This window comes from Ambystoma mexicanum, chromosome 4p, assembly GCF_040938575.1.
Source record: "Ambystoma mexicanum isolate Mex_15411 chromosome 4p, UKY_AmexF1_1, whole genome shotgun sequence".
Lineage (NCBI taxonomy): Eukaryota > Metazoa > Chordata > Amphibia > Caudata > Ambystomatidae > Ambystoma > Ambystoma mexicanum.
In genome coordinates, this window is record NC_090927.1 from 307617721 (window position 1) to 308649362 (window position 1031642).

General features: G+C 47.9%; 1 protein-coding gene across 3 annotated transcripts; it reads right to left on the reverse strand.

Moving 5' to 3' along the window:
* Positions 1-41555: 41555 nt before the first annotated feature.
* Positions 41556-762445, reverse strand: UBXN2A (UBX domain protein 2A). Of its 3 annotated transcripts, none has more exons than XR_011260377.1 (8): positions 762306-762445; positions 542802-542861; positions 437398-437536; positions 387245-387354; positions 281420-281557; positions 208990-209154; positions 170930-171076; positions 41556-41885 (listed from the first exon to the last, which is right to left on the reverse strand). XR_011260377.1 is itself a non-coding variant. In XM_069605875.1 (8 exons), the coding sequence occupies exons 3-8, from the start codon at positions 542843-542845 to the stop codon at positions 208190-208192; spliced, it is 798 nt and encodes a 265-aa protein (XP_069461976.1). In that variant the 5' UTR covers positions 542846-542861; positions 644270-644392; positions 762306-762439; the 3' UTR covers positions 207848-208189. The 3 variants fall into 3 exon arrangements, 2 of the variants coding, with proteins under 2 accessions (XP_069461976.1, XP_069461975.1); XM_069605875.1 differs by lacking the exons at positions 41556-41885; positions 170930-171076 and adding exons at positions 207848-208391; positions 644270-644392 and having other exon boundaries at positions 762306-762439; XM_069605874.1 differs by lacking the exons at positions 41556-41885; positions 170930-171076 and adding an exon at positions 207848-208391 and having other exon boundaries at positions 762306-762438.
* Between the last annotated feature and the right edge of the window lie 269197 nt (positions 762446-1031642).

The following is a 1031642-nucleotide window of genomic DNA, read 5'->3' on the forward strand; positions in this document are numbered from 1 at the left end:
TTGTGAAATAGTTGCCCACAAGTCCCAAAATGTTTCTATGCATTGTACAGTCCAACCACCTCTAAAGAATTAACAAACGTTTTAAACCACCACAAAAACAAGCGGACAGGCACAGCCAAAAGCACTCCCACGAAGGTTATGTTGTGAGGCCAATTCCGATACATTTCTCAGTTTTACTGTTAGGGTGTTCTGTATTTTGGACTATAGTGCGAACAGCAGTGCTGTAAGCAGTGTGTGCCACTTCATGTGTTCTAAAAGCTGCCTGCAATGCACAGCTACAAGGAATAGCCAAGGACTGCGAGACTTATCCTTGGCCTCAAGAGACCAGGGACTGCATCTCTCCAGTCCTGAAATCTCTCAACTGGCTCCCTCTGCATCCCCCACAAGGCTTCTCAGGACTGGCACCCCGCTACCTTCAACTTTCTCTCCCAAGATACCTCCTTGCTAGAGCCCTTTGTTCTTCTAGTTCCAACTCTCTGCAGATCAGATGCCTTTGCAAGCAGAGAGGGGGGGCAGTTCTCTCTCCTCCCCAGGAGCCTCCACCTGGAATGGCCTCCCTGCCCCTCTCAGGCTTGATTTGGATCTCCTTAAGTTCCCCTGCTAATGTCCCCCTCTGCCGCATTTGACTGGCTGCCTGGTGCCTTCTGGGTCATAAAGGGCCCTGGGCCCGACTCGCCCAGACTATGCCAGCACTTCATTCTCTCCTGACCCCCCGCCCTCAAACCTGCACTTGCCCTAACAGGCTCCCTCCCCCTGTACTAGCCTGGTGGGACCTACACCCCTACGGAGCTCGATCCTGCCCTGTCCTCTCACTTAGCATGAGGACCCTCATTTCCTGCACTCCTTGCTTTCCCCGGGCAGTTGTGCACCTGGCCTCCCTCTAGCACTCGCCTAGCCCCCCCCCTCCCTCCACTTGCTTGCTCTACACTCTTCTCTTCCCATCTTAGTATTAACGCATTCCACACTGGCACTTCCTCCCTCCCCCCACTTCCTTACATCTCTTGTTACTGCACTTGCATGATCCAAATGACACAAGGCCTGGTATGACCGTTTTTTGGTCATTTTTCCTTCCTGCCCCCACCTCCCTGCCCTCTTTTGTCTTGTGGCGCCTTGAAACACCATTTGCTGTATAGGCGCATTATAAATACCCAATAAATAAATACTGTTGCTTCCAACCCAGGAAGGCCCAGGGTTTCCCTCAATACTTACTCCCCAGACAGAGTGCTCAGTCCAAGGTTCCAAGCACATCCTCCCACTGTCTTTACTGAGACATCCTAGCCCAGCCAGAGTGTCACCTTTCCACTTGGGATTTTGCAATGTTATAATGGCATCTCAACCAGGGGTGTGGGGGGTGGAGGTACATGGGCTGCAACAGGTGTTATCGTGTCTTATCCATGTTATGCTCTGTGCTAATAACATAGCTGTACGGTCTTATTAGAATCAGGAGAAGGATCTTCAGTTGTTTTTAATCAACATGTTTTTTAAGATGTGCTTCAACCACCTCCATATATTTTACACATTTGGCAATAGCACTTATTGTTACTTATGTTGCCTGAGACATTCATACTACAGACCAGACCAGATGCTTCTCATGAGGCGACAGCAGGTGACTCACGAGAAACCAGGTCAAATTCGTCTTTCTAACCCTCCCTCACAAGTGTCCAGTATTCAGAGATTAAACAAGGGTGCTGGGGCCCCTCCAATGAGAATGAACATGGGTCAAATACCCTATTCTATGTAATTTCTCTCACTGAGGAAGCCCAACAAGGCCGAAACACATGTATGGGGTTGCTGATGGTACTCTTGTTCAGAGGAGAATTTCCTAGCAATTATCCTCTGTGCTGGACAGCCCTCGTGGGTGGGAGCAGACTGATATGCAAATGGTAATTTTCCTCTGTGAAGGGTGCAGTGGTTGTAGACCCTCCTGAGTGGGAGGAATTCCATAGAACAGGGTATTTGGCCCATGATCATTCTCAGTAGAGGGGCTCCCACACTCTTGTTTAATCAGTATTAAGAGATCTTATGCAAAAAGACGATTCTCTGACCGAACCAAAAGTTGGCAATTGGCGTCAAAAAGTAGCTCTAGCACACTCAACTGTAGAGCACTGTGCCGCCTCAAAATACTGGGCATCAGAGGCAGTGGTGGAAGTAGCTTTTGATGCCGGGAGAGGCAGATGACCCTTGAGGTGTGTGGGATGTTTTAACCCACTAGTCCAGGCCCTGCAACATTACCGTGCACTGCTTGCATCAGGAACATCAGAATGGCCGCCAGAAAGCATGATGCACGCTAAAGATCACCCAGAAGTGCGCAGGAAAACCTGAAGAATAGGCCGCCAATCCACTTTTGCCTATGTCAGTGGTAACACAGAAGACCACTGCCAAAACCTACCATTTGGTTACCCACAGAGGAAATTGAAACTACTTGAGAAAGTAATGCTGCATTGCAAAGAGAAACACAGAGCTGTTTGAAAATCCGTTTTTCTTGGCTGTCAAATTTGCAAAAATCATGGTTCACAAACCACCCAAAAGATCCAACCTCCTTGTTGGGTGTTAAACATCATTCTACTTCAAGAATCCACATAAATACAATGTCAGCAGAAGTACATTTATCAGAAGAAAATCCACATTTAAAGATGCTTGCTTGGAAAATATGTTGAAAATGGGTGCAATACCGCTACTCGCCTGTGTCAGAAGCTGGCGATCTCTAAACCTGTCATGTTAAACTTGTGCCTCAAAATCTAAGTGTGGGGAAAGAAGAGACTTTCTATCAAAGGCAATATAGGTTGCCACTACTTCATTTTCATATTGAAAAAGACTGGAATTGAAGATATGTTTGCTTATTTTTAAATTTGTAACTTTAATTTTCATAAAGAACAATGTCACAATTTACTGTAAGGTAACCTGATTCAGCTAAACTTCAAAGAGGTTTACCCCCACTGAGAACACTCCACCCTTTTCCTTCCCACCAAAAGGAGAGGATCTCTCATTGGGATGCTAATGAGAAAAGGAGGAGATTTGCTCTGCTGCTCTGGTAAAGAGACAATCGGTTTCTTGAACTGAAAATAAATGCTAATTTGGGGTGTCAGCAGAAACCAGCCCAGGCAGGAACAAGCTCATGTTACTCTCTGGCTCAGCCAAGCCTTGGAGGTGGGCCAGACTGAAAATGTGGATTTGGAACTGAAGAAACTGAATGTTTGAGAAAAAGACGTATAGCAAATTGTGTTGAACTGGTAAAAATATGGAATTTAGAGGTTATTAAAATGAAAAGGTCGCTCACAGTTTAAAACTAATCTGGAATCTGTGCGATGTTCAGAGTCTGAACCACGAAAATGTTAAGATTGTAGCAATTGTGATAATGTTAGGAATATGAAAATTTACAGGAATATACTTGGATGTTATGTGTATGTATGTAATTAAAATATTACAAATCCGACAATGGGTAAACAACCAAAAGCGTGAAAAACTGTCATTTGTGAACCAAAACTCGTAGGAATATGGGACTTTGACAGAAACATGCCTTATTTAATTTGGAATGTAAATATGTAATATTAGCAAGTTGGGGATATTGGAAATATGTTTTTTATGAAAAATAGATTTTCTGGGTAGAAACAAAGGGGAGGGTTTTTCTCTGGACCATAAACACAGTGTCACTATGACACATCATGACACATCATGACACACTGTTCCATTCTCAAATCAGGGGATAGGGAATTCTCTGACCTATCAGATTCTTAGAGGGTTGGGCACCATATAATCAGCCTACCCACCCCCTTGGAAAATACATAAATAGGGACTGCTAAGGACAGAACAGACACTCATTCACTCATCAACTGGCGAAGCACTCTGAAGGAGAATCCAGATCCAGAACTATCCAGACACCAGAACTATCCAGACTCCAGAAGTATCCAGACTCCAGAACCCTGAAGCAGAGGCCCAACCCAAAAAGCTGAACCCTTCTCAGCTGGCCTTTAAAATCTAGCAACCTGATTTTAACCCCTAAACTTCCAAGGGGCCTAACCAATTCAACAGCCTGGCTGTGCTGTTTTGGCTGCTTCTGGCTAAGAACCCTTGCTAGAACCCTGAGATCCAGATCAGTAGAGCAGAGTTGTACCCAGAACCAACCCGTCAGATCCAGTCCAAGAGGCCGTGCAGACCAGAGTGCCTTGCTGAGAGCAGAACCAAGCACCTGAAACCTGTCCAGTGGTGAGGGAATTCCAGCCAAACCTTTGACCAGATCTTTGACGGGCCCATTCCAAACCATAGTTGTGAGTATTTAGCATAGAACTGTCCATAGTCATCTCTTAGTATTAAGTAATCCAATCCAACCCATTCCAACAAATCCAGATTGCATTATAGAATCTCTTTTGTCCATCCTGAATCCTTCTCTCATCCATATAATTCTGTGATAATTGTAGTGATAATCATCTTTGTGCTAATATATTTTTGAAGAAAGGCAAGCGTCTCGACAGGTCCAACCAACTGGTGGCGCCACTGGTCTGGTGGGTGTGATGTCGTGTAGCTGGCGGCTTCATAGACTCTTAGTGTACAGAACCTGTTTGTAATTCAAAAGTGCAATCTCCCATTTGTAAAATCTTGACTCTTTTCTGAGAAAAATCTACCTTTACTAAAACCTCTGTAACTTCTGAACCGTACGTGCTAGGAACAAAATTTAAATGTGAAGCTAACATCCTCAGCTTTCAAATGAACTCCAATTCCTTATAGTTTTTCTGTAATCGCATTTCTCGCATGTTGAAAAGTTTGCCGCTATTTGCATTTGGCTCAATTTCACTCCATATAAAAATAGCTATTTCTTGCATTCAACTTCTGAATTTCGTTTCCTATCTGCCAATCATTCAAACATCATTGCTAGTGTCTACCTGAACCTATCCAAAGTGGCTCTCACTAGTTTTGAATCAATTTAGCAAATTAAAGGCATTTTTAGCATTGCTTCCATTCATTACAAAACCACATTCAAAAGCATTTTACCTGTTTTAAAATCAGTCCTGTTTCTCTCTAAACTTGCTGGGGAATTGGGATTGAAACTGCATTGTTTATTGTATATTCCTGAAACCTGTGTGCCCTCATTCCATCTCTTCATATTGCATATTAGGGGGGATTGAGTAGTAACAGGGGGAAAGAGTGATCACATTGTCTTTGATTGAATTCATATCAAGTTTGATTTCTGAGCTGCATTAATTTCATCTCATTGCATTCATTGAACCCACATAAAGTTATTTGCTGCTACCTTATTCTTCTCACCCATACTCCTATTGATTAAAGAGATTGTTGATTATTGTAATACTACCTATTGCTGATCATTATATAATATTCATAAGTGTGATATTTAGATATTGTTCATATTCATAAACATGTGATATACATATATTGTTTAATTCATCAAATAAATCTTTTAACTTGCAAAACAAACCTTCTTCTTGGTTCAGTGAGACGGGGGGATTCAAAGAGAGGGGCGTGATATAAGGGCACATCATCCAGAAATAAAAGAACTTTTGACATAAAAATATATAAATAAGGGTTTCAATTGGGCATCTCACGCTAGGCATTGACTTAGGTACTTAGGTGGAGTGCTGGGTTGAAACCACTTACAGGTGGCACCAGGATTTTCAAGGACACACAGGTCAGTTGGTGAGTGTTTTGAGGGAACGACCCTAAATAATTCCCCAAATTGGCACGAGCGACCAAGTGTGGCGATGGTGTGCAAAGTAATGAAGGTAGATATAAGTGCTATATAAATAACTAGTTGTTATTATCAATGCCAGTAATGGTAATTTTAACTTACTTTCATAAACTGAAGCTATATCCTACACCCATTCCTAGTAATCATACTGTAAATCACTTTCACGTAGCCCAGATTCAGCCGCAATCTATCCATGCCAGTATTGTCAGTGTAAATCACTTTCACGTAGCTCAGCTTCAGCCGCAATCTATCCATGCCAGTATTGTCAGTGTAAATCACTTTCACGTAGCCCAGTTTCAGCCGCAATCTATCCATGCCAGTATTGTCAGTGTAAATCACTTTCATGAAGTTGAGTCCACAATAAAAAGGTGCATGGAGGGTTGCGACAGCACCTGCCATGCCTAATCACGCTCACACTGCATTCATGCTCAGACACACACTCAGACACACCCACACATTGAAAATGACAATGCAAGTACAAGCACACAAAAACACACATATACACTCTCTGGCACTAATATGCGCACATGCACAGAACCATTTGAAACTCTTGAGCTCGAACACACTGCATGCATTACACTCAAACACGTAAATAGTACAAAACTGCAAACATTTATACAAAAAATACTTCACAGCTTTTGTTCGATTGTCGCTGCGAAGTACACTTTAGTCAAAGAGGGCAGGACACAATCTAGAAAGTGTCACCAGACAGCGGAAGGACTTGAACATGTGGGGTGTGCCATATGCCATGTCGTCTGCTCTCCTTGCAACTTGGTTGCATTACTCAGCAACCCACGGGGATAAGGTGCACGAACCAGAGTGTAAACACATATTTGTTTTAATTTTTAACAAAAAAACAATTCAAGCCTGCTGCGTGCCAGCATTGCAAACGTTGCCAGGCACTGAGGAGGTGGGTAGGGAAGAGCCACCTGCCACTATCTCCCCCCACCCCCACGACTCCTTCACCAATCAGTGCTCTGCAAACAATCTTTCAGCGGACGACCCAGCTACATATATGGTAACATACTTGGATTAATGGAGTCAGAGCTATGATTGTCTAATCCCCATTGCTGTAAACATGTCCTGTCCTTATCTTGTTATACTATGGGAGTGAACGGTGCAGTGTGAGGGTCATAGTCTGGCAAAGAGGTGAAGTAGCGCTGAGGGGGGCGCTGGCACAAGTCTAAGGACGTCCCTGCGTGGGGGAGGACCTGGGGGAAGGAGACGCACCCTGACATAATTTCGTTGGTCAACATTTTGGGCATTGGCAGGGCCACATCACATTGAAGAGCACAGAGACAGGAGAAAGTCACCCCGATCAGAGGCAGTAACGGGAAGAAGTTGCACATGCTAGCGGGAAGAACCCATCCATATAGATAATGAGAGGGGAGCACACAGGCATGCACTCCTTTGCCGGGAGAGTTTATGCAGCTATCTGTGCATAAACCCAGAGGGGAGAACTCAGGTGTTTACCCAGTAACGGATTACATAAGAGCTGTGTGTCAATGTGCGCACCGTGCCACACCCTTCATCAATACATAAGCTCAGTCAACGTATAGTACTGGTCATTGGCATGTCTAATTTCCGCCAGCGGCACGCCTCGCATTATTTGCTGCAATCCTAGAGCCTACATCTCACAGGTAGCCTCAGAGCATGTATTTTCCCCCATCACCTGGGCCATCACGTCGCCCCTCGCGTCATCTGACTTGCTAGACGCCGCCCACCCCTCTCCTCCCTGCCACCCTGTACAGCTCGACCCATCCTCTGTGTCCATCTGTATCCTACCCACTGCATATCAGTTCTGTTGTTACCTCTGTAAAGCGCTCTGTTATGCATCTGTTCTGTTGTTACCTCTGTAAAGCGCTCTGTTATGTAGCTGTTCTGTTGTTACCTCTGTAAGGCGCTCTGTTATGTAGCTGTTCTGTTGTTACCTCTGTAAGGTGCTCTGTTATGCATCTGTTCTGTTGTTACCGCTCTGTTATGCATCTGTTCTGTTGTTACCTCTGTAAGGCGCTCTGTTATGTAGCTGTTCTGTTGTTACCTCTGTAAGGCGCTCTGTTATGCATCTGTTCTGTTGTTACCTCTGTAAAGCGCTCTGTTATGCACCTGTTCTGTTGTTACCTCTGTAAAGCGCTCTGTTATGCAGCTGTTCTGTTGTTACCTCTGTAAAGCGCTCTGTAATGCAGCTGTTCTGTTGTTACCTCTGTAAAGCGCTCTGTTATGCAGCTGTTCTGTTGTTACCTCTGTAAAGCGCTCTGTTATGCACCTGTTCTGTTGTTACCTCTGTAAAGCGCTCTGTTATGCAGCTGTTTTGTTGTTACCTCTGTAAAGCGCTCTGTTATGCACCTGTTCTGTTGTTACCTCTGTAAAGCGCTCTGTTATGCAGCTGTCCTGTTGTTACCTCTGTAAAGCGCTCTGTTATGCACCTGTTCTGTTGTTACCTCTGTAAAGCGCTCTGTTATGCAGCTGTTCTGTTGTTACCTCTGTAAAGCGCTCTGTTATGCAGCTGTTCTGTTGTTACCTCTGTAAAGCGCTCTGTTATGCAGCTGTTCTGTTGTGTTACCTCTGTAAAGCGCTCTGTTATGCAGCTGTTCTGTTGTTACCTCTGTAAAGCGCTCTGTTATGCAGCTGTTCTGTTGTTACCTCTGTAAAGCGCTCTGTTATGCACCTGTTCTGTTGCTACCTCTGTAAAGCGCTCTGTTATGCACCTGTTCTGTTGTTACCTCTGTAAAGAGCTCTGTTATGCACCTGTTCTGTTGTTACCTCTGTAAAGCGCTCTGTTATGCAGCTGTTCTGTTGTTACCTCTGTAAGGCGCTCTGTTGTGTATCTGTATTGGTGTTTACCCCTGTAAAGCGCTCAGTTCCTTCTGGAAGCTAGGTCCACGCTTAATGAATACCATCATAATAATCACTGTTAGGCCTAAAGGATAACAAAATGCACCGCTCCAATCTCTTCACAGGTCGAAACGCAAATCCCACTGCCCATGCGCAAGGCCCCCGCCATACCCAACATGCAGTGCCCATCGTCATGCCAGCAGAGAGTGAAATACTGTGCCTATATACCCTTGCGCGTGGTTCGTGAGCGGCCATGGGAGCTGAGTTCAAACCTTCCCTTCAATGCTTTCCTAACCTTTCTACCGTTACGGTCCAAAATAGGCTAAAACAAAACAACATAATGCGATCAGCTGTAAAAAAAAGTTACACGTTCTATTTTGTTAACTGTTTACTTGTTATTTCAGTACCTCCGCACTACAATTAAAACACACCGCTTGAAGGAAATGTTCACTGCTGTTTGTGAAATTCAGCAGTGTGACTGGTGGAAGGAGGCCTCCAGTAAACGTTTTACATTGTGGTTATGGGACTGACTTAAGCCTACCCATCCCAGGATGAATTTGGCAGGGGAATGCCAGCCTAGACGGCTGTACTGCTTGTGTGATTACACCAGCAATGGCTAGACCCACCAGAGGCCCCGCAAGATGTCACTCAAGGCGACATGCATGGATGCAAACGCTCTGGGCAAGCATTTACCATCGCTTGGGCAGAGTCGGGCATGGAATTGGTAGTTTAGGGGAACTGACGCAAATCCCACTTCGCTGTTAGATCTCTTGTAGATGAGCAAAGTGCCAACGAGCATCTGTCCAACTCAGGCTGCAGAGGACCAGTGCCCATTTTCTCTGCTTTTCTTCAGCTCGGACTCTCCACCCAGGATAATCATAATTTATTTCTTTATTGTGCGATACAGTTTAAAAACAAGTTAAAACCGTACACAAATTTAGCAATAAAACAAACACATTTCATAGCAATTTATACAAAATTTCATCACAAAACACATCTTAAAATACAGTTTAAAAATGGCCAGAGTGCCAAGAGTCAGTACATATTTTAAAATGTGAAGAAGCGCTATGTGGCACGGGAAGCGCATCATACAGGACCTGTCCTTGTGGTGTCCGGCCTCTGCTGCATGCTTTTTGTTTACTTAATAAACTTTTGTGTCATTTGACCTTAAGTTTCGCACTTTTGTTTCCTGGTATCTTGTGACCCGGAGTGCGGTCCATGCTGCTTGGGCAGCTTCCTTTTTTCTTCATAGATATTTTAAAATGTATGTATAATAAACATTCTGTTTGAATGAGCCGGGATGTTTTTACTGGGCCCTGCGCAGCTATGGCTTTCCTGGTATAAGTTCAAACTGAGTGGGAGGTTCCAATTGCTACCATTACTACTTGTTCAGGTCTTAGCAAAATATGAGTCGAACAGCAAGGCATCCCTGCCTCTTAATGTGATGGCCACAGCTGATCACGTGACACAATAAACATGGAGTAAAAAAGCCACCCGTGCCCTGCTCAAATACACACACCAGGTTTTAAGTAGCAGTGTAGGTTTAAGTAGTGCCAATTAAGCGTTTCTGACATAGTGCAGAGCCAGTACATTGCCCAGACAAATAAAATAGGGTTGTCTACTAATTGACCTTTACAGAATTGACCTCAGGAGAATTGACCTAGGGAGAATTGACCTAATTTAAAAGGTCAATTAGGTATATAGGTAGGTGGGGGAACCGGGGACCCCCCCATCCCACCCCTCTGGCAACCCTCCACCCAATCCAAAAAACCCTGGAACCCCCTACCGAATCCCCTTATATAATTTATAATCCAAAACCAACCCAATACGTATATAAAATAATTAAAATACTATAAAGGTGTATTGTGCAGAAGGTCAATTAGCACCACTATAATTAGGTCAATTAGGACAAAATGTCAATTGTAAAAGGTCAATTTGGGTAATACCCAAAATAGGGCATACACATTAAAATATTGATTGTAAACATGCATTAGTCTTTATACCCAGAAAAAAAACATTGATAGGGAGGACCAACACCACAGCTATATTTTTCTCCAGAAATGAACCTGAAATGCAAAGAAACCTTCATGGGTGGAGAGCAGATATTTGGTATCTGGTCAATGCATCGACTGACAAACTGTCGAATGCCATACCATTGAAAAAAATGCATCGACAAAAAAAGCATCGAATGCATTATTTTCAATGGTAAAGGGTTTAGTTTAATTATTTTGGGGTTTAAAGGTTAAAAAAGGGAGGGCTGGGGGAGAACCCCCCATTAAAAAAAGGTTTTAAACAAAAATGCATTCAATGCTTTTTTTGTCGATGCATTTTTTTCAATGGTATGGCATTCGACGGTTTTGCAGTCGATGCAATGACTATGAACCAGATATTTCTACAGAGGCCACTGATATTCAACATCTGCCTCTACCCTACAGCAACTGGCCCACAATTGGAATACCTTTGAGTTAATAATTAAGGAAAGGCCACAGGTCTCACCGGAGGGGTGAAGGGTCATATTCTGGGAAGCGCAACCTCCCTTGCCAAGCCAGAACACTTGACCAAAGGGACATGGAACGAGGAATACGTGCCACATAACCTCCGCACACTGCGTTTCAGGTTTTGTCCTTTATTCTTTTGTTTTCACAGCCTCAACCCTGGCCCGTGCCATTTCCACCTACCATCCCACATCCAGCCTGCATTGTGCTCTTTTTCTGCTCCAATAGCCCAGTCGTTTTGCTCCAGGACATCCATCGGAGGGAGCAGACTAGAATTCCTCGACCCAGCCAGCACACTGGACTCAGGAGACCCAGGAAGAGGAATCCAGGTCTCAGACCCTGACTCAGGTTTGGGCCTTTGTATTTTCTTTTTCACCAGTCCATTCCTAGCCCACGCTAGCCCTACCCTCAACCTTGCCTGGCCGACCTTGAACCCTCTCTCCCCTCGGATAGGTCAACCCGAGGTCATGTGACCTCTACTCCTCCACCTTCACAGGTCTACAAAGGGTGGTTTTGCCCGAGCATGTGGCAAAGAGCAATGGCAAAGGGTAGTGATTGTTTGCAGTTTGCCATTATCAGGCAGGCCCTGCCTTGCCACACACCCAATTTGATTTTGTCCCCAATGGTATGAGTTTGCTGCCAAGTGTCATCCACTGTGATTGTATTCCAGAGTGTCATTTTTCTCCAAGGTCTTTCCCATTTTGATGGTGCTTCCAGGAGTCCCTCTATTCGTCATTTTGCTCATAGGTGTCCCTGCGCAATGACTTTACTCCCACTGTCATTTTGCTCCCAGGTACTGCCCCTCAATAGGATTCTGCTATTGGGTGACCCCCCCATTGTTCATTTCCTCTTAGGTGTCCCCACACTGTGATTTTTCTGCCCACTTTTATTTGCCTCCTATGGGCAGTCTTGCTCCTACTATGCATGTTGCTCTTAGGTGTCCCCACACTGTGATTGACCTGCCCAATTTTATTTGCCTCCTATGGGCAGTCTTGCCCCTACTATGCATTTTGCTCTTAGGTGTCCCCACACTGTGATTGACCTGCCCGCTTTTATTTGCCTCCTATGGGTAGTCTTGCCCCTACTATGCATTTTGCTCTTAGGTGTCCCTACACTGTGATTGGCCTGCCCACTTTTATTTGCCTCCTATGTGTAGTCTTGCCCCTACTATGTATTTTGCTCTTAGGTGTCCCCACACTGTGATTGACCTGCCCACTTTTATTTGCCTCCTATGGGCAGTCTTGCCCCCACTGTGCATTTTGCTCGTAGGTGTTCCCCCACTTTCATGTTACTCCTCAGTGTGATTTGGCATCCAAGGTGCCTTCTCCCACTGTGATTTTTCTGCCCACATTTATTTGCCTCCTATGGGCACTCTTGCCCCCACTATGCATTTTGCTCTTAGGTGTCCCCACACTGTGATTGTTCTGCCCACTTGTATTTGCCTCCTATGGGCAGTCTTACCCCCACTATGCATTTTGCTCCTAGGTGTTCCCCCACTTTAATTTTATTCCTCACTGTGATTTGGCATCCAAGGTGCCTTCTCCCACTGCGATTTTTCTGGCCACTTTTATTTGCGTCCTATGGGCAGTCTTGCCCCCACTATGCATTTTGCTCTTAGGTGTCCCCACACTGTGATTTTTCTGCCCACTTTTATTTGCCTCCTATGGGCAGTCTTGCCCCCACTATGCATTTTGCTCTCAAGTGTCCCCACACTGTGATTGTTCTGCCCACTTTTATTTGCATCCTATGGGCAGTATCGACCCCACTATGCATTTTGCTCCTAGGTGTTCCTCCACTTTCATTTTACTCCTCACTGTGATTTGGCATCCAAGGTGCCTTCTCCTCACTGTGATTTTGCTCCTTAGGTGTTGTGATAAAGTACCTTGCCAGTTTCTATATATGATTAACAGTGTGTCCAAGGGGGCTAGGTGCCACCACTCATGCCATGATGATGTTTCTGGGGGCGGTGTCGGGACTATCCCCTGGACAACAATGCCATGGAGTGAAGGCAGGGGATTGCCACTATAGACCTGTTGACCCATGCGTGCTCCATCTATTTAGCTGCAACCTTCTGTCCCATCTACAGCCCTTTTAACCAGTACTTAAGTCTTACAATCCGCTGTCTCGTGTAGGGCCCCTTTAAGCAGCGCAAAGGTTTTTCAACCCATTGTCCACCACATGGTCTCCTTAAGTGTCTCTAAAGCCTTGTAAACCATCTCAGAAATGGAGACACCCTTGCGATGTGTGTTCCATGGTCCAAGTATCGGGCGGGAAAAGAGAATGAAGGCCTACAGACTGGAAACAAGTCATGAGGATATTTATTTATATTTATTTAATAATATTTTATTTATAAAAATCCGACGGAATGCAATGCATTTCTGGCAAAGAAATGCGTACAGAATAACGGATAACAGAGCGGAGGACATGGGTCCTTTACAATGACGTGAGAGGATGTGACTTGAAGACCAGATGTTGCAGGGGAAGGTGGAAACAGAAACCAGGGACGACGACAGGACAGAATGGCATAGGAACGGGATGATGGAGAAAGTGCTGAATAAAGAATGGAGGGGTGATGGAAAAGTGCTGTAGGGTTGTCCATGAAGGGTAGGGAGAAGGAAAACAAGGTAATGTAGTAGCGTAGAGTGCTAAGAAACAGGTTCTTCAGATAGAAGGAGAGCTTTGAGGTTGGATTTAAATAGTGGTAGATTTGGAGTAGTACGGAGAGAACGAGGAAGAGCATTCCAGTGTAAGATACACAGAGCACACCCAGAGCATCCAACTCCACACTACTCAAAGCCTGGAGAGGAGTAAGTAAAGTCGGACTGGCATCCTAGCTTGAAATAGTCTGTCGACTGTGACTGTGCCATTGATCCAGCTCTGTCAATGGGTGGGAGGGAGCCCGACCCTAACAACCCTGGGTGCCAGAGAATGTCTAGACAGGCCTTCTCCCATCATCTCCTTACATGGCAGGACGGTACTATGTCAGGACCTGGCATCGCGCTGCCCAACATACTCGCAAGAAAAAACACAGATCAGCAAAGAAGAGCCAGCTAACCAAGAGAAACTCTGTAATACAGGAAAGCCGCGTAGAAAAGGGGACAGGGCTTAAATCCCTTATGTAACCTCACAAGCCCCCCCCCTGTCACACCCCTTTAAATTAAGGTGAGCCATTGGTAGGGTAAGTGGCCAATTCAGAGGAGGGCAGGAATATATAAGAGGGAGCTTGGGAGTTGTGTGGTGTGGGCTACAGATGGGGGGAGGACCTGCGGCGGAAGAGTACATCCAAGAGAACAGATGAGGTGAGAGCTACTGTAGAGAGGAGGCTATTGTTAAGGGGGAGGTCTGTCGAGTGTTTATGAGAGAGAGGGAGAGTGTGAGTATTAGAGGTAGAGTGGGAGTAGTGGTGGACTGAAGTAGTAGTAGTGGTAGTGGTAGTAACTGGAAGTAAGTAAAGTAGGTGGTGGGAGAAGTGAGTGAAAAAGATAGATGTAGTGGTAATAGGGAGGGGTGCCGGACACCTTATCCCTGGGTGTCCCTGGGGGTCTGAGCAGGGGCTAGCGAGAGAGGTGAGCAGGGCACGATATCCCTGGAGGTCCGGTGAGAGGAAGATAGTGGTAGTAGAGAGGTAGTGGTAGTAGCGGGATTGGAACAGTAGTAGAGCGGGAGGAGTGACAGTGAGTGGGAGAGCAGGAGTGACTATTGGCATTAAGTGGGAGGTGTAAAGGCGGAGTGAGAGATAGGAGGCACAGTGACATGGTGGGAGGAGAACAGCTTGTGAGATAAGTACAGAGAAGGGTCAGGTACGAGAGGGTGTAAAAGGTGTGAGTGTGACGCTGGGTGAAAGAAGGCACCATTTCCTATTCCCTGAGATCTAACCAAGGACATGAGAGGGAAAGTTGGAAGTTCCCTACGAAGTCAGGTAGCCAGTGCCTCAGGGTAAAAATCTAAAGTTTAAAGAAGAAGAATGACAGATAGGTGTTACCGAACAGAAGTTTGCTAACAACCCAGTAGGGACGTTTGGGGCTGGGAGCTGGGATCCAGGCCTGGGGAAAGTTGCGAGAGGAACGGGCTGGCCCTAGCGCCAATATTCCCATCCCATTAGACCCTGAAAAACCATAAGAGAAAAACAGCCATTCTGACTATTAAGTTCAATAAACACCCTTGGACGTTTCCAAAGAGTCAGAGTGGTTATTTGGGGCGGGTGGCCCCGTCACATGACATATCTCAGCCAGTAAGGAACACGAAGAGGTGCAGAGACGCACATAATCATGAGTAGTCAATCCCAGTGGAGCCACAGTTATCACCCACAGATGAAGTATATGGATCAAAGGGAGGAGCAGGACTTCTCTAAGAGCAGTGGATGTTTAGAGAGTAATGTGGGTGGTTGGGGAAGGAGTCTATTTGGAGGAGGCTAGAGGAGATAACAGATATAGTGCTAGCAGGAAGCCAGGAGCTGGAGCGAGGAGGATTAGAAGGATGAGAAGAGAGGAAAGGACAAGCAGTGGAGCACAAGGCAATGGAGAGAGTAAGCACTGAGGAGAAAGGGCGAGCTGACAATGTTTGGCTGTGGCGATTGGAGACTGCTTTAACCTGCCTTCCTACACTCCTTGTTTCCTGCTGGAGGTACCTAGAGGTACCTGGAGGTGCGTGTGCCATTAAGATCTCTTGTGGGTTAGCTGAACATAAAAGGCCACCTCCCGTGGCGTAAGCCCTGAGGAGAAAGGGCGAGCTGACACTGTTTGGCTGTGGCGAGTGGAGACTGCTTTAACCTGCCTTCCTACACTCCTTGTTTCCTGCTTGAGGTACCTAGAGGTACCTGGAGGTGCGTGTGCCTTTAAGATCTCTTGTGGGTCAGCTGACCATAAAAGCCCGCCTCCCGCGCCCTTGCGGCGTAAGACCTGAGGAGAAAGGGCGAGCTGACACTGTTTGGCTGTGGCGAATGGAGACTGCTTTAACCTGCCTTCCTACACTCCTTGTTTCCTGCTGGAGGTACCTCGAGGTACCTGGAGGTGCATGTGCCTTTAAGATTTCTTGTAGGTCAGCTGACTATAAAAGGCCGCCTCCCTTGCCCTTGCGGCGTAAGCCCTGAGGAGAAAGGGCAAGCTGACACTGTTTGGCTGTGGCGAGTGGAGACTGCTTTAACCTGCCTTCCTACACTCCTTGTTTCCTGCTGGAGGTACCTGGAGGTACTGTCATGACCCCTGCCCTAGGCCTGAATTGCCAGGCCAGATGGGCTACTTCTAGTACCCCCATCAGGCCCTCAAGGGCCTTGACATTTGCCCCCAGACTCGCTTGGAGTCAGTCCTGGCGCCTTTGGCGCCAGGCTCATGTGCTTAAGCAGTAATCTGGGCCCTTAAGGGCATTGCGCAACAACATGGATGCTTCCACATGGCTCAGTTCCTGGACTGAACTATGCGGTCTAGCATTTTGGGTGTGGCAGGCCCATAGACACCTGGGATGCCTGCAGGCTATATAAGCCATGCCCGGACTCCAGTACATGCTTCGCGTTACTTTGCAATCCAGCAACGTGACACTCATCGTGTTCAGATGCATCTGCGAACCTCGGAAGAACAGCATCTGAAAAACAAAAGGACATCGTGAAAACCAGCAGCTTACCTGTGATTCCACCGCAAGCTGCCCTCCGCTCCTGCAACCATCATCCAAGGTACTCCGAGCCGCCCGGATCGTCGAATCTGCAAAAGGAGAGAAAAGGACATTAGACATTTTGCAATTGTGCCGGCAGCTTACCTCTCGAGTCGCCATCGACTAGCATAGCCTTGGGACTTCTTGCTCCAGGTGAGCACTGCAACCTATGAACAAAAGACAACAGGTTAGCAAAGGCAAGGCATCGTAGCGCTGCGCATAGCGCCTACTTACCACATCAAAGCGCTCTCAAGGCACCATCACCTGTCGGCGAGTCCCAATTCAGCCAACGTTGCAGAGCGAACTTCGGCACATCTAAGGAGAGAGAAAGACATTATTTAAATCCAAGAAAGGCACACAGTATAACAGTAATAAGACCTACCTGAAAGACTCTAAAGGGCTTGCATCAGTGAAGTAACTAGATCGCACTCTCCCACAAAGGACAACGTGCCCCTGCCAAGAAGGCAGGACGGAGAGCACGCCAAAACCTATAACAAGGTGAGGAAAGGTCCGGGGAGGGGCTGCGGGCATACGGGGTGTTGGGATGCTCTTACCCCAGTTGCCCAGTCTTGAACATTGCCCACCTGTTTTCCAGGCAGAACTTCTCCGCTGATTATACCTGGCAGCGGCTGTGAAGGGCACCAGAGTCCCCACAGCTGGGTGGCGTCCCCGTGGATACCAGGTGAGCGTAACAGAACGCAAAGCCTGCCAAACTAATCCACCTGGGCGCCATGGAAACATCAGAATTAGACAAATTGGCCCAATTGTTGGGAGAACTTCGTGCCAAGGTTCACTCTGCCAGACAGGAGACTAACGCTCTCCGGAGAGACTTATTGGTGACTAAGGAGCGTACCGAAGATATCAGCAGGCAAGTCTTGCAACCGCAAGCGGGTCAGATGCCTCTACCTGGGAACAACCCACCGATGCAAAATCCTAGCATGTCATCCACAGTCTCTACTCCAGTACAAGTTGTGTTACCAGGTACAGTTCCATTGAGCCCACTGGAGAGGTTTGCTGGTGACCCACGAAAATACGCAGCTTTCATGAATCAGTGTCGCCTTCATTTTCTTTGCAGGCCAGGTGCATTCCCAAATGACCAAGCCCGGGTAGCCTTTGTTTTACCATATCTAAGTGGCAGCGCTGCAGATTGGTCGGTACCATTTGTGTCCCATGATGATCCTTTATTACATAACTTTGGGAACTTTCAGAGGGAAATGGAAAAACTCTTTGCTCGCCATACCCGAGAACAAGCTGTGGACAATGAACTCCTTTCCCTCCGACAGGGGAATCAGGATTTGTTAACGTACATCGCTACTTTCAACCGATTGGTTGCTGAAGCTAGGTGGCCTGAAAACAAAAGAACCACGTTGTTTCATCGGGGCTTACGAGGCGAATTAAAAGACGTCCTAGCTCAAGTGGTTGATCCTCCCAGAGATTGTTCTGAATTCATAGACTTGGTTGTGCAACTGGACCACCAGTTGCAAGACCGAATAGCAGACCGTTCTAAAGCAGACCCTCGGCCAGTGTACGTTCGACCTAGAGACAATGTAAGTCGAGTGCAAGAAAATATTGTGGAGCCCATGCAAATCGGAGAGGTACGACCCCCACTAACAAAACAAGAGCGAGATAAAAGGAGACAAGAACAACTATGTCTGTACTGTGGGAAGTCAGGACATTTCCTGAAGGACTGCCCATTGAAACCTCAGAGGAAGATCGTTGGAGCCACGGAAAAAGATGAAGAGAAGGAGTGTCAGTCGGGAAACTACCCTGCTCGGCGAACGTAGAGGTCAGTTTGTCGAGTGAGGAAAAGGAGCCACCGACTTCACACTTTGCAATTCCGGTGATCTTAATTAATAGCCAACGGTCGTCACAAATGCATGACATTGAAGCATACATCGACAGCGGAGCAGTTGGAAATTATATAGATCAGGACCTGGCTGCAGAGATGGGGCTTCCCCTGTGTTCCAAGCCAACTAGAGACAAGATAACCACGGTGGATGGGACAGAAATCGCTTCAGGACCCATAACCCAGCGCACAGCCGAGATAACCTTGCTGTGTCAGGACGGACATCGGGAACTTATTTCGTTCGATCTCATCAAGGCACCTCAATTCCAACTCATACTTGGAAGCCATGGTTAGTTGCTCACAACCCTTTGATTGACTGGCGGGCAAGAAAATTAACCTTTCCCAGCGACTGCTCTCCAGCCTGTTATTACCAAGAACAGAAACCTGCTTTGAGTATTTCTACGACTCCAGAAGTGGCAACTTTGGGAGTGACTAGTACCTTGCCTGAGGAATACCACGATTTCCAGGATGTATTCCAGAAGGACCAAGCAAACACACTGCTACCGCACAGGCCCTATGACTGCCAGATCGACCTTGTTCCCGGGGCTCAAGTTCCTTGTGGCAGAATCTATGCTCTCACGGAACCCGAAAACCTTCTTCTGATGGCTTATTTAGACCAGTACCTCGCAAATGGATTCATTCGCCCATCCAAGTCCCCTGCAGCTAGTCCTTTGTTCTTCGTACCGAAAAAAGAAGGGGACTTATGAACCTGTATTGACTACTGCGCATTAAACCAGATCACTGTAAAGAACCGTTACCCTTTGCCGCTCATCCCAGAAATGCTGGACCAGGTCAAAGATGCCCAAATTTATACCAAACTGGACCTTCGAGGAGCATACCACCTGCTGCGGGTCAGAAGCAGGGATGAATGGAAAACTGCTTTCCGCACCAAGTATGATTTGTTCGAATATCAAGTCATGCCCTTTGGGTTATGCAACGCTCCTGCAGCGTTTCAGTATTTTATGAATGACGTTCTGAGAGAGTTAATTGATGTCTGCGCCCTAGTGTACATAGATGATATTTTAGTGTACTCAACTTCAAAACAGGATCATATTAAGCATGTCCGTTCAGTTCTCTCCAAGCTCCGGGAACATGGTTTATATGCAAAGCTAGAGAAGTGCTTTTTTCACGTCACCGAAGCTGAGTTTCTGGGTTTTATTCTTACTCCAGGAGGCATCAGAATGGACCTGCATAAAGTGGATGCCGTTTTGAAATGGACATCACCAACATCAGTAAAAGGGGTACAAAGCATGCTGGGCTTTGCAAACTTCTATCGCCGGTTCATACCAGACTTCTCACAGGTCGTACACCTGATCACCATATTGCTAAGAAAAAATAACAAGAAATTTGCCTGGACCAAAGAAGCAGAGAAGGCTTTTCAGGAACTCAAGAAAAGGTTCACCTCCGCGCCAATCCTGGGACACCCTCGCCCCGATCTTCCTTATATTGTGGAAACAGACGCTTCCAGCATAGCAATGGGAGCTGTCCTCTCGCAAAGAGATCCAGTTACAGGCCAGCTACATCCAGTGACCTTTTGGTCAAAGACATTTTCTCCCCGGAGATGAATTATGCCATCACAGACAAAGAACTTTTGGCGATCAAATCCGCCTTTAAGGCTTGGCGGCACTACCTTCTGGGGGCCAGACACACCATTACAATTATCACAGACCACCAAAACCTGCAATACCTTAAAACAGCTAAAGCCCAGTCTTCACGCTAATTGCGGTGGACCCTTTTCTCCGCCGAATACGACTATGTCATCACTTTTCGACCAGGGGTCAAGAATGGAAAAGCTGACGCAGTCTCTCGTACAGGCACCGATGACTTGGTATATACGCCCCCAGATCCAGTCCCCATCATACCGGAAGACAAGCTCTTGGGCCTCACTACGGCCTTAACCCAAGTTGAACTGAGAGATAAGATTCAGCGAACCATGAACCCAGATGCATACCTCGCATGGCAAGCGCAAAGAGAACAATATTTCGTTAAAGATCACTTACCCTTTTTTAGGGATCGATTGTATGTACCCACCAAAGATTTACAACAACCAATTGTTGCTACTTATCATGATTCCCTGATCGAAGGGCACCCAGGAATCACCAAGACTCTAGCCAAGGTAAAACAGAACTTCTGGCGGCCAGCCTGGCGTAAAGATGTCATCCAATATGTTCAGTCGTGCGGAGTCTGTGCGCAAAACAAGTCGCAAAAACAAAAACCATCCGGTCTTCTACAACCTTTAGACATCCCTCTCACTCCCTGGCACACTCTTTCCCTCGACTTCATCACTGACCTACCTTCCAGTCATGGGTTTAACACCATCCTGGTAGTCGTGGACTTATTCTCAAAGATGGCACACTTTTTTCCGCTTAAAGGCCTCCATGACGCACCCACTCTAGCCAAAGTGTTCCTGAATGGTATTGTAAAACTACATGGTTTTCCATCAGTCCTGATCTCCGATCGAGGGAGCCAGTTCATCTCCAACTTCTGGAAAAAAATGTGTGCAATGGCACAAATTGACGTCAGGCTATCCACTAGCCATCACCCCCAAACAGATGGCCAAACCGAGAGGACCAACCAGCCCCTCGAACAATACCTACAGTGCATGTTACACCATGAACTAAGAGACTGGAAAGATTTGTTATGGATAGCCGAGTATGCATATAACAACTCCTTGCACTCCAGTACCGGACAAACACCCTTTTATACCCTTTATGGTAGACACCCACGTACCTCAGAGCTAAATGTCCCAACAGATTTGGAAATGCCAGCAGTAAAAACTCTTCACACCAATATCACCCAGGCTTTCAAAAAGTCCAAAGAACATCTTATTTTCGCCAAAGAAAAGCAAAAGCAATTTGCCGACCAACACCGGAAAAAGGCCCCAGACTATCAGGTAGGAGACAAGGTTTGGCTGGCTGCCAAGTTTGTACCCATTAAGGGAACCCAGACTTTCCAACCCCTTAGGGCCTTACACCATCAAGGCAATTATCAATCCAGCAGCCGTCAAACTAGACTTACCACCTAATCTACAGATTCACCCGATGTTTCATGTGTCCCTATTAAAACTAATGCAGCCTGGTACACAGATTGGGACACCTCCAAAACCCATACTTATTGACGGAGAACCAGAATTCGAAGTCAGAGGCATCTTGGAGTCCAAGTACTCAAGGCGCAAGCTGCATTATCTAGTTGATTGGAAAGGATTTGGACCCCAAGATAGGTCCTGGGAACTTTCATGCACCGCGTCTGATCAAAAAATACCATCAAAATTTCCCAACTAAGCCTGGGCTGGACAGAAGGAACATCTTGAGAGGGGCCTTAGGGCGGAGTGCTGTCATGACCCCTGCCCTAGGGCTGGACTGCCAGGCCAGATGGGCTACTTCTAGTACCCCCATCAGGCCCTCAAGGGCCTTGAAATTTGTCCCCAGACTCTCTTGGAGTCAGTCCTGGCGCCTTTGGCGCCAGGCTCATGTGCTTAAGCAGTAATCTGGGCCCTTAAGGGCATTGCGCAACAACATGGATGCTTCCACATGGCTCAGTTCCTGAACTGAACTATGCGGTCTAGCATTTTGGGTGTGGCAGGCCCAGAGACACCTGGGATGCCTGCAGGCTATATAAACCACGCCCGGACTCCAGTACATGCTTCGCGTTACTTTGCAATCCAGCAACGTGACGCTCATCGTGTTCAGCTGCATCGGCGAACCTCGGAAGAACAGCATCTGAAAAACAAAAGGACATTGTGAAAACCAGCAGCTTACCTGTGATTCCACCGCAAGCTGCCCTCCGCTCCTGCAACCATCATGCAAGGTACTCCGAGCCGCCCGGATCGTCGAATCTGCAAAAGGAGAGAAAAGGACATTAGACATTTTGCAATTGTGCCAGCAGCTTACCTCACGAGTCGCCATCGACTAGCATCGCCTTGGGACTTCTTGCTCCAGGTGAGCACTGCAACCTATGAACAAAAGACAACAGGTTAGCAAAGGCAAGGCATCATAGCGCTGCGCATACCGCCTACTTACCACATCAAGGCGCTCTCAAGGCACCATCACCTGTCGGCGAGTCCCAATTCAGCCAACGTTACAGAGCGAACTTCCGCGCATCTAAGGAGAGAGAAAGACATTATTTAAATCTAAGAAAGGCACACAGTATAACAGTAATAAGACCTACCTGAAAGACTCTAAAGGGCTTGCATCAGTGAAGTAACTAGATCGCACTCGCCCACAAATGACAACGCGCCCCTGCCAAGAAGGCAGGACGGACAGCACGCCAAAACCTATAACAAGGTGAGGAAAGGTCCGGGGAGGGGCTGCGGACATACGGGGTGTTGGGAGGCTCTTACCCCAGATGCCCAGTCTTGAACATTGCCCACCTGTTTTCCAGGCAGAACTTCTCCACTGATTATACCTGGGAGTGGCTGAGAAGGGCACCAGAGTCCCCACAGCTGGGTGGCAACCCCGTGAATACCAGGTGAGCGTAACAGGCACCTGGAGGTGCGTGTGCCTTTAAGATCTCTTGTGGGTCAGCTGACCATAAAAGGCCACCTACTGCGCCCTTCCGGCGTAAGTCCTTTGGAGAAATGGCTAGCTGACACTGTTTGGCTGTTTGGCAAGTGGTGCGTTGGGTCAGTGAAGAAATCGCTTCACCTTTGCAACTTGTATGATGTCCACTGAGCCAGCTGAGCCGGTGCTGGTGGTAATGACATCACCACGGACTAGAGTTCAAACAAAACGCTCTGTCAGACTTGAAGAACGGGTAATAAAGCGCTCCAGACAGCATCAAGTAAGCTGTTACTTCTCGTGTGCTTCTGTCATCGAGCACTTACACAAGCCTGATGAACAGGGTGATTCGGAGATAGCAGTTTTTGTTGTAAATATTGCAAAAGACTTAAATGACCCAAGTGGTACTCTCCCTAATGCCACCCTGAATAAGGATATGTTGGTAGTCAACCCTCCACAGGCTCGCACTTTGCCTTCCACTGCAGCCCAAGTAGCTCTCCCCTCAGACCATCCTGCTGACAGGCTTACCTCGGCAGCTTTGGTGGTTCTGGAGGGGCTGCCTTCCGTGGCAGGTCATGCTGCTGTCACGCATTCGCTCGGCGGCGTTGGGGGCCCGGGTGTCGGTGTGCAGTCTCTGCGCGACTTGGCGCGGCGAACGGCCGCGTCTTCCTCCTCCTCTGCTCCTTTTGCCGTGGTCGCGGGGCTCGTTGTGGGTTCAGCGGTCGCGGCCGCTGTTGTGGAGGGGCAGGGCTTTGATGCGGCTGCTTTGCTCGGGGCTGACGATGAGATCAACGTGGGACACGCTCAGCCGAGACCACGCCCTGCTGTCTTCGAGGCTAACTCTTCTCAACACAAGGCGCCACTCAATCAGTTCGACCCCAGTCAGTCAGACAGCAGCACGTCAATAGGTGCCGATAAAATTGCTTGCCAACAAGAAATGTGCTCTGCAAACAGGAAAGACTTATCGGCATCTGCTCAAGTTATACCCATGTTTGAAAACCTCACTGAGACACAACTTCAAGACGAGGTGTTCGATATAGTGCCACCATTGGACCTTGGTACAGCCTCTATTGCAACTGCACTTACATCTCTCACATCAGCTAATGGTGGTTCAGCTGCGCCACCCAATGGATTTTTTCAGGACGACGCTAGGCCAGGAGGGGTTTATCTTGACAGGAGAAACTCTTTAGAAGTTGTAACTAATGTCTTACAAAACCTTCTCGTTATAAATAAAGCTCGCTCACTAAAACAACCTCAGGACTCTATCCTTGAAAATGATTCTAATGGAAAAATTTCCCTGAAGAGAAACTGCAAGAAACTCACTGACGCTAACGGAGACATCTGGGGGTATGTAAATTACAAACGTGCTAGAATGGCAGAAGCTTTGTCCACAGGCGAATCAACCCAAGTGTCACCTGCAAATGTGCTGGAATCTCAGAAAAGGCTCTTCACTAATTCCAGCTCCAACCATCAACTGGGCCATTGTCGATCAAAAAATCGCATCATCAGCCTAGTGCAGAGTTTACTACGGATGAGTCTTCAACCTCGGACTCTTCTTTTGTTGATCGACCATTCCCTAAAATCAGGAGTGCCAATATTGTTACTGGCCGTATTACACACCCAATTGAAGTGCCATGGAAAGTCACGGGAGACCGAGTGGCCTCATGTGTGCATGTGCCTATGAATGAATTGCAAGCGACTTTAATTTCTTCAATGGCTATTTCTTTGGTGCCTTTCACCAAACTTTATGAGGCCATCTATGAAAACACAAATGATTTAACAACCTTAGTAGCCTTAATGAACTAAAAATTGCTGCACTTAGAGGAGTTGCACAGCTTGCACAACAATAAACAGGGCGAGGTAACTGAAAAATTGCTGGCAGCCCTTTCTTCGGCAAACGACCAAAAACGCAATGACACCAATGATAAAAAAAATATATGCAGAAGTGGCAAAAGAGGCCCTGGCCCTCTTCCGTAAGAATCACATGGACCCAGTAGTGAATGTTCAATCTAATCACTTAAAGGTCGTGTGTACTACACCAATTGATCCACCCCCGCTCCCAAAGGTACAGCCTCAGTCGCTAATTCCTGCATTGGGCTCGGAGGCTGATGTCTCTAGAATTGTTAGTTCTCCCGGAAGAAAACACAGGCCTTAAGGTCAACAGCCCCGCGGCTATAATAAGTGCGATTCCAAGGCCCAGTGAGCCTGAGAGGGGTGTAGAAATGGGCTCCTCGACTGATGACCTTTCATCATCCCCATCCAAATGTGATCAAGCCTCTGATAATCACATATTGGAAAACACTGCAGAAATGTCATTCAATACTGCTTTTCCTCAATGAAGAAGCTCTGCCAATATTGCACGGCTTAATGATCAGGTTGCGGACAGCTCTGCACTTCGAACACCAGCTCCCGATTCGATTAGTGCCCCTAAAGTTGTTGCTGTCGACCTAGTCAAGTCAGCAGGTGTCTTTCCTATATTTAGTGGTGCAGACTCCACCCCACAGACAATCATGAATCAGAAGAAACAACAGCTGCCGCAAACAAAGAAGGCAAAAAATCTTCCCGTGCGGAAGAAGACACAACTACGAGGTGCACAAACATTCCTGAGAAATATCAACGTGATACAGATTGTAGAGAAAGCAAACAACACGCTGTCACAACCTCATGTACCAACTAATGTAATCAACAACACGTTAGTTACTCCACCTGTTGTTCTACACGAAGATGTAGTGATTCATATGGATGACGCCACACAGGCTTCCCAAGACGATCTTCTGGAACTGTCTGTGTATGATGACTCCGACTGTGGTGAAAGAGCAATGCCTGCTCCACAACCGGCAGGAACTGACGACACAAGAGTGTTCGTCTTGCCTGAGGCTCAGAGAGAGGTCTTATCAATAACCCGTCCAGACGGCGCTAGCGTGTGCTCCATGATGAATCCGCCCCATTCTATAGGAGACATGCAAATCAGGTCTGAAGTTCTTAACAGGGGTAGAACCTGCTTAATAATCCCGAAACCAGCTGTACTGCCAACAAGAGAACTTGCACCCAGAAGCCCTGCGTTTACTATGCTACAGGAAAAAAGAGAGCGGATAGCAGCTAGCTTGCAAAGGAATCATCCTGGCATCTTGAAGCCCAGTCGATTGCCTTTGGATGCCGCCAATTTGGAACTGGTGAGGAACTCTCTAAGTATTCTAACCTCGTCAACAACATCATTAATCGCACGGAACCTGGAAAGCCAATCGATGAAATCAGCTGGTAAGATGCAGAAAGCACGTAAAGGGCTTGATGTGGATCGACACTTGGACTACACTTTGGTGGACAAACCTATGTTGGAGAGACTAGAGTCACGCGATAAGTTGATTTTGAACCATACCAACGTAATAAGATTATTACATTACATCCCTCGACTGCGTGCTCTGGGCTCTCCAGATATAAAAAATGTTGAGTTCCCTGACGAAAATCGCAACGATAAGGTTGTACTGCACGTTGAATCTAACATAATTGCAGGTACCATCCTTGAAGCAGGTGACGACTTATTGTCACTGGGTTTTGATATCTACAAAATAACGGATGCTGTGATCAGAAAAATGAATGAGAACACGTCAGTTACTACGCCAGTTCAAACAACTCATGGCATTCGATCTGTTACACCTTTGAAGAACCAGCTAAATTCCCTGGTCAATCAACCATCCGCTGTCATACTCCGTTAACTGGACCATTAACATCGGGACCCCACAAGGTTTCTTTTGTCGAGACCGAATCAGATCCAAGATCCAGCCCAATGGACAAAGTCAGTATCCCCATAAACGGTCATAGATCCGTTGACAATACTGTGATTGCATTGTCAAGCAGACCCGTCCTTAAAGAACAAAAAGGTGACTGGAATTGGCTTGCTAAATCACTGAACGATAAACCCAGAAGTTAACGTCAAGCGAACGCAGTGGCTCAAGTCTGTACATTCACATCATGGAACACGCAAGGTTTCTTTCATCTACTAAACAACAATTGGCTACAAGATATTCATCTCGCTTGCCTACAAGAAACCTGGATGAACGAACTACCAGTCTCTTCAGAATTCGAATGCACCCTTAATCCTGCATGCAAGGCTGAGAAGGGGCGTCCAATGGCTAGCCTCTTAACCATGATTAAGCGATCCTCAAGCTACCTCTTAATAAAATCCACTAACTATTCGCTGTGTATACAAGTATCGGAGATAGGTATGACCAATCTCTCAAAGAACGTTTTGGACATTATACAGGTGATAAACCTGTACTGGAATCATTGCAGAGCAGGTACTTATTCATTCATCGATCAAGTCTTGACAATTATTGACAGCATGTTAGAATCTACACAAAGGGCCAGCATATTAGTATGCAGAGATTTAAATATTGGTTATTTTAAGCCTCTAAAATCAGATAAAGCCCTACTAGCAAAGGAATGGCTGGAAGAATTAAATGCACAAGGATTATCGTTGTTAAACAGCTGCACACAAGGCGACATACCTCCAGGCTCAACTTGGCAGCGTGGTGATCAATCATCCACTATTGATTATATCTTTACATCTGATGCACTTCACTCACACGTGAAATCTTTGAAAGTCCTCCCCATGAGCAACAGTGACCATGAAATGTTACAAATGGAATTCTTAACGATCAAATCTGATCCAGGGTCTAAATGGTCAACCAAGGTTCACGTTGAAGCCAACCGATTAAGGTTGAGGCTGAAGGAAATTGAGGTTGCTCATTTATGTAATCAATTTAGGACGGAATGTCCGGAGGTTGAATACGCATCACTACTCTCTCAGTTTAAATAAAAAAATATAGGACCCAAACATCTGTCCTTCAAAAAGACCCATTGCTTTGACCTTAAGGTTTTGCAGCGAAAGAGATTGATGCGAGCAGAGATTCGCAGGAATAATCAGTTGGCAGTGTGTGAAAGAATTCCAAGAAATCGGGCGTCGAAACAAAGCTATAAAAACTGGCTAAAGGGACACAAACATCACCTACAACAACAAGACGCTGAAGCAATGATGAAAACCTTAAAAAATAAGAACAGCAGGGAGTTCTGCCGCATTATTAACAACATCAAAACATCACAGACCGCATTGCAAGCCTGTCTGGTGACCGAGTCTGAGTGGTTGACGCATTTCGAGACCTTATCTAGTAAAAATAATGACATTTTAATACCATCTGTCCTTAATGAAACACTGTGGAACTTAACGTTCTCGGAAGATGAAATCAGAGACATTATAGTAAAAGCAAAAAGCTCTAGGGCTCCTAGACCAAACGGTTTGACACATTTTACCATTAAACAGTTCCCAGACCTTTGGGCTGACTTGTGTCTCAAATTATTTGAGAGAATAAATCTACAACGCCAGACACCCACCTCATGGAAAACCGCCATAATCATACCAATCTTTAGGAAAGGCAATAGGGCTTGGCCAAAAAATTATCGCCCAGTGGCACTGCTGGATGTCTTGGGAAAAATGTATGCAACTGTGCTACAAAAAAAGCTGATCAAATGGTCCCAAACAGCAAAACGAGTAGACGAAAGACAAGCTTGATTTGTGAAAAATGTCGGGTGCTCTTTAAATCTATTAATCCTGAATTTGTTGAAGATGGAAGCGTTACGTACTAATACAAAAGTTTATCTTCCGTCGATTTTTCTTACGCGTTTGACATGCTAGACCGTGAGATACTCTGGCAAAAGCTGGGCTCTTGGTGTTGCCCAGCTGGTTTGTTTGAGGCAATCAAAGAGCTACACACGGAAAGTACAATCAGAATCCGCTTAGACCAATTGGGCAACTTGTCCGCACCGATCAAGACTCACAAGGGGGTGAAACAAGGGTGCCCTTTGGCAGCGGCAATCTTCAGTCTCTTCATTTCAGATATCGGTGACTCAATAAATGCCGTTCGAGCATTCCCACCAAAGTTCCACTTGTCGCACGTTAGCGGGTTGCTTTATGCGGACGATTTAGTCATACTAGATGTGACTCCTATCAGTCTTCAAAGAAAGCTTGAGGCAGTGCAAAAATATGTGACCTTGAATAAATTGAAAATCAATGCAACTAAATGTGAAATCTTGTTGCTCAAAAGCGATGCAACACTCAACAGATTCAAAGTTTGTTTGGAAGTTAGTCCAAGACTCTACGCATTTCTAACAGTGTAAAATACTTAGGCATGCTGTTAAACGCCAGCATTTATGATGGCCCGTGGACCATTGAATCTAAGAGGAAATGCGGTCAACTGGCCTGTCAGGCACTGCTCTTGCATACAAGATTCAGAAAGTTTTCATTAACACCATTACAAAACTTTTACGAACAGAAAGTGTCTCCAATTTTAACTTATGGAGCGGAAAATGCACTGGGTTGTTCTCACGTTCACTGGGCAACGCTAGAGAATACTTTTTGGTCAAAAGCATTAGGCTTACCAAGAGGTATATCAACAGCTTGTATAAGGTATGAATTAGCCCTCATATCTTTATACGCAAGAATCAGCTGGAACCTGTTGGCCCTATTTCGCAAATCACGAGAGTGTGAGAACATTTTCCAATTCCAAATTCTTCACAACGCATCTTCAAACAGATCCGACACGGTCTCAATATGGGTCAAATGCTGTGAGAATCTTTTACTAGAGTATGACATCAAGTTGGAAACTCGGCATGCCAATCCCAATGCAGCGAAATTGAAAATCTGGCAGGCAGATTGGGAGGTCACGTGCGCTGAGAGATCTGCCTCCAGATAGATGGGAAATTCACCCACTGAGGTAAGAGGATTCAATGTCCTACAAATATATGCACAGCTGTTCCCGAATCCCAACGCGCGAAGACTCTTCATGCTGTTTCGCTTAAATGCCTTTAAAACTAAAGAGCTGACAAGTACATGGGCCTGTAATGCATTCTCGGACGTATCTTGTCTCCTCTGCTCTTGTGAAGCGGAGTCCCTCAAACATCTGGTGCTGTTTTGTACCGAACTGAGAGACATCAGATAAATTAATTTGGGTCATTGGAGCGAGGAACATCCATCCCTGTGTGCTGAGGATTGGTGGCTGAGAATGTTTAACGGCACTGATATGAAGCTAATAAACCCATTGACGTCTCTGTTAGCTGTGATCGAAGGATGGTTAAAAAAAATGCCGACTGAGTCCGAACTGACTTTGGAACAAAGGACTAAGAGAGAAAGACGGTTTCCAACCACTTGGCTGCTGTAAGGTTTTGAGATGGGATGTGAGTGATGTTTTGTGCAATATTTGAAGGGTTTGTATTAAAACTAATAAAATAAAATTAAAAAAAAATAAAAAAGAGGGAGACAACAGAGGAAAGAAGGAGAGATAGAACACAAGGGGGTCGAGAGAGAAGCAGGTGAGGGAGGAGAAAACGAAGAAGGAGAGGCAAAATACCAACAGAGGAGGGGGAGGTTAATGTGAGAAGAAAGGAGGAGTACCTGCACAGAAGAGAAGGAGGCTAAGGAGAAAGCAGATAAGGAGGGAGGAATGCCAAATGAGGAGAGGAATAGAAGGGTGAGAAGAGAAGAAAGGAGAACAACTAGCAGGGTGAGAGGGAGGGAGAGGGGAAGAGGAGGTATGCCAGAATAGTGCAAGAGAAGCGAATAGAAGAAAACATGGAATAACAACAGAGGAGAAAAGGAGTGGAATCACAGTTGATAATGTATACCAGCAGAGAAAGATTAAAAGTGATTGGCGGGAAGAGCAGGTCTAGTTCAGAGAGAACCCAGCTGGTAGTGTGGCACAAGACAAACAAGACAGGTTTCAAGGACGTGCAGGTGAAGCATCAATACTGAAACAGGGAGAGGAAGGGGAAGGTCCCATAGGTACGATCATGTGGCAGATGATTGAGAAGGAGAGAGCGAGTGGACTGTTGGGCAGCAGAGCCAGGACCTTGACGCTGGAAGGTGGCAAAATATCTAGTGGAATGTATAAAATGGCCTCCTGTTTGCACAAGACCTCAGCTAGCGACTACCAGTCTGGACCCAAGACCAGGGGAGGACGTCTCTGCATTGCATGGAACTATAAACATGCAGCAAAGAAAGCAGGAAGTTCAAGAAAGACAGTTCACCCAGAAAGTGTGAGTGACAGGGAGAGGCCCTGATGATCCACAAGGAGAATTGAGAGGGACATACATATTTATATTCTTTACTTTTTCTTTTTCAAACTTTGTAAATAACCCCAGAACTCTTCTTTTATACCAAGCAGATGGGAGAGACCTGGGACCAGGCATGACGAGAACAGGAGGACTTTGACATTCTGACCATCTACTGGAGAAACAGATTTGCTGAGTCACTCAGGTGATGCTTCTGGTGAATTGAGCCTAATTCGAATATTGTCCAAAGATTAAGTATATATTTGTACGTTTTCCTCCAAATTATTCGTTTTGATTCAGCCCTGTGATAACAAAAACGATAAAGCTGTATTGGGAAAGATCTGTGTGTATGGTCTTTGCTTGATCAAACTCACTACTGTGGGGGGACTCAAAGGCCCCAAACTGAAGGTCAATTTCTGTTTTTCCCGGTGAAAGCAGCCTCCAGGACATCGGGAAAACCCAACTGACACAAGAGACGTACGAGGCTCAACCCACGCAGGATAATATGTGCTGGTGCTTGAGTGCATCCCGGTACATCAGCTCTCCGCTCAGGAGACTGGAACGCTGCTAGAGGAAATTAAACAGATGATCATAGCGCTTAGAAGATTGAGGGAAAAACAGCTGTCTGTGAAAGCAGCTAGGAAATGAGAAGTATGTGTCACGATCCTCGCCCAAAACCCCCTCTGGCAAACCCATTGGCCAGGTGGAGTCAGGAATCGGGCCTCTAGAGCCTGGCATCCTCTTCAAAAGCCCTCATGGGGCCAGTCCTGGCGCCTATGGCGCCAGGCTCATACACCATGAACAACAATGTGCTTGGGAACTATTTTATTGTATTGTCAGCCAACATGGAGGCATCCACATAGCTTGGTTCCCTAAGAACCAAGCTATGCGGTCTAGTCTAGTGTTTTGGGTGTGGCAGGCCTGGAACTACTTTCCCTGGTACTACTTTACCTGGGCTATAGAAACCACACCCTGACTGCAGAACATGCTTCGTGTTACTTTGCAGCTTGCAACTTGACACTCACCGTGTCCAGCTATTCCCTCGAACCTCGGAGAAGCAGAACCTGCAAGGAGACAAAAGGAACATCATTAGCAGCAGCATCTTACCTGCAGTCTTCATCTTTAAACACTTGCAGCTACTGAGAACAGCTTCCTCGAATCTGCACGCCTCCCGGACAGAACGACCTGAAAGAGGAAGATAGAGGCAACATTAATTAAAGCTGCAGAGACATTTACAAATTACGAACTGCTCAAAAGGCTTACCTGGCTGGTCGCCTCTCGGCTGGCACCACTCCGGACATTCCACTCGCGCTGAAGAACACCGCGACCTATAAGGAAGGAAAACACAGATTAGCAAAGGCAAGACTTTGCAGCGCTGCGCATAGCGCTTACTTACTGCATCATAGCGCTCTTAATGCGCCATCATTTACCAGCGGGGTTCAACCAAGCCAGTTCGCCGTGCTGAAGCTCTGCATACCTAAAGGAGAAAAAATAGACATTTTAAACAAAGAAAGGCATGCAGGATAGCAACAAAACTAAAGAACAGCAATAAAACCTACCTGAACAATGTCAAACGGGCCGGCGTCAGTGAAGTAACTGGACTGCGCTCGCCCGTGAAAGACAACGCGCTCCTGCAAAGAAGGCAGGACGGAGAGCACGCCCAATTCTACCACAAGGCAGAACCTTCCCCGCAGACCACATCAGGACGAATATAAGAAGCATACCAGCGAGTAACCCTGCTGGGTGGCGTCCCTGTGGATACCTGTCATGCCTGCGCCATGGGCACATCCATTTATGCTCCATTTGGACTTTGCTGCTTAATGATTATTGTCAACTAACTACGCATACCATAATGCACCTGGCCGCAAGCATTGTTTCCTGGCCGTTCCTATTGGTTTTCTATGGAACTACACCCCCCAGAAGCCTTAGAGTCTGGTCCTGCTTCCACCAGCCCAGGAACAGAAAGGGAGGTGGCCGATTGCCTGCAGGTGTGATTCGCCAGGCGAAACCAATTAGCCTGCCTCTGTGCTGGGCTAGGCAGTATAAAGGCTGCTGCCTGCAGTGGCTCAGCCTCTTGCATCTAAGAGTCCTTCCTCCACCTTTCGCGTCTGTCTTCGGATCCTTGTATGCTGTTTACCATCACTCCTGCTTGGACCCTGCCTTGCAGCTTGCTACACCCTGCTGCCTACAGCCCTAGCCTTTTGGGCTCCTGCCTCAGTCCAGCTCCTCTGGGCTCCCTGCCTTGCAGCTTGCTACACCCTGCTGCCTACAGCCCTAGCCTTTTGGGCTCCTGCTACAGTCCAGCTCCTCTGGGCTCCCTGCCTTGTTGCTTGCTCCACCCTGCTGCCTCCAGCCTTAGCCTTCCAGGCTCCCTTCCTCACCGCCCTTGCCCTGCCGGGCTCTCCACCTTGCAGCGGATCATGCTCTGCTGTCTTCCAGTCTCCGCCCTTGCCCTGCCGGGCTCTCCACATTGCAGCGGATCACGCTCTGCTGCCTTCCAGTCTCCGCCCTTGCCCTGCCGGGCTCTCCACATTGCAGCGGATCACGCTCTGCTGCCTTCCAGTCTCCGCCCTTGCCCTGCCGGGCTCTCCACATTGCAGCGGATCTCGCTCTGCTGCCTTCCAGCCTCCGCCCTTGCCCTGCGGGCTCTCCACATTGCAGCTGATCTCGCTCTGCTGCTTTCCAGCCTCAGCCCTTGTCCTCTGGGCTTCCTGCTCGGCAGCCTGCCTCACTCCGGCTGCCTTAGCCCTTGTCCTCTGGGCTCCCTGCTCTACAGCCTACCTCTCTCTGGCTGCCCTAAACCCTTTTCCTCTGGCTTTCTACCTTACCGTCCTACTCCTGTGGACTTACTCACTACTTCCCTGCTCCTCGGAGCTCTCTACCTTGTACCTTACTGTCCTCTGCTATCCTTTCCTGTTACTCGACTTTCCCTTCTATACCTTCTGCTAGTTTGCTATCTCCTCCTTTCCTGGATTTGTCTGTAGTAACATCTCTTGTACTGTTTGTTGACCCTTTTGTTCAGAGCTTGTCTGTTGGTTCCCATCAGTCAACCTCTGCCCCTTCCTTTGTCTTGTTTCTACATTACAGACACCCATAGCTGCTGTTCCAAGTCATGAGCAAACAGCGTGGGACTCTGTTATAGCAAACTGTGCAGAAGGCTAGAGTATTTCCAAGGTTCGTGGAATACTCTTTTCCTATTCTGCATACACCCCAAGAGGGTATTCACTCTGTACCTTTTCCCTTGCTACTCTTCCCTACTCTTCGTTCTCTTTCCGTTCTGCAGTGTGTGTACTTGTCTGTCCACTTTATTTCAGCACCCAAACTCTTCTGGGTGTCTTGTGCCACTCTTATTAGAGTGCCATCCTTGACAATACCAGGTGAGCGTGACAGAACACGAAGCCTACCATAACAAATCTACCTAGGCGCCATGGAGACATCAGAAATAGACCAATTGTCCCAATTACTAGGAGAGCTTCGTGCTGAGGTTCATTATGCCCAACAAGAGACTTATGCCCTCCGGAGAGACCTAATAGTGACCAAAGAACGCACTGAAGAGATTAGCAGGCAATACTTGCAATCACAGGCAGGACAGACGCCTCTACCTGGAAGCAATCTAACGATGCAAAACCCCGCCATACCACCAACTCCGGTACAGTTCACGTTACCTGGAACAGTGCCCCTGGCACCACCAGAAAGGTTCTCAGGCGACCCACAGAAGTATGCATCATTCATCAATCAGTGCTGCCTTCATTTTCTTTGTAGGCCTGGAGCATTTCCAAACGACCAAGCTCGAGTAGCTTTCGTCTTATCATACCTGAGTGGTAGTGCAGCAGATTGGTCGGTGCCATTGGTAACCCATGACGATCCTCTATTACATGACTTTGGGGGGTTCCAGAGAGAAATGGAAAACCTTTTGCTCGCCATACCCGGGAACAAGCAGTAGACAATGAACTCTTGTCCCTCCGACAGGGGAATCAGGACTTGTTAACGTACATTGCTACCTTCAACAGACTGGTTGCCGAAGCTAGGTGGCCAGAAAACAAAAGAACCACGTTATTCCATCGAGGCTTACGAGGCAAATTAAAGGACGTCTTAGCCCAGGTGGTTGATCCACCCAGAGACTGGGCAGAATTCATAAATCTGGTCGTGCAGCTAGACCACCGGTTGCAGGACCGAAAGGCAGACTGGTCTAAGACGGACCCTCGGACCGTGTATATTCGACCAAGGGAAAACGCACCCTGTGTACCTGAAAATGCTGTAGAACCCATGCAGATTGAAGGAATACGGCCTCCATTAACAAAACAAGAGCGGGACAAAAGAAGACAACAACAGCTTGGTTTGTATTGTGGGAAACCAGGACATTTCCTGAAGGACTGTCCAGTAAAACCCCCAAGAAGAACAGTCGGGGCCACAGAGAAGGATGAAGCTAAGGAATCGGGAAACTACCAAGCTCGACAAACGTAGAGGTCAGTTTGTCGAGTGAGAAGAAAGAGTTGCTGACCTCGCACTTTGCAATACCAGTGATCTTAATTAACCACCAACAGTTGTCAAGAATGCATGCCGTTGAAGCATACATCGATAGCGGAGCAGTTGGAAATTATATTGATCAAGAACTGGCAGCAGAGATGGGGCTTCCTTTGTGTTCTAAGCCAACTATGGACAAGGTAACCACCGTGGATGGGACAGAAATCGCTTCCGGACCAGTAACCCAGTGCACAGCCAGGGTAACCTTGCTGTGCCAGGACGGACATCGGGAGTCTATTTCATTCGATCTCATCAAGGCACCTCAGTTCAGGCTAATACAAGGGATGCCAAGGTTGGTTGTTCACAACCCTTTGATGGACTGGCGGGCACAAAAATTAACCTTCCCCGGTGACTGCTCCCCTGCCTGCTATTACCAAGAGGAAAAACTCGACGTCTGTATCCCATGACTCCCGGAGCGACAGTATCAACCCTGGGAGCAACTAATAACTTGCCAAGTGAATACCATGATTTGCAGGATGTTTTCCGAAAGGACCAAGCCAATATATTGCCGCCACACAGGCCCTATGACTGTCACATCGACCTTGTTCCTGGTGCACAAGTCCCTTGCGGCAGGATCTACGCTCTCACAGAACCAGAAAACCTTCATTTGAAATTCTATTTAGACCAGTACCTGGCAAACAGATTTATCCGTCCTACGAAGTCCCCCGCAGCCAGTCCTTTGTTCTTTGTACCGAAAAAGGAGGGAGACTTGAGAACCTGTATTGACTAACGCGCATTGAACCAGATCACTGCGAAGAACCGCTACCCCTTGCCACTTATCCCTGAGATGCTAGACCAAGTTAAAGATGCCCAGATTTATATCAAATTGGACCTTCGAGGAGCATACTGCCTGGTACGAGTCCGAAAAGGAGATGAATGGAAAACCGCCTTCCGTACTAAGTACGGCTTGTTTGAATATCAAGTCATGCCCTTCGGATTATGCAACGCTCCTGCGGCATTCCAATATTTCATAAATTACGTCTTAAGGGAGTTAATTGATGTGTGCGCCTTAGTGTACATAGACGACATCTTAGTATACTCAGCCTCGGAACAAGATCATGTCAGGCACCTTCGTTCAGTCCTCACCAAGTTCCGTCAACATCACTTGTTTGCAAAGCTTGAAAAATGCTTTTTTCACGTCACCGAATTAGAATTTCTTGGTTTTATCCTTACTCCAGGAGGCATCAGAATGGACATGCACAAGGTAGATGGCATTCTGAAATGGCCTTCACTGACGTCTCTGAAAGGGGTACAAAGCATGCTGGGCTTTGCAAACTTCTACCGCCCAGACTTCTCTCAGGTTGTGCACCCAATCACAGTACTATTACGAAAAAACAATAAAATGTTTGCTTGGACCGAAGTAGCAGAAGAAGCCTTTCAGGAACTTAAATGAAGCTTTACCTCCGCTCTAATCGTGCAACCTCCTCGTCCAGACCTCCCTTATGTCGTTGAAACTGATGCGTCCAGTCTCGCAATGGGGGCTGTCCTTTCACAGAGAGGCCCGGAAACCGGCCAGCTACATCCTGTGGCCTTCTGGTCGAAATATTTCTCACCTCCAGAGATTAATTATGCCATCACAGACAAGGAACTCCTGGCTATCAAATCCGCCTTTAAAGCCTGGAGGCACTACCTTCTAGGGGCCAGACACACCATTACAGTCATGACAGACCAACGAAACCTGCAATATCTCAAAACAGCCAAGGCCCAGTCCTCGCGCCAATTACAATGGGCCCTTTTCTTCGCCGAATATGATTATGTAATCACATTTCAACCAGGAGTCAGAAACGGAAAGGCGGATGCCTTATCTCGCATGGGCATAGATGAAATAGTATATACAACTCCAGACCCAGTACCTATTATACCTGAGGACAAACTCTTGGGTATCACGACAGCCTTAACACAAGCAGAAATACGAAAAGAAATCCAACGGACAATGAATCCTGATGCCTACCTCGCATGGCAAACTCAAGGAGAACAATATACCATCAAGGACCACCTACCCTTTTTTAGGGATCGCCTATATGTACCCAAGAAGGAATTACAACAGCATATTATTTCAAACTATCACGATTCACTGATCGAAGGGCATCCTGGGATCGCCAAAACCCTAGCTAAGGTGAAAGAGAACTTTTGGTGGCCTACCTGGCGTAAGGACATCATTCAGTATATTCACTCCTGCGGTGTCTGCGCACAAAATAAATCACAGAAACAAAAACCAGCTGGTCTCCTACAAACATTGGACATTCCTCGAGTTCCATGGCACACTCTTTCCCTTGACTTCATCACTGATCTACCTCCAAGCCAAGGGTTCAACACCATCCTTGTAGTTGTGGACTTATTCTCGAAGATGGCCCATTTCATTCCTCTCAAAGGCCTCCCAGACACAGCCACTTGAGCAAAAGTGTTCCTGGAGGGTGTGGTTAAGCTACATGGCTTCCCTTCGGCTCTGGTCTCTGATTGAGCCAGCCAGTTTGTTTCAAAATTCTGGAAAAAACGCTGTGCAATGGCGCAGATCGACGTTCGGCTATCTACCAGTCACCATCCCCAAACGGACGGCCAAACGGAGAGAACCAATCAGACACTCAATCAATATTTACGGTGCATGCTGCACCACGAACAAAGGAATTGGAAAGACCGACTATGGATAGCCGAACATGCATATAACAATTCTTTGCATTCAAGCACAGGACAAACGCCCTTCTATACCCTTCATGGCAGACATCCACGTACCTCTGAACTAGACCTTCCAGCCAGCTTGGAAATGCCAGCGGTAAAGAATCTACACACAACCATTACTCAGGCTTTCAAAAGGGCAAAGGAACACCTTATTCATGCCAAAGAAAAACAAAACAGATTCGCCGACCAACACCGGAAAAAGGCCCCTGATTATCAAGTAGGAGACAAAGTTTGGTTAGCCGCTAAATTCGCACCCATCAAGGGAACCCGGACCTTTCATCCCAGATTCTTAGGACCCTATACCATTAAGGCAATTTTCAACCCAGCAGCCGTGAAACTGGATTTACCACCTAATCTACACATCCACCCGGTATTTCATGTGTCCCTCCTGAAACCAATGCAACCTGACACACGGATTGGGACACCACCTAAGCCATACTTGTTGACGGAGAACCAGAATTCGAAGTCAAAGATATCTTGGACTCTAAATACTCTAGGACCAAGCTATATTATCTTGTCGATTGGAAAGGATTTGGACCACAAGATAGATCCTGGGAGTCCAGTGAGAATATCCACGCACCACATCTAATCAGGAAATTCCATCGGAACTTCCCAACCAAACCTGGGCCAGACAGAAGGAACACCATGGGAGGGGCCTTAGGGGGGAGTGCTGTCACGACCCTCGCCCAAAACCCCCTCTGGCAAACCCATTGGCCAGGTGGAGTCAGGAATCGGGCCTCTAGAGCCTGGCATCCTCTTCAAAAATCCCTCATGGGGCCAGTCCTGGTGCCTATGGCGCCAGGCTCATACACCATGAACAACAATGTGCTTGGGAACTACTTTATTGTGTTGTCAGCCAATGTGTTTTGGGTGTGGCAGGCCTGGAACTACTTTCCCTGGTACTACTTTACCTGGGCTGTATAAACCACACCCTGACTGCAGAACATGCTTCGTGTTACTTTGCAGCTTGCAACGTGACGCTCACCGTGTCCAGCTATTCCCTCGAACCTCGGAGAAGCAGAACCTGCAAGGAGACAAAAGGAACATCATTAGCAGCAGCATCTTACCTGAAGTCTTCATCATTTAAACACTCGCAGCTACTGAGAACAGCTTCCTTGAATCTGCACGCCTCCCGGACAGAACGACCTGAAAGAGGAAGATAGAGACAACATTAAAGAAAGCTGTAGAGACATTTACAAATTACGAACTGCTCAAAAGGCTTGCCCGGCTGGTCGCCTCTTGGCTGGCACCACTCCGGACATTCCACTCGCGCAGAAAAACACTGCGACCTACAAGGAAGGAAAACACAGGTTAGCAAAGGCAAGACTTCTCAGCGCTGCGCATAGCACTTACTTACCGCATCATAGCGCTCTTAATGCGCCATCATTTACCAGCGGGGCTCACCCAAGCCAGTTCGCCACGCTGAAGCTCTGTATACCTAATGGAGAAAAAAGAGACATTTTAAACAAAGAAAGGCATGCAACAAAACTAAAGAACAGCAATAAGACCTACCTGAACAATATCAAACAGGCCGCGTCAGTGAAGTAACTGGACCACGCTCGCCCATGTAAGACAACGCGCCCCTGCAAAGAAGGCAGGACGGAGAGCACGCCTAATTCTACCACAAGGCAGAATCTTCCCCGCAGACCACATCAGGGCAAATCTGAGAAGCATACCAGCGAGTAACCCGGCTGGGTGGCGTCCCTGTGGATACCAGGTGAGCGTGACAGTATGTCCCTATTTTCCTACTGAACAAGAGTATCTGAATGAATTTGGGATTAGAAGATTGAGGATCATTGAAAAAACAACAAATTTCGGTCCTGACGAAGGTCGTTTGGAAATGATATGGGAAACCTTACTTGGGATGGGCTTTACCCTCTGATTTACAGGCCGAAATGCAGTGTGTTGACACAACACCTTTCGAAAATCCTTTGATAAAAAGGGTATTGGGATAATGGACATTAGGTATCTCACAGATAACAGAGATTAAGAAAGGCAGCCAAAAGATTGAAACAAAGGACAGTGCAAGGTTCTGTTCTTTACAAAAACATATATGAGTGGAATGTTTGCACTGAAACACACTGTCCATGATTGTGAGAACATAGAGGGAAGAGTACTGTGAGTCCTTTCTTTTCTCTGGTCTTGAGGCTCTGATTAAAGACGTTCAGAATTAATTGAACATCTGTAATTATTGTTTTTGGTTAATAAATAAACCCTTAGTACAAGAAAAATGCTAGTACCATACACCAACCTGTGTGGCTGAAATCAATTGATGCATTTGATTATGCAATGTGAATGCGAGAAGGAAGTAGTCTGTGATTACTGATTCCTGTATATGATATTGTGATTACCCTATTATATCACAGACCCCTCAACAACAAAAACAAAGGTATTCAACCTACTGTATATACGATGATCTGAAAAGGTTCAAAATATGAGAGTTGGTGAATGGGTGGAGGGAAAATTAGGAATATGGTTAGTAAATTACATATTCATAACTGTTATGCTTTTTGTGAAAACGGCAGAAAAACAGCTGTGCAACACTTTGTAGATCCGGCCGCTAAATGCCCCACGATTAGCTGAAAAGGAAAATATATATATTATGGCAGTTACTAGTAAATCACAGAGTTTTTGATACATAACTAGTTTTTGCCCAAAACTTGAAAGGAGAACAAATGGCGATTACAAATGGGAATTGCCATATGTTGCTCCAGACTCCTAAACCAATCCTGAGAGGGAGGCTGGATTTTGCAGAAGAGAGAAGGGTAACTGTCCAATACTAGTTGTGGGAACTATTGCAGAGTACTTCCCCAAGATTGTAAAATTGGTGGTGTCATCGCTGCTATATAAGGGGGACTGCACTAGGAGGAGGGGACAGAGCTGGTGAAATTTACCATCTGGAGGGCTGCTGAGGAAACACCAGAGGAGATTGCTGAGAGTGTAGAGTGTATCTGAGTGGAGCTGTCCATTTCTAAGAAGGCCTCAAAGCTGACTGGGTGCTATGGTGGAGAGCGGGAGGTCATCTTTGAGAGTGGAGTGACCAGACCCATGCCCTATCTTTCCAGTGTGTCCTGAGATGCAGCTGAACTTTAAACAGAGTAAATTGAAAGAGAAGTTATCCTCTACTTGCTGCGCTCTCCAACTAAGTTTTGTTTTATGCTAAAAAGAGATGATGCAGATACACATTTTCTGCCTGTGTGGCTCTATTTATTTGTGATGAGCTTAAAACAAAATGTAAGCAGGCTTGCTGGACATTCAAAACCTTTGGGTTACATAGTCAATAGGAGTCCCAAAAAGGAAACGAAATGTTTTGGTTACAAAACAACAATTGGAAAATCTTCCTCAGAAAATCAGATAATAATACAAATAAACTCAAACAAGATTAGAGGCACTGATAACTCTCTCAGTTAAGATTCCAACCATGGTATTTTCATGAGCATCAAATAGGAGGATTTTCCTCAAAATTTAAAGATGCTGATAACTGCCGACACGTGTTTCAACCCTCTAAGGTCGTCATCAGGGCTACACATTTCAAAACAACATATTTATGTATTCCAATACATTAAAGTAACCTGTTACATGTGATGCAATTCAGTACAAGTGAAAACAGAAATATAAAGCCATGGACGAAAGGAAAAAAGGGGAGGAGGGAAGATGGAGGGGGGGTGGGGACAGAGGAGAGAAAAAGAGAGAACATTCCGTTAGTCATTTTGATATGTTTTTATATAAAATGCTCTTTGTTTCATATATACTGTCATGACATTAGCATTAGTGAACAAATTCGCCATTTACTGGAGTGAGTGCTGAAAAATGGTTACAGTGTTAAGGTAAAAGACCCATTGCCTAAGTGCTGGCATATGCAAGCCTCAAAGTCACTTTCTAAAAAATCTTTTGTCTGTACATTTCCTAAAAAATGAACAACATTGGTAGATGTTAATTCTCCAGATTTAGGGCATGTAGGAATTCTGAAAAAAACAGGCTTTAGGCTTTATGTTAATCATGGTATGCTAGTAAGAGCCTAAGACTGATATTTGGGACACAGATTTGGACTAAGTTGTTTTTGCGTGACTCGAGTCACAAGAAATGTGGGTTTGATTTGAATTTGATTTACTATTGCTAACTAGCATAGTAGGGACTGAAGAGTTACCCGAACGACCGCATTGTCTATCACAGCCATGAAAACGTGGTGAGGGAATGCCCATTCAATATACCATTCAATAATGTTATTTTAATTACAGAAACATGTTTTGTGTTGCACAAAAGTATGATAACATCTTTTTGAAGAATGGTGCTTAAGACTGAGAGTAAAGAAAAGTTCAGTGGGTTTACCTATTTGATTGTGATGCCAGTCACATTCATGCTATTGGGAGTAATACATGCAAAGTTTGTCGGTACATTGGTTTGATGCAAAATCCGTTAGAGGATAGGAAATATTGTACCTGTGTTGGTTACTGACTCTTGGGTATCTATAATTGATCTGGTCTGTGAAACTGTACAAGCAGCAAGTTACATGGAAAGCACTTACCTTGTTAAATCACAATAAATGGGCGGTCAAAGAGTAAACCTGCTCTGAATGCAGCCTATGGCGGTCTCCACAAGAGGAAATTGTGGGCAAGTATTTATGACGTCCGGAGATTTCCACTTGGTCTAGATGGGGTTGCCATCAGATATTTATGTGGTATATAGTCTGTGGGTAAATATAGTAATGTTGTCTGTATTTTTGTCAGATGTGTATGATCTCAAAGTCTGTTGAGTGAAGATTCACAAATAGAGTAGAAAGCACGGACGCGTACCTTGCTAAGCTTCCAATGGTACGTGCACAAGATAAACTGCTTAGAATGCAGAGAGTGATCCACAAGGCGAGAAGGGAAGCTGATACCTAGTGCATCCTTGTATTTCCGGATGTTTCTAAAGTCATGTGATTGGTCATGTGATGTGTTACGGTTTCCGTGGCAACTGGAAGTTACACAGAAAAATATTGAAATGTTTTGGGGATTTGCTTGCCGTGCATATTTATGAATATTGATCTGTAAAGGACATATGTCTAAAAAGATAATCTGCGTGCAAATAAAGATAATGACATTAATTTATAGATTTCAGCGCAGAGGCAGCACACGCGAGCAGCGCAGAGAGGGAGCGTGCGCCAGCGTGCGCCAGCCGTGTGCGCTAAACAGCATTCTGGCGCACCGCGTATTCATGGATATTCCAAGCCATTTTGAGCCCTGGCGCAGCGAACATCCCGCAGCGCCAGTTACGCCCCCAAGAACGCCCCTTGTGCAAGGAAAAGCCATCGAAATCCCCAATACGGCGCAAAGGTCTGCGCTAACCCTGGACCAGCTTGCAGGGCCGCTACACTGCAATCGCGCGAGCGGGGTACGTGTATTTCTGGGGTTGAGAAGGGAGTTTAACACGCAATAGGCCTGGCGCGAGCGGGGTACGTGTATTTCAGGGGTGCACGGGGAGTTCAACACGCGATAGGCCTGGCACGAGCGGGGTACGTGTATTTCGGGGGTGCCCGGGGAGTTTAACACGCGATAGGCCTGGCGTGAGAGGGGTATGTGTATTTTGGGGGTGCGCATGGAGTTTAACACACGATAGGCCTGGCGTGAGTGGGGTACGTGTATTTCGAGGGTGTGCGGGGAGTTCAACACGTGATAGGCCTGGCACGAGTGGGGTACGTGTATTTCGGGGGTGCGTGGGAAGTTTAACATGCGATAGGCCTGGCGCGAGCGGGGTACGTGTATTTCAGGGGTGCGCAGGGAGTTTAACACGCAATAGGCCTTGTGCGAGAGGGGTACGTGTATAAGAGGGGTGCGCGGGAAGTTTAACATGTGATAGGCCTTGTGCGAGCGGGGTACGTGTATTCTGAGGGGTGCGCAGGAAGTTTCACACGCGATAGGGCTTGGGCGACCGGGGTACGTGTATTTTGGGGGTGCGCGGGAAGTAATATATGCAATAGGCCTTGGGCGAGCGGGGTACGTGTATAACGGGGGTGCGTGGGAAGTTGAACATGCGATAGGCCTTGTGCGAGCGGGGTACCTGTATTCTGAGGGGTGTGTGGGAAGTTTCACACGTGATAGGGCTTGGGCGAGCGCGGTACGTGTATTTTGGGGGTGCGCAGGAAGTAATACACGCGATAGGCCTTGGGCGAGCGGGGTACGTGTATAACAGGGGTGCATGGGAAGTTTAACAAGTGATAGGTCTTGTGCCAGCGGGGTACATGTATTCTGAGGGGTGCGCGGGAAGTTTCACACGCAATAGGCCTTGGGTGAGTGGGGTACGTGTATTTTGGGGGTGCGCGGGAAGTTTCACACGCGATAGGCTATGTGCGAACGGGGAATGTGTATTTCTGGGGGTGCACGTGGAGTTGCACACGCGATTTCGCTGGGCGAGCGGGGTATGTGTATTTCTGGGGGTGCGCAGGGAGTTTCACACAAGAATTGGCAGTTCATCCACCTAGGCCATGCCCCGCAGCCAGCCCACATGTCACCATGCACCAGTGAGCACCCACTCATGTACCCCTGAACCCCCACCCGCCCGGCAGTGAGGGGCACCTGCCAGCAGGCCCCGACTCATGTCCCACTGCACCCCCACCCACCCGGCAGTGAGGGGCACCTGCCAGCAGGCCCCGACTCATGTCCCCCTGCACCTCCACCCACCCGGCAGTGAGGGGCACCTGATAGCAGGCCCTGACTCATGTGCCCGTGCACCCACACCCACCCGGCAGTGAGGGGCACCTGCCAGCAGGCCCCGACTCATGTGCCCCTGCACCCCCAGCCACCTGGCAGTGAGGGGCACCTACCAGCAGGCCCCCACTCATGTCCCCCAACACGTCAGCATGATCCACAATCATGGCCCTCATGGCCACCGAAATCCCACCGCACGCCACCCCTGCCCAAAGAACCAACCAAGTATTACATCCACCCCACATTGAAATGCCCATTACATGATACAACCCAAATGGCATGTGTGTACATCAACACATGTCCATCACACACACACAATGGGTGCCAGTGAATGTGAAAACCCACATCGTGACATGCATGAAACCAATGAGAGAATACCACACATTGAAGTATGAAACAAAAATGTATTCAACACAAAATGAAGGGAATCAAATGAAAACATGTCCCAAAATGAAAAAAATATGAAATCAGAATCCATATAAATCCAAATTAAAATGTGTCCAAAGTCTCCGTCCAACAAAGCAGATCCAAAGGGAAAGAAATAAGTAAAATCCATTGCTCCATAGTGAAAAAAAAAAAAATGATGATAAATCCACTGTTCAACTATATACAAATAACAAATCCAGGGTCCATGAGCCCAACCATTGAAATCAAACCTACCAAAAAAACGACCTAATAAAGAACTATCTACAAAAAGGTGGGGCATAGACAAGCGCCCCAAATGAGAGAAAAACATAAATGAAACCTAACACTAACTATATACAATGGCGGCGGGCAAGTCCTACGGCTCACTTGCCGATTTCCCGGGCCAGGGCATCATCAAACTCCTGTTCTACGTCCTGGAGGAGGGCCTGTTCCATGGCCCCGAGGTTTCACAGGGATAACGCCATGTCCAACTCCAACTCCAACTCCCTGCGAATTGCCTCGAGGCACTCGGCCCGCCTCAGCGCCCTGCGTATGGAGTTCTCCGCCCTAACCATAGTGAGCCGTGCCTCTTCCGCCCGCCGCCGCTCTGCATCTATGTGCTGGCCCAACCGCTGCCACATGGAAGACACTCCCAATCCAGGGTCCTCCTGCCCTCCGGCCGATGCCTGCCCCTCTGATGTTGATGGCCCGAGCCATCATCGCTCCCACCTTGAGCCTGCTGCTGCTGTGCCTGTGCCCTGCCTCTTGATGCCTGCATGTCCTCCTCCTGCTGGGGTGCAGTTGTTGGTGTGGCCACCCCTGCTGGACCTCCGACTCCCGACTGTGGCAGGGATGTGTCCTCCACCAGCTTGGCCGCTGGGTCAGAGGCAGCTCCACAGGGTGCCCAGGTGATACATTTGCCGGAAGATGGCACGGAGGACGACCTGCGCATAGGGGGTTCAGGTGAGGAGGGGGTCGGTATAAGGTCCAGCACACGGAGGAATCCAGCACTGGTAACCCGTCCTAGTAGGTCGATGCGGTCAAAGAGGCATCCGAGATAACGTGCAGTGTCTTCACGAAAACACTGCAGGTCATCTCGCATGCCCCGTTGACGCAATGCCACCCCAGCCAGAACAGGCTCAACCCAGTCCCAGATTGCCACGTCCGCAGGGAGAGGAAGGCCAGTTGTTGTGCGCTCATCCCCTCCCTGAAAAACGGGTCTGGACGTAGGCATCCCTGCTGGTGCGGGATGATACAGTTACAGGATCGGGGACAGGATTACACACAGGCACTTCCGCGGCGGCCTGTGCTTCCTCCTCTCCCTGCCCCTGGACTGCACCACCTGCACCAGTGGAATCCCCCCCTCCAGACCCTGTGTGTGTCCCTTCCACGGCCTCCTCCTCAACCAAACCCCCCACCAACCTGGATGACTCCGTGCCATCTTCCTCCATCAGACGCTGTGGGGTCTCAGCTGCCCCTTCTGCTGCTGAGGAGTCCACCTCCAACCTCTGCCTCTTGGACCTACCCTCGGAAGCTGCGGCCACGGACGCGGCACCAGACTCCTCACTCCCCGACGAGACGACAACATGGGAGGAGGGCCGGGCCTTGCGTCTCCGGCTGGCGGTGCGATCCCTGCTGCTTTGCTCCACAGCACCGTCTCCGCCCTATTCATCAGTTGGCGCTGCAGACAGGGAGAGATAGAACACAGTCATCAGGGCACTGTACAATGGTCTGATAAACACATGACAGTTGTACATGAGTGGCAGTGTCAAACTTCAGACATGGCACCACACTCCCCAACACACATGTCATTTGAACTCACACACATGAACACATCAACAGGAATGTTGCACCAGGCAGAACCATCCATACACAAACAACAGCATGAGCAGCCGAAGGTGAGCCTCAACTCACATGCAACACGGGGAGTGCAGAACACATGCACACATGCCACCATACATACATGCATCTGTACATCTCCACTACCTGTCGCAGTGATAAGATTGCCACCCATGTCACATCTGGCAATCAGCCTCCTACATGTCACTGTCACATGCATCCATGGTGTGTCACAGATGCACACTTGTCAGATAAACACACATGCACATGTACATAGTGCAGATACATGCAGGTGGAACCACCATCCATGTGTGACACCACAACCATGCCACTGTACATACACAGAAATGTAAAAATGTGTGCACCCACACCTGCATTTGGCCAGCATGCTTACCAACACATACACCATCGATGTGTCTCACACATGAGAGGGCTCACATGTGGCAGGCTCATTTCCCTGTACATACACATGCATACATGGTCCTACACAGACATATGTACAACCTGCACACTCCTGCCTCACCTCAACATGCACAGCGTCCAACCAGTACGCATGTACACTTACCGCTGGACTCCAGACGGGTCTGCCTCTCAAGGACCTGGAGTTGGCGCGCTGGGCGTATACGTTCCAGGACCCTCATCTGGTTGTTGATTAGGCGGACCCGGCACCCCTTGGCATCCGCTGCCTTCAAGAGGTGCCGGGCCTTGTTGAGGGTCCTGGACCTGAAGTCCTCCCAGCGCTTCCGGACGTGTTGAATGTCGCGGACTGCCACCCCCTGCACGTTGATGGCAGTCACGATGTCCATCCAGATCCTCTTCCATCCTTCGTTGTCGGCGCACAAACTTCCAAAGAGGGCATCATACTGCCCCAGGACTTGCTCCACCAGGATACCAACTTCACTGGCACTGAAGCTGGTAGCCCTCTGCCTCTCCGGCTGGGGGTTGCCAGTGGTGCCAGATGGTGTTGTGTTCGACATGGCAACCCCAGAGGCAGGTGTGGGTGGGCAACTGGGTCCTGGGGCTGGGCTGTGGAGCGATGGTATACCAGTCGGGAGTCTTCTGTTCCAGCAGGGTGTTGTCACAGCAACTGCACCCCTGCAGATGGCTGACGTGCAGGCACCAAACAGCAGGGCACGTGGGCAGCAGGCAGGCAGGCAGCAGCAGATGGCAGGTGGGAGCATGCTCGGGGCTATGGGGGGCAGGAAAATGGCCTTCTGGGCAGGAGCATGGTCTTCCGTGTGTTGTTGCGTGGCCAGCTTGATACGGAGTGATTTGGCATGTGAAAAAACTGCATGTCTGCGTGTAATTCTTGGAAAGTCCCTTAGCGCGTAAACGCGTCTGTGACGTGACGCGCAAGGGCGTTTCCCTCAACACAGGTGCATGTTGATTGTACACGTGCAAAAACTGCACGTCCGGGTGTCACTGTGTGCAATTGGAGGAAAGGGACTTAGCGCGTACGCGCATAAGTGACGTTGCACGTGTGGGCTGGCTTAAAAGGTACGTGTAGGACGCCATTTTCTTGGACGTGCTTTTTGTGGAGAGCGAGTAGGTGATTCTTGTACTTCTTGTCGGTTCACACGCGATAACTTCACAACGGTTCCAGTTCGTACTCCCTGTTTACTCAGACAGCGTTCAATTCTTCTTTTGGCGGGGGTGTTGCCAAAGCGCACACGCGCACCTTTTTCACGTTCTTTTTCAAGGCAGACGGTGAGTCGCGCACGTATTTTCCAACTGTGGTTGCCCCTGTGTGTCATGTACCCATTCAGAGGTCATTGTAGGCTGCATGTACCACGCGTACGCTTATTTTTGTGTTTCTGGGTGCCACAGCGCAGTGCGGGTTCATTTTTCCACGCACGTGGTCTACCAGGGGTTGCGTGCACGTTAAATATTGTTTTTGGGGTGCCTGTGTGTTGCGTGACCCGCCATCTTCCCCCAGGGGTCACAGACAGCCTTGCTAGAGCACTAGGGTACGAATTCCATCTAGTACACTACCCCTTTCACCCCAGTTGCCCAGGACAGTTGTTTACTGCAACTCCCTTACGCACAACAAAATCAGTGCCATGGTTGCGAGGCGACCAAGCGGTAAGGGAGACAAAGGTGGCCGACCTCAAAGAGGTGGGCGCGCTAGGGGACGTGGCCAGGATGTGCAGGGTGGCCCAAGAGGCCAGTATGTGGAGGACCAATCGGGGACACCTATGCCCCCCCCAATGGTTTGGGGAGATGTAGCTGACACCATCCCAGCTCAGCCCTTGTTAAACTGGCCCATATTGTCAACAGAACCGGCACAGGATGACTCCCAGGCTGACTTCCGTGTCACCAAGTCTAAGCCACGTGTGGCAGTGAAAGTTGCTGTCACCAGGCCACGTGGATCTGGGGCAGCAAGGTCATCTGCTGCCCCACGTAGCCAGGGTGAGGAGGCTGCAGGGGCAGCTGCAGCTCAATCCACCCCAGCTCCGAGTGTCCCAGCCGGGACAGTGTCGGTCCAAGTCCATCACACCGAGGTTGGTCCTGCCAACATCACCCAGCAGCCAATGCCTGCAGTGAGACCTTTGGTCATCGTGCCTTTGGCAACTTCCAGTGCCCAGTCCACCTGCGCTTCTGCCCCTACCAACCAGAAAGGCGTAAGCCACTCAGGGTCTGCACCACCTTCCAAGAGGAAGAAGGGTGCTCTTGCAGTACAGGCTGGGACCCCAGACATGGCTACCAACTCCGGCACGTCAAGGAAGCCTAGTTTCAATGATGCAGAACTAAATGCACTTGTGGGCTATGTGTCGGCCCATGGTGACTGCAGGGTGCAAGACTACAACTGCTCAGCGTAGGGCCCACTGGCAGACCATCGCGGACCACATTAGGTCCCTTGGATTTGTGAAGCGCACAGCTGATGATGGCTCTAAGCGCTGGAATGACCTGAAAAGCAGAGCAAAGAACAAGCTGGCTTCAAATCATGCCTCTACTCTGGTGACTGGCGGTGGGTCTCCACCAGAGGAGGAACAACTCACTGAACATGAGTCTGTCACTGGAGCATTCATCACAGAGGATCAGATCCAAGGCGTGGGAGACCTACTAGATCTTGAAGCAATGTCCGGTGAGTGACCATGCATGTGTGTGCAATCCATGTGTATGTTGCTTGGGTGATGTGTTCTGATTGATTGCCAGGTGAGGCTGTCTAGTCATGACTGCTATGGGTCACCCATGTGGTCCCTCAAAACCATTTCCCAGCCTTGTGTTTCCGTTTCACAGTATCCCTTCTGACCACAGTTCACTTTTTGCACATGATTAATCCACTTGGCCTTCAGCTGTCCTCTTGCCACAACATTGTTCATACTGTTTTCCTCTTCATTCAGCCTGATTGATGAAATGATTAGTATATTTACCAGACATGTTTGTGGCCTACTGTCCCAAATGTGACATACTTCTGTCATAGATTACACCACACAATGGCCCACATTTCTTGACTTATTAGGGGAAAGATTTCTACAATCAGGCTGATTGAGTAATGTGCACCTATACATGGCCTGCACACTATCATTTTGGGGCCTTGTTTGAATGTTGAACATGACAATTGTATCCTCTAATGTCGAAGTGACCAACCATTGATGTATCCATTTGCCTGCCATCACTGCATCAGTGAACACTGGCTTTGTTGCAGCGTGTGGCACATGCGTGTTTTCTCACTCTTTTTTACATGTTTTATTTCATGATGTCCATCTCACATGGATGGGTGACAGTACTGATTTGCTACCATCTGGGTGTCCTTGTCAAATCTGCCATGGCTATGGTACATGCCGTCTGTGTGCTGGCATGTGTCATGTATGTGGATTGTCCATGCCACTCACAGGCTAATGTTTGATGCCAGTGCTATCCAGCATGCAGCATATGTGTTGGTTTTCCATCTTGCAGTCATCAGTGTGTGTTTTTTGCCTCCCCTTCTAACTCATTGACAGCGCATGCATGCCAGAGTTATTGTCATGTGGAACATGTGTCATTTATGTAATGGATCTCTGCCTCGTCATGCCTATGTGTGTGCTATGGTGCTCATGCCTGTTTCCATTTGTTATCTTTCATGTTTTTGCAGATGATGAGGCACTTGATGCTGTTGAGGAGGAGGAGATGGCGCAGACCCAGGAGGACTCACAGCTTCAACCGGGCACCAGTGGAGGACGTGGGGTGGTGGTCAGTGAAAACCCCTTACTCCTACAGATCATACTGTCCACGGGTGTCTCTGGGTACACCTCCGGAGACCTCTATGAATCAGGTGCTGAATCGGACATTGAAACATATGTGCCGTCGCAGGTGAGTGTTTCTGGCAGGGATGCTGTTCTGTCCAACCCACCTGCACCGGGGGTAGACCCCTCTATGGGGCATTCAGTGTTGGAAAGTCTGCCTATGGTGGTTACGGATGCAGGGTCACACTCCACAATATTTGCTCCTGTTCCTGGGCCAGCAGATCAAAGGAGGAATGCAGTCCTGCAGCCTCAGGCAGTGCCAGCACAGCAAGGTGCACATCATCTTGCCCCAAACAGGTGTGGTGCTCGCCAATGCGGTGTCCATGCACCACCGGGCAATACTGTGTGGGAGAACTCCATGTACACTATAGCAGCACAACAGGGGGCATCGTGTGAAATGATGGCTCAGGCAATGGATAGGGTGGCCACTTCCATTCTCCCCCCTGAAAGGCAGATGGAGCTCCAGCAGCAGGCAACAGAGTCCATTTGCCACTCACACAGGGAGGACATGTTGGCGTCCGACAGGGAGCGACGGGCTGGACTGGAGACTATGCGCACATCCATATCTGTAGAGTCACAGGCCCACAAGGAAACCCTGAGGTTAGAACACAGCTCCCTCAGAAATACTCTGGTTGAACTTGAGGTGTCCCGGAGTACAAGGTCAGAACAGCAGCTGGAGCAGCTAACACGCACACTCTCAGCTGAGCTCCAGGCAACCCGTCAGGAGATGCGAGGCCATGCAGGCAAAAATGCGTGCTACCCTTGAGGTACTGCATGGGGATCTCCGTTCCATCATCCTGCAGAACCAGACCTTTCAGACCTGCATGCTTGCTGCCATGGAGGAGCATGCCAGGGCTTTGCGTGGTCTGCCTCCCATATCACAGCCACCTTCTAATGTACCACCAGAGGGTGATGACAGCGACGGCAGTTCTCCCACTGTAGCGTAGCCATGCAGGCCATGAGCCCATGGAGGTATTTTTGTTTTTTCTCAACATCCACACATGTGGTTGTTGGAGTGCACCCTGTACCTCGTCCCTCCTGGGTGGCCTCCCCCCGGTCCACACATGGCCATTTTGGATTTTTTTTTTAAACAGTCTGGTGCTTTGTGTGGCTCCGTATGCATCCACTGTGTATTCCACCTGGGCACATGCATGCTTGTCCTGTCTTTGGGTTAGATGCTTGTGTTCCTGACACACACACCCTCCTGCTTCCCCTTTCCATGGGCTTGCAAAGGGTGTGACCAAGTGACAGTGACTTACACAGTGACATTTGGCTCCCATAAGTTGTGTGGACAGTCTGTAGTCAAAACTGTGTATACATCCCTAGTGGGTATTGTTGTAGAAATCTCCACTGCATGGTGGATTTATGTATGGTTCTACATCCATGACTTTTTCCTTATATACATGTACCGTCTTCATGTCTTAACAAGCACGTCTACTTTGCAGATGCAGTTCATGTTGTATGTAGTACACTGAAACATTTGCCTACCACCAACACTCTGCAGTTGGAAGGGGTCAATGTGCTGCCTTAGTGAGATTGTGACACTTGCACTACTTAGATTTTTAACTCTCATATATTGCCGCTGTTTGAACATGTACTGATGTTTTCTCTTGCTGGTAAGCATTTGTTCATGTGTGTTGTTTCTTATTCATTATTAAGAGCAAATTGTCTGTGGCCTGTTTCCATTTAGGACAGTGCACTTTGTGACACTTGTGTCATGTGTTGTGCATTCATTTGGTTGCTTTCACATAGCATGCCATGCCATGGTGTGTTGGGGAATTGTTGGGTGACATGCCACTATTTTGATGTGGTATTTTGCAAGGGGGTAGTCCTTCATGCTGCATGAATTTGTGCCTTTTTGTGACACAGCATTGGGTGTCTTTGAGTAGCTAGGGATGCACACAATGTAGCACTTCCAGGTGAACAATCTCAGGCTGGTATGGTTGTGACAGTTGACTGTCCCTTTTGTCATCATCATTGATTGTTAGCTGGTATGTGCCAGGCCTGTGTGCACTCCGCAGGGGTGTGATTTTAGGTGAAGTAATTTGCCACAAGCTGGGTCCGGGCTGCCTCACCACGTGCCCTTTCACCTCCCATGCGCAGCGGCCGTGCATGTGGTTGGGGATGTGGGGGCACCACCATGTCCACTCGCACGCCCCGCTGGGTTGCAACGTTGTGCAGGACACATGCAGCCACTATGATCCTGCACAATACTGGGGACGCATATAGCAGCTGCCCACCAGAGCGGTCAAGGGAGCGAAAGGGTGACTTGAGCACTCCGAATGTGCACTCCACTATGCCCCGGGTTGCAATATGAGCTGTTTTGTATCTTACCTCGGGTGGTGTGGTGGGGTTCCGAATTGGCGTCATCATGTAGGTGCTCAGAGGGTGGGCACTGTCCCCTGGGGAGGTGATAATGGTTGTCATTAGTGGGGTTTTCCCATTTCTCAGTTTCTGACATGCATGCATGTGCAGAGGCATTTATACTCACCAATTAGCCATGTGTCGCCATGCCGGCCAGCTTCCAGGTCCCGGTTTAGGGGTGACATTCTGAATATGAAACTATCATGGCTGTACCCTGGATAGTTGGCATATACTGAGGTGATGATTCCCTTGGCTTGGCATCACATACAACCTGCACGTTGATGGAATGCCAGTGCTTGCGGTTCCTATAGATATGCTCAGTGGCTCTGGGTGGACGTAGAGCCATATGGGTGCAATCAATGGCACCTAGGACTTTGGATGAGTGTGGCACCCCGTAAAATTGCTGGACAACAGCCTGCCTTTCTGGGCATGTATATGTGCCTGCGGACTGAGGGGCGTGCAGTCATGATGGCCAACACCTGGTGTAAACACCCCCCACTATGGCACTTGTTCGCTGAAATGAACCAGTAGCCAAGAAGTGCAGTACATTGAGCACCTTTTCCAAGGGGCACAGGGTGGGTGATGTGAGGGCATCCTCCCACTCCCTCACCAGGTCTAGGATTATGTGTGGTGGAAACCTGTACCTCCCATACACCTGGTCATCAGGCATCCCAAAAAGGCTGGTCCTGGTTAAGAAAATGCAGGGCCTGGCTATCCTCCTCCTGCTGCGGTGTCCCACGACCACTGCTGCGAGGAACGGTATATTCATCGTAGCGTCTGAGCTTGTTTGATGTTTGCGTGCACTTTTATGCTGCGCGGGGCGGCTACGCCTGCTTCCCGCTGGCGTACGTGTTTCCGGATTAGCGCGTCTTTATTGGCGTACGCCTTTCCCCTTGTTCGATTCCATGAATACGTTTTGTTAGTGCCCATGTGGGCGTTGCGAGAATTTACCTCCTGTACTTCCCCTGTAACGCCCACATTTTCACGCGTTGTTCCCATTCCGCGTGCTACGCCCCGTGTTCCGCCCACTTTTCTTGTGTGCGCTACAATATGTGCGCTTTCCCTGTGCACGTAGCACACGCCGTTTAGTCACGTGTGCGCCCGCATGCGCCACCCACGGTTTTGGCGCACATCCCAGCTTTTACTAGCACAGCACATTCAATGAATCGATCAACGGCTGCATGTGCGGCTTTAGCACACGTGCGTTGCGATTTTCACTCTTGCGCTCTGCTTTTCAGCGCACATTTATTCCGTGAATTACCCCGTATATGTCCAAAATAAACGGATGTGAATACAACTTTTATTTTGGTTCTTTTTCTGGGATTAAATAAATAGTGCGCATTCTTTTAATACAACATAAAAGTAAAAGTAACTCATTAATGGAGATGATGAATATAATTAGAATGGGTAAAATTGTTACATTAGCCTGCTGTGTATTAACTGAAATAGAAGCTTCATTGTTGCCGTTGTTCCTGTTTCCTTGCAGCAGCCTGCACATTTATTAGGTATTAGTGAGATAAGTAACTTGGTTTGGCTACTGGTGGTAACTGGAATCTAAATATTGATTAAATTAATTAAACATTTGAAAGTCTTCTTGAGAGAGGTAGTCTAGAATGACAATCTTGTACTGAAAAGAGTCAATCAAAAAAGGCTCAATCAAAAACCTGACAGATCAAAAAATCCAGGTGTTAAAGTTGACTTGGAAATCTTTTGGCTAGAAGAGCTTGTCTCAGTCATAGTTACAGCACCAGTTGTAAGCATTTGAGAGAGAATGATAAGAATTTTACAGGAAGACATTTAACTCATGTTCTCTGTTGAGACCGAGATTGAGTGACAGAGTTTGAAAATCATCCGGGCTTCACATTGGCGTAGTTGCAATTGTCTATCTCCTCCTCCTCTGGCATGAGCTTTGATGTGTTTAAGTCCAGCAAAACGGATGTCCTTGCTATGTTCTTGTTGATGTTGTGTCTGCCAATGCTGAGCAAAGTGGAGTCTTGGATCTTGACTGTGAAGATTTGATATATGTTCTCGGATTCTTACGCGTAGTTCACGAATGGTGCTGCCCACATAGATTTTGTTGCATACACATTGGATGCCATAGATCACATATTTGGTGCGACAATTGATGAAATCACTAATCGCTACTTCTAGCCCACCATGGCAATGAAACACTTTGTTGGTGATAAGGCGAATTGACAAAAATTACACATCCGCATTCGTGAAAACCTACTGGTTTGATCTGTGGAGTAAGCCAGGTTGTCTGTCCGATGGTGTCAGGTTTGAGGAAAGAGGGTCTTAAAGCAGTTCGCAAAATAGGCGATTTTGTGAATATAATCTTTGGTTGAGCTGCAATATATTCTGACAGTTCTGGATCCAATTTAAGTATGTGCCAGTTTTTTTGTAGTATTTGAAACAAAAATGTGCAATCATTAGAATACTTGGTGACGAAGTTCACTTCATTTGGCAAATTGGTGTTTGCTTGTTTGGTTGCGGTTTATAGTTGATTGCGATCCATTTTGTGAGTGAGTCTTGCGGCTTTATCAATAATATCTTGACGGTATCCTCTTTCCGTAAACCTGGCACCAGTTGACTTACATTCTTGTAAATATTGAAAATCAGTGCTACAGTTTCGTCAGGATCTTAGGAACTCCCCCCTGGGAATGTTTTCTATCACACTTTTTCTATGGCTGCTGGAAGCATGCAAGATTTTTCTGTGAGTTCACGTTAAGATAGAATTGTTCACAATGCTGCTTTCTAGGTCTAGGAACACCATCTGTGTATCATGGATGTTGCCAGTAAATTCAATGCCAAATTTATTGGTGTTCAAGTATTGTAGAAAGCTATCAAATCTTTCTAAGGTACCAGCATATCGTCTATGTACCTTTTCCATATTTTAATGTCATTAAGAAACACATAGTTGTGAAAAATACATTGATCTTCAAAAAACACCATGAAAAGATTGGCTGATGGGGCGGGATATTTTGCGCCCATTGCGATACTTTGAATTTGAGAATAATATTCATTGTTGAATAAGAGCTCGTTATGTTTGAGCGTAAAGTTAAGGAAACTTTTAATCATTTCCACATGCATTGTGTGTGGAACTTTAAACAAAGGCTTTCCATGTAAGTAGAACTGAGCCCTGGGAAACCAAAAGGTGGGAGTATCTGCTTGCCTTCAATCCTTTCCCATTAGAGTGGGTGGGGCGAGGGGTGTGCAAAATTGTGTAGATCCTTAGCCTATTTAACTAAAAATATTAATTAAATTAATTCCCCTTTTGGCAGAACACTACAGAGTGAATTTTGTTAAAATTAGAAATTAACAAATCTCACTTCCCAGTGTGCGCTGAAAGCTATAGCCTATAATTTAATTGGGTAATCCTTTTTGTCCTTCTGACCCCGAACCCAACTTCTTTAAGGAAGAGGGGTGTATTTGTTCTTAAATCAGTCCAAACTTTTTATCCAGCTTCCCCAACACAGGCCTTTCAAGGGAGGGGGATCTTAAATCCATAATTCCCCAAATCATTCCAATTTTTCTGTCCAACTTCCCAAACACAGACCAAAGTAGGCGGGGTCTGAAAAACCAACCGCTAAATCACCCTCTGTTTATTCTAGACCAAAATTGTTAGCGAAAACTATAATTGAATTGCCATATGTACTTATACCAATCTTGAAATCCTACTGCTAGCCTTATAAACCCGCCAGAAAATCAAAATCGCACAACACTACATTTATAATTGTTTTGGTTATTGATCAGTTTAATTATTTCTTAAAGTGAAATTTGTATAAAGTGAAGAATTGTGATTGTGTTCATTTCAACTCACTTTTGTGATTTATTTATGCTGAGAGAAGTTGATTGTGTTGTGCCACGGATAAAGTGGTGTTTGATGTTTGACATTTTTGTGTGAATTTCTATTACTTTTAATTTAAATAAATACCAATATATTTCTCGTACACCGGCCTGGTTCTTGGCTCATTGTTAGCTCAGTGGGAGGCACCCAAGTGGCATGATATGAGTCTGACATAGGGCTGAATAAAAAAATCTGTTAAAACAGTTTGTTGTGAGACACCTTGAGTGAGGAGGGAAGGAACTCCCTGTGTTAAGGGTGGCCTCTCAATAAACTGTTGTAAATTGGGGGCTTGTGGCAAGGATTTAGCAAGCTATTTCTGACCCATGACAATTACATTGTGACAGACTATTAATTTTGATGCAATTACATTAAGGTGGAGAGAAAGTCATCTTTCTTTTGTTAAAGAGCCGCAATGACTTGACCCCTGAGTTCCAGGCAGGTGGATAGGTGAAAAATTAAGTTTGTGTACGGATTTATCTGTGTCAGGAAATCAAGCAGGAACAGGGTGATTTCTGCCACTGCATAAAGAAAGTTTTACTAAGGTGCAAAAAGCCATTGGGAAAATGACTGCTGGACAAATTGGTGAATTTGGTAGCAGGGAGCATCTGCTAGCTAAATTATTTCTTAAAGGAGAAGGGGTTGAGGGCGATGCTGGAAACTGGCAAACCAGAATTGAGCGTAAGGTTACCTCAGTAAGCAATGATATCTGGCTTTAAAGTGGAATGTTGCACCAGGCGCTTGAAGCCTTTTATATGACCACAACTGCTCATGATGAATAGATACAAATGGCTCAGCTAACTACTCAGTTATACTTTCATATATATATATATATATATATATAAAAACAAAAAAAGAAGGGAAAAAAGAAAGCGGAATATCGCTTCCTGGACGGCACTCTTCCTTAGTCATAGAAATCATCCAGAATACGTCAAAAAAGGATCTCCATCAAACGTCCTTTATTTGTAAAGCATGGTGGACAAGTTGTTCAGGAGAGAACAAAAACAACAACTACGCGTTTCACCCGAAAGGGCTTCGTCTGGTTGTAAACATAAATGACAGGCTTCCCATTTAAACACTCGTGCATGCAAGAAAGAAGTCCTTCTTTACTTTCCCTTATGTTTCCTTCTCAAACCCAATGCATATTTCTCTGAGTGACATCTTGGAATGGTAAAAGGTATATGCATATATGTCCTACATCCAATGTGTTACTTCTAAAAATGTTACAAAAGTAGCCCCTCAGATATTCATGGGCTAATGTATTTTCCCCATATCTATAAAGTGCATTGTGCAATATGACAATGTGTGTTCCCACACATTTCAGAACGTTCATACTGTCATAGGTCATGTATTACCAAATTCTTCAAAATATGACCAAACATTCTTTTAAGAGTAAGCCATTTCCATTTAAGTTACCACAGCATGAAATCTTAAATGTCATTACCAAAAGTGCAAAGTGCATTATAGCTGCCAATATTTTCAATTTGTCAAGTCTCTAATATCTTGAATAAAGTGCTTGGTGCACAATAGCATCGATTAAAATGCTTTTTTGCAACACAATTATCTCTCAGTATTACAGGGGGTAAAAAATAGTTGTTTTTCATCCTTAAGAATATAGTACAATAGCCAGCATAACAATCAATATTTCATCCCCTCCACTGTTGCTTCAGTGCAGGATAAAGTGCAATATGTATGATAGCAGCAAAAATTCTATATCATATAAATGACTAATGATACAAATAAAGTGCTAGGTGCCACATAGCAATCTTGCCAAGGTTTACATTGGTTATAAAAATGGTGTTCCTATTTGGATAAAGTGCTTAGTGCATTTAGTATATAACTTGACTAAGATGTTTATGAATATGTTCTGCTTGGTCACAGCAAATATTCTGTGTCATATGCATGGCAAAAGTTACAGATAAAATACTTGGTGCAACCTTACAATTTTGGCAAGGTTTATAAAAATGGTGTTCCTATTTAGGTAAGGTGCTTAGTGCATTTTTCAGGGGACAGGGGAGAAAGGAAACAATAAAAATGATGCATTTAACAAGTGTCTAAAAAAGAGAGCCTATAACGGATTGAAAATACAACCGTATTTCAACAAATATATATGTGATGATTTTAAAAAAGCCTCCTACATGTTAAAAAATGTAAGGACTGTTGTATAAAACAGTGTGTTAAAAGAAAGCATATGTCATGGAACAGCAGACCTGCAGTGGCCTCATAATCTGGGAAAAAGCATTAATATACTTATGTACAGGCATAAGACAGATAAATCGAAAAACATCAAAAGATTCAAGGAACCACTTCTAATTTCCCACAAATGTGTAGAGTTCCTCGTCCTTGTTGTGGCCATCTGGGTATTTTGTTTGATAATCAACAATATATTTACATTCAGTTTGTCTTAATCTCAATTCTCGATTACCCCCTCTTGGATTTGGTAAGATTTTATCTATGCCATAATATCTAAACGAGGAGATATCTCCATTGTGTTTTTCCTCAAAATGCTTGGCTAGGGGGTAGGTTTGATCTTTGTTTTTGATCGCACGAAGGTGTTGCAGGATCCGTAGTTTTACTTCTAATTTCGTACTGCCTATGTACCATAAATTACATCCACATGTTATCACATAAACCACATAAGTTGTTGCACAGGTAATATGTTTCTTGATAGTCACTTCCTTCTGAGTTCGAGGATGTATGTAATTCTTCAAGGACATCCCATATTTACAGGCCTTGCATTTGGTACATTTGTAAAAACCCCCCTGATTGCTTAGTAGCCATTGATTTGATATCTGTGTCGGGGTAGAGAAAAGGCTTGGTGATAGTTCTGATTGGAGCGATTTTGCTTTCCTAAAGGTCACACTAGCATTCTTCTGAATATGGCCTGCGATGTCTGGATCTCTCTGTAATAACGCCCATCGTTTGGCCAGAATTTTTTGAATGTCTTTAGCCCCATTGTTGTAAGTTGTGATGAAGCGTATATTATCAGTTTTTGTTTCCAGTAGCTTCAATTCATTTTTCTCCTTATTTCTTCTGAAAATCTCAGCTCGTGTCTGTTTCGTGCATTGGTTAAATGCACTATTAATAGTCGATTTTTTGTAACCTCTTGCCATAAAATTCTTTGCTGTAATTTTGGCATTTTTTTCAAAGGTTTCGTTTTCACTACAGTTCCTTTTCATTCTTAAGAATTCGCTGTAGGGTATACTATTTTTTAGGCATTTCGGATGTGCACTCTTGGCATGAAGCAGTGAATTGGTGCTTGTTGGTTTCCTATAAGTTTCAGTCATCAGTACTTCATTCTTTACTGAGATCTTAATATCCAAAAATATTACCTCTAAACGATCATGCTGTCCGGTAAATTTCAAATTGGTATCATGTGTATTTAGGATGTTAAAGAAAACCATCCATTCTTTTTCACTGCCATCCTATAGTATAAATAAGTCATCAATATAACGGCGCCAAAGGATCACTTTGTTGGTATGTATTGATAATGTTTCCTCTGAGAATAGTTTTGCTTCCCAGGCTCCCATAAATAGGTTTGCATATGTTGGTGCTACCGTCGTGCCCATTGCTGTACCACACAATTGTTTGTAATGTTGGCCGTCAAACATAAAGGCATTATGTGTGAGACAAAAGTAAAGCATGTCCAATAACATTTGTGAATGATCTCTAAAACTTAGTGATTTGCTAGATAGAAAACTTTTGATGGCTTCCATTCCTTCTTGATGTTTGATACATGTATATAGAGATATCACATCCAACGTTACTAGTAAATACCCCGGTCTCCATGGTATTATATCGACTTGTTGGAGAAAATCAGATGTATCCTTGACATATGATGGCAGTGTCTGGACAAATGGAAACAAGAATTGATCCAGGTATTTTGACGTATTCTCCAATAGAGAATCAATAGATGCCACAATAGGCCTTCCTGGTGGTGTTCTTTTGCATTTGTGAATTTTTGGTAAAAAGTGTATTATTGGTAATATTGGAAACTCCTTTGTTAAGAAAGCCTTTTCTCGTGTATTCAAGAGGCCCCTCTCATGCCATATTTTAAGCTTTTGATCATATTCCATTTTGTAAGCCTTGTATGGATTTGCTGGTAACTTTTCATAATTATCCAGTTGTCTCAATTGACGTAGTGCTTCTCGCTTGTAATTTTCTGTTTTCAAAATCACAATATTTCCTCCCTTATCTGATGACCGTATGACAATTGTTCCATCTTGTTTTAAATTCTTTATGGCTATACATTCTTTTGAAGTTATGTTGTGATATATTTTCTTTTTGGCAGATGCCAGTTTCTTCAAGTCATCTATGATTAGATCCTCAAAAAGGTCTATGAGTGCCATATTGTTGGCCGGGGGAATAAATCTCGATTTTTTCTTTAAAGTGCTTGGTGCTGGCATGTTGGTAAGGAGATTTTCCGGTACGTTGGAGGACCATGCCAAATCAAATGTACTCATGTCTGTCTCATCTTTGTCTGCTTGTAATTCTGATAAAGTGCACAACGCTGGTATGTCTCTGATGGTAAGGGCCGATGGTATTTCTAATTCTGAGTGACAGGATGTATCGTTGATGTCAACTCCTGCAAAGAATTTTGCCAGCCTTAGTTTTCTAATGAATAGATGTAAGTCCACTCTGCATTGCGTATAATCAAAGTTAGATGTCAGACAAAAAGATAAACCTTTAGACAGGACTTGAATTTCTGTGTCTGTTAATATTCTTTCTGACAGATTGACGACTTGTGCGTTTTGAGTTATCATCATTGCTTCTGTTTCTTGACCTTCCCAGAGCATGTCTGCCGGGCTCCGGATTGGTCTCTCTTTTTTGGATTTGCTTTGGCCCCTTCTCCCCCGTCTGTTCTTCCTCTTGTACATTTCGATTGGTTCCTGCCTTGCGTGTTCTTCCCGACCTGGTGCAGGAGTTTCATCTCCTCTAAAAAATTCAATCTTGGCAGTGGTTCATTCGTACCACTTGAGGTCGAAATGTCCGAGGATGAACCTGCACTCATTTCTTTCTCCGACTCCTCATCTGATAAAACTGCGATAGAATTCTGTTTTTTATCTTGTATTCCCTTTCTGATGGAATCATATTTTTTAGAGAAGGTATAAATCCTTCCAGTGGCATAGTCCTCTTTGTCACGTAAGAATTTCCTCTGTTTCCTTTCCTTTATCTCTTCCTCATACTTATTGATGTTTTTGTCCATCTGTATTTTAAGCTCATTAGCTGTTTTAGATTCTGCACCCATATATACACTTGATTCCAATAATTCTATTTCCTTCAGGGCTTTTGATCTGTCACTCTTGGCGTATTTCACCAAGGTTGTTAGCATTTTAAAAGAGCATTCATTTGTGGCTTCTCCCCATTCCTGTAGCATTTGGGGATCCGGATCTTCATATGTTGGAATAGTCAAAATTCTAAGACCCCTTGGTATCCGTTTATTGTCAATATAGTTTTGCAAGGATTTGATTTCCCACCATTTATTTGTTTCTTTTTTATGCAATTTTTCCAGTAATGCCATGGACTGTTGTATTGATTTAGATTGGCCAGCCTGTGCTTGTGGCGTGCTTTTCCTTGGATTAATGCTTTCACTAAACAAAGCGGAAGCCTCCGCATCTCTGCTTTGCTCCTTGTCTATCATACTAAACAATATTTGTAAAAACGTATCTGGTATGAAAACGGTGAAAAATATTACCTTTCCCAAAAGGAGGTAAAAAGTCCTGTTTTTTTCTGGCAGAATCCGTGTTTTAGCCAGGAAATTTCAGGACACCGACTTTAATAACTGGATGGATAACATGCAATGTCATCAAAAGCTTCCAAAATGCAGAGATCCGGGAATATTGTATTATATATCCCTTATTAGTACAGACTTTGTGGAAGACATTAGCACACGTGCCATATGCATCGCCTACCTTACAGATACCTCCCGTGTCCTCCGACCCGAATGGTGCTGCTGTAGAACTGTGCATGCACGGCTTCTCTGTCCTCCGTCAGTTCCGTTCCCTTTACTCTGCGAAACGTTGCTCTGATGGGCGGCTGGGTCGCGGATCCTCAATACACATGTATATATATATGCTTTTAGTGGAAGATCGTTGGCAAAATAGTGATGCTATTAGGATGAATCTGGCTGGAGGCTTATCACAGGCCCAGGATCGTGTTCAACAACTCAAAGATATGCTGAAAACACTGCAGAATGATAGTGCAGAGCGTGAAACACATTTGTTTGCACTCGACAATGCACATAAAGAGCGTATAGAAAAACTGAGCGCACTGCAACACAAGCTAAATGACCAGGTTGCTCATAATAGAGTAATTTTGGAGGGCGGTTATCGCATTCAATCAGAAATAAAACAATTGGAAACTGAAAATAGTCAATTCATTATTAAAGGGATTGATTCCCAAGGTGAATTTGACTAGATGCACCAAAACATAGGCAGTTTGGAAAAGCAAAATAAGCAACTGATGAAGGAAAAAGACCTTCTGAACCAGGAGGTGCATCAGTTGAAAATGGATGTAGAAAAGAGTCAGTCAGGGTCTTATTAACTGACCAGAACTTGAGAAGAAAGGAATGAGCTAGTAGAGTAAGTGAGACAAATAGAAGTGTATCTATTAGAGGCAGCAACAAGTAGGGATGAACAAGAGAAAGAGATTATTCTCCTGAAGGAAAATCGCCTTGAGTATGCACGCAGAATACAAGGCTCACAGAGAGACTATGAACCACTTCAGCATGATGTGCATCAAATAAAGGATCAGTTGGTAGCAAAGAGCAAGGTGCTTGACACTAATCAGGCCGTAGTGTCAGAATTAAAAAGCCATCTCTTTGACTACCAACAGCAAATAAATAAAGAGAGACACAGGTGTGAGAGTCTTAACAAGGAAATCAAAAATTATAAACAGCCCCTGAGGCACCCTCACCAATCAGGACATGGGACAATACCCACTGATCCCAGCAGGAGCTTCATGCCAGTCATTTACAACCTCTCATGCACATATGGGACCCAACCTCATGCATGCCCAATATCAAGAACAGGGTGACATGTGGCATTTAGACTTACCCAGGCCTAGCCCAACTGAACAAGAATGCCAGTCCATGTCTGATATGGATGAGTATTCATCGCTTCCACACTGCAAGGAAAGTGGCCGGGCCAGTGTGTCCTGGGAAGTAAGGAATAATACTGTAAGTACTTCAGACCATGAAAACTCTAATATGAGAAAGTCAGGGAGTTATATTGGCTGAAGATGCGACTACAAAGAGACCACCTTGCCCGCTTTGCTGAAGGAGAAAAGCCAGACCCTCGGCCTATGAAGGGCATTCTAAAAACCTCTGTATATTCAGGGGAAGGGGGGAATTCCCCAGACTCCCTGGTAGGAGGGATGAGAAAACTGTGTTCTATCCTGGACCTGCAAGGAACTCCAGGGAGAGTGACCCTGAGAGTTTACTTTGGTCCAGGTGAGAGGAGTCCAGACCCCATGGTTCTGGGAGATATTCCCAGTCTCATAGAGATAGGGAGCACCCAGAAGACAGGGAAGGGATTGCCAGTAGCAACGCTGAGTCATAAGGTGAATGGACTCCGGTGCAGAGGAAGAAAAAGACAGCGAAACAGAGCAAGGGTTTTGGGAATGACCCAATAAGACAAATCAAGGACATAAAGAGCTTACTGACCCCATACCACAAGAATGCCAAGTATTCGATATGGGAGCACCTGGAACTTTAAGAGCAGATGATGGCATCATTCCAGATCAGGAATGATATGAATTGTATAGCATTTGTTCAATGGACTTTCTCACATGAGTACTCCAGTTTCTTTGCAGGACTGGAGGACAAGGATCATCATAATTGGTCTACCTATAAGGCGGCCATATTGAAACCTTTTTCCACCCACTGGAACCCACACAAGGCCTGTAAGGCTGCATCTAATTTGAAATGTGGGGAGGATCAGGCGCCTAGGGAGTTTGTGCAAGAGCTAAAGTGTGCATTGCTCAGACTTCCCGGTGGGTGAACACCAAGAGAAGGCATTTCATATCTACATATTTCCATGCGCTCCCCAAATACAAAATGACTCAGTTGGTGCATGACTTTCACGAGACCAGGACCCTGGATTGGGTTATTAAATATGCCACCAGGATTTATGAGGTCCAAAGGCCTGCTGAGAGTAATAAATACTGCCAAAACCCCCAAACCATCTAACACCCCTGCTGCTGCGAAGGTGGCAGAGGTAAAAAAGGCCCCTCCATTGGATCTGGAGACAGGGGGGGCCTAAAAGTAACCCACCTGCCAAAAAGCAAAATGGAAACCAAAAGGGACCCCCCCAACCCAGCCCAATCGAATGGTAGTCAGGCAGGGGCCTAGAACAATGATCCCGCTGACCAGGCCACCTATATAAGTCCTAGGTACAAGGGTACTAAACCAATTCTGGCATATGTATACACTCCCCGGGCCCAAGGGGGGGTGGGGACTAATCAGGTAAGTACTGCCCAGGAAACTTCCCTCAAAACTTCCCTCAGGAGAGAAGTATCACTCTACCTCCCAATCTGAACTTTTTCCCCAGATAACCCCCAAACCAGAACTTCCAAAACAATCCTCTCTCTCCCCGGTTCCAGGACAGTAGATCCCTGAACCCAGGAGAAGGGAGATTCAGGATGGAAAATGATGGGTGGAATTTCCAGTACCCGAGCTACTCTGTGAGAGGGGACAGTTACCCTTTCCCGGAACAGCAGAGGTATGGCCTGAGACCTCCCTACCACCCAGACAAGGCCTTGCAACTGGAGCAACAGGTCCAGCAATTGACTGATGATCTGGGGAGCATGCTGAGGGCTCAGTCCAACTCTCAACCTAACCCTGCTTCCCAGAATTCCCCAACATGAAGGTCTGATGCCGCAGGGTGGAAATGATGGGAGAAAACCTCTGAAAAACCACAGGTTCCTGAGGAGGGGGCCTAAGCGGAGGGGAGATGCCAAGCCCTAGAGGAAGCTTCCTTTCTCACCCAAGCAGAACCCCTAAACACCTCTCAGCCTGAAAGAGTCTCTTCTACGCCCGAAATGTTAGAACCCAAAGAGCAAAGGGTAAGTAGGAGAGGCCAAAGAAGAACCCACTTTGATGAGGAACTCCGGATCATCCCCTTTGGAAGCAAAGAATCCCGGAGGATTCAGGTAAGCAGAAATTCACTTTTAAAAACAGGGGATCCCTCCCAAAGACAAATGGGTCCCAAAAGACCCTCAGTGGGACAGGGCAAGTATGGAGACTGACGAAGAACCAGAAACTATTCTACCCCAAACATGTCAGCCAGAGAGAATGGAAACGGAGTGGGGTTCCTTTCTCCAAACCGGCTCTGGAAACTGTCGCCAGGTAAAGGTGGACAGCCAAGTAGCCGGGGAAGAGGAGGATTCCCCAACAACTCACACTGCGAGTTGCAATATTTCTTTTACAGATTCCTGAACTCTGACACAGAAAATTGCCCAAGATCACACAGTGTCAGAGTTCAATATTAAGAAAATTACCACAGTGCTGGCCAATAACTCACACTTTCCTTGCACCTTGGAGGAGAAAGAAGGCCAATTTTATTCACCGGTCAAGGTGAAGAGCCAGTGTGAATTATCAGCTCTGGTGGATACTGGATCCCAAGCCACCCTACTGTCAAAAAGTGCCTTTGACCAACTAAACTCAGGACAGGGGGAGGGTCACCAAAATCCACTCACACCACTTCCCAGAAAACTCAAAAATTTCGATGGGAATGATATTTCCGTCGAAGGGACTGCACATCTGGAAATAAAAATTGGACGGCACTGGCTAAAACATCGGGTGATAGTCATGACTCCCGAGGGCACTCCTTGTTTACTGGGGAACGATCTTCTGAGGAGGTTATCACCTCTGATCGACTGTGTAAACAAGGTCCTCTGGACTCAGACAAACAACCCTATAAAATAAAAAATGAGTACCAATTATGTTAGCCTGAATGGTACTTGTCACGTACTTGATCAATATTCTGAGAATGTAGAGTTCCATTTTAAGAATAACCAAGTCCCAGACATCACTGTCATCTCTGTAGGAGAACAAACTGGTGATGGGAACCCTTCTCCGTTCTTGAAAATCAACCTACCTCCCAGTTTTAAGTGGCCATCCACACTGGAAGGGAACACCCGAAGATTTTACACCAAAATCACACCAAAATCTTCCAAAATCAGAAGAAACAATGAGTCCCGTGAAACCAGACAAGGAAGAGCTCGCTCAAAGTCTGACAGACATTCAGAAAAAGGGCGAGCAGTTATTTTTCCACATTCAGTTAAATGAAGGGGAGGAGCCGATGCTCACCAGAGTATGCCTGAATAATGGAAGGAGCTTCATCAGCGAAGAATTATTTAGGAAACTCCCAAAAGATCAGACCATTTCCACATTTAAATTGATTGACAAATGGGAAGTAGGTCTGGAAACCCCAAATTCCAAACATCTCCTGCCTAGCAGGTGTATGCTAAAAAATGTCCATTGACAACAAAAGCATAGACCATAATTGCTGAGTCGTGAGAGCTGTCACTTGCGCCTTTTATCTGGGAAGTGACATTCTCAACCAATTTGCAATACATTTGGACCTAATTAATCAGAAACCCTGGTCCCGACTGGGGGGTAACCCCATGGACTTTGACAACACTGAAAAAGCATTCCGGTCAGCTCAATTGCTGCCTTATGTGGTTGAAGTTCAAGTGCTAGAAGAGATTACCATCCTAGGACAGGTGTGACAGTTTACTCTTCCCCTCAAAATTAAGCGAGGACAGAACCTCAAACTTCAGGACGCCTATATAAATCTAAATTCCCATGTCCAACAACAAGGTTTGGATTTAAATCCAACACCCCTAGTAGACCTGGAACATGAAACCATTCGAATATTGGTGGATAACAGCGACCCTAGAAGTATCACTTTGGGCGCAGACACTTTTATTTGAATGACAGTTGATGCCCAACATCATTCTATTGATTTAGGTAATGAAATCATGGGACCAAACCTAAACTACTGTTTCGACATCAGCAACAGTATTCCTCCAGAAAAGATTCTTACTAGGCAGGGGGGAATATCCTGGTGTACTGTTCCTGCCCCTACAGGGCAGAATAGGTAACCTGTGACATTAGGAGGGAGGAGGTGGTGTTCAAAGTCAAGGACCACTGCCATTAACTCCCAGTCCAGGTCAACACCATCAAAAGAGATCTCTCCACCCAACTGGAGGATGCTGCTGAAATTGCCAAGCCTGAGGTCTTTCCAGGTTTCAAGAAGATGGTCAAGGAAAGGATCAATCTTGCTGATGCCTGTGAGGCCGAGGAGCATAGACAAAAGCTGAAACAGGTCTTCCTGGAATTCCAAGATATCTTTTCAGTGGACTCATATGACTGTGGACGCACATCCATTCATTCAACCACCATTGCCACGGACCCCGAGATGGCTCCAGTATTTGTGAAACAATAACGGTTACTTCTCGCGTCCATGGAGTCACTCACAGATATTATTAAGAATTTAGAATCCTGTGGGATAATTCGTCCGATCCACAGTACCTTCAACAACCAGGGTACTGGGGATACTCAAACCAAACAGCCAATGGAGACTATGTGCAGAGCCAAGGGAGTTGAAAAAACTGGTCCACATGTCAATATGGCCCCTTCCTACATTAATCAGGGACTGGCCCAGATCCAAGGGTCAAAGGTGTACATCGCCATTGACCTGACAAACGGTTTCTGGACAGTACCTGTGAGTAGGGAAAACCAGTACAAGCTTGCCTTTTCCTTCGGGGTGCCTTAGTACACGTGGACCCGAACCCTCTTTGGATACATAAACTCTGGCAAGGAGTTCAACATCTTCCTACATAAGGATGTGCCCGATTTAGGCGAAAGGGAAACCTGGCCTATGTGGATGATGTTTTGATCAATAGCTCAACTGTGGAGGAACATATAGCAGAAATCTGTTTTGTTCTAACCCAGTTTCAGAAAGCTGGAGCAAAACTGTCCTTTCAGAAGGCACAGTGGTGTAAGACTCGAATGACCGTCTTAGGGCACAAGATCACACATGAGGGCCTTAATCTGCAGGCGAAAAAGGTGGAAGACTTATTGAAATTAAAATATTCTACTACTAAGCCTTCTTGGACTCACTAACTACAGTCAGAAGTTCATTGAAGACTATGCAGAGGTCACTCAACCCTTGGTCCATTTATTAAAGGCTGCAGTCAAGTCGGAGTGGGGTCTGGAACAATCCGCGGCAGTGAAACAACTGAAAAGTAGTCTTTGCAGGCTCCTTGTTTGGCTTACCCCATAAAGAACAGGGAGTTCTTCTTGGAGACAGATTTCTCAGATACTTGCCTAAGAGCGGTATTGTACCAAAAGCATGACAAGGTCTACAAAGTCATTTCATAAGCAAGCAAGACGTTGTTCTCTGTGGAGGAAAAATTCAATGACTGTGAGAAGGCACTCCTGGCAATGGTCTGGGCATTGAAAAATGACCGCCCATTTATCCAGGGGGAGCACATCATTGTAGAGACTCTTCACCAACCCTTGCAATATCTACAACGCGATCGAACCCAGGGGGTGGGGAACGTTAGTAATTCCAGAATTACTTCCTGGATTCTGTCCATGCAAGGCTTTCCTGTGGAGGTCAGATATGGCCAAAACAAGAAGAGTACCCTAGCGCAAGGGTTAGCGGACTTACATGATTGTGCTCAAGAAAACTGTCTTGAGGACGAAAGTCTAATGACCAACAACAACATGGAGGAGAACTTAACTTCCCCACACAAGGTCTATGAAGAAGACACGTGTCAGGGGATACCCACAGTTTATGTGGATGGGTGCTCCTACCATGTTGATAACAACGGGGAAAAATAAGTGGTGGTTGGCAATGGGAATGCCTGGGTGAATGATACCCTGGAACCCTCTGCTGGTAATAAAATAGGACACCGAAGTAGTCAGGTTGCGATGGCCGTTCATCAAGCCATCCTCACTGCAGTGCACCACCAACTCAATGAACTGGTCATAATCACTGACTCTGATTATGTCAGGAATGGGTTCATGGAGCACCTGATTAACTGGAAGAATAGAGGCATGCTTTGTGCTAACAATAAACACCTAAAGCATGCCAAACTGATCCAGTCAATTGATGATCTGGTGACCTCCAATGAGATGACCATCTATTGGAAGAAGATAAGAGGTCATTCCAAAATAGAGGGGCCAGATAAGACTGGGAATGACCTGGCTGATCAACTGGTTAAAAACCACAGCTCTGCATGGGTATTTCATAGAAACAGAATCACTGCTGGGTGAAATCCAAATGGCAGCTGTCACCAGGTCACAAACCCATGCTAACAGCAAACTCTTGACAGCCCAGTTGAGTAAAGATACCAAAGATGCAGATTTGATCACTGCACAGAACGAGGACCCGATCATTGGGAAATGTTATCGACACATTGAAGACCCTGCAAGCTTTCCCTTAACAGAGTCGGATTATAGCAGTAAAGAGGATCTCCCAGTGTTGATGAAGATTTCCAAGATGCTCCGGATCCAAGACGGTTCTTTGGTAAGGAGAACCCTATCTGGCTGTGACCAGTGGGTGGTACCTACCTCATTCCGAAGCCAGATGTTGAACTGCACACATGACGCGGCCACTGCCGGTCATAGGGGGTTTCATACGACATTGGAAATCTTGTGTGAGGTTGCCTACTGGCCACACATGGGCCAGGTCCTCGACATTTACCTAAAGGGGGTTCTTGTGTGTGCTCAATTTCAACCCAGTTCACTCACACACAGAGATCCCCTACAAAAAAGGGGAATGACACTGCCTTGGTCAGATTTGCACATCGATTTCATCAGGCCAGTGATTCGCTCCTCTTGCTGCTTGTCCTGATGGCTATTAGGTCTACACCATCTTCTGCAACAAAGATGTCTCCATTTGAGCTCATGACTGGATGAAAAATGGTGTTACCACAGTATCTGCTTTATAGAATTAAAGAGCAGACACTGATAAATGCGTCCACTACTCATGAGTACATTGAAAATTTAAGGAAGCACCTCCAGCATGATTTTGCTTATGCTCAGCGCAATCTAGAAAAGTCGGCTGAAGGAAGGAAGACCTATTATGATCTAAAGACCACCAAAAAAGAATTAGGTGACATGGTTTACCTGTACAATTTTAAAAGAAATCAGGCCAAGGAGCGAACATTCCTTCCATCTTGGCATGGTGCCTTTGAAATTGTAGATAAAATATCACCTGTTGTTTACAAGATCTGCATCCCAAAAGGAGAACAGACAAAAGAAAAATCAGTCCACATCAATCAATTGAAAAGCTGTCATCCCAGACATGCTTTTACGACTGATTGATGAGCCAAATGAAAGTCGATCAGAGGAACCATCTGAAGAATGAATAGGAAGGATGAAAAATAGGATGGAAACTAAGATGAATATATGTATAACAGGGAGTAATTTACTTGCTGTTTTTGTACAAATCAAGTAAATAGATAAAAATGTATGTTGTGAAATGGTGAAAATGTCATTTTATAATTGTATGTTGTTGTAAATTCTATGTAAATCCTCCAGGGAAATATGTGTGTAAAAAATACCAAAACTGCTTTTCTTTCTTTTATTAGAGAACTAACCTCTGTAAATTCCAGCCTGGAGGCGAGAGGGGAGTCCAGGGAGAACCCCAGGGACCCCAGAAAGAAGGAAGGTATGGGGGTGCCGTGCCAGAGCTCCCAACCCAATGATGGAAGGGGAGGCTGGGGTGGCAACAACCACGAATGAAGGAACGAAAGGGGATGCCGTGCCATACCCCCAACCCAGAGAGGTAAAGGGACACTGGAGTGCTCACTCCCTATTGAAGGAAATTATACCTAATGAAACCCCACTCTGCTCTGCACTTCTCCAACAAAGAGTCATGGAAGAACATGGGGGGAGGCATGTGGGGTACATTCAAAGGCCCCAAACTGAAGGTCCATTTTACCCGAGAAACCGGATTTTTTAACACAAACACCAAAAATGGCTTTGCATGTGTGGCTGCAAGGGAAAACGGAAGGTCCATTTCACATGAAAAGCAGGATTGTTCAACACACACAAACAAAAATGGCTATGGATGTGTGATTGCAAATGAAAAGTGAAGGGCCATGTGAAAAAGGCCTACCTCTCACTACCCAAGGAAAAGCAGCATTTTAATTCACAAAGCAAGAAGAAAAATCAAAGGTCCCTTTCATATGGAAAACAGGATTCTTAAACAATGACACAAAAACGGCTTTGCATGTGTGTTTGCAGTTTAAATGTGAGAAATGTACCCCTGCTAACATTTGAAAAGAAAAACCCCTTTAGTTTTCCATGGAACAGCTTTTGTAGGCTAGAGACAACCCCTTTTGCTTGCTGTGGGACACTTCACAAGGAAGTCCCCAACTGCAGGTCTGGATTTTACATCCCCCAGCTAATTATAAAGGCAATACAGCATCCTGATAAAGGTGCGTAAAGCTCAGTGTTCCCCAGACTTGCTGCCTCCGAAGGTAGTGACTACAGGACAAGTTCCACTTGGATAGCATGACCAAAAGGTGTGACAATGGAGGCAAACAACTTCAAATAGAAGCTGCAAACACAAAGAGAATAATAACAAATCTGGTTACATGCTTACCCAGTGAGACCAAATGGCCTGAAGGCAGGAGAATGGCCATTTGTCCCACATGAAGACTATTATAATGTAGCCCTTTTTCTCAGCAACCATAAGTCGTACTGATTACTGTGTTACTTTTTATGTAATTTCCAGGCGATTGTGGCGTGATGGAATTCATCCACCTGCGACACAGGGAACTGTAATGGCAATCTAAGATGGGTTTCGAGCTGATCTGAAAAGGTTCCAAATATGAGAGCCAGTGAACGGGTGGAGGGATAAATTAGGAATATGGGAAGTAGATTGCATATTCATAACTGATATGCTTTTTGTGAAAATGGCAGAAAATGTCCAAACAGTCGTGCAATGTGGTGCAGACCCAGCTGTTGTTTGATTAAATGCCCTACAATTAGCTGAAAAGGAAAATATATATATATATATATATATATATATATATATTATGGCAGTTACTAGTAAATCACAAAGCTTTTGATACATAACTCGTTTTTGCCAACAATGTGAAAGAAGAACAAATGGTGATTAAGAATGGGAATTGCCATGTGTTGCTCCAGACCCCTAAACCAATCCTGAGACGGAGGTTGGATTTGGGAGGAGAGAGAAGGGTAACTGTCCAATCCTAGTTGCGGGAATTATCGCAGGGTACTTTCCCAAGATTATAAAATAAGTGGTGTCATCGCTGCTCTATAAAGGGGACTGCACTAAGAGGAGGGGGCAGAGCTGGTGAAATTTACCATTTGGATGGTTTCTGAAACCTACCATCGGATAGCTGTAAGGAAACACCAGAGAAGATTGCTGAGAGTGCATCTTGGTGGAGCTGTCCATTTCTAGGAAGGCTTCAAAGCTGACTGGGTCCTATGGTGGAGAGCAGCCATCTTTGAGAGAGGAGTGACTAGACCCCTACCCTATCTTTCCAGAGAGTCCTGAGATGCAGCTGGCTTTCCTGAACTTTAAACAGAGGCTTTCTTTGTAAGTAGAACTGAGCCCTGGGAAACCAAAAGGTGGGGGAATCGGCCTGAGATACTTTCCCTTTATAGTGGACGTAGGGGCAGGGGCAAAAATGTGTAGATCCTTAGCCTATTTAACTAAAAATATGAATTTGATTCATTTCCCATTTGGCAGAACACTATGGGGTGAATTTTGTTAAAATTCAAAATTAACAAAGCTCACTTCCCAGTGTGCGCTGATAACTATAGCCTATAATTTAATTGGGTAATCCTTTTTGTCCTGCTGAGCCTGACTTTTTTAAGGAAGTGGGGTGTCTTTGTTCTTAAATCAGTCCAACCTTTTTATCGAGCGTCCCCAACACAGGCCTTTCAAGGGAGGAGGGTCTGAAATCCAAAATTCCCCAAATCATTCCAATTTTTCTGTCCGACTTCCCCAACACAGACCAAAGTATGGGGGGGTCTGAAAAACAAACCACTAAACCACCCTGTGTTTATTCACACCAAAAGTGTGGCTGAAATCATAATTGCCTTCTGTATTTGTACCAATCTTGAAATCCTACTGCTAGCCTTTTAAGCTTGCAGGAAAATCAAATTTGCACAACACTACATTTATAATTATGTTGGTTATTAATCAGTTCAATTACTTTTTTAAGTGACATTTTTAGAAAGTGAAGAATTGTGAATGTGTTCTTTTCAACTCACTTTTGTGATTTATTTATGCTGAGAGAAGTTGATTGTGTTGTGCCATGGATAAAGTGGTGTTTGACATTTCTGTGCGAATTTCTATTACTTTTAGTTTAAATAAATACCAATATATTTCCGATACACCGGCCCGGTTCTTAGCTCATTGTTAGCTCAGGGGCAGGGATCGACGGGGCATGATATCAGTCTGAGATAGGGCTGAATAAATTAATCTGTTAAACAGTTTGTTACGAGAGACCTTAAGTGGGGATGGGAGGAACACCCCATTTTGAGGGTTGCCTCTCAATAAACCGTTACACTTCATGATAGCATCCCCCCAGTTTGGTTATAAATACCTTCAGGATTTTGCTCCCAACTGTTCACCATTTTGATGTTGCTCTTAGGTTTCTCCCAATGTGATTTTCTTGTACATCTTGATTTTGCTCCTAGATGAGCCCAGTGTAACATGTCTCAGCAGTGCTGCCCCCATTATAAGTTTGCTCCTATACTGTGGGATGTTTTAACCCACTTCTGCTCTCCTATGCTGCAGCACTGTGTTATGATGGTGCCAGAAATAGCAAAATGGCCGCAAAACCCCTGTGCGTGCCAAAACCTCTGAAAATCGCGCTTTGCAACGCACAAAAAGATGGCTGCCCAATCTGCCACGCATGTTGTCAGTGGTGGAACAGAGATCTCACTCCTGGAATATGTCACTGGGCTCCACGACAAATGAAAATGGAGTACAGAAGGAAAAAGCAGTGTTGCTAAATGAAACCCCAAAATCTTGCATTAAATCCCTTTTTCTTTGTTGCTGAAACTGCAGAATGCCGGGACAAAACACCCTCAAATATCCAAAATTCTTGCTGGGTGCTACCATTCACTTAGTTTAAAAAATCATTGTGAACTTGTGAGGTCCTGAAAAGCTGAAAGCATAAAGGGATTTCCACAGCAAAAGTGGCCTGTCTGTGGATGTCAAAATCTCTGTGCAGCAGAGGTCTGCAGGGATGACAGCTGTCAGGAGCCTGCCTGAATAAACTTTAAACATGTATAAACTGAAATCAAATGTTTGCCATCTAAGAGGCCTGTTACTGAGAGTAACCTATATTGTAATTGTTTGATCCCATGGTTTAAAATCTTGAATGAGAATTCTAGCTGCAATTTGAAATCACAAGTTTGTTTTAAGCTAAGGAAAAATGCAACACAATTAACAATTAAACCAAGCCTGGCTAAAGCTAACCAAACTGGAATAACAGGTTTCCTCACAGAGGCCTTTCCCTCCAGCAGGAAATCACACCAAAGCGATAATTATAGGGTTTGGAAAGAACCTGGTCTACAGAGGCATGAGGAACAATAAACAGCTGCTGCTGAGGAAATGCAAGGTGTGAGGACAGTCGTAAATGCCCTCTGCCAAGAGCAAACAGGGAGGAGATTGCTCCTGAACTGCAGGGAGGCAGAAAGAGGCGGACCCGAACAACCATCTGTGGCTGAACATTAACATAGGACAGTTTTTTTAAAAGACTTATGATTTGCCAGTTAAAATTGTGAAAACAGATTTGTGCATCTAAATTGTGGCTGCACGTTTCAAGAGGCGAAAAAAATGTGTGACATGTTCGGGAATGAAACGGCAGGAAATGTGATTTTACACAAAATGCATTTCTGCTAGAAGTATGAAACTGTATACACTTATGCCCATGTTAAACGTGCACGCTTGTAGAGATGTGCTTATAAATTGGACATTGGGCCCCATTACGAGTCAGCGGTCCGGAAAGAATGGTGGTGGCAAATCCGCCGCCACCGTTCTTTCCAGACTGGCTGATCTCGAGTTCTGCAGGCGGGATGTGTCACTCCCGCCAGGTCTGACCTGGCGGGTTTAACACCACCCGCCTGCAGGCGGACATGGAAACACCAGCACCATTACAACATGGTGCCAGTGTTTCCACTTCTCCATTCCCATGGAGTCCTATGGGACTCCATGGGAATGGGGACTTACAGAATTCCGCCTCCGGAATTCCTGGGTCACCGGGGTCATAATACCCCGGTAATTCCGGGAATCACAGAGGCGGATTGGTAATATGAGTCTGGCGGTAACCTGCCTGTTTTTCCGGCTCAGTTACCGCCGGAATCGTAATGAGGCGCATTGTGTTCCTGATGAAAAGGGCAAAATTCTGTGAAAAGCCAAGGCAAGATCCCACAGCTACAGGGTTTTGAGGGATAGCTGCTATATAAAATATGTAATCTGTATATGTGATCCTTATAGAGGTTGCACATGTGTAAACATGTATTGTGCCAAAAGTAGATTTTGTGTTCAAGGGGCTAGGGGTGAATTCTCAGCCTCATAAAGTCACGCCATAAAGGTGACACGCTGTTTCTCTCCTCCTATCAAGGCAGAGAGGAGACTCTGACCCAATCACCTGCCAAAGGGGCAAGTTTAGGATAAACCAGCCCACACACCCCTTTATCATAGCATAAATAGAGACAGCTCACCACACATAAAGACAGAAGATTCATCCACTATCCAGATCGTGGCGGAGCACCCTGCTGCTGAACTCTACATCTTCCCTGCTCCAGACTCCAGAAACCTGGCAAAGCAGAAACCCATTGCATAGCTGAACCATTTTCAGCTAGGCCTCAAATTCCAGAACCAGAACCCCACAAACCTAAGGGAAAGCATCAAAATACAGCCGGGCTGCGCTGTACTGCTTGCCTGCTGAAATAACTATTATCAGAACCAAGAAGATCAGATCCACTCCAGTCCTGTGCCGTGCTGTGACCAGAGCCATTGCAGATCCAGTCCAGTCCTGTGCCGTGCTGTGACCAGAGCTCCTTGCTGATTGCAGATCCAATCCGATGTGCCAAGGTATCTGTCCTAGAACCAGATCCCATTCCCTGACCAGAATCTTGACAGACCAGAATCCTGACGGTTCAGTTTAAAAACATATCTAGTGAGTATCTATAGATATGACTGTATCACTAGCATATGTACCTTGCTTAGTTAATCCCTATCTTAAACCCATCTGATCTTATATTCATAACCTGTATTGTTAGGAGTATTTTTGAATTGTCTGAACCCTCTATCCAATCCCTCCTATCTTCCTCCTGTACTAGTCTTGCTAAAACTATCTCTGCGCTGATCTTTTCTCATCTGAAGAAGGCGAGTCCTTAGCAGGCAGTCATTCTGATCAAGTGGCTGTGTTCCTGTGGGGTATTCGTTTTGTTCATAGTCATTCGCTAGTGTAAGAAATCCATTTGTCATTTTAAAAGTGCATTCCCGTTTCCCATTATTGCGCCTATCTCGAAAAAACGACCTCCACTAAAACGTCCATAACCCCCTCAGTTGTTGTGCTAGAAACAAAATTTCAGCTTCTGCTTGTAGCTAACACCCGTACCTTTAAATCGCATCCCAAATCCATACGGTTCTCCCGTTATCGCGATCATCGCGCAGTGAAAAGTTTGCTGCGAATTTCATTTTGGGGAAATTCTGACACGTGTAAAACAGCTTGTGATTGCTCACGACTTTAATTTTAAGATTTCAAATTGTTTCTTGGTATTAAGTCATTGCTTGTGTTTGTGTGCAACTATCCAAAGTGGCTCCCATAAGAATTTTTAGCAATTTCAGAAATTTTGAACATATTTAGTATTTCTGCCCCGTCCATTCTAAGATAACTTTAAAAGCCATTCTGACAGATTGACAGTCAATTCCGTTTTTCTCTTGTGTTTGATGGGGGGAAAGTGGGATTTATATTCTGTTGAATTCTGCCATTCCTGAAAATCTGTTCTCTCCTCCTATCTCTTTACATTTCCTATTGGGGGGGTTGAAGGGTGTGCAGGGGGAACCTTTAACCACAGTGCTATCTGATCTGCAAACACACACAAAAGTCTTCTTTCTGTGCTGAATTGTTTTGCTCACTAGTACTCTTTGTGTATTAAAGAGATTATTCAGTGTTACATCACCCCATTGGTGATTATTGTGTACCCATTAAAACATAGTGGCCCTCATTACGACCCTGGCGGAAAGTAACTGACCTGACCGCCATAGCGTAAATAGCGTTTCCGCCATTGCACGATGGAGGAAAGTGCGGCTAATTCCGACCCATCGGGCACGAGCATTACGCCATGGCGGAAGTGCAAAGTCCGCGATGGCGGAAATGTCCCCAAAACGCCCCTCACCGCCGTCGTACGGCGCCCTAGGTGCAATTCCGCCACCCATCATACCGGTCACCGTAATGAGCGGTAATCGCAAAATACGGTGACCGTAAATATACGGAAACGGAAGTAAAAACATGGGGCCGGAACGGGAAACAGCACGCCGTACACCTATAAAATCAGAATCCCAACACAACCATCAAAAATCCGACCCTGAGACACATCCCAACCCGTTAGCCACCCTAGTTAAAACAATCAAAATGGGAAAAGTTGCTAAAAAAGCGTGCGACCGCAAGCGGCAGGTCCACTTCTCCCATGAGGAACTCACCGTGCTCACAGAGACCCTCCAGGAGAATGCTGCCGTCGTCTTCTTGACGCAAATGACCAGGACGGCACTTGCGAACAAGAAGGCCATATGGGCCCTGGTGGCACAGCGGGTAAGTGCGGTGGGGACCGCACCCCGCAACCCACAGCAATGCAGAAAGCGATGGGACGACTTGCGGATACGCGTACGGAGCATACTATCTGCCAACCGTAACATTGCCACAGCTACCGGGGGAGGATCGGAATCACCCATCAAGTTGACCCCCTGGGAAGAAATCTGTGCCTCCACCATTGGAATGGAGAGCATAGAGGGCGTCGGAGGGATGGAGAAAGGAGTGCAGACATCCGAAGAATCAGGTAGGTGGGCCAAATAAAACAATGCTAAATCCACAATGTCCAATCATGTGAAGTACCATGTGTCCACATAGTGCAACAGAAACACATGTCCAGGAGAACGTCCACATACATTGGCCTGATAGCGCACTTTAAAACTCACATTAAATACATAAATAATTAAAAATCCTAAAAACACCCTCTACACGTGCAGCATGCACACCCTAACTGCAGGCTGCAAAACAACTGCATCCTCAATCCACACAAAAATGAAACCACCTCCAAGGCCCTGACCCAAATCACCCTCAGGTACCACCCCAATGCATGTGATACATTGCCATTCCAATTTCCACAGACCCATAAATAACGCTCGCCCTCCTTTACTCCACCACAGGGTCCGATTCAAACGACGAGCTCCAGGACACCCCTACCAGCACACCTGCAAAGAGGGCCAAGACCAACAGCCAAAGACCCTCCACCTCAGCTGCACGGATCAAGACACGGCAGCAGCACAAATCAAGTGGCAGCACACAGGAGGGGACTTCAACAGGCACCCCAGCAGCCAGCATGCCCACAACAGCAGCACCACAGGTCCCCCCAATGGATGCCACAGAAGGCACTGCTTCTGGTGGCAGCAGCACCATAGGTGACACTGCATTAATGGCAGCATGCTCCGACACAGAAAACGGTGCTGTCGATGTAGGACCCATCCATGACCTGTCTCAATCCCCCTGTTTGTTTCATCCCGTACACCATGAGGATACCACGCAGGGGCACCCACAAGACGACGACTGGCCATCCCCCACAAGCCCTGTGGCAAGGCAACATGAGGTGATCAGCCCCTCTGTGACACCACCGCAAATGGCCATGGCCCAGCAGAGGCAACAGTCCCTCGACCAGGTGATCGTGCAACAGCAGCAACTGGCCACGCTCCTCAAGGAGCATGCTGATGAATGTGGGGGTTCTAAGGCAGTCATAGAAACATCTACTGAGACACTTAGGGCACAAATGGAGAGAAGTACAGAGACACTAAGGGTACAAATGGAGAGAAGTACAGAGACACTAAGGGTAGAAATGGAGAGAAGCACCGAGAGCCTGAGGGGGGAACTGCATGCGACGTCCAAAGACGTATGTGGTGAACTTGCCGCTGTGCGCCGTGTGCTCACTGAGCTCTCACAAACCCTTAGGGACATGCATGGACGTGAGCAGGCAGAGACATCATCCGTTGCAAGTTCCGTCCAGGGCAGCCCCCAACGTAGATCTGGGAGGAACCTGCGCTCCACAGGCAGGGGTGCCCCTGATACCCGGAGAGGGGGCTTGCAATAGCGTCTGCCCACTGACAATGAGCATCTTTGGACACTGGTGTTCGGGGGGGAGGTAGGAGGGTGGAGGGCGGGTGTTGGGCTTTCTTGGGTGGCGGGTCGATGGGGTGTGTAACATAATTTCACATATGCTATAAACATTACATAATCACCCAATGAGATGTGTGGACATTGATCTTTGTGTACGAGGCCATTATTGGCGTACAGTCCACATTGTGCATGTTCCAGACACACACAGTGCCACAAGTCCCGTGTCCATGTATCAGCCACCAGGCGTGAGTGCTAGAAGCATGAATCTATGATATTCTGACGAATTTCACGGGCCTCCTGTGCCTCGCGGACTCCTTGAGGTGCTGCCACATCCCCACCCTCATCATGACCATCTTCAGGTGCTTGCAGTTCTGCGTCAGGGGGCATGGGCACATTTCTACGTACGCACATGTTGTGTAGCATGACACATGCCATGACCATCTTTGCAACCTTCTCATGGCGGTACAGGAGTGCCCCGCCAGACCTGCTGAGGCAGCAGAAACGACCCTTCAGTAGGCCGAATGCCTGTTCAATGACTACACGGGTACGTGAGTGGGCATGGTTGTAGTCCTCCTCATGCTGGTTCTGTGGGTTCCGGAGTGGTGTAAGGAGCCATCTCTTCAGTGGATACCCGGCATCACCTGTATGTGGACAATAAAGGATGTTTGTGGAATGACATTGCTACGTACGCATCCCCCCCCCCTTCCTGCCAGGTCATTGCCGCATCACATACCCCACATTATCATGCATGAAATGAGACTCACCGAGTAGCCAGGATCTGTTCCCTGCGTGTCGCTCCATGTAGCGTGGTATTGTAGAGTTCCTCAAGACCATAGAATCATGGGTTGATCCAGGAAATCGGGCACAACAATGTGTAAAGATCCTGTTGGAGTCACACACCATCTGTACATTAAGAGAATGATATTGTTTCCGGTTGCGGTACTGGGCCTCCATGGCATGTGGGACAACCAATTCCACATGGGTGCAGTCGATGGCACCAATGCAACCCGGTATGCCGGCCAGTGCATGGAATCCAACTTTTGTGTTTGTAATCTCCTGCTCCGAGCGTGGTAAAGAGATGTAGTCGTCTGCGTGCTTCAGGAGGGCATCGAGCACTTGCGATAGTGTCCGTGACAACAGTGGCTGTGAAATGCCATGCAACTGTCCGACTGTGTGCTGGTAGGTGCCTGTGGCCAGGAAGTGGAGTACAGACACCACCTTCAGTAGGGGTGGGATGGCGGTTGAGCTATCTATCATGCTGACAAGGTCAGCGTGTGTCATGTCCACAATGGCGGTTATGGTGTCCCGGTCCAAACGGTAGAGGGTGTGGATCTGCTCAGCAGTGAGGTTGAACGGATGAGCTCGGAGGCGTGGGATTGTGGGCTGCCTGCGTGGTGGTAGTGGCTGTGCTGGTGGGCCTTGCTGGCCCTGCCTTGCCCTCCTCCTCCTCCTGCGTCTCCTCTGTGCGGCCGGTTGTTGTAGTAGTTGGTGTTCGTCTTCTTCTTGAAGTTGTAGTACTTGCAGTGCTATCAGGTCCCCCAGGGCCAACATCGCTAGTCCTGCCGGTAGCATTTTGTAGTGGGTGTGGTTGTGGGAGGGGGTTGGGTGTGCAATTTATGTGTTTTCAGGCTGTATAGCCTCCACCTGTGGTGATTCATTCTACCTGTGCCAGCTGCAATCCCCTTTGGGCGAGCACGTCCCGCACACAACGCTGCAATGTGACGCATGGCATCTTGCTATTACAATCATGTATTTAATCCCGATGGCAGTGAAATATTGGTTTATATGTTCATTCTGCTATGGTCCCATTGTTTCACATACTATCTTTGGAGTCGCGAACAAATTTGTGAAGGGTCAGTGGAATGTAGTACTCGATTAACGCTGGACCCTCATGCAGCACTGTACCGAGGTTCACCGACGGGCGGGGCGTCCCATTTGTGAGTGAAGCCAGTTGCCATTTTCACACACTGCTGCACTACATGGATGAATTTGTGATTTCAAGCGGTCACAGATGCCTTATCGACGTGATGTTGCAAATGAGGAATTCGAAGGACAGCGCTTTCGGTTTTCAGCTAGCGGCGAGGAGACGCCCACAGGTCTGACTGCAAATATAACGTTCTATTGTTTAATGTCCTTGGGACAGGGGCCATGGCGAGAATGCAATGATTGATATGAATAGTATGGGATGCGCATAAGCGTAGTGGACGATTAGGCAGGACGTTCCCAAATACATGTTACTTCACAACACTATTATTCCGGCCTGGAGCACAGTGGATTTTGCAGACTGCATTACGCACAGACTCAATGGAAGTTTCAAATGTGATGTGAGTAAATAATCAGGCGTTTTCATACCGGGATGAGGGAATGATGTATGGATGCATGGACAGATGATTTAATTGAGAGTTTGCCATGTACATGGCTTTTCGGGATCTATCCCCTTCCCCTGCGCTATGTGATGCAGAGCTGCCATAGTGGGACCATCGTCTATCTGCCCTTGTTGAACCCTCCCTGTCTCGACGCGCCTTCAAACACTTGTGTCTATGCACGTTACGAATCCCATCTAATGGATTCTGTCTTAACAGACGCATGCACACAAACACTCGTTTGTAATAGTGTTTTCACCTCGATTTATATAGTTATGATTCGCAAGTGATTTTTGGGTGGAAATAATCCTTTTGAGTGGGCTAGCATGCATATGGCTGTGGATTTAGTGTGATCATTGAAGTGAGTACTACAAATGAAGTTCTGATGCCCATGCTATTCTTTTTCATTTCATTTGGGTGACAGGTATCTCCTCCCCTTTTGCCGCTGCCATCTGTATGCCACTCCTGCAGATGGCTTTTACTCCCGACACCTGCTGCTTCGAGTTAATCAGTGGAGCACCATTACGATCTTATGGGACGATCGCCAATGGGCCACATGCCCTTACGCAGTACTAGTGGCTAGGAGCTACATATCAGCCTTTCAGCTGGACTAGTGCCTACCTAATGGGACGGCCCTGCGGTTGTCGGCGCTTCCATGTTGCCTTTTTGAACGTGAATGTAGCCCCTGTGTACCATGAAGGAACAGGGCGTCACACAAGAAGAAGCTGGTCATTTATTGCGGATGCAGCCCACAGTAATGAAAAATATTTTGGAGTTTATGACCTAATAGCTGTATGGGCTTGGTGAATTTGATGTGCATTAAAATTTGATTCTGATTTCAACCGTGTAGCGTTATTCTTTGCAAGTAATGTAGCATATTCCTATTTGTGGAGCGGTGTATTGTGAGGAGATCTGCATTGGGTTCCGGCTTCTGAGTATAGTTGCGTGGTACTGTACTGGCCGTGTTTGCCTACGAAGCCCAGTAAGGTCAGGGATGGGGCCTGCCATTATGACTGTTTTAATGATGTCATGCTCAGGGGCGGGGGATTAGCTTTTGTGTAACAGATGCCGGTCAGCCAGGTGGATTGGTGGAATGATGTGATTATCAGAAAATGGCTGGTCACAGGTGCCTGTGTTTGCGTGCGTTTCTTGGAGGGAGACTGAGGTCATGTCCATTGGAATAGCTTCTGTATTCGTGCCATCTGTGCCCTGCAGCTCCCATTGGCCCCTCTTGAGATGAGCGTGGCTGCTCAGTCACTCTGCCAACTTGTGTGGTACATGCTTATGCTGATGGTTGGTTTGTTTACTGGCAAGGGTACAGGGCTGGTGCAGTCTCCCTCAGGATACTGCTTTGAATGTTGCCTTACACTGGTGTCAAGCGATGGGGGCCTGTTGTTGTTTTGTCTCATGTTTCAGTTCATATTGCTGTACTTGAACCTTCACGTGCCTGTGCTGCATCAGTACGGCAATGGTGCCATGCCAAATATGGATGGCCACTCACAAGGCACTTGGAGCCCCTACATTCATTTGTTCGTTGGCATGCATGGGTGACTTGTACATTTCACTGGTTGCATTGTGTAACTTCATTGCACCTACGAGGTGTTGTGCAATGTGGGCAGGGAGTGGTGTACAGGCACTCAGTAGGGCCATTTACGGTTGGTTCACGATGCCGTAATTCTCACCATGGCGGAATGGTACTTTCCGCCATGCTTGATGGCGTTAAGTGAATGTCCGCTAGGGTCAGCATTCGCGTACCGTTGCGCCATGGTGGTAATTACGGTTTGGCATGGCGCGCCTGCGCGTACTTGGTGCAGTTTGCGTTGGCGTTCACTACGGTGTCGCTGATGGCATCGTACTTTACGGTGACGGGTCATAATCGCACCGAGCGGTATTCGATGGCGGTATTGCATTTCCGCCATCGTTTTTCAATTTCCGCCAGGGTCGTAATGAGGGCCAGTGTGATTAAATTGTAAATACATAAATAAATATTTTAACTTTGCAAACCAGCCTGATTCCTGGTTCAGTGTGACCGGGGCGGGGGTCCCAGGAGAGGGGCATGATATGAGTGTTATATCGTTCAGAATAAAGAACTTTTAGACAAAAATAAATAAGGATTTCAGTTGTGCATTACATGCTAGGCGTTGACTTGAATGTTTGCCGGATTTAAATCACTTACAGCTTGGGGGCTCGTCATGAGATCCTGAATTAGACATACCACTTGTGATAGTCTAACACAGCGTGCTAACTGGCGGGGTACATACACCTTGTTGGGCTACCATACTGTGCTACACTATAAAAACACCCTTCAAAAGAAATACTCAAAGGAGTTGGGCCTGTTTTGCAAAAGTAAAAGTAACCCTGAGACAAGTCAGAAGGAAATTAATATTTCCGGAATGGCGACCCTAGTGGAAATCAATATGGCAAAAGAACACCTACTGCACAAATTGTTTCTCAGGGGTGAATGTGTAGAGCAGGATGAGAATGTCTAGCTGCAGGAAATCAAACAACAAATCACTGCCATAGAATTAGATGCATGGCAGGATCAGGGTCCATTACACCAGGCACTTAGTGAATTGTATATAGCCCCAAAAGCAAAAGAAGAGCAATGTCAAATTGCCAAAATAGCGGCTTAAAAAACCTAGATCTGGCAAAGAGGCAAGTACAATCCCTGGAGAAAACCCAAACTGATTTAGACTCTGCAGAGCAAAGGCTACAAAAGAGCCAAGATTCAGAGAGAGAAACCAGACAGTACCTGATAAAGGTAAAAGAAGATCTGGATCTCCTGCAGCAAGAGAAGGTAGAGCAAGATACCAAATTACTGACACTGCAAAAAGAGTGTCAAGAAAGATTGGACTCTCTACTACAGAGCCAACAAAAGCTGGAACAGCAATTAACCTTTAACAGAGCATGCGCAGAACAGATGGTCACTTTAGAGAACCGCATAGACAAATTAAAAGAGGAAAATAATAAATTAATTATCAAAGACCTTGAATCCTAAACAGAGTTTGATGAAGAGCGCCAGAAAGCTGGGGCATTTAAAAAACAAAGGGACGACCTGGCTGCACAGAGGGATACTCTAATTCAGGAAAGGGATGCCCTAGGCCAGGAAGTCAACCATTGAAAAACTAAGGTGGAAGAAAATCACCTGGCTCTTCAGGAACTGGGAGAACTCCAAATGGACTACGAAAAGCTGTTAGAGCGCACACCAGGAGGGTGGAAGAGGCGCTGGCAAAGAATAATCAGGCTAGTAAGGATCAGACTGAGGAGGTGAGCCTCCTGCAGCAAAAATTAGCCAAATACTCCCAATGCAGACAGGAAGCACAGAGAGACAATGAGGCGCTCTGTGAAAAAAATGACAGGCTCCATAGAAAGATAGCCACACAAGAACAACTAATAGAGACCAGTAAGGCATAAAAGAACAAAAGGGTCAGATTCTTGCATGCCAGCAGGGAGTAGGGGCTGAGAGAGATGAGGTCAGATGAGAGAGGGAAACCCCTGAGCATAACCTCAGGAACCCTGGCACCAGAGACTTTAATCCTTTCAATTCCATGGACTCTGCCACCCCCATGTCCACTGGCTCACATGAACCAAGGGCCACAGGGATGGTAGACTTCAACCCAATGAGGAATATGGGCTAATAGGTCAGCACCTCCCAGAAATGGATGGGCGGGCATCTCTGTACAGGTTCACAAGTGCTAGGGCCATCTTCTCTGATCAGGGAGACTCCAGTGGGGGGAGAATCAGAGAAATAGATCCTCAGAAATATAACTTACCAAGAGATCAGGCAGTGAAATTTGGTGGAGAATTCCACGAGACTAGGCCCACTAAGAGCATACTAAAAACCTCTTCCCAGCCAGGACCAGTAGGGGGGGGGGGTACTCCACCAATCCTGGGAGCAAGGAAGAGTCAGAAGACTCTTCTGAGCGCTACAGGTCCCAAGAGACTAGGCCCCCACATTCTGCCAGCCATTCCCAAGCTCACAGAATCCGGGAGAGTCTAGAAGATCAGACTGCCACCTCTGGTAGCAGTGCCTCTGAGTCAGAGGATGAGTGGACCAGGGTGACCAGAACTAAAAAGGCCAACAAAGTTAAGATGGCTTTACTCAAGGATCCCCTGAAACAAATAAAAGCTATTAGGAGCGTCATCACGCCCTACCACAAAAATGCAAAATATTCAGTTTGGGAGCACCTTGAATTATTTGAGCAGATGATGGAGACTTTCCATCTGAAGGACAGCCAAAGCTGTATTCAGTATGTAAAGTGGACATTTCCTCCTGAGTACTCCAGCTTCATTGCGGGGCTGGAGGATCAGAACCATTCCAGATGGTCCACCTATAGGGCGGCCATTCTGAAACATTTTTCCATTCATAAGAACCATCAAGAGGCTTGCAAGGCAGCCTACAACTTACAATGTGGGGAAGACCAGGCCCGACAAGAATTTGTTCAGGAATTGAAACGCGCCTTTGCACAGACCACTAGAAGGGTGCGCACTGACAGTAAGGAATTTGTGAACACCTTCTTTCATGCTCTCCCAAAATACATTATAACCCAGCTAGTGAGGGACTTTCATGAGAAATGATCACTAGACTGGGTCATTGAACAAGCAACGCGCATCTATGAAGTACAGAAGCCATTGGAAAAAAAATAATTGGCAAAAGCCCCAAACCAACCAACACCCCTGCTGCTGCTACTAAGGTGGCAGAGGTGAAGTTTGCCCCCATTTTAGATCTGGAGATGGGGGGGCCTAAAAACCTTCCCGCGCAGAATCTGACCAATCCCAGACCCAGAAGGCCCTCGGGCCAATCCCAAACAGGGAGCCAGGGAGGTAACCCCACAAATGGCACCCCTAACTCCCCTGACTACATCAGCCCATGCTACAAGGGAAATAGACCCATCCTGGGCTATGTGTGGACTCCTCCAGCCCAAGGGGGGGATCCAACCAGGCAGTGGGAAACCCAGGAAACTTCCCTCCTCACTTTCCCCAGGAGGGCAGTGATTCACCAAATACCAGACCAAATTTCTTCCCCGGTACCTGCCAAACTTCAACCCCCAAAACAACCCATCCTTCTTTCCCCACTTTCCTGAGCCCAGACAGCCCAATCCGGGTGAGGGGGGCCAAGGGTGGAGGGGTACCCAAACTTTCCTAACCAGGGGTATTATGCGAGAAGGGATAGTTACCCTTCCCAGGATCAGCCCAGGGTAGACCTGAGGACCCCATACCAGCCAGAGCGGGTGTCCCAACTAGAGCACCAGATCCAGAACATGGCACAGGATCTAGGTTGCATGCTGAAGGTTCAACAGAACCCTCAGATGTGCCTGGCGGCTCAGAACTCCTCCAATCCAGGGTTTGGTGTTCCAGAACAATGATGGGGGAAGAACCCCGACAACCCACCGGTTCCCAGGGAGGAGGCACAAGGGGAAAGGGGGTGTAAAGCCTTGGAGGAAGTTTCCTTCCCCACTTGTGGAAAGCCCCTGGAAACCCAGGAACCTGAACCAAAATCTCCTGCCCCCGAAAATCTGCAACCCAAGGAGCAGAGGGTGGGGAGGAGAAATAAAGAGCCTAAAAAGGCACATTTTGTGGGGTAGGTGAAAATCTTCCAGTTTGAAGGAGAGGGGTCCTCAGAGGATTCTGGGAAAAGGATCTTCTCCTTCAGGGATGGGGGAAATCCTCCCAAAGAAAAATGGGTCCCAAAGGATCCAAATCCAGACTGGGTAGATGTGGGGACCGAGTTAAAATTGTCCCCAAAAGGGGGGGGGGGCAGCCCAGAATCAGAACCAGGGGAACCCAAAACTTCCCCCATATCTAGCTGTCACCTCTTTCTTACAGGTTCCCAAGATTCCAAACAGAACCCTGCCCAAATCACTGCTCTGTCAGTATCCAAAGCAAGGAAATGAATCCACCAGTTGGCCAAAAAATGTGCATTATCTTTGTCCCCTTGAGAAAAAGGAGGGAAGATGTTATGCCCCGGTCCAAATACAGGGGCAATGTACAATTTTGGCACTGGTGGACACTGGATCCAAAGCCACCTTTCTGTCAAAAAGGGCCTTTGATCAGCTGAATTCGGGAAGGGGGGAGAAATACCAAATTCCTCTCACCCCTCTTCCTGGACAACTTCAGAACTTCGATGGGACGGAAATTCCTGTCGAGGGGACTGCGGATGTAGACGTTAAAATTGGGCGACACAAGGTGAAGCACCTGGTCATAGTTGTGACTCCAGAGGGCACACCATGTTTACTAGGGAATGACATCCTGCGTAGATTGTCTCCCCTGATAGATTGTGTAAACAAGGTCCTCTGGACCCAGATTAACCGACCAATAAAATTGAAACCATCTTAGTTTAAATGGCACATGCCACATGGTTGAACAAAAACCAGACCAAATTGAGTTCCACTTCCGGAATAATCAAATCCCAGACGTGACAGTAATTGCATTAGGACAACAAACTGGTGATTGGGAGTCCTCTCTATTTCTGAAAATCAACCTTCCTTCCAGTCTAAGGTGGCATTCCACACTGGAAGGAAACACTCTGAAATTCTATACAAATTCCCAATCAGAAAATCGCATTCCTATAGTCCAAAATGAAGAGAAATCAAAGCTTGGCTGACATTCAGAAATTTGGAGAGCCGTTGTTCATCCCTATTCAGTTAAATGAGGGGAAGGACTCTGTTCTCGCCCGAGTGTGTGTGAACAACGGTAAGAGCTTCATCAGCGAGGCCATGTTCCGCAAACTCCCAAAAGATCCGGCCCGTCCCACATTTAAACTGTTGGACAAATGGGAAATGGGCCGGGAAACACCCAATTCCAAACATCTCCTGCCTAGCAGGTGTATGCTTAAAGGTTCCATAGGCAACAAGAGCATAGTCCATAATTGTTGGGTCGTGCGAGATGTCCCAGCCGCATTTTATTTAGGCAGTGACATTCTGAATCACTTTGACATTAGTTTGGACCTAATAAACTTCAAAGCCTGGTCCCAATTAGCGGGTAATCCCATGGACTTTGATGACCCAGAGAAAGCATTTCAGTCAGCTCAACTGCTGCCATATGCAGTTGAAATTCAGATTGGAGAGGAAGTCACCATCCCAGAACGTACCCGATAATTCCCACTGGAAGTAAAAATGAAAAGAGGACAAAACTCCTGACGCCTATGTTCATCTTAATGCTCACTTCCAGCAGCAAGGGTTGGGGGTAAACCCAACACCACGAGTCAACATAGAACACAACACCATTCCAATAGAGCTGGATAACAGCGACCTAAAGAGTATCACTCTGGCCGCAGGCACCATTATTGGAATGGCGGTTGATGGCCGACATTTTTCCATAGATTTAGGTAATTAACTGTTAGGACCCATCCCCAAGGACTGTTTTGACGGTGATAGCGACAATGACACAACACCAGACAGGATCTTCACCCGGCATGGGGGGAATTTCCTGGTGTACTCTTCCTGCTCTTATGGTATGGAAGATGTGACCTGTGACTTCAGGCCTGATGAGGTGATCTTTCAAGTCCACAAGGACTGCCTCCCCCACCTGAAGCCATTCGTCCAAATCAATACTTTGACCAGGGACTTCTCCAACCAACTGGAGGACGCCGCTGAGATAGCCAAACCGGAAGTCTTTCCAGGGTTCAGACAGATGGTTGAAGAGAGAATCAGCCTAGCTGATGCCTGTGAGAGTCTGGAGCAAAAGCAAAAATTGAAACACGTTTTCTTAGATTTTCAAGATCTCTTTGCGTGGACTCATATGACTGTGGTCGCACCGACATCCACACAACAACAATTCCCACGGACCCTGGCATGACTCCAGCGTTTGTGAAGCAATATTGCTTGCCTCTCGCATCAGTGGAGTCCCTTACTGAAATAATTAAGAACCTTGACTCCCGTGGGATAATTCATCCAGTCCACAGCACCTTCAATAATCTGGTGCTGGGGATTTTGAAACCTAACGGCCAGTGGAGACTCTGTGCTGACCTGAGGGAGCTCAACAACGGGGTCCATACTTCCCGATGGCCTATTCCCTACATTGACCAAGGGCTGGCCCATATCCAGGGGTCAAAGGTATTCACTGCCATCGACCTGACCAATGGGTACTGGACTGTACCTGTCAGTAGGGAGGACCAATACAAGCTGGCCTTTACCTTCGGGGGGCAGCTGTACACGTGGACCCAGACTCCCTTCGGATACATCAACTCCGGCAATTAATTTAACATCTTTCTACACAAGGCCATGCCCGACTTGGGTGAAAGGGGTAACCTGGCCTATGTAGATAATGTTCTAGCCAAAAGCTCAACTGTGGAGGAACACATAGCAGAGATCCGTTATGTCCTGACACAGTTGAAGGCTGCTGCAGCAAAACTCTCCTTTCAAAAGGCACAGTGGTGCAGAACCCGTGTCAATTTCTTGGGGCATGAGATAACTCCCCAGCTCTCCAGAAAATAAAAGACCCCACAACTCTTCAGGAACGAAGGAGCCTCCTTGGACTAACTAATTACAGCAGAAAGTTCATTGAGGATTACGCAGAGATCACAAGACCCCTGATCCATCTTTTGAAGGGGGGGGGTCAAGTGGGAGTGGGGTCCAGAACAAGCCGAGGCAGTAAGACAACTCAAAAGAAGCTTCTCACAAGCGCCGTGCCTAGCTTACCCTGTCAAAAACAAGGAGTTCCCTTGAAGACAGGGTTCTCAAATACATGCCTGGCTGCAGTATTATATCAAAAGCATGACAAGGTCAATAAAGTAATCTCCTATGCGAGTAAAACTTTATCCTCTGTGGAGGAAAAATTCCACGATTGTGAGAAGGCACACTTGGCAACGGTGTGGGCATTGAAGAAATACCGTACGTTTATCCAGGGGGAGCTGTCACGACACTCGCCCAAAACCCCCTCTGGCAAACCCATTGGCCAGGTAGAGTCAGGACTCGGGCCTCTAGAGCCTGGCATCCTCTTCAAAAGCCCTTATGGGGCCAGTCCTGGCACCAGCCTCATACACCATGAAAAACAATGTGCTTGGGAACCACTTTATTGTATTGTCAGCCAACATGGAGGCATCCACATAGCTTGGTTCCTAAGAACCATGCTATGCGGTCTAGTGTTTTGGGTGTGGTAGCCTAGGGACTACTTTACCTGGACTATTTTGTTGGGGCTATTTAAACCACACCCGAGCAAGACAACACGCTTTGCGTTACTTTGCAGCTTGCAACGTGACGCTCACCGTGTCCAGCTATTCCCTCGAACCTCGGAGAAGCAGAACCTGCAAGGAGCTAAAAGGAACATCATTAGCAGCAGCATCTTACCTGCAGTCTTCATCTTTAAACACTCGCAGCTACTGAGAACAGTTTCCTCGAATCTGCACGCCTCCCGGACAGAACGACCTGAAAGCGACAGTATCAACCCTGGGAGCAACTAATACCTTGCCAAGTGAATACCATGATTTCCAGCATGTTTTCCAAAAAGACCAAGCCAATACATTGCCGCCGCACAGGCCCTATGACTGTCAGATCGACCTTGTTCCTGGTGCACAAATCCCTTGCGGCAGGATCTATGCTCTCACAGAACCAGAAAACCTTAATTTGAAATCCTATTTAGACCAGTACCTTGCAAACGGATTTATCCGTCCTTCGAAGTCCGCCGCAGCCAGTCCTTTGTTCTTCGTACCAAAAAAAGGAAGGAGACTTGAGAACCTGTATTGACTACCGCGCATTGAACCAGATCACCGTGAAGAACTGCTACCCCTTGCCACTTATCCCTGAGATGCTAAACCAAGTTAAAGATGCCCAGATTTATACCAAATTGGACCTTCAAAGAGCTTACCACCTGGTCTGAGTCAGAAAAGGAGATGAATGGAAAACCGCCTTCCGTACTAAGTACCGCTTGTTTGAATATCAAGTAATGCCCTTCGGGTTATGCAATGCTCCTGCGGCATTCCAATATTTCATGAATGACGTCTTAAGGGAGTTAATTGATGTGTGCGCCTTAGTGTACATAGACGACATCTTAGTATACTCAGCATCGGAACAAGATCATGTCAGGCACGTTCGTTCAGTCCTCACGAAGCTCCATCAACATCGCTTGTTTGCAAAGCTTGAAAAATGCTTTTTTCACGTCACCGAAGTAGAATTTCTTGGTTTTATCCTTACTCCAGGAGGCATCAGAATGGACATGCACAAGGTAGATGCCATTCTGAAATAGCCTTCACCAATGACTCTGAAAGGGGTACAAAGCATGCTGGGCTTTGCGAACTTCTACCGCCGGTCCATCCCAGACTTCTCTCAGGTTGTGCACCCAATCACAGTACTATTATGAAAAAACAATAAAAAGTTTGCTTTGACAGAAGAAGCAGAAGAGGCCTTTCAGGAACTTAAACAAAGGTTTACCTCTGCTCCAATGCTGCGACATCCTCGTCCAGACCTCCCTTATGTCATTGAAACTGATGCGTCCAGTCTCGCAATGGGGGCTGTCCTTTCACAGAGAGACCTGGAAACCGGCCAGCTACATCCTGTGACGTTCTGGCTTTAAAGTTCTCACCTCCAGAGATTAATTATGCCATCACGGACAAGGAACTCCTGGCTATCAAATCCGCCTTTAAAGCCTGGAGGCACTACCTTCTGGGGGCCAGACACACCATTACAGTCATCACAAACCACCAAAACCTGCAATATCTCAAAACAGCAAAGGCCCAGTCCTCGCGCCAATTACGGTGGGCCCTTTTCTTCATCGAATATGATTATGTAATCACATTCCAACCAGGAGTCAGAAAGGGAAAGGCGTATGCCTTATCTCGCATGGGCATAGATGAAATAGTATATACAACTCCAGACCCAGTACCTATTATACCTGAAGGCAAACTCTTGGGTATCACGACAGCCTTAACACAAGCAGAACTACGAAAAGAAATCCAATGGACAATGAATCCTGATGCCTACCTCGCATGGCAAACTCAAGGAGAACAATATACCATCAAGGACCATCTACTCTATTTTAGGGATCGCCTATATGTACCCAAGAAGGAATTACAACAGCATATTATTTCAAACTATCACGATTCACTGATCGAAGGGCATCCTGGATCGCCAAAACCCTAGCTAAGGTGAAAGAGAACTTTTGGTGGCCTACCTGGCATAAGGACATCACATTCAGTATATTCAGTCCTGTGGTGACTGCGCACAAAATAAATCACAGAAACAAAAACCATCTGGTCTTCTACAACCATTAGACATTCCTCCGGTTCCAGGGCACACTCTTTCCCTTGACTTCCTCACTGATCTACCTCCAAGCCAAGGGTTCAACACCATCCTTGTAGTTGTGGACGTATTCTCGAAGGCCTCCCAGACGCAGCCACTTTAGCAAAAGTGTTCCTGGAGGGCGTGGTTAAGCTACATGGCTTCCCTTCGGTTCTGGTCTCTGATCGAGGCAGCCAGTTTATTTCAAACTTCTGGAAAAAATGTTGTGCAATGGTGCAGATTGACGTTCGGCTACCTACCAGTCACCATCCCCAAACGGATGGCCAAACCGAGAGAACGAATCAGACACTCGAGCAATATTTACGGTGCATGCTGCACCACAAACAAAGGAATTGGAAAGACCTACTATGGATAGCCGAATATGCATATAACAATTCTTTGCATTCAAGCATGGGACAAACGCCCTTCTATACCCTTTATGGCAGACATCCACTTACCTCTGAACTAGACCTTCCAGGAAGCTTGGAAATGCCAGCGGTAAAGACTCTACACACAACCATTACTCAGGCTTTCAAAAGGGCAAAGGAACACCTTATTAATGCCAAAGAAAAACAAAAGAAATTTGCTGACCAACACCAGAAAAAGGTCCCTGATAAAGTAGGAGACAAAGTTTGGTTAGCTGCTAAATTCGTACCCATCAAGGGAACCCAGACCTTTCATCCCAGATTCTTAGGACCCTATACCATTAAGGCAATTATCAACCCAGCAGCCGTGAAACTGGATTTACCACATAATCTACACATCCACCCGGTATTCAATGTGTCCCTCCTGAAACCAATGCAACCCGGCACACGGATTGGGACACCAACTAAGCCCATACTTGTTGAGAACTAGAATTCGAAGTCAAAGATATCTTGGACTCTAAATACTCTAGGATCTAGGACCAAGCTATATTATCTCGTCGATTGGAAAGGATTTTGACCACAAGATAGATCCAGGGAGCCCAGTGAGAATATCCATGCACCACGTCTAATCAGGAAATTCCATTGGAACTTCCCAACCAAACCTGGGCCAGACAGAAGGAACACCATGGGAGGGGCGCCTTAGTGTGGGAGTGCTGTCATGCCCTTGCCCAAAACCCCCTCTGGCAAACCCATTGGCCAGGTGGAGCCAGGACTCGGGCCTCTAGAGCCTGGCATCCTCTTCAAAAGCCCTCATGGGGCCAGTCCTGGCGCCTATGGCCCAGGCTCATACACCATGAAAAACAATGTGCTTGGGAACTACTTTATTGTATTATCAGCCAACATGGAGGCATCCACATAGCTTGGTCCCTAAGAACCAAGCTATGCGGTCTAGTGTTTTGGGTGTGGTAGCCTAGGGACTACTTTACCTGGACTATTTTGTTGGGGCTATTTAAACCACACACGAGCAAGACAACACGCTTCGTGTTACTTTGCAGCTTGCAACGTGACACTCACCGTGTACAGCTATTCCCTCGAACCTCGGAGAAGCAGAACCTGCAAGGAGACAAAAGGAACATCATTAGCAGTCTTCATCTTTAAACACTCTCAGCTACTGAGAACAGCTTCGTCGAATCTGCACGCCTCCTGGACAGAACGGCCTGAAAGAGGAAGATAGAGGCAACATTAAAGAAAGCAGTAGAGACATTTACAAATTACGAACTGCTCAAAAGGCTTACCTGGCTGGTCGCCTCTCGGCTGGCACCACTGCGGACATTCCACTCGCGCTGAAGAACACCGCGACCTACAATGACGGAAAACACAGGTTAGCAAAGGCAAGACTTCGCAGCGCTGCGCATAGCGCTTACTTACTGCATCATAGCGCTTTTAATGCGCCATCATTTACCAACGGGGCTCAACCAAGCCAGTTCGCCGCGCTAAAGCTCTGCATACCTAAGGGAGAAAAAGAGACATTTTAAACACAGAAAGGCATGCAGGATAGCAATAAAACCAAAGAACAGCAATAAGACCTACCTGAACAATATCAAACGGGCTGGTGTCAGTGAAGTAACTGGACCGCACTAGTCCATGAAAGACAACGCGTCCCTGCAAAGAAGGCAGGACGGAGAGCACGCCTAATTCTACCACAAGGTGAGGAGAGGGCACCAGAGGGACTGAAATCATACGGGGGTGGAGGGAGTATACTTACTCCAGTTGGTCAGCCTTGAACACAGTCCTCCTGTATTTTCAGGCAGAACCTTCCCCGCAGACCACATCAGGGCAAAGCTGAGAAGCATACCAGTGAGTAACCCGGCTGGGTGGCATCCCTGTGGATACCAGGTGAGCGTATTAGGAACACATCATAGTAGAGACTCCACACCAACCTTTGCAATATCTTCAAAGTGACAGAATCCGGGCTGGAAATGTGAGTAATTCCCGAATTACCTCCTGGATTCTGTCAATGCAAGGCTTTCCTGTGTAGGTCAGATATGGCCAAAACAAGAAGAGTCCCCTCGCGCAAGGTCTGGCTGACGTGCATGATTGTGCCAGAGAAAACTGTCTCGAGAACAAAAGTCTTAAAATCAAGGACAACATGGAGGCATACCTTAATTCCCCGCACAAAGTCTATGAAGAAGACCAGTTTGAGGGAATGCTCACTGTCTATGTGGATGGGTGCTCCTACCATGTTGACAACAACGGGGAAAAAGAACTTGTGGCCGGCGTAGGGAATGCATGGGTGAATGATGCCCCAGAACCCTCCCCTGGGTACAAAATCGGTCCCTGAAGTAGTCAAGTGGCAGAGTTGATGGCTGTTCATCAAGCCATCCTCACTGCTGTCCAACACCAACTCCACAAACTGGTCATAATCACTGATTCAGATTATGTACGGAACGGGTTCGTGGAGCACCTGGTTAATTGGAAAACCAGAGGCATGCTGCGTGCTAATAACAAACCATTGAAACATGGGAAATTAATACAAAATATTGATGATCTGGTCACCTCGAATGGGATGACCATCTACTGGAAAAAGATCAAGGGTCATTCTAAAGTAGAGGGACCAGGCAAAACTGGAAATGACCTAGCTGATCAGCTGGCCAAAACTGGAGCCATCCAAGGGGATCTACCTGAGATTGAGTTCCTGTTGGGGGAAATCCAGGTCACTGCTATCACTAGGTCCCAGACAAATGCTCACAATGAACTCTCAACTGCACAATGGAGTAAGGAGACCCCAGATGCTGATTTGATTACGGCTCAAAAAGGGGATCCAATAATTGCTAAGTTTTATCAACACATTGAGGACCCTGAGAACTTTCCCCTGACGGATACCGATTACATAGGGAAAGATGACCTCAGAGTGTTGATGAAATGTCCAAAAATGTTCCGAATCCAAGACTGTTTGTTGGTGAGGAGACCTATAGCTGGCCATGACCAGTAGGTGGTCCCTACCTCATTCCGAAGCCTGATGCTAAGTCACGCGCATGATGCGGCCACAGCCGGTCATCAGGGGTTTCATACAACACTGGAAATCTTTTGAGAGGTTGCATACTGGCCACACATGGGGCAGGACCTCGACAAATACGTGAAGGGGTGTCTTGTGTGTGCACAATTTCAGCCAACATCCCTCACACACCGTGCTCCCCTCCAAAAGAGGGGGATGACACTGCCTTGGTCAGATTTGCAAGTCAGTTTCATCGGACCTGTGATTCGCTCCTCTAGGGGGAATAAGTACATGTTGACCGTAACATGCTTTTTCACTAAATGGGTGGAATGTCTCCTGGCCCCAAATTGCAAGGCAGAAACAGTAGCTGCCCTGATGATCAACCACATCTTCTCGCGTTTTGGACTACCCCAAAGGATTGAGTCAGACCGAGGTAGCCACTTCACTAGCGAAGTGATGACAAAGATGTGGGAGAGACTTGGGGTCAAAAGGAAACTACACATTGCCTACCGGCAGCCTCTAGTGGTGGAGTTGAGAAATACAAGACTATTGTCAGCATATTAAAAATGTTTGTGGCAGATTCTGGGCCAGGGTGGGACATTTGATTACCTCTTGTCCTGATCGCCATCAGATCTACCCCTTCTTCTGCAACAAAAATGTCTCAGTTTGAGCTGATGACTGGACGAAGGATGGTGCTTCTCCAGCATCTGCTCTACAGAACCCAAGAGCAGACCTTGATAAATGCCTCCACAACCCATGCGTATGTTGAGAATCTGAGAAAACACCTTCAACATGCTTTTGCCTATGCTCAGCGGAATCTAGAAAGACCTGCAGACAATATGAAGACACACTATGACCTTAAAACAACTTAAAAGGAATACCAAGTAGGAGACCATGTCTACTTGTACAATTTCCAAAGGATCCAAGACAAACAGTGCAAATTCCTTCCAACCTGGCGGGGTCCTTTTGAAATTGTAGACAGAATCTCACCAGTCGCCTACAAAATCCGCATCCCAAAGGGCAGTTTGGCAGAAGGGGAAGACAAGTGGGTCCACATAAACCAGCTGAAGAGTTGCCATCCCAGGCATACTCTGCGGCAAATAGAGGAGCCAACCGGAAACCCAGAGGGGGGACATTCCGGATACCTAGAAGAATCCAACTGTTAAAACCATTAGTAAATACAGGCGGGGAATATTGTAAATTGTATTCAATGTATGCATCTGCCCCACTACATGAGTAGTAGTGGGGAAATTTCCCATACCATGCTCTGTTCTGTCTCATAGCATTGGAACCAAGAATTTCTAATTACCAAGGAGGACCACTCGGGGACCGGGAGGAAAGACCCAAGGAGCCCGGAGTATCGTTCCATACCCCCAGATAGAACCGGCGAGGAGAGCATGTCGATCCAGCACTGATGGGAGAAGCAGACGTCTTTCCCCACCTGGACCAAAGAAAGAAAGAACATCCCAATCTCCCGACTTCCCCTTGATGGGCGACAAACTCAAGTCATGAGGGGGGGGCTCTGTGGATGTTTTAACCCACTTCTGCTCTGCTATGCTGCAGCACTGTGTTATGATGGTGTCAGAAATAGCAAAATGGGCGCAGAACCCATGTGCGCGCCAAAACCTCTGAAAATCGCGCTTTGCAACGCACAAAAAGATGGCTGCCCAATCGGCCACGCATGTTGTCAGTGGTGGAACAGAGATCTCACTCATGGAATATGTCACTTGGCTCCACAACAAGTGAAAATGGATTACAGAAGGAAAAAGCAGTGTTGCTAAATTAAACCCCAAAATCTTGCTTTAAATCCCTTTTTCTTTGTTGCTGAAATTGTAGAATGCTGGGACAAAACACCCTCAAACATCCAAAATTCTTGCTGGGTGCTACCATTCACTTAGTTTAAGAAATCATTGTGAACTTGCAAGGTCCTGAAAAGCTGAAAGCATAAAGGTATTTCCACAGCAAAAGTGGCCTGTCTGTGGATGTCAACATCTCTGTGCAGCAGAGGTCTGCAGGAATGACAGCTGTCAGGAGCCTGCCTGATTAAACTTTAAACATGTATAAACTTAAATCAAATGTTTGCCATCTAAGAGGCCTGTTACTGAGAGTAACCTATGTTGTAATTGTTTGATCCCCTGGTTTAAAATCTTGAATGAGAATTCTAGCTGCAATTTGAAATCACAAGTTTGTTTTAAGCTAAGGAAAAATGCAACAGAATTAACAATTAAACCAAGTCTGGCTAAAGCTAAACAAACTGGAATAACAGGTTTCTTCACAGAGGCCTTTCCCTCCAGCAGGAAATCACACTAAAGCGATAATTATAGGGTTTGGAAAGAACCTGGTCTATAGAGGCATGAGGAACAATGAACAGCTGCTGCTGAGGAAATGCAATGTGTGAGGACAGTCGTAAATGGCCTCTGCCAAGAGCAAACAGGGAGGAGATTGCTCCCGAACTGCAGGGAGACAGAAAGAGGCGGACCCGAACAACCATCTGTGGCTGAACAGTAACAAAGGACAGTTTTCTAAAAGACTTATGATTTGCCAGTTAAAATTGTGAAAAATATAAAAGTAACAGATTTGTGAATCTAAATTTTGGCTGCACGTTTCAAGAGGCGAAAAAATCATGTGACATGTTCGGGAAAGAAACGGCAGGAAATGTGATTTTACACAAAATGCATTTCTGCTAGAAGTATGAAACTTTATACACTTATGCCCATGTTAAATATGGATTGATCTGTCCATGTGGCAAATACTATGTTGGCCAAACAATCAGACGTGCAAAAGATCGCATTTCAGAACACAAATCGAATATCAGAACTGGCAACATGAAATCGCCAGTGGCTAGACATTTTAAAGTGCAACATCATACAATTTCACAATTAAATTTGTGATTCTGGAGACAATAACACGTCCTGCTAGAGGAGGCAACTTACAACAGATATTGACAGAGAGAGAGACATGTTTTGGGTTCATAAACTAGAGGCTCTGGAGCCTAGAGGAATGAATGAAGAATACTGTTTGAGTGCATTTTTGTGAAGAGGAGCAATAGTGGATAAAAGATTGTCATTTTACATTCAGATACTGATTGTGTTTATTGAAGTTGTTCTTATCACTTATAAAAATTGAAGGTGCTAGGTGATTCAGCATGAATTCCTTGAAAATGAGAAAACATCATGTAAATTACGTTATAACTTGATGGAAAGATGATCTATATATTGCGTATTTGACAGAATTGTCATAAACCACAGGTACATGATTGTTTGACAATAGAACACTGCACAATGAAGTACAACAATGGTAGAATTAATCTAGTTTAATTATAGAGGTATCTACACTATCATTACACTTTTAATAAAAGGGCAATTAGAATTGCGCATGTTAGGATTTTCAAAGTATACTTCTTAATTAATCCAAAAGCGAGCATGTATCTTAGTAAAGTCACATACAGATTCAAGGTCCTCAACTCTGTTTTACAGAATGTCAGGATCTTATTAGTATTTACATATTTAAATAGCAAAAGGACTGAAACTACAACTCCCACAATCCTTAAATATCATATGACTTGATCACATGACATGAGGTTGTCTATGAGGATTATTACCATCCTTAAATAATAGTGCAATTGGAATTGCGCACGCCACGAGTACATTACAAAATGATGTGAATGAGGGTCAACACCATTGTCAATCCCTATAAACAGTGCAATTAGAAGTGCACATGCTACGATTTTCAAATTGTTTTCTTTTAACTAACACAAAAGTGATCATGTAACTAGTGTAGTTACACACAGAGCTGAGCCACTGAACTCTGTTTTTCAGAATAAAAATCTCATGAGAATACACACATTTAGATAGACAGAGGTTTGAAACTACGACTCCCATAATCCTTAAATATCACATGACTTGATCACATGACAATATATAGCTATATTGTCGAAAAACAAGTTTTTTACACCAGGAGAAAGCTGGAAGTAGCAGACACATGTACATGGATAGTGGACCTTACAATAAAGGTAAAGTGGTATACATCTCTTATTTTGCAATTAGAATCCACAGTAATAATATTAAGTACCACGCTAACACGCGGTATTATTGAAACAGGTAGAAAGCAGGAACAAACCTCTGCGCGCTGTGTGCGCTGACTGAAACTCCGTGCCACATAAGAAAGAAGGCTACAAGATACTAACTTAGGTGGCGGATGCAGCCACAACACAGGTAAAAGCAGGAAGCAAACCTACACTTATTGTAAACAGAAAAAAGTGTAAGACATTGCGCTAACAGAGATAACTAGAGTGTGCATACTTACCTTTCAGGCTATCCACTACCAAGACTACATAGACTGGAAATTCTTTTTGAAATCTGGAGTAGGCTTTTCATTCAAACTTATATGAACACACAGGTACATTTTTCAACTTATGAGAGGTATTAACATTGGATAAGTGAATTGAATCATTACATTATTAACACATACACCATATTATTCACAGACTGCCATCAATGAAGTGGTGACTACAAGAATAGATGACGTTTCCATGATTTCACAACGAAATAGCTGTAACAAAACAATAAGAGGAAAAATAATTTGGGGACATAATTGTCAAAAGCAATGTTTAATTGTTTAATTTTGCAATGTTGTGATGAAGAACTGTTGAAAATATTTAGTGCTGTATTGTTCAAAAATTATTTGTTGATCCCGAAGCAGAGAGTATAATCTCTCGAAACGCATCGAGCCCATTAGTAAATATATTGTTTTTGAATTTTCTAAGAGTGTTATATTGAACTGTTACATTGAATATATTTACTGAGTGAAAAAAACTCATGTAAACAATGAAAATAAGTTTATTCTAATTATTTTGTGAAATATTCAAAATCACCACCAGTAAAACAGTTTGAATATATTGACTGAATTGCTGCAACTGGTTTTTGTGAATTCTGACTGCAGTGAAAACATTTTTTTTTTATATCCAGATATAACAATCATATTGAAACAGTGAAAATATTAAGTTTTGTTTGGAAAGTAAGCTTTCCACTATTGAATGGTGTGCAGGGGACGGGAGGTCCTATTACCGATAGGAACTTTGTTTCTCTTATATTTTAGTTGACTTATTGATACCAGAGTCAGTTCTTTTTCTCCCCGGCACCCTAGAAAAACTGATCAGTATACAAGCCAGTGGAGCTGTGAATTTAGTAACATATTGACTTTATACACAGAATATATATATAAGAAAGATGTGCTTTCTCTCCTTGTTCTTTTTTTTTTCTTTTTTTGCATGTTAAACGTGCACACTTGTAGACATTTGCTTATAAATTGTGTTCCTGATGAAAAGGGCAAAATTCTGTGAAAAGCCGAGACAAGCTCCCACAGCTACAGGGTTTTGAGGGATAGCTGCTATATAAAATATGCAATCTGTATATGTGATTCTTATAGAGGTTGCAAATGTGTAAATATGTATTGTGCCAAAAGTAGATTTTGTGTTCAAGGGGCTAGGGGTGAATTCTCCGCCTCATAAAATCATGCCATAAAGGTGACACACTGTTTCTCTCCTCCTATCAAGGCAGAGAGGAGACTCTGACCCAATCACCTGCCAAAGGGGCGAGCTTAGGATAAACCAGCCCACACACCCCTTTATCATATCATAAATAGATACACCTCACCACACATAAAGACAGACAGATTCATCCACTATCCCGATCGTGGCAGAGCACCCTGCTGCTGAACTCTACATCTTCCCTGCTCCAGACTCCAGAAACCTGGCAAAGCAGAAACCCATTGCATAGCTGAGCCATTTTCAGCTAGGCCTCAAATTCCAGAACCAGAACCCCACAAACCTAAGGGGAAGCATCAAAATACAGCTGGGCTGCGCTGTACTGCTTGCCTGCTGAAATAACTATCATCTGAACCAAGAAGAGCAGATCTAATCCAGTCCTGTGCCGTGCTGTGACCAGAGCCATTGCAGATCCAGTCCAGTCCTGTGCCGTGCTGTGACCAGAGCTCCTTGCTGATTGCAGATCCAATCCAATGTGCCAAGGTGTCTGTCCTAGAACCAGATCCCATTCCCTGCCCAGAATCTTGACGGACCAGAATCCTGACGGTTCCGTTTTAAAACATATCTAGTGAGTATCTATAGATATGACTGTGTCACTAGCATATGTACCTTGCTTAGTTAATACCTATCTTAAACCCATCTGATCTTATATTCATAACCTGTATTGTTAGGAGTATTTTTGAATTGTCTGAACCCTCTATCCAATCTCTCCTATCTTCCTCCTGTACTAGTCTTGCTAAAACTATCTCTGCGCTGATCTTTTCTCATCTGAAGAAGGCGAGTCCTTAGCAGGTAGTCATTCTGATCAAGTGGCTGTGTTCCTGTGGGATATTTGTTTTGTTCATAGTCATCCTCTAGTGTAAGAAATCATTTGTCATTTTAAAAGTGCATTCCCGTTTCCCATTCTTGCGCCTATCTCGAAAAAACAACCTCCACTAAAACGTCCATAACTCCCTCAGTTTTTGTGCTAGAAATACAATTTCAACTTCTGCTTGTAGCTAGCACCCATAGCTTTAAATCACATCCCAAATCCATATGGTTCTCCCGTTATCGCGAGAATTTCGTTTTTGGGAAATTCTGACACATGTAAAACAGCTTGTGATTGCTCCCAACTTGAATTTTAAGATTTCAAATTGTTTCTTGGTATTAGGTCATTGCTTCTGTTTGTGTACAACTATCCAACGCGGCTCCCATAAGAATGTATAGCAATTTCAGCAATTTTGAACATATTTAGTATTTTTGCCCCGTCCATTCTAAAATAACTTTAAAAGCCATTCTGACAGCTTGACAGTCAATTCCGTTTTTCTCCTGTGTTTGCTGGGGGGATAGTGGGATTGATATTCTGTTGAATTCTGCCATTCCTGAAAACCTGTTCTCTCCTCCTATCTCTTTACATTGCCTATTGGGGGGGTTGAGGGGTGTGCAGGGGGAACCTTTAACCCCAGTGCTATCTGATCTGCACACACACACAAAAGTCTTCTTTCTGTGCTGAATTGTTTTGCTCACTATTACTCCTTGTGTATTAAAGAGATTATTCAGTGTTAAATCACCCCATTGGTGATTATTGTGTACCCATTAAAACATAGGGCCTCATAACACGGAAGGCGGTAAGGGTTAACGGTCACCGGTAAAGCTACCAGTGACCGCTAACTCTTACTGCCTTACTACGAGGTCCCTTTGCGGGACCCGACCTTAACGGCTGGTGTAGACCAGCCGTTAAAGTAGGGACCCGCAAAGGGACCTTGGTGCTAATTACGGTACCGCAATTTGCGGTACCGTAATTAGTGCCTTCCCCATTCCCATTACGCCCCGCCAACCTTGGAATGGGGTGGTAATTCCCCATTCCGCCATGGCGTAATCGGTAAATTACCAGCATGAACCATGGTGCGAATAGCACCATGGTTTTGCACCTACCGTGTAATGAGGCCCATAGTGTGATTAAATTGTAAATACATAAATACATATTTTAACTTTGCAAACCAGCCTGATCCCTGGTTCAGTGTGACCAGGGGGGGGGGTCCAGGAGAGGGGTGTGATATGAGTGGTATATCGTTCAGCATAAAGAACTTTTAGACAAAAATAAATAAGGATTTCAGTTGTGCATTACATGATAGGCATTGACTTGGATGTGTGCCAGATTGAAATCACTTACAATGCCCTCCATTTTTATTTTTGGCCCCAGATTGTGCTCTTAGATTTCCCCCAATTGTGCTGTGGTGTACCATCAATGTGATTTTGCTCCTCGAAGTTCCCCATTTGTGATTCTCCCCTTAGGTGATGTACATTGTGATTTCATTCCCCATAGTGATTGTGATCTGAGGTGTTCACTGCTATGCTCCCAGGAGTCTCCTCCACCATTGTGATTTTGCTTCTGGATGTTGTTCTCCAAATGTGACTTTGCTCTTCTCCCAACCCCGCTCTGTGATTTGTCTCCCCTTAGTGATTTGCCTCTAGGTGTCCTTCCATTATATATTTGATGTAAGTTTGCCCCCCCCACTCTGACTTTGCTCCTAGATTCCCTAACAATATTATTTTGCTCCTTGGTGTCCCCCATTGCAATATTGCAACTATGTGCCCCCTTAGTCATTCTGATCCTAGGTTTCCAGCACTATGTCTTTGCCCATAGGTGCCACCCTACGGCGACTTTACTCCCCATTGTGATTGTGCTCCTTAGTGTCCCACATCATGGCTTATTTGCCAGGTGTCCCCCACTGATATTTTTCTCCCCTTTGGGATTTTGTTCCTAGGTGTCCTCTCACTGTGATTGTACTCTCCATCATGACTTTACTCACAGGTGGCATTGCCCTGACTGTGATTTTGTTCCTGGCTATCCTTGAATTGGGATTTTACGCTAAGCAGAGGCTTTGCGACTTGGTGCTGTACCTCCCACTGTGATTTTGCCCGTAAGTATTCCCCACTATGATTTCACTCCTGGTTGTGATTTTGCTCCTACTGGTCGCCCCATTGTTATCTTACTCCTATGTGTACCGACTCCGTGATCTTACTGCCAAGGACCAAACTGTAAATGTATTCCCCTATTCCCCAATGTGATTCTGCTCCTGGCTGCTATCTCCTCACTTTTATTTAGTTCCTAGGTGTTCTCAAAAGGTAGATGCTCACCCATAAGGCATTTCAGGACCCCAACGGTATCCCGCTTCTACCTTCTTCCTGGTTGAAATTCCACAGTAAGGGAACCTTCCTCCCTAGCCCATTTAAACTTTTATTTCCCCAAAAACATCACAAACACATTAGGGTAGCCTGCCCAGCAGCCCACCACCATGGCAAAGGGACATAAAGAAAGCGGATTGCGAGCAGAAGGGAAGTTCATAAATTCAAAGAAGCCTTTTTATGAGACACCAACCAATGAATCAACTGGAATCTTCAATGAAAGCTCCAACAACTCATCTACAAGACCTCTAACCACTTATATTTTAAGACATGCTATTATTTGCTTGCCACCCTGAAGAGCAGATGACCCTCCATTACAAGCAACCCACTCCACACAGCGAGAGAGGAAAGACCTACCTTCAAGGATACTCATCTATGCCTGAATGGCATATCCTGCCTGGACATCAACAACTGACCAAAAGGCACATACCAAAGTAAATACAACACATTGAAGCATGGCAGATAACACGGTTTACCACACAACACACTGTCCATCTACTAATATCTGCTAGAGCCAAGAAGACAACCCAGACACCTGCCCAACCACTTTGATGATGAATGCAACACACTTGAGAAAACATCCCAATCAAAACAAACAAATAACTCTGATAAACCCTCTAAGACTTGAGAGCGGTAAGTAAAAGCTTGGCACCAGATACCTCCTCATCAAAGTCTGTTCCAGAGCAAAATATTCTTGATACATCTATTACCTGGTCAGAGTGATGAAATGACTACTGCTCTGAGGACTAGATAGGGATACAAGCTGGCACAGATGTAACACAAACAACTATAGTACGGTGTTACCAAAATAAAATTTTGTCCAGTCAAGACTCTATACACATGGGAACTTTAATTAACCTAACAAACTACTAAAATCACTATTTGTCCACCCCTGTAATGGTAAGCAAAGAGAACGCAAACTTTAGAAATAAAGTGGCACACTGGGATTGTAAATAGGGGTTATTTGTTTGTTTGTGTATTCATTTATAATGCGCACCCGACCCAGGGGGTTCCAGGGCGCAGAATATCTTTGGCAAATATTTCAGCTGAAACATGTCAACGTTTATGAAGATGTCTTTAAAAAGGTATAGAAAATGGCATAACATCACTAAAATCCTTTAAGGCAGACCAGGGGGCAGGGGCTCTTCAACCCCATTTTGTTTCTTGTCTTTGGGGCTCAAAAAGCATTTAGCCGGGCTTCGAGGCCCTCTACAGCAGTCTAGCCAGTGTCGAGATGTTTGAGTCATGCTTTCCCAATGGCAAGTCAACATCAAGAGGGTCTGAGGCGCAGCTCCTGGTGGATCAAGTGGGTTACGAGATGTGTCGAGTTGATGTCTTCCAGCAAGTCGAGTCGTCCGGCGAGTTGGTGGCAAGACAATGCTTCTGCTGGTTAGAGGAAGCGTTCGAGATGGGTGAGTCGATGGTTTCCAAAAGGTGAAGTGTCAATGAAGGAGTTGAGTTGGGAAAGGTTGTTGAAGGCCTCTGTCCTTGAGAAAGAGATGACATTAGTACTTAAGCCATCTCACGCCCCGGGTCCGGACGGTATCCCCCTTTTTGTCCTCAAAGAGGCACCAGATCTATGGTCAGAACTTTTCAAACCCATGTTTGACCATATTTTTCGGACTCATACCATTTCTGCCTCTTGGGCACAATCTATTATTATTCCTATTCATAAAAAGGGAGATGTTCTCGACCCAAATAACTACAGACCTATTTCTCTGATAGATCTACGAGCAACGTCTTTGCCATTCGTCTCCTGAGGGATCTAAATCGAGTTGTCAAAAAATGCAATCTCTTGAGCCAGTTCCAGGTGGGGTTCAGGGAAGAGCTGGGAACCTCCTTTAATGCGACCATCATGGCTCATCTCAGACATTATGTACATCACACACAAATGGGGGAAGTTTTTATAGCATCCCTGGATATGTCTAGCGCCTTTGATGGAGTGATTCGATCCAGGCTCTGGCAAAAACTGCTTGACATTAATATACCTCGAAAGTTACTCCTGCTCCTTGCCTTACTACACACCAATAGCACCCTACGTGTACTCCTAACCAAGGAAGGGTCCTTGTTGCAGGAGATAAACTCATTCATAGGGGTAAAATAGGGATGCACATTGGCCCCTATACTTTTTAACCTGTATGTGTGTGATGTGGCGGGACTGTGGCAGGGTCTCTCCATTGCGCTTGCTGAGTTGGGCAGTACAAAGCTGGAATGGATGGCCTTTGCAGACGATTTCATCCTGTTCGACAGAACTCTGCGAGGCCTGCAAAGAAAAATGCAACTATTCTTTACCTATGTTTTGGCTAACATTCTCCTGCCCAATGCGTCTAAATCCAAGGTCTTGGTCTTTACGAGGGGAACCAAAGTAAAGACTAGATCTTGGCCGATGGGCCCAAAAAGAGTGGACCAGGTCAAGACGGTCACATATCTTGGGTACAATCTTACTAACAAAGTAAGCATGGAATCTTAGAGTAGTAGTATTCTTGACAAGACACTTAAATCAGTCTCCCAACTTAAAATTCTGAGTATGCAAATTCTCCTTGCTCCCTCTTAGGCGCTACTATCTGGCCAAGTTCGAACCAATGTTCCTGTACGGCCTTGACCTGTCTATTCACAATATGGGTCCCATGCTTAACATCATTCAAGGGAAGCTGTGGAAGGAGGTGCTGGGTCTGTCCTTGGCCATCCCTAACGCAGTTATAAGAAATGGGGGGTCATTACAAGTTGGGCGGTAAGGGATACCGGGCACCGGTAAGTAGACCGGTGCCGGTAATCCCTTCCTGCCCAATTCCGAGGTCCCTTAGCGGGAACCTCAAAGAACGTGTGGTCTGACCACACGTCCTTTACGGGTCCCGCTAAGGGGCCAGGGCGCTAATAATGGTACCGCAAATGGCGGTACCGTTATTAGCTACTTCCCCATTCCCTTTAATCCCTATGGGGGCTCAAATGGGAATGGGGAATGGCATTTGGAATTGGGACTTACAGGGTGCGCCTAGGGCGGAATGTCCCAGTAAGTCCCCATTCCACCAGACCGGCCCCGGACACGATAATAGCGCCATGGCTGCCTCCAAAGTCGTAATGAGGCCCATGAACTTTGTCTTGTATCTTTGCAGGCCCTATACATGTGGAACAGCTTTCTACCTACAGGAAAATGATTGCTCCTCCTAAACACTCTCTATATGAGATTCTCTACTCAGCTATGTATGTGAAATCTGTTCCTTCCATCCAAGAGTTTTAAATTGAGGTTTCTATGTGTGTTGGTTTCTGTAGGGATCGTTAAGTCAGAACTTGTGCAGCGACCAGGTGCTGTCAAGATGAGCTTATTCAGGGCAGGTTGGGTCGAGATTGCGTACAGTATTGCTTACTATGCCACTTATGTTGAGTACTCCCATTTTCTACGTGCGAGAGAATGCATTCCATTATACCTGCAACGCTTTCCTTGTGAAATAATACGCATGATTTACATGTGTTTCAGACTCGATCAATTCCACACAAAAGAGAGGATTAGGCACTGGAAGGAATTTTCATCGCATCTCCAGTCTAATTCTATCTGCAGATTCTGTGGCACAAAGGACACTATTGAAACCTTGAGACACCTGGTCACTACGTGTCCTCACTTTGTTAACAACAGGCTATTGTGTTTCAAGGACACAATTGGGCACAACACGGATCTGTCCACAAACCTTCTTTGGTGTCAGTGTATGTGGGGCACTAATATTTCTCTCATTTTAGCATTTCATTTTTTTTTTAAGTTTCTTGCAATTGAATTGGATAAGACAAATCAAACCACTGTATTATTATATGTTGTGGTATGTATTTGAAGTTCTATTCTTATCTTTTTATGTTTTAATACTGATGACTGTTGTTTAAATTCTTTTTGTCTTTTTTATCTTCTGGTGTCTATGTTGTTTAAGGTTTTCTGTAAACCATGAATGCAACAATACAATAAAAAAAATAAAAAAGGTGAATTGGTCGTTTGAGTCTGGTCGAGACAATGCTTCTGTTGCATAGAGTCTACGGTGAAGACATGGCAAATGAGTTGCTTCCACATGTCAAGACAGTCTTCCTCAATGGTTAAGTTGGTGTGTGCACAGCTCAAAGAGCAGACAAATAGTTTGAAGTGCTTGAAATGCCAAAGGCAGCACCGCAGGTCCTATGGCGGCTCGAAGTTAGTCAAGCAAAGATGAGCCGTCTCAAAATGCGTGTCAAGGCAGAGCTTTGAGCTGCTTCTTAGGCTTTGCAGGCACTGGGAGACCCTTTCCAGGATTTCAGGGGCAAGTTGCGTCCTGTCTTCTGCCCTTCCCAGCCAGGACAGCTGGAAGAGATTTCAGTGTTTCAGTTACAGTAGGCCTTGTTCAACCAGCTGGTCATCCCACATAGAACCTGGGGATGGTTAGAGATAAGAGCTTACCTCTCACTTGGAAGTCTCTGTCTTCACCTCTATGACAGAGGGCTTTGGAAAAGACTGTAATCCCAAAACAGTTCCAGGGAATCCTTTTAGTATTGAAGTCCAAGGATGAATACCCTAAGGCAGTGGTCTTCAAACTTTTTAGGCCTGCCCCCCCCAAGCAAAATGTGAACAGACCGGACCCCCCAAAAATGCCAAATGCACAGTAAGTTCAAATGGCTATGAACTATCGCGCACCGTCACTGCACCCTAGTTTTGTCCCTGGGCTCCCCCACCTGCTCCGATCATAGTCTCTTTGCTCCTTCATCCCACTCCTACCCAGTCCCTTGGATCTCCCCACCACAGACCCTGGGTTCTTCCCACCCTGCTCTCACCACTATCCCATGGCTCCCACCCACCCTGCTCCCAGCACAGTCCCAGGGCCGGTGGCGGCTGGTGAATTTTTGTAAATGGAGGGGCATAAATATTTCCCCCAGATACGCCATAGCGACCGAGCATTGTGAGGGAGTCTGAACCAATCAAGGAGGGTTCAGGGGGTTGTCCCGCTGGAAATTTTATTAAAATAATGGGTAAAATGTTGCATTTTAGAGCATACTTAAAAAAAAAATTGGGTAAAAGGCCAAACAGTTTGCAATTGGCGCTGGGGGGTCCAGGGGACAGGCATGATATTTTTGCTGGACATCTATGATAGATGTCCAGTAAAAAGATATCATCCCTCACCCCTGGGCCCCACAGTGCCTAACATGATCAACATGATCATGTGTGTATGCAAGGCGATGGGGGGCCCAGGGGACAGGCATGATTTTTTTGCTGGACATCTATGATAGATGTCCAGTAAAAAAAAATAACATCCCTGTCCCCTGGGCTCCACAGCGCCTCAGAAGGAGAGCTGATTTTGGCAGGTGGGTCGGGGGATTGTGCAACAATGACATTTTTAAAATGCCTGTGTGGTACAACCCTGCTCTCGCCAAAATCAGCTCAACGGACCAAAACTAACACACAAACACACACACATTTACACAGCAATAATTCTATCATTCACATGAGCACTCATCCCCATACACTCACTCATAACACAAGAATACACACATCCATACACATTTAAATAAAAAATAAATTAACATAAATTAACCTTTTGCTCCGGTCCTGAAGTTTCCTTGGCAGCGATCCAGCTCCTGCATCATGAACAGGAATCAGGAAGCAAGAGTTTCCTGGTTCCTGCACTTCCATGCAGGGGCCTGCACGTGGGTGCTGAAATGCCCCGCTCCAGGCTGCTCCGTCCATATGTGTGAGGAGGTGCTGGAGCTCCCCATCGCACATACAGACATGCAGTACCCCAGCCAGCATTTCCATTGAGCTATGCAAGGCTAGTGAAGCACAACTCCACTAGCTTTGCATGGCTCAGTAAGCATGTGCAGATGGGTAACTGAACTGTAAAAAGGCAAACAGTGTTTGACAGTTCAGCCAGCCCAGGAGCACTCCCTCAGCTGGAAAAAGCAGCTAGAGTGCTCAGTGTTTCACTGGGCTGGCTCCTCCATAATGGGTGAGGGGGGGTCACTGGATCAATGCCGTTTCGCCCATTATGGATGAGCCGCCAGGCTTGGACAGGCCTATAGGGCAATGGGGCAATGCCAGAACCAAAAAATGCAAAAGGCTAGTGTGGGCCAGTTTTTTTTGCGTCAAAATGGGGCACTTTTTGGCCAATGTGGGCCAATTTCATGAGTTACTTCACAGAATCACTTCACTATGTAGCATTTAAAAATCATAAATTCAGGCTCGGGTCTCATGCCCCTCCCCAACCCCACCCCCGGAATGCGGCTGTGCCCACCTGGCGAAGCGTGCCGCACAGTTTGAACACCTCAGCCCTAAGGGGTTTAAATAGGCAAAATGCTACAACTGCTGGGTCAACAGCAAGCCTGTTCTTAGGGGTCTAATTCTGGCTGCTGTAACAAGTGTTCTTTGCCTGCTGATGCCATACCTAGAGTGCCCTGTCTGTAGTAAGTGGGATAGGAGCAGGTAGCTTGGGAAGCCCTAGCAACATTTTAGATGGCGAGAACAACTATGGTCTGAACCTCTCCTCTTGGCTTCTCTAACTCTGCCTCTTCCTATGTCTGTCTTCTTCAGAAGGACTACAGTAATCAGCACCCTGGTGTGAGGGGGCCATTGCATGTCAGAACTGTCTTTTATGTGCTGTTTCCCAGGGGACCTTGCAGGGAGGGTTCCTGTGCCCTGGACGAAGGTGTCAACCTTCCTCAGGAGGATCAAAGGAGAGGTTTCCACAGCCAGGTCAAACATAGTTGTTGTCGGTACAACCAGGCTAGGCGACTAATACACACTAAGCTCTGTCATGAATCAGTCACCTCACCAAGTTGACAATAATATGACATCCAATGCTTGTGGCTCTATAATTGTGCAACAGACAATGTTTGGGGCTTTATAATTGTGTAATCTCAAATACCACCATGCAATAACATGACGTGACTTATATTTAGATCTCAACGTGCCACCAGGCTGCTGGGGTACACAATTATAAGAATTTGACAAAAGGTGCAGGTAGTTAAAAAGCCATTTCTGGCTGTTGTGTTCCAGTAGCTGTTTTCAGGAATGCACATGTGAACTTTGAACCTACCCTGCTGTCACTGCAGGACAGTTGCTGGAGATGTCAGTAGACTGTCATAGCAAGGTACATAGTTGCATAATGCTTTATGGCATGATGCACCATAAAAGTGGGACAGGTCACATAATTAATTGGCTACTAATTGTGCATGTTATTTCTATGCTTCACTTATGTTCTTGAGACTCACGGGTCACATGTTGGCACTTATTGAGAAACTAAATTTACACAGAACCCCAACTGTGCATTGAGGCCTGTGGTAAATGATTGTAACCTATACATCTATAGATGTTCCCTTTTTAACAATAAAGTGTCTAACGTGCCGCTTCTGATATTCTTCTGAATTTTCTCTAGAATGCACCATCTGATTTCGTCCTCAGTATGGTGTTTTTCATGGCCAATGGCCTTGTACTTTTAGGACAGGCCCAAAATCAGGCAAAGTTAACTCGTTTGAATTTTCGATTCTGGAGGCATGTGTCAGGAACTGACGTAAATTAATGCTCCTTTTCAGGGCAAGAAGTGGTAGTTCTAAACTTGAATCTTCTTACTGCAGAATATGTCCATTTTTGAGAATCATACGTTTAATGGCTGGAGTATCAGCACAGAATGTAGTCGCAGACACAATTTTATCTTCACTGTGTTTCTGTCTGCTTGGCTCCAAAAGTGCTCCTGGTCTGCTACTCTTGCTCTCTTAAAAGATTGTTTCAATAATTTCCTGGGAGAACCTCTGGCTAGTGAACGATCAGTCAATAGTCCATTCAGTTGTTATATGGTTTTTTATATGGTGTTTTTATCTGTATCTTTGCAGTACAAGTTCTTCAGCCTTGATTATTAGATCTAGAAATGGTATGTCTGTTCAGCCCAAATTCAAAGTGAACTTAAGGTTTGGATCTCATCCATTCAACCACTCTAAGTAGGTCGGCAGGACTGCCTCGCCAAATAGCAAATATATCATCCACATATCTTTTATACAGTTTCAAAAAAGGATTGGAATCATGTAATCCAAATATGTTTTCAACATGTGTCATATACAGATTCGCCAAGCTAGGGGATGTACCTTTAATCTGAAGAAAGAATTGTTGCTTAAATAAGAAGAAGAACACACCGCCTGTGGTATTGGGCGAAGATTCAATGCTTCTTTTACCACTAATACAACTTGTTCTAGAGGAATATTTGTACATAATGATACAATATAAAGTGTAACTAGAATTTCAGCTTCTGAATCGAAGGACAAGCCTTCTATTAAGTTAATTACTGCTCTTGAATCTGCCAAAAAGGAACTCGCTGTCACAGTCAATGGTTTAATGAAGTAATCTACATAATTGCTAATAGGCTCAAAGAGTGAGCCACAAGCAGAGATGATCGGTCTCCCTGGGGGATACCTAGAGTCTTTATGCATCTTCGGTAAGATGTAGATCATCGGAATTCTAGGGTCTGTTTGATTGAAATACTCAAATTCGTGCTCGTTTATAAAACCTTCCTGTAGCCCATCAGTCCTTATTTTCAATATTTCACTCATCACAGACACCGGTGCACCGCATTTCAGCGTGGCTAGTTCAGCTCAGGCTGGTTTGGCGCAGCCTGTTAGGCGCAACCGGTCTGTCGCTGGCATCTTTTGGTGCCCGCACGTTTCGGCGCGGCAGCACTATTTTTAATAACATTTTAATAAAATTTCAAAAATGTAATACTAACGCTATCTCGAACAATGGCCTGCAGGGATGCAAGACCAAAGAGCTAACCACTTGGCTATGGAGATCTGATCAGTTTCAGCTGACACTGTTACTTATATTAATGTGGGTCATGAACCACGCTCATAGAGCTTAATATAAGTAACTGGTGCAGAGAAAATTGATAAGAGCGCTATGGCCTTGTGATTAACTGATCAGTCACCCAGCTCTGCAGGCCAGGGTTCGCAACAGCCCTAATTCTATGTTTATTTTGGGATTTTATTAAAAGTGCAGTTTTAAAAGTGCACTGTTAATTAAAATTGTGGCGAAGTGGCCATGCCATACCGGTTCCTGCGGCAAAACATATGTGCCAAATCAGCCCGCGCCGAACTGCCAGCGCGGATATGTCCTGCTCCGTCACACACTTGGTGGGATCTCCAAGTAGTGAACAGCAATGAGTATTATTATTCACAAGCCACAGTACTTCATGATAATATTCCTCACAGTCCATCACCATGATGCCTCTACCTTTATCCACACTTTTAAAATTAAGTTTTCAAAGCAAAATACAAACAAAAAACAACCCACCCCCACATGTCCTCTCGACAAGATCATTAACTTTGCTACCAGGACTCTCTATTAACTCCCTCACGTCACACGTCCTTCCTCGTACCGTCACAAGACTGGATGGCTGATGATACAAAACAGGGTTAGATTTGACATATCTATCCACAGTAAGACACCGCTGTATCTATCTTCCTCTATCAAACTCTCCAAGCCTTCTCGTAATCTCCGCTCTGCCTCCTCTACTACCCTTGTGGATTCTCACCCTCCCTGTGCTTCCTCTTGCTTCCGCTCTTTCTCACTTGTATGGAATTCTCTTCTCCCAGACATCTCAAAAACAGTCCACACAGATTTGTAAAACCCTACCTCTTAACCTACCTCTCATCTTCCTGCTAGCTAAACTGTTTCCCTTTCCTCTGTCCCTCACTTCATCTGCCACTCCAGCACTTCACCCATCATGGGGACATCCCGAGCACAGCTGGCCGTACAGCCTACCTGCACTTAAAATGTTCAATGTTGGTTGTCCTTAATCTATGCATGTCCACTTATGTATTGTCCCCAGTGACTGATCTGTTTACTCCGCTCCACATCCTGGTCAGACTGTGTCTCAAACTCACCCCATTGTAAGAAGCTCACTGCTTCCCATCAAATTCACTTTCTTATCTATTGTACATTCTTTTGTGATCAAAAGAGCATTGGTCCTCCAGTATATAAATAAATAAATACAAATGTCTCAAACAAAAATCCTACAACTTCCCTTTAAAAAGAATACTTATCCGACAGACTTTGAAGCCTACTCCTAACCTCAAATAGGACCCCCCAACCAATCCCCAACCACCCCCACATCTTCCCCACCAGCAGCGCCTCCTTCTGTTTCATGACATTCATCTCGTAGGACCTCTTCCCCTAACTCCTTTTCTTTCACTGGGCTCACCATTTTGCAGTAAATTGACCCTATTCTTCCTCTAAAGTGTCCACATCAGCATGAACTACATACGTACGTTTCTCCATAATGTATACATCCCAGAACTTATTTAGCCATTCCTGTTTAGTGGCGTCAGTTTGTCTTTCCATTTATGTGCCACAGTTAGTCTCCCCACCCTAATCATGGTTTCCCACATTCTAGGGTACCGGTACGTTTCCCTATCCCTCCTGGGGATCCCCAGAAATATCAGCAGTGGGTTGATTTCCAGTTGGACCCCGTCACCTCTTTTATCCCACTCAGTAGTTCGGTCGAGTAAATCTGGATATGTGGACAGGACCACCAGATATGGCTTGAGGACCCCACCTGTCTGTAGCCCCTCACACATATGGGGGAGGCCCGGCATACATTTTGGATACCTTCAATGGGTCTCTATGACAACCATGCAACACCCTAAAGTAGTGTTCTATTGTGTGGGTGAAGAGATTCCTGTGGAACGCTACTTTAAATATCTTATCTCACAGAGTCTCAGGGATTTTCTCACCTACCACATTCTCCAAGTATATCTTAACATTATGTCTGCCCTCCAGTTCAATTGCTATTCCCTGTATCACTTTGAGATAATCCCTTTTCTTGTGGAGGCTTCATTCAAGAACTTTTCAAATGCTGTTAAATCGCTTTCAAAATATGCCAGACGGGTCAGAGCTGCTAAGCGGCCCTTCAGGAGAAGGTATTCAAAGATATCAATGTTGCCTTTCCCCAGCATTTCTCAACTTCGAATCCCTTGAATGACCCATTTAAAAACAGTTGCACGGCTCTCTCCAACTCCCTGTCTGACCATTCTTGGGAACGACAGAAGCCCAAACCGCTCAAACTTAGAGGCAGCCCCCACACCAAGCTCAATGGAGAGGGCCACGTGGACAGTTTCTCATTCCTTTCCCCCTTTCCTGCAGACTGTCCATAGCCCCTCTAACGTCGACTGAGTTAACACACTCTTGGGGATCATCTTCACTGGGGGCCACAGACAGTCCCAAACTTTCTTTGGGTGGGATACCCAGTCCTCCAAGTATGACCAATATGTGCCCAAGTCATCCCATATGTGTTCAAACAAAATTCTAAGCTGAGCAGCTCTGTAATACATCAGGAAATCCAAAACCTCTGTGATCTTTCGGGAGGGTTAAGGTAGCCCTTTTACTACTAGGTTTTCTCCCTTGTGTAACTACCTCATGGTGGCAACAGTAAAGACACGCACAAGTGATCACAGTTCAAGGGTGTTTATTAAACTGTATAAATGGGTGAAAAAAACACCTGATTGATCTAAACCTAAATCTAAGATAGGAGCAATCTTCGACCGTCAAATAATTATAAAGCAGTCCCAGTGGCATCTTGTCAAATAAAAAGGGCCTATACTAAAGAACCTATTGCCAGTCCTTACCGCTAAGTCATAAAAATTAGTGTGGGATAGTGGTCACAAGGAAAGAAAGAAGTGTTCACAAAAGGATAAGTCAGGATGGTATGGTGAGGTCTCCCTTCCCCATGTTTTTAGCACAGGACAAGGCGGGCCTCTTAAGCATAGCACACAACTGGGCTTTTCCAGCAAAAGGCTACTGTTCTTCTCAGCGATATCAGGATCTTTGGTGGTCAAGTCTCTTTACACAAAGTCTCTTGCCCCGAGAGCCTGATTTATTGAAATAGCAAAAGCAAAGGTTCCTCTTCGTAACCTTTTATGATGGGTGATAACTCTTCACCCTGGGATCCTCTTCAACCAGGCTCCGATTCTCCTTAACTGTTAGCCTCCCTCTGTCGAGTTTACTACAGCTTCTTTACTCCTAATACCTTCACCTGTAGTATTCAGGAGTTGCAATGTCCTTTTTAACAATCTTTTTCTGTTGGCTTCCCTCAACCTGTTTCACACTTGCCAGCACAATGTTCACAGGTGCGTTACTGTTCACCCCGGTTGGCAGGCACATTTCAGTCGGGTTCATGTTTGCCTTTGCTTTTTAATTACTTTATTCAACAGTGAATCATTCTAGACCCCTTAGGTTTCCCTCTCACCTACGTCCGGGTCTCAGCCCCCAGTCAGGCTTTCCTAAAGCCTCCATTCAGGCTCCACACAATTAAGGATTCTCGGATGGTTTTCAGTTTCTCCTAATTTGCCGGCATCCCTCAGTCGGGTTCACACTTGCTGTCTCTTTACACAATTCCAGTTTCCTCTTGGCATCCCTCATTCGGGTTCACTCTAGCCAACACAATGTTCACAGTGTTACAGTGTTGAACCCCGCTTTGCAAGTATCCCTCAGCCGCATTCACATTTGCCTTAACTTTCATTCACTTTACACAAGTTTGGGTTTTGGCCCCCAGTCAGGCTTTCTCTTTAAAGCCCCCAGTCTGGCTTTCCTTTTAGTTGTGGGTCAAAGACTTTCGACTGTACAAGGGGTTTTTACTCGACCCTTGTATGACCACTTTGACCTCTTATGATGGGCTCTCCTAGGGCCTTCTGGTTTCTGTAGTTTTAACAAAAAGGGACCAAGCAGAGTCTTTCGAATAAGCGCCCACGCGGCACCACTCTGCAGCGCTCTTTCCTGTTTCACAGCAGTTCAGTGACACAAGTTCTTTGTTCAAAATTCTTTCATCTATTATCAGGTTGCCATTCTTAACTTTCGCTCAACATTGCTCGCTCCACTATTGGGTCTCTCTCCGACTCACTGGCTGGATTGAACTCCTGGGCGTTTCTTGTCTCGGGAGTCGGGTACGGTACCACGGTAGCAAGTGCCTCTCTCCGCTTTGACTATCAGTGTAGGAGGGCCTTGTGCACCGTTGGCATCTGTCACAACACATGCCAGCTGTAGTTCCCGGTCTTACGATTCCTTTCACAGAGGTTTCGCAAGCCTGGTTCGAAAGGGTCAAGGGTACTTCCCTCCTTGTCATCCTCTCCGGTCTTGTCACCTTTCTCCTCTTCCTGAATTGCCATAATGGAATAGTTATTTATTTATTTATTTTAATTCTTGTAATGCGCCAACATGCCCGTAGGCCTCAGGGGCACATAAAACTGAACAAACAAACAAACACACATGACAAAGAAGAAAGAGGTGTCAAAGAGTTATTCCAGATTGAAGTAGTGGGTTTTTACAGCACGTTTGAATGCAGTGTAGTCTTGGATCTGCCGCATCTGGGCTGGGAGTTTGTTCCATAGAAGGGGACCTTGAGCGTCAAGAGTGGTACCTCCAAATTTGTCTGTCCTGTATTTTGGATGCTCGAGAATAGTGGCAGAGGATGAACGAAGGTTCCTCGCGTTAGATTTAATGCTAATGTGGGCTGACAAATAAGTGGGGCTACAGAGGCTGAGGCATTTGTGGGTCGTGGTCAATATCTTGTGTGTTATCCGATGTTTAACGGGAAGCCAATGAAGTTTTTTCCTAAAGATGGAAATGTGTGTATGACGGGACTGATTGAAGATATTACGAACAGCATTATTTTGAGCCACTTGTAATGATTGGATATTGGAGGCTGTGGTGCCCGCTAGGAGGCTGTTGCAATAATCCAATCTAGAATTGATCAGTGCAGTGGACAGAAGGGCACAGTTTTCTTCCGAGATGAATGGTCGAATAGAGCCTATTCTTTTATTTATAAGACCGCAGCTAGATTTAATGCTGGAGACATGGGACTTCATAGAAAGTTCTTCGTCAAGAACGACGCCTAGGGTCTTGACTTTCTTTTGGACGAGAATGGTATTGTCGGCAATATGGAAACTAGCATAGTTGGAGTCGAGTTTCGCCCGGGTGTTTTTAGATGCCACGATGAGGAGTTTGTAGTAGTTGCTCGTGCTTCCGCGAGCCTTTGTCAAAGGTTCTAAACATAGAACGTTGATGTGTTCCAAGCTCGGGGTGGCGGTTGGGGGTTTTGAAAGGAAGGAGCGGGGAGGAGATGGTTTTACGGTGTTCGGGCTTGAATAATAAACGTATCTTTAACTTACCAACGGTTCCACGTTATTACACTGGCGACGAGGATCTTCAAGCCTGACCCACGCGCCTTGCCGTGCCGTATCATCATCTGGTGTCTCAGCTGTTTTCCGGGCTGCGCTCCCGGACGTGGTCGAGCGCGGCCCCGGCGTGATTGGCGTCAGCTGGGCCAGCGTTACCTTGCTTTCAACTGCCGGACGAGCCGCGCTCCCGGAGGAGGTCGAGCGCGGCACACGGCAGGAAGTGCAGCCGTGTATGCGGCTGAGCGGCTGTTGTCCCTACGCAGAGGATCCTGCCGAGCCGCGCTCCCGAGGAGGTCGAGCGCGGCGCACGGCAGGAAGTGCAGCCGTGCATGCGGCTGAGCGGCCGCTGTACCTACGGAGAAGATCCTGCCGAGCCGCGCTCCCGGAGGAGGTCGAGCGCGGCTTGAGGGAGGGTGCGGCTAAGCCGTGCAGCTAAAAGGGAGTGAGGACTAGTGCAGGTGAGAGGTGGACCCTGGGAGGGGGCACAGCCTGCGATCCTTGTAGCCAGTAAGGCGCGGACAGTCCACTGAAGTCGCGCCGTTAGGCTCCGCCCACGACTAAAGGAAGGGGGGCCGGAGGCTTCCTATTCATTGGTGGGTGTGTCTGCACTGATTGACTTGCGAGGAGAGGAAGTTAACTCCTTGTGTGCAGCCGTTAGGGGAACTGCACATTTCTGTGACCACAATTGTCAAAGAGGAGGGAGTGACTAGTGCTTGCCTGTTGACCATATGGTGCAACTCATTTTACGTATTTTCTGCCAAAAGGGGTTTGGTATGGAGTGATCATCTTACTGGTCTGCCGTGTAGGACAAGGTACTTTATCGTACAGTATCATTCAGGGAAGTACGCAGAGATTTTCGTCTGTTTCGTTCCTTTGGCCTCCATCAGTGGCTATGTCGGTTCCAGTGACCATGCAGCACAGCAATGCTCGCCCTCCCCCAGCCTTCCTTCCCAATCCGGGGGAGCCCCCCATTGCATGGGAGCTTTGGGTGGACACTTTCAAGGTATACCTGAGAGCGTCAGGTGGTTCCAGAATGTCTGATGATGACAAGGAAGTGACTCTACTCAATTGCCTTGGTACGGAGGGTTTGAGGGTGTTCAGGCACCTTCCTGGCCAGGATGTTTTGGCTGTGTCTTCAGGCGAAGGAGATGGAGAAGGAGGGGAGGCAGTGATTTTGGCATTTGAGACGGCTCTTAAGAAGCTTGAGACACGCTTCGGAAAAAGAGCTAACATTGTGCTTGAGAGGTATCATTTCTTTTCAAGGGCACAAGGTCCTGGCGAGAACATTGATTCGTATGTGACGGCACTGCGCACTCTCATTTCTACGTGTAAGTTCACGGGCATGGCAGAGGAATACATTCGTGACCAGATCATAATGAAGACTAGTGACTCAAAAGTTAGGGAGAGATTATGGACAGAGAAAGATCCCCCGTTGGAGAAAGTGATAGAAATAGCTTGCGCCCTGGAGGAGTCAAGGAAGCGCGTCAAGGAAGTGACGGAAAAGGCGGAAATTGTACACATGATTCAGCCTCGCAAGAATGAAGAAAATCGGGCCAGGGACAAGGATCAAAGAGTGACGCAGAATAGCAGAGATTTCTGCAAGAAATGTGGTTGGAGGGGTCATGTTGCTGGAGCTAGGGAATGTCCTGCTTCTGCCGTAGTGTGCAGAAAATGCAAGGGAAGAGGACATTTTGCCCGGATGTGTAAGGCTATTCCACAAAAGGAAGTGGTGCGGATGGTGGACCCTGCAGAAGATGACAGTAATGTAACGGTTGTAGGATATGTTAGTCCCTCCGTTATGGCAGATGTGCTTCCAAAAGAAGGTGCGCTGTTGAGTGTGGGACCGTCGAGAAAAAGTGCGTGGGCCACCCTTAATGTGAATGGAGTTCCCCTCAGTGTGTTAGTTGACACAGGTTCTCCTTACACCATGATTTCGCCTGAGATGTACGAATCCAAGTTCCGTAGGGAGGTGTCAAGTTTGAATCCGTCTGATATTAATCCTTGTGCGTATGGCTGTGTTCCGATTAAAGTATTGGGATATGAGTGGGTTGATATTGAGTTTCATGGCCGGAAAACCAGAGGAAAGCTGTATATAGCTTGTAAGGGTGATCCAGTTATTGGGTGGGATGAGCAGGCTGCCCTGGAGATGGAGGTTCGCCCTGGCAAAGCTGTCCCTGTTTTGTGTGTGAGCAAGGGAAGAGGAGGTGGTTCCAGTGAGGGGAGCGCGTTGACGGCCGATACTCTCCAAGAGAGGTTTCCATCAGTTTTCTCCTCTGTCCTGGGCAAGTTGCGGGGTTTCTCACACAAGATCGTACTCAAGAGGAGTGCTGTTCCTGTTGTGCACAGAGTTAGGCGTGTACCCATCATGGCGCGTGAAAGTCTCCAGATAGAACTTAAAAAACTGATGGAAGCTGGTGTAATAGAGGAGGTAGAATCTTCAGAGTGGTTAGCCCCGGTTGTATTGGCACGTAAATCCGATGGTGGTATGAGGATGTGCGTAGATCTAAGAGATTTGAATTCAAGCATCTGGATAGACAGGCATCCCTTACCGAATATACACGAAATGCTTTCACTTGTAGGAGGGGCGTCTTGTTTCTCCACCTTAGATTTGTCCTCTGCTTATCACCAGGTGGATTTACACACCGAATCAAGACCTCTTACTTCGTTCATTACGCCGTTTGGAGCTTTTCGTTTCCGGCGTATGCCATTTGGGTTGGCGTCTGCATCCGCTGTTTTCCAGCGAGTGATGCAAAAGTTGTTTTGGGGAGTGGAAGGTGTGGAGTATTTCCAGGACGATATCTTGGTGTGGGGCAGGTCACGTGAGGAACACAATGAGAGGATTCTACGAGATTTGGGCATTTTGGAGAAGAGTGGTCTGACAGTGAAACTGAGTAAGTGTAAGATAGGGGTGGAGAGTGTGACTTATTTAGGTCACACACTGGATGCCGAGGGGATACATCCCAAGGCTGAATTGGTGAAGGCGTTATGTGAGGTATCTCCACCCACCAGTAAAGATCAATTACGGTCCTTTTTGGGATTGGCTGAATATTATAGTAGGTTTATTCCCACATACTCCGACAAGACAGTGGCCATGAGAGCGTTGCTCAAAAAAGGCGTACGTTTTGAGTGGTCAGAGTCGTGCCAACTTGAATTTGAAGGCTTGAAGGTCCAGGTGGACCAGGCTCCATCGTTAGCTTCCTTTTCTCCATCTAGGAAGACGGTTTTGACAGTGGATGCTAGCGAGTATGGGGTGGGGGCGGTTCTTGAACAGAGTTTTGATGGAGCGTACCGCCCCATTGCTTTTGCGTCTAGGGTTCTGAGTGAGGCAGAACGTAGATATGCAGTCATAGAGAGAGAGGCCTTGGCTGCTATCTGGGCATCCAAACATTTTAGAACATTCTTGTGGGGAGTAGAATACACTATACGCACCGATCATAAACCCCTAGTGCATGTATTGACATCTAAGGGTTTGTTCCAGGCATCTTCTAGAGTGATGCGCTGGATGGCAAACATGAGTGAGTATAATTTCAAGGTGGAGTATTTACCTGGCACTAAAAATATGGTTGCAGATGGTCTCTCTCGTTTTCCCCGCCAAGATGCAAGTGCGGAAAACGAAACGCAGGCTATGACGAGTGATGAATATGTGTTGGTGGCCAAGGTGTTTCCGGCTGTCAATGAGCAGGAATGGGGTAGAGAGTGTGCAATGGACCCCATGTTGAACAGCATCAAGGCTGCTCTGACTACCGGTGCTGGTATGGATGAATTGGACAAATCATTCGGACAAGTATGGACTGAGCTGTCTGTGGGTCCGTGGGGCGTTGCCAGGGGTACCAGGTTAATACCACCTGAATCTCTTAAAGCCAAGTTGGTGGAGTTAGCACATGAAGGGCACATCGGTAGATCTATGACGAAAAGAAGGCTAAGAGAGGGGTATTGGTGGCCCAAGATGGATGAGGAGGTTGAGAAGGTAGTTAAGGATTGTGTGGCTTGTTCTGTCAGTGATAAGAGTAGAACAACGTCGCCCCAACCCATACAGCCTGTGGAAGTGCCGCAAGACGTGTGGTCAAAGGTGGCCGTAGACATTATGGGTCCCATGGACACCTTGGGTGGAGGTTTCAGATATTTTGTAGTGTTAGTTGATTATACATCTAGGTGGGTGGAGGCCACGGCTTTGTCCTCTGTCACCACTGAGAAGGTGATTGACTTTTTGTCGGCAGTGTTTGACAGGGAAGGGGTTCCTGCTGGAGTAGTCACCGATAATGGTCCCCAATTTGTGTCAGTCGCCATGCAAGAGTTTTTCTCCAAACTAGGGATTCGTCATCATAGGGTGGCTTTGTACAATCCAGAGGCCAATGGATTAGTTGAGCGGATGAACCGGTTTGTGAAAGGGGCGGTTCAGTTGGCCCTGGCAAATGGTTTGCCGTGGTGCAGTGTAGTGACTGAGGCCCTAAAGGCTTATAGGGTTACCCCTTCATCATTTACTGGTGTGTCTCCGTTTGAATTAATGAGGGGTAGAAAACCAGGATCTAAACTCCGGGTGGCCGCTCTTGGGGGTGGTGTACAAAGTTGCATCAACATGCAGGAAGTTCTTGACAAGGTGCCCATTAAACAATCCCGTTTTTGGGAATCTCAGCTTGCCAAAAAGAAACCCTTGCGTGTGCAAGTAGGTGATCTTGTAGTGGTGAAAAATCCAAGATTTGTAGTAAAGGGTTTATCCAAATTTATGAAACCATCTGTTGTGACCAAGGTAGATCATGGATATGTTAAACTGCAAGATGGTAGCAGATGGAGTTTGAGGAGGGTGGTCCTTGTTAAGGGAAAGCTGGCGGATACTAAGGACCAGTGTTGTGAGGGAGGCGGTGCTACGGTTGGAATTGGTGCATCTGAGCGTGTGGTTCCCCCACAGAGTGATAGGGCTGTGACTGTGCACGGGCAGGATACTTGGGTGGGGGATGCAAGTATGGAGGTGCCTGCGTTGAGAAGTTATGAAATTGCGCCATTAGATAGAGCACCTTGTGCAAAAGGGGTGGATGAATCTTCTGAATGTGATTCAGATAAAAGTGCTCTTGGCTCGACTGGTGTGGAAACAAGGGTTGCAGAGGAAGCAGAAGCTTCCAACAGGGTGAATGATCGCCCTACCAGAATAAAGAAGATTCCTACAAAGTATAAGGATTTTGTTTTAGAATGTGCAGATGATTAATTTTGGACTGTAAATAATTAGCAATCGTATATATATGTCTCTTACTGTATATTATTGTTTCTTCCTTACTTCCCATATTCCTTATTTTATGTTCTATTAATGAATCGTCAATTGTGAAGTTTACAGGGGGAGATGTGTAGTAGTTGCTCGTGCTTCCGCGAGCCTTTGTCAAAGGTTCTAAACATAGAACGTTGATGTGTTCCACGCTCGGGGTGGCGGTTGGGGGTTTTGAAAGGAAGGAGCGGGGAGGAGATGGTTTTACGGTGTTCGGGCTTGAATAATAAACGTATCTTTAACTTACCAACGGTTCCACGTTATTACAGAGTTCAGTTTTTTTGCGCACAAGCCGCCTTCTTGTGCGCGTTGCCTTGCTCGTAGTGTGCTCTCGTGCTCCACCTTCTATCCCTGTGGGGAAGGGAAAGGGCTGCCAGGTGTGCGTGATTATTATCAATTGCCTGACTCTGGTGTTAGTCCTTGGTGTAAAAAACATGTTTATGTCGGAAAGGATTGTGGGGGGTAGAACTTCTGAATATCCTACATTGTAGGATGGGGAAGAGTTGTTATATAGAAGGGGGTACTGCGTCTCACCCGTCGGTGTCCCACCTCCACTCCCCGAGGATCCCTCATCCAGGTGATCCTCCTACACTGGTCCACCCACAGGAACTGGATCCAATAGCAATGGCTCTGTCCTGGCCACCTGGATGACATATCCCTGAGGACTAGTTAGTGAGACACCTTCAGGAATACTCACATACCCTTCCTCCATGCTGTTAGGGAGAATTCTCTGTAAAGGCTAATTTCCCAAACCTAGTGAGTCCCCCAGCAGCTTTGCTGGATTTTTTGGGTTTTACATTTTTCTCCTGCTAAGAGTGAGACTCTTTTTCTCCCACTCTTAGGCATGATTTGAGAATGTCCTTTGACTTTGTAATGTGTTTTATGGGCTATGGGGTCTTTTACTCCATAGGGCTTCTTGTGTTTTTGGTATATGTGTTACACAGCACCCTCAGTGCAGTAACACAGGGGTGTCATAGTGACCCCCAAACATAGACTCTATACCCTGGGACTGACTACTGTCTCCCAGGGCATGTAAAGTCACCATTGACTTTACTAGTCTTAAATTGTGAACAGAACCAGTACAAACCATCATATTGTGGAAGTACTGGTAGGGGTAATTCGATTGCCCCTGGGTCTGTTTTCCAAGGGGGCACTGTCCCGTCCCCCCCTTGTTGAGTTTCTGGCTGGTGGCAGTGGTTACCACGCGAAATATTCCACTGGAATATTTCCTATGGGATTTTCCCATTCATTTTAAACGCACCACTTTTTTTGGTGCAATGTTAAAGATTCCGCCGGGTTATTTATTTAATATTTATTCCTCGTTTGGGTCTTTTTGCCAGGACTCAGTTTTAAAATGGCGTTTGTGTTCGCCTCTGTAACTCCAACCCAAGTCGAGCCCTTTGTTCCACTTTTGGTGGGCTTCTACACAGAAGCCTCCAAAAGTGGTGGCACTCTGTCTGGGTCTGCAGGAGGTGTGGGAGGGGTGAATAGGCACCCTGGACTGAGTTGCCTTAGCAACTCAAGTCACACTCTTGTGTGATAGGCCCAGTGCTGAGCCTCCCAGCCAGCTCACCACTTAGCATGTTTGATTGACAGCTAGGCTGATGAATGGGGGTTTTGCTGCATAAAAGCAGGGCTTTGGGGACTGGAACTTCAGAAGTCGTCAAGGACCTAAAGAATCCGATGAGGGGAGAAGCTGAGCCATCTACAACGACGACACCACCGGTGGAGCCCTGCTGTACGAAACTCACCACTTTCACGACGACAGAGAAGATCTTCTTCCAGGAGAGTCTTCTTCCCTTTGAGCTGGTGGGACCAACCAGTTTGCCTTTTTCGCCTTCCTGGATCGTCTTGTGGTTGAATCACCTGTGCCAAGCACCCCGGCGGCCGGATAGCCACGCTTCACCACTACCACGAATAAAAGGGTAGTACCTTTTAACCGGGAAACTCCGCGGCTGGTTTCTTCCCTGGCAGTGCAACGACCTCCAGCTTTCCTCCACGTCGAGATCTTCTCTTCCCCTGGACGAAACACCAACTGGCAACCGCTGCCAGGAACAACTGCCCCCACTGGAGCTTTCTCACCATTTCAGGTACTGTGTCCAGCCTGGTCTCCCTTGCAACAGACCGTCCAAGGTGGCCCGTAAATCCTTGACTCTCTATCCTGGGGTGACCTCGGACCGGTTAACATTACCTTTCTAACTTGATCCAACCTCTTTTTGACTTTCCTGCATTTCCACTGTGTGATCTTGGGCACATTCCGCCTTGCTCTCTCCAAGAGTGGGCCTGGCCTATGAACTTTTTGCTCTACAGTAGACCCTGCCTTTCTTGACTTGCTGTGGTTCTTTAAAAGTGTTGGTATTGTGTGTTTTTCTATGTCTGCCTTTTCTCTCCCTTTTTAAATAATTATTGGAGTGCCATCTATGGTTACGCCCTCACCTCTGTTTTGCTAAATAAGTGGTGTATTAACCTAGACTTGTCAAATATATAATTAGGGAGGTGTATATATTTCTAGTGACTGTGTTTGAACTTGCTTGACATATTAGTGCCAGTGTATTTTTACAAGTGTGTTTTTAAATAAATAATTATATACTTTCATACCAAAGCTCTGGTCAGTGTTTGCTTGTACTACTGTATTTTTAACCCTATTGTGTATACTCTATATACTGCCTAACTCTTCTTGAGAGAAGTCTGACTGCTCAGCCACAGCTACCAGGTAAATCTGGGTGGTGCGGACTGCTAACAATTGGGTTTACTGCTAACACCTGTAGTCTTAAACTTTTTGCAGTGGTCCCTAAGGGAACTGCACAGGTTTCTGCCTAACACATGCGATGTAGCCACATTTGTTTCACAGGGGAACCGGGACAGGAAATCTACATTTCCCAGGTCGTTTCCTTTTTAATGTTCCACAGTGAAACAATACGGTTGTAGGTCTAGAAACCATCCCATGACCGAGGGTTGGAGTCTTTACGTTGGATCCAAACTAAGGGTGAGTGGTCTGTAATGAGTGTGAACTTTTGTCCCAATAGGTAGTATCTAAGATGGATAATGGCCCACTTGATAGCCAGGGCGTCTAGTTTCAACACAGAGTAATATTTTTCACGTGGGAAAACTAGCAAAAAAGATGGGGTGTTCTAATCCGTCGCAAACTTGGGACAGGACTACTCCTATCCCTGTAAGGGAGGCGTCCGTCTGTAATATAAACTCTTTAGAGAAGTCGACTACCTTGAGGATTGGGCTCTGGCACAGAGTCTTTTTTAAGGTGTTATAACATATATCATCCTCGCCATTCCTATGAGGTTTCTGTGGTTCAGCATTCTTGAGTTTATCTGTCAGCCTAGCTCTTTTGTCCGAAAGGATGGGATAAACCACCGGTAATATCCTATTAACCAGAGAAAAGCTCGAAGATCTGTTTTGGTCTTGGGGTAGGTGTATCTAAGATGGCTTTCACAGTCTCATGTTGTCCCCACAATGTATTTCAAAGACATTTCACCATGGTTCTGTAGTAGAACCTCTATGTCTACCCGGAAGTTGGGATCTATGATGCCTACTAGAACATTCAGACCAAACTTCCAGGCTAGGCCAGATTTTGAGGCAACAACCCTCAGGTTGTGGGAATCATCCCTCTTTTCCCTGGATAGATAGTAGCTTCTCTGCTGCTTCAAATATCAATGCCTATGGATTCTTTCATGGCAGTAGAGGGATCTGAGGCTCTGTGACTAAGTTTCTGGAATTTCTGGATCCCCAAATTTGTCTCAATTGAGACGCATCCCACCCTGACACCACATGTAAGGAAGGCATGGTATCAAACAGTGAAGACAGACACACAGTCCTAGGGTGTTTATTGAACTTAAATGGGTTGGTTAAATGCCTATCTAAGCCTAAATCTAAAGATGGGAGCAAGCTATGACCATCAAATAATAGTAATGCAGTCCTAGTAGAGTCTCTGTCAAAATAAAAGAGCCTATACTTATAAACCTATTGCCAATCCTTACTTCTAAATACAAAAGGTGTGGGACAATAATGTATGCAAACAGAAAAGTGTTCAATAAATAATATGTCAGGATAATTGAGCAGTTGGCTTCCCTTCCCCACGTTTTCAGCACGGGGCAAGGCGGCACATTCAAGCTTCGCACACACTCTGGCTTCTCTGCCACGACGATACAGTTCAAAGCATAGGTATCAGGGCCTTCTGCCAAAGCCTCTTTCCCAATAACAGTATCTTACACACAGAATGTCTGAAGTATCAAACAAATGCCAAAGTTCCTTTCTTATCAGGATTTTCACATTCACAAGTTCTCGCGCCCAAAGTTCATCGTGGGTCTCCCTCCTTCAGGCTCTGACCCCTTTTAATACAATGATCACAATTGGTCTCCCTCGATTGGGCTCAGACCATGGATCTCTGTCGTTTGGGCTCAGACCCCTTTCAACACAATGTTCACAATTGGTCTCCCTCAAATTTTTCCTCTTTATAGCAAAAATCAAACACTTTCGAATGTGTGATGGGTTTTGCTTAAACCGTTGCAGGACCACTTTGATTTACTTCACTTCACTTCTCATTCCTAGCAATCTTCTACTTTAGTTTCTGCCACTTCTTGGCTGTATACCTTGCAAAGACCTTCGATTGGGCACCCTTGCAGTGCCGCAGGGCCGGACCACTCTGTCACTGGTATTGTATCTTTCTCCGTTAATGCTCAAACATCCATGAGCTATTAAGCTTTCCTTGCATTTTTCATCAAGCGAGTTACCATTCTTCGTTCTTGAGCTGTTTATACAATGTTGCCGCTTACAACCTTGACTTCAACACAGACCGGTCTTGCATCGGTCTCCCCAACTCACCAGCTGTGTTGATCTCTCTGGTGCTGCTTTGATCTTGGAGCGAAGGACGGTACCACAGCAGCTGCTGTTCCTCCCCGACTCTGTCCGCCATGCAGAAGGGCCCTGGGTATCCCCGAAATACAATACAGGATTCTTCAGTCTGGTTTCCTGGCCATATGCTTTTTAATCTGAAGGGTTCTGGAAAGCAACGTTTCCTCGCCGGAAAGGTCAATGGTTGCTCCCTCCTTGTGCACCCTTCTTGGTTTGCTGTCTTTCTTCCCTCGTTCAGCTGCCATCTGAAAAATACTGTTCCTTTGTGTGCTTTGCCTCACTCAGAGTGTGCTCTCACGCGCTGCCTTTTATCTGTGTGGGGAAGTTTAATGGAAGTCAGGTTTGAGTGGTTACCAGTAATTGCCTGACCTTACCTGACCATAGTAGTGGGCCATGTCAGGTACATGCTCGGGTGTGAGTCTGTTTTCTCCCAGAGCGGGCTGTCCATGTGAAAGTGTTCGTGAAGGGGAAAAGGGGCAGGGGGAAAAGTTTCTAAATATCCTAACAGGTAGGATGGGTTAAAGGTGTTACAGGGAGGGGGATACCGTGTCTCGCCATCAGGTGTCCCACTCTCTGAAGACCCCTCACCCAGGTGATCGTCCCGCACTGGTCCACTCCCAAGGTCTGGATCCAAAGGCGATGGCTGTGCCCTAGCCACCTGAGAGAGAGACCCCCGGGAACTAGCATGTGAGACACCTTCTGGTTTCTCACAGTGGATGCCGGATCTCTAGAGGCTACGGGTGTAGAATGGGAGTGGCATGGAGTCTACACCTTTATACATTACGCTCCACAGCAATACTTCCGCGGATACATTCCCTGGGGAAAAAATATAAAACTTCACTATGAAGCTGGTCAAACCCTTACATTTGGAAGGACAATGGACTGTGGTGCTCACAGAAGTTCAGTACGTTGGCTCATGAGATACTTTAGACAGCGGGGAAGCCTCATTTATCATAAAAAACAAAACCTATGTGACTTTCACCGGACCGGTTCCGAAGATCGGTATTACCCAGCTATACAGAGCCTTGTCAGAAACATCAACAGAGCCATATCAGCCATAGCGGAGTATGGTGATATGATGTTATACTTAGACGTGTACCAATGGAAGGAGTTCCTTCAGGGCCCGGACACGTCTGTCAGGTTTTCATCAACGGGGAGACTGCGTGCCATACTGGGAACCGTGCAACATATTAGAAGTGAATATGAACTGCAGGACAATACCCATGCTGATATAAATGTTTTATTTACAGCTTACTACTTTACAGCGACACAATGGAGTATTGAAGGATGTGGGATAGATGTGCCCAGTTACTTAGAACCGTGGATAGGTCAGAAATGAGATACGGACACAAAGTTGTAATATTCTCATTGTCAGACATTTCTATTTAGGAGAATTGGGTTGGATGAATACCTTTCCAACCCTATCTTAAGAAATGTCCATACCTAGGAAACTAAAACTAAGTATCAGTCTGTGTCAAGTCTTTAGGAACATATAAAGTGTCTTTGTGCCTACAGATAACTCAAAGCAGAAGAAGAAGCCTCCCGCTTGCAGCACCATATGCCCTACCCAAATTGAAGAGATGTCTAGAGACAAACAGCCGGCTCTTTTGGGCCCCCGGGACGGCTTACCGCCGAAAGGAAAGGGAAAAGATGAAGAAAAAAAAACAAAGAGCAGGGATCCTCCAGTAATTACACAAGTTCAGTACGGTCCGCTACTTGTTCAAAAGGGCAGCAACGTCCCATCTGAAATCCCGGACCTAATGAACTTGTCATTACATTCGGACCTGGCCGAAGAATCCTCGCTATCTGATATAAGATCAGTAGTCGATCTCTCAAAAACACCAAACGCCGCATTAGATCAAACGGTGGCTCCATCACAGATAGAAAAAAAACAAAAGGAGGAAGCTCCTCCCGGCTGTGAACTAAGGCTGGGCTTAGATTCGCCAAGTGCTCTCATGGATGATCTAAAGACGTTAACGAATATACACCACCGTTCACATAGCAAAGAGGACCGGGACAGTGTCCCTAGACAACAACGGAAAGAAAAGTTGGGCAGACCCCAAGTTCTATCATATAGGGAGGCCTTAAGATCCAAAAAGAGAGCCCAAAAAAGGGAGCCAAAGCTTGTAGGAATGACACTCTTCAAATTAGAACAAATATCAGGAAAAGACAGTTATATAGTCCTGAACAGAAGGGCAGTGTTAAAGATCTTGGGGAAAGTCGATAAGTTCCATCGCCTAACAACAGACGACCTTGCTTTGGTAGAACCATACCATAGGGAACACAGAGCTAAGGCTTACCTGCATATAAGATCAAAGGTGATAAGCAACGTCTCGAAAGAAGTGACTAAAGATTTCCAACGCCTAGGATTCAAAATACAACAAGTTCGGACCACCGTCTCTACCACAGAAGAATCCGCAAGAGAAAAGAGGGGTGCATCAATGTCCAGAAAGGAATATTTAAGACCGAAGATCGTCGACCGAGATCGCAAAATCGATGACCATAGGAGGAGGAGTAGCATAGACCGGACCGATCAATCAAACGATCATCCTTTGATCTGGTCTGATAGAAATCATACCACCACAGCCACCTCGGGAAAAAAACTGGCCGAACGACATCCGGATGGTCATCGAGGTAGGATAGAGGCACCACCTTCCAAGACCAATACTAATGAAGCAGGTGGCACTAAACCATGGAAGTGGATTGCCGACACATTTGGCCGAAAACAGAAGAACTAGCAACGAACCCATGGCGTTGCCATTGTGAGCAAGCAGACGAATAAGCAGTTGACCCATCCTACTAAGATCATCTTGTTGATGGCTTCATGGAATACCAGGGGCCATCACCATCTCACTAAACAGAGCGACGTTAACTTAGGCTCATTTGATCTGCTGTGCTTACAAGAGACATGGCTATTGGAAAAACCGGTGTTGAATGGTTTTACTATCGAAGTTTCATCTGCCTCGAAGCCTCGCTGGGCAGACCATCGGCAGGTCTCTTGACTGCCACACATGTAGGGTCAGGGATTTCCATGAAGGATCAAATTAAAGAAGAGTACGGCATGCTGACCACCTTAGCGACATGGCATTATCAAGACCAGGTCCAAGGGTCCTGGATTAGTGCTGATCTCGCAATTATCAACCTATATTGGAATCCCGACAGAACCACAATCAAACAATTCTGTAACTTAGTAGCAAATGAAATCGACGAAATCAGAGTGGACCACAATGTGCCGAACATTATTGTATGTGGTGATTTAAATGCAAAATGCGGGTCTTCTTCCTTCAAAGACAGTTCACCCGAAAACTTGGCAATCATTGACGATAGAGGCCGGGCTTGGCTTAATCTAATGAACTCACGAAAGCTACATAACGTGGCAACACTCCAGGACTGGGGCTCCCAAACTCCAACTTGGGAAAGGTCAAAGTCATCTGCCAATTTGGATCACATCTTTGTCACTGAAGGTCTGATCCCGTTTCTTAATAATTACAAAGTCCACAAAACCAACGAAAGTGACCATAGTTTACTGCAGATGTCATGGGGGGGAGCATTCCAAGAACAGCTCCATTACTCCCCTGACTTAGAATCTAACATCCAACAAAATCGGCTGTGGTTAACGTCCGAAAATATAAGAACTTTTAAAAACAGACTACGCAGGAAGCATGGATCAGTAGCAAAACAAAAGAGTTGATGGCTGGAAGGTTTAGAATAAATCTTGACCTCTGGCATTGCTCTGGGCAACCCTCCAGACCATCGCTCTTCGCCTGCCAAGCCATTACAAAAGGGGAAAAACCATATGCAAATCAGGCTTGGTCCCACCCCCAATGGGGTAGTCCAGCCCGAACTGCTAGGTCACATCCCTTTTGCACGAGACCACAAGCATCCCCAGACATGTTTCAGCCTTGTTGGGCATCATCAGTGAGGAGTAGCTTGGGTCTCTAGGCCCAGCAGGCAAGGGACCCACGTCTGGGCATACCCTTCCCACTCGGGGTGACAATAGCAAAACAAAAGAGTTAATGGCTGGAAGGTTTAGAATAAATCTTGACCTCTGGCATTGCTCTGGGCAACCCTCCAGACCATCGTTCTTCGCCTGCCAAGCCATTACAAAAGGGGAAAAACCATATGCAAATCAGGCTTGGTCCCACCCCCAATGGGGTAGTCCAGCCCGAACTGCTAGGTCACATCCCTTTTGCACGAGACCACAAGCATCCCCAGACATGTTTCAGCCTTGTTGGGCGTCATCAGTGAGGAGTAGCTTGGGTCTCTAGGCCCAGCAGGCAAGGGACCCACGTCTGGGCATACCCTTCCCACTCGGGGTGACAATAGCAAAACAAAAGAGTTGATGGCTGGAAGGTTTAGAATAAATCTTGACCTCTGGCATTGCTCTGGGCAACCCTCCAGACCATCGTTCTTCGCCTGCCAAGCCATTACAAAAGGGGAAAAACCATATGCAAATCAGGCTTGGTCCCACCCCCAATGGGGTAGTCCAGCCCGAACTGCTAGGTCACATCCCTTTTGCACGAGACCACAAGCATCCCCAGACATGTTTCAGCCTTGTTGGGCGTCATCAGTGAGGAGTAGCTTGGGTCTCTAGGCCCAGCAGGCAAGGGACCCACGTCTGGGCATACCCTTCCCACTCGGGGTGACAATAGCAAAACGAAAGCATGGATCAGTACATAGAGACATGGCAGAGACAAGACCTGAATATGTCTCTCTTTTGGTAACCCATAGAGTGAGCTTCTCCGGAAAAAATTCGAACCAGCCCAAAACCACCCACACGTATAACGCTAAGGTGGTAGCAAAGAGGAAAGAGCTAAGAAATTTAAAAAGAATGGCAGTAAAAACCAACACCAAAGAGTCGTGGAAAGCCCATTATGTTGCCAACATGGCCTAAAGATCCTGGATAAAGCAGCAGCGCGTGATTCTATACCAGAAAGACACAGAAGCAATGCAAAACACCTTGATGACTAGGAACACGAGAGATTTCTGGTCACTCTAATTCAGTCCCTGAAAAAGTCTGGTTGTCGCATTTCACTGAACTTTATCGCCAACCTCCTACGGCAGAATTCCATCATTCGCCAAAGATCAAGGAACCCTGGTTTGATTTATCAAACGTGACTGACATCCTTAAAGTAATCACAAACTTAAAATCTTCAAGAGCCCCAGGGCCCGATGGTCTAACAAATCTAGACCTAAAGAAACATCCAAATGTTTTGGCTGAAGCCATTGGTGAGCTATTCAACTTTTGTGTAAATCAGAAGCAAATCCCCACTACTTGGACGGAAGCAGTCTTAGTCCCAATTTTCAAAAAGGCAACCCAGCAAACTATAGGCCCATCGTTCTACTTGACACCATAGGGAAAATTTTTGCGTCTCTTTTGCTACAGCACTTTAAAGAGTGGGCCCAAAAATCCCCAGCCATCGATAGGTTCCAAACTGGTTTTCAAAAAGGGGCCGGAACATCTATAAATTTCCTAATTTTAAACATTCTTAAAGCAAAAGTGAAGGGAGGGGAGCCCAAAAGTTTATATGGCCATGGTGGACTTGTCTCAGGCCTTTGACACAGTGGATTGTCTGAAACTATGGTCAAAGTTAACAACTTGGAAGTGCCCTGGCCAGGTGCTACAACCAATAAAAGCTCTCCACACAGCAACATCCCTCCGTGTCCGTTTAAATCGTCAAGGAATTCTTTCTGATCAAATCTATACGGATCGCGGTGTGAAACAGGGCTGTCCCTTAGCCCCAGCACTTTTCATAGCTTTTATTGGTGACTTCCAAGAGTCAGAGAAAAGTGTCCGTTCATTCGCTCCAAAATTGGGAAATTGCAAAGTGTCCAGACTATGGTACGCTGACGATCTAGTTCTTATCGCTCAGACGGCCCAAGGACTGCAGAGACAATTGACCAACCTAACCACATATATGGAACAAAACAACTTGCAAATCAATAAAAAGAAAACAAAAATTCTGATATTCTCGAAATCAATCAAAGAAACCCAAAGCGAGCCATCTTGGTTTTTGGAAAAGACTAAAATCGAAGTCGTAAAAGACTTTAAATACTTGGGTATTCAATTTGACAATTCTCCAAATGACAAATCCCTTCAGGACTCACTATGGGAGAAGATAAGAAATCTGACAGCCCAAACCCGTGCTTTGGATCTTAAATTTGGAAAGTTTTCTTGGACACCGGCACTCCAATTTTATAAAGTGAAAGTTATTCCAGCAATGACTTATGGTATGGCAGCGAACTTAAACTTGCCCCCAGAGATTTGGGTCAAGTTAGAGGGTTTCTTTTGGAAATCGATATTGGGCTTGCCAAAATCTGCCCCCATGCCGGCTATTCGACGGGACTTGGGTCTTCCGTCCTTAGCCTCGGTGGTGGCTCAAAGCGCAGTCCAATTATACAGAAAAAATTTGGACCCAAGCTCGCTACCAATTTTTCAGGTTGTGGCACTTGAAATCAAGAAAGGCTCTTGCAAACCATTAGCTGCATGGGTGGGAAAAGTGCAGAAAACACTAGAAGATATCGCCTGCTCAGAAGAAACTTTACTCACGAATCCTGGACGGGTTAAAAAGAAGTTAGAGCTCCAGGATTGGATAAATACAAATGAAAAAACATTACTTTATAAATCTCTACATCATCTACCTCCGGCTCCCAATCAGTTAAAGGTCCCACTGAAGTACGTTGAAAAATTTCCAGAGAAAGAACTCAGGAAAACTTTTATGCGTGCACGACTGAACATCCTCTATACAAGGGAAATTCTGGCTATTCATGCTTGTTCAACGGGTTCAAATTGCCGACTGTGTGGAGTCACAGATCAGGTCGAAACTATTCGCCATCTCCTTTTATCCTGTCCAGCTCTAACAGCCGAAAGACACTCGTACTTAGCACCACTAACTTCAGACTTTTCTGTTTTAGAAGAAGAGACTGTTTGGTCCCGCCTGATGGCCGGCGATTCCGTGAAATGGTCCCGGACGGCAGCAAAATTTTTAACAGTGGCTTTAAAAAGAGCTAATTCGCAGCACTTCACCTAACTCTGAACTCTGGGGAGTAAGTCTCCAGCCTTTAGGTTCTAGCCCAATGACTCTACCTTGACCAATAGTGGTGTCCTAAAGTACCAAACGGAAAAAATTGCGAAAATCTTTTTACGAAGTGTGGACCTACAATTTCTTCTTTTGTAAAAATCAATTTGGTTAAATACAAATAATATAAAAAAAAAAAAATAAAGTGTCTGTGTCTAAAACATTCTAATCTGGCTCTCACACTGAAAACAAAACCAAAGGTGCAAGGAAATGTCTCTGACTTATGTTTAGCAAAAAGTGTTTATACACAAAGTATAATAGGTAAATCGAACAGAAAAGTCTTTTCCAGTTTCTATGTGAAAATACCTTTTTTTAAAGGTCTTAAGAGAAAAGGACTGATTTACTTTGACTGATTTTCTTTTCATCGGAAAACCAGCATTTTAAATGTCTTTTTCTCTTGAGACCTTTAAAATGCGGTTCCTTTTTTTAACATTTTCGGGGGGTTCACCACCCGAACCCCCCATTGTTCATGCAGCATATTATAGCATCTCAGAGCACATTTCAGGTCATTGCCATTTGCAACGTATACATTATCATGAGTGGGTTACGGGGGTACGATCCGTGGGGAAGGCTTCAATTTGTTGATCCCCGGCTCTCAGTAAGTCCGAGTGAATGTTGTACCTCGGCACATTGTCCAGGGGAGTGTCAGTGTCTTTTTTGTTTTACTCATTGGGGCTTTCCGAGTTACTCTGCTGGGGGCGAGAACATTGTTTGTACAAATGTGTTCAATGTTTCGATCATCACACTGCTTTCGTAGTGCTCTATGCCACACGGTCGACTCAGCCAGCGACCAACATCTCAGGTCTGTCCAGCATGCTTCAATCTTCGGGCCAGCTTTTGATATCCAGGACATCGCAATCCTGCCTTTTGCCAGGATGCACATTAAGTTCTTCATTTTAGCTAAATGTACAAGCTGCCTGTTGCCTCTTGGGAATAGTCCCAAGAGGTAGGATTCCGGCAGCCAAGCCTGCATTTGGATGCCACCTGTATCCGCTCTTGGTTTGATCTCCTCCGAGAGTTTCTCGATCATCGGGCATGACCAGAACATGTATAGCATGTTTGCGTTCTCAGTGGCACATCTTGGGCATGCCTGCCTTGTCTTGCTACCCCATTTTGGATAACCTGTCCGGTGTTAGGTATGCTCTCAGTGTTACATATAATTGCATTAGTTGAAACCTGGCGTTTCTGGAGACCTTTATTATATACAATAGGGTCCTCCCCCGTTATTTGTCTGTTAGTGGTCTCCCCAGCTCGTTTTCCCATTGCGTGCGGGCGATACCGTAGTGTTGTAGTTATGCAGGAGCAGTTCATACAGTCTAGACACAGCGTATCTTCCATCCGCCACGTCACACCATGTGTCAAGCACTTCATTTGTTCCCTCTCCTGATTTGAGCCCCGGCCATCTTTTATTCATTGTCGCCACCATGCTTTTGTATAGCAGAAACTGTCCCTTATGTATATAATTTCCTTCCGTTAGGCTCTGGAACTCAATCCACTGTCCTTCCCTCCATAAATTGCCTACTTGGGCTATTCCTTTGACTTCCCAGTGCCTCCGGAATGCGCTTAGCATTTCCGATTGGCTATCAATGAGTCCCGCCAGAGGGACATACGTAGAGCAAGGGTTCAGTGTTTTTAAAGTCTTCCAGGCTCGTAGTCATAGGGCAAGGTCTAGTGTGATGAGTAAGGGGGATTCCTGGTGTGGAGTCTTTCCCATCCACATTATCTCTATTAAGTAGCAGCGTCGTAGTGTGAGTTGTTGGAATAGTGTGTCTAGGGAGGGCTCATCTCCTTACCAGTTTGCAACAAACTGTAGTTGGGCTGCTAGGTATTACAACTCGAAATACAGTAATTTTATCCGTCTTTGTGTAGTGTGTCTAGGGTGACTTTGTTCCTGTGCCCTCCCCCACAGAAATTCTCTTATGGTCGTGTTCAGTTGTCGAAAGAATACTTTGGGTACGTTGGTGAAATGGTATAATAGGCAGGGGGGCACTATCATTTTCAGCAGTGCTGCCCTGCCTGGCATCGCTACCCTGCCTGGCATCGCTACGGGCAATGTCTTCCTGAAGGTCATGGAAGTTCTAACATACTTGAGCGCCACTAGTGTGTTGTTTCGGTGCAATGCTGCTTGGTCATGGTGAATGTTAATTCCCAGGTAGCAAAAGGAGTCTTGCGTACATTTTAGGCCCAATTCAGCTAACTGCTCCATTCTACACTCTCTAAGTGCCACCAGGGGGAACAGGCAGGACTTGTCTTTATTGACACATATGCCTGATAGAGTGGTGAATTCTGCTATGACGTCTAGTAAGTGTGGCAGGATCTCTTCTGGTTGGTTGACATATAGGAGCATGTCATCTGTGTACAGGGAGATTAGGTGGGTAGTGTTGTCTATTCTTATCCCTGAATTGGCCTATTCCTTCCTGAGGAAGGCTGCCAGGGTCTCCAGCCCTGCTTTGTGCCTCTGTGAATTTCCCATTCTGCCGAGACTTGTCTGCCTGTCTTAACTCTGGCTTTGGGTTTCGTGTAGATCAGCTTGATCCATATCAGAAACCTTGGGCCTATCCCAAGATGTGCTAACACAATCAGCAGCCAGTCCCAGCGTACTGAGTCGAAATCTTTCACCACATTTAGGGAAACTACTGCACTGTCTTCTGATGTGTGGTTGGTTTGGTCGATAACGTGGTTAAGTCTCCTTAGATTCCACATTGTATTGCAGTCTGGGACGTATCCAGTTTGGTCTGTTTGTACTAGGTTGTTTATAACCTGTTTTAGTCTATTGGCTAGAGCCGCTGTCTGAATTGTACTATCTTGATCATAGAAAGGGGTCTATACGACCCACAATTAAGTGGTTGCTTCCCTGGCTTCAGAACCGGTATAATTAATGATTCTCGCATGGTGTCAGGTAGGAAGCCATGTTGGTATGCTTCTTTGTAGACCTCCAGGAGTCTGGGTGCTATTATCGCTTTATATTTTTTGTAAAACTCCTCCGGGAGTCAGTCAGGGCCCGAGGTTTTGGCCGTCGGGAGGTCTGCGATTACTGCTTCCAGCTCCTCTATTGTCAGCGGAGCATCTACGGTTACTGCCTGCTCCACGGCCAGTTTTGCTAATTCGATTTGAGTTAAGGCCTCGGGTATGTCCCCTTCTTCTGTGCTCGGAGTAGGCGAGTACAGTACTTCGTAGAAATGGGAGAAGACCTGGTTGATGCGCTTCCGGGTTTTGATGATCTCTACGTCTTGGTTCTGTATTGCGCTAATCGCATCTCTTTGTGCTTCTCGCTTAGTTAGCCAGGCGAGTAGCCTGCAAGGCTTGTCACCCTCGGCATGCAGTTTCTGTGTGTATTTCGTGTAGTCTAATTTCCCTAGCTTCTCCCAAATGGAGGTACATTTTAATCTTAGTGCTATAAACTCCTCTGGTTCTAAACACGTTGGTCCAGCTGCTCGCTCTGACTTTGCTATGTCATCTTCTGTGTCTGATAGTGCCCTCAACATGTCCTTTTTGAGCCCCCCCCATTTTCCTGACTGCTGCGCCTCGTACCTCCACTTTGAAGGCGTCCCACAGAGTGCTTGCCCTGTCTACGCTCCCTGTGTTAAGCTGAAAATATTCCTCTATAATGTCTGATATGTGGCTGTGAAATTATCTTCCAACAGTGCTTCTGTGCGCAGTCGCCATGTTGGTATAGTGGTTCTCGTGGCATTGTGCATCCATGTCGCCATTAGTTGAGCATGGTCTGAGAGGGTCCTTGCCTTAAATTCTATTTCTGCAAATTCACCTCAGGTCTCTGTTCCTGTGAACACAGAGTCTATTTGTGTGTATTTACCATGTGGGGCGCAAAAATGGGAGTAACCGCGGTCCATGCCGTGCTTCTCCCTCCAGACATCCAGAAGTCTGAGGTGACTCAGAAGTGTGTTTACGGTTTTCACTGGTGGGGTTAGCTTTCTAAATTTGGTGTCTGATCTGTCTAGTAGTGGATTGAGTGTACAATTAAAATCCCGCCCCAGATGTATGCCGCTCCTCTGTACGGTGAGATTGTGGGACCCAATGATCTGAAGAACCCGGGGGCGTCTTGGTTAGGGTGTGAAAACAAAATCAAAATATCGAGGCTGAGTACCCCAAAAGGATATACACCGAACACAGGTTACAAAGGAACATACAAAGTACTTTATTTTATACTGAATCCAGGTACGAAGAACAGAGCAAAAATCAGATAGCTATCGGCCCTCAGTGTAACACAACGAACTCCAGCGTGGTTCAGTGTGTTCAGTGAGAGACGCTGTACATTAGAATGCATTGGTATTTTATACTCTTTGTGAGCACGATGTCCAGCCCTACTTCGGGTTAATTTTCCGCTAATACATCACCGATCTAGGGTTCATGCCGAGTTTCGGACATCCACGTGTAACTGGTTTGCTTTTAATACATATATCAACAAGCTTATACGGCAACTGTGTGTTCTGGGATTTCCCATGCAGGTCTTCTCAAACATTAATACAATGTAGTTAAACAAGTGTTCTACGTTCAGTATTTGAATACATTGTTCTTAACATATGCTCGCGGATTAGTTTCATTGCACGAGTAATCCTTTCCACACAGGTCAACGAAGGATAAGGTCTCAGTTCACAACCTCAACAAGTGGCCTGGAGGCAAGTTACATATTAGCTACATACAGAGGTCAAGACAGCCATGTTGTATTTCGGAATGACATCGTCCACCATTTTAACTCACAGGGTGACTTTACAAAGCGAACCTAAAATGGCGGATTGACCTAAATTGGCGGCTTACATTGATTTTGAGGTCAGGACCTTGCAAAACGGATTTCTTCGCAAGCGACTTGTAAGCAGCTTGGCTTAGGCCAATATACATATATTTATTGCGATAGGAGGCACGATATAGTTTCTCATTTGACAAGAGGAGTACGTGTTTATCAGGCACACTTCTCTATTTTCAAGTATGGTGTGTACTATTACCTGCCTTCCTCCTCTGTTCTTGTTGGACTTCTACAAGTTGGAAGGGGATGTTGGGGGCTGCCCGCATCAGCATTCTTCCGGCATAAGTAGAGTAGGTTGATCCAAATACTTTATCCCCCATTTTCTTGCAATCATGGAGTGTTTATCATTTGACAGGTGTGTTTCCTGCAGCAGCGCTACTTTCACCTTCATTTTGTTTAACCATGTGTACACTCTTAATCGTTTGACATAGTTATTTAGTCCCGTTACGTTCCATGTGACTTTGTTGGGACCTTCAAGACGTGTCACTGTGTTTTTTTAGAATTTTAGAATTGCTGACGTAGTACTACCCAACAGAACAGTTTGTACTCAGTTGTAACCCCTTAGGTGTCTACAAGCAGAGTAAGCTACACCACATAGGAACAAATAGTTCCCCAGCCCTGAAGATGGATCTTTAAGATTCCGAAATGCATCGGCAATTGTAAAATCTAGGAGGAGCCTTTTTGGACATGTTTAGGATTCAGCGGCTTTAGGCCACTATATAAATTTGTATGAATGCTGTAAACACAAGTTTTTACCCGATAAATGTTTTTGTGTTTTGATTTATTCTGAAACTATTTGAGCAATGAACACATTCTACTTTCACAATAAAAAAGATTATTTTTATTCACGAAAACTGATGACACGCTATCTTCCTTGAATTCTTCAGCTACTTGAACAGTATTATTGAATGTCAATTGGTAAAATGATTTCTGATCTCTTAAATATCATCCGCAATATGATTTCCAAAACTGCTCATTCATCAAATAATTTACTGTTCTGGTCTGCGCTGGACTCACCCAGTCTGGGTGCTCCATAATCAAGACCACTGAATTCTCTGGGACTATACGTCCTCCAGGGAGTGCATTATAGGGCCACCGTTTGGCAACAACCGGTTTCGTTTTGTAGTTATTTTGGGTGCAATCGAATGCATAGGCTCCAATACGTTATCTATTAATTAACTACAAAGATGGTCTTACCCATTTTATATCATACCCATATAGACGTTTGATGTTACGAGTTGAAAAAGATAACTCAAATGTACAGGTTATGTTTAGGTGCAATGAAGTGGTTAGGCTTCATTATGCCATTATTTATACACTACTATGATGGTCTTATCCATTTTATATCAAATTTACCTAGACGTTTGATGTTATGAGTTGATAAATCTAACTCAAATATATAGGGTTATTCTGAGTGCAATCAAATTCATAGGCTTCATTACGTCATCTATGTATACACTACACTGGTGGCCTTAGCCAATTTATGTCACATTTATATAAAATTAATATACATGTTATATAACTAATGTATAACTAATAACTCATTTATATTATCCCATACAAATGGGGTTCATTTAATTTATAGGTGTTCATGTATAGCCTAAATAGGGGCTCTTATCTTATCTTTATATCAAATGTATATCAGGGGGGGGCAATACAATTTATATAAAATATATTGGGGTTCAATCACATTTATTGAGGTTCAGGGGATGTTGAAAGGGGCAGGGCCACCAGTCAGATTTAACATTGACAAAAAAGGTATCCCACTCTACTCTACCACTCCCTGCTTTGCTTCCCTGGCATTGAATACATTTTCCCACCCCTGTCCAAGCGTCCTTTCACTAAGCTCAACTGTCCCATGTGAACGCTGTCTGTAGACATTAGATCTGTCTTCAGCTTTGCAGTGCGCATTATGTCAGGGTTTGAGAACTCGGGGTACGCCACTCGAGGTGTCTCAGTGCCAGAATGGAACAGTGAGGGGAGTTGCGCAGAGTGCTAATTGATCCACGAACGGTCTTGGGTCACAGTGTTTGCCCGAGGACAATGACTTGTGGGGGTTTCTCCATCAGTCAGTTGGCATACTGAGGCAATCAATAAATGATCACCCTCATTTCTCTTTACAAACATTGCCCAGTGGCCAATATGGAGGTTCCAAAGTAGGTATGGATCTCCAGGTCATCTGAGAAAGAACTGGGGAATCTCTGAGGGATCCTCTGCAACTCAATCCTCCCAAAGGTGTGACATAGCAGGGATTTTGTCACAAGTGTTAGGGGTTGATAAACTAGCTTTTGATGAAAGGACTGCAGAGTGTAGGAGTAACTATTAATGTTTGGGTTTTAAAGGAATAACATCCTTAGGGAATTATGTGAATAGTTTATTGGTTACTCAAAATTCCTTTGGGTTTTTCAAGAGGATCCATTTACTGTGTAACTGACAAAGAAACACAAATCAAGCATACACCTCATTAAAATATCGACAATGCGTGCAACTTTGTATGGACCCTTGACCTCTTAGCACCAAAGGAATGAACAGGTGATCAGTCAGGGAATGGGTTTTTGACCTCCTTTGTTGCTATCCATGCACCCTTCTTTTTTTCAATTTGTTTATTAGTGTATATGGTTTACAAATCAATAAAACCTTTTACACATAAGTAACTTACAAATTACAATTGCATACAAAAGGTAAAAAGGAAACTTGGTTAGTGAACGGGATACATAATGATAAAATACATTCATTATTTTTATATTTCACCATTTGTAATCTTCAAAATTAACCACCATAACATCTATTTCATTGGGCGCAACATGTACAATGTAATTAAAGGGGGTTAATGAAGGGGTCCTTTCATGACATATTCATAAAAGCTCTTCTTGGAAGTTAGATTTTCTAAATTATTAATTCGATCGCAACGTAAAACTGTTTCACTCATTTCTTTTTTAACAATTCCATAATTAATTGAATCTTCTATAGTCCAATTTATATCCCTATAAAACGCATGGCAGGATCGAGTATACTCTGTCAGCATACATGCACTCTTCAAAAAAAGTTACTCAGCCAGTGTCAGGTCACGTGGAGGAATTTAACCTGCAGCGAGAGGTGAGGGATTTCTGATATCTGCATGGAGGTCTGAGGTTACAGTCTCCTTCCAGTAAGCGCATTCACCCCAGACAAGGCCCAGGCATCTCAAATCCCTGCAGGTCAGATGTGATCCAATTAGTGAAGTGTTGAATCATCGTTTAAATCCCTCTGCGTTGTGGTAACAGTAGCTGTAGGATTCCTATCACAAACACCACAAGTACTAAAATGATCTAACATGAACAGGACATCCCCTGACTTGAGAGCGCTACAGCTTTCCTCAATCAGTCTTCGCAGGTTCATTCATGGATGATCTAGCTGCTGCTCTGCCATGTTCAAAATGAAGTATTGTTCTGCTGTCTTTTAAACTGTTCACAGCAGCCATTTGTCCCTCCAAAGACAGGCTACATTATTCTCCTACTGTGATTCCCAGGAGGAGGGTGGAGGGTACACTGATCTGGATGTGTCGAGTGTAATACTGCAGCTAGAGCAGCATTTCTCTCTACCCATTTATAATCTGCAATGCTGTAGCCTGGATCATATGTTTCAGCCCAGAAAAAGGAAGCCTTCTGAATAACAAACAAACATTGCAACATTCAGTGTGTCATATTTTGCCAGAGCCTTCGGGATTCAATCACGCAAATGGAAATTAAGTCCTGGCTTCCCTGGTGCGATGTGATCATGCAGCCAGTCATACACCGCCTGCAGAATATGTCACAAGGGGCGGAGCCAGCCAAAACATTTGGGGGCGGTGGGGTTGGATGGCAGTCTTGAAAGCTGGTAGTGAGTGGGACCATTAAATCTATTGCGCTGTTAACCACCATCCCCATCACCCCTCCAGTCACTTCAACCCAGGATGCTGAATAGATACTATGCCTTCCCCTTTGACCCATTAGACACTTCTTTTACCCCAGAAATATTGGAGGCCTGGGCCCTCTAAGTGCTGAGACCATCAGTTAAGCCTTTACCTCATCATAGAGTGGTGTATTGATATCACATGGGCAGGCTTTTACCATCTGCAAGTTCGCTGCTGCCTCAGTCACCTTGCAGAGACATTAGAGTCAACGCCTATATAGTTACCAATGAAGCAACGCACCCCACTGTTAATCACACTAACTCAATATTAAATGTCACCCCATATGTGCCCACTGTAAATGATCCCCCCAATGCAAAATTTGTTATGCAAATCTTCTACCACCATTTCGAATGCTACTGTGCCAATTGCTACTCCATGTGTGTCCACCACCACTGAAAATGAGCCCCCCAATGCAAAATTTGTGTTATGCAAATCTTCTACCACCATTTTGAATGCTACTGTGCCAATTGCTACTCCATGGGCCTCATTACGACCCTGGCGTTAACCAATGGCGCTATTAGCGACATGGTTAACGCCAGTAATTTACCGGATCCGCCATGGTGACATGGGGAATTACTGCCCCATTCCAAGGTTGGCGGCCGGTAATTCCCCATTTACCATTGGCCCTTCCCCATTCCCATTTTTGCCCCATAGGGCTCAATGGGAATGGGGAAGGCGGTAATTACAGTACTGCAAAATGCGGTACCGTAATCACCTTCAAAGTCCCTTTGCGGGTCCTTACCTTAACGGCTGGTACAGACCAGCCGTTAAGGTCGGGACCCGCAAAGGGACCTCGTAATCAGGCATCAAGGGATTACCGGTACCGGTACCCTTACCCTTACCGATACCGGTAATCCCTTAAAGTCAGGGTCATAATGAGGGCCCATGTGTGTCCACCACCACTGAAAATGAGCCCCCCCAATGCAGAATCTGTGTTATGCAAATCTTCTACCACCATTTCGAATGCTACTGTGCCAATTGCTACTCCATGTGTGTGCACCACCACTGAAAATGAGCCCCCCCCCCCCAACGCAAAATATGTGTTAGGCAAATTTTCTACCACCATTTTGAATGCTACTGTGCCAATTGCTACTCCATGTGTGTCCACCACCACTGAAAATGAGCCCCCCAACGCAAAATATGTGTTAGGCAAATCTTCTACCACCATTTCGAATGCTACTGTGTGAATTGCTACTCCATGTGTGTGCACCACCACTGAAAATGAGCCCCCCAACGCAAAATATGTGTTAGGCAAATCTTCTACCACCATTTTGAATGCTACTGTGCCAAACGTCCTGCCACAGGCACCCACCACCTCTCCCTTTCTCCCCTCCCTCCCCCTCTAGCTGCTACACAACACCATCTAAAATGCGCCATGATCTACGCAAGGTCCGTTAATGCTCACGCTCTGGACATCCATGACCTCATAATCTCCCATGATCTTGATCTGCTCATGATCTCAGAAACCTGGCTACATGAAGCCTCCGGTCCTGCACTCTCCCTTGCACTACCTCCTGCTACTCCATCACGAAACAAGATCGCCTCTCTAAAGGTGGAGGCATAGCAATCATTGCCAGAGATTCCCTCTCCATTATAAAGATAGAGAAATCCCTGAACAACAACAGTGACTACCTCCAAGTCAAAATCAACCTCTCTCCCCACTGTACCATTGCTGTTCACATTGTCTATCGCCCTCCAGGCCCAACAGGAGACTTTCTCTCATCCACACTCTAAAGCTATTCTCCTTGGAGACGTCTCCTAGGCCTCCTTGACTGCAAGGACTCAGCAGCTAAATCCCTTGACTCAGCCCTCAAGGCATTAGGCTACAAAAACACCTTCTTCTGCCCTACCCACACCCAGGGACGAACTCTCAACTGGATTGCACAGCACAACTGTCCACTCATCATCACTGGTAACACGCCCACCCCGTGGTCTCACACAATGGCAAACATCCCACTCGGACAAAGATAAGATGATCTTCAAAGCCCTCTCTACCAAATACAAAAACGCAATCACCCAAGCAAAGGCTAAATCCTTCGAATACAGAATCTCGGAAGCCCAATCTAGCACTAAAGAAATCTTCGCCATCTTCAGGGAGCTAGAGACGCCCAATCCCGCCCCCCCAAAATTTCACCAAAGACAAAGCCTGGTGCGACGAAATACAAACTGCCATGCAAGCCAAACTGAACCTCCTCCAAAAGAAAATATTAGCCACTAAACAAGCCATGCCTAACATAAACATCCATGTCCCCCCGCCAGCCTCTGACCCCCCAACCTTTCTCCTTCAAACCCATACAGCAAAAAGACATCATCAACATAATGAGGAATATCAAACCCTCTAACTGTAAAGGTGATGCATGCCCAGCTACCCTCATCAAGGACTGTACTGAAGCACTAGCTCCTTTCCTGACCACCTTTGTCAATGACTCCTTTGCCATGGGAAAGATCCCGCCTCCCTCAAGGAAGCCTGGGTCTGCCCTCTATTAAAAAAAAAACTCTTGATCCCACCTCCCCTAACAACTATAGACCCATCGCCACTGTCCCATTCCTCCTCAAAATACTGGACAAAGCAGCCTATCGGCAGGTTCAGCATTTCATTGAAGAGAACAAACTGTTAGGTCTCCAACAATCTGGCTTCCGCCCCAAACACAGGACTGAAACCGCGCTACTTGATTTGAAAAACCAGATGGACGACGCCAGAGACATGGGCAAACCAGCACTTCTTCTACTTCTTGACCTATCAGCGGCCTTTGACCTCGTAGACCATGACGTCCTATGCCACCACCTCTCCTACACTGCTAAATTCTCCCCAGAGGCCACAGCATGGATCACGTCATTTCTACAAGACAGAACCATGCAAGTATTCTCTGACCTAGCCTCTGACTCACCCACCATCATCCTCTGTGGTGTGCCCCAAGGCTCCTGCCTCTCCCCCACTCTCAACAACATCTTCACACGACCCCTCTTCCTCATCCTCGACGCCATTGGTATCTCCTACACCAACTACGCTGATGATACCCAGATCCTCCTCACCCTCACTGGCAACTATGACACTGACTCCTTGACACTCAACAACCTCTACAACACCATCCAAGCCTGGATTGCAGACAATGGACTATGCCTCAATTCCGACAAGACCGAACTCCTCCTGGTAGGTTCCCCCGACACGCTAAAAAATCTAGACTCCCAATTCAGTCATTTCACCATCGACTCCATTAAAATACCCGTCTCAGACTCGGTCAAAACTCTTGGTGTCTACCTGGATTCCAACCTTCCCATGGACAGACAAGTCAACGCAATAGCCTCCTCAGTTGCGTACCACGCCAAACTAATCAACGCAGTCAGACCCTTTCTCTCCAAAGAGAATTGCACAAACATAGCCAGAGCAATCACCGGCTCCAGGCTAGATTACTGCAATGTACTCTTCCTAGGAACCTCCAACAAAAACCTGGAAAGGCTACAAATCATACAGAACAGTGCCCTCTGCGCTGCCCAAGGCATTGCGAAAAGAGAACACATCTCTGAGGCCAGGAAATTAGCCCACTGGCTACAAATAAAGGAAAGAATCGTCTTCAAAGCTCTGACACTGACCCACAAGTGCATCCACCTCACCGCCCCGGTCTACCTCTCACAAAGAATCCACCCCGTCTCCTCAACAAGGCCAACGAGATCACCATATACCAACATGCTCTGTGTGCCACTAGTAAAAAGAGCCAGAGCAGGAGGATCCAGCTCCCCTTATCTCGCACCATCACACTGGAATGCCCTACCTCCCACAATCCGAGGTGAGCCCTCCCTCATTGCCTTCCGGAAAGCTACAAAAACCATCCTCTTCACATAAGGTCTCTCGCAGCACCATGTTTGTCAATCAGCTGTCTATAATGCAATGACCAAAGATGCATGAGCTGTAATGACTACTCTGTAGCAATAAAATGTGCCAACGACTGCTACCAATCCTTTACCCCCTGTAACTAAGCTCCTGCAAGTAACAGCGCCACAATGCCCCTGGGCTGTCAGCGCGCTATATAAATATAAATAAATAAAATTAAAAATAAATACACGGCTCTCCGATGTGAGAAATTTGGCAGACTCGTGCCATCAGAACCCAGGGCTGGGCGTCACGGCAGAGTGATGCCTGCTGCCTCAAAGTGGGAAGGTTTTAGCCCCCCCAAGCCCTAGGCTGGCACCACCCATGCATGCCACTTACACAATCCTGCTCCACCTTTCCTTCTTCACTCTTTCATGCCACCTCCCTACATAACACTTAATTTCCTTTTTAGGGCAGCTTATCCACCCCCCCAATACACCCCAAAACCTTCCATACTGCCCCATTTCCACCATTTGCCTGCATCCAGATGCCCCCAATCTGCTCATAAGGCACCCACCATGCCAACCAAGCATTACCATCAATTTCAGCATCTGTATATCATGGCTCCACCTTTTTCAGGAGGTTTTCCCAACCTGCCCTGATCGCTGGTTGGTTGCCACAACAACCAAGGGGCCTGCTTTCCTGTTCAAGGGTTGTATTGTGGGAATCAGATATCACGAGACATGCCTACAGCTCACCTTTAAAGCAACAAAAAAACCCACAAGGCAATGACATCCAAAAGAAGGAAATATGATTGGATGAAGCCATACAGATATCCTGCAGAAGACACTGCATATAGCACAAAAGAACGAGGGAGGGCGCAGAATACTGATGAGTTCAACTCCCTCCAGATGAGAAACAAAATGGGCAAAAAGTGTGGAAACAAAAGCGCAGCAAAAGATTTGCACAGGCCATCAGTCGGGGTAAAGTGTCTTGAGTGTGTCAGCTACAAACACCTGGCAAATTATCCTCCATGCCCAGTCACAGACTGAAACGCAGCAGGTTACCTAGTGGACCCCTTCAGACTTTCACTGTATTTTATGTCTCCCTATAGATCTCCAAAAAGAAGTTTGTCCTTCCTATCAGTGTCCAAGAAAAGGTCCCTAGCAGAGTGCTACCTGGGAATGACTTGCAAGTGAGGGGTATTTTTAGAGAACCACTCTCATTGCAGAAGCATTGAGTTTAAACTACACTCTTTCTATGGAGCCGATTGTCAAGGGGGCATCATTTAGGTATGAATGGCTGCCCTGGTCCAAGAGGAAGAGGAGACCTAGTTCTTCCCCTGGACCTCCTATCAAGTACCAAGAAACTCTACCTGCTCCAACAGGAAAGTAGGCTAGAATTCCTGAGGGGGCTAATTTCTACCTTGATAGGGACCACCCTAGATCATTAGGATCCTCCACTGTGGGTCCTGCTAAAAAGCCTATTTCTACTTTCTGGGGAAGCAAGACCCTCTAAAGGTCTTATGGAACAGGCTTCCTTCTCCTAGAAGGGAGAAAAATTCAAAAGGATATTGTTGGTCCTATAGTCTGTAAAGACTGAATTTTAGCAAAGGTAAATTGGACACCACGCCAAAAAGTTATTCTGTCCTTAACTGATTAGAACCATGTCACTTATCCCAAAAAAGATGAGTTACCCCTGGCTAGAGATGGGTAGGGGGCACATATGTTAGTGCAGAATTCCATTTTTGTGGGTTCAGCAGTATCTTTATGTGGGACCCCCATTCATTTTGCTTTTGCTTGCTTTGGTTTTTATAATTTTCCGACTTATATTATTGGTCAGAGGGCCTTCTGCAGACACACAAGAGAAGCCAGTGTAGGTCAGCCAGGGCAGCAGTGGTGTGACATGATAAGCTTGTGTTGAATGCTTTAGAAACCAAGGCAAGCTATTAAGCATGAACCTATGCAATAAATGTGCTATTGCATTGGACAGTATTGGAAAAACTGACCTTCAAAGCACACAGACATGTGCATAGCTGTTGAACAGCTCTATTAATATAACTATATATAGTTATAGTTAATATAATTATATAATATAATATAATTTATCATTTTTGTGTACACAAGCGTCACCAAGCACACGCCATGGTTCAGGTGCTTTCATTTAAACATTGTTCTGCAATTGCACGCCATAAGGTGAAAACACACTGCTCCATGCCAGTGGAAAAGTTCACTCTGTATCCTAACCTGCAAATTGTTATATAAACAGAATGTTCACCAAATCAAATACAAACTTGGTTCCTGGTTGTCACAAATGAGACACCTGGTATTTTTACAAAGCGTTGGATTGTTTTAGTTCAATTAGAAATGTCCTCTGTTTGTATTAATAGGACTTTTCACACAGGCTACTATAATTTTCCCAACGTGAGCGCGATGCTTTCTTTTATAAAACGCAATGGGGTTCTTTTAAAAAAAAGTAAGCTCTGTGACACTCCAGGTAAATTGCTCTTTAGTTCCTTTATTGTAGTAACATCATACTGTATAAATAGCTGCATAGGAACCCACTGGCTCCCATTCCCCAGGCTTACATTCTCCAACTTCCTGGGCTGGAACCTCACCCATACCCAAACATTCTAATCTCTCTTGCAGCATTCGCATTGACCCCACACATTCCATACATGCTTGCGAGCACTATACAACACACCTTCCCTCTTTCACATGCACACACCAAGGTACACACTCGGACTTCATACATCCCTCCAGCTGCTACACAACAGGTTCATCTTGTAAACAGTTAAATTTTCATGCAGTAGATCACCTACGTGAGCACCTACGTTCTGTTGTGTCCCCTGCATGCAATTTTGCACATTTATAAAAATGGAGTGGAACATGAAACAGTAAAACAGGCAAAATGCCCTTTACTCTCCTTTTACTATGTTTGCAAAAATATGTAAATGCTGTCTGCAAATTATGCTTTCAGGGACTGGCTGTCCAACATGAATAGATTGAGAAATGATTATTTGGAAAGAAATAATAAAATGGTTAGACGAATGAATGCTCGTCAGTGAAGAACAATCAGCGAGTCTGCGGCAATGATGAAGTCCAATGTATTCCTCTTCATATGTGTGGACTCAAAACAGGAGTGGTGAGGCTCGAGGGAGGTCTCTGTAGTTTTCCCACAGTAGAGCAGAAGGAGCCAGTCCCAGGAGTATTAACATCACCTATATAGACATTAGTGGAGAAATCTAGAGCTGAATGAGGAGCCACATTTTAAAACGTGCCCACAAAGTTCAGGCAGGTTCCGGGTGGTGATAAATTAAGTGGAAAACTATGCTTTATGCTTTAGGTCTGGTAAATCGAGAGAATAATAAACATTTAAATGAAGGTAGGCAGACAGAGGGAAGTTGGTAATATGTCTGGGTGTTTTTTAAGATAAGGAAGAAAATAGTTGTCAGGAGCAAATTCATTGAATTGTACATTGGAAGAGGGAGATGAAGTCTCAGTTACAAAAATAAATCAAAGTAGACAGTTTAGAATCTCTCATTTCTAGAGAACATGAAACAGTGCTTTGGCAGATCAATAGAACAGTGCCATTTTCTAAAAACGAGAGTAATGTGCAAATGATAGGAGAAGCAGGTTATGATAGTTTGCCCTCTTGAAAGGAAATATACTTTTAAGGAGCCCACATTCTCAGTGCTTAGAATGGCGAGATGATAGTACTGGAATAGGAGCACCCAAATACATTGCGGGCAGCTCAAGAGAGGAGTTCTTAAATTGATCCAATGTAGTAGGGTGCTTTCTAAGAATGGCTCTAATGGAATACATGGACCAAGAGTCCTTAAACTCTTCTAGTGGCCATCAAACCGGATAACAAACAGAAGTTTTAAAATATTGTGCTTCATGGCCTTTATCTTTTCAAGTGGCAATAGTTTCTAATGTAGCCTAGAGTTGAGTCGACTATTGATGGCGAGGCCATGGGGTCTTCACTTACCAGCACCGAGATTGTTGTAAAGGGAAAAAGGATATCGGCCCCTTTAAGGGGAAAGTGAAAGTGGAAACGGGAAAGGGAGGGGCAGGAGGAGGGAAGGCGGGAGAAAAGGGGAAGTCAGTATGCTGGAGGAATAAAGGAGTGAGGACGTACACTGTGTCCTGTGTCGTTATTGATGCCAGATTAGACCATAACAACTGGCGACGAGCGTGGAGCACCAGAGCGCCACTGTGTCAAGGAGGAACACAGCGACGTCAGGTGGAAGAGGACCAGCACAACTGGTGAGGAGGTCCGGTACGTAAGCGCCTGCGGAGGAGGCTGAGGAGGAGGAACCCAGCGAGCAAGCCAACTCGCCTAGGAGGGCAGAAGAAACAGACGGAGATCCAGGGAGCGGCCAGGAAAGAGGTCCAGCACGCCAGTGAGCAAGCAGGGGAGGAGGAGCCCCGCGAGCCCAGGAAAGCAGAAAGAAGACCAGCGGAGCCGCCACACTGGAGCCACGGAATCCAGGAAGCACCGCCCGCAGAGGAGAACGAGCGCATTGGCAGTAGAGAAGACACGAACGACGTTCCTCATCGCTGCAGGCATGGAAGGGCATGTGAGCACGCTGCAGCGGGGACATAAAACCACTTGAAAGCGAGGAACTGTGCCCATTGAAGGTGACACAGAGGGTCACCAGCGTAAGAGTGCAAAGGCCCAGAGCCACAATAAAACCACTTGAAAGCGAGGAACTGTGCCCATTGAAGGTGATGCAGAGGTTCACCAGCGTAAGAGTGCAACGGCCCAGAGCCACAATAAAACCACTTGAAAGCGAGGAACTGTGCCCATTGACGGTGACGCAGAAGGTCACCAGTGTAAGAGTGCAGAGGCCCAGAACCCCAATGAAACCACTTGAAAGTGAGGAACTGCGCACACTGGAGGTGACGCGGAGGGTCACCAGTTCAAGCGCACAAAAGGCCCATACTTCCAATAAAACAACTTGTAAACGAGGAACTGCACATTAAAGGTGGACGGGAGGGTCACCCACCCACAGGGCACTGAATGGAAAGAGACTATCAACTTCACCATAACTGTGACAATGGGAACACACCCAAAGAGGGCGAATCAGCAAGGGATACCCGGAAAAGAGGTAGTCGTCACACAACAGGAGAGTACCACAACCTGCAACAAGCTAACAAACGCAGCAGATACCACCAGAGATGTCGCAATCGGGGAGCTCCACCGTGGACACTATGGCACCACCCACACCTGGGATAACTCCCACCAACCCCATTTCATTCCTACGTCACCCAAACCCATTCCCGTTAGAACCCCAAGAAAACCAAGGCCAGAGGTGGCAGGACTGGATGGACGAATTCGAAGAGTTTATGAGGGAAACCAAGATGCACCAAACACGCTAGACATCTTCACCAACCTAGTCGGGAAGGACATCAAACGGGTCATCAAAACCATCCCGCCTGCAGAGAGGACAACATATCAAAGACTCAATGAAGCCATCAACAGCCGCCTAGTCGTTGTTCCAAATAGAGACTATGAACTTTACACTTTCAACCAATGCACCCAGATGCCCCAGAAAACAATCAGACAGTTCATACTACGCCTCCAGAGGAAAATAACATATTGCGATTTTGCGAACTTCAATGACGATGAAGCCATCCGTTTCAGAGTCATTGAAGGATGTCTGTCCTCATCATTTCGAAAACACTTACTAAAGAAGCCCCTGCAGGAGATAGCAGAACTAGCCAGAGTATACGAGAGAGTGGACATCCAGGCCGCCAACATTGAGAACCCAAAGAAGACAGATACCATAGCGGCCATCGCCACCAGCCAGCAGGGTCGCCAACCTGGCAGCACATACAGACAAGACTCTTGGAACCCCACACGACGAACACCACCAGAAAGACAATGTTACCGCTGTGGATTCGAATTGTCCCACAAAGGTCAGTGCCCCGCAATTGGCCAAATGTGCATGAGGTGCGGCCAGGAAAATCACTTCCAGAGCAGATGCCGAGAGAAGACACCACAACTACCAGCATACCGGCCACCGAACCAACAAACACAAACGAGGAGGTATGAACCACCAAGACCTTTCAACACACAACCATACCCCGAGAGGGACAACACCAGAAACAGCACCCAAGGAACACTGCCCACCCTGAGTTCATCAGAGCAGTGGAAAACCTGTAAATCGAACCGACTAACAAAGTCTATAACAGCCAAGAACAAATACACCACATGCAATCTTACCCCGACGAAGACCTCAGAACAGAGATCAACACCCGTGACCCATATGAAAACCTGCCCATCGAAGAACAACCAATAGAACCAGAACAATATGCGGAATACGATCGATACAGCAGGGAATATGTCCGGCTCATCTCTGATTCTTCAGATGACAGCACTGCACCCCGTGTGACAGCCCACCTAGGAGGAGTCAACACCCAATTCCTAGTGGACACAGGCGCCACCGTCAATGTCATGAATCACCAAACATATGAAAATCTGACTGATAAGTTTCCATTACAGCCATCGCATGCCCACATCTTTCAATGGGGTGCAACCTTACCCTTGACATCCAAAGGACAATTTATGTGTGACCTGATACGGCGATCCACGTCATTCACAGCCCGGCAACAGGGAGATGCATCTTAAGCCACAAAACCGCTGTCGCTCTGCATCTAATAGACATACACTGTGATCAGTCGGAAGCGATACAAGGGCTCCCACCCAATGCCCAGTATGTACAGGCCATCGGCCAAAGACCACCGGACATCGAGATGTTGAAAGACATATTCCCCAACCTTTTCGAAGGCGTTGGCATGCTAAAAGACAATGGTCCTCATTCCGAGTTTGGAGGTAGCCATGGCGCTATTTGCGCCGTGGCTGCCTCCAAAACTGGCTCCGACTCCGACCTGGTTCAATGGGGACTTACTGGTCCATTCCGACCCTGGAGGGACCGGTAAGTCCCCATTGAAAAAGGCAATCCCGATTCCCATTTGAGCCCCCATAGGGCTCAATGGGAATGGGGAGGGAGCTAATAACGGTACCGCAATTTGCGGTACCGTTATTTGCTCGCTGGTCCCTTAACGGGTCCCGCTAAGGGCGCCTGGTAAAACCAGGCACCCATAGCGGGACCCGTTAAGGGACGTCGAAATAGGGCGCAAACTGATTACCGGCACCAATGTCCCTTTGCGCCCCCAGGTTGGAATGAGGCCCAATGTAATTAAACTGCACATTGACCCATCTGTACTACCCGTGACACAACACCCCAGAAGAATAGGGTTCCACCTGCAAGCCAAGGTAACACACGAACTACAGACGCTACTCAAAAACGACATCATAGAGGGAGCAGTAGGACCCACACCATGGGTGTCCTCAATAGTAGTCGTCCCCAAAGCAGATGGGCGCCTCCGCCTCTGTGTTGACATGAGGATTCCCAACACAGCCATTCAACGGGAAAGGCACCCAGGACCAAACATAGAAGATATGCTGGTAAGACTCAACAAAGCCACCAAATTCTCAAAATTGGACCTAAACCAAGGCTTTCACCAGCTAGTCATCGATCCTGAATTAAGACCCATCACAACCTTGACTACACACGAGGGACTGTTCCGCTACAAAAGGCTGAACTTCGGCATTTTGTCAGCCGCCAAAATCTTCCAGGAAACAATCCGCAGGCTAATCATCCCGGTGACCAATGCATTCAATTACAGCAATGACATCCTAGTCTTCGGAGTGACCCAAGATCAACACGACGAGGCTCTACACCAGGTCTGTCGCATCCTCCAAGACTATGGCCTCACGCTCAACGGCCCGAAGTGCGAAGTCAGCACCCACACCCTATGTTTCTTTGGCCACATCTTCTCGGACCAAGGCATCAAAGCTGACCTGGACAAAATTAGTGCCATCGTGAACTTGACTAGCCCGAAAGATGTGTCTGAACTTCGCTCATTTTTGAGTATGGCAGGGTATTGCGCCCGATACCTCCCCCACTACGCGACACTCACCTGCCCACTACGACAACTTCTGAAGAAGGATCAACATTTTACATGGACAGACCAATGCCAACAAGCGTTCGCCTCAATCAAACGAGAACTTGCAACCAACCAACAACTGGCATACTTAAACCCACGGTGGAACACAGAAATAAGCGTGGACGCCAGTCTAGCAAGGCTAGGAGCGATACTGGCCCAAACCAACCCGCAACAAGACTCCGAAACCCACATAGTGGCATACGCCAGCCATGCACTTAACACCACCGAGCAAGCCCACTCACAAGCTGAGCGTGAGAGCCTGGCCGCCGTCTGTGCGTGTGAAATATTTCACCACTTCATCATCAGATGAACCTTCACACTGATCACAGACCGCCAGGCCCTACTAGCCCTTTTTGGAAACCCCAAAATAAAGATGCCGCCATGCATCAAACGATGGGGTATTCGCCTCCAGGAATATGACTATAACATCATCCATAGACCTGGGGGGGACGCTAACCCCGCCGACTACCTGTCAAGACACCCGGACGGAGCCTCTGATACCGAAATGCAAGGAGAAGCAGAAGAGTACATCGCGTACCTGTCACTGAACGCCCTTCCCCCAGCAATCACAGCGCAACTGTTTGCGTAAAAGAGCAGAGCGGATCCCACCATTAGGGCAGCCGTCCAACTCACAAACACGAACAAGTGGCGACAGGCAGCCAAGGAACACTTTGATCCGGGGGAGTGGGGGAGCAGACAGGAGAGACCTGACGAGAATGAAGAAAATACACAACAAATTAGCCACAACAAACAAAGGAACATTACTTAGAGGAAACCGACTAGTGGCTCCCAAGAGCCTCAGGAAACCCCTCGTCATCATCGCACATAAAGGACACTGTGGCGTAGCCAACACGAAAAAGATATTACGTAATCAGGTTTGGTTTCCCCACATGGACACCATCGTCGATGACATATTGAGACACTGCAACCCATGCCAAGTAAACGCAGCTAGCTCACAGCCATGCCCACTGCAGATAGTTCCCCTCCCAGAGGGACCCTGGCAATGCATAGCACTTGACTTCTACGGCCCACTGGAAGAAGGAGGCCACCTTCTAGTGGCGATCGATGAATACTCCCGATTCCCGCTGGTGAAACACGTGCAGTCCACAGCCTTCCATCATGTAGTAGCCACAACAGACTAACTGTTCAGCGCATGGGGTATCCCAAACAGTGAAAACCGACAATGGATCCTAGTTCCAGGGCCAAGAGTTTAAGAAATTCGCGGCACACGTGGGGTTCCACCACCAAAGAATCACCCCACTCTGGCCACAAGCCAACGGTATGGTGGAACGCTTCATGGCAAACATCAAGCGCACTCACCAGAAAACAGCAACGGACCAGACCTCTATGGCACAAGCATTCTCACAGATGCTAAGAACCTATCGACCAACTCCGCATGAGGCAACCGGCCGGATCCCGGCAGAGCTCATGATCAAATACAAACCACAATCCCGGCTTCCCCAACTGGAAGACTACACGCCAGCAGAGGATGACGAAATAAGACTACGAGAAGCCGAGAAAAGACGAAAGGCCAAAGAATGGTCTGATGGGAAACAGAGACCCAGAGAACCGCAAATACCCATCGAGGAGACTGTGCGAGTCCGGCAGGCCCAGCCCAGGAAGACCAACTCAAGACACCGGCCCAAGCCGATGGTAGTGACCGAAGTGAAAGGACCCATGATCACTGCAATGGGGGACCACGGCGAAATAACAAGGAACGCATTTTTATTCCGCATAATGTTCCAAGAAGACCCAGCCGAGGACGTGCCCCTCAAAGAGGACGAGCCCGAAGGCCAAGGGATCCCTCCCGATCCACCGGAGGCTCCCACATCGACAGACCAGGATGACGAAAGAAGTGACCAGGCTGGCTGGCCAAAGAGAGTCATAAGAAGACCCACCCGTCTCATTGAGGAAATGTAGACACTGAACTTACTTGATAAGTAAGGTGGGGTTGTTGTAAAGGGAAAAAGGACATCAGCCCCTTTAAGGGAAAAGCGAAAGTGGAAACGGGAAAGGGAGGGGCGGGAGGAGGTAAGGCGGGAGAAAAGGGGAAGTCAGTATGCTGGAGGAATAAAGCAGTGAGGACGTACACTGTGTCCCGCGTCGTTATTGAGGACAGATTAGACCATAACAGAAATGGGTGTAGGAGCAAAGAACTGCATCTGGCCAAACCACAGCAACAGGCATCACGTTACCACAAAGTCTTTTGTGCCGAGAGGGCACAGAAAAATGAAATAATGTTTCCCGTGACTCAAGAAAGCTGGAAAGTGTGCTTGCGTGTGGACTAAACTTTTTAGATAATGTGTGGTATATGATTAATAACTAAAGGTCTGAAGGCCTTCCTAATTAAAATTCCTGACAGGCATAGACGTCCCAAGAGGAGAGCAAAGGTGTGCAATTGCCCACCACCTCTAATTGGCTGCTGTGCCCCCATAATTGGCTGCTTTACCCCGCCCTCTGGCAAAGCGCTCTTTCTGGAAGCCCTAAAGGTTCTCCTTCGCCCAGCCGTCATTCGCAGGTTTGCAGGCGACATTTACTAAGCCTGTGCCCTATCGTCTGGCCTGAAAGGGACACCACGGGAATCAATGGCCCATAATTATCACTGGGTTGGGGGCCATCACTGTTAAAAGCAGGATACCTACATGCTGGGCACACTATTGCTTTACAAATGTGCAGCTTACACTTGTCTGGAAAAAAACAGAAGACATTTCCAAATTGAAGCATGCTTCTTAAACTTACATTCACTAGTTTTCTTTAAAATGTGTTCGTTTTTTTGTCACACTGCCACAAACACACATACCCTTTTATCACGGGATATATTTCTAAAGCAGTTATATACTTGTCAAACTGTTTAATCACAAATACATTGTCTATTGCGCTGACAGCAGTTATTAGGAAATTAAACATGGGGGTTCATTGGTGCCAACTTTAGATTTTCACTATGGGGACAGAAATTCCACCACCCTTGCCTTGAATATAAGCAAGCTACCAGCCAAACCCATCCCCTGCCCGAACACATTTTATAGCACTTGTTTTTTTATAAGGAATTGCAAAAGTCTTAAGATTTACAGCCAGTTTTAAACCTCTAACATATTAGCAAGTCACTCAACCTGCTGCGCTACTCTGGTAGCCTTCTACTGTAGGGCATGTTTATGGATCCATTAATGTGTTCAAAATCACTGCATTCCCTGGAGCCTGGAGGTCGAGTCAGAATGTTGAGTTCAGTTCCTGTAAGGTCAAGATGTATCTGGTCCCTTGTCTTTCAAAACAAAGAAGCCGTTTCTGGTTTGCCACTACAGTAAACTAATGCGTGAGCTTGTTTTCTCTGACAATTCTGATGCCCCGACTTGGACATGCATGCTCTGGTAAGGAGTCTTTTTTCAAAACTCCAGCCGGGTGGTCGGAAGGAGGCTCACCATAAGTGTTGCTTTTGCATAGCCAGACCGGAGAGCCTAGGGTTTTCCACAGTGTGAAGACAGCAGACAGACTTTCTGGTAGTCTCTGGTCAAGTGAGTCATGTAAATAAACGGTGTAGAGTAGCGCCTGCTTAAAAAAAACGGAATAGACAACCCTTTGTGAAACAAAACTGGTCAGTTTAAAATAAAAATGGATACATTTGTAAACAGGCCGAAATTAAATAGGGACAGATGGGGTGGCTGCATGTTGAATGTTTAGCCCCCTGTGAGGGGTCAGGAATGCAAGGCAGAGAACTGTTTGATGGTTGGTCAAAACATGGAATTTTTATTAAAGAATAAATAAAATAAAAATGCCTCACTATTCCTAGTCTACTGAGGATTTCCCTACCTAATCAAAGCTAAAGAGAAACACTAACACAGGATATCTGGCCCTCACACTTAACAACAAATACACAAAGAAAATATATGGCAACTGAAATAACAAACAGCATTCAGTTTCTTGATACCCCCTCAGTAACCTGGGTGGATTCCCTTCCCCAGGATTCAAAGTGAATTCTACTGCAACGTTGAACCAAAGAAAAGAAAATAAGGAAATCCTTGTAGATAAGACAGTCTCAAATCAGTTCTTGATGTTTCAATGTCTAAGTAAAGTTTTGTTAACCCGAGTTCCAACATTAGCAAACCTTTTCTCCTTGGTGAAAGATGGGCTTTCCACTTCCTCAGAACAGCACCAATGGTTCTCCCATGCACGATGCATTGTCACCACTTCTAGCAATCCAAGAAGACTTGCCACAGTTCACAAGAAATGCATCTTCTGTCACAGTTGGTTAACAGTTAGAATGTCCTTAGTTACAGAATTAGGATACACAATAGGTATATTTGTCAGGATGACTTCACGGTGCCGCTACTTCCACTTCAACAACTTCACTTGTCTCACAGTACTCAACTCTGTTTATGTATGTCAATGTTGCATCTACTGACAACCAGATATAGCACCACAGCTTCAGTACTTTCGACTACTACCACAGCTTCAGCAATTTGGACTTCAAGACAGTTTTGGCAAGTTTTACTTTCAAGTACTTCAACACCTTCAAGTAAGCAAGGCATTCTTCCTCTGAATATCGATCTTTAAAAAGGGGCAGTCTCTTTGCCTTTCTTGTCTGTCTGACACAAAAACAACCTAGGTTTGCCTTTATGACCCACTTCTCTCTTCCTTTCACAGTCTTTTGCAATATAGGTGGTGTCTGCTTCAAAATAATCTTTACAAGCAGCCAGTTTCCCTTCTCCAACTTTGCCTTCACCTTTCTGCCAACTGTTAGCCCAAACAATTACCTTGGTGCCACTTTCTTGGCTTCATGTCATTTTTGCACACTTGTATCTTTGGCAAGGTTGGACTGTTTTGGGTTCACAATAATATCAATTGCTTTTTGGCTCTGAGAAAGGTTGTTTTCACTCTTAGTATGGGAGACTTTTGGCTTGGGCAATGCTTGCTCTTCTCTTCAATTGTAGATACACTGTTTAACTGCTTAACTTCTTTTATATGAAAGGTATGCCTACCTGTAAGTAAAGGATAGAGTGCAGTCTTCCTTTGGAAATCACAATTAGGCACACGCAACCACCTGTTGATGTAGTTTTCAAAGGGTTTTAATAATGGACTTATCTACGTTATATATTCAGCAATGGCGTTTGCAAAGTTCACTCTTCTTAATGAGAGACACGCCACCAATTCTTGATAAGGTATACAGTCTTTAAGGGTTTACCAATGGTCTTTTAGCAGCATTTGCTCCTCACACGAGTAAACGGAATTACCCAATACACGCAAGTGCTACTTTTCCATTGTTTCCTTTATTAAAGCTTTAACAAACAACTTCAGCTTGCTTCCATCTATACGCGAGTGAATAGAAAACTGGATACTATTGCTGGCAGTGCTCGCGCAAGGAATCAGAACACCAGGTTTCACTCACCGGTTTCTGTAACTCCTATTCTGCGGGTCGCTCAACTTCTGCCACAACTTCTACTGCTTCTGGCTTCACGGGGACCCACTCCCTTCCTCGTTGAAGGTGTCTTCGGCCACTCATCTAAGGAGCCCCTCTCGCTCCTGAGACCCGTGGCTTGACAACAGCTCCTCGCCTCAGTCTCTAACACGTTCTCTACAGGGCAACCACGCTCACATGGGGAAAGACAGCCCTCCTGCAGACCTTCCGCTGCACAGCCTCTGCACTTCAGAGTTTGGGGGAACAGGATTCTCTCAGAACAAGCAGGTGAAATCTACTCTATCCATGTTCCTGCGTCCCTCTCGTTCTCCCACTTCTATTTGATTTGTCAGCTTTATGCTTTCTTCTTTCTGCTTCTACTGCTACAGCACACATTCCATTCACATTCCCAACTCCTTCTAATTGCCTGCACCTGAGGGGCCTCTTATGCCTCCCAGGTTCCTTCAGGTGTGGGCTGTTATGCTTAATTGCCTGACTACTACTAATGCATTCCTCTCTAACCCTCTTCCTCGTCCCAGTACTTATGGGATTCTGGGACTTGGAGTCCCCAACAACAAAGTTAGTTCTTTTAACTTTGGCTGTTTGGCAAACAGCCATCAAAAGTGTGGGATTATGTGGAAAGTTAAACAGGGGAGTTTCCCAGTATTCTGGGTCTGTTCACCCCACCCCATTTGATCCTCCCGCAGTACACCAACCCCAGGGTCGGGATCAGGAAGAGTCTGGCTTTCCTTGGCCACATGAGAAATGTCCCAGACCAGATTCCTGGCAAGATTCATCACACCCCTCAGAACCACTCAGCAGCGTTTGTTAATTCAGTCACCTACTCCCCCAGGCCACGAACAAAGTGGAATCATTGTGTGCGTTCCTCAAGGGTGATTTGCATAATGGTTAAAAGGAGACTAAATCATGGACAGGCATGGGTACAGTATAGTGTAAACAGGTCTCTATACCACGTGAAGGGAGACCTGCCTATTTTATGTACACAAAGAACAACGGTGCCACGTGCAAGTATATCGAAGCCTGGCACAATTTAACATGAGAATTTGACATAATCACTTCCTGCTCTAAAGCACTTTTCACTTAGAATGGATGGCCCATTTAAAGCACACATTAGAATCAAAGAAGGGTAGTATGAGTCCGAGAGAGGGGAGGCAATATGCTACCTGGTATGAGGAGGCATCTGAAAGACATCACATCCAAAATTAGGGGATTTATAGATGCCATCGAAAAGATATGTGACCAAATTAAGAGCCTTCAAAATAGAAGGTGAATTGGAAAGGAAAAAGGGCTGGAACCCTCTTTGCTCTACCTTCAATTGGTAAACAATAAGCAGGATGAGGGTACTGCAGACAACATAATAGACTTTTCACTGATGTATGTACACTTGTTTCACAGGGGACATTTGCGGATGGTAAGGCCGCTGCATCCCAGACAGTTATGGGACCGCCAAACACAGATGGAAAGGCAGAAACAGCCTCAAAGAACATGTTGTCCGGCAGCCCTAATCAGACACCCATGACTGCCAAACACCAAACCTATGAAGTTGGCTAGTCCTAGGTTTTCATAGATACCTATTACTCCTCTGTTTACCACTTCTCTGATAAAAGGGAGTGAAAATTATCAAAGGGACCCTGTGACATTTCAAGCAAGTTTATGACAGGAACCAGGGGCAACCTGTAGTGAAGCCAAAGAAAATGATTTAGTGATAGTGCATGTTCCATGGACTCTCAAAGACCTAAGGAACCCAGTCGAAGAATTCCTAAACATTAGTGAGGAACATCAGTGATTCGTCAAGGAGCTCTTAGGGAGACTGGAATTGGAAATTAATTAGAACACGCTTAAAGGAGACTTTTAGCATTTATTCCTGAAGTGTGCCCCAGGAAAACAGATTGGGGCAAGATCAACTGCAAGCAGAAAAAGGGAGAATCACCAGTGGACTAGTTGGAACATTTGAAAATAGTGTTTGCACAACATTCAGGAATAGTCAAGCCCAATGATATAACTCTGGAACAAGTAGCCAATGCATTTGTCATGAGGGTCCAGCCCAACCACTCAGCCCAACTGAATAGGTGTTAAATCTGGTGGCAGAATAAACCTCTATGAGAATTTGTCATGGTTACAAACCATGGTGTTAAGTGGCAAGAGCAAAATAAAGAACATAAAAAGCAATCTTATATAGTTACAGAACCTCTACGAACAGGGATCCCTCAATGGGAAGGTGGCCTTTCATAAGAGGCTTAGAGAAGAGGCAGACATGTCCCACAAGAAAAAATCAGAAAGGCCAGGCCAGAGAGTTCCCCAAATCGTCAGCTTTTGACTACTGCAAGCAGGTCAACCACTGGAAGAACGAGTGCCCGTACAGACTGCAGCACAATAATCCTCCTCCAACCCCTGGACAGGGAACTTTCCCTCATCCAAACACGTTTATGCCAAACAAGCCAGCACACCTCCAGTCAGATGAAGGGTAGTACTGACAGAAGACCTCACCATGAACCCACTAATACCTGTAGATCAGGTTGGACCATATGTACATTGTTTGTTTGTTTATTATTTGAATTACGCACCTAACCCAGGGGTAGCAGGGCGCAGAGGTAACAAGAGGATTGTAAAGCTTAGGTTACAGGGAGCGCAGTAGATGGAATCCAGCTCAGGTTACATTGCTAGAAGCATCAAAAACAATTAGAACCAATACAACAAGTTATAATTACAAGGAGATATACAATATTTACAGGTTATATAATGTGTCTAAACATAGGGGATCGGTGGATATACATAGTTTACAGTGTTTCTGGTATAGCGCGTTGAGGAAGAGAATTAAGTGTCATGTATCTTCAGCCAGAGGATGGTGTTGGATCTGAATTGTGGGTATGGAAGGTCTTCCCTGAGGGATGGTGGTAGGGAGTTCCAAAATTGTGCTGCTTTAACAGGGAAGCTGTTCCCTCCAGACATAGTGCATTTGAATCTTGGCACTAGAAGGAGGTTAGAGTTGGCCTTTCTGGAGGGACGGCAGGATGCCGGTATAGCGAATCTCGTTATCAAATATTGAGGGGCCGCTTGGTGGAGGCATTTGTGGGTCAGAGAGACAGATTTAAGGATGATTTTGTCTTTCGTTGAAAGCCAATGGACCGATCTTCTAGTCTCTGAGATGTGGGCTTTCTTCGGGAGGCTTAGGGCAGCTCTTAAAGCATTGTTTTGTAGGATTTGAATTTTGTTTGTGATGTATTTGTTGCTGCCTACATAGAGAGCATTGCAATAGTCCAGCTTGGACAGGATCAAAGCTCTGGCTAAGGTGATGCAGTTACTGGATGAAAGGAATGGTGTGGCTGCTCTAATAAGTTTGCAAGTATAGGATGTGGCGGATGCCATGGCATTAACTTGTTTTTTCAAAGTAAGTGTGGAGTCTAAATAGAAGCCGAGAGTTTTGACCTCCTTGGTGATTTTGTTATCATCAATTACAAAGGAAGAGTAGTTTTGGCCTAGTTTGATAATGTCCGGTGTGGTGCCTAGGATGAGGAGTTCTGTTTTGTCATCATTCAGGCATAGACCGTGTGAGGCCATCCATGCCTGGATGATGAGGTACACTCTATTTACAAAGGCCAAATCCTTGTCATAATCCCCCGTCAAGGGGATGAGGATCTGGGTATCATCTGCATAGTTTGTGTATGTGATACCCAGACAATGTAGATCATCGAAAAGGGGCTTTGTGAAGATGTTGTACAGTGTAGGGGAGACACAAGAGCCCTGAGGCACGCCACAGGTGATAGGCGTTGGGTCAGCAGCTGCAAGAGGGGAAAAAACTTGCATAGTACGATTGTTAAGAAAAGATTGGATCCAGTCGGTTGCTTCTTGGGAAAAGTGGGCTGCCGATTGTAGGTGATTGCAGAGGATCTCATGATCGACCAGATCAAATGCAGCCGAGAGATCGAGAAGCAGCAGTAATGCTGTCTTACCCTCATCTCTCAACTTCTCAATCTGTGCCTTGAGATCTATGAGTGCAGTCTCAGTTCCGTGCTGGTGTCTGAAGCCTGACTGTCAGAATCCTAGAAGGTGGTAATATTCAAAGTAGTTTTGGATTTGTTGGTACGCTATTTTATCAAGGATTTTGAGTATGAACGGCACTATAGTGATAGGACGGTAGTTGGTGGGGGTGGAGGGATCTAGGTTGGGTTTTTTAAGGAATGGGAGGACCCAAGAATGTTTCAAATTATTGGGCATGGTGCCTGATGTAAAGGATGCATTAATTAGTTTGCTGATAAACGGTGCATGTTCGTAAGCTGCATCTTTTATCAATTGTGCAGGGCATAGGTCCCCATGGCAATTGGAAGGTTTGAGAGTAAGAATTACATTTTCGACCTCTTTAGTGGATACTTTACGGAAGTTAAAGTGGGGAGTTGATGCCGGATAGGGCTTCAGGATAGAGCTAGTGTTGCTGGATTTGGAGGTGGGGAGAAGGGAGTCTTTTTTGATACTGATCTTAATTTGCAGGGAGGTCATTTTGTTAGCTAGAGCATTTTGTATACCTGTGCACCAATTTTTATCCTTGAGGCAAGAGTCAGGCATCTGGACAGGGGATTCTACTTCTTTCAGAATTACAAAGAGCGCTCTGGTATTGGATTTGGCTTGAGAAATTCGAAGGTTATAGGACGTTTGTTTAGCAAGGATGATTTCTTTTTTATACTGGGAGGATAGTTTGCTCAGGTTTTTCTTATTGTTTTCTGAAGGATCTGACCTCCAGATTTTTTCGCAGCGTCGTTTCTCCTGTCTGATAGCCTTGAGATGGGGAGAGAACCAGGTGTTCCCATGTTTGCAATGTTTACGCGTTCTCATCTTCAGTGGTGCTTTGTCATCAAGGGATGATAGCATTACTTTATTGTACAAGTCTACCATAGTGGAAGGATCTGTGTGGTCCGGGATGGCGTTAAGAGTAGGTAGGAACAAGGGGATAAGATTTTCAGGAGTAATGTTTCTTTTATTTCTGGTCGGGACAGCTGGAGCTATACTGTCCGGTTGCGATGGTATAGCCTCTAAGGAGAATGTGATCAAGTAATGATCAGACCAAAGCTGTGGTATTATAAATGAGGCCAAGATTGGGCAATTGTGCACAGCTAAAAAATCAAAGTTCTACCTTTGATGCGAGTAGGATCTGTGATCTTCTGGGTAAAGCCTAATTCCTCTACGGTGTTGTTAATTAGTGTGGCATTAGAATCTAAAGGGTCACTGAGAACAAGGTTAAAGTCTCCTAATAGGATGCTTTGGGAGGAGTTCTTGAGATTATTTGAAATTATGTTTGTGAGGTCCTCTTCAAAAGATCATAAAGGGCCTGGGGATCGGTATATGAGGTGAACAGATACAGACTGAGTATTTGATAGGGTTAACTTAGCAGTTAGGGATTCACATGATCCTGTATTGTGGAGAAAGTTTCATTGTTAGTTTAGCTTTAGCTATTATGGTGAGACCTCCACCTCGAGAGGTGGTACGATCAAGTCTTAGTAGGGTATAATCATCTAGTAAGGCTAGCATAATTGCTGGACCAGCTGCTGGGTGGAGCCAAGATTCAGTAACAGCTAGGAAGTCTAAATCTTCATTGTGTAATAGGTTGGCTATATCTGTTGCATGGGCTACCATAGAGCGTGCATTTATATGTGCGCCCTATGTCCCAGACTGTACTGGTTTCAAGAGTGCTGGCTGAATTTTGGGAGTGCCTTTCGAGGCAAGGATAGTCTCTTGGAATAGTCTGCTGTTAAGTTGGAGAGGGTGCTGGGAGAGGCTCATGTTGCGAGGACTGATGGCGGCATTGCTTTGCACTGAATTGGTTAAAGGGTCATAGAGCCTTGGGAGTCTGGCACATAGTTTGAGGTTCCTCTGTAGAAGAGTGCAGGGTGAGGTGATCATGTCTACCTGTTTAAGGAAGTTATACGCTGGCGCAAGTGGGAGTGAGTTTAGTGGTATAGTAGGATACTGAAGACTGATAATATAGAGAAGTTATCTAAGTAGAACAGTGTAAAGCAATGGGATATACATTGTGTCTGTGGAGCTAATTAGGGATAATACAGTGTAAGGCTATTAGCGAATAGCATAAGTGGCAACGTGGGTCTAGCTGTTCTAGTAGAGTAGGATGCATAAAAGCCAGGTGTTATACAGTGGGGGCTAAGCAGATACCACACGTGATAAGGTGGTAATTCGCATTGGGAGCCAGAAAGGCACTAGTTCAAAATGCATAACAAAAGATCACCTAGATTCAAATTAGCAATGAGGAGTGAGTAGGGTGTGAATGTACATCAAAATGCAGAGTGAATAGACAAAGGTGCATCTGGAGTCAGGCTATGAAGTAGAGGCAAACGCTGACTGGCATTCAAATCCGTCACAGTGATTAGTGTGCATGGCTAGTGCATGTGGAGTAATGAAGAGAACTGTAGGTTCTGGGTGGCTAGATATATTGAGAGTGCAGAGGCAGTAAGTTTAGGCAGACATATGTTACTCACAGTCTCACAGTCTCAAGGAGCACGAACAGGGGGTATGGCCCTGGGCTCTGGTCAACTCGGGACACTCTCTGGACAGTTGTTGGCCTTACCCTCAGGGCCTTTCCAGGAACGGCCGGCTTACGCCTCACGGCGTTGGGTTGATTAGTATCTTTCCTGATAGGGCCAATCAGTGAAGTGCTGGCCTCTGATGAGGGGTGCAGAGAGACACGAAAGATCAGGCATCACAGGCAGCCATCTTGGACTGGCTAGAGCCTCTTGTGCAGCAATGGCGCTGTAGTGGGCATCAAGGTTGCCAGGGCTTTTTGTGGCAAATGTACGATTTCGGGCTAATGCTCTTAAAATAGTGAAATTAATAAAGTGAGATACCGCGCCTAGTGCCATAAGAGTACCTCCTTTAAATAATCATTTCCTCGTGGGGGTAGCATTATAAGCATACCTTGCTGGTGGTCTGGCCTACGGGTGCAACATACTGCTTCTGCAGAGGTCGGAAGGCTCCTACTCCTGCTCCAGTGGGCTGTTGTGCTGTGCAAGGATCTCGTCTCCGGCAGTGAAGACCTGCCTACAGCGCCTTTCCAGGAAGAACCTAGTGCACAGAACATTTCATTAAAAAAAATAAAAAAAACATTCATGTTTAGCTAATACAGAAGCCAGAGGACAGCCATTCATTTGGATTGTTTCCCTGGCATTCCTTTGTTCTACAAGACGGTTAATGTTCTAAGCATTTCCAACATCCCAGTACCACCCCGTCACAGATCATGTACCCATTACCTTTGGACCCATGACTGACAAGCATACATTCCTGCTGGGCCCATCAACTCCAATCAACCTTCTCACAGGGATTTGCTTTGTAAACTCAAGTGCACCATGCACTGAATTCCGGACAAAGCGTTCCTCGATGTCCCCAACAGAAATGCAGAAGCAGTCATTGCCACATTACATATTGTACAGATGAAGCCAGAGAAGAAGTAAAGGCACACTCTTGCCCCGGACATAGATGATATAATAAGTAGGGTCCATGACGCACTCTGGTCTATACACAATGCAGTAAAGTGTATCAGAAATGCAGGGCAAGTTCAAAACAGTGTAACAGGTTACTTGGTATTCCCCAGATCCCTTAATGCTTGGAAGCTAAAGAAGGCATAGCACCAGTGCTGGACTGAAACAAGGTACAAGGTACAAGGGAATAGTTTCTTACCTGTAACTCCATTGGTAGACAGACTGGGAACCCTCGGTAAGCTTATAAAGCCGTTTCCCATAGGAAAACGTTCGACACTTTCGTGTCCTATCTATGTCGTTTTGGGCCGCGCACGCACGCCCCACTAGGAGGTAGCGGTATAAATGCCCAGCCCCCGCGGCTCCCTTCAGATTTCGACCCCTCCAAGGCAGAATGGGGTGAAACCAAGAACTACAAGACGATTGCATTAGGGGAGGCCGGCGGGCACATGTGAATCCATGAAAGATACCAATGCTGGAGAAATGGAGTTACAGGTAAGAAACTATTCCCTTCTCCAGCATTGGATCTTTCATGGATTCACATGCTTAGAATAGAATGCACAGCAGTGATCCTGAAAAAAGGAGGAGGTGTGAATGCAATCCGGCACCCACCCAATCCTGCATATAGCGAATCACGTATACATAAGTTTCGAATTTAAAGTGTGCCACAGTAACTGCACAGAGTAATATCCATATAAAGCAATAACAGTATAGATAAACATACATTTATACCTATATATATATATATATATATATATATATATATATATATATGTGTCCAAATCAGCATAGACCCTTCTTGAAAAAGGGCTTACCTTATTGAAATAGATGTCGCAAGACTGCTCTTCCCATTTGTATTTCGTCCGCATGCTGTCGTTCGAGGCAGTAGTGGCAGGTAAATGTGTGAGGCACTGACCATGCTGCCGCCTGGCAAATGTCTGTCAGTGGTACCCCTGCCCACAACGCCGTCGACAACGAAGTCGCCCTGGTTGAATGAGCCCTCGGACGTCCTTGTAGCGGTTTTCCCGCTTTTGAATGACAGAAGGCAATCGTCGACGAGACCCATCGGGCCAGTCCCTGTTTTGAAATTGCCTTCCCTTTTGCCGAAATATGCAACGAAGAGTTGCTGCGTAGATCGAAGTTGTTGAGTCCGATGAAGGTTAAATTTTAGAGCCCTCTTGACGTCCAAGGTATGTAAGACCTTTTCCGCAGCCGATGAAGGGGTCGCGAAAAAGGTGGGCAGGACAATGGATGAGTTCTTATGATAAGTTGTAGGAACTTTTGGGATGAAACGAGGACTTGTTGACAGAATCACTTTGTCCTTGAAAAATCTGAGGTACGGAGGGTCTATGACCAACACTTGCAACTCCGAGATCCGTCTAGCTGATGTTATAGCTATTAGAAAAGCCCCTTTCCATGACAAAAACTTCATCGACGATGTGGCCATTGGCTCAAAGGGTGGTTTCATTAACCCCGCTAGCACTATATTCAGGCTCCACGTTGGTGGAAAACGTTTAACCGGAGGGAATGTCCGGAACAAACCTCTCATGAAGTGTTTCACTAACCTGTCGCTAAACAAGGGAGATAACTTCCTTCTTCTTGTGAACCTAGAGATGGCCGCCAGGTGAACCTTTAGTGATGAAAAGGACAATCCGCTTTTTGCTAGGTGTAGTAGATACGGAAGAAGCTGTTCCGGAGTAACCCTCAGAGGTTGCACTCCCGTCTGTCCTTGACACCACGCACAGAATCTTCTTCACTTACACCTGTAGGACTTGTTGGTGGAAGGGGCTCGCACAGCTTGTAAGACCTTCTGACAGTCCGAGGAAATGTTCAAGGCACCAAATTCTGAAAAGTCAGGAGCCAAGCTGTGAGATTGAGACTGTCTGGATTGTGATGCCACACTGTTTCCTGGTCCCGGGACAGGAGGTTGGGAACCTTCGGGAAAGTTATCGGATGATCCTCCGACAGGTGAAGCAGGTCGGAGAACCACTGCTGCCTCGGCCAACACGGTGCCACCAGGATGACTCGGCACCTGTACCTGCATATCCACTGCAGAGTTCTCCGTAACAGAGGAAACGGAGGGAAGGCGTAGAGGAACATGTCCGTCCACGGGAAGGAGAACGCTTCTCCCAGCGACCCTTCCTGTGGCCTCCTGCTGGCATACATCTCGCACTTCTTGTTGTTCTTCGTGGCGAAGAGATCCAGCGGAGGCCGCCCCCATTTCTTGAAGACCTTCGACAATTGATCGGCGTCTATTTCCCACTCGTGAATCTGGTCCATATTTCTGCTGAGCGAGTCCGCCTGTTCGTTCCTTACTCCTGGAAGGTGATGAGCTACGATGGATATATCGTGTTTCAAAGCCCAGTGCCACACCTTCTGAGCCTCGATGGAAAGGGTTCTGGATTGTGTGCCTCCTTGCTTCCTCAAGTAAAACATCGCCCTGATGTTGTCCGCCAAAACTCTCACTGTGGACCCTCTGATGTGAGGCCGGAACGCCCTCAGGGCCCAGCGCACTGCTCTTAGTTCCAGAACGTTGATGTGCAGGAGAGATTCCCTCTGAGACCAACGGCCTTGTGTTTGCAGAGTGCCCATGTGTGCCCCCCCAGCCACTTAGGGACGCGTCCGTTACTATGGTTAATCGAAACTCCGGATCCTGCAGGGGTACTCCTTTGGATAGATTCTGGATGCTTTTCCACCACTGAAGAGCTAATGGGAGCTTGTCGTCGTCGACGGTCAGTTTGTCTGACCAGAGGCCTTGAGCCTGCGTCCATTGGTCCGCCAGAAACTGATCCACTGGCCTCATGAACAGGCACCAGTTGCCCACCAGACGAATACAGGACGCCATAGCGCCCAGGATCGACGTATATTTTCTCACTGTCAGTCTGGTATTGATTTTCAACTGACCTGCCAATCGACTGAGTTTGGTGATCCTGACGAGGGATGGTCTCACTAACCCTGACTGGGTCTCGAACTGTGCGCCCAGGAACACCAAGCTTCTTGACGGTGTTAATGAGGATTTCTCGAAGTTTATCGCAAACCCCAGCCGTTGTTAGAGGTTCATGGTGACCTGCAGACTCCTGTGCGTCGACATAGGGGAGGACCCCCTCACCAACCAGTCGTCGAGATACAGGTATACATGATGGCCTTGCCTTCTCAGCCAGGCTGCCACCGGGGGCCAAACATTTCGTGAACGTTTTGGGAGAAGATTTCAGTCCAAAGGGAAGTACTGTGAACTGGTAGTGAGTCCGCCCTACCACAAACCTTAGAACTTCTTGTGTCGCCAAGTACGCGTCCTGCAGGTCCAGAGACGCCAGAAAATCTCCTTCTTGAACTGACCGGATCACTTCTTGGAGCGTGAGCATCTTGAACTTTATGCTCTTCAACGATTTGTTTAGCTTGCGCAGGTCTAGGATGGAACGCCACTTTCCGTTTGGCTTTTTCACCACAAAGTATCGGGAATAAACCCCTTGACCCCTTTGTGACGACAGAACCAATTCTATAGCACCTTTTTGTAGCATAAGTGCTACTTCCTGCTGCAACACGCTCAGATGAGATTGAGCTACAAACGCCGGTGGAATGTGCGGAGGGTTGCTTTTGAATTGCAGGGAATGTCCATATCTTACAGTGTCCAACACCCATTGATCCGTTATTTGCTCCCATTCATTGATGTAACATGATACTCTGCCCCCCAGAATGTTCCGATGCCCGTCATTGCTGGTCCTTGATCTGCTTATCCCTCGTCGACGACGAGTAACCTGCTCTCTTCTTGGGGGCTTGGTAGTCCCGGAGACGTTTAGCCGCTTGCGAAGCTCGTCTGTATCCCTGGGAGGGGTATGCTGGCCTACTGAAGGATCTGTCCCTCGATGCCGAGAATCTGGAATTTCCCGATGCTCCCCTGAAGGGATGAAAAGACCGGAAACTCTGACCACTCTGAAGGGCCCCCAAGGAACGCTCCGTGTCCGAGTCCTCTTTCATGCCCATCAGGGCTTCGTTCACCTTCTCACCGAAGAGGAGGTCTCCTTCAAAAGGCATATCCAGTACCTTATACTGCACCTCCGGTCGGAAGTTGGTCCATTTTAGCCATGCCTGCCGTCGGAGAACCACACCGTTATTCACCTGCTTAAACCCTGACTCTGCGAGGTCCACTGCAATGTTTATGGCATGATTGGAAGCCTCTTCACCTTCCCTGGCCAGCAACATAGCTGCTTTTCGATGTTCATCCAGAAGGTGTTCCAGTATAGGAGCCAGCCGGTGCCACATCCCCCTGTCGTATCTGGCAACTATGGCTAGAGAATTGGCCGCTTTCACTGTGGTAGCAGCCACCGACAGCACTTTTTTGCCGAAAGCATCCTGTCGTCTGGCCTCACTTTCTGGGGGCTTTGTGCACTTGTGCTGGGCCCTCGCCTTCCTCGCCGCCAACGCCGATACCACGGAGTCAGTTGGGAGGAAAGGCACTTGGGAGTAGAGTCCGGGGCCTTACATTTTTTCTCTAGACAACCCTTTATCGCTGGTTCCGAGAAAGGGTGGTGCATGGTCTGCAATCCTTCCTTCCACACATGATCCAGGATGGGTACTGAAAACACCAACCTTCTCCTTTTCCCCATGTAGTCGAAAAGAAAACAGTCCTTTTTCTCTTCTTTCTGGGCCAGCCCGAATTCTGTACAAGCCCTGGCCACCATGGTGTGAAATGACCCAATATCGTCTGGGGGAGACAGCTGAGTCGGGCTCCTCAGGGTTTCCAATTCTGCTTCGGACTCCCAGGTTGGATCCCTGGAGGGGGAAAGGGAGATAACTGACGAGGCTCTGCTGTCCGAGTCCGAATCCATCAGTTCCCCTTCCTCGTGGCGTGGGGCCGAGAGGTTTGCATCCGGCGGCACTGCGGCGGGTGTTGAAGGCGGTGGTCGATAAGACAGGCCCGGGCCATTGATGACCGACCTGGCCGGAGTTGTTCGAGGTAGTCTGTCACCCAGTGTCTTCAGCAACGTTTGCAACGTGGATAAGACCTCCAATGACAAAAGTGACTGTGGATTGAGCAGAGAGGTAGAACCCGGAATGCTCCCGGAGAGAGGCCCGGTAACTTGTAACCCTAGGTCTGCAGGGCCAGCTATTCTCACATCCTCGTCTCCCGAGGACACCGACAAAGCCTCTTGCTGCAGAAGTGTCTCTGGCAAAATTCGGTCGTATACCTCTGGACGCCAGGCCTCTTGCGGGATCTCCATCGAAGAAGCGATAGTCGGCTCCGTCATCGATGTCGTCGTCGTCTGTGGTCCAGGAACGGTTGAGGCCAACTGCGTCAGCGGCAGAGAAGTAGTCGACGACTGCCCTACCGTCGCCGACGGTGGTGGTCGTGTAGGCCTATGCAGCGTTCCTGCCTTTTCCGAACTCGACCTGCCTTTCCCTGCATCTCAACTCGAGGCCGATCTATGACGATCGCCCGAGGAGGCTTTAGATTTGTCTTTTTTGTCTTTCCTCGCTGAAGATGAGGATGAAGAGGCCTTCTTCGAAGAAGAGTCCTTGGAATGGCCTTCCGACGATTCTCTCTCCGCCGGGCGCGATTTCTTCACCGGAGGTTCCGACAACGTTGAGCGGCGCTGGGCCCCTGAAGATTTTGACACTGAGGTTGCGCTGCGCGTGGAGCCCACTTCTGAAGGCGGGTGTGCCCCCGCTCCGTCGTTCAACCATGCCACAAGTCTTTGACTCCGATCCTTAAGAGTCTTCTGGGAGAAGTCCTTACATATGTCGCACTTGTCTGCCGAATGATGAGGGTGTAGACAGTATATGCAGTCCATATGTCTGTCCCCCTCGTACACCTTCAACCCGCACGTAGCGCACGGGCGGAACAATGCTTTTCCCGACATCAGGAGAAAAACTGCAACATCACAACCTAAACCAAATAGTAGACTACACGAGGTGCTCCCACTACTTTGGAGACGGTTGAAATCTGAAGGGAGCCGCGGGGGTAGGGCATTTATACCGCTACGTCCTAGTGGGGTGTGCATGCTCGGCCCAAAACGACGTAGATAGGACACGAAAGTGTCGAACGTTTTCCTATGGGAAACGGCTTTATAAGCTTACCAAGGGTTCCTAGTCTGTCGACGGGGAATATTCTAAGCATGTGAATCCATGAAAGATCCAATGCTGGAGGAGGTTTTGTAGCACCTCTATACTCAAAGTCAAAAAGCCATGTTGAGATACTTCTAGGTTTGAGAACTGTTAATGCAGTGGTTATACCAGCATCCCCAATAGTTTCAAACCCAGCAACAATAATATGCATTTCTCTAACTGTCACCCACTTCACAGATTTGTGTTCAGCATTCTTCTCAATGTCTATTCGCCCAGCAGGCCAGTATCTGTTTGTCTTTTCCTATCATAGAATTCAGTACATGTGGACTATGCTCCCACAGAAGTACACATAATTGCCTACACCTTTCTCACAGCAGCTCAAAAAGGATCCAGGTGACATCAGATTCCCCAGAAAATCGGTTCTGGTCCAATATGTAGATCACGGTTTGCTTGCATCAACATCATATGAAGTTTGCAAACACGACACACAGGTATTAATGACAGCATTAGCAAATGAAGGTCAGAAGGCTTTGAAGTGCAAGTTACACTCTGTATGGAAAGAGTTTGTTTTAGGATATAAAATGTTAGGCCACCGACTTACAAGGCAAGTTCATGTACACAAGCAATCCTGAGAATCCCTAAATCTCATACCAGAACACACATGAGAACATTCCTGGAAATGGTAGGTTACTGCAGGCAATGGATGCTAGGCCACAACAAAAATAATTAAACCCCTATAGCACAACACCAAAATAAACACAATAGAAAACCCTTCACTGGAAAGCAGAGGCAGAGGAAGCATTTAGCATAATCAAGTCAGCATTGTCGAGTGTACCAGTATTAGGCTTGCCAGCTTATGAGAAGTTGTCATAAATCAAAAACTTATTTGCATCAGCCATCTGCACGTAGACATTAACAATCAATAGCATATTATAGTACACCCTGAGATTCAGTGGCTATGGGAATGCTACCATGCCTTAGGTCAGCTGCATCGGCAGCCAAAGCAGTGCAATTATGTGAAACAAATCGTACTAGGTTCACCTTTAGAAGTAGCTACTCCACATGTCATGATTGCCCTATTGTTGAAAACAAAAACACAGCACTTGTCGTTGTCACAATCCACCAAGTACGGTTATTGAATTCATCCAATATCACTCTGACCAGATGCCCAGTACTGAATCCCACTTCGCTGCGCCCCACTTTGAAGGATGTAGAACTCCATGGCAGTGAACTACATGTCTCTGCAACTATAACAGATAAAATCTTGTTACCAAGGAAATATTTGACGCTCCCATCCAGAACACAGAGTTCTCACACTTTGTGGATGGTTCTTATTACAGAGACAAGCATTGCCAATTAGTAGCAGGATATGCAGTTTGTTCATTATTGGATGTTATTGAAAGTAGAGAATTGCTGTCACGTCAGCTCCAGTAGCTCTGCCCGTTGATGTAAATTAGCGGAACAGACAGCAAGGCAAATGTTGCTTACCAGTGTGAGCTCTTTGTGTGAGCTTGTATCTGCTTAGAATCACATGCTTTGCATAGGCTCACCAATACAAAAAACATGTAGCCAAGGTCTTAGAAACACTAATGCCCAAAAAGATCGGCACAATAAAGTGCACAGTATGAGAGAACGCAAGGTCGCTCACGGAAATGCTTTAGCAGACACAGCTCCTAAGCCGGCATCCTTATCCAGTTCTCAAGCTCAGTATGCATTAAGAATAAAAGGTGCAGGCCAACCCCCTCCTTTAGCATACATTCAAGATACAGCAACAGAAATAAAAAAGGGCTCATTTTCAAGGAGAGGCTACCCTTTGCATGAAGACTCTCTGTGGCAGGACAAACAGTCACCCTGAAAATATTGTTGTCCTACTTACCTCATATTTATGATGGGATCACTCACGTAGGAAAGGGGGGTAATGACAGCAACCCTCAACAAGTGCTGCCAGTGAGTTAATCTTTGTGTGGGAACTGAAACACAAGATAGTACTAATACCCAGGTGGCATGGCTCATTCCTGGCATTCCTAGTTACGGGGACTGCTGTAAAGGTTAGAAAGATAGCCACCTCAGTACATGAATCATTTTGTAAGCAGCGTGCAGCACCAATAATGGAGAGCAAGTTACAGCTAATTAGCGTGGTAACTGGGGTTTCTCTCTTGGGAATAGTGAATGACATTTTCCATTGGCAGGATTGAGAACAGTTGCAGAAACTAGTGTTATCATACAAAAGGTCAACTTGACAAATGTAGTAAACATGGCAGATGGGGAATCCTGGAATCGTAAGCGGTGCACCATGTCCTGGTAACATGATACATGTTATCCTGGGGGGAAGGGTTGCAGGCTTGTGGACCAGATCTGCTTCTGGGATGTCTCCCCTTTCCCACCAATAACAAAGAAGCACAGGTTGTATATCCATCTCATGCATACCCCAACTGGTTGTTTGACACAGGTTACTCTAAAGTTCTAGCTGCCGAATTTTCACTGATACATGCTTCAATTCACCAGACTCACTTCCTTGCTACTGTTGTCTCAATACCAACTGTCCCTCATGAGCTGAACTGGACTAAGCCATCTCACTTGTAGAATCTGTTTTTCTATTGTGTCTCTACTCAGTACTTAGTAGATTGTGGCCGGGACATCATGTGGTACAGGTATGCAACTGTTCAGGTAGTAGTATGACACATCACACCTCATATTGTTGATAGAACAAAATTATTGAGGAGGTTCGATTTCCCTGAAGCAGGGGGTATGGTGATTGTCCTCGGCTTGTACAATGTAGAAAGCGAAGAACAAGAAACTGTTGGAGAGGTTAATAACTACACTGACAACTATTGAGATCTGCTAACTCAACTGACCTTGGAAAATAAGACAACTGTGGAAAAGGTTCTGTGCATAAACGGTACCTACATTATTACCACCTTGCTGAATCAAGAGACTATTCCTGTTCTATAGTGCAAGCCTACATTTTCCAATGTTATGAATGTGTCAGAGTTCAAAAGTACAAATATGATGTCTACAGAGTCCTTATGGGACAAAACAGTGAGTGAATTAGATAGGTCTAGATTTAGTCAAACTATCGTCAATGCATCTTTAGAGACCATACCTTCTCACTACCTTTGTCGGCCTTTGAGGTGAAATCTGTAAACTGCATGAAGGGAACAGCTATTCGCCTGCTGCAGCAGCAGCACATATTATAGTCTATGAAAAGCTGTGTCACTTACTTGTACCTGTATTTCTCCAGCATTGGTATCTTTCATAGATTCACATGCTTGAATATTCCCCATCGTCAGATTGGGAATCCCTGGTAATTTAAATAATAAAAGTAATAATATAAAACTTCTTCCTTATAATAGTAATATAATAATAGAAAACTACATCCAAAGAGCCCCATAGGGCCTTTGTAGCCCTTCACTTGCGTAGTCCCTTCACCTCCTTTGGTCCTTTTAGGCCCCAAGCAATGAGGTGGCAGGGTTTAGGCTCCACTCCAGTCAACCATCTTCAGATTTTGAACCGTGAAGGCTATTAACATATGACTGACTGGAGAGGGAGCAGCCTCTCCCCAGGGGAGGAGAGCGGGCGAATGTGAATCTATGAAAGATACCAATGCTGGAGAAATACAGTTATAGGTAAGTAACTAAGACTTCTCCAGCATTGGCTCTTTCATAGAATAGAAACACCAAGCAGTCAAATATCATCTAACATGTCTGATAGCCGGAAGGGTGCACCTGTATGTGCATGCGCTATATATATCTTGTGTAACATCCCTATAGCATACATGGTAAGGCTACCAGGAAAAAACATGCAAAGGGACGGTGGGAACATATAAAAGTCAAAGTTAAAGAACAAAAGGCTGCTTCTACCTTAAGGGAATACGTGCTGAAGCGCTGCTTGTCCTAACCGGATATTCCCTTCTGCTGTCTTCTTCCAAGCAGTATGCTGGGGCCAAATATGTGCAGGGTGCTCCAGGTGGCTGCCCGGCAGATGTCCTTCAAAGACACTCCTGCCTGGAATGCAGTTGAGGCTGCTCTCGCTCTGGTGGAGTGCACCATGGGCGTGGCTGGCAGAGGGTTATTTCTGATTTGGTGACAGTGAATAAAGCAACTGGAAACCCAACGTGTCAGACCTTGTTTTGATGTGCATTGACCCTTGGTACGTCCTGCAAAGCCAACAAAAAGTCTTGCTGAAGTCCTGAATTCTCTTGTCCTCTCAATGTAGAATTTGAGTGTCCTCAACACATCTAGTGACAGTAGCGTCCGCCCCGCTGTTGTTGGGTGGTTGCCAAAGAAAGCGGCAAAACAATTCTTTCTGCTAAAATTAACTTCGATATGACCGTAGGAATTAATTTAGGGTGAGGTTGAAGAATGATCCTGTCCTTGTGAAAGATTGTGAAAGGCGGCTTGGTGGATAGTGCTTGTAACTCCCCAGTGCGCCTGGCTAGGTGATAGCCACCAATGAATAAGTTCATAAGGTGCTCTCAGTGTGGCTAAGACTGTGTTAAGACTCAAGGCAGCAGCAATTTTCCTTTGTCTGGGAAAAGGGTGCATAAACACTTTAATGAAATTTGTGACCGCCGGATGTGCCACTAAAGAGTGCTGATGAGGCCTGGTGGTATAAACAGAGATGGCCAAGAAATGGACCTTAAAGGAAAACATTCCCAAAGCACTCCTTGCTAGATGTAGAAGTTAAGGTAAAATCTGTTCTGCAGATGGCAAGAAAGGATCTGTGCCAGCTTCTGAACACCAGGATCTGAACCGTTTCCATTTCTTAGTATATGTCCGTCTGGTAGGCTGAGCCCTGGCAACTCGCAGTATACCCCAGCATTCAGGGTCTAGGACGAGGTTATGGAATCTTTGCTACTGAGGAGCGAGCCCTGAAGGGAAAGACTGGCTGGGTTGTGGTGAAACAGTTTGCCTCTGTGGTGAGACAACAGGTGCGGGTGAGGCTGGAGGTAAAATGGCTTCTGCAGTGCTAGTTAAAGGAGTGCAGGGTACCAAATCTGGTGTGCCCACATTGGTGCTATCAGTATCATTGTGCAAGGTTGTTCGTTCAGCCTGTGCAGTACCGGCGGGAGGAACCCGTAAATGAATTTCACTTTCCATTGTATGGCGAACGTTTCTCCCAGGGAGTATCTCTCTGGGTACCTGGAAGTGAACTGATCGCACTTCTTGTTCACGTGTGTTGCAAATGGGTCTATGGTGGATTTTTCCCATCTGAGGAATAATTTGTCCAGGCCGCGGTCGTTGATCTCCCATTTGTGGGATTGAAGGAATTGTCGGCTGAGTTTGTCTGCCAAAACATTGTCCTTGCCGGGGAGATTTTCTGTCCTCATGTGTATCTTGTGGTGTATTGCCCAGTTCCAGAGTTGTTGAGCCTTTATCGCGAGGATGTTGGACCTGGTGTCGCCCTGTTTCTTGGTGTAGTGGATTGACGTGGTGTTGTCCGTCTGTACAGTCACCATATGTCCGAAAAGGACTTTTAGCGCCCACTGGATGGCCTCAGCTCCAGCACATTTATGTGTAGATGGGCCTCTGCTGATGACCACAACCCATTGGCTTGTAAACTGCCCAGATGGCCCCCAGCCCGTGAGTGAAACTTCTGTTCTCAAGAGTAGAGTGGACGTGAGTAGCTGGAAGGGTAACCCTTGTAGAAGATGAGTGTTTTGCCCACCATTCAATGGCTTTGTAGAAATTTGGCGTGAGATGCACAATGTCCTCCCACGATCCGCTGTGTTGAGCCTATTGGCTGTCCAGCTCCTCCTGAAGCGGGCTCATCTTCAGTCTGCAATTCGGTACAAGGAAAATACAGGAGGACATCATGCCCAGGAGGGACTTGTAGCGTCTGACGGTGGAGCGTGTTCTCTCGTTGAACCATGCAATGAGGTTTTGCATTGTAGCCACTCTGTCCGGAGAGGGGTGATCCCTGGGAACTCGAGTGTCCAGATCTTCTCCTAGAAGAATTGGTGTCTGTGCGGGTAGTGGTGACGATTTCTCCTTGAGATCGAAATTCATATGTCTTGGGGTAGGGCTGTTGTTCTTCCCACTGCCTTTGACACTGTTTCCAGGGAGCTTCCTTTCACTAGCCTGTCGTCTAGATATGGGGAAACCTGTACCCCAGAGCGCCTCAGGTGAGTGGCCACTGGGGTCAGGCATTTCGTAAACCCTCTTGGTGCAGACTTTAGTCCGAAGGGAAGTACTTTGAACTGGAAGTGTTGGCCGCCAACATTGAACCGAAGGTACTGTCTATGGGATGGGTGGATGGGTACATGGAAGTAGGCATCCTCCAAGTCTAGAATAGAGAGGAAATTGCCTTTCCTGAGCCATGGAAGGACCAGTTGAAGGGAGGTCATCTTGAATTTTAGACGGTGAACAAACTTGTTGAGGGCCCATAGATCCAGTATCGGGCGCCACTGGCCATTTTTCTTCTTTACTATAAAAAAGTCAGAATAGAATCTCCCCCATTCTAGAGGTGGTACCCGCTATATGGCAGCCTTTAGTAAATGTTTGGCGGCTTCTAACCTTAGCTGTTGCAGCCAGAGGATGTTTTTCCTTGGCGGTGGACGAGGTGGTGGTCGCTGAAGAAGGTCTATGGTATGTCACCCTTTTATAACTTGAAACACCCATTTGTCCGATGTTATGGTGTACTAATGATTGAGGTACAGTGAGACGCATCCTCCCACTGGGGTGCAATGTGGAAGTTGCGCCGAGTTCCAGTCAGTTCTTATTGGTCTGGTTCCCGGCCTGGCTTAAACCCCTTTTGCCATGTTGGTTCTGGTACCTGGTGGAACCTTGTTGGTATCTACCGCCCGATTAGATGAATGTAGAAGAGGACGCTTGACCCTGGAATGATCTGCCGTATGACCTGTACTTGGAGCATGTACCTCGAAATGACCGAAAAAGACAGCAGTCCTTGTCCTTTAAAGAGCTAATCGCCCTAGCGGTGTTGGCCTGGATGCCCTTCAAGTAGTCATCTATTTTATTCTCAAATAGGTCTTGTCCATCGAAGGGCATGTCTAGGATCTGCGCTTGTACCGCCAGCTCGAGACTTATGGCCTTCATCCAGGGTTGGCACCTCAGGAGTGTGCTGTGTGCATCTGCCTGTAGCCACAGGGAGTGGTGTCCACAGATGTGTCGATCATGTGATCCGAGACCGCTTCGCTGTATGTGATAATGGCTTTGGCCTCTTCCTGAAACTCCTCTGGAATGTGTTTAGTGAGACGGGACATACAGAGCCATACTTCTCTATCCAGAGTTGCTGGCCCACACTGTCAACGATGCCGCCGTTGATACCTTGTGCCCCATCACTTCTAGTTTACGTCCCTCCTTATCCGGCGAAGCTGTGAGGGGAGAGGCTGGGTTTTGCAGTCTTTTCCTTGCCGCCACCGTGATAACATTGTCGGGTCTAGGATGGCCTCTGAGACACAATGGAGCAGAGTCTAGTGCTTTGCACTTCTCAGGTCTTGCCACCAGTGCCGAAGTGGACAGAGGAGTGGTCAGGATTTTTTCACCTCCGCCCCAAATGGTTTCTAATATTGGTATTGTGGTGATGGTACGTCGTCTTTTGTTTCTGTGCTCATAGAGGACTAATGCGGTGACTTGTATTTTGAAGATCTCTGCCGACTTTGCCATGATGCAATGAAAAGATACAATATCATCCGGAGGTGAGGATCCTCCCCGTGAGTCACGTTTCTTCTGCTTCTCGATGACAATAGAATGCCAGTCCTCTGGAGAGTCCTGAGGCAGTTTGCCCTCTTCCGGCTCGTCGTCATGACTGTCGGGGTCGGAAAACTCCCTAAATGGGTCATCAGGCTCCTCTGTGTCGTTTATGATGTCGTCCGGACATTCTGAGGCTGTAACAATTGAAGGGACATTGCATGCTCTGGATCTTTAAGGTGAAGACATTGGAGGAATGGAGAGCGTTTTCTCTTTTGAGACCTGTGTGGTCCGCCATAGTGCGAGCGTTTCCCTTGGTGGCTGCTAACTGATGAAGACTTCCTTGGAGGGGATGGAGAGCATCTTCTTTTTTGAGACCTGGGTGATCGACATTGCTTGACCATTGTGTCGGCGGTGAATGAGACCTGGGTGATCTGCCGTAGCGTGGCGATGTGTTTCGTGAAGGTTCGCTTACAGGAACTGTGTGAATGACCAGGAGTCTTGCCCTTTGCCTGGACTGCAGTAGAGTAGGGTCGAAAGGATCTGCCATCACTGGTTGTCAGTGTGGACTGTGTTCTTTAAGTTGTACTGGCAGTTGTTCCTCCCCCTCCAAGAACTCCTCATGTAATATGATGCCAGGTTGTTAGTTCATCTCAGTTATAGGGGATTTAGGAGTAATGCCTTTTAACCCATCTAGCTGTGGTGTATGAGTGCTTAAAGCTTCCTGTGGTTGTTGAAAGGGCTTGTCGATGACGTCTGGTGGTGTTGGGTCAATCAACAGTGCTTTGTCTTGTTCTTGGGGGCTTGTTGCCATTTTTTCTGTTGCCGTTTTTTCCATGGACGACAAATGTTTGGACGTCTACGGGGGCTTCATCGAAGGATGGTTCGTCGACGAGGATGTCTTCATTGACGCATGATTTTTGGCAGTGTCTTTCGTGGATCGGTGCTTCGTCGACAGTTCTCTCGTCGATGACGATGCCTTTGTCGACAAAGTGGTTGGTTTCTCGGTGGGTGACGGCATATCCATCGACGACGGGACAGTTTTAGTGGACGGCAAGGTTAGTTTAGTCGTGGACGGTGTCCCCGTGCACGGCCGTTTCGTCGGCAGCGGCAAACAAAAAAAAGGAGGAACTTTTACCTTTGTGTAGTTATCCTTCCAGCAGACCTTTAGTTCAGGATTTCTCACTCATCTTCTTGCCCTTGAATGGCAGAGAGTTTGCTCTATCCACTGAAGAAGCTCTCCTCTTTGGCGCTCGCTTCGCAGGGTGCCTGGAGGAAGTTGAGGGTGCAGTTTTGCTGAATTCCTCATCAGACGACATCGGTCTGCTCTCCAGGTGGAGTAACAGTCTCCTATGCCGGTCTTCCAGAGTCTTCTTGGAAAAGGTTTGACATGAATGGATGCCATGTGGGTAAAGAAAATAGATGCAAAGTTTGTGGGTGTCTTTGATGAAGATTACCTTTTTAACCACAACTGGAGCAGCACTTGAAAAGGGAGGTCTTCTCATTGACAGCTTGTACTTGAGTCTCAGCCATGAGGTGAGTGAGCAGCTTAAAAACACAATGTTTTTAGGTGGCAAGGGGTGGAAGCCTGATCTCAAAGAGTTGTAACAGGAAGCCCCAGTGAAATGGAAGCTAGAAAAGTGTGACAAAAATGTCTAAAATTAATGTTCAAAAAACGAATTTGCTCACAGAGCTCAAGAGGATTCCCCTGATCTGTAGACACAGAGAATAATCTGAAGATGGCTAACTGGGGTGGAGCCTAAACCCAGCCACATCATTGGTTGGAGCCTAAAAGGAAAAAAGGGACTACACAAGTGAAGGACTACACTGCACTTTGGGTGTAGCTTTCTCTTTCTAAGGAAGAGGTTTTACATTATTACTTTTATTATTCAAAATGACAGGTAATATTGAAGCATGTGAATCTATGAAAGATCCAATGCTGGAGAAGTAAGAGATGTGGGGGATAAAGTATGTTATGTGGAAAATTCAGCCCATGCTGCGTTGTGTGTGTGTGTGAGAGAGAGTAGGGAAAAGTCTCTCAGTGACCATTTAGGTCCGCTGAGGCGAGCCACTTATCACCAGAGAACAACTGATCAACACGAATGCGAACATTGAGGAGATGGAATCTATGAACTCAGCTCTGCTACAAAGGAACTGTTCATCTGGAACACAACATCAGGAGCTGCCTCGGAATGGGACTGTGTCACTGCAAAAGTTTAAGATTTCCAGAATAATCCGTTCAAACATCTTTGAAGATGTGCAGCATCAATCCAGGCCACCATAGCTTGCCATTAACTGAAGGATTCCCGAAGACCTTTGGACATGCAGGAAGATGTGGGAATAGAGCAACGGGAGGTGCCGATGGATGCTGTGCACCATTTCAGGTAGTGGCCTGTCTTAGCAAGTCATTGGATGCTGGTAGGACATGGAAAACAATGGGAAGGACAGACTGGCAGTCGGAACTACCCTACAAGGTACAAAGGTGTTCACAGCCAACAATAGTTACATTTGGATGCCACGAACACTGCCAGCAGAAGTACACTTTTTGCTTACAATTAGGTTAACACTCAAAATGTGTTCTGGCCAGTGGAGGTCAGAGGTGGTAGGTTTGAAACCTAAACTGATGGGAAACTAAATGAAATCTGTTCCACACAGGTTTAAGAATATTCAAGAGATATTGCCACAGAACCAGAAAATAGTAATGGTGTTAGATAAAGGAAAAACAAGCATTTCAAATTGCACACCGGTACGGCACCCTATGCACTCCTGATGTCTTATGTATAACAGACAGTGAAAGGAAAACCTGTCACCATTGCTGGCGTAAATCTGATACTGCTTCCTTTTAGCAGGTTTGTTCGTGTGTTGCTGTAGGCATAGAAGTGTTGACGAGGTGGGAGAGGTGGCAATGTATATACCTTCAGACCTCCAAATACCATTGAAAATGCAATCTTTGTCACTAGTGTCAGAACAGATGAAGAGTTGTACAGCTCTGATGTAAAGAAATTGACTCCCTTGTGAGAACAAAGGTTTTGACTGTATTGGAGGGCATTAGTAAAGCTCTGGTCTGTCCACGTAGACCCAAAGTTAGGTCTGGGGTCAGCAACATTCAGCTCTTCCGATGATTTGGACTACAATTCCCATGATCCCTATACCTTGACTATGCTGACTGGAGATTATAGGTGCTGTAGTTCAAACCATCTGGAGAGCCAAAGGTTGCAACCCATGGACTAGGAAATTTGCTGTGTTACACTTTAGTGCAGAGGGGGGATTGTAGGAACATATTTCTTTTTGTTTTCCTTCTCATAGTAACTGTAGTTTGAGGAGGTATTGATATTGCCTTTCTCTCATTATTAATGAACTTTACCTTTCAGCAGACCTTGGGACATATTACGAGTTCGGTGGCGCAGTAAAAAAGTGGCAGTAATTCCGTTAACATCATTTTTTGGCTGGTAACGGAATTACCTGTTTTTACGGCACTGCTGAATTCAGAGTTTGGATGAAAAGTGGAGGATTTAACTCGAGCAAAAAGCTGAATTCTCCACTTGTCCTCGAAAAAACTGGATTTACTGCCAAAATCCCCATGGAGTCACATGGATTCCAGAAACGGGAAATTACACTGCCCTACCACTCCTTGTAATCCTGTGGTAAACCCAATGGACTGAGTGGCAGTAACAGTAAACACTTTTGGCGGTAATTCAGCAGATTTATCGCTAAATTACTGCCAAACTCAGAACGACGCCCTTTGTTGTGTACTGTTTTTCACAATGCTTGTGGTCTTACTTGACATGCGCAGCTGGGGACTCAACCACTGCTGTCTTGCACTTTTTGTGACGAGGACACTTATGAACATGTGATCCAAGGAACAGGCTTAATGCTGCATGCATGAAAGAGCAGTTGAAGGAAGATGGGTAGTTGTCACTGAAGGCAGGGTGGATGGGGAGCCCAAAGAAAGTAGTCATATGATAAGTCGGGTGGACATCTGCATCAACATCTAACTGTCACTGTAAAGGTTTGCAAAAAATGTAATGGAGCTGGAGGCCTTTTACCGCTGGAAGGCCTAAGGCGAGTACTATGGAAGGTTCTTGCAAAGTTTTAGCTCGGTTACCTGACAATTGACCGATCCAGATAGGACTGGAGAGCAGGCAGGTCAGATTGTTGCGATCAGTTCCTGCTGTAAAATGAAGATATATCTGGTTATTTGTCTTGTAGCACAAAGAAATGCGTTTCTGGTTGGCCACTACCCTAAACCGATGTGTGAGCTTGGTTTCTCTGACACCATCAACTGCAGAATATTTCTTTTCTCTGGCCTAAAGCACAGCTGCAGAAGAACTCCACTAAGAAGAGCTACTGCTCAACTTGGACCAGGGACCCTTGGAGTCCTTAATTAAGAAATACAAGCGTAATTTAATTTTTTTTCGAAAATATAACCAAAGCAAGCACAGACAGGTGACCCGACTTATTCCTGACCCATAGAGTTTCGCTTAGGATTTTAAGAGAAGTGATCTTAACTGGCATGGGCCCAAAAGGAGCTGATGCCCCTAACTCGTTTCAGTGATTTATTTACCTGCTAAAGAGTATGGACCATCTTCCCGGGACTCTGATATCAACTTTGAAGACCTCAACAAAGTGCATCAATATCATGTTTTGTCATCAGAAGGATCTATATTATTAATCACTTGACATAGAGCCTGTTGCCAGAGACGTCGTAGACCTTGAGGCTGTACTTCGCTGGTGCTCTGAGGATCCCCACTGGCGTTTTAAATTGGCTTCAGGGGAGCCTTCGGAGTCGGTGACACCCATCAAGGACCTTTTCTCAGTCTGTGGTTCTCAGAGCTCATTTCAGTTTTCTAGGCATGCCTTTAGTATTGTCCTATGTCTGCTCCTTGCCCTGTGCTTCAACCCCCTACTTGGCATTTTCAAAACCATGTCCCGCACTACAACAGAATGGCCAATAGGAAGGCATAAAATACACTCAGCCATCCCCTCATGAATTGTTCCCACCAGAGAAGTGGCACCTGTCCTAGAACATGCATGCTGCAGATCCTGAAAAAACAGAGTGGAAAGCGTGCTCTTGCAGAAAAAGGTAAGATAATGCTATCTGCTCCCAAAAGCACACATTTTAAAGGTTGGGTGCCATTAGAAGTCTTCAAACGATTGTATAAAACACTTTTTTTCCTCCAAAATAAAGTTAGGCTGAAAGATTGAGTGTCCATAGAGGACAACTACTATGTCAGGAAAATTAAGAGTTGGACCTTCCAAAATGGTGCATCGGTAGCCCGTTCATTAATCAACAGTAATTACTTTGTGGTAATTTACTACGAAGTAATTACTTAGAAATTGCTTCGACATATATGGGTATTTAAGGGTTAAGGGGGAAAAAGGGGATGGGGGGCTTTGGGGAAAGGTAGTAATGAAGGAGAAACATGGGGGGACCCCCCAAATAATAAAAAAGAAATTCAAAGTAACATTTTGAAGTAATTATTTCATAGTAAATTACCACCAAGTAATTACGTTCGATGAGATGACATAACACCAGTGCATCATGGGCTGCTAGAACTGCCTGTGATGGATTGCCATTTGGCAGGGATGTAGAAGCCTTGGCTTTTTTAATTTTGATGAATAAAATGAAGCAGGTCATTCCATCTCTGAAAGGGTAATGTGCCAATCAGATTCCCCGCTCATAGGCTCCATGATATGATATGATATGGCATTTGTAGCGCCTATACACAAGTGTTTCAAGGTGTGACGAGGCGGGGGGGGGGACACGGGGAGACAGACAACGATCCTACTAGGCCAGGTGTCATTCAGACCGCGCAAGTGCAAGGGTAGAGGGGACTGGGAAAAGTGCAGGGGGAAAGGGAGAGGGGGAAAGTGCAGTAAAGGTTAGTAGAATACAAGATAAATAATAGGGCCAGCTGGTGGCAAGTGCAAGGTAAGTGCCGGGAGAAGGGGCTGTGGGATACAGAGACAGTCCTGTGGTGCAGGTAGGCAGTGCAAGGGAAGAGTGGCTGGGCCAAGGACCGAGATCGGTGAGTGGTCCAGTAGCAGATTCGGTGCAGGTTCAGTGGTTTTAGCAGGGGAGAGAGGGAGAGAAAGCGGAGGCAAAGAGGAAGGTTTTGAGGTGATTCCGGAACCGGAGATGGTTCTCCTCAACTTTCAGGGAGGGAGGAAGGCTGTTCCAGAGGGAGGCCCCTGCTGCGGAGAGAGATCTACCCCCAGCTCGTTGCTTGGAGAAGCGGCTGACCCTGAGGTAGTTGGAGGTGGATGAGCGAAGAGCTCGAGAAGGAAGATATTTAGGAAGAGAGAGTTGAAGGTATTTTGGCCCAAGGCCCCAGAAGGCCTTGTGGACAATACAGAGGGTTTTGAACTTAATCCTCGCAGCCACTGGGAGCCAAAAGCATAGTGTACCCTGGAGCCCTGCTGCATCAGTAGCCCTATCTGCAGCGCCTGCTCCCCAGTGACACAGAGCAGGTTCACAGGCCACAGGTCCTCATGGGACAGCTGAAATGACAGGCAAGTTTCTGCAATGCAGGGACTGCATTTAAGATATGCACCCCTGTGCCAAAACCCATAATTGTGAGTCCACTGTTCAGACGGCAGAATATTCCCTAAATATAAGCTATACCGGAGTTACGGTAGGGTGGATGGTATTTTACATAATTATTGCAGCCACATCAAATTGGTATCAGACGTGTCAGCGAAGCTCAGATGTGGACAGATTAGGCCTATTCCCCCAGACAGGCTAATCCTGCTGCAGCCAGCAAGCCCATAGCATTGGGGGTTGCCACTCTTTGTTTCTTTATGAGGGCAGGTAACACCCTCCCCAGAATGACAGCTACTCCAAAGGAAGCCATACAGGGAACAGAAATCAAGAGGCACACCTATTCACAAATGGCTTGGCCTCAAACCAAGGCGTGGCTTATATAAAGGTCTTTGATTCTGTTGAGAAGGGAAGGGTGTGAGGTTAATATAGACAAATGGAACTCTTTACAGTTGGACAAAGTTTCCACCATCTTGTTTCTCTCTGCCTCCATCTTTCCTTCTTGCCCCCATCACTTCCTGTAGCACAAATCACTTTGGGTGTGATGTCAGAAGGCAATGTCAATGTGCTCCAAGACCAGGGCTTGGACCTCTAAAGCAGACCAGCTTTAGTCTAATCACATGTGGTCTTTTGCCTTTAAAAGAAGGAGTCTCTCACCACGTCTTTGAATCATCACTGCACTTCATTACTCAGAATCCTGCATTGTGCAATCTTTGCTTATTCTCTGCTCTTTCTTCAGGGATGGGTTTTGTGTAGTGTTTTTCTATTAAATTATAAAAATATACCTATTTTATAGAACCTTCATTTGACATTCCCGTTACTTTGGACTGTTGTGCATTGCTCTTTGAGTCACTACTGAATCACATTCGCACCCCTTTTAAGAGCATAGCCTTCCCCCTGCCCACGTTACCACGAAAGGCGACGGTGGTATATCTCTTAACTGTGCCTGTTATACCTGTATGAGTATGAGGGCTGGGTAGGCGCTTCAGTTACTATTCATCCCTGTACTCCTTCAGAACATAAGTAAATTCGTCACACGGCCTTAAAATTACAGTTTTATTTATTTTGGGTGGTTTTGTAAGTCAGAGCATACATGCATAGTTATTTCCCCCACTGAAGAGGGTGTTAGGAGTCGGGGAAAGGAAGGAGATATCATTCGCTACTACAAAGACAGTCACATTTCTGTGAACTTGGGAACAGTTCTAGTAAGTACTGGTCATAAGAGATATTTGCAGCCTTATGGACTGAATGCCTTATGGGCCAAAAAATGAAAGGTGGTTGGCTGAACCTCTGAGATTTGAGAGAAGAGAAATGTTTACTATGGCAGCCTATTTGTCACAATGTCTTTCTTTCACTCCCACTCTTTTTGGAGCTAGGAAAAAAATATTTTTTAAACAGCACTTTAAAAAATCTATTCAAATTCCTTTATGGAAATCAGTTATAAATAAGCCAGCTACAATGTTATTATTTGATTTTTTTGGTATGTTCTCTCAATAGGAAAGGGTTCCAAGATCCCACTCATAGGTGGAAATATTCATTGCTTATATAGATGTCATTGAAGATCCTGTGATAAGAAATTTGAATACCGTATTAAAGGGGCAGACTTTTCAACAGCTTTTTAATAGATTCATCAGATTACTTACTGTTATTTTTCATTACACCTAATCCTACTCTATGTCACAGACTATACTTTTGGAGCCAGTCTGCCTTCCCATTTTTTTCTTGTTGATGACTGCTTGTATGCCCCACACCCTCCAGGATATATTGGGGTCAACCTACTCACAATCCACATGTTGAAATACCAAAGAAGTAGGGTGATCAAAAACCTCACGGACTAAGAGGCAGCTGTTAGGAGTGTGATGAGGACGAGCAAGACTAAGTGCAATGAAGAGTACCAGTAAGTAATCCGAATATTATTCCCAAATTCACTCTTACTCGTCCCAATCCATATTTTTAAACTATACCCAAGATCTTAGACCGACCCGATGATCCAGAAATCCAGAAATGAAGACCTTTATCACCAATGTAAGCAGAATGGGGCCATCATGGTCGAGAATTGCGGAAAACTGCGGAAGCAACATCTTGATCAGTTTGCCCAGGAAGGTGAAGCTAGTAATAATATGCGAGGGTGCTCAGAGTAGCCACATTGTCTACACCTAAACATAACGCTAAATATCCCCATAAGAGACTTAATGTAGCTCCGCTTCATGGGGACCAAAATCAAACACTTTTCCCAAATGTTCCTGGACTAAAGTGGGAATAGAAAATGATCCCCTGCAAAATATCTTCACATCCACCAGGACGCAAGGCGAAAAGGGGAGAACTAACAGCAGGTCTCAAAGAGCCATACAAGATTTAATTGTGGGGCTTCAGATGAAGCTACAAAAAATTCAGAAGATGCCCTCAGAGCCTTGAAAGAAGAGTGGGTCAGACCTAAATGAAAGCCCTCTTCAAGAAACTGCGCTATTGCTATACAGCTGCAATTAAGGGGTAGGTGACTGGTTTTTCCAGTACAAGGCACAGATTATTGCTAGTGGGGAAGAGTATGCCAGTAGGGTGGAAAGTCTAATGGTGCTCTGAACAATTGGGGAGAGTGACCAGAGAGGCTCTGTCACTGAAGGCCTATCATATGAACATCCAACCTTCCCATAGGCATTTGTTGATTAGCACAGCGCCCCACAAGAGGTAGAACTGGAGGCAGAGATCTGGGAAGAAGTAGTTTTGTTGTCAACTGCAGTAAAAGGGCAGTTGGGGAACATCCTCCTCAACCACTGTTAACACCCCGCCCCCTTGTATCTCTGCTGCCCTCAGCACGCTCTTCCACCTATGACTTGTGAAGCACTCCATTGCTTCCAAACCAATGGTGTCGTTTGTCTGTTTTGAGCAGCGCCGTCCTTCAGGAGGGAGAAGAGGGAGCATCTGATAGCTTCTTATTCTCTCCAGTAAGAGAACCTGAGGAATTCCTGTGGTGAATGACTTCCCTATGGAGTTGGGCTTGCCGAAAATGCACTATGGCCCTTGATGCTCACTTCCGATGCAATGAGTTCTGACAGCGGTGGCTTGAGAGGAAACCACTGCAGGTCCTATGGATTGAACCACCAATGCAAAACTGATCTGATCTCACGATTTCCATTGAACTCGGGTTCATGGACAGTAAAGGTGATCCAGGAGGAGAAGATGATTAAGGCAGAACCCGGGTGTGACAAAAACTGTAGCTGCTATCAGACTATGTCTGCAGCTGGTCTTGTATCATGCCTTGATAAATTGGAGTAAACTGTAATTTGACTTTCTGGAGTAATCCAGAAGAGTTAAGCCGAGATACACCCTACTCCATGATTGATTGCAATGGACTCTGGATCCAATAGATTGTCCAAGTAAGAGTAGATGATTGCTCCTTCCTTGTGCATCCCCCCCACCAACAGCACAAGGACCTTGGTCAAAACTCTTGGGGCCAGCCAGAGGACTTGATGGGGAAATGCAGTTATGCATCCATGTGATTGAGGGACACAAATCAGTCACTGGTAGCCATAAGAGGAATTATCCGCTGGAGATGTTACATTTTGTCCTTGATGTTGGAGACAGGAATTAACCATATTCTGGCCAAAAACAAGCCTGTAGGCCTCTATTCCTCCCCCCACGTTGACCTTGGGACTAGGAATATTGTTGAGTAACATTCCTTTAACACTGGAATGTAGGTGAACAATTCAGATGTTATTTTTCCCAAGTAGACTCTGGATTTTCCTGCCAAAGAGAGGCTCTCTTCATCTGATATTCAGGCCAGGGAGTGTCTCTTGTTCCCGTGCAGGATTGCATTGAGTCGAACTCTATGGCATACTCCCTTTGTATGATGTCCATACCCAAGTGTCTGCAGTAGAATGGAACCATTGATTAAAAAAGCTCGGAAGCCTTTCCATCACCAGGAAGAATGGTGGAACAGTGGTAATCAGATACAATCTAACTTGGGTGGGGTGGTTGCACCGTTCTTCTGGAAGCGAACAACTTTCCTTTCCTGTGAAACTAGGATAATCGAGAGTGGCTGGTCTTGGTATGACAGGACCCCCGCTTCCTGTAGACTGCCCGAGTCCTTATCATCCATAAGACCTCAGTGGTACTTTTCCTTTGGTTGACACTCAAAAGTGATTGCCTCTGGAATGGAATGTGGACAGACTACCTTCTAGGATGCACCCATCCACCAATCTTTCAAATGTAAAAATCCAGCTAGACAAAGGTGCCTACACAACATCACATGACAAGTCTGAAAGAAACTGTTTAGAGATGCATGCCATCCAGGAATACTGTACATTCGGATCCTGGTACCTTCTGGGTGTACAATTCATGAAAGTCATCCACTAACTAATGAGTGATGTAGGAGACATATGTGAAGGTACAAAAGGAAAGGTGGGCTCATGCGTATTTCTTTTTGAGGTTTCCATTCCCTCCTCATCTCCTGGATTATTAACCAATGCATCCTTGGGTGACACTGTCTGATTAAGCTTGAGAGGAGAAAGTCTACATGCAGGCAGGAAGGAAGGAAGGGGCTGGTATTTGCCTCTGAAGGGGTACAATTTATTTATGAACCTGAGAATGAAAATTCTATCAGGTTTTTTCCATATTTTATCCTTAACATCTGGAATGAGAGGGAGTCCCGTTGTTCATATTCCTTTTGAACTACCTCAGCCTAACCTTGGTGTTTTGTTAGTGGTGTTTCTTTGGAGAACTCATATCCTCTGCCGCATGATTGGGGACTTTTTCAATGACGTCCTTATATATGCATTTTTCCATTGGTTCTTCCTTAGTGTCATCTGATGAGGGAAGAACAGATAAAGAGGTCAACAAGCAAGAGAACTACGAAGAAGGGGAGGGCATACATCTACAACCTCTGGTTGTGGCACAGCTCATCTCTTTTCACAAGGTCTCCCTAATGAGAGATTTCAAGCTCTGCTTGATCTGTGGCCCCTTTATGGAGGTCTCTTCTTGTGGGGGAGGGCTGGAAGTATTAGGGCCTGAGTACAGCACAACAAGCTTGTGCGTGTACTATTCCTCATGACTGCCACAAGAAAAATGATGGATCTGTGAAACAATGTTACTAAATAGCCCATAGTGGTTTGAGGATCTCTAACGTGCATGCACACCAGGAACAGTGTCACGGGAGCCTGCAACGCACATATAAAATAGCAACCTTAACAGTGTACATGCGCAATTCCCTGCTCTGTACTTAAGGGGGCCATTTCCTTACCCAGAGTTCTGTGCATGCTTGATCTTCAACAGTGACCCAAGCCTGGCATAGGCTGCAGGAGAAGGTGCTTGCAGTGTTCAGATACTTGAGGAGAACAAGCAATGCAGACCCCTCGCCCATCAAAGAGCTGTCTGGATGTCCACAAACAAAACAGAAGAACCAACATGCAGACATCAAGCTATACACATGGAAACCACAGTAATTGCATAAGTATTTTATTGGCAATCCAATATCAATGGCATTAATTCACCGATGCTCAAATAAAAACAAAACTGCCTTATTAAACAACATGCATCCTGAACTGCATGGTTGTGTAGCACCAGTACCACACACTAAGCTGCCACAAAGAAGACCTGAGGTTTTATTTAAAGCTAAATCTCCTGCTTTCAGGGTGGATCAAGTGCAAAGTAGGTATCTTTGAAGGGGAGCAAACAAGGCATGTGTCAGTGATATAAATATATCCACAGAGGAAATAAATGTGCAGTTTGTAACATGAGCGTGTTCTGCAGGATTCACTGCACTCCCGGAAAGGCCATGCATCCACCTGTGGTAGTCTTTCAGTACAGGGAGGGGGGCAGAGGGGGAGTAGAGGCATGCAAGGCTCCTTTAGATTCCCTAAAGGGCTTTTTCCAACTTGCTCGTCGCCAGACTGATCATGCATTATTGCCTTTCTGACAAAGCTTTTGGCAGCCAACTACATGGAGCTAATGTTCTTTGCAACACCATGTTACAAAAAATTGGAAACTTGGGTTTTCGCTATGAATACTTATATTCATATGTCCTTCAACGTCAGCGTATCACACGCCTTACTCAATTTCTCTCTTTTTTGTTTCGACAGCTAGTGGCTACTTGCATCGGCTTCTATTACGAGAGGGCCACATTTGAATCCAAAGTCAAAACACACATGATGCAACACAGGGCTTTTTTAGGGAGCTTCATCTGGCACAAACAAAGTATGTCTGCAAACCAAACCCTGAATCAGTACAGTAGTGCATTGCTGAAGAGAAATACGTCTGGAGGTTATCTGCTATCACAGTATTTGAGCAGTTTGTTATGGGCACCCAAAAGTGGACAATATTGGGGGGGAGAGAGAGGGCAGGGGGGGGGCATGGAAAGATGGCTGAATACATATAATAGTTAATTTTGCTTTCTGGCTGTGCTGAAAAAATGTATTCCAACATGTTAGAAGTACAAGATACTATTAAATTCCGATGTGAAATGTGTACGTTTCAGTCACGTGTATCTTATTATATTTTTGCATTCCCAAAGGTGTTTCCCCTCATCCTACAAAGGAAATCTAAATGTATTGCCAAACGTGTTTAGGTTTGACGACAAATCATAGATTAAAACATTGTTGGTAAATGAACGGTTTTGTGAAAGGCTTAAGCATCGCTAACGGAGCTACGTGCTAGCAATCTTGAGAAGGATCACTCCAGAGGTGGACTCCAACCTTACATCCGCCCACTACCCATCCTGATTACAATTCCTCAACTCTCGGCCTTTTGACCAGCAGGATTAAAGCTGTCATGTGCGTTTGCACCACTGCGGATGACCAATGTTCCTTGTTCAGAATTTCCTCTGATGTAGACATGCGAACAAGGGATCATTTTGCCTTTACATTCCTGTGCCCTCATTTACAAAAATCAGAGTTTATGACAACTATTGCTCCTTGTTAAACAGAAGAGCAGTTAAGAAAATGGCTAGAGGGAACCAGAAAACATGTTCGATTCACCTGCTGAATGCATTGTACTACATTGTGTCCCTTTAGATTCCGATCTACGTCCTTTAAGACTCCATTTGGTAGCACTGCATGGCGACCAAGGTAGTCTACGTCAGTTGGCTTTTTAAGGATTCTATTCTCATACACCTAATTCAAACATTGCGTCACTTTATTACCATCACTTTAATATTGGTAGGCAGGGCCACACCCTTTGCCTAAGTTCTTGAAACCATAGCCCAAAATAGTGTGGTACCCTCTGGATATTTTGTAGGAGACAGATGTTCATTTAAAGTGTATTTGTATTTTTAGGAATTCAGACTACATTTTCAGATAATTTGCTGATTATTTTCTGTAAACTTTAGGTCCACTGTGATTTCCCAATTTGGAGATCATTGTCCAATACAGCCGCATTCACATAAGTATAGTCAAGGTGGGCCTTACTGCGCTCCTCATACATCAGGAGTGTCCCTTCTTCTTTAGCAGAAAACTGATTCACTCATCAAATAGGACAGAAACATGATGCACTAACTGACAAGTCGACCTCACTAAACAGCAGGAACATTCCAAATTCAATCCACACTCTGGTATCCATACAATATGTTTGCAGCATAAAAAAAAACACAATCAACCCAATAACATTTTAACACATACAATGCCCAGAGCATCGATTTATGCACCTTTGAAAAGTGGTCTAATTTGGCCTGTGTACTTCAAATCAGGAGAGGGGTGGGGGGTGTGCATCAAGTCTTGCGCCTACTTTATCACCTCCAAATGCCCCAGGCCCTTTTTTTGTTCGCTCCAGCAGTCTAGCCCCCAGACAGGCACTTAAAAAAGTAAATGTCAACTTAGACTGACGCGCAGCACCCCTTTAATGATGTGAACTGTACCTTCTAGGGTATTCATACTCTTAGAATAAATACCAGCTGATGTTGGAGAGGTTCCTTCACAGCTCACTGCACTTCACTCAACCAGAAGTATATTTCTCATCAACAACAGAGTATTGGCATGCCTGTTTTGCTGTCAATTATTTCAATGAACACCAAAGAAGCATATGCCATCAGTATTCAACTGAATGTGGTGCTATAACAGATCTTTGTAAGATCAAACCTATTTAGTGCCAAACTGGTTAAAATAAAAAATAAAAGACCTAAAGCCTCTATTCCCACATATAGGGTAACATAATTCTCTCCGGAGGTACAATGATTCATTTTTGAAGTTACTGTTTTGTAAATTTGATAAACAGCCCATGTACAATTGGGGTTCTTGTGATTGGTCTCACAAACAAAATATCACCTAAATGTCCACTTTGGCTAAAACTAATCTGTTTGATTTTTACTCTTTGTTGAAGCATTTCTCAATGTATGTTTTGAATGCATTTTGTGCCAGCCTTCAAATGGAATTGGATGCTTCATTCAGCTGGCCCAGCTCACATATTGGCCATCTGACCTACAAGGTGGACTTGGTGTTTAAAAGACCCAATTGATAAATATACCCTGACTTGTCTCTGTGGAACTTTCCTTATTATAAACTATTTAAAATACTCTGATAATGTATTTAGACTACACCTTATATATGGTGTGCCTATATTTTTTAAACAACCCGTAAGAGGTAAATAGCCGTACCCAACCACCATCTAGTAGGTAAGGCTCACATTCCAACCTTACCCCTTCCCCCCACCACTCACCAATTAACTGAGGAGCTCTGTCTGGGTACTATTGTATCCAATGCCAGATTTGACAGTTTAGGTTCTGTGCATGCCCACAATTGCTGATTAACAAGCAAATGTGTAGTTTAAAATGTTACTACAGGCTACTAATCTCCACTTTCAACAGTGTTGGTGATCTGGTTGTTTACTTTCTAATGATTAAAAAAACAAGCAATGCTTTGGAACATTATCACTGATTAATGCCACTAGAGAGAAAGACATTATATGTAGGTAAGGTTCATTATCATAACTATGGTCTCCTTGCATCACAACTCCATTAGGATACTGGGTGAAGTCCCAGTAGCCCTACCTAGGTGCATACCGAACCGAATGCACTAGACTGGTTACATTTCTAAAAAATATCCTCCATTATTGCATATTTATACAGTAAAGGCCAACTTCTAATGGATGGACTAGCTCTCCCCAGCCAACCCCCACCTCCCGTCAACCACCATCTCAAATGGTCAGCATGATGAATATTTTCAATCCTATGGTCGCTTTTACATCCATTAAACTACAGTGTAAACGCTGACCTTTCTGCAATGGCTAGGAGGTGGTTTCAGCAGGAAACGCCTTTTGCATGAACGAGGAGAGTCAGCGAATCAGTGCTCGGCATTCTTGAAAATTAAAACGTAGTGTTACATCCAAAAATGTAACAAAATCGCATAAGTTACTTGAGAATGGCCGTGTCTCTCAATGTTCATCGCAACCTAATTGAGACCTTTTCAAATCACCCTGGGTTTATAAAAAGGTCTAATATAAAACAAATGCTTTCTAACAAAAAAACATTCACCATTTAAATGTAGGGCAGCTCAAACAATGCAAGTCTTAACGTATTTTTCAGATGCGTGCACCCTATCTATCCTTGAACGCCGGTTTGAGGGGGTGTGAAACATTTTCTCATAGAAATGTGCACTAGAGCACCTGTTAGTTTCTGGATAGATTGTGGAAGCAGTAGCTCTGCTACAGAGATTTTTGAAACCTAAATACATGTTTCCCCTCAGTAATGCAATAAGGAACAAGTTACTTACCTGTAACTGTTGTTCTCCAGCATGGGTCTGGCATGGATTCACATGCTCATGAATATTCCCCGTCGTCAGGCTGGGAATCCTCGGTAAAGAAAAATCAGTATCAGTTTCGTTTCTGATCTGTCTTTCGTAGTAGTAACCAATCACTGATCTCTGCGTCATACTGACCACAGCCAATGACTGCCATCTCCCTAAGCCCCGCCTCTGGCAGCCATCTTCAGATTTGGTAGCACGTGAAGTGGCAGTATGACCAAGTGAAGAGCCGCAGAGGGGTAGGTGGGAGGGTTCGCATGTGAATCCATGCCAGACCCATGCTGGAGAACAAAAGTTACAGGTAAGTAACTTGTTCCTTCTCCAGCATGGGGTCTGGCATGGATTCACATGCTCAGGAATATAAGAATACATAGCAGTACACACATGCACAACCACGGGAGGTGGCAAAAAGCTCAACATTAAGCAATACAACGACTCAACATTAAGCATCTCTTACCTCCTCACCAGGCTCACCTTAAGCGAACAGGTTGCGCAGCACTGCTTGGCCGACCCTGGACTCCTCCCTGGAATCCCGATCGATGCAGTAGAATCTCGTGAAGGTGTGCGTCGACCTCCATGTAGCAGCCCTGCAGATGTCCAGCAGGGGCACACCAGATAGGAACGCCGTAGTAGCAGCGATCGCTCTGGTCGAAATGGGCTCTCGGACGGCCTGGCAGCGGTCGGTTAGCCAACCGGTGGCAGTGCATGATGCAGCCGGAGAGCCATCTGGAAATAGAAGACTTCGAGAGAGCCTTCCCTTGATTCACAGGTCCAAAGTTCACAAACAGCTGTGATGTCCTCCGAAAACTCTTTGTGCGGTCCACGTAGAACTTCAGCGCTCTAGCCACATCCAGCGAGTGCAAAGTCCTCTCGGCCGGCGACAAAGGAGACGGGAAGAAAACAGGTAACACCAGGGGCTCGTTAAGATGGAAGTCCGACGGCACCTTGGGCATAAAGGAGGGGTGCGTCCTAAGCACCACCCTCGAGGCATGGAAAGTCAAGTACGGTGCTTTGCAGGATAGGGCCTGGAACTCTCCCACTCGTCGTGAGGAGGTAATGGCCACCAGGAATGCAGTCTTCCACGACACAAACTTCATCGGTGCGGAGTGCATCGGCTCGAATGGGGGCCCAAGAGCCTGGTCAGCACCACGTTAAGTTCCCACGCCGGGGCCGGGGCCTTCACCGGCGGGAACGACCGGAACAGTCCTTTCATAAACTCTTTTACCAGTCGATGGGACCACAGGGACGTAAGTCCTGTGGTTCTGGTATATCTGGAGATCGCCGCCAGATTAATCTTAATGGAGGCATGGGCTAGCCCAGCCTTTGCCAGCGATAGCAGGTACGGCAGCACTTGAGGGGCCGTAATCCGTAGGGGGTTGATCTTCTGTGCTCGGCACCAGATAGAGAACCTCTTCCACTTGTGACCGTAGCATTTGAGAGTCGAGGACGCCCTGGCCTTTGCAAGAACCTCTCTGCAGTCGGCCGGTATATCGTACCCTCCAAACTCTAGCGCTGCAGGAGCCAAGCCTGCAGGTTCAGCGACGCCGGGTCGTGGTGGAAGATGGCGCCTCCTTCTCTGGAGAGAAGATCCGCGTCCGCCGACAGCTTGATGGATGGGGACGTTGACAGGTCCAGAAGGTCCGGGAACCAGATCTGCCTCGGTCACGCCGGTGCGACGAGGATCATCCTGCACCGGGACCTCTTGAGCTGGTTGATGAGTCGAAGCAGCAACGGCAATGGAGGGAACGCATACAGGTATAGGCCGTCCCAGGGGAACGAGAACACATCGCCCATGCTTCTCGGCTGGGGAAATCTGCTGGCGAACCTCTGGCACTTCGAGTTCGTCGCTGTTGCGAACAGGTCGATTTGGGGTTTGCCCCATCGTCAGAAGAGTTGATCCACCTGATCCTGGCACAGCTCCCACTCATGACACGTGCGCAGCTCCCTGCTGAGCGAGTCGGCGATGGTGTTTCTTTCTCCTGCCAGGTGGAAGGGAACCAGGAACATCCCCTGGGCGACCGCCCAGTGCCACAGATCCTGTGCCTCCTTGGATAGGGCTGGGGATCTGGTGCCTCCCTGCTTCCGTATGTAAAACATTGTCGTGGTGTTGTCCGTGAAGATCCGCACCACCTTGCCCTTGAGCAACGGGAGGAACGATTTTTAGAGCCCAGAACACGGCTCGGAGTTCCAGGATGTTGATGTGCAGGAGCTTCTCCTCCGGGAGCCAGAGGCCTCTTGCGTGGAGATCTCCGGTGTGGGCACCCCAACCTTCCAGGGAAGCGTCCGTCGTCACCGTCTCCTGGTACGCCGGCGTCTGAAAGTCCTTGCCCGCCGTGAGGTGCGCTCGAACGCCCCACCACTGAATCGCCCGCCGGAACACCTCGTTGAGGGGGACCCTGTCTTCGAAGGTGCCCGTCGCCTGCATCCAACGGGCCTCGAGAAATTCTTGAAGAGGGCGCATCCGTAGTCTGCAGAGGCGCACCAGGTAGATGCAAGAGGACATCATCCCCAGGAGGGACTTGATGGACCTCACCCTGGCCACGTCCGTGGCTAGCAGGCGCTGCACTTTGCCCAGAATGGCCTTCGTCCGTTTTTCCGACGGTGCCGCCAGGCGCCTCACTGTATCGAGCTTCGCTCCCAGAAACAGGGCCACCTGCGACGGCACCAGGTGGGACGTTGGGTCATTTATGGCAAATCCCAGGTCTGTGAGTAGCTGGACGGTCCTCGCAGTGTGTTCGACGGCAAGTTCCCTCGTCCTTGAGCGGATGAGCCAGTCGTCCAGGTAGGGGTAGACGTGAATCCCCTGCAGGCGCAGCCGCGCCGCCACAGGTGCTAGGCACTTGGTAAAGACCCTGGGGGCCGACTTCAATCCGAACGGCAGTGCTCTGAATTGGTAGTGGCGTCCCTGGACGACGAACCCGAGGAACTTTCGGTGACTTTTGAGGATGGGAACGTGGAAGTATGCATCCTCCAGGTCCAGCGACGATAGAAAGTCGCCTTCCTCCAGCTGTCCCAGCACGTGCTGGAGGGTGGCCATCCTGAACTTTTGTGACCTGATGTATTTGTTCAAACGATGAAGGTCCAGGATGGGGCGCCAGCCGCCCGTCTTCTTCCTGACGAGGAAGTACCTCGAGTACACCAAGGAGCCCCGGAGCCTCTTCGGGACGGGCTCGATGGCACCTTTCCTGAGCATCGCCCGTACTTCCAACAGCAGTTGCGGGACGTGATTTTCCTTCCTGGCCACAGGTGGAACGTGAGGGCACTTCTTCAGGAATTCGATAGAGTGTCCTCTTGCCAGGGTATCCAGCACCCAACTGTCGGTGGAGATGGACTTCCACACGCCGACGAACTTCGTCAGCCGGCCTCCCACCGGGGTGCTTCGGTGGGGGCCCGAGGCCATGGCCGGTTCAGTCCTGCTTGGAGGTGGTGGCCTTGCCGCCCTGGCCACCTTGCCGACGGCGGCGAGGCGCTCCCTGCTTGCCGCGACCGCTGTAGGCCTCCTGAGACGAGGAGCGTGCCGCCTGGCGGTAGGACGACGAGCCACCGCTGGATCCCTTGGAGGCCCCCTGTCTGCTTCCGGAGCTCCGAAAGGGCCGTCGTTGCTGAAGGGCTCCTAGGGCGCGGGCTGTCTCCGTGTCCGTCTTTATGGCTTGGAGGGATTCGTCCACCGCCTTCCTGAACAAGTTGCTGCCGTCGAACGGCATGTCCAAGACCCTGGTCTGGGCGTCCTGACGGAAGTCGGTCGCCCGGAGCCAACCCCATTGTTGTAGGCAAACTCTGTTGCCCAGCTGGTGGAACCCGGTATCGGCAATATCGGTTGCCACCGTTATGGCGTGGTCCGACGCCACCTCGCCTTCTTTAAGTATTTCCAGGGCCTTGGACCTCTTGTCGTCCGGTAGGAAGTTCAATATGGGGGCCAGCTTAAACCAGAGCTCCCTGTCGTAACGGACCACGATCGCCAGGGCGTTGGCCGCTTTGATCGTCGTCGCCGCCGACGAAATGACCCGTCGCCCCATGGCGTCCAACTTCTTTCCCTCGCCGTCTGGAGGGGAATTCGACGTTGAGGCTCCTGACCCCGCCGCTTTCTTCTTCGCCGCCGCCGAGACGACCGAGTCTGGCGTTGGCTGGGCCCTGAGGCACAGGGGAGTGGTCTCGGGACCCGGTACTTCTTCTCGTACCGGTCCCGTTTGGCTGGTGCCGTGGAGGGGTTCTTGAGTACCGACAGGCCCTCCTCCCAGATGTCATCGATTAGAGGCACCGCGGTGACAGTCTTCCTCTTGGCCTCCCGGCGCCGATAGAGGAAACCTTCCTTTTTCTGCTCCTCCGGGCAGAGCTGGAACAATTCGGATGCCCTGGCGATCATGGCGTGGAATGAGCCAATCTCGTCGGGCGGAGAGGCCCGTGCGACGGGAGACGGGAGACCCGTTCCGTCGTCGTCGCCCTCAGAATCCGTCGTCGAGCCCACCGCACCGTCATCTCCCGACTCGTGGGAGGATGAGGAGGGAACTGCAGGCCTTATGGGGGCGAGAGGAGGAGAGGGTTGGGTCCTCCGTCGTTTGTTCTGAGGACTTCCCCGACAGGCCAGGTTGCGGGTCCTCTGGCCAGAGCATAAGGACTGGATCGCAAACAAAATGGCCGCCGAGCTATCCTGAGGCCTACGTTCCGGCTGCGCCGGAAGGGAAGGCTGCTCTTCCTCGCCATCGTCGTCTTCCTTGGTTATCTCCTGAGGATCTTCCTTGCGGGACCGAACCTTCTCGAATTGGACTTCGAGATTCCTCGCGACCTCGGTCAGTTCTCCCTCCCAGGCTGACTCCGAGCTCGAGGAGGCTACCGTGCCCCCCCCCTTTTTCCATCACGGGGGCCATGACGAGGGCTGAAAAGAGGATTCCCTCCTTGGCGGAAGGGAAACTCTAGTCCCGGAGGCAGTCTCCGCTGGCGGGGTCTCTGCCGGCTTAGCCAGAGTCGCCGCGATCGCCTCGATAGCGGCCTTTGCCTGCTGGGTAGGGGCCTTCACCACCTTAGGTGCGTCCTGGGCCATCTCCTTAGGGGGAGGGGCGACACCTCGCTCCCCTTCTCCCGAGATCGGACGAAGCTTACCCGGGGTCTCGGACTTCCTCTTCCCCGAACCGGAGCGCTGGCACGTGGTTGACGGTGCCGGGGAAGGTGTGCCCTGCCTGGCAACCGAAGAGCCCGACCTTTCGGCGCTCCCGGAGCCAGCGGACTCGCGGCGCTTGGCCTGGTGTTGGGCCCCCATCGCCGGGGCGCCCGCACAGGACTTAGAAGCCCGCTCGGACCCTTTCTTCTTCTTCTCACCCGTTGAGCCCTTCTCCAACCAGCTGGCAAGACGAGATCGACGGTCCCTCATGGTCCGCTCCGACAAGTTCTTGCAGAACTGGCAGTCCTTCTCTACATGAGTCTTGTCCCCATGAAGACAGTAGAGGCATCGCGAATGTTCGTCCTCCTTAAACACATTCTGCAGCCCGCATCCAGGGCAGCTGCGAAACAGCTTGGGTCCGGGTGACGAACTCGCATCCTGGGCCATCTCGAAGTAGGCCGCGAATCTTCTGGAATCCTCCAAGAGGTTGATTCGACAAAATCTTCACCCTTGAGGGGCGTAGGAAAATCCTGCAACGGGTACCCGTTAACGGGAGTAGAAACGGTGGAGCTTGAGGCTCGATTAACCGAAAAAATGTGAAAATTCACCTGGAAAAGCGCGAAACACGCAGCAAAAGCTCGAGAGCTAAGCACGAGGACTCCCAACACTTGAACGTGCGGTAAAAATCTGAAGATGGCTGCCAGAGGCGGGGCTTAGGGAGATGGCAGTCATTGGCTGTGGTCAGTATGACGCAGGGATCAGTGATTGGTTACTACTACGAAAGACAGATCAGAAACGAAACTGATACTGATTTTTCTTTACCGGGGATTCCCAGCCTGACGACGCGGAATATTCATGAGCATGTGAATCCATGCCAGACCCCATACAGAAATGTAAGACCAATGGAGGCACTTGCCGTCTCCCCTGGCCCACGCCCCTCCCCATTCAGCTGGTGCACATATACTGTACAGTAGAGGGACTGGGAGAATATGCATACTGGCAAACCACGGGAAGCATGACATACTGACACATTTCTGCAGCTATTATTAACTGCCGAGTATTTTCAGCCCATTGACATTTCTAATTTGTATTTTTCTGGAAGCAAAACAGCCCACATTGTCCAAGACTAGTTCTCGATTTGTTCTATATACCAGCATAAAATGATATATGGTAGCCATGTCCCCTTGTGTTTGCCCCATACTTTGGTTTGCATTTGTCGTCTCGCAAGTATTATGCCTTAAGACTTTGTAGCACACCATCACAGTATTAACATAATTAGCACCAAAACGAATTGCTCTGTTGCCACGACAATGTTGACAACGTTCAATTACTTTGTTTCCAGGTGGTATTAATAAATAACAGTGAACACGAGAGGTAAAGCAGCAGTGTGTTTGCTCTGTGCCGAAAGTTGTCAATAACACACAGCTTCAATGGTCACTAGTGTAGTATGTTGTTTAGCTGAATTTTGCTCCAACAAGGTCCTTAACACTGGCATTGAATTCAGGGCAAATAGGATAAGCGTATATTTCACGAGTAGGTTTCTCAAGCAAAGTTTTTGTCAAATATCCTTGCAGCGTGCTTGAGTGACCAAGAGCAGCATTCCTTTCAGCATTTCCTATTCTAGCAGAAAGTCTTAAAACTGAGATTCATCAGATGTCCTGAGGGTTTGGCTTTTCTGCAGCCTCTGAACAAGAACAGCATTTTGTAACCGAGCTTCCTCCAAAGTGAGCTTCTCGTCCAGGGGTTCGTGCAGAGGAGGGGATGTCGTTAGAGTAAAAGGGACCCTGCCTCCACTTCTCTGGATTCTCTCAATGAATTCACGGACGTGACTAATCCTAATGAAAGCAAAGGAAAGAAACACAAAATACATAGGATTATACAAATTCCTACTCAATTAAAATGCAATGTAATTGCTTTGCCATGGCAATGATTACCCATATTCTATTAATCTCTTAAGATTTTCTAAAATGCATAAAACAGATTAGTTACACTGAGCGTGGCAGGCTTAAATAACGACTATAAACCAATATATTCTGCACCAATCATTTTGCAACATTTGTTATAGCTCCATTTTTTTTTGCTTTTCTTAAAACAATTCTTCTAGCAATTAACTAGTCCTGCTAGGGTACTCGACATTATACTAAAAACTGTCCCAGCAGGCTCTACCAACACAATTCTTAGCAAACCCCTTAAAAATGAAGTGCTACTTGGATTAAACCAACAGGTACATTGACACTACAAGACCTGGCTGCAGATAATGTAGAGCTTAAAGGTGAGTTTCACTTAGTCCCATTACACTGCTATTTGGAGGCGATTTGAGGACTGCTGGTGCTGGATAGATTAAGACTAACTATATTCTGTGAATATCAGATGTATTTATTTTCGAAGTTCCCAAGTTTAACAAGAAAAAGGTACATTTTTATGGGTCTTTACCTATGAGTGATATTGAATTTCTGTACGATGCGCCTGCCGTCAGCTAACCAGATCTGAACAGAGGTGACTGGTTCTGAATCTCTGATATTCACTGAAGGTAGACGGCGCACTCCATCTATTTCATCAGGATCATTTTCACCTGCAGAAATAATTCTCGGTGCAGCACTATAGTGGACAAGAAATAATTTGGCAGTTAGGAGCACATTTTTAAATAAACTCTTAATAAAACATTAACATTTTCTATTGTTTCTCGATACTGTAGACTGATTTGCAAGTATTGATTTATGCCACATCCTTCATAAAAATATAGACAATCATCACACAAACCCACAATAAACATACAAAGAAATATTGATGACCAGCTTTTGAACTTTGGAAGACGTTAAGACGTACTCAAGAAACAATTATAAATGTTCTTAAATTATAAATATATGAACGATGCATTCCCTGTTGTAGGTTAAATTTGACTCTTAGCGAATACATTGTGCAATCTAAACCTGGTGGGTTTTAACATCGATTAGAATACAAGTATAGAGAACTTTGATTGGTTTGTTGTTTTTGGCACTGAAGGAAAAACTGATTCATCTGAATATGTACATCCCGATACCTTTGAAAAAGCTCTACATGAATGGAAAATTCAATTCATTAAATCATTTGCATAAAATATCCCAGAAAAGGGGCTAAAGGATTTAACAGAAAGTCTAATCACTAATTAGTCATTAATAAGAAGGAACGGTTATCCATCATCCCCCTGAACCATCATATTCAGCTCCTGCCAGAGTGCAGGCATCAGCTCTGTAGTAGTGTACATGTTCAACGTCTGCTTCAATGCAGGGTCACATGGGCAAACACAGACAGTCAATTCAAGAGTGTCTGATAAGACATTGCCAGAGGCCCATGGTTTAAATGTTGGTGCACCTCACAACCGCTTACTTGTCACAACACTCTACATCGCTGCATGGGGATCATCGGGATCGTCCTCAGCTGGTTAAAATTGTACTTTGCTAATTGTAACCAGTTAGGAATGGTTAAAATTGTACTTTGCTAATTGTCACCAGTTGGGACAAATGGACTCCTTCAGATCACCAAGTCTAACCATCACCTGTGTGGACCCGGAAGGATTCATCGTCTCCCCCGTGAGCTTCAATTTCTACAAGAACCACTTGGAACCCTCTACGTTCCACACAACATCCACATGCACCAATAGGCTGATGAAACCCATCTCTACCTCAAGATATCTTGCCTCTCAGTGATCCAGTCGTGGAGTCCAGTGCTTATCTGAAGCTCAACCCCTCTAAGATTGAATGACATCCAGACCTGGCTCTCTGCCATGCACCTCGAGAGCTTCACAAACTAGCTTGCCACATGTGCCCAGTCCCTTGGGTTTTACATCAACACACACCTATGCTTCAAACAGCACATAGCAAGTAAGAAACAAACAGCTTGGCACCAACTTTCCCTCCAGCAGAAATTAGAGCCCTCATCCCAGAAAACGACTTCAGATCTGCTGTCCAATCTTGGTCCTCTCCCACCTGGATGGTGGCAATGACCTTTTGAAAGGCCTTCCCGTGACTACCCTGGCCCCCCCTGAGATCTATGCTGCAGTACTAATTATTAAAGGATTCTGCAAATTCGACATCAGCCGATCCTTGTCAAACTGCACTCACTCCCGCTGCAAGCCTGTATTATATTCAAATCCTGCATCCTCTAAAAGGCAGTCAGTCTTAAGTCCCCAAGCCACCTCAAAAAGAAACTCAGCATCTCTGGAGGCCTACAATCCACCAGGAGGATTTCTCAGAAAGGAAAGAACTATAAGACAAGACTTCTCTGTCTATGGTCCTAGACTCGAGAACCCCCCCCCCTTTTAACATCTGCAACCACTCACTTTTAAAGTTCAGGAAACAGCTCAATACCCTTCTATGCAAGAAACGGCTACACCCTGAACACACATCTTCCACTCTCCACTCTACCTGGTGATTTGATCCAAACAGTTTCCTCCCCTGGTTGCTTGTAGATCCCTTGCTGACACATTGCCCATTAAAACCATCCCAAACAAGTCGCTGTTTGTTATTGTAACGTCACACAAATAACCAACAGAAACTCAGAGTCTGGGAAGAGACACGAGTAGGGCAGGGAGCATATCCGTGTATGCCCTAGAAGGAAAGTCAAAGCAGTGGGGTGACCCAGAGGAGGTGGACCGACTGGTCCTTAAATGACTCATGACCACTGTGAAAGGGGCTCAGAGGAGCTGCGTACTGGAGTAGGAAGAACGAAGAGAAGCTAGAAGCGTGTGATCTACGAGAGAGAGCACAACCTCACAGAAAGAACCAGTGATGCCAATCTGGCAGAACAAAGGTAATGGGAGCAGCGGGAGACTCAGGAGGGGAACAGGGCAGGAAGAGTACCAAGGAAACTCATCATACTCTTTCCAGTGGTTGTGAATACCTTAAAGAAAGTGAAGAGTACAAAGGGACTCTAACGTCTCTGTCCCACATTCAATTCTGCTCCTTTACGCTCCTTGCTCCCTACTGCTGTAGCTTCCCTCACCCTTTACAATAACTCCATAAACAAAACAACTGCCCTCAAACATTTCAGGCTACCCATAACTAATCAGTCTAGACACCTCTCCTCTGACATGTATCTATCGCACATCTGTACATAATGCTAACAGTTTAAGGTTAGATCTTTTTTGTGTATATGCTAGTAAGATTTTCTGCATTGTCATGGTTATGTAATACACAGACTCGTCAAAAACCAGTACATAATCTACTATGCATAATCAAGAAGCACATCATTGTTACAATGCTCTAACCTCATGTAACCCGATGCAAAGTATTTCGGCTCAGAACATCATGCCTTTAATAATACAAATAAATGAAAATAGAAATCAATACAACTAACTGTATTTGCAAGAGGCCCCAGCACCAATTGCTGTTGCATGTAGTTGCTCATTAAAACAATTATTCATGCTTCCAATTAGTCTGCATAAGCAACGTAGGATCTGGGGCAATGCAATAAACCACCATGTTTATTATAGCTATTATAGCTCAATTATGTAGCAAAACATAACCGAAGCTGTTAAACATAGAAAAATTTAACCTAAGCTTTTAAATGTAAAAAGACTTTGAAACTGCACGCAAGCACCAGACCTCACAAGCCTTACTCCATTAACACGGGACCCTTCTTTAATCTTACTGGGTTGATCGAGGGTCCTCTTTTGTTCAGTGCAATAGTAGCACAACAGATATGTTTTGCTATATTGTAGCCAGTAAGATGGCTCAGCGGGTTAAATGCTTGTTGCTGTGATCTGTGTTTGATCTGCAGGTCGGAGGTTCAAATCCCAACAAGGCCAACTGAGCCTTTCATCCTTCCGAGATCGATAATTGAATACCAATTTCAATTGGGTAATAATAGTAATGTATGTAAATATGTCCTATGTAAAGCGCTTTAGATTAAAGCGCTATATACAAAAATAATAATAATTATTATGATACCTGTAAAAATAAGGACATAATTGGGGGGAGGGAGGACGGAGGATTGCAATGGAGAGCAACATTTCTTCTACCAAAGCTATGAGTGTCAAGCTGGTTCAGAGAGCATTGCACTTTACTTACATGGGAAAAGAGGGACGAGGAGCGCAGTTCCTTGTGCATCCTTGCATAAACCACAAACCACAAAAAGCAAGTCCCCTAATGTCCTTGTCACCCATATTTCGGGCGTTGCCATAAACCCATAAAAGTAGCCCTCCCAAGAATATCATGGGGTTACCGGGCCACCAAACACCTGCAGTCCATCTTGGCACGAACCTAGGCAGAAGAAAGCACCTACAGAATGAAAAATAGGTGGCCCGGGAGTATCTCGTTTGTCCAAACCTCCATGAAGGAACAAGTTACGTAACTGTTGTTCTCCAGCATGGGTCTGGCATGGATTCACATGCTCATGAATATTCCCCGTCGTCAGGATGGGAATCCTCAGTAAAGAGAAAATCAGTTTCAGTTTCGTTTCTGAACTGTCTTTCTACTAGTAACCAATCACTGGTCTCTGGTTCATACTGCTCCTAGCCAATGACTGCCCTCTACCTAAGCCCCTCCTCTGGCAGCCATCTTCAGATTTGGTAGCACATAAAGTGGCAGTAGGACCAAGAGAAGAGCCGCAGAGGGGTAGGAGGGATGGTTTGCATGTGAATCCATGCCAGACCCATGCTGGAGAACAACAGTTACAGGTAAGTAACTTGTTCCTTCTCCAGCATGGGGTCTGGCATGGATTCACATGCTCATGAATATATGAATACATAGCAGTACACACATGCACAACCACGGGAGGTGGCAAGGCTCAACATTAAGCAATACATCAACTCAACATTAAGCATCTCTTACCTCTCACCAGGCTCACCTTAAGCGAACAGGTTGCGGAGCACTGCCTGGCCAACTCTGGACTCCTCCCTGCAATCCCGGTCGACGCAGTAAAATCCCGTGAAGGCGTGCGTTGACCTCCATGTAGCAGCCCTGCAGATGTCGAGCAGGGGCACACCAGACAGGAACGCCATGGTAGCAGCGATCGCTCAGGTTGAATGGGCTCTCGGACGGCCGGGCAACGGTTGGTTTGCCAACCGGTGACAGTGCATGATACAGCCGGAGAGCCATCTGGAAATGGAAGCCTTTGAGAGGGCCTTCCCTTGGTTCACAGGTCCAAAGTTCACAAACAGTTATGATGTCTTCCGAAGGCTCTTTGTGCGGTCCACGTAGAACTTCAGCGCTCTAGCTACATCCAGCGAGTGCAAAGTCCTCTCAGCCGGCGACAAAGGCGACGGGGAAAAAAACAGGTAACACCAAGGGCTCGTTGAGATGGAAGTCCGACGGCACCTTGGGCATGAAGGAGGGGTGCGCCCTCAGCACCACCCTTGTCTCGTGGAAAGTCAGGTATGGAGGCTTACAGGAGTGGGCCTGGATCTCCCCCACTCATCGTGCAGAGGTGATGGCCACAAGAAAAGCTGCCTTCCACGACAGGAACTTCAACAGTGCTGAATGCAGCGGCCTCGAATGGCGGCCCCATGAGCCTGGTCAGCACCACGTTCAGCTCCCACGCTGGGGCCGGAGTCTTCACCGGCGGGAAAGATCGGAACAATCCTTTCATGAACTCCTTCATCAGGTGATGGGACCATAGCGACGAGCGCCCCGGAGTTCTGGTGTAGCGGGAGATAGCCGCCAGATCGATCTTCATGGAGGCATGCGCCAGCCCCGCCTTGGCCAGCGATAGCAAGTACGGCAGCACTTGAGGAGCCGTAATCCACAGAGTGTTAATCTTCTGTGCATGGCACCAGACAGAGACCTCTTCCATTTGTGTCCATAGCACTTGAGAGTCGAGGACACCCTGGCCTTTGCAAGCACCTCCTTGCAGTCTGCCGGGGTATCGTACCCTCCAAACTCTAGTGCTGCAGAAGCCAGGCCTGAAAGTTCAGCGACCCCGGGTCGTGGTGGAGGATGGTGCCTCCTTCTCTGGCGAGAAGATCCGCTTCCGTCGGCAGTTTGACTGGGGGGGATGCTGACATGTCCAGAAGGTCCGGGAAACAGATCTAACTCGGCCATGCCGGTGCAAAAATGATCATCCTGCACCGGGACAGTCTGAGTTGACTGATGAGTCGCAGCAGTAACGGCAACGGTGGGAATGCATACAGGAACAGGCCGTCCCAGGGCAATGAGAAGGCATCGCCCATGCTCCCCGGCTGGGGAAACCTGCTGGCGAACCTCCGGCACTTGGCGTTCGTCGCCGTCGCAAACAGGTCGATCTGGGGATTGCCCCATCGTCGGAATAGGAGATCCACTTGATCCTGTCGCAGCTCCCACTCGTGGCATGAGCACAGCTCCCTGCTGAGTGAGTCGGCGAAGGTGTTCTTTATTCTTGCCAGATGGAAGGGTACCAAAAACATCCCCTGGGTGACGGCCCAGTGCCTCAGATCCTGGGCTTCCTTGGATAGGGCTGGGGATCTGGGGCCTCCCTGCTTCTGGATGTAGAACATTGTGGTGGCGTTGTCGGTGAAGACCCTTATTACCTTGCCCTTGAGGGACAGAAGGAACGACCTGAGGGCCCAGAACACGGCTCGGAACTCCAGGACATTGATGTGCAGTGACCTCTCCTCCGGGAGCCAAAGGCCTCTTGCATGGATATCCCCAGTGTGCGCTCCCCATCCCTCCAGGGAGGTATCCGTCATCACAGTTTCCTGATGTGCCGGGGTCTGGAAGTCCATGCCCGCCGCCAGATGCACGTGGGTGCCCCACCACCGGAGCGCTAGGCGGAAAGTCTCGTTGAGTGAGATCCTGTCTTCGAAGCTGCCCGCCGCTTACTTCCAATGGGCATCGAGGAACTCCTGTAGTGGTCGCATCCACAGTCTGCACAGGCGCACGAGGTAGACGCACGAGGACATCATGCCGAGCAGGGACTTGATGGACCTCACCCTGGCCTCGTCCATGGTCAACGGCCATTGTACCATGCCCAGGATGGCCTTTGTCCTTTCCTCTGACAGAGAAGCCAATTGCGCCACTGTGTCGAGCCTGGCTCCCAGGAACAGGGCGACTTGCAACGGTACCAGGTGGGATTTTGCAAAGTTAATCGAGAATCCCAGATCTGTGAGCAGTTGGACGGTCTTCGCTGTGTGTTCGACGGCGGGTTTTCTTGGTAGGTGTTGACGTGGATCCCCTGCAGGCGCAGCCGCGCCACCACTGGTACGAGGCACTTGATGAGCACCCTGGGCGCCGACTTCAATCGAAGGGAAGGGCCTTGAACTGACAGTGTCGCCCTTGGACCACAAATCGCAGGGATTTTCGATGTACTTTTAGAATGGGGATGTGAAAGTAGGCATCCTCAAAGTCCAGCGATGATAGGAAGTCGCCCTCCTCTAGCTGTCCCAGCACGTGCTGGAGGGTGACCATCCGGAACTTCTGGGACTTATGTACTTGAGGGTGACCATCCGGAACTTCTGGGACTTGATGTAATTGTTTAGACGACGAAGGTCCAGGATGGGTCTCCAACCGCCGGTCTTCTTCCGGACGAGGAAGTATCGTGAGTACACTCTGGAGCCCCGGAGCCTATTTGGGACGAGCTCGATAGCTCCATTTCTTAGCATCGCCCATACCTCCAGCAGCAGTTGAGGGACGTGGTTTTCCTTCCTGGCCACGGGTGGAATACAGGCACACTTCTTTAGAAATTCCAGAGTGTGCCCGCGGGCCAGGGCATCCAGCATCCAACTGTCAGTGGAGATGGACTCCCACACGCTGATGAATTTCGCCAGCTGCCCTCCCACTGGGGTGCTCAGGTGGGGGCCCGACGCTACGGCCGGTTCAATCCTGCATCGTCGCGGCCTTGCCGCCTTGGCGATGACGACGGGCTCCTCCTGCCTTGCCGCATCCTCTGTAGGCCTCCTGCGACGCGGAGCGGGCCGCTTGGCGGTACGACGAGGAACCGCCGCCGAATCCTTTGGAGGCACCTTGCTTGACTCTGGAGTTTCAAAAGGACGGCCACTGTTGTTGAAGAACACCCAAGGCCCGAGCTGTCTGTGTCCACCTTGATGGCCTGCAGTGACTCTACTGTCTTGCCAAACAGGTTGTTCCTGTCGAAGGGCATGTCCAGAACCCTGGTCTGCACGTCCTGGCGGAAGTCAGTGGGAGATCCTATTAGCCAACCTAAGCCAACCGCGCTGGCGAAGGCAAACGCTGTTTCCCATCTGACGAAAGCCAGTGTCGGCGATGTACGTGGCCACCGTAATAGCGTGGTCCGATGCCACTTCTTCTTGTAGGATTTCCAGGGCCTCAGTCCTCTTGTCGTCCGGGAAGAAGTCCAGCAGGGGAGTGATCTTAAACCACAGCTCCCTGTCGTAGCAGGCCACAATTGCGAGGGCGTTGGCCGCTTTAATAGTTGTCGCCGCCGACGAAATGACCCGTCGGCCCATGGCGTCCAGTTTCTTTCCCTCGGTGTCCGGAGGGGAAGTTGAAGCCGTCGCCCCCGCCGCTTTCTTCTTGGCCGCCGCGGAGACAACTGAATCCGGGGACGGCTGCGCCCTGAGGCACATGGGAGCGGAATCCAGGCCCCGGTATTTCTTCTCGTACCGGTCTCTCTTAGCAGGAGCCGTGGACGGGTTCTTCAGAAGCACCAGTCCCTCGTCCCAGATGTCGTCCAGTAACGGGACCGAAAGGACAGTCTTCCTCTTGGCCTCCCGCCGTTGGTAGAGGAAACCTTCCTTCTTCTGTTCTTCGGGGCAGAGCTGGAAGAGCTCAGATGCCCTGGCGATCATGGTGTGGAAGGAGCCAATTTCGTCAGGGGGGGAGGCCCGAGCGGGTGGTGATGGAAGGTCCATTCCGTCGTCGTCACCGTCGTCATCCGTTCCCGTCGTCGCTGTCTCCGTTCCTGTCTCATCCCTCGGAGGAGGGGAAGGAGGTGAAGGCTGTACAGGCTGGAAAGGAGGAGGGGGATGAGTTCTCCTCCCGGGGGATGAGTTCTCCTCCGCTTGTTCGGTGGGCTTCCCGATGGTCCAGGCTCCGCTGGATTGTCCGCTCGGGGTAAGGGCAACCTTGTCCTTATCTCCGTACACAAGTCTTGAATAGCCATCAAGACTGCTCCTGAGTTGTCTTGTGGCGTAGGCACTGGTTGCAACAGGAGTGACGGTTGGGGAGTAGGATCCTTCGTCCCCACCACGGCCCGCGGTTCCTCGTCAGCACCACCGTCGCTTTCTTCGTCCACCTCATCGGGATCCTTCCCGTAAGTCCGGACCTCCTCGAACTTCTTGTCCAGGATCTTTGCGACACCAGCCAGCTCATCTTCAGAGGTGGTATCTGTGTCCATAATGGCTACCGGGCCCCCCCCCCTCTTTCAACACCCGAGGTTTCACGGAGGTCTTATCGATAGGCTGAATAGAGGATTCCCTCCTCGGATGGCATGGTAACTCTAGGCCCAGAGGTCGTCTCCACTGGGATAGCCTCTGCAGGCTTCACCAGGGCCGCCACGACTCCCTCGATCAAGGCCTTAGCCGGGTGAATCAGGGCCTTCGTGACTTTGGGCGCGCCTGAGGCCTTCACCTTGGGGGAAGGGTCACCACCTCGCTCCCCCTTGGCTGTCTCCATCGGGATCGACCAGGACTTCTACAGAAGCTTACCCGGGTTCTCCGGTTTCCTCTTCCCCGAGCCAGAGCGTTGGCTCGTGGTTGATGGCGTCAGTGATAATGCGCCCTGCCTGGCAGCCGAGGAGCCCAACCGATCGGCGCTCCCGGTGCCCGCGGCCTGGCGGTGCTTTGCCTTTTGTTGGGGCCCCGTCGCCGGAGCACCCTCAAAGGTCTTAGAAGACCGCTAAGACTTCTTCCTCTTCTCACCTGCTGCTGAGCTCTTTCCCTCTAGCCAGTTGGCGGGTCGAGTACGACGATCCCTCATCGTTCGTTCGGACATGTTCTTACAAAACGCACAGTCCTTCCCCATGTGCGATTTGTCGTCGAAAAGGCAGTAGAGGCACCAAGAGTGCTCATCCTCCTTAAAGACGTTCTGTAGTCCGCACCCAGGGCAGCTCCTGAACAGCTTGGATCCAACAGGCGTCATGCTTCCTTTGTCTTGGGCCATGTCCACGTGGGGTAGGCCTCAAAGATTTTCTGGAATCCTCCGAGAAGTGGAAAACATGACGAAAAAGTGCCCTTCAGGGGCGTAGAAAATTCCGAAAACGGGTCCCCGTTAAGCAGAAGTAGAGTCAATGGAGCTTGAGGCTCGATTGACCGAAAATATAAGAGTAAACTCTTCGAAAAAACGCGAAATACAGTAAAAGCCCGAGAGCTACAGCACGAGGACTCCCAACACTTGACCGTGCGGTAAAAGTCTGAAGAAGGCTGCCAGAGGAGGGGCTTAGGTAGAGGGCAGTCATTGGCTGGGGGCAGTATGACCCAGAGACCCGTGATTGGTTACTAGTAGAAAGACAGTTCAGAAACGAAACTGAAACTGATTTTTTCTTTACCGAGGATTCCCAGCCTGACGACGGGAAATATTCATGAACATGTGAACCCATGCCAGACCCCACGCTGGAGAAATAAAACGTACATTCAACAAACAAGAGACTCAGTAACTCATGTTCATCACCCTCCATTTAAACGCAACACCCCAGCTATTTCTCTCCCCTCCTCCAATCATTTAATCTAGGAATGAAAGGCCTTGCACTCCTATCCAGTTCATCTACCCTCGAGCCTGGTGCTGCATTGCACAAAGATTTCTCAAATAGAAAACGAAGAATTACATGAACAGGTTCAATCAAATCAAGGAAGGCAACTGGAATGGTCTGTGGGACAAATCAAAGAAGAAACTGGATAATAGCACACGTTTCGGCACGTTTATAGTATGGCTGTACTAGGAGTTACCAAGGACTAAAGTAAATGTCGAGGAACCCTAGACAACCTGAGGGTGCCGGGGGACATTGGAAATGAAGGAAAATGCACTGACACCAATTTATTGGTGGTGCAAAGGTCGAAATAGACCACAGTTAGTAAAAGTGCCTTTCTTGCAGCCACACTTAAGGCATGAAATGCAATCCCGCCTGATCCGAGAGAGACTAAGGGCCTCATCACTGGTTGGGCGCAGGGGCAGAAATGCAGCAGTAACGCTATTACCGCTGCATTATCACCCCTCCCAATCCCGAGTTTGGATGGAAAGTAGCAGATTTACCTCAAGCTTTGAGCTGAAGATAAATCTTGCCACTTTCCGCCAATTTGTGGTGCTATTACTGTGGCACTATTAGCTTGTTGGTAATGGTGCCGATACTGCCACATAGAGTCCTATGGAATTAACAAAATGGGGAGTAACAGCCTTACCACAAGTCGGGATCTGGCGCAAATAGCGTCAGACCGAGTTGGGGTAACACTAGTTGCGTGGTCGGTATCCCTGCAGATTTACTTCTGTGATACTGCCAAACTTTTGATGAGGCCCTAAATCGTGGGAATTGTTGAAGAAGTTAAAAACCTATAAGTCTAGGTAGTGCCTCCCCTGGCGTTTGGCCTGGATTGTCTTTGGCTGGGTTCTTGTATATGTTTGTATACATGTTTTGTTGTGTTTAATATCTAGCATGGAGTAGAGCACCCGTATGCCTCTGGGCCTTTTGGTGCGTGATGTAAATAAATTTACATAACATAATAACCACTAATAAACTAGTTGGAGGTAACAGAAATACTTTATATGGTCCTGTGGCAGAAAAAGGTTGCGAGAATAGATGTGCTAATTGTTAAGACGGATTTCTGAACTCTGACCTGGTGCGCAGAGGTTCAGAAGGCCAGCCTAGTTTCTTGGAATAGGGTAACCTTCTGGTCAAACCAGACCAATCAAGGTAGCTTGGCGGCGGTCAAGACTAGATCTCAGGGGGAGTGAGGGTGACTGAAAGACCTCAATGAGCACACAGAGTAAAGGACACTAACAGATCACTCCCAAAATACAAATACATGTATTGCAAGGCCTTTGCAATTCAACACACAGTAAGAAAATCACAGCAATACTATTAAACCAATACAATCCTATCTATACACATGTATACAAGACCAATGGGGTCTAAAGGATGAATGCCCCAAATGGGTCTACAACCTAAACAGGGAAGGAAGCAGTCAGTGCAAATAGTCTTTAGGCCCTTCTTCATCAAACACAGTCCTAACTGAAAGGCAGTCCAATCCCTAAAATGAGGGGAGCCTAATGCTCAAATGTACTTGCAAAGCTGGCGTACACGGTAGTTCAAATGGGCGAAATAGGGTCTTTTGTAGGGGCTGTAGCAGCTCAGGAAGGCCGGTGAGGTGATGCAGAATAGGTTCCCACTAATCGAGGAGGGCCTCCACTTGAAGGGCTGAGTCGATTCCAAGGGTTGGGAATAGTTTGCTAGTTTGCACTAGCAGTGGAAAGGAGAGGGCCTTCAGGTGCCACTTGTGCGTGAAAATGGTGGATGCGCTAGGGGCCACCGGTTAGGGTTACAATTACTCACTGACCCCCGGCGCACTCTGGACCAAACTTCGGCTGTCGAGTCCACTTCGGTTGCAGGTCCAAATGCGGCAATCTCGCGGCTCTGCAGCTTTTAGCGACAAAGATACAGCGTTGATTGCCTTATGGGACAGTGGCGATTTCTCCGCTCCTGGTGGATGGATCAGGCAAGTTCCACCACTGTAGCAAGCTACAGGGCACAGAGGACCACAGATGCAATGAACTTTCAAAGTTAGTCACCACAGCTGGGCGACACAGTAACCGCGTGTACTCCGGTTCGGGCACACTCACTTTACTCCAGATCTAGGAACGCCAAGTGTAGGAAATTAGGTGTGAGTGCCGTGAACACAGAGCTTACAGGGTACCATGTTTCAAGGGCCTCCTCGAAACAGCCGCGGTGACAGAGCAAAGGTCCTGCGTAAGCTGGTCAGCCCACTGGTTGGCCCAGGGACACTTCCTAGGAGGCTTACTTGCAGGTTCTGATGAAGGTGCTGAGAATAGTTGGTCCCACTATTCCAATGGGTCAAAGCGTCTTCCCAGACCTTCTAGGGCGACCAGATGCAGACGGTCCCACGGAACGACAGCGGGCTCCGGGTGCCAAACATTCCAGCGGCTCACCAGCGGTTCCTCGACTCGGCTTCGTAGTTTCAGGATACTTTGATCCTATCCTTCGTTCAGTGAGAACTCCAGAGATCGACATGGTATGTGTGTTTGGAGCCTTGCCTTATCCAAAATCTCCTTTGCGCCAAAACGAAGAGGACCAATGGGAGATCTGCTCACATACAGGCATGCCATACGTGGCCAATCATGGACCACAGTGGTCCCAGGCATTCGCAGCACACCAGACTCTCTGGCACCCAGGATGTGTATTGGAACTAGACAGTCCACGACCTGGGGGCACACACACAAGAGATGCAGAAGCCTGTGAAAGCTTGATATTTCGTGGGAGAATGCATGCCCAAATAAGGACTGACCCGGGTCGGCTCGACCTGGGGAAGGTGAAGGGACAAGATGGCCAAAGGATAGGACAAAGAACCTCGTGGCATGGCCATTTTGGAGCCAGGCCACCTATTCGAGCCAAACGCGATCACCGCGGTTTACCTGGCAGCAAAGAGTTAAAAACATGTAAAAACATAAAGCTGCCACCAGCCCTGTCCAAGACACATCTGCACTTCTAAAAAATCCTTCGAGAGTATCTATGGCCTTTGGAAAGGACTATTAGACCCAAGTGCACTGTACTGTAAGGTACCTTGTGCATTTGTTACATGTTGCAGAAAAGTTGGACAAGGACTAAGGTAAAAAAAAGTCTCCCAGTACTGACTGTCTTTACGGGCATGTCAGTTTCCCCATAAGAAGTGAGCGAAAAGCCCAGAGGAGTGCAGCAGAAGGCTTTGCTACTCGGGCAAAAATGGTGTTTAAACAGGGCAAGAAGTTGGGGGGTGCACAACTGGAGGGAAAATAACACATGAAATGGAAATCTTTCCTAACACTACTTATAATGCCAAATCTGTAATGAGGAAAAAACGCCCAAAAGGCCAAAGTTGTCTGAGCAACCACAGACAGAAGTGGCCAATAAGCTTAGGGGAAACACCTAGGACAGTGAAGAATGAAAAGCCAAATGCCAAAGATTGAAGACACCAAGTTAAACTCATTTAGTAGAGTAGAGTTGAGGCAGTCTGACCAGTGGAGAGCGTTTCTTTGCTTTCTTTCCAACGTGTCACACAAGGAGGAGCTGGACATTAAAAAAACCCTTGCAATCGCAGAGCGGAGTTGATAAGAGTTGAGGCAGTCTGTGCAGTCCACGCAGGCCGTCCTGGCTGTCTTGGTCATCCAAATTGCGGGTGAGTCTGACTGATCGATCGAAACTTTGCCCGCTCTCTTCCTTCTCACTTTACATGATTTTATTTTGACTCGCAAACTTTGGAAGTGTTCCTTTACTGACCTGCTCAGCCCCTGGGGATTTTCATAGGTGGCTAATTGCGACGCTCGCTTACGGTCAGCGAGTGCATTTTAACTTTCACTCTTGTGACAATCAAGGGTGCTCTCCTGCTGCAGCTTATGTCCGACCTCAGAAGCGGGGAAAAAATGAAGTCAACTAATCATGCTCAGATTTTTCATGATGAAATCTTAGCTGCTATAAATTTACCTTTTCCACCCTCCCCTGTGGCGGGGGGTTTATCACCAACACAAGGAATACTATCTGATTCCATAGTGCCCACTGCTGGCCAGTGCAGAAACCTAAGAGACACAAAGATTACATCTTTTTTTACCACTGTTTCTGTCCACCTGCCCTATCACCCCTTATCTTATGGATAACTTGATAACAGTGGAATCCCTAACATCTTGTCCCCTAGAACCCACTGATTTCAGGGGTGGCATAACAGTCCAGTTGTCCCTGCCTCTCACTCATATTATCCATGTGGCTCCAACCGACCTGAAGCCAATGGAAATTCCCCTGGGTTGAGCTTTGTGATCAACTTGTCTAACCGGAATCGGCATCACCCTCTTGGTTCAGATTCTTTTTCTTCATCATCAAACTCTACGCCGGCCCTCTTACTTCCTAGAATGCTTTCTGCAGCTCTGAGAAGAAGTGATGATTGTAGTGGGGATAGCCAAGGTGTACCCTTGGGTGAAATCCACCAAGTACTTTGTATTTTAGTTTCCCTGTATGGAGGTTTACAGCGGGAAACTAAAGCCTATTCTGTCCTCTTGGAATCCTTGCTGTTCACATTTGACAACATAAACTTCCATGTTAACGCTAAAGAATGTTTGTTCCATCACAAGAAAGTCTCTTCCACACTCTTACACTCTATGCGGCCTGTTCCCTGCAATAAGGTGAATGTTTCACAGGATCAGGCTAGTTCAATGCAGCCTCAGCAGGACCCTTGTGCTGGGTTAACTTTGCAACATGGAGCAGCACTTTCACAATTGAACAATAACCTCCTCAGTCCTGCAGATTTGCATTCTAGAAATGTCAGCGCACCTCTTGCAATCAGCCCCTCCCCTGCAACACTGAATCCTTCAGATGTTTCGATTGAACCAAAGTCCTCGCAAAGTGGGAGTTCTGCATTAAATGCAGAGGTTATCTGTGTTGATGACATGTTCAATGAAGATATTTCAGATCAACCTCTGGGTACCAGTGTTTGTCCTTCTTAAACATCCTTTGAGATGCAAAATGTGTGGTACACACCCGGCACCAGCAGCGAGTCCTTGGTTTACAAGATATCCGCACTGGTGTAGACAATGGCATGTTTGAATGATGCTGTAATTCATCCTGAAGTACCAAAGGTTATTTCTGTTCCTGGTGGTCTATTGATGAGTAGTGCCTCTGAAGGTAATCCAGCTCCTATTGCTGTTTCAAGTGAAGGCTTGAGTTCTTCCCTCAACACTGGTGGCCTGCCTACGGGCTGGGCACTGGGCCCACAAGAACCGACTTTGGGCCCGCAAGTACCGGCTCTGGGCCCACAAGTACCGGCTTTGGGCAATGGTCCGGCGGTGGTTATCACAGGGCATCAATTGAATTTAATTGATGCCTTACGAAGTGCTCATAGTATGAGTACACATGAGGGTGGCTTTTATTTGATCGTCTGCCTGCTGGTGCAAGGGTTCTCCAAGCACCTGGACACTTGAACATTGGCCACAGTGCCGAGGAATACGCATTAAATCATCCTTTTAGGATTCTAATGGAAAGCGTTCTCTGGTGTTGGCCTTTGATTTGTTACTTTTCACTGAAAAAAAGTTTGTTGGAGAGGGTTCATCCGTGGACAGGAGGCGGGTGACATCTGTTGATTCCATGCAATGTAGTGATGTGTTAGAGGAGCAAGTTCTATCCTTGAAAAGGAAAATTAAGGTTACAAAGGAGAGTAGGGATTAGTCTTGGGGGGTGTCAAATTGAGAGCTCTATGCAGCCTCCTCCTCCCCTCCTTACAAGCCTAGCTTTCCTTCTTTCATATCATTAAACTCGTGGCTATCAGCATCTTTTTACCACTCCTGAGCTGGGTCTTTTGCTCAGGAATGATACTATCATTACCCTCCAAGAAACATGGCTTAAAACTACCCCCTCTTTGGATGGTTATTTCACCTACTCTCTAAGGGGGCCTTGGCAGGGAGATCTCAGACACCCATACAGTGGTCTCTTAACCTTGGTGAGATTTTGCATCGAAATAAGGGTGGGGGTGATAACTACGATATCAGTTTTTTGGTACCAAGGACAGACAAGTTGTTTCCACTTGGTGATTCTTAACCCTGTAAGTGCCATGGGTTTTTCCCCCCAGTGCCAAGGCCTTTTTTGGCAATGTTGGTATGTTGCCATTCAATGCCTTGTAACGTTTTTGTTCCATGAGATATCTCGGCCAAATTTGGCTCTTTTTTTTCCCAAATGTAGGCGTCGTAACGCCACCCATGCATCCTAGGTTGCTTTAGGGGGGTGAGAGAAAATAACCAAAAAGCGTGTTTTTTCAAAAAATGTGAATAAAATAATGTACAAAGAAGCCTGTGTTTTTTTCCTTGTAAGAGCTAGGAACAAATGGTTTACTGTACTGAATTCCCCAATTTCCTGGCTTTCAAGAACAGGTTGAGTGGAAACGAAAAAACATTATTTTGATGTGGTTATCAACCGTTTTGTGAGAGGTAGGCAATTTTGGTTTTGCCAATTGGACATGCATGGACGGAATGGAAGAAAAGGATAGGAAAGCTGAATTGGAGGACAGAAAGCCATATATTTCTGAAAAGTAGACAAAATTCCAAGTTCAGAAAGGGGTCATTTGCATAGGTCAGGCAACAAGTAGGTAGGGGAAAATGCCATAGATTGGGGGGAAAGCGGGAAAATGACCGAAAAAAGGTATGTGTTGGACATGGTTGGCTTGGTACGGCAATGGCTTCTATGAATTTTGAGAAAAGCAATGCTCCGCTACATTCCCCCCCGACTCTTGCAGTTAGGAAAGCACACATTCTTTGTAGTGTTTTAGAAAACAAGCAATACCACAAGCCAAACGCTGAGCCATGGTACACAGGAGTTTTATGCTCACGGCCTGAACAGACGCACTTAGCATGTGTAAATCAGGAAAACCAATGTGGTGAGGAACGGCAAGCATACATTTTATGAAAGAGCTCAGGCAGACCTTTTCAAGGGTAGGTGACTTGTGCAGGTTACAAAAGTGTATGGTGCCTAAAGCAGCGACTAAATGTAGGTCACATTTGGGAAATGAAAGGGTTGTGTGACAAAGGGCACCAGCAAATGGGTCAAAACATTATGAAAACCACACAAACACAAAAATGTTATACCTTGCTGCGTTCCCACAGGTGTCCCGATGAAAACGGTACCTCACATGTGTGGGTGCACCTGCCTGGTCGCCAAAGGGAAAGCCTAAAACACAAGTAACCCCAAGTCTGTTTTCACACCTGAATTTAACACTCTATGCAGACGGGCACATCATACAGATATGGGCCACGGGTGTCCAAGCCACCAAGGAAAACAGGGAACTCCGTGCATTTCCGAAAAGTGGATACCCGTGGGAATCCGCAGAGGTATGATTTGCGTAAATTGGCCCAGAATTTATTACCCAGACCCCCCCCCCGCAAAGTCCGAAATGTCAGAAAAAAACGCATTTTCCGCATATTTCACTCGGCTCACCCATCGAAACATGCCGCCAACAACACATGGCCTACCGTCCCGCGTTCCCACAGGTGTCCCGATGAAAACGGTACCTCACATGTGTGGGTGCACCTGCCTGGGCGCCAAGGGGAAAGCCTAAAACTCAAGTAACCCCAAGTCTGTTTGCATTTCAAAAGTGGACACCCGTGGAAATGCACAGAGGTCTGACTTGGGCGAAGCGGCCCAGAATTTATTACTCAGAACCCCAGACAAAGTGAACATTGTGTTTTTTCCCCCACCAAATATCACACTTTGTCGGGGATTGTGGCTAATAAAACCTGGGGCAATTTGTGCAATGCAGCCCTCTGTGCATTCCCACGGGTGTCCTCTTTTGGGAAATGCATGGGGTTCCCTGTTTTCCTTGCTGGCTTTGACACCCTATGCTCAAATCTGTAGGTTGCCCACATGAACAAAATGTGCTGTGGCGAAAGGCTTGGGGTTACCAGCGGGTTACCCTTTTCCTGTTGCACCCCTGGTAGGTGCACCCACACATGTGAGGTACCGTTTCTGTCGGGACACCTGTGGGAACGCGAGAAGGTATGACATCTGTTGCTGGCGACATGTTTCGGTGAGTGGACACAGGGAAATATCTCTGAAATTGGCTGGAAATGAAGACAATTCTCAGACATTTCGCTCTGGCCACCCACCGAAACGTTATTGTGATAGTGTACATACCTTTGAATATTAATTATATAAAGACTGTGTTTTCAGTAATACAGTGTGTGGACATTCCTTTGTGGGGGTTCGGGGACTACACTGTACTTAAGAACCAGCCTGCATCACCTCCTGAGAAGATAGGCCTTGATTGCTCATCCATTGCTACCCTATAGAGAATCTTGGCTGGGGTCCTCTGGGCCTCTTCTCTACTATACAGAGAGCAGAAGTACAGACACCCCCCTCCAGTACTTTACACATGTGAATCCATGCCAGACCCATGCTGGAGAACAACAGTTACAAGTAAGCAACTTGTTCCTCAGATCATGTGCAAAGCATTCAAAGTCATCCACGTGAAGGTGTTGATCTGCCAGTCAAGATTGGAAGTGGCTAAACGTCTACCAAGGGTTTAATTGACTCGAGAGGCCAAAGCAGGATTCCACGAGACTCGATTGCCATCATTATTCAATACGATGTCAGTCGGTCCTCGCTCCCTCCTAATAATCCCCAGTACAAGAGTGTCAAAGTGGGCCATAAGCATAGAGTGGCCGCTGAAATCGGTTGGATTGATTTCCAACGAAGAACATTTATCCAATAACCAAGTGCCTACAAAGATATAATCAATAGTGGAGTGGGCAGTCTCATTAGACAAGGTGGAGTGAGGTGGAATATTCCAACGACAGTCCCATTCTAAGGAGACAAGCCCAGACCAGTTAACCCTTTAAGCCACTTTCTCCCATTAATGAGTTTGAGATGTTGCTGACCTCTCAGATCCCCACCATCACACAAAGGATGGCAATGAATACAGTCTGCATTTAGGTCACCCAAAAGTATGATATGTCCACCAGGGAAGTTATTAATCCTCTCGTTCACGAACTGCATGATGAGATCTAACTGGTCACACAGGAGAATTAGGCCAGAATGCCAGTATACGTTAACCCCTAAGTGCCAAGGGCAAGGTATCTCGTCCTTGGAATTGCATACGCAGTGCCAAGGATGAGATAGCTCAGGGGGAAGGGACAGAGTCAGGGTTTCCCAGGACTTTGGGAAAACAAGGTAACAGGCAATAGAAAGCAAGAGGCCACAGGGGCCATCTTGTTTTCTATCAGGAATCAACTGATTCCAATGGCAGGGCCTCGGTATCCCAAAATGGAGGATACTCAGAGCACCTGTCAAATTCAGCATGGAGCTGCCACCAGCCCATACCCTGCTCTGTGGGCCACCCACGGGTGCCCCAAAACATACACTAGGGGCACAGGGTTGTACCCCCCACCCATGGGTGCCATAAGGGTATCCCATGGGTCTGTACACCAAACCAATAACAGGAAGAGCTGCACTGCCAGGAGTCCCACATGGACTCCTGGGCAGAAAACAACACAGAACACAATGAAAAAGGAATACAGGACAAGGACAGGGAGGCCCTGTCCCTCCAATGTATTTCCAGCATCACAACATGCTCATGGATATTCCCCGTCGTCAGGCTGGGAATCCTCGGTAAAGAAACAAATCATTTTCAGTTTCGTTTCTGAACTTTCTTTCTCCTAATAACCAATCACTGGTCTCTGGGTCATACTACCCCCAGCCAATGACTGCCCTCTACCTAAGCCCCTCCTCTGGCAGCCATATTCAGATTTAGTAGCACGTAAAGTGGCAGTAGGACCAAGAGAAGAGCCGCAGAGGGGTAGTAGGGAGGGTTCGCATGTGAATCCATGACAGACCCATGCTGGAGAACAACAGTTACAGGTAAGTAACTTGTTCCTTCTCCAGCATGGGGTCTGGCATGGATTCACATGCTCATGAATACACAAATACATAGCATTACACACATGCACAACCACGGGAGGTGGCAAGGCTCAACATTAAGCAATACATCAACTCAACATTAATCTCTTAACTCCTCACCAGGCTCACCTTAAGCGAACAGGTTGCGCAGCACTGCCTAGCCGACTCTGGACTGTTAGGCAGAAACCTGTGCAGTTCCCTTAGGGACCACTGCAAAAAGTTTAAGAACACAGGAGTAAGCAGTAAACCCAATTGGTAGCAGTCTGCACCACCCAGATTTACCTGGTAGCTGTGGCTGAGCAGTCAGACCTCTCTCAAGAAGAGTTAGGCAGTATATAGAGTATACACAATAGGGCTAAAAATACAGTAGAACAAGCAAACACTGACCAGAGCTTTGGTATAAAAGTATATAATTATTTATTTAAAAACACACTTGTGAAAATACACTGGCACTAATATATCAAGCAAGTTCAAACACAGTCACTATAAGTATATACACCTCCCTAGTTGATTATTCGACAAGTCTAGGTTAAGACACCACTTATTAGCAAAACAAAGGTGAGCGCGTAACCTTAGATGGCACTCCAATCATTTGTTTAAAAGGGGAGAGAAAAGGCAGAGTATGGAAATAACACAGAACCAACACTTTTAAGAAACCACAGGAAGTCAAGAAAGGCAGGGTCTACTGTAGAGCCAAAAGTTCATAGGCCAGGCCCACTCTTGGAGAGAGCAAGGCAGAATGTGCCCAAGATCACACAGTGGAAATGCACTCAAAGTCTATGCAGAAAAGTCAAAAAGAGGTTGGATCAGTTCAGAAAAGCAAAGTTAGCAGGTCTGAGATCAACCCAGTTGGAAGGTCAAGGATTTACGGGACACCTTGGACAATCCTTTGCAAGGGAGACCAGGCGGGACGCAGTACCTGAAATGGTGAGAAAGCTCCAGCGGTGGCAGTTGTTCCTGGCAGCGGGTGCAACTCGTGGCTTCGACCAGAGGAAGAGATGATCTCGACGAGGAAGAAAGCTGGAGGTCGTTGCACTGCCAGGGAAGAAACCAGCCGCGGAGTTCCAGATTAAAAGGTACGACCCTTTTATTCGCGGTAGTGGTGAAGTGTGGCTATCCGGCCGCCGGGGTGCTTAGCACGGGCGATTCGACCACGAGACGTCCCGGAAGGCGAAAAATGCGAACTGGTTGGTCCCACTAGCTCAAAGGGAAGACTCTCCTGGAACAAGATCTCCTCTGTCGTCGGGGAAGTGGCGAGTTCGTAAAGCAGGGCTCCACCGGTGGTGTCGTCGTTGTAGATGGCTCAGCTTCTCCCCTCTTCGGATTCTTTAGGTCCTGTGGTGACTTCTGAAGTTCCAGTCCCCAAGGCCCTCCTTTTATGCAGAAAAACCCCCATTCAACAGCCTAGCTGTCACTCAAACATGCTAAGTGGTGAGCCGGGCGGCTCACCACTGGGCCAATCACACAAGAGTGTGACTTGAGTTGCCAAGGCAACTGAGTCCAGGGTGCCTAATCCCCCTCCCACACATCCGGTAGGCACCAGACAGAGCGGCACCATTTGAGGGCTTCTGTGCAGAAGACCGCCAAAAAGTGGAACAAAGGGCTTGACTTGGGTTATAGTTTCAGAGGCGAACACAAACGCCATTTTAAAACCGAGTCCTGGCAAATAGACCCAACCAGGGAATAAATATTAAATAAATAACCCAGCGGTATTTTTAACATTGCACCAAAAAGTGGTGAGTTTAAAATCAATGGGAAAATCCTATAAGAAAAATGACGGTGGAATATTTCGCGTGGTATCCACTGCCACCAGCCAGAAACTCGACAAGGCGGGACTGGACAGTGCCCCCTTGGAAAACAGACCCAGGGGCAATCGAATTAGCCTACCAGTACTTCCACAATATGATGGTTTGTGCTGGTTCTGTTCACAATTTGAGACTAGTAAAGCCAATGGTGACTTTACATGCCCTGGGAGACAGTAGTCAGTCCCAGGGTATGGAGTCTATGGTTGGGGGTCACTATGACACCCCTGTGTTACTGCACTGAGGGTGCTGCGTAACACACATACCAAAACACATGAAGCCCTATGGAGTAAAAGACCCCATAGCCCATACAACATATTCACAGTCAAAGGACATTCTCCAATCATGCCTAAGAGTGGGAGAAAAAGAGTCTCACTCTCAGCAGGAGAAAAAAATAAACCCAAAAAATCCAGCAAAGCTGCTGGGGGACTCACTAGGTTTGGGAAATTAGCCCAACAGAGAATTCTCCCTAACATGGACTCCTCCCTGGAATCCCAGTCGACACAGTAAAATCTCATGAAGGTGTGCGTCGACCTCCACGTAGCAGCCCTGCAGATGTCGAGCAGGGGCACACCTGACAGGAACGCTGTGGTAGCAGCGATCTCTCAGGTTGAATGGGTTCTCGGACGGACGGGCAACGGTTGGTTTCCCAACCGTTGACAGTGCATGATACAGCCGGAGAGACATCTGGAAATGGAAGCCTTCGAGAGGGCCTTCCCTTGATTCACAGTTCCAAAGTTCACAAACAGCTGTAATGTCTTCCGAAAACTCTTTGTGCGGTCCACCTAGAACTTGAGCGTTCTAGCCACATCCAGCGAGCGCAAAGTCGTCTCAGTCGTCTCAGCCGGCGACGAAGGCGACTGGAAGAAAACAGGTAACGCCAAGGGCTCGTTGAGATGAAAGTCCGACGGCACCTTGGGCATGAAGGAGGGGTGCGCCCTCAGCACCACCCTCGTCTCGTGGAATGTCAAGTAGGACAGTTTGCAGAAGAGGGCCTGGATCTCTCCCACTCGTCGTGTGGAGGTGATGGCCACAAGAAACGCTGTCTTCCAGGAACTTCAACGGTGCCGAATGCAGCGGCTCAAATGGCGGCCTCATGAGCCTGCTCGGCACCACGTTGAGCTCCCACGCTGGGGCTGGAGCCTTCACGGGTGGGAATGATCGGAACAGTCACTTCATAAACTCCTTCACCAGGCGATGAGACCACAGAGATGATCGCCCCGGAGTTCTGGTGTAGTGGGAAATCGCCGCTGGATGTATCTTGATGGAGGCATGAGCTAGCCCCGCCATGCCCAGCGACAGTAGATACAGCAGCACTTGAGGGGCTGTAATCCGCAGAGGGTTAATCTTCTATGCACGGCATCAGACAGAGAACCTCTTCCATTTGTGTCCATAGCACTTAAGAGTTGAGGACGACCTGGCCTATGCAAGTACCTCCTTGCAGTCTGCCGCAATAGCGTAGCCTCCAAACTCTAGTGCTGCAGGAGCCAGGCCTGCAAGTTCAGCGACCTCGGGTCGTGGTGGAGGATAGTGCCTCCTTCTCTGGCGAGGAGATCTGCGTCCATCGGCAGTTTGACTGGGGGGGATTCTGACATGTCCAGAAGGTCCAGGAACCAGATCTGCCTGGACCACACCGGTGCGACGAGGATCATCCTGCACCGGTACCATCTGAGTTGATTTATGAGTCGCAGCAGCAACGGCAACGGTGGGAACGCATACAGGAACAGGCCGTCCCAGGGGAATGAGAAGGCTTCGCCCATGCTCCCTGGCTGGGGAAACCTGCTGGCGAACCTCCGGCACTTGGTGTTCGTCGCCGTCACGAACAGGTCGATCTGGGGATTGCCCCATCGTTGGAAAAGTAGGTCCACTTGATCCTGACGCAGTTCCCACTCGAACTGCTGAGTGAGTCGGCAATGGTCTTCTTTATTCCTGCTAGATGGAAGGGGACCAGAAACATCCCTTGGGCGATGGCCCAATGCCACAGATCCTGGGCTTCCTTGGATAGGGCTGGTGATCTGGTGCCTCCCTGCTTCTAGATGTAAAACATTGTGGTGGTGTTGTCGGTGAAGATCCTTACCACCTTGCTCTTGAGGGATGGGAGGAACTACCTGAGGGCCCAGAACACGGCTCGGAGCTCCAGGACATTGATGTGCAGTGACCTCTCCTCCGGGAGCCAAAGGCCTCTTGCGTGGAAATCTCCGGTGTGCGCGCCCCAACCCTCTAGGGAGGCATCCGTCGTCACCGTCTCCTGATGTGCTGGGGTCTAGAAGTCCATACCCGCCGCCATATGCGCGCGGGTGCCCCACCACCGGATTGCTTGGCGGAAGGTCTCGTTGAACGAGATCCTGTCTTCGAAGCTGCCCGCTGCCTGCATCCAACAGGCGTCGAGGAACTCTTGCAGTGGACGCATCCGCAACCTGCACAGGCGCACGAAGTAGATGCACAAGGACATCATGCCAAGCAGGGACATGACAGACCTCACCCTGGCCTCATCCATGGTCGACAGCCATTGCACCTTGCCCAGGATGGCCTTCGTCCTTTCCTCTGACGGAGAAGCCAATTGCGCCACTGTGTCCCGCCTGGATCCCAGGAACAGGGTGACTTGCAACGGTACCAAGTGGTATTTCGCAAAGTTGATCGAGAATCCCAGATCTGTGGGCAATTGGACGGTCTTCGCTGTGTGATCGACGGCGAGTTCTCTTGTATTTGCCCGGATGAGCCAATCGTCCAGGTAGGGGTAGACGTGGATCCCCTGCAGGTGCAGCCGTGCCACCACTGGTGCTAGGCACTTGGTGAAAACCCTGGGCGCCGACTTCAATCGAAGGGAAGGGCCTTGAACTGATCGTGTCGCCCCTGGACTACGAATCTCAGGAACTTTCGATGTCTTTTTAGGATGGGGATGTGGAAGTAGGCATCCTCCAAGTCCAGTGCCGATAGGAAGTCGCCTTCCTCCAGCTGTCCCAGCATGTGCTGGGGATGACCATACGGAACTTCTGGGACTTGATGTACTTGTTTAGACGACGAAGGTCCAGGATGGGCTGCCAGCTGCCGGTCTTCTTTCTTACAAGGAAGTAACGCGAGTACACCCCAGAGCCCCGGAGCCTCTTTGGGGCGAGCTTGATGGCTCCTTTCTTAAGCATCGCCCTTACTTCAAGCATCAGTTGAGGGATGTGATTTTCCTTCCTGGTCACGGATGGAATGCGAGGGCACTTCTTTAGAAACTCGAGAGTGAGTCCGTGGGCCAGGGCATCCAGCACCCATCAGTCGGTGGAGATGGACTCCCAAACGCTGACGAACTTCGCCTCCCGGCCTCCCACCGGGATGCTCAGGGGGGAGGGGGTGGCCCAACGCCACGGCAGGTTCAGTCCTGCTTGGCAGTGGCCTTGCCGCCTTGACCTCCTTGGCGACGACGACAAGGTCCTCCTTACTTGCCACGTCCTCTGTAGGCCTCCTGCGACGAGGAGTGTGCTGCCTGGCGGTACGTCGAGGAGCCGCTGCCAAATCCCTTGGAGCACCTTGCGTGCCTCCAGAGTTCTGAAAGGTCGGCCTTCGCTGTTGAAGAACACCCAAGGCCCGGGCCGTCTCCGTATCGGCCTTGATGGCCTGCAGTGACTCCTCCACTGTCTTGCCAAACAGATTGTTCCCGTCGAACGGCATGTCCAGAACTCTGGTCTGTACGTCTTGGCAGAAATCGGTTGCCTTGAGCCAACCACGCCGGCGAAGGCAAACGCTGTTGCCCATCTGGCGAAAACCGGTGTCAGCAATGTCCGTAGCCACCGTTATGGCGTGGTCCGACGCCACCTCGCCTTCCTGAAGGATCTCCAGGGCTTCAGCCCTCTTGTCGTCCGGGAGGAAGTCTAGCAGGGGAGCGATCTTAAACCACAGCTCCCTGTCGTAGCGGGCCACAATCGCAAGGGCGTTGGCCAATTTAATCGTCGTCACCGCCGACGATATGACCCGCCCTCCCATGGCATTCATTTTCTTCCCCTTGCCGTCTGGCGGGGAGGTCGAAATTGAGGCCATCGCCCCCGCCGCTTTCTTCTTGGCCGCCACAGAGACGACCGAATCCGGGGTTGGCTGTGCCCTAAGGCACATGGGGGCGGAATCCGGGACCCGGTACTTCTTCTCGTACCGGTCTCTCTTGGCAGGAGCAGTGGACAGGTTCTTCAGGACCAACAGCCCTTCGTCCCAGATGTCGTCAAGTAAAGGAACCGAGAGGACCGTCTTCCACTTGGCCTCACGCCGTTGATAAGAGGAAACCTTCCTTCTTCTGTTCTTCAGGGCAGAGCTGGAAGAGCTCGGATGCCCTGGAGATCATGGCGTGGAAAGAGCCAATTTCATCAGACGGGGAGGCCTGCGGAGGTGGTGATGGGAGGTCCATCCCATCGTCCCCACTGTCATCATCCGTCCCCGTCATCGCCGTCTCTGTTCCCGTGTCATCCCTCGGATCCGGGGAAGGAGAAGAAGGCAGCGAAGGCCGAGAAGGCTGGAAGGGTGGGGGGTATGAACTCTTCTCTTCTTGCCTGGAGGGCTTCCTGACGATCCAGGCTCCGCTGGATCATCAGTTGGGGGTAAGGGCAACCTTGTCCTTATCTCCGTACACAAGGCCTGGATTGCCATCAAGATCGCTCCTGAATTGTGTCTTGTGGCCCAGGTGCCGGTTGCGACGGCCATGACGGTTGGGTAGTGGAATCTTCTGCCTCCACGGGCTCTTCGTCGGCACCACCATTGTTTTCTTCGTCCGCCTCGTCGGGATCCCTCCCGTGGGACCAGACCTCCTCGTACTTCTTGTTCAGGATCTTCGCGACTCCAGCCAGCTCCTCTTCAGAGGCTCTATCTGTGTCCGTGATGGCCACTGACCCATCCCTAATTTTTCCACCTGTGGTTTCATGGGGGTCTTATCGATGGGCTGAAAAGAGGATTCCCTCCGTGGTGGCAGGGAAACTCTAGGCCTTGAGGTTGCCTCCACTGGTGTAGCCCCCACATGTTTTGCCAGGGCCGCCGTGACTCCCTCGATAGAGGCCTTAGGCAGGTGAATCAAGGTCTTCACGACCTTGGACATGTCTGAGGCCTTCACCTTGAGGAGGAGGGTCACCGCCTCGCTCCCCCTCGGCTTTCCCCGTCGGGATCGACCAGGGCTTCTCCCGAAGCTTACCCGGGTTCTCCGATTTCCTCTTCCCCAAGCCAGAGCGTTGGCTCATGGTTCATGGCATTGGTGAAAGTGCGCCCTGCCTGGCAGCCGAGGAGCCCGACCGTTCGCCGCTCCCGGTGCCCGGCGACTCGCAATGCTTTGCCTTTTGTTGGGCCCCTGTCGCCAGAGCGCCCTCAAAGGACTTAGAAGACCGCTTTGACTTCTTCTTCTCACCCACTGCTGGGCTCTTTCCTTCCAGCCAGTTGGTGAGGCGGATACGCCGATCCCTCATAGTCCGCTCCAACATGTTCTTGCAAAACGCACAGTCCTTCTCCACGTGTGTTTTGTCTTCGTGAAGGCAGTAGAGGCATCTGGAATGCTCGTCCTCCTTGAAGACATTCTGCAATCCGCATCCAAGGCAGCTCCTGAACAGCTTGGATCCAGGCGTCGTGTTTCCTTTGTCTTAGGCCATGTCCACGCGGGGTAGGCCTCAAGGATCTTCCGGAATCCTCCAAGAAGCAAAACTCGATGAAAACTTTGCCTTTGAGGGGCGTAGAAAATTCCGAAACGGGTCCCCGTTGATGGGAAGTAGAAACGGTGGAGCTTGAGGCTCGATTGACCGAATAAATGAGAATAAACTCTTTGAAAAATCACAAAACGCAGTAAAAGCTCGAGAGCTATAGCACAAGGACTCCCAACACTTGAACGTGCGGTAAAAATCTGAAGATGGCTGCCAGAGGAGGGGCCTAGGTAGAGGACAGTCATTGGCTGGGGGCAGTATGACCCAGAGACCAGTGATTGGTTATTAGGAGAAAGACAGTTCAGAAACAAAACTGAAACTGATTTTTTTCTTTACCGAGGATTCCCAGCCTGACGACGGGGAATATTCATGAGCATGTGAATCCATGCCAGACCCCTTGCTGGAGAATTGTGGTTAATCTGCCTCGGAATAACCAGAGCGGGTCAAGATGTGGGTTTTGGTTAATTTCCCTCGGAATAACCACAGCGAGTCAAGATCTGAGAGGCAGCCTCATGCTCATAATGAAGAACTTGTTCTCAGGAAAAGAGAAAGGAGAAGGGCCGTTAAGCAGGTTCAGAACAACACAGCCATTCCTCTACCCGAGACAGGTGCTCTGATTAGAAAAGCCTGGAATTCTTATAAAAAGTGGCTGCATGGAAGTCGTGCCGTTAGGTGTCAGGTCAATGCTGAGTTTATACACAAAAGGGGTGCCTGATTAAAGTCCCTGGTCCTCCAGGCGTAATATAACAGTAAATCTGATATTGGACCAACAGAACAGGGAATAGCTATTCATAACATTTATGTATTTATCAATACCAATAAATGTACCATTTGTTGATTTCTATAAAGAATAAACGTTTTTAGAAATCAACAAATGGCACATTTATTGTTATTGATAAATAAATGTTATGAATAGCTATTCCCTGTTCTGTTGGTCCAAGGTCAATGCTGAGGCCATGCTGGCCGTCCTGAGTAATAAAAATGCCCAGGCCTTTTGGAGGCTTATCAATGACCTGTACTCTACGCATTCATGTCAATTGGTAAATGCAGTTGCATGGAAAGATTGCACATCTCATTTTCAGTCCCTCAATGCACAACCCATTCAGACTGTGCCTAGTGTGAGGGAAGCTTTTGTGAGTAGTGATAAGCCATAAAACATTGATATAAACTATGAGTTATTTTTGGAGATAATTAAAAGGGATTAGTTCCTCACGGGTCATTGGCCCAAATAAGCTTTCAAACGCCTTATTCAAGTCTAACCCGGTAATTTGGGCAACCATTTCGACCATATTGTTACCAATGTTGTCAATACTGAGCTTTTTCCATTGTTTTGGTTCAAGGCGCACTTTGTCCTAATCTATAAAAAGGATGCTAGATCGGACCCCTGCAATTACAGACCGATTGCATTCCTTGATGCTGATAGCAATGTTTTTCCACCGTCCTGCTTCAGCACTTGGAATTATGGGCACATAAAACAGGGCACAATGAGAAATGGCAGACAGGCTTTCGAAGAAATATGGGTATGTCATTAAATGGTCTTATGGTTAGATGCATTCAACATCTTTCATGGGGAAAGAATTACAACTCTGTTTATCTTGTTTCCATCGATCTTACAGCAGCCTTTGATGCCGTTGACAGCAATCTACTGTGGTTTAAATTGAATAAGTGGGGTATCCCTAATAGTTTATTGAGACTGATGACTGGCCTATATGACAATCCCAGCATTCAAGTTTGTTTGAATAGTTATGGCTCGTCTCACTCAAACCCTACTTCTCGGGGGCTTCAGGCAGGTTTGCGTTCTGGCCCCGTCTTTGTTTAACTTGTATATGGCTGGCGTTGGCGATTACCTGTAACCCAAAGCTTTTATTACCCCCAAATTACATAACCTAACACCGTTATGGGTGGCATACGCCAACGATTTTCTCATCTTCGACTGTATACCCATAGGCTTGCAGCACTTAATGGCTTTTCTAATTTTGTTGATAGACACTCCCTAAAGATTAATTCAACCAAATCAAAGATTAGGCACATTTCAAATCAGAAAAAGAAAGCTCCCTTCAGTTGTCGGATTCGCTCTGAGCCTGTTGATCCGACTGACACCCTTCTTTATCTGGGCTTCTTTGTCACCTCAAAAATAAATGAAATCAAGTTGCGGTCCTGGTTGAGAACCCGTGCCATTGCAATGGCAAATCAGCTGTTTAAGGGGACTCGCGCTTCAGAGAAAGTTTTCCTTGTTGTCTTGTGTTCGTTACTATGAAGAGAAAATAATACTGAAGATTTTATATAGAATTGAAATTTACAATCTGACAAACCTGTACTTGAAGCCCTGATTTGGAGGAAAGTATTTTGTGTCCCTGGCTCTGTATTATGTGCTATAAACTGGGCATAGTTTCTCTAAAAGCAGAAGTGTCTTTCACTTCATAGGAAAATATTGGTGCCCAGCAAGGGATCTTTGTGGATCTGAAAGAAATTCTGTTGGAAAAGGGATGTGGAGTATTACAAGTATTTGATGTGTGTTGCACAGCCTTAATCATTGAATATGGTTTGAGTGAGTTGATGAGGAATCCAACCAAAGTAAAACACGTGTTATACAATCTTAATTGGATACACACTGTTGATGGTTTCCACCAGTATGCTTCACTGTCTCACCTGCAGGAGGCTCATAAGAGGTTGGGGACATTACCCCCCTTTTTGGCAATTTATCCAGCGTTTATATCTTAGGTTTCACTGGAGCCTTGTGCTTACTAAAGAAGTTTTGGTTCGATTTGGGCTGGTGCAGGAAGAGCATGCATTTTGCAGGTTCTGTCAGGATAAAGATCAACATGAAACTCGTAAGCATCTGTTGGTCCATTGTCCTGCGGTTCATGCATTGAGGTGCAATTTCTACAAAAGGTTCATTGATTTGTTGGCTAGGGGAGAAAATGAATTAATTTGGAAATATTGTTTAGCCCGATTTGCTACTTCTGCGGTTGTGTTGATTACCTCGTTTTAAGAGCATTGAATATTTAAACAGTGAATTAAAATAAATTTTGACTTTTTTAAAAAAGCTCTTTTTATTAGTGGTCACAAAAGACTCATCTCACGTATACAACAAGAGTACATTATTAGTATATTTCTACATTCAATATTACAACGACATATCATCATCAGCAATCATGTTGTACAAATAAGCTCTAAAAGGGCCCCAAATGTCTTTTGGACTGCATGTCCGAGGTTGGGTCGAAACAAACTGTTCGTCTGCTTCATTGACATGTGTCAGTTCTTGTAGGAATTGATTCATACTGGGTGGAGCGGCGCTTTTCCACTTCTGTTGGATACATTTTTTGGATACAGCACAAGTGATATTAAACAGTCTTCTAATTTTCTCATAACGTTTGCCAATGTCGCCAAACAAGTATTTCTGGGGGGGGTCAACACAGGGGGGACCTGCGCTATCTCTTCCAACAGTTCTGCCACAGCCCTCCAGAAACCCGCCACCACCAGGCATTCCCAATACATATGAAAAGCACCAGCCTGAGGTGCGTTGCATTTGGGGCAGGCATCCGAGGTATCTGGTGCAAATTTTGCCACCCTGGCTGGTGTGTAATGTAGCCTATTCAGAATCTTAAGTTGAATCAATCTCAACCCAGAATTAAGTGACACATTCTTGGTGAGCAGACAATATCTAGCCCATTTCTCCTCTTTAATGGACATCTGCAAATCTGCTTCCCATTTCTCCTTGACCTGGTTCACTGTGGGGGTGTGGGCCTGTACCGCAGAGTACAGCTTAGAGATTCCCAGATCGTCTTTAGCTGTCACTAATTGTACACACGGATGTGGTGTAGATTCATCCGGAAATAGCGGCCATTTTTTCTGAAATGCAGATCTCATATGATAATATTGGAGTGTTTTAAGTGGCCCGTCTCCCAGTGCCCTCAACAATAGCCCCAGGTCCACAAATGTCCCATTAACAAACATATCTCCCAGCTTCATTTCGTTATTAGGGTTCCAGGACTCCTGTATGCTTGTGTCATGCGTGGGGGGTATGCCCGAGACGTTCCACAGAGGTATCTCCGGGTTGTAGGGTATTTCCAGTCTCAGTCTTTTGTATATAGCCTCCCATGTCCTGACTGTGCAACTCACCGGATTGTATTCACAAGTGTCCTTGTACTGTAAATCGAAAATAACAGATTGTATGTTCGTGGGGTGTGTGGTGTATTCCTCTATCCATGCGTGGGGGGTATTATCCGCAGCATTATACCAGTATTTGGCAAACTGTGCTTGTGCAACCTAATAATAGAGCTCAAAGTCAGGGGCCGCTATACCACCTGTGGAGTAAGGTTCCGTCATTTTTTCCCACCCTATCCTCGCTGTCTTCCTGTTCCAGAGAAATGTCACCATCATGGATCGGAGGTTGGCGAAGAAGGTTCTACCCAGCCATATGGGGATGTTAACAAAAAAATTAAGCAATTTGGGCAAGATCACCATTTTAAGGATAGCGACTCTACCGGCTAGAGAGTGTGAGGCGTCCCCACATCTGGCGTTTTGTGCTTAGAGTTTGTAGCGCGCTTTCATGGTTGTCTGAGTATAGTGTGAGTTTATCTCTGGAGACCAAAATTCCCAGGTATCTGATGTGGTGCTCCAACCATTTGAGGCCCTCTGTCATGTCAGGGCATCCGGTGGCCGGTGTGAGCACGAATATTTCAGATTTGGCCCCATTTATAGTGTACCCAGAGTGGTTTGCAAATTCTTGTATCTCTTCCATAATGGGTGCTATGTTTATGTCAGACTCCCGAACATATAGTAATGTGTCATCAGCGTACAGTGAGATCAACTGGGTAGACCCCTTCATCTTTATCCCTCTATCTGCATGTCTCAATCAAACTTTTTATCTTTATTCGAATATAGCTCTTTATAAAAATTAACACATTCCCCATTGATATCTTCGTCCCCAAGGAGTACCTTCCCCTGCGCTGTAAGTATGCTTGTGATCTGGGTAGGTTGTTTATCATGTTTAAGTAAGTTGTACAGTGTTCTAACTGCCTTATCTCCTTCCCCCGTATCTACGTGCCCGTATTGGGGCAGCCACATAGTGAACCTCTCTGATGGCCAGCGTGTCAAATTCCTGAAGGTGTGTGTGTATGTCAGCTAATATTTCTTTATCATGTGTGTGTGTGTGTATGCTTCCTCCAATGCATCTAGTTTACTGTCAATATCTGATAGCTCGGTTCTCACCCTCTTCAACATGCCCACAGACCTGGATATCAATGCTCCCCTTATCCAAACCTTGAAGGATTCCCATACTGTTGAGTACTTGTCAACCGATCCCACATTATTAGAAAAAACCTCTAATATCAACGTGCAGTGATTCCACCACCCTGGGGTCAGCCAGCATGCCGCCTGGCATTCTCCACCTTCTAGCAGGTTCAGGTACATTCCGGAGCAATAGTTCCAACAGCACTGGGGAATGATCCGACAATGTACAGGGCAGAATCTCACACACCCCCAATGCAGCTGACATGAAAGAGTAGACAAACCAATAATCGATTCTGGACCCAGAGGCATGTCAGAGGCATGCACTGAAGAATAAAACGTGCATCTCCTACTACCAGGATGCATCTCCCTCCAAGCATCCACCAATAGAAGTTGTGATAGAATATGACCCAGGTTTAGGACTGTTTTGCTAGGGGCTCTAACAGTTTGAGGATCTGTCGAGAACTGGGTCCAGGGCCACATTGAAGTCCCCTCCCCAAATAACACTGGATACATCGAGTGACTCAATTACCTGATACATGCCCATGTAAAAAGCAGGGTCATCAATATTAGGTCTGTAGGTGTTAACCAGGAGTAGTTGTTTATTTTCTGCAACACTTCAATATTCGGCTTGCCACACCTCTGCTTGTCGTCCACTTTTACCTCTTGTATTATGTCACAACCCTGGGACGGGATCGGGCTCAGGGGATATAGGCAATATATACGCGCCCTCTTCGGGGCACCACCCGCCAGTACCTGGTTTCCACGAGTGGACTGTGTCTCCCCACGTATTAGACTTTAAGATTATCACGTTCGCGGTAGTTTATAGCACAGTGTTGATCGGTAGTCTTAAGCCACCCCAGCCTGCCAGTTGGCTGTTGTGTGTTCAGTATATTCCCACTGGCAGGTCCCTTGGAGTGGGGTGTATTCAAGTGTTTTGTCCACTTCAGGGAAGAGCACTGTCAGCGTGTGCCCACAAGCTCATGCACCATGTGTTACAGCATGCTCGGCGCACCGCGCCAACCGATGGCACCGGGTGTCTTCATGCGGGAACCCACCGTGGCCCACACAAGCTGCTTCAGCAGGAGGGAAACTTTGGGCACATTCGATCAGGATTTGCAGTCCAAAGAGGGCGCGCCCCAAACACCTAGGAGAGGAACAAGTGACTTACCAACTGTAACGTTCTTTTGACTGGATGTTCCTCCCCCGTATTCCTCTACTTGTGATAATTCGTTATCTCCAGCTTCGCTGCTTCGGAAAACATTTTTCTCGGCAGAGGGCGCTGTGCTCGAGGTCGTGGCGTTGATTGTCCCTCGACGTACTCCGTCGACGTCACCGATGGTATAAATAGCTCGAGCCACACCCGTTGCTTCAGTTCTGTTTTTTCGATGAAATATATATATAGGAGGAACACCCAGGCGTGTCCCATGACCGATACATTCTTCGTGAGAGGAAAGTGTAAGAAACGTAAACTGTACTGTGGGGTAGGATGGGAGGGTCGATAAGGAACACGTGGGGGGAACATCCAGTTGAAAGAACGTTACAGTTGGTAAGTAACTTGTTCTTCGAATGGATTGTGTCCTCCCACGTATACCTCATCTTGTGATAGGCTCCCATAGCAGTATCAATTTTTGGAGGCGGGAGTACTAATTTCAGTTTTCGTGGACAGAATGCAGAACTGCGTTTGCAAATAAACCATCGTTAGAGGAGGCAGTGTCCAAACAATAATGTTTAACAAAAGTATGCATAGTTTTGCAGGTTGCAGCTGCACAAATATCTGCTGCTGGGACTCCCCTCTTTAGAGCCGCAGAAGTAGCCATTCCCCTTGTAGAATGGGCACAAAGCCCATCTGGTGGTTCTTTTCCCGCTAATCTGTAGCATTCAACTATGGCTAATATGATCCAGCGGGAAATGGTCTGTTTTGTTACAGATAAGCCTAATTTATGAGCAGTATAACCCACAAACAGTTGGTCATCTTGTCTCAATATAGCCATCCTAGAGATGTAAAAACTAAGAGCCCTCTTGGGATCTAATCTGCGTAATCTCTCCTCTTCTTTGCCCAGATGAGGAAGAGGATAAAAGGTTGGTAGTACTATTTTTTGTGACAAATGGAAGTTCGAGACTACTTTTGGCAAGAACGAAGGTTTAACTTTAAGGACTACCTTATCTTTATAAAAAATAGCGTATGGTGGTTTGCATGAGAGAGCCTGAAGTTCGCTAACCATGCGGGCTGATGGTAGGGCCACAAGGAGGACAGTTTTTAGAGTCAAAAGCCTCAATGGACATGAGTGCAGAGGCGCAAAAGGTATGCAAGTCAAGAATTTTAATACTAAATTTAAGTCCCAAGTTGGTACATGAAAAGGTACTGGAGGGTATACATTAGTAAGCCCCTTTAAGAATTGAATCATTAACAGTATTTTGAAATATGAAACCTCTTCCGAGGAGCGCTTGAAAATGGACAGCGCGGCAAGGTATCCGTTGATTGTTCCTATCTGGAGCCCCAGAATAACTAGATGTAGTAGAAAAGAGAGCACCATTGGGGTGCCACACTGAAAAGGGTCCACATCCTTGTCTTTGCACCAGTTACTAAACCTGTTCCAGCGACATCGGTACAAAGACTTTGTTGCTGGTCTTCGGTCCAAAAGCAAGATTTCCATTACGTCATCCGGAAGATCCCAATCCTTGTATCTCAACCTCTCAGAAACCATGCGTGAAGGTTGAGTGTCTTGACCTCTGGATGGAGAACCCAACCTTCCTCTTTGCGGAAGACATATTGGAGGGCAGATGGACATGTCTAGAAGGTCCGGGTACCACGTCGTCCTGGCCCAATCCGGGGCAATTAGGATCATGGTTTTCCTGAACTTTCTCAACCTCCTGATTACTTGAGGAATCACGGGGACTGGGGGAAACGCGTACAGCAGTGGAAACTTCCACTCCACTACGAATGCGTCTCCCAGAGCTCCTCATTGAGGAAATTCCCTTAAGCAGTACTGATCGCACTTCCGGTTGATCGCGGTGGCAAACAGATCCACTTGAGGGGATCTCCAGAAGGAATTCCTGAGCCAGCTCCCACTCGTGAGAGACCGTACTCTGCCTGCTCAGAGCGTCTGCCACCGTGTACTTCTCTCCAGCTAGGTGAATTGCCGACAGAGAGATTCCTTCTCATATTGCCCAGAACCAGAGCTGCATTGCTTCTCTGCACAGTGGCAGTGACCCTACTCCTCCTCTTTTGTTGAGGTAGTACATGGCCACCGTGTTGTCCATCATGATCAGGACATTCTTTCCCTCTACAGAGGGCAGAAAGGTCTTCAGAGCTAGTCTGATTGCCCTCAGCTCCAACAGGTCGATGTGTAGTTTGGACTCCGATGGAGATCCGCGACCGCTGTGTGTGCTCCCCACCCCGTGAGTGAGGCGTCCGTCACTACCGTTATCTCCGGCCATGGTTGCCAAAAAGACTCTCCCTTGAGAATGTTGTTGTTGCAAGCCCACCATAGAAGATCCTGAGCAACTGCGCTCGGGACTTGCAGAAGATCCGACATATTCCCTGAGAACTGGGACCACTGAGTTCTGAGTGCCCATTGAAGGGATCTCATTCTCAACCTGGCCTCTGGTACTAGGAAAATGCAGGATGTCATGAGGCCGAGCAACCTGAGAAAATCGAAGACCGATAGATGTTGGGCATTCTGAAACTTCGTTACCATCTGCTGGATGTGGAGAGCTCTCACTTCAGGAAGCGAGGCTTTTCCCGATGAAGTGTCCAAGACTGCTCCGATAAACTGGAGTTTCTGGGATGGTATCATGTGGGACTTCTTGAAATTGAGGGAGAAGCCCAATTTGTGGAGGAAGTGGCAGGTGATCGAAAGATGTTCCTGAGCTTGTTCTGGAGAACTTGCTCTGATCAACCAGTCATCCAGGTAGGGATATGGAACAAGTTACTCACCTGTAACTGTTGTTCTCCAGCATGGGTCTGGCATGGATTCACATGCTCATGAATATTCGCCGTCGTCAGGCTGGGAATCCTCGGTAAAGAAAAAATCAGTATCAGTTTCGTTTCTGATCTGTCTTTCGTAGTAGTAACCAATCACTGATCTCTGCGTCATACTGACCACAGCCAATGACTGCCCTCTACCTAAGCCCCGCCTCTGGCAGCAATCTTCAGATTTGGTAGCACGTGAAGTGGCAGTATGACCAAGTGAAGAGCGGCATAGGGGTAGGCGGGAGGGTTCGCATGTGAATCCATGCCAGACCCATGCTGGAGAACAACAGTTACAGGTAAGTAACTTGTTCCTTCTCCAGCATGGGGTCTGGCATGGATTCACATGCTCATGAATAAAGAATACATAGCAGTACACACATGCACAACCACGGGAGGTGGCAAAGGCTCAACATTAAGCATTACATCAAACTCAACATTAAGCAATTCTTACCTCCTCACCAGACTCACCTTAGGTGAACAGATTGCGCAGCACTGCTTGGCCGACCCTGGACTCCTCCCTGGAATCCCGGTCGACGCAGTAGAATTTCGTGAAGGTGTGCGTCAACCTCCACGTAGCAGCCCTGCAGATGTCCAGCAAGGGCACACCAGATAGGAACGCCTGGTAGCTGCGATCGCTCTGGTGGAACGGGCTCTCGGACGGCCAGGCAGCGGTCGGTTTGCCAAGCGATGACAGTACATGATACAGCCGGAGAGCCATCTGGAAATGGAAGCCTTTGAGAGAGCCTTCCCCTGATTGACAGGTCCAAGGTTCACAAAAAGTTGTGACGTCTTCCGAAAACACTTTGTGCGGTCCACGTAAAACTTCAGCGCTCTAGCCACATCCAGCGAGTGCAAAGTCCTTTCGGCCGGCGACGAAGGCGACGGGAAGAAAACAGGCAACACCAAGGGTTCGTTGAGGTGGAATTCCGACGGCACCTTGGGCATGAAGGAGGGGTGCGTCATGAGCACCACCCTCGTGTCGTGAAAAGTCAAGTACGGGGGCTTGCAGGAAAGGGCCTGGATCTCTCCCACACTTCGTGCGGCCACAAGAAACGCTGTTTTCCATGACAAGAACTTCAACGGAGCCGAATGCAGAGGCTCGAACGGAGGTCCCATGAGCTTGGTCAGCACCACGTTGAGCTCCCACGCCGGGGCCGGAGCCTTCACCGGCGGGAACGATCTGAACAGTCCCTTCATGAATTCTTTCACCAGACTATGAGACCACAAAGACGTCCACCCCATGGTTCTGGTGTATCGGGAGATCGCAGCAAGATGAATCTTGATGGACGCGTGGGCCAGTCCAGCCTTGGCCAGGGTCAGAAGGTACGGCAGTACCTGGGGAGCCGTAATCCGTAGAGGGTTAATCTTCTGTGCGTGGCACCAGACAGAGAACCTCTTCCATTTGTGTCCATAGCATTTAAGAGTTGAGGACGCCCTGGCCTTTGCAAGAACCTCTCTGCAGTCGGCCGGTATGTCGTATCCTCCAAACTCTAACGCTGCAGGAGCCAGGCCTGCAAGTTCAGCGACTTCGGGTCGTGATGGAGGATGGCGCCTCCTTCCCTGGAGAGAAGATCTGCGTCCACTGGCAGCTTGATTGACAGGGACGCTGACAAGTCCAGAAGGTCCGGGAACCATATCTGCCTCGGCCACGCAGGTGCGACGAGGATCATCCTGCACCGTGACCTCTTGAGCTGGTTGATGAGCCGGATCAGCAATGGCAATGCAGGGAACGCGTATAGAAACAGGCCCTCCCAGGGGAACGAGAAAGCATCGCCCATGCTCCTCGGCTGGGGAAACCTGCTGGCGTACCTCCGGCACTTGGAGTTTGTCGCCGTCGCGAACATATCGATCTGGGGTGTGCCCCACCGTCGGAAGAGGAGGTCCACTAGATCCTGTCGTAGTTCCCACTCGTGGCACGAGCGCAGCTCTCTGCTGAGCGAGTCGGCGATGGTGTTTTTTATCCCTGCCAGATGGAACGGCACCAGAAACATCCCTTGGGCGACGGCCCAATGCCACAGATCCTGCGCCTCCTTGGACAGGGCAGGGGACCTGGTTCCGCCCTGCTTCCTGATGTAGAACATGGTGGTGGTGTTGTTGGTGAAGATCCTCACCACCTTGCCCTTGAGGGACGGAAGAAAGGACCTGAGGGCCCAAAACACTGCACGGAGCTCCAGGACGTTGATATGAAGGGACTTCTCTGTCGGAAGCCAAAGGCCTCTCGCGTGCAGATTTTCGGTGTGCGCTCCCCACCCTTCCAGGGAGGCATCCGTGGTCACTGTCTCCTGGTGGCCGGGGGTCTGGAAGTCCATGCCCGCCGTCAGATGCGCGCGGGTGCCCCACCACCGGATCGCTCGTCGGAAACTCTCGTCGAGTGTGATCCTCTCCTCGAAGCTGCCCGTCGTCTGGATCCAGCGCGCGTCCAGGAACTCCTGCAACGGGCGCATCCGGAGCCTGCACAGGCGGATGACGTAAATGCAAGAAGACATCATTCCGAGGAGGGACTTGATGGACCTCACCCTGGCCGTGTCCGCGACCAGCATCCGCTGCACCTTGCCCAAGATGGCCCTCATCCTTTCCTCCGACGGAGAGGCCAGAAGTGACACTGTGTCGAGCTTCGCTCCCAGAAACAGTGCGTCTTGCGCGGGCACCAGGTGGGACTTGGCGTAGTTTATGGAGAATCCCAGGTCCGTGAGTAGTTGGACGGTCCTTGCCGTGTGCTCCACGGCGAGCTCCTTCGTCTTCGCTCGGATGAGCCAGTCGTCCAGGTAGGGGTAGACGTGGATCCCCTCTCGGCGCAGCTGCGCCGCCACCGGTGCGAGGCACTTGGTGAACACCCTGGGTGCCGACCTCAATCCGAAGGGAAGGGCTCTGAACTGGTAGTGACGCCCTTGGACCATGAACCTGAGAAACTTTCGGTGTCCCTTTAGGATGGGAATATGGAAGTAGGCATCCTCCAAATCCAACGACGACAGGAAATCGCCCTCCTCCAGCTGACCCAGGACGTGTTGGAGGGTGACCATCCGGAACTTCTGTGCCTTGATGAATTTGTTCAGTCGTCGTAGGTCCAGGATGGGACGCCATCCTCCCGTCTTCTTCTTCACGAGGAAGTATCTTGAGTAAACTCCGGAGCCCCGAAGCCTCTTTGGGACGAGCTCGATGGCGCCCTTCTTGAGCATCACCTTTACCTCCAAGAGAAGTTGAGGGACGTGATGTTCTTCCCTGGCCACAGGGGGGACGCGCGGGCACCTCTTTAGAAACTCGAGCGCGTGACCCTGAGCTAGGGCGTCCAGCACACAACGGTCGGTGGAGATGGACGCCCACACGCTGACGAAGCTCGCCAGCCGGCCTCCCACCGGGGTGCTTCGGTGGGGGCCCGACCCCACGGCCGGTTCAGTCCTGCTTCGGCGAGGCTTTGCCGCCTTGTCCTCCTTGGCGACGACGGTGGGGTCCGCCTGACTTGCCTCGTCCCCGGTAAGCTTCCTGTGACGACGAACGGGCCGCTTGACGGTAGGTGGAAAATCCGCCGCTGGGACCTTTGGAGGCACCCTGTTTGCCTCCGCCGCTCCGAAAGGGCGGCTGTCGTTGCTGGAGAACCCCAAGAGCCCGGGCCGTCTCCATGTCCGCCTTGATGGCTTGTAGGGAATCGTCCACTGTTTTCCCAAACAGGTTGTTTCCGTCGAACGGCATGTCCAAGACTCTGGTCTGCACGTCCTGACGGAAGTCAGTAGCCTTGAGCCATCCACGCCGCCTAAGGCACACGCCGTTGCCCAACTGGCGAAATCCAGTGTCGGCGATGTCCGTCGCAATCGCAATGGCGTGGTCCGACGCCACCTCTCCTTCCTGCAAGATCTCTAGGGCTTCCGCCCTCTTGTCGTCTGGTAGGAAGTCCAGCAGGGGGGCCAGTTTGAACCACAACTCCCTGTCGTAGCGGACTACGATAGCCAAGGCGTTGGCCGACTTAATCATCGTCGCTGCAGACAAGATGACTCTGTGTCCCATCGTGTCCAATTTCTTTCCCTCGCCGTCCGGCGGGGAGGTCGACGTAGAGGCCGCACCCCCCCCCGCTTTCTTCCTGGCCGCCGCGGAGATGACCGAGTCCGGGGTCGGCTGTGCCCGAAGGCACAAGGGGGCCGCGTCTGGGACCCGGTACTTCTTCTCGTACCGATCCCTTCTAGCCGGCGTCATGGATGGGTTCTCGAGGAGGGCGAGGCCCTCATCCCAAATATCGTCCAGTAGAGGTACAGAGAGGACCGTCTTCCTCTTGGCCTTGCGCCGTTGGTAAAGGAAACCTTCCTTCTTCTTCTCTTCCGGGCAGAGCTGGAAAAGCTCGGATGCCCTGGCGATCATGGAGTGAAACGATCCAATCTCGTCGGGCGGGGAAGCCTGGGTGGGAGGTGACGACGGGAGATCCTCGTCGTAAACCTCGTCGTCTGTACCCGTCGCGGCCGTGTCAGTCCCCGTATCATCCCCACGTGTCGTGGACGGGGAGGAGGGCTGAACAGGGCGCGATGGCTGAAAAGGAGGTGGAGGATGAATCCTTCTTCTCTTAGGGGGAGAGCTCCCAGAAGGGCCTGGCTCCGGGTCCCCCGTCGGGAGCGGTTCCTCCGCTGGTGGTAACGGCAGTCTTGTCCTTATCTCCGAGCATAAGGACTGTATAGCCAACAAAATGGCCGCCGAGTTGTCTTGCGGCACTGGTTGAGGGGAGTCCGACGGGCGGTCAGGAGCCCCGTCGGCACCCTCGACGTTCTCGTCGTCTCCTATGTCGGGGTCCCTCCCGACGGGCTGGTCTTCTTCCACGCCAACGCCGTGGCTTAAGACTTCGATCAGCTCTTCCTCAGAGGTTGAGGCCGAATCCACGACGACCTCTTGCCCCCCCTTTTTCTTCTCCGTCGGAGGTTTCACGGGGGTCCTGTCGATGGGCATGAAAGAGGACTCCCTCCGCGGTGGCAGGGAGACTCTGAGCCCCGAGGTCGCCACCACTGGTGTAGCCTCCACAGGCTGAGCCAGGGCCGCCGCGACTGTCTCGATAGAGGCCTTGGCCGGATGGATTAAGGCTTTCACCACCTTAGGTGCGCTCACCGCCTTCTCCTTGGGGGGAGGGTCACCGCCTCGCTCCCCCTCCGATGGGGCCTTCGAGCTCGACCGGGGTCTCTCCAGGAGCTTGGCCGGGTGCTCGGCCTTCCTCTTACCTGAACCAGAGCGTTGGCTCGTGGTTGATGGTGCCGGGGAGGATGCGCCCTGCCTGGTCCCCGTAGAGCCCGACCGTTCGGCGCTCCCGGTGCCAGCGGACTCGCGGTGCTTGGCCTTGTGTTGGACCCCCGTCGCCGGGGCGTCCTCAAAGGTCTTAGAAGACCGCTCGGACTTCTTCTTCTTCTCGCCTGACGGGCTCTTCCCTTGCAGCCAGTTGGCGAGACGTTGATGGCGGTCCTTCATGGTCCGCTCTGACATATTGCCGCAAAACGCACAGTCCTTCTCCAAGTGCGTCTTGTCCTCATGTAGGCAGTAAAGACAAAGGGAGTGTTCGTCCTCCTTAAAGACATTCTGAAGCTGGCATCCAGGGCAGACCCTGAACAGCTTTCCGGGCGTCGAGCTTCCCTTCTCCTGGGCCATGTCCGAGATGGGCCTGAGAAACTTCCGGAGTCCTCCAAAAGCGTGGCTCGACGAAATCTTCACCCTTGAGGGGCGTAGACGAATCCGACACGGGTCCCCGTTGATCGGATGAAGAAACTGTGGAGCATGAGGCTCTTTTGACTGAAAAAAGAGAAATTTTTTGAGAAAAAACGTGAAAAATAGCACTAACGCTCGAGAGCAATAGCACAAGGATCCCAACAGTTGAACGTGCGGTAAAAATCTGAAGATGGCTGCCAGAGGCGGGGCTTAGGTAGAGGCCAGTCATTGGCTGTGGTCAGTATGACGCAGAGATCAGTGATTGGTTACTACTACGAAAGACAGATCAGAAACGAAACTGATACTGATTTTTTCTTTACCGAGGATTCCCAGCCTGACGACGGGGAATATTCATGAGCATGTGAATCCATGCCAGACCCCATGCTGGAGAAATGTGAATACCTCCTCTCCTGAGACTTGCTGCCACAATCGCCAACAGTCTGGTGAAAACCCTCGGGGCGGAGGTCAACCCGAATGGCAGAACTCGAAACTGATAATGAGAATTGCCAATCGCGAACCTCAGGTAGTTTCTGTGCTTTGGATGGATTGGCACATGAAAGTAAGCATCCTGAAGGTCCAATGATACCAACCAATCTTGGAGTTGGAGAGCCTGAAGGATCTGAGAAAGAGTCACCATCTTGAACTTTTGGGATGAGAAAATATGGGGAGTACCAACCCCTGTTCCACTCCGCTACAGGTACCAGTTCTATGACACCTTTCTCTAGCGGGGTTAAAATTTCCTGCAACAGGAGCGGATCCGGAATTTTGGCGGAGTTGGCTCCCGGTGGATGATTCTGAGGCCTTTTTAGAAAGGGGAGATAGTTTCCAGTGCCCAAGCATCTGAGGTAATGCCCCGCCATTCCTTCAGATGTTGAGATCCTGCCTCCCACTGGTGTTTTGTGTAACAAGGCCTCAGAGGGATTTGGTGGCGGCTGCAGGAGTGGCTGAGGGTACAGATGCCACTCCTGAGGCTGATTTTGCACCTCTTCCTCGTGCTCCACGAGGGAAGTTTCTTTTGTCCCTTTGAGAAGCCTGTCCTCTTCCTCTACCAAAAGAAGTGTAGTATCGAAAAGAACGACCCCTCCAGGAAGATGAGCCGGAATAGGGTTTTAGAGGCTGGCGCAAAGAGGCGCTAAGTGATTTAGCTGCCGCTTTCGAGGTCTGAAGTTTTTCTAGGCTTTCATCAGACTTCTGCCAAAGAGCCTCGAGCCACCAAAGGGCATGTTGAGGAGTCTAGCTTGCACGTCTGGTGCAAACCCCGACTTCCTCAACCACGCAAATCTGCGTAGCACAATGCTTGCAGTCATGGATCTGCTGATACTATCAGCAGTATCCATTCCAGACTGGAGACATTCCCCCATTGCCTCCTTACTGTCTTTGACTATATTCAGGAAGCCTTCCCTTTCCTCGCCTTCCGGAATATGATCAGCCGCCGCCGAAATACAGTCCCACAGGGTATGGGTAAACCTGGCTAGGGTACAGGTGACATTTGCCGACTTAAGTGCCATACTGCCTGACGTGAAAACTTTACGTGCCCAGGCACCAATTTTTGTATCCTCTCTATCTGGAGGATGAGTTGAATAAGCAGTTTGTTTTGAAGTAGATGCTGCCTGAATGACTAAACTGTCTGGAGTTGGATGTTTATTCAAATATTCAGGATCCGTTCCAGCTGGTCTATATTTTCTTGGAAAAGTGCTATCTGCAGCAGCAATAGTTTCTGTTTCCTTCCAGTTTTTCTCCACAGTCCTTTGAAGGGCCCTGTGAAAAGGGAGAACAGGATCTGTCTGAGGTCCCTTGACGATTATATCCGTCATGTCATCTTGTTAAAAAATGGGTGAAGTATTACCCCAACCCATATATTCAACTACCCTGGTCATAGGACCCCTGTACCCAGCATCTGCATGCTCTGCAGGATCAGGTTTGGCAAACTCTAATTCTGGGGATGTGTCAACTCCACTGGCAGAATGTAGAGTATCACTCAGGTCTCTCATTCTAGATTCCTGTCAATAAGTTCCTCAGGAACTTGTCTTGTACCATAAGTAACTCCCAAAGGAGTAACCTCGTCTTCTTCTGAAGCAGACTCTTCATAGATTGCTGACATAGATTTGAAAAAGTCTGACCTGGGCAAAGGAGTGAATCGCCTTTCTTTTCTTCCTCTTCCATCTGCTTCGAAGGAATTGGCAAATCCCTCGAAGGTTTCGAAGGTGTCTTCGAAGTTCTCGAAGATGACTTTGATAATGGCATCGATGATGCATTTGGTTTTGGCGTCGAAATTATCGACGTCAAGGGCGTCGACGAAGTTGTCGAAGTCTTCGACGACTTGTGTTTCTTGCATGGCACTTGAGAGGTGCTCGACTCTCGAAGAGTCTTCGACGGTTTTACGTCGACTCAAGGTTTTTTGGATTCCTCAACGCTACCGGTCTTAGCCATGGTAGCCTTGGACTTCCCTTTGTCGTCCAATGGAGCGACTTTAGGGGTATGGCTTTTTCGAGGGTCTTTCGAGGGGGTCGGGCCGCATTCTCGAAAACCTCCATCATCTTTTTGCAGAATTCTTCCCACTTACTGGGAGAATCCGATTTGGTCAGACAACGAATTTCTTCGGTCGACTCTGAAGAAGAAGATGATGAGGGAGATCTATGTCTCCTCTTCATTTTCTTCGATGACAACAAAGAGTGTCTCGATCTACTCCTAGATCGAGATCTCTTTGAGTGCCTATGGCGATCCGATTCCTTAGAATCAGTCGCTTTCTTGTGTCTTTTTGACGAAACCTTTTTTGAGGTCTCCCTCCCCACCGACAGTTTACCTCTCCTCTCACGAAGAGCTTTTTCGGTCATAGATTGGCAGGACCCGCAGTCGTCGGTTCGGTGACTGGAACCGAGACACCAGAGACAAATCCGGTGGGGATCGGTGATCGACATCTTAGATCCACAATCTGCACACTTTTTAAACCCAGTTCTGGGTGTCGAAGATGACAACATTTTCTTCACAGAAAATAGAAGCGTGCCGTTCTCGACAGCGAAGCGATCGGAAAAACTGAACTGAAGCAACGGGCGCGGCTCGAGCTATTTATACCATCGGTGACGTCGACGGAGTACGTCGAGGGACAATCGACGCCACAACCTCGAGCACAGCGCCCTCTGCCGAGAATTTTTTTTTCCGAAGCAGCGAAGCTGGAGATAACGAATTATCACAAGATGAGGAATACGTGGGAGGACACAATCCATTCGAAGTAAGTGTTCCGCCGGGTCCGCCTGCCTCTGCACCCGTTGATAAATTAAGCTTTCCTGACCAAGGGGAGCTGTCCCACGGCGAGAGCCCACCACCACTTTCAGATAGTATTATGCCTCTTCTCCCCCCCTCCGCCGTGCCACCGTCCCCTCTAACAGTTTCAGGATCTGTCGAGAACTGGGACCAGGGCCACATTGAACTCCCCTCCCCAAATAACATTGGATACATCGAGTGACACAATTACCTGATGCATGCCCATATAAAAAGCAGGGTCATCAATATTAGGTCCGTAGGTGTTAACCAGGAGTAGTTGTTGGGCAGCAACCTCCCCCCATACTATAACGTATCTACCCAGAGGATCGACTTTGTGGCCTCCTAACTTGAACCCCAAGCTTGGATGAATAAGGGAAATAACGGCTCTAGACTGGGATGAGTAGTTTGTGTGAAACCTTAGGGCACCCCACTTGGGCACTATATGCATGTTGCTCGTTCCCATTGTGTGAGTTTCTTGTAACATTAGGATTTGGGGACTATGTCTGGCAATGTAATTGCCAATTTTCTTGACTTTCATATTATTATTTAACCCCCGTACATTCCATGTTAACAGTTTGATCCTCAACCCTTCACCAGTGCATTGTGAGTAAATCTTTGACATTGTCCCGTTCATCAGGTTTATAGTATTCGTGCAATTTGGTCAGTGCCAGTCTTAATGTAACCACATTTTTACTTTTCAAACAGTTTATCTCTGTCAACCTTCCACCTGGACATAGCATCTTCAAGTGGCCACAACCTCCAGCCTTATACCACAATGAGTCCATTTTAGAACTAAAACACCCAATCCGACATCCTCCTCCCACCACACCACCCTCATCGGCACCCCCAACTTGGCGATGTACCAAACCAAACTCATGGAATATTCCAAGGGTAGCCATGTTGCTTCACATGGCCGCCGACTCGGTCCCAGAACTCCACTTAACCACATTGCCTGGGGCCGCTTGGCCTTTAAATCATATTGACTATAGCCTTTGGTGTACAGTAGCATTTACACATGTTTGACTTTTGAGTGTTTCTTAGTCCGCCGGTCTGGTCCTGTTTTGTGCCGGTCTGCCCCCTTTGGGAGGCAGGGTTATGGAGGTTTCAATGTATTGCATAGCCTCAGCCGGGGAATCAAAAAAATGCGTCCTTCCTGCATGTTGGATCCTCATCTTGGCCGGGAACATGAAAGCGTATGGGATTTGGCGCTCTTTCAAGAGCCTCTTGACCGGCTCATTGGATCTTCTGCTTGCCTGAACCCCAGCGGAAAATTCTGGGTAAATGTGTAAGCGACTTTCTTCGTATTGGAGTGTTCCCGCCTCCCTCGCCTTTCATAGGATTGTGTCTCTATCCCTGTAATTGAGGAGTGTTGCAATTATCGTGTGTGGCGGTGCGCCTGGTTTGGGTGCTGGGGCCAGTGTACGATGTGCTCTTTCGACCAAAAAGTGCTCAGAGAATGTCTCCGGCCCAAACAAGGATTTGAGTAGTGCCTCCAGTTGTTTTTCCATTTGACCTTTCCCAAAGGATTCCGAGACGCCCACCACACGGATGTTATTCCTCCTAGATCGCGATTCGAGGTCCTGGCATTTATTTTGTAATTTTACCATATTCTCCTTTATCTGGGTGATGGTCACAGCGATGGTGTGCAATGGTATCCTCATTAGTGTTTATTCTGTTTTCGGTTTCCGTGACACAAGCACTTTCTTTCTCCACTCTAGCCTTTAGAGAACCTATGGTGGATACAATGTCATCCAGCTTCATATTGACAGAACGAAATCCATTTTGCACTATTGTTGTTAGCTTGTCTTCGTGATAGCCAGACTCTGAATTGAGGGCCTCATTAGCGTCAGTGTGAATGTCCGCAACAGTGGTTTGATTCTGGCTGGCAGTGTAGGTAGAGATAAGAAAGGGAAGCCTGATTATTGTATATGGCCCTCCAGGCAATTCTACAATATGATAAAGAAATTGGGCCAACTAGACCAGAGATGACAGCTGACTATTATTCATATCATAATAGTTTTCTGTTTATTGTACAAATGCATGTGTCATATAAAAATATATACAATGTTTATATTCATTAGTCGGCTCCACAGACCAACCGCAATACATCCCTTCCAAAACAGTTCATTCACAGCTCATTCATACAATCATCATGTTTACAAAGAAATAGAAAAGAGTGATGTTCTGTTTAGATCACAATAATAGGTCAGACAGTTGTAAATTAAACACTCAATTGTTTTACAATGTGCCCCTCTGTTGGTATTCAGGGGTTTAGAAAACCATTGTCAACATGTTTCGGTTGAGTTCTCTTAACGAGGATGAGACAGTCCCCTCGTGTCGTGACTTAATATTCAACCTTCTTCAGGACAGGAGAGCAATCGCCAATTCCGCGTTGCCTCTTGGTGGAAAACCAAAAGTGGGGGGTGTATATGGCAAGAGAGCCTTTGATCGCCTCTGAATCTTTCAGGGGCTGGCGAACTGGTGGGGTGGAGTAAATCCCGTCGTGAATGCTCCCAGCAGTGGCGCTTCACGTGATAGAGGCCCTCTTGTGGCCCAGTTAAATAACAGGGCGAATTAATTCATGCGAGCAGCCGCGTATTTGAAAACGCTTGTGTCAACCGTGTGATTCATCACAATTGTAACTCGCTGGAAAAGAAATGCCAGTGGAGGAGTTTCGCACAATTTATGGCCGTGGACCGAAATAGCCTGGTCTGGGCCGAGGGGCTGCCTTATTTTGGCCGCAGATAAAAGCCTGGGACCCTGCTGCATGGAAAGTCCTGATATGACATGAATAATAGTCAGCTGTCATGTCTGGTCTAGTTGGACCAATTTCTTTATCATATGGCAGTGTAGGTATCCATTGGGCCTTTCTTTTTGTTCCCTGTAATTTTGGCGCCTTTACCTACTTTGTGTGGTTCCCCCATAAGGCTGCCGAGATATCCTCCACTTTATTTTCTGCAACACTTCAATATTCGGCTTGCCACACCTCTGCGTATCGTCCACTTTTACCTCTTGTATTATGTCACAACCCTGGGATGGGATCGGGCTCAGGGGATATAGGCAATATATACGCGCCCTCTTTGGGGCACCACATGCCAGTAGCTGGTTTCCACAAGTTGACTGTGTCTCCCCACGTATTATACTTTAAGATTATCACGTTCGTGGTAGTTTATAGCACATTGTTGATCAGTAGTCTTAAGCCACCCCAGCCTGCCAGTTGGCTTATGTGTGTTCAGTATATCCCCACCGGCAGGTCCCTTGGAGCGGGGTGTATTCAAGTGTTTTGTCCACTTCAGGGAAGAGCACTGTCAGCGTGCGCCCACGAGCTCAAGCACCGTGTGTTACAGCGTGCTCTGCGGCCTGCACCAACCGATGGTGCTGGTGTCATCACGCGGGAACCCACCGTGGCCCACACAGGGCTGCTTCAGCAGGAGGGAAACTTTGGGCACATTCGATCAGGATTTGCAGTCCCAAGAGGGCGCCCCCCAAACACCTAGGAGCAGTAAGTATTCCGCCGGGTCCGCCTGCCTCTGCACCCGTTGATAAATTAAGCTTCCCTGACCACGGGGAGCTGTCCGACAGCGAGAGCCCACCACCACTTTCCGATAGTATTATGCCTCTTCTCCCCCTTCCGCTGTGCCACCGACCCCTCTTATTTGGAGCCAAAGACGTTTTCTGTTAGTCCCCAGGGCTTCGCGTATTGTTCCGTCGCGACCTCTCTGCGCGCCTCGCGTCACGACGTGTAGATGGATCTGAGGGGGGGGACCCCTGGAGCCCAGAAGCCGAAGATCGGCACGGGCCCAGGCTGCTTCTGGAGATGTGTCGGATCGCCTTACTTCGCCCTCCCAGGTCGGCCCAGAACACCAGTCGTGTAGCGCGGATCTGGATGCCGGCCGCGGGCCACAGACTGAGGCTCCTCCCATCTGGGGCCTTCCGCCCAGCTGTGACTGTGGCTCTCGAGTGGTCTTCCTTGGTGCTCAGTGCCGGATCTCGTCAGCCGCGTGGGCCGGCTGATGTTTACACGGCTGTAGCTTCGGCGCCTCCAGTCGCCGGGGCACAGGAGTTTCCAGGGCCCGTCTCGGGTAGTTGGGCTATCTGTACATATATTTTCAGCTCAGTAAGCAGTTCTAGAATGGATAATAAGGCGCAGGATTTCCCAGTGGAGCGGGAGCTCCACAATCAGGTGGCCATTGCTATTGTGCGCAACAGCGCCCCCTATAAATGTTGACTTTTTAATGTTTTTTATATCAGTCTTAAATTTACTTCCTGTAATAATGTTTTCTTTTATTTAAAGTAATAGTCTATTTTAATGTTAAAAATGTGAAGGAAAAAAATGTGTTTCCTTGTATTTCTTTTGTAAAGGTGAATTGTTTTTAGCCATATAAAAAAAGCCAAATACCACAGATTGAAAACACCAAATTAAACTCATTAGTAATTGTAATAATAAATAATGCAAAAGAGACGTCAAATGGAAGGCAAGGAAAGCATTGAAGATCAAAGGATTGTAAGACTTTATGATCTGAAATTCCTACGAAGAACACAGAGGGCCTCATTACGACCCTGGCGCTAAGTGAAAAACGATGGCGGTAAATGGTTACCGCCATCGTTTTCCGCTAGGTCCGATCATGACCCGTGACCGTTAACTACGATGCCATTAGCGGCATTGTAGTTAACGCTGCCGCTAACTGCGCCAATGGCGCGCGCACGCGACCTCCCACACCGTACTTAGCGCCATGGCGGAAAGGTACGCGAATGCCGACCCAAGCGGACATGCACCTAACGCCATCACCCAGCCCGTTAAGTACTTTACCGCCATGGTGATAATTACGCCATCGCGAACCAACCGTAAATGGCCATGTAAAGTGAATGCAGCTGCCACAGGTGCACAGAAACAGCACAGGTGAAGGCAATACAGACTCAGGAAGTACAAAAAGAGCACACCCCACCCCTTCCCACACCCAGTCACACTCCACAATGATACCAATACGACTAGCAATGTTGGGGCTGGAGGACCTGATAGCAATGCAAGTGCTACAACAGCAACAACAACAACAGGCAGCAGAGAGGAGACGCAGGAGGAGAAGGAGGGCAAGGCAGGCCCAGCAAGCCCCACCAGCACAGCCAGTGCCACCACGCAGGCAGGCCCCAATCCCACGCATCAGAGCCAATCCATTCAACCTCACTGCTGAGCAGATCCACACCCTGTACCGTTTGGACCGGGACACCATCACCGCCATCGTAGACATGACACACAACGACATCGTCAGCATGATAGAAACTCCAACCGCCATCCCACCCCGACTGAAGGTAGTGTCTGCACTCCACTTCCTGGCCACAGGCACCTACCAGCACACAGTGGGGCACTTGCATGGCATTTCACAACCATTATTCTCACGAACACTCATCCAAGTGCTCGATGCCCTCCTCAAGCACACAGACGACCACATCTCCTTACCACGGACTGCCCAGGAGATTGCAAACACCAAAGTGGGTTTACATGCACTAGCCGGCATACCTGGTTGCATTGGTGCCATCGACTGCACCCATGTGGAATTGGTGGTTCCACGTTCTATGGAGGTACCGTACCGCAATCGGAAACAGTTCCACTCAATCAACGTGCAAATGGTCTGTGACTCCAACAAGATCATCACACATTGGTGTGCCCGATTCCCCGGATCAACCCATGATTCTATGGTCCTGAGGAACTCCACAATACCACGCTACATGGAGCGACATGCAGGCCCAAGATGCTGGCTACTCGGTGAGTCCAATGTCATGACCATGGAAATGTGAAGTGGGTAGGTGAATGACGTACCGATGCATACTCCACCTGGCTGAAAGGGGGGGGGGGATGATGCATACTCCACCTGGCTGAAAGGGGGGGATGATGCATACTCCACCTGGCTGAAAGGGGGGGGGAATGATGCATACTCCACCTGGCTGAAAGGGGGGGGGTGATGCATACTCCACCTGGCTGAAAGGGGGGGGGATGATGCATACTCCACCTGGCTAAAAGGGGGGGAATGATGCATACTCCACCTGGCTAAAAGGGGGGGGGGATGATGCATACTCCACCTGGCTGAAAGGGGGGGGGGGATGATGCATACTCCACCTGGCTGAAAGCGGGGGGGAATGATGCATACTCCACCTGGCTGAAAGGGGGGGAATGATGCATACTCCACCTGGCTGAAAGGGGGGGAATGATGCATACTCCACCTGGCTGAAAGGGGGGGTGATGCATACTCCACCTGGCTGAAAGAGGGGGGGAATGATGCATACTCCACCTGGCTGAAAGGGGGGGGGAATGATGCATACTCCAATTGGCTGTGAGTAGCAGAGAGAACTGAGACAGATGATACCCTAAAGCAACCCAAACTCCACCCAACACCAGTAAAGCCAATACCCAATGTATGCAGCCCTACCATGTGAATGAAGTTGTGTCCCAACCATGACACAACCATCTGCAAGTGCATTCTACCAATTCAGACCACATTGTCAACAATGAAAAGCACCTACATGCACGTCACCAAACACCATCAACCGATAGGCCTGTCCCCCATAACTGCCCACGAAGGAGGCACATGACGGACAGGAACATCAACACACCATTACACAGACAGCAGGGCCCCCAAAATGTCCCTGTCTACATCAGCATTGCTCAGTGGGGTCATGATGAAGCCCACAGCAATGTTGCAATGATGTGCGCATTGCCATCACAGGACATGTGCCAGGCCAACTAACCAAACGGCATGAACGGACACAGTGGATAGGCACTCACAATGCATTCCACCCCTCTGCATACATTGGGTGATGGCATGCAAAACAGGCCATGGGAGCCATGAGCATATACTGGTTGCATTGTGTGAATCAATTAGTGCATGTAGAAGTGAGCCAAAGTAACAGTTGGATGCAAGCCATGGTGGCACATCATGTTCTTGATCAGACGTCATGACTGACACATACATTCTCGCCTACATACAGGTGATGCAGGCTATCCCCTGAAGAGGTGGCTCCTTACACCAGTCCGGAACCCGCAGAACCAGCACGAGGAGGACTTCAACCGTGGACATACACGTACCCGTGTGGTCATAGAGCAGACATTCGGCCTATTGAAGGCACGGTTCCGATGCCTCAGCAGGTCTGGTGAGGCACTCCTGTACCGCCATGAGAAGGTGGCAAAGATTGTCATGGCATGTGTCATGCTACACAATATGTGCGTCAGACGGAATGTGCCCCTGCCCCCCCTGACGCAGAACTGCAACCACCTGACAATGAGGATGAGGAGGGTGCAGATGGGGCGGCACCCCATGGAGGAGGCAATGCACAGGAGGGGCGTGCAATGTGCCAAAATATCATCGACCGCTGCTTCTAGCACACACGGCTGGTGTGTATCACATGGGGACTGCACTTGGGGCACTGTGTGTCTCTGGGACATGCACACTGTGGACTGTACACCAATAATGCACACATATGCAATGAAAATATCCACACATTTCATTTCGGAAAAGCAAAAAGTGTATTTCAATCATAAAACGTCGTGACACATCCCCTCCCACCTCCCCCCTGCACACCCCAACACACACCCTCCCGCCTCCCCCCTCCCCCCTCCCCCCTGCACACCCCAACACATCCCCTCCCACCTCCCCCCTACACACCCCAACATACCCCATGTAAGTGTCAACAGATGCCTGTGACAGTGGCCACAGGCTGTTACAAGCCCCCGGGGCACCCCTGGCTGTGGAGCACAGGTTCCGTCCGGAACGTCGGACGGGGCTGCTCTGTGCAGAACTGGCAGCGGAGGATGTCCCTGCCTGCCCCCGTGCATGCACGTCCTGTAGGGTGTGGGTGAGCTCAGTGAGCGCACGACGCAACCCGGCAAGTTCACCACAAATGTCCCTAGACATGGCCTGCATAGCATCCCTCAGGGTGGCAGTGCTCTGCGCTATTTCGGCCCTTAGGGTCTCTGTGGCCTGTTCAATGGTTGCCCTAGCCCCCACACATTCCGCAGCATGCTCAGTCAGCATCGTGGACAGATGTTGCTGCCGTTGTATAATGTCCTCGAGGGACTGCTGCCCCTGCTGGGCCATGCCCAGTGCTGGTGGTGTGATGGAGGGGCTGCTCCCCTCCTGTGGACTGAGGACTGGGCATGGGGTAGAAGGCCACTCCTCTTCCTCTGTGTGCCCCTGTGTGTGATCCTCATGGGGGCTGGCATTTGACAAACAGGGGGAATGTAGAAGGTCAGTGGGGCTTCTGACTTCGTGCTCCTCAATGTCAGAGTCTGAACATGCAGCAATTGCAGCTGTTTCACCCATGTTGCTGCTGGCCGCAGACCCGGTGCCTTCTGTGGCAGGCAATGTTGGTACAGGTGGAGCTGATGCTGCTGGCCTGCTGCCTACTGGGGTGCTTGCCGGTGGGCCGTCCGGTTTGCTTGCAGTGGATTCTGCTTATTGTGGGGTCTGCCTCACTGCAGCTGAGGTTGAGGGTGCGGGGATGGTATTATTGGCCTTCTTGGCTCTCTTCGTCGCAGGGGTGTCCTGGTCCTCGGGGTGTGAATCTGTGACTGTGGTGGAGCAAATGAGGGAGGGCGTTATTGATGGGTCTGCGGACTTTGGAATGACAATGACATGAATCTGGTCAGTAGAAGAGGCAGATTTCAGGCAAGGCCATGCAGGTTGTCTCCTTTTTGTGTGGAATGTGGATGCAGGTATGTGGGTGCTGTGATGCTGGAAATGCATCCAAGGGAAAGAGCCTCTGAATCCTTGTCCTTTACTGCTTTTTATCGTGTGTTCTGTCGTGTTTTCTGCCCAGGAGTCCATGTGGGACTCCTGGCAGTGCAGCTCTCTCTTTTGGTTTGGTGAACAGACCCATGGGATACCCTTATGGCACCCATGGGTAGGGGTACAACCCTGTGCCCCTAGTGTATGTTTTTGGGCACCTGTGGGTGGCCCACAGAGCAGGTTATGGGCTGGTGGCAGCTCCATGCTGAATTTGACAGGTGCTCTGGGTGTCCTCCATTTTGGGATACCCAGGCCCTGCCATTGGGATCAGTTGATTCCTGATAGGAAACAAGATGACCCCTGTGGCCTCTTGCTTTCTATTGCCTGTTACCTTGTTTTCCCAAAGTCCTGGGAAGACCTGACTCTGTCCCATCCCCCTGACTGGCTGTTGGTGGAAGTTCCATATATGGTGTTGTTGTGAAGGCCCAGCTAGACTGACTGGAGCCTTCCCAGTGACTGTATGTTGTGGGTACCTCCGGTGGGTGGGACCTGGGTGAATGGAGTGTGTGACCAATATACACTCCTTGTTGTGGTTGTCTGGTTTCTGGCATGAGAGACAAAGACTGAGACAGCCCTGCCCGAAACTGGCCTGAATGCAGTGTGTAGTGTTGAATGGCTGGGTACTTGTCCCAATCCACATTCCTTGTTGTGAGTGTCTGAAAGGGAAGAGTGTGGCCTGAATGCACTGTGTGCCTGATTGGCTGACTGACTGCATGAATGCCCTTCTGTATGATTGGCTGCTGAGTGTGTGCCAGCAGTGTGGATGAGAGACAGAATAGTATATCTGGGGACCTCTCACCACTGGTAATTGTTCAGAAGCGTTCAGAAGCTGAGTCTCCACTCTAAGAGTAACTGGAACTGCTGATCCTCGACGCCAGCTGGAAGAAGACTTGCTGTTGCACTTGCTTCGACCGATCTGAAAGCTGGCGAATTCGTCGAGGACTGACCCGAGAGAGGACCTGGTAAGGCGCCCTCTTCCCGTGCTCCGAGGGATCATCGAGCACCGCTACATCTTCCCCGAAGCGCCCTGGAAGTCAGACCCTCGAAAGGCTGCCGACCCGAGACGGGACCGCCGAGGAGATCGAAGTGAAGCACCCGGACATCGCCGCCGTCGAAGTCCATTGCCGTCGACCAGGGTTCGCAGGTCTGTGTAACCGCTGGAGGCCCGTCGAAGTTGTGTTGCCCAGCCGTGGGAACCACTTGACGCCGTGCCGCCGACGACCCGAGCCGTCCACTCCTTGCCTAAGAACATTTGAATCGAAGGACTCCCTCGTCCGCACCGTCGACCGCTTTATCCTGCCGGAGAATGTCGAGGACGACCAACGCGCCGAGGAGAAACCTGCCGGTGGGTTTCCCACCACCCGAAGACTACAAAGACTCGAACGACTCGACGCCCTTGCTGGGCCCCCGTCTTCACGAATCTTTGCGGTCCAGAACAATTGTCGTCGAGGTGCCCCGCACGCCTCTTCCTTGCAGGACGCCAACGCTCTGTCGTCGACGAGCACCGCTTGGATCGAAGCTGCCGCCTCATCGACGCCGTTCTACCCTGTTTGTTGTCGGACGTTTGACGCCCCGTGTCTCCCGCTTGAAAGGGAAGGCATTCAAGAAGGGCCGTCAATTCCCCAACGCCGAACGCCGAGTTCCTCGACGGACGTTCGACGCCCTGTGTCTCCCTCTTGAAAGGGAAGGCATTCAAGAAGGGCCGTCGATTCCCCGCCGCCGAACGCCGAGTTCCTCGACGCCTCTCGACGATCCGTGACTCCCGCTTGAAAGGGGTTCGCTCAAGAAGGATCTGTCGACGCCTCTTCGAAGAACTCGACTCCACCAGGTACATTGGGGGGGTAAAAACATTATAGGAGGGAATAAGACTTGCAGAACAATATATGGACTGGGCTTGTGCTATATCTTTATTTTACAGGTTGCCCAGGTGGGGGGATCTCCACACAGAACTGTGTCTAGTGGTAGGGGCCAGTATTCTGCCCATTGCTCAACCATCTTATTTTATCTCCTCTCTCTATTGCTGGTTTCACTCTATTGATCTGTGTGACATTGTTACAGTATTGTTGATGCACTTTAATAAGATCTAATACAAAGGGTGGTACCACTTTAGAATTGTATATATTTGCCATTCTTGATTTTCCTAAGTACAAAGTGAGTTATTATGATAAGTGTACATAACTTTGAATATTGATTATATAAAGACTGTGTCTAACCAATACAGTGTGTGGACATTCCTTTGTGGGGGCTGTGATGGTTGAGCTAAAACATGGCACTGGTGCGCAGTGCATTCTGGGAGCACTCAGAGCCATGATGGATATTTATCCATGCCTCAGTGGAAAGCTACACTTGCTTTGCGAAACAACATGTTTTCAGCGTTATTTGCTGATGGGCTTCGAATGCAGGCCTTCCCAGCCAAGGACACGGCACTGGGAAAGCTAAGATCTGCAGGTGCCGGCTGGTACCTGATAGCGAAGTTTGTTTTGGTCTGCTATGCCTGTGCCAAGGTTTTGAGATGAGTTATGGAATTGTTTCCCGGGGCGTTTAGGAGAGAGAAGTGCTTTGCTCCTTGAGGTTACTGTCGGTTGACCCAGCTGGCAACCAACGGTCACCCATCAATGCGCAAGCGCATTGCCAGAAGGTTCGAGAGGTTGCCACCCCTTGTTGAGGAGGGCATATATGCGGAAGCCCTCAACGGTCAGACGGGATAAGCACAAAGACTTCAGTCGGAGGGGGGACGCTTCGGTCCGACACTCCTGTGGGTTGTTGTGCTCTTGGCCTGGCTGTTATCGGGGTCTTTCAGCCGCTTCTGGCGAGATGAAGTTCCATTAAGCTACACCCACGGTGATGTATTTCTTTCTTTGACTTCTTTATGTTTTCTGTGATCTATGCCCATGTGAGTTGTACGAGTTATTTCTATGTACCTGTAAGCTTTGAATAAATAGCCGTAAAGAGCTGATTATCTTCTAAAGTGTGCGTGGCTGTGAATTATTGTGTCTGTTTTTGGGTTGAAGTATTTGCTCTATAATTGCACTGGTGATTTATGGTAGTTCCGTGCACTTTTCAGGAGGAGAGCAATACAGGGGCTTGGGGACAACACTGTACTTAAGAACCAGCCTGCATCACCTCCTGAGAAGCTAGGCCTTGATTGCTCGACCATAGCTACCGAATAGAGAATCTAGGCTGGGGTCCTCTGTGCCTCCCCTCTACCATATAGAGAGCAGAAGTACAGACCACCCCCTACCGGTCCTTTACAGCTGGTGGCAGCGATGGGATGCTTATGGTTTTAAGAATCAGTGTATAACCGTGCCACTTACAAAATATCTGCACTTTATTAAATTAAGGTTTAGTTGTGTACAAGGTAACTGCATTACAAACAATGGAATCTATTGCAAATGGCAAATTGACTCGGATGAGCTTGGAGGCTCTCCAGAGTGCTTGTGAAGCCAGGGAGTTAGACTTTGTGGATAAGTCTAGGGCTGAGCTGATAGCTGCCCTGGTGGACTACCAGACTGATGGTGAAACTCTTGATGAGGGGGGAATGCAACCAATGAGGACTCTGCCCCTGGGGTTTCTGCTGAATCTGTTTCTGGGAATGCCGCCATTCCTGCTGCCTCTGTTCCAAACCCCAGCAATTCCTTGGAGCTTGAGTTATTAAGGATGAAATTGGCCTTTGAATACCGCAAGTTGGAAATAGATGCTGAACTTAAGAAAGGAGTTGGCTCAACAAGTGGAGCTCAAGAATAGGGATCTTGAACTCAGAAATAAGGACCTTGAACTCAAGAGCCAGGACACTGAATGTCAGAGAATCCAGCTAGAGAAAGCTAGAGTGGAGACTTCAGCTAAAACCAGTGAGCGTGTCAGGTCCCCAGCCACCAAGTTTATGAAAGATTTGGTTGGTGTATTTGTGGAGGGTTCAGATATCCTCCAATGGATTCTAGCGTTTGAAATGGCTTGTGCGATTCATGATGTTGATAAAAGAGATTGGGCTAAGTGTTTGTTAAGCAGAGTGCCTTAAACTGGATATGACTGTATTCTGAAGCCGAGTGTGGAAGAAAGGGGTCAGTATGAGTGTATGAAGTCTGCTTTGATTGCCAAGTTTGGAAAAACACCTACCCAATACCTTAAAAGGTTCAGGGATTTTAAGAAAAGAGAGAATGTGTCTTGGGTTGACTTGGTGAGTGCTGCACACATGAACAAGATGGGGTGGATTGATGGATACAAGGTTAAGACTTTTGTTGAATTGTCCCACCTCTTGTTTTTTGAGCATTTTTCTGAAGCCTGTTCACCAGAGCTGCGTCAGTATGTGGCTGACCAGAACATTTTGGACCCCTTTAAGCTGGCTAGGTTGGCTGACAAGTGGGTCTCCCACCGGGTGTCCCCTAAGGACTCCAGTGGGAAGGACAAGGACAAAGAAAAGGGGGCCTCTCAGAAAGCTGAGGAGTCCCACAAGCAGTCACAGTCGGGTAAACCTAAACCTTCCTCTCCCAAGACCCAAAAATCTAGTGAGGATAAGTCATCTGTGGGTGGGAATAAGAGTAGTGGTCCACCTGCTGCAAAGCAGGCTCCCAGTGGTTCCAGTACCGTACCCCGCACTCCTGGCACTTGTTGGGACTGTGGGGCTCTGGATCACAGAAGGGGTGACTCCAAGTGTAAAGGAAAGGCACTTGGAGTACAGGCTGTCAGCCTGACCTACCCTTACCCCGTGTCTGACGTGGAGGCCACTGTCCTCCCCTCCTCTACCGGGATCACATTTGGTGCTCCGGTAGAGATTTCCTTAGTGTCCCTTGGGGCCTGGGACCAGTATGCAGAAGTACTGGCGACTATCCCACAGAACACCCGTAGGTTTTTGAGAAGTGTCCTCTTGAATGGCCAGCCTTCTACTGGTTTGAGAGACACTGGGGCAAGCATGACAGTGGTGGACAGGACCCTGCTCAAGCCAGAGGACTATGTAGGTGCTCCTCTGAGAACCACCAGGTTAGCTGGTGGGCCTCCCAAATTATCGCCTGAAGCCTTAGTCACACTCATGATTGGAGACAAGACAGCAAATCTTCCTGTCCTGGTTCAGGACAATGTCCCTGCTAACATTCTGTTAGGAAATGATCTAGTAGAGTTGGGGTTGATCTCGGATGGTCTTCCCATGACTGCTGCTGCAGTCACTAGGTCACAGGTGACACTGGGTCTGGCTGTGAGTCAGGTACCCGAGCCAAAAGCGAGGCCTAAGGCAAGAAGAAGGAAGGCCAAGAAGGCCACCTCTGTGGAGGGAACACCTTCTCTTCCTGCTGTTCCGACAGCACCCATTGGGATCCATGCTCTGGACGGGCTGGGTCCAGTGGAAAACCCAAACTCAACTCCTGTGGGAGAAGAGACAGAATACTCTCCTGTGGGAGAGGTTCACAACCCGGAGGATCATCCCGACCTTCAATGCTTGTTAGCTGAAGGGGGACCCTCCCGGGCAGACTTCTGTAAGGGACAGAGAGAGTGCCACTCTCTCGAGGGACTGAGGAAACAGGCCCTGTCCCAGGCACAAGGAGAAGTGCCTAGGACATTCCGGATTTATTGGGAGGGTGAGCTCCTTGTTAGTGTGCCCACTAAGCCTGAACCTGGTGCCCTCAAGAGGTTGGTGGTACCCCAGGTTTACAGGCCCTTCCTACTGCAGTTGGCGCATGAGGTGCCCTTGGCTGGTCATCTTGGGACCAAGAAGACTAAGCAGAGGCTCTCTGCCCATTTCTACTGGCCACGGATGGGAGTAGAGGTGGAGTCCCACTGCAGGACCTGCCCAACTTGTCAGTTGTCTGGCAAGACTGGAGGCAGTGTTATTGCCCCACTGCAGCCATTGCCAGTGGTTGGCACACCATTTGAGAGGGTGGGCATCGACATCATCGGTCCCCTTGACCCTCCCACTTCAGGTGGACATCGGTTCATCCTGGTCTTTGTAGATCATGCCACCAGGTACCCTGAGGCAATACCCCTTTGGACTGTTACTGCCAAGGTGGTTGCCAAGGCTCTCCTGGGCATTTTCACCCGTGTTGGATTCCCCAAGGAGGTTGTCTCTGACAGCGGATCCAACTTCATGTCTAGTTACATGAAAACCATGTGGAAAGAGTGCGGGGTAACCTAAAAGTTCTCCACCTCTTACCACCCCCAGACCAATGGTCTGGTTGAGAGATTTAATAAAACTCTCAAGGGCATGCTAGGGGCTTTGGAAGAACCCCTAAGGAGGAAATGGGATCTCCTCCTGCCATGCCTGCTGTTTGCTTACAGAGAGCTACCTCAAGAGGGTGTTGGTTTCAGCCCCTTTGAGTTACTCTTTGGACATCCCGTGAGGGGGCCCCTCGCCTTGATCAGAGAAGGCTTGGAAGCCACCCCTCCAGGTCCCGCCAAGCAAGTGGGGGACTATGTGTTAGGCCTCAAACGGAGGATGACACAGATGATGGGTCAGGCAACCGCAAATCTCAAGGCCAGCCAGGAATTGAATAAGTACTGGCATGACCTTAAAGCCTCGCAAGTGGATTGGACTCCGGGACAGGAAATCCTTGTGATGGAGCCTACCAAGCCTAGAGCTTTGGCAGACAAGTGGACTGGACCCTTCAGGATCATCTCCAAGATGGGCAAAGTCAATTATCTGGTTGACATGGGAGCCTCTGGGGTAGCCCCTCAGGTATTCCATGTCAACCGGCTCAAGCCTTTCCACCGGCGAGCAGAAGTCTCATGTCTCTTGCTAGCTTCAGGGCAAGAAGAGGATGAGAGTGAGCCCCTTCCTGATTTGCTGCATAGCAACCCTCAGGATGGCTCAGTAGAGGGAGTACATCTCTCTCCGGATTTGACAACAGAGCAACAGAGGGCCTGCAGGGCTTTGCTCCAACAGTATGCCTCTCTGTTTTCACTGACGCCAGGCCTTACACCGTGGTGTAGGCATGAAATTGACACTGGTGACAGTGTGCCTGTCAAAAGCAGGTGCTACCGTATGTCAGATACCATCAAGAACCACATCCAGGCTGAGTTCGCCAAGATGTTGGATCTGGGTGTTATTGAACCCTCAACCAGTCCCTGGTCCAGCCCAGTGGTCCTTGTCCCCAAGGCAAGTTCCCAGGCGGGTACCAAGGATTGGAGGTTCTGTGTGGACTACCGAGGAGTCAATGCCGTCACCAAAACTGAGGGCTGATGGGCTCGTGGACACCATAAGTGCTGCCAAATTTGTGAGCACCTTTGACCTTACCTCAGGCTATTGGCAAATAACTCTGACGGACCATGCCAAGGAAAAGACGGCCTTCTCAACACCTGAGGGACACTACCAGTTTAGGGTCATGCTTTTTGGGTTGAAGAATGCCCCTGCCACCTTCCAGAGATTGGTCAACCATGCGCTCAGTGGGCTGGAAGCCTTTTGTGTGGCTTACTTAGACGACATTGCCGTCTACAGTTCCACCTGGGAAGAGCATTTGACACATCTGGATAAGGTGTTGCAGGCCTTGAAAAGGGCTAACCTCACTGTCAAGGCCACCAAGTGCCAGATAGCTCAGGGGAAAGTTACCTTTCTTGGTCATGAGGTCGGAGGGGGTCAAATCCAACCTCTCTCTAGTAAAGTACAGGATGTACAGAACTGGGAGACTCCCACTACTCAAACCTAGGTGAGAGCCTTTTTGGGCCTCACTGGGTACTATCGCAATTTCATGGCAGACTATGGAGCCATAGCTGCACCCCTGACAGCTCTAACTTCACCCAAACAGCCTAGGAAGGTTAATTGGACCGAAGACTGTCAGAGGGCCTTTGATGGCTTGAAAGAAAGTCTGTGTAGGGCACCTGTGTTGTGTGCGCCTGACTACAGCCGACCCTTTATCGTCCAGACGGATGCCTGCGACACCGGAATTGGAGCTGTCTTGTCCCAGTTAGATGACAAAGGGAGAGAACATCCTATCATATTCATCAGTAGACAACTCAAGGGTAGAGAACTTAGGTGGGCTACTGTTGAAAAGGAGTGTTTTAGCATAGTTTGGAGCCTTAGGCGTTTTAGGCCCTACCTTACGGGATCTACCTTCAAGGACCAAACAGATCATAAGCCCCTGAAGTGGCTTATGCAAATGAAGGATGAGAATCCGAAATTGCTCAGGTGGTCCATTAGCCTGCAAGGGCTAGACTTCACCATAGAGCACAGACCAGGGAAGAGTCACGATAATGCAGATGGCCTTTCCAGAAGGTATGTTGACCGTCTGGATGAGGGTGTCTATCCCGTGGGAGATTAGACACCCTCCACCTCAGTCTGGGGGGGGCGACTGTGATGCTGGAAATGCATCCGAGGGACAGGGCCTCTGAATCCTTGTCCTTTACTGCTTTTTATCGTGTGTTCTGTCGTGTTTTCTGCCCAGGAGTCCATGTGGGACTCCTGGCAGTGCAGCTCTCTCTTTTGGTTTGGTGAACAGACCCATGGGATACCCTTATGGCACCCATGGGTAGGGGTACAACCCTGTGCCCCTAGTGTATGTTTTTGGGCACCTGTGGGTGGCCCACAGAGCAGGGTATGGGCTGGTGGCAGCTCCATGCTGAATTCGACAGGTGCTCTGGGTGTTCTTCATTTTGGGATACCCAGGCCCTGCCATTGGGATCAGTTGATTCCTGATAGGAAACAAGATGGCCCCTGTGGCCTCTTGCTTTCTATTGCCTGTTACCTTGTTTTCTCAAAGTCCTGGGAAGCCCTGACTCTGTCCCTTCCCCCTGACTGGCTGTTGGGTGGAAGTTCCATATATGGTGTTGTTGTGAAGGCCCAGCTAGACTGACTGAAGCCTTCCCAGTGACTGTATGTTGTGGGTACCTCCTGTGGGTGGGACCTGGGTGAATGGAGTGTGTGACCAATATACACTCCTTGTTGTGGTTGTCTGGTTTCTGGCATGAGAGACAAAGACTGAGACAGCCCTGCCCGAAACTGGCCTGAATGCAGTGTGTAGTGTTGAATGGCTGGGTACTTGTCCCAATCCACATTCCTTGTTGTGAGTGTCTGAAAGGGAAGAGTGTGGCCTGAATGCACTGTGTGCCTGATTGGCTGACTGACTGCATGAATGCCCTTCTGTATGATTGGCTGCTGAGTGTGTGCCAGCAGTGTGGATGAGAGACAGAATAGTATATCTGGGGTCCTCTCACCACTGGTAATTGTTCAGAAGCGTTCAGAAGCTGAGTCTCCACTCTAAGAGTAACTGGAACTGCTGATCCTCGACGCCCAGCTGGAAGAAGAAGACTTGCTGTTGCACTTGCTTCGACCGATCTGAAAGCTGCCGAATTCGTCGAGGACTGACCCGAGAGAGGACCTGGTAAGGCGCCCTCTTCCCGTGCTCCGAGGGATCATCGAGCACCGCTACATCTTCGCCGAAGCGCCCTAGAAGTCAGACCCTCGAAAGGCTGCCGACCCGAGACGGGACCGCCGAGGAGATCGAAGTGAAGCACCCGGACATCGCCGCCGTCGAAGTCCATTGCCGTCGACCAGGGTTCGCAGGTCTGTGTAACCGCTGGAGGCCCGTTGAAGTTGTGTTGCCCAGGCGTGGGAACCACTTGACGCCGTGCCGCGAACGACCGGAGCCGTCCGCTCCTTGCCTAAGAACATTTGAATCGAAGGACTCCCTCGTCCGCACCGTCGACCGCTTTATCCTGCCGGAGAAAGTCAAGGACAACCAACGCGCCGAGGAGAAACCTGCCGGTGGGTTTCCCGCCACCCGAAGACTACAAAGACTCGAACTACTCGACGCCCTTGCTGGGCCCCCGTCTTCACGAATCTTTGCGGTCCAGAACAATTGTCGTCGAGGTGCCCCGCACGCCTCTGCCTTGCAGGACGCCAACGCTCCGTCGTCGACAAGCACCGCTTGGATCGAAGCTGCCGCCTCATCGACGCCGTTCTACCCTGTTTGTTGTCGGACGTTCGACGCCCCGTGTCTCCCGCTTGAAAGGGAAGGCATTCAAGAAGGGCCGTCGATTCCCCGTAGCCCGAACGCAGAGTTCCTCGACGGACGTTCGACGCCCCGTGTCTCCCGCTTGAAAGGGAAGGCATTCAAGAAGGGCCGTTGATTCCCTGCCGCCGAACGCCGAGTTCCTCGACGCTTCTCGACGCCTCTCGACGATCCGTGACTCCCGCTTGAAAGGGGGTCGCTCAAGAAGGATCTGTCGACGCCTCTTCGAAGAACTCGACTCCACCAGGTACATTGGGGGGGTAAAAACATTATAGGAGGGAATAAGACTTGCAGAACAATATATGGACTGGGCTTGTGCTATATCTTTATTTTACAGGTTGCCCAGGTGGGGGGATCTCCACACAGAACTGTGTCTAGTGGTAGGGGCCAGTATTCTGCCCATTGCTCAACCATCTTATTTTATCTCCTCTCTCTATTGCTGGTTTCACTCTATTGATCTGTGTGACATTGTTACAGTATTGTTGATGCACTTTAATAAGATCTAATACAAAGGGTGGTACCACTTTAGAATTGTATATATTTGCCATTCTTGATTTTCCTAAGTACAAAGTGAGTTATTATGATAAGTGTACATAACCTTGAATATTGATTATATAAAGACTGTGTCTAACCAATACAGTGTGTGGACATTCCTTTGTGGGGGCTTGGGGACTACACTGTACTTAAGAACCAGCCTGCATCACCTCCTGAGAAGCTAGGCCTTGATTGCTCCACCATAGCTACCGAATAGAGAATCTAGGCTGGGGTCCTCTGTGCCTCCCCTCTACCATATAGAGAGCAGAAGTACAGACCACCCCCTACCAGTCCTTTACAGGTGCCAGCAGTGTATACAGGGTGGAGCTCGCATGTGGCTATGGGCAGTGTCGAGCTAATGTGTTGCATTTACACTCTAGGGCAACATTGTGCTACACATGAATGGACTGCAGTGACTATGGCATGTCTTGTTTGAGGCACCTACCTTCATCGCCTGATGTCGGAACTCCCCTTTCCATCCCTCCGACGCCTTCAATGCCTTCCATGCCAATCGTGGTTGCGCAAATCTCCTCCCACGGTTGGAGTTTCAGTGGGGATTCCGAACCTCCACCGGTACCCAGTGCAAGGTTGCGGTTCGCAGAGATGCCGGCTCTGACCCGTATGCGAAGGTCATCCCAGCGCTTCCTGCACTGCTGTGGGGTGCGGGGTACGGTCCCCACCGCGCTGACGCGCTCGGCCACCAGGGCCCATATGGCCTTCTTTTTTGCTATCGCTGGCCTGGTCAATTCCGGCGAGAAAACGACAGCTGCATTGTCTTGCAGGGTCTCCGCAAGCATGCAGAGTTCCTCCCGGGTAAATCTTTCCTGGCGCTGGCGGTCACATGCCTTCTTAACAACTTTAGGCATTTTTGGGTGGTTGGATGGGTGGGTGATGGGTTGGGACAGGTGTCAGGGTTGGATCTGGTGTTGTTCGGAAGGATGGCAATGGATTGTGTTTTTAAAGATGGCCGACATGCTGTTTCCCGTTCCACCGCGATGACGCTATTTCCTGTTCTGCTTTTTACGGTGACCGCTAATTGCGGCCACCACTAATTACGGTGGCCGCTACTTACGGTGGCGGAAGTGCACCTTGCTCGCCCTACGATGCTGGTAGGGGCCCTTTCCGCCATGGCGTTATTTACATTACCGCCATGGCGTAATGCTCGTGCGCGATGGGTCGTAATGTGGCGCTCTTTACGCCATCGGCCCACGGCGTAAACGCTCATTACGCCATGGCGGTAATGTCGGCAGATTACCGCCTGGGTCGTAATGAGGCCCAGAAAAAGATTGGTGTGCACAGAGGGAGGTTGGGTGAAACATTTGCCATTCTAAAGGCGTACCAATTTCTTTGAAAAGCGAAATTGCCAAGTAATGATTATACTGGAATGAGGTGGCCAAGGAAGGCCAAAGATCCCAGAAGATATAATTTGAACTTAAACTGTGAAGTCAGCACCATCCTTTTTTTGCATTAGGAAGGCTTGCTGCTGCCGACCAACAGATCTTTTTCTTAACGCTTTCCACCCTTTCATTCTACCCATTTTCTTTTTTCTTAGTTTTGGATACATTTTTTTAAGATAAATTAAATGTTGGAATAGGTATATTTATTTTAATCTGCTCACACTAAATTATAAATTATTACAAAACTTCTAAACTACTTTTATGTATGGAGTTAATATATGAAGAAACCTAATGAACGTTGAAACTGATCGTAAGAGTTGAATTCAGTTTCAAGGATATTGTTCTTATTTGTTCTGGGGATCGTTCATGCGCAGAGATATACAGAAGTTGGATTATAAAGAAGACATCCAGGATGGGGTACTAGGATTGAAAGAAAAAACACCCTTGCTTCCTTTTTTCAATTCATGAAAATGGCTGAATATTCACCTTTTTTTAAAGGTTCCTATAAAGAGTTAATCAATTAGTACTAACAGATCTCTGAGTAAAACTCAAAATTAAATGAAAGCATTTTATTTTTACTGGTGCGATATGTTGAAACCCTGCCAATGAATCCACTACACCAAAACCACGGCAGCAGCATATTCAGGTTTATTTGAATACAGCTGTATAGAAATGGACAGCAAAACCAGCAGATTATTCCCATCACAAAGTGTGGCCACCAAGCAGGCTCTGGGGTTTTACATTGAAGTTTTACAGAAACAGTAAGATACATTTAGTTGTTTACATTAACAATATTAGTTGTTTACATTAACAATACGCTTCCTAACAGAACATTCTGCGATTTTGAGAGGCAAGGCTCGACAGCAGTATGCCATTGTTGTACAATTCTTTTGGGTCTAGCATGTGACCCAATCTCTGCCCATTGAGGATTGCTCAGTTATACGGAACAATCAATGATTTTCAAACCAGCACCCACATAACCTCTTGTTCCAGTTCTCAGACAACATTATCTCCTCATCATGGGTGAGGTTATGCGTCACGGGGCGTGCTATGTCTCGAGCAGAGGCTTACTTCATACTGCACAGGCTTCATCTGGTTTCTGCCAGCCAATCCTGTTCACTCGCAGCTCTACTGCGTCATGTTGCTAATCATAGCTGAGATACTGCTCTGCCCATTACAGCTGAATGGCCAGTGCTTATGAGATAAACATAAAATACAATTCAACAGCATACATTCTCTGTCAAGATCAAAAAGGAAAAGCGTCGGATAGGTGATCTTGCATATTTAAAGTGATATGACACTAGTGAAAACCTGTCCTCTTCATGTTGTGAGAAGCACTTTTATTTTAGTAAATCAAAAATTCAGAAACTGCAAGATGCCTCGGTGTGATGGTTCTGCCCCAGACGGCAATTAGGGGCAAATGTGGATCGACAATGCTTCATCCCTCTTTTCATGTTGGGAACATCATTAATTAGGACGCAAATTAGAGCACGTAAGTACACAAACCAAAGCCAAAAGCTTTCAAGAGTTATTAGAACATTTTAGAAACAGTTACCATGATCATATATTTCAAAATAGTTAGTTACCAAGGTTAGCCACAATGTTAATACAGTCCCATTTGAGAAATGCAGAACATGAATTTAAAAAGGAGTGAAAAATAAAAAGGTAACTTACTAAAATTATAATACTTTGTACAGTGCTCACTGAACCCTTGGATCCAGGAAAAGCGTCCAGCGGCTGGTAAATGCCCCAGAGTGAGTTTTACAGAGTTCCAGAACAGGTTCAAAGTTCGATTCAAAATAATGGGAGAATTAAAGGGCCACCTGCTATAGTGTAGCTAAGTCAGATCTACCCCACTGGTACAGATTCCGAGGTGAGCAACCCCACGGAAGGCCAGAAGAGACCTCAAAGAAGTGTTTGGGAGGTCAAAGGATGGACCATAAGTCTCAGAGGAAGAAGCAGCAGAGTAAGAGGATCCCAATACAGGTCTATGGGAAGAAGTGCAGTGTTGAGTCGCCTCCTAAGAATCCTTATCCTGGACCATAGGGACGGCCTGGGAGTGAATATCGCGAATAGTCCCCGACCCCAGGACCCAAAACTAGGTACTCATATTGGCAGTTTCCACGAAAATGGATCCTGCAGCACAAAACAACCCGATAAATACAGGACTTTTTTGCACAGGTTTCATTTCCAGGTTCTGGTTCCAACAGGCTTGCACCCATAACCAGCAATGGTCCCAGCGGCCCAGGAAATGAACAAAATTCTTCCTACATCTACGACCTCAAAGCCAGAATTCGACAATGAAGACTCCAGGAAAAGGTGAGATACCACAAAGAATGCTCCCTGCAGCTTGGCTGGGAAAGGATGAAGGCAGAACAGCAGCAAACTATCCTAGGATGAGGACAACTGCTGTAGGCAGCCTCGGACATCCTAAGCTGAAGAACTGGTGGGGTGGTGAAGCCTCACGACCCATCGGGACACGAGCAGCAACCCACAGCCGAGCGGATGATCCTGCCGGGAAACAGCAGTAAATGGCCGAGGAAATGGTTCCAGAGTGGAGGGCTCCATGCAACAGATGTGGGGAGTGGTCTGCCATAGGCAAAAAGCCCAAACCAGTATATGCCCAAGCCACTGCACTTAGCAGGTTTTATCAAGTGAGGGCTTTATAAATGGCACAAAGGCAGGAAAGCACTGGAAAAGCTCTGCCTTCAAGTTGCAGGAACAAAGCAGCAAGAGAGCAAAGGAAGAGCAGGACAAAGGCTAAATAACCTTGCACAAAGGGGCTGGCCAAAGGCCAGCCAGCCAATCGCTAATGCAGGATGGGGTGGGTGGGGGAAAGGGTGAGATGACAAACCAGTCTGGTTGGTCACTGCAACAGCCACTTAGCTAAGTAGACCGCCATAGGCAGTGAGAAGGGTAGTCCAGGGGCCTATACTGGCCTAAACCAGTTAGGACCAATATGATATGGGGGCTGCCATTGTGGGCTCACAAAGACTACCTCGTGGTCACCCGGAAACAAAGGTCACTCTTAACAAAGGAAGTCCTGAAACACAAAAAGGCTGAAAGCAGGATTTAAAAAGAACAATGGTTTCCTATGGCTTCCAAAAAGGTACATTGGGCTACCAATGCAGTAAAATAGCTTGAACCCCTGGTGAAGCCAACACTAAAGTTTAACTGCCACTAACCTATTCACTAACAAGCATGTAGGTTGTTAGAATCCCCCTAGGGCAAAACCTGGGACCCTGAGAGGTACCTTAGGTCTGGGTGCCTTTGGGGCAACTGTGACAGTGCATGCGTCACCAGAGAGCCGCGTAGCGGGGAAACAGGACATACGGAGGGCGGAAGCCATACCTCCTGTGGAGAGGTCTGCCCGAGTTCCGAGAGCCTGGAGCGACACTGTAGGGATACATCTCCCGACAGCATCCAGAGAACACAGGTTCCACTACGCTTTCGGCTAACAACCTCAGCTGTCTGTCATCCTCTGGCAGCAATTTCTTACCTGCTTGTCAGCTGGCCCTCTGTTCCCCGGAACCTGGGTGTCCCGAAAGCCTGTGTGAACCGCAGGGATATGCTTGGTTGCGAGGCAATATGGCAACCCGATACGAGGAAGAAAGGGGGCGGGGCCTGGAGGGGTGTTTGTAGAGACGTGAACAAGAACCCCCGTGACAGGCTGTGGCTGGCGCAGCCCCCTGTAAAACTAGTAATAGAACCTGGACTAAATGAGAAATGCTCTACTCCTTACAGGACAGACGTAACTTTGAGAGCACTACAGAAAATGAGTACCGCTGGGCGTACGAGGATTAAGAAGACTGACAGGAGAGTCCACCCAGATCGCAGCTACAGAGGAGAGGAACAGACTCTAGGAGACTGAAGCAAGTTTCCTACATAAACCAGTGTATCTCCACTCTGCACTTCGTTCAATAAAGTTATTTTTGGTTCAGGCAAACCTGTTTCCTTTATCCTTCCACAGTGACTAATTGACGTCTGCCCTGCAGGAGTAGAAGGAGGAGCAGAGGCTAAAATCATTACTCAGCCCTCACACTTCTACGGTATCAGGTAATATTATCCCCATATATATGGTCGCCTGAAATAATATCGCCGGGAAAAGGTTGCAGCGATATTATATGGGTGACCATATATATGGGGACAGGGGCAAAAAAAACATTTAAAAAAAAATTACGTTTGGGGGTTGCCCCCCGCATGTTCCATGCAATAATGTCGCCACAAAAAACGGCCATTTTTCGGCGATATTTTTGCATGGCGAGATTTTTGTGGTGACATTATTACATGGAACCACTTCTACAAACCAAGAGATAACTCAAAGGTAAAGAGAAATACTGTGTTCGCCCTTTGTGGTATACGCTCAAAAGGGGTGTGAATGTGGTTCAATAGCCACCCAAACGACGAAGTATAACAGTCCATAATAAAGGAACGCCCAAACACAGCTCTATAAAAATATATATACTTTAATCAAACACACCATGTACAATAATAACCAAATAGAAAACACTGTAAAAACCCACCTCTGTAGAAGGAACACAGAATATTTAAAGAAAGACTACATGCAGCACTCTGGGAAATTGGACAGGGGAAGAAAAGGCAATTAAAAGACGGCCATGTTTAAAAGGGCTATTCCTGAGGGGTGCAAAGATGGATTAAAATGACTTAGCCAGTCTCTGGGGCCCAATGATGGACCGGGAGGGCAGATATCAGTTGGTCATACGTTTACAAATGTCTCTGCGGTCCAGGCTCCCAGATGCGGCAGTCACGCTGGTACAGTGGCATGCTGGCGTCCAGTCGGGGTCGAACTGAAGATAGCTACCGTCTCAAAGGGTCTACTCGAGCTGTGGCCATTGGGCGGTCACCAGGGCCAGTTCAGCAGTCGAGGCTTGACCGCAGTGAGCTGGTTCCAGGATGTGCAGGTAAGCCGATTCGATGTGAAGTCTCAGAGGTCACGGTTCTGGGGACAACAGGGTTGGGTTGATAGACTTACAGGAGCTGTGATGAAGATGCTGGTGGTTGAAACGGTGCTCCAAGCAATGCAAAGCAGCAGTACTTCTTTGGTTCGAGCCGAGGCAACGATGCGCTTCAGTTAGCCATATTCTGCTTTTAACACAATTGTGTCAGGTACCATATCCTGATTTTAGCCTAATTGTGTATGTTAGCCATATTCTGCATCTAGACACTGCAAGGACTCGCTATGCATCTCACTTAGATAGAATTGTGAAAATTAGCACGGGTCACATCTAGATAGATATTACCCATGCATCACTCTTGGATAGATTGCGAAATTATCCATGTGTATCACTAGATAGAATTGTGAAGATTAGTCATGCGGCACATTAGATAGAATTGTGTACATTAGCCACAAAGAGTAGCCAATGTACTAACCACTCGCGCTCCTATTTTTTCCAACACACCACCCAAATGCTATACACGCCCACTGGGCTAGCCAACCTATGCACAAACACACACCCAACACAAGTAATACAAACTTACAACAAACAACCCCAGACACTGGACCTTAACCATACAGATGCAACAATCCAGTGTGCACAACCCAAAATACCAGCCAATCTACACATAGAACACACAGACTCCAACATAACAAACAGTGACATAGAAAACAACTCAGGCATTGGACCTTGCCCATATGGATACAACAAGCCGGTGAACGCAACCAACCATATGCAAGCCAACACACACAAACACCAGTTTCTCCTGTTTCTGGACCTATCCTATCACTATACCCTCACTAACCAACCCCATCCTCTTTCTTACAGAGCCACGTGAGCGCCTGGAGACGGCCCCTGTGTGGTAGCGGTACGCGGTATAAATCAACATAGCATAATAGACACTTCAAACCATGGATTCTTATTTTTCTTTACAAAGCAAAAAAATTGCTTTATTTGATTTAAGAAGTTTAATAACCAGCTTTAGGATAAAAGATAGATTTCCTATATCAGAAGTGGGGGGACATATTAAGTTTGCCTGGTTTTCTGAAGTTGTCTCTTTTTGCCATAATTTTCAAAGTTGGCAGACATTTTGCCTCATAGAATTGAGGGTTGAAGAGAACCTGGGGGCAGTGTCTGTGAAACTAAACATATCATTTTCATTCAGCTCTTGCCAACTATAAATGTTCTCACCTTCCGAGCCGGTAGCCATGTCCAGAGAATGGGCAAAATACAGGCTTTCTCAATGTATGGTCTTCGTCTTTCTTATCTTCAAACTTCACATCCAGCTCATCTTTACCGAAATGTGTTTGCAGCTCCATGGGTAGCTCCCTGAAAAAATAACACATGTTTAACAGGATTATGATTTCCCATGTTCCAATTAACCATAGCCACAAGTTGAGCCAAAGAAAAGTCAGTCAAATATTTAGTGGGGATTGCACTATCCATTGCCCGCAACGATGTTAATTTGAAAATGTAGCACAGTAATCCTAAAAGAACGGAAATATATGGCAGAACTCGGGCTCCTCACACCATATGGGGAGCGTAGAGGTTTATGGACCAAATAATTTAGTAAATCTCTGGAATATTTTAGGATTCCAGATTTTACCTGGTGTGTTGTTAAAAATGATTCAAAGAGAATGTGTTTGTTCATTTGTTTTTCTACGTAAAACAGCTAGCCACTATTTTAAATTTTTTAAAATATCTTTATACATTTTTCCAAATAACTCTTCAGAGAGAACAAACAGAGCAAACGTAACTAACAAACAAATTAAACTCATATAATCCAACAATTAGGGAAACTCTGGCTCTATTAAAGACAAAACGTGTACATGTCAAAACAAAGCGTTTCCCTCCCAGGATACAAATTAAATAACACGTACATGCATATTTTTATTACCAACATGTTATGCATTAAATCAGATGGCTATGTGACTGATAACAGGAAGCATACCAAATAGAGTACAATGAGTGAGTCAGAGCCAGATCGAACAGTTATACGCCTATGAAGTTCGCTCTCTGCTTTTGAACAATATATTACATTTTTTAACTAGACTTCAAAAGTCAGATGGGTTTGATCTCTTCCATTGACATACAATCGAGGTTTCATTAGAATCAGACCCAAAGCTATCAGTTTGGCAGTTTGTTTACCTTTTTTATATTGCTTTATTACAAACCTTATACATACATATATACAAATTCATTTAATAATGACCATTACCTAAAATACTTTAAATTCATTCAATACAAAACAAATAAATTGCATTATCATATTTAAATACCTTTCTGAAAAGGACGAAGGTTCTAGTCCATATAGCAGGGCTGGAATTACCTTTAGGTTACAAAAAGCTAAGAAAGGACTTGGAGTAAAACAACAATATTCATTATAAATAACATCTGTGCTCCCCACTGAATTCCTTTTTCAGATTTAGGGTCACCCCACACAGACCGGCTTGAGAGTCTAGTGTGTATCCCAAATATTTCACAGAATATTCTACCATTAGGGTATTCCCACCCTTTTTTCCAAGAGAAATTAGGACCTTTATTTTTGGGACCCCTGAAACACATGACAGTCTTGCAAGGGTTAGCCGGAAGGCTATTCGGAATAATATCATTACTGCACCCCCATAACTGCGACTTCGGAAAATACAGACTTTTTTTCTGAGCCCCCTTTAAACCCCATATATACATGTGGGAGAGGGGAATGGTATATAATACAAGTAGTAAGGGTGTAGGGTGGGGGTCTCTCCCCATGTATATATGAGGTGTAAAAGGCGTTGAAACAAAAAGTCAGCATTTGAGGTCACAGTAATGGGGGTCGCATTAATGACATAGATTCGGCTATTCAATACTGTGCATTTCGAGAACCTTTTTATCAACCGCTGTAAGTCAATCTGGGTCTTATCCAACAATAAAATAACATTGGTGTAACTTAACCAAAAACATTTTTCTAAATTCGTTAATGGCAGCACACAAGAGGCAGAGGCTAAAAATTCGAAAATATTAATCAAATATAAAGATTAAAAAAACATGACCAAGCATGCACCCTTGTTCAAGTCCTCTTGCAATGGGAATCGGATCAGTTATCAAAGCCCTGCATATTTAATCCGGCTTGGATTTCCATATTGGTGTGTATGTGGACCAGGATATCTACAAGGGATTCCAGAAAGTTCCAACTACGAAGTTTCGCCCACAGGAGGGCTCTATCTGCTGCATCAAATGTCCGGCTTAAATCCACTGAAGCAACATAAAGAGGTTCTGCACCCCAGTTGCCCGCACTTTCTATTAGGGAGTTAATAAATAAACTGTTTGCATCCATACCGTCCCCCCTTTTAAACCCGGTTTGAAATTTTGGGAGCCTGTTAGTTCGTGAATTCCCCCAGAATACAAGCAGAGAAAACTTTACTTTCAGAGTCCAGAAGGGTGATCAGTCGATAACTAAGAGGATTTAGTCTGTCCTCTTTTTTATATGGGAACAATAAGGGACATATTCCATCTAACAGGTAAAGTCTTGGTGTTTAATATATCTTCAAATAAAATATACAGGCTTAGCGCCCAGATTTAAGGGTTTGCTTTAAGCACTCTATTGGAGAGACCATTTGGTCCAAGTGCGTGAGAATTGGAAACGGACACTACTCTACTGAGAAATCGACAAACCATGCGCCCTCATAGGCAGAATTAAATACAGCGTTAGTACGACAACTATATAATTCATGAAATAATCTGCCCATAGTTGTTCTGAAATTGTGTTGGTGAGCGCCTCTCTGTTAAACATTGCTTTATTTTGTATCAAAGACCAACATTTTTACCATAACCCTCTTGCCATAGTCTTCAGCATTTCTTCGTCTCTCTGGGCAATTAAAAATCTATGCGCTTTGAGCCAATTTCTATATTTTTGCATTTCTTTTTTTAATCTTTATTGTTTTCAATTCCTGATCATCTGGGTTTACCTGGATCATTTTATTGCTGATCGCATAGATTTCTTCCTAAATTGTATCTCTGCATTGTACTCATCTGAGCGCGTAGAGTATGCGTGTAATCATGCTTTCCCACAGCAATCCACCACTCTTTGAAGAATACATTGGGGAAATACTTTCAGGGAAAGGAACTCAACCTTAAGGTTAAAAGTATTGGAGTGCCAAAGATTATGAATTGCTACATTAAATCTATCAAGCACTTTCTGGTTCCAAACAATTTGGTTCTTTTGCATCTTAAGACCGATATTCGTACAGGTGGACTTGATCTGTGGTTATAAATATGTATCCACCTGCGCCTTAAGTATTGCATGATCACGAACATCATTAAGTACCACCACAAAGCTGATGCATAAGGAAAATAATTTACTAGATAGGACAATATAATCAATCCAAGACACCACTGTCTCCCTGTGCCACGCGGGTTTACACTGGTGGGTGGGTTTACACTGGTATCGGGGGGGGGGGGGTTCACCGGGACTGCGAGTCAAAGGGCTCGCTTCCGGTAACCAATGCGCTCCTCGGTGAGGTACACTAGCCCACAGGCTCACACCAACACTCTAGCGTTACGCTAGAAGAAGGGACCCTTTTCCCAGCAGCAAATACAGGCGTAAGCGTTCCAGTCAGGGATCGTTGTGCTTCCGGATTACTGCCAACAGCCATCATCCACGCTTTCCAAGGAAAACACCATTTATTTTAACACAAGCACATGCACAGCTACAGTCAGAGCACCTCAGACACAGCAAGGCATACAAGTTAAACGCTACGGTCCACGGGGAAATTTGTGAAGGTGCCTGCTCTCTCCTAGCAATCTGCTACTTTCAGGCACATACGTGGCATAAAGGCACAGAACATTTACTGATCTACCATCAAGAGCTCACAATTTCAGAGCAGATGGCATAGATGGAGTTTAAATGCTCTTCAACTGATTATATTGATAAAGAGCAGGAAGGGGACAGAGACTTGTCACTAAGTTTTAAGAGGGTGCTAGCGAACTCTCTAGCCAAAGCAGTATTACAGGAAGTCCAACCCATACATGAGCTTGAATCCCCCATAGCTATAAAGAGAATGGCTCCAATTAAAGGAAGAGAGAGCTCAGCCCAGGTGAGGGTGCCTCGTCCTTACCCCCCACAAGAAAAGGGAGGAGTCCATGGAGGAGTACAGGACCCGGAAGAGGCCCCCCTTCTTCCACCGGTTCTCAGAGATGGGGACCTATAGTCGCCCCAGGTTGTAGCGGACCCTTTTAGCAAGCTGAAAACGCTTTTCTAGGGAAATCGGCAGTGCCGAACCTCTTACCCACTACCCCAGGGGTGAAAAACACAGGGGACACTGATGAAGGATGTGGAGGATGAGGATGACCATCAAGATAATGGCATCATATTGGACAAAGTAGCAAGACAGCTGTCCAGCCCAAGAAGGCTTCACAATTACCCCAAGCTATGCTGGACGAAGGGAACGACATGGGTAACATGTATGATCCCGATGGTATAAGGCATCCGAAATTGACAGAGTACCTTCACCAAGAGTAGCGCAATATATGGGACAATGGATTAGGAAGCCATTGGAGAAAGAAGTGCACTTCCGGATGAGAGCGGAGTGTCCAAGACCAGAACTACCTGGCAAAGTAATGGACACACCAGAACTTGATGTCAAGATGGTCACGTTTGTTACCAAGGTGACTAAAGACTCCAGGCAAGGCGTGGAACAAGCCTAGAAAAGGTCCTCGACCTAGCTGGACCCCTGGCAAAGATAATGGACTTGGAGGAAAGAGCCGGGGACAATGGCAAACCCGTGGATGCTCCCACTCTGGCTAGTTGGGCGCAAAGAGCAGTGTGCCTGCTCGGCAACGCCAGCTTGGCTCTATCCACAGAGAAACAGCGCAGTCTTCTGCTGAAAATAGGAAGCAAGCTAGGGGATCTCGCCAACTATGAGGGAGGTGAAGCTACACAAGGACTGCTATTTGGTGAAGCTTTTGCTAAAGAGATGTCCTGATTTGTAGGGACTTGCACTGTGCTAGAGAAAGCTCAATCGGCGATTCACAAAATATTTCCCAGACTGGTTTTTGCAGTGACGGGTCAACACAGGGGCCGATTGGCCCGTAGTTTTGGGTCAACAAAGAGGCCCCACGGGCCAAGGGACTAATACTGGGAGAGTCGGCAACAAGACGCCTTCTTTCCATCCAGAGGTGAGGTCCACGTGGACGGAGAGGACGCAGAGGCTATAGACAGCAAAGCGAAAGGACACACTAAGTGCTGAAAGGAACTCATGGTGGTAACAGGTAAGACAGACACAAGTGATCACAGTTCAAGGGTGTTTATTGAACAATGAATGCAGGGTGGAAAAACGCCTTATCTAAACTTAAATCTAAGATGGGAGCAAGCCTCCACCAACAAATGAAAAATAAGGCAGTCCTGGTGGTGTTGTGTCAAATAAAATGGGCCTATCCTAAGAAACCCATTGCCAAACCTTCCAACTAATATACAAAAGGGTGTGGGATAGTTCTCAAGAAAAGAAAGAAGTGTTCTCAAATAATATGTCAGTATGTGGTAGCCTGGGTCTCCCTTCCCCATGTTTTGATCACGAGGTAAAGTTGGATCTTGGAGCACAGCACATGCTTGAGCTTTCTTGGCACGAGCCGGCAGTTCCGTTTCAACTAGCCAGTACACGCTCCAGCTGTCAGGGCCGTTGATGGCCAAGTCTTGTTTCCTTTGGAAGTATCTTGCCTTCGAGGACCTGACATGTTCAAATAACAAAATCCCCTTCAACAAAAGAAAGTTTGTTTCTTTGTTTTACTCAGGGTGAGGATTCTCCACCATTGGGTCCCCCTCTTCTGGGCGCTGACCCCTCCCGAATCTTAACCACCCTCGGTGGGGTTCACTAGGGCTTTTACTTCTTCACAAATCTTAATGTCTTTTTAAACAGTTACAGTGGACATCCCTCAGCCGGGTTCACTTTTGTCAAACCACTGTTTCTTGGGACTTTAGACTTTGTCCCTCTTCTAAGCCATCCCTCAGTTGGGTTCACTCTTGCTGTCTCTCATCTTTCTTCTCTTTTCCTTTCGATTGGGGTTGACATCTTTTCACCCTTGGATCCCCCTCTGCCGGGCTCCGACCCCTTCTCGACTGTTAGCCACCCTCCACGTAGTTCACTGTGGCTCTCGATTAGAGTGATAGTGCCTCACCCATGATTCCCCCTCTTCTGGGGGCTGACCCTTCTTTATTTTCACAGTTCGGTGTTAGTGGGATTCACTTCCCTTATTTCCTCTCAATGCAGGATTCACTTCCCTTTCTTTCTCTTAACAGGTTATAGATCAAAATCTTACGATTGTACAGGGATTTTACTTGACCTCCTGTATGACCACTTTGATCTGTTTTGGCAGATTTTCAGTGGCTTCTGGTACCTGTAGTTTTACTCAGATGGTTATCGACCAGAGCCTCCCGAATTAGCACCCACGTGGTGCCGGTTTCCCTTTTCAGCTGGTCTCCCCTTTAACACCCTTTACAGTACCTAGAACTTGGTTCACACTTTGCGACTCTCATTCACCACAGCGACTCTCATTCACCACAGCCCGGTTCTTATCAGTTTCCCCTTCAACTCACCAGATTTGATGAACTGCTTGGATTTCCTTCTTTCGTAGCCAAGGCCGGTACCACGGACGCAGGAATCTCCCTCGTTCCTGCTCATCGGCGTAGGCTTGCCCAGTGTACCACTGACATCTGCTTCAAGAAACCTCTGCTATTGTTTGTGGTGTTAGGCTCTCCTCCACAAGGTTCTGCAGACCTGGGACGAAAAGGGCAAGATTGCTTATCTCCTCGCCACCCTCTCGCTTCCCGCCGTCTTTCTCCTTCTCTTGAACTGCCGCACCTGATTAGCCGCCACGTTGTGCTGTCTGCAGTGCTCGCCTTGCTCATACTGTGCTCTGTTGCTCCACCTTTTATCCCTGTGGGTAAAAAGAAGGGCCATCAAAGGTGTGCGATTCTGATTATTTGCCTGACCCGTGTGTCGGGACATGTCAGGTAAACAGCTCTATGGTTCTTTTGTCTGCCGTGGGTTAGAGAAGTGGTTGTATAAGATTGTCCTACAGGGTAGGGTGGGGAAGCAGTGCTATACTATATGGAATTATAACCTTTGTCTAAGGGGGGGGGTAGATGATTTCGGAAGGGTGGGTTTTGGAGGGTTTGTGGGTCAAATGGGAATAGCTGGGAACGTGAAATAAACAAGGGGGATTATAGAAATGGTAGTGGTTTGTCTGAGCATGTTGGAATTGCTGGTAATTATAATAGGGATGGGATTGGTAGGGTTTTGTCAAAGTAGATTTGGTATTCAGGAAAGAATACCCAGAGGGACGAGGAGAAGAGTGACAGGGAGTATTCGGATAGGAACAAGGAAAAGCGGGAATCTGGGAGTTGTGGTTCTTAACAAGTTTACCAGATGCAAATGGGTTGCTAGCTTTACCTTTGGGTAAGGACGATTCAATGGGTGGAAGGGATGGGCAGGAATAGTTTATAAAAGCTTCAGGGACTCTTTTCTCCTCACCATCACCTCTGTGATGGTACCGTGTATCACCTGGGGTATTCCCTCGAGAATAACCCCGGGTTCCCCTACCCAGGTGATCCTCCCCCATTGGCCCACCACAGGAACTGGATCCAACAGCGATGGCTGTGTCCTGGCCACCTGAATAAGCGATTCTCAGGGTCTCACTGGGAGAATGCCATCAGGTTTCTCACAGTGCACAACGTCAGTATGCTCATAAAGTGGGAGGCTTGGGTTTTGCAGGCTGACAGGCTGCAGGCTAGAGTTCATAAGCCACCCGCAGCAGATGCGGCTCCCGGAGAGGCTCAGAATGGCAGAGGAGATTCTCCTGGACAGTGAATTGGACAGCCTAGTAGAAAAGGGTCCGACAGAAAATGTTTGTGGGAACGAACAGGGTGTTAAAGCAATATGTTCCTGGTTCACAGGAAAGGGAAAGTGAGACCAGTAATCAATTTGAAGGAGCAGACCAGTTGGCTTGTCTACAGGCAATTCAAGATGGAGGGTATTCACCTCCTCGGGGATATCCTGCGCAAAGCGGATTAGATTAGAAAGATGCCTATCTGAGCATCCCAGTGGCATCGGGGCACAGACGATTCCTCAAATTCTTGAGGAAAGGGACAACGTTGGCAGTTTACTTGCCTACCCGTCGGGCTAGCTTCAGCCCCCTGTGCATTCTTCAAAGTTATGCAGCCAGTGGCAGAGGCATCAGAGACTGGGAGGATCAGGGTCATCGTCTATCTGAATGACATTCTGATTCAGGCACAGGACAAGTCGCCACTGTTGAATCAGGTACCATGCGTGAGTGCTCTAATGACCTCATTTTGGTTTCCTAGTAAATATGGAGAAGTCAGAGTTAGATCCAAGGCAACGGATGGAGTTCCTGGGGTTCATAATAGACACCATAAAGGCCACGTTGGAACTGCTGCAACAGAAGATGAGAGCGATCAAGAAGTAGAGGAGAGCAGTGCTTCTGAAGACGCATATTTCGCTTCGGAATCTATCCAGGATAGTAGGGCTCGTAGCATCCTCGATCCAAGCCATATTTCCCGGGCACCTGCATTACAGGGCACTACAGAGGCTCAAGATCAGGCACTTGCAAGGGTGTGTCCGATATCACCATTTAGTTCCATTGGACGAGTACGGGAGGATAGAACTAGAATGGTGGTTGCAAAATATGGAAGCCTGGAACGGCAGGGCCATATTCGGAGACGTACCGCAGTTAGTGATAGAATCAGATGCCAGCTGGTCTGCCAGCAGGTCTGACAGATGCAGGCATTTGCAAACAGGGGGAAAGTGGTGCCCAGAAGAGTTGCAGATGCACATAAGCTGTCTTGAGCTGCTAGCAGGCTAGTTTGCGGTAAAAACGTTTGCCACTGAAAGAGTTAACTGTTGCATCCTGTTGAAGAATGACAACATCTTGGCAGTGCAGTATATAAACCGATTGGGGGGAACCCGATCGAAAATGTTAGTAGAGCTGGTGAAGGACTTCTGGCATAATTACCTAGAGAGGAAAATAGCGATAGCAGCGGAATATCTTACTGGGAAGCAAAACGTGGTCATGGGCTGGAACTCCAGATACCTGGAGGACACCAGCAAATGGAGGTTGCACAGGCCAGTATTCTTACAATTACAGGAGCTCTGGGAGAGACAGACATGGATCTTTTCACCTCCAGGTTGAATGCACAGACAGTCAGGTATTTCAGCTGGAGACTGGAGCTTTGTGGACGGACACAGTTGGCCGGGGGTGCTACACTATGCCTTCCCCCATTTATCATGCTGTCGAGGACATTAGCGAAGGTAAGCAGGCGGAACTGGTGATTGTGAGTCCGCTGTGGAAATCGCAAGCATGGTTTACGATTCTGATGGAACTTTCCTCTGATTTTCCGAGAGCGATTCTGTTCCAGCTGAATCTGTTGAGCAACCTGGGGGGGGGGGAGGGGTTCAGGAACATCTGCTAGTCCTGGCAGGCTCACTGCAACTTCTGGCATGCAGAATTTCAGGCACCGCTGGTCTTTGCCAGGCCTTTCGTCAGTCACTACAGATTGTATCAGAGACTCCTACGCAACTTCTGCCCTTAGGAGCTATGACCCTGCTTGGACCAAGTGGGTAGAGTGGTGCATGCTGCAGCATGTTCATCCCGTTTCTGCCTCTTTAGTACATGGTCTGAATTTTTTTGCGGGCTTGTCGCAAAATGGCAGGACATTCCGCCCTATAGGGGTGTTTGGTCACCTATTTCCACAGGATATGACAAATGTGACGGTGTGCCAATTTGGGGAACACCCAGCCGTGGTTAGACTCATGCGAGGAGTAAAGGTGTGCAAGCTCCCTGTAGCCAAATATTCGTTGCTCGGGATAAAGAGGTGTCTTCCATCTCCTTAAATAGCAGCTGACGAATTATCAATTGTCTATCCATCGTCTATCCAGTAAGATAGCCATGCTACTGTGTTTATTATCGTGTAGAAGAGTCTCTGATGTTAAAGCACTGGAGAATAACAGGAAAGTATTCTACCCGGAAGGAGCAGCCTTCCAAATCGCTAAGAGAACTAAGAGTGGGTCTTCCATTATCTCATACTGATATTTTCCAGAGGAGCCCAAGTTATGTGTGGCTTGGTGTATTAAGGACTATGAGGAAGCTACTGAAGGTGTGGGGCCTGTGGAGGGCATCAGCTGTTGATCGCGCATATGAAAACATTTCATGCGGTGGCGCCCGCCACCATTGCTAGGTGGGTTAGAGGTCATGCATATGGCAGGCGAAGATTTTGAGTTGTTTGGGGCACATTCAGTTAGAGGAGCAATGGCATCCAAGGTTTTTGATGCAGAAGCTCCACTGTAAGATATTAATAAGTTTGCTGATTGGTCTACGGAAGGGACTTTTCAGACCTTTGATTTCAAGCCTGTGTCATCAGTGGCTGCAGTGGTTTTAGACAGCTTCGAACAAACATAATACTCACCTCCGGACTTGACAAAAAATGAACATTACCCAGGCTTATAGCGCCGGGAGTCTTGATTCTATTTAAGACACGCAGACAAGCATTATCCCACCCAATATACGCAGGTGTGGTATTAGCTGGTGGAAGCGCTTCTGCAGCGGCGATTGAGGGAGTATGTTGAGATTGACCTAATATGGAGCTATGTTGACTTGCGGATGTGCTATTTTAGCTGCTTAGTCCGTCCCTAATGTTGAGCTTTTGTTTGGTTCTAGGTGATGACCATAAGAACAACTGAGCAGAGTACTTGTCGGTAACTGGGGCAGGCCCTATTGGAGAAGACATGGTTCAGGGTGGAGCGAGTTCCTGTATCGAGTGGTTTTCGTGTTAAGATTTCACGCAGTTGAGTTGTCGGCAGGACTGTTTCTCGTTGGATGATCGAAGAAAGAGGATGAGTTGTGGACATACCATGACATAAGATAGATTGTAATGTCTGGTGAAATCCCTTGGTTCTTCGTAGGTCATGAGACCTCCTGATTCATAAGACTCATTGCATAATTCCCAGACAGCAGTGTCCTGTATTGGTAAATGCTAAGCCTTGCTGTCCGTGTTACTAACTGCAGCATCATAATCCAGATGTCGGGCGATTATATAACAGTCATAATCGAGCCTGCCTAATTCTGCATCAAAGGACATGACCTATTCAAGGACCAGGTCCGAGCAGAAAAGCACAATCCCTGTGGCGTGCATGCCTCCCCCCTGGATCTCAACAATAGAGATATCCTCAGTGGTGATGTATCGTAGTGGGATGACATTGTGTAGTAGGGACGGGATTGCAGAACGATTTAGATAGTGATCATAGCTTTGACAGAACAAATGCTATACTTTTAGGGCCCGATTCACAAAGTTTTCCGATGGGATTGCGCCATTGTAAAACGCTTCTGTAAATCAGCCCCTTATTGCGCAGAAATCGCGTGCATTAGGAGATGGTCTATACAGAGTTTTGTTTGGCTCTGTGATGTCTGCTCCATTGTTTGTTTTTACATTTTTATTCATTGGGAGTCTACCTAGTATACATAGATCAAAAGTGGCTACCAATTCTCATCCAATTTTATCTGAAATATTTCAGCACCTGATGCCCTATCGATTGGATACATGCACACTCCAGATCCATAGCAAAACAAAAGAGGTGATGGCTGGAAGGTATTGAATTAATCCTAATCTCTGGCATTGCTCTGGGAAACCTTACAGACCATTGTTCTTTGCCTGCCAAGCCATTACAAAAGGGGGATGACCATATGAAAATCAAGCTTGGTCCCACCTCAAAGCCATATGCATTACATGAGTATTTTGAAACTAACTTCTTGCACAGGAGGTGGAACATTCTGAAGACATTAAATACGCTCTATGTATGTATACTGAATATGTTTCAGTCTGGCGTTTGTGAAAACTTCCTTGACGTGTCAGCAAATACGTTGCCAGTCTGCGTCATATATGGGAATACCTAAATCTCTTTCCCAGCTATCTCTAGCCTCAAGTGTTGCTGGGATATTATTCGAAAGATGTGCCTTATACAGTGACCGGCCACGCTGTTTGAATCCAGGGTTTAATAGGAATCAGAAGGTTGAGTTCAGGCAGTGCATTGGGGAAATAGGGCCAAGTTTTCCACGTATTGCAGCTGTAGCTGCAGAAGCCATACATTGGCCCCTATGAATATTCCACCTCTTACAGAAATCCTGAAACAGCATCACAGTACCATAAACATATAAAATACCTGCTGAATTGTAACCATGCTGAATCTTTGAAAATGTTATTGCACTATAATGGAATGTCAAAAGAAACAATGGATGGGATTCCAAGATGGCCGCCGGCATAGGAAGACGCGTCTGAGTCGTGCTCCTGCCGGGCCACTGATAACGAGCACTTATCTGAGCAAATCCGAGAGAATTAGCACATAAAAACCTAACCGATTGCCTCAAGAGCCCCCCGGTGCTGAAGAAAGGGGAAATCGCCCCTGTGGAGTCAGCGGAGGCGACGCCGCAGCATCAAGACACGGACAGCCCTCCCCCTTCCGAGGACTGCAGAGAGAGCCACGCATCAAGCGAAGCGACAAGGGGCTGAGGGGGAGGCGCGGACAGGGAGCCCAGATCCTAAAAAGCACGCGGATAGACACCCACGAGAAGCGGCCAGGACAACACCATCTGGCCTGTGGAAGCACCGCGGCTGCCACAGTGCACCGCTGACACGGCTGGGAGGCTGTGTGGGCACCGTGGGTGAGAGCACGGCGGCGGCGGGACAGGGGCGCCCCTCCCGCCTCCAGGGAGGGAACTGAACCACGCGGCGGAGAGGAGAGACCGGGGGTAGAGGAGAAACCAAGGCGGGGACACCAGCGACGTGGTGCTCGGCACCAACAAGGACCTTACTACTGCACATCAAGGCTGGGAAACCCTGCTCATGCTCTGCGCCGGCTGACTGGGCCGGGAACGCTGCGGAGCACAGGATTTGCGGAGGAGGAGGCAGTGAATCGCGTATGGAAACTGCGGGGCACCAGTGACAGGCGCTGGCGGTACATAAGGTGAGCGGCTCCCCCCTGGTCTCCCTCCCCTCCTGTAAAGAAGACAGAGGGGTGCCTAATCCAAGTGGGAGATACCCCCCCCACCACACCAAGTAGCACCCAAGACCCCGCTTTGTGCCAGAACTGGGGTCAATCCACCCCCCATCATTCCTGTCAAAGCCACACGTGGGGGGGGGGGGTTGGCCGAATAAGAGTGGAGGAGCCAGACAGCACACTACCATCAAAAAGGGCGTGCAGGCCCAGCGCTCCTAGGAGGCAGGAGAGACCATACCCCCCTCCACAGTGACACAAAAATGCAAGGCCTGCCTCCTCACAGCTCCTTCCCATATCATTAGGTGGAGGACGACAAAGGCATCTACACGTGTACACAGCACAGTCATCCCCAGTAGGGGCTCAAGAAACACGGCAGGATCGCCACGACACAGGGACAATGTCCAAGGCAAAGGGGAAAGGGGGCGCAAGCCAATCAATCCCACAATCGGCCAAACAAGACCCGAACTTGCTTCAAATGTGGTCGTCTGATAGCCCGGTAAACACCAGGGGAAGGACATTGGAAGACCCCACAGCTGACGGCATCCCCCCTAATACGGGTAACCTTCCCCCGTCAAGGGATGACATGCATGCGTGGTTTGTGGAGCTGCAGAACAAGTTCATGTCAACGGTGCAGGACCAATTTGCTACAATGAGGAACGACATGAAGCAGGTAGTTCAAGACTTGAAGCAGGATGTGGCCAAACTGGAAGAATGGACAGATACCCTAGAGAGAATTGTACAAAACGCAGAAGATGAAGCACGACAGAACAGTGAAACGCAGGAACACCTGGAGCAGTTAACCCACAACTTAGAAATCCAATGTGAGGATGTGGAAGAATATGCCTGAGTCTGTGTTGGATAAGGATCTTAAGAATGCGGTTCAGGAAGTATTTAGAGACATTCTAGAGGCACAAGAAGCAGACAACATTGGAATCGACAGAGTGCACAAAGTGGGCCCCAAAAGAACGGGTACCCCAGGGGAAAGACCTAGAGATGTACTGGTGGCCCTCTCCTCATACCCGCAAAAAGAACAAATCTTAAGGAGAGCAAGGCAGGTAGACCACATAAGGATGAATGCGGTGGACATTCAGTTATACCAGGACTTGGCATCAGTGACATTACTAAAAAAGGAGAGAGATGGCTCCATTGGTAAGGGAGCTAGTGGCGAGAGAAATAAAGTACAAATGGACGTTTCCATTCCGAATGCTGTTCAAGTGGGAAGGAAAACAAAGAAGAGTGACAACCTGTGAAGAAGGGCTCCACATAATGGACCTGCAGGTAGAGGAGGCAGTAGCCAGGGGCACCAGGGTGATGGGGGAACAGCATGAGAGGTCGAGAGGATGGGAAGAAGTACGGCAAAAAAAGAAACAAAATGGAGAAGGAGGGACCAAGCAGACATCAGTGGAATGAAGGGAAACTCTAGCAAGAGGATCTGTAGCTGACAAAGGCCTAATACAGGAGGCGGAGAGGCAATCATGGAAGGGTATTCGGAGAGCGCGATACCCAGCCGCCCGGCTGGGGAACAGAAACGCACACTTAGTAAGGTCTGAGGATGACGCAGGGTTTAGGACTCCCTGCAAAGTTCATCCCGAGTTCACTGAGGGCAGGGAGCGATAGGCACAACGCCCTAGCATCCTTAGGTACCCGGGCCCTCCTCGGGACCAAAGTTGGTTCAATGTTAGTAGTTGGGGTGAGGACGGGGGGGTACTCCGGAAGATAGTTGGGATCACAACTCTCGGGATCTTATGGTACTCAATCTGGGTTAGATGAGATGGGGAAGATTAGAATTTGATCATATAAAGTAAGGGGCCTGAACTCTCCTGTGAAGAGGAAAAAGATAGAGACTATGCTCAGGAGGGAGAAGGCAGACATTCTGCTGCTCCAAGAAACACATTTAAGAGCCCAGGGTAAAAGGAAGGTATGTCTCAGAGGGTACAATATCTGGGCACAATCAAATGCCACAGGAAAAAGAGCGGGGGCACCGATATCAATAAAAGGGGGAATGGACGTAACACTCATAGACAAGCAGACAGACAGGGAAGGGAGGTTTGCTTTCGCAAACGTTGTGCTGGGCGGTTTTCGGCTCACCCTGGCAACGATATACGCACCTAATTCGGGGCAAGATGGCTTTATGCGGGACACGATGGGGAAACTCGAGGGGTTCGCGAGAGGAGAGGTAGTACTGGGGGGAGATTTGAATATGGCCTGGAACCCTCGATTGGACAGGAGCGCGGGGGGACCCCAAAGCCAGGGGGCTCCGTCCATAGCATCTCAAGCAAAAGATGGACCAGATGGCGCTGTGCGATGCATGGAGGGAACAGAATGGTCAAGACAGTGGCTTCATATACTACTCGTATGTGCACAACACGATGTTGAGAGTTGATTATTTCTGGGTGTCAGTGGGACTGATGGGCAAAATTCAAGGAATAGAAACAGGCCCCATAGCACTGTCGGATCATGCCCCACTTTGGTTGGACGTTCAGACCCCAGGGAAGGGGGGAGGCCTCTGGCGGTGGAGGTTACCACAAGATCTTCTTGTAGACCTGGTGACGGGAAAAGCAATAAGGAACAAAATCATAGAATATTTTGAACAAAATGATACAGAGGATGTCCCAATGGGAACAGTATGGGAGGCTTTCAAGGCGGTGATCTGGGGTCATATGATAGCTCTGAAAGCCACCAAGGACAAGCAGAGGCAAGGCTGGGAGAGACAACTGGAAAAGAAAGTTACAGACATTCGCGAGGAACTAATGACTCACCCCACAAGAAGTCTAAAGAAGGCGCTGAGACATGCGCAAGGGCAACTGAAGACGCTTCGCAATAAAAAGGCAGAGAAATCCCTCCGATACCTCAAGCAAAGATGCTATATCAAAGCCAATAAGGCAGACAGATATCTAGCAAGACAACTCATAGCAAAAATCAATGACCATACTAAACATCAAAAACGCACAAGGAGAGACAATAACACGCACCAAACGGACAGGGGAGGCCTTTAAGGCATTCTATCAAAAGTTATATGCGACGGAGTGCCCGGACGAAGGCGACCAAGACAGGTTCCATCAATCTCTCCCTATTCCAAAAATATCTGAGGAAGACAAACAGGCATTGGAAGCCCGGATATCCGAAGAAGAAGTGAAGAGGGCTATCGCAGGACTCCCAAACAACAAAGCACCAGGCCCAGATGGCTTTACGGCCACCTTCTACAAAAAATATGCGGACATTCTCACCCCAGTTATAACAAGACTCTTAAACACCTTTTTTTTTTTTATAAATAATTTTATTGTTTTTTCATAACATGGTCGAAACAACCACAAACCAAGAAACCAAAACCAAAAAAAAGGACAGCAAAAGCATTTCAGAACAACATACCCAATCAACACTTTGCGAAATATTAGTGTCACCGGCCCCCAGTGCTCTTCCCCCCAAGCCTGCTCTCCAGTCGACCAAACAATGACTACCAGCGTCCAGCCCTCAAGGGCCATATTCTTCCCATTTCCCCCATATTTTAAATGCTTTGGTTGGGCATCCTCTCATACTGTAGATCTGTCGTTCCATCATGGCACATGAGTCCATATCCAGTACCCACTGCTCCAGTGTTGGGGGGTCCGGGACTCCCCACCTGTGTGCGATGTTGCGTTTCATTAGGGCCGCCGCAGTATTCAAAAGCAGTTTTTCTCATTTATTGGAATCGGATTCGTCAGGCACCCCTAGGACCCTCGGTCCAGTTCAATAGAGTGAGTGAGTGCCCTGGACAGTTCTGTACAGCAAGCGTTCCAGAAGGCGCGGATCTGGGGGCATGACCAAAGGATATGAAAGAAAGTTCCTTCTTCCTCTCCACATCGGAGACAGTTCGAGTTTGTTGCCCTCCTCCAGCCATATAGAGTGGTCCTGGGGTAGTACAACCTGTGCAGGATCTTAAGCTGCACCAGCCTCAACCTGGAGGAGATGGCCACCTCCCGCGGGTTGCATTAAAACCCGTACCCAGTCTTCTGGATCTATTCCCACATCTCTTTCCCATTTGGTCTTTAGACGCAATAACTCGGGGGTGGCAAAGGATGTGGTGGCATTATAAAGGATGGACGTGCATTTGGCGGGGATGTGTGCTGGCAATATATTACGTTCTAAAGGTGTGTACTCGGGGATCGCCTCCTCCAGAGGATGTGGGTTCTCAGGGCATGGGTCAACTGTATGAAGTGGTACCGCCCGGTATCTGGCAGTTGGAATTTGTCTTGCAAGTCTTCGAACGAGATTAACTTCCCATCCCTCAGGATATCTTCTACCCTCAGGATTCCCACTCTGACCAAGCGCGGCCACGGTTCAAAATTCTCTATTTCTTTTAAGTTGCTGTTGTACCATAGGGGTTGCGCTGAGGTAATCTTGTTCCCCACCCAACAAACACGTGTGCCTGCCTCCAGACGATGGTGGTGTGGGACCCAATTGACGGAAGAGAGGACCGCTGTGGGGACTGGTATAATAGATATATTGGATCTGTACCTTGCATGGCATCCACCTCGGACTTAATGTGAGGCAGTGCCCGGTCCCCGTGAAGCAGGTTGTTGACCACTGCGAGTTGTGAAGCCAGTAATAGGTTTGGAGGCGGGGTACTCCTATCCCTCCCTCCCAGATAGATCTCTGCAAGGTGCTCAAAGCTATACGGGACTGGCCACCCCCCCAGATGAGTTCCCTGAGAAGGGTTTCTGTACGGTTTTATTCGGAGGTGGGGATCATGAGTGGGGCATTCTGCAGAAAATAAAGGAATCATGGAAGTGCCATCATTTTAAAGAGTGCAGCTCTGCCCATGAGAGTCAGGGGGAGAAGCTTCCAGTGACCGACGTCGGCAACAAACCGGTCTATAATCGGCTGGAGATTGTGCTTTGCATAGGTGGTAAGGTCATTCGTTATCCAGATTCCCAAGTATTTAAAGCCCTGCCTATCCACCTGGTACGGGCAGTCCGGTGGGCTGCCCTGTTCTCCCCCTTTCACCGGGAAGAGTATGTATTTCTTCCAGTTAATTTTCAATCCGCTAAACTCCCTATAATCCACAAGCATCTGGGTTACCCGCGGGCAGCTCTGAGTCGGTTCAGCCAAGTATAGCAGAAGATCGTCGGCGTACAGGGATATTCGGTTTTCATGTCCCTCGGGCCACCTAGATCCCGTCCATGCCCCGCTCTGACGGAGCCACAGGGCCAATGGTTCAATCACGAAGGCGAAAAGGAAGAGGGAGAGAGGACACCTCTGTCGCGTACCCCTGCCCAGGGGAAAGGTTCGGGAAGTCCACCCGTTCACCCTGACCTCTGCCTTTATATTTGTGTATAACAGTTTCACCCATCCCAGAAAACCCTCCACAAACCCCATGCGCGCCATAATTTCCCAAAGGCTGTCCAACCTTATCGAATCAAATGCATTTTCAAAATCAATTGCTAAAAGGGCCAGTGGAGTGTCAAGGATAGGAGCCCGTTCTAACGCCAGGTGGAGTCGGCGCAGAGTCATTCGGGTCGATTTATGAGGCATGAAGCCACATTGATCTGGGTGTATCAAGGTGTCCGCCACCGGCTGAAGCCGGTTGGCTAAGAGCTTGGCCAAGTCTTTGGCTTCGCCATTAATTAACGAGATCGGCCTATAAGAGGCAAATTTCTCCTGGGGTTTGTCCAGTTTAGGGATAACTACAATAGTAGCCTTACATAGGTCCTGTGGGAGGGAACCCTGGTCTCGGGTGCTCAACAGCATCTGGTGCAGGGGAGGCGCTATGTTATTACTTCCTCATTTCTGCCAAATTTCGATCGGGAACCCGTTAGGTCCCAGGGTTTTCCCCAGCTGCAATTGTGCTAGGGCTTTTGCTATTTCGGCTTCCGTGAGATCGGAGTCCAGTACCTCCTTTTGTTGCTCCGACAGGGTAGGGATTTCTATATTATCAAGGGTCGAATGGCATAGTCGGGGCCTGGTATAATTCAGCATAGAATTGGGCAAAGGCTTCTGCTATATCAGTGTCTGACTGGCATCTATCTTCCTTTGCAGTGAGGATCTCCCGGACACATCGCTGTCCCTCATCTTGCCTCTCCAGCCAGGCCAGCAGTTTCCCAGCTCATATATCCTTGCTCTGGATTCCCAGTGGGCTTGCTTGGCATTGTTCAGCATTAGGTTCCGGAGGCGTTCAGTGGCCCGTATGAGGGATGTGTGGGTTTGAGGGGTCAGGTCAAGGATATGGTCGTTCTCCCGTCGGGCCACCTCCGCCTCACCTATCTTCTGAAGCCTCTCCCTCCTCCTATTCGCTGTCCAGGAGAATTTTTCTCCTTGTAGCACGGTCTTATAAGCATCCCACATCACTATTGGGTCGTTTTCGCCAGTGTCGTTAATCTCAAAGTATTCTGTCGAGATTTCCGTGAGGCGATCCACCAATTCCGGACAGCCCAGATAATAGTTGTTCAGCCGCTAAGTCCTAGGGGGTGGGGGGTTGTACACTGCAGTCGCGTCTCCAACACCAGAGGCGAGTGGTCCGAGATTCCCTTAGGAAGTAAGTCTGCCGAAATTATTCTGAAAAGCTCTGTATTTGGAACAAATAGATAGTCAAGCCTGGAAAGGGAGCCGTGGGCTCCCGAGTGGAACAAGTACCCTCTGGTTCCCCGGTGCAATTCCCGCCACACATCACAGAGTCCCAAGGCAGATACAAAGTTGGACAGCCTCGTAGGGGCTTTTGGGTTACGGTATCTAAGGTGGGATTGGTCCATGGTGTTACACATCACATCTTTAAAGTCTCCACCCAGAAACCACTTATCAGGCTGATACTTGCCCAACAGGGTGGTCAGCTCCTCCAGAAGTTCCTGCCCCAGACACGGTGGGGAGTAGACCGAGACAAACCCAAAGCTCTCCATCCTGAGTGTCCCCAGAACCAGCACATAACGGCCCCCAAGCTCCTTCTTCACTTCCTGCAAGGCAAATGGGACACGCTTATGTATAAGAGTAAGGGTGCCCCTGGATCCCATGGTATACCCTGCATGGAAGGCAGCCCTGCAGTTGGTCCTCTGGAAAAAATTACAGTATGAACCCGCTAGGTGTGTTTCGGTAAGCAGGGCCACATCGGGCGAGTACCTACTGAGTAGTTGCTTAACTAAGCGTCGTTTCATCGCGGACCCCATCCCGTTCACATTCCAGGTTAGGACTTTAAGGGATCTGGGACGTGTAGTCGGAGGCGGTTGAGGTTGGTCAGGTGCAATCTAGTGAGAGGGACTGGCGAATGAATTACGGGTGTAGAATCCCGGTGTGTGCCGGTGTGGTGTATAATCAATAATGATTGGTGACTGAGATGCTGTCCGAGCGTGCCACGGTCCCAACTGGCCAGGAACCATGTCAAAAAGAACTCTTCCCAACTATCCCCTCCCTCCCCCTATCCATACTCCACCCCAACACGAAGTACCTGTCGCCCCAACATAGCTGACGCTCAAAAAAAGGTAGGGTGTCAGCGTAACTGTCCCGGATTAAATTAAGCTAAAGAAGTTTGGGGGGCGTTATTAACTATCCCCAAGTGCGAGGGTGCTGTGCCTCCGCTAGCCGCTTTATGAAAATGTAAACGCCTTACGTGAGTTGCTGTGACCTTGCACTGCACAGTCCAGAGTTCAGTTCCGGGCTTGCCGGTAGATTCTGATTCTACGGCGAGGATCCGGTCGGGGATCAGTCCCCCTCGTCCGCAGGTCGTTCCGGCGAGGGTAGTTGGTCCGGCGCCGGGCGCTGTTCTGCCAGAGGTCTGGATCTTCTGCCCCTGTTAACTCGAGGTGCCGACCAGTCCCCTTCAATGTGGTGCTCTGCCCATCGCCAGGCCTCGTTAGGATCATTAAAGTGGACCGTTGGTATATTTCAGCTGGGCAGGGAAAAGCAGGCCATATTTGACACCCAGCGCTTGGAGTTGTCTTTTAAGCTTTTCAAAGGATTGCCTCGCCTTCTGCACCTCCTTTGTGTAATCTGGAAAGAAGGCTATCTTAGAGCCATTGAGGGTGATCGTGCCTTTGGTTTGTGCTAGGTGTAACAGTGCGTCGCGGTCACAATAGTTTAACAGCTTTGCTATCACTGTTCTTGGAGGGGCGCCAGGGACAGGTCTTCCTGTGGGCATTCGATGTGCCCTTTCTATAGAGAAGAATTTAGAAAAGGATTGCTGGTCGAAGAGGTCTGTCAGCCACTGCTCCAGGAAAAGCTCCATACATGCCCCTTCGGCTTTCTCAGGAATGCCAAGAATCCGAATGTTATTGCACCTGGATCTTCCCTCTCCTTCCTCGACCCTAGCTTCCAGGATATTGAGCTTGGCTGAGACTCCTTGGAGTTGTTGTTGCACCGTATGTAGCCCGTCCTCCGTGGCAGAAAGGCGCTGTTCTGCCTCTCCCGTGCGTGCTGACAGCTTTTGTAAATCATGCCAGAGGAGGGATACGTCCAAACTTATGCCGTCCGTCTTCTGCTCCATTGACGAGCGGGAGTCCGCTATGGCCGCCATGACATCCCTTAGGGAAAGTACAGGCGCAGAATCTGCATCCTCAGAGGGCAGCGGTTGAGGTTCAGAGGACTGTGATGGGGGAACCGTGTACTGATCGATTCTGTTTTGCGTAGTGGGCCTCCTGATTTTGTCCTTCCCCATGGCTGCCACCGGATCCTGCGAGCGCGCCCCCGTGTCCAGGGTCCTATCCCACCACTCGAGGGGCTAGCCACACAGGGGTATTACACAGGTGGATCTCCGCTTGACAGCGCACTGTCAGAGTTTATAGAAGCCGCCTCCCACCGAGGTGGGGCGGAATTGTAAAGCAGCACCTAACTTAAGGCAGGCCTTCAGGCGATGGCAGACACGGGTGTGGACCTCGTGTGTGCGACTGTGTTGGCCTGATCGTCTCGCACCGCAGACGTCAATGGACCGAGCCAGGGGTGTTCCATGCCCACGGTCGAGCTCTGTGCGCTGTTATTCCCTTTCGTTTCCTGACTCCCTCAGCCAGCCCAAGACGGCAGTGGGGAACCCCAGCAGTTTCTATTTATTGCGGCAAAATCAAACCAGTCCCATACCCCTGTCGATCACTGGAGGCAGTAGCTGTTGTATAAGAAGGGTGGCAGTCCATCTGTAGGGTATGCACACAGACGCACCCCGGCTCACCCCCGGCCATCCAGTGGTCTCCCAGTGTTGGTAATGTTGTCCTGAGTAGGGGGGGGGGGGGCTAGACTCTGCTGTGGCTTCCCGTGTATTAAGTGCGCCCCTTGTTTCTTTGGTGGCTGGGGGCCTCAGTCAGCTCAGTGGGGGGATGTTGTTTGGTATAAGTATCGCGTATCATGAAGGCGTAGAATACTGCCAGATTGCTCATCATGATCCGTTCTTGAAGCACTCGCTGCGTATGTTCTTTACTACACTGTACCCCCATTGCAGCCCACGCGGGCGTGCCGGCCGGCTGTGTGGCAGCTCCTCGGGCCGGAATCAGGCTGGATCCCACTCGCTGTTGAGCGCGCCGGAGCGGGGAGCCCAGCCGAGACGCGCCTCGTGTTGGAGCCGCTGTTGCAGTAACTCACCGGTGGCACAGCCCTCACCGCCTACGGGTCGTTGCGGTGGTCCTCAGATGAGCCCTTCCCGTCTCCCCGTGTCTGGATAGGGTGGCTCCAACCATCGGCTCCACCGGCCTGGAATCCTGCGGGTCCTCGCTTTTGCTGCTCGCCCCCACCAATCCTCCGATCACAGGCGACCCGGATCTACGCCATCGCTCCGGAGGCCATCTTGGTTGCTTATCGATGAGTGTCTGCGCTGCCTTCCCTTGCTCGTATATCTGCAGCCCCGGCGCGCCACAGGCTGGTTTTAGTCACAGAAGTGCCCCCGGACGCCGCGCACCGGAGGGTATATTTTGGAGGTCTGCAGGCACTGTTAAGAGGGCGTTTAGTTCAGGATGTCAGGCCGCAGCAGCGGGAGCTCCGATGGCACACGTCTACCACATCGCACAGTTGGCCACTCCCCCAACTCTTAAACACCTTTAAGGAAAGCGGAAACGTAACCCCATCCATGAATGAGGCAACGGTGCTGGTGTTCCATAAATCAGTTAAAGACCCCACTGTCCCCCCTACTATATGCCATCTTCCTGGAGCCGCTACTTATTAGAATCAGGGAAGTTACCCAGGTAAGGGAGATCGAGATGGCAGTCAGACAGCACAAAGTAATAGCCTATGCAGACGATATGCTATTGGCCCTGGAAGACCCGGGGAGGACCTTACCGCAAACCTTAAAAGAACTGGAGGTTTTTGGGGAAATCTCTGGCCTAAAAATAAACAAGAAAAAAATCAGAGATACTGCACTTAGCAGGGGAGAGAGGGGCACAGGAAAGGGTGGCTGGATCGTTAGGTCTAAAAATGGCTGGTGGGGGTATCAAGTATCTGGGTGTAACTCACACACAAGGTGGACATTCTATTTAAGGGTAATTATCCCCAGCTCCTTACTCGAGTGAAAAAGGATCTGGAAATGATGGGGTAGAATTCAATCGGTCAAAATGAACATACTCCCCCGGTTGCTGTACTACTTCCATGCCCTCCCTACAACAATCCCCAAACTCTTTAAGGCACTGTCAAAAGCAGTCTCGTCCTATATCTGGAACAGGAAACCCCCAAGGGTTGCCAGAGCCGTCCTCACAGCACATATCAGAGTGGGGGGTCTGTCACTTCCACACTTTAGAAAATATTATCAAGCAGCGCAATTATGGGTGCTTAAGGAATGGCGGGGGGAAGATCAACAAACGATTTGGGCAACCCAAGATAGGGCGGTCGCCAGAACTCCCTTGGAGGACCTTCTATAGAAGCATAAGCAATACAGACACCCAAACCTCTGTATCAGCGAGGTCATGAAAACCACACTGGATGCCTGAGATGAACCAACACGGAAGGGTATCATGATCACATCGATGGCCCCTTGTCGGAATCCTCAATTCCCACCGGGACTAGATCATGGGGCCTTTGAGAAATGGGAAGTCGCAGGGTGCAATAAAATTGGGAAAATGTTCCAAAACAAAGAAATAAGACCATTTAATGAATGTAAAAATATGTGGAACCTGACGGAGGCGGACAGGTATAAATATGAGCAGCTCGGACATTGGCTAGCAACACCAGAGGTCAATCAAGCAGCCACGAGGGATTTAACCCCATTCGAAAAGTGCGTAATAAACAACTGTGGAGCAAAGAAACTAGTATCCTCTCTCTATAACTTTATAAACACACAAGGAGAAGAAATTAAATGGGCATATATGAGAAGATGGGAGAGAACGCTTGGGGAAGAGATTCCAAAACAGCAATGGATGGAGCTGTGGGTTGGCATCCCAAAACTCACCCGAGCAGTGCAAACCAGGGAAATGTGGTTAGAAATAATTACCCAATGGCACTACACACCAGAGAGGCTCAGCACCATGTATCCGGAAACGTCCGATCGCTGCTGGAGGGGGTGTTTAGAACCTGGTACGTGGAAGCACATTTGGTGGGACTGTCAGGGGGACAAAGGACTCTGGTCAGAAGTGAAATCGGAAATGAAAAAGATGTATCCAGAGGTGGACCAATTGGGAGAGAAAGTATGGTTATGTGGAATGAAAGATCAACAGGCCAAAGGCTTCAACAAAGCGCATTGGAGGAGCTTTAGGGGCCTGGTCATCGCGGCATGGGCAACAATTGCCCAAAACTGGAAAAAGCAAGACCCACCTCTGGTATACACATGGCTGCAGAAGGTCTGGTCACAAATGACCATGGAAAAGATTACACACTGCTTGCAGGGCTCGAACGAATCCTTCATGAAGGAATGGGGGGGGGGGTCTTGGAAATCTTACAGTCAGACTATATGGAACAATGGTGCCCGCACAACATCAAAATTACAGACATATACAGCTCATAGACTTTCCCGAGAATGAATGGAACATGTCTTCTGGGTGGGTGGGGTTGAGGGAGGGGGGGGGCTTTGAGGGTTGTTCCGTTAAAATGCACATTGTTAATATGTGAAAGCAATAAAAAAATATGTTTAAAAAAAAAAAGAAACAATGGACAATACTCTCCTATGCATACCAAACATGGACCAGATGTGTATTTTGCAAGCAGGTGTTAGAAAGGTCTGAGTGGTGTGTTTGTCTGCCCAAAGGATGTTCAGTAGCTTAAGAAGAACAAGTTACTTACCAACTGGTAACGTTCTTTCGACTGGATGTTCCTCCAACGTATTCCACATCTTTGACATGTAATGTCCACAGCTGTGCACTTCGGAAACTTTTTCGGCAGAGGGCATCCTGCGTCGAAGGCGTTGGGTCGATGTCCCTCGAAGGCCTCCGTCGAGGACGACATCGCCGGATGTTATAAATAGGACACACGGTGCCCGTAGCCTCACTTTAAGTTTTTTCCCTCAGAACGTGTGGCAGCAGTCTCATGCCTGCTTGACTGCACTTAGCCTTGTGGAAACGGAAGCTGCAATCGCATAGGAAATTCTCCTGAGGGGCAGGCTGGGAGGGCGATGTGGAATACGTTGGAGGAACATCCAGTTGGTAACTAACTAGTTCTTCGAATGGATTGTGGCCTCCAATGTATTCTGCATCTTTGACAGACTCCCAATCAGTACCAGTAAATGGAGGAGGGAAAAGAATTTAGAGCACCCAATTAGATTGCGGAATAAAGAACTGCCTTCCTAAAGGCCATATCCTGACCATGGATTGTATCCAGGGAGTAATGTTTAACAAAGGTGTGGATTGAAGGCCATGTGGCTGCATCACAAATGTTCCTAATAGGAACCCCCCGCTGGAGGGCTGTGGCAGTAGCCACGCCCCTAGTGGAATGATCTCGCAACCCTTCAGGAGGGTCCTTGCCCGCCAATCGGTAACACTCTGTAATGGTGAGGATAATCCACCTGGACAAGGTCTGTTTAGTAAAAGCCTGGCCCAAACGGTGTCCAGCATATCCTACAAAGAGTTGATCGTCCACTCTGACCCTGGACATCCTAGAAATGTAAAAGCTCAGGGCTCTCCTAGGATCCAACCGATGGAGTCGCTCCTCTTCCTTACCAGGATGAGGGTGAGGGTAGAAAGATGTGAGGACAACCTTTTGACTCAAATGATATTCAGAAACTACCTTAGGTAGAAAAGAGGGACGTACCCGCAGTACAACCCTGTCCTTCTGAAACACAGTAAAGGGTGCTTTAGACGAAAGTGCCTGCAATTCACTCACTCTGCGAGCAGAAGAAACCGCAACCAAGAACACAGTCTTGAAGGACAGTATTCTCAAAGGACAAGAGTGCAAAGGTTCAAACGGAGCACCCATGAGAAATTTCAAAACCAAATTCAAATCCCTAAGCGACACCTGGAAAGGGGACAACGGGAATACATTAGTCAGTCTTTTAAGAAACTGAGAAATCAAAGGAATCTTAAAGTAAGAACATTCTTCAGACAAGCACTTAAAGATAGACAGCGCCACCAGGTAACCCTTGATGGTACCCACTTGAAGGCTCTTGTGGGCCAAGGAAAGTAAAAAAGACAAAACCATAGGAATGGAGCACTGAAAAGCATCAACATTGTGATATCTGCACCAGTCGCAGAATTTACGCCAACGGCAACGGTACAGGGATTTTGTTGCAGGTCGCCTGGCCGAAAGCAACACCTCCATCAAGTCATCTGGGAGGTGCCAATCATACCGCAACCTTTCAGATACCAAGCGTGAAGATTTAGAGTCTTTACCTCTGGATGGAAAACCTGACACCCTTCGCGCGAGAGCAGGTCCTCTCGTTAGGGAAGACGGCAAGGAGATGGACATTTCTAGAAGATCCGGGTACCACACTCTCCTGGCCCAATCCAGAGCAATGAGGAACCTCCGTAACCTCTGCAACACTTGAGGAATGACGGGGACTGGAGGAAACGCGTACAACAGTGGGAATGACCAATCCACCATGAACGTGTCTCCTAAGGCTCCTCTTGGACGAAATTTCCTTGAGCGGAATCTCTCGCACTTCCGGTCGACACTGGTGGCAAAGGGATGCACTTGCGGGGTTCCCCAAAGGGCGAAGATCTCCTGACGGACTTCCTGAGCCCACTCCCACTCATGAGAGATTGTGCTCTGCCTGCTCAGAGCATCCGCCGCTGCATTTTCGTCTCCGGCCAGATGATCTGCCGAGATCGAAATTTCCTGCTGGATGGCCCAGAACCAGAGCTGCATCGCCTCTCTGCACAACCGGAGTGACCCTACCCCTCCGTTTTTGTTGAGGAAATGCATGGCCACTGTGTTGTCTGTCATGATCAGGACACTCTTCCCCCTGTACAGAAGACAGAAAAGCCTGCAGGGCCCTCAGCTCTAACATATTGATGTGGAGTTTGGACTCCGACGTAGACCAACAACCGCTGGTTGTCAAATCGTTGGCATGAGCGCCCCATCCTGTGAGGGAAGCTTCCATCACTACAGTTACCTCTGGCCATGGTTGCCAAAACAGTTCCCCCTTCATCAGGTTCCCTTCATTGGCCCACCACAGAAGATCCTGGGAGACCGACAGTGGAATCTGAACGGGATCCGACATCTTGCCTGAAATCTGTGACCACTGCATCTTGAGAACCCATTGCAGGGATCTCATCCGCAGCCTGGCCTCCGGCACCAGAAAAATGCAGGATGCCATGAGGCCGAGCAACCTTAAGAATTCGAAAGCCGGGAGAGACTGGGCATGTTGAAACTTGTCCACCATCTGCACAATGTGATGAGCCCTTACCTTGGGACGCGAATAATTCCCCAAAGATGCGTCTAACACAGCCCCGATGTACTGTAGCTGTTGGGAAGGTGTCAGATGCTACTTCTTGAAATTCATGGAGAAGCCCAGCTTGTGGAGGGTGCGGAAGCTTTAAAGACAGTTCCCTGGTGGATTGTCGCAAGGCCGCTGAAGGAAGGGAAGGCAGTAGCCGTGGGCTATGGTATCCAGCACCCGCGCATCTGAAATAATGGCTTGCCACTCTTCGAGATACTGTGACAGTCTGCCCCCACCGGCGAACCATGGGACATGGTCTCATGACTGTTTGGAAGTGGCTGGGGCAGTGCCTGAAGGCAAAGAGGCAGCTGCCTGAGCAGCATTGGCACCACGATTTCCCCGATCATGACGAGTACTTTTTCGCTGGCCCCTTTGACTGGCGGCCCCTCTCGTTCTACCAAAGGAGTAGTAGTAACGAAAAGAACCTCTCCTCCATTGCTGTCCCCTAGGAGGAAAAAGGCGGAGATTGACGCACCGCAGCGCTTAAAGATTTCACTGCAGCTTTGAGGTCTGCAACTTCTCAAGGCTCTCACCAGCCATGCAGCCAAACAAATGTGCGCCATCAAATGGCATGTTCAGAAGACGGGCCTGCACATCCGGAGCAAACCCTGACTTCTGCAACCAGGCAAATCTGCGTATAACAGTGCTCGCAGCCATGGATCGGCTAACACTGTTGGCCGTATCCAAACCCGACTGAAGGGATTCGCACATGGCATCCTTGCCATCCTGCACTAGAGCAAGGAACCCATCCCTTTCTTCCCCCTCGGGAATATACTTAGCCGCCAAAGAAACACCAAACTCTCAGGAGTGGGGTGAATAGATAAATAGCTGGGGTCGCTAACGGAAGGGCAGTATTTCTTAGTTAAAGATTTATTAACAGCCGGACGAGATTCCGGGGACTGACAAGCTGCTGCCACCCTTTTCTGCAAGGTAAGATGAAATGGCAAAACAGGGTCATAGGACGGACCTTGATCTAAAATGTCTGTTAGATCATCCTGCACAAAGTCTTCAGGAGGACTGGACCAGCCCAGATACTCCGAGACCCTCGCCGAGAGCCTCCTGTACGAAGACTCTACATGAGCCCCAGGCTTAGGCCTACCGAATTCCACTTCCAGAGAAATGTCCAACCCACTGGCATCATGGAGGGTCTGCCTCAACTCCTCCAACTGACTGTCACCAGAAAAAAGTGGAGCCTCATCAAGCTCACCAGAGTCCTCAGACTCAGACCTTTCATCCTCTTCATAAATGTCATCCAGAGGGGGCTGAAACCAAGGCCTGGAGACAGAAGAGGGCCTGGAGGCCAAAACTGGCTGCACAGACTTCCCAGTAGCCTTCCTACGAGGATCCACGATATCCGGATACGGCTAAGGCAAATTTTGAGAAAAAATCCCCAAAGGCTTCGACGCCGAGAGCGTTGACAACCTCAACATCGTGAGCGCCGAAGGCTTTGGCGTCGACACAGGTGCCAACGACGCTGTGGGCTGGTACGATGGTAAAGTGTCGACGTCCGAGTCGGACGGACACAGCGCCGACTAAGTCGACGCCTGCATCGAACCCTCAACAGGTAGCTGCGGTCTTGCTGGGGACGAGGACCGAGACCTAGAGACACATCTCTTGCGACTTTTCAAATCCTTGTACGTACAGGACATTGAAGGCTCCCGATGCGAGTAATGTCGTGGACCCGAGCCTGAAGGCGTGCAAGCCACAGTACGAGACCGATCCTGGCCGGCTTCGTCAGAAGGCGCGACCGGACCCGTGCCCTGCGATTGAAAAATCACTAACATTAATTGTTCTTTAAACACCGCCCATTCCTCTGGAGTCGAGGACTTCGTGGGGCACGCTACTTTCATTGAGACACCATCCTCCGAGGAGGACGGAGGAGGCGACCAGTGACGGCGCTTCCTAGAGTGCCAGGATGAGGAAGAAGAATGGTGGGAACCACTCCGGGACCGAGATCCCCGGGACTCCTTCCGAATCAGAGAGGCACCCCTTGAGTCATCGGTAGAAACCCCCTTGGACTTGGATTTGGACTTTCGGGACTGAACAGGCTTAGGGTCCCTACCTGCCTGAAGCTTCCCCTTCTGCTCCTGCAAGGCCTTGGCAGTCAGCGACTGACATTTCGAGCAGTCGTCGGTGTCGTCGTCATGATGCCTACCCCCAGGGCATCCAGACCAAGTCCATCAACCCCGGAAGCAGGCATCATGTTACCTGGAGCAAACCCAGCAACCCCTGTTAGGGGCTTTCTGGGTACAGTCCTGGCGCCTATGGTGCCAGGCTCATATGGGACATCAGTCCTGGCGCCTACGGCGCCAGGCTCATATGTTAAAACTTACCTGATGCAGACCATGCTGCAAGGGATCAAAGCATCCAAGCCCATGTGAGGCTTGAAGGGACTATTTTATCTTAGGGACTATTTTGTTACTCTGGTGTGGCTGTGGAGGAATACTTACCTGGGACTACTTTGAAGGCTATTTAAACCACGCCCGAAGAGCAGCACATGCTTCGCGTTATTCTGCATCCAGCAGCGTAACGCTCACCTTGTCTGCAGTCAGCATCCAGCATCCTGCCACGCCCGCCTCGAGTCCAGAGCACCTAGAAAGAAGGGAAAGAAGAAGAAAGGTTAGAACAAGAACTTTACTGGATTTCTTACCTGATTTCGGATTCAGCGCATCTTTGAACCAGAAACAGACTTCATTTTAAACGCGTCGCATCGCCAACAGCAGCGCCGCGCCATACTCACCGTTCCTCGCAGCATCTCTACGATCCGGTGCTGTCTCCATCACCAGGTTGCCGCATTCCAGCACTTAAGGGGGACAAGAAAACAACAAGGTGAGCCACTTACCTGATTTTACCGCAGGAGGTATTATCCACCAGCACGCCAAATCTTCCTACGCTGCACCTGCAAGAAAAGAGAAAGCAGCGAGTTAAACCTTGGCATCATTTACCGGACAGTGTTACAAAACACAGACTCTTACCTGAACGCTTTCAGCTGCCACAAGACGATCATCTTTTGGGTCTAAGCTGCAAAAGAAACAAGGAATTGGACAAGAGTGATTATTCAGGCATTTTGAACTCTTTAGAACTATATACTTACGGCCTTTCGCCCGGAGGTTTGGAGCCAAGATTTGTCCTGAACTCTTCCAATACCCTCAAGCCAGTGAAGTAACTGGCCATCAACGCTACCCTGCATTCTTCGCAGGATGGAGAGCTCATCATACAAAACTATAAGGTGAGCTTTGTGAAAGGGAATGTCAGAAGTGATAAGTGGGGAGGCAGTGAGGTGTTACTACTCAAATCCACAGGTGGCTAATTCCCTTTCCACGTCTTTAGGAGACTACTTCTACAGGTCACGCAGACAAAGCTAGGTGGGCCAGTCCAGTCAGTCATCTCTGCACTACGCATCACGTTGGTGGAGACCGTGGCTGTCCAGTTCCGCTCGACACCCCTGTGGGAGCCAGGTGAGCGTAACAGTCGTGCGACTCGCCCAGGCACCACAAACAAATGCGGTGCGGGTCGGTGAGTGACATTTTGGACTTGCAGTCCCGGCAGGTCTTGAAGCCAGACCGCAGAGTCAGAGGGGTTGAAGAGAAAGACATCGTAACGAACACACGAGGCGCGCCGATTAACATGAAGCAACACGTTCGCGGAAAAAACGGAACTGAGGCTACGGGCGCCGTGGGTCCTATTTATAACATCCAGTGACATTGCCCTCAACGGAGGCCTTCGAGAGACATCGACCCAACGCCATCACCGCAGGACGCGCTCTGCCGAAAAAGTTTCCGAAGTGCACAACTGTGGACATTACATTTCAAAGATGTGGAATATGTTGGAGGACACAATTCAATCGAACATATGCCTTTTTGCCTATAATCCTAGTAGGCACCAGGGCACAACGTGCTGAAGTTGTGGAGCATAATAAAAGTCTAAAGTGGTACTCCAAGTCCCCCAGCATTAAGTGCATTTTCAAAGTTGCAAGGGCAATTTAAGGAGTACAATTATACCATAGTAGTCTCACCAATATTGTGTCCTAAAAAGGGAAATTGGTAAGAAGAAAGGGATAACTTTAAATAAGTATAGGGGATTGAAACGCATAAACGTTTTAGAAATCGTGACTCTACCCATCAGTGATAAAGGTATGTTGGACCATTTATTTATCAAGCTATTCAGTTTAGGTAACATTCATCACAGATTATCTTGATCTACCATATCAAAATTGGTATTAATCATCACTTCAAAATAAAGAAAGGAATCTGTGATGATTGTCAACGGTAAGCCGTCAAGTCCTGTGCTAGAAGACCTGGACAACAGATACAAAAATGACTTAGACCAATTAATCAGGAGGCCAGATATCTCACCATATTGTTCAATCATGCATAGCATAGTAAGCAAAGTGGTACTTCGGTGCTCAATGTACAAGCGACTATTGTCTGTATACAACAATGTACCATGATTAATCACAGCCACAGGTATACCAGTTAGAAAAGTCTGTCCTAATTTTACAACATAGGGTGATCTATAAGGAGGACAGATAACAGTGGCGACAACTGGCAACCTTGTCTGGTGATCCATTTTATAGCTATTTTGATCAAATATAATATCCTTGGACCTATCCCCGGTGGGAGGTTCGCGATACAGCAAATGTATCCACTGCTGCATCAACAGTCCAAAACAGACCTTTGGAGTGCTGCGTGCATAGACCAGCAGGCAATAGAATCAAATGTATTTGTGGCATCTAAGTTGTTCAAAATCAGCAGGAGTTGACAGAGTCTAGCAACAGAAAATCCACCAACTGCAGGAAGTAATTTTACCAGAAATTAAAGCAGCTTGATTGTCTGCAATTAACAAGGGCGCCATTCTAGATAGTTAGCCTGCAAGAACTTCACTCATGATTTTTGCATCAGTGTTCATTAAAGATAAAGGCCTAGATGACTCGCGTTTAGTTTCTGGCTTACCTGTTTTTAATAAAAACTTGGTTTTAATAAAATAATAATGCCTGCTTCCCTAAATGAGGGTGGCAAGACTCCTCTTTCAAACGCATCTCTGTGTACATATTACGCAAATGTAGCTCACTAAAGGTGGCGTAAAGCTCAATGGGAAACCCATTAGGCACCAGCGCCTTGCCTTTTGATAAATTCTAGATAGCCCAAAGAATATCCTGTGTAGTGATCGGTGCATTAAACAGGTCTTGGTCTTCGCAGAACAAACAAGGAAAGACAATACCATCCAGAAACTGAGCAATTATGCTCTGGTTCTGAACATATTTTGAAGACTATTGAGAAAAATACAACTCCTTAAAGGAGTCATTCATCAAGCAAGGGTCAAAATTGATAGACCCTCATCCATCGGGTAACTAAATGTGAGTAATCTAGTTTTTGCCCTGCAATTTCGACACCATCCAAACTAGCGCTTCACCTGATTTGTCCCCAAATACATGTTGGAGCCTGGACAATTTGTTAAATTCAAACGTACTCCATTCTCTCATGGGCAATATTTTTTTATTTTAAATAAGCTTCTGGTTTAATATTTAAACCTTTTAGCTTCAAACAGATTGTGACAAAAACAATTCATACTGTGTGTTACACAATTAGTCAACCAATAACAAATATTCAGCAGTCCATCAGTAAAATAAAATAGACCAGTAAAGAAAATAAAGTTTTTGACAAAATAAAAAAAGGTCCCATAAAATGATAGTAGACAGAAGGAAGAGATTTTTCTTAACACCGACCGCCTGCCGTTGCTGGGACCCCTTCGCTGTCTTATGCGTCAACCAAATCCTAAAATGTCAGGCATAATTCTAGCAAGGATCTCTACTCTTGGAGATCCTCAAACTTTGCAAATGCCATTTTCAGAAAAGACAACAATGCCAATGTCAAAGAAATCTTTTTACCCTGCTTGATCAAGGCCCACCATTCGTCAACGGACAGGGACGTTGTTTCATTGAAGAATTTCCCCAGCAATTGTGATCTTATGGAACAAGTTACTTACCTGTAACTGTTGTTCTCCAGCATGGGTCTGGCATGGATTCACATGCTCATGAATATTCCCCGTCGTCAGGCTGGGAATCCTCGGTAAAGAAAAAACCAGTATCAGTTTCGTTTCTGATCTGTCTTTCGTAGTAATAACCAATCACTGGTCTCTGCGTCATACTGACCACAGCCAATGACTGCCCTCTACCTAAGCACCGCCTCTGGCAGCCATCTTCAGATTTGGAAGCACGTGAAGTGGCAGTATGACCAAGTGAAGAGCCGCAGAGGGGTAGGCGGGAGGGTTCGCATGTGAATCCATGCCAGACCCATGCTGGAAAACAACAGTTACAGGTAAGTAACTTGTTCCTTCTCCAGCATGGGGTCTGGCATGGATTCACATGCTCATGAATAAAGAATACATAGCAGTACACACATGCACAACCACGGGAGGTGGCAAAGGCTCAACATTAAGCATTGCATCAAACTCAACATTAAGCATCTTACCTCCTCACCAGGCTCACCTCAGGCGAACAGGTTGCGCAGCACTGCTTGGCCGACCCTGGACTCCTCCCTGGAATCCCGATCGACGCAGTAGAGCTTCGTGAAGGTGTGCGTCGACCTCCACATAGCAGCCCTGCATATGTCCAGCAGGGGCACACCAGAAAGGAACGCCGTGGTAGCTGCGATCGCTCTGGTGGAATGGGCTCTCGGACGGCCGGGCAGCGGTCGGTTTGCCAACCGATGACAGTACATGATACAGCCGGAGAGCCATCTGGAAATGGAAGCCTTCGAGAGAGCCTTCCCCTGATTGACAGGTCCAAAGTTCACAAAGAATTGTGACGTCTTCCGAAAACACTTCGTGCGGTCCAAGAAGAACTTCAGCGCTCTAGCCACATCCAGCGAGTGCAAAGTCCTCTCAGCCGGCAACGAAGGCGACGGGAAGAATACAGGCAACACCAAGGGTTCGTTGAGATGGAAGTCCGACGGTACCTTGGGCATGAAGGAGGGGTGCGTCCTGAGCACTACCCTCGTGTCGTGAAAAGTCAAGTACGGGGCCTTGCAGGAAAGGGCCTGGATCTCGCCCACCCGTCGTGCGGAGGTGATGGCCACAAGAAACGCTGTTTTCCATGACAGAAACTTCAACGGGGCCGAGTGCAGAGGCTCGAACGGAGGTCCCATGAGCTTGGTCAGCACCACGTTGAGCTCCCACGCCGGGGCCGGAGCCTTCACCGGCGGGAACGATCTGAACAGTCCCTTCATGAACTCTTTCACCAGACGATGAGACCACAAGGACGTCCGTCCTGTGGTTCTGGTGTATCGGGAGATCGCAGCAAGATGAATCTTGATGGAAGCGTGTGCCAGTCCAGCTTTGGCCAGCGTCAGCAGGTACGGCAGAACTTGGGGAGCCGTAATCCGTAGAGGGTTAATCTTCTGTGCGTGGCACCAGACAGAGAACCTCTTCCATTTGTGTCCGTAGCATTTAAGAGTCGAGGACGCCCTGGCCTTTGCAAGAACCTCTCTGCAGTCGGCCGGTATGTCGTATCCTCCAAACTCTAGCGCTGCAGGAGCCAGGCCTGCAAGTTCAGCGATTTCGGGTCGTGGTGGAGGATGGCGCCTCCTTCCCTGGAGAGCAGATCCGCGTCCACCGGCAGCTTGATTGGCGGGGATGCTGACAAGTCCAGAAGGTCCGGGAACCATATCTGCCTCGGCCACGCAGGTGCGACAAGGATCATCCTGCACCGTGACCTCTTGAGCTGGTTGACGAGCCGGATTAGCAGTGGCAAAGGAGGGAACGCGTAGAGGAACAGGCCCTACCAGGGGAACGAGAAAGCATCGCCCATGCTCCTCGCCTGGGGAAACCTGCTGGCGAACCTCCGGCACTTGGAGTTCGTCGCCGTCGCGAACAGGTCGATCTGGGGTGTGCCCCACCGTCGGAAGAGGCGAACCACTAGATCCTGCCGTAGTTCCCACTCGTGGCATGAGCGCAGCTCCCTGCTGAGTGAGTCGGCGATGGTGTTTTTTATCCCTGCCAGATGAAACGGCACCAGAAACATCCCTTGGGCGACTGCCCAATGCCACAGGTCTTGCGCCTCCTTGGATAGTGCTGGGGACCTGGTTCCGCCCTGTTTTCTGATGTAAAACATGGTGGTGGTGTTGTCGGTGAAGATCCTCACCACCTTGCCCTTGAGGGACGGAAGGAAGGACCTGAGGGCCCAAAACACTGCACGGAGCTCCAGGACGTTGATATGTAAGGATTTCTCCGTCGGGAGCCAAAGGCCCCTTGCGTGCAGATTTTCGGTGTGCGCTCCCCACCCTTCCAGGGAGGCATCCGTGGTCACTGTCTCCTGGTGGGCTGGGGTCTGGAAGTCCATGCCCGCCGTCAGATGCGCGCGGGTGCCCCACCACCGGATCGCTCGTCGGAAACTCTCGTCGAGTGTGATCCTTTCCTCGAAGTTGCCCGTCGTTTGGATCCAGCGCGCGTCCAGGAACTCCTGCAACGGGCGCATCCGGAGCCTGCACATGGGAATGAGGTAGATGCAGGAAGACATCATTCCGAGGAGGGACTTGATGGACCTCACCTTGGCCGCGTCGGCCACCAACATCCGCTGCACCTTGCCCAGGATGGTCCTGGTCCTCTCCTCCGACGGGGAGGCCACAAGGGACACTGTGTTGAGCCTCGCTCCCAGAAACAGAGTGTCTTGCGCGGGTACCAGGTGGGATTTGGCGTAGTTCACGGAGAATCCCAGGTCCGTGAGAAGTTGGACGGTCCTTGCCGTGTGAACCACGGCGAGCTCCCTTGTCTTGGCTCGCATGAGCCAGTCGTCCAGGTAGGGGTAGACGTAAAGCCCCCCTTGGACCACAAACCTGAGGAATTTTCGGTGCCCCTTCAAGATGGGAATGGAAGTAGGCATCCTCCAAATCCAACGACGACAGGAAGTCTCCTTCCTCCAGCTGACCCAGGACGTGCTGGAGGGTGACCATCCGGAACTTTTGCGCCTTGATGAACTTGTTCAGACGTCGCAGGTCCAGGATGGGGCGCCATCCCCCCGTCTTCTTCTTCACGAGGAAGTATCTCGAGTAGACTCCGGAGCCCCGAAGCCTCTTTGGGACGAGTTCGATGGCGCCCTCCTTGAGCATCGCCTTCACCTCCAGGAGAAGTTGAGGGACATGAAGTTCTTTCCTGGCCACGGGGGGGACGCGCGGACACTTTCTTTGAAACTCGAGCGCGTGGCCCCGGGCCAAGGCGTCCAGCACCCAACGGTCGGTGGAGATGGACTCCCACACGCTGACGAAGCTCGCCAGCCGGCCTCCCACCGGGGTGCTTCGGTGGGGGCCCGACCCCCCGGCCGGTTCAATCCTGCTTCGACGAGGCTTTAGCGCCTTGTCCTTGGCGACGACGGCGGGGTCCGCCAGGCTTGCCTCGTCCTCTGTAGGCCTCCTGAGATGAAGAGCGGGCCGCTTGACGGTAGGAGGAGAAACCGCCGCCGGAACCTTTGGAGGCGCCCTTGCCTCCGCTGCTCCGAAAGGGCGTCCGTCGTCGTTGCAGAACTCCAAGGGCCCGGGCCGTCTCGGTGTCCGATTTAATGGCCTGAAGGGAATCGTCCACCGTTTTCCCAAACAGGTTGTTCCCATCGAAGGGCATGTCCAGGACTCTGGTCTGAACGTCTTGACGGAAGTCCGTAGCCTTGAGCCATCCACGCCGCCTAAGGCAAACGCCGTTGCCCAACTGGCGGAACCCAGTGTCGGCGATGTCCGTCACAACGGTAATGGCGTGGTCCGAAGCCACCTCACCTTCCTGCAGGATCTCCAGGGCCTCTGCCCTCTTGTCGTCCGGCAAGAAGTCCAGCAGGGGAGCCAGTTTGTACCAGAGCTCCCTGTCGTATCGGGCCACGATAGCCAAGGCGTTGGCAGCTTTAATCGTCGTCGCTGCAGACGAGATGACTCTGCGTCCCATAGCGTCCAATTTCTTTCCCTCGCCGTCCGGTGGGGAAGTCGATGTGGAGGCCGCACCCCCCCCCCGCTTTTTTCCTGGCCGCCGCGGAGACGACGGAGTCCGGAGTAGGCTGCACCCGGAGGCACAGCGGGGCCGTGTCCGGGACCCGGTACTTTTTCTCGTACCGGTCTCTTCTAGCTGGCGTCGCGGACGGGTTCTTGAGGAGGGTGAGGCCCTCATCCCAAATGTCGTCCAATAGAGGCACCGCGAGGACCGTCTTCCTCTTGGCCTCGCGCCGCTGATAAAGGAAACCTTCCTTCTTCTTCTCCTCAGGGCAGAGTTGGAAAAGCTCGGATGCCCTGGCGATCATTGAGTGGAACGATCCAATCTCGTCGGGCGGAGAAGCCCTGGTGGGAGGGCGACGACGGTACATCCTCGTCGTATACCTCGTCGTCCGTACCCGTCGCTGCCGTGTCAGTCCCCGTATCATCCCCTCGGGTGGACGGGGAGGAGGGCTGGAAGGGGCGCGACGGCTGAAAAGGAGGTGGAGGGTGGATCCTTCTTTTCTTGGTAGGGGGAACACCAGAAGGTCCCGGTTCTGGGTCCCCCGACGGGAGAGGTTCCGTCGGCAACGGTAGTCTCGTCCTTATCTCAGAGCATAAGGACTGTATAGCCAACAAAATGGCCGCCGAGTTGTCTCGCGGCGCTGGCAGAGGGGAATCCGACGGGCGATCAGGGGCCCCGTCGGTACCCTCGTCGTCACCTGCGTCGGGATCCATCCCGACGGGCCGGTCTTCTTCCACGCCGAGGCCGTGGCTTAAGACCTCGACCAGCTCCTCCTCCGAGGTTGAGGCCGAATCTACGACAACGCCCTGCCCCCCCTTTGTCTTCCCCACGGGGGATTTCACGGGGGTCCTATCGATGGGCACAAAAGAGGACTCCCTCCGAGGTGGCAGGGAGACTCTGAGCCCTGAGGTCGCCACCACTGGTGTAGCCTCCACAGGCTGAGCCAGGGCCGCCGCGACAGTTTCGATAGAGGGCTTGGCCGGATGGATTAAGGCCTTCACCACCTTAGGTGCGCTCACCGCCTTATCCTTGAGGGGGGGGACACTGCCTCGCTCCCCCTCCGCCTTCGAGCTCGACCGGGGCCTCTCCAGGAGCTTCGCCGGGTGCTCGGCCTTCCTCTTACCCGACCCAGAGCGTTGGCTCGTGGTTGATGGTGCCGGGGAGGGTGCGCCCTGCCTGGCGCCCGTAGAGCCCGACCGTTCGGCGCTCCCGGTGCCAGCGGACTCGCGGTGCTTGGCCTTATGTTGGACCCCCGTCGCCGGGGCGTCCTCAAAGGTCTTAGAAGACCGCTCGGATTTCTTCCTCTTCTTCTCGCCGGACGGGCTCTTCCCTTCTAGCCAGTTGGCGAGACGTTGATGGCGGTCCTTCATGGTCCGCTCCGACATGTTGCCGCAAAACGCACAGTTCTTCTCCACGTGCGTCTTGTCCTCATGTAGGCAGTAAAGACAAAAAGAGTGTTCGTCCTCCTTGAAGACGTTCTGCAGCTGGCATCCAGGGCAGACCCTGAACAGCTTTCCGGGCGTCGAGCTTCCCTTCTCCTGGGCCATGGCCGGGCCTGAGAAACTTCTGGAGTCCTCCAAAAGCGTAGCTCGACGAAATCTTCACCCTTGAGGGGCGCAGACGAATCCGAAACGGGTCCCCGTTGATCGGATGGAGAGTCAGTGGAGCTTGAGGCTCTTTTGACCGAAAAAACGAAGTTTTTGAGAAAAAACGTGAAAAAATAGCACTAACGCTCGAGAGCAATAGCACGAGGATCCCAACACATGAACGTGCGGTAAAAATCTGAAGATGGCTGCCAGAGGCGGTGCTTAGGTAGATGGCAGTCATTGGCTGTGGTCAGTATGACGCAGAGACCAGTGATTGGTTATTACTACGAAAGACAGATCAGAAACGAAACTGATACTGGTTTTTTCTTTACCGAGGATTCCCAGCCTGACGACGGGGAATATTCATGAGCATGTGAATCCATGCCAGACCCCATGCTGGAGAAGTTTCTTAACGCTGGCCATACGAATGTTAAGTGCTGCAGGGTTTCCTGGGTGCTGTCAACAAGTAAGAGTCATCAATTTCTTTACTGCCAGCTCTTCTCTTGTCGGAAGTAGATTCAGCCAAAAACGCATGAATTCTTTTCGCAAATGAGGACACGGAAACTTGGACACAGAACTAGGAACTGTACATCTAGCTCTCGTTTCCGGCAGCCTTCTTCCATATAGTTTAAGAGAACTTACTGCCTCCTGGATGTGGATATAGTCGTGGTCAAATAGTCTCTGCTTCACCATTCCTGGATTGGAGACTAAATCCTTTTCCTATGTGTTTGTAATCATAAGGAGTGAGATACAGATCTTCTTCCACTCCTGCAGTGAGGGCTCTGCCTCCTCCTGCAGGGCCTTCCTCAATATGGAAAAATGGCCCGCTTCAATTGGCATAATACATTTGCGGAAAAGTACCAGGGACCCCCATGAAATGATAGCTGACATGGCGGTCAGGCCCAGTTGTATCCTAATAGCCTGCACCGGTGTGCAGTTAGGCAAGGACAGTACTTTCCTCCCAGAAAAGGGCTTTAAATTTTGGCCAAAGATGAAATGGCAATGAAAACGAGGTCTCGAACCATATGTCAATATAGGCGTAACATTCAAGCGATAATAATCTATCAAGGGAAGTAAAGTGAATTTACAATGGCCCCTGAATAGCCTGCTTGCTTGTGCTGCCAACGATCTTGCTTTTGTTCGTAAAGAGCATTCTCTGGAAGCGTCGACCCCGCTGTTCAGGCACTTGCCCAGATAGGGAAGAATGGCCACTTCAACTATTTTTTCCCCATTCAAATACCATTTGTTTTTTTTCAATGTTTTCCTGGAGTTGCCACCAAGAGTACGAATTCTGGACTGCTTGACGTTGATCTTTAACGCTTTGGACTCCACGTAGGCTGCCAATGCGTTCAATTGCCGCTGCAGACCTACTTGAGTTTGGTCCAGCAGTATTAAATTGTCAGCATACAACAAACGACTAACTGAGTGGCTTGCTATCCTTGTAGGAAAGCATCTGATGTTTTCAAATTCCTTGTCTATGTCCGATGTATACAAATTGATAACTGCCAGGGCCACAGTAAATCCCTGCTTCAGGCCTTTAAATGTTTTAATGGGGGCCAAAACGTTACCCGCTTTATCCAAGGGAACAGTCACCAGAATATAATGCCTTCAATGCTGCTCTGATGTCCTGAGGGCAACTCCAATCCTTAAGTTTCCTCCACAATATTGTGTGGTCCACATTGCCAAAAGCCTGTGCAAGGTCGATCAATGCCAAAAATACTTAAGATGACTTTGAGGCTTTAACCCGTGTCTTCAAAATACCAATCAGGAAAAGGTTAAGGGCTGTCCCTATGCCCCTAACAAATCCCAACTGCCAACGTTCAAAATGGCTACAGTGAATGCTCCAAGCTGTCAGTTCTTTTTATATTAGTGAACCAAAGATTTTGCCCATTGCATCTAAATGTGCTATGGGCCTGTCATTTACAGGATTAGTCCTGTCGCCCTTTTAAAAAATAAGCACAATGATCAAAGTTGTCCATGACCGAGGCACCTTCTGGGCATGCTTTATCTGGTCGAACTGTTCCCACATCAAGGACGCCCATGCTTCCAGATTGTGCTTCAACATGTAATTGGATAATACGTCAGGGCCCTCGTGTCACTTGTTGCTCTAATCAGGTCCAAGATGTCCTCTTTGTCAGTACAAAACCTCCATCCTGTTGTTTTACGGTCATCCTCTGGTGGAGACCCTATATTAGATGAAGCAAACATCGATGTAAAATGGGCAACCCATGTTTGCAATGGCACAGAGTTAGATGGCAAAGAGTCTTGAGGGGAGTTTATATCATTATTGATTCACCACATCTCCGATGTTTTTAGAGGCCACTATTTTAAGCATTATCAGCATCCTTCTGCAGGATGTTAAATTTACGTGATTTCACCCAATTTCTATTTTTAGTTTCAGCCTTTTTAAATCCTCCATTCCCTTGGGTGAGCCTCTTTTTGCACACCGTCTCTTGCATCTGTTGAGCTCCTTCTTATTTAAGAGCTCCCTATCAAAATGATGGCGTTAACTGAATGAAGGTTCTTGCTCCATAGGTCTCACTTCGGAGAAAGCTCTAAATCTCTTCGTATATTATGACGTCTACTGCAGAATCACTGCCTTCTAAATCGCCCCATGCTTGAAAGTAGCGTGTGAGGGACTCTATTCCTTCAACAGGAATTCTCAGCCTTGTACATCCAGGAGCGATCTCAATTGGAGTGTTAATCTGTTCTCGTTGGACTGTTGGCCATCTCTTACTTGATAGGAGTAAAATATTATGATCACTATTTTGGGTGACCAAGACCTCCATTTGGAGCAGGCTTCGATACATGTGATCGGATATGAAGAAATAGTCCACACTTTTTTCGTCAGGGCCTCTTTTCCACGTGTTCTTTGCTGGAGTGTCTCCATTGACTTTTCCATTTACCATCGAGTTGTTACGAGAGGCCAGTTCAGATCTTCAATGCCAGACTCTTGTGACTGTTGCTTTAGCGTGTAATGCAAGATTAGTAATTATATCAGCCTCTTTATTAAAGCAATGAATGTTCAGTTCACCACAGATTATAATGTCCAGGTTATTAGATTTTGCTGCCGCTTCATCAATTATAGACATAACTGATTCTAAAAAAATCATTAGCGTTTGGGGAAGCAGTGTTCCAAAACAGATTTAAAATTAGACATACGCGGAATCTGGTCCTGAGATATATTTGTGACCTCAACGTCAGGACATGGATTAATGGTGTCACGTTCTCTTCTGTAATAACTTCCAGGCCACAATTCTTTTTTTATAGCCGTTTAAAGGCCTGCTGTGGGTCTCCCTCTGGAACCTTTTTCTGCCAGATTTAACTGGACGGAAAATCCTTCCAAAAATCGGTGGATCCCGCATTCACGTCTCCTGCAGGCAAATTATATCGCAGTCATTGAGGTCCAACTCACTTCCACTAAACAGATTTGAGAACCCTCTGGTGTTCCAGCTACAGAACACTGAGGCACAGGGCACATCTGCTAGGGCTTTCTGTAAGCATTATGCTCGAGGGTTCTGATTTGTCAATTCGACTGCCAGCCAGGACCAATTTTCTTCTGAGTGGGTCCTTTCTTTTTCCTCAAATCTAGACTTTTCGTTTCTAGCATCGGGTCTCCCTTCAACCACAATCCGCAGACTGACATTTCCTTTTAATGATTTGGAGTCTGAATTTAAGGCACATAGTTTTTTTTTTTTTGTCTGGTTGCCACTCTTGCTGGTCTACGCCAACTCGGAGACCTCCGACCAGACTTCCGGCCTTTATTTCCTACAGTTTCCTCCTGCGACTCATACATACTTAATGCAAAGCCCATAGGCAACAAATTAACCACCTCGGCTAATAGAAGATTCTTAATCTTCGCCGATGATGGGTAGACAATAACTTTGTCTAGTATATTCTCCTCAGGGAATTCCACCAACAGAAGGTTGTTCGACTGAACTCTTCAGATTGGGCAAACAATTGATCAGCCTTACTACGTTAGGTCTGTTTAGGATAAGATCATCTTCTACATAAAGGATTCTTTCCAACAGCATCCGAAATGTATTGTTGCCTTCATCAATGGAGTGAGGTCTGTCACATCTTACTGTTGCTCCCTCCTTGGGTACGATAGATATCTCTGCCCGTTTGCCTGCTGGGGGTCCTTGTCTTCCAGCCAAGACATTCCTGGTTTCCTCCATGGTTTAAATTGGCCAATCAATGCATCTCTTTTTTTTCCATTAAGTACCCTGCAAAAACTGCCATTTCCATAGGGGTGTGCGGCACCTTTCGCATTGGCACTCAATTAAGCACTACCACCCATATGACTCACCACCAGGGACAAAAGTGGAACTTTATCTGACCTTAGGCCAGGTTTAGGGAATCCTTCATCTTCGTCATCCCCCTGGTTCTCATTCATAGACTAGTAAGAATCCTCTGGATCAATATTCTTCTTTATCCTAGGCGGGCTTAAGCCTGTGTCAAGATCTGACGAAACCACATCGGTCTCACACGCCGAGTCAGAATATGTAGATAAGGTGGTTAAATCAACAGTTGCCTCTTCTTCAGTGCCCATTGAGTCGAGCCGTATTTCCTTTCTTAAAGACTGCTTCAGCCTGGGACCATTGATCTTTTGGATCGACTCCCTCTCAACAATTTCAGTGTTGGGTCACGGATGGCAAGCTTTTTACCAAAAGGCTGCTCCTAGACAGCCGCCTCTTCACTGTTGTAATTCCAGAAGTTGCTGGTTTGGGGGCTTTTACATGTTTGGCCTCCCGTCACATGGCCTCTGCCAATTTACGCTTCAGAGTCTCTCTTTGTAGTTGCTGGGAACCCTCAGCAGCTACCTGGGCCTCTTCCCCTTCAGTCAATTTCGAAAACATTTTATATTTTTTGGGGGGTTTAGTTGGGAGGCTGTCCTCTTGCTCTATCACTATATCAACTTGCTCAGAGTTGGTATCTATTTCTTGCTCTCCCTTCTTGTGAATAGCCGAGGCCTTACCAGCAGCCACCTTGACCTCTTGAGCAGAGCTCTCAATTATTATCGGTTCACAGGCATTTAAATTCCCTCTTGTTTTTGGAAGTTCGGCGTCCCTTGATTGTAACTCTCCAGGACTGCCCGTGCTACCTTTTGGGGTCTCAGAGGGCGTCACGACATCCCTGTCAGGTTGGGATTCTAACAGTTGTTCTTCGTGTTCACTTCTCTTATTCTTTTGGCTGATAATTGGGTTGATTATGCTGTGCAAGACATCCGTAATTTGGGCTGTGTTTTTGTCCAAATTGCCTTGGAGTGCACGAATAAACCCCTGCATAAAGATGACCTTCATGTGTAACATGGCCATCACTGTAGTTTGGTCTTTTGTCTAGTCACTAATTGTTTCATACAATTTCATGAATGGTGACATTGTGATGGCAAAGGCTGCAATCATTCCAGCGTCTATCAATGGATGGTGAGACAAGTGTGCCTCCACCTTGGCCGCTGCCATTTCCAGCAATAAATCCTCATCCGAGGGTTGTGATGTGGCAGAGCCCAAGGACTTCGTTGAAGTTATATCCACATCTAGCCTCACACTGAAGTTATGTCTCCGGCTGCATTGACACTGGCCATGCAAGTCATCTTCGTCACCCAGTTTAGTGCATTTAGATTCTGAGGATGTATGTCTTAAGGAATGATAGGTATCAGAAATGCCTCTTTTTGGGGGCACACCCGATTCTCTGGGCTCCATCTGACGCCCGTGTGAGACGATGTTTCCTTCCTTAGGCAAAGCACTGGGTCCTCTGGCATTTTGGTTGCAACTCCCTCATTCCGCGAGATATCCTCTATGCTCACCACTTCCTCTGTTAGTAATTGATCGAGCAAATGTGAGGCAGTATCAAGAGATGGCCCAGCACCAGATGAAACTAATTCTGCTTGGGTAGATTTCTGGCTTAGATCAGATCTCCTATAGAAGAAGCGCTGTTTCAATAATAAGGAGTTCCCAGTGAGGCCACTAGGTTGCCAAGCAGCCTTTTTTAGGGGTTGCATAGCTTTTTGTTTATCAGAGCCTTTACAGCTCATTCAAAACTTTAAAAAAAAAATCGGGCACGGATTGCGGAGTGATGATGGAGCCAGCACTAATCCGTCTGAATTTTGTTTGCAAGAGTCTTGGCCGTCAACCTGTATGTTTGGAGCCATTGTACTCTGGGCCACTTGAGGTTAAGCTGCTTCAAATGGTTCCAATACATTTTCCGTCAACACTCTTGTTTCGATTTCCACCCTCACCTTGAGAGGACAGGGGACCTGCATATCGGAGGTCGCCGGTAGCTGTCGAGCTTTTCCTGCATTACTAGGTGCGTTACTGGGTGCCCTTTATTTCAGTTAATGAGTTCAATGAGGCTACAGGACATAGTGGCACCGAGAGAACCAAAAGCGGTGGCTGAATTGAAAAACTGTCCATATGACCCGAGAGAAGCTCCAAAGCCTCAACATCTAGGTTGACCTCAGGCAGCTCACCCTCGTTCATATTTGCCAATTGTTCAGACTGGATGGTCAGCATTACCGTCTTAAGACCTTCAAGGTAATGATAGGCAGCGATAGTTAGATTGTCTGGGTAACCCCCAATAAAGTTATCGACTATCTTGCTCCGTGTAAATTCCTCATGTTAGGTAGCGAAAGTACAGAGGGAGGGCTACACCTGACTTCAAGTTTGAATCGCCAAATATATTCCAGCAGCTTAGTCTACAGTACTCACTGTTTGTAGATTAAATAACACCTTCCCAACTCCTGGCTCCGGTCTGTGGGCTGCCCACTTAGTCACCACTTCAGGGCCGCTTCGCTGTCACGCTGGGTTTCGTTGCTGGTAGAGGGTGTGTGCACGTCATGCTCAACATAGCGTCCCTTGCTGGCTTAATGGCACAGATGCCTATTTTCTGCACTGGAGATAAAGGTAGAGCACTTGCAAAAATGAAATCCACTCCAAAGTGAGTCCTTGCACGGAATTCAGTCGGGCAGTTTAACTGACTGGTGCAGACTGCCCACTTAGTCACCACTTTGCGGTCACGCAGGGTTCTGCTGCTGGTAGAGGGGGTGGAGCACGTCACGCTCAACAATGCATCCCTCGCCGGGTTATAAAGGCACAGATGCCTATTTTCTGCACTGGAGATTAACGTAGAGCACTTGCAAACGAAATCCACTCCAAAGTGAGTCCTTGCATGGAGTTTAGTCGGGAAGCGTAACTGACTGGTGCAGACTGGCCTCTTAGTCACCACTTCGGGCAATATGTAAAGGAACTCTTTATCTCTGCCAATGACCTAGCCATTGTTGAGTATGTATTATGCCTTCTGTCAAGAATTTTAACTTCATGTTCTAAGCCAGTAATTTATTTCTTTAGGTTGTGCTGAATTCCCCATGTCATTGACAAATCACAAGGACTCAAGTAACATGCCACTACAGTCTATTATTCAAACATTACTGGAGAAAAAAATCCTGCACTTCAGTACGAACCATATGCACATATGCAACGTCATCCAATGTAGAGGATTGTAGTCTTCAGCACGGTATAGGAGCAACAGCTCTACTTAATTTGAGTTGTGCCTGTAGTGTAGAGTGGTCAAAAATGGATCAGTATGTAGCATCCTGAAAAGAGTGTTGACTGTTTACAAAGAGCATTCCCTTTTGTGAAAACCTATCATGTTTTTACGACCAGTATGAGAATCCAGTTTCTCTAGGGTTTTGCTCTCTACAGATGTCACAAAGGTGAAATCTATTTATCACTGGTAGAAGTGTCTTAGCTCCAATACCTAGATGTCTCCCAATGCTTCTAGGGTTATCTAATTGTGTATCTAAAATACATGCGAAATCACCAACCCAAAAATATCATGTATCCAATTTGATGAGTAGTAACACTGACATTTTAGTGAAAAGGGCAGGGTTATCGATATTAGGAACATAAGCATTCAATTGCACGATCTTGACATTTTTTAATGCGCCCCTCACACTTACAAACCTGTGTGCTACTTTTCCAGCTCAAACTGAACCTATGGGCTATTGATATCAGAACATCCCCAGCAGCAGACAAACAGAATGAACAATATAATAGACACTTCATTGTAGCCTGGAGTTTCGTATGTTCTATACATTTTCAAGGCGATTCCTGTAGCATAATGTTCTCTCTACTTAACCACAAAAAAACCCTATGTTTATTGATCACTCCATTAATGCCTCTGATGTTACATGGCAAACTAAGAAACTCCTTAATCATGCCAGGTTCATTACATTCAAAATTAGTCATGCACCATCTAAATTATAAAGAACTGCTTAGTATAGGGGTTAAGTTTGGTCGCTTTAAGTAACCACGATAAAACATAACCCAAACACTCTTCCCCAGCTGTGCTTCCAAACCCCAACCTGTTAAGCAGTAAAGGGACATCAGCAGTTCCAACAACCACTCAATGAACCATCCCCAACGTAGAAACTGCTAGCAGAAATATCAAAGGCACCAAGATGTTGGCTGTGTACTCCCAAGGAGAAACACGTGCAAAGCCAACTCAGGCATGTGTGGGGTCAGGCACAGCCATAGTCTATGCATACAGCAGCTTTTGCATGCAGTTGTTTAACCCACTGCATATAGACAATATTTAGTATCAGCAGCGACTCAAAGATTTTGTTTGCCTAAGTGCAACAGCAGAAAAACACGACATTTTAGAAGTTCTGGAGATTTAAAAAATATGTCCATCTCAATAAAGAAACTTTTATGAAACATAAGGATTTTGATCATGATAGACGTGTTGTTACTTCGGCAATGAATTGTGTGGTCTTGCCAGGATCAATAGTGTAAAGACTGAAGGGGGGTATCTGTACTTCTGCCCTCTATATGGTTGGGGTAGAGGCACAGAGCACACCAGCCACGGTTCTCTATATGGTAGACCTGAAAGGGAAAAGTTAGGTTGTATTTTTTTTTGTTGATATGGTTGAGAAACTCAACCTTTCAAAACTCACATTTTTACATTTATCATTATAACAAAATTTGACAATTATCACAAGAATATTTAAAACATCACTTTTAGATAAAAATTCCAAATAACCAGATAAAAATCTCTATAAAACTGTACACCATTTACATCTCATCAATCATTTTAACACTATTAAATCATTTCTTTTTTGTCATCCACATCACCTCTACCAAGTTTTATCTCATTCAGGAAATTTATCGCGCATACCCCACTGATTTTGAATATATGTTGAATATACACTTCCATAAATCCTCTGGACTCAGATTTAATTTATGTTCAAATAGGATTTTAAAGTGCTTAATTCTTAGGTGCCTTAACATTTCACATTTGGTAACGATACGCTCTAGGGATTCGTTCTCAATATTACAAAACCGACATATGGTGGTCGCCACTGTATCTCTGGCCCATTTAGCTGTTATAACTCTCGTGTGCCATAAATTCAATCTTAATCGGATGAGACCATTACGATGGATAATACTAGGAGTTTTTAGAAGATACAATTCAGTATTGCCGTATGCTTTGAGAGCAAATGGGTTTTGAACAAAGCACTTGTACTTGTGGCACAGTTCTCTGGTCTCTATCCAGTCCATCTCCCACATTTTGCGTTTAGCCTTTCCTGATTACGGACGAGTAGATTGTCAGTTATATTTGCAGCTTGCATAATTTTCTGCACCTGTAGTTTCCACTGATATATATAGATATCATTAGAGCTTTGTATATAATGAGCCAATTGCACAACTAAACCATTTCTGTTTTCCTCTAGGACACATTTCCTATAAAGCATACACATTTTCCATTTATAATTCGCATGTAAGGATATTAGCCCTAACTCGTGCCTTATTAGGGCAACAGGAACAGAAGGAGGTAAGCATAACAAAGTTCTCCAGTAGAGGCCCTCCTTTTTGTCCCAATAGCAGCTGTTTTGAATTGGTTTGGTTTCCGCACCATATAACACAATTGGCATGGCTTTTTGCTTGTAGAAAGCCAAAAGTGGAGCAATAGTAAACTTACAATATCTTCCCTTGATTATTTTTGATTGGGATATCAAATTATTCCATTTTCGATTTAAATTGAGATGGTAGGGGGAGTCCTACAAATTGTTGTTAATATTTATGCCCAAGTATACATATTCGGTTACAGTTTCAATAACCTCTCCATTTAATTTCCACTCAATTTTCTTGGTTCTTTGTTTACGATTACCAAATTGGATCACTTGAGGTTTTTTTATGTTAATGGTCATTTTGTTAAATGTTGCATATTTTTCCACAGCACAAAGCATATTTCTGAGACCTATCGGTGTTCTGGATGGCAACAGAAGATCGTCGGCATATAACAGCCATTTCACTTCACATGACCCCAACCTTGGGGAGTCAGTTATAATATCATGAAGGTCTTTACCAATGTCAAGGATGAAAAAATTAAAGATAGATGATGAAAGAATGCATCCTTGCTTGAGACCTCTATAGGTGGGGATTGAATCAGATAAACTTCCATCATTGGATAATCTAATATGCAATGAGGTTTGAGAATGCAAATCAATTATCCACTTGAGAAGGTTCCAGGGGCAGTTGTTTTTCATCAACTTCGCGAATAGAAGTTCCCTAGGAACTGCATCAAAAGCGGTTCTAAAATCTACAAAAGCCACATATAAGGGAGAATTTAATTTGGCGTACTTGGCTATGATCGAATTTCCCACTAATAAGTTGATCCCTGTGCCTAGTCCCTTTACAAATCCTGTCTGCCATGGGTCTCTCAATCCCTTGTCATCAAGCCACACATTAACATCGCAGAGTATTAGACGTGCAAATATTTTTCCCGGACAATCGAGGATAGCTTTAGGCCTATAAGAGGCCGGATCCAATCTGTTACCTTTTTTATATAATGGTATAAGGATGGACTTTCTCCATGAAGGAGGCACAATCCCGGTTCTCTTTACCTCATTGAATATTTGTGTGAGAATGGTTGACCAAATTTCCGGGTTCTCCTTTAGCATCTTGTTGCTAAGACCATCCGGACCCGCAGCCCTCGAATTACTAAGTTTTGCTATCTGCAAAATTATATCATCCCGATCAAATGTGAGTAGGTGATTCCAATTTTTACTTTCTCTTTGAAGGGACAGTTGACTGCCTCTTGAAGGGGACTGATATACTTTCTTAAAATATGTACACCACGTTTCAGCCGGGATTGAATTTATTTGAACAGAGTTTTGATCCTTGTATGTGGCTTCATTTAATGCTCCCCATATATCAGCTCTTGGTTTGGAAGCGATCTTTCTTAGCATGAATTCACTATCCCTTTGAAAGCATAATGCTTTCCTTCCTTTTTGCCAATTCTTGTACTTTGTACGAAGTTGCTTAGTTTTTAACATCCTTTCCTCCTTGGGTAATTGCCTTAACATGCAAATTTGATACCGTAATTCTTTGATATTCGTAATTTTATGTCCTTGACTTCTATATCAAATGTATGTGTATGTTTATAACTTTGACCTTGGACAGTTTTTTTGACTGAAACATATTGAGGCATTGAGGAGACATAGTCCTTCCCTGAATTAAGAAACAGATGTTTATCAAAACACACTAGAGAGTCATCAAACCATTTCAGGTGATTCCTTGCATTATTAGCAATTATGTTGCCTTTATAAATTCCCACAGGCTTTACCGACAAATCAAACTCCAATTTCCACTTTAAACAGGGTTGGTGATGATCACTTTTAGTATTATGTCTTATATTCAGGGATTGGACTATATACATCATTGCTTTGTTAACAAAAATGTAATCAATGGTGGCCTCAAGTGGCCCATTGTGCCAAGGACTACCTGAGGGAATATCACCCTCCACTTAACCGTTAACCATATACAGTTGCATATTTCTCATGCATTGATTCCATCTGATTTCATCATGCCTTCATTTTTCCTCTTTTTGAGACAGCAAATGGAGATTGATATCTCCCATTATTAGCACAAATTTAACATTTTTTTCTAATGCAATTCTCAAATAAATATTTCCCAGATGGTCAAAAAAGCATTCTGATGACAAGTGGGCTTTTCCCCAGTATATGTTGACTAGCAAGAAAGTGTGCCTAGTGTTTTACAATTTGATGAATTGAATAAAAGGTGTGCCAGAATATAGATTTGTAATTTCAAAACATTTAGACTTCCTTGTAGCAACAAGTGGACCGGCCATGGGCCTTCCTCTTGTTGGAACACTTGCAGGTTCGAGCACTATATCGTATCCGTTCCAAATTGGTTGCTCAACCAACCAAGTTTCTTGTAGTACAACAATATCGAATTCATAGAGATTTGAGCTAGTAGTGTTAACAAGATGTTTGAACCCGCCAGTGTTCCAGCATACAAGGTTGATTTCATTTTTGGTAATGGATTGTTATGCACGGTCACATCTTTCTTTTTCATGAGTGGGTTGACTTCTATTAATTGAACCATAAATATGTGGAACCCACTTCCTTAAATCAATTGTTTGATTTCTTACTTCCTGACACTCTTCTCTATAAATGTTAAAACCCATTTGAAAGAATACACTTCTGGCCTCCCACATCAACTCAGCCAAGACTACCGACCTAAGAGTAATCCTTGATTTTGACAAATCCTCATTGCTCAAAAATTCTACTCTGTCGATGTCAGAGGATATTATATTCCTCAAATTGGGTACCTCTTTGCAGATATTTAGAATACATGAGCGATTATGATCATATTGATCATAAGGGTGTTCTCTGCATTCCAAAATGAAGCCAGGATGCTTGTTCTGACTCATTACTTTTGTTTTCTATAGAGGATAAATGGCCATGATTTGAGCTTTCTTGCCACTGTCCTCCTTGAGACATGCCTGCTACCTTTGCCAAGTCTCTTTCACTGTTATGAGAGATGGGTGTAGGAGCAGGCTTGGATCTCCATGGCACCAAATTTGTCTGCTCGGTAGTCTGTTTACAGAGTTCCAGTTGTCTTTCTATAATGTATTGTTCAATGGTCTTGTTTATTTCTTCTCGCATCTGTGTATCGATCCGCCCACAACCACTATCTTGCAGTTGTACAACCGAGGATAGGTTATCAAGAGATGATTTAAATTGGGTACTTTCCTTTACTCTGGCCTCATCATTTGTGGCTGTCAGATTATTCACAGATTTGTGACATGCCCCAAATGATATGTTTCCCTTATTCACCACTTCTACCTCCTCACTTGCAGCCACTAAATCATCCAGGGGTTTATAACATAGCCTGGATGAAAATTCTCCCTTTTTTACCACTGATGCTTGGTCTGTTCGAACTTTACAATTGTCATGTTTCACTCCAAAGCCTCATCACGCTTATTATTAGTTATTTTTAGAAATCGTCTTGGCTTTTCTTGGGACTTAATTGTTTTCTTTTTTTTAATTGGGGCCAACTTTTTTACTATTAAGATAAGCAACTGCCTATTTTTATGTTACAGCATCAGTTAATTCAGGATTGCTTCCTACACTATTAGAGTCATCTTCAGCTATTCCAGCTGTTAAGCCAAATGCTGTACTCTTCAGATTTTCACTAATAGAGTCAGCTAGGTTCCTGTCTATTGCAACTTTGGATTTACCAAAAACAAAATGATTAGAATGCACTTGTCTTTGATTACCAATGGTATTCAAATGATCAGTTTGTGATTCTGAGTCTTTAGTTCTACAATGCCTAAAGATCTCAAATTGTGGTTCACAAATTCTAGGATTAATCACATTCTCTTTTTCCGTGATTTTATCTGTTAATTTAGTCAACAATATTGTCTGGTAGTTAATTTTCTCATCCATGGCTTCATATAGTTTAGCCAAGGATAAAATGGCTGAGTTCATTGCCAAAAGAGTAGAGCTCGTTTCACCATATACAACACTTTCTTCTAAGGGAATATTGTTGCATTCTGTAACAGTGATTCCTTCCCGAGATTTTTTTACTGGTCTCGGAGTAGGTAGAACAAAAGATGAAGGACTTGTGGTAAGATCTTTATCAGAGCCTGTCGTAGTGTCTTGAGAAGTCTGAATATTTTTATTTTTCAAACTTTGAAGTTCACCTACTCCATCAGACACCTCCATTGGTATCAAGTTACTTAAGTTGTGCAGTCTAATAGGTGACAAGTCATCGACCTGCATAAGATCACCTGTATTGGAGTGCACAAAGACCACTTCTTCTTCACTTGAGGACATCCCAGACTGGTTCATAAAATTAAAAGCATCCTCATCTACTTGACCAGTTATTTGTGTGTTATAGTAAGCCTCCCTTAGTCTGTGTTGGGCATCTATAGTACAGACTTCAGGGGTTTTTTCCACAATTGTATGAAGTCTGTTACCTGAGTCTTGAATGTCATGCTCACAACGTTTGCTCTCATTTTCCATTGTGGTATCTGATATCATACTTACACCTTTTGTACACTCAGTTATAGGGACATTGCTTTTGATGGCTGAAACTTAAAGATCCAAACGAGTGTTTAAAATCAAGAGGTTAGCAAGTTTGTTAGACGTGAGTTTGCTTGGGAGCATTTCAATTCCTCTAATGTCAGTGACAGCCCCCGAGTTACAATATTTTCGAATGTCACATCCTTTGGTAAGTGAAGAGTTTTTGTCTTTCTTTGCAATTTTGTTATTAGCCATATGAGATGTGAATTGTTTCTTTTGCTGTTTTAATGGAGTAACCATGGCATCAACCACAGGAGTATTAGTTACTCTTGTTAAGTGTATTGCAGGCATCCCAGTCTTCAATGTAAAAGGCATGATTACTAACCAAGATTATTGTTAATAATTGATTAAAAGCTTGGAAATTGGATAAAAAGATGAGATGTGTAGGGTGTATTAATGGACAAGCAGTATGCGTTATGTTTGTATAACAATTGATGCTCCGCAAAATAAACAAATTCCTATGGAGTATGTGTCTATTGAGTTGCAACTGCTTCAATATTACACAAGGCCTTGTAGCAAAGTTCCAATCATATACTTGTGCAGTTAAACGGCAGTTTTTCTTGTTACCTCGTGAGTTCAGTGCCACCCAGAGCCAAACAGCAGCAAAACAGCTCTTTACATAAAAAGTGCAGTGTCCTTTACTCCGCAGTCGGGCTTAACGCCGCAAGGGTGACTGGGGCGGGTTTTTCAAGGCTGATGGTGTCACATGATGATTCACGTGACCGCCGCAAGGCCCCTCCTCCACCAGGAAATGCGAGCGAGCCAGCAAGAGTCCAAGATGACTCGCAGTGCCGATGATAAGGTACTCAAGACAAAGCGTTTCCAACAGTTCCTTTGTAGAAACAACAAGCACGCTGCTCGGGCGACTGGGGCTGGTTTTTCAAGGCTGATGGTGTCACGTGATGATTCACGTGACCGCCGCAAGGCCCCTCCTCCACCAGGAAATGCGAGCGAGCCGGCAAGAGTCCAAGATGACTCGCAGTGCCAATGATAAGGTACTCAAGACGAAGCGTTTCCAACAGTTCCTTTGTATAAACAGCAAACAAGTTAGGTTGTACTTTATCTTGAATATTACTCCCAGTCCAAATAAGTCAATAATGCTCTGTTTTCTTCTACAGGTCCCAGAACCCAATGTACCTAAGATGCTACAGGAGAACAGGATCCAAGACGAATCTGAGACCCCTGGATGATTCCTGAGGCTGGAAGATGCTCTTCCGCGTCACAGTACCTTTGGTGCCTTGGCTGGGGAAGTGGTGGAGTTTCTTGGTTTTACTCAACGGGACTCCTTCAGGATGGACCCCCTGTGGAAGAAGAAGTCGGTGGGCTGTCGAGGTCAAGCGAAAAGAAGGAACCAAGCAGAGAAAGAAAGGCAGAACTTTCGGTCTCTGTGGTGGTCTCCGTTGGCAGGTTGTTACTCCAGCTGTAGATGTCCCACAAATCTGAAACTTGCTGTGGACCGCGACAAGGCCTGGCTGAAGATAAGACCCTTGGTGGCCTTGGGTGGCGATGGGTGCATTGGCAGAAGGAGGCGTCGGGTTTCCAGATTTTGTGCTTTAAAGACCTTTGGTTCGTCGGTGCTGCAGCACGGACCTCGGAATGGCTTCTGGTGACCTGGACTTGACTGCGGCCCCTCACCAAGTCTGGACCCTCTGGACACCTTCTTTGGGTTTTGGTGGCGGGAAACCCACCGGCGGACCCTCCTCTGCACACAGCAACCTTGGATCTTGTCCGGTGGGAAAAAGTGGTCAGATGTCGTGTCAGGGATATCCCTTGAAGGACTCGTCAATCAAATGGAACTTTCTCAGCTCTGGGTTTCAAGCAGCACTATGCCCTCTTCTGGGCGATAAGCAGCAATCTGGTTTCCAGCAGTCGCAACCATTCCTCCGGACACAACCAGACTTCTTCAGATCAAGATGTCCAAGCACTCCTCTTCTGGACTCACGAGGACCCCTTCTCCGGACGGCAGGCACACAGGACTGGCGTCCAGGGTACTTCGGAAGAAGAGCAGCAGATGCACGATGCTCCCTCATCGCCCGGGAAAAAGTTGGCTATCCCGATGCTCTCTTGATTCTCTCTTTGGATCAGCTCAGCAGTCTTTGGGTTCCTTGAAGAAATGCAGCTGCAGACTCCTTCCTCAGACCGGACCCAGGATTCAAGCTTCAGTTTCAACTTGCAACTTCAGAACCAACTGGTGAGTGAGGGGTCCCGAGTTATACACACTTGTTCCCCATTCACTCAGGCTAAGCCAGGCACAGTCAGCCAATCATACACAAGTGCACTGATGCAGGCAGGCAACCAATAAGTCACAGGCATTCAGGCCATTCACTCAAAACCAGACACTGATAACATATAATACAGAATGTGGATTGGAGTAAGCACCCAGCCTTTCAGAGCACTACACTGCATTCACTCCAGTTAGGGCTGGCCCAGGCATTGTGTCACACAACCAGACCCAGACACCCCACAACACAGAATGTAAGTTGGCTTAATACTCCATTCATACAGGTGGCACCCCAAGGGTGTACCCACAACACACGGTCCCTGGGGAGGCTCCAGCCTGTCTGGCAGGAGGAAGTCCCAAAGCCATATATGGCCCTTCCACCAAAAAGCCAGGGAGAAGGGGAGACAGGGCTTCCCAGGAATATGGGAAGCAAGGGGTAAAGGCAATAGAAACCAAGAGGCTACAGTGGCCATCTTGCCCTTGTTCAGGAATCCACCGATTCCTATGGCAGGGCCTGCGTATCCCAAAAATGGGGGACACCCGCAGCCACTGTCAAGTTAGCATGTAGCTGCCACCAGCCCATTCCATGCTCTGTGGGCAAAAACACATGTAGCCAAAAATACACACAAGGGGTACATGGTGTACCCCCGCTCATGGGTGCTATAAGGGTATCCAAAGGGTGTTGTTCACCAAAGGAATGAAGAGCTGCACTGCCAGAGGTCCAGGCTGCACCTCTGTGGCAGAACACATATAGAAAACACACACAGAGAAGTGGTAGGTGTAAGTAAGGCATGGTGTCAAACAGTGAGGACAGACACGAGATCACAGTTCAAGAGTGTTATTGAACTTCAATGGATTGGAAAAACGCCCATCTAAACCTAAATATAAAGATGGGAGCAAGCTACGAACATCACATAATAACGCAGTCCTAGTGGAGTCTGTCAAAATAAAAGGGCCTATACTAATAAACCTATTGCCAATCCTTACTTCAAAATACAAAATGGTGTGGGATAACAATGTATACAAAAGAAAAGTGTTCAAGAAATGATATGTGAGGATAGTTGAGCAGTTGGCTTCCCTTTCCCACGTTTTCAGCACGGAGCAAGGCGGCACGTGCAGGCTTTGCACACACTGTCTTCTTGGCCACAATGTAACAGTTCAACACCCAGTTATCCAGTTCTTCCACCAAAGTCTCTCTCGCAATGACAGTCTCTTGTTGCAGAAGGCCTGATGTAACAAACAAAACACAAAAGTTACTTTCCTTTGTCAGGGTTTTTACTTTCACAAGTTCAAGACTGGTCTCCCTCCTTCGAGCTTGGACCACGGGTCCCCCTCGTCCGGGATCAGATCCTCTTTTCCTCAATATTCACAACTACAATGTTGACAATTTGGTCTCCCTCGTTTGTGCTCGGACCATGGATCCCCCTATTTCGAGCTCAAATCCCTTTTGATACCAGAATCGAAGGCTTTTGAATGTGCAATGAGTTTTGCTTAAACCGTTGCAGGACCACTTCAGATTATTTTCACACAATTTACACTTCACATCAATCTTCATCTTTCGATTCTTTTGTCAGGATACCATACAGAGACCTTCGAGTGAGCACATTCACAGTGCGGGACCACTCTGTCAACGGCATCGTATCTTTCCTTCTAACGTTCAGATATTCACCAGCAATTTAGCTTCACTCGCCTCTTTCATCACACGCGTTTCACAATCTCCAGCGCTCGCTTTACAATGTTGCCGCTTGCAACCTTGACCTCAACACAGACCGGTCTGGCATCAGTCTTCCCATTTCAGTAGCTGTGTTGTTCTCTGTCGCTGCCTTGTTCTTGGAACCAGGAACGATACCACAGCGTCTGCTGCTGCTCCCCGCCTTGGTCAATTACGCAGGAGGACCCTCGGTATCTCCGACACACAATGCAGGATTCTTTAGCCTTGTTTCCTGGTCTTCCAATTTCTGCTTGAAGGTTTCTTTAAAGTAGTGGCTTCCTGCCAAAAGGTCAAGGGTTTTGCCCCTCTCGAACCTCTCGTGCCTGGCCATCTTTGTCCCCTCATTCAGCTGGCAACTCGAAACTGCTGTACCTTTGTGTGTTTTGTCTTGCTCAGAGTGTGCACTTGTGCTCCGCCTTTTATCTGTGTGGGGGAAGTTTAATGGGAGTCATGTGTGTGTGATTGTCGATAATTGCCTGACATCACCTGATCATAGTATTGGGACATGTCAGGCACACGGCTCGGTTGTGAGTGTTTTCTCCCAGAGTGGGCTGTCCGTGTAAAAGTGTTCATGCAGGAAGGGGGGTGGGGCGTTGAGTTTCTAACTATCCCATTGGGTAGGATGGGATAAAGGTGTTACAGGGAAGAGAGGGATACCGCATCTCTCTATCCTGTGTCCCACTCCCGAGAACCCTTCACCCAGGTGTTCCTGCCGCACTGGTCCAGCCTCAGGATATGGATCCAAAGGCGATGGCTGAGCCCTGGCCACCTGAGAGAGAGATCTGCAGGGACAAGCGGGTGAGACACCTTCTGGTTTCTCACATACGACAAGGAAGCCCTGTCCCTCCAAAGGCATTTCCAGCATCACAAATACAAAAATGTCTCTTCCCATAGTGGTGAACGCTCAACCATGCAGGCGGTAACAAGGCATACTAGAAGTTCCTCTTGCATAGTATTTTCTTCACAACATTATAGGTTTGTCTGTTTCTGGGTTGCAAGGGTGTAATCCTGATACAGCGACAATCTGAACCAATTGTAAGTTATGTCACCATGTTCTCTAGCTGCAGTGAGAATTAGGACCATATCTTGGTAACAAAACCTTCATGATAACGACTCAGAAGTGCACCAGGGATGGGCCACTGGGATGTGTAAGAGAGAAGAAGTGGGCGCAGGACGCAAAGGTGGCATGCTTGTTGGGACACACTTTTATTCAAAAATAGAAAGAAACTAAGGAAGAACCCTACCTGCCCCTATAACTAAAAGGTGTTTCCCTGCCTCAAACAAAAGGCTGAGCGTCAGAATGTCCATCAAAAACAAATAGTGCCTTGTTCTACATTCCAAACCTATTTCCTTCCCTTACAGTTCAAAAGACATCTAAAAAAAGTAGGCTACACCCTGGCTATAACAGGATGACTCCCTTCTTCGGGATGTTTTTCAGGAAGTTCATTAATGATGCAGGAATATCATTCTTCCCCTAGCCGTCACTAGGCTTTTCCATATTGTTTTACACAGATGGGGACGAGGTCTCTACCGAAGACCTTTTCAGGTGATTTGTTTATAGTTCCAAAACAAGATTGGGAAGATGCCTTCCTTCCCAAGCATTTCCCAGGCTCCCCTTCAATTGCATCAACTTTGTTAATCTTTCTGCCAAAGGATATGTCTCCCTTCCTCTGGTCTTCTCATAACTTGTGCCACGGTATCTCTTTCTCTTCCCCTGATCTTCTCATAACTTGTGCCAAAGGATCTCTTCCTTTTACCCTGGTCTTTGTTTGGCTTTTGTTAGAGTCGTTCTCTTGTTGTTTGTTCCTCTTTTGTCATTTGCCAAAGGATACCCTTCTCACCCCTGGTCTTTCTTCACATTATGTGGGTTCCAGACCCCCTTCTCAGCTATGTAATGTCTCTTAAACTCGGTTCACTATCCTACTATCTCGCATGTATGGCTCACTCAGCTTCTCAGTAATCAGGTCCCAGACCCCTTTCTCAGCTTTATAATCTCTCTTACTTAAGCCTGGTTCACTATCCTGCCAAGCCTCTCCTCGGGTCTCTCTGGGTTGTTCCCTCCCTCAATATGTCCTCAATTGGTTTCTCTGTTTGGTCGCACTGTGACGAGGAAGATAGTTCTACACTTCCTCCCAACCACAGCCTCTGGGGTCTCCCAGTGCCTTGCCGGTTGCTCTCTGTGTACATTTCAAATTGGTCTGCAAGGGTTCCGGTACTCTGCAAACTGGTAAGCTAGTCTGCTCTCGTATGCTCCACCATGTTGGTTTCTCCCCGCACGTCGGGTCCCACCTGGAACAAATGGATGGCTGCCTTTTTGCCACTTGACATCAGCTTCCCCAGCCTTTTGGGTAAGTCTTGGCTCTTCTCTGTCCCAGCTTTCCCATTCCAGGTGTTCGGGTCTGCAGCGTGTCTTCTCTGTGTGGCTTCGCTCCCCAGCACGATGCTCCTCTGTGGCAGGCCTGACATTGAGGAGAGTCCTTTGTCAGTTCTTTGGCAGATTGACTCTAGCCCCGGATAGCTAGTATGTTTGTATTGGTTCCGTGTAGGGCTCTTCATCGCCCTTCTGTTCCTCGTGTCATTACTTTTAGAGTCATCCATTCTCACTCTTCCATGACACAGTATCATCTACCTGATATACCTGGCTGCTATGTATGAGGTAATTAGCAGAAGAAAGAGAAGACGTAGAGGGTTGGGGGTGTTTAGGCCCGATCTATGTTGTTGGGTGAGTAATATCTGGTGGTATGGTGGTGAAAATACCATATTCTCCCTAGTTAGTCTTCAACTCTCCCACAAAGGGGGTCCCCTCCCATGGGGTACTCCTGCCGAGTACCACCCCCAAAGGGACTATCGGGTAGCATCCTGACCTTCCTGGCCCCTTGGGAAGAGTCCCCCTCTGGGTGATAAATGACAGCATTGAGGGATTCGTCACAGATGGCATATGGTGAACTCCATCCGTCACAAGCCGAAAGATATTCTGCATCTGGCAAAACATTAGGAAGAAAGTCTTCAAAAATTCATACATGCCGCACTTTCCACCAGACCCAGATGTCTCATATTGTTGAGGTGCAAGTGGACTTCTGTAACTTTTTGCTGCAGCTCGGCATAACTACTTTGAAATAATTAAATCTCTAATGATGTGTTAGTGTCGCTTCCACAGTCGAAACCCGTTCCACTTCTGAAGCCCTTTCTCTGAACATCTAAATGTCTTGTCGTATAAACAGAATGCTTTGTGATCACCAACCGTCTCTGTCTCTCTTGTACACAGTACATTAGTATAAAAATACATGTATTAGGCTTTAAAATATCTAGGTACATAAAAAAAAAGCAAGCATCTATCCCTAAATCGTCGTGTAAACACATCTCTCTCTGTCTCTCTCTCTCTCACTCACTCAATTCTTTCAATCACACCATCAAGCACAAATTGATCTAATTGGTTGGTTTTGGGCAGTAATTAAATTTAAAGACAGATCAGCTAAAGGAAAAGTATATGTCACAGTGAACGGAATGCAGCCTTTTTTTAAGTTGGTCTCACCAAGCCAGATTGAAGATAAAAACGGAATCGATGTGCGGAGGAGTCAGTCTACTCTGCGGATCAGGGAGTGGGAGTACAAAAAGGAAATTCTGATGAACATATAGTATTCAGGGAAGAACGGGGTGTTTTAAAGGATTTCAGCCACAAAAGAAAATTGAAGCATGATGCTGTTCCTGTAGTACAGAAATTGAGGCCAGTACCGTTGAATATAAAGTAAGCGGTAAAAGAAGAACTTGAAAGATTGGTGCGTGATGGTGTGATACAAAGAATTGATTCATCGAAATCGGTGTCAAATTTTGTAATAGTGTACAAGCAAAATGGAAAATTGAGGTTATGCATAGACCTTAGGTGTGTAAATAAAGAACAAGTTACTTTCTTACCTGGTAACGTTCTTTCGATGGGATGGTCCGACGAAGTATTCCATATCTATGACAGGTAATGTCCACAGCTGTGCTGCTTCGGAAAATCTTCGGCGTCTGCGTCCTGTGTCGATGACGTCGATGCGCCGTCCCCGAGGACCTCCTCCGACGGCCGACGTCACCCGATGTGATAAGTAGGACGCACGACGCCCATAGCCTCAGTTGTAGTTTTTTCCCCCAGAACGTGTGCCACCAGTTTTCTGCCAGTCAGACACACAAGGCCTTGCGGAACGCAAGCTGCAATCGCCTAAGAAATTCTGCAGCGGGGAAAGTAGGGAGGGAGCGATATGGAATACGTCGTCGGACCATCCCATCGAAAGAACGTTACCAGGTAAGAAAGTAACTTGTTCTTCGAGGGGATTGGGTCCTCCGACATATTCCATATCTATGACAGACTCCCAAAGCATTACCAAGCAAGGAAGTGGGAAAATAATTTAGAACACAAATTTAGCATGCCCAATCAAATTGCGGAATATAGGACTGCCTTGCCAAAGGCCAGATCCTGCCCTCTGATGGAATCGAGGGAGTAGTGACGTAAAAAAGTATGTACTGAAGCCCAGGTGGCTGCATCACAGATGTGACTAATAGGAACACCCCTCTGCAGGGCAGTAGACGCAGCCACTCCCCTGGTAGAATGGGCCCGCAAGCCGCCGGAGGGTCCTTACCCGCCAAGCGGTAACACTCGGAGATAGCTAAAATAATCCAACGAGACAAAGTCTGTTTTGTCACAGCTTGTCCCAAACGCTTTCCAGCGTAACCAATGAAAAGTTGATCGTCCACTCTGACCCGGGACATGAGTGAAATATAAAAGCTCAACGCTCTCCTAGGATCAAGCCTATGGAGCCTCTCCTCTTCCTTACCAGGATGTGGAGGAGGATAGAACGCCAGAAGAACAACCTTCTGGCTCAAATGAAATTCGAAACCACCTTCGGAAGAAAAGAAGGACGAACTCTAAGGACAACCCAGTCCTTATGAAGGGTGGCTTAACTGAAAGTGACTGTAACTCACTCACTCTGCGAGCGGAAGTAACCGCAACCAAAATCACAGTTTTAAGAGTTAGCAGTCTCAAAGGGCAAGAATGTAAAGGCTCAACCGGAGCACCCATAAGAAACTTAAGAACAAGGTTCAAATCCCAACCGGGCACCAGAAAAGGTGACGGAGGGAACACATTAGTGAGCCCTTTCAAAAGCTGAGAAATTAAAGGAATCTTAGAATAGGAACATTCTTCAGACGAGCGCTTTAAGATGGACAGCGCCGCCAGGAAACCTTTAATGGTCCCCACTTGCAAGCCCCTGTGGGCCAAGGAAAGCAAAAAAGACAGAACCATGGGAATGTCACATTCAAAAGGATCCACATTCTTAACTCTGCACCAGTCGCAGAACTTTCTCCAACGGCAACGGTACAGAGACTTTGTTGCGGGCCTTCTGGCCGAAAGCAACACCTCCATCACGTCTTCAGGGAGGTCCCAATCCTTATACCTCAACCTTTCAGAAGCCAAGCGTGAAGGTTGAGGGATCTGACCTCTGGATGGAGAACCTGACCCCCCTCCCGTGAGAGCAGATCCTCTCGGTAGGGAAGACGACGTGGAGGGCAGATGGACAAGTCGAGAAGGTCCGGGTACCACGTCCTCCGGCCCACGCCGGAACAATGAGGATCATCCAGGAACCGAACCTCCGTAAACTCTGCAGTACTTGCGGGATGACAGGGACTGGAGGAAACGCTTACAGCAGTGGGAATGACCACTCCACCACAAACGCGTCTCCTAAGGCTCCTTTTGGAGGAAATTCCCGTGAGCAAAACCTTTCGCACTTCCGGTTGACACTAGAAGCGAAAAGATCTACATGAGGGGTCCCCCAAAGGGCGAAGATCTCCAGGAGAATCTCCTGAGCCAGCTCCCACTCGTGAGAGATCGTGCTCTGTCTGCTCAGAGCATCCGCCGTCTCGTTGTCGTCTCCGGCCAGATGAACAGCCGAGATCGAAAATTCCTGCTGGATGGCCCAGAACTCGAGCTGCAGCGCCTCCCTGCACAGAGGAAGTGACCCTGCCCCCCCCTTTTTGTTGAGGTAGTGCATGGCCACCGTGTTGTCCGTCAGAATCAGGACACTCTTTCCTCGCACAGTCGGCAGAAAAGCCTTCAGGGCAAGCCTGACGGCCCTCAGCTCCAACAGATATGGAATCTGGACTCCGACGGAAACCAACGACCGCTGACTGTCAACTCGTTGGCATAAGCTCCCCATCCCGTGAGGGATGCGTCCGTCACGATCGTCACCTCCGGCCAGGGCAGCCAAAATGGGGCCCCCTTCATCAGATTGCCTTCGACAGCCCACCACAGAAGGCCCTGGGCGACCGAGGGCAGCACATGAACAGGGTCCGACAGCCTGCCGGAGGACTGAGACCACTGGAGCTTGAGTGCCCACTGCAAAGATCTCATCCGCAGACGAGCCTCTGGCACCAGAAGAATGCAGGATGCCATGAGGCCGAGCAGTCTCAAGAACTCGGACGCTGGGAGATTCTGGGCAAGTTGAAACTTGTGCACCATCTGCTGAATGTGAAGAACCCTCACCTGGGGAGGAAAACACTGCCCCAGGGATGTGTCGAGCACTGCTCCGATGTACTGGAGCCGCTGCGTTGGTGTCAAATGGGGCTTCTTGAAATTGAGGGAGAAGCCCAGCTTGTGAAGGGAGTGGCAGGTGACGGACAGATGATCCAGGACTTGCTCGGGAGAGCTCCCCCTGATCAACCAATCGTCCAGGTAGGAGTAGACGTGAATCCCCCCTTTCCTGAGATGCGCTGCCACCACCACCATGAGCTTGGTGAAAACCCTCAGGGCGGAGGTCAATCCGAACGGCAGGACCCGAAACTGAAAGTGCGAGTCACCAACCGCGAACATCAGGTACTTCTTGTGCTTGGGATGGATCGGCACATGGAAGTAGAGACACCAACCAGTCCTGAAGTTGAAGGGCCTGGAGGACTTGAGAGAGAGTAACCATCTTGAGGATCTTCCTGAGGAGTTTGTTCAAACCGCGCAAGTTCATGATGGGTCTCAATCCCCCGTCTTTCTTCGAAATTTAAAAATAAGGGGAATACCATCCCTTGTTCCTCTCCGCTACAGGCACCAGTTCTATGGCGCCTTTCTCCAGCAGGGCTTGAATTTCCTGCGCAAGGAGCGGATACGGACTCTTCAAAGAGAGGTTCCCAGGTGGATTGTCGTGAGGCCTCTGCCGAAAAGGAAGACAGTAGCCCTGGGTTATGATCTCCAGAACCCACACATCTGAAGTAATGGCTCGCCACTCTACAAGATGCTGCGCCAGCCTTCCCCCAACCGATGAACCATGGGACCTGGCCTCATGACTGAGTGGTAGCGGCTGCAGCGTTGCCTGAGGGCAAAGAGGCAACTGCCCGAGCGGCCTTGGCACCTCGAGTACCCTTGTTTCCACCTCTGGCACTCTTACGGTGGCCTCTTTGACTGCTAGCGCCTCTCGCGTTACTGAAGGACGAGTAATAGCGAAAGGATCCTCCCCTCCATTGCTGTCCCCTAGGACGAAAAGGCAGAGGTTGGCGAACTGCAGCGCCCAACGTCTTCGCTGCAGCTTATGAGGTCTGCAACCTCTCAAGGCTCTCGTCAGCCTTGCTTCCAAAAAGATGTTCACCGTCAAAGGGCATGTTGAGGAGCCGGGACTGCACATCAGGAACGAACCCAGACTTCCGCAACCACGCAAACCTGCGTATTATGGTGCTCGCCGCCATGGACCGGCTGACACAATCTGCCATGTCCAAACCCGACTGAACAGCCTCACACATCGCATCCTTGCCATCCTGAACCATAGTAAGGAAACCATCCCGTTCTTCCCCTTCGGGAATACGTTCAGCCGCTAATGCAACACAGTTCCACAGAGTGTGTGTGAAACGAGACAAGGCACATATGGAGTTGGCCGCCTGAAGCATCATACCCCCTGAAGAAAACACTTTCTTCGCCCAGCTGTCAAAACGTTTGTCGTCCCTATCCAGAGGGATGGTAGGATACGACGCCTGCTTTGCCGGGGCCGTAGCCGCCTGCACCACCAAACTCTGCGGAGTGGGGTGCCTGGACAAGTAGCAGAGGTCGCTACTGGCTGGGAAGTATTTTCGCGACAAAGACTTGCCCACTGCCGGGAGACTCTCCGGAGCAGTCCAAGCCGCCGCCACCCTTCTCTGCAGAGCCATATGAAACCGCAAAACCGGGTCAGTGGGGGGACCAAGATCAAGGATGTCCGTGAGATCATCCTGAACGAACTCCCCTGGGGGAGCTGACCAACCCAAGTACTCGGTGACCCGAGACATAAGGCGCCGATATGAAGAATCTGCATGAGTGCCAGGCTCCGGCCTGCAAAACTCCACCTCCGGAGAGGTGTCCAGTCCACTGGCATCATGCAGTGACTGCCTCAGGTCATCAAACTGGCTATGGCCCGAGATAAGCTCATCTGGTACCGTAACCGGAACCAAGCCGTCATCAGAGCCTTCATCACCCTCTGAAATGTATTCCAGGCGGGGAGAGAAAGACAACTGGGGACCAAAGCAGTGCCTGACCTTAGCCAGAGCCTTTCTAGGGGCTAACCCCCTGCCACGGGGCCCCTCCGACACCACTGCCTCAAAAGGCGTCGAGGGCGCCGAATGAGTCGGCGCCGGCGTCGACAGAAACGGCGTCGAGCGAATCGACGTCAGCTGCAGCGCCGCCAGCATCGACGGCGTCGACACAGGCCTCGAAGCCGGAGCTCCGAGCGTGTCTCTCGACGACCTAGGTGCCGACAGCGTCGATGACCCCCTCGGAGGCGGAGCCTCGAGAGAAATCGTTGACGACCCCGGCGCCACAGGCGTCAACGTCTTCTTCGAAGATGGCACAGGATCACGCGGTCTCGAGCGCGTTGAGGACCGGGACCTGGAACGGCATGGCGAGAACGGCTACCCTTGTCCGAGCGGGACCTCTCCCGCGAGCCGCGCCGACCACCCGAGCACAAAGGCTTAAGAGCGGTGTCTCTCGACCGGTGCTGACCGACCCCACTCGGAGGCGCAGACGGACGGTGCCCTGCGATTCAAGAATCGCTAGCATCTGCTTCCCGAAGGAAGCCCATTCCTCCAGTGTCACTTGCATGGAGGGATCAGCGGAGTCCTTGGAAGAGGACGGGGAAGGCGACCAATGCCGGCGCTTCTGGGAATGCCTCGAAGAGACGGAGGAGTGGCGAGACCGACTCCTGGAAGGAGACCCACTGGACTTCCGACGATGACGCGGAGAGTCGCCCCTCGAGTCATCCGTCGAAAGCCCCACAGACCTCGACTTCCGGGGCTTAGACACCCGACCTACCGACAGCTTCTTCTTGCGTTCCCGCAAGGCCTTTGCCGTGAGCGACTGGCAGTCGACACAGTCGTCCGTATCGTGGGCCTCCCCGAGGCACCAGAGGCAGGCGTTGTGCGAGTCCCGACATCTTGGACCCACAGTCCCTGCATTTCTTGAAGCCCGGACGCGGGGTTGAAGACGAAGTAGACATCGCCACGAACAGGTCTTCACAAAAAAAACGAACAGGTTCAACGAACCGAGAAGAAAACAGCAAACTCCAAAGAGTCGAGGCGTACCGAGATTCACGAAGCGAACACGTTCGCGGAAAAAACAGAACTGAGGCTATGGGCGTCATGCGTCCTACTTATCACATTGGGTGACGTCGGCCGTCGGAGGAGGTCCTCGGGGACGGCGCATCGACGCAGGACGCAGACGCCAAAGATTTTCCGAAGCAGCACAGCTGTGGACATTACCTGTCATAGATATGGAATACGTCGGAGGACCCAATCCCCTCGAATGTGTCATTACTGTGAGACACCCTTTGCCGAATAAGGCTGAAATGTTGGGTACTATAAGAGGCGCAAAAATTATGAGTATGTTGGATTTGAGGTCAGCTTACCATCAGATGTTACATCCCATGTTGCAAAAGAATGCCTTTTGGTCTTGTTTCTGCTGTGTCTATTTTCCAACGAGTGATGTATCAGCTGTTTCATCAAATGCAGGGCCTTTTATGTTTTCAGGATAATGTATTGATATATGGAAAAGATCAACTGGAACACGCTGATAGACCGTATAATGTTCTAAATATATTTAAGAATGCTGGACTCACTTTAAGTAAGGATAAATGTAAGTTCAATAAGTCTACCATATCGTATTTAGGCCATGAGATATCAGAGAAAGGCATCAGACCTAAAGAAGAATTAGTAGAGAGAGAGGGAGAGGGAGAGGGATGGGGGAGAGGGAAAGGGAGAGGGAGCGATTTACAGGATGATTTAGGGATAGATGCTTACTTTGTTTACGTACCTAGATATTTTAAATCCTAATACAAGTATTTTTATACTCCTGTGTTGCTTGCATTATTTCAGTGCTCCATGTCTGGTTAACTGTACTACCACACAACCCTCATAGTTCCTGAAGTCTTCCCTACTGCTCTGTCCATACTACCACGATAAGTGTTTGGCTAAACCTAAGTGTCAAATACCCTGTTTATCAACTAGGGTGGCTCTCAGAACCCTCCCACATCTTAACAAGGAATGTACTGATGGAAAACCTTTGCATTTATGTAATTAACGGGTATAGTATAAACATTCTTGCTATCAAGATGTATGGAGCAGGATACAGAAAGGTCTGTTGATGCAAAGATCCATTAAGGTTGAAGCATCGCCCTCCATTTTGCAGCAGAAGCATTTTAGATTAATTGTTGCCTTTTTGCAATGAGAATACAGCATGCGTAGGATATGAGAGAAAATGGGCAATTTTCCTCGTCACGCCAGTTGTTAGGCAGAACCAGTTCTGCCCTCACTATTGTTCTATAGCACATATGAATGGTTTATATTGAACCTTGTGCGAGATTGCTGCAGATGTCGCTTAGATTGGAGAATAGTAACATCTCTAATCCTCTTTTCAGATAATGCAGTGGTCCTGGTAAAAAAGCCAACAGGCTCTGGTTAATCTTTTGAGAACTCTAATGAGCAGTCTGGGGACTAACACCAATAAAGCTAAAATCATGATTGTAGGACGAAAAAGGTGGTCAAAGTTAAAATGTATTATTAAGTATTAGAAATTGTTGACCACGTTTGTCTAGCTTGAGGCCGCTTTACAGCTAATATACTGGGAACTTCTCAGCTAAGATTTTCACAATTGCAGTTGAGACTGCCTTCTAGGGCAGCTATTTCCTTTCAGAAGCAAATGGAAAAAATAACCGTCTTTAAACGGCTCGAACTCTAGAATCTAAAGAAGAACAAAGCAAATGACTAACAAATCCAGGGACTTTGTCCCCTCTCCCCAAGGATGAGACTCCCCCCTTTGGGACTAGAGAGGTGTGCCTGCTAAGCTTACCAGCCCCTAGGGGGCAGGGCAAGTAGGATCTCACTGGGGTAAACCCCCATTGGAGGACAGGCTGTTACGCTCACCTGGTATCCACAGGGACTCCACCCAGCTGGGTTACTCGCTGGTATGCTTCTCAGCTTTGCGCTGATGTGGTCTGCGGGGAAGGTTCTGCTTGAAAATACAGGAGGACTGTGTTCAAGACTGACCGACTGGGGTAAGTATCCTCCCTCCACCCCGTATGCTTTCAATCCCTCTGGCGCCCTCTCCTCACCTTGTGGTAGAATTAGGCATGCTCTCCGTCCTGCCTTCTTTGCAGGGGCGCGTTGTCTTCCATGGGCGAGTGCGGTCCAGTTACTTCACTGACGCCGGCCCGTTTGATATTGTTCAGGAAGGTCTTATTGCTGTTCTTTAGTTTTGTTGCTATCCTACATGCCTTTCTTTATTTAAAATGTCTCTTCTTTTCTCCCTTAGGTATGCGGAGCTTCAGCGCAGCGAACTGGCTTGGTTGAGCCCCGCTGCTATGATGCGGTAAGTAAGCGCTATGCGCAGCGCTGCAAAGTCTTGCCTTTGCTAACCTGTGTTTTCCTTCCTTGTGGGTCGCGGTGTTCTTCAGCGCGAGTGGAATGTCCGTAGTGGTGCCAGCCGAGAGGCGACCAGCCAGATAAGCCAGGTAAGCCTTTTGAGCAGTTCGTAATTTGTAAATTTGTAAATGTCTCTACAGCTTTCTTTAATGTTGCCTCTATCTTCCTCTTTCAGGTCATTCTGTCCGGGAGGCGTGCAGATTCGAGGAAGCTGTTTTCAGTAGCTGCGAGTGTTTAAAGATGAAGACTGCAGGTACAATGCTGATGATGCTCCTTTTGTCTCCTTGCAGGTTCTGCTTCTCCGAGGTTCGAGGGAATAGCTGGACATGGTGAGCATCACGTTGCAAGCTGCAAAGTAACACAAAGCATGTTCTGCAGTCAGGGTGTGGTTTATATAGCCCAGGTAAAGTAGTACCAGGGAAAGTAGTTCCATGCCTGCCACACCTAAAACACTAGACCGCATAGCTTGGTTCTTAGGAACCAAGCTATGTGGATGCCTCCATGTTGGCCGACAATACAATAAGGTAGTTCCCAAGCACATTGTTGTTCATGGTATATGAGCCTGGCGCCATAGGTGCCAGGACTGGCCCCATGAGGGCTTTTGAAGAGGATGCCAGGCTCTAGAGGCCCGAGTCCTGACTCCACCTGGCCAATGGGTTTGCCAGAGGGGGTTTTGGGCGATGGTCGTGACACAGGCCATCCCACGATAGGGATACTTGTTACTCTCCCTTATTACAAAAATATGACCGGTTTATGGGTTTATAGAAATTGAATGTTGTACTGACTCACAACTTCACACATGAGTGGTTGACTTGTTTTCTGACCCCTTTCAGACACCATCCACGAGTGAACCGCAAGAATGACAAACAATCCTTTTCCAGGGTTGGACATAAAGCAATGATCCACACTGGTAAAGGGAGAACGAGTCACCTGCAGATCAGCATAGGCAGAAAGCCTTCCTCAGAGGAGGAGGTTCAGAGGAGGCAAACTTATGTGAGGTGTGTGAAGCATGCGCCCAAACCCGCACACACATAGGCCGACAAAGAAATCGGGAAACCCCGGTGGTGGAACAAGGAGCGAGAGCCACTGATTCGCAAAGCGACAGAGAGAGAGAGGCACCAACGTAAACCGTGACAAAGACAAGAGAAAGCGCAGGAGTCAACATTGCCGAACAGGCAGCTCCAGTCTGCCAGAGGACCGCAACACTCATAAATGAGGGAAGGATAGTGTGAGAAATATGAGGGCGTTCTCACATTTAACCCTCTTAATAACCCTTCAAGTAATTAAGAGAAGGCCAAGACTGCCAGATCCTGACCCAGGGGGTGAATCTGTGAAGGAGGATCAACTGGATGGAGGGTCCTTGGGGATTGGAGGAGGGCTGCACTTAGGTAAGACACAGTATTCCTCATCCTCCTTTCAGTAGAGAACTCCTGTCCCAGAAGTGGTTATGGGATATTTTGCAGTAGATCCCTCATCTCTGAGAAGACCATGAGATGCTATCATCCCAGACGTGTTGGACAGAAAAGGAGAAAGAGTGGCCATGAGGTATCTTGGGCTAAAACACAGTATCCCACGTGTCCTTATGACAATGCACCTAACCCTCTTCCGACCTTTATAGTTCACTATTAGGCAGGCCCTCTTTATTCCCCTCTTGAGGTAATTAACAGTACTGAGACGAGGAAGTCACAACTGAGAGTTATGAATAGTACATACTTTCCCCACTCTGGTACTGAGACGTGGAAGAGAACTGAGAACTGTGAATAGTACATACTTTCCCCACTCTGGTACTGAGACGAGGAAGAAGTAACTGGGAGTAATAAACACCAATGACTCTCAGCACTTTGGTACTGGGACGAAGAAGATGCATGAAATTCAGGCATGTCTGTGTAATCGGAGTCATGCAGTATTCATTTATGGTATACACCTGCAGCCCATTAAACGACCACAGGTGTATGAAAGGTGGAAGGCTGGAGCACAAAGGGGAAGTGGGGAAAGAGGAAAGCCAAGCAGAAGGAGCCGTGCGGAAGCGAGAGAAGCCCAGATGCCAAGAAGCCAACCAAACCCCAGGAGTTCTGCTGGTGTGATTGTGCAGGATGGAGATCCCACACAAGGGCAGGCAGGCAGCAGGCGCTGCCGTGAAGTGGAGGCAAAACTGCACACGAGAGCCAGAGATTGCTGAGAGAAGCACCCAGTGAACAGGCTTTCACGCTCGGGAAGAAGCGGTTAACAGAAGCTGCTGGGTTTGGGTAAGTGGCAGGGACACTAGCACCCAGGCCATACCAAGGACTGCCACGCAAACAAGTAAAGTTGTCTTTATTGAATAACGAACTGAATAAAGCAAAGTTGCCTTTAATGATTACTGCAGCAAACGAAATACGCAAAGTTGCTTTTATTGAATGCAGAAATTAATGGTCCAAGCAAAGTTGCCTTTAACCCCTTAAATGCTAAGGACAAGGTATCTCATCCTCGACACTACGTTTGTAGTGCTGAGGACGAGATAGCTCGTCCTCAGCATTTCTTACCTTTGGGGGAGGGGGCCAATGGCCCCCCCTGTTGCAGCACCAAGCTCCCCGACCCCCGGCAGTGAAAGGGAGGACTTCCCCTTCTGTGCTTGGGCGTTGCCGTGATGACGTCGGCACACGCTCTGTGCGCCCACTTCATCAGGAAATGAAATTTACATGCTGAAGCCAAAAGGCCCGATTTGGCTACATGAGGGCTCGGGGGAAAGGGGATATTCTCATTCGATCCTCGACCAGAAATCCCCACTGGACCACCAAGTAATTGATTTTACTTGATCCCCGCAGGGATTGGGGTTCGGCGACACACATGGGAGACAGACATCGCAGGCCAGGGGCAGCACCTCCAGCCGTCCTGGAGCTCTGGCCGTGTCGCGTTACAGCTTTTCCCTCCGGGGAGGGACGGGGAACCCGCCGGGACTCCACGGAACTGCCGCTGGGCTTGGAGGCGGGTGACCCACATGGAAGACAGGCACCCAAGGCCGCTGGCAGTACCCCCCGGCCGTACTGGAGCTCCGGCCATGCCGCGTTACCGCTTTCCCCACCGGGATGGATGGGGACCCTGCCGGGGTTCCCTGGGACTGCCGATGGGCTTGGGGACGGTCGACACACATGGGAGACAGACACCCAAGGCACATCACCAGCAGAGACATCCTAGAGCTCCGGCTCTACTGCGTTACAGCTTTTCCCCTCCAGGGAGGGATGGGGAACCTGCCGGGTCACCCTATGACTGCGGCTGGACTTGGGGACGGTGTCGCACACAGGAGAAAGGCACCAGAGGCAGCAACCCCGGCCGTCCGGGATCTCTGGATGGGCTGTGTTACAGCTTTTCCCTCTGGAAAGGAATGGGGTCCCTGCCAGGGCTCCCTGGGAACACAGCTGGACTTGTGGACGGTCGATCTACATGGAAGACAGGTGCCAAAGGTTGGGGGCAGCACCCTCGGCCATCCTGGACCTCTGGCTGGGCTGCGTTACAGCGTTTCCTTCAGGAAAGGATCGGGACCCTGCCGCGGCTCACTGGGACTGCTGCTGGGTTTGGGGACGGGCGACCCACATGGGAGACAGGTGCTCAAGGCAGGGGGCAGCACCCCCGGCCGTTCTGGAGCCCTGGCCATGCCACGTTACAGCTTTTCCCTCCTGAAGGGACGTGCATACTGTCGGGTCGTCCGATGACCACCGCTGGGCTGGGAGGTGGTCTACAAACATGCGAGGCAGACGCCTAAGGCTGGGGGCAGCACCCCCGGCCGTCCTGGAGCTCGGGCCAGGTCTAGTTACAGGTTTTCCCTAGACTGGGACATCACCCCAACCGTCCTGGAGCTCTGGCTGTGCTGAGCTAAAGCTTTTCCCTCCAGTGAGGGATAAGGACTGTGCGAAACCTGAAAGTGTCTCCCTAGATAGTACCTGGGGATCTGTCATCCAGGTGGTCAGGACACAGCCATCGCTATTGGATCCAGTTCCTGGATGTTGTCCTGTCAGGGAGGATCACCTGGATGGGGCTCCTCGGGGAGTGGGATACCGATGGGTGAAACAAAGTACCCTCCTTCCTTCAACACCTTTTCCCCATCCTCTCACGTAGGACATTAGAAAACACTGCCCCCACCCTTTTCCGACATGAACACTTTTGCACAACATGAAAAACAACAGACTAACACCAGAGCCGTTTACCTGACATATCCCAATACCAGGGTCAGGCAAAGTCAGGCAACTGATCAGAATCACACCCCCCCGAAGGCCCTTTCCCTTCCCCACAGGGATAAAAGGTGGAGCAATAGAGCACAGAACGAGAAAGGGAGACCGCACAATGTGACAGCTAACCAGGCAAGGCAGTTGAAGAGAAGGAGAAAGGCAGTGGGAATCAAGAGGGTGACAAGGAGAGAAGCAACCTTGCACTTTTCATCCAAGGTCTGTGGAACCTTTGTGGAAGAGAGCATAAGGCCGCGAACAATAGCCCAAGTGTCTTGCAGAAGATGTCAACCATACACAGGGCAAGCCTACACCGATAAGCAGGAACGAGGGAGACTCCTGCAACCGTGGTAACGGCTTTGACTCCAGAAAGAAGAAAAGCCAAGTGGTTCATCACAGCCAGTGAGTCGAAGGGAGAGATGATAAGAGCCGGGCTGTGGTGAATGAAAGTCGCAAAGTGGCAAATTGAACCAAGTTCAAAGAACTGTAAAAGTGTTAGGGGGAGACTAGCTGCAGGGGGAGCCGGCACAACGTGGGTGCTAACTCTAGAGATTCTGGTCGATCTCCATCTGAGTGAAACTACAGATACCAGAAGGCCGAAGGAAAGTCGCCATGCTGGGTCAAAGTGGTCCTATAAGAGGTCAAGCAAAATCCCTGTACAGTCAAAAGCCTTTGACCTAGGAACTGTAGAGAAAGTAAGGGAAGTGAATCCTGCCTCGTGAGGAAGCAAGGGAAGTGAATCCTGCATCGTGAGAAAGCAAGGGAAGTGAATCCTGCGATCACTGAATTGTATGGTATGGTGTGCATGTCTCTCCTTACTTCTCTTGTACCCTACCCCCATTGGTGTATTGTTGCACTGTCTCCCTCTCTTTAGGTCCCCTCTAGCTGTATTACTGCGGCTACTGTATTCTGCGTTGAGTTGACCTGTTCTCCCCCTGTGCTCTCCACCTTTGTGTGTCCCTAGTGTGTGACCCCTCCCCCCCCTTGCTTGGGCTGCCTTCTCGTCCTACTTCCTCCCTGAACCCTTCTATGGTGCTTTCAGTCGCCTCTATCTTCTCCAACTGCTACTCTATCTCCTATCCTATCTCTCTCACTAAGTCTGGTATGAAAAAGTTCAAGAGGGACATCCTGGTCTCCAAACCAGGCCTCCCTATGCTGATACCTACACCAGTGCTGCTTCCAGATAGACCCTTACCGACATTCTCTGACATTCGCTATCCAGGCCTATGGGTCCCTCCTATGGTCTCTGTTCCTTCCCCTTTTTCCTCCTCTCCCATTAATGGTGGCACGCGGTGGGAGGTCCTCCTGGCCCCCTTCGACCGTTCCAAGACCCTCATTAATGTTATCTGATTGGCACCATCTTGATGCAGGGCCCTCAGCTCAAACTCCTCTTTTTCGATAGGCGTTTCCCGCGTCTTATCAACTTCCTTCCTTCTCCTGCTACTCCTACATGCACCTCTCTGGCACCCTCCTCGTCTTTTCTGGCTACTCTACCACCACCTTCTTCCGCCACCTCTCTGCCACCCTCCTCATCCTCTACGACTACTCTGCCATCTCCTTCTTCCTCCACTGCCCACTCTCAGGCCCTTCTACCACCTCTGCAGGGCGTACCTCAAGCCTGTACTCCTCCACAGAAGTCTTTCAAATGTGGCAATCTGCTCCACGTCGCTACTCTCAACTCTCGCTCTGCTGTCAAACACTCTTCCGACATCTGTGACTCCTCGAAGAACTTGATCTGGATGTCCTCGGTCTTTATTTCTTCTCTGTGAAAGATAGTGAGCTAAAGACTCTGGGTAAGTCTCTCGCAACCAGGACTAATGTCTGCTAATGTATGCTAATGTCTGGCAGAGGGACTCCCAGGACCCCCCCTTGTTAACTCGGTCTCACCCAGACATGGTTTACGGCCGGCTCTGTCACGAGCTTTGACACTCTCCTTCCCGATGGCTACAAGATCCTCTCTGAACCCAGAACCAGCCATTCAGGAGGTACAGTAGCTCTGACCTTTCCAGAGTGAATCCGCGCTTCTGTCATTCCTACAGAGGCCTACCCTCTTTTGAATGCCTGGTCTGCAGGCTCTCGCTCTCTTCTGGCTTCTCTCTTACTGTGGCCTTCATTTACAGGCCACCTGGCCAGGTCGCCCTCTTGTGCCTCTACTTCTCAGCTTCTCCTCCTCATAGACCTCAACATCCATCTGGATGCTTCTAACCCCTCTTTGGGGCTCTTTCGCAATCTATGCAACTCTTTCTTTCTATTTTACCATCTCGCACAACACACTCTGCCGGGTACACCCTGGATGTTCTCATCTCTTTAGACATCCCCCTCTCTAACCCTCTCACCACTCCTCTCTTTTGAACCGACCACTTTCTACTCTCCTCCCACCTGGGGCTCTCTCCGGTGAAGCTGACCCCAGCACTGCCACCCACCGTCTTGGTCATCCAGCCTATTAAGCTTGTGTCATTGGAGGCTTTCGCCACTACTTTCTCTCCTCCTCCTACTCCTGTGGCTGACTCACATTCTGACAATCCCCCTCTCTATCCTGCATCTCTCTATCTCTAACACTCTTTTTATTGGTTTTTACACATTAAACAATACAGTTCAACCAACAAACAAAATAACACAAGACATATCCAATCAAGCCGTTAGTACAACACTATATAACCGTGACATACTTATGGTCATCAACATATTTTTCAAACACAGTTTCAGTGAGCATTCTCCCATCTCTGCCTGATCTTCCTCGCTTTCCTAGGGCATCCTCTAGCCACATATATGCGTTGTTCCATCAGCATACAAATATTCACATCCGCCACCCATTGTACAAAAATCGGGACATCATCAGATCCCCACAGTTTTGCAATATTGCGTTTAATCAGGCCTGTGGCAGTGGAGAGGAACCGTTCACCATCCTCTTTAATGCCCAGTAGCATCATCTTTGGATCTATAGGGATAGTGCGACCCAGGACCGTAGATAGTTTGTTACATCATTGTTGCCAGTATTCTTTGATCCGTGGGCAATCCCACAGAATAAGAAAGAAGGTGCCTTCTTCCTGTCGACAGCGCAGGCAGTTGGGATCAATGGCAAGATTCCACCGATACAGTACAACTTGCGGATAATATACCCCGTGTAGGATCTTTAGCTGAATTAGCAGGAGTCTAGCAGAGATGGCGGATTCCTGTAGGTACATCAGCACTTTCAGCCAGTTTTCAGGTAGTATAGGTCCAACATCTCCCTCCCATTTACGTTTCAGGTTACAAAGATCAGGGGTAGCAAATGAGGATTTGGCATACATGACAGAAGTGACTTTAGTAGGGATGCGTTCTAATTCTATATTCCTTTCTAGCGGTGTGGAGTCTGGCATGTTCGACAGTATGGGGAGGCGAGTATGTAGTGCATGCACCAATTGGAGATAGCAATACTGCTCCGTAGCAGGCAGGCCAAATCGCTAGAAAAGGTCCTCAAAGGGGGTTATCTCTGACTCTAATTATACCCGCTGATATTCATCCTGGCAATCCGGGCAGCTTTTCTAACTGGGGCAGGGTGTTGTTTCCCCAGAGAGCCTACATCTGAGTGATCTTTTTGTCCCAACCAATATGTTTGTGGACATTTCTCCACAGTAGCGTAATATGCGCCGTCATTGTACAGGTAGGGGGTCTCGGCAGCTTCTGACAGACACATGAGTGGGGGCCTATCCTGCATCGGCATTATCTCTGCTCGAAAGTGGGGCAGTTCCTTGTTTCCATGCAGGATATCATTAATTACTGCCATTTGGCTGGCCCAATAGTAAGATTGCAAGTGTGGTAGCCCAATCCCACCCTCCCAAATGGAGCGTTGTAGTGTACGCAGTGCAATCCGTGTGTGACCCCCCGCTCATATCAGTGTTCCAAGGACGCCATCAACCTTGTGGAATTCCAAGTTTGGTATATGCAGTGGGGCATTCTGCAGGATGCACAGAAAGCGTGGCAAGGCCAACATTTTGAAGAGCGCTGCTCTTCCCAGTATTGTAAGTGGGAGCAGCATCCAATGTCGGACATCCGCTATAAATCTTTCCGTGATAGGGTGTAAGTTCCTAGGCACGTATTTCGAGAGATCCACCATTACCTGAACCCCCAAGTATCGGAAGTGTTCCGGCTCAATCCGGTAGGGGCAGTGTGGAGGGATCGCATGTGTCACTCCCTTAACCGGGAAGAGGACAGACTTGTTCCAGTTCTCTAAGTCCGCTAAAGGATTCGTATTATTTTAGTATTTCTGTGACTTCCGGGCAGGATATACTCGGATCTCCAAGATAAATCAGGAAGTCATCTGCGTACAGGGAAATCTGGTCTTCCAGGCATCCGGGCCACCAAATCCCTTCCAAGAAGTCATATAGCGTAATAATATGGCTAGGGGTTCAATAATCAACGCAAAGAGCAATGTAGACAGTGGGCACCCTTGTCGTGTTCCCTTCCCCAAAGGAAAGATTCGTGAGGGCCACCCATTTAAATTAACCTCTGCCACCGGCGATTCGTACAGGAGTCGAACCTACCCTATAAAGGATTCCCCAATCCCCATTCTTGCCATGATTTCCCAGAGGGCCTCCCAGAAGACGGGAGCCAAAGGCCTTCTCAAAATCGACCGCTAGTAATGCCAAAGGGTCCTAGAGCGTAGACACTTTCTCCAGCGCTAAGTGAAGTCTGCGAATGTTGATGCGGGTGGATCTCTGCGGCATGAAGCAACATTAGTCTGGATGGACCAGCGTGGTTATCACTTTCTGCAGTCTATTTGCAAGCACTTATGCCTGTATGAGCTGCACAGTTCCGGGGGTTTCTCTGGTTTTAGAATATCAATCATAGTGGCTTTGCAGAGATCAGTGGGTAGGATTCCTTGCTCTTTACAGTGCCGGAACATTTGAAGTAGCCGTGGCGCCACCTCACTCCATCCCAGCCTTTTCCATATGTCAGTCGTGAACCCATTGGATCCCGGGGTCTTCCCAGATTGTAGTGACATATCCGTCACCATTTCCTCCTCTGTGATATTTTCCAGGAGTAGCTTTTGAGTGGGGTCTAGACATGGGAGAGTGATACAGTCTAGTACAGTAGTGCTGATGGGTACGTCAGGGGGTTTATGTAAATCAGCGTAATAATCTGCGAAACCCTCTGCAATATCTTGGTCAGATAACAGCGGTTCCCGTTGTGCCATTCTAATTTCTCTAACATGCCTGTGGCCGGCATCCCTATACTCCAAGCAAGGATCTTCCCTGCTTCATCCCCAGTTTTGTATAGTCTTGTGCGCATCTCTGAGTGCGCTTGCCTAGCGTAATCTAGGGTGAGATTGCGGAGGTGCTCTCTGGCCACTAGGAAAGACCGATGTGTATCAGGTGATCCACTGGCTATGTTTTCTGCTTCTTTCTGTAGTGCTTCTTGTTCTGCCTCTGCTACTCGGTGGTGGGCTTTCCTGTGAGTTGCTATCCAGGAGATAAGTTCTCCCCTGATGACCGATTTGTATGCTTCCCATAGTGCAGCTGGGTTGTCCACCGTCCCGTTGTTCAACTCAAAGTATGTAGTCGTGGTATTTTGTATATCTTCAATAAGCTCTGGGAAGCCAAGATAATAGCTAATCAGGCGCCATGGGGGGGAGGAGCGCGGCCCATTCGTGGTCAGTTCTATCACCAGGGGTAACTGGTCAGATATGCCACGTGGTAGTAGGGTAGCACTTGTGGCTCTATGTCCATCCATTGTAGGGAGGAAGAAATATTCCAGTCTCGAGAGAGAGAGAGAGAGAGAGAGAGAGAGAGAGAGAGAGAGAGAGAGAGAGAGAGAGAGAGAGAGAGAGAGGCATGGACTGCAGAGTGAAAAGAGTATCCCCGTTCCGTAGGGTGCAGGTCCCTCCATATATCATTCAATCCGAGTGCTGAGGTAAAGGTGGCGACTGCTTGGTGGTTGCATTCGGGTTTCGGCCTCGCAAATGTGTACGGTCTCGTGTAATATCCATAACATTGTTAAAGTCGCCTCCCATCACCCAAATGTCAGATGTATAAAAGCGATCACTGGTGTGATGTCCTGGATCTGTTCCGGGAGTAATGATGGTGGGACATATACTGCTAGGATTGCGAGAGTTTCATTCCACAGCAGGCCCTGTAGTTACACAAATTTACCTCCAGCATCCTGTATCACTTTGGATAGTGCAAAGGGATGCAGCAATATTAGAACCCCCTGGCACCCCATTGAGAAGCCAGCATGCAGTGCTATGTGATAATTTGTGCGTCGGAATAGGTTACATGTTGTGCCTGCCAGGTGTGTTTCTGTGAGGAGAGCGATATCTGGGGTGTGTCTAATAAGGAATTGTGTGACTAAACGTCTTTTGATTTTATTGCCTAGGCCATTGACATTCCATGTCAGGAGATTGAGGTTCTTAAAACTATCTCCGGCCATAGCGGTGTCTGTTGGTCCATCTGCAACCAATTAATAGGGTAGTGTTGGGAGAGTACTCTATATGTAGTGATCAGATCGGCAGGTTGAAGGCGTTGGATGTGTCTACAGTTTAACCAGTAGATTGGTGAACAAAACCAAATTGTACAAAGTCCACAAACTAGCACCCCCCCTCCCTATACTCCACCCCAACCTGAAGCATCGGTCGCCTGAACCTTATTGTTAGACAATAACGGTTGGCTATCAAACAATCAAAACTAAATCATGCAAACGGGCTGCGTCGCTAGTCCAGGGAATACAAACAGGTCCAGCAGTGACTATTGTGTGGGAATCCTGCGTTCCATAAGTGTGTCCCCGCTTAGTAGGCCTATCAACCCATCGCAGAGGGACAGCAGTCAAATCATTAACCATGGGCGAAGGTGGGTCGTGTCTCTGTTCCTGTGGCAGCTGAATCGGAGGGTGACGATCCAGCGGAGCTCGAGGGTTGTTGTTCCTGTTAGTCTTGGCAGATCTCCAGTCTCCTTCAATGTGTTGTTCTGCCCATGTGTATGCATCTTTGGGGTCCGAGAAGTGCACTGTTTTGCCTTTATGGTATATCTTGAGTTGTGCTGGAAACACAAGACCGTACTTGACATTAAGAGATCGTAGTTGTCTCTTGAGCTGATCGAAGGACTGTCTAGCCCGCTGTACCTCTCTCGTGTACTCTGGAAAAAAGGCGATCAGGACCCATTATATGTTATTGTGCCTTTTGCACGGGCCATCTGGAGGAGTGTAACTCGGTCTCTATAATTCAGCAGTTTTGCAATCACCGTACGTGGTGGTGCGTAAGGCATTGGCCTCTCAGTCGGCATCCGGTGGGCACATTCAATCGAGAAGAAATTGGAGAGTGCTTGGGGTTCGCACAGATCTGTGAGCCATTGTTCCAGAACCAGTTCCATATTTTGCCCTTCCGACTTTTCGGGCAGGCCCAGAATGCGGATATTGTTGCGCCGTGATCTTCCTTCCCCTTCCTCTTCTCTTTCATCCACCATTTTCAGTCGTGCCATAACTCTGGACATCTGTTCCATGTCATGGATCCCGGCCTCTGCTCCCGATATTCGCTGCTCCGGTTCACCCGTGCGGGATGTCAGCTTTTGGAGGTCATGGCGCAGGAGGGAGACGTCTGCACTGATGCCGTCCATCTTTTTTTCCATGGAAGCACGCGAGTTGGCAATTGCATTCATGACATCCTTCAGGGATATGGTGTCCTCTGTTTCCGCCATAATGCCTGGCGGCTCCTGGGCGGCAGAAGTAGCTGCTGTCGGTGTAGCATATTGGTCCATTCTGCTTTGAGTGGAGTTCTTTGTAAGTTTGTCTTTGACCATGATGATATGCGAGTTTAGCTAGGCTGCCCTCTGTTTTCCTATTGCTTCGGTGCAAAGTGAGGGACTGCACACAAGGATTGTTCAGTCCAGTGTCGGGCTCAGTAAGGACCAAGAGGGCGCGACCCAGCAGGACCTCTCCGCTTTTGGCACCAGATAAAACTGTTGGGCTGTCACCTCCCAGACCCTGTAGTGCGCAGGTAGCACACGGTCCATGCCACCTCAATTTCTGGTTGGAAGTGTTGTGCAGGGCTAGGGTGCACCGGGTATTAACTGTTGCTCCGTGAAATCACAGATGTCACCAGTCGATTGTTTCGGCCTTTTAAGGGATTGCAGCAGGTCGTTTGAAAGGAGGGAGTAGTGCAGCTCTCCTCATCCGTGTAGAGCAGTCTGTTGTGTCAGCGTCTAAGGGCGCTCGCACCGAGTCCACCCACAGGGCCGACAGGCTCTGGTTCGTCTGGCTTCTTTGGGTGGTGTGATGGACCACAGGAGAGATGCTGTCTATCCCCGTTCTGATTGCGGGGGATGGTCCTTCACTTTACACCAGATGGGATCAGTGTGGTTTGCCAGTCAAGTTGCCCAGGTGGGGATTCCCAAGGAGCAATCTGGTGTCTGGTAGCTGGCCTCTGGGAGCAGTGACTTGGCAGCCCTCCCTTGAATTATGTTAACAATCACTGGTTAGTGGAGCTTCAAGCGTCAAGTAGATCGGCCTCATATGGCGTACCTTAAATGGATTCCGACCCGCTGCTAGCACCGGAGGAGCGAGCACCACGTGGGGCCCAGCAAGAGCGAGTGTCACAAAGGCGCGTTTGGCCCAGGCAGTGTAGCACTAAACCAACGGATTGTGCCGCATTAGCTGGCGCGCCGCTCTTGCACTGTGCGATTCAGCCATCAAGCTGCACCATGTGCAGGCTGGACACTCCTCCAGACTCACCGTTTGCAAAGTCCAGGGCTGGTGAGCTGGACCCGCTTCACCGCGGGTGTCTGTGTCCCTCTCCAGGCGGACAGTGGTCACGCCGAGCAGGAGTGTTGCAGCGATGCAGTGTCTCGCCAGCACGCCACTAGTCCTGGGGATTGGGGGGGCACCAGCATTCCGGGGGTCCACCTGATATCCCTTCCCAGCGTGCTGCTACAGTATCTTCGGTTGTGTCCTATGGCCACCGGACCCCCAAATCGCAGGGCCAGCGTTGTCCATTGCCTCTTACCCACAGCCACAGTGTTCTGCTCCTCTCCTGTCTTCCGCCTCTGCAGGGTCAGCGTAGCAGGTTATTCAGTATCGGTTGCAACGGAGAGATAGTTAAGACCGCCGTGTGGCCCTGTTCGGAGAGTCTGTTACAGCATGTGCCGGTGTTCAAAGCACCGCGTCTGTCACTGCCCTGGGGACTGATATTGCTGTCACTGCTGGTGCTTTGCCATGGATGGTGTTTCTCCTTCGCTCCCGGCAGTGCCAGCCGCCATTTTGTCAAGGTGGTCGCAGTCACTGGCAGTGCCTCTTCACCTGGAGATCTCGCCTTGCAGGTAGAATTCGTGGATCAGTTCTCCACCACGTATTCTTCATATACCACCCTTTCGGCCGGTGTCATTCTTGTTACTTTATTTGCCACGAAAACAGGATATTTTACAGGATATAAAGCCAGCTAGCCACGCCCCCTTTCTCTAATACTCTTGATGTCCTTGCCCCTGTCATGAGGACCCGTTTGAAGCCTACCTGCTAGTGCAACTCTTCGCATGATTCCGACCTCGCCAGTCTAAAACGCAAGTGCAAGGTGGCTGAGAAGAAATGGAGAGCATCAGGTGCATTCTCTGACAAACTGGCCTGCCGCCTGCTCCAAAGGCAATCCAGGATCTCCATCTTGTCCAAGAAGAGAGCTTCCATTCAAGTCTGCATCTCTGCGGCCTCTAACAACACGGCCAAACTCTTAAAAATCTGCAAGGAGCTAGTCAATCCTGCTGCAGTCTATACCTCTCCTGTTCCCACCCAGGGTACAACGTGCTTTCATCGCAGGTCTTTTTTTGCTGGGTTTTTTACCGTGAATTTCTTATCTAAAAAGACACATCAAATCTTTTTTGGGGGGGGGGGGTAAAAAAATATATATAATGGGATGTGGGTTTTTGCTAATAGATAAAAACTGAAATGGAATTGGGGTTGGGCACCTCCCCACCCTCCCAAAAAAAAGTTACAAATTTGATGGGTTTGTTCGATAAAAAAAATTGCAGTAAAAAAAAAAAACCCGCGAAAAAACATCCCGCGATGAAATGACATGGAACCCCTCCCAGGCCCTCTGCACGGCACTTGCTTCTCACTTTACCACTAAAACAAGGGCATGCTGTCCTCTCTCTCCTCCTCTCCCATCTCTCTCAGCCCCTCTCTGGCCACCTCTCCCTCTCCTCCTTTCTCCTCTTTCCCTGTGTTCACTCGTGACAATGTTTCTAGACAATCTGATCTCTGAAAGTGTCATCCAAGCAGCTGCTCCTCCAAAGCCATTAAGGACCACATCGACACCCTCGCTCCAGCCTTGGCCGATTTCTGCAATCACTCTTTTGCCACTGGAACTTTCCCCTCCCCCTAAAGCACTCCCTTCTGCACCCCCTCCTTAATAAGCCATCTGCTGATCCTTCCTCTATGGCAAACTCCCGCCTGATCTCTATCACTCCTTTCCTGGGCAAGCTCCTGGAAAAGCTGCCCATCTCCCAACTTACTCTCCATACTGAATCTGTTGGTTGTCTCCATGATCATCAGTCTGGCTTCAGAGAAGGCAGAAGCACGGAAACTGCTCTCCTGAGCACCTGTTCTCTAATCTCAACTCTAGCCTTCCTTCTGTCCTCATCCTCCTTGATCTTTCCTCTGCTGTCGACTAGGTCAACCATGCCATCCTGATCAATCATCCCTATGAGAGCCTGGACATCACCGATCAGGATCAGGATCTGAACAAGATCTGAACAAGAGTACCAACATCTGTGAAAGGTACAGTGAGCAAAAAGCATGTGCTGCAACCTCTCATCTCAGAACAGGTTATCATGCCATGTTCTTTCTGGAGAGGAGCGCCTGTTACCTTTTTTGACATATTTGCAAGGAACTTGGGGTTGGTCACCCTAAGTTACCTGGGGGAAACCAGACGTGGACTCCCTGCTCACTGTGCTCAGAGAGGCACAGCTTCACCTCACTGATGAGGCCCAACAAGGCTGAAACACGTGTATGGGGTTGCTGGTGGTACTCTTGTTCAGAGAGGAATTGCCATTGCATTTCGGTGCTGGACTGCCCATGTTGGCGGGACAAGGACTGATATGCAAATGTATATTTCCCATCTGTGAAAGGTACAGTGAGCAAAAAGTGTGTGCTGCAAACTCATCTCAGAACATGTTATCATGCCATGTTCTTTCTGGAGAGGAGCGCCTGCTACCTTTTTTGACATATAGTTTAAGTCTAAGAGGCATACTCTTGTGAACTACCCATTGACATTTGCTCAAGAAAATGCAGGCTCGAGCAGCCCAAAAGGAGATAAAGTATTACAAAGAGGAATCTAGGGGAAAGGAATACAACCCTAGCCTTGGAGCCCTACATTTGTGCACATTTCTTTATGTTCAGCAGATTCAATTACCTGAGAGACTGGGAACGTTTCTGTTGGTTGGATTTACAAATAACACTTTCCTTTGGGAAGAGATCATCTTTCACACTTGGTTTAAGTTATTAGTGTTGGGGACAGAGGTAGGCTTTTTGAGAAACAACAGTGAAGGACTTTATAGTTTTGGACATTCTGACAATTTCCTTAATTTTGTTTGAGGCAGGACAACCCCTCCTAGTTTTAGGGATAGAGACGCATTTCTCCCACCCATACTTGAATAATAAGGGTTTTTGCCCAAAAATATGCCACCATTGTGTCCGAGCCTTACTTCTGCACCCTCACACCTCTTGCACCTCTCTTATGTGGGTCCCAGATCCCTCTGGGCTATCTCGGCATTTCCCCGACTTGTTTATGATATGTATTTTATTTTTATTGTGCTCGTACACAACTGTTTCAGGGCGCAACAAGGCAAGGGGAGGAAAGTGAAGGGAGCAAGGGGGAACAACAACGATTTTACTAGGCCCAGTGACATTTAGAACGCACCCGGAAAGGGAAAGGGGGAGAGTGGAAAGTGCGGAACAGAAGAAAACAGATAAATAATAATAAATAGAATAAATAGATAATAGAGGCAATAAACAGTGGTAGTGCAGACAGCAGGTGGCAAGTGCTGTGTTTACGGCAGCAGACTGGGTAAGTCTGATAAGTGCAGAAAAGGAAACAAATGGGGGGGTGTGGGGTACTAAGTGGGTACAGATACAGTCCCCAGTGCAGGGGGTGGCCAGGAGGCAGTTCAGGTGGGTGGCAGGGTGAGTAGGTACCTGGGTCCAGGGAACAGAGGGCGGCCAGGTGCACAGTGCCAAGAGAGCAGATCAGCAAGGGAGAGGGAGAGCGAAAGCAGAAGCAAAGAGGAAGGTCTTGAGGTGCTTCCGGAACCGGAGATGGTTCTCCTCAAGTTTTAGAGTGGCAGGGAGGCTGTTCCAGAGGGAGGCCCCAGCCGAAGACAGATCTACCCCCAGCTTGCTTCTTTGAAATATGACTAACCCTGAGGGAGTTGGAGGTAGAGAGGCGAAGAGCTCGAGAGGGGAGGTATGCCCTTTGGTAGCTTGATTCTCTTTTGTATGGGTCCTAGACCCCTTTATATTATCTCAGATATATCACCAACTATCACCAACTTGCTCTGGGCCCCAGGCCATTGACTGCACACTTCTTCGGACTTGCGTGGGTCCTTGACTCCTTGGTACTGTTTTTGCAAGACTCCCCCGACTTTGTATGGGCCCCAGACCCTGGTGTGCCGCTTTTGCGGGCCCTCTGCCCCAGCTTCACTCAATGTCCAATTGAACAGACCTGGTGTACTCTCCTGTTTCACATAGGATATTTCATACATTTTGTTCCATTTCTTAGAGTTCTCTTGCCATCGCTTTCTGCCTCTCTGGGTATTGGCATGTGTCTCTTTAATCTATTTGGCCCCCTCCGTGTCTCACCAGCAGGCCTGACCCTTTCCCTACCTTCTGGAAATGTTGTTGCGGTCTGTCGAGGGAGTAAAGTGGTGCTTCTGTACTGCTTCTGTACTGCTTCCACGTACAGCAACCTTGCTCTCACCGGCTCCGCAGTGGTAGGCTCTCTCTCACGTCCTCGGCTGCGTGCCTTCTCCTTGCTTTGGCTTCACTGGTCAGGTTTCCTCTTTCCCAGTCACCAGCCAGGTCCCTTCTCCATGGAACTACTGGAGACACTCATCCCTCCTCGACAGTTCTCGTTCTCTTTTCCTCGGTCTCTCGCCACGGAACCGGCTTGTGGTGCCTAGCTCCTCCAGGGATAGTTTGACAAGGTACACAGTCCTTTCTTGCTTTTTATCGCAATGGCTGCATCTGGTAGACTGTGCCGTGTATGTTGGTTCTGACTTCTGAGGTGGGCTTTTGCCTCCTTGCTTGATCTTCCTTGTGTCAGTGATTATATGCACTCCAACTGGGTAGGCCCTAATCTTCCTCATTCCAGTATCATCTGTATAAATTAAGTACTCTACTGTACAGAGATACATAGAGGTGTGGTGGATCACAGCAGACCGAGTGGGTGAGAGGAATGAGGGGACAGAAAAGGATGGAGTAAACACAGTGTTCTCCTGAGAAAATAACCACGGGTCCTATGGAAGGCTTCCCTCTCCATGAGATCCACCCGTTGAGTGCACCCATGGAGGGGGAAGGAGGACTATCGGATTGCGGCCACACCTCCCTGCCTCATGGGAAGGGGGCTCCTTCGATAGAAACAGCGAAACAACCCTGGGATTCGCCACAAAAAGAATGAAATAAATCAAATGGGCACGGAAAGTGAATTGAAAACATGTGTGAATTACTTAAATGAAAATAGACGGAATATTACATTCACAGTGGCAGATGACATAAAAAAATATCCTTTTTTGGATTTGGATTTAACTACAAAATTGAGACCAAAAATATCGGAAAATAGACTGGACTGAATGCCCCATTCTTTGCCTCCAGCTGCCATAAAAAAAGTATCACGAAAAATGTACCAGTGGTGAATATCTAAGAGCTAGAAGAAATTGCAGCAATAAAGGTTTCTTGAATTAACATTTTGAATCCTGAGAAATAGATTTGATAGAGGTTACAACAATGTAATAGATATCACAAAAGCAGGAATGAAAGTGAGAACACTAAACTGAAAGGATTTACTAATGCCAAAAAGAGAAATTAGTAATCTGTCAAACAAATGTCAGTTTATCACAAAATACAGTGCACAAATTGACCAAGTGTTTAAAGTGCTAAGTAAACACTGGAACACAGATAAAGAATTAAAACAATACATTAATGCCAAACCTACAATTTTGTTCACAAAAGCGACAATTGGGTATTAAATAGCATCAAGCTTTCTGAATCAAATACATTAAAATCTCTGTTTGAAAAAAAACGTATGTACTTTTGCAAACAGACATTTAGTATTAACTACAACAACAATGTGTTCACAAAAGAATTACCTACAAAAGCACTTATGTTGTGTATGGGATTAAATGTTTCTGCAATGAAATATAAATATAGGACGTACTATCAGGCCACTGAAAATTAGAATGTGTGAACACATGAGATCTATAAAGACGAAAGACATGCGACCATCACCAGCCTTACACTGGATTATAGAATATAATGGAGACCTTGTAAAGAAACCTTGATTTTGTGGAATAAAAAAAAAATCACTGGTAACAAAATCGAGAAAAGGCATTACTGCAATAAGAAGCAAATGTATATTTTTCTTAGGTTGAAATGTAACATACTGAGTGCTTCATTCAGAATGACAGATCTTCTATATCTATTAGAAAAATAGCATATGGTGTTCTAGTGCATCTCTGGAAGGATCCAAATGGTCCCATAACTTGGATAAATAGACATACATTTGTACAACTATACTAATGAACGATACATAAAACTGAACAAAGGGAAAGCAAGATTAATACATTATTATATGGAGATTAGAAAATACAATGGATTGCTTAGGGGATCTCATATACTAACAGTCAAACATTTAAAAGAAGTAGGTTTACAGATCAAATATATACGTTACGTTGATTTACACCACGCACTGCTGCCATTTGCATGGTCTCCAGGCGCTCATGTAGTTCTGTAAGGAAAAGTGGGTTGGATTGGTTTGTGAGGGTAAGGGGGATAGGATAGGACAGATGTGCTCATCTGTTGATATGTGTAGAACCAGGAGGAACTGGCGTCTGTGCGTGTGAGGTTTCTGGGTCTGTTTTATTTTGTGCACTGGGCTTGTTGTGTCCAGAAGGGAGGTGTCCAGGGATTGAGTTGTTTGTTTTCAGAGTTTATTGGGTTTTTAGCTTGGTTAGAGAGTGCTGTGTGGCTTGTGTGATTTGGTGGGTAGGTGTGAGTAGTAGGTGGGGGGTGGAGTATGTGCTGTGTGGAAGAGATGAAATGGTGAGTTTTGGTGATTTCTGTGTATTTGTAGCTATGTTATTATCTTCAGTCAGTATTTATCCCTCGTTTATAGCCTATGGTTTCTAGCAGTAGTTATATAGGTGTGGCAGGCTACTCGTGTGCAGCACATAATGCACCAATATAGAAGGGTTAGTCTGTAAGAATATGATCATTTGTATGGCTATATATATATATATATATATATGACAATGCATTACTTACCGTAAAAGCATTTCTGATGGTTGTATCTGCTTAGATTCACATGCTGTGCATACTCCGACATCCAGTGGTCACTGTGGAGTATTGCATTTTGTTTTTCGTAGTCGAAAAGGGGACGTCGACAAGGCGTGTCTGTAACACTATCCCTATAGTGACATGCATTGTACCCACAATCCCTCACGCGTCGAGGTCCCTCTGTTTGTATTTTTTCTGCCCTGAGGGAGCCTATTAGACGTGAGTGAGTACAGAAAAGAGAGAAAGGTTAACATGTCTATGTTCCTTCCATCCGAGCGGGGAGGAAGGGTGGGCGCATGTGAATCCAAGCAGATACAACCATCAGAAATGCTTTTACGGTAAGTAATGCATTGTCTTCTGATGTTTGTTAATCTGCTTAGAATCACTTGCTGTGCCTAGACTAGCAAGCAGTACCCGGAGTTGGAGGTGGGTTGTGAGAAGGAACAGTAGAAAATAGATGTCTTAATACTGCTTGCCCCACCTGGGAATCAGATCTAGAGTGGGCATCTAGACAGTAGTGTTTTGTAAAGGTGTGTACAGAACTCCAGGTTGCCGCTTTGCAAATGGACTCCAGAGGGACAATCTAGTGTATGCAGGCTCTTTTCTCCCAAAACTTGAAGGGTTCTGAAAGAACGTTGGCAGTTCTATTGATTGGTTGACATGGAATTTAGAAATGAATTTTGGTGCAAACCTAGGATGTGTGCGTAGAACCACCTTATCCTTGAGAACTGTTACAAAGGGGTCTAGTATAGAGAGCATTTGTAGTTCACTCACTCTCCTAATGGAGGTGATAGCTATTAAGAAAGCAGTTTTAAGAGTGAGGTTCTTAAGGGATGCTTTGTGCATGGGTTCAAAGGGTGAGCCCATAAGCCTGGTAAGTACCACATTTAGGTCCCATCCGGGAGCTGGGTTAGCAATAGGAGGGTGTATTCTCTTTACTCCCTCCATGAAGGCCTTAATAACTGGGACTTTCCACCATGACACTTTGTGTTGAGAAGTGGTGTATGCGGAAAGTGCAGCTAGATGAACTTTAATGGAATTAAAGACCAGACCTGAGTCTAATAAGTGAGTCAGGTAAAGAACGATCTGTGTGGGAGAGCAGTCCACTGGGTTGATGTTCTTATCTCAACACCAGATGACAAATCTTTTCCATTTGTTGGAATAGAAGTAACAAGTGTTAGGTTTTCTAGCCTCCTTAAGAATGTCCATGCATCTTTGAGGGAGTTGTAAATGTCCAAATTCTATGACCTCAGGAGCCAGGCTGCTAAGTTCAGGGTCTGTGGGCATGGGTGTAGTGTTCTGCCCTTGTCCTGTGACAGCATGTTGTACGGGCAGGGAAGTTTCACTGGAGGAGACAGAGACATTTCCATCAAGTGAGCGAACCATGGCTGCCGAGCCCACATAGGGGCCACTAGTATCATGGTAACTGGTTCCTGGTGCATCTTGTGCACTATCTTGTTGAGAAGGGGAGTCTGGGGAAAAGCGTAAACAAATTTCCCTGACCATGATATCGATAGACCGTTCCCCTTGGATTGGTTCTGGGGGTACCTGGAGGCTTAATCTTGGCATTGGGAGTTCTCCAGAGTTGCGAACAGATCTATTTCTGGGAATCCGCATTGTGTGAAGACGTCGAAGACGATGTCTTCTTGTAACCGCCATTCGTACTCTGCGGGCAGAGGGAAGTCTCTGCTGAGTTCGTCTGCCAGCAGATTGAGTTCCCCTGGTACATGTTGTGACAACAGGAACATGTTGTGTTTGAGAGCCCACTTCCAGATGTTCTGGGACAGCTTGGACAGTCCTGGAGAGTGATTGTCCCCTTTCTTGTTCAGATAGTACATGGCTGTGGTGCTGTCTGTGAGGACCATCACCGTCTTCCCTTGCAGGTGTGCCTGGAAAGCCTTCAGTGCTTTGAAGATTGCTAGCAGTTCCAGCAAGTTTATGTGTTTGGACGCTCCGCTCGTAGTTCAAACTCTGTGTGCAATCTGATGGGATAGGTGAGCCCCCCATCCTGTGAGGGATGCATCTGTGGTTAGAGTGGCCTCCACTGCGGGGGTGGCGAATGGTTTCCCTATTACAAGGTTTTCCTTCGCCCACCACCGTAGCGAGAGAACCAAGGCCTGCGAGACCACCACTAGATCGTCCCATTGTCCGCTGGCCTGACACCACTGGCTGTTGAGCCACTCTTGCATTGGGCGCATGCGTAGTCGCGCGTGAGGTACCAAATATATACATGACGCCATCATGCCTAGCAAACGCATTGCTTTGCGCACCGTCCCCTCTCGAACGGCCACATATTGAGGGATCTGAAACAGCATATTTTGGAACCTCTCGTTGGAGGGGAAGATGAGGCCGTCCTTTGCTCGAATTAGAGCCCCTAGGAATTGTTTGATCTGGCTGGGGTCTAGGCTGGACTTCTTCTCGTTGATGGAGAAGCCCAGTTGGAACAAAAGGTCTACAGTCTTTTGGGTATTTGAGAAGCATGTTTCATAAGAATCCCCTGTTATGAGCCAATCGTCGAGGTAAGGGTATACTGGGATGGACAACCTGCGCAGGTGGGTCACTGCCACTGCTTTCGTGAATACCCTCGGCGCTGAAGCTATGCCGAAGGGTAGCACTCTGAACTGGTAGGGTTTGCCCTCTATCATGAACCTGAGGTATTTTCTGTGCGCTGGCAACAGTAAAATATGAAAGTATGCATCTTTCATGTCCAGTGTTGTCATGTAATCTCCCTGCGAAAGTAGGGGGATTACTTCCTGTAGGGTCACCATGCAAAATGTTTGAGGTTTGACAAATTTGTTCGCTGGGTGCAGATTTACTTCAGGGCGCATGGTTAAGTCCTTTTTGGATACAAGGAAGTACACTGAATAAATACCTTCCATTACCTGTGATAGAGGCACAACCTCTATTGCTCCTTTTAGTAGCAGTAGTTCCACTTCTTGAAGAAGAATGGCGAGGTGTTCCGATGACAGGCGTCGTCCCCTTGGGGGTCTGTACTTGGGGGACCGACTGAATTCTATACAGTACCCGTGGGCTATAGTTGACAATACCCATCGGTCTGATGTTATTCCCTCCCATGCTGGTAGGAAAGAGGTTAACTGGCCCCCGACCGGTGATGCATGGGAGGGGACCCGGATCTTCGGGCCATTTGGTGTTGGTAGCCGGGGAACCTCTGGGAGTGGGGCCCCGACCTCTGCCCTTGCCACGGCGCTGTCCTCTTTGCGTGTACTGGCCACTGGTGCCCTGAGTAGAGGACCAGTTGCCTTTAGTGTACTGCTGTTGTTGGCGTTGCCCTCGAAAAAACCGTTTGTTGCCAAATCCTCGCTTATTGGGAGGCCTTGAGATTTGGTCTAAGGTCTTGAGGGTGTCTAACTCTTTCTTTGCAGTCTCCAGTGCGTCGTCAACTGCCTTCCCAAAGAGGTTAGACTCCTCTATGGGTTTGTTAATGAGTGACGCCTGCCTGTGTTTCTGGCTTAAAACCGGAATTGCGGAGCCAGGCATGACGCTTCAGAAGAATTCCCTGCACTAAGGAACGGCCAGCCGTTTCTGCAGCATCAAGAGTGTTTTTAATGCTGCTCTGGTTAACCAGAGTTCCTTCTGTTACTGTGGCCAATAAGCAAGTTTTTAAGGGCTCAGGAACTTCCTCGAGGTCTTGCCGTAATTTTCCCCATTGGGCATCAGCATAACTTGCCAGTAGTGTATTATTATTTCCAATTCTGGTTGAAAAAGCTGCAGAGGCTGTAATTCTTTTACCCAGGGCATAGAGCTTCTTTCCTTCCTTGTCTGGGGGTGCTTTGCTTTTTGACAGCGGAACCCCCGCTCTTTTCCTTGTGGTAGTTACCACCAAGGAGTCCGGAATTGAGTGACCCCTAATGTATAATGTGTCTGACTGAGAGGGAGTCAACAATTTTTCAATTCTGGGATTGACCCCTCTTACCAGTGCAGGTGTGGACAGCGATGGAGTAATTTGTCTCTTAACTGAGGCGAGGAGGGGAATGGTTTGACTAGTGGGAGGTTTTTCTTTAATGATCTTTTCCACAAAATCAGTATCAGGGGTAATTTCGCAAGTTTCAATCTCAAAATGCGCTGCTGCCTTTCGAAGTAGCGCATTGAAGGTGGGTTGATCATCTATTGGTGATGGATTCCCGACCGGTGTGGTCTGAGGAGAGGGAAGGTTTAAGATGTCAGGGTGTGTAGACTCTGTTGGCGACTGCCAGGGCTGCGAGCCACCTTCATCTGGGTCTTCCTCGAATCCAACCCCCCACCCATGTCAGTGTTTTCCTCAAAACCTTCTTCTGTTCCTAGGTTTTGTTGGTCTTCACTATTTAAGAACTCCTCATCTTCCTGGAAGTGAGAGTCTTCTTCAGTGAGGTCATAAGTATTTATGTCCTCTTGGAGGGGGTTAAATAATCTAGGATATTTAGCCCTAGGGTCCTCCTGAAGAGCCTCCCTTTGTCTCTTAGGTGTTTTATTTTCAGAGGTGGACATAAATTGGTCCAGCTTGTACATACATGACTGGAATCTCTCAACAGTCCAGTATGGTAAACCAGAGCGGTCTGGAGGCGAAAAAGGAGGTCCCTCTGCCTCTATTCATCTAGGTCTGTCCCATAACGTCGAGGATAAGGTCCCTTCACCTTCTGAGAAACCTTCTCGCAGGCTAGGGCCTTCTTTTGACGGCAGGAGCGGTCCCTGCCTTCCTTCCGGCATCCTTGGCGCTTCCCTATCCTTGTGAGCGGTTTTCGGCATGTCACTCGCCGTCCGTTTCTGGCTGTCCTTGGAAACTATACGTGCCAAGCTCTCAACGATTAGTTTCTCCGCCGAGGGTTCGTCTGGCGTCGTGCTGGGCGGTGCCGAGTCTTTTTCGGCGACGATAGCGCTCTTACGCGGCGCGTCGCCTGATGTTTTGATGGTAGTGCCCTTGTCTGCAGGTAGCCCAGTCGCTAGTCGCGGTGGCGGGGAGGGCTTGCGACCCTTACGGTCGGTGGAGGTCGCCGGTAGGCCCGGCGTCCCCGTTGGCGCTAGAGCTGTCTTCATCTTCGAAGAAGACGTGCCGTGGGTTGTGTGCTTATGTTTGTGTTTTCTGTGTTCGTCAGTGTCACCGGGGTGTTCATCCCCATAAGCAGGGCATGAGCCGAGCTTGTCGGGGCCGGGGACAGACGACGAGGAGCGAGAACGCTCCCTAGAGAGGTCTACAACCTCCGACGCAGAGGTCGGGTTATCACTATCCTCGTCACACTTGGTGGCGGCGGCGGGTAAGGAATCAGACCTAGACATAGTGTAGGCTGCCCACCTTTTGAGCCTGCGGTCCTTTAAAGTCTTAGGCTTAAGAAGCTTACAGGCCGCACAGCCGTCTTCTTTGTGGTTGAGGGGCAAGCAACGGTTACACCGTTTGTGCGTGTCTTTCCAAGTGAATTTGCCCCTGCAGCGCGGGCAAAATCTAAAGGGCGTCCTCTCCATAGCTGAGGATACAGTTAGACGTGATAACAACCCCGAAGGAAAGGGAGTGTAAAGAGAAAGGCATTCTCAGAAAGAACAAGAAATGTCCCACAACCCCACTCTCCCTAGTGTCTTAGGCCGGCGAGGCCAGGCCACGTGTTCGGCAGCACCGAAGGATCTCCTCCGTCGAAGTCGCCGCCGTCGAAGTTCTTATTTGGCGGTGAAAAAGCTTCTCAGCTACGAGGTCAAAGGAGTGTTCTAATGTATATGTTCTTAAATAACGACCAAAGGGTCGAGTAAATGTCTTTGCAATTTCTCTCGAGCAGCTCCGCGTAAAGGCGACCAATATCTGGGCGGAAAAAACAATCTGAGGGACCTCGACGCGTGAGGGATTGTGGGTACAATGCACATCCCTATAGGGACAGTGTTACAGACACGCCTTGTCGACGTCCCCTTTTCGACTACGAAAAACAAAATGCAATACTCTGCAGTGACCACTGGATGTTGGACTATGCACAGCATGTGATTCTAAGCAGATTAACAAACATCAGAAATATATATCCCCGACAACATTAAAACAAAAAGATTTAAAAGGTTAAGTATAGAAGAAACCCATTAAAATAGATGAGCGAAACATAGTATCTTACCAATACAAAATGGGAGAACTATGAGAAAGAGAGAATAACATGTTTTAACTAGTCCTCTTTCTATAATCGGAACAACAGTATGGGTTAAGTTACTTGCCTGTAACTATTGTTTTACAGCATTTCGGCAGCTTTCGGTTCGCCAACCGATGAAAGTGCGTGATGCAGCCGGAGAGCCACCTTGAAATGGAAGACTTGGACAAGACTTTCCCATGTTTCACATGACCAAAGTTCACGAACAGTTGTGAAGTCTTCCGAAATCTCTTTGTGCGTGTCTCACGTGGAACTTCAGGGCACAAGCAACGTCCTGCGAGTGCAAGGCCCTTTCCGCCGGCGACAAAGGTTTCGGGAAGAAAACCACTAACACCAAAGGCTCGTTGAGGTGGAATCCCGTTGGAACCTTCGGCATGAAAGAGGGGTACGTACGCAGTACCACCCTTGATTCGTGGAAACACAGGTGTGGTTGCTTGCAGGATAGGGCTTGGATCTCAACTACACGTCTGGTAGAGGGGAAGGCCACAAGGAATGCGGTCTTCCATGAGAGAACCTTGAGTGTGGCCTGATGCATAGGCTCGAAGGGGGCCCTCCCATGAGCCTAGTCAGAAACACGTGAGTTCTCACGGTGGGGCAGTAGCTTTGACCACAAGGAAAAAGATTGAAAAAGTCCTTTGAGAAACTCCTTGACTAGTCTGGTGGACCTCAGCGCAGATCTTCCTGGGGATCGGGTGAAGCGCTAGATAGCCGCCAGATTCACATTGATGGAGGCGTGCGCCAGACCAGCCTTTGCCAAGGATATCCAGTATGGAAGGATCTGTGGTGCTGTGAACTCAGAGGGGTAATCTTCTGCGACCGGAACTATGTAGCAAAACGCCTCCACTTATAGCTGTAGCACTTTAAGGTCAACAACGCCCTGGTTTTGGCGAGCACCTCCGTGCAATCCACTGGCAACTCATAACCTCCAAACTCTAAGGCTGCAGGAGTCAAGCCTTCAGGTTCAGCGGTCCTGGGTCGTGATGAAGGATTGCGCCTCCCTCTCTGGTGAGAAGATCCGGAACCACCGGCAACTTGACTGGAGGCACCGCTGACAGCCTGAGAAGGTCCGGTACCATATCTGCCTCGGCCATGCCGGGGCGATAAGTATCATCTTGCATTGGCATTGTGAGTGTGTTGATGACTCGTAGCAGGAAAGGGAACGTGGGGGAACGCGCACAGAAACAGTCCTTCTCACAGGAAGGAGTACGTGTCCCCCAAGCTCCTCGGCTGGTGGAACCTGCTGGCGAACGTCTGGCATTCGGAGTTCGCCGCCTTTGCAAACAGATCGATCTGGGTCTGCCCCATTCGGCGAACAGGCGGTCCACCTGATCCTGACGAAGCTCCCACTTGTGGCAGGAGCGGAGTTTCCTGCTGAGGAAGTCTGCAATGGTGTTCTTGAATCCCGCCAGGTGAAAAGGGACAAGGAGCATCCCGTCTGATGGCCCAGTGCCACAAGTCATGGGCCTCCTTGGAGAGTGCCAGGGATCGAGTGCCGCCCTGCTTCCTGATGTAGAACATGGTGGTGGTGTTGTCTGTTAAGATCCTCACCACCTTGCCTTTCAGAGACTGTAAGAACGACTTATGGGCCCATAACACCGCCCGAAGCTCCAGGATGTTGATATGTAGATCCTTCTCTGGCAGCCAAAGGCCTCTGGCGTGCAGATGTCCGGTGTGCGCTCCCCAACCTTCCAGGAAGGCATCCGCGGTGACCGTCTCCTGGTAAGAGGGGTTTTGAAATCCAGTGCCTTGGGTGATGTGGGGCCGGACCCCGCCCACCATCGCCCGTCAGAACTCCTTGTTGAGCGGGATCTTGTCCGTGAAACTTCCGGACATCTGCATCCAACGGGCATCCAGGAATTCTTGTAGGGGTTGTATCTGCAATTAGCAGAGGCAGACAAGGTAGATGCAGGACGACATACCCAGTAACAACTTGAGGGCCTGCACCATGTCCGTCTTCACCGATGACAGCCGGTGCACCTTTCCTTGAATGGCTGCTACCCGCTCTTATGAGGGAGACGTCAGGCAAGACACTGTGTTGAGTCTGGCGCATAGGAACAACACCTTCTGCCATGGTGTCAAATAGGACTTTGGATAGTTGACTGAGAATCCCAGATCCGTCAATAGTCAGGCGGTCGCCTTTGTGTGCTCGTCGGCGTGAATCAGCCAGTCATCCAGCTATGGGTATACATGTATGCCTGGCAGATGTAGATGTGCCGCCACTGGTGTCAGGCACTTTGTGAATACCTTTGGGGCCGACTTCAAGCCAAATGGTAGGGCCTTGAACTGATAATGCTGGCCCTTTACCACGAAACATAGACATTTCCGATGTTTCTTGTGAATGGGGACGTGGAAATATGCATCCTCCGGGTCCAAGGATGTCCAGAAGTCCCCTTTTTCCAGTTGGCCGAGCACATTCTGTAACGTGACCATCCTGAATTTCTGAGGGTAAGTATTTGTTCAGACGTCGCAGGTCTAGGATGACTAGAAAGTATCTGGAATAAACTCCGGAGCCATTGGGGAACTAGCTCTATCGTCCCTTTTCTTAGCATGGATCGTACCTCTTCTAGCAGCTGAGGGATGTGCTACTCCTGCCAGGGATCCAGTGGAATACAAGGAGACCTGTGTTGGAACGCTAAGATCTGCCCCTGGGCGAGAGTATCCAGCACCCATCTGTCAGTGGTGATCTTTCTCCACTCGTTCACGAACCTAGTCAGCCGGCCTCCCACTGGGGCGCTTGTATGGGGACCCTGACGTCTTGGCCGGTACGGGCTTCCTTGGGCGACCCCAGGCTCAGGATTAAAAAGCGAAAGCCTTTCCCTGGCAACTGAGAGGAGGATCCTGGGGAAGAAGAAGTGAGGATGCCCTCAGGTTCCTCACAGCATTCATTGTTTCCTTAAAAAGACCCCAGTGTGTGAAATTGGAACTTTTTCTGTACGAATCATGAAACCTGGAAGACGTGAACTCTGCATTAAATCCCTCAGACTAGATCTGAGAGTCAAGAAGTGTGTTGGGAGATATATTCTGGAGACCGCACTTGGGAATATATAGGATACTCTGACTGCAACATTCGTTACTCCAATCTTATACAGTTGTATTAGATAGCGGTGAATCAGATCCACCGATTTCAGTTGTAAACCCCTACTAACTGTAGGAATATATCCCATTCCCAATCCTGATTAGAGTAAGACAGACCCTACCACTACGCTCACATAAGAGGGCTTAAGGGAGGACTAGTCAGCAAGTCCAGATACTAATCTACAAGCACCTACTCCAATCTTTTTGGTCACAGGTTAGATCCCTATGTTTCCCTTGTTGCCTTTCCCAAAGCACATTGATGCCACTATTCAACTGTTACAAGTCCACACCATCTCATACTTCGATTTTAATTCAAGACTAAATGACAACCATTTGTCAGCAGCTTCTTTCTGTGAAAGCAATGGCTATTCATTTTGCATTAAAAAGGATCTAGGTTAGTTAACATGTAACAATTAATGGAAAAAAAACATTTGGCCAAAAAGTGAAAAAATCTTGGCCCACACAACTCAATGATGAATTCTTATTTCATAAAAAATTGTCTGCTTAATAAAAATAATAGTTTTAAGATAAGGCACACATAATACTTACAAGGTAATAGTTTAGTATTCGGGACGTGGCCTGGCAGCCATGGACTAGGCTGCTCTTCATGTGTGCTCCTGTGATCCGCCAACTGATCCGGCAATGCGCACGTATTTTGCACTGGAATCTCAACTAAGGAATAATATCATGGCAATGCGAACATATGGGGACTTCAGCGCAAGCATCTGCATGCGAATCGAGTAGGCAGAACAGAAGTTATGGACTTTAAACGATTGAGCTGGGAAAACGAAACCAACGGCAAAATGGCACGGTCCCCAGACAAAGGAACTTCTGAGGTGAGGACCGCAATTGCATACAAGCCCAAGAAGACATAGGATCCTGCACCCCTCGCGTGTGATGATTGCAGCCTCAGCATAGGAACGTCGGGAGTAGAGACGGAAGCGGCACGGTCTGGTGAAGCAAAGACGTTCGCGCTGGAGGGATTGTAGCCGAGGAAAGTGGCCCTGGGAGCGCCCGTGACGGCGGATGCGACGAACCCTGGCGGAGTGTGGAGGTGGCTGCGCGGCAGGGGCCAGGAGATCCGAAGCTGATGCGGAGGACCATCTGTGAGCCGGGACGACTCCGCAGCGGCGCGCGGGCTGGTGGAGAAGATCCCAAAATACAACAAACAACGGGTGTCCGCGCGCAATACGGCGGACATCTCAGATGCAAACACAACGCATCTGCAACAAACGGCCCATAAGAAGGAGAGAGATATGAACCCGCGCAAGTGCTGGTGGGGTGAGAAAACAAAATAATTTAAAATAAAAAAGGGGGAAGTAAATAAATCGAACAACAACTAATTGTGGCCTCTACAGGCGAGATGGTCATCTACTACCTAAATTCCTGGACCCCGTAGCCATGAGCACCTCCACAAGAAACGGGGCGCGGGTCAAGTCCCGGGGACCCCTAAGGCCTTTGGCCTGAACATTGCAGCGGCAGTCTGGGAAGCCATATCAATCGCTTTCTGAGAAAAAGAGCGTCAAAGCGCAGATCACGAGGAGAGTGCAATTCCAAAGAAGGAGGAAAAGTGAAACTGAGCCCTGGCCAGAGACGCTCAGTTGACAGACTCAGAAACAATAGGAGGCCTCCTACATGGGGCTGTACCTCCCACATCAATAACAGGTAGCGGACGGTGGTGCTGGCGGGATGCAGGCCAGTTACCCCCTGCGACAGATGTGAGGAACATTGAACTGTCCAGATTGGGTGCCAGCCAATTGTGAGGTAGGGGCGGCCCCGTGGAGCTCCGCTGGGGCAGTAGAAGGTAAAGCTGCCAATACACAAAGAAAGACAAGGACCTCGCCACACTGTATCAGTGGCAGGAGTGCGGTACACTGGCTTGGCCTTCAGCAGTGCACAAACTGACCAGGACATGGAACGGGTGGATCCAAAATGAAAAGGCACCCAGTCTGAGCAGTGGGTGGGAGGAAGTGGATTTGTTGTTTACGGCAGGCTGATCCAGATATGTAAAGGAGGAGGCCATATGAGCTTTTGAGGTGCTGATGCCTCCGGGCCTGGGTAAGGCCTGAGATATTGAAACTAAGGGTGTGCCCCCCCCACTTGTGGAGCATAAGAGGTGGGCTGAACCACAACATATGGCTGCAGCATCATGTCTAACAAGCCTTCAAGACTAAAAGTGAATCAACCTACGCTGGACGAATTTGCCAGGACACCGCCATGCCCAGAAAGCGCCAAGAGCAAAGACAAGCCTCCCGCAGGCGGCATGGCCGCCGCGGGTACGAATCAGGAGGTCCTGGCTGCGATTGCGGACTTGAAAGCAGACTTGAAAGCGGCCTGGGAGGCCAAGCTCGAAATAGCGGTGTCGGAACTGAAGACAGCGTTGGACCTTAAGGTCGGTGAAGTGCAGGAAGAAGTGAATCTACTCCGACAGGACGTAAGGTCCCTGGCGGAGCGCACTGAGAGCCTTGCGAAGGAAGCAAGCTCGAATACAGCAGATTGTGCCTCACACAAGTCGGAACTGCATGCCTTGGTACAAAGAGTGGGCAATCTGGAGAGTAGGGCGGAGGAAGCGGAAGGACGCGCCCGAAGGAACAACATCCGCATTGTGGGCTTGCCGGAGGGAACGGAGGGCCACAACCCCACGGAGTTTGTCGAAAGCATGTTGCTGCAGGAGATACCTGGAGGAGCCCTGTATCAGGGATTCGCGGTGGAACGAGCGCATAGGGCTCTAACGAGGAGGCCGCCGCCGGGCAACCCACCCAGGCCAGTTATTGCCAAGATCCTTAACTACCGGGACCGAGAGAGGATACTGGAACACTTCCGCAAAGGTGGAACAATTAAGCGGGGGGAGGCAAACATAACGGCCTACCCGGACTATACTCTGATAGTGCAGCGGAGTCGAATGAACTTCGGGGCTGTTAAAAGGAGACTGAGGGAAGCAGGCCATAAGTATATGCTACTCTACCCGACGAAATTGAAAGTTTTTCACAGAAACAAGACTTTGTTTTTTGACACTCCGGATGATGCCATGGGATGGCTCGACATGCAGGGTTCCCCCCAGGAGCCTGACATCCAGACGAGAGAAGTAGACGGACGAGATAAGTAATGAGTAATGAGAACACTGGGAGAGGGAGCGGTTTAAGACTATGGGACTTGACTATAGTCACTGATTTGACCTGTTAGTGGATGAGACCAGATTAAGACAGATAATGTATGGTGCGCATTGAGATTGGTGCTTTATTAAGGAGCCTTGCAGAGCTAGTCTTACCACCCCCATTTAGTATTAATAGTTAAGTGGCCATTAGGGCGACTTCACCCTACTGAGCTCTGAGTATATTAGACAGGGCTAGATGTGGGGGTGCCTGAGATCCAGGGATGGAGCTGGGCAACAGTTGGGAAGGGTGTTGTTGGGGAAGGGATGGGAGGGGGGAGGGAAGGGAGGCGGGGAGTCTGATATGTATATAGTTTTGGGGAGTTTGAGTTTTAGTTTGAACATGAGCCTATATAGCAAAATTGTATGGTTGAATCTGTGTCGCGCAGGAAGGTGGGATCCGCTGGAGGTAGATAAGGAGGACGGTAATGAACTATGGGGGATCTTAAAATAATTACGTGGAATGTCAGGGGACTTAACAGCTACTTGAAAAGGAACAAGGTTATGCTATATTTGAGGAGGCAGAGGATAGATATTGCGCTGTTTCAGGAAACGCATCTGACACGGGAGAAGATGGAGCCGATTGTTAAGAAATGGAAAGGGGTGGTGGTGGGCTCGACATACTCTGCGTATGCCAGGGGAGTACTAATTTGGGTGGCGCCGCATGTTCCGTTTCAACCATTGCAAGAGGTGGCGGAGAAGGATGAGAGGATGGTCATGTTGAGAGGACTGGTGGAAAATAAAGAGATAAGCATTGTAAATACATATGCCCCCAACAGGGATACAGCGGCATACTTCAGGACCTTGAGCGCTAACCTCGGCATATGTATGGGTAGTGCAGTGATTTGGGGTGGAGATTTTAACTGTGTACTGAATCCCAACGTAGATAGATCAGATGGCAAGATCGATAGGCCTTCCCCAGCGGTGAAAGCACTGCAGACACTGCTAGATGATTTTCATCTGGCGGACGTGTGGAGAACTAGATACCCCCAAGAAAGGCAGTACTCTCATTACTCCGCCCCTCAACAGCTACATACAAGGCTGGACTATGTCTTTGCCTCGTCGGAAGTGATGGTGGAGGTCACTCAGGTAGAATATAAGGCGAGGGTCCTCTCTGATCACTCGCCATTGGTTTTGGGATGGCAGTACCGCCCCCCAAGGGCACGGATCCCGACATGGCACCTTCGAGCTGAGGCGCTCAAGGATCCATTCTTTAGAGAGGATATTAGGGAGAAGATTGCAAATTACTTTGTGGAGAATACGGGTAGCGTTGACTCGGCAGGTACATTATGGGAAGCCTTTAAGGTAGTGATGCGAGGGGCTGCAATAGCAAAATCGAAGGGTATGCAGGGCGGGGTTCTAACTGACCTACGACAGACGGAAGAGGAGCTGGAGGGAGTGTTAAAGGGTGGATGCGAAGATATGGATTGGGTACTGGGGCTGCAACAGAAATGTGCGGAACACTGGGAGAGGCTCAGCAACCTTAATTATAAGAAGTACATTGAGAGACAGCATGCGGGAGGGGATAAAACAGGACGGTTGTTAGCGTGGCTATACAAGAGCGAGGCTCCCAGACACCCGATCAGGACAATAATGAGGGAAGATGGTAGCACAGTGGACACCCAAGAGGGTGTCAATGAGGAGTTTGCAGAATATTATAAAGCGCTGTATGCAGACGAGATGGAGGGCAGCCGAGGGGAAATATTGGAAACATTGGAAGATATAGGACTACCCATGATAAGTGAGGAGGAAAGGGAGGAGCTAGATGCACCGATCACCCTGGAGGAGTTAGAAGAAGTGGTGAGACAGTTACCTACTTGCAAGACCCCAGGGGCGGATGGTTTCCCGAGTGAATTCTATAAGACATACAGGGAAGAGGTGCTCCCCCCGATGTTGGATATGCTCAATGAAGCGTTTGAGGTGGGACGGTTGCCGGAATCACTCAGAGAGGCGGTCATAATACCGCTCCCCAAGCCTAATAAACCCGCACACAACTGCGGCTCCTACAGACCTCTCTCGATGTTAAACCAGGACAGCAAGATATTGACGGCTGTCCTGGCAAACAGATTGCAGAGAGTGATTAGCAAGCTGATACACCCGGACCAGACGGGCTATGTCCCGAATAGGAATATAACCCATAATCATAGGCGACTCCGACGGGTGATTGAATGGGGTAGTACGGCTGAGGGCGAAATGGCGATCGTATCCTTGGATGTGGTTAAAGCTTTCGACTCGGTCAAGTGGCCGTGGTTGTTGGCGGCCCTGGAGAAGTATGGCATGGGGCCCGGTTATATGAGGTGGGTGACGATGCTATATAGTGAGCCACTGGCCAGAGTTAGAACGGGTGCAGTAATATCTGAGAGGTGGCAACTGAGTAGAGGCACTAGACAGGGGTGCCCTTGGCCCCCGATGCTCTATATACTAGCCCTGGAGCCCCTAGCGATATACCTCAGACAGCAATTCGACACGATAGGTTTTGAAGTGGGAGGAGAACGACATCTGATCTCCTTATACGCAGATGACTTGTTGCTATACTTAAGATACCCGGAAGAAAATCTCCAGTACACCTGGAGGTGATGGAGAGGTATGCAGAACTGTCTGGGATAGCAGTGAATCCCCAAAAATCCAGCATGTTTCCGCTAGGTGACTATAAGGGAACCCCTAAGACGCGGCTACCGGTATTACAAATACCGTGGGAGGTTAGTTCTTTCCGGTATCTTGGGATAGACGTGTACCATACGGTGGAAGAGGAGCACAAGCACAACACTGAGGTGGCACTCAGGAAAATTGAGAAGTGTATGCAATTTTGGGTCAAGTTGCCCTTACCAATGATGGAACAGTGTGCAATGCTAAAAATGGTGGTCCTGCCTAGGCTTTTGCATTGTTTTAGCAATGTCCCATACATGATACCCAAGAAGTTTTTTGCTAAACTTAACAGTATGTGTAGGGATTTTTTGTGGCCTGGTACCCGGAACAGAGTGGCGCTGTTGAAGCTGCAGAACTTTTACGAAAAAGGGGGGATAAAACTGCCCAATTTTGAGGTGTATTATGTAGCAAGTCAGCTGCAATATGTGGCTCAGTGGCTTTCAGATGAGGCGACCCCTGAATCTAGGTTATTTGGACATGATTGTACCCCATTTTACTTAAGAGAGATGATCTGGTTGCCCAAGTTCGAAATGAGAGAGCGCTCCAGGATGATGATGCTCGGGTGGCAGATGTGGCGTAGGGCGTGCCGGATGATGGAGAACCCATTTCCATGCTCCCTGCAGGTACCGCTAGTCGCGTTGTCAGGGGAAGATACGCAGTTAAGAGCGATACTTAGGACCCATTGGGAATCGATGGGGCTAGTAACTTTAGGAGACGTCTGGCAGATGGGGGCCATTTTGGATTTTGAGACCCTTGGGTTGGAGACAGGATTGCATTCGGGCCAGTACATCACATACTACAGAATTGTGCAGAGAATCTGGGAAACGTGGCCTGAAACTGTGTTAGGAGAAGAACCAGATGCCATCATAGAAACAATATATGATATATCGGATGGAGGGCATGAGATTTCTAGGCTGTATGAGATGGTGATGTCTAAGGTTGGGAAGGACCTGACGCAGCTGAGACTAGATTGGGAGTTGGGAACCCCGATAGAGGATGGGATGTGGGAACGGGCACTGGGACACCATAAGAAGGTGTCAAGGAATGCTAGACTAAACCAAATACAACTATATATAACACACAGAGCATATATGACGCCCATGAGGATATCCAAGTTCGAGAACGCTGGACGACAAGCATGTCCCAAATGTGACGAGGAGAACGCCGATATGACACATATGTTTTGGTCATGCCCAGTAATTGAGCGTTTCTGGGGAGAAGTGGCACAAAAGCTACCCGAGAAAGGGGTCACGTTGATCATAGACACACCTTGGGCCTGTTTGCTGGGAGGGTTCCCCAGATCATCAAAACTCAAGCATGTTGATAAACTGAAAGATCTAGCGTATGTGCTTGCTAAACGGAGGATTGCCGTGGGATGGAAGACTTGTCACAGGCCACGGGTGGAGGTGTGGTGGAAGGAGCTACAGAAATGGGCAGAGGCAGAAACAATGGTATGGCAAGAGTCGAACACTGTAGGGGGGGGGGGAGAAGAGACAGGGACCCTGATGGCATGGAAATCATTAATAGCTGAATTGTTTGGAGCAATACAAGATCTGACCGAATCTGCAGGAGGCGAGACCCCGCCGCATGCGGCGGACACGGAGAACGATGAACAGACAGGCTCATGAAGGGGGGGGGGGAGAAGCAGTGGCTAAGATTAAAGAATTAATATGACTATTTTGTTGCAAAAAGCACTGCGTGTTTGGTTGTATTGTGGTTTTGTATTATTTGATTAAAATTAATAAAAAAAAATTTAAAAAAAATAGTTTAGTATTCAAAAGGTCACATACCCTTTTTTCATTGACTCCAAGAACTGCTTGTTTGCAGCATCAGTGTAGGTCCGGAGTTCGCCATCATTTACTGTAAACCCATCCCTCCACAGCTTAATAATTATGTCTGCCTAAAACAGGAGAGAATGCATTATTTAATCTAAAACAATACAGCACTTTTTAATGAAAACCATAACTGGTATTTACCAGTTTCAACAACAAAAAATGAAATGTCTTTAAGGCAAATCTCCTCACTATTTGAGCTCTCCATCAAGTGGTAGTCACAGATACACTTTAAATAAAAACATTGCAAGTACAGCAAGTACAATAAAACGTACACTGAAAATACAATATGAGATAGCAAAGGCAATTTGAGAACATTCCTGTAAATTAAGTAAACTCGCTAATAACACCATAAATAGTACCTTAAGTATTGGTTTAGCTATGTAATGCCAAGTCAGACATCTGGACATCTAACACCAGTTATCCTTCAAATCTCATTTTACACTCTAAAGTAAACCCAGACCATAAAAATGATTTTTCACTTGAAGATAGCTTCATTTTGCAATGGATCTAAAAACAAAATCCTAAACAATCTTTATGAGAAAAAAAAACATGTAATTAAGCAATAAACATGATGTGAAAGTACATTGTCAGTCAGGTAATGACCCAGGGCCACAGTTACAGGCCTGAGCAAAGCGAGACTCTGGGGATTACCTGCCTGGCGGGGAAGATGGCAGCCTTCTGCTTCTGAAGAGGATGGGAGCGTGGGCAAAACACTGAGGTATAGGCCACCGTCCAAGCTTTCCGATTGCCTGGGTGGGCCGACCCGCTTCCCATTGGTACTAATAGAAAATATCACCTTTGATTGGAGCGGCAGGGATTGATTCCAATTGAGAGGGCAACAGATCAATCGATGTGATCCCCAGATGAATGGATATAATATATAAAACAACATTCTAAACCAAAGTGGTTGGCATAATCAATGATCTTCCTGGAGGATGAGAAGTGCTTGGAGGCCAGAAGAACAAGTTACTTAGCCCTGGTAACGTTCTTTCGACTGGATGTTCCTCCCACGTATTCCTCATCTTTAGATATCTTTCGCTCCAGCTTCAGCTGCTTTGGAAAAAAGAAATTCAGCAGAGGGCAATGTGTGTTGACTTGATGTCCCTCGAGGTCCTCCGTCTCGAGGTCGACGTCATCACTGGTACATATAGCACGCACAGCGCCCGTTAGCATCAGTTCTGTTTTTACACCTTCTTCTTCTTACAGAATTACTGGCATTAGTGTGTCCAAGGCAGTATAAAACCTTGAAAGAGAGTAAAGTGTAATGCACGGAAATTATACTGCAGGATAGGTTGGGAGGGGGGTTGAGGAATACGTGGGAGGAACATCCAGTCGAAAGAACGTTACCAGGTAAAAGTCTGATACAATTTACGCAGGAAAAGTTGGCTTGACTTTAAGAACTACCCTGTCCTTAAAGAACATAGTAAATGTAGGTTTAATAGATTAGGCCTGTAAATGCAACTAATAGGATGGTTTTAAAGGTTAATAACCTTAATGGGCAGTAATGGAGTGGAGCAAAGGAGCGCACATAAGGAATTGTAGTACAAGATTGAAATGGAGAAGGGGGGGGGAACAGGTTAGTGAGCCCCTCTAGAAACTATATGGCCAATGGCATCTTGAAGTACGAAACCTCTCCTGACGTGCGCTTGAAGATTAAAAGCGCGGCCAAGTATCCTTTAATGGTCCCAATCTGGAGCCCCAGATTTGCCAAATGTAACAAGAAAGACAACACCATAGGTGTACTGCACAGAAAACGGTCCACATTCTTATCCCTGTACCAGCTACAGAATGTAATCCAGCAGCAGCGGTACAAGGATTTCGTTGCCCCCTTCTGGCCGAAAGCAAAATGTCTATTATGTCATCCGGAAGGTCCCAATCCTTTTATCTCAACCTCTCAAACCATGTGTGAAGATTGAGTTTTTTTACCTCTGGGTTGGGAACCGGACCCTCTTCTCGCGAGAGAAGGTCCTCTCTCTGAAAGATGCATTGGAGGGCAGATGGACATGTCCAGAAGGTCTGAGTACCACGTCCTCCTGGCCCAATTCGGAGTAATTAGGATCATGGATTTCCCAAACCTTCTCAACCTCCTGATCACCTGAGGAATGACAGGGACTGGAGAAAACGCATACAGGAGTGGAAACTCCCAGTCCACAACGAACGCGTCCCCTAGAGCTCCTCTTGGGGGAAATTACTTGAAGCAGAACAGTTTGCACTTCCAGTTGACACTGGTCATGAACGGATATACTTTTGAGGGGTTCCCCAAAGGGTGAAGTTCTCTTGAAGTACTACCTGAGCTAATTTCCACTTGTGGGAGACTGTACTCTGCCTGCTCAGAGCGTCTGCCGCCATGTTCTCCTCTCCGACTAGGTGAACTGCTGCTAGGGAGATTTCTTCTTGAATTGCCCAGAACTAGAGCTGCATTGCCTCTCTGCACAGTGGTAACGACCTTACACCTCCTCTTTTGTGGAGGTAGTACATGGCCACTGTGTTGTCCGTCATTATCAGGACATTCTCTTCCCGTAAAGAGGGAAGAGGGTCTTCAGCGCTAGTCTGATCGCCCTCAGCTCCATTGGTTGATGTGTAGTTTGGACTCCTTGGAGACCAACAACCCCTGATTGTCAGATTGTTGGTGTGTGCGCCCCAAACTGAGTGAGGCGTCCTTAACTACTGTTATCTCCAGCCATGGCACCCAAATAGATTCTCCCTTCAGAATATTGTCCTTGCAGGACCACCACAGAAGATCCTGTGTGACTCTGTTTGGAACCTGAAGTAGGTCTGATACCTTGCCACAAGAATTGAGACCACTGCGTCCTGAGTGCCCATTGGAGGGATCTCATTCTCAGGCGAGCCTCTGGCACAAGGAAAATGCAGGATGCCATGAGGCCGAGCAACCTCAAAAAGTCAAAGGCCAAAAGACGCTGAGCACTCTGGAATTTGGTGACCATCTGTAGAATGATTAGCCCTCACCTGGGGGAATTGGGGGGGCGGGGGCGAGGCTTTTCCCCAAGGATGCATACAGTACTGCTCCGATGAACTGGAGTTTTTGAGATGATATCATGTGGGACTTCTTGTAATTGAGGGAGAAGAACAAGTTACTTACCAACTGGTCACATTCTTTCGACTGGATGTTCCTCCAACGTATTCCTCATCTTTAACGTATTCCTCATCTTTGACATGTAATGTCCACAGCTCGGCTGCTTTGGAAATATTTTGGCAGAGGGCGCCTGCGTCAATGGTGTCGGGGCGTTGTCTCTTGAAGGCCTCCATCTAGGGTGACATCATCGGATGTTCCAAGTAGCACGCATGTTCATGTTGTTTCCCCTCTTATCGTGTGGGTCATGTGCCCACAATACAGCACTGACTGCATTCAGCCTTGTTGGAACGAAAGCTCTACTCATCGGACGAGCGTTTCTTCCTTCGATGTTGTTGTCGAGGGGGATTTTGTATGGGGCCTACCTGCCACTAATTTCCCTTTTCGCTCTTTCAAAGCCTTACCAGTCATGGACTGATAGGACCCACAGTCTGCCATCCTATGCTCCACATCAACGCACCACAGACACACTGAATGAGGATCCGTGAGAGGCATCTTGACTCCCCAATAGTGACATTTTTTTAATCCGGTCTCAGGAGTGGATAGTGTCGGTGTCGAAGCCATCGTTTTTTTGGGTATGTCGCAGTTTTCAATGAAACCGGAGCGTGCCATAATTCTCAAAGCGTTCGCTATCAGGGGAAAATAGAACTGAAGCGCACAGGCGCTGCACGTGCTTTTTGTACCAGTGATGACGTCGACCTCGAGACAGAGGCCTCTGAGGGACATCGAACAGACCGCATCGACGCACAGCGCCCTCTGCCGAAAAGAACATACTGAAGCAGCTGGAGAGGAAGATATCAAAAGATGAGGAATACGTGGGAGGGCACAATCCATTTGAAAGATTTTACTGATGTATTCATTCTTAACCTATGCTTCCCAAACTTGAACACTGTCACAACTCACTTGCAGCACAATAGTCTGAGGAGTTAGGTGCCAATATAGAATATACAGAGGTCAATTTGGGACCAGATAGGGGGATGTGCCATTGAATTTGCCATACAGGGAGATCCAGTTTAAAATCATACAGCCGGCGGGGGGGCGCTGTTGAGCAGCCGGCAAAATGGCTGCCTAGTCTAACAGCTCCGTGCGCCACCGCACTTCATCCACTCGCATCTGCGGCAATTCAATACATTTAGCAGAGAAACCTGTCTCCCTGCATACCTGCTGCTCTGGGCTACCTGCGGCCGTAACTTCGGCTGGAATCCGCGCCCTGGAGCCGAGCCTCGGGCCATCTCACTCGCTCTGGGCCTGAACCCGGCCGGCTCTGCCGAGGCCGACCGCTTCCGGGAGGTCGCGCAGTGGCCTGACGGGAGCCGCTCCTTTTCCGGACAGAGACTCTCATCCCGGGCCGCTCACATCTTGCTGCGGCTGATCCGCGGTACTGCTCTCCTGCCTCTCTGTGGCCCACGTCGGAGGCTGGGGGCCGCCTGAACTCGCGCTCCCGGAGGCTTCCGGAGCTCTACTACGGCGGCGCCCGCTCTGAGTCCCCGGGGCCCGCCCTCCTGCTTCTCGGCACCGGACCGCTCCTTGCCCCCCCGGCGGGCACCCTTTGAGATCCAGTGGTGCCGCGCCCCTGGAGGGGCGCCGCGTTACCTGGGGGCTGTCCGCGCTGGTGCGATTTCCTGTGCGGTGCACATCAGGTGAGGAGTCGGCGGGGGGGCAACCACACGGAGGGACCTCGACGCCCCCCCTGCAATACATACCTGCTCCCATACAGCCTCTGACACCAGTTAAGTCCAGTGCGCTCCCACTCATACTGCGCCGAGCCGGCTGAAGCAGTGGGCTGGCGCTGGCTGCACTTCTATCCTCCCTGACCTGATCGCACTGTCTGCCCACTGTTCACCATCACTACTAACGACTCATACTAGTGGAGCTGCGCTGGTGGCGTTCTGCTTGACCTCGCAACAACTCTCCGTGCATCGATTGCCTACATCACCTTCTGCAACTTACCCGTGGTACCGGTGGGTGGCTCCCGCACACCTGAAGGATCCGTGTTCCATTCCTGACATCGTCTCCCTGCGCCGCACACTCTCTTTGCTTTCGCAAGATGTCTAATAGATCCAGAAATGTAAATAAGTCTGGCGCAATGGACAAATTCGCCAAGTCGACTCCGAGACTTGAGGTAGCCCAGTCACCCGATGGTCAGACGGACAAGGCTGTCCCTGCTGAGGCATCAACCTCGGAGCTAACTGTAATGATGGAGTCCATGGCCAGAAATTTTGCGTCGTTCCATGAGAAATTGGACGACATTCACGCAAATGTTGCATCTCTCAAAGCCAAACTGGACCACCATGGCTCGAGAATCACCGAAGCTGAGACCAGAATAGGCGCTTCCGAAGACAGCATTGCCACATTGCAAGATACAGTGGCTACACTGGCCCGGGACATGAAGTCTGCCAAAGCTAAGTGCGATGATCTCGAATCTAGGTCCCGCAGAAACAATATACGCATTATTGGCGTCCCCGAGAATGCACTCAAGGGCCGACTGGAACTGGCAACCGAGGACCTCCTGAAGGAACTACTGGGCAATCCCGTCCTATCGCCCTTCTTCACCATCGAGAGAGCGCATAGAGCACTCGCTCCACGCCCCAAACCCGGGGACTTCCCGCGGCCTATCATCGCGAAAATTCTGAGCTTCAGAGACCGTGACCTGATCCTTCGGCTGGCGCGAGAGAAGGGTGAACTCAGGCTGGATTCACAGTTAATCAGGATATTCCCGGACTTCTCCACTGGTGTGCAACAGGAGCGCCGCCAGTTTCTGGGGGTCAAACAATTGCTCAGGGAAAGGAACATTCCTTACGCCATATTGTTTCCGGCACGGTTGAAGTTCACATTCAACAATAAACTTTATTTTTTCACGGTACCCGCAGAGGCTGTGAAGTTTATAGAGGCGCATATCCCCCTGCACGCCCCGGCCGAGGACCACATGGACACCGAGTGAGCACCCCGCTCCCATCCTATCGTGAAGCTCCTGCTTGCATGATGACATGACGCCAGTTTACCCTGCACTGCCAATCATTCGACGACCGGCTAGGTTGCACCAGGCGCCTTGCCTCATTGATCCCGCTGCTCATACCGTATAAAACTACGGTGCCCTTGTCTGCTGGGTTTACGCTGGCTTGTCCCACACCTCTAAGTATCCCTACTGCTCGGTAATGGCCGGGCTTTACTACTCCGTGGTCCACGTCCTCTATGCGCCCCGGCTCTGTGCGCAGTTGGAATCTGCCCGGGCTCGGGCCGAACTCCCACCTGTCTTACGTCACCCCTGACTGCCTGCCTTATGGCTTTATCTATGCAAATGCTGATTTCTTTACCTGGTACACACACTGTTTTCTTGCTGGCACAAAGTTGAACTGATTACTTTGCTCATATCTTCGTTTATTTGTGCTCATACTACCATATTCTAACCTTATACTTTGGTCCCTGATCTCCGCCTAGAAATGCGGGGAAATGCACTAAATTGTCGCAGACACTGCTCGCTCTGTAACGTAACCACTGGTTCTATGCGTGCTGGCGCACGGCAATGGCGCACCCCATTGCGATTGCACTGCTCTTCAACACACCTCTGTTGTGGGTTAGCCCCAGTTGGGCTGTTTTACAGGCTGAGCCATGTTGGGGTCGGTTTAGCCGGGTACAGTTAAGGGTGGTTGATGGGTACACTGCTACTGTTGGTCTAGTAGTGAGGGAGGTGGGAGGGTATGGGGTGTTATTGAAAATTGGCACACGAGGTTGCACGTCACACGTACTGAATGTCCGCGTCCTCACTCTCAACGGTATTGATTGGAGCTTGTACTACTGCTGGATCTGGGACGTTCATTAAACATACACTATGGGTTTAGTTATATGCTGCTGAAATGTCTACTAGCATAATGTCCTGGAACGTCCGGGGATTAAGCAACCACACTAAGTCCCGCAAGGTGATGGCCTATGCTAATAGGCATGGCTGTAAGATACTGTTCCTACAAGAAACGCACTCTCAAGGCTATTTGACAAAACTGATGGCCCCATCCTGGGGCCCCGCGAGATACTACACTTCCTTTTCTACCCAATCCAGGGGTGTCCTCACGATGGTACATAAAACGATCAAGTTTGTCCTTCACAAAAGCTACGTAGACCCTGGGGGACGATATGTCATATTGCACTGTATGTTGGTGAATAGGGACTACTTACTGGTTAACACCTACTGCCCCAATGTCGACTCCCCCGAGTTTTTTGACAATGTAGCTACCATACTGCTGGGCTATGTTGGAGTTCAGGTTATATGGGGGGGGGGACCTAAATCTTATCCTCGACACTGCCCTTGACCGAACTGGCACTGCCGCCCGTGCCCAGTCCAGCGCTGCACGTAGACTGCTTGGCCACATCAAGGCACTTAATATTTGCGATGTTTGGAGAGTGCTACATCCCCAGCTGCGAGAGTATACTTTCTATTCATCTGTCCATGATAGCTCATCCAGGATAGACTTGTTTCTAGTGTCAGGCGAGATCGTGGGCAGGGTTGAGGACTCTCGCATCCTACCCCGCACGCTCTCAGACCACTCCCCAATCACACTAACTATAGGGTTGGGAATACCCACTCCGACATTTAGCACCTGGCGCTTTAAATCGGAGGCCCTCAGGGATATTGTGTTTAAGGCTGAAATATTAGCTGACGTCGACTCCTTCTTTGAACACAATTCCCTTCAGGACACCTCCGCTGCGGTCAGATGGGACGCCTTCAAGGTGTTTATCAGGGGAATGTCTATCTCCCGGGAGGCTGGGGTGCTGAAGGCAATCAGGGCCGCCCTCGGTCGCTCTGAATCCAAACTAAAGCAACTGGAGCTTCAGAGCTCCACTGATGCGGAACCCGCCATACTCGCCCAAATCAGTGAAGAACTCAAATCGTACAATGCACTCGCCACCAACGAGGTCCAGTACTTTAGCCGCCCACAGGCTGCCAGGAAATACGGTGAGGGAGACAGACCTGGGAAAACACTGGCAGCACTAGTGAGAGGAGAGTCTGGCCGGACCCAGATTGCCTCTATAAAAAACGAACATGGCGACACACTATGGTCGGACCAACAAATCCTAAATACATTCACTGAGTTCTATAAATCCCTCTACACCCAGCCTGCTGAGCACACGGAACAACATATGCGCAATCTCCTCGATCAGATCCCCACCACAGAAATTGCCCCCTCTACGAGGGACCAGCTAGATTCCCCAATAACGTTAGACAAAATTGTCACGGCCATCTCGGAGCTGCCCGGGGGGAAGGCGCCGGGCCCTGATGGGCTTACCACTGAATTTTACCAGGAGCACATTGCCATTTTAGCCCCTAAATTGCTTGAGGTATGGAACGAAGCACTCCGAGACTCCATCCTCCCGCCCTCCATGCGCGAGGCTCTCATCACGATCCTACTTAAGCCTGGTAAACCTGACGATGAGTGCGGATCCTATAGACCCCTTTCCCTCATGAATCTAGACACAAAAATCTTTGCTAAAATCATAGCGAATGGGTTCCTGCCAATCATGACATATTTAGTTCATGAGGACCAGGCAGGCTTTGTCCCTGGAAGATCCACCTCCCACAACATTAGAAGGTTATTCAATGTCATGTCCCGGATTGATCAGGAGGCGCAGGCTGTGGCGGTCACACTTGACGCTCAGAAGGCCTTTGATATGGTCTCTTGGAAGTACATCTGGTTGGTATTGGAGACAATGGGTGTTGGGCCAAAAATGATTAGCTACATTAAACTTCTATATACCTCACCAGTGGCGCGCGTAAGAGCCAATTCACTGACATCTGACCTCTTTACACTTTGCAGGGGCACTCGTCAAGGTTGCCCCTTCTCCCCGATCCTGTTTGCCTTAGCAATAGAACCAATGGCGGACTATGTTCGCGCACACCACGCCCGCAAGGGAATTAGACTGAAGGACGGCCCCGAGATCATATCTCTATATGCGGACGATGTACTATTATACATCAGGGATCCCGCGAATCACCTTGACCCCATACTTCGTGACATCACGCGCATCGGCACTCACTCCGGGTTCACAATCAACTATTCAAAATCCGAGATCTTCCCTCTCACTAAGTCTACCCAACAACCTGCCACCGAATTCCCTCTTCGATGGTCCCCGCACGGTGTCAGATATTTAGGCGCTAGGATATCCCTTACCAAATCCGCCTTGCTTGCGGACAACTACCTTGCGGTGGCACAAATAGTTGATTCTAAACTCTCGCGGTGGCGCACTCTCCCATTATCCCTGGCCGGGCGGCTGTCCCTCATTAAAATGATACTACTTCCCAAATTACTCTATACCTTCAACAACATACCTGTATGGCCTGGGAGGGAATACTTCGTCAAACTACATACACTATGTGCACAGTTCCTATGGCACTCTGGCGCGGTCCGCAAGAAGTGGTCTGACATGGCGTTACCATACGAACAAGGGGGACTCACGGCTCCAGACTTCTCACATTATTGGACTGCGGCCCAAGCCCAACACGCCACTCACTGGTACCCGGGCTCCCCGGCGCATCCGCATGTTAAATTGGAAAGGATGGCAACCAATGGCACTAATATAATGTCCCTTATACTGCATCAACATTATACACCCGACTCTCCTATTGATCCTGTTGCCACAACTCTTCAAGCCTGGGCGCGCCTACTGTACCCAGCGCCAGAATCCTCCCCATACTATAAGTGGCTCCCAGTGTGGTCTTTCCCTGGTCTGGAGCCCACGCATGACGCTGCTCTGGCCCGACATTGGGGGGCGTTGGGATACCGGGCGCTCTCAGACTTCTACCCCGAGGGCAGGTTTATTGACCCCCAAACTTGGAAACAAGGGCATACCAGATCCGCACTAGAGACCCTTCAATTTTACCGTCTCCGGGCCGCATTTCGCTCCAGATGGCCATCCTTCCCGGATGAACCCCCTGATAATCCTGCTATTGCATACATTGCTAACTCGGGCGGTGCCCGGGGAGTCATCTCCTCATTGTACAAGATTACGCAGGATTCCACCCCGGTGCGAGCCCTTGGGGCAAGAGATGGGTGGGTTGCTGAACTGGGCCTAGAAATACCCGACGAGATGTGGGGGAAGATGTGCCAACACACTAAAAAGGTTTCCCTCAATTTCCGCTACCGCGCAATGCAGTATAAGCTTCTAAATAGGCTATACTATACTCCGTATAGAACCTCGAGGTTCAACCACAACTCACAACACCCCTGTCCCCGATGTGGGGAGGAAGTAGCTGATCACTTACACATGTTCTGGTCCTGCAACAAATTGTCTGAATTCTGGGAAAGTGTTTTAGAAACGCTCACCACGATCACTGAAGCTGTGGTTGACCCCGATCCTTTAGCAGTCCTGTTTGGGATCTGGAGAACACTGGACACTAGACGTTCGGCTAAATTCCTGAACATAAGCTGCATGGTAGCTAAAAAATGCATACTCCAGAATTGGAGGAGCTCCTCTCCGCCAGCCTATCAGAAATGGCTGCGATTGCTTGCCTGGTCGCGGAACTGTGAGGAGGAATACCTAACCATGCTCCCGACCAGGTCCCGTCCCCAAAATATATGGACTGCGTTCAACACGTATCTCAACAACCTAAGTGCAGGTACACCCGGATCCGATTTGTCCCCTGCCCCCCCAGGACCTACCCCCACTCCATGATCCTTTGTATCTTCTTCACCTCTGTAAGGATGTATGGACATTGTTGTGTTTAATGTACTATGATTATTGTACTGCTCCAGTAATTGCCTTTCCCTTTTCATTTTTATGTTTGCTACATACTACTGTTGCCATGATGTATGTGTTTACTGCAAACCTCTGCCACCAAAAATAAAAGTTTTAAAAAAAAATAAAAAAAATCATACAGCCGGCATATTTGACTCCTACCTGGATGTTAGCTATGGACCTTTTCAGTTTGCGAAATAACTTCAGAAAGAGAATAATAGGATTGCAGGAAAAAGCTTAGAACTACAGAAAGATACACAAGCGACAGAATGGTATTCAGTCAGTGTACTATGGAATACATTGGGTACAGGGAAGGAGTTTACCTGGAAATGGCAGACAGGCAGCAGGAACCCTCAGAGTATTTTATAGAATGGTTGACTTGTATGACATGATGGGACTGGGAATCATGCAGGATCATGAGGCACCAACCTCTCCCAGCTTTTTCTAGGTATGTCGCTATGGAATTTTCTTTAACATGCGTTTAACAGGCTACGAGATCCACTAGAGGTCGGCCATCCATCCCCTCCCTGGAGGGGACTGGGAACATCATACGCTGACACACTGACAAAGCCTCAAACACGTCTGCTTGGTATATTATGCTTTATTGGCCTAAGCATGTATTACTAACGCACAATCACTTCAAGGTTAACGTATGGATGTGTATTTTTCAATGGGAACACAGGAAAATGCACTACGGGATACAATGCATAGAGAAATTGGGGTGCAAAATCTGCACTCGCCACAAGCCACTGGCTAGTGATAATGGACTATTGGCGAATAAGAAATGGTGTGCTTTGTCTATGTAAAGAACTGAGGTGGAGAGTGACTTTTATAGCTGGCTGGTACAAAACAAAAACAACCCCTTCCACTTCTTCCCTTCCTCTCCCTTTACCCCTCTTCCCCCTACCCCAGAGCCCTCTTTCTGGTCGACTGCATCCAGGGGAGCTTCAGTAATTACATTATGTTCAGTATTCTCAGGTTCTGGGGACACCATTGCTGAATGTAATCACCACTGAGGTAGTCCAATAACATTCCCCAGTCCAGGTGAAATTTGCCTCTATCACCTTGTATTCCATACGTGATCCATTCCATTGCTAGAATGCCCCACACCTTGTGGAGCCACTAAACGTTCGTGGCAGGCGCTTCCTGTTTCCACCTCCTTGCCAGAACTACCCAAGCTGCTATCAAAAGGTCATAAATGCTTTGCGTTGGGGTTTCGTTGGGATTTTAAATTCCAGATCAAAGCAGCTGCATATCCATTCCTTTGTAGAACAGGTTGGCGGAACTTGCACTATTTCCTGTATCTGATTCCTAACATCTCTCCAAACAGCTTGTATTACCGGGCAATCTCACCATATATGCCTCCAATCACACCTCCCCAAGCAGCCTCTCCAACATTCCTGCGTTACCCCCGGATACATTGAGTGCAATCTCTCCGGAGGATAAGGCCACTTTACCATCATCTTGTACCAGGCCTCTCTGGTTTGGATAGATCTTGTTAATTTCGGAATGTGTTCCCAGAGGGTTTCCCAATGGTTTAAGGTATATTTCTTCCCCACTAATGCACTGCCATTTCGACATATACGGCCATGTACGGTCAGGGCCCTCCCCTTGTAGAATTGCATATAGTTTTGATAGTAGTTGTTTGACCACTGCATGATTTGTTATGAATTTTTCGAATGGACTCAAATCTCTTTGCCCTGCTTGTCTTATATCAGGCTGCTTCAACCAGTGTTTTAATTGATAGGAGTCCCGTGAGAGAGTCTCTGCCTGCTCCAGTCCTTCTTGTGCTGAGGAGCTGCAGCAACGTGCTACGGTGCCTGATACTTCGGTACTGGCCCTTTCTTTTGGAACTCCACCTTAAAAGGGGACTGTGAGCATGGAGCGCCACGCGGAGTCCCGTGAGAAGAGTCCCAGTCTGCCCCAGTCCACCGCGGAGCAAGGAGCGGAAAGTATTTTGATAATGGCAGCGCCGGGTCCTCAGACGCGGCAGAAGACATTACATGCTCGCCGCTATGACAAACCCATTCCTGCCAGAGCATTGACAGAGGTAAGCGGGGCAAACTCAGTCGTCACAAGACAGTACAGCCCTTTGAGAATAAACTGGTGTGTTCTCCCTTTGTCGGTTTTAGCTAAGGCAAAGCTGCAAGTAACTGACCCAAACTACGAATCAAAGTCGGGCAAAGTTACAGGAAATGTTCATGTAATATGCACTGAGAATGTTGTCGATAACATTCCAACATGGGCGGAGTCAGACGTAGCAGCTGACGGTCGAGTAACGAACGACACCACCAATGTATGTGACACTGTAAATATTGTTGAAGTTGACACTGCCTCTTTTCAATCACCTTGTGATGTCGCTGACATCGAACTGTAGGAAATACAAATTCCAGCCGGCTTTTCCGACCGTAGTGACTTCACATTTGTTCCTCCCTCGATAGTAGCAGGAAATATAACAAGACCTTATAAAGTGGATCCACACAGAGTAAAAACAAATGGCGTTTCAGTGTTACTGCCGTATCAAGATCTAAATCTAACGATTCAACATACCGAACGGCAGGACAAGTTCAACACAATAACTGTGAAGCCATTAACAGATGAAATCACAAACCACATGTGGACTGAAACACCTGCCTCAAAAGTGACCAAGCTACAAATGGCAGAACTTATAGAACGTACTGCAAAATATAACTGTTCCTGTTTCAAGAGGATTCAAGATTGACCTAGCTGGTCGTGAAGCACGATTGACTGAACGCCTGAAAGCAGATTATCAGAATATTAAAGGCAAGCTCATTAACAGTTTTGTAAATTCCTTGGTCGATAGGACGATAATGCAGGAAAAAAATACCTCTACCAGTGGAGATCCGGTAAGCCTAACACTTCTTCCTATGCAACCAACGCATTTTGAACGGACAAGCACGTCTCATTGGAAAGGACTGACTATTTCCAACAAATCAGTCATGCTAATTATGGGGAAAAGGATGTCAAATGAACCCAAGACTCGGAGTCTCAGGCTGCAATAAAAGAATCGCACGACAAAAAAAAAAGATGCCTCTGGACAAAAGTAGCCAATCATTACCAAAAGTCTTGCAAAATCAAGAGACCGACCTGGATTATAACAATAATGCAAACATATCTGTAGCAGCCGGAATTCAAATTCATAATAATGTGCTGGCAGCAACATCACTAGCACTAATTCCATTCGTGAAATTATATGAAATCCTGAGTGAATCCATGAATGAACAAGGCGCCCAGCTGACAAACCTAAATCAAAATTGTCCAATATTGAACACACAAATGACATATTACAACAAAGGTTAAAACGAGAAGCAGAGCTCTCTTCACAATTGCAACATCGACTTGGCGATCTCGCTATGAGAGAACATTCAGATAAGGCTGATCTAATGGATGCAATACTTGAATGTATGAAATGGTTTCGTCATATTGAAAAAAGCAGATCCGATTTAACAAAGATTAGCTCAAAATTACCGCTGGATCAGCAAGGTGTATCAAAGACGACGCAAGATCACAAAGAAAATCCAAAAATGGATTTGAAGGAGAACACCAGTAATAACCAACTGGATCAAGGCTTACTTTTAACTGGCAAGCTGAGAGACACAACTACAGAGGTTGTTACGGATATTGATAAGATTGGCTCAGAAAACCTGGAAAGTATAATTGCCAGTTCATCAGAACCTGTTTTGCTTAAGAGCCCAATGGCTGTGACAGCGGCGACAAATAGCTCTAATTTAACAGAATATGTTTTGGAACGGAACAAAGATTTAAATGACAAACAGCCACAGGCATTAGCAATTAAAACACAGATGAACACCCTCGGAATTTTCACCGGCATGGCCAAAACTCTGGCGACGAAACAGGATCCGCCGCTACTGGCAAAATACATAAAAACAACTGAAAGTAAACCTAATGCCACAAAGAGAACGTCTAAAATAAATCCAACAAAGATGAAACAATTTGTAAGGAATTTATCACCACCACAAAAGCCGCGATATTCATTCTTAACCAAGAAAAAGAAATAGCACAATGACCACAAAGAATTGCAACCGGCGAAAAGATCACTAATGTGGGCAAGCAACTTCGGAGAGACATGTATGAAATCCAAATAAACGAGCAAGGCTTGAGTCTGAAGATTACACGGTTGGTTCCGATGATGGCTCAATCGATTTATGTGATCTGTCAACATACTCAATTGATACAGAGGAAGATACAAGGTTTATGGACCATTCAGGAGGTATCGTTAAAAGCTGTAAAGGTAAAACCTTGATACAGGTTTTACAAAAAAACAGCACATCTTGAGAACCATCCGCCAAAGACAAAATCTAGTGCAACATAGAATAATGATTCAAAAGGTGCCAGTCCAAGAAAAAATTCCAACCAATGAAAAAACATAGCTCCAAAGGAAACTTTATTGAAAAATAAAAAATCAACGAACCTAAATCCAAAAATGACAACAGCACAATGGCAAAAACAAATAGATTTAAAATCAAGAGATTTGCCTGTGCAGAAAACGGAAAAGATGTCGAATACTTGGAAGGTCCAAGTTGAAAATATTTTTCCAGATGGAAATGTGGTAAATCTAAACAGAGGTAATATGATGTGCCTACTGCATAATATTCCATCTTTACGAACAATGAAGTCTGAGGACATTGCGATATAACTGGGGGCTGCTCCGACCAAGTCTTCTTACACATCAGGTCACAGGCTGTGGAAAAAAACTCTCCTGGCGGCAGAAGATGAGCTCTTATCATATGGTTTCGATCTATCTGTTGAGAAACTACGCCATGGATCTGAAGCTGAAAGTCATGGGACAACAGATCAGCAATTGAGATAAGACGAGATACCTTGAGGAAACAATTTAACAAAAATGTGATAGATACACCGGATAATTCACAGCAATCTGTGCAAAAGGTTAACACAAAGACTGTTACCCATCAAAGAACTCATCAAGCTTAACTAACACAGTCAAACAGAGAAGTTCTGTGTGTATTGATATCATGGAACACAAGAGGTTTTAAGCATTTGTTTCAAAATTTCCCTTTTTCACTGGCAAATAATTTCGCAGTATGCCTCCAGGAACCATGGCTATGTGAGGCGCCACTAAGAGACTAAGAGATGGGTAATCAATTCTGCTAAGTCTAACAGGAAAAAAAAAATCAGCTACGTTGTCCCTACTCTGACCTATTAACCATGGTGAATAATGCCAACGGATGGGAAATATTACAAATACATAATCCAAACCTCTTTGTACAAGGAACTGTGCTTCAACTGATAAACAGTGACTCTGAACAAACAAAACAGATGTTACTAATCAATACATATTGGAACCCAATAACGATATCGACAACTGAATATATACACTCATTTACCACATTAATTGATGCTTGTCTGACCAAATTCAAAGATCTCTCAGTGATACTCTGTGGAGATTTGAATTTCTCTTGGTTAGAATTGACAAAATGCGCATACACAACTACAAGCATGCCCAAAAAGAACCTCTGCATACGAAATCTTCTGAAAGCTGCTTTGAATGTACGAAATTGTGAGATGTTGAACTGCAATGCAAAAGGAGATATACCAGTGAGTTACACCTGGCATTGTGAGTCGAGCCACAAAACCTTAGACTATATCTGGATTTCAAACTCAATGTGGCCCGGAATTGACCAGCTCAAAATTCAGGAAACAACCTGTAGGGATCACGATGCATTAGAGATGACATGGTTCATGTCTTGTGTGGTCTCAAGTGCGAAATACACCTTTCCGGTGGAGATCAACCAAGGTTCCAACAGATTAAAAATAAATGACTTTCAAATCAATATGTTAAGACAAAGCATTCTGTTCGGACCCATGTCACTAATCAGTAAAATAAATTACGCGGCGCTACTGTCGCAATTTAAAATAGAATTCTCGCAAAGATGAGATCACAAACAAGGAAGTATGTGTTCAGCGCTTCTTTGTGTCAACAGAAGAAATTTATTGCAGAAAGACATCCGACAGCTGAAAAGGTTTTTGGGAAGTAACTGCGGATATGCCATCAAACAGCATAAGATGAAATACTGCATTTGGCTCAAATCCTTCTCAATGATAAGAGATCAAGAAAGTGCATAACAGATGTTAAAACAGATCATTTGCAATCGAACAAAAGAAATATATGGAATTATAAACAAGAGGTAAAGCTTTCAAATGGGAGTTCCAGTGCTACATGGGAGCAACATTTTAGAAAGGTATTTAACAACGATAAAAAATCTCAAAGCAGGCCTGTCCTAAATCAGATCGATACATGGGACGTAAGTGAATCAGCTGAAGATATTATACTTGCAATTAAACAGCTAAAAAACTCACGGCAGCAGGCCCTGATGGCCTAACAAACGTGATGTTGAAGGCAAAAAAAAAGCTATGGGCAAGATTCATTGAAGATCTGTTCAGTCTCATTTCAACATCAATGCAGCTTCCGTGCTCTTGGCGAACAGCGATAATAGTCCTGATATTTAAGAAGGGCAGTCGGATTCCAAGATGGCCGCCAGCACAGTGTAGACGTGCTGACGGCGCTCTCCAGGGACTGACCTTCGCGAGGTGCCCACCACCCCACGAGCAGGCTCCCGGTTAGCTGGAGGAGACCCACCGTAGCCACACGATCCGGTTAGCTGGAGGGGACCCCCGCAGCTACGCGATCCGAGAAGCTGTAAGGCGGCGAGGGGAGCAGCTCTGGGGCGGCCTTTCCGCACCGGAACCCAGGAGCGGTTCTTGGAGGCCCTTGGCAACGGGACGGTGGGGGAGCTCCTCTCCCAACTGACGCCGTTGACGGTGGGAGATACCTGGCTCGCAGGTTCGGCGCCTGGCGGAGCGGGTGTTCCCGCGCTCCGCCGCTCGTCCAGGATACTGAGGGGCGCTCCCGGGCGAGCAGTGGGAGCCCCGCCTGCTCTACGCCCCCAGCGCTAGTGTTGAGTGTCTGCCCCGGGCCCTCTGAAGCAGCAGGCTCGTAGGTGGCGGGGTCCGCGGTGGAAGGAGGAGGTCCGGGCACCCGAGGAAGCCCGGGACGGAGGAGTGGCGGGGAGCGAAGGAGCCCCCCCCACCCCCAACAGCAGGCCCATCGAGAAGGATCTGCTTAGAAGCTGCAACTACGGAGAGAGGCACCAGCGTGAGCCCCGGGCAGAGCTCGCTTGGCGGCTCGAGGGCCGTAGATCTGCAGGAGGAGGCGTGGCTGGGAGTGGATTTGGGCCCCTTGCCAGAAAGTAAAGGGTGGGGTGCCCAGCTGAGAGGAACAAGTGGACAGCAACCGTGGATGCAGAACTCTGCCTCCCCCATTACGACAGAGAGAGCGGCGGACCCCCGGGACTCTATGCCGGTAATGGGCATTGGGGTTCATGGGGCATCACAAAGAAGATAAAAGAAGCAACAGATAGTAGCTGTGGTGTTCTGGCCGCATGCTCACCGGAGCAGGCTGAAGGCACAATTTCCCTGCAACTACTCGACCTAGATAGAGCGAAAGGAGAACACAGACGCATTCACGAGACTTGAGGGGCAGTTGCTCGTTCGTGTGAACACTCAGTGAGGTGTGGAGGGGTGTCAAGAGGTGGCGGGCAGCGAACCATGTCGTCTAAAGGCAAAGTGAAAGGGGGAAAGCAGACTCAAGCCACTGGGGACCCCTCGGGCCCACTCCATGCTATGTGGCCAGTGCAAAATATGAAAGCCGGGGCAAGCAGAAACCGAGAAGAGACAGGAGAAGGCACTCCCCAGAGTGGCACCGTGGTGCCTACCCCAATGTCAAGACAGGACTTCTTGGGCGAGTTACAGGCCCTGCAAACAAATCTGGCAAAGACTTTTCAGGAGCAGTTTCAACTTATGCGCTCCGACTTAAATGAAGCCCTGGGGGGGATAAAACAAGAAATGCGTCAACTAGGTGAAAGTGCAGACCTTTTGGAGAAAGGCTTCCAAGAAGTGGACAGGGAAACTCCGTCCAACAGTGAAGCTAATGACCAACTTGATGTAGCAACTCGAAATCTTGAAATTCAGATGGAGGATATCGAAAATAGATCCCGAAGGATCAATATTAGGGTTAAAATGTTACCCGAGTCAGTACCGGATAAGGACCTAAAAGCGGTACTTCAGGGAGTTTTTGCTGGTATTCTGGCTGAAGACCACCCGGATAAGGTTGAACTAGACTGCGTCCACAGGGTGGGGAGACTGCCTAAAGGTCAAACACCTAGCCCCGGAGATGTTCTGGCGGCCTTCACCAGATATGCCCAGAAAGAATCGGTCCTCCAAGCGGCAAGAAAGAGTGAGCCAATTATGTTCAAGGGCCAGCAGATTGAGTTGTACCAAGACTTGGCAAGCAGCACGCTTGTAAAAAGGCGACAAATGGGCCCAGTGCTAACAGCACTTAAGGAGAAGGACATTCGATATAAATGTACCTTCCCATATGGTCTGATCGTTGAGTGGGAAGGAAGCCAGAAGCGTATCACCACGGTGCAGAAAGGGGCTGAAATACTTCAAATAGACCTGGAGGAGGCCCCCGCAGCTTCGACCACACAGGGAATGTCCAGTCGACCTAGGCCAAGACCCTGGGAGTGGATAACAGTCGGAGAGAAAAGGAGAAGAGGAGCTAAGGAGAGTGGATCTGTTCGACAAGAGACAGCCAGAGCAGGAACAACGGGGACTGGAGGTGGCCTCTGATGTACAACGGTGGTAAATGGGGTGGTGGGCCTTTAAAAAGGGGAATTGAAGCTTTGAGGTCGGTGGAGAGCAACCATTTTGGGAGCAGTAAGGGCGGAGAAGCCAGAGATAGGAATGGAGGATTGGTGGGTAGTTTTGTTTCTTCCAGGTGGGGCTTGGGGGAGATAGGGGGGCAAGGGGGACGAAGAGGCAGGGGCGACGAGGCAAGACGTAAAGTAAAGGTCAGAAGGGCAGGGGCATCAGATGAGGATCACTCCATGAGCCTGGTTCGTTCAAGTGGTTAACTCATAATGTAAGGGGGTTGAATACCCCCCCTTAAGAGGAAAAAACTGGAGCAATTTGCAAGAAAAGAAGGCCCGGATATCATGGGGCTACAAGAAACGCACATTCTCTGTAGGGACCAGGGGCAGCTGAAATTACGGGGTTTGACCTAATTATCCATGCCTCCAGCCATAGCAAAACGAGGGGGGTAGCCCTGGCTATTAAGAATACGGTTGATTTTAGAATTTGTGAGGTCCTATGGAATAAAGAGGGGAGGTATAATGTGGCAAAGGGGCAGCTTCAGGAAATTCCCTACACTGTTGCGGTGGTCTATGCACCAAACTCGGGGCAGGAGCAGTTCTTACAACGAGTGCTGAGGCTATTGGAGGACCATGCTTGGGGGCAGATAGTCTTGATGGGAGACCTTAATTTGGCCTGGGACAGAGAGCGAGATAGGATGGGGGCCCTGACACGGGGAGGAGGGGGCGGTTATGTCAGCAGGATTGAAGGATAGGATTGGAAATATGGGATTGAAGGACGCGTGGCGGGAGCTCAAGGGGCGAGAGAATCTCGGAAGTCCATGGTTCACAGTCTAGAATAGATAATATTTGAGTCTCTGCCGGGCTGGTGGGTCAGATCCAGGAGGTACGCACCAGTCCGATAGGGTTAGCGGATCATAAAACTGTTTCCGTCACTCTCGAATTGGGTAGAAGGGAAAGGAGGGAATGGGGATGGAAGTACCCTAGCTCTCTACTGAGTGATCCGGTGATCAGGAGTCAATTGGAGGAGAAGATTCAGATTTTTTTTTGCTATAAACAGGAAAGGGGATACAGGGGAAGAGGTAAGATGGGATGCATTTAAGGCCACCCTCAGGGGGGAACTAATAGCAGCACAACGAACTAAACAAATGAGGGCACTAGAAACGCAGCTCGAGACAGAGGTAGAGGTAGCTAGGGAGAAAGCAGGTCTGACCCCATCCAGGTCGAAAGTGAGGGAATATAAAAGGGCAGTGGGGCAGCTGGAACTTCTCTGAACTAAAAAAGCGGAGGGAGCCTTACTTGCAGTGCGCCAGAAATATTATGCAAAGGCAAACAAGGTGGGGGAACTATTCAGGGGGACAAGGCTACTCAGGGGGACAAGGACGAGGAACGCGATCACGGCATTGAAAATGAGTTCAGTGGGAAGGGTGACTCGGGCGGGGGAGCTACAGGAAGCAATGGCAGGATATTTTGACTCCCTCTACCATCACAGAATCCGCAGGCCAATCTCCAGGAGCAGTTTTTAGAAAAGGTCCAGATGCAGACCGTGGGGAGGGAGACATGCAAGGCCCTTAATCAAGAAATGACAGAGGAAGAGGTGCGAATGGTGATCAGAGTACTCCCGGCTAAGCTCCGGGACCGGATGGCTATTCTGCCGCCTTTTATAAAATGTTTGTTACACAACTGGCCCCACATTTGACCTCACTCTATAACACATTTCGGCAGACAGGTAGAATCGCCCCCTCTATGGAGGAAGCAAAGGTAAATCTTATACTCAAACCTAACAAAGACCCGGAGGAAATAACATCCTATAGGCCTATTGCGCTAATAAATATTGACGCCAAGATATTCACAAAAATCTTAGCTAATAGATTGGAAGTCCATCTCCCGTCCCTGATACACACAGAACAGGCAGGCTTCATAAGGGGCAGGCAAACGGTGGACAATATTAGGCGAGTAGCGCACCTATTGGAAAAGGTGCAGAGAGTGGACACTCCCGCGGTCCTCTTGGCATTAGATGCTGAAAAAGCTTTTGACCGTGTGGAGTGGCCATTTCTGTTCCGAGTCATGCGGAAAATGGGCTTCGGAGAGGAATTCTTAACTATGGTCGGAGCTAATTACCAAACCCCATCCATTAGATTAGTAGTGAACGGGACAGTATCACGGCCGGTTAGACAGCAGAGGGGCACAAAGCAGGGCTGCCCTCTATTGCCTCTGCTGTATGCAATTTATTTGGAGCCTCTCATGCAAGCAATAAGGGAGGACAAGGGAATACAGGGCATAGTCTTTGGTGGTGAGCAACAGAAAGTAGCAGCTTTTGCAGATGATATGTTGCTCACCCTGACGGAACCGAGTAACTCAATTCAGGCTAGTGTAGCGTTGTTGGAACGATTCGGGGAGGTCTCAGGACTAAAGATCAACGTGAATAAATCGGAAATCATGAACTTAACACTTAGGGCAGGGGAGCGCGATAGACTGAAGATAGATACTCCCTTTAAGTGGAGCCCGAGGGGGGGTTCGTTATTTGTGAGTCAGAATTGATTGATTGATTGAATTATTTATTTATAGAGCGCTTTACACCAAGGCGCTGTACAATGGAACAACATAATACAAGATGACAACAACAAATAACAGTAGGAGCAAAATTACATCATGAATCATTTGATAAAACGGTGCAAAGAGCAATTAACTGAAGGAGGGGGGGAAGGGGAGTGGGACTAGGTGTAGGGGGGGTGGAGATGGATTGGACGAGTGAAAATGGAAGGGAGAGAGAGAGGGGGATCAGGAGAGGGGAGAGAGATATTGGATGAAGGGAGTGGGGGGAGGGGAAGTAGAGAGGGCAGAGGGGGAGTTTTCAAGGAGGAGAATGGAGGAGGAGGGATTTAAGGGAAGTGCGAAATGAGGTGAGGGTCGTGGTAGAGCAGATTGTGAGAGGGAGCCTGTTCCAGTGTAGAGGTGCAAGAAGTTGGAAGGAGCGGAAACGGGAGGAAGCACATGGGGAAGGAGGTACAGTGAGAAGGAAATGGTCAACGGACCGAAGGGAACGGGAGGGGGAGTAGAAGGAGAGAAGGGAGGAGAGATAAGGAGGAGCAAGACCATGGAGGGATTTGAAGACAAGGCAGAGAAAGTGAAATTTTAGCTGTAAGTGGAAAGGTAGCCAGCCAAGGTAAGAGAGCGAGGAAGAGATGGAATCACGGGAGGTAAGAAGACAAAGGGTACGAACAGCAGAGTGGTATATAGATTTAAGAGAGGCAAGATGAGTTGCGGGAAGTCCAAAGAGTAGAGAAGAGCAGTAGAGGAGGTGGGAAAAGATGAGAGAGGAAATTAGGAGTTTGGTGGCGTGGAATGTGAGGGAGAGACGGATTTTGCGAATATTGTAAAGGTGGTATCGGCAGGTGCGAGAAGTGAGTGAAATGTGTTGCGAGAAGGTGAGAGAGGAGTCAAAGACAACGCCTAAATTACGAGCTTGGGTGGAGATTGGAGGGAGGAAAATGAATGGAAGGAGGAGGAGAGGGAGGGGGAAGAGAATTAGAGGGGAAGAAAAAGGACTTCGGTTTTATCGGTGTTAAGAGAGAGAAAGCGGGAGGACATCCAGTACTTGATAGCAGTGAGTCAGGAGGAGAGCTTAAGGTGAAGGTCAGTTGAGAAGGAGGAGAAAGAGAGAAAGAGTTAAGTATCGTCAGCATAGAAATGGTGGGAGATGCCAAACGAGGAGATAACAGGGGCAATGAGGGAGGTGTAAAGAGAGAAGAGGAAATGACCAAGTACAGAACCTTGAGGAACACGTAAATAAGAGGGAAGGAAGGAGAGGTCTGGCCTCCCCATGAAACAGCAAAGGAACGGGGGGAGAGGTAAGAGGATAGCCATTTTAGAACAGGGCCTTTAAACCCGAAGGAGGAAAGAGTGTGGAGCAGGAGTGGATGATCGACAGTGTCAAAAGCTGCGGAGAGATCAAGGAGAATAAGGATAGAGGATTGCTTGGCATGTCGAGCAGAGAGGAGGGAGTTGAGGATAGAGGGGAGAGCAGTTTCAGTGGAATGTTTGGGACGGAAGCCAGATTGGAAAGGAGGAGGTAGAGAGGAAGTAGAGACAAAGGATGAGAGTTGAGAGTAGACAAGGCACTCAAGAAGCTTAGAAAGGAAAGGTAGAAGAGAGATAGGTCTGTAGTTAGCAGTGAGAAGTGGATCGGCAGAGGGTTTTTTTAGAATAGGAATAATTGTTGCATGTTTGAAAGCAGAGGGAAAGGTTGAAGAGGAGAGGCAGGAGTTGAAGAAAATGGTAAGGTAAGGGATAAGAAGAGGGTAGATCTTGGGGATAAGAACGGAGGGCAGAGGGTCAGAATGGGCGGACGTGTGGTGGAGTTTGGATAGAAGGGAGGAGACTTCAGAAGGAGAAACAGGTGAGAAGATGAATATGAAGGAAGAGGGAGGAGAGGGGAGAGGAGGAGAGGGGGAGTCAGAGAGGGAGTTCATTTTTTGCCGGAGGCTGAGGATTTTGGAGAAGAAGACATTGGCAAAGTCCAAAGGAGAAAGTGTGGAATTGGATGAGGGATCAGGAGTAGGAGGAGAGAGAAGACGAGAGAGAGTTTGAAAAATCCGACGAGGGTGGGAGGCTTGAGTCTGGAGAAGGTTAGAGTAGTAGGAGGATTTGGCCATTGCAAGACAAGAGTTGTATAGTGCATGGTAAGAGAAGTAAGAGGTTTGATTAGAAAGCGAGGGAGTTTTGAGCCAGAGTCTCTCCAGCCGTCGGAGAAGGCGCCTGTCATGATCTCTGCTTCCAAAAGATCAGGACTTGCCCGACTCCCTTGGAAGCAGACCCATAACCCCGGTTCCGAGTGCCAGCCAGTCCCAATTGGGACCTTTTGGACCCTGTCCTGGCGCCAGTGGCACCAGGCTCATAAAGATGCCCAGTCCCAGCGCTGGAAGCGCCGGGCTCATAATGCTTGGGTGGACTTACCTGCAGCAGACCATGCTGCTTACTTACCTGCCAGTTGAACCCCTGATCCTCTTCTGTTTGGGACTACTTTTCCTGTTGGGTGGGGCAGGAGCCACTCCCTAGGTTCAGAACACTGGAACTCTTCTGGAAAGCAGGAACTCTTTTCTTACCTAGGCGTGGCTGTGGAAGGAGACACCTAAGCACTACAGGAGGCTATTTAAACCACACCCGATGGATGAATCTTGCTTTGTGTTATTCTGCATTCTCTGCATCAGAACGCTCATCGTGTCTTCTGCTTCTGATCCTGGGCCTAAGGGAACAAAGGCTTACCATCCTGGAATCCAGTCTTCAGCAGCACCTGTAAAGACAAAGAAAGAACAGGTTAGCACTACGGTCTTCAGTGGCAGCACATCTCTTACCTGGACCATCGGCTGTCACCAACGCCTCACGCTGCATTCCGGCATCTGAAAGACAAAGGCTTACCTACTCTTCGCATGCTCCGGAGGTCTTCGCACTGCATTCCGGCATCTGAAAGACAAAAGCTTACCAGCTCTTCGCACGCTCCGGAGGCCTTCGGCGCTGCATCCCGCATCTGAAAGACAAAAGAAGGTGCGTTTAAAGACATTGGGCAACTTTATTACTCACGTGCCATTACTCCTTCCCACGCCAAATCCAGTGGGTATTCCAGCACCCTTCAGCTTCTCTAAAGCTCCGAACTTGTACCTGCAAGATAAAAGGGACAGTTAGTGCGCATCGTGAAGCAGGCTACAAGCGCTTACTTACGTGCTTCCAGGTGCTTCTATTCCTCACGCGGGTTCGATCCTCAACTCTCATCAGCCCGCCATCCTCCATCGCCGGAACCCTGCAAAACAAGAGATATCATTACAAAAGACTTTTAAGACATTTGAAGTGCCCAGAACTTACCGTTCGTGCAGTTAACGACGGACAGCAGTCCTCTGAGGTCAAGAGGCCTGCACCCTTATCCAGTGAAGAAACTGGTTACGGCACCCTGCCCCGAGGCAGATGGAGAGCTCGGCGTTCACTTACCTAAGACATCTTACTCTTCGAGTCAGACATACAGTGCACAGAGGTCCAGCCCAAAGAGCCAACCGTGTGTTACACATCACCTTTGAAGATACAGCATTCACCCAGTCAAGACCGGCGCCTCTGCGGGAATCAGGTGAGCGTTACAGAACACAAAGCCTACCGCAAAACTCCCACCCAGGCGCTATGGAAACCTCGGATACCGACCAGCTAGCCCAGTTACTTGGGGAACTAAGAGCAGAAGTGCATGCAGCCCGTCAGGAAACGTATGCTCTAAGAAGGGAACTGATTATTTCCAAGGAGCGAACAGACGATCTCGCTAGACAATTGCTACAGTCACAAGCCGGACAAACTCCGTTACCTGCATCAGGAGCAAATCTTCCTTCAACATCCTCTACGAACCCAGTGCAGATCAACCTACCTGGGAATGTACCTCTGGCTCCGCCCAAACGATTGTCTGGTGACCCAAAGAGGTTTGCAGTATTTATTAATCAGTGCCGGTTGCACTTCTTATGCCGGCCAGCAGCCTTTCCAACTGATCAAGCTAAGGTAGCTTTCGTGCTTTCGTACCTTAGTGGCAATGCGGCAGACTGGTCGATCCCTCTAGTTAATCAAGATGATCCGGTTCTCCATGATTTTCAAGCTTTTCAGCTCAGTATGGAAAAACTGTTTGCAAGACATTCACAGGGGCAGGCCTTGGACAATGAGCTCCTTTCATTGCGACAGGGTAATCAAGACCTTTTGGCTTATATTGCGTCTTTCAACAGACTGATAGTGGAAACTCGATGGCCTGAGGACAAAAGGATTACGCTGTTTTATAGAGGTCTACGTGGAGAGCTCAAAGATGTGTTAGCCCAAGTAGTGAATCCCCCGCAAGACTGTTCGGACTATATTGACTTAGTCGTTCAAATTGACCACAGACTGCAGAACAGGAAGGTCGATCGTTCCAAGTTTGATGCTCGAGTATTTTCCAAACCACCAACTCCTACCAAAGGAGTAGACTCCGGGGAACCCATGCAAATAGGGGGCCTGAAAGGACCACTAACACAAAAGGAGCGGGAAAGGAGAAAACAGCTGCAATTATGCCTCTATTGCGGAAACTCAGGACACTTTCTTCGAGACTGTCCGGTGAAACCAGCCAAGAAGGCAGTAGGAGCTGCAGTTACCAGGGTCACAAACTCCGAGCAGGGAAACGACCTCGCCCGACAAGAATAGAGGTCCTCTTGCCGAGTGTTAAAACCAGTTCCGTGACCTCGCATTTCGTGATACCTATGGTCCTCATTAGCCCTGAACATCCGGATCGATTACATGCGATTGAAGCTTACGTCGACAGCGGTGCCATCGGCAATTATGTGGATCATGAAATGGTGTTGAGGATGAATCTGACTCTTTGTCCAAAGGCTGTAAAGGACGTCATTACTACGGTGGATGGTACGGAGATAGCCTCCGGACCAGTAACGCATACCACCCAAGAAGTGACGCTAGTAAGTCAAGATGGACACCATGAGAAGATCGTGTTCGATGTGATCAAGGCCCCTCAGTTCCAGATTATTCTAGGAATTCCTTGGTTAGAGAAGCACAATCCTCAGATCGATTGGCGAGCAAGAACGGTTCAGTTTCCAGAATGTGTCTCTACTTGTCACCCTCGACCTGGTGTTGCACTGGCAGCAATTTTCTCGGAGGCTCCCCAGTTACCTCCTGAATACTTAGAATTCCAAGATGTTTTCCGGAAGGATCAGGCTAACTCTCTACCTCCTCATAGGTCTTATGACTGCCAGATAGACCTGATACCTGGATCTACTCCTCCTTGTAGTAGAATTTATGCCCTCACCGAGCCTGAGAATCTTCACCTCCGACAATACCTGGATCAATACCTAGCGAATGGGTTTATTCGTCCTTCCAAGTCCCCTGCTTCCTCAGCTTTGTTCTTCGTTCCAAAAAAAGAAGGGGACCTTAGAACTTGTATAGATTATCGCGCCCTGAACCAGATCACCGTTAAGAATAGATATCCGTTACCTTTGATCCCTGAACTCCTGGACCAAGTCAGAAAAGCATGCATATATACAAAGCTGGATCTTAGAGGAGCCTACCACTTGGTACGAGTAAAAGAGGGCGATGAATGGAAGACGGCCTTCCGCACCAAGTATGGGCTATTTGAATATCAGGTCATGCCCTTCGGACTTTGCAATGCCCCGGCCGCCTTTCAATATTTTATGAACGATGTCCTCAGAGAGCTCATAGATGTGTGTGTTGTTGTTTACATTGACGACATCCTCGTTTATTCTTCATCGGAAACTGAACATCGGAAACACGTGAAAATGGTCCTCGAGAGATTGCGTCAACACAAACTTTTCGCTATGTTGGAAAAATGTGTTTTCAACGTGACTGAAGTTGAATTCTTGGGATTCATATTATCACCTAGCGGAGTGCGTATGGATTCAAAGAAGGTCGATGCAATTCTCAAATGGCCATCGCCATCCTCCGTAAAAGGTGTTCAAAGCATGTTAGGCTTCGCTAACTTTTACCGCAGGTTTATCCCCGAATTCTCTCGAATAGTCCAGCCAATCACCGCCTTGTTAAAGAAAAACAAACGTTTTGAATGGTCTACCAAGGCGGAACAAGCTATCCAGAATTTGAAGACTAGATTTATCTCTGCACCGATCTTAAAACATCCTCGCCCAGAACTCCCCTACATCGTTGAAACTGATGCTTCGAGCCTTGCCATGGGGGCAGTTCTATCACAAAAGGACCCAGTAACCAATCAGTTGCATCACGTGGCATTTTGGTCCCGCAAATTCTCGCCTCCTGAAATCAATTACACTATTACTGATAAGGAACTTCTAGCTATCAAGTCCGCCTTTAAGGCTTGGTGGCATTATCTTCTGGGGGCCCGACACACCGTTACTGTGATTACAGATCACCGAAACCTGCAATATTTGAAAACCGCAAAAGCTCAATCCTTTAGGCAACTCCGTTGGGCACTATTCTTTGCCGAGTTTGACTTCATAATTACCTATCGACCTGGTACAAAAAACGGTAAAGCTGATGCCCTTTCTCGGATGGGAGTGGAAGAACATTTGATCAATCCTAAACCTGTACCTATCATTCCCGAACAAAGAATTGTAGGTGTAATCGCCACACAATCCATAGAGGAAGTTAAGGATAAAGCCAGGCTACTGGTAACTCCAGCAGACATACAGAATTGGCATCTGCAGGGAAAGGACTTTACGGTGAAGGACAACCTATTATATTTCCAAGAACGGTTATACCTGCCCAGCACAGATTTACAGAAAAAGGTAATCTCTTGTTATCACGATTCTTTAATGGAAGGACATCCCGGTATGACCAAGACCTTGGAAAAGATCAAGCGCTACTTCTGGTGGCCGTCTTGGAAAAAAGATATCAGAGACTTTATAATGTCCTGTGGAGTATGCGCCCAAAACAAGAGTCAAAAGGAAAAACCAGCCGGCCTCTTACGCCCTATTGACATCCCGCCTCACCCTTGGCATACGCTTTCTATGGACTTCATCACCGATCTACCTCCATGCTCCGGATACAATACGATCCTAGTAATCGTGGACCTATTCTCCAAGATGGCGCATTTCATTCCACTCAAAGGCTTACCAACAGCAGCAACTCTGGCCCGAGAATTTCTCGAAAACATCGTCCGACTGCACGGTTTTCCTTCAGTTCTAATTTCGGATCGAGGTAGTCAATTTATTTCTCATTTTTGGCGAAGTTGCTGTCGGTCGGCTCAAATTGATGTGAGACTTTCGACCAGCCACCACCCTCAAACCGACGGACAAACCGAGAGGACCAATCAAACTCTGGAACAGTATTTGCGCTGCATGCTACAACAAACTGAAAAAACTTGGAAAGATATCCTTTGGATAGCCGAATATGCCTACAATAACTCTGTCCACTCGGGAACTGGGAAAACCCCGTTTTTTCTTTTATACAGTAGTCACCCTCGAACCTCGGAGTTGGATCCACTCCAAGATCTTGGAACACCAGCAGTAGACCACCTGGATTCTACAATCACCCAAGCCTTTAAGGAAGCCGTTTCTCACCTTCAAAGGGCTAAAGAACAATACAAGAAAGGAGCAGACCAACATCGAAAGGAAGCCCCCCAATATCAAGTAGGAGATCAAGTCTGGTTATCCACCAAATATCTACCTCTAAAAGGACCACGCACATTCAACCCAAGATACCTTGGTCCCTATTCCATCACTACCATAGTAAATCCAGTAGCGGTCAAGTTGGACTTGCCCCCTCACATGAAGATACATCCGGTCTTCCATGTCTCTCTATTAAAACCCGTGCAACCTCAAACCCGACTAACTACATCTCCAAAACCCATTCTAGTTGATGGAGAACTCGAGTTTGAAGTCAAAAGTATCCTGGATTCCAAGATCTCCAAATCTAAACTATTTTACCTGATTGACTGGAAAGGCTACGGTCCCCAAGAAAGATCCTGGGAACCTGCAGAATATGTCCACGCGCCTTGTCTAATCAAAAGATTTCATCGAACATTTCCTAACAAGCCCAAACCCCTGGAGAAGCCCGGTTTGGGAGGGGCCTTGAGGGGGGCTGCTGTCATGATCTCTACTTCCAAAAGATCAGGACTTGCCCGACTCCCTTGGAAGCAGACCCATAACCCCGGTTCCGAGTGCCAGCCAGTCCCAATTGGGACCTTTTGGACCCTGTCCTGGCGCCAGTGGCACCAGGCTCATAAAGATGCCCAGTCCCAGTGCTGATCCTCTTCTGTTTGGGACTACTTTTCCTGTTGGGTGGGGCAGGAGCCACTCCCTAGGTTCAGAACACTGGAACTCTTCTGGAAAGCAGGAACTCTTTTCTTACCTAGGCGTGGCTGTGGAAGGAGACACCTAAGCACTACAGGAGGCTATTTAAACCACACCCGATGGATGAATCTTGCTTTGTGTTATTCTGCATTCTCTGCAGCAGAACGCTCATTGTGTCTTCTGCTTCTGATCCTGGGCCTAAGGGAACAAAGGCTTACCATCCTGGAATCCAGTCTTCAGCAGCACCTGTAAAGACAAAGAAAGAACAGGTTAGCACTACGGTCTTCAGTGGCAGCACATCTCTTACCTGGTCCATCGGCTGTCACCAACGCCTCGCGCTGCATTCCGGCATCTGAAAGACAAAGGCTTACCTACTCTTCACATGCTCCGGAGGTCTTCGCACTGCATTTCGGCATCTGAAAGACAAAAGCTTACCAGCTCTTTGCACGCTCCGGAGGCCTTCGGCGCTGTATCCCGCATCTGAAAGACAAAAGAAGGTGCGCTTAAAGACATTGGGCAACTTTATTACTCACGTGCCATTCCTCCTTCCCACGCCGAATCCAGTGGGTATTCCAGCACCCTTCAGCTTCTCTAAAGCTCCGAACTTGTACCTGCAAGATAAAAGGGACAGTTAGTGCGCATCGTGAAGCAGGCTACAAGCGCTTACTTACGTGCTTCCAGGCGCTTCTATTCCTCACGCGGGTTCGATCCTCAACTCTCATCAGCCCGCCATCCTCCATCGCCGGAACCCTGCAAAACAAGAGATATAATTACAAAAGACTTTTAAGACATTTGAAGTGCCCAGAACTTACCGTTCGTGCAGTTAACGACGGACAGCAGTCCTCTGAGGTCAAGAGGCCTGCACCCTTATCCAGTGAAGAAACTGGTTACGGCACCCTGCCCCGAGGCAGATGGAGAGCTCGGCGTTCACTTACCTAAGACATCTTACTCTTCGAGTCAGACATAAAGTGCACAGAGGTCCAGCCCAAAGAGCCAACCGTGTGTTACACATCACCTTTGAAGATACGGCATTCACCCAGTCAAGACCGGCGCCTCTGCGGGAATCAGGTGAGCGTTACAGCGCCACATAGAGCGGAGATGGGAAGTAAGCCAAGGTTGAGAAGGCTTCCGGGTAGGACGGAAGAGAGAAAGGGGGTAAAGTTGATCTAGGGCAGTGGAGATAGAAGAGGAAAGGGAAGATAGAGCATCATCCGCAGAGAGTAAAGCAGAGTCTTGGAGAGATGGAAGAGAAGAAGAGCAGGTGTCGAAAAAGAGGGTAGCGTCGAAGTCACAAAGGTCACAACATGAGAAGATTGGAGGGGAGGGATTAGCAGTAGTGGAGTGTGAGAGAGGAGAAAGGGAGTATGAGAGTAAGACATGGTCAGAGAGATAAACAGGAAGAGAAGAGACAGGGGAAGAGGGATAGGAAGAACTCAAGATGAGGTCAAGAGTGGAGCCAGAGGAGTGAGTAGGGGATGAAGGAAGGGGGGAGAAAAGGTAGGAGTCAAGGATGGAGAAGAGGGGAGAAGATTGAGGGGGAGAAGGAAGATGAATATTAAAGTCGCCAAGTACTGATAGAGGAAAGGGGGAGGGAGAGAGGAGGTGATCAAGGTCTTCATAAAAGGAAGAGAGAGGGCCATGGGGACGATAGATGATCAGGAAGGAAATAGGGTGGGGAGAGGAGAAGGACTTGTAGAGGAATTCAAAGGAAGGGAAAGAAGGGAGAGTTGGAGAGGAAGAGGAGGACCTGTATTTGGGGTGGTAGAGGAGACCAACGCCACCACCACGACCAGAGGGGCGGGGGGTGTGGATGAAGGAGGAAGAGGAGGTCGTTAAGGAGGCGGGGACAGGTGTTATGAGGGGGAATCCAGGTTTCAGTTAGGCAGAGGAAGGAACAAGTTACTTACCTGTAACTGTTGTTCTCCAGCATGGGTCTGGCATGGATTCACATGCTCATGAATATTCCCCGTCGTCAGGCTGGGAATCCTCGGTAAAGAAAAAACCAGTATCAGTTTCGTTTCTGATCTGCCTTTCGTAGTAGTAACCAATCACTGATCTCTGCGTCATACTGACCACAGCCAAAGACTGCCCTCTACCTAAGCCCTGCCTCTGGCAGCCATCTTCAGATTTGGAAGCACGTGAAGTGGCAGTATGACCAAGTGAAGAGCCGCAGAGGGGTAGGCGGGAGGGTTCGCATGTGAATCCATGCCAGACCCACCCACCCAACAGTAACTTGTTCCTTCTCCAGCATGGGGTCATGCTCATGAATAAAGAATACATAGCAGTACACACATGCACAACCACGGGAGGTGGCAAAGGCTCAACATTAAGCATTACATCAAACTCAACATTAAGCAATCTTACCTCCTCACCAGGCTCACCTCAGGCGAACAGGTTGCGCAGCACTGCTTGGCCGACCCTGGACTCCTCCCTGGAATCCCGATCGACGCAGTAGAATTTCGTGAAGGTGTGCGTCGACCTCCACGTAGCAGCCCTGCATATGTCCAGCAGGGGCACACCAGATAGGAACGCCGTGGTAGCTGCGATCGCTCTGGTGGAATGGGCTCTCGGACGGCCAGGCAGCGGTCGGTTTGCCAACCGATGACAGTACATGATACAGCCGGAGAGCCATCTGGAAATGGAAGCCTTCGAGAGAGCCTTCCCCTGATTGACAGGTCCAAAGTTCACAAAGAGTTGTGACGTCTTCCGAAAGCACTTCGTGCGGTCCACGTAGAACTTCAGCGCTCTAGCCACATCCAGCGAGTGCAAAGTCCTCTCAGCCGGCAACGAAGGCGACGGGAAAAACACAGGCAACACCAAGGGTTCGTTGAGGTGGAAGTCCGACGGCACCTTGGGCATGAAGGAGGGGTGCGTCCTGAGCACCACCCTCGTGTCGTGAAAAGTCAAGTACGGGGCCTTGCAGGAAAGGGCCTGGATCTCTCCCACCCGTCGTGCGGAGGTGATGGCCACAAGAAACGCTGTTTTCCACGACAGGAACTTCAACGGGGCCGAGTGCAGAGGCTCGAACGGAGGTCCCATGAGCTTGGTCAGCACCACGTTGAGCTCCCACGCCGGGGCCGGAGCCTTCACCGGCGGGAACGATCTGAACAGTCCCTTCATGAACTCTTTCACCAGACGATGAGACCACAAGGACGTCCGCCCCGTGGTTCTGGTGTATCGGGAGATCGCAGCAAGATGAATCTTGATGGACGCGTCTGCCAGTCCAGCCTTGGCCAGCGTCAACAGGTACGGCAGTACTTGGGGAGCCGTAATCCTCAGAGGGTTAATCTTCTGTGCGTGGCACCAGACAGAGAACCTCTTCCATTTGTGTCCGTAGCATTTAAGAGTCGAGGACGCCCTGGCCTTTGCAAGAACCTCTCTGCAGTCGGCCGGTATGTCGTATCCTCCAAACTCTAGCGCTGCAGGAGCCAGGCCTGCAGGTTCAGCGACTTCGGGTCGTGGTGGAGGATGGCGCCTCCTTCCCTGGAGAGCAGATCCGCGTCCACTGGCAGCTTGATTGACGGGGACGCTGACAAGTCCAGAAGGTCCGGGAACCATATCTGCCTCGGCCACGCAGGTGCGACGAGGATCATCCTGCACCGTGACCTCTTGAGCTGGTTGATGAGCCGGATCAGCAGTGGCAGTGGGGGGAACGCGTATAGGAACAGGCCCTCCCAGGGGAACGAGAAAGCATTGCCCATGCTCCTCGGCTGGGGAAACCTGCTGGCGAACCTCCGGCACTTGGAGTTCGTCACCGTCGCGAACAGGTCGATCTGGGGTGTGCCCCACCGTCGGAAGAGGCGATCCACTAGATCCTGCCGTAGTTCCCACTCGTGGCACGAGCGCAGCTCCCTGCTGAGTGAGTCGGCGATGGTGTTTTTTATCCCTGCCAGATGAAACTGCACCAGAAACATCCTTTGGGCGACAGCCCAATGCCACAGGTCCTGCGCCTCCTTGGACAGTGCTGGGGACCTGGTTCCGCCCTGTTTCCTGATGTAAAACATGGTGGTGGTGTTGTTGGTGAGGAAGGCCCTTGAGGGACGGAAGGAAGGACCTGAGGGCCCAAAACACTGCACTGAGCTCCAGGACGTTAATATGGAGGGACTTCTCCGTCGGGAGCCAAAGGCCTCTCGCGTGCAGATTTTCGGTGTGCGCTCCCCACCCCTCCAGGGAGGCATCCGTGGTCACTGTCTCCTGGTGGCCTGGGGTCTGGAAGTCCATGCCCGCCGTCAGATGCGCGCGGGTGCTCCACCACCGGATCGCTCGTCGGAAACTCTCGTCGAGGTTGATCCTCTCCTCGAAGCTGCCGGTCGTTTGTATCCAGCACGCGTCCAGGAACTCCTGCAACGGGCGCATCCGGAGCCTGCACATGGGAATGAGGTAGATGCAAGAAGACATCATTCCGAGGAGGGACTTGATGGACCTCACCTTGGCCGCGTCGGCAACCAACATCCGCTGTACCTTGCCCAGGATGGCCCTGGTCCTTTCCTCCGACGGGGAGGCCAGAAGGGACACTGTGTCGAGCTTCGCTCCCAGAAACAGTGCGTCTTGCGCGGGTACCAGGTGGGACTTGGCGTAGTTCACGGAGAATCCCAGGTCCGTGAGAAGTTGGACGGTCCTTGCCGTGTGCTCCACGGCGAGCTCCCTCGTCTTGGCACGGATGAGCCAGTCGTCCAGGTAGGGGTAGACGTGGATCCCCTCTCGGCGCAGCTGCGCCGCCACTGGTGCAAGGCACTTGGTGAATACCCTGGGTGCCGACCGTAGACCGAAGGGAAGGGCTCTGAACTGATAGTGACGCCCTTGGACCACGAACCTGAGAAATTTTCGATGCCCCTTTAGGATGGGAATATGGAAGTAGGCATCCTCCAAATCCAACGAACGACGACAGGAAGTCGCCCTCCTCCAGCTGACCCAGGACGTGCTGGAGGGTAACCATCCAGAACTTCTGTGCCTTGATGAACTTGTTCAGCCGTCGTAGGTCTAGGATGGGGCGCCATCCTCCCGTCTTCTTCTTCACAAGGAAGTATCTTGAGTAAACTCCGGAGCCCCGAAGCCTCTTTGGGACGAGTTCGATGGCGCCCTTCCTGAGCATCGCCTTTACCTCCCGGAGAAGCTGAGGGACGTGAAGCTCTTTCCTGGCCACAGGGGGGACGCGAGGGCACCTTCTTTGAAACTCGAGCGCGTGGCCCTGGGCTAGGGCGTCCAGCACCCAACGGTCGGTGGAGATGGACTCCCACACGCTGACGAAGCTCGCCAGCCGGCCTCCCACCGGGGTGCTTCGGTGGGGGCCCGACCCCACGGCCGGTTCAATCCTGCTTAGATGAGGCTTTGCCACCTTGGCCTCCTTGGCGACGACGGCGGGGTCCGCCTGACTTGCCTCGTCCCCTGTAAGCTTCCTGAGACGAAGAACGGGCCGCTTGACTGTAGGTGGAAAATCCGCCGCCGGAACCTTTGGAGGCGCCCTTGCCTCCGCCGCTCCGAAAGGGCGGCCGCCGTTGCTGGAGAACCCCGAGAGCCCGGGCCGTCTCCGTGTCCGCTTTAATGGCTTGAAGGGAATCGTCCACTGTTTTCCCAAACAGGTTGTTCCCATCGAACGGCATGTCCAGGACTCTGGTCTGTACGTCTTGACGGAAGTCAGTAGCCTTGAGTCATCCACGCCGCCTAAGGCACACGCCGTTGACCAACTGGCGAAATCCAGTGTCGCCGATGTCCGTCGCAATAGTGATGGCGTGGTCCGACGCCACCTCACCTTCCTGCAAGATCTCCAGGGCATCCGCCCTCTTGTCGTCCGGTAGGAAGTCCAGCAGGGGAGCCAGTTTGTACCACAGCTCCCTGTCGTAGCGGGCCACGATAGCCAAGGCGCTGGCCGCCTTAATCGTCGTCGCTGCAGACGAGATGACCCTGCGCCCCATCGTGTCCAATTTCTTTCCCTCGCCGTCCGGCGGGGAAGTTGACGTAGAGGCCACACCCCACCCCCGCTTTCTTCCTGGCCGCCGTGGAGACGACGGAGTCCGGGGTAGGCTGTGCCCGGAGGCACAAGGGGGCCGCGTCCGGGACTCGGTACTTCTTCTCGTACCGGTCTCTTCTAGCCGGCGTCGTGGATGGGTTCTTGAGGAGGGCGAGGCCCTCATCCCAAATATCGTCCAGTAGAGGTACCGCAAGGACCGTCTTCCTCTTGGCCTTGCGCTGCTGATAAAGGAAACCTTCCTTCTTCTTCTCCTCAGGGCAGAGCTGGAAGAGCCCGGATGCCCTGGCGATCATGGAGTGAAATGATCCAATCTCGTCGGGCGGGGAAGCCCGGGTGGGAGGTGACGACGAAAGATCCTCGTTGTACACCTCGTCGTCCGTACCCGTCGCGGCCGTGTCAGTCCCTGTATCATCCCCTCGAGTCGAGGAGGGCTGAACGGGGCGCGACGGTTGAAAAGGAGGTGGAGGGTGAATCCTTCTTTTCTTAGGAGGGCGGCTGCCAGAAGGGCCTGGCTCCGGGCCCCCCGACGGGAGTGGTTCCTCCACTGGTAAGGGCAGTCTCGCCCTTATCTCTGAGCATAAGGACTGTATAGCCAACAGAATGGCCGCCGAGTTGTCTTGCGGTGCTGGCAGAGGGGAGTCCGACGGGCGGTCAGGGGCCCCGTCGGTACCCTCGACGATGTCGTCGTCTCCTGCGTCGGGATCCCTCCCGACGGGCTGGTCTTCTTCCACGCCAACGCCGTGGCTTAAGACCTCGATCAGTTCTTCCTCAGAGGTTGAGGCCGAATCCACGACGACCTCCTGCCCCCCCTTTTTCCTCTCCGTCGGAGGTTTCACAGGGGTCCTGTCGATGGGCATAAAAGAGGACTCCCTTCGCGGCGGCAGGGAGACTCTGGGCCCCGAAGTCGCCACCACTGGTGTAGCCTCCACAGGCTGAGCCAGGGCCGCCGCGACTGTCTCGATAGAGGCCTTAGCCGGATGGATTAAGGCTTTCACCACCTTAGGTGCGCTCACAGCCTTCTCCTTGAGGGGGGGACACTGCCTCACTCTCCCTCCGATGGGGCCTTCGAGCTCGACAGGGGCCTCTCCAGGAGCTTCGCCGGGTGCTCGGCCTTCCTCTTACCCGACCCAGAGCGTTGGCTCGTGGTTGATGGTGCCGGGAGTCACGACATTTCCTTCTCCTTTTACACCTATTTTTCATAACCAGGATTTCAAACCGGGATTGGGGAAAGGGGCCTTTCAGCACTGGCAGGGTGGAGGTTGTAAAAAGCTGTGTGACTTGTTCCGTGGGGGGGAATTGATGTCCTTTGAGGAGTGTAAACGGTAATTTGCCATAAAGGAAGGGGATCGATTAAGATATGCCCAAATAAGGCATTGGGTCTTACACCCGGTGAACAGGAAAGCGACTACTAGAGAGCCAACGAAATTTGAAAGCTTTCTCTCATCTAATGATGGGGCGAAGGGTCTGATTTCTAATATTTATAAGATTCTAAGCTGTGGGAGACCCGAATGCCAGTGGGAGTACATGCAGAAATAGGAACGAGTTCTGGGGAGGGAAATTAGCGAAGAAGATTGGGAGAGGTTGTGGAGGAAAATACCCAAACTAGCTAGGGCTACCCAACTGCAAGAAGCCTGGTTTAAAATATTGTTTGGTTGGCACTACACCCCGGCCCATCTCCATCGGATGTTTCCAGGGTCTCCGGAGGAGTGCTGGAGGGGATGTGGGCTGGTGGGTACAGACGAACATATTTGGTGGGATTGCCCAAAGATTAAACCGTTCTAGAGGGAGATTCAGGAGGCTCAGCAACAGGCCTTTGGCCCCGGAGATGAAAGCACGCCATTACAAATCCTGCTAGGCTTAAGAGGGGAGATGAAAGAGGGAGAATGTAGGGCAAGGGAAAAAGCAAGATTGATATTAACCCTGGCGGCTATGATGTTAATAGCCCAGAGGTGGAAGTCTCGGGAAACCCCCAGGATTCAGGACTGGTTTAGGAAGATCTGGGACTTTGTGGCTTTGGAATGGGCAATGTATGCCATGGACAATAAAGCACAGAACTTTGCCGCCGATTGGGGGGAGATAATGACTTTTCTCAAAGATGATTTTAGAGTGATGTGGTGCCCACAACGCCTGAAACCTTTAGAACTGCAATGAGCTTGTAGTCTTAACCCAGGAAGAAGCAGGACCTAGATTGAAGAAGTTGTCGCCTCAAGGAGGGAAGAGGGTAAGGGGGGGGACGGAGGGGGGATTCATGTTTGGAAAATGTAATAAAGAGAGTTTGCAAAAAAAAAAAAAAAAGAAGGGTAGTCGCGACGATCCAGCGAATTATCACCCGATTGCCCTTCTTGATATCATTGGAAAGATTTTTGCGACCTTTCTACAGCGTAAGATGACAACATGGGCCAGAAAAGCCGGTATAGTGGACTGCCGGCAAACCGGTTTTACCAAAGGAGTGGGAACTAAAGTAAATTTAATAATATTGAATTTGCTAAAGTTAGAGGCCATCAAAAAGAAGAAAAACTTGTTCTTAGCCTTTATCGACATGCGGCAAGCTTTCGATACTATAAACGGAGAGAAACGGTGGGCAAAGCTGACCGACTGGTCCTGTCCTCCCTCACTGCTTCATCCTTTGATGGCATTGCATGAGAACACAAGTATTCAAGTGCAGATCAACGAATGTGGTGACCTTACAGATAAAAAAACAGAGACAAATAAGGGGGTCAAACAGGGGCACCCCCTTGCAGCGCTTTTGTTTAAGCTGTTTATTTCAGATGTCTCAGTTGCACTAAGGGAAGCACATTGTTTTCCACCGAAAATAAATGGTCAGCCGATTAGCTGGGCAATTTATGCAGACGACATTGTCTTAGTTTATTCAACTCAGATCGGCCTACAAAGACTTCTAATAAAGCTGCAAATATACTTGAACGAAAATGATCTCGAAATAAATGTGAGACGAAGATCCTATCTACTGGTGTTATGTGGAAAAAAAAAGACAAAAGCTTCAAGTGGAACGCTGCAGGTAAAACAATTGACTTAGTTTCAGCCATTCGTTACTTGGGTGTCCGATTTCATATTTCCATCAGAGAATGAGACTGGGCGATGGATCTGAAACACAGAATATTAACTTTCTCGCTTCAAGGAGCAAAGTTGCATGCCGAATACGGCAAATTTACACTGAAACCAGTTCTGACCTTTTACATTCAGAAAGTCATTCCATCGATTACTTTTGGATCGGAGGCAGTTTGGAATCTTGGTCATCAATTGTGGTCATTTTTTAGAAGGTCTGTTCTGGAGACTCATCCTCAGATTACCGTCCAATGTCTCATGAATCACAATAAGACATGAACTTGGACTTGATTCATTTTATGGTACCATTCTATGGAGATCAATTGCTGCTCCAAGGAAAATGCATTTAATAGGTCCAGTGCCAGGTATCCTATGGATCTGGTCAACTAAAATAAAGAACATCTTGGATTGTGCCGAAATAAAATGGGAAACAGTGATGTCCACTCCACAAATATCCAAGAAAAAATTAAGAATGTGGAATTGGATACAAAACAATGAATTGCTGAGTAAAATGGTGACCTCATTATATACAGGAGTAGCTGCAAACAGTCTTGACCATTTACCTAAATATCTCAACAAATTTCCATTGAGAGTCCATCGTAACCAGTTTTTAAGGCTTCGGCTGAATGCTTATAAAACAAGAGAGGTGATGTGGATTAAACACGACAAAGAAACCAATGACAAGCTGTGCAGATTTTGCAAAACGTCGGTTGAGTCCTCAAAACATTTGATTATCAAATGCCCTAAACTAATCAACCAATGATCTTTCTATTTCAGGAAATATGCTCCTTTAAACGACAATATGGAAGACTGATGATTTGTGATGCTCTCTAGTAATCATGTCCTACAGTAGTAGGCTTTCTAGACATGACTTTGTCGAGTGAAGCTGTCATTGCAGTAGAAAGCAGTTTATGTTGTTAGGCAAAGAAGATGTCACTTTTTGTCCTTTTTCTTGTTTTTTCATCATCTGTTTTTCATTTTTTCTTTTTCCTCACAGATTATTAATTGTCCTAAAGGTCACAGTTTAAAAGATTGATTGACAGGATGGTGTTATTAGTATACAATGAGAATTATGGAATTTGGAATAATTGTGATTGAGATTCAATTTGTAATTAAAGTTTGTATAAGCTAAATGTTACAATAAAAAAATGTAAAAAAATTGTTAGTATTCTAACCAATCCTTTTCAGGCAACCCGATTTGTTGTTTGCATTCCACAAAGGATCTGAGCTCTCCCCAGTCCATCATGGCAGCCACCTTTTTGCACCCCACTGCCTGCCATCTTGTGAAGGAGCCCTTGCTCATACCCAAGGAAAACTGCAGGTTCCCAAACATTGGGGTAAACGGAAATGGAATTGTGGACAATTGCTCCTGTCTAATCAAACAGTTCCATATATCACATTCCACTGAGAATGTGACTCAGCCAAGTTCCTGGGCCTGTCTTGCTTACACATCCACAGAACCCCCTCTAAGGGAGTCCCTGCTACCGCTTGATCCATTCTAGTCCATGGCTTAGACATATCGTTCGGAAACCATTCTCGTATGACTCAGATGATCGCAGCATAGTATTTAGTGAAGTTCGGGAGATCAAAGCCCCCCTTCAACCTGGGCGCCATGAAGGTATCTAAAGCTATTCTGGGGCTTTTTTGCCAAATAAATTGATTTACTAGCCTGTTAAGTGTTTTAAAGAAGGATGAAGGAACCTTAACTGGAAGCACCTGGACGCGATAAAGTAACCCGGGAAGCACAACCATTTTATTGAAGCTATCCTCCCCAACCATGGCATTCGCAATGGAGTCCATCTATTTAAATCTACCTTTATTTTAGAGAGCCAGTCTGGGAAATGTGCCCCATATATGGTTGAAATAGAGTTAGTTAAGTTCACCCCAAGGTAAGCTATCTTGTCTGTTGCCAATTCAAATGGGGACACTCTCTGCAACCCTGTCAGCTGTTTTTTTGTAAGCCCGAAATTTAGAGGCTCCGATTTGGCCATATTCATTTTTAGCCCTGCCACTTTTTCCACCCTGGAGAGTTCCTGCAGCAGTCCTGGTATTGAGGTTTCTGGGTGTGTCAGAGTCATTCGCATATCATAAGCGAAAGCTGCTATTTTATGGTCTTCTTCCCCAAACCTTATCCCATGTATGGCTAGGTTTTCGCCTAATGGAGACCAAAGGGGTCCTAAGTACAATACGTATAGGAGAAGGGGCAACGGCCACCCCTATCTCGTCCTTCGTGAGATTTTCACCTTTTCTGACAAGCGTGAATTAATACAAAGTCTCATCAAGGCTCTGCTATAGACGGCCTTACCCATCTGCTTAAACAATGGGGAAAACCCCATTCGTTCCAGTGCCTCAAATAAAAATAACCATTCAACACGGTCTAACACTTTCAGCGTCAAGTGCTATTAATACTGCTGGGACTCGCTGACGCTCAACCTTTTCAATTAAATGGGCCACTCTCCTGGCCTTATCCCACGTGCGTCTCCCCTGAATAAATCCAGATTGGTCTATCCCCACCAGGTCTAGCAAGAGGGGCGATAATCTAGCTGCAGGGACCCCTGTGTAGATTTTAGGGTCCAGATTTAAAAGCGCTATGGGACAATAAGAGCCATAGTGTTTCAGATCTTTATTGGGCTTACCGAGCACTACAACTTTGGCATCTGTCATTGAGGTCACCATACCTCTCTGACGAAATGGATTAAAAAGGGCTGCAAGCTTCAAACTCAGTTTTGTGCCGACTATTTGGTTAAAACATGCCGGATAACCGTCCAGACCCAGAGTTTTGTTTTGTGGCAAACCTCTGATTACCGCCATCACTTCCTCCCCAGTCATTTCCGCCTCCAATCTCTCGCTATCGCAATCCACCAATTTCTTCATTGGAACCTGCTCAAAATAGTGTTTTACTGTCTACTGGTCAGGGTTATGGGACTTATAAAGGGAACCCAAGAACTCCTCAAAGGAATTCAATATCCCCTCCGTCACAGTTACAATCGATCCATCGCACTGTGCCGTTATGGTACAATTTGCGTCAGCCCGTCTCAATTGTCTTGCCAGGAGTCCTGCCCTGTTCGCGTTTATATAGTACCGCTGCTTGGTGTATAATAGAGATCTTTCCGCCCTACGCGTGCTGAGCAACTCCAACTGTGCTCTAAGGTCCTTCAACTTTTTTTATGTAACACCGCTCTTTTTCTTAGCTAACTTTTGCAATGTCCCTATTATCTGGGATTCAAGTTCTAATTCCATTGCCACTCTTATTTTCAGGGACTGTAACGCTATAATTTCCCCCTGAAGTACCACTTTAAAGGCCTCCCAGATGACGTTTTTTAGCAAACTCCTCTATCATATCACCCAGTGTTCCCACCGCTGTTTCATCTGACAGAATCTCTCACGAGAACAACCAGGCCCACAACCCTCTACGCGGTTCCCATCTCTGTATTGTGATTGTTATTGGTGTGTGGTCAGACAATAAGATTGCTTCTAGATTCATGTCCTCTACCTCCCCCAGGAGGGCTGCCAAAACACAGATATAATCAATTCTAGACAATGTGATATGTCAGAAACGGGCAAACCCACTTTCCTCCACTTTCTTCGCCCGCCACACATCTGTAAGAGCCAAATTGTCAAAGACTTCTCTTAAGCGCTTGGGCGGAGGGCTGCCACGTCCCCACCCCCCTCCTCTCCCGCCTACTCCCCAAGCTTCCATCCTTGATGGGGTCCCATGCTTAATTGAAGTCTACTGCAACAGCCTCTTTCTCAACCTTCCTTCTTCTACTCTCCGTCCTCTTCAACTCATCCAAACAGAACCGCAAGACTTATCCTTGGCCTCAATACCTTCACTGGCTACCCGTGGCTGCAATGTTTAAGTTCAAGACCCTTTGCATTGTCCACAGGGCTTTCTGGGCCAAGGCCCACTCTATCTGCAACGCTCTCTTCCTAAATGCTCTCCTTCCCGAGCCCTCTGCTCGTCTTGCTCTAACTCTCTGCATGTGAGCCGCTTGTATTCGCCGGGTGGACTCTTATTCTGTGAACTACTGTAATTTCTATTTGCAGGTAAAAAACTGCATTGCAGTGTGCCTTTGATAAATCCCTCCCTTCTCACCTGTGCTTATGTTTTGTGGAGCTCTCCATCCTGTATTCTACAGGAGCGTGTTGGTTTGCAAACTTACTTGAGAGGCTGCGGTAGTCACAAGATTCTCGTCAGAAAAATGTCCTTGCCTTTCTTTAGAGTTTTCTTGGCTGAGTTTTTGGCGAAAATATATAGTTTGTTGGATTCTGAGCAATCCCTACGTTGGAGAGATCGTTCTTTCTAAAGTTTTTCCTTTTTGTTTTGCAGGTTTTAGGCTCTCAGAAAAGGTTAGATGCTGCGGTATGGCTGCGACTATACTTGGTTTGAGGAAACGTTTAATAAACGTGAGTTTGTCTTAACTGAGTAGTTGCAGCCTTCAGAGACAAGCGTGGTAATAACTAAGCGAAAAAAAACTTACTGGGACTTCAGGTAAGCAACATATGTAAGAACGTTCTTATTTCACAAAGTTCATTCATTAACGAAAATACCTTTTGTTTTGCAGGTTTCTGGAAAGCTGTAGACGAAATAGCTTCAGGCAATGCAGAGACTGCGGAGGAAAACCTCTGGATGAAGGCACTGCGTCCGCGAACAAAGACTGCAGTGAGGAAGATGCTGTGGCTGCGACAGAACTTCTGACAGAAGATGCAGAGACTACGAAATAAACAGCTGATGGAAGAAATGCTTCAGAAATACTTTGGTTCGTTAAGTCTTTCAACTAATGGAATTCTGTTGATTTTCTGTGCAAACTGATGCCTCTTAACTTCGTTTTTTCTTTGACAGGTTCTGTCAGGAGATCGCTGGAAGCGTTACCCCGCTGTCAGCGGAGAAGACGCAAAGCAAGCGCTCCAGCAGGGGCGGGGTTTAAGTAGCTCCCTCTGCAATAGGTGTAGTATGTGCTGTAAGTTTACAATGGACTTGGCGGCAGCCATGTTGAGTGTAGAAAAAACCTATGTAAGTGCTATGTGAGCCTATGGGTGCAATGCTATGAATGAGACAAATGCCATTTGTGCCAGGTTTGAAGCCACTGTTGACCCACTGACTGATATGAAATTCCTTGCTTCTCTGGTATTTCTGAATGGGAACTGTGCTCCTTTTCTGGGATCATGACAGTTCTCACCCCTCCCAAGGATAAACCCTCCGGTCCTGGCTTAGTAGGGTGGTTTTGATGAAACTTTTGAAGTAATCTGGGGGCATGAATGTTTGAGCTAGATTCCCAAGTCCTATCCTGTGGACCAAACCTTTCCAATCTACCAAGTAGAACAATTTCCTTTTGACAATCTTGCAATCTAAAATTTCCTTTACTACGAATTCTGGTTCACCTTCTATGAACAGGGGATTTGGTGATGGCTGTAATCTGGTCCCTGGATTCAATGGTTTGATCAAAGAAACGTGGAATACTGCATGGATTTGCATGTGGGATGGCAACTTTAGTCTTACTGCTGCAGGATTGACAATTGTCTCCAACGGAAATGGGCCCAGAAACCTAGGTTGGAATTTACGTGGGCCTTTGAGTGCAATCTATTTAGACAACCAAACCCTGTCTCCCACCTTATACTCTGGGGATTTTCTTCGAAGTCTATCTACGAATTTCTTTTGGTCCTCCTTTGTTGTAGCCAAATGTCATAGAACCTTTTGCTGTACTCTGGTAATGTTATCATGAAGACTCTGTCCTGTTGGCATCTCTAAAGACTCTGTGGGATCGAAAGTGGAGGTCCGAGAATGTAAACCTGTAGAAAGGAGTATAGCCCGTGGAAGTATGTTCAAAGTTATTATAAGCATACTCTGAGATTCAAAGGACATCCACCCAAGAACAATCCATCTGGTGGAGGAGACATCAAATGTATTGTTCAAGAGTCTGATTGGTTCTTTCTGTTTGACCGTCAGTCTGTGGGTGATGACTGGTAGATAGACGGACTTCAATCTTAGCCAAAAAAGCAACATTTTCTCCAGAATTGGGATACAAATTGGCTCCCCTATCAGAGATCACAGTAGATGGAAATCCATGAAGACGTACAATTTGTTCCAGGAATACCCTTGCTAAGACTGAGGAAGTAGGAAGTCCCTTAAGGGCAATGAAATGCGCCATCTTGGAAAATAAGTCCACCATGACAAGAAATGTGTTATACCCAGACAAGGAGGTAGCTCTGTAATAAAGTCCATAGAAATGGCATGCCATGGCGCTAGTGGGACGGGTAACAGTTGAAGAAGTTCTGCTGGTTTCTGCTTTAAGTTTTTATTCTGAGCACAAATACCACAAGTTTGAATATAATCTATGATGTCCTTGCGCCATGTTGGCCACCAGAAATGCCTCTTGATTTTGGCCGTGGTCTTAGCGATTCCAGGGTGGCCTTCCAACGTGGCTCCATGGTAATCTGCCATAACATTCTTTTGTAACTCCTGATGGTGTAGGTAAAGTCGACTCGGGAAATAAGGTAGACCTTCTTGAACACAAAACTTAGGTCCTCTTGACTCCCAAGCCTCTAATTCTGAAGTGGTCATGTTAAGTAGAATGTGTGCCTTCAAGTCTTCTTCGGAGGATCCAGTGACTCCCAGCACCTTCTCCTCTGGAATTATGTTTACAGTTTCTGTTTTGCCTCGAATATCTTCTCTTTCTCCAATCCTTGACAGGGCATCCGCCTTGCCATTACGTACTCCTGGGCGATAAGTGATGACAAAATCGTATTATATGAAAAATAATGCCCAACGGAGTTGTCGGGATGACTGAGCTTTGGCGTTGCGCAAATATTGCAGGTTTCAGTGATCTGTAAAAATGGTAACAGTGGTGTCTCCCTTCTTTGAACACGTGTTTGATTGCTAGTAATTCCTGTTCTGTGATGCTGTAGTTTAATTTGGTTGTTGAGAACTTCTTGGACCAGGAGGCCACTGGATGCAGTTGTCTGGTTTCGGTGTCTTTCTGGGAAAGAACTGCTCCCATTGCTGCACTGGACACATAGTTTTCCACTACAAATGGTATCTCGGGTTGTGGGTGCCTCAAAACGGGAGCAGAGGTACATTCTTTCTCTAATGCCTGGAAGGCCTCTTCTGCGTCTTTGGTCCAGGAGAAGGTCTTGTGCTTTCGCAGCAACAAAGTTATTGGGTGGACCAGTTGTGAAAATCCTGCAATAAAATGTCTGTAGAAATTCGCAAATCCTAAAAAACGGACTCCTTTCACTGATGTAGGGGAAGGCCAATTTAGAACTGCGTCGACTTTTCGGTTATCCATTTGGATTCCCATAGGCGACAATATGAATCCCAGAAACTCCACTGAGGTCGTATGAAAGGAGCATTTTTCTCGTTTAACAAAGAGCTTGGGCCTCATTACACGGAAGGCGGTAAGGGTTTACCGGTATTTTACCGGTACCGGTAAATCCTTACCGCCTTACTGCGAGGTCCCTTTGCGGGTTGGGGAATTTAACGCCTGCTTTTTGCAGGCGTTAAAAACCAACCCGCAAAGGGACCAGTGGAGCTAATTACGGTACCGCAATTTGCGGTACCGTAATTAGCGCCTTCCCCATTCCCATAGAGCCCTATGGGGCAAAAATTGGAATGGGGAAGGGCAATGGTGGAAGGGGGAATTACCGCCCCGCTAACCTTGGAATGGGGCGGTAATTCCCCTTTCCACCAAGGTGGTGCCGGTATTTTACCGGCATGAACCATGGCGCTAGTAGTGCCATGGTTCACCGCCTTCCGTGTAATGAGGCCCCTTGTGTTGTTGCAGTTCTGGAGTAGTGCTCTTACATGGGCTATGTGTTCTTCGACCGAGTTCGAGTAAATAAGAATGTTGTCAAGGTACACTACGGTGCAAACATCAAGCAATTCACATAAAACATTGTTCATAAAATTCTGGAAAGCTGCTGGGGCGTTACATAAGCCAAAGGGCATGACTTGATATTCGTACAGTCTGTACTTTGTGCGGAAAGCAGTCTTCCATTAATTTCCTTCTTTGATTTTCACCAAGTGGTAAACTCCTCTAACATCTAGTTTAGTAAACATCTGGGCATCCTTAACTTGATCCATTAACACTGGGATGAGTGGAAGGGGGTACTGGTTTGTGACTGTGATCTGGTTGAGGGCACGGTAGTCTATGCAGATACGAAGGTACCCTTCTTTCTTGGGCATGAAAAAAACAGAAGAGATGCCATGGGGGACTTAGAGGGCCGAATGAACCCATTGGCTAGGTAATTATCTAAATAGGTCTTTAAATGAATATTTTCTTGTTCAGTTAGGGCTTAAATTCTGCTGCATGGGGTTCTGGAGCCTGGGATCAAATCGCTTTGGCAATCATATGGCCGATGAGGTGGCAGCACGTTAGCCTGTTCTTCTTCGAATACTTCTTGAAAGTCTCAATACTCCGGTGAAAGGGTTCCTGTCAACCCTAAGGTGAGTTTTTTACATTAAACGCTGGAAACTCTTTCTTCAGGGTTCCGCCTTCAACATAACAGGAAGTCCTGCATTCCTCAGTAAAAACTTAATAGTGGCACACCAATCAATCTGTGGATTATGTTTCTCTAGCCATGGAATTCCTAAAATCACTTTAAACTGTGGAGCACTAGTTCGGTCAAACAAGATCTTTTCCTGATGTCCTTCCTGGCAAAGCAAGGTGCAAACTTCAGTACATTTGCCACTGGTCCAGATATTAGTTGAGTTCCATCTACCGCGTTGCTATTTTCTACCACAGCCTTTGGATGTATACAAATACCCATCTTGCCTGCTAGTTCGTAATCCATGTAGTTTCCAATCGCACCACTGTCCACATATGCTTCCAGAGCATACATCTGGGAAGGTTCAAGGTCGCTACTTAGGGTGACTGGAACAACGAAATGAGAGATCTGAATTTCCTTTTTTTGGCTCGACAAGTCGACCTCTACACTTGTCAGGCGTTGGGAGTTGGGAGTTTTCCGGCTGTTCATTTTCTGTGATTTTTCTGTCCACCTTGTCTACTGCTCCAACTGATTTCCATGGTGGTTTCACTGGACAGTTTTGTAATTGATGACCTTGTGAACCACAATAAAGCCATAGGTTCTGCTGTCTTCTGTTGTCTTGTTCTTTTTTAGAGATGGGACCTCGAACACCTCCTAACTGCATGGGTTTCCATGTTCATCACCAACAGCCCCTCCTCAGAAGTCGTGATTCTCTGTTGCTTGCCCTCCCACATAAACAGGAGACCAAACAGAAATGTCCATTTATAAGCAATGTTTTTTGCTATTAAGATTTTGACCAACAGTTGCATGGCCTCTTTTGCAGTGTGGTTAGCGTCAAGTCTTGGTAAAGATATATCTGGGTTCGATTGATCATTACTCCCGGGTGGACTCTTGCTGCTCTAAGTATGTCCTCCTTCATTGTACATGAACACAGGACCACCAGGACATCTTGTGGCCCCTCTCCCGGATCCCGCCTCTTAGGACCCACCTTATGCACCGATCTATTCTCACGTCCTCCGGTTGAATCTCTGTCAAAAGGCTCCCAAAACATTGTTGGATGGTGTCCCTCAGGTCAGTTTCTAGGATTGCTTCACTCAGACCCTCAGACTCTTCACTACAATGTTCGACCTGCGGGAGTGATTTTCCAAATCTTCCACTTGTAGCTCAAGATTGTGTGTGACCCTGGCTACCTGTTCCAAAAGATCCCCATTTTGCTTTACCTCCTCAGCCACTTCCAACAGACCACGTTCAATCGTGTCCACTCTTGTGCCAAGGTCAGTCATTTCCTTCCTCACTTCCTGAAGTGAGCTCCGCAAGTCTTCCTTCATTTTCATGAGTTGGTCCTGAAATTAGCTCATCATTCTGTCCTCCATGCCCGAGGCACTCTTGCAAATCCTCCTTGTTCAGGGTCATGGCGTGCGGTCTCACCTCCTTGCATTCACCCAATGATTGTTTTCTAGTAGCTGAATCTTGCACCTCTTCCTGCTGCTGATGCCAGCAACATTCTAGCTGGCCCCCTTGCGGGTCGATTAACCCCTTAGGTTTGGTTGGTTGGTTTGATCAATCTTCGCTTTGGCCCCTGGCACCTGTAGGGATCTTTCCAACGTCCTTTTCCACCTTTAAAGTGTACCTTTCAGTGCCAGCCTCCTCAGGACTTGTGCTCACCTGACTTCTTAAACAAGTGCTTTCAGGTAGCTAGTACCGTTGTGTTTCAGCGTCTCAGCTCGAAAGGAGGGGGGAGGGAGGGCACTCCAGCTCTAATGTCCAAGTTCTCTATCGCTCCCCAGGCCGCAGCGGTGTTCCAATCCGGCACTTAGAGACTACACACCAGCTGTGGTCAACCCAGATTTGCTAGTATCAGCTGGATGGGTATTGATGATCTTACATTGGGGAGAAGGGCAACTAGGCCCTTCAGGTGATATCTGCGGTCTCTCCCAAGGGGGAACCTTCAAGTCTCCTCTTCTCTCCCTCCCTGTGCCTCTGCTCAGCATCATTCCCTTTTCCACTGGTCTTCTATGGTGGGCGGGCCTTCCACTGCCCAGCTGCTCAGGATCTGTAGCTTCGGTATTTGGGAGTTCTTCACATTCCTCCTTAAAGACCACTGCACTCACTGTTGTTGCCGTCCTGGAGGACGCCCTGATTTCCTCATTTAATGTGACAGATGAGAGTTTTTAAAAATACTTGGATGAAGACTACAGAAAAGCCTTATATTCAAATTTCCAAATTTGGTTAAATATTTCAAAGAGTAAATTTGGGCATTAAATGATAAAAATAGAAACACTTACTTGGCTCTTCACTTTAGTGGCTGATGAATGTACAGAATCTGAATTTGGAGGATCTTCAAATAGGGAATCAACAAAGGAATTGCACCGTTTTCGTACCATGCCATTCTGGATCCAATTTCCAAAATGTTGCTTAGAAATTCTGAAAAGAAAATGTCAATGAAAGGTTGCCGTTTAGACATGTGGATCCATTAATTAGGTTATAGGTATTTACTGAAATATTTGGCACAATTCTAAAATGAAGAGAAATAGAGTAGAAAGAGATTCATCAATGAAAGGCAGGTTTTGTATAGTAATGTTTTTTTCAGAATAAAACATTCATTTGTTTGACCAGGAAAGCCTCCCATACCTTGGACTAGTCCCAGCAACCTACGGAATACTACCCCACTTCTTTCTCCTCAGTAATAATACAGTTTTAGCAAATGGGCCATTGAGAGTTGGCTCAATCCCCGCCCCCACTTACTGGTAAGCACATGTTGCAAGAGAAGGAGTTGATAGTCTGCTTCTCAAAAAGACATGACCTAGGAGTAAAGGAAATCAATTTCTGCAGAATTTACTTCCAAACATATATCGCTTTACTTCAAAATGATTGCATCTCGAGGTCATGTCTATAAGTGCCAAGTGATGCAGGAGCAAAAGCCAGGAGAGCTCCTTCCAGTTTCACCACAATACAGTGAAAAAATCCTGGCCCGCAGCACAGCTCATCTAGAGTACTGTATGGAGATTGTCCTTAAACGGTTAGCACCCTCGCTCACAGAATCTGTAGCAAGAAACTAAACCCCCAAGCAATGATATGAGAGAACAAATGGGCCCACCTATTAAACATTGAGGAAATACCAGACTCTAAAATGTGCATTGGAGCACTTTGTAGCAGTCATGATGGGCGCTCCCTCCCTGGCTTGTCTTTTGGAGGAGGGCAAAATATTCTGCAACGATAGGAGGGGAAGATGGGTGACTGACTACAAGCCCTTCAGAGTAAGAGAAGGGGGAAGAAACTCGGGGCAGAGGGTCAAAGTGAACACTGCCCCGAGCTAACTGGCAGACAAAACAGAAGTTTCAAGCCAGGGCACTGTGCAGCAACTGATGGAGCCAGAAGCTGGAAGTGTATTCCATTACCCTTAGACCTATTAAATATTTCCACAAAACAGTGTTAATTCTTCAGTAAATCAAGCATGTATGAGCCACTGTAAGGAGTATTTTTTTAATTTTAGTTTATAGGAATTATTTTAGTAATATATATAATAAAAAATAGAGCAATAATCTCAATAACATTGCATAAATCAACAATCACAATGACATTGTAGAGCAGCGATAATTATTAATTAACAAAGATGATCAGTCAATTGAGATTGGTATCCAATGAGAAAAAAAAAGAAAAGCTGATCATTTCAGTGAGTGAAGCAGTAAAGGTGGCGCACATTCACATTCAAATGCATATATTCCGTTACTAATACAATATAATTGGATCTAATAGTTAACATCATTTTTCCATTTCTTATCATGTTTAAGGAGAAGTAAAGGTGAATTGCCATTACATTTCTCAATTCTCTTAATATCGCATATGTTATTCCACCATCCTTTGATAGAAATGTTTGTAAAAGTCTTCCAATTTGATGTGATTAAGCGAATAAGAAGTATGAATAAGTCAAAAATAACAAAGGGTGGGTCCAATTTCCACTTCTTTAATTGCTAAACTTCCCAATAAAATATTAGTTAAACTAAACGGAATGGAAACTCTAAAGATACTTTTAAGGAAATTCCAAACTTAGCTCCAAAAGTTGTTTACAAGCGTACAATCAAAGAACATATGAATAAAGGATCCAGTAGCCGATTTACAGGACGAACAAAGATCATCATTAGATATCTTAGATATAAAGAGTTTTGTGGGTGTAGTGAAAGCTCTATGGGTGAAGAAATATAATGTTTGAGTTAAGTTTGCAGAGACAGATATATACTTAATTTTAGTCCAAATATTAGGCCACAATTCATCATCAAACTGTACCACAATCTTCTTCCCATTGAGGTTCAGATGTCCACTTATTGTCAGAAGTTATTTCTCCTCTAAAGATTTTATAGCGGCAGGAGGCTTTAACAGTTTTAGGAGTTTCCATGAGATCAAGTCTGTTGGGATCAGCCGCCAATACACTTGATTCATTTCGACTACTAGCATCTAGACACGCATTAATTAGACTGGAATATTGATTGAGAGGGCAGCTATGAAATGAGAATTTAATTCTAAATTCATCTATTGTGAGAATGTGGCCACCCAATAGTATTTCTTCAATACATTTAAGAACTCTACTGATCCATGTTTTCCTTAAAATGGGTCCATTATTTATAGTTCTATTTTTATTGCACCAAATAAAAGAAGAGAAAGCTTTTGCAGGCTTATTAGTTTGGTGAAATACAAAATCCTTTAAATATGAGCTAGTGAAACATTGTTTTAGAAAACCCCAATCTGGAACTATTGAAGAGGTATACAACATTTCTAATACAAAAGGGAGAAACAAGGGACTTTTCAACCACCGGCCACACAGGAGGATTTAGTGTCTGATCCGGGAGAAAACATTCCTTGGCTAATTTAAGAACAACAGCTTTTTGGTAGTTCCTAAAGTTTGGCAATCCAACCCCTCCACCGTTGCATGAGTGTTTAAGCGTATTGCAGTTGATCCTTTTCCGTTTCTAAGGACCCCAAAGGAATTTAATGAGTATCCTGTTAAAAGTTTAAAAAATGTTTTTAAAAAAGTCTGGAAGCGCAATATGGAGCATTTGCAAGTAGTATAAAATGACAGGTGAGAACATCATATTGCTGACCTCTAATCTGCCTCACCACGCTAGGTATAAAGGGGACCAGGTTGTTACTGATTCATTAAATTTTGATTGCAGCTTTTGCAAATGTATCTTGACTGTTAAATGAGGGAGAAATTGAAATACCCAAATAGTTAATCAAAATTGGATTCCAACTGAAACCAAATTGGGCAAAATCCTCTTTCAGAAAGTGTATGTTAAGTAGGAGCATTTCTGATTTATCTTTATTCAATTTATATCCTGAGAAGAACGAGAATATATCAATTGTGTCCAACAAATGGGGAAGGGATGTATTCGGGTTTTCAAGGAAAATGACTACATCGTCAGAATAAGCTGCCCACGGAGTCTCCACAAGTAATCGCAGTAATACATTAATTTCTGCAAATTCATTCTAAAAGGGGTTCCAGTCCGAGGACGAAAAGCATAGGTGAGAGGACAGCCTTGTCTTGTGCCTCTCTGAAGGGAAAATGAGAGGAGAATTGGCCGTTTATAAAGAGAGATGTTTTAGGTTCGGAGTATAAATGTTTGACCAATTGAATATCATTTCCTCTAATTCCATGTCATTTCAGAGCCCAAAAGAATAAGTCCCATTCCACTCGGTCAAATGCTTTTTCGGCATCAAGTGTGATTGCCATATAAGAGTTAATTGGATGAGGTTTTTATTAATACAGGGGATGAGGTTCATAGTGTTGGCTGAGATGCATCTTCCTTTATCAAAACCTACCTGATCTGATTTAACAAATGTGGTCATAAAGGAGTCTATTCTATTAGCTAAAATGTTTGCAAATACTTTGGAATCAGAGTTTATCAATGAAATAGGCCTATAGTTGTGGGGTAGTTTACCAACTGGCATGTCAGCATGTGCCACACTTAGATAAAACTTTGAATTTTAGCATGTGCCTCACTTAGATGGAATCATGAACATTAGCTGCGATGCATCTAGATAGAAATGTGTAGGTTAGCATGTCCCACAGTTGGATGGAATTGTGAACAATAGCATGTGCCAAACTTAGATGGAATCATGAACATTAGCCTGAGTCGCATCTAGATAGGTTTATGAATGTTAGCAAGTGCCACACTTAGTTAGAATTAGGAAGGCTAGCAGGCACCACATTTGGATAGAATTGTGAACACTAGCCTCCGCCAGACCCAGACAGAATTCTGAATGATAGCAAGTACCACACTTAATAAAGAATTGCGAATGTTTACATGTGCCACACTTAGATAAGATTGTGAACAATAGCCTGACTCACAACTAGATAGTAATGCGAATGTCGGCCAGTACCACATCTAGATAGAATAGCAACTGTTAGCCAGTGCCACGTCTAGACTGCACCGGAATACCATACATGCCAACCCTCCAGATTTAGGCAGGAGACTCCCGATTTGTAGGTGAAAATATTGCTATTTTTCACAGTCTCCCGCCTAAAATAACTGTAGCCCCAATGCATTCCTATCGGAAAATATGCCTCTCCCGATTTCTCTGTGGAAATCTCCATCCCCGGTGCACCTGAATGTTGGCATGTATGGAATACTATCAAGGCCAGATTTAGATAGAATTTTGAATACTAGCTCACTTCACATATAGAAAGGATCTTCGAAGGTGGGTCAGTGCCACATTTGGATACATTTGTTGAATATTGGTGGGCGTCATATATAGAAAGAATTGTGAATATTAGTCAGTACTGGATCTAGATAGAAATGCAGAGATATTCACACGCCACAACGTGGTAACTTAGCACATGACTTCTAGACAGCGAGGCCAATAACCACCCCTTAACAATTTCACCCCTCTGCATACACCTCTCAAACTCTAACCAAAACACAACCACAACCCTATAGCACAACAATCTTCACTACACTGCGACAACAAAACAAACCACGCAGACTCGCACAACAGCACACGACGGTTACCGACAGGAAAGCATCCCAAGCCCAGCTACGCCATTATGTTTACCGTCCGCAGGGCTGACAAACACTTCACCCACCCAATATTTATTTCACTTCAGATCCCTGTAGTCATAAATTAGTCTCCTTTAAGCATGAAATGGTTGGTTTGAATCTATTAATGTGAGCTAAAACCTTTTTCCTCTTAATCGGATTAAGACTTTTAACATTCCAAGTCATACACCTAAGGGTCATTTTTTAAATGGAGATGACAATAATTTTCAACAGTGAATATATCATTTAAAACAAGTTTCAAGATTAACAATTATTTTGTAGGTAATATCTAGCAGAGCAGTATTCATGTCCTTTAGGCTACCAAAAAAGGGAAAAGAAAACAGAAAAAGAAACATTTTAAAAAGATTAACAAAAAGAGGTCACGGCAACTTCTGATCCCAGGGTGCAAAGAAAAAAAAAGAGATTAGAAGTCTGTAATAATTAAGATGTGTCCACCCACCTGGCAAAGAAAAAAGAGATAAATAGAGAAACAAGCCAGGAGATCAGAGTCAGTGTTGGATATAAAAAGGGTGTATAGGCACATCCACAAGTGGATGGAAAAAGGCACGCCGAACAGGAGAGATTGCCCGCTCCACAGTAGTTGTTATTCTTGACAGTTCCGGAGGGGAAATGATTTAGTGTAGATACTCAATGTGAGCATATGTAAGATGAAATACAGAAGGATGAGAATAGCACATTAGGTGTACAACAGCTTCTTTCTTTTTTTTTAAACCTTTATTTATAAAACAATGTATCAAATAACATCCTATTACATGACTTCACTCACTTGACAGTTGCTTTGTATCAAGAGTCTCATCATACCACTTTAATTCATACCCTGTGTTGTCTTCCAATGATACATTGTGTTTCCTTTTTCTGTCAACTTAACTTACTAAACCCGCCGTCCCTCCCCCCAACCCCCAGATCCCCCCGCTCATTATAACAAGACATTGGACATGACTCTATTCAGTTACACAGACATCTGTTCCACTGTGTGAGTTGTACTTGGTCCCGGAACTTGGCCTCAGACCACACTTCTATTTCCCAGCATGCGTGGCTTGTACAGGACATGTTCTCTTTCTCTCACGTAATCATGAAAGGAAAGCCAAGTCTTCAGGAACTTAGGGTATGACCCATTTGCAAGTGCACACACCTTTTCCATTGCCATCTCCCCCCAGCTCTTAACCCACCAACATGCAATCGCAGGACCTTCTGGCACTTTCCAGCTTTGGGCTAAGGTCATCCGTGCGGCTGTTAGTAAATGTGTGATCAGTGTTGCCAATCCCCCCCGCCGTGGCTCCGTACACAACCTCCACCTCTGCTCCCAGGACTATTACCACTGGTGACTCGGCTAGCTTTTTAATGTGTGCTAATATTTCTTCCCAATAATTCCTAACTTTGGGGCATGTCACCATATGAATCCCAGGGTGCCCGTTTCCCTGCATTGCCGCCAGCATCATCACATTCAACCTCATTAAGGGGCATTAAGTACCATCTGGGGCAGATTTTATACGCAGACTCTTATTGTAGTGCATTTGGAAGATTTTTGGGCTCTTTTCCAAATCTAGCCCCATTCTTCCTCCGAAATATCAACCCCAAGATCTGTGCCCCATTTAGTCATATATGTTAGATCAGCCGAGTATTGTGTTCTGTCTAGCAATTTATAAAACTTTGAGAACCCTTTTATGGTCCCCCTTCGCTCATGGTTAATTTCAGCCCGATCGATGTTCGTGTGCCTGCCTTTTTAACGCTGTTCTGCGAAATCCAAGGTCTAATATGGATATACTCATATCTCTGCCTCTCCCCTATGCAGAATTTGCTCTTACATTCCTCAAATAATAGCGGATTGCCATTACGATAGAAGTCTCTCAGTCTCAGTTTACACTGTCCCTCCCATCCTGCCCAATAGGTTGCTTTTATCCCAGGGGAGAAGTCCACATTGTGACACATCGGAGAGTGTGGGACCAATCCTGGGGGGATATCTGCTCTCCGCAACGCCAAGTCCCATTTTTGCAGAGAGTGAACCGTTGCCTTCAATAACAGACCCCCTGTTGCCCTGTTCCACATATGTATTGATTGCAACACACATAGCGGGATTGAGGTGGCTTCCTGCTCTATTTGGCACCACCCATTGTGTTCCCCTGGATTAGCCCACCGTAGCATAGGTGCGTGTTGGGAGGCTAGTATATATCGTTGAATGTTCGGAACTCCCAATCCTCCATTCCACAGTGGACAGAGGAGTGTGGATCATCGGACTCTGGATTTCTTTTTGTGCCATATAAAGGCGACAATCTCATTCTGTAGTGTTTTGATCATTTTGCCTGGTCTATTCACAGGGAGAGAGCTAGTGATATATAACAGTAGCGGTACAATTTTCATTTTCACTGCGGCTATCTTCGCAAACCACGATATCTCTTGTGTGTCCCATCTATTCAGGTCTTCACTAAGCGACCTCCACAGAGCGGGGATGTTTGCCTTATACAATGTTTCGTAGGATTTAGTTAATTGTATCCCTAGCTAGTCCAATTTGTGATCATCCCAGGGTAGTGGATAGAGCCCAGCCAGCTCGCAAATAACTCTCTGATCCTCGGTTATATTAAGGGCCTTGGATTTATTGTAGTTGATCCTAAAGCCTGACACCCCTGCAAATTCTTGCCAACTACTTATCATTTTCGGTAGGGTAACTTTTGTATCTCTTAGGAAGAGATATTGTCTGCATAGAGAGCGATTTTATGAGCTCTTCCCTTGGACTCTATTCCCTTGATCTCAGGGTCCTGACGAATTGCAGCCGCAAAGGGCTCCATTGCCATTGCAAATATTAAGGGTGACAATGGACATCCTTGGTGGGTCCCCCTCTCTATTCTAATATGTTTGGTAAGTTTCCCGTTTATCAATAATCTGGTGGTGGGTACCTGGAAATTAGCTAGGATCATTCGAGAGAAAGATGGTCCTATTACAAATTTCTTATGTACATGTTCTAGAAAACCCCAGTCTAGGCTATCAAATGCTCTTCTTGCATCTAGAGCCACCAGAGCAAACCTATGCCCTGTTGTTGTGCCCATATCTATTAAGTCTATAGCCCGTCTAATATTGTCCTGTGTGTGCCTGCCCATTATAAACCCTGCTTGATCCTCGTGTATTATCCTCGGCAAAATTGGTGCTAATCTCCTTGCCAGTATTTTAGAAAATATCTTTGCATCGCTATTTAATAAGGAGATCGGTCTACAGTTGGCGCATTCCGTTTGATCCTTTCCTGGCTTGGGTATTAATATCGTGGTAGACCTCCCCATGTCTTCCGTTACTGCCCCTTATTCCATTATTTTATTGAATAGGCTTGTCATGGGTTCTAAAGGTCTTATAATATCTTCTACCAAATCCATCAGGTCCTGGTGTTTTGTTAGAGGGCATCATGGATATAGCCTCGTTAACCTCCTCTGCTGTAATGGGGCACTCCAGGGCCTCCATTTCCCCTTCTGTAAGTTGCGGGAGATCTTTTTTCCTAATATAGTTTGTTTGAAGTGTGGGATCCAGGTTTTCGGGCTTTAACAGGATTGCGTGATAGTCCTCCATAATCCTCATTTTATTGCTTTCCCCCACCCATAGTCTTCCCCTTTCTTCCTTCAGTTGTGTAATATGATTGCAGATTTTAGTCTTTCGAAGTTTTACCGCCAATAGCCGATTAGCCTTGCCACCCTGGGTATAGTAGGTATGTTTGAGTTTTAAGAGCATTTGTGCTGAGCGTTCCACCATGTGCGCCTCCATCTGGGCTCTCAGCTTCGGCAGTTCACAAAGGGTTTTTTGTGATTGTCTAGCCTTATGTTGTGCTTCAGTTACTTGTATTCCTTTCTCTAATTCTATGCGGGCTGTGTCTCCGTGTCTAGTGTTGTCATGCCACAGTACAATGAAACAACAAAGAGCTTCACTTTTCCCGCTCAGGAAAACGTGTTCATTTTCATCACGATGTATCAAAGCTAAGTAGTTCAAAGAAACTCCAGCTATCTGAGCCGTGTCAATTTCAATACATCTGTGCTTCAAACAAAACTCCTGCATACAAGGAAACACCTATAACTGCAAGACAACGTGGGAATCCAGCGGGAGATGCAAAATCGAATTTAAAAAGAAATGCCAGCTTTTCACCACACACGTAAAAAGGGCTTTGCAGGAGAAAGGCACGTTTTAAAAGTAAACTGTAGAATAAAAAGCCTGCCATTATCTAGCAATGTGAAGGGGTCTGTAGCTGAGGTAAAAACACACATGGGTTACTGTATTCAACTGGTTTGTTTTAAGTAAAACTGTAAACATATATTGGCTGGATTTTCCAAGTTCCAAAAGAAAAATAGGTTTCTGCTTGGGGGGGATGTTATGTTAACAGTTCTTGTAAAGCGCACGGTTGCCCAAAGGCATCATGTCGCTGGAAGAGAGGAGGACCACTCATGGAGATTCAAAATAAGGAGGTTTTGACCCGCCTTCTAAATTCTAGGTAGTTAAAGGTTTTCTTGATGGTGAGGGGAAGATTATTCCACCCACAGAACTGCTGCAGCACTAGAGAAGGCCCGGTCACCAACCCACTCTCTGTTGTGCTTTTGCACAACAAGTTGTTCGGAAGTAGCTGAGCGAAGGTTACAGCTGGGATGATAGCGCATGAACTTGGCTTGGAGGTACTCCACTCCCTGACCATGGAGGGCACAGTGCACAATAAACAAAGCCTTAAATTCTACCCGTTGTGCCACAGGAAGCCAGTGCAGGGTCCGTACCACAGAGGGGATGTAAGCTCCAAAGGGGGTGCCAGTAGCTACCCTAGCGGCCAAATTCTGCAGCCGTTTGATCAAGCCCTTTGGTTGGGCTAAGTACAGGGAGTTGCAATAGTCTATTCATGATAGAACCATAGGTGCTACCACTGGAGGGTACAATGGGCCCGAATCAGAGGTAAATCTATCCTCAGAATTTACAGCTGAAAATGGCTAGCTGGACAGACCGCAGAGACTTGTTGGTCCATAGACAGAGATGCAGATAGGACCGCCCCTAAGTGTTTAACTTTCTCAACCGGGATCGGCAGGGGTCCCAGGGAAGAAGGCCAAAAGGAGGACACCCAGAGTGTGGGATTGGGGGGATAGCCCACCACCATCACCTCAGTCTTATCACTATTCAATTTGAGCTAGTTGTGGTTCATCCAATCTCAAACAGCTGTCAGGCACTCCCGCAAGCACGTCGACACTTCAGCCTGATCTAGGTCTAATCTGATCAGTATCTGGGTGTCGTCCGCATAGGAGTAGCAACTGATGCTGAAGGAGTGGATGACACACACAAGGGCCCAGATATAGATGTTGAACAATATAGAGGACAGGGAGGAGCCCTGTGGCACTCCACAGCTGAGGTGACAAGGAGCAAAGCGAAAAGGGGGCATCGAGAGTGTCTGAGTACGATCCGCAAGGAACGAGCTGAACCATGCCAGTACCTGCCCTGATATACCAAACTGGGCAAGACGAGATAGCAGGATGGAGTGGTCGACCGTGTCGAAGGCCGCTGACGAGTCTAACAAAATCAGGGCACCCACTCCACCCGCATCCACTAACCTGGTCATATCGTCCAAGACGGCGACCAGAGCACTCTCTCTGCCACGACCAGGACGTAACCCGGACTGAACTGGGTCCAGAAGGTTAGTAAATTCTAAGATGGTAGATAGTAGAGGGGACACCAGTGACTCTAGAGGTTTAGCCAGGAAGGAGACACGTGAAATAGGACGAAAAGTAGAGTGGTAGGGTCCAAGGTAGGTTTTTTCAGAAGAGGGATCACCCTAGCAGATTTCAGTTCCTGTGGGACAGACCCCGTTTGAAGGGAGTCATTTATAGCTTTAGTAATCTCTGATAGCAGAAAATCTTTCATAACGCGAACAGGAATAGCGTCCTATGGAGAACATGACTTCATTTTTCCTATAGCCACCAGGACAGTTTCCTCTGTATAAATCGGAAATGTGGGCCAGGTAACCCACGGACAATGGGATCTCCAGGAACAAGGAAGTGTGAAGTGTGGTAGGGGCAGTAAACCTTCAATCCAGATGGGAAACCCCCACCTTGCTCTGGAGGAAATTACAGTTGGTGGCAGCTGAAGAAAGAAAATAAATGGCCCAGTGACAGACAAAGGACTGCCATTTGCTTCCAAAGACTATTTATGAATATAAATATGAAGAGATTTATCTCTACAGCAAGACTTTGTAAAAATGTTAAAATGTCGCAGTTTAAATGTGATTTTTTTGGGCTTTCATTTAAGACATGGTAGAATTCACTGACCCTTTGGGAATGGAAATGGCAAAGAATCAGGGATTACAAGGAAAGTATCCATGATGCCAATGTGAATTTTTATAATTACATCCCTTATGTTAATCCACACATGTGTATAACGTTTTGGAATTTTAGGCCGAATCGTTCATACTCAAAATTACCAAAAAATTGTAGAAGGCAAAACAACGTCTCACGGATTGCAGAGTTGGAGTGCTATGCTCTACACAAAATATGTAACCTGTGTATATAATTTGCTAAGAGATTTCAACTGTATAAATGTACTGTTTGTGGCAAAAATCAGATTTTGGCTAAAATAACTGTGGGAGGTTTTTGAACATTGTAAACTCATAACATAAATCTGCCCTCCTGCTTTGAAATCCAACCAGTTGAGGGCGAGGCGGAGACTAGCACCCCTGACCAATCCCATCAGTTAGAGGTGTGCTTAACTAAGCCTTCCCAGCCATATACTTGGATGATGTCACTGTGCATTATAAATAAGAGTCCATGACAAGACTCTAGACACACACTTCCTGATTTTCCTGTGCCGGCGTTCCGTTCCCGTTTCATTCATCCTGCTGAGTCCAGATTTCAACTACAAGGCCAAAGCAGGTCTGACCCTACTCCAGGGCCCAATGCAAAACCCAAGCAGTGCTGATCCTATTCCCAGCAAAGCCATTGATCCATAATCAACCCTCTAATCTCCCATTAAAAAGGGGAAAGCTGTGGTACCTTTTGCATCCTGGACCAGACTGGCTTGCTGCCCACTAACTGCTTGCCCACTAACTGCATCCAGAGGTACCTGTGCCATCCAGTGACCAGAATAACGATCCGGTGACCCAACCTGCCCAGCTGTCTTTTGCCCAACTGTCCTTGGCCAGACGTGCTGCTGTGTAGTGACCAGAACCAGTGGCAGTCCAAAATCCCAAACTAAAAGTGGACTGTAAGTATAATCCATGCCCCATAGAAATCCATAGTCTACTTTGTCTTGCATTTGTCCTTATCCCACTCTCTAAGCCATCCTATACTTATCCTGGTCAACTTGTCAAACTGTCAGAATTCTCTGTGTTCTTGTCCTTGATCTCCAAGCGTTAGCGCCACTTTTCTCTTCATTCCTGTCTTTCACAGATCATAAAGTCATTAGTGATATTTTGATTAAATAAATTAATGTTCCCTAAAGAAAAGGGGTACACTGCGTGAAGGGTTACAGTTGCAGCGTACCTTTTATATTCACGGGTGGCGTTCCTCTTTTCTTAGCCTGTAAATCTAGTTTAAGTAAACATTGTCTTTCACTTGCAAAAACGGATTTTCTCTTTTTCACTGCTATATTTTCCAAAACACGAACCTCACTCTGGCATCTCAATCTCTCTCAATTCACCAGCTAGAAATCTATTGTCACCTCTATGTTGAACCTGTGATATATATCAATCCCCAGCCCAAAAATCGCACTCCAAATCAGAGTATTTCACCAGTTTTTATTCAAAACCCTTTGGGTGAATTTACATGGAAATTAAAAGAAAATGCAACTTTTACACGTGTCATTTTGCTGCAATCTGTTTTAAACTTTCCACTCAGTTTTAAATTGTATGCTCTTGGTAAGCCATTGCTTGGGATTGTTAGTGTCTATTCATTATTGCTTTAGTGAGAAATTATATTTTACCTTAAAGTTTTAACTGCACATTATTTGTCCATTTCCGAGTGTCATTTCATAACATTGCAAGGGTTTTACAATCCGTTTTCCACTCTTATTTGGTGAGGGAAGGTTGGATTCCATTTTCTGCCTCTTGTTCCGATTACCTGCTGTGCCTTTCTATCCATTCAGAATTGATTATTTGTGGGTTGAGGAAACATTGCAGGGGGAAATCCTAACTTGGGTGCTATCTTTCCTAAATCAAAGGTGCTGCTATTCCCTGGTGTTTTGTATATGTTCCACTAGAAGGTTAAACCAAGTGTATTGTCTACATCCGCATTGCAATTATCACCCCATTGATGATTGCTGCCTCATATTAAAATTGTATGATTTCTTTTGAATTTTAAAATAAATAAATATTGCATTTTACCAACCAGCCTGGTTCATGGTCCATTGCGACCTGGGGTATTTAAAAAGGGGGTGTGATACGAGTGGTGTACCATCTCAAATTGAATCTGTATAAAATAAGGAGAAAAGCATCTCAGTTGTGCACTACCTACTAGGCTGAGACCAAGGTGTGTGTCGCCTGATTGAAATCCTTAACAAATTTGGGGGCTCGTGCCAGGGATTGAGTTTGGTTGCCACCCGTGACAGTCTAACACAGCAGACCTGCAAGGTAGTGATAATTTGTGGTTGGAATACTGGGTTACACTGTACAAGTGCCCCCCACAAACAAAGACTCTAAGTACTAGGCCTGTGTCTAGAAAACTAAAACTAAATTCAACCCCAAAATAGACAGAAAAGCAATAGAATACAGGTTACCCTTACATAAATTAATAAAGAAAGAACATGTCCAAAATGACCGTAGTAGAAATCAATATGGCTAGGGAGCACCTACTGCACAAGCTATTTGTCAGAGGTAAATTGCCATAACAGGATGAAAAAGTCTGGCTACAAGAAATAACGCAACAGGTCACCACCATGAACCTGGACACGTGGCAGAACGGTGGCCTATTATACCAAAATCTGAGTGAATTATATATGACCCCAAAAATTAAAGAGGAGAAAACCAAAATTGCCAGAATCACGGCCTACATGTATCTCCACATGGGAGTGATGTGGGAAAGGCATGAGGAAAACACGACGCTTGCGCAGAATCAAGTGGAACTATAAAATAAAATCCAGACTGATCTGAATTTAGCAGAACAAAAATTACAGAAGAGCCAAGAGTTGGAGGTAGAATCTGGAAATTATGTCATAAAATTAAAAGAAGATTTGGCTCTCCAACAGCAAAATAATGCATATCATGAGTCACAATTAGAAGCATTGAAAGAGGAGTTTAAGTAAAAGGTTGACTCTCTGCACAAGAGTCAGCAGAAGTTAAATCAACAAATAAATTATAGTAGAGTCTGCGCAGAGCCCTATTTACCCTACAAGATCAGATAGAGAAACTGAAAGATGAAAATAATAAATTAATTATGAGAGACCTCCACTCCCAAGCAGAATTTGATCAAGAGCGCCAGAAATCCAATACCATCAAGAAACAAAAGGGATGAAATGGCTGTTAGGCAGAAACCTGTGCAGTTCCCTTAGGGACCGCTGCAAAAGATTTAAGACTACAGGTGTTTGGCAGTAAACCCACTTGGTAGCAGTCGGTACCACACAGATTCACTTGTAGCTGTGGCTGATCAGTCAGACTTCCCTCAAGAAGAGTTAGACAGTATACAGAGCATACAAAATAGGTACAGAAGTACAGTAGAACAAGCAAACACTGACCAGAGCTTGGTTGTAAAAGTATATAATTATTTATTTAACACACACTTATAAAACACACTAGCACTAAATTGGTAAGATCAGTTCAAAACACAATCACTATTATCATATGTACATCCCTGATTACTTGTTGGACAAGTCTTGGTTAACACCACTTATTTCCAGACAGAGGTGAGCGCTTAACGTTCGATGGCACTCCAACAAGTTAAATTAAAAGGGAGGGAAAAGCAGAATTATGGGAGCAAACACACTAAACACTTTTTAAAGAACCACAGCAAGTTAGGAAGGCACAGTCTACTGGTGAGCAAGGAAGTTTTTAGGTGCCAGGCACACTTTCCAGGGAGCCAGGCGGAAGATGCCCAAGATCAGACAGTTACACAGAGTCTTCGAAGTTTGTGGAGGTAGTTCGAAAAAGGTTTAGTTCAGTTCAGAAAAGTTAGCTAGGGTGTCCCAGGCTAACCCAGGTTCGAGAGACGAGGATTTCATACACCCCGTTCAATCGGTTGCAAGGGAAGCCAGGTGAAACACGGTACCTTAAATGGAGAGGATCCTCCAGCGGGGGAAGTTGTTCCTGGCAGCGGGTGCAAGTCGTAGCGTCGTCCAGAGGAAGAAAGATCTCGTCGTGGGGGAAAGATGAAGGTCGTTGCACTGCCAGGGAAGAAACCAGCCGCGGAGTTCTCCGGTACAAAGGTACTACCCTTTCGGTTCATGGTAGTGGTGAAAACGTGGTATCCCGGTTGCCGGGGTGCTTGGCACAGGCAAGGCGCCCACGAGATGCTCCAGGAAGGCGAAAAGAAGGTAGACTGGTTATCCCCACCAGTCGAAGGAAGAAGACTCTCTGGGCTGGAGATCTCCTCTGTCGTTGGGAAAAGTGGTGAGACGGTTCAGCAGGGCTCCACTGGTGGTGTCGTCGTTGCAGGCCAGCTCAGCTTCTCCCTCCTCGGATTCTTAGGTCCTGTGGCGACTTCTGAAGTTCCAGTCCCCAAAGCCCTGCTTTTAAGCAGCACACCCCCATTCACTCAGCCTAGCTGTCAATTAAACATGCTAAGCGGTGAGCCGGCCGGCTCACCACTTGAGCCAATCACACAAGAGTGCGACTTGAGTTACCAAGGTAACTCAGTCCAGGGTGCCCAAACCCCCTCCGACACCCCCTGTGGTACCCAGACAGAGTGGTACCACTTTCGGAGGCTTCTGTGGAGAAGCTTGCCAAAAAGTGGAACAAAGGGCTCGACTTGGGTTGGAGTCACAGAAGAGAACACAAATGCCATTTTAGAATCGAGTTCTGGCAAAAAATACCAACCGGCGAATTAATATTAAATAAATAAACTGGCAGTATGTTCGAGGCTATAAGAATTAAATAATTAAAGTTGGTAGCCTCGAACAATGGGAAAATCCCATAGATATATTTGCGGTCGAATATAAAAAGTAGTATCCACTGCCACCAGCCAAAACTCGATCAGGGGGGACAGAGACGTGCCCCCTCGAACAACAGACCCCGGGGCAATCGAATTGCCCCGACCAGTACGTCCACAATATGATGGTTTGTACTGGTTTCTGTTCATAATTTGGGACTAGCAAAGCCAATGGTGACTTTACATGCCCTGGGAGACAGTAGTCAGTCCCAGGGTATGGAGTCTATGTTGGGGGGTCGCTACGACACCCCTGGGTTACGGCACAGAGGGTGCTGTGTAACCCACATCAAAAAAACACATGAGACCCTATGGAGTAAAATACCCCATAGCCCATAAAAAACATGGAAAGTTAAAGGAACACCTCAAATCATGTCTAAGAGTGGGAGCAAAAAGAATCTCACTCTTAGCAGGAGAGAAAAAAATAAACCCCAAAAATCCAGCAAAGCTGTTGGGGGACTCACTAGGTTTGGGAAATTAGCCTTACAGAGAATTCTCCCCAACACTGGCTGAACAGAGGGGCACCCTAAATCAGGAGAAAGACGCCCTAGGCCAGGAAATAAGCGCGTTAAAAACAGAGTTACAGTGAAGTTTAGTTTTTGAGGCTCCAAAAACAAAATTAACTCAAAACAGAGTATGGGAATCTACTGGGGCACGCCAAATGGGTAGAAGGTGCTCTAGAAGAGAACACCCAAACCAAAGATGCACAAACTCAGGAGGTGAGTCTCCTGCAACAGAAATTACCTCATTATTCCCAAACCATTCAGGAAGCACAGAGAGACAGTGAGGCCTTCTGTGAAAATAATGATGGGCTCCACAAACAAGTGGCAGCGCAAGAGCTGGTCAAAGAGGCCAGTACAGCCTTGATAGCTGAGCAAAAGGCTAAAATCTTTGCTCATTAGCAAGAAGGAGAAACTAGCGAGGCTGGAGAAAGAGGGTGCTAGATTTAATCCTAACTGGAGGGACGCTGAACAGTTAGAGAGGGACAGGGTAACCCCTGATCATAGCATAAGGACCTCTGTACTAAGGGACTCCATCCCATTTAACACTATGTACACTGCTGACTTCATGGCTGTCGATTCACATGAGCTGGAAGCCATGAGGCATTCAGAATTTAATAGGCCAAGCATGATGGAAATGACAGGTCAGCGCCCCCCAGAAAGTGATGGACGGGAGTCCCTGTATAGATACCCAAACATTAAGGCTGATGTCTCTGACAAGGAAGCCTCCATTGAGGGGAGAGTCAGGGGATTAGATCCACAGAAATACTACCTTCCAAGGGACCAGTTGGTTCAATTTGATGAAAAACCGAATGAAATGAGGCCCAAAAAGAGCATCCTGAAGATACCCAATTAGGGCAGTGGGACGGGGGGTACTCTGCCAACCCTGGGAGCAGGGAAGAGTCAAAAGATTACTCTCCGGAGCACCCCTGGAATAGAGAAACTAGGCCCCTCCATTCTGAAAGCCCCTCTCAAGCTCACAGAATTAGGGTGTGCCTAGATGATCATGAGAGGACCTCGAGTAGTAGCGCCTCCGAGTCTGAGAGCAAGTGGACTCGGGTGACTAAGCCAAAGAAGGCAAATAAAACTCGAGAGTTATGACAAAAGACCCCATTAGGTGGATTAAGGCCATTAGGAGTGTCATAACCCCATACCATGAAAACACAAAATATTATGTTTTGGAACACTTAGAACTCTATGAGCAGATGATGGACCCTTTTCATCTGAAAGACACCCGAACTGCATAGAGTATGTAAAATGGACCTTCTCCCCAGAGTACTCCAGCTTCTTTGCTGGACTGGAGGACCAGAACCATTCGAGATGGTCCACCTACAGGGTGGCCATCTTGAAAAAAAATTCCGTCCAGAGAAACCCCCAAGAGGCTCGCAAAGCGGTCTACAATCTGCAGTGCGGGGAAGATCAGGCCCCACAAGGTTTTGTGCAGGAGCTCAAACACGCCTTTGCACAAACCACTAGGAGGGTGTGCACGGATAACAGGGAGTTTGTAACCACCTTCTTTCATGCACTCCCAAAGTATATTATAACCCAGCGCTGGTGAGGGATTTCCATGACAAAAGATCTCTGGACTGGGTCATAGAGCAGGCGACCCACATTTATGAGGTCCATAAACCTGCAGAAAATACAAATCTGACCAAAAAACTCAAACCGGCCAACACCCCTGCTGCTGCTAAGGTGGCGTAGGTGGAGATTGCCTCCATTTTAGACCTAGAGCTGGGGGAGCCTAAAAATGTGCCTACCCAAAATCAGCAAAGACAGAGGCCTAGAAGGCCTTCAGGGCAATCTCAAACAGGTGGCAGTCAGGGAGGTAATCCCACTAATGGGACCCCTAACTCCCCTGATTATATCAGTCCCCGATACAAGGGCAACCGACCAATCTTGGGGAACGTATGGACTCCCCCAGCCCAAGGGGGGATCCAATCAGGTAAGTACTACCCCGGGAAACTTCCCTCCTAACTTCCCACAGGAGGGCAGCAATTCCCGAAATGCTGGGTTAAGTTTCTTCCCCCGATACTCACAAAACCCCAACCCACAGGACAACCCTCCTTTCATTACGCGATTTCAGGAACCCAGACAACCCAATTCGGGAGACGGGAGGACAAGGGTGGAGTGCTACATCATACCCAGGGTACTACGGGAGATGGGATAGTTACCCTTCCCGTGATCTACCTAGAGTTGACCAGAGACCCCCGTACCAGCCGGAACGGGTGTCCCAACTGGAGCACCAGGTCCAGAACCTAACCCAGGATCTGGATCACATGTTGAGGGCTCAACAGCACACACAGATGAACATGGCGGCTCAGAACCCCGCACACCAAGGGTCTGGGACCCCAGAACAATGACGGGGCGAGAACCCCAACAGCTCAACAGTTCCAGAGGAGGAGGCACGGGGAGCAGGGAGGTGTAAAACACTAGGGGAAGCTTCCTTCCTTACTCGTGAAAAGCCCCTGGACACCTAGGTTCTGGAACAAAAATCTCCTGCGCCCGAAAGTCTGCAACCCAAGGAACAAAGGGTGGGTAGGAGAAATAAAGAACTCAAAAAGGCCCATTTTGTGAAGGAAGTTAATGTCCTCCAATTTGAAGGGGAAGAATCCTTAGAGGATTCTGGGAAAAAGATCTTCTCCTTCAGGGACGGGGGAACTCCTCCCAAAGAAAAATGGGTCCCAAGAGATCTAAATGAAGACTCGGTAGGTGTGGGGACTGAGTTAGAAGAACAAGTTACTTTCTTACCTGGTAACGTTCTTTCGATGGGATGGTCCGACGACGTATTCCATATCTATGACATGTAATCACCACAGCTGTGCTGCTTCGGAAACTTTTTCGGCGTCTGCGTCCTGCGTCGATGACGTCGATGCGCCGCCGTCGAGGACCTCCTCCGACGTCCGACGTCATCCGATGTGATAAGTAGGACGCACGACGCCAGTAGCCTCAGTTGTAGTTTTTTCCCCCAGAACGTGTGACATTAGTCAACTGCCAGTCCGACACAAAGCCTTGCGGAACGTAAGCTGCAATCGCAACAGAAATTCTGCAGCGGGGAAGGCAGGGTGGGAGCGATATGGAATACGTCGTCGGACCATCCCATCGAAAGAACGTTACCAGGTAAGAAAGTAACTTGTTCTTCGAGGGGATTGGGTCCTCCGACGTATTCCATATCTATGACAGACTCCCAAAGCAGTACCAAATCAAGGAGGAGGGAAAGAATTTAGAAACAAAATTTAGAATAGCCAATCAAATAGCAGAGCAAAGGACCGCCTTGCCAAAGGCCAGATCCTGCCCTCTGATGGAATCGAGGGAATAATGCCGTACAAATGTATGTACTGAAGCCCAGGTGGCAGCATCACAGATGTTGCGAATAGGAACACCCCTCTGCAGGGCAGTAGATGCAGCCACGCCCCTGGTAGAATGGGCCCGCAAGCCAGCCGGTGGGTCCTTACCCGCCAAGCGGTAACACTCCGAGATGGCCAAAATAATCCAGCGTGACAAAGTCTGTTTCGTCACAGCTTGCCCCAAGCGCTTACCAGCGTAACCAATAAAGAGTTGATCGTCCACTCTGACCCGGGACATGCGAGAAACATAAAAGCTCAAAGCTCTCCTAGGATCAAGCCTATGGAGCCTCTCCTCTTCCTTACCAGGATGCGGAGGAGGATAGAAAGCCGGAAGAACAATCTTCTGGGCCAAATGAAATTCCGTCACTACCTTTGGAAGAAAAGAAGGACGAACTCGAAGGACAACCCTGTCCTTGTGAAATACAGTGAAGGGTGGCTTAACAGAAAGTGCCTGTAACTCACTCACTCTGCGAGCGGAAGTAACCGCAACTAGAAACGCAGTTTTCAAAGTCAACAGTCTCAAAGGGCAAGAATGTAAAGGCTCAAACGGAGCACCCATAAGAAACCTAAGAACAAGGTTTAAATCCCAACCGGGCACCAGGAAAGGCGACGGAGGGAACACATTAGCGAGCCCTTTCAGAAACTGTGAAATTAAAGGGATTTTAAAGTACGAACATTCTTCAGATGAGCGCTTAAAGATGGACAGCGCCGCCAGGTAACCTTTAATGGTACCCACTTGCAAGCCCCTGTGGGCCAAAGAAAGCAAAAAGGACAGAACCATGGGGATGTCACATGCAAAAGGATCCACATTCTGAACTCTGCACCAGTCGCAGAACTTACGCCAACGGCAACGGTACAGAGACTTAGTTGCGGGCCTTCGGGCCGAAAGCAACACCCCCATCACGTCTTCAGGGAGGTCCCAATCCTTATACCTCAACCTTTCAGAAGCCAAGCGTGAAGGTTGAGGGATCCGACCTCTGGATGGAGAACCTGACCCCCCTCCCGTGAGAGCAGATCGTCTCGGTAGGGAAGACGACGTGGAGGGCAGATGGACAAGTCGAGAAGGTCCGGGTACCACGTCCTCCGAGCCCACGCCGGAGCAATGAGGATCATCCGGGAACCGAACTTCCGTAACCTCCGCAGCACTTGCGGGATGACGGGGACCGGAGGAAACGCGTACAGCAGCGGGAACGACCACTCCACCACGAACGCGTCTCCTAAGGCTCCTTTTGGAGGAAATTCCCGCGAGCAAAACCTTTCGCACTTCCGGTTGACACTGGAGGCAAAGAGATCCACTTGAGGGGTCCCCCAAAGGGCGAAGATCTCCAGGAGAATCTCCTGAGCCAACTCCCACTCGTGAGAGATCGTGCTCTGCCTGCTCAGAGCGTCCGCCGTCACGTTCTCGACTCCGGCCAGATGAACTGCCGAGATCGAAACTTCCTGCTGGATGGCCCAGAACTCGAGCTGCATCGCCTCCCTGCACAGAGGAAGTGACCCTGCCCCCCCCTTTTTGTTGAGGTAGTGCATGGCCACTGTGTTGTCCGTCAGGATCAGGACATTCTTCCCTCGCACAGTCGGCAGAAAAGCCCTCAGGGCTAGCCTGACGGCCCTCAGCTCCAACAGATTGATATGGAGTCTGGACTCCGACGGAGACCAACGACCGCTGACTGTCAGCCCGTTGGCATGAGCTCCCCATCCCGTGAGGGATGCATCCGACACGATCGTCACCTCCGGCCAGGGAAGCCAAAACGGAGCCCCCTTCATCAAGTTGCCTTCGACGGCCCACCACAGAAGGTCCCGGGCGACCGAGGGCGGCACCTGAATCGGGTCCGACATCCTGCCGGAGGACTGCGACCATTGCATCTTGAGTGCCCACTGCAAAGATCTCATTCGCAGGCGAGCCTCTGGCACCAGAAGAATGCAGGATGCCATGAGGCCGAGCAACCTCAAGAACTCGAACGCTGGGAGCGTCTGGGCATGCTGAAACTTGCGCACCATCTGCTGAATGTGAAGAGCCCTCACCTGGGGAGGAAAACACTGCCCCAGGGAAGTGTCGAGCACTGCTCCGATGTACTGGAGCCTCTGCGTTGGCGTCAAATGGGACTTCTTTAAATTGAGGGAGAAGCCCAGCCTGTGAAGGGAGTGGCAGGCGACGGACAGATGATCCAGGACCTGCTCGGGAGAGCTCCCCCTGATCAACCAATCGTCCAGGTAGGGGTAGACGTGAATCCCCCCTTGCCTGAGATGCGCTGCCACCACCACCATGAGCTTGGTGAAAACCCTCGGGGCGGAGGTCAAACCGAACGGCAGGACCCGAAACTGAAAGTGCGAGTCGCCAACCGCGAACCTCAGGTACTTCTTGTGCTTGGGATGGATCGGCACATGGAAGTAAGCATCCTTGAGGTCGAGTGACACCAACCAGTCCTGAAGCTGAAGGGCCTGGAGGACTTGAGAGAGAGTAACCATCTTGAACTTGTCCTTCCTGAGGAGTTTGTTCAAACCGCGCAAGTCCATGATGGGTCTCAATCCCCCGTCTTTCTTGGAAATCAAAAAATAAGGGGAATACCATCCCTTGTTCCTCTCCGCTACAGGCACCAGTTCTATGGCGCCTTTCTCCAGCAGGGCTTGAATTTCCTGCGCAAGGAGCGGATCCGGACACTTCAAAGAGAGGTTCCCTGGTGGATTGTCGCGAGGCCTGTGCCGAAAGGGAAGACAGTAGCCGTGGGTTATGATCTCCAGAACCCACACATCCGAAGTAATGGCACGCCACTCTACAAGATGCTGCGCCAGCCTTCCCCCAACCGGCGAACCATGGGACAAGGCCTCATGACTGAGTAGGAGCGGCTGCGGCGTTACCTGAGGGCAAAGAGGCAACTGCCCGAGCGGCCTTGGCACCACGGGTACCCTGTCGTCCACCTCTGGTACCCCTGCGTTGGCCCCTTTGACTGCCAGCTCCTCTCGCTCTACCAAAGGACGAGTAATAGCGAAAGGAGCCACCCCTCCACTGCTGTCCCCTAGGACGAAAAGGCGGAGGTTGGCGAACTGCAGCGCCCAACGACTTCGCTGCAGCTTTTGAGGTCTGCAACCTCTCAAGGCTCTCGTCAGCCTTGCTGCCAAAAAGATGTTCACCATCAAAGGGCATGTTGAGGAGCCGGGACTGCACATCAGGAGCAAACCCCGACTTCCGCAACCACGCAAACCTGCGTATCACGGTGCTCGCCGCCATGGACCTACTGACGCATTCAGCTAAGTCCAAACCCGACCGAACGGACTCACACATGGCATCCTTACCATCCTGGACCAAAGCAAGGAAACCATCCCGTTCGTCCCCTTCGGGAATATGTTCAGCCGCTAACGCAACACAGTTCCACAGAGTGTGCGTGAAACGTGACAAGGCACAAATGGAGTTGGCCGCCTGAAGCGCCATACCACCAGAAGAAAACACCTTCTTCGCCCAGCCATCAAAACGTTTGTCGTCCCTATCAGGAGGGATGGTAGGGTACGACGCCTGCTTTGCCGGGGCCGTGGCCGCCTGCACCACCAAACTTTCCGGAGTGGGGTGCCTGGTCAAGTAGCAGGGGTCGCCACTGGCTGGACGGTATTTCCGCGACAAGGATCTGCCCACTGCCGGGAGACTCTCCGGAGCAGTCCAAGCCGCCGCCACCCTACGCTGTAAAGCCATATGGAATGGCAGAACCGGGTCAGATGGGGGACCAACATCAAGGATGTCCGTCAGATCATCCTGCACAAACTCCCCTGGGGGAGCAGACCATCCCAGATACTCAGACACCCTAGCCATAAGGCGCCGGTATGAGGAATCGGCATGGGAGCCAGGCTCAGGCCGACCAAATTCCACCTCCGGAGAGGTGTCCAGACCACTAGCATCATGCAGCGACTGCCTCAAATCGTCAAATTGACTATGGCCCGAGACAATGTCATCCGGCACCTGATCAGGAACCAGGCCAACCGAATCCTCATCCGCCTCCGAAATATAATCCAAGTGGTGGAAAGGCACCTGAGAGTGCCTGCTCTTAGCCAGAGCCTTCCTAGGGGGTACACCCGACACGAAAGGCGTCGATGGCGTCGAGCGAATCGGCGCCGCCGTCGAGAAAACCGGCAACGGCGCCGAGAGGATCGGCGTCGACGTCGAGGAAATCGGCGTCGACGTCAGATGCAGCGCCTCCAACATCGGCGGCGTCGACACAGCCCTCGAAGCCGGAGCCCCGAGCGTGTCCCTCGACGACCTGAACGTCGACGGCTTCGACGACTTCCTCGGAGCCGGAGCTTCGAGAAAGCCTGTCGACGCCCTCGACGCCTCAGACGTCGATGTCTTCCTCGAAGACATCACAGGTGCACACGGTCTCGATCGCGTCGAGGACCGGGACCTGGAACGGGTACGGCGAGAACGAGCCTCCTTGTCCGAACGGGACCTCTCCCGTGACTCGTGCCGACCACTCTTGCGAGCGGCGTCTCTCGACCTCACACGGCCGACCCCACTCGGGGGCGCGGACGGTTGAGTACCCTGCGACTCAAGAATCGCCAACATTTTCTTCCCGAAGGAAGCCCATTCCTCCGGCGTCGCACGGCTGGTGGGATAACCGACGTGCCGGGCAGAGTCCCTGGAAGAGGACCTGGAAGGCGACCGGTGACGGCGCTTCCGAGAACGCCTCGAAGAGGCAGAGGAGTGGCGAGACCGACTCCTAGAAGAAGACCGACGAGACCTCCGACGATGACGCGGAGAGTCACCCCTCGAATCATCCGTCGAAAGCCCCGCCGACTTCGACTTCCGGGGCTTGGACACCCGACCTACCGACAATTTCTTCTTACGTTCGCGTAAGGCCTTGGAAGTGAGCGACAGGCAGTCGACACAGTCATCCGTGTCGTGGGCCTCCCCGAGGCACCAGAGGCAGGCGTCGTGCGAGTCAGTCACCGACATCTTGGACCCACACACCCCGCACTTCTTGAAGCCCGGACGCGGGGTTGAAGACGAAGTGGAAGACATCGCTGCGAAGGAATATTCACAAACGAACAGGCTCGAAGAACCAGAAAGAACAGAACTCCAAAGAGTCGAGGCTAGAACCGAGAAACACGAAGCAACACGTTCGCGGAAAAAACGGAACTGAGGCTACTGGCGTCGTGCGTCCTACTTATCACATCGGATGACGTCGGACGTCGGAGGAGGTCCTCGACGGCGGCGCATCGACGTCATCGACGCAGGACGCAGACGCCGAAAAAGTTTCCGAAGCAGCACAGCTGTGGTGATTACATGTCATAGATATGGAATACATCGGAGGACCCAATCCCCTCGAATAGCCCATCCTCGAACCCCTGAATGAGCATCCAGGAAACCCAATAGTAACAGAGGGATCCCAAATCTCACAAACCAATTCTGGTGACTGCATCCAAAAAGGGGGTTGAGGGGGGCAGCCCAGAATCAGAAAAAGGGGAGCCTGAAACTCCCCAAATATCCAAATTTAAGATTTTTCTTGCAAATCCCCAAACTCCAACACAGAATTATGCCCAAATTACCCCTGTGTCGGAGTCAGAAATAAGGAAATTGATGACCAAGCTTGCCCAAAATGCACATTACCGTTGCCCATTGGAGGAGAAAGTGGGTAGATTTATGCCTCTGTCCAAGTGCAAGGGCAATGTACATTTTCGGCGCTGGATCCCAAGCCATGGTTCTGGCAAAAGGGGCCTATGAGCAGCTAAATCCAGGAAGGGGAGAGAGATAGAAGACCCTCTCACCCTTCTTCCTGGACAACTCCAGAACTTCGATGGGAATGAAATTCCTGTTGAGGGGACTGCGGATTCGGAAATAAAAATTGGGCGACACAAAGTGAAACACCCGGTCATAGTCATGACTCCAGAGGGCACACCCTGTCTATTAGGGAATGACATGCATAGGTTGTCCCCCTTAACAGACTGTGTGAACAAGGTCCTCCGGACTCAGACTAACAGGCCAATACAATTGAAACAGAGTGTCAACCATGTTATTTTAAATGGCACATGCCACATGGTTGAACAAAAACCTGATCATATTGAGTTTCATTTCCAGAACAATCAAACACCTGACATGACAGTAATTGCTGTAGGACAACAAAATGGTGATGGGAACTCCTCTCCATTCCTGAAAATCAACCGTCCTTTCAGTTTCAAGTGGCATTCCACAATGGAAGGAAATACTTTGAAATGCTATACCAATTCACAATATGACCATCCCTATTCCATAGTCACAAGTGATGAGAAACCAGCTCAAAGTACAGAAAATTAGAGAACAGTTATTCATCCCTATTCAGTTAAATGTGGGGAAGGAATCTGTTCTCGCTTGAGTGTGAGTGAACAACCGTAAAAGCTTCATCAGCAAAGCCATGTTCCGAAAGCTCCCAAAAGATCCAGCCATTTCCACATTTAAATTGATCAATAAATGGAAAATGAGTCTGGAAACTCCCAATTCCAAACATCTCCTGCCTAGCAGGTGTATGCTCAAAATGTCTATAGGAAACAAAAGCATAGTACATAATTGTTGGGTCGTGCGAGATGTCCCTGCTGCATTCTATCTAGGCAGTGACATTCTCAATTGTTGCCATTAACTTGGACCTTATAAATTACAAAGCCTGGCCCGACTAGGGGGTAAATGGCATGGACTTTGAGGATTCAGAAAAAGCATTTCGGTCAGCCCAATTTCTGCCGTGTGCAGCTGAAGTTCAAATTGGATAGGAGGTCACCATCCCAGGACGGACACGACTATTCCCACTTGAATTAAAAATTAAAAGAGGACAGAATCTGCAAAATCCTGACGCATATGTACACCTCAATGCCCATCTCCAACAGCAGGGGTTGGGGTTGAACCCAACACCATTAGTCAATGTAGAACACAACACCATTCCAATATTGATGGATAACAGCGACCCTAGGAGTATCACTCTGGGCGCAGGCACCATTATTGGAATGGTGGTTGATGACCAACATTTTTCCATGGATCTAGGTAATTAACTGATAGGACCAATCCCCAATGACTGTTTGGACAGTGATAGTGACAATGACTTGCCACCAGACAGGATCTTCACCCGGCAAGGGGGGAATTTCCTGGTGTACTCTTCCTGCCCTTACGGTGAGGAAGAGGTGACCTGTGACATCAGGCAGGATGAGGGAGGTGATATTCCAGGTCTACAATGACAGCCTCTCCTACCTGAAACCCTCTGTCCAGGTCAATACCCTAACCAGGGACCTCTCCACCTAGCTGGAGGAGGCTGCTTAGATAGCAAAACCGAAAGTGGGTCAACCTAGCTGATGCCTGTGAGACTCCGAAGCAAAAGCAAAAGTTGAAACAGGTGTTCTAAGATTTTCAAGATCTCTTTGCGGTGGACTTGTATGACTGTGGTTGCACCAAAATCCATACAACAACAATTCCCATGGATCCTGGAATGACTCCAGTGTTTGTGAAGCAATACCTTTTGCCTCTCGCATCCATGGAGTCCCTGACGGAAATAATCAAAATCCTGGAGTCCCGTGGGACAATTCGTTCATTCCACAGCACCTTTAATAATCCGGTTCTGGGGATTTTAAAACCGACTGGCCAGTGGAGACTGTGTTGACCTGAGGGAGCTGAATAAACGAGTCCACACGTCCCGGTGGCCTCTCCCCTACTTTGACCAGGGGCTGGCCCAGATCCAGGGGTAAAAGGTATACACTGCCGTTGACCCGGCCAATGGGTACTGGACCGTGCCAGTCAGGGAGGACCGATACAAGCTGGCCTTTACCTTCGGGGGGCAGCAGTACACGTGGACCCCAGACTCCCTTCAGATACATCAACTCCGGCAACAAATTCAACATTTTTTTACATAAGGCCATGCACGACTTGGGTGAAAGGGGTAACCTGTCCTATGTAGATGATGTCCTGATAAAAAGCTCAACTGTGGAGGAACATATAGCAGAAATCTGTTATGTTCTGACACAGTTGAGGGTTGCCGGAGCAAAATTATCCTTCCAAAAGGCACAGTGTGCAGAACCTGTGTCAACTTCTTGGGACATGAAATCACTCCAGATGGTCTCTGTCCCCAGGAGAAGAAACTACACTAAAGACCCCACACCTCTGTGTGAGCTAAGAAGCTTCCTTGGACTGACTAGTTACAGTAGGAAGTTCATTGAGGATTACACAGAGATCACAAGACCCCTGATCCATCAGTTGAAGGGGGAGGTCAAGTGGGAGTAGCGTCCAGAACAAGCCGAGGCAGTAAAGCAATTCAAAAGAAACCTCTCACAAGCGCCTTGCCTAGCTTACCCTGTCAAAAGCAAGGAGTTCTTCTTGGAGACAGGGTTCTTAAATACATGCTCGACAGCAGTATTATATCAAAAACATGACAAGGTCAATAAAGTCATCTCCTATGCAAGCAAGACTTTATCCTCTGTGGAGGAAAAATTCTACGATTGTGAGAAGGCACTCCTGACAACGTGTGGGCATTGAAAGATTACCACCTGCCCGTTCATCCAGGGGGAATGCATCATAGTGGAAACTCCACACCAGCCTTTGCAATACCTCCAAAGTGACAGAAACCGTGCCGGAAATGGGAGTAATTCAAGGCTTTCCTGTGGAGGTCAGATATGGCCAAAACAAGAAGAGTTCCCTCGCGCAATGTCTGGCTGACTTGCATGATCGTGCCAGAGAAAACTGTCTCGAGGACGAAAGTCTTAAAACCCAGGACAACATGGAGGCGTACCTGAATTCCCAGCACAAAGTCTATGAAGATGACCAGTGCGAGGGAATGCCCACAGTTTATGTGGACGGGTGCTCCTACCATGTTAACAACAACGGGGAAAAGGAACTGGTGGCCGTGGTTGGGAATGCCTGGGTGAATGATACCACGGAACCTTCAGCTGGGTACAAAAATCGGTCCCCGTAGTAGTCAGGTGGCGGAGTTGATGGCAGTTCATCAAGCCATCCTTACTGCCGTCCGAAACCAACTCCATGAACTGGTCATAATCACTGACTAAGATTATGTCTAGAACTGGTTCATGGATCACCTGGTTAATTGGAAAACCAGAGGCATTCTATGTGCTAACAACAAACCACTTAAACATGGCAAGCTAATCCAAAATATTGATGATCTGGTCACCTCTAGCGGGATGACCATCTATTGGAAGAAGATCAAGGGTAATTCCAGAATAGAGGGGCCAGACAAAACCGGAAACGACCTAGCTGATCAGCTGGCCAAAACCAGAGCCATCCAGGCGGATCTCCTCAAGATCGAGTGCCTGTTGGGGGAAATCCGGGTCACTGCAATCACTAGGTCCCTTACAAATGCTCACAAGGAAATCAACTGCCCAGTGGAGTAAAGAGACCTCAGATGCTGATTTAATCAAGGCACAAAAAGGGGATCCGACTATTGGTAAATTTTATCAACACATTGAGCACCCTGAGAACTTTCCGCTGACGGATACCGATTACATTGGGAAAGAGGACCTCAGGGTGTTAATGAAATGTCCAAACATTTACCGAATCCAAGGCGGTTTGTTGGTAAGGAGATCCATATCTGGCTGTGACCAGTGGGTGGTCCCTACCTCATTCCGAAGCCTGATGCTAAGTCACGCCCATGATGCGGCCACAGCCGGTCATCAGGAGTTTCACACTATGTTAGAAATCTTGCAAGAGGTTGCATACTGGCTAGACATGGGTCAGGAAATTGACCAATACTTGAAGGGGTGTCTTGTGTGTGCACAATTTCAGCCAACATCACTCACTCACCGAGCTCCCCTCCAGAAGAGGTGGATGACACTGCCTTGGTCAGATTTATAAGTAGATTTCATCGGGCCCGTGATTTGCTCCTCTAGGGGGGAACAAGTACATGTTAACCGTAACATGCTTGTTTACCAAATGGGTGGAATGTCTCCCGACCCCAAACTGCAAGCCAGAAACAGCAGCTGCCCTGATGATCAACCACATCTTCTTGCGTTTTGGCCTACCCCAAAGTCAGACCAAGGTAGTCACTTCACCAGCGAAGTGATGACAAAGATGTGGGAGATACTTGGGGTAAAAAGAAAACTTCACATTGCATACCGCCGGTCCTCTCGTGGTGGAGTTGAGAGGTGCAATAAAACCATTGTGAGCATTCTAAAAATGTTTGTGGCAGACTCTGGGACAAGTTGGGACATCTGATTACCGCTTGTCCTGATGGCCATCAGATCTACACCTTCTTCTGCAACCAAGATGTCTCCATTTGAGCTGATGACTGGACGAAGGATGGTGCTACCTCAGCATTTGCTCTATAGAACACAGGTATGTGTACATTGGGTGTTCCTGTCCTCTCTGATTGCATACTGCAGTCACTTTTGAGCAGTTTGTGATTCAAACCGTCCCAGGGAACCCATGCATTAGTGATAGATCCTAATCATGAGGTGAAGAAACAACCATTGACTATGACTGGTTTTATGGTAGCCTCTTTATTATTTTAGTGGCTAGTCTTGTGAGTTTTTTTCTTAAAAAATGATCAAGTGTTCAGATAAAACGAGACAACACAGAGAAACACCATGATTTTAACTTGACATAGCTAGGTCAAAAACAGGTCAAGAACTGTGTGTATATAAGCAAAGATAAAGATGAACAATGCAGAAAAAGTTCAATTCTTCTCAGGTCTGTACAAACAATATGCAATGATTGCTTGTAATTGTTATAATTTTCCTAAAAACAAACCTCACTCTACCATCCAAATCTCTCTCCATTCACCAGCTAGAGACCTATTGTCACCTATATGTTGTACCTGTGATATATATCTATCCCCCAGCCAAAAAACCACACTCCAATTCAGAGTATTTCACCCGTTTTTATTAATAAAAAGTTTATTTACACGGAAATTAAAAGGAAATGCAACTTTTACACGTGTCATTTTGCTGCAATCTGTTTTAAACTTTCCACTCAGATTCAAATTGTATGTTCTTGGTAATCCATTGCTTGGGATTGTTAGTGTCTATGCATTGTTTCTTTAGTGAGAAATTGTATTTTTTTAAACCTCACATTAATTATTTATTTGTCCATTTCTAAGTGTCATTTCATAACATTACAAGGGGTTTAAAATCAGTTTTCTCCACTCGTCTGGTATGGGAAGGTCGGATTTGGATTCCGTGTCCTGCCTCTTATTGATTACCTGTGCTGCCTTTCTATTCATTCAGAATTGATTATTTGTGGGTTGAGGGAACATTGCAGGGGGAAATCCTAACTTGGGTGCTATCTTCCCTAAATCAAAAAGTGCTCCTATTCCCTGGTGTTTTGTATATGTTCCACTAGAAGGTTAAACCAAGTGTATTGCTTACATCCTCATTGTAATTATCACCCCATTGGTGATTGCTGCCCCATATTAAAAATTGTATGATTTCTAACAGCCAAAGTCAATTTTAGCAAAGTCTATGGAGCTGAGGCACTTCTGAGATAGCAAAAGTCTTGCACAAAGTTAGAGAGTTTGTTGAATGAAAAATCACTGTAGGGTCACAAGCTGTTCCATTTGTGAAAGATAGAGCTGGAATCAACTCTAGAAAAGCAGCTACTGTAGTTCTTAACTGAGAAGAACAAGCTACAGACAATGAGGTAAGTACCCCAAAGTCAGAACAGTACCTTTGGGTAGAAAGAGGGTCCAGTTAGCTCCTGTCTGGTTGCAGCGATGCAGATCCGGTGTTCCTGGGCCTCAGTCATGGGGAAAAGAGGTAGGACGTCTGGGGACTCCTGCGGCAGCAATTCGATGGTTGGCGGTAGCTACAGGCTCTTTTCGGATCAGCAGCACTTTGAGGTTTCAGCTCAGTAAACAGCACCACTGCTGATCTTGGACACCGGTTGGGCTTCTTTCACTCCTTGAGTCCAGCACTCTGGTGAGGTGACTCGAGCTTTGGTCATCCTGCTTCTGGAGGGTCCTCAGGAGACTCCTCAAGCTTTTGGCCAGCTTAAAGACTTTGCACTTGACTATGGATTTCTCGACCCATGGCACTCAGTTTGTCTCGGGGTTGGTTGGTCCCACTAACCAAAGGGAAGAAGTCGTCCCTGGCGGAATTTCTCTTGTCGATCAGAAAAAAAAGGAGTTTCAGCACAGCAGCAGGGCTTCACCGGGCAGTTCAACAGTCCAGGAGGATGCAGCAAGCTTCGTTCATGGTTTCTTCATCGAGATGTCCTTCCCAGTGATCGACTAGGTCTTCAGCCCAAGAAGCCTCACCTGTTAAGCAGATTTCTCCCATTCATGCACAGCCTAGCTGGCCCTCACACAGAAGGGTGGCTGTCCTTCAAGGATAGCCAGCCGATCAGGACTGGGTGCATTCAGGTAACCATGTAAACAAAGTACAGGGGAGTTTCGGGCACCTCCCTCACTTACTGCCCTTGCAGACACACTGGAGCCAGAGGCGGGTTTCAGTACAGAAGCCCGCCAAAGGCAAAATGAACAAATGGGTCAAACCTGGTTTGGCGCGCATAGTAAAGCCCAAGAAAGACCTCACAAACAAAAAATAGTGAAAAAAGACCACCGGGGCCATTTTGACACAATGGTCCCCCATGGGTGCTATACTGCAGCTGAGGATTGAGCCTGCGGTAGAAAAGCGCAATGGTAGGAAAATTAAACCACTCCTACCAGCCATTTAAAGTAGTGAGGGTAACATAAAAAAATGTTACATGAGTATGTAGGAAAAGGGGCTACTAAGTAACCCCCAGCACTCCACATAAGATGGGGTGTGCAGGACCTACAAAGAGAAAAGGTCAGTAAAGGCAATTTCACTTTACTATTCTTGTGAACTGTAGCTCACCCAAGAAAAGGTATTTAAACTTTATGAGAAATCTAAAGGATTTCTCTGTGATCCTGCACTTAGGGTGCTGTGTATCACCATACAAGAAGTTGATGCCTATGGAGTTTGTCAGACTCCAAAAACAAAGGAAATATAAAATCCAAATCAGATCAAAACACATGAGAGAGTGGGAAAAAGGGCTCACTCACTCTAGGGTTAAAATTAAAAAGTCCTAAAGTCCAACAAACGGGCTGAGGGTCTAAGGTTGAAGGGAATTAGCACAGCAATGAGAATTCTCCCTATCAACATTGCCCCCTGAATAGGATTGAGCTTCCCTGCATAGCATCAATAAAAGAACCCAGTCAGGATGGGCAGGGTAAGGCAGCAAGGATTGAACCGTCTTTTACAAGTATCCTCTGCGCCCAACCTAGTGAAATACTAACAAACTGGGAAAAGAATCCGGGGAAATTTCTACCTGAAGGAAGGAAAAAGAACAACAGGAGAAGAGCCAATACATTCCTCTATACAGGGAGGAAAACCACCTACCGAGTCCCTGTCACACTAGAGGGAAAGCTACTCTGAGCCAACTGGATAGTGGAAGCAAGGGGTGTGCCATACGAGCAGAGTTACTTCCTCAGGGGTGGAAAAGGATGACAGAAGAAAGGGTAGGCTGTGTCCATGACCACATTGAGAGACACCCCAGACACAAATCTCCATTTCCATCTTGAGAAAAGAGTTATACCTTACTGTGACCGTGATTCCCAACTTACCAGCCCAATAAGTCATAGAAAGTGACCTGCCCCTATTCAGCCACTGCGTCTCTCAGGTGGCCCGAAGAGTAATAAAAGAAAAAACCCCACTAAGAAAACACAGTATTGTGTGACCCTGAGGGACCACTCAGGGTGTAGGAGAAGGGTATGTGATGAATCTGACAACATTGTCACTCTTTTCCTGGGGAAAGTCTTTTCGCATGTGAAGAGAGAAAGGTGGAAGCTGTCTGATCCTCACCCTGGTGGTGGTCTTCTGAGGGTGGGCCATGGGATAAGAAACGACCCCTGACCTCTATGAGAGTGGAGCAGATTGGCCTAGTAAAACACAATATCCCCATTTCCCCTTTACAGATGTTCTATCCATTCCTCAGACCTTAATAGCATTTTGTAACACCCTTCCATCAACCATATACCAGATTTACTTTTAAGTAATCTCCAACATGGCACAAAGAACAATATTTCAACCACTGAGACGAGGAAGAGGCGGGGAGCAGTAATGACCACTCCCAAAAGGTTCCCATACCAGTTTCCTCAACATCACATAAGGAACGACATGATAACAACTGAGACATGGAAGATCACTAAGATCACTAAGATCACTAGATCAATGAAGATCACTAAGACCGGTAAGCCCAAACAGCGGTCTAGTCTTTGGAAACTATTCAATTATGCCAGGAAGTATAAAACCATTGCAGGCAACAGCAAGAGGAGAGAGCTGCAGACACTGAGCTGCACAGCGACCTGCATGGAACACCGACCAGTACGCTGAGGGAGTGGAAACTGTGTCCAGGCTGACCCAGACAGCAGAAGAGGAAACAGGAGTGCAAAGGGGCTCGCCGCCCAAGAGCACAAGGCAGCAGGAAGTGTTTATGGACACGGCAAAGGCGCATCGGCTACCAGGACGCTGCGACAAGCCAGCAACCCGAAGAGAACCGAAGCAGAGAAGCGTGAGGAACACTAAAAGCACCCAGTAAGCCCAAGGAAAGCGGAAGGGTTACCAGGTTACCTGAGAGTGCACGCTGCTTCGTAGAGGCAACATTCAAGCAAAGTGAAATATGTGAAGAAGCTAACATACCTGTAAGATAGAGATCCAATAAAATCGGATTGTTGACTCGCGCAATGCCTCAAAATTATGTTCACAATAAATCTAAAAAATAAATCCAGATTTCTCAATAGTAAATGTGTTTCGTACCAAAAATAGCAATTTATTTTTTTAGTGATCAGCTGACATGTGTTTCGACCATCCAGGTTGTTCTCACAGCTGTACCTTGTTCTTTCAATATTCAACATGATGGTCAAAAGTCCACTGCCGTCACGCATATAATAGGTGTGAAGAAGTAAGATGAATCGAATTCAAAGGATGATAGTTACACTCTGTGATTTACAACTTTAAATAAATGCCTGAATAGAGGCTCCCGTGTCTCATAGCATTTTCTTATACATGAAAAGATGAAAACCTGTGAAACAAAAATCCCCACCTTAATGGCGTGTTGCTCAGTGTAAAAGGGATCAATCCCACCTTGGTACGATCGTAGGCAATCCACAAAAGGGGTTGTGGAACCTGCACCAGAAAGCAAAGTAATTGTGAAAGGAAGACAAGTAAAAGGGAGTAGTTTCTTACCTGTAACTCTATTTCTCCAGCGTTGGTATCTTTCAATGAGTCGCATGCTGTGAATATTTCCCGTCGTCAGGCTGGGAAACCTTGGTAACTTTAACTTACAGTTTTCCTAGGGAAAACTTTGACACTTTAGTGTCCTATCAACTTTCTTTTTGGGTGCTTTAGGCTATACCAATAGGACGTCTGATATAAATAGCCCCGGCCCCGCAGCGTCCCTTAATATTTTGACCTCCAAAGTAGAGGGAACCCGAACCAAGGTTTGCCTGCAGGGGTGGATGGCGGGCGCATGTGAATCCATGAAAGAGACCAACGGTGGAGAAATGGAGTTACAGGTAAGAAACTACACCCTTCTCCAGCATTGGATCTTTCATGGATTCACATGCTGTGAATAGATTACATAGCAGTATAACCAATGTGTGGCGGTGCATCACAGGCAAACCACATAATAAACATCCCTTAACATGCATGAGAACAAAAACCAGCAAGTAACAGAGTAAAATAGCAAACCCCCGAACCTGCGGGGCCAAAGAGGACTGCCCGTCCCAACTGCACATCTGCCACATGTTGCTGACCCAGACAGTAGTGCCTGGTGAAGGTATGCAGCACCGCTCCAGGAAGCCTCCTAGCAAATGTCCATGCGCGGTACACCAGACCATAGCGCCACCGATGATGCCGTGGACCGTGTAGAATGGGCCTTAGGAATGCCCCTCAAAAGGCTTGCCATCCTTTGCGTGACAAAATGAAATAGTAGACGAGATCCAATGGGAAAGTAGACTACCGTTTGTTGGAGGGACCAAAAGCCACAAACAGCTGCTTCGACCTCCGAAGTCTTGAGTACGGTTCAGATAAAATTTCAGCGTCCTCTTAACATCCAGAGAACGCAGGACTTTCTCAGCTGGCATGGACGCATTAGCAAAGAACACAGGTAAGGCAATAGAAGCAAGTTTGTGAAACGCTGACAGCACTTTCGGTAGTAAGGGTGGATTAGTAGTTAGGAGAACCTTGTCCCTCAAATCTCAGATAGGGCGGGTCAATGGCCAGTGCCTGCAATTCAGACACCCGTCTGGCCGAGATAATCTCAACAAGAAATGCGACTTTCCACAAGAGGAACTTCAAGGAAGCTGTCGACATGGGTTCAAACGGAGGCTTCATCAGAGATGAGAGAGAACCAGATATAGGCTCCACACCGGTGCAAACCTCTTATCAGGGAGGAATGTCCTTAACAGTCCTTTCAGAAAATGTTTAACCAAGCGGTCACTAAACAGCGGAGCAGCACGTGAACCTACAAATCGCAGCCAAGTGCACCTTGATGGATGATAACGCCAGGCCCCCTTGCGCCAGATGTAACAAGTATGGGAAAACCTGGGCCGGAGAGACGTCCAATGGCTGTATCTCTGGGTGACCCTCACACCAGGCACATAATCTTGCCCATTTAGGACCATACAATACATTGGTAGAAGGGGCCCTTGCCACCTCCAAGCCAAGATTCGGCGACACTCCTAGGAGATACCTAGATGAGCGAACTTGGAGTGGTCAGGAGCCATGCAGCCAGGGTGAGAGATGCTGGATCGTGATGCCACACTTGGCCGTCGTCCTGAGACAGGAGATCTTGGTCCACTCCTAGACGAAACGGCTCCTCCACCGCTAAGGAGATCTGAAAACCACGTCTGCCTGGGCCAGAACGGGGCTACCAAAATCACCCTGCACCGGTACTTTCGCACCCACTGGATCATTCTCCGAATCAGTGGAAATGAGGGAAATGCATACGCGAAGAGGCACGTCCACTGGAACGAGAATGCAGCCCCCCCATTGACTCCAGATGAGACCCTCTGCTGGCAAACTCCGGACACCGTTTGTTTTGCATCGTGGTGAACAAGTCTATCGGGGGAGACCCCGATTCACGGAAGATTCTGGCCACCTGCTGCGTCTTCAGCCGCCACTCGTGTAGCTGACTGGCATCTCTGCTGAGCACGTCTGCTTGAACATTCAAAACTCCCGGCAGATGGAAAGCTACAATATGGATCCCTTGAGCAAGAGACCAATGCCAGACCTCCTGAGCCTCCTTTGACAGGACTCGGAATGCGTGCCGCCCTGCTTCCTCAAATAGAACATTGTGGTGGTATTGTCCGTCAACACCCTCACCACTGCTCCTCGAACGCGAGGGAGAAACGACTTCACAGCCCAGTACACTGTTCTCAACTCGAGCACATTGATATGCAACAATGTCTCCTCCAGAGACCATAGGCCCCATACCTGTGACATGTCGAGGTGCGCCCCCGACCCCATCTGGGAAGCATCTGCCACGATCGTGAACCGACTTCTGGTTACAGCAGGGGCATGCCCCGTACGAGATCGGCCATGCAAGTCCACCACCGAAGGGCTTCCACCAACCCCTCGTCGACGACCATTTTGTCCAATCACAACCCTCGACTCTGCGACCACCTGTCTGCAAGGAATTCCTGCACATGTCTCATGAACAGGCAGCAATGAGCGGAATACACAATGCCATGGCTCCCAACAGCGACATGTACTTTCGGACTGAGACCACCGTCCCACGGCACCACTCGCCAGCTTTGGACCGCAACTTCACTCTTTCGCTGGAAGGTTTCACCAGATTGTCCTGGGTAAGAAACTGTGCCCTGAGAAACACCAAATCACTGGATGGCATCAAATAGGATTTTTCAAAGTTGACAGCGAATCCCACCGTTGCAACAGGCCCATGATTGCCATGAGAGACTCCCTTGTCTGTTCCGGCGACAGACCCCTTACCAACCAATCGTCCAGGTAGGGTACACATGATGGCCTTCCCTGCGGAAGAAGGCAGCCACCGGAGCCAGACACTTTGTAAATGTCCTGGGAGATGACTTCAGACCAAACGAGAGGATACGGAACTGGTAATGATCCTCCCTGACCACAAAACGCAGGAACTTGCAGTGGTTTTGCCTCATCAGGATGTGAAAGTAGGCGTCTTGCAGATCTAACGACGCCATGAACTTGCCCGGTTGCACCGAGTGGATGACATCCTGAAGTGTGAGCATCTTTAACTTCAGGTGCTGCAGATTCTTGTTTAGTGACTGAACATCTAGAATAGGCCTCCACTTGCCATTGGGCTTTTTTACGAAAAAATACTGGGAGTACACCACCTGGCCCTGTTCCGAGATCCGAACTGGTTCTATCTCCCCTTTCGCTAGCATGAGTACCACCTCCTGCCGCAAGACTGGAAGTGCCACATACAAGGGCAGAATAGGGACCAGAGGATGCCGAAACTCTGAGTGGCTGAGACGTACTGTATCCAGCAACCATCGGTCTGAAGTTATAAGTTGACACCCGTCAACGTGGTTCGCCACCCTGCCCCCCAGCAGATTTCCCATATGGCAGTCATTGTTGAGACTTCAACTGCCTCCCTTTAGCAGCCGAGGTTTGTGAACCTTTCTTGTGCTGAGCTTGAAAGTCTCTGCTCTTCGGAGCTGACTGGAACGAGCACCTGGAGCCTTGAGATGAGTAGCTGGAGAGCCTGTAACTTTGAGGAGGCAAACCGAGAATTACCAGAGGCTCCACGAAAAGTCCAAAAGGAGGGAAAAGACCAGCCACTCTGCATGGGAACCTAAAGACTTTGCCGGCTCAGTATCCTCTTTCATCTCCTTGAGGGCTTTGTCTATCTTCTCCCTGAACAAGTGTTCACCCTCACAGGGCATATTGACGACCTTATACTGGACTTCTGGGCAAAAATCGTACATTTCATCCAAGCCTGCCGTCTGAGCACCACAACATTATTGATTTGCTTAAACCCCGACTCTGCAAGGTCCACTGCAATATTGATGCTGTGGTTGGAGGCCTCTTCCCCTTCTCGAACCAACAGCATTGCCTCCTTGCGGTGTTGCTCCGGGAGATGATCAAGAATCGGGCTAGCCTGTGACACATCCCCCTATCATACCTGGCCATAATATCCAAGGAATTTGCAGCTTTTACCGTGGTAGACCTCACCACCAGGACCTTCTTCCCAAAAGCGTCCTGTTGCCTGGCCTCACTGTCCGGGGGCGTAACGCATTTGTGTTGACTTCTGGCCTTACGGCTAGCCGCCGCCGAAACCACCGACTTGGGAGCAGGCTGCGACACGAGACATCTGGGGGTGGGGCTCAGGAGCCTTGAATTTCTTTTCCAGATGTCCCTTCACTGCAGGTTCAGAAAACAGGTGGCACATCGTGCGCAGGCCCTCCTGTCACACATGGTCAAGAATCGGAACCGAGAAGACAGTCTTCCGTCGCTTTCCCCTATGGTTGAAGAGAAAGAAGTCCTTATGTTCTTCCTCAGGTGCCAGACCAAACTCCTGACGCGCTTTCGCCATCATGTCGTGGAATGCTCCAACATCATCCAGTGGAGATGGTTGCACCGGGCTACTGGGCTGTTCCACCTCAGGAAACGTAGGCCAGGCATCGTCCCTCGTTGGCAACGAAGACACCGTCGACAGGGTAACCCGCAGAGCACTCTCCGGATCCGAATCTGGCAACTCTCCTTCTTCAGGTTGACTTTGGGGACAGTCCAACCCCACCGGCAATGGCAACCGCACCGGAGGCGACTTCCTAGTGGCCTCACTAGTTACACTTTCAACCACTGGAGCAGACGGGCTCGGAGGCAGTGGCAGACTCGCATTCAGTTGCCCAAACAATGACTGGAGCGTATTGAACACTTGCAAGGATGGCAGGGACTGAGGATTCACCAACGGGTAAAAAAGAGGCCCAGCCCCCAGCACACTCGATGACGACGGGTGTACACCTTGCAGACCCAGAGCTGACGGATCCAAAAGCGGCTCTTGTTCCTCCACCATTCCAGAGGAAACAGAATACGCAGCCGGCTCCTGTTGCAGAATGTCCACAGGAAGCATGGGCCCAAAGCCAGCAGACTGCCACGGTCCTCCCCTCGGCAACAAGCCTTCCGAATCCATCTGCATCGATGACAACAGCGGACCACTGTCAGTCACAGTCGTGGATGGTGCCGATTACACCACCATTGACGGAAAAGCAGATTGTACCAACACAGTCGACGGCACTCGTCGTCAGAACCGCGGCCTCCATGGTCTCCGCTTTCTCCGGTGACACAGACTTTTTGGAAGAAGAACCGGAACAGTGCTGATGATGATCTTTAGCTGACAAGGGCTTGGAGGAAGACTCCTTCAGCTTTGCCTATCCTTTGTCCGACACCTTTGACTTCTCGGGCATACCACCAGACCCCTTGGACTTGTCAGGCCGATCCAACTTGGAAAGTGAGGAGCTACTCGCCCCTTTCGAATGATGCGACCTGGACGTAGATGACTTGCTACCTCTCCCCACCTCCGACATGGGTAACACCGTCCGTTGCTTCTTAGCGGGGGGTACCGCCAACGCTGCCCGCCGGTGCTCAGAGGGCTTCTCCGCCCTCACCGAAGACAGGCTCCCCTGTGCCGGACCCACCTCCGAAGCCTGGTAAGTGCCCTCGTTCAGCCAACAGATGAACCGGCGGTTACGGTCCGTCAAAGTCTGCTGTGAAAACCTTTGGCATATCTCACAGGCATCTGCCGAATGATGGGGGTATAGACAGTAGAGACAGTCCGTATGGCCATCCCCTTCGAAGACTCTATAGGCCGCAGGTAGCAAAAGGTGATCCCAACAGTTTGGAGACGGTTGAAATCTGAAGGGAAGCCGCGGAGGCGGGGTTATTTATATCAGACGTCCTATTGATGTACTCTAAAGCACCCAAAAAGAACGTCGATAGGACACTAAAGTGTTGAGGTTTTCCATAGGAAAACACTTAGTTAAAGTTACAGAGGTTTCCCAGCCTGACGACAGGAAATATTCACAGCATGTGAATCCATGAAAGATCCACTGCTGGAGAAGTGAACGCACTGGGAAAAGGGGCAGAGGTCCATTCTGTGAAAGAGAGGTGCATTAAATTAACATGGTTAAACAAGGAACACTATGCCAACAGTGGGGCAATATCGTTCCATGAATAAAAGGAAAACACATTGTGTGAAAGTCCTGGCAGGAGAGTACACCAAGTGAAGATCGCTATTTGAAAGACTGCAAAGAGATACTGGCAGCAGAGTGCACCATACAAAGTCAAGAGTGTGCAATAGGGTACAGGAGGAGAAGTATCTCATGGAAGACTCATACCCTTGAGATTGTGATAAGAGAAGACGGTAAAAGGAGAATTCCTAGGAAGTCATATACCCTTAGGATTCTAAATTATTTGAAATGTGAAGAGAAACCTGGGGAAAGGAGCTATTGTCCCAGAGAACATTGAATGCGCCAAGAGGAGGGAGCTATCCTTTTGCGGTTCTAATGAACAAGGTTATTCTTTGTATGAACTATTCACATTGGTAAAGGACTGTGAATATGAAACACTTGGAACTTTTGACAGAGGACAGACCCCTTTGTTTTTGATTGAGGTAGAGAAATACCTCCTAGATTAGGCATTTTCCAACCCCTCAGCATTTTGAATACAAGTATATAACCAAAGCCATGAGTCCTCTGGGTCCACGTCTCATTCCTGGCTCCTCAGGCGTTACACATAATGAATGGTGCCCGGTATGAGTGATGCATGTTGTGACGGAAGCTCACACTGTGAAACACCCTGGAACACCTTCCCAAAATTGGCATTTATTAAAACCGCAAACATTTCCACTAGCCATTCAATATCCTGATGTCCGTGACTTGTAAGGAGATATTAAATATCATTAATCAAAGAACTGATGCTCCGATGAGTTCTCCCACATATGCTGTAGATATAATAGATATAGCAGGCACCAGTGTGTCTGCCACTAGTTATACAACAAAGATAATGTGTGGCCTGAAGTAGCTGTGGCATTTCTTAGTGTTCACAAGTTAACTAGCTGCAAGGAATGATTGCCAGCAGAGAATGTTCTGTGACAAGTCAAATGTATTTGTCCCTTCTCTCCAAGAGGGAGCCACCCCCTTTAAGGCCAGGGAGGGGAGTCGGCTCTGCAAGACCCTCCCCTGGGGGTATGGGCAAGTGGGACCTCACTGGGAGGGACTCCCGCTTAAGGTACAGGACTCTCACTCCCATGCAGAACTCCCTAGATCAAGCACCACATCAGCATATATGGGACTGCCTGCTATGAAGAATAATGTGTCCTTACATTTGGCTGCAGGCAATGCTGAAGCGAACCAGTCATAAAGAAGAGATGTGTATTTAACTGGGATGAGACGATTTCGAGGAGAGAATGTATGGTGCACAGGAGAAGCCTCCTGACACAAGAGTGCCTGGGAGAGGCTGAGCAAAAGCAAGCAGCGGAGCACACGGCTTTCAGAAAGGCGAAGAACACAACTTGAGAGGCCAGAGGGTCGGCAAGTCCAACAACCGGGAAGCCGTTGGCATAAGGCGAAGAGGAATCCCGTACATGGTGGTGGCGTGACCACAACCATATCATTGTGGGCGAGATGCCCGGCTAACAATGCCGAGGCCTGCAGGCAAGCCGAGAACGGAACACTGGGGAAACCAAAGACAGAAGTCAGACAAGAAAATCAATTACCTGAGCGAGTGCCGAGCCCTGCAAGGTTCCCCTGCATGCACAAAGGTACAGTGGAGAATGAAGGAAATGGGAGGCCGCCAGGGCCAAAATATATCAGTGGAGAAACTCATCCCAGTCATAAGGACGATATACGAACAATAAACCAGACCTTCTTATTCTCGTTCTCTTATTTGGGTGTGGGTCCCAGACTTACACTGCTGTGTTGTACCCGCTTTGTTCACTCTCCTGCCATGTATATAACTCATTCAGGGTCTTAGACCCTCTGCTTCAGACTTTCACCCGGCTGCTTCCCCAGACTTCAAGCACCTCCTGGGCACCCCACTTACCGGTTTCCTTCCTTTTCGCAGGTATAGGCGGTTCCCGGGCAGCTGAATCCATTTGCGAGGCTACAGTAGCGTTTGGGCTTCCAGTAGGTCCTGCAGCCGCTCTGCGGTTTGCGCGTTCTCTTTCTCCCGCACTCCACCTGGGACACCCAGAGGATTCACTTGGTGGAAACCAGGGTAGTCCTCTCCTGTCAGACCACGTTTGCGTTCTGCCCTTTGTTAGGGAGAATTTTAATTTCTGTGCCAATTCCCTTTAACCTTAGAGACCCTCAGCTCTTTTGCTGGATTCAGGGAGTTTTTAATTTTTAAACTTTTATTTAAGCAGACAAGTAGACAATGAGGTCTCGGGTCCCGCGACCCTGTGTTACAGACATCAATAATACATATGGTGCTGGTTCGTCAATCTGAACAACTTTGTAGTTACATAAATACTGAATTAAGTGTCAGCTGATATTTCTTCCATATAGTCGGGGAAGGGTCCCCAGATTTCCTTGGGTCGACTTATTACAGGTAGGGTCATTGCATATCCCCTTCATTCACATACGTCAACTCTGTGAGCCATTCATCAAGCGTGGGTGCAGTTTCCGATTTCCATAATCTGCATTTTTTTTGCAATAACACAGGATACATTGAATAATGTTCACTTTAGCGTGGACATTTTCCCAATATCGCCCAGCTAGTATTTAAGTGGGAGAAGCGTAGGTGGTATCCCAACTATATCACACAAGACTTCCACGTCCGTCTGCCAGAACCGTTCTATTAAGGGACACTTCCAAAACATGAAACGAATCAGCACTCTTCTGGCCACATTTCATACATTTATCTTCAACAGTCAGAAAACCGCGTGCCACCTTTGCAGGAGTACCAGGAGTATAGTTTAATTGATTCAGAACGTTGAATTGGATGAGTCTCAATCACGTGTTTAGTGCGACTTACCTCGTCAAAAGACGATATCTATGCCATTTTACATCATCTATACTTTCATTGGTATCCCTTTCCCATTTTACCTTTGCTGTTATATGGGTGGGCTGAGCAGCCTGTACCGCTCTGTAGTCGTGAAATCTGCCCCCTTGGTCCATCTGTAGATGTTATCACCTCAATATTTTCGCATACCTCCAGCTCTTGCGGGAACAACAGCCAACTACGCTGTGCTGCTTCCTGCATCTTGAAGTACCGTAGCAGCTGGACCGGGGCCGCCTCCAATTTTTCGGTTAATTCATCTTGGGTCACAAATCTGCCTCTGGGAAAGAGGTCTCAGAGTACCATTTCTCTACTCGGATCCCAGGACTTCTGTATACCAGTGTTGTATGTGAGGGGCGGGGATGGCACTTCCAGTGTCCGATCCTGCTGCTATATGGAACCTTTATCTCCAGGCGCTTAAACAGTTTGGCAAGCCTTGACTGTTGTGCGTACTGAATCGAATGTACATGTATCCGTGTAATGATCTAGGATAACCGCTTAGAGATCGGTGGGGGCTGTTCCTTATCATTCTAAATCTGTGTGTAATGACCCTGGAGAAGATGTATACCAATACCCTGCATACTGTGCCTGGGCGACTACCTTATACAATTCAAAGTCAGGGGCAGCTAAACCTCCCAGTTCACAGGGTTCTGTGAGACTCTCCTAGCTAATACGAGGTACCCTCGCTCCCCCTCCCCATAAAAACTGTACTGCAAGGGATCTGAGTTTCACAAAGAAGGTTCTACCCAGCCAGATTGGGATAGTTGAGAAATAATACATACGTTTTCGCACTACCACTATTTTAAGCAAGGATATTCTGCCATATATGGACATCAGTGATTTCCTCCCAAGTTCCAGAGTTACAGTGAGGGCAGCCCTACAGATAACATGCGTATTCTGCCCTTTTACGCATGTAATTATGGCAAATACGGAGGATTTCATTTTCTACTGTGTATCGTGTACGCTTTGATTTCTTCATTAAAAAAATACTTTCCACCACTAGATGGCACTTTCTTTTGTCAGCAGCATAGCCTTTATTACACATGATGGTGAATTTCCAACTGAAAGACCAAATCTGTGACAGCTAAGAGAGCAACACAATAAAGCATGCACCTTTTTAAAATGTGTTCATACCCATAACGTCTAATAGCTTGATATGCCAAAAAGTAAAGTTTGCTTTGATGTCCTTAGTTGAATATTCTTTAATAACCATATATAACACGCTGGAAGTTTGTGACGAATCTCCAAACCTAAGTGAGTTTATGGCACAAATTATATTTTGGGGTGTTTTTAAAGCGTTGCAAATGAAGTGGGTAAATCCAGGATGTTTTGCCTTTTGCCTCTTCTAGTTTTCCATGCATGATGTGAAAAATAAAAAGGTACAGTGATATTATTTTGGCACAAAATTATGCTATAAGGATTTACGTTATGATGCTTTACTATGCAAGTAAACTCTATAGGACAGTATTATTGTAGGTCTTGACACCGAAAACAAAAGGTTTTGTTCCAAGTAAAGCGTGTAAGAAGGTGGCCATGCCCAAATCGAAAGAGCAAAGTAAAATCCCAGCTTCACTGTTTAGCGTAAGTGTGTGATGCTGGGTAAATAATGTAATCTCACTCTGACTTCAATTGCAAACATTGGAGTGCTTATAAGTTTACACCCTTACAAAAGGACAGTTTTAATAAGTGTAGGGACACATTGGTACATACTGGTGTTCCTCTGCTAGTGGCTCCAATACTGCTGCATAGAATTGCATTATTGCTGCACTGGCCCTCCCCCATTCTTGTAACACTGGATTTGAAAGGCAGACATAGTGTCACCAGCCAGTCAGAGCACCAGAGATTCTAGTATAGCGGACTGTGGTAGAACCAACATTACATTTTCTCCCCTGTTGCTCCCAGCCACTGAAGGTGCTTGGGCCATCCAGAGTACTGCCCCACACTCTGCAATGTCCTGTTATGCTAAGATGTTGAGTCTTTCATTGCACACCATCTGCCATTTTCACACTTTCTCGGACCTTCAGGTTCTGCAAGAAGTGGGTGTTTCAAACTCAAAGGAGAGAGCAGTTAACTGATTGTAACATTGAAACTGCACTAGAATATTCTTATTACAATGAGTAATGAAGTTAGATGCCCCTACACAAGTAAGTTTGCCATTCCTCCACAGTCTCTGAGGTTAGTGCCTCTCCCAACATTTTAAGGGTTAGCCCCATACTACATTTTAGCCTAGGTACACCCCTGGATGTGCGCTCTTGAATTTTTATAGGTCGGGAGGTGAGGGAAGTCTTTCCCCCAAACTGGCGGTGTTAAAGTTTTACTGTGTGTGCTCAGAAAAATGTACTTGAACAAACGCAGTAAAACTTTAAAGCTGTTACTTTCAAGAAAGTCTTCCATCACCTCTCTGCATATTGTGCTTTAGAATATACTATTCAATAGTTGTTCCCCACACCAAACCATGGAAGGAGTTGGGTAGAACAGTGGGGGCAGAGCCTCCATGTTTGCCCTGACTATTTTCTGAAGTGGCCCATCCCATCACGACTTAATTCCCCCCACCTGCCTCCGAAATGTAGGTTTTGTTGTGCCCCTGCATGGGAGAGAGGTCAGGTAGGTCGGCTTACTCTCACAAGCCACCAGCCACCCCACCTCTCCCCTCAAAGTGTTGAAATAAAGGGGCGGGAGCCAACACATCTGCAATTATTCCTTTACTTGCTGCCTGTTGTAAACCTGCTCTGTAATGTATAATTTATAAAAATGATGCTGGCTGCAGTAAGACGTGCGCTTGCTGTTAGGCTATACCACGAGGTATGGGCCATTACCCCATGCAGGGATGAACGGTTCCATTAGCCTGAACTGAATATATTTGCCAATAGCACATGCAGGGAGGCCATGTGCCAATGGCGCTTGCAGAAAAGAGATGCTCAGTTAGCATGTACAGAGAGGAGATGTGCTGCTGCATGTGTACGGAGGCTATGCCAATAACAGGTCGAAAGGGAGTATGTGTTCTTACATAGCGCTTTTAGCCAAAGTCCTTCAGCTTTTAAGCACTGTGGTAACGGATATTATCCCATTTCGAACGGTACTTGATTTATTATAGCAAAACAGAGCAGAATGCACGTGGAGCACTGCTGGGCATTGTGGTGGGGGCTGGCGAGGACATGTTCGAGTCAGGCTGAATAAGGAAAGGGGAGGGGGAAAAAAAAATCGGGTACATCTGGCCCCAGTACATTTTGTCAATTTCCAGCACTGATAGTAAATTGTGTGAACGGTCATTCTTCATTATTGCATTTCTTGTAAGAAAGAAGTGACTCCTCTGCGGTCTTCCCTCAGCGCCACACCAATTAGGCTGCGTCACGTAATTGGAACTTGGGAAGTGCAGGCCGCCCTCCTGCCCATTAGCTTTCCACCCTTTCTTTTGGTGCAATGTTTTAGCCTGTGCAGCAGGGAGCCCTGCCGTTAAGACTGGCAGAGAGGAGATGTGTTAGCATGGGCAGAGGAGATGCTACGTTAGCACTCACAGAGAAGAAATGTCCCCATAGAACGAAATTAGTAAAGATTTGTCATTTGCACGTGCCATGGAACAGAAGGGCAATTTGCATGCAGAGTAGAGATGTGCCGTCAGCATGTGCATAGACAGGATGTGCAGTTAGTACATGCAGGGATGGCATGTGCAGTTAGCATGTGCAGAGAGGGTACGTCTCATTAGCATGTGCGTAGAAGGCATGTCGTTAGCAAGCACATCTCCTCTGTGCACATGCACGCAGTTATCACACATGTACAGAGAGTTGTCCCACTAGTATGTGCGCAGAGTTGTCCCACTAGTATGTGCGCAGAGAAGATGCACCATTAGCAGACTAGAAGAGATGTGCCAATACGTGAAAACAATTTCTGCCATTAGCATATGCATAGAGATGTGCTGTTAGCATGCGCCTGGTGTAAATGTGCAATTTACACATGCAAATGACACAAATTTGCTCTTCAAATGCTAACAGCACATCTCTGAAAATGCTGAAAGTAGATGTTCCTTCACCATGTGCACAGAGTATGTGGCATACTCGGTAGTATGTGTCAAGAGGAGATGCTACGTTAGCACTCACAGAGAAGAAATGTCCCCACAGAACGAAATTAGTAAAGATTTGTCATTTGCACGTGCCATGGAACAGAAGGGCAATTTGCATGCAGAGTAGAGATGTGCCGTCAGCATGTGCATAGACAGGATGTGCAGTTAGTACATGCAGGGATGGCATGTGCAGTTAGCATGTGCAGAGAGGGTACGTCTCATTAGCATGTGCGTAGAAGGCATGTCGTTAGCAAGCACATCTCCTCTGTGCACATGCACGCAGTTATCACACATGTACAGAGAGTTGTCCCACTAGTATGTGCGCAGAGTTGTCCCACTAGTATGTGCGCAGAGAAGATGCACCATTAGCAGACAAGAAGAGATGTGCCAATACGTGAAAACAATTTCTGCCATTAGCATATGCATAGAGATGTGCTGTTAGCATGCGCCTGGTGTAAATGTGCAATTTACACATGCAAATGACACAAATTTGCTCTTCAAATGCTAACAGCACATCTCTGAAAATGCTGAAAGTAGATGTTCCTTCACCATGTGCACAGAGTACGTGGCATACTCGGTAGTATGTGTCAAGAGGAGATGCTACGTTAGCACTCACAGAGAAGAAATGTCCCCATAGAACGAAATTAGTAAAGATTTGTCATTTGCACGTGCCATGGAACAGAAGGGCAATTTGCATGCAGAGTAGAGATGTGCCGTCAGCATGTGCATAGACAGGATGGGCAGTTAGTACATGCAGGGATGGCATATGCAGTTAGCATGTGCAGAGAGGGTACGTCTCATTAGCATGTGCGTAGAAGGCATGTCGTTAGCAAGCACATCTCCTCTGTGCACATGCACGCAGTTATCACACATGTACAGAGAGTTGTCCCACTAGTATGTGCGCAGAGTTGTCCCACTAGTATGTGCGCAGAGAAGATGCACCATTAGCAGACTAGAAGAGATGTGCCAATACGTGAAAACAATTTCTGCCATTAGCATATGCATAGAGATGTGCTGTTAGCATGCGTCTGGTGTAAATGTGCAATTTACACATGCAAATGACACAAATTTGCTCTTCAAATGCTAACAGCACATCTCTGAAAATGCTGAAAGTAGATGTTCCTTCACCATGTGCACAGAGTACGTGGCATACTCGGTAGTATGTGTCAAGAGGAGATGCGTAGCTAGCATGTTCAGGGAGGATAATCATGTGGAGTGATGTGCTGTTACTATGTCCCCAGACGGGATGTGACAGTTACATGTGGAGTGAAGGGCTCTGTACAAGCCATACAACTTTGATCCACAGCGCTTTTGGTCTATGGGTCTGATTTTACGCATGCATTGGGTGTATGTGTTGGATAAGTTTAACTCTCTTTCAGAGGACAAAACTCATTTTTACTATCTTGAAATTGCATTTACTCTTGAATATGAAAAATCATGCGTAAAATACTCCCACCTCAAAATCTTATCTGGAGCATTGAGTGAGGGTATTATAAGTTTTGTGGCTTTTCTCAATTAGCGCCTGGTGCTTGTGTGCCACAGTCACCCACTGGTATCTAAAAGCTATTGGGGTCCATCTGAGTCCCCCGAGGTCGATCAGTCTTTTAGTGTTATCCGTAAGCAGGAAAAGTTCAGATTTTGTCATGTTGACTTTGTATCCTGAGTAGTTGTTAAATGTAGCCACTTCATCCATTACTGGTCCTAGATGTAATTCAGGGTTTCTTATATACAGTAAAGTGTCATCCGCATATAGCGATATAATCTGAGGTGGGCCAGCTATATGTATCCCCCTATGTGCATGTCTTACTCTCCTTTGTTGTGCAATGGTTCTATTGTAAACGCAAATAGTAGTGGTGAAAATGGGCACCCCTGCCTCGATCCCCGTTCTAGTGTGAATGCCTGTGAAAGGGCCCTGTTGGACCCGACTCTGGCCGTTGGGTTTGTATATAATAATCCAACACATTTGACAAAGTATCATCCAAAGCCAAAGCGACTAAGTACCTTGAATTAATATTTCCAGAACACAGAGTCGAAAGCCTTCTCAGCGTTGAGCTTATGCTTATGAGCATAGGCAGGCTCCTTGTACCATTGATATCTGCTGCTACACACGTTAGCTATTGTCTGTGGTCTTATAATTCTTTGCAGTGAGGTTCCGTGGGTCTGGATTGGAAAGGACAAGTTCACTTCTCGCCTTGTCGTGCCTTCGATGTTCACCGCCTTTCTCCTACTCTGGAATTGCCCTGCTCGATTAGCTGTCTCGTTGTGCAGTCTGACTTTCTCGTGCTTCCAACTTTTATCCCTGTGGGGAAGGGAAAGGGAATTCAGGTGTGTGGGGTTCTGATAAATTGCGTGACTTTGCCTGACAACCGTGTTGGGACATGTCAGGTAAACAGCTCTGATGTTAGTCTGTTGTCTTTTGTGGTGTGTGAAAGTGTTTGTGTTGGAAAGGGGGTGGGGCAGGGTTTCTAAATGTCCTACGCGGTAGGATGGAGAAAAGGTGTCAAAAGAAGGGGGATACCGTGGCTCACCAATCAGTGTCCCACTTCCACTCCCACTCCCGAGGACCCCCCATCCAGGTGATCCTCCCTCACTGGTCCACCCCCGGGAACTGGCTCCTGGCCACCTGGATGACAGAACCCCGGGGACTAGCTAGAGAGACACCTTCAGGTTTCTCACACCGGAGACCGAAAGATACCATTATCTACCGCTGTTGCATGCCCTATCGGCTCGGTTCCAGTCACTTTAGGATGTGCTGACCTGCTACCAGATAGAAGCAAATCTTCTCCCAGAGCACTTAAGTACGAAGGTTATCTCTACCCTTCACCAGGTCCTCACCGCTTTCGCCACAAAGGACTTGGTAGCCTTAAGAAACAGTGGGAAAGGGGTCTGGGCCCGCTGGAACCAGAGGATTGGGTGGAGGCCCTACTGTTCCCTAGTGAAATTGGTATATCGGATTGTATAAGGTTGATACAACAACATAAGATATTGCATAGGGTTTATTATTTTCGCACTGCCTTATTCAAAGGTGCTCAGGTGGATCAAGCTGAATGTCTCAGGTGTGGGGGGGGGGGGGTAGAGGGCAACATTTTTCAATTCTCTGGGAATGCCCTCAGGTTGGCCGCTTCTGGCAAAAGTGTTTGGACAAGATCCACTCTGTCTGGGGATTGGTGAAACCTGGGAACCCACGACTACTGCTCTTGGGTGTGTGGGGCGAAACTGGCTTCACTAGGTTTGAGAAACTGTGTATACGGCTGTCAGACTGGTGAAACGAACCTTTGCAGCACAGTGGCGGGCAGCAGACCGCCCAAGGTTGACAAAATAGGTGCTGAAATGGACTGCTGTATGGTCGTACAGGAGAGAATATATAATGGAAGGGACTGCCCTGGGAAATGGGAGAAGATTTGGGGGAAGCTGGGGAGCGGGGCAGCATGACTTTTCAAATAGGAACTCATTGCGTTGTTTCTCAATGGTTTTTGTTTCGACAGTAATTCCCTTGGTCTATTGGTGGCTTAAACATGGCAGTGTCAATCGAGTCGTGTTTCAGTATTATGTTTTTCTTTTAGGTTGGTCTGTTTTTACTTCAGTTTCTATGCAAAACAATAAAAAGTGTTTTTATAAATAAATAATAAATGCTGCACCCTAGCAGTAGCTCATCAGTCCTTCAAGTAGGCAGGTACCTGGTATCTTGAATTCCTCCTGGGTCCAAGTTGAATGCCAGCTCGTCGCCACTGTTAAAAAGTGGAGGCAGCAGGGGCGGTTGTAGGTTCCTTTATTTAAGTCTTCAGGTATGACAGTTCATGTTACAGTGAAGGATAGGAGATTAGAGTATTTCACTAAGCAGGAAATCTTGATGGGCACACTGGCTCCCACCACCCAGGCTGAATCATTCAAACTGCCTGGGCTGGAACACAGACCTTCAAATTAACATATATAAACATTCCAAGCACTCAGGGAACATTCTCTCAGTGACACCACGTCATGGCAACATCAGACATACATAGGCACAGCTACAGGATATAACAATGTCCTCCCAAAAGGCTTAATAAAATATACCTAAACATGTCTGTGAAGAACTAAGCCAGGTATGATGAAAACGTACGACTGCCCAGGCCGACTGGCTACAGTTGGTAGCCCACATTAAGGGTATTATGGCTAGTCAGCCATGCAGGAATCCCTTGGTGGTCATCCTGGGTAATAAAGATGAGGGATGCTATCCAATGCCTGGCTACTTAGCCAGATTAAATCACACCTGCAAAATGCAGATCCCCTTACACCACCCCGATTTTCTAAAAAAGAAACTGGGCCAACAGCGTTTTCATGGATTTAGGTTTGGGGGTTTTGCCATGGAAAATATCTCTGCTCAAATTCATGGTAAGTCTCTAACTTAGTGGACAATTTGGTTCACACCGATCGAGGGTGTCAGAATAACTGGCCCACATGGTAGGCAATGATTTCCTTAAGTGCTCTTGACTCACATAGTGGTAAATGTGGTATCTTCTGTTGCTGAGCCAGGCTCTTTTCAACAATTTGATATAGCCAACAAAGACTGGTCTCCAGTCACCCTCATTGCCCATGTTAAGGAGAATTCACATTCTATGGCCAATTGCCCTTACCTATAGAGTCCCCCAGCAGCTTTGCTGGATTTGAAGAGTTTGTTTTTTACTCCTGCTAACGGTGAGACTCTTTTTCCCACTCTTAGGCATATTTGCTATGTGTGTTCTAGGCTATTTTTTTGTGTTTAATGTCTATGGGTTTTTTCTCACCCCCATAGGAACCATCTTTATCCACATGTGTTACACAGCACCCTCCGTGCAGTGACACAGGGGTGTCGTAGCGACCCCCAAACATAGACTCCATACCCTGGGACTGACTACTGTCTCCCAGGGCATGTAAAGTCCCCATTGACTTTACTAGTCAATGTTTATGAACTAAACCAGTACAACCCATCTTACTATGGAGGTACTGGGAAGGGTTAATAGTTTTTCCCTGATGTTCATTTTCGAGAGGGTACAGTCCCTCTCTCAAAAGTTTCTGGCTGGTGGCAGTGGTTACTACCGTAAATATTCGACCGCGATTATTTCCCTATGGGATTTTCCCATTGTTCGAGGCTACAACATTTTCTGACAGCCTCTAACGTACCGCTGGTTTATTTTAATATTAACTTTACTCCGGTAGGTTTTATCTTCCAGAAATGTAATATTCATTATTTCTTGTGTCTTTCTCTAAACTCCTAACCCAGGTCGGATATCCTTTGTTCGTCCTTTTGGCGGGCTTCTGCCAAGAAGCCCTCCTTTCGGCGCCACTGAGTCTGGGGTGGATCCATTGTGTGGGAGGGGGAGTAGGACCCATGGACAGGGTTGCCTCAGCAACCCATGTCGCACTCTGTCCTGATAAGCTGGAGGGTCACCCGCCAAGATGACCACTCCACAGTGCGAGTGACAGCTAGGCTGTATGAATGGGGATCTTTTTACATAAAAGCAGGGTCCTGAGGACTGGAAGAGTAAGACGTTGCCACTGGAACTAAGAAGCCAAAGAGGAGAGAAGCCAAAGACATCTGCAGCGTCTCACCACTTTTCTCCACACAACGAGAGAAGACCTTCATCTGCAAGAGCCTTCTTCCCTTGAGCTGGTGGGGCCAACCAGTTTGCCAATCGCCGTCCCGGACTTGCCTTGGTCGAAACACCAGTACCCTATACTCGGAGACAGGATAGCCAGGCACCCGTCCACCCGGACCGCGATTTAAAGAAGCGTACCTTTTATTTGTCGGGCAGCACCGCGGCTGGTTTCATCCCTGGGTAGTGCAGTAACTCGAACCTTCCTCCATGACGAGAGCCTCTCTTCCTCTGCTGGATCCCCTGAACTGCAGGAACTACCAGGAACAACCGCCACCGCAGGAGCCACTTCTCCATTTTAAGGTACATTGTTTTCCGCTAGGCCGCCCTTTTCGAGTAGTAGTGCTAAAGGTGTTTTAAATCCTTTACCTACCTGTTGGGTTGGCCGCCCCTATCTTCTAACATTGTCTTTCACCTTCAGCATCCACCTTTTCGAATCGTTAACCAAAAACTTGACTGCAGCTACAAGAACATTTTGCTCCTGGGCCCTTTGCCCTGTACCACTGACTCTGGCACAGGCCTATTGACTCTGGCTAAATTTGTTAGAACTGCCTTCTCTAGATTGCTCCTCAACTAAAACTGTGTTGGTGCACCTACTTCTTATAACCACCTTTTTCTTCCCACTTTTAAACTTGTGAAGTGCCATTTTGCTCGGTTTTCATTTAAGTATTCTCTATACTAAAGTACTGCCTTGCCTATACTTGCCTATACTTGTTCACAAACGTATGGGAAGTGTTGGTAGGGTGTGAAGATATTTCTGTATAACTTGTGCTTTCCCTCCCTTGTGAGAAATTGCTAGAGTGCCCTTTGTGTTTGGTTTTCACTGTGCCATTTTGCTCAGTTTTCACTCTGGTTCACTGGGTCTACAATTTAACTAGGGAGTTGTGTATGCTTTTCTTGACTGATTTTAACTTGCTTAATAACTGTGATAAATGTGTTTAGCTAGAGGTGTATCAAATAAATATATATTCTTTTCTTAATACAAAGCTTTGGTCAGTGTGTCCTTGTACCATAGTACTGTAGGCCTATTGTGTAAACCCTGAATACTGCTAATCTCCCTCTTGAGATAAGTCTGACTGCTCAGCCACAGCGACCAACTAAATCTTTGTGGTACAGACTGATACCAAAGGGGAATTATTGCTCACACCTGTAGTCCTAATCTTCTGTAGTGCTCCCTAAGGGAACTGCACAGGATTCTGCCTAACCGCCCATAGAATCCCTCAGACCGTCTTGGTTTCTTAGATCTAAAAACTGATTTACAGCATGGGACTCTCAGTCAGGAGCACTATTTGAAGAACAAGGAAAAACAATCCAGTGTCATGACCTACAATGACAGATGCACAAGATCTCGCCTGGGCTTTTCCTCAATCACACGCATAACAGGGTCGGGTAAGCATGTAAACAACTGTCTCCAAGGCATATCACTATTCCTTGGGCAACCTTACAATCCACATAGGCCAGGGTAGTCAAGCTGATCAAGATTTCCCTCACAAGCACACTCAGGGCAACAGCATAAATTGTGGATCTTCTATAAAGAAGTAATGAGAGACAGGAGAAAGGACTATCCCCAACATAAAGTAGTACAGTTCTCATCACGAATTTGCCCAAATTAACAAAACCTGGAGCAGCTCCGGCCCAATTACATCCTTACTGGACTTATTCCCAATTCCGCCGCAAATGTTTTCACTGGTGCACCCCTTTAAATGTACAGACTCATTCCGCAATAGCTGTTTTCAGCACAAGTCACAGGAGCAGGTAGCACTAGCTGCTTTCGCCCACTAGACTGCCATTTCCCTTGGCTCAAAGTTAGTTTAATTGCAAGGACCACCCCCATCCCCTTGCTCTTTGGGGTAATGCTGCTGCCTTGGCCTCCTGGGCAACCCTACTGTGTGAAGGGAAGACAAAAGGTGGTGAAATTACGCAACAATGGGTAGACAATAAACCACTGTTAAAACGGAGAGCATTTATGTTCTCTCGTGAACACTGGCCATGCAGCTATAATGAGCAGAGCAGCAGCGCAGGCATGATCAGTTATATGACTTGGCAGGATAGTGAGAAGCCACGATTGGTTGGCAGTGATTTAGAAAGACCAGAATACACTTAAAGATACGCTGTGGAAAAAGGGGCCACCAGGGGGCGCATGGATGCTGTCGGCCTCTGCATGAGGCATGAGCTCCTCGCCCACAGGTCATAAACTGGCCCGAGACTCCCCACTGCAGACCCACACCCCCGAAAAAATTACACCCTAAGGATGTGAGAATTCCCCCCTCCACAAAGTGTGCGAGGAAATTGAGCGAACCGCGCCAATTTGAGATAAGTTCATAACGGAATGTTGAAGAGGCGTGCAGGCACAGTGAAAGTGAAAGTAAAAGCGGCCCCGGCTCCGCATGAGAACGCATCACTGAGCCCCACATGCCGGAAGGGGACCAAACACTAAACGTCATCTGAGTGGCTGGGCAGGCCGGAACCCCTGTGGTGCAGACAATCAAGGGAAGGAAGTCGAGGCTCAGAGATGAACACCTCGAGACCGTATGTCTCCAAAATATAAATGGTAACTGACCCCTGAGGTGGTAGGCACTGTGGGGGACACGCCCCTACCTGGAGAGCTGTTGAGGCATTTTCCTTGGCCACACATCATAACTTGCTTCTTGTCACTGGCACTCCCATTGGCAACGAGATCTGTAACCCATGGGGACACACCGGCAGGGGCGCCGAGTACGGGGGGCTCCGGGGCCCGAGCCCCCCCCTCCGCAAAATCAAGTCGGGGCTGAGCCCCCCGCACCGCCAGAGAGAAGTGATGCAGCATTGATGGCCCTTTCCATCGATACTGCATCACTTCTCTCCGGCCGGGTATAATCGCGAAAATGTGAAAAGATTTTTTGGGGGTTCATTTTGTTTACAAAAGTAGCGCATTGCTAAAACCCCCTGGCTGCCAGTTCATTGTCCTTGGAGCGTCACAGGCTCCCTACCCCCTGAGAGCCACCAACCTTGGGTGCTGTTTTATAACAAATGAAAGACACAGACAGAAAAATAACTGTGAGTCAACTGAGAGATGAATGCTACATTCAGAGAGAGGCTTTGAAAATGTAGCTCTGACAAATCAGAGAATCGGGGGGGGGGGGGGGGGGGGGCAAAGAAGCACTGCACATCTCCACTCCCTCTTCATGGGTTTACGGTTGCCACCTGAAAGGTTGCCAGCAGCTAACCTGCCATCCTGTCCCAACTCCATGCCTCGTGTGCTATTCCCTGGTCAACCAAACCCTGTGAACTCATAGGCCGCATACGACCCACAGAAGTCTTTTTACCGCCCGTCCTGAACGTCTGTTTCTTGCACTAGTGCTATTAACGCGTGCAGCTCCAAGGTATAATATTAACAACCAGTGTTTGTGGGTAAAGGGCCGGCATAAAGTCTCTATTTCAGAGCCAGAGTCAAATGATAAGGTGCTTGTGGCAGTATGGAGTTCCAGGCCTCTGCTTGGACGCCGGGTTCTGCAACCTTTAGCTCTGCAGATGTGTTGGACTACAATGCTCATCAGCCCCAGCCAGCATAGTCAATGGTGATGTGATGGATCATAGGAGTCGTAGTCCAAAACATCTGGAGAGCCACATGTTTAAGACCCCTGGCTTTAAGGAACAGGAAGTAAAATAATCCATGAAAGTAAAAGGAGTATGACGTTCCTAGATCTACATGGGTAGAATAAAAGTAGACTAGAAGATCAACAGCCTGGGGGCATCAAGTTTATGTAGGATGGAATGGTGGGGGCCTGAGTCACCTGAGGAGACAGGGGTATCTTACAGGTCTGACACCTGGTAATCCACTTTACAATAAAAGACAACATGGAGAGAGGTGATGTCTCTGTGTGGCCTGTAAATCTGCCGAGATACCACCAAACTGTACTACAATTACTGCCACTTGGTCTGGCGGTATTACTGCCGGATTACAAGTGGTGGTAGGCAGTGTTAGTCCCCATTAATTGGAGTCCATAGGACTCCATGGTGGATTTCAGCGGTATTACTGCTGGTAATATCCCAAATTGTTCTATTTTGGGCGGTATGGTGGAGGAAATACCTCCAGCTTCATGCTGGAGGATTTTCCTCCACCTTTGCCCTCTAACTCATAGTTGGGCGGTGCGATAATGTAGCTCTATACGGTATTACCAGTGTTGCCAGTCAGAACTCATTTCAGTTCTCTGTTTTTTGTCCTGACGCTTAAAATGTGCGATTTGCATTACAAGCTGTGTGCCGCAGACTGCTTCCACTCTAAGCGGGGGAGAAGTTAGGACTGTGGGGACTGAGACGGCAGGACTTTTCAACCTTTTGACACAAGGGGCCTTCACTGAGTCTTGGGGGGGTATCACCTCCCACGGGATATGGTACAGTATAATTACCTCATTGCTTTCTAACACTGGTTCCTCTACATCAGCCTCTTGCTGACATAGAAGGGTTTATAGCTGTTCAGTGGGCATTCAGTGGTTAAGATCTATGCTGGCCTGCCATCTTGTGATAAACGGCAGCTATTAACCTTAAATTTGTCGCCATTGCAAGTCTCACTTCTCCCACAGCAACAGCAGAGCTCGCTTGCCAGTGCCTGATAATCCCAAAATTCTCTGTAATTTTATGCAAAGCTGCATTTTATTTTTATAAGGTTATTTTACTCACTGAATGCTGATCAAGTGTTTTAAGTCTGTACTTTATTAACTGGGTGCTTGTAATTGCAGCACAAGCACTCTTTACAATCTAAACTAGAGGTGTGTTTTCAATGTTGATTGTTCCAAAATACATCTTCTAGTGTGCCACCTTTGGGTCAGGTGGCCCCCTTTAAGATGTACACAATGATACATTGTCTGGTTGACATACTATGTGATTTGTGTATTTTATAAAGGAAACTAAGACCACTAGAACTCGCCACCCCAGAAACTCCCCATCCCACCTTTGGGGGCATTCCTGTGGACATTGTTAACACATAGGAAAGAATGAATAAAAAACGTATTTGCCTTCAAGAGGAAGCTAGACCTTTGCAAAAGAACAGTTGGAGCTGGGCAAGCCAATTAGCAACATTAGGGTCCAGCTTTGATGAATACTTCCCTGAAGTAAATGCTGGCATTAATGACTGGGTGATGCAGACGTTTCTGGCAGAGGAGGTGGTGCATTATCCATTTGATGCCCAGGAAGAGCTGATTGAGGTTCAGTCGGACACTACTCTGCAATCTGAATTTAGGAACATTGGAGTGGGTGAATTTTGACTGAAGGTAATCCTGGAGTATCCTACATTGGCATGGTCTGCTATACAGTTGCTCTTACCCTTTGGGTCTTACTACTTGTGCGAAATAAGCTTTTCAGCATTGGCTTTTTTACTGACTCCAACTACTTTACCAGAATTTCTGGTAAACTACAACGTTAAAAGCAGTTAACACTCTCCCCCCAAGTCTGAAACCACACTTGATTGCATTATACTTCAGCCAGGATTGCATTATACTTCAGCCAGGATTGCATTATACTTCAGCAGCACATCTGATGTGTCCACTGAAAGGTTTAAGATTAAGCTACATCCCTAACTCTATCTGGTTACCCAGAGGTAACATCTTAGCAAATGTCACTTGTGGCTGGCCAATCTACAGCAGCACTATTGTAAGTTTGCATTGTTGATGTTTTACTGAACTATGCCACCACATACGTGTTGCTTGGTACTTTTTAATAGGGAAACATCTTTACTTCTTGTTTCCCTTGAATTGGGAACTTTTGTTTTTGGTGGTGGTGGTACTCCACCTTGCAGCTGTACCTTCCGTTTAGCAAGCATTTCATTCTCCCATCCAAGTTGTGTTGCTGGACGATTATAGAGCGGTGGAGTAGGGGCAGTGATGTCTTACTGGAATGCAACTCGAAGGCTTAAATCTCCTTCTTTCTTGACTTTAGTATATGCAGTGCATGCTAGCCAATGTTTCCACTGTTCTGCGCTGCGCGCGCCAACACCCGCCCCCCCGCACGCCGTTGCACCAAGTTGGCAACTACATGCAAATTTGCGGTCATATAACTGCCAGTGATGTCACTTCCTGTATTTTGCCCCCCCGCCCCCTGGGAAATTCATAGGTCGGCTCCCCTGCTGGGGCGTGTGCCCTCCTTTGAGACCCTACGCAAGGTCCAATTGAGACAACCACAACGACAGCCCAGGAAGTGCAGTGAAAACTCATGGCCCACTGCTGCCCCCCTCGATAAGCAGAGATTATTGTCTGCACCAAGAAGACCCCCGCCTTCAAGCATGATCCTCTTGTGAAGAACTAGGTGGAGAATACTTTCTGATCTTCCAGACAACACGGCAAACTTGGCCAACGTGAGGGTTGGGCCCCCAGTCCTGGGACGTGTGCCCTCCTCCGATTCTTGGACCAGAGGAGAATAGATCTACAAGGAGTTGCACTCCAGGAGGGGAGAACTGTATGTCACTCTTGATGGTGGCCCCAGAAGAGAAAGACTCCAAAGAGAGGAGGCAACCAAGAGGGATAGGAGTAATAAGGTCCTAGCAGAGGCCCATTCCTAAGCGCGCGGCATTGGAGCGCATGGAAATAAAGCAGAAATTGGCAGCATAGAGGTATACTCCACCCCGCACCGACCCACCGACCCCTTTATAAACCCATCATAATGGCGACCTAAGAGACCGATGCCGCTGCAACCAAATGAGATGTGGCAGCCTTGCTGGAAGAAATCAAGAACTTGAGGGCGGACATTGATGGCAAGGTCGATAGAATCACACAGAGGATCAACAAGATGGAGGAGAGACTCGAAGGAGTTGAAAACAATCAGACCTCATTGAATACTCTTGAGACACAAATGGATCAGAGAATTAGCGAAATAGAGGCCCGGGAGGAGAAATTCTGATTAAAGATGGACGATTTGAAGAATCGAACGACAGAACAACCTGAGACTTTTTGGCATCCCGGAAGGGGAGTCCCACCAGGACCTGAAAAGGACACTTTCGGAAATGATTAAGCTTTTATTTGAAGACTAATCCGTCGATGAGTCAAAAATTGAAAGAATACACAGAGCAGTGGGAGCTACTGGAGGCCCGAAGACCCTTCTTGTCTGGTTTCACAGCTATAGTGACAAAGCCAGGATCCTGGAAAGGGCTCAGAGTAGTGTCCCCGTCACTATTGACAAAGCGAGAGTCACAATCTTCCAAGATTTGTCATCATTAACCCTGGCCTTGGGGCTGATGTGCACGTCCTCACAAAGTGGCTAAAAGAGCAAGGAGTGCTACAGATGGGGATACCTGTTCTCTCTGTCTTTCGAGCTAGAGGGGCAAAGGGAGAGGCTGAGAACAGAAAGAGACATCAAGAACTGCATAGCTGAACTTCTGGGTAACCAGGACAACGAGCAGGATCGAGACGGAAGGAGGGACAATGACAGGCGGTGGCGTATTCAAGGACTGAGACGGAGACGCATCCCAGGCTCTAGAAAATAAAGGAGGATGAATGCCTCCCCAGGGCTGGACGACTGACAGGTCTTGGGAACATTCACGCACCGACCAACGAGACTGTGGTGTCCCTTATAAAGTTGGAAGTGGAAGGCATAGCACTGCTTGTTAATCCTAGGGGGTCAACCCTGGGAATAGTCCATTTTACGAAGGCTCCGGAAGTGCCACAAACAGATTAGGCTCTGGGGTACTCTGGATAGAGGCACTGGATCCGAGGGCAAGCACCGACACAAGCGCTGCTACAAGTATTGACATCCAGACTTCGAGTGGTCACGATAATAAGGAACTACAGCGGTTACAAGAGAAGTCCGCTCCTCGGTTGGGTCTACCAGAGGGAGCCCAGGACCTTGATGAGCTGGGTGATTTATCAGCTGATGGGACACATTCAATAATAGAATTGTTGGGGGTTTGAGTGATTGTGTGATGTTTGGGGGGCTGGGAGAGGACGAAGGTGGCTCATTGTTAATGAGGTTCTCTTAAGAAAAGGACAGTGAGGTATCCGGTCTCCACTGGTGGTCCGTACTCTGCTTGGTGATGCTAACCGGGCAGTTTCGGACGCCTTTCTGGGGGGACTGAAGGGTGAGGGTAAGTGTGGGGAGAGAGAACAGGAACAGGATCCTCCACAAGGTTGAAACATGTAGTGGTTTGTGTGTACCGAAATATGGACCTGGCTGCCGGGGCTTACTAAGGGGTCGATGGGCATACTGGGGAACAAATGGCGGTTGAATGCTAAGGGGCTGAACTCGCCCACAAAGAGGTCCCTAGTGTCCAAAGAATTTCAAAGGGTGGGCCTTGATGTGGTGTTTCTGCTGGAATCCAAATATGCATGTGGGGAGGAACACAGGCTCCTGAGCCCAAGAATGGGAGTGGAACACTGGGGCTCAGGCCCTATGAGGAAGGCTGGAGTGGGGATTCTCATTAGGAGAGGATTGAACCTGGAGGTGACCAAGGTGTGGGTGGATGTATAAGGCAGAGCTCTCATGATTGTGGGCTCCGTACAAAAAGTGACCTTCACACTGGCAACAGTGCATTCACCTAGTACGGGTCAGTCCCGATTCCTACAAAGAATGCTCCAGAAAATCATGTAAGAGGCCGCTGGGCATGTCATCCTGGGAGGGGACTTTAACCTCTGGACAGACATTAAACTGGGCAGGCAAGCGGGTAACCTGAATATACGAGACCCACTCTATGGAAGGAAATGTTGGACATATATGGGCTACGGGATGAATGGCGGGGTTTTCAACCCAATGAGAGTGGGGACACCTACTTATCACCCCATGGTACCTTCACCAGGATTGACTATTTATATGTCACGTGCGACCTATAGAATGTGGCGATGGGCTCAGAAATCTTACCGATCATGACATGGTCACCGTTGATTTGAACTGGGCAGGCCTCCTACATAAGCGATTGAAGTGGAAATTAAACTAATCACTGTGGAAAGATCCTGTCTTTCGAAGTGAAATGGAAGGGGAAATAAGGGAGTATTTTAAAAAGAACAATACGGGAGAAATATCGAGAACGATGGTGTGGGAGGTGGGAAAAGCAACATGTCGGGGAATCCTGATCAGAGAGGGGGCCCGTAAAAAGAGAGAGGGTTTGATGGAAGGTAGACTGAGGAAGGAGATAGCCCAACTGGACAGAGTGGCACACAACGCTGTGGAGGGCAGGGAAGACAGGATCTTGGACGCCAAACAGAAGAGGGAAGAACTCCAACTACTAGAGGAAGGTCAGATAGTTCAGAAACTGCAGCTTTTCAAACAGAAGTTCTATGAGAAGGGAGATAAGGCAGACACACTGTTGGCCACTAGACTATGAGGTCAATAAGCTGAAAGAGCGGTGGCGTCCATAGAGAGGGAAGGAGGCACTCAGACAGGGGGAATCCCGGAGGCGTTTGCAACCTTCTAGGAGACCCTATACAAATCTGAGATCACTTGCACGCGGTCGAACATGAATGAGTACATAGAGAACGTGGAGATGTCGCAACGTGTTAGGTAGAATTCTCTTATAAGGCTAATTTCCCAAACCTAGTGAGTCCCCCAGCAGCTTTGCTGGATTTTTGGGGTTTGTTTTTTTCTCCTGCTAAGAGTGAGACTCTTTTCCTCCCACGCTTAGGCATGATTTGAGGTATGTCTTTGACTTTTTGTGTGCTTATGGGCTATGTTTTTTTTTTTACTATCATCTGTTTTTGTGTATGTGATACACAGCACCCTCAGTGCAGTAACACAGGAGTGTCATAGTGCCTCCCAAACATAGACTCCATACCCTGGGACTGACTACTGTCTCCCAGGGCATGTAAAGTCACCATTGACTTTATTAGTCCAAAATTGTGAACAGAACCAATACAAACCATCATATTGTAAAAGTACTGGAAGGGGTTAATTCGATTGCCCCTGGGTCTGTTTCCAAGGGGGCACTGTCCAGTCCCCCCTTGTCGAGTTTCTGGCTGGTGGCAGTGGTTACCACGCAAAATATTCCACTGGAATATTTCCTATGGGATTTTCCCATTGATTTTAAATGCACCACTTTTTTGGTGGAATGTTAAAGATACCGCCGGTTTATTTATTTAATATTAAATCCCCGGTTGGGTCTTTTTGCCAGAACTCTTTTCTAAAATGGCGTTTGTGTCCGTCTCTGTAACTCCAACCAAGGTCGGGCCCTTTGTTCCACTTTTTTGGCTGGCTTCTCCACAGAAGCCCTCCAACTGGTGCCACTCTATCTGGGTTCCACAGGATGTGGGGGGTGGGGGAATTGGCACCCTGGACTGCGTTGCCTTAGCAACCCAAGTCACACTCTGTTCTGATTGGGACAGTGGTGAGCCGCCCGACTCACCACCTAGCATGTTTGAGTGACAGCTAGGCTGTTGAATGGGGGGTTTTCTGCATAAAAGCAGGGCTTTTGGGACTGGAACTTCAGAAGTCGCCACAGGACCTAAGAAATCCGAAGAGGGGAGAAGCTGAGCCATCTGCAACAACGACAGCACCGGTGGAGCCCTGCTGCAACAACCTCACCACTTTCCCGATGACAAGAGAAGATCTTCCGCTGAAAGAGTCTTCTTCCTCTGAGCTGGTGGGATCAACCATTTTGCCATTTCGCCTTCCAGGACGTCTCTTGGTCGAATCACCTATGCCAAGCACCCCGGCGGCCGGATAGCCAAGCTGCACCACTGTGACCGCGAATACCAGGAACACACCTTTTCACCGACGAACTCCGTGGCTGGTTTCTTCCCTGGGCAGTGCAATGACTCCAAGTTTCCTCCTTGACGAGATCCTCTCTTCCCCTGGTCGAAACCATGAACTGCACCCGATGCCAGGAACAACTGCCACCGCTGGAGCTTCCTCACTCTTTAAAGGTACTGTGTTCTACCTGGCCTCCCTTTCTTCGGTTTGCCCAAGGTGACCCTTAAATCCTTGGCTTACCAACTGGGATGGCCCCCAGACCTTCTAACTTTATCTTTTGAACCACCCCAACCTCTTTTGAACATTTCTAAAAAGACTTGAATGCATTGCTAAACCATGTGATCTTGGGCACATTTCGCCTTGCTCCATTCAAAGTTGGCCTGGCCTATGAACTTTGGCTCTACAGTATACCCTGCCTTCAGTAACTTGATTTTGTCTCTTAAAAGTGTTGGGAACTGTTTTATGTTTATGACCTGCCTTTTTCTCTCCCTTTAACCTAATTATTGGAGTGCCATCTGAGTTACGCGCTCACCTCTGTTTTGACAAAAAGTGGTGTTTTAACTTAGACTTCTCTAGTAATTGCTAAGGGAGGTGTAAATACTTTTCTGATTGTGCTGGAACTTGCTTTTGATTAATAGTGCTAGTGTATTTTCTAAAGTGTGTGTTAAATAAATAATTATATACTTTTGATACGAAGCTCTGGTCAGTGTTTGCTTGTTCTACTTGTTCTACTGTGTTTTTGGCCCTATTGTGTATCCTCTGTATACTGCCTAACTCTTCTTGAGAGAAGTCTGACTGCTCAGCCACAGCTACCAGGTAAATCTGGGTGGTACAGACTGCTACCAATTGCGTTTACTGCTTACTCCTGTAGTCTTAATCTTTTTGCAGTGGTCCCCAAGGGAACGGCACAGGATTCTGCCTAACATATGTCACGTGCGACCTGTAGAATGTGGCAATGGGCTCAGAAATCTTACCGATCATGACATGGTCACTGTTGATTTGAACTGGGCAGGCCTCCCACATAAGCGATTGAAGTGGAAATGAAACTAATCACTGTGGAAAGATCCTGTCTTTCGAAGGGAAATGGAAGTGGAAATAAGGGAGTATTTTAAAAAGAACAATACGGGAGAAATATCGAGAACGATGGTGTGGGAGGCGGGAAAGGCAACATGTCGGGGAATCCTGATCAGGGAGGGGGCCCGTAAAAAGAGAAAGGCGTTTGATGGAAGGTAGACTGAGGAAGGAGATAGCCCAACTGGGCAGAGTGGCGCACAATGCTGTGGAGGGCAGGGAAGACAGGATCTTGGACGCCAAACAGAAGAGGGAAGAACTCCAACTAATAGAGGAAGGTCAGATAGTTCAGAAACTGCAGCTTCTCAAACAGAAGTTCTATGAGAAGGGAGATAAGGCAGACACACTGTTGGCCACTAGACTATGAGGTCAATAAACTGAAAGAGCGGTGGCGTCCATAGAGAGGGAAGGAGGCACTCAGACAGGGGGAATCCCGGAGGCGTTTGCAACCTTCTAGGAGACCCTATACAAATCTGAGATCACTTGCACGCGGTCGAACATGAATGAGAACATAGAGAACGTGGAGATGTCGCAACTCTCCTGTGAGGATGCAGACTACCTGGACTCCCCAATCACTGCAGAAGAGATTAAGAGGGCTGTGAAGAGGCAACCTCTGGAGAAGGCCACGGGAGAGGATGGTTACACAGCAGGTTTCTATAAGTCCTTTCTTCTCTCCTCCCCTTTATGGTTGAGCCGTTTAATAACATTCTTGAGACGGGTGTGACCCCTGACTCTTTCTCGAGGGGACTCATTACTGTGATCTCCAAGAAGGGTAGGGACCCCAAGAAGTGTGGATCCTATCGACCCATATCACTACTAAACATCAACGCCAACATTTACACAAGGGTACTTGCAGTAAGGGTAGAAACATTCATGCCTCGCTTGACACACTCAGATCAGGTCGGATTTATAATGGGGAGAGAGGGTGCAGACACAATGCGGAAGACGCTGCACTTGATCCACGAGGCACGAAACATGAAAGGAGACCCCAATCCTCCTCTCTATAGACGCAGAGAAAGCATTTGACAGGGTGGAATGGAATTTTCGAGGCAGTACTGGGCAAAGTGAACCTAGGCACCAAGTTCAGAAGGGGAGTGAAAGCAGTGTATACGTCCCCCAAGGAGTCGGTATCGGTTAACGGTGATTACGCCCGATGGTTCGACCTAGGTAGAGGAACGTGACAGGGTTGCCCCCTCTCAGCTCGCCCTCTCCCTCGAGCCCTTAACCAATATTAGAAGTGGCCAACAGGTAGAGGGACTTAAAGTGGGCGGAAGGGAATACAAGATGGCCCTATACGCAGACAATCTGATATTATATGTACAGAATCCCCTGACGTCCATACCTGGAGCTATCCACATGATTGAACAGTATGGGGAGCTATCTGGCTTCAAGATTAATAGGGTAAAGTCAATTCTCTTTCCATTGCAGAAACCTGACCAGGAGTAGATTGGTAGATTCGCCTCATTGGGTCTCATGATTGGGGGGGGTTACACTTTGCTATTTGGGAATAAACCTCATGAGGGACCTGGATACCCTATATGATGCCAACTCTCCTCTGCTTTCAAACCTCCGGGCCGATTCAGAGAAATGGCAAAAACTCACAATATCTTGGCTTGGTAAACTGAAAGCCGTGAATATGGTGCGTCTGCCCAGATTCTTGTATCCATTCCAGATGCTCCCGATCCGACTTCCGAAATCCTTCTTCGCTGAGGTAAAAAGGGTGATCCTGAAATTTCTGTGGCAAGGGAAGAAGGCTAGAATAGCATACAAAGTCCTAACAGTGACCAAAGAAAGGTGGGGTGGGCCTGCCGGATATACGAAAGTGCTATGAGGCGGTGCAACTACTTCTTGTCCCCCATCTGAGAGTGCAGAAAGGACTCCAATGGATAGATTTAGATAACTTCAATCTGACCCCAGCCACGGTGGCGGAATGGATATGGGTCCCGAGAAACAGACTAATCCGTAGAACCAGGGACCACACGGTTGACATGAAAGGGATCACCTCATGGCCATCTCCCCCGAGTCATATCTGGGCACCAGGGATCCGAGATGATATCCCCAATCATGAGAGATTCTAATCTTGATTTGAAGCGGGTCTCGAAAGGGTTGGTCAGCTTTGGAGGGGAGGCAACTTTGTTACAATTGCAGAATTTGAGGAGTCATTGGGGATAGGCCACCTTCCGGTCTTTCCCTTCCTTCAGCTGAAAGGGATCCTTACGAGGGACAAATGGAGGGACAGGGTCCAGCAGGACCTAACCCCCTTTGAAGAACTTTTAGACAAAAGGAGAGACACTAAGGGCCTAATATCTGCCATGTACAGAGCGTTAATAGAGGCTGGGAAGGGGACAACAGCGAACAGGAGACTCAGATGGGAGAGAGACCTCGGGTCAGAGATAGAGCCTGACTTGTGGGGAAAGATATGCAAAGGGGCCTCGCAGGTATCGATAGCAAGCCAGTATGACCTGCATGCCATTAAGCTACTACACAGATGGCAATATGACCCGTATAGATTGGCAAAGATGTTTCAGTCAACAAGTCCCCTGTGTTGGCACCATTACGTTGAGAGGGTGGATTATTGGCATATGTGGTGGGGATGCCCCCATATTAAGATGTTTTGGGATGAGGTATTGGGATGGATCAGAGACCTGGATGGGATCCAGTGCTCAAATTAACCTTTCCTCATACTATTTGGGTTGGAGGAGAATGAAGGGGAGCTCAGAAGAATGGCAGGACTAACGGCAACGCTCCTGCTGGCTGCACAGGCATGCTTGGTAATGCAATGGAAGGGAGCTAAGGTACCGGAAAAGAAAGAATGGATAAATGTTGCCACCAATATCTGTACAATGGAAAAGATAACTGCAGCACTTCATGGAAAATCTGTACCGATTGAACTGTTATGGAGTGACTTCATGAATAAGTATATGCTTAATATCTAGAAGGTTGTATCGTACAAACATCAAGGGCCCATATCTCAGAGACATGTCAGCCATGTCCAGAGAATGTGAACTTACATTGGAGAGAAATCCTTCCCGAGAAAGCCCATAATGCATGTCAGATTCTGCCACAACCATGCGGCCAAAACCATAACACCATTGGATGATGGCAAACAGGCAAACTATCCGCACACCAAGACCAGGTGAACAATGGACATAGATAAACACCGGAAGAGACAATGTTCCACGGAGGGAGGGTGAAGGGGAAAAGGGGAGGGGCGTTGTGATGTAACACAGGATTGTTCAGGGACGAGTTGGGAGTTGAAATTTAACAGTAGCTATGTACTCCTAACAATGTTTCTGTAATGTGTGATATACTTTTGAAAACCTTAATAAAACCAAATAAATAAATAAAAAAGATATGCTGTGGACAAAACTGAACTATGTGACATGAGCACTACAAGTTGAGTCTCACCTCACATGTGTCTTTGAACATGTGCTCCAGATAGAAGGGGTATCGGAACATTACATGCCATAAGAAAGGTGGTTGGAGGCTACCCTGATGGATAACCAGTGCACTAGTCCTTCATAACAAAGGAAAGCATGTGTCCATTTTGCAGCAGCTATGGTTTTAGGGTCTTCAGTCAAGACTCCAGACAGTGTCATAAAATCCATATCAGAGAGTCTAGGAGACCATAGATAAGTGTTGGCTGTCATTTGGGGGGCTATCAGGCCTTTTATCTCAAGCCTACATCGTGCAAGGAACTCAGTATTCTATTTGTTTTCAGAGATCAGCACCAGAAAAGTGGGCTTCTAAACATTTCAAACAGTTTATCAACTGTCCAACTGATTAGTCCAGGAAGCCTCCTGTACCCAGGGTGAAGAGGGATACCCAGAGGTAGCGGACTGCAAGAAGCAACCTGAGCGCAGGGCTACACCACCACAAATACAGCAGTGTGCTGGAAACTTGCCCTGTGTATACTAGACTCTGAAGGCACCATAGGGCTATGCCTGTTATTAGGCTGCAAAGGGGCCACAAGACTTTGCCCATAGATAGGCTCTGTTGTTAACTTGGGACAAGTCCAGCCTTTTAGGCCAGGTAGACCCATCAGGAGGATGTCAAAAATCTTTGAAGGCACATCAGGGGAATTCCTTGTCTAGCTACTACAACGGCAAATAGCTGTCAGATGGCTCAGCAAGCCCTTTCTCAGCCCAGTTGGAGGAGTGTCCAGGACGGAAACTCCATTGGTACAAGATAAAAAACTAAAATGAGAGTTACCTAACAGTTGCTTCAGTGTAACATCACTAAACTGCAAGGATGCTAGACTCCTCAAAGCATATTGCCGACCAAGGAGCATCACTTCCAAGGGCCATGCCAGTGTCTGTTGGGTTCTCAACAGGGAATGTTCCCTTTGCAAGAACAGTATTCTTTAAAGACTGAGCTATGTGACCATGGAGATGGGACAAAGAAGAAGCTGGTGGACATGCAGATACTTACTCTGCACAGAGAAAATATCCCAAACAGCAACTTAAAACTTGCAATAAGGAAATTGCACACACCCTGAGCTTGACCACCAGTGCAAACATTCCCTCCAAGTGGAGAAAAGAACTTGAAGCCAAGCAGGTGGGTACTGAAGGGCAGATGGGTATGGGCACAGCTTCTCCGTTATAACAAAACACTCTGGTTTTACCCCATAGCCAGCAGCCATGCAGTGAACAGCAGTTTTTCTGAACTCCTGCCGGATCCGTTAATGATAAGCCCGTAAATTACAGCAAAGCAATCCAAGAAACCTTTAACCGGGATGTTTTAGCATTGAGAAGCACCAGGAGTGAATGGGGCCGGTTGCAGTTGAGAAACAGAATGCAGAGCGGCCTGGGAAGCAGAAATAGACAGAGCGGCCAGAATTCGCAAAAGGGTGACCGCCACCTGAAGAGCGGCTGGAGAGGCCCAGGAGGCGGCGCTGAGTCGAGTAGCAGCTGCTAGAGGTAAGAGGGAAGCTTTGGAGAGTGGAAGGTGACATGTCCCGACGGTGGTCCACCACCCCCCGGGTCCATGCAGAGAGTTGCATGTTGAGGGCGGGAGAGAGGGGTGATCCCTCTAGCGGCCCGGCAAGAGTACCGAGCAAGGACACTGGCTGGCCGGAGCTGAGAGGACGCTGAGGGAGCAAAGCGGGTGAGCCACTGCCAACCCTCCGCTGCGGAGGATTGTCTGCTGGGAGATTGAAAGTTGCTGCATATGTATATTGAGCGAACCCTAGATGCCCGACCTGAGTGCCGGCCGGGGGAATCGAACGAGGAGCAAGCCACGGCCTTACGGCAAGCACAACCCTGACCAGCCCAGCGTGAGCAATGTGAGAAACCTGAAGGTGTCTCCCTAACTAGTCCCCGGGAATCTCTCATCCAGGTAGCCAGGACATGGCCCTCGCTATTCGATCCAGTTCCTGGGGGTGGACCAGTGAGGGAGGATCACATGGATGGGGGGGATCCTCGGGGAGTGGAAGTAGGACACCGACAGGTGAGACGAGGTACCCCCCTTCTTTCAATACCTTTTCCTCCAGCCTACCACGTAGAATGTTCATAAACACTGCCCGCCCCCTTTCCAACACAAACACTTTTGTACACTGCGAAAGACAACGGACCATCCCCAGAGCCGTTCACCTAACATGTCCCAATACAAGGGTCAGGTAAAGTCAGGCAATTGACCAGAGTCACACACCCTATGGCCCTTTCCCTTCCCCACAGGGATAAAAGGTGGAGAACGAGAGCACAATACGAGCAAGGCAGATCACACAATGAGACAGCTATCCTGGTACGGCAACTCAAGAGGAGGAGAAAGGTGGCGTGAATCGAAGAGGTGACAAGGAGAAAAGCGACCTTGCCCTTTCCGACCCAGAATCGTGAAGCCTTCATAAAAGGAACCGTAAAACCATGAACGATAGCTAACGTGTGTTGCAGCAGATGCCAACGATACACGGAGCATGCCTACGCTGATAAGTAGGACAGAGAGAGACGCCTGCTACCCTGCTACCGCCCTTGACTCCAGATACAAGAGCAGCAAAGCGATTCATCACAATCGGTGAGTAGAGGCGAGAGCCGATAAGAAACCAAACTGTGTTGAATGAAAGTCGCAAAGTGGCAGAAGAAGGGAAGTTCAAGGAACTGTTAACTTTAAGGGAAACCCAGCTCCACAGGGGTCCGGCACTACTTGGGTGCTCATTCGAGACACTCTTGTTGATCCCTCGTGTGTTGGAACTACCGATACCAGGAGGCATTGGAGAGCCACAAACAGGAGATCAAAGTTGTCATACAGGGGTCTTGCAAAAATACTCTGTACAGTTGAAAGTCTTTGACCGACAAACCATTGGGAAAGTGAAGTGCCGGCTACATAGAGTGGACATGGAAATATACTTTATTCAACTGTAAGTAAGTTACACATGCAAAAGGGGATATGAACAAAGCCACACTCCCAGCTCCTTCTCCTTCTCCTTCTCTCTCTAATTGCCGCTAACGCTCTCTCCCTTCTCTCATGAAATCCCGGTTTCCACGTTCCACAGTTCTATGCAACACTACACAAAGCTAGGGGAAATGAATCCCGTTTAATGAGAACGGAGAAAGAACTCTGTGTGGTTGGCAAGGGTGAACCAGACAGAGGGATGCCGACAAGAAGGGGTGATGCATGATGCCCCTAAAGAACATTGTGAGGACAAGAGTGAACCTGACGGAGAGGTATCCACAGTGCGTTTGAAAAGACAGTAAGGCCTGTGAATGCAACAGGAGAACGTCTTTGTGAAAGGCCATAGTGAAACAGAGGGAGGCTAGGATTCGAGAGGGGTCTGAACCCGGAAGAGGGGGACCCAGGGGTGAAGAATCATAAACCAAAGTACGATTGGAAACAAACATTCATTTGTTATTAACACATCAGATCCTCTAAGGAAAGAGACTTTTCATGAAGAGACTTAACCATCGACAAATCTGATAGATGAAAATGGAACTGTCAGCTCGTGTTGGGAAAGCTTGAGCGTGTGCTGTGCTCAGGACTGCCACCTTGCTTGTACCGTGCTCAAAACGTGGTGTAGGGAGAGCCCTGGCTACCACATCCTGACTTATCTGTTTTAATGCAACCCCTATCCCACACACTTTCTATATTTAGTTGTAAGGATTAGCAATAGTATTTTTTTTAATATAGGCTCACTCCCATCTTAGATTTAGGTTTAGATTAGGTGTTTTTCCAACCTGCATATACAGTTTAATGAACACCCTTGAACTGTGATCACTTGTGCCTGTCTTTACTGTTGTCACCATACAGAAACAGGGAGGAACTACTGAGAAAGCGCGCCAGGGTATGGGATGGAGGACGGAGTAAATGGTGAGCCAGGAGACCCTGGGGCGGAAGAAGGTGTGCTGTATGAGCCTGCAGCTGCTTCCCAGAGAAATAGCAGAGCTCTGAACACAAACTACTACTAGGGCTGAAGAGGTCACCTGATGAGCACAGCAGACTGCCAGGTGGGAGGGTGAGAAGTCGGAGTCACGCGGGCGTCTGGGGTCTGGGAGGCATTGGGGTCTGGGGCCACACGAGTAAGCAAGGCAGCCAAGTGGAAGTAAAGCGCCAGTAGTGAAGCTTGCCCCTCCCTGGAATAAAACACACAGGCTTGACTGGCAGTGGGGTTAATCACCTACAGTGATAGTAGTGTGCAGGGAGTGGGCACTACGGACTGTACCATACGTGGCAAGAGAAGCTGCATGACGAGTGGAAGCCACGTGGGCTGAAAGACTGCTGAGAGGAAGCCGAGAGAGCCCAAGGTAGAACCGCAATATGACTGGGTGCTCGAGCCTCTGGAAGGCATAGTGGTACTGAGAGGACTGGGCAGTGCAAGTGTCTACAGATCCAATGATGCATGTAGGGGGAGGGGTGGGGGGTGTCGAGGACACACAAGCGGTGCTGAGGAATTGGTGGGTCTTTGCCTTCAGGGCACGCTATAGCGTTGAAGTACCAACGCTACCAGATAGCGCACATGCCAGAAAAACAGCACAAGAGCAAGACCAGGCAAAACAAGAATGAAGGCATTTACACGTAAATTAGAGGTGGGGGGGTGACGAGACCTCCAAGGAAAGAAGCTTTGGACAGCCGGAAGGGGAACTGAGGAGAACCAGATCCTGAAGGCAATAGCAGCGCTCCAAACAACCACGTAGAGGTGCATTTACAAGGTCACAAAAGATGTGGGGCTTCTGAGGCAGGATGTCAGGGGATTGGCGGACCCAGTGCAATCAATCGAGGCGCAAGTGGACGAAAATAAGCAGAATATAGTGGAATCCCAGACGGAGGTCGAGGAGTTGAAAGTGAAGATAGCCGCACTAGAAAACAGAGCTGAAGACGCAGAAGGAAGAGCAGGGCGCAACAATATAAGAATATTAGGCTTGCCGGAGGGGACAGAGGGGAAAGACCCCACAACATATGTTGAAAACATGCTACTGCAGGACATTGGTGCAGGCGCACTGTCGCAGAGCTTCACAGTGGAGTATACTCACAGGTCTTTGTCCAGGAGCCCCCTCCGGGAGGGCTCCAGAGACACTTTATAGCAAAACTATTGAACTATAGAGATAGAGAAGCGATACTAGAGTTCGAGACAAGATGGAATCATAGAGAGGTGCTCAACCAGAACAGCGGTGTATCCAGATTACACGCTGAAAGTGCAGGGACAGAGAGCTACTTTTGGCCCCACAAAGGAAAGGCTACGCCAGGCTGCACTGAATTATGTGTTGATATATCCTGCCAAACTGAAGGTACTTCATAACAGCACCTGACACTTCTTAGACAATATGGAGGGGGCGCAGACATGGATGGATACAATCGGGTCAGCCCCCCTCCGCAGGAGACTGGAGGCGCCCCTCTGAAGGGCAAAGATGGGGATGGTAAACACAACCCGGAAGGCACATGACACGAGATTGGCATGAGGCGGGGGAGACAGCTGTGTATTACACTAGACTGAACGTGCAAGGATAAATTGGCAGTGTGGCTGAGGGATGAGAGGTTTTCACCAAGAGCCGCATACACGCTGCAGAATTAGTTAAGTTACTTAGGGGTGTTGACTAAAGACACCCAGCTGCTGCGCGCTAGGCTGGCAAGGGGGGAGAAACGCTGGCAGGGCCTGAACGGGCCAGAAACTATCAAGCATAGGTTTAGGGAGTTGAGGGTTTCATGTTGGGTTAAGTTGCACGCTGAGTCGGCCCATGACCTGCCCAGGGCAGTGGTCATGTGACATTGGAATGCACAAGAGTATCTTAGGAGAGGATGCAGTGAAAGAGAACGGGGAGGGCACCAAGGTGGTTTCAGAGCAGTACAGCGATGGGACGGAGTTACTGCAAAGATGCATGGATGTGGGGGGATGAGTGGAGGGGGGTAGTAGGGAAGGGCGAGTGTGACGCCCCTGTAGAAGGCAGCTGCGAATTACAGATGAATGGTTATTAGGGTGGTCTCCTGGAATGTCACGGGACTAAACAGCTACATTAAGCAGAAGAACAAGATACTTTCTTACCTGGTAACTTTCTTTCGATGGGATGTTCCGACGACGTATTCCACATCTATGACAGGTAATCACCACAGTTGTGCTGCTTCGGAAAATGTTCTCGCCGTCTGCGTCCTGCGTCGATATGCTGTCCTCGAGGGCCTCTGTCGAGCTGACGTCACCGGATGTTATAGGTAGGACGCACGACACCCGTAGCCTCATTTGTAGTTTTTTCCCAGAACTTGTGGCACCAATCTTCTGCCAGAATGACTACAGAAAGCCTTGCGGAAACGGAAGCTGCAATCGCATAAGAAATTCTGTAGAGGGGCAGGTAGGGAGGGTGCGATGTGGAATACGTCATCGGAACATCCCATCGAAAGAACGTTACGAGGTAAGAAAGTAACGTTCTTCGAGGGGATTGGTTCCTCTGACGTATTCAACATCTATGACAGACTCCCAAAGCAGTACCAACATAAGGAGGTGGGAAAATAATTTAGAATTTTAGAATGCCCAATCAAATTGCAGAATAGAGGACAGCCTTACCAAATGCCAGATCTTGCCCATGGATAGAATCCAGGGAGTAGTGTTTGATGAATATATGGACAGCGGCCCATGTGGCTGCTTCACAAATGTTAGGAATGGGAACACCCCTCAGCAGCGCAGTGGAGGCAGCCACACCCCCAGTAGAATGGGCCCTGAAGCCTACCGGAGGGTCCTTACCTGCCAGACAGTAGCATTCCGAGATGGTCAAGATAATCCATCTGGACAAGGTCTGCTTATTAACAGCTTGACCCAAACGCCTTCCAGCGTATCCTACAAAGAGCTGATCGTCCACTCTGACCCGGGACATGCGTGAGATGTAGAAGCTTAACACTCTCCCAGGATCCAACCTATGGAGCCTCTCCCCTTCCTTACCAGGATGCGGAAGAAGATAGAACTCCGGAAGAATGACCTTCTGACTTAAATGAAATTCCGACACAACCTTCGGAAGAAAAGAAGGACGAACCCTAAGGACAACCCTGTTCTTATGGAACACTGTGAAGGGTGGCTTAGCAGATAGTGCCTGCAACTCACTCACTCTGCGAGCGGAAGTAACCGCAACTAAAAATACAGTTTTAAAGGTCAACAGTCTCAAAGGGCACGAATGTAAAGGCTCAAACGGAGCTCCCATTAGGAATTTTAGAACCAGATTCAATCTCAACCGGGCACCTGGAAAGGTGACGGTGGGAACACATTAGTTAGCCCTTTAAGAAACTGAGAAATCAAAGGAATCTTAAAATAAGAACACTCCTCAGACGAGTGCTTAAATGTGGACAGCGCCGCCAGGTAACCTTTAATGATACCCACTTGAAGGCCCTTGTGGGCTAACGAAAGCAAAAAAGACACAACCATAGGAATGGCACATGAAAAAGGATCCACATTCTTAACCCTGGATCAGTCACAGAACTTTCTCCAACGGCAACGATACAGGGACTTTGTTGTGGGCCTTCTGGCCGAAAGCAACACCTCCATCACGTCTTTAGGGAGTTCCCAATCCTTATACCTCAACCTTTCAGAAGGCAAGCATGAAGGTTGAGGGACTTGACCTCTGGATGGAGAACCTGACCCCCCCTCCCGTGAGAGCAGATCGTCTCGGTAGGGAAGACGGCGTGGAGGAAAGATGGACATGTCGAGAAGGTCCGGGTACCACATTCTCCTGGTCCATGCCGGGGCAATGAGAATCATTCGGGAACTGAACCTGCGTAACCTCAGCAGCACTTGCAGAATGACGGGGACCGGAGGAAACGCGTACAGCAGTGAGAAGGACCACTCCACTATGAACGCGTTCCCTAAGGCTCCTCTTGGAGGAAATTCCTGCGAGCAGAATCTTTCTCACTTCCGGTTGACACTGGTGGCGAAGAGATCCACTTGTGGGGTTCACCAAAGGGCTAAGATCTCCAAGAGAATCTCCTAAGCCAGCTCCCACTCGTGAGAGACCGTGCTCTGCCTGCTCAGAGCATCCCCGCTGCCACGTTTTTGTCTCCGGCCAGATGAACTGCCGAGATCGAAATTTCCTGCTGGATGGCCCAGAACCAGAGCTGCATCACCTCTCTGTACAGAGGGAGAGACCCTGCCCCCCCTTTTGTTGAGGTAGTGCATGGCCACCGTATTGTCTGTCAGAATCAGGACATTCTTCCCCCGCACAGCCGGCAGAAAAGCCTTCAGGGTTAGCTGATGGCCCTCAGCTCCAACAGATTGATATGGAGTCTGGACTACGACGGAGACCAACGACCGCTGGCTGTCAACTCGTTGGCATGATCTCCCCATCCCATGAGGGATGCGTCCGTCACGATCGTCACCTGCGGCCAGGGTAGCCAAAATGGAGCCCCCTTCCTCAGACTGCCTTCGACGGCCCACCACAAAAGATCCTGGGCAACCGAGGGCGGCACCTGAACGGGATCCAGGATCCGACATCCTGCCGGAGGACTGCGACCACTGGAGCTTGAGAGCCCATTGCAGAGATCTCATCTGCAACCTGGCCTCTGGCACCAGAAGAATGCAGGATGCCATGCGGCCGAGCAACCTCAAGAACTTGAACACCGGGAGACTCTGGGCATGTTGAAACTTGTGCACCATCTGCAGATTGTGATGAGCCCTCACCTGTGGAGGCGAACACTGCCCCAGAGATGTGTCCAGCACTGCTCCGATGTACTGGAGCCGTTGGGTAGGTGTCAAGTGGAACTTCTTTAAGTTGAGGGAGAAGCCCAGCTTGTGAAGGGAATGGCAGGTGACATACAGATGATTCAGGACTTGCTTGGGAGAGCGCGCCCTGATCAACCAATCGTCCAGGTAGGGTAGACGTGAATCCCCCCTTTCCTGAGATACTCTACCACCACCATGAGCTTGGTGAAGACACTCGGGGCAGAGGTCAATCCGAACGGCAGGACCTACAAATGAAAATGCGAGTCGCCAACCGTGAACCTCAGGTACTTCTTGTGCTTGGGATGAATCGGCACATGAAAGTAAGCGTCCTTGAGGTCGAGAGACACCAACCAGTCCTAAAGTTGAAGGGCCTGGAGGACTTGAGAGAGAGTAACCATTTATTTATTTATTTGCATTTATAAAGCGCACAGAACTGCCCTGGGGCATCGTGGCGCTGTTACAGCAGACTTAGTCATGAACACAAGCATAGGAATGTGTTTACAGATGTAAACCGAGTTACAGAGTACATTTCACATTGGTAATAAACATTGAGCTTAAAGGTTATGCTATGCTGTGGTTACAATGCAAGCATGAGAGTGCATGTGGTAGACTTTAGCGGAATAGGAGGGTTTTGAGGTTTTTACGGAAGGTATGGTATGATTTTTCGTTCCTTAGTGAGGTAGGTAAGGAGTTCCAGTTTTTAGGTGCGAGGTGTTGGAAGCTGGTTCCTCCCGCCCTGGATCTTTGAAACGTGGGGACATCAATCATGTTGGTGCGGTGCGCTCTGGTGGGTCTGATGGAGGCTTTCGGTGTGATTCTTTCTGCGAGATAGGGTTGGGCATCCAGGGATAGGCATCTATGTGTGATGGTCATGGCTTTGAAGAGTATGCGTTCCTTCACGGGTAGCCAGTGAGCATCTTTCCTTGCTTGCGAGATGTGTTCTCTTTTTGGAATGGACAGTGCTGCCCGGAGCGCATTGTTTTGCGTGATTTGGAGTTTTTTTAGGTTGTGGGCGGAGGTGCTTAGGAACAGGGCATTACAGTAGTCTAGTTTTGTCCCTATAGTGGCTCTGGCGATGGACAGGCAGTTTTTAGCGGAGAGAAAAGGCTTGACAGCATTTATCATCTTGGTGGTAAGTGCCGAGGAAGAGGCTATGGCGTTGACCTGGCGAGACATAGATAGTGAGGCATCTAGGTGAACGCCTAAGGTTTTAACAGTCTTGGAGACTGTGATGGTGGAGTTGTCGATGTTGAAGGATTTGTATTGGGGGGGGAGTTTGTTGAGAATTTCATTGGTCCCTACTATGAGGATTTCGGTTTTGTCCCCGTTTAGGCAGAGGCCGTTGGCCGCCATCCAGGTTTGGATGGCTGTGTAGATTTTGGTTAATGCTGTCGCATCTTCTTCGTAGGTACCAGTTAGAGGGAGTAGTACCTGCGTATCGTCTGCGTAGTTGGTGTACGCTATGTTACGACAGTCGAGGTCATTGAAGAGAGGAAGGGTGAATATATTGTAGAGAGTGGGGGCGGTGCAGGAGCCTTGTGGGACGCCGCAGTGGATGGTGGTAGGGGTTGCCGAGGCAGTGTCTGAGAAGACTTTCATGCGTCTGCCATTTAGGAAAGAGGCCACCCATGCAATGGCTTCCGGGGAGAAGTGTGCTTCATTTTTTAGGTGCATGCCTAGGATATCGTGGTTGACAAGGTCAAAGGCGGCAGATAGATCCAGTAGGAGAAGGAGTGCAGGTTTGCCTTTATCCATAGTGTCTGCAAGCTGTATTTTCAGATCAAGTAGGGCTGACTCTGTTCCGTGACCTGGTCGGAAGCCTGACTGTCTTTTTCCTAGGATATGGTTGGTTTCGAGATAATCCTGGATTTGTGTGTAGGCCATTTTATCCAGAATCTTGAGCAGGAAAGGCACAGTGGTGATGGGCCTGTAGTTGGTAGCTACTTCAGGGTCGAGGGTGGTTTTTTTTAGAAGCGGGCGCACCCAGGCTTCTTTTAGACTGTCAGGGACAGTATTGGCTTTGAAAGAGGCATTAATGAATGATTTAAGGAAAGGTGCGAGTGTTTCAGTGCAGTCTTTGATCAGGCTGGCGGGGCAGGGATCTCCTTTACAATTGGATGGTTTGATCTTGTTCATTATCTCAATAACTTCGTGTTCTGTGACTTCCCTGAATTTGAACGGGGTAGTGGGGGCTTTGGTGGATGTGGTTCCCGAGCTAGGGGTGGGCATGTGGCTCGTGGTGGTGGGAGATTTGAGGTGCAGTGATAGGTTTTTGTGGTGCTCGTTAATTTTTGTTTGTAGGAGTTCAATTTTATTTAACAAGGCAGATTGTATGGAGTTGCACCAGATTTGGTCTTTAACAATGTCTTGTGATTTGGTGGCCGGTGTGGTGAGTTCGTTGAAAATGGCGAAGAGTTCTTTGGATTCGGAGCTTGCATTAGCAATTCTGTCATTATAAGAGACTGATTTAGCTGTGATTATGGCTTTTTTGTATTGGGCAGTGATTTTTTTGTAGGAGGATAGGGTGGCTGGGGAAGGCGATTTCTGCCAGGAGTTTAGTGCTTTTCTTTTCTGTGAGCGGAGTTCTTTGAGTTCAGTGGAGAACCAGGTATTTGAGTGTTTGATAGTTTTGGCTTTTTTGGTCTGCAAGGGGGCAATGGCGTCAATGGCGGTGCTTATGGTGCTCTTGTAGATATCTGCTAATTCTGACGGGTCAGATGACTTGAGGTCTGTGGAGAGGATGTGAAGGTGGGGTGTAATTTTATCTTTCGTGAGATTTTTTACACATCTTGCCAGTGCTGGGGGGATGGGGTTAGGTTTGTTTGTGTTAGATACGGCGGGAATAAAGAAGTGAATGAGGTGGTGATCTGACCAAGGAGTCGGGGTGATGGAGCTAATGTCGACGTGACAATTGTGGTCAGCTATCCAGTCCAGGATACGGCCTTTGTTGTGTGTGGGTGAGGTTATTTTTTGGTCGAAGCCTAGTTCTTTTAAGGCTAGTGCAAGAGATTTAGCTGGCTTGTCCTTTTTGTCGTTATACCCCAGGTTAAGGTCACCTAGAAGGATGCTTTTGGAGGTGAGTTTTAGGTTTTCTGTTAGGCGGTGTACAACGGTGTAACCATCTTGAACTTGTCCTTCCTGAGGAGCTTGTTCAAACAAGTCCATGATGGGTCTCAATCCCCCGTCTTTCTTCGGGATCAAAAGATATGGGGAATACCATCCCTTGTTCCTCTCCGCTACAGGCACCAGTTCTATGGCGCCTTTCTCCAGCAGGGATTTGATTTCCTGCGCAAGGAGCGGATCCGGACTCTTCAAAGCAAGATTCCCTGGTGGATTGTCATGAGGCCTCTGCCGGAAAGGAAGACAGTAGCCGTGGGCTATGATCTCCAGAACCCACACATCTGAAGTAATGGCACGCCATTCTACAAGATGCTGCGCCAGCCTTCCCCCAACCGGCGAACCATGGGACATGGCCTCATGACTGAGCTGAAGCGGCTGCGGCAGTGCCTGAGGGCAAAGAGGCAACTGCCTGAGCGGCCTTGGCACCTCGAGTACCTTGTTTTCCACCTATGGCACTTCTACGGTGGCCCCTTTGACTTGCAGCTCCCCTCAATCTACCAAAGGAAGAGTAGAATCGAAAGGAACCTCCCCTCCATTGCTATCCCCTAGGACGAAAAGGCGGAGGTTGGCGAACTGCAGCACTCAACGACTTTGCAGCTTTGGAGGTCTGCAAGCTCTCAAGGCTCTCGTCAGCCTTGCTGCCAAAAAGATGTTCACCATCAAACGGCATATTGAGAAGCAGGGCTTGTACGTCAGGAGCAAACCTGACTTCCGCAACCACGCAAATCTGCTCATCAAGGTGCTCGCCGCCATGGACCGGCTGACACAATCTGCCACATCCAGACCCGGCTTAACGGATTCACACATGGCATCCTTGCCATCCTGAATGAGGGCAAGAAAACCATCCCATTCCTCCCCTTTGGGAATATGTTCAGCCGCCAAAGACACACAATTCCACAGAGTGTGAGTAAAACGTGCTAGGGCACACACAGAGTTGGCTACCTGTAAAGCCATACCCCCTGAAGAAAACAATTTCTTTGCCCAGCCATCAAAACATTTGTCGTCCCAATCAGGAGGGATGGTAGGGTATGACGCCTGCTTTGCTGCGGCCGTAGTCGCCGTAACCACCAAACTCTCCAGAGTGGGGTGCGTAGTCAAGTAGCAGGGGTCGCTACTGGCTGGACGGTATTTTTTCGGCAACGACTTGCTCATTGCCGGGAGACTCTCCGGAGCGGTCCAAGCCGCCGCCACCCTTCTCTGTAAAGCCATATGAAAAGGCAGCACCGGGTCAGTGGGTGGACCTTGGTCAAGGATATCTGTCAGGTCATCCTGCAGAAAATCCACTGGTGGCGCAGACCACCCCAAGTACTACGTAACCCTCGACATGAGGCGCCTGTACGAAAATTCAGCATGCGTACCAGGCTCAGGCCTGCCAAACTCAACCTCCGGGGAGGTATCAAGACCACTGGTGTTGTGCAAAGACTGACGCAGGTCTATCAACTGGCTATGACCAGATAACAGGTCGTCAGGAACCTCATCAGGAACCAAACCTTCCTCAGACCCTTCATCCACCTCAGAGATATAATCCAGAGGCTCGAATAAATCCCTGGATGAGGGCACAGAAAAAAGGTTCAAATACAGACCTCACTGACTCCTTCAGGGCCTTCCTCAGAGTTTCCACCAATGCAAGGGTTACCTCCCGTACAGCCTCCACAAAAGGCGTTGAGGGCGTCGACGGAATTGGCGCCGACGTCGAGTGTGGCGCCCATGGCTTCGACACAGGCCTCGAGGGTGGCGCCCCGAGCATGTCCTTCGACGGCCTCGGCGCCGATGGCGTGGATGCCTTCCTCAGAGGCGGAGCCTCGAGAGAGTCCCTCGAAGGACATGGCGCCAATGGCACCGACGTCTTCCTAGAAGACCTCACAAGCTCTCCGGTCTCGAGGGCGTCGAGGACCGGGAACTGGAGCGGGCATGGCTAGAGCGATCCACCTTGTCCGACCAGACCTCGAAGGTTCCCAGTTATGGCACCAACCGCCTAAGCCTGAAGGCGTGCGAACGCTGGCCCATGCGCGTTGCTTGCCAGCTTCACTTGAAGGCGCGGACGGAACGGAGCCCTGCGACTCGAAAATCGCCATCATTTCCTTACGTAATGCGTCCCATTCCACAGGAGAGGGATGCTTGGTAGGACAAGCTACCCGCCTTCTGGCAGAGTCCTCGGATGAGGACAGGGAAGGCGACGGTGACGGCGCTTCCGCAAGTGCCTCGAGGAGGCAGAGGAATGGCGGGAACCACTCCCGGACCGAGACCCCCTGGACTTATGCCGATGACGCGGAGAGTCGGCCCTCGAATTGTTGGTTGAAAGCCAAGCGGATTTCGACTTTCAGGGTTTGGAAACCCTACCTACAGAAAGCTTCTTCTTCTAATCCCGCAAGGCCTTCGACGTTAATGACTGGCAATCGTCACAGTCATCGGTGGCGTGGTCCTTGCCAAGGCACCAGAAGCAGACGTCGTGCGGGTCCATAAGTGACATCTTGGAACCGCAGTCCCGACACTTCTTGAATCCCGACCGCAGGGTAGAAGAAGATGAAGACATGATATCTTCACAAAACACCAAGTTCAAAGAACCGATAGAACAGAAGAACCGAGGCGTGCTGAGATCTCCGGAGCGAACACGTTCGTGGAAAAAATCGAACTGTGGCTACAGGCGTTGTGGGTCCTACTTATAACATCCGGTGACGTCAGCTCGACGGAGGCCCTCAAGGACAGCCCATGAACGTCATCGTCACAGGACACCGAGAACATTTTCTGAAGCAGCATGGCTGTGGTGATTGCCTGTCATATATGTGCAATATGTCGGAGGAACCAATCCCCTCGAACAGGGTGTTTACATAATTGAAGAACAAAGGGGTGCAGGTTGCCCTCCTACAAGAGACTCATCGCACAGCCGATAGATAAACTGTGGTTGCTGAAAGGTGGGGGGGGGTGAGGGAGTGGTACAGGGTTCGACATAGGTGGCGTATGCTAGGGGTGCCCTCATTTGGGTGGCCCCCTCATTGCCATTTAGGCTACTGAAGTGCAAGAGTGATAATGAGTGCCGGATGATAGTAATTTATATTTTTTTGGAGCAGAGGGAAATTTGTGTTATAAACATGTATGCACTGAATCACAACGCCAACACGTTTTTCAAGTCATTGGGACCTCGTCTGGCACTGTTTAGGGGTGCTTTGTGGTTGTGGGGAGGGGACTTTAATTGTACGCTAGACCCGATCCTGGATAGGTCAGATAATAAGCATAGGGGTTGAGCGACACCTGCTAAAAAGACCCAGTTATGGGAGTTAGGGCTGTTTGACGTGTGCAGACGGTTGAATAGGTACTCTTATTATTAAAGTCTGCATGGGGTGCACACGCGCATCATTTATGCGTTTATTGGAACTGAGACGCTGGGTGAATTTACTGCCTCAGAGTATAAGACGAGAGTCCTTTCAGACCATGCGCCTTTGTTGGTGAGGTGACAGGGCACTGCCACTAGGAGCCCTATCTCTTCGTGGAGATTGAGAGTGGATGCACTATTAGATGAGCAGTTTAGAGGTTACCTGGGAAGGAAGATAGGTACTTTTTTTGCGCTTAATGAAGGGAGTGTGCGGAGCACCCAGACCCTGTGGAAATACTTTAAGGTAGTGATCAGGGGGGAGGCAAATCAGTTAGGCGGGAGGGATACGGAAAGATTTAATGGATACTATATCTAGCATGGAAGTGTGGATGGAGGGGCTGATGAAAGGGGAGGAGCAACTGGAGCGAGGGAGAGGACGCTCATTGAGCTACGGCAGGAATGCATAGCAGTCTGCGTGCAGCTGGGCAAGCACGATTATAGCAAGTATGTAGAGAGGCTTCATGAAAGCGGGGATAAGCCTGGGAGACTGCTAGCCTGGTTATGTCAAGTTGAAGAGAGGAGGACTATGATTAGCGAAATAACAGATGAGTGCAGAGAGGAGTAGCGGGCCCAAGGACAGATTCATTCGGTCTACAAACGTTTATATCAATGTCTATATGAGGCTAGTGGGGCCGGGATCGAAATTGCGAGGAGCTGGGAGCTATTTAGCTCCTGGTTATAGCCAATGGGAGCCTGGTTAGCTCGAAACCAACAACTCCCAGGAGCTACGTTTGACTCCTGTGGCAAGGGATGCCATACAAACCTAGCTATGTGATTAACTGTGCATATTTGGGAATGTATATCGGGGAGAATAAAGAACTCACCTAAGGGGCATTCAGAGTATACAGGATAATATAAAATGGACAAAAAGAGGTGCGTGGCTTGCTGCGATGTCGTGAAGAGCCTATGATATGAACTGCCAAGAGTGATCCTGATTTTGATGTGCCTTACCGACGTATCGTTGACGATTTTGCCCCATCTGGTGTCGGAAGGCGATGTGACCAGGGTGCTGGACTTTTGTGTGGGTCTGGGCTCTCGTTCATGAGATTTGCTGAAAGAAGCTGCCACTGAGCCTTCCAACATGACGGCTGCTTGGGTCCCTCTGGCAGCTGAGGTATGATCTACGGAGACCCTGCAGCGGGTGCATTGAGGCCAACAGATGTGGTGCTGGCCCTTGGTGGTAACTGCCTCTTTGCATGCCAGGTGTCTGAGAACGACGTTCCTTATGTGGATGAACGGCAGCCCCACGGTGAGCCGAAACACCGCCGGAAGAGCGTTGCAGTGACCAGAGCTACGCTCCGGAAGGTGGGGTCGTGCAACATTGCGGCATCCCGGCACTGCGCAAATATCAGCGAGATATGCATTTGAAGAGGGGCTAGTCTTCTTGACTTGTGCTGAGCCTTGTTGCAGTTCCAGACATTGCCGTGCTTCCCAAAGCAGCCCTCCGGGTGGTGGCAGTTGCAGGGATACGCTGTGGATAACAGCCAGCCCCCCATTCAGGTGAACGCCTGTAGTGCTGGGAGGAGTTGTGAGGGGAACGGGCTCCTATACCAGCTGTAATTAGGTAGCTTTTAAGGAATGAGGACCACTTGGAGGATTTGGTGCAACACATACTAGAGGGGCGAGACTGCCGGCTCATCTATATACACTGAATGTTATTGTGGGTCAGCCACCCACTGGATTTAAGCTCTTGTGACTTTCACCAGGCAAACAGACACCCTTCCACGTGTTGCATAGCCCTGATGGGAGCTTGCAGACAGATTCCTTTGATACATAGCCTTGCCTTTCACTTTGTATGCTACCGGCAACTAAACACATGCAAATGCGGACAGAGGGATGGTTGTTTCACTTCAATGCTGGAGGGTGCCACGTGGATCACAGCAATAACAGACACTTTCGACAGTTGAGCCTGGCAGCAGATGAACGAGTGCGGGAAACGCTGGAGCTCAGGTGATCCAGATAGGTATACTTTTTTTAATATTGGGTCGTATCTCCTGCACCCCTCTTTTCGTCTGCACATTGACATCGGCATATTATGACTTTCCATTGATCTGGATGCGCTCTGGGTTGGACGATAACTGGCTGGGAGTCGGTGCCAGCAGAAATTACTTGCCTGCAGCGTACTATTATAGGTGGGATCGGACGGAAATAGTGCACCTGGAATATGCTGAATGCCAAGATAAAGGTACCCAGAAAAATACCATTATGGACTCATTTGGCCCCAAGTCCTGCCAAAGAGAAATCCTCTCTGAGCCAGAGGAGGCACCGCAGACTGAACCCACGCAGCCGCTGACATAGGAGGACAAAGCGTTAGCTGCAATTGCTGCATTGCAAACCTCTGTTGAATATAAAATTGATGAGGTTAAAATTGACGTTAACCTACTATGGCAGGATGTTAGATATCGGTCATCCAGGGTTGCGAACAATGAGGAACAACAACTGACTGAAAACTGACGTTGAGGCATTGGAGGCTACAGTGCAGGACGTGACGTGCAGGAATAAAGTCTTGCAGCTGAGAGCCGAGGACACAGAAGGCAGGTCCCACCAGAACAACATGCATATGATGGGACTCAGCGGGGGACAAGAAGGATCAGACCGCACGCTGTATACTGAAAAGCTTCTACTGCAGGAAATAGGAGTGGGGCAGCTGAGCGTGCGCATAGAACATTGCCCGCCGCCCGCCACCGGGGACTGCCCCGCGCACGATCATTGCGCATGTCCTTAATTTCTGCAACTGTGAGGTTATTGTCAAGTTTTCTTGTGAAGGGGGCACAATCAAACGTGGAGCATCGCAGTTGGCTATTTATCCGGATTACAAACCTTGGTACAGAAGAAAGGGAACATGTCCGTCCCCACTAGGAGAGGTTGTACAGTCATAGCCTTCGATATATGCCACTGTATCCAGCAAAACCTAAGGTGCTGTACAACAGTAAGGCACTGTTCTTCCAGCATCCCAATGAAGTGAACCGGTGGATGGATGAGTGCGGAATGTCACTGGGACCATAGAAGAGATCGAGGGAGTCTGGGGTTGGCTGATCACGATTGATTAGTTCTGCCCACAGTGATGTGCATAGCACCTGCAATAGATACTTAGGCTGCCTCTATGAGCGTCTGGTACTGCATCATTGTGTCGCAAGCTACCTTGGGAGCATGCTATGAGAACTCCCATTTAATTATTGGATTGCTTCGAGAGGCGGCTCAGGCCCTCACGACTCAGAGGCGGATGTGCCACTGGTGGAGCCTGCTACGATGGCTTCCTCTACACCTGTGGACCCTGGGTGCATTGTTGCTCTTGGGGGGGGGGTGGCAGGTTTGGTGTATGCTATGCCTCTGTATGCTGCTGGGCGGATGGATGGGCTTTTGGCCTGAGGGGGGCGGGGCACGTTGTGGGAGATTACTTGAGGTGACTCCGGATCGCTTTGTATTTACTAAGGAAATGTATCTCCATAGCATTGCTACAGTATATCCACTTATTGAATGACAAACTCACGAAAACCATTTCAAAACGTATGCTAGGGGCGTTATGGTTTGGGTGGCTGAAACAGTACCGTTTAAACTGGTCAGGGTGGAAACAGATGACCAGGGTAGATTGGTAATAGTATGAGGCTTTGTTGAACAAAGATCTGCATAGTGAATTCTTATGCCCCTAATCATGAGGCCTCTGCCTACATCCACACCATATATTCTAGACTGACCCCTGTTGGGGATTCGTTTTGGATTTGGGGGGTGGACGCTATGCTGGACAGGTCGGACAATACATTTATACTGCCCTCCCCATCTGCCAAGACCCTGCTTACCTTGCTGCAGGACTTGTCTTTGACGGATGTATGATGCGCTATGAATGGTAACAGCTGGGATACGAAATATGTAAGATGAGGAATACGTGGGAGGAACATCCGGTCAAAAGAACATTACAGTTGGTAAGTAACTTGTTCTTCGAATGAATTGTGTCCTCCCACGTATTCCTCATCTTAGATAGGCTTCCAAAGCAGTAAGAGAGCGGAGGAGGGAGTACCAGAAATGTCAATCATGGACTGAATGAAGGACGGCAAATAAGACTCCTTGATGTGATGTAGAGTCCAAGCAGTAATGCTTCACAAAAGTGTGCATTGACGACCAGGTGGCCGCAGCACAAATTTCCTGCAGCGGAACACCCCTCTGAAGAGCCATAGAAGTTGCCATGCCCCTGGTTGAAGAGCTCTTAGCCCATCTGGAGGCTCTTTCCCAGCCAATTTGTAGCACTCCGAGATTGCTATAATTATCCATCTGGATAGAGTTTGCTTAGACACTCTAGGGCCCAATTTGTGTCCTGTATAACCAACAAATAGTTGGTCACATTGTCGGAAATTTGCCAGTCTAGAAATATAGCAACTGAGAGCCCTTTTTGGGTCCAGCCTGTGCAATCTCTCCTCCTCTTTACTTGCATGTAGAGGAGGGTAAAAAGAAGGTAAGGTAATCTTCTGTGACAGGTGGAAATCAGAAACTATTTTAAGTAAGAACAATGGTTTGACCTTTAGAATGACCTTGTCCCTATGGAAAATGGTGTGAGGAGGCTTACAAGAGAGTGCCTGAAAATCACTCACCCTGCGGGCTGATGTTATAGCCACTAACAAAATTGTTTTAAAAGTAAGGAGCCTTAACGGGCAAGAATATAGAGGCTCAAAAGGGGCAAACAGACATTTTAAAACTAAATTTAAATCCCAGGTGGGAACCTAAAAAGGTGTTGGAAAATACACATTTGTCAGTCCTTTTAGAAACTGGGTAACGAAAGGCATTTTAAAATAAGAAACCTCTTCCGAGGAGCACTTGAAGATAGATAGCGCTGCTAAGTATCCTTTAATAGTGCCAACTTGGAGCCCCAAATTGGTTAAGTGTAAAAGGAAAGACAGTACTGTCGGAGTATTACATAAGAATGGGTCCACATTCTTATCCCTGCACCAGATACTGAACTTGTTCCAACGACACCGATACAGGGATTTTGTTGCTGGACTCCTGGCCGAAAGCAAAATTTCCATTACGTCATCCGGGAGGTCCCAATCCTTATATCTCAGCCTCTCAGAAACCATGCGTGAAGGCTGAGTGTCTTGCCCTCTGGATGGAGAACCCGACCTTCCTCCTGCGAGAGAAGATCCTCTCTTTGCGGAAGACGTATTGGAGGGCAGATGGACATGTCCAGAAGGTCCGGGTACCACGTCCTCCTGGCCCGATCCAGGGCAATTAGGATCATGGTTTTCCTGAACTTTCTCAACCTCCTTATTACATGAGGAATCACAGGGACTGCATGAAACGCATATAGGAGTGGAAATACCCAGTCCACCACAAACACGTCCCCTAGAGCTCCTCTTGGGGGAAATTCCCTTGAGCAGTACAGGTCGCACTTCCTGTTGACACTGGTTGTGAACAGATCTACTTGAGGGGTTCCCCAAAGGGCAAAGATCTCTTGAAGGACTTCTTGAGCTAGTTCCCACTCGCGAGAGCCTGTGCTCTGCATGCTCAGAACGTCTGCTGCAGTGTTCTAGGTGAACTGCTGACAGAGAGATTCCTTCTTGCATTGCCCAGAACCAGAGCTGCATTGTCTCCCTGCACAGTGGTAGTGATCCTACTGTCTTGGCCACAGAGCAAGGACCACAAGCTCCATCATATAAAGGATCCAGTTGGACCCAGTCCTGGTGCATTTGGCGCCAGGCTCATGCACACTTATTCTGGTGTTATTTCCTCCCCTGCAGGGCACCCACATGCATCCAGGTCGGGCATGGCCATAGGAATACATTGGGCTGCATGTGCAGCAGCTTCTGGGAGTGGCAGTGTGTGGCCACAAGGCAGAGCAAAGGGGCGTGGCTGGACCAGGCTATTTAAGCCTGCCCCGCCCGCATGCAAGCACTTCACGTTAGTCTGCTCATAGCAGCGTAACGCTCACCGCCGCCTGAAGCGCTTCTTACCCGATTCCAGTGATACCATCGCCTGAAGCGCATCTTACCTGATTCCAGCAATACCATTGCCTGAAGCACATCTTACCTGATTCCAGCAACACCATCGCGATACCATTGCCTGAAGCGCATCTTACGTGATTCCAGCCATACCATTGCCTGAAGCGTGTCTTACCTGATTCCAGCAATTATCGTCGCCTGCAGTGCATCTTAGATCAGTCACTGCGGTCTGAGCACATCCTTACCTGTTCCGGAATGCCAACACTTACTCGGGAGCTCATTTGGCCAGCATCTTCGCGGATCCAGCCATCCATCACCCGCTGGCAGGTCTTCAGATAGCTGCTCCCCATCTGACTTCGCCAGGCCATCCCTGCAGAAAAAAGAAAGGACAAATAAGGTTAGAAACAACATAAAGACATTACGCTAAGGTTGCGCGCAACGCAATCTTCGCACTGGGCCTTATAACCAAACCTACCATCTATTTGGGACATCGTAAACTAGCCTCCTTCGGGCTCGCTTCCAGCACCGCAACTCCGTTGGGCCTCTCATCACCTATTGGAGAGAAGGAAAGACATTAGAAGGGATACGGACAATAATCACAGAAAAAAAGGACATTGCAAAGGAATACAGACAATAATCATTGTTGAAGAACACTTACCTTTGAAGTGGTTCAGCCACAGCTGGTCTGGGCGCCACACACATAGACCAGTGAAGAAAATAGGTCTATCTAAGGCACCCCTGCACTTGAGAAGCAGGACGGAGAGCTCAGCCTATATGGTTAAGCGGATGCTCACCACATTCTGGGAAGAAGGGCTCGAGCGAAACCACAGCCATATCACAGCATTCTCACGCCCTCTCGTATTATCGCTGGGGCAGTATCAACAACCAGCACAGTCCACAACACAGGAGCAAGGAGAAGAAGCTTGACCCAGGGGAGCAAGTTCCAGGGAGGGCTGAAACCGTGCCCCAACGTCCCCGCAGAGACCAGGTGAGCGTAATGCCTACGCCTCCTCTTTTGTTGAGGTAGTACATGGCCACTGTGTTGTCCGTCATTATCAGGACATTCTTTCCCCGTACAGAGGGCAGAAAGGCCTTCAGCGCTAGTCGGATTGCCTTCAGCTCCAAAAAGGTTGATGTCTAGCTTGGACTCCCATGGAGACCAACGGCCGCTGAATATCAGATCGTTGGTGTGGGCTCTCCACCCCGTTAGTGGGGCATCCGTCACTACCGTCATCTCCGGCCATGGTTGCCAAAAAGGTTCTCCCTTGAGGATATTTTCCTTGCAAGCCCACCATAGAAGATCTTGAGCCACTCTGGCCGGGACTTGCAGAAGATCCGCGAAAATTGGGACCATTGAGTCCTGAGAGCCCATTGAAGGGATCTCATCCTCAGTCTGGCTTCTGGCACCAGAAAAATGCATGAGGCCTAGCAAACTTAGAAAATCGAAGGCCGGCAGATGTTGGGCATTTTGAAACTTTGTTACCACCTGCAGAATGTGGTATGCTCTCTCCTCAGGAGGCGAGGCTTTCCCTGAGGAAGTATCCGGGACTGCTCTGATGAATTTAAGTCTTTGGCTTGGAATCATTTGTGACTTGTCGTTAAGGAGAGAGAAGCCAAGTCTGTGTAAGAAGTGGCAGGTCATGGCCAGATGTTCCTGTGCTTGTTCGGGTGAACTTGCCCTGATTAGGCACTCGTCTAGGTAAGGGTAGACATGAATCCCCCCTCTCCTGAGACTTGCTGCCACTACCGCCATCAGCTTGGTGAACCCTCGGGCGGAGGTCAGCCCTAATGGCAGAACACGAAACTGATAGTGAGAACCGCCAACCATGAACCTCGGGTACTTTCTGTGCTTGAGATGGATTGGCACATGAAAGTAAGCATCATGAAGGTCCAACGAAACAGCCAGTTCTGAAGCTGAAGAGCCTGAAGGATCTGAGAAAGGGTCACCATCTTGAACTTGTCCTTCTGGAGGAATTTGTTCAAATTTCTTAAGTCCAAGATGGGTCTCAAACCACCGTCCTTTTTGGGAATGAGGAAATACAGGGAGTACCAACCCTTGTCCCTCTCCGCTACAGGTACATGTTCTATTGCACCTTTCTCTAGTAGGGTTGAAATCTCCTGCAAAAGGAGCGTGTCTGGAATTTTGACAGAATTGGCTCCCAGTGGATGATCTGGAGGTCTTTGTTGAAAAGGAAGTCAGTAACCATGGGTCACTATCTCTAGCCCCCAGGCACCTGACGTAACGCCACACCATTCGTTCAGATACCGAGTGATCCTGCCTCCCACTGGGGTCTTGTGGATGAAGACCTCAGAGTGGCTTTGCAGCAGCCGCAGAAGCAGCTGAGGAGGAAGTAGCCGCTGCTGGGGCTGATCTAGGCCTTTCCCTCTCCCATCACGAAAGTTTTTTTTCTGTTGGCCTCTTTGACTGGCCTGTCCTCTCCCTCTTCCAAAAGAGGAGTAAACGACAGTGACGGCTCCTCCAGGAAGATGACCCTGCGTAGGAGTGTTGCTGAGGCTGTCTTATAGCAGCGCTGAGTGATTTAGCTGCCGCTTTCAAGATCGGCAGCTTCTCCAAGCTCTCGTCTACCTTGCTGCCAGACCGCCTCAAGCCGTCAAAGGGCATATTGAGTAATCTGGACTGCGCATCAGGTTCAAAGCCAGATTTTCTCAGCCATGCAAATCTGCGTAGGACCACGCTAGATGCAATGGACCTGCTTACACTATCGGCAGCGTCCAATCCTGACTGGAGGCATTCCTCCATAGCCTCTTTTCCATCTTTCACAATCACCAGGAAACCATCCCGTTCCTCACCCTCCGGTATGTGTTCAGCCGCTGATGTCATACAGTCCCACAGGGTTTATGTAAATCTTGCCAAAGTGCAAGTTGCATTTGTGGATTTAAGGGCCATGCTGCCCGAAGAGAAGACTTTCCGGGTCCAAGCATCAACTTTTTTGTCATCCCTGTCAGATGGTATTGAAGGATAGGCTGACTGCCTAGTGGAGGTTGCAGCCTGTACCGCCAAGCTCTCTGGTGAGGGATGCTTAGATAGGTACTCAGGATCTGATGAGGATGGCCTGTACTTTCACACAAACCTTTTATTAACTGCTGGCCCAGAATCTGGGGTATTCCAAGTTGCCATCAACCTCTTTTGCAGTGCCTTATGAAAAGGGAGGACAGGGTCCCTTTGAGGTCCCTCATTAAGGATGTCAGTCATATCGTCCTGATCAAAATTTGTGGAAGCTGTTTTCCATCCCATGAAGTCAATGACTCTTCCCATCAGATTTCTACACCCAGGGTCTGCATGATCTGAAGAGTCTGGTCTCTCAAACGACTTCAGGGGAAGTATCTAGGCCACTGGCTGACTGAAGGCAGCCATAAAGATCAGCCATTTTAGAATTTGGGTCTACTAGTTTCTCAGAAACCTCCTTGGTTCCAAATCTAACCCCAGCTGAAGTAACATCCTCTTCAGGGGACTGTTCCTCAAAGATAGAGGACATATATCTGAGAAATTCTTGCCTGGGTAGAGGCTGGAAGATTTTTTCTGGTAAAGGGGGTGGCATTGACCTAGGTTTAGACCGAGGAAACGAACCTGGTCACCCTCAATCTCTCAGCACTCGTCACCTCCCCTATCTTGTCCCACCACCTCATTCTCGCAATCACCTCCTCCCCCCCCCCCGGCTTCACCTTTTCTCAAACCCCTCTCCCTCAATTTCTCATCAACTGAAACTCCAAACCGCTCACACCCCACCTTCAGATCCCCCGAACCAAACCTGATCATCCTAACACACGCAGCCACCCAATCCCGCCAATGTTTCTGCTCGCCCACTATTCCCATCAAGCATCGCCCACCATACCCCTCTCCCGCCAAAGTCTCCACTCTCTCTGCCACCGCCCCCTTCCGCGCCAGCTCCGAGATCAACCTCGCCTACCGATGTGAACTGCATCCTATTTAATGCCCGATCCGTAGCAAAAAACAGACACTGCATCTATGACCTCCTCACCTCTGACAAACCAGACCTGGTTTTCGTCACTGAAACCTGGTTCTCTGACGACTTCGCCCCAATTGCTAATGAAGACTTTCCCCCCCCGACTACTCCCTCATCCCACTGAACCGTCCCTCCAGAGGAGGGGGAGTAGCATTCGTCTTCAAGTCTCTCTTCCATGCCTCAATCATCGACAACCAACCTTCCATTCCTTCCTGCGAGTCTCTCCTTGTTAAACTATCCCTCTCCCCGTCGCTCTCACACAGCTTCCTAATAATCTACAGGCCCCCTGGCTACGATAGACAATTCGCAAACAACCTCTGCGACTCTGTTGCCACCCTTCAACTAAACTATCCCAACCTCACCCTTCTTGGAGACTTCAACATATGGCTCGACATCCCCACCAACCCTATGACACATTCTCTGGTTGACGGTCTAGATGCAATTAACCTCCAACCCCACATAAATGGCCCGACTCACTATAAAGGGCACACTCTTGATGCCATCTTTAGCTCCAACACCCTAATTCATTTAAAGCCCCCCACCCCTATCATCTGGTCCGATCATTTCATTCTCTCATTCACCATTCGCTCACCCGACCCCCTTCCAGTACTTGAATCTGAACCTCCGAATCTACGCAAATGCTGGAAAAAACTAACAATCACTCCGGACCTAGCCGATGCACTCCTCCAGTCTCCACCACCGACCTGCCATCGCAACAAACAGCTAACCCCTGACGCCTTTGACTCATGGCTCAACGCATCTCTGTTGCAGCTCACACCCCCTTGCAAACCATCAACCCGCCGTGGCCTCTTCCCCAGATGGTTCACTCCTGAGTTGAAGATCACTAAGCAAATATATAAACATCTAGAACGCAAATGGCAGAAAGACAAAACCCAGGAGAGCAGGGCCACCTTGGCCCGACACCTTTATCAGTACAAGGCCGAAATCCGGAAAGCAAACAAAGCCCACTAGAACTCCCAAATCCTAAACACTGCAAAAACCCAAGCAAGGAACTCCACAAAATCATCGCCAAATTCATCAATCCAGCTTGCACAACGACCGTCCCGAACCCCTCACAATCACTGTGCGACTCACTCTCCCTCCATTTTAACACCACGGCTCTCGAAAGAACAAATACTCTAGCCACCAAACTTGCTCTCTTACATCCACCAGGCAATTCGCCGCCGTACCGGCCAACCCACCAGCTGCGACCACTACGCAACCAACGTTTGAATCCTTTAGTCCAATATCACCAGAGCAATTTCTCAAACTTCTATCTGCCCGCAAACCATCTGGCTCGCCGCTAGAACCTTGCCCAGCCACAACCCTCAAAGAAATTTTCGCTTCCACCTGCCCAGGAGAACACGCAAGATCCATCATAAATGCCTCCCTTTCCTCTGGTATCTTTCCCGACGCATTCAAAACGGTTCATGTCAAACCTCTAATTAAAAAACCTTCGCTGGACCCTCTCGAGCCCAAAAACTACCGCCCTATCTCAAACACCAGGTTCCTTGCCAAACTCATTGACCGATCCGCCTACTCCCAACTAAATGCCTTTGTCGAAGCCAACAATCTGCTAGACCCCGCCCAATCAGGCTTCAGAGCCCGTCACGGAACTGAAACCACCCTAACTTCAATCTGGGATAACCTTAAAATGACAGCAGACTCCGCGAGATGCGCCGCACTAATCCTTCTTGACCTATCCGCCACCTTTGACACAATCACTCAATCCTCCTAGACCACCTCCACTCCCTAGGAATTCGTGGAACGGCTCTTAAATGGATAGCTTCATTCCTCAGACAGGTACCAAATAACGATACTCTCCACCTATACCTCCCAAGCCCAACCAGTCGACACAGGAGTCCCACAAGGAGCTTGCCTATCTGCCCTCCTGTTCAATCTCTACTTGATCACCCTCCCTCCAATAATTTGTTCACACAACATTCTATGCTACAACTACGCTGACGACACTCAACTAATTCTAAAACTCCTGAACTCAAATCCCAACTCCCGACCTGACCTGGCCTCCTGCCTCCTTGACATAGAACTCTAGATGACCCAAAGCCACCTCCTGTTAAACCCCTCCAAAACAGAAATCATGGTATGTGGCAACTCCGAACTTCTTCTGCACCCACTACCATGGCCATCCGCCATGGGCAAATCACTGACCCCCTCCAAATCAGTGAAAAATCTTGGATGCACCCTTGACTCTGATCTAACACTCTCGCGCCAAGTCAACAACGTCTCAAAATCCTGCCACTATCACCTTAAAACCCATAGGTGCATCTTTCCATATCTCTCCTTTCCCAACAGACTCTCTGCGGTCCAATCAATCGTTATATCTAGACTGGACTATGCAAACCCCCTATACCTCGGAGTCCATGGGTACCAACTGAATAAACTTCAAAGGGCACAAAACACAAACTAAAACCCTATCACCCCGCCCGCACCCTAAGATCAAGCACAGGCGGCCTCCTAGTCATACCGAAGACAAACTCAGTCAGGTTAGGCGGATCATCATTCTCAGCCTTAGCCCCCACACTATGGAACTCACTCCCACCCCAAATCCGCCTAACTGAGGATTTAACGTCTTTCCGCAAACTGCTGAAAACCTGGCTCTTCCCCTAAAACCCAAGCCATACCAAACTAACCCAAACAGTCTAACAGCAACTCAATGACACAAAACCCAACAAACTACCTGATTCGAGACATTGACAGCTAATAATCCAATAAAATAGATCAAAGCAGTGAAATGGTTAATAAGACTAAATTATACAGAAACAGTAAAGAGATTTTAACTCCAGAAATTGACAGAATGCATGTGGAGTAAACGAAGTGAACAGCGTGGATGAAATGGTTAGAAAAGATGAAGCAGATGGAATAGATGAATGCGCGGAGTGGAAGAATGCAAATGTGTGAGTCTATAGAATGAACGAACATGTTGTGCGGATGAGTGTGTAGAACGGCTGGGTTGTGGAGCGGACGAGCGTATACCGCTGATGAGTGCGTAAATGCAGAGAAGCGAGTAGAACGCAGGAGTGCGTAAAACAGAGCGGACGAGTATTTATAGCGGTCAAGTGTATGGAGCGGACGATTGCTTGGAGCGGACCAGTGTTTGGAGCGGACCAGTGTTTGGAGCGGACGAGTGTTTGGAGCGGATCAGTGTACAAAGATGATGAGTGAAGAGATAATTAGATAGAACATGATATTGCTGTTGAACGCGTGAAAAGCACGAATGCTTAAGGCAGATGAGTGTGGGGAGCGGAGGATGAGTGTGGGGAGCGGATGAGGGTGGGGAGCCGATGAGGGTGGGGAGCCGATGAGGGCGGGGAGCGGATGAGGGCGGGGAGCGGGATGAGCGCGTAGAGGAGGATGAGCGCGTAGAGGGGGATAAGCGGGTAGAGGGGATTGAGTGTGCAGAGGGGGATGAGTGCGTAGACAGGGATGAGTGCGTAGACTGGGATGAGTGCGTAGAGGGGGGCGAGTGCGTAGAGGGGGATGGATGAGTGCGTAGAGGGGGATGGATGAGTGCGTAGAGGGGGGCGGATGAGTGCGTAGAGGGGGTCGGATGAGTGCGTAGAGGGGGTCGGATGAGTGCGTAGAGGGGGATGGATGAGTGTGTAGAGGGGGATGGATGAGTGCGTAGAGATGGATGAATGCCTAGAGGAGGATGAATGCCTAGAGGGGATGAGTGCCTAGAAGGGGATGAGTGCCTAGAAGGGGATGAGTGCCTAGAAGGGGATGAGTGCGTAGAGGAGATTAGTGCGTAAAACAGGTGAATGCATAGTACGTGTGAGGCATAAAGCGGATGAGTGCCGGAGCGAACGAGTGCCCAGAGTGAGCGGACGTGTTGCGTAGAGAGGACGAGTACGTAGAACGAACGAGCACTGATTGCGACTAATACTGATGAGTAGAATGGATGAGTAGAGCATGGGACAGACAATGCATGCGTGGGGCAAACAGGAGGGCATGCGTGGGGCTGACATGAGTACTTACATGTGGCAGTCTAGAGTACATGCGTGGAGCAGACACGAGTACATGTGTAGAGCAGACAAGGGTGCATGCGTAGGCCGGACTGGAGCGCGCGGGGCAGACTGGAGCGCGCGGGCGGGCTGGAATCCATGAGTGCGCGGAGCAGACCACAGTGTATCGACCAGCCTTCGTGCATGGAGTGGATAGGAGTGCATGGAACGGACTGGAGCGCATAGACCTGCGTGACGTATATAGTACGGTTTGGAATGCAAAGAACGTTTGAAAGAGCATACAACTCATCATATCACACCACCACGCTTACTCTCGCCTTTACATCACCACTCAAATAGAACACAGGGATACTATGACACCATTCGGTATAACTTATCTCATACCAACATCCGCCGCTCACTCCACATCATTCTAAGTAAACACTGCTGGTTACACCCCCCCCCCAGCCAGGCGTTCTCCTCAGGCCTAACGCAGCCACATCCGGTCTGGATAAATCCTACCAGAGCGAACACATACACCTGATCTCTCTCCACCACACCTACCCCTATGAAGCAGCTATTACACGAATACTGCATGAGATGCACATATACCCGGTGCCCACAAGCACCTTTTGACTCCTTCTACTCTCTCTACTGACCTGAACTTCGGTTCCCAAGGGCGTTCAACCTACCAGCGCCTTCAGACCATACCAATGGTATATAAGGCGCTATATAAATGCAAAGTAACATAACATAACATAACATAGGCGTCGATTTTGGCATTGGGATTAAATAATGCCCCGAAAAAGGTGTCGAAGGCGTCGATGGTATGGACGCTGGCTTCGACATTTTCGAGGGAGGCCTCGACACTATTGCGGAAGGTATCGACACCATCTTCGATGGCGGCCTTGACACTGTCGTCGAAGGCTGCGTCGAGTCAATCTCACGCATTTAGTTTTTAATCTCCCTCTGTCACCTGGACAGGGGCATGCTCTTCCCGCAGTTTTTTCGAGGGGGTCTGGGCCGCATTCTCGAAAATGTTTAGCATCAAAGCCCTGAAGGCCTCCTATTTTTCAGGGGAATCGTGCTTGGAAGGATAGGCAATAACCCTTCTCTCAGACGAGGAGGATGAAGATCTATGACGCAGCTGCTTTGATTTTTTAGACGAAGACGAGGGGGCTCTCCTCGACCCGTGTCGAGACTTTCCACTCGACCCTCCTGAATCTCTTTGTCTTTTCGAAGACTTATAAGATTCCTTCCCCACCGCCAGCTTACATTTCCGTTCCCTAAGAGCCTTATTGGAAATAGCCTGACAGGAACCACATTCGTCGACCCGATGGTCAGGGCTCAAACACCAAAAGACAGTTGCGATGAGGGTCGGTAATCGACATTTTTCTACCACACTTCAGACATTTTTTTAAACCAGTCTTGGTGAGGTTTGAGTCGATGACGAGGACATTTCGTCGAAAAGAATGATGCGCCGTTTTGTGGCACAAAGCAGAAAAAAGGAACTCAAGCAACGGGCGCAGCTCGAGCCCTTTATACTGCGGATGACGTTGACGCTCGATGGCGGCCCTCGAGGGAATGCGACTCCATGGCTTCGAGCACAGCACCTTCTGGTGAATTATTTTTCTGAAGCAGTACAGCTGGCAGACAAGATATAATGAGGAATACGTAGGAGGACACAATCCATTCAAAAATGCCAGTTGTACTATCTCTGACCACACACCGGTGATGTTTCTTTGGGTCCCTACCAGCTCACTGGCCCCCGTCCCGACCTGGCGCAGGCCAATGCACGCCCTCACAGACGATATTTTTCAGAAACATCTGGCTGATGTTATACCGAATTATCTGGAGGCTAATGTGGGTAGCCTTGACAAATGTAGTACGATATGGGAGGCCCTCAAGGTTGTGGTGCGGGGCGAGATAATAAAGCGCGAGGCATCAGGAAAACCTTGAACTCTGTATTGGGTAAATTAGAAGCTAAGATACAAAAGATTAAAGGAGTGGGGGGAGACGAAGAGGGCCCTCTCTAAGAGGTTTTACTCCTCATACATAGCAAATGCTCTGAAGCATGGGAACACCTTAGGAAATTTGACTATGGTGTATACACCTCTAGAATGCATGGGGAAGATAAGATGGGCAAGATTTTGGCGTGGCTATGTAAAAGCGAACACTCCAGGCATGTGATAAATGAATTTCCGGGATTAATGCAGAGCGGTTTGGAGATCCCAATCGGCTATTAATGATGCTTTCAGTGACTTATCGGGGACTTTACAGTGCTAGGGCTGGAATAGATCCTGCTGAAATCCAATATACCTTAAAACACAATACCTTGCCTAGAGTTGCAACAGGGCAAGCTACAGCTCTGGGGGCTCCCATAAGTGAGGGCGAACTGCGAAGCGTTATACTGTCCCTGAAGTCTAGCAAAACACCACAGGGAGATGGATTAACACTTTGGTGCCGGTACTCCTTCCAAGTATTTGGAGAAGTATAGGAGTCTGGCTCCCTACCCATTAGTATGACTGAATCTGTGATAGTGCCAATCCTTAAACCTGGGAAAGCCGCACTATTTGCGTAACTCGTACAGACCATTGTCAATGTTAAATCAAGACGTGCAGATCCTGACAGCTTTGCTTGCTAGGAGACTTGCATTGGTAATTGGATCTATAATACACAGGGATCAGACAGGGTTCGTACCGAATAGAAGTAGATCGTCCAACCTACGTAGGCTCCGATACATAATTGACAGATCCCAGACGCACAAGGCTCCCTATGTGGTGATCTCCTTCGACGCGATTAAGGCCTTTGACTTGGTCGACCGGCCGTGGATGTACGCGGTCCTGGAAGGCTTCAGTCTTCGGGAAGGATTCTCTCATTGTGTCAGACTGCTTTATAATACACCTGTGGCCAGGGAGCATACTGGCAAACACATATCTGCAGCCTGGAATATTGGTAGAGGTACTATACAGGGCTGCCCCTCCCCATCACTGATGCTCTACATACTTGCATTGGAACCACTGGCGATGTTAGTACGTAATAATTTTGCAGTGGCTGGCATACTGGTAGAATGGATGCATCACTTGGCATTACTATATGCTGATGATTGCCTCTTATATATAACTAACCCTGTAGAGAATTTACCAAGGTCTTGGACAACTTTTCAAAGCTTACTGGCATCTTCTTTAGCAAGGAAAGTGCTGCATTTTTCTGCTTGCTGGGTTATATAAGATGAGACTGGAAGACCTACTGTAGTTGTGAATTAAATGGGAGACCCGGTACTTTAAGTATCTGGGGGTCAACATACGGCACCAAGCTAGCCAAATGCATACAGACAACACGATGCATGCTATGCAGGGGATTGAAATGTCTATGAGATTTTGGGACCAATTGCCACTTTCACTGATGGGAAGGGCTGCACTGGTCAAGATGGTGGCACTCCCAAGACTGCTATACTTTTTCGCTAATATTATGTACATGATCCCTGCGCTCCTTTAAGTCACTAGATTCACTTGTAAATGGATTCCTCTGGGGAAGTAGATGACATAGGAACGCGATCTCCACACTGCGACTTGGACATGTGGATGGTGTGATCCAGCTACCTTGGTTCGAGCTATATTATCTGGCAGCACAAGCACAGCACGTAGCTAAGTGGCTGGCTGATGAAGAAACGCTGGACACCTTGCTCATGCAAGGTGCTATAAGACCAATATTTCTGAAGGAGTCCTTGTGGATTGCAGAGCACTGTCTAACAGATATCCCACACGTTAGACCTGGGGAGGAAAATATGGAGCAGGATGGGGAGGATATTGGAAATGGGGCAGGCATACTCTACGAACATACCCCTAGGGGTTACGCTATGTTGAAGCAGATGTGAGCTACTTTTATATCGGAGGTGGGAAGGAATGGACCCTGTTACCTGGGAGATGTTTTTAGGGATGGCGTCTTCCGAGATTTCGCTGATGTGATGGAGGAATATGGAAAACAGAATGGGCCCTTCATGGGATATATGAGACTTCCCAACTTTGATAAAAAAAATATCAATGGCCTGTGTGGCCTGAGGAGCCCAAATGTGAGGAAATATTGAAGACGTTGTATGAAGTAGAGGATGGGTGGAAACCTGTAACGTGCCTATACCAGTGCTTGCTCGCAACAGCAAGCACCTGGGTCATGCGAATAAAGGTCAAATGGGAGGAGGACTTGGGATGTGTGATAGAGGATAGGCAGTGGGACTCAGCATTGCCGTTTGTAAAGAAGGTTTCTAGGAATGCAAGGTTTCACCTGATACAGTTGAATGTCCTCTACAGAACATACATGACACCTCAGAAAGTTACAAGCTTTGATAAACAGACACCTCCTGGATGCCCATCGTGTGGGGTAGAACCTGCAAATTTTAAGCATGTTTTGGCAGTGCCCTAAAATCTACTCCTTTTGGCTCCAAATACAACTTGCACTGGAGAAAACAGGGGTATGGAGATATGACTCGACCCCTACGATATGTCTGCTTGGCATCTATCCACGTTTGGATGAAGTTAAACATATAGTTAAAGCTATGGACCTGGCTTGTGTGCTTGCAAAACGTATAATTGCCCTGTCGTGGAGAAATAACTCTGGCCCATGTTATTCAGCATGGTGGAGAGACTGGCTGAGATGGTCTATGGCAGAGACGACTGAATGGTATAGAGCCCTGATGAGGTGTATGGCAGAACCCACGATAAGCTTGGAATCTTGGAAAGCCCTACTACACACTATGCGTCCACGCTCTGATGATAAAACTCCATGTGTGGCCGGTACTGTTTGTATATTCTTATGAATGTTATGAACATGACCATTTGCTTGGCTCAAACCTGCACTATGGGTCAATTATGCCCTGTTCATACATTTTTATTTTTCTCTGTATTTGATGTCAAGACATGGATTTGCCAACGTTTGCTTTGCCCTGCTTTTGCCCTGTATGTTGTTTAGTTAAATTGTTAATGTTTTTGTTTACTTGCATATTCACAAAATAAAATAAAAGATTTTATTTTAAAAATGACAAAATATTAGGTTTGCATCTTGCGCAAAGTTAGATTTGCTGTGCGCTATGTACTAGCTCCTGGTTCCCCACAGGTAGCTCCAGCCTAACTTGTTATGCCTGATACCAAGGAGCTGCGTTTTGCTCCTGGTGAACAAATCCCAATTTCGACCCCTGGTGGGGAGTGTAGTCTGGATGGCAGGGAAGCAGTTTGGGAAGAAATAGAACAGCCCCGCCTAAAGCAGGAGCAGATGGTGATGTTAGACGCACCCCTCACAGAAGAGAAACTGAAATAAACCATGCACGCACTGCTTCAGGTAAAAACGCTGTGGGCAGATGGACTCCCAGCAGAATTCTACAAAGCATTTGCAGATGAATTAGTGATGCATCTACTGCAAATGATGGAGGAAGCATTCGAGGGGGGTCTGTTGCTGACTAGTCTCATCGAGTCGATAATAGTGCCGATATTAAAGCCAGGGAAACCCCGCAAGAGTGTGGTTCGTACAGACCACTATCAATGATTAATTAGGATTATAACGTTTTGGCTGCGCTGTTGGCGAATAGACTGCAGAAAGTAATAGGTCAGTTGGTGCACCCTGATCAGGCGGCCTACGTCCTAGGCAGGAGCACGGCCTGGAACTTGTGCAGAATAGACTGCAGAAAGTAATAGGTTAGTTGGTGCACCCTGATCAGATGGACTATGTCCTGGGCAGGAGCATGCCCTGGAACTTGTGCAGGCTGCATAATGTAATAGTAAGAATGATAACAGACAACTCTGAATATGCAGTGGCCTCACTGGACGCTATAAAAGCTTTCGATTCTGTGAGATTGGGACTGGCTCCTCTCAGTGCTGCAGCGCTTTGGATTGGGGCTACGCTTTGCACGGTGGGTACAGTTGTATAAGCAAGCCACTGGCTGGAGTGAGAACTGGGAGACATATCTCGGGGGCATGAAAGTTAGGGCAGGGCACTAGACAGGGGTATCCACTCCATGGATGTCATTCCCGTACTCGGATAACATACCTCTAGCAGCAATTTGTGGCAGAACACAAGAGGAGATAAGCAGTATCAGGACTCACTTGGAGGCAAAAGAAAGGGATAATTTCATTGGGAGACATGAATCAGGACGGGATATTGCAGGGCTTCTTGGATTTGACAGAGCGGTATGATATTCCGAGAGGACAGTTCCTGATGTATCAGAGAGGGGTCAGGATGTTGGTCAGCAGGTGGCCGGCACTGATCATGGGAATTGCGCGTGATGACATGTTGGATACTGTATACGATTTTCCGGAGCGCGGCCATGTGGTTTCTAGGCTCTATGAATTAATGCTAGATGTGCCTAATAAAAACGAAAGACCAGTCAAAGACTACGTGGGAGAGGGAAATAGGGCCTGCCTTCATGGATGAGGAATGGGCCAGGGTGTTGCCGTACACGCGAACGGTATTCAGGAATGCCAGATTCAAGGAAATACAGCTGCAGGTTACTCACAGATCGTACATGACCCTGCATTCCATCTCATTATTTCCGGGAGCAGGGGTACAGAGGTGCCCTAGATGTGGTTATGAGCGGGCAGGTATATTGCCTATATTTTGGTTCTGACCAGTGGCAGCGAGGTTCTTGCGGAATATAGCAAACATGGTCCTGCAGGTAGGGATCAATATGTGGGAGTGGTCACCAGAAGCGGGTCTGCTGGGATTGTTTAAGCGCAGACGGATTGAGGTACATATGGCGAGGATGAAAGACCTTATCAATGTCCTGACTAAGGTCCCAGAGTAGAGGTATGGTGTGGGTTTATTGTCTTTTCATCAAAAAGTTTGTAACGAAAAGAAAATACATGGAAGGTTTTCCATCGAACTTTTTACCATCGAATGCATGTTTTTTAATTTTCTTTTTTGGGGGTTCAGGGGGGGACACCACCCCAAACCCCTTGTTTTTTACCATTACAAACCCACCCCAAACAAAATGAACCCTTAAACCCACACAAACATACATTCGATGGTATAAATTTAATTGCAAAACGTTTGATGGAATGCAATTTGGTGTAAACTATTTCAATGGAAATACCAGATACCCATGGTGGGCAGACTTGAAGAAATGGAAGCGGGGACAGTTGTGTGGTATAGGGCAGTCGAAGGGGACAGAACGAATCTAGCATGGAGGTAGGGGCATGCTGGTACAAAGTATGTTTGAGCCCTCCGATGACCTGCCCCCATGAGGTATAGGCTGCTGAGAGGAAGAGGAAGCAAAGTGGGAGTCAGAAGAGGTTGTAGGAGAGAGATGAGGAAAAAGAGGCAACTGTGGGTGGGAAAGGGAGCGGGGGATGCGTGCATTGCTGGGTATAGGTTTGGGATTTGTGGGGTGGGAGAGGTGAGAGGAGTGGCATGACCGAGCACAAAGAGTCCCACAGGGAGGGGAAGGAACTGGAGAGAAGAAAAATCAGCAGGCAACAATGTTTATTGCATGTATAAACAAGTGCGGATGTAGCAACGTGTGTAAAGAAACAGTATATTTAACACTTTCTCATTGTGCAAGTTGTTGTTATATTGCCGAAAATGTTAATAATAAAGTTTTAAAACATTTTTTTTAAAAAAAGGTAAAATCAGCGATGTATTTAGCCAATACATTTATGTCCTAAATGTTTTGATCTGGACAAAGACTTATCTGAAAAGCTTTGGTGTAGCACTTGCCGCCAACAAAACAGGACTGCGTTTTATACATTGCTTTTAGACCCTGTTTGAAGGAATGACAATAGGCAGCACTTGGGCACTACCTAGGAGATCTACCAATATTGTCCAAGAGACTTCAGTTCCTCAATGACTACAACTCCAGTCAGTTTACAAAGTTGGGCACAGAAGATGGAAAAAGTACATAAAAAGCAAAAACGATTTAACATCTACCTTTCATTTTGTTTGACAGGTTCCATTTTCTCAATTTGCCTCATCTTGTTTCTTCTTAGCCTAAGGTTGACAAAATAATGTGAATTACATGATGCAATTAACCAAACACTTCTCTTTTCATACTTTATAAATACTTTTCAGTGATCAATTATTAAGAGAAAATTAAAGTACTACAAGCGTAATAATTTCTTGAATATACTCCCGAGTGCGCAATTCACCGACCTACTGCGAAAGGTGGTTCCAAGGATAGTACAATCAGGTCCCTTTTTCACCATTACGCCCACCATCTTCACTCCTGCTACAGATCAACACCAACTGAAAGTTAAACTATGGTAGATACAATCTTGTCATCAGTCCCACACACATGTAGAAGTACAATTCTGGACCCAGTTGTGGTAAATTGGTTGGCATAGACTTATTTATAACCACAAAAGGTAAAACCTATCTTGTCCTATTCACTATGAGGGGTCGCCCTACCCTTAACAAAAATACTGAGGACCTGGCCTGGATTTCCTTAAGCTAAAGTGTCCTCCGTCATGCATCTAAACTCATTTCCGTCCCTTACACTTTCAGACCAACTAAGGACAACTGAATGTCTCATTAATCCAGAAGGAGGCCCCTCTCATTCTGGATGTAGACTCCAAGGCATAGTTACTGTGAAAGAATAACTAGTTCCAATGTCCACTGCTTAAATGTTCAGACTAACTTAAAGAAAACACAGATCTCCAAATCTCCTGGAGGGAGTCTCTTTCTTGCTTTAACTTGTATACAAAATACAGTTTCCCACCCTTCTGGAGGAACTTCTCGCTCTGTCCGTGCAACAAAATGACAGTGCCCCACTCTTCTGGAGGAAAATTTCCTCCGCCTGGGTCTCCAACTCTTGAACAAAAATACAGTTCCCCCATCCCATGGAGGGGACCGCTTCCACTCCCTATCAAACAAAATGTAGCTCTCCAGTCTCTTTTTCTCATTTCCATTTGGGTCCCAGACCCTATTGTACGCTGCCAGGGCTTCCCCACTGAAATATGGGTCCCAGACCTGGTTCTTCTGGTTCGGCAGGATCCCCGTCCCTGCTTCACCTGTTGTCCACTTGGACAGCCCTGGTATGCTCTCCTGTCAGGTACTATGCCAAATAGGTTTATTCCCAATGTTCCTAGCAATTTGTATAATTCCTCTGTAATCCCCTTTAGCTGTCCGGGATGGGTTTGTGTGATTTACAAAGTGTGTATCAAGTTGTACAATTCCTCTGTTATCCCCTTTAGTTCTTTTCGGGATGCATTTATCTGCTTTACAAAGTTTGTATCAAATTGTATAATTCTTCTGTCATCCTCTTCAGGATATATCTATGGGCTTTTCAATTCCTTCAGCTCCCTCAGTGCCCCAATAACCAGTCTGACCCTTTGCCACATTTGTGAAGTCTCAGGCTGGTCTCTGGTCTCACCTGGAGGTGGAGCAGAGCTGTGTTGCTGCTGTGTTTGGTGTTCGGTCTCTCGTGGCTCCCCAGCTCCAGACTCTCCCTTGTGTCACTGGCTGCTTGTGTTTCCGTTCTCAGTCTGGTCTCGCAGGTCGGCTTTCTTGATCTCTGCCACCGGCCAGGTCCGCCTTGCTTGGAACTTGTGTCTGCCTCATGAAAACTGTACCTCATGTGTTGGTTCCGCTGGGGGCTTTTGCATCCTTGTGCTATCTTCTTCATCTCAGTGATATGTTATATTAAGCTTGGGTAAGTCTCCCACTACCTTGTCCCAGTATTGTTAATGTGACACTCTACCCTACACAGTGGTATTGGGGACAAGAGGGGTCTGAGTGATGTATGAAGAGAGCAGGGATTAAGTGAATAATGCATTCTCCCATGGCCATTGTCACTGCTCCCAGGAAGGGGTTCCCTCCCCATGAGATCCAACCGCTGAGTACCACCCCAAGGAGGATTACCGGGTAGCAGCCTCACCTAACTAGCCTCATTGAAAGTGGCTTCCCCCATGGAAGACATGATAATACCCTGGGAATTCTCACAACACCTAAATACAATTATAGCCCAATTTGTATACTCATATATAGCAAGTTAAAAGTTAAATTGTTATTGTGAAAATTTAAGAATTGAAGAGAGGGGTACCAGTGACCACAGACCTTTATCTGCAACACTTGCCTTACGTTCTGCAGCGAAAACTAACTTGATGTACTTGACTATGCTAACAGTCAAACTAGCAGGGAATCGATTGTTCAGATTTAAAAATAAAGGCTCAATTTTAAATTGTAAACTGGAAGAATAGTTGGTGTCAACTGAACCAGGAAGCCTAACAAATATGTTGAACCCTATGAGCTTTGTTGACCTTCTATGGAATTTGCATACACCAGGTACACGGCCGGGCCTAAGATCTAAGTCGCACCTGCATTATTTTGACGCAGAGACCAGAGATAGAAAGTGTGAGCTCCGTAAAGTGCTTCGAAGTCTAACAAAAGCGTGCCTCCCATTAGAAAGAATCCTTCGGGAGAAGAACAAATTACTTACCAACTGTAACGTTCGATTGGATGTTCCTCCCACGTATTACTCATCTTATGATAATCGTATACCAGCTTCAGCTGCTTTGGAAAATAATTTCACCAGGGGGCGCTGTGTTCGAGACCGCAGAGGCGAAGTCCCTCGAGGGCCGCCATCGGACATCGACATCATTCGCTGTACAAAGGGCTCGAGCAGCGCCCGTTACCTCAGTTCTGTTTTTACGGTGTTTATGGTTGCATCAGTTGATTAGGCTTCAAGTCTTCAGGCTCTTAATGAAGTCAGAGTTCAACTGGCATAAACTGTACGGAGGGGTAGGATGGGAGGGTCGATGAGGAATACGTGGAAGGAACATCCAATCGAAGGAACGTTACAGTTGGTAAGTAACTTGTTCTTCAAATGGATTGTGTCCTCCCACGTATTCCTCATCTTATGATAGACTCCCATAGCAGTGGTAATTTTGGAGGTGGGAGTACTAGAAATTTTAATTATGGACTGAATGAAGGACAGCTTTTGCAAATAGTCCTCCTTGGTATGAAGTAGAGTCCAAGCAGTAATGCTTTACAAAGGTGTGCATTGACGACCAGGTGGCCGCAGCACAAATATCCTGCACCGGGACACCCCTCTGAAGGGCCGTGGAAGTTGCCATGCCTCTGGTTGAATGAGCCGTTAATCCACCTGGAGGCTCTTTCCCAGCTAGTTTATAGCATTCAGCGATTGCTAGAATTATCCATCTGGATAGAGTTTGTTTAGATACTGCAAGGCCCAATTTGCACAGTGTATATCCAACGAATAGTTGGTCACATTGTCGGAGATTTGCCAATCTGGAAATGTAAAAACTGAGAGCCCTTTTTGGTCCAGTCTATGCAACCTTTCCTCTTCCTTACTAGCATGAGGTGGAGGATAAAAGGAATGTAAGACAATCTTTTGTGACAGATGAAAATCAGACACTATTTTAAGCAAGAAAGATGGCTTGACTTTTAAAATAACCTTGTCCCTATGGAAAATGGTGTGAGGAGGCTTACAAGACAGTGCCTGCAACTCACTTACTTTGCGGGCCAATGTTATAGCCACTAACAGAATTGTTTTAAGAGTGAGCCGTTTTAATGGAATGTAAAGGTTCGAAAGGAGCACACATGTGAAATTTTAAGACTAGATTTAAATCCCAAATGGGCACCTGAAAATGTGTCAGAGGGTATACATTTGTCAACCTTTTCAAGAATTGAATGAATAAAGGCATTTTAAAATAGGACACCTCTTCCGAGGAGCACTTAAAGATAAATAGCGCTGCCAAGTAACCTTTTATCGTTCCACTTGGAGCCCCAAATTGGCTAAGTGTAAGAGAAGAACAAGTTACTTTCTTACCTGGTAACTTTCTTTCGATGGGATGTTCCAATGACGTATTCCACATCTATGACAGGTAATCACCACAGCTGTGCTGCTTTGAAAAATTTTCGGCGCCTGCGTCGATGATGTCGATACGCTGTCCTCGAGGGCCTCCGTCGAGCCGACATCACCGGATGTTATAAGTAGGACGCACGACGCCCGTAGCCTCAGTTGTAGTTTTTCCCCAGAACGTGTAGCACCAAACTTCTGCCAGAATGACTACAGAAAGCCTTGCGGAAACAAAAGCTGCAATCGCATAAGAAATTCTGTAGATGGGGAGGTAGGGAGGGAGCGATGTGGAATACGTCATTGGAACATCCCATTGAAAAAACGTTACAAGGTAAGAAAGTAACTTGTTCTTCGAAGGGATTGGTTCCTCCGACATATTCCACATCTATGACAGACTCCCAAAGCAGTGCCAAAGGCCAGATCTTACCCATGGATAGAATCCAAGGAGTAGTGTTTGACAAAAGTATGGACAGAAGCCCATGTGGCTGCTTCACAAATGTTACGAATGGGAACACCCCTCTGCAGGGCAGTAGAGGCAGCCACACCCCTAGTAGAATGGGCCCGTAAGCCTACTGGTGGGTCCTTACCCGCCAAGCGGTAACATTCAGAAATTGTCAAGATAATCCATCTAGACAAAGTCTGTTTAGTAACAGCTTGTCCCAAATGCTTTCCAGCGTATCCAATAAAGAGCTCATCGTCCACTCTGACCCGGGACATGCGTGAGAATAGAAAACTTAAAGCTCTCCTAGTATACAACCTATGGAGCCTCTCCTCCTTCTTACCAGGATGCGGAGGAGGATAGAACGCCGGAAGAACAACCTTCTGGCTTAAATGAAATTCTGACACAAATTTCGGAAGAAAAGAAGGACGAACCCTAAGGACAACCCTGTCCTTATGGAAACAACGTGAAGGGAGGCTTAACGGAAAGTGCCTGCAACTCACTCACTCTTGAGAGCGGAAGTGACCGCAACTAAAAATACAGTTTTCAAGGTCAACAGTCTCAAAGGGCAAGACTGTAAAGGCTCAAACAGAGCTCCCATGAGGAATTTTAGAACCAGGTTCAAATCCCAACCAGGCACCTGGAAATGCGATGGTGGGAACACATTAGTTAGCCCCTTGAGAAACTGGGAAATCAAAGGAATCTTAAAATAAGAACACTCCTCAGACGAGCGCTTAAATATGGACAGCGCCGCCAGGTATCCCTTAATGGTACCCACTTGCAGGCCCTTGTGGGCTAAAAAAAGCAAAAGGAATGGCACATGAAAAAGGATCCACATTCTGAACCATGCACCAGTCGCAGAATGTTCTCCAACGGCAATGGTACAGGGACTTTGTTGCAGGCCTTCTTGCCGAAAGCAACACCTCCATCACGTCTGCAGGAAGGTTCCAACCTTTCAGAAGCCAAGCATGAAGGTTGAGGGACTTGACCTCTGGATGGAGAACCTGACCCTCCTCCCGTGAGAGCAGATCGTCGATAGTGAAGACGGCGAGGAGGGCAGATGGACATGTCGAGAAGGTCTGGGTACCACGTTCTCCGGGCCCATGCTGGAGCAATGAGGATCATCCGGGAACCGAACCTCCGTAACCTCTGCAGCACTTACGGAATGACGGGGACAGGAGGAAATGCGTACAGCAGTGGGAAGGACCCCTCCACTACAAACGCATTGGAGGAAATTCCCACAAGCAGAATCTTTCGCACTTCCGATTGGCACTGGTGTCGAAGAGATCCACTTGTGGGGTCCCCCAAAGGGCGAAGATCTCCAGGAGAATCTCCTGAGCGAGCTCCCACTCGTGATAGACCGTGCTCTGCCTGCTCAGAGCGTCCGCCGCCACGTTTTCGTCTCTGGCCAGATGAACTGCCGAGATCAAAATTTCCTGCTGGATGGCCCAGAACCAGAGCTGCATCGCCTCTCTGCACAGAGGGAGGGACCGGGCCCCCCCCCTTTTTGTTGAGGTAGTGCATGGCCACTGTGTTGTCCGTCAGAATCAGGACAGTCTTCCCCCGCACAGATGGCAGAAAAGCCTTCAGGGCTAGCCTGATGGCCCTCAGCTCCAACAGATTGATATGGAGTCTGGACTCGGACGGAGACCGACCGCTGACTGTCAGCTCGTTGGCATGAGCTCCCCATCCCGTGAGGGACGCGTCCGTCACGATCGTTACCTCCGGCCAGGGTAGCCAAAATTGAGCCCCCTTCATCAGATTGCCTTTGACGGCTCACCACAGAAGATCCTGGGCGACCGAGGGCGGCACCTGAATGGGATCCGACATCCCACTGGAGGACTGAGACCGATGGAGCTTGAGAGCCCATTGCAGAGATCTCATCCGCAACCTGGCCTCTGATACCAGAAGAATGCAGGATGCCATGAGGCCGAGCAACCTCAAGAACCCGAACGCCGGGAGAGTCTGGGCAAGTTGAAACTTGTGCACCATCTGCAGAATGTGATGAGCCCTCACCTGGGGAGGGAAACACTGCCCCAGAGATGTGTTGAGCACTGTTCCGATATACTGGAGCCGCTGGGTAGTTGTCAAGTGGGACTTCTTTAAGTTGAGGGAGAAGCCCAGCCTGTGAAGGGAGCGACAGGTGACAGACAGATGATCCAGGACTTGCTCGGTAGAGCGTGCCCTGATCAACCAATCGTCCAGGTAGGGGTAGACGTGAATCCCCCCTTTCCTGAGATACGCTGCCACCACCACCATGAGCTTAGTGAAGACCCTTGGGGCGGAGGTCAATCCGAACGGCAGGAGCCGAAACTCAAAGTGCGAGTCGCCAACCGCGAACCTCAGGTACTTCATGTGCTTGGGATGAAATCGGCACATGAAAATAAGCGTCCTTGAGATCGAGAGACACCAACCAGTCCTGAAGTTGAAGTGCCTGGAGGACTTGAGAGAGAGTTACCATCTTGAACTTGTCCTTCCTGAGGAGCTTGTTCAAACAAGTCCATGATGGGTCTCAATCCCCCGTCTTTCTTCGGAATCAAAAAATATGGGGAATACCATCCCTTGTTTCTCTCCGCTACAGGCACCAGTTCTATGGCGCCTTTCTCCAGCAGGGATTTGATTTCCTGCGCAAGGAGAAAATCCGGACTCTTCAAAGAGAGATTCCCTGGTGGATTGTCGTGAGGCCTCTGCCGGAAAGGAAGACAGTAGCCGTGGGCTATGATCTCCAGAACACACACATCTGAAGTAATGGCACACCATTCTACAAGAGGCTGCGCCAGCCTTCCCCCAACCGGCGAACCATGGGACATGCACTCATGACTGAGCTGAAGCGGCTGCGGCTGCGGCTGTGCCTGAGAGCAAAGAGGCAACTGCCCGAGCGGCCTTAGCACCTCGAGTACCTTGTTTTCCACCTCTGGTACTCCTACAGTGTCCCCTTTGACTTGCAGCTCCCCTCGATCTACTAAAGGAAGAGTAGTATCGAAAGGAACCTCCCCTCCATTGCTGTCCCCTAGGACGAAAAGGCAGCTGTTGACGAACTGCAGCGCTCAACGATGTTGCTGCAGCTTTAGAGGTCTGCAACCTCTCAAGGCTCTCGCGTCAGCCTTGCTGCCAAAAAGATGTTCACCATCAAAGGGCATGTTGAGAAGCCGGGCTTGTACGTCAGGAGCAAACCCCGACTTCAGCAACCACGCAAATCTGCACATTACGGTGCTCGCCGTCATGGACCGGCTGACACAATCTGCCACGTCCAGACCCGACTGAAGGGATTCACACATGGCATTCTTGCCATCCTGAATGAGTGCAAGTAAACCATCCCGTTCCTCCCCTTCGGGAATATGTTCAGCCGCCAAAGACACACAATTCCACAGAGTGTGAGTGAAACATGCTAAGGCACACACAGAGTTGGCTGCCTGTAAAGCCATACCCCCTGAAGAAAACACTTTCTTCGCCCAGTCATCAAAACGCTTGTCGTCCCTATCAGGAGGGATGGTAGGGTATGACGCCTGCTTTGCTGGGGCCGTACCCACCTGCACCACCAAACGCTCCGGAGTGGGGTGCGTAGTCAAGTAGCTGGGGTCGCTACTGGCTGTACGGTATGTCTTCGGCAAAGACTTGCTCACTGCCGGGAGACTCTCCGGAGCAGTCCAAGCCGCCGCCACCCTTGTCTGTACAGCCATATGAAAAGGCAGCACCGGGTCAGTGGGTTGACCTTGGTCAAGGATATCAGTCAGGTCATCCTGCAGAAAATCCACTGGTGGCGCAGACCACCCCAAGTACTTTGTCACCCTCGACATGAGTCGCCTATACGAAGATTCAGCATGCGTACCAGGCTCAGGCCTGCCAAATTCAACCTCTGGGGTATCAAGACCACTGGCATTGTGCAAAGACTGACGCAGGTCTTCCGCCTGGCTATGACCAGATAACAGGTCATCAGGAACCTCATCAGGAACCAAACCTTCCTCAGTCCCTTCCTCCACCTCCATCAGAGTTTCCACCGATGCACGGGGTACCTCCGGTAAAGCCTCCACAAAAGGCGTTGAGGGCGTCGACGGATTCAGCGTCGAGTGTGGCGCCGATGGCTTCGACACAGGCCTTGAGGACGGAGCCCTGAGCGTGTCCTTCGACAGCCTCGGCGCCGATGGCGTTGATGACTTCCTCAGAAGCAGAGCCTCGAGAGAGTCTCTCGAGGGATATGGCACCGATGGCGTCGACGTCTGTCGACGTCTTCTTAGAAGACCTCAAAGGCTCAACCTGTCTCCAGGGCGTCGAGGACCGGGACCCGGAGCGGGCATGGCTAGAGCGATCTACCTTGTCCGATCGGGACCTCGAAGGCTCCCGATGACCGCGCCGACCGCCCGAGCCCGAAGGCGTGCGAGCGGTGGCCCTAGCACGTTCCCGGCCGGCTTCTTTTGAAGGCGCGGACGGAACGGAGCCCTGCGATTGGAAAATCGCCATCATCTCCATACGAAATGCTTCCCATTCCGCAGGAGAAGAATTCTTGTTGGAACAAGCAACCCGCCGACGGGCGAAGTCCTCGAACGAGGACGGGGAAGGTGACCGGTGATGGCGCTTCCGCGAGTGCCTTGAAGAGGCAGAGGATTGACGGGACCCACTCCAGGACTGAGACCCCCTGGACTTACGCCGACGACGCGGAGAGTCACCTCTCGAATCGTCGGTCGAAAGCCCCGCGGATTTTGACTTTCGTGGCTTGGACACCCTACCGAAAGAAAGCATCTTCTTCCGCTCCCGCAGACGACGCGGAGAGTCACCTCTCGAATCGTCGGTCGAAAGCCCCGCGGATTTCGACTTTCGTGGCTTGGACACCCTACCGAAAGCATCTTCTTCCGCTCCCGCAAGGCTTTCGATGTTAACGACTGGCAATCGTCACAATCATCCGTAGCGTGGTCCTCACCGAGGCACCAGAGGCAGACGTCGTGCAGGTCCGTCAGCGACATCTTGGAACCGCAGTCCCGACGCTTCTTGAAACCCGGCTGCGGGGCAGAAGAAGACGAAGACATGATTTCTTCACAAATAAACAAGTTCGAAGAACCGTTAGAAGTACTCAGAAGAACCGAGGCACGCCGAGATCTCCGAAGCGAACACATTTGCAGAAAAAACAGAACTAAGGCCAAGGGTGTCGTGCGTCCTACTTATAACATCCGGTGACGTTGGCTCGACGGAGGCCCTCGAAGACAGCGTATCGACGTAATCGACGCAGGACGCAGAGGCCGACAATTTTCCGAAGCAGGACAGCTGTGGTGATTACCTGTCATAGATGTGGAATACGTCGGAGGAACCAATCCCTTCGAAAAGAAAGTACTGTTGAAGTATTACAAAGAAATGGATCCACATTCTTATCCCTGCACCAATTACTGAACTTGTTCCAACGACACCGATACAGGGATTTTGTTGCTGGCCTTCTGGCCGAAAGCACAATCTCCATTACGTCATCCGGGAGGTCCCAATCCTTATATCTTAGCCTCTCAGAAACCATGTGTGAAGGCTGAGTGTCTTGACCTTTGGATAGAGAACCCGACGTTCCTCCTGCAAGAGAAGATCCTCTCTTCATGGAAGACGTATTGGAGGGCAGATGTATATGTCCAGAAGGTCCGGGTACCACGTTCTCCTGCCCCAATCCGGGGCAATTAGGATCATGTTTTTCCTGAACTTTCTCAACATCCTGATTACGTGAGGAAAGAAGTGGAAATACCCAGTCCACTACGAACGCGTCCCCTAGCACTCCTCCTAGGGGAACTTCCCTTGAGCAATACAGTTCGCACTTACGGTTGGCCCTGGTCACGAACAGATCCACTTGAGGGGTTCCCCAAAGGACGAAGATCTCTTGAAGGACTTCCCGAGCTAGCTCCCAATTGTGGTAAACTGTGCTCTGCCTGCTCAGAGCATCTGCCGCCGTGTTTAGCGCTCCGGCGAGTTGAACTGCCGATAGAGAGATTCCTTCTTGCACTGCCCAGAACCAGAGATGCATTGCCTCTCTGCACAGTGGAAGTGATCCTACGCCTCCTCTTTTGTTGAGGTAGTACATGGCCACTGTGTTGTCCATCATGATCAGGACATTCTTTCCCTGTACAGAGGGCAGAAAAGCCTTCAGCGCTAGTCTGATTGCTCTCAGCTCCAAAAGGTTGATGTGTAGTTTGGACTCCGATGGAGACCAACGACCGTTGATTGTTAGGTCGTTGGTGTGGGCTCCCCACCCAGTGAGTGAGGCGTCCATCACTACCATTACCTCCGGCCATGGTTGCCAAAAAGGTTCCCTCTTGAGGATATTCTCTTTGCAAGCCCACCATAGGAGATGTTGAGCCACTTTGGTCGGGACTTGCAGAAGATCTGACATCTCCCCTGAAAACTGGGACCATTGAGTCCTGAGGGCCCAATGAAGGGATCTCATCCTCAGTCTGGCCTCTGGCACCAGAAAAATGCAGGTTGCCATGAGGCCTAGCAACCTTAGAAAGTCGAATGCTCGTAGATGTTAGGCATTTTGAAATTTCATCACCATCTGCAGAATGTGGTGAGCTCTCTCCTCGGGAGGTGAGACTTTGCCTGAGGAAGTGTCCAGGATCGCTCAGATGAATTGGAGTTTCTGGCTTGGAATCATTTGTGACTTCTTGTAATTGAGGGAGAAGCCCAGACTGTGTGAGAAGTGGCAGGTCAAGGCCAGATGATCCTGGGCTCGATCGGATGAACTCGTCCTGATTAGCCAATCGTCCAGATAAGGGTAGACGTGAATCCCCCTTCTTCTGATACTCGCTGCCACTTCCGCCATCAGTTTGGTGAAAACCCTTGGGTGGAGGTTAGCCCAAATGGTAGAACCCGAAACTGATAATGAGAAGCACCAATTGCGAACCTCAGGTACTTTCTGTGCTTGAGATGGATTGGCACATGAAAGTAAGCATCCTGAAGGTCCAATGAAACCAGCCAGTCCTGAAGATGAAGAGCCTGAATGGTTTTGAGAAATGGTCACCATCTTGAACATGTCCTTCCTGAGGAACTTGTTCAAGCTTCTCAAGTCCAAGAGGGGTCTCAATCCTCCGTCTTTTTTGGGGATGAGAAAATAGAGGGAGTACCAGCCCTTGTTCCTCTCCGCTACAGGTACATGTTCTATTGCACGTTTCTCTAGCAGGGTTAAAATCTCCTGCACAAGGAGGGGGTCTGGAATTTTTACAGAGTTGGCTCCCGGTGGATGATCTTAAGGTCTTTGATGAAAAGGAAGGCAGTAACCATGGGTCACTATCTCTAGTGCCCAGGCATCTGACGTAATGCCCCGCCATTCGTCCAGATATTGAGTGATTCTGCCTCCCACCGGGGTTTTGTGGGTGAAGACCTCAAATTGGCTTTGCAGCGGCTGCAGCAGTGGCTGAGTAGGTAGTAGCCACTGCTGTGGCTGATCTAGCACCTCTCCATTTCCAACCACAAAAGGGTTTTCTCTGTTGGCCTCTCTGACTGACCTGCCCCCCCTTTTCCAAAAGAGGATTATAAGCGAAAGGGGCAACTCTTCGAAGAAGATGAGCCTGCGTAAGAGTGTTGTTGAGGTTGCCTTAGTGGCGCTGAGTGATTTTGCTGCCGCTTTCGAGGTCTGCAGCTTCTCCAAGCTCTCGTCCGCCTTGCTGCCAAACAACCTCAAGCCGTCAAAGTAATCTAGACTGCACATCAGGTGCAAAACCAGATTTCCTTAGCCATGCAAATCTGCCCAAGACCATGCTAGATGCCATGGACCTGCTTTTACTATCCGCAGTGTCTAATCCTGACTGAAGGCATTCCTCCATAGCCTCTTTACCATCCTTCACTATAGCCAGGAAACCATCCCATTCCTCACCTTCCGGGATGCGTTCAGCTGCTGATGACATGCAGTCCCACAGAGTATAAGTAAATCTTGCTAAAGTCAAAGTGACATTAGTCAATTTCAGGGCCATGCTGCCCGAAGAAAAAGCTTTCCGGGCCCAAGCATCAACTTTTTTTATCATCCCCGTCTGGTGGTATTGATGGGTAAGCCGATTGCCTAGTAGAGGTTGCAGCTTGCACCACTAGACTTTCAGGAGATGGATGTTTGGATAAATATTCTGGATCTGATAAAGCAGGTCTATATTTTGGTACCAGTTTCTTATTTACTGCTGCAATCAAATCAGAAGTATTCGAATTTACCATTACTCTTTTTTGCATAGCTTTATGGAATGGCAGAACAGGATCTTTTAAAGGACCTTCACTCAGGATGTCAGTCATGTCATCCTGGTCAAAATCCGGGGAAGCTGCTTTCCAACCCATAAAATCAATGACCCCTCCCATAAGGTTCCTATAACTGGGACAGCATGATCTGTAGGGTCTGGCCTTTCAGAATCCACTTCAGGTGAAGTGTCTAAGCCATTTGCATTTTGGAGACAGTCATAAAGGTCTGTTATTTTAGATTGTGGGTCCACTAGTTCCTCAGGAACCGCTCTGGCCCCAAATCTAACTCCAGCTGGAGTGACATCCTCTTCAGAGGAATGTTTTTCATATATAGATGACATGAGCCTAAACAATTGCTGTCTAGGTTGAGGATGGAAAGTCTTTTTTAGGTAAAGAAGGTGGAATTTGCCTCGGCATGGATAATGGCGTCGATTTGGGTCTTGGTATCAAAGAAGGCCTCGATAAAGGCGTCAAAGGCGTTGATAGGGTAGGCGCTGGCTTTGACGGTGTCGAAGGAGGCTTCAATGCTGTCGAAGGAGGCTTCCATGCAGCTAAAGGTGTCAACGTCATCGGTCTCGACGCTATGGTCATCAACGTTGTCGAGTCGAGTCTTGGCTTAGACTTTGATGCCGATTCTGCTAGCCTCGATTTATGCACCGAAGGCTTAGACTTAGTGTGAGGCGTCGGGGAACTTTCCCTTGAAGACACTCTCGATTCTTTTTCAACCCTTGCGTGTTTTGATCTCGATTTTCCTCTGTCACTTTTAGAGTGAGTAGAGGCATGATCACCAAGCGGCAACTTTTAGGGGGTCTGGGCCGCTTTCTCAAATATTTTAAGCATCAAAGCCTTGAAGCCCTCCCATTTTTCTGGGGAATCGTGCTTTGGAGGGTAAGTTACTCTCCTTTCAGAAGAGGACGAGGAGGAAGAAGACATATGATGTTGCTTCTTTGACTTTTAAGTCGAAGACGAGGAAGATTTACTCGAACGACTCTCCGATCTCGACCTCCTCGACTCGTGATGAGATTTTCTACCGGATTCATCCGCATCTTTTTGTCTTTTTGAAGACTTCTATTTCTCCTCCCCCACCGCCCGCTTACCTCTGCGTTCCCTAAGAGCCTTATTTGACATGGCCTGACAGGACCCGCACTCATCAACCCGACGGTCTGGGCTGACGCACCAGAGACAATTCCGATGGGGGTCAGTTATAGACATCTTCCTGCCACATTTCAGATTTTTTTTTAACCCCGTCTTGGGTGTGGAGGGAGTTGAAGACAAGGACATCGAAGAAATTCTTGATGCACCGTTCGTAACACGAAGCAGTTGCGTCCGAAAAACAGAACTGAGGTAACGGGCGCTGCTCGAGCCCTTTATACAGCGGATGACGTTGACGGCCCCTGGTGAAATTTTTTTCCGAAGAAGCTGAAGCTGGGATACGATTATCATAAGATGAGGAATATGTGGGAGGACACATCCATTCGAAGTAGTCCCTACGAAATCAGTATAAAAATTGGTCCAGGAGTAAAAAATACGAAAAGGAAACCACAGTGACAGTCTATCCATGTTAACAGCAGTGATAGAGAGTAACTCCCGAAATTTCTGGGGCCGAATTAACCGGCAAGGCAAGGAACAAGCATCAGTGCAATCAAATATAATCACCGAACAGACATGGAGGGACCATTTATCTGTGGTTTTTTAATTACCCCTTAGGTGAATAAGGGCCAGATGTCGAATGGAACATCCATTTCGACGAAGGAGACATGGAAGAGTTGATAAATACTTCTTCGAGATCTAAGGCCGCTGGCCCAAATGGTTTAACTAATTATATGATGCATGAGTCTGTGGGAACAGCCATCTTGTTCAACTTGTTTAAGAACATAAAAAATAAAAAAAGTGCCCGGCCTCCTGGTAAAAACACCATAGTAATACCAATATATATAAGAAAGGAGATCGAAAAGATCCGGCCAACTACTGCCCGATCACTCTATTGGATATCAAGAGTAAAATCTTCTCAAGAATTATATTGAAGGAATTAGACGAATGGCCAGCAAACGCTAACATCCTCTCCAAATTTCAGGTAGGCTTCAGAAGGGACCTATCAACAACACTAAATGGTTTAGTCTTAAACATCTTAAATACTAAACAGAAGAATGACCTGCCAATTTATGGTGTCTGCAGTGGCCTATCTAGAGCCTTCAACACCATAAATAGAAGCAAATTATGGCATAAACTAAAGGAATTGGGCTATTATCAGTCCTTATCCACCTCCATGGTAATACTACAATCCAAGTAAGATTGGATTCAGGAGGCCACCTCTCATCATTGATCGCTATGGAGAAGGGCGTTAGGCAGAGGTGCATTGTAGCCCCATAACTATTTAAGTTGTTTATGGCAGATCTTTGGCACAAGTTAAAACCTCGCTGTGTAGCATCGCCATGGCTTGGGGCCAAGAGAATTAATGGAATGGCCTATGCAGATGATGTGGTCCTAATAGACCACTCACTGGTAGGCCTCCAGCACATGATATCAGCGCTTGAAAGCTATGCCCTAACAAACAATCTCATATTTAACCCCTATGCCCTAACAAACAATCTCATATTTAACCCCAGTAAGATGGTTGCAAAGTCTTAAAATCTGGCAATCAATAAAAAGACTACTGACTTTAAGTGGAAGCTGGTGCAACAAAGCCTGCCAGTTGTGAAGGAGGTGAAGTACTTGGGTTTCACGTTCAGATCAAACTAGACCATGGCGGTCCTGGAGGCTGGCTTCTTAGACAGAAGAGCCGCAGATAAATCAGGCAAGAGCAGTTGGACTGGAAACCTCCTCCGAACTCTAGCCTGGGTTCTGCCTGAACCCAGAGCTCCTCAACTCGAGGGAGCTCTCTTATGATACACCCCTCTGCTGGTAAATAATTAACAGACAGAGGAGCAATTCACACCAAAGAGCAGGGAACAGTTGGCGAACTAGCCAACAGTTTGGCAAGTTCGGGCGATTGGTCCACCACTGTTCAGTCACAAACCACATTCATGCAGGATGATTGGCTAATAAAGGAGCAAAAATACATTGTATTCGACAGCTGCCTGGTAGACATTAAACTGATGCTGAAATGTGTCCATACATTGAGGGGGGAAATATGCAGGCCGCCATTGGTGCATGTGTCTCATGTATTACAAGGCATTAACCTAAAAATCCAAGCCAGCTGTGTCCACCTCCATCATACATTTTCATGGTCTGCACAACCGATGCTGGGCAAAGTGCCACCTGGAAATCTACTACGTTCAGCAGCTTTACTTTTCAGTGGGTCGACTTTCAGTAAAATGTCCAGTTTCTGTCAATTTGTGAGAGTTCAGTTCCTTGCTAAAACCCAGTACTACAAATATCTAAGTGAATTCTTACTCCCTGCTATTAGTCAAGCTTGGAAAATTAAATAGATGTCAATCGAAAGCACATTCTTTGGCAAACGGTTCAGGCTAGCTGGCGATGGAGAGTGTGACAGCCTCGGATTTTCAGCAAAGTACTACACATACCACTTTCAAGACATGGAAACTAAAACAATTGTGAGTTCGGAGATCGTGCAGGTGTCTCAACATAACTCCTCGGTGGCCATGGAGAAACATGGTTTCATAAAATCCCTTGAACATCTTCAATCAAGGGGAATGCAAATAAACCTCATAGCCACTGACAGACATGTTTCAATAGCCAAGGCCATGCGAGAGCAGTTTCCAAACATTCGTCATCGATTTGATGTATGGCACATTGCCAAATCAGTCAATATAAAAAAAAACTTTTTTTTTTTTAAATCACAGCTGCTGGTAAAAACAAAAAAGATTTTAAAAAAGGGTTCAGAAAATATTTTACAGTGGTCTCAGTCTTTCAGCAACCATCTTCGGGGGAGCTCCAAAACTTGTAATGGGTCTGTGGAAACTCTACTTGAAATATGGCACTCATTGATGCACCACTGTTCACTCATGGACAGAAACCCAACATTTTCATGAATGTGCACACGGACCGTTATCGGAGGAGCAGGAACGCAAGGAGAAGTGGTTGGTGCCATGTTCACCTCCACACAAAGCTCTTGAGAAGATAATATATCACAAAACTTTGACTATGTTGACCATGCATAATCATGGAATGGATCCCGATTTTGTTCCTAGGACACATACAATGCCACAAAACATTTCAAACAAGCCCTGTCCACCTAAAGCTGAACTTCTCGAACAGTTGACTTCCCGGTATAAATGATTTGCAGCAGTGTTAATAATGTGCTTACTATAACTTTTAGGAATATGTTACCCAATGTTTCTAAATTGTACACCAACAATGGAATGCTATAAAACTCGAATTTCAATGCTACAAAAATTATTAAGAAGTGTTTAATAATGCAGATTTAATCTGGTTTATGATTCAATAATTTATATCTTTTGCCTTACCTTAATTTAGATTACTGGTCCCCGAACGATAACATACATGCCTGTGGTTGCTAGGTGCCTGCAACTCCCTCTGCTACACCCAAACCATATTCATACATGTTGTGCATGGCTCTGGCTTTGATGGCCTAAATTGTCTTTTCAAGTGTACCCTCTTTGTCAACTTTTTGCCCCGCTCTTTTCCCCTTTCCCCCTTCTACTGGACTTGCACAATCATCTACCCTGCGTGGGTCCTCAGGATATAGGTAGATGTGTGTTGCTTTTTGGGAGAATATATTACTACATGGGATAAGGGGTGTGATGTGGGTCCTCGACTGGTCAGTGCACGGGAGGGTTAGATGGATAGCAGAATGAAAGGAGCTGGTGGACTCAGGCCTGGCGGGGTGGAGGTTGTGCACAGGAAGTTCAGTGGAGATGAATGGGCACTTGGATTTATTACTTGTCAGTGTCTCACGTTATCCGCAGAGCACATTCCTAAGTGAGAACAGGGCACGCACAGACGTGGCAATGGGGAGGAGATGGTGTGGGCTGGCTGAGCGAGCCGCTGTGGATGGGAGAGCTGCATTTTTAGAGAGAGATGGATTTTTGGGCTTAGTAGAAAAGAGGTCATTCGGGCTATTTCAAAATGGTTTCCTAATGCTGGGCTTGAAACTATAGTGTATGTGTTATTTGAGATGGGCTGTGGCGTAACAGAAAGTTGAGGAGTTGGCTACGCCTCCCTCCCTTGGTTATTACACATGTTATGTTTCGAGAGTGACGAACGAGGGGGGGGCAAAGATCGTCTTCTACCCAACACTAGTAAGATTGTTGTCTGTCTTCCCTCTGTTCCCCCTGCATTGCGTCGTCGCACCTTGAAGCACTTGTGCATTGTCACGTTATAAATGCAATATAATATCATCATATGCTATCACGGTCTGTTTCAGACAAACACAAATGGAATCTTAGGTTACACCAGACTTTCAGTGGCTTGTATTATCTGTTTCTGTTTTACTGACCTTCAGTGTAACTGGTGGATGCCAGCAAAGAATTTTTTGGACATATTATGAATATCACATTGGTCGGCCGTGCTCATCGCTCCCATGGAGTGAAGGTTACTTTGTTTATTTTTTTTAATTGGCTTATTACAAACCTTTAAAAAAACAGAAGCACATGCATGCTGTACACATCGCATTTAACATGCATTACAATTCAACAATTAGTAAAAATCTTCACTCCAGATTAAGTGCATCACTTTACATCACAAAAAAGCCTAGCAGTGATGACCATTAACAGGGAAGTCAATGCTAAGGTTAATTTTCGATCTGTTTCATCAAAAATGACTTGCCACCAGTCATCAATACTTAAACTTAGTCTACTTTCACAAAATTTCCCAAAATGAATACTTCGTTCATCATGTAGGGCAGAACATGATAGAGTTAAATGCTTAAGTGTTTCTTCCTCTTTGTTACACAGTCTACACAGATTGCATGGATTTTCTACTTGTAACCAAGCATTTGTTCGTTCTCTTGTTGGAAACAGGTTCATGCGAAACTTCATATAAAGTGGTCTTCGATTTTCAAATAATTTTGAGTTTCATTTACTGCTCGTTTTTGACTCTGAATATTTTTTGTTATTCGAAGTTTTTGATACTGTTCACCTGTTTGAATCCAATCCAATCGCCACAGCTTTTTCTTCACATAATTCGCATTGGATTGCAAGGTAGATAGGTCAGTATCTAATGCCACCAGTATATCATTGGATTGAGCAGCCCACATGGCCAAAACTGAGGCGCTCTTTGTGTTTACTGCATGTTTCAATACTTCGAATTGCGGACATGGCCGGTCTAGAGTCATCTTTCGAAACAAATTAAGCATCAGCCAAGGGACTCTTGCATTCAAAGAGATCAAACTAAGCTCATATCTAATACAAACTGTAGGATTGCCTCTTGGTAGGCATAAAACCCGGGACCAGAACATGTTTTCAAGAGTTACACAACTCGAAAGAACACCCTAATGCACATCCGGTACCATACATAAGGGCAGGAACAGCCTTCTGATGGTAGTACCGCAGAGCTGGCAGGAGTGAAAATTGACCACACTTTTTATTTACCCACCCTGCTTGAATTGCCAATTTTTTACATTTTGCTTTTAGAGAGATTACCCACGGGGCATCATTTATATTTGAATTTACAAGCGTTCCCAAATATTTGATTTGTGTTGTAGTAGAGAGCATAGTGTCACACAGGTACCACGAAAACTTGAGTCTGTCTCTTTATCTGACCTCTAAGCTCCTGCAACACCAAAATCTCTGATTATTTGTGTTCACCACAAGGGCATTATCGGTAACATATTTCTCAAAAGCATGCAGAATACGTTGAAGTCCAATAGGAGTTGTATCAACGAAAATAATGTCGTCTGCATACAAGAGATGCTCAATATGCACGCCATTAATTATTTTAGGGAAAGAGGCCGCCTCTTTAAGCCACAGTTCGATATCAGACATGAACAGATTGAAAAAATAGCTGCTAAGGGGCAACCTTGTTTAACTCCACAAAAAGTCTGTACTGCTGCAGAGAGGCGCCCAGAACGATCAAGCCCGATTCTTACATTGGTGTTTGTATGTAGATCCTTGATGGCTGAAAATAGGATAGGTGGACATTTCTATTTAATTAATTTTTCCATAATTTGGTGCGGTCGATACTGTCAAAAGCGTGAGATAGGTCTATCGAGGCGATATAGATCTTTCCGCCAGTTATTAGTGCCTCTATCTTTAATAAGTTGACTATCAAAAGATTTAGGCTACAGCCCACGTCTTTGATAAACCCTGTTTGATGAATATCAACATGATTATTTTCGGTGGACCAAAGTAGAAGCTTGCGTTGCAGGAGAGTAGCAGAAATCTTCCCCAAAACATCCAATAGGGCTATAGGCCAATAGTGACTTGGATCTTGTCTATTTCCCTTTTTGAATATGGGTATTAAAATAGCACTTTTCCATGATGTTGGGATTCTTGCATAGAGAGCAAATGTTGAGAAAAGCCGATAGTAGAAATCTGCCCACACTCCGGGATTATTTTTTAGAATACAGTCAGTCCATCGGGGCCTGATGCTCTGGATGAGCTTAGTTTCATGATAATTTCCTGAATGTCTGTTCGATCAAATTTTAGGTCCCAATGATTAAGGTCATAAGATGGATCTTCATTAGTTTCAGTTTTCTTGCTGTACAATTGTGCAAAGTGATTTATCCACATATTTTCAGGTACCATATTGTCTTGCAAGGCATCTTGTGGACCACTAAGATTATTTATAAGGGTCCACAAATCGCAAATATTCTTGTTTGCTAATTTAGAAAGCATCTGTATCACGTTGTAGTATTGTTGCTTTATGCATTTTTAGCCAGTTTTTATAAGACTGCTTTATTTTTCCTTTTTGGGTGATGTATTCTGCTCTTGAACACTATCGAAGTTCTGATTGCATCTTACGTTTAAGGACCTCATGGTCAAACCTGTGGATGTCATAAAACTCTCCTTAAAATGTTTCAGTAGGTGCAAATAGTCGACGGTGTTATAGTCTGATCGAAATGCTAGATTTAGAGCTATAACATCTTTGCTTTCTATTCAAAGACAAATTCTGTTAGATTCAACAGTCACAGGGTTACTCAAACTCACACTCTCCTTGAATAAGAAATTAATTTCTAATTTTAGCAAGTTGTGATCACTCTCTATCTTATCAATAACATGGAGAGACCGAACACGACTATGTAGTACGTCTGATAAGTAAATATAATCTAAGTTGGATTTTTGGTTTAAGAGTTTCCATGTATTTTTTGCCGGAATTTAAAGGAAGTGTTGGTCTGTGTATGCAGTTTGATATTCACAGGTTTCTCTTGGGTCCTCAATATTTAAATCACTGCATATTAATATATTTGGTACTAAGAATTTAGCAGTGATTGTATCAATCAACAGTGAAACTTGATCGATAAAATCAATAGCACCATTGGCTTTTTTATGCCAATAGACATTAACTGTATCTTGCCCATTTTTATGTCCATTTTCCAATTTGATTGATACCAGTTGAATATAATCAGATACATTTCTGAAGTCAGTAATTTTATACCCAGAGTTTTTTCCTGATCATAGCCAATAAGCCATCCATAGCTCTACCCTTCTTCTTCTGAATTGCCGGATTAAATGCTATTTCAAAATCATTACAAACAGGGCATATGGAGAGCCACATTTCCTGGAGGCAGACAATATCAAGTCCAGAGAGCCATGGTTGTTGAAATAAATGAGAAAAGCCTCGAGAGTTCCAAGAGGCAAAAGAGAATTCGCGATTCGTAAGTCTTGGCATTAGCTTTGAGGACCACCAGCTAACGATTTAGCCAACCACCTCCAATCATTACTGGGTAAGCCACAAGAACCGGTATTAGGTGACACCGCCTCGATATTATCTGAAGGACTGTCACACACAAATGTGATTTGTAATTTTTCACCATCTGGAGGAAGGTGAACACTTTGAGGTTCAATGACTATGGTGGCCAAGTTCGGCTTTATTCCATATGTCCTTTCCACTCTACAAGGCTCCTTGCTAGGCTGTATAGACTTTTAACCATAATTAAGTGGAGATACAAGCAATGGTGTAGCCGGAGTTGTCTTTTTTTGCGGGACAATAGGCAGATTTATCACTCGAGGAGGGCTTTTGTCTTCAGAAATATCAAATCTGCCTATTTGTAGAACTGAGAGATGTTTGAGGCAGGTCATTGCTATATTTATTTAGATTGGTGTTTGCACTTTTCTCCAGGAAACACGCAATTATCAAAATTTACAGACTTGCTGACTCTTTCAGGTCGCACTTGAGAACACAGGATCTCTGGAGAGAAACTTTTCTCAATCCTTCTCCTTTTATCAGCACTGGCTGCACCTTTGTAGTCCGTCTATATATGTGTATTAAGGCTTTAGGGTCCTGTCAATTGAGTCGTGGGCCAACTCTAGGGGAGTTGCACATTTTTCTTTGTTAGCATGACGTGTAAAGTTAATTTTTTCCAAGTCATACAAACGTTTGTTCACAATTTCCACGGAGTTGCGCCTAGTAGTACACTGTCTGCTCATTTGGCAGTTCCTGTGTCCTGTGGATTGAGAAAAGTTGTTGTAATTTGGTTCATAAACACCTAAGCAACTGCTTCCATATGTTTCTTTGTTGTTTCCGGGACATCAGCAAAATCCGACAAAGCAGCTGTGGGTGCAAATAAATCCCCCAACGCTCGTGCAGCTATAGAAGGGCTACACTCTCTGGACTCACAGACAATGTCCTGTTTAGTTTGTCTAGGTGGCAGCCCAGAGGATGGCCCCAAAAAGCTGGGAATTCTTAGGTTGTGCTCACAGGTTTCTAACAACTTGTCTCCAGCACTACATGTGAGATCATCCGGGCATTGTCACACAACCACAAAGGGTTGCTCAAAAACAGAATTTGAGTCAAGTGGCTCTGAAGGTAAAGCAGAATCAGGGCATCGCGGCAAGGAACTACAAATAGTTTCCTCAAGATGGCAATTTGTCGCAATGGGCAGATCCAAGCTAGCCGACAAGGCAATGCATGTAGCAGGCAAGGTTGCAAGGTTTAGTGTAGTGTTAACATTAATAGCAGCGGAAGGCACATCACTATAACACTCCGGAGCACAATGTTCGCATTGGACTACATTGCAGTCCGTCGCAATGAGTGCACAAGAGGGGGTCACAATAGCAGCAGCAGCGGTAAGCAAGGATTTAGGGGCACTTACGTCTACAGCAGTTCTTGCAAGGAGTTTTTGAACATTAGCCGATCACTCCTTTCGTTACAAGTCCCGCCGCATCTGTATAGAGGGATGAGACAGAGCGTTCTGTTTGTTGCATGGACACAGAAGAAGATTGTAGACTGCTTTCCCCCTGGACAACGGACATATTCCGTAGGCGCAACCAAAAGGGAGATTCACAGTACTTAAAGACTCACAAACTCTGCTGATTTGATTCTTATGCACTTCTGTTAGAAGCTGGGATCGACTAGTGTATTTCCGCAGTAATGGCACCCAATTCAGGGGAGTCACAAGGGTGTTGGCGTCCAGCGACAAGCAAGGCAGCAAACAGCAGTCCAGAAATGCACCCTTGACTAGCGCAGGCTTCACGCCGCAAGGTCGGAGATGCCTTCCTTTTATTCACCGATCCCACTTCCTGAATGGGCAGAGCGATGCGCCCCAGCCCATAGTGCTTAAGTCAACAGTGCCTTGATGTTGCTCTGTTGATTTGGTCAGGTAATAAATTCATCTCTGGTTTTCACACAACCCGCAATGTTGGTTGTGGCCAGGGATAGGCACCTCTTCCTTCACAGAGACAAACGAGGCAGGAGGCAGCTCCTATACAGTCAATACGGCTGCACAGCAAACAGTAGTCCAGAAATGCGCCCTTGACTAGCGCAGGCTTCACAGGTCACTTTGTTGGATGGTGCTTGTGGGGAGTTCACACCGACGCGTCTTGTACAGTATGTTTTAGATTTATGGTTTTACTTCACAAAAACAAAACCGACCAGGCATACACGCTCGAAAGGAGCTTCAATTGTTATTCGACCTTGGACAAAAGGGAGGATTTGCTATGGCTTGAAGGGCGGAAGGTGTTGAATACCCGCAAAAATGATAAGATTCACTATTTTAAAACTGGACATTGGAACATTTATTTATTTTCATTCGATGGAAACTGTTGCTATGAGCGGACGCTCTGCGTTACGCCAAGAGAATGGAAATACCAAATTTAATGAAAGTTTAACTATTCAGTTTATAGACAAACGAGTAAAGGTTTCATTTTACGACCGGTATTGCTTGCTTGCATTGTTATGGGTTGTTAGTTGGAGAATATTGTGATGATTATTCGTTGATTATTCATCGACGATCCGCAAACACAACCTGTATGCAGGCTAGTGATATCTAAACCACTTCGTCCCATGGCATATCAGTGTGTGCTATCAACGCTGTATTATTGGATGAGCCGGGTGCAGAGAATTTTCCAAAGGGATTTGGTTCGCTTTTCAAAATTTGATGTTGCCAGTTCTGTTGCATTTTTTAAAAAGGTAGCAGTCGCCCCTCGCTAGAAAGAACATGGCATGATAACCTGCAATGTGTTTTTTTCACACTTTTGAGTGTCTGCAGCTGTGTGTTTCCATTGTTTGTGGTTTGTGTTCGTTATTAGGTTTTACCCGGTGCAGGATTACAGGGTAAATTTGAACGGCTACTAAAATATATTTTTATTATGTTTTCTACAGAGCTGCATTTTTGCCGTTCTGCGAATGCCATTGCTTCCAGAGACCGACAGACAGTTTCTTCAGCCAACAGTGGCAGATACGCCTAAACTGATGGATTTCGATTACGCTGATGTGGGACGATCGCCCGGGACCGATATGCCATTTGGCGGTACCATCGACAAGGAGCAACCCGTCAATCGTTTACGGTGATCTAGCAAGAAGCTGATGCCGAAGCCTTGCGATTCAAGGTACATCGAATGCGCATCTTCTCCCTAAAGGAAATGTGTGCCTCATAATAAAGTTTTGATACTATAACCCAAGGACTTTCAGTAATTGCTGGTAAATTGAAATCACTGGATGTTCTCAGAGCATTTTTTGTGAAATAAAAGCAGATTGTAAATTGCAGAGTATTGAGGTTTCCTTTAAAAAGTGTTTTCTATTCAGATTTGGGATGGACTGTGCTGCGAGAGGATGCGTGTGTTGATATTCTGCATTCTGTGTAAACTGACGTTAAGACATAGGTGATGACCGGGCGCGTTTGGCTATGCTGCCCATTAACATCATGAAAATAGGTGGAAAATATCGCTAGGAATAGTGATGTCAGCTTCAGGGGGCGGGTGATATGATTTAGTGCCGCAGGGGCACTTGAACTTAGCGCGATTGATCCACGGATAAGATTAGCACAAGATGGCCCTGCCCGCTCATTGATTTCGCATGTGTAAAAGTGCGTAAAACTAAGGTAAGGTGCATAGGAAATGTTTTTACGATCGATCACAGTTTGCTTAACACCACATGCCTGAACGCTCGTGACAATAACCATTTTTTATGCACTATTCCTTTAATGTATGGAATTGAAATTGAGAGATTGGCACAAAGGATCAATTGGGTAGGAATTGAAGGCAGCATCTGGAAAAAGGTTCTCAATCTTCCGGGCTACTTGCCAATGGCTAGACTGCTTTATGAATTATGTCTACAGTCCCTCCAATGGCAGGCCGAATGAAAAAGGATAATGGTATATAGAGCGATCATATGCCCCCTAAAGAACTCTTTATATGAAGAGATTAAGAATATGATGGAGAAAGGTGAAATCGATTTTCTTATGGGGTTGAAACTAGAAGCTGCCGAGATACTACTGCAATGTCAACTCTTAGAAAATGATCTAATAGTTAATCCCTTGAGGGTAAAAAAGGTAATGGGATTGAATGATTGGATCCCAACAAGAACCTTATTTGTTGAGATGACCTTTTATAAGTAAATACCTCTAAATGACAAAACCCTTGGTTATGTATTGCCTTATTTGAGGAAACTTCCACATTCAAAAGGGAGGGCGGATTTTCAGAGGTTCCACTTGAATGTATTCAATACTCAAGACTTACAAGAGTCAAGATTAGGAACAAAGCGAATGTGGCGGAGGGTCTTTGCAATCTGTGCCAAATGGGTGAGCAACAAAATGTAAAAGACTTATATCATAAGACCCACGAGGGTTGACCACTTTCTACGCTTTGTCCATACTGTGGACTGGTTAGAAAAGAGTTTTGGAATAGATTGTCGGCATAGATCTCTAGAGGCTTTACGGTTTTTAGCCAAAATAGAGCCAACTATCAACCTCGATGAAAGAGGGGGAAAGTGAATGATTTGACTTAATGTGAAGAGGAGGGATTTACTATGTTGAGATTAGAAAGTTGGGTTTACATACTCACTTTATCTTTTTTTTCTTCATCTGTCTCTCCCTCCTCTCCCTTCTCCTTCTCTTCACTTGTTCCTAAACATTTTATCTTCTCTCTTTTCCTTTATTATTTTCACCAATTTTTTTCTGTCCCTTTATCTTTTTTCTTTCTGTTTTTTGGCATTCCTTTTGTTTCAGACTCCTAATCATTTAAGGGTATTTTAATACATGTACAGTGAATTTTATACAAATTTGTGTAAATAACTGTGCTAATGAATTTATGTACTCTAGGTTTTTCTTTAGATGAATTGCATACCTGGATGAATATTTATAGTGAACCTTTTTAGAATTGTATTTATTGTGAAAAATCACATGTTGAATGAGTCACAAACAAGATAAGGTTTTATTAAAATTCCACCACGACATTGTCAGAGCTTTTTGCCAGGTCGCCGGAGGCCCTGTCAAACCTACCATTCACTGACCTTTTGGGTAAAATCAGAATATGTGAAGAATTGTTACTTCCAATCGGTCTGTCCAGGCAAAACAATCAAACTAGATGCAGTTTACAGAGTTTTATTGCACATTTCATCCACATCATGTTTTAACCAATTCAGTTTTCATTTTGGTAACCTTTATTCATAAATCATGTGCACTTTTTTATTTCTGTTCACCTCCCCTCCAATTGACAAGATCAAGCAGAGCACCTTTTTCATTATTTACACCTTAACCCGGCAGCTAGAAAGCAGGTATATGAGAAAGGAAGGCTGTGGGAAAAAATATAGATTTACAGGGTAATTCATAGATTTCAGCGCAGAGGCAGCGCATGCGAGCAGCGCAGAGAGCTAGCGTGCGCCAGCCGTGTGCGCTAAACAGCATTTTGGCGCACCGCGTATTCATGGAATATCAAAGCCATTTTGAGCGCTGGCACAGAGAACATCCCACAGCGCTAATTGCGCCTCCAAGAACGCCCCTTGCGCAATGATAAGGCATTGAAATCCCCAATGCAGCGCAAAGGGCTGCACTAACCCTGCACCAGTTCACAGGGCCGGGACAGTGCATTTGGGGGGTGCGCGGGCAGTTTCACACGCGATAGGCGTTGTACGAGTGGGCTACGTGTACTCCGAGGGGTGCGCGGGGGGAAATCACACGGGATAGGCCTTGTGCGAGCGGGGTACGTGTATTCCGAGGGGTGCACGGGGAGAATCACACGTGATAGGCCTTGTGCAAGCGGGGTACGTGTATTTCAGGAGTGCGCATGAAGTATCACACGCGATATGCCTTGTGCTATCGGGGTACGTGTATTTCGGGGGTGCGCGTGAAGCATCACACGCGATGGGGCTTGGAGTAGCGGGGTAAGTGTATTCCGAGGGGTGCGCAGGGAGAATCACACGCGATAGTCCTTGGTGAGCGGGGTACGTGTATTCCGAGGGGTGCGCGGGGAGAATCACACGCGATAGGCATTGTGCGAGCGGGGTACGTGTATTCCGAGGGGTGCGCGGGGAGAATCACACGCGATAGGCCTTGTGCGAGCGGGGTACGTGTATTCTGAGGGGTGTGCGGGGAGAATCACACGCGATAGGCCTTGTGCGAGCGGGGTACGTATATTTCGGGGGTGCGTGGGGAAAATCACACGTGATAGGACTTGTGCTAGCGGGGTACGTGTATTTCAGGGGTGTGCGTGAAGTATCACACGCGATAGGCCTTGTGCGAGCGGGGTATGTGTATTTCGGGGGGTGCATGGGGAGTTTTAAACATGTTTTCGCTGCCACGGGAGGGGTACGTGTATTCCTGGTGTGCCCTAATGCGAATTGGCAGTGTGTGTCCTGCCAGGTGTGCCCACCCCCCTCCCCCAGCCCTGCAGGCAGCCCACAACACAGGGGACTACCCTGCACCCCTGGCCATGCCCCGCAGGCAGCCCATCCACCCTGGCCATGCCCGACCAGCCAGCCCACATGTCACCATGCACAAGTGAGCACCGACACATGTCTCCCTGCACCCCCACCCACCCAGCAGTGACAGGCACCGGCCAGCAGGCCCCGACTCATGTCCCCCCCCACCCAACACCTCATGACGATCCGCAATCATGGGCCTTATGGCCACCCAAATCACACCCCACGCCACCCAAGTCCAAACACACAACCAGTTATTACATCCACCCCACAATGAAATTCCCCATCACATGATACATCCCAAATGGCAAGCATGCATATCAACATATTTCTGTCAAACCCACACAATGGGTGCATGTGATTTGAGAAAACACACATTGTGACATGCATGGAACCAAAGAGAGACTACCACACATTGAAGTAGGAAATAAAAATGTATTAAACACAAAAGCAAGGGAATGAAATGAAACACACAAAAATGCAAATAATGATTAAAAGGCTGCATGTCCAAAATATAAAATAAAAATGCAGGAAAGCAGAATCCAAATCAATCCAAACGCATGTGTCCAAAATGTCAGTCCGGCAAAACAAATCCAATGTGAACAAAGAAGATAAAAACATTGCTCCATCGAAAAATCAAAAATAAGAAGTGAAATCCAGTGAAGAACTATTTACAAAGTACAAATCCAGGCTACCAACAAAAAACACTACCTAAATGAAGAACTATATACAAAAAGGTGGGACATTGTCCAAGCGCCCCAACAGAAATAAAAAGAGAAAGGAAACCTAACACTAACTAACTATATACAATGGCGGCGGGCAAGTCCTACGGCTCACTCTGTGATGGCCCGGGCCAGGGCATCATCGAACTCCATGTCGATGTCCCGGAGGTGGGCCTCTGCCGTGGCCCCAAGGTCTCGCAGGGATGCAGTCATGGTCTGTTCCAACTCCCTGCAAGTTGCCTCTATGCACTCAGCCCGCCTCAACGCCCTGCTCATGGAGAACTCCGCCCTGACCATGGTGAGCCGTGCCTCTTCCGCCCGCCGCCGCTCCGAATCTATCCGCTGGCCCAACCGCTGCCACATGGAAGACACTCCCATTCCACGGTCCTCCTGCCCTCTGGCCAATGCCTGCCCCTCTGATGTTGATGGCCCCGAGCCATCATCGCTCCCACCTCGAGCCTGCTGTTGCTGTCCATGTTCCCTGCCCGATGATGCCGGCACATCCTCAATCGGCTGGTCTCCAGTTGGTGGGGAGTCCACCCCTGCTGGGCCTCCGACTCCCGACTGTGGCAGGGATGTGATCTCCACCAAGCTGGCTGTGTTGGTCGGGCCAGGTCCACAGGGGGCCCTGGTGGAATCTGGGCCGGAAGACGGCAGGAAGAACGACTGGCAGATAGTCTCCACAGAGGAGGAGAGGGCCGCTAGAGTGCTTGACACATGTAGGAACCCTCCGACCAGGGCCCCTCCCAACTGTGCCACGTTGCCAAGCAGCTCTTCGTGATGGCGTGCGTGGTCCCCCCAGGAAGCACGCACGTCATCACGAATGACTCGCGTGCGCAACAAGATAACCAATCAGGACGGACCCCATACGGTCATGGGTCTCCTCGTCCGCAGGTAGTGGAGTGTCAGATGACGTGGGCCTCCACCCTACCTGCAGACGGGCCTGGGACGGGGCATCACTGCTGGTGCATGGTGGTGCAGTCGCAGGGTCAGGGACAGTGACATGCACAGGCCCTTCCGCGGCGACTTGTGCTGCATCCTGCCTCTGGCCCTGGACTGCACCACTTGCACCAGTGGTACTACCCCCACCAGGCCCCAAGTGAGGCTGAGTAGCGGCCTCCTCCTCCTCTATGGAGACCACCAACCTGGATGGCTCTGCACCGTCTTCTGCCATTGCACGCCCCTGTGGGGGCTCACCCGGCCCTTCCGCTACGGCCGTAGTGGCAGCAGACGCGGCACCAGTCCCCTCACTCCCGGATGGTGGCAATTCCTGGGAGGGTGGCTGGGCCTTGCGTCGCCGCCCAGTGGCGGCAGCCCCGCCACTTTGCTCCACAGCGCCGTCTCCGCCCTCTTCTTCACTCGACGCTGCGTAGAGGGAGACATAGAACACAAGCATCAGGGTACTGTACAATAGTCCCCTAGACAGGAAGCAATAACACATAAGTGGCACTGTCAAACGTCACTTCCATCCTGTCCCTCCACAACACATGGGTCAATGCAGGCAACACACATGCGGAAACAGGCACGGCGCATGCAATCAACATCAGCATCCATGTACAAGGGCCTCTATTGACATAAATGTTGGCTTCAAACTCACATGCATCCTGGCTCATACTGATCCCATGCACACACATCACCAGAGGGTCATGCAACAGGGCTCGTACACCACAGACACAGTGGATACAAGGATGACTAGACTGCATAAGTGAATCAACACGTCGTCACGGACATGTGTCATGCATCCATGGTGATTCAAAGTCACACACACGCTACTCAGACACACAGACATGTACACCATACATGTACATGAGAGCAGCGCCCATCTCTCACACCCCATCCATGTCCAAGAACAGAGACAGGCATGCATTCATGTGTGCATTCCGCATGCTGCTCCCCATGTTGCATTGGAACACATGCACCATCCATGTGGTTCACGCATGACTGGTCTCACATGCATTACCTTGATGTCCCCACACACACATCCATACATGGCCTATGTCACACATGCACGCAAGTAGCTGACTACCAGCACACTGCAACATGCCCTGTTTCACACAGCAATGCATGGCCACTTACCGCTCAACTCCAGACGGGTCTGCCTCTCAAGGATCTGGACGTGGAGCGCTGGGCTTATGCGCTCCAGGACCCTCATCTGGATGTTGCTCAGGCTGACCCGGCACCCCTCTGCATCCTCTGCCTTCAAGAGGCGCCGGGCCTCGCTGAGGGTCCTGGACCTGAAGTCCTCCCAGTGTTTCTGGACGTGCTTGATGTCACAGGTTGCCACCCTCTCTCATTGATGGCAACCACTACGTCCTCCCAGATCCTCTCCCGTCCTTCCTTGTTGGCGCGCGATGGTGTGAAGAGGGCATCATAATGCCCTAGAACTTGCTCCAACAGGATACCAACTTCCTTATCGGTGAAGCTGGTAGCCCCCTGCCTCTCCCCGAGGCAGGTGTGGGTGGGCAACTGGGTCCTGGGGCTGGGCTGTGGAGCGATGGTATCCCAGTCGGGAGTCTTCTGTTCCAGCAGGGGTGGACACAGCAACTGGACCCCTGCAGATGGCTGACATGCAGGCACCAAATAGCAGGGCACGTGGGCAGCAGGCAGGCAGCAGCAGATAGCAGGTGGGAGTGTGCTCGGGGCTCTGGGTGGGCAGGTAAATGGTCTTTTGGGCAGGGGTGTGGTCTTCCGTGTGTTGTTGCGTGGCCTGCTTGATACGGAGTGATTTGGCACGTGAAAAATCTGAACGTCAGCGTGTAATTCGAGGAAAGGCCCTTAGCGCGCAAGCGCGTCTGTGACATGACGCGCAAGGGCGTTTCCCTCAACATGTTGCACGTCCGGGTGTCACTGTGTGCAATTGGAGGAAAGGGCCTTAGCGCGTGTAAGTGACGTTGAACGTGTGGGCTGGCTCAAACAGTACGCGTAGGACGTCATTTTCTTGTACGTGCTTTTTGTGGAGAGTGAGCGGGTGATTCTTGTACTTCTAGTTGGTTCACACGCGATTACTTCACAACCGTTCCAGTTCGTACTCCCTGTTTACTCAGACAGCGTTCAATTCTTCTTTTGGCAGGGGTGTTGCCAATGCGCACACATGCGTTTTTTTTCACGTTCTTTTTCCAGGCAGACGGTGAGTCACGCACGTATATTCCAACTGTGGGTGCCCCGTGTGTCGCATCCCCCATCAGAGGTCATTGTAGGCTGTGTGTATCATGCGTACGCTTATTTTTGTGTTTCTGGGTGCCACAGCATACTGCGGGGTCAATTCTTCCACGCACGTGGTCTACCAGGGGTTGCCCGCATGTTAAATATTGTTTTCAGGGTGCCTGTGCGCTGCGTGACCCGTCATCTTCCCCCAGGGGTCACAGACAGCCTTGATAGAGCACTAGGGTACGAATTCCATCTAGTACCATACCCCTTTCACCCCAATTGCCCAGGACAATTGTTTAATGCAACTTCCATACGCACAACATCATCCGTGCCATGGTTGGGAGGCGACCAAGCAGTAAGGGAGGCAAAGGTGGCCGAGGTCAAAGAGGTGGGCGGGATAGGGGACGTGGCCAGGATGTGCAGGGTGGCCCAAGAGGCCAGTGTGTGGAGGACCAATCAGGGACACCTATGCCCTCCCCCCAATGGTTCGGGGAAATGTAGCTGACACCATCCCAGCTCAGCCCTTGTTAAACCAGCCCATATTGTCAACAGACCCGGCACAGGATGACTCCCAGGCCGACTTCTGTGTCACCAAGTCTAAGCCACGTGTGGCGGTGAAAGTTGCTGTCACCAGGCCACGTGGATCTGGTGCAGCAATGTCATCTGCTGCCCCAAGTAGCCAGGGTGAGGAGGCTGCAGGGGCAGCTGCAGCTCAATCCACCCCAGTGTCTCTCAGCCGGGACAGTGTCGGTCCGAGTCCATCACACCGAGGTTGGTCCTGCCAACATCACCCTGCAGCCAATGCCTGCGTTGAGACCTTTGGGCATCGTGCCTTTGGAAAGTTCCAGTGCCCAGTCCACCTGCGCTTCTGCCCCTACCAACCAAAGCGGCGTAAGCCACTCAGGGTCCGCACCACCTTCCAATAAGAAGAAGGGTGCTCTTGCAGTACAGACTGGGACCCCAGACAAGGCTACACACTCCGGCACGTCAAAGAAACCTAGTTTCAATGACGCCGAACCCATAGCCGCGAAATGGTGGTGACTGCAGGGTGCAAGACTATGACTGCTCAACGTAGGGCCCACTGGCAGACCATCGCGGACCGCATTAGTTCCCTTGGATTTGTGAAGCGCACAGCTGATGATTGCTGTAAGCGTTGGAATGACCTGAAACGCAGAGCAAAGAACAAGCTGGCTTCAAATCATGCCTCTACTCTGGTGACTGGCAGTGGGTCTCCACCAGTGGAGGAAGAACTCACTGAACATGAATCTGTCGCTGGAGGCTTCATCACAGAGGATCAGATCCAAGGCGTGGGAAACCTACCAGATCTTGAGGCAATGTCCGGTGAGTGACCATGCATGTGTGTGCAATCCATGTGTGTGTTGCTTGGGTGATGTGTTCTGATTGAGTACAAGGTGAGGCTGTCTAGTCATGAGTGCTATGGGTCACCCATGTGGTCCCTCAAACACATTCCCCGGCCTTGTGTTTCCCTTACACAATATCCCTTCTGAACATAATTCACTTTTTGCACATGATTAATCCACTTGGCCTTCAGCTGTCCTCTTGCCACAACATTGTTCATACTCTTTTCCTCTTCATTCAGCCTGACTGATGAAATGATTAGCATATTTACCAGACATTTTGGTGGCCTACTGTCCCAAATGTGACAAACTTCTGTTATAGATTACACCATACAATGGCCCACATTTCTGGACTTATTTGGGGAAACATTTCTACAATCAGGCTGATTGAGTAATGTGCACCTACACATGGCCTGCACACTATCATTTTGGGGCCCTGTTTGAATGTTGAACATGAGAATTGTATCCTCTCATGTCGAGGTGCCCAACCATTGATGTATCCATGTGCCTGCCATCACTGCATCAGTGAACACTGGCTTTGTTGCAGCGTGTGGAACATGCGTGTTTTCTCACTCTTATTTACATGTTTTATTTCATGATGTCCATCTCACATGGATGGGCGACAGTACCGATTTGCTACCATCTGGGTGTCCTTGTCATATCAGCCATGGCTATGGTACGTGCCGTCTGTGTGCTGGCATGTGTTATGTATGTGGATTGTCCATACCACTCACAGGCTAATGTTTGATGCCAGTGCAATCCAGCATGCAGCACATGTGTTGGTTTTCCATTTTCCAGTCATCAGTGTGTGCTTTTTGACTCCCCTTCAAAATCATTGACTGTGCATGCATGCCAGAGTTATTGTCATGTGGGACATGTGCCATTTATGTACTGGATCTCTGCCTCATCAGGCCTATGTGTGTGTGCTATGGTGCTCATGCATGTTTCCATTTGTTATCTTTCATGTTTTTGCAGATGAAGAGGCACTTGTTGCTGTTGAGGAGGAGGAGGAGGAGGAGGAGATGGTGCAGACCCAGGAGGACTCCCAGCCACAACCGGGCACTAGTGGAGGACGTGGGGTGGTGGCGGGTGAAACCCCATTTCTCCTACAGACCATGCTGTCCACGGGTGTCTCTGGGTACGCCTCCGGAGACCTCTATGAATCAGGTGCTGAATCAGACATTGAGACATATGTGCCGTCGCAGGTGAGTGTTTCTGGGAGGGATGCTGTTCTGTCCAACCCACCTGCACCGGGGGTAGACCCCTCTATGGGGATTTCAGTGTTGGAAAGTCCGCCTGTGGCGGTTACGGATGCAGGGTCACACTCCACAATATTTGCTCCTGTTCCTGGGCCAGCAGATCAAAGGAGGAATGCAGTCGTGCAGTCTCAGGCAGTGCCAGCACAGCCAGGCGCACATCGCCTTGCCCCAAACAGGTGTGGTGCACGCCAACGTGGTGGCCGTGCACCACCAGGCAATACTGTGTGGGAAAACTCCATCTACACTATAGCAGCACAACAGGGGCATTGTGTGAAATGATGGTTCAGGCAATGGATAGGGTGGCCACTTCCATTCTCCCCCCTGAAAGGCAGATGGAGCTCCAGCAGCAGGCAACAGACTCCATTTGCCACTCACACAGGGAGGACATGTTGGCGTCTGACAGGGACCGACGGGCTGGACTTGAGACTCTGCGCACAGCCATATCTGTAGAGTCACAGGCCCACAGGGAAGCCCTCAGGTTAGAACACAGGTCCCTCAGAGATACTCTGGGTGAACCTGAGGTGTCCCAGAGTACAAGGACAGAACAGCAGCTGGAGCAGCTGACATGCACACTCTCAGCTGAGCTTCAAGCAACCCGTCAGGAGATCCGGGCATCACGCGAGGCCATGCAGGCAGAAATGCGTGCTACCCGTGAGGTGGTGCATGGTGTTAAAGATGGCGTCGCTAGGGCGCAGCGTACCTGTTCGTCCGGAAGTCGGCTTAGTAGACGATGCCAGAATGCCAGAAGTTCTGTGGTGATGTGAGAGTGACACAAGGAACCAGCCCAACTCCCGTCCAAATGGATACTGGACTGGAGGTGAACCAGCGCCCGATGCCACAGGTTAGCTCACCCCTGATTAATGTGGCATCAGGACAGTGCAAGCACTGACAGGGGGAGCCGGATAGTCTTTGGCTAGAAGTTCTCTGCAGACAACTGGAGCAAGAAGAATTGCGAGTCGAATCCAGGAGGCAGCAGAATGCAAGGGAAGGCGGGAAAGGCAAGGGAACCAAGGAGGACCAAGAACCCAGAGGAAGGAACAGAGAACAACTGAGAAGGGGGGAACCACCCCAGCAGGAAGGGAGCAAGGAGAAGGGAACCAGGGAGACCCCCTACCCGGGCAAGGAAGGGTAGGTCTATACAGAAGGGACTGGAAAAACCAGGCAGGACAGGGCGGAAACTCAGGTCAAGGCAAAAGCAAAACAACGATCCGGTCACACCACGTTGAGACGCGGTTTGATCAAACCGCCGGGCTCCTTAAGTAGGGCCTACAACACCCTGGAGTCTTGGAACGCAAGCCGTGCTGTTTCCCAGGTGCTGGGAGGCCCAAAGCGAGGCTTGGGCCGCAAATCGGCCGGGAGCCGAGAGCATCGTATACCGCGCATGCGCGGAAAGCGGGAAGGGGTCGGCCACGCATGTGCAGAACGGCACGCCCCGGGAACCCGGAAGAGCGCGGGACCCGGAGCGGCCGACCGCGTACGCGCGAGACCAAGCGTCCCGAAGATCCAGGAGCAACCGGTACCCAGGACCGCCCCGTACCCCCCAGGCGAAAGCGGGGGTAAACCCTCCAAGGCATGACACGCCGCATCAGGTAAGTGGGCTGGAACAAGCCCGGGTTGGGCGGCGTGACACTATGCCCCCTCCCAGAAAGACCCGGGGCCCCAGGCTTCCAAGGAAACCGGAGAAAAAAAGTCACGGACAAGGCTATGTGCATGCACGAAACCGTGGGGTTCCCAGGTACGGTCACAAGCAGGATAACCCTTCCAATCTACCAGAAACTGGAGCACACCTCGACGAATCCGGGAGTCACATATCTCCTGCACTTCGAATTCCGGAACCCCCTGAACCTGGATTGAGGCTGGGCGTGGGCTGGAACGTCCAAACGTGTCTTTCACAAAGGGTTTTAACAGGGAAACGTGAAAGACTGGGTGTACCCGCCAAGATTGGGGCAATACCAATCGAAAAGCTACTGCAGATATGCACTTGGAAATCCTGAAAGGCCCAAAAAACCAAGGTGCCAGTTTAGTGGGCAGTTTATGTACAGGTAAGTTCTTGGACGACAACCAAACCTGATCTCCCACCTGAAATCTGCGTTCAATGGTCCTTCCCCGGTTAGCCTGCTCCCTCATGCGCTGTTGTGCATCTGCCAGGGCACTCCGAGCCAAATCATGCTGCTTCTGGATAACGCGGATCATCTGGTCAGCCGATGGGACGGCACTGGGTGGCACAGGACAAAAGGGAAACAGCTTAGGATGCTGTCCGGTAGAGCAAATATAAGGACCGACACCAGTGGCCGCATGGGTTGCATTGTTGTAGGAAACTTCCGCCAAATCCAGGTACTTCATCCAGTTGGATTGGGTGGCATTAGCGTAGCAACGTAAGTATTGCTCCAAGGTCTGATTCGTTCTTTCAGTCTGCCCATTAGTTTGCGGGTGATAACCCGAACTCAGAGCTCTGCGTATTCCAAGGTGGCTGCACAACTGACGCCAAAAGGAGGAGAGGAACTGAGACCCACAATCCGAAATGATCTTCTCTGGTAACCCATGTAAACGGTAGATGTGATGCAGAAAAGCCAAAGCCATTTGAGAGGAAGTAGGAATCCTGGAAAAGGGAATGAAATGTGCAGACTTAGTGAAACAATCCACCACTACCATGATGCAGGTGTGTCCCTCTGATGGTGGAAGCTCGACGATGAAATCAGTGGCTATGGTATGCCAGGGATAGGGTGGTAGTTCAGTGGGTCTGAGCAACCCCAAAGGTCTTCTCCTGGGCGTCTTGGTCTGGGCGCAAACTGGGCAGCTCTCCACGTATAGTTTGGTTTCCTTAGCCCAACCCGGCCACCAGAACTGCCTGGCAATCAACTCCTGGGTCGCCTTGATGCCACGATGACCTCCTACTTGCGAATCATGGAACCCATGGAGAATGTCCAAGCGAAGAGATCTCGATGCTATGTACAACCGGTGTAGGAAGAAAAGAAAACCTTCACGTTCCGTGATTTGTGGACGTTTCAGTAGATTGGTGCGGTCTGGGTCTGTCTGAGTCTCTTGGAAGATCTTCTGCAAATGGGGAGAGATCGTGAGAAGAAAGTGCTTGGGGGAAATCAACGGAATGGGTTGGTTGACCTCCTCCACCTTTCTTTCCAAGGAGCGGGATAAAGCATCGGCTTTTAAGTTCCGGGCACTAGGAATGTACGTGATGTTGAAATCGTAGTGGGAGAAAAAAAAGGCCCATCGAGCTTGACGGGCGGTATGACACTGCAAAGATCGCAAGTACTGCAGGTTGCGGTGGTCGGTGCGGACTTCTACTGAAAAGCGACCACCAAGCAAATGATGCCTCCATTCCTCAAACGCTGTCTTGATTGCCAATAGCTCTCTTTCTATGACTGAGTAGTTCTGTTCGCAAGGAGAGAGTTTGCGTGAGTAATAGGCCACAGGATGTTCGTCACCCGTAGAGGGATGTTTCTGCAACAGGACTGCGCCCACAGCAAAGCTGGAAGCATCGGCTTCGACGATGTAAGGCATCTCATCATTGGGGTGACAAAGTACAGGTGCAGTACAGAATGCAGACTTCAAGGCATCGAACGCTACTGATGCCTCAGTATCCCAGAGGTAGGGTATCTTCACACTGGTCAGACGCGTCAATGGAGCTGTGAGACGTGAAAATTGCGGAATGTAACGCCGATAAAGGTTTGCGAATCCCAGAAATCGCTGAAGTGATCTCACGTCCTGTGGTTGTTTCCAGTTCTGAATAGCCCGGACCTTACCGGAATCCATGCTAATTCCTGTACCAGTGATTACATATCCCAGGGATTCCATCTCATCCCGATGAAAGGAACATTTCTCAGCCTTGGCAAACAGATGATGTTGTAACAATCGTTGAAGAACTACACGAACGTGGGAGATGTGTTCCTCTAGGTTGTCGGAGTAGATCAAGATGTCATCTAAATACACCCAAACAGAGATGCCAATTAAGTCGCTGAAAACATAGTCCATAAACCGTTGGAAGACAGCCGGGGCGTTACACAGCCCAAAGGGCATTACCCTGCATTCATAGTGCCCGAAAGGTGTCTTGAAAGCCGTCTTCCATTCATCTCCCTCTTTGATTCTGACGAGATGATAGGCTCCGCGGAGGTCTAATTTAGTAAAGACCCTGGCTGAACGTAAGGACTCCATGATATTCCGGATCAATGGTAACGGGTACCTGTCTTTAAGGGTCATGTCGTTCAGTTGGCGGTAGTCAATACAAGGCCGTAAAGAGCCTTCCTTTTTCTTCACAAAAAACAATGGGAAACCTGCAGGTGACTTGGAAGGAACGATGTATCCTTTCTTGATGCAATCATCGAGATAATCCCGGAGGAACTGTTTTTCAGACTGGGTGAGGGCATACACCTTTCCATGTGGCATCACGGCTCCAGAAACCAAGTCTATGGAGCAGTCAAAAGGCCTGTGAGGCGGCAGTGCGATGTCCCTTGGTTCGGAGAATACTGACATCAAGTCAGCATATTCAGACGGTATCATAGACAAGGAACACAAACCAGATGATTCTCTACCTGGGACTAAGGCTGTCGAGACGGACGTCTTTGAGGACGTGTTAGGGCTACAGCATTCTTGAAGGCAAAAAGAGGAGGTGAACTCCAGAGTACGTGTCACCCAGTTTATTGTGGGGTTGTGTCGCTGAAGCCAAGGTAGCCCCAAAACCACTTGATATGAAGGTGTCCTTATAACATCCAGCGCGATTCTCTCCTCATGTCCTTTGATGCGTAACAACATACCCACAGTATGTAGTCGTATGGGGCCAGAAGCCAATGGGGTTCCATCAATGACTTCTACTGGAATCGCTTCTTCTTTGGTAAGCAATGGTATGCCGTTGTTGATGGCAAAGCGCTCATCGATGTAGTTCCCAGAGGCCCCACAATCCAATAACCCATGGATCTCGACTGTCTTATTCAGCCACTTGATACTGACCTTCAGAATCATTAGGACTGCAGGCAACATGGGTGGAAACACAGATTCAGGGCAGGAAAGGACTGGTGGTTTAATCAGACCTGTCGGGGTCTTTCCGGAGCATGACAGGTCACCTAGTTTCCCCCTTTCTTGATTGGTCGTAGAGGACAAGTACCCAGAAAATGATCTGCGGCTCCGCAGTACAAACATAGACGTTGGCTTCTCCTCCGCTTCTTTTATTCCTCAGACAAAGGGCCTCTTACGGCGCCTAGCTGCATAGGTTCTTGAGTGGTGTTCGAGGACACTGGTGTCCCAGCAGGCGGAATTGGAGGTCTGAGGTCCGATTTCTCAAAGCGGCGCCTTTCGCCTCTTCTCTCAGCCAATCTCTGATCAATCTTTAGCACCTATTCAATGAGCTTCTGTAGATCTTCGGGTTCAGGAATGTGTAACAGCTCGTCCTTGTACTCTTCTCTTAACCCACGGCGAAACAAGGTCTTCTGTGTTATCTCAGGCCATTGGGAATCCGTTGCTAGTTGGCGAAAACGGCCTATATAAGAGATTATGTCTGTGTTGGCTTGTTTTAAATCCATTAACTGGTTCTGTGCTGCTGAAGCCAGATTGGGGGACTGAAACACTTCCAGAAATGCCTTTTCAAAGGCCACAAAATCGCCGAGAATGGGACTGTTCGAAACCACAAGCGGTGTCACCCAAGCAAGAGCGTTGCCCGACAAATTGCCCAAAATATATCCAATCTTGGCTCTATCGTTATTGAAGTGGGCTGAACGATACAGGAAATGTACCCGGCAATGATTGCAGAATTCCCCCACACGTCTGGGGTCTCCATCGAACTTGATGGGAGTGGTGTATGCCATAGCGCTCTCAGGTGGAGGAACAACATTTGAGCTCTGGGTTACCATCTGGCGTAGGGTTTGGTTCTCCTGGCGGAGTGCAATCATCTCAGCACGTAAGGTCTGCATCTCATCACGAAGACTGGTGTCCTCATCCATCTCCGATTCCGAAGAGCCTGAAGCCTGGCGTCTCAATCTGTTAAAGATGGCGTCGCTAGGGCGCAGCGTACCTGTTCGTCCGGAAGTCGGCTTAGTAGACGATGCCAGAATGCCAGAAGTTCTGTGGTGATGTGAGAGTGACACAAGGAACAAGCCCAACTCCCGTCCAAATGGATACTGGACTGGAGGTGAACCAGCTCCCGATGCCACAGGTTAGCTCACCCCTGATTAATGTGGCATCAGGACAGTGCAAGCACTGACAGGGGGAGCCTGATAGTCTTTGGCTAGAAGTTCTCTGCAGACAACGGGAGCAAAAAGAGTTGCAAGTAGAATCCAGGAGCAGGAATCCAGGAGGCAGCAGAATGCAAGGGAAGGCGGGAAAGGCAAGGGAACCAAGGAGGACCAAGAACCCAGAGGAAGGAACAGAGAACAACTGAGAAGGGGGGAACCACCCCAGCAGGAAGGGAGCAAGGAGAAGGGAACCAGGGAGACCCCCTACCTGGGCAAGGAAGGCCAGGTCTATACAGAAGGGACTGGAAAAACCAGGCAGGACAGGGCGGAAACTCAGGTCAAAGCAAGAGCAAAACAACGATGAGACGCGTTTGATCAAACCACCGGGCTCCTTAAGTAGGGCCTCCCACACCCTGGAGGCTTGGAACGCAAGCCGTGCAGTTTCCCAGGTGCTGGGAGGCCCAAAGCGAGGCTTGGGCCGCAAATCGGCTGGCAGCCGACAGCATCGTGTACCGCGCATGCGCGGAACGGCACCACCCAGGAACCCTGGAGAGCGTGGGACCCGGAGCGGCCGACCGCGTACGCGCGAGACCAAGCGTCCCGAAGATCCAGGAGCAACCGGTACCCAGGACCGCCCCGTACCCCCCCAGGCGAAAGCGGGGGTAAACCCTCCAAGGCGTGGCACGCCGCATCAGGTAAGTGGGCTGGAACAAGCCCGGGTTGGGCGGCGTGACACATGGGGATCTCCGTACCATCATCCTGCAGAACCAAACCTTTCACAACCACATGCTTGCTGCCATGGAGGAGCATGCCAGGGCTTTGAGTGAGCTGCCTCCCATATCACGAGCACCTTCTGATGTACCACCAGATGGTGGTGACAGCGACGGCAGTTCTCCCACTGTAGCGTAGCCGTGCAGGCCATGAGCCCATGGAGGTATTTTTGTTTTTTCTCAACATCCACGCATGTGGGTGTTGGGGTGCACCCTGTACCTCGTCCCTCCTAGGTGGCCTCCAGCCCCCCCCTGGCCCACACATGGCCATTTATGATTTTTTTTTTCAGTGTGGTGCTTTGTGTGGCTCCCGTATGCATCCACTGTGCATTCCAGCTGGGCACATGCAGGCTTGTCCTGTCTTTGGGTTAGATGCCTGGGTTCCTGACACACACACCCCTCCTGCTTCCACTTTCCATGGGCTTGCAAAGGGTGTGACCAAGTGACAGTAACTTACACAGTGACATTGGGCTCCCATAAGTTGTTTGGACAGTCTGTGGCCAAAACTGTGTATACATCCCTAATGCGTATTGTTGTGGAAATCTCCACTGCATGGTGGATTTATGTATGGTTCTACATCCCTGACTTTTTCCTTATATACATGTACCTTCTTCATGTCTTAACAAGGCCATCTACTTTGCAGATGCAGTTCAAGTTGTATGCAGTTCACTGATATATTTGCCTTCCAGCAACAATCTGCAGTTGGAAGGGGTCGATGTGCTGCCTTATAATATATTGCCACTGTTTGACCATGTACTGATGTTTTCTCTTGCTGGTAAGTATTTTTTCCATGTGTGTTGTTTCTGTATTCATTATTGAGAGCACATTTTCTGTAGCCTGTTTCCATTTAGGACATTGCACTTTGTGACACTTGTGTCATGTGTTGTGCATTCATTTGATTGCTTTCACATTGCATGCCATGCCATGGTGTGCTGGGGAGGTGTTGGGTGACATGACACTATTTTGATGTGGTATTTTGCAAGGGGTAGTCCTTCATGCTGCATTTGTGCCTTTTTGTGACACATCATTGGGTGTCGTTGAGTAGCTAGGGATGCACACAATGTAGCACTTCCAGGTGAACAATCTCAGGCTGGTATGGTTGTGACAGTTGACTGTCCCTTGTGTCATCATCATTGATTGTGAGCTGGTATGTGCCAGACATGTGTGCACTCCGCAGGGGTGGTATTTTAGGTGAAATAATTTGCCACAAGCTGGGTCCGGGCTGCCTCACCACGTGCCCTTTCACCTCCAATGTGCAGCGGGTGAGCATGTGGTTGGGGATGTGGGGGCACCACCATGTCCACCAGCACGCCCCGCCGAGTTGCAACGTTGTGCAGGGCACATGCTGCACCTATGATCCTGCACACTACTTGGGGTGCATATAGCATCTGCCCACCAGAGCGGTCAAAGGAGCGAAAGTGTGACTTAAGCACTCCGAATGTGCGCTCCACTATGCCCCGGGTTGCAATATGGGCTGTGTTGTATCTTACCTCAGGTGGTGTGGTGGGGTTCCGAATTGGCGTCAGCATGTAGGTACTGAGAGGCTAGGCATTGTCCCCTGGGGAGGTGATAAAGGTTGTCATTAATGGGGTTTTCCCATTTCTCAGTTTGTGACATGCATGCATGTGCAGAGGCATTTATACTCACCAATTAGCCATGTGTCACCATGCCGGCCAGCTTCCAGGTCCAGGTTTAGGGGCGACATTCTGAATATGAAACTATCATGGCTGAACCCTGGATAGTTGGCATATACTGAGGTGATGATTCCCTTGGCATCACATTCAACCTGCACGTTGATGGAATGCCAGTGCTTGCGGTTCCAATAGATATGCTCAGTGGCCCTGGGTGGACGTAGAGCCACATGGGTGCAATCAATGGCACCTAGAACTTTGGGGAAGTGTGCCACCCCGTAAAATTGCTGCACCACAGCCTGCCTTTCTGCAGGTGTTCTGGGCATGTATATGTGCCTGCGGACTGAGGGGCATGCAGTCATGATGGCCAACACCTGGTGTAGACACCGGGACTGCGTGGCCTGTGACACTCTCCCCACTATGGCACTTGTCAGTTGAAATGAACCAGTAGCCAAGAAGTGCAGTACATTGAGCACCTTTTCCAAGGGGCTCAGTGCTTGGGAGCACAGGGTGGGTGATGTGAGGTCATCCTCCCACTCCCTCCCCAGGCCTAGGATTATGTGTGGTGGAAACCTGTATCTCCCATACACCTGGTCATCAGGCATCCCAAAAAGGCTGGTCCTGGGTAAAAAAATGCAGGGCCAGGCTATCCTCCTCCTGCAGTGTCCCACGACCACTACTGCGAGGAACGGTATATTCATCCTAGCGTCTGAGCTGGTTTGTTGTTTGCGCGTGCTTTTATGCTGCTCGGGCCGCTTACGCCCGCTTCCTGCTGGCATACATGTTTCCGGATTAGCGCGTCTTTTTTGGCTCACGCCTTTCCCCTGTTCGATTCCATGAATACGTGTTGTTAGCGTGCGTGTGGGCGTTGCAAGCATTTACCTCCTGTACTTCCCCCGTAACGCCCACATTTTCACGCATTGTTCCCCATTCCGCGTGTTACGCCCCGTGTTCCGCCCACTTTTCTTGTTGCGTTGTGCTATGTGCGCTTTCCCTGTGCGCGTAGCGCACACTGTTTAGTGACGTGTGCGCCCGCGTGAGCCACCCACGAATTTAGCGCACGTGCCAGCTTTTACTAGCACAGCGCATTCCATGAATCGATCAACGGCTGCGTGCGTGGCTTTGGCACGCGTGCACTGTGACTTTCACACTTGCGCTCCTCTTTTTGGCACACATTTATTCCATGAATTACCCCGTTAATCTTTTAGGTAAGCTGAAGAACCAGTGCAAACCGTAGAAATCTACTTTTGAAGCCAAAGGGCTCTTTTTGCATTACCAGATAGGTATGCCAAGAACTTTTTAGGAAACTTAAGATGTCTATTCTTTTTTAATTATTTTTATTTTTATTCAATTATGCACTTTCTGACAGCATCAAAAAGTAGACACAGACAACTGAGGAACGTTTGGACTACAAACTTTTATTTAAAATCACAAAGAGGTTGGAATAAGACCCACCGTGCCCTATGCGAAGGTGGGATTACCCTACCTAACTAAAACTTAATGATAGTATGTGTACATGTCCGTCTGTACCCAAAACCTATACTTGCCCTCACATCTATTTGTTCAAACTGTGTAGGGATGTCAGCGTCAAATGAAAAAGTGTTCAAACAAACGTTCAGAGCTTCTTCCAGCTCAAGGTCAGAAAGGGGTTCTACCTTCCGCAGGATTCCAAATAGTTCACTTTTAATCACAAGGGGCTACTTTTCCCAAGCTTTCAAGTCTCTCACTGTTCACAACAACACAATTCCTCGGATTCTTCCCAGCTTTCAGGCTTTGTGGCTCTTTCATCAAGATCATAAAATTCAACACTTTAAGTTTCTCAATGTTCCTTCTTCAGGATCAGATTCAAAAACACCTTGACATTCGTAATTGTGGAGGCTCAAAATCAGATGTAATCTCATGCTGCCGAGGGGAGCCTGGTTGCGCTGCATCGTGGTCCGAGTTGGGGGGTTTTAAAATACCCTTATGGGACAATATATTGCCTTCTTTCGGCAATTCCGAAATCTCCGACATAGTGGTCGCCGGGCACATGGACTTTTCAGCAGACTACTTCTTGGTCGTCGACGAGGTGGTCGTCGATGAGAGACGAGCCGTAGACCCTGACGAAGATGCCGACGTCGATGGTGTTGTCATCGGAGCAGACTTCGACAATTTGGCCATTGACAGCTGTCTCGATGATGACTAATGGCCGGAGGAGGATCTTCGAGATTCTGACGACGAACAGTGTTTTTTCCCACTCGTCGAGGTAGACTTTTTCAACGACGAGGCCGAGGAGGATGTCGTAGCCCATTTGGCTCTGTGTTTGTCAGTCGACAGAGGACATTTCCTGGTCGGGTCAGCGGATTTTGACGATGGGTGTAACTCCTTCTCCCTTGGTTTGTCCAACGGTGACTTCGACAACGGACCCTTGGAAGAGTGTTTGGACACTGAATGCGACTTTTCGCAACTAGGTGGTGGTTTCTTTACAGGTAAAGAGCATTTGGCTTTATCGTGCCTCGAGGACGATTTTTCCTCACCTGTCTTTTGCTTCTTTGCCACCAGCTCCTCAGATCTAGACCTCTGTTTTGACAGTGACCTCCCGTCAGAGGGAGTGGTTGCTCTCCCACTCCGTGACGAGCCAACCTCAGACGCCAGATAGGCTCCTTCATTGAGCCAGCAGATTAGGCATTGATTCCTGTTAAGGGTCTTTTGAGAGAAACCCTGCGAGATGTCACATCTGTTGGCGGAATGGTTAGCGTATAGGCAGTAAAGACAATCTGTGTGCCTGTCCCCCTCGTAAACATTTTTTAGGCCGCAGGTGTCGCAAAGCCTAAATAAGGACTTCTTAGGTCCTGAGGTTTCCATGGTTGGAACTACAAACAAATGTACTTTGACTTTGGTTGTACCGGAAGACGAAATTTGAAGAAAAATATGAATTTTCAAAAAAACGCAATTTTCTCTCAGTAGAGAAACGAGGAATCCCAACAGCTCAGAAGACCATTGAAATCGGAGGGGAAGCTGCTGCGGCGGAGCTATACACTCGACGTCCCATTGGTGGGACCAAAAGCGCCCACAACAGCGTTGATGGGACACTCAAGGTGTCAAGTTTTTCCATAGGAAAATTACTAAGTCAAAGTAACTGGGGTTTCCCAGCCTGACGGCAGGGAATATTCACAGCATGTAAATCCATGAAAGATCCAATGCTGGAGAAGTTGGACAATCTATAACTGCAGAGCGCCCCGGCATGCTGCGTGCCCGGCCGTGCCCAAGTTGTATGACTTGCTGCCATTAAGGAGGCTGAACAAATCTCGGCGGCCCACAGTACTGGGGTGGTGCAGGTGCCACGCTCTGTGGTGCCACTGCTCAGGTAGCAGCTCTGTGGCAGAGCACAGTGAGGGACACAGACCCCCACCAGGGGCGAGTAGTGGAGACTGTGGAATGGCAGGACGCCTGTGGGACTGAAACAACCTCCCATCGAGTGCTCTGATCTGGGACTTATATTGACGGCTGGAGGGGGGGAGAGCATCCCCCTTTGAATATACCGCAGGGCGATGCACTGGAGAAGCATACTACGCCGTTGGTTGGACACAGAACACCCACTGGGGCGAGTAGTGGAAGCAGTGGAACGGAGTGACGCCTGTGGGAAGGGAACAGACTTCCAATGTGGATTCTGATCCAGGACTTAAATTGACAGCTGAAGGGGAGGTCAGCCCCCTACAAATATACCTCGGGGGCGCACTGGAGGAAGCATCCCCCGTCGTTAATTGGTGGGAGCCGCAGAAGCCTGCATATTAAAAGTCAAAGATTTGGCCTGATTTTACATTACACCCGGAAAAAGTCGAAGTGGGTGTTGGGCACCCGGCATAGTGACTGTGGTATGCATTGGGGCCGGTTGGAGACCAGACTATATGCTGGGCGGGCGGTGCCACATCCTGACAGGCAGATCAGGTTATGAAGTGCACTATGTCGAAAGCACCAAAATCGGGCAAACAACAAATCGAAGCTGCATTTTTAATCTTCTTCACTGGCCAAAATATCAGCTGTGGAGAAGGGGCTTCAGGAGAGAATCCCACTAACTTCATTGTCAGATCCTGGGGGAGTGCTTTGTGACATCAAACAGATGCTTGCACAGGGACGGTAAAATTGATACCACGACGTGCAAAGTGGATCACATGCAGGTCCGCCTGGGTAGACATGGTGAACACCTGGATGAGGGAGGGCAGTGTCTCCACGGTTGAAGATGGAGCCAATACTGCAATAAGGGACCTGACAGAGCTCAGGAGGGCGGTGAAGGAACTGACGGGTAAGCAAGATGATCTTAAATCTAGGTCCCGACAGAACATTCTGTGGATAATAGGTGTACCTGACGCAGCAGACCAGCATAACATGCAGACAATGGTGGAGAACATGTTGAGGGAGATTCTGGGCGAAGAGGGTTTCTCTGCAGTATTTATTGTGGAACGTGCCCACCGCATTCCGAGAGGCAGGAAACCTATACCTGGCGCACCTGCTTGCCTGCTCATAGCCCGGTTGTTGAACTATCGCGACAGGGATATTGCTCTGCAGCAGGCCAGGGAAAAATGCTCCAAGGTATCCCGATGCGCAGATCCGTATCTTTCCGGAGTTTCCAGATAAAGTACAGTCATCTAGAAAAACTGTCATTGATGTGAAGAAGAAACTCAGAGAGAGGAGTATCAAATACGCAATGTTGTTCCCGTCTAAACTCAAGATTGAACATGATGGCAGAGTGCTGTTTTTCCACACTCCGCAGGAGGCACATTCTTTCCTCAAGACTCTACCCAGAGCTCAACGGGGCAGAGGCTACAGTGACTAAGGGGGTCTCCCCCATGGGACTGTCTGGAGTAAATACGATGCAGGAATATCGATCTATGTTGACATCCGTTGGCGGATGGGGCAGCATTCATGGACAAGGTGCCGGGATGACTGGGTCCTTGTGTGCCCCCAACCGTGAGCATGTGTGTGTTATTAGGGCGGAATGGGAGGGGGAGAACTAGCAGGTTTGGGTTGCTGGTGAGGGAAGGGGGGAGTGGAGCACAACTGTTGTTGGGGCAGGTGGTGGGTAGTTAAAGTGGTTAAGGTTACATACACACTAAGAAATTGAGCGATACTTTACCTTACTATGCCCGAGGTTGACAGTGACCCGATTTACAAAGTGAACAAACCGTGGTCAGGGGAATGAAAGTTGGGCAATGACCAGGTCACTTAGGCATATTACATGGAATGTGGGGGGCTTGAATTGTCCATCTAAATGCTGTAAGGTATTGCTATACATGCAGAGACACCGAGTAGAAGTGGCATTCCTACAAGAGACACACTTATGCAGGGTCCCATATAGGGTCGACTATACACTCTGGTTAACTACTATGGCCTAAATCAGAACTCCGAAGAAACTCTAGAGTGGATTGACATTCAACTAGGTAAATTGTCACCCGGGGAAATAGTCCGGGATAGTGATTTCAATGCGGTGATGGAGTCAATCAGGATCGTACCGGGGGAAGTCACTGTTGGTGCCCAAAGTGACTGGTAAGATACAGAACATGTGATTGGTGTGGGAGGTCAATGATGTCTGGAGAACCAGGGAACCTTGGAATTTACATTTCATTCCTGCATACATAACGCGTCATCTCTGCTAGATTACTTTTCGGTGTCCCATGCAATAGTGGGCAGGGTGATAGAGGTGTCCATTCTAGCGTGCACACTATCGGACCATGCCCCTGTACTATTGACCATAGATTTAATGGACCGGGGGAAAGGTAGAGCTCCCTGGATATTTAAAAAAGTGATGGGCTGACAGATGTGGCATTTTGCGAGGTCTTGCCTGATGCAAGAGACGCATTTTTCTAAATCAATGCTGGATCAGTGGAGTCCGCTACGACCCTGTGGCAGAGCTTTAAATGTGTAATCAGGCGGGAATGCATTTCGAGGGAGGCAGGACTATTAAGACAAATTCGAAGCCGAACTTGCAAACACTGAGACCCATCGACGGGGACTACAGACAAATACACCCACACCTACACAGACAGAACAAGCATAGTTTAAAAAACACTTGCAGCTGTTGAACGACCTGGCACACAGAGAGGTTAAGTTCTTTTGGGGGAAAGCCACGGCACTACAATGTGGGTAGGGGCAGAGACCCGGTTAGATTTTTGGCAAGGGCTGCAAGATTAGATAACCTCAGGGATCGAGTACTGTCCATAAAGGATTCACGAGGAGTGGAGAAATTTGCAGATTTAGAGATAGTTTAAGAATTCTCACGGTTTTAAAGTATTCTGCCGGTTTTATAGTCAACTATACTCCTAAGTTTCCCAGCATGAGGTTAATATCTACTTGGACCAGGTGGCTCTATATTGGTGCAATAATGAGGAACGTAAGTGGTTGGGTTGCCCTGTGTCTCTGGAGGAGGTGCTCTGTGCCATTAGATCTCTCCCATGCGGGAAATTCCCCGGGACGGACAGATATGTGGTACAAGTACTACGCAGGGAAAATTTCCCCTTACTTGCTGCAGATGTATCATCAAAGTCTGAGGGATGACCAGAATCCCTGAGAGATAGTGTTGGTGGTGGTGGTATTGCTTAAGCCGGATAAAACCCCGGCCGATTGCTCGCCCTACCGGCTTATACCTCTTATTAACTTGGAAAAGCAGATTCTGGCCAAGATTCTGGCATCCAGGCTTGCAACTCTGATGCAGAATATGGTAAAGGCAGATCAATCTGGGTTTATCTCGGGGTGTTCCACTTCCTATGGGCTATGCAGGATGTTTGGGCTGATGTCCGCGGTGCAGCGGGATGAATTAATAATAGCGCCACTATTAGACGCTACTAAGGCGTTTGATGTGGTAGAATGGTCATTCCTGTTTGGAGTGTTGCGCAGGACGGGCAATTTATCTCAATGGTGGCGTTATTGTACTCACTGCCTAATGCAAAGATCAGGGTGAACTTACTCCTAGTATTATGGTGGAAAGGGGTACCCGACAGGGGTGTCCACTGTCGCCATTGTTTACGTTGGCGATTGAACAGCTGGCAGAAAAGATCAGGGAAAGCCACCTGCATAAGGGGGGGGTTCAGCTATTGAAACATAAAGTGGTGGTTTCTCTTCTTGCGGACGATATGGTGTTGTCACCGACCCCAAACGTAATCTCGACCCAATCAAGCGCGACATACTGATATTTGGGGATTTTTAGGGGCTTAGAATCAACACCACAAAGTGGGTTATTTTTCCACTAACAGACTGCACGAAGCAATATGCAGATAACTGGGGATTCCAGTGGCATGTAGAGCACACCCGGTACCTGGGGAATAATACTGCCCGACTCCCAAATGTCTTACACAAGTGTAACTATCAGAAAGTGCTGGAACAAGCTAGAGGTGGAGAAATCTACCCCTTAACCTCTATGGTAGAATTTCCCTAGTTAAAATGATGCCGCTACCCCATTTTTTATATGTGTTCCTCAATGTCCCGCAGGCACTCCCCAGAGAATATTTCCGAGATCTAAGATCTGTGTTGTTACGGTTTATCTGAGCAGGGAAACAGGCTAGAGTCTTGTGGGAAAAACTGGTAGCGCCAATACAGAGGGGGGGTGAGTTGGCAATGCCTAATTATGAGACTTATGATGTGGCTCAAGCAGGGTTTCTTCTGTATTGGTTTTGACACAAGGTGGACAGAGGACACGTGGAGGTGGAGAGAGCACTGGCATCACCATTTCCATTGCAATCAATTATTTTTACAGCACCAGACAGAAAGCCCAGTATGGATAACATGGTGGAACTAACCTACATGGCATGGAATCGTATAGAGCATAAATCCAGAGGTCAAGTAATCTACTCCCCAGACTTGTGCCGGTCACTTACATACCTAGGATCCCGCTCACTAGCGAAAAAAGCTATGTCACTCTTGTGAAGTGACTGAAGGTAACATGCCTCTGTGACCTTTTCCTGAACAGACAGTTGATAACATCAGAAGGGAGACGGGATAGAGGGGAACTCACGGCCTTGAACATATTTCTATATTTTAGATGAAAAAATACTGTGATGCAGCTATTCACGTCTTTCCCCAAACAACCCGAAGCTCCCCCAATACTGGATAAAATGCTCCATGGTGGTTATGGCAATAGAGTGTCTCATTCATGTATGCAAGGTGTGTTGATACAAGGCGGAAATCGGGTGCCCCCCCCCTGCAAATCCCTGGGGGAATTGGGAGGTCTCACTGGGTTGTAAAATATTGGGCGGACCCTTAACTGCAGCGGTAACAGGGTTACCGCCACATTTAAGGGCTAACCTCCAACTCCTGATCAGGCCCATACTCTTTTAAAGTAATTGGGTATTCCTACCTTATTCTTGCCAACCTCAAAATTCCCCTAAAGGGGAAGGGTGCATTAAAAATGAAATTCCCAACTGTTCACCATTCCCTGGACCATGCCCTAAAACAGAGGGGCACCAAATGGTAAACTATATCTCCAAGTCTGTGCTGTACAGAAAAGCGCCTTCAGGATTAGCAAAAGAACATAGCTAGTTAAAAGCATTCTCTAGAGAGAGAGAGAGAGAGAGGGGGGGAGGGAACAAAGTACTTCAACATGGATGAGAACATTTCCACTGTATAGTGGTAAAGGAAAAGGATTTCATCATCTGTTTAAACAAGTATAATAATTAATTTTGTTAAGCCAGAATCTTGCTAGAAGGGAAAGTGCAGAGCGCAGGGAGGTTAGAAATAAAGAGCACTCTGCATGTCAATTTATTTTGCCCAACTGGAAAGTGCTACATTTTATTTAAAATCAGACCCCATTCAAAGTATATTGTAAAGCACAATAGTATGGTCAGGCTCTAGGGTGCTGCATTAATTATTATTAAACCAGTGGTATTCTTATGAGGGACCCAAGCCTATGAAGTATTCTTTACAATTGTCCTTTCTTTTTACATGTTAATAGGGGAGACGAGAGTCGAAATGAAAACTGCACATGCGGTTGTGTCTTGTATGCTATGATAATTACAGTTATGATCAAAACAAAATGGGGGTTTCAACCTGTTTGTATGGAACGTGAAGTTTTGTCAGGAAGGAAAGGTGTTGTGCCACCGAGTGAAGTGGCTTGCATTTAGATAACTATAGTGTATCATGATTTTGTTTACTTATTAATAAATCTATATTCTTTCTGAACATTGGCCTGGTTCTTGGATTCTATACTGTGGAGGTGTGGGGATGCACTTTGGTTTTATAGGAGTCAAAAGCAGAGTTAGTTAAGAATCCAAATCTTCTCAATTGGTGTGGCGCTCTTGATTGGGGCAGAAGGGGTGTGATACTGGGAATGGATTATGGAGGGGCAGGGCCTCCTAATCCTTGTCCTATGTGAGAAACCTGAAGGCATCTCCCTGGCTAAACCCCTGAGGTCTGTCATTCAGGTGGCCAGGTCACAGCCATCGCTATTGGATCCAGTTCCTGTGGGTGGACCAGTGAGGGATGGTCACCTGGATGGGTGGGTCCTCGGGGAGTAGGAGTGGGACACCGACAGGTGAGACGCGGTATGCCCCTTCCTTCAACACCTTTTCTCCATCCTCTCACATAGGATATGAATACTTCGCACAACACGAAAGACAACGGACTAACACCCGAGTTGAGCGAACCATAAAAGTGTGAGGGGGGGCGCGGCCTGGAGCGCCAGCGATGTGGCTGCTCCTTTGATGGCCTCCGTGCGAGTCCCCCGGCATCCATCGAGAAGCTAACCTCTTTGCGGCCATCCAGCGAAAATTCTTTCATCTATGACTAAGCGAGACGCAGTGGCACCCATGATGGTCTTTTGGGGCTCCTAATTCCTCTGGAACCCCCGAAACAGGCCAGACCCATGCATCCCCCTCCCCCTGGCCCGGTGCGCCACTTTCAAGATGGCCGACGGAGGGGGCCTCCGCCGTCCAACTATGCGAGGTGCGGACGAAGAGGCAGCAGCGCTAGCCAAGGGAGGAGTGAGAGGAGGGAGAGCCAAGTGAACGGCCCTCGTAAAGTCGGAAAGGAGCCGACGGTCTGTCCCTCAACATAAGCGGAAGCAGTGGCGAGAACCCGAGGGCCGGCGGACCCCCACCTCTGGTGGTCCGGCATTCAGAATAGTGCAGGGCGGTGAATGCAGGAGAGGCAAACCCTCTGTGTGGGGCCGGCTCGGCCACGAAGGGAAGCAGCGAGGGTCGCACTGAGTTCCCGGCAGACTTCCCCCAAACAATCTTTGGCCCTCGTCAGAGACGGAGCTAGCGGAGCCCAGATGCAGATGAAGTGAAGCGCGGGCCCCTGGCGGCTCCCGCACCCGCGCCCCGAGATCCCAGCGGACAGCAGTGAAGCCGGGGAAGCGGTGGGGGCAAACTACGGATCGGCGCCGATGCGGCCTGGCCCCCTCGGTGCTCCCCTACCTGAGTCGGGCAGAACCCCGGAGCGCCATAGTCCTGTGCCGCTCTGGGAGCGCCGAAGAGCGAGGTGAGGTGCTGAAACCCGGGGAGCCAGCAACAACACGGAGCCCGGAGGGAAACAACCACGCAACGCCGGGAGGAGAGGCCGGTGACTGCGCCTGGATCCAGGTAGGCGCCCTTGGGGCATTTCTCAGCCTGCGCCTGCAGCCTATCCCCCGCTGCTGGTGAGGCGAGAGCCCGACGCCAATGAGCCCAGCTCCGGGTCCCCAGGGGGTTGCCATCACGCAGAGCGGCCTGGATGGAGGCCATTACCAAAGCGTGTTTGCTGGGGCCCTAGACTCTCCCCCTTGGTGGAGGCAGGAATTGTGGGGCCTGCAGTGGGCCGCCGCCTTGGGGCCCGGGGGCAGTGAAGCCTCCAAGTGGGGGTCCCCCCCACAACTCAGCCGCCCCAGTGGTGGCTGCTGCCTGGGCCCCCCGCTTTCTCGGTGAGACTCCAGCTGAGGGGAGGGATCCTGGCCAGCTTATCGCCCACCTCACAGCTGGCCCGAGCTGTCCTGCTCCCTTGATCGCCTGAACCTAATCCGTGATCCGTGCACTAATCCTCCCAGCCCAACGACTTCCTGGGGCGCCCCGGCCCATCTTCCCCCCACCAGACGGCTATTCACAAAAGCAAGCCACATCAACAGTCGCGGAGTATTCCCCCTGTCGCCTAGATCAGGCAAGCAACACGGAGGATCTCTCCTGGAGGGGCACACGCTGACTCTCATGGAAGTACCTCCCTTTACCAGTCACCGGATCTTCAGCTAGTGGAGAGCGCACGGACTGCCACATTGCAGGCCCCCTCTTTGGAGCTCTGAGGCCGTCACTATGTCAAAGTCCGCTAAGGGAACCAAACTCACGGATATCTCCACGATGCTGTTAGCAACAGATAAAACTAAAAAACCAGACCCTCTGAAACTCACCCCTCAGAAGACCTTAGAGGAGCAGGGACAGTTGGCAATGAAGGGGGATATTCAGGCCTTTATGGGAGACATCAAGGAAGAATTCAGATCTTGCATAGCCGAATTCACCACGAAACTAGAATGAATGGACCAGCGGGTCACAGAGGCAGAGCAGAGACTGGGTAAGGTCGAGAATTTAACCCAGAGTCATGATGCAACCATAATAGAGATGCAACAAGAGATCCAGGCTCTCCAGAACAGGAGTGAGGTGCTAGAATTTAAGCAGGAGGACCTGGAAAATAGGGCTCGAAGAAAAAATCTACGCATCCGCGGGGTACCTGCGTCAATACAAGACAAAGACCTCCCAGAATACATAGGAAACTTTTTCCAAACCCTACTCCCACAGATGGACGAAACCCAACTGATCCTAGATCGCACCCATAGATTGCGTCCGAGACGAGGAGTGGATGCAGACTCCCCTCCAGATGTGATAACTAGGGTCCATTTTTATTCGACGAAAGAAGCACTTTCAGCAATAAGCCGCACCAAAGACAAACTCTCCTTCATGAGTACCGCGCTCCGGATCTACCAAGATCTCTCCCTGATGACCCTACAAAAAAGAAGAGCGCTCAGCCCCTGACCCTGTTCCACCAGAGCCAGAAGATCCGGTACCGATGGCTGTTCCCCACGGCCCTCCAATTCACCTATCAAGGGACTCAGCGCTCGATAAGTCACCTGGAGGATGCTGAATCTATTCTCCACCCAGCTCCCCCAGGGACTTCGCCCTCTCGCAGTCCGACTTCTACCCCGGATGACCAAACCCGGCCTCCCCGGAAACAAACACAATCGGCTTGGCCTAAGATGCAAAGACGCCGAAAATGAGAGAGCTCCATGATGACCCCTGTTCGTGGGTCATCCACCCGCTGATTGCTGGAAGATAATAATGATGCCGCGGGACCCGCGCGGTCCATACCCCCACTCCGAGGTGTATGCCATCGTCCCACCCTTGGAGACAGACTCAGTTATGTTTGACGGTCCCAGCACCATTGGCTTTTGGACCGGTTGGCCAGGGGGTTCGCCGAACAGGTAGAATCGGCTTCCCGCAAAATGACAAGTTTACCCTCCCGTTGGAGGGATCATAAAACTCGACCACTGGAGAACCACAACGATATCAAGTCCATAGGTGATGCCTGAAACCCACCGTCACTCTCCTTGAATGTCACCTCAGGGGATGAGCGAGGAACATGAAACCCCACAACCACACCGGAAAGTGAGATTACTGACAATCAATGTCAGAGGCTTGAATGCGCCGCAGAAGAGGAAGTCCATGCTATGACGCTTGCAGAACGAAGGGGCCTCGGTGGTGTTCCTTCAGGAGACCCACCTGGTCCCAGCGGATTTCACTAGGCTGCGCGACAGACAATTCCCATTGCAGTTTCTGGCATCGAATGGCACCAAGAATGGAGGGGCGGCGATACTCTTCGCCAGGGATCTTCGTCTGCAAATCCTGGACTTCCGACTCTGCCCGGAGGGCCGCTACGTAGCGATCAAATGCCTTATCTATGGCCAGCTATACTCACTAGTCTCGAGCTACGCCCCAAATGAAAAACAGGAAGAGTTCTACTCATCACTAGAGAAGCCTTACCGCAATTTATAGAAGGCCAGACGATAATTGGAGGGGATTTCAATGGGGCACCAGACCCAATTAGGGATAAGTCTCATCCCCCAGCTCGTAAAGACTACAGCATTGCTACGGCCCTACTGAGATTATTCCGAACCTTGGATGTGGTGGACACTTGGAGAATGCTACATCCGGAGACCCGAGACTACTCATTCTATTCCTATGTACATAGAACCTACTCCCGCATTGACTTATTGCGGGCTTCTCCCCGAGCATTGGCCTTCACGGACGATGTAACCATTGGCCCGAGAATTTTATCGGATCACGCCCCAATCATTTTGACGGTGAGAGCCCATGACCCTGATTCGCTCCCAAAGCGCAAGTGGTCATTGTACGACCCGATGTTGGGTGACATGTCGCTGAGGGACGTGACAGCGAAAGCTATCAAAGATTTCTTTAAGGAAAATAAGAACGAGGATACCTCACCGGCCATCACATGGGACGCAATGAAGGCAGTGGTGAGGGGGATCTTAATCTCGAAAGGAGCAGCTTATCATAAAAAGAAGTGGCAAATCCGCCTGGCCCTACAGGAGGAAGTGGAGAAAGCGGAAGCAATATGCAAAGCAAAGAATTGGATGCCTAGAACTCACCGGACTCTACAGGTAGCTCGAAAGAAGCTGGAAGCTCACTATGCGGATGATACAGCCCAGATCCTAGCTAGAACGAAACAAAGCTACTATGCCAAAGGAAACAAGGCTAACAAATTCCTGGTAGAAAAGCTAGCAAGGATCAGGAAGAGAAATGCAATCCTGGGCCTCCGTGTTCCCCTAGGTAGAGTCCAATTTGCAGAGGGAGACAAACAGCGTGTAGCAGTGACACATCTCGCGGACACGTTTACGGCGTCCTTGAGGTCGCCTGAAGACCAACAATCTTACCTTCGGGACTCAGCTCTGCCCCAGATCTCCCCTACGATTAGAGACGAGCTGGTTACCCCGATCTCAAGTGAAGAGGTGGACAAAGCCATCAAGAGTCTCAAACCTAGAGCTCCGGGCCCGGACGGGTTTACGACCCGCTTCTACAAAATCTTCCGCCCCCCGCTAGTAGCTCCTCTGACAACCCTCTTTAACTCTTTCGCCACCTCGGAAACAATTACTCCATCAATGTAGGAAGCGATTACAGTCCTTGCACTGAAACCAGGAAAAGACCCAAGAGATATTTCGGCATATAGGCCGATCTCCCTATTAAACATAGACGCTAACATAAATTCAAAAGTCCTGGCCAATCGATTAGCAAAGGTGCTCCCAGACATCATCGACCCAGACCAAACTGGTCTTATAATGAATAGATCTGCCCCAGACAACGTATGCAGAGTCCTGAATTTGGTTGAAATTGCACAACGAGACATGCAAAAATTGGCAGTGCTAGCCCTCGATGCAGCTAAGGCCTTCGATGAAGTGGATTGATCGTTCGTCCGGCTCACCCTAGAGTCTTTTCACTTTGGTCCTACATTCCAGAAATTCATTCTGGCGAACTATCAAACTCTGTCAACCATGCTTCGAGTCAACGGCCTTCTATCTGACCCGATTCCGCTGTCCTGTGGGACCAGGCAGGGATGTCCCTTATCCCCCCTGCTCTTCGCCCTAGTCATGGAACCCCTGGCCCAACGAATCCGCCTTAACCCCAGAATCAAAGGCCCCCAGGTTGGCCCCTCCCAGCATAAAATAGCGTTATACGCGGATGACGTGATGTTGACCATAACAGATACTGCCCAATCGTTGAGGTCCACCCTGGCAGAAATCCACTCTTTCGGCAGAGTGTCAGGATTCGCTATCAACTTCACTAAATCATCAGCCCTAGGGGTGAGACTGGAACCGGAAGATAAAGTGTCCTTCAAAACCCTCTGCTCGATCCCACTGACTGAAAAGGTGATACCCTACCTAGGAGTCCAGATTACAGCCCGTCATGAAGATACCTATCGGGCGAACTTCCACCCGTTGTTTAAGTCCCTAGAGGAAGACCTTGATCGCTGGCGCTCACAGGAGATCTTGTTGCTGGCCCGCATAGCGGCATGTAAGACGAACCTCCTCCCGAGACTCCTATACATTTGCTCTGCTCTTCCCATCATGATCCCCAAACCCCTGCTTCAGCGCCTCCAGAGGAAGATGCTGCATTTCATCTGGAGGGGTAAAAAAAAAAAAAAAAAAAAAAAATCGAGGATCCCATTGAAAACGATTCTGTCCAGTCCAAACCTAGGAGGCCTAGGAGTCCAAGATCTCCAGAAATATCAGGTAGCGGCCCAACTAGCCCGAGCACAGGCATGGTCGATTAGCTCAAATCGACCAAGATGGGCAGAGATTGAACAATCCCGCTTGCCCCTTCGCTTCCTCTTACATCTGCCTCCTGCCTCACGGAGAACATGGCCAGCCATTCTATCCTCAACCAAGCACTCTCTGAAAGCATGGGAATGGACATGTACACAGAGGCATTCCGAGAGACCTGGGCCCATCCGCCCCAGTGTTCCATAACCCGACGTTCTCACCAGGGGCCCACCCTCTGAATTTCAAAAACTGGATTGCGGGAGGTCTTGGCTCCATGGGTCAGCTCTTTGAGAGAGGTCAGCTACTTACCTTTGAACAATGTAAAAGCGCCTTTAGTTTAAGGGAAACGGACAGACTTTCATACGCGCAATTACGACATTGGTGCTCCCACCCATCAATTCGCACGGCAGCTACTCGAGACTTGGATCCTACAGAACTGACACTGGCAGACTCCCCACATAAAGGACGAATCTCGACGATATACAAGCTTCTGCAGACAAACTCTCTCATAGCTAGAGCAACCTACATGGCCCAATGGGAAAAGGACCTAGGACACTCGATAGAGGACCAGACGTGGATAGATATCTGGTCTCGGACCCGATCCTCCTCCTACTGCATCACCAATCGAGAGTGCGCTCATAAACTACCCCTAAAATGGTACTATCTGCCGCTCCGACTACACCACATCAACCAATCCTTAGACCCCCAATGTTGGCGCCAGTGTGGCCTCCCAGGATCGTTCATACATATGTGGTGGTCTTGCCCAGTGGTGGTAGAGTTCTGGTCCCAATGCATTTTAGCTATAGCATTTAGCTTTAGCATTTTAGCTATATAATGAAGATCACACTGCCCCGGGAGCCAGAATTAATTCTTCTAGGAGCCCCGATCCCAGGCATATTCCCAAGATCGGGCAGGGCGGCTGCCCTCCTCACTCAGATGCTACTGGCCACTAAGGTCACGGTGGCACGAACATGGAAGTCGCCGGAAGGCCCCTGATGATCTTGTGGTGGCTGAAACTATGGGACATTTTCATAGCGGAGAAAATTACAGCGTCAAACAGAGGCTTCCTACATCGCTTCACGAACATTTGGTCCCCATGGATAGACTACGACCGGTGTTATCCGGCTCTAACATACAAGCCACGGGCGGTGGCAAACGCCCTATTGACTGAGAACACAAACATGATGCAGCGAGCGGAGGAGCGAGAGTTGGATGAGGACTGAGGGTGGGGAGGGGGAGGAGGGAGGGTTAGCTGGAGGTGAGGGGACTAATGGACTTGAAGACCTGCTGAGATGTTATTTGCTGTAATGTTGATTCTCCTGTGTGTCGAACAAAAATAAACATGTTTAAAAAAAAAAGTGTGAGGGGGAGACCAGCTGCAGAAGAACCAGCACTACGTGGGTGCTAAAGCAAGAGTCCCTGGTCGATCCCCCTCTGAGTGGGACTGCAGATCCCAGAAGGCCTTAGGAAGGCCGCCAAGTTCGGTCATCGTGGTCACACAGGAGTTCCAGCAAAATCTCAGTACAATTAAACGTCTTTGATCTTCAAGCAGATAAAAAGGTCCGGGAAGCAAATCCCTCATTGAGAGGAAACCAGGGAATGGAGTCTTGCCAACATTAACTGTGTAAAAGAGACAGCAAGAGTAATCCCGACCGAGGGAAGCCAAGCGGGGCAAAGTCTAAAGCCCCAAGAAACAGAGTGTTGACAGACTTGAACTCAGTAGAGGGATGTCCACTATGCACTGTTTGAAAAGACATTGAGAAACCAAGGGAACTGAATCCCGCCAAGGAGAAGAGAAAGCTCCACTTCATGAGTAGTGAGAGCCAAGGGGGGGCAGAGTGAGCTTCCCAACAATCACCACACAACACTGGAACGCCCTCCCCGTAGGCCTCCGAGCACAGGAATCCTAGGGAGCCTTCCGCAAAGCCCTGAAAATCTGGCTCTTCAACTGAACACTGCCCTACCCCCATCATTTCCCCCCACATATCTATCTCTAAGCACTGAATGTAACTGGTCTACAACAGCGTCCGGATGCCCATGGGCTTAAGGGCTTTACAAAATATAAAAATAAAGCCATAGTGAACCCAGAGAAGGGAAGCCATCACCCAGTTTATTGAGAAAAGAACTGGTATACAAATTGTGGAATACAATAAGTTGAGAAGGGTCAGAGCCCAGAAGACGAGGAGCCAGGGGTGAAGCCATCACCCTACGTGAACCGAGCTAAAAGTCGAGAAGGGTCAGAGCCCAGAAGACGGGGACCCAGGGGTAAAGCCATCACCCTATATGAACTGAGCTAAAAGTTGAGAAGGGTCAGCGCTCAGAAGAGGGGGACCCAAGGGTGAACCTTTATCACCCTAAAAAACTTTCATTTGGCTAAAGGAAACTTTGTCTTTGTTTTTTTTTTAACACGGTAGGCCCTCGAAGGCAAGAGACTTTCAAAGGAGGTGAGACATGGCCATCAACCATCAGTGGAACTGTCGTTTTGAGCTAGAGAAGCCAGAAACTATAGTGTGCTCCACTATCCCACCTTACTCCGTGCTCAAAACGTGGGGAAGGAAGATCCAAGCTACCGCATCCTGACATATTATTTGAGAATTCTCCTTTCCTTTCTTGAAAACTATCGCACACCCTTTTTTTGTACTAGTTGTGAGGTTTGGCCATAGGTGTCTTAGTATAGGCCCTTTAAATCCGACACAACACCACTAGAACTGCCTTGTTCATTTGATGGTCAACGCTTGCTCCCATATTAGATTTTGGTTTAGAATAGGCGTTTTTGCAAACTGCATAAAGCATTAATTGCTCAAAAAACACCCTTGAATTGTGATCACCTGTGTCAGTCTCGCTTGTTGCCACTATGAGTTCCTCACAACTACCAATTCTCTATGTGTGTTTTCCTTATGTTTTCTGCCACTGAGGTCCAGCGTGGACCGCTGGCAGTGCAGCTCTTCATGTTCATCTTTCGGTGAACAACACCCATGGGATATCCTTATGGTACACATGAGTTGGGTACAACGTTTTACCCCTTAAGTGTGTGGCCCATTTTGGGACACCCAGGCCCTGCCATAGGAATAAATGGATTCCTGCTAGAAGGCAAGATGGCCCCTGTGGCCTCTTGGTTTCTATTGCCTTTTACCTTGCTTCCCAGTCCTGGCAAGCCCTCTATGTTCCCTTCCTCCTGACTGGCTGTTGGGTGGAAATACCATATATGGCTCTGGGGGTGCATCCTGTCAGACTGACTGGAGGCTGCCCAGGGGCTGTGTGTTGCAGGTACACCCTAGTGGTGGGACCTGTGTGAATGGAGTTGGGAGTCAACTCACATTGTCTGTTGTGGGTCTAACACATTGAATGCGACAGCCCTGACTGAAACTGACATGGATGCAGTGTAGTGTGCTGAAAGGCTGGGTACTTACCCCAATCCACATTCTTTGTTATGGGTCTATGGGTGGAGCTAATGCTTGAATGCATGTGAGCCCGACTAGCTGCTTGCCTGCATGAATGAATGCCCTTCTGCGTGATTGGCTGGCTGAGCCTGGCTCAGCCAGACTGATGGGGAACAGATGTGTATATCTGGGGACCTCTCCCTTATCAATTTGTTCAGAAGCTGAAGTCGAAGCAAGAAGAAGCTGTTCCTTGAAGCCCAGCTGGAAGAGAAGTCTGCTGCTGCATTTCTTCAAGTAATCCGAAGGTTGTTGTGTCTCCGAAGGACTGATCCAGAGAGAACCTGCAAAGAAGACATCTCCCCAAGCTACGAGGGACCATCATGCCACCTGCTGCTCTTCATCGAAGTATCCTAGAAGCCAGTCCTGTGTGCCTGCCATCCGGAGAAGGGGTGTCATGATGCCTACCGCCGGGCATCCAGACCAAGACCATCAACCCCGGAAGCAGGCATCATGTTACCTGGAGCAAACCCAGCAACCCCTGTTAGGGGCTATCTGGGTACAGCCCTGGCGCCTATGGCGCCAGGCTCATATGGGACATCAGTCCTGGCGCCATAGGCGCCAGGCTCATATGTTAAAACTTACCTGATGCAGACCATGCTGCAAGGGATCCAAGCATCCAAGCCCATATGAGGCTTGAAGGGACTATTTTATCTTAGGGACTATTTTGTTACTCGGGTGTGGCTGTGGAGGAATACTTACCTGGGACTACTTTGAAGGTTATTTAAACCACGCTCGAAGAGCAGCACATGCTTCGCGTTATTCTGCATCCAGCAGCGTAACGCTCACCGTGTCTGCAGTCAGCATCCAGCATCCTACCATGCCCACCTTGAGTACAGAGCGCCTAGAAAGAAGGGAAAGAAGAAGAAAGGTTAGAACAAGAACTTTACTGGATTTCTTACTTGATTTCGGATTCAGCGCATCTTCGAACTAGAAACAGACTTCATTTTAAACGCGTCGCATCGCCGGCAGCAGCGCCGCGCCATACTCACCGTTCCTCGCAGCATCTCTACGATCCGGTGCTGTCTCCATCACCTGGTTGCCGCATTCCAGCACCTAAGGGGGACAAGAAAACAACAAGGTGCGCCAAGGGAACAAACAAGGACAATCTCTTGCCACCATATGCTTACCTGATTTTACCGCAGGAGGTATTATCCACCAGCACGCCAAATCTTCCTACGCTGCATCTGCAAGAAAAGAGAAAGCAGCGAGTTAAAACTTGGCATCATTTACCGGACAGTGTTACAAAACACAGACTCTTACCTGAACGCTTTCAGCAACCACAAGACGATCATTTTCTGGGTCTAAGCTGCAAAAGAAACAAGGAATTGGATAAGAGTGATTAATCGGACATTTTGAACTCCTTAGAACTATATAGTTACGGCCTTTCGCCTGGAGGTTTGGAGCCAAGATTTGTCCAGAACTCTTCCAATATCCTCAAGCCAGTGAAGGAACTAGCCATCAACGCGCCCCTGCATTCTTTGCAGGATGGGGAGATCATCATACAAAACTATAAGGTGAGCTTTGTGAAAGGGAATGTCAGAAGTGATAAGTGGGGACGCAGTGAGGTGTTAATACTCAAATCCACGGGTGGCTAATTCCCTTCCCCGTCTTTAGGAGACTACTTCTACAGGTCAAGCAGACGAAGCTAGGTGGGCCAGTCCAGTCAGTCATCTCTGCACTACCCATCACGTTGGTGGAGACGTTGGCTGTCCAGTTCCGCACGACACCCCTGTGGGAGCTAGGTGAGTGTAACAAGGGGTCTTTGAAGTCCTGAAGAGGAGTACCCAGACATCGAGTCAAAAGTCCATTAGGACTTCAAGATGGCTGCCGACACTAGGTCGATGGCGCTCCCAAGCCTACCAGCTGTTAAGAGCGGCCCCACCACCCTCAGAGGCATCGCCGGTCCTGGAGAAAAGAGAAAATAGCAGGGGAAGATGACGGGCATAGCTGAAATAGCAAGGAGCAGAGAGGAGACCATCCCCGAACACCCAAGGAGGGGAAAAGGCGACCCGACGGGAAACCCAGACCTCAGGCCCGAGGCAGGGCCCAACAACGGCACAGTGAGTCCAGGAGGAGGAGCAATGCAGTGGGGAGAGAGCCACAGCCTGAGGACGGATTATGGCACCCCTAAGCATAACCGGACGTGCCCAACACCAGGCCACTGGAGCAGTAAGTTAAGGCCCAAAGGGGAAGAAACGGACCCGTCAACCCGGAGCGGAGGCCAGAGGACATAGAATTGTCACAGAGACTGAGGCAAGGCATCCGCGAGCTGAACACCAGGGTAGGGCAACCTCGAGGTCCGGGAGGCCCCCCAGGAAGACGGATAGAGCCACAGGCGAGGCACTCGACCAACGAAGAGACAGGGGACCCCGCAGGGTGAAACAACAGCAGAGATAACACGCGGCCTCACGGCTGGAAAGAGGAAGCCGTGAGCCGGTGCAAGGCCAGCACACACCGCAGGAGATTCCATACACCTACCGGTGAGGGAACGAAGGAAGCTCCAGACGTCCGAGGAGGGTGCCCCATGGACCAGGAAGCCCTCTCGGAGAAAGAAGGACAGTCCTGGAGACCAGAAGCCGAACGAAGGAGAAGGCGGGGGATCCCGCTGGGCGAGCGATGCAGCGGGGGGCGAACCTGGCCCCCAGCCAAAAGGAAGACACCGTTAGCCAGCGACAAGAATCCAGGAGGAAAGGCGCCATAATTACAGGTGAGCCCCCTCCATCTCACAGCGCATCACTGGCGGGCTGATTGGAGGCGGGGGGCACATAAGGGGAACAAAAATCCAAGAAGGAGAACGTTTGTCAGAAGAAATGGGGAGACAGGACACCAGAAGACCCAAGGAAAGTGAGGGGAAGGGAGGGAACAGAGGGAACAGATACACACCAAGGGAGGCCCCAGAACACAAACCCCGGCGAAAGGGAAGTCAAGATCAACCCTGAAGGCATCGAGTGAAGGTGGTGCAAGACGGAGAGCCCCCACACCACAAAGGGGGCCCCACAGAAAAGTGAGAGCCGGACACAGGGACCAGAGTCAAAGCAGGGGGTTAACCCCTACCCAACAAGGAAACCAAGCCATGGCATCCAAATCCAAGGGTAGGCCAAACAGAGGGCCACCCCAGGTCAACACTCCAGGCTCACTTCATACACTGTGGTCAACCAGGGAAGCAAACAAAGCCCACAGGAGTGCGCAGGAGGGGCAACAGGGCGCAGTACCCCAGAGGACATGGACCTAACGGCCCCAATATCTCCCCAGGACTTCCATGGGGAAATGCTCTCCCTACAATCCAACTCAGCAAAGACATTCCAAGACCAGTTTCAGTTAATGAGGTCGGACCTCAACACGGCCCTGGGGGAAATGAAGCAGGAGATTGGACAACTTGTCGAAAGAACGGACCTCCTGGAAAAGGGTCTGCAGGAGGTCGACCTCAAAACAATGGAAAACAGTGAAGCTATAGAAAGGCTGGACATGGCCACGTGAAACTTAGAGCTCCAAATGGAAAATATGGAAAACAGATCCCGCAGGGTCAACATTATGCTGAAACTTCTGTCGGAAACAGTGGCAGAAAGAGAGCTGAAAGCGGTCCTGCAGGATATCGTCGCAGAACTCCTGAGAGAATCAACCCCAGGCACAGTAGAGCTAGATAGAGTCCACAGAGTGGGACTCATGAACAGGAACCTGAACAAGAGACCAAGAGACGTGCTGGCAGCATTCACAAGGTATGGCCAAAAGGAAGCAGTCCCGGAAGAGGCAAGACAGCAGGAACCGATGAAATACAAGGACCAACAAATCAAACTGTACCAAGACCTACCCAAGTCAAGTGCCACCCAAATGGGCGCACTTCTCAGAGCACTAAAGGAACGGGGGATCGATACAAGTGGACCTTTCCCTTCGGGCTCCTCTTTCAATGGGCAGGCACACAGAAATGCATAACCACGCTGCAAGAAGGGGCGCACATACTGGATCTAGACCTGAACCAGGAGCAACGGGTCAACAGGCCGGAGAGATCACCGGGGCCAGAGAACAGACCAAGGCCTAAACCATGGGAGTGGACCACAGTTGGAGATAGTTGGAAAAGAAAAACCACACTACGGTGCCTGTTTGGGAAGGAAGGAGGCGAGAAGCCAAACACCGAGGAGGTGGGTGAAGCCAACGGGGGGGAAACCCTGAACTGATAAAATGAGAAAAGGGTGGTGGGTAGAAAAAGGAACAACAAGGGCAGGGGGCGAGGGGGTAAAACATCCTGAAGTTAGTAAGGGCAAAGAGTCCCTGCAAGAGGGAAGGGGGACAGGGGGGCAAGACAAGGCCAAAGGGCAAATAAACACAAAACGAGGAGACAGGCAGGCCAACAGGAGGGACCATACAACCTGAGACGACAACAAATGAGGTCAAAGGTGAAGAGAAAGCTGGGGCGCACAGCAGAAGGGGCAAGAAAAAAGGGGGACACATTGAAACATTAGCAGACATGGGCGGCAAACAGCAACACAACATTTCAAGTGGCTGACCCACAATGTCATAGTACTTAACTCCCCCCTGAAAAGGAAGAAGGTAGAGAGATTCAAAAGGAAGGAGGGACCAGACATTCTGGGGTTATAAGAAACGCACCTCCTGTATAGAGATCAGGGACGACTAAAACTGCAGGGATTTGACCAGGTATTTCATGCATCGGGACTGACCGACTGGGGGGGGGCTTGGAAGGGGGGGGGGCTCTGGCCATCAAGAATATAGTGGACTTCATGGTAATGGAGGTCCATAGGGATAAAGGGGGTAGGTACATAATGGTCAGAGGGATGCATCTGGATCTCACCTACACCATAGCAATCATCTATGCACCAAACACGGGACAAGAACTATTCCTTAGCAGATTCCTGTGAGCACTGGAAGACAACGCAAGGGGGTCAAATGATTATAATGGGTGATCTGAACATAGCCTTGGACAGGGAACGGGATAGGTCCTGGGGAGGGGGTTGGGGGGGCAAAGGAGTGGGGATAGTAGCATCGGCAGAACTAAGATAGGATGGATAGGGCGGGGTTGCAGGATGTGTGGCGGGAACTGAAGCACGACGAAGAGGGCTACACCTTTCTCTCAAGCGTACACAGAACACAATCAAGAATCGATTACATATGGGTCTCGGCCGATCTACTGGGGCATATTCGGGAAGTAAAGGTAGGTCCCATCGGAATAGGCGATCATAAAATCATCTCCATGCAAATGGGGTTAGGGAGCAAAAGGAAGGGGATCTGGGGGTGGAAATACCCAGGGGCTCTTCTAAGGGATCCAGTAATTAGGGAGGAAATGGAAGGGAAAATAAAATAATTTTTCAAAATCAACAAGAGGGGGGACAAGGGAAGACACCAGATGGGATGCATTTAAGGTAACACTAAGGTGGGGAGCAAATAGCAGCGGAAACACGGAGAGAGAGACAGTTAAAGGTGTTAGAGGTAGAACTGGAAGAAAAGGTAGAAGCAGCAAGGATGAGGGCGGGGGAAGACACCCACTAGGTCCTCCATGAGGGAATACAGGCAAGCGATAGGCCAACTGGAGATCCTCCAGACAAAGAGAGCGGAAAGGGCATTACTATTCGTCCGACAAAAATATTACGCCAAAGCCAATAAAGCAGTCTCCCTCCTGGCCCATCTTTTGAGGGGAGAGGGGACCAAAAATGTGATCACTGCATTCAAAACAGAAACTGGGGAGCGCACTACGCGCACAGCAGAAATCCAAGAAAGCATGGCGAAATTTTACGAGACACTCTACACATCACAAAACCCCCAGCCTCATATACAAGCGGACTTCCTCGAGAATATAGAGATGCACAAAATTGGCAGGGACGCCCAAGACACCCTAGGCCGGGAAATCAAGGAGGATGAGGTGAGGAGAGTTATAGGAAACCTGCCACCAAACAAGGCACCAGGACTGGACGGTTACACAGCATCCTTTTACAATACTAGTACCGCACCTAACACACCTCTTCAATACGTTTAAAACCACAGGCAGCATAACTCAGTCAATGGAAGAAGCCAAAACGACCCTAATTCTAAAACCTAAAAAAGATCCCATGGAACGCACCTCGTAGGCCCATCGCACTGAACAACGTGGATACGAAAATGTACAAAAAGATACTGGTGAACAGGCTAGAGGGGCATCTCCCAGAACTGATCCACCTGGACCAGGTGGGATTAATAAAAGGGAGACAGGCGGGAGACAACATTAGGAGGGTGGCACATTTACTAGAAAAAGCACAGAAAATGAGCACGCCCGCAGTACTCCCATCACTCGACGCCGAGAAAGCGTTTGACCGTGTGGAATGGTCATTTCTATTTCAAGTTATGGGAAAAACGGGCCTAGACGGAGACTTTCTTAAAATGGTGCAAGCCAACTACCAGGCACTATCAACACGAGTCGTGGTAAATGGTTCCATGTCACCCCCGTTTAGACTGGGTAGAGGAACGAAACACGGGTGCCCTCTATACCCGTTACACTACCCAATTTATTTAGAACCCCTTCTACAGACAATAAGAGAGGCAGACCAGATACAGGGCATACCCTTCGGGGGACAACAGTTGGCCTTCGCCGACGATATGCTGCTCACATTAACCAAACCCCTAGAATCCATAAGGACCAGCAGGGCCCTGCTGGAGAAATTTGGAGAAGTATCGGGCCTGCGGATTAACATTGGCAAATCCGAATGGTTAAACCTCACACTGGGGAAGGAGGACCACGACGCTCTGAGAGCGGCAACACTGTGTGTGGAAACCAGGGGGGAGGGAAACAGGTACCTAGGAATCCACATCACCTCAGCTCTCACAAGATGGTACACAGCTAATTGTCCCCTCCCCTACTGAAAGGAATAAAGCAGGACTTCCACAGATGGAGGAACCACCGGGTCGCATGGATGGGGAGGCTAGCGGCAGTGAAGATGGCAACCTTTCCGCGCATGCTATACTTATTACAGGCAATCCCAGAGGTGGTGCCAGAAAGCTTCTTCAGGGAGCTGCAGACACTGACAAGCATATTAATTTGGGAGGGCAGGAGAGCGAGGATCATAGGCACTTACTCACTGCCGCAAGGAGGCAGCAGTACTGTGAGGCCACACAACTAAGAGTGATCAGGGAGTGGCTACAGGAAGGCGAGGGAAAACAGTGGGTCAAGATGGACAGGGTAGTGACACAGCGCGACCTGAAGGAAGTGCTGTGGCTACCAAAGCAGCATAGGCCGAAGCACATGTATGAGAGTACCATAACGAAGTTGGTAGCAGACAATTGGGATAATTTGTGCAAAGCAGGGGAATCGCAACCTTCCCATCCCCCTTCACGACTATTGTAAACAATGGGGACTTCACACCTGGGACAGAAAGGGGAGCCTTCAAGTAGTGGCGCGAGGGAGGATGCAGCAAACTGCAGGACATGTTCCGGGGGGGATGGAGATCCTGTCATTTGTGGAGTGTAAAAGTGAATTTACAGTGGGTGAAGAGGAGAGACTTAGGTATGCACAATTACGACACTGGGTGTTAAACCCAGCAATCAAGGAAGCAGCCACCACAAAAGTAACGCTGTTCGAAACGTTTTTACTCTCGAACAACAGCGCCAAGGGACTTATCTCAAACGTATACAAAATACTTGACGATGCCACTGCTAGGCAGCAGTGGCCATACATGTACAGATGGGAGCAGATATTGGGGAAGGATATGGGGAAGGATATGGACATGGAGGAAGGAACAAGTTACTTACCTGTAACTGTTGTTCTCCAGCATGGGTCTGGCATGGATTCACATGCTCATGAATATTCCCCGTCGTCAGGCTGGGAATCCTCGGTAAAGAAAAAACCAGTATCAGTTTCGTTTCTGATCTGTCTTTCGTAGTAATAACCAATCACTGGTCTCTGCGTCATACTGACCACAGCCAATGACTGCCCTCTACCTAAGCACCTCCTCCGGCAGCCATCTTCAGATTTGGAAGCACGTGAAGTGGCAGTATGACCAAGTGAAGAGCCGCAGAGGGGTAGGCGGGAGGGTTCGCATGTGAATCCATGCCAGACCCATGCTGGAGAACAACAGTTACAGGTAAGTAACTTGTTCCTTCTCCAGCATGGGGTCTGGCATGGATTCACATGCTCATGAATAAAGAATACATAGCAGTACACACATGCACAACCACGGGAGGTGGCAAAGGCTCAACATTAAGCATCACATTAACTCAACATTAAGCATCTTACCTCCTCACCAGGCTCACCTCAGGCGAACAGGTTGCGCAGCACTGCTTGGCCGACCCTGGACTCCTCCCTGGAATCCCGGTCGACGCAGTAGAATTTCGTGAAGGTGTGCGTCGACCTCCACGTAGCAGCCCTGCATATGTCCAGCAGGGGCACACCAGATAGGAACGCCGTGGTAGCTGCGATCGCTCTGGTGGAATGGGCTCTCGGACGGCCAGGCAGCGGTCGGTTTGCCAACCGGTGACAGTACATGATACAGCCGGAGAGCCATCTGGAGATGGAAGCCTTCGAGAGAGCCTTCCCCTGATTGACAGGTCCAAAGTTCACAAAGAGTTGTGACGTCTTCCGAAAACCCTTCGTGCGGTCCACGTAGAACTTCAGCGCTCTAGCTACATCCAGCGAGTGCAAAGTCCTCTCAGCCGGCGACGAAGGCGACGGGAAGAACACAGGTAACACCAAGGGTTCGTTGAGATGGAAGTCCGACGGTACCTTGGGCATGAAGGAGGGGTGCGTCCTGAGCACTACCCTCGTGTCGTGGAAAGTCAAGTACGGGGCCTTGCAGGAAAGGGCCTGGATCTCTCCCACTTGTCGTGCGGAGGTGATGGCCACGAGAAAAGCTGTTTTCCACGATAGAAACTTCAACGGGGCCGAGTGCAGAGGCTCGAACGGAGGTCCCATGAGCTTGGTCAGCACCACGTTGAGCTCCCACGCCGGGGCCGGAGCCTTCACCGGCGGGAACGATCTGAACAGTCCCTTCATGAACTCTTTCACCAGACGATGAGACCACACGGACGTCCGGCCCGTGGTTCTGGTGTATCTGGAGATCGCAGCAAGATGAATCTTGATGGACGCGTGTGCCAGACCAGCTTTGGCCAGCGTCAGCAGGTACGGCAGTACTTGGGGAGCCGTAATCCGTAGAGGGTTAATCTTCTGTGCGTGGCACCAGACAGAGAACCTCTTCCATTTGTGTCCGTAGCATTTAAGAGTCGAGGACGCCCTGGCCTTTGCAAGAACATCTCTGCAATCGGCCGGTATGTCGTATCCTCCAAACTCTAGCGCTGCAGGAGCCAGGCCTGCAAGTTCAGCGACTTCGGGTCGTGGTGGAGGATGGCGCCTCCTTCCCTGGAGAGTAGATCCGCGTCCGCCGGCAGCTTGATCGGCGGGGACGCTGACAAGTCCAGAAGGTCCGGGAACCATATCTGCCTCGGCCACGCAGGTGCGACGAGGATCATCCTGCACCGTGACCTCTTGAGCTGGTTGACGAGCCGGATTAGCAGAGGCAAGGGAGGGAACGCGTAGAGGAACAGGCCCTCCCAGGGGAACGAGAAAGCATCGCCCATGCTCCTCGTCTGGGGAAACCTGCTGGCGAACCTCCGGCACTTGGTGTTCGTCGCCGTCGCGAACAGGTCGATCTGGGGTGTGCCCCACCGTCGGAAGAGGCGATCCACCAGATCCTGCCGTAGTTCCCACTCGTGGCACGAGCGCAGCTCCCTGCTGAGTGAGTCGGCGATGGTGTTTTTTATCCCTGCCAGATGAAACGGCACCAGAAGAATCCCTTGGGCGACGGCCCAATGCCACAGGTCCTGCGCCTCCTTGGACAGCGCTGGGGACCTGGTTCCGCCCTGTTTCCTGATGTAAAACATGGTGGTGGTGTTGTCGGTGAAGATCCTCACCACCTTGCCCTTGAGGGACGGAAGGAAGGACCTGAGGGCCCAAAACACTGCACGGAGCTCCAGGACGTTGATATGCAGGGACTTCTCCGTCGGGAGCCAGAGTCCCCTTGCGTGCAGATTTTCGGTGTGCGCTCCCCACCCTTCTAGGGAGGCATCCGTGGTCACAGTCACCTGGTGGGCTGGGGTCTGGAAGTCCATGCCCGCCGTCAGATGCGCGCGGGTGCCCCACCACCGTATCGCTCGTCGGAAACTCTCGTCGAGCTTGATCCTTTCCTCGAAGCTGCCCGTCGTCTGGATCCAGCGCGCATCCAGGAATTCTTGCAACGGGCGCATCCGGAGCCTGCACATGGGAATGAGGTAGATGCAGGAAGACATCATCCCGAGGAGGGACTTGATGGACCTCACTTTGGCCGCGTCGGCCACCAACATCCGTTGCACCTTGCCCAAGATGGTCCTGGTCCTCTCCTCCGACGGGGAGGCCAGAAGGGACACTGTGTCGAGCCTCGCTCCCAGAAACAGTGCGACTTGCGCGGGCACCAGGTGGGATTTGGCGTAGTTCACGGAGAATCCCAGGTCCGTGAGGAGTTGGACGGTCCTTGCCGTGTGGACCACGGCGAGCTCCCTCGTCTTGGCGCGGATGAGCCAGTCGTCCAGGTAGGGGTAGACGTGAATCCCCTCGCGGCGCAGCTGCGCCGCCACCGGTGCGAGGCACTTGGTGAAAACCCTGGGTGCCGACCGTAGTCCGAAGGGAAGGGCTTTGAACTGGTAATGACGCCCTTGGACCACGAATCTGAGGAATTTTCGGTGCCCCTTTAGGATGGGAATGTGGAAGTAGGCATCCTCCAAATCCAACGACGATAGGAAGTCTCCTTCCTCCAGCTGACCCAGGACGTGCTGGAGGGTGACCATCCGGAACTTCTGCGCCTTGATGAACTTGTTCAGACGTCGCAGGTCCAGGATGGGGCGCCATCCTCCCGTCTTCTTCTTCACGAGGAAGTATCGCGAGTAGACTCCGGAGCCCCGAAGCCTCTTTGGGACGAGTTCGATGGCGCCCTTTCTGAGCATCGCCTTTACCTCCAGGAGAAGTTGAGGGACGTGAAGTTCTTTCCTGGCCACAGGGGGGACGCGCGGGCACCTTCTTTGAAATTCGAGCGCGTGGCCCCGGGCCAGGGCGTCCAGCACCCAACGGTCGGTGGAGATGGACTCCCACACGCTGACGAAGCCCGCCAGCCGGCCTCCCACCGGGGTGCTTCGGTGGGGGCCCGACCCCACGGCCGGTTCAATCCTGCTTGGACGCGGCCTTGCCGCCTTGACCTCCTTGGCGACGACGGCAGGGTCCGCTAAACTTGCCTCGTCCTCTGTAGGCCTCTTGCGACGACGAGCGGGCCGCTTGACGGTAGGAAGCGAAACCGCCGCCGGAACCTTTGGAGGCGCCCTTGCCTCCGCCGCTCCGAAAGGGCGTCCGTCGTAGCTGCAGGACTCCAAGGGCCCGGGCCGTCTCAGTATCCGCCTTGATGGCCTGAAGGGAATCGTCCACTGTCTTCCCAAACAGGTTGTTCCCGTCGAAAGGCATGTCCAGGACTCTGGTCTGGACGTCCTGCCGAAAGTCCGTAGCTTTGAGCCATCCACGACGTCGAAGGCAAACGCCGTTGCCCAGCTGGCGGAACCCAGTGTCGGCGATGTCCGTCGCCACGGTGATGGCGTGGTCCGAAGCCACCTCACCTTCCTGCAGGATCTCAAGGGCCTCCGCCCTCTTGTCGTCCGGCAGAAAATCCAGCAGGGGAGCCATCTTGTACCAGAGCTCCCTGTCGTAGCGGGCCACGATAGCCAAGGCGTTGGCCGCTTTAATCGTCGTTGCTGCCGACGAGATGACTCTACGTCCCATAGCATCCAATTTCTTTCCCTCGCCGTCCGGCGGGGAAGTCGACGTGGAGGCCGCACCCCCCCCCGCTTTCTTCCTGGCTGCCGCGGAGACGACGGAGTCCGGGGTAGGCTGCGCCCGGAGGCATAGGGGGGCCGTGTCCGGGACCCGGTACTTTTTCTCGTACCGGTCTCTTCTCGATGGCGTCGTGGAAGGGTTCTTGAGGAGGGAAAGGCCCTCATCCCAAATGTCGTCCAACAGAGGCACTGCGAGGACCGTCTTCCTCTTGGCCTCGCGCCGCTGATAAAGGAAGCCTTCCTTTTTCTTCTCCTCAGGGCAGAGTTGGAAAAGCTCGGAAGCCCTGGAGATCATGGAGTGGAAAGATCCGATCTCGTCGGGCGGAGAAGCCCTGGTGGGAGGCGACGACGGAAAATCCTCGTCGTATGCCTCGTCGTCCGTACCCGTCGCTGCCGTGTCAGTCCCCGTATCATCCCCTCGAGTGGACGGGGAGGAGGGCTGGACGGGGCGCGACGGTTGAAAAGGAGGTGGTGGATGGATCCTTCTTTTCTTGGTAGGGGGAACACCAGAAGGTCCCGGTTCTGGATCCCCCGACGGGAGAGGTTCCTCCGTCGGTAACGGTAGCCTCGTCCTTATCTCGGAGCATAAGGACTGTATGGCCAACAAAATGGCCGCCGAGTTGTCTTGCGGCGCTGGCAGAGGGGAATCCGACGGGCGAGCAGGGGCCCCGTCGGTATCCTCGACGATGTCGTCGTCGTCACCTGCGTCGGGGTCCATTCCGACGGGCTGGCCTTCTTCCACGCCTAGGCCGTGGCTTAAGACCTCGATCAGTTCCTCTTCTGAGGTTGAGGCCGAATCTACGACGACGCCCTGCCCCCCCTTCTTCTTCCCCACGGAGGGTTTCACGGGGGTCCTATCGATGGGCACAAAGGAAGACTCCCTCCGAGGAGGCAGGGAGATTCTGTGCCCTGAGGTCGCCACCACTGGTGCAGCCACCACAGGCTGAGCCAGGGCCGCCGCGACCGTTTCGATAGAGGGCTTGGTCGGATGGATCAAGGCCTTCACCACCTTAGGTGCGCTCACCGCCTTATCCTTGAGGGAGGGGGCACTGCCACGCTCCTCCTCTGCCTTAGAGCTCGACCGGGGCCTCTCCAGGAGCTTCGCCGGGTGCTCGGCCTTCCTCTTACCCGACCCAGAGCGTTGGCTCGTGGTTGATGGGTGCCGGGGAGGGTGCGCCCTGCCTGGCGCCCGTAGAGCCCGACCGTTCGGCGCTCCCAGTGCCAGCGGACTCGCGGTGCTTGGCCTTATGTTGGGCCCCCGTCGCCGGGGCGCCCTCAAAGGTCTTAGAAGACCGCTCGGATTTCTTCTTCTTCTCGCCAGACGGGCTCTTACCCTCCAGCCAGTTGGCGAGACGTTGATGGCGGTCCTTCATGGTCCGTTCCGACATGTTGCCGCAAAACGCACAGTCCTTCTCCACGTGCGTCTTGTCCTCATGAAGGCAGTAAAGGCAGAAAGAGTGTTCGTCCTCCTTGAAGACGTTCTGCAGCTGGCATCCAGGGCAGACCCTGAACAGCTTTCCGGGCGTCGAGCTTCCCTTCTCCTGGGCCATCTCCGAGATCGGGCCTGAGAAGCTTCTGGAGTCCTCCGAAGTGTAGCTCGACGAAATCTTCACCCTTGAGGGGCACAGATGAATCCGACACGGGTCCCCGTAGATCGGATGTAGGATCGGTGGAGCTTGAGGCTCTTTTGACCGAAAGAATCGAAGTTTTTTTGTGAAAAAGCGCGAAAAATAGCACTAACGCTCGAGAGCAATAGCACGAGGATCCCAACACATGAACGTGCGGTAAAAATCTGAAGATGGCTGCCGGAGGAGGTGCTTAGGTAGAGGGCAGTCATTGGCTGTGGTCAGTATGACGCAGAGACCAGTGATTGGTTATTACTACGAAAGACAGATCAGAAACGAAACTGATACTGGTTTTTTCTTTACCGAGGATTCCCAGCCTGACGACGGGGAATATTCATGAGCATGTGAATCCATGCCAGACCCCATGCTGGAGAATAGAGGAAACTGTGGGGCAAGATTCCGGAAACTAGCAAGAGCATCCCAGTTGCAAGAAATGTGGTATAAAATCCTCTTTGTATGCCACTACATGCCAGCACGCCTACATAGGATATATCCAGGAATATCGGAGGAGTTCTGGAGGGGGGTGTAGAAAAGAGGGCACGGCAGAACATATTTGGTGGAAATGCCTGAAAACCGAGCCCTTTTGGAGGGAGGAAAAGTAAGCATAGGACCAGGTCTACGGGCCAGGGGGCAGTAGACCACTGGAACAGATCTTCGTGTGGCGGGAGAACCACGGACCCGAGAAAAAGCGAGACTGGTACTTACACTGGCAGCAATTACTTCAGAGCCCAAATATACCCACGATACAGGATTGGCTGCGCAAAGTCTGGGAAATTCTAGCCCTGGAGTGGGCGACGTACACCATGAATGGTAACATGCAGAACTTTGCAAAGGACTGGGGAAGAGACCCTGGCCTTTCTCAAGGATATCCTTCGAGTTACGTGGTGCCCCCAACGTCTCAGACTCTTGGAACTGCAGTGAACAAAACTGAACAGCATATCTCGGCACAAACACGGGGAAGACATGAAATTGCCTTGCAGGGGAGGGGGATGGAAGAGGGACAGTTTGGGGGAATGTTTAACATATTGTAAACTCAATAAAAAGAAGTTTAAAAAAAGAAAAAAGAAGTCCATTAGTATCACTCACGGTCAAGAGGTGCGTTTCGGGACCTCTGGAAGCCGTTGCAGTCTACCGCCCAGAAGAGGGGGGGTACCCTGCCATAGTACTGCTGGACACCTGGAACTGCATACGTTCTAAACTGCCTAAGAACATTTGAAAGGACATCCTTGCCATCAACACTAACCACTTTTTCCCACCGGAGAGTCCAGAGTCGCTTGGTGCAGTGGAAGGTCCGCCGGAGGGTTTCCCGCCACCAGATGCTAACGAAGACGTCCCGAGGGTCCAGACTTGGTGAGGGTCAGAGGTCATAGAGTCCAGGTCTCCAGAAGCCATCCAGTGATCCGTGCTATGGCTGCAGCACTGAAGAACCAAAAGTCAAAAACCTGCAATATTCCGAAACCCAACACCAAAAGTGACTTATGCACCCGTTGCTGCCAGCAGTCATCGAAGGGTCTGAGAGGTCTTAATCTAATCTGTCAAGCCTTTTAGGAGCCCAAAGCAAGTTTCATCTTCACAGGACTTCTGCAGTCAGAGACATCGTCGACCAAAGGAGAGCACTGCGAAGAGCAAAACTGCTGCACTTCAGACAGAATGTGGTTCAATTTTTCTTCTTGGAATCAACATCCCAGTGGCTCCTTATTCCAAGGGGGTCCCATACTCAGAGGGAATCGTCGAGTGAAACCGAGAAATTCTGACACTTCGCATGCCAAGGCACCAAAGGTACCATGACAAGAAAGAGCATCTTCTAGCCTCAGGAGTAGTCCAGGGGTCCCAGATTCTTCTTGGATCTTGTTCTGCTGTGGTGTAACGCTCACCTGGTTCCCACGGGGGCGCTGGTCTAGTCTGGATTGCTGTGGCCTCTTCTAGCGTGATGCGCAGGACCCGGAACACTGATTGGACAGGACCTCCAAATCGTGCTTGCCTGGCCCGTAGGAATATCCTTCTGCAGATGAGAAAGGGGATTAACAGTCTGCAGAATAGTGTGCTAGCTCCCCCCTTTCCCCCTTCCCCCTTCTTTCCACTCTAACTTCCTCCAAACCCCGGTTTAAGCTCACCTTATGGTTTGGAAGGATGAACTCTCCATCCTGCTTCTGGTGCAGGGGCGCGTGTTCGTCCAGTTATTTCACTGGTTTTCAGAATGGCGCTGGCAAAATCCACTTGACATTCCTGAGCGATGCGCCGTAAGTATGAAAGTTCAAAGTTCAAGTGAGGCCCCCTTTATGTTGTCTTTCTAACCTGTGATCTGTCCTTTATTTCAGGTGCAGAATGAAGGCGATGCGTCGAGGGGTTAAACTGCCGAGGTGAGTAGTGATGAGGGCGATCCCTCTAAATGTCCTTATTCCCCAGAAATGTCTCTTGTCCTTTCCCCATAGGGGCTGGGGTACGGTACCTGCCAACGGGGCGTCGCCGACCCGAAATGTGGAAGAAAAGCCGGTAAGTATTATGGCTGTTAATCAGGCTTTCCTTCTGTGTTCCTTCTGCTCATCTTTTGTTTCTTCCTCTCTCCCCTAGGTGCAGAGATGTGGCGTCCGATGCTTTTAAATGGAAGTCTTTCTTCAGGGATGCTGGCGAGAAGATTCCGGATGCAGGTAAGAAGTTTGAAATAGTCCTTGGTTTTCACCTTTCTCTTCTCTTCCTTCCTTGCAGGTCTTCCAGGTTCGAGGCGGGCGTGGCTGGAGTCCAGGAGCAGGAGCAGACACGGTGAGCGTTAAGCTGCAGGAAGCAGAACAACGCGAAGCATGAGCTGCTGTCTGGGCGTGGCTTAAATAGCCCCCAAAGAAGTCCCAGGTATGTATCCTTCCCCAACTAGGTATGTATCCTTCCCTGGCCACGCCCGAGTGAAAAAATGATCCCTATGAAAAAAATAGTCCCTTTCAGGTCTCAGGGAGGCCTGAAGCGTGCAGCATGGTCTGCATCAGGTAAGTGCACAAAACACCTCCCTTTATGAGCCTGGCGCCTATGGCGCCAGGACTGATGTCCAACATGAGCCTGGCGCCAAAGGCGCCAGGACTGAGTCCAAAGAGCCCCTATAAGGGGCCACTGGGCTTTTACCCGAGGGCATGATGCCTGCTTCCGGGGGTGCTGGGCCTTGCCTGGTGCTCCGGGGGTAGGCATCATGACATGTGGCTTCTCAGGTACTTTGGGGTGGTAGAACCTTTTAAATAAAGCAGAAGGTTATTGAACATTATTGGACTGGGCTGTAAAAACAAGATACGTTACACCCGAACCTTTACCTTTCATGTTGCCAAGGTGGAGGGATCCTCACTCAGAATTATCTATCTAGCCCAAAGAAAGTATTCTGCCACGGTTCACCACTAACCTGCCTTTCTTCCCTATTATATGATGTTACACCTCACTTAAGAATCCACATGCCTATTTAAAATTGTCTGCAGTTAGTGCATCTATTACTGGATTTAAGTATTGTGTGGTACCACAGAGTGTATACATGTAACATTCTTTAAATAAGTATTCCAAGTACAAAGTGTTATTTATATGTATATAAATGGTAATGGAAGCAACCTTATTTTATATAAAGAAGACCGGTTATCACCTAACAGTGTGTGGATATGCATTTGTGGGGGCTTGGAGTAACACTGTACTTGAGAACTAGCCTGCATCATCTCCTGAAAGGTTAAGCTTAGTTGCTTGTCCATACTACCAAATTGAGAGCCTTGCTGGGGTGTTCTGTGCCTTTACCCTACCATATAGGGGGCAGAGTACAGATACCCACTTCCAGTCTTTACAGGGGGAAACCCACCGAATTAATTGTTGCCCCATAAATATCTCCTACAGAAATGGGGGTTCATCCGGGATCTAGCTTTCTGATTTCATTCATGACAATTGCACTGTTAACAGGCTATTCATTTTAGTGCAATGTCAGAGATTTGCATGGCAGGTTGTTGATGCAGTTGTAAAAGCGTCACTGTTTGCTTGACGCCTTAGAATCAGGGAGGCTTCCAGAAAAATATGATTGTGCGGAATTAACGCAAATATAATTTAAAGAAAACTTCCCTGAATTAATTGTTGCCCCATAAACATCTCCTAAAAGAGACAGACAGAGACAGAGAGGGGGGTGGAGCAGGGTGGGGACAGGGGAGACCGGCAAGCGTGGAACAGGTTGAGAGATGGTCTTCTGGAGGGAAAGGGTCCCAGGACAATCAGACTAATCCCTGCTAGGTCACCTAGAAGTCCCTTAGTGAGTCAGAGACAAGGCCACACCCTTTAGGCTCTTCCTAAGACAGGGATAGGACAGCCAGTAGGGGTACTATGGCTCTAGTGAATTGGTACTGCATTACAACCGGATGAGAGTATAGAAACTGGTCTAAAGAGGAGGGAGTTCCCTCAAAGTTTGAGGGGGAAGGATGTACAGGGATCTCACATAGAATGGAAGCCGTAAAGCATGTTTCTGTAACACCATTTTATAATAAAAACTAAAAACGTAGTGAATTTGCGTTGGACTCATTGAACACCTTAATACAAGACGCATACCGCACACCATTTCTTAATTACCAATTATCACTCGCCAGTGGCTAGTTGGGAGTGCAAATCTGATGCCGGTCTGTGGAGCAGAATTCTATTACTAATACATAATAATCCTGACTATACATGCAATTATTTGTTGAGAAAGATTATAGTTAAATAAAGCCAAAAACAAAAGTATGATACACATTACAGTAATATCATAATTAAAATCTCCTTAAGAATAAAAACCTAATCCTACAAGCATAAAAGAATGAGACCTAAGTTCATGCAAATTCTTAAGGTAATGGATTTCAGGTCTTTGATCAGAATACACCAAGCAGAATCCTAAAATGTAGCTGTTACATAAACAACCTTGGGCAGAGTGGCGAATTTAAAGAGCATCATATCGTCTAAAACTATGATAATCTTGTAAAAAAGTTACAAATTAGAAAAATCAAAGTCTTCCTACATTTTCTATTTAAAGAATAAAACAATCGAAAGTGGATTTCGGACTCAATGGCCTCACTAAAAAAAAAAGATCACTTATTCGAAACGGTGCAGTACCACTTGGTTGAATGTACGACCAATGGTAATATATTCCGTCTTTATTTGACAAAGAGCAATCTTTTACAACGTTTACGTATGCAGTTAAAATAAGGTTCCTCTCCCCTAACTGTTTCAAACTGCTGTGTGGTAAGAAAGCCATCTCTGTGCCCAAATATAAAGTGAACCAACACCCATTCGTCAAAAGCAGCTTTAGTGTCCTTACAGATCCCTTCAGAAATAGTCACAAAAGCAACCAAGATCTAGCCCTATCAAAGCAATTCAAGCAAACCTTAATGTACTTTAGCCATTTCTACAGAAAGCCTTCCAAAGAGCCAGATAGGTACCACAGAACCCTTTTACGCAAAGCTAAACTTTGTTTATGCAAAGCCAAAACCGAATGAGTTTCTTAATATAACCAACACATTCTGCACATAATATTAACCATGCCATTCCTGAATATATCTAGGCTATGCCAGCCAAATAAACATGGGACTTACAAGCCCCCATACCAAAGAATATGCCCATATTAATTATTTCTAGTCTGAATAATTCTGCAGTACTCCTATTACTGAGTCCCAGCTCGTAGTATTGTGTGTGGTGTTGGTCTATTAATCCAGGCAATGTCTTGCAAAATGAAAGGAAAGCAAAAAATGGTGGCCCCTCCTCCCCCTCTTCTGGGTCAAGGAGGGTAGACAGTCACCACTTAGCCACAATTCAACGCGCCTATACCTCAGTGCTTACCACCACAGCAATAGCATCCATTTAGGAAGGTGCGAGGGCAGGAGGGGGAAGAGGACTCACTGGGATGCAGCAGAGAAGCACTTGGAAGAATGTATTACTGATAAATAACCTTGGCATTAGCTTGTTTACATTCTTTCTCCTACAAGTTCTTATTGTGAAAGGGCATAAAAGCAGTATATGAGGGTACCGCACAACAACAATCAAGATAACCTAACTCTATGCCACCAAAAATACTCTTTAATGTAGCATTACATCATTTATGCATTACTGTACTGCTGCATCGAAAGATTGCCTTGGTAACCCAACATATAGTTTATGGAGGTTGATTAAGGTATTAACCATCACCCAAGTGGTAGGATCTACAAATGTCAACCAAGAGAACACCTCTGAATGCTGCCTATGAGACCAACCTGGACCTAGTCAAGATACCCTAAATCACCCCTACACAAAGGGAACCATCAACATCATATACCATATTAAAAGCTGCCCAAATTCATCTGGTCAAAGTTGCTGTGGTTGGTTTCCTACAAGGACACGCAGGGCTGAAAGTGAGACATTGTTCCTCGTGCTGCCAAGTGATTGCACTGCGTTTCAGCTATACCTTTGAGTCACTGCCCAAGCCCAAGGAGTTTGAGAGATAAATCTCAGCACCCTACTGATTATAATGCAGTTGAAATGTGGAGACGACCTTTGGTTTAAACAGTGGATTACTGTGTGGGGGGGATTACAGCCTGTGGGGGGAAAAAAACATGTCACGGCTGAGTGGATAGGAGAGGCCCCAAGTTCCCCTAGTGTGAGGGCAGACTCCAGAGCGACTAAGAAAAGAACTGTACAATGACAACAGGTACTTAAACATCTCTTCCAGGGGCTCAAAGAGAGCAGCAAATAGGACCTTAAGCACCTAGGGTCTCTTGCACTGGGGAAGATCCGACCTTGAGGATGGGAATTCAAACTCTTGGGTATGCTATATGGACTCCCCCAAGGAGGCGAGATGCTAGTGTTTCCACCGGCGTGATAGAGCCCAGAATGCCAGGATGTCTTCTAGTATGTCCATCATGTGGGGGAGGTTAGGCACAATACAGACCAGCTCTTAATGAATTCCAACTCTATAACTAGGTCAGACACGAGTGGTTCAAGATTAGATCTTTTGCATCAGGTTGAAAAAGGACTGCCAGCATCTGGGATATGCTTTAAAGTTTGATGGGTGCCTGGACCATTGTATGGCTAATGCCAACTCAGAGGAAAAGCCCCCTCTCTCTAGTCCTACCTTTTCAGCAAGCAGGCCATCAGCTCGAGTCTCACGCTGGAAATTGGGGCTAACACAGTGGGATGGGACCAAGCGGGAAAGGGAGGGAACCCACTGCTAAATGTAGAAGGCAGGGAAACCAAGGGTTCCTTGACCAATGAGAGGCCAAAAGGAGGGCTTGTTCCCCTTCTTTCCTAAATTCGGATAATGACCTTCTGAATGAGGGGAACTGAGCAAATATAAAGAAAAGATTTGCTGGGCACAAGGACATTAACGCCATCTGTACTTGGGGAAAGAACAGAACAAGCAACAAGGCAGGAATGTTATGCAAACAGATGTACTTCTGGCACGCTGAACCCAAGGTCTTCACAGAGTATTCCACTGAGGAGGGAAAGGCTCGGCTGAGGGCATCTGCTCTGGTATTCTCCACCCTTGGGATGTAAGTGGCATAGAGTGAATGTGCTGAGCTGATTGCAAACTTATATCGTGGTCCTCCAACTCTAGGGACTGGGATGTCACCTCACCAAGTGATATAGGTATTGGCTAAGAGAATATTCATGAGGGCCATGAGCGACTGCCGCCTGAGCTGTACGGTTAAGACGAGAAGAACCATCAGAATGGCTGAAAACCCTTTCAAAGTCTACCTGAGTCCTCTGTCCATTTTCACTGGATTGAGAAGGCAGAGTCGCACCTCATCTCAACTGACTTGCATCTGTTGTGAGAATCAGGGACAGAGGTGAAACTAAGGGGAAACCTTGGAGAAGCTGTTCCTGCCTGAGCCTCCATGTTAGACATCCGCTAATATGGTGGTAACACGTGTACTGGCCTTCACTAGTCCAGTGGGGCTTTATCCCAGAAGATGGAGTCGCAGGGGTTTCTGGTGGTGAAAAGCCCACAGACTTGCAGCCATGTCCCCATGGATTGTGAACCAATGTGTGTTGTGGCACAGTCCTCCTACATGAGGGCTGCCTGTTTTTTCTGGAGTTTGTGCACTCTGTGAGGAGGAGGCGATATCCTACCTTCTGGTCTTGAACAGCTCTACAATGAACTGCACTCCTGTGTGGGAATCAGGGAGGACTTCACGTTCCACCCTCAGCTGAGCTTCTCCAGGTGGCTGCACATAATAGTTGTGTCCACTGTCTGTGCAATGGTGTGGGGATCAGGCATTGGTACGACTCCACCCGAAAAGGTTGCCATCAAGAAGCGAATGTAGTACATCCATACAGAATTCGGTATCCAGTGATGTTAACGAAAAAAAGAAATACTGTATAACCGTTTTAATGACATGTGAATACTGAAAAATCACTGAATTGTTCTATGTGTGGACATATCCAATAATAGGAATATGCAAATGCACTATGCACTTTAGACATGTGCTATCACTATGCACTTCATACTAGAGATATATGAATGGTAGACCGGGATAAGAAGAGCTATTAGATATGACCATATGTATAGTATGGGATAAGTTGAGGGGCGATACACAGTGTTCAAATTGATATATATGTGAACTGTATGAGATATGACATTGGAAAACACAAACAAATTAGAACTGGCATATACACTAAGCTTTGTAAGGGATTATTGGTGTTATTGGTTGTGCATACATGTAATTTGATATAGTGATGTGTAGTAATATGAGGTACTACCTACAACGAAATTGTAGGAATTATGCAATGTATAAATGACTGAGAATTTTTAGATGCACTGGGCACTTTATATTAACTGTGAGCACTATGCACCTTAACATTTGCACTATGCACTTTAATATTGCATGATTGTTGTGCATGGAAAAGGCTCCTATGATTAGAATGGGGTCCATGCACTTTATAGACGAAAGTGCAAAACGTGAACAGGGTACTATCCGTAGTCAAATCGAATTCTGAATGACACACCAACATGCACAATAGAGTTTCTACTAAATGAGAGCCAATGCATATCAATACTGGCGAGGTAATGGCTGCAAACCACTGGGGGATATTTGAGTTTTCAAAGTAATTTGACCCATTCCAAGATGGCCGACACTAAGCCACCCAGTCTCCTTTCTATGTCTCAGACCATGACACATGGGGTATTTTAAATGGAATCAATGTGTGGATCACTTGTTGTGATCAAGCAGTGAGGTTACCGCGAATCGCGTCATCTTTGGGCCTTACATCATGGGATCAACATGATTTGTGTGGATTTTACTAGTAGCCAGGTGCTGCGCAATGTTCACTGAATAAAGGAATCTTTTCTACAACACTGCTTTCCTGCACTTTTTTTCCTGCAGCTTATAACTTTGCTCCCTCTGGAGGAATGCTCACCAAACTTTGCAAAAAAAGTATATGGCCGGCTCTGAATTATTTCACCAAGTTGGGTGAGGTTTCATGCAAGGGGCGGGGGAGCAAAGTTGTAGGGGGGTCCCAAAACATATATTTTTTCCATAGACTGAATGGGCAAAAAGCTTGCGCATGGCTACGGGCCGATTTTCACCAAATTTGCAGCAGGAGCGGGGGCTTGGGTCAGAAAGCATGCTTTTGTGTGTTTGGTGGAAATTGGACCAGTACTTTTGTTGCAAAGAACTGAAATGTACGTCCCAAAAAAATGTGTGATATCTGGGTCCGCTCCGTTGACTCATTTCCCTGTTCGCTCCGCGGACCGAAGTCTCATTGGCCTGCGGTACGCCATGCTGTCGGCGAACATTGGACACAGCCGGTGGTTGGCTGGTGGGAAACGTACTGTGCGTCAAAGGTTTTCGGAAACGCTGCCATGGTGTATCGGAGGACAAAATGTGGCGCGAAAGGGACTGACAAACATACTTTATGCCATGTGGTGATGGGAAGAAGGGAAGGAGAGGGTGGGGGAATGAGAAGTGGTTCATGTGATATATGTCAATAAGTGGAAGTAGACGGGTCGTGTGTCTGCAGTATCCTAGCGTACTGTGCCAATTCGCGGCTGCCTCCACAGGTAACTACCTTGTGTGGGGACTGCAGGCAGTCTGCATTACAGCACCATAGCTGGTGAGGCGACCGGGTCACTGATGGCACAGCAATGTATACAATGTTGGTTCCATGGGTGTGGGGATTGGTAGCACATCATAGAGTGTCTACTGCATGCCTGGACCTCATGGAGTGACCCGTCATGTAGTGTGTCCACTGGGTGCAGTGGTGAAGTACTGGGTGCTTAGAAGTGTTAGGATTGCACGGTATGTACCTGGCCACTTGTTCAGCTGCATGACTCTTATGTTCTGCTTGATGTGGGCAAGACATACGCTGGTGGGTGCATAGTGAAAAGCTGTAGGCCAGGCACCGAAGAGCCTAGGCCTGCACCGTAGCCACGGTACCATAATATAGGCATGCAGTTTAAAGTATGCATGTCTCCGAGGGAGGTGACGTTTAAAGAATGGTGGTGCTGGAAATTGTAAACGTGGTAGAGGAGCACAAGTAAACTGATATGCATACAGTACCATATGGTGTTAATTATTGCATGTATTGCACAGTAGGTAGCCACATGTCGCCATTTGCCTTTGGTATGGGTTGCCCTTTATACTACCCATCGTATGGTATATTTGTGGATTGCAGCACGCAGAAAATGTTCCCATTCCTGGTGCCAATATGTTGTGGGGGGTCTGGGCAAGGCGAACACTTTTGGGTACATGGCCAAAGGCCGTAGGCCACTGGCCATACACCCAAGAGAGTAGGCCTTGGCCACACCCAGCACCACATAAAGCCGCCATACAGGGTTAACCCTGCATCTCTCCAAGAATGGTGACAATTGAAGAGTAGTGGTCGAGAACATTTTACACTTGGTGGAAAAAGCAAAGGGTGGTAATGTGTTCACTAGCACATGGTGTAGGTCAGTGAAAAACATTGTACATTAGGGACCAATTTCTTAATATTTCTGTTTCCTACGGGTTGCCCTGTACAGGACACTTGCTTGAAGATTGCACCATGAGAAGAGCTCGTCAGCATCACTAAGTCCACGTGTACTGTGAGTGTGTAACGGTACGTCTGGAGTGCTGAAGAGAAATGATAGTGTTCAATGCAGTGGTCTTGCATGTGATAGCTACATGCTTGTGTGCCTATTGCATACTGTCTAATGAGGGAGTGTTACAAATGTAATAGTGGAAACGGAAGAAGGACTGTGTCTGCTTTTCTGGGGTGCGACCCTCGCTGTAGCTGGGATGAGGCACGTGGTACAATCTACCCTTTTGAGCATGGTGGCCTTGCGAATGGAACTGTGGGGATTATCCAATGAGGTGTGGAGGGTGTGGTTCACAGGAAGGGGCGGTAACATTTTCACCCAAAACGCGATGCAGTGACGTTGGCAGAGATGGCGAGACGCAGAGTGCTAATCGTGGGTGATACCTTTGTTGAAGATCTGCACACGTATGCCGTGGAAAGAGGCTGTGCTGCTAACTTTAAGAGGCCGATTCATGGAATAATTAGCGCGGCGCAAGTGGGCAAAAACGTGCGAATCGCAGTGGAATAGCGAAAATCGCAGTGAACGTGCGAAAATCGCACGAAAAGCAGCGCACGTCGATTCATGGAAGGCCGTGCGCGAGAAAACCAGCGGATGTGCGAAAAAAAAGTGCGCGGCGCACGTTGGCGCACGTTGGCGCACAGGCCATCTAACAGCGTGCTCCAGGTCACAGCGAAAATCGCACTGGCCACAGCGAAATTCGCACATAGCGCGGCGCACGCAATAAAAGTAGGCGGAACACGGGCGTAACACTCGGAATGGGGAACAACTTGCCAAAACGTGGGCGTCACGGGGGAAGTACAGGGCACAAGTGCGCGGAACGCCCACACGCTCGCCTACAACACGTATTCATGGAATAGAATAGGGGAAAAAAGCGCACGCTCAAACCAGCGCACAGGCACAAACACGACCGCCACAAGAAAGGAGGCGGTAGCGTCTCTGCGGCTGTAAGAAATGTGCGCCAAAAGGTGCGCCAACAAATAGCACCTATATACTGCCATGATGAATGTCCCATACTGTGGCCCTCCAGGAAAAATGACGTGCAAAGGGGTACCCACAAACACGGACACCCGCTGACAAAAAATACGTGTGCATGTATACCGGGGTGCGCGGGAAGTGTCACACGCGATTTGCAGGGTACGTGCATCACAGGGGTTCGCGTGAAGTTATTTACACGATCGGGCCTGGGGGAGCGGGCTACGTGTATTACAGGGGTTCGCGTGAAGTTCCTCACGCGATCGGGCCTGGGGGAGCGGGCTACGTGTATTTCAGGGGTTCGCGTGAAGTTCCACACGCGATCGGGCCTGGGGGAGCGGGCTACGTGTATTACAGGGGTTCGCGTGAAGTTCCACACGCGATCGGGCCTGGGGGAGTGGGCTACGTGTATTTCAGGGGTTCGCGTGAAGTTCCTCACGCGATCGGGCCTGGGGGAGCGTGCTATGTGTATTTCAGGGGTTCGCGTGAAGTTTCACACGCGAATAGCCTGGGCGCGTGAATTTGAGGGGTGCGCGGGAAGTTCCACACGCGATCGGGCCTGGGGGAGCGGGCTACGTGTATTACAGGGGTTCGCGTGAAGTTCCTCACGCGATCGGGCCTGGGGGAGCGGGCTACGTGTATTTCAGGGGTTCGCGTGAAGTTTCACACGCGAATAGCCTGGGCGCGTGAATTTGAGGGGTGCGCGGGAAGTTCCTCACGCGATCGGGCCTGGGGGAGCGGGCTACGTGTATTACAGGGGTTCGCGGGAAGTTCCACACGCGAATAGCCTGGGCGCGTGTATTTCAGGGGTTCGCGTGAAGTTTCACACGCGAATAGCCTGGGCGCGTGAATTTGAGGGGTGCGCGGGAAGTTCCACACGCGATCGGGCCTGGGGGAGCGGGCTACGTGTATTACAGGGGTTCGCGTGAAGATCCTCACGCGATCGGGCCTGGGGGAGCGGGCTACGTGTATTTCAGGGGTTCGCGTGAAGTTACACACGCGAATAGCCTGGGCGCGTGAATTTGAGGGGTGCGCGGGAAGTTCCTCACGCGATCGGGGCTGGGGGAGCGGGCTACGTGTATTACAGGGGTTCGCGTGAAGTTCCTCACGCGATCGGGCCTGGGGGAGCGGGCTACGTGTATTACAGGGGTTCGCGTGAAGTTCCTCACGCGATCGGGCCTGGGGGAGCGGGCTACGTGTATTACAGGGGTTCGCGTGAAGTTCCTCACGCGATCGGGCCTGGGGGAGCGGGCTACGTGTATTTCAGGGGTTCGCGTGAAGTTCCACACGCGATCGGGCCTGGGGGAGCGGGCTACGTGTATTACAGGGGTTCGCGTGAAGTTCCACACGCGATCGGGCCTGGGGGAGTGGGCTACGTGTATTACAGGGGTTCGCGTGAAGTTCCTCACGCGATCGGGCCTGGGGGAGCGTGCTACGTGTATTTCAGGGGTTCGCGTGAAGTTTCACACGCGAATAGCCTGGGCGCGTGAATTTGAGGGGTGCGCGGGAAGTTCCACACGCGATCGGGCCTGGGGGAGCGGGCTACGTGTATTACAGGGGTTCGCGTGAAGTTCCTCACGCGATCGGGCCTGGGGGAGCGGGCTACGTGTATTTCAGGGGTTCGCGTGAAGTTTCACACGCGAATAGCCTGGGCGCGTGAATTTGAGGGGTGCGCGGGAAGTTCCTCACGCGATCGGGCCTGGGGGAGCGGGCTACGTGTATTACAGGGGTTCGCGGGAAGTTCCACACGCGAATAGCCTGGGCGCGTGTATTTCAGGGGTTCGCGTGAAGTTTCACACGCGAATAGCCTGGGCGCGTGAATTTGAGGGGTGCGCGGGAAGTTCCACACGCGATCGGGCCTGGGGGAGCGGGCTACGTGTATTACAGGGGTTCGCGTGAAGATCCTCACGCGATCGGGCCTGGGGGAGCGGGCTACGTGTATTTCAGGGGTTCGCGTGAAGTTACACACGCGAATAGCCTGGGCGCGTGAATTTGAGGGGTGCGCGGGAAGTTCCTCACGCGATCGGGGCTGGGGGAGCGGGCTACGTGTATTACAGGGGTTCGCGGGAAGTTCCACACGCGAATAGCCTGGGCGCGTGTATTTCAGGGGTTCGCGGGAAGTTCCACACGCGAATAGCCGGGGCGCGTGTATTTCAGGGGTGCGCGGGAAGTTCCACACGCGAATAGGCTGGGCGCGTGTATTTCAGGGGTGCGCGGGAAGTTCCACACGCGAATAGGCTGGGCGCGTGTATTTCAGGGGTTCGCGGGAAGTTCCACACGCGAATAGCCTGGGCGCGTGAATTTGAGGGGTGCGCGGGAAGTTCCACACGCGAATAGCCTGGGCGCGTGTATTTCAGGGGTGCGCGGGAAGTTCCACACGCGAATAGCCTGGGCGCGTGTATTTCAGGGGTGCGCGGGGAGTTCCACACGCGAATAGCCTGGGCCCGTGTATTTCAGGGGTGCGCGGGAAGTTCCACACGCGAATAGCCTGGGCGCGTGTATTTCAGGGGTGCGCGGGAAGTTTTACACGCGAATAGCCTGGGCGCGTGTATTTCAGGGGTGCGCGGGAAGTTTTACACGCGAATAGCCTGGGCGCGTGTATTTCAGGGGTGCGCGGGAAGTTTTACACGCGATTTCTGCACGGTACGTGTATTTCAGGGGTGCCGGGGAGTCCCACATGTGATTTGACAGTGTGGGTCCTCCCAGGTGTACCCTGTACACCCTCCACGGCCCCTGCAGGCAGCCCACACCACAGGGGACTACCCTGCATCCCTGGTCATGTCCCGCATGCAGCCCACCCAACATGGGCATGCCCCCCAGCAAAGGCACATGTCTCCTTGAACACCAACACATGTCCCCTTGCACCCCCACCCCCCAGCACTGTGGGGCACATGCCAGCAGTCCCCCACCCATGTCCAACTCATGTCCCCCACCACCCCCACCCCCCAGCACTGTGGGGCACCTGCCAGTAGGCCCCCACCCATGTCCAACTCATGTCTCCCACCACCCCCACCCCCCAGCCACCAGGGTCACCCTCCACCAGGGCCCCACTCATGTCTCCCACCACCCCCACCCCCCAGCACTGTGGGGCACCTGCCAGCAGGCCCCCACCCATGTCCAACTCATGTCTCCCACCACCCCCACCCCCCAGCACTGTGGGGCACCTGCCAGTAGGCCCCCACCCATGTCCAACTCATGTCCCCCACCACCCCCACCCCCCAGCACTGTGGGGCACCTGCCAGTAGGCCCACACCCATGTCCAACTCATGTCTCCCACCACCCCCACCCCCCAGCCACCAGGGTCACCCTCCACCAGGGCCCCACTCATGTCTCCCACCACCCCCACCCCCCAGCACTGTGGGGCACCTGCCAGCAGGCCCCCACCCATGTCCAACTCATGTCTCCCACCACCCCCACCCCCCAGCCACCAGGGTCACCCTCCACCAGGGCCCCACTCATGTCTCCCACCACCCCCACCCCCCAGCACTGTGGGGCACCTGCCAGCAGGCCCCCACCCATGTCCAACTCATGTCTCCCACCACCCCCACCCCCCAGCCACCAGGGTCACCCTCCACCAGGGCCCCACTCATGTCTCCCACCACCCCCACCCCCCAGCACTGTGGGGCACCTGCCAGCAGGCCCCCACCCATGTCCAACTCATGTCTCCCACCACCCCCACCCCCCAGCCACCAGGGTCACCCTCCACCAGGGCCCCACTCATGTCTCCCACCACCCCCACCCCCCAGCCACCAGGGTCACCCTCCACCAGGCCCCCACTCATGTCTCCCATCACCCCCACACCCCAGCAGTGCAGGGTCACCCTCCACCAGGCCCCCACTCATGTCTCCCACCACCCCCACCCCCCAGCAGTGCAGGCTCAACCTCCACCAGGCCCCCACTCATGTCCCCCTGCACCCCCACCCCCCTGCCACCATGTGCAGCCCCCACCAGGTCCTCACAATCCCCAATCATGTGCGTAATGGTCATCCTCCACAGCCAAAAAGACCTACCAAGTAACCCATTCACCCACATGGAAATGGAAATCACATGTTACACCCCCAATGTACATGAAGCAAATGAACCCATGTCCGTCACACACATATTTTCAAATTGAATGGGAAAACACACAACATGACATGCATGAAACCAATGAGATGAAACCACACAGTGAACAATGGAAAAAAAAATGTATTGAAAAAAATACAAATGCCAAAGAAAGAAAACTAACTACAATGTAAATGTGAAAAAATAAGCTGCATGTCCGCATAAAAACACAAAACTAGAAAATCAAATCAAAAAAATTATGTCCAAAGTGAAATGTAAAAACTCTCCATGCAACAAAGAACTATGTACAAAAATAACAAGGGTCCATCATCACAACTGAACTAAGGAAACCTCCTAAAAAACCTACCTAAATATCAACTATATACAAAAAGTGGAGCAGTGTCCGTCGACTCCAAATAATAATAAGAACGAAAGGAAACCTAAAACTAAAGAACTATATACAAAGGCGGCGGGCAAGTCCAGCGGCTCACTCTGTGGTGTTCCGGGCCAGGGCATCATCGAACTCCTGTTCGATGTCCCGGAGGCGGTCCAGTTCCATGGCCCCGAGGGTCCGCAGGGACGACGCCGTGTCCTCCTCCAACCCCCTGCGGATTGCCTCGAGGCACTCGGCCCGCCTCAGGGCCCTCCGCATGGAGTTCTCCGCCCTGACCATTGTGAGCCGCGCCTCTTCCGCCCGCCGCCGCTCCGCACCTATGGCGTGGCCCAACCGCTGCCACACGGAAGACACTCTCTGTCCTGGGTCCTCCTGCCCTCCGGCCGATGCCTGCCCCTCCGATGTCGAAGGCCCCGAGCCTTCATGGCTCCCACCATCTTGCTGCTGCTGCTGCTCTGCCTCTGCCCGTGCACTGCCTCCTGCTGCCTGCACATCCTCCGCCGGCTGGGGTGCACCTGTTGATGTGGCCACCCCTGCTGGACGTCCGACTCCCGACTGTGGCAGGGATGCCTCCTCCACCAGCCTGGCCGCACTGTCAGAGGCAGCTCCACAGGGCACCCAGGTGACTGATGGGTGGGAAGATGGCACAGAGGACGACTGGCGCGTAGGGGGTCCAGTTGAGGAGGGGGTCGGAGCAAGCCCCATCAGACAGCGGAATCCGGCCTGGGTGACCTGTCCCAGCAGGCTGACGTGGTCAACGAGCCATTCGAGATGACGTGCAGTCTCTCCATGAAAAGACTGCAGGTCACCTCGCATGGCCAGTTGACGCAACGCCACGCCAGCCAGGACAGGCTCAACCCGGTCCTGGATGGCCACGTCCGCAGGCAGAGGAAGGCCAGTTGACGTCAGCTCATCCCCTGCCTGAAAACGGGTCTGGACGTAGGCATCCCTGCTGGTGCAAGATGATGCAGGGACAGGATCGGGGACAGGATTGCACACAGGCACCTCCGCGGCCGCCTGTGCTGCCTCCTGTCCCTGGTCCTGCACTGCACCACTAGCACCAGTGGGATCCCCACCTCCAGACCCTGTCTCTGGTGCTTGCGCGGCCCCCTCCTCCACCAAACCCCCCACCAACCTGGATGACTCTGTGCCATCTTCCCCTGTTGGGCCCTGTGGGGTCCCAGCTGCCCCTTCTGCTGCCGAGGAGTCCAACTGCAACCTCCGCCTCTTGGACCTCCCCCCGGCAGCTGCGGCCTGAGACGCGGCACCGGACTCCTCACTCCCCGACGAGATGACAACACGGGAGGGGAGCCGGGCCTTGCGTCTCCGGCTGGCGGTCGGATCCCCGCCGCTGTGCTCCACAGCACCTTCTCCGCCCTCTTCATCAGTTGACGCTGCAGACAGGGAGAAACAAAACACAGGCATCAGGGCACTGTACAATGGACACATACACGCATGACAGTTGCACATGAGTGGCATTGGCAAACCTCAGACATGTCATCACAATCCCCAACACACATGTCATTGCAACTGGCACACATGAGCCATACCACAGCCATATCGCAACTGCCACCACCATCCCTACACATACAACAGCATCAGCAGCCAAAGGGGAGCCATACATCACATGCAACACAGGAAGTGCACCACACATGTACACACACCACCACACTTGCATGCATGTCTACACCTCTGCCAAGTGTCGCACTGTTCAGACGGGCATCCATGTCACATCTGCCAATCAGGCTTCCACATACCGCTGTCACATGCATCCATGTAGCATCACTGTTGCACCTTTGACAAATACACACACATGCACATGTACACAGTGCTCATACATGCAGCCGAAAACAACATACATGCCTGACATCACGGACATGTCTACTTACATACACATTCATCCAAACATGTGTGCACGCACAACTGCATTTGCCATGCAAGCCCACACACACAAGCACCATCCATGTCTCACACATTACAGCCCTCGCATGTGTCAGCCCCACGGCCCTGTACACCCCCACCCATACTCCACCCCATACAAACAGATGTGCAACCGGCACAATGGGGAATGATCACCACACGCCCTGCTCACAACCAGGATGCATGTACACTCACCGCTCGACTCCAGACGGCTCTGCTTCTCTAGGACCTGGACGTGGAGCGCTGGGGATATGCGTTCCAGGACCCCCATCTGTTCTTCCGACAAGTGGCCCCGGTGCCCCTTGGCATCCGCTGCCTTCAAGAGGCGCCGGGCCTTGTTCAGGGTCCTGGACCTGAAGTCCTCCCAGCGCTTCCTGACATGTTGTAAGTCCCGGACTGCCACCCCCTCCGCGTTGATGGCAGTCACGATGTCTGTCCAGATCCGAGTCCGTCCTTCCTTGTCGGCGCGGGAACTTCCAAAGAGGGCATCATACTGCCCCAGGACTTGCTCCACCAGGACACCAACTTCGGTGGCACTGAAGCTGGTGCCCCTCTGCCTCTCTGGCCGGGGGTTGTCAGTGGTCACAGATGGTGTTAGCCCCGACATGACAACCCCAGAGGCAGGAGTGGGTGGGCAACTGGGTCCTGGGGCTGGGCTGTGGAGCGATGGAATTCCAGTCGGGAGTCTTCTGTTCCAGCAGGGGTGGTCACAGCAACAGCACCCCTGGCTGATGTGCAGGCAGCAAATGGCAGTGCACGTGGGCAGCAGGCAGTCAGGCAGCAGCAGATAGCAGGTGGGAGCGTGCTCGGGGCTCTGGGGGGCAGTAATTCGGCCTTCTGGGCAGGAGCGTGGTCTCCCGTGTGCTCACGCGTGGCCAGCTTGGTACGGAGTGAATTGGCACGTGAAAATCCTGCACGTCAGCGTGAAAACCGAGGAAAGGCCCTTAGCGCGTAAGCGCGTCAGCACGCATACGCGATTCCATTGGACCAAAGGCCCTCAGCGCGTAAGTGCGTCTGTGACGTGACCCGCACGGGTGTTTCCCACACAGCACGTGATGACAGAGCACACGTGGAAAGACTGCACGTCAGAGTCTCATCGCGTGTAATTGGACAAAAGTGCGTGTACACGCGATTGGCCTATGTACGTGTATATGAGGTGTGCGCGGACACTTACACACGCAAGTACGTCAGCGCACCTGTATCCCGGTGTACGGCCATTTCCACCAATCACACGCAATGAGACTCTGACGTGCAGTCTTTCCACGTGTGCTCTGTCATCACGTGCTGTGTGGGAAACACCCGTGCGGGTCACGTCACAGACGCGCTTACGCGCTGAGGGCCTTTGGTCCAATGGAATCGCGTATGCGTGCTGACGCGCTTACGCGCTAAGGGCCTTTCCTCGGTTTTCACGCTGACGTGCAGGATTTTCACGTGCCAATTCACTCCGTACCAAGCTGGCCACGCGTGAGCACACGGGAGACCACGCTCCTGCCCAGAAGGCCGAATTACTGCCCCCCAGAGCCCCGAGCACGCTCCCACCTGCTATCTGCTGCTGCCTGACTGCCTGCTGCCCACGTGCACTGCCATTTGCTGCCTGCACATCAGCCAGGGGTGCTGTTGCTGTGACCACCCCTGCTGGAACAGAAGACTCCCGACTGGAATTCCATCGCTCCACAGCCCAGCCCCAGGACCCAGTTGCCCACCCACTCCTGCCTCTGGGGTTGTCATGTCGGGGCTAACACCATCTGTGACCACTGACAACCCCCGGCCAGAGAGGCAGAGGGGCACCAGCTTCAGTGCCACCGAAGTTGGTGTCCTGGTGGAGCAAGTCCTGGGGCAGTATGATGCCCTCTTTGGAAGTTCCCGCGCCGACAAGGAAGGACGGACTCGGATCTGGACAGACATCGTGACTGCCATCAACGCGGAGGGGGTGGCAGTCCGGGACTTACAACATGTCAGGAAGCGCTGGGAGGACTTCAGGTCCAGGACCCTGAACAAGGCCCGGCGCCTCTTGAAGGCAGCGGATGCCAAGGGGCGCCGGGGCCACTTGTCGGAAGAACAGATGGGGGTCCTGGAACGCATATCCCCAGCGCTCCACGTCCAGGTCCTAGAGAAGCAGAGCCGTCTGGAGTCGAGCGGTGAGTGTACATGCATCCTGGTTGTGAGCAGGGCGTGTGGTGATCATTCCCCATTGTGCCGGTTGCACATCTGTTTGTATGGGGTGGAGTATGGGTGGGGGTGTACAGGGCCGTGGGGCTGACACATGCGAGGGCTGTAATGTGTGAGACATGGATGGTGCTTGTGTGTGTGGGCTTGCATGGCAAATGCAGTTGTGCGTGCACACATGTTTGGATGAATGTGTATGTAAGTAGACATGTCCGTGATGTCAGGCATGTATGTTGTTTTCGGCTGCATGTATGAGCACTGTGTACATGTGCATGTGTGTGTATTTGTCAAAGGTGCAACAGTGATGCTACATGGATGCATGTGACAGCGGTATGTGGAAGCCTGATTGGCAGATGTGACATGGATGCCCGTCTGAACAGTGCGACACTTGGCAGAGGTGTAGACATGCATGCAAGTGTGGTGGTGTGTGTACATGTGTGGTGCACTTCCTGTGTTGCATGTGATGTATGGCTCCCCTTTGGCTGCTGATGCTGTTGTATGTGTAGGGATGGTGGTGGCAGTTGCGATATGGCTGTGGTATGGCTCATGTGTGCCAGTTGCAATGACATGTGTGTTGGGGATTGTGATGACATGTCTGAGGTTTGCCAATGCCACTCATGTGCAACTGTCATGCGTGTATGTGTCCATTGTACAGTGCCCTGATGCCTGTGTTTTGTTTCTCCCTGTCTGCAGCGTCAACTGATGAAGAGGGCGGAGAAGGTGCTGTGGAGCACAGCGGCGGGGATCCGACCGCCAGCCGGAGACGCAAGGCCCGGCTCCCCTCCCGTGTTGTCATCTCGTCGGGGAGTGAGGAGTCCGGTGCCGCGTCCCAGGCCGCAGCTGCCGGGGGGAGGTCCAAGAGGCGGAGGTTGCAGTTGGACTCCTCGGCAGCAGAAGGGGCAGCTGGGACCCCACAGGGCCCAACAGGGGAAGATGGCACAGAGTCATCCAGGTTGGTGGGGGGTTTGGTGGAGGAGGGGGCCGCGCAAGCACCAGAGACGGGGTCTGGAGGTGGGGATCCCACTGGTGCTAGTGGTGCAGTCCAGGACCAGGGACAGGAGGCAGCACAGGCGGCCGCGGAGGTGCCTGTGTGCAATCCTGTCCCCGATCCTGTCCCTGCATCATCTTGCACCAGCAGGGATGCCTACGTCCAGACCCGTTTTCAGGCAGGGGATGAGCTGACGTCAACTGGCCTTCCTCTGCCTGCGGACGTGGCTATCCAGGTCCGGGTTGAGCCTGTCCTGGCTGGTGTGGCGTTGCGTCAACGGGCCATGCGAGGTGACCTGCAGTCTTTTCATGGAGAGACTGCACGTCATCTCGAATGGCTCGTTGACCACGTCAGCCTGCTGGGACAGGTCACCCAGACCGGATTCCTCCGTCTGATGGGGCTTGTTCCGACCCCCTCCTCAACTGGACCCCCTACGCGCCAGTCGTCCTCTGTGCCATCTTCCCACCCATCAGTCACCTGGGTGCCCTGTGGAGCTGCCTCTGACAGTGCGGCCAGGCTGGTGGAGGAGGCATCCCTGCCACAGTCGGGAGTCGGACGTCCAGCAGGGGTGGCCACATCAACAACTGCACCCCAGCCGGCGGAGGATGTGCAGGCAGCAGGAGGCAGTGCACGGGCAGAGGCAGAGCAGCAGCAGCAGCAAGATGGTGGGAGCCATGAAGGCTCGGGGCCTTCGACATCGGAGGGGCAGGCATCGGCCGGAGGGCAGGAGGACCCAGGACAGAGAGTGTCTTCCGTGTGGCAGCGGTTGGGCCACGCCATAGGTGCGGAGCGGCGGCGGGCGGAAGAGGCGCGGCTCACAATGGTCAGGGCGGAGAACTCCATGCGGAGGGCCCTGAGGCGGGCCGAGTGCCTCGAGGCAATCCGCAGGGGGTTGGAGGAGGACACGGCGTCGTCCCTGCGGACCCTCGGGGCCATGGAACTGGACCGCCTCCGGGACATCGAACAGGAGTTCGATGATGCCCTGGCCCGGAACACCACAGAGTGAGCCGCTGGACTTGCCCGCCGCCTTTGTATATAGTTCTTTAGTTTTAGGTTTCCTTTGTTTTTTCTTATGATTTGGAGTCGACGGACACTGCTCCACTTTTTGTATATAGTTGATATTTAGGTAGGTTTTTTAGGAGGTTTCCTTAGTTCTGTTGTGATGATGGACCCTTGTTATTTTTGTACATAGTTCTTTGTTGCACGGAGAGTTTTGACATTTCACTTTGGACAAAATTTTTTGGATTAGATTTTCTAGTTTTGTGTTTTTATGCGGACATGCAGCTTCTTTTTTCACATTTACATTGTAGTTAGTTTTCTTTCTTTAGCATTCGTATTTTTTTCTAATACATTTTTTTTTACATTGTTCACTGTGTGGTTTCATCTCATTGGTTTCATGCATGTCATGTTGTGTGTTTTCCCATTCAATTGGAAAATATGTGTGTGACGGACATGGGTTCATTTGCTTCATGAACATTGGGGGTGTAACATGTGATTTCCATTTCCATGTGGGTGAATGGGTTACTTGGTAGGGCTTTTTGGCTGTGGAGGCTGACCATTACGCACATTGTGAGGACCTGGTGGGGGCTGCACATGGTGGCAGGGGGGTGGGGGTGGTGGGAGACATGAGTGGGGGCCTGGTGGAGGGTGACCCTGGTGGCTGGGGGGTGGGGGTGGTGGGAGACATGAGTGGGGGCCTGGTGGAGGCTGCCCCTGCACTGCTGGGGGGTGGGGGTGGTGGGAGACATGAGTGGGGGCCTGGTGGAGGGTGCCCCTGGTGGCTGGGGGGTGGGGGTGGTGGGAGACATGAGTGGGGGCCTGGTGGAGGGTGCACCTGCACTGCTGGGGGGTGGGGGTGGTGGGAGACATGAGTGGGGGCCTGGTGGAGGGTTCCCCTGGTGGCTGGGGGGTGGGGGTGGTGGGAGACATGAGTGGGGGCCTGGTGGAGGGTGCCCCTGCACTGCTGGGGGGTGGGGGTGGTGGGAGACATGAGTGGGGGCCTGGTGGAGGGTGCCCCTGGTGGCGGGGGGTGGGGGTGATAGGGGGACATGAGTGGGGCCTGGTGGAGGCTGCCCATGCACTGCTGGGGGGTGGGGGTGGTGGGAGACATGAGTGGGGGCCTGGTGGAGGCTGCCCCTGCACTGCTGGGGGGTGGGGGTGGTGGGAGACATGAGTGGGGGCCTGGTGGAGGCTGCCCCTGCACTGCTGGGGGGTGGGGGTGGTGGGAGACATGAGTGGGGGGCCTGGTGGAGGCTGCCCCTGCACTGCTGGGGGGTGGGGGTGGTGGGAGACATGAGTGGGGGCCTGGTGGAGGCTGCCCCTGCACTGCTGGGGGGTGGGGGTGGTGGGAGACATGAGTGGGGGCCTGGTGGAGGCTGCCCCTGCACTGCTGGGGGGTGGGGGTGGTGGGAGACATGAGTGGGGGCCTGGTGGAGGCTGCCCCTGCACTGCTGGGGGGTGGGGGTGGTGGGAGACATGAGTGGGGGCCTGGTGGAGGGTGCCCCTGGTGGCGGGGGGGTGGGGGTGATAGGGGACATGAGTGGGGGCCTGGTGGAGGGTGCCCCTGCACTGCTGGGGGGTGGGGGTGGTGGGAGACATGAGTGGGGGCCTGGTGGAGGCTGCCCCTGCACTGCTGGGGGGTGGGGGTGGTGGGAGACATGAGTGGGGGCCTGGTGGAGGGTGCCCCTGGTGGCGGGGGGTGGGGGTGATAGGGGACATGAGTGGGGGCCTGGTGGAGGGTGCCCCTGGTGGCGGGGGGTGGGGGTGATAGGGGACATGAGTGGGGGCCTGGTGGAGGCTGCCCCTGCACTGCTGGGGGGTGGGGGTGGTGGGAGACATGAGTGGGGGCCTGGTGGAGGCTGCCCCTGCACTGCTGGGGGGTGGGGGTGGTGGGAGACATGAGTGGGGGTCTGGTGGAGGCTGCCCCTGCACTGCTGGGGGGTGGGGGTGGTGGGAGACATGAGTGGGGGCCTGGTGGAGGGTGACCCTGGTGGCGGGGGGTGGGGGTGATAGGGGACATGAGTGGGGGCCTGGTGGAGGCTGCCCCTGCACTGCTGGGGGGTGGGGGTGGTGGGAGACATGAGTGGGGGCCTGGTGGAGGGTGACCCTGGTGGCTGGGGGGGGGGGGTGGTGGGAGACATGAGTGGGGGCCTGGTGGAGGCTGCCCCTGCACTGCTGGGGGGTGGGGGTGGTGGGAGACATGAGTGGGGGCCTGGTGGAGGGTGACCCTGGTGGCTGGGGGGTGGGGGTGGTGGGAGACATGAGTGGGGGCCTGGTGGAGGGTGCCCCTGCACTGCTGGGGGGTGGGGGTGCAGGGGGACATGAGCAGGTGTGCAGGGTAGTCCCCTGTTTTGTGGGCTGCCTGCAGGGGCTGTGGAGGGTGTACAGGGAACACCTGTGAGGACCCACCCAGCCTAATTGCGTGTGATAATTCCCGCACACCCCTATAATACACGTACCAAGCCAAATCGCGTGTGATAATTCCCACGCACCCCTGTAATACACGTACCTGGCCAAATCGCATGTGAAACTTCCCGCGTACCCCTGTAATACACGTACCCTGGCCAATCGCGTGTTGAACTTCCCGCGTACCCCTGTAATACACGTACCCTGGCCAATCGCGTGTTAAACTTCCCGCGTACCCCTGTAATACACGTACCCTGGCTAATCGCGTGTATAACTTCACGCGTACCCCTGTAATACACGTACCCTGGCCAATCGCGTGTTAAACTTCCCGCGTACCCCTGTAATACATGTACCCTGGCTAATCGCGTGTTAAACTTCCCGCGTACCCCTGTAATACACTTACCCTGGCTAATCGTGTGTTAAACTTCCCGCGTACCCCTGTAATACACGTACCCTGGGCAATCGCGTGTTAAACTTCCCGCGTACCCCTGTAATACACGTACCCTGGCTAATCGCGTGTATGACTTCACGTGTACCCCTGTAATACACTTACACTGGCTAATCGCGTGTTAAACTTCCCGCGTACCCCTGTGATACACGTACCCTGGCCAATCGCGTGTTAAACTTCCCGCGTACCCCTGTAATACACGTACCCTGGCCAATCGCGTGTTAAACTTCCCGCGTACCCCTGTAATACACGTACCCTGGCTAATCGCGTGTATGACTTCACGTGTACCCCTGTAATACACTTACCCTGGCTAATCGCGTGTTAAACTTCCCGCGTACCCCTGTAATACACGTACCCTGGCCAATCGCGTGTTGAACTTCCCGCGTACCCCTGTAATACACGTACCCTGGCCAATCGCGTGTTAAACTTCCCGCGTACCCCTGTAATACACGTACCCTGGCTAATCGCGTGTATGACTTCACGTGTACCCCTGTAATACACTTACCCTGGCTAATCGCGTGTTAAACTTCCCGCGTACCCCTGTAATACACGTACCCTGGCCAATCGCGTGTTGAACTTCCCGCGTACCCCTGTAATACACATACCCTGGCCAATCGCGTGTTAAACTTCCCGCGTACCCCTGTAATACACGTACCCTGGCTAATCGCGTGTATGACTTCACGTGTACCCCTGATATGCACGTTACCCGCTTTGCGTTCCTTGTTTGGCTGCCCTGTAAACTGGTCCAGGGTTAGCGCAGCCCTTTGCGATGATTTAGCGATTTTGCTGGCTTTTCCTTGCGCGAGGGCGTTCTTGGGGGCGTTACTGGCGCTGCTGCAGGGTCGCTGCGATACTCTGCGCCACGGCTGGTTTGGGAGCATGAAATCCATGAATACGCTGTGCGCGGAAATCGGTTTTAGCGCACGTGCCTGGCGCAGTCAATCGCACGCGGACACTCTGCGCCAGCCGCTTGCGACACTTTTCTGCGAAATTCTATGAATTACCCTGTAAGTCGGAAGAGTGGAGGCTTTTTGGGCCACAGTCTATGAATGGGGTTTCGGGTGCATGGATCTCCTTTGCACATGTGTGGCCTCTGTCGGTACTGTTGATATGGTGGCCGTGCATTTTGGAGCACTACATTTGGGGTACATGTCTTGCTCACGTTTCCTCGCTCACCTAAGGAAGTTTGTGACAGCAGCGATGCAGATGTTTCCCGCTGCCAAGGCGATTTTCTCATCGATAACACCAAGAGGAGCATGGGTTTTGTTTGCCACTCTGTACAAAGCGTTGCAGAGAATCCTGTAGAAGTGTAAGAGAAGTGTTGACCTTCAGTCGATAGAAATGTCAGGAGGAGAAGCAAACAGGCAATCAGCGAAAGAGACAAATCACAAAAATAAATGTATGCACGTACATAAAAACACGATAAAAAATAAATGAAAAATAAGTGTTTTCAGAGATAGTACTAAAGACACATTCCCCTACCCTGTTTCACATGGGAGTACATGGGGACAACAAAAAATAGCAATAAGTGCCACTACGGCCAGTTCTGGCAAGTGCAATGATTAAGTGTAGACAAAAAGTGGTGGTTGGACTGTTGGGGTTACAGGAAACAGTCCCCAAGTACAGTGTTTGGCAGAAAGGCAGTGCAGGGGTGGAACTATCGGGAGGGAGGTGGGCTGGAGCACAGATTAGAGGGTGAGTAGGAAACCAGTGCACAAGCAGTTTTAGGCAGGAAGTGAGCAGGGGAGAGGAGGGAAAAAAGAAGAAGCACATGGAAAGGTTTGGAGGTGCTTCCAGACCCTAATATGGTTCTCGGCAAGTTTGAGGGAGGCAGAGAGCCTGGTCCAGAGGGCGTTCTCAGCAGAAGAAAGACATCTACCAGAGGGAGTAGGAGGTGGATGCGGGAAGAGCTTGAACAAGGAGACATTTAGGAAGTGAGAGTGGAAGGTATTGAGGTCCCAGGGACCAGAAGGCCTTGTGCATAACGCACAGGGTTTTAATTTTATTCTTCACAGCCACTGAGAGCTATTGCAGACATTTTAGTCCAGTAGAGATACGATCCCTGGCCTTCAGACTAACAACAAGTCATGTAGTCTTCTTATGGATGAGTTGCTAAGGGCAGAGAGTAGAATCTGGCAGATTTAAAAAGTCTGTGGCAATAGTGCAGCGTACAAAGAACCACAGCCGTGCACACACTGATCTTTTGGGAACTGACTTTAGGTTGGTCAGATACATTCAATGCTGGCTTTGGTGCCATATTTTTACGATTTATGTAGGAGATGGGTTAGTGGCAAACAATTTGTTGCATTGTCGGAAGGAAAGAAGAGAGTTCCTGTTTTTCTAATACACTGTATGATATGGCTAAATGAAAACATTGCAAGCAGATACCATTGAAGTGCCACTTCATGGTAGGAGATGGGGGGAAAAACACTATACTTTTCAAAAACATAATGGATGCTTAGTTGCAGATATCTTGCGCAGAGGCACTTATAGCAGAGTTGTAAATATAATTCCAAAACAAATCTTCATACATTCATTTTATGGTGATGGGGGCTCATGTGGATGAATGTCCATGCACAAATCGTGCAATGTTTCACTGAACTTTCCACTGGAGGTGCTTTCCAATAACAGCACACTTGCAGGCTGAATTTGGAACGGTTCATATGACGTCTTGTGGAGAACTGACAGTGTTAGATGCTGATGTCTTGGATGGCATTGGTGTATGCGTGTGTGACTACTTAACAAAACCTAATGAGGGTGTGGTGGGAAGAGGATAGTGGAAAGGGAAGAAGGACTTGTGCTTTACTGGGGCGCAGTAGTTTGGGAAGCGCACATGCCACAATCTGCGCTTCTCACAATGATGGCCAATGGAAATGGCAGTGGGTGGGTTATCCAATCAGGTACTGAGGGTGTGGGGCACAGGAAGGGCGGTAATACTGGTATTCATTACTGTGCGTAGTGATGCTGGCGGATATGGAGAAACGCATTGTGTTCACTTTGGGTGTGTTAGGGAGAATTCTCTCTTTAGGCTGAATTTCCTAACCTAGTGAGTCCCCCAGCAGCTTTGCTGGATTTCTGGAGTTTGTTTTTTTTCTCCTGCCAAGAGTGGGACTCTTTTTCTCCCACTCTTGGACACGATTTATGGTGTTCCTTTGACTGTTTATGTGTTTTATGGGCTATGGGGTCCTTTACTCCATAGGGTCTCATGTGTTTTTTCTATATGTGTTACACAGCACCCTCCGTGCAGTGACACAGGGGTGTCATAGTGACACCCCACCATAGACTCCATACCCTGGGACTGACTACTGTCTCCCAGGGCATGTAAAGTCACCATTGGCTTTACTAGTCCCAAATTATTAACAAAAACCGGTACAAACCATCATATTGTGGACATACTGGTCGGGGCAATTCGATTGCCCCGTGGTCTGTTAGTCGAGGGGGCACGTCTCCGTCCCCCCTGATCGAGTTTTGGCTGGTGGCAGTGGATACTACTTTTTATATTCGACCGCGAATATATCCCTATGAAATGTTCCATTGTTCGAGGCTACCAACTCTAATTATTTAATTCTCATAGCCTCGAACATACCGCCGGTTTATTTATTTAATATTAATTCGCCGGGTGGTATTTTTTGCCAGGACTCGATTCTAAAATGGCGTTTGTGTTCTCTTCTGTGACTCCAACCCAAGTCGAGCCCTTTGTTCCACTTTTTGGCAGGCTTCTCCACCGAAGCCTCCAAAAGTGGTGCCACTCTGTCTGGGTACCACAGGGGGTGTGGGAGGGGGTTTAGGCACCCTGGACTGAGTTACCTTGGTAACTCAAGTCACACTCTTGTGTGATTGGCCCAAGTGGTGAGCCGGCCGGCTCACCACTTAGCATGTTTGATTGACAGCTAGGCTGAGTGAATGGGGGTGTGCTGCATAAAAGCAGGGCTTTGGGGACTGGAACTTCAGAAGTCGCCACAGGACCTGAGAATCCGACGAGGGAGAAGCTGAGCCGACCTACCACGACGACACCACCGGTGGAGCCCTGCGGAACCGACTCACCACTTCCCGACGACAGAGAAGATCTCCCGGCTGGAGAGGCTTCTTCCCCTGACTGGTGGGCACAACCAGCTTACCTTCTTTTCCTTGCATCCCAGGACGTCTTGTGGTCGAATTGCCCGTGCCAAGCACCCCGGCAAATGGATAGCAACTTACCACTGGACCGCGAATAAAAGGACCGCTCCTTTTTACCCGAGAACTCCGCGGCTGGTTTCTTCAATGGCAGTGCAACAGACTCCTGTCTTCCTCCCCGACGAGATCCTCTCTTCCCCCGGATGAAGCACCGACTTACATCCGCTCACAGGAACAACTGCCCCCACTGGAGTATCCTCACCACTTTAAGGTACCGTGTCCGCCACGCCTCCCTTTCTAAAGATTGCTACAAGGTAATAATAATCCCTTAACCTTCTGGACTGGGCTCGCCGCCTTGACCATCTAACTGGTCCCTTTCTTTGGTCCAACTCTTTCTGAACCTTTTCAAGACTTTTGTGCACTTCAACCGTGTGACCTTGGACACATTTCGTTCTGATCCTCTTAAAGTGGATCTGGCCTTCTGAACTTCACGGTTTTACTTTGCCTTCCTCTCTTGTTGTGTTCTTATGAAAGTGTTGGGATCTGTTTCAATTTATACTCTGCTTTTCTCTCCCTTTTTAAAACAAATTATTAGAGTGCCATCTGCGTTAAGCGCTCACCGCTGTCTGAAAATAAGTGGGGCTTTACTTAAGAATTGTCTAATATTCTTTGAAGGGTGTGTATATCTTTTAGTGACCGTGTTTTTGAACTGCTTAACATTAGTGCCTGTGTGTTTTACTAGATGTGGTTTTAAATAAATAATTATATCTCTTTTACACCAAGCTCTGGTCAGTGTTTACTTGTTCTACTATGTTCTTTCGACCTATTGTGAATACTCTGTATACTGCCCAACTCTTCTTGAGGGAAGTCTGACTGCTCAGCCACAGCTACCAAGTGAATCTGTGTGGTACATGCTGCTACCAAGTGGGTTCACTGCCAAACACCTGTAGTCTTAAATCTTTTGCAGTGGTCCCAAAGGGAACTGCACAGGTTTCTGCCTAACAGGGTGATGCCTTTGTGATAGATCTGCACAAGTATGACCAGGAAAGACACTTTCATGGCTTTTTTAGTTTGCAAGCAGTGGGCGCATTGTGGTGCGCTGTCGATTACCTCAGTTTAGCCGTTATGCATGCACTTTGCAGAGACCTGGCCAGTTCCGTTACTGTGCATGTTGTCGTCATGCATTATGGCGGCTTGAATTTGGGTTACTTGTCTTGTTTACGCTTGCTCCGTCGACTCAAGAGGCTGATGAATGCAGTGAGGCTTTTACCCCACTGGCCAGGTGGTTTTCTCCGCCATACCACCAAGAAGAGTATGGACCACTTATATTGTCTGTTCTACCCAGCCAGAGTCTAAAAGGTGTCTGAGTAACAGAAGCATGTCTGAATTTCTGTGCGCTGGTGGCATGTTTTTATGTAACAATGACATCATTAGTTTTACAAATGCAGAGGTCTTGCTATCAAATGGCATTTCGTTGTCGTCCATTGTTAATGGTGTTTTGTTTGATCATCTCTAAGATGCATTCAAAAGGTTCCTATAAAAATCTGAAGACGAACAGAAAACACACTACTCTATGAAACCGAAAACGAGCTCTTTGTGTGGAAGCAGATAATTAAAGAAAAACCACAACAGCTCTTTTCAGAGCCACCCCTACAGCTGAAAGCCCTCAACTTGGTTGACATGCTCCCCCCACCCCCATGTACCACGAAAGCCGCATCCAGGGATTTTCAGAACAGTGGCCATTGAAATCGGACTGTGGAGGCTGAGGGCTGGCGCAACAACGTTTCGGTTGTTGTATGTTCGCAGGGGACTGCTGTACAGAACTGCTAATGTTACATGGAGAGCGCACGTGCCACAATCTGCGCTTCTCACGATGTTGGCGAATGGAAGTGTGACTGTGGAAATTGTCCAATCAGGTGGTCTGGTTGTGCGTTAAAGGAAAGGGCGGCCATATTTTGTTTCATTACTCTGTGTAGTAAGGCTTGCAGAGATGGCAAGACGCACAGTTTTCATAGTGGGTGATCGCTTTGTGCTAGATCTGCTCCAGCATGCCATGGAAAGAGGCTTTAATGGCAATTTGAATTTAGAGGAACTGGACGCTTTGTGGTGCAGTGTAGATGTGCGTAGTTTCAGAGACTTGCTTGCAGAATGTCGATGTGGCGACTTGCACAACTGTACACGTTGTGGTTGTGCACAATGGAGGCTTGCTTTTGGGGTCCATGCCTTGTTCACGTGTGTACCGTCAACTCAAAAAGATGATGAAAGCAGTGAAGGGCATTTTTCCAACTGCTAAGGTGCTTTTCTCATGTATACCACCAAGTTCAGTTTATAACTATTCCAATTAATGTTTGTCAGCCAGAGGTCGGAAGGCGTCTTATCAACAGAAGCATGTGTAACTTCTTATGTGCTGCTGGGATGTAGTCCTGTCAGAATGACAACAATGGTTATCGATATGTGCACCTTCTCAATTGAAATGGCATTTCTTTGTCGCCCAGTGGCAATGACAATTTGTTTTCGAATCTACAGGCTTCACTGAAGACGCTATTGTAAGAATGTGAGGTACAGTACAACAAACAAAAACACTTATAAAAACAGGAAAGAAAATAGTTTCTATGGAAGCAGCTTAAAAGGAAAATACAAAACAGCTCTTTTGAGAGCCACCACTGCAAACAAAATCCCCTACCCTGGTTGACCGTCATTACCCCACTCCCGGACGCACAGAACGAGAGGTCCGCGGACATCGCAATAAATACAAGGTTGCACGTTCTACATCCGGCCCTTTTGCATATGGCCGCCATAGCAATGGCCCTGTGCACGCTACGGCATTGCTGGATAAGGTTTCTGGGTGTGGTTTGAAGTTGTGGTTATCGCTGTGTGCTTCACGCGCCACAGTGTACGGTTTTTGGGGGAGTTTGGAATACATTGATTGAAAGGGAATGGAGCACATTGTGCATTGGTTGCTCATTTTGGATTCTTCTATGTGGATTTTAACTTTTATGGGGTACCTGCAATGCAGTGACTGCTTTTGGTTTGTGTTTGTGGGACTTTGGTGACACGCAATCATGCCGCCATTATTGTTCTTTATTGTAGAGGGAAAAGTGCACAATATGTTACCGGAGTTTCCATACTGTTTGCGATGAAGGAGGCATTTGCCTAGGTCATGCGTATGTTTCTGATCTAATGCATACATTTTTAATTGCATTACGCAGACGCGGATGTGGCTGCGTTACTTTTCATTTCATCTGCGAATGGAGAAAGCGTGGTACATTGTGAAGACGTCTATTTGTGCCTTTCCAAATCTGAAAGCAGATTTTTCCATTGACCTTTTTTCCTCTTCCAGTTGCTTTCCATTTATTTTGATCTTGTAACACACCACACAGAAGGAAAGGAAGGCAAGGCCCGGTACGGAAGGGGCACCCCCTACAGGGATAACATAGGAGAAGTGCACAAAGAGAGGGAAATGTTGGGTTGCCCTCAATTAAATAGCCGTCAGTCATTGTCATGCTCTCGGACTGACTCTCCCCAAGCACTTCCAAGTACTTTCCCTTTGTACAGTCACGCATCGCAGTACATAAACAATACAATGCTCTTTGTCAGGTAAGGGTCTGCAGCCCAGCCTATGGTGTGCAAGGATGTATTAAGGATCCACTGCCATACGCAACTGTTCCTGTTGGTGGCCGGAGCAGTGGTGCAGAATGGTATACATGTAATTATCCTTGTGCACTGTTGGAAGGCAGTACCCTGCCCACTGGTGCCTTGTGCTTCGATTTCAGTTCTCGTCACATGCAGTACAAACACTTCATGGTATGCCATTAGCCGTAGGACCAGTATTCACAGACATGAATACATTCTGAAATAAAAGAATGCTTACAACAAGGTGAAACGCAGCTTCATTACGTGTAGCAGGAAGAGAAGTATTCAGCGAGAACCATGCAGCTACACTACTTTTCTATCCAACACTGATATTCTTTGCGCTCCGAAGAATGTGCGGTTTGTTTACTTCTCTTTGCATGCAATTGTATGCGAATGACCAAGACGCACCAGCTTTGCCATTTTGCCAACTCACTGCAGACTGTTACACCTGCAATTAAATGTTTACTCCAACTGTTCAACCCGCCAGCAAACGCTTGACACTTTCCGTCACAGTGCTCACTGCAGAGACGGTGTGTCTGTTTTACGAGTCATGGAAAGGCAAGCAGCACATCAATCAAATTAATGCGACATTTAGCACGCCCACCGTACATTAGAAAGCGGTTTATTTTATCTAGCTCACTCCCCTTTCCAATCAACCAAATTTCAGAGCCATATAATACAGTAAGGTGTATTTTTAGTCTTGTAGCTTCTACTATAAATCCTGCATGTTGCACAGAGAATGGTCAATTGATGTTAATTTTAGTTTGTCATTGGCCATTTTGGAATAAACTGGGAATCCCTTTGAAGGTAAAGAAACAGTTTTCAATACAATTATATATCCCCAACGACTGATAGTAGTTTGGTTAAAGAGAATAATAAAGCTATATGAGTTGTGATATTCTTCTCAATGGGGAAATGTAGTTAGTTACCAAAAACACATCTGATGTCATATTATTGTCAAACTGGTTTCAAATGACTCGTACAACTTTCAGAGTTTTTGTGCATCAATGTCTGGGGCCGAGTTCCACCCACAACAAACTGTTGGGTCCCTCTCTAGAAGCTCAATTGTCTTTCTGCTGGGAAGCCTCAACCTCTTGACAAGAGGTCAGCATATACGCCGAATGGGTAAGGAGAGGGCTGGTGCTTCAAACGAATACCTGACAGCACAATGAGGATATCACACCAGAGAGGTAATGACTTGAGTCTCTTTGATGCAAGGCAAGCAGGCAGGGCAACACGTTTAGAGTTGCCCAGGAAAGAAGCTACAAACATGAGGGGATCCATCATCTTGGAAATTCCTAGGCTCCACCCACATGCACTTCCTCTGCACTGTGAGAAACCTGAAGGTGTCTCCCTAGCTAGTCCCTGGGAGATCTGTCATCCAGGTGGCCAGGACACGGCCATCGCTATTGGATCCAGTTGCTGGGGGTGGACCAGTGAGGGAGGATCACCTGGATGGGGGGTCCTCGGAGTGGAAGTGGGATACCGAGAAGTGCGACGTGGTATCCCCCTTCTTTCAACATCTTTTCCCCATCCTACCACGTAGGACATTCAAAAGCACTGCCTCCTGCCCCCACCTTTCAGACACAAACACTTTCGCACAACACGAAAGACAAACAGACTAACACCAGAGCCGTTTACCTCACAAGTCCCAATACGAGGGTCATGTAAAGTCAGGCAATTGACCAGAATCACACACACCGGATGGCCCTTTTCCTTCCCCACAGGGATAAAAAGGTGGAGCAAGAGCACGGGCAAGGCAGATCGCACGACAAGACAGCTAATTAAGCATGGCAGTTCAAGAGAAGGAGAAAGGCTGCGAGAACAGAGAGGGTGACAAGGAGAGATGCGACCTTGCCCTTTCCGTCACAGGCCTGCAAAGCCTTCGTAAAAGGAAACCTAAGACTGCGAACAATACCTCAAGTGTGTTGCAGCAGATGTCAACGGTACACGTAGCGTGCCTACGCGGATAAGCAGGACTGAGGGAAACTCCTGCTACTGTGGTACCGGCCTTAACTCCAGATACAAGGAAAGCCAAGGGGTTCATCACAGCCGGTGAGTCGAAGGGGGAACCAATAAGAAACCAAACTGTGTTGAATGAAAACCGCAAGTGGCTTATTGTGAAGAGTTTAAAGAACTGTACATTTTTGGGTGAAGACCAGCTGCAGAGGCGACCATCACCACGTGGGTGCGGACTCAAGAAGCTCTGGTCAATCCCTGGTTGATTGAAACTACTGATACCAGAAGGCCGTAAGAGAGCCGCCAAAACAGGTCGAAGTGGCCATACAGGGGTCGAACAAAATCCCCGTACAGTCAAAAGTCTTTGACCGACAAACTGTTGAAAAGAAACTATTGAGAAAGCAAAGGAAGTGAATCCCGCAGCAAGAGAAAGCAAGGGGAGTGAATCCAGCAATCATTGAGAGTAAAAGGGAATTGTCAAGTGGCAAGAGTGGACCCAATGGAGAGATGCCAGTGAAGAGGGGTGAAGTTTAAAGTCCCAAGAAACAGTGTGTTGACACAGGTGAACCCGGCAGAGGGTTGTCCAGATTGGTTTAAAAAAGATATTAATAATAAATAATAATAATAACATTGAAATTCGAGAAGGGTCTGCGGCTGGAAGAGATGGACGCAGGGGTGAAGAATCATCACCCCAAGTACAAGCCAAAGAGAACTTTTATTTGATGTTTGGTAATCCTATCAGGCCCTCGGAAGTAGCAGACTCAACCACTGAAGGTCCTGATATCGAAAGGAACTATTTTGGGATCCAAGCCCGAAAGAGGGGGATCCAGGGGTGAAGAGTTACCACCCAAAGTGAATGCTGAAAGGAGCTTTTTGTTTGTTATGTTGCGAGCCTCGAAGGCAAGAGGCTTTCAAGTAAAAAGAGACTTGGCCATCAACGCTCCTGATAAGCTGAAACAGAACAGTCAGCTTGTGCTGGGAAAGCTTGAGCATGTGCTGTGTTCTGAAGAGCCACCTTATCCTGTGCTCAAAACGTGGGGAAGGGAGAGCCCATGGTTAACACATCCCGACTATCATTTGTGAACACTTATTTTCTTTATTGTACCTCTTATCCCACACTCTTTCTATATTAGTTGTAAGGACTAACAATAGGTGTTGTAGTATAGGCCCTTTCAATTTGACCAGACTCCACAAGGACTGCCTTATTTTTCATTTGATGTTCGAAGCTTGCTTCCATCTTAGATTTAGGTTAGATTAGGCATTTTTCAAACCTGCACATTGTTAAATATATTCACTTGTATCAGTCTTTACTGTTGCCACCATAAGTTCCTGACAGCACCCTCCCCAATTCCTGCACAGAAGGCACTATGGGAGATATACTACAATCTTGTTACAACAGTAGAGAATGGTCCTTTACAGCAGCCTTGAAATGGACCAATTTGTTGTGAAAAAATGTATATGTCAAGGGCGTGATGCCCGCACTCCTTTTAGTTAAATCATCTTTGGACTCAAGAAGTAGAATTTCACTGGAACTTGATTGGGTTCCAGTCTGCTGAAAGTCTTCAGCCATGGGGGTAGGAGTGCTAAAGCTTCCCAGGGGGAAGTGAAGGGAGGGAGTCAGCCCCTTCCCATAACCACTTCAGAGGAACATTTGAAACGACCGGCTACTGAAGAAGTCCTGTTTTCTGCTTGGACACTGGCACCCAAGTTTCTGTCTGCTAAAGTGGCAAGCCTTACAAGTGCCCCTGGTAACCTCCCTGTCTGTGAATGGCAGAAAGCCTCACCTTTTTCTCTCAATGCGAGACTCCTCCTCCACCTACCCAAACATTCACACATCACCCCCATTCTTGCCGGGCCCCACTTGCTCCCCATAACCCAGAGAATGGCCTTCAACAAACTGCATTGTATTAAAAGCCATCCACCTCAAAACTCCATCTTACCTTCATGACGAACTCAAACCCATCACCCCCACAAACACCAGACAAGCCAGCCAACACCTTCTACCCATTCCACTCTGCAAACTTGGATGCATACAAAAACAAGCATTTCCCACTGGGGACCAGAGCATGGAACACCCTACCTCTTCAAATATGCACTGCACCCTCCATCACCACTTTCATAAAGAGTCTCAAAACATACCTGATTCCCCACACATACCCCTGCCTTCCTCAACTGCTGTTACCTGTCCATAATAAACTTTCTATCTTTTCCTGAAAACATATTGCAAGTTATTTTTTCAACTCCCACCTATTCAAACTTAGAACCATGCAAAGCACTCTCAGACCATCTGGGTAGGGCCAGCGCTAAACAAAAATAAAATAATAATGAAAGACCCTCGACAGGGTCTTGCAACACTAAGAAACAAAGAAACAGCTTGTGGCTCTCTGAAATTTAAAACAACTTTGAGCGGTTGCCAACTACGCCAAACTTGAACATCTCTTGACTGCCCCAAGCTTAGCCAAGTACTGATGTCCCTTGTTGAATGTTGAACATTATTGAATCCTTCCCACCACCCAGTGCCCACGAGTACAGCGGTCGAGCCCCAAAAAGAAGATATTAATGAAGCTTTACTCAGAGAGAGGGTGAGGGTGAGAATGTGTGTATATATATTTTTTTTTTCAAGGTTCAGTAACCTCGGATATGAAAAGGCAGTACAATTGATACATGCCTTCAGTGTTTGTGACAAATCTTGAATATATGCAAAAGACATATAGGTTAAGTTAAGTCTACAAGGGAAAACAATAATAAGGGAAGCTTAAATAAAATGTTCTTGACACTTGCATTCACCAATTGCAGGTACTCTTAAAAAGCTTCACAAACATACAATATTGGGCATTACTAAGGAGGTGTACAGATACATTTTTTGGTACATCAAAGGCCCTGACCAAGTACGTGTACGTATATATTCAGTGAAAAAATAAACTTTATTAAAAGGGACGTTATGGTTACAAGTAAAACTGAAAAGAAACAGAAATTTGCCAGTTGCGGTACGCTAAGCAACCATAACTCGCGTCACCACAGTGCACTGCTAAGACTAACACCGAGGACAAAGATCACAAATGTGCACCGCCACACTCACTCAAAGCACCCAGGTGCTCTGCGAAAGGCTTTTCCTTTCTCAGGAAGTAGTAGGCGGTCTTCTTCTACCTCATCTTCCTCAAGCACTCACACACAGGCTACTCCTGTTGGGCAGAAAATCCCACCAGCTGCCTTGCAGCTATAAAAGAGGCTGTTGATCCATATCTTCCCAAGACAACAGTACTGCGGCACACCACTCTGCAGGGGGGAGCAGTTTCCAAGTGCTTTCAAGGCTGCAATCAAGTAGTATGAGAAACACTGCCCCCTACCATAGATTTACGACACGCCCAAGATGTTACCCTGTCCAACTGCCTCTCTGCATCTGTGGCTGGTGCTGCTTCCCTCATTTCCCTCCCCATCTTACTTTATGACATCTCCTGCAAAAAAATAAAAAATATATAAAATCAAAAACGCCCACAAAAATGTTCCTTTTGGAGCCACCGTCAGTTAAAAAATAGAACTTAAAAAATACAGTCCATCTGCTTAACATTTTTCAATAAAGTAGTTAGACTCAATAAGGTTCTCCAACAGATCCATTAGCATGTTCTACTATGCAAATGAAAGCAATGGAAAATTATATACTAGAGAAAAAGAAAAGAAAAAAGGACAAACTATTTTCTGTCACAAATACTTTTCTCTAGAATACAATAAGGACCGTAATCCATGGACCTTCACAACTATCCACGGTCTTTGCAGTTCCCTTTCCATGACAGGCATTGTTAAAACACCCAGATGGCACGTGCACGGACGTTCTACCCTTTTTACTTGTATTTTTATAGCCCTCCCTCATTGCCTGCTTTCGAACAATCACACATCCATCCACCAATCACATTCAAAAACTCTAATTGTAACCCTGTCAACATATTAAACTGCCACACACCACCTGCCACTAAACAATGTTGTAGAAATCTTTTGCATCTGTATTTCCTTTACTTATACTAATTAGTTACAGTGCTGCTAGATATGCACATATGCATTTTTTTACTTTCAACAAAATACTCCAAAAATGTTTTAAAGGCACAGCATTTTCCACTTTTCCTTCCATATAAATATTATACTTTCCAACCTTTCTCATTACATCCCTTATAGTGCCACCATTCTCCACCTGCTGACACGTGTATACTGACAAATTATCTATATACAGCACTTCTCACATAAAAAGTACTGTTCTTTTCCAAGCACTACTATAACACACCACATATGGCTCCAACTACAAACTACCATCCCATTTGCAGGGTGCAAAATGTCAAAGTTGTAGGCCACTAGCCACACACAAAAGTCACTTGCTCCATTTTGTGAAAGAAGTGTGGTGGATGACGCATCACAAGCTCATGTGTGCCAGAACTTCAGCAATAGGATACACATTAAAGTGATGCGAGATAATTGCACCTGAAATTGAAGCGTAATGATCTACAGTTCTTAACAAGTACATTGTAGGTAGATGTAAAAAGTGAGTACTACAATTGTGAAGGGCAGTAATTTATCTTAAGTGCTACTCTTGCGGAGACCTAAATTATTCCTGTGCAAAAACAGCAGAATGGCACAAAAATGCAATGCCTCAAATGTAAGCAAAGACAGACTACGCTGACAAATGGAACTCTACTGATTTATAAATCAAATATGAACTTGCCCTAAATTAAAATGCACTTCTACAATCCTCCAGACTGTATATGAATGCAGGGGCTGTGCCCTGAAACGTAGACTCCATAAACTTTAATTGAAAATGTAGTCAATTAACACATTTGCTGAACAGTTTCCAAAACAAAATGCTGTTAGTAGATGTAGTCTTCAGACTTTCAAACATGCATACCAATTGAACTTTCGCTAGGTATTGTTGTAAAATGAGGCAAATGTTGGCGGTATGCCACGTTTTGGCACGAGCCGTTTAGGTGTGCCACTGGGGCTGCAGAGCCCATTTCAGCAGGGCCACAGTGACACGAAAGTCAGGCGCAAGGGTTATTTAGAAGCGGGTGACATTGCAGCCTATCTATAAACGGCACTCGTGCCAAATGAGCTCCATAAACGCAAGAGGTTTAAAGTGCCCCTACACCTCTATGTTAATAATTCGCGTCATTTGCATTTCCACTGCAAGAAGCTCAAGCCAAACTGATTTATTTAACTGCAGTTGGTTTTTAGCGTCACAGCATGATCAGACATTACACGATCTCGGACCCTCTTGCCTACAATTCAGCTTCTCATTCCTCTGGGGCTACTCTTGCCAGTGCCGAATTTGCACAGCAGCCACCCACCACCTCCACCTGAATAGGTGTGCCTCCTGGTCTGCCCGGACTCCGCATTGAGGCACGTTTCATTCAGCACAGGCAACATTTTTTGGAGCATTTTGTTGAAAGTTCAAGAAATGCATATGTGCATATATAGCAGCATTGTAAATCCATCGGTAAAGCCATGATCCAGCACCACTTCCTCTCATTCTGCATACCTATCTCATATCAGAAGCCCCAGGCTTGCCAGATATCCTGGATCAACCAGGCATGATCCAGAGAATATTGGGGAGGCTGCACCTCCTGGCTTTTCCGCCTAGGAGCCTTCCAAAGAAGCCCCAGGCTTGCCAGATATCCTGGATCAACCAGGCATGATCCAGAGAATATTGGGGAGGCTGCACCTCCTGGCTTTTCCGCCTAGGAGCCTTCCAATCCTGTCCACCATTTTGTAGATATGGTCAGAGGCTGTTGTCACAAAAGAGGCACAGATGCTGCGGTCTTTCACATTCAGGCTCTCACGCTTGGTGCAGGCAACATCAGGAATGAGTTCAGCCACAACATCTCTCTTTTCTGCTGGTTTGTGTATTTTAAATGAAGATGGAGGCCAGCAGCTGCAGCCTTAACCCACAGAGCCATATTCCCCATCCAGTGCTTTAAACCAAGCAGACACTTGCACCAAAGCTGTCCATTCTGTTGGTGTAGGTTAGGGTTGTGTATAATACCCAGGAGCCAATCTCTAAACTCCAGCAGATCATTAAGAAAAGGGACCCGAATACCATAACTACACCTCAATGCAGGAGCAAGTGATGAATTCTACAGACGATCTGGCTGAATCATGTGTTGTAGAGTGGGACCAGAGCGCCCCACCTGCCAGATTCCTTTGAATACATAGCATCGAAAGCAAAAGCCTCGAAAAACAATGCATCTAAAAAATGCATTTTTTTTAGGTAAAGTTTTTTTATTAAAATGGGTTTTAAGGAAAAAAAAAAAGAGGGTTGGAGTGGACCCGGCCATAAAAAAAAAAGGAAAAAAATGCATTGTTTTTCGAGGGATTTGCATTCGATGCTTTGGATGTCAAGGCTATCACTAGGAACCACAAGGAACTTATTAAAACGGCATGCTTAATGGGGGAGGCATCTTGGGGAATAAAAAGACTCAGAATGGTGCCAAAAAGCTGCACACACGACTCTACCAGAAAGCAGGGAAGCACGGGCTACAGACCCCACAAGCAATAAATGAGCAGTGTGGGTCAGATCAAAACGAAGGGGCACAAGAATGATGGCTTGGCTGCCTTCTTACTTCCTTTGCAGCAAGGATACTTACTTTTGCACCTTCTGTGTGCAACAAGAAGAATTCCACAGAAAAACAATGCAACAAATCCCCATCGTGCTTTGGGAAACAGCAGGAAGAACAATGCAGCATTTCAGGGAAACGGGCTCAAAAGCAGTTCAACTGCCATTTATATACCCTGGCCTGTGCAAATAACAATACAATATGCTTTGGAATAACTATATAATGAGGTGCTGTGGATCTAACTGCGACGCTCGGCTAATCAAAAAACCCGGCTGAGTCCCAGTTTGCCCAGAGTCTCTGTGTGTGTAACACTGTGAGGAGCTGCAGCGACTTGTGAGTCCCTTTTCTGCCTTTACTAGTGGATTTGCATAAAGACTGCATTGCCGCGCGGAGCGGAGTCCCGGCTGAGTCCCAGTTTGCCCAGAGTCTCTGTGTGTGTAAAACTGTGAGGAGCTGCAGCGACTTGTGAGTCCCTTTTCTGCCTTTACTAGTGGATTTGCATAAAGACTGCATTGCCGCGCGGAGCGCGGCGCGGAGTCCCGGCTGAGTCCCAGTTTGCCCAGAGTCTCTGTGTGTGTAACACTGTGAGGAGCTGCAGCGACTTGTGAGTCCCTTTTCTGCCTTTACTAGTGGATTTGCATAAAGACTGCATTGCCGCGCGGAGCGCGGCGCGGAGTCCCGGCTGAGTCCCAGTTTGCCCAGAGTCTCTGTGTGTGTAACACTGTGAGGAGCTGCAGCGACTTGTGAGTCCCTTTTCTGCCTTTACTAGTGGATTTGCATAAAGACTGCATTGCCGCGCGGAGCACGGCGCGGAGTCCCGGCTGAGTCCCAGTTTGCCCAGAGTCTCTGTGTGTGTAACACTGTGAGGAGCTGCAGCGACTTGTGAGTCCCTTTTCTGCCTTTACTAGTGGATTTGCATAAAGACTGCATTGCCGCGCGGAGCGCGGCGCGGAGTCCAGGCTGAGTCCCAGTTTGCCCAGTTCGCCCGAGTGCGTCCGAGGGCCGGGACCAACTCTATATTCAAGGGCCGATGGCTGCAATGCAGAAGGCCCCTGCGTCGGGGGGGCCTCAGACACGTCATAAGACTTTGCTACAGCGTCGAATGCTTAATCCATGGACTCCCCTGACAAACAATGCAGTGGTTGGCCAGAAGACACAAGGTAAGCCGGCTACTTGCTCGAAGGAGGCCCCCTCAGCGCTTGCGAATCCTTCGGCAGCGCCTGTCCAATTGATACAAACAACTGCACAGGTCCATCATGACGTTGCCTCTTTGGTTGAAAGCTGTGCGGTCAATGTCATTGATGCAGCGGTGTCTGCAAGCACTAGTCTGGACCACAGTAGGCTTAGTGCGATTACACATAAGCCCTTGGTAAAACCACTATCTATGCTTTCTCTTGCTGACCTTGTGCCGATGCCACTCCCGTTGCTGAAGTCGCCGTCAACAGAGCACGTGTTATCAAAAGTGGCCCCAGCCACGCATTCTCATCCTTTCAAAATGTTTTCGCCATTTGATTTGACGGATGCAGAAATAATAAATGCGATTTCTGCCACACAGGAAAAGCTCAATGCAAATGAGAGCCCGCCGGTTCGAGCGCACACTTCAACTATGCAACTAAAGACTACTGGACACGCTGTCCCTCCAATGCAGAAGATCGCCAACTCCATGGGAGGCCGCTCTCTGACTGACTCTGGCCCTAGTGCCGCAAGCACTGGAGTTTTCAGTGTCCCCAGTGAACATCAGGAAAGTGGAACGGCCTCGCTGGAGCAATCTGGGGTGTCTCCAGAAAGTTCAGTGCCATGCCTAATAAACACAGAAGGTGTCGGTCACTCTGAACTCAAGCTCAATGCCCCTTTAATTTCACAAAAGTCAACTCTGACGACACGGGTTGATAGTGCTTTGAGCAAAGCCCCTGAAGGGCTAAAAATGACCGATGAAGACTTGAATCCAACGTCTTCTAGTGATTCCTGCACTACTTCAACACGGTCCCCTAATGATAAGATTGCTTGCGCAATCGCCCAAAACAAGATAGCACAAGATACTTCTTTGCTGCAGCTTTCGATCAATGACCGTCTGAAGTGCAGTGCCAGTCCGTCCTGCCCGTCGCAGAAAAAGCAGGTGCTTTTGTCTTCCATGAGGTCAGCGCCGCCATCACCAAAATCACGACTGGAACTTTCTGGAGCGCAGGACCAAGGGTTAGTTCGTCACTCTTTAGGAACGGCGAACTCATCTGAAGACAACAGCACCACAAAAAGGCACAACGCAACTGATATCCTGCTAAAAAAGAATGCTCCATCAATAGCGCCAGCTACTCCTGCAAAAAGCACAACTTCTGTGAATGAGTCCTCACTAAATCAAACTCCGGGCAAAGACTTTTTGAAAACACCGACCTCAAAAATAAACTTGTCTGCAGGTGCAGCCATTCAACTACACAATAATGTTCTCGCTGCATCATCTCAAGCGATGATTCCGTTCGTAAAGCTCTACGAGACCTTAAACGAGACTATAAGAGACCAAGGCGCTCTCATTCTGAATCTCTCGACGAAATTGGATCAAATAGAGTCTTTTACCAAGCTTATCCAACTTGATGTTCAAGCTGGTAAAGACACAAGTTCATTCTGGCAATCTCGTCTTAATGATCTAGTGACCCTGCAACAAGAACGACATGACTTACAGCTAAAATGTCTTTTAGAGGTACTGTCCGAACTAGTACCTCTGTTAAAGTCAGGTTATAGTCCTAACCGGCCCAAATCTGTTGTACAATGTTTCGCCCCATTACAAAATTCTGAGCAAGGGTCCAGGCCTACGATGCAGGCTATCGAACAATTGGTCACAACTACAGGCCAAACGGTTGGTGCAACACATAAATCGACGAGCTGTCACAGCGCCAAACCATCGTCTGTGGTCTGTGATGCTAATTCATCTGATTGCGTCCTCCTACATGTCTCCTCTGACATAGACATCCCAATAGGTGCCGCAATGGTACCCTCAGCTGATGTTATTCAGGCACATAAAGCAATAACACAAGCTCCTTCTCAGGATGGTGCGCGGTCCACATTTGGCATCTTTGTAGGCACGGCAAAATCTTTTGCACCGAATGGTACGACCAAGTTGAAGGAGAAAGTGAAGCCCACCAAAACGACGTCTACAACCAAGAAAACAAAATTAGCAACTCATGCTGCAACAAAAAGCTTTATAAGAAACATGTCGACTCCACCAAGGCCGGGGCTGTTCAAGCGCCCATCGAATGGAGCAAAGGTGCCCCCCTCATCACAGCATACTGAACCATCTATATCTCTGAACCACGGTGTCAAGCGTAGACGTTTAAATTCGAGTGACAGCACGTCAGCCAGTATGGTGGCAGCTGATGTTCATGACTTGTGTGACATTACTATATATTCCCATCGTAGCGACGAGGAGTCATTGCAACATTCTATGGAAGAACAGCCACTGGATTTAAATCTGCCTATGAAATTTGACAATAGAAGACTAAGCTGCCCGCCCTCAGAGTGGCAAGCAGTCCAAGGTCGCCGTGCCTCTACTATGAAAAAGGAAGTTTTGCCTTCAAAAGGTATTTCTTCAAAACTGAACCCAAAATTCACATCTAATCAACGTAGCAAACAGCGCTGCTCCCCACCGAGGTCACAAGAGCAGCTGCTGCACCGCACAAAGGAAAACAGATGTAAGTTGAGACTGCAAAACATACTTAAGGATGACAATGATTTGAACCTCAACCGTGCAAATGTTCTGCGGTTATTTAAGCATATTCCACCTCTCCGACTGATTGAATCAGATGACATTAAAATAGTCGAGTATGTGACAGAAAGCGCCTCTGACGCGGTGCTCCTTCATATTGATGCCGTTGGGGTACGCAACACTCTGCTCAAGGCAGCTGAAGATTTTCTGTTATTCGGCTTTGACATCTCAGTTGAACCAGACGTGGCCAGGAGAAGCTCAAATCCGGTGCAGATAACTTCTGGTTCAAAATCGAAAAAACAAACAGTTGTGACATCTGTTCGCCACAGTATGACTTCTGAAATACGTCAAGAAGACTCTCGTCGGTCCGAGAAACAGCTGGGGCGGCAGAGACAGTCGAAGCAGGAATAGCCATGATTGGATCCGCAGGAATCAATCTGCTCGATCCTATCATGGAACACTCGTGGCTCTCAACATTTGTTTCGGGACTTTGACATCCCATTGGATGATGTGTTTGTAATTTGTCTGCAGGAGACCTGGTTAGTTGATGCGCCAATCAGAGATGGCTTCAATATTTTTATCAATCCTGCAATACAAAATACTCAGGGCCGACCCTCGGCAGGACTCTTAACAATGGTTCGAATCTCACGAGTATGGTCTACTCCTTTCTGTCGTAATCCTAATCCCTACGTCCAAGGTTTAATTATGCAAGCATGTTCAGATACTCTAAATACAATTGCAACTCTGTTGATCATAAATTGTTACTGGAATCCGGCCAAAATAAATGTCACAGAGTTTACCACAGCAATCAGCTGTCTAATGGAAGAGGCAGCCATGCAACATAATAACTTAAGCATCATATGCTGTGGTGACCTCAATGGCTCGTGGTTTAATTATGATCTCCCCAATCAAGTATACAGCCAGATTCCATATGTAGACTTAGGCGAGAAAGAACAACGTTGGTCAGATATTATGGAGACGTTTGACTGCGTTTTGCTGAACGGCAATGTGCGTGGCGATATTCCAGCTCAGGCCACCTGGCATCGTGAATCCACGCACAGTATAATTGATTATTTCTGGGTGTCTAGTAACCTGGGGTCAAAGATTCTGACACTGCATTCACTGACAACGACTAAGAGCGATCATTCGATGTTGAAAGTGAAATGTCTTCTGGCGGTGTCTGATACTTTGTCCCCATACCCAGCAGCAGTCGAAGTAAATATGGGTGGAAATCGATTGAGACTGAGCGCAAATGAGATCCGTGCTCTAACGGTTAATCTAAGTGATTTGACTGACGATGTGGAATACATTCCACTGTTACAGAATCATATCACCTCGATCAAAGACAGCGCTCAGCAATATAAGCTGTACACCCACCCTTTTAGTAAATTGCTGGATGCTAATAAGAAAGTTCTAAGAAAAGATGTCCGTAAAATAAAAATGCAAAAAAATGTATCACCCAAGACAATGTTGGAGAAAGTGAAAGCCAGACGAGCTACCTATAGAAACTGGTTGAAATCCCACAAAGCGATTGTAGAACAGGATTCTGCCGAGATCATGATGAAACTGGTGGTTACTAAGAACACACGCGACATCTGGCGAATATTAAATAAGGGCCCCTTCAACGGTTCCAATTCTACGCAGAACACAATTTCAGGGGATACCTGGTGTAAACACTTTGGGTCAGTGTTCAATAGCGAGCTGAAGGTTCCTAAATAGAAATCAGTGGCTAGGTTGGGTTCCTGGGATGTCCAGATGTCGCTGTCAGACATCATTGACGCTATTAAGGCCTTAAAAAACTCTCGTGCTGCTGGTCCGGATACGATAAGCAACGTCAGATTAAAAAAAAATCCAGAGATCCGGGCACCCTTCATTGAGTGTTTGTTCCACAAAATTGCAAAATATAAGTGCTTGCCTAAATCGTGGCTAACAGCAATCGTAATTCCAATTCATAAGAAAGGCTGTTGGGACGCACCTGAAAATTATCGTCCTATTGCCCTATTAGACACCATTGGAAAACTCTTTGGTTCCAATTTGAGATGTAAATTGGTGAGTTGGGCTAAAAAGGCGGGAATCCTTGACATCCTGCAAACTGGATTTTGAAAGGGTACAGGTGTGGAAGTCAACCTTTCGATTCTGACAGCTTTGAAATATCATGCACTACAGAGTAAAACCAAATTGCATTTAGCCTTTATAGACATGAGGCAAGCTTTTGATGGAGTCAACCGGCAGATGCTATGGGCCAAACTAATGAAATGGAAATGTCCCATGGCCCTTCTCAACCCAATAATGGCACTCCATACGGAGACCTCTTTTAGAGTACGCCTTAACAAACAAGGCATATCATCTGACAGCATTCCAACGACAAGGGGTGTTAAGCAAGGCTGTCCACTGGCCGCGGATTTATTCAAACTATTTTTGGCAGATCTCCCACTATTCTTAGAGCAAGAACACTGTTTTCCTCCACGTCTAAACGGAACTCCAGTTCGGTATATTGCGTATGCTGACGATCTCGTTCTGATTGGCAGAACACAAATCGGCCTTCAACGTCTGCTAAATTGCCTGCATGAATACATAGTTGCAAATGAATTGGCCATTAACACAGACAAAACTAAAATTGTGTCGATTGGTTCATTAATGAGTAGAAGAGATCGTGCATTTAAATGGGCGGTAGGTGGTCAAAAGTTAACGTCTGTTAATTCGATTCGCTATCTAGGCATCGAATTTAACAGTTCAATCGCGGAAGTCCAATGGCTAAATACGCTGAAACTGAAAGCAGTAAGACTGGCACTGCAAGCAGCCCTGATTAATAAAAACTTTGGTAAATTTTCATTATCGCCGGTGATAATGTTCTACCGTCAAAAGGTTGTTCCTATTCTAACGTTTGGAGCAGAGGCGGGATGGAACATCAGTGAACAAAATTGGAATACTGTAGAGGGTCTTTTTTGGAAACGGGTTTTTAATCTCCCAAATTGTATTCCAATTATTGCAATACGCCACGAACTTTCGTTAAATTCTCTTTTCTCAAATGTGGTTTGGAAGTCCATCTCACTTTGGCGTAAGATGAGAGAAGTAGGTGGTGCGCCAGCATATAGAATATTCACCGCCCCCGACGATTCGAAAATTAGTAACCTGTTGGCACAATGGAGCTCAAGAGTGCAAGAGTGGATCGTAGCAGCCGATATTAATTACTTCGACCTGTTCTCACGCCCAAAAGTGGCAAAAAGAAAATTTGAATCCTGGGCACGGATCATAAATGTGGAAAGATACTCAAATCTTGATCTTTCCAACAAGTTAGGTAATGTTCAAAAAAAATTAAACTGTCAACAACCTTACCTCCTGCAGTGCTACAATCGCCACTATCGAGAGCAATTTCTTCGTTTCCGCTTAAATACGTTGACTACGAAAGAAATTCTTTTCCAAAGAAGGCAGCCTGCTATAAACAACAATCTATGCCGTTTCTGTGAGGAATCGGTTGAATCATTGAAACACCTGATTATAAGCTGTCCAGCAATTGCTAATTTACGTTCTGTCCACCTAGGCGAATATGCCCCGCTAAATGATGATATGATCACCTGGTGGTGCCTGATATCCTCAGGCCAAAACATTAAACATGTCTGTGCGGTTGTAAATCTTATGAACGCTCTCCTGAGATGTCCCCCGTAATCAAGAGGGGCGCTAGGTTGATGCTCAAAGTGTGTAACTGTTTAACTGATAAGTCGACTGTTTAATTGATTTTGCTTGTCTGTTTGCCTGACTATTAAGTGCCTTATATGCTACGATGTTGCGTAGAAGAACCTTGTGGAAAGCATAATAAGACATAATGATGATGTTGTAACAATAATATGTATTGGAAGTTTAGACGATTTGAAACAAAAGTCTTCTTTTCTTTTCTTACTTCCACCTTGGTGTTGGAGGGAGAAAGGAGAAGAAACTGTAGCTTTTCAATAAAATAAAAAAAAAAAAATTAAAAAAAACATGGTCGTCAAGTCTGATCCACGTCAGTTCCAGTACAAGTCCTTTATAGGTAAGCGCAGCGTACAGTGTGTGACTGCAAATGCAAGGTTTGTAAAATCAGTAGTACGGTCCAGGGCTCCATTTTCAGTATCATACAGATGAATTTGTCACATTTTCCCCTATTCACATGTCCTAGAACAATAATGGGATTCGATTCAGTTTAATGGGATTCGATTCAGTTTACGTTTCCTGTCGCTCCACTACCACCTGGTAGAGCGAATACATAATTGCAGAAGAAGTAGTGGGCGCCCTATAATGCAAAGCAGGACCTCCCCCAGTCCAATTTGAGTAGCGAGTAAATATTTTGCACCCTGCCATTTCCACTGGCCCACAGTTTCCCTATTCTTTAAAAACACTGAAACACATTACAAATACAGCATTCACAGTCTTCTACAATTTCATTTCTTTATTCTTCTATACCGCATCACTAAAACACATACACGAACTTCCCTCACCGCTTCCCAATTACATCCACACAACCCTTATACCTATGCACTAAATCACATCATTATAACCACTATTTTCCTCAAAACAACATAATGTTCCTACTTATTCCATCACTCCCTTACTCGCTAACACCAGTAGTGCTCAACACATTCTACTATCAACACTTGATTACCCTTTCCCCATCACATATAGTCATTTTATACATCAAACGTATTGTTAAGGCAATACTTTTTGTAAAATCCAATATAGTTGGAGTACGCCAATGGATATCTAACTGCTTTAAGCATACCATTAATTACAACACACTTCAAACGTACTATCAAACGTACACAATATATCTACGATAGCACACACATATATTCTGTAACATATGTATTCTTGAAAACTATGTGGATGGAAAAAAACTTTATGTAAATATAGTTTTTTTATCCACTATGGATTTTTTCTCCAATCATTATTTCATGTTAATACACCAACAGTGTATACCACAAACTAATGTTGTACAAATAAAACATAGAATGTGCCATTTATTAAGGTAAAAAAAGTAAACCTATATGTACAATAGTATTCAATTAAAGGTTTTAAACTATCTTGTTGAACAAATTATACTGTTTTCCCCAGAAAAAGAACCATAGATTCACAAATTCACTACAGATACCAAAATCACTATCCTCAATTGTACTACAATCATAAATACCATATACACTTCAATTATATCATTCCACCATATTACAAATACTGTATACTCCGCCAATAGTACCTATAATTACTACTATCAGCAAAAGCACGCTTTCAAAATGAATGCACCACTCGTTGTGAAAATTTGGCAAAAATACATACAAATACTTGCGCTGTAGGGGCAAGCAAAAAATGTTTTCCATTATGTCTAATATGATTTCAAAATCTTTGGGACCTCGCCCTAAACGAAACCACACCAACCTTAGCAAAATCGTTTCGAAGTGACCATATACTTTTTTGCAATGTTGGGTAAGGATTTGCCACCCAGTGCCAAAGTTCTAAGCCACCCAAAAAATTGTTGTTTTATGAGTTGAGCAACTTAACCATAACTACACGGCTGATCTTGTCTTGAAAAGTGAATGAACTTAGCAGAAGCTTTATGAAACATCTAAATTAAATCATGTTCTTAAAAATGTTGATCATCACTGTCCTACCTGTACCTGTCCTGCTTTCACGCAACAATCACCCCATTCAAATTCGCAAAATATAAATGGAAGACTGTTTCATAAAACTTCTCTCCCTTCCTCCCCCCAGTGATGAGTTTCTGAAATTCCAAATGTTCCCATTCCGATACCCCATCCTTTTCCTAATTTCTATTTTTATAATACTATATCTTGTACGTTATTCGGTGCTAAATTCTTAAACCCCAATTAATAGCCTGCTGACTATATGGCTGTTCGGGGTGTCTTTACAAAAGGGGTGTCTGTGGACATTGCGCTGTGTATGGGCATGACGCACGTTTAATTAGCCTGCGGACAGTGCACCCATTTATGGACAACCATGCGCGTGCACCCAACGTCTCCCACTCGACAGGGTCCGGGGACAGCCGCCGCAGACGTCCCTGGATATCATCATGTGACCGCACCCGTGTAGCGTGCCCGCGACTGTCTGTCTCTGTGGACAGTTTGAAAATCCATTGTCTGCCAATGAATGATGTTTCAAGTTGAAAGTATACCCTTCCAGAACTTCTAGAACCATTCTTAGTTGATCCGTCGACTTTCTACATCTTTCCAAGGCCTATTTTCGACTTGATAGTCTGCGGACGGTTCCTCTGAAGGGACCCACCCATTACTTTCAGTCATTCTCAATTTGGCTGTCCAGGAGAGCACCTGCTTTGCAGAACATGTATAACCTGATCCAATGAAATCTGTCATAGCCAGCCCTCCTTCCCAGGGGCCACAACCACCATCACCAACACCTGGAGGAGGGTCTGGACAGGGGAACAGATGCAGAGGAGGATGATGAGGAGGTAGAGCAAGTGCCTACCTCCAGCACCCAGAGAGAGTCATGGGTGTGGCCGTTTTTTACCACCGTTGGGGGTGTACCAAATGTTTGTGCTGCCCATGTGAAATGCATAGAGTGCAGGGTCATACTCAGTCACGGGAAACCTGGGCAGTACTCTTTTGGGACCACCTCCATGCGCCGCCATGCTCAATCCAACCATCAGAGTGCTCCAAGAAAGGCTGTTCCTTTCTCAGGGAGAAGCAGGTTAACGTCCTCTAGCCCATCTTCCTCAACCTCTCCTGCCACTACACATGGTACTCCTCTGGGGCAGAGGATCTTGCAGGCCCTACAGGACGCTGTCGATCCTTACCTTTCGAGAGTCACAGTCTTCTGTTTGTACCGCAACACACCGCTCTGCATGGGGGAGCAGTGTCAGAGTGCTTTCAAGGCTTCGGTCATAGAGCACGAGAAACACTGCCACCACCATAGATTTAAGGCATGCCCAACATCTTTCCTGTCCACCTGCCCCTCCGTATCCGTGGTTGGTGTCCATTCCTTCCCCCACCTTACCTCCTCGCATCTCCTACAAAAAAACAAAATCCCCATAAAATATAAAAGCTAGAAAGACAAAATTAAAAGTTCCTTTAGGTGCCACCTTTCACAGTTAAAAAAATAGAACAGGACCTTTTGCAGCCGGCATAGTCCGCGGACAGTACGATAGTCCACAGACATCTGAAAAATTCCAGGCGTGGGGTGGAGGAATTCAAATCAATAAACTTATTTTTCATTCAAAAAAAGCAGCTCTTAAAAGTACCTTTTTATTTTTTACTTGTGGGGGTTTTATATAACCAACTAACAAATGTTCTACTGAACTTTAACTTTCACAAAAACAGCTTCTAATTTGTTTTCCATTTTTATTTACTACCATCTACTAAAAAAATACTTCACTACATATTTCACATGTTCACAAAAACTGTTTCAATGCATTTTGCATATCCAAAAGAAAAATCTAATTTCCGACATTAGTCTAATACGCTCGATCCCCTCGAAAAATATTAACAATATCTAACTTGATGTTTTCATAGTGTAAAGCTGTCATTCCAACATCCAGCAGAAATCACATACCGCTTTGTTTTCATTGCTTTCTCGATTTGTGTACAAAATAAATGGCAATGTTTCCACATTTGTCTTTCAGCTATGTGAGAAAAAACAATCTTCAAACATGAAAACAGTTCAATTAACATTCTAAATGTATCCTTCACAGCAAACTGAAAGACATTTCTGGTGCAATGGCCCAAACTGTTGCCTCCACACTAAACTACAATGATGTCTGGATGCTTTATAACCATACTCTCACAAAACAGGAGCCATTCCACCCACTTCATTCCTCCGACTGCATACCAGGAAACTTCAAAGTCTTCAAATACAAGATTCACAGGTAATCCTCACTGCTCAAACTACACCTTTAACCAATGGATCCACGGATCACCTTCAATCCAGACACTCTCCTTCCTCAAAGCCATAGCCATCTTCACTGCACACAACAAAAATAACTCTTGCTACCCTGTCTCCCCATTTTTCTTTTCTGTCACGTGCAAGGTATTCACGATCACTCAACTTATTACACAGACCAAAGGTTCTTGGACTCAGGGAGGCAATAACAAACACTCCTAGACAAATAGTTGGAATATAATTGGCGCTTTACAGGCCCTTTATTCAAACCAGATAAAAACATACAAATGGCTCTGAAAATTAATAATTTGGTTATACATGCAGAAATACATAAAAAGTACATCACTGTTAGTGCAGTTGCAGAAGACGACGTAATCTCAGCCAATAGCCCAGTCCCAAAGAAGGTGGGCAGAGAGATTGCACGTACTAACAGGGTCTGGAGCAGACCATCCTCCCTCTCAGTGAGACTATATCCCCCGGGGTTCCAATGCTCTGATCTTTCATTAAGAATACCTCTCCTTTTTATGAGGAGCGGATCCCCACCCCTTCACGGTTACTGACTGCCCCCGGCCAAAGGACAGACAGCAAGCATGGGGAGCAAAGAGTGGAAAGGTCCAGCTTCTCTCTCTCACGCTCATTCTCAGCACCCCTTATCACTGCACCTGCACTTGGCGCACCCTTGATCGAACAATACACCAGCTATCCTCCATAATGAGCTCATCTGCTTCCAAATATACACATTGCAACTGTGGCAGAACCCAGATCTGCTGACTGAGCTCACAGAAACGTAGAGTTCAATTGAGGTTTTGGAAATATATCCAAAATGGTCACCCACCAGCGCCATGTTTTTAGCTCATTTTCGCACACACATTACACCTGTACACCACAACCAGAAACCCTGATTGTCTAATCCCTGATGTCCACAGACATCCATAACACAAAGCAGTCCCTTCTACCCTTTTTACTTTTATGTCTGTAACACTGCGTTATTGGCTGATTTCAAACAGTCACACATCCATCCACCAATCGCATCCAAAAGCTCTACATGTAACCCTGTCATCTCAGTTCAACACTTCAGATGTACTCTTCAACTCGCAGAGTAACATATCTCCTGTTACTCACGACCACCTAAATATATAAATACTGTGAAACTCTCCAATATTTCTATTTGCACATTCAACACCTATATTTAACAAGACATAGTATAAGTATGCTTGTATTTTTTTCAACACTTTTACAAACCTATATATAACAATGCATTACTTACCGTAAAAGCATTTCTGATGGTTGTATCTGCTTAGATTCACATGCTGTGCATAGTCTGACATCCAGTGGTCACTGCGGAGTACTGCATTTTGTTTTTCGGAGTCGAAAAGGGGACGTCGACAAGGCGTGTCTGTAACACTATCCCTATAGTGATGTGCAGTGTACCCACAATCCCTCACGCGTCGAGGCCCCTCTGTTTGTATTTTTCCATTGTCTTCTGATATTTGTTAATCTGCTTAGAATCACATGCTGTGCATAGACTAGCGAGCAGTACCCGGAGTTGGAGGTGGGTTGTGAGAAGGAACAGTAGAGAAAAGGTGTCTTAATACTGCTTGTCCCACCTGTGAATCAGACCTAGAGTGGGCATCTAGACAGTAGTGTTTTGTAAAGATGTGTACAGAACTTCAGGTTGCCGCTTTGCAAATGGACTCAAGAGGGACATTTGTAATGAATGCTATGGAAGCCCCAGTGCCTCGAGTAGAGTGAGCTATTGGCTTTCTCAGTGGTCTAGTTCTTTCCATATAAAACATAACAGCCCTGCGCACATCCAGTGTATTCAGCCTTTTTTCTCCCAAGTTTGAAGGGTTTTGAAAGAACGTTGGTAGTTCTATAGATTGGTTCACATGGAACTTAGAAATGAATTAAGGTGCAAACCTAGGGTGTGTGCGTAGAACTACCTTATCTTTGTGAACTGTTACAAAGGGGTCTAGAAAAGATAGCGCTTGTAGCTCACTTACTCTCCCGATGGAGGTGATAGCTATTAGAAAAGCAGTTTTAAGGGCGAGGCCCTTAAGATTTGCTTTGTGCATGGGTTCAAAGGGTGAGCCCATGAGCCTGGTTAGTACCGCATTTAGGTCCCATCCGGGAGCTGGGTTAGCTATGGGAGGGTGTATTCTTTTAACTCCTTCCATGAAGGCTTTAATAACTGGGACTTTCCACCACAACACTTTAAGTTGAGAAGTGGTGTATGCGGAAAGTGCACCCAAGTGAACCTTAATAGAATTAAACACTAATCCTGTGTCTAGTAGGCGAGTCAGGTAGAGAACAATTTGTGTGGGAGAGCCTTCAACCGGGTTGATGCTCTTATTTCTACACCATATGACGAATCTTTTCCACTTGCTAGAGTAACAGTGACGAGTGTTGGGCTTTCTAGCTTCCCTGAGAATGTCCATGCATCTCTGCGGGAGTTGTAAATGACCAAATTCTATGATCTCAGGAGCCATGCTGCTAAGTTCATGGTCTGTGGGCATGGGTGTAGTGTCTTGCCCTTGTCCTGTGACAGCATGTTGTACGGGCAGGGTAGTTTCACTGGTGGAGACAGAGACATCGTCATCAGGTGAGCGAACCATGGTTGTTGGGCCCACATAGGGGCCACTAGTATCATGGTGACTGGTTCCTGGTGCATCTTGTGCACTATCTTGTTGAGAAGGGGAGTCGGGGGGGAAAAGCGTAAACAAATTTCACTGACCATGGTATCGATAGACCGTTCCACATGGATTGGTTCTGGGGGTACCTGGAGGCGTAATCTTGGCATTGGGAGTTCTCCAGAGTTGCTGACCGATCTATTTCTGGGAATCCCCATTGTGTGAAGACGTCAAAGACGATGTCTTCTTGTAACCGCCATTCGTACTCTGAGGGCAGAGGGAAGTCTCTGCTGAGTTCGTCTGCTAGCAGATTGAGTTCCCCTGGTACATGTTGTGACAACAGGAACATGTTGTGTTTGAGAGCCCACTTCCAGATGTTCTGGGACAACTTGGAGAGTGAGGGCCCCCTGCTTGTTCAGATAGTACATGGCTGTGGTGCTGTCTGTGAGGACCATCACTGTCTTCCCTTGCAGGTGTGCCTGAAAAGCCTTCAGTGCTTTGAAGACTGCTAACAGTTCCAGCAAGTTTATGTGTTTGGACGCTACGCTCGGAGTCCAAACTCTGTGTGCAGTCTGATGGGATAGGTGAGCCCCCCATCCTGTGAGGGATGCGTCTGTGGTTAGAGTGGCCTCCACTGCGGGGGTGGCGAATGGTTTCCCTATTACAAGGTTTTCCTTTGACCACCACCGTAGCGAGAGAACCAAGGCCTGCGAGACCATCACTAGATCGTCCCATTGTCCGCTGGCCTGACACCACTGGCTGTTGAGCCACTCTTGCATTGGGCGCATGCGCAGTCGCGCGTGAGGTACCAAATATATACATGATGCCATCATTCCCAGCAAACGCATTGCTTTGCGCACCGTCACCTCTCGACCGGCCACATATTGAGGGATCTGAAACAGCATATTTTGGACCCTCTCGTTGGATGGGAAGATGAGGCCGTCCTTTTATTCGAATTAGAGCCCCTAGGAATTGTTTGATCTGGCTGGGCTCTAGGCTGGACTTATTCTCGTTGATGGAGAAGCCCAGTTGGAACAAAAGGTCTACAGTCTTTTGGGTATTTGAGAAGCATGTCTCGTAAGAATCCCCTGTTATGAGCCAATCGTCAAGATAAGGGGCATGGACAACCTGCGCAGGTGTGCCGCTGCCACTGCCAGTGCTTTCATGAATGCCCTCGGTGCTGACGGTATGCCGAAGGGTAGCACTCTGAACTGGTAGCGTTTGCCCTCTATCATGAACCTGAGGTATTTTCTGTGCGCTGGCTACTTTAAAATATGAAAGCATAAATCTTTCATGTCCAGTGTTGTCATGTAATCCCCTTGGATTAACAGGGGGATTACTTCCTGTAATGTCACCATACGAAATTTTTGAGGTTTTACAAATTTGTTTGCTGGGCGCAGATCTAGTACAGGGCGCATGGTTAAGTCCTTTTTGCGTACAAGGAAGTACACTGAATAAATACCTTACGTTACCTGTGATAGAGGCACGACCTCTATAGCTCCTTTTTCTAGTAGCTGGTCCACTTTTGAAGAAGGATAGCGAGGTGTTCTGGTAACAGGTGTCGTCCCCTTGGGGGTCTGTACGTCGGGGAGCGGTTGAATTCTATACAGTAGCTTCGGCTTTGGTTGAGAGCACCCAGCCGTCTGATGTTATTCCCTCCCATGCTGGAAGAAAGGATGTTAGCCGGCCCCCGACCGGCGATGCATGGGAGCGGACCCGAATCTTCGGGTCATTTGGTGTTGGTGGCTTGGGAACCTCTAGGTGTGGAACCCCAACCTCTTCCCTTGCCACGACGCTGTCCTCTCTGGGTGTATTGTCCACTGGTTTCCTTGATTTGAGGACCAGTTGCCTGCAGAGTATTGCTGCTGTTGTTGATGTTGTTGTTGGCGTTGGCCTCGAAAAAAGCGTCTGTTTCCATAACCTCGCATGTTGGGAGGCCTTGAAATCTGATCTAGGGTCTTAATGGTGTCAAAATCCTTTTTTGCAGTCTCTAGTGCGTCATCCACCGCCTTCCCAAAGAGGTTGGCACCCTCTATTGGTTTGTTAATGAGAGATGCTTGTGTTTCGGGTTTAAACCCCGAATTACGTAGCCAGACATGACGTTTGAGGAGGATTCCTTGGACTAGGGAACGGCCAGCCGTTTCTGGAGCATCTAGAGTATTCCTAATGATGCTCTGGTTGACTAAGGTCCCCTCAGTAACCGTGGCCAGAAGCCGAGTTCTTAGGGGTTCAGGTACCTCCTCAATGTCTTTGCGTAGTTTGCTCCATTGGGCATCTGCATAACTTGCCAGTAAGGAGTTGCTGTTGGCAATCCTGGTGGAAAAGGCTGCCGAGGCTGTAATCCTTTTAGCTAGGGCATACAGCTTTTTACCTTCTTTATCTGGAAGGGCCTTGATGGTTGATAGCAGGACCCCTGCCCTCTTTCTTGTATTTGTTACTAATAAGGAGTCCGGTACTGAGTGGCCCCTGATGTATAACGGGTCCGATGGAGAAGGACTAAATAATTTTTCTATCCTTGGGTTGAGCCCTCTGACCAATGCGGGTGTAGATAGCAAAGGAATGATGTGTCTCTTTACTGAGGCAAGGAGGGGAATGGTTTGACTGACAGGGGGTTTCTCCTCGAGGATCTTTTCCACAAAGTCTATGTCAGGAGAAATTTCCCCAGTCTCGATTTCAAAATGTGCTGCTGCTTTGCGTAGTAGTGCATTAAAAGGTAGGTTGATCGTCTATAGGCGACGTATTCCTGATTGGTTCAGTCTTCAAAGCCCCCACCACCCATGTCTGGGGTGAGCTTTGGTGAAGGGTCCGTCTTAGAAAAGTTTTTGTTGGATACTTCCTGGTCTAGGTTTTGTTCTTGTTCATTAGTCAAGAACTCCTCATCTGCATGAAAATGGGAGTCCTCTTCAGTGAGGTCATATAACTCTACATCTTCCTAGGGGGGTTAAACAGCCTAGGGTATTTAGCCCTAGGATCCTCCTGAGGCCCCTCTCTTGGTATCACAAAGGTCAGCAATGTCCTCTTCTTCAAATGAAGTTTCAGTCTCAAAACCCTCCCCCTCCTCCTCACCTCTGTCTTTTCTCCTGATTTTCTTTCCTTCCTTGTTTCCTGGTTTCTCCTTTTTTATGAAGATATGGACGGCCACGAAAGGGCGCCACTGCGACACCGTGAAAGATCCTTCGTGACTGTCGGATAAGGGGAAAAAGCCAAAAGCACAAAAAACCCCTATTGGAAGATTTCAGGTTGTGATCCGTAAGCAGGTTGGGTAAGCTTCACATGAAGGACCAATGTCCACAGAAACGGAAGGCGAAAACAGTCCAATGAGCAGGTAAGGTCGGTACACAGGAAGATGAACAGTTCACAATAACGGGAGGCAGAGGCAGTCCAATAAGCAGGCAAGGTCGGTACACAGGAAGATGAACAGTTCACAATAACGGGAGGCAGAGGCAGTCCAATAAGCAGGCAAGGTCGGTACACAGGAAGATGAACAGTTCACAATAACGGGAGGCAGAGGCAGTCCAAATAGCAGGCAAGGTCGGTACACGGGAAGATAAAAATGTTCAACCACAGCGGAAGGCAGAGGCAGACCTACAAGCAGGAGAGAGGAGGGAAGGAGGGTAGAGCAGGGTGAGAGTAAATAGAGAAAGTAGATAGAGAAAAGAGGAGGGTAGACGGGACGAAGGAAAGAGAGAGGGAGAGAGAGAGAGACGGGAAGAAAAGGGAAAAGGAACGAAAGTAAGGAGAGTAAGAAACAGCAGGAGCGGGCGGAGGTAACACAGAAGGCTTCCTAGCGAGGCAAAAGCAAGCGAAAAACCAGGGAGCGTTGCAACGCGTACGCGACCCGGAAGCAGAAGGACTAGACCTGCAAGCATGTAGGGGGAAAGGAACGTGACGGCAGGATCTACGGCGGACCACGTCGATACCGATCCCAGACTCGCCATCTACCCCACGATGTGACAGTATGCCCCCTCCGAAAAGCACACTCCCCCCGGTTTCCCTGGATGAAGACGGTGGAACTGACGTAACAATCGAGGGGCGTTAATGTGGGATTTGGGCTCCCAAGTATTTTCTGAACAGGGGTATCCCTTCCATTTTACCAAATATTCTAGTCTACCCCTATGATATCGTGAATCGCATATCTGAGCGACTTCATACTCTTCTTGTGTAGGGTCAGTAGGCAGATGATTGGGTTTAGACTTCCGGGACCAGATATCTTCTACAAAGGGTTTTAACTGAGACGTATGAAATACGGGATGAACCCTTCGCAGACTAACAGGAAGTTGAAGGCGAAATGCAACAGGATTTATTTTGTGCGTTATCTTGTAAGGACCTAAGAACTTGGGAGAGAATTTAGAGGGGTGTACCCACCGGGGTAAATATTTCGTAGACAGCATCACTCGGGATCCTACTTCCTACCCTGGGACTGGTCTGCGATGTTTGTTAGCCTGGGTTTTATAACGATCTTGTGCCTCCTGGAGGCTCAACTTAGCCTCATAATGAACCTTCTGAATGTGAGAAAGGGAAGAATCCACCGAGGGTATGTGCGAGGAGGTTAAAGAGATGGGTGGAATGGAATGTGGATGATAGCCATAGGTGCAAAAGAAAGGACTTATACCAAGTGCAGAATGGACGGAATTGTTATATGAGAACTCGGCCAAGGGTAAAAGGGGAACCCAATTGTCCTGTTGTAGGTTGATGAAACATCTTAGATATTGTTCGAGGGTTCCATTAAGCCGCTCCGTCTGACCATTGGTCTGAGGGTGGAAACCCGAAGATAAGGCTCTCTCTATGCCCAATTTCTCACAAAAGGTCTTCCAAAAGCGTGAGGTGTATTGGCTTCCCCGATCGGAAATGATCTTAGTGGGTATTCCGTGTAGGCGAAATACATCTTTCAGAAAAACCTCTGCCATTTCAGCAGCGGAGGGAATGCCAGATAGGGGGGAAAAGTGAGCCAGTTTGGAAAAGGAGTCTACCACCACCATGATACAAGTGCAACCCTGAGACCTGGGTAACTCGACGATAAAATCCGTGGAAATGGTGTACCAAGGTCCTGCAGGAACGTCATCGGACTCCAATAATCCTATTGGTCTTTGGTGAGACGCTTTGTTGCGGAGACAAATAAGACCGGACCGTACATACTCCTTGGCGTCCTCCTTCAGGTTAGGCCAATAAAAGTGCCTTAGGAGGTATTCCTGGGTTCCTTTGATGCCTCTATGTCCTGCAATCCTAGAGTCGTGACACCATAAAAGCGCCGTCTTCCTCTGGTCCGACGTGGGTAGATACAATCTATCCTTTACCAGATAGAACCCATCCTTGATGTCGTACTTGGTATCGATGGGGTGGAGATCCCCTTCGAAATTTCCTTTAGAAGTATCTCTGACTTGCTTAAGGAACGTAGATAGTTCTCCGATCTGTTTGGTCTTGGGAAATATCAATTCTCTGGTGCCTTCTGTCTCTGCAAGGTAATCACTGCGACGAGAAAGTGCGTCCGCCACCAAGTTCTGTTCTCCAGGAATGTATGTGATGTTGAAGTCGAACTGTGCAAAAAAGTGTGCCCATCTTGCTTGTCGGGTGTTGTAACACTCAAACTGCTTCAACACTTGCAGTTTCTTGTGGTCAGTCCTGATGGTAAATGGAAAAATGCCTCCTTGCAACAGATGTCTCCACTCGACACACGCCAGTTTCATGGCAAGTAGTTCTCGTTCGATGACTGAGTAATTCTTTTGACTAGAGTTGAGTGTTTTCGAAAAATAACAGACAGGATATTCGAGATTGTTATGTGCTTGAAGTAGGACTGCCCCAACTGCCGCTGCCGAAGCATCAGTCTCCAGAATGAAAGGAAGACCCTGATCCGGTTGTCGTAAAACTGGAGCGGAGCAAAAGGCTTCTTTGAGAAGAAGAAAACTCTCCTCGGCTGCAGCAGACCAAGTGAACGGCATAGAAGACTTCTTAAGTAAAGATGTGATGGGTAACACTCTTTGGGAGAAGTTTGGAATGAACTTCCGATAGAAGTTAGCAAGACCTAGAAACTTCTGTACTTCCTTTACTGATTTCGGCAAAGGCCAATTTAGAATAGATGTGACCTTCTGTGGGTCCATCGAGATAGCCCTGCTGGAAAGGATAAACCCCAAATAGGAGATAGAGGATGCAGAAAAAACACATTTGTTCAGTTTGACGGAAAGATGATTGTCTTTGAGACGTTGAAAGACTTCGCTGACATGTTCTTTGTGATCTTCTGGTGTCCGAGAAAACACTAAAATGTCATCCAGATAGACGATGGTAGTATGGCATAGTAGATCTGAGAATAGGCGATCCATGAAGCGTTGAAATATGGAAGGAGCATTGACTAAGCCAAAGGGCATCACCTGATATTCAAATAGTCCGAATGGAGTCCGAAAGGCAGTCTTCCACTCATCTCCTGCTTGGACTCGAAGTAAGTGATAGGCGTTCCTTAGGTCAAGTTTTGTAAAGATGGTGGAACCATGTACCGCTTGAATTATATCTGTTATGAGAGGCATGGGATATTGGTCTTTGATGGTTACTTTATTTAGTCCCCGGTAATCTATGCAGGGACGTAGCTCTTGTGACTCTTTCTTGGGTATGAAGAATAATGAGGCCCCTGCCGGAGACTTTGACGGTCTGATGAGTTGGTTGGCTAGATTCTTGTCCAGGTATTCCCTGAGATAGCGTTTTTCTTCCAGAGACAGGGGAAACATCCGACAAAAGGGGACCAGGGCCCCTGGCATGAGATCAATCCCACAGTCTTCAGGACGGTGTGGAGGCAATTCCAGAGGTATCTTTTCTGTGACTACCTCGGTGTACTCTTGAAGATAAGTGGGCAGACAATGAACAGTTTTGGACTCACAACAACTTGATGTCTTGACAACCTCGAATCTAGGTTCCGGTAGGCATTCAGACTTACAGATCGCAGAGTGAAAACTAAGGAGATTTTTTGTCCAATCTATTTTGGGATTGCGTTTCCGTAACCAGCCAATCCCAAGGATGATAGGGAAGTGGGCAGCACGGATAAGGTCGAATGAGATCTTTTCAGTGTGTTGTTGGACCGACATCATTAGTTCTTCCGTGGTGTGAGTTATTAAGCCAGAGCTTAAAGGTTCGCCGTCGACCCCCTCCACCTTCTGGTCCTCCTTCTTGGCAATGCGAGGCACACACTTCTGAGTGGCCCAATAGGTATCCATGAAATTGCCGGCGGTGCCACAATCCAATAGGGCCTGAGCCTGAATCTCCGAGTCGCCCAGTAATAGAGTTACTGATAGAATCATGAGGCGAGCATCTTCTGGGATCGCAGGTGTAGAGACCGAAAGAGTAACATAAGGACTAGTAGAAGCCCCTCGGAACTTAGTCCTGACACTCACCGAGGGCGATCGTTTCCCGATCGTCTTGGAGGGACGTCTGGGCAGTCCCCAAGTAGATGAGTAGAAGCCCTGCAGTACATGCACAGGTTTCCTTCTCTGCGCCTCTTTCGCTCCTCAGGTGTAAGTGGAGCACGAGTAGTCCCTATCTGCATAGGTTCTTCTCGATTGGATCTTGAAGAGGATGTAGGGATGGGAGGAAGGGGATCCAAAGGAAGAGACACATAGGGTTTGGATTTCCTCTTCTCAGCACGTCGTTCAGTCATACGAAAATCAATACGAAGTGTAGCAGTCACGAGATCATCAAACGTTGTTGGACGAGCGATCCGGGCCAGTTCATCTTTGAGGTCCTCTCTCAACCCACGTCGAAAGATTGCATACTGAGCTTGTTCCTGCCATCCTGCTTCAGAAGCAACCTGTTTGAAGTTCGTGATGTAAGTAAGCAAATCCGAATTGCCCTGACGTATATCCAGTAAATCTTCAGACGCCAAATAAGTGCTCTCGGTCCGTAAGAAGGTTTGTTGTAACAATGTTTTGAAGGCGTTATAATCTTGCAACACTGGGTCGGTTCGGTTCACTAGGGGGGTGGCCCACGCAAGGGCATTGCCAGTCATATGTGTAATCATAAAGCCAATTTTGGCGTGATCAGAGTCAAAAGTCTGCGTACGAAAAGAAAAGTGAAGATTACAAGCGTCCAAAAATTCTTTGACCCTTTTGGGGGCCCCATCGAATTTGCCGGAGACTAAGGGAAGAGGAGGTAGAAATGTTGAAAGACGCTCTCTTTCTGTCACCCGCTGTTGTAATGCAGCATTGGCACTTTTTAGGTTCTGAACCTCTAAATTCAGGTTCTGTATAGCGGCTATCAGTTCTTGAATCTGTTGAGGGGTTGCCATTTTGATATTGTGGCGTTGCAAGCTATCACAAAGGTCAGCAATGTCCTCTTCTTCAAATGAAGTTTCAGTCTCAAAACCCTCCCCCTCCTCCTCACCTCTGTCTTTTCTCCTGATTTTCTTTCCTTCCTTGTTTCCTGGTTTCTCCTTTTTTTTATGAAGATATGGACGGCCACGAAAGGACGCCACCGCGACACTGTATAGGTAAGGTGGTGAAAGATCCTCCGTGACTGTCGGATAAGGGGAAAAAGCCAAAAGCACAAAAAACCCCTATTGGAAGATTTCAGGTTGTGATCCGTAAGCAGGTTGGGTAAGCTTCACATGAAGGACCAATGTCCACAGAAACGGAAGGCGAAAACAGTCCAATGAGCAGGTAAGGTCGGTACACAGGAAGATGAACAGTTCACAATAACGGGAGGCAGAGGCAGTCCAATAAGCAGGCAAGGTCGGTACACAGGAAGATGAACAGTTCACAATAACGGGAGGCAGAGGCAGTCCAATAAGCAGGCAAGGTCGGTACACAGGAAGATGAACAGTTCACAATAACGGGAGGCAGAGGCAGTCCAAATAGCAGGCAAGGTCGGTACACAGGAAGATAAAAATGTTCAACCACAGTGGAAGGCAGAGGCAGACCTACAAGCAGGAGAGAGGAGGGAAGGAGGGTAGAGCAGGGTGAGAGTAAATAGAGAAAGTAGATAGAGAAAAGAGGAGGGTAGACGGGACGAAGGAAAGAGAGAGGGAGAGAGAGAGAGAGACGGGAAGAAAAGGGAAAAGGAACGAAAGTAAGGAGAGAAAGAAACAGCAGGAGCGGGCGGAGGTAACACAGAAGGCTTCCTAGCGAGGCAAAAGCAAGCGAAAAACCAGGGAGCGTTGCAACGCGTACGCGACCCGGAAGCAGAAGGCTAAAAGCTCCCGGTCGCGTACGCGAGTGGAGAAAGACTAGACCTGCAAGCATGTAGGGGGAAAGGAACGTGACGGCAGGATCTACGGCGGACCACGTCGATACCGATCCCAGACTTGCCATCTACCCCACGATGTGACACTTGGTCTTATGGGTGTGGGCAGGTATTGAGCACACATAGAATTCTCCATTTTGTCCATACAAAACTGGAGTCTCTCGAAGGTCCCTTGTGGTAGCCCAGAGCGGCCTGGGGAGGGGAGGGGAAAGGGAAGGCTTTCGGCCTGTAAACGCTTTGACTTATCCCATAACATCGAGGATAAACTCCCATCCCCTTCCGAGAAGCCTTCTAGTAGGCTAGGAGTCCCTTTCGATGGAGGGGGGCAGTTCCTGCCTTCCTTCCATCCCTTTCAGCGTTTCCCTGGCCTTGCGAGCGGTATTCGGCGTCTCTTTCGCCGTCCGTCTCTGGCTATCAGTGGAAACAATACGCGCCAGGCTCTTGATGACTAAATGGTCTGTCGAGGGTTCCTCTGGAGTCGACGTTACAGGTGTTGCGTTCTCTACGCCGACGGGCGCTCGCTGACGGGGCACGTCGTCTGGCGGTTTGGTGATAGCGCCCTTATCTGGGGGTAGCCCAGTCGCTGGTCACGTCTGCGGTTGCGAGGGGGGCTTTGGACCCTTACGGTCTGTGGAAGCCGCCGGTAGGACCTGTGTCTCCGTTGGCGCTAATGCCTTCTTCGTCTTCGACGAGGAAGAGCCGTGGGCCGTGTTCTTATGTGAGTGCTTGTGTGCGTCAGTGTCGCCGGGGTGTTCATCCCTATAAGCAGCCGAGCTTGTCGGGCCGGGGACAGACGACGAGGAGCGTGACTGCTCCCTAGAGGGGTGTACAACCTCCGAGGCAGAGGTCGGGTTATCACTTTCCTCGTCACTTTTGGTGGCGGCGGCGGGTGAGGAATCGGACCTAGACATGGCATAGGCTATCCACCTCTTGACCCTGAGGTCCTTTAAAGTCTTAGGCTTAAGAAGCTTACAGGTCGCACAACCGTCTTCTTTGTGGTCGAGGGGCAAGCAACGGTTGCACCGTTTGTGCTTGTCTTTCCAGGTGAATTTGCCCTTGCAGCGTGGGCAAAACCTAAAAGGTGTCCTCTCTATAGCTGAGGAAACGGACAGACGTGATAACAACCCCGAAGGAAAAGGTGGTGAAAGAGAAAGGCATTCTTAAAGAGAAGCAAGAAATGTCCCACGACCCCACTCTCCCTACTGTTTGAGGCCGGCGAGGCCAGGCCACATGTTCGGCGACGTCGAAGGGTCTCCTCCGTCGAAGGCACAGCCGTCGAAGATCTTGTCGGCGGAGAACAGCTTCGTCGAAGGAGGAACCCAACGTTAAATAACGACCAAATGGTCGAGTGAATGGTTAAATAACGACTAAATGGTCGAGTGAATATTTGCAATGTCTCTCGAGGAGCTCCGCGTAAAGGCGACCAATATCTGGGCGGAAAAAAACAATCTGAGGGACCTCGACGCGTGAGGGATTGTGGGTACACTGCACGTCACTATAGGGATAGTGTTACAGACATGCCTTGTCGACGTCCCCTTTTCGACTACGAAAAACAAAATGCAATACTCCGCAGTGACCACTGGATGTCGGACTATGTCCAGCATGTGATTCTAAGCAGATTAACAAACATCAGAAACAGGGTTACTGCCACTTTTCACGTAATAAGCTTCTCAATACGCATATTCTCTTTTTTAACCACTCTACAAAACGAGATGTAATGCAGCATTCTGCAGCATTCTGCAGCCGCACAAGTGATGCTACCTTAACAAAGAGGTATAAACATGGGCTGATATATATTAGCAACAACCAATGAGAAGAGGAGGATTTTCATCATCACACCTGGGCAGTTCAGAAACAGATCAGGCAGTCCGTGAGGCCAGCACCTCTGGGTTTATCGCTGGCATTACAGGAGAGGGATCAGACAACACACAGCATCATTTTTTTAGAACAGGGCACAAGAGGAAGAGGAGGGATTGAGGCAGAGAAGTCAAGGGATGCAGACACGATTCCAGATGCAAAGAACTCAACCTGTCCAACTGTCAAGTTTTCCCTAAATCCAATTCTAGTTTAGCATTTATGTAATTACTCACAATCTATTGGTCAGCATAAAGGGGTGAAAAATAGATATGTATCTAGTTATTGTTTTCAGTGTGTGTAATAATGAGTTAGGCCTTAACTGGGCTGATCAGAGTGTCGACAGTTTCCCCAAGCCAAGATGGAGGATTTCACTCTGGTCCCGGATTGGTTGTGGAATGCAAAGGTCAGTTGCTGGGCTCTTTCAACTGCCTTTCATTGTCAACAGCCCAGCTTATAGATCAGGAGCTCCCATTATTAAGGCGGCCTAGCAAGTTAAGGTGGCGACAGGAGAGCAGGAATGGAACTTCAGTAACAGCTGTTGTCAGGAAACTAAGCTATGTGAAAGAAGAAATCACAAATGATTTGTTAAAGTTAAGACTGCATATAAAGAAATGGAGTGACTGAAATGTGGATCTTATTCCAAAAAGACGCAGGATCAAAGTGTATTTTACTTCCTTGAACATTTTTGGGATTATCTGAGTTTAGTTATTAAACACTGTTTATTAATTTGTAAGGCAGCTTCCGCGGAACTCTGTTCCAAGGAAGCTGCTGAACCGCAGCAGACCCCCTAGAGTGTGATGCCCCCAACTGGAAAGAATACACAACTGGGCACTGAACACCTTGGGGGGGAGGGGAAGTGGATAAAATAATAAAATCAGATTCATTTCTGCAATCACACGGAAATCTGTAGGATAGGGAAAGAAAGGAAACATAACTTTTTATTAACCTTTACTCCCTATAATGTTCCTGGTTTATCCATTAAATATACTTTACAATGTACCCGAATCTCCTCTTCAGCTCGCCCAGAGGAGCATTTGCTGAGGACCTAAATACTCTTCTTAAAATATGCAATACTCTTTTCCTTTTAACTTAACTCTGTTAACTTTCCAAAAACAAGAAACCCTTGCTCATTTATAGTTCTCTCTTTAGTCAGTCTGAAACTGCCTTATTGCAGAAAAGTTCAAAACATGAAACTTAAGGGTTGAATTCTAAATCAGTATTTCAGTGGTCTGATCGACACTGAAGTTGCACTTCTTACACATTTCCCTGCTGCCGAATACTAAATCAGATGAGGCTGAGTGCAGAAACAATATTCGCCCCTGAGCACTTACAAAACTGCTGCCGGCAAAATGTCACAATGTTCTGAAAGCTTGACTCAATCACCGCACTTCCTGCGCTCTTCCTGTCTCCTCTGATATGGAAGCAAAAAGTCACCACGCTCAGAAAAGAAGTTGCTGCACTCCGGAAAGTCTTCACTCAACAGAACAAAGGGAAACAGATAGCAATCTTTCAGTTCCACTTCAATTTCTCGATGCGAGCTGAGAAGCTACCCAGTCACAGAGACAAACAGAAAGCTTTCTTAATTAGTAAACCCGGACGCTCCACTGTTCCCTAGCAACGGGACTATGCGCGCCGGGTTTATCATAGTAGAGCTAAAAAACAACCGTTCAAGGAAGGAACGGTATTTAGAACCAATCGGATGTACTAACTGCTTCCGTAACAGTCCATGAGACCAGCACCTCTGGGGTTATCGCTGGCACTATAGGAGAGAGATGAGACAACACACAGCTTCATTTTGTAGAACAGGGCACAAGAAGACAAGGAGGGTGGGGGAGGCGGAACAAGTCGAGGGATGCAGACACAATTTCAGACGCAAATAACTTAGTCATCAACCTGTCCAACATACAGTTAACCACACACAAGACCCACACCCTACAGAAAGGATTGAAATACGTCCCCACTTACAGTTCAAATCTCTTCAATATGAAAGTGGGCCTATTTAAGTTCACACGAAAACTAAAACCTAGGACCTTCTTTGCAGAACTACCTGCCAAAGAAGACGGCACAGACATGGATGGAGCAGAAGAGGACAATACATACACCGAGTTCAAACCCAGAAGTACCTTTGTCCCACATATCATAGTCCCCTCCATCGAGATGTTCCAAAACATGGTTTTGGCTGACCTTAAACAGCTCAAATTCGGGAAAACCTAAATAGAGGTGAGATTTCTCAGATAAAGTCATTGTACACTGATCCAAGCATCACCATGTGCCCAGCCGACAAAGGCGCAGCTCTAGTTATACTTAACACCACTGACTAACATGCAGAGTGCATGAGACAACTCCAGGATCGTAATGTGTATGCTCCCGTAGACAACGATCGAACTGCTGAGATCAAATCCAACATAAACAACATATTCCTCAATGCTGAAGAATTGGGCTAGATCTCACAGAAAACCAAGACAAGAGGATGTTGAATGGTTACTGCTGCAGACTGATAACATTGGGGCTGCCAAAGAATTTATTATGATCTTGCTGGAATTCATAGCCCAAAACTCTTGACCAGCATTACCTTAAGACATCAGGCACCACCATGGGCGCGACCATGGCCCAGCATATGTAAACGCTTTCATGCACAGATTTGAGACCCTACATATATTACACCACAATTAGCTGGTGAGATGGGTAAGATATATTGATAACATTTTTTGCAATTCGGCACAGTACCCACAAGACTTGGAAAGATTTGCTCATCTATACCAGTTTACTGAGTTTACTGCCGAAATAGGGCCACCCCATGTCCATTTCCTAGATATCAATGTCAAAGTTAAGGATAACATCATCTCCACTGCTCTCTACACTAAAGGCACCGACAGGAATAATTTACTCCACCAGAGTTTTCATCCACCAAACACGCTCAACAATTTACCTTATGAACAGCTACTAAGGAGCAAAAGGATTGTGAGCAATCCAGATGAACGCAGAATTGAGTTCAACAAACTAGCACACATATTCCAGGAAAGGGGATACCCCACACCAGATCTTGAAGCAGCCATCACAAGAGCTACCAGTCAACCATATGGTTGCTGAATACTGCCTGCTTATATTTGTAAATTAGGCTTGTTATTCTGGGAGGACATTTACTACGATCAGGCATGGCAGTTTTTGCCCGTTTGATGCCTTCTAGTCGCCATCTACCATCGAGTTGCAGAACACAGACAGCTTTTATTTGTGTATATTTTTGTAAATTGGGCTGGTAATTCGTGGAGTACATGTATGACGGTCAGGCACAGCGACAACCACCTGTTTGGGGCCTCAAGGCACCTCTGCAGCACACCATACGATGTTGTGCATGCGCACATGATCCAAGGATCCCCTACATTAAGGAACAGAGCCGCGCTACCTCATTCCCAAGAGCCCTTCACACCAGCAGGTACTGGAGCCGTTATTGGAGACAAGGAGAACGTAGTTAGTTGCAGACTTATTCTTGGACACTCGTGAGGCACTGGCTTTGCAAGCATTTCTTTGATGTATTGCAGTGCTAGGAACATCTGTGTTTTTTATCACGGCTTCACTAGCAATCCTTTTGATGTACGCTCCCCTCGTAAGAGAGTGACTAATACAAGTCAGGCAGAACGGTCTGTACTTGGAGGCACTATACTAAGCTACTGCACTTACCCTGCCAGATGAGAGAACATGACACCATGTCTAACCTTCACATATTAGGTTTTACCAGTGCAATCGAGACATCACAGTCTAACTCGTTCTTTTCATTCATTTTTTCAATTTTCTCTTTTTCCTTGTTCCCTTCTCCTCATGCGCATCTCATTATCCGTATTAATGCATTATGATACACCTTACAATTGATCTATTTGCTAATGGCTCACCATGATGTTAACAACTGTCAACAATATGGTGCTTTTGCGTGTAAATGTGCTTTTTTTGCAGACACTGATTTCTCATGCTCACACTGCAACGTTGTAACTGCCACACTAATGACGATTATATGTTGTTGGATTGATTTCCATCCTTTTGCTCGTTTTGTCACCATATTTTTGGTGGTACCTGTGGTCCCCATTGAGGCACGCAATTGACGAAAGACAATAAGTCCGAAATGCATTGGCATTTTTAGCACAGTCCGCTGTATAGTCAGACCCTCCAGCTTATAGCGATTTTGCGATCCTGCAAAAAGCCGCTAAAATGGCCGTTTTGCGCCAAAACGACATCTTTTTTTTATTTATTTTTTATAAAGAATATATCTATAAAAACTATTGTTTAAAAAAAAATAATAATACCCATGGTGCCAGGTTCTCCAAACTTTTTTTTTTACGCATGAAATGAAATGCGCTAACACATCGCGTCACTTGCGCCACAAACAAAAATAAAAGCAGCCCAATCCACAAGGGACACCTGAATGGACACATTTTATATGCACGCCCATTCAGAGGGCCTTTTTCACCTCCTTGAGCAAATCAGGGGGTGTTTCTGCCAACTAAAAGCGGATCCCACATTTCCGAGCAAGATGCACTTTTAAATGTACAGAAATTGTAGGCAAACCTACGCGCACCGGATGTGGGGTGCCACTGCATGAAAGGGTCTTTCCTGACACTGTCATGCATTTCTTTTAAGGTATGAATGGCTGCTGTGTCGTTTGCATTTCTGTACCCCAAACAGGAAAAAAAAAAGAATTTTTTGGGTCGCATTCTACAGTGGCATGCCCCTGAGGTACTACCCATTTTGACCGACAGAAATCGATTGAATGGTACAATTTGACCTATTTCGGCCAGTACCTATAGATCAATTTTTATAAATACCGAACATATGTTGTTGGGGTGTCACCCGCTCCCCATGTTCAGTATTTTTGGGCTTGGGAGTTGCAGGGGTGTCCCCCGCTTCCTCAAAATTAGAGGCGGGGGACCGAAAAAAGAATAACTAAAAAGGGACCCTGCGATGCGTTAGAGGGATGGATCTGACACTGCAGGGTCGCAGGGGAAGCGGCAGCGACCAAGCAGTTAAGTAGGGGAGGGGCTGGGTGGTGGTGAAAGGTACATTTTGGGTTGTTTGACTGAAGTGCAAATCAATTTGCGGCGAAATTGACTACGGTCAATTCTGCTACAAATTATTTCACTTCGGTCAAGCAACCCAGAACCCTATTCAAGGCAGCTGGCTAGCGCACAATTTGCGCTACAGCTCAAGCCCGTGGAAATGCGCCAGTCACCTTTGAGAATATGGTGACCTGCTCATTTCCAAAAATGGTTGCCTAAAAACAGCATCTCCTCGGCTCCATTTTTAATACCCCATTTTTTAAGGATCTGGGTCAAAATCTACATTTTAAACATTTTTTAAAAATGTCAAACTATAAGAGGGAAAGGAGAGAGAGGGAGAGGGATGGGTGGGATGTGTAGTGATAGCCAAGAAAGCAGAGGGAGAGCAGTGGGTCAGAGGAGGAAGCGGTACACAAGAGAGCAGAGGAAGCAGTGATGTGGTGGGCCAGAATTCTGAGAGCGAGCAGAGGTACAGAAAGCAGAGGGAGTGTATGTTCAGTGAGCGAGAAAGCAGAGAGGAAGCGGTTGGCCAGAAAGAGGCAGTGAGCTGCAGATTGGGAAAAAGGATGAGGAAAGAGTGCAATAGAATGAAGGACTGATTGCAGGAGGAATTGTAGAGTGTAAGGTGTGAGTTGGGAGTATGATTTGGAGTGTGGCAGGGGCTGAGGAGTGCAAATTGTGACTTGACAGTGTGACATTGCACGTGAGTATTTGTATGACAGAGGTTCAGGAATGCAAGTTGTGATGGGGAGTTGGTGAGATGTGTGATGTGTGTTGGTCAGAGAGGTGTGTGGGTGTTTGGGGGATTGGAGAACAGAGAAGGGGAATATGTTCAGCATTACAACTGATAATGATCAATTTAGTTAATAATATTAAATAGGCATGCACAATAAACCAACAATGCAGCCAAATCAAACACTGTTCTGCCAAGCCAGAGACAGCTGGGACTCTCACTATTAAATTAATACAAAAGCTACATGATAATGATTCCCTGGCTCTCTTGTAGCCTTTCACTCTGCCTCTTTCCTGCAATGTGGCAAACGTACACCCTCCGTTTAATAGAAAATGTCCTGCAAAAATGCCGTAATAAATAAAGGTTTGTGCCACAATATTTGCCATTTCATGCCGCTAAATCCAGGAAGGTCTGTATAGTGGTCACACTGGTTTCAAGCAAATGTAGAGTGGTTTCTTGCCTCAACCATTGTTTTGTGTTTTCTTGTGAATGGAAATTATAAAATAAAAATTACAACCACACTAAACAGAACTCTAGCAAATAAGCTAGGCCAAGGGTGTGCAGCCCTCACCACTGACTTTTCTAGCCAAGTCCACAGTATTGCCAGCATTCTGCACCTGGTTACATCAACAGGCAGTTACTTACATGTACTGCCAACATATTAAACTTCCACACAGCAAGAACCACTTAAAAATGTTCTACAAATCTTTTTACATCTGCTTTTCCTTCCTTTTAAAAAGAAGTTACACACATTGCTGCGTAAATTAACATACACATTTTTTTACTTTCAACCAAATACTCCTAAAAAGAAACATTTTTAAATGCACAGCATTTACATTTTAAATACATGTCATACTTTCCAACCTGCTCACACATGTGTAAACTACTGCAGTATCTATGTACAACACTTCACCTTATATATAAAGTAATGTTCTTTTCCAACCACTACTATAAAACACCAAACAGTACTCCAACTACAATATGCCATTGCATTACCACCAGGCCACAGTTTCCCTTTTCTTTAGAAATAATACACCACAAACACAGCGGTTATCCAACTAAGTAACCATGCCAAGTATTATCCTATTTTTGATCTTCACAATGTAACAAATACATATCCCATAAACACTATCCTCAAATTGTACAACAATCATAAATACTATATACACCAATTATATCATTCCACCATATTACAAATACTGTATATTACCCCTACTGTACCTATAATTGCTATACACATATTACCACAATGTGTGTGGCCAGTAACCAGCTTCGTGTGGCATGGCCTATGGCAATGCCCTCAAGAATCTGGCCACTGGCCACAACCACCACAATATAATTAAACCATATAACAAGTACGTACAATACACCTTCAAATAACAAGACTCACCCTCAACCTCCCCACTCCAAAAGGACCTGCGCAGACAGTATAATTGACTGCGGACTCGGCGGCACCTGCAGCGCTTTTTTTTCACCTATAAAAACTGCTATAATTTTCTTCCACTCCCCCACCCTTTCCAGACCCTCGTTCGGCCACAAAATCACCCCAAATGTATTTTACACACCCTTATCTCACCAGGCTGTCTGCGGACAAAGACTGTGAGCCGCGTATCCAATACGCTTAAAAAGAATGACGCAACTCACGTTTTTGAACATCCAATCAGTGTGCTCCTTTACTGTCTACGGACAGCAAGCCACCCTCCGATTGGTCCCGGGGTGTCCGCAGACTCTGATTCAGGAAAGGAGTATGCAGACCGGACCCAGATACTACTAATTCTTTTGTACCTACTTTTGGCCCATTTTGTAAATAAATCTACTGGACGGATTTACACCAAGTTTGCAAAGGCACACTTTTGGGACCAAGCTCTGCTCCTCGCGCAAATTTGGTGAAAATCCATGCAGCTTCCATTGCGTCTATGAGGATATTAAACTCTGCCCACCCCGGACGAAACCGCACCAAACTTCGCTATATCATTCTAGGGTGGCCATTTACTTTATTTTGCAAAGTTTGGTGAGGATTTGTCAAACGGCGTCAAAGTTATAAGCTGAAGTTATAAGCCACCCAAAAAGTGTTCTTTCTATGAGTTGAGCAACTTAATAACTACAGTACTGCTACTGCAGGCCCTGTAATAAATATATTTATATGTTCCACTTCAACACATGGGGGCCTGGTGATGTTTTCAAAGTTCTGTAAATGTGACACATCTTTGTATGAACATTTCTAATATAAAAGCTTAGGAATTTTGTAAATGATATATGTTGACTTTTGTAGATTTGAAGTCACCTCTGTGAACTTACGATCAAATGTGATCCCATTGTTCTGTGAAATCCATGTTAATGTTTGTTCCTCATTACAATTTGTTTATATTTGTTTTAAAAATTATAGTTGTGTTTCTTCCATCACGCACTCTTAATGAAGTAGTATATCAGCACATTAGGACCATTCAATGAATAGTAAACCACCAATACTAGTTGGGCGCACTCCTATGTGGCTTGAAATCGGCTTCAGAGGTTTTCATCAGAGTCTTGGCACTATAGGTAGCATCGTTATATCTGAAAGAGATCTACTTCTTCACATACTTTGGCCAGTTGGAGGATCAAAGCAGCATGAGATCGGATAAAGGAGCATGCATGCTATTAACCCATGTAAACCTGTGATCACATACATTCTCCATTGAGTCTGCATGTGACCCATGCAGCTGGCGAGCCGCCTCTGTGCCTGGCATAACTAATGTCATGTACTGTGCCTACAATTAGGGTGAATCAAGGTAAAGTGGTGATTTATGGTATGTGCCAGCCAGTACAAATCTGGAGGATTTATTTGCGGAAACATAAGCATAATAATGTAGAAGTCCGACGATTGGGTCAAGGACTGCTGACGGGTTGGTGCACTCTACCATGGTGCTGGTAACCTTTATGTCTATAGAAATAATGCAGTATTTGCATATTGGATATCAAAGGTTTCCAGTGGTGAGGTATGTGCCACCCCCGTTGAGGTGCTTTAAGTGTCAAGAGGTTTGGTCAGTTTTTTGTCAGTGTTTGTAGAGGTGCGGAATATTGTGCTAAACGTGGAGGTGCTCATGATGTCAAGGAATGTTTAGATTGAGAAGAAGCTTGTCTGCTGGATCTGTGGTGGGACTCAATGTGCTATATAAAAAGCATCTTGTGTATCTGCGAGAGGCCCATGTTCAATCAGCGAGGGTGACTAGCAATTTGTCTTGCTCATCTGCAGTTGCACAAATGCAGATCAAAGATCAGCAGGTTCATAGACAGGCTCATTGGGCATGAATTGAGATATTGCCTACTCCAGGCATTTATGGCATGCACACGGTTTCCAAAACAGGTGGATGAGGCTACTCTGGTGCAGACAAAAGAGAAGTTTTAACCCTTTAGGAATGAGGTCAATTGTTCCTTCCAAAAATAGAACAATATTTAGAAGTGTGGCCAATACTTGGAGGTCGCCCCTTCTCCCATAGGGGTGTGCTGAGCCCTTCTCATGGGACCAGGGCGTTGCAACCACAATCCAATAATCCCCCTAGCGGTTCTGTGCCGATCACATGGGGAGGGAAAACCCTTATGGGGCAAGGGATGACACTAGGGAGAATGCAGCATTTACCCACCCCTTCACAATCTCCCTCATCCTCTTACCCCATAGAAGATCCTGTAGCTACATACACTTGCATGAACCTGTGTAAGGTAGACACTTCCACCTCCCTAACAAGTACTGGAATGAGGAAGAGTAATTAATAATAATAATTTAGCATTTATATAGCACTACGAACCCTGGGGTATCTGAGCGCTGCTTATATTACCCATGGTGTGTGGTGCTCATTTAATCGACCTTGGAAGGATGAAAGGCTGAGTTTGGCCCTGTCGGGATTCAAACCTGCATCAGTAGGCTCTGCACTGATGCCAAAGCGAGCGCTCCTACTCGCTGTGCTATCGGACAAGAGGGACTACCGATGTGAATCCTGCAGAAGAACTGAGACGAGGAAGAATATCAGTACCTCAGTGAATCATGGCAGTGAGGATACTGCGACAAAGATGAGCGGAGTGAAGAGGAATACTCCAAAGAACCAACACGCACAGTCTTTTCAATGTGGACAATTCATCGCAGTGGGTTCTTTAAAAGGAAAGGACAGACTAGCTTTGTCGAACCGCCCTCCCTAGAGGAATCGCAAAGTTCAAAAAAGCTGGAGAAGGAGAACGGACCTGGACGTCACGAGAAGGGAAAGCAAGTCCATAGACAGTCCGGTGTCAAACAGACACAAAGGAGAAGCCAAGGAAGAAACTCCCAATGAACCGGGAGGTCATACAGAGTGGGAAGTAGAAGGTCAGCGCCAGGAGAAACGATGCCCCTGCGGAGCCGCTGCAGACCGAAGGCAGGCAATTCACGGCGAGAAAACCACACAGTTGACAGCCGGTGTCCGAAGAGCCCTGACAACACTGTAGACCAGAGAAAAAGGTACGCAAACAGCAGGGGAGACGCAGAAGGCTCAAGCCAGTGGGATAAAAGTGGGCAAACACAGAAAGGCTCCACATATTTTTTTTTTTTTTATCCGATTTATTTTTTCAGAAAAAGGCAATCTGAAAAATTTGTCGAACAGTTTAGCGCTTCTTCTTTAGCTTTATCTTTCTCTTTATCTTTCTTTATCTTTATCTTTGTTTCCTTCTGTCGTTCTTCCTTTGTCTCTATTTCTTGCCTCAGATTTACGGACCCTGGCTGTGCACCCCTGTTCCAAGTGTTCGTGCGCCGGGTTGTTTGATAGTTTGTTGGTTGTTTATTCGTTTGTCCTTGGGACCGAGGTCTCCCTATCATCTGCGCCCGAATCTTCTACAACCCTTGGAGTCACTATTGCCGGGCTTTCCCTTAGCTGCTTAAAAGTTGCCTCGATTAGGTTTGCCATGGCCATCGACCACCTTGTGGATTCTCCCGAAATCAGTCTATTCCATAACTTTATTTCTTCGAATATCCATGGATTTTCTGCCAGAGGAAGTAGGTACGTATTTCTGTTCTGTTTGTTATTTTCACAGGTAAGTATCAGTTGCTTTAAGGTTTCTTTTGTATCCGGTTTGTTACATAATCGACAGGTTGCCTCCTCTGAGGTCGATATAATCGAAAGTATTTCTTTTGTAGGTAGCAAGTTTAATCTTGCTTTTATGAGCAGGTTTCGTTTCCTTTTTTCTGGGAATTTTTTGCAATATTTGATTGGCGATTTTACTTTATTGAAAGTTGGGGGGAGGTGGGTGAGGAGTTTATTTTTTGTTGCGAGATCTAGCGTTCTGATCCAGTCCATCATGACTACTTTTTTCTTTATTCTGTCAGGATTTTCTTTTAGTTCTTTCTCTGAGCATGCAATTTCTCGTAATTTTGCTCTTCTTTTTTCCTTCCATACTTCCAAGGCTGCACATTTGGCTAAATCCATCTCCTCTTTGATCATGGCGTTGGCTGGGGAGCACTCCTCCAGGATGATTTTCCTGAAAAAGTTCATTGCTGCTTGGTCTACCATGGATTCAAGTGATACCAAGCCCAACTCCCTTCTTATCGCAGCCATTGAGGTAGAATTTGGGACTCCCAAAACTGATTTCCATATTAGGCCTTCCAGTTTTGTCCAGATGTTTGTTGGCATAGAGAGTGATACTTCCATTCCATAGGTCAGAGCGGGGATTACTTTTCCTTTATAGAAGTTGATGGCAGATATCAGGGAGAATTTTCCAAACTTCTTATCGACCAGTCGGGTCTGTGATAATAGCCGCTTTGCTTTCTCCCATAGAGTCCTCTGCATTATTTGAGCTGTTTTTGTGCTGTCCAGGTCGACTCTTAAGTATTTAATCGATATAACTGTTTCTAGCTTTTCTTTTTCCAGGTAGAATGTTTGTTGTTTGTTTTTCGAACTCTGTGTTTTTTCTAAAATCAACACTTTTGTTTTGTTCTTATTAATGATCAGGCGGTTTTGGTTGATATACTTCGCCAGGTTGTCTAGTTTCCGCTGGAGACCTATTTTTGTTTGGTCTATCAAGATAATATCGTCGGCGTATAATAATCTTGGTACCGTGGTGTTGCCTATTTTTGGTGGGAAACACCTGAGTTCTTTTTCAGCGTGCTGGAAATCGCTCAGAAAAGAAATGAAAATGGTTGGGGCTAGGGGGCAACCCTGTTTGACCCCGCGTTTTATCTTGATTTCTTCTGACAGTATTCCTTCCTGACTGAGTTTGATTCTGACAGTGTTGTCTGTGTGCAGCGCTTTTATCGGTTCCAGGAATGGCGGTGGACAGTTCCAGCTCTTGAGTTTTGCCCACAGAAGGTTTCTGTCTATTTTGTCAAAAGCCTTAGATAGATCGATAAAAGCCAAATAGAGCTTTGGGGCCCCTTCTTTTATCTTGGCCGTTAGGATGTTGATGATCATAATGTTTGTTCCAGTGTATCCTTTTTTTTGAAAGCCCACTTGTAGGTTGTCTTTGAAATTGGCATTCTTTTCCCAGAGCCTGAAGCTGTCTAGCAAGAGTGATGCGTATATTTTCCCGATGACATCTAAAAGGGCGATTGGTCTATAGTTCGCCGGGTCTTCGCGGGCGCCCTTTTTGTAGATCAGAACTATGACCGCTTTGAGCCACGATTCTGGGATTTTCTTTGTATGTTCGCACTCTTCAAAAATTTCACTTATTGCCTCTGACCATTGTGCGGGAAATTGTTTTAGCATTACATTGCTGAGCCCGTCCGGTCCCGGGGCTCTGGAGACTTTTAGCTTCATGATCTTTGCTTTTATATCTACCTGACTTGTTACATTTGTCCAGATTGTGCAGGTGTTTTCCGGTACGAGCGGTGTTGAATTTTCAGCCTCTTCGAATTCTGATGAGATATGGGTTATCCATTTCTCCTCCGATACTGCATTACACAGAGGTGCAGAATTCGCAATGGTCGATTTGTTCAGAAGGGACCAAAATGCTCTTGAATTTTTTGACTCCAAAGTTTTCATCATCGCCTCTGCATCTATCTGGAATTGAAGTGCCTTATGTTGTTTTAGCCAGTTTGCGTATTTCTTCCTCTCTTTATGCCAAAGTTGCCAGTCTGACTCGGCGTTTGATTTTTTGGCTCTTCTCCTTAGAGTACGGCTCAGTTTTCTTTGGTTCACCAGTTCGTTGTTGAAAGCATGTTGATGGTTGGAGACCTGGTTGGATTTTCCCCTTTGTTTTCTGTCGAGTACTAGGAAAGGTAAGTAGTCCGGTCTTTCTTTTATATCTTCTTTTCTGTTGGACTTAAGTTTGTTTCCCCATGCAAGCCTAAATTTCTGTGAGCTTTAGTCTGGTGCTCTGGTTATTGGCTTCTGTTTCTAGAGGGTATCTTAGTTTTGTTATTTTCGTACCTTTCCACGAGCAGGTGACCAAATTTTGATCGCTGTTGCTGGTTTTTTCAACTCTCAACCTCGTCATCGAGTCGATCATGCCTGCTGACATGCAAATATGGTCTATTGAGGCTTTTGACTCTCCACTTTCCCAGGTCGGAATATTGGTTTGGTTTGGGAATAGCATTGCGATGTTTTGGATGTCTCTTCCCAAAATCAGTTCGTTCCACACTTTCCCTCGGTTTTGAGAGTGGTCTGAACGTTTTGGAGTTGTACTGTTTGTCTCGCTGCAATTTGCGTTTAGGTCACCGCATGCGATGATGTTGATGTCCTCGAATGTTTCATATAACTGATCTATCGTGCTCCCCATATTTAGACAGAAGGTTTCGGTTGACATCCTCTGGGGATTCCAATAGCAATTAATGATGGCGAGTTTTTTTTTGCACTTTCCTCTTTGTTTGTTGTTTTCGGCGGGCCAAGTGGTCAGCGATACCAACATCTCATATGCTTCCTTCCATTTCTTTGGCTCGTCCATGCCCCGGCCTGTTTTGACCGCTGTCAAAAGGCCCGCTGAGGGCCTTCCCAGGACGCCTTTGACCGCCGGAGAAATCTGAACCGTGAAATCATCAAGTGTTGGTTTGGCTAATAGCCAGGTTTCTTGTAGGCATATTATATCATAACAACCCAAATTTGCGTCGCTTGTCTGTGTAAGATGGTTATGTCCTCGAGTGTTCCATGATCCCAGGCTGTAAATCTCGTTAGCGGGCCGACCCTGTTTTCCTACCGGGCTCTTGCTGTTTTGGAGGACTGGCCCTTTTCGTTGCTATTTGGTGTTGTTTGCATTTATCGTTGAGCGTAACCAGTTCCATGGCTCTTGTAGTTTGCGCGCTGGCGGCGTTGATTCTCTCTGTTTCCTTACTTCTGGGTGTTCTGCCGCGTCTTTATTCTCTTGTAGGTGTAGGTCCTGATGATTCTGGCTATTTTCTTTTATATGGTTTTTCTGGTTTGGATTTTGTTTTTGTATGTTGAATAGTGTCTGCTGATTTCCTTCATTTTTCGTTTTCTGGTTATTCATGTCTGTTAGCAGAAAGCCCATCTCTTTCAGTTCTTGATAGGCGTTTAATCCTATTTTTTTTCTGCTATCTGCTTCAATGTGTATATATGCTTTAGGTCTGTCTTGCCTATGGTAAGGTTCGACTAATTTGATGTCTTTCGTCGTCAGATGTCTCAACTCCTTTGCGTTGTTTATTATCTGAAGTATCTTTGGACGGTTTAACGGTGCTCTCTCCTTCGCTGCATTGCATCGTTCCAGCTTGAATAGGCCATACTATTTGGTTTTTGCCGGGACTTCGTCGGCCTGATCTGCCGATTTCTTTTTTATTATGTCTTTCTCTGCTTTTCCCTCTCTTGCCCCTTCGCCAGGTGCTTGGTATTGCTCCTTCGCCATTTTGTAACGCTTGTTCCCTTCCGTGTCTTTTGTGTGGTTCTGTGGGTCAGGAATCTGTATTTTCGTTTGTGTGTTTTCCGAACCTATTTTCTCTCCTTGCCTTGGGTCAAAGCCTTCAGATTCTTCTTTTTTGTTTTCCACGCTTGCCACTTCTGTTAGTTTAAAACCCATTTTCTCCATTTCTTCAAAGGCTGTACCGTCAAGTTTTTCCACTGCTTCGCTTTTGACATGTAGATATGCTTTAGCTAACATGTTTCTGTGATAGGGTTCCACCCGCTTTATATCCTCTGTTACCATGTTCCTCAGAGATTTTGTATTCTTCATCAAATACATTACGGTCGGACGGTTTAGGATCAGGTGCTTTTTTCCCTCTTCTTTTTGCTCCAGTTTGAAAAGGCGTGTTTTGTTCTTATTATGTTGAATCTGGGAGGTCGCCTTGCTTCTCCATTTCGTCCTTGGTTTTTCTTGGGAACTCCCTTGAACTGGTCTTGGTTCTCTCGGCGATGTCGCTTTTAACTGTTCTTTCGTTTCTGCTCTATTTGAACTAACTTGATCAGTCGCATGTGTTATTTTGTAACGGTTTGTTCTATTTGGTGGTGATTTTCCCGTGTTTAGGGGTGAATTGTCCTCTTCTGAGCTAATTGAGATGTTCTCATGTTGAGATATATTCATTAGGGCGTTATCTAGCAGGAAGTCTTCTATTGTTCGTGGTGAGCTTATGGTAATCTGGTCCAGTTTCTGTGTTTCTTTCTGCTGTACTGTTTGTTCTTTGCTAATGTGTCTAAGGTGAAAGACTTCCTCTCTGACTCTGCCTGACACCATACTCGAGCCCGGGCAGGTGCTTACTTAGAGTTGTTTTGTCCTTTGGTTTGTAGGCATTGCCAGCCTTTTTTCTTCCCTTTTTTCTCCCGCCGGCTGTGATCTTGTTGCCTCTTCTCCCGACCTCCTTTGGTCGACTATGCGTCCTTCTAGGTTGACGATCTTTTTTTTCCAGTTCTTCGATTTCTTAGTCATAAGATGTTTTACGCCTTTTTCCTGGTCTTCGATTGCCGTTATGTAACTTTCCACATGTGTGATCTTTGCAATTGTATTCATCAGAACCGCTGTGTTGTCTCTGATGTCTTCTTTCATTGCCTCGTAAAGCTTGCAGAATGGAGCTAGAACCACTGTCACTGCCGACATGATTGCTATCATGTCAGGTTTGTCATTTGTGGTAGCTTTTTGCAAACCTACAGCGATGTCGCTTAGGCGGCGGTTTTTTGGCGTAAAGGGGGTGTTCTCCGTCCTTTTTTGTAGGATCTCGTGGTCATAGTTTCCCCACTCAGTGGATCTGTTTTGGTCTTGTTCAACTCTGTTTTGTTTCTTTGTCGGCTTTTGTTTTTCGCCTGCCCGGCTCGGTTGTAAGGCCTCTGTTTCCCTAGTTGTTTCTGAGGGGTTTGTTGGAGACGTTATTGGTAGATGCGGTGAGGTCCCTGCGTGTCGTTGTTCTTTTGGGCCTGTTTGCCCGTTTACTGATTGCTCGGTTGTAGGGCTCTTTGGTGTTGTTGTCCTGTTTCCTGCTTGCGCTTGCCCTATTGGTTTGTCTTGCCCTGGCGTAATTTGAATTGGTAGGCCTGGCAATTTGTCATTGATCGAGGTTTCACCCGCGCTTCCCCTTGCGGTCGAGGGTACACTAGCTTGTAGGGGATTGTACGTCCAGATTGATTCTGTATGTTTCTGTTCGGAGCTCTTTCTTTTGTATTGCTTAGTGAAGAAAGACTGCAGTGGGCGTGAGAAGAGCGGATTTGGTAAGTTTTCCTTTGTTTTTCTACTTCTTTTAATGATCTTTACAATTTCGTGCTCGTTTGGGGGGAGTTTCTGTTCATCCCCTATGGTTTCTGGACCTTTTTTTGCTTCTTTCCTTGTTGGTATGGTTCTTTTTCTCGGCTGTTTTTTGTTTAGTTTTCTGCGCTTTGTTTGTGTGGTTTTTCGAGCTACTACTTGGAGTTTTCCCCCAGGGTTTCGTGTCGGAACTGATTTGTTTTTCTCCTGCCCCTCTGTGGCGATTTCTTCCGCCTCGCTTTGCGAGACTGCGCAGTTATTTGTTGGTTTTGGTGACTGCGTTTTTGCCGTTTTCGGGGGGGTCGTTTTTGTAATGGGCTCTTGGTTTTCCAGTGTTATAGGTAGCCTGGGGTCGCCTATGTCCAGGGCATGGCATTGTGCTATTATTAAGTGTCCCTTTCTGGACTGGTCTGTGCCCGTTGGTCTCGGCGCCTGGTCGTTGCCTTTTTCGTTTAGCTTCTCTGTGGGCCCTAAATCTTCAGGACTCTGCGTACTCGGCTTTTTACTGGGTTTTGCTCCATTTTCTTGTATAGTGATTGTCCCGGGCGTTACCTCTTGAGAGTCCTGTTCGACACCGGTTTCTGTGATGGTTTTTGCCGGTTCCGGACCTTCCCGGTCCATGGCTAGGAGGTCGCCCGCCCCACCAGCGCTCTGGCCAGCCTCGAGCGTGGGCAGTCCTCCGACTGCTCCCCCGCTCGGGGCACTCGCCTTTAGGGCGGTACACCGATCTCTGCTGGCTACGGGCGGGCTGCCTCGAAACTCTGTGAACGCGTCGTCGGCGGGCCTCGCCTCTATGGCTCCCCTAGGAGGTGCTTGCTCCCTCTCCCCGGGTAATTTTGCTGGGTCTGAGGGGAGGGTGTTGTCCATCTGGGCCGCACTGGTTTCGGTAAGGTTTGCTTTGTTTGGGCCTGTCTCAGCCCCTGTGTTGCGGGGTGGGATTACTCCCGGCTTCATACTGCTTTGCTGCATTTTGTCTTTCACAGCCACATTCATCTCCTGTACTTTCTCCTCCGTACGTAGGCGTTCAGGATCGACGAGCAGCTTCTCCTCAATGCCTGTTTTTGTTACTTTGTTACCTCTTCCGGTGATTGTGTTAATGATGGTGTTAGTGGGGGGCATATTTGAGGCTCTGCCCGGTTTCTTCCCCGGTTTCTTCCCCGGTTTCTTCCCCGGTCGGACCTCCGGTTCCATGCCGGTCCTGCTCCGGGTCTGCAGCGGACTGCTGAAGACTGCTCCACTAACTCGGCTCCCGAACTCCGCTCCCCGGGTTTGTTTGGGTTGATAAAGATCTGCTTCCGCAAAAGGACGTCGAAAGGCAGCGACTGCTGCAGACTGCTCCACTAACTCGGCTCCCGAACTCCGCTCCCTGCTCTGTGGGTTTGTTTGGGTTGATAAAGATCTGCTTCCGCAAAAGGACGTCGAAAGGCAGCGACTGCTGCAGACTGCTCCACTAACTCGGCTCCCGAACTCCGCTCCCCGCTCTGCGGGTTTGTTTGGGTGATAAAGATCTCGTACACTCTCGGGCTTGCTTTAAAGTCAAATGCTTCTTCCTTGAAGTTCTTCGGGTACTTTCTCTGCTGTATCACAGGTGAACCATACAACTGCACAATTACGTTTTTGTGTGACGTATGGGTCCCCAGGGCAAAAACAATATTGAACTGGAGAGGCATCAAGAGTGATCATCACAGTTACAGTACCTGGCAGGAGAGTATACCAGGTGGAAAACAAAAAAGGCAGGATATGCAAGTCTGGGGGTTGGACCCATAAGTCCAAAGCGAAGCATCAAGGGTGCTCATCATAGTCACAGTACCTGGCAGACAAGTACACCAGGTAGACTTCACAAAGCAGAAGAATATGCAAGTATGGGACTTGCACTCATAAACCAGTAACAAAGCATCAGGATTGCTCGTAATCGTCACAGCACATGGCAGGAGAGTGCACCAGGTGGAACAAGCAGAAAAGTAGTCTTATCATTTCAAAACCTGGCAGTAAGGCCATCCAGGTAACCAATCAACAAAGAAAGTGAAGAAGCAAGAGAAGACAAATACCTCTACTTCAGCGCAGTGGAAGAGAAGAATAAACCAGGGGAAGGGAGTCACCCCCTCTGCCAGTTGTGAACTTTGAAAGACATGTGCACAGAAGGAAGAAGAAACCAGTGGGAGGGAGTCATTGCCTATACTTGTTGTAAACAGCGAAAGAAAACTTGGGAAACAGGAACCCTTTCTCTGACAATCTGTGCTAAGAACTGGCAGGATCACCTATCCAGAAGGAGGGAAGCATGTGTCTGGACCTCCTAGAGACGTTATCCTTAGGTGAATATAAGCGTTAGGGACATAAATTGGTTTGGCATGACCATGGACCTTTATGATTTGCTGGACATTCTGACAACCCTTAGTTTATTAGTTGAGGCAGGGAAACCTTCTTAGCAATAGGGATGGCTAGGCTTTTCCTTTTCTGTTAATAAAAGTCTATAGCCAAAAGCATGCCACCTTTGTATCGGTCCATTATGCCCCTTAAAAAAGATGTTGATTATAGTTAAGGTGACAAACATTTCTGAACATTGTTGGATTTACAATAGACTACGGGGGAATGTGTGATTTTCCGTGGGGTTGCTAGGTTGTGCATTTGATGTGGCTATTGAGTGTTGAGATATTAGGTTGGGGACAGAGGGGGATCTTGCATGTATGTTGGAGGTTGAAAAACACCTGTAGCTCCTGTTTCGGTACAAACCAAACAGAAAAATGAGATGGCAGATTAGGGGTTGGAAGAAGGGAACTGCAAGCAGTAGGTCTTTTAGCAAAAGGGTATTCATCAATGCAGAATACTAGAACAACCTCAACTCTGAAAACGTACAACTGGCACTGGAAAAACCTTGTGGCTTGGGGAATCCGAAAAAATGTGCAGCCCCCCTTCCGAGGGGCCTCTGCCATTATACACTTTCTCCAGGACGGTTTTGTGCGAGGGCTGGTAGTTATACTGGCAGTTACACCCTCACATCTCAGTGGATGGCCATTAAAGCTTAACTTGCGGGGGTGCACATGGGAGTGGATTCTTGGTAGTTAGGCTCCTTCCTATGGAGCTTCTTGCTAGCTCGCCCTAAGACACACTTGGGGGTTCCCCCTTGGGATCTTCCACTATAGCTTTATAGACCTGTAGCGACGGTCGTGCCGGGTGACATGGGCCCTGAAGACAGAGTTAAAGGACTGTGCATAGCAAGGGCCTTTAACGAGGTCCGAGGACCATAATGCCAGATAAGGCCTGAGCTGCAGGTTTATAAAGCTATTAGAGCACCCTCAGTATTTTATTAAATAAGGAATAAGACACATACATTTTTTATAGGGTTGTGAGAGGTAATTAGCAGTGGGGGGGTGGAGTGTAATTATAGAAAGCAACTACAGGTGTGAGCAGTTTTTTTATTTTATCACGCAGAGCAATGCAAGGGCAAAGTTAATTTTTTAAAAGTGCATTGTTATTGGAATTGTCATCAAGCAAAACATTAGTAGCTCCCCATCCCCTCCCTCCCTGCCCCACTGCCCGTCCCCAGCCTCCCCAGTCCCGACCGTGACCTCCCACACCCTGTTCCCCAATCTAGACCCCCCCGCCCAACTTCCCCTCACCCCTCCTTCACCCATATATCCTTTCTGTCCCAACCCCAACTTCTCTCCCTTGACCCATCCTCTCTTTGTCTCTCTTGCTGCCATCAACATAGAATGGTGTCTCTGCAGATTCCCTCGCCCCTGGCCGCGGCAGCCCTGGCCGTTGTTTGCCCGCCCTACCCTCTGAGGTCATATCGCTCCCAAGAGATTCAGTTTCTTCGGATAATATGCCCCCCTTGAGTCCCTCTGAAGAAACCTTAGAACGATGTCCCATTCCATACGGGATTGCAGGTGGTCTCCCTGGATGGAGTAAGTGACCCACTCTAGTGCAACCAAGTTCCAGACTTTGCAACCAAGTTCCAGACTTTCCCCACCCACTCTGTGAGGTGGGGGGTTCCTCCCCCCCCCCATTTTTGGGAAACCACAAGCAACCCTGCCCTACATAAGTTTTTCTTTGTGACTTCGTTGGTATCTCCTCCAGAATCCCCACACCCCACCCCCAGGCCCAGGATCAGGATGGCTAGCCCCAGGCTGCCCGTCAACCCTATCCCGAAGATGTCCTCCATCGCTGACTGGATCATCCCCGCAATACGACTTGCACGGGCAGCCCCACCAGATGTGTTGCCATGTACCTACCTCCCCCCAATCCCTCCAACACGTGTCAGGAACCATGCAGTAGTACTTATGTAGCTTTTCTGGAGTGAGATGCCATTGAAACATCATCTTGATCCATATTTCTTGTATTTGGATAGCGCTTGTGAGTTTGGGGATTTGTGCCCATAGTCGTTCCCATTGTTCCCTCTCAATCGGGTGACCCACTGATATCACCCATCTCTCTATGTATCTCCATTTCCTCTGCTCCTCCCCCTCTTTGATAATACCAAAGATCACTCCCACAATATGTTTGTCCCCTGTGTCTGTTGTGACGTATTTCTCGAAGCGGGTAAATTCGCTGGTGGCAACCTTTTTAACCGCAGGTTGCAGTATCCAGTGTCTCAGTTGGAAGTAGCAGAACCTATCCCCATCTCCTAATTCGAAATCCTGTTTGCATTGATTAAAGGATTTCAACATCGAACATAACCCGTAGTTCACAACACCCTCCCTCTTGTCATTAGTCACACTCTCCACCCCACCTACGGGGTGTAAATTGAGGATTTCTAAACAATGGTGTCAGTCGGGAGATGTGAGGGTGTGGTCAGTCCCGCCCTTTTCACAGACTCATCCCACGCCTCTGCCACCAATGCCCCAATATCACTGCAATACATATTTGCTGGTCTGTCCTCCTTTGGACGCCATAACACCTCTTCCAGCGGGGCTCCCACCACTGCCCAGTCCATGGATCTCTAGACCTTCCCTCGATCCTCTCTAAACCAGTCTCTGATCACTTTAATCTGCAAGGCAAGATAGTACGCCCAAACGTCGGGCTCCCCCATACCTCCTTTGTGGTTCCATATGAATGACCCTGTATACTTTTGCAAAGCCCGCAAGTAGGTGTCGGGTGCCATTATTGGGAGAGCCATGAAGTGGTAAACTATTTTCAGTAGGATCACCATCTTCAGGACATTGATCCTTCCCAAACAGGATATTGATAAGGGACCCCAGTCGGAAAATTACTTTCTACTTTGCTCTAGTAGGGGCGGGTAGTTGGCACTAAATGAAGCACCTATAGTACTGCTGATCATTACTCCCAGATATTTTATGGCTTTGTACGCCCATCTATATGGGAGGATGTTTTTCAGTTCTTGCACGTTATTCAGAACGACCATGGGCATTTACTTTTAGACCTTCTACCTCCCCAAATTGCCGCAATACCTTGTCAATTGCCCTAAAAGTCTTCTCTAGGTCACTGATCATTAGGGGCGAGTCATCCGCAAATGCTGCAACTTTTTGAACTTCTCCAAAGGGGATCCCATTTATTTCCCTTGTATACCAAAATAGTGGCTAGTAGTGGCTCTAAGTGGATAGCGTACAGCAGCGGGGAAAGAGGACATGCCTGCTACATTCCCCTTTGTAACCGGGATACACCCTGAAAGTTGCCCATTGAGAGTCAGGCACAGTGAAGGCGCGCAATAGTTGGCTTTTATCATCGATAGAAATTTGTCCCCAAATCCAATCTTTTTCATGGTGTGGAAGAGGAAATGCCATGCAACCCTATTGAATGCCTTCTCCGTGTTCTAAGGCTAAAATAAGGGCGGGAGTCCCGATTTTGCCAACCTTTTGAATGAGGTGGCTAACCCTTCATGTGTTGTTGCATGTCTGTCTGCCCCTTATCAACCCTGATTGGTCTGGGTTGATAAGTCCCGGGAGAAGCCGCTCTAGGCGATTAGCCAGGACTTTCGTATACATTTTCGCTTCGATGTTGATAAGCGCAAACAATTTATAGGATCAGCAGTGTGCGCTATCCTTCCCCGGTTTCAGCAGCAAAACCACCTTGGCTTCTTCCATCGTCGGTGTGATTCCTCTCGTTTCCCCAAAGGCGTTAAAGAGCAGGACCCGGTGTGGGTAAGGGTTTGCCTGTATGGTTTATATAAATCAGCAGAGTATCCATCAGGGCCCGGTGCCTTTCCTTTTGGTAGGCTTGATATAGCCTTCCGTACCTCCCCTGGCGTTGTGTCACCCTCAAATTCTTCCTGTTCCGGCCTAGTGATAGTCGGTAATGGGCATCCCTCAAGATATTCTTTTTGGCCTGGTCCAACGGGGAGTCTGCCTTAGATAGAGGAGTAATATATAGTGAACGTCAGAATGATGTCTGGGAGCGCTGAGCTTTCCCTTCCCCCTTCGGTCTTGATCTTTAGTATGGTTCTGCACATTTCTTGCTTCCTTAGCATCCTCGCTAACAGGCAATCAGCTTTGATGTAGTACCTTTGCCTGAGTTAGGCCAGAGAACATGCGACGGCCTTCGATTGCAGGACCTCCAACTGACCCCTTATCATCCAGTATTCCCTCCTGAATGCCCCGCCCGCCCCCTCTGCCATTCTGGTCATTACTTGCTTTAAGTTAGCCTCCAATTCCAGTTCCAGCAGCCTTACTGGTCTATGCCTTTTGGGTTTTCAAAGAAGTTCCCATCAAGGTGGCTTTGAAAGAATCCCAAACCATTTGCGGGCTAGTCCCATCCGAGTTTTTGTTCTGAAAGTACTTTGTTATTTTGCCCCTCACCTCTCCTCTTAGGATCTCATCTTTAAGAATATGAGCTGGGTAACGCCATCTCCAGGCTTAATCCATCCTCGAGAATGTTCTGTGCACATAAAGTAAAACGTATACCCCTTTGCCTTCCCCTGTAGTTCTCTCCATTCGTCCACTAGCGAAAGAGTTGCAATTTTTCCTTTCAACTCCTCTGATGGTTTGCCCCGATTGTGATAAACCTTTGCACTCCTGTCTATCGTCACTAGTGTCCCACGCCATGTTGAACTCGCCTACTTGTGTTATGCAGCCTTTCGCAGAGACCTCCAGCTTGTTTTGTGTTCTCCTCAGAAACCTGTCTTGCCCCCACATTGTGAGCATATATCGTTGCCAGAGTATATGTCCCACCGCCCCCTTGAAGGGTCAGTGCTAAGTACCAACCTTCTGAGTCTCTGTCTGTGGCTTGAAGGCCCAGGGAATCCCATAGAGCCATCAGCACCCCCCCAGTCTTCCCTGCCATGTTAGATTGGTAGACTTGACGGTATCCCCTTAGTCTCACCTTATGTTTATCTTGGTTCAACGCGCCTCTAGTGCCCCAGGCCATCCTTCTCGGGAGTTGAGCAATAGCTCCATCCCAGCGTGTTTCTGTACAGGTCCCCCCAAACCAATGAACAATTCCAAGTGAACCTTTTCCCCTACCCCCTCCCCCAGTGCCTTCTTTCAAACCCCTACCCCAGGCGGGCCCCATTCACAAACCTGTGGGCCTCTACTCATTTATTGGGAGCGTTGTTGGTCCCAGTCGTGGGGGGGGGGGAAATCACACATCCCTCCTGCTTTCCATCAGGGGGCCCAGGTGGGCCACTTGGAGTTTGTTTCTTCTTTGAGTTCTTTGATGTATGTTTAGACCACTCCCATGATTTCCTCGTGACCGGCTCTTTTGTTGATTTATGGGTCCATCCGTGGTCTTCTTCCTCTTTGATTTCTCAGGCTTCTCAGTACCTCTTCACACAAGGTGATCCTGCATTGCTGCCCTTGACTGATTGATTATTTATAACGCGCTTAATACCCAGTGGTTTCTAAACACGGACCCAGGGATCGAACCAGTGTTGCACCGCGTAGTCTTGCCTCCAAGGCAAGCGCGTTGCCCCTGAGCTATCCTCCCCAGATAATTACCTTCCCATTCAAACAAGAGGCCGAATGGAAAGGTCCATCTGTACCGTATCTTTCTTCTTCAGTGCTCTGACCGCCGGGCACATCATCCGTCTCTTTGCCAAGGTGATCTGTGCTAGGTCTTGGTAGTGTTGCAAGCTGGAGCTATTGTATGCGATTGCCCTTGCTCTCCTTGCCGCTGCCAACACTCTTTTTGCTCAGTTATGGTGGGCTACCAGCACATCCCTGGGTCTTGCATCCGGTTCACTCCTCTTGGGTCTGACACTCTGAATCCGATCCACTTTTATCTTGCTACCGGCTTCCAGCTCTAATAAATCTGCAAACACTCGTTTGGCCATCAAGCTCAGGTCCTTATCGCCCACGTTTACTGCCAAGCCTTTTATCCTTATGTTTGACCATTTTTCAAGGTCCTCACTTTGGAACTCTAGATAAGCACATCAATCTTCTGTGTCGTCAGCTAGTTCCTGCATCGCATTCTCCATTGCATCGACTCTCTTCCAGTTTATTCATGCCCCCTTCACCTCCTGCAGAGCAGAAGAGAAGTCTTCTCTCATCTTGCTCATTGGTGTTTGCAATTTTGGCCCTGAAGTCTTGGAAGCACTGGCGAAGGACCTCTTGAGTGACAACCTGGTCACTTGCCGGCTTGTATTGGGGTCCCTTGTCCACTGGTCATTCCTGGTCCTGCTTGCCCTCCAACAGATTACCCCCCTTCTTTACAGCACAGCTTCTGCAAGTTACGCTCTTGAACTTTCTTTGCAGATTTTGTAAAATTTTGGGCCACTTTTCCTTTGTTTTTAGACATTTTGTCCGGTGATGGGGAGTTACTGGCTGTGCCAATAGTTGCCAGGGACTAATGCTAGCCTCTGTAGAGTCGTGGGTGGGGTGCCCCGGGTTGGCCCTCAGTGAGCAGTGGTCTTGGCTCGTGTTCCTGTCTTCTCCGGGGTGGAATGTCGTACTGCGGGCAAGCCCCGCCATGCCCAATCCGTGAGCGGTGGAAGCCCCTTGTCCCCTGGGCAACCAGGTCCCTACCGGCCCTTCTGCCACATGCCTGTTATTTGTTGCACAATGGCTCCCCCCGCCCATCCCCTGGGAGGACCTGGATGGTTCCGGGTGTCAGTCTGATTGAGCCCAAGGCCCTTAATGTTGAGATGGTCTGTTTGTTGCAACTCTTTCCCCTCTTCCAGCTTGGATGGGGCCACCCTCAACCCCACCCTGATTTTGGGAGTTTACTGCCTAATTAGTTCTCACTTTTATGTCTTCCCTATAATCCTTTCGCTTTTGAAGTGTGTCCTTTAGTGTCTTTTTTGCTTTGCAGTTTGCCCGTGTTTTTATAACTTTTTCTGTCTTCTGGGGTCCTTTGTTCGCAGATTGTGCTTGATCTGAAGCCTTTTCTTCTTTTTGCTTTGCAGGCTGCTGTAGACTGTGGCGGGTTGACAATTGTATAAGCTCTTGTGCGGAAGTGTCGCAAGGATATGAGTAAATTGGCGCGCAACCTGAAAATGGTGCAAAATATGCAGTATTAAAGGCGGGCTGCTTGCTGGAGACTGTGTCGGGTGTATGCAAGTATGAAAGTGAAATTGCTCTCTGGACGTGTCAGGTTTATGGGCCGAAAGCAGAGAGTTGCCTGTGTTCATGTCAGATGAGCTGGGTACTGGAGCCGCTCTCCAGGCAATTCACTCGCTCTCTGGTGCTCGCTTACTCTCACAATAGGGTCCGGAAAACGCGGAGGACTATTCGTGGTGAACAGTGTTAAGTTCCCTGCTGGCGCAGCTGACAGGACATCAATAAGCCTTAGTCAGTGGGCAACCCACGCTGTTACTGTCCCGCGCCTGGGGAGGGATTATCTTGTATATTCCTTATGTTATAGGGCTCAGGCGGGAAGGAGAGCTTCTCATGGCGGCCATCTTGGAATCCGTTAGTTGTTTTAAATGTGAATATAATATTGAATTATTTCAACAACAAAAAAGGATTGTATTGTTAACATTCAGTAGGAGGCACTACATAATGATTACTTACTTTTGTTTGTAGATGTTTGTTTCCTTGTTTGCAGCATTTGTTTTGCACGGTTATGGAGCTGAAAGTAAAGGTTTCCTTTATTTAATTTCGTTGAGGGGGGCGGGGACACATTAAATATGCTCGCATGGCAAAGTGGCAGATAAAGTGTTGCCGGAGTTCAAAAGAAAGATTTTATTTGGTTAGCTTTCGTGCAGGGGCTGAGCTACGTTATGTATGCTCACACAGCAATGAGGAACATAAATTGTTGCTGGAGCAAGAGGGCGTGGCTAACCGCCATGTAGGAAGGACGTGTTCGGCGCAGCTCCGCTCGATACGATTATGGATCCGCCACCAACTACCGCTTAAACTTGACTGCAGCCACTTGAAAACAGAATATAGGTCGTGTGAAGGAGTGTTCCGCCTGTTGACGAAGTTTGGGAGCCTCACGACCCTCTGAGGGCCCGCACCATCAAAAAGAAACGGAACGTCGTACGAGGACAGAAAATGGCGGCCATGACGATGCCCAGCCTGACGCTGTAGCGGAGCCCTGTGACCGACCGGGAGGAACCCGCAAGGGGCCAGCCTTTATGGAACTCGATCTGAAGTGGCAGAGATTGCCTAAGCTGAGACCTGTGCTCCTGTGTCCCGAAGAAGAGCAGCGAGGAGACGGAGGGGGGAGCGCCTGATGCGGCCTTAACTACACCCTCACCGGGCCCTGCTGAGCGGCCCACTGGCGCAGCCCGGCGGGCGGCCGACGCACAACCCCCCCCACGAAGCATCCCCAGCACGGCGCCATCGGACACAGACTGTGTAGTGCCTGCTGAGGCCTGACGGACCACGAAGATAGGACATGACCACTAAGGGCGCCCGAAGCAGACACCGCCAAACTACCATGGAGTCCTTCGCGGCCGCTGGAGCGATCGGACCCGCGGAGGCTTCTGCCCCTGTGGAGGTGCCGGGCGCCGCGAGACCCGAGCCAGCTAACTCCCAACTGCTAGAGGCCATCAAGACACTCCAGAAAACTATGGAGGACAAGATTGATGCGGTTGCGATCGACCTGAATTTACTGAGGCAGGATGTGCGCTCTATCACCGGCAGAACGGACGCTCTCGAGATCCAAGTCCGAGACAATACCGATGCCAAAACTCAACTTTTAAAGGATGTAGACATTTTGGCGCAGAAAGTGAAGAACCTAGAGGACAGGGCTGAGGAGGCCGAAGGAAGGGCCCGCAGAAACAATATCAGAATTATCGGCCTGCCCGAGGGCATCGAGGGCAACGACCCTACCAACTACGTCGAGAACCTGCTCATACAGGAAATTGGGGCCGGGAAACTGTCGCAGGGCTTCACTATTGAAAGAGCCCATCGCTCCTTAGCCAGGAGGCCCCCACCGGGGACCCCACCAAGACCCATAATAGCCAAAGTCCTCAACTATAGGGACAGGGAATCCATTTTGGCCTTCACCAGGATGGGCGGATCCATACAGAGGGACGCCGCAAAGATAGCAATCTACCCTGACTACACCCTGCAGGTTCAAAGGAGCAGGGCCCAGTTCCACCACACCAAGGCGAGACTCAAGGAAGCAGGCCTGCGCTATCTACTCCTCTACCCGGCTAGACTCAAGGTCCTGCGCAACAACAAGGCCCACTTGTTTGATAACCCAGCAGAGGCCTGCGAATGGATGGACAGAGAACAGATCCCGGACATCGAACGGAAGCAGCGCGGGCCCTAGCCGCCCGCAACATAGGAACTTCTCCACTCATTGACTGCAGTCGCCGATTGTACATTCATATGACAATAGTCGTGGCGACACTGATGGAACCGGAGCCGCGCCGGTCGTGGCGCACCTCCTGACAACACCTTCGGAGGCAGCCCCCTTCCTAACCCCAGGATACTTTGGGTGAGTTCACCCGCCCGTAGGGCACCGGAAGACCCTGGTCTGATGGGGCAGAAACGGGGATGTCAGAGCAAGGGCAACCTCGCTAGACGTGTTATGTTTGAAGTTGTGTTTTTTGTTAAGTTAGACGTTGTTGTTTGTGGGGGTTCGAACCCCAAGTTGGGATTGCAGTTTGAATTGGACACAAACCGGACCGGGACCAAGCGCAGCAGAATTGCAACCAGGACGACCAGGTTCGTCAAACCCCTCAACCTCACGCTTCCCACAGCCGCACGACCACACACAGACCATGGCTGAGAGGATCAGAGTCATGTCCTGGAACGTCAGGGGGCTAAACAGCTATATCAAACAGCGACGCATCCACGCCTACATGAAACGCCACAGGGTCGGAATCGCCCTCCTTCAGGAGACCCACTTATGTGGCCCTAAGCTTGCAGCGTTGGCCAAGGTCTGGCGGGGCACCCTAGTGGGCTCCCCCTACTCCACCTACGCCAGAGGCGTCTTGATATGGATCGCCCCCTCTGTCCCAGTCAAGCTGACCCACACCAAAACGGACAATGAAGGTAGGATGGCCCTGGTTCAGGGCACCATAGAGGGGAGGGACGTCCGCCTGATTTGCACCTATGCCCCGAATCATGATGCCACTGTTTTCTTTCGCTCGCTGTACGCTCGGCTGACCCCGAGTGATGAATGCATAACGATATGGGGAGGTGACAATAACTGTACCCTGAACCCTTGCATAGACAGGTCGGATGGTAAACACGGGGACCCCTCCCCACCCGCCAAGATATTGAACGCCCTCACGCAGCAATATGCCCTGAAAGACCTGTGGAGAGTGCAAAACCCCGAAACCAGAGGCTACTCCTTTTACTCCCCCCCACATAAGGTCCATACCAGGATAGACTGCCTGTTCATTAGCGAAGAGCATGTGGCGGGATTTGAGGACACGCAGTACCTAGCCAGGGTACTTTCAGACCATTCCCCTTTGATGACCTCGTGGGTGACCACGACGCCCAGGCCCCCCATCCCCACGTGGAAATTGAGAAGCGAAGCGCTGCTGGACAAAGCCTTCAGCGAACAAATCAGGGAGGGTTCCACACATTACTGGCAGACCAACATTGATAGCGTCAGATACTTAGGCACAGCCTGGGAAGCCTACAAGGTGGTAACTAGGGGGGAAATGATAGCCGCGGCTGGAGGGGCCCTAAAATCCGTCACGTCCCTGCTAGCGCACGCTGAGACTGAACTCCAAGATCTCGAAGCCACCCCGTCCCCTGATCCCGCCCACTTGCAAAAGATGATTGATCTTAAACAAACATGCCTAACACACTGGGAGACGCTGGGGAAGTTGAGCTATACTAAATTCACGGAGAGGAATCATGCCCTGGGCGATAAACCCGGGAAGCTTCTTGCATGGCTTTATAAACGAGAAACCCCCAGATACCCCATTTGCTCCATTCGTAATACAGACGGCCTGACCCTCCACACGCAAGTGGGTATCAATGCAGCGTTCAAACAATATTACCAAACCCTTTACTCCGATCCAGCCCCGCCCCCTGACCACGCGATCGAGGACGCCCTAGACGCCATCTGGCTCCCATGCCTGGAGGACCACTTGGCAGATCCCCTCGGAGCCCCCGTCACCCCCGACGAGGTCACAGCCACCATTAGGTCATTGCCCTCGGGTAAAACGCCGGGACCGGACGGTCTCCCGAGCGAATTTTATAAGGCCTATGAGGATATACTGGCCCCCCTGTTGTCCAAAGTATATAACGAGGCGTATGACATAGGCCACCTCCCCGACACCATGATTGAAGCCACCATCATCCCCCTACTTAAGCCCGACAAGGACAGCTCTGACTGCGGCTCATACCGCCCACTATCCATGTTGAATGTAGACAACAAAATCCTCACCGCATTACTGGCCAGAAGGCTTCGTGCAGCCGTCCCATACCTCATACACCAGGATCAGACGGGCTACATGCAGGGTCGCTCTATGTCCGAGAACCTGCGAAGGCTGCACCACGTGATACACAGCACAAACGGCATGCCCGGTAAATATGCAGTTGTGTCCCTCGACGCCTCTAAAGCCTTTGATTCGGTCCGATGGACATGGCTTTATGCCACCTTAGCAAAGATGGGGATCGGAACGGCTTTTTTGAACTGGGTAAAACTCATTTACACCAACCCCACCGCCAGAGTGCGTACCAACAACACTTTTTCTGAAAAATGGAGCCTGGCCAGGGGCACTCGACAAGGGTGCCCCCTATCCCCTCTACTTTACATCTTAGCGATTGAACCAGTGGCAGCATACCTTAGGCAGGAATACGGTGACGGGGGAATAACGATAAATGGTGTGAACCACCTTGTCTCCATGTATGCGGATGACATGCTCCTCTACCTGAGGGATCCCGAACACCTTCTCCCCTACATCCTGGAAACCCTAGACGGGTTCCACAGATGTACAGGGGTCCAGATTAACCACAGCAAGTCTTGCTTATTCCCCCTGGCTGCACTTAGTGGAACCAAGGAAGAACACCTCCCCCCTTTGGCCCTTAAATGGGAACCCACTACGTTCAAATATCTGGGCGTCGTGATCCACCGGGACCCTGAGACCGAACATGTTCTGAACACGGGCAGGGCTAAGGAGGGACTGGCTAAATCAATCGACCTATGGTGCAAACTGCCCCTTTCGATGGCTGGTAGGGCGGGACTCCTTAAAATGGTAGCACTCCCCCGTCTCCTACACTTCTTCACCAACGTCCCCTACAACATCCCCCAGCGTTTTTTCAAAGACCTGGCCATGCTATGTAGGAAACTCTTATGGCGGGAGGGGAGGCACAGAGTTGCCCTAGACATTACTCAAAGACCGTACGAGAGGGGAGGCCTGAACACACCTAACTTTGAGCTCTACTACATAGCGGCCCAGCTTAAGCACGTGATCCAGTGGATGGCTGATGATGCCATGACGGACACACGCCTATTGCAGCCCCCAGACGCACCATGGCTGCTCAGGGACCTCCTCTGGATCGGACCAATGCCCAAAACGCTGGACGCGCACCTCATCCGCCTAGGCACTCAAATTTGGAGTCGGGCCTGCAAGTTGGTCAAGCTGTCCGACCCTTACTCCCCACAGATCCCTATAGCCGCCATCATGTTCACTAGGCCGGAAGACCGGAGGGCGATCCGGAATATATGGGAGCCCTCTGGCGTCGCCACTCTGGGCGATCTGGTGGATGACCAGGGCATCCACACATTTCCCGAGCTGCACGAATTGACTGGGGTCCCACTGGGTCAGTTCCTTCTATACGGGGCGGTGCTGGACAGACTTAGGAGGCGATGGCCGGATGCAGAATCCCAATGCGCCGGACACGAGGCCATAGAGAACCTGATAGGTGTGGCAGAAGGGGGACACGAAACCTCTAGGCTTCATGAGATCCTAATTGACAACACCACACATAGCGAACTCACATGCAAGAGCAAATGGGAGGCCGAGCTGAACACACTATTTGGCGACACGGAGTGGGAAACAATAACACACTATCACAAAAAGGTCTCTAGGAATGCCCGATTTCAACTTATCCAATTTTACATCATCCATAGGGCCTACCTTACCCCAGCTGTCATCTCGAGATTCAATGGCGCTGGTGTGGTGCGGTGCCCCAAGTGCCAAGAACCTGCGGCCTCCCTGACCCACATGTTTTGGGCCTGCCCGAACATACGAACCTTCTGGTCGCAAATTCAGACCAAGGTAGCAGAGGAGGACATAACGCTAGACGTGCAATCCCCCAAGGCATGTCTATTGGGCTCGTACCCACGAGGGAAAAAAAACAAATCTCTCAACAGGCTCAAAGATTTGATGTACATCCTCGCTAAAAGGCGCATCGCAATGGCCTGGAAGTGTCCCAGAGCCCCTAAACTTGTAACATGGTGGGAGGACCTTCGCAGATGGACTGTGGCTGAAACCGGGGCCTGGGAGCTGGCGCAAAGACAGCAAAAAATAAATGACTCGGAGGACCTCCTGCAGTGGATTGCCCTCACGACGGCCCTGTTCAGTCCTAAGGAAGCCAGCACCTCAGGTGAGGACCCGGACAGCCCGGGCTCACCCTAATGCCAGCAGCAGACTGCGTAACCCCGGTCCGGGTTCACTTGGGGAGGGAGGGAATGGGAATTATTGCGGATATTTAATTGATTGTCGTGTTGATGATACTGGTTGTATGTTTCTTGAAAAAAACAATAAAAATATATTTAAAAAAAAAAAAAAAAAATTGTTGCTGGAGCTTAAACATTCAGCTTTCATTCACTTAGCTTCAGTGAGAGGGCAGGGCCTCATCAGGCACGCTTGCACAGCAGCGTAGTAGTTTACTAATTCAGGTGCTTAGCGGGACGCAGGCAGATTAGAAAGGCGGTAGCAACTTTTTTTCTCGCCAGCAACTTCTTTTCTGGGCTGTCATGGGCAGCAGAGGTATGCAATTCAATTATTTTCCGGGCTGTATTTAAACTGTGGGCTATACCAGTTTGCATAGCCAGCAGATTAACCAATCACAACAATGCAAGAGGGTGAGCCCTTAAGGTTCTGCAATACCACCAAGACCTTTTTTTGGGTGGCAATAATTTTGGCTCAGAGTGGGAGAAATTGGGGTACTGATGGCAACTCCTCGAAGCTCTGGTGTTCCAGGGTAGCCATTCTCCCTGTCCAAGGTTTGGTCATGTTTTCATCAGGCAAAACAGATAAATCATACCAGCTTTTTTCGAATGCCTTCTTCCCCAGGGGAAGAGATGTGACACACCTTGGATGTTTGAAAAGCAATGCTCACTTAACTAAAACAAACTGCCTTGCTGAGACAGGCCAAGCCTCTTTGACGTATAGGGGCAGCAGGACAAGAGAGGAAGGATTCTGTAATCGGCACAAGAAGGCAGAACAGAGTAGCTGTTGAGCATACAAGTTGGCAAAAACGTCCCCTTCCAAAGCTAATTCTGAGATCTAACAAGGGTATGGTGGCTTCTTCCACAGATGCAGAGGGAGTGCAATTGGAGGATATCTGTAGGGCAGCGACATGGTCCAACTCACTTTCATTAAGCTTTACAGGATCAATGTGGACTAATTGGCAGATGCTCTTTTCACACAAGCATTTTAGAGGCATCCCTAAAGGAAGTAGAGTGAGTATAAGCCTGCATAAAACGAAAAAGTAATAGAGGGTGCTTCAGCACTTAAGTTTGTCTGTGTGGATTATTCAAGGAAAAGTTAAAAGGGTCGTATTGACAGGGTTTCTGTGCGTAAAAAGGCTTATGCCCACCTTATCTGGCGGTCTGGCTATAATACCTCCGTTTTTAATTACATCAACTGCCAACACTTGAGAGAGTTGGTAGTTGGAACGGTGGGAGAGAGAATTTAAGTTGCAGGCAGTGTGGCACGGCAGATATGAAAGAAACCACAAAACACTTGGTTATGGGCTGCACCACCTTAAGGGAGGATCGTAAGGCATGCTAAGACATGCTATATGGTAACGAAGCTTGGTGGGTCCATTTGATGGGTGGACAAGCGCAGAGTCTTATTCTGTCACTATGTGATTTCCTTTACAAAATGTAGAAAACACTGCAGATGATGAAGGAATGCCCTCTTTGGTCCATTTTACAGGTGTATACATTTTAGTTACTGTTTTATCGGTTTAACAAATGTGAGGAAAAAAATGTGTATTTTTTTTCTTTTTTAAATGCAAATTTTGTTAAAGTCTTATCCGATTTCAGATGGGAGTCAAAACATTAAAAAAAATATAAAATGAAGAAATAGAGAGAACAATACAGACAAGACAAAATAAAATACCAAAGACAACTCAAACTCAACATAGCAACAGTCCTCAAAAAACACTAGTATGCACAAGAATAGAATCAGCAAACAATCCACAGAAAACACTCTTCACAATCAGAGATTAAAAAAACCTCTTCCTGCAAAAATTCCATCACCCCTACACAAACGCTGTGACAAAATCACCAACCACCCGAGAGCAAAAATAGAAAATACTGGAGACCATCGAACTAGCCGGGGCAAATACAACCACTGGACCACAGACACCCCAGACAAAACACAGATTACAGCAAAACATATCTGCCTAGAACCAATCACTGAGGAACCTTTGGCCACACTGATCAAGGACACCGACCTTGCAGGATCTCCAAGGGACCTCTGCCCCCCTCTGCCCCTCCTGTACGTTTTCAAAAGAATCCTCAACCACAGAACCCCAGCGGCATGCTTCCAGAACCTAATGAATCTATCACTCAAAAGAGGAATAGTACTGTCCTCTTTCAAATCAGCATATATCAAACAACAGATAAAAAAAATGTCAGAAAGCACAGAAGACCCAAGCAATTACATACCGATATTCAACCTGCCCTACCGAGCGAAGATCCTGGAGAACCACGTCTACAAAATCCATCTTAAATACTCGACCAATCCCAAGTTGGCTTCAGACCGATGAGAGGAACAGAATAAGTGCTTCCATCGATATGGGACAACCTGAAAATAAACACAGATGACACCCAATCGGCCCTCCTTCTATTGGACATTTCAGCGGCTTTGACACAATCAGCCACGCAACATTAAGAAAGAAATGTATGGAATGTGGCATGCTGGAATACACACTATACTGGCTTACCTTATTCCTAACAAACTGAACCGAAAGAACCTACCTACCACTGTTCACCTCAAACCCCAGAAATATATCCTGCGGAGTCCCACAGGGTTCCAGCCTCTCCCCTCTACATTTGCCCACTGAACCTTTCGGAAACAGATGAAGACATTCCTGTTTAATTAGATTTTGACTTGCCATCTGGCTTATATAGTGTCTATCCTTTTCTTCTATGATGCCTGGACGCCTTCGGCTTTGGCGCCTTATGAATAAAATAACATAACTGATTAAAATCATTAGATCCCACAGACTTACCTCCTACAACTACCATGCGACATAACTGATTGTGAAAACGAACACAGGAACAAAATAACACTTAACAACTGCCTCACAGACATATACAACTGGATGACAACAACCTCAAACTGAACACGGCAAAAACGTAAATAATGCTCTCACCCACAGGGTTCAATAGAGGGAACTCACAATTGGACTGGCCAATCGGCATGGGAACGCAACCATAGACTACCAATGTAATAAACAACCTAGGAATACTCATGGACAACAGACTATCACAGGAAACGCAAGTCAAGGCAATCACCAAAGAAATGCTTCTTTCTCCTTCCACTACTCAGAGGATTACCTCTCCTTCTCCCACAGAACCCTCACAATCATATCCCTGATACGTACAAGAATTACCTACGCAAACAGTCTGTACCAAGGAATGCCAGAAAAACCCACAAAGAAACCCCAAAGGGTGAAAAATACAGCAGGCAGGATCCTACTAAGACTAAACAGAAGATACCACATCACTCCTGCACTGCTTAAAAGTAAAAAAAAAAAAAGAGCATCAAATTAAAAGCACTCTGCATCGCTCACAAAGCCTTGCACAGACAAGCAGCGGAATTCCTCCAAGACAAGATTAGCCAGTATCGCCCAGGAAGGGAACTAAGATCCAGCAACGACCGACAAATAGAGGCAAAACACCACAGATAAAGGAATCGGCCTAACAGCGTGCTCACGTCTAATTGCTAACACCTGAAACATGATGCCCCTTCAGGAAACTGCCCAATACCTGGCTATTCAGCAGACAATGACAACCTAGAAGGGACACCAGCTAAAACAACACCGCAGACAAACAACTAGAGAGGAGATGAGAGGGGGCAAAGAACCGCAAACAAGAACCTGGCTAGATACAGTCAAGCAGCATCCAAAGGGCTGCCTGAGAGAGATCATAACCCTCTTCCCTTCCTGCTCCTCCTACATAACTGATGCCTCTACACCATATCTTGGACAAGCCACACTCAAACATACAGAGACCCATTACTATGCCGGCATCCAGAGTTAACCACCCACATAGCTCAATACTATCTAAAATGCAACAATACACCAAGATGCCAGACAACCTAATAGCTACGACCACCTGTGACTTTGACTCCCTTATGGACACCATCTAACCAGTGCACATAACCAACCCATCATAACCATAAAATACAAATACCAACACAAGGCATGGAATCTTACGGTTACAAGGCCGCTCACAAGTGACCACATGCAAAACACTCACAGATGCCAGTTCCTCCTGGTTCTGAACCTATTCTCTCACCCTTTTCCCCACTAACACCACTTTTTTGCAGAGCCACGCGAGCGCCTGGACACTGCCCCCTGGGTTGTAGCGGTGCAGTCCAAATCAACTGAATATAATATAATACCAGTAATGATACCATAAGAAAACATGTCCACCATTGCTCTGCCACACACCCCTGTTGGCTTTGCCTTTAAAAATGTCTTGTCACAACAGGAAAACATGTCCAAAGTGGCTGACCAATGCAGGCGAGTCTAGATGCGTACTAATGCTTATGTTTGCTTTACCATTGATAACCAGTGAAAAAAAGCCATGTCACAGTAAGAAATGGCTTGACTGGCTGCCCTAAATGTCAGTCTAGACACATAATAACACTCATCATGCTTGCTTTGTCACTGAATCCCAGTAAAAAAAAGAAAATGGCATGCCACAGCAAAGAATAGCTAAGACTGGGTGTCCCAGATTGCCAGTGCAGCCACATAAAAGCACATATCTTCCTTTCTATAATCAAAAAACAGAATTTTGTACTGGCATCTATGATAGATACCCATTAAAAAGTGCAGATCGCTAAGGGACTTCAGCGGAGGCCGTTGTGTGGCCTTTGTCTCCGCAGTGTTAGAGGTGTGGGGGCACAGAGCCCGCAGCCGGTGCAGGCGAAGCTGAGAGACACACTTACTCACTGCAAGCAAGAAGAACCACTCAGGGAGACTGAGGGCGGCTGCAGATCCAGTGTGGTTATGAGGCACAGTGGCGGAAAGTAGTTACTGTCGGACGGCGGAGGAGCCCGTCAGGAAGGAGCTGCCTGCGATATTGGAGGTCCACCGGGGCTGGATTCATGGAGCGGGGGCTCCCGTGCTGGCGAGTACTAAAAGGAAGATCAAGGCGGGACCGAGCTGCCCCGCGCCGGAAAGCAGCGTCTCAGAGAGATTAGGAGCATCTGGAGGGGCCATACCCGTAGCCCACTGCTGAGAACTGTGCAGCAGGGAAAAGCACCTGGAGCAGCCAAGAGGCCCGGGAAGGGCCGCACAATAGGCAGAAGGCAGCGACCCAGAGGGCCTCGAATCCCCCTCGACCCCCTTGGGGGAGAACCATCACAGGTCAGCGTGCGCCCTGGCCCAAGGAAAGGGTGCAAGCAGGCAGAGGCTGGCTAGTACAGGTAGTGATCAGCAGGCAGTGATCACCAGCTTTGAGCAGAGTGACGGTCAGGAGTGGGAAAGCGTGGCGGGAGAGCTCCTGCCCAAGCTTTGAAGCCAGCACTTTGCAGAGAAGACCAGGAAGGCCATGTGGCGATATAGCCAGGGTGGCTGGAGGCCCATTTGAGATACATTTTGGAGCTGCATATAATGCCTCAGCCAGTGCACACCCATCCAGAAGCACAGCGCAAGGCATAAATTAGTTTTCAAAAATTGATTAGCAGAGTTTGTTAATTAAATTGTTCTTGATTAGCAAACAAACCCATTTGATTAGCAATTTTGTACTAATGTTTTTAATGCCACCAGAAGATACTTGTACCCAAGATATAAAATGAGCAACAATACAGCAATTTGTAGAACGCTGAAGGAAGACATTAGTGAGATAAGTCAGACCTTGGAAATTGTTACTGTAAAATGGTGCATGTCACCACAAACCCAGTTTAATTTGGCACACTGTTGCCACCCAGAGGCCAGTCATGCACAGTGAAAATTAATTGACATTTACTGCAAACAATATAAAGTTTAAATAAGTTTCCAACATCCCCTGCAAATGGTACTGGCTCTTTTTAAAATCTACTCGACTATGCGAGTGGGCGAAAATACTTTGAGCCCTGGGTGAGTGTCTGTAAAAGGGTTAGCTGCATGAATGGATAAATAAATTGATATGATAAAAAGGTTCTTAAAACAGTTTGGCCAGCTCTCTACTACAGGTCCAAATATATAATGCAATAATAATCGTAGAGCAAAGTGAGCTCTGGAGGCCAACTACAGTGTACAGACTGGATGAAACTATTGATCGCGACTTTAATGAAATATCAAGTTAGCTTTATGTATTCATTATGTAAAATACTAAGCAGAGTGGAAGGCATAGCAGGCAGAGAAATGGGCAAAGTAGGCAGAATATTGTAGTTTGCTGCCATCTCACTTTTAGGGTAACGGGTATAAACCAACATGGTAAGATAGAATGTCAAGGAGTATGGGATCAGCTCATGGGTTGAGCACTAGTTGCAAGCTGTATGTAACCAGCAGGCCACAGGACTCGGTTTGCTATCAAAGCATTTGGCCGCGTGGTCATGTACATTTTCAAAGGTGTCCACTCGTCAATATGATGCACCTTCCAAAGAAAATGAAATTTAGTTAACACTGAGATTTAGATACACTTCACTGTAAAGCATGGAGACAATGCAGTGTTTTACAGTAGCAATACTGTAATTATGCATTATGTAAACTATTTCATTTTTAGAAAAGGAATTGAAAGACTTTTTTTAAAATGACTAACATACTGGACTGTGGCAGACGTGATACAGTTAGCTTAATAACAGTATTATCCCGATTATTTCTGGTTTGCAGTTATTTGAAAAATAAATATAAAATGTGTGTAGCACTCCCACACAGGCTGTTTGGCACATGAGTGAAGGGGACGATTACTGCTGCACTCTCTACCTCCATTAGCCCCTTTGAACTTACAGTGAAAAGAGGGTGGAGAGAGCTCTGAAGGCAAGAGAGGAATGCAGGGTGAGCTGTGCTTTCATTGAACATGGTAACTTAAGTAGCTAACTTTGCTACACAATTGCCAATTTAATTAGTAAACCTACAGAAATGCATAGCAAATTGCTCTGCAACACTGATTATTTTATGCCTTGCAGCAAGGGAGACAAGGGTGCAAGATGCGCACCACGCATAGAAGACAGTGACCGGTGGGCCCTGGCCTCCCAGGGCCAATCCTGAGGTCGAATAGAGGGCTAAAAAGTCCGTCTACATCTGTGGTGAGCAAGGAAGAATAAGGGAGAGGCCATTTGGTCGGGCTCAGGGCAGAGTGATCCTGGCACCAAGGCCAGGAGGAGGGTCATTTGAAACCAGAGGAGGATGACAAACGGTGGCTCACCTGCGCACAGTTAGAGGGGAGTTCCAACCACCCCGCACAGTCAAGGCTGGGCGCACAAAGCAGCAGAGGGAGGAGGTTCCTTCGTCCTGAAAAAGTGGTCAGAAGAAATCTGAAGGATGCAAAACAATATCAGGGAGAAGAGGAGGGGGCAGGACTCCCCCATCAGAACTGCCTACGCACTATTTCCAAAAACAAGGGGAAGGACATGCAAGCTGCCCCCAAGTCTGTGAAGAACCCCAGGAGGGCAATCTGCAGAGACTCTGGCGCAGAGACAGCGAGCCAGGGGCCCAGGGCAGGAGAGGATTTCGGGGCACTGGTAGGCACTGCAAAAGATTAGGTGGTCACCCAGGAGGTCCTTCACCAATGCCTTCAGGATTTTGGGGACAATATAGCAAACACCATTCGGTCGCCGTTGAGCATGATGCGAGCGGAACTGTCCCAATCGTTGCAAGAGGTGAAGGGGGACATAACGAAACTAGAGGAGCGGACCAATGCAGCGGAGAGCGCCATACAAATGATCGTAAGGGACACAAGGAAGATCGCTGAGCTGGTAGAGCAATTAGCAAGGGTCAAGCAGAACCTCGAAACCCAGAGCAAAGACATAATGTAACGGATTGCAATCGGCAACACAGCGACACAGAAAGAAACAAGATAGTCGAAACACACCTAAGAGAGACACTGAAAAGAAAATACAGCTCCCGACCTTCACTGACCCACAGAAAAAAAATCTAAAAATATGGAGCACATGATAAAACTACAAAGAATAATAACACAAAATGACAATTTAATACTTAACTGCACAAACATACTGAGGTTGATGCATGTGATACCAAATATGAAAGAAATAACAACAAAGGATATCCATACCATACAGTTCCTTGATGATTCAAAAACAGACAAAGTATGGATAGAATTAAATAATGGGAATGCTCTAACTGGAACGATGGAAAATAAACCAACGTTTAGACACCTAGGATTTGATCTATCACTCCCACATGAAAGAAACAATGATGTGAGGAAACTAAGGGAGAACTTCAATAAACAAGAGATAACACATCCAATGGATCCAGAGAATAATAACCCAGAGGAACTACAGCATGGAGACAATGATTCAATTAAAAAAGGGAGAACGACTGAAAGCGGAAGAAAAGTGGAAGATCACCCGAGAAAGTGGCAAGATTTCCACAATAAACAAGGCATGTGGAGACAGCTCAATGACTCAAGTTCAAGTGATCGGGAGACCTACAACCAACGATGGTAACAATTAAATAAATAGAGATTGTCAACACTCTCACTGGCCTCATGGAACACGCGAGGACACAGACATTTATTCAGAGAAACAGAAAGATTTTCATAACTGTGATTTCATCTGCATACATGAATCATGGCTATCGGATCAACAAATATGCAACGGATATACGGTGCTCATGAACTCTGCGATACAAAGGAAAAAGGGCCCTCCATCGGCAGGTCTATTAACTATGATCAAAAGTGGAACAAACACTGAAATAATGGAGTCGGAAAACTTGAACCCATAGGCCCAAATAACAATAATCAAAATCCAGAGAAGCCACCCTGAAGAAAATGACTTGACCATATATCCAGTGAAAGTTCAAATATGGGGTATAGCTAATGTATTTTGGAACCCGATAGCCATAACAGAAGACACCTTTATAGACACTGTCTTCTCAGCAATTTATCGAGCTAAAGTCAAATATGCTGAAATAGAATTCATTATTTGCGGAGACTTAAACATTCACCTACATGACATCAACGGTGAAGAAATAGAAGAACACAAGCTACAATCTCAAGCAAAAATATGGCCCAAAGAAACAGCTAGCAGGCACATGCTCAGGTCAGATAGCCAGGACAGAGTGACAGGCCGCCAGATCCAAAACCTGGGCTAATGGTAAGACAACTGCACTAATTGATTTCATTCATATGACTAAAGGAATATACAACGAGATCAACTGCTGCACCAAACTCAAAAACTCTAATAGTGACCATTACATCATGAAATGAACATTGAATGTCGAAAGCTTGAATAAGGAATGTAGACTCCTGCCTCGTATAGACATAAACAATGGAATGAATAGGTTAAGGATCAGTCAAAACATGATAGAAAAACTGCTAAGCTTAATGTCAAACTCAAAGCTTGAAGACACGCAAACAATGAATTACGAATGGCTCCTCCAACCATTCAGGAAAGATACTAAAACTAACCAACAAGCCTTAAAGAAACACCTGCATGCGTATAACTCCAAAGTTGTACAAAGGAAAAAGGAATTGAGACAGACAATAAAATTGATAAAAACAGAAAATTAAAGTGACAAGTACAAAATACTGAATTCAGTAAAACAACAATATAAGAATTGGATGAAAAACAACAGAATGATGGTACTACAGGAAGATACAGAAAAAATGCTTCAAGCAATGAAAAACCGCAATATGAGGCAATTATGGTCTCCGATAATCAGACCCACACCCAAGGTGCCATGACGGCCAATGTACCCGAGGCTAGTTGGATAAAATACTTTACCGATTTATACGGCCCAAACCAAAAGAACAAAGAAAATGATCAGCAGTTAAAAACTCTATCCTGCAAATTCGAGTGGGACTTGGAAGATATAAAAGAAGCAATAAAGAACCTAAATGCATACAGAGTGCCAGGCCCTGATAGTCTATCTTAGATGATAATCAAACAGAACCCTGACTGCTGAAGTTTAATATGTGACTGTTTATTCAAACTTATACAGAAGACCAAGAACATACCAGCAACATGGCAACATGCCACTATAATTCCAATATTTAAAAATGGGCTAACCAAAGAACCAAGAAACTACCGCCCATTAGCTCTATTGGACCCACTCGGGAAAATATTTGCGAAAATCCTTCTTGGGAATGTGAACAACTGGGCAACAAGAGAAAAAGAATATGCCACGAGACAAACAGGATTTGTAAAAACAATAGGAACTAAATCAACCTTTATATCCTGAATCTATTAAAGCATGAAGCCATAATAACCCGAACACAGACCTATGCAGCTTTTATAGACCTAAAATTAGCTTTCGATTCAGTAAATAGAAATAACCTGTGGAAGAAACTAAGCACCTAGGAGTGCCTGAGCAACATCCTGGAGCCAATGAAGTTATTGTACCACAATACAACCATAAGGATCAGAATGTCTACGGAAGGAGTACTCTCAGATCAGATGGAGACATGCAAGGGCCTAAAGCAGGGCTGTCCTCTGGCCGCCACCTTATTCCACTTATACATAGCGGACCTGGAAACAAGTATTTACATGCCTCAGACTAACCCACCAAAACTGAATGGCACAACAACAACATGCATCATGTACGCAGACGACATCGTTGTATTAGCAAAAACGCTGCAGATCGCCCTGCAGATCGCCCTGCAGAATCTAGAGCAATACATGATGAAAAACCAGCTCAAAATAAATGTACAGAAAACAAAAATCATGTCTCTGATGCAACAGAACATAAAGAAAGGACCAGCAACTTCGTTCTACATTGGAAAGGAAAAAATAGAAGACGTAAAAAAGGTCAAATACCTCAGGGTTTGGCTAACACAATCACCAACAGAGATAGACTGGTCCCAGCATCTCAGATCCAAATCACTATCATTAGCCCGACAAGCGAAAATGCTACACCAGAAATATGGAAAATGTTCATTCACACCGGTCACAAAATTCTACAGACAAAAGGCAATGGCAATTGGCAATGGCAATTTTAACATATGGCACAGAAGAAATGCTAAACAAACAATGCCATCTTGCAACAAATAGAAGGCCTCTTTTGGAAGAAAATTCTAAGCCTTCCAGCATCATTCCCTATGCCATGCATCCGCGCAGAATTAGCTTACAATCCCTGAAATCGATTGTTGATTGGAAACAACTGGATCTATACTGGAAAATAATGAGTGACATATATGCACCACCAATCGAAATCCCAAGACCTAAAATCATAGGAAATAGAGAAGAACCCTTGGAAATATGGAAAAGAGCTATCGAAAGCAAATGTGAAGCTGAAGGTATCTCCAAAGATATGCTCCTCAACAGACCACAAAAAGCGAAAAGAAGATTGATAGAGAATGACTGGATACGGACGAACGAGATAAAAGCCAAATATCCACATGACATCCCTTGCAAACTGGATGTCAGACCAATTAACAAATTGCCTGCGTATTTAAAATCATTCCTATCAGTGAAGACTAGAGACATCTTTATGAAAATGAGGCTAAATATACTCCCCACACGAGAAATCTTGGCAGCGAGGAGGCAAATTACAGACAATGAAAAACAATGCAGATTTTGCAATGACGTAGAATCAACTGAAAGTCTGCACCACATCATGATGATATGTCCTGCCTTAAGTGGGAAAAGAAATTTAGCCAGAGGATGGTTTATTCAGAATCAAATGACATTCTCCCCAGAAGACCGATGGGCCTTAATCACAGCAGGAAACGAGAAAAAAACTGATATACGCGGTAGTTTCCTTTTGGAATAACATCATGGGGAACTGCCAAACTGGATGAGAAAGAAGAAACGAAATAACCTACTAGACACAACAGACTTTAGCGGGTCCATCTACAAAATATTTTCTTTTGTTTTTCTTTTTGCTTTATGTGCAAGGGAAGAGGAAAAATCATATGTAAGATAAGATAATAAGATGAAAGGGTAAGGTTTGATATGCAAACAAAAACATTTTAATTAAAAAAAAGAAAAATGTAGTGGTGGCCTTACACAAGTACAGGCAGAAGGAGAAGGCGGCTACCAGGAGGTCCAGATCAATCAGCTACAATAGCTCGGACCTTCAGCTATTCCAGGAACTATCCCAGACCACCCTGGTGAAGCGTCAGATGATGGCGCCGGTGACGAGTGCCCTAATGCAAGTGGACATACACTGTAAATGGACCTTTCCCTTTGGACTACTGTTTGAATGGGAAGGGAAACGGCATTGGGTCATCACCAGCGAGGAAAATACGAGGGTACTTGTTAGGAATGGTATTCCTATTATATGTTTATCTCCTGCTTTATTCCCCTTCCTGAATGCATGCTGTGTGTCTGCAGGTGTGAGGTCATGAATGGAATTCCTGGAGTGTGACTGATTGGAATGCTGAGTGAATGAGATTCCACCCAGGGCAGTTGGAATGATGTAGTCTGGTTGGTGGGAGCCAGTGGGCTTCCCTAGTACTGTGCTTGTGATGAAACCTGATTAAAGTAACCTGAAGATAACAGCCGGCTACCAGAGTATCCTTTACAAGTACTCAGACTACTGGTTTTTAACAGTACTGAAGATTGAGGACGAAGGGTCACCAAGGCAAGAACAAAGACCAGCGAGAGAAATGCTCTAGAGGGAAATGTGAGAGTAGACGAAGTTTTTCGAAAAGGGGCTAAAATAAACGGGGCCTAAAGGGCCCGGTTTAACCCCCCAGGCCCCATCAAGGCGGCAGGAGTGGAATGTGCCCACACGCTCATCGACACTGGAGCGCCACGCTGAGGGAAAAGGGGGGTTACAGGAAGGAATGTTGTAGTCTGCCTGGGGGAGGTAGTTAGAGGAAAGGTACCGGGGGAATGTGGGTGGTACAGGATGTCTTGGTTTATCTACATGGGTCTAGGGGGACCCGCAGAGCTTTACTCTGGGTTGTTACAAGGGCTCAATTCCAGAGATGATGGTTCGGAGGAAGCTAGAGGCTGGTTGTGCCCAATCAGAGGGGGGGTGGGAGGGTGAAGGGGATTCGGGGGGATCCCAACGGCAGCCATTCATTAGTGCGAGCCGCACAGTAAGACGGCCATGGGAAAGAGGGACGTGCTTTGGGTAACTGCCCTAAACGTCAGGGGGCTTAATTCCCCGGTTAAGAGAAGGAAGGTGGAACAGTTCTTGGGGCAAGAGACGTCACGGTAATTGTAGCCCTCCAAGAGACGCACTTTCGCAGGTGAGACAGGCATAAGATGAAAATCAAGGGGTAACGCCTTCTGTTCCAATACAACGCCCCTAGGAAGATGGGTGGGGTGGAGGGGTATTAATCGCTATTCAGGACATCCCAGGCTTCCAGGTAATAGCTACAGAGGGGGACACAGAGGGTATCTGGCAGCCTCTTTCCAATGAGAGAGGGGGACATTTACAGTGGCAGCAATCTACGCCCCCAACACGGGGCAAGATGGGTTCTTGCGGGTGACACTGACCAAATTGGAGACTTTTGCTAAAGGGCAGATAATATTGGTGGACGACTTTAATCTGCCCTGGGATCCAAGATAGTACACGTGCGCAATGGTGTTCCACAACCAGGTGGTGCCATCTACCTGCTTGAACAAACACATGGCCCAATAGCTGCTGGTAGATGGCTGGAGGGAACGGAGGGGGGGGTACACATTTTATTCCCACGTTCATCGATCCTTCTCAAGGATAGATTACTCCGAGATTGAGGTCACTATTGGGTAGGGTCGTGGGTATAGAGCTAGAAGTGATCGCCCCGTCAGTCCATGCGACCATAACCATTACCTTAAATATGGGGCAGAACGAACTAGGCCTATGGCGGTGGAAGTTCCCTAGCCACATCCTTAAGGACGGAGTCCTATGTGAGGACATTAAGAATAAAACATTGGATTAGTGATGGTGTGGGACGCATATAAGGCTACATTGAGGGGGGAGCTCATTGCGATGAAGTGCCAGAGGGAAAACAACTAGGTCTCTTACAGGAGGAATTGGAAACTAAACTTAAACAAATAATGGTTCAAATGCCAAATAACACTAGGAGTACGCTACAAAGGGAATATCGGCTGATTAGGGGCCAATTAGATGTTTTGCAGACTAGAGCTGCAGAGCGTTCATTGTTCCACCTCCAACAGAGGTATTATGTCAAATCCAACAAGGCAGATTGCCCGTCAGTGAGGTTGATTACGAAAAAAACTGTTAAGGACAATCCTTAAAATAAAGGTGGGGGGCAAGAAAGCACTGCTCTACTTGACATCTACTTGGCATAATTTTGTTTTTCACAGAATATTATTCATCCCTGTACATGGTTCCATGTCATGTCACTGCGGGATGTTTTTTCGTGGAGTTTTTTACCGCAAATTTTATATCGAATAAACCCATCAAATTATTTTTACATTTATTTTTGGGGGGGTCCCCAACATAACCCCCATTTCATTTCAGTTTATATCTATTACCAAAAACCCATATCCCATATATATAATTTTTTAACCCCCCCCAAAAATATTTGATGTTTTATTTTTGATAAAAAAAATTGCTGTAAAACAAAACTTGCGAAAAAACTTCCCACGATGAAAGGACGTCGTACCCTGTACACATCAGATTCCGCAGAGGAAGGAGCCCAAAGGGAATACCTGTCCCGGTGCCCTCTCCCCTAACATCACTCAAGAAAGGGAAGAACTTGAGGGAGACATTACTCCCAAAGAAGTAAGGGCGGCTATAGCTGCCTTGCCATCTGGAAAGGCTCTGGGCCTGAGCGGCTTTGCAACGTGCTTCTAAAAAAAGCTTAAGAGGTAGTCCAGCTATTCAACTCTTTTTGGGTGGGGGGGCCAGGGTCTATCACCCGACAATGGAAGAAGCCAAGGTTGTGCTGCTCCCAAAGCCGGGTAAGGATGTCACTATGTGGTTCATACCGGCTGATTGCCCTCATTAATCTAGACACAAAGAACTACACCAAGGTTCTGGCGTCACGCCTGGATAAGCTCCTTCCCAAACTGATTGTTTATTAGGCATGGGCAGACCTAGGCATGGGCAGACCTCAGATTACATTCGGCGGGTCTGTCATCGGATTGAAAAAGTAAATAAATCTAGAAACCCTGCACTTATACCAGAGTTGGATGCTGAGAAGGCAATCGACCGGGTCGAATGGCCATTCCTCTTCCATAACACAGAGGTTATGGGATTCGGTTCTAAATTCCTCTCAATGGTAAGAGCTAACTACTGAACTCCTTCCTTGCGCCTGGCTTCCAACAGGCAACTTTGCCAGAGGATCATGGTCTAACAAGGCATTAAGCAGGGTTGCCCGCTCTTATGCGCCATCCACCTGGAGCTGCTTTTGGGCAGCATTAGGGCCTCCCGGATATTAAGGGAATTCACCTTGGGGGTGAGGAACATAGAGTTGCAGCGTTTGCTGATGACATGCTCCTCTTCATCACAGAACCAGAAACCCCTGGAAATGGGATCTCACTTTTTTTTTGTTTAGCTTTGCTCTAAACAGGAGGGTTGCCAGGCATAGATTTTGTATTTATTATTTGTTGATACATGCAATTCTTGTGGAAACTATCTTCTTTTCTTTGGTGTTTTAATGTCTACTTTATTTTGCATTATGCCGGTTACGGTTTATGTATATTGTCAGACTCATTTTGTTTTCAACATGGGGAAATTAAAATACCGCCCATTCTTATAGAACTTATTAGTCTAAAATAAAAGGGTATAATTTGTGTATGCCTGCCTCGTCTATGTCATATTAATTTGCTTTCTTTGACTGTGGCCACTACAGCCTTCTATCCCATTCATTGTGTGGTTCATGACCTTGACCTCGACCTTGACCAAAGCAAACCTCTAAATGGTCCACTTGTGCACTACCTTCTCTATTTATACAGCCTTATTGGGTCATGACCTGTGCAGCAATTAATAGCATTTTTGGCAGTCAGGTGCCAGCCAACACAGGGATGGCCATCCTCGGAATGGGCGGGGTTCTGGAAAATCTACCCTCGAAAGCTCAAAGAAAGACATGCATCATCCTGATAGGGGCGGCAACACTTGTGGTGGCACACACATTGAAACAAAAACCTGCCTCCATAGAACAAGAATGGGTTAGGTAAATCTGGAACGTTGTGGCATTGGAATGGGTGACCTATTCAAGGGGGATCACTAAAGGTTTTTCTCTGACTGGGACATTGTCCTGCATCACCTGCAGCAAGACTCGCAGGACGCATGGTGTCCGAGGAAAATGAGATTGCTGGGGCTGGTGAGAGTACTCGCTCCACTTGGGGAGGGCACCTTCACAGGAAGCTGGGAGGAGTTATGGCTGAATTATCAGGGGGAGATGAGGACTATGCTGTGGGGGGGTTCTTAAATGGTGCAAGGGTCCGTACAACGGCTGGTGAGAGAGCTGGCCACTCACTTGGGACTCACAAACTTGGGACTCAGAAACTTGGGACCGGGAGTCATCTACAAAATTTATGGATTTGCGGGCGGGCAGGGACAGTTCTGGGTGTGTTGTTGGTTACATATATTAGGATCAAGTGGGGGTAAGATGGGAGAAGGTGGGGTGACAAGGGAGGGGGGTTACATGTGTTCCTACTGTTGAAAATGCCAATAAAATAAATTTGTTTTTTTTAAAGTGAATGGTTACTGTGCTGCCCTCACCAGCCACAGTCAGCTCCCTGGCCCAGCACAAACACACCCACATTATTTGACTCAACATTCACTCCCTTATTCACACAATGCACTCAACTCAGTCATTGCATAAGAGGTCATAAGTGACCTGCCCATTCATTTTATATCCCCCGGCACCTGTTCCAAATAGGCACAGGGAAATGTTTTTCCCCCCTGTGCTTTGAAAAGTGCACCACTTTTGAAAATAGAGATTTACTTGAAAATGCCCCAAAACACCTTTCCACCCTCTGCCTTGCGCAGTTGTGCATTTGGTGGGAAAGAGCACCTCAATGTGCACACTATGATGCACACATTTAAATATCCTTTGTGCATGGTTCACCATTTTTTTGCCGCAAGTGAAGTGAATGAGCATCCCTTCAGTGGCACCAAACATGTTTTGAAAATCATTGCACAGTGGTTTATCCCTACTTTATGCTGTACGTTCATTTCAGGGATATTGGTTTGAGGTGTCAGTGGTGGATTAGGAATGGGAAAGGACACAAGAGAAGGAAAGGGTGCATGGGGTGATTACTATTTCTGCAGTCATTAACCCCAGATTTGCTCATGAGCAGGTATTATGGTAAATACCATTAGCTCCAGAGCAGATACTGTGACTGGAATCATTAGCCCCACAGTACATACTGTGCAGAGCAGGTATTGTGTCTGTAGTTACAAGTCCCAGGGCAGGAACTCTGTCATATGTAACAGATTAGCAGTTACTGTGTCTGGAATCTGCATCCCAGATCCGGTACTGCGTCTGTAATTATTTGTCCCAGGGCAGGTACTGTCAGATGTAGCTGAAGAGCAGGTGCGACGTACTGTATCGGAAGTCATTAGCTCCAGAGCAGGCACTGCGTCTGCACTCATTTGCTCCAGCCAGAGGATGCAATGGGCCTTTACTATTGCTATAGCATAGAGAAGGTAGTGTCTGCCGATATTCATCAGGGTGTTTCTGTGTCTGCAGCCATTAGACCTGGAACAGAGACTGCAGTTATTATCCACCGAAGGGTCATTAGACCCAGAGAAAGTACCGGATCTGCATGTTTTGACATGCACATAAATGAACACGAGTAATGATACTGGGAGACAATGAAAGCGCAGAGCCAAATGTTGTTGTTGAACCTTTACTAATTAAGCGCGAATTGGCGCTTGGGCGGAAGCCCCGACCCACAAACCACATGTGTTTCAACCCACAAACATGACAACAGAAAGACACGGCTCCTTTCCAAAACAATAGAAACATGACACTACATCTCCCCCTTCCTTAATACAGAACCTGGGTTCATTAGTACATTTCTTCTATTTTTTTTTTATTACTTGTGTATAATCACTGTGAATTTTACAAGGAAGAACTATCCTTTGTGATTCTCTATGATTCTCTATGGGCAGAACGTTGTGTAAGCTAGACGATCGTCAGTTCTCCTGCTCAGCGTGGGAGTTGATTTTTTTTTAAAGCGATGTCGGATAATTTTGCTGCAGTGATAGTCCATTTAGTGTTTTCTACGGATAGCATCCTGTTCCACCAGACGTCTTCTTCTAAGATCGAGGAATCCATCCCAAGTGGTGACAGGTGGGCTGTCCTTTCCAGGTTCAGTACTGGGCAGTGCATCAGCAGGTGCCTTAAGGTTTCAGGCTTGTCAGGTGTAGCACAGTCTGCATTCCTTGGTCCCAGACTGAAGTCTGATGGATAGAATTTCACGCATGGGAAGTAGGTTCAAGCGTGCTCTTAAGATCTTCATAGGACGTTTGTCTGGGAATTTAATGCAATATGGCAGTGGAGATTTAAGCTTGTTGAAACTGGGAGGAAAATGGTTAGCTAGTTTGTTCGCCTGGGCTTTATCAACTGTGATGATCCAGTCCTGTGATTCCATTTTATACTTTATTCTCTGAGGGTTCTTTATAAGGTCACCTACCATACATGTCAGTTCTCTTAACTTTGCTTGTTGTTTCTTGGCCCAGGTGTTTAGGATGTTGGTATGCCCGATGGTAAGCTCTGTTGCAATGGTCTTGTAGAATGGTAGTGTGTCCGGAAGAAGAGTTCTTCTAAAGAGTTGCATAGCACTCTGATCAACTGTTGATAACAGGGAAAGCAGGCCCAGATCACGCCTGATGTTTGCTATTGGGACTGAGTTTGGAAGACCAAGGACTGATCTCCATAATAGGCCTTGAAATTTCGGCCAAATTGTTTCCGGCATGGCGAGTGCTGCTCCCATTCCGTAGGTTAAGGCTGGAACAACTTTGCCTTTGTAAAAGTGGATGACCGGAACCAATGAGAATTTCCCATATTGTTTATCGATTGCTCTCATCTGAGCAGCCAGGTTCCTTGATTTTTCCCTCAACGATTGTTGCATTTTTGACTCATGTGCTGAACTGTCAATTGTTACGCCCAAGCATTTAAAATGGGAGACCACTTCGATGTTAATGTTTTCCAGGTGCCATCTTCTGTTATGTCTATTGTTCGATTGATGTTTTTCAAAGATCATGACTTTGGTTTTTAGTTAGTAAATTTCCAGACTGTTTATACCCATATACTGCACCAAGTTTATGAGTTGTCATTGTAAACCAATTTGAGTCTGGTCTAACAAGATTAGATCATCAGCGTATAGTATATGGGACACGTTAGTGTTTCCTATTTTTGGTGGGAAAGCTCGGATTGATGGTTCTGTGTCCTTGAAGTGGGCCAGGAAGCTGATAAAGAGAGCCGGGGCTAGCGGCCAACCCTGTTTGACCCCACGCTCCATGGGATCTCTTTTGATAACAGGCCTTGGCTGTTCAGCCGCACCCGAAGTTTGGTGGCGGTATGAAGTGCCATAATTGGATCAGGTATTTCGCTCGGACATTTCCAATTTAGACCAAAGAATGCATCTGTCCACTTTATCAAAAGGCCTGGGAAAGGTCTACGAAGGCCATAAACACTTTTTCATGACCCTTGCTTGACTCTGGATTTTATTAGGTTCAGCAGGAGAATCTTTACAGCTGTACCGCCTTTTTTTTTTTTTTAGGAAGCCCATTTGGAACGGGTCGTTCGCTGGTGATGACTTTGCCTGGGATTGGAAGTGTTTAAGTAGTAGTGTAGCAAAGATTTTTCCAATGATGTCCAATAACGCCATCGGCCGATAGTTCATTGGCTCCTCTCTGTGGCCACGTTTGAACCGTGGCACTATCACAGAATGAGACCAGGAGATCGGGATTGCCTTTAATGAGCAGCAGTGATGGAATAAGATGCTGATGAATCTTGTCCATTCTTATAGGTTTTGTTTAAGGTCAATGTTGGATAGACCATCTAGACCTGGGGCTCTTGAGGATTTTAGACGTTTGATGACATCCCTGATGTTGTCTTCTGCGGCTAGGTTAATCCACGGCCCGTTGCTCTTATGTGCTAATGGTGGAATTTGAGCCAAGGGGGCTGCAAATAGGTTTTCAAAGAATTCGATCCAGTTTTCTTCTGTGACTGAGTTGGCTAGTTGGTTATCTTGTGTCTTGCCAGTTTTCCTGATGAGACCAGAAGTCGCTGGATTTTTTTGGTGCTCAGTGTTCTCAGAATGGCCTCCGTGTCATTTTGGTACATTAAGCGTCTATAATTATGTTACCAGGATTTATAGCTTTTTGCTTCTAGTTGCCACTTTAGCCATGAGGATTCGGTGTTCTTGGTTTTTGCTTTTCTTTTCGATTGCCTCAGGAGCTTTCTTCTTTCCACCAGGGTTCGATCATACTCATGATTATGCTTCCTGCCTGTTTTTCCTCCTTTGGTTCGACCCTGCATTTTAATAGAAATAGGAGGTAGTCTGGTCGTTCCATTTCTTTCGGCTTATTTGAGATGTTTCTTTCGTAGTCATCCGTGATGGTCTTGATATTAGCGGCAGTCAGACGAAGTCTGGTTTGTTGATAGTTTGCCTACATTGATGGGAGAAATAGTTTACCCTCTGGATGGACCGATGCCCACGTCATAGAGAGCAGATTATGATCACTTTCTATGGTCCGGATTACTTTGAAGGATTCGATAAGTGACAATAGGCTATGTGATACAAAAAGATAAGCAAGGGTTGCCTTGGAGTTTTCGCGCTTCCACGTCGGGATGATCTTTTCCCAGGGTTTCAGCCATGCCACATTATGGAAGTTCCTTGAATTCATGAGCAACAACCATACGGTTCCTCTTTCTTCCGTCGAGCATTTATGATTTGATTTGGGCATGTTGACATTTTCCGGATCGCATTTTGCGTTCAGATCTCCACATACGATTATGTGAGTTGTGTTCTGATCCACTCAGATATTATCCACGTCTGCTACTTGGTTGCAAAAATTTGTAGTTGATGTTTTCTGGGGATTCCAGTAGAGGTTTATGATGGCTAATTGGGTTCCGCTGGCGGGCCTAAGGGAGCTAGGAACAGACAACCTACCCCAAGTTGGGATAAGATGGCAACCGGACACGTTTAAATATCTGGGGGTCTGGATCAGGCATACACCTGAGCTTACACACGAGCAAAATACGCTGAGGGTAACTCAGGGGCTTCACAAATCTATGAAATTTTGGTCTAAGCTACCACTCTCAATGATGGGAAGAGCATCAATAGTAAAGATGATTATACTCCCCCGATATTTATACTTCTTCCAGACTATTTGCCACTACATTAGACCACCCTTTTTTCGAAAGTTAGATGCCCAGATTAGGGATTTCATATGGGGTAAGGCACGCCACAGACTGGCACTGAATATTCTGACCCTCCCGCATGATGTAGGGGGCATACAGCTCCCGGACTTCGAAAGATACTATCTGGCGGCCCAACTTAGCCATGTCACCAAATGGTTATCAGACGAAGCTACCAACGAAACAGGCCTCCTGGGAGATCTAATCAAACCTCTGTACCTTAAGGAGATAATATGGGTGCCCCCAGACCGTCACGACAGAGCACCCCCATTGGCTGGATTGGGCAGACTGATATGGGAAAGAGTTAAAGCCATCACGCACTTAAAGAATCCTTATTCCCCAGAAATCCCAATAATGGCAGGTTTAAGAAAAACACCAGCCGACACCAACACGATCAGGCAGTGGGAAAGACTGGGTATCTACGCCTGGGGAGACATGTTTGAGGATGGGGAGTTCAGAGGGCTGGAATCACTGCACGAGACAGAGGGAATACCCATGGGACAGTTTTTATGGTATCAGAAGCTTAAGCACGAGGCTAAAGCGAGATGGAGCAACTGGCCAGAGGAGCCAACAGCGACCCCTCCTGTAACAGAAATGTACAATCTAAGCGATGGGTGGAGGCCAGTGTCAAGAATCTATGCGCAGATGAATGATAGGCCCAACCCCAGGGGCGCTACTCTAAAAGCTAAATGGGAAACTGACCTTGGTGAAGAGATTTCAGACAATGAATGGGAAAGAGCACTGAAGTTTCCGAAAGCAGTGTCCAGAAACACCAGATTCAGACTCATCCAAACAAATGTCTTATACAGAACGTACATGACCCCGAAAAGAGTAGCTAGCTTTAAGCGGCAACCGGAAGCGCAATGCCCATGGTGCGCCAGTGAAAACGCAGATCTAATACATATGTTTTGGGGATGTGCAAAGGTGGGCACTCTTTGGGCCAACATCAAACAGGCATGCGAGAAGGGCGGAGTAAGCAGATACGACTGGACAATGAAGGAGTGTCTGCTAGGCACGTACCCCAGGATCAGCAAGTTAAAACACATTGTGAGGGTGATGGACATAGCATGCATCTTGGCAAAGAGGGAAATAGCAATGTCGTGGAAGTCAAAGAAAGGCCCGCAATATACAAGATGGAAAAGGGAGATGGAGCGGTGGACGACCGCAGAGACGGAAGCGTGGGGCACCGGGACCACCAGAGGGCTAGGGGACGCTAACGCTAAATTCGAGGCATGGAAGGCCGTGATCAGAGACATGTTCCTGCCGTCGGATGATATGCCCCCATGAACTAACGAGTAGGTGGACTGGCACACAGCCCCAAGAGACACGTGGTTCGTAAAGAAGAGAGGAGAGAGGTGTGGCACATTGGGAATGAATGCTAACCTTACCCTCAACCCACAAGCAGAGACTGGGACGGGCCACCAATCCGACCCTAAGTAATCCAGACGCCATATTCGCTACAAAAGGAAGACAATGTATGTTTGTGGTATGTTAGAGTTTTGTTTATTATGTATAAGAAATAATAGAACATGTTTCAACCTCATAAAGAGGATGTAATGCCAACTAAGAAATGCTAATAAAAATATTTTGAAATAAATAAATGATGGCTAATTGGGACGTGCACGATGTTATGGACCTGGTGTCAGGTTGGGAGGCCCGAGGACGGGCATACGAACATGCCCTTTGTGGCCCCAGAAAGTTCGATTGCATAACCATCCAGGGTAGGTTTTTCTATTAACCAGGTTTCCTGGAGGCATAAAATGTCATACCCCTCAGGACCTGGTTATTTGGATCGGTAAGATGCATGTGGCCTCGAGTATTCCATGAAGCCACTGACAGAATATTTGTCACAAATTCTTTTTGATCGGGGGATGGTGTAGCCCTGATCCAGTTTGACTTCAATTGTGATTGCTATCTGCTAGAATTTCCCTTTGCGGCTGCCTTCAGCCATTGCCATGGTTCTTTTGGGGATCTAGTATCTCTTTGCTTTTGGAATTTTACCCTGGTGCAAGGCGTATGGCCACTTGACTTCCCTGCTGATGGTGCATCGTTTTGTGAACTGGTGAATTAATTGCCAGATCCTTGTGTGATAAACCTTGAAGAGGCCTTCACACGGGTGTCGTTGCTGGTACAAGAGAAGCGTCTTTCTGAATGGACCATGTAGGATCTTTGATGGTGGGGCTCCTGGACCAATTCCCTTCTGCCATGTTTGTTATAAAGATCTTGGGTTTTGGAGATGTAATGGGTTTTGTGGACCTGACCTTCATCTTGTTGTCCTTTTCGGGATTCTTTCTGTGGATTTCCAAGCTCTGTTAATTAAGTTCATTATAGGCCTCCTCTGGAATTTCCTGAAGGGAACGGGATTTTATGTGGAGAAATGCCTTTGCCTTTTGATCCCTATTATAGCGCTCATTCAAGCAGAAATCTTCTGTTTTTAGTGATCTCAGAGATTCTCTTTTGTTCAGAGTTTTCAACACCGTTTTCCTATTTACTATCATATAGGTGGATCTGCTAGATACTTGCTCCAGTTTGAAGACTCGGGTCCCCATTGAGATTTTTTCTGTAATGATTTAATGTTCAATGTGCTGTTTATCAGTTGGTCTTTCGTCTGACAGACGGTGCCGCTGCCTTTTGGATGGAACATCATCGGGAGTGGAGGGGCTGCCTATGCGTGGCGAGTCTTCTCCGTGGGTTATTATCCTCAGAGCATGCTTTTTTTCTTGATGGTTTTCTGTCACTTTCTGGTGGGTGACCCCTTCTGACAGCTGAGTTTTTTTCCCAGCTGGTAGTTCCTGTGTCACGTTATGGATGTCGTTGCTGACGGCCAAGACTGGCCTCAGGCTGCTCTGGGCCCCGAGAGCTAGCTACTTTATGCCAGAAATTCAGCTGGTGACTTAGGTGATTTGCTGAGGTCAATGAGCACTAGCGCCTCTCTTTGTTTTCTTGAGGTTTTTTTTTGGCCGATGTTAAGTCATCTTGATCATCCGGTTTATTTGGACCTACACGTTTTTCTTTGACAGTGGCTATTTGATTTTCTCCTGCCAACTGTAACACTGGGCCTTGCTTCTTTGCACAACTAGTTACTGCGTTTTTTTTCGTGAGGCTATTGAGTGTTGTGTTGACCTCTCGCTGTTCTCTGGTAGCTGATTTATTGAAGATTGAAGCCAGGGTGCCTCGGGTGATAGTTTCATCAGTCTGTGAAGCTTTCTCCGAGTTCATTGTTTGGGCTTGAATAGTTGGAGTGGCATCGCTCTGTTTAAGTTCTAAGCAAGCCAACTTTGCTTCCCAACTGGCTTGGAGATTGCCGTGTTTTGTTTCTACTGCTGTTATGTACCCCTCCACGAAGGTAAGTTTAGACTGGATTGTTGCCAGAATCGATGTGTTGTCTTTTGTAGCATCGTTAATGGCTTCATATAATTTACAGAAGGGTGTCAGAGCTATAGTGATGGCTGACATGATTGTAGTCAGGTCAGGCTTCTTTTTGGGCGACCCTTTGTGGGGATCGCCTGGAAAGTCGCTGTATCGTCTGCTTTTCGACAGAGCATCTCTAAGTTCCATGGATGAATCAGGAAAAATAGATGAAATTTCCAATGAAGAGACCTTCTGTTGAACTGCCTTTGCTCTCGTTGGCGTCGAGGGCTGTTCGCCGCTGCTTGAACTTAAACTTGCATTGACTGGGTGAGATGTCAATGATTTGTTGCCTCGATAGGGTCTTTGCAAGTGGAAGCTTGCCCACGGTTGGGGGCTCAATGAATGTCCCACGGTGATCTCTTGACGTTGCTGCTCCATGAAGTTGCCTTGGAGTTGCATTTGGTTGGCTAATTGGCTCTCCAGGAGGCCCTGTCACTGCTTCGATTGCTTCTTTGCCAGCAGACGGTGTAGAGATTTTTGACTCAGTCATCTGATGTCGGGTTTCTGGTTGCATGGGTTTAGGTACCTGTTCAGGACCTGGTAAGACGCTTGATGACAAGGCGCATGGTATTATATTAGATGGTTGTGTAGAGATCGGTATGAGGGGCATAGTGTTTAGATTGTCTGTTTTCCTCAGTTTCAGTACTCGGAATGTTTTTTCCAGGACTTCCAGAATTTCTGCATCTGAGAGTTCCGTATCCACATTTAACTTACGTTTGCATTGTTGTTTTTAGAAGAGATTGAAGAGAGTATTCGATATCAAGGGGTTTGAAAGGGTTTGTTTCCCTATGTCATTTTTCTTGCATGGATTCGAGTTGTGTTTTCTCCCATCCAATGATGTGCCATTTTTTCCTTTTGTTTTGCTGCCATTATCTTCTCCAGGTGGTTGGTTTTCGCTGGCCTTTCCCCCTTTTGTATTTCCGGTTTTGTTTTTATTGTAAATAATTTTCCTTGGCAATCGGGGGGATAGATTGTGACTATTTTGTGGACTATTCCAAGGGGCTGGGTTTATTGAATCACCGGATTCAGCAATGCTGGCATACTTTTGAGTAGCTTGAAGAGGCAGGCTGACCGTTGTAGGGTCGGAACTGTCCTGTGGCGGGTCACTGATAGGAGGCCGTGGACCCTGCTGATGATTCCGTCCGAGGGGAGCAGGCCACAGCCTTCTACGTGTGATGGTTCAGCGTGGATCATAGCTGTTGTCTGGATTGCTGCTGGACAGTCCAAGACTGTCTGAACTGTGCCCAGGACCCTGTACGATGTTGTCATTAATATTTCCATTTGTGGTGAATTGAGTCTGTGCTGTCTGTGGAGTCAGGCTGGGCCGGAGAAAGGGCCCGCCCAGGTCGTCCTCCGACGTACTCGCCGGTCATCCTTCTCGCCGAAGCGGGACTCCGGCCAAGGCTAGACCCAGACGCTGGAACAACCGCTGTAGTGGTCGCAGCTGCTGGAGGATCGGATGGCGTACTCAAGTGTTTGTCGACCTGCAGTGATTTCCCAGGACATTTGTTCTGCTCCCCAGTTGAACCGGAACAGTCTCCAACTGCCTTGGGCATTCATCAGGGTGAGGCCAGTTCCTTCTTGGGCAGAAAGTACCAGGGAGCTTGTGTTTTTACGGCTCCTTGCAGGCGTGGATGCTTCTAAGTTGAAGATAGAGGGATGTGACAAGGTAAGCAGAGTATGTGGAGAACTCGTATTCCGCGGATGAGGCAAGTACGTTGTTCTTACCTCTCTGGGGAGGCTGAAGCTGCTTTGTCCGGTCACATTGGAGGGATTATGCTGCTCCGAAGGCAGCATTTTGGCTCGCTGTCAGATGAGACCGGGAAGACAGGGCTCAAAGCTGTAAGCGATATTCAATCAACACTACAGCCAAGTCAATACCTAGTCTGGGATGCTGAGGAAAACCCTTGTTTATGTATTTTTATGTCTAGTTCAGTATTCTGGATGACCACCCTTGTATAACACCCCCTCTTAGAATCCCCCTGACCCCACTGAGCCAAGATGTAGGTTTGTTTTGCAAATTAAAAGGTTTATTTGAGAATTTAAACTATATATATATATATATATATATATATATAGCACACTTTATAATAAATTAATATCTGATAGTACACTTAGACATATGATGTTGATCAACAATGGGTAATCTGGCACTAGCACACTTCTTTACAATCAATGAGGAGTTAGGATGGATAAAGTAGCAAAAATACTTTTATGATTTCAAAGGAAAAGCAATGAGGAATAAAATGCAGTACAGAAATACCTGATATGACTTTAGCAAAAGAGAAGATAATCACTTTTTCTCTGGCAATTCACCCCCCTCCCCTATGCAATGTAAGAAATGGAAGGAGATGGAAAGAGGAGCACACAGTTCTCAGGAATGCAATCAAATACAATACGAAATTCAGTTCCCCCCCCAGCAAGCTTAGAGGAAACAGGTAGGAGTTTGAAACACAGGCCCAAAATGCTTTTAAATGTGATGGCAATGGATGGGAAAATGTGCCAACTGATTTTAATTCCCTCTAGAGATTCAGGGTGAGTGGGAGATGCGTGTTGGTATTAGTTCAGGCTCACTTTAGCAATGCTCTATGAGTTATTACCAAGTTGCAAACAGATTTTAACAAAAGAAAGAATGGAGCTGCTATTTTGACAAGTGGAGAAATTGAGCCAAAATGGCGAATCGCGGTAAATTTCGCGAGTGCGTGAATCGCGATTGTGGTAAAAGTATAAGGTTTCAGAGGAAAGTTAAATCTTGTTCCTAGCCCAAACGGTTCCAGAGATACGGACAATTAAATATGGGTAGTTTTTCAGATTTAAAGTAAACTCAAAATGATAGGTGACAGCTTCCAGCTGCAGAATTGACAGGCGACAGTTGTGCAGCTTTAAAAATGACAGATGACACGATTTCTAGGAGGCAGTTCTACTTAGGTTAAAATAGTTTGGATTAGATTATTTTAACTAAGAGATTGGTTCTGCACAGTTCTGCTAGGTACTCACAATATAAATTTGAACTAGGCCTCGTCACGGATCTGGTCAACACTGCGGCTCTGTCTGCTCGGCGGGTCAATCAGGCACCGGTTCTGCTCACAGCGATCTGGGTCAGCTCTGCTCTGCTGGTCTAGCCTCTCTGGATTCTGGATGTAACACTGCTTTCTGGGTACTGCTACAGGTTCTTGCAAACATTCTCGGCAAAACTTCAAACAGCTCGCCCGGCTGTTGAATAGTTTGGTTGGTTTTGAGGCCTGCTGAAGAGGATTCAGCTGGTGGATTCAGGCCTCTCTGCTACAAATTCTGGAGTTAATTTCCGCTACAGGTTCTGGAGATTGATGGATTTGAAGTCTGGATCTCTGGATGTGAAGTCGTCGGTCAGCATGCTCCGCAGCAAATGGAATTGAATGTCTCTACCTGTCCCAGCAGTCTCTTTTTATGTGTTTTGGAAAGTGGGTGTGTGCGTTGGTCATAACTAAACCTGCCCCTCTCACTTATCATTGGCCAATTCCTCCTCTCTCCCTTGATTGGGGGAAGGAAATGTGAGTCAGAGTGATGCTGTAGGTTTTATGGTCAGCGGAACCTCCCCTTGTCAGATTTCACACAAATCTATTTCTGACCCAAATACATATTTATCTATGCACCATTTTTCTAATATTATAGGTCCAGTTAACATATTTTCTGTAGCACCAAACCATCCGATCCCTGTCTTTGTACGATGTCGTGTCCACTGATGACAGAATTCTCCGCTTTTCATCCAGATAACGACCTCTAAATCTTTCCAGATTTTACACAAATGTGCACCAGGGATATGGGTTACAGATGATAAAGTGTCAGACTTTTTAACATGCATACATTTGGAGTGAGACCCTATTTTCCGCTACCAACCCCCCAGAATACACCACAGGGTCCTAACACCTCTTAAATGTGCACCGAAAAATCACAAAAATAATGATATTACTTATATAATTCTGACAAGTCCGCACTATGAGCTATCTATCTTTTTAAAATGATGCCCTGGTCAAAATGGGGTGTGGCTTCCCACATCACAGGGTGGAATACCTGGTTTATCCACTTCCCCCAAACTCAGCTGGCTTGCAGAGGCACTGCCCCTCCCAGTTTCCCCTAAGAGGAAGCCACTTTAAGGCGCCCCCAATATAACATTTGCCTGAGTCAAGGAAGTTGCATTGCTCTGTTCTTTCCAGTTCCCAGGTGCTCCACCCCTAATCTAATCAGAGAGGTGACAACTCCTTTTGGCAAGGGGCAGTAGGATGCAGCTAGGCCTGGGAAGAGTGGCTGAACAGGTTTCTCCTGTCGGGGGTAGTTGTCAGGCAGAATCCAGTTTCATTAAGCCAGGTTTCAGCTAAATGTCACTTTTTGTTCCCAGTTTTCTACATTCAAATCTAACTGACAATTTGTACCTATACATTAAATAATTACTTCCTTCAAGTCATTTCAGAATATAGTTTTACATTCTTCCACCTCTTAGCAAGTCTTTCCTTGGCCTGCTTTTGTTTCATTTGTTCAGTTTTACACAAAGGTCTGGTGGTTTTAAAACGCCGGCTTTCTGATAGTGGTGAGTACTGGTAATGCAACCATTTTTGGGATTAAGAAAATGAATTCCCCACAGTTCTGAATTGCTTTTTGGCAATCAGCATTGCCATTCCCAATGGTTTCAGGTTACTGTGTGTGTAGCCCAATGGTGGTTTTAGGCAGTGCCCTCCTGTGCTTACAACATAGGCAACAATGGGTGGCAGCCTATTCTTCATGTTATCCCTGTGCACTCTCTGGGGAGTTCTGGCCATCATGATGTTTTCCATGCCAGTACTGCACAGTTTTATGGTAGGGCTTAGATGCATGGGTAAAAACATCCCACAAGCCCCCCCTCTTGCGATGGCCATTCTGTCCTTTCGCTGATGGAACTCGCAAGATCTGGGATGTTCGCCTCCTCTTCTTCCAATTCCATGGATGGCACAGTTCAGCATCTTTTCCTCCCTCCAGTCGATCAATCAGTTCTCCTTGCTGGTCCTGATGGGAGGATTGGGCGGTACCCCGGGCCCCTCGGGTCTCTGCTCCCGGTCCCCGGTCGTCCTCCTTGGTCAGTCTCCATGGTTTCATCTCTCCTAGGATGATAAAGCAAAGCGGCAATACCTATTCATAGACATTTCTTCACCACTATTAATGGTGTGGCGAACATATACATTTTATGAATCAGAAGATATGAACATATAAATTTTCTTTTTTAAATTAGGAGACAAGAATATATATATATATATATATATATATATATATATATATATATATATATATACACAAGGATCACAGAATTTTATATGCTTATGTGGAATATTTTAGGGTTGGAACTGAATTACTCTGGAGCAGCCCCCGCTGGGATTCCAGTGGATTCCTCCAGTTGTTGCAGAGTGTGCCTAGGATGGCAACACTTTAGCTGATTTATATGTACCCACTTGTCTTCCCCTTCCGCCAGACTGCCTTTGGGGATGCAGATCTTATAGGCAACAGGGGAGATCTTGTCTATAATTTCAAACGGTCCCTTCCATGTAGGCAAGAATTTTCGCTGTTTGGCCTGGTTTCTTTGGAAATTGTATAGATAGACCCGATCACCCACCTTCTATTCCTTTCGGGTAGTTTTTAAATCATAGTGGGTCTTCATGCTCTTGGCTGATCTTTCTAGATTCCGCTGAGCATAGGCAAAAGCATGCTGGAGGTGTTTCCTTAAATTCTCTACATACTCATGAGTTGTGGAGGCATTTATCAACGTTTGCTCTTGGGTTCTGTAGAGCAAATGCTGGGGAAGCACCATCTTGCGTCCAGTCATCAACTCAAATGGTGACATTTTGGTTGCAGATGAAGGGGTAGATCTGATGGCCATTAGGACCAGAGGTAATCGCAACTTGGCCCAGAATCTGCCACAAACTTTTTTAAGATGCTCACAATGGTTATGTTATATCTCTCCACTGCTCCAGAAGAAGCTGGCCTGTAAGCAATGTGTAGATTCCCCCAGTATCTCCCACATCTTTGTCATTACTTCACTGGTGAAGTGGCTACCTCTGTCTGACTCAATCCTTTGAGGTAGACCAAAACGGGAAAAGATGTGGTTAATCATCAGGGCAGTTGCTGTTTCTGCCTTGCAATTTGGGGCCGGGAGACATTCCACCCACTTGGTAAACAAGCATGTAACGGTCAACATGTACTTGTTTCCTCTAGACGAGCGAATTACAGGGCCTACAAAGTCGATTTGCAAATCTGACCATGGCAGTGTCACCCCCCTCTTTTGGAGAGGCGCACGGTGTGTGAGGGATGATGGCTGAAATTGTGCACACACAAGACACCCCTTCAAGTATTGGTCGAGGTCCTGCCCCATGTGTGGCCAGTATGCAATCTCTCTTAAGATTTCCAGTGTTGTGTGAAACCCCCTATGACCGGCGGTGGCCGCATCATGGGCGTGACCATCAGGCTTCGGAATGAGGTAGGAACCACCCACTGATCATGGCCAGCTTGGGATTTCCTTACCAACAAACCGTCTTGGATTCGGAACATTTTTGGACATTTCATCAACACTCTTAGGTCCTCTTTCCCAATGTAATCGGTATCCTTCAGGGGAAAGTTCTCAGGGTCCTCAAGGTGTTGGTAAAACTTACCAATAATTGGATCCCACTTCTGAGCTGTAATCAAATCAGCATCAGGGGTCTCCTTGCTTCATTGGGCAGTTGAAAGGTCATTGTAAGCATTTGTCTGGGACCTAGTGATCGCAGTGACCTGGATTTCCCCCAACAGGAACTCTATTTCTATTAGATCCCCTTGGATGGCCCCGGTTTTGGCCAGCTGATCAGCTAAGTCATTTCCAGTTTTGTCTGGTCCCTCTACTTTGGAATGACCCTTGATCTTTTTCCAGTAGATGGTCATCCCATTCGATGTGACCAGATCATCAATATTTTGGATTAACTTCCCATGTTTCAGGGGTTTGTTATTAGCGCATAACATGCTTCTTGTTTTCCAGTTAACCAGGTGCTCCACGAACCTGTTCCGTACATAATCCGAATCTGTGATTATGACCAGTTCGTGGAGTTGATGCTGGACAGCAGTGAGGATGGCCTGATGCACAGCCATCAATTCTGCCACCTGACTACTTCGGGGACCAATTTTGTATCCAGTGGAGGGTTCTGGGAACTCCTTCACCCATGCATTCCCTACGCCAGCCACCAGTTCTTTCTCCCCGTCGTTGTCAACATGGTAAGAGCATCCATCCACATAGACAGTGGGCATTCCCTCACACTTGTCTTCTTCAAAGACTTTGTGTGGGGAATTAAGGTATGCCTCCCTGTTGTTCTTGATGGTTAGACTTTTGTCCTCGAGACAGTTTTCTCTGGCACAATCATGCAAGTCAGCCAGACCTTGCGCGAGGGGACTCTTCTTGTTTTGGCCATATCTGACCTCTACAGGAAAGCCTTGCATTGACAGAATCCAGGAAGTAATTCGGGAATTACTCACATTTCCGGCCCGGATTCTGTCACTTTGGAGATATTGCAGAGGCTGGTGTGGAGTCTCCACTATGATGTGTTCCCCCTGGATAAACGGGTGGTAATTCTTCAATGCCCACGCCGTTGCCAGGAGTGCCTTCTCACAATTGTTGAATTTTTCCTCCACAGAGGATAAAGTTTTGCTCGCATAGGAGATTACTTTATTGACCTTGTCATGCTTTTGGTATAATACTGCCGTCAAGCACGTATTAGAGAACCCTGTCTTCAGGAAGAACTCCTTGTTTCTGACAGGGTAAGCTAAGCAAGGCGCTTGTGAGAGGCTTCTCTTGAGTTGTTTTACTGGCTCAGATTGTTCTGGATCCCATTCCCACTTGACCCCCCCCCTTCAGGAGATGAATCAGGGGTCTGGTGATCTCTGCGTAGCCCTCAATGAACTTTCTGCTGTAATTAGTCAGTCCAAGGAGGCTCCTTAATTCCCGCAGAGTGGTGGGGTCTTTCAGTTTCTGAAGTGCTTCCACTTTCTTTTCCTAGGGACAGAGACCCTGAGGAGTAATCTCATGCCCCAAGAAATTAACATGGGTTCTACACCACTGTGCTTTCTGAAAGGAATGTTTTGCTCCGGCGGCCCTCAACTGCGTCAGAACATAACGGATGTCCGCTATGTGTTCCTCCACAGATGAACTTTTGATGAGGACATCATCTACATAAGCCAGGTTACCCCTCGCACCCAGGTCGGGCATGGCCTTATGTAGGAAAATGTTGAATTCATTGCCAGAGTTGAGGTATCCGAAGGGAGTCCGGGTCCATGTGTACTGCTGGCCCCCAAAGGTAAAAGCCAGTTTGTATTGGTCCTCCCTACTGACAGGCACGGTCCAGTATCCATTGGTCAGGTCTATTGCTGTGAATACTTGTGACCCCTGAATCTGGGCCAGCCCTTGGTCAATGTAGGGCAGAGGCCATCGGGAAGTATGGACCCGTTTGTTGAGCTCCCTAAGGTCGGCGCAGAGTCTCCACTGGCCGTTTGGCTTCAATATTCCCAGCACCGGATTATTGAAAGTGCTGTGGACTGGACGGATTATTCCCCGGGACTTGAGGTTCTTAATTATTTCAGTAAGGGACTCCATGGATGCGAGAGGCAAGTGATATTGCTTCACAAACACTGGAGTCATTCCAGGGTCCGTGGGAATTGTTGTGGTGTGGATGTCGGTGCGACCACATTCATATGAGTCTACCGCAAAGAGTTCTTGGAAATCCAAGAAAACTGGTTTCAACTTTTGCTTCTGTTCCAGAGTCACACAGGCATCAGCTAGGTTGACTCTCTCTTCCAGCATCTGCCTGAAGCCTGGAAAGACTTCTGGTTTGGCTATCTCAGCGGCCTCCTCCAGCTGGGTGGAGAAGTCCCTGGTCAGAGTGCTGATTTGGACTGGAGGCTTCAGGTGGGAAAGGCAGCCCTCATGGACCTGGAAAATCACCTCATCCCTCCTGAAGTCACAAGTCACATCTTCCTTACCATAAGGGCAAGAAGTGTACACCAGGAAGTTCCCCCCATGCCGGGTGAAAATCCTGTCTGGTGTTGTATTGTCCTCACTGTCACTGTCAAAACAGTCCTTGGGGATTGGTCCTAACAGTTCATTTCCTAAATCAATGGAGAAATGTTGGTCATCAACCGCCATTCCAATAATGGTGCCTGCGGCTACAGTAATACTCTTTAAGTCGCTGTTATCCACCTCTATTGGAATGCTGTCATGTTCTATATTGACTAATGGTGTTGGGCTTACCCCTAAGCCTTGCTGTTGGAGAGAAGCATTTAGATGAATGAATTGTCGGGTCCTTTCTGTGATGGTGACTTCCTCTTTGATCTGAATTTCAACTGCATAAGGTAGCAATTGAGCTGACCTAAATGCTTTTCCTGGATCATCAAAGCCCATGGGATTATCCGCTAATCGGGACCAAGCTTTGAAGTTTATTAGGTCCAAACTAATGGCAAAGCGATTGAGAATGTCACTGCCTAAGCAAAAGGCGGCAGTGACGTCTCGCTCTTGTTGCCAATGGAGATTTTGAGCATACACCTGCTTGGCAGGAGATGTTTGGAATTAGGTGCTTCTAGGTACATTTCCCATTTGTCTATCAGTTTGAATGTGGGAATGGCTGAATCTTTTGGGAGTTGGCGGAACATGGCTTTGCTGATGAAGCTCTTACCGTTGTTCACACACACTCGAGCGAGAACAGAGTCCTTCCCATCATTTAACTGAACAGGGATGAACAACTGATCTCCAATTTGCTGAATATCAGCCAGGCTCTGAGCTGATTTCACATCTTTCTGGACTATAGGAGTGGGAGTTTCTGATTGTGGATTAGTAAAGAATTTCAGAGTGTTTCCTTCCAGTGTGGAATACCACCTTAAACTGGAAGGAAGGTTGATTTTCAGAAATAGAGAGGACCCCCCACCACCAGTCTGTTGTCCTACTGCTATTACTGTCACGTCTGGAATTTGGTTATTCTGGAAGTGAAATTCTACTTGGTCAGATTTTTGTTCAACCATGTGGCATGTGCCGTTTAAACTAACATGGTTGACACTCTGTTTTAATTTTATTGGTCGGCTAGTCTGGGTCCAGAGGACCTTGTTTACACAATCTATTAGGGGTGACAACCTTCTCAGGAGGTCATTCCCTATTAAACAAGGGGTGCCCTCTGGAGTCACTATTATGACCGGGTGTTTCACCTTGTGTCGCCCAATTTTGATGTCCAAATCTGCAGTCCCCTCGACAGGAATTTCCTTCTCGTCAAAGTTCTGCAGTTGTCCAGGAAGAGAGGTGAGAGGAATACGGTAATTCTCCCCCCTTCCTGCATTTAGTTCCTCAATTGCCCTTTTGGACAGAAGGGTAGCTTGGGATCCAGTGTCCACCAGTGCCAAAATTGTACCCTGCCCCTGTACTTGTACCAGGGCATAGTATCTTCCCTCCTTCTCCTCAAGGGGGCACAGATAATGCACATTTTTGGACAACTGGTGGGCTAACTTTCTGGTTTTGGACATTGCTAGCGAAGAGATTTGGGCAGAATTCTGTGGAGAGACTGGGGAATCTGAAAGAAAAAGTTGGCAACTGGAAATGGTTTCGGGTTCTGGGCCACCCCCCCTTTTTGGAGGCAGTCCTCAGGATGGATTTTACCCACGGGATTTTGGTATTGTCGGTTCTGGGATGAGATGATGGGCGGCGGTAGCTCAGTCTCCACATCTCCCCAGTTGGCATCCCTTGGGACCCATTTTTCCTTGGGAGGAGTTCCCCCATCTCTGAAGGAGAAGATCCTTTTCCCAGGATCTTCTGAGGATCCCTCTCCCTCAAATTGGAAGACCTGTACCTCCTCCACAAAGTGGGTCTGTTTGGGTCCTTTGTTTCTCCTACCCCCCCTCTGCTCCTTGGGAGGCAGGCTTTCAGAGGCAGGAGATTTTTCCGGTTCCTGGTTTTCCAGGGGCTGTTTACAAGTTGGGAAGAAAGCTTCCTCCAAGGCTTTACACCCCCCTTCCCCTTGTGCCTCCTCCCTGGGAACCGGTGGGTTATCGGGGTGCTGCCCCCGTCATTGTTCTGGAGCACCAGGTCCAGAGTTTGGGGCATTCTGCGGTGGCATGCTCATCTGAGGGTTCTGTTGAGCCCTCAGTATGTGACCCAGATCCCGTGCCATATTTTGGACCTGGCACTCTAACTGTGAAACCAGCTCAGGCTGATACGGGGCTCTATTTTCTCCCCTGGGCTGATCCTGGGAAGGGTAGCTATCCCTTCTCTGGTAGTACCCCTGGTTGGGAAGATTTTGGTACCCCTCCACCCTTGGCCTCCCCTCTCCCAGATTAGGTTGTCTGGGCTCAGGGAATTGGGGAAAGAAGGATGGATGATTTTGGGGCTGGAAATTGGGTGGATACCTGGGGAAAAAGTTCTGCCCAGGATTTGGAGAATTTCTGCCCTCCTGTGGGAAGTTGGGAGGGAAGTTCCCTGGGTTAGGTGCTTGGCTGGATCCCCCCCCCTTGGGCTGGAGGAGTCCACAAATAACCCAGGATTGGTCGGTTTCCCTTGTAGCGGGGACTTACATAGTCAGGGGAGTGGGGACCCCATTTGTGGGACTACCTCCTCGACTCCCTGTCTGACTGGCCCGAGGGCCTTCTGGGCTGTGAATTATTTGGTGCAGGCAGGTTTTTAGGCCCCCCCCCATCTCCAAATCTAAAACGGGGGCAACCTTTACCTCTGCCACCTTGGCAGCAGCAGGGGTGCTGTTGGTTTTGGGGGTTTTCGGCACGTTATTTTTATTTTCGATAGGCTTCTGCACCTCATAGATCCGAGTAGCCTGTTCAATGACCCAGTCTAAAGATCTTTTCTCATGAAAATCTCTCACGAGCTGGGTCATTATGTATTTGGGTAAGGCGTGGAAAAACGTATTGATAAATTCTCTGCTATCCGTGCGCACCCTTCTGGTGGTCTGCGCAAAAGCACGCTTTAATTCTTGCACAAAAACTCTTGTGGGGCCTGATCCTCCCCACATTGCAAATTGTAGGCTGCCTTGCGAGCCTCTTGAGGATTTCTGTGCACAGAAAAATGTTTCAAGATGGCCGCCCTGTATGTGGACCACCTTGAATGGTTTTGATCCTCCAGCCCCGCAAAGAAACTGGAGTATTCTGGTGAGAAGGTCAACTTTACATATTGAATACAGCTTTGGCTGTCCTTCAAATGGAAAGTCTCCATCATTTGCTCAAAGAGCTCCAAGTGTTCCCAAACAGAATACTTGGCGTTCTTATGATAAGGCGTGATGACACTCCTTATTGCCTTTATTTGTTTAAATGGGTCCTTAAGCAAGGCCCTTTTTGCCTTATTGGCCTTTTTGGTTCGGGTAACCCTGGTCCATTCATCCTCCGACTCAGAAGCGCTGCTCCCAGAGGTGCCCGTCTGATCTTCCAGGTTTTCCCGGATTCTGTGAGCCTGGGAATGGCTGGCAGAATGTGGGGACCTGGTCTTCTGTAATGCTCAGAGGAGTCTTCAGATCCCTCCTTGCTGCCAGGATTTGATGGGTACCCCCCCCCCCACTGACCTAACTGGGCAGAGGTTTTCAGGATGCCCTTAATGGGCCTACTCTCCTGGGGTTCCCCACTAAATTGCACTGTGCTTGGGTGCCCATATCCGGATGCCCGCCCATCCATTCCTGGGAGGTACTGGCCTTCAGAAGTATCCATACTTCTAGCTAGTAATCTGCCATCTCCGTGGCCCTGGGCTCATGTGCGCGAGGGGACATGGGGGTGGCAGAGTCCAGGGACTGGGAGAGATGAAGGCCTCTGGTACCAGGGCTCCTGAGGTTATGCTCAGGCGTTTCCCTTTCCCAGCGCACCTCGTCTCTATCTGCCCCTGCTCCCTGTTGCAATGCAAGAGCCTGTGCTTTCAGTTCCTCAGTTAAGGCCTTACTAGACTCTATCAGTCTCTCCTGCATCGCTACCTGTTGCTGGAGCCTATCATTGTGCTGACAGAGAGCCTCATTTTCTCTCTGTGCCTCCTGATTGGTCCTGGAGTACTGAGCCAGTCTCTGCTGCAGGAGGGTTACCTCCTGAGCTGTGTCCCTATTGGCCTGCTCCTTTCTTGCCAGAGCATCCTCCACCCTCCTGGTGTGCTCTAACAAGTTCTGGTGTTCTTTTTGGAGGTCACCCAGTCCCTGGAGGGCCAGGTGATTTTCTTCCATTTTGCTTTTTAAGTGGCAGACTTCCTGGCCTAAGGTATCCCTTTCCTGACTAAGAGCCTGCATCTGTGCCACCAGGTCGTCCCTTTGCCTTTGGAAGGCACCAGCTTTCTGGCGCTACTGGTCAAACTCTGCCTGGGTATCCAGGTCTTTCAAAATCAGTTTATTGCTATCTGCCTTCTCCCTATCTAGGTGGCTTTGCAGGGTGACTACCTGCTCGGCACATGCCCTATTGAAATCTAATTGTTGCTCCAGCTTTTTCTGGCTCTGCAGTAGGGAGTCCAAACCTTCTTGGTACTCCTTCTGCAAGGCCAGAAATCTGGTATCCTGGTCAGCCTTTTCCTGTTGCAGCACATCCATATCCGCCTTTATTTTAGTGATGTACTGTCTGCTGTCTTTTTCTGACTCCTGGTTCCTGAGCAGCCTCTGCTCAGAAGAGTCCAGATCAGATTGGGCCTTCTCTAACGCCATCTGTTGCCTATTTTCCAGATCTTGGCCTTCAGCACATTTGTCCTGCATGGCTCCCATATATAGATACAAATATGCTGCTATCCTGGCAATCTTATTATGTTCATCTTCGGCTTTAGGGGCCATATATAGTTCACTCAGGGCCACATGTAGGGGACCCTGATCTCTCCATATGTCTGACCCTGTTTCAGTGACCTGTTGCGCGATTGCCTGCAACCAGACCGTTTGGTCCTGATGAGTCCACTCACCTCTCACAAATAGCTTATGTAAGAAGTGCTCTCTGACTATTTTCATATCTAGCAAGGTCGTCATTCTGGAATTTGAGTTCCTTCCTGACTTACAGGAGTTTGTATTTTATTTTGCAAAACAGACCGTTTCCTTAGAGCGTTCCTTTGAGGGATGCTTTCACAGTGTAAAACAGCGTGGTGATCTAACTGGATATGTGTATCTGGTCAGTTGGCACACTGTATCAATCTGCACAAGTGGTAAATCTAACCCAGAATATCCCGGCTCCAAGCCCCCACTTTTGTAAGCGATATTCAATCAACACTACAGCCAAGTCAATGCCTAGTCTGGGATGCTGAGGAAAACCCTTATTAATGTATTTTTATGTCTAGTTCAGTACTCTGGATGACCACCCTTGTATAACACCCCCTCTTAGAATCCCCCTTACCCCACTGAGCCAAGAAGTAGGTTTGTTTTGCAAATTAAAAGGTTTATTTGAGAATTTAAACAATATATATATCACACTTTATAATAAATTAATATCTGATAGTACACTTAGACATATGATGTTGATCAACAATGGGTAATCTGGCACTAGCACACTTCCTTATAATCAATGAGGAGTTAGTATAGGATGGATAAAGTAGCAAAAATACTTTTATGATTTCAAAGGAAAAGCAATGAGGAATAAAATGCAGTACAGAAATACTTGATATGATTTTAGCAAACGATAAGATAATCACTTTTTCTCTAGCAATTCACCCCCCTCCCCTATGCAATGTAAGAAATGGAAGGAGATGGAAAGAGGAGCACACAGTTCTCAGGAATGCAATCAAATACAATGCGAAATTCAGTTTCCCCCCAGCAAGCTTAGAGGAAACAGGTAGGAGTTTGAAACACAGGCCCAAAATGTTTTTAAATGTGATGGCAATGGATGGGAAAATGTGCCAACTGATTTTAATTCCCTCTAGAGATTCAGGGTGAGTGGGAGATGCGTGTTGGTATTAGTTCAGGCTCACTTTAGCAATGCTCTATGAGTTATTACCAAGTTGCAAACGGATTTTAACAAAAGACAGAATGGAGCTGCTATTTTGACAATTTGAGAAATTGAGCCAAAATCGCAAATCGCGGTAAATTTCGCAAGTGCGTGAATCGCGATTGCGGTAAAAGTATAAGGAGTAGGAGGTCGGTTATAGGCTTGTTGGAAAGCTTAGATTCTAAGCTTTCAGAGGTTAAATCTCGTTCCTAGCCCAAACGGTTCCAGAGATACAGACGATTAAATAAAGGTAGTTTTTCGGATGTAAAGTAAACTCAAAATGACAGATGACAGCTTGCAGCTGCAGAATTGACAGGTGACAGTTGTGCAGCTTTAAAAATGACAGATGACACGATTTCTAGGAGGCAGTTCTACTTAGGATAAAATAGTTTGGATTAGATTATTTTAACTCAGAGATTGGTTCTGCACAGTTCTGCTAGGTACTCACAATATAAATTTGAACTAGGCCTCGTCACGGATCTGGTCAACACGTCCGGCTGCGGTTCTGTCTGCTTGGCGGGTCAATCAGGCACCGGTTCTGCTCACAGCGATCTGGGTCAGCTATGCTCTGCTGGTCTAGCCTCTCTGGATTCTGGATGTAACACTGCTTTCTGGGTACTGCTACAGGTTCTTGCAAAAATTCTCGGCAAAACTTCAAACAGCTCGCCCGGCTGTTGAATAGTTTGGTTGGTTTTGAGGCCTGCTGAAGAGGATTCAGCTGGTGGATTCAGGCCTCTCTGCTACAAATTCTGGAGTTAATTTCCGCTACAGGTTCTGGAGATTGATGGATTTGAAGTCGTCGGTCAGCATGCTCCGCAGCAAATGGAATTGAATGTCTCTACCTGTCCCAGCAGTCTCTTTTTATGTGTTTTGGAAAGTGAGTGTGTGCGTTGGTCATAACTAAACCTGCCCCTCTCACTTATCATTGGCCAATTCCTCCTCTCTCCCTTGATTGGGGGAAGGAAATGTGAGTCAGAGTGATGCTGTAGGTTTTATGGTCAGAGGAACCTCCCCTTGTCAGATTGCACACACATCTATTTCTGACCCAAATACATATTTATCTATGCACCATTCTTCTAATATTATAGGTCCAGTTAACATTTTCTGTAGCACCAAACCATCCGATCCCTGTCTTTGTACGATGTTGTGTCCACTGATGACAGAATTCTCCCCTTTTCATCCAGATAACGACCTCTAAACCTTTCCAGTTTTTACACAAATGTGCACCAGGGATATGGATTACAGATGATAAAGTGTCAGATTTTTAACATGCATACATTTGCAGTGAGACCCTATTTTCCGCTAGCAACCCCCCAGAATACACCACAGGGTCCTAACACCTCTTAAAATGTGCACCGAAAAATCACAAAAATAATGATATTACTTATATAATTCTGACAAGTCCGCACTATGAGTTATCTATCTTTTTAAAATTGTGCCCTGGTCAAAAAGGGGTGTGGCTTCCCACATCACAGGGTGGAATAACTGGTTTATCCACTTCCCCCAAGCTCAGCTGGCTTGCAGAGGCACTGCCCCTCCCAGTTTCCCCTAAGAGGAAGCCACTTTACGGTGCCCCCAATATAACATTTGCCTGAGTCAAGGAAGTTGCATTGTTCTGTTCTTTCCAGTTCCCAGGTACTCCACCCCTAATCTAATCAGAGAGGTGACAACTCCTTTTGGCAAGGGGCAGCAGGATGCAGCTAGGCCTGGGAAGAGTGGCTGAACAGGTTTCTCCTGTCGGGGGTAGTTGTCAGGCAGAATCCAGTTTCATTAAGCCAGGTTTCAGCTAAATGTCACTTTTTGTTCCCAGTTTTCTACATTCAAATCAAACTGACAATTTGTACCTATACATTAAATAATTACTTCCTTCAAGTCATTTCAGAATATAGTTTTACATTCTTCCACCTCTTAGCAAGTCTTTCCTTGGCCTGCTTTTGTTTCATTTGTTCAGTTTTACACAAAAGTCTGGTGGTTTTAAAACGCCGGCTTTCTGATAGTGGTGAGTACTGGTAATGCAACCATTTTTGGATTAAGAAAATGAATTCCCCACAGTTCTGAATTGCTTTTTGGCAATCAGCATTGCCATTCCCAATGGTTTCAGGCTACTGTGTGTGTAGCCCAATGGTGGTTTTAGGCAGTGCCCTCCTGTGCTCACAACATAGGCAACAATGGGTGGCAGCCTATTCTTCATGTTTTCCCTGTGCTCTCTCTGGGGAGTTCTGGCCATCATGTTTTCCATGCCAGTACTGCACAGTTTTATGATAGGGCTTAGATGCATGGGTAAAAACATCCCACAAAGCCGTCCCGTCTGCCATGGCCCTCTGCCCGCCTCGGGCTGCTCTACTCGGCGTCTACTCCGCGTTCCGCTCCGCGGAAAGGTTAGAATGTTTGGTGGGTCCTCCCACAACAATAGCAATGGACGAGAGACTGGAAAGCGACAAACAGCAGAGCGAGGACTGCAGGACTGCTCTACCCGGCGTCTACTCCGCTACCAGGAACAAGGGACCGGTCACAGACAGGAACACTGCATCAATGATCCTATCCACCTTGAGGGCTTACGTACCACTCGTTATGGGCTGCACATGGGTGGAGCCTCACTTGCAGTGCAGTCACTGGTGCCATCATCAGCATCCCTGTCCTCTTCTCTGTAGTCAGAGTCCAAATCTGAGGAGTCCTCTTCCCTGGCAGGGTCAGTGCTTTCATGGCCTCTGTCACCTCTGAAAGTTCAGAAGAATGAGTTACGTTTGATGGTGCCCCGTGGGCTGGCTTCGGTTATCATTGACCCATGTATATGTGTCACAGTCATTGGTTCAGGCTTGAATGCAGGGACATCTTTGGCCTCTTGGGGCTGTCTTACCAGGACCAGGTCTCCGATCTGGATGTGGCTGGGTTTTGCTTTTCTCCTAGGTCAGCATATTCCTTCATCCTCGTTTTGCTCTCCTTGTCTTTTGTTTTGGCAGTGTCCACATATGTGTTGGGAAGAAAGGCATTTGGATTGTGGGCACATGTGGTTCTTACTATTCATCCAAGCATCAGTGCGGAACGGACATGCCACTGTCGAACTGTGTGGGGTGTTTCTGTAGTCCCTTAACAACGTGGTAGCTGGAGGATTTCTTCCAGGATTCGGTTCTTTTGGAGTCATCTCTTTCGGCATCCAGAAGACTCACAGCTTGCTATTGTCTGCGACTTGAGTGCTTCTTCTGTCGAGTATTGATCAAAATCACAGTATTTGCCTTTTTTTCCTCGATCTCATCACAACATTTTCCAGGTTTTCAACCTTCTCTTGAGTAGTAGTGTGAGAAATATGTCTTTCATAATTTTTTCAACGGTGCAAAATAGTTGTTCAGGGAGACAATTACACCTTAAAATGTGTCGAAATAATTTTCTGGCATTTCAAATAGGATGTCTCTTACCATCGGTCCCAGTGCATGAATTATAATTCCTCGTAAACTGCGTTCTTCTTGGACCCCAGATATTATATATATATATATATATATATATATATATATATATACACACACACACACACACTTATTTAAGCCGCCTAGCCAATCTGGGCACCAAGCTGCTAGGGTCCAAAATGTCAAAATGTGGCATGGCTTGCAATTGTAGTGAGTCAGCGCCACCATCTTTTCTGGGCGCAGCAGCACGGGGGCTGGAGCTGGATTGTGGGATATATTGACCCACTCAACAGCATTGCCCCACATCCCTAAGCTGCACTTGCGCAGAAACAACCATGAAAAGGTTGCTCTGGCACCTGATAGCGCTGTGACTCAAAACTTTGTTTTGCAACAGCAACCAAAAAGGCTGCACCATCCTGCCGAGCACACATCGGGCAGGATGGAACCATGGGGGCACATTGAAGGAGATTGCCAGTGTGTTCCAACATAAACAAAAGGAATAAAGTGGAAAAAACAGCATGACTCTGCTACAAAAGGCAAAATCTCCATTGAAAAGAAACCTCATTTTCACCTTAAAAAGAAAATGCGGCTTTGATGCCAATTCCCTCTGTTCCTTAAAGCCACTGTGATTAATAAGCCCTACTAAGCCCTGTGTGTTTCATTGTACCTCAGAAAAACCAGGCATGATTCTGAATTGACAAGCCCAGTCAAACCAACTCTTAAAAAAAAAAATTAAAAAAAAAAAAAAAAAACACAACCAGGAACTTTACTTTTACTTACACAGGAAACGCGTTCCTTTTCTTTGCAAAAGTATGCAAAACTCAGCTGTTCAGAGAGAGACTCTAACTAGCTGAGCCATATCTGTGTCAATGTATCTGTGCTGCAGACCAACTCCAGCATTCAAGAGAATAACTATAGCTGCAAGATAGTGTGTCAAGCTGCTGGAGATGAAAAGTTGTATTCAAGAAGGAAAGGACAGCTGCACCATGTGTAAAAAAATGTTTTTTTTTTTTAAATTGCCTTTTTGCAAATCAAGGAAAAACAAATGCCTGTGTTTTGGAACAGTACACTGGTGAACACAAGCCTGCCAGTCTTTATCAATACGAAGGGGTTTGTTGATGGTGAGACTTTATAACGGGTTATTTTATGCAACCGGCTTGCTTTGATTCTGGATCTAAGATCAGAAATTAAAGATTAAAACTATGGTGGCTGGAGCTGCAAGTTTAAAAACAGGTTTTCTGCTTGGAGGGGTGGCACCAAAAGGAGGGCTCCCTCTCAGCAGATACTGACAACCCCCTGATAATTACGGGGTTGAACAGACTTTCGTCTCTGCTGTAAGACGTTGAAATATGTCACAGTTATCTCCTTTCATGAAGTTTAACACATTGAAATATGCTGCGGTAATGCCGGGAGTAGTTTCCTCTGTGACGGTGCTTAAACATATGTTTGAAGAGGCCTACATGTCGTGGCAGGCCACATACGCATTGTGTCGTGCGTATGCTTTCTTGTAATCGGCGTGTTTGCTTTTTCCGATGGTGGCAGTGCACTTCTCTTTTGCTGGTGCGATTTTCTCACTTTCCGATGCACGTGGAGCACCGTGAAGGGTTTCTTCCTGGAATGCAGGCTCACATGGGACGCGGCAATCTGCTTTGCCTCGCGGCGCACCGGAGCAGCTGGAATCCTTACTTTGCTGCTAAGTTCAGCGTGACGCGGCAGATTCGAAATTCGCCAGAATCCTCATTGCCACTGTTATGTTTTGACATGCACATAAATGAACACGAGTAATGTGTCTCAGAGACAATGAAAGCGCAGAGCCAAATAATGTTGTTGTTGAACCTTTACTAATTAAGTACGAACTGGCTCCTGGGCAAAATTCCCACCCAGATCACACCACGTGGGCTGCAACCCACAAACATGAGTGGCAACAGAGAGGAGACACAGCTCCTTTCCAAAACAATAGAAACAGGAAGTTACAAGTAGGCACTGGAACTGGAGACAGTACACTTCTGCAATCAGCCTGCGCAGGTATTATTATATATGTAGTCACTTACACCAGAGCAGGGTCTGTGTAGTAGCTGCACAGCAGTTACTGCATCTGCGAGCATTTCAGAGCCTGAACTGTACCATAAATGAGCTTCGGATCAGCTACTGTGTCTACTATATGAACAACAGGCTACCCTGTGTAACATCAAAACCAGGTGTTTAGAAAGTCACGTACTTACAATGTTTAATTTCAACATGTGATGAGTACAAAACAACGAATTACAGCTTCAACGTGCATTTCCAGAGGTTGCAAAAACGACTCCTCTTACCAATATAACAACAAAAAGGGTGAGAACGTCTACGTTAATGAATGCTAAAAGAAATGCATTTAAAATTAACTACAAGAGCTGCATCACATGCACTCACCTGATGCTGCCTGGAATAAGGACATGAGCTTTTCGTAAAAGGAGGCCTTATCTTGCTTTCATTATCAATCACACATGTAAAGTCCCCATGAGACCAAATACCACTGTGTGTTTGTTTAAAAGTTTGCCGACACTTTCTGAAATGCCTTTATGCAATCATCACGTATTTCACGTATTTCTGTTAAGTCATCGTGACGTTTCACGTAGGACGTCTACTTGCTTAGTATTCTATGCCGTGTACGGGCGCAGTATTTTTTTATTGTGTATAAGGCGCTTATACATCGGAAGTGTTTGAAGTGTGGGTCGGTTTCTTTTTCCTATTTTGATTTTGGTTGCAGCAACAGCAGATCTCTGTGTGTATTCTTAGGTGGTGTTATCACCAGCCCCCAAACAGAAGTGATTTATGGCCGTGCCGTGCACGCCGAGGGAATTTTAGGGCAGATGTTTTTTTTTTATTTTTTACAAATTCGGCTGCCGGTGTAACGTCGGATTTTGCCGGGTATCTGTCAGAAAATGCCATCCCTGCTGATTGAACATGCGTAGTGTGTATGCGCTTGCTCAGTCATTCATTAACAGGATCATATTTTCTAACAGCGTCCCAACCCTTTTAAAAGCATTTTTCAGTGGGGTGCTGAGGGGGGATAACGCCCGACAACTCCTGCAGGAAAATGACAGACAACATTCTGGTCAGAACTTCATATCACCTCCTGTCAACAGAGACGCTTCAGCTAACCGTATATTAGCACCGGACTGCGCCTAGTACTGTAGCTTTGTGGTTTGTACAGAGTGCTTTGTGATGCGCGGGAGACTACTGCACTTAAATAATAATGACCGGGCTTTACACTCAGCAGACAGCAGTTAAGATATCAGCGATTCCCTACTTTTTCTATGCGAATGCCAACTCACGTTTACTATATAAGTCATGTCGCTGTATGACAGTTAGAACCACCTAAATGTAATGACTGGACCTGCAGTCACGCAGGCCAGGCCAGTCCATCCATAGCCGGGGGCACCCATCACACACCTTGACATTGTTGTAGTCCCCCACTGTACTGATTTTCAGGGATCACCCTGATGGGCCTTGATTACACGGACTCGGACTATGGCCTGGGGGCACCCAGGCCGACGGGCAGGATATCGCCGGCGTTGCCCAGCAGGGGCACTATCATCTCACAGCAGGATTGCCCAGCAGAGGCTCTACGAACATGTATGTGAGCCTTCATGGACAGTGTTGCCCAGCAGGGGCACTGTCCTGTTTGGGGGCCCTGCAGGGCAGGCCCTCAGCCACGCAGTGCCAGCATGGTGCTGGCAATAACCACACGGACCACCCTGTTCAGTTACTCCAAGTCTGATGAGCGGGAGGTCGCTCATTCTTTTTATTCAGTGCAGTCACGTGGTCACTGCCACGAGCTATCAGCAGGAGCCCTGGGGGAAACCATGCTCCTAGGAGGGGGTGACACAGTACACTCCTCCCTTTTCATAAGGAACAAAACTAAAAACAAGCATTAATGGACATCCGACCAAATTAAATCACTAACAGCACCCTTGTCATTTTGGGTGTAAACAACACATACAGTTAGGCTCTGACAGTTACAGACATAAAATATGCATTTAGCATGTACTCATCGTTGGGAGTGACAGGGTTGGTGGCATGTTGGGGGTTTCACCACATTATCAAAAGACCCTTTATTAAACTGGGTGAGTGAGGTCTAAAGCCACAGAAAGACACCAACGAGAGCACCTGGCACCACATAAAGCATGTCCACACCTACAGATGTTCACAACTCCCAGCCTTCATGGGGATGTCTATGGTGTCCACCTTACGCACTCGTGGAGTTGCGGGAAACGAGTTCATACCTTCGCCAGTATCTGTTCAGTTCAGGACAGTCACACCACAGTTCGGGGGCCAGCAAAGACGCACCTGGGTGGGCACCAGAGGCCACATCGGCCTAGTCCATGTACAGTGGGGGAACAGCGACACACCCCTGATGGCACGGGTGTCTGGGCTACTGTCTCCACTCCCTCCAGATTCCTTTTTTCTTCCTGGGGAGGCACCAGCCATTTACCTCCCCACCCCAGGCAGGGGTTGTTGGCAGGACACTGCCAGCATTAAAGGGCGCACAAGCACTCAAAGTTGAGCTGCAACCCTCCTGTGCTAGACCAGTTCTTGTCACAAATCCGTGATGGCAGAGTATCTGGGCCACAACACTCTATTTGCTCCCCCAGGCAGAAGTTGCATTTGCCCATCAGTGTTGATGCTAGCGTGCATGATGAGCACCCTTGGCCTCTGCACTTCTGTCATCACTGCATCCCTGAGGCCCAAGTATGCTGCATGAGGGACACAAACATCTGCGTGACATGTGTCCTTTTCCCTATTATTTTTGTTTTTTCACTCCGACCTCACCATCTGTTGGGCCGGGATCTGCCTGGGGCCACCTGCTGTTACATGGCACTTAGCTTCCTGTACAGACCTTCTACATTTATCACTGTGCATTAGAGAGCACCAATGGCAGGAGCAACAGACATGGCACAGGCCTGGCAGGAGCAACAGACATGGCGCCAGCCTGTCCAGGCACTTTCCTTCTTTGCTCTTACCAAGAACACTGCATCACCTTTCTTTTCCCGATGCGCAGTGCCTCATTAACCTCCGGCAGCCGCGCCACTTTGTTGGTCCCCGTGCGCGGCTCTCTGGGCACTCACTGCTGATGCATTTTCAAACGCTCAAAGAGCGTGTTATTTTCTGTTTTGTTTCTTTCGGAGTGCAGCAGCGTTCATCCGTAATGGCCCGGGTTCTCCCTGGGCCGAGCGGTCACAAGGACACTGTGCGCACCATGGGCCTGAGATGTGGGGAGGGCCCATCCTTGGACATACCTTAGCGCTGGGGCTCAGGGCACCTGGATGCCCCGGCATGCTGCAGGCCACGCCCACCATTTCGCGGCTGACTGCTTCTCTCCCTCACCGGCATCGATCAGCCTTCCGGTAGCCCGCACATCACGGAAAAGCATGGGGGCCCTAGACCACCTCGTCGCCAATGTAATGACTGGGCCTGCAGTCACGCAGGCCAGTCCATCCATAGCTGGGGGCATCCAGCACACACATTGACATTGTCATAGCTCTCAACGATTTGCGACGCAAAGGCGGGTGAAATCACCCGATTTTATTTTTGGCGGGTGAGACGCCCATTGGAATGAATGGGTGTGCAGGAGGCTTGGCGGGTGAGACGGCCCTTTACAAGGCGGGTGACACCCGCCAAATGTGTGTGAGTTGAGAGCTATGCATTGTTGTAGTGGGACAGTGGGGGCACCCAGCGTACTGATCTGCAGGGATCACTCTGATGGGCCGTGATCACACAGACCCGGACAATGGCCTGGGGGCACCCATGCTGACTTGCAGGATATCGCCGTTGCCCAGCAGGGGCATCAGCATCTCACAGCAGGGTTGCCCAGCAGGGGCCTGCAGGGACTCTACGAATATGAATGTGAGCCGACATGGACAGTGTTTCCCAGCAGGGGTACTGTCCTGTTTGAGGGTCCTGCAGGGCAGGCCCTCAGACAAATACACAGCGCCAGCATGGCGCTGGTAATAACCACATGGACCCTGTGTCCAGTTACTCCCTGTCTGATGAGCGGGAGGCCGCTCATTCTTTTTATTGAGTGCAGTCAAGTGGTCACTGCCACGGGCTATCAGCATGAGCCCTGGGAGATACCATGCTCCTAGGAGGTGTGACACACTACACTAGAGAAGTAAGGACACGACCCATACTTCTCCAACAAGAGTGACATACACACAGCTTCCAGAATTATCCAACTCCATTGTGGCAGTGAAGGTGAAACAAACTCCTCCTGGCAATTTTGCTTTCAACACAGGGTATACTGTATTTTCAAGCAAGTACTCTGATATGGCTCAAATTACATAGCAACAGGTCAACCACACGCATCGTGTTTTGAAATTTGCTCTGAAGTTTTCGCCCCTCGCTGTTTCCGGTCATGTCTGCTGAAAACTATAACCCTGTTGCCACGTCTTTGTGTAGTAACTGCCAAACACTGATTGCTGAAACCCCTTCATTTTAAACACGGAACACGCAGCTCTGCTCCTGTGTTCTACATTCCAAACATTATTCATTCCAACATGACAGCAAAAAACCTGTTACACCCTCTCTACTCAAGGGGCAAGCGATTCCAAATCTAATCACGTTTGTGAATATGTTTTTGATATGTCCAACTGGAAATCTATATATAAGGCATAACATACCCTCTACCATACCTTACAAGGATATTGCAAGCCACTTAATGCCACTTCCTTTATAAGCTCACGGAACTTGAGGTGACTTGCAAAATCCTTTTTAGTTTTGGCTATTGGGTGGCGTTGAAAGCGGTACCTATAAAGCCAAAACTATTGTCTTTAACATGAGAGCTTGAAACAGGGGCTTTAGATGCAGGTTTGTTGTAATGCTTTTCAATGCAGGTTCGCATATAAGGATGTATACATGTTAGTTTGATTATGTGTCCCACCCATTTAACACCCATTGCTAAGTGAAATGTATAGGATTTCGTCTAATTTCCCTTCCAGCCACACCTCCTTTTGCACGCTTTGGCTGAATTTCATTGTGTGGTGGACTTGTCAGCCATTCATGTTTTAATGTTATAAAAAAGTTATTTCACTTGACTGATGCTTGTAAAAATATTTACATCATCTGTTAAGCTATGTTACATATTTTAATGTATTTGGTTTTCAAAATAAAAAAGTTTTGTTAAAACTAAAAGCGCTACCTATAAAGCCAAAACTATTGTCTTTAACATGAGTGCTTGAACAGGGGCTTTAGATGCAGTTCTGTTGTAATGCTTTTCAATGCAGGTTGGCATATAAGGATGTATACATGTGAGTTTGATTATATACATGTTAGTTTGATTATGTGTCCCACTCATTTAACACCCATTGCTATGTGAAATGTACAGAATTTCCTCCAATTTCCCTTCCAGCCACACCTCCTTTTGCACGCTTTGGCTGAATTTCTACTGTGTGGTGGACTTGTCAGCCATTCATGTTTTAATGTTATGAAAACGTTATTTCACTTGATTGATGCTTGTAAAAATATTTACATCTGTTAGGCTATGTTACATATTTTTATGTATTTGGTTTTCAAAATAAAAAAGTTTTGTTAAAGCTATGTGTTTTGTAAAATGGCTTTCAATTTCTCCATATACTGATTTGTGGGTGGTGTTTCTAGTGTCTCCTGATGTAAACACAGGCTGATTGGCTGTGCAGGTAATGATGACGAGGATTCCATTGGTTCTGGAGTCTGTTTCTGTACATAGGGCACCCATTTAAAATATATATATATTTTTTTACTATAGCAGTCACCTGTCTAGTTCTGCACGAAGTCAGGGCATAGATAGTGAGCTCCAGTGTTATGTAATATTTGGTATCCCATACGGATCCGGTATCCCCTGGTCTTCAGCTGTGTTTGGCTCATTGCTGATTGGCTGCATTAAGCCTTAGCACCGCCTCCTCTTCCAAGCTGTCGCAGATAAAAACAGCAGAGTACCGAGTGAGCTGCCTCCATTGTTGTAATAGATAAACACTGTTTATTCTGAGAGAAAGCTTTGCATTCAAATGCGAGGCTACCTCTGAGGAAGCCGTTGATGTAAAGCGTTCTCTCAGAATAATAAACAGTGTTTAATCTATATCGACAATGGAACGAAGCTCAGCATTTCACAAACTGTAACTTGTCATTAAAATACGACGCTTCGACTGAGGAAGCCATTCACGACTCGTTACAGTTCACAAAATGTCGAGCTGCACTCCGTTGTGGTGATGACAAGTTACAGCTTATAAAATGTTTCTTAAAGCGCCCTATAGATTCTTTTCTAGTGGTGAAGAATATCCTATTGTCCAGTCAGTCAGGGGGGTATCCAGCATTGCAAGAATGGGGGAGGTGATCCACGAATAAAGTCCTGCTACCCCCCCCCCAAATGTAGGCCACGCAATTCCATATGTTCTCATTTGCCCACAAACCGCCCACCTCTGCCCCAGTCTACTTTTTAGGTAACATTAGTGGCATATGGCATTTTAACAAAAAAAATAAAAATTGCAGAATTATTACAGATGCAGGGAACTCATCTATTAGAGCTCTGTCCAGGTGCTGTGGGGCAAAATACATACAAACCTCCTAATTTGCATATGGAACGATATTGTCGGATATGTAAAAGGAGAACTATACCTGAAACTGCCAGACATGTTCTAATGTTATGTCCAAATTTAGCTTCATTATATATTAATAATTATGATAGCTATGTATATCATCTGAACTATATCAAGGAGGACGAATTCTGGTACATGTGCTTGAATACCCAAAATCCCAGACTACATTTAGCGCTCTATAGAGTTTGGTGCAATGTAGTCAATCGGTTGAATAAATTATAAATATGAATGTGATGGGACAGAAATGGAAGCCCAGTTTAAGCAGACAAGCTGATAAGAATAACATGGATTAGGAGGTTTAATCAATATAAATACATTTATTTACCACTAATTGTGGAAATCAATGATACTCACTGGGTGATATTCGCTAGGAGAGGTGCCTGTTAGGTTCCCATAGGAAAGCATAGTAAGTCCCGGGTTAGTGATTGAAGAATATATACGTATGTGTATAGTTATATATATGTATATATGTATTATATCTTTGATTTGATCTATAGTGCTGACCCATTAACGGATCTACTGAATGTATTGTTTGCTTATATGAAATATGTAATGGAAATATATTGTATGTTTTATGTTCATGTTATGATATTTTACTCCTGAATTTTATTATTGATTCTATTGAAAATACATGTGTAAAGTTTTTGTTTATAAAACTATATCACATTAAAAATAAATAAATACATAAAATAAATTAGAGCTCTGTCCAGGTGCTGTGGGGCAAAATACATACAAACCTCCTAATTTGCATATGGATTGCACCAACAGAAATTATTTCACAGAAAAGGACATTGCAAGGAGCATTATCAGTCTTCGATACTTGGAGGCACCATGGAAATGACTTTAGAATAAGTTGCCATAAGTAAACCAAGTGACAAATCATTTTGTGGTGCAAAATACCTAAATTACACTATTGTTATAAATGGAGCAACTCTATAGTCAGGCATTTAAAAAAAATATATAACAGCATGTTATATTAACACATAAGCTTTGAAGTGAATCACTTACAGAGCTGCAGATAAGACACAGTGTGATTACATGATCTGCCCAGGATCACACACTGTGGTTAAATGGTGAAACCGGGATGTGGACAATGTAAGCAACTGAGCACATCTTCAAAGGTTTAGTTTATATAGATATTTCTTAAGGTTTCCCTTTGCATTTCATGTTCTTAAATACTACTTTATAGCAATGCCTTGGAAGCAAAGCACATTACATAAGAAACAACCCTTTCATAATTAACTTTACACTTTATACATCATTATAGAATTATGTTGAGCAATAAGAGGATGGCTTTAGTTTTATTCTCCCCATCCTGCATGCAGTCAAAATAGCATCATGCAGATTAATGTGAGCCTAAATACTCCCCATTGGGTAAAGCCATAGTCATTATTTCATAACGCCTGGGGCATTATGCAACGTTCTTACTGCTGATCACCCCCTCCCATGCCCATTTCTAAAGGGACAAAAGTCCCTGCTAGTAGTCCCCCCTCCAGCCCATCAGTGCCCAATGGCTCACATTGAAATGCTCTGTTGACACAGAGCAACTTGAGAGCCCCTCTGCTGCTGCCCGGAGCTCCTTGTGACATTGTCCTGGCAGAGGTTTCAGAAAGGGTAAGATGTTCTGCTGCCAGGACAATGACCGTGCTGAGTAGGAATTGATAAGCACACATTGTCCTGCCAGCTGGACACGTTGGGCACCCTCATTGAGGTGCCGGAAGGGAGAGGTGGGCCACTGACAAAAGTCCCGGTCAGGCTCTCAAAAGAGCCTGTGGGGGGCAGCTTGCCCCACCTCCCGTTCGGTACGCCACTGTGTCCAGTTGTTCTCCAGCAGGTCAAGATATGAAGCTTCACAGTCCCTGGTGCCACATCTGAGTTAATGAACCACCCTTGTGTATTTCACCTATCCTCCTGATTGAGGGGCTTTAACACACCACATAAGAATTCCACCATTAGGTTCTACACTTTTTTTGTTAAAATGTTATAATCAAGAAAGAGTGTGAACAGTAATTTCAACTAAGTATACACCCTCTTCATATACCGCAACAGATTCCTTACATAAATCAAGAAATGCAACCTTTCAAATACATTTTTCCATCAAAGAGGCACAAATAGAAACAACCACAAAGGGCAATAAATAAAGCAAGTCGGTGGATACAAGGTGCGTCTGTGACAGACAGCAACAGGAACATCGACAAGACAGAGCACACTGATAAATCAAGCATTAGCAATGCCAACAGTTTGGGCTTTTGTGTAGGCATGGGAAAAGCACTTGCCAGGCACAGTCGTATTGGTATTAACTAGCCATTGATAGTTGCAGGTGCAAAATGGTGCGTGTACCTGGGCATCTAAGCAGTGCCCGGCAAGTGCCTAATATTATACACAAGCCAAAACTGTTGGCTTTACCAATGCATGTTCTTAACAGGACTTCAATGAAAGAAACGCAGAGTGCTTATAAATCAAGTGGCTGAATGCAGACCTGGCTTTGACATTTTTATGATACCAGTAGCGTGTTTACAGCACCAATGAATTCTGCAAGCTGTGTGCCAAACAACACCTACAAGCTGTGTTGTCCTCATATGCCGACACCTAAAGGGTTTCTGTAAGAGAGGCTGATACCTTAAAAGTAGGTACTGGGACACGGAAGAGGAACATGGAGATAATGTGCCCGAGAGATATGTGTAGAAATGAGAATTTCTACACATAAAGTTGACTCCCTTAAATAAAGCACAGTATTGTTATTGTTCACATGATACTGTATTATTCTTCATAAAGCATCTATTCTGCTATGACACCCGGCTGGTGTGCACAGTGTAGTTCGCTCCCCAAGCAGGAGAGCCCCATGGGAGCAACCTCTCTGCCTGGTGCTCTGTGCTTTTCTGTGCAGCGGTGTGCCCTCGTGGCGCGGGACGGAGTGATGCGGGTAACACAGAGCATGGCACTACAGTATGCTTTGCAGAAGCATGCACACAGCAGGCATACATGTGCCTTTCACCCCTTACAACATCTGCAGGTAACAAGCCCTCAATTCAGAACACGAGTGGGATACTGCTTTGGTGCATGTGTGCAGCAGGCACGCATTTTGTTGTCTCCCTTTTACAATGGACTGGGCTCACAGACCCTGAGTCAGGAGATAAGTGAGATGTTGTGCTGCTGCAAAGTGCCACCTCCTCTCTCCTGCATGTCCTTTGATCTCATGTCTTAGTTCAGAAAATGTGCATGAGTGGAGTATTGTACTGATGTATTCCTCTTTTGTGCAGCTCAATACAGAAGCCCATCTGGATTATTGGTCAGCGAGTAGGATTGATACAGCCTTCCCTTCAAAGCCCCACTGCCACAAGCTTGTTAAAGCATGTTGGCTGCTTCTAGTGCAGTTCTTGGTGTAATCCGCTGGTTTAGCAAAGTCTGCCGTACCAGATGATACTCTAAGAAACTGGAACAGTTCCTATTTCATAAACGTCGTGGCCGTGGAAGCTGTCAATGTTTTCAATGCTGTGATGCCTCATTAGAATATGTTTGACCATGAAAATATTTGAAATAAATAAATTAAAAATGTTACCTACTCCTGCTCACATCCAGATCACTGTAGAAAGCGTATTAATCCTCTCCACAGCAACATTACCAGTCTAGCTAGTTTATATGCTGTGTATATCATACAGTTGGTATGAAGGAGATGCATGCAGCAGGCACAGGTAGTATGTAAAAACAGATTAATTGGCATGCTTATTAATGCCATTAAAGGCTGACCCAGTGATTGGTGGTGTTCCAGAGGTGGGGATTATACTTCTAACATGTTTATACATGTCCCTTCCATGATGATTTTCAGGATGCCACATTGGATGCTGGAATGGTAAGTGATCTCTCTCTACCTATCTCTCTCACATAATCTTTGACAAAACACCCTCCATAAAGTAAGTGTACTCTTGCCACTTCAATAATACACCTTGACCATTAACCTCATATAATTTCAAGGTCTTTGATAGACCTTGAAAGTATAAAAGGCTCAGTATAGAGGTGATCCTCAGATTTCTGTGGTGGGGACTCAACCCACGGAGCAACTTTACTGGCTCAACACATGGTTATAGTCGGCCTTGGTCCACAATCGCCATCCATGATCGTCAAGACCTGACCATGATTGGCGATGCTTCGCAATGGTTGGCTTTGATTGGTGATGGTGGGCCATGGTTGGCTTGGGGATAGGCAACCGTGGTTGGTTTGGATGTTGGCGAAGTCATCAATGGCCGACTGTGTTTGGCAATGGTAGCCTGCTGTTTGATCCTAAAAACAACCTTTGCTAATATGAATAATGTCAAATGCAAAACATTTTAACTGCAGATAACCAAGACAAAAGCCAGCCCAGCCAAACTAAAGCCAGACTCTATATCTGCCTCTGCCAACCCTTATCTTAGTCATCAATTAGTGCATTAATTTTGGCACACATGCAGAGGGGAACTAAATCACCACCTCGTGGAGCCAAAATTTAAAAATTCAACATTTAATCAGTACTCAAATAATTCTACAGAAATAAAATGTCAAATAAAAAATTTATCAAATAAGAGATCAAAGTAAGTTTGAGTCTCTGTAATATAGCCAATGGTCTTAATGTCTCTGTTGTAGAGATATACGTGTATCCTACAGGTCAGAATTTCCCATTCCCGGTTAAATTGCACAAAGGGTTAATATGCCAGTTCTAATTTGTCTGTTACATGCACTGCACATACCTACCATTCTAAACAACGGAAGAGCTGTGGCCCCTGCAGCCCACCCCCGAAAAACTGAAAAATATATTACGATTTGCTCCTCATAAAAACAAATGTCCCTTAGAAAGGCGGGTGGCTCGTTTCAACAAAAAAGGTGCTTCTTTCTAGCAGCACTCTGATGAAACCATTTCGCTGTTAACGTGCAACAAAATCAGATAATCTTTGTGTCTGTCCCTCCAGGTATTAAGGAAGCACCAGCCTTGGGCATAGGCGACCTGGGCAGTTGCCTGGGCTGCCACATTAACATTTACATGGGGCACCCTAGCCTCTGCCACACCAGCATGAAGGGGCCTTTAAAAAGCTTCTTTTGTGATGGCGCGGCAGAGGCCGATGCACCTCATGTAAAATAAAAGGCTCCAATGTGCTGGGTGGCAGCAGTGTCCAACTTAAGTGAAAATTTCCTCCCAGCTGGGAGGACTTTTCAATTAAGTTGGGGGCTGCTGCTTCGCAGCGTGGCGGAGTAGCTTTTCAAAGGGTGCGGATGCCACGCCAGCTCTGGGGAGTTTTTCAAGGGCTCCCCAAGCTGGTGTGTTTAAGGCACCCTATTTGAAAGAAAAACACCCGCTCTCGTGCTAGCACTGAGTGCTCCAGAACGGGAGCAGGGCTTTTTTCATTTGAATAGGGCACTGCTGCTACACCAGAATGGGGCAGCCTTTGAAAGGCTGCCCGTGCTGGTGTGGCAGCAGCGCACTATTTAATTGATAAGCTCTCCGCTGCAACACAGCATCTTGGAGCTTTTCATTTAAATAGGGCGTTGCTGCTACATCAGCACAGGGTCCTTTTGAAAGTGTCACGTCTCCCATGGTGCCCATTACTAGACAACCCACTAGGCAACCCAATAGGCAACCCACTAGGCAACCCACGATCAGCCCACATTTACCTGGCACGTCTCCCAGTGTGCCCATTACTAGGCAACCCACTAGGCAACCCACGATCAGCCCACATTTACCTGGCACATTTCTCACTGCACATCGGGGCACAAGGAAACGACCTTCTGTTTAACACTGGAGAAGGATGACTGGTTTTCCAGGTGTTTTCCGACCTTCATTGTCCTGGCAACTCCCGTGGAAAATCTCGTATACCTTACAGCACCGCCGAGGAACACGGCGATTCACGCGTCAAGTGAGATGAACTGCTGTCAATCACGTTTATCCTTTGCCATCACGTGATTTTCCACGCTGCCGCGTTTTTGCATCATGTGACTACAACTAACATTCAAAAGCGCCGGAAACTATGTTGGCAGCGCTTCTCAGCTGCTTCTCGTAAGGACTGTTTGGCGTTATTATTTTCATCAAGGATTCATTGGCTCTACAACCACGGACTGTTTTTTGGATACTCTACTTCTTCCTGGTTTCATCTGTTACCTTTGCCCTGGAACCTTTCTTGCTTGGTTCTAAAGGTATTCGACCCTGCACCTTCTTCACGGATTGATCAAACGAACTATCCCTTGCTTGGATCTTGTGCTTTGAACTGGTTTCGACCCCATTACGTGTTTTTGAACTCCTCTTTTGGACTCTTGTTGTCAACTTGCCCAGGTGTGGAACTGCCAGCCTAGCCTCTCTGAAACCCGACCCACTGTCTCTGCTGATTGCCCCTATTGCATTACAACCTGGCCCACAGTTCACCTAGGTAAGCCTTGCTTCAATCAATTCCTTATTACTGTGTCCATATTGCACTAGTGTGATAACCGTCTATTGCCTTACAACGGTCAAAAGGGGTTCTTCCGGCGTTTCCTGGTTCCAGTTGACGGCTCACTACACCTGTGGCCTCAAGGATTGCACATACAGTATTTGGTCATTCTGTCTGTGTGGTACTTGGGGACGGAGGTATTCAATAATCAGCACGACCATCAAGATCAGAACAGACTGAGAAGCCATTTTTGGTCGTCCTGATTATGGATCCCTCCGCTGAGGACCCCGTGACCGCTTTAATGCAGGCAGTTGCGGCCCTTAGGACCGATATGGTCACCGCAACAACGGCAATCCACCACCGTCTCGATACCTTGCAAAGCACACGCCATCCTCTACCGGCTGATGCCGAGATTGAAGACGCTCCTCAAGCCCAGTCTCCACCCGCTCCGCCCACAACTCCCACTCCTGTACTACTTCCTACTTCCTTTCCCCTGGCTGCCCCAGAACGATTCCAAGGTGATCCAAGGAAATACCGCACATTCTTGAATCAGTGTAAACTACATTTTTTATGTCGACCCCAAGCTTTTCCAGATTCCGTCACCAAGGCAGCCTTTCTTCTTTCTCATTTATCTGGCGTGGCAGCTACCTGGGCGAACCCGTTATTGGAAAATAACCATCCAGCATTATATGATTTCGATCTTCTAGTAACTGAAATGGCTAAGGTATTCGATACCAGGTATAAAGCACAATCCCGAGACTTGGAACTACTAGAGCTCTCACAAGGCAGACAAACACTTATTGAATATATAACACGTTTTAACCAACTTGCTGCAGAGACCTCATGGCCGGAGGAAAAGAAAGCTATCGTGTACTACAAAGGGCTATGTAATACTATGAAAGACGCCCTCTCACTGATCCCGGCCCTTCCCTCTGTTTTTTCCGAGTTGGTAGACCTAACCCTGCAAGTTGATGCACGTCGATCTGAGCGTAAGGCAGAGGTTGGTTTTTCAAGTCAAACATCCTCGACTTTGTCGGCCCCTGAACCCATGCAAGTCGGTGGGATTAGGAGTCCCATTACTCAGGCTGAACGGGAATGCAGAAGAACGGATAATTCTTGTTTTTACTGTGGCATCAACGGACATTATGTAAAAGAATGTCCACGACGCCCAAGAAATAAGAATCAGGGTTTTCAGAAGGCTCGCCCCTAAGAGCGGGGGTACTGGCGAGCACCTCTATGTCCCCCACTGAACCCGTTTTCGGTCCCATTAGACCTATCGTGGTACAAGCTTCATTGAAACCTACTAGGGAGCTTACACATCAGGTACATATAGTGATCGATTCTGGGGCCACTGGCTGTTTCATCGATATAGCATTGGCCCACAAACTCAATTTACCCTTGATTAAGAAGGAACACCCAGAACCAGTGCAAGCAGTTGATGGTACCTCCCTTGCTTCCGGTCCTATCATGCATCAAACGGCTCCCATGGAACTGATAATCCAAGACACCCAAAAGGAAACTATGTCATTCGATCTTATCACCACCCCGCAATTCGGTGTCATTCTGGGCATTCCCTGGTTGAGACAACACAACCCACTAATCAATTGGGGTACGGGTCAAGTCACCTTTGAATCTGATATTTGTCAAAACTTCTGCCTGATAGAATCTCAGATGCTCTCCTCCCCTGCCAGTATTCTTGGGGCAATGGCCTCTTCCCGTCTAGAGGAGACAATGCAAAGTGTACCCTCAACACATACTGTAGGGGCTGTATTGGCTGGTATCCCCACGGTTTATCATGAATTCTTGACTGTGTTTGACAAGGCCACGGCAGAAGGGTTACCGCCACACAGACCCTATGATTGTCCCATTGATTTAGTCCCTGATGCAGTGATTCCAAGAGGCAGGATATATTCTCTATCTCAGTCAGAGGAACAGGCCCTAAAGGAGTACATCCAACAAGCCTTACGATTAGGCCACATACGACCCTCCTGCTCTCCGGCTGCTAGTCCCATCTTTTTCGTACTGAAAAAAGAAGGGGACTTACGTCCTTGTGTGGACTACAGAAAACTGAACGCTATTACCATAAAGAACAGGTACCCCATTCCATTGATCTCCCCACTACTAGATAAACTGACACGCGCAACCATCTTTACTAAACTGGATCTCCGAGGTGCTTACAACCTTGTCCGTATGCGTCAGGGAGACGAGTGGAAAACAGCATTCTGCTCCAAACAGGGTTTGTTTGAATACACTGTGATGCCTTTTGGTTTATGTAACGCCCCAGCTACGTTTCAACGATTTGTCAACAAGGTGTTCAGTGATATTCTTGACATATACGTAGTGGCTTACCTGGACGACATTCTGGTGTTTTCCTCATCCTTGGAGGAACATATCGTCCATGTTAAAGAAGTACTAACACGCCTCAAAAATCATGCCTTATTCGCTAAACCCGAGAAATGTGAATTCCACACTAAGGAGGTGGATTTTTTGGGTTTTCACATGACTCCTGGTGGCCTAACCATGAACAACTTGAAAGTCCGCGCTATCATAGACTGGCCTGCCCCGACCAACCTGAAACAGTTACAATCTTTTCTTGGTTTTGCCAATTTTTATCAGCGCTTTATCGCTGGGTTTTCCTCCATTGTATCACCGCTAACCGCCTTAACCAGCCCCCTTGCTCCGTTCTGTTGGACACCGGAGCATCAAAAGGCCTTTGAGGCCCTGAAGTCCAGGTTCACTTCCGCCTCGGTGCTTCAACACCCGGATCCGGATCTTCCATTTGTCCTGGAGGCCGACGCTTCCTCCTTTGCATTAGGTGCAGTGCTCTCCCAACCTTGTTCAGCCACGGGGCAGCTGCATCCCATAGCCTATCACTCGAGGAAGTTTACGTCCTCCGAATATCACTACACGGTTACTGAACAAGAATTGTTGGCCATTAAGGACGCTTTGGAAACATGGCGATATCACCTTATAGGGGCAACACATCAGACCATAGTGTACACTGATCACAAAAACCTCCAAGACCTGGCTTCCCTTAAATGTGTAAATAGCGGACAGGTATGCTGGCATCTCTTCTTTGCTGCATATGATTTTGTAGTGAAACATAGGCCGGGGACTACCCACGGCAAGGCGGATGCTCTTTCTCGTTCTCCTGGGGAGGAATCCTTGTCTTTGTATCCTGAAACACTATTAGGGAAGGGTCATGTACTCTGTTTATGCACACCATCCCTACCCATGCTATCCACCATTAGGCAATGGGTTTTACAACATCCAAATGAGTTGACAGATTGGGACTTGGTACTTCAGGAAGGGTTACCATTTATTCACTGGAAACTCTTTCTCCCCACAAGTGATGTACGCAATCAGGCGCTTGCTTGGTCCCACGATGCCGCCATCAATGGTCACCCTGGACAGTTACGTACCCTGGAACTACTAAAGCGCTGGTGCTGGTGGACATCGATGCGGCGCGATGTGGAGGCCTATGTGAACTCCTGCTCCATATGTGCTCAGTGCAAAACACGCCGTGGTCGTCCACTAGGTCTGCTCCAACCTTTGCCTCTACCCCCCAGACCCTGGCACACTGTTTCTATGGATCTAGTCACAGATCTACCTCGCAGACAGGGCTATGACACAATCTGGGTAGTCGGTGACTCATACACCAAAATGGCCAGTTTTATTCCTTGTACAGGGATACCCTCTGCCCCTACATTGGCCCAATTATTCTTCAAATCAGTGTTTTGTCTTTTTGGTTTGCCACAGGTCCTGGTTTCGGATCGTGGCTCACAGTTCACCTCACGTTTCTGGCAAGCCCTCACTAAGCTCCTTGGTATCTGCCCCCTACTCCTCCGCTTACCACCCGGAGAGCGATGGGCAGACGGAGAGAGTGAACCAGACCTTAGAACAATACTAACGCTGCCTGACTCTTCAGTTCCAAGATACCTGGTTGAATCTTCTCCACCTCGCTGAGTTCGCATACAATAACTCTCAGCATTCCTCCACGGGCTTTTCTCCTTTCTATGCTTTATACGGCCAACATCCCCGAACCCTTCCTTTCCCTGATTTTGACTCCTCTACTGCCCCTGCAGCTACGGCCTGCGCCCGCGATCTGGTTTCGGTTCATAACCAGACCCTTCTCCATTTACGTGAGGCCCAAGTGTCTATGAAGGATAAGGCAGACCGGAAACGGGCGGCAGCCCCTGATTATCGTGTGGGTGACCGTGTCTGGTTGTCAACCCGCCACCTGCACATCCCTGGTTGCCGGAAGTTGCTGCCTCGATTTGTTGGCCCGTACAAGATTCTCAAGGTCCTAAACCCTGTGGCTCTACATCTTTTGATTCCATCAACATGGCGTATACACCCAGTATTCCATGTCTCCCTGCTCAAGCCTTGCATTCCTCCCACACGTATCATCTCTCCTCCTGCCCCTGTTTCGGTCTCCTCTCCAGATGTCATTGAGGTCAGTGCCATTTTGGGCTCTCGTCTTAGACAGGGTCGACTGCAATACCTTGTGGATTGGTTGGGTTACGGTCCTGAGGAACGCTCTTGGGTTTTTTCTGGGATGTTAATGCCCCTAGACTGGTAGCTCGTTTCCATCGGGATCATCCTTCCTGCCCATGGGGTCGTGGGCCCTTGGGGGAGGGCTCTGTCACGTCTCCTAGTGTGCCTATTACTAGACAACCCACTAGGCAACCCAATAGGCAACCCACTAGGCAACCCACGATCAGCCCACATTTACCTGGCACGTCTCCCAGTGTGCCCATTACTAGGCAACCCACTAGGCAACCCACGATCAGCCCACATTTACCTGGCACATTTCTCACTGCACATCGGGGCACAAGGAAACGACCTTCTGTTCAACACTGGAGAAGGATGACTGGTTTTCCAGGTGTTTTCCGACCTTCATTGTCCTGGCAACTCCCGTGGAAAATCTCGTATACCTTACAGCACCGCCAAGGAACACGGCGATTCACGCGTCAAGTGAGATGAACTGCTGTCAATCACGTTTATCCTTTGCCATGACGTGATTTTCCACGCTGCCGCGTTTTTGCATCATGTGACTACAACTAACATTCAAAAGCGCCGGAACCCATGTTGGCAGCGCTTCTCAGCTGCTTCTCGTAAGGACTGTTTGGCGTTATTATTTTCATCAAGGATTCATTGGCTCTACGACCACGGACTGTTTTTTGGATACTCTACTTCTTCCTGGCTTCATCTGTTACCTTTGCCCTGGAACTTTTTTTGCTTGGTTCTAAAGGTATTCGACCCTGCACCTTCTTCACGGATTGCTCAAACAAACTATCCCTTGCTTGGATCTTGTGCTTTGAACTGGTTTCGACCCCATTACGTGTTTTTGAACTCCTCTTTTGGACTCTTGTTGTCAACTTGCCCAGGTGTGGAACTGCCAGCCTAGCCTCTCTGAAACCCGACCCACTGTCTCTGCTGATTGCCCCTATTGCATTACAACCTGGCCCACAGTTCACCTAAGTAAGCCTTGCTTCAATCAATTCCTTATTACTGTGTCCATATTGCACTAGTGTGATAACCGTCTATTGCCTTACAGCGGTCAAAAGGGGTTCTTCCGGCATTTCCTGGTTCCAGTTGACGGCTCACTACACCTGTGGCCTCAAAGATTGCACATACAGTATTTGGTCATTCTGTCTGTGTGGTACTTGGGGACGGAGGTATTCAATAATCGGCACGACCATCAAGATCAGAACAGAAAGGCTTTCCTGAGCTGGTGTGTCAGCAGTGCCCTATTACCCACCAGATACAGAGGGACGCCTTGCGGCAGACCAGGCTTTCAGCCGTCGGTCTGCCTCATGGGGTAGAGCTTTCTGAGGTGGTGCGTTTCAAGGTTCTGGACCGAACTGGGACTTGCCTGTACTTCAGAGACCTGTGCGTGAATCAGAAGACGCTGCTCTAGTATTTGTGCGAGTGAGTGGGGGCTGTGCATGGGGGATGCAGCAGCTTCACTTGTGTGCTGAAGAGGGACACATTGAAACAATCAGCGAGGGATCCTGGCATTCTCAGTGTCCCAAAACAAGTCTGATTGGGTTGTAGCTGAAGGATGTGACGGTAGGCAGACCTAGGTCACAGCTGTCAAACCCTCAGAGGAAGCCACTTCCCAGGGTTATGATTAAGCTCAGTAAGACAACTTGTCAACTAACTGCCAACTCACCTTAGTTTTGGCAGAGCCTGCGTTTTTTGTGATTGCCCAGATACAATTCCCTTTCCCGTCAACATACAAAGCATACAGTAGTCACTCAGTGGGCGATTAAAGGTTGCACCATGTGCCTGTTTTAGCCGCTGTGAAAAACCTGAAGGTGTCTTCCTGGCTAAACCCCCGGGGATCTGTCATCCAGGTGGACAGGACACGGCCATCGCTATGGGATCCAGTTCTTGGGGGTGGACTAGTGAGGGAGGATCACCTGTATGGGGGGTCCTCGGGGAGTGAGACACCGATGGGTGAGACGCAATATCCCCCTTCCTTCAACACCTTTTCCTTATCCTCTTCCATAGGACATTCAGAAACGCTGCCTCCCCCCCTTTTCCGACACAAACCCTTTTTGCACAACATGAAGGACAACGGACTAACACCAGAGCCGTCTACCTGACTTGGCCCAATACCAGGGTCAGGCAAAGTCAGGTAATTGATCAGAATCACGCACACCTGTTGGCCCTTTCTCTTTCCCACAGTAATAAAAGGTGGCTCAAGAGAGCACAGTACGAGCAAGGCAGACCGCACGACGAGACAGCTATCCAGACCCAGCAGTTCAAGAGGAGGAGAAAGGCAGCAAACGTCGAGAGGCCGACGAGCAGAGACACAACCTTGCCCTTCTCGACAAAACCCAGTGAATCCTCTGTATAAGGAATCTTAAGACTGAGGACAATAGCCCAAGTGTTCTGCAGCAGATGTCAATTGTACACAGAGCTTATCAACGTTGATAAGCCGGAGTGAGGGAGACTCCTGCTACCATGGTACCGGCCTTGACTCCACTTGGGAGAAAAGCCAAGCGGTTCATCACAGCCGGTGAGTCGAAGGAGAGATCGATAAGAACCGGGCTGTGGTAAATGAAAGTCACAAAGTGACAAAGTGAACGAAGTTCAAAGAACTGTAAAATTGTAAAGGGGAGACCAGCTGCAGAAGGGAACCGGCACCACGTGGGTGCTGCTCTGAGAAACTCTGGTCGATCCCCATCTGAGTGAAACTATAGATACCAGAAGGCCATGGGAGAGCCGCTGAGATAGGCCAAAGTGGTCATACAGGAGGTGAAGCAAAATCCCTGTACAGTCGAAAGCCTTTTACCTAAGAACTATGAGAAAGCAAGGGAAGTGAATTCCACAAACATTGAAAGTAAATGTGAAGTTGTCAAGAGTGAACCTGGAAAAGGGATGCTGATGAAGATGGGGCAAAGTCTATAGTCCCAAGAAACAGTGTGTTGACAAACGTGAACCCGGTAGAAGGATGTCCACTATGAACTGTTAGAAGACATTAAGATTTGGGAACCAAGAGTCAGCCATAGTGAACCGGTGTGGGGGGAGGCTGAAAGTAATGAGGGGTCTGTGCCCGGAAGAGGGGTACCCAAGGGTGAAGCTATCACCCGAGAAATACATAGAACAGAACTTTGTGTTTGTTAGTCATTTTTGTAAACCTATCAGGCCCTTGGAAAGAGGAGACTCAACCACGAATGCCTTGATATAGATAGGAACTGTTTTAGGATCCAAGCCCAGGAGAGGGGGATCCCAGGGTGAGTGTCACTAGGGTAATAGTCAGCGTGGTGCCTCGCTGTCGACACGCCTCCTTCCTCCTTAGACAGGAATGGCAAATGGCCCAGGGGGAAGGGAGATGCAATTTGTTCTATGACCTTTCATTTGGGGGCTTTGCTTGCTCCGGCCCAGCCCAGCATGGAGGCCACTTGAACAGCCTGGTAGTACCGTGGGATTGAAGGCAAGCCTAGGCCACCCAGCATTTTCCCTCTTGTGAGGAGCTTGTGAGGAATATGTGTTTTTTTGCGCTGCCAGATGAATTGTCCCACTGCCTTCTGTACGTCGAGCAGTTCCCGTTCCCGAATGAGCACTGGTAGCACCTGAAAAATATACAGCAATTCTGGAAGGAGAATCATTTTGACAGCGCAAATAGGGCCTAGCCACGAGATTTCCTGTGAGTACCACCTTTGAAGCATGTCCATGGCTTCTTTCCATAGCTCAAGGAATAGCTCAGGGATGTTTGCCCTCAGTAAGCCGGAGTAGGTGGGAGGTTAGATGTTCCCCCATGTAGGAGATATCTGTATCCGACCATCGGAAGGGGAACCTTTTCTGTAGTGTTGTCAGGACTGCCGGCGTTTCTGTCAGGCCCATGCCTATAGAGTTTTCATGATTTATTGCAAACCCTGAGACTGCCATGAATTGGGCCAACAGATCTATGAGAGGTAAGGGAGTCTTTTAGAAAGAATAGCACGCCTTCTGCGTATACTGCCAACTTGTGGCATTCCCATCCATATCTAAAGCCCTGGATGTCGGGATGAAGGCAAACTCTTTGAGCCAGGGATTCCATAGCCAAGCCAAATAGTAGGGGGGATAAAGGGCAACCCTGTCTAGTCCCCTTACCTAGGGATGTCAGGGGGGACCACTGAGAATTAAGCCTGACGCGGGTGGTTGGAAACTGAAAGTTTAAAGCACTGGCTTGGTGAAACGCAGACCAAAGCTAAACCCCTGAAGTACCAGTTTCAGGTAGTCCCAGGACATACTATTGAAAGCTCTATGGGCATCAAGGGATAGTAGCGATAGCTTTCCCAGGATTTGAAGGGCCAGGGCTATAAGGTCGATCACTCGCCGGATGTTATCATGGGCTGAGCAGTTTTGTATGAAGCACACCTGATCATTGTTGATTTATAACTGGAGAACTTCCCCAGGCCGCTGTGCCATAATTTTACTGAAGAGCTTCGCATCAGTGCTAAGCACAGCAATTGGGCGGTAAGATGTACACTTCGCTGGGTTCCTCCCCGGTTTCAGGATTAACGTGGTGGATGATTCCGCCATGGTATGCGTCACTGTAAGGAAAAAAAGGAGTTAAACAATTTAGTCAGATGGGGCATCAGTTCCATGCTAAATGTTTTATAGAACTTGTTAGTGAAGCCGTCGGGCCCTGGGGCCTTCCCCGGGGGAAGTGAGCGGATTACCAGTAACACCTCTTGGTCAGTGATGGGCCCTTCTAAAGAATCCCGTAGAGATTGGGAGAGTTCGGGGAGGTGGAAGTTGTATATAAAGTCGTGCATTGCCTGCTGGTCACCCTGATGTGCGGCCGATTGTACCCGGTAAAAGTCTTCCATAATTCGGAGTTTACTCCCTTCTGAAGTCTCACGCAGAACTTCTATGTACTTTCTCCTGGCCCTCTTTTTCAGTTTTGCCGCTAGCAGCTTGTTGGCCTTATTCCCTTTCATGTAAAAGCATTGTTTTGTGAGCAGCAAGGAATGCGCTTGCACACCCCATGTGATGTTCCTCCAAGGCATTCCGTGCTATTCGCAAATCCCGAAGTGAGCGCCAGGACCCCTTCTCCCTATGTAATATCTCCTTTCCTCAGAGCTCCTCCTCCAAATGTGCCTGAAGCAGTTTCCTAGCTTTCCCCCATGCCGTGGCTTGGTCTATAATGTAGCTCCGGATAACAGCTTTCCCGGCATCCCATACAGTGTCATTTCCCACGTCTCCAGTGTCATTTTCCAAAAAGTAGTGCTTTATTTTTTTCATTTTTTTTTCTTTATTTGCATATGGTTTATAAAAACCTTTACAAAACAAGCAAAGTTAAACGCAATCTTTACAAAATATTTACAAATGTTTAAAAGAATTAAAAAAAAGAAAATACATTATATAAACATTAACATTTAAAATAAAATACACTATGTATACAACCACATACCTTAAGGCTTTTACATTCTTTGATCTTTAGTCTATTTTAAAGAAATTTTATGTAAACGCCAGCACTCTTAACCAAAACAGTGTAGCACCCTTAACCAAAACAGATCTCTAAGAACCCATTCTGTATTTATGAAGTCTCCGTAGTACTGTAACCTATTAGGCAAGAGCTCCGGACACTCCACTAGTAAATGGAATAATGATTCTATTTAACGTGGGTTTTTACAATGCCTACACATGCCATTTCCCCCTTCTTTTTGATTTCGATTGGAATTTATTTAATTTGATGTCAGCACATTCAGTCTAAATCTCATAAACCAAATGTTTACCTTCTTACTTGGAAATGTACACAGGTATGATTCATCTCACCTGGAATTTGTTGTGGTGATGGTACCTGAGCATAGATCTCACATTCTAAAATCTCCAGCCGATTCCTCTCCCAGTCCATGCCCCTATTTCTTTTTACCTTATTCGGGTTAGTGCTCAATACCTCCATGGATAGGCCCAGCTTTTAAGATGGTCCCACACTCCTCCCTTAACTTCTTCATAATCCCTACTGTTTCATTTGCTCCAAGCAGTTGATATAATGACCCCTCACATGAGGTCGGTGTCCAGTCATTTGGTCGACTACAAACTGGTCGACTGCAATTTGGTCGACGTCATTTGGTCGAAAACCAAATGGTCAAATTTTTTTTTTTAATTTATATATGTGTTTTGTGGGTTTTTTCGTGTAGAAAAAAAAGAAAGAAAAAAAGGGGGTTGAGGGGGACCCCCCCCCAAAAAAAAGGGGTAAAAATAAAAAAAATAAAAAATTCGACCATTTGGTTTCCGACCAAATTGATTTGACCAGTTGTCCAGTCGACCAATTGTTTTCGACCAAATGACTGGCAACCCATGAGGTCTCACATTTACCAAGCAAACATAGTTTTCTCTAGGCAACTAGACTGGCGATAGATTGCAGCCCAAGCTCATATCGGATAACCGGACAACGGCACGCATTTTGGCAGAAAGTAAAGAATGGACCTCCATATCATACTTTCAATACCCCTATAGTCTGCATCTCGTTCTTTAGGCCAGAATTCTAGCCCATAACAGATACTCGAAGAGCTTTGCTTTTGTAGGATTCTCTACATGGTATGAGCGAGAATGTTCCAAATTTGCAGTAAATTCACCTTGTTTGATTTATCATACACCTTGCTTTGGTTTTTAAGTAATGTGTGTAAAATATTTTCCTGTATTTTACTACAATGGGGTCTCCCAAAAATTGCAGATTATCCTTTTCTGACTATACAGTGTTATCCCAAGTCCACTTTGGTTTACGCTATCCTTTCTCCTTCCCTATTCTCACTATTTCTGTTTTGGCAGGGTTGATTTTTAATTCCATGGATGACATATCGTTTCCAAAGGCTGCTATTAGTCTTTGTAGATCTACAGGGGTGACGTCAATAAGCAAGAAGTTGTCGGCATAAGCTGCACAAATTACTTTTAATGTGCCAATTTTGGGTGAGGCTAAGGTGTTTTTATCTAGTACCTGCCCAGCATCCACCACATATAGATTATATAACGTGGGCCCCAAGATACACCCTTGCCTTTTTCCTTGCACCGTTTTACACTCCATGGATAGTAAGGCTTCGGAATTTAATCTAATCTGTATTTTAGATTATTTATGTAAAAATATAACCATGCTCAATAAACCCGTAGGGATTCCATACTGATCCAATTTTTTCCATATTAGATTCATATTCTCCATGTCAAAAGCTTTGCTCAAGTTCATCGAAGCCACATATATTGCTGGGTTTATAGATGATCAAGCAGAATTCTGCAAACAGCTCATCAACAATCCCCAACGGTCAGTACCAATGCCTTTTTGAAACCCCAGTTGCCTCTAGTCTAAAATATTGTTGTTCACACTCCATTCATTTATGTCATCCAGCACCAATGAAGCAAAACATTTTGAGTCCACATCCATTATTGATATTATTCAGTAATTTGTTGGTAACAATCTAGAACCCTTCTTGCAGATGGGAATCATGTATGAACGTCTCCATGAGTCCGGTATTTTATGGGTGTGCAATATATCCCCAAATTCAATCCATAAGATCTTAGCCCACAATCGAGGGTTTTGCTTTAGTATTCCGTTAGTTAATTTATTGGGACCCGCCAACCTTGATGGATTTGAATGTTTAATCTTTGCTTCAATGTTGTTTATAGAAATATCTAAATCCCACACTAGATCCAATTAATCGCTCTCATAACTGAGATCACTAAATTTAAAGCTGTGCGCTATAAATTTAATCCAAGTCTCCTCAACTGTAGGGTTACTTAGTAATAGTATGTTTTTGTCATCAGATTTGTTGATTTGCTCCCAAAAAGCCCTTGAATTGTTCCCTTTAATACTTTCTAGCATTCTTTCCCCATCAACCTGGGACAGTCTAACATGCTCATACTTCAACCAGTTTTTGTGCCTTTGTTTTAGGAGCCGGATGGTCTCCCCTTTATTTAGCCCATTCTCCTTAGACTTTATGATTTTTCTTATCTCACTGTGGAGTGCGTTTTTCCATTCCTTTACTTTTATAAAAGAAGTATTATTCTACACTTAATACTATAAGTTTTATTAAACATGTGTCTGTTCCTGGTTGTTATGGCGGTCTTAATTTCAGAGTCAAGTTGCCCCTCCCACTGGCCCCTTTCGAACAATTCCCATTCACAGTTTGCTCCATGTCAACTTTGCAATTTCCCTGCCTCCCGTCCATCCCTTCCCCCTCCTTATTTCCCCTTTGCTCCTCCCCTTGCTCCACCCTGCCTTCTACCTCATCACTCTCCTTCCTTTTTTTTCCTTGAGGGTCTCCCACGTTTTTTCCATTCAGTATGTCTCTAACTATATTTCTTACATCTGCTTCCGAGATCGTGATACTTTTCTTGTTCTCATCCCTTACCCCCTGTACCGCCTCCCTCTCTCCCCCTTTCAATTGGCCTCTTATTTCGTCCCCCCACCGCTGGCATAAACCTGTTTCCTCCTTTGGAGCTCAGATTTTGTATACCTGCGCTTTGACACTTTTCCACATCACAAACACTTTCCACGCTCATTCTTTGAGACATGTAATGCGGCCTCGGAATCCTATTCTGTAGACTTGCCGGTTGATTAAATATCCCAAACAGTTGTACACCTTCGTCTATATTGTTAGGAATTCTTTCCCCTTAACTCTCAGGTCTTTTTTGTTTTAGTATGTCCACAAGTCTCCTTTCAGAATTAGAATAGTCCTTCTGATTCAAACCACCCTTTTTATTTTTTGTATGCTGTTTAGTTGTGGTAGTCTCTCTCTCCTTGTCATCGCCCAACTCTCCCTCTTCCTCCCTAATAACTTGCTCAGCATTTAGGCCTCTTCCAACATTCTGCAAAAACTTGAGAGAGGATGCCTTGGTAATCTTTTGTTCAGCAGCCTTTAACACTCTCATTTTCTTGTTTTCCCTTTTCCTTGAATTTTTTGATAGTACAGTACAAAGTGGTTCTCCAACTTTCCCTTCTTTACTTTTCTCTTCATATCCTTCATCGTGAATCATAATCACTTCCCCCTCAGCTTTATTTCCTCCTTCCATTTCTCCTTCTGTGACACTCTCTACACCTTTATCCCTCCTCTCCCCATTTTCCACTCCCTCCACTGTGTCCCTTCTTTCATACTTCATTACTTGTTCTATTTTGTCAACCTTTCCATTATACTTCTTATGCACCTTGTTTGTTCTTTTAATTTTTTCTTTACCCACGATCTAGTTTCCAATAATGTCAATAGTATCAGTTTTTCCGAGTTCCCATTACTCAGATCTTGCCCTTCCTCTTCTGCCTCTCTCTCTTCCCCCTCCTCCAACTCGATTGGTTTCACCATCCTTGCCATTTGGGTCATAACCCCTTTTGAAAATATCGGTGGGGTATCCAGCAAAGAACTATACTGATCTGGAGATCCCCTTCTATCAGTTCCTCACTTCCACTCAGGAGGTACTCTGTCCCCTCCCCCTCCTCTTCATATAGTGACTGTGAATGACATGGCTCTTCTCCCCCCCGTTCCCTCAACTTCTGTTTCCTGTAAAACTTCGATCATATGGGCATCAGTTCCCTCCAACTCCCCTTATCACCTTCTTCTTCCACAGGCCCTGATTTATGGCCCAGTGATTGGGGCAAAGGCATTGCTATAGCTCTGGCTAACGTACTCCTCCTAGTTGTAAAAACCAGTGGGGCAAGCACTTGAGCTGGTAATTTCTTTTCCTCATTCCTTAAATATTTTGGTTCCTTTCCCAGTTGCTCTATTCTTTGTGTGTCTTATCTCTGTAGAATTTCAGGCTCTTAACGGCCTTCTTTGCTTTCTTCCTTATCTACCACAACTTGACTTTACATAGAGTAGAGGTCTTACCCACTTAAGGAAAATCCTTGCAACACGAAGTTGAAACCTTTGTGAAAAACAGGGCGGATTTCAGGATTTATCTACGGTGATCCGCCTGGGGAGCTGAGAGAAGAAGACAATTAACTAGTAACACAGGCTTTTACTTGCCTGGGGCATGCCTCACGGACCCAGGCAAGACCCGCGTGCTGAGTGCTGGTCCTTGCCTTTAGGGGACTGGAAGGACAACGATTCTCAGCACTCAACGGTTTAATAGCCCATTTCCACACAATCACAGTGTGGATTGAACATATCTACAATACGACGGTTTCCGGGTCCATGTGATTATTAGCAATATTTCTCGGAGGCCGCGAGAGGAATTGAGCATTAACACCTCTATCGACACAACAGAGACGAGATTCCAAAATGGATCAACCTGGGCTCATGATGCAAGTGTGCGCACGCGCTTAGGCTGCTCCACTCTCCCCGGCCCATAGACAAGAGGCGGTAGCTGGTGGGAACACATTATCTCTCGCACCAACCGAGCGACTAAATCCACCACAGTGGGAACCAATAGACCAGAGTGTGGATGATCCAATTGTTGACCCATTTATTGGATCACTACCAAAGACCATTATAGGCCTTCTGTTTATGACAAATACTGAGTGTGATTACAGGCAAATGAGCATCCCTGATGAATATCCCTTAATTTTTGTTTCCCTCATTAGTGCTGGCCATACATCCACAACGTTAGATTTGCAAATTTTTTAAAAAATAATTTAGAGGATGCCAGATGTGTCGATCTGGTAGCCACGCTCCAATTGTGCAGGGGGTCCAAGGCTATGTTGAAGTCCCCTAACAGTATTATTTCCCCCTCGCTGAACGCTTCCAATTGTGCAATAACTGATTTCATTAAACCCTCCTATCCCGTATTGGGAGCATACATTGAAGCCACCGTTAATCCTTTTGGGCCAATCCTCAAAATTGCAAAAACATATCATCCCTCTTTGTGAATTTTTGTTCTTAGCACCTTGAAATGGGTATCAGATTTCAACGCTAATAATACACCCGTGACTTTACCCACTGCATTTGCCTGTTACACCACCGGATATCGTCGAAGGCGAAGTTTATGTCTGTCTATTGAACATATATGGGTCTCTTGGAGCGCCACCAAGTCCAGTTGGTGATGCCCCAAGAGAGCTTCGAGCTTTCTGTTCTTCGCCGGCATGTTTAGGCCCCTTATATTTAGTGTTAAACATTTACACTGTCCCAGTTGTCTGGAGAAATGGTGAACCAATAAAGCTTGTGTGTTCCGCCATTCCTACGCTTCTCATCAGCAAGTACCATGCATTCCCACCCTTACTACACCCATCCAGCCGCACCCGCCCTGTTTCTCCCCGCCTAACCCCAACCTTCCAACTATAGTCCCCCAGCATAGTCCCCTGGTGTGAGCCACGGTACCTAACATAATCTGGGGCACCAAACCCTAGCCGTGAGTCCACTATTTTCCCAGGGCAAAGTGCGGGGCAACCTAGTACCCCCATCTGTTACCTGAACAGATGAATTCCAAGATGCTGTGCTCCGTCTCTTCCTCCAAGTTTGGCGATGTTATAAAGCCTATTTCAGTCGTTGCTGGCTATTTGAAATACGGTTCCTTATTCTGGAGGTTTTGGGGTAGGTCCTCTAAGGCGCGCCATCCAGTCCTTTTTTTGTTGCGCTTTCTGCTTCCTCCCACGGCGCAATGAACTCAACCACTCCCAAGGCTTAGGTTGTTGGGTCGCGCAACCATTCTCAGGTGCGGATGAGCCTTCCAATTCCTCCTCGTCAATATGTAACAAGATCATACCAGATTCTCGGGAGGTAATCCTATGCTGACTGCCATCGAGAGAAAAAAACCTTTCCAGTGGGAAAGGTCCATTTATATTTGATCCCTCGAGATTGAAGTATTCTGACCACCGGTTGCATTTCACGCCTTTTTTGAAGAGTGATCTGGGAGATATCCTGGAAGAGCTAGATCTCCATCCCATTGTAGGTGATCAAAGATTGCTCACGGTCCTACCTTAAAATCTGCTACTTCTGTGAATATGAAGAACATGCTGCAAGGACATCTTGTGGGTGAGCTCCCAGATCATTCCTTTTCGTGCCGGGTTTATGTAGACGATCCAGAGAGATTATAGGGGTCTCTTTGCCTGGAATCAGGTCTGCAAATAAGTGGGTTACAGCGTAATGTAATTCAGAGTCCAAAACCGATTCCGGTAGATTTGTTACCCTGATATTAGAATGTCGAGATCTGGTCTCTACATCCTCCCATTGCAATTCGAGGTTGTGCGTCACCCTGGCTAGCTCTTCAAGTGCAATATCAGATTGTTTACTCTCTTGTGACAGTTCTTGGATCGCCCATTCATTAACTTTGATCCACTCACCAAGAGTGGCAATGTCTCTGCTAAAGTCTGATAAAGATTGCCTAATTTCCGTGATAAAGGAGGTGAACTGCGTTTGGAAGGAGGCTGAGAACTTGTCTTGGAATAGTTGGAAATGAGTCACAAATTCTTATGGAGCACTGGTTTCTTCACAAGAGAGAGGTAACCCTAGTTCACCGGTGGAAGCTGTCTCCTGGCCCAGTGTCCCCCAGAGCTTTTGAAGCAGGTTTTGTTTATTGTGAAGGCCCTTGGTGGGCCACAGTTGAGTGAGTTTCTTTTTTCCCCTCGGCATATGATGGGTAATCTGCAAAGGCTGTGAGCCTTGGGGTGGAGAATACCATTCCTCGGGTTTGAGGAGTATTGCGGCAGTGAGTGGAAAGTATGCTGGAGTACACCCCCGGGCCAAGATGTACCTATCCTTACTTGGTGAGCCTCTGCCAGCTTGCTTGCCAAATCCTTCTCATAGGCCACAGAGTAACGTTCAATGAGTTTAGAGGATATTCCACAGATAGATACTGAAGAAGGCCCACCACAATCCTCTGCTAGCTCCAGAATACACGTATCTTTTGTTGTACAGCGTATGCAAGAAGCTCTGCAATGTACTTTCAGGTCCATGTGTTGCAAAATTGCTAGCCTCTGTCCTTCCAGTTGTTCATTGTAGTTATTTCAATATTATATGCATATACAGCCTTAATGGAACTTTCCCGTCTGCCTGTTCCGTCCCACTTAAGAGGGTTTAAATTCGTGCTGTGCGTCTATGCAATCAGCAGGGGTTGGGGCCTGGAGCAAGTGCAGATTTTGCTGCAGATGTTATTAGTGAGCGTGTGGGTGCGCGTGCCGAACAAATGCAAACAGGATTACATGGGCCCCCACAGTCCATGTGCCCTAGAGCACCAGTGCGCCCTGGTAGTATCAGTGATCCGGACTTGCCTGGTTTGCTGCGTCCACTGAGTGCTATGTGCCACACCACATCAGTGTTGGATGCCAGTCTTTGTTCAAATCTACGATCGCGATGCAGGCGCTGATCGCCGCTGTAGTGCCCCACTGTGCAGAAAAGGATAGAGTCAGCCCATCCAGTGCTCACGGCCCACCATACACAGACGGAGAGGGACACTTCATTATTTTCAGAGGAAATGCACAGAGAATGTTGCACGCACGTCCTCAGGGTGCATCAGCCATCTTGGAATCCGCCTAGGGTGAGTGTTCATATGAGTGACTTATGACCAGGGGTCTGTTTTCACAGCCTCAAAGAGGCTCGTGGTCACGCCTAATCATAGGCAATCAAGACAGGTGGTACCCCAGATAGATGGAACTTCTTAGAGATGACCATAGGATTGCTAATTATAACCTCATGCCCCAGTCACCATAAACGGACCGGGCAAAGATACTTTTCTAAAAAGCTTTTTAATGAAAAGAGGTTAGGTGGGTACAGAAGATGGCCCATCAGGAAATCAATATTCCTATCCATTGCAGAACGGTGGTTTTCTAAAACTGAGGGGAAGGACGTGAAAGTAGAGAAAAAACACACTGCAGTCCACCCACTCATTGAATCATTCCCAAGACTAAGCAACATGCTGACTGGATAGAGGTCCTGTTTGACTCTGAGCCAGATATTTCCATATTTGAATGCAGCCACAAGGCACTGTTGGAACATACACAGGCACACAGAAATGCACAAATAACTACATCCACTGGGCAGACATTAGCAAATAATGTAGTGGATTTTGTAACCATTCTGCTGGAAGGTGAACATCCCTAAGAAATTGAAACACTGTTTTGGTCACAGTTACAAATCCATCATAAAGGACTTTTAGTATTTCAAGATTGTCCACCATTGTATTTTAGGCAAGCGCCAAGAGGTGAAGATGTAGTGATGCCTGCCTTTTCAAAATAAGTGAGTGGGGAACTAGTACAGAAATATGCACAAGACTGGGCAGTGCGGTGAGCAGTGCAGCTGTTTAAAAACCATGAAGGGCACGATCTGGAATGTTCAGCGCATGTGATTCTAGTGCTGAAACTACACCCACCACAGAGGCAGTATCCAGTCAAGACACAAGCAATTGCATACATGCAAACCATAGTGGACCAACTAATGGACCAGGGGGTAATTATAAAGCATGCAAGCCCAGATAACAGTCCGGTTTTGCCCATTTAAAAACCTGATGGTACTTATCGTTTTATTGTGGACTTCAGAATTTTGAATGCACATTTAAAGACAGAGGCAGTCCTAAAGCAACACAGTTTCTGGACTTCTAGCCAATTCACACAAATGCAAATATAAAACAAACCTTGATCTAGGCAATGAGTATTTCGCACAACCTTTCTCAAATAGAATACAGAGCTTGCTAGATGACATTTACATCACCCATGAAAGTCTCAATGAACACTTGAAAAAAACAGATGTAGTCATTCATACATTGGCTGCAAAAGGGTACCTGATTAACTTCAAGAAATCAAGAATAGTTCATTGTGAGGTTACCTTCTTAGGATTCACTCTTACAGATGAGGGCAGAGGCTTGTCAGCAGATTTTCTTGAGAAATGTGCCAGGATACGACTGCCTAACACAATTAGGCAATTGCGGGCCATTTTAGGGATTTTGAATTTTGGCAGATCTTATGTGTCTAATTTTGCCAAACTAGTGAAACCATTGTATGCTTTGATAAAAACCAAATTTCAAAGCAGCTCATTGGTTGCCAGGGCACACTCACATTCTGCACCATTTGTACTTGTCAATGACACAAACTGGTTCTTTGCAAGACAGAAACACAGAAAAAGATTTAGAAATAAACTTGTTGGTGGGAGATAATGCTTTCACATACACAGTTTGTAATCTAGTGGAGACTAAACCAATTGCATATAAGTCAAATTTATTTTCCACACCTGAATTAAGATGTACACCTGAGGAAAAGATTATTTCTTCAGTTCAGATGATCATTCAGAAACAAAGGTTGTTGGCGGCGAATTGTCATGATCTCTGCTTCCAAAAGGTCAGGGTTTTCCCAACTCCCTTGGAAGCAGATCCATAACCCAGGTTCCGAGTGCCAACCAGTCCCAATGGGGACCTTTTGGACCCAGTCCTGGCGCCAGTGGCACCAGGCTCATAAATATGCCCAGTCCCAGCGCTGGAAGCGCCGGGCTCATAATGCTTGGGTGGACTTACCTGCAGCAGACCATGCTGCTTACTTGCCTGCCAGTTGAGCCTCTGATCCTCTTCTGTTTGGAACTACTTTTCCTGTTGGGTGGGGCTGGAGCCACTCCCTAGATTCAGAACACTGGAACTCTTCTGGAAGGCAGGAACTCTTTTCTTACCAGGAACTCTTTTCTTACTTAGGCGTGGCTGTGGAAGGAGACACCTAAGCACTACAGGAGGCTATTTAAACCACACCCGGTGGATGAATCTTGCTTTGCGTTATTCTGCATCCTCTGCAGCAGAACGCTCATCGTGTCTTCTGCATCTGATCCTGGGCCTAAGGAAAAAGGCTTACCATCCTGAATCCAGTCTTCAGCAACACCTATAAAGACAAGAAAGAACAGGTTAGCATTCCGGCATCTGAAAGGCAAAGGCTTACCTACTCTTCGTGCGCTCCGGAGGTCTTCACACTGCATTCCGGCATCTGAAAGACAAAATCTTACCAACTCTTCGCACGCTCCGGAGGCCGTCGGCGCTGCATCCCGCATCTGAAAGACAAAACAAGGTGCGTTTAAAGACATTGGGGAACTTTAATACTCAAGTGCCATTACTCCTTTCCACATCTAACCCAGTGGGTATCCCGGCACCCTGCAGCCGCTCCGAACTTGTACCTGCAAAATAAAAAGACAGTTAGAGCGCATTGTGAAGCTGGCAACAAGCGCTTACTTACGTGCTTCCAGGCGCTTCTATTCATCACACGGGCTCCATCTTCAAGGCACTTCAGCCCGTCATCCGCCATCGCCGGAACCCTGCAAAACAAGAGACATCATTATTAAAGACTTTAAAGACATTTGAGTTACTCGAAACTTACCGTTCGTGCAGTAAACGACGGACAGCAGTCCTCTGAAGTCAAGAGGCCTGCGCTACCTATCCGGTGAAGAAACTGGTTACAGCACCCTGCCCCGAGGCAGATGGAGAGCTCGGCATTCACTTACCTAAGGTGAGAGCGTTAACCTGTGGGGGTCTACAGGAGAGGAGAAGAGGAAAGAGATAGGGACACCCCAATAACCCCAGTTCATTAACCCCGTATTTTCTATCTGCAGACATCTTACTCTGCACGTCAGGCATACAGGGCACAGAGGTCCAGCCCAAAGAGCCAACCGGGTGCTGCACATTACCTTTGAAGATACGGTAGTCGCCCAGTCAAGACCGGCGCCTCTGCGAGAATCAGGTGAGCGTTACAGAACGCAAAGCCTACCGCAAAACTCTCGCCCAGGTGCTATGGAAACCTCGGATACTGACCACCTAGCCCAGTTACTTGGGGAACTAAGGGCAGAAGTGCATGCAGCTCGTCAGGAAACGAACGCTCTAAGAAGGGAACTAATTATTTCCAAGGAGAAAACAGATGATCTTGCTAGACAATTGCTACAGTCACAAGCCGGACAGACCCCGCTACCCGCATCAGGGGCAAATCTTCCTTCAACATCCTCTATGAATCCAGTGCAGATCAACCTACCTGGGAATGTACCTCTGGCTCCGCCCGAACGATTTTCTGGTGACCCAAAGAGGTTTGCGGTATTTATCAATCAGTGCCGGTTGCACTTCTTATGCCGGCCAGCAGCCTTTCCAACTGATCAAGCTAAAGTAGCTTTTGTACTTTCGTACCTTAGTGGCAATGCGGCAGACTGGTCGATCCCTCTAGTTAATCAAGATGATCCGGTTCTCCATGATTTTCAAGCCTTTCAGCTTAGTATGGAAAAACTGTTCGCAAGACATGCACACGGGCAGGCCTTGGACAATGAGCTTCTTTCGTTGCGACAGGGTAATCAAGACCTTTTGGCTTATATTGCATCTTTCAATAGACTAATAGTGGAAACTCAATGGCCTGAGGACAAAAGGATTACGCTGTTTTATAGAGGTCTACGTGGAGAGCTCAAAGACGTTTTAGCCCAAGTAGTGAATCCCCCACAAGACTGTTCGGATTATATAGACTTGGTCGTTCAAATAGATCACAGACTGCAGAACAGGAAGGCCGATCGTTCCAAGTTTGATGCTCGAGTATTTTCCAAACCGCCAACTCCTTCCAAAGGAGTAGACTCCGGAGAACCCATGCAAATAGGGGGTCTGAAAGGTCCTCTAACACAAAGGGAGCGGGAAAGGAGAAAACAGTTGCAATTATGCCTATATTGCGGAAATTCAGGGCACTTTCTTCGAGACTGTCCGGTGAAACCTGCCAAGAAGGCAGTAGGAGCTGCAGTTACCACAGTTACAAACTCTGAGCAGGGAAACGACCTTGCCCGACAAGAATAGAGGTCCTCTTGCCGAGCGTGAAAACCAGTTCCGTGACCTCGCATTTCGTGATACCTATGGTCCTCATTAGCCCTGATAATCCGGATCGATTACATGCAATTGAAGCTTACGTCGACAGCGGTGCCATCGGCAATTATGTGGATCATGAAATGGTTTTGAGGATGAATCTAACTCTTTGTCCCAAGGCTGTAAAGGACGTCATTACTACGGTGGATGGTACGGAGATAGCCTCCGGGCCAGTAACGCATACCACTCAAGAGGTGACGCTAGTAAGTCAAGATGGACACCATGAGAAGATCGTGTTCGATGTGATCAAGGCCCCTCAGTTCCAGATTATTCTAGGAATACCTTGGTTAGAGAAACACAATCCTCTGATCGATTGGCGAGCAAGAACGGTCCAGTTTCCAGAATGTGTCTCTACTTGTCACCCTCCACCTGGTGTTGCACTGGCAGCAATTTCTTCAGAGACTCCCCAGTTACCTCCCGAATACCTAGAATACCAAGATGTTTTCCGGAAGGAGCAGGCTAACTCTCTACCTCCTCATAGGTCTTATGACTGCCAGATAGACCTAATACCTGGATCTACTCCTCCTTGTAGTAGAATGTATGCCCTCACCGAGCCTGAGAACCTTCACCTTCGACAATACCTGGATCAATACCTGGCAAATGGGTTTATTCGTCCTTCCAAGTCCCCTGCCTCTTCAGCTTTGTTCTTCGTTCCAAAAAAGGAAGGAGACCTTAGAACTTGTATCGATTATCGCTCCCTGAACCAGATCACCGTTAAGAATAGATATCCGTTACCTTTGATCCCTGAACTCCTGGACCAAGTCAGAAAAGCATGCATATATACAAAGCTGGATCTTAGAGGAGCTTACCACTTGGTACGAGTAAAAGAGGGCGATGAATGGAAGACGGCCTTCCGCACCAAGTATGGGCTATTTGAATATCAGGTCATGCCCTTCGGACTTTGCAATGCCCCGGCCGCCTTTCAATATTTTATGAACGATGTCCTCAGAGAGCTCATAGATGTGTGTGTTGTTGTTTACATCGACGACATTCTCGTTTATTCTTCATCGGAATCTGAACATCGGAAACACGTGAAAATGGTCCTCGAAAGATTGCGTCAACACAAACATTTCGCTAAGTTGGAAAAATGTGTTTTCAACGTGACTGAAGTTGAATTCTTGGGATTCATATTATCGCCTGGCGGAGTGCGTATGGATTCAAAGAAGGTCGATGCAGTTCTCAAATGGCCATCACCATCTTCCGTAAAAGGTGTGCAAAGCATGTTAGGCTTCGCTAACTTTTACCGCAGGTTTATCCCCGAGTTCTCTCGAATAGTCCAGCCCATCACTGCCTTGTTAAAGAAAAAGAAACGTTTTGAATGGTCTACCGAGGCGGAACAAGCTTTCCAGGATTTGAAGACTAAATTTATCTCTGCACCAATCTTAAAACACCCTCGCCCCGAACTCCCCTACATCGTGGAAACTGATGCTTCAAGCCTTGCCATAGGGGCAGTTCTATCACAAAAGGACCCGGTAACCAATCAGTTGCATCCCGTGGCATTTTGGTCCCGCAAATTCTCGCCTCCTGAAGTCAATTACACGATTACTGACAAGGAACTCCTGGCTATCAAGTCTGCCTTTAAGGCTTGGCGGCATTATCTGCTGGGGGCCCGACACACCGTTACTGTGATTACGGATCACCGAAACCTGCAATATTTGAAAACCGCAAAAGCCCAATCCTCTAGACAACTCCGTTGGGCATTATTCTTTGCCGAGTTTGACTTCATAATTACCTATCGACCTGGTACAAAGAACGGTAAAGCCGATGCCCTTTCTCGGATGGGAGTGGAAGAACACTTGATCAACCCTAAACCTGTACCAATCATTCCCGAACAAAGAATTCTGGGTGTAATCGCCACAGAATCCATAGAGGAAGTTAAGGATAAAGCCAGGCAACTTGTAACTCCAGCAGACATACAGAATTGGCATCTGCAGGGAAAGGACTTTGCAGTAAAGGACAACTTATTGTATTTCCAAGAACGATTATACCTACCCAGCACAGATTTACAGAAAAAAGTAATCTCTTGTTATCACGACTCTTTAATGGAAGGTCATCCCGGTATAGCCAAGACCTCAGAAAAGATCAAGCGCTCAGCGGATAGGGACCAATGAGGACCACATTCATACCCTCCAGACCACGGTCTCAGAGCTCGTCCGGGACATGAAACAGGTCAAGGCCAAGAACGACGACCTCGAATCGAGATCACGGCGTAATAACATCCGAATAGTGGGGGTTCCCGAATCCGCACTCAAGGGCCAAATGGAGACCGCGGTTGAGCAGCTCATCAAGGACCTCCTAGGCGACCCTGCGCTCTCCCCGTTCTTCACTGTTGAAAGAGCACACCGCTCCCTGGCACCCCGCCCTAAGCCTGGAGACTTCCCCAGGCCTATCATCGCTAAACTACTCAGCTACAAAGACAGGGACCATATCCTCCGCTTGGCCAGGGAGAGGGGCGAACTAAGGTTGGAATCCCAAGTCATCAGAATCTTCCCTGACTTCTCGGTGGGAGTCCAGATGGAGCGACGCCGATTCAGTGGGGTCAAGAAGATGTTAAGAGACAGGAAAATTGAATACTCCATGCTGTTCCCGGCCCGCTTGAAATTTATCCACCGCAACAAGACCTACTTTTTCACGGTCCCGGATGAGGCCGTCAAGTTCATCGAGGCTCAGGTCCCCCTGGTGAACCCACCTGAAGAACGGATGGATGGCGACTGACGCCGGCCTCCTGGGCTCCTCCCCTGACCCTGGGCGGAGATCGAGGCCTTGCAAATATTTCCCAGCCCGGGGTGCCGCCTCCCTGTGCTTCATGACCCCATGATCCACCCAGGTCTCTCCCCCGGGGTCGGGGCCGCACCGCTGCCCATGGACCCACAATGGACTTCACGTCGCCCTTGTTATACTTAATCTGCGGTTATCCGTTACCTGTAACCTCCATTTGAAGTGGTTAATAATGCTGGTGAGAATATACATGTCGACATATTGCATTATAGGTGTGCCCGACGGCAGCAGCAGCCCCCACTGCAGCTGCAAGGCCGTTGATGGCAATTAAGTTGTGCACGAGCCCCCGTTGGGCTTCTTTCCAGGCGTTGCCGAGTTGGGGATGGCACGCAGTTTTGCTTCAGGGTGGTTGCCTACACACTGCTGGGTATTGCTGGGCAGTGAGGGTGGGGGGTGGGAAAGTTGGGGTATGCTGTTTTCAAAAAGGCGGGTCGGTCGGGACCGGTGCGACAGGGCGGCAGGCCTGCTGCACTACAGTGCTTCATTTTAAGCTCAAAATGAGAATACATGCCTGGGATGTCCACTAACTCATTACCATGGCTATCAGAATACTGACATGGAATGTACGTGGGCTGACCAACTTCACTAAATCTCGCAGGATCACGGCCTATGCGCAGAGGCATGGAGTCAAGGTTCTCCTGCTGCAGGAGACTCACGCTAAGAAACTCCTGGCCTCGAACCTCGCACAATCTTGGGGCCCCAACAGGTACTATACCCAGTACTCCACACAATCCAGAGGCGTACTCACTCTCATCCATAAATCAATAAGATTCACGCTTCACACATCCCACATCGATCCCGAGGGCAGGTTCGTGATACTACACTGCTCATTGGCCGGCGAAGAATGCCTGCTTGTGAACTCATACGCTCCCAATATTGATTCTCCCGATTTCATGGACACGGTGCACGGCATTCTCATGAAATATGTTGAGGTTCCCATTGTGTGGGGGGGTGACATGAACCTCATCCTCGACACAGCCCTAGACAGGACAACCACGGCCAAGAGACCGGTAGCCCGAGCGGCCAAGCGGTTGCTGACCCACATGAGCTCCCTGAAACTGCACGATGTGTGGAGAACACTCCACCCCCGGGAAAGGGACTACACCTTTTACTCCACGGTACACGATAGCTCCTCTAGAATAGACTTATTCCTCCTGTCTAGCAGCCGGATGGGTAGGGTGTCCGAAGTCAAGATCCTAGCGCGTACACTCTCCGACCATTCCCCCGTGCTGCTCGAGATCCAGCTGGGCTTCACTGCAGGGACCCGCCCCGCATGGCGTTTCAAGTCCAACGCCCTATTAGACATAGTCTTTAAGGCAGAAATACTGGCTGACATAAACCTATTCTTTGAAACCAATAAGGCCCTCGACACGTCCGCTGGGACCCGCTGGGAGGCCTTCAAAGCCTACATCAGGGGAATGTGCATTGCCAAAGAAGCCGGGGTCCTCAAGTCCATCAGACAGGCCTTAAGCCGCTCCGAATCTAAGCTCAAAACTCTGGAGCGGGACTATGCCGCTAGGCCAGCACCCGCTACCCTAGCAAAAATTAGGACGGAACTGGAACTATTTGAGACACATGCCCTTAGTGAAGTGCGATACCATACCCGCCCTGCGGCTGCCCGCAGATACGGCGAGGCAGACAGGCCTGGCAGAACTCTGGCCAGGCTGGCCCGGGCCGAGAGAGGCGGGACTCGTATAGATAGCATTATTGACAGTACGGGGTCCAGACAATGGGCAGACCAAGCTATCCTTGACACGTTCGCCCACTTTTATGCCACCCTGTACGGCCCCCAGCCAGAGCACACGACCCGCGACCTAGATGACCTTTTGGAATCCATCCCTATGACCCTGATCTCCCAAGACACCAGGGAACTCCTAGACGCCCCGTTCTCACTAGAGGAGATAGTCCAGGTGATCTCAGATCTCCCTAAGGGCAAAGCCCCTGGCCCCGACGGACTCACTGCTGAGTTCTACCAGGAACACGTAGCCATACTAGCGTCACCACTACACGAGGTCTGGATCGAATCACTCCGCTCACACACCCTCCCCCCCTCCCTAAGAGAAGCACTGATCACTGTCCTCCCCAAGCCAGGGAAACCCCCAGACGAATGCGGCTCCTACAGACCCCTGTCCCTTATCAATACTGATATGAAGATCTTTGCCAAAGTAATCGCCAACAGATTCCTTCCACTAATGCCCCACCTAGTCCACGCCGACCAGAGTGGATTTGTCCCGGGCCGCTCTACAGCACTTAACATCCGGCGCCTATTTAATGTAATGTCAAGAGTCGACCCAAACGCGGATGCTGTGGCAGTCACACTAGACGCCCAAAAGGCGTTTGATATGGTCTCGTGGCAATACCTGTGGGCTGTCTTGGTGAAAATGGGAATTGGGCCGAACATGATCGCCTACATTCAGCTGTTATACACGGGACCGTCAGCTAGGGTACTAATCAACTCCGTCCCCTCTCCCCCCTTCGCGCTGCATAGGGGCACCCGACAGGGCTGCCCATTCTCTCCCATCCTTTTCGCACTCGCCATAGAACCTATGGCCGATCATGTCAGGAACCGTCACACTAATAAGGGCGTCCGCTTGCAAGACACACCGGAAATCATCTCGCTGTACGCGGACGATGTCCTCCTCTACGTCAGACAACCCTCCACACACCTGGACCCTATCATCCGAGACATAACCAAAATAGGCACCTATTCGGGCTTCGCTATCAACTACTCGAAATCCGAAATTTTCCCCTTAACTGCGACAACCCAGCAACCGACCTGCGAGTTCCCGCTGCGCTGGTCCCCGTCTGGGATTAAGTACCTCGGGGTTCAGGTGTCAAGGGATGCAGCCTCCCTGCTGGCGGACAACTACAATGCAGCGGCGCTGCTTATTGAGACCAAGATGCTTAGGTGGCGCAGCCTCCCTCTGTCTCTAGCTGGGAGACTCTCCCTCATAAAGATGATCGCGGTACCCAAGCTACTCTACATATTTGTAAATGTGCCGATTTGGCCTGGCAAGCAGTATTTCAAGGAGCTCCACGCGTCCTTTGCCCAATTCCTCTGGTACTCGGGGGCGGTCCGTAAAAAGTGGCAACACATGACCCTCCCGTACGAGAAGGGTGGCTTTACTGCCCCCGACCTAGCGCTTTACTGGAACGCCGCGCAGGCCCAGCATGCTACCCACTGGTACACACACCCCGACCCGCCCCCACACGTCAAATTGGAAAAAATGGCGGGAGACGGCATCCACATTATGACCCTGCTACTGCACCATGGCTACCGCGCGGATGCCCCTTGGGACCCAGTAGCATCCACGATTAGGGCATGGAATAACATCCTCTCCCCGGGCCTACTACGGCGTCCGTACTATAAGTGGCTTCCCCTATGGCAATTCCCTGGCCTAACCCCCACGCATGACCGACACCTCTCCCAGCGATGGGAGAACCTGGGGTACCGCGCCCTAACAGACCTGTACCATGAGGGCTCATTCATTACCCCCCTAACACTACGCCCCGGGCACTCCGGCTCCGCTCTCGACCTATTACAGTATTACAGACTGAGGGCAGCGGTTCGGACAATGTGGCCCTCCTTCCCAGAGGAGCCCCCTGACACGCCTGAACTCCTGTACATTGCGAACTCCGCAGGCTGTAGGGGGTTAGTATCCTCCCTGTATAAGATGCAGATGGGGAAAATAGAGAATGCCTCCCAGGCGCCACGGGAGTCGTGGGCCAGAGAGCTCGAAACTGAGATAACTGATGAGATGTGGGGTAGGATGTGTGCACTCACGCGGAAGGTATCACTCAGCGCCAGGTTCCGCTGCATCCAATACAAGCTACTCAACAGACTCTACTACACCCCGTACAGAGTGGCAAAATTTACGCTTAGTTCGACACACAAATGCCCGAAATGCGAATCGAACGCAGCGGACCACGCGCACATGTTTTGGTCCTGCGTCGCGCTGCACAAGTTCTGGAGGGAGGTGACACAGGCGCTCACTGAGATAATAGATGCCCCGGTAGAGATGGACCCACTGGCCTTGCTATTCGGCATGTGGACGGGAGAGAATGTGATGAGAGTGTCGAGGTTCTTGAATGTCAGCGTTATGGTTGCCAAACGATGCATATTACAATGTTGGAAGCGCCGCACCCCCCCTACCCTCAACATGTGGCTGAACGCCCTCGCGTGGGTACAAACATGCGAGGAGGGGTACATCGGCACCCTGCCAGCTCCATCCCGACCTCCAAATAAATGGATCGAATTCTGTAGCTACCTTAATGGTAAGGATGGTACCGAACAAACACTAGCCCCTTCCCCGGCACCACTTGACTCCTCCTGACATGCAACATAGGAGTACGAATCTGTCTTCTACGTAATATGCTTGCCCTACTACAAATGTACATCTTTCGCTATCACTATTGCACTGTTTTGTGATGCTGTAATACTGTTTTTTCGGTTGTTCTCACTTACAAGATAAATGTACTGTACCTGTCTTGACCACCTGCCAATAAACAGAAGTTTAAAAAAAAAAAAAGAAAAGATCAAGCGCTACTTCTGGTGGCCGTCTTGGAAAAAAGATATCAGAGACTTTATAATGTCCTGTGGAGTATGCGCCCAAAACAAGAGTCAAAAGGAAAGACCAGCAGGCTTCTTACGCCCTATTGACATCCCACCTCGCCCTTGGCATACGCTTTCTATGGACTTCATCACCGATCTACCTCCATGCTCCGGATACAATACGATTCTAGTAATCGTGGACTTATTCTCCAAGATGGCGCATTTCATTCCGCTCAAAGGCTTGCCAACAGCAGCAACTCTGGCCCGAGAATTTCTCGAAAACATCGTCCGACTGCACGGTTTTCCTTCGGTTCTAATTTCGGATCGAGGTAGTCAATTTATTTCTCATTTTTGGCGAAGTTGCTGTCGGTCGGCTCAAATTGATGTGAGACTATCGACCAGTCACCACCCTCAGACCGACGGACAAACCGAGAGGACAATCAAACTCTGGAACAGTATTTACACTGCATGCTGCAACAAACTGAAAAAACTTGGAAAGATATCCTTTGGATAGCCGAGTATGCCTACAATAACTCTGTCCATTCGGGAACTGGGAAAACCCCGTTTTTTCTTTTGTACGGCAGTCACCCTCGAACCTCGGAGTTGGATCCCCTCCAAGATCTTGAAACACCAGCAGTAGACTACCTGCATTCTACAATCACCCAAGCCTTTAAGGAAGCTGTTTCTCACCTTCAAAGGGCTAAAAAACAATACAAGAAAGGAGCAGATCAACATCGGAAGGAAGCCCCTCACTATCAAGTAGGGGATCAAGTCTGGTTATCCACCAAATATCTATCTCTAAAAGGGCCACGCACATTCAACCCAAGATACCTTGGTCCCTATTCCATCACTACCATAGTAAACCCAGTAGCGGTCAAGTTGGACTTGCCCCCGCACATGAAGATACATCCGGTCTTCCACGTCTCTCTATTAAAACCCGTGCAACCTCAAACCCGACTAACCAAATCTCCAAAACCTATCCTAGTTGATGGAGAACTCGAGTTTGAAGTCAAAAGCATTCTGGACTCCAAGATCTCCAAATCTAAACTATTCTACCTAATTGACTGGAAAGGCTACGGCCCCCAAGAGATATCCTGGGAACCTGCTGAATATGTCCACGCTCCTCGCCTAATCAAAAGATTTCACCGAACATTTCCTGACAAGCCAAAACCCCCGGAGAAGCCCGGTTTGGGAGGGGCCTTGAGGGGAGGTACTGTCATGATCTCTGCTTCCAAAAGGTCAGGGTTTTCCCAACTCCCTTGGAAGCAGATCCATAACCCAGGTTCCGAGTGCCAACCAGTCCCAATGGGGACCTTTTGGACCCAGTCCTGGCGCCAGTGGCACCAGGCTCATAAATATGCCCAGTCCCAGCGCTGGAAGCGCCGGGCTCATAATGCTTGGGTGGACTTACCTGCAGCAGACCATGCTGCTTACTTGCCTGCCAGTTGAGCCTCTGATCCTCTTCTGTTTGGAACTACTTTTCCTGTTGGGTGGGGCTAGAGCCACTCCCTAGATTCAGAACACTGGAACTCTTCTGGAAGGCAGGAACTCTTTTCTTACCAGGAACTCTTTTCTTACTTAGGCGTGGCTGTGGAAGGAGACACCTAAGCACTACAGGAGGCTATTTAAACCACACCCGGTGGATGAATCTTGCTTTGCGTTATTCTGCATCCTCTGCAGCAGAACGCTCATCGTGTCTTCTGCATCTGATCCTGGGCCTAAGGAAAAAGGCTTACCATCCTGAATCCAGTCTTCAGCAACACCTATAAAGACAAGAAAGAACAGGTTAGCATTCCGGCATCTGAAAGGCAAAGGCTTACCTACTCTTCGTGCGCTCCGGAGGTCTTCTCACTGCATTCCGGCATCTGAAAGACAAAAGCTTACCAACTCTTCGCACGCTCCGGAGGCCGTCGGCGCTGCATCCCGCATCTGAAAGACAAAACAAGGTGCGTTTAAAGACATTGGGGAACTTTAATACTCACGTGCCTTTACTCCTTTCCACATCTAACCCTGTGGGTATCCCGGCACCCTGCAGCCGCTCCGAACTTGTACCTGCAAAATAAAAAGACAGTTAGAGCGCATTGTGAAGCTGGCAACAAGCGCTTACTTACGTGCTTCCAGGCGCTTCTATTCATCACACGGGCTCCATCTTCAAGGCACTTCAGCCCGTCATCCGCCATCGCCGGAACCCTGCAAAACAAGAGACATCATTATTAAAGACTTTAAAGACATTTGAGTTACTCGAAACTTACCGTTCGTGCAGTAAACGACGGACAGCAGTCCTCTGAAGTCAAGAGGCCTGCGCTACCTATCCGGTGAAGAAACTGGTTACAGCACCCTGCCCCGAGTCAGATGGAGAGCTCGGCATTCACTTACCTAAGGTGAGAGCGTTAACCTGTGGGGGTCTACAGGAGAGGAGAAGAGGAAAGAGATAGGGACACCCCAATAACCCCAGTTCATTAACCCCGTATTTTCTATCTGCAGACATCTTACTCTGCACGTCAGGCATACAGGGCACAGAGGTCCAGCCCAAAGAGCCAACCGGGTGCTGCACATCACCTTTGAAGATACGGTAGTCGCCCAGTCAAGACCGGCGCCTCTGCAAGAATCAGGTGAGCGTTACACGAATAGGGCTATACACATAAATACACCTTTAGCTCAACTTGAGGCTGCCACAAAATCTAATGTGCCCAATCCAAAGGCATTACAAACTAGATGGATTCAATGGTCAGCATCTCAACATGCTCCACATGTAAAGTATCATTATAAAGCAAATTTGCAAAGAATGAGTGGATTGACTTGGACAGTGTATACAGAACCAGACACCTCACTGCCTGACATGCCATTGTTTGATTTGTTCCAAATAGTTTACTGTGATGGCTCTGCCATACAAGCTGTTGGAACACGTTCCAAATATGTAGCTGCATGCCCAGCAGTGGTAGGACATTTTACACACAAAGAGGCTTTTATCAATACTGACATTGCAACAAAGCAACGGGAGACATGTCTGCCCAGACGGCTAAACTACAAGAATTGCTGCTTGCATTGCACCAAGCAGACTGAGAGAAGCCCACACTAGTAGTCTCGGATTCAGATTACATTGTCTGGGCTTATAAAACTGATTTGCATTGGAGGATTCAAAATGACTTTAGAGACATTAGGCATAAAACTATTGCTTCCAGGCATCTCTGGAAACAAGTGTGGGACCTTAAACAGACTTACCCTTTACTGTGGGTGATGCACACAAGAGCACATACTAAAGGGCACATTCATAGCATTGGCAATGCATTAGCAGATAAATATGCCAAAGAGCACACAGTGAGAAAAACAATAGCAGCCATAACTCGCTCAGCAACTGCAATGGATGAGGAAATAAAAGAAGCTTGTTTGGGTATTATACCAGGCCGAAAGGTTTCCCAAGTAGTTATATTTATGACATTGAGAATAATAAAGCAGTAGTCACAAACCCTATGAAAAAGGGGGACCCTATTCAATGATTAATCCCTAACAGAGCAGACAGGGAAAAGCTAATAGCAGCCACACATACTGTACTTGCATCGACTCATTTTGGGGTTACTCCAACTGCACAGCTGCTCCTTGAAAGATATTGGTGGCCAGGATTAAGGCAACAGGTTAAAGTGTACATAGCGAACTGTGACACACGTCTTAAGACGACTGTGGACCACAGTGTCGGGGGGAAATTCTGCCGGGGTCGGCCGGGCTGTCCGCAGACCTCCGGGCAGGGAGGCCCCAACTCCTCCCGTGTATATCTCGGATCGAGACAGAGTATGAGGCACACACAAGGAGCAAGGCAACTTCTGCTGTTTATTATGCAAACGGCAGGGATGGGTCAAGGAGCGTACGCGTTCGTCCTGACACACACAATCGTGGGGCTCGCAGGCCCTTTTTACTGTATTATGACGCGCTACTTGCGTCACGTCAAAAAGTTAGCAAAAACCTATCGCCACTCTTAATTGGTTGCTCGAGTGGTAGGGTTAGTATAGTACACATATAGAGAATGATATTAGTGGACAAGGTGTAGTCAGGTGGTATATCTGGGTTGTCCCTACAATTAGATACATAAGAATTGTTACATGGAGACTCCTGAGGATTGGCTAATGTTACTGACGTCTGAGATGAGAGCCCCATGTTCTGATTGGTGCACCCGTGAGCTTCCCAGCCTGGGACCACCGTTGTTCCCAGCTCTCGGTGTACCTGTGATTGCAACAATGTTTCAATATGGGTACGTGCAAACAATGTGAGGATTTATTCATAGGTGGAAGGCTGACCGCTCCCACTGTAGCAGATGTTCATTGAGCCTTTCAAGTGTATTGGCCTGTATCTCGTAGCGAGGGACCCAGACGCCTTTTTCCTCCTGTGCTTTGGCATCTCGTCAGGTTCGGCTTGGTCACGTGGGGAGGGACCGTGAAAGAGGCAGAATTCTGCACAATTAATATTGCTTTTTCTACTGCGCGTCTGGTTTAATTTGCCGGCGTGACTTTAACGTTGGTGCGCGGGGTGCGAGGTTGCAACATCGTGCCTTTGATGATGTGTTCTTGGACTGTGAGTTTGCAACATTACGACCTTGGCTGGTTGCTCCACTGGGTTCTTTCTGCAGGATCAGCAACCTGACTCGTGCTTTGCTAATGTCCACGGGAGCTCTTGATTGAGGCCTACTTGGGCCTGGTGCATAATTAGTCCGTTTGGTGCATAGGTGCTTTTAGGTTATAATAGCATATATTTCCATGACCAATATCGTGTTTCCAGTATATCTCTATGGTGGTAATGGTTTCAAGAGAAGCGTGAGCAAGCGTTATGAATGAGTTCATGATGCGTCTTGCGTTTCTGCATTCTGAAAGCCTATATAAAAATAATAAAGATGCACGTCCGTGAATATGCCTGTCGCCTACGTCAGAGCACTGAGTATGTTCTTCGTGTAGATTGGTGTGGAAATGTTCAGTGTGTATATTTGTACAGAAGTGCTTCCCGTTGTCTAGGTCGTCATGGCATCTCTAACGACGTGTGGATTTTAGTCTAGCTGATCCGAACCGCAGGTGTCGGCATGGCCAGTGCGGGCTGTTGGGCAGGCAGATGGACACATCCGTATGTTTCTGTACCAGGGTATTTGGTCGTCTGGTAAATGGACAAACTCTTCTCGTGGCGGGTGCCTGGGCCGTGACCCTCTAGGCCAAGCGCGAGAGGTGAAGGACGGGAGCCTGGTTTTCCATTCTCCCACTTCAACAGCAAAAAACCTAAAGAGGCTCCTTTAAAAAAGACAACCTCGTCTTTTGAGATTCAATATCTGGGTCATAGAGGCCCACCACCAGCAATAAATAAGTAAAAATATATTCTAGTAATAGTGGATTCTTGCACCAGGTTCACCTGTACGATTCCTCAAAAGAAAGCAGACTGCAAATCAATCATAAAGGCACTCCGGGGTGCAGTAGCTATGACAGCAACTCAAACATTGCATGCTGATAATGGTTCAGCTTTCGCAGGGGAGGCCCTGAGAAAGGCATTAGAGCCCTGGGGGTCAGAGCTGCACTATTCCCATCCCTTTCGCCCTGAGACAAATGGGATTATCGAAAGAGCCAATCATTCTATAAAAGTGTGTCTGAGTAAATCCATCCTTTCGCTGGGGGGTAAGTGGTTAGACCACATGCCTCTAGTGATCAGAAGTTTAAAACATTTACCACACCAGTCTCTATGCAACAATAAGGCTCCATTTGAACTGTGGGATGTTTCAATCCACGCATCCAAGCCCTACAACATCATTGTGCATTACTGACATGGGAAACATCATAATGGCCGCCGGAAAGCATGCGGCTGGCCATAAATCACCAGAAGGTGCGCAGTGGAAACCTGACTGACAGGCCACCATCCACTTTTGCCTCTGTCAATGTTAACACAGGAGACCATTGGCAGACCTTATCCTTTGGCTGCACACAGAGCAAAATCAGTGCAAAGGAATACAGATCTGTTCAAAAATCTGCTTTTATTTTGTGTCAAAAATGGCTAAAATCACGGCTCACAAAACCACTAAAAAGATCCCACCTCCTTGTTGGGGGGTCAACATCATTCTCCCGCAAGAATTTACATGAATCTGAGGTCCACAGAAGTGCATCTATATTTGAACAAAGTATATTTTGAGGATTGCTTACTGGTAAGGCAGCTGTCAAAAAGGTGCAGTACCGTGACTCACCACTACCAGAAAGCCGGCGTTTTAAAACCACCAGTGTCTTTGTGAAGTTGAATATGGAGCCCAAACTATGCCAAAGGAAGACTTGCTAAGAGGTGGATACAATTTAAAACTATATTCTGAAATGACTTGAAGGAAGCAATTGTTTAATGTATGTATTAAAAATGTGGGTTATAAGGCAAGAAAAGACAATTTGTAGACACTGGTTGCAGAGTTAAAAAGTGTTCCCACACTGGGATCAAACAGATTCAACACCTCATCTAGACAAAGAAGCTTCCTTCTGCCCTTGGCCAAGAGATTAACAGATTGGTGTGAACAGGAATTGGCCAAGGCACCCTGGTCTGCTGACCTCAGTCAAGACAATAGACTCTTTCAATTGAACAGAATATGCTGATTTGAGTGTGCCTGAACAACTGCTCTGGGAGAAGGCAAGACATCTGATCTCTCTGAGTCAGAGCCAAGTTTCATGGGGCGGAGACAAACCACTGTGGATTCAGAGAGTCCAGCAAATGTATGTTTTATTAAATTGCTTAAAAAATATTGTATCAAGTTGACAGAAAGGTACAATTTGGGGATTCACCCCCGATTTGAGACGAAGCTGGACGCTGTAGGATGTTCTGATGCCAAGCCCTGCAATTATTAATATTGTCATTGCTGGGTTTATGCTAGAAACCTAAGAACTTCCAGTAATATGCGCAGAGAGGGGGTGTACCTCCGTGTAAGATTTCGTGAAAAACCAATATTGCGAAACCCATCAAAAGTGCAAAATGTTGTCATTTCTGAACCCAAGCTCTTAGAAAGAGCAGGGTTGAACAGAGACCTGTCTTAATTCATCTGTGATGTGTACATGTAATTTCAACACCTTGTGTATCTGGGAAGCATGGTTGGTTATTAAAAATTGTTTTTCTAAGTAAATGCTAAGGGGAGGGACTTCAGTCAAGCCATAAACATAGCATCACTCTGACTCATCCTGAATCACTACTCCGTTCTCCAGTCAGGTCACAGTAAATCCTTTAACCTATCAAATCCTTAGTGGGTTGGGCATAGAAAGTCAGCTTTCCCACCCACTTTCAAAAGACATAAAAAGAACCACTGAAACCCAGATAGGGACTGCTCGTTCCACTTTCTTGCGCAGCACTTTGCCGGACCGGACAATATCCAGAAGGACCACAGGCTACAGAACTTAGACTCCAGATAGACTCCAAAACTTGAAGCAGAGAGGCCTGAACCAAAAGCTGAATCCTTCTCAGCTGGCCTCAGAATCCAGCAACCTAACCAAACTATTCAACAGCTGGGCGAGCTGTTTGATTCTGGCTAGAACCCTGTGCCAGACCCAGACCCGGAAAGCAGAGCTGTATCCAGAACCCGTCAGACCCAGACCAGACCGCTGTGCCGTGCCGATAGACCAGAGGCCACGCTGTGAGCAGAACCAGTGCCAGAGACCGTCCAGTGGTGGGAGTGCAGTCCCAGGCCCATTCCAGTCCAAAACTAGGAGTGAGTATCCAGCCAAGAACTGTGCATAGTCATCTCTTAGTCTAAAGTAATCTGATCCCATCCATTTCAACCTATTAGAACTGCATAGAAATCGTTTGTCCATTCTGTGATTTCAAAGCTGCAAAAGTGTCATCTGTCATTCTGAAATCTTGACTGCATTTCTGAAAACCTACCTCCACAAAAACGTCCGTATCTTTTGAACCATATGTCCTAGAAGTGAGATTTAACTGTTAAGAACCTAAGCTTTCCAACAAGCCCAAAACGACCTTCCAACTCCTTATAGTTTTTCCGTAATCGCGATCGACGCACTCGGGAAAAAGTGCAGCGAATTGCAAACTGGCTCAATTTCACCACTTGTAAAAATAGCTGCTTCTTGCTTTCCACTGCCGAAATTTGTTTTCACTCTGATAATCATTCCTGAATCATTGCTAGTGTTGACCTGAACTAATTCAAAGTAGCTATCACCTACCCTTAATCTCCTATAGGGAATTAAAATCATTTTTAGCATATTATTCACTTCATTGCAACCACATTTAAAAGTATTTGGCCTGTGTTTTAAAATCATCCCTGTTTCTCTAAGCTTGCTGGGGGGAACGGGAACTGAACTGCTTTTGATTGTATTCCTGAAAACCTGTGTGCCCTCATTTCCATCTCTTCATATTGCATAGGGCGGGGGAGTGAGTTGTCACAAGGCAAAAAGTGATCAGATTATCTCTTGTGGAAACCATATCCAGTTTATTTCTGTGCTACATTCTTTCCATCATTGCTTTTCCTTGAAACCATACAAAGTATTCTCTGCTACCTTATCCTTTCTATACCAACTCCTAAGTAATTAAAGAATTGTGCTACTGCAATATTATCCATTGTTGATGACTGTTCATACTCATAAGTGTGCTATCAAATATTAATTTATTCATAAAAGTGTGATATATATATATTGTTTAATTTTTCCAATAAACCTTTTAATTTGCAAAACAAACCTACTTCTTGGCTCAGTGAGGTCAGAGGGATTCAAAGAGAGGGGCGTTATATAAGGGTTTATCATCCAGATTTAAGAACTTGACATAAAAATATATAAATAAGGGCTTCCACTGAGCCCCCCTGACTAGGCATTGACTTAGTTGGATTGCTGAATTGAAGTCACTTACAGAGTGGGGGCTCGGAGCCGGGGATTCTGGATTAGATATACCACTTGTGCAGCTTAATACAGTGTGCTAACTGACAGGATACAAAAATCCTGTTGGATCACCACGCTGTGTTACGCTGTAAAAGCACTCCTCAAAGGAACGCTCTAAGGAAATGCTCTGTTTCGCAAAATAAAATACTAACTTCTGTAAGTCAGGAAGGAAATCAATTTCCAGAATGACGACACTGGTAGACATCAAAATAGCCAGAGAGCACCTCTTACATAAGCTATTTGTGAGACGCGAATGGACAGAACAGGATCAGACGGTGTGGTTGCAGGCAATCACACCACAGATCACTGCAACAGGGTCAGATACATGTAGAGATCAGGGTCCCTTACATGTGGCCCTGAGTGAACTATACATGGCCCCTAAAGCCAAGGATGAGCACAACAAGATTGTCAGGATAGCGGCATATTTATATTTATATATGGGAGCCATACAGGACAAATATGCTGAAGGCCAAGATCTGGCAAGTAGGCAACTGATGGCATTAGAGAAGGCCCAATCTGACCTGGACTCTTCCGAGCAGAGGCTGCACAGGAGCCAGGAGTCAGAAAATGATAGCAGACAGTATATCATTAAAATAAAGGAGGATATGGATATCCTGCAACAGGAAAAGGCAGATCAGGATACCAGAAATCTGGCCTTGCAGAAGGAGCATCAAGAAGGTTTGGACTCCCTACTGCAGAGCCAGAAAATGGCTGGAGCAACAGATAGATTTCAACAGGGCATGCACAAAGCAGGTAGCCACCCTGCAAAGCCAATTGGATAGAGAAAAAGAGGAGAGCAATAAATTGATTTTGAAAGACCTGGATACCCAGGCAGAGTTTGAAGAAGAGCGTCAGAAAGCTGGTGCCCTTCAAAGGCAGAGGGACGACCTGGCGGCACAGATGCAGGCTCTTACTCAGGAAAGGGACACCTTAGGCCAGGAAGTCTGCCACTTAAAAAAGAAAATGGAAGAGAATCACCTGGTCCTCCAGGGACTGGGTGACCTCCAAAAAGAGCATCAGAACTTGTTAGAGCACACCAGGAGGGTGGAAGATGCTATGGCAAGAAAAGAGCAGGCAAGTAGGGACGGTACTCAGAGGGTAACCCTCCTGCAGCAAAGACTGGCCCAGTACTCCAAGACTAACCAGGAAGCACAGAGAGAGAATGAGGCTCTCTGCCAGCACAATGATAGGCTCCAGCAACAGGTAGCCATGCAGGAGAGACTGATAGAGTCTAGTAAGGCCTTGATTGAGGAACTGAAAGCACAGGCTCTGGCATGGCAACAGGGAGCAGGGGCTGACAGAGATGAGGTTCGCTGGGAAAGGGAAAGACCTGAGCATAACCTCAGGAGCCCTAGTACCAGAGGCCTTCATCTCCCCCAGACCTTGGACTCTGCCACCCCCATGTCCCATGGCGCACATGAGCCCAGGGCCACGGGGATGGCAGATTACTATCCAGCCAAAAGTATGGGGCACATAGGCCAGTACCTCCCAGGAATGGATGGGTGGGCATCCGGGTATGGGCACCCAAGTACAGCGCAATTTAGTGGAGAACCCCGGGAGAGTAGGCCCTCTAAGGGCATTCTGAAAACTTCTGCCCAGTTAGGTCAGTGGGGGGGGTACCCATCAAATCCGGGCAGCAAGGAGGACTCTGAAGACTCCTCTGCGCGTCCCAGGACACAAGAGACTATTTCCCCACATTCTGCCGGCCATTCCCAGGCTCGCAGAATCCGGGAAAACCTGGAAGATCAGACGGGCACCTCTGGGAGCAGTGCTTCTGAGTCAGAGGATGAATGGACCAGGGTTACCCGAACCAAGAAGGCCAATAAGGCAAAAAGGGCCTTGCTTAAGGACCCCTTAAAACAGATTAAGGCAATCAGGAGTGTCATCACGCCTTATCACAAGAACGCCAAGTATTCTGTGTGGGAACACTTGGAGCTCTTTGAGCAAATGATGGAGACTTTCCATTTGAAAGACAGCAGTAGCTGCATGCAGTACATCAAATGGACATTCTCCCCAGAATACTCCAGTTTCTTTGTGGGGCTGGAGGACCAAAATCATGCAAGATGGTCCATCTACAGGGCGGCCATCTTAAAGCACTTTTCTGTTCACAGAATTCCCCAAGAGGCTCGCAAGGCAGCCTACAATTTGCAATGTGGGGAGGATCAGGCCCCACAAGAATTTGTGCAGGAGTTGAAGCATGCCTTTGCGCAGACTACCAAAAGGGTGCGCATGGACAGCAAAGAATTTGTTAACACTTTTTTCCATGCCTTGCCCAAATACATCATGACCCAGCTAGTGAGAGATTTTCACTGAGAAAAGGTCGCAAGACTGGGTCATTGAACAGGCCACCCGAATCTATGAGGTGCAGAAGCCCATAGAAAATAAAAGTAATGTGTAGAAAAGCCCCAAACCGACCAGCACCCCTGCTGCTGCTAAGGTGGCAGAGGTAAAGGTTGCCCCCATTTTGGATTTGGAGATGGGGGGGCCTAGAAACTTGCATGCACAGAATAATTCCAAGCCCAGAAGGCCCTGGGGCCAGTCACAGACAGGGAGCCAAGGAGGTAGTCCCACAAATGGGGTCCCTCACTCCCCTGACTATGTAAGTCCCTGCTACAAGGGAAACCGACCCATCCTGGGTTATGTGTGGACTCCTCCAGCCCAAGGGGGGGGGATCCAGCCAAGCACCTAACCCAGGGAACTTCCCTCCTAACTTCCCACAGGAGGGCAGAAATTCCCCAAATCCTGGGCAGAACTTTTTCCCCAGGTATCCACCCAACTTCAAGCCCCAAAATCATCCATCCTTCTTTCCCCACTTCCCTGAGCCCAGACCACCTAATCCGGGAGGCCAAGGGTGGAGGGGTACCCAAATCTTCCCAACCCGGGGTACTACCAGAGAAGGGATAGCTACCCTTCCCGGGATCAGCCCACGGGAGAAAACAGAACCCCGTATCAGCCTGAGCGGGTTTCACAGTTAGAGCGCCAGGTCCAAAATATGGCACAGGAGCTGGGTCGCGTGCTGAAGGCTCAGCAGAACCCCCAGATGAGCATGCCGGCGCAGAATGGCCCAAACTCTGGGCCTGGTGCCCCAGAACAATGACGGGGGCAGCACCCCGATAGCCCACCGGTTCCCAGGGAGGAGGCACAAGGGGAAGGGGGGTGTAAAGCCGCGGAGGAAGCTTCCTTCCCCACAGCCCCTGGAAACTCAGGAACCGGAAACAAAATCTCCTACCCCTGAAAGTCTGCCACCCAAGGAGCAGAGAGGAGGTAGGAGAAACAAAGGACCCAAACAGACCCACTTTGTGGAGGAGGTACAGATCTTCCAATTTGAGGGAGAGGGATCCTCAGAGGATCCTGGGAAAAGGATCTTCTCCTTCAGAGATGGGGGAACTCCTCTCAAGGAAAAATGGGTCCTAAGGGATTCACAGACAGACTGGGTAGATGTGGGGACTGAGCTAGCGCCACCAATCATCTCATCCCAGAACCAACAGCATCAAAATCCCCTGGTTCAAACTCATTCTGGTGACTGCCTCCAAAAAGGGGGTGGGGGGCCCAGAACCGGAACCAGGGGAAACCACCACGTTTCCCATTTCTAGTTGCCAACTTTTTCTTTCAGATTCCCAAGACTCTTCACAGAATTCTGCCCAAATCTCTTCTCTTTCCTTGTCCAAAACCAGAAAATTGCCCCACCAGTTGTCCAGAAATGTGCATTATCTGTGCTCCCTTGAGGAGAAGGAGGGAAGATACTATCCCCCGGTACAAGTACAGGGGCAGGGTACAATTTCGGCACTGGTGGACGCTGGATCCCAAGCTACCCTTCTGTCCAAAAGAGTCTTTGACGAACAAAATGCAGGGAGGGGGGAGAATTACCAAATTCCTCTCACCTCTCTTCCTGGACAACTTCAGAACTTTGACGGGAAGGAAATTCCCGTCGAGAGGACTGCGGATTTGGACATTAAATTGGGCGACACAAGGTGAAACACCCGGTCATAGTAGTGACTCCAGAGGGCACCCCTTGTTTACTAGGGAATGACCTCCTGAGAAGGTTGTCACCCCTAATAGATTGCGTAAACAAGGTCCTCTGGACCCAGACTAGCCGACCAATAAAATTAAAACAGAGTGTCAACCATGTTAGTTTAAACGGCACATACCACATGGTTGAACAAAAATCTGACCAAGTAGAATTTCACTTCCAGAACAACGAAATTCCAGACGTGACAGTAATAGCAGTAGGACAACAGACTGGTGATGGCGGGTCCTCTCTATTTCTGAAAATCAACCTTCCTTCCAATTTAAGGTGGTATTCCACACTGGAAGGAAACAATCTGAAATTCTTTACTAATACACAATCAGACATTCCAACTCCAATAGTCCAGAAAGATGTGAAATCAGCTCACAGCCTGGCTGATGTTCAGCAAATTGGAGAGCAGGTGTTCATCCCTGTTCAGTTAAATGAAGGGAAGGACTCTGTTCTCACCCAAGTGTGTGTGAACAACGGTAAGAGCTTCGTCAGCGAAGCCATGTTCCGCCAACTCCCAAAAGATCAAGCCATTCCCACATTCAAACTGATAGACAAATGGGAAATGGATCTGGAAACACCTAATTCCAAACATCTCCTGCCAAGCAGATGTATGCTCAAAATCCCCATTGGCAACAAGAGCATAGTCCATAATTGTTGGGTCGTGCGAGACGTCACTGCCGCCTTTTACTTAGGAAGTGACATTCTCAATCGCTTTTCCATTAGTTTGGACCTAATAAACTTCAGAGCTTGGTCCCGGTTAGCGGATAATCCCATGGGCTTTGATGATCCAGAAAAAGCATTTAGGTCAGCTCAATTGCTACCTTATGCAGTTGAAACTCAGATTAAAGAGGAAGTCACCATCCCAGAAAGGACCCGACAATTCTCCCTGGAAGTGAAAGTTAAAAGAGGACAAAAATTGAAAAACCCTGATGCTTATATTCATCTAAATGCTTCTCTCCAACAGCAAGGGTTGGGGGTAAACCCAACACCGTTAGTCAATCTAGAACATGACACCATGCCAATAGAGGTGGATACCAGCGACTTAAAGAGTATTACTGTAGCCGCAGACACCATTATTGGAATGGCGGTTGATGACCGACATTTTTCCATTGATTTAGGAAATGAACTGTTAGGACCAATCCCCAAGGACTGTTTTGACAGTGACAGTGATGACAACACAACACCAGACAGGATCTTTACCTGGCATGGGGGGAACTTCCTGGTGTACACTTCCTGCCCTTATGGTAAGGAAGATGTGACTTGTGACTTCAGAGGGGATGAGGTGATTTTCCAGGTCCATGAGGGCTGCCTTTCCCACCTGAAGCCTCCAGTCCAAATCAGCACTCTGACCAGGGACTTCTCCACCCAGCTGGAGGAGGCTGCTGAGATAGCGAAACCAAAGTCTTTCCAGGCTTCAGGCAGATGGTTGAAGGGAGAGTCAAACTAGCTGATGCCTGTGTGAGTCTGGAGCAGAAGCAAAAGTTGAAACAAGTTTTTTTGGATTTTCAAGATCTCTTTGCGGTGGACTCATATGACTGTGGTCGCACCGACATCCACACAACAACAATTCCCACGGATCCTGGCATGACTCCAGTGTTTGTGAAGCAATATCGTTTGCCTCTCGCATCCAGGAGTCCCTTACTGAAATAATTAAGAACCTTGAGTCCCGGGGGATAATCCGTCCAGTACACAGCACCTTCAATAATCCGGTGCTGGAAATATTGAAGCCAAACGGCCAGTGGAGAATCTGCACCGACCTTAGGGAGCTGAACAAACGGGTCCATACTTCCCGATGGCCTCTTCCCTACATTGACCAAGGGCTGTCCAAGATCCAGGGGTCACAGGTATTCACTGCAATAGACCTGACCAATGGATACTGGACTGTGCCTGTCAGTAGGGAGGACCAATACAAACTGGCTTTTATCTTTGGGGGCCAGGAGTACACATGGACCCGGACTCCCTTCTGAAACCTCAACTCCGGCAATGAATTCAACATTTTTCTACACAAGGCCATGCCCGACCTGGGTGCGAGGGTAACCTGGCTTATGTAGATGATGTCCTCATCAAAAGCTCCACTGTGGAGGAACACATAGCACAGTGGTGTAGAACCCGTGTTAATTTCTTGGGGCATGAGATTACTCCTCAGGGTCTCTGTCCCCAGGAAAAGAAAGTGGAAGCACATCAGAAACTGAAAGACCCCACAACTCTGCGGGAACTAAGGAGCCTCCATGGACTGACTAATTACAGCAGAAAGTTCATTGAGGGCTACGCAGAGATCACCAGACCCCTGATTCATCTCTTGAAGGCGGGGGTCAAGTGGGAATGGGGTCCAGAACAATCCGAGGCAGTAAGACAGCTCAAAAGAAGCCTCTCACAAGCGCCTTGCCTAGCTTACCCTGTCAGAAACAAGGAGTTTTTCTTGGAGACAGGGTTCTCCAATACATGCTTGACTGCAGTATTATATCAAAAGCATCACAAGATCAATAAAGTAATCTCCTATGCGAGCAAAACTTTATCCTCCGTGGAGGAAAAATTCAACGATTGTGAGAAGGCACTCCTGGCAACGGTGTGGGCATTGAACAATTACCGCCCGTTTATCCAGGGGGAACACATCATAGTGGAGACTCCACACCACCCTCTGCAATATCTCCAAAGTGACAGAATCCGGGCCGGAAATGTGAGTAATTCCTGAATTACTTCCTGGATTCTGTCAATGCAAGGCTTTCCTGTGGAGGTCAGATATGGCCAAAACAAGAAGAGTCCCCTCGCGCAAGGTCTGGCTGACTTGCATTATTGTGCCAGAGAAAACTGTCTCGAGGACGAAAGTCTAAAAATCAAGGACAGCATGGAGGCATACCTTCCCCACACTAAGTCTTTGAAGAAGATAAGTGTGAGGGAATTCCCACTGTCTATGTGGATGGATGCTCCTACCATGTTGACAACAACGGGGAAAAAGAACTTGTGGCCGGCGTAGGGAATGCATGGGTAAATGAGTCCCCAGAACCCTCCGCTGGGTACAAGATTGGTCCCCGAAGTAGTCAGGTGGCAGAGTTTATGGCTGTGCATCAGGCCATCCTCACTGCTGTCCAACATCAACTCCACGAACTGGTCTTAATCACAGATTTGGATTATGTACGGAATGGGTTCTTGGAGCACCTGGTTAATTGGAAAACCAGAGGCATGTTATGTGCTAATAACAAACCCTTGAAACATGGGAAGTTAATCCAAAATATTGATGATCTGGTCACCTCAAATGGGATGACCATCTACTGGAAAAAGATCAAGGGTCATTCCAAAGTAGAGGGACCAGACAAAACTGGAAATGACTTAGCTGATCAGCTGGCCAAAAGCTGGCCATCCAAGGGGATCTAATAGAAATCGAGTCCCTGTTGGGGGAGATCCAGGTCACTGCTATCACTAGGTCCCAGACAAATGCTCACAATGATCTTTCAACTGCACAATGGAGTAAGGAGACCCCAGCTGCTGATTTGATTACGGCTCATAAGGGGGATCCAATAATTGGTAAGTTTTACCAACACATTGAGGACCCTGAGAACTTTCCCCTGACGGATACCGATTGGGAAAGAGGACCTTAGAGTGTTGATGAAATGTCCAAAAATGTTCCGAATCCAAGACGGTTTGTTGGTAAGGAAATCCCAAGCTGGTCATGATCAGTGGGTGGTTTCTACCTCATTCCGAAGCCTGATGTTAAGTCACGCCCATGATGCGGCCACAGCCGGTCATAGGGGGTTTCAGACAACACTTGAGATCTTAAGAGAGGTTGCATACTGGCCACACATGGGGCAGGACCTTGACCAATACTTGAAGGGGTGTCTTTTGTGTGCACAATTTCAGCCAACATCCCTCACACACCATGCGCCTCTCCAAAAGAGGGGGATGACACTGCCATGGTCAGATTTGCAAGTCGACTACATAGGGCCTGTGATTCGCTCCTCTAGGGGAAATATGTACATGTTGACTGTGACATGCTTATTTACTAAATGGGTGGAATGTCTCCCGGCCCCAAACTGCAAGGCAGAAACAGCAGCTGCCCTGAAGATCAACCACATCTTTTTGCGTTTTGGACTACCCCAAAGGATTGAGTCAGACAGAGGTAGCCATTTCACAAGCGAAGTAATGACTAAGATGTGGGAGATACTGAGGGTTAAAAGGAAGCTACACATTGCTTACCGACCAGCTTCTTCTGGTGCAGTAGAACATTACAACAAAACCATTGTGAGCATCTTAAAAAAGTTTGGGGCAGATTCTGGGCCAAGTTGGGATATCCGATTACCTCTTGTCCTAATGGCCATCAGATCTACCCCTTCATCTGCAACTAAAATGTCACCATTTGAGTTGATGACTGGACGCAGGATGGTGCTTCCCCAGCATCTGTTTGTAACGCTCACCTGAATCCCACGGAGGCGCTGATCTTGGCAGGAAGGTGTCTGTGACTCGAAAGGTGATGTGCAGAACCCGATGGGCTTCTGGGGTCGAACCTCTTCGCACTGTGTGTCGAACTCGTAGGGTGAGGTTTCTGCAGGCGAAAGAATATGGGGGTTAATGGTCTGGGTTGTTCAATGTCCCTCTTCCTCTCTCTCCCTCTCCGTAGAGCCCCCAGGTCAACGTGCTCACCTTAGATAGGTGAATGCTGGGCTCTCCATCTGCGTCTGGTGCAGGGCGCTGTTGCCAGTTCCTTCACTGGTGAAACATAGGCCTCTTGGACTCAGAAGACCGTTACCGTCGTTAACTGCACGAGTGGTGAGTTTCCAGACACCTTTTTAGTCTTTATAGTCTTTAGGTGCAAGGCACGTTAACATTGAACAGGACTTCGTATAATGCTTTTCTCCCTTTTGTCTTGCAGGACTCTTGAGGAAGATGGAGTGAAGCGCCTGGAAATGCGTGAGTAAATGCAAGCGCTCTAACTGTCTTTTCCTTGCAGCGTAGTTCGTGCTGAAGAGCAGGCGTTCTATTGCGAAGAGCGCGATGGGAGTAAGTAAATACCTGTCTAATGTCTCTTCTTTTGTCTTTCAGAAGTTGGTTTGCAGCGCCGGAGTCCGCGGAATGTCCGTAAGTAGATACAATGCTTTTATCTCCCCAGGCTGCGATGCGGTGTGAAGAAATCCAGAATTCACGGAGTGCCGGTAAGTAGTGACAATGCTTTTGTCTTCGCAGGCGGAGGTGCAGCGTGCCGAAAATGACCGCAGCCGATGGATCAGGTGAGTAGCACTGCGAGATAAGGCTGCCTTTCTAACCTGCTGTTTCTTGTCTCTGCAGGTACTGCTGTCGACTGGATGCAGGAATGGTGAGTATGCTTCTTGCAGATTCAGGATGCAGGAATGGTGAGTATGACTCTTGCAGATTCGGGATCGTAAGAAGAAAGGCTGGAACAGACTCGGTGAGCGTTCTGCTGCAGATACAGAATAACGCGAAGCACGTTTCGTCTATCGGGTGTGGTTTAAATAGCCTTGGAGTGATGAGGCGTCTTCCTCCACGGCCCCGCCTAGGTAAGAAAAGAGTTCCAGTTCCAGAAGCTTTCCAGTGCTGAATCCAGGGAGTGGAGCTTGCCCCACCCAGGTAAGAAAGTAGTCCCTGTTTGCAGAGGACTTCTAAGAGGCTGGTAAGTAAGCAGCATGGTCTGCTGCAGGTAAGTCCACCCAAGCATCTGCACACATATTATGAGCCCGGCGCTTCCAGTGCTGGGACCGATGATTCTGATGAGCCTGGTGCCACTGGCGCCAGGACATGGTCCAAAAGGTCCCCGTGGGGACCGGCTGGTGCCTAGGATTAGGGTTAGGGGCCTGCTTCCAAGGACGTTGGGCTGGTCCTGGCTCCTTGGAAGCAGTGATCATGACACTGTTATACGGGACCCAAGAGCAGACATTGATCAATGCCTCCACAACTCATGAGTATGTTGAGAATTTAAGGAAACACCTTCAAAATGCTTTTGCCTATGCTCAGCGAAATCTAGAAAGATCAGCCGATAGCATGAAGACCCACTATGACCTGAAGACCACCAGAAAGGAATAAAATGTAGGTGACCAGGTTTATCTGTACAATTTCCAAAGGAACCAGGCCAAACAGCGGAAATTTCTGCCTACATGGAAGGGACCTTTTGAAATTGTAGACAAGATCTCACCAGTCGCCTACAAGATCTGCATCCCCAAAGGCAGTTTGGCGGAAGGGGAAGACAAGTGGGTCCATATTAACCAGCTAAAGTGTTGCCATCCCAGGCACACTCTGCAACAACTGGAGGAGTCCTCTGCAATCCCAGAGGGGGCCGCTCCAGATTAATACATTTCCAACCCTAAAATATCCCACATAAAGTCTATAAAATACATGATAAGAATGCAAATGTCTCCTGATTTATAAAATGTATATGTTCACCCCACCACATTAATAGTGGTGGGGAAATGTCTACGAATATGTTTCTGCCGCTTGTTGCTTTGTCATCCTAGGAGAGATGAAACCCTGGAGACTGACCAAGGAGGACGACCCGGGGACTGGGAGCAAAGATCCGAGAGGCCCGGGGTACCGCCCAATACTCCGATCAGGACTGGCGAGGAGAACCGATCGATCCACCCCTGATGGAGGAGAAGATACTGAACTTTGCCATCTGCGGAATCAGAAGAAGATGAGGCGAACATCCCAGTCTTGCGAGTTCCAGCGATGAAAGAAGAGAATGGCCATCGCAAGAGGGGGCTTGTGGGATGTTTCAATCCACGCATCCAAGCCCTACAACATCATTGTGCATTACTGACATGGGAAACATCATAATGGCCGCTGGAAAGCATGCGGCTGGCCAGAAATCACCAGAAGGTGCGCAGTGAAAACCTGACTGACAGGCCACCATCCACTTTTGCCTCTGTCAGTGTTAATACAGGAGACCATTGGAAGACCCTATCCTTTGGCTGCACACAGAGCAAAATCAGTGCAAAGGAATACAGATCTGTGCAAAATACGTTTTTATTTTGTGTCAAAAATGGCTAAAATCACGGCTCACAAAACCACTAAAAATATCCCATCTCCTTGTTTGGGGGTCAACATCATTCTCCCACAAGAATTTACATGAATCAGAGGTCCACAGAAGTGCATCTATATTTGAACAAAGTATATTTTGAGGATTGCTTACTGGTAAGGCAGCTGTCAAAAAGGTGCAGTACCGTGACTCACCACTACCAGAAAGCCGGCATTTTAAAACCACCAGTGTCTTTGTGAAGTTGAATATGGAGCCCAAACTATGCCAAAGGAAGACTTGCTAAGAGGTGGATACAATCTAAAACTATATTCTGAAATGACTTGAAGGTAGCAATTGTTTAATGCATGTATTAAATATGTGGGTTATATTGCAAGAAAAGAGAATTTGTAGACATTGGTTGCAGAGTTAAAAAGTGTTCCCACACTGGGATCAAACAGATTCAACACCTCATCTAGACAAAGAAGCTTCTTTCTGCCCTTGGCCAAGAGATTAACAGATTGGTGTGAACAGGAATTCACCAAGGCACCCTGGTCTGCTGACCTCAGTCAAGACAATAGACTCTTTCAATTGAACAGAATATGCTGATTTGGGTGTACCTGAACAACTGCTATGGGGGAAGGCAAGACATCTGATCTCTCTGAGTCAGAGCCACGTTTCTAGGGGCGGAGACAAACCATTGTGGATTCAGAGAGTCCAGCAAATGTATGTTTTATTAAATTGCTTTTACAATATTGTATCAAGTTGACAGAAAGGTACAATTTGGGGATTCTTAATATGGAAATGCACCCCCATTTTGAGACAAAGCTGGACGCTGTAGGATGTTCTGATGCCAAGCCCTGTAATTATTAATATTGTCACTGCTGGGTTTATGCTAGAAACCTAAGAACATCCAGAAATATGCGCACAGATAGGGTGTACCTCCGTGTAAGATTTTGTGAAAAAACAATATTGCGAAACCCATCAAAAGTGCAAAATGTTGTCATTTCTGAACCCAAGCTCTTAGAACAAGCAGGGTTGAACAGAGACCTGTCTTAATTCATCTGTGATGTGTACATGCAATTTCAACAACTTGTATATCTGGGAGGCATGTTTGGTTATGAAAAATTGTTTTTCTAAGTAAATGCTAAGGGGAGGGACTTCAGTCAAGCCATAAGCATAGCATCACTCTGACTCATCCTGACTCACTACTCCATCCTCCAGTCAGGTCACAGTAAATCCTTTAACCTATCAAATCCTTAGTGGGTTGGGCATAGAAAGTCAGCCTTCCCACCCACTTTCAAAAGACATAAAAAGAACCACTGAAACCCAGATAGGGACTGCTCTTTCCACTTTCTTGCGCAGCACTTTGCCGGACCAGACAATATCCAGAAGGACCACAGGCTCCAGAACTTAGACTCCAGATAGACTCCAGAACTTGAAGCAGAGAGGCCTGAACCAAAAGCTGAATTCTTCTCAGCAGGCCTCAGAATCCAGCAACCTAACCAAACTATTCAACAGCCGGGTGAGCTTTTTGATTCTGGCTAGAACCCTGTGCCAGACCCAGACCCGGAAAGCAGAGCTGTATCCAGAACCCGTCAGACCTAGACCAGACCGCTGTGACCAGAGGCCACGCTGTGAGTAGAACCAGTGCCAGAGACCGTCCGGTGGTGGGAGTACAGTCCCAGGCCCATTCCAGTCCAAAACTAGGAGTGAGTATCCAGCCAAGAGCTGTGCATAGTCATCTCTTAGTCTAAAGTAATCTCATCCCATCCATTTCAACCTATTTAGAACTGCATAGAAATTGTGTGTCCATTCTGTGATTTCAAAGCTGCAAAAGTGTCATCTGTCATTCTGAAATCTTGACTTCATTTCGGAAAATCTACCTCCACAAAAATGTCCGTATCTTTTGGTCCGTATGTCCTAGAAGTGAGATTTAACTGTTAAGAACCTAAGCTTTCCAACAAACCCAAAACGACCTTCCAACTCCTTATAGTTTTTCCGTAATCGCGATCGACGCACTCGGAAAAAGTGCCACGAATTGCAAACTAGCTCAATTTCACCACTTGTAAAAATAGCTGCTTCTTGCTTTCCACTGCCGAAATTTATTTTCACTCTGATAATCATTCCTGAATCATTGCTAGTGTTGACCTGAACTAATTAAAAGTAGCTATCACCTACCCTGAATCTCCTATAGGGAATTAAAATAATTTTTTGCATATTTTTCACTTCATTGCAACCACATTTAAAAGTATTTGGTCTGTTTTTTAAAATTTCCCTTTTTCTCTAAGCTTGCTGTGGGGAACGGGAACTGAACTGCTTTTGATTGTATTCCTTAAAACCTGTGTGCCCTCATTTCCATCTCTTCTTTTTCTTTTTTTTTTTATTTGATGTTTTATTCAAGTATAAATACTTGAATTTTTCAACAGTAATTTATACAAAATTTCATAATTCATAAAATTCATAAGGTTTTCTATAATAACAACAAGATACAATTATACAATATTCAGAAGCAACTGTTTTCATAAGAAGAAGAAAGAAAAAAGAAAAAACATAAAAATGTACCTAAAATACGAAAGTCCATGATAAGGTTATTCATTAATTCTGCATATTTTAGTCTCATTTGTTTAAAAATTAAAAACACCAAGGTAGTTTCATTCTTGCATTTTGTGGAATCAGGTGAAATTAGATTTCACTTTTTTTCTCCTTTGTCTTGGTTATACATAGTTTTAAGCTATATAAAAAATTTAGAATGGCATATCTAACTGATTTCCTGGTTGTGTGAAATAATAAATTCCACAATTCTACTGATGATTCAATAGTTGAGCCTTCAAATAAATGTTTAAAATATACAATTCTTCGAGGTAGCAAATGAATGCATTCAGTACATAGGTGAAATAAAGTCTCTGTACCGGTGGAGCAAAATCGACAATTCACAGCCTCAGGTGGTAACATTTTTCTCTTACATAAAATCTCGTGGGTGGGCCATATGTTTAATCGAAAACGCAGAAAGTCATCTCTTTGTCGTGCATTTGGAAAGAGAATCAAGTATAGTTCAGTCATGCCATAGCGCTTTAATCTGAAGGGATTTATTTCGAAAGATTTGTACTTAAGGCACGCCTCTCTTGATCTTATCCAATCTAATTTCCAAAGTTGTTTTTTAACCAAATTTGGATTTGCAATCAAGGTAGCATCAGAGAGAAAGATGTGCTTTCTTTCTCCATAATGTTGGAAAACAATGATCTGATTTTAGCAGATAGATGGATATGGAATACATCATCCCTTTGTAGGCCCTAGTGCTCGCTATTAAACATTTCCTATATAATGTACAAAGTTTCCATTTATAAATTGCGTACAAAGATAGTAGGCCCAATTCATGTCTCAGTATCACCATAGGAGTTGACATAGGTAAATTCAAGAGTCGCTTCCAAAAGCTACCCTCTAAAACGGTCCAATATGCATAAGATTTTATTTTTTGAGTTTCGCTACCATATGTGACAACTGGCACAAATTTTTGTTTGTAATATATTATTATTGGTTTTAGCGAAAATTTGCAAAATTTGACCTTGATCAATTTAGCTTGGGACAGAGTCATCATTGCTTTTATTTTAACCTGATTATCTTGATCCAGGAAGCTGAACTGATGAGTTATTAAGATTCCTAGGTATACATAAGAATGGAATGACTCTAGATCTTTCAATTGTAAAGGCCAATGGTGGTTTTTGAATTTTTGCTTAGATGTACCGAACTGGATCACTTTGGTTTTCGCTGGATTTATGGAAATGTAATTTTGTTCACAGTATGACCCCAGGGTCTTGAGTAAGACACGCAGCCCATTCTGTGTTTTAGAAAGTAGGACCATGTCATCTGCATATAATAAATGCTTAATGGCACTGTTATTTATTTTTGCTGAATCTGATATGAGCGGACTAAATCTGTCATGAATATCTGCGATGAAAAAGTTAAACAGAGCCGAAGCTAAAAGGCACCCCTGTTTCAGCCCACGGGTTGTTTTAACTGGGTCAGATAGAAGACCCTTGCTATCCAGCCTAATCTGGATGGAGGTATTAGAATGGAATTCTATAATCCATTTAATAATGTGCCAAGGGCAACCTTTGTTCATTAACTTTAGATATAACAATTCCCTAGGCACGGCGTCAAATGCCGTGCGAAAGTCAATGAAGGCAATATAGAGTGGTTCATGCTTCTCTTGAGATCTATAAATAATGCTGTTCAGGGTAATGATGTTGATTCCAGTTCCTACTTCAGGAATAAAACCTGTTTGGAAAGGATCGCATAGGGTATACTTGTCTAGCCATGTATGCATTGAAATTCTTGGAATCAGTCGTCCAAAGATTTTACCCGGACAATCTAAAAGAGCTATTGGCCTGTAAGCTTTAGGGTCTGTTCTGTTTCCTTTTTTAAAGATGGGCACTATTACAGATTGTTTCCATGTAGATGGAATTTGCATAGTGGAGAATATATTTTGATAGATTTGCATAAGAATGGCAGCCCATTGATAGGGATGCGCTTTTAGCATTCCATTATGAATACCGTCAGGTCCACTGGCTCTGGAATTACTCAAAGTTTTAATGCAATTAAGGATGTCAGATGAATTAATTGGAAAAGAACAATCTGTGATGTATAACTGAAACCAACACTCTGAATTCTGGAATGGTGATCGATACAAGTTTTCAAAATAGATTTGCCAAGTTTCTTTTTGCACAGAGTTAATCATGGTCGCAAGTTGCGGTCTCACAGATATGCTATTCATACAAGTCCAAATGCCACTAGTTGATTTTTCCACCATTTGTTTCAATATGCGTTCACTATTTTGCTGATATTGATTAATCTTTATACTTTTTAACCATTGGGAATATGATTTTTTTAGATGTTTTTTCATCGCATTTCTGAGACTAATAGGGTGATGTATTATGTCCCGTATAGCTTTCCTTAGACTAATCTTAGCTTGTTGGATTTGGGCATTAAAAGGGTAACGATGGCTGGTTCTAGTATACGATTCAATAGAATTAGGTTTTTTAAACAATTGCATTTTGGTCACATAACAGTCATCATTATTAACCAATTCTCCATTATACATTTCATGGAGCAAACCCTCAAAGTGCCTTAAACTAGGGATGGTCCATTTCAGCCGATTACCCTGATTGTTAATGGTGATACCTGTGATATTTTGATTAATTTCTTGTGCATGCTTTGACATGGCGAGATGAAACTGTAATGCTAACTGGTTATGATCACTTATATGTGTAGGTATAATTATTAGAGAATCTACTTGTGGTAGAAATTCCTTATTTACATATATATAATCCAAAATAGCTCCAGATGAACCTCTTTGCCATGTGTTAGACAATGTAGTACCTTGATTGAAGGCATCATTCAGCATTATGAGGCCTCTTTCCTCCATGATAGTTTTCCACATATTTTCATCGCTCGTGAATGATGATTTCTGAGATGATAATAAATGCAGGTTTAAGTCACCCATTATAATAGTATATCCAGAGTGTTTATTTGATGCAATATTATCTAAATGCCATAAAAGAGTGGCAAAGAAGTCTTCAGACGTGAGGTTAAGTTTGCTCCAGTAGATGTTTATGATGGTTAGCTGGATATTCACTGCTGATAGAGTTACTACCTGAAAATATGGGGATGGAGATTGGTGCATTCTGCCCATGATTCCAATCGATTTTTTGATTGCTAATAAGAGACCTCCTGAAGGTCTACCTGTTGCTTTTTTTGTGGCTAAGGTATCAAAGATGATGTGCGAATCCCATGTTGGAGAATTTATCAGCCACGTTTCTTGCAACGCTACAATGTCATACTCCTCCAAAGAACTTTGTTTTGAGTTAATAAAATGGCTGTTGCCTCTTTTATTCCATGATATTAATTTGATGATGGATTGAGCATTGAATTGTTACGATCTTTTTCCATTGTTTATGTATTGAGCTGCTTGACTTTGTTTTCTATTGTTCGGTTGATAAATATTCACATATGGTTTATCAGCCTGATTATCAGAAGTCCGGTTAACTTGTGTTAGCATAAATCCCATATCAAATAGGGTCATTCTCACCTGCCATATTAGGTTGTATATTAGGGCAGATTTGAAATAGATATTAACTTCCGATGTATCGTCATAACTGACAAATTCGATCTGATCAAGATCTGCTGATGTGAGTTCTTTCAGCATTGGTATTTCTGTGCATATATTTAATATGCTCGTGCGATTGAGCACGTATGTTTCAAAAGGGTGATCCCGGCATTTCAAATTCAAACAAGGTAAACTTATACGTTTATTTGAATTCAACCAGTCGGATTTGGCTAGAACTTGTAAAGTCTTTTGAGTCTGGGTAAGAGACTTTGGATATGCATTTGTCTGATCATTATAAGGTTTATTCTAAATCCTTGGTCCTTGTAATAATCGTCCAACGTCAGGGAACGATCCACTTTGCTGTTGCGGCGTGGTAATAAGTTGAGGTTGTGTGTCGTTTAGGTAAGATTCAATGGAGGTTTTGATTAACTCTCGGAGATCTTGCTGTGTTGCCATGTTTGGAGCAAAGTCTCCTGTAGTAGATGCTTGTAATTTGGTTGTTTCGCACGGAGGTTGGAATTCAGTACATAAATCAGATGACGCACTTACGTTCTCCGCAATGCTTTTTAAAACAGTTGAACTGCATTCTTTTGCTTCTTCTGTTTTCCGACTCTTTAGAGTAGATAACTTCATGACGTTGGTATCTGCTGGAGCTTGGGTCAGAGTATCAATCTTAATTTCAGAATTTACATTAGTTTTGACCTGCTGGATGTTTTCAGATTGATGAAATTGGTAAGCTTTTATTGATTCTCTGATTTCATCTCGCAATGTTTCTATGGTTATCACTTGCTGTGGCAGATTATTATTTGCGGGGAGATGTGTATCTAATGATTTAATTGCGGTAATGTCTTTGAACATAGTTGTATTGATTGCTGGAGCAATTGTTTTGTGCACATCTCGGTAAGGCAAACCATTGTTTATCTGATCAGCCAAGCCTATTAATTTGTTTAGCGGCTCATATGGAATTATTTGTTGAACTGAGGAACTTGATCCCTGTGCTATATTGGTTTGTTCTTGTTTTTTGTGTGGTATCTTCACATATTTGCGTTTTTTTAGTTTCCGATTTTTTGTTGGGAGGCATTGGACATTAGATTTAACTTGCGGTTGCCCCTTGTTCTTATCCTGATTTGAATTGTTGAGATTTCTTAAATGAACTATGTCATTCGATTCAAACGCATCAAATATGTTTTTTTTTTGGCTTTGATTGATCAAATTCTTCTGTCATCAGGTTTGATTTGACGCTTATTTGAATATCATTATTCACTTGCTGAAATGAGGGCGATTGCATGAGTGGTTCTCTGTTATTTATCGACAAAAGCACTAGAGAGGAGTCCGATGTTTCAGATTTTGATGTTTCTTTTTTGGCCAGTGATGAAGAGTCGCATGACACTATGTCTACTGCTTTAACTGAAGCGGAATTAATTTCACAAGGCATGCATTCTGATGGTTCCCTATTGACCAGGTGCTCATTGGTAGGATTTAATGATGTTCTTACAGCTTCTTGATCTTGTGATTTCCTCTTTATTATGCAACTATTATCTATCAGTTTATCCAGTAGTGTTGTTTGATAAGCAACTTTGCTTTCCAGTGATTCATATAGTTTTGCAATAGCCAGTAATGCAGTGTTCATGGCGCTCAGAGTGTTATTGAGCGCCGGAGCTTCAGGAAACGAAAAGCGATTTACTTGCGCTCTTTGGATGAAGTAATCTGAGTCTCGTGCTTCCTCCCGAAATCTTGTACGCCGTGGGGTGGGGGCGATGAATGAAGGAGATTCGTCTTCTATTTGTGCATCTTGTTGTGGTAATTCTGATAAGTGCGATTTGCTGTTCTCATTGAGGTCACTCTGTGCATTTTCTTGTGCAGTTGATGTCAATTTATCTGGTTCATCTGTTATGCTTCTAGTGCAATTTTCATGCAGCTGTATTAGATCTCCCGTATTTGAGCAGATATATTGAACATCAAGTTCTATATTTTTTGAACTTGACGAAGCATCCATGAAATCAAGCGCTTCCTGGCCAATTTCACCCACTAAGGTTAAATGCTCATAGGCTTTCCGTAGCTTTATTTGTGCTTCTACGGAACAGGATACCGGTTCTAACATATGGGGAAATGGGAGAATAGATTCAATGGCGTTCTCCTTTTGATGCTGCAATTCTTCGCTTGGCAGTCCATTTCCACGCTGTTTTGTCGAGGGAGCATTCTGCTCAGTATCTTTCATTGGCAAATCACCTGATGTTACAGCCAATTCTAATGTAATATCCGTAAGTTCCTCATGTGATTGCAAAATAGGTGTTTGAGTTGACTTTATGCATTGATTTTCTTCCATGTTGGAAGTGGTTTCTTGTCCTGTCATGCTTCCATGGGTTAAATCGACAATTTGGATAGTAGGGGGCATACTTGATTTTGTTAGAGTCTCCTGTACTTCCAATGTGGTAATTGGGTCGATGGAATTCCCAGTTAGCTGGGTCGACAATGTGATTGGTGATGTTCTTTTAGTAGATAGTACTTGATTGTTATCTTTAGTCAGGCCGCTAGATGGATTATTATTTGAATGATTGTTGTAGCCATCCTTAAGCAGATGTGCATTAGTATCAGGCAATGCAGATCCTATGGGTTGTTTCCAGATTTTGGTTAATGGGTCGCTTGCTTGTTGTTCTGTCCTGGCTAATTCCGCTGCATTGATGTTTTGAGCTGGATCGATATATGACCGTTCACTTGTTTGGGGCTCCACTGTGTAAAAGGAGCGAATGTCAGCTGATGAAGACGCAGTGCGACGAAGCGACGCCGTCCCCGCACGTGGGAAGGCTGTTTTCGCCACGAAGCATTTCATTGCTGCAGTTTGTACTCTTGACTGGGGGAGAGCAATGGCCGTTATTTCAGGCATGCCTGTTTTTAATGTATACTTCTTAGGCGTCATACGTCAAACTTGGTGTAAAATCAAGTGTTAAAGATAAGCAGAATGAAGCAATAAAAGAACAATTATAAGGATGTTAACAGGTGAAATAATTTACCACCAAATGAACAGCTCTAAAAAATGTAAGTAACTTTGCACAACGTCAGAGCTTGATACTCACACCTTCGTGTGGGCTAGAGCAGTAAGCTTCCTGAAAGTCTGATACTCTCCAGCTACCCCCAGCAGCCCTCAGACAGCCGCTGACAGCCCTTATCGAACAGCGCTTTCCGAAAAAGCGTGCGCGCAAAAGCGCGGGTTTCCCAAAAATATAGGGCTTGTGGGTAAATGGGGGCGGGACTAGCATTATCTTTTTTTTTTCAAAAAAACGTAATCCGAGCTCCAACCAGGTCCAACCAAGATTCGGGACAGCCCTTATCGAACAGCGCTTTCTGAAAAAGCACACGCGCAAAAGCGCAGGTTTCCCAAAAATATAGTTCTTGTGGGTAAATGGGGGCGGGACTAGCGTCCTCTTTTTTTTTCTTCAAAAAAACATAATCCGAGCTCCAACCTGGTCCAACCAAGATTCGGGACAGCCGCTGACAGCCCTTATCGAACAGCGCTTTCCATCTCTTCATATTGCATAGGGGGGGAGTGAGTTGTCACAAGGCAAAAAGTGATCAGATTATCTCTTGTGGAAACCATATCCAGTTTATTTCTGTGCTACATTCTTTCCATAATTGCTTTTCCTTGAAACCATACAAAGTATTCTCTGCTACCTTATCCTTTCTATACCAACTCCTAAGTAATTAAAGAATTGTGCTACTGTAATATTATCCATTGTTGATCACTGTTCATACTCATAAGTGTGCTATCAAATATTAATTGATTCATAAAAGTGTGATATATATATTGTTTAATTTTTCCAATAAACCTTTTAATTTGCAAAACAAACCTACTTCTTGGCTCAGTGAGGTCAGGGGGATTCAAAGAGAGGGGCGTTATATAAGGGTTTATCATCCAGATTTAAGAACTTGACATAAAAATACATACATAAGGTCTTCCATTGGGCATCCCAGACTAGGCATTGACTTAGTTGGATTGCCGAATTGAAGTCACTTACAGAACTCTTGTTTGGGAGAAAGATGTTTATGCCTGCTCTGCAAACTCTCCCCAGATCCCTCTCAAGGCAAGAGCAATTACTGGCGACAGCGCTGCTGAGGGAATCCCTCGAGGTGGAAGCTGCTGAGGCCAGTCCTGAAACCACTCTCAAAGCAGGAGATTGGGTCCTAGAGAAGATTCATGATAAGACTCAGTTTGGCCCATCCTACAGACCAGCAGTACAAGTAATCAGATTGAAAGGTTACAGAACTGCTGTCCTGCCCACAATACCACCCAAGAGAGGCAACAGATAAGTTTCTGTGGATCACCTGAAACCCGCTCCAGATGGTTACCACAATGCAATCATGTTCTTCCAGTTAAGGAGCCCGCAGAAGAAGAGATGGAGATCCAACAAATGATGATGATGATTGGCGTGCAAGATGAGGAGAGAATATGCCACTTTTAACTACAACTCCACAATTCAAGGAAGTACTGCAGGGCTGCCCATTTGGAAACAGAAAGCCTTTCTTGTTGCTAAACTAAGGAAAGAAATCTTTTAGACAAACTTTCTGAAATGGTGTTATATAATGCTGGCAATATACTTCATTCTACAGTGGCTGAGCCTCACTGTGTTTCTCATCTCACTGACTTCAGGGCATTTTTTTAGCAAGGTTTCCGCTCCACCTGCAAGCAATGAAGTTGTTCTAAAGTATTTAAGTTCTTCACACATGTTGGAGAAAAGAGAGCTTCAAGAGCCAGGAACTCCAGCCTCAATACAAATGTTTCCTCTAACCATGGGTCATGTGTGGATGCCATCATTTAAGATGTTAAATGGGCCCAGCCACGCAGCTGCAAGTTCACATGTTTTCTGTGATTGATGAATCCAGACTGTTTGCACCCAGTAATCCTGTGTCCAGAACATATAGAGAACGGTTAAGAACTAGGCTCTCCAGACATTCGCGCAAAATGCGTTGTTTGATGCTTTTGATGATTTTGAGGAACTCCATGAGATGGGGCCCCATGTGTGTTATGTGTGATATTACAGTGCCTTTTTATTTGTCAAATGTGAGCCCATCCTGTGGCCCAAATACACTTTCGGGGAACACTGTGCAGTGCCTTTCCAAACTAATAGTCCTTAATTGCAAGCACAGTTCCCATATATTTCACTGAGACCAAACCAAGCAGGGGATTACATGTTTGAAAATCAGTATAAATTCCCTCCAGAGCCAAAGGGTGCACAGCACATGTATGTTACAGATTCAGTCGTTTTTGACAGAGAATACTTTTCAAACATGACTGAACAAACATAGCGGGAAACTGTCCCTGTGTGTTCTACTTGGGATCAGCAGATATAGCAAATCAAAGGTGTTCACACATTAGACATGGCATGTAGATTCCCATATTTGATGTATTTTCTACATTATACGCAGTTCCGGACCACTTGCTGTAATAGGAACTTGAGCTTCTACCCTGAATGCAAGAGGGAAGAAGGTGAGTTCTGGAGTGCATCCTACAGAGAAGAAAAGGAACACAATTGCACCAAGCATATTCCTTATGCATCAGGGAGTCCTGTATTATGGGTGGTTCAAGCAAATTAATGCAATAAAAGAAGAGCAGGAACCAGTGCTGGCTCATATAGGGCTTGTAATTCCCATAACACTTCCCTGACACAAGCTATATCCATAGGTAAGCTGTGCCAAGGAATGTTTTCGCATTATCACCTGAGTGAGGTGATACAATCCTTAGATAACTTCATACAAGACGAAAATTAGACCACTATCATGCCATCTGCTGCTGTTCTGAGGTACACACAGAGTGGGCATGTCAGGAGATCAGCTACCACCTCTAACCCTACAGTACCTTGTGAGGTGGGACAAGCATCAATAACAGGTAAAATGTACACTTGGTCACAAGCAATTATGCAAATCCTGCAGACTGAAAGTGAGGCAGTGCAACTAGAATTTCATGCATCACATTCTAATGATCAAGTGCTAGAGCAGGGCCTCTATGCACTAAGAGATGTCATTGCAGATGTAGTGGGAATGGTTCAGAGTGACCTATCGATGATTAGAAGCGACCAAGAAGCCGCAGTAAGTCTTTCTATGGAAACAGATTTTCTGGACACTCTTTGCAGAGGAGTCCCAGATTGGAATGTAATTTCATGGCCAGAACAAATAAATGCACTTAACTTGTCCAAGGTTGCAATACGCCAGGCAATGACAGGCTCTAAGTTCTTGTTCCTTAGTTTACTTACAAAAGGTTTTGCAGCATCTTCTGCTTGGGTACCAGGCTTGACTAATTGGATGTTAAATGGTGTGTTAAATATTCCCCTTCAGACAACACCTTCCACGGTATATCAGGAACTGCATTCCTGGGGTAATGTGCATTTGGTTAATGACACTTGTATCAGGGATGACTATGTAGTGCCTTATTCACATGCATGTGTGTCACCTTCAAGTCCTAAAATAACACTGTAATCAGTATGTGAATGCAAAGGGTCCACATGCGTGGTCTGCGCGCTTGCAAGCCAGTGAATTCCTGTGACAGTAACACTAAATGCACACTTCATGTTACACCAATTGCATTTGTTCACAGTCAAGTACACAGCTTATCTAATGGCTCATATCTTGTGCAATTCAATGAGTCCTGTTGTCATGTTGCAATTGGGTTTCCAACCCTGGTTACTGTGAGTACACAAGTTAAGTGCTGTGAGTTTATTCTGAATCCACCCACACCATCACAATTCAAATTCCTATACTGGCTAAGTTTCAAGTTAAGACCCTTACAATTTCCAACTTTGAGCTTGCATATGGCACGCCTGCAAAACATGTGTCTAAGAGTGTGCAGTAGTGAAGAGTCTTATCTTGAAGCATACTCCCCACTGGTCAAACAGATTGCATCTCTACTAGCCTCCAAAGATACAATGAAAGAGGCCATGCACTAATTAATCGGCAGGTCACAGTTAACTGGCATGAATACTGATTTTTCTGTGGCTGCCACAAAAGCTCTCCGAAAAGGGCTAACCAAACTGGACACATTCATTAAAACATTGACTTATTCGCCAATTGGTTTGTGCTGTGGACTGATGCTAATACATGGACTTTCTCTTTTATGCTCCTGTAGACAATGAATTACAGGCGTGGCTGGTCCATGGGGGCGGGAGGGGCAGAGCCCCACCAACAATGACACCCCCACCATGTGCATAAATAACAGCTAAATCCTGTTACTCATGGGCATTGTGGGAGCTGTACTGCAGCGGGGAGCGCTAAAATCACTAGGTTAAAGCCGATAAACTCAGCTGAAAAGGATGCCTGGGGCACGAAGAAAGAAACGCCCAAGGCATCCTTTTCTTTTTTTCTGTCAGTATCTTTTTATTGAAACATCGATCAAACATGGAATTCATCACATAACATAACAAAAATACAGCATTAATCATTTCTCTTAATCAAACGCTTCGAAATTTCATTTTAACATAATTATAATTCATCTGTTGTCCGTAACTTCTTCAACACGTTCAGGGAGGAAAATCGACTTCACATCATATAAAACTACAGAGGAAAGAGAGAAGGAGAAAAAAAAACACCCACCACACCCACCAAAATTATTAGCGACATTGCCATCTGAGGGGGTATGTTCCACATAAGTCCAGACTTCTGTACGTAAAGTGCTTCGTCCGTGCACAACGCTCATGGTGTAAGGAGATACTTGACCAGTCTAGGCTGGAAAAACATGTGTTCCCTTTCGGCTACGTATTCCAGGAATGGCCCCCAGAAGCAGGAAAATTTGGATGCCCTGCCCTCCATCGTGGCGGTTAGCTTTTCCATCCTGAGGAACTCCCAAACCTTCACCCACCAGTAGGCTATATGAGGGCCCTCTACCTCTTTCCAAAAGCGGGCCCATTTGAGGCGAGCTGCCATAAGTAGTTGGGTAATCAGGTCACCTGGGGGGTCTGACCGCGGATACGACCCATCATCTGGTGCATCATCCCGCAACATTATTAGTGGATTCATTGGCAGCAAAGCCCCACATACATCTAATTTCCAGCCAAAAGGATTGAATGGTGGTGCAATGCCACCACAGGTGACCCAGGTCTCCCCTCCCCCCACATCCATGCCAGCATGAGTCAGGATAATCTGGATTCATCGCATGTAATTTCTGCGGGGAGAAATACCATCGAAAACAGATCTTGAGCGCACACTCCCTTACTGTCGTGCACCTTGAGGATCTATGAGCTCTAACCCAAATCCTCTGGCAGGATTCTTGGGACACGTCGATCCCTAGCTCCCTCTCCCATGCCAGCATATAGGGGAGTTTCTCATCTTCCGGGACATTTTCCAGGAGGCGATAACCGGCAGCTATTCTGCAGTTATGCTGCCCTTCTGAGGCCGTTAGTTCTAACCCCGTTGGGGGCCTAGTGGCTGCCCTTTTTGTATTTGGATTCGTTATCCAATGAAGGAGCTGTATGTAGCTAAATCTCTCGGTTTCTGGGAAGTAAAATTTCTCTTTGCATTGGGTAAAGGTCAGGGGCAAGTTGTCCGCATAGAGCTCTTGTAGTCTCAAGGTGTCCTCATTTGACCAGAGCTGAATTGAGCTGAGGTATGAGTTGCGTTGAAGCCCAGGGGTGTAGGCTGGGTTCGGCGTAACAGGGGAAAATGGGCACAGACCTGAACTGATCCCTCTCTGCACGCAGCATTTATCTCAACACCGGAGTGTAGTTACTGTGGTGGGAAGGAGAGATCCCTGATAGGTGCGTGCCTCCCGTGGGAGGAAGGGCAGGTGACAGAGAGGGACCCAAGCAGAGTGCTGTTCAATGTCCTGCCATTTGGGGGGCTCTATTGGATAAGTTCAGCTCAGGATAGCAGCAATTTGGGTTGCTCGATAATATCTTGGGATAGAGGGGAGCCCCAGGCCTCCAAGCTGCTTTCCCCGAGTGAGAAGCTTACACTGAATTCTTGGTGTTTTCCGCTGCCATATAGCGGCCTATTTCTTTCTGTTGGTCAAGTAGATCTCGCTCTAGGATCAAAATAGGGAGGGCATGAAACGTGTATAAAAGCCTAGGGAGCAAGGTCATTTTAATTGCGCTGATGCGTCCGAGCTAAGATATTTCTTGTGAGGCCCACCTCTGTAGGGATTCTTTTGAGTCCTTTAATAAGCTAGGGATATTGGCCTTCAACAAGCCCATAAAAGTAGGGGTCAGATGCACTCCGAGGTACATGATTTTGTACTCTTCCAGCTAAGGGAGTAGGCATTCTGCAAGGTGTGCAGGGTGTCCGGGGCTTCCGACAGATTCAAGCCTGTCGATTTAGCCATGTTTATCGTAAATCCCGAGACCAGCGAAAATTGGGCGAGCAGGCCCATAAGTGGAGGAATTGAGGTTCGGGCCTCTCTCAGGAAGCAGAGCACATCATATGTGTATAGCGCAACTTTGTGGCACTGTCCTCCCACTTTAAACCCCTGAATCTTCGGGTGGAGACGAATTTGCTGAGCTATGGGTTCCATTTCTAATGCAAAAACTAATGGGGATAGGGGGCACCCTTGCCTGGTTCCCTTACCCAAGGCTATCTGAGGTGTCCATTGTGAGTTAACACGTATTCGTTTTGAGGGAATCTGGAAGTTCGACAGGATTAATTACAGAATTCCGGACCAAAACCAAAGCTCTTTAACACCAAGTGCATATAGTCCCAGGACATGCTATCAAATGCCATGTGGGCATCTAAGGATAGAAGTGAGAGAGCGCCTGGGGTTGTGGGGGCTAGAGCTATCAGGTCTATTGCTCTGCGGATGTTATCATGCGCAGAACGGCCTTGAACAAACCCAGTCTGATCTCTATTATTGTTGGTAAAACCTCCCCCAATCGCCGGGCTATAACCCTGCTGAACAATTTGGCATCAGTATTAAGCAAAGCTATAGGGCGATAGGATTTGCACTCTGTTGGGTCCTTCCAAGGCTTCAGGATTAGGGTCGTAGCTGATTCTGCCATTGACTGTGTAACAGTGCCCGTTTCCCATAGAAAGTTAAACAGCTCTGTGAGATGGGGTGTGAGCTCAGTACAAAATATCTTATAAAATTTGTTTGTAAACCCGTCTGGGCCCGGGGCCTTACCAAGGGGAAGGGATATGATTGCTATTTCAACTTCTTTTGTGGTTATCAGGTCTTCTAAAGGTTCTCGCAGGGCCTGTGAAACTTGTGAGAGGTTAGCTTTTGCTATGAAGTCTTGGGAGATTTGAGGGTCCCCCGCATGTGGGGCTGCCTGTTCCCTGAAGAATTTTAATAATTGGGAGCTTACCATCTTCTGAGGAGATGCAGTTGCCTCCGTCATCTCGTAAGATGCCTATCCTGTTTTGTTTTGTCTGTTTTTTTAGTTTAGCCGCTAGTAACTTATTGGCCTTGTTCCCCCTCGTGTAAAAATATTGCTTGGTGAGCATCATGTGGTAGGCTGCCTTCCCCATGTGGTGTGCCTCAAGCACCTTCTTGGCTCTTAAGGAGAGCCGCAAGCCCTTTTCCTTGTGTCTCTCTTTCAGTCTAGGGCTTCATTTTCTAGTTGCACCTGTAGCAATCTCCTGGCCCTCCCCCTCTGTGCTGCCTGCTCAATCAGGTGTCCCCTAATTACTGCCTTACTTGCATCCCAAATCGTGCCCCAGTTCATATCGCCTGTATCATTCTCCCTGTAATACAGTTCCATGGTCTCTCTTATATGAGTACGGATTAATGGGTCTTCCAGTAAGAAATCATTTACTCTCCTGGGGGGTTTCCGGGGTGGGGTTGCCTGAAGTGGGGCCAGTGTTAATCGCACAGGGGCGTGGTCTGAAAGCACTTCAGGGAGTATGTCTACGTCTATCACCGAAGGGATTAGTGAGTCCGAGATGGGTCCTTCCAAGGCTTCAGGATTAGGGTCGTAGCTGATTCTGCCATTGACTGTGTAACAGTGCCCGTTTCCCATAGAAAGTTAAACAGCTCTGTGAGATGGGATGTGAGCTCAGTACAAAATATCTTATAAAATGTGTTTGTAAACCCGTCTGGGCCCGGGGCCTTACCAAGGGGAAGGGATTTGATTGCTATTTCAACTTCTTTTGTGGTTATCAGGTCTTCTAAAGGTTCTCGCAGGGCCTGTGAAACTTGTGGGAGGTTAGCTTTTGCTATGAAGTCTTGGGAGATTTGTGGGTCCCCCGCATGTGGGCTGCCTGTTCCCTGAAGAATTTTAATAATTGGGAGCTTACCATCTTCTTAGGAGATGCAGTTGCCTCCGTCATCTCGTAAGATGCCTATCCTGTTTTGTTTTGTCTGTTTTTTTAGTTTAGCCGCTAGTAACTTATTGGCCTTGTTCCCCCTCGTGTAAAAATATTGCTTGGTGAGCATCATGTGGTAGGCTGCCTTCCCCATGTGGTGTGCCTCAAGCGCCTTCTTGGCTCTTAAGGAGAGCCGCACGCCCTTTTCCTTGTGTCTCTCTTCCAGTCTAGGGCTTAATTTTGTAGTTGCACCTGTAGCAATCTCCTGGCCCTCCCCCTCTGTGCTGCCTGCTCAATCAGGTGTCCCCTAATTACTGCCTTACTTGCATCCCAAATCGTGCCCCAGTTCATATCGCCTGTATCATTCTCCCTGTAATACAGTTCCATGGTCTCTCTTATATGAGTACGGATTAATGGGTCTTCCAGTAAGAAATCATTTACTCTCCAGGGGGGTTTCAGGGGTGGGGTTGCCTGAAGTGGGGCCAGTGTTAATCGCACACGGGCTTGGTCTGAAAGCACTTCAGGGAGTATGTCTACGTCTATCACCGAAGGGATTGCTGAGTCCGAGATTAAGAACATATCCAGCCTTGAGAATCCCCCATGCACCGCTGAGAAGTAAGTGTAGTTTCGCTCGTCATGATGGCAATACCGCCATATCTCAATGGGGGGATGTCCCCTCAGCAGCGTAGTAAGAGCTCTAAAGTTACTCCTATCACTAGCTGTTGGCGGCAAAGTTTTATCCACTAAGGGATTAATTACAGCATTAAAATCTCCGCCCAAAATTACTTCCCCCTCTGCGTGATCAAACAAAGCCTTAGACAATTTTGCGAAAAATATATCTTGTTTAGCAATTTGGAGCATATATAGACACCAATGTGATTTTGCCCCCTTCTAACATGGCTACTACTAGCAAAAACCTTCCCTCCTCGTCCCGAACCACCTCCAGAGTCTTGAGGGGGGTGCCTTTGCGAACCAGGATGGCAACCCCTCGTTTCTTTAGGCCGCTAGAAGCAAAGAACTTCATGGGGTAAAGCCTATCTTTAAGGCAGAATTCATCAACCGGTCGTAGGTGAGTTTCCTGGAGAAATAGGAATGCTGCATCTAAGGTCCCCAGTCTATGGCACAATGCCTTACGTTTCAGGGGGGAATTTAGGCCTTGTACATTAAGAGTGATGCAGTTAATACTCTGGGTCGCCATGTCAGGTTCGCTCAGACTTCTGCGTTATATAGGCCCGATGAGAGGGGTCAGAAAAGAGATGCCCCAATAGGTTCTTCATTGTGGAGCAGTTTATAGGTATTGTGTGGTGAGTGGGATAGTAACTCAAGCCTATTGGTCTCATATTAAACATAAAACAAAAATAATTAAAAAAACAATCAGAGGAAAATGGGTAAAACAACATCGTTGAGGATTTTGCCAGCCTCAATTCCCAAATCAACTTTAACCAATCGTTAAACATGTCGGGTGCCATCCACTCAGGCACCCAAATATGCTAGACCGCAGGAACTCTTATTACCCTCAGTCAGCCCAGGGTCGAGTATTAAGGAGCCATGGATCCCTGGAGTGCCTCCCGGATTTTAAATTGAGGCAACTTGAGATTCCCACGCAGGCTCCTCAAAGGCGAGGGGCCAGGTGAGCGGTGCACAGGATCTGAAAGAGAGAGGAGGTAGGTCTATGAGTCTGAACCCTCCAGTCCGGCGACCCGGGAGGCCTCACATCAGGGGGAGTATCATTAGTTAGGCATAAGTAAACGGGGAGTCCATTTTCCCCTTACTGAATGTCATTAGATCAGATGCCTCTCCAGTCAGCTAGCCACAATACTATCTCCCTCCAACGCCAGGGGGGTCACGGGCTCCCCCCGCTCCTCGGTTGCTTCCATGGTTTCGGATTCTTGGTGTGGGTTTGCTTCCAGACGACGCCAGCCCCGGGGCTTTCTACGCCTATCCTTTGGCGTGGGGTCGAAGGTGGCTCTGTCCGGGTCTCGGGCGTAGGGCCTCGAAGAATCTTCACTGGGTGCCTCCGACATTAACCCTTTAGCCTCGTCCTCTGAGGAGATTACGTAGTGCTGATTATGGAGGTCAAAAAGTAGCTTGCATGGGAATCCCCAGCGATATCGAACCTTTTTAGCCCTCAGCCAAGTTGTCACCCTCTGCAGTCGTCGTCTGTTCGCTAGGGTGTACGGGGAGAGATCTTGAAAAAGCTGTATCTTCGCTCCTCGGAATTGTATTGAGTCTGAATTCCTGGCTGCCAACATGATATCCTCCTTCTGGCAGAAAAAGTGCACACAAGAAAGAACGTCCGTCAGTAGATTTCTTTTAAGCTGGGCTGAGGAGTATACTCGGTAAGTTCTGTCCAACTTCAGATCTTCAGATGGGGAAAGGTCCAGGAGGGATCTGAATAATGCTTCAACAAATTCAGGCAGGTCCTGGTCTAAAACCTGCCGGGGAATACCACGAAGACGCATATTATTCCTCCTGCGTCTATTTTCAATATCCGCCTGTTTCGCCCAGATGTCTTCCAGCTGTTCTTCAATGATCCTCACCCTTTCTATGAGGACCTCACTGTTGTGCGTATGCACACAGGTTATAGTTTCCAGCTTGTTGACTCTGGTCTCCAGAGTCCCTAGATGTCACATTAAGTCTGCAAGTGAGTGGGCAAGAGAGTCCTTAGAGGTTTTGATTTCCTTTTTAATTTCTTGGGTGATGTCTTGTTTAAAGGACCTTACCATTCCCTCAAAATCCTCTCTGTAAAGGGCCATGTTTGAATCCTGCATTAGAGATGGGGCAGGGTGAATCTGGATTGGGGAAATCTCGCTTTATACCCGCGTGCAGGCTTCTCAGTGTGCGCCCCCAGAAACTTGCCGACACCCACCTGCCATTCGCCGCCTGAGCACCGGGAACTTCAGTCGCTGTGCGATGGAGCTCAGACCTGGTCCACGCTGACCTCCGCCGGGGTCCCGCTCCAGGCGGATGCTCGGCGGGCGGTAATCATCAGGGCACAGTCCCCCTGTACGCCCCAGCGCCCCACCTGTGCAGCCCCGGCATGGGTGACAGGGTGCCACACGCTGCAAACCCGAGGAGCGTTGTCGAGCAGCAGGTGCGCCAGCCTCAGGCGTGTCGGGCAGGGAGAAGCGACGTCCCCCCACCGGAGCATCCCGCTCAGACCTCAGCTCTGCCTCTCCTTCTCCATGGCCGAGCGGCAGGACGCTCCATGCTACGCGAGCCCCGCAGAGCCCTACTGGGGGGCGCCAGGCCACCTTCCTCCACACAGCACAGCCGATGGGTCGATGCGACGAGGTCCCAGTGTCAGTGCAATTCGGCCGGCAGCTCTGCGTTCCAACAGTCGCTCATATTGGCACGTGCCGCCATCTTCTCCTTGGCCCACACCATACCGCCTCCCAGGAGATAGCTCCGAATTCGGGGCATTTAGCACCCCAAGTTTCCATTCCCCACTGCCGCTTCTTCAGCCGCGCCCTGGGGGTGAGAATCGGGCAAGAAGTCCCACTTTAAATCATCGGCGAACCTTGACTTGGGCGCCTTGTCGCGGAGCTCACGGCGAACACAGCCGCATGGCGTGCTGCCTAGCCCGAAGGCATCCTTTTCTTAACCCAGTCCCCTGTCCTGTCCCTCAAACAGACTAGGGTGGGGTCAGACCTTGCAGACCCCACCCCAGTCTGTGCAAGAGATAGGACAGGGGTGGAGTGCTGAGGGAGGGTCACAGTGATATCACTGTGTGGACCCACCCATGTGCAGGAACTGAAACGAAAGCAAACAAAATCCATAGGCTATCTTTGGTTTCGTTTCATAACTTCCTGCATGTGGGTAAGACCCAGTGCCGGTAAGTTAAAAAAAGATATATATTTTAAGTCCCGAGTTCTGATGTGCAGAACTCGGGACCCAGTGATAGACACCCCTCCCCTGGACTACAAAAGTCCCGCTTTTGCTTCAGGCTGTGTGAGAGGGGTAGAGCCCCTCTCACACAGCCTGGAGCAAAATCTGGACTTTTGCAGTCTGGCCGTTTTTTTTTTAAAAACGTCCCAAATAAATTCTGCAATGCACTCTCTGTGTTGCAGAACTCGGTGTAGTGGCCTCTAAGGACGACAGGATGCCTGGAGGGAATGTAACTGCCTTTATTTAAAGGGTAAACAGGTGGGCGTTAAATGTCCATATGTGGGGCAGGGGCAGGTACTCACAGTCTCAGTCTGGGCCTCCCAGTTACTTCACTGGAGGCAGGGTGTGCACATGGAAGGCACGCTGTAAGCTTCCAGGGCCCCCATGAGGCCTCCTGTGGCATTGGACTTATGCCCTTGAAGCTGGCTGCATAGGATCCTCTGGGCCTCAGTCACGATGGCTCCTTATCAGGAGCAGCGCTTCTCCAGACCACTTGTCTAGCGCTCTGCCAACCTTTCAGGTGGCGCCAACGTTCTCTCGCAGAGCGCGGGTCCCCGAGATCTCATTATGCCGAGATCTTGCGAGACCGCGCTCCCGCGATCAGGTGACGTCCCCACACTCGGGACCCGGTAATAGCCAGCAGAGGGTCCCAGACCCCCCTCTCCGAAACTGCAAAAGTCCTGCTTTTGCTTCAAGCTGTGTGAGAGGGGTAGAGACCCTCTCACACAGCCTGGAACAAAAGCCGGACTTTTGCAGTCTGGATATTTATTTATTTATTTTAAACATCCCGAATTCTGCAGTGCAGTCTCTGGGCCCCATTCCGCCTCCATGACTCCCGGAAATACCAGGGCATTACGACCCTGGTGTCCCAGGAATTCCGGAGGCGGAATTCGGTAAATCCCCATTCCCATTGAGTCCCATAGGACTCAATGGGAATGGGGAAGTGGAAACACCGGCACCATCTCGTGATGGTGCTGGTGTTTCCACGTACGGCTGCAGGTGGGCGGTGTTAGACCCGCCAGGTCAGACCTATCGGGAACATCACGTCCCGCCTGTAGGACTCGGGATCGGGCTGTCCGGAATTAACAGTGGCAGCGGGTTTACCGCCACTCTTAATTCCGGACCGTCCGACCTGTAATGAGGCTCTCTGTCCTGCAGAACTCGGGACTGGGAAATAGCCACCCAGAGGGTCCCAGACCCCCCTCTCCTGGACTGCAAAAGTCCTGCTTTTGCTTCAAGTTGTGTGAGAGGGGTAGAGCCCCTCTCACACATCCTGGAGAAAAAGCAGGGCTTTTGCAGTCTGGACATTTATGTATTTATTTATTTATTTTAAATGTCCCGAGTTCTGCAGTGTAGACTCTGCCCTGCAGAACGGTGATGGCCACCCAGAGGGTCCCAGACCACCCTCTCCTGGGCTGCAAAAGTCCTGCTTTTGCTTCGGGCTGTGTGGGGGTAGACCCCCTCTCACATAGCCTGGAGTAAAAGCGGGATTTACGCAGTCCCGAAGGGGGTCTACCGGAGCAGGAGTCAGGATGGCTAGGGGACCATGGCCCACTTACTGTGAAGTTTGAACACTGGCCTGGGGCACTGCACTGCATTTAAAGTGCAGTGCCCAGGCCAGTGTTCAAACTTCACAGTGTGTGAGGAGCTTGTGTGCACTACAGAGAAGAGAGCTGCTGAAGTGAGAGTGAAAAGCAGTCACATTATTAATGTCTGCCACCCTCATAGATGCCACAGGCTGATTTCCACTCTTAGAATGCACAGTCTGTGCGAAGCACAGACTGTGCATTTAAGTGCAGTGCCCAGGCCAGTGTTCAAGTGTAGCCGTGCAAATATTAATAAAATCACAAGGGCACACGTACACTAGAGGGATAGGCTTGCTGCTTTGGTATGTGTTTAAACAGGGGCGCAACAAAACCTACATTTCGGGGGGCGGGGCTAACCTTTCAAATTTTGGGAGAGGTGATAACTTCAGAGACGGTGGGGGAGTGGCACTGGCAAACATATCTGTGGGGGGGGCATCTCACTTTTTTATGCATTCTGTTGAGACTATCCTAGTGCAGCTTCAATGTTAGAAGCAGCGTACTCTCTCCATGAAGTCTGAAAACAACCACTTAAGGACTGCAGTGAGAATGAGCGGTCTCCTTTCAGCTATCTATCCTTCTACTCACTCCCCTAACCCAACTTCACGATTTCGATTGCCTAAAAATGCATGCATATGAATGCAGGTGCTTACAATTAAATGCTCACGTTAGTAATTGTCTGCGCCGTTTATCCTCTGTGTCCTGTTTTGTCCGGTAAATGGGAACAATGTGGAGACTAGAGACAACTAATGCTTAATATATTCTTTCCTTACAGAAAGAATGTTCCCTTCAAAATTGTTTGTGCCTCTGATGGTGATGTTTGGGCGGAAGCGCAAGGAACATTGGGCCTCATTACACGGATGGCGGAGAACCATGGCGCTATTAGCGCCATGGTTCATGCCGGTAAAATACCGGCACCGCCTTGGCGGAAAGGGGAATTACCGCCCCATTCCAAGGTTGGCGGGGCGGTAATTCCCCCTTCCACCATTGCCCTTCCCCATTCCCATTTTTGCCCCATAGGGCATAATGGGAATGGGAAAGGTGCTAATTGCGGTACCGCAAATTGCGGTACCGTAATTAGCTCCCTGGGTCCCTTTGCGGGTTGGTTTTTAACGCCTGCAAAAAGTAGGCGTTAAATCCCCCAATCCGCAAAGGGACCTCGTAGTAAGGCGGTAAGGATTTACCGGTACCGGTATTTTACCGGTACCGGTAAATCCTTACCGCCATCCGTGTAATGAGGCCCAATGTATTCACCAAGTCAGATCGGTGCCTTTATACATTTTAAAATGAAAGAGACTATTGGTAGATGTCCGAAGTAAATGTATGTGCTATAGTTTGACCTAGGCTAAAAAGTGGTCTAGCGTTTTGATTGTGCATATTTTCTTAATTAAATATGCTATACTACATTGGAAGCATTAATTTTGCTTTATAGATGCAATATGGGTTTAACATCTTTTTATTGACATTATGGGTTGAAATAACAAATGAAAAACAGAGGTGTGTACATAGATGCAAAAAGAAATCATTATATACGCTCACCGGCTGGGTATGGAAGGGTCCAACATACTGTAGTTATTGTCCTTTTATGGTCTCCACCAGCGAACCACCCGAACACATCCCTAGGTTGGTTTCATTATGGTCCATGTCATTTCAGATTATAAACTACTAACCCCCAAAGAACCTGACTCCCCTCCCCCCTAACTGAGTTGTATAACATGTACACTGACAAACATTTTTCGTATATACAATTCCACATCACCGAGGTGGACAGCACAATTGGGCATAGTCTTTAAATTTACAGTTTGTATTATTCAGTCAAGCGGCTCAAATGTCCTTAGGTCTGCACACCGCCGACATGGATGGAACGTATTGTTCTTCATTCTCTTGGACATACATGAAGTCCTTCAACCTTGTCTTGTGATTTGGGGCTGTTTTAGCTTTCCAGGCCTGCAGTATGTTCCTCTTAGAGACCGCCCCTGCAATAGCTACAAAACGACAGATCTTAACTGGTGCCTTGCCAATGTCGTCCAGCAGGTACTTCAGCGGCGTCGCCGCCGGTACAGGAAGCCCAACGATGGAGCCGACTGTCGCAGCAACTTCTTCCCAGAATGCCCTGACCGGGGGCAGTTCCAATACATATGTATAGAGTTCGCCATGTTGGAGTTGCATTTGGGGCAGTTTGGGTCCCGTGCTGGGTCAAATATGGATGCCTTGAGAGGTGTAATGTGTAGATGATTCCGGATCTTGAATTGTATTAATCTAAAGTTGGCGTTGAGCGAGATGGATTTAGTGTGCTGGCAATATTTGGGCCATTTGGTATCCTCTATGGTGATTCCCAGGTCTCGCTCCCATTTTTGTTTCCTACAGTTTTTGGAAGGGGTATGCGCCTGTGCTACCCTATAAAGGCTAGATATTGTTCCAGTAAACCCATCTTGCGTCATGGTGGCCGTTATGAATTGATGAGATTCTGGGGCATCCGGAAATATGGGCCATTTTTTCTTGCATGCCGCTTTTAGGCGGTAATATTGTAGAGTTATGATGAGACCAGCACCAGCTTATCCTGCACTAACTGTAATAGGGCAAACTTACCTTTGGGGTACAGATCTCCCACTCTCATCTCCTTATTGGGGTCCCATCTTTTTTGAAGTGCGGTATCGAACGTGGGTTGTAAACCAGGGTACTGCCACAGGGAGAGGAATGGCCAATATGGGGTTTCGCATCGCACTCTAGTGAATAGGGACGACCAGTAGTGGCCACGGGATCTATATCTGTGATGTTACCTTTAATTGTAGTGAACAGCATCGCCTGAATATTGGAGGGGGGGCTGCTGAAAACTTTTCGGCTCGCACATGGGCATGTGGTTCGGCTGTGGCAGCCCAGTATCGAGCATAGTCGGCCTGTGCTGCGTGATAATATAGTAAATAATCAGGGGCCATCAGGCCACCGGTTTCGTATCTTTCACACATATTTGGCCAATTGAGCCTGACTGCTCTTCCACCCCACACGAAGGCGGTGGTAATTTTTTGCAATTTTTGAAAGAATTCCCTTCCCGGCCATACGGGGACCCCACAGAACAAGTAAAGGAGTTTAGGAACCACAACCATTTTAAGGAGGGCGACCCGGCCGTATAGAGATATCGGTAAAGCCCCCCAGATTCAGAGTTTTTGCTCTAGGGTATGTAAATATGCTTCATGATTATTTGTGGAGTGTTTGTCTATCTGTGGACATTATTATCCCTAAGAGCACACGCTTGTGGGGGACCACTTAAACCCAGTCAAAGCCAGAGACTGCATGGTGGCTGGAGTTAGCGGGATAACCTCCGACTTTGCCTGGTTTATTTTGTAACCAGAGTAAGTGGAGAACGTGGATATTGTGTCTCAGGGTATCTGACATAAATCATATTATCATCGGCATACAATGAAAGGAGCTGCGGGGAACCTCTGATACGCATACCTCTCCATATGTGTTCATGTCTGACCTTAGCCGCCATACCTTCAATTGTGAGGGCAAATATGAAGGGAGAGAGAGGACAGCCTTGACGGGTGCCTCTGCCTAGTGTGAAAGGGGACGACATAGTGTTGTTTGTTCTCACCATTGCAGCCGGCTGGTTATATAGCACAAAAATATACCCTATAAATGCTGGTTCAAACCCCATATTTGCTAGGATCAAAAACATATAGTTCCATGAGACAGATACTTTTTCAGCGTCAAGGGTGATTGCGGCAGCTTTGACTTTGGGATCAAGTTGTGATGTGATGGCGAAAAACCTCTGAAGATTCAAGGCAGTTGAGCGTGTTGGGATAAATCCCGATTGATCAGTGTGGATCAATTTATTCATATAAGGGGTCAGTCGGTTTGCTATCGCTTTGGCATAGAGTTTGGTGTCTGTATTAATGAGGGAAAGAGGCCGATAGGATGAGGGGTCCTGGGGGGATTTGTGTGGTTTAAGCAGAACTGAGATTACTGCCTCCCTCATGGTGGTTGGCAACATGCCCCTCTCAAGTGTGTCTTCCCAGACTGCGAGAAGTCGATTGGAATCCCGTCCCACCCTAGAGCCCTTCCAGCTCGTAATTCGGCAATGGCATGTTCGATTTCTTCAATTGATAGTGGGAGGTCTAGTTTTAGCTTTTCATCTTCGTCCAGACTGAGCAATGGGATAGAGTCAATATAGTATTTGAGATTTTCTAGACCAACTGTGTCTGCATTGGTGTATAGTTTGGTATAGAACTGTTTGAACACTTAGTTGATTGCTTCCGTGGATGTTTGAACCGACCCAGTGGAGTCGAAGATGCTGATGATTTGTCGAGCTCCCATCTCAGTTTTAATAAAAGTCGCCATGGATTTGCTGGCCTTGTTACCTTCACCATATCTTCGTGCCCGTATGGGTTGGGAGATGAAATGCAATTCTCTGTCAGCTAGGCCTTTATAAATGTCCAATTGAGCTTGTATTTTCAGTAGGTGTTCCCTCCCCTCATTGGCGGGTTGCTGGACTTCAAGATTGCGCAGCTCTCTCTCAACTTGGGTGAGTTCCTTTCTTATGTCCCTCAAGACACCATAGGATGTTCCCATCAGCTGTCCTCTCAGCCACACCTTGAACGACTCCCAGACCGATTGAAAGGATTGTACTGATCCCTTGTTACGCAGAAAGAATTCTTCGATTTCAATTCGGAGGGGTTCTACAACTGCTTCATCTCTCAGCATGTTAGGGGGCATGCGCCAGGTTCTGGTGGTATGAGTCACATTCCTTGCTGCCAGCCGTAAGAGGACCGGGGAATGGTCCGACAAAGTCCTCGGTAGGATTTCACAGAGCTCCACTTCAGCGATCAACCCCGGTGAGCATAACCAGTAATCAATTATTGAGCTGGAGCCATGGGCTCCGGAATAATATGTATACTCTCTCTCAAGTGGGTGAACTTTGCGGCATGCATCAACCAGTGGTAGAGCGGCCATCGCCTGCTGCAGAGTCAGCGCCTCTTTAGTAAGCTGCTTGGAAAGGCCCGTGGAGCAGTCAAGGCCCAAGTCAAATATGAGATTAAGATCTCCCCCCCACATTACTGTTGCGGTGCCAACAGGCGAAAGCAGCTCCACCATCCGAAGGTAAAATGCCGGATTGTCGAGATTTGGGCCATAGGTAGTCACAATAATAACCTCCTGGTTATTTAGTTGACCCCATAGGATCACATAGCACCCCTCGTCGTCTGTGATGGATTTAGTCACCTGAAAGCTAAGGCTTTTGTGCACAATTGTAAGTACTCCTCCAGCCATTGTGGAGTAGTTTGTGGCCACCTTCAAGGGTCCCCAGTTTAGTGCAAATGTATTGGTGATCTTTTTTGTGGCTTTGGTTTCTTGTCGGAGGAGAATGTCCACCTTGTGGCGGTTTGCATATGCCAGTATCTTTCCTGCCTTTATCGGGAGGGCCAGCCCTCTGATGTTCCAGTTAGCAATTTAACTCCTTGTCCCTTAGTTGCCATTTGATTCAATGTCTTAGGTCTCCCATGATTTGAGCTTTGTTGATCGTAACGCTGATTTATTGGTGTATCAAATGTCCATGTTTGTGATGTTATCCTCTCCTCCTCGATGTGAGTCAATTTGTTCACAACTGTATTCCATCTCACTTACTTTGCAGTGATGTGCCTTGTATGTTACAACTCGTGGGCGACAGGCCCCATAGTCTCCCCTCCCTCGCTATCGCCCCAACTGTACAGTGTAGAACCCAAACTCAACTTCAACTTCTGAGAAAGATAATCGGGTGGCCCTGGTTGGTAGGTTTGCCTTTGTCACTCAACCGACCAGACCATTCTGATGGCCGCTGCGTCATTATTATATGAATCCAGGTGACCGTACTTCAAGTGTTTGAATTGGACTTTGAGTTCTTGTCTCTCTGTGTTTGCGGGATATTCTGTTCAATGTACCTCATGGCATCCTCCGGGGATTCAAAGTACTGAGCCCTCCCTTCGTATTGAAGGTGTAATCGGGCAGGGAAGAGCATCGCGTATGGGATAGAACGAGCTCTGAGAGCTTTCTTGACCTGGTCTAAGGTGCGGCGTGCAGCCTGTACACCATTGGAAACGTCGGGATATATATGTATCTTATTGGAATCGTACAGTAACGTGCCCCTTTCTCTAGAGAGATGGAGGATCATGTCCCTGTCATGGTAATTAAGGAGCCGGGCGATGACAGTACGTGGCGGGGCACCAGGTTTAGGAGGAGCACTCAGAGCGCGATGGGCCCTTTCTATTAAGAATTGTTGTGAAATTTGGGCATCAGAGAAGACAGTGCGAATCACCTCCTCCATTGGGGTGTTTATTTGTCTTTCTGCCAACCCGATTATTCGTATATTATTGCAGTGTGACCTTGATTCAAGGTCATCACATTTCATTTGTTCTTGGGAAAGGCTCTTTTTGATGGACTCAATATCCTTGCCATGGGTCGTAGTCACGTCTTCTAATGCACTAATTCGAGACTCTGCCTCAGCCATTCGTGTGCTCACCCTGTGTAAGTCTGCCTTGATTGATGTCATCGTGGACCCCATGTCGGCCAACTTGGAATCTACTGTCTCAAAACCGGCCCGGAGGGCTGCCATATATGGGTCGGGCGTGCCTTCAGCCGGGCCTGGGGGCACCGGTTGGCTGGAATATAGGGTTTCATCGCTCCTGCCCCCCTGTGTTGTATTCGTAAATGCATCCATTGGCCCTTTTTTGTTGGTTCTATTGCCTCTGGTCATGCCTTCTGTAGTGGTATTGTGCTGGTTAGGACACAGCTATCGGGGAGTGCCTCAGTGAAGGGGGTATTAGGCCGTTAGTGATCAAATGTTGTGCCCGTGGCAATTAAGGTATTAGGTAGCCCTCCTGATGTAGTCTGGCATTAATTACAGGATGTAGACGAGCCAAGTCACCAGACCAACGCGACCCCTTCCACACAATGCAGTTCTCCTCAAAGGTGAATGTAGGCAGGCGAGCACCCCACCCGTCCGGTGACCTGTCTGATTTAGGATATGTGCAGGTGGGCCTCGATTCCAGGATGACCCGCACCCCTAACTGGTGGGGGGGTTTAATTAAAATGGGTATTGTGGTCAGGTAATAACGGATGCCGTGGTGATGCTTTTCATATGTGTTCAACCTACCTGGCAGCCCGCTTGTGGAAGATGGCGGGGGGAGGGCGCTGTTACGCTCACCTGGTATCCACAGGGACGCCACCCAGCCGGGTCACTCGCTGGTATGCTTCTCAGCTTTGCCCTGATGTGGTCTGAGGGGAAGGTTCTGCCTTGTGGTAGAATTAGGCGTGCTCTCCATCCTGCCTTCTTTGCAGGGGTGCGTTGTCTTTCATGGACGAGTGCGTTCCAGTTACTTCACTGACGCCGGCCCGTTTGATATTGTTCAGGTAGGTCTTATTGCTGTTCTTTAGTTTTGTTGCTATCCTGCATGCCTTTCTTTGTTTAAAATGTCTCTTTTTTCTCCCTTAGGTATGCGGAGCTTCAGCGTGGCGAACTGGCTTGGTTGAGCCCCGCTGGTAAATGATGGCGCATTAAGAGCGCTATGATGCGGTAATTAAGCGCTATGCGCAGCGCTGCGAAGTCTTGCCTTTTCTAACCTGTGTTTTCCTTCCTTGTAGGTTTCAGTGTTCTTCAGCGCGAGTGGAATGTCCGGAGTGGTGCCAGCCGAGAGGCAACCAGCCAGGTAAGCCTTTTGAGCAGTTCGTAATTTGTAAATGTCTCTACTGCTTTCTTTGATGTTGCCTCTATCTTCCTCTTTCAGGTCGTTCTGTCCGGGAGGCGTGCAGATTCGAGGAAGCTGTTCTCAGTAGCTGCAAGTGTTTAAAGATGAAGACTGCAGGTAAGATACTGCTGATAATGATGTTCCTTTTGTCTCCTTGCAGGTTCTGCTTCTCCGAGGTTCGAGGGAATAGCTGGGCACGGTGAGCGTCACGTTGCAAGCTGCAAAGTAACGCAAAGCGTGTTGTCTTGCTCGGGTGTGGTTTAAATAGCCCCAACAAAATAGTCCAGGTAAAGTAGTCCCTAGGCTACCACACCCAAAACACTAGACCGCATAGCTTGGTTCTTAGGAACCAAGCTATGTGGATGCCTCCATGTTGGCTGACAATACAATAAAGTAGTTCCTAAGCACATTGTTTTTCATGGTGTATGAGCCTGGTGCCATAGGCGCCAGGACTGGCCCCATGAGGGCTTTTGAAGAGGATGCCAGGCTCTAGAGGCCCGAATCCTGACTCCACCTGGCCAATAGGTTTGCCAGAGGGGGTTTTGGGTGAGGGTCGTGACAGCACTCCCCCGTAAGGCCCCTCCCATGGTGTTCCTTCTGTCTGGCCCAGATTTGGTTGGGAAGTTCGGTTGGAATTTCCTGATTAGACGTGGTGTGTAGATATTCTCACTGGGCTCACAGGATCTATCTTGTGGTCCAAATCCTTTCCAATCGACGAGATAATATAGCTTGGTCCTAGAGTATTTAGAGTCCAAGATATCTTTGACTTCGAATTCTGGTTCTCAGTCAACAAGTATGGGCTTAGGTGGTGTCCCAGTCCGTGTGCCGGGTTACATTGGTGTCAGGAGGGACACATGGAATGCCGGGTGGATGTGTAGATTAGGTGGTAAATCCAGTTTCACGGCTGCTGGGTTGATAATTGCCTTAATGGTATAGGGTCCTAAGAATCTGGGATGAAAGGTCCGGGTTCCCTTGATGGGTACAAATTTAGCGGCTAACCAAACTTTGTCTCGTACTTGATAAATAGGGGCCTTTTTCCGGTGTTGGTCGGCGAATCTCTTTTGTTTTTCTTTGGCATGAATAAGGTGTTCCTTTGCCCTTGTGAAAGCCTGAGTAATGGTTGTGTGTAGAGTCTTTACCGCTGGAATTTCCAAGCTGGCTGGAAGGTCTAGTTCAGAGGTACGTGGATGTCTGCCATAAAGGGTATAGGAGGGTGTTTGTTCCGTGCTTGAATGCAAAGAATTGTTATATGCATGTTCGGCTATCCATAGTAGGTCTTTCCAATTCCTTTGTTCGAGGTGCAGCATGCACCGTAAATATTGCATGAGTGTCTGATTGGATCTCTCGGTTTGGCCGTCCGTTTGGGGATGGTGACTGGTAGATAGCCGAACGTCGATCTGTGCCATTGCACAACATGTTTTCGAGAAGTTTGAAACAAACTGGCTGCCTCGATCAGAGACCAGAACCGAAGGGAAGCCATGTAGCTTAACCACGCCCTCCAGGAACACTTTGTAACGCTCACCTGGTTCCCACGGAGGCGCAGGTCTTGATCTGGCGAGGATACTGTCTTCAGTGTTAGGCGCAGGGTTCGTTTTGCTCCCGGACTGGGCCCCCTTCCCACCGACAGTTTAAGCTGAAGAGTGAGATGTCTGCAAGGGTAAACCAAGGTATTAGTGTTTGGAAGGTTCGGAAAGTTCCTAGCCCCTCTCGCCCTTTCTTTCCCCGTGGAACTGGGTTGATATTGCGCTTACCTTATATAGGTAAATGCCGGGCTCTCCATCCTGCGTCTTATGCAGGGGCGCTGGATCCAGTTGCTTCACTGGATGCGAGCTCTGCCTCTTGATAGCAGAGGATTTGCTGAGAGCGAAGACGCCGTTAATGCACGAGCGTGCCTTGTAAGTATTAAAGTTCCTTTTGCATTGTTCTCTTCTCTTTCAAAAGTCTTAAGTCTGTAAAGTCTATGTCTTTCCCTTTTCAGATGCTGTGACGATGAAGATTATCCTTCTAATGGCACGTAAGTAGAAAGACTGCACTAGCGCTGGAGAATGCTCCGTAATGTCTCTTTTGTCTTTGCAGGTGCTGAGGTGCAGCGCGAACAGATTGAAAGCGAGCATAACACAGGTAAGCAGTCTTGTAACTAAGCGTTACTAACCGATGTATCTTGCCTTGCAGGTGCCGGAATGCAGCGCAAGCTGAGTTGGAACGGGCGTAACACAGGTAAGCAGAACTTGTAGTTGAATATTACTGACCGATGTTCTCTCTCTTTGCAGATGTCCGATGCCGGAAGAGAAAGGCAGAAAAAGGCGCCTTGGATGCTGCCGTTGGATTAGGTAAGTAGATTCACTGCCTTTACTTTAGCCTAACCTGTGCCTTTGTTTTGCAGGAGCTGCAGAAGACTGAAGAAGACTGAAGATTGGATTCCAGCAGATTATTTCGTGTTCACAGGATCTGGAGCTGGAGGTTTCCTGGAGCTGACACGGTGAGCGTCCTGCTGCAGATGCAGAATAACGCGAAGCACGTGAAACCAATCGGGTGTGGTTTAAATAGCCTTCTGTAGTGCTTAGGCGTCTCCTTCCACGGCCCCACCCAGGTAAGAAAAGAGTTCCAGATTTCTAAAAGAGTTCCTGTGTTCTGCTTCCAGGGAGTGGCTCCTGCTCCACCCAGACAGAAAAAGTAGTTCCAGGCAGAGAAGGATCAGGAGACCAGTTAGCTGGTAAGTAAGCAGCATGGTCTGCTACAGGTAGGTCCACCAAGCACTCTTATCCAATATGAGCCCGGCGCTTCCTGTGCCGGGACCAGTCACCATCATGAGCCTGGCGCCACTGGCGCCAGGACAAGGTCCAGAGGGTCCCTATAGGGACTGGCAGGTTCCTGGGATCAGAGTCATGGGCCTGCTTCCAAGGTCGTGGGGCAAGTCCTGACCCCTTGGAAGCAGGGATCATGACAGCACCCCCCCTCAAGGCCCCTCCCAAGGTTGACTTCTCCGGAGGTCTTGGTTTGTTAGGAAATGTCCGATGAAATTTCTTGATTAGTCGGGGAGCGTGTACATGTTCTGCAGGTTCCCAAGATCTTTCTTGGGGGCCGTAGCCTTTCCAGTCAATCAGGTAGTGTAGTTTTGATTTGGAGATCTTGGAATCCAGGATATTTTTGATTTCAAACTCAAGTTCTCCGTCAACTAGGATAGGTTCAGGAGATTTAGTCAATCGGGTTTCTGGTTGAACAGGTTTTAGTAGTGAAACATGGAAGACTGGGTGCATTTTCATGCGAGGGGGTAAATCCAACTTGACCGCTACTGGATTTATTATGGCAGTAACAGAGTAGGGTCCCAGGTATCTTGGGTTAAAGGTGCGTGGTCCCTTTAGGGGTAAATATTTGGTGGATAACCAGACTTGATCTCCTATTTGGTATTGAGGGGCTTCCTTTCGATGTTGATCTGCTCCTTTCTTGTATTGTTCCTTGGCCCTTTGAAGGTGGGTAGTAGCTTCCTTGAAGGCTTGGGTGATGGTTGAATGTAGGTGGTCAACTGCTGGTGTTCCAAGATCCTGAGGTGGATCCAGGTTAGAGGTTCGAGGATGATTACCATACAAAAGAAAAAACGGGGTCTTTCCGGTTCCAGAGTGGACTGAGTTATTGTAAGCGTACTCGGCTATCCAAAGGATGTCCTTCCAAGTTCCTCCTGTCTGTTGCAGCATGCAGCATAGGTACTGTTCCAAAGTCTGATTGGTCCTTTCGGTCTGACCATCGGTTTGTGGGTGGTGACTGGTGGAAAGCCTCACATCAATTTGAGCTAACCGACAGCAACTCCGCCAGAAGTGGGAGATGAATTGACTTCCTCTGTCTGAGATTAAAACTGAAGGAAAGCCGTGCAACCGAACGATGTTTTCAAGAAATTCTCGAGCCAGGATTGCTGCTGAGGGTAACCCCTTTAGTGGGATGAAATGTGCCATTTTTGAAAATAAGTCTACAATTACCAGGATTGTATTGTATCCGGAACAGGGAGGTAAGTCGGTGATAAAGTCCATGGAAAGGGTATGCCAGGGATGAGGTGGAATTTCAAGTGGTTGTAAGAGGCCTGCTGGTTTTTCCTTAGGACTCTTGTTCTGGGCGCACACTCCACAGGACATGACAAAGTTTCTGATGTCTTTTCTCCAAGATGGCCACCAAAAGTGACGCTTGACCTTTTCCGAGGTCTTGGCCATACCCGGGTGTCCTTCCATTAAGGAGTCGTGATAACAAGAGATGACTTGAGTTTGTAAGCTGGTACAGGGTAGATAAAGTCGTTCCTTGAAGTATAATAAGTCGTTCTTTACTGTGAAGTCTTCCCCCTGAAGTTGCCATTTTTGTATGTCCGTTGGAGTTACAAGTTATTTAACCTGGGTTTCAATTTCTTCAATGGATTGCATGCTGATCAAACCCAGGATTCTTTGTTCAGGAATAATAGGTACGAGCTCGGGGTTAACCATGTGTTCCTCTACTCAGATTCGAGAGAGGGCATCCGCTTCACCATTCTTATTGCCTGGTCGGTAGGTGATTATAAAATCAAATTCGGCAAAAAATAATGCCCAGCGAAGTTGTCTGGAGGATTGAGCTTTGGCTGATTTAAGATACTGTAGATTACGATGGTCAGTAATGACAGTGACTGTGTGTCGGGCTCCTAAGAGATAATGCCGCCAGGCCTTAAAGGCGGACTTAATAGCCAACAGTTCCTTATCGGTAATGGTGTAATTGATTTCTGGGGCTGATAATTTGCGAGACCAAAACGCCACGGGGTGCAACTGGTTGGTTTCTGGATCTCTTTGTGAAAGCACTGCTCCCATAGCAAGGCTGGAGGCATCGGTCTCGACGATGTAAGGTAGTTCCGGGCGGGGATGTTTTAAAATCGGGGCGGAGGTAAATTTAGTCTTTAGCTCGTGAAAGGCTTGTTCTGCCTCGGTAGACCATTCAAAACGTTTGTTTTTTCTGAGGAGAGCTGTAATGGGTTGGACTACCCGAGAAAAGTCTGGAATAAACCTGCGATAGAAGTTGGCGAAGCCCAACATACTTTGAACCCCTTTTACAGATGATGGTGAGGGCCACTTGATTATTGCATTTACTTTCCTCGAGTCCATGTGAACTCCGTTAGGTGACAAAATAAATCCCAGAAATTCGACCTCAGTAACATGAAAGACGCACTTCTCTAATTTTGCAAAAAGTTTGTGTTTGCGGAGCCTCTCCAGTACTGCGGTTACATGTTTTCGGTGTTCTGCCTCAGAGGACGAATAAACCAGAATGTCGTCAATGTATACAACTACACACACATCAATGAGTTCACGGAGCACGTCATTCATAAAGAACTGGAATGCGGCCGGTGCGTTACACAACCCGAAGGGCATCACTTGATACTTGAACAGTCCATACTTGGTACGAAAGGCTGTCTTCCATTCATCGCCCTCCTTTATTCGCACCAAATGGTAGGCTCCTCTGAGGTCTAACTTAGTATATATGCAGGCGTTTTTGACTTGGTCAAGTAGTTCTGGGATCAATGGCAATGGATACCTGTTCTTAATTGTAATCTGGTTCAGGGCACGGTAGTCTATACACGTTCTTAAGTCTCCCTCCTTTTTTGGCACGAAGAACAGAGCTGAGGAGGCCGGGGACTTCGAAGGACGGATGAATCCGTTAGCCAGGTACTGGTCCAAATATTGCCTTAGGTGGAGATTTTCAGGTTCAGTAAGGGCATAAATCCGACTGCACGGAGGAGTGGATCCGGGAATCAGGTCTATCTGACAGTCATATGATCTGTGGGGAGGCAAAGAATTAGCTTGGTCTTTCCGAAAGACATCTTGGAATTCCTGGTATTCAGGAGGCAGTTGCGGACTCTCAGAAACAGTTGCAGCTAGTTTGGTGGAGAGCTGAGGGTAGCAGGTAGAAGCGCATTCTGGAAACCGGATTGTCTTTGCTCGCCAATCAATTTGAGGATTGTGTTTCTCCAACCAAGGAACTCCCAAGATGACTTGAAACTGAGGGGCCTTGATCACATCAAACACGATCTTCTCTTGATGCCCATTTTGGCTTACTAACGTTACTTCCATGGTGGTGTGAGTTACGGGTCTGGAAGCTATTTCCGTCCCATCCACGGTGGTAATGACGTCTTTCACCGTCTTTGGACAAAGAGATAGATTCATCCTGGTGGCCAGCTCACAGTCCAAGTAATTCCCGATTGCGCCACTATCAATGTATGCTTTAATGGCATGCATACGATTAGGTTGTTCAGGACTCACGAGGACCATGGGCATGATGAAATGTGAGGTCAAAGAACTGGTTTTAACGCTCGGCAAGCGGACCTCTACACTTGCCGGGCGAGGTCGTTTCCCGGCTCAGAATTCTCGGTACCTTTATCAGACGCCCCTACTATCTTCTTCTTGGGCTTCACTGGACAATCTCGAAGAAAGTGCCCTGAGTTTCCGCAATAGAGGCATAATTGCAGTTGTCTCCTCCTTTCCCTCTCCTTTTGGGTTAAAGGTCCTTTTACACCCCCTATTTGCATGGGTTCCACGGAATCAGTTCCTTTCGTAGAACTTTGCGGCCTTGAAAAAAGTCGGGTTTCAAATCTGGATCGATCGGCTTTCCGATTCTGTAGTCGATGATCCAATTGCACTACCAGATCGATATATTCGGAACAGTCTTGTGGAGGATTTACCACTTGAGAAAGAACGTCTTTTAATTCCCCACGCAGACCTCTGTAAAACAGTGTGATCCTCTTATCCTCCGGCCATCCGGTTTCCACCACTAGTCTGTTAAATGATGCAATATAAGTCAGAAGATCTTGATTGCCCTGTTGTAGTGAAAGAAGTTCATTGTCCAAGGCCTGTCCCTGATAGTGCCTTGCGAACAGTTTCTCCATACTGGCTTGGAAGTCCTGGAAGTTATAGAGAATGGGGTCATCTTGATACACTAAAGGAACAGACCAATCTGCGGCACTGCCACTGAGATAAGAGAGCACGAAGGCCACTTTAGCCTGGTCCGTTGGAAAAGCGGCGGGTCTGCACAAAAAGTGCAAGGGACATTGATTGAAGAACACAGCAAACCTTTTTGAATCACCTGAAAAGCGTTCGGGCGGAGCCAAAGGTATATTTCCTGGTAGATTGATTTGTACCGGATTCGAGGAAGCTGGAGGAGCGTGGCCCCCACTTGGGGTTGGTAGAGGAGTTTGTCCAGCTTGGGCTTGCAGCAATTGTCTAGCCAAATCGTCTGTTCGCTCTTTGGAGACCACTAACTCCCTCCTTAGGGCATTTGTTTCCTGACGTGCAGCGTGTACTTCCGCCCTCAACTCCCAGAGTAATTGGGCCAACTGGTCTGTGTCTGAGGTTTCCATTGCGCCTGGGCGGGAATTTTGTGGTAAGGCTTCGCGTTCTGTAACGCTCACCTGGTTCCCCAGGAGGCACAGGTCTTGATCTGGCGAGGATACTGTCTTCAGTGTTAGGCGCAGGGTTCGTTTTGCTCCCGGACTGGGCCCCCTTCCCACCGACAGTTTAAGCTGAAGAGTGAGTTGTCTGCAAGGGTAAACCAAGGTATTAGTGTTTGGAAGGTTCGGAAAGTTCCTAGCCCCTCTCGCCCTTTCTTTCCACGTGGAACTGGGTTGATATTGCGCTTACCTTATATAGGTAAATGCCGGGCTCTCCATCCTGCGTCTTATGCAGGGGCGCTGGATCCAGTTGCTTCACTGGATGCGAGCTCTGCCTCTTGATAGCAGAGGATTTGCTGAGAGCGAAGACGCCGTTAATGCACGAGCGTGCCTTGTAAGTATTAAAGTTCCTTTTGCATTGTTCTCTTCTCTTTCAAAAGTCTTAAGTCTGTAAAGTCTATGTCTTTCCCTTTTCAGATGCTGTGACGATGAAGATTATCCTTCTAATGGCACGTAAGTAGAAAGACTGCACTAGCGCTGGAGAATGCTCCGTAATGTCTCTTTTGTCTTTGCAGGTGCTGAGGTGCAGCGCGAACAGATTGAAAGCGAGCATAACACAGGTAAGCAGTCTTGTAACTAAGCGTTACTAACCGATGTATCTTGCCTTGCAGGTGCCGGAATGCAGCGCGAGCTGAGTTGGAACGGGCGTAACACAGGTAAGCAGAACTTGTAGTTGAATATTACTGACCGATGTTCTCTCTCTTTGCAGATGTCGGATGCCGGAAGAGAAAGGCAGAAAAAGGCGCCTTGGATGCTGCCGTTGGATTAGGTAAGTAGATTCACTGCCTTTACTTTAGCCTAACCTGTGCCTTTGTTTTGCAGGAGCTGCAGAAGACTGAAGAAGACTGAAGATTGGATTCCAGCAGGTTATTTCGTGTTCACAGGATCTGGAGCTGGAGGTTTCCTGGAGCTGACACGGTGAGCGTCCTGCTGCAGATGCAGAATAACGCGAAGCACGTGAAACCAATCGGGTGTGGTTTAAATAGCCTTCTGTAGTGCTTAGGCGTCTCCTTCCACGGCCCCACCCAGGTAAGAAAAGAGTTCCAGATTTCTAAAAGAGTTCCTGTGTTCTGCTTCCAGGGAGTGGCTCCTGCTCCACCCAGACAGAAAAAGTAGTTCCAGGCAGAGAAGGATCAGGAGACCAGTTAGCTGGTAAGTAAGCAGCATGGTCTGCTACAGGTAGGTCCACCAAGCACTCTTATCCAATATGAGCCCGGCGCTTCCTGTGCCGGGAGCAGTCACCATCATGAGCCTGGCGCCACTGGCGCCAGGACAAGGTCCAGAGGGTCCCTATAGGGACTGGCTGGTTCCTGGGATCAGAGTCATGGGCCTGCTTCCAAGGTTGTGGGGCAATTCCTGACCCCTTGGAAGCAGGGATCATGACACACTTTTGCTAAAGTGGCTGCGTCTGGGAGACTTTTGAGAGGAATAAAAATGGGCCATCTTCGAGAATAAGTCCACAACTACAAGGATGGTGTTGAACCCCTGGCTTGGAGGTAGATCAGTGATGAAGTCAAGGGAAAGAGTATGCCATGGAACTGAGGAATGTCCAATGGTTGTAGGAGACCAGATGGTTTTTGTTTCTGTGATTTATTTTGTGCGCAGACACCGCAGGACTGAATATACTGAATGATGTCCTTACGCCATGTAGGCCACCAAAAGTTCTCTTTCACCTTAGCTAGGGTTTTGGCGATCCCAGGATGCCCTTCGATCAGTGAATCATGATAGTTTGAAATAATATGCTGTTGTAATTCCTTCTTGGGTACATATAGGCGATCCGTAAAAAAGGGTAGATGGTCTTTGATGGTATATTGTTCTCCCTGAGTTTGCCATGCGAGGTAGGCATCAGGATTCATTGTCCGTTGGATTTCTTTTCGTAGTTCTGCTTGTGTTAAGGCTGTCGTGATACCCAAGAGTTTGTCTTCAGGTATAATAGGTACTGGGTCTTGAGTTGTATATACTATTTCATCTATGCCCATGCGAGATAAGGCATCCGCCTTTCCGTTTTTGACTCCTGGTCAAAATGTGATTACATAATCATATTCGGTGAAGAAAAGGGCCCACCGTAATTGGCGCGAGGACTGGGCCGTGGCTGTTTGGAGATACTGCAGGTTTCGGTGGTCTGTGATGACTGTAATGGTGTGTCTGGCCCCCAGAAGGTAGTGCCTCCAGGCATTAAAGGCGGATTTGATAGCAAGGAGTTCCTTGTCCGTGATGGCATAATTAATCTCTGGAGGTGAGAACTTTTTCGACCAGAAGGCCACAGGATGTAGCTGGCCGGTTTCCGGGTCTCTCTGTGAAAGGACAGCCCCCACTGCGAGACTGGACGCATCAGATTCAACGACATAAGGGAGTTCTGGACGAGGATGTTGCAGGACTGGAGTGGAGGTAAACCTTTGTTTAAGTTCCTGAAAGGCTTCTTCTGCTTCTTCAGTCCAAGCAAAATTTTTATTGTTTTTTTGTCATAGTACTGTGATTGGGTGTACAACCTGAGAGAAGTCTGGGAGGAACCGGCGGCAGAAGTTCGCAAAGCCCAGCATGCTTTGTACCCCTTTCAGAGACGTCGCCGAAGGCCATTTCAGAATAGCATCTACCTTGTGCACGTCCATTCTGATGCCTCCTGGAGTAAGGATAAAACCAAGAAATTCTACTTCGGTGACGTGAAAAAAGCATTTGTCAAGCTTTGCAAACAAACGATGTTGACGGAGCTTGGTGAGGACTGAACAAACGTGCTCGACATGATCTTGTTCCGAGGCTGAGTATCAGTGGTCGAAGTGTAAGAAAAGAAGTAGTGGAACTATGTTCCCTGCTGGCCGGCCCCGCTCCTCACAAACCCTATTGCCCTGCCCCTCCCACAAACAATACAAATCCCCAAACACATTTGCCTGCTGTTTAAGGGAATGTTCAGTGTAGTGCACTGAAAGTGCAAGTTTCAACTTCTTCCTACACTCTTATTTTAAAATGAAACCGTCCCGGAACAGTTTCTTTTTAAAATAAAAGTATAGGAGCTGTAAAACTTAATTAAAAAAAGTAGAGGAGCACCGCTCCCAACTGCTCCCGCTCACTTCGACCACTGCTGAGTATACTAAGATGTCATCTAGGTACACTAAGGCACACACATCAATTAACTCCCTTAAGACATCATTCATGAAACACTGGAATGCTGCAGGAGCGTTGCATAACCCGAAGGGCATGACTTGATAATCAAACAAGCTGTACTTAGTACGGAAGGCGGTTTTCCATTCATCTCCTTTTCTGACTCGGACGAGGTGGTACGCTCCTTGAAGATCCAATTTGGTATAAATCTGGGCATCTTTAACTTGGTCTAGCATCTCAGGGTTAAGTGGCAAGGGGTAGCGGTTCTTCACGGTGATCTGGTTCAATGCACGGTAGTCAATACAGGTTCTCAAGTCTCCTTCCTTTTTCGGTACAAAGAACAAAGGACTGGCTGCGGGGGACTTCGAAGGACAGATAAATCCGTTTGCAAGGTACTGGTCTAAATAGGATTTCAAATGAAGGATTTCTGGTTCTGTGAGAGCGTAGATCCTGCCGCACAGGATTTGTGCACCATGAACAAGGTCGATCTGACAGTCATAGGGCCTGTGCGGCGGCAATGGTCCTTTCAGAAAACATCCTGGAAATCATGGTATTCACTTGGCAAGGTATTAGTTGCTCCCAGAGTTGATACTGTCGCTCTGGGAGTCATGGGGAGACAGACGTCAGGTTTCTCCTCTTGGTAATAGCTGGCAGGGGAGCAGTCACTGGGGAAGGTTAATTTTCGTGCCTGCCAGTCTATCAAAGGGTTGTGAGCAACCAACCATAGCATTCCTAGTATTAGCCTGAACTGAGGTGCCTTGATGAGATTGAATGAAATAGACTCCCGATGTCCGTCCTGGCACAGCAAGGTTACCCTGGCTGTGCACTTTGTTACTGGTCCGGAAGCGATTTCTGTCCCATCCACGGTGGTTACCTTGTCCATAGTTGGCTTAGAACACAAAGGAAGCCCCATCTCTGCTGCCAGTTCTTGATCAATATAATTTCCAACTGCTCCGCTATCGATGTATGCTTCAACGGCGTACATTCTTGACAACTGTTGGTGGTTAATTAAGATCACTGGTATTGCAAAGTGCGAGGTCAGCAACTCTTTCTTCTCACTCGACAGATTGACCTCTACGTTTGTCGAGCTTGGTAGTTTTCCGATTCTTTAGTTTCATCCTTCTCTGTGGCCCAGACTGTTCTTCTTGGGGGTTTTACTGGACAGTCCTTCAGGAAATGCCCTGGTTTCCCACAACACAAACAAAGCTGTTGTTGTCTTCTTTTGTCCCGCTCTTGTTTTGTTAATGGAGGCCGTATCCCTCCAATCTGCATGGGTTCTACAGCATTTTCAGGTACACAGGGTGTGTTTTCCCTTGGTCGAATATACACGGTCCGAGGGTCCGTCTTAGACCGGTCTGCCTTTCGGTCCTGCAACCGGTGGTCTAGCTGCATGACCAGATTTATGAATTCTGCACAGTCTCTGGGTGGATCAACCACCTGGGCTAAGACGTCCTTTAATTCGCCTCATAAGCCTCGTTGGAATAATGTGGTTCTTTTGTTTTCTGGCCACCTAGCTTCGGCAACCAGTCTGTTGAAGGTAGCAATGTACGTTAACAAGTCCTGATTCCCCTGTCGGAGGGACAAGAGTTCATTGTCTACTGCTTGTTCCTGGGTATGGCGAGCAAAACGTTTTTCCATTTCTCTCTGGAACCCCCCAAAGTCATGTAATAGAGGATCGTCATGGGTTACCAACGGCACCGACCAATCTGCTGCACTACCATTCAGGTATGATAAGACAAAAGCTACCCGAGCTTGGTCGTTTGGAAATGCTCCAGGCCTCCAAAGAAAATGAAGGCGGCACTGATTGATGAATGCTGCATACTTCCGTGGGTCGCCTGAGAACCTTTCTGGTGGTGCCAGGGGCACTGTTCCGGGTAACGTGATCTGTACCGGAGTGGGTGGTATGGCGGGGTTTTGCATCGTTGGATTGCTTCAAGGTAGAGGCGTCTGTCCTGCCTGTGATTGCAAGTATTGCCTGCTAATCTGTTCAGTGCGTTCTTTGGTCACTATTAGGTCTCTCCGGAGGGCATTAGTCTCTTGTCGGGCAGAATGAACCTCAGCGCGAAGCTCTCCTAGTAATTGGGCCAATTGGTCCATTTCTGATGTCTCCATAGCGCCCAGGTGGATTTGTTATGTTAAGCTTCGCGTTCTGTTACGCTCACCTGCTATCCACAGGGACGCCACCCAGCCGGGTTACTCGCTGGTATGCTTCTCAGCTTTGCCCTGATGTGGTCTGCGGGGAAGGTTCTGCCTTGAGGTAGAATTAGGCGTGCTCTCCGTCCTGCCTTCTTTGCAGGGGCGCGTTGTCTTTCATGGGCGAGTGCGGTCCAGTTACTTCACTGACGCCGGCCCGTTTGATATTGTTCAGGTAGGTCTTATTGCTGTTCTTTAGTTTTGTTGCTATCCTGCATGCCTTTCTTTGTTTAAAATGTCTCCTTTTTCTCCCTTAGGTATGCGGAGCTTCAGCGCAGCGAACTGGCTTGGTTGAGCCCCACTGGTAAATGATGGCGCATTAAGAGCGCTATGATGTGGTAAGCGCTATGCACAGTGCTGCAAAGTCTTGCCTTTTCTAACCTGTGTTTTCCTTCCTTGTAGGTCGCAGTGTTCTTCAGCGCGAGTGGAATGTCCGGAGTGGTGCCAGCCGAGAGGCGACCAGCCAGGTAAGCCTTTTGAGCAGTTCGTAATTTGTAAATGTCTCTACTGCTTTCTTTAATGTTGCCTCTATGTTCCTCTTTCAGGTCGTGTTGTCCGGGAGGCGTGCAGATTCGAGGAAGCTGTTCTCAGTAGCTGCGAGTGTTTAAAGATGAAGACTGCAGGTAAGATGCTGCTGCTAATGATGTTCCTTTTGTCTCCTTGCAGGTTCTGCTTCTCCGAGGTTCGAGGGAATAGCTGGACACAGTGAGCGTTAGGTTGCAAGCTGCAAAGTAACGCGAAGCGTGTTGTCTTGCTCGGGTGTGGTTTAAATAGCCCCAACAAAATAGTTCAGGTAAAGTAGTCCCTAGGCTACCACACCCAAAACACTAGACCGCATAGCTTGGTTCTTATGAACCAAGCTATGTGGATGCCTCCATGTTTGCTGACAATACAATTAAGTAGCTTCCAAGCACATTGTTTTTCATGGTGTATGAGCCTGGTCCCATAGGCGCCAGGACTGGCCCCATGAGGGCTTTTGAAGAGGATGCCAGGCTCTAGAGGCCCGAGTCCTGACTCCACCTGGCCAATGGGTTTGCCAGAGGGGGTTTTGAGCGAGGGTCGTGACAGACGCACCCTGATCCCAGCAGGCCTGCCGCTCGCACACAGCGCACATGGCGGCCGCTGGGGAGGGGATATCTGCCCCACCCACAATCAGATGGCAGGCCGGGGACTGTCCCTCAGGCGCAAGCCACTCGACCCCCACCACACATGGCAGCTTCCAAGGGGTGGGCGCTGTCCTTGCCGGTTGTGCGATGTCCGATTTCCGGCCTCACTGATTTGTCCAGGTTAGTCTGGGCTAGCCAGGAAAATTCAGATTACTGTTAAAAGTAGTCGTGGGGGCCAAGGTCCAGTCTGCCTCAGGGGTAAAGCTGACAGCCAGTGAGGGATCTCCTCTCACTGCCGCAGGTCGACGCAGAGGGCCCGCAACGAGGACCCCACACCCTCGCGTTCACCCTGGGCCCCGGCGAGAGGAGGCGGCTCAATGCAGCGCTGGCCCACCAGATGGCCGCCGCTGGTGCACAGGATGTAGTCCTCCGAATATCCTGATGACTCTGGGGGGACTCTGCAGTCCGCAGCGGGCAACCACTACAGAGCCCCGGCTCCGTTCCACAACAGGGCGCACATATATTGGAACGGGAGATAGTATTCCCTGGCTCCCGCCGGACAGCACTCGTTCTGGAGAGGGAGGCTCAGATCGCCCCCACGCCCTCAGGAGAATCCGACTCCCCGCCGGCCCCATACGCTCCGACCCCACACCGCCCGCCTCACAACCAGCAGTCGATGGCAGCAACCGCTAGTGGGGAACCAGCGGGGCAGTCTCCTGTTCCCCCGCAGACACGCGGCCAGTTCTCGGAGGGGGAGGGGCGGAAAGTACAGCGCAGCCGTGGCTCTCATGCAGGGAGCCCGCGGCCTCCTCCAGATGGTATAGCTCCACAAATATCCAGGCATGGGCCGATCTGGATAAAGCGGCAGGGGCACCAAGGGTTTAGGCACACAGTCCAAGTTGAATTTAATGGTCTTACACCCAGAATTTGCAGGATTTCAGTTTGGATATTCTGTCCACGGCGCAGCTACTCGATCAGGCGGCCATTACCGCCGGCGTCCAACAGCGCCCCCAATATGGGTTTAATGTTGATTGGTTTGACAAACAAGACTCAGATAGACTGGCATTTTGGTGGAGCCAGTTTGGATATACTTTTGCACTGCAGCCTACATTTTGGTAAAGCCACCTGGAGTATGTTTGAGGGTACTGGCATAAATTGGCAGAACCAACGTGGACATATTGTCTTATAGTATCATTATTGGCATTATGCGCAAAGCAAACATGAGTATGTTCTTATATGCGAATACTGGCATATATTAGTGCAGCCAGTATGGAAATATATGGGTACAGCCAGCGTGAAAATCTTTATAAACGTGCACATATTGTGCATTTTGTGGGCAAAGGCATCATGAAAACCCTGTGCACGTGGGTGATTTGCATCTATTGGTTTTTTTTCCATGGGTTAGCCTACAAAACCAAATTGCAAGTGGTTTGTCTTTTTTTACCCAATTTTTGTAAGAAATGTGGTCTAAAATGCACCATTTTCACCCATTATTTAAAAGAATTCTTGGGGCAAGAATCCCCCAAACCCCCACTTCGGTGGTGTGGGATCGCTCACTATGCTCGGTCACTCTGGCATATCGCGACAAATACACCCCTCCAGTTGAAAACTTCACCAGCCGCCACTGCTGAATTATAAATGGTCGCAACATGAAGCGTCTTGAAGGAACTCATTTTCGGTTCAGAGCTGAGCTATGCAGATGCCTTGGGTATCAGCAATGTGCTCAATTTCAAAAACCTTTCATTTTCTCATTGATCAGGAAGAAGTCAACGGTATCAGCTGTTGAGATGCGTGGTGTGCGCCAAGGAATCGCTTCTTGCCAAGAACGTGGGGTTAAGAGTCTCATCATCCAGACTTGCAGACTTGCATTGTGGCATACCAGGCTTGTCAAAACATTGTCCGTGAACAGAGATGTGTGTGGCATCCAGAGATTTTTCCGTCAAGTGTTCTACAGTGATTTCCTTGAAACCCATAAAGAAGCCACAGCTCGCCATTGGAGCATGTAAAGGAGAAGGAAACCACTCAGAGAAAGGCAAAAACAACAAGTATGTCCTGATGTTTCCACGGAGACCAACACACCAGCAAGTGAAACAGCTGAGTCTCCAGTCGCAAAGCCTGATTCAAGCCAGACACAAGATAACACATGCCTACTCTCAGGGAGCTTCCACAGTCGAGACAAGTGATGGATACCTCTGGTTTCAAGAGTGCTTGGCAAAATAAGCCAATGCCCGTGTCCTTGCAGAAATCCGACATGCAAATATTGTTTCATTCAAAACTTTGCTTCCTAACACACATCAAAAGAACATTACCAGCAAACCCTGAGTTCAGAAAGCCTGAAATGTTGCGGAATCCGCCACTACTGGCGTCATAATCAGGGTCCACAACTGAAAATATACTGCATTATACCTCAAGGTACAAGTGTGTGCACACAGCATGCGTACGTATTGGAAGACCACCACTTGCAAATCACTGTGGGTAAAAGAGACACTCACATTTTGGTCAACCTAAGCGCAAGATCACACGTTCTAAAGCGCATTAGGTCAGAAAGTCAGGAGCCAAGTTATGCGGGTTGTTATTTCTAGCTATTGACAGTAAGGAGTTTGAATTAACCTAAACACCTCACATTGAATACATGCATTCATTCATGTATGCTTAGCTATTTCCAGTAACAGAATATTGTACTTATCCTGCATACCGCACTGCTAAATACATGTATTAATTTATGCTTGTGTTAGCCATAACGGCTAACTGCTTCAAAGTGTTGTGCATTTATTAATTTGGTTTTTCCTAGCGCCTACAATATGTTTCTAGGCGCTCATGTAATCACCAAGTACTTTATTTACGTATGCATGCAGTAATCATTACTCACCATTGCTAAAATGGGCATGCTTTAGTTATGCCACCAACATAGGCAGCCTATTTTGCAAATATAGCTCCTAGAGGTTTTTAATGATGGCTTCAAAGTGCTACAAATATATGATCTATGACAACTGTCTTGAGGGGGGTGACATGAACTCAGACTAATTTAAGATAGCTTTCCATATCTTATACAACCTGTAGCCATAAAAGGCGTTCTCTAAACATACGGCACACTTTAACATAGAATTTAATGATGCATATACTGTGTGCGACACTTGAGGAACAAGTGTTCATAAGCTCTGCAAGATGAGCCAAAGCCAGGAAATGGTGCTTTCCTGTTCTGGCAGATTGGCTAACCACAAATGTCAGCTAGCAGCCTATTTGAATTCACAACAACAGGAAATTGACAGATGCATACAGAAGCATCTTGCACATTCACAAAGTCAAGGCCCATAGGGTAGCATGGAAGAAATAGGTAACAAGTAAGAAAGATGTCTCTTGATAACAGATATACAGCTAAGATAGCATTGCGATGCTGCGATGTTGCAGAACTTCACAAATGACATAGACTACAGTGAAGGCATTGACTAAAGGGGTACAGAGATCTCACTTTGAGGTGCAAAAACCCATTTAACGTAGTTTCATATAGGAGTTTTACCTCGAACGCACAAAGTGATATGCTAGCTCTCTCACTGTTCCAAACAGCGGATATGACGAACCAACACCTGCAGGGCTGCCATGTTACTTGATAGATATATAGCCCAGCACAGGGATGGAGAAAAAAGGCGCAGCAGTGAGCCCAGCAGACTTGCCAGGCCAGTTCAAGCCGGAGGGGCTGGGGAGGAGTGCAGCAGTAGCATATGATCAAGACAGCCAGGCCCAGCTAAGCAGAACTCGTCAACGCCAGAAGGAGCTGTTTCATCTGAAGCACACTGTGCTCTAAACGTGACAGGTGGATGCTTGCTGTGTGCATGGAGATTGATGGTGTATAGCATAGTGTAGAATAGCTTAATAAGGGATAAAGGTTACCTATGCTGTTAAATTAAAACCACCACTTGACCTATTACTTAAACATTCAAACATGCTCTTTGCCTACATGGCAATCTTGTTCATAGTTGTGATGTTATGTTATGTAATTTCTGCATTTGCTTTAGCTTGTTTAATGAGAATAAGAACCCTCTGAAGATAGGGGGTCATATTAAATGCATTAACATGATAACTCCTGTGTCAAGTGTATAATTCAGAGCAATGCTTCAGCGTGGTATCTCTTCGAGTATAAGAACTTTACAATTCCTGACTGTATATGTTTAATCATGTTGATGAGCACATGAACCTAGGCATGCCTGTCTTTTAGCGCTGAGTAAGTTTTGACATGAGTGACTGATGACCAGGGGTCTGTTTTCACAGCCTCAAACGAGGTGGAGATAAGAGGCTGGTGGTCGCACCTAATCATAGACAATCAAGACAGTTCTTAAAGGCCTTGGGGTTCTGTTCCCCAAATTTAACACAGTTCTCAAGGTCTCAGGGGTCCCTTCCCCAAGAAGGTAGCTCTTCTAGCTTTAAATACAGTCAATTTAACTCTCTCAGCTTTCAATAACATTTCCAAATTCACTTTGGAACCTTGCAGGCTTTTCAACAATTCACATAGCTTGTTTCTTTCTTTAATCACTTTAACACGTGTTAGGCAAAACTGCTTCAGAATCTTGACTTGTCTTGGTTCCCTCCAAGAAAGGGTTTACTCATTCTAGGCGCAGTTGTCGGACCACATGGTCCACCCATCACAGGTCACGCAATCGACAACCCTTGGCACTTTGTGATGTTCATTTTTCTCATGGGACTTCCTTGCCAACACAGGCTTTCTCTCTGCACATGTGTCATTAGTTTAATTCTGTTTCTCCGTGGTAGTCTCTTGACTCTGCCAAAACATGACTCTCACACAACCCACTTTGTGGTGTTGTATTCCTTGTCACAAACTTCGCTTTTACACTATCCAATTGTGCTTATCATTTGCTTTTCACTTGGTTCACAAGCTCTCATTACTGGCTTCCATGTGGCTTATACTTTCACATTGTCTATAAATGCTTTGATTTTATTTGATTTTATTTTATTTATAACGTGCGTACCTTGAAGGGACCAGGCAAAAATGCATCTAGGCGCAGATATAAGCTAAGTCAGTTAGTTGCTGCATCACACTAGCTCAGGCTAGCATTAGAAAGAAACCAAAATTATGTGAACAGATGGGTTTTTCGTTGTTTCCTAAAAATAGCCAGAGAGTCAAGACTTCACAGCTCCAAAGTGAGAGCATTCCATGCTCGAGGGCCAAAGGCAGAGAATCGTTTCTCACGCCATGTGATCATTCTAACCAATGGGACCTGCAAAAGGGGCTGGTCTGTGGAGCACAAGTGTCACTGTGGGCAATACAGCTGGAATTTTGCATTTAGATAGGCTGGTGCCATCCCAGGGATGCGCTTAAACACCAAACAGAGTACCTTGAACAAAATTCTCTGAGAGATTGGTAGCCATGGAGATTCCTTTGATATTGGGAGATTTCTGTTCTTCTTCCTAACGAGAAGATCAGTCGAATACCAGAGTTTTGAGCTAGCTGCAATCTTTTAATTTCACCATTTTGGACCCCCATAAGGAGGGCATTGCAATAGTGAAGCCTGGCATTGGTCAATATTGCGACCTCATTTGGCCGGTCCTTCTCTGCAATAAAAGGGATGGCTGGTTTTAGAAGTCTCAGCTGATAATATACTGATTTAACCATTTGACTGACTTGAGAGTTGCAGTCAATACTTGACTGCCAGATACAGGCCACATTGTTTACTGCGTCTGAATATCTGGTGGGAACACCAAATAGAGAGGGGCTGTCATGAGACAGGGCCGCTGATGGTCTCTTTGGCAGCGCTCGAAGCATATTGCTGTGCTGTCTCGTTTCTCCCCCAAGATGGCGGCTAGCAATGTGGATACCGTTCCAGTCCTCCAGGCTCACTGTGTGCATTGGACTCCACCGCCTGGTGCAGCCAGGATTGAAACAGAGCCACGATCAGGAGCACTTGGCATAGCTACTCCGCAAAGCATGCGCATCGTGAGTTCGCTTCCAAGCCTCTCGAAACTGCACGTACGCTTGCATTTTCTTATTCTATTCCTTTGCTAACCCAGATTTCTTGTTCTAAATCTTTCCAGTCATTTCACACGGCTTGCATTCCTCCCACCGGTTCCCTATGGACACCATAGTTACGGGTAGGAGTCTGCGTTACCATTGCCTAGATTACCCAACCTTAGAAGCCTGCCATTAACATTCTCTCCGTGTCCCCCCCTTGACAGCAACATTCCGCCAATATTCAGCGCTCTGCTCAGAACACTCTGAGTCCTCTCGCTCTCATGTCACAGACAGTGCTGCCTCTACCACAGCTCAGCCCTCACATCCTAGAACGGATCTCCCTATATCAATACAGTGCTCCCCAGCAACTAGTAGGCTAACGGCTTCTCTTATGGCACAGCTTCCCACTTCCCTTTGTGGTGGTTTCTCATACACTCACACATACTTGTTTTTTACCAGCTTCACAGAAGGCAGCCTATTCATTACATGCCGTACCCAGCTCTCTCCCATAAGCGAACCCTATTACCACAGTCACCACAGCTCTCTCCAGAGGGGATTCAGGGTAATCAGACACATAACATCTGTGAAGGGTGTTGACTTCTGTAACTAACTCCCTTCTTATTACAGTTTCTTGGCTCCTTCTGCGCATTGAATACAGTACCTTGATAGACAACGCCCTCCAGAAACTCGATCAGACGTTTGGGACATCGAGACTACAAAGTCAGAAGCTCCTCAGGGTTTTATCCCTCAGAGGGTTTCCCTGGAAACCCTGTCCCTTCCTAGCTTCACTTTGTGGGACGGAGCAGGGCGACCAGGATAATTCTCAAATAATCTCCTGCTGCATCTATCCAGGTTAGTGCTGTACCTTTCGTATTATATGATCTATAGTTGTTCAGGTATTACAGTTAGCTACGCCTTAAAAAAGGAATAGGCGTGCAGCTTTTACATGGATTAGATGCAGCAATTAATGGCCGCTGTCCAATCCCTAACCTCTGAAGTCCAAGCACTCAAACAAGAGAATGTGGCATTGCGACAACAGATGCTCTGATCTCTGCAAAGCTCAGAGCTACCTCCTGGGCCCTTAACCTGCGGTAGGTTTGACGGAAACCCCCACAGACTGATAGAATTTATCGAGGCCTGCACAATCCAGTTTACATTGAAAGCAGCCTTTTTTCCCCAACAGACAGGAACAGGGTTGGGCATATGATCGCAACAAATAATCCTATACTAGACTCATACCCTGCTTTTGTCAACCGCCTTAAAACAATGTTTGGCAGGCAAGAAATCACGGTGGCTGCTCAAGAGCAGTTATTGGACTTCAGACAGGGATCCCAAGACATCTTGTCGTACATTACTCGGTTTAAACAACTCTCACCGATACCTCCTGGCCAGATGATAGTTTATTGGCACTGTTCCGCAGAGGGCTCAATGAGCACCTAAAAGATGAGGTCTCTCGAGTTCCCAGACCTCACAATCTTACTGAGATGATTGCACTTGTCATGCAGCTGGATTATTGTTTGCAGAAAAGACAAGCCCAAAAAAGAAGGTGCAGACAACACAGACCGTTATCAAAACCCACATTGTACCCGACAAAATCCCACAGTACAGGAAAGACCCTTCCGCCAGAAGAACCCATGCAATTAGGTGTGGCGCGGTGTCCCTTATCTCCCGAGGAACGCACACGTAGGAGAACGTTAGGACTCTGTATGTATTGCGGGGGCAGTGATCACTTAGTCTGTGAATGTCCAGTTGTCCAGTTGCTCCCCCTAGAAAATCGGGAAATGTCAGCGTCCGACCGCAGAGGGCACCACAGGTCGGGTTGGAACAGACGGTTCCCAGCCTGTCAAAATAGCCTCTCACAGTACGGACCTCCCAGAAGCACATATGGTGGTGATTTTAGCCACATTTTCCTAGGGAAAGACACAAACCACAGAGCTACCAACACTCATGGACAGCGGGCCACAGCTAATTTTATCAACAACAAATGGGCACACATACACAGAATCCCCCGTTCCTCTAAGGCAATATCGATTCCCGTGGAAAGTGTTGACGGAAGTCCTTTGACATCTGGTCATATATGTGAAAACACATCGCCCCTCCTCATGACTATGTCCTCTCATACGGAGGAGATTCATTTGTATATCATAAATGTGGCACATTACTGGTTATTTTAGGGTTACCTTGGTTGAGGGAACATAACCCTTTCATCAATTGGTCGGCCGGTACATTCTTTTTGGGCTCTGAGTATTGTCTAAAACACTGCCTTTCCCAAGGAGTGGTAGGGTTTCATGTCCCTTCCCCTCAAGGCCCCAGGCAAACAGACACCACAGTTATTAATCAAGTACAAGGAGTACCCGCTCAATATGCACAACATCAAGAGGTCTTCTCCCTTGCAGAATATTTCGAGCTCCCGCCACACCACTGTGCAATCGAGTTAGTACAAGACCAGCCTATACCCTTTGGCAGGATGTACATCTTGTCTGCCAAAGAGAAAGAAGTTCTTAAAGAATACCAACAAACCAATCTCAGGAACAGACTTATTACTGAATCCACGTCTCCAGCGGGGGGTTCACTGTTCTTTATCCCCAAGAAAAACACTAGTGAGCTTCACCCTTATATAGATTTCCGCAGCCTTAACAGGATCACCATCCCGGACAGATACCCAATGCCACTTATACCTGACATCCTGGAGGCCATTAAGGGTTCAATTTATACTAAATTGGATCTACGAGGGGCGTACTACCTCATCAGAATCAGAGCCGGTAATAAGTGGAAGACTGCGTTCTATACTCCATTTAGTCACTTCAACTACCGAGTGATGCCTGTCGGCCTTTCCAACACCCCTGCGGTATTCCAGAGATTCATGGACCACAGTTTCTCCAATATTCTATTACATTTTGTCATAGTATACCTGGATGATATGTTGGTATTTTCATCTGATCCTGAGATTCATACCCTTCACGTGCTGGAAGATTTAAACCATCTGAAGATCAATCATCTATTCTGCAAAATCGAAAAGTGCGAATTCAACCAACGTCACATGTCTTATTTAGGTTATATGCTCTCGAAGGATGGCATCTCCATGGACCCATCCAAAGTGGCAGCGGTACTGGACTGGCCTCCCCCAACTTCAGTCAAGGGCATACAGAGGTTTTTGGGATTGGCTAATTTTTATAGGCGTTTCATTCCCGAATTTTTGGAAATCATCCGTCCTCTAACTCACCTACTCAAAAAAGGCATAACGTTTGAATGGTCTACCCACACCCAACAGGCCTTTGATAAACTAAAAACAGTATTCATCACTGCACCCATTTTACGTTCCCCAGACCACAACAAAAGATTCATTTTGGAATCCGACGCTTCTCACTTTGCATTATGAGCCGTCCTCCTACAAGAAGACAATCAGGAGGTGGAATGCCCTATCGCCTACCTCTCAAAGACCTTGACCTCCTCCAAGATCAATTACACAGTCCTAGAGAAGGAACTGGTCTCCATTTAGAGAGCATTCGAGGAGTGGAGGCATCTGCTACTGGGAGCCAAATATCCAGTAGAGGTGAGAACAATTCACCATAATCTTAAAGCCTTGCAGTATGCACAAACACGTAACAGTCGTCAAGCTTGCTGGGCCCATTTCTTTTCTCCCTACAACATTGTTTTCTGGTTCATTCCAGGCAGGAACAACCTCAAAGCAGGTGCACTATCAGGAATGAAGCCATCATCCTTGTTCAGGTTCCAACCGGAACCCATCTTCCCCAAAGCAAGATTTATTCATGTCATACAAGACTTTCTGAAGTGTATCGAATCAGAATCCGTGCACCTGGATGTTCTAAACTCTGAATTCCTCACTGAGCATGGTTTGGTAAAGGATCAAAGGTGTTATTTTCAGGGGCCAAAAGGTCTTTGTCCCTACTGAATCTCTTCAAAGGGAAGTGCTTGGACTGTGTCATGACTCCCTTGCAGCCGGCCATAGGGGAATGCTTTTGGTGGGCCTCGCTACTCGCTGATATCAAGGATGACATTTCTTCATGTGTGGTTTGTCTCCCAACAAAGAGTCCATGCATTTCTACCCAGTGATCTCTAGTCAAGATGCTGCTGCCAGATCATCTCCACTGATTTTATTGTGGATCTGCCACCCTCTCAGGGAGCTACTGCCATCATGGTGACCATCGATACGTTGACTAAGATGGCATGCATTGTGCCCCTGCCTGGTATACCCACAGCTTCCTGTATGTAACGGGTATTCATCAAACACATCTTTGCCAAGCATGGACTCCCTGACACCATTGTCTCGGACGGGGCACCCACTATACCTCCTGATATTGGAAGCTCGTCTGTTCTATTCTAAACATAAAACGTGCGTTAAGTTCAGGTTTTCATCCGCAGACTAACAGACAGGCAGAGCGACTCAACCAGACTCTGGTAGGATATCTCTGTTGCTACATTTCGGCTGCCCAGGACAACCAGGTGGAACTCCTTTCTCTAGTGGAATTCGCTTATAATAATGCTTCACTGAAGACTAGTCCTTTCTACTGCACCTATGGCTTCCACCCCTCCTGTTTCCCCGACTGTCAGGCCAGCCGCCTCTCCTTTCCTTGATGTTGACTCTCTTATCACTAGCATACAACAGGGCCATAAATCAGCTAAAACAGCTCTCCATGCATCACAGGACCGAATTAGATATTATGCTGATTGACGTCGGTCCCCAATGGCTGCAATCTCCATTGGGCATCACATTTGGTTGTCTTCCCAGTTCTTTCCTTGTCATCTTGTGCCTTCAAAGCTGCCACCCCACCCCCAGTATTTTGGTCTTTTCCAGATCTTGGATAAGAGAGGTCTGGTGGCTTTTCTGTTACAGCCTCCCCCCTCTTAGTCTAGGATAGGATTCACTCTGTGTTCCATGTCTCCCAACTCAAGAAGAATGTTCCGGATTGTTTCCACTGGGGTGGCAAGGATCGTCGCCCCCCCCTGGTGTCGACTGGCTTGGGCCCTGAGTTTGAGGTTTCAGCCATCTGTGATTCCAGGTAACGTAGGGGTACCTCAATATTTGGTTGACTGGAAAGGATACTGTCCAGCAGAGAGATCCTGGGAACCAGCATATGCTGTGCATGCTCCCCGTCTGGTCCTGCGTTTCGATGAGTTTCATCCCGGGAAGCCAGGGGGCTCTCCCCTTCGGAGGGGGCAAACTGTCATGAGACAGTGCCGCTGATGGTCTCGTTGGCAGCGCTGGAAGCATATTGTTGTGCTGTCTCGTTTCTCCCCCAAGATGGTGGCTAGCTGTGTGGATACGGTTCCAGTCCTCCAGGCTCACGGTGTGCATTGGATTCCGCGCCCTGGAGCAGCCAGGATTCAAACAGAGCCACGATCAGTAGGACTTCGCATAGCTACTCTGCAAAGCATTGGGAGTTCACTTCTAGTCTCTCAAAACTGCACACTTGCATTTTCTTATTCTGTTCCTTTGCTAACTCAGATTTCTTGTTCTAGATCTCGCTGGTCATTTCACAAGGCTTGCATTCCTCCCAGCGGTTCCCTACTAACACGTAGTTCCGGGTAGGAGTCTGCATTACTGTTGCCTAGATTACCCAGCCTTAGAAGCCTGCCATTAACTTTCTCTCTGTGTCTACCCCTTGACAGCAACATTCCGGCAACATTCAACCCTCGGCTCGGAACACTCTGAGTCCTCTCGCTCTCACGTCACAGACAGCGCTGCCTCTATCACAGATCAGCCCTTGCATCATAAAATGGTCCTCCCTCTATCAATACAGTGTTCCCTAGAAACTGGTAGGCTAACAGCTTCTCTTACAGCACAGCTTCCCGCTTCCCTTTGTCCCAGTTTCTCATACACTCACACATACTTGTTTTCAACAGCTTTACACAAAGCAGCCTATCTATTACATGCCGTACCCAGCTTTCTCCCATTAGCAAACGCTGAGGTTATTAACACAGTCACCACAACTCTTTCCAGAGGGGATTCAGGGTAATCAGATACATAACCTAGCTCACATCTGTGAAGGGTGTTGACCTCTGTAACTAACTCCCTTCTTGTTACAGTTTCCTGGCTCCTTCTGTGCATTGAAGACAGTACCTTGATAGCCGATGCCCTCCAAACATTCGCAGATGAGCCGTTTGAGACATCAAGACTACAGAGCCAGAGGCTCCTCAGGGTTTTATTCCCCAGAGGGTTTCCCTGGAAACCATGTCCTGTCCTAGCTTCACTTTGGGGGACGGGGCAGGGCAACCAGGAGAATTCTCAGATCATCTTCTGCTGCATCTATCCAGGTTAGTGATGTACCTTTCATATTCTATGATCTATAGTTGTTCAAGTATTACAGGGGCACAGGGTGCATTGAACTGTCTTTTGTACCAGTCTCTTAGAACACTGCACAATAACCTCCGATTTGGATGGGTTCAGCTTGAGTTTGTTCTCCAGCATCCAGCACTTGATTTTTCTAGTGCAAGACAAAACCAGATTCACTGCTTCTTGTGGCTGATTAAGTTGCACTTACATTTGGATGTTGTCTGCATACGAGTGGTATGACAACCCAAATTCAGTGAATATGTTAAGCAGTGTTCTGATATTGTTGTTCAAATAGGCGAGAGCGAGACCCCTGAGGGACCATGCACTCAACAGACATGACATTTGAGATCTGTGCCACTGAGGACAGCCTTGTAATGAGGGTTTCAAAATCAACTGTATCGAAGGCTGCCGCCAAATCCAGCATGACAAGCATGCTGAAAGTTCCTTCATCGGCGGACCCCAGCAACTCATCCAAGACTGACACCAAAGTTGTCTCCGTGCCATGACCTGGCCTAAAACCCGACTGAAGGCAGTCGAGGATCCCATGTTCATCTAGAAAGGTCTGTAGTAGTTTTGTCACCACCTTCTCCAGGATCCTAGCAGGCCATAACAGGTGTGCTATAGGATGATAGTTGTCAAGAACCTTATGATCCAGCATCAGTTCTTTTAATAGTTGTGTAAAAAAGATGTTTTTCAATTCTTGAGGAACACATCCCTGCAGTAGTTAGGCATTGACCTTAGATTCTATTGGTGCACTAAGAGCCATGGCATGCTGTTTAGCCAGGTATGCTGGGATAGAGTCGTAGCTGAGATTGGTAGGTTTCAATTTTCCTAAGAGCTCAGTGATTTCATCCGTCCCAACGGGGAAGAAAGAGAATTTAGGGCATGTCCTCGATAAGTGTGTGAAGTTAGACATACTAGGACTGTCTTCAGAGTCGGCCAGGCAGACATTTATATTGTTTCGAATGGTATTAATTTTCTCTTGGGAGAAACAGTTAAACTCATTGGCCATGGTAACTGATGGTGGAAGGCAAGTATTGACATGTTCATGAATAGAGAAGCTTTTTATAGCACGAAACAGCACTTTGGGTTGTTTTCTGCTCCATCAATTTGTTTTTGCAATGTTAGTGATTTAGCGAGCAAAATTTCTCATTTGTAGGTGTTCAAAGCTAGTTTGACTGCCCGACGATTAGTTTCATCTCTCGATTTGAGACAGATTTACTCTTTTTTTCTGTATTGTCGTTTCAGGTTGTTCAAATTCTCATTATACCATTGGTTGTTTTTCCTTTTGTTTTCTTTAATGACTTTTAATGGCGCAATGCGATTGCAATTATTTTGCAAGCATGTCATCAGATTAGAGTAATAATCAGAGCAGTCCATAGTAGATTGCAGATGGGGTAAATCCTGCACAAGGTTGTCACTAGAGATACAAGCGAGATCCCTTTTTCGAAGACGCAGCTGTGCATTGGTACCAATATTTAATGACTGAGACTCAGATAGACTCAGTAGTTGGAATGTTACCAAAAAATGATCAAACTCACAGGAGTTATGGCATAGTCACCTAGGTTCGAGCCTCGATAAATCACAGGGTCCAGATAGTGCCCACCAACATGGGTAGGTAAGTCTGAAAGAAGATGAAAATCACAAATTTGTAGGATATCTAATAAATATCTACAATCAACGTCTTCCACAACATTGCACCAAATGTTTAGATCACCCAAAATTATTAGATTGCCATGCTGGAGTGCCTGAGATCCTAAATAGGCACCTAGGCCACCCAGAAATAATGTGGCCGAGCCAGTGGGTCTATAGCAGAGCAATAAATGGTGGGCATCATTTGGTGACGGGTAATAAGTACAAGCTAAGATTTGGGATGAGCCGTCCCAGTCAAGTGAGTGGCAATTACTAATTTATAATGAAGATTCCACCACAATATCCAATCCACCCGCTCTTTGAGTGGTTCTATTATGCCACCTTATGTGATAATCATCTGGCACCAGCAAGTGAAAGTGGGCTGTACAATTATCTGTGAACCAAGTTTCAGTTATAAAGAATATGTCAATTTGCAAGGAGCAAATGATGTCATTGAGAACAATAGCACTTTTTACTGCTGAACGAGTGTTTGAGTGCAATCATCATCGGTACCACCGTAGTGCTGGTACGATATTGCACTTTATCTATACCAATGTTATGCAGTCTAATTTTATTCAAAGAACAAAGCGGCAATGCGCCAAAGGCAGTTTCCTTGTGAAGTAGTAAGTTGTTTGCCAAGTAAACAAACCCCATATTATTGTGAACAAATAGTGACTTGCACAACAAAAAGTATCCGCGTGTATGTTTAACTTAAAAAGGAGTAACTTCATGCAGCGCCACATCTGGCACAGACCAGCTTGTCTTGTTCGCGCCAGCGCATTCACGCCTGGATTGCTTTTAACTTGTTTTCACTGTGTACATAAAGGCAGTTCACTTTCTTTTCCCTTGTGCAGTATTTTGATATACTTTGCATATATTTTCCTTAGTTTGGTATTCAATAATTCATAAAGTAATTTACAGCTTGTTCGGTATTCAATATTTGTCTATTCGGTCTCCAGACCCATATATTACATGCTTACATTCAATTGGCATCTTCCTTTGCCCAAACCCGGCCCCTGGAGCGCTCTGGCATGAGTGATCCTCTCTCTCACTCACCAGTACACGGCCGATCCTCCGGGTGCTCTCAGTTTCTTTGCTTTCTCTCACTCCCCTCTCACTCATTGGAAGCTCCAGGCAAGCAGCGCTCGCCTCTTCTGAAACTTCTTGCTGCTGTCAGCAGCTTCTGGCAGTCTTCTGTGTCCCCCAGCTTCTGCAGGGGACACGCAGCACAGGGATCTGCAGGGCGCTTGACCCTATCGTTGCCCGTTCAGGCCTCAGCATCTTTCTCACCCACTTGCAGCATTCGGCATCCTTTTCACTGGCCCCTCTCCACCCTGCTTCATGTCGGGTTGCCGCGTTCTTCTCCCTAGGTGGGTATCTCTTTTACTTCCACTTGTTTCTCTTTATATGCAACTGTAGCCATTCAATTGTCCTTTGCCTCACTATAATTACCTTGATTAGAGGGACATGCCTGACTATTTTAGTAGTGTTCCACGGTTCTCTTCCTCATCACAGTACCAAAGGGGTGTGCACAAATGGAAGTGTGCATTACTCCCAGTTGCCTCGTCCTTGTCCCAGTCTTAAAGAACAATGAATGGGGGCCAGTTTGTGTTTGTCAAAGAGGGGCAGACTGATGATAACCTATAAAAGCAGAGGAGGGTTGGGTGTATTCTGACAAGGGAAAGGAGGTACCATGCTTAACCCAAAAACATCCTCTCCCCAACCCCCAAGGTCCCTCCACCCAAGTTATCCTCCCTCACATATCCACCCCCAGGGTCGGGATCCAAAAGTGATAGCCTTTCCCTGGACACCTGAGAGGAGGACCCAAGGGGAGTAGATGAGAGGATGCCCTCAGGCTCCTCACACCAACCCTCCTGGGTAGAATAGGTTCCATACCAGGAGCCCAAATTTTTTTATCCTCGCACCAATGCCAACTATGGACTCCAACTGCCATAACCCCCTAATTACTGAGATGAGAAGGATGAAAGAGTTGGTACAAGGTAAGAGAAGCCTAAAGTTCAATGTGCAGACTAGTTTTTCTACAAAACCACGTATGCAGGGGACATTTAAAGATGGCAATCACACTATGGAATGTGGCGGCGCAGGAGAAAACGTCGGTTCTGCTTCAGAGGCTCACAAACGCTGGAGATGTGAACCGTTGTGGCAGAGCAGTGGAGTTTGCCGAGACAGAAGGAGAGACGCAGTGCACAAGCACGAGAAGCCGGGGAGATGCCGGGAACTGCAAGAGAGGTCCTGAGCACTCGGCAGCTCGGAAAGGCAGCGTTCTCCTTACTGGGACCTCAAGGGAAGAAGATGTGTGACAGTGGAGTCGTGAAGGAAAACCAGAAGGACGTCTGCACAACCCAGAGTGGGAAGCGAGCGGCACGGCCACACCACAGAAGCGTGAACCAGACTAGAGACGCTGCAGAGAACCGGTGAGTCAGCCCAAAGCAAGTGGGGACCACAGGACATTCGGGCGTCCACGCTAACGACAACTTGAATGTTATGAGATTGCTAATATCGAAATCATAAGAAGATTGTTTGAAAGCAGAAAAGGCAAAGTATAGAAGCAAACCCCAATAAGATATGAGTTCATGAGATGCAAGTGTGGGGCAAAGTTTGAATGAGTATTAACACACAAAATCTACAAATAGGTGAACCCTGTATTTTATCTTAGAAAGGAGACCTACTCTTTCATTAAGAGTGACAACTAGATATAACAAACAATTAGAGTAGGACACCCTGCGCTTTTAACGCATAGATTTACACCATTGTCTGTTAAATACTTAAATACTGACTAATCAAGTTGCGCACTCTGTCATTTACATTCATTTTTGCATTTCTTTCATTGTTGCATTATCCCATCAAAACGATCTGACATAAATGAATTATAAGAATGGACATATATCATTTTAGTCAAATTTCTATACATCAAAATCCATATATATCAAAAAAACAACATACATTTTGTAAACTTGCAAAATGGCATAAAAAATACAAAAATGTGCAGGTGCATCAAAGTGCTTTCAGAAAACCAACTTTGTCAGACTGGTTTTATGTGGGGAAGATGGATAGAACAAAGCTACAGTTTTCAATACCCTGAATATAATCACATGCGTACAAAATCTGCCATTGGTCAAGCTGTGCATTTTGTGCATCAACACATTCGATTCCATAATGTTGATAACAATGTTAACCCGTTTAGCATGTTACTGTCCCAAACCGGATGACTTCATATAGACATGAACCCTTTGTCCAAATATCTATGGATGACGACACTTAGTGTTTCGGCCCTGTATTATGGAGACCACTCGTCCGTGGTGCCTCGTAGGTTGATAAAAGTGCCTTCCTCAGGACACAGAAAACGTATTTTTGAAGAGAAGTCGAATTCATGCACTTCTAAGACTGGAGACTTTCAATACGAATATAATCTGTGGATGAAAATACATACAAAGAGAGTTTTTAATGGTAGTTCTGGACCCCAACAGATGAGTCGTCACAGGAGTATGAGACTAACCTTATTTGGTGTTCCATGAAAGTGCTGAGCTTATTCTTATTTAGTAAAGCGTAGGGCTGGCCTTAATTTCTTTGAGGGTGCCTCAACCCACCAATTTTATTTTTGCTTCAAATCATAGTTTCTTTCTTCTCAACACTAATATATAAATGAGATAGTGTTGCTTGGTTATTCATCTTATGGATTCTATCCAGTTAATTACTGCAACATATGTAATGATGCTATAATGAAAACATCTGTTTTTTTTAAAACAACAGGGGAACAATTTAACAATACGCCAACACTGCATGTTCTAGCTTGCTCACAGCATATTCATATCAAGCCAATAGTTGTGTGGTCACACGTGTATAAGAAACATTAATCCTGGTCACTAACCTGGAGGTGTGCTTTTTTATGCACTTCTCTAGTTTTTTTTTATTGCTTTCTTTATTAACATTTCACAAAAACAGCAACCCAAACCAAACCCCAATCTTCCCTTCCCTCCCTCCCTCCCTCCCTCCCTCCTCCCCCCATGGCACGAGAGTGTTCCACATATCTGAAGACAAACCAGAATGCACGGATAGTGAAATACCTAATGTGCAGTATACACCACATTGAGGCAGATCCCGAAACCCACATAGCAGTAGGAGATAAACATAAGGTGAAACAAGTCAATACAACCCCCCATCCTTTACCCAACGTTCCAATAGTCCAGAGCGCTCCTCATCCCCCATTGAACAGGGCGCTCAGTCTGGCAATGGTGTAGGCGAAAACTCCTCCGATGGTACGGGACTCGCCACCCCACCGCTCCCATCAAGGTGATATGACTTATATGCGTCCCACATTCCAGTATCTCCCCAGTTCTTTCCCTTCACAACCCCCCATCTCAACTCCATGTCATTACAGTACAGAATATCCTGGGACCATTGGGCAACCGTTGGAGCGGTACTCTTACCCCACCCCATAGCAACCCTGCGCTTGGCCAGGATCAACAGAAGACTTATCAGCTTACGAAATCTCTTCGGTACCTGAGCAGTGTATCCCAGCAGACCCATTACCGGATCCGGAGTGTACCGCTGACCCACAATCTGCCCTTCCACATGGGTTCTAAGGGACCAATGGCAGATTTTGTGCGCATGTGATTATATTCAGGGTATTGAAAACTTTATCTTTGTTCTATCCATCTTCCCTTAGAACCCACCCACCCCCAGTGTCAAAATGGTGCAACACGGCGCTGAAGGGGGTCTGACAACACAAGTGGATCGGGAGCAGGGTAAGACCCTAGTAAGGCTCCAAGAACCCACCACTAAGAAATAACAACCCCACAAAAGAACGTGGGGTCCTCAAAAACCCAAATTGATCATGTGAGTGGAAAATGCAAAACCTTCCTCCAAAAGGTTACACCAAAAGGCTAAACCGCCTCCATAAAACTGCAAACCACATGATCAAAAACCCAACGGCTCAAAGAACCCACCCCGAGGAGTATCAAATGCAAGAAATCGCAAAGGTGGGTTTTGAGACAAAAGTGGTTCATGAGCCATAAAAACAGTAAAAAATCACCATGTGAGCATGCAAGGTGCAAGTGCCGAGCACGGATCAGGTTGGACGCAAATGGAAGGTGCATAAACCAACCCTGGGGATGGCAAACAATATCCCTCAACAAGTGCATACCTCTCCATCACACACGGAAAAGAGAAGCGAAAGCAGGGAAGACCTCCTGCAAAGCCAAGTATGTTATGAACAAGACACAGCTCACACGCTGGGTCCACCAAATGTCACAAGCACTGCTATGTAGGGTGGCGGGGATCAGCCTCGAGCGGGCCCTCCTTGGGAGTAGGGACCCCCGCTCACCTGATCCCTCTGTCCCCAAAATATATTCTTGTTATTCTCTTTATGATGATGTTATGGTTGGTTTTCTTTTGCACCATGGCTGGTACTTAAATAAAGCTTGTGGCCAAAGTTTTTCCACCTCACATCCTTGTTTCAGTCTCCTCATTCCTGATACTGTCATTACTGTCATGTCATACTTGTCATCCATGACACCTGTCACCTGCATGCCACTCCCCGCACAAAAACACTTCCAGGCTTATAATCCACATGCTCTTCCCGTGCAGTGACTGCCTTACTGAGGCCATCTTCGCAATGGCTATTGAATTCCCCTCCCCCCATCATGTTGGGATTACCGGAGACCAAAAGGCTACGTGATTCAAGCTACGTGATTCAAGCGCAGGCTTGTATCTGGAGTGCGCCAAAGCAGCAGCAATCTTAGCCTCTGCTGTATTCACTGTTGTGGCGGCCTGCCCATTGGCTTCCGGGCAGGCCGCACCGAGCGCCTGGGTCACCAGACAGACAGCAGCTCTGAAAGCATGCAGAGGACGGACCGCAGGGGGCCCCCTGCAGATTCGGGATCACCAGAACAAAACACCATGGCTGGGGCACCCAGACAGCAGCAGCCTCGGCTCTGGGGGCTGCACCAATCGCCATGATCACACGCAGGACAATGACTGTGGGGGCGGTGTTGCCCAGCAGGGGTACCGTCCCCGGATGCAGGGCCACGCTGCTAGGCCCTACTCATACTGCACAGCATCAGCATGTTGCGAACAACAAAGACGCAGGAGTCAACTCTTGATCGATTTACGAGTCGGAACTGGCTCGTCCCTTACCACCGTGTGACCAAGGCACAAGTCCTGGGAGCTACCATGCTCCCAGGAGGGGTGACATGCAACAACTGTCACATCCTGAGGACTTATAGTTTTAATCGTCATGTATACTCTGTCTTTTGCTAGGAGTTATTTTTTTAAATAACCCTTTGATTTAATAGGCTGTTCAACACAGAACATTTTTCAGAAACCAAACTTTTAGTGTATACACGAGTGCAGGGTGTGCTAGTTGACCCGCGCACAGCCCTAGACATTTCCAAGTGGACTACACCAAATATTGGAGCACATTTCGGAAAAATATTGGGGTATTTAATGGGCCTGCAGGACCTTAGTATGTATATGTGAGCAAAGCCATGTAATGTCCTTAAAAGCTTTTATCAAACATCCTCATATGTATAGAGATTGACTATGTCGGGGGCAAAAGTTGCACTCATACTTGTCTCTTGGATTTATTTGTATCAAGTGTTTTCAAACAGAAGAACATTCTCAGTTAGAGCAATGCAAGCGCATTTGTGGATACATTCGGTGGGCACCTTATTTACATTATCCCTTGTGTGGAGATAATCCTTAATGACAGATAGACTTGCCATTTGGGGGATGCTCATATAGAGAGCTTACACATCCAATATGACAATTGGTCGGTTTGCTCCATTTTAATGTTTGAAAGAATGCTAATTATGTCTGTGGTGTCCCTAATGTATGATCGCCTTTTAAGCACCAGAGGTTTCAGAAAGAAATCAACGTACATGAAAAGAGGTTCCAAGATGGAGCCTATCGCTGAAACGATTGGACGGACTGGGGGTGACTTCATATTTTTGTGCGTTTTAGGTAAAATGTAAAAGGCTGGAGTGACTGGGGGAGATTATTAAGACACGCTTTCTCATTGTGGTGAATCCAGTGGAGTCATCACCGATTACCCAGCAGTGCCTTCCTCCCATGTGGCTAGGGGACGACAGCCACTGCATGATCCTGACCCTGGGGGTGGTTATATGAGGGAGTATCACATGGGAGGGGACAACCACCAGGGAGAAGGGATGATTGCATCAGACGAGATGCAGTATTCTCCGCTTTCCCCTGAAGAAAACCCCAAGATACCTAAACTGCTAATGGAATACTGTCACTCTATACAAAACTCCATGTATAACTCCAACATTCAGAACACATATAAAACATCTTCTGTTTCTGACATTTCTTGTGAAGTTTTGGAACCCCATCATTTTGGAAATCCAATTGCATCTATGGACTTCGGCTCCCATAAAGCCTCAAGTACTGTGACAAAGAAGAGTAGGGAAGAGTTGATGCAAACTAAGCAGAGTCCATAGACTAAAGTGCAGACTAGTTGTTTCATTCAAACTAAAGTGCCTGGCACATTTAAAAATGGCAACCGCGGGGGCGCTGTTGAGCGCCGAACAAGATGGCCGCCTGAAGTTATTGCTCCGTGACAGGCAGATCGAGTGATCCTATTTCTGGCACTTTAAGCTCCTGATACGTGTCCCTGGCAGACACGACCTTGTTGCTGCTGACTATGGGAACCTGTAGCCCAAATCCTGACGAGTAACGGAGCCGGTGATCCCCAGATCCAAAGGCCACCATTACCATCCCCCCATCGGCGGCGCCTCTTCGCGCCAATAACTAGCTCCAGCGGCGGTGTGTGCCGCCCAGCCTGACGTCCCGGCCCCTCCTGCCTGCTGCTGCGGTGACTCGCCGCGCTCCTACACCTCTTCGGTGATCCAGATGGTGAGGACATTGCAGACGACCGCTCCCCGTCCCTGAACCACGCATCGCCGGCTTGTGAGGGATCTGCGGCTGTGGACGTCCTGCTCCGGCCCTCGGCGCCGTTGCTGCCTGGCCCCCCCCAGACCGCTGTCATGCTACCTGGTTTGGCTGGCCATTTGGAGACCCCCCCCTCAAGGAGGCCCCAATACCCGGGGTCGAGCTGCAGCATGCCATCAGACGCCTGGTGCTGCACTCCCCCGCTGGTGCAGACTGCCCCACAGGATCCACAAGGTACGTGTTCAGCGCGAGGCCCGTTCGCCTCCTGAGTGCGGCGCTACCTCGCCTCCCCCATTGCGTGGCCCTGTGCCTTGTCCGCCCCCGAGACACGAAGCCACGGGCACATTTGGCCTCCTGGAACTGAACATACTGGGCCCCCACGCTTACCCCCGGCGACAACCTGAGGCTTAGACCTCTCTCTGGCTCCACTTCACCCTGACCGGTGACCCTCTACAACATACTCCGCTCGCTCTATCTATAACGCTTACAACAATACTCTAAGGGGCTCCTTACCCCTGATCACATCGCTGCGGACCTGCAATCACCCCCACCACCAATTTATGAGCCGGAGCCGACTGTGAACGCCATCACCCACTTTGGAAACCACAGCCTGTCTGCCCCACCTGCAAATACCACCTAACTGGGTGAGATGCACCCCCACCCTCGTTGCGTACTTAATTGGTCTACAGTGCTTGAGCTCCTCACTCACGGAGAGTTTATATGGTATTATCACACCCAACCCTTGCTGGAACTGTTTTGGGAGCCTTCTGTTTTGTGCATTGGCGGAGTGTCCCTAATTCCCGCATTGGTAATCGCCGAACCCCCGGAGCATCCACCTGAATCTCCTACTGCATACCATCTCATCCATTTTCACAATCAGAGGCCCTCACCTCCTTCACCAGGCTCGGGCGCGGTGGTCTATTGCCATCCTGGGGCCCTACCAAGGGCGTGGGTAAGATGCTTGCCTCCTCTTCTCAGCGGCAGGTGCATAGCCGGGCCCCCCCCCACTTCATTTGAATCCCATCGTCGTCAGAATGACCAAGGGGGCCGGGAAGAAACAGAGCTCCATCAATATGTTTGCGAAGACCCCAGTCAGATCACCAGAGGAGACTCCTGTGCAGGCCCCTACTACTTCATCATCCCTCGCTGCTCCGGTATCCCAAAACATGATGGACTTTATCCGCGAGGGCTTTACCGCACTCCACTCAAAATTAGATGACATGAACGGCACCATATCCTCCATTAAGGCCCACATCGAAAGAACCGACAGTGGGTGTTGGAGGTCGAGGCGAGGGTGAGTTCCGCCGAGGATGGCCTGGTTGTCCTACGCTCTGAGGTTACCGCTCTTTCTAACAGAGTTATGGAGGTGGAGAGAAAGAACGAGGACTTGGAATCCAGATCAACGCGCAACAACCTCCACATTATCGGTGTTCCCGAGAATGACATTAATGGACCAATGGAGGACTTTGTTGAACATATGTTACTGTCGCTCCTCGACTCACCTAAGCTCTCTCCGCAATTCGCTATAGAGCGTGCACATCAGGCCCTATCGGCTAGACCCAAACCCGGTGCTCCTCCCCGACCCATCATAGCCCGAGTGCTAAATTTTCGTGACCGCGATGCCATCCTCAGGGCTGCAAGACTTAAGGGGGAGCTCCTGCTGGGTGAGGCAAGGATACACCTCTATCCTGATTTCTCGGTGGCCGCCCAGCGAGAGCGGAAGTCTTTCCTAGCGGTGAATCGAAGGTTGCGAGACCACGCAATTAAATACTCCATGCTCTATCCCACCGAACTACGCGTAGAGCACGCTAATCAAGTGTTTTTCTTCACCATCCCGGAGGAAGCCTCCAAATTTGTCGATGAACATTATCCAGGTTGACCCCTCCCTCTAACTATGTTGTTGCAGCTACCTACCTCTCCCGATGTGGGGGGTAATGGCTCTTGCCACCCGAGCTGCACTGTTCTATTTCTTCTAACCTTGTTTGCCTGCCTCATCTCTACAAATGTGTGCCACATCAACATGTGTGAAAACTCCTTTCCAGCTACGTGTGAAACCTCATTGTTGGCACGATGCTTTATTCGTATCTGCCGCGCCCGGAGCGGCGCCACCAGTCCGGCCCACAGCCCCCCAGGCGTCGATGCTGCTGGATTGGTTTTGGTTGAGGGGTTTTGGGATTGTCATTCCTCTGATTGGGGGAGGGATGTGGGTGGAGGTGGGGGGAGGGGATGTTTTGTTTTAAAAAAACGTTTTGACGGCCACCGGAGGCGCCACACGCGCCACAATGCAACACCTTACATATGCAGACATGAGACCACATACATTCGATTCGGGCTCTCTCCACACACCGATAACTCCTTCACAGCAATTCAACCATTACCCCCTGTGTGATGGCTAGCGCCGACTTGACCTTTATGAGCTGGAACGTCCGGGGATTGGGCAACCGCAGGAAGATGCGGCAGATTCAGCTCTATGCTGAGCGCCACAGAGTTAAAATCCTGTGCCTGCAAGAAACCCACTCTCGCTCGGAGCAATGTGAGCGTTTCGCTAAACAATGGGGACCCCAGAGGTACTACACCAACTACTCCTCCCAAAGCTGTGGTACCCTCACCCTAATACACAAGAGCCTGAAATTTACGTGCCATCACTCCCACATAGATCCACTTGGTAGGTATGTATTGATCACTGGCATACTACAACATCAGGAGGTGATCATCCTGAATGTATACGGTCCCAACGTTGACGACCCCGATTTTTACTTACACCTGGCCACTCTACTTGAATGCTAGCTACCCCTTGACTCCTATTTTATGGGGTGGAGATTTTAATACAATATTAGATGTTACCCTAGATAGATCGGGCTCTAGACCTAGCCAACTCTCTTAAGCAGCGTATGCGATCCTTACCACACTTCCTCGTCTGGCATTAGTGGATGCCTGGCGTCTAATGTACCTGGATTCTCGTGCATACTCCTTTTACTCCTCAGTACATGATTCCCACTCTAGAATAGACAGATGGATCATTACAGACATGTTGGTCAGATGCCTTTCACACCTGGCTATACTCCCCAGGACACTATCAGACCATTCGCCGGTACTTATCGCCTTAAACTGGGGACCTAATGCCAATAAAACCAGGCAGTGGAGGATGAATCCTCACTCGCTTCTCGACCCGGTCTTTGCATCCGAGCTAGACTCCTCCATCGAGGAATACTTCGAGACAATACAAACTCTGTGTCAACACTAGCTGTGCTCTGGGAATCCTTCAAAGCATACACTAGAGGAATCGCCATTTCCAAAGGCTGTGGAATCCTGAAGGGCATCCGTGCCGATCCCGCCGATAGCAAATCGGCCCTCGCTGTCCAAGAATCCCAATATGCCGAAGATCACTCCCCAACTACTCTGGCAGCGCTGGGAACTGAGTTGGACAGGTTCCGTGCCATTGCTGAACGAGAGGTTAAATTCCTGGACTCCCCCCAGTTGGCGAGGAAATACGGTGAGGGAGAGCGACCTGGTCGAATGCTGGCTATACTATTGCATCGAGAACTCGGTGCCCCCAATATCCCGGCCATAACTAAACCGGATGGCTCACTCGCCACCTCCCCACAGGACATCAATTCCGAGTTCCTTTCATTTTACACTTCCTTATACGCGGAGGCTGGCGGTCCCCAGATTCCCGAAATCGACTCTTACTTAGACAGTCTCCCCATATCAGTCCTCTCAGCCGACGCAAGCAGCTTTCTTGAGAGACCCCTCGTGTTGGAGGAACTTAATGAAGCCATTGAGTCGCTGTCATCTGGAAAGGCCCCTGGCCCTGACGGGCTCCCTATGGGCTTTTATAAGCGATACAAATCTTATCTAGCACCACACCTACTGGCCCTATGGGAGGAATCATGCGACAGAGGAATACTACCCCCATCTTTGCCTGAGGCACTGATCACAGTGCTCCTCAAACCTGGCAAGCCCCCCACTCAGTGCGGTTCATACTGACCACTTTCACTGATTAACAGTGATATTAAAATATACGCGAAACTGCTAGCCAACCGCTTAGCCCCGTACAGTCGGGATTCGTCCCTGGTAGGTCTACTTCCTTGAATCTGCGAAGGCTCTTTAATGTAATCAGCAGGATCAGCCCATCCACACAGGCGGTTGCGGCCACGCTAGACATGCAGAAGGCATTTGATTCGGTCTCGTGGAAGTATCTATGGCAGGTCCTCGTGAAATGCAAGTTTGGCCCCAACTTCCGATCTTGGATTAGGCTGCTCTACACCGCTCCGTCAGCCAGAGTCTGTACGGAAGACTGGTGCTCTGTCCCCTTTCTGATATACAGAGGCACACGTCAAAGGTGCCCCTTTTCCCCTCTTATCTTTGCCATAGCCTGGAGTCCTTTGCTGACATGGTTCGGAAATCACATTCTCACAGGGGATTGCGCACCGCTGGCCAATCCGATATAGTCTCCCTCTATGCTGATGATGCCCTTCTTTACATCCGTTCCCCCGAGACTAACCTTGCCCCCATACTGGCTGATGTAGCCCGCTTTGGAAACATATCTGGCTTGAAGGTGAACTGCTCCAAGTCTACATTATTCCCACTCACAGACACAACCCGACCCCCCCTAACCTTCATGGATTTAACTGGTCTCCGTCTGATTTCACTTACCTGGGGTGGTGGTGGTCTCGCGACACACAACACAGCTACGCAACGACAACTACCACAGTTACCTCTCTAACCTGGCTACAAAAACCTCTTACTGGACTAGGCTCCCCATCTCACTGGCAGGCAGAATTGGAATACTTAAAATGGTTGTACTACCCCAATTGCTTTACCGATTTACCAATCTGCCAGTGTGGCCGGGCAATGCTTTTTTCCAAACACTGCGCTCCATTAGCAACACTTTCCTCTGGCCCTCGGGCGCGGTTCCCCTCAAGCTGTCCACGCTGACTGCCCCCAAGATGCTAGGCGGATTCAACGCGCCAGATTTTATCAGGTACTGGGTTGTGGCCCAATCTCAATTCGCGGCACATTGGTTCAACACCACCAACCCCCCTCCACATATTCGCCTGGAGAAGCTGTCGGTCAGTGACCGAGTGATTGGGTCCCTGATCCTCAAGCCCATTCCCCCCGACTCAAACTCTGTAGACCCTGTCGCTAGCACATCCCTAGCATTAACCAAACTTTGGGCGATGGTCGAAACTCCACATCCATTTCACGGGGATCTGCCTTTATGGAATGTCCTCCCTGATGTCCCACTCATTCCACGTTCAGTGGTATCTCACTGGGCGGACACCGGCTACCTGATGTTCCGTGATGTATTTGACCAAGGGAACTTTATCGATTGGCCTGATCTCCCTCTTTCACTCAAACGCCGACCCTCGGTGTGGCTGCAATACTCCTCACTTCGGGAGAGCCTCAAATCCAGATATCCTGATGTCCCTGCCCTGCCCCCCGATGAACCTATTGTTGCTGAGCTCTGTTCTTATCTCGCCTTTAAGGGTATGGTGTCGAGGCTTTATTCACTACTGCAGTCTAGAGCAGCCCCCCACTTCACCAAGCTGAGGCGCAGGTGGGAGGAATATCTCGGGGTTGAAATAACAGACGAGAGATGGTCTCGAATGTGTGCTTGTACCCACGATGTGTCCTATAACACCCAATTCAAACTTATTCAATTCAAGGTTCTGCACAGGTTTCACCATACACCAGTGAGGCTTCATCGCATGTTCCACACCACCCCTCCCTCAGGCCCCAGATGTGGCATAGATCAAGCGTCCTACATCCACATGCTATGGAACTGCCCACGCTTGACCCAATTCTGGCTGGACATTTGCTCCACACTGTCTGACATCCTGGACCGTCCTATTGCCCCCACCCCAATGCACTGCCTGTTCCATGACCTCCCTCAATTGCCCTGCGACTCCAAGAAACTAGCAGGCCTCTGCATGCTGCTGGCAGTTCGCTGCATATTACTATGTTGGCTCCGCCCCAGAGCGCCCACCTATACACAATGGCTCAGATCAGTCACATGGGCTCACGACACTGAGCAGTCCTGGAGCACAATGCAGCACCCGCACTCCAGGCCGAGGGACGTTTGGGGTAGATTCCGACAATATTTGTCCGCCATGACCTCACCATCAAATTCACAGCCCTCCTCTCCGGGGTGCTCTCCGTAGTTGCATCCTCCTTGCTGCGGTTGTTAACACCCTGTATGCTCCCTGTTTCCCCATGGTATTTCAATCTGCTCAATATTGTAAGAGGATTTAATTCAGCACTACAGCTAAGTTAACGCCTAGTCTAGAATACTGAATGAAAACCCTTATTGATATATCTTTAGGTCCAGTTCATGCGTTCTGGATGACTACCCCTATATAACACCCCTCTCTTGGAATCCCCCTGACCCCACTGAGCCAAGAAGTAGTTCTGTTTTGCAAGTTAAAAGGGTTTATTTGATAATTTAAACAATAGATATATATACGACACTTTATAATAAATTAATAATTGAATATCACACTTAATCTGATATGATGAAGATTAACAACAGAGAATCTGGCACTAGCACACTTCTTTATAATTACTAAGGAGTTGAGATGAAATGGATAAGGTAGCACACTGGTAAATAGGTACAGAAGTATAATGTGGTAGAGAATGCTTTATAAGGTTCAAGGAAATGCAAGGTTGAATGAATGAAATGCAGTATAGAAAACAACTTGATATGATTTCAGCAAAACAATGTAATCACTTTTCTCTGGCAATCCCCTCCCCCCCTTGATGCAATGCAAGGAAATGGAAGGAAGCACACAGTTCTCAGAAATGCAATCAAATGTGATTCAGTTCAATCCCAGCAAGCTTACAGAAAACAGATAGGAGTTTTGAAAACACAGGCCCAAATGCTTTGATATGTGCTAGCAATGGATGAGAAATATGCTGGAAATGCTTTTAATTCCCTTTCAGAGGTTCAGGGTGAGTGGTATCTAGTTAATATTAGTCCAGGCTCACACTAGCAATGATTCAGGGATGATTAGCAGGTTAAACGAATTTCTGGCAAATGGAAGGCAAAACTGCTGTCTTTTTACACGTGAAGAAATTTGCAAATCGCGGCAAAATTCGCGGATGCGCCGAGCGCTATTACAGAGGAACCACAAGGACTATCTCTATCGTTTTGGGGTCGTAGGAAAGCCTAGGATCTCAGCTTCAAAATGAAAGTTACTGCAAGTCTCTAGCACAAACGGTTGCGGATATATGAGCGATTTTGTGAAGGTCGTTTTTCAGATTTGAAATTTTAAAGTTCAAAAAGACAAGTGCAGCTTGCAACTAGGAAATGACAAGTGACAGCTTTACAAATGACAGGTGACAGTTAGGAGGCAGTTCTACTTAGATTAAATAGATTTGAATTATATTATTTTAACTAGGAGATTGGTTCTGCACAGTTTTCTAGGTACTCACACTATATTCTTGAGTGAAATGGGCCTCGCCATGGATCTGGTCAGGTTTTAAACTCGCCTCTGGTCTCTGCACTTCACAGTGATCTGGGTCAGCTCTCTCTGGTTCTCTGGTCTGGGTCTCTAGTTCTGGATAGATTGAAGTCTCTAGTTTGGCTCTCTGAAGGTTGATGGAGGTAAAGTATGGATTTTTCCGGCAGAGCGTCCCGCTGCAGATGGAAATGAAGGTCCCTATCTGTCCTGTCTGTCTGCTTTTATGTGTTTAGAATGTGGGTGTGTTCTAGCATCACTGACCCTACCTCTCTCTCAGCTTCTAATTGGTCAAACTTCCATTTATCATTTGATTGGGGAATGAACTGTGAGTCAGAGGGATGTCATTTTATGGCTTGCAGATAGGACACTCCTCTGTCAGATTGCACACATTCTATATTTGATAATAAAAGACATATTTCACAGTTACACAGTTGCTTGAAATTACATATACATGGTGTGGCTGAATTTAGCCATGTCTCTGTCCAAATCTGCTGTTTCTAAGAGCTTGCATTCAGAAATGGCACATAATTGACTTTTTAACTGATTTTTCAATTTCTGACATTGACCCAACTTTACATACATGTGCGCAGGGAGTATGGACATTAACTGATGAAGTTTCAGACTTTTAACATGCATACATTTAGAGTAATATCCACTTTTCCGCTAACACCCCCCTGAACATACCACCGGTTCTAAAAACCTCTTAAACTGTGGGCAGAAAAATCACAAGAATTATGGTATCATTTATAAAATTTTCACATGTCCGCTCTATGAGTTATTCATCTTTTTAGAGTTATGTTCTGGCTCCAAAGGGGTGTGGTTTCCTCTCAGCACAAGGTAGAAATACTGGTTTTTCCAGTTCTGCCAAGCCAGCTTGCTCTCACAGGCAGTGCCCCTCCCCTTTCCTCAGGAGGAAGCCACTTTTTACGATCATTTACGACTCCTGCCAATAAAACCTTTGCCTGAGCCAGGACAGGGCTTTGTTCACTTTCCTGCAGAGCACAGGTAATTCAATTATCAGATAGATGGCATATCCTTAGTGTGAGCAGCAAAAGGGCAGCTAGGCCTGGGAACACAGCTGTGACTCAAGTTTCACTCCTGATGGGGGTAGTTGCCAGGCAAATTGGAATCTCTTTAAGCTGTCATTTCTGTTCCCCAGTTTCTGCATTCAAATAAAACTAAACATTTTCACATATGCAGCTAGAATGCTGATTCTAAGTGCAAAACTATGACATTTCAACAGTTACAAAGGCATGTGACACCAAACATAGGTCACTCATTTAATCTAAACATTTTCGATTTTAGTGTCTTTAAATCCAGTGCAACTTAAACTGCTGACTCCATAGCTCAGCCAGTTTTGTTATAAGCATTGTTCTGGGCTCTTCATTTCCCAGATTTTGTAGGCACACAAAACTCCATTCTACCAAATGTCTGCTGGTGTTCAGTGAATATTTTGCACATATTGCAATGTTTGAAATAGGCACTTTGGCTTGCCTTCAGAGAAACACAGGGTGGTTTTAAACTGCCGGCTTTTGGATAGTGGTGAGTACTGGTACTGCACCCATTTTTGAGATTTAAGAAAATGAATTCCCAACAGTTATGGGTTTGCTTTTGGCAATCAGCATTGCCACTCCCGATGGTTTCAGACTACTGTGTGGGTAGTCCAATGGTGGTTTTAGGCAGTGTCCTTCTGTGCCCATAACATCGGCAAAAATGAGTGGCAGCCTATTCTTCATGCATTTCCCTGTGCATTATCTGGGAAGCTCTGGCCATCATGATGTTTTCCATGTCAGTACTGCACAGTTTTGAGGTATGGCTCGGATGCATGGGTAAATACATCCCACAAGCCCCCCTCTTGCGATGGCCATTCTATTTCACGAATGGGACTCGCAAGACCTGGGATGTTTCCTCATCTTCTTCCAATAGATGGCACAGTTCAGCATCTTCTTCTCCATCCGGTACTGATCGATCGGTTCTCCTCGCCGGTCCTGATGGGAATATTGGGCGGTCCACTGGGCCCATTGGATCTTCGTTCCTGGTCTCCGGATCGCCCTCCTTGGCCCGTCTCCAGGTTTTCTTTCTCCTAGGACGACAAAGGAAGAGCGGCAATACCTACTCATAGACGTTTTTCCACCACTGTTGAGATAGTGGGGCAGCATATGCATTTCATCATAACGAAACATTACATTCTTATTTTGAAAAAAAAACAGTATAACTAAGAGACAGTTTCATGCAAATCACAATATTTTAGAGACTAGATGTGGTATGTTTTATGATTGGAACAGAATTAGTCTGAGACAGTACCCGCTAGGATTCCAGAGGATTCCTCCAGTTGTTGCAGAGCGTGCCTGGGATGGCAACATTTCAACTGGTTTATGTGGACCCACTTGTCTTCCCCCTCTGCCAAAGGACCTTTGGGGATGTGGATTTTGTAGGCCACAGGGGAGATCTTGTCTATGATCTCGAATGGTCCCTTCCATGTAGGCAAAAATTTGCGCTGCTTGGCCTGGTTCCTTTGGAAGTTGTATAGATAGACCCGGTCCCCCACCTGATATTCCTTCCTGGAAGTTTTCAGGTCATAATGGGTCTTCATGCTATCAGCTGATCTTTCTAGATTCCGCTGAGCATACGCAAAAGCATGTTGGAGGTGTTTCCTTAAATTCTCTACATACTCATGAGTTGTGGAGGCATTTATCAGTGTCTGCTCTTGGGTCCTATAGAGCAAATGCTGAGGAAGCACCATCTTGCGCCCAGTCATCAACTCAAATGGTGACATTTTGGTTGCAGATGAAGGGGTAGATCTGATAGCCATTAGGACCAGAGGTAATCGGATATCCCAACTTGGCCCAGAATCTGCCACAAACTTCTTTAATATGCTCACAATTGTCCGGTTATATCTCTCTACTGCCCCAGAAGAAGCTGGTCTATAAGCAATATGCAGCTTTCTCTTGACCCCCAGTATCTCCCACATCTTTGTCATTACTTCACTGGTGAAGTGGCTACCTCTGTCTGACTCAATCCTTTGAGGTAGACCAAAACGGGAAAAGATGTGGTTAATCATCAAGGCAGCTGCAGTTTCTGCCTTGCAATTTGGGGCTGGGAGACATTCCACCCACTTGGTAAACAAGCATGTGACGGTCAACATGTACTTATTCCCCCTAGCCGAGCGAATCACGGGGCCTACAAAGTCGATTTGTAAATCTGACCATGGCAGTGTCATTCCCCGCTTTTGGAGAGGTGCGCGGTGCGTGAGGGATGATGGCTGAAATTGTGCACACACAAGACACCCCTTCAAGTATTGGTCGAGGTCCTGCCCCATGTGTGGCCAGTATGCAACCTCTCTTAAGATTTCCAATGTTGTGTGAAACCCCCTATGACCGGCGGTGGCCGCATCATGGGCGTGACTTAACATCAGGCTTCGGAATGAGGTAGGAACCACCCACTGATCGTGGCCAGCTTTGGATTTCCTTACCAGCAAACCGTCTTGGATCCGGAACATTTTTGGACATTTCATCAACACTCTTAGGTCCTCTTTCCCAATGTAATCGGTATCCGTCAGGGGAAAGTTCTCAGGGTTCTCAAGGTGCTGGTAAAATTTACCAATTATTGGATCCCCCTTCTGAGCGGTAATCAAATCAGCATCAGGGGTCTCCTTGCTCCATTGTGCAATTGAAAGGTCGTTGTGAGCATTTGTCTGGGACCTAGTGATAGCAGTGACCTGGATTTCCCCCAATAGGGACTCAATCTCAATTAGATCCCCTTGGATGGCCCCGGTTTTGGCCAGCTGATCAGCTAAGTCATTTCCAGTTTTGTCTGGTCCCTCTACTTTGGAATGACCCTTAATCTTCTTCCAATAGATGGTCATCCCATTCGATGTGACCAGATCATCAATGTTTTGGATCAACTTCCCATGTTTCAAGGGTTTGTTGTTAGCACATAACATGCCTCTGGTTTTCCAATTAACCAGGTGCTCCACGAACCCGTTCCGTACATAATCCGAATCTGTGATTATGACCAGTTCGTGGAGTTGATGCTGGACAGCAGTGAGGATGGCCTGATGCACAGCCATCAATTCTGCCACCTGACTACTTCGGGGACAAATTTTGTATCCAGCGGAGGGTTCTGGGGACTCATTCACCCATGCATTCCCTACGCCAGCCACCAGTTCTTTCTCCCCGTCGTTGTCAACATGGTAAGAGCATCCATCCACATAGACAGTGGGCATTCCCTCACACTTGTCTTCTTCAAAGACTTTGTGTGGGGAATTAAGGTATGCCTCCATGTTGTCCTTTATTTTTAGACTTTCGTCCTCGAGACAGTTTTCTCTGGCACAATCATGCAAGTCAGCCAGACCTTGCGCGAGGGGACTCTTCTTGTTTTGGCCATATCTGACCTCCACAGGAAAGCCTTGCATTGACAGAATCCAGGAAGTAATTCGGGAATTACTCACATTTCCGGCCCGGATTCTGTCACTTTGGAGATATTGCAGAGGCTGGTGTGGAGTCTCCACTATGATGTGTTCCCCCTGGATAAACGGGCGGTAATTCTTCAATGCCCACACCGTTGCCAGGAGTGCCTTCTCACAATCGTTGAATTTCTCCTCCACAGAGGATAAAGTTTTGCTCGCATAGGAGATTACTTTATTGACCTTGTCATGCTTTTGGTATAATACTGCCGTCAAGCACGTATTAGAGAACCCTGTCTCCAGGAAGAACTCCTTGTTTCTGACAGGGTAAGCTAGGCAAGGCGCTTGTGAGAGGCTTCTTTTGAGTTGTTTTACCGCCTCGGCTTGTTCTGGACCCCATTCCCACTTGACCCCCCCCTTCAGGAGATGAATCAGGGGTCTGGTGATCTCTGCGTAGCCCTCAATGAACTTTCTGCTGTAATTAGTCAGTCCAAGGAGGCTCCTTAGTTCCCGCAGAGTTGTGGGGTCTTTCAGTTTCTGAAGTGCTTCCACTTTCTTTTCCTGGGGACAGAGACCCTGAGGAGTAATCTCATGCCCCAAGAAATTAACACGGGTTCTACACCACTGTGCTTTCTGAAAGGAAAGTTTTGCTCCGGCGGCCCTCAACTGTGTCAGAACATAACGGATCTCCGCTATGTGTTCCTCCACAGATGAACTTTTGATGAGGACATCATCTACATAAGCCAGGTTACCCCTCGCACCCAGGTCGGGCATGGCCTTATGTAGGAAAATGTTGAATTCATTGCCGGAGTTGAGGTATCCGAAGGGAGTCCGGGTCCAGGTGTACTGCTGGCCCCCAAAGGTAAAAGCCAGCTTGTATTGGTCCTCCCTACTGACAGGCACAGTCCAGTATCCATTGGTCAGGTCTATTGCAGTGAATACCTGTGACCCCTGGATCTGGGCCAGCCCTTGGTCAATGTAGGGCAGAGGCCATCGGGAAGTATGGACCCGTTTGTTGAGCTCCCTGAGGTCGGCACAGAGTCTCCACTGGCCGTTTGGCTTCAATATTCCCAGCACCGGATTATTGAAGGTGCTGTGGACGGGACGGATTATTCCCCGGGACTCAAGGTTCTTAATTATTTCGGTAAGGGACTCCATTGATGCGAGAGGCAAGCGATATTGCTTCACAAACACAGGAGTCATGCCAGGGTCCGTGGGGATTGTTGTTGTGTGGATGTCAGTGCGACCACAGTCATATGAGTCTACCGCAAAGAGATCTTGGAAATCCAAGAAAACTTGTTTCAACTTTTGCTTTTGTTCCAGAGTCACACAGGCATCAGCTAGGTTGACTCTCTCTTCCACCATCTGCCTGAAGCCTGGAAAGACTTCTGGTTTGGCTATCTCCGCGGCCTCCTCCAGCTGGGTGGAGAAGTCCCTGGTCAGAGTGCTGATTTGGACCGGAGGCTTCAGGTGGGAAAGGCAGCCCTCATGTACCTGGAAAATCACCTCATCCCTCCTGAAGTCACACGTCACATCTTCCTTACCATAGGGGCAGGAAGTGTACACCAGGAAGTTCCCCCCATGCCGGGTGAAAATCCTGTCTGGTGTTGTATTGTCCTCACTGTCACTGTCAAAACAGTCCTTGGGGATTGGTCCTAACAGTTCATTTCTAAGATCAATGGAGAAATGTCGGTCATCAACCGCCATTCCAATAATGGTGCCTGCGGCTAGAGTAATACTCTTTAAGTCGCTGTTATCCACCTCTATTGGAATGGTGTCACGTTCTATGTTGACTAATGGTGTTGGGTTTAACCCCAACCCTTGCTGTTGGAGAGAAGCATTTAGATGTACGTAAGCATCAGGGTTTTTCAACTCTTGTCCCCTTTTAACTTTCACTTCCAGGGAGAATTGTCGGGTCCTTTCCGGGATGGTGACTCCCTCTTTAACCTGAATTTCAACTGCATAAGGTAGCAATTGAGCTGACCTAAATGCTTTTTCTGGATCATCAAAGCCCATGGGATTATCCGCTAATCGGGACCAAGCTTTGAAGTTTATTAGGTCCAAACTAATGGCAAAGCGATTGAGAATGTCACTGCCTACGTAAAAGGCGGCAGGGACGTCTCGCACGACCCAACAATTATGGACTATGCTCTTGTTGCCAATGTAGATTTTGAGCATACACCTGCTTGGCAGGAGATGTTTGGAATTAGGTGCTTCCAGGTCCATTTCCCATTTGTCTATCAGTTTGAATGTGGGAAGGGCTGGATCTTTTGGGAGTTGGCGGAACATGGCTTTGCTGATGAAGCTCTTACCGTTGTTCACACACACTCGAGCGAGAACAGAGTCCTTCCCATCATTTAACTGGACAGGGATGAACAACTGCTCTCCAATTTGCTGAATATCAGCCAGGCTCTGAGCTGATTTCACATCTTTCTGGACTATAGGAGTGGGATAGAATTTCAGAGTGTTTCCTTCCAGCGTGGAATACCACCTTAAACTGGAAGGAAGGTTGATTTTCAGAAATAGAGAGGACCCTCCACCACCAGTCTCTTGTCCTACTGCTATTACTGTCACGTCTGGAATTTGGCTATTCTGGAAGTGAAATTCTGCTTGGTCAGATTTTTGTTCAACCATGTGGCATGTGCCGTTTAAACTAACATGGTTGACACTCTGTTTTAATTTTATTGGTCGGCTAGTCTGGGTCCAGAGGACCTTGTTTACACAATCTATTAGGGGTGACAACCTTCTCAGGAGGTCATTCCCTAGTAAACAAGGGGTGCCCTCTGGGGTCACAACTATGACCGGGTGTTTCAACTTATGTCGCCCAATTTTAATGTCCAAGTCTGCAGTCCCCTCAACGGGAATTTCCTTCCCGTCAAAGTTCTGTAGTTGTCCCGGAAGAGAGGTGAGAGGAATTTGGTAATTCTCTCCCCTTCCTGCATTCAGTTCGTCAAAGGCCCTTCTGGACAGAAGGGTAGCTTGAGATCCAGTGTCCACCAGTGCCGAGATTGTACCCTGCCCCTGTACTTGTACCGGGGCATAATATCTTCCCTCCTTCTCCTCAAGGGGGCACAGATAATGTACATTTTTGGACAACTGGTGGGCTAACTTTCTGGTTTTGGACATCGCGAGAGAAGAATTTTGGGCAGAATTCTGTGGAGAGCCTTGGGAATCTGAAAGAAAAAGTTGGCAACTGGAGATCAGAGCCATTGTGGGTTCCCCTGGCTCCGGTTCCGGGCCGCCCCCCCCTTTTTGGAGGCAGTCACCAGGATGGGTTTGAACCAGGGGATTTTCTTGCTGTTGGTTCTGGGATGAGATGGTGGGCGGCGGTAGCTCAGTCTCCACATCTCCCCAGTCTGGATTTGCATCCCTAGGGACCCATTTTTCTTTGGGAGGAGTTCCCCCCTCTCTGAAGGAGAAGATCCTTTTCCCAGGATCCTCTGAGGATCCCTCTCCCTCAAATTGGAAGACCTGTACCTCCTCCTCAAACTGAGTCTGTTTGGGTCTTTTGTTTCTCCCACCCCCCCTCTGCTCCTTAGGGGGCAGACTTTCAGGGGCAAGAGATTTCGTTTCTGGTTCCTGGGTTTCCCGGGGCTGTTTACAAGTGAGGAAGGAAGCTTCCTCCAAGGCTTTACACCCCCCTTCCCTTTGTGCCTCCTCCCTGGGAACCGGTGAGTTATCGGGGTGCTGCCCCCGTCATTGTTCTGGAGCACCAGGTCCAGAGTTGGGTGCGTTCTGCGCCGGCACGCCCATCTGAGGGTTCTGCTGAGCCCTCAGTATGTGACCCAGGTCCCGCGCCATGTTTTGAACCTGGCGCTCTAACTGGGAAACCCGCTCAGGCTGATACGGGGCCCTGTTTTCTCCCCTGGGCTGATCCCGGGAAGGGTAGCTGTCCCTCCTCTGGTAATACCCCGGGTTGGGAAGATTTGGGTACCCCTCCACCCTTGGCCTCCCCTCTCCCGGATTCAGTGGTCTGGGCTCAGGGAATTGGGGAAAGAAGGATGGATGGTTTTGGGGCTGAAAGTCGGGTGGATATCTGGGGAAAAAGTTCTGCCCAGGGTTTGGTAAATTTCTGCCCTCCTGTGGGAAGTTTGGAGGGAAGTTCCCTGGGTTAGGTGCTTGTCTGGATCCCCCCCCTTGGGCTGGAGGAGTCCACACATAACCCAGGATGGGTCGATTTCCCTTGTAACGGGGACTTACATAATCAGGAGAGCGAGGGACTCCATTTGTGGGGCTGCCTCCTTGGCTCCCTGTCTGTGACTGACCCGAGGACCTCCTGGGCCTAGCATTATTAGGTGCAGGCAGGTTTTTAGGCCCCCCCATCTCCAAATCCAAAACGGGGGTGACCTTTACCTCTGCCACCTTGGCAGCAGCAGGGGTGCTGTTGGCTTTGGGGTTTTTCTGGGCATTACTTTTGCTATCTACCGGTTTCTGCACCTCATAGATCCGGGTAGCCTGTTCAATGACCCAGTCTAAAGATCTTTTCTCGTGAAAATCCCTCACGAGCTGGGTCATGATATATTTGGGCAAGGCATGGAAAAACGTATTAATAAATTCCCTGCTATCCGTGCGCACCCTTCTTGTGGTCTGTGCAAAAGCACGCTTTAACTCCTGCACAAATTCTTGTGGGGCCTGATCCTCCCCACATTGCAAATTGTAGGCTGCCTTGCGAGCCTCTTGAGGATTTCTGTGAACAGAAAAATGTTTCAAGATGGCCGCCTTATAGGTGGACCATCTTAAATGATTTTGGTCCTCCAGCCCCGCAAAGAAACTGGAGTATTCCGGGGAGAAGGTCCACTTTACATATTGAATACAGCTTTGGCTGTCCTTCAAATGGAAAGTCTCCATCATTTGTTCAAACAACTCTAAGTGCTCCCAAACAGAATACTTAGCGTTCTTATGGTAAGGCGTGATGACGCTCCTGATCGCCTTAATCTGCTTTAAGGGGTCCTTAAGCAAGGCCCTTTTTGCCTTATTGGCCTTTTTGGTTCGGGTAACCCTTGTCCATTCTTCCTCGGACTCAGAGGCACTGCTCCCAGAGGTTCCCGTCTGTTCTTCCAGGTTTTCCCGGATTCTGCGAGCCTGGGAATGGCTGGCAGAATGTGGGGACCTGGTCTCCTGTGTCCTGCGCAGTTCAGAGGAGTCTTCAGATTCCTCCTTGCTGCCAGGATTTGATGGGTACCCCCTCCACTGACCTAACTGGGCAGAGGTTTTCAGGATGCCCTTAATGGGCCTACTCTCCTGGGGTTCCCCATTGAACTGTACTGTACTTGGGTGCCCATACCCGGATGCCCACCCCTCCATTCCTGAGTGGTACTGGCCTATGAGCCCCATACTCTTAGCTGGATAGTAATCTGCCATCCCTGCGGCCCTGTGCTCATGTGCGCCAGGGGACATGGGGGTGGTAGAGTCCAGGGACTGGGGGAGATGAAGGCCCCTGGTGTTAGGGCTCCTGCGGTTATGGTCAGGAGTCTCTCTTTCCCAGCGGACCTCATCTCTATCCGGCCCTGCTCCCTGTTGCAATGCAAGAGCCTGCATTTGTGCTTTCAGTTCCTCTGTTAAGGCCTTACTCGACTCTATCAGTCTCTCCTGCATCGCTACCTGTTGTTGGAGCCTATCATTGTGTTGACAGAGGGCCTCATTTTCCCTCTGTGCTTCCTGGTTGGTCCTGGAGAACTGGGCCAGTCTTTGCTGCAGGAGGGTTACCTCCTGAGCTGTGTCCCTATTGGCCTGCTCCTTTCTTGCTAGAGCATCCTCCACCCTCCTGGTGTGCTCTAGCAAGTTCTGGTGTTCTTTTTGGAGGTCACCCAGTCCCTGGTGGGTCAGGTGATTTTCTTCCATTTTTCTTTTTAAATGGCAGACTTCCTGGCCTAAGGTATCCCTTTCCTGACTGAGAGCCTGCATCTGTGCTGCCAGGTCGTCCCTTTGCCTTTGGAAGCCACCAGCATTCTGGCGCTCCTGATCAAACTCTGCCTGGGTATCCAGGTCTTTCAGAATTAGTTTGTTGCTCTCTGCCTTCTCTCTATCTAGGTGGCCTTGCAGGGTGACTACCTGCTCAGCACATACCCTGTTGAAGTCCAGTTGTTGCTCCAGCTTTTTCTGGTTTTGCAGTAGGGAGTCCAAACCTTCTTGGTATTCCTTCTGCAAGGCCAGAAATCTGGTATTCTGTTCTACCTTTTCCTGTTGCAGCACATCCATATCCTTCTTTATTTTAATGATGTGCTGCCTACTATCATCTTCTGACTCCTGGCTCCTCTGCAGCCTCTGCTCAGAAGAGTCCAGATCAGATTGGGCCTTCTGTAATGCCATCTGTTGCCTATTTGCCAGATTTTGGCTTTCAGCACATCTATCCTGCATGTCTCCCATATATAGGTACAGGTATGCTGCTATCCTGGCAATCTTATTGTGTTCCTCTTTGGCTTTAGGAGCCATATATAGTTCGCTCAGGGTCACATGTAATGGACCCTGATCTCTATATATATCTGACCCTGTTTCAGTGACCTGTTGTGTGATTGCCTGCAACCACGCATCCTGGCCCTGTTCGGTCCATTCACCTCTCACAAATAGCTTATGCAAGAGGTGCTCTCTGGCCAGTTTCATGTCTACTCAGGTCGTCATTCTAGAGATTGGTCTCTGTCCTGACTTACAGAAGTTTGTATTTTATTTTTGCAGAACAGAACTTTTCTTGGAGTGTCCCTTTTGAGGAATGCTTCACAGCGTAAGGCAGCGTGGTGATCCGACCGGATGTATGTATCCCGTCAGTTAGCACACTGTATTAAGCTGCACAAGTGGTAAATCTAACCCAACGCCTCGGCTCGAGCCCCCAATTTGTAAGAGGATTCAATTCAGCACTACAGCTAAGTTAACGCCTAGTCTAGAATACTGAATGAAAACCCTTATTGATATATCTTTAGGTCCAGTTCATGCGTTCTGGATGACTACCCCTATATAACACCCCTCTCTTGGAATCCCCCTGACCCCACTGAGCCAAGAAGTAGTTCTGTTTTGCAAGTTAAAAGGGTTTATTTGATAATTTAAACAATAGATATATATACGACACTTTATAATAAATTAATAATTGAATATCACACTTAATCTGATATGATGAAGATTAACAACAGAGAATCTGGCACTAGCACACTTCTTTATAATTACTAAGGAGTTGAGATGAAATGGATAAGGTAGCACACTGGTAAATAGGTACAGAAGTATAATGTGGTAGAGAATGCTTTATAAGGTTCAAGGAAATGCAAGGTTGAATGAATGAAATGCAGTATAGAAAACAACTTGATATGATTTCAGCAAAACAATGTAATCACTTTTCTCTGGCAATCCCCTCCCCCCCTTGATGCAATGCAAGGAAATGGAAGGAAGCACACAGTTCTCAGAAATGCAATCAAATGTGATTCAGTTCAATCCCAGCAAGCTTACAGAAAACAGATAGGAGTTTTGAAAACACAGGCCCAAATGCTTTGATATGTGCTAGCAATGGATGAGAAATATGCTGGAAATGCTTTTAATTCCCTTTCAGAGGTTCAGGGTGAGTGGTATCTAGTTAATATTAGTCCAGGCTCACACTAGCAATGATTCAGGGATGATTAGCAGGTTAAACGAATTTCTGGCAAATGGAAGGCAAAACTGCTGTCTTTTTACACGTGAAGAAATTTGCAAATCGCGGCAAAATTCGCGGATGCGCCGAGCGCTATTACAGAGGAACCACAAGGACTATCTCTATCGTTTTGGGGTCCTAGGAAAGCCTAGGATCTCAGCTTCAAAATGAAAGTTACTGCAAGTCTCTAGCACAAACGGTTGCGGAGATATGAGCGATTTTGTGAAGGTCGTTTTTCAGATTTGAAATTTTAAAGTTCAAAAAGACAAGTGCAGCTTGCAACTAGGAAATGACAAGTGACAGCTTTACAAATGACAGGTGACAGTTAGGAGGCAGTTCTACTTAGATTAAATAGATTTGAATTATATTATTTTAACTAGGAGATTGGTTCTGCACAGTTTTCTAGGTACTCACACTATATTCTTGAGTGAAATGGGCCTCGCCATGGATCTGGTCAGGTTTTAAACTCGCCTCTGGTCTCTGCACTTCACAGTGATCTGGGTCAGCTCTCTCTGGTTCTCTGGTCTGGGTCTCTAGTTCTGGATAGATTGAAGTCTCTAGTTTGGCTCTCTGAAGGTTGATGGAGGTAAAGTATGGATTTTTCCGGCAGAGCGTCCCGCTGCAGATGGAAATGAAGGTCCCTATCTGTCCTGTCTGTCTGCTTTTATGTGTTTAGAATGTGGGTGTGTTCTAGCATCACTGACCCTACCTCTCTCTCAGCTTCTAATTGGTCAAACTTCCATTTATCATTTGATTGGGGAATGAACTGTGAGTCAGAGGGATGTCATTTTATGGCTTGCAGATAGGACACTCCTCTGTCAGATTGCACACATTCTATATTTGATAATAAAAGACATATTTCACAGTTACACAGTTGCTTGAAATTACATATACATGGTGTGGCTGAATTTAGCCATGTCTCTGTCCAAATCTGCTGTTTCTAAGAGCTTGCATTCAGAAATGGCACATAATTGACTTTTTAACTGATTTTTCAATTTCTGACATTGACCCAACTTTACATACATGTGCGCAGGGAGTATGGACATTAACTGATGAAGTTTCAGACTTTTAACATGCATACATTTAGAGTAATATCCACTTTTCCGCTAACACCCCCCTGAACATACCACCGGTTCTAAAAACCTCTTAAACTGTGGGCAGAAAAATCACAAGAATTATGGTATCATTTATAAAATTTTCACATTTCCGCTCTATGAGTTATTCATCTTTTTAGAGTTATGTTCTGGCTCCAAAGGGGTGTGGTTTCCTCTCAGCACAAGGTAGAAATACTGGTTTTTCCAGTTCTGCCAAGCCAGCTTGCTCTCACAGGCAGTGCTCCTCCCCTTTCCTCAGGAGGAAGCCACTTTTTACGATCATTTACGACTCCTGCCAATAAAACCTTTGCCTGAGCCAGGACAGGGCTTTGTTCACTTTCCTGCAGAGCACAGGTAATTCAATTATCAGATAGATGGCATATCCTTAGTGTGAGCAGCAAAAGGGCAGCTAGGCCTGGGAACACAGCTGTGACTCAAGTTTCACTCCTGATGGGGGTAGTTGCCAGGCAAATTGGAATCTCTTTAAGCTGTCATTTCTGTTCCCCAGTTTCTGCATTCAAATAAAACTAAACATTTTCACATATGCAGCTAGAATGCTGATTCTAAGTGCAAAACTATGACATTTCAACAGTTACAAAGGCATGTGACACCAAACATAGGTCACTCATTTAATCTAAACATTTTCGATTTTAGTGTCTTTAAATCCAGTGCAACTTAAACTGCTGACTCCATAGCTCAGCCAGTTTTGTTATAAGCATTGTTCTGGGCTCTTCATTTCCCAGATTTTGTAGGCACACAAAACTCCATTCTACCAAATGTCTGCTGGGGTTCAGTGAATATTTTGCACATATTGCAATGTTTGAAATAGGCACTTTGGCTTGCCTTCAGAGAAACACAGGGTGGTTTTAAACTGCCGGCTTTTGGATAGTGGTGAGTACTGGTACTGCACCCATTTTTGAGATTTAAGAAAATGAATTCCCAACAGTTATGGGTTTGCTTTTGGCAATCAGCATTGCCACTCCCGATGGTTTCAGACTACTGTGTGGGTAGTCCAATGGTGGTTTTAGGCAGTGTCCTTCTGTGCCCATAACATCGGCAAAAATGAGTGGCAGCCTATTCTTCATGCATTTCCCTGTGCATTTTCTGGGAAGCTCTGGCCATCATGATGTTTTCCATGTCAGTACTGCACAGTTTTGAGGTATGGCTCGGATGCATGGGTAAATACATCCCACAATATGTATTTCCTAATGTGCACACTGTGTGTGTTTTACTGCTGGCGCCGTGTGGCTCCTTCTGTTTTCTGGTGTACTGTCAATTCAAATTAAAAAAAAGTAAAATAAAAAAAAAAATGGCAACCGCAGTATCCAGCAAAGCAGTATGAGAGAGAACCGTGGAAGAGAAGATGGGCACTTCCAAGCGGCGGCTTGCGCAAGTCTAATACACCAGCGTGGCGTGAAGGAAGGAGAGACGCAGCAGGCATACTTAAAGGACGGTGGGAGCAGCGGAAGGCCCAGCGGAGCTCCTGGGGGTGTGGTTGTGTCAGGAAACACTGTTCTCTGGTCCAGGCCACAGGAGGAAGCCGGCGAGTGAACGTGGAGCTGCAGGAAAAGCTGGAGAGACGTCTGCATCATGTAAGAAGCCAATCCAGGGAGGAAGCTTCACAGCAGAGGCACGCCATAATTCGGAGATACCACAAACTACTGGTGAGTCAGCCCAGAACCATTGGGGACCATGGGGCATTCCAACACAAAGGCAAGCCAGTGAACAAATTATGTGAGATTGATATTGTGTACAATACTCAAACGCAAGTTAAACACAGACAAAACATAATGTTAAATCAATGTTAAAAAGGAAAGAAGATTTGAATACCGAAAAGAATAAGTGCAGCAACGAAACCTGAACAAATGCATATTCATGAGATGTCAATGTGGGAGAGAGCTGAAACAAGTATTACCCTAAGAAAATACATTGGACAGAACAAAGTAGATGCTGATGTGATATATTGAAAATGTTTTTTTTAAATGTATTTATTGGGTATTTATAATGTGCCTATACACAATGTGTTTCAAGGAGCAACAAGACAAGAGGGTGGTGGAACAGGGACGACAAAACAAAGACAATCTTACAAGGCCTTGTGACATTCAGATTGTGCAAGTGCATTAAAGAGAAGTGCAGGGGAGAGACAAAGGGGGGCAAGTGCCAGTCAGGCCAGAAGGGCCCGTGAGAGAAACGAGTGCCAGGGGAGGGCAAGTGGACAGTTCCAGGGAAAAGCATAGAGTGCAGGGGAAGGAAGGGGAAAGAAGATCCACGAGATAAGTGCGAGGCAAGGTCTGGAAGTGCTACAAGAGTGTAGGTAAAAGCCAGGCTAGTGGGGGGGGAGTATCCCGTAAGGGCAAGTACAGGCTGAGGGGTGGGGGGTTCAGGGGAGACCAAGTGTAGGTGTAGACTGGATTAGTGGGGGCCTGGTGCCCTGTAAGACTCTGAAGGAACCCGGGAGCCAGTCAACAAGCAGACAGGGAGCATAGCAATGGAAGGGGAGAAGGAAGTAAGAAGGAAGGTCTTGAGAAGCTTCCGGAACTTAAGGAGATACAGCTCAAGTCTGAAAGGTGCAGGAAGGACATTCCAGAGGGAGGCACCTGTGGAGGAGGGAGATCTACTCTGCACTCTCTGCTTGTAAAACCATCTGATTTCCAGAGAGTTAGAGCCAGATGACCAAAGGGCTCTAGCAGGGAGGTATTTAGGGAGACAGAGTTGGGTATAGAGGGATCCCAGGCCCCAGAAAGCCTTGTGGATAATGCAGAGGGTTTTGAACCTAATCCTCCCAACAACTGGGAGCCAGTGGAGAGATTATAGGGCTGGAGAGATGTGGTCCTTGGGCTTTAGGTCAAGGATACATCTTGCAGTCCTATTCTGGATTAGATGAAGTGGGCAAAGGGAGGAGTTAGGCAGATTAGGGGGAGGGGGGCTGTTGCATTAGTCCAGCCTATAGAGCACCAGAGCTCTGGAGACATTGAGTTTCTGGGGGGAGGTGTGAAAAGGGAGTATGCCTCTGAGGAGGTGCAGCTGAAAGTGGGCCTTCTTGGCAAGGCTGTGATGTGCGGAGAAGGAGAGAGAGGAGTCTAAGATGACACCAAGGTTTTTTGCCTCACAGGAGGGTGAGGGGAGGGGGCCCATGGAGGGGGGCCAGAGTGTGAGAGGAAATGAGGGAGTATGGTTTCCCATGAGAAGGATCTCTGTCTTACTGGCATTAAGGCAGAGATCATTAGCAGTGCACCATGCCTGAAGGGCAGACAGGCATTCAGGAATGAGAGAGGAATTGGAGGAGGCAGAGAAGGGAATCTTGAAGGAGAGCTGTGTGTCATCCGCATAACACTGGAAGTTAGGAGAGAAGGTGGAGATCAAATGGGCTAGAGGGGCCAGGAAGATGTTGAAAAGCCACGGCTAGAGGATAGAGCCGTGAGGGACTCTGTAGGTGGAGAGTGAGATGGTGGAGAGAAAAGGGCCCAATTGAACCTGGGAAGGTTGGTCCGAGAGTAAGGAGGTCCACCAGTCCAGAGCCAGGTCCATGATGCCAAGGGTATCACGGAGCCGGTTTATCAGGGTGGCATGATAGCTAAAGTGGACTCCTGCCGTCTGTTACAACCATACCAACAAATATGGCAAAAGCCAAAACCTAACCCAAAGCAGCATTTACACAATAAGAATCTACTTTTGGTTGCAAAAAGGCGAGTAATGAGACAAAAAAAATACAAAAAATAGCTAAAACTGCTCCCACCCCTGAAAACAAGGAGACAGCCAAACAAGCAAAGAAGACATATAAAAACTGGATAACAGTCTACAAAACAGCACTTTAACAAGAAGACTCGGAAGCCATGCTTAGAATCATCTGCAGTAAACGCATTAAAGACTTCTGGTCACTAACAGCTCCAGCTGTCAACACTACTTAGGACGCCCTTCTAAATAATGTTGGGGAGAAGAAATGGGTGGCTTACTTCACATCCCTTTTTCAGAATCCAGCGAGTGACCCATCTTACCATCATCCACCATCGGCAGAAACCTGGAACATCAACTACAATAGAGCCTCGATCATAACCAAAATCAAGAAGTTAAAAAACTCAAGAGCTCCAGGCCCGGACGGGATCACAAACTTGGACCTGAAAAAAGAAACAGACCTCTGGGCATCGCTCACATCAGAGATAATAACCAGCTGCGTTCAGTCTAAATCCATTCCAGACTCCTGGAAAACCGCTAATGTGGTCCCCTTTTATAAAAATGGCGACAAAGGGAACCCAGGTTATTACCCCCCCATAGCCCTGTTGGACGTGCTTTGAAAACTCTTTGGGTCACTACTACTAGACACATTTCAAGACTGGGGGCAGTCCTCAGAGTGTACTGACCCATTCCAATCTGGCTTCATAAAAAACCTGGGAACCATAGCAAACATCATGCTACTGAGTACAATGAAAGCGCAAATACTGGAGGGGAGCCCAAGAGTATTTCTGGCCTTTGTAGACTTAACCCAAGCTTTTGACCGGGTTAATAGAGGAAAACTATGGGCGAAGTTAACAAACTGGAAGTGCCCTGCCTCTATCCTAGATCCCATCAAGATGCTGTACAATGAAACATCTATGCGAGTTCGTCTCAGTGGGGCTGGTCCACTCTCTAAATCAATCGTGACCTCAAGAGGTGTTAAACAGGGATGTCCGCTGGCACCAGCCTTGTATAACGCATACATGGGGGACTTCATGGTCAAAGAAAACTCTACAAGAGCATTTCCACCTAAGGTAGGCAATGAGAAAATCAGCCGCTTACTTTACACAGATGACATCATTCTGCTTGACCAGACTGCCATTGGTCTTCAGCGAAAACCTGATGGCCTGCAAGAATACCTGTGCGAGAACGATTTAGAAATAAACACAAGCAAAACCAAAATCATGGCCCTTGAGAGATCACTTAAAAACAAAGAATAAAAACGATGGTACATTGCGGGAAAACAGCTGGAGAAAGTCACGAGTTTCAAATACCTGGGCATAACAATAAATGGCAGCCCTCAGGAAACAGCAATGCAGGATACCCTATGCATAAAAACCAAGAGTCTAACCTCTCAAACTAAGGTACTGGACACAAAATGTGGCCCCTTTTCTTTTTGAAACCGGCCATCAAAGTTTACAAAGCCAAGGCACTACCATCTATCATCTATGGCACTGAAGCGATGCCTGCCATCCACGACAAGATTTGGATAAAAGTGGAGGGCTATTTCTGGAGGAATGTCCTGAACATACCTTCTTCCACGCCAATGTCCTCTATTAGGAGGGAACTGAGTTTGGTGTCCCTCAAGGCCGCAGTTGACTTAAACGGCTTGATGCTGTTTAGGAAGATCTGAGACTCAAACCTCAAAATCTTTGAGATTATTTGTGTGAAACTGAAAAATTGCAAAAATAAAATGCTGTCCCAATGGGTACAAAAGAATCAAATTCTCCTCCAAGAGATTGGAAGTTCGGAGGAGGAACTCAAATCCAACACCACAAAAACAAAAAATAGACTTATGGAGTGGGACTGGATACAAACAATGGAGGCCGCTGCCAAGAATAAGCTTACCGAACACCTGCCACCAAACAAAAAAAGTGAATGTCACAGTGGAATAGCTGTCAAAATTTACAAACAAAAAGCTCAGAACTACGTTCCTGAGAGCACGTTTAAACCTATTGAGGACCAACGAGATCCAGGCAATAAGAGAAGGCTCTAAACACAAAAATTGTCGATTTTGCGACTGCAAGGACATCGTGGAGACGGTAAGACACCTTCTACTGTCATGCTCGGGCACATCTTCAAAGAAACTATGGGTCACCTCTTCAAGGATGACAAAACTCTTGATGAGGCGCTCTGGTGGAACTACCTGATGAACAGCAAAAACACAAAATGCGTGATCGCCGGAGCCCAATACCTTCAGAGCCTTGGCTTGGAGTCAGTGGAGGCAAGCTAACCTTGAAAAAAAAAATGTTTGAACATGTCCGGTGAAACGCCCAAACTTGGAAGAGGTGAACCAACTAGCCAGGAAGATTTTTTATTACAATTGAGTCAAGTAAAAAAAAATACTAAATAAAAAAATGGACTGTATCAAAGACAGGGGAAACATCAAAAAGGATGAGAACAGGAGAGCTGGAATCGAGATTAGAGTGCAGGTCTTCACGGGTGTTCAAGAGAGCAGTTTCCATGCCTCTGGCAGCACTGAAGCGAGGCTGGTGGTTATGGAGACAACCAACAGATTCTTTGTGGTGGATAAACTGGAAGATGGCCAGCTTCTCCAAGAGTTTTCCCAGGAAGGGGGTAATGGAGATAGGGCAGTAGTTTGCTGGACAGGAAGGGTCGGCACAGGGCTTTTTGAGGAGAGGGTGCACAAGGGTGCGCTTGAGGAGTGAGGGGAAGGATCCTGCTGCAAAGGAGTGATTACAGAAATCGGCCAAGGCTGGAGCAAGGTAGACAATGTTGTCCTTGATTGTTCTGGAGCAGCCAGGGAGCACCTGTTTGGATGAGACTTTCATAGAGCAGACTTGTCTATAAACCTTGTCAGGTGTTATGGGAGAAAAAGATGAGAGTAGGAGGGGAGGCAAGGGGGGGCCAAGCAAAGCCTGAGAGTGGGTGAGTGAGAGGGGTGAGGAATAGAGGAGAGTGAGGACAGGATGTCATGAGTTTTGGAAATGAAGTAAAAGGCCAGAGAAGTGCAGAATGCCAGGGAAGGCAAAGGAGAAGTGGAGACTGCAGTAGCGTTGGTGAGTTCCTTGCAGATTTTGAAAGGTTCATCCGTGTTAGTGGCCAGAGATGCAGGCTTGGATATAGGCCCTCTTCTTCGAGCAGATGGAGAGTCTGTATTGCCTTTGGAGCAGGCGGCAGGCCAGTTTGTCAGTGGAAGCCTGCCACTTCCGCTCAGCCACTCTGTACGTGCGTTTCAGAGCGGCCGGGTTGGCGTCATGCCAAGAATTGTACTTGGAGGCAGGTTTCATGCAGATCCTCATGAAATGGGCAAAGGTGTCAAGAGTGGTGGTGATAGAGAGTTGAAGGTTTGTAAGGGCTGCGTCAGAGAGAGTGTTAGTGGCAGGAGGGAGAGTGAAGGTGGTGTCAAAAGCGGCAACTGACACTCGCTTCATAGGTCAAATGACGGAGAAGGGGCTGGCAGTGCTTGCGGGTGCTTAGCCGGGGGACCCAGGAGGTCCAAGTGAGAGGACAGGAGAACATGATCAGACTAGGAGAGAGGAGTAATGAGAAAGTTGGAGATGGGGATGTCTGAAGAGATGAGAGCATACAGGGAGTGTCCAGCTGAGTGCGTCAGACCGGCGGGAAGAATGGGGAGGGAAAGAGAGTCACAGAGGTTGCAGAAGAGCCCAGAGGCCGTATTAGGAGTGTCAAGGTGAATATTGAAGTCTCTGAGGAGGAGAAGCTTGGGGGAGTAGGCAAGGAGAGAAAAGGTGATGTCAGCCCATTCTAAGTGGAAGTGGGAGACCTGGGGCCCGTAGATGGTGGCCAGAGTCAAAGAGAGGCCAGAAGAGACACCAATCCTGCAGACAAGGCATTCGAAAGAGGAGTAGGCCTTAGTGGCCATGATAGTAGCAGCGACCCACTGAAGGAAGATCAGGGCAACTCCACCGTCGGGCAGGTTAGGCCTGGGTTTAGAGAAGATCTTGTACCCCTCAGGGAGGAGAGTGTCAAAACTAGAGACAGAGCTGGCAGTGAGCCACGTGTCGGTGAGAGCGAGGACATCGAGGTCTTCAAGGAGGTGGTAGAGTTCTGAGGATTGGAAGAGTTGAGGGCTAAGTAGAGCAGGTTGCCTCCTTTGAAGGTTTTCCGAGGAGGGGTACAGGAGTGTGGTACACCCATTGGAAGTGGCAGAGAGGTGGCAGAAGGAGAAGTGGCTGGAGAGAGGAAGAAGTTGAGGAGAGGTGGAGACACCTATCAAGAGGGAGGAGTTTGGGCCGAGAGCCCAGGACCATGACAGTGCCATTTAGGTAGACATTAATCAGACCCTCCATCTCATAGTGATTTTGCAATCCCACAAAATGCCACAAAAATTTCAGTTTTGTGCAAAAGAATAGCAGCACAATCCACAAAGGACACCTGAATGTGCACATTTTATATGCACGCCCATTTAGATGGCCCTTTTCACCTCTGTGCGCATATCAGAGGGCGTTTCTGCCAATTTAAAAGCGCATCCCATATTTCCAAGCAAGAGGCACTTTTAAATGTGCAGAAATGTAGGCAACCCTACGCGCATGGCCCTGTCATGCATTTTCTTATTTAAGGTATGAACCGCTGCTGTGTCACTTGCATTTCTGTTCCTCAAACAGAATAAAAATGCGTTTTTGGGTTGCAGACCATTGTCGGGAGAGCTCTTCTATTCAAGGCAGCTGGCTGGCGCACAATTTGCGCTACAGCTCAGCCCCGTGGAAATGCGCAGGTCACCTTTGAGAATAAGGTGACCTGCTAAATTCCATAAATGGGTTATCTAAAAATAGCATTTCCTTGGCTCTATTTTTAAATGCCCCATTTTATAAGAATCTGGATCAAAGTCTACATTTAAAAAAAATAAAAAATGGTAACACTATGAGAAGGAAAGGAGAGAGACGGGGAGTGATGGGTGAGATGTGAAGTGATAAGCAAGAAAGCAGAGGGAGAGCAGTGGGTCAGAGGAGGTAGTGGTGCAGAAGAGAGCAGAGTAACCAGTGGAGCAGTGGCCCAGAAATCTGAGAGCGAGCGGAGGTACAGAAAGAAGAGGGAGCGTCTGCTCAGGGGGAGCAGTGGGCCAGAAAGCAGTGAGGAAGCGGTTGGCCGGAAAGAAGCAATGAGCTGCAGATTGAGAAAAAGGATGAGGAGAATGGATGCAAGATGCATAAGCAGCAAAAAAGAATGAAGGACTGTATACTGTGGGACGAATTGGAGAGTGTAAGGTGTGAGTTGGGAGTATGATTTGGAGTGTGGCAGGGGCTAGGGAGTGCAAATTGTGACTTGGCAGTGTGACATAGCACGTGAATATGTGTATTACAGAGTGAGAGGTTCAGGAAGGCAAGTTGTGATGAGGAGTTGGTGAGATGTGTGTTGGTGAGAGGTGTGTGGGTGTTTGGAGTGCATAGAAGGGGAATATTTTCAGCATTACAACTGATAATCATCCATTTAGTTAATACTATGAAATAGGCATGCACCTTAAACCAAAAATGTAGCCAAAACAAACACTGTTCTGCCAAGCCAGAGACATCGGGGACTCTTCCTATTAAATGAATACAAACAATACATAATAATGACAATCTGGCTCTCTTGTAGCCTTGCACTCTGCCTCTTTCCTGCAATGTGGCAATATTACACCCTCCAGTTAATACAAAGGGCCTCATCACAAGTTGGGCGCTAACGCCAGCGGTATTCCCGCCGGGGCTATTAGCCCTATCACCGAACCCCCCGGCGCTTTTAGTGCCGGATCATGGATCCAATGGGGAATGTTCGGTGTTATTACCGCCGGCAGTAATAGTGCCAAAAATCAGCAAAATTGCAGCAGATTTGCCCCCAGCTCAGAGCTGGGGGTAAATCCGCCATGCCCGTGATTTGGCGGACCCTTAAATGCGGCAGTAATAGCATTATTACCGCATTTAAGGGTTACTGCCAAACTCTTGATGAGGCAGAAAATGTCCCCCAACAAAATGCAGCAATAAATAAAGGTTTGTGCCGCAATATTTGCCATTTCATGCCACAAAATGTGCCATTAGATTCCGCAATATCCGAAAGGGTCTGATTAATGCTGACCCAAGAGGGAGGAAGGATGCCAAGATTACTTCCAAACGGTGCCACCATTAATGGGAGAGGAAGAGAAAGGGGAGAGCACAGAAATCATAAGAGAATCCAAAGGTCTGGTGAAGGAATGACAAAGAGGATGTTAGTGAAAGTCCGCCTGGAAGAAGCACTGACATAGGTGTCAGCGATGGGCAGGCCTGGATTGGAGACCTGGAGAGTCTTCTTGAATGTTTTCTTTCCAGACTTCGTCAGAGGGATAGGATAGGTGATAGAATGGCAATTAGAGAAGATAGGGGAGATTGAGAGCACTATTGAGGGAGAGTGCAGGGAAAAGGAAGTGGGGAGAGAGGGAGAGAAGAAGGAACTGCAGCGCACGACACCAACTACAACCAACAGCAATGTCACAATCTAGAGTCAAGTGTCCAGAAAGGGAAAAAAGACCAAGGTTACAACATATAGCAGAAAGCATGATACCTAGAAAATAGTTATCAGGACAGAGGGAACACCCTAGATAGAGAGATAGCGGGAAAATGCCTAATTTTAAACACAGCAGCAAATGCAAGAACACACAGATTCGACTTTTCTGGAAAAAAGGGAAACAGACACATTTCTAAACACAGCAGTAATGCAAGAACACCTAGAATCGAGTTTCCTAGAAAAGAGGGCAAAGCCTCATTTTTAAACTCAGCAGCAAATGCGAGCACACGCAGATTTGACTATCAAAGAAAAAGGGAAAAAGCCTAATTAAACACGGCAGCAATGCAAGAACACACAGATTCGACTTTCCTAGAAAAAAGGGAAAACACCTAGTTTTTAAACACAGCAGTAATGCAAAAACATGCAGATTCGACTTTCCTAGAAACAAGGGAAAAAGCCTAATTTTTAAACACAGCAGCAATGCAAGAACACACAGATTAGACTTTTCTAGAAGAGGGGAAAGCCCCAGAGGCTAATTATAACAATTCACCAATGCCAGATAAGGATAACATACAACTGTCAAGTGCAGCAGACTGCAGAATAAGATAACACTTGTGTATAGGCACGTTACAAATGCCATATCATATCATATCATAATAGAAGTAATAAGAGAGGAGGGACAGTTAAATAGGGAGAAGTAATGGCTGTTCCCCCTGCCCGCACCTTCCTTACCTTGTCAGTAGCTGCTGATTGGCGGCTGTGCTGCATGCTCCCCCAGCGAACACCGGTGAACACCCTCGGGAGCTGCTACTGTCACAGCTGCCCTTTGCCTCAGGGCCCTTCACCGCAAGGGGCTGCAAGGGGCAGTGGGGCTACCCTACTGGGTTGACACAAATAAGGCAGCAGCCCAATCAGGGGGTCAGGTGCAGGGTTGGAGGGAGGAGGGAAGGAGGAAGGAAGGGATAGGGCTGTTCAGGGCCATGAAGTGGCGAAAAACAGAAAGTATGCCCAAATAAACAAATGTACTTAAAGAAATGAAGTGTGAGCCCAAGAAGGCAGGGGCCTCACCACCAGATGCTGCAAGGCTGGGCCGAGTGTTGGCTAACAGCCACACTCACCGACAATAAGGACATGAGGGCAGCAACCCAATCAGGGTGGCAGGAGGAAGGGAAGGAGGAAGGCAGGGATAGGGCTGAAACAGGGCCATGAAGTGGTGAAAAACAGAAAGTATGCCCAAATAAACCACTTAGTTTAAGAAATGAAGCGTAAACCCAAGATGGCAGGGAAACCACTGCAAGCATGTCCGGGTGCTGCAAGCCTGCGCCAAGTGTTGGCTAACAGCCACACTCACCGGCAATAAGGAAATGGGGGCAGCAGCCCAATCAGGCGGTCGGGCGTGTTGGAAGGCAGCAGGGAAGGAGGGGAATAGGCCTGAAACAGGGCTGTGAAGCAGCAAAAAACAGAAAGTATGCCCAAATAAACCAATTTACTTAATGAAATGGAGCGGGAGCCCAAGATGGCAGGGGACTCACTGCAAACATGTCCAGATGCCGAAAGTGAAACCAATATAGAAGTCCTGGTAAAGAGAAGGCACCAGGCAGCTGACGTTTGGGGAAAGATACCTCGCAAGGGAGTATACCACGGGATCTGAGAGGTCCATAAGAGAAGTCTAAGAAGGAAGTCCTGACAGTCAGGTATACCAGGCATTTGAATCTATAAAAGAACTCTGAACATTCATTGAGAGGATTCCTGGTAGTACACCAGACAATCCTTCAAGTTTATAAGAAAAGCTGACGAAAAACTATTTTAGGAATTCATTATTTGAACAATAGCTTTCTAAATCTGGTGTTAAAACCTCAAGAAACTGTTGTTTAAAAGAGACACGTTCACCATCCTATCTAAAAAAATCCATGGAAAGGGAACCGTCCTTTGGTTCCAAAGATTTCTTCTTGGGAAACACTTTTGGATGTATTTGTTTCCTCTATTTCTTTATAACTGTATTTTCTGATTTTCATAAACATACAAGGAAATAAGCCAAACAAAGGAACAAACTGTGTACCCCATGAGCTCCCCCCCTCTTCCCACCCACCATTGCCATCGCGGTCAACTCGGAATGTGCTATAATACAGTGACAGGGAAGTTTGGATTGATCACGGTGTCACACAGACCCCATGGGTTGACCAAGGGCAAAACATCTAAGGGGACGACATGGGAGAGGATACACCAGTAGGAGTAGCAATTAAATAATTCATATAGGGGCCCCATATATCAGGTGGTTTTGCGTGCAGCGGCAATGTTCTAATGTACAATGTCTCAATATATTGAGAGTAGGCAATGTCACGCAACCACAATCGAGAGTTTGGGGGCTGGCCACCTCCCCAGGTCATTTATTTTTAAATTTGTTTATTGGCATTTTCATTAGTTTTCATACACATTAATCATTTGCCTTACAATTCTTGCGATAGCAATGTGTTTAACATAACATTAACATTGTTCAAACAACAATAACTGTCTCCTAATTTAGCACTCTTCCTGTGGTGTCGCCAGTCTCAAGGGGAGGTGGGTGTGGGGGGGGGATCTGCTCGGTAACTTCAGTGGGGAGCGGGTCCCATGTGATTATCTCGACCATCAATCCTCCATCTCATCTAGTTCTTGTAGTAGCCGAAAGTGGGCTTAGTTCAGGGGGGCATATCGTCTGAAGGGTGGAACATATTTCTAGTGAGTTCCTTCCATGCCTCAAGTGTCATGCTGGAATCATCTGTGGACCCAGCCACACAGTCCTCCCATGCCTTGGTCTCAGCTAGAACCCATCGCTCAGTCTCTTTTTGCCATAGTTTATATTGAGGACCCGCAGGTTTCTTCCAGGCCATTGCGATAGTTCTTTTGGCCAGTATGCATGCTATGTCCATGAGTTTTATCGCATGCTTAAGCTTGGCAGATCTGGGGTAGGTTCCTAGGAGGCACTCCTCTGGCGTCCATTTGTATTTGTTCAAACCTGCTTTCTCGCATGTCTGCCTCACCTTACCCCACAGAGACCCAGTTTTGGGGCATTCCCATAGCATATGGATCAGGTCCGCTCTTTCCCCCCTGCACCAGATGCAGGTTAGTTGTGTTTGCTGATTGAATTTAGCTATTCGGCATGGGGTCAGGTAAGTTCTGTATAGTATATTTAGCTGGATCTGTCTGAACCTATGGTTCCTAGATACCTCTTTGGGGAACATAAGGGCCCTGCTCCACTCCTCATCTGTCATTTCTCCGCCTGTATCCACCTCCCATTTGTTTTTCAGTTCCATACTTCTCGGGTTGGGTATGTCGTTCAGGTGGCTATATATCTGGGATATGGGTCTGCAGCCCTCTCCTAGGTTATACATCAGTGTTAGGAAAGGGTCTGTTTCTGGTTCTTCTGGCCATGTTTCCCATTTACGTCTAGCTATAGTGCGAATCCTCTGGTACCATAGGAATTGTCCGGCGTGGATGCCTACATTCTCCCGTAATGAGGTGAACTCCTTAAAGGAGCCCTCACCATACAGGTCTCCCCAGGTGTAAATGCCCTCCCTTTCCCATAGCCTGGTTTGTTTCAGGTCTGAGGTGGTTATGCATAGGTCTGTAAGCAGTGGTACCTCTGGGGCGTAGGGGTTTCGCAAGTGGGATAGCGTTTTTGCTCTGCGCCAGATTTTTCTTCCAAGGTCAGCCAGAAAGGGTATGGTTCCCAGTAACTTAGACGGCGCCCAGATCAGCTCCCTCATGTGAAACCCAGGTATCATGGCTTGCAGCAACGGCGTTTCCGATGTGGGCTCATCGTCCAGCCATTTGGCCGCAAAACTAAGCTGTGCCGCTAGGTAGTATCTCTCCAGTCCTGGGAGTTGAATTCCGCCCTGTCCATATGGGAGGGTTAGCAATGATAGCGCTATTCTGTGTCTGCCCTTTCCCCATAAGAACTCTCGCACTATGGTCTCGAGTAGTCGGAAGAAGGGTTTGTGGATGTAATAGTGTACATTTTGGAACCCATAGAGGAATCGCGGGAGGACTATCATTTTAATTATCGACGCCCTGCCCATCATTGACAGGGGGAGTCTCGCCCAGAAGTTCATTGATTTGCGCAAAGCTGGAAGCGCTGCCTTTGTGTTATGCTCGTGCATTAGCTCAGGGGTATGCATTATGTGTAATCCGAGGTATCGGAATGATGTGGTCTGCCACTTGATGCCCACTTCGGGGAGCGCCTCTACTCCCACATCTTTTAGTGCCGCTAGGGGGAATAGGCAGGACTTCAGCTTGCTGAAGCGTATCCCTGAGGCCTTGGAATAGTTGTCCAATACTTCTAACATGGTTGGCACGTTGAGGTGTGGGTCCCTGACATATATAAGGACGTCATCAGCATAGAGCGAAATAACGTGGTCCACTCCTCCCAGACTAATACCTGCGTCAAAGAACTGTTTTTCTAAAGAATATAGCTATAGGTTCCAGTCCTAAAATGTAAAGCATTGGGGATAGTGGACATCCCTGTCTGGTCCCTCTATATATGTTCCAGGCCTCCGACACATGCTTACCAGTTTTCACCCTTGCTCTGGGCCTGGCGTACAGGATGTTAATCCATCTAATGAATCCAGGACCAAAGCCAAACCCCCTGAGCACCGCAGACAGCCACTCCCAATAGATGGAGTCAAACGCTTTGACTGCGTCTAGTGACAGCAGCGCGTATGAGTCCCCTGTGTTATTTGTTTGTGCTATAATGTGTTGTAGCCTGCGCAAATTCATGGATGTCTTGCGCCCTGGTATAAAGCCGCACTGATCAGTGTGTACTATGTCTCCTATTATTCTGGACAGTCGCTTTGCCAAAATCGTTGTTAATATTTTAGCATCGTAGTTAAGCATCGCGAGTGGGCGATACGAGTCACACTGGTCTGCCGGTTTGTTGGGTTTAAGGATCGGGACCAGTAGTGTTTCCCTCATGCTTTCGGGTAGTATTCCTTCTTCGTATGCCTCTTGGTAGACTGCATGTAGCAGGGGGGTCAAGGAGGACTCGTATGTCTTATAAAATTCTGTGGGTAGCCCGTCAGTTCCAGGCGCCTTACATGTGGCCAAGGATCTGATGGCTTCTGTGATATCCTCTAGTGTGATTTCTGCTTCCAGGGTGTCGGTTTGTTCAGGGGACAACCTAGGGAGTCCTATCTCCTCCAGTGTTTCTGTCAGCTGTTCCTGGGGGACTAATACCTCATGAGAGTATAGCTGCGCATAATAGCGCGTGAATGTATCGTTTATGCTCTGCTGTGTATAGTGCATGTTCCCCTCTTCATCTCGTAGTGAAGTGGTGGTGTGTCTGGGGTGCTCCTTCCGGCAAAGCCAGGCCAGTAGCCTGCCCGGCTTGTCCGCTTCCGTGTGCGTTCTATTTGTTTTAGCAGTATAATCAAACTTTTCTAGTCTGTTCCAAGCATTTATGTTCCTCTCCCTCAACTTCATAAGTTCCGCCTCCCCCTGTTGGGTGCTCACTGGGGTAGCCTCCAGCTCTCTAATCTCCTGTTCCACTTGGTCCAGTTCGCCCTTGAGCTGTTTCCTGATACCCCCGGCCTTTGCAATGATTTTGCCCCTGGTCACTACTTTCAGAGCCTCCCACACTGTGCTCATGTGTTCTACGCTGCCCATGTTAACCTCTAGGTAGGCATCAATTGAGTCCCGTAATTCCTCCTTGAAGGATGGGTCCGTCAAGGCTCCCGTTGGCATTTTCCACATGGGAATCGGGGGTCTAGGTCCCCTGTGACTCCATGACATTAGGAGCGGGGAGTGATCAGAGATAGTCCTTCCCAAGTATTGTGCCCCCTCCACCCGGGACATGTGTTCCTTACCTATGAGGATATAATCCAATCTCGTATGTAGATTATGTGGGGACGAGTAATAAGAGTATCCTCGGGTCTATGGGTGTTTCTCGCGCCATATATCCGCCATGTCTAGCCTATCCAGCATAGCAGACAGAGCTGTTGTAGCCGCTGATGGGCCTTTCCGTTGGGGTATGGACCTGTCCAGCACCGGGTCATGCACACAATTAAAATCTCCTCCCCATATGAAAAGGTCATTTCTGCATTGTGCCACCTTGGGGTACAGTGAGTTCAGGTATGTCGGTGTGTTGGTATTAGGGAAATATGTATTCATAATGCATACTGCTTCCTGCTCGATGAATCCCCATATTATTACAAATCTGCCTTCCGGGTCTATCTCGGATTTGGCCACCCGGAGCGGGAGCTGTGGGTGGACCCAGGTGTAGACTCCCCTTGCGTACTTAGAGTAGGTGGTGCCGAATCCCTGCCCTCCCCAATGCATTTGGAGTTTGTTCATAGAGTCTACTGTACAGTGGGTCTCCTGTAGCAATGCTATCATCACCCCTTTTCTATATAGGTAGGTTTTAATTCTGTTCCTGCGGAGGTATGTGCTCAGGCCCCTCACATTCCATGTCATTATTTTGATTGTGGTCGTGGCCATAATGGTGCAATATGGGTTTCATTGTTCACCTGCTTCACCTCCCAACTCGCCCACGGGCCTGTGCCAACTGTCTTGTGGTTGGTCGATATTTTGACCAGGGCCCAGACCCCCTCCATCTTCTGTTCCCTAGTTCCTCCCCCATTAGTGTTGCCTGGAGACTTATTAACAGTAACAACTTTCATTCTGGTGAATGAGATTAACAAACCTTTCAACTTTATACTGCCCCCAGCAGTTGCCTCAAACCTGCAACGCTCAGGGGCACCCGAGCCTTCCGGGCCTTTCCAGGCCTCCCGGTGCGGGTAGTGTGTAGGCAGTCGGCCTACACATGTGCCGGAGGGGTGTGTCAGCTTCGTCGTCGCACTTGTGGGTCAGTGCGCTCCTGCCAGATGTAGCTTTTCGTGATATTGTAGCTCTCAATGTGGTCCGATGGTCCATTCATTAGATATGTAATCCTTGCTCCTTTCCTTATTGCTCGGAGTATTCAGTGACCTGTGACCTCTTTCTCCTTTCCATCCTTATCATCCGCCAGGTTGTTGTCCTCGAGCCACATGTTTGCTGCTGCTGGAGTCTCTAGGAAGATTGCTTTCCCCTTATATAGTACTTTAAGGCGCGATGGATAGATCAGCATGTACTTGAGGTTCAGCTTGCGCAGCCTTGCCTTCACCGGCACAAATGAGTTCCTTGCCCGCTGCACCGTTGGGGTATAGTCTGGGTAGATGACTATTTTGGCGTCTTGTTTCGTAATTTCTCCGCCTTCTCTCGAGTATCTTAATATTGTTTCTCTGTCCCGAAAATTGTGAACTTTCGCTATTATCGGGCGCGGGCGTGAGCCAGGGGGAGGCCTTTTCTGCAGTGACCTGTGGGCTCGTTCTATTGAAAAACCTTGGGTCAATTTGCCTGCCCCAATTTCTTGCAATATCATTGTCTCAATAAATTCAGTTGGATCATTGCCCTCCATATCTTCTGGGACCCCCAAAATTCGAATGTTGCAGCGACGGGCGCGTCCCTCCGCATCTTCTGACCTTGCCTCCAGCCGCGCTACCTGCAGTTCAAGGTCCTGGACCTTAGATTTAAGTTCTTTTGTGCTGTCAACATTGTCCTGCAGTGTTATCTCCGCCATGGTCACCCTTTCAGTGAGATTGCGGGCGTCCTGTCTCATCAGCTGTATATCCGATTTAACTTCATCCACTCTAGTTTCAATGGACGTGCGGAGTGCTGCTATGGCCTGCAGTAATTGCATGTTCGTGGGATCTTCTTCTTTGGCCGTAGGATCATCTGCAGCCCCCGCTTCCTGTTGCTGTTTGGGCCTAACCGTGGTGTAGGAGTCCATTGTTACGACTCTTGGCTTATTTTTGGGGGGTGACATCCCTTAACTCCGGGCTGTTCCTCCAGCCCGTTTCCGTTTTGCGGGGATAATTATTTGCGCTGGTTGCAATGACAGCGGCAGCTTTCACTGAGGTAGGGGATCTCTTGGTCACTGACTATAAGCGGTTGCACTGCCTATTCGTTCTGTGGTGTGTCGGCAGGCCTGGCTATGCGTTGCCTGGTTCGGGCCTGGGGGACAAAGGCACTTTCTGGGGTTTGGTGGGAGCGACCCGCCTCGCGCAGTCCACTCCTCCCCCCGATTTCTCACCCCGTGCTGCCCAGTGTCTAAGGGTGGTCCAGCGCCCAGCCCCTGAGTGTTCCTGTCCAATTCCGTTGGGCGGCTCTGCGTGTAGAAGAGCTTCTTGCGCTTTATGGTGCGTAGTGGGGCAGTCAGCCGCGGCCTGTGTGTTTGCTGTTTAGTGTGGGAGTTAGACTGGCAGTGGAGGTGTCAGGTACCTGCAGATCTACTCCGTTCTCTCGCCGCCTCTCCAACGGTGTTCCGATCTGGTACGGCACTCGGAGTCCTGCGCACTGCAAGCTTGATGGTGCGCCTCGCACGGGGCTTGGGCAGCGGGTCGTTGTGCACCGCCTTGGCTGTGGGGCACCCCCTAGCCCTCGTTCCCGGCAGTCTGGGGGCGGTCCGCCGTGGATGGTGGGCCGCTGCGTTGCGAACGCAGTCCTCTGCAGCCGGGCTGGGCGGGGGCCGTTCTCGGGCTGTGCGGTGTTGCGGGCACTGTGCGGCTCCGGCGCGGGGCTGCGTTCCCTCGATCCGACGCCTCTGGGAGAGCGTCTAAGCTGGCGGCGCCATTTTGTGGGGCGCAGGGGCTCCTCTTGAAGCGGGCGCGGCGGCGGTTCTCCGGGTCCGATTTTTTCCGGGCAACACACCAGGTGAAGGGAAAAGGGTTCCGCTTGCAGTTACTGCATTCAGGTACAGGAATCTGTATGTTTATCCGCTACAACAGGATCAAATGTAGGATCACCGACAGGAGCTTAACGGAGCTGCTTCCTTACGCCATGCGTGCTGGCCACGCCCCCCCACCTCCCCAGGTCATTGCCACTCTTCACTTTGCTAGGACCAGGAGGAGACCCACCAGTTTCTGGGAATGTAGTGCTACCCCACTAGTAAGTCCAAGCAAAGCAATCGCGGGGTCCTGCTCGATACATTCTCCTGCAATTGCAGTTAACGTCTCCCAAACCTCCCCCCAGAATCTGTTTACAACCGGACAGTTCCACGCCAAGTGCAAAAAGTCAGCATCCTGGGCCCCACATCGAGCGCAAGCCCCCAAGACCTCAGTCTGTTGTCTGTGGAGTCTGGCCGGGGTATGGTAGGTTTGATGGACAAAGTTAAAATGTATTTGTTTGAATCGTGAGTTCAGCGCCACCTTCTGAGTTTGGCCAGGAATACATGCCCAGTCATCCGGAATACTCCTCTCGAGGGATCTCTCCCATCTGAGCTTTGTGGAACCTGAGCGCACTAGGGTGTACCTCAAGAAGTTTTTATACAGCCATGATACCAGCTTACCCTCTCCTTGGGCCTGGATCCTGTCATGTAACAACTGTCATGTCTGGGGTTGGGTGGGAAAAGTAGGGAAAAGCTTCTGCTCCATCTGACGGAGCCTAAAATAGATGAATATGTCTAGGGCATTGCTTGCCCCATGCTCACGAGCCTGCTGTAGCGTTATAAAGGACCCCTCAACGAACAGGTCACCCAGATTGTTGATGTGTAGCTTACGTATCCAGCGGATAAAGACCTGTTTGTTAGTAAGCGGGACCCCTGGGATAAATTTGGCAGGTAGGAGCGGGTAATAACGCACGCCTATCCTGCTTTTCTGCGCTATTTTCACCTATACTATATATGTGGAATGAACTATGTTTAAGGTTTTGGGACGAGTCTGTAGTGTACTGATTATGGTCGCCCGCAACATGTGTGGGGACATTAGGGCCCGTTCAACCTGGACATGGGGTCTAACAACCTGTGTGGCATACCAATGGCTTAAGAACTGTGCTTGGGCTGCCCAATAAAACCGCTCTGGATCCGGGAATGCCAAGCCCCCCCTCGCGACTGGTTGAATTAATGTTGTGTAGGCCACCTTCGCGGGTTTACTAGCCCAGATCAGTTTGAGGATCATGCTTTGCAACATGGCTAGGATTTTCTGTGGGAGTACGATGGGAATGTTTGCGAACAAGTAGAGGCGCTTGTTCAGAACTACCATCTTCACTATGGACACACAGCCCCAGAGAGTGAGCGGGAGACCTTTCCATCTTGTGATTTGACCCTGCAGTGTATCAACCAATTTCACATAATTATCTTGTAAAAGGATGTTATAATCTCGTGACAAGTGAATACCCAGGTACGGAACTCCGGACCGTTCCCATTTAAGCCCATAATCATCTACATATTCCTGTGTGGTATCAGTTAGAGGGAAAACAATCGATTTTGTGCTATTGATTTTTAGGCCGGAGAGCTCCCCAAATCTAATCACCTCACGCATTACTGGGTTCAAATTCTCAGACGGATCTCAAATGAAAAGAGCGATATCGTCTGCGTAAAGCGAAATAATTATCTTATGTGAGCCGAACTGTAGACCCCTGTGCAGGTGCCGCGAACATAAGCTTTCTGCAAGAGGTTGCATTGCCAATGCAAACAGGAGGGCCGATAGAGGGCACCCCTGCCTGGTCCCTCTCTGAAGCGTTATACTCGCAGAACTCACTTTCCCCGTCAAGGATGTTTGACACCGGTTTCTCATATAAGAGTGTGACTAACTTCAAGAATTGCTTCCCAAAACCCATTCTGTCTAGTACGGTAAAGAGGTAGGGCCATTCCACTGAATCAAATGCTTTTTCACTGTCAAGAAGCACCGCCACCGCCTGGACATCAGGGTCGATAGCCTCAATGGCACCAAACATGCGCCTTAGCCCAAAGGTCGTGTTGCGGCCAGGAATAAACCCCATTGATCTGCTAACACTAGTGCAGGCATTAAGGGAAGTAATCTTGCGGCAAGAATTTTGGCCAATATTTTATTATCTAAGTTGATTAAAGAAATTGGCCTATATGACCCGCATTCTTCAGGGGGTTGACCATTCTTGTGTATGAGAATAATATTAGCTTCTTGAAGTGTCATGGGTAGACTGCCCTTTTCGGTCGCCTCTTGGTAAACTTGTAGCAGGAGGGGAGCCACAATCGTGGCGAATATTTTATAAAATTCATCCGTTAGGCTGTCCGGTCCAGGGGCCTTGGAGCTTGGGAGTGTTTTTATGGCCTCTATTATCTCGTCCAATGATATGGGGGCGTTTAATGGCTCTCTTAACGTATAGTCCGCCCAGAAGAGCTCAATCTGGTCCAAATATTGGAGGAGGGGGCCCGATACGTTGTCGCCGTTCGTGCTGTAAAGGTCTTGATAGAAAGGCCGAAATGACTCGACGATACCGTCCTCAGTGAGGGCCACAGAACCGTCAGGTGCCCTTATACAGTCTATCGGAGGAGGTCTCGTGCCTGAAGCTATCAACCTAGCAAGCAGAGCTCCCGGCCTCTGGCCCTCGCCGTACTGTCGTATTCTATGTGGTTTTGACATGAACTTGGCTTCTCTTTCCGCACAAGTTTTGAAATTTTCAAGTTCCTTTTTGAGAGAGGCGAGGGTGCGGTTGTCATTTTGGGCATCATATGACCGCTCCAGATTCTTCAGCCGTGCTTCACTGGCTGCCAGTTCTGCTCTAATCAGCTTCAATACCCCATGCTCTTTAGCTATGCACACGCCCCTCACAAAGCACTTGAAGGTTTCCCACAGGGTCCCTGCCGATGCAACCAAGTTTCAATTTATGTCCAGGAAGGCCAATATATCAACCCGAAGTTCCTGGGCAAACACCTGATTCTGAAGAGCCCCGTGCTTGAACCTCCAAGGAGGTCTGCCACGGCCATGTCCAACTGGGGCCCATTCAAGGACATTGTCCGAGGTACAACCTGGCAGTCACTCCACCGTATCCCAGTGTGCCTTGACACAAGAAGGTAGTCAAGCCTAGAGCTGGTGCCATGTACCCATGAATGAAAGGTGTAGTGGCGTGACGATGGATGTCTGACCCTCCAGGCATCCTCAAGATTATAGGCCCCACATATTTCTTGTATCTGCCAGCTGGCTTTAGTGTGTGTGGTGCTGTTGGTATGGGATTTGTCAATATTCGGGTTAAGTGAGGTATTCAGATCGCCCCCCCCGATGAGTGTGGTGTGGTCCGCGTCCGCTAGGTTGGTCATAACCCAATCGAAGTTATTAGTACCGTCTACATTCGGACCATAAGAGTTCACGAGGGTCCCTTCTACTCCATCTAGTATCCCGCGTCCCACAAGGGACCTACCCACCTTGTCGCGCTTCACCATCTTCATCTTAAATGTTACCCTTCAGCTAATAAGGGTAGCGACCCCGTGAGCATAGGACGAATGAGAGGAAAAATACCTGTGACATCCCCAGCTAGCCAACCATTTACTTTCGGATGAAGGGGTAAGATGGGTTTCTTGAATCAGCGCAACATCGACATTGTGCCTTTTGAGGTATTGGGCCACTCTACGGGCTTTGGCTGGGTTATTACCACCCCGAACGTTCCACATTGCTACCCTGAATGGGACAATGGGCGAGTGTGTTCCGGATCCGGGCAGACCCTCAACGGGAAGGGCCTCGGGTCAGGATCTCTGTGACCATGGACTCCCTGCATGCTATACCGCTTGGCTTCCCCAGAATGGGCCATTGCAGCCATGGTACCATTCCCAGTTCGTTCCTTTACCCACAAACAAACTCCCAACATAAACAGAAACCCCCCCACCCATACACAGGCAACCCCCAACCTGCCCGTCGAGAGTCCCTCCCCCCTGTTACTACAACCAAGTAACAATGAACTTGAAGTGGTGAATTCCCCACCCACACACAGACAACCCCCAACTCGGCCATAAGAAACCCCACCCCCATGATGACCTCCTCCCTCTCCATAGTGTCCCTCTCCGGGCAACCCCCAACATGCCCGTATAACTGCCCAGGTGATGGGCTTTAACTGTAAACTGAACAACGCTGTGCTAGCCCCTTCCATTTATGAGATGTGTGGAACCATATGTTACTTATGCCAGCAGTTCTGGGAGTATGGCTGTGTACCCAGCGTTGATTCACAGAGGTTTGTTCCTGTCCCGTCTCCCTCCTCTCGGGCACGGCTGATTGCACAGGGGTTGGCAGCCAATATTGTCAAGGAATAAGTTTGCATCTTCTGGGGAGGTGAAAAACTGAGTTTTCCCTGCATGCTGAATCCTCAGTTTAGCCGGGAATAGCATGGAGTATGGTATCTGCCCTGCACGTAGGCAGCGTTTCACCTCAGTGAATGCTCTCCTTGCCGTCTGGACCGAGGATGAAAAGTCCGGAAAAAACTGGACCTTGTCCCCATCATATTGGAGGTCGCCTTTCTCTCTGGCTAGTTTAAGAAATGTGTTGCGATCCCTAAAATTCAGGAGTTTTGCAATGATGGGGCGGGCGGCGCCCCACGGACTGGGCGTGCGGCCGGAATCCCATGTGCCCTTTCGACGACAAAGATTTGGGAGAAGGCAGTGGTGTCGAAGAGATCCTTGCACAGTTTTTCAACAAAGTCCTCCATTCTTGACGTAGCCTGCTGTTCCCTTATGCCCACTAACCGAATATTGCTGCGGTGAGCCCGCCCCTCCAAATGTTCGTTTTTCGCCATTACCTCTTTCATTTCTCATTCTAATAATGCTACTTTGTTGGTTAGTATGGGCGTAGTGTCATCTAGCTCGGCGATCCACTGTTCTATTGTGTCAAGGCGCTCGCCATGCCTATCCAGTCTGTGTTGTAGTAAGTCAACTTTGGACTACAAAGAGTCCAGTTTGGCATTGAGATTTCCAATCCCAGCCTTAAGATCCAGGAGGATTTTACATATGTCGGGGGCTGGAAGTGTTGTTTGGCCAGCGTCAGGCCCTGGGTTGGAGGGCTGGGAAGCCATCAGGCCTTCCTGCCGAGGTGTTGTCACTACTGCTCCAGTTTCAAATGTCAGCTTTCTCTGTTTTACCCATGGTATGCGCTGGGTAAATTGTGGGTCTTTAAGTTTGGTGTGTGTGGCTAGCGGGGTACTTTCGCCACCAGTCGCCGTTGCTCCAGTGGAGGCAGGAAGCAGAGTTGGAGACAGGAAGAGGTTGAGGCGCTGCAGTCAGCCTGTGACCCTGGACCCGTGGGCTCCCGGCCTGTGTGTATGCTGCCGGGTAGGCCGTCACTGTGTGTGACACAGTTCGCTGACCGTGGCCATGCCAGATCCAGATGTAGTGAGAGGAGCAGGGTGAACCGCCCCAATATGCGAGCTGTGTCCTGTTGAGCGTTTTCCACTGGGCTTTTGCCTGCTTTAGGCTTGCAGCAGGAACTTGTGGTCACGTCCTGGTAAGTTTCCAAACCGCAGTAATGTTGGGGCTTACATTGATGTCAGGGCCTGAGTTGGTGTATGACAGGCCTATTTATACCCCGGTGGGTTATCCGAGGGGGCACCACGCCCGCACCGCAGCTAGAGTCCAGCCGGGTCTACACGATCCAGTGTTAGGCCGCTCCAGGCACAGATGGGCAATGTGTACAGGCGGCCGTTCGTGTGGAAAAGTGGTGCCGTGCTCGCAGCGCAGGAGTCGGGGTGGCCCCCCCCTATGAGAGCAGGATGCCGCCGCCTCGGGTGCTTTGTGGCGCGGGAGGTGGTCAAGGTGGAGTCCGGGGCTCGCCTTCATCGTTATAGCTACTGGGGAAGCTGCCAACCTTGATGTAAGTAGCATGGAGGGACTGCCGCGCCTTATTTTATATGCAGACGGGCGCAGATGTAGTACCTGTTATTGTGCTGGCTCATCGGTTGTGCTCTTGTTGTCACTGCAAGCCGTGGCGGCGGCGGGCGGGGATGTGCGCGATGCTGCTCCTCCTAACTCCACCGCCCCCTCCCCCACAGGGCCGCAGCAACCGATGCCCACCTGTCCCCGGAGGGAGTTACAAGCTGGGGTCCAGGCCCCGCTCCGGACCCCGCGGGCTCGCCCCCGATATCAGCAATGCCGCGCTGCGGCGGACAGGCGCCTGGGTGGCCCAGGCCGTGTGCCGGAGCAGGATCACTGGCAGGGAGGAGCGCTCCCACATCGACTCCAGCCGCGGCGCCGTCCGCCCGTCTCCAGACCCCAGGCAGGCGGCGGGCAGGGAGGTTGGGCCCGGGACTACCACAGTCTCAGTAGTTAAGGGCCACCACGTCTCAGCACGGGACCCGCTCGGTCCCGGTGGCATCAGATTTAATTGCCTTGATTAGATGAACATTTAATTGCTTGGTTCCACGCGATTTCTCAGGATTTTTGGGACCTCCGCATGGAGCTTACTAAGAAGCCGCCATCTTGGTCAGCTCACTAGCGCCCTCTCCATATTTGTTTCCTCTTTCCTTTGGTTAAATTATCTTTTCAAATTATTCAACCTGGATAAAGATTCTGTGGCCCCAAGAGTTTTGTTTTTGTTTTCGAAGCTTAAGATTTCAGGGCTCATGGCTGAAGGTGGAGGGGTATCTAAACCTGTCACATTTTCCTTTCTTGGCTGATCACTGTCTTTAAAGAAATATTGCAGTCTAATCACTCTAAAGAATCTCCTTTCTGATTGAAGTGCCTCTGCTTTTTTTGTCAGAACAAAACTCCCTTTTGCAAGACGCTAAATTCGTCATTTGACAGTGTGTGATTGGAAAGATTCTAAATTCTGGTGTCACCAATTCTGGGGTTGTTCGTGCCAGTTGTTCAACTGGCGGGTTCTGACTCCATATTCCCCTTGATTGTACTTGCGCCGAGCATTGCCCCTCCTGCCGCTGCGCCTCTGAAAAATCTGTTGGGGTTGTGAGGTGCCACCCCCCGAGGTCCATGGTGCCTCTTCTCTTACTGATGGTTTGGGATCACTAGCACTAGAGCTGTTCAAAGTCTTTGTGAATGTTACATATTTTCTGCCCATGTGTGAACCTCCAGACCTCTTGCATAACTCTGATTTTGCTCTTGATAGTATTTTGGATTAAGATATTGGTATGTTTTTTCCTCCTTATACATATCCATATCTTTTTGGAATTTCTACAGTTTTGTATCAACTGTTGTCTGAATTTAATCATTTCCTAATTCATTTTTTCTAGTTTCAATTTGGCATCATCTATCACTTATGATTCAGTTCTTCTCCTTGTTTTTTATTCTCTTCCGCCCCTGTATCGATTATTATAATAATTCAATTGCGACTGCACTTATTGTCACGCTTCGCCTCGAATCTCACCTGTTTATCCTTTGAAGTCTTGTTCGGAGGTTTCTCCTTCTTCCTGATGACTCGGGATTTGTATAAACACAGAAGAGTGTCCTCCGTCACCAGTGTGCAGGTAGGTATCTGTCCCGAAGAGATGTAAGTGTTCAGAATTTCCGGGAGGATCGGGTAAGGATAAGCAAAGTCCCGGAAGGGTAAGGAAACCAGGAAGGATCTGGAACTCGTACCGTACAACAGGTAGAGTACGAGTGGACAACTGTATATGTGGATGGTTGTGCTTTTCACATCATAACAATGCACCAAACCCATGCAGTGGTACTGCATAAACAAAAACATGCTACACATTGATCCTGTGCAGTAGTGCTGTACTCTGTGCTGTACTCTGTGTTGTAACACGCTAAATAACCTTACAGGAGGAGGTGGACAGGACGGTTCACAAGCGGTAAGCGCGGGTGGAACCAATATTTACCAGGAATGATTAATAACAAGGGAAATAGCACATAGAGGAAAAGTTAGACACACACTTGCCGGAACTTCGGAAAGGTAGCGTTGAGATGGGGGTGTGGCTTGGCAGCCATGGAATAGGCTGCTCTTCCTGAGAGCTCCTGCTAATCCGAGAACGATCCTGCCACCCACGGACAACAAAATGCCTCAATCTACATAATAAACGTACCTGCGGTTGTTGGAAGGTGAGGGGCTCACAGAGTGTGCTATCTGCAGCAGATTGACCGAGCTGGGCAGAAGTTGTTAAGATAAGTTCGATGTAACTGGCCCGCGGACTTGCTGGAAAGATGGCGGATGCCACCGCTGAACAAAGGGCAATGCAGAGACGCGATGCGGGACTCCGTCCGTACTGAAACGAACACTGTGCTCGCTCGGGAAAAGAGAGCACGATGCATCTGCACGGTGGGTCCCTCAGCTACTGAACGCTCCACATGAGGCACGCAGGATGGTGCTACATTGTGACACTGTGTGCAGACGATAACGAATGCTCCGCAAGACAGGCGTACGGTGGTGATACATTGGGACACCATAGAAACGGAGCACCGGCGGCACACCACACTGTCACAAGAGAATGTAGCTGAAGCAAAGCACGGCCAAAGCGGGGAAAGCAGGGACATTTTGTTTTTGCCCAGAGGCCTATTCTGGGGCCTGAGATGCACAGAGAGGGACCGAGATAGGACATTTGCATATCCAGTCATGCGTGGACTGGCGCAGCCCCCCGTACAGTGGATTGAGTGAGGGTTGCTGCAGTGGACGAACACTGCCAAGGAATACGAGGAAACCCACTTTGTGGCTGATGCAGGGGCAGACACACACGGATGTGCAGCAGGGCATCACCGCTGGCTACCGTAAGCAGAGAGCGTGACCGCTGCGGTCAACGGAAGAGGTGGGTGCAGCCTGGTGCCGGTGTGGTGCAGATGACGACCGCCCCCTGGGGAGGACCGGAGTGAGAGCCGGTGGCAGTGGGACAGCGCCATAACTGCTGCCCTGAGCCGGCTGGTGTGCGGCTGGGTGTCGGCCCACGGCACGGGGCACTTGGTGCGGGCGGAGGGCCCATAAAAATACAGCGGAGCAAGGAGCAGGTATAACCTTAGCTCAAGACTGGGCCGCAGGGGTGCAGCAGCGGGACCGGCATTCAACAGGCGAAAGGGGCGGACCAGAGAGGGAGCCGGCCCTAGTGGCTACGGGAAGCAATTCGAAGGAGCTGACCACGGCCGCTAAGAAAGGGCGGACTACAGGGGGAACAGGCCCTGCCTGTCCGTTTGAGAAGGTGGACAACAGGGGGAACAGGCCTGGAAGGTGCTGGAAAATACAAGTGAATTGCGACCTTGGCTGAAGAGAAGTAGAGGCCAGAGTAACAGCCAGACTTAAGGACACAAACAGGAGAGATGAGCCATCAGATGTGAACAGCTGTGATTCAAAGTGGATAACATTAAGTGAATCGTGGGCTGCCAGACAGGTTAAAATAAATCAGAGACGTAACTACATGCCCATGGAGGCATAGCGCTGAAAACTGTCGGCCCAGGGGGATGGCACATGAACAGCAATTAAGGAGCCCATACTGTCAAAGCAGGCACAGACCATGTTGAATATTGCAAACACCTGAACATTGAAGCAAGCACGGAAAGGAGCCTGATCCCAGATGTAAAAACATAAACAGGGAATAGCACCTCTCCCAGGCCACCACATGAGGTGCACGCAGTAAGCGGGTGAGAAAGCACACTGCACCCAGAGGCAGACCAATACACAGCCACTGGCACAGAGCCGGGACACACTCGCCACAGAGGGGTACCCCGGGGCAAGCCAGGCAGTGCGTCAGACCAAGCCGAGAGCACAACAACCATTGTAGCTGAAATGGCGTCTAAACTTCCCAATACAAAAGGAAAGCAACCCAACATGGACGAATTTGCAAGGTCATCCCAATCAACGGAGGGCACCAGCAACAAAGAGAGGAGATCACAGACAGATACCGGACCGACAAGAAGTGAACGGCAAATCCTTGACGCAATAGCAGACTTAAAGGTCACGTGGGAAACTAAATTGGATGCAGCCATGCAAATCTCAAGACCTCACTTGAATTCAAGATAGACGCTGTACAAGTAGACGTCCACCTATTGCAACAAGACGTCAAAGTGATAGCTGAACGCACAAGTGTGTTAGAAAAAGAAGTCCAGTCAAACACCACCACCTGCAACGCGAATACCTCCGAGATTCACATATTGTGCCAACAAGTGAGTAACTTAGAAAGCAGAGCTGAGGAAGCCAAAGGTCAGGCCCGAAGGAACAATGTACGCATCGTAGGACTCCCAGAAGGCGAGGAAGGCCCAAACCCCACAGACTATATAGAAACCATGTTGCTGCAAGAGATCGAGGGAGGGGCGCTCTCCCAAGGATTTGCGGTGGAGAGAGCCCACTGCGCACTGTCAAGAAGACCCACCCTGGGCGCACCGCCTTGGCCAATCATCGCCAAAATACTGAATTACCGGGACAAGGAAAAAATCCTGGAGTATTTTCGCAAAGGAGGCACTATAAGGAGAGCATCTGCAGCAATAACTGTCATGATGCCTACCCCCAGGCATCCGGACCAAGCCCCGGGAGCAGTCATCTAGACATTTAGTAAAACCTCAGCAGCCCTGGCTAGGGGCTATCTGGGTTCAGTCCTGGCGCCTTAGGCGCCAGGCTCATAGTAGAAATCAGTCCTGGCACCTAAGGCGCCAGGCTCATAGTAATTACTTACCTCAGGAAGACCATGCTCCAAATGACTATTTTACTACAGGGACTATTTTTTACTCGGGTGTAGTTCTAGGGACTTCTTACCTGGGACTACTTTTGAGGCTATTTAAACCACGCCCGACCAGCAACACACGCTTCGCGTTATTCTGCATCCAGCAGCGTAACGCTCACCGTGCCTGCAAGTCAGCTTCCAGACCTCTGCCACGCCCGTCCTGAATCCGGAGCTCCTAGAGAGGAAGGAAAGTAGAGGCAAGGTTAGAAAACGAACTTTATTCCAGTTTCTCACCAGATTCTGGAACCATCACGTCTCAGCACCTGGAAAGGACATTTTTTCTACACGCATCGCATTGCCAGCTACAGCGCCGCGCCATACTCACCAGTCCTCACAGCACCTTTCGATCCGGCGCTGCCTCCATCATTTCTTCGCCGGGCTCCGGCATCTGGGGACAAAAGAAATAACCAGGTGAGCCGAGAGAGCGAACAAATACAATCTCTCTTACCACCATAGACTTACCTGATTTACCACCGGAGGCATTATTCTTTAACTCTTCACATCTTCAAACGCTGCATCTGAAAACGGAGAGAAAACAACACGTTAAATACATGCATCATTTACCGGACAGCATCGGGTAATACAGACTCTTACCTGAACGCCATCTACCGCCACAAGACCATTTTTTCTCAAACTCCACTGCAAGATAAGAAAGGAATGGAACAAGAGTGAACATCGGACATATTGAACTCTATGAACTCTATACTTACTGGTCTTCGCCAGGAACCTCAGAGTCAACTCTTGTCCGGAACTCCCCAACGCCTTTTAACCAGTGAAGCAACTGGTGTCTACGCACCCCTGAAATCCACGCAGGATGGAGAGCTCATCTTTCAAGAATATAAGGTGAGAGTACTGGAAGGGGATTTCGGAGGTGATTAGTGGGGAGAGCAGGGAGGTGCCATCACTAGAATCCACGGATGGCTAAATTCCTCTCTCCCCTTGCAGGAGAATCCTTCTACGGGTCAAGCTGACGAGATTAGGAGGGCCAGTCCAGTCTGTCAACTCTGCACTACGAATCACGTTGGTGGAGGCCGCAGCAGTCCGGGTCCGACCGACGCCCCTGTGGGAGCCAGGTGAGCGTAACAATAACAGCATACCCGGACTACATGTTGCAGGTGCAAAGACGCCGACTCAACTTTGGAGCAGTTAAGAGGAGGCTGCGGGAGGCGGGCATCAGATACATGCTGATGTATCCAGTGAAACTGAAAATCTTTCACAAAAACAAGGCACTGTTCTTCGAGACCCCAGAGAAAGCCATGAAATGGCTGGACGCACAGAACATTCCGCAGGAGGTGGAGGAACGACGCGAGAGCAGAGACGAGAAGTGAAGTGAATAATTGGCCCCGAACACTGAGGTGCTATCTACATAACAACAATGGGACTTGAATATAGCTTTGCATAGAAGATTTGGGAGGAGTTAGGATGCATACATGGTGGCCAGAAAATATTGAAGCTACATGCATGAGGCACGGAGGACCCACCTCACACCCCACTAGATAGACTAGTTAGGTTGCCAGTAGTGTGGCAACCTCCTGCTGGGTTCCTAGCACCGTCATACAGGGTAGGACCAGATGCGGGTAGGCTTGAGATCCAGGGATGGAGCTGGGCTACAGTTGGTGATTGGGAGGGAGGTGGGGGGGGGGGGTTGTTGTGGGGTTTGCAGTGTATATGGTTATAGTTGTAGGGGCAGTTGTTAGGGAACGAGCTTGAACCCATGGGCCCCGGTGCATGATTCACTCCAAGTATAACTGGAGGAAAGGACAAGAAGAGAGGGTGGAGAGACAGGATTTGGACAATGATGGGAGACCTTAGAATAATAACCTGGAACGTCAGAGGTCTCAATAGCTACCTGAAGAGAAACAAGGTAATGATGTACCTGAAAAGGCAAAAGGTGGACATAGCCCTATTGCAAGAAACCCACCTCACCAAAGAAAAACAAGAGGTGGTAAAGAGAAAGTGGAGAGGGACTACTGTGGGAGCAGCATACTCAGCATACGCCAGAGGAGTAATTAATCATCTGGGTGGCGCCACATGTGCCTTGTATACAAACCAAAGGAAGGAAAAACAAACCAATCTCAACAAGGCGTTCTAGATGTGTCCTCCAGATATAGTTTCAAAAAGCAACCATTTTGAACAAATATAGGTTGCATCTAGTGAACATGAATCACAACCAACATAACCTAAAATTCAAATTTTAATTCCTTTTCTGCTTTTAAACACGCATCACATAAACATTTAAAAAAACATTTATACATCACAAGAATTTCCGTATCATAAAAATGATTCCACCTCACAAATTTAAAGTCACAAATCACTGGATTTCCAAAACATCAGTGGCAACTCAATTCATTTTATTCCCCACCATGTTGCAATAGTCCAATTTATATAAGTTTCTGTCCTATATGTTACAAATCACTGGACATTCTTCAGGGGCCGAAAATTCATCTTGTGCTTCTAGTGGTTCTTTTCTCATTGCTTTAAACACCAGATTTTTATATTTAAGGACACATAAAAGAACACACACTACCACATGGGCATCTTTGGTCAGTGAGTAGACCTAGCCAATCCCTAATCACCCCTAGGGTGGACAGATATACAATCTTTAATATACCTGTACCATTGGTCCGAAAAAATCAATGTCTTCTGACTCTATAGCAAAGCCAAATCTTGCTCTTCACCTTTTTAAAAAATATATATTTATTGATTACAGCAAGAGAAACATTAGAAAAAAAAACAACAAAACATCATTGACAACTTCAAATTCCAACTCCCCCCCTCGCCCCCTCTCCCTCGTTGGTAGCGTCCAATACCCCTCAAGCCTGAAATAGGTCCAAAATCCTAATCCTATGCGGGCACCATTGCATCATGTAGTCCGATTGAAGGAAGTCTAAGACCGCCCCCCATCTGTTCGTGAAGGACTCGGCTGACCCCTGTATGTTGTGCGACAGCTTCTCCATTGTGATCAGGGACCAGATCCTCTGCAACCAGCTAAAGACCCCCGGAGTTTCATTTTGCTTCCAGTGTTGGGCTATAACTGTCCATGCCGAGATAAGTGAGCATGCGAACGATCTCCATTGCGACTTGGAGAGCTTCTCAGCGGCGTGGTCCCTCAATCCACAAAGCCATACCTGCACCCCCATTTGGTCTACATAAGGGAACATCTCCTTCAAGTGGGATTTCACCTCAGTCCAGAAAACCTGAATCCTTTACAATCCCACCATATATGCCTCCATGACCCTTCCACCCCACGTCCCCTCCAACATAGTTTGGAAAGCATCGGCAACATCCCATGCAGACGCTCCGGCGTGTAATGCCACTGAAGTGCAATCTTAACCCACATTTCCCTCAATTGGATGGAGCAGGTCAGGGAAAAAATGTACCCCCATAAGACTTTCCACTGCTGATTAGCAATTGACTTCCCCAATGTTCGTTCCCATTTTATCATATAGCACCACTTGACCTCCTCCGACTGCACATTTATGAATTTGAACAACATTGACACAAATTTCTTCGACCCTGAGCTGGTTATGGTATATTGTTCAAAGGGGGTGAGGTCCCTCTTGGCCGCCAGTTTGATATCCGGCGTTACCAACCAATGGCAAAGTTGCCCATATCTGAACCTGTCCGAGTCCTTCAACCCCAGAGGTCCAGCGCAGATCTCAAATGACTTAACTTCCCCATCCTGAAACATCTCGCCTATCTTAGTCCACCCAGCTTGCTCCCATTTCCCATAAGCCCCCTGCTCCATCCCCGGTGTGAAAACTGGATTCCTAAACATGGGAGTAAACGGACCCGGTACTGTCGTCATAACCCCTCTTCTCGTTTCAGCATCCCACGCTTCCAATGTGGCTCCTACGACTTTGCTTATTCGCAAATTTGAGTGTCTGGTCTGTGCACTCTTCCACAAAAGTTCCCCCAACTGAGCTCTGGCTACAGCTCTATCTTGATCAGCCCATATTGTCTGCCCTTCTACCCCCATCCATTCCCTTAGGACCCATAATTGCCCTGCCTGGTAGTATCTGAGGAAGTGTGGGAAAGCTAGGCCTCCATCCTGTTGGGATGCCGACAATACCCATCTTGCCACCCTGGCCGGCTTTCCTCTCCAGACAAAGGAGTGTAATATTTTTGTAAGGGCTCGAAAAAAAGTCCTGGGGATCGATATCGGTAATGTCTGAAACAGATAGAGCAACTTAGGTAGGACCGACATCTTGACTGATACCATACGCCCCCACCAGGAAATCATCATCGGATTCCAACGATCTAGCTCTCTTTTAAGTTTTGCCAAGAAGCCCTTGTAGTTTTGCTCGTATAGGGACTCCAACTTATCAGTAAGAGTTACCCCACGATATTTGATCCCCCCAGTCTGCACCTTAAAGTGTAGGGATGACACCACCTGGGCTATTTCCGCACCCTCCCCCGCCAGACCCAGTGCTTCCGACTTACTTCTATTAACCTTCAGTCCCGAGATCTCACCAAACCTTTCCAATTCCCGACAAACCACTGGAAGAGAGTGGGTCAGATCCGTTAGCAGAACCAACATATCGTCCGCATACACCATTACCCTGTCTTGGGTGCCCGCCATGTCCACCCCCACGACCGTGGGAAGTTCTCTCAACCTAATAAGAAATGGCTCCAGGAAGAGAGCGTAGAGCAATGGCGATAAAGGGCATGCTTGTCGTGTGCCTCTTGAAAGTTCTACTTTTTCCGTGATCTCCCCATTCACAGCTATTCTAATTGAGGGGGTGCTATGATTGGCTCTAACCATTTTCATGTACTGGCCTCCGAATCCCATGCCTCCATCGTCCTAAACAACATTGACCACTCCACCCTATCAAATGCTTTTTCAGCGTCTTACGCTAGTAGCACTGCCTGGGTTTGTTTAATCCCTATCTTTTCAATCAGGTGTATGACCCGCCAAAGATTATCATGGGTTTTCCGGCCCTGAATGAAGCGTGACTGGTCCTTATTAATCAATTTGGGGAGCACTAGGGCCAGTCTAGCCGCTAGCACCTTCGTATAGATTTTGGAGTCCAGATTCATAAGAGCTATGGGTCGGTATGATGACGGTAATAATGGATCCTTGCCTGCCATATGAAATACCAAAACTTTGGCTTCATTCATGGATGGAGTTACTGAACCTGATTCCCCGAAGGTATTGAAAAGTGCCGCCAAAAGCGGGGACAGCAAAGCGGCGTATTTCTTATAAAACCACGCCGTGAAACCGTCAGGGCCCGTGGCTTTATTAGGCTGGAGTGCCCTTACGGCTGACCTCACCTCATCCTCCCTTCCAATATCTCACTCTCCGCCTCCGAAAGCCTTGGCAGTCTTATCCCTTGTAAATAGGAGATTTGAGCCTCTGCATTAGGAGCGTCGGAGGAGTACAGCTGCTGATAATATTCTCTGAAGACTTCCCCATATCCTGCGTAGTAAGTACCGTCTACCCCCGCCCATTCGTTAGCTTTTAGATAGTCAAGTCCTGCTGCTTCGCCTTCAACTGCCTAGCTAAATATCGGTCGGCTTTATTCGCCTTCGTGAAGTAATAATGCCGAAGAAAGAGGAGGTTTCTCTCCGCTTTGTTTGTGCGGAGCACATCTAGTTGGGCTTCTGTCTGTCTTAGCTCTCTTTTCAGAAGGAGAGTGGGCACATGAACCAAGTCTGCCCTAATGTCTGCCATTTTTGCCTCCAATTCTCTCTCCTATGCAAATCTCTGTCTGTCTTTGGCAACTTTTAGAGCTATCACATGCCCCCTTATCACAGCCTTGAAGGCTTCCCATACCATGCCCGTGTTCACTTCGCCCGTATCATTAAGGGCCCAATATTCCTCGATCTTTTCCCTGACCGAAGCCTCCATCACCAGATCCTGAAAGACCCCATGTGGGAACCTCCAGGTCCATAGTCTGGACCTTTTCTCCAGTGTTTCCAGCTCTATCCAAACCGGTGCATGATCCGAAAGTGAGATGGGCCCTATTTCCACCTCCTGAATGCTTCCCAGAAGCCCCACCGAGGCCCAAAAATAGTCGATCCTAGACATTGACCCGTACACATGCGAGTAACCGGTATACCCCTTCTGCTGACCCTTATTTTCCCTCCAGACATCACATAACGCGAGTTGACTCATTTTTTGGCGCAGTTTAGTAGGACCACCCGATCCAGAATGACTCCCTGAGCTCCGATCCATCGCTGGGTCCCAAGCCACATTCAGGTCTCCTCCCAGAATTATCTCCCCCTCCGCAAAGGCCTCCAATCGCTCCAGTACCTCTCTCAGAAAGCCATCTTGCCCCGTATTCGGGGCATATACCGAGGCTAAAGTAAACACCTTCCCCTCCATAGTAACATTCACAAATACAAATCGCCCCTTTTTATCCGTTTGGGTATTGTGTAGATTAATGTGAGCCCCATCACTAAAGGCAATCAAGACCCCAGCCTTCTTGTCAACAGAATTAGCCTGTACAATCCGCTTGTATCCCCTTATCCGCAGCCTTGCTCTGTCCCGCACTCTTATATGTGTTTCTTGTAGAAACAATATGTCTCCCCTCTCCCTTCTCAGGAATTCTTCCACTTTCTTCCTCTAGACCGGGGCATTGAGTCCCTGTACATTAAATGTCAGTAGTTTCAGTTGTCCCATCATAGTCTGCCCATCTCCCTAAATATGCTCCCTTCGGACCAACTCGCCCCTTTGGCCACCACCTACTCATCCCCCCAACCCCATGTAACTCCCCCCTGTCCAACATCCCCCAATACCTCCAAACTGTCCCGAGGAGGGCCCGGGAACCTATGATTGCTAGGACGGTCGGTCCATCGCACCCGTCCCTCGAGTAACTCGGGAGAAAACACCTCGAGGAGTCCTAAACCCCGCATCACCTTACCACCTCACTCAACAGATTCCTCAATGCGTCCCCTAACGGGCCACGCTTCAAACTGACCATTAAGACATATCAACCGCTTTGTCCCAGAATACCTCTGTTCCCCTTCTACCAGTGCCTGCCACCCCCTGACACACTTACTACCAATGCATCAAGACAATCTCCCTGCTATCTATTTATTACTGCGCTGGACCTCCTTCCATTCCCATTGTCTTTTACTTAGCGTGGACTTACGCTGCTGGCGTCTGCTGTCTGCATCTTCCTCCTGAATGCCCATCAGTTGAAGTCCCTCTTCACAGGACGTCACCCTCCGTGACTTCCCTTCCCAGGAGAATAACAGTCCAAATGGAAAGGTCCACTTATATCTGATCTTCTTATTCACTAGCTCCCTGACTACAGGAGCCATCGCCCTCCTCTTCTGTAAAGTCACTTGCGCCAAGTCCTGATAGAGGTATATTTCCACCCCGTTCATTTTTATATGATCCATTCCCCTGGCCTTCCTCAAAATCTCCTCTTTCTGGGGGTACGATGACATCGCCACCAATACATCTCTGGGGCGCTCCCCCGGCTCTCCCATCCGCTTAGGTCCCACGCGGTGAACCCGATCTACCCTACTCGTCTCAGCATCCTTCTCTGCCAGTATGTCCCGGAACACCTCCTGCACCGCCTTCCTCAAGTTTTTCTCCTCCACCGATTCCACCATATTTTTGATGCGAATATTGGCCCTACGGGACCGATTTTCAAGATCTTCACATTGAAGCTCCAGATTGTGGGCTAGGCGGGCCAGCTGTTCCTGAGTTTCATTGTATGGCAGGGTTTCTTCCTCCAAATTTTGTACTATCTTTTCCAGGGTATCAGTCCTTTCTTCAAGTTTTGCGACATCCTGCCGAATGTCCTGGACTGCCTGTTTCATGTCCTCTCTCAAACTGGCAAACTGTGGACATGAAAGTGTCCTGCAGGTCCTTGAACCAGACCTGCATGTCTTCCTTCGAGACTTGATGGCCTTGCGGTGAGTCTGGGTTCGAAAGCTCCGGTGCTTCCCTCTGTGTTTTCCCGCGTTGACCACCCTCCATATCCCCCGCCCAGATCTGGATTATACTCGTGTCTCGTTTGGTGGAGGTCAATGTCGCCCCCAGAGGGCCTCCTTTTCCTTTCTGTACTTTGTTCTTGGGCATCCGGCACGCCTTTAACGGTCTCTGCCAGCTCTACCACTTCACTCTTGTGTCTGCCGGGGAATTCGCTGGGAGGGAGGGACACCCTCTACAACCCCCGTCGGCTTCTTCCTCGCACACTCTACCAGGAGTTAGCCTTCAACCTCTGCCACACCCTTCAGGGAGAGCTCTAAATATGTCAAGTGTCTTATCTGTATGTCTGCGGCGCACCAGCCCTATTCCGGGAGCCAACACTTCACAAATACTGTCCACAGCTTTTTCTCTTAATTAGAGAGGCCCACTTGATTCATGCCAGTGCTGCCGAGGCAGAGCTACAGGGATCCGTTGCTTCCCTGGCTCGGAATTCCTTAAATGGACTCTTGCCCGCTGCCCCCAGCCCGCCCAGAACGTCCGTCGCCTTGATCCAGGTTCTTTACTGTGTCCCCTGCATGGGGTGGGCACCCAGCACTAGCAGCCCCTTATCCCCAAACCCAGGAGCTGGGGGGGAGGGGGTGCCAGACAACCGTTGCTTCTCTGGAGGTCTGCAAATTCCCAGGCCGCCCAACCCGCAGCCCCCCCCCCCCTGGGCGCCCGAAGCGGCTCTCACCTGCAGGCCCGGGATTTGCGCTGGGAGGCTGGGAGCCGGGCCGACACACCCCCTAGAGTGGTCCTGGGCAGCCGATCCTCCGCCGCCACTCCAGCAGGCGTCAAGCTCCCCTCCCGCTGTGGGAGGGGTCCTCCGCAGCCCCCCAGACACAGCCTCCCCGATGCCGCACAGACCTTTTAGGCCGGCCCGCTCCTCTCAAACCGGCACCGCAGGGGGGGGGCAAGCAGCTGCAACTCCCGCCGGGAAGAAAGCCCCGGCACTGCGCTTCCTTTCTGATTTTCGCTGCGCCCCCCGGCCGCTGCCGAACTCCACGCCGCGACTGCTCCGATCCTGCGCCTCCAGGGGCCGGATACTCCGCGTCCTCCTGCGCTCGCGCCGTCACATGTACCGCCACAGCCACTAAACTTGTCGTTGCTTTCAGAGCCTGTGCCCCACGGACTCCGGGGGGGTTCCTCAGGCGGCAGGACACCGGCCTCCTACACGGTCTCCACTTTTAAGGTGCTTTATTTCCCCGGCCTGGCAGGAACGACGTTCACTCGCGTCTCCTCGCCACGGCCGCCATTTTGGAATACCGCTCTTCACCTTTCTAATAGACAGGGAACTCACTCAGAGTATCAGGTACCTAAAACCAATACACACAGCACCTTAGTCAATAGCCATATTGGACAGCAATAGTTTCCTCTAAAAAAGCCACATCCACGGGGGGATACCATAAATCCAAATTTAACTCACCCTGAGGTCAAGAACTTCATCATCTTCATAAGCCACTTCAATAATTGAGAAATTATTCCATCGGCAGTTGATCTAGGTTTCACATAGATCTAGGCACGAAGTGACAACAACAACAAATCTTACTCCATTTAATTTCTCCATAAATCAAAGGAGGTCTCTGTACGGGTAAATCATCTGTACAACCCCTTACCTTTGTCATACATAACTGCGATCTTCAAATGCAGCAGAGTATATCTAAAAATGACTTTAGGTTGCAATTAAACACCTCCAAAATGACGGTACATCATCGGTATAACTCAAACCTTGACCTAGAGGAAAAAGCACATACAAGAAGGGCAGTACCGCCCACGCGACTCTGTTAGTCACCCCATTTATTCAAAACCCAGGTTTACATTGCTCAAAATCTCATCCTCATTCCAGTCTTCTCACATACCTTGTCTTTAAACAGACACTATGCCGGTGTACAAACAAACAACCAAACGTAAGTGCTGGACGCGGTCCTCCGTTAATGAGTCAACTTTCTCCCTTCCGCGTACCGTAATAATGACACAATCACGTCAAAGGTCACGTGATGACATAGCACATCCTGGTAACGTAGCAACGGCAAATGCTACGATACAGCTGAAGAGCTGAAAAGGTCCATTACAGTTTCAATGCTTAAAAGCGCGTGGACAAACAGGGAAATGTAACCCATCTCCTCCATAACGTTGGGCCACACAGACCAATACTAAGTTGTATACAGATAAACTAGAGCAATTAATTTCAAAGCCAAACATTGTTTCAAGTATTACAGCCCTAACTATGAATACAACATTATTTCCACTTGTGTCTACCATCAAACTCAGGGTTATTGATTGCATCCGCAATATCTGAAAGGCCATGTCCCCACTAATCTTGGATGCCACATCTGGTAATATCCATTCTGGCTACAATTCTTGGTGACAACATGTACATCACTTCTTCAGTTATCAAAAACACCAGCGCAAAAATAACACTCCTCAAGCCCGACAAGCCAAGCACAGACTTGATAACGCGCTAGTTCCTTGATCTCCAGCCTTTCTGTTTTCATGTAAAACACAGAAAAGGCAAAGAACAGGGAAATGCTGATTTCCTTTCCTGATTTCCCTTGGAGGGAGATCGGGATCGTCACTTGTCCACAAGGGGGAGCCCTTTTCCATGAGGCTAGGGAGGTGCGGCTGCTACCCAACAGTCCCCCTGGGGTGGTTTAATGCGGGAGGACCTCATGGGGAGAGACTCCCTTCTGGGGACAAGGGCGATCACCTTGGGTACAGCCCATTGAATGTTGTCACTCCCGAACATTCTCTAGCCCTAATCTCTGTTCTGAATCACTTTCTCAAAAGCAAACCTATGCATTATTGTAACATAGGAGATAAAGCCAAAAGTACTAGGACGAGGTGGCCCGAGGAGGCATGAAGAGTAAGTTCTTAACGTAGATAAAGAACTTTTACAATCCGCATGGGAGGAACTGGATATAATGTATAAAAAGGACCAAAGGACTATCAAATAAGTCAAGCCCAGCCAAAACAAGCGCAGCCATGTCAAGCGTGACCATGCCAAACCCTGCTGCGTCTGGAAGAAGAGGTGGAGGTGGAGGTGATCCAGCGCAAGACAGTGAGGCACTGCCGAAAAACTGGAGGGAAGAGGACACTGGTGAAGTGCCGTGGGCATCCTCTACGGGTTCTGGATGAGCGAACCCAGGCCCGAAGACCGAGCAGGAGCTGCGGAACAGACAGAAGAAGTACCACACAGCCGACAGAGCAACAGCAGTCAACCAGCAGAGCTGGAAAGAAGGCCTGCGATCCCAGGAAGTCCCAGTGACGTACCACAAATCCAAGATAACAGGAGGTACGGGAGACCCTGAGTTAAATCAAATCTAATTAATCTGACATAGATTAAACATGCATGTACCCATTGTAAGCTTTTATTTGTAGGCTGATAGGTCCTACATACATTTGGGGTATTTCATTTCCACCAAATTAAAATCAAAAGTAGAAATTGCATTGAACAATAAACAGTATACACCACATTTGTTCTCAAAGAAAAACAAAAAATAAATGTATCAATATACACAAGCTGTGTTCTACAATATGCAACAAATTGCACCATGAATTAGACATATTGTTAGGCAGAAACCTGTGCAGTTCCCTCTGGGACCACTGCAAAAGATTTAAGACTACAGGTGTTGGCAGTAAACCCACTTGGTAGCAGTCTGCACCGCACAGATTCACTGTGGTAGCTGTGGCTGAGCAGTCAGACTTCCCTCAAGAAGAGTTAGGCAGTATACAGAGGATACATAATAGGTACAGAGGTACAATAGCACAAGCAAACACTGACCAGAGCTAGGTGTCAAAGTATAAACTTATTTATTAAAGGTACACTCATAAATTACACTAGCACATTAGAAAAGATAAGAAAGTCAAACACAGTTACTATTACTCATATGTACATCCCTAATCGTTTGTTGGACAATTCTAAGTTAACACCACTTATTTCCAACCAGAGGTGAGCGCTTAACGTTAGATGGTACTCCAACAAGTATTACCAAAAGGGAGGGAAAAGGCAGAAATAAAGAGAGCAGTTAGGTAAAACACTTTTCACATAAGGTTGGCAAAGACAGTCAATAGTGGAACAAGGGGAATTAGTTTGGGGCCCGCGTTAGAGGGAGCCAGGCGAAAATGTGCCCAAGATCACACAATGTCACAAGTCTTTGCAGGTGAGTAGAAAACGGTTTTACTATGGTTCTGAAAAGTTTAGTTAGGGTGTCCCAGACCTACCCAGGTTCGAGAGCCGAGGGCTAAATCTACCCCGTATAATCGGTGGCAAGGGAGGCCGGGCGGATCACAGTACCTTTAAAAGTGGCAAGATTCCTCCAGCGGTGGTAGTCGTTCCTGGTAGTGGGTGCAAGTCGCGGCGTCGTCCCGAGGAAGAGGTGATCTCGACGGGGAGGAAGGCTGCAGGTCGTTGCACTACCAGGGATGAGGCCAGCCGTGGAGTTCTCCGGTCACAAAGGATTTTTACCCCTCTTTCGCGGTTGAGGTAAAAAGTGGTATCCCGGTTGCCGGGGTGCTTGGCACAGGCAAGGCGGCCACGAGATGCTTCGGGACGGCGAAAAGAAGGCAGCAACTGGTTGTCCCCACCAGTTAAGGGAAGAAGACTCTCCGGCGGGAGATCTCCTCTGTCGTCGGGAAAAGTGGTGAGACGATTCTGCAGGGCTTCACCGGTGGTGTCGTCTTGGCAGGTCGGCTCGGCTTCTCCCTCTTCGGCTTCTTAGGTCCTGTGGCGACTTCTGAAGAACCAGTCCCAAAAACCCTGCTTTTATGCAGCAAACCCCCATTCATACAGCCTAGCTGTCACTCGCTGTGAGCGGGGTGGCTCACCACTTGGGCCAATCACACTAGAGTGCGACCTGAGTTGGCAAGGCAACTCGGTCCAGGGTGCCTAAACCCCCTCCCACACCCCCTGTGGTACCCAGACAGAATGGCACCACTTTGGAGGGCTTCTGTGCAGAAGCCCGCCAAAAGTGGAACAAAGGCTCGACTCGGGTTCAGGGTTACTGAAGTGAACCTAGACGCCATTTTGGCGGCGAGTTCCGGCAAAAAATCCCAACCGGTGAATTTATATTAAATAAATAAACCGGCGGTATCTTTAACATTGCACCAAAAAGTGGTGCATCAAAAACCAATGGGAAATCCCATTGGGAAATATTCCGGTGGAATATTTCCGTGGTATCCACTGCCACCAGCCAGAACTCGGCGAGGGGGGACGGGACAGTACCCCCTCGACAGCAGACCCAGGGGCAATCTAATTGCCCCTACCAGTACTTCCACAGTAAGATGGTTTGTACTGGTTAAGTTCCTAAGTTAAGACTAGTAAAGTCAATGGTAACTTTACAGACCCAGGGAGACAGTAGTCAGTCCCAGGGTGTGGAGTCTATGTTTGGGGGTCTCTAAGACACCCCGGTGCTACTGCACTGAGGGTGCTGTGTAACACACATTCAAAAACCAATGATGGCCTATGGGGAAAATTACCCCCCAGCCCATAAGCACATAGCAAGTCACAGAGAACACTCTCAAGTCATGTCCAAGAGTGAGGATAAAAGAGTCTCACTCTTGGCAGGAGAAAAAAATAAACCCCACAAAATCCAGCAAAGCTGCTGGGGGACTCACTAGGTTAGGAAATTCAGCCTAAACAGAGAATTCTTCCTAACACATATGGAATACACATCACTGAGTGAGGAAAACAATTTCCTTAAAAGAAACCTGTAATGATAAATAATATATACAAGAATGTGTGCCTGGCCGTCCTTCTGTTTAGAAAAAAAACTAGACTGAGAAATTCAGTGAGTCATATATCATACCCCCATATCGGGATCAATCTGACAGAGAGGGGAGATATAGGGCGGCCATTGCTAGGCAGGCCATATAAAAAGGTAAGTTATTTGTCTGGCCTATCGACACATCGCAGGTCTACGTCCCAAAGTGGAGCAGCCCAGGCCCTAGGTATGCATGGCGTGTATGCTGTTCAGAATGGACGTTTCGGCAGAGGGATAGAGTTGCTGCCTTCTTCAGGACCCCAAGGGAGAGTTGGAGCGCTGTGGATGTGAAAAAGCCAACATTTAGAGCAAGTTAAACCCAAGATAAAAAATCTGTGAGGATTGGAGAAGTACTACGTATACAAAAAAATCAATGTGCATCACCCACTATCTGTGCCATCACCTACATGGAAGCACCAAGAATGAAAGTTGTCCACAGTTACAAACAACCCTATCTCACCTCGTGTGAATAGAGTGCAAAACCACACCTCCCACTCCAAACCCCTGTCCATGCCCTAGGCCACGAACAGAAAAAACGTACACTTACTGTGGAAAAAATTAATTGAAGGCCCCACCAAATGGGGAGGGTGTAAGAGAGGAATACAGGAATGTAGATTACCATATGATGTTCAACGTATGTAGGATGAAGCCACACTGGGAGTCTGTGGGGGACCAGAGGGAAGAGAGAATACATATGTAAAGGAGGTTCAGGACAGGTTGCATAAAACTATAATACAAGGGTACAAGAAACCCGACTGGTGCATGAGATCTATATCGACCACTTACAAGGTGAGACTGGGCTGTGGAATCGACACCTACTAGCCTATACTCAGTATAAATGTTAACTATTGTCCAGGTGAACACCAGCAGAAAATAAACACGCAAACCAAAGAGGGACAGCCGTCCCAATGGGGAGAGGAACACCATAGTGCAGAAAACCCCTATGTGCGGGGTGGGTGGAGCATTCGGGAAATTGAATGCCCCAAAGGATCAACAGAGAATTAGGAGTACAAAGAGACACAGAAAGATAAGCTTACCCGAGGTCAAGAACTGGGTGAGCGAGATGGCCAGCAGGAACATTCCAAGAAGGCGGCCACGTCACAAAGCCACAGCAGACGGGAATGAAGCCTGAACGCTCCAATAATATGGGTTGCAGAGCTGATCACTAGAGAAAGAACAAAAAAGAAGGTCCCCAGTGAGAGCTGGGAAGGTGCATCTGAGCGCACCTGTGTTGCATGGGAAGGACCCAACACAGACCGAAGCGAGTGGAGACATTCTTACCTGGCGGAATGCAGGACGCTACTGCTAGTACCAAAGGCCGGTGCTGAGGTGGCCTGGCAGACACAAATTATGAGGCCGTAAGGCTGATCACGTTAGTCAGCCAGGTTAAGTAATGTGCAGCAGGGCAAGGAAGGAAGCGGGACGGAAGAGGAGGCGTACCCGCGTTGATGGTCGTCATGGAGACCGACCCCTGCCCAACCCTGGGAAAAGTACGGCTACACAAAGGATTGTGTAACTGGAGCGTGAAGATAAAGTGGGAAAAGAGGGAATGGCACAGGCCCGCGCCTATGTGCTATGATAGTAATGCATCGCATAACATATAGAAGTCGTGGGGTGGGCCCCTGAATCAGCCAAATTGGAACAACAGTGGGGGGGCCAAGGCAGAGCCCGGGATGGGGAGGGGAGAGTGGGCGCATCTGTCGTCAGAATGACGGCTCTCTGTCTACCCCACAGGGTGTGCATGTGCACACCACAAGGTACGAGGAGCTAGGGCCAATAAGTCAAGTGGGTATCAGGGGGATACTGCTAGCCCCCTAATATTGTGCAATTAGCAAGGCCTAAGCCTGTAGTTGGAGCGAGCTAGCCAACTTACTAGTACTTGGGCAGGGCCTCATTGCGGCACTTTTCCAAAGTATCCAGGCGATGTATCCATCTGGCTTCATGTATCGACAGGTTGCGGGCAGTGCATGAATTCTTGGGTATGGTATGGAGGATCCACTAAGACATGTCATCTGTGCTGTGTCTATACTCCATATAATCTGACACAAGGGGGGCATTGATGTTCTTACACCGAATCCGGGATCGGTGTAAAACGGTCCTCATCTGGACTGGTCGCATAGTTTGTCCCGCATACTTGAGTCCACAGGGGCATTCAATACAGTAGATAGCACAGGAGGTTTTGCAATTAGTGTGTTGGCGCAAATTCATTGGCGTCTTTGTACTCTGAAGCCTTTGAGTTTCCTACACAATTTACATACTGAGCACCCCCACAAGGGAAGTGGCCAGCAAGTGGTATAAGGTCCCATCCAGTGGTGGTAAATCTGTTTTCAAGGGGCCTTGAATGGACAAAGAGGTCCCTGAGGCTCTTTTGTCTATTTATAGCGAATAATGAAAAGGCTCATTCGCCATGTCCAGCCGTATCAGAGGCCAACATTTCTTGATGACTTTTTTTACTGCGAACGTGTGGGTATTGTATGTCAATACACAGACCAATTTCTCTTGTTTCTGATTTTCCCTTGGACCAAATAGGGTATCCGTGGGTGTATATCTTGCTCTTTTGGCCGCTCTTGTGGCCAGTTTTCTGGGGTACCCTGTGGCCACTAATCGGTCTCTGAGATTATCTGCATGTATCTGATAATCAGTGATTGAAGTGCAGTTCCTCCTGAGGGGGAGGAATTGGCCATACAGCAGAATTTCCTTGAGGCTCCTCGGATGTAAACTCAATAAATGGAGCATGGTGTTCCTGTCCATCTGATTTCTATATAAGGAACCTTCCAATGGCCCTCATTACGACCCTGGCGGAGTGGGATACCGCCAGCGGTAATCGCGGCGGACCCGTCCGCCGTACTACGAGTTCCCTTAGCGCCATGGAGGTTTTCTCCGCCTGGTTTTACCGGGCGGAGAAAACCATGGCGCTAAGGGACCTCGTTGTTAATTACGCCGCCGTACTTTACGGCGGCGTAATTAACTCCTTCCCCACTCCCATTATACCCTATGGGGCAAGAATGGGAATGGGGAAGGGTAAAATGGGGATTGGGGATTTACCGCTCCGCCAAGGTCGGCATGGGGTGGTAAATCCGCCAACCCCCATGGCGCTATCGGCGGCTTTCCGCCATGCTCCGCGGTGCATTTTGCACCGCGAAATCCGCCAGGGTCGTAATGAGGGCCAATGTGTTATCTCTTACCCATATGATAAGGTCTAGGATGCTTATCTCTATATTGCTAGTGTTCATGGTAAACTGGATCTTGCTATGGCGTTGGTTAAGCCATGTGAGAAAGTTGTTAGGCTGTAATGCAGGGTCCTTCCATATAAAGACTATGGCCCTCATTACAACCTTGGCGGAGGACCATGGTGCTATTAGCACCATGGTCCATGCCGCTAAGGTTACGATTCCGCCATGGTGGATGGCGGAATTACCGCCCCATTCCAAGGTGAGTGGGGCGGTAATTCCCCATTCACCATTTGCCCTTCCCCATTCCCATTTTTGCCCCCATAGGACATAATGGGAATGGGGAAGGCGCTAATTACGGCACTGTAAATTACGGTGCCGTAATTAGCTCCAAAGTCCCTTTGCGGGTTGGATTTTTAATGCCTGCTTTTAGCAGGCGTTAAACACCAACCCGCAAAGGGACACTTGTAATCAGGCGTTAAGGGTTAACGGCGCCGACGGCGCCGTTAAACCCTGAACGCCTGAGTTGCAATGAGGGCCTATGGGCCTCATTATGACTGTGGCAGCCACAGTATGAATGGTGCCGGTAAGGGACCGGCACCGTTCATACCGGGCTGCCACATTACGAGTTCTGCAGCGGGTCCCGCTCTGTACGCCTGGCCAGACCAGACATGCAGAGCGGCACCCGCTAGCAGAACAGGATGCTAACAACGGACCCGTCATTAACGGGTCAGTTGTTAGCATCCTCCCATTCCCATTGAGCCCTGTGGGGGCTCAAATGGGAATGGGGACGTACTGGATCCGGGTCTCACGAATGGGAATTAGAGGGCCCGCAAAGGGTGGAATGGCCCAGTAATTCCCATTTTGCAGGACCCGGACCCGAGTTTGGGGGTAGCCATGCCGCTAGAAACTGCATGGCTACCACCAAACTCGTAATGAGGCCCTATGTCATCTATGTAGCGTCGCCACATTTTGCTATGATCAAAAAAAGGATTGTATTTGTCAATACAAAGTGTTGTTCCCACATTGCCATAAAGAGAATAGCCAGACTGGATGCAAAAGCTGCGCCCATTTCGGTACCCTGAACTTGTAAGAAGAATTGGTCCCTATATTTGAAGTCGTTTTTTTGTAGGGCAATACCTAATAGGTCCAAGATTAATTCAACTGAGATATTTATAAGGAGTGGCTCATTGGTAAGTATTTCCTGAATACATTGTATCGCCTCTTCTTGGGGTATACTTGTATACAAAGCCTGTATATCAAGTGTGACCAAACTTTCTTCTGTGGGGGCAAAGGTCCGTCCTTCAAATAATTGAATGACTGATGTACTGTCTCTGTTATAGGTGTTGGTCTTCGGATTTAGGGGCTGTAAAAATGTATCAATACATTTACAGATTGGTTCTAAAACCGATCCACAGTCTGCAACTATAGGGCGACCTGGTGGTTTACTGGCATTCTTGTGTATTTTCGGGATGGCATAGAATGTTGGTGTACGGCCATCCAGGGTATTAAGGAAATCGAACTCCTCTTTAGTGAGCCATTCTCTCTGTCGTGCTAAAGATGTGACTTCCAATATCTCTTTTTTAAGTTCTACCATGGTATCTTTACGTAGTTTCTTATAACTTTCAGGGTCATCTAGGAGGTCTTACACCATCCGTTGGTATTGTGTCTGGTTGAACAACACTATACCTCCCCTTTGTCCGCTGGTTTTATGATAAGTTGAGGGTCAATGGATAGTGATCTGATGGCTTGCCTCTCTGCATTTGTTAGATTATATCGCATGGCTTGTTTGCTCTGTTCAAGTATTTGGGTCAAAGTGGGCCAATTTCGTGGCCAATTTGGGCCAGTTTGATGAGTTAATTCACTCTGTGGTTAGTAATTTGGACCAGTGTTGCTGAGACAAATGCACAATTTGCATCATACTTTCTCAAAAAACTCGCTCCTCTGGCTATTCATCACAAAAGTAATGAATAGCCAATTTCAACTGTGTGCCACTTTTTCGTTGGTGCCAGAGACAATTTTATGGCTCAGTCCGACCCTGACTAACCACCAGAAAAGGGCCTGGCACTCAAAGGAAGATACTGAGAGCATTAGAGGAAATCTTCCTCATCACAGTGGTAAAGAGAGAACTACCGCCCACCAGAGAAGGGTCTGGGACCCGGAAGTTGATACTGAGAGTACTACAGGAAATCTTCCTCACCACAGTGGGAAAGTGAGAACCACCGCCCACCAGAGAAGGGTCTGGGACCTGGAAGTCAATACAAAGAGTACCAGAGTAAATCTTCTTCATCACAGTGGGAAAGCGAGAACTATTGACCACCAGAGTAGGGTCTGGGATCCCAAAAAGATTTGGGACTGGTACCGAACCAGGAGTTGTACGAAAGATGCCAGGTGAAGGGAATCATTCCCCCTGACCTTGTTATGAACTGTGTTAAGTAATGCCAGGAGAAGGGAGTCATTCTCCTGGTACCAAACCAGGACTTGTGATAAAGATGCCAGGAGAAGGGAGTCATTCCCTCTGGCCTTGTTGTTTACTGTACCCAGCGATACCAGGAGAAGGAGGTCATTTTCCTGGTACTGAACCAGGAGTTGTGGTAAAGGCTCCAGATGAAGGGAGTCATTCCCCCTGACCTTGTTGTGAATGGTGTGAAGCAATACCGGGAGAAGAGAGGCATTTTCTTGGTCCTGAACTGTGAGTTGTACCAGGCTAAGGAAGTTATTCCTCCCTGGTTTTATTGAAAACTGTATAGATCTACACTAGGAGATGGGAGCTATTCTCCTGGACATAAAATTATATGACAACGGTGTAAGGACCTTTAAGCAAGGACAAGGGAGTCCTTCCCCCTAGCGGTTTTGTTGCACGAGAGCATTCTTTTAAACACTATCTGAGAAGCAGTAGAAGGGAGCCATTCTCCTGAAGAAGGAGCTTTCCGTTAGTTTATCCTTTAGTTTTAGTGTTAGGAAAAGAGGTAGGTTATGACACAGGACAGTGGAGATTAATTTAACAAATATTCTGACTTACCCTTTAGTATTAGTTTTGAGGTACGGAAACCCCTCTTAGAAGATAAGGATAGTGAGGACCTTATTTATGCACAAAAAGTCTATAATGTGAGGGGTCAGAAATGTGAGGTGGACAACTTTGTAAAGGTTTTTCATAAAATGCCATTTTATTAACTCAAAAGGGTTTGACTAATGCCTCACTATCCCTACCCTGATGATGTCACGCCTCCTCCCTGTCACACCATTGGTAGACAATCTTCCAGATTCACGTCCACCAACCCTAACCATGCACGCTTCATACGGCGTGTATCCCATAACATTCATCGCACTCAGCAACTGAATTACCAAGGACGGCTACGACCTTTTCTACATTGGAATCTGCCATGGCGCTTCTCTCCAGGACGGCACCCGTCCACGGGCGCCCGGGGACTACGATCCAGCGCACGAAGTGCTTCCGATCAGGTGATCAAACGCCGGCAACGGACGGCCAATCGCTGGCAGACTCCCCGTGCAGCGTCGAGGGTCACATGACGTGGACCCACGTTTCCCTCGTGACTGTATCACGTGATTAATTCAACACAGTCAAAAGGACAAGGGAAACGCGGAACAGACGCTTCACAGCTGCTTTTCGGAGTGCTGCACGGCGTTTTTGGATTTCGCTTAGAATTCGGATTTCTTTGACCACGGAACGTTTCACGGATTGCTTTTGGTCTCTTCCTCAGGCTCAGGCGAACTTTGATCTTCAGACTTCAAGACATTTGACTTTGCACAAACATTGAACTTTGGATATTGAACCTTGGTTCTTGTTTTCTCGGCTTTCGACCCTGGACTGTTAAACGGATTGTTTACGGATTATCCACTTGCTACCTGACCTACAGGTGTATTCCATCAAGAGTGCCCACAAGGACCCTTCTATTCCCCTAACCCTTTGAGGCATCCTGACCAACACATTTGGGTAAGCCCTTTTAGCTTCTTCCACCATATTGCATTGTGATCATTGTGACTGTCTGCCCTAATATTTTATTGCCTTGCAGCGGTCAGGGGTCCTTCCGGTGTTCCTGGTTCCAGCTTGACGGCACTCCACACCTGTGGCCTCGAGAATTGCATTGGTAGTGATACTATTGTTACCAGTGTGGTACTTGGGGACGGAGGTATCTTCATCTACACGACCATCAAGATCACAACAGATGAGGATTTCCCTGCCTATCAAAATAAACTAAAGGAATCACTCTAACAAAAGGAATCTGTCTCTCACACGTATATATACAATACACTTAACAAGGTAATAAATGGCAATTCATAAATAACAGAAGAAATAACAGTTATGTTCACCATAAACCTGATAATTGTTTCTCCTTGTAACGTGGATTAGTTCCCCTTCCCCAGATTCAAAGCAGGATTTTCAATCAACAGTCAAAATTAGGAAAGTTCTGTCTCGCAGCAAATGTTCTAATGATAAAGTTCTTCTTGCTCCAAAGGTCTCTCTATTGGAATTTGACCAACAGTTCAAAATATTCAACACGTCTTTATCTCTGCACTTTTAGCAGAGAGTTCCACATAACTTCTTCTTAGAAAACAAGATCACTTCCACAGGTCCTCTACATCAACAATGAATGCTTTTGTCAGGATGGCTCCACAACAGTTGACAATATATTTGCATCAGCAATAATGATTTGGCAGGATGATTCCACAACAGTTCACAATAATACTTTAATGGTCTTGCCACTTCTTCTTCAAAGCTTTTAACCACACCATAGTATTTCAACAACTTCTACATGGTCCACTTACCTGCCAGGTCTACTACTACAAGGTCCCTTGCTGTGGTGTACTCGCCTGCCATGACTACTAAAATTGCTAACACTACTACAAGTACTTCTGTGCTACAGTTGGCTTCAAACAACTTTGTAATGTCTTTTGGCTTCCAACTACTTCAGTATTGACTACTTCTTTTGGGAAGACATGAAACACATTGGTGCTGTTTGTTCCACACTTGTGATTGCCACATGCAATGCAGATTATGCCCCTCATCTCCTGACTACTTTCTGTCAGGAGGTGTCATACCTCGGGTTCCTAGATGGCGGCGCCTGGGTATGCCTGTAAACACCTGAAGGCTGCCCTGGCGTCTCTCGCAGCATCACACGATCCGCGGTGGTCATCGGACCACAAATCCCCGCAATCCTGCCTACCGCGGTCAGGTGACGCGCACGTAACGTGCTTTCGCATCCTCACGCTGCTTGGATATTTAATTCCTTCCATCCCACGACATGGGTGCCCCTTAAACAAACTCATTAGTTTTAGAGTGCGCTATCCTGGTTATCCTAGTTCTCCTGATTACTTGAACCGGCCTGCACATACAGATTGTTCTTCTGGTATTGCCCTTTAATCTTCCGACGCATTATTCCCTTAGCTGCTCCCCCTGGCTACCAAACCTTCGGCTCCCGTAGTTCTGTCTTTCTCCTAGTCCTGCCCTTCTGTTTCGACGCACCCGGACTTCTGGCTCCGTTTTCCACGTGTCAACGCTTGTTTGCCTGGCGCTGGACACCATTGACTAACGCTTTTCCAGTGCTGTTTTCTGCATCATCCTCCATTTGTTTGTTTCCTGTTTTCACCCTTCCCCACTGAACACACCCTGCCTCACTTGTAAGGTTTTCTGTTTTCACAAGGACGCTCTCCTGTACATCACGAGGAACACTACCCTGGAATATATGTGACCTCTTGGACGCTCTCCTGATGTCACCACTGGTCACTTTGTGGATTGTTTTGTGTGTTTATTTTGGGACGCTCTACTGTTTTCCACAGGATTGGCTCTGCACTATTATTTAGTTTGCGCCCTCGTGCCATTCGGGTTAGGTGGCTCGGCACAGACTCCTGTTGGATATGGGACTTTCCTTCTAGCATCAACCACGGCCCTCACCCCCACTGACATCAAGTAGGTTACTGGCCTTCTTCCTTACAGAGCAGGTAAGAGTGGGTAAATGAGGGGGGTTACTGATGAGATCCGGCATGCTTGGCTGCTATTCTGAACGGTTGTATTGTTCTTTGTTCCCTTAGCTCTGTTGTTGCTGCCCCTGCTTTTTCACTCAAGCCCCTGGCCTGTCAGGTGAATTATAGTCCTGCAGGCTGCGCTCTTGGGGGGAAGGGAGTCTATTTTACATTGTGTTTGGGACTTTCCTAGAGTGAAGAATCACCTGGAGAGGGTGTTCCATCTGTATCACTCAAGAATGTGACAGATTAAGGAGCCTATTATCGCCTGTCGGATATGGATCCCGGGGCTGATCCGATGGCTGCGCTAATGCAGGCTTTCGCTGCTTTGCGTACCGACATGGTGTCTGCCCATGCGACTTAACACCAGCGCATGGACGTGTTACAGAGTTTTGTGCAGCCTTTACCTCACAATGAGGAGTTTGGCGATGCCGCTGCCTCCGCAACTCTTCCTGTACCCCAAGCTCAACCTCCTGCTCCAGCGCTGGTTGTTCTTCCCAGGCCTTTTCTTTTGGCCCCACCAAAACGCTTTACGGGGGATCCCAAAGCTTACCGGACTTTTGTAAATCAATGCCGCCTGCACTTCCTTTGTCGCCCATTGGCGTTTCAGGATGCTACCAATAAAGCAGCATTTGTTCTGTCCCATTGGGGCGGAACCGCAGCGGCATGGGCTAATCCGTTGTTAGAAGCAAATGATCCGGCCTTGTATGATTGTGATGCCCTAATCCAAGCTATGAACGCTGTATTTGATATGCGGTACAAGGCACAAGCTTCTGACCTTGAGTTCCTTGCCATAGGTCAAGGCAAGGCAGACCTCTTGACTTACCTCGCTCACTTTAATCATTTAGTGGATGAGACTACGTGACCTGAACAAAAGAAGGTGGCCGTCTACTATAAGGGACTGTCGGACGAGTTGAAAGACGCTCTGTCAGTGGTACCGGCTGTCCCATCCAGTTTCCAAGAATTGTTGGACCTGGTTTTACAGGTAGATGCCCTGCTTCGGCAAAGATGCAGAGAACGTTGGGTCCCTGATATCCGCACCTCGTCTAAATCAGACTCAGTCACTCCTGCCCTGTCAGGAGACATTGAATCTATGCAGATAGGGGCAACCAGGGGCCCACTAACGAAGGCCGAACGAGAGAGGTGCATGGCCAACAACCTATGCCTTTATTGTGGCCAGTCAGGTCATTTCATTCGAGTATGCCCTAAGAGACCGGTCAAGACCGCGGGAAACGCCAGGACTCGTCCTTAAGCCAGGCCTTTAGGATGAGTCAACAGACAGACGGCTCGGGCGATTGCCTTCTGTTCTCGCATATTTACCTTCCTATGTGCTTCACAGCGCCAGGTTCTTTGTCCTTCACTAACCCAATTATGATTGATTCGGGAATCAGCAGAAATTATATTGGCCAAGTACCATGGGCTGCCTGTGTTTTCCAAAGCAAGACCCGAGGAAGTGCATGCGGTCGACGGTTCCTATCTGGTATCTGGATGAGTAACGGAGCAGACAGGTCCGCTTCAGATGTCTACCTCGGAAGGTCATACCGAACAAATCGTTTTTGACCTCATTTGTGCTCCCCAGTTTAGGATTATTCTCAGTCTATCTTGGCTACAGATCCATAACCCTGCCATTGACTGAGTAAACAGACGGTGCACTTTTCTTCCGCTTTTTGCATCAAACAATGTCTTCGGACTCGGGATGTGGCAGTTCTGTCTCCCTGTCTGGCAATGGTGGCTAGCGTTTCCTTCAATCAGCGCCACACTGCGTAACCCTATCCTGGAGCTCCCATCATAGTACAGGGAGTTTTCTGATGTATTCGACAAGGGACTATCTGAAAAACTTCCTCCACATCGGAGTTATGACTGCCCCATTGATTTGTTACTTGGGGCAGTCGTTCCTCATGGTCGTATATACTCCTTTACCAAGAAAGAGGAAGACGATTTGCGGGAAAATGTGGAGAAAGCATTACGCTTGGGGCACATACGATCGTCTCGGTCCTCTGCGGCCTCTCCGATTTTCTTTGTACCGAAGAAGGAGGGGGACCTATGTCTATAGAGCCCTAAACAAGGTCACGGTTAAAAACCAGTACCCATTGCCTCTCATAACGGAACTACTCGACATGCTGACATCATCCACCATCTTCACCAAGCTTGATCTAAGGGGTGCTTACAATTTTGTGAGGATGCCGAGTGGGGATGAGTGGAAAACCGCATTTAAGACCAAGTTTGGGCTCTATGAGTACTGTGTCATGCCTTTTGGGCTCTGCAACGCCCCAGCCACTTTCCAACATTTTGTCAATGACATCTTCAGAGATATGTTGGACTGTTGTGTGGTGATATATCTGGATGATATCCTGATAGTCTCGGATTCGCTCCCACAACACGTTCAACATGTCCGTTCTGTCCTGCAACACCTTCATGGGCACTCCCTGTGTGAAAAGGTGGAAAATGTGTGTTTCATGCATCTTCAGTTGAGTTCCTAGGGTTCTAGATATGCGTAAAAGGGGTGCACATGTGTACTTCTAAGGTCCAGGCGGTGCTGGACTGGCTTGTCCCAACCACAGTGAAGGCTCTAAAGTTCTTCTTGGGCTTTTCAAATTTTTATAGGCGTTTCATCGTCTCGTTTTCCGAGATAGTGGCCCCACTGACACCCGTCTTATCAGTCCCAACGTTCCATTCCTTTTGGACCATGAGGCCCAGTCAGCTTTTCAAGCCTTGAAAGAGGCTTTCACTTCTGCGCCTGTTCTACAGCATCCTAACCCTTCTCTTCCTTTTATAGTGGAAGCAGATGCCTCCGCTATTGCGGTGTGGGATGTTTTAACCCACTAGTCTATGCCCTGCAACATCACTGTGCGCTGCTTGCATCAGAAACAACAGCGTGACCGCCAAAAAGATCTTTGTGCTAAAAATCTCTGAAAGTGCGCAGGAAAACCTAAAAAATGGGCCGCCAATCCATTTTGCTTATGTCAATGGTAACACAGGAGACCACTGCCAAATCATTTGGTTGCCCACAGAGGAATATGAAACTACTTGAAAAAGCAGTGCTGCATTGCAAAGGAAAACCCAGAACTGCTAAAAAAATGTGTTTTTCCTTGGCTGTGGAAAGTGCAAAAATCATGGTTCCCAAATATCGCAAAAGATCCAACATCCTTGTTGGGTGTTAAACATCACTTTATTTAAGGAATTCACCTAAGCACAATGTCAGCAGAAACATATTTTGTCAGAAGAAAATCCACATTCAAAGATGCTTGCTTGGAAAAATATGTTAAAAATGGGCGCATTATTCCAAAATGGCGGCGGGTATGGAGTAGCTGCGCCGGCCGTGCTCTCCCGGGCAACGAATGGAAGTACAGCGGTCCACCACCCCGTAGTACTCCAGTGGCCCGTGTGGAGTCAGGGCTGAACTCCAGGCACCCTTTGGGAGGCCTGAGGAGCGCGAAGGAGAAGAGAAACGTCGCATTGGGAGTGTGTTTATGCCGGCGGGTTTCGAGTGGAAGGAGAGCGGGGAGGCTGTCCCCCGCGGCGCGAGTACCGGACACAGGAGGAGGAGCTGAGCTGCCCCCTTGGAAGCGGGCGCGCAGTGACGCTGGCCCCGTTGGCTGGGGGAACAGAGTCCCGGTGTTGAAATAGCACCGTGGACACGGATTGAGGAGTGCCCCCCGGCGAAGCGAACCGCCGCGTGAGAGCAGTCCCAGTGGGAGGCGCTGAGGAGGAGCACCATGTCAAGGTTCCCAGACGGGGAAGGACGAGCCCCCCGGAGGACGGCCGCTTGGCTGTGAGCCGCACACGGCGTGGAAGCCGGGTCCGGGTGCTTGCTCGGTGGAGGAACTCAGCGTGGGAGGAGGAGAGGCCCTGTGGCGCTGGGCAACCCTCGGCCCCCACGGACATAGGGGTGGAGGGCCGGCTCGGGAGTTGCTGCGGGCTGCCTCCCGGAGAAATGGCGCCACAGAGCACGACACCGCAGTGAGTGTGGATGGGGAGAAGTGCAGGGTCGGCGAGGGCCCTAATAGTCAATCCAGTAACTGTGCAGCTCTGAGTGGGCAAAACTGGTGAGGGCCTGGACTAAGCAGGGCTCTAAAGGGAGAATCATGAGGCATTGGTGTTTGCTGGCCTTCCTCCTCCCTGTGTCTTCGCCGGGTTTGGCTGCAGGCTGAGGACAATATCTGGGGAACTGTGTTGGTAGGCGGGCCAGCTGCGGTCAGCAGGCCAGGGTCTGGCTGGAGGTACTGGGGGGCCAGCCGGTCCAGAGTTAGCAACTGGACACCCCATCAATTACCAACCCCCTCCCCATGATGGTGCCTTTCTGAGGACATAACGCTGTAATCTCAATTGAAGCGCCGTTGGGCGGAGGAGGGGGCAGAAAGGGGAGGACAGCCTAAGACCCGATATTGGACCGCAGCTGGCATCAAGGCAGAATATTGGCCCTTTTGGTGGAGTTCGACTCCCAGCTGGACGCCACGCAGCCAATTCAGGTTTATGTTGATGCCACTCGCACTAAAGGAAAGAGTGGAAGGGCGCAGCAACCTCCCCGGGCCTCTCAGAGCACACTCCACTCTCTGTGGCCGCTGCAGGACATGGGGGAAAGCTCGATGAAAGGCAATGAGGGTATGGAGGGGAGTATTTCGACAGAGAGAACGAAGGAGCGTCCCCAGATGAATGGCCAAGACCTCATGGGGGAAATTCAGGCGCTCCACGCCAACCTAGCCAAGAGCTTTCAAGACCAGTTCCAGCTAATGCGAGCTGATCTAAAGGAAGCCCTTGGGGAGATCAAGCGGGAAATGAAGCAATTGGGAGAAAGGACGGACCTCCTGGAGAGGGGTCTGCAAGAAGTCGAAAAAGAGACTACAGCTAATAGTGAGGCGTTGGAGTGCCTGGATGTAGCGACCCAGAACCTGGAGATACAGATGGAGGACGTTGAAAACAGGTCTCGGAGGATTAATATAAGAGTGAGGCAGCTGCCGGAATCCATCTTGGACAAAGACCTGAAGCAGGAATTGCAGGGTGTGTTTGCGGATATCCTGGGAGAGGTCGCCCCGGGCAGCATCGAATTAGACCGGGTTCATAGAGTTGGACGGCTCTCTAAAGGAACGGCTTCAACGCCGCGGGACGTGCTCGCCGCCTTTTCCAGGTACGCTCAGAAGGAGGCAGTGCTCCTAGCTGCAAGGAAGAAGGAACCAATCAAGTTGAAAGGCCAGAAGATAGCTCTGTATCAAGACCTGGCTAATATCACCTTGATAAAAAGAAGGAAGATGGCGCCAGTGTTGAAGGCTCTAATTGAACGGGGGATACACTACAGGTGACATTTCCATTTGGTTTGGTTTTCGATTGGGAAGGCTCTCTGAAACGAATAACGTCAGTCCAAGAGGGAGCTGACTTGTTGCGGCTTGATCTGGAGGAGGGCTCTTCGAGTAGGGACGGGGGGAGGTTGTGGAACAGGCCGCGGAAAAGGCCCTGGGAATGGTCCACAGTGGCAGACAAAAGACAGAGGGGGCGGAGGGGGAATGGCGGTTCGCCGGGGGAGGGAGAAGGGGCCTGCATAGAGGGTGGCGCTGGCAGGAGGGATAATGTCTAATCTGTACTCTGGTCGGCTAAGGGGTGGTGGATCTTTAAGGATGACAGAGGAGCTCGGAGTCAAGGAGGGCAACATATTGGGGTCAGTAAGGGCTAGGGGACCCGGTGGGAAGACAAGAGGTGGAGGAGCGAGTAATGGTTTGGGGGGGTTACGACAAGTTGGGTGGGAAGGGGGGGTGTTGGTTCCACTCGAAATTGGGGTTGCAGGTTGGGAGAGGGGGTGAGGGTTCGGGAGGGTGTTTTAGCACCAAAGGGGAGAGTTTCAGTCTCAAGGTTTGCGAGAAAGGATGCTGGCAATAAGGAAAGGTAGGGACCCTTCCCACGTCTCGCTGGAGAAGGGGGGAGTCAAGGGGACGGACCCGGTGAGGCGAGGGAGGGGCCGTCCCCGAGGAGCAATCTGCATACCAGGTTGGGGTTCAAATGGATGACACATAATGTAAGGGATCTGAACTCCCCGCTCAAGCGGTCCAAATTGGAGCAGTTTGTCGGTTCTCACAAGCCAGATGTTTTGGCTCTACAGGAGACCCACTTACTGCGGAAGGATCAACGGAGGCTGAGGCTGAAGGGGTTCCCGCAAATACTTTTCGCATCGGGTCCTGCCAAAAAAGGAGGGGTGGCGTTGGCATTTGGAAGGGGATTAGATTTTCGCGTTTCTGACACTCTTCGGGATAAGAACGGGAGATATATCATGGTTCGGGGAGAGTACATGGGTTCGCACTTCACAATAGGTTTGGGGTATGGCCCAAAAGTGGGGCAAGACCAGTTTCTGCGTGAGGTTGTGGGAACTCTACAAGATTTTGCAAGAGGACAGGTAATAGTGATGGGGGACTTGAATCTGGCATGGGACAGACGGGGTGATCGCTCGCAGCTCAGGGGAGGCGGGGGGGCGTGGTAGCCTCGCCAAAATTGAAGGAACGGTGGGAGGAAGCAGGCTTGCGAGACGTGTGGAGAGCGCTAAGGGGAGAAGAGGAGGGGTTTACATTTCTCTCGGATGTTCACAGATCGCAGTCTAGAATTGATTACATCTGGGTATCTGTGAGCTTGGTCGGGGGGTTGACTCCATAGAGGTAGGCCCTATGGGGATAGCGGACCATAAGGTAGTTCAAATGCGGCTACGGTTGGGGGGTCAAATGTCTGGGTTGTGGAGCTGGAAGTTCCCTGAGGCGCTCCTGAGGGATCAGGTGACGTGGGGGGAGATAGAGGGGAAGATCTGAGAGTACTTTGAACAGAACAATGATCTCAACACGAGCCTGGAGGTTAGATGGGACACTTTTAAGGCTACGTTGAGGGGAGATCTAATCGCCCTGCAGGCGGAGAGATGTAGAGAGATACGGGGGCTAGAGGAACAGTTGGAAAGAGAGGTGGAGGCCGCCAGGGTGTGGGTTGGGGAAAACCCTTCTAGGAAATTGTATAAGGAGTATAGGGCGGTCGAAGGTCAGCTGAGGATCCTAAGGACTAAAAAGGCGGAGGCAGCCATGCTCAGGGTTAGGCAGAAATATTACGCAAAAGCTAACAAGGCTGACTCGCTCCTGGCGTGCTTATTGAGAGGTGAGAGGGAACGCAATGTAATCATGGCTATGAGGAGCAAAGAGGGAGCAAGACTTACCAAGACAGAGGAGATAAAAGGGAGGCTAGCTGAGCTTTACGAAGATCTATACTCTTCACAGGGTCCATCGGGTGACTCACAGAGGAAGTTTTTGGAGGATCTTACGCTCCCACGGCTGTCCAACGACGAGGGGATAGAATTAGGCCGAGCTATATCAGAGGATGAGGTGCGGGCAATCATAGCAGCCCTCCCCCTTGGTAAAGCCCCGGGCCCGGACGGCTACCCAGCGGCGTTCTATAAACGTTTCTCTCACCTCCTGGTTCCGCATTTGACACAATTATTTAACTCATTTAGGGCTAGAGGCAGCATTACCCCCTCGATGGAGGAGGCAAAAATAACGTTTATACACAAGGCGGGCAAGGACCCCGAGGAATGCACATCATACCGTCCCATTGCACTCATAAACACTGAGGCAAAAATGTATACTACAATACTGGCAAAGAGGCTAGAGAGGTACCTTGCCTCGCTGATCCACCAGGACCAGTCGGGCTTTGTGGCAGGGAGGCAGACGGCTGATAATATTCGGAGGGTGGCCCACATTGTTGCGAAGGCACAGAAGACGACCACTCCGGCGATTCTTTTAGCGCTTGACGCGGAAAAAGCGTTCGATCGGGTGGAGTGATCGTTCCTATTCCAGGTTATGGAGCGGATGGGGCTGGGGCCGGGTTTTATTAGCATGGTCGAGGCAAATTACAAGAACCCCAGGTCGCGGATACTGGTCAATGGTGAAACTTCAAACCCAATTGGGCTGAGGCGAGGTACGAAACAGGGCTGTCCCCTATCCCCCTTGCTCTATGCAATATACTTGGAACCCCTATTATTGGCCATAAGGGAGTCCGATAGAATCCATGGCGTACCGTTTGGGGGAGATCAGCACAAAGTGGCAGCATTTGCAGACGATATGCTGCTAATGTTGACACAGCCAGCGGAGTCTATCAGGGCGTGCGTTGAAATGCTGACCAAATTCGGGGAAGCATCGGGATTGCGAATTCATTTGCAAAAATCCGAGTTGATGAACCTATCGTTAGAAGAGAGGGAGGCAAGGGAACTTAGGGCAGTCTCCCCGTTCAAGTGGAGCCCGGGTGGGATTAGGTATTTGGGGATCCGGATTACCCCCTCCCTGGGCGGGTGGTATAGCGCGAACTATCCCCCTCTGCTTAAGGAGATCAAGAGAGATTTACGGCGTTGAAGTGCCCTTAGGATCTCTTGGCTAGGGAGGAGAGAAGCGGTCAAAATGGGGATTCTGACTCGCATATTGTAGCTTTTCCAGGCGATCCCTTTGGCGATCCCGCCAAGCTTTTTTAGGGAACTCGACCGGGTAGTCAGGGAGTTCATATGGGAGGGTAAGAAACCACGCTTGTCTTGGCGCCTTCTTACAGCGTCCAGGGGACGTGAGGGCTTAGGGCTGCCGGATTTCCGGCGGTATCATGAAGCCGCACTCCTCTGTGTAATTAGGGAATGGTTCGCAGACAAACACGAGAAGCATTGGGTACAAATGGATAGGGCAGTCACACAACATCATCTGGGAGAAGTATTATGGCTTCCGCGGAAACTGCGACCGTCGCACATTTACTTGAGCGACATTACAATGGGAGTGGTGGCCACTTGGGACAGGCTGATGGAGAGACGAGGGGTTTCATCTTTCCCGTCTCCTTTCACGCCTATCTTTAACAATGGAGATTTCACGCCGGGGTTAGAGAGAGGAGCGTTTCGAGCATGGGACGATGGGGGCTGTAAGACTCTGAGGGACATGTTTAGCAATAGCACGGTAAAAACCTTCAGGGAATGCAAGCAGGAATTTGGAGTTGGTGAGAGAGAGACACACAGATATTTTCAACTAAGACATTGGGTAATGTCGACGGAGGTGAGGAGATTGGCCACGCGGGAGCTAACACAGTTTGAACGATTCCTCCTGACCCATGATGGCACCAGGGGCTTGATATCGGATTTATATAAACTTTTAGAAAGCGCGGGTCCGACAGTCAAGTGGCCGTACATGAAGGCTTGGGAGCAACAGAGGGGGGTGGGGATGGATGGAAAGAGGGGACTGGGAGAGGCTATGGAAGATGATTCCTAAAATAATCAAAGTGCCCCGGCTACAGGAAGCTTGGTATAAATACATATTTGACTGGCACTACACTCCAGCCAAGCTGCACGCGATATACCCAGCAAACTCAGGTGATTGTTGGAGGGGCTGCGGGGAGGTGGGTACGGCAACACATATTTGGTGGGATTGCCCACGCATCAGACCCTTTTGGTGTGAAATTGCTGGTGCTCAAACTCAGACCCCAGGGCTGGGGGAGCCTCGAGGTCCTAGAGAGATTCTGTTGGGAAGGAAGGAGGATGATGGGGAAGGGGGAAAAATGGGTCCCCCAAGACGCACATAGGGCCTCATTACGACCCAGGCGGAGGACCATGGTGCTATTAGCACCATGGTTAATGCCGGTGTCTGCCATGGTGGAATGGGGAATTACCACCCCATTCCGAGGTTGGCGGGTCGGTAATTCCCCATGTACGCATGGCCCTTCCCCATTCCCATTTTTGCCCCATAGGGCTCAATGGGAATGGGGAAGGCGCCAATTACGGTACCACAAATTGCGGTACCGTTATTAGCACCAAAGTCCCTTTGCGGGTCCCTACTTTAACGCCTGGAAAAACCAGCCGTTAAGGTCGGGTCCCGCAAAGGGACCTCGTAATCAGGCGTTAAGGGTTTAACGGCGCCGACACCTTTTACGGCACCGTTAAACCCTTAACGCCAGGGTCGTAATGAGGCCCATAGTCTATATATTGGCAGCAATGGGGCTAATTGTACAAAACTGGAAGAGCCCGACGATCCCCACGGAATATGATTGGCTCAGGAAAATATGGGATATTGTTTCCTTGGAGTGGGCCACCTATGCAGTTGAGGGGAGGTTGGAGAGTTTTGCGGCGGACTGGGGTGAGACTTTGGACTATCTGAAAGGGGAATTTAGGGAGCAATGGTGCCCGCAAAGATGAAAACTGTTGGACATTTATAGCTGCTAGGCCGGAATGGCTAGACTGAGCTTGATGGATGTTTTCTCTGGGTGCTGCAACCGGGAATATGGGGTGGGGGGATTATGGGGGTGTTAATGTTGTTCTTATTTACTTGTTTCATTGATCTGCTGTATATGTGAAAATCAATAAAAAGAAATAAAAAAAATGAAATTAAAAATAAATGGGCGCATTACCGCCGCTCGCCTGTGTCAGAAGCCGGCATTTACTTATACTGTCATTTAAACTTGTGCCTTAAAATTAAAGTATGGAAAAGAAGAGACTTCCCATCAAAAGAAATATAGGGTGACAATTCAATCTCTATGTTTTAGAAAGGCTGGAATTAAGAGATTTGTGGCTATATTTGTAAAAATGTACATTTTATTTTAGAGAAAGACTATTTTAAACATTGTTTTAAAAGTAAGTTAAAGCCAGCCACACTGAGCTTCAAAGACATTCCACAGTTTCTCCCAAACAAAGGAATCTTCCCCCCTGCCCTCTGCTGAAGAACTGGTAGCGAGGTGTGAAAGGAAATGGGAGGGGACTTTGGCCTGTTGCTCTGACAGGAAACAAAAGACTCCCTTGAATGAAAGGAAATGCAAATTTGGGTGTGACAGAAAACAACTGCTGGCAGGAAGAAGCCTGGGACTGCTCTGGCCCAGCCAAAACCTTGGGAGCGGAGACAGTTTTGTTTATTGGGAGAGCACAGAAAATATATTTTTGAAAAACACTCATAGAAAACTGAACAAAATTGGTAAAAATCTGTAAATATAGTGTTGTTAAAATGAAATTTCTGCTCACGTTTTAAAACTACTCTGGAATTTGTGCGTTATTCAGAGACTGAACCACGAAAATGTTCACTTTGTAGCAGTTGTGATAATGCTAAAAATATGAAACTTCACAGGAGTATGCCCAGATGTTATGTGCATGTATCTGGAAAAATGTGTACAGATCTGACACTGGGAAAGCAATCAAAAGTTTGAAAAACTGTCATTTGTGAACCGAAACTCTTAGGAAGATGAGACTTGGACAGATACGTGCCTTATTTAATCCGTAATGTAAATATGTATTATTAGCAAGTTGGTGATATTGGAAATATGTTTTATATGAAAAATATATTTTCTGTGTAGAAACAAAGGGGAGGTCTTTCCCTTGATTGTAAATTGCAGCATCACTATGACACTAGGTTTCCTTCTCAAATCAGGAGAGAGGGGATACTTTGACCAATCAGTTTCCTAGAGGGTTGGGCTTAGTATAATCAGCCTACTCACCCCTTTGGGAAATACATAAATAGAGACTGTTGAGGACCTAGACACACACATTCACCCATCAACAGATTTACTGGCGAAGGGCTCTGCAGGAAGAACCCAGATACAGACTCCAGAACTCTGAAAGCAGAAGGACCAATCCAAAGATGAACCCTTCTCAGCTGGCCTTTAAAATCTTGCAACCTGATTTTAACCCCAAAACTTCCAAGGGGCACAACCAATTCAACAGCCGGGCTGTGCTGTTTTTCTGCTTCTTCCCAAGAACACTTGCTAGAACCCAGAGATCCAAACCAGTAGAGCAGAGCTGTAACCCAGAACCAACCCGTCAGATCCAGTCCAGGAGGCCGTGCAGAGACAGAGTGCTGTGCTGAGAGCAGAACTAGGTGCCCTGAATCCTGTCCGGTGGCGAGCAGATTCCAGTCCAAAACCCTTGACCAGATCCTGACGGGCCTATTCCAAAACCATAGTTGTGAGTATCTAGCATAGAATTGTCCATAGCCAATCTCTTACCCTTAAGTAATTCTATCCAACCCATTCCATCATATCCAGAACTGCACTGTAGAATCTTTTTTGTCTGTCCTAAATCCTTCTTTCATCCATATAATCCTGTGATAATTGTAGTGATAAATCATCTTTGCGCTAATATATATTTTCTCAAGAAAGGCAAGTGTTGCAGCGGGCAAAGATCAGACAGAGGCGCCTCTGGAATGGTGGCTGTACCATTGGTATCTCGCATCTTCATAGCTTCTTAGCGTTAAGAAATCCTTGTTTGTAATCTTCAACAGCGCATCTCTCTTTTGAAATCTTGACTCTTTTTGAGAAAAATTGACCTTTACTAAAACCTCTGTAACCTTTGAACCGTACATGCTTGTTAGGGAGAATTCTCTGTAAAGGCTAAATTCCCAAACCTAGTGAGTCCCCCAGCAGCTTTGCTGGATTTTTGAGGTTTAATTTGTTCTCCTGCTAAGAGTGAGACTCTTTTTCTCCCACTCTTAGGCATGATTTGAGAATGTCCTTTGAATATGTAATGTGTTTTATGGGCTATGGGGTCCTTTACTCCATAGGGCTTCATGTGTTTTTGGTAAGTGTGTTACACGCACCCTCAGTGCAGTAACACAGGGGTGTCATAGTGACCCCCAAACATAGACTCCATACCCTGGGACTGACTACTGTCTCCCAGGGCATGTAAAGTCACCATTGGCTTTACTAGTCTTAAATTGTGAACAGAACCAGTACAAACCATCATATTGTGGAAGTACTGGTAGGGGTAATTTGATTGCCCCTGGGTCTGTTTTCCAAGGGGGCACTGTCCAGTCCCCCCTTGTTGAGTTTCTGGCTGGTGGCAGTGGATACCACACGAAATATTCCACTGGAATATTTCCTATGGGATTTTCCCATTCATTTTAAATGCACCACTTTTTGGTGCAATGTTAAAGATACCGCTGGGTTATTTATTTAATATTTATTCCCCGGTTGGGTCTTTTTGCCAGGACTCGGTTTTAAAATGGCGTTTGTGTTCGCCTCTGAAACTCTAACCCAAGATGAGCCCTTTGTTCCACTTTTTGGCGGGCTTCTCCACAGAAGCCCTCCAAATGGTGCCACTCTGTCTGGGGTCAACAGGATGTGTGGGAGGGGGATTAGGCACCCTGGACTGAGTTGCCTTGGAAACTCAAGTCGCACTCTTGTGTGATTGGCCCAGTGGTGAGCCGCCCGGCTCACCACTTAGCATGTTTGAGTGACAGCTAGGCTCATGAATGGGGGTTTTGCTGCATAAAAGCAGGGCTTTGGGGACTGGAACTTCAGAAGTCGCCACAGGACATAAAGAATCCGAAGAGGGGACAAGCTGAGCCATCTACAACGACGACACCACCGGTGGAGCCCTGCTGTACGAAACTCGCCATTTTCCCGACGACAGAGGAGATCTTCTTCCAGCAGAGTCTTCTTCCCCTTGAGCTGATGTGACCAACCAGTTCGCCTTTTTTTGCCTCCCTGGATCATCTCGTGGTCGAATCGCCCGTGCCAAGCACCCCGGTGGCCGGATAGCAATGCTTCACTGCTACCGCGAATAAAAGGGTAGTACCTTTTAACCGGGAAACTCTGCGGCTGGTTTCTTCCCTGGCAGTGCAACGCCCTCCAGCTTTCCTCCACTTCGAGATCTTCTCTTCCCCTGGACGAAGCTCTGACTTGCACCCGCTGCCAGGAACAACTGCCCCTGCTGGAACTTTCTCACCATTTCAGGTACTGTGTCCCGCCTGGTCTCCCTTGCAACAGACTGTCCAAGGTGTCCCGTAAATCCTTGACTCTCTATCCTGGGGTGACCTCGGACCTGTTAACATTACCTTTCTAACTTGATCCAACCTCTTTTGACTTTTCTGCAAAGACTTTGAGTGCATTTCCACTGTGTGATCTTGGGCACATTCCGCCTTGCTCTCTCCAAGAGTGGGCCTGGCCTATGAACTTTTTGCTCTACAGTAGACCCTGCCTTTCTTGACTTGCTGTGGTTTCTTAAAAGTGTTGGTTTTGGTACTGTGTGTTTTTCCTATTTCTGCCTTTTCTCTCCCTTTTTAAACAAATTATTGGCGTGCCATCTACGGTTACGCGCTCACCTCTGTTTTGCTAAATAAGTGGTCTCTTAACCTAGACTTGTCGAATAATTAACTAGGGAGGTGTATATACTTCTAGTGACTGTGTTTGAACTTGATTGACATATTAGTGCCATTGTATTTTTACAAGTGTGTTTTTAAATAAATAATGATATACTTTTATACCAAAGCTCTGGTGAGTGTTTGCTTGTGCTACTGTATTTTTAGCCCTATTGTGTATACTCTATATACTGCCCAACTCTTCTTGAGAGACGTCTGACTGCTCAGCCACAGCTACCAGGTAAATCCGGGTGGTGCAGACTGATACCAATTGGGTTTACTGCTAACTCCTGTAGGCTTAAACTTTTTGCAGTGGTCCCTAAGGGAACTGCACAGGTTTCTGCCTAACACTGGTGTACAGCGGTGGGATTTGTATTGAGTATACATTTTAGTGTGCTTTTAGATACCTTAGTGCAACTAACCACAAAGCTTAGCACTAAAAAGTTTATTTTCTAACCTGTCAACTATGGAAAGTTATAGTCAAGAGTCCCTTGCTACAAAAACTGCTGAATGTTTGAGAGTTCTCTGTAAGCATAAGAATCTCCTGACTAAAGGCAAGAAAATGGAGCTAATAGAAAGATTGTTAGCAAACCAAAGTCTGGGTGATGGTTCAGAGGAATCCACTCTCCCAGAGAATGTAGATAACAGTGATGATATTGATATTAATCAAAGTATTGAAAATCTTGAGGCAGAGTCAGAAGAGGAAAGTGAGGCTGTTGTAACTGTCCCCCCTAGGCCTGTGTCTGCTCTACCAGCTGTACCTACTGGACCCTTACCAGGTCCCACACTTAGTCCTCAATGTATGGAACTAGAGAAAATGAAACTTGAATTGGAGTTTAAAAGACTTAATGCTCAAACAGAGCAACGGCACCAAGAATTAAGGCTCAGAGAAATGGAGCACAAGCATGAGCTAGAGATGAAGAAATTGTCTGTTGAAAATGCTTCTCTCTCCGGATCCTCTAGGAGTACCAGTCCCAAATGACCCCGGATGCCTAAAGAGATTGTGGGTATGTATGAGCCTAAGTTGGATGTGTTGGATTGGTTGGCTATGTTTGAGTATAATCATGGGCTCCAGGACATCTCGGGGAACAAGTTACTTCCCTAGTTGTTCTCTAGGCTTCCCCCTGTTGCATCTGATGTGCTAATGGAATTGGGGGAGGTGGATAAGAAGGATTATGAATGTGTGAAGCTAGCTTTAATAGCTAGATTTGGGAAGACCCCTTCCCAGGACCTTAAGAGGTTTAGGACCCTGAATAAGCATGATGGTACCCCTTGGGCTACCTGGGTGAGTGAAAGTTTGAAGAACTTAGAGGGGTGGATTAAGGGTTACAGGGTGAACACTTATGAGGGAATGAAGAATCTTGTGATGTTGGAGTCAATTTATGATGCCTGCTCTCCTGAGCTCAGACAGCACTTGGCTGATTCAAAGGAATTAAATTCCAGAAAACTAGCTAAGGCTGCTGACTTGTGGGTTGCCAACAGGGCTACTCACGATGACTCTGGGGCAACTCAGAAAAAGGATGAGGGGAAACAGCCTAAAAAGGACTCCAAAGAGAATTCTAATAATTCCAATCCCAAAGAGGGCCCCAAACAAAACAATAAGGATAAGCCTCAAGGGAAACTGAATCAGACTAGTGTACCTTCTGGTGCCAAACCAGAAGGAGGTCAGAACAAGCCACCATTCCAAAAAGCATTTGGTAAATGCTATGTTTGTAGCTCAACTGACCATGTGAAAGGGGATCCCAGATGTAAGGGTAAACCTTCAGGGGTCCACACTGTCTCCTTAGCCTTCGCTCCAGAGGAGGAAGTACAGATGGCCAGTGGAAACTTTCTACTACTGGCCGATGATCCCATTGGAGTCTCAGCCAGTGTTTCTTTAGTGTCTCTGGGGTTTTGGGAACAACAGAATTTAGATGTGTATAATTCTATCCCGGATAATACTAAAGAGTATTATAAGGACAGTGTCCAGGTGAATGGTCAGGAGAGTCCTGCCATTAGGGACACTGGGGCCAGCATAACTGTGGTGGATGAATCATTTTTCAAGGCAGAAGATGTTGCTAAGGCACCCAAACGCCTCACCAAGTTAGCTGGAGGGCCTGTGCAGATGCTTCCCCAATTACCAGTTCTCATCCAGTGCAATGATATGACTGTGAAGATACCTGTCAGTGTACAATGTGAGGTATCAGGATGGGTTCTGTTGGGAAATGACCTGAAAACTCTTGGAGTAGTGTCACACACCCTCAGACCTCCTAGTAAAAGGTTATAGGAGCTAACCAGACCTGCAAGAGAGAAAACCATGAGAGGTTCTTCTCTGGAGATGATGAAGAAAGATATCACTCCTTCTCCACTGGAGCAACTTACTGCAGTTTCAAAATCAACAGAAGCAAAGGGGCAACCCAAGACTTCTAAGAAAAAGGCAGCAGCAAGCACTCCAGTGCTTCCAACCAGGACTTCCCCTAGGTTGTCCAAAGTTACACCTGTAACTCCACCTCCAGCTGATGCTGAGAGGGAGGTACAACCCTGTATGGTTGAACTAGACTCTGAAGAAGAGCTAGTAGAAGGCCAGGAACTTATTGGAGATCTCGATCCTGTTGACCATCCTGAACTGCAGTCTTTACTGGCAGAAGGTGGACCCAACAGGGAAGACTTCAGTAAGGGACAAGGAGAATGTCCAACTCTGGAAGGTCTTCGCCATCAGGCAGCTTCTCAGGCTGATGGGCAAGAGCCTGGGAAGTATAGGTTGCACTGGGAAGATGGCCTCTTCTACAGTGAACCGACTGAGTCTGCACCTGGAGACTACAAGCGGCTTGTAGTACCTCAGGAAAAGAGACAACAGTTCTTGCAACTAGCCCATGAGATTCCTTTGGCTGATCACTTGAGTTTCAGGAAGACCAAGGAAAGGCTCTCACTCTTCTTTTATTGGCCAAAGATGGGGGCTGAGGTAGATACGTTTTGGAAGAGCTGCCACACCTGCCAAACTTCTGGTAAGGCTGGTTCCAAGAATGTGGCACCTTTAGTGCCTCTCCCAGTAGTGGGAGTCCCATTTGAGAGGGTAGGGATTGACATTGTTGGTCCCCTTGATCCTCCAACCTCCTCCGGCAACAGGTTTATCCTTGTTGCAGTAGACCATGCTACTAGATACCCTGAGGCAATTCCTATGAGGTATGAGGACTGTTATAGCTCAGGCTGCGGCTAAGGCCCTCCTTGGGTTTTTTTTTTTTTTACCAGGGTTGGGTTTCCCAAGGAAGTAATCTCTGACAGGGGGGTCACATTTTATGTCCCACTACATGAAAGCCATGTGGAAAACCTGTGGAGTTACTTACAAGTTCTCAACCACATACCACCCTCAGACAAATGGGTTGGTAGAAAGGTTCAACAGAACCATGAAGAGCATGATAGGTGCTTTAGAAGATCCCCTTAAAAGAAAGTGGGACCTTCTACTGCCATGCCTTCTCTTTGCTTATAGAGAAGTCCCTCAGGAGGGAGTAGGTTATTCTCACTTTGAACTTCTTTATGGCCATCCAGTCAGAGGTCCATTGGCCCTGATTAAGGAGAGGTTGGAGAGTGCTCCTTCCCCCAAGCCAGTCAGAGTGACTGACTATGTGATAGGTCTCCGGAGGAGAATATCACACATGATGGCAGAAGCAGAAGCTAGTGATAAGCTGAAAGCTGGACAAGCTTTGGTCAAGCATTGGCATGATCAAAAAGCTAACATGGTTGAGTTCGCTCAAGACCAGCTAGTTCTAGTTGTGATCCCAACAAGGCAGAGGGCCTTGCAAGATAAATGGATGGGACCCTTCAAGGTTGTAGGTAAACTTGGAGAGGTGAACTATCTGGTGGACTTGGGCAATCCCAAGGAGGCTTCCAGAGTTTTCCACACCAACAGACTAAAGGCGTATGTCTCCAGGCCTGAAGTAGGAGCCTTGCTTCTAGCTTCAACAGAAGAGGAAGAAGAGAGTGACGCTCTCCCTGATCTCCTCAGAGGCTTACCCTTGGATGAAAAGATTGAAGGAGTAAATCGCTCCTCAAATCTGACACCTGAGCAACAAGAGGAGTGAAAATCTATGTTAAATCAGTTTGCCTCCCTGTTCTCACTTTCACCAGGCTTGACCCCTTGGGGCCAGCATGATGTACTCACTGGTGACTGTCTGCCAGTCAAAAGCAGAGGATACAGAATGTCAGAAAATGTAAGATCCCACATCAAAGGGGAGGTCAGCAAGATGCTTGACCTCGGGGTAATAGTGCCCTCTACTAGTCCATGGTCTAGCCCAGTTGTGTTAGTACCAAAGGCATGATCAAAGGAACTGAGATTCTGTGTAGATTATAGAGCTCTTAATGCGGGGGGGCGTGGCTTGGAAGCCATGTGAGAGGACGCGCTCTTGGGAGAGCTCCCGGAGATCCTACATTTATCCTGTGCAATAGTGCATTGGCACTAACTCCCGCAGGCCAGAAACGAGAGCACCTGTCCATGAATGTGTGCTGCACAACTATGGAAGAGCTGAAACCTCCACAAGCCCGGCAACGGTAGATAAATGCCATCGAAGTTCCTGGAGTTGCGGACCGGACGGAGTGAAAATGGCGGCCACACCGGACAATGGAGGGGACACAAACGCGTTGAAAGGAACACCCTCGCGGTGATCGGCGGCGACGAGGGCGGTGCAGGCCGTGGAGATACAGATAAGCTTTTGGGAGAGCGTCAGCGCGTCTCTGTGGGCACCGATGACCTGGCCTGGGAATCGGTCGGCGACGGTCGGCGGTCGGCACTAGGACCCGCCTGAGCGGACTACGTGCTTTGGCCCTGACCTTTGGGGGACACTCGGATAGTGGCTGATCCTACGACGGGGTCGCGTGTACGGGCCCACGGCTTACAGTGGCTGAGGAATGGCGAATAAGGCCGTCAGACAGAGAGCAAAACAGCCCACATTGGACGAGTTTACCAAGACACCGACGGGCCCAGAGAGTGCTCGGACCAAGGAGAAGCCACCCATGGCCGCGGCTAGCCCCAACCAGGACGTGCTGGCTGCTCTCGCTGAACTGAAAGCGGACTTGAAAAGCGCTTGGGAGGCCAAGCTTGAAATGGTGGTGGCGGACCTGAAAACAGCGCTCGACCTCAAAGTCGGAGAGGTTCGGGAGGAGGTGAACCTACTTCGACAGGATGTGAAGGCCCTATCGGAGCGCACAGAGAGTCTAGAAAAGGAGGGCAGCGCCAACACGGCAGATTGTGCCTCACACAAGGCCGACCTGCATATTTTGGAACAGAAAGTACGCAACTTGGAGAACAGGGCCGAAGAAGCGGAGGGGCGCGCCCGAAGGAACAATATCCGTGTTGTGGGCGTCCCGGAAGGATTGGAGGGTCATAACCCCACGGATTTCATTGAAAATATGTTGCTCCAAGAGATCACCGGGGGTGCGCTGTCGCAGGGTTTTGCGGTGGAGCGAGCACATAGAGCATTGGCTAGGAGGCCTCCACCGGGCGGTCCGCCCAGGCCAATGATAGCCAAAATCCTCAACTACCGTGACCGGGAAAGGATTTTGGAGCATTTTCGTAAAGGAGGAACCATCAAAAGGGGGGAGGCCACTATAACGGCCTACCCAGACTACACCATGATGGTGCAGAGGAGTCGGATGAACTTCGGGGCGGTCAAGAGAAGATTGAGAGAGGCAGGGAAGAAATATATGCTCCTCTACCCGGCCAAATTAAAGGTGATCCACAATAATAGATCCCTGTTTTTTGAGTCACCGGAGGAAGCCATGGGTTGGCTGGACATGCAGGGCAGCCCCCAGGAGTCGGAGGTCCGGGCGGATGAAGGTGGCAATGAGAGATAAGTGCTCTACGACGTGAGAGGGTGTTGCCGGAGACTATGGGACTCGACTATAGTTATTGCTATGGCCTGGGGAGGTCGGGCCTGGAACTGGATGTTAAATGCACTGTTTGCACTGTAATTGTTGTCGTACATGGGAACCTTTCAGGGCTGGTCCATTCACCCCCGTTTAGTATTTCTTAGTTAAGTGGCCGCTAGGGCGACTTTACCCTACTGGGCTCTGTGTGTAACAGCCGGAACTAGATGTGGGGGGGCCTGAGTTTCCGGGATGGAGCTGGGCAACAGTTGGGGAGGGAGTTGGGGGGGAGGGGATGGGCAGGGGGAATGGGGGGTGTGGGGGCAGTTGGGGTGTACATAGTGTTGGGAGGTTTGAACGGGATCGCGAGCCCTGAGGGAAGATTTTGGATGAGACTCCTGGATAGCATGAACGAGCAGGGATGGTCGGGGGGAAGAGTGCAAGATATCAATACATCATGGGGGAGCTAAAATTGTTGACATGGAACGTCAGGGGCCTCAATAGCTATCTTAAACGGAATAAAGTTATGTTGTACTTGAGGCGACAAAAGATAGACGTCGCATTACTGCAAGAGACGCATTTGACCCGAGACAAATTAGAGCTGGTGAAGAAAAAGTGGGGTGGAACGGTGGTAGGATCCGCGTACTCAGCTTATGCTAGAGGCGTGCTGATCTGGGTGGCGCCGCATGTCCCGTTTCAACTGCAGCAGGAACGTGTGGATACTGAGGGGCGTCTGGCTATGGTGAGAGGGGTAGTCGAGAACAGAGAGATGTGTGTAGTGAACACGTATGCCCCGAACCAGGGCACGGCAGAGTACCTCCGGACCATGAGTACCAACTTGAGTTGGTGTGTGGGGAGTGCGGTGTTCTGGGGAGGGGATTTTAACTGTGTGTTGGACCCGGGGATGGACAGATCCGACGATAAGGTGATTAGGCCCGCCCCGTCAGCCCGGGTGCTGCGGACGCTGCTGCGGGACTTTGAACTCGATGACGTGTGGAGGACCAAGCACCCCAATGAGAGACAGTACTCGCATTACTCGGCCCCGCAGCGGTTGCACACTAGGCTAGACTATATTTTTGCCACGTCGGACGTCTTGGGGGAAGTGTCTAGTGCGGAATATAGAGCGAGGGTCCTCTCGGACCACTTGCCTATGGTGGTGGGATGGCAATATGGCCGCCCCAGAGCGCGGATCCCGACGTGGCGCCTGCGCGCAGAGGCGCTTAAAGACCAAGCTTTTAGGGAAGACATGCGGGAGGAAATAGTTAGCTATTTCGATACCAACACTGGCAGCGTTGACTCGGCGGGAACTCTGTGGGAGGCCTTTAAGGTTGTGGTACGAGGGGTGGCGATTGCTAAATCGAAAGGTTTGCAGAATGGGGCCCTGGTCGATTTACAGAAGGCGGAGAGAGAGCTGGAAAAGGTGCTGAAGAGCGAGCATATAGATAACGAACTGGTGCTTAAACTGCAGCAGCAGTGTACAGAACATTGGGGGAGGCTCTGTAATCTAAATTACAAAAAGTATATTGAAAGGCAACATGCGGGAGGAGATAAAACGGGTCGTCTTTTGGCATGGTTATATAAAAGAGAAACCCCGAGGCCCCCGATTAGGACAATAACTAGAGAGAATGGGGAGCAGATAGATACCCAGGAGGGTGTCAATGAGGAATTCGTAAATTACTATAAAGCATTGTATGGGGATCCGGGCGGCGGCGACCGGGAGGAAATGGTGGAGACCCTGCAAGATTTCGGGCTGCCCAGGATAAGCACGGAGGAAAGAGAGGAACTAGATGCCCCAATAACACTAGGGGAGTTGGAGGCGGTCGTCCGGCAGCTACCCACTAGCAAGACTCCAGGAACGGACGGCCTGCCCAGTGAATTTTATAAAACTTTTGGAGCGGAAGTACTCCCCCCGATGCTTGATATGCTTAATGAGGCGTTCGAGAAGGGGAGGTTGCCGGAATCGCTCAGGGAAGCGATTATTATACCGCTCCCTAAGCCTAATAAACCCGGGCATAGTTGTGGGTCATACAGACCAATATCTATGCTGAATCAGGACAGCAAAATACTAACGGCTGTCCTGGCCAACAGACTGCGGAGGGTGATAGGCAAACTGGTACACCCGGACCAAACGGGATATGTCCCGGGGAGAAACATTGCCCAAAACCATAGACGACTCCACCGGGTGATTGAAATGGGATCTAACAGTGATGGGGAAATGGCGATAGTGTCGTTGGACGCTGTTAAAGCCTTCGACTCGGTTAATTGGAAGTGGCTGCTGGCGGCCTTGAGAGAATACGGACTGGGACCAGGATATATTAGATGGGCGGAGCTGCTGTACAGCGCTCCGCTGGCTAGAGTTCGGACGGGCATGATTATATCCGAGAGATGGCAGCTTAGTAGAGGCACCAGACAGGGGTGTCCTTGGTCCCCGATGTTGTATATCTTGGCCCTGGAGCCTCTGGCACTGTACTTACGGCAGCAGTATGATATCGTGGGCATTGAGGTGGGGGGAGAAAACCATCTGATATCCCTGTATGCGGATGACTTGTTATTGTACCTGAGTCATCCGGAGGAGAATTTACAATATATCCTGGACGTGATGGGGAGATATGCGAGGTTGTCGGGCATAGCGGTCAACCCCCAGAAATCGTACATTTTCCCGTTGGGCTGCTATAGGGGTGTTCCCACGGAGCGGCTGCCGGTGCTCCAGGTGCCCTGGTCAGTCAATACATTCCGTTACCTGGGAATAGACATCTACCACACGGTGGAGGAAGAATACAAGCGCAACACAGAGATGGCTGTTGAGAAGATACGCGCATGTATGAGCTTTTGGCAGAAGTTGCCCCTAGCGATGATGGGGCGTGGGGCGATGATCAAGATGGTAGTTCTGCCTAGGCTGCTACATTACTTTAGCAACATCCCATACATGATCCCTAAAGGTTTTTTCACTAAAATAAATGGGGTTTGCAGAGAGTTTCTGTGGCATGGTACTCGTAACAGAGTAGCGCTCTGGAAGTTACAGAACTTTCATGAAAAGGGGGGAGTCAAACTCCCAAACTTTGAGGCGTATTACATAGCGAGCCAACTACAGTTTGTGTCTAAATGGCTGTCCGACGAAGAGACCCCAGAACTCAGACTATTCGGGCAAGATTGTGCCCCATTTTTCTTAAAGGAGGTCATTTGGTTGCCCGAGGCTGTCACGAGAAGGTTCCCGGCGATGGTGAAGCTGGGGTGGAAGGTGTGGAGACGGGCATGTACAATGATGGGTGACCCACTTCCGTGTTCTCCGCAGATTCCACTGGTTGCCCTTGCGGGGGTGGATGGACAGCTGAGGGAGATTATTAGGAACTACTGGGAATCGGTGGGGTTGGTGACATTGGGCGATGTGTGGCAGGAGGGTGCTATTAAGGGGCTTGTGGAACTTAGTGAGGAGATTGGATTGCACGAAGGCCAATATGTTACATACCACAGATTGGGGAAGAAAATTCGGGAACTGTGGCCTGAGAATATCATGGCAGACGAATCGGAGGTTACGATGGCGGGGATATATGATACAACGGAAGGGGGACATGAAATTTCTAGGCTGTATGAGATGGTGATGTCGAAAGTCGGGAAGGAACTGACATGCCTACGATTGGAATGGGAGAGTGAGGTGGGGATCGAAATGGGAGATGGGATGTGGGAACGGGCTTTGGGGTACCACAGGAAAGTGTCTCGAAATGCCAGACTGCAGCAAATACAACTGTACGTCACGCACAGAGCGTACATGACCCCTCTGAGGATATCCAAATTTCGGAATGCAGGCAGGCAGGCGTGCCCCAAATGCGACGAAGAAAATGCGGACATGACGCATATGTTTTGGGCGTGCCCAGTGATTGAGGGGTTCTGGAGGGAGGCGGCGCGCAAGCTGAGAGAGAGAGGGGTCACTTTTGCCATAGACACCGCCTGGGCATGCCTTCTGGGTGGGTTTCCCAGACCTCGGCAGCAGAAACATGTAAGCAAACTGAAAGACCTAGCGTATGTGCTGGCCAAACGACGAATAGCCATGGGCTGGAAAAAATGTAGCAAGCCACGGGTTGAGGTGTGGTGGAATGACCTACAGAAATGGGCGGAGGCTGAGACAGCGGTGTGGCAAGAGGCGAGTTGTATGTCTTGGGAGGAGGAACTGGGCTCTTTGATGGCATGGAAGACATTGATATCCTGCATATTCGGGACAGGGGTTTTGGGAAATCCAGATGATGACGATGCCCGCTCATGTGCAACAGAAGCGGAACAAGACATGGAAAATGGCTCGCGAGGGGGGAGGGATCAGGGGAGTAGTGCGCACTAATGGTTATATGTTTATTGGAATATTGTTTATTGCACTGCTGTTTGGTTTGTATTGTTGTTTGCGTTGAAACATCAATAAAAAACTTTAAAAAAAAAAAAAAAAAAAAAAAAATAGAGCTCTTAATGCAGTCACCAAGACTGATGCCCACCCTTTGCCTAGAACAGATGAGTTGGTGGATAGACTTGGTGCAGCCAAGTTCCTCAGCACATTTGATCTAACGTCAGGCTATTGGCAAATAGCCCTGACAGACCATGCCAAGGAGAAGACTGTATTTTCTACCCCAGTTGGCTTATACCAATTTAAGGTTATCCCTTTCGGACTGAAGAATGCACCAGCCACATTCCAAAGGATGGTAAATCAGGTTCTGGCTGGGATGGAGGACTTCTGCATGGCATACTTGGATGACATTGCAGTGTTCAGCCACTCCTGGGAAGAACATGTTAACCACCTAGGACATGTTTTGCAGGCTCTTGGGAAGGCCAACCTGACCATAAAGGCAAGCAAATGCCAGATTGGACAGAGTAAGGTGGTCTACCTTGGGCATGAGGTAGGAGGTGGAGAAATAAGGCATTTGCTCAGTAAGATTGAAGCTGTGCAAAATCGGACAACACCTATCACTCAAACCCAGGTGAGAGCCTTCCTAGGCCTCACTGGGTATTACAGGAATTTCATTGAGAACTATGGGACCATAGCTTCTCCACTGAGAAGTTTCCAAAATTTCCTAAGAAGGTCAGATGGAATGAGGAGTGCAATCAGGCCTTTGAAAACCTGAAGAAAGCTCTTTGCCAAGCACCAATACTGAGAGCTCCTGACTACCATCAAACTTTCATTGTACAGACAGATGCTTCTAATGTAGGTATAGGTGCAGTCCTTAGCCAACTGGATGGGAAAGGTAGGGAGCACCCCATTTGCTTCATCAGTAGAAAGTTGAAGGATCCTGAGACAAGGTGGGCAACAACTGAAAGAGAATGTTTTGCCATTGTGTGCCCACTGAAGAAGTTTAGGCCATACTTGTATGCTTCTACTTTTGTCATTCAGACTGACCACCAACCCTTGAGATGGTTGATGCAAATGAAGGGGGAAAACCCCAAACTATTGAGATGGTCAATCTGCCTTCAAGGGTTTGATTTCACCATTGAGCACAGGTCAGGGTGTCACCACCAAAATGCTGATGGTCTCTCTAGGATGTAGGTCATCGACTAGAGGTATGAGATTCATCCAGGAGTGGAGTAAATCCTCCTGTCCCTTAGTCTGGGGGGGGGCGAGTGTTAGGGAGAATTCTCTGTAAAGGCTAATTTCCCAAACCTAGTGAGTCCCCCAGCAGCTTTGCTGGATTTTTGGGGTTTAATTTTTTTTTCTCCTACTAAGAGTGAGACTCTTTTTCTCCCACTCTTAGGCATGATTTGAGAATGTCCTTTGACTATGTAATGTGTTTATGGGCTATGGGGTCTTTTACGCCATAGGGCTTCATGTGTATTTGGTAAGTGTGTTACACAGCACCCTCAGTGCAGTAACACAGGGGTGTCATAGTGACCCCCAAACATAGACTCCATACCCTGGGACTGACTACTGTCTCCCAGGGCATGTAAAGGCTTTACTAGTCTTAAATTGTGAACAGAACCAGTACAAACCATCATATTGTGGAAGTACTGGTAGGGGTAATTCGATTGCCCCTGGGTCTGTTTTCCAAGGGGGCACTGTCCAGTCCCCCCTTGTCGAGTTTCTGGCTGGTGGCAGTGGATACCACGAGAAATATTCCACCGGAATATTTCCTATGGGATTTTCCCATTCATTTTAAACGCACCACTTTTTGGTGCAATGTTAAAGATACCGCTGGGTTATTTATTTAATATTTATTCCCCGGTTGGGTCTTTTTGCCAGGACTCGGTTTTAAAATGGCGTTTGTGTTCGCCTCTGAAACTCTAACGCAAGACGAGCCCTTTGTTCCACTTTTTGGCGGGCTTCTCCACAGAAGCCCTCCAAATGGTGCCACTCTGTCTGGGGTCAACAGGATGTGTGGGAGGGGGATTAGGCACCCTGGACTGAGTTGCCTTGGCTACTCAAGTCGTACTCTTGTGTGATTGGCCCAGTGGTGAGCCGCCCGGCTCACCACTTAGCATGTTTGAGTGACAGCTAGGCTCATGAATGGGGTTTTGCTGCATAAAAGCAGGGCTTTGGGGACTGGAACTTCAGAAGTCGCCACAGGACCTAAAGAATCCAAAGAGGGGAGAAGCTGAGCCATCTACAACAACGACACCACTGGTGGAGCCCTGCTGTACGAAACTCACCACTTTCCCGACGACAGAGGAGATCTTCTTCCAGGAGAGTCTTCTTCCCTGGTGCGGACCAACCAGTTCGCCTTTTTTCGCCTCCCTGGATCGTCTCGTGGTCGAATCGCCGGTGCCAAGCACCCCGGTGGCCGGATAGCCACGCTTCACCACTACCGCAAATAAAAGGGTAGTACCTTTTAACCGGGAAACTCTGCGGCTGGTTTCTTCCCTGGCAGTGCAACAACCTCCATCTTTCCTCCACGTCGAGATCTTCTCTTCCCCTGGACGAAGCTCTGACTTGCACACGCTGCCAGGAACAACTGCCCCCCGCTGGAGCTTTCTCACCATTTCAGGTACTGTGTCCCGCCTGGTCTCCCTTGCAACAGACTGTCCAAGGTGTCCCGTAAATCCTTGACTCTCTATCCTAAGGTGACCTCGGACCTGTTAACATTACCTTCCTCTTTTGACTTTTCTGCAAAGACTTTGAGTGCATTTCCACTGTGTGATCTTGGGCACATTCCGCCTTGCTCTCTCCAAGAGTGGGCCTGGCCTATGAACTTTATGCTCTACAATAGACCCTGCCTTTCTTGACTTGCTGTGGTTTCTTAAAAGTGTTGGTACTGTGTGTTTTTCCTATTTCTGCCTTTTCTCTCCCTTTTTAAGCAAATTATTGGAGTGCATGGCTCTACGGTTACGCGCTCACCTCTGTTTTGCTAAATAAGTGGTGTCTTAACCTAGACTTGTCGAATAATTAACTAGGGAGGTGTATATACTTCTAGTGACTGTGTTTGAACTTGCTTGACATATTAGTGCCAATGTATTTTTACAAGTGTGTTTTTAAATAAATAATTATATACTTTTATACCAAAGCTCTGGTCAGTGTTTGCTTGTGCTACTGTTTTTTTAGCCCTATTGTGTATACTCTATATACTGCCTAACTCTTCTTAAGAGAAGTCTGACTGCTCAGCCACAGCTACCAGGTAAATCTGGGTGGTGCAGACTGCTACCAATTGGGTTTACTGCTAAATCTTGTAGACTTAAACTTTTTGCAGTGGTCCCTAATGGAACTGCACAGGTTTCTGCCTAACAATGCTAGAAACTAAATTTAAGTGTCAAATTGAAGCTAACATCCTCAGCTTTCAAACGCATTCAAACTCCTTATAATTTTGCTGCAATCGCGTTTCCCGCACACAGAAAAGTTTGCTGCGATTCTGCATTTGGCTCAATTTCATCCAATATAAAACAGCTATTCCTTGCATACAACCTCTGAATTCAGTTTCCGATCTGCTAGTTATTCAGTCATCAGTGCTAGTGTTTACCTGAAGCTATCCAAAGCAGCTCCCACTCGTTCTGAATCCACTTTAGAGAATTAAATCAATTTTTAGCATTTTTTACATTCATTACCAAACCACATTTAAAGCATTTGACCGGTTTAAAATCATTCCTGTTTTTCTCTAAGCTTGCTGGGGGAATCGGGATTGAAACTGCATTTGTAGAGTGTGTATTCCCGAAACCTGTTTTCTCTCCTTCCATCTCTATATTGCATATTAGGGGGGATTGAGTAGTATCAGGGGGAAAGAGTGATAACATTGCATTTGATTGAATTAATATCAAGTTTTATTTCTGTGCTGCATTCTTTTCTATCGTTGCATTTCATTGAACACACACTAAATTTTATTCTATGCTACATTATTCTTTTCATCTATACTCCTATTGATTAAAGAGATTGTTGACTGTGATATTACCCAACGCTGATCAATGTATAAATATTAATAGTGTGATATCCAGATATTGTTCATAATTCATAAAAGTGTCATATATATATATTGTTCAAATCCATCAAATAAATCTTTTAACTTTGCAAAACAACCTACTTCTTGGTGCAGTGAGACCGGGGGGGGGGGGGGGGGATTCAAAGAGAGGGGCGTGATATAAAGGTACATTGTTCAAAAATAAAAGAACTTTAGACATAAAAATATATAATTAAGGGTTCTAGCTGGGCATCTCACGCTAGGCATTGACTTAGTTGGAGTGCTGGGTTGAAAGCACTTACAGCGGCGGGGGTTATCCTTTCACAAATATGCCCTTCTACACAACGTCCACATCCGGTGGCTTATCATTCGCGGAAGTTGTCGCCAGCCGAGCGCAACTACACTATAATGGAGAGAGAACCCCTGGAAATCAGAGTGGTGTTCATGGAATGGAGACACCATCTATTGGGGGCAAGACACCCAGTAACGGTATATGCCGACCACCGGAACCTTCAAGCCCTGTCTCATGCAAAATGCACCAACACCCGATGTCAGGCAGAATTATATGCAGTACCCTTTGTAAACACCACACACAATTAAGACTACAAGTGACAGTACAATTTCAGCTTTGGTACAAGCCTGTACTACACAGTTATAGTGGTAGCAGTAGCGGAGCAGCCAAACTTATCTCTTATCGCAGTATCAAATAGTTACACAAAGTACAGCAATTACTATGATTCAGGCAAACACTGAATCAAGGTTTTCAAGTAAAGGAATATACATTCATTTCACTCTTCAGTTGTATAACAGTACACTATTATAAGCAGTCTAAAACTCACACTCTTAATACACCACACCACTTCCCTTAAATTCCAGACACGTTAAGCTCACAAAATGAAGTGGGAGCAAAATGGCACTCCAGCAATTTAAAAGGGAGAGAAAAACAAAGTTATTAGAAATTAGGTCAAACCAACAGGTAAGTACTCACGGCAATTGAACAAGAGGAACTACAGATTTAGAATCAGGTAGAAAAGGCCTAGTGCCAAAGTCAATGGGTCAAAAGTCTTTTGCTCAAGATCACACAGTTCAGGGTAGTTTGCGTTAAAGTTTGTGGCACGGTTTCCGGACGAGGTTTGTTGATACAAAAGTTTGTTCAAAGAGAAGAGAAGGACAAGCCCTTGGATTGGAGAAAGATTTGAAACACTTTCACTGCGGTTGAACGAAACGGACAACCGGATTTGCACAGTACCTTAAAACGGAGAGGGAGCTGTAGCTGAGGCGGACGTTCCTGGTAGTTCCTGCAGGCTTACAGTTCCTGAAGCGACTGTCGGACTGACAAGAATATGAAGACTGGAGGGTCCTGCACTACCCAGGGAAGAAACCAGCAGCAGAGCAAAGCAAATAATTAATGATGCGCTCCTTAAAACTCAAGCAGGGTCCGACCTTCCTGGCTATCCAGCCCACTGTAGCTCTGTACAGCGAATTCGACCAGAAGAGGGGTCCTGGCTTGTAGTTTGGGCAAACTGGTTGGTCCCACCAGCTCAAGGGAAGAAGTTTCCTGGAGGATCTTCTCTGTCGTCAGATTCTGGAGATTCGGACCTGCAGCAGGGCTTCACTGGGCGGTTCAGTCGTGGTAGGGGTCCTCTTCTGCCAGTTCCTCGTTGGTTCTTTCGTTCCAGTGGCGACTCTGCCTTTCCAGTCCCAGAGACCTTTTACGCAGTTTTCCCCCATTCATACAGCCTGGCTGTCAATCACACAGCAGGGTGGCTGTCCTGGCAAGGACAGTCCCCTCAGCTAATCAAACAGGAGTGTGACTTGGGCTACCAAGTGATCCCATGGCAGGGGTCCGAACATCCCTCCCTCACATCCTGCCTACCTAGACTTTCAGGCGCCTTAAGGAGGACTTCTGTGCAGAAGCCCGCGAAAAGACAGCAAACAAAGGAGTCATCCTCGGTTTGGCGTGCAGAGAAAAACACGAGAAAGACTTTAACAAAAAGAAATGGCAAATAAACCCAGCCGGAGCCAAAATAAAATGTATTTGGTCAAGCGGGTTTATGTTCGAAGCTAATATAATATCCTAAAACAATACCACGTTTATATAAGATAATTGCGGTAGAACTGTTAGGGTAGATACCACTGCCACCAGCCAAGTCTTAATGTAAAGGGAGCGAAACAATGCTCCAAGAGGCACAGACGAAAAGGGATACGAGTTAACCCTTTCCAATACTCCATGTAAGATGGGGTGTACTGGGTCTGTGGTTTAAAGTGACTAAGGTAAAGTTAATGGAAACTTTACCCTTTTCTGGGGGACAGTAGTCAGCCCCAGAAAATGGGGTTGGTGGGAAGTCTCAAAGACAACCCTGTGTCAGTGCACTGAAGGTGCTGTGTAACACACATAAAAATATGAGACCATGGAGTAGGTGAGGCTCCAGTGCTCAAGATCAAACAAAAGGTGAAAACACACACAGCAAAACACATGTAAGAGTGGGAAAAAAGGCTCACACTCTTACCAGGTGAAAAAATAAATCCTAGAAATCCAGCAAAGCTGCTGAGGGACTCATTAGGTAAGGGAAATCAGCCATTTATGAGAATTCTTCCTAACACCCGACAAATACGTTGGCATCTGTTTTTTACGTTGTTTGATTATATGGTTAACTACCGCCCTGGCCCACTACATGGAAAGGCTGATGCCTTGTCCCACATTGGAACCGATCTCGACACCCAAAAACCTGCAACGCCGATCCTACCTTCTGGCTCGGTGGTGTGTGTATGTTCGGTTTCTCCAAAACGTATTATCTATTGCATCAATGGTGTTGGTGGCCCAGTATGAAGAAAGATACCGACCAGTACGTCTCCAAGTGTGCTATATGTACACAGTGTAAGAAACAACAGGGGAAACCTGTGGGTCTTTTGATGAACATGCCTTTACCTTCGCACCCCTGGTATATGGTCACCCTTGACTTTGTGGTGGAACTTCCTTTGGTCAAGGGTATGTCGGCCATACTTGGGATCGTAGACGTGTTCACAAAAATGGCACGATTCATACCGTGTCCTGGAATACCGACTGCCCCCCTGTTGGCAACCCTGTTCTTTGATCATGTGGTACGTTTCTTTGGACTTCCTACGATAATGGTATCCGACCGTGGCTCCCAATATATGTCACGCTTTTGGCTCACCCTAACCAGTTCGCTAGGTATTGATGCACGGCTGTCCTCGGCCTATCATCCCCAGACTGATGGGCAGACCGAGCGTACCAATGCCACCATGGAACAGTACCTCCATTTCCTGTGCTTACAACCTCAGTCGTATTGGTTATCGGTTTTGGGGACCGCTGAGTTCGTATAAACAACTCCAGACACTCGTCAGTAGGTTGTTCTCCGTTTTATGCCTTGTATGGACTACATCCATGGGTCCTTCCACCTGTTCTCCCTTCCTTAGAACAGGTTCCTGCAGCCAAGACCGCAATGGACTCCCTTGTTGCCATACGCAAATCAGTCGTTTGTCATCTGCATGCTGCACAATCTCGAACAAAACAACAAACAGACAAACGTCCTTCATCGGCTCCCTCCTATGCCCGCAGTGATCCTGTATGGCTTTCTACTAAACACCTCGCCATTTGGGGTAAACGTAAGTTGTTGCCCCGTTATGTTGGCCCTTACAAAATCCTACACTGTCTCAACCCCATTGCTGTCTGTTTGAACATTCCAGCCCATAGGCGGATACATCCCAGATTTCATATCTCCTTGCTCCGTCCTTTTGTGCCTGGCACCCGGCTTCCTGTTGCCCCGGCTCCAATCTCTGTACAGGGGGAGGACGACTATGAGGTGCACGCTGTTTTGGATACCCGCCTACACCGCAGAGTATGATCTTATTTGATAGACTGGAAGGGGTATGGTCCGGAGAACAGGACCTGGGAACCGGCTTCCACTCTACATGCTCCCGGACAACTACGCGCCTTTTAGTTGGAATGCTTGCGTAACACCAGGAGACTGCGCCCTTTGCGGGTGGTACTGTCATACCTCGGGTTCCTAGATGGCAGCACCTGGGTATGCCTGTAAACACCTAGGGGTTGCCCTGGCGTCTCTCGCAGCATCACGCGATCCGTGGTGGCCAACGGACCACAATTCCCAGCAATCCTGCCTACCACGGTCACGTGACGTGCACGTTAAATGCTTTCGCATCCTCACGCTGATTAGTTTTCGAGTGCGCTATATCCTGGTTATTCTAGTTCTCCTGATTACTTGACCCGGCCTGCACATACGGATTCTTCTTCTGGTATTGCCCTTTGATCTTCTGACGCATTATTCCCTTGGCTGCCACCCCTAGCTACCGAACTTTCAGCTCCCGTAGTTATGGCTTTCTCCTAGTCCTGCCCATCTGTTTTGACTCACCCGGACTTCTGGCTCCGTTTTCGGCGTGTCAAGGCTTGTTTGCCTGACACCATTGACAAACGCTCTTCCAGTGCTGTTTTCTGCATCATCCTACAATTGTTGTTTCCCTTTTTACCCCTTCCCCATTCAACACACCTTGCCTCACTTGTAAGGTTTTCTGTTTTCACATGGACACTCTCCTGTATATCACGAGGAACACTGGAATATATGTGACCTCTTGGACGCTCTCCTGATTTCACCACTGGTCACTTTGTGGATTGTTTTGTGTGTTTATTTTGGGACACTCTGCTGTTTTCCACAGGATTGGCTCTGGACTATTATTTAGTTTGCGCCCTCGTGCCATTCGGGTTAGGTGGCTCTGCACAGACTCCTTTTGGATATGGGACTTTCCTTCTAGCATCAACCACGGCCCTCACCCCCCACTGACATCAAGTAGGTTACTGGCCTTCTTCCTTACAGAGCAGATAAGAGTGGGTAATTGAGGGTGTTATTGCTGAGATCCGGCATGCTTGACTGCTATTCTGAACTGTTGTATTGTTCTTTGTTCCCTTAGCTCTGTTGTTGCTGCTCCTGCCTTTTCACTCAAGCCCCTGGCCCGTCAGGTGAATTATAGTCCTGCAGGCTGCGCTCTTGGGGGGAAAGTCTATTTTACAACGTGTTCGGGACTTTCCTAGAGTGAAGAATCACCTGGAGAGGGTGTTACATCTGTATCACTCAAGATTGTGACAGGAGGGCAGCTCTTCTGCCACTCTTGTTTTCCCACTGTCCTATTAACCAAGTGCAGATAATGGCTTTTTCTCACATTTGCTCTTCTTTGGCTTAGACAATGCTTGTTTAGTTTATTTCCAACTATAGCCTCTTTCTCACTATGGCAGTAGGATTTACAATCAACTTGCTTCTTAATTGCCCTCCCTTGGCTTTGGCAGTATTGGTTCAAAATTAACTTGCTTGGATATTGCCCTCTCTTGGCTTTGGAAATGTTGGTTCTTATTAGCTTCTTGCTATATTTCCATCTTATGGCTTTAGCAATTACTCTGACCTTTATAAGTAAAATTACACCTCTCTTGTCTGTCCCCAAAACTTGTATTCTGCAACTTTAGCTCTTTGTATCAGTTTGGTATTCAAAGGTATTATTATTCTGCCACTTCAATTCCTTTACATTAGTTTGGTATTCAAAACAACTAGATCTGGCCAGCGGGGGATCACAGAGCGTTCCGGGGTCACACAATGCTAGTGAACTCATCAGGTGCTACATACACGTCCGCTCACTCCACTGCTTCTGGGTCTTCTACTTCTGCTGCTTAGCTCTGCACGGCTAACTGCTTCTCCTCGTTTCCCATGGCCCACGCCAGTCGGGAAAGGATCGTTCCCCGCTCCAGGGACTGTGCTGAATCCTGCAGAGTCCTCACAAAGACCCTACCTAAGTCTCCTCCCAGGTGGCCAGAGGAAGGCAGCCGCTACCTGATCCCGTTCTTGGGGGTGATATTAGCTGGGAGGATCACCTGGGAGTAGAAGGGGGGTCATTACCAGTCCGGCGGTAATCCTTAAAAGTGGTTGAGCGAATTTACAGCCACATTTACAGTTCAGTCGAAATATGAGTCAGCGCTAATTCCGCCGAATGTAATATTGCCGGCGAAATTACAGCCGGCAGAATAACAGCCGGCAGAATTACAGCGGGTGACAATAAAGCCAAAGCACCAAAACAGTATTACCATCCTATCTAGAAACGGCAGTAACAGAGACGAAACTCGGCGCTAATTCCACCGAAAACACAGCTCAGTTACCTCCAGCTTCCAGGCAGAGGTAAATACATACAGGTGCACAATTGAAGCCACAGGTGAACCCAATCCACTCAAGAGGGCTATATAAGGCACACTTTCCAACATCTTTCTGCCACTAGCCATCGCGAGATGGGACATGCAGCTGCTCATGCTGTGCCTGGAATTCCAGAGGCACGACAACTAGCCCAGGGCACAGGGTGCAGAGAAGAGGAGGAGAAGGAGGAGCAGTAGACACCATGTAAGGTATGCGCTGATACCCAGGGTTGGGCCCTCACCATGGACCCTCACGGATAGCCAGCTGGTAACCTTGTACCGGCTCAACAGGGAGACCATAAGTGAGCTGCTCACCACAATCCAGGGGTACATTGAGAGTAGGATAAACATCTGGGCAGCTGTGCCCCCACTGCTAAATCTTGTGTCTGTCCTGCAATTTCTAGGAAGTGGCACCTTACAGCACTCACTAGTCCTGCTGCACGACATGTCACAGCCAACATTTTTTCTCATGCTTGGCTTGGTGCTGAAAGCACTCCTGCGTCACGTCAAATGATATATTTCTCTGCCCACCACAGGTGCATGCCATGAAGGCATGGTTGCATGCTGTAGCACACATGCCAAATGCCATTGCAGCTGAGGACTACACCCATGTGGTGTTGGTGGCCCCCCCAGGCACGCAAAGTGGCGTACCGCAACAGGAAGCATTAGCACTCCCTGAACGCCCAGGTGACCTGCAACCCCGACATGTACATCACACACTGCTGTGCCCGCTTCCCTGGTTCCCCCTACGATGTCATTGTCCTATGCAATAGTACACTGCATGGATACATGGAGAGGCACAGGGGACAACAGACGTGGATAGTGGGTGAGTACAAGTGCCATCACACAATGTCAAGGTGCTGCAATGCAAGCAAGCATTTAGGGGGTGGAGGGGTTCATGGGAAGAACAGCAAAATACAAGCCCTCAGAATGGCATGAACATATAGGACCTGCCCTCTTACCGCAGAAATGACAGTGTACATCACACAGACAAACTTGTATGAAAATGCAAATGCACATTGACACAATGGACTACCAACACACACATGAAAACAGGTATGACAATGCAACATGATAGACCCATAATCATTGCATCGCAACATGCAACATGCCAACCTAGACCAGTGACCCTGGCAGTGACACAGCCAAGTACTCCGGTACATGACACCATCAATTAATAGCCACCGACACCAGAAACCCACTGAGGTACAAGTGTCCTAACATCAGGGCACACGCACAAGAGCACCATAGAGTGTTCTGTTCAGCCTTGGCTCTTACCCCTTCTTCCTCCCCACTCTTCTCACCTGTCTCGTAGTCCTCCAATTCTTCAGGTTTGAGGTGGCGACGTGTGCAATAATCTCTCCTTTCTTTAGAAGACGTTTGCCTACCACGAGAGGAAGCCACAGTGAATGCTTGAAACTAGCAGTCCTGGGGCTTCTCTCCCGTAGACAGGCGGCAAGGGAAAAAGCCCCACAGGCAGAAAAAACCCTTTGCACGCTGGGAAAACACAAATTCCAGGAGTCTTCCGGTATTGTTGATCGGAGGTTTTCCACGGATGGAGGAGGAGGACAGAAGCCGCGAGGAGCGGTGGCAAGAAACCCTAAATGCAGAGATGAGGAGCGGAAAGAGTGACTCGTTCCGGGGGACCTGAGCGAGCAGAGTAGCAACAGGACTGCAAGGTAGGTAACGAGCGGAAAGAAAAGAGAAAAGAGAGGCGGCTCGCAAGGAAGCAATCCGAAAAGGAGTACCAGAGCGGCTTAGGAGCCGTGAAAACAGGAAAACTAGCATCATCCACCCAAAGGCAGCAAAGCTGGTAACTAAGGGGTTGCAACGCGGCGATCGCTGGGAGAGGGGTGGAGAAGTACCTTCCAGCGACCGCCATCTTGGATGACAACTAGACCGACAATGTACGTATGATGAAACAACGTGCTGGGACTACCTCCTACGCCGGAGCCGCCAACGTGGAAGCAACCGCCAATCGGCTCGGCGGCGTATGACAGTATGCCCCCTTCCAATGCAGAGCACTCCGGGTTTACCAGGGAAAAGTCGATGGAATCGACTTAACAACCGAGGGGCATGTATGTGGGAAACGGTTTCCCAAGAGTCCTCCAACTCAGGGTATCCTTTCCACGAGACCAGGTATTCCAAACGTCCTCTGTAATATCTGGAGTCACGAATGGCAGATACTTCGTATTCCTCTGTATTACTGGAACCCGGGATAGTCTGTCAGGGAACTGATCGATGGAAAGAGTCCGGAACAAAGGGCTTGAGAAGAGAAGAGTGAAAAACAGGATGTATGCGACTGAGAGTGGAGGGTAATTTCAACCTGTAAGAGACAGGGTTAATCTTGGATAGGATAGAAAAAGGTCCCAAAAAACGAGGTGAAAGCTTAGAAGGGTGAACCCATCTCGGTAAGAATTTAGTAGAGAGCCATACTTTGTCCCCTTTCTTCCAATCAGGACAGTCTTTCCGATGTTTGTCTGCCTGTTCCTTATTCCGTCTCCTACTCCTCTCCAGACTGTGTTTGGCAGTCATATGGGCCTCGGCAATGGACTGGAGTACTGCTTCAGCTGTGGGAGAATTGGTAGGAATGGGAATAATGGGAAAAAAAGATTGAGGATGTACTCCATAAGTACAATAAAATGGAGTAAGCCTGATGGCTGAGTGTGTGGAGTTGTTGTATGTAAACTCCGCTGTTAGCAATAAGGACACCCAGTTGTCTTGGTATTGGTTGCTGTAGCATCGCAGCTACTGCTCCAAGGTGGCATTTAGTCGTTCCGTATGGCCATTAGACTGAGGGTGGAACCCAGAAGAGAGAGCTCTTTCAATACCAACTCGGGAAAACAGAGCCTTCCAGATGTTTGAGATGTACTGACTGCCTCGGTCCGAAATAATCTTGTCTGGTAAGCCATGCAGTCGGAAGATATCACGTGCGAATGTCTCCGCCATCTTGGTAGCCGTAGGTAAACCCGGTAGTGGAGAAAAATGTGCCAATTTGGTTAAAGTGTCTATCATCACCATTATGCATGTACAAGAATCAGACTCTGGTAGATCTACAATAAAGTCCGTAGAAACGAGTCCCCATGGATGCGTAGGCATCTCAGTTTGGGTTAACAACCCTAAAGGTTTATCAGACGGGTATTTAGCTCTGGCGCAAATCGGACAGGCTTTGAGATATTCCTTGATGTCTTCTTTCAACTCTGGCCAGAAGAACATTCTAGCTACAAGGTCAAGGGTGTTGTGTACTCCTCTATGGCCGGCTGTTGGCAGGTCGTGACACCAACTAATAATCTTTTCACGCGAAGGGCCGGCAGGAATGTACAGTCGGTTGCCATAAAACACTAAGCCGTTCTCTCGGTATAGTTCCTCCCTCGTTGGCCTAGAAGTTTTGGCATTTCGGACGTCAAAGCGGTCTTGACTTCTTGAAAGAAGGTATTAACAGGATCTTGTTCCTTTTAAACATGTTTTCCCGCGGAAGAGGGATACCATCGCCAGAAGCATCCTTCCGAGACAAAGCATCAGCTGCCCTATTGGAGGTACCGGGTAGGTAGGTGATATGGAAGTCATATTGGGCGAAAAAGTAGGCCCAACGAGCTTGTCTCGAGTTGACACACTCCATGTTTTGCAAGACTTTCAGATTTTTGTGGTCCGTTCTTATGAGAAAAGGATGTCGTGATCCCATGAGTAAATGTCGCCAATCTTCACAAGCCTGTTTTATAGCGAGTAGTTCTTTCTCCAGAACTGAATAGTTCAGTTGGCTGGAAGACAGGGTCTTTGAGAGATAGGCTACAGGATGTTCAACTCCCTCGTAAGATTGTAAAAGGATCGCCCCTATGGCCATAGCAGATGCGTCAGTCTCAACGATGAACTGCCGATTTTGGTCAGGATGGCGAAGAATGGGAGCGGAACAGAACAGCCTCTTTAGTTTCCCAAAACCTCGTTCTGCATCTTGTGACCATTCAAAAGAGCCTGTGTTCTTCCTGAGTAGTTTTGTGATGGGAAGAACAATCTCTGAGAAGTTGGGAATGAACCTCCTGTAAACATTAGAGAGTCCGAGGAATCTTTGCACTTCCTTGACATTGCCAGGAGAGGACCAACTGAGTATAGCAGTAACCTTGTCGGGATCCATGGAAATTCCTTCTCCAGAGAGAATGTATTCGAGATAGGGAACAGATGAGACTGCAAAGACGCATTTCTCGGGTTTGACCAAGAGTTGGTACTGTTGAAGGCGCTTCAGGACCTGTTTGACATGAAGGATATGTGTTTCCAAATCTGATGAATAGATTAGAATATCATGCAAGTAGATAATGACTGTCACCAGTAGCAGATCAGAGAATATTCGGTCCATAAATCGCTGAAATATAGCCGGTGCATTCACCAAACTGAACGGCATTACTCTGTATTCGTACAGCGGAACGGGGTGCGGAATGCAGTTTTCCACTCATCCCCTTTGGCAATACGAAGCAAGTGGTAGGCGTTTCGGAGATCAAGTTTGGTAAATATGCGCGCCCCTTGTACGGCCTCTATAATCTCCAAAATAAGCGGCATGGGGTAGCGGTCTCTGATGGTAACCTTATTAAGGCCCCCGTAGTCTATGCATGGCTGCAATTCAGTGGAATCTCTCTTCTTGATGAAAAACAGAGAAGCTCCTGCAGGAGACTTGGAAGGCTGTATAAGACCATTTTGCAAGTTGGCATCCAGATAGTCCCTTAAGACCTGTCTCTCCGTTTGGGTTAAGGAAAACATTCTGCCAAAGGGAACCAAGGCATTAGGTTCCAGGTCCAGAGTACAATCCTCTGGTCTGTGTGGAGGTAATGTAGCGGGTCTCTGTTCCTTGAAGACGTCTTGATAAGGTAAACAATATTGTGGTAAGGCGTGAACTCCCACATGATCGCTTGTTAATACTGTCATGGTTTGGTGATCATCCTCGTTTGTTTCTGGGAAACAGTGTAGTCTACAAAACGAAGAACAAAAGCTCAACTGATTACTGGTCCAGTTTACCTGAGGATTGTGTTTTCGGAGCCAGGTAATTCCTAGTATGATAGGAAAGTGAGCAGCTCGTATGATATCGAATTTAAGGACTTCCATATGTTTAAAGATGGTGACTCTGAGTTCTTCAGTGGTATGGGTTATAGGTCCCAAAGAGAGAGGAGAACCGTTCACTCCCTCTACCTTCCGATCTTCTTTGCGGACTAACCTGTGTAGGTCCACCTTTTCTGCCCATAGAGTGTCCACAAAGTTTCCGCCAGCCCCACAATCTAGGAGAGCTAGAGTCTCTATGGATCTGCCGTGGGCGTCAATGAGAACAGGAATGACCATCAATCTGGAATCCTCCAAAGTGTTTGGAGCTGTTATCAAAAGGAAAACGTAGGGACTAAGTAGGTTGCATGTAGCCCCTCAGAACCAGGTCCCTACTGGCGCCGAGGGATTTCGTTTCCCTGTCGCCTGGTTGGAACCTCAAAGCAATATTTAAGAATGTGCTGATCGGACCCACAATAAGCACAAAGTCCTTTCTCTTTTCTCCGTCTTCGTTCTGCAGAAGAAAGAGGGCCCCTGGTAGCCCGAATCTGCATAGGTTCTTCGTGGGAGTGGGAAGAGTGGGGCAAGGACGACGTAGAAGCCATAGAATCGGGAAGGTTTACTGCAGGGCGTGTCTGCGATGTTCAGCTCGGCGTTCCTGAAGTCGATATTCTATCTGTAATGCAGTCGATAGTAGGTCCGCAAAGGTCGGTGGTCGGGAGGACCTGGCAAGTTCGTCTTTGATTTCCTCCTTTAAGCCCCTTCTGAATATGGCGTACTGAGCTTGCTCAGGCCAACCCGCCCCTGCAGACAGGGTTTTGAAACGAGAAATGTAGGTCAAAACATCTGAGGATTCTTGTCGAACATCCAACAAGTCCTCGAAAGCGGTGAAAGTAAGTTCAGGCCTCTCAAAGGTCTGTTTCAGAAGAGCCTGGAATCTGGCAAATTCATGCAATATGGGATTAACGCTGGTCACCAATGGGGTGGCCCACGTGAGAGCATTGCCCGTCATGTTCGATATCAGGAATCCAACCCTAGATTGGTCGGTAGCGAAAGCGCGAGGTCTAAATGTGAAATATACCACACAGGCTTCCAAAAATTCCTTAATCTTCTTGGGAGAACCATCAAATTTTCCCAAAGGGAGCGACATGATTGGTGGTTCAGATGGCGGAGATTCGCGAGCAGTGGCTATTTGCTTTAGTACTGCGTTCTCTGCTTTAACTATCTGCAACTCTTGCGACATGCTCTGAACAGCTTTCCAGAGTTCCTGGATCTTTTCCTCTGCAGACATTCTGTCTTCTTGGCGTTGGAATCTGTCCTGTTCAGCCTTGGCTCTTACCCCTTCTTCCTCCCCACTCTCCTCACCTGTCCCGTAGTCCTCCAATTCTTCAGGTTTGAGGTGGCGACGTGTGCAATAATCTCTCCTTTCTTTAGAAGACGTTTGCCTACCATGAGAGGAAGCCACAGTGAATGCTTGAAACTAGCAGTCCTGGGGCTAATCTCCCGTTGACAGGCGGCAAGGGAAAAAGCCCCACAGGCAGAAAAAACCCTTTGCACGCTGGGAAAACACGAATTCCAGGAGTCTTCCAGTATTGTTGATCGGAGGTTTTCCACGGATTGGAGAAAGGAGATCTTGTGAAGAGAGACCGTGGCTCAGAGGAGGAGGAGGACAGAAGCCGCGAGGAGCGGCGGCAAGAAACCCTAAATGCAGAGATGAGGAGCGGAAAGAGTGACTCATTCCAGGAGACCTGAGCGAGCAGAGTAGCAACAGGACTGCAAGGTAGGTAGCGAGCGGAAAGAAAAGAGAAAAGAGAGGCGGCTCGCAAGGAAGCGATCCGAAAAGGAGTAACAGAGCGGCTTAGGAGCCGTGAAAGCAGGAAAACTAACGCCATTCACCCAAAGGCAGCAAAGCTGGTAACTAAGGGGTTGCAACGCGGCTATCGCTGGGAAAGGAGTGGAGAAGTACCTTCCAGCGACCGCCATCTTGGATGACAACTAGACCGACAATGTACGTATGATGAAACAACGTGCTGGGACTACCGCCTACGCCGGAGCCGCCAACGCGGAAGCAACCGCCAATCGGCTCGGCTGCGTATGACATAGAGGCCCAAAACAGGCACCATGTCATCTTGCCATGATACCATAGACCCTGGAACTGACATCTGCTGCAAGAGACCTGGGTGCATGTGGGCACATAACAATGACAATACTACTTCATACAACGTGCACATACAGTGATAGCAAGACATGTATCGCAATGAAGCCCCAAATACATGCACATCATCCCCATCAACATGATGAAGTGGCAACACCTACACAAATCGCTGTGACTGACGTGTGTGTGACCTTTCTGCTTGCAGGAGACTCTGCATACTCGTAGCTGCCATGGCTCATGACACCTGTACGGGATCCACAGATGCCACTGGAGATGGCCTGGAATTACGCACACAGCAGGACCAGGGTCTGTATAGAGTGGACCTTTGGCCTCCTGAAGGCCCGTTTTCGCAGCCTGGACCATACTGGAGGGGCACTAATGTATAGACCTGAAAAAGTAGGAAGAATTGTGCTGGCCTGTGCCATGCTGCACAATATATGCCACTCCCTAAGGATGAGGATACACTACCTGTGGCACAGGCGACTAGACCCATGTCCGGGATGACGTCAGAGCAGGACGAGTGGCTCGCCAGGAACAAATGGATAATTTCTTTTGAGAAAATTACTATTCACATGCCATGCACCACTGTAAATATGCTGTCACAGTAATGATTAAACACAACGAAGAATGTCCTGGCATTGCTGCAGATGAACAAAGGTTTAATGTGTGCATGCTCAAACATCCCCTCACCTAACCCACAACACTACCCCAACACACTATCCTCCTACCTTACCACCAACACCACCCCAACACACTACCCCTCCACCCCCATCCCCAACACCACCCCAACACACCCTAGTGCCTAACTACAAGTTCAGAGTCGTTTGCATGGCCTCTTGCCCTTCATGGCTTCCCCCAGTGACTTTGGGCACAGAATGCGCTCAGAATGGCACCTTGGGGTGCTCGGCAAAGAACCCTCCGTTGGGGTTGCTGAACTTGATGGAACTGACCCTGGCCCCCGGATGTGTTGCATTGTGAGCTCCATGTTTTGCTACATGTCCTCCGCGAAGGCAGAGATGGCCTCAGTGAGTTCACGTACACGCTGTCGGTAGACTGTTAGTGCGCCCAATGTAGCAGCCAACTGTGCCCGGTCGGGCTCCATGCTAAGCCTTTCCATTGCCTCCAGCCTCAATATGATTGTGGGGTCCAGTGTGGCCTGTGAGATGGGTTAGGGCTTTGGGGAGAGTTCAGCCTGAAGCATGGTGACCCATAGGAGGGGTTGTCTGAGTCTCTCTCTGATGACTGGCCCTGCTGCCCAGGTTGAATGCTGTCATGCCCAGGTGAAGTGTGTGTGTAATGGGCCTGTCGGGTGGGTTCTTCCACAGTGGCTTCAGCACGCCGGCCAGGAGCTGTGTCACCCGTCACAGTCACTTTGGCAAGCTGTTAGGGTGCAGATGGGGCTGCCATGCCTGCAGCATGTGTAGTGGGTGCAGGGCCTGCGCTGGCAGTCAGGTCTGGTCTTGCTGGACCCTGGTGTGCCATGGTGTCCCTTACGCCTGCCCGTCCTGTTGGTTAGCCCTTCAGAGGTTGTGGTTAAGGTTGACGGCCTGAACGCCCCGGTCGTCTTTGGGCCTTCACCCTCCTCTTCCTACTCTGCCTCATCCTGAGCCGGCTGAGAGCCTCTAGGGGGACAAATTATATGCTTTCAGACATCTTGCGTTCCTGTTCATTGGCTTGCAAGTCACACCTGTTATTTGTTCAAGGGACACACCACACATGTGGGCAGAAGGGTATGGTTGTACATGGACCATTGCATATGACCACAGCAGGGTGGGTATGGTAGCTGCTGAGTGTGTCTGACCCATGGGCAGGTGCTCTGTGCCCCTTGTGTTGTGCTGACAAGGCAGCCTGTCTAGACAGGTGCAACTGGCAGGGCCACCCATGCCTGCAACTGGCTCGGCATGGACATGCATTGTGTGGCATCGTCTGGGGCAATTCAATATTTCAAAGTCCGCCCCATGCTAGTTTGCCAACCGCGATGTCTCATTATCACTTGCACGCCTGTGGGCACGACAAGTGCCAACAGGTAAGCGTGGCACATGTCACTTCAATAAGGCGCATGCCGCACGTTCACACTCCACAGTTTTTGGAGGACTCCCCCCGGGATGGCGTGGTGGGGGACTACTGTGACATCTCAGATGGTCGCCCAGACTGCCATGCCCTGATGCTGACCCTGCTGGCATCAATCCCTGTCTATTGGGCCAATCTGTGCTCAGGGGCTCATTCTTTGTTTGGTCATTTGCAATGTGCATTGGGGGGTGGAATCCCCTCCTGCCTCTTAGCACCAGCCTCCGCTCCACCGACTCCCTCTATCCCCTCCCTGTCGAGGATGGTACTCGTCTTCTCTTTCCATGGGGTGAAGGAAAGGGGCTCCATGGTGCCACCTCCTGTCGCCATTGCCTCCTGTTTGTGTTGGGGGAGGAGGCTCGCACTCTGACCCTTAGGTCATTCACCTTTTACAGCAGTGCTCCCCGTCTCGGGGGGACAATAGCAAAACAAAGGAGGTGATGGCTGAAAGGTTTAGAATAAATCTTAACCTCTGGCATTGCTCTGGGCAACCCTCCAGACCATCGTTCTTCGCATGCCAAGCAATTACAAAAGGGGAAAGACCATATGTAAATCAGGCTTGGTCCTACACCCAAAGGGGTAGTCTAGCCCGAACTGCTAGGTCACATCCCTTCTGCACGAGACCACAAGCATCCCCAGACATGTTTCAGCCTTGTTGGGCGTCATCAGTGGGGAGTAGCTTGGGTCTCCAGGCCCAGCTGGCATGGGACCCACGTCTGGGCATACCCGTCCCACTCTGGGTGACAATAGCGAAACAAAAGAGGTGATGGCTGGAAGGTTTAGAATAAATCCTAACCTCTGGCATTGCTCTGGGAAACCCTCCAGACCATCGTTCTTCACCTGCCAAGCCATTACAAAAGGGGAAAGACCAAATGCAAATCAGGCTTGGTCCCACCCCCAAAGAGGTAGTCCAGTCCAAACTGCTAGGTCACATCCCTTCTGCACGAGACCAAAAGCATCCCCAGGCATGTTTCAGCCTTGTTGGGTGTCATTAGTGAGGCGTAGCTTGTGTCTCTAGGCCCAGCCCGCACGGGACCCACGTCTGGGCATACCCATTCCACTCAGGGTGACAATAGCAAAACAAAAGAGGTGATGGCCGGAAGGGTAAAATAAATCTTAACCTCTGGCATTGCTATGGGCAACCCTCCGGACCATCGTTCTTCGCCTGCCAAGCCATTACAAAAGGGGAAAGACCATATGCAAATCAGGCTTGGTCCCACCCGCAAAGGGGTAGTCCAGCCCGAACTGGTAGGTCACATCCCTTCTGCACAAGACCACAAGCATCCCCAGACATGTTTCAGCGTTGTTGGGCGTCATCAGTGAGGAGTAGCTTGGGTCTCTAAGCCCAGCTGTCATGGATCCTCTGGGTACCATAGTTTACGGCCGTCACTTTCTGGCTGATTGATGCCCAGAATGCTGCTTTCCACTAACCAGATGTTTCCTGCTGGCGATTGCCATAAAGTTCCTCACAATGGGCAACCACCTCATCTGTAAGGACTTGGAGCTCCCCCTCACTGAATTTTGGCGTGCGCAGCCAATGTTTGGGCACCTTCCCTCTGGACCTCTCTTGGGACAAATTTCCTGTGACTTGTGGGTCCAGATGGCTACAGGAAGTGGGGGATTCAGGTGAATTGAGTTTTTCAAATTGAGCGCAGCAATGCTTCCCATTCCGGCGATGAGGCTATTTCCGCCAGCGCTAATTGCGCCGGAGCTATCAGTGCTGTTTGGCCTGAGGTAACAGTAATTCTACTGGGCCCTGTTCAGCGCTAATTCCACCGGGCGGAATTACCATTACCGTTAAAGGTGTGTGCACGTTCCCAACAGGTTGTGATATGGCGATAATGCTGCTGCATGCCACGGCAGTAAACAGTGCAGCCGTTTTACTGCCGGACTCGTAATGAGCCCCTAGGTCCCCAAGGGAACAAGAGGACTCTGTAGGGAGAGGCGCAGTATTTGTCTTCCTCAGAGGAGGAAAAGTCACTTAAACCCGAATATGTAATGGCTTGCTGTCGGATGGAGGTTTTCTTTCCCAAAGCTAACTATCCTAATGAAAACTGTCATAACCAATCATGTATTGGGAGTAAGAATTCCCCTTCCAAAGTCACTCACATTTATAGAGGTGAAAGCTCCTGTGATCATCAGGTAATATTAAATATTAACATCTCAGATTCTGACAACCCTAACTTCCCCGTAAAGCATAATCATTCATTAAATTTCCATTTTCCATTTTATTGTTCGCTTGTTAAGCGCTTATATAGCAAGTAAAATACTGTTTCAAAGCGCCACACGGCCAAGGGAGTGAAACACATTAAAAAACACAGTATTTAAAAGCAGTGGAGGGAAAAGGAAATAAAAGGATGAACCTACTATGTCTTGTGAGTATTCAGAACGTGCAAGTGTAACAAGGGAGAGGGTAGATGGGGTAAGAGCTGGAATGTCTGGGCTCATGGGTGAGCCACAGATGAAGTGTGTGGTATAGTGGGTGCTACCGGCCGGAGCCGCGTCTCACAATGTGGAAAGCCTTTTAAATTAATGTTTCCCGCTGTGCGATTTCTGCATTCAGGGCCATCAGGGGGGAAGCTTTTCAAAGCAACGCTTCCCACCGCACAACCTCTGTACATAAGGTCTTCGAAGGAAGAGACCCTCTCAGAACCGGCATCCGCTCCGCAAACAGCGGTGGCTCCGGCATCTCTGCTTTGCTTCGGCTTCTGCTGCAACTGCAACGTTGAGTTTCTGCAAACGCTCAACCGCCCACTACTTCTCCCTATGGCCTGCACCCGAGGGGGGCTTTTATGCTTCTCAGTCCCACTCAGGCGTGGGTCATTAACACTATTAGACTGCACTTGCAGTTCAGTACCTCTGCAACCCTCTTCTTCGTCCCAGTACTACGGGCATCATGGGACTTGAAGTCCCCAATGTTTAAATCATCCTTTCCTTGGACAGTTTAAATTGTACAGTAAGCAATTAAGATGGTAGGGTCTCTGGGAAAGTTATTAAAGGGGATTTCACATTCATCCTGACTTGCTCCCACCCCATGTGATCCTCCCACAAAACGGCACCCCCAGGGCCAGGATCAGGAAGCGTCTGCCTTTCCCTGGCCACATGAGAAGGGTCCCAGGCCATTTTTTCTGGGGGAATCATCTCTGATTCATCTTAATAACCACTGCCATGCCATCTTTGTGTCAGGTTCCTTCTTCGACACCCTTACATAAAGCGATCCTCCGCCCACTATAAATCTGTTTTTGTTTTTGTATAGCGCCCCATCGCCCATAGGCCACAAGGCGCTCACGAAGACAGACAACATGGAACAAAAAAAAGAGTCAAGCCTCCTTGAGATGGTGGGAGCTGGTTAGGTTTACTCTTCGTGGAAAAGATGTGTCTTGAGTAGTTTTTTAAAGATGGGGAGAGAGACACTCTCTTTGATCCCAGGGGGCAGAGGATTCCAAATCGTGGGAGCCCAATGAACAAAGTTGGTACCACCAATTTTGGTCAATGTTTTCCGTTGGTGCTGTAGGTTATTATTGCTGTTGGATTGAAGATTTCTGCGTACTGGTGCCTTGGTTAGTCTCTTGGAGAGATAGGTAGGGGCAGAACCTACCAGGCATTTATAGATCGTAACTGAGCACTTAAATTTTATGCGCTGTTGTACCGGAAGCCAGTGAAGTTGTCTTCTGGTTTTAGACATTTTTCCCATCTATTTAGTCCAAATACGGCCCTTACTGTGCGATTTTGTATGGTCTGTAGTTTTGCAATGTTACCTTTAGACATGCCCATTAAGAGGCTATTACAACAGTCCAACTTGGAATTAATTATAGCTCCTGCAATCAGGGCTAGGTTTTTCTCAGATAGGAAAGGACGTATTTGCCAGATAAGATTTGTGTAGAATGCACATGAGGATCTTAGATAAGAGACATGTCTATTATATGAGAGATGAGAGATCATGAATATTCCCAAAGGCTTCAAGGAAGCTGTCATTAATCTTACATTTTTTTAAATTGTTGATTTAGCTTTCCTACTTTCTGAGGTGTACCAAGGATGAGAAGTTTGGTTTTAGCCTTGTTAAGGGCAAGGGAGTTATTGGCCATCCATTTTTGTATGGCATTAAACACATGGTTAACCCTGGTTAAGGACTTTGGATATAACCTATCATTCCTACACACACACCGGACTTGGGAAACCTTAACAGGATGGCTAAACAGAAGCTCAAAAGGACTGAATCCTACTCAGTTCTGTGGCACCTCTCTGTAGAACAAACAGCACACATGGCAGAATAATATCCCCCTTTCCCCTAAGGTGTTCTTCCAAATCACCTAGCATGCCTTTCAGTGTCTTGTTAACGTGATCAACAAGTCCATTGTTTGGGGATGAGTAGCTGCAGAGAATGTGTAAGTCACCCCACAGTCCTCCCACATCGCCTTCATATACTGTGACAAGGCCAGTAACTTGGCCTTGTCATGATGGGACAGGAACCCCTCACACCCCAATCACACCCTTTCCCTTCACCCATTTCCATCCACTTCACATTCAATCCTTGCACCATCTACCTCTAGTCAATTACCACACATACACACTCTCAATCTGCAGAATCACATACACTGCTGAGCCTATACCTCACCTGCTTCCACAATCTCCTCAACAAGTTGCTGCTCGTTTTGTCCTCCTGCTGGTCTCTTGGTCCTCCTCCAACTTCACCTCTGACCTCAACCGATAAACCCTCACTCTCAGTTTCCTTTTCCTCCTTTAAATAATATCCCTCCCTTATCAATGATTGGTTCTCTTCCCCTAACCAATCTGGACTGCTCTTCTCGCCCTAGGAGGTGTACGTGCAGACAAAAGCTTTGAAAAGGGGCTAAGGCCCCACAGTTATTCGCTGCATAATGGGGGCATCTCCCATTCTGTGTAGCAGTTTGAGTTCTGTCTCCAGGCCAGTATAGGTAAGGATTATTAACCATCCCTGGTGATTTAGTGGGTGCTTCTCAGTGAGCAGACTCTTGCTGCAGCTTCTTCACTAGGCTGCACTAATTCTGGGACAGCAGTGCAAGCCTGTGACTTCCCCCCACAGGTCTCTCTCATTGTCCCATTCTCCTGGCAGCTCAGCGCTGTTTCCAAGTAGTGGAAGAGTCGCTGGTCTGCAGTGGGGTTCTTTTGCGGCTTTTGTTCGGTGTCTTGTTCCGGAGTGCAACGGATTTTCCGGTACCTCTGCCAATATGTCAATTTAAGAAATGCCAGCGAGGATCTGAATATAGACGCATGGCTGGAGAACATGGTCTGCATAAATAAATACTCGGGAGGACAGGGGTTGGAGGCCCTTCTGCTGCCACCGTCCACCTGAGGGTTTGGACTGGCTCTGGATGGTTTCCTAGTAGGCCTTCTAACCTGGCTTAGAAGGGTTCCTGTCCCATCATGACAAGGCCAAGTTACTGGCCTTGTCACAGTATATGAGGGCGATGTGGGAGGACTGTGGGGTGACGTACACGTTCTCTACAGCTATTCATCCCCAAGCAATGGACTTGTTGATCAAGTTAATAAGACACTGAAAGGCATGCTAGGTGATCTGGAAGAACACCTTAGCAGAAAGTGGTATATTTGTCTGCCATGCGTGCTATTTGCTCTACAGAGAGGTGCCACAGAACTGAGTAGAATTCAGTCCCTTTGAGCTTCTGTTTAGCCATCTTGTTAAGGGTTGCTCAAGTCCGTTGTGTGAAGGAATGCTAGGTTATATCCAAAGACCTTCCCAGAACATAGTGGATTATGTACTTGGGCTAGGATCTAGAATGACCAAGTACATGGAACAGTCCAAAAAGAATCCCAAGGCAAGCCAGGAGTTAATGAAACACTGACATGAGCAGAAGACTACTGTGACAGAATATACTCCAGCACTGATGGTCTGGATTGTGGAAATTGTCAAGACAAAGGCAGTTCAGGATAGTGTGAGAAACCTGGGGGTATTCTCCCCAGCAAACCTTGAGAATCCCTTATTCAGGTAGCCAAGAGAGGGGTGACTCCTCTCTTATCCCAAACCGGAAGACAGGTGAACAGGGAAAGATCACCTTGGTAGGGGAGCCCGGGTTATGCTCAGGAGAATTCCCAGAGGGAGACGCAGTATGTTACAGGGGAAGAAGATGAGGAGGGTGAGATCCCTGAGACCTTTGTGGGCTGTGCTACATCTCGCCCCCTTTCTCCCACAAAGTCTCCCTATCAAAATCTAGCAATCCCCCCATTTGATAAATCCCCTAGGAACATGGACCCTATTAAACTGGAAACTCACATCTCCCAGAAACCCTGCTTTCCCGCTTTCTACCCCAAAACTCTCAACCATCTTTCTCTACATCCTTCTGATTATTCTTTTCCGAACACTCAGTCTACACTGACAAGACACTACCGGTCCCAGAATCCCCTGTGTTCATTTCACGATCCCAGTTATACCTGTGTGCCTCACAAACTCCAACAGTCCGTTCCTCTGATTATCATTTTACAAACTCCCAGTCAAATGTAACCTACCCTTCCGAGAGCCCCACAAACCCTAATGCGAGAGTGTTTATTCCATGTAACACCTCTTTCCCTTCTGACCCGGTAGGATTTCCTGAAGCTCCACCACCTTCTTTCTCCCGACATAACACTAGAACTGTTTACTTGACGTTTCCCGACAAAAGGGTCAGGCAGAGTCAGGCAATTGATCATAATAACACACAACTGACAGCCCCTTCTTTTCCCCACAGGGATAAAAGGAGGAGCGAAAGAGAACAATATGAGGAAGGTGAGAAAGGCAAGCACAGCATGCAGCACAACGGGACGGCTAATCGAAAGTGGCAGTTCCAGAGAAGGAGAAAGACGGTGGGAAGTGAGAGGGAGGAAAGGAGAGATGTTACCTTGCCCTTTTCGTCCCAGGCCCTCTGAACCTTCATGGAAGAGAGCCTAAGACCGCAAACAATAGCATGAGTGTCTTGTGGCAGATGTCAATGGTGTACAGGGCAAGCCTATGCTGATAGGCAGGAGCAAGAGAAGCTCCTGCGCCCATGGTACCATCTTTGACTCGAGGAAGAAGAAAAGCCAAGCGGTTCATCAAAGACGGTGAGTCGGAGGGAGATCCGATAAGAACCAGGCTGTGCTGAGAGAGAATTGCAAAGTTTGAGACATGTTCCACGAACTGTGAACCACTTGTAAAAAGTGTTAAATGGGGAGACCGGCTGCCGAGGAAAACCAGCACCACGTGGGTGTTAACACAAGAGACTCTGATCGATCCCCTATTGAGTAAAACTACAAATACCAGAAGGCCGCAGGAAGGCCGCCAAGTTAGGTCAAAGTGGTCATACAGGAGGTCAAGCAAACTCCCTGTAGAATCGAAAGTCTTTGATCTACAAGCTGATAAAAGGTTTGGGAAGTGATTCATGAAGTGAGAAAGTGAGGGAAGTGAATCCCGTGAACATTTTGAGAATAAAGTCAATGAGAATGTGACTTTGTGGGTTCCTATATAGCAGATGGGATGATAATCATATAAATAATGAAGTAGCATAATCCAGGAAGTAAAACATGTAGGGACTCTCCTCTAATGTTTTTCTGTGTCCTTGATGTTACCTAGGAGACGAGAGGAGGGGAAGGAGAGCGAGACAACAACGGTTACAGTTGAGCGTACTGAAGAGGATCTGGGGAAGAGCTTGACAAGTTCCAGCTGACATTGTAATAACGCCGTTACGCTTAAAGAGGAAGCTGTTATAGTGAAATACTGAGGCGATCGTTGTCGCCGTAAAAGGACAATAAAAGGTTAAGCGTCGTTGCGCTCAAGGTAAGCGCTGTTGCGCTCAAGGAAAAAAAAAAACAATTAATGTTTCAGGCGATCGTTGTCGCCTGTCAAGGACTATAGAAGTAGCGCCGTTGCGCTGGTGAGGAGGTGCCGTTGCGCTGGGGAGGAGGCGCCGTTGCGCTGGTGAGGAGACGCTGTTGCGCTGGTGAGGAGGCGCTGTTGCGCTGGTGAGGGGCCGTGAGTACAGAGAGAGGTGATCTTTGTCACCTTCGGCAGAGTCTGTGAAGAGGTACCGTGGTGCTCGAAGAGAGACGAACACTGGGGAAGTCAGTCGATTGTTGCAACCATTGAAAACGGACCGTAAGTAAATTGGGCCGTTGCTCTGATAGGCGGATGCAGTGTTGAACTAGAGATCCAAAGGACGTGTGATTGAGAAGGGAGACCTTACGAATGAACGTGAAGGTGGAGGCGTGTCATTGGGATAGAAACCAAGGAAGTCGAGTCTCCTGACAGGAAAACGTTATAAACAGCTGTCTTGCATTAAGAAGAGAAGGGGCAGAACATGTTTGATACGAAGTAAAAATTGTAACGAAATTTGTAAGCAAACTCACGTATATGTGTAAGGAAGTAAACAGTGCCATGAAAAGTATAAGCACAATTACAGAAGATGGCTTATTGCTTTATGTTAAATCCTGAACCAAATGCCAACAACTCTTACAAGCAAACTGCATAACTACTTTAAATTATCATAAGACTCGTGTAAGACACTATTATAGTAAAGCACGCATTCATCACCTAAAAAGTGTGGAAGTTTTGCTAAAGTGTACAAGAGGAAGAACAGAGTTAACAAGGGAATGAACATAAAGACTGTTACAAGAGAGGTTAACAACAGAATTAGAGTTCAGTGAAGGAAATGATCTTGGAGAAGAGAAAATAAGAAAAACTAAGGAAGAGAGAAAGGACATTAACAAACAAAAAGAACACTTACCTGAATCTACCTTTGAAAGACATCCTGACCGACGAAGGAGAGTGGGAATACAGAAGAAGACATATCCTTTATCAGTAAACCTGAAAAAGAATATATATTAATAAAAGAAGTGGGTTCTCTTGTAATCCATAACAACTACTTGATGGCTAAGACTTTTATTTATGTTCTTTAATTGACATTTTCCCACAGAAGGGTCCAAGCACGACCGAGGAAGATCCAGCGGGGCAAAGTCTAATGTCCCTAACAAACAGTGTTGACAAGTGTGAATCCGGCAGAGGGATATACATATGAACTGTTCGGATAAGACATTGAGAAACAAGGGAACTGAATCCTGCCAAAGAAGAAGAGCAACAGCTGAGAGGGGTCCGAGCCTGACCGAGGGAGATCCAGAGGTGAAGCTACACCCAAGTACTAGCAGTCAAGAGGTGGTCCGAGCCTGACCGAGGGAGATCCATGGGTTAAGTCATCACCCAAGAACTGACAGGCAAGAGGATTCTGAGCCCGACTGAGGGAGATCCAGAGATGAAGCTATCATCCAAAGTTCATTCAGAAAAGAACTGCTATAAAAGTGTGAAATACGGTTTATAGTTATAATCTCGAAAGCAAAAATGTCGAAAGTCATTTTTGCGAAAAAATAATGTCGAAAAATAAAAAAAATCGAATTTCTTTTTATCTACGTTTTTTATTTGAAATGGGGGGGTTCCCCCCAACCCCCCTCTTTTTTTAAATCTTTTTTTTTAACTCACGAAACCCCAAAAAATATATATAAATAAAAAAAAAGAAATTAGATTTTTTATTTTTCGACATTATTGTTTCGACATTATTGTCATTCGACCTTTTGTTTTCGAAATTATGACCGACCACCGTGAAATACGATATGTGAACTGTGGCTAAAAGTTGAGAAGGGTCCGCGCCCAGAAGAGGGGGATCCAGGGGTGAAGCCATCAGCCTACGTGAACTGTAGATAAAAGTTGTGAAGGGTCAGCATCCAGAAGAGGGGGATCCAGGGGTGAACCATTATCACCCTAACAAACTTTCATTTGGTTAAAGGAACTTATGTTTTAGTTATTTTGAACACGGTAAGCCCTCAAAAGCAAGAGACTTCCAAAGGAAACAAGACTTGGCCATCAACGGTCCTGAGAGCTGCCATTGGAACTGTTGTCTCATGCTGGAGAAGCCCGAGACTGTACTGTGCGCCACAATCCCACCTTACCCTGTGCTCAAAACGTGAGGAAGGGAGACCCAAGGCTACTGTGATGTCACATGCCCAGGAAAAGCCTGGTCACGTGTCAGGGGGCGGGGTTAACTAAATAAAGGAATCACCGGGTCAGTCCGGGTTTATGCAGCACACTGTGAGTTCCTGTCATCCTTGCCGCGCTGCTCTGCTAGGCCCGAGCGGGCCTCATCAGTCTGCTGGGCCTCCGCCGTGACGGAGGGCCCAACACAACACTGGCAACGAAGCGTCGCCGTCTCCACGCGCCCACTCATACCTTATAGGTGGGCACTGCAGACCAACCACACCGGCAGTCCCAAACATGCTGGGCACTGGCCAGCACCAGCACTCATCCCCTCAACACCGAGCAGCTCCAGTTCTGCGTCGCGTATGAAGTGCGAGCCTCGCTATCACACCCCCAACATTCTAAAAGGAATGTTCCAGGAAGCGGATTAACACGCATAGGAACGTATGCGGAAGAGGAGCCTCAATCTCACACCCCCAACATTCTAAAAGGGTGTTCCAGGAAGCGGATTGACACGCGTATGAACATACGCGAAAGGGAAGCCTTGTTCTCACACCCCCAACATTCCAGGCTCATCAAAGAACGTTATGACTCACCGCTCACAGCAATTTCAGCGCACAGAAAGCAGGCTGCTGCCCCGAATCTCCCCAGGCCTTCAAACACAGCATTTCCAACGCCCCATGGACTGAAATCATCTGAAAGAAGGGAGATTCAGACATTTACAAACCATAAATATTCTGGTGAGTGACTTTGAAGACCCATCATGGGAATGTGAGCCCCCAATAATCCATGTGGGAAAAGGGGTCCCCTATCAGCGCACGAACAAGCGCAACTTCACCATGGCTGCACCTCCAAGTACACATGCTCACACCTGTGCCCGCAAAATCCAACATTTCCCACACACGGCCCAGCTCGTAGCACCAGTCATTTCTAGCATGATCTAAAACCCTTCTAGAGCAAGCGCAAGCCCATCAACAGGCAGGAGCACCAACCCAGAACACCCAGACCCAGTGCTTACCACCCTCCTGCCACCTTTTGATCCATTCTCCACAGGGGCAGCAATCCGCTGGGGCATCTGGCTACAGCAATTCGAGATGCACCTCAATGCCAGGGAGATCACTGCAAACAGGAAAAAACGCACCTTCCTCTTACTCAACATAGGAGCAGCAGCTCTATGGCTATTCAACGCTATGCCAAACAACAGCGATGCAAACAACTACGATGCCGCCAAAAATGCGCTCACAAACAACTTCAAACCCAACCTCAACCCGGACTATGAACGATTCCACTTTTGTATGGCCAGACAGCGGGAGAGTGAGACAGTAGACAATTTCCATGCTCGCCTAAGAGAGATGACAGTTGGTTGCGAGTTCCCCGATGAAGAGTCCGCCATCCGCCTCCAAATTATCAATGGGATTTCATCAGAGAAACTGAGGAGGGCCATCCTAACAGAAAAAAACATGTCTCTATCCCGCATCCTTGAAATGGGGCGTCTTCAAGAACGCACAGATGACCAGGTGGCGGTCATCGAAGCCGCCTTCCAACGACTTCCACTTGACAACCCCAGGAAATCAGAAGAGATTGCAGCAGTATCGAGACGCCAAAACCCCAGGGAACAGGGAGATAGAGGGACAAACCCCTCCACGCCCCACATGCCTCAAGGGAGAGAAAATGCATGCAAATGGTGTGGCGGCCCATGGCACAGAGGAGAAACATGCCCAGCGTGGGGGTCAACCTGTCACAAGTGCAACCACCTCAACCACTATGCGGCGGTCTGCCTACACCCCCCAAACAGAAGTGATCATGAACAACCACCATGAAGGCCGCAAGAACACCGAAAGAGGTTTTCCCCTCGAGAAACCTCTCACCAACCAAGCAAGAAAGGGAAAGCGAGAGCTGTCGACCACTCGGAGAGATCACCGGACACGAGTGAGAGCGAAGAAAGCTACGACAGCACATCCCCCCGACAGAAATGACAAAGAAAGGCAAAGGAGGCACAGCAAGAGGGTACACAGAGTACACCTGATCTCAGCAGTAGAACCTAAAAGATACACGCAGTGGAAAAGACACAGCGTGCACAGTCCTGGCAGACGGAAAACCTTTAAAAGTAGTCATTGACATCGGCGCAACCGTCAGTGTTATGCCAGTAGCAGCATTTGGAAAACTCCAACCAAGAACAAAGCTCCAAGACAGAAATGTCAGACTGTATGCATACGGCTGTAAGAAACTTCTGCCCGTACAAGGGTCCTTCTGATCAGACTTTTCACACAACAACACCACGTGGCGAGCCCGCATCTACGTTGTCGACGCCAGCTGCAAAACACTATTAAGTTGCAAAAGAGCGGAAAGACTACAACTAGTACAATTCACATTCAGCATCCAACCCACTGAAATCAATGACCTGCTTGAGAAGCACAAAAAAGTATTCCAGTGCAAACTGGCAAAGGAGTCAAGGTACATCACCACCTTCTCCTCCCACCTGGGGCTAAGGAGATAAAAGCGCCTGAACTTCGGGATCTCGTCGGCTGCTGACGTGTTTCAGCACAAAATCAGAAAGGTACTTAATGGCCTGGAAGGAACAACCAATATCAGCGATGACATCATTGTGTATGCGACAAACGACAAAGAACACCACAAACGCCTCGCAGCGGTTCTGCAAAGACTGGAAGAGGCAGGGCTAACCCTGAACGCAGAGAAATGGGAGTTCAGGAAGGAAGAACTGTGCCTCTTCGGCAGAGTTTTTAAGAAATGTCCTGCTTTGCCACAGTACAGACATAGTTGTTGTTTCCTGCGTCATTCCCTTTCCTACTTGGTCAGTGGCCCTCGAATGCTTCCCAACTGCATTGGTTCTGGTGCGTTATCAGTAGCCCGTGGTGTATCCCGGGGGCGGACATACAAGGGCCGATTTTCAAAACAGGCTGGTTCGGATCTCCTTTCTTGCAGACGGTGGTCAAGCTGGACTACCAGGTCTATGTACTCAGCACAACGATCGGGCAGGTTCACGACCTGTGCAAGAACGTCCTTCAGCTCGTTTCATAGACCTCGATAGAACAAAGTGGTCCTCTTGTCCTCTGGCAGTTGGTTTCAGCCACTAGGCGATTAAACGTGGTAATGTATGCCAGAAGATCCTGAGACCCTTGACGAAGACCTAGCAGTTTGGCATCCAAAGCATGTCCCCGGGTACGGCGGGAGAAGAGCTTGTCCATCTCTTGCTGGAACTGTACAAAGTTGTGCAGAACAGGGTCATCTCGGTCAACCAACGGAACTGACCAACGTGCTGCATGCCCTCCAAGGTAGGATAGGATGAAGGCAACTTTGATCTGTCGGAAACACTCCTGGTCTGCATAAAGAATGGAGCCGACATTGGGTCATGAACACTCCATACTTCAGTGGGTCTCCCATGAATCTTTCCGGTGGAGCTAAAGGGACAGTAACAGGAGTGGTTACCTGTATCTGGGAAGACGCTGCGGCTGCTCCATCCGCTGAACCTGGCAATGGGGTTTGTCCTGCTCGAGTACTGGTGAGGCGCCTTGCCAGTGCTTCAGTTCTGTCTCGGTTCACTACCAGCTCCTTTCTTACGGCACTGGTCTCCGAGCGTGCAGCATGCACCTCGGCTCTCAATTCACCCAGCAGGAGGGCCAACTGGTCAACCTCTGAAGCCATGGCACTCGGGTAGAGCAATTACGTGTGCTTAGCGTTCTGTAACGCTTACCTCTGGGGCCCTGCAGGAGTGCATGGTCCGGTCTGTCGGCAAGGTCATGTCCGGTCTGTAAACGCCTTCTGATGTTGCCCAAAACACTCCCTCCACTCTGCTCGCTGCAGGTGAATTCACCCAGCGGTCAGAGAGGTAGGAGTGGCCTGGAAGAACAGGATCTAGATTACTCTAATGTTGTGCCTCCAAGGCGTAGTACACCAATGTCACTCTTAGTCTCTTTACTGGTTCGTTGATGCTTCTGCCCAGTTTCCTCACTGGACTTGTACCAGTCCTGCTCAGTTCCTTCACTGAGTTTTTGGTTATTTCCCCTAGTACACTCGCCTTCAGTTCCTTAACTGAGGCTAGGCGGTTTACCAGTTGCTCCACTAGTTAGTGGGTGCCCAGGCCTGCTGCGACCCCAATCCACCTTCAGTTATGTTCTTGTATTTGGTTATAGGCACTTCTCCACAAGAAGGTGGGTAATATGTCCTTGTGCCTGCTAATCCGCTGTCTTAGTCTGTTCTCTGCTTTCTTCCCAGGATTGGTATGCTGATGGAAGAGGTCGGTGTGGGTGATTACGGACTCTCCTGCTGTGATCTACTGTCCAAGTAAGCCAATGCGAGGGCGGTGGGTGGGGTTATTTCAGTATAACTAATCCGCCGCTTACCATATGTATTTTGTCTTTTTCCAGATGCGGAGGATGCGGAACGCCGTCGCGCGAGTGGAATCCAGCGGGCATTGCAGAAGAAGTCAGAAGAGTTCCGCGACCCGTATTCAGGTAAGTAACAGATCTTGACCCTCGTAGTGAAGTCCCTGGCTTCCCACGTAGTGCAGATCTAGAAACTCAATGCCTTGACACGTTGCGCTGATCAGGAGTTCAAATCTTGATCCGAAGTGCAGAACGAAGCGGGACCGTGACAGGCAAGCGTCACACTGGCAGCCGGAGAAAACGCTAAGCACTGGGTGTGGCCCAGGGTGAGGTTTATATAGGCCTGGGCCCACCCAGAACCACTTGACCACCATGGAACATATACAGTGGCCCTCTAGGCTCTAGGGGCCATGTTGAATGTCACTGCCTGGTCCAACCTGGAGGCCATCTTGGAAGGGGCTAAAGGCATGCATAAGCCTGTGTCTGCGCCAGGCAGCCAGTTTCTCGGTACAGGTGCCTCCCAGAGCCTTGGGGTTTCCTGGAATCATGACACCGCCCCCCACAACCATGGCGTTCTTTGACATTGAAAGGCCCACCAAACTCCTAGTTGACGCCAGCCCTGTGGGCCTAGGAGCTGTGCTCACCCAAATTGACAAGGAAGGCAATATACGCCCCATTGCTTTTGCTAGCCGTGCGCTGACCAAAACGGAACAAAACTAAGCGCACATTGAGAAAGAAGCCCTCCCAATCCTGTGGGGATGCAGACATTTCAAAGTATACTTACTGTGAAAACACGCTAAGGTATTCTCGGACCACAAGCCCCTCATCCCGATATTCAAAGGCTCAGCACCACACCCCCAAGCACGCATCGAAAAGTGGATGCTTCAACTCCAGCCATACAACATAGAAGTGGAATACAGAGCAGGCACGGACAACCCAGCCGACTACCTGTCCCGGCACCCACGACCGGCCACTGACCAGGAGGAAGGACACGCGACAGAGACGAACGAACATGTATGTCACGTATGTTGCCTGCACCCAACCACGAGCCATTACCCTGCGAGAAGTAGCAGATGAGACCGAGGCAGAAGCCATACTGGCCCACACCACTCTGGCCATCCAATCCGGAAACTGGGAGAATTTCCTATCCTCCATGGCACAACGCACAAAACCCGCTCAAGAAAAGCTGCAAGCACTCTTCGGGATCCGCCACGAACTTACCATCGCCCCCGAAGGAGTGATATTCAAAGGGCACTGAATTGTACTCCCCACAACTCTGGAAGAAAGGGCCCTCAAACTAGCCCACAGAAGACACCAGGGAATCGTAAAAACGACCTCGTACTTAAAGTCCCACATGTGGATGCCCCACATGCCACATTGAGTGATGAACCTCCTAGAGTCGTACGCAGCATGCTAGGCCACCAGGAGGGCTGAGAACCCGGAACCCATCATCAGCGCACCAAGGAGCAACCTGCGATGGGAAGCGGTAAGCATAGATTACTGCACCATTACAGGGGAAGGCTACCTACTAGTCCTAGTGGACGAATTCAGCAGGTACCCAGAGGTCAAGCATGTGGCGTCCACCAACGCCGAGATGATGACTCAAGCCCTAGAGAAAATAATCACAATACATGGCATCCCGGCTAAAATCAAAAGTGACAATGGACCTCTTTTCATCAGCCAGGAGCTACAGCAATTTTTCCAAGACCTCAACATAAGACACAAGCGGTTCACCCCAGGATGGCCAGAGGCAAACGGAGACGCTGAACGATTCATGGGATCGCTTAACAAAGTCATACGAATCGCGAAAGAACGAGGTCACTCATGGCTGAAGGCAGTATACCGTTTCCTAAGGACACACCGCCAGACCCCACACTCATCAACAGGGATCAGCCCAGCTGCCCTCATGTTCGGGGTACCGATACAAGCTGAACTCCCCATCCACCCGAACTGGGTAACACCTGACCCGGACATTCTCGCCATAGAGGCAAGACGCGTCAAACAGAACAAACAAGAAAGCCCCACTCGCTGTGCAAGTCACCGGGAACTGTAACCAGGTGACACAGTAATAGTCAACAACTGGGCTCTGCCCAAGATGATGGGCCTCATTACGAGTCTGGCGGTAACCGAGGCGGTAAAACCGCCTGGTTACCGCCGGACTCGTATTACCATTCCGCCTCCGTGATTCCTGGAATTACCGGGGCATTACAACCCCGGTTTTCCGGGAATCACAGAGGCGGAATGGTGTTAATCCCCATTCCCATTGAGTCCTACGGGACTCAATGGGAATGGGGATCATGGAAACACCGGCAGCATCTCGTAATGCTGCCGGTGTTTCCTCGTCCGCCTGCAGGCGGGCGGTGTTAAACCCGCCAGGTCAGACCTGGCGGGAACATCACCTCCCGCCTGCAGGAGTTGTGATCAGGCGGTCCCGAAACAACGGTGGCGGCGGTTTTACCGCCACTGTTATTTCCAGACCGTCTGATTTGTAATGAGGCCCGATGTCTTTAAACTTTGAATTCCAGCCCTGGAAGGTGATTGCTGCGATACAACAGCATGATCACAGCCACCAGAGGAAATGAGACAGTCACCATGAACATCTCACACTTCTGGAAAGTCCCAGCAGCACTATGGGAAGAGGGCCTGAGGACCCCACAGACAGAAACCGGGCCACACACTTAGCAAAGCGACTCCGAACCATACTGCGCCTATTACACCCTCCAAGAGCCAAGGACAACAGCCCCATGCAAGAAAGAAGCCAGGCCAGAAAATCCGCCAGTGGCAGAAGCAGAGAGAAGTCCTCCTCTGTATAGCCTGAGAGAAAAGCCAAGACCATCATCTCGCCTACAAGGGTACGTCGTACAAGGAGTCTACCATTGAGTGAACTCACACAGTGCAACTTCCTAAGAGACTAGAATATACTAATTCTGTTTGAAATGTTATTGTTCATGACTGAGAAAAGCATTCCAAGTTTGGGAGGAATGTGATGTCACGTGCCCAGGAAAAGCCTGGTCACGTGTCAGGGGGCGGGGTTAACTAAATAAAGGAATCACCGGAACTGACGCCTGTGCGCCAGTCTGGGTTTATGCAGCACACCATGAGGTCCTGTCATCCTTGCCGCGCTGCGCTGCTCTCTGCTAGGCCCGAGCGGGGCCTCATCACTCTGCCGGTCCTCCGCCATGACGGAGGGCCCAACACAACAGCTACCACCTCCTGACATATTATTTGAGAACACTTCTTTCTTATCCCACACCCTTTTTTGTATTACAGGTAAGGATTGGCAATAGGTTCTTCTTAGTATAGGCCCTTTTATTTGACACGACACAACTAGGACTGATTTATTTTTCATTTGATGGTCGAAACTGGCTCCCATTTTAGATTTAAGTTTTCCCACCCGCATAAAGCATTCATTGTTCAATAAACAACCTTGAACTGTGATCACTTGTGGCTGTTTTATCTGTTGCCACCATGTGTTCCGTACAATATGTAGACTGTACCCCATGTGGTTCTGGACAAGATGAGTGAGGTTAACTATCTCACTGCTACAAAGGCTCCAAGGAATACACCTCGGTTCTTTCAAGTGAACCAACTAAAACTTTACAGCAGGGATGACTTGGTGTTGGCTCTAGTGACTGGTGGTGAGTCATAAAATGAGACAGATCCCATCCCATACTTGCTAGACAGAAGCTACAGATGGGTCTATAGAAGAGGTACAGATCTCCTCTGACCTGACAGAACGGCAATTGCAGGACTGTCAGTGGCTTCGGGCCAGTTCGCAAATCTGTTTTCGCGGACTCCAGGACGTACAAAACAGACACAGGAGACAATTAGCCGGTTAAGAGCAGAATTCACTGGAAGTCTGACAAGGTGATGGGCACCATCAAGGTGGATGTCTCTAAGATGTTGGACGCCGGAGTTATTGAGCCATCTCAGTGCCATAGGGACTATCTCTGTGGTGATGGTTCCAAAAAAGACTAGCAATGAGAAAACGTAAGTCTGCTTTTGTGTGGCCTACAGGTGACCCAATTCTGTGATCAAGACTGATTGATAAGTTAAGCACTGCCAAATAGAAGATAACATTTGACCTCTGAGCTGGGTACTTGAAGGTTGGCCTGACTGATGGGGCAAAAGAGGGGCCAACATTTTCCACCACAGAGGGCTACTATAAGTTAACTGTTATTCCTATTGGATTACAAAATGCCCCTGACACCTTTCAGACGATGGTAAACAAGGTACTCAGCGGCATAAACTATTTCAGCATTGCCTACCTTAATGATGTTGTCATCTTTAGCCACACCCGGAAAGACCATCTATTCCATCTGAAGCATGCACTTCAAGCCATGCAGAACATGGGCTTAACTACCATGGCTTTAAAGTGCCAGATAGCACAGGGTAATGTTACTTACTTAAGACGCCAAGTGGCTGGCAGTCAAAAACAGCCTCTACAAGCCAACGTGCAAGTGGTTCAAGATTGGGACATTCCAACTACACAGACCCAAGCAGGAGCCTTCCAAGGCCTTAGTGCCACTAACAACCTTTTATCCAGGGATATGGGACCATTGTCTTTCACTTGAATGGATTGATGTCTGAAAAAAATCAGAAAATCGCATGAAATCACTTCCCAGAACTTAAAAGATGGCATGTGCAAGGTCCCAGTTCTACAGATCACAGATTATAGACAGGAATTCATTATCCAGACTTACTCCTCTACATTTTGAATTGGAGAAGTCTTCGCAGATAAACTCAGTAGGGTTCAACAACTGGTTGTCTTCATTAGCAGTTGACTGGCACAATTAGGCTACCATTGAAAAAGAGGCCTGTGCGGTAATTGGAGCAGTAAGAAAGCAGAAACCCTGCATTTGTGGGTCTCATTTTACTATTCAAACTGACTTCAAATGGTTTATTGGCCATGCGGGAAGAGAATCCCAAGTTTCTGTGATGTATCCCTACAGGGATTGGATATTGACATCTAGCATAAAGCTGGCTCACAGCACTCCAATGCAGATTGCCTCAACAGGTACACGTTTGCCTGGATGATGAGCCCCAACACTTCAAAGAGTGGTGCTCAGACATTTTTTACTACGGAGGCGTTCAACAAAATGTGAAGGCAGGATACCCTGCCATCTTTTTATTTTTAGCAATAAAATGTTGCAGGTGATCTGTTTCTGAAAGTTAGATCTGCTAATTAGATCCCACTTTCATAATGCTCCATGCCAAAAAGCATAATGCAACCATGTGCCTAGCTGAAACAGACAACTGACATTTCCAGAAGCTGCCCTTCAGTGGCAGCAGGGCAGGTTCAACTGTCACATGTGAATTCCTGAACAGCTTCTGAAACACAAAGTTCCAAAGGTCAGAGGTGGCCGTTTAACCATCTGCACCTCTGGTTAAGAATAGAATTGTGTTCCTCTAGTCCGCCTGATGACATGTTGTTACATGGGTACAGTGGTTACACAATTATGGAGCCACAACATTTGGATGTCATATTAGTGTCAGCATGACAAGGTGACTTATTCAAGGCAGTGTTGATGTGTATTGGCTGTCTGATGTGGGTGTACCCACTACAACCATGTGGGACACTGTCCAGGAAGGGGACACTGTCCAGGAAGCTGCCCCTGTGGTCCCTCTGAGGAAAACTGATACCTTCTTTCAGGGCAAAGAACCCTCCCGGGGAGTTCCCCTGAGAAAGAATGCTTCAAATACAGTCCTGGTCTGACAAAGGCACTCCCACACCAGGGTGATTACCAAGCCCTTTTGAAGTTGGCAGACAGGTTAAAGTGGTGGAGTTAAACTAGCCCAGAGGAGCAGTTTAGCCTAAGAGAGGGGTTCCAAAATCTTGGATTCTGCTAGGGCTCCCCAAACTTTATGCCTCCTCCCTACTCACTGCAGGGGAAGCCGAAGGCAAAGGACACTTATTACAGAAGTCTGAATTGGACCCATGACAACAAGCTTGCTTTGATTGATCAATACATTGTTGCATCTTGCTTTTATAAAGGAGGGCATACCTTCCTTAGCTGATTCACCTTTCGACTTCAAGTCAAGAAAGATTTACCTGGAACTCTGTTAGGTATATAATCCTCTGCCATAGAGGTGAAGCCAGAAGGCTCCAAGAAAAAGGAAAGCTCTTATCTCTACCCACCCAAAGGGCACATTTGGGGTGAAACTGCTGAGGGTGTGAAGGGACCCTGCAGGTGCCAGACAATCCTCTTGAAGTGGAAATGCGGAAGAAAGGACACACCTTGTCCCAGAGAGCCTGCACTGAGTCTCCCAACAACCACAGAACCAAGGAAGTGACCGCCTGCTCTCCCGCATCTCCAAACAGCATCCATGCTGGTTCAGGCACCTGTGATACCATCCAATCTGCTGCAAGGGAGCCACTGGAATCATCTCTGACCTAGACTCTCGACTGCCTCTGTAGCTCCAAGTCTTGCTCGAAGCCGAACCTTTGTCGTCTTCGCACCTAAGGTCCATTGAGATTTCTAGCATCTCCACCTGCCTCGTTTACCAGCTTCTTGGAGGACTAAGCTATCACTGCTACATATCCAGGCAGCGTTTGGAGCCAGCAGAGGCTGCTCACAGCCGTGCAGTCTTCACTTCTCCTGACCCAAGGCTTCCAAGTCTACCAGCACTGCCGAACCAACATGCTATGCCATCCCAAATGTCTTCAACCCATAAGCTGAAGAGAACTGCATTGTTGGACCCTGGGCTGTCTCTCCCTGACTCAACACCCAGACTTCCTGTTTTATGTTCTTCAGCTTCAAGGTATTTGCAGTGGCTCTGCTCCCCTAGTGTGCCTTAAAAGGGCCCTAATGACAAATAAGAGTCTACCCTTTGCCTTTTTAAGACTTTTTTGCAGACCTTTTGAGATTTGCTTCTCAAATCTATTGTTTGCACCCCTGTCTTCACCTACAGTGCCCACTAAGCTCTCAAGGTCTGCATTCTCTGTGCTTCCTTAATGGGGGTGGGTCTTTAGTATTTTTAATTAGTTGCATGGCAGGCAAAGAACGATGTACAGAAGATGGTAGATTGAGCAAGGTTCTCCAATATTTCCCTTCAATTCTATACCAATAAAGCTTAGTTTTCCAGCGGTTGGGCTCAGATCTGTATAAGAGTATGGGCATGACTTTCTGTTTATAATAGATTACAAATGGAGAAATTGAGAATTTGCAATATCTATTATCAATAATACGTGCTTGAGACACTGTTGTGGAGAGTTTCATTTTTAAACTTGCTGTCACAATTCGGTGCTCAGAGGCTCCAGTACCCCATAATGTAGTGGGAGCCTTGAAACATTTCCTGGGCCCCACTTGGGATAGATCGTGCAGTGCACCAAAAGGAGTCAACTCGGCTCAGTCCTGGCACCTTTGACACCAGGCTCATATGGAACAGGAAGTGCTCCTCCCTTATTCCAAGATGGAGGGTTGGTGAGTTCCTGCTTCTGCCTGCCAGCAGAGTATGCAGACTAGTCTTTTGGGAGTGGCAGGGTGTGGGAGAGTATTTAAGCTCCACCCCTGCTGAAATCCATGCTTCGCGTTACACTGCTCCCAAGCAGCGTGACGCTCACTGTGACTAGCTCTCCGTTTCTGCAGGATCGGGACCCGCTTTGGCTCCAACGACATCCAGCTCCAGCTGCAGGGAAAGGAGACAAAACAACCACGATTAGAACAACACTTACCTGTTTCTGGATGCCGTCGTAGAATTCCATCAGCGGCCACCTAATCATCGATCCTCAGAACCACAGCTACTCAGCACCTGGAAGAAAGAACAAGAAGGACAACAGGTCAGTTTTGGAAAACTAAAGACTTACGCGCTCCCTCGAACTTAAACTCTGCGCAGCCACACTTACCAGGTTACGGTGCACAACGCTCCATCTCTTCGCGAGCTCATCCAAAGCGGAGTATGTCTGAGCATTTTGCCCCGCAGACACCAACTTTATCTCGGCACTTGCGGAGGAAGGGAAGGACATGTGAGAGAAAGAACTGCACGTAAAAGCTCATTCTAAAGGCAAGGACAATGCTAAAACACCTTAAAAGGGAGTAAACAAGATGACAAGAAAGAAGAGAGTAAAACAATGGGAAAAATCAAGAGAAAGACAATTAACAAGTAGGAGACAAGGAAAGACTTACCTTGGCAGATTAGGGCAGGCTAGACTTAGACACAGTCGGACTTGGAGGGCGGACCAGTGACGTAACTTTGTCCATCGAAGCCTGTGCCCTGCAGTAGCGCCCCTGCAACGAATAGCAGGACGGATAGCCCACCAACCACAAATATTAGGTGAGGAGCAATCAAGGGGAGAATTCAATACCTAGGGAAGGGGAAGAGCAACCAGGGAGGGAGGTCTTGGCAGACATATGTACCAGTAGCCCATAGCTGACCTCACTTTCCCATCCTAGGAGCAGACCCTGAGCAGACTATATCTCCCGAGTTATTAAGCCCAGCAGTCCAGACCGCTGTCCTTCCAACAACGCCCGACGTCCCCGTGGAGACCAGGTGAGCGTAACAGAACACAAAGCCTTCTCAGAACCTCTGCCTGGACGTCATGGAAACCTCGGACACTGACCAATTAGCCCAGTTACTGGGAGAGTTACGAGCGGAGGTACACGCGGCCCGACAAGAAACCAACGCACTGAGAAGGGAATTGATTGTGAATCGGGATCGTACCGATGATTTAGCTAGACAATTAATTTGGCCACAAGCTGGTCAAGCCCCACTGCCTGGACCGACTCAATCTTCTGCGACATCATAGCCCGCGCTGGTGCAAGTCATCCTGCCTGGTGCCGTCCTCTTGGCCCCACTTGAACGTTTCACGGGCGACCCCAACAAATATGCCATCTTTATGAATCAGTGCTGCTTGGACTTCCTATGTAGACCAGGGGCATTCCCCAATGACCAGTCAAGGGTCGCATTTTTGCTTTCGTATTTGGTTGCAAGCACCGGAGACTGGTCAATTCCATTGGTAAACAGGGACTACCTGCTGCTCCACGATTTCGTGGGATTTCAACACAAACTCAAAAAGCTATTCGCTCGGCACACAAGAGGCTAGGCCCTGGACACTGAACTATTGTCGCTCCGGCAGGGCAGCCAAGATCTATTAACATATATAGTCACTTTTAACAGGTTAGTGGGCGAATCAAACTGGCCGGAAGAAAAGAGAACCACGCTTTTTTATCGAGGTCTGCAGGGAGAGCTAAAAGACGTTCTGGCTCAGGTAGTGAATCCCCCCGACGGGTGTGTAGTATATATTGACTTAGCTGTGCAACTTGACAACAGACTTCAGGATCGCAAGTGTGATCGTGCCCGGTCCGAGGGGCGCACAGTGTACATCCGAGCTAGAGAAGCTCAGTCCCGGCAACCCGAGAGCCATCCTGAATCTATGCAGATCGGAGGTTTGCGGAGCCCACTAACCAAGGCAGAGAGGGGAAAAAAGGAGACAGCAGCAATTATGCCTGTACTGTGGAAAGGCGGGTCACTTCCTCCGAGAGTGTCCAGTAAAACCACCAAGGAAGACGGTGGGAGCCACCGATAGAGGGGATGCTGAACCCGACTCGGAAAACCCCAACTGCCGGGAAGCGTAGAGGTCCGCTTGTCGAGCATTGAGAAGGAACCTTCACAGACCTCCCACCTAGTTATACCAGTGATCCTAATCAGCCATAAACAACCCTCTAGAATGCACGCTTTGGAAGAGTACAGAGATTGTGGTGCAATTGGGAACTATATGGACCAAGATTTGGCGGACAAGATGGGTCTTCCCCTTTGTAAAAAGACAACAACGGAACACGTCACAGCCGTCGATGGCACCCAGCTATCTTCTGGTACTGTAACACAATGTACAGAAGAAGTAACTCTGCTTTGTCAAGACGGGCACCGGGAAGAAATCATTTTTGACCTTATCAGCGCAGCGCAATTCCAGATGATTCTGGGGATGCCCTGGCTGGAAGCACACAACCCTCAAATCGACTGGCGTGCAAGGGTCTTAACCATCTCAAAACAATGTGCGGGTTCTTGTTACCAGGCAAAATCCCTTCCAGGGGCACAAGTAAGAATTCTTCCAATAAAAGTGAAGATGCTGAGCCTAACGGGCACGTTGCCATCCGAATACACAGATTACCAGGATGTTTTCCAGAAGGATCAGGCAAATACTCTACCTCCGCACATGCCCCTACGACTGCCAGATAGACCTTATACCAGGAGCTCAGATTCCCTGCAGTCGGA

Bases quoted from the DNA above. Each gene is read 5' to 3' on its own strand.
- UBXN2A (XM_069605875.1), bottom strand. From the start codon at position 542,845: ATGAGGCAAATTGAGAAAATGGAACCTGTCAAACAAAATGAAAG. The intron at 387,355-437,397 runs GTAAGTGTTTCT...CTCCTGTTTTAG, and splicing joins CCACTAAAGTGAAGAGCCAA to GCAGACATAATTATTAAGCT. The intron at 209,155-281,419 runs GTGAGAACATTT...TGTCCACTATAG, and splicing joins CATGGCTACCGGCTCGGAAG to TGCTGCACCGAGAATTATTT.